Source organism: Pristis pectinata, chromosome 9 (genome assembly GCF_009764475.1).
Source record: "Pristis pectinata isolate sPriPec2 chromosome 9, sPriPec2.1.pri, whole genome shotgun sequence".
NCBI classification, from domain to species: Eukaryota; Metazoa; Chordata; class Chondrichthyes; order Rhinopristiformes; family Pristidae; genus Pristis; species Pristis pectinata.
Genome location: NC_067413.1, coordinates 11938932 through 13006167, shown reverse-complemented (window position 1 = coordinate 13006167; position 1067236 = coordinate 11938932). Strand labels below are relative to the sequence as shown.

General features: G+C 41.7%; 5 protein-coding genes across 6 annotated transcripts; 3 read left to right on the top strand and 2 right to left on the bottom strand.

Moving 5' to 3' along the window:
- Positions 1 to 10941: 10941 nt before the first annotated feature.
- Positions 10942 to 74235, top strand: LOC127574592 (vesicle-associated membrane protein-associated protein A-like). The gene is given in 8 exon segments (XM_052023721.1): positions 10942 to 11075; positions 48964 to 49116; positions 62279 to 62382; positions 66896 to 66976; positions 69949 to 69990; positions 69992 to 70049; positions 70052 to 70128; positions 73477 to 74235. Coding segments are annotated over 8 exon segments (735 nt in total). The 5' UTR covers positions 10942 to 11017; the 3' UTR covers positions 73639 to 74235.
- Positions 74236 to 81525: 7290 nt separating this feature from the next.
- Positions 81526 to 119132, bottom strand: LOC127574264 (protein APCDD1-like). 2 transcript variants are annotated; one of them, XM_052023120.1, is made up of 5 exons: positions 118426 to 119132; positions 107896 to 108080; positions 104850 to 105381; positions 85953 to 86274; positions 81526 to 82595 (listed from the first exon to the last, which is right to left on the bottom strand). In XM_052023120.1, the coding sequence occupies exons 2-5, from the start codon at positions 107958 to 107960 to the stop codon at positions 82150 to 82152; spliced, it is 1365 nt and encodes a 454-aa protein (XP_051879080.1). In that variant the 5' UTR covers positions 107961 to 108080; positions 118426 to 119132; the 3' UTR covers positions 81526 to 82149. The 2 variants fall into 2 exon arrangements, with proteins under 2 accessions (XP_051879080.1, XP_051879079.1); XM_052023119.1 differs by having other exon boundaries at positions 107900 to 108080.
- Positions 119133 to 472832: 353700 nt separating this feature from the next.
- napgb (N-ethylmaleimide-sensitive factor attachment protein, gamma b) lies at positions 472833 to 496421 on the top strand. The gene is made up of 12 exons (XM_052022973.1): positions 472833 to 473112; positions 475071 to 475138; positions 477439 to 477523; positions 479346 to 479363; positions 483140 to 483170; positions 484630 to 484739; positions 485931 to 485997; positions 487201 to 487271; positions 488729 to 488807; positions 491738 to 491817; positions 493691 to 493820; positions 495222 to 496421. The coding sequence occupies exons 1-12, from the start codon at positions 473060 to 473062 to the stop codon at positions 495366 to 495368; spliced, it is 939 nt and encodes a 312-aa protein (XP_051878933.1). The 5' UTR covers positions 472833 to 473059; the 3' UTR covers positions 495369 to 496421.
- Positions 496422 to 500090: 3669 nt separating this feature from the next.
- Positions 500091 to 524126, top strand: LOC127574720 (probable aminopeptidase NPEPL1). The gene is given in 12 exon segments (XM_052024020.1): positions 500091 to 500270; positions 503925 to 504110; positions 506418 to 506588; positions 508416 to 508505; positions 510897 to 510978; positions 512740 to 512882; positions 514511 to 514588; positions 517183 to 517287; positions 517706 to 517831; positions 519391 to 519567; positions 522222 to 522332; positions 523789 to 524126. Coding segments are annotated over 12 exon segments (1611 nt in total). The 3' UTR covers positions 523951 to 524126.
- A 5430-nt stretch (positions 524127 to 529556) lies between these two features.
- Positions 529557 to 1050809, bottom strand: LOC127574433 (piezo-type mechanosensitive ion channel component 2-like). The gene is given in 58 exon segments (XM_052023441.1): positions 529557 to 532810; positions 536669 to 536861; positions 538480 to 538559; positions 545648 to 545747; positions 545750 to 545763; positions 547836 to 548008; positions 549342 to 549434; positions 551590 to 551778; positions 553084 to 553231; positions 554052 to 554210; positions 554458 to 554672; positions 558830 to 558977; positions 563308 to 563443; positions 567015 to 567252; positions 573299 to 573481; positions 574292 to 574550; positions 574634 to 574936; positions 576913 to 577071; positions 589293 to 589362; positions 589395 to 589491; positions 592290 to 592456; positions 595902 to 595970; positions 598384 to 598471; positions 600616 to 600714; positions 606216 to 606319; positions 609173 to 609244; positions 616394 to 616515; positions 616647 to 616736; positions 617013 to 617178; positions 618995 to 619091; positions 623857 to 624100; positions 625028 to 625193; positions 628257 to 628358; positions 629537 to 629741; positions 632158 to 632192; positions 632195 to 632330; positions 632332 to 632360; positions 637514 to 637640; positions 641342 to 641518; positions 642234 to 642397; positions 644731 to 644867; positions 655452 to 655625; positions 657139 to 657287; positions 665390 to 665571; positions 665934 to 666045; positions 667273 to 667515; positions 670669 to 670787; positions 672546 to 672672; positions 677663 to 677701; positions 681983 to 682117; positions 684119 to 684287; positions 686460 to 686673; positions 686876 to 687080; positions 717657 to 717819; positions 762933 to 762975; positions 825566 to 825691; positions 928102 to 928197; positions 1049879 to 1050809. Coding segments are annotated over 58 exon segments (8166 nt in total). The 5' UTR covers positions 1049943 to 1050809; the 3' UTR covers positions 529557 to 532557.
- Between the last annotated feature and the right edge of the window lie 16427 nt (positions 1050810 to 1067236).

Below are 1067236 nucleotides of genomic sequence, written 5' to 3'. Positions count from 1 at the left end.
AATTCAGAGACTTGAGGAAATCTGCAGATCAGACTTATATGGAATTTGCCAATGGAAAGAGAATATGTTTTGAACGATGGTGCATGGCTAAAAATGTAGATGGGGATTTTGATAAATTGAAAGAATTGATACTAGTGGAAGACTTTAAAAGATGTGTTCCAGCTGAATTAACAACATATTTAAATGAAAAGGCAGCGGAAACTTTACAAGAAACTGCTAGGTTGGCAGATGATTATGTTTTAACCCATAAATCCAAATGGGGACAACCTAAAACCTTTCAAAAGAGTTACAAGGACAATCCAGGTAAACCGGAGATTAAATTGGGAGGTAATCAAAAAGGAAAGGATGAAAAGAAGCCAGGGCTGGAGAAACCTGTTGAGCGTACTTGTTATTACTGTAGGAAACCTGGCCATGTGATATCTAATTGTGCCCTTTTGAAGAAAAGGAAGGAAGCTGTGCCCAATGCTTGCTTTCAGGCAATTAAAAATCAAAAAGGTTTAGGAGATGCTGTTAAAGATCAGTCCTTGCAAGAGGTAAAAGCGGAAATGTTGGAGGAGGTGAGAAAGGAATTCCGTTCTTATGTATCAGAGGGTTTTGTTTCACTGAATGATGAGTCACCCCAGGTGCCAGTGAAAATTCTTAGAGATACTGGGGCTTGTCAATCTCTCTTGCTGGACAGTGTTTTAAATTTTGGTGAAGAAAGTGACACTGGTGAGGTAAATCTAATACGAGGCGTTACAGATGACACCATATATGTCCCTTTACACAGGGTGATTTTAAAGTCAAAGTTCGTAGAAGGACCAGTCGAGATAGGGATAAGACCTAGTTTGCCAGTGGAAGGAGTTTCTTTGTTATTGGGAAATGACCTTGCAGGTGGAGAAATTGTTCCTGTGGTACGGTTAACGACCAAACCAAGGATTGATGAGTCTGAGAATGATCCAGATGTTTACCCATCAAGTGCGGTGACTCGAGCTAGAGCTAAAGAATTAGCCAAGACAGACAGTCCGGTGCAGTCTGATGTGGTTCCTTGTGACAGTCCTAAACAGGAAGAAAATTATGATGCCTTATCTGAGACTTTTCTGTCTTTACTGGAGGATCAACATCCTTATAGTGAGCCTGAATTTAAAGATTTGTCTTTGTTGAAGAAGGATTTTATGGTGGAACAGACAAAGGACCCTGAGTTGACAGAATTGAAAGAAAAAGCACTCTCATGTGAGGAGATTGAAGAGGTGCACTTGAGTCTGTTGGACTATGTCCAAAAATTTAAAACTCGGTTGGACAGAGTCTGCCAGCTAGCGAGAGAGAATTTGAAAACTAGCCAGATAAGAATGAAGACATATTTTGATAGACGTGCTCGGCCTAGGACATTCGCAGTGGGGCAAAAGGTGTTGGTATTTTTCCCTAGCCAAAATAATCCCTTGCAATCTCGTTTTTCTGGACCCTATGTTATTGAATCTCGAGTGACTGATTTAACATATATATTCAAAACACTAGATAGACGCAAGAAAACACAACTCTGTCATGTAAACATGCTAAAACCTTATTATGAGAGGGATTCAGTTGTGGCCTTGGTGGATGATGTAAAGGTTGTTTCTAGAATGCCTGATGTTGATGTTGAGGAAGGCCAATTTAGACCAAATATTGTTCCATCGAAACTAAAAAACCAAAATATCCTGGAGAACCTTGAAACGAAGTTGGACCATTTACAAGTTTCACAAAAACAACAGATGAGAGAATTAATTTAAAAATTTAAAAATCTGTTCCCAGATGTTCCAAACAGAACATCGATAATTACCCATGATGTTGATGTTGGGGATGCAAAACCAATCAAACAACACCCATATCGAATGAATGTGGAAAAAAGTAAACTTGTTGATCAGGAAATAAAATACATGTTGGAAAATGATATTATTAGACATTCTACTTCAAATTGGAGTTCGCCCTGTGTTATTGTACCTAAGCCTGATGGAACTGTTAGATTTTGCACAGATTACAGGAAAGTGAATGCTGTAACAAAGTCAGATGCTTACCCTATTCCTAGGGTGGATGATTGCATAGATAGAGTGGGAAAGGCAAAATTTCTTACAAAGATTGACTTATTAAAAGGGTACTGGTGTGTTCCATTAACAGATAGAGGAAGGGAGATTTCAGCCTTTGTAACCCCTTCTGGATTGTATGAATACAATGTTTTGCCATTTGGAATGAAAAATGCTCCGGCAACATTTCAAAGAATGATTAATTCAGCGATTCATGGGTTAAAACATACAGATGCCTACATTGACGACTTAGTGACTGGGAATGATACTTGGGAAGATCACATCTCTGCGTTAGAAAGGTTGTTTGAAAGACTTTCCAAGGCTAACCTTACAGTTAACTTGGCTAAAAGTGAATTTGGCCATGCCACTGTGACGTATCTTGGTTATGTTGTAGGTCAAGGCAAGCAAGCTCCTGTTCAGGCAAAAGTTCAAGCAATATCTGAGTTCCCTATTCCCACAGGTACGAGGACTGTTAGAAGATTTTTGGGAATGGTTGGATATTACCGAAAATTTGTAAAAATTTTGCTGATATTGCTCTTCCCCTAACTAATCTTCTGAAGAAGGGAGTAAAGTTTGTTTGGACAGATTCTTGTCAAGAAGCATTTGAGAAGCTGAAAGCCATTTTATGCTACCATCCTGTGCTCAAATCACCTGACTTTGAAAAGCCATTTTCATTAGCAGTAGATGCCAGTGATGAAGCTGCAGGAGCTGTGTTGTTGCAGAAGGGTGACCTTGATGATATTGACCATCCTGTAGCTTACTTTTCAAAGAAATTTAATGAGCATCAAAAGAATTATTCCACCATAGAGAAAAAATTACTGTCGCTTGTTTTAGCCTTGCAACATTTCAGTGTATATGTTTGCACCGCTCAGAAACCATTGACTGTATATACAGATCATAACCCATTGGTGTTTCTGAGCCGAGTCAAAAACAAGAACAGAAGGCTGTTAAACTGGAGTTTAATTTTGCAAGAGTTTGATCTCATGATAACTCACATTAAAGGCAAAGATAATGTGATTGCTGATTGTCTTTCCCGATGTTAAATGGGAAACATGTATCTGTACTAATCTGATAGTTTGTAGTTGTGTAGCATGATAATTATTAAAATTACTAACTGTATGCGCGGTTAAATTTTTCTTGGGAAAAATTTTTTTTAGGTGGGAGGTGTTACGGACTCAGTGAAAGTCCCTTTAAGATAGAGAGTGTGTGTGTTTGTGTGTGTGGGGCGTGCTTACGTCGATAGAAGATAAAGGACGTAATGACGTTGTTGAAGAAGAAGAAGTTAGAAGAAGAAAAGAGAGAGAGAGAGAGAGAGAGAAGGGAGAGAGACACCAGCCTGCTTGTTTTCTCTATCGATGGATGAGAAACAATAACTGTGTTTGCTACTGAAATCCATGTATGGAAGTTGGAAGTAATCCGGTGGAGTTCACTTTGTTGCTGACCTGTAGAAGGAAACAGGTATTTGTGTGTGGACGACCACGATTCGGATGCTTTTCGGGGTGAGGAAGTCACTACCGAGTAAACGCTGAAGTGTCGTTTGGGGTTCCATCGTGGAACATTTGGATTTCGTATTTACTCTCCCTATGTTCTCTACATCTACGTCTTATCTTCAGACAACGGTGGTTGTTGAAGAAGCCCTTGCTCACGTTTCACCTTATGGCTTGCGGAACTGAACTTTAAGAACCATTCCGGAACTTGTAGTTTGGGCCTTTGTCACACACACACGACGAGTTTAGTTTTGGGGTTAACGTTTGAGGTTTAACATTTTTGAATTCTAACATACTAACATTTTTACTTTTATTTTACGTATTATCATAAGTAGTAATTAATAAAATAGTTTTTAACACTAAATCATGTTCAGTGTGTTTCTTTTGTTGCTGGTTCGTGACACTGGCATGTATCATGTTAACCTAGACTTGTGTATCCTTTTGAGTGAATGTGGGAACTGTCTCCCTCTCCCCTAGTTCCTTCAAGGAAGCTGTAATGTGTGTTGCTACTGTGTGGCTGCCATGGGGCATGTGCCTTTAAGGCTGATGGTCTTTTCTGATTGCTGGAGTGTTGGAAATTATGCTACTTTAAGTGATGTCCCATCACAAATTGCACAGTTTTACCATTTATTTCCATACATAAACCACCCTAAGGCTGTTTCAAACTGGATTTTGGTCAGTTTTGCTATTTTGTTTATTACAGGCTATCAATTTGACTTTGGCGCTAAATGCAATAATGTCAGAGCATTAGAAATAAGAGCAAACCAATTTCAAGCCATTTGTGTCTACATTAAGCCTAGAAAATCAGTTAAAACTGCATACACAAGTGCTTTACAGAATGATGAAGCTATTTGAATCTTCTTTTGACATTCCCCTCAGCACAGATTCAATACAACCTGGGGCTGGTCAAGCAATGCTCAGCAGATAAGGTCATAGAAATCATTTTTATTACATAAGCATGAATTTAAAAGTAATGGCTTCTCAAATCCACTGGAATCCCCCAAGGAGGAAATTAATTGTTTTGTTTTCCAAGAAAGAACCATGTGAGATATCAAAAAGATCAATGTATTAATGACAAATTGCATCTAAAATTGTTTTGTTTAAGCATAACTTGACAGTAAATGGATATAGTTTTGGTTGGGTATCAGCAACCGATTTCTTTAGAGATTTTTTTCTGGATCAGACTATTCATGAATATTGTTGCAATGGGTTATTCTTGTAAAGAAGATGGTCATTGATAACATCAAGCAATGTGATCTAGTGACAGCTTGGTAATATATGATGAGATCCGGAACATTAAGTAGATGATTGAAAGCAGGACTAGTCATTTTGAGACCTTCATTACATCGCTTAATGGGAGTTTTCCAATTCCACTTTTCCTTATAGTTCCCATCTAATCTCAACACTGCTACTGTTCAAATGCCATTCCAGGCCTTTCCACAACTTATTTTTGAAAGAAAGAAATTATCACTACCAAAATATCCAAAAATTTAAGGCTCTGAAATGTGTCCCTGAACTATATGGACAGAATCTAGTAACGGCCACATGTATTATTCATTCCTGATCTGTGTCTTCCAAAGGCCCTTAGGACTAGCATAAGTGATCAATGGAATAACTGACAATGTGTCTGAATGAGATGATCAAACACAGCACAGCATTTTGCTTTAATGTTTTGTGATGGACATATTGTTTGTTGTAGCAGGTCTCTGGAAGAGGATTAAATAATTGGGATCATAGAATGGTTACATAGTGATTGCTGGACTAGTAATGCAGAGTCCTGGACTAACAATGCAGAGTAGTCAATTCAAATCCCATCATGAAAATGAGGAGGTTTAAATTCTATTAATTAAATAATCCGGATTTTTGTTTTAGAAATGAGAGCATTAAGAATGATGATTTAGAAACTACCAGACTGTTGTAAAAAGACATCCAGTTCATTAATGCACTTCTTTAAAAATACTTTTTCAGCACGACAAAACCAGTAGTTATTGCCCATCCCATTTTTAGGTTCAGGTAACTTTGGTTCTGGAATGTAGTTGTTATAGGTTGAACAGTATACCTTTAGTTCTGAAGATTTGCTCCACTCCTGCAGGAATTTTGTTGGAGGTGAGATGTCAAAGCTTTTGCTGAAGCTTACAAGAGGACGAGCCTTCCTCTCAACACCTCTGACTCTATCCGCAGGACAAAGGTTCTTTCTCAAACTGGCCCTGCTGCAGCACATTATGTGCGACACCTTTGGTAATGTGGACCTCTTGCCATATCTTAAGTCACCTTTTGGCAAAGACAGACAATGATGATAAAATTCATCACCAGCTTCAATGTGCCAGCACAGCCTTGGGTGTTTGAAGATCAAGACCTCACACCTGGCACAAAACTTATGATCTAGCAGGTAGCAATGATCCATATCCTCCTATGTGCTTCTGAGACTTGGACAGGAATCTCAAGGACCTGGCACAATACCACCAGTGTTGCGCTTGCAAAGTCATCCAAGTTCACTGGAAGATTAAGTGTCCCAAACCAACATCCTTAGAATTGAGGTTCTGGTTGCACATTACTTGGTTCCATTGGACATGACATGTCACTCACATGCCAGACATTGAGCTTCTTAAACAGGATCTCCATTCTGAGCTCTGTCATGGGAAGGGATTACTAGGCAGACAGAAGAAAGACTTCCAGGATGTGTTCAAAGCTTCCTTGAAAAGATGCAATATCCCCATTGGCTCCTGGGAATCTCTGGCCCATGGCTGCTCAAAGTAGAGAATGAATATTCATAAAATTATTGTGAACCTGAAGGCTATGTCACGTAATACCCGATCACCTGTTGTTGTGAGAAATCCACATGGTTGTCACGTGACAGTAACGACACTGACCCCCGCTGACGGGAGGACAGCACTGCTCCTCTGATCGGCAGTGATACTACTGTCAATCAAGGTGCGGCTCCACCCACCCCTCAGGTGTGAGAGTACCTTTTGCATCTGAACTTGCCTGACCAGTACCCTTTGTCTCTGAACCTGCCCGACCATTGGCTGTGGCAGGAAGCTTTGTCTTTGACTCCCATACCATTGGCTCATTTAAATCACAACAGTGAGGCTCCACCCAGCCTCCTAGCACCAGAAAAAGGGCTGCATCCTCTTTGATGACCCCAGGAGTAGTGAGACAACGCTGCAGAGATCATTGGTAAGAGTGCATCACCACATGGTCAGGGAGCGTTTCACTCAGACTCAGGGAGTGTTAAAGGCCAATGCTAGTGTGGGACAGGCATTGAAGTGTTATATCCTGAAGTTGTACATTGTTATTGTGTGCTTGTTTGTATCAGTGTGTGTGTGTGGGTGGTGTGTGTGTGTGTGTGGGTGTGTGTGAGAGAGAGTGTATTTTACCCTGGTTGCGATCCCCTCTCGTGTTCACAGTATCCTGCGTGTGAGTGAGTGTGTGTCTGTTCCCATCCATTCTGTCCCGCGTTTGCCTTTGTGATTAAACTAGTTTTGGTCTACAAAGTTCGTGTCCAGAGTCCTTGATCCTTAAGGCAGTAAAGAACGATTTCACACAACACCTGTCCTATTAGCCACCACAGGTTCCACCAGTGGAAGAATCTACAGTGTCCACATTGGTCTCATTTGCCACCTCAGAATGGAGGTAAGTCATAGTCAATCCCAAAGGACAGAAGAGGAGGAAGGAGAAGATGATGATGATGACGATAATTCCCTTTACTTCCTTTGCTGATTGCACCAACATCCTGCTAGACTAAAACTTTGAATTAACTCCCTAATCCTCTGCTACTCCATCTCCTTCAATATGCATCAACATCTACCTCTGAACAAGCTTTTGGTCAGCTTCCCTCCCCTTGGCATCACTTTTTGTTTGATTACATTCCTATAAAGTGCCTTAGGATATTTTAATGCATTAAAATTACATTATAAATGCAAATTCATTTTGTTCCTGTCAACCTACCATGGCTTTGCAAGACTAAGTACAAACAGAAAATGCTGTGAATATTTCAACTGGTCAAGCAACTTCTGTAGAGAGAGAAGCAGAATTGTTTCTTTTTCCATTTATGCTGCTTGACCTTTGAAGAATTTCCAATAATTTCTACTGATGTTTCAGAAAAGGGCCAAAGATCATAATAAATAAGAGCAGGGGTAGGCCATGGGGACCCTCAAACCTGCTCTGCCGTCCATTGAGCTCATTGCTGATCTTATGCCTTAACTCCACCTTACTGCCTGATCCCCACATCCCTTCAATCACTTGAATTCCAAAAATATATTGAATATTATGTAGGTAATTATAGAGTATCCGCAGCCTTCTGGGTTAGAGGATTCCAAAGACTAACAACCACATGAGTGAAGAAATTCCTCCTGACCTCAGACCTAGACGGCCAACCCTGACCTGAGACTATGCCCCCAATGATTATCCAACCTCTCAGTTGACTCTCATCGCAGCACCTATTCTAGCTAATATACTAACTCTCGGCTCCTATCCTGTCAACCCTTTCAGAATCAAACATGTTTCAATGACATTCTTTTTACTCAATTGTTTCCTGTAGATCACCCTTCTTATTCCAGGAATCAATCCAGTTAGCCTTTTTGCATTGCCTTGAAGGAAGAATATTCTTCAAGAGAGAAAGTCAGAACTGTATATGTACTCAATGCAGGCTCCTCAAACTTCAGTACAGTGTTGGAAAACTTTACTCTTACACTCCAAACTACCTTGCAATAAAGCCAACTCACTACTCATCTTCCTGATTATTCACTGCAACTGCAAGTTTACTTTCCATACATGAAGTACCTACGCAGACACAAGAGTCTCTAGATGTTGGAATCTGGAGCAACAAACAAGATACTGGAGGAACTCAGTGGGTCAGGCAGCATCTGTAGTGGAAAATGGACAGTTGATATTTCAGATTGAGCCTGTGCATCTGGATTGAAAAATAGAGGGGAGAAAGTCAGTATAAAGAGATAAGGGGAAGGGTGGAGCAAGAGCTGGCAAGTAATAGGTGGATCCAGGTGAGAAGGCATGATAGGCGGGATGATGGGAGGGAAGAGTGGAATTAACAGAAGCTCAGAGGTAATTGGTAGAGGAAACAAAGGGCTGCAGATGTAGCAATCTGATAAGAAGTGCATGACCTCATGCTTCAATACTAGAGGACATGCAGTTAAGGTGACAGGAGGGCAAGTTTTTTTACACAGAGAGCGGTGGGTGCCTGGAATGTACTGCCAGAGGTGGTAGTGGAGGCAAATATGACAGAGGTGTTTGAGAGGCTCTTAGAGAGGCACATGAATGTGCAGAGAATGGAGGGATATGGACATTGTGTAGGGAGAAGGAATTAGATTAGTTAGGCATTTAATTACTAGTTTAATTAGTCTGGCACGACATCATGGGTCAAAGGGTCTGTTCCTGTGCTTCTATGTTCTATGTAAAGGAAGGTGGAGAATGGAATCAAATAAGGGAGTTGGGCAGATGGGAACAGTAGGGTGAGGGGACCCAGTGGGAGGGGTGTGTGAGTGATGGGCAGGTGGAGTGGGTGGATGAGAGGGAAGAGATGGGGTAATGGGGGGGGGGCTGGGGTGGCTGTAGGAGGAACAGGGTAGATCAGGAGAAGAGAGAAAAGGGACAGAGGGGGAGCAGTTTACCTGAAATTGGAGAATTCAATGTTTGTGCCATCAGGCTATAGACTACCCAGGTGGAAAATAAGGTGCTAATCCTCTAGTTTGCGCTTAGCTTCACACGAGTAGTGGAGGGTGCTGGGAACATATTTAATAGTATGGGAATATGGAGGGGAATTAAAATGGCTGGCAATTGGCAGCTCCAGGAAACCATAATGGATGGAGCGCAGGTGCTTGGCAAAGTGGTTACGTAGTCTGCACATGGTCTCACCGATGTACAGGACGACACATTGTGGACAATAAACAAGGTTGGAGGAGATGCCTCACTTGGAAGGGCTGTTACACTACTGAATGTAATGACCATGAATGTAAAAGCTTTTTGCACTGTTTCTTCCTTTGGTATATATTTTTTATTATGAATAAAGTCTATTTTTGAAATTAAAGAAAAGGTTTAGGGCCCAGGATGGTGGTGTGGGAGGAGGTGTAGGGACAGGTGTTACATCTCCTATGGTTGCAGGGGAAAGTGCCGGGGGAGGGGGACAAGGAGGAGGAGGGGGAGGGATGGGTGGAGAGGGATGAGTGGACCAGGGAGTCACAGAGTGGTCCATGTGAAAAGCAGAAAGGGGTGGGGGAAGGGAAGTTGTAGCTGGTGGTGGGATCACATTGTAACTGGCAGAAGTTTTGAAGAGTGATGTGCTGGGTGAGTACATTTGCAGTTTGGGAAGTTAATTTATTTACAGCAAAATTGCACAAACAGCAGCAATATAAAGGTAAATTATATTGGTTTATTATTGTCACAAGTACTGATATACAGCGAAAAACTTTGTTTTGCATGCCATCCATTCAGATAATTTCATCGCATCAGTACATCAAGGTAATCTGTTTTGAAAATGTTTGAGGAATAGATGCTGCAAAGGAGTGGTGCAGGGTTTTCACACGAAATGTCGACAGTTCCTTTCCTCCCACAGATGCTGTTTGACTTTCTGAGTTCCTCCAGCAGATTTTTTGTTGCGGTTTGCATTGCTTCTGCTTGACCTTTTATTACAGAACCAGAGCTGATGTTCCATATCCTCACCCACTTCTCATCAGGACCCTCTGCTCGTGTGTTCCACTCTGTCTCAGCAAAAGCTCCCCCTTCTCCTCCCCTCCCTCCTCTCTCTCCCTCCCCCCTCCTCACTCTCTCCCCTCTCTCTCTCTCCCCCCCTCCTCTCTCTCCCTCTCCCTCCCCTCTCTCTCCCTCTCCCTCCCCTCTCTCTCCCTCCCTCTCGCTCCTCTCTCCCTCCCTCCCTCTCGCTCCTCTCTCCCTCCCTCCCTCCCTCTCGCTCCTCTCTCCCTCCCTCCCTCCCTCTCGCTCCTCTCTCCCTCCCTCTCGCTCCTCCCTCCCCCTCGCTCCTCTCTCCCTCCCTCCCTCCCTCTCGCTCCTCTCTCTCCCTCGCTCCTCTCTCTCTCCCTCCTCTCCCTCCCGCTCCTCTCTCTCTCCCTCCCTCTCGCTCGCTCCTCTCTCTCTCCGTCCCTCCCTCTCGCTCCTCTCTCTCTCTCTCTCCCTCCCTCCTTCTCTCCCTCCCTCCTCTCTCTCTCTCCACCCTCTTTGCCACAAGGAGTCGAAAAGAGGCGCTTCTCCTTCTTCTTTCGGAGCTGGCCGCCGGGAGCGCGCTCCGGCTCCTCGCTCCCGCGGGCGGCGAGGGCGCGCGGACCGGCCCATCGGCCGGCCGGGGCCGCTTCTGGCCGGCGTGAGTGCGCGCACGTCGACGTCCCGCAGAGCCGGAGAGTGAGACGGAGCGGCGCGGAGGGGGTGGGGAGGGGGGAGGGGGGAAGAGGGTGGGAGGAAAAAAAATCGGATAAAATAAGCGTCGGGCGCCATCAGGCAGCAACTCAGTGTCCCTGTGAGCCCACCATGGCCAAACTGGAGCAAGTGCTGATACTAGATCCGCCCATCGAGCTCAAATTCAAAGGTGACAGCCCCGGCTGAACTTTTATTTATTTAATTTTTAATTATTTATAATTGTGTGAAATGTGTTTCACTCAGCGGGCAGCGCTTGGGTTGTCGCTCCGCCCTTTTTCCCTTCACTCCTGGTTTTTTCCTCAGCCCCGGGTTTGGGTGGGTGGGGCAGTCGCCAGCCCTGGGTGTCAGGAGGAGGGGGAGTGCGGGGAGGGGACGGTGTTCGAGGTGTCCCGGCCCCGGTGAGCCTGGGCCCCCGCCGGCTCTGACTCAGTCCCAGCCGGCAGCCGCCATTTTGGGGCCAGCCCGGTCTAGGCCGCGCACGGCGCCTCGGCGTCTCCTAGAAGGGGGCTCCGGGGTGTAGCGGGGGGGGGGGGCGCCCGTTACCCCTCTCCCCTCTCCCCTCTCCCCTGTCAGGGTTTTTTTTACTCTGGGGGTGTCTTGTCCCGGCTTCGCCTGAGCTTAAAAGGAGGGAGGGATGCGGAAAGCAGGGCTGCAGGCTCCCGGCACAGGCGTGGAAGGGCAGCGGGGATCCCGGTGTCCAGAGCCTGCACCATTGCCACCGAAACCCCCTCCTTCAGGCACACCTTATAAAAGTATATCCGTATTTATTTCCAAACAGATCTCTGCATTTAACATTGTAGTGGAAGAGAAAAATAAAATCTGATTTCTACCTTGAGATGACAACGTGCCTTGCGTACTTGAAAATGTTCAAGGAATCCCATCAAAATCTATTGAAGTGCTGCATAGTTGGGAATTAATATATTTTGGTGCATTATTTCTCTTCTCCCACTTAATGGTTTTTAATATAGTTTTTTCGAGGTTCCACCTACTCCAAACGCCAAAGTTGGGCACTGGTTTCACTATTACGATTGCTTTTTTTTATATATTCTAAACTTATAGGATTTGTTGAGACAATCGATTAGCTGTGTTGAAAGTTATGTTTGACTTGATTAAGATTAAGGTTCTCTGCTAAAGCTAGAAACAGTTTGTGTTACAGGCTCTGGAGGTTTCGTGGGGTCAGGGTAAAAATAGTCCGTCGAAAATTTATTTTCATGACTCGATGCCAAAATTGGGCCATGGCTAGTTGATGAGGAGAAACTCAGTACTGCACGTTCTGTTTGGCTGCCTTAATAAGCCATTGCTCTGGTGGTCTCATCGACTCTACACTGTGGTAATGCCTAGCTCCGCCCAAAGTGCCAACGAGGCTGTTGGAAACGCGACTGAGCTGCAATCTATGCCCTTTGACACCAGGTGGATTATGTTTCTTCTCAATATCGCTAGGCTTCGTTCCAAAGAACTAATTCAATACACACATTTTGTACTCTTCCAAACTAATTACCGACTTTCAGATAAGGTTTGAGTGTTGACTTTTAAAACTGTGCTGCTTACTTGCAAGCAACGTGTTGAAGGAGGATAAGTGTTGAGTGCTTAATCATAAATTTTAGCTAAGAAAAGTCATCAATATTAAAGATGAAAAGCTACAAACATTTATGCTTTACGTGCTATTAAAGCCTGCATTAGTTTCTTGTTTTGGAATTTTGAAATTTCTATTTTGAATTTGCCCTGCCTTCAAGTTATGACTTAATTTTCAGACGTGAACCTTGTCCATGTTGGATTTAAATCACAATTTTGCCAAACAGTTTGATAATTGTAGCACTCCAAACTTCCCATAAATGTGCACTTTCATTATTTATTTGATTTTTGTTTCCTCTGGAGAGTTTTTTAAAGAAACCCTTTCTCATCTTCTCCATTGCTATTAGTGGTGCAACTCCTGCTGCAAGACCATAGTAACACTACAACACAGAAAGCAGGCCATTCGGCCCTTCTAGTCTGTGCTGAAACGGTATTCCGCTAGTCCCACCTACCTGCACCCAGTCCATAACCCTCCAGACCTCTCCCGTCCATGTATCTATCCAATTCTTAAAACTCGAGTGAGCACGCATTTACTACATCAGATGGCAGCCCATTCCACATTTCCACCACTCTGAGTGAAGAAGTTCCCCTAAACTTTTCCTCTTTCACCCTAAAGCCATGTCCTCTCGTACTTATCTCTCCTACTCTAGGTGGAAAGAAGCCTACTCGCATTAACTCTGTCTATACCCTCATAATTTGTAAACCTCTATCAAATCTCCCCTCATTCTTCTGCGCTCCAAGGAATAAAGTCCAAACCTGTTCAATCTTTCCCTGTAACTCAACTCCTGAAGACCCCGCAACATTCTAGTAAATCTCCTTTGCACTCTTTCAATCTTACAAGTATCCTGCCTATAGTTAGGCAACCAGAACTGCACACAATACTTCAAATTTGGCCTCACCAATGTCTCATACAACCTCACCATAACATCCCAACTCCTATACTCAATACTTTGATTTAAGAATGCCAGGATGCCAAAAGCCTTCTTTACAACCCTGTCTACCTGTGATGCCACTTTCAGGGAATTATGTATCTGAACTCCCAGATCCCTTTGTTCCCCTGAACTCCTCAGTGCCCTACCATTTACTGTGTACGTCCTACCTTGATTTGTCCTTCCAAAATGCAATACCTCACGCTTGCATTAAATTCCATCTGCCATTTTCTGGCCCATTCTTCCAGTTGGTTCAGATCCCTCTGCAAGCTTTGAAAGCCTTCCTCGCTGTCCACTATGCCTCCAGTCTTGGTATCATCAGCAAACTTGCTGATCCAATTTACCATATTATCATCTCGATCATTGATATAGTCAACAAACAACAATGGCCCCAGCACAGATCCCTGAGGCACACCACTAGTCACAGGCCTCCAGTCTGAGAAACAATCATCCACTACCACTCTCTGTCTTCTCCCACACAGCCAATTTCAAATCCAGTTTACAACCTTTCCATGGATACCTAGTGTCTGAACCTTCTGAACTAACCTCCCATGTGGGACCTTGTCAAAGGCCTTACTAAAGTCCATGTAGACAACATCCACAGCCTTTCCTTCATCTACTTTCTTGGTAACCTCATCGAAAAACTCTACAAGATTTGTTAAACATGATCTACCATGCACAAAGCCATGCTGACTATCCTTAATCAGCCCTTGGCTATCCAAATACTTGTATATCCGATCTCTCAGAACACCTTCCAATAATTTACCCACTACTGATGTCAGGCTCACTGGCCTGTAATTACCTGGTTTACTTTTAGATCCGTTTTTAAACAACGGAACTACATGAGCTACCTTCTGGTCCTCTGGCACCGCACCCGTGGCTAAGGACATTTTGAATATATCTGCCAGAGCCCCTGCAATTTCTACACTAGTCTACCTCAATGGCTGAGGAAATATCTTATTAGGCCCGTGGGATTTATCTACCTTTATTCGCTGTAAAGCAGCAAGCACCTCCTCCTCTTTAATCTCTATATGTTCCATGACACTATTGCTTGTTTCCCTTCCTTCCATATCCACTATGCCAGTTTCCTGAGTAAATACTGATGCAAAAAAACTGTTTAAGATCTCCCCCATCTCTTGAGGCTCCACACATAGACGACCACTCTGATCTTCTAGGGGACCGATTTTGTCCCTTACTATCCTTTTAATATACTTGTAGAAACCCTTCGGGTTTACCTTCACATTATCTGCCAAAGCAACCTCATGTCTTTTTGCCTTCCTGATTTCCTTTTTTAGTATTTTCTTACTTTTTCTATACTCTTCAAGTACCTCATTTGTTCCTAGTTGCCTATACCTGCTCTACACCTCTCTCTTTTTCTTAACAAGATCACCAGTATCCCTTGAAAACCAAGGTTCCCTATGCTTGTTAACTTTGCCTTTAATCCTGGCAGGAACATGCAAACTCTGCACTCTCAAAATTTCGCCTTTGAGGGCCTTCCACTTACTGAACACATCCTTGCCAGAAAAGAACTTATCCCAATCCACTCTTCCTAGATCCTTTCTCATTTCCACAAAATTGGCCTTTCTCCAATTTAGAACCTCAAAAGGCGTGTGGAATTGCCTTACTAAACCCACTGCCTTACTTTCTCCCTCTGTGCATGACTCGCATTCAGGGAGTAGATGTTAAGAAGCAGTTAATACTAAGGAGTAGAAGGCAGGAGGTTGGTAAGGGGAAGACCGGAATATTCCATTCTAGTGGTGCATGGAAGTTTTGGCATAGAAGCAGTTGTGAGTGATGTGAGAGAAATGTCAAAAGGTGATCCTTGTGATCGAAAGGATATTGCATTGAATGTGATGTCAAAGTTATGAATAGTTTAGTTCATTCATGTAGCTTGTGTTGCTTGGATGATGTCGTCATTGGTAAGGAAAGGCAATTAATATGGGATCCAGGGAAGATGATTTTGGTTTTCCCATCTTTATTTAGAAATAATGTAACTGACTCAGGAGATGATGGGGATGGACTCAAAACATTTGACTGTTATGTCACTGAAATTATCTTTACCCACTTCTCACTACTGTTTCACCCCTCCTTCAGCTCCACTCTTAAAACTGTTAACTTTGCTTTTTTTGCTAACTCTTGGAATTGACTATAAAGACTGCAAAAAAATATTATTTGTACTAATCCAAAGTGTGTCTTGACTTGCTTTAAGTCTTGGTTACTCAGCACTTATTGTGTGTATCACCATTGTATAATGTGCATTTGCAATTACTTTTGAGGTTCTGTTGAGTTGTCTTTATCAACCACTGGAAGGAATCCTTGCACAACTATTATGTAAGGAGTTCTAGGATTTTGAAGTAAGTGCAATATGATTCACTTGCTATCCAGAAATCTTTCAATCTTCACCTAGAATAAGCTCAATGACTGAACCTCCACATCCCTCTGGGATAGAAATTTCCAAAGGCTCACCACCCTTTTAGTGAAGAAATTTTGCCTCATCACTTTTAAATAGCTTATCCCATCTTCTGAGACTGTGACTCCTGGTTCTAGACTCTCCAGGCAGGGGAAACATCCTTCCAGCTTTTGCCCTGTAAGAATTTTGTATGTTTCAATCAGGTTGCCTTTCATTCCTCTAAATATGGCAGGCATGGTAGTGTAGCAGTTAGGGTAATGCTTTACAGCGCCAGTCACCCTGGTTCAATTCCAGCCACTGTCTGTAAGGAGTTTGTATGTTCTCCCCATGTCTGCATGGGTTTCCTCTGGGTGCTCCGGTTTGCTCCCACATTTCAAAGATGTACGGGTTAGGAAGTTGTGGGCATGCTATGTTGGTGCCGGAAACATGGCGACACTTGTGGGCTGCTCCCAGAACACTCTACACAAAAGAGGGATTTCACTGTGTGTTTTGATGTACATGTAACTAATAAAGATATCTTAATTTTAGAGAATACAAGCCTAGTCTACGCAATCTTTTTTCAAACCTGCTATCTGTAGAACCAGTCCAATTAATTCATAGTAAGCATAGCCTTTTTAATAAGGCAGAAACTGTACACAATATTCTAGGTAGGGGTCTCTCCAAGGCTCTACGTAACTGCAGAAGACGTTTTTACTGTGTATTCAAATCCTCTTGTGACAAAGGCTTGCCTGTTATTTGCCTTCCTAATTGCTTGCCACACCTGTGTGCTGACTTCCAGTAACTTGTGCAAGGATGCCTAGGTTTCTTTGAACGTCGTTATTTTGCTTTCAATCTCAAATAATGCATTTGTTTTGTACACTTAAGTGAATGAGCTCGCATTTTCCACATTATAAATTGAAGCATTGAGAAATGAACAGTAGCTGGACTGATAAATGTATATTAGTGGTTAAATTTGATGTTAAATCGGGTACAGAAAGATTGTATTGCACGTGTCGAAGTTTAACTGTTTTCAAAACTTCACAATCTTCAGTTGAAAGAATGAGAATCCACTTTTGTTTAGTTAAATTTCTGTGCAATATTGTGTTTGACAATAATGAACAATTAGCATATTGTTAAAATGGTACTGTTGGTTGAAATGACAAGACTACTTTCTGCAGCACATCTATAATGGAAATGCTTCAGCTTCACAACATTCAAGGCATGTCAGTGTGAGTGAGGCTTGCAAATGGAGTGATACAACTCTAACAACAAGTCTTTTATATTTGCATTTAATCTTGATGCACAAGTTATGGAGAATGACGTCTTCATAATTTTGATAATAAAATCTGATATTGTACATGTGTAGGCTGACCAAGAAGGTAAGAGGGGTCAAGGGTAAATGCTAAAAGTAATTGGTCAGAAAGCAAACCTAATGAAGCCCTGTGTCAACAACTGCTGTCTCTTGTGTCTCTAATGTTGGGAATGCTTTAGCTCCATTCTGAGCAGTTCACTTTTGAGGAAAGGAGCAAGAATGTCTTGTGACAATTGTACAGGACCTTGGTGAGATCATACTTAAGAGTACTGTGTGCAGTTTTAGTTTCCATAACAAAGGATATAATTGCCATGTGACTATAATGAAGTTTCATAACACTGATTTCTGCTTGTTGTATTAGGAGACATTGGCTTGATGGGCCTATCACTAGAGTTGAGTATAAATGAGAGGAGATCTCATTGGAATGTACAAATCTCTGAAAGACCTCAATAGCAGCAGGGAAGACGTTTTCCCCTTTCTGGAGAGGAGGGTGGGGTAGGTGTCTAGAATTGGTGATTACAATGTCAGGGTAAGATATTCAGGGCTGAGGTGAGAATTTTTTTCACTCTGGGTGATGATCCTGTAGAAGTCTGTACCAAAGAAGACAGTGAAAATTGCTGAATATACTTAAGTAGATGGATAGGTTTCTAGATACAAAAAACATCAAGGAGCATAGGGAGAGCATGGAAATATGGTATTAAGATGGGTGATTGGATATGATTGTATTGAATGGTGGAGCAGGCTTGAAAGGCTGCATGACCTACTCCTATCCCTTTTTTCCTTGTGTTTCTTGAGGAAAATGGTGCTGGAGAATGGTATGGTCAACCATGCCAACTACTACAGGGAAGATGAGGAAAGTAACAGACGATAACCATTTAAAATAATGGCTGCAACTTGACCAGGGTCCCTGTTTGGATAGAAATCTGATTTGAGAAACTTGTACAGGAGTTAAAGAGTTGGGAAGTGGGCACAGAATTTAAAAGGGCTTTGGAGAGGTAAATAAATATGGTGATGGAATGGGAACTTGGAAGATAGATATTTTGATGACTGTGGGTTTGAAAGGAAAGGATACCTGAATAGCGGAACTATTTATAATATCAGCAAGTGTGGAAAATGCGCAGGAATACTGGGAGATCATTAGTTTAGTTGCATTAAAATCTGTGGAAATGGGAATAGCTTTGGACGAGATGAGGCTGGTGAGAGCATGTGGGAGATAGGAGAGAAACCCATCGTAAGCTTTTTTATTTTCTTAGGGAGGAAGCACAGGACGTAGCCATGTGCACAGTTGTCCTGTTGATAAAAGATAGTGAACTTGGTAGGAGTGAGGTGAGAAATGGGTAAGGAGATGCATTTAAGGAAACATTTGATGGTGAAGAAATGAACGTGGATAGGGAATGATCTTTTATTTCTAGTGTGATTCTGAATTTTAACAAATGTACTGAATGCATTAAACAAAATCACTACCATGCACACAAATCGCCTCTTGAATTTGAGTGAATAAAGATCAGGAGTGGTTGGGATGGATGAGACTAAAGCTCACTGAATCACTATTTTTGTGCAATATGCTGTTGGGAATTGATCTGAAGATTAGATGAATACAAAATTCAAATTGGCTGCTTTCATTACTAATGAACACTAGGAAATACAATAATTCACCTTAAGTTATAGGTCAGTAAAGAAATGTCTTATCTACAAAATGAATGTTATTATGTAAACTTAATATAATTTGGTCACATGATTTGTATTCAGTTAAACTTTTTTAATATTTATACACTGGAGAAAGTAAATTATGCATGGACAGATTTCTTTCATGGTTTTAAATTCACCAAAGCTATCACATAATCTGAAACTGTTGCTGAATATTTGATCACCTAATTCAAATCATAGAGTTTTTTAACCATTGTTTCCACATGTATTCAACATAAAATATACTAAATATATATAAAAAATTCTTAACATTACCTCATATAGTGCAGATATTATATCGTTTTCTCCAGGTGCTGCACTAATCAAATTGCTTAAATTATTTTTGAAATGGTTGTCTACAATTTTTCCCATGGGTTTAGTAGCAATTGACATCAGTTTTAGAAAAAAAATGGCCATCTTACTTTATCCTTGTGAAGCTTCATAGTGTTGCAAATGGTCATCACTGCACATTTAAAAGAAAATGGACTGGAAGTGATACTAGCTCAATAGAGTTGTATTTGCCTCAACTTTTTGCAGAAAGTTGAGGCATTTTGACAATGCAAGTGTAATGTATTACTAGTTTTGAGGAGAAAAAATAAATTCAAATGCAGAATACCATGCAAGTTAAACGAAACTGGACCTGCTCAGTCACCATAATTAGTGCACTGATATACTGCCTTACACGTCACAAGTCTGTTATAGAACAGCATATCCTCTGTCTGTAAATAACATACAAATTGGAAGCTGGAGTTGGTCTCTTGCCCCCTCCAAATTTGCTCTGCCATCTTTCTTTAGTTAGTCCCTTGGGATTGAGGATACTTGTGTCCAATTTGGTTCTGAGGTGACAGCCCAATGTAAGAACTGCAAACTTCCACAGATGAGGCAGGAGGTATTAAATGTGGTTGGTGGATAATTTGTAGTGCACTCCTGCTCTATAAACTTGGCTTTTGTGTGCTCTCAGAACCTAGGGTTCTTAGTAATACCCTCCTCCACTGTGAGCAGTCCTGGACCAGGAATTCGCACGAATTGGTCCACCACTGCCCACAGTAACCTTTTACAGGCCATCCTCTGGTAATGAATAGATTCTGTTTTTACAGATGTCCATAAGTTGATTTCTGTCTATATTGAAAAATTCATAAAATTCACTTGATGTAACCATATCTCTATAGTATTGTAATGAATGACATCAAAAGCACATAGGACAGATAAGAAAGAACAATTACTAAAAAGTGGAGAGAGAGGAAACCAGTTCTGCCATTTGTAGGAACCAACATATGTGCATGTACAGTACATATGGGCGGCACGGTAGCATAGCAGTTAGTGTAACGCTATTACAGCACCAGCGACCCGGGTTCAATTCCCACTGCTGCCTGTAAGGAGTTTGTATGTTCTCCCTGTGTCTGCGTGGGTTTCCTCTGGGTGCTCTGGTTTCCTCCCACATTCCAAAGACGTACAGGTTAGGAGCTGTGGGCATGCTATGTTGGCGCCGGAAGAGTGGCAACACTTGCGGGCTGCCCCCAGCACATCCTTAGCAATGCAAAAAGACGTATTTCACTGTGTTTCAATGTACATGTGCCTAATAAATAAATATTTTATGTGTCAGACCTTTGAACGTAATATTATGGGAGCTTGCTCGTATGTAGGGGTGTCCATAAGTTGGGCATTCATAGCCTGGGGTTGACCTGTACCCACTTGTTTGTCTAGGATATACAGATCTCTGCCTTCAAAAATTCATAAGCATTTCTTCCACTATCCTTTTTAAGGAAGTGAGTTACAAATACTTTTTTTCATCTGTGATGAGGTAACAAAAATCACCTCATCTTTTAAGTGGGGAATCCCTTACTTTTAAATAGTGACTCTTAGTTCAAGGTTCTCTCATAAGAAGAAACATTCTCTGCACATTGATTCTGTCAAGGGTCCTTTGGATGTTGTACATGTTAATCAAGTCCCTCTCATTTTTCCAAACTCTAATGTTTACAAATTTAGCATGTCCTACTTTTTCCTCAGAAGGCAACCCGGTCATTCCAGATATTAGTTTAATAAACCAGTCTGAATTGCTTCCAATGTATTGACATCTTTCCTTAAATTAGGACACTAATACTGTACACAGTACTCCAGAAGTGGCCTTGCCATTGAAATTGAAGCAGAACCTTTTGCATTCAATTCCCTTGGCAATGTGCTAACATGTTAGCTTTCCTAATTACTTGCTGTACTTGCATACTACTGTCTTGTGAATCCTGCATTAGGGCCCCAGATCCCCAGACTCTCACTATTGCAATCTCACATTTCCTATATTGTACTTTGCCAGATCTTTGCCCAATCACTTATCTATTTCCCTTTGTAGTTCTGTTCTCTTCCTAACTAATCTTTCTACCTATCTTTGTATTATCAGCAATTTAGCAACTATGCCTTCAGTGCCTTCATCCAAGTCAGTTATATATTTTAAAAAAAAGTTAAAGACATTAGCATCTTTCCAAACAGAAAAAAAACATTCATGTTTACTGTTTTTGTTTGCCAGCGAATGTTACATCTTGTTTTTATTGTTCACAATTGTTGATGTGGTATCAAATGCCTCCGAGAAATCGACATCCACTACTTCATTGTTATCCATAGCACATGTTTTACTGTGGGGGGGGGGGGGGGGGGGGAAGAAACTCTAAATTGGTTGAATCCCTTTTGCAAAACCATGATATGTTCATCTCAAGTTTACCTTTAATTTTTCCAGCTGCCATATTATCATGCCTTAAAGCTTTAACAAAGCAGACCTGTAGTTTCCTGCTTTGTTTCTGTCTTTTTGAATGAAAGTTACATTTGTTATTTTCCTAGGAAATGGAATCTGCTTTGAATCTAGGTGATTTTGGAAAATTGAAATTCAGTCCTTGTTGATTAATTTTTCTGGGTTCTTCCCTCCCTTCCAGTTCTGTCCTTGAAAGATCTGGTGTGGAAATTTATTTTTGTGCCTATCATGCTGTGTCACAGTGCAATGTCATACTTGCACCAATTTGATTCAAATATATTTCATACACAGTATGAGCTGAGACAGTATCTGAGTAAAATTACATGCATCTCCTTTTGGTTCCTGCTTAATATTACTGGTCCTCCACTCTCCCGAGACAGATTTATATTTTTTTACATAAATCTGCAGGTGCTTTACAATGTATGAAATGTAGCAACTATTGTAATGTAGTTAACGTGGCAGCCAATTTGTACACAGCAACATCATTGGGGAGGATCAGTATATTTACAGGGAGCTGTCGATGGACAGTTCCATCTGCTGTTTCTGAAGCAATGTGTATGCATTGCAGTGTTTTTTGTCTTAATTTGTTAAGCAACAGAAGTTACACTCTCTCAGCTGGAGAATATCTCTTGCAGTATTTTTTTCCCAAGGGAATGCTCACAAATATCAATTGCTTTAATCTGTTGAGGGCTTAAAAGAATAGGGTGTGCTTGCTTAGCTGTATTGTAGAATTGGCAAGACTTATCCTCTAACTGCTGACCTTCACAGCTTGTAACTGAATTGGATTTTGAGGTTTGTAATGATTTATAATTTTTTATGGAAATGAGCTAAACATACTTCCATTTGGATTGATTGAAAAGGCATTTGGTTTGTAATGCATAAATCTAAAATGTCTCAATTTTGTTAAATTTGGGTTGACTAGTTAAATATTTATAAAACATTAAGACATTTTTCACACACTGGGAATTAATGTAGGAGGATTTAAGAGCACCTATAATAATAAAAATTATACTATGATTCTTTCATGGTACATTGAGTTTTCTGAGTGCTAGATCATTTTATTTAAAAACCTCAGGACAAAGGTAACTTAAACTCAGTACCATGGCACCCATTTCAACAGATAATCTATATGCTTTGTCAAATTTAATACAGAAGATATAGAAAAGTAACTAATTATTATGGTCTAATGCCCAGAAATTTACTAGCTGTCTTCAGTAGCACGACTTTTATGAACATGAGACTGCAGATTTGCTAATCTGGAGCAAAATCAGAACCGGGTTTATTATCACTGACATATGTCATGAAATTTGTTTTGCTGCAGCAGTACAGTGCAAGACAAAGATGTAAAAATTACTGTAAGTTACAAAAATAAATAGTACAAAAGAGGGGGGAAAAAACAAGTATTGGAGGAACTCAGTGGGTCAGGCAGCATCTCTGGAGGCAGAAGGATAGTCATTGTTTCAGGTTGAGACCCTGCAGTGTTTATTCACTATTCTAATGTGTCTTCTGCAAAGCCTGGAAGAGAAACAATGCTGCTATCAGTACTCTCTGTATGCCCCAAAATCTCCACTGCTCCCTATTGTTTCCTCGCTGCCTGCTGTGCCCTGGTATATTTATTTGTCTTGTCCAGCATGTTACTGTGAATTAATTTGATCTGATTTTCTGTCACATAGTGATTCCAGCTCCCTGCTGATGCCAGGCAGTGTGTATTTAACCCAATTTGACAGAATGAAAATTCAACATTCAGAATCTTGCTGTGCATCACCCACCACAGGAAGGACACTGTTTCAAATGCCAGTAGGCTTTTTTAAACACATGCTCTCTTTTGATTTGGTGTTTTATGCCTTCAAAGGCTGCCCTGACAGGCAAAAGCTATAATTGTATTCCTGGATGTTTTATGGTAGGTTAGGTAATCATTGCGTAAATATTTCATATGTGCTCTCAAGATATTACACAGCAGATAATGTTCAATTTATTTCATCAGTTTAGTTCTCTGGTATTTTTCTAAAGAAACTAGTATTAATGTAACCCCAGGCTAAAATACTGTCTGTGCAGGCATGAAAATATTTCCAGTATTTGGTTTTAATTCAATAGAAGACATTAGAATTATCACCAGGATGTTAATGACAAAGAGGGAATTGGCGAACTTAAAAACAGAAAATGCTGAAAGCATTCAGCAGGTCAGGCAGCATATGTAGAAAGAGAAACAGTTAACTATTCAGGTTGTAGAGCCTTTGAAATTCTGACAAAGGGTCTTTGACCTGAGCTGTTAACTAGTTCCCTTTCCACAGATGCTGCCTGACCTGCTGAGTGTTTCCAGCATTTCTTGTTCTCTTTTCATTCCAATAACTACATTTTTTTGATGTCATTTAAACCTTTTAAGTACAACTGATCTGGTTTAGGATGAAATTGATAATTTTGCTTATAGACAATGAAATAGATTTTGCTAGTTCTGGATTAGCAGATTTTCTGGATGATTGAATGTTATTAAATCAGCCAACATACTTTGAAATTAGTTTTTTTTGAAAGATGAAACAGAATAATAAATTTTCCGGTGAACCCTATAAGTTCAAATGAAGTGTGGAAAATAAGGCCCTGTTAAGTTTAAGGTGAATGTGGCTAATCGGATGAGTTTAAAGTGAATGCAGGGACAGGGTAATGCAGATCACTTGCAGAGGAAATGGCAGAGAAATCTATCTCTATTGGGGGGGAAAAAAATGTAAAAACTTCTGGAAATGGAGGACCACAGACCTATGGTACTACTTTGTAGGTGGGCTGATTAGAGTAATACAGCACAGAAACATGCCCTTTGGCCCAACTGGTCCATGCTGACCAAGATATCAATCCAAGCTAGTCCCATTTGGCCATGGCCTTCTAAATCTTTCCTATCCAGATACTGTCCAAGTGTTTTTTAAATGTTGTTATTGTACCTGCCTCAACCACTTCCTCTGGCAGCTCATTCCACATACATACCACCTCTGTATTTTATATAAATAAAGTTTTCCCTCAAGTTCTGACTAAATCTTTCTCCTCTCACCTTAAACCTATGCCCTCTAGTTCTTGATTCCCCAACCCTGGGAAAAAGACTGTGCATTCACCCTGTCTATTCCTCTTGTGATTTTGTACACCTAGTAAGATTATTATACACCTAATAGTATGCATATTAGTAAGTTTGCAGACCAGAAAAATTTGGCAGAGTTGTTGAAAGTGTGGAATACTGTCAAAGGATATAGATCAGTTGGAAATCTGGGTGGAGAAATAGCAGATGGAGTTTAATCCAAACAATAGTGAGGTGTTGCACTTTGTTAGGTCAAATGTAAGAGGAAAGTATACAGTAAATGGCAGGGCCCTTCGGAGGGATCTTGGGATGCATCTCCATAGCTCCCTAAAGGTGGTAACACGAGTAGATACAATAAGACGTATGGTATACTTTCCTTTATTGGTTGGGGTATTAAGTGTAAAAGCTAGGAAGTTACATTGCAGCTGCATAAAACTTTGGTTAGGCCACATTTAGAGTAATATGTGCAGTTCTTGTTGCATTACAGGAACAATGTAGAGGCTTTGGAGAAGGTGCAAAAGACGTTCACCAGGATGTTGGATTGAGAGAGTACTAGCTATTAGGAAAGGTTGGACAAACTTGGATTGTTTTCCCTGGAGCGTTTGGAGGTGTGGGGAGCAGTATACCTGATAGCAGTATATAAGAATTATGAAAGGCATGGGTAGGGTAGATAATCAGTTTTTCTCAGAGTGGAAATGTCAAATACTAGTGGGCATGGGTTTAATGTGAAAGTGTAAAAACTTGCCTTGCAAACCTCTTTTTAAAGAGTGGTAGGTGCCTGGAACGCACTGCCAGGGGAGGTGGTGGAAGTAGATACAATTCTAACATTTCAAAGGCATTTAGACAGGCACATGAACAGGCAGGTGTTGGAAGGGTATGGACCATGTGTAAGCAAATGGGATTAATTTAAATTTGGTTTATGGTCAGTACAGATATTGTGAGCTGAATGGTCTGTTCCAGTGCTGTGCTATTATATGTTCTAAGGAGTTCGAAGAAATTGGTGTGTGTGATTTTTATATTTAAGTTTGCCAATGATATAAAACTAAGTGGTAGTGTGGGCTGTGCAGAGGATGCAGAGAAACTCGTGGGGATAAGGGCTGAGTGAATGAATAAGAAAATAGTAGATGGAATATAGTGTGGGGGGAGAAATGAGATCATCCGCTTTGGTCAAAAAATAAAGCCAGAGTATTTTGTTTTAAATAGTGAGAAATTCAGTGGTGCAGGTAGTAGAGCTGCTACCTCACAGATCCAGTGACCGGGATTCAAATCTGTCTCCTGCCCTCATGACCTGCCCATTATGTCCATCTGATTCCCTACCTCCTTCCCTCTATTCCATGGTCTACTGTCCTCTCCTATTGGATTCCTTCTTCAGCCCTTTGCCTCTTCCACCTATCACCCAGCTTCTCACATCATTCCCTTTCATCCCCCCTTCCCATCCACCTACCTTCCCCCTCTCACTTGCCTGCCAGCTTGTGCTCCTCCCCCTCTCCCTACCTTTTTATTTTGCCCTCTTCCTTTCCAGTTTCTGAAGGGTCTTGACCTGAAGCGTCAACTGTTTATTTCCCTTCATAGATGCTGCCTGACCTGCTGAGTTCCTCCAGCATTTTGTGTGTGTTGTTCTGCTGTCTTTTAGAAGTTTGCATGCTTTCCGTGTGAATGCTTTCCCCAGATGCATCGATTCCTCCCGCGTGCCAAACGTGCATGGGTTAATTGGCCCAATTGTGTAGGTGAGTGGTAGAATCTGGGAGGAGTTGATGGAATGAGGAGAATAAATGGAATTGGTGTAAATTGTTGGTTGGCACAAATACATTAGGCGAAAGGGTCTGTTTCTGTACTGTGATTCAGACAGCTGTTGGTGTTTGTGGGACCCAGATGCCCTGCTACGTGCATCACTAAAAGTTGACATAAAGGTATGGCAAGCAGTTAGAGAATTGGTATGTTGGTCTTTATTACAAAAGGATTTGAGTATAAGAATAGAGATGTATATTGCTTTAATTATGTAGAAACTGCTCCTGGAATATTATGCTGAGATCCGGTTTCCCACCCAGGAAGAAGCCACTTGTGAATGAGGGAGTGCAGCAAAGGTTCACTAGATTGGATCATGAGATGTAGGTATGATTCAAGGAGAGATTAGGCAATCTAGTTCTTTCAGTTAGTTTTAGAATAATGAGAGGTGATCCCATTGAAAATTCTTAAGGAGCTTGATAGGGAAGATGCATGGTTCGATGTTTTCCCTGGCTGGGCTCACAGTTTCAAAATAAGGGCTCAGCCATTCAGGACCAGTGAGTAAATTTCTTCAATAGAGTAGTGAATCTTTGGAATTCTTTACCCATCAGGGCTGTGGAGGCAGAGTATATGCAAGATTGACATTGATAGATTTTTAGATAATGATGTGATTTAAGGTGTGTGGCTAGTGCAGGAAAGAGGTACCTTTGCAAAAGGTCAGCATTTATCTTTAATGGCAGGATGGGCTGAATGCTGTACTGTTTTTTTTGTAAACCTTAATCTGTAAATATGTTAAGAGATAAAAAAAAACAAAGGAAAGAAAATGCCTTTAATAGTCCCAAATTGTAGCCTGTGGAGGTGGAACATACAAAATATTCAGAAATTTTACATCTGCCTTCATGGAAGAGGGAGATGACACAGACTTAGGCATTGAGGAAGAATAAAATGCTAAATGATTAGAAGGATGTATATATATTTATAGTGTCTTCAAAAGTGGATTTGTCACTGCATCTGGATAAAATGTATCCTAGACTCTTAAGAAGCCAGGATGGAAATAAGGTTTTGACTATTAGAAAGTACCTTTTTTCAAAAAGAAGTAAATAAAGGTCAGTTAACCTAAAACTGGTGGCGTTCAAACTTTTTTTGTAGAGGTGGGGAAATGCCAGAATTTGCATTATGGTTAAAAGTAAAGAAGGTTCTAGGCTCCAGGAGCAGATCATTGGCCAGGTTGGGTAATGAAAAGAGTACTGCAAAGAAGTGAGTTCGTGCATTTGAGAAGAGCAAACAAGGCAAGGGAATACACAACTTCTAGGATGTTGAGAATTCTTGAGAAATTTTGGGTTCATGTTCATGGGTAGGCAGGCAGGTAGATCATAAAGCACACAAAATACTTGCCTTTTATCAGTGGTTCTCTGTCCTTAGTAGCTTTTAGACCTTCCATGCGAATTAGTTTGTCCCAACAAAGGTGTTTGAACCTTCAGAGGTGGCTTATCAGTTATAATGTGGTCCCACTGTAAATATGTACTTCAATGGAACCATCTGTCAGATAGAAAATATTGAAGTAAACAATGTCATTGTAGTTATTGAAATTGTATTGAGTAACCTGCTGTTACCTTTTGATCTAAGAGTATAAAATGTGATGTACTTTGAGTTTGGAAGACTCTGCTGTCAGGGTCTCCAAAAAAATGTCTGCTTGTCATGATGAATACAGACTTCATATCCATTAATGTCTCCAGTGACTTAGTCACTGTCACAACAAGCTGAAGGATAGAAAATGGGAGCTTTGTGATCATGGTAGAGTGGTATAAAATAACCTTTAGGCCACATCATGGATACTGTGTAAAGTTCCTGCTCACCACTACAGGAAGGATGTGAAAGCGCTAGCAAGGGTGCTCATCATGCTACAGGAAGGATGTGATAATACTAGAGAGGGTGCAAAGAAGATTTGAGCAAATGTTCTGCTTGAGAGTTGTAGCTAAGAGGAGAAATTGATAGGCCTGAGAATTTTTCTTGGAATGCTGAGGGGAGATTTAACTGACTTGTATAAAATTGAGGTCTTGATAAGCTGATCAGGAAGGATCTATTTTCCCTGGAGAGGTGAATAACTATGGGGCTTACATATGATTTGGGAGGAAGATTAGAGGGAAGTTGAAACTCAAGTGATGAGAGTCTGGAATTCAATACCAAGAGGCTGATGGAAGCAGAAATCGTTCATGGTTAAATGGTACCCAGACACACAGTTGTGGAGGTATATTCTACAATTAAAAAGAAATATAAGGCTATGTACTAGGAACTATGTGGTAGGAGAAGGATAGATTTCCATTTTTGGCTGGTATGGACATGGTGGGATGAAGGGCAGCCTTCTGTGTCACTTTTAAAATGTTGCAGATGCAACTCTAAACTAATCTAAGATTTGGGGAGCACTGGATTTCTTTGTAAGCAATTATACTTTTTGCCCAGTTGATTAAGATTAAGGAACTTGGATAGTACATATGATTACCATGGATTGACTGCTAAATTGTTTAAAGTAACGTAGTTCTGCATTGAACTTAAATATGATGTGTAATTGTATTAGAATTTTCTACTTGGTTGTTGGCATATTCTAACAGCCAATCTCCTGATAGGCCATTGGACCCATGCCGAGACATAATGGCATTGATTAGGTACTGATACTATATATCAGTTGTCAAAAATTCACGCTGGACTTAAATTGCTAAATTAAACTTAAATATATCCACATGCTCCTGTGAAGATGCTTGAGGTTCTTGGTGACATTCTAGATACAAATTTTGCATAATTGAAGCTCAGGGCATCCCATGAATTGGAATAGAAGTTGTATTTTTCCAGTGAAACTGAGGGCTTCCTCTGCCTTCCTGGTAATCTTGTAGCTGTCACAGAACTTGGATAGAAAACCACTTATTTTGGAAGCATATTAATGATTTTGTTTGTCCATTGAAGATGGCTGAATGTAACTGGGAGTCCTGATTGTTATACAAGTTCTCCCCAGGTTACAAATGTCTGACTTTTGTACAACCTATACATAGAAACAAGCATTTGGGGGACTGGTGGGGTGGATTTGCCAGCTGCTGTGGGGCTGCAGCATCTTTTGATGCCTAGGAATTCAATGCAGTAGCTCTTCTGACTTGCAAACCATCAAGGTTATGAACTGTTCACAGAATTGGAACTCTGCTGTAACCTGGGGAGGATCTGTAGTATTGTTGGTCAGGTATTGGTGATACCTCCAGTTCTTGCTGTGGGTATCTGAAGTCCACAGGAGATGGGAATCACCACTGCTTGGTAGACAGTGAGTTTTGTGCTGAGTTTTGAATTCTTGACCTTCAGACAGTTTTTCTTGGTGAGAAGCTGTGCCACCACATCGGAGAAGGTCATAAATTTCATCATCACTGTCTGCTTTCATTCAGAGGTGACTGGTTCTCATCATTAGGTTCTTATCAACCTTTATCGTCAAGGGGTTGGTGTTGTGCAGTGGGGGGGTGGGTTGGTGTTGTGCAGTGGGGGGGCAGGTTGGTAGAGGATGTTTGTTTTGTAGTAGATAAATTCTCTTGTGCTCCAGTGACAAAATTGATGATTTGGAATTCGGCCTCTGTGCAGGTACACAAGTCGTGTCTGCATACTGCAGTCTGGAGTTGGTTGAACTTTTTCCTGTTTGTCCTGTAGATTAACTCCACTCATTTGGGAAGCACTGAACATGGATAGTCAACCATGAAAATGCAGATGTCAAAGTAAAGTTTATTGTCAAATGTACTAGTACATGTGTGCAAAGGTGCAATGAAAATCTTACTTGCAGAAGCATCACAGCACATAGCATCATATAAGTGGTATTCACAAGAAAAACATAAAGATAAATTATACACAATTTTTACAAAGAAAAAAACACAATTAGAACAAAAAAAGTCCACTTTAGTGCGAAGTGATCAGAGTGGTCATAGTGTTGCTAAACTGATTTGGGTTTTGCCGGTTCGTTCAAGAACCAAATGGTTGAAGGGAAGTAGCTGTTCTTGAACCTGGTGGTGTGGGACTTCAGGCTTCAAGCTTGGGATGTGTGTTTGTTAGCCAGAAAAGGATCTAGGGTAGGGCTTGTTCTAGCCTATGGGCATGACTCATATCACTTAAGGCCCTGAAGCTGCTCAGGATGCCATCACTGGGATTTGGGGGCCATCTTGGTCAGTAAGATCAGTCTTTTGAATCAGGAGAAGTTGAACTGGGATTGTGCCCACCTAGAAAATTCCAATGGCTTCAAATTCTACTGTGGTTTAAGAATTGGGATACATTTTAAACAAAAAAGCTTAGAACAGGATAAAGTAGTCACAATGCTACAGTGGCATGCAAAAGTTTGGGCACCCCTGGTCAAATTTCTGTTACTGTGAATAGTTAAGTGAGTAGAAGATGAACTGATCTCCAAAAGTCATAAAGTTAAAGATGAAACATTCTTTTCAACATTTTAAGCAAGGTAGTGTATTATTTTTGTTTTGTACTATTTTAGAATGGGGGGGGGGGAAAAAAGGAAAGGAGCACCATGCAACAAATTTGGGCACCCCAAGAGATTTGAGCTCGCAGATAACTTGTACCAAGGTCTCAGACCTTCATTAGCTTGTTAGGGCTATGGCTTGTTCACAATCATTGTTAGGAGAGGAAAGGCCAAGTGATGCAAATTTCAAAGCTTGTCCCGACAATCAGCAGCCACTGGCTCCTCTAAGCAGCTGCTTAGCACTCTGAAAATTAAAATAAATGATGCCCACAAAGTAGGAGAAGGCTATAAGAAGATAGCAAAGTGTTTTCAGGTAGCCGTTTCCTCAGTTCGTAATGTAATTAAGAATGGCAGTTAACAGGAACGGTGGAGGTCAAGTTGAGGTCTGGAAGACCAAGAAAACTTTCCGAGAGAACTGCTCGTTAGGATTGCTAGAAAGGCAAATCAAAACCCCCGTTTGACTGCAAAAGACCTTCAGGAAGATTTAACAGACTCTGGAGTGGTAGTGCACTGTTCTACTGTGCAGTGACGCCTGCACAAATATGACCTTCATGGAAGAGTCATCAGAAGAAAACCTTTCCTGCATCCTCACCACAAAATTCAGCGTCAGAAGTTTGCAAAGGAAAATCTAAACAAGCCTGATGCATTTTGGACAACAAGTCCTGTGGACTGATGAAGTTAAAATAGAACTTTTTGGCCGCAATGAGCAAAGGTATGTTTGGAGAAAAAAGGGAGCAGAATTTTATGAAAGAACACCTCTCCAACTGTTAAGCATGGAGGTGAATCGATCATGCTTTGGGCTTGTGTTGCAGCCAGTGGTATGGGGAACATTTCACTGGTAGAGGGAAGAATGAATTCAATTAAATACCAGCAAATTCTGGAAGCAAGCATCACACTGTCTGTAAAAAAAAAAGCTGAAGATGAAAAGAGGATGGTTTCTACAACAGGATAATAATCCTAAACACCTCAAAATCCACACTGGACTACCTCGAGGCACAAGTTGGTATTGGTTTGTTATTGTCTCTTGTACCGAGGTACAGTGAAAAGCTTGTCTTACAAACTGATTGTACAGGTCAATTCATTACACAATGAAGGTTTTGCCATGGCCCTCACAGTCCCCCAACCTAACCATCATCGAAAATCTGTGGATAGACCTCAAAGAACAGTGCATGCAAGACGGCCCAAGAATCTCTCAGATCTAGAAGCCTTTTGCAAGGAAGAATGGGTGAAAATCCCCCAAATAAGAATTGAAAGACTCTTAGCTGGCTACGGAAAGTGTTTTTACAAGCTGTGATACTTGCCAAAGGGGGTGTTACTAGTACTCACTATGCAGGGTGCCCAAACTTTTGCTTGGGGCCTTTTTCTTTTTTTTTGTTATTTGAAACTGTAAAAGATGGAAATAAAAAAGTAATCTTAAAATATTAAAGAAATATGTCATCTTTAACTATTCCTTTTGGAAATTGGGTCATCTTTTACTTGCTTAGCTATTCACAATAACAAAAGTTTTGACCAGGGGTTTCCAGACTTTTGCATGCCACTGTACTTGAAGGTAATTTTCCTTAAGTCGGGCCAATGAGCCATGCACTCCAATTTGGGCAAGGACAGCAAATGCAGCCTTGCCAATGTTTTGAGAATGAAAAGATTTATTTCCTTCCGGTGGATCTATAATGTGATACAATGATTGTTTGGTTGCTCTCTCAGATGAACCAAGTAGCCGCTTATTTTGGATCAGTTATAATTTGTCCCTTCCAGTTATACTATTTTGAAATTATAATGTTAACAAGAATGTGGGCATGCTTGTTATTTTTCCCTAGTGTGTTTTTTGTTTGAAGTAGTGATATGATGAAGATAAGGTAGTGAAGTAGTTAGTATACACTGGTATGTTGGTGCTTGGGATACATTCCCAGGAGCAAATGAAACCTGTGCCAAAAGACATCATAACAGGTCCTCCCCAGCTTACAAACGCCCGGCATGTACAGCCCATACATACGAATGAGTGTTTGGGAGACTGGTGGGATAGATTTCTTGGTAACCATGGGGCTGTAGGCATCTTCTACCAAGTGGGAACTCTGTTTGTGACTGCATTTCTGCAGTGGACAGGAATGGAACCCTGTCTTAACCTGGTGAGACATGTACAGCATTATATACAGTGATGCATTATAACAGTGCTGCTGTGTTGGACCATGACATGAGCCTGTCCTCTACTGAAGCTCTCATAGCATTAAATAATGTACAGCTCAGTATGGAAAGTGCCTGTGAGGTCTAACATTGGGTTGGTCAGGGTAAATGGTGTGGCTTTCCAGGGCCGAGATGTGTAGCTATAATGCAGCCCTGTATGGCTGGCACTGCTGGGCCTGGTAACGGCTGCTCCTGGTGGTGATGGATCATCCAGATCCTGTTGTATCCTTCAGCACTACTATAGAATGTGTTGGAAGCTGGCGTCTCCACTCATTGTTTGGCTGTACAAGCTCCATGGTTTGCAGGTACAATGCCAACTTTTAAAAGGCAACTGGGCAGGTACAGTTTGGAAGGATGTGAGCTAAATGCAGGCAAATAGGACTAGCTTAGATGGGCATTTGGTCGGCGTGGACCAGTTGGGCTGAATGGCCTGTTTCTGTGGTCTGTGAATCTGATTCTATGGCCATTGATCATCGAGCTTGTTGTCAATAAAAACCTCTGGGCTGGAAGTACTTTGTAGTTAAATTGTGGGAGGTAGCAGCTCTATTATATCCATAGGAGTGATGAGAGAGACGGCAGTATGTAGGCAGATGGTCACACGTGGATCAGCTGCTGCCAGTCCTAAGCAATGCCTGCACTGATTGTGCTGGCTGGGATGCAGTTCTGAACCCCACTTCTTAGCACTAATTGGCTGGGTCACCTGCCTTAGCCTGCCCAGTGCCAGCTTGAATCAAAAACAGAAAAATGTTAACTCTGTTTCTCTTTATATAAATGCTGACTGACTAGTTAAGTGCTTTGAGCATTTTCTGGTTTTATTTTAGATTTCCAGCATTTGAAGATTTTACTTTTTTTGCTTGCAGACAGCTATCTCACACTGACCTGTGGGTGATTTGTCTTTGCATGGGGAATGCTTGGTGGGGTGGGGGGGGGGGGGGGCGGTTGGTGTTCATGACACAGTTCCTGACAGTATTTGCAGCCTGAAAGGAAGTTGTCTTTTATTTAAAAATAAGTACAGGGCAGTACGTTCCTGTTTGGACAAATCAAAGGCACGGGGACAAAATTGAACAACTTTGCTAAATTCTTATAATTGACTGCAGAATAGTGTTTAAGTTTGCTATCATATGATAAGACTTTAGGAAAGATATAGAGGACATTTCATAGAATTGTGCCAGAGGCAAAGCATTTCATTGAAGAGGACTGAATCTGCCATAATCTCGAATACTGTTAAATTTTCCCTTTTGCTTGCATCATTATAGCAGAATTACCAAGGTTTTACAGGAGGAAAAAACATGGCAGAAATCAAGCTAACTGGAATTGCATTAGAGACCAATAATTGGTGTTGGGAAGGGGCAAGCCATGAACTGGTTTTTTATAAGTAGAATGTGTGTTTTGAATTTCAAATATTGAGAGAACTGTGAATTTATGAACATCAGTGTTCTCCAGGATGATGTGAGCCAGTCATTGTTAAGCAAAATGGAAGTGCAGAGACTGTTTATTCCAGTTGAAGTTTAAGATGAGGCTTGGGAGGATGGCAAGGATTTTAAAGCAGCAATTGAAAATCAAGTTCTAGGGAGTGAAAAGAAGAGCGAGTTGAGTTCCATTGGTATCATCAGAGCTTTTGTTTCTTGGGAGCATTTAAATATGCAGGATGCTGCTCAATAACCTACTTGCATGCCAACTAGGTAGAAAGGAGCTGAGTCATTTTGGTAACTGTGGCGAAAGTCTAGAATTTTTGCATGTGTGAGTTATGTAATGAATTCCAGAGCTTGGGTGTGAAGATGTGGCTGCTAATGGAGAACTGTTTGAACAATGATAAGATTGAGGTAAACTAACATTTGCATCACAAGTACCAGGCGATGGTCATCTCCAGAAAGAGAGAATCAAGTGACACCCTTGTGATATTCAGTAGTATATCACTGTTAGATCTCTGAGGGGGTGGGAGGTGTGTCCTTTATTGCTGGAAACTTCACTGCAGCAGAGATCTATATATTGTTGATTATAAAAACAGAGGATGAGTCATCTTTGTCAAATGATTTGTCTCCTGATGCCAGCACCCTCAAAGCATTAACTAGGAGTTTAAAAGAATACTTGGAAAGCTTTGCAAAAAAAAAACAGATGCTGTGAATATGAAACCCAAAATAGAAAATGCTGGACAAACTCAACAGGTCAGACAGAACCTGTGGAAAGGCAAAGTATCAACATTTTGGGTCTGTGACCCTCCGGTTGCATTTCCACTCGATGCAATCTAGGATAAAACGGCCATCTTGGATGGCATTGAATCATCTTCCAGCAGTGTATTGTGGCTGCAGAGGGCACCTCCTACGAGATGTGATGTAACTATTGCAAGACTGCTTCAACAGCATTTTTTCAAAACCACAATCACTATGACGTGGAAGGACGAACAGTAGGCACATAGAAATAACGCCATCTGCAGATTCCCCAATTTGAACCATCCTGAATTGATATATTACCATTACTTTACTGCCATAGGTCAAAATCCTGGAACTTGCAACCATTATTATGAGATTACCTTCACTTAGGTTGCGGTGGTTCAAAAATAATGGCTCATCCCTACCTTTGCAAAGGAGGGAAATGTGTTTACTAAATGCCACATCTTGCAAATAAACTTTTAAAATACATTGAGTCATTGACAAAGCAAAATAGCTATAATCTAAATGTCTGAGGGGTAAAGTTTTGAGGCATCAGCAACATTCATTATTCTGGCTTCCTTCACAGCTCAGCTTTTTGTGTTTACACAAATAATCTTCCACTTGAGTGTTGAAATGTATAAATTTGCGACTAATATCAGCAGTTGCAATTTACTTTGCATGGTGGTTATGTGCGTTTTTAAAATTTGTTTTCAAAGACTGAAAACAATTCAAACAAAGTTTATCAAAATGTCTGGTAGAAAGTCCAAGAATTTCTATTGAATTAGGAATTGGCAAATTTCATCAAAGGCCTACTAAACTGGAAAAAGTCAGGGTAAATTTTAAATCCTGGAATTATGAACATACGGATTAGGAGTAGATCATTTAGCCCCTCAAACTCACTCTACTGTTTAATCTGATTGTAATCCTGATTTTTTTTTTTACATGTCTATCCAAGATAACTTTTCACCCTTTTGCTTGCCGAGTATGTATCTACCTCTGCATTGAAAATCATTGATTTTCCTTCTGTCATAAAGTCAGAAATGTTTGTTAATTGCACAATGTTCAGTCCCATTAGTAACTCGTCAGCAAATGAAACAGTTCATGCAGCTAGACCTAGACAACATTTTGGGCTCTGGCTCATAAGTGGCAGGTAACATTTGTTCCCCAAGTGTGCTAGGTAGTGAACACTACTTTTGACATAATGCTTTACATGGCAATCAAATATCCTGGGGGTTATCATTGTCTAGAAACTTAAACACCTACTTTGGCTATAGGGCCCTTCTGAGGCTGGGTATTGTGTAGTGAGTAATTCACCTCCTGATATTCCCAAGGCTGCTTTGCTGTCTACAAGGCTCAAGTAAGGAGTCAAATGAAATGTTCTCCACTTGCTTAAATGAGTGCTGATTCAACACTTCTCAAGCTTGATTCTATCCATGAGAAGGAAGATCACTTGATTCGTACCCATCAACCACCCTAAACAACCATTCCCTTTACCATTGTGATACAGTATGTATCATCCACAAAGTGAACTGCATTTACTCACTAAGGCAAACCCCAGTAGCACCATCCCAAGCAGGTGATCTCTATCACCAAGGAGGATGAAGTTAGTAGATGCAATGGGAACACCACCATTTACAGGTTCCCTTCAAAGTTGCAGGGTTTTGACCTGAAACATCAACTTGTACCTTTTTGCCTTCACAGATGCTGCTTGACCAGCTGAGTTCTTCCAACACTCTGTTTTTTGTTCTAGATTCCAGCATCTGCAGTCTTCTTTGTCTTCAAAGTCGCACACCATCCTGATTTGGGAAAAAGTTGTCAATTCTTCATCGTTGATGGGTGTAAGTTCTGGAACTCCCTATCCAATATCACTGTGATAAGCCTTTCATAAGAAGGACTGCAGTAGTTCAAGAAGGCTAGCCACCACCATTTTTTTTAGTGCAGTTGGGGATGAGCAATAAATGCTGGCCTTGTCACCACACCCAGATTCTGAAAATGATTTTTTATAAAAAGGAATATTCTATTTTTTCTTATCACTTTTGAGGAAGAGAAAATGTGCCTTGTCTTAAACATGCAAGCCCGCACTTTTAAACAGTGATCCTTGTTTGCCGATTTCCCCCACATGTGGAAACTTCCTCTATGCATCCACACTTAAGGATGCATAAGGAAGAATCTTGAGGTAGAAGGATCTTCTATGTTACAATTACGTCCCCCCTTGTTGAAAATAAATTGGCTGAAAGATTTTGCATTAAAAATTGTACTTGTTTGTATGTATTGAATGTGCAGTTAAGTAGTTGGATTGTTCATTTTGCTCTCTATTTTATTTCTGATGCCTGTTTTCATTGAAACCAATGGAAGCAGAATTCTGGAAGCAGAGTACAGCGTTGCAGCTGTTAATATAATTGTCATGCTGGAAAAGGAGATGAATTGGATTGGTTTTTGCAGCTATAGTCTGCCCATGCCGGCATTTAGCAGGAGTAGATGTGGAGAGCCTATCTCACTTGTCTTCTGCTCCTGGACTCCAGTAACATGATCTGCATGGCGATTGGGTGTGTTAGCGGCCGTCCGCCACCTTCCTCTGGCCCCCCACACCTCACTTGCGTCCTCAAATCCTCCTGAGTGGTTCTTTGCCAGCTGTAAAGGTTAAGAGAGACATGAGACTGCAGATGCTGGAATCTGTAGTTTCATGAACAAACTACAACGGAGGAGCTTAGTGGATCAAGCAGCACCTGTGGGCGAAATGGACAGTCGACGTTTTGGATTGAGATTCATTAATTTTAATTTTTTTTAAACATCAGTCATTGTGACCTTTAAACTATTAAACTGAAGTAAGGTTTGTTTTTAGGAAAATTTTAAAATTTAACCTTAAATGCATTGAACAAATTGAATAAGTTTATGGAAATGTGAAATAATTTTTCCCTGACAATCCCCATTGAACACAGTGGGATCTTGGAATTTGTGCCATCTAACCTGGTGCATGGGCCCAGGGTTCTGCATTTCATAGTTATTAAGCACAAGTCCAGGGGCATCTATCTGTTTCATTGATTGGTCATACAGGTTTCTAAATGTAAGTATGATCTGGATTGAATAGGGTATCACGGCTTGATGTTATGTCCCCTGGTGTTTTATAATTCGTTTTTCTGAATCGGTGAGGTGGATGAGAGTAAATATAATCCAGATAATTATAAAGCATTGCATGTATGCAGGATGGGTGAAACATAACTCTTGTCATTTCAGTAGAAATGAAAGTGACACTCGAGTCTACATTTTTTTTATCTCTTTCCAACCACTGCATTGCAGCAGTCACAACCAGTCAGAGTAGATTGGTAAATGCAACTCAAAGAAAGTGATTATCTGCAGTTTGCTTTTTTAATTCTCAAAGTTTGAAATTAATTTCAATGACTTAGAACACTTGTCTCTTTTATCATTGCTTGTTTATGCAGACAACACTATATACTGTCTAGGAATGCACAATCAAAAACGTCAACTGAAAAATGTCGTCTTTCATGGGGCTAGTCATAACTGGTATAGCAGTTATCTCAATCACTCCACATCGACATCAAGAGGCTGGTATGACTTTTGTCTCTTTTCTTTCTCTCCTTTTTCTCTCATTGAAGGTCAACAGGCAAATCCTTAACAGCATTTACCTTCACTCTTCATAGAATCACTTGTTCAAGCTTGCTGTATAGGCTTCCCAGAGGCAAGCCATGCCTAAAATTCTCTTGCTGAAATAATTAGCTGGAGGAGGTCAGCTGGCGCTTTGAGATTCTTTTGCCATTCACTAGGATCTTTGCCATTTTGCCTGCACCATCCCCATATACATTCTTTTAATATCCAAAAATCTCTTGATCTGTTATGAATGAATTTAGTGAGTGAGTCTTCGCAACCCTCCAGGATAGGGAATTCTAAGGATCCAACATCCTCTGAATGAAAAAATTTCTCCTCATCCAGTACTAAGCAGCTTGCCCTTATTTTCAGATGGTGATTCCTGGTTGCAGACTCCTCAGCCAGAAGAAACATTCTCCCTGCATCCATCCTTGAAGACCTGTAGAAGTCATTGATCTCGCTTCTTATTCTTTGAAATTTTAGAGAAAACAGGCTTAATCTTTATTCGTGTGGCAAACCCACTATCCCTGGAGCTATCTAGTATATCTTTGTTTCGTTCCCTCTATGGTAAGTATATCTATTTGTGGGGAAGGAGACCAAACCAGTATACACTAGGTGTGGTCTCACTAATAACTTGTATAACTTCTGTGCTCACACTTTCTTGTAATAAAATCCAACATTGCCCTCTAACTGCTTCTTTCATCGGCATGCTGGGTTTTAGTAGACACTTACAAGGACATCCAGGTCCCATCAACATTTCCCAATTTGTTATTTTTTAAAAAAAAGTTTTTTTTTGTGTATTGAAGTGGACAACCTCACATTTTTCCGCGTTGTATTGCATATACCAAGTTGTTGCTTACACAATTAGTGGAGCTAAATTGCAAAAGTTAGTCAGCATATTTATAATGTTTAGGAATCTTGGTATTGCCCTTTTTCTTTTTTAAAAAAAGTGGTGACATGCAATCACCTAAAACTGCCCTAATCCTTCTGGTGAACAATGTTCTTGGGTGGGGAGTTCCAAGATTTGATGGTGAAGGGATGGCTATTTACTTCAAAGATAGGATGTGCTGTTTTTAAAAGAACCTGCAGGTCATGGTGTTTCCACATTCTTGCTGCTCTTAGCTGTCTTGGTAATGATCGAAGATTTGTCAGAATACCTTAGAGTATGTACAGTGGCATGCAAAAGTTTGGGCACCCCTGGTCAAAATTTCTGTTACTGTGAATAGCTAAGCGAGTAAAAGATGACCTGATTTCCAAAAGGCATAATGTTAAAGATGACACACTTTAATATTTTAAGATTACTTTTTTATTTCCATCTTTTACAGTTTCAAAATAACAAGAAAGGAAAAGGGCCCCAAGCAAAATTTTGGGCACCCTACATGGTTAGTACTTAGTAACACCCCCTTTGGCAAGTATCACAGCTTGTAAACGCTTTCTGTAGCCAACTAAGAGTCTTTCAATTCTTGTTTGAGGGATTTTCACCCATTTTTCCTTGCAAAAGGCTTCTAGTTCTGTGAGATTCTTGGGCCGTCTTGCATGCACTGTTCTTTTGAGGTCTATCCACAGATTTTCGATGATGTTTAGGTTGAGGAACTGTGAGGGCCATGACAAAACCTTCAGCTTGTGCCTCTTGAGGTAGTCCATTATGGATTTTGAGGTGTGTTTAGGATTGTTATCCTGTTGTAGAAACCATCCTCTTTTCATCTTCAGCTTTTTTTTTTACAGACGGTGTGATGCTTGCTTCCAGAATTTGCTGGTATTTAATTGAATTCATTCTTCCCTCTACCAGTGAAATGTTCCCCATACCACTGGCTGCAACACAAGCCCAAAGCATGATCGATTCACCTCCATGCTTAACAGTTGGAGAGGTGTTCTTTTCATAAAATTCTGCTCCCTTTTTTCTCCAAACATACCTTTGCTCATTGCGGCCAAAAAGTTCTATTTTAACTTCATCAGTCCACAGGACTTGTTTCCAAAATGCATCAGGCTTGTTTAGATTTTCCTTTGCAAACTTCTGACGCTGAATTTTGTGGTGAGGATGCAGGAAAGGTTTTCTTCTGATGACTCTTCCATGAAGGTCATATTTGTGCAGGCGTCACTGCACAGTAGAACAGTGCACTACCACTCCAGAGTCTGCTAAATCTTCCTGAAGGTCTTTTGCAGTCAAACGGGGGTTTTGATTTGCCTTTCTAGCAATCCTACGAGCAGTTCTCTCGGAAAGTTTTCTTGGTCTTCCAGACCTCAACTTGACCTCCACCGTTCCTGTTAACTGCCATTTCTTAATTACATTACGAACTGAGGAAACGGCTACCTGAAAACACTTTGCTACCTTCTTATAGCCTTCTGCTTTGTGGGCATCATTTATTTTAATTTTCAGAGTGCTAAGCAGCTGCTTAGAGGAGCCCATGGCTGCTGATTGTTGGGACAAGGTTTGAGGACTCAGGGTATTTATAAAGCTTTGAAATTTGCATCACCTGGCCTTTCCTAACGATGACTGTGAACAAGCCATAGCCCTAACAAGCTAATGAAGGTCTGAGACCTTGGTAAAAGTTACCTGAGAGTTCAAATCTCTTGGGGTGCTCAAACTTTTGCATGGTGCTCCTTTCCTTTTTTCCCCCCATTCTAAAATTGTACAAAACAAAAATAATACACTAATCTTGCTTAAAATGTTGAAAAGAATGTTTCATCTTTAACTTTGACTTTTGGAGATCAGTTTGTCTTCTACTCACTCAACTATTCACAGTAACAGAAATTTTGACCAGGGGTGCCCAAACTTCTGCATGTCACTGTATGTATGCCTTGGATGTGTTGAGCTTCTTGAGTGTTGGTTGAAGCTGCTCTCGGCTAGACAAGTGGAGATGCCTGATTTTGTTATTTCTAGATGGTAGAATGACTGGGTTTTTGGGAACTGACTTGCAGCAAGGTACCCAGCCTTGAACCTGTTCTTGTAGCCTTATTATTTATGTGGCTGGTACATGGAGTTTGTAGTCAATGCTGACCACTGGCGGATTGATGTTTGGGTTTTTGGCAATGGTAATGCCATTCAGTATCAAGGGTAGTGCCATTCAGTATTAAGGGTAGTCGTGTATGTGGGCTTGGGTTGCTACATTTGCTGCGGAGTTGCGAACAGGATTGAATGTTCCACAATTGGCAGTGAATGTCCCCACGTCTAACCTCAGAAAGAAGGTCATTTGTGAAGCAGCTTGAAGATGTGGCTGAGACTGTGACCTGAGGAACTTGTACAGTGATGTCCTGGGGCTCGGGTGATCGACTACCGATGGCATTTTTCTTTGTGCAAGTTATGACTTAAACCATTGGAACACTTTCCCATTATTGATAATGACTTAGCAAGGTTCCTTGAGGCAACAATTGGTCAAATGCTGCCTTGATGTCAAGGGAAATCACTCTTATCTCAGCTTTTTGGTTCATTTTTGGACCTAGGCTGTGCTGAGGTCTGAGGCCAAGTGTTCCTGGCAAAATCCAAACTGGATGTCAGTGAAGTATGTTTCACTTTCAATGACATCTTCCATCACTTTGAGTGAAGGTAGGTTGTTTGGTTGTCATCAGTTGCGTTGGATTTGTACTTTTTTTTGTGACAGATCAAGTCCTGGCAGTTTTCTACATTGAGCTGCCAATATTGTAAATGTAATGGAGTAGCTTGGATAGTGGCACAGTTAGTTCTGAAGTGCAAGTCTTCACACTACAGCTCATGTTGTCTGATCCAACTCATCCATTTCTTGCTATCCAGTGGAGTGAATTGGCTGATGGTTGGCTTCATTGGCGGCTGGGATTTCAGGAGTTGGGTTAGAAGCTCGTGGATGGTGTGGACGTAAATCTGCACAATGGATAAGAGACATGGTGGTGGTGTTGTGCTTCATTCTTCATAGAGATTTCAGTGTTTGACTTTTTCCCTTTTTAAAATACTACTTTGCAGACAATTGAGGTGAGAACTAGATATTTTCATGTAATGTGGCATTGTATTTGAAATGTCAAAAATAAAGCAATCCCTGGAGGTACCATGAATTTCAAGGCTGTGGAGTTTTTGCTATTTTTGTTTTTCTCCACAAATCGGTCCTTAAATTTTAATCCGATGTGTAACTGTGTCTTTGAGCGATAGAACTTCAAAGCAGTATCGATTATACATAGTGGGTGGGGGCGGGGAATATTCCAAGAATGCTGATTTGATAATTCTTGCTTGATCCATGTGAATTTGTGCTGCTTCCTTTCTGTTCTGACAAGCAGCTTAAATAATTTTCTGGCTAAGTATGAGTACTTGCAACAGTGGATTAACATCTGCTGTAATGGATTTCTAAATTTCATTTGTCTATTTGAGACCATGCATTTCTCGTTAATTTTGCTGTTGGTCAAATCAAGAAGGCTGATGTTGTCCCAGAATGTGTTGGAATGGGCAATTTTTTAACCTTTTAATTTGTTCATAGGGTGTAGACATTGCTAGGAAAGTCAGCATTCATTATCTACTTCTAATTGCCCCCAAGTGAAGAGTTGAACACATCTGAAGCTATATGTAGTCCAGACAAGGTAAAAGTGACAGGATTCCCTCTGTGAAGGACATAAGAATCTGATAATTTCATGGTTAACTTGTATATGTGTTTAATTTGAAGTGAAATGCTTGGTAGGTTGGGCAGCATCTTTTCAGGGAAATGGTTATCTTTTCAAGTTGAAGATCCTTAGTCAGAACTGTTTTGATGAGGGAACTTCAATCTGAGAAGTTGACTCTCTTTCTATAAATGTTGGTCATGCCTGTTCAGTGTCTCTGGCATTTTCTGTTTTTAATTCAAATTTCTAGCATCTCCAGGTTTCTTAATTTTCATGTTGATCTAATTACTTAAATTCTTCAGTTGCCATGGTGGGATTCAGGTGTGTATGTTTCTGGGCCCATTTTAATTGAAAACACATACCATCTTAAATTATGCAGACTTAACCTTTCTGGAAGCTGAATGGCTGACAGTGCTAGGTGTTTAAATTTCTGTCATTAAAGATTTTTTTCCACGAATATCAAAAGATGGCAGTTAATCTAAATTTGCTGGAGTTGTAACCACTTTGTTGCAATAGTAAAATGCTTTAATTGGATATTGAAGTTGTACAGTAAATTTTAAACTTGATAATTTCCATACATTAAAATTTTTTTCTGGTTTAATAGCAAGAATGATTGAAATCTTAGTCAAAAACTAAAATTGAATTTGGACATCCAACTGACTGCAATTGTACCCCTTCAAATGCTTATCCTTCCTCAGTCTTTCTACACTCTGCATCTACTTGTACATTAAATGCACCAACCTCTGACCTATCACTCTAGTTCCCATCCCCCTGCCAAACTAGTTTAAACCCTCCAATGGTTCTAGCAAACCTGCCTACAAGAATATTGGTCCCCCTCCAGTTCAGGTGTACCTTCCCCAGAAGAGATCCCAATAATCAACAAATCTGAAACCCTGCCCCCGCACCAATTCCTTAACCACGCATTCATCTGCTGAATCATCCTATTCTTACCCTCACTGGCATGTGGCACAGGCAGCAATCCAGAGATTACTACCCTTGAGGTCCTGCTTTTCAGCTTCCTTCCTAGCTCCTTATATTCCCCCTCCAGGACCTCATCTCTTTTCCTACGTATGTCATTGGTACCAATATGTACCACCACCTCTGGCTGTTCACCTTCCTCCTTCAAAATGCTGTGGACCCGATCAGAGATGTCCCTGACCCTGGCACTCAGGAGGCAACATACCATCCAGGAGTCTGTCACGTTCACAGAATCTCCTGTCTGCCCCCCTTACTATGGAATCCCCCATCACTATTGCCCTCCTCTTCTCCCCCCTTCCCTTCTGCACCACAGGACCAGGTTCTGTGCCAGAGACCTGGTCACTGCAGCTTTTCCCAGTAGGCCCTCCTCTCCCCTCGCCTCACCTCTTCGCACCAAAGCCTCAGTGCCTACCCACACCCACACCTCTGCTTATGCCTGCCTCCCCTTTATTGACTGCTGTTAATAAGCCAATAAACTGGGAACAATTTGCAAATGTGCTTCATTTAGACTCTTGCAAGGTGAAACTCACAGGCACAGAGACGCGCCTCTTTTCAAAGGTCCTTTCAAAGGCACCTCTTTTCGAGGCACACTTTTGCTACTATTTTAGTTGCTGAAATAGAGAAGTTGAAGTGTCTTGCAGGGGTGCATCTTGTAGTTGCTACCACTTTGAAGTGTGTTTCATCGATTAATTTGTGTGCAAATGCAGCAAAATCTTGGAAAAAGAACCCTGGGGTTGATGGCGAGTGGGCATTTTCACAAAACTAATGTCATCGGAGCCCTGCAGGAAAATGGGACAATGGATCCTGTGGGGCGCTTCCTTGAGCAGACTGTCAGTTATTTGGCAGGATGCCTCATCACCACAAACTTTTAAACACCAAGACTTTGGAAGGTGAGAAACACCCAACCAATCAGATCTTTCATGTGTGTTTGGAAAACTGGCCACACTCCAAGCTACCTTTGTGACGATGCACCAGAAACGTTGCCCATCTCCTAAGGTGTAGCATTGCCAGGAAGGTCTGGTTTAAAAAAAATTGCAGAGGTGTTTAAGGTTCATTCTGAGCTGCAGCAGAACACACAACTCTGTTCTGTACAGGCTGTTCCCAGGGATGTATATTAAAATAAATACCATCTGATACACAGAAACCATCAATGGGGTGATAGATGCTCTCTGGTATATCTGCAATTCACTGACGTTCCAGAGCAAGATGTAGACCATGATTGACTGCTGGACAATAATGACCTATACATCAAATTTTACTGTTGTAATCTATTGATTTTTACCAGTTTACAGTTGAAAACCAGTGTTAATCAGATTGTTATTACAGAGATTGTACACCACCTAGTGGTCCACTTTTTTTTTTGCAAGAAATAAAGGAGATATCTGAGCTGTATTGGCCTAAGTTTTGGTGGTTTGGGGCTGCATGTGTATAGAAAGGATATTGGGTCTGTGCATCAATTTGTCTTTATCTTAAATTGTAACAGGTATAAATACTTGTCTGATTTCAACTTCATCCACCAGTGGGTCAGTGATTTTAAGTGGCTTTTTCAATATCACTCAAACAGGACAAATTGATGAATTAAGAGACCTTGGGGGAGAAACTGCATGTAGATCATAAGTTGTATGTTCTGGGTTGGGAAACTTAGTAACCAAGCTAATTTTAAAAAATGGAATTTAATCTTTTTCTGAAAAGTAATATCAGTATCATTGCATACATCTGTTTTTGGGTCAGAACTTCCTCCAGTTTTTATTCAAAGTAAACCTGCTGGATGTCTCTGCACTGAAAACAAATTTTAATCTAGATTTGGCAAGCCAGCCACTATTCACTATTTTCTAATTAATCAGAATATTGTCCCCAAGATGACAAGAATCCATAGAATTTTGAAAAGTTAACCTTGGTTTCAGCTTGTGCTAATAATACACTCCCTATGTTACTTTAAATTATTACCTTGCATTGTTTCTTCTGATGGCAACAGCTGATGTTTTAACCTGATAGCTCAAAGTAATCTTTTCACCAAACAGAATTCAGGATTCGAACAACAAATTGTCTTTTCTACTAATTGAACTTGTCTCATTGAATGTTGAATGTGTGAAATGGATATTAAATTTCACTGCAATTGAAATGGTAACATTGGTTATACATGTCACAATTTGGATGTGCAAATTTAGTAAATGGTAATTATTACCTTGATTGAAAAATTTTATTACATGCTTATTTGGGGAAGATAGGGAAACTGAAGGTATTTATTATATAAATTACATATTTTCTGCGCCTTCACTTTCTTGCCACCTTCAACTTAAGGATCCCTGCTCTTTGTGATCTTTTAAAATAGATATAATATAAATATAAAAATGACTTGGATGAAGAAGTGGGTTAGTAAGTTTGCAGATGACACGAAGCTTGGCGGTGTTGTGGATAGTGTAGAAGGTTGTCTTGGGTTACAACAGGATATAGACAGGATGCAGAGTTGGACAGAGAAGTGGCAGATGGAGTTCGATCTGGAAAAGCGTGAAGTGATACACTTTGGAAGATTGAACTTGAAGGCGGAGTACACGGTTAATGGCAGGGTTCTTATTTAGCAGTGTGGAGGAACAGAGGGCTTTTGAGGTCTAAGTCCATCCCTCAAAGTTGCCGCGCAAGTTGATAAGGTGGTTAAGATGGCGTATGGCCTGCTGGCCTTCATTAGTTGGGGTACTGAGTTCAAGAGCTGCGAGGTGATATTGCAGCTCTATAGAACTCTGGTTAGACCACACTTGGAATATTGTGTTCAGTTCTGGTCATCTCATTATAGGAAGGATGTGGAAGCTTTAAAGAGGGTGCAGAGAAGATTTACCAGGATGCTGCCTGGATTATAGAACATGTCTTATGAGGAAAGGCTGAGCAAGCTAAGGCTTTTCTCTTTGGAATGATGGAGGATGAGAGACGACCTTGATGGAGGTGTATAAGATTATGAGAGGTAAAGATAAAGTGGACAGCCAGCACCTTTTTTCCCAGGTTGGCAACGGCCAATACCAGGGAACACATCTGTTTAAGGTGAGTGGAGGAAAGTTTAGAGAAGATGTCAGAGGTAGGTTTTTTTTACACAGTAATGGGTGCCTGGAATGCACTGCCGGGGGTGGTGGTAGAGGCTGATACAATAGGGACATTTAAAAGACTCTTAGATAGGCACATGGATGTAAGAAAAATTGAGGATTATGGGCTGTGTAGGAGGGAAGGGTTAGATTGATCATGGAGTAAGTTTATGTAGGTTGGCACCACAGCTTGGGCCATACTATACTGTTCTATGTTCTTATCTGGAGCTTTAAATGTGGTTGCACCCATCTACCTCCTAATACAGTTTAGTTATCTTTTGCCTGGGTCCACACTTAATATTCAAGTGCAGCTACTACATCTCTGGAAGTAGCTTCTCGTCTTGGGGCTACGTTGTGGCTGTGGAAGTGCTCCGACCAACCCCATAACCGTCTCTTCCCCCCCCCCCCCCAACCTTATTTTTCCCCATTTCGTTATGTATGTGTGAATTGATGACACAAAAAAATAAAAGACCTGATGAGGAAGTAGAATTTTTTTTAAAAAAAAGGAAACTGGTTCAGGACAGATAGTTTAACCTTGGTGGGAAGCTTTTAGTAACAATAACCCTGCATGAAAAAGTAAAGGCAAGTGGTTTTTCACTAGCAATTGAGGTTTTTTTTTGACACACAACAAAAATGATTTTGGCTGTTTGTTGTGGTGAATATGGACTTATAGAAGGTGTCTGATAAATTTGTAAAAAGTTAAAGCCCATGGACTAAAAAGGGCATTTGTAACTTGGGGAGAAATTGTCCTAGAGACAGTAAGCTGTTATGTTGAATAGAACCAGAGGATAAAGCCTTAAAAGGTGCATGAATTGCAATTTCCTTCATTTATACATTGAGGAAAGAAAGAACTGTGGAGTTTAGCACTTCCGTACACTTCACTGGTCACTGTCTTACCTGAATTAGACTACTTACAATTTCATCTACCCAGTTCTGAGCTGCTGATCATATAAATTTCTATTAAAAGGTTCCTACTTCCACTTGTAAATACTGTCTGTCTCTATCAAAGCCCATCTGGCACCCAAATCCTTGTGGCTGTCATTTCCATTCTTGATTACTCTAAAACTGTGTAGCTCCTGAGACTCCACACTACTATTGCCTACTATTTGTCCTTGTTCACCTACTTTGTACTCCAATTTTTAACTTAAAATTCATATTCTTCTATTTAATTCTCTCTGCTCTCTCCATGTTTGATCCCAGAATCAATTATCCTCCCTGTACTCTGGTTTAATGTTCCTTCACACCTCGTAACTGGTGGCTCTGCTTTGTGCTGCTGGGTCCTTGAAGATCCTTTTTTAACATAATATTCCTTTTCAGTTCCTTTTTTTTTAGAAAAAGACATTAAGACCCACTTCAATTTTTGCACACCTTTCTTTATCTGTTCTGTTAAATTTTTTTTTCAAGTTATAGAAATGACACAAAGATATTCCACTCTTCTGGAAGTTAAACATTTGAGTTAAGAGCTCTCTCACCTTGGAATTTCCCTGCATGTAGTAAAAGATTAAAGATGTGATACCATAGGGATGCTTGCTCTACAATCAATTAATTGACTGTGAAAGTATGAATAGAAGTTATTTCTCCTTTTATTAATGCTTTTGTATGTGTGCATATTTACATCTACAGGTCCATTTACAGATGTGGTAACGACAAACCTCAAATTGAAAAACCCATCAGATAAGAGGGTTTGCTTCAAAGTGAAGACTACAGCACCACGTCGGTACTGTGTACGGCCTAATAGTGGGATTATTGACCCAGGATCAATGGTTACTGTTTCAGGTAAGAATGATTGATTGTAAAATAGGATGACTAACATGTGTAAGATAATTGAATTAATTTAAATTAACATAATGAGAAAACTTGCATCTTTCAAAATTAGTTGAAAATTATGTTGATCTTATCTGGAATGTAATATAAGAGAATGCATCATTCAGATTTATCACATCCAAATTTCAGCTTGTAATTTAAGGTTTCCATTCATGGTAATCATGGTAGTGTAGATAAGTCTGATTATGATCCAGTGCCTCCAGTTAAACTCAATGATATAGTGAGTGCAGTACTGAAATGGCAAACGTTAAGATTTTAATAAAGTAGCTGGAGATCAGCTGCATCTTTTTTCTAGGTTTCAGTTTGATTCTCTATCATAGTAGTATTTTAGTGGGTGTATTAACTGTACAATTTTTAGCTTCCTAGTAAAATTACTAGATTATCATTGAAGATAGAATAGTATTTAATCCTTTTTCATAAAGACCTGTTTTAAGAATTTAATGATTTAATTGGTAGTAGCATTTTACAAGTAGTACTGAATTGTGATTTTTTTTTCTCTCAATGAGAATTCTCCCATACTTCAAGATAATCGGATTCCTTTACCTCAACAGCTTGGTTCCTAAATTTGATCTTTTTTTTAAAACATTGGACTATTAGCTGAGTAAGTAATCCTGCATTCGCAAACACTTTGGGACAGCACAGTGGCACAGGTTCAGTCTTTGTCTCCAGGCCTGTCTGTTTGAAGTTTGTATGTTCATAGGATTTAGGACATTGGAAATAGAACAGTACAGCACAGGAACAGGCCCTTCGGCCTACAATTTGTGCCGAACCAATTGCATTACTAATAAAATGTCCAACTAAACTTACACAATGTCCATATCCTACCATTTCCCTCACATTTATGTACCTAGCTAAGAACTTCTTGAATGCCCCTATCGTATTTGCCTCCACTATCACCCCAGGCAGCACATTCTGGCCACCCACCACTCTACAAAAAAAAAAGAACTTGCCCCACACATCTCTCTTGAACTTCCCCCTCTCACCTTAAATGCATGCCCTCTGGTATTAGACATTTCAACCCTGGGGAAAAGATACTGGCTGTCTATCTATGCCTCTGATAATCTTATCAACCTCTCAGCCTCCACTACTCCAGAGAAAACAACTGAAGTTTGTCTAACCTATCCTCATAGCATATGCCCTCCAATCCAGGCAGCATCCTGGTAAACCTCTTCTGCACCCTCTCCAAAGCCTCGACATCCTTCCTATAATGGGGCAACCAGAACTGAATGCAATACTCCAGAGGTGGCCTAACTAAAGTTTAATAAAGCTTCAGCATAACTTCCTGACTGTTGAACTCAGTGCCTCGACTAATGAAGGCAAGCATGCCATATGCTGCCTTTACCATCCTATCAACCTGTGTAGCCACTTTCAGAGAGTTATGAATCTGGACCCCAAGGTCCCTCTGCTCATCAATACTGTTCAGGGTCTTGCCATTAACATTGTACTATCTCTTTACATTTGCTCTCCCAAGGTGCACCACTTCACATTTGGTCGAGTTGAACTCCATCTGCCATTTCTCCGCCCATATCTGCAACGGATCTATATCCCACTGTATCCTTTGCCAGTCTTCTACGCTATCCACAGCACCACCAATCTTCGTATCATCTACAAATTTACTAACCCACCCATGTACATTTTCATCCAGGTCATTTGTGTAAATCACAAATAGCAGAGGTCCCTGTATGGATCCCTGAGGAATGCCACTAGTCAGACTTCTCGCTAGTACAAGTCCCATCGACCACTACCCTCTGACTTCTATGGATGAGCCAGTTCTGAATCCAAACAGCCAATTCATCTTTGATCCCTCTCATAAGGGACCTTGTCAAACACCTTACTAAAATCCATTTAGACAACATTCACAGCTCTACCTTCATCAATCACCCTTGTCAGCTCGTCAAAAAACTCAATCAAGGTAGTAAGGTGCGACTTGCCCTGCACAAAGCTATGCTGACTGTCCCTAATTAGGCTGTGGTTTTCCAATTGCTTGTAAATCCTATCCCTAAGAATCCTCTCCAGTAACTTCCCTACCACTGATGCGAGACTCTGGTCTATAGTTGCCAGGATTATCCCTGATTCCCTTCTTGAATAATAGAACAATGTTAGCTACTCGCCAGTCCTTTGGTACCTCGCCTGTGGCTAGAGAGGACATGAAGATGTTGGTTAAGGCCCCAGCAATTTCACCTCTTGCCTCTCTGAATAACCTGGGGTATATCCAATCAGGCCCTGGGGACTTATCCACCTTAATGCTCTCGAAGAGACCTGACACTACCTTCTCCTTTATCTGAATGCCATAGCATATTAGTATGCTCCACACTGATCTCCCTATCCTCCACATCTTTCTCCTTGGTAAATACTTGTGCAAAGTACTCATTAAGGACCTGAAGAGCTTCTGTGATCCTCTTGTGAGCTGTGGATTTTCTCTGGGTGCTGTGGTTTCTTCCTATGTTCCAGAGATGAAGGGTTGGTAGGTTAATTGACCACTGTAAGTTTCCCCAAGTGTGTATGTGAGTGGCAGAACCTTGGGTGTGTTCCTGGGAATGTGGAGGGAATGAAGTGTGATTAGTGTGAATGGGTGCTTGATGGTCAGTGTAGACTCATTGGGCCAAGGACCAGTATGACTCTGCTCCAGTGGAGTAGACTAGACATGGTCTACTGGATACGAAAATGATTGCTCCCATCCCTTGTTTATACACCACAGTCAAATCCAAGAGGGAAAGATCTGACTTTAAACATACACCTGTTTTTAAAAAAAGAATTTCTTTTGCACTTAATGTCATATTTATGTTAGATCCAAAAATTCACAATAATTGTCTGGTAACAAGAAGATTTGGTGACCTGCTTTTTTATTATTAAGAAAATTAAACAAGGCTGTCGGTGCTCACCGTCATTGAGAAGTAAATTGGGCAGCAGCTTCTGAAGTTTATGTATATCCAGTCAAACCCCAGAATCAGAAGCAATGCTTTAACCTGGAGATTTGGCCTTGACGTACTTGGAAGGATGTCACTTTGTGATACATAGTTACTAAATAACCACAAGCATCCCAGAAAATCTTGGCAGTTGTTCATTCAATTACAAATAAACTTTCAATGGCATGGTAAACTTTGATGAAATTCAACTTTGGAAATTATAGACACTTGTTTCTTTACGTATTCCAAAAGTTCTTTATTTTCAGTCTCATCATTGATGAATGTAGTATTTTGAATGATTGAATTAGTATTCTGATCTCTTAATTAGATTCTGTGTCTCCATAAAATTTTCAGTCTGATTAAGCCAATACATTATTGCCTATCCTATAACATGTCCCAGATACCCTTTGCTACTTTCAATTTATAATATTGCAGGTTGGAGTGCTATAGTCTAGAGTTTCTGGAACAATAAAAGTTTGATGGTACTTTATGCTTCCAAGTGATTGTAAAATAGACTATTATGATGCTATTAGAAGCATCTTTTAGAATCAAACTTTTACTATTGTCAACTATGACTAGAATTGTCTATTTTTCATTGCCAGTTTTCTTTTCACTGCTCAGACTTGTGCTGAGTTGTATTCCACAGACACTGGTTCACCCTCCATATTTTGAGATATTTCATAAAGCTGAAATGGCTAGAAATAAGCATTTGTGGAGAGACGTGTTAACATATTGGTGACCTTTCATCAGAGCTTGGGTCTTGAGAGAATTTTTTAAAAAAGCATCTGTTTGATCGTAGTTTCAATTGCAATGTTAAATAATTAGAATATGAATATTATTGTGTGGTTCTGTGGAAAACACTTCTCAAATTTGAATGTTCTACAAGAAAATATTTTGCCTTGGTAACCTTAATGTAATTTAAAATTCCCTTTTGAGTTCAAATTCCGAATTCTGATTTGGAATTGGCTTGCCTATAGAAGGCAGAAGGTGGTTGCAGATGGAGCGTATTCTGCCTGATAGTCAGTGACCAGTGGTATTCCGCAGGGATCTGTTCTGGGACCCCTGCTCTTTGTGATTTTTATAAATGACTTGGATGAGGAAGTGGAAGGGTGTGTTAGTAAGTTTGGTATTGGTTTACTATTGTCACTTGTACTGAGGTACAGTGGAAAAACTTGTCCTGTGTACCATTTGTACAGATCAATTTATTACACAGTACATTGAGGTAGTACAGGGTAAAAACAATAACAGAATACAGAATAAAGTGTCACAGCTACAGAGGAAGTGCATTGCAGGTAGACAATAAGGTGCAAGGTAGATTGTGAGGTCAAGAGTCCATCTCATTGTATAAGGGAACCGTTCAATCACAATGGGATAGAAGCTGTCCTTGAGCCTGGTGGTATGTGCCTTCGGGCTCCTGTATCTTCTGCCTGATGGGAGAGGGGAGAAGAGAGAATGACCCAGGTGGATGGAATCTTTGATTATGCTGGCTGCTTCACCAAGGCAGTGAGAGGTATAGACAGAGTCCATGGAGGGGAGGCTGGTTTCTGTGATGTGCAGGGCTGTGTCCACAACTCTCTACGGTTTCTTGTGGTCCCGGGCAGAGCAGTTGCCATACCAAGCCATGATGCATCTAGATAGGATGCTTTCTATGGTGCATTGATAAAAGTTGATGAGTGTCAAAGGGGACATGCCAAATTTCTTCAGCCTTTTGAGGAAGTAGAGGTGGTGGTGAGCTTTCTTGGCCATGGCATTTACATGGTTGGACCAGGACAGGCTATTGATGATGTTCAGTCCTAGGAACTTGAAGCCCTCAACCCTCTCGACCTCGGCCACATTGATGTAGACAGGTGCATGTACACTGCCCCCTTTCCTGAAGTCAATGACCAGCTCTTTTGTTTTGCTGACATTGAGGGAAAGGTTGTTGTCATGACACCATGTCACTAGGCTTTCTATCTCCTTCCTGTACTCTGACTCATCATTATATGAGATACAGCCTACTACGGTGGTATCATCTGCAAACTTGTAGATGGAGTTAGAACAGAATCTGGCCACGCAGTCATGAGTGTATAGGGAGTAGAGTAGAGGGCTGAGGACGTAGCCTTGTGGGGCACCAGTGTTGAGAATAATTGCACTGGAGGTATTGCTGCCTCTCCTCACCGATTGCGGTCTGTTGGTCAGATAGTCAAGGATCTAGTTGCAGAGAGAGGTGTTGAGTCTGAGGTCTCGGAGTTTGGTGATGAGTTTACTTGGAATTATAGTATTGAAGGCGGAGCTGTAGTCAATAAACAATAGTCTAATGTGAGTGTCTTTACTATCCAGATGCTCCAGAGATGAGTGTAGGGCTAGGGAGATGGCATCCACTGTATACCTGTTTCGGTCGTAGGTGAATTGCTGTGGGTCGATGTTGTGTGGGAGGCTGGAGTTAATGCGTGCCATGACCAGCCATGACATGAAGGTTGGTGGTGCTGTGGATAGTGTAGAAGGTTGTTGAGGGTTACAATGGGATATTGATAGGATGTAAAGTTGGGCTGAGAAGTGGCAGATGGCGTTCAACCCGGAAAAGTGTGAAATGACACACTCTGGAAGATCGAACTTGAAGGCAGAATACAAGGTTAATGGCAGGATTCCTAGTGTGGAGGAACAGGAATCTTGCGGTCCAAGTCCGTTGATCCCTTAAAGTTGGTGCACAAGTTGATAGGGTTGTTAAGAAGGTATATGGCATGTTGGCCTTCATTAGTCGGGGGATTGAGTTCAAAAGCTGTGAGGTAATGTTGCAGATCTATAAAACCCTGGTTAGACCACAGTCTAGACCACTTGGAATATTGTGTTTAGTTCTGGTCGCCTTACTATAGGAAGGATGTAGAAGCTTTAGAAAGGGTGCAGAGGAGATTTACTAGGATGCTACCTGGATTGGAGAGCATGTCTTGTGGTGATAGGTTGAGCGAGTTAGGGCTTTTCTCTTTGAAGTGAAGGAGGATGGGAGGTGATCTGATAGAGATGTACAAGATGATAAGAGGCATAGATCAAGTGGACAACCTGAGACATTTTTCCCAGGGAGGAAGTGGCTAACGTGATTGGGCATAATTTTAAGGTGATTGGAGGAAAGTACAGGGGCAATATCAGAGGTAAGTTTTCTACACAGAATGGTGGGTGCATGGAACGTGCTGCCAGGGGTGCTGGTAGAGGCAAATACATTAGGGAGACTCTTATATAGGCACATAGATGACAGAAAAATGGAGGGGTATGTCGGAGGAAATGGTTAGATTGATCTTAGAGTAGGCTAAAAGGTCGGCACAACATCGTGGGCTGAAGGGCCTGTACTGTGCTGTAATGTTCTATGTTGTTCCTCTGTGGGATTGCCCCTTATCTCTCACCTCTTCTAGTCTCTCAATCCTCCAATGTCCACTCATTGTTAAACTTGCATATTAAGTTTTTTTTTGCAGAAAAAGAGATGAATTCAGAGCCTGCAGAGAAGAACATGCTGATCGGGTCTAGCCTCTCCCCTCCCGACCTGTCCAGCAGGTTCCATAGGGGCAATAATTGTAATGAGTGGCTGTCATATCAGGAGCTGCCTGTTGTTCTTGGCCAACAGCAGTTTCGGTGAGAGTCATTCAATATGCTGCTGCCTGATTTCTTGTGCTTCACAATTAGCAGTTTTGGGATGGGAGGGGTGTAATGATAGGTGGAGAGCTCTGGAGAAGGATCTGTAGCAATGAGGTAGGCTGGATTTGGACCATGGGAGATAATGTAGAACATGTTTTCTGAAAACTGCACTGCAGATTTTTCCCTTATTAGTATGCGCTGTTGAAAATGTTTTTTAAAAAAAAATTGTGATTGTGGTAATTGCTTGCATTAGCACTGCCAAACTGACAGCCCTAATTATGAGCTATTTGTACAATAATTTAGCAGATCTCCTTTATCAAGGAAGATGTGATATTTCTCACAGGTTTGGGTAGTGGTGGTGACTTCCAAATGGATTTGGTAAAAGTTGTATACAGGCATATCAGTTAAAAATCTGGATATTCAGATTAAACCTGGGTAACAAAGTGGAAACTGGCTGAGGAGTAAATGATAGTGAGTACTCGTTGTTGGATAGTGCATTGAAAGGGAGAATGAGGGTAGGGTAGAATGATCACCACAACAGGTCTCCAACAGACAGAATCTCACTGGCTCTCCACTCTGCTTTGGGGCGCCTAGAAAACTGCAAAACATGTGTCAGGCTGCTGTTTTATCAATTACAGCTCTGTGTTCAACACCATCATCCCCTCAGTACTAAACACCAAGCTTCAAAACCTGGGCCTCTGTACCTCCCTTTGCAACTGGATCCTTGACTTTATCGGGAGACCATAGTCAGTGCAGATCGATAGTAACATCTCCTCGCTGACAAGCAACACGGGTGCACCTCAAGGATTTGTGCTTGGCCCACTGCTCTACTCTCTCTACACTCATGACTGTGCTAAGCACAGCTCAAATGTCATCTACAAATTTGCTGAAGACACCACTGTTGTTGGTAGAATCTCAGACGGCGACGAGGAGGCATACAGGAGTGAGATAAATCGGCTGATTGAGTGATGTCACGACAGCAACCTTGTACTCAACATCAGCACGACCAAAGAATTGATTGTGGACTTCAGGAAGGGGAGTTGGGAGAACACATCTGTCCTCATAGAGGGGTCAGTGGTGGAAAGGGTGAGCAGTTTCAAGTTTCTGGGCATCGACGTCTCAGAGGATCTATCCTGGGCCCAACACATTTATGCAATCACAAAGAAGCCATGGCAGCAGCTCTACTTCGTTAGGAGTTTGAGGAGATATGGTATGTCACCAAAGACTCTTAAAATTTCTATAGGTATACAATGGAGAGCATTCTGACTGGTAGTATCACAGCCTGGTGTGGAGGCTCCAATGCACAGGATCACAAGAGGCTGCAGAGGGCTATAGACTCAGCCAGCTCTACAGGCACAACCCTCCCCACCATAAAGGACATCTTCAAGGGGCTGTGCCTTAAGAAGGCAGGATCCATCACTAAGGACCCTCACCATCTGGGACATGCTCTCTTCTCATTACTACCATTGGGGAGGAGGTACAGGAGCCTGAAGACCCACACTCAACGTTTCAGGAACAGCTTCTTCTCAACTGCCATCAGATTTCTGAATTGGTGTTGGTTTATTATTATCACTTGTACCAAGGTACAGTGAAGAGCTTGTCTTACAAACCGATTGTACAGGTCAATTCATTACACAGTGCAGTTACATTGAGTTAGTACAAAGTGCATTGATGCAGTACAGGTAAAAACAGTAACAGTACAAAGTGTCACAGCTGCAGAGTGCAGTGCAATAAGGTGCAAGGTCACAACAAGGTAGATCGTGAGGTCACAGTCCATCTCATTGTATAAGGGAACTGTTCAATAGTCGTATCACAGTGGGGTAGAAGCTGTCCTTAAGTCTGGTGGTACGTGCCCTCAGGCTCCTGTATCTTCTACCTGATGGAAGAGGAGAGAAGAGAGAATGTCCCGGGTGGGTGGGGTCTTTGATTATGCTGGCTGCTACACCAAGACAACGAGAGGTAAAGACAGAGTCCAAGGAGGGGAGGCTGGTGTCCATGATACGCTGGGCTGTGTCCAAAACTCTCTGCAGCTTCTTGCGGTCCTGGGCAGAGCAGTTGCCGTACCAAGCTGTGATACATCCAGATAGGATGCTTTCTATGGTGCGTCAGTAGAAGTTGGTGAGAGTCAAAGGGGACAAACCAAATTTCTTTAACCTTCTGAGGAAGTAGAGGCGCTGGTGAGCTTTCTTGGCCATGGCACCTATGTGATTTGGCCAGGACAGGCTCATCAGGAATGGCTCACGAACCCATGAACACTATCTTGTTGTTCCTTTTGTTTTAATTGCACTGTTTATTTTTGCAATTTACAATTTATCTTTACACTGGACTGCTGCCACAAAACAATAAATTTCACATCATATAAGTCGGTGATAATAAATCTGGAAAAAAAATACTTGGAGAACCTTAGCTTGGTGCTGGATCCACTTTTTTTTCTGATTTGAATCCCTCTCAGTTCACGTTTTTAAATAAGTGGTGCTAAACTTGGAGCATTACTAGATAAAATTCCACGGGTTGACAGGTACTGAATGCATTGGAATAAATAAGTAAGCGGTAGAGCAATGGAGATTTACATTTAATGCAGAATGTGTGAACTTAACATAGTTGTAACATGCTGCATATTATTGAAATAAAGGCCATGCATATGCACAACATAGAAATAGGTTTGTGACTCTCAAAGTGATCTAGAATTAAGTGCTGAATGAGCAAATACTTCCCACAACTAATCTTATTAATAATACGTCTGTTGCCTTGGGGAAGATTAAGGGATTGCAGAAATTTAATGTGAAACAAAAACAGGAAATGTTGTAACAATAGCCAGTTTAACATCTGAGAGTAAGATTCTGGTCAATGTTTTAGATTCAAGATTTGGAGATAATGTGTATGAATTGGGATCAAAATAAAGAGAAAATGAGTGTGATGCTCTTTTTTTTGTTGTTGTTGTTCCTTCCCTTCATTGTGTTCTTGGAATCCGATCAAGGTTTTGTTCCAAAAAGAGTAATTTTCCTTATCACAGATGTTGAGTGTTAAAAGTATTTTTCTGTTTTTGTTAAAGTGCATGTGTTTAACATTTGGATTTTTGATCCATTTCACATAATGTTCTTGGATCGTATGATGCATTCAGCAGATACAAGACCAGGAGTCACTAATTACCTTATTCTTTTAAAAGGCAATTGGTAATTCCTGGTCTTGCAAGGAGGGATCTGCACAGTTGAAGCTGAATGGATGCTTACACCAAATCCAAATTTTATAACAATCTTTTCATCAAATAACCCATACTATTGGAGTGAAAAAGTACAGATGCTGTAAGTTCAAATCAACAATGAAAATGCTCTGGGTCAAGCAGAGAGGGAGAGTTAAGAGCTTCAGTCCACTGCCACTTTTTAATTCCCCACTTTTCAATTCCCCACTTTTCACTCCGCTCCTCCTGTGACCTCTGATATTGGCCTGTATTACTCTTAAAAATGCCCAGTGTAACTTGAATAATGGCACCTCATCCTCTGTCTGGACTTGATGCAGCCCTCGAGACATAATGAATTTAGCAATTTCGGGTAACCACAATTTTTCTCTCCACACTTGTGGCTATACTCTTATTTTCAATTTTTTTTCCTCCTCCTATCCCTGACTGCTGGTTTTAAAATTGTTACCTTGACAACTTGGTTCTGCCTGCACCCTCCCATCTCTACACTTAGAACACATTTGAATTCTCACTTCTCCAGTTTTGAGGAGCACTCCTTGACCTGCAGCATTGGCTGTTTCTCTCCTAGTGAATGTTGCTTGACCTGCTGAGTGCTTTGTAATCCACGTTAGTCCTTTGCTGAATATCCAGTTCAATTAACCTGATGTACCACATTTCAAAACATGGCAGTTCCTGAATAACTTGTATATTTTTGTTGGTATTGGTTTATTATTGTCACACATACCGAAATACAGTGAAGAGCTTTTGTTTTGCGTGATGTTCAGAGAGTTTATTTAAATTTTATTTACAGTGTGGTAACAGGCCCTTCTGGCCCAACAAGTCTGCGCTGCCCATTTTAAACCCAAATTAACCTACCCGTACGTCTTTAGAATGTGGGAGGAAACCGGAGCACCCGGAGAAAACCCACGCAGACACGGGAGAACATACAAACCGGAGCACCCGGAGAAAACCCACGCAGACACGGGAGAACATACGAACTCCTTACAGCGGGAATCGAACCCCGATTGCTGGCGCTGTAATAGCGTCGCGCTAACCGCTACGCTACCATGCCATACATAGAGGTAGTAAAAAGAAAACTATGTAGAATATAGTATTGTTGTGTAGATAGACAAAAGAAGTGCAAGGGCCATAACAAGGTAGATTGGAAGATCAAGAGTTCAAGAACTCATCTTTTAGCATATGAGAGGTCCATTCAAGATTTTGATAACGGGTATAAAAGCTGTTCTTGAGTGCTTACTCACTTTAACTGTTGTCCGTTTGGATGCTGCTGAGCATCTGACCACCTTCCCCCTAGCGTGTAACATTGTGTAATGCAGGGCCGCCTTGGGTTGTGAATGACCTGATCTATGGGAATCCAGCTTTATGCAAATTCTCCCATACATTTTTAAGGCACTTTTTATGCTAGCCATAGCAATAATAAAATGTTTCATAGTATTCATTAATGACTGGACACAGCATATAAACTGTTAGTTTGGGTAGTGTTAGGGTGATTTATTAAATTAAATGAATTGTAGCAAGTGTATGTATAGGAATCGGATATGGGTTACTATAGAAAACAGACGTTACTGACTTACGGAAAAATAGACTTCTGGGTGGTTCTTGGGAACAGAACCCTTGCGTAACCCAGGGACTGCCTGTATTTCCCATTTTGCCCCTTCAAATTGCTTTGTTCTCTTTTTAAGCTTTAAACTGATCTTGCCTCGCATTATCTCTTGGTTAACCACAATCTTTCATTATTTCAAACTGTTGTCATCTTTGTCATTGTTGCAGTTGTTACAATAATGTTGCTATGTAAACTTCTGTACTGCTTACAAATACAAATGTATTTATTGATCCTTGTCGCACTTTTTTTTACAAAAATGAAGGAAATTTGCTGCTCAGGAGAACAGCTGAGTTGTTGATCACCCTTGTATAGTATTTGCATTTCTATCCAATTGTTTGGATGTGACTAACTGATAAGGAGGTAACTTAAGGTTTTGTTTGGATTTTTATTGGCCATCCCAAATTGCTGCACCTTCAACCTCCGGTCTTTTTTGTGGTGGTACTCCCACATTGCTGTTGGTAGGGGGTTGGAGGGTTTAGATGATGATGGAGCAGTAATACACCTCCATATCTGAGTGTGACTTGGAGGAGGCTATTTACCATGTCTGAATTTGGTGCCCAGGTATCATGAGTTATAGAACATAGAACACTACAGCACAGTATGTGCCCTTCAGCCCACGATGTTGTGCCAACCTAGATAAATCTACTCCATGATCAATCTAACTCTTCCCTCCTACACAGCCCATGACTCTATTTTTCTTGCATCATGTGCCTATCTAAGAGTCTTTTAATTGTTCCTATTGTATCACCCTCTACCACTACCACCCCCAGTAATGCGTTCCAGGCACCCACCACTCTGTGGAAAAACCTACGTCTGACATCTCCCCTGAACTTTCCTCCCCTCACCTTAAATGGATGTCCTCTGGTATTGGCCATTGCTGCCCTGGGTAAAAGGTGCTGGCTGTCCACTCTATGCTCCTCATAATCTTATACACCTCAATCAAGTTTCTTCTCATCCACCGTCACACTATAGAGAAAAGCCCTTGCTTGCTCAACCTTTCCCTTTCTTCATAAAACAATTATACATTTAGTTTTATCCTTTCTCTGTCTTAATGCAATGGTTTGATGGAATTCAGTGGCTTGTAGGCTGCTTCAAAGGTCAGTTAAGAGCTAACCATGGGTCTGGTCTGGGATAGTGCATTTGGGTCATATGGGTCTGGGATCGTGCATAGGCTAGAACAGGTAAAGGTGGCAGATTTTCTCCCCTGAAGAATACAAGTGAACCAGATGTGTTTCTTTTTGACCACTCATGGTTTGTGATCACCAGGGCTGAGACTAGTTTTATTTTCAGTTAATTTAATTAATTTCACAGTAGCTAAAATCTCTGGATTACTAATTTGTTAATTAACCACTGCTGTCAATTTGCCTCTCCTGCTTTGAGCCCCGAATATTTTCATTCACAATATCTCAATGTATGTTTATAAGAAATGAAAAAAGTATTATTTTAACATTGCAGTTAACTTTCAGGATATAACACAAATACTGTTGTAACCTTTTGAGCATAGTAAGTAAAAGAATACACAACTTTTATGTGAACCTGATCCTTGAAACTAGGTATTAAAATGATGCATTAATATAGCTGCATTTTTGCACCAATGGAGAGAATCAATGCAATGCTAATCGTATCTAGACTGGTACCAGTAGCAACAGCAGGCTCGGGCAGCTATTTTGTTTAATGTGAGCACACAAATTATATTTTAATCAGGGATGGAGGCGCAGTTACATCCTAGGTAGCAGCTTTAAATGTTCTAATTAATTGCTGATTCCTGGCCTCTTCAAAATTAACATTTCTATTTTCCTTCTCCAGTAATGTTGCAGCCTTTTGACTATGATCCCAATGAGAAAAGCAAACACAAATTCATGGTACAAACAGTCTATGCTCCACCTGGTGCTGCAGATATGGACGCAGTAGTAAGTATTACATTTTACCAGTAAGGATTTGCTGGTAAAGTATTTATGCCACTTTCTACAAATGCTGGTAGTGGTAATTCTAGGGCTAGTAAAGCCTACATCTTAAAGAAAACATTGTTTGGCCTTTGTTTACTGTGCAAAGTTTTACTGACTACAGTTAGTGCTCTGTAAACAAATTCTTCCCAGTTCGATACCTAACCTAATGTCAATCTGATGGTCAGGTAGCATAATTTTAGAGAGAAGTTGACCTTCCATTTTCTAAATGTTCTGGTGGAAACATGGGCGGCACGGTAGCATAGTGGTTAGTGCGATGCTATTACAGTGCCAGTGATCGGGGTTCGATTCCCATCGCTGTCTGTAAGGAGTTTGTACATTCTCCCGTGTCTGCATGGGTTTCCTCTGGGTGCTCCGGTCTCCTCCCACATTCCAAAGACGTACGGGTAGGTTAATTTGGGTTTAAAATGGGCAGTGCGGACTCGTTGGGCCGGAAGGGCCTGTTACCACGCTGTAAATAAAATTTAAAAAAAAATTAAAATATGCAATGTGATGATTGTTGTATGTTCTTAAGGTTTTCTTCAAAATGGAGGAATAAATGTATAGTTCAGTATAATCAAATTCAATTTTTAAAAGGATAATGTTGCAATTTTAAAATTTTTTTAGGTGCTGATATTAATTATAGTGCAGACGCTCCTCATTTATAAAGGTTGTAGATTTTTTGACTCTAGTAAAGTGATTTAAGTCATTTCCTGAATCAAGTGGGCAGTCCCCTGGTTATGAAGGAGTTCCATTCCTGAGAACTGTCCATAAACTGATTTCACTCCCACCCCCCCCCCCCCCCCAAGTCAGATACAAACAATTTCAATGAGGGTGAATTCACATGAACATTTATTTATTGTCTTCCCCTGTATTGTTTCACTATAGAATCAATGTCCCATATCCAATGGCTAATTTTGATGACCTTAAAGAATCAATGAATGTTACATTGTTTGATAAAGTATTTTACAACCGTCAATAAGAAAAGATTGCCCTGTCAGTTTCCAAAGCAAATCTCTTAAGTGCCCTCCCGCTGTGAAACCGTTTAACAGACAATGGTGTCTGATTGCTGCAAGGCAGCTGCATGAAAACAGCATATTTTTTTTGTTGAAGACTAGTTGTCTTTTGAATCAACCAGCTGCTACCCCTATTCCATTACCCCTAAAGATGTTTTGTGTCTATAAACTAACTTTCCTATCTTGAAAAATTCTTTTTACACAAATTTTCCGATATTTTTTTTTAAGTCGGATTTCCATAAGTCAGGTCTTCTGTAACCCAGGGAACCCCTGTAGTGTTGAAATTCTGTGTTTTCATTTCTGCTAAAAGTACACAACATTGTGAAGAAGCTTTGCCCTTGAGGAAGTTCACATGCAGTTTTTGAATTATTAAATTATGGTTGGTTCAGCTGAGCATAACAGGTTGGACATTGCCATCAGCTTTTGTAGAATGTTCTTTTGTTTAGAGTGCTAATTTTAGAATTTTTGGTGCTGCCTTTTGCTAAGGCATTGCACCCTAGCCAGCTCTTGCCTAATCTCTTCCCCCTCACCTCTTTATACTGGTTATGTCTGATCTAATCTTTCCGTCCAGATGAACGGTCTCAACCTGAAATGGTGACTGTCCATTTCCCTCCACAGATGCTGCCTGACCTGCTGAATTCACCCAGCAGTTTTTTTTCTTTGCTCCGGAATTTAGCATCTGCAGTCTTGTGTCTTTTTTTATCCCAGAGCTGTGCCTGTTGTTTTGTTATACACCTTTTAAGCTCAGCTTCATTGCTTTCATGTCAGATTATATGATTTAGTTAGTGATCCTATGTTCTGCATTTTTTAAAATCTTTGCTTGTGTATTATCTCAAATTTTATATTAAAATCTGTCATTCTGTCTAATTTGTCATGGCTTTGAAGACTGATACTTGAATTGAGGCTCACCTGTAACCTTGCTAGAATTATCCTTGGCAGAGTAATGTGAATAATGATTGAAGATTGGTCTGTTTGTAGTTCCATTGTTTGGAAGAGTGCTTTTTATTGTCTTCACCTGTTTATGGTCAAGTCAGTTTACTGCAAATTTGTCATGGGAGATGGGGGTTTATTGATCAAGAAAAGATTCAAGTTTTCTGAAAATAGAGTTGAACAACTGGATCATTCTTTAGAATTCTTTGAACACTTTTAATTGTAGTAGATCTATTCTATAACTGGTATTTGCTCCTTTTGAAGGACCCTGTGTTACATTTACAGAGTCTTAGTTACATTATTTATGGAAGAGATGAACTAATTGATCTAAAATTTTACATTGTGGTTCATTCCTTGAAAAGTGTAGGATGGAGATTATTTTTTTTCATTCTCTCATCCATTTATTTGTCAAAGTCCCAAAAATATCGATCAGATATTGATATTGTTTCCTTAGTTATTTCATGGAGGTATCCTAAGATTGATTAGGTGTGCTATCGAAATTTAAATTGAGTTTCTTAATAATACCTCTCTTTTCATATGTATATGTTGTAGATGCCTGAACCAAAAGGACAGGTTGAGGAATTTATTCAATCTTCACAAGGAAACTGATATAACGAAAACATTTAAGAAAATTGCCTAGTCTTCTAGTAATTTTACCAAGCTCGTCTATTTAATCTTCAATAACTATCATCTACCTACGTTAGCTGTAAGAATTTTTAGATTCCTTCTGCTGATATCTACAGTCTTCTCTTCTAATGAACAATTTTGGTTATCCTCGTGGTTACCAGTATTTATTCCCTTATTAGCAATGCATTGAACAAATTTGTATCTCAGAGATTTATCACATTGCCAGCTTGCCAACTCGTTACTTTCCCACAGAAATATTATAAGTTTTCAGGGACTGTATGCACCTAGTTATTGAGCTAACCATCACCATACTGGTGCAATACTTATCATTAGCTCTCCTGGAAAGTAGTTATATCACTGCTCATCATTTCCACCTTAACATTCACATATGGAATTGGTGTCAAATGTTATTTTAAATGTCAAGTAAGTTGTAGACCATAGAGTGAATAGGATCAAATTGCAGTTGTTTACTCTGTACTCGATGGTGATGTTGATCAATTTGACAGGCTCTACAGAGATGGAAGAAACAATTTTCAACTGGGTGTGGGGGGGGAGCTTAATCGAATTAAAATTTTAGTCTTTAAATTGCGGAGAATGGGAGCTAAAAGTTAGACTGAGATGACGTGCTGCTGCTGAGGACACATAACTATACACCCATGGAAGTATTCTGCATGAACAGTGTTCCCTAAGGTGGGGGAGCTTTATGGTATTCTCATGGGATGTGGATGAAGGATCCTTATGAAGCATGATTAAACAATGTCGGCTGTGCCCCTGCAAGTCATGTTTTTCTTCATTTCTCCCTTGATTGTTTCACCTATCTAGTAGTTGCAGCTTCAGCCAGTTTTTTTTTCTGCCAAAGTACTGAACAATCTTGTTAGGATTCGTGATATAACTAGTAAGTGAAATATAGTGACTGCTGAATCCCTGAGCTTGCTGCAGTCTACTGCCGTGTGCTGGTGTCCTGAGTGCAATCAAGAATGAGTGAGTACCTATCAATGATGTGAGGTGCAAAATCCATGAACCTCAAAATGTAACAGTGATACTTTTTCAGTCATTGGAAAGTCAGTGTTTTATGGGAACATTCAATTCATTTTAGTTAAGATATTTTGCTGTTGCTCCTTTTCATGCCTGTAGTTATTCACAAGATTCAGATGCAAGGTACAATGGAAGGCTTAATTGCTTTGGAGTAACTGGAGGAACTGAGTTGTGCAACTAAACTTGGTGTTTGAAGTAGGAATAATTGGCATAGTGCTTTCCACTACCACCCTTGGATGCTTGGAACTGTGTGTGAAATATGTGCTAGAATTTAAGCTAATGGTGCTAGAATATAGAATGCAGCCCTTCAGAATATTCATTGGTTTATTCAAATGTTAAGATAACCAATGCTTCGCGTTGCCTAGGCTAGTGCCCAGTTTTTGTGCAGGCCTATATAAATTTTGGATGTTAAAACAAAATTAAAAGCCTCCACTTGACCAATTTGAATTCATGGTCTCTTAAAATCTATATTTTACAAACTGTTGCTGGAAACTACTTCACTGTAAACTACAAAGAAACTGAAGCAAATCACATTTGTTCCCCTTTCTCTTATTTTCTTAAATTTTCTTAATTTAAAAATGCTGTTAATTTGGAAATGTGGCACATTTTATAAAAATAGAGCAGAATTCTACATTTGAAGCTGCATTTCTAGATGTGAGAATTACTGGAATCTTGGCTAATTTCCAATTTAGTCTTGAGATTTGCATTGTGGAACTGCATCTAGTGCGCATACAGTGAGGTCTTTGGAGTAGATTATTGAGTTCTTTTGATGCGAGTTCATCTTTGTGCATCAACTTCTGTTGGTAATTATTAGATTTTATGTATGTTCAAGTGGAAGTTATTTATTCATTTTTGTTTTTAAATTTCTTAAGTGGAAAGATGCAAAAGCTGAAGATCTGATGGACTCCAAACTCAGATGTGTCTTTGAATTGCCTTTCGAAAATGAGAAATCGGTAAGAGGATAAAGAGACAAAAATGACATGTCACTGAATTCTGGAAGTTATTTTTTTCCCCATGTTGGATATCTGTAAAGTTGCTACAGATGCTGTTGGATTTGATTTTTATTTTTGCTTGATACCAGTGTAATTGTTTAATTTTCTATTTAATATTGCTTGAATGTTTGTAAAAGTAAAGCTTTTTTGATAAATGGAATAATTCATTAGTGGCAAAGGTGCATGCTGTATTTTAAGATACAGTTAAATATTTTTCCCATTTATACTTTCTTGACACAAATGGAAATTTAAGACTTGAATTTTTAATTAATGTAGAAGCACACATTGGAAATAACACACAAATAATCTCCACTCTGATTTAAGTCAAATATTTGTCCAGTCTTTAGAGATGAAGTGATGGGTTAACAAATGATAAGTTATCATAGAGCTCATGCTGACCAAGATGCCTATATGTGCTAATCCCATTTGCCTGTGTTTGGCCCATATGCCTCTAAACTTCTCCAACAACCTACCTGTCAAAATGTATTTTAAACATTGTAATTGAACTGCCTCTACCACCTCCTCTGGCAGTTTGTTCCATGTACCCACCACCCTCATGAATGTGAACGTAAACAATTATTCAGCTACCTACCAATGTTCTAACAGTTATTATTGGCATTTAATTTCAAAAGAAATATTTAAAACTCAAAGGCTCTTTCACTGAATTAATTTAGATTTTAAATAGTGTTACTTTTAGTTTTTACTATTTTTATATATCCATTAGTTTTTACTATTCTTTTTATATATCCAATATAAAACATTCCTAAAGATTAAGAACAGAATTGTGAAAGTTCATGCTTATGAGAAAACAAATTTTCATTGCCCTTTGAAACATTTGGTTCATTTTTTTTCTCTTTTCCTAGTTAGTTTATGGCTCATTGAAATCTTCTATGGTAAACATTTAGCTCCTCTTACAGGACTTGTTGATTTGGCCAAACCTTTGTCTCTCTTTTGCCAGGGTGGTTTGTCAACATCATTAGCTGCTCCTTCCCCCCCCCCCCCCCGACCTTCATTCCCATTATTTTGTATTAGCCAAAAAACTAAAAAAAATCCAAAGTAGAATTTTTGCTTTAATTTTATGCTTGCCTTTTAATATTTTAATAGCATTATTGCAAGAGGATGTAATAATACAGAAGTGAAGATTGATGAACTATTAAGATCATAAAAACTAAATTGGAGGTGCTATTGAGGATTAAGTGACCCCAAATTGCATTTGGAGGTGTGTTCTTAACTGTTCAAGAACGTAAGAGGGACAGAAATCTAATTATACTGCAGTGTACTGTTCTTATTTTCTAAATGTTCAAATGCATACTATATAAAGCATTGTGTCCAGTGTTGTGTTGTACTTAAAACTTAATGACCTCATTGAAGTAATGATTAATGCAAGTCATGTAGAGGAGGACTTAATTTATAAGAAGGGCATGCATTTTTTGTAATCTTCTGTCTATATTTTTAAATTTGTCCCCTTCTGTAAATATGCCATTGGTAACAGTGGACAAAACTTTTATCAATTTATTGGGATAATTGAATCAAAGCCAGCAGAAGAGTGTGCTATTTATATAAAAACTATATCCTTTCAAATAATATTTGCTTTTCTTTTAGGCCTCAAAGAAATGCAAGCTCTGCTTATAACAGTCAAAAGAAAAGCTAGTTATTATTGCATGTATCTACCTGAAGTGTGTTTTTTCTATGTAGCAGAACGAGATTGTAGCATGCGGCCTATTAGACAGTGATTTAGACACCCCATTAGATACAGCAAAGATGGATCTGCACAGCTTTTTGCACTATTATGACAGTGCTCGACTACCTCCACGTGCTGTATCCACACCAGGAAGTGGGCTCAGGTTTCATAAACCAGTCCGTGGTGGCATCCGTCAGACTCCAATCAATGGTAGCCATAGAAGTGATCTGCAGGGATTTGTATCTTCTGCAGCCAGTGAAGTCAGACTGCAAAAGGTCCAGGTCTGTTCTAGTGAGAAAGGGTTACTGCAAGTATTGTAGCAAGAATTGTACAGTGGATTCCTGTTGTCATTTTTTTGGGGAGGAAAAATTACTTTTATGTTGTCACTTGTGTACGTCGTCACTTGTGTACAATGTATTTATGTCTGATTATTTTTCATTCAAATCAAGATGCAATGGCCTTCCTTTCCCCAGATTGCTGTTGGAGTGCAAAGGGGACTTAATTTTCTTTTACCATTTTTGAGAGGGCTTTGAGCACTCATCTGGCTGGTACAACAAAAAAAATTACACTGCTGCAAAAATTGAGCAATTACTGTTTTGACAAAAAGACAATAAGAGGAGTCCACTGTTCTTTTGTTTGTATATATATTTGACATTTTTGCAGAAGGTGGATAGGGTTTTATGGATTCTGAATCATATGCCTTTACATATGCATAAGTAATAGAGTAGATTTTTAATTTGGCTTTAATCTTTTGAGCCAGTACATTTACAATCGCAAAAGTCAGATGAATGTATTCAACAGAAATTGTCAAACATAGAATTTTATAGGGCAGACAGCAGATTTGTTTGCCAAATGTAATCCAAATTTGTTAATAGTAGCAAGGTAACTTTTCTATTTATTGCTATCTTTCAAACATTTGCTATGTTGTTACTGCTGAAACAAATGTGAAAATTTATTCATGTGAAGATGTAGCAGATCTGTATAATGCACTATTTGAATGTTTGCAAAATAGGAACTATCAAAAGATTATCAATTTAATATTAATTGAGAGGGCAAATGTGATTATCTGTGGGTTTTTTTTCCAAGTGTCAATACAAGCTAATTCAAAATTTAGATGAAATATCACTTTATTTTTGTAATTATTTTTTAAAAGATGGCAAGCATATTTTGTTGTATTTTAAAACACTTTTGTTAAATGGATTTTCATAAGTATTATGTATAAGTAATGATCCTTTCTGAAAATGTTTCGCAGAATGATCTAGAAATAAACAAATCTGCTGCAGTAACGAATGCTCCCTAAATCTGAAGGTCCGGCAATACCAAAATCTGCCAGTACTTCAATGGATGACATTGAAGTGAGAAACTAATGGACGAATGCAAGAGGCTTCAAGCTGAGTTGGTGAAAATAACAGATGAGAATCGACAGTTGAAAGTAAGCCTTCATGAATTGGTACAAAAGCTTTGGACTGTATAAGACAGTATAGGCTTTAATCTCCAACAGATTTGAGATGGGGAAGGAAGAAATGGAGAAAGAGCAAGCACTCCATTTTAAGTTGACCAGGGAATAGATTCTTAGCCCTGCATACAACCCCACTCCCTATTATTAAACCAGTGAAATTGGGGGCATAGTATTACTCCTATGATTGCTTGAGACAACTCAAACAAAAAAGTACACTTTGCACTTTTTTAAGAACAGTTTCAGTGATTTAACAGTTCTTGTTCTATTAGACTGACTGTGCCTTTGTAAGGGATTAACAACTTGTACTCATTCTTACATTATGCTAACAAACTCTTTAAAATTATGAATATTTCTGTCATAAGCATACAAATTAAAATGGCTAACATTCATTTGTGATTTAAGTATTAATATGAAACAGCTGGATTGTTTGCCCCTTCAACTAGCATCAACTTTGTCATGCTATTGTATGTTTCAAGACTCCCCTCGTTCTTCTAAAAAGAATACAGACCCAAATTGTTGAGCCCCTCCAGATAGGGCAACTCTCTCATTCCAGGAATTAGCCTGAATCTCATTTGGACTGCCTCCAGTGCTACTATATCTTTTTTTTTTAGGTAAGGGGACCAAAATTGTAGTATTGTACAATTGTAGCAACACCTTCCTATTTTTAAACTCCAAACACTTTGCAATAAAGCTTAAAGCTTTCTTTCAGCCACAAAACTTGTGCAGGAAATCTTACTATACACGTTTGTGGAACTCAGTGGTTCATTCACCATCTTTACATTATCCATTCACAGTTGCAAATTTTTTAATGTTGATACAACACTTCCATGTTAATTTGGAGTTGCTACTTTTTTTTAAAATGCTTCCTTGCATTGGAAATGTACCTTTCTACCCTGTGTAAGAGTTCAGAATAATATCTTACACTTTCAGCTTCCTATTTCATAGGTCATAATTTTTCCTGTCTCTCGGAACCAAATTGGGTACATGACTTTGCACTTAATTCATTTTCAATTTCAAACCTACAAATTCTAATCAACTTTTTACCCTTTAATTAAACAGTTTAGCATTCAATTTTAAGTCAACCTTGTATTTTTGTGTACACAGTAATAAATGAATGTTGGCATGTGGGGAATATTGGGCAGCCTTTGATCTTGTGTGCATAATTAGCTGTTCAGTTATTTGAACATGAAATGTATCAGTTTCACGACTGGTCACTCAGCAAAATATGGCCTATTTTTATACGCCATCTAGTGATACAGCAGGTTTGACAGCTGGAGGAGCAAATCATGAATGATTTCTGTAGTGGAATTGCATGTAATACCATGAGTAAATGTGCCTTAATCCTACTTGCAATTAAAAAAAACTATTGTATTCCCTGTTTAATGTTTAATTAAAATCTGCTAAATTGACCCCTTTGAATGATGATATCCCTAATGTAGTCCATCTGGATATAGTTTGATATTATTAATAATAAATCATCCTGAAGTAGACCTTGAACACAGCTCTTAACTTTAATTTCTGCTTGTGTATACCAAAGGAGAGCACTTTCTATTTTTCATCACCTGCTTTCTGTTTACAGCCCTATGATTAATCCATCTAATTAAATACATCAATTTGACAAACTTTTTAAAAATATCACACTGTTTAATCCCAAATAACTGGCATCTACTGGCTAAACCATTATCGTCTTGATATAATTGCCAACTCTTAAAGTATCAGTACGTATGTGGGAGGAAGGGTTAATTTTGTGTGTCTAATAATTATTCATGGGATCTGTATGCTTTGAACACATTTGGCATCCTGAAAAATGCTCCCAATCATTTTTATCCTAAATCAGATTTTAATTGGTTTTAAGTTTTGTTCATTTGGTAATATTTCCTGCCCCTGTTGACTTGGATGGCATTGTCAGTATTACCCTTAGTCCTTACATGGTTTCTAACAAAATTTCTGCTTCTGAAATGGTCTTTTGAATTGGGTGAAAATTATTTTAAAAAGAGATTGTGGTTCTCTGAGTGAGCTTCTCCTGGAATGGCACTTAAACCCAGCGTGTTGCTTTTGGTTCAGATTCAGATTTTCCTTGTTGAAATTTTCCAAAAGCTTTTATGAATGTTTTGAGTTTGAATATATTTTTCCAAGTTTCTAGTGTACTTTGCTTTTGTATGAAAGGTCATGTGGAACAGCCATAACCGAAGACTAAACCTGGAGATTGTTTCTCGTCAAGAAATGTTTAATTATTTTTTCTATCACTATAAGAAGTAATGTTTAATATTGAGGCATTTTAGCCAGTATTGTGACCTGTACCTTGGTGTTTTCTATATTTCTTTCCTTGCAGCCCCCACCCAACCAACCATTTGAGCATGAACTGAAAGAATGAAAATATTTTTGAAAAGCTGTGGAGTCATACAGCACCAAGTCCACACAAACCTTCAAACACCCATTTATGTTAATCCTGCACTAAGCCCATTCTTTTTATTCTCCCTGGTTGGTTGGTTAATGAGCACAAGCACCCTTCCTTTCTCTACCCGCCCCCCCACCACCAACTACTTACTCCCCCATACACAGTTGGTCATGCTGTGCCTCACAGCTTCAGCAACCTGGGCTTGGTCCTGAGTTCAGGTGCTGTTTGCCGTGGATGCTCGTGCCAAGAGGTATATTCACACTCTGAAGCCAAGTTGCACAAGAGTCTAAGAGATGCCACTCAAACTCATCCAGCAAAGCATATGCAACTTCAAATCCACACAGGAATCTACTAGTTTTCTCTGATAAATACAAGCTCAGCAAGAGTCCCTGAGTTTAAGGCAAAAGAATTAAGGTTTTATTTCTAAGTTTATGAAGTATTCCTCCACACTTTCTGCACCACCACCCCCCCCACAAAATGTATTAAACCTCGAATCAATTGAAATCTGTTCCTTAATTACTATATTAGTGTCGTCTTTAGGATATATTGTGCACTTAATCTGTGTAGTATTGCCTTTCAAAACCATATGTCATTTCACAACTGAAAGTACAGATAACTTGTTCCAACTGCTAAGTCTGTTCTATAACAGGTCACTAGGTGATGCACAGAACAAGCTATTGATTTAGTCTTTCCAAATGTCTGCAGATTTGTTTTGAGTGAGCTTTGTGTATAAAATTGTAAAAGTGTATGGTGTGGTTTTGACTCTGTGAACTTCCATGGCCTCTACCTATTTGATGTTGAGAGCCAGTTGGCTGTTAGTGGGGAAAACTGAGTTCTCACTGATTGGGCTAACTATGAGAATTTGTAGAAATTGCTTAATGCAGTGTCTTTCCTTCATAACTCCACTGTTTTGTTCTCTTTAGGATGATGGACTGAGGCTCAGGAAGGCAGCTCAGTCAGGCAACCCAGTGTCATCCACATCTAATGTTGCAGTCAGAGACAACGGTTCCACTGCTCTTCCCTCCCTCCTTGTTGTAATTGCAGCCATTTTCATTGGATTCTTTCTAGGAAAATTCATCTTGTAGAGGAAGCATGCAAGTTAATGGGGCCTGAAATGTTCTGTTGATCTGCCACATCGTTGGTAGTATGGCTCACAGTGACCATGTTCGTGTACAGCATCTTACAGGCCTTGCCTTTAATGATCTCACACAGTTAGAACACAAAAATACTTTCAGTTCTTGGATAATTGGAGTTGTATATTGTCAGAACATCAATAGCAGGTGTCTCAAGGTTTCACATAAAAGTCCTTGGAAAATAATGAGTTGTTCTCTCTGTGGTTTAATAAGAGTTGAATGAAATGTTAAGTGTCTTGTAAATGTTATTTTAATCCTTTTAAATTTTGTTACCTGTTGCTGGATACCTCTTGAAATTTTCATTTATAGTCAAGTTGCTCATAGCCACTTGTTTGCCAGTAATGAGAGATGTACTGAAAGAAAAAAAGGTGCCTCCTTGTAAATTATCCCCCATTTCCTTGCTGTTGAAGGCTGACAAGTTTATCAATGCAGAGTTTCTCCCTAGTCACAGAAACATCTCCTGTGAGGCAAATGTTGATTGAAAGCTCTTCATTCTTACCAATCCTGTCCCATGGTATTTAACAAAAATAAAATCTTTAACATGTTAAACCTTTTGTGTAATTTTTCTGCCTCATTTTGACAATTGTACTTTAGTTCCTTGTTGGAGAATATATTGGAATTTATGAAGTTGATTTTCGGTGTTATTTTGCTTTAATTCTTCCTCTTTCTTCATTCCTTAAGTCTCCTCTTGGACAAAGGTAACTATGCCACCACATGATCATCTGGTATGGGATGTACAATTATAGCAGGAGTTAAATTGCTTTCTAGCGTTCTTCACCTTTCCCACGTTGAGTCACCATATTGAGTAACCTGCGAAGATACTGTATTGGATCATTTTCTGTGATCAGTTTGTAATATCACCACCTTTTCAGGTATGTGTTTGCAAAATGTGGCCGTGATTTATAATGAACAAGGTATTACTATAGATGCTGGAATTAATCCCTTCCTATTGCTGGAGGGCCAGAGAGCTGTTTTGGATCTGATATCCCAGTGAAGCCTCTCCCACTGGTGAAATCTTGCTGAAGGTTTTATTCTCCCTGCATTGCTACCCAAGTCCAAGACCACTTGGTCAATGCTGCTAAACTCAACATGCTTTCCCATGTACTTAAATGCAAAATACCTAACTCCAGCCTGTTGCTTGGTTATTGCTGCTTATTTTTTTAAAGGACCGTAGTTAAAATCATTTAAATGTAAAGCTCACTCTGTAGGCTGTCCCTGGGTTGTGAATGCCTAATGTATGGACACCTATACATACGAACAAGCTCACATAACTTTATTAAATTCAAATGTTCAGTGTATGTACATGCCTTCATTACGAACGGCAGAACTAGTTTCCTTAAACCAGGATTTGAGGAACTTTTCTCACCCTGAGGATGGTTGAAAGTTGGAATGCACTGCCTAGGGAGTAGTGGAGGAGGTACCCTCACAACAGTTAAATATTTGGATCAGCAATTGAAACACCATGGCATAGGTGGGTACAGGCCTGCTGCTGGGAAATGGGATTGGTAGAGCTATGTACTTGATGGCCAGCATAGATGATGGGCTGAAGAACCTGCTTCCATGATTTCTGATTATATGAATCTTGTATAGGCATTTAGCAGAAAAATGGGCATGGTCTTACTGAATGGCAATGTGGCTTTGAGAGGCTATTTGGCCTATTTGCCTCCACGATGTTGAATTAGGAGTTAAATTACTGAAGCTAGCGGAACTTTAATCAATCTGGATTTAAAAAGCCAGCTTCACTAATGGTGGCTATGAAATTATTGGATTGTTTCATTTTGTTGACTGTCCTTGAGGAAAGGAAATTTGCTGTCCTCATCCGGTCTGGCCCACTTGTGCGCCAAATAGTTCATGGGCAAAATATATTCATGCTAGCAATGCCCGCATCCCATGAAAGAATTATTGAGAATGATAGATGTCTGGATTGCACAGCCAAAGGGCAGGGGAGTGGTGGAAGCAGTTGCAGTGATGTTTAGGAGGGATTCAGACAAGTACATGAACGTGCAGGGAATGGACAGATAGATCATGTGCAAACAGATGGAATTATTTTTCTCTGGCATCATGGCCACCACAGACATTGTGGGTCAAAATATATGAACTAGAGCCTTTTCTTGAAGATTTTAAATAAACATCTAAATGGTTAATGTGTAGCCATTGTGATTGGAGCCACCATATAAACAAAATCTTGGAAACACGGCAGGTCAGGCAGTATCTGTGGAAAGAGAAACCGTTAGTTTCAGGTCCTGGGCTATTCATCAGAACGTATCATAGGTTTGCATGCAATTCTGTCTAGTGCTTTTTTTTTGAGCACATCTGTCAATTTTCTTTCTGTGGAGATGATTTTTGTTGTGTTGTATATCCTATGCTACCAGCAACAGTTTATTACTGTCTGTATGGCTAAATTTGTAATAAGAGCTTGGTTAAGAATGCTATTTAAATGATTACACTGTCAAACTTGGTCCTGAAGGTTCAGCATATACCAATTTTAGCACAGACAAATATTGCCTGTTTTTCTAGATTTCCAGTAGCTGTAGAATCTAGCCTTAGTGTGACTGCAAATCAGCTTCGAAAGAATTAGAAGGGTGAAAGTGGTGCACCTCACCACCAGGTGGTGCACAAAGCAAGCTAGTGAAAGTGACAGTGTTTTGTAGCTGGCCTGTTCCAAATGAACTTTATTCAAAATTAAAGGGCTAACAATGCAGTTTCAGCTATCTGTATTTCACTGGCCAATGCTACCAATTTTACAATGCTACTTAATTGACTGTGTAGGTTCTCAGTGCACAATCATTCTATCATTGAGTAATGGCAATGGAATAGATTACTTTCTGGAATAAAATGATGGATGATTTATGTAATCCTGAGGTGTTCCCAAACAAATGACAATTGCGGAATGTCAGAGCAATTCTAAGGGAAATACGGGTAACTTAATTGCAGTGCAATATTGGATTATATCTCAAATATTGTAGTTGGTGAAATTATTTAAATTTGCTTCTGATTCATTCATATTCACCTACATTTAGCAGCCTAAAGTCCATTTTTAAATGCTGTTCCAAATAATGTAATGGCAAATCGAGCTCTTTGTCCCTATTTGCCTCTCACTGTTTGCATCATCTTTTCTTGTGCAATAAATAACATGCATGAGTGGTTCACTGGAAAGTCTTCCATCAGTTTGCTTTCCATTTTGAGACCTAAGTGCTTTTTGGATAGAAAATTCATTTGCTTTAAAAAAAAATTCATGTAGTGTTGGCCTTGTAGGTACAATAAAACTTGGTTTTGTAATTCACTGTAATTTCCAATAGCAACCAGATGGACATTGATTTCCTTGTATATATTTGAGGTGCTTTTTTATTTTAAAAGGTTTGATTTAGGTTTTATAAATATTATTTAATTCTAGTATTTATATTCAGAGACTGTAGAGAGCCTGCTAAATTCCTGATCTAGCATTTTACATAATGTTAAACCAATAGCATCTTGTGGATAAAATAATTCTCAACTAGCACAGCACCAGATGGAAAATATTACTGTCTGCATACCCTTCAGTAGATAAATTACTAATTTTCATTCAGTTATATTGAGCACACAAATTGATCAAGTATTAGAGTTTAAATTTCAAACAGACCATACACAGCTCTTAAGAATCATTAAATTTGAAGCCAAAGTTCAGAGCCAGGCTAAGTACAAGGAGACTCTATTTAGTGGATGTCATCTATTTGCAGATCTGCAAAAACTGCATACAAAGTAATTTGAAACACTTGTTTAAGTAATGGTTCGATGTGCAGTTCATGCTGCAGATTTTCATTTGAAAGCTTAAGAACAATCCTAACGTATGGAAGATGAACAACTATATTTGAGTGCATGAATTTGACCCAAATATTATTTCAAAAATGGTCTAGTTCAGACTAAAATTCAGACATGTCTGCTGCTTACAGGCACTTGTTTACATTATTTAAGCTGGAAAATATTGATCCACTCAGTTGATATTGTGACTAAACCCATCTATATATGACATTTCTGGGACTTTCGTCTGGACTGGCAGATCTTCCAGACTATTGGATATCACTCCTACTAATACACGAACACACTTTTAATTTACCTTGGATGTTGCATAGTTACATATCATAAAAGTTTCCAGTGAATTTCAATTCCTCAGCAGTCATAATGGGATTTGAACTTGTCTCCACATCAGTGAACCAGAGCTCTTGCTGCTAGATGAGTAATTTAACCACTGCATTACCATAACTCTTATTCTATTTCCTAGGTTCAGTTTGATTAAAATTAATGAAGCCGAATTTCAGGAGTCCATTGCACTATGCAACTCCTACCATATGTGAGCATTTAGCTTGTGCTACTGCAGATGACTTTTAGATCCATGGTGTTAAGCAAATGGATATGTAAAGCCAGTTTGCTCCTAAATGGAGAGGAAATAACTTCCAGAGCTCCTGTAGGGATATGGTAACATTTGGTGAATTCATTAAAAACTGTGTGAAAAGAAGATATGGTGGGTACAGGCACAATACTAAGCATGAAGTTCTATCAATGCACCTTTTTTTTTAAAAAAAAAGCAATTGAAGATAGGAACCATAAGACTTGGCTTTGAAAGGCACCCTTGCACATAATAGATATTCTGACTAATTCTTCCACACATTCTCAAGGGATTTTATTAATGTCTGGAATGAATCATAGATGGCAAGGCTGGCAATTGCTCCCCATCAATAATTGACCCTGAGAATGCAGTGAACCAGTGCCTTGAATTGCTGTTAACCTTGTAAGGATACTTCTACCTGACCCAGTGATGGTGAAGGAACAGGAGCAATTACCCCAGGTAAGATTAATAGTTTGGAGATCTGTTGAAGTTCTAAAAATCCAAATCTGAGAGATTTGCGAAACAACAAAAAACAATCATAGGGAAATTACTAAATACTAGATTTAAATCTGCCATGGACATATTGAAGGGGTTAAAAAAAAATTACTAGGCCCCTTAGTCTTTTATGTGAAATTATCTTTATAATAATGGATTGGTAAACAGTATTCAACATTCTTTTGAAGACAAAGATCGTGCATGGTTAACCTCATAATTTTCATGAGCGAGTGATTTCCTAACTATATTTCATATCTGGAAGGGAAACTGGAAATTGTCAAATTTCCTTGCATATATCATTAAGCTAAATACAAGATTTAAGGTAGTTCTCAAATATGAAAGTGAAACTCTGTAGAGGCTAGAAAGCAGTGGGTACACTGGAGAATAGGGGATGTTGGATTACATGATTTATTTCTGTGATCACTCTAAGTGACCCATATTTTAATACAGTAGGACTTGGACAATGCTTATGTAGGGACTAATAAGTAACAATACTTTCTATTTGTAAATTACCTTGAACTTAGTACAATCATGTCAAAGTGCAGAACATGATTCGGAAGAATGCAGCTCCAAATGTGCAGAAGTAGCCATATTGTCATACAGCATGGAAACTGGCTACCTGTCCCACCATGTCCATCTGTACTAATCCCATCTTCCAGCACTTGGCCCATAGCCTTTAATGATTAAGTTATTCAAGTGCTCATCTAAGCACCTCTTAAATGCTGTTAGCGATTTTGCTTCCACCACACTCTCTAGTAGTGCCTTCTAGGTACTTGCCACTCTCAGCCAGTTTGAATATCAAATCCACCATCATCAGATGATTTTAGTGTGTGATAATGGCAACTTGCTGATGTTTCTTCAACAACACCTCCCAAATTCTGGAGGTATGTGTCAATGTTATGTGATGGAATGTTACCAAGGTGGGTTTTAATATACTTTCAGCCATACTAAAGCTCACAATGAAAGGAGATGGCCTTTGGCATGTTGGTGGTCAACAGCGCCACTGCTAGAAAGTACAATTTCATCCACTCAGGTCAGTTATATGTTTTCCACTTTGTCTTGTGCCTGTAACTCCAGGTCTGCACATAGCAAAAAGTGGAAAACCTATACTAGCCTGAATGGGCGAACTAGTGTTAACTAGCAGGGATGCCAAAGGCAATCTTTGATGCCTTTAATTTGTCTGTGGACAGCAGTACTTTGCTTGCAGCAGCCTCAAAGACCATAGCATTTCCCTTATCACACAGACCTGATGCAATACAGTACATGACCTCTTTGGCTTCCTCACAAATCTCCAAGCATCTTCCATTAAAACTGTCCAGCTTCCTCTAATTATAAACTTCAGGAAACATAAGGCCATAATCCAAAGAATGAGAAAAAGAAATTCTAGATATTATACTTTCACATAATGTTGATATATGGGTGAAATCCCTGTGCTTCCAGGTTCTGGGAGGTGAGCAAGATAATTAACTTTCAGGCAGCTACTCAGAGTTTTACTGCTCCAGTCCCATGCAAGTTACCTGAGAATACTGAGAAAGGTTCCAATGCATCATAACACCTAAATATCATACAACCTTGATATTAAGTTGATAAGATATAGACAATTTACTTTCTATGGGATGCATTACTCAAGTCAGTCTTCATATTCACTTTAGGGCAGCTACTTGCCATTTGTTTGCAGTCCCAGGTAAAAATATAAACCTGTCTGTTGTAGATTTATGATAAATTTCACTGTGGCACAAACTGGTAGGTCATAGCATCATATCTGAAATACAGCTTTCTCAATCTCAGCTGTGCCTATCTGGCAGAGGTACTGGAAGATGTTTCTTCGCAAAGAGTGAGAGGTGATTACTGGTGAGAAATCTCCTGTTGGCTGGCCTTACATGTCAGCTGATGTGTGGTTTAACAACTGTCCCCAGATGCCTGCTGAGCAAGTTACCACCCTAATTATAACATTGTAAAGTTTATAAATAAACCAAGCTTAAATGTGATGAAGTAGCCGGCTAAAACAAATCCCATCTATGTGGTCTGAGGTAGTTTACACATTATGCATTTGTAGTTGGGAGGGAGATTTGTACAGAAGCTGCAGTAGTATTGAACCTCACATCTCTATCAAGTATATCTCCATGCAGGGTAGTGGAGGGGGTTTGTTTCTGATAGGTAAAGGGTAACTATGGAGAAGCTGCCTCTACCTATCACTCACCAGCTGCTGTCTCCCAACTCCACCCCTTCCCCTCCCTCACCTAGCTGCATCTGCCTTATCATCCCCCTCCTCACCTGGATCCACCTATTGCCTGCTACCCCTCCCTCTCAGCCCTTTATACTGGCTATCTCTCCCTTGCGCTCTCACTCCTGATGCAGGGTGTCTACACAAAACATTGATTATCCCTTTGCCTCCACAGATGCAGCTCAACCTACTGAGTTCTTCTGTCAGTTTTGTTTTTTTATTCCAGATTCCTGCATCTGCAGTCTCCTGTGTCTTTATATTTTGTTTCTTAGATGCAGACCTCAAATATCTGAGTTAAGAAAATGGGCTGTGATTTCACTTTGCAATTTTATTCAATGCAGCTTAACATATTCACTCCTACAAAGAGCCCACTAGCTGCATCTAAAACCTGAAATAATTCATGACGGTTACATCATTAGTATTTTGTTGGAATAATGCTGAAGTCCTTAATGCACCTTCTAAAATAAATATATGCTTTTTCCCACTATGATATTGTTTGCATTTTTAAAAACTGTCAAGTACCTTGATTTAATTTGAAGCTTTTTTTATATATAGAAATTAAGGGAATAATAAGCAGACAACTTGTGAAAATCAGGAAATATTTAAACCACATTATAATGATTTAGTTGTTATTGCCCAAATGCACTTGAAAAATGTAATTTTGGAAATTAAGCATGTACAAAAATTAATTATGCAAGAAGTTAAGAACAAACCAATAGAAACATCTGCTGGCTTAGAATATAAATAATGTCAAACCTACATCTAGATTTTTAATAAAGCAACTGAAATCAAGTGCCACACAACATCCATGGCAGAAACATTACCTTTTTTATAGAAATTGTACAATTATTTACTTGTATCCTTATAAGGAAAAATAGAATGTATAAGTAGTATTTTCAAAAATACCATACTTAATTTTTACTAATAGTTATGGAAGACAGAAGTTTCTTTTTTTATCCTTGGCCATCATTTGTTTTTGCAACTTTAGATTTTGCATGTTGAAACTTCTGATTTTAAATATACAAATACTATTTCAATTTGCCATTTAAAATTACCCTCCAGAGTTACCCAAAACACAGTCATCAGGAGGAGAATGCCACAGATGACGTTACTTGGCAAACTATGTACATTTTTACAGTGCTTGCTGGATAAAATCTTCCATCGTAGTAAAGTGCTGTTACTGTGATCAGTAGATGCTACTCGTTCCATGCCTGCAATTGACTGGAGGGAGTTCAAAGTGGAAAATTCATACTGACATCTTCAACAGGGGAACAGTATTTAGTCATTGAAGTGCGTCAAGTAAATAAGCTGTCTGAATGAAGAAAGAAACTCTATTTACTGAGTTTTCCGTCGTTGAAGCCTCAGAAAGTCAAGGTTGTGCTTAGCTGAAGACGTGCCTGACCACGTAAATAAACAGTAATATAGCAGCACCTGTAGAGTGGCGATTTCTCTCTGATCCATTGTTGGTCTGTTTGCTTTGTTGGCTACCTTCCAATGACTCATCCAATCCGTCTGCAGATGCAGCACACTGGACTAAAGGCGCCTGATAAGATGTAGCCCTCTTCTCAGGTCTGTCTGGACTGGATCCATCACTAGGTCTCTGTCCATTGAAGAGTAGGTATCGACCTCTAGCATCCTGTTCCATCTTAAAGAGTTCGTACTCGGTATGGGGAAGACCTATCCCCAGAGCCACACAGCCATTGGTGTGCGTAACGTCCTGCTCTACTCCCTTGTGCCATGAGCCCTCAGCCCCACAGGCATTGCCACTAAAAACATTCAAGAGTGATACAGTAGCTGCGTCCATCGGTGTTACCTTCATGTGGTTCACTGAAACAAGAGTTTAAATGGTTATGCTAAACATTTACTATTAAATGATATCCCTCCATATTAACATCTGCCCACACTACATTAGTTGGCAATTCTTCCTAGTGAAGACGTTTCAAACAGTTTCATAAATGTTTTCTTAGATGTATTTTTGTCCTTATCAAGGAAAGAGATTTTAAGTGAGAATTGGAAAACTTTCCTTTACAGGTCGTCCCCAGGTTATGAACACCTGACTTATAGGCACCCATACAAATGAGCAAGCTCCCGTTATATGATTAAATTAACAAATCCGATGTACTTCCATATATTAATTAATTCCTATGGATGACAGAACTAGTTTTCTCACTTTCTCCACTTTTAGTAATTGTTCTTTATCAGTCCTATGTGCTTTTGATGCCAATCGTTACAACACTGTGGAGGTATGCTTACCATAGCGAGTGATTTTGTTTTTGTGTATTTTTTGACTTGTGGACAAAATTGACTTACAAACATCTGTAAAAACAGAACCTGTTCCTTACCTGGGGACAGCCTGTATTGGGTCAGTCTCAAGCAATACTATGATTTAATTATAAATTAAAATTCTATAACCACCAGCCCAATGATGGCAGTGAAGTTGCTCAGTGCAGTGAGAATGCTGTAAGTAGGAGTTATTTTTGTTCCTCAGGAATGTATGTCTTTGTTCTGTAGGCAAAGGCCAAGACAGATGTGAAATAGCTGATATACGGCAGAGGGCCAGGAAGAAAGCACACCAGAACGTCTCTGTCTTTTCATGCACAGACTGAGCAACCATTTTGTTCTGTCGTCAGAAATAGATGCAGCTCGAGTAAATTTATGTTTTTTGATTGTGTTCGCACCTCTGCACGTAGGTCTTCATCAGCTGTAAGACAGTAACTGACTCAGAACAGGCTCGAGTTTTCAGAAGTTGGGAGATGAAATAATTTAACATATCTAAAGAGTGTGTGTGCATCAAGGACATAAAATTTAACAATGCCTTGTAAAAAAAAATAATTGGTGTTCATGCTATGAGTATCTTGCACAGTTGGACACAAAATGATTTTTGCATAGTCAGTAGGAAAAATGAATAAGATAGTAATCAAGAATCTAAAAACTGCAATTATTTCAATCTCAAATGGAAACAGAGAATGATGAAAACACACAGCTGCTAATGTTGAATCTTTGGAGAGAGAAATAGTTAATGTTTCAGCCAATAATATTTCATCAGAACCATGCTATTTCTGCTGAATGGTCATTGGCCTGAAATATGATTTATTTGTTTCCATGACAGATAAACTGGTTCAAATTTGGCAGAATGGGTGCCAGTTTGGAAAGTACAATGTTTTCAATTGATGTCAATGGTTTTACTTCCAACATTTGCATTGTACGATTAAGTAACATTCAGGCATTCCATTGCTAAAGCTGGTTTGAAAACTTGCAAGTGTAATGCTTTTTGGCAGCTCTGTATCTGCTGATCACACAAATATTCATAATGTAATATTAGCATTAATGTGGAAATGTGCAATGCTCATCCCTTCTCTTTCAGACAGAAGCATTGGTGTGGCAGCTTTAGTATTGACTTGAACAGACACTAGATGCTTACACTGCATGATTGTGACAGGTGCATCATTTTTCCCATTAAAGCATCAGTTTTCTGCAGTCTCCTTGCCTGAGGTGAAATGAAAACTCACAGAGGGTAATTTATGAATCCATTCTGACCACGGGGAGCTTCACCCACTGGCAGTTAGGATTGCAAACCCTTCAAGACTATCCTGGAGTTCCCAGAAAATGAAGATTATTAATCTCCGGGGCACTGCCGAAAGGTATTCAGGGGAAACATTACAGTTATTAAACAGAATAGTTCTTCCCTGCATTTGCTTCAAACTCTGCTTTCTTCATTATAACATAATTAAGATATTCTGGTCAACAGTTGAGAATGAGCTGATCAGTTTTCAAATTGGCAGAAGGAATTCAGCACATTTTGGGAGTACAGAGACGGCAATTGAAAGCAGGAGGTCAGGAATATATGCCTCCGAAGCTAGTAATCCCATCAACAGCACAGATCAGAAATTCACACACACACACACACACAATTTCTCGAAAGGAAGAATCCTGGACTCCCAGCCTGATCACTATCCAGAAACCTCTCTGGGACAGTCCAAACATTCTTCTTAATGATGTAATTTAGGCTTAACCCAGAGGCTTGGTTCCAGCCAAGTACTGAAGATCCCGCTCAATGGGAATGTTGTTAATCTGCTTTCAGATAAACAATGGCTAGCTAGCTGGGAGGAATGTCCATTGAATCTAAATTTTCCTCTTCACCACAATCTTTTCATTAACTTGTTCAAGGTTTGTGTCAGAGTGTCTCATTGATCCTGATTTTCCTACCAGACCATCTCAAATGGCAACCACATCGGTGTGTGGATCTGGTATCGCACATGGTCCAGCAGCGTAATAAGGACAAATTTTCTTACCTGACAGTCTTTATAGAGCTGGGTGTACTTTTATGACTCTCAAATATTTTCATGATCACCATTAATTATACTCGTTATTTTACTCTTAGATTTTTGAAATACCCTCGCTGCAATGGTGGGATTTGAACTCATGATACACGGCCAGTAACAACCAAACCACTATGCTCCTGAATCCAGCAGAGTGGATTGTCCACCCAATTTATAGAACCCAACTAATTTCAAATTGATTTCTTGACAGATGGGCAACTAGTTAAGTGGTAAAGTGGTGAAAATGAAATCTTAGATCAAAATCTCGGAGGGTATTATAGGAAGCCTGCCATTTTTATCAATTTCTTTTGTGATCATGCAAAGAGAGAGGCAAGAGAGCAATAGATGTCTGAAGTAGGTAACCCTGGAACAGCAGATCTCTATCTTTTTACTGCCTTGGGTTTGCACATTTTGATACAATTGAATTCACTAGATTTAGTGTCCTTTCTTTAACCAAAAATTTTGTTGCCAGTTAATCAGTTCTGCCTTGACTTTTTTTTAAACATACCCAGTTTAACCAATTCATGACTGTTTTAACGAATGATAGAGCAAATAATGACTGCATGAAATTCTATATCAGGAGTGGAATGGGGTGTGGGGTGTGGAATGGGGGTTCAATAGAATTTCCTAAATGGACACAAAACTCTATGGGGTTCAGACACAAAAAATTTAATTCATCAATTTCATGGAGTTATACAGTACAGAAACAGGCCCTTCAGCCCATCAGATGCATGCTGACTATCAAACACCCATCTATACTAATCCCATTCACCAGTACTTGGTCCATGGCCTTGTATTCAATGACAAAGCAAGGGCTTGTCTAGAATAGTTCTTAAATGTAGTGAGAGTAACTGCCTCAAATTACCTTTAAACACAAATTCTGTTCCTCCCATCACTTTTGTAGACGGAATTCCATGGCTGTATCGGCCCTTGGCGTAGATGGTGAAAGTTGGATGCTTACACACGGGGTCTGAGAAATGATAGTAATGTCCTTCCCAAGTGTTGTTGCTGCCATGAAATATGAAGTGCCGGGTGAGAAAGAGCACCTCAGGCCGCACTTCACACCGTTGACTCACCCAGTGGCCATGCAGTCCCACAGGGAGGTCTGCCTTGGGGGGTAAAGTAGGAGGGTGATATTCATCTGATCGATAAATTATGCGACAGGCTATGCAGGCATGGTCGTGGTTCTGAAACAATAAAAGAAGCAGAAATGTCAAGCTGCACATTATGGAACTGAATTATGGTTATTATTCAACTGTATGTATTCATTTTTGTGTACAATTCAACGTAGCAACATATGTTTGTTAATTTTGAAGTAAATCTGAGTAAAAGAGGGTAGATAATACAATTCTTGAGTCAATTCTTGACTGTTTACTCTTAGGTGAAAGCAGATCTTTTATTTCTGTTAAGTTTATCTCAATGTTTTCAAACTTGATAACTTTAATTCATATAAATCACTTTCTGACAACATTCCTCCAACATTCTAGAGTTAAAATACAGTTAGAACAAGGTTTTGTTCCCTGGGTGGCCTAGGTGGCTATGGAGTATTTGCCCCACAGCTTGTGTTGCTGGAAGAATATACACAGTTCAATTTACACGTAGACCTCATGTTTCATATGACTGAAGACCATTTGGCCCATCAAGTCTATGCTGGTTCTCATAACAATCCCAGCAATCCCATTCACTCACCCATGTCACTTCAACCTATTCTCTCTCACCTGCCATTCTGACTCTCTAGCTACTCACTTACATTTGGGGTAATATACAGTAACCAGATAACCTACCAACCAGCACAAACTTGGGATGGGGGACAAAACCAGAGAACCCGGGAAAAATGCACATGGTCTCATGAAGAACTTGCAAACTCCATACGGACAGTACTTTAATGCACCATAGAAAGCATCCTATCTGGATGCATCATGGCTTGGTATGGCAACTGCTCTGCCCAGGACCACAAGAAACTGCAGAGAGTGGTGGACACAGCCCCGCACGTCACGGAAACCAGCCTCCCCTCCATGGACTCTAGACCTCTCACTGCCTTGGTGAAGCAGCCAGCATAATCAAAGACCCCACCCACCCAGGTCATTCTTTCTTTTCTCCTCTTCCATCAGGCAGAAGATACAGGAACCTGAGGGCATGTACCATCAGGCTCAAGGACAGCTTCTATCCCACAGTGATAAGACTATTGAATGGTTCCCTTATACAATGAGATGGACTTTTGACCTCACAATCTACTTCTTTTGACCTTGCACCTTATTGTCTACCTGCAATGTACTTCCCTGTAGCTGTGACACTTTACTCTGTATTTTGATTTTGTTTTTACCCTGTACTACCTCAATGCACTGTGAAATGAACTGATTTGTATGAACGGTATGCAAGACAAGTTTTTCACTGTACCTCGGTACAAGCGACGATAATAAACCAACACCAATACCAATACCTCACTGTGCTGCCCTAGTGACAAGAATGACCTAAAACATCAACAAACTCACAGTACAAGACTAAAGTAGTTCAGTTACTGAAAGCTTGAAATAAAAATAGAAAATTCTCAGGTACTCAGCAGGTTATTATCATTATTGGTTTATTATCGTCACGTATACAGTTAAAAATATTTGTTTGAAAACGAAGAAGGTTGTTTTTCTTTTACTACCTCAGTGTACTCATGCATAAGTACATTGAGGTAGTAAAAGAAAAATGAATATAATAAATATAATGAGAGGATCTGCTGGGATCGACCTGCAAAGAGTTGCCATGCTCCCATGCCATCTGTCTGCATTTGGCCCATTTTCTGTCCATGAACCTGTCCAAATGCCTTTTACATGTTGTTAATGTACCTGCCTCAACCACTTCCTCTGGCAGCTTGTTCCAGGTACCCACCACCCTCTGTGTGAAGAGGTTGCCCCCTCTCAGGTCCCCTTTAAATCTTGCCCCTCACACCTTTAACCTATGCCCTCTAATTTTAGACTCTTCCACCATGGGAAAAAGAGATAGAGTCATAAAGTAATACAGCACAGATACAGGCCCTTCAGCACAACAAGTCCACGCCGACCACATTGCCCACCCAGCTATTCTTACTTCCTGCGTTCAGCCCATATCCCTCCAAGCCCTGCTCCTCCAGGTACCTATCCAACTGCTTCTTAAATGATATTACTGTACCTGCCTCAACCACTTCCACTGGCAGCTCCTCCCATATACTCACCACCCTCTGCGTGAAAAAGTTGCCCCTCAGGTCCCTTTTAAATCTTTCCCCTCTCACCCTAAATCTCTGCCCTCCAGTTTTGGACCCCCTACCCTGGGGAAAAGACTGTTACCATCCACCTTATCTATGCCCCTCATGATTTTATAAACCTCTAAGGTCACCCCTCATTCTCTTACGGTCCAAGAAATAAAGACCTAGCCTGGCCAATCTCTCCCTATAACTCAGGCCCTCCAGTCCTGGCAACATCCTCATAAATCGTTTCTGCATTCTTTCCAGTTTAACCACATTTTTCCTATAACGGGGGACCAAAACTGTACACTGTACTATAAGTGCGGCCTCACCAACAACTTATACAACTGCAACATAATGTCCCAACTCCTATACTCAATTCCTTGACCGGTGAAGGCCAGAGTGCTAAGCGACTTTTTCATCACCTTGTCTACCTGTGATGCTGCTTTCAATGAACTATGCACTTGTACTCTCAGGTCCCTCTGTTCCATTACATTCCCTAGTGCCCTACCATTCATAGTACAAGTCCTACGTTTGGTTTGACTTTCCAAAATGCATCACCTCACACTTATCTGTGTACAAATCCATTTGCCACTCCTTGGCCCACTTCCCTAACTGATGTTATGAGAGTCTCTGTGTCCATCACCTCTTCCTTCCACCACAAAGTTAAATGTGAGCTTGTTCACTGACGATTGCACGTGGATCGAATCCATTCACAGCAAATGAAGCAGCCCATGCCTGCATGCAGCAAGACCTGGACAACATTCAGGCATGGGCTCCAAAAAAGTTTCAGGCAACGACCATCTTCAACCAGAGAGAATCTAACCACCTACCCTTAACATTCAATGGCATTACTGTCACCGAGACCCCAACACTTAAAGTCCTGGGGGACATTACTGGCCAGAAACTCAGCTGGACCAGCCGCATAAATACTGAGGCTACATGATGAAAACAGAAACAAAAATGGCAATGGCCGGAGACACTCAGAAGGTCAGGCAGCTTCTGGAGATGAGAGGAACACAGGGGAAGTTAGAGATTGAATGTTCTGTTTATCCTGCCAGAGAAAAATGAAACGAATGCTGCTGGTCTTCTATTGCTCTGAAATAGCTGAACCGCAAGCTGTTTGTTCCAGTGCGGCCTTGGGTGCAACTTGATCTGTGTGGATGGCATGCAAAACAAAGTTTTTCACTGTACCTTGGTACACGTGACAATAATAAACCAATTTACCAACTTCCACTGAGAGTTCAGTAACCCCACCAGCCTGCTTCATCATAGAATGGTCAGGAAGTTACATTGCAGCTTTATAAAACTCTAATAAGATTTCTTTATTAGTCACATGTACATCAAAACAGACAGTGAAATGCATCTTTTGCGTAGAGTGTTCTGGGGGCAACCCACAGGTGTCGCCATGCTTCTGGCGCCAACATAGCATGCCCACAACTTCCTGACCCATAAGTCTTTGGAATGTGGGAGGAAACCGGAGCACCCGGAGGAAACCCACGCAGACACAGGGAGAACGTACAAACTCCTTACAGACAGTGGCGGGAATTGAAGCTGGGTCGCTGGTGCTGTAATAGCGTCACACTAACTGCTACACTGCCGTGCCTGCCCAGATGGTTAGGCCACATCTGGAATATTGCATTCAGTTCTGGTCGCCCCATTACAGGAAGGTTTTGGAGAGGGTGCAAAAGAGGTTTACCAGGATGCTGCCTGGATTAGAGGGCATGTGCTAAAAGGAGAGGTTGGACCAACTTGGGTTGTTTTCTCTGGAGTGGTGGAGGCTGAGGCGAGACCTGATAGAAGTTCATACAATTATGAGAGGCATGGATAGAGTAGACAGCCCGTATCTTTTTCCCAGGTCAAAATGTCTAATACTAGAGGGCATGCATTTAAGGTGAGAGGGGGCAAGTTCAAAGGAGATGTGCTGGGCAGGTTTTTTTTTACACACCAGGTGTGGTGGGTGCCTGGAATGCGCTGCCAGGGGTGGTGGTGGAGGCAGATACGATAGAGACTGTTAAGAGGCTCTTAGATAGGCACATGAATATGCAGAGAATGGAGGAACACGGACCATGTGCAGGCAGAAGGGACGAGTGCAATTAAGCATCATTAGCTTAATTAGTTCAACACAACATTGTGGGCCAAAGGGCCTGTTCCTTTGCTGTTCTATGTTCTATGGTTCGATGGCTCTGGCAGTTGGCGAGGCTCCACCCCCAGGCTCATCAGCTGTCAATGCCGTTGTTGAACATTGTGAATGCCTTCGATATTCAAAAACAATCGGCAACACTTGGAATATTATTTTACATTAAGGTTTGAAAACTCACATGTGCACATACAAATAACTAAACACACTGAAGCCAATGTTTCCCATTCATTTGTATGTGCCAGGTTTAAACTGGAACAGGCTCAGTGCAGCCTGTGAATTGGGATACCTGTGGATCTCTGCACTGCCCCATAACCAGACCACAGATATAATGCAGGGGTAATTGGCAGGATGGGCACCAGTTTGGAAGATGATGCCACTGACTTGTGCCTGTGCTGGAAACTATGCTTTCACTGCAACACATGGGTGACCCCCCCAGCATTAGTTCTGACGTGGCAATGGAAAATCCTTGCCAATCTTTTGGATCCATGATGTTCCCTTAGATACCCTACATGCAGATTTAAGATAAGATTTCTTTATTAGTCACATGTACATTGAAACACACAGTGAAATACATCTTTGCATAGAGTGTTCCGGGGGCAGCCCGCAAGTGTTGCCACGCTTCCGGCGCCAACATAGCATGCTCACAGCTCCTAATCTGTACGTCTTTGTAATGTGGGAGGAAACCGGAGCACCCGGAGGAAACCCACATGGACACGGGAGGACGTACGATCTCCTTACAGACAGTGGCCGGAATTGAACCCGGGTCGCTGACGCTGTAATAGCGTTACGCTAACCGCTACACTACCGTGCCAATGCAAATGCCAATGCAAAAAAATTATCCATCGGTTTTATTCTAATGATTCAAATTATCAAATGAGGCTTTTAATTTAGCAAAAGTAGACATTTGCTTAGAAATTTATCCCTGTTGATAGCACCAAACATACTATGTGGGAGAGGCAGCTGTTGTGACCTGCCTCCAAAATTAATTTCCATTGAAATCAATGAAATGAATTTCTCAGCCTGAGTACTAAGTGCTGCTGTCTGGTTGGGTGAATTTCGAGGCAAGTATACCAAACCTAGATGCTACTGAGTCACCACCCAACCTCTTTGCCCTTCACCCCCATCTCCATCCCCAATGTTGATAGACTGTGGGAAACAGCAAGAATCACTGGCTTTGAAGAGTCCTTTTCTTATCTAAATTAAAGCTTTTTTCTTGCGCACTTAATGTTTATAAGAAACATTTTATCACAGGGTCTGCACTAAACTAGATCTGGGAATAAGTTAGCATTCCATGTACATAAGTCACTCTGCTAAAGACCAGACTCACTAATGGCAGAACTTCAAAGTTGTGTGCCAGAGAATGTCAATGGGTTTGCATGAGAATTTATGATGTCAGCTGTACTTGATGTTCATCTTTTGATTAATTCAGGATTTCCCAACAGCTTTGCTCTTTTTTTATCATGCTCATTTTCCTTCTATCAGTGAACGGAGTTCATAATCCAAGCCTGTTTCCAAAACATTCATCAACTTCCTATATATTGCACAATGCCCAATCCTTCTGCAGTTCACCAGATTCACCCGTGAACGAGAGAACAAAAACTGCAACAAGAAGTGCTATAAAATGTAGATTCTTTCTCTAATATCCAGGGAATGGAGGGATATGGATCATGTGCAGGCAGAAGAGATTTCTCTTAATTTGGTATCATATTTGGCACAGACATTGTGGGCTGAAGGTCCTGTTCCTGTGCTGTACTGTTCTATGTAGATGAACACAAACGTGATGCTTTTTACACCCTACCGCTTTATAATATGTGGGGGTCCCTAACAAGGGCAGCATTTATTTCTCATCCCTAATTGCCTTGCGAGGCAGGCACGGTAGCATAGTGGTTAGCATAATGCTTTATAGTGCCAGTGACCTGGGTTCAAATCCGGCCACTGTCTGTAAGGAGTTTGTACGTTCTCCCCGTGTCTGCGTGGGTTTCCTCCGGGTGCTCCGGTTTCCTCCCACATTCCAAAGACGTACAGGTTAGGAAGTTGTGGGCATGCTATGTTGGCGCCGGAAAGCGTGGCGACACTTGCGGGCTGCCCCCCAAAATCACTACACAAAAGATGTATTTCACTGTGTGTTCCGATGTACATGTGACTAATAAAGATCTTAAAAGGGAGGTGATAGTTGTCACCTTGAATTCTGCAGTTGTGATGAGGCTATTTCCGCAGTGTTCATGAAAACACAAAATTCTGGAAACACTCAGCAGGTCAGGCAGCATCTGTGGAAAGAGAAACAGAGCTGATGTTTCAGATTGGAGAGACTTTGTCAAAATGAAAGTTCTTCAACCTGAAGCATTAACTCTTGTTTCTTCTTCCACAGATACTGCCTGACCTGCTAAGTATTTCTAGCTTTTAGTGTTTTTATTTCAGATTTCCGGCATCTGCAGTCTTTTAGTGTTGGGCAAGGAATCCCAGCATCCAGACTAGGTGACAATTTTATTATTGTCCATACAGTGTGTGTGACTAAAAGAGGGACACAGAGATGGTGGTGTTATCTGTTGCTCCTAGCCTTCTATGTGGTAAAGGTCATGGGTCAGGAAGACACTCGAGGCAGATTAAATGAGTAAATGCAGTGCATTTTGTTGATGGTACACATTACAGCCACGAACCATGGTGCACTGGTTGCGGAGGGAGTGCAAGGCTAATAAATGAATGGGGAGTCACAGTGGAGCAGCCAGTAGTGCTTCTGCCTCCTAGCTCCAGTGATCCAGGTTCAATCCTGGCTTTGGTACTGTTTGTGTGGAGTTTACACATTTTCCTTGTGACTGTCTGAGTTTCCCCTGGGTGCTCTTCTGGTTTCCTCCTACATCCCTTGTGGGTTGGTAGATGAATTGGTCACTGTAAATTGTTCCTTGTGTGTAAGTGAGTGGTAGAATCTTGGGGAAACTACTAGAATGTGGTGAGAATAAAATGTGATTCATGGGGCATAATTTTAAGGTGATTGGAGGAAGATATAAGGGGGATGACAGAGGTAAGTTTTCTACACAGAGAGTGGTGGGTGCGTGGAACACAGTGCTGGCAGAGGTTGTGGGGGCAGATACATTCAGGACATTTAAGACACTCTTAGATAGCCACATAAATGATAGAAAAATGGAGGACTATGTGGGAGGGAAGGGTTAGATAGATAATAGAGCAGGATAAAATATCGGTACAACATCGTGGGCCAAAGGGCCTGTACTGTGCTGTAATGTTCTATGTTCTATGTAGGATTAGTATAAATGGATGCTTGAACTCAGTGGGCCATGAGGCCTGTTTCGGTGATGTATGACTCTATGAATGAACATACAGATGAAAATATGAATTAGGAGAAGGAGTTGTCTTCTCGAAGCTTCAGGTCTGTTTTGCCTTTTAATGAGATCATGATTCATCTGATTGTAGCTAAAATCCACATTCCTGTAAACGCATGATAATCTTTCACTTCCTTGCTTCATAACAATCTATCTAACACTTCCTTAAAAATATCCAAAGACATTTCTACCCTCAGTGTCTCTTTCCCAGCGTAGAAATGTCAAATACCAGAGGGCATAGCTTGAAGGTGAGAGGGGAAATGTTTAAGGGAGATGTGCGGGGCAAGTTTCAGAATCAGAATCAGAATCAGAATCAGGTTTATTATCACCGATATGTGTCGTGAAATTTGTTGTTTTGCGGCAGCAGTACAGTGCAAGACATAAAGACATTAAAATTATGATAAGTTACAAAAATAAATAAAAAGTGCAGAAGAGGAATAATGAGGTAGTGTTCATGGGTTCATGGACTGTTCAGAAATCTGATGGTGGAGGGGAAGAAGCTGTTCCTGAAATGTTAGGTCTTCAGGCTCCTATACCTCCTCCCCGATGGTAGTAACGTGAAGAGGGCATGTCCTGGGTGATGAGGTCCTTAATGATGTGTTTTTGTACACAGAGAGTGCTTGGAACGCGCTGCCAGGGGCGGTGTAGGAAGCAAATATGATAGTGGCGTTTAAGAGGCATTTAAACAGACACATGTACCTGAAAGGAACAGAGGGATACGGATCGTGTGCAGGCAGACGGGATTAGTTTAATTTGGCATCATGGTCAGCACAGACTTCACGGGCCAAAGGGTCTGTTCCTGTGCTGTACTGTTCTATGTTCTTAAAACTTATCTCATCTCTGTCTTAAATAGACAACCACTTATTATTAAACAGTGACTCCTAGTTCTAGATTCTCCTTCAGTAGAAACCATCCTCTCCACATCGACCCTATCATGACCTCATGTGAGTCAATAAAGTCCCCTTGCTTTTCTAAATTCTGCTGCTTAAAAGCCCAGCCTATCCAATCTTCCCTCATAAGACAATGCTCCTGCTGTAGGTGTTTGTCCCTCTGAACTGCTTCCAAAGTATGAACATCCTTCCTTAAATAAATGGAACAATACTAAACACAGCAGTCCGGAAGTGGTCCCAACAATGCACGATATAACTGAAGCTTAATCTTACTTTTGTATCCATTTCCCCCAGCAATAAATAATAACATTCTGTTAGCTTTCCTAATTGCTTTCTGTAGCCTTTTGCAAATCATGCACTAGGGCACCCTGATCCCTCTGCATCTCTTGAGTTCTGCAGTCCATACCATTTAGATAACATGCTATTTTACTTTTTAAATTATTGTTAGTTTTCATCTGAAATTCTTCCTCTATATAAGTTCAGCTGTTGAAAATATGTGGTTTAGTAGCTTCTCTAAGATAACAGAGAGGAATCCTAGATGAAGATATTAGTTTTTGTCTCCCAGTACTTCACACAACATAATTTCAAAGCCACAACCACTTCTTCATATCTCTTGTAAGTATAATTAATAGCAACCACTTTTGACTTTGATGCCTTCACAATATCCTTCTTCATGTACTGATATCCACATTCTTGGTCTTATTTATTTAGGCCTGATGTGGAACTCTGTATCTCTTCAAAGCATCAGCATTTCCTCTTTCATGTCTATGCTTTCCCTTAACTCTTAACTCCTCTATATGTGAAGAGTATTGTTATATTTGGAAAAGCTTCTGGGACACTACTTGTCTACAACATAGTGACTAATCTATGCTTTCCCTTAACTCTTAACTCCCCTGTGTGAAAAGTATTGTTATATTTGGAAAAGCTTCTGGGACACTGCTTGTCTACAGCACAGTGACTATTCTTGCCACATTTTCCATTCTAGCCTCCCTTTTTCCTTTATTTTTCATCTCTCCGAAAAGTCGGTGTGTGACAATATGTCAAAGTCAAAGTTGAATTTATTGTTGTATGCACAAGTACATGTGTGCACAAGTGCAATGAAAAACTTACCTGCAGCAGCATCACAGACACATAGCATCACATAAGTAGCATTCACAAGAAAAACCAAAATTAAGCATGAATTATACACAATTTTTACAAAAGAACACAATTAGAACAAAAAAAAGTCCATTTTAGTGCAAAGTGATCAAAGTGGTCATAATGTTGCTAAACTGTAGTGATTAAGATTGTGCCAGTTAGTTCAAGAACTGAATGGTTGATGGGAAGTAGCCTTAGCTATTCAAACATGGAGGTTGTCCATCCTGCCAGGGTCCCTGTTGGAAGAGCCTGACAGGAGCTGGCTAGAGCTGCCTTCTCCCGGAATGTGAATCACTGCACCATAGAGCAAGGAAGAAATTTCGTGATCTTGTACAGTGAGGTTCGCACCACTGAAACTCCAACTCCCTTAAAAAGAGACTCATCCAGATGCTCATGGTCGCAAACAGACCGTTATTCCATCTGCAACAACTGCACACCAGCCTCACCTCACCATTGATCTTCTACCCCTTCCACCCTCACGTGCAGGTCAGACCTCCACAGGTTGGATAGTGAAAAGATCACTCAATGTCCTTCACCGGCTCCACGTACACCAAGAAAGAAGAAAAAGGAAGAGGCCATCCATAAGGGCATAATGGGTACTTGATGGTCAGCATGGACCTGTCGGGCCGAAGGGCCTGTTTCTGAGCTATATGACTCTAGGAGTTGAGAGTAAACTACCTGCATAGGTGGGTGGTCTTACAAACACTGCAGCTCACCTGATTGGTGCAGACAATATTCATCCCCACAGGCAGAGGGACCACAGAGGGACAAACCACCTCGTGAGCAGAAGCTATAAGAAATCTGCCAGTTAAGCTCACTAACGCCATTACATTGTGGTTACTACATTCCCTTTGATTTGATCTACAGTAGACACCCTCACTACCATTCCTGCTGCTTCAATGTCATAGAGGTGCTTTGGGTGGAGCTGGTGAGTGGAACTCATAGAGAGATACAACATAGAAACAGCCCCTTCAGCCCACTGAGTCCACACTGTAAACTACCCATTTACACTAATCCTACATTAATCCCATATTTTATATTAGGTCACTGGATAAGCAGCTAGAGTTCCAAGTTCTCACAGAGAGTGGTGGGTGCCTGGAATGCGCTGCCAGGGGTGATGGTGGAGGCATTTAAGAGACTGTTAGCTTGGCATGTGAATGTGCTGGGAATGGAGGGAGTTGGACCGTGTGCAGGCAGAAGGGATTAGTTTAATTAGGTATCATTAACTTGTTCCTGTGGTGTACTGTTCTATGTTTTATGTTCTACATTTCCACACAACATAGACAAAGATCACTTCGGCCCATTGAATCTATGCCAGCTCACAGACAGCCCTGTTCCAAGTAACCTATTCTCCCCCTATCTCCATCGACTCCTCCAGTTTCTACTGTTACACTAGGGATAATTTACAGTGGCCAATTAACCTACCAACCTGTACATCTTTGGGATGTGGGAGGGAACTGAACACTTATGGGAAACCCATGCAGTCACAGTGAGAAGAAGCAAGCCCCACACAGACAGCACCAGAGGTCAGAATTGAACCCAAGTCACTGGCACTCTGAGGCAGCAGCTCTACTTTCTCCACCACTGTGTCACTGGTGAAACTATTCTTACTTTGCTCCTTGCTTCCCCTCTTAAATGCATTGTATGAGGAGCTGGAGAAGCAAGAGGGAAGATCGCAGGGAGGAGGAGGAGGATGGTGGTGAAAGTGATGCCTGAAGTGCATCATTGGGCTTAACACCCCATACAACCACCTATTAGACAGGCAATAAAATGATTGAGCAGATTAGATTAGAGTGAGGTGTGCCACAGGCACTAGTGGGTTGCAGTCTGGCACCAGCTGTGGGGCTCACCAGAGCAGAGTTGTGTTTTTTTTTGTGTGGGGGGTGGTATCCATGATTGGATAATGAAAAGGTGGGTTTCCTTCTGATGCTCCAGTTGCCTCCTGCATCAGGTTAATTGGTCACTGTAATTCACACCTAGTGTGTAAGTGTATGGTAGAATCTGGGGAGAAATGGTATTGGTATCGGTTTATTATTGTCACTTGTACTGAGGTACAGTGAAAAACTTGCCTTGCATACCGATCGTACAGGTCAATTCATTACACAGTGAACTCTGTGGAGAATACGTTACAGGGAATAGGATCATCTAAATTGGTAAATTGGTTTATTATTGTCACATGTACCGAGGTACAGTGAAAAACTTTGTTTTGCATGCTATCTATACAGATCATTTCATCACATCAGTCCATCGAAGTAGTACAAGGGAAAAGTAATAACAGAATGTAGAATAAATTTTTAGTTACAGTGCAGGCAGGCAATAAGGTGCAAGGCCATGATAAGGTAGATAGTGAGGTCAAGAGTTCATCTTACCGTACTTTTAATATAACAGCAGGATAGAAGCTGTCCTTCAGTCTGTTGGTGCATTCTTTTGGGCTTCTGCCCAATGGGATGGGGGAGAAGAGAGAATGTCCAGGCTGGGTGGAGTCTTTGATTATGTTGGCTGCTTTACTGAGGCAGTGAGAAGCGTAGACAGAGTCCATGGAGGGGAGGCTGTTTCTGTGATGTGCTGAGCTGTGTCCACAATTCTCTGCAGTTTCTTGCGATCATGGGCAGAGCAGTTGCCATACTAAGCCATGATGCATCCAGATAGGATGCTTTCTATGGTGCATCGATAAAAATATCTGTGAGCTAGCATAGATTCGATGGGCCAAAATGGTCTCCATATACATTGTATATGGAAACATAGAACTTTGGCTACTTGTCCAGTTACCTAGCTGCATCTATACGTCTTTACATAGCAGTAAAGGCAGCAAGCTATTGAGATTGCTTCATGATGCTTATAATGTGTGGCTTTGAACTACAATTTCTATTGGTATGATCAATGGTGTGCATTTTGGGATGTCATATAGTGTTCTGGTGCTAGGAAAGATCAGGCACACCAACGTGGATCGCAACCAAAAACACTGAGTCCAGATTTGCAATTGCCACAATTTCATTCGGAAGCTATCATTTGTGCAATCTACTCTGGGTAAAGTCAAAAGTGGACTGCTTAACCCTGGAAAAGGAATGATCCAGGTTTTTAGCTAGTAGCTTTCAGGGTGACTGTTCTCTAGTGCATTATTCTAAAGTAAACAAGTTAATGGGGAGGGTGATTCATTTTTGGGCAGTGTTCCACGGGCATTACCCTCTGCTACTAAACTCTCTCTAAATGTGAACTTCAGCTTTCTGTTCCACAGTGGGGAGAGAGATGGGTGGGTGTGGAGAAATGGCCCATTTCTAATTCTGTCCTGCCCTGATGTCCATAGGCATACACTTTCCATGGAGGTTTTGGACAATGATTAGGAATGAGATGTCTCGTTATTTTCTAATACAAGATCCATGGCTTTGAAGTGCATCCAACTTAGAAGATAATGGCAAACAGCCTGTTTATGTTTCCCTGCCAGGGACTTACCAAACAGATGATACATGTAGTAACCAGATTCATCTGCTCTCTGATGTTAGTGGAATTGGCTAGCTCATTGAAAGGATCTGAGATTTTCATTCAGTGTTTTGCTTGGTATGACTCATAGAATGAATGGCTGCATGGAGAAGTATCAGGTCCTGTACTTTCCAGTGACCATGAAGCATCTGTGCTACATATATTTGTTTTGCTGAATGTGAAAATACTGGTTGCTATGGGGATAGTCTTTGTTTGAATTTTATACAGAATGACTATAGGCGATGTGAATGCAGTACACCTGTTTGCAGAATGGAAAAGACTTCCTTCCCTAAATGTTTCATTTCAAATCTCTGGCCAACCTCAGGGAGCTATGACCTAATTAGTGTTATGTCATATTGGTGTTATTTTCAGATTGATTCTCTGCAGCTTTGGGGTTTTGTAAAAATTATTAGCATTGCAATCCTTTAAAGAGTTGTTGTCCTAGACTCATGCTGTATGGAAACAGGCCCTTCAGCCAACCATGTCCATGCTAACTATCAAGAATATCTATACTAATGAAGACAAGGACTGATAACAGTCCAAAACTGCAAGAAATTTCAGGGAGTTGGGAACGCAGCCCAGTCCATCAGGCAAACCAGCCTCCCCTCCACTGACTCCGTCTACACTTCCTGCTGCCTTGGGAAAGCAGCCAACATAATCAAGGATCCCTCCCACCCCGGTCATTCTCTCTTCTTCCCTCTCCTGTTGGGCAGAAGATACAAAAGCCTGAGAGCATGAACCACCAGACTGAAGGACAGCTTCTATCCCGCTGTTATCAGACTCTTGAACGGACTTCACATATGTGCCCTTGTGCTCATGTGTCTACCTGCACTGCACTTTCTCTGTAACTGCAACACTATATTCTGCACTCTTTTTAGAACTTTGATGTACTTATGTATGGAGTAATCTGTCTGGATGGCACGCAAAGCAAAAGCCTGTCATTGCGTCTCAGTACATGTGACAATAATAAACCAATACCAAATTCTGAGAAACACAGTCCTGAAGACAGAGAAATGTCTAAGCACGGGACATTTGAGTGGGAGTTCCAGAGAGAAAGGACAATGGTGAGGCAAAGATCAACCTAGATCCAGAAAAACTAAGGGTGTAGGGAAGGGGTAGGAGGAGGTGGTAGAAGTCAAGTTGCCTGGATTAGATTCCATTGGCCCATACTCAGTTTTATCCTATCACAGGACGTCGGCACACTGATTATTATTACTTATGGATAATCCATAATTGCTCTCAAACTGAATGGCTTGTTAGGCAAACTGCCCTGCTGTGGGTCCGAGGTCACTTGTAAGGACAGCATGTAAGGATAGCAGATTCCATGAAGGACATTACTGAAGTAAATGGGTTTTGCATCTGACAGCTCCATAACCACCTTTTAACTCCAGATTTAGTTATGTGAATTAAAATTCCCAGCTATGGTGTAGGGTTATAAACTTACATCTCTGGATTATCATTAGATACTTAGTTCAGTAATTTAATCATAATTCTATCCTTCTGGGAGATCAAAGGGTTGATTGTTAATTATTACTTGGTGTTTCAGCTTCAGAACACTTTACTGGATTATTTGTTGTTAAGATGATTGTCAGTGAACCATTATACATATAGCAGCCAACTTGAGGAACTTAATTCCACAATATAGAAACAAGCTATTCAGCCCAAGAGTTCTGTGTCCCTTACCTAGACTGCCTATAAATGACACCAGACTCACAACAATGCGGTTGATTCTTATGTGCTCTCTGAAATAGGTCTGTAAGCCACTCATTTCAAGGGATAGACAATAAAGGTCTGCTCATGTCCCATAAATGAATAAAGTCACCCGCTTCAAAATAAGGATAGGCTAACTGCATTAGGGGTACAGCGCTTTGCTAAAGTGATCTCTCAGGGTCTTTCTTATGTATAGTGTGGTAAAAACTCATGCAGTGTCCTTAAGTTGCTGGACCTCAAATCAAGATAAAGGGCTTTGTATTAGCTTGAGGTTCTACACTGGAGTTGGAGGTCCGATGGGCTGAGATAACCTGATGGGAAAAAAGCTTGGGAGGAGCATAATGTTTCAGTTTGCAGGAAATTCATAAGATAAATCAAATATCCTGTATGAGATTTAAAGCAGATTTCTTGCTCAGCTGTTGCACCTATAACTGACCTCAACAGAAAGTTTCCACAGATGTACTCATTGCAGTTTCTTTACCTTTGTTTGTATCTCACTTCTCAAGCAATAAAAATATTAATGAAGTATCCCATATTTTTTCCCCAGTTCATTCAGCTATTCCCAAACAAACCCAGTTTCAGTTCATTACTTGATTACAAGGAACTTGGGATTTTCCGGTTCTGAAACAACACAGAAAGGGCTGTAAATGCACAGAAGGTCAGGTAGCATCTGTGGGGAGAGAAACCGAATAAATGTTTCATGTCTTGGAGTCTTATTCAGAACTGGAAAAGTGAGAAAACAAGCACGTTTTAAGTTGCAGAGAGGGTGAGGGGTGGAGAGAACAGAGGGAATGCCCAGGATAAGACACAGACTAAATTTGACAAGGTAATAATTACTTTGAAAACTTTTGGTCAGAGGCAGAAGAGGAAAAAGACCCAAATTGATACACGAATGTACAGCTATGTCTATGATGGAAAAGAAAAAGGGTGCCTGAAGTTGTTACATTCCAGGTTAAATCCTAAGGGCTGCAACGTGCCCAGATGTAAGCTGAGGTGCCGCTTTCCAAGCCCATGCTGGGCACTGCCAGAGCCATGTGGGAAGCTGAAGAAAGAGAGGAGTGAGGTGGAGAATTAGAGTGACAAAGGACTGGAAGTCCAGGCTCACCCCATGGACTGAAAGGAAATGCTTCGCAAAGCAGCCACCTACTCTGGTCACTCCACGAGCACTGGACGCACTACAGTTTCACCAGATGCATCTTCCGCTCCCCTCCCCTTTCAGCATTCTGAAGGGACCGTTCCCTCCATGACTCCCTGGCCCACTCTCTCATCTCTACCAACCTCTCCCCTTCACACAGAACTTACCCATCCAACTGCATGTTGTGTTATGCTCAGTACTCATGCTGTGGTCTCCCCTGCATTGGAAGGGCTGATTGTGAACTGAATCATTACTTGCGGGGCACTACTGTTTAGTCTGTGGGGTTGGTCCTGGGCTTCCAGTCACCTGTTACTTTAACTTTTCATTTAAACTCCTCTTTGACCTTCCACATTGTTTCAGTGATATTCAATGTAAGCTCAAGAAATAGCGTCACATCTTCTACCTGGGCATGTTACAACGCTTGGGACTTTAATGAATTTAACAATTTCAGGTAGTTACTCTTTTCTTTCTCTGCACAGATGTGGTTGTACCTTTCTGCTTAAGTATTTTTCTTTTTTTCCTCTTCTACCTCTTCTGTTTATAAACTAATTGTTACCTCAACAACTTTGGTCTGCATCCAATCACAGACGTTCCCTCAGAGGCCTCCACCTCTTCCCCTCTCTGTAAATTAAAACGCGCCTGTCCTTTCCTTTTTTCAGTTCTGATGAAAGGTCTTTGACTTGTAACGTTGTCTCTGCTTCTATCTCCATTGATGCTGCCTGACCTTCTGAATGTTTCTAGTACTTCCTGTTTCTGTGCTTTTATTATTATTTCCAGCATCTGCAGTTTTTTCCTCCAGATTTCTTGCTCCATATGGCTCAGATGACAGATTTTTCCAATTCAGACAATAAACTAAAGGTGCCTGGAAAGATCAGTAGCCATGAGATGCAGGTGAAGATTGGTCACCTTGAAGGGCTTGGAGTCCTTGTGGTGCAACTGTTCCCACTGTACCATTTATGCAGGGAGTTCCAGGATTTGACCCAATGACTATTGGGGATCAGCAATACATTCCTAAGGCAGGATAGAGTATGATTTTGAGGTGGTGATCTTCCCATGTACCTGCTGCTCTCGTTGTAGGTCGTGGAAGTCATGGGTTTGAGAGGCGCTTTCTGAGCTGCTACCGTTAAACGTGGACACTTTTCATTTATAATCCAGCCGCAGTTACAAATTGCCGCTGTCCTCTGCACCACACATCTTGAAGGATTGTCAGCTTTGAGACTAATGAGCTAATATAGAAATGCTTATTCAAGTCAGCAGCAGAAATCCTTCCACTGATTTGACTGGTGATGGAATCTACACGATTAACACTGCTAACGTTTCGCTTCATACAAGTGTAAACTTTAATTAATATTCACCTAACATGATCCTTAAGCCACAATGTATTAAAGTAACAAATCGGTGCCTAACTGTTATAAGGATGGAAAAAATAAGTAGGGGATGTCCTTGCAGTGGAATGCTATATCCTGGGATGACACAGGCAAGTTGGAAGTTGATAGATTCCCAAGATAATTCGTTAGATTCACTTGATTGGCAAACTCTGATGTGTTTTAAGGAAACTAGTACTCACTGATATAAATTAGTAGAGACATTAGGGTGTTAACTAAGCAAACCATTTGGCCAAACACACCAACATGTTGCCGTGTAATGAATATCTAGTTTGGGTGACAAAGGAAATATGCAGATGGAGCCGGGTGCTGACTGTCACAAAACATTGTTGGAAAGAATATAAAGCAGAGAGGTCTGCATCCACGCTTGAAAATGCGGAAGATTCTTTACAGGTGAAAGACAGTTTAGTTCACAGAGACAATCACTTTGTACTGATGGGTAAGACTGACTCATGATAGGACACCCTCATATTGTTATTGATTTACTGTTTTTCCCCATCTCCTACCCTCTCCCACCTCCTGCCCTCCTCCACCTCCTGCCCTCCTCCACTTCCTGCCCTCCACCTCCTACCCTCCCCCACCTCCTGCCCTCCCCACCTCCTACTCTCGCTCACCTCCAGCCCCTCCCCACCTCCTGCCCCTCCCCCACCTCCTACTCTCCTCCACCTCCTCCATCTCTTGCCCTCCCCAGCTCCTGCCCTCCCCACCTCCTGCCCCCCCTTAACTCCTGCCTCCTCCTGCCCTCCCCATCTCCTGCTCTCCACCAGACCTGCCAGCTCCTCCCTTGCTCCACCCCAACCACCTCCTCCTGCCTCATGCTAATAAATGCCTGACGCATGCGTCACACTGCCCAATGGTAATACCACGTTATTGGGTTCCAAATCCTCTCTGGCTAAGATTAAGATCTTTGTTAGTCACACGTACCTCAAAACACACAGTGAAATGCATCTTTTGCGTAGCGTGTTCTGGGGGCAGCCCTCAAGTGTCGCCACGCTTCCGGCGCCAACATAGCACGCCCACAACTTCCTAACCCGTATGTTTTTGGAATGTGGGAGGAAACCGGAGCATCCGGAGGCAACCCACGCAGACACGGGGAGAACGTACAAACTCCTTACAGATAGCAGTGGGAATTGAACCCGGGTCACTGGCGCTGTAATAGCCGCTACACCACTGTGCCTGCCTTAACAATAAATATTTAAAACTCACTTAAGAAAAACGGCAAAGAAAGCTAAATTTTCACGACAAATCATACTGGAATCACTTTGAGTGCCAATGGTTTTTGAAGAAGATTTACTTCTGTCTTAGAGAGCTGGTTTGAATGTTATCAGGAAGTGAGAGTTACCTTGGCATCCTGCAGTGGAGGTTGATAGCTGGAGGGTCGGTTGTACATCCTCTGGGACCAATTAGTGTGGATGTCACCCAGGAATAATTCTTGCACCACTTGCTCAGGATTGTGGTGCAGGTGTTGCTTTTCTACCCGAAGGAGCTGCAGCTCATGCATGGCAAAGTTCAGAGCTCGGAAACAATCACAGCCTCCTTCGTCACTTGACAGGTCATAGCTCACGTTGGGCTCCCATGTCTTGTGTCGTGGCAAGAACCCCGGGCAGGACCTGTTCAATCTCAGACTCATTTCCTCAGCCTTCAGTTTACTGTGGCAGACGATCTGGACCCTGTGCAGGTAGTAATCTGCTTCGGTTGCTCCTCGAATGATCCAGGACGCCTGGCGCAGACGGAGTTTTCCTATGATGACCAGCGTGTAGGTCGGCTGTGTACAGTGATTGTCTCCGTAATTAAACTGATAAGCTTTGAATGTATTATTGGAGTAAAATCTGTAGGATCTGGTAATGAATTCAGGACCTGGCCTTACCTCACAACTGTGGAGAGAGATAATAATTAGCTTCACAATAAAGCAATAATACTTGGTTTTACAAAACTACATAGCTGTTTCCAGTGAATACAGCGTGGGATTTTTTAAAATTCAAAAACAATTTAGTAAGAAGTCACAGAAGTCCTTTAAGGGTGCTGTTCACTATGCCAATATAATCTGTTCTTGTGTCTTTACTTTTCAGGAAACAATCATTTGGGTACCTCTAAGATCGAGGTCAAAGAATGACTTTGCTTCCCTTATGGGGTGAACCAAACCTCCACTCAGTCACTTCATTGACAAGGCTAGGCAGATGTGACCGTCTTCGAAGACTTGTGTTTACATCTCTTTCAAGAGGTCCCCAAGTGGTTTCCAGCCAGTAAGGTTCTTCTAAAATGTCACATCATTGTAATGTTGCAGCAGCCACTTTGCACACATCAAGTTCCTACAAGCACTAGTACAACACCAAATGATCTGTTTTTCCCCAGTAAGGCTGATTGAGGATTAGTATTAAGCAGAACATCAGGGACAACTCTCCAACTTTTCAAAATGGTGCCTTGAGCTCATTCATGTATGGGTACATATGATGCAAAATGATATCTGAACAGTTAATATTTGTCTGCATTAAACTTAACGCTTGATTTAAGCAAAACCTTTGATTATGCTTCTCCCTTACATATTTTACCCAATAAATTCTACAATCCCTGAGCAGACCGCTCTGTTTCTAAATGGGAAGTGCTATGTAGTAAGGAGACTGCTTTCTGTACTTTATTTACTCATGGAATCCTTTCTGATTTGTGTATCAGTGAAATTGTCTGTTGTATAGTTCCTTGCATTTTATTGATAACCATGAAACACAAAAAAAGAGTGGAAATAATTGACTGCAATGCTACTGTAAGAACATTTTTATCTGGCCTTTCCAAATTTTTTTTTCCATAAGAGTACTTCTGATGAAATAGGTCAGGGAGGAATTTGGTGACAGATAGTTAAATGATCATGCAAAAAGTAATTGACAGTTACTTCAACAGAAAGCATTTGGACTTATATTGTTAGCGTAGGAGTTCAGTATACAGTTGTTGTAAAAATTAAATAATAAGACATGCATTTATCTGGTACCTTCCATGATTTCAGCCCAACCTAATGCATCTTAGAGCCAGTTAATAATTTGTGTCGTCAATGTTGAAGTGTAATAAATATGGCAGCCAATTTGCACACTGATTTCTCAAAAATGGCAAGCTGATAATATTGGTGTTGGCTAAGGGATAAATATTAACAGGCATAGCAGTGTAGCAGTTAGCATAACGCTATTACTGTGCCAGTGACTTGGGTTCAATTCCCACCGCTGTCTGTGAGGAGTTTGTACGTTCTCCCCGTGTCTGCGTGGGTTTTCTCTGGGTGCTCTGGTTTCCTCCCACATTCCGAAGACATACGGGTTAGGAAGTTGTGGGCATGCTACGTTGGTGCCGGAAGTGTGGCGACACTTGCGGGCTGCCCCCAGAACATTCTACACAAAGATGCATTTCACTGTGTGTTTCGATGTACATGTGACTAATAAAGATATCTTATCCATCTTCAAAATAGTCACTGGATATTTTATGTTCACCTGAGAGAGGAGACAGGTCCTTGCCTTAACAATTCAAATGAAAGAAGGTACAGTTCCTCCCCAGCTTACAAATGCCCAGCTTATGTACAGTCTGTAAATATGAGCGGGCATTTGGGAGACTGGCGGGATGGATTTTCTGGCTGCTGTGGTGTAGGAACTTGGTTCATGGTCACATTTCTGACTTGGGAACCCTTCGGGTTATGAGCAATTCTAGGGAACAGAACCTTGTCGTAACCTCCGCTGGACCTGTATTGCCAACAGTGAGCTGTTGGTCTAGATTTTTGAGCAATCTCTGGAGGGATTTAAACCCAAGACCTTCTGATTCAAGAGGGCTACCATCAGAGCAACATATGATGTAAGTTAAGGCACTGATAACTTTGTATAAGCTGAACTGCATGATAATAATGAGTGATCTCATTAACTAAACATTCGTATAACACTGACTAGGGTTAAAACTATTCTGAATTATTCTAAGTTAGATGAAAGACTTAGCCTATCAGTCCAAGACAACTTTTGAAAAGAGTTAGTGCAAAAAAAATTAGCACGTAAATTTAAGAGTTAGTTGATTGTAAAGGGTAAGAAAGACAGAAGTTCAGCAGTTTAGGGGTCTTGCAAATAAAGGAATGAAGAGTATTAAAGGGAACGTTCCAAGGGGATGGTAAAAGAAGGGAGGTAGACTGGAGCAATGTATCAAGAACAGTGTGTTCAGAGAAATGTGGGAACAAGGGAGGTATTAATTGATAAAATAGACAATGGAGAGTGTTTGGGGACAAGGTTATGTATTCTTTTATCCTCTGGAAATAGAATGGATTGTGAATGGAAAAGGACCCTCATTTTTTAATTTGCATTCACTTAACAGAACTATTTATTCATCAGTTTTTCATATAAGCAGTATTGACTTGGGCTTTAATGGGTGCTTACTTACTTTGTGGAGACCCAGTGGCTCTCCACTTGGGGTGGCATTTGTACGGTGATCCTAGCTCCATTGTACAGGTGCTTTAACATGTGGTGACATTGAAAATCTTTGCTAAACTTCCCCAGGGTCTTCTCAATGGGTCTGTTGAACGCTTCCTCTGAGTAGTGTAGAGATGAAGCATCATCCAGTCCTGGAAAGAAGCACAATACATAACAGATGAACATAAGTGAACCCAGGCTAAACATGGCAAATACAGACTTTTTGATTTAATTCTTTAATACAAACTCCACGGGGATTCATGGGAAGACATTCCAGGAATCAATTCAAAGTTATAAATTAAATAAAGAACACCACAAACCTTTCTTAAGTAGAATGAGTTTGTGCCCTAATCTTCTTAATTTGGCCAGTTTTCAAACTCTACAGTTTCAAGTTGTGCAAGATCTGTTTTGTTTTTACTGGACTTTTAAAACATTTGTTTAGAACATAAGAAAAGGGGACCAGCAGTCGGCCGTTTGACCCTTTGCACCTGCTCTGCCATTCAATAACATCATGACTGATCTTTTACCCGAGCAACATTTTCCTGCTCTTACTCCAATTCCCTTTACTCCCTCAGAGTGATAGAGACATAGAGTCACACAGCATAGACACAGACCCTGCGGCCCACCAGGTCTATGCCGATCTGTTTGCCCAACTACACCAATCCCATTTTCCCGCATTAGGTTTAGGTCCGTATCCTTCTATGCCTTGGCTATTTAAGTGCCTGTCTAAATGTCTCTCAAACTATTTGACTTCCCCAACTTTTAAATAAACTAAATAATTCCCAAACTATTAAAGAAACTATTTGACTTCTCACCTCGCACTTCTCAGGATTAAATTCCATCCGCCCAACTTTCCATCTCATCTATATCCTGCTAAATAGCCTTAGGCATCCTTCCTCCCTCTCCACAGTGCCACTAATTTTCATGTAAACTGCAAACTTACTAATCATTCCTCCTACATTCATGTCCAAGTCATTAGTATAATTCACAAACAGCAAAGATCCCAGCACTGATCCTCACGGTACATCATGACTCAAAGACTTCCAATCAGAAGATCAACCTTCCACCACCACCTCCAATCACCAAGCAAGCCTTGGATCCAATTAGACAGCTCACCTTGGATCCTATGTGCCATAACCTTCTGGACCAGTCTACCATGCAGGACCTTGTCAAATGCCTTACTAAAGTCCATATAGACAATGGCTTCCACCTTGTCTTCATCAATCTTCTTAGCTACCTCCTCAAAAAAGTCAATCCAATTAGTGAGACGCATTTCCTTAATATCTTGCTTACATATACAATTTGGAAATAAGCAAGTGTATTAAAAGTAACATAATTAAAACTTTGCAGTTTAAGTATATTCCTTAGAAAAGATCCCTTCATCTTTTTATGCTCAATAAGCATTTTGAAAATCAAAGAAAAACCGTTGCAAATCTGAAATAAAAATAGAAAATGCTGGAAACACTCAGCAGGTCAGGTAGTTGCTGTGAAAAGAGAAACAGAGTTAATGTTTCAGGTCCAAGCTGCTGGCTAATCTGCTGAATTTTCTGTAACCTTTTTTTTTGTGGGATGTGGATGTCTTTGGCAAAGCCAGCATTTACTATCCACCCCTAATTGGCCTTGAGAAGGTGGTGCAACCACTGCAGTCCTTCTGGTGAAGGTACTCCCACAGTGTTGCTGTGTAGGGAGTTCCAGGATTTAGACTCAATGACAACAAAGAACTGGTGATGGGAGTGCAATTTGGAGAGGAACCTTCAGGTGGTGGTGTTTCCATGAACCCATTTCCCTTGTCCTTCTTGAAGGTAGAAGTCATGGGTTTGGAAGGTGGAGATGGAGAAGTTGGGCAAGTAACAGCCGTGCGTTTTATAGATGGTGCACACTGCAGCCGTTCTGCACTGGCAGTGGATGAAGTGAACATTTAGTTTGACGATGAGTTGACAATCAAGCGAGCTGCTTTGCCCCAAATGGTGGTGAGCTCTTTACCTCAAAAGAAACTGTCCAGGTTACATCAAATGGGATATCACAATATTTCCCAATCACAACATGCCTGGGAATAAAATTATCTTTAGATAGACTAATTAACACACTAACCTTGTGTGACCTCAGAAAGGAAATGCCTTCCCCCCCCCCCCCCCCGTTGAACTCCCCAGTTGCTTCTTTTGTAAGCTACCATTGAAAACAAGCTGATAACTGATACCTGTCCCAATGCCTGACCTAATTATCCTCAGCTAACCTTTCCCCCAGACGTCTCTGCAACATTGACTGCCCAGTCCCTTAATGATCCACTTCATCATTGTTTTTCATTCTAGCCACAAGAAAACATTTGAGGGCTGATTTCTCTCTGTGTTGCATCTGTAATAATGCATTTCTAGGGCACAATATGCAGTTACCCATTGCATTGGTTTTTTACATCACAGGCATGTTTTATTGAGCACATTACAGCAAAACACCTCCTATATCACTTTCTCAGTCTCGGTCTCAGGTAAAGAACCACTGGGACCCCAATAGATGAGTAGCCACCAGTTATATTGGGCCTGGGCATAACAGGACAGGAAGCTCCAGCAGGTGTGCAAAGTCAAAGTCAAAGTCAAGTTTATTGCCATACGCACAAGTACATGTATGCACAGGTGCAATGAAAAACTTACCACAGGCACCTAGCATCATATAAGCAACATTCACAAGAAAAACATAAATTAAACATAAATTATACACAATTTTTACAAGAAAGAACACAATTAGGTAAAAAAAACAAGGTCTATTTTAGTGCAAAGTGATTAAAGTGGTCATAGTTTTGTTATACTGTAGTGATTCAGATTGTGCTGGTTGGTTCAAGAACCGAATGGTTGAAGAGAAGTAGCTTCTGTACCTCCTGCCCGATAGTAGCTGTGAGAAGATGGCATGGCACAGATGGTGGGGATCATTGATGATGGATGTTGCCTTCTTGAGGCAGCGCCTCCCGTAGGTACTACTGATGGTGGGGAGGGATGCGCCCGTGATGTGTTGGGCTGAGTCCACTACTCTATGCAGCTTGTTACGTTCCTGCACATTCGAATTGCTGTACCAGACTGTGATGCAACCAGTCAGGAACCATTTGGTGCTTTTGATAATGGAGCAAAGAGTCAATAACACTGGGACGGTGGCAGCAGGGTCTGAAGGAAATAGAGTGATAGAGTCATGCAGCAAGGAAATAGACCCTTTGGCCCACTGAGTCTGCACTGACACCATTTTACACTAATCCCATTTTATTCTGCCCACATTCCCCAGAACTTCTCCCAGTTCAATCACTCACCCACACTAGGGAGAGTTAAGCACCCTGCATGTCTTTGGGATGTGGGAGGAAATCAGAGCACCAGAAGGAAACCCATGCAGACACAGGGAGAACGTGCAAACTCCACACAGAGAGCACCTGAGATCCTGATCAAACCCAGACTGCTGGAGCTGTGAGGCAGCGGCTCTACCCAGCTGCACCACTGTGCTGCCCAAAATGTGTCAACTGCGTACATTTGACTAAGAGAGACACAAGAGACTGTGGAGCAAAAAACAAACTGCTGGAGGAACTCAGTGGGTCAGGCGGCATCTGTGGAGGCATAGTTGTGGGTCATGACCCTGCATCAGGATATTTGATTAGCTTTGTTATTACATAAGTGTTTCCGCACAATGGCGTTTTGACTGAGAGGTTAAAACTGGCCACACTGACGGTAGCAAAGTCTGGTAGCAGATTCCTACTCAGTTAATACAGCAGCTAGATTAAGATTGCTTTGGACTGTGTGACTGTTGCCTGTGTAATCTTGAGTTACAGAAAAAATGTTTTAAATTATAATTTTCAACTGTTTTGAGATGATATGTAGCAGGAATGTGGCAATGCCTAATTACATAATAACATCTGCTGCCATGTTCTCTGACAGTGTGTAGTGAAATAATCTCCGTATCACCGCACTTCAAATCCTGTCGTACAATGGCTGTTCTGTTCAAGTCAAGTTATTTGATTGTGCGAGTCACCAGAGCATCACTGATGCCGTGGCACTTATTCTGAGTCAGCCAAGAAAAACTGGAACATAAAGGAAGGCAATTAACATTAACCCTTCATAGGCCACAGAGTAGAGTGTGTTTCAAAGCTGTAGTGTAACCTGAGGCAAAAGTGAGACGTAATGAACTACTTTAGGTGATTTAATCTATTTAATGATATACAACACATTGCAAATTGCATCCTGCCCATACTTAATTTACACATGGGCTTGTCCGCCAATTGAAACTAGCTGGCTACCAGGTGAAGAGGTGAAGATGAAAGTCCCTCAACAATTTTTACCATGAAGCTTGCCAGTCAAGAATTTCCTCCATTGCTCCACTACGTTTAATGAAACTGACAGGACAGGACCTGTCTGTCTCTGAATCATTGATAGTGGCGGCCAGAAGGAAGGAAGTGATATCTGGGGGCCTGAGGGTGGCAAGAGTCAAGCTGAATGATTTTCCGGTTCAAGAGGCTGAGATAATTTCTGGCTGCTTTCTATTTGCCTGGTAATTTCCTGGCAGGCATATTCTAAGCTATTTAAGAATTTTTGGGCTACTGCTTAAACGCTTGATCTCCCAGTCTACCTCCTCGTTGCCCTTGCACTTTATTTGTTTACCTGCACTGCACTTTGTAGTTACAACACTATATTCTGCATTCTGTTTTCTTTTTATTGCCTCAATGTACTTATTATGTATGGCACTATCTAGGTAAGATAAGATATCTTTATTAGTCACATGTACATCAAAACACACAGTGAAATGCACCTTTTGCGTAGAGTGTTCTGGGGGCAGCCCACAAGTGTTGCCACGCTTCTGGCACCAACATAGCATGTCCGCAACTTCCTAACCCATACATCTTTGGAATGTGGGAGGAAACCGGAGCACCCGGAGGAAACCCACGCAGTCATGGGGAGAACGTACAAACTCCTTACAGACGGCGGCTGGAATTGAACCTGGGTCGCTGGCGCTGTAATAACGTTACGTTAACCGCTACACTACTGTGACACTATGCTGACTGGATGGCATGCAAACAAAAGTTTTTCACTGTATTTCGGTACACGTGACAATAATAAACTGATACCAATACCAGTACATTTTGCTCCCCTTAAAATGTCGTGTGATACTACACAGGACTTTCCCCTTCCCCTCCTTTGGCACAGATAATGCTGAGAATCTTGACATAATTTCTGCTTCAACCACTAACGCTAAATTCCACAACCTTCTGGGCAATGGTGTCTTTTCTGCTTTTTGCTCTAAGCCCCTTACATTTATTTTTGCGTCTGCTTTCTCAGTCTAGATTCTGAACTACCAGAAACTGTCTGCTTCAATCCACCCTATCTCATCCAGTCATTATTTTAAACACTTGACATTCTAAGGGGGGAAAGCCTCACATTTCAAGTTCGTCACTGAGTTATAAAGCTCAGAAACAGGTCTTTTGGCCCACCATGTCTTCCTCAACATTTAAAGTACCCATCCATACTAATTCCATTTACTAGCACTTGGCCTGTTTACCAGCACCAATGTGTTTTGCCAATTCAAGTGCTCATCTAGATTCTTCTTAAATGTTGTGAGAGAGTCTCTGCACCTACACAGGCAGAGCATTCCAGTTTCCAAGAAATATTTCTATTATTGCCTCTAAGCTTCTACCCCTTTACCCAAAACTTATACCCTCTTTGTTTTCATGATTACATTTGCTCATATTAGGCAGGATTCTATTTAACCTTTGTTGTAGTGTCTTTATAGCCACAATACCCTTTCCACCAGTATTGAATCTAATGCTGCAAACAGTACTCTTGGCTCAAGTCTTGTATAAACTTGTTACATTTTGGCTTTAAGTGTCTCCTTCCTCTCCATAATGCCTTTGATGTCCTGCAAATCTGTTCGTTGGAAGTTCCCAAATCTACATGCAAGTTAACCTAATGCAATTACCAAAGGAATAAGAATCAATGAATCTGATCAGGCTGAGCATGCAGTATGCATTTGAACTCATTAACTCAAAAATAAAAGAAAATGCTAATAATACTCAGCAGGTCAGACAGCGTCTGTGGAGGGTGGGGGTTGAAACAGAGTCAATGTTTCATCAGAAATGGTGAAGTCATTAACCTGAAACTTTAACTCTGCCTTTCTCTTCAGAGCTGCTGCTCTGCTGAATATTTCCAGCATTCTTTCAGGACTTCCAGCATCTTTAGTTGAACATAATTTTGACACTGTGCGATATCGCCCTTAGTAATATTTATTCTGAGGCTTTACTGAACCCAGCGTATACTGGGTATACAGTCCCTTGGTATCACAGTAATTCTCCCACCATAGTATTTCATGCTCTCCACAATGGGAACACAGTAAGCCTTGTCCCCAGTAAGGATAATATGTCCCCAACCCCAAACCAAAAGTGCGTCATCGAGGTTGGTTTTGAACAATACATCAACAGTTCCAATATTCAACAAAAAAACTCATCAGGTTGATTCCATCAAGTTCAGAAATTAATCAGCTGTCCCGTCACTGAAACATAACACAAATAGGAGCTGCTATGGGAGGAGGACAGGGTGAGGGGAGGAGCTGCTGTTATCTGGGTTTATGGCATACCTTTATTACCTTGAGGCTATTAAGCTCAATATTACTCAGTAGAACTACTTCTCACTGCTGCATTATTTTCAGTTCGGTTCAGATAGGTTCAGTGAGCCCTGAGAAAACTTTTCTTCCAAATTTTCTTCACTCCTACCCTCCATTTGTTAGTTCTATAATTGTCTGCAATTGGTCACTGCATTAATTTAGACACATTTTAATTGCAAGTTTACCAATGCTGATTTTGCAGTCACAAGGTGGTGTATAGAGCATAGTGGAATGAAATTCGCTGGAGACAACAGCTTTAGTTTGACATGCATGGCTTGTAAGTTCAGTGTAGCAGCAAACCTACTTATAAAATGAATCAGAGGATCCACTGGAGCCCTGAGAAAAATTGAAACTTATTTCTCCTCACCTGAAATAATTGGAGAGAAGCGGCTCTCCCCTTTCTGCTTTCTAAATATGATTGATGAGTATGTGGGTCATGGAAGTGTGAATTCTCTCTGGTGTATATGTGTCAGCGAAAGGATTTCAGCTAGATTGAGCTAATGTTAAACTGCAAGTATCAATTTCACATTTATTAAATGCATCATTAAAGATTTTATTTCCAACCATGGAAGCATTTGGCACAGAAGGAAATTATTCAGCTCTTTGTGTGTTTAGTTGTGCTTTGTTGGAACGATCTGAAACTAATTCCACTGCCCTGGCGCTCCCATCAAAACATTCTGCCTGAATATTTATCCACTTTCCTAATGATTTCTGTCACAACCTCCCATTGGCAAAGTATAACGTTCACCAACAACATTCTGAATAAAGACATTTTGTGCCATACTCTTTCCTTATTCTCTTTAGCAACACTTTTTAATTGATGATTCCTTCATTGCTGCCTCTTGAGAAAGAAGGAAGAAGAATTCAGTAGAGAATGTTCTTTTGCTCAGCGTGATGTACCTTGGGCATTCTAATTCACCTGAAGTAACAAAAATGCAATGACTTCCAAAGAGAGTACTTAAAGCTGAATTATTTGATCAACCTTTGCTGTTTTGTTGGCATTTCTGTGAAGTGCTTTGGGATTAACTTTTACTCAAAGTGCACAACATAGTCATAGAAAAATACAGCAGGAAGCAGGGTCTTTGGCCCACCAAGTCCCTGCTGACCATCAACCATCCATTTACACCAATCCCAGTTTTATTCTCTCCACATCTCCATCAACTCCCCTCAGATTCACAGAGGCCAATTAATTTACCAACTCGCACGTATTTGGGATGTGGGAGAAAACAAGAGCACCTGGAGGAAACCCACGCAGACACAGACCCCAGACAGATAGCACTGAAGGTCAGACTAGAACCCAAGTCTCTGGCAGTGTGAGGCAGTGGCTCCACTAGCTGTGATACTGTGCTATACAATTCTGATGGCAGCAAAAGCTGTGAGAGCAATGAATGGGGCATGTCCTCAGGGGATATCCTTTGAATGGTGGATGTGAGGACATGATTTAGATATGCAGAACGAAAGACACTGCCAGAGACAGAATGGAGCCTGGCAGCATCAAGCAGAAAGGGTACATATCACAACTGATAATGGCTAGAACACATAGAAAAGTATGAATACAGAGCCTCCCAATCCCATTTCTTCCAAGAAGGCACAAGAGACTGCAGATACTTGAATCTGGAGCAACAAACAATCTGCTGGAGGAACTCAGTGGGTCGAGCAGCATCTGTGGGAGGAAAGGAATTGTCGACGTTTTGGGTTGAAACCCTGCATCAGGACTTTGCTCCCGTTTACGCCAACTTAGCAGAGATCACCCACTTACTTACCCACATACCAAAGCTCCTACTTAATCATTCCTTTCTTCTCAAAAGGTAACACCAAATATACATACTCTATTTTGAATGATTATAGAACGATGATGATAAAAGTAATGAGTAGATATTTTCCTTGTCCATTCTGGAACTACTTGTTCCATTGATCGACCCCAGAGAGAAACAAATGGGCATAGGGGTGGGATGGGGTTAGAAGTGATGGGGAGGGGAGGTGGGTAACGGTGGATCATTGCACAAGTGTCAGGTTTATAAATAAAGGATGTACTTATATAACGGGATAGAGTGGGTCCCAGGAAATAAGTCTCTGTTCTGGCACTGATCCAGATTCCTGATATCTGGTCAGGGACATTAGTGCACAAATAGTCTGTCTAGGGAGACTGTAAACTGAACTGAAGACCTAATTAAAATTCAATTCGTGGAGTTTATGAGAAACTCTTTATTATTTTCCTTGCACTGTTAATATTATCATCCCACTGAAAGCCTTTTCATTTTTATCTACCAAAGCGCCATAGAGATGGTTGTTCAATTAACTATTTTGAGTATGACTGGTGATGTATAATAAAAGTCAGTTAAGTTTTACATAGAACAGTACAGCACAGGAACAGGCCCTTCGGCCCACGATGCCTGCGCCGAATGTGATACCAAATTAAACTAAATCTCTCCGCCTGCACATGATCCATAGCCCTGCGTATTCATGTGTCTAAGAGCCTCTTAAACGCCACTGTCGTATCTGCTTCCACCGCCAACCCTGGCAGCCCGTTCCAGGCACCCACCACTCCCTGTGTAAAACATTTGCCCAGGACATCTCCTTTAAACTTTCCCCCATGGGGTGAAAGATTGTCCCGTGGGCTGTCTCCCTGCACCTTGCTATAGGACCGAGCGCACCAAGTCAGAAATTGTTGATTCTCTTCCTCAACCTCAGTTTAGGACACTAGGTTGAGAGAGATAAAGTTGGCCTGTAATATCAAACAGATGAAGTCTAGTCCTCAATAATTCACAGCTCCGGGCCGGTTATACCCTGCGTGAACTTTCACTATCCCTGCACTGAAATCTGTCCTGTTTAGAGGGTTGTCTTTCCTGGATGGCGTGTGGTGCTTGAATAAGTGAATGATAGTGATAGATTGACAAGCGGCCCCCTGGGGAAAGTCATGGGGCGATTTAACCAACAGATCTCCAACTTTTAAATCACTAAATAAAATGCCGACTCTTTAGAACTTGCGCCTCAACACATTTTAAATGCACTTTTTAAAAATAACTCCCAGGGTAATTTATTTTCAGTGGGGAGCCGGGATTATAACATATGTTTGTGAAATAAAATCCCAGCACCATTCGGATAACTTCTCCAGACACTCATCAAACGACCTTCACGTTTTGCCGTGAATTTATTGCCCTGCTCCTCGCCCCTCGCCCGGACAGCGTTGAGGTTCCGGCGCCAAGCTCTCCAATCTGATCCCCGCCGTGCGATCTTCTGAAGCCGGCGGAACCCGAAACCAGCGGCGGCCGGCGCTCGGGAAGGGTCGCTGGACTGAATTGTCCACACTGAATACCAAACGCGATCACACCACCATTGAACTGCAACCACCTGTGGTACAGCATTTCCCCGAGAACTCTCAGCATCCCCATACCACTGAATCCAATCTCACTTGGACAGAATATCCAATCAAACCATTAACAGTTTAGTATTATTAGGCTTATTACAATTTTAAGGGTCTCGACTGAAACGTCGACTGCCCACTCCCCCCCCCCCCCCCACAGATGCTGCCTGACCCGCTGAGTTCCTCCAGCATTTTTTGTTGTAAGAGAGAAAAGTATCCCGTTGCATTGGCCTTGACCCTAAGCGTTGACATTTCCTTTCCCTCCACAGACGCTACTCGACCCGCTGAGTTCCTCCAGCAGATTGTGTGTTGCTCCAGATTCCAGCATCTGCGGTCTTTTGTTATCAGCAGGTTTATTAATGTTGATACAGAGTGTGGAGCCATAAGTTTAGATCTGTGTGTAAACGCACCTCGCACACACACACACACACACACACACACACACACACACACACACACACACACACACACACACACACACACACACACAAGCCCGAGATTGATGGATAACTCACCAGGGAGAATTAGTGTCAACACCAGGTAAGAGACAACTGGTTTCAGGCGGTGTAAAGCCATCGCTTCCCTTCGGACACCCACCGCAGACTCCGCTGAAACTCTGTCCACGCAACAGATCCAGTTCAAGAATCAAGCCCCTGCTTTGAACGGTGTTGAGACAGACCTGTGATGAGCAAGTTCAGCGCGCATCGGCGTGGGAAGAGAGCGGGCACTCAAGAAGAGGAAGAGAGAATGGCTTATCTGTGACTCTCCCCTTCTGTCTGCCTCCCTCTCTCGCCGGGTGAGCCCCAGCTCGCCGCTCTCCTGTCTACTCCGCTGTTTCCAGCGGCGGCGCAGTTAAAAGTCCGCCTGAGTTCGATGAGATAAAACTGTGCGGATGTTCAAAAGCAAAAGGAAAGTTTCCCAGAAACTTTCTGTGTGTGTGTGTGTGTGTGTGTGTGTGTGTGTTTGTAGGGGAATAAAAATCCACCTCCTCCTTGCTTTGTCCAGAAGAGCCCTCGGATTACAGGCACCGCTTGCAGAGAGACGCTGGGAACGGTGTGAATTATCCCCGGGTTCGCTGCCACTCTCCGCTCAGCTGCCCGGAGTTTGTCAGCGAGTGTCTGTCTGTGGTGGGGAGGCCTCTCCGTTTCCCTGCACATCAACACTGGCTGAGGGTCGGGAGGTGGAGATTCTCTGCCTCTTCAGCGCTGCTTCAAAGGGATGCGTTTATGACCATCATTCTGGCGTCTCGGGGAGAGATAGAGTGTCCTTTTATTGGTTTAGAGCTTCCAATCTCAGTCGGTGCAGAGAAAGATCACAACTACGCCCCTCCCGAAAACGTCCCCTCTGGGTATTTTTTTGATAAATGAACCATCTCTTCAAAGCAAGTTTTCGCTTTATCTGGGGAAGGGCAGTTAGTTTACAAGTCGCTGCTTAAACTTGCTACCTTAACACATTAAAGCAAATATCTGTTCGCCTCATACCAATTTACAACGAGAAACTTACATTCATATCGTTATATTCATTGTATCTGTTATTAACATGTACACTGTTTACTCTGTGAGCTTCATGCGAGCACTGAGTGTCAGTCTACCCGGGTCTAGATCACAATAAACTAATCGCCTTTAACGGACAACGGTATACGTCTCAAGTCACTGCACAGGAATGTATAGGTTCATACGAGGAACGGGCACCAAAAGCTTCGCTTAAAGAGAAGAGTTTTAAGGAGTATTTTCAAGGAGGCAGGAGAGCTGGAGACGTGGGTGGAGGGAGCCTCAGAAACGAGGGCCTTGGCAGGCAGCCAACAGTCGAGCGATTAAAATCATGGTCTTGTAGGTCAGATTTGGAGGAGCAGATTGCAGCAAGGGTTGTAGGTCAGAGGGGGTTACAGGGATAGGGGCAACAGCATGAGGGGTGGGGGATTGACAAGGAGTTTTACAAGGGAGGCAATTGCTTAATGGGGAGCCGGTGTATATCGGGTGGAATGGAGCATGGGTTGATGGTACTTGAGTGAACAAGGGCTAGCAGAGCTTGGGATGATTTAACTTCCCAATATAATAAAATATTGTTTCAGTTCAGTCTATTAATGCAATCCATATCATCAACATGAACATCACAGACTGGATGGTAATTGTGTGCAAGGGTGAAACCTGGGCCAATTTCAATTGATGGGATTGAAGACACGGTTATTCTGCTATTGTCATGTTGATGTTCACCATGAAGTGCTTGTTTTCCTGCAAAATCCAGCATCATTCTGGAGTCAGCTCCTAATCTGACTCTGGTCACATCTAAACAGGGATAGTGCAATGGAGCAGCTGGTAGAACCACTGCCTCCCAGCTCCAGGGACCTGGATTCAATTCTGACCATGGGTGCTGTCTATGTGGAGTTTGCCGGGTGCTCTGGTTTCCTTCCACATGGTGGGTAGGTTAATTGCCCCCAGTGCGCGGGCAAGTGGAAGAATCTGCAGAGTGTCGATGAGAATGTGTGGAGAATAAAAATTGGGATTAAAGTAGGATTAATGTGAATGCTTGGTTGATGAATGATGTGGCCTCAGTGAGCCTAAAGGCTCGTTTCAATGCTGCATCACTCTGTGACTCTATGACCCTAAAACCTTTGTTCTATGAAGCAGTCTTACATTGGTTTGATTTATAATCCACCCAGCTAATTGTAAAACCACCGTTACAAAGTTTTCTTGTGGTACATTGGACTATTCATTGCTTGGGTACACAAGACACATGGCAAATCCATCAGGAGCGCCCCCTGATGATGACCCAGCTGTTGGGTGCCAGGGATCCTTGTTGAACTGATGCCTGACTGTAGGTATAGGTAAAGGAAATTTCTCACTGGATCTTGTGGGAAACTTTCTCTGGGACCAGTCCTTGTTGGCACTTTGCCTTTGGAGGTACGTTGTAAACTTGCCCTTGTTTGGAGACCTTCACTTCCTCTGACTATACTTCAATTTCATTTATACCATTGCATTGTCTCTAAGACATAGTTGGCACTGGAGGTCAGTGTGTACTGTAAAAAATTTGAGGGATTTTCCATTATATTAACAGCTCCTCACTAACATTTAAATCTGACAGCACGGGTCTGACTGACAGTTTTGTCTCCAACCGCACTAAGTATTTTTAGGTGGTTTCTCGAGCCCTGGAGTATAAAGCACTTTTATAAAGTCATAAAGTCATATAGCACAGAAACAGGCCCTTCAGCCCACCATGATGCATGCAGACCATCAAGTATCCATCTGTGCTAATCCCCTTTACTAGCACTTGGTCCGTAGCCTTTCATTCCTTGGAAATTCAAGTGCTTGTCTGGATACTTGTTAAATGTTGTGAGAGTCTCTGCCTCTGCCACCCTCTCAGGCAGTGCATTGCAAACTCCAAACACTCTTTGGGTGAAAAAAAAATTCTTCCTCATTTCTGCAATAAACTTTACAGATAGTCTTTACAGATTCAGATTCAGATTAATTTATTGCAAACACGGTAGTGTAGTGGTTAGCGTAACGCTATTACAGCGCCAGTGACCCGGGTTCGATTCTGGCCACTGTCTGTAAGAAGTTTGTACGTTCTCCCCGTGTCTGCGTGGGTTTCCTCCGGGTGCTCCGGTTCCCTCCCACATTCCAAAGACGTACGGGTTAGGAGTTGTGGGCATGCTATGTTGGCGCTGGATGCGTGGCGACACTTGCGGGCTGCCCCCAGGACACTACGCAAAAAGATGTATTTCACTGAGTGTTTCGATGTACATGTGACTAATAAAGAAATCTTATTGTCATATACACCAGGGTGAAATGAAATTCCTTGCTCGCATGAAGCTCACAGAGAAAACAGTATATCTGGTAATAATAAATACAACAATCAGACAGCAATGCGCAACAGACCTCTGGTTACAGACATCTCTGCAATGGGGTAAAGTTTACTATGCTCTACCCCATATTTAAAATCCACTTCCGGATTTCAAATTCCTTCATACTCTGAACCCTCTTTCTGTAATCTCCTCTATGAGATAGCTGTGCTCCTCCAGTCCTGGACACAGAATCATGGATATTAATTGCTCCACATATACAAGCAGTGCGCTCAGCCACTGTATCATCCTGAAAAAGGCTCTAAAAATTTTGATGATCTCAACAAATAAAATTAGTATCAAAATGTAACTGTTATGTTTTATGTATGTAGATTATAATTCCTTACATTCAAATACAAGTGTTTTGTTTTATTTTTCATGTAGTTTATTTGTGGTATTTCAGTTTCTGCCATAATCCCAAGAGTTCCCGTCTTTATTTGACACTTTTTATACAGGTTAAAAATTAAAATTGGTCCTTGATCAAAGGATAAGTAAAACTTGTATTTTTTTTCTTTCTGGCTTGCCGTCTGGGAGCACTCTTTAAAGTGGTTGACTGCTGAGTGAGCTTGATGATATCACTGGTGTTGGGTGCCAGGGATCCTGATGAATTTATGCCTGACGGCATTAGGCGTGGGTAACGGGAATTTCTCATTGCACATCTTTGTGGGTCTGCTGCTTCATCATTAAACTTAAATTCTTCACAATTGCTGTTTATGGGATTTTGCTTTGCATAAATTGACGGTGCTTTTAATTACACTGCAGCAGTGACGACACCATAGTATAAGTAGGGGTAAGGAGCTATGGGACATCCTGAGATCACAAGCAACACTACATTTCAGGCATAAGTCAGGAGATCACATGCCAGTTCTCATTGGTGGGTCAGAGTTGGAGAGAGGTAGCAGCTTCAAACTCCTGGGCATTAACATCCCAGATGACCTGTCCTGGGCCCAGCACATGGATGCAATCATGAGGAAGCCATGACATTACCTCTACTTTCTTAGAATCCTGCGGAGATTTGGCATGACACCAAATACTCTAACAAACTTCTACAGATGCATTGTTGAAAGTATTCTGACTGGTTACATAGTGGACGTAGCCCAGTTCATCACGGGCACAGCCCTCCCCACCATTGACAGCACCTGCAGGAGGTGCTGCCTCAAGAAAGCGGCATCCATCATCAAGGAAGTCTACCCTCCAGTTCATGCCCTCTTCTCGTTGCTACTGTCAGGCAGGAGGTACAGGATCCTGAACCACCAGGGTCGGGAACAGCTACTTTTCGATGACCCTACCTCAGCAATGGAACACTACAGTCCACCTCTTGCAGTACCATGAACTGGTCTCTGATTGTGCCTTTTTGCACTATTGTTTTGCATTGTCCTTTTCTTCACTGTCTTGTATAATTTATATAATTTATGTTCTGTGCGTTGTCTGTATCCATGTGCCCGTGATGCAGCTGCAAGCAAGTTTTTCATTATACCTGCACCTCACCGTACTTGTGCAAGAGTGTGAGGGTGGTTTGATGGACGGCACAACATGGTGGGCCGAAGGGCCTGTTTTGTGCTGTATGGTCTATGGTTCTATGGTTCTATGATAATAAACTTGACTTGATGACTAATTTACAGTTGGTTGCTCATATCCACAAACATTTCAGCATATCCTTATGGGAGAGACAGGCACACAAGAGGGAAGGTGGAAACGCTACTGATTCTGCTGCATCCACTTCGGGAGCAATGACTCAATCCAACTCTGCTCAAATCGAGTGGAGCAACCCTTGAATACCCTCCATCCAACTACCTTCCCATCTAATATTGCTGTCATTAAGAAAACACTTGAAACATCACTCTCCAAAATTACATCCTCTGTTTAACTCAGATTTCTTATAAGACACTACTTTCCGCATTGGTCATATCAAGGGTTACCTCCCAGATAAGGATGCATATTTTAGAATATGGGGTGCAACAATGGCACAGGAAGTAGAGCTGGTGCCTCACACACCTCAGTGGCTCGGGTTCAATCCTGACCCCTGGTGCTGTCAGTGTGGAGTTTGCATCTTCTCCCTGTGACTGCGTGGGTTTCCTCTGGGTGCTCCAGTTTCCTCCCACATCCCAAAAGCATGAGGGTTGATGGGTTAATTGGCCAGTGTAAATTGCCACTACTCTGGAAATGAGTGATAGAATCTGGTGGGTGGGGTATTATTGGAATGTAGGAAAATAAAATGGGTTAGTGTAGAATGGGTTAGCAGGCCCAGTAGTTTAGCAGTTAGCGTAACACTTTACAGCGCTGATGACCTGGGTTCAATTCCAGCCGCCGTCTGTAAGGAGTTTGTACGTTCTCCCCGTGTCTGTGTGGGTTTCCTCTGGGTGCTTCGGTTTCCTCCCACATTCCAAAGACATACAGGTTAGGAGTTGTGGGCATGCTATGTTAGCGCCGGAAGCGTGGTGACACTTGCAGGCTGCCCCCAGAAAACTACGCAAAAAGATGTATTTCACTGTGTGTTTCGATGTACGTGTGACTAATAAACATATTTTACAAGTACAAATTTATTGTCATAGGCATACATACATAGGGTTGAAATGCCATGGAAATTAGCTTCATGCAGCAGCAGCACAGTACATTACAAGACGAGGACAACCATAAATTAACGTAAACTTAAATTAGCATAAATTATACATAGAATTAGTGTAAATAGGTGCTTGATAGTTGGTGTGGACTCAGTGGGTTGCTTGGCCTGTTTACCTCCTGTATCTCTCAATGATTAGCCTGTAACTAATTGAAATTCTTCTTTTTGATCATTTAACTGCAAAGGCCCCACAGGAGATACAGAGTAAAGAGAGAGGAGCAAACAGATTCTTATCAAAATAATGAAGGAGTCAGGGAATTCATGCATGAGAATATTAATAGATTGAAGTTCTCTCAGCAGCATAGTGAATTGACCATTTCAAGTTACCTTATTATCCATTTGTTGACATCTTAAGTATTGAGAACATTTCACTTCAAATGAAAATTCCAGGCAATGCTTGCAAGTTGAAATGAACAATCCAAATAAAAATTGGATATGTTATTAACGTTTGAAAGAAAATGACACATTCATGTTTTAGGCATACTCCTATTATCTTCTCACTTAATTTCATATTTCAAAGATTCACAATGTTCTATTTACTTGAGATACATTGGACTTCCTCTCAGAATTGTTCAAGATTCACTTCCTCTCAGAACTAAGGAAGGAATTGTTCAAGATTCACAATCTTTTAAGATCTCAAACTATATTAGTAATAAATATTCTGAATATTTTTCTTGCTTGAATGATTTCATTGAAAATGATTGTTGGTTAAGTTTTTTTTCTTTTTGGGTATCACAGCTAGTCGAGATACTGCCTCAGCGCCACAGAACCGGTTTCAAGCCTGACCTTGTGTCCTGTTGGTGTGGAGTTTGCACGTTTTCCCTGTGACCTCATGGGTTTTCTCCAGGTGCTCTAATTTCCTCTCACATTCCAAAAATGGACAGGTCAGTAGGTTAAATGGCCACTGAAAATTGCCCCTAGTGTGTAGATGAGTGGTAGCATCTGGAATGAGTTCATGAGTATGTGGGAAGAATAAAAGGTGGGGATTAACGTAGGATTAGTATAAGTGGATGGTTGATGGTCAGTGCAGGAGTGCCTGTTTCCATGCTGTATCTTCCTATGATTCTATGACATTCTAACACCATTAAATCAAATCTTTGTTTATGAGACACTTTGTTGAGGACCTTGAGAAGATTATTTTGTTAAGGCAGAGTTAATTACAGTTTTTGCTTTATTTATATGTGGTACCTCAATACGTTTTTACAATGAAACAGAGAAGTAACATACGACTTAGTTATTGCTTCTCTGTTACTGGTTCATTGTTTGCTACCTGCTACAATCTCAGTGCTTCTCAGCCTGGGCTAGAAGCTGGAAAGACACGTGATGACTGTGAAACCTCTGAAAGGCCCCTGAAGCAAACAAAATCCTCATTGAATGACCAAAACATGAGGGAGAAATACATCATGAATCCATGACCTCATTCCCTTTATCTGGTCAGAGGATAACATGCTAGGGGACTTCAGGGACACTGTAGTCATGGCCATCTTCAGGAAAGGAGATGCCCCAGTGCAGAAATTTCAGAGAGCACCCTGCCTCAAGAAGACAACATTTATCATCAAAGATTTCCACCATCGGGGCCATGCCAGCTTCTCGCAGCTACCATCAGGTAGGAGGTACAGACGCCTGAAGTCCCACATCACCAGGTTCAGGAACAGCTATTTCTCTTCAACTATCAGGTTCTTGAACCCACTGGCACAACCCTAATCACTACCTCTGTATAGAAACACTATGACCACTTTGCACTACAATGGACTTTTTTTTTGTTCTAATTGTGTTCTTTCTTGTATAATTTTGTATAATTTATGTTTAATTTAAGCTTTTCTTGTGAATGTTGCATCTCTGATGCTATGTGCCTGTGATGCTGCTGTAAGTAAGTTTTTCATTACACCCGTGCATGCATGTACTCGTGCATATGACAATAAACTCAACTTTGCTGTGTACCACAGGGAAGACACCACGAGAATCCTCCTGGCAGCTGAAGAGCTTCTCCCAGGTTCTGTTCAAGTGGGTTTAGTTTGGTTTGGTTTATTATTATTGTCACATGCACCAAAATACAGTGAAAAGCTTTTGGTTGTGTGCCATCCAGACAGATTGTGCCATACTTAAGTGCATCAAGATAGTAAAAAGAAAAACAGAATGCAGAATATAGTGTTGCAGTTACAGAGAAAGCGCAGTATAGGTAGACAAATAAAGTGTAAGGGCCAGATCTCAGACCAATCCCATCAATCCCATTCTCCCACTTACTTCCCTGCAACCCATTTTCTTTCACATGCCCAATAAGTCTCCCTGATTCTTTGTGATCTCCTTTGAACTTTCCTCCTCTCACCTTAAATGCATGTCCTCTAGTAATAGACATTTCAGACCTGGGAAAAAAGATATTGGCTGTCTACCCTATCTACATCTCTCATAATTTTATGAACTTCTATCAGGTCTCCCCTCAGCTTCCACCGTTCTAGAGAAAACAACACTATTTGTCCAACCTCTACCTATAAAGGAGAAAACTCATGTAGTCCGAGTGAGAATGTACAAACTCCACACAGAAAGCATCATAGCATCAACAGTCATGGCAAGAGATTTCCATGGAGACACACACACACACACACACACACACACACACACACACACACACACACACACACATCCATCAACTCCCTTTTGATTCTTTTGTCACGTCTATTTTACAATAGCTACCTTGTTCTATGAAGTCACATATATACTAGGCCCATTAATGATGACAGATTTCATCAACATTTCTTGTCTCAAAGGGTAGTGAATCCCTGGAGGGAAGTAGAGGTCAGTCATTAGAAATAGTTAAGATGGAAATAGATAAGTATTTGAAAGCAATACACAAAATGTGCTGGAGGAACTCAGCAGGTCAGGCAGCGTCCATGGAGGAAAATTAACAGTTGATGTTTCGGGCTGAAATCCTTCATCAGGACTGGAAAGGAAGAGGGCAGAAGCCAGAATAAGAAGGTGGGGGGAGGGGGAGGAGAACATGCAGGCAGGGGATAGGTGAGTTCAGGTGACAGGTGAGTCCAGGTAGATAAGATATCTTTATTAGTCACGTGTACATTGAAACACACAGTGAAATGCATCTTTTTACATAGAGTGTTCTGGGGGCAGCCCGCAAGTGTCACCACGCTTCCAGCACCAACATAGCACGCCCCACAACTTCCTAACCTGTACGTCTTTTGGAATGTGGGAGGAAACTGGAGCACCTGGAGGAAACCCTCGCAGACACGGGGAGAACGTACAAACTCCTTACAGACACTGGCGGGAATTGAACCCGGGGGGATGGGGGAGGGGAAGAAGATGTAATAAGCTGAGAGGTGATAGAAGAGGCCGAGGGCTGAAGGAGGAGGAATCTGGTAGGACAGGGCATTGGACCATGGAATTAAGGATGGAGGAGGGGAGGAGAGGAGATGGGCAGGTCATCAAGGTTGGCGAAGACAAAGGAGTTTGGGGGGGGGTGGAGGGAAAGAAAAAGAAGAGGAGGGGTTACCGGAAGTTAGAGAAATCGATGTTGAGGCCATCAGGTTGGAGACTCCCAAGGTGGAATATGAGGTGTTGTTCCTCCAACCTGCACCTGGCCTCAATGTGGCAGTAGAGGAGGCCATGGATAGACATGTCAGTATGAGAATTGGATGTGGAATTGAAGTGGGTGGCCACCGGGAGATCCTGGCTGTTGCAACGGACAGAGTATGTCTATTGCTCCAGATTCTAGCATCTGCAGAGTTTCTTCAGTCTAAATATTTGAAAGATTGGGTTATTGAGAGCTCAGGGTGGGAGCTGGTGTTGAGGCCTAAAGCAAAGTAGCCGTGATCATATTGAACAGTGGGGCAGGCTTGATAGGCCTGGTGCCCTGCTCCTATTTTCCTGTGTGCTTGTGTTTCTTCCCGAAGGGCACAAGTGAACCAGAAAGGATTTTTAATAACAATCCTAGAATTTAATGGTCAGCAAATGGTTTTTTTATTCCAGTATTAACCACTTATATTTCCTGCTTGTTCTGGTGAGATTTGTGGTCATGGCACTCATTCCTAAAGCAGTAATATAATTACTATGCCACTGTACCCCACACCCCATCTTACCTCTCTGTAAATATAAGTTGCCATTTTGAACAGACTGGCAGCAGCAAGTGCTGTTGTCTTCATCAAAATGGCAGGAAGTGGGTAGGAGTGTTATTTTCATAAATTGACAGAAAAACAAAGTTATGGAATATGTTCGTAACTATACAAACAAAACCTATCACAGCACTGTTATTTGACACGTTCTGTAATACAGCTGTAGAAGATCTGTATATGGCAGATTTACAGTCGCTTGAAGGGAGAAATAGTTCTTGTCATGTTGTTTTCCCACCATCTAATAAATTTCATGTCAGAATGGAGTATGTGATTATTATTTTTATGTTCTAAGCCATATGAAACACCTCTGATGAAGATAATGCTGGAGTGTATGGAATGCAGAAAAATAAACTGTGTGAGAAAAGCTACATTATTTGTAAGTACAGCAGCAGTAAATTTTGTCCATGATTAAAATGACTTAATCTCTGTAAATCCCAGGCTAGAGAAAGGTATATGCAGAGTGTGTTGTGGAGCATAAGTCAGATTTATGTGATGCGTGAGTAACTAAAAATAAGCTTCACTTTAACACCTTTAACCTTCATCAAAGAGGATGGGGCAAAACAGGAGAATACCAGACTTTTCTTGTCTCAGTTTTTTATAAGGTTGAATTCTTGGCTTAGTGGGTGGATAAAAATATTAACATTTATCAAATATAAATTCCACAAATTTAGGTTAATATCATTCTGTTGATGCAATTCTGATTTTTTTCTGTTTAAAGCAGTACATTTTGGACATCATAGTAACCAAAGAATAAGAGGATAGGGCAGGAAAGTGGAGATGATCAGCCATAATTTTCATTAACTTTGGAGCAGACTCAAAGGGCTGTAAGCCGTACTCATTTTCCTAGTTCTTGTGTTCTTATACTCTGAAAAGAATATCTTTATGACATCGTGAACTAAATTAACTATTGTGTTTTCACACTGCAATGCGTAATTGTAATAATACTTGAATAAAATAGAAAACAAAAGCTCTATTTGTCCCTCCACAGAAACTGCCTGGTCTGCTGAGTATTTTCAGCATTTTCTCTTTTTATTCCTTACATAAAATATTATAACAAGAATACACAGTGGTTGTAAAGCAGAATGCAATGTTTTTGACATTAATAGGGATCTTATAGCTCTCTCATTTTAACTGTAAGTTATCTCCCCTCCTGAATTTCTCCATGAAGACGTTGAATCTTTGCTTGGCTGGAAGAGGATTGCTGTCAGTATTGTCTGTTTGCTGCTTTCCACTGTCTTCATGGGCCTCAAAACAGTAAGTTCAAAATCCTTCCTTTCTATTGTAAATTTCTCCGTGGGCTCAATTACCCTAGTGTTTATGCAGATTGTGGAGGGATGTAGTAGAAGTGTTTGTAGCCAGGAAAGAATGGAGTAGGATTGATAGAACCAGCTAGTATCTGGGGCAATAGATACCAAGAAACTAAAAGATTTAGAACAAGGATGCAAGGAAACTTTGGGCCGACTTTTGCCTACTAACTTGGTATAGGAGAATGGTATCTTCCTGGGGCCAATCTTCCTGATCCCAGAGTTAGAAGGTGGGGTGTAATGATGACTAAGCCTCAGCTGGTGTACCAGGGGCTTTGCCAAGGTTGGCAATGAAAGCAAAATCCTTGGGAGCATTCTTGAGCATGTAGAACAAGTGGATAAGAAGAAAGAAGGTAAAGGGGTATGGATAAAAGCAATTAGAACTAAATGCCTCCATGAATACTAAATGGTCCGGTTGGGCTGACGAGACTGCTTCTGTGTTTTTTCCATGTACATTTTCCAAAACCACATTCTGTTCCATGCACCATCATCCTCAGTGTTCCTCTGCACGTATTCCCTCTACCAAGACTCCTAAATTTTACAGGAGACTATTGTGTCATCCACTTCCAATATCATGGACCTCATTTTCCTGAATATCTTTTTCAACTTTTCATGTCACTTTTCACATATAAAAGCCTCAACATTTCTGACCATACTTTTGCTTATCTCTTATAGTTCTTCTACTGATCCTCAAGGAATTTGGGATTTTTATTATGTTAAAGGTGCTATAAAAATTCAAAGTTATTTTTGATGTTTTGGTAGCAGCTGTGGATTTTGTGCCCTAGTCCTCTCTCACTCTACTTCTCTCCGCTTTCAATTCACCCTTTGACCAAACCTATGGTCATCTGCTCTAATATCTCTTTATAAGGTTAGGTGTCAGATTTTGACTAGTAATTCTTCTGAGAAGTACCTCATGATGTATATAACACACTGGGTTAAAGGAGCTATTTAAATGAAATTTGTCACTGTTATTATATGACTAGTGTACAAGAGGACTTATTCTTTGAAACTACTGTTGCCAAATCTTGTTTTGTACTGATGTGAAGCATGTATTGGTATTAATCTGAATTGCTACATAAATCTAAAATTATATAAAAGTATTTTCCACACAATTATTTATCTGCTCTAGACATATCACAAATGGGAGAGAGGAGTTGCAGATAACACTTTCCATGTTCCCACAGCTGCTGTTGTGGGATAGAAGCTTATGAGGCCACACTAGGGGGAGCTGTACACAGAATGTCTGCTCCTTGATTGCTTTAGACTGGCAGTTTGAAAATAAACTCACAATTTGACTAAAAGACAGCGAAAATTTGGATACCTCCACTTACGTCATGCACAGTTATTTGGCAATTTCGTAGAATATGCATTTATCCTTTTCAGGGTGCTTAATTTGGGAAAGCATTTGAGCAGATTCTTTACGGGAGCAGCCTGCTTAAAAAAATAATTCTGAGCAGCCATGTTATATACTGAGGAATTTATGCCGAGGCAGTTGTGGTATCTATGGTAGCAGATGCTATTAATGTTATAGTTGATGCACAACAAACTATTCAGATGCATATTCAGAGGCAGGCATGGTAGTGTAGCAGTTAGCGTAATGCTTTACAGTGCCAGTGACCCGGGTTCAATTCTGGCCGCTGTCTGTAAGGAGTTTGTATGTTCTCCCCATGTCTGCGTGGGTTTCCTCCGGGTGCTCCGGCTTCCTCCCAGATTCCAAAGACGTACGGGTTAGGAAGCTGTGGGCATGCTATGCTGGCGCCGTAAGCGTGGCGACACTTGCGGGCTACCCCCAGAACACTACGCAAAAGATGCATTTTACTGTGTGTTTCGATGTACATGTGACTGATAAAGATATCTTATCTTATCTTATGGTAAAATAAAATTTTACTGCCTCAAGTAGTGGTGGAGGAAGATGCTCTCATGACATTTAAGAAGCATCTGGACAAGTACTTGAATTGTCAAGGTACAGAAGGCTAATCAGAATCAGGATCAGAATCAGAATCAGAATCAGGTTTATTATCACTGACATATGTTGTGGAATTTGTTGTGTTGTGGCAGCAGTACGGTGCAAGACATAAAAATTACTATGAGTTACAAAAATAAATAAATAGTACAAAAGAGGAATAACGAGGTAGTGTTCACGGGTTTATGGACCATTCAGAAATCTGATGGTGGAGGGGAAGAAGCTGTTCCTGAATCATTGAGTTTGGGTCTTCAGGCTCCTGTACCTCCTCCCCGATGGTGGTGATGTGAAGAGGGTATGTCCCAGGTGGTGAGGATCCTTAATGATGGATGCCGCCTTCTTTAGGCCTCTTGAAGATCTAATGCAGTAAATGGGATTAATGTAGGTAGGTACAACACACAGACTGGACATGGTAGGCTGAAGGGCCTGTTTCTTTGCTGTACAGCTCCATGACTCTATGAAAGATTTTTTCGGGTACTCAGTAACGGCAAGTTGGCTGCCAGGTGTTGTCCACAGTGTGGTCCAGGCTTGATTACTAAATGCCTGGATGGTGGCAATAACCTGCAATAAACACCACCCTGTTTTGTCAGAGAGATAAGCACAAAACCTAATGTTCGTATCTATGAACATCCTCGTCAAGCTGCTATTGCTATGGGTTCATTATTGTCACTTGTACTGAGGCACAGTGAAAAACTTGTCTTTTGACTTTTGTTTATTATGTTGTGTAAGTTATGTATAATTTATGTTAATTTAAGCTTATGCAAGTTAGGTTTGTCACGTTTGTAATGCACTGTGCTGCTCCTGAAAAAGCAAATTATCATGGCACTTATACCCTGGTTTGTATCCCCAAGACAATAAACTTGAATTTGCTCTGCACCCTTTTCAAGACTTTGAGATTATTCTTGTAGTGTAGAGCCTAAATATCATGTTAGCAAACTCTTGCTGTTAAGTTATTCCACTTAATAACCAATTTCCACATTTATGATGCAAATTTGGCACCTGTGGCCTCCCACCAGAGAGGCACTGTAGTAATTGCACAGAGTGGAGTTGACACAAGCAGTTTCCATTTGAAACATAGCCACATATGTATTAGAGTGGAAACATAAAACAAACTCAGAAGGTATAATTTTAGAATTCTGTATGCATTAAAATTATGCGCTATATGTTACATATTGCCTGATAAATTCATGGAAGAGTAAAGGCCAATATCCCGCAAGTATTTATTTCTGGATCAACATCACAAAAACGGATTATCTGGCTATGATCACTCTAATATTTGTGGACACTTGCTGTATGCGAACAGTGGCTACATCATACTGTGATCAAACTTCAAAATAATTATTTGGCTCTAAAATTCTTTGAGACTTCCTGAAGTCAAGAAAAGCTTTTCTTCTGTCTGTAACTGACTGATTTGGCCATTGTCCAACAGCACACCCCAGGAGGATTACTTATAGTAGACCTTCCACTATGTTCCAGGTGCTATATGTTTTAGACGTAAGATATTGGGTGCTGCCCTCATATTTTCAGATTGTAGCATAGTCTAAGGTAACAAGATGAACTTTTGAGACAGGCCTTGTGGTATGTAGGAATTATATGCCATGTATGTGCGTTATATCACTCATGGAGACAGAAACAATATAGTGAGGACTTCTGATGCATTGGGACAAGCCTGCTGTGGTTCTGTTTTAGGCAGAAAAGAATGTTACTGGAGATTAAATCTCTGTAAAATGGCTATTTGAATTGCAACCTAATACAAAGCTGATTAGAACTCTACCCAAGCCTGCTGTGTAATGTGTTCTGAGGCTGTATCACCTTCTTATCACCGAGATGAAGGGTCTCGATCCAAAACATTGACTATCCACTTCCCTCCACAGATGCTGCCTGGCCTGCTGACTTCCTGTAGCATGTTGCTTACTACCCTATGGACACTGGTCAACAGGGATGCCACATCATAGCCAAAGAGGGTCACAGATTTCTGTTCCAGATTCCAACATCTACAGTCTCTTGTGTCTCCCTTGTTAACTCCGTTGGATGAAGGTCTTGTGTGTTCACCCCTAAGTATCAGTTTCACAAATAAGATACTGACAATTAATATGGGAAATCCCCACACACTAAGGCTCCCTGTACATGGAAAGTGGCACAGAATCATTATGGCTTTTGGGCTCTGGAGTTTGTAAAACATAATATTTTAGCAATGTCTGGGAAACCTGGAATGTGACAAATTTTAACATGAGTTTCAAGATGAGCCAAACCTTAGGGACTTTTATTTTCCTACAATATACCAGGTTGGCTAGTCACGTTACTAGTAACAATAATTCTATCACATCTTGCCAAGTGCTGGTTTCCTGGACACGCACAGGGTCATTCTGAGATTCCTTTGTGAAAAGTAACATGACTGCCAACTGGGATTGGAAATCAAAGACATAATTTTAACTGTGGCCATTCAGTCTGACTGGAATTAACCTCAACACAGACACCCTCGTATCACCTTCCCACTTATCCCAAATTATGGATCCTTTTTTTGGATATGTATCATTTCTCAACTTTCTTTCCAGACTTCTGATATTGTGTTGGTTTAAAATTTTCTCTCTAGGCATTTGAGCGATGGAATTTCAAGAACTACAAAACACAAACCATGTGAGAAGGCAAGGGGGTTAAGCCTCCCAGCAATCTGCTCCCGAGTTTTAAATTAACCCCAATAACCATCCACTGTGTTTCAATTGGATTTTCTCACATTACAGACAATGGTAGCATTTGAAGTGATTTACATTTTATATTGTTAGTACTTTTCTCACATGAAGACCCTGCTTGGCTCAAGGCAGATTATTGAGCATCAGAACCTGATGCTTTTCATTCCATTTAACCCCAGTTTCCAGAAACAATTTCCATTTATGTAGCACCCACACCATAGTGAGATGTGGCAAGGCAATGCATAGGTGCTGCTTGGGATGGAATTTCACACTATTACTTAAGAAGATATTAGAAAAGGTGACCAAATATTTTTTTTGATCAAAGATGTAGATTGTTGGAGAGTGAGTGTGTGTGTGAGTGAGCGAGTGTGTGTGAGTGAGTGAGTGAGTGTGTGTGAGTGAGTGAGTGAGTGAGTGTGTGTGTGAGAGAGAGAGAGAGAGAGAAACATAGAAGTGGATTCCTGATCATTATAGTTGAATAGTTTAGGACACCTTAAAGTATTGCTGCATTACCTGGAAAACGATAAGAATTTTTGGCAGGAACTGATTTATGTTTGTAATCTCAACACAAATACTGTTGACAAAATAAAATAAAAGCAAATAAAATCAGAAAATGCTGGAAATGTTCAGTTGGTGAGGCAGCATCTGTGGAGAGAGAGACAGACCTTTCAGTTCAATGATCATCTGTCTGTTCTGAAAGGAAACCTGCCTGAAATGTTAACATCACAGACTGCCTGTTAATGTATATTATTCTTGTTTAAGCACTTTACTATGTAGCAACTGTCTGCCACTTTTTCAATATTAAAACTGTTAAAGCATTTCAAAAGCACATAAATGGCTGTAAAACATTTTGGAATATTTTGGGTTTGTGGAAGCTGCAGTATAATTTTAGATCTTCCTGATATTTTCTGTGGAAAAAGTAAGTTTTTCTAGTAAAAGCTGGTTATTATTGTGATTGCTTATTTACAGAATCAAAGAAAGGCTACAGCTTGGAAGAAAGCCACTCGGCCTAATGGGTCCATGCCAGTTCTATCTATGAGTAATTTAACTAGCCCCACTCTTCCAAACTCTCTCCAAAGGATTTCAAATTGTTCTCTTTCAGGTATTTATCCAGTCCCCTTTTAACACCATGATTGCACCTGCCCCTGGAATGGAGAGCTTCAGTTACAAGCAGAGATTGGATAAGCTAGGACTGTTCTCACTGTAGCAGAGGAGGCTGAGGGGTGACCTTATATAGGTTTATAAAATTTTGAGGGACATAGATAGGGTAGATGGTCTTTTTCCAAGGGTAGGGGAGTCTAGTGGGCATAGGTTTAAGGTGAGAGGTGAAAGATTTAGAGAGATCCGAGGGGCAGGTTTTCCACACAGGGGGTGGTGGGTATATGGAACAAGCTATGGTAGAGGCAGGTCCAATCGCAGCATTTAAAAAGCGTTTGAACATGTCCACGGATGGGAAATGATTAGAGTGATATGGGCCAGATGCAGAAGAATTGGACTAGCATAGATAGACATCTTAATCAGCATGACGAGACAGCTGAAGGGCCTGTTTTCATGCTGTACAGCTCCATGACTCAAAGACTCCATTACTGTTCAACAATCCTCCCCCAATGCAGTGCATTCCATATCCTATCCTCACTGTGTAAAATGGATGCTTTTCCTCATGTCACTTTGGTTCTTTTGTCAATCACCTTCATTCAATGCCCTCAAGACCTTTTCAACAATAGGAACAGTTTCTCTCTATTCATTTTAGATCCCTGATTTAAATACCTCTATCTGATTCCTCCTGTGATCCAAAGAAAATAACCCCAGCTTCTCCTGTCTATCCTGTCTCCTCTTTATCCATGGAATTATTCTGGTAAATTTTATCTGCAACTCTCCACCCTAGAGTGTGGTGACTAGAACTGGATATAGTATTCTGGTTATAAGATAAGATAAGATATCTTTATTAGTCACATGTACATCGAAACACACAGTGAAATGCATCTTTTGCGTAGAGTGTTCTAGGGGCAGCCCGCAAGTGTCACCATGCTTCCGGCGCCAACATAGCATGCCCACAACTTCCTAACCTGTACGTCTTTGGAAGGTGGGTCGAAACCAGAGCACCCAGAGGAAACCCACGCAGACACGGGGAGAACGTATAAACTCCTTACAGGCAGTGGCCGGAATTGAACTCAGGTCACTGGCACTGTAACAGTGTTATGCTAACCACTACACCACCGTGAAACAATGTTCTGTAAAAGTTCCTAGTTCATGCCCAATGCCTCTGTGTGTTTTTTAAAACTTCTTCCTCAAGTTGCCTGTCTCTTTCAAGGATATATTAACATATACCATCAGATCCCTCTATTCCTTACATCTTTTTATTTGCTTTTTACTTCCTTGTTATTGAAAATTCAGAAAACAATCATTAGGAAAACATTTGCTTACTTTTATAAAACATTCATTTATATATTTATATATTCCAGTATTAACAATGTATCTGCAAAATGCACGTAACAAAACGCCAGATGTCACGCTTCATATTCTCACAATTTTTAAGATTTCATACTTTTGCAGGTGCTGTGATGATAGTTTAAACTATACTGACCAGCTAGAGCTTGGATTGATGGAAAGTTCAATTCTGAAATAGAGTCAGAGAGTCATCAAGCAATTCAGCAAGGATACAGGCCCTTCGGCCCAACCAGTCCATGCTGACCACGGTGCCCACCCAGTTAGTCCCAATTTCCTGTGTTCCGACCATATCCCTCTAAGCCCTGCCCCTCCATGTACCCATCCAAGTGTTTCTTAAATAATACTGTTGTACCTGCCTCAACCACTTCCTTGGCAGCTTGTTCCATATACTCAACACCCTCTGTGTGAAAGAGTTACCCCTCATTTCACTTTTAAATCTTTCCCCTCTCACCCTTTTGCATTTCACTGAGCTTTGGACTCCCCTTCCCTGGGGAAAAGACTTCTTACCTCCGAGCCAATTTTGAATCCACCTAACTAGCTCTTCCTGGATTCCATGGGACCTGACCTTCCAGACCAGCCTACCATATGGGACCTTGTTGAAGGCCTTGCTAAAGTCCAAATAGACAACATCTACTGCCTCATCTACCTTGCCTTAATGTTCGCCGTAATCTACCCAGCATAGTACTGAACTAGTGTTATACTGATCTGATAAAGTCATCTCGTTTCAAGCCTCAACTTTGCACAGGCCAGGAATATACTGGGCATTTTCCTCCTGTATTTTTATTTACGTATCCTTTTGAAGCCAGGAGGTTCAGGAACACTTTCTAAGTTATCCTGAAAAATGTTTCCTTGATCTCAGTCTTGCACACCCCTTCTCTGCACATTCCCTTCCATAAGACTAACTTTCCTAAAATCCCTCCGACTGAATTAACATTGTTGGTACAGTGCCTTTGGTGTGGTGTGGTTTCTTGCCACACAGAATGAAATTTCCCACCACCCCCCAATCCCAGGAGATGTTGGGATCCATGACAAGATTGAATATCCATGGCAGTGGAGTTGAAACAAGGTGGGATGATATCTATCGCTTGCCACAACTTTACCAGAAGATCCATGGAAACAACAAATAAAGAAATTTCTTTGTGAATTTCCATGATCTTCTGAAACAGCAATGAACAGGTGAACTGCAGAGAGAAGCGCTAAGAAAATTACACAGAGCATTGCACAATTGTATATACTTCCTATTCCCTTGAGCAAGACAAGACAGGTATGCTTGTCTCTTGAGCGGAAACTCTGTTACATGTTGAAATTCAGTCATCCAGAGGTAGCATACACAATTACGTAGACATCAGGATGCTGTTGTTAATATTGCAAATTAAGCATTGAGGAAGATTTTTCCTGAATTTGCAAGAAACTTCACAGTCACCATTCATTTAACATCATCTGCAAGTGAACCCAGTGTTGGAATGGTTCCTTTTGTTACATAGCATGCGGAAGATCGGTGATAAAATGGAATATTCAAGGAAAATTAATTTACGGAACCCAAGAGCAATGTTTCCCTTTGCTTGAAATTCCAGATATTTTCATTATTTTTCAAGTTGAATGGCAGAAATGGCAGCAGATTTTACATTGATATCAAATAACTATCACGACTCAGATCTTCTGACATTGCAACACTAAGTTTTAGAGAGGCTTCCATTTCTAATGCTCCAAAGGCAAGGATGCAAGTTCAATGGTTAATTTATATTTCGTTAGGTCAGTTCCCGGAAGTTAAATGCTATCAATGTAATTGTTCATTCTTCTTGTACATCAGTATGTTCCTTTATATTTCCATTGGAAGTAAATATTAGAATTTGAAGGGCTAAGGTAATAAACAGAAAATAATACTTTTGATGTGATATGATTGCATTCCCTGCTGAATGTTACTGTCAGTTATAATAAACCTAATTCTGATTCTGATTCTGATTATTCTGCACCCATGGGGAGAAGATCAAATAAACATTCCTAGAAGTATGTCAGTAATATGAGTTGTTAAGCCTCCAAGGTTAAAAATCAGACCACTGAATTCATTAAATAACATTAGCCCAGGCCCAAATCTACTTAAGCAAATTAATATACATTTCATAATCCTCCTTCGGTCTTTTATTTTATTGCATTATATTGTTATGAAGAACTCGCTGCCAAACTGTTGAAATATTTAGTGTATCTCATTTCTGTCTACTGCATTAAATGCTATTAGCAGGAAAGTGACTAAATAAGTTCATTCCATTCTTCTATATTAAAGTTTGTGTCTAGCTTGTGCCTGATATTACATTTTCATTTCAAAGTGTTAAATTTTGTTTTGTGTTGAAAATAATGTTAAAATGGGAAATAATGTCTATTTTGCTTGCCAGATGGAGTTCAGAGGGTCTTTCAATTGATTAATTGAGCATACAAGTTTGCAGTCACTGTTACCTGGATTTGTCTGTTTAGACTATGTTCTTCAGCATGTTAACTACACTGCCATTCTTCATACTGAGTACCTTTGCACTGTGGAGAGGGAGTTCTGCTAATTATTTATTTGGTGTGTTACGGACTCAGTGGAAGTCCCTTTAAGATAGAGAGTGTGTGTGTATGTGTGTGTGGGGCGTGCTTACGTCAATAGAAGATAAAGGACGTAATGACGTTGTTGAAGAAGTCAGAAGAAGAAGGAGAGAGAGAGAGAGACGGGAGAGAGACACCAGCCTGCTAGTTTTCTCTATCGATGGATGAGAAACAATAACTGTGTCTGCCACTGAAATCCATGTATGGAAGTTGGAAGTAATCTGGTGGAGTTCACTTTGTTGCTGACCTGTAGAAGGAAACAGGTATTTGTGTGTGTGGATGACCACGATTCGGATGCTTTTCGGGGTGAGGAAGTCACTACCGAGTAAACGCTGAAGTGTCGTTTGGGGTTCCATCGTGGAACATTTGGATTTCGTATTTACTCTCCCTATGTTCTCTACATCTACGTCTTATCTTCTGACAACGGTGGTTGTTGAAGAAGCCCTTGCTCATGTTTCACCTTATGGCTTGCGGAACTGAACTTTAAGAACCATTCCGGAACTTGGAGTTTGGGACTTTGTCACACACACACACGACGAGTTTAGTTTTGGGGTTAACGTTCAAGGTTGAACATTTTTGAATTCTAACATACTAACATTTTTACTTTTATTTTACGTATTATCATAAATAGTGATTAATAAAATAGTTTTTAAACACTGAATCATGCTGTGTGTTTCTTTTGTTGCTGGTTCGTGACAGGTGTACAACATTTTTGTCCGTATATTATTTGGAAAAAGATTACATTGAGTTGCATAATAAAGTCGTTACTTATTAATGGTAAGCTCTCGCTTGCTGTGTCTAAGGGCAAGCACAGCTGCTGGGAAATTTCATGCACTTTTGCAGTCTTTTAAAGCACAGAACAGGGAAGGCAACAGCAGAATGAATATCTGAGTGTCTGTAAGATCCTAAGCAGAAAACATATGAAGGAATCATTGCCAACATACTTCAATGAAGAAAATCCAAAGGTTAGATCAAACTCATCGATTCAGGAACAGCTTCTTCCCCTCTGCCATCAGATTTCTTAATGATCCATGAACCCATGAACACTACCTCATTTTTCCTTTTTTTTGCACTATTTATTTATTTTTGAAATTTATAGATTTTTATGCCTTTGCACTGTACTGCTGCCGCAAAGCAACAAGTTTCACAACATATGTCAGCGATGATAAGTCTGATTCTGATTCTGTCTCCACAGATGCTGCCTGACCCACTGAGTCCCTCTCGCAGTTTGTTTTTTGTTCCAGGTTAAGGCATCTACAATCTCTTGTGCTTTAGTTAGACTTGTTCATGTTCAGCTATCAAAACTATTTGACCAAAAGTTGATGGATGCGTGGGCTGATAATGCTTACTGAGACAGCAGAGTGTCTGCGATCTGGGTGAACAATGGGACAAAGACCTTGAGAGTAAAGAATTGAGAAAGAAAAGGGGCAAGGACTGAGATGGAGGTTGGATTACATTGAGTGAAGTTATTGTCAAATCAGGTACAGAAATAAATAATGAGGCGGAAGAAAGATTAGGAAAAAGAAAAAAGGGCAGAAAGAAAAGATAGGTGAATGTAATATGAACATCAAAATTTTTTTTCTAGTTTACTAAAACAATTCATAACCCAAAGAGTTAAGATTCCCAGGTACCTAGCTGTTTATATCCTGAGCAAGATAGGTGGAGTTTTTAAAAATAATCATCTCATTAACAAAGTACCAAGGCTGATAACCTCCAGCCTTATCTTTCTGGCAGCGAGCTTAGAGGGCAAGTAATGCTCAAAGTTATGGAAATAACAGAGTGGCTGAGAACAAAATTATGTTTGAGAAGGGCAGCTTGTATGGATGTGGATTTCATGGGGTATCTCTCTTTTGCTATGTTGTTGTCTAATTTGTTCATTAATTAAAACTTTCATCATTCAATTGCCGTAACATTTTTTCAGCAAAATCTGGCCCAAGGCGTAATTGGTAAGTACCTGATGGTAGCAACATTATTAAGAGGCTTTAGATTATGAGCCAGAATGGTGACAAAATGTGAGGCACTTGTTATAATATCTGAAAAGAAACACATTCTGAATACAGCATCTGCAACAACAAATGGGCTTACTCTGCATGTCTTGTGTTAACTTTCAAATGAAACAGTTGTCAGAGCTTAAACATAGAACAGTACAGTGCAGAAACAGGCCCTTCGGCCCAACATGTCTGCACCAACCATAATGCCAGTCTAACTAATCCCATCTGCCTGTACATGGTCCCTATCCCTCTATTTCCTGCCTGTTCATGTATCTGTCTAAATGCCTCTTAAATGTCACTATTATATCCTCTTCTACCATATTCCTTGGCAGCGTGGTCCAGGCACTGTTCCAGCTGAAACAGTTTGATGCAATGAGGGCATGATATTATCTCAATAGTCCCCTTTGTCCCATAAAATATAAACCAATAAGCTTCATTGTTCCTTTCCTTTTAACATTAGGGCTTGGCTGTAATTAAGAATATAATTTGCCACAGGAAGGACAATAGGCTTTTATTCAAAATAATCTTTGGAAGTGAAATATGGCTCAGTGGTTTATTCACACTGCCACTTGTGAGATTGTATGAACTGTGTGTCTACCAGGATGACTCCAGGTTGATTGCAGGTCGATGCTAAATTAGTTGTTTTCATTTGTGTAAGGAGCACACAAGGACCCTGGCTGCTGATGTGCTTGGGAGGGTAAAAGCTGTGAGATTACCTCTGTTTGCTTTCTGTACAGTGACCCTGACCTGAAAGTACACGTGCATGGAATTTGGAGTAGGGTCACATTAGACTTGACTATAATACTGTACATGGGAAGTAGTCATTGATAGTCATCATGCAGTGCCCCTAAAAGAAGAAAGGTCAATTGGATAAAGTACTTGTGTACTGTAGCTGATAATGGAACCATTTCCCGAAATGAGTCCCACTACCTTAAGTGGGAAATGGGGAGGAAAGGTGAAAGAGAAGGAAGAAAAGGATGCAAGCTTCTAAGATCATAAAGACCATAAGACCATAAGATATAGGAGCAGAATTAGGCCATTTGGCCCATTGAACATAGAACTGTACAATACGGTAATGGCCCTTCGGCCAACGACGATGTGCCAACCTACATAACCTACTCCATGATCAATCTAACCCTTCCCTCCTACACAGCCCACAACCCTCCACTTTTCCTACATCCATGTGCCTAAGAGTCTTTTAAATGTTCCCTTTGTATCAGCCTCTATCACCACCCCGGCAGTGTGTTCCAGGCACTCTGTGTGTAAAAAACCTACCTCTGACATCTCCCCTAAACTTTCCTCCAGTCACCTTAAATGGATGTCCTCTGGTGTTGGCCATTGCTGCCCTGGGAAAAAGTCTGCTCCTCCATTCAATCATGGCTGATTTTGTGTCTCAACCCCATTCTCCCCATAACTCTTAACCCCCTTACCACTCAAGAACCAAGGGAGATATAAATAGAGCTGGGCAGGAGTTACTGCTGAGATGGCATAAAACTTGGCACTGAGACATAACTGTCCACTGTGTATGTGATATGAGGCTGGGGGTCAGGAACAAAGAAGTCTACATTTCCAGTTAACACCATATTGAGAGGGTGGTGGAATTATAGATTGATTTCCAAACAATTGAAGGAAGTCGAGGCTTTAAAGAGGGTGCAGAGGAGGTTTACCAGGATGCTGTCTGGATGAGAGAGCATGAGCTCTCAGGAGAGGCTGGACAAACTTGGGCTCTCTTCCCTGGAGCGGCAGAGGCTGGGGGGTGATGTGTTGAAAGTGTATAAAATTATGAGGAGCATAGATTGGGTGGACAAGCAACATCTTCTTCCCATTATTGAGCGATCCAATATCAGTGGGCATGCATTTAAGGTGAGAGGGGGTAGGTTCAGAATAGACGTGAGGGGTACATTTTTTACTGAGAGGGTGGTGGATGCCTGGAATGCATCGCCTGATAGCGTAGTGGAGGCAAATTCACTGGAGGCTTTTAAGAGGGGTTTGGGTGGGCACATGAATGAGAGGAAAATAGAGGGATATGGGCATTCTGTAGGTAGGAGGGATTAGCTAAATCGGCACAACATTGTGGGCCGAAGGGCCTGTTCTGTGCTGTACTGTTCCATGTTCTAATTGGAACCAAGTGGACTAAATACATGGTGACTTGGATAGCTAACAGAATTTGGTAGAGATTAATACAAGGTAATAAGATTGGGAAGAAACAGGACTTTACGCCGGGAGAGATCACTGAAACCAACAGCAAAACCAGAATCAGAAAGCAAAATCTGGGGATATATAGCTAGAAGTAACAGAAATCCTTTGATATAATAACGAGTCTGAAAATGCATTGACATGTCTGTACCTACAGTATCATATATAATTCTGCACAGAGGATTGCAAGGAGGCTATCAACACAATGGGAAAAAGATTAACCAAACTGATGTCTAGCTTAAGGTAACAGCACTCAGAGGAGAGATTGGAGCTCTCAAGAGGGGTTTTTTTTGAAGAGGAGCTTCAGCAAAGACATTAATCATTACTTAAGATCTTAATAATGGTCTGCATTCATTGAATCCCAGTAATAGGATGGAGAATAACAGACATTCTGGAAACAGGGATGTGAAGCTTTGAGGAATGAAAGTTGTGAATGTGTGGAATTGTTTGCTCAGGGAGTGGGGGTGGAGATCAAATAGTGTAGAATGTGATAGATTATTTAAGGTAGTATGCAGTTGAAAGGCATTAGCATGTTTAGGATCCATGATTGCCTATAGAATGTCTACACAACTTTGAAAACTTCACAATCCTGGCACCTGCTGAACAATGTGGACAATTGTGCCCTGTTTACAAAGTGCAGGACAAATCCAATCCAATCCAATCCACTGTCCAATCAGTCTATTCTCAACCATCAGCAAAATGATGGAAGGGTCATCAATAGGGCAATAAGTGGATGTACTCACCAATAACCAACTACATCAGGATTACCCTGCTTCCTAACCTCGTCACAGCCTTGATCCAAACATGGACCCAAGAGCAAGTCCAGAGGTGAGATGGGGGTGACTGCCCTTGACGTCAAAGCAGCACTTCACTGAGTGTGGCATCAAGGAAGCCTAGCTGAAGTCAGTGGGCATCAAAGACAAACACTCCAATAAATGGAGTCATATCTCGCACAAAGGAAGATGGTTGTGCCTCTTGGAGGTCAGTCATTCCAGCCCCAGGACATCGCTGCAGGAGTGCCTCAGGACAGTGTGCTAGATCCAAACGTCTTCCGCTGCTTCATTATTGACATTTCTTCTACCATAAAATCAGAATTAGGGGCATTCATTGGCGATTGCACAATATTCAATTCTATTTCCAACTTCTCAATAAATGAAATAGCCCCTGCCTGAATGCAACATGACCTAGACAATCCCTCCCAGAATGCGTGTAAAACTAGACAATATTTAGACATGGGCTGATAAGTGTCAAGTGACCATCTACAAGAGTGAGTCTAATCACTTATCCCTGATTTTCAATGGCACTGTTATTGCTGAGTCCTCCACCATCAGGGTCCTAGGACTTATCATGGATCAGGAACTCAAATGGATCAGCCACATAAATCCTTCTTCTGAGACAGTCTCTTGGGATTGAGGATAATCTGCTTCTCCTCTGGTTTCATGAGTTTTGAGGTGACCAGCTATCAAATGGGCTTCACAGAGCAAGATGACTGGAGACCAGATTATGACACAGGGAGATTAATACTCATACATCTCTCTCTCTCTCTCTCTTAGACACACACACATACACACACACACACACACACACACACACACACACACACACACACACACACACACACACACACACACACACACCCATTGCCTAGTGCCTCCTTCCTTCCATCTCATATGCCTCACCTACCCTCCCATCCTGGTCTCAGCTTCGCTTCAATTTCTAGCCCTCAATCCTGCCCACCCTAACTCCCAGATCTGACCACAAACCTGGCCCAAGTTCCTGATAAATACTATGGCTACAAGGGCAATTCAGGGGCTGGGTAATCTCCAGCAACTGACTCACCTTCTGACTACCCAAAGCCTTTATCCACAGGGCACAATTCAGGAGCATGATGGAATGAGAACTGGATGAGAACTACTATAAGGACATCTAAGAAGGTTGACACCACCTGGGCCACTTGATTGACACCTCATCCACCACCTAAGCATTCATTCCCTCCACCATATAGGTGTTCTGGTTCCAGCCTGTACCATTGCAAAATAAACTGTAGTTACTCCAATAGCATCTTCCAAGCATAGCCATAACCACCTCGAAGGACAAATCAGCTTGAATTTGGGGTACCGTTATCTGCAGGTTCCCCTCCAAGTTCATCATCATCATGACTTGGAAATATATTGTGGTTCCTTCATTACTGTTGGTTCTAAATCCTCCCTATCCAGCAACTATGTGTGAGTGCCTTCACTTAAAGGTTCAAAAGATTAGCTCAGCACCACTTTCTCAATGGCATTTAGGGATGGCAGTAAGTACTGGTCTTGTCAGTAACACTCACATCCCTAAAAAATGCATATAGAAGCCAGAAGCTCCTCTTATTCAGGACACTATAATGCACTTGTGAGCTAGGACCACAGTGGTGGCTGCAGTTTCAAGCAAGTTTGCCAAACAATAGACAGGTGACTCAACATGATCTCTGATGTGATGCCTACTCCCAATTAGTTAAGCAGACTTTCAAGGACTTTCTATCAACTTTAGAATGGATTCAATACCCTAGGATTGGTTTCATCTGATGTCTTGACTGTCATTGTACCTCATTCATGTAAATACTAAATGATTATCACATACCTATATTTGTCCAATAATGCAGGCTACTCAAGGTGTAAGGGTGTTAAGGTAAAATACAGGACTTAACAGAAAAATGCTTCTTTAGATTGTTTTTGAATTCAGTTGCAATTGCCTGAGAAGCTGGTGGAGGCAGGTACACTCATAACATTTAAGAAGGATCTGGACAAGTACTGGAATTGCCAAGGCATAGCAGAATAAGTACTAAGTGCTGGTAAATAAAATTAGTATAGATGGATACTTGATAGTCGGCATAGACATGGTGGGCCAAAGGGCCCGTTTCTATGCTGTATGACTCTATGTCAAGATAACATATACTGTACACAAAAGGACTGAAAAGATTCCAGCAATTCCAATCTTGTTCATTCCAACTTGTTTAACTGTCAACTCTCTGTGGAAATATGTTAAATATTGGAACATCATCGGCTTGTTTAAAAAGCATGCTCCATCACCATTTCTAAAACAAATATAAAAGGTAAATTAATACCGTAATATAGAAAAGTGATATTAGGTTTACATAGGGGTAGAGCTGTTTTGATAATAAGAAGAGGAGACAGTTTCATTTTTCCCTTCATATGTCAAGTCATCACTTTACTGGGCTTTGGCTCATTGTCAATGGAATTAGAAATGTAATGAATTGGGCTCCAGAGGGGTTTTATTTTCATTCACTTAATAACTGTGAGGAGGAAAAGGAAGAGCAATACTTCCACTAGTTTTTCCGGTGGTTGGGGGGGCATGGGAAAGAAAATATTTTCTTAATTTACCTGTTGAAATAAAAGAAAGTGTTTCTGTAAGTATGGGGAAGGTGGAATGGATTGTTGGGTGAAAAAGCAGCTCAGAGAAAAGACAGGGTGTTCCAAAACCATAGAACCATAGAACAATACAGCACAATACAGGCCCTTCGGTCCACCATGTTGTACCGACCTTCAAACCACACCTAAGACTATCTAACCCCTTCCTCCCACATATCCCTCTATCTTAAATTCCTCCATATGCTTATCTAACAATCTCTTGAACTTGACCAACGTATCAGCCTCCACCACCACCCCAGGCAGCGCATTCCATGCACCAACCACTCTCTGGGTGAAAAACCTCCCTCTGATGTCTCCCTTGAACTTCCCACCCATTACCTTAAAGCCATGCCCTCTTGTTTTGAGGATTGGTGCCCTGGGAAACAGGCGCTGACTGTCCACTCTATCTATCCCTTTTAATATTTTGTATACCTCTATCATGTCTCCCCTCATCCTCCTTCTCTCCAATGAGTAAAGCCCTAGCTCCTTTAATCTCTCCTCATAATCCATACTCTCTAATCCAGGCAGCATCCTGGTAAACCTGGGAGGTGTGACCACCACTCATAGAGTCATACAGCACGGAAACAGGCTCTTCGGCCCAACTCGTTCATGCCAACCAAGATGCCCATCTAAAATGGTCCCATTGGCTCATGTTTGGCCCATATCCCTCTAACCCTTTCCTATACATGTACCTGTCCAAATATATTTTAAATGTTGTTATTGTTCCTGCCTCAACCACTTCCTCTGGCAGCTTGCTCCATGTCTGTACCACCCTCTGCATGAAGAAGTTGGTTCCTCAGGTCCCTTTTAAATCTTTCCCCGCTTACCTTAAACATATGTCCTCTAGTTTATGATTAACTTTCTCTGGGAAAAAGACTGTGTGCATTCAACCTATCTATGCCCCTCATGATTTTATATACCTCTACAAGGTCACCCCTCAGTCTCCTATGCTCCAAGAAATAAAGTCCAAGCCTGGCCAACCTCTCCCTATAATTCAGGCCCTCGAATCCAGGCAACATTCTTGAAAATCTTACTTGAACTCTTCCCAGCTTAGTGACATCTTTCCTATAACAGGGTATCCAAAACTGTACACAATACTCCAGGTGTGGCCTCACCAATGTCTCGTACAACTGCAACATAACGTCCCAACTCCTATACTCAATGCCCTGGTTGAAGAAGGCCAACGTGCCGAATGCTGTCTTCATCACCCTGTCTAACTGTGATGCCACTTTCAGGGAACCATGTACTTGTACTCCTAGGTCCCTTTGTTGTACAACACTCCCCAGGGTGCTATCATTCACTGTGAAAACCCTACCCTGGTTTGACTTTGCAAAATGCAATACCTCGCATTTATCTGGATTGAACACTATTTGCCATTCCTCGGCCCACTTACCGAGCTGATCACTTACAAGCTGCTGTAATTTTTGATAAGCTTCTTCACTGTCCATGATGTCACCTATTTTAGTGTTGTCAGCTGATGCCACTTGATAGTTTGTGACATCAATTCAAACCATCACTTGAATATTAAAATACCTCTGAAATTCCATTGGGTCCACTTCACTCACTCTGGGTGAGAATGGCAGCTTGCCTTCTCCATAGGAATTTAGTGAACCAGATGGGTTTTTACAAAAATCTAGTAGTTTTGTTGTCATCATTAGTAAAAGCTAGTTTTTGTCCTAGTTGCCAATTTTTAACTGAATTCAAATTCTACAGCTGCTATGATGGAATTGGACTCAGCCTTCTGGATTGTTAGTCAGATTTAACCAGAATTAGAATCAGATTTATTATCACTGGCTTAAATGAAGTGAAATTTGTTGTTTTGCGGCAGCAGTACCACACAAAGACATAAATTTACAATAAATTACAAAAATTAATAAATAATACCAAAAGAAGGAATAACAAGGTAGAGTTCATGGACCGTTCAGAAATCTGATGGTGGAGGGGAAGAAGCTGTTTTTGAATCCTTGAGTGTGGGTCTTCAGGCTCCTGTGCCTCCTCCCCGATGGTAGTAACGTGAAGAGGGTGTTGCCCGGATGGTGACGGTCCTTAATGATGGATTGAGATTTTGTGTGGTTCAACACTGGGAAATTTTATGTAGTTACCAGTGGTGATAAAAAAAAAGCAAATGATGATGGAATGGAATTTCTTAAAAAAAGCAAGTTCATAGATTTATGCCTAATTCTCAGTCTGGATTTAATCAACACATGACATTCTTTCCACAGTGTGGTAATCTGACTGAAATCAATTTATAAACTTCAAATTATGAAATACATGAGGCAGGATTTGCAGATTTGAGATCTATTTTCAAAAGTGAACAAAACAAAGATCTGAACTTCTTAAATTAAGAAATCAGCAAATTGTCTTCAAATTTTATAATCAGCCTGGATTAACAATGTAACTTCTTCCTTTTAGAAGCTGGTCACATAGTCGTGTCTGCCAGTGCTGCACTTGAATTCTCTACAAAGAGATGTGTTCTAACCCAGCTGAGAGGCTTTCTATGCCCCCATTCAGCTGAGGGAGTATCTGTGAAGCATATTTATCTGCAGGTATAAATCAGTGTTTCCCTGCTCTGTGACAAAGTGTATTTGTCTGGCCAGTATGAGAAATCTGTATAAAGACAAACAGCAAAGTTTTGGAAAATGATTATTCACTGGCAAATATAGATTCAAAAAGGGAGGATAGTTTCAATTCCATCTTCCTGCTGTCCATCATTCTTACTTAGAGGATGAAAAGAAACTTAAACCGTTTGTCAACGACTCCTTTGACATGCCCTTGTCAGCAAAGGACAGCTGTTCTCTGGTCAAAAAATATATTCTAGTTACAATAAGTATTAAATGTCAGTGGCGGAATTTTATCAAAGGGTTTTGCTCAGTAGAAACCATTAAAAGTTTCAGAAAATGTGAGCTTTCTCCCTCTTCTGATGTCATGACCTTACATTCTTGTTTATACTATTCTGTTGCTTCTAATCTAAAACTTTGCAGTTATTTAATCACTTTTAGACCACACATACCAATTGTATCTTGGAAAAATCTGAGCAGAGAGTGAAATTTAACTCCAAACATTTCTTCAGGTGTTCTCTATTTGTTTGAATTCAAAGCAGGGTCAAAGATCCCAAAATGTAACAGAAAAAATGAAGTTTTCTGGAATCAAAATGCAGAATACATAAATGTTTCGAAATCTCAAATTGCGTCCATTATTACATAAGCGTGCCAACGTAGTTGGACTTATTCTTGAAGGTTTCATTGTCAGCATGCAGATGCTGGGTGGAATTGCCACCTGTGCTATGTGATTTCATGATCACGTGAAACTACATCTCCACATATTCCTGCTGTTTGAACAATCTTTTCATTGATGATCTCCATTTTCTAAAACTTGTCTCCAAAGCAAAAGGAAAATCTATAATATTTCTTAACATCCTTCTGATATTTCCTCAGAGTTGCTCGATTAATCTTTAGTTCCTGGATACTCCTGTAAGGCTGCTAACTTCAATATAGGATGTGACCAAAACACTGCTTCCAGAAAATCCCTAGGGCTTTGTGACGTGTGTGGAAGATTGTACAAATGTACAGTGGAAAGCATTCTGACTGATATGAAAACAGAAATGCAAGAGGCTACAGAGAGTGGTGTACTCAACCAGTTTCATCACGGGTACAGGTCTCCCCACCATCGAGGACATCTACAAGAGGTGATGTCTCAGGAAGGTAACATTCATCATCAGGGCCCCCACCATTGGGCCGTGCCCTTTTCTTGATGCTGCCATCAGGCAGGAGGTACAGGAGCCTGAAGAACCACACCTCAAGGTTCAACAGTTTCTTCCCCACTGCCATCAGGTTCTTGAACCAAACTGAGAAACCCCAACACTACCTCGGACTATGATTCTTTCTCTTTCTCTCAACTTGCACTAATGTCGTTATGTTTATTTTGTTGTATAAGTTATGTATAATTTATGTTAATTTAAGGTTATGTTAACTTATGCTTGTCATGTTTAAGAGGCATAGATCGAGTGGACAGTCAGAGACATTTTCCCCAAAGTGACAATGGCTAACAGGAAGGGACATAATTTTAAGGTGATTGGAGGAAGATATAAGGGGGATGTCAGGGGTAAGTTTTTTACGCAGAGAGTGGTGGGTGCATGGAACGTACTGCCGGCAGAGGTTGTGGGGGCAGATACATTAGGGACATTTAAGAGACTCTTAGACACAAGAATGATAGAAAAATGGGGGGTTATGTGGGAGGGAAGGGTTAGATAGATCTTAGAGCAGGATAAAATGTCAGCACAACATTGTGGGCCGAAGGGCCTGTACTGTGCTGTAATGTTCTATGTTTGTGATGTACTGTGCTGCTGCTGCAAAAAGCTAATTTTTAGTGGTATTTATACCCTGGGTATGTGTCCCTATGACAATAAAACTGAAGTTGAACTTGAAGGGTGTCTGACATACCTTGGATAAAGGTCCTACAACAGTTACATCTTGGCCACCTTCTAACCCCACAGAACCAGAAATTACAAATACATGCTCTGGTTGGCTGTCACTGTCTAGGTCCCACTTCCCATACTGCATGGATACTTCTCCTTCCACAGATGTGCATCTCAATCTTTAAAAATTACATTTGAGGCATTCTTCAGGGTGTTAGGTTCCACATGGTGATTCCCCTTTCCCTCAGCTCAGACCCAAGACAGTCTGTTTGAAAGTTGGAATACCCCTTCCCCTGTGTGGAGGAGTAGGGGTGGACACCTGCATTAGGTAGGACATGTTGCTCCTTCCAATGCAGGCTGAAATATCCTGCATCAAAATGGTTATTCTCACTTTCCAGGACTTGCTTTGGTCAGTTAAGCCTGACCCATTCTAAAGTTATTTGATGTAATGATTCTGCGTCTGATTCCCTAATTAGTACTGTGTCAGAGGTTCTTGATAGTTCATTGCTGGAGCCCAGGTTGAAATGTAGTGATTCCTTGGTGATTATTTAAGTATATGCATTTGATTACTTTGATGATCATTGGTATGATGCATTTGATTCCCATTTGTCTGGAGGTGAATTGGCATCTAATTCCCATTGGTCCATTGGTGAGCTTCTGGCTGATTCCTACTGTTTTACCAGTGTAGATCTGATGTGAATTTCTCTCAGTTACAGTGGTAATTTTTTTGTGTGATTTCAGTTGAAAGTTTGTGTTTTTGTATCAGAACATAGAACATAGAACAGTGCAGCATAGGAACAGGCCCTTCAGCCCACCAAGTCTGTGCCAACCATGATGCCAAAATAACTAATCCCATCTGCCTGCACATGGCCTGTATTCTTCCATTCCCTGCCTGTTCATGTGTCAGTCTAAATGTTTCTTAAATGCTGCTATTGTGTGTGCTGTGGTTACCCCTCAGCCTCTGACACTCCAGAGAAAACAATCCAAGTTTGTCCAACCTCTAATAGCTAATACTCTCTAATCCATGTAACATCTGGTGAACCTCTTCTGCACCCTCTCCAAAGCCTCCACATCCTTTCTGTACTGTGGTGACCAGAACTTCACGCAAGACTCAAAATATGGTCTAATCAAAGTTCTATACAGTTATAACATGTCTTGCCAACTTTTATGCTCAATGTGCCTTCTTTACCATCCTATCTTCTTGTGTTGCCACTTTCAGGAAGTAATGACTTGCATCACAAGATCCCTCTGTACATCAATGCTCCTTAGGTTTTTGCCATTTACTGTATACTTTCCTCTTGCATTTGACCTCCCAAAATGTAACACCTCACACTTGTCAGGATTAAACTCCATCTGCCATTTCTTTGCCCAAATTTCCAATTAATCTATAGCCTGCAGTATCCTTTGACAACCTTCCTCACCATCCACAGCTCCAATTTTCATGTTACCTACAAACTTACTAGTCAGACCATCTAAATTTTCATCCACATCATTTATATATACAGTATCATAAGCAGCAGAGGTCCCAGCATTGATCCTTGTGGAATAACACTGCTCACAGATTTCCAGTCAGAAAAGCACCCCTCTACCATTTCCCTCTGTCTTCTATGATCAAGCCAATTTTGTATCCAACTTACCAACTCACCATGGATCCCATGTGACTTAATCTTCTGGACCAGTCTACCGAGGGACCTTGTTGAATGCTTTACAAAAGTCCATGTAGACAACCTCCACTGCCCTACCCTCATCAGTCATCTTTGTCACCTCCTCAAAAAACTCATTTAAGTTTGTGAGACAGGACCCCCGATAAAAGCAATGCTGGCAACCTCTAATAAAGCCATGCTTTTCCAAATGTGAGTAAATCTTATCCCTAAGAATCTTCTCCAGTAATTTCCCTACCACTGATATAAGGCTCACCAGCCTATAATTTCTTGCATTATCCCTGTTGCCCTTCTTAAATAAATGAACAATGTTGGCTATTTTCCAATCTTCTGTGACCTCACTCATGTCTAAAGAGGACACATAGATCTCTGTCAAGGCCCCAGCAATCTCCTTCCTTGTCTCCCTCACTATATCCCATCTGGCCCTGGGGATTTATCCAGCTTAATGTTTTTCAGATCACTCAACACCTCCTCTTTCTTAATATTGATATGCCCTAGAATATCAACATACCACTTCCTGATCTCACCATCATCCATGGCCTTCTCCTTGGTGAACACCCAATTATACCAAGGTTAAGTTATGAAGGCAGTTTGTTCAGTTAGACTTATGTCCTCCTCAGAATAGAAAATTAAAGAGTGACTCGACTGAGGTGTTTAAGATGACTAAAGTTTAAACTATTTTTTCTTATGGGTAGTGGAGTCTAGAATCAGCCTTAAAACTAAAGCCGACCATTCAGTTGTGATGTTAGGAAGCACTTCTTCTCATGACGGGTGGTGGAAATCTGCACCAGAAATTGTTGGACCCTGTGGGTCAGCCAAAAATGTCAAAACTGTGACCAAGAGATTTTCACTTGCTAAGGATATTAAGGGTTACAGGATAAGGTAGGTAGCTGAAATTACAAGCCATAGGTTGCCATGAAGCTTGTCCAGGCACCTGACATGTAAGTGTGTCATTCATATGGTAGACCTGGAAGGAGTACCTCAGACCTTGGGACCTCTGCAGGAAGTATTAGCGATCAGCTTTGCATTAAAATTCTTTTGTGTGGCATATATAAACATTGCACTTCATAATAGAAGTTCTTGGCTGGTATGTTTCTGATAAATTATAAGGGGCTAATGAAGCCACGTATGAGAACAAAAGAAGTCTTCACCACCCAATTAAAGTTTACCAGAGATTCTTACGGCTTAAACAAATTAAATGAGAGATATCAGCATGGATTATTTCGTAGGATGGGCACTCAAAGGAAGTGCATAACCTGCAGAAATACCTTTTATGCAGTAATTTCCAAGAGGTAGAACAAGTCAGGATTGAATGTTAAATATTCCCACAAGTGTTTGCTCCACGTGAAGCACACATGTGCACAGTGATATGGACAAATACATCAGCCTGACTGAGAAAGAGTTGGTTATTCCAGCCAATTTAGATTTGTAAAGGGTGGCTCATGGTTGAATGGAATAGACTTGAGGCTCTCAGTGTACATAAAGTATTGCTGGGTGGTACCTGGACTTAATCCAAAATTGAACTGACATGATAATAGTGTAGCTCCAACAGCAGTCAAGAAGCTCAACACTGTGCAGAACAAGGCAGCCTGCTTGATTGGTACCCCATCTATCAGGCACTGCAATTTACTAGTCCCTCTCACACTCATGGCTCTAACTAGGTCAAGGGCAGCAGGGTCGAGGGAACACCAGCACCTCCAAGTCACGGGCAATATTTTATGAGATTAGTTATCCTCTCTATCACTGCTGGGTTTAAATCCTGCAACTTCCTACTATTGCAAAATCTTCAGCACACAAACTTCTATGGTTCTAAAAGGAGGAGCTAATTTTTTAAGGCCAGGGGCAGTCTAGAGGGGGCTTTACTCCAAATTGAGCAAGTAGATTACTTAACTTGAAAGTGATTAATGGGGCTCTGGCCAAGTATTCCACAGCAAACCTTCACTTGACAAACATAAAGTTCAAAAACAAATTCTCCCGTGCAAAATGTACTATCCTCAAAATAGCCTGGTGTATATTAGAGTTACCAACCAAGTTAAGCAAAAAAAAACTCCCTTAAAATAAACTACAGAGTGCTTTATTAAATAGTAAACACAAGAATGTTGTGGGTAGAGTCTTAAACTGAACTGCAATCGTATGTCAAACAATCCTTTCCAAAACATGTTTCCCTGAGCAAAATTTTGTTTAATGACTTTTTATTTCATCAGTGATGTAAAAATAATGCGTCTACTTCTTTATGTTAGCTGGGTTGAGGCTTTGTATACTCTGAGAATTTTACAGACAAGTAGAATGTGAAGCTTCATGAAAGTTGGCTGAACATTTACAAGATTCACAGAATCTGGAATAAACCCAAAGTTCCATGAAAAGCAACCCAGAAACACATGCAGTTACTTATCGTGGTTGTAGAGTCGAGATAAACTAACATCCTGTAATAATTCACATTATTTATTGTAAAGACATATAACTAGCCTGTCCTGCTGTTATATCTAGTTTATACCAGGACCATGGGGAACAGTTTAATAGTTAGCAGGGGTTCATGGAGGAAGTATTGGTTAGGACATTGAATTTTAATCCGATGAAATACTTTCAATCTGGAGAATGAATTGACTTTGATCCCATTGATCCAAATTGAGGTCAATCTGCCTACTGTTCACACTTAACTTTGACTGAAACCGGGTGAATGGTGGAACATATCGAGTGTCAAAACTGCCATGTGTACTATGTTACAAATGAGACAAAATTTTACACTGCTGCATTCTCCCTAAATCAATTTTAATTTGCATTTATTTTAAACCAACAATTAGAGATTGTGTTGGAATCAAAATTAACATGCTGAAAGAGCAAATGTTATTTGTAAGTGCACATGACATCATGACAGTTCAGTTTCTGACAAATGGTGTGCCCCAGCATTAAGTTTCGACATAGTTATTCATCATTGTAAGATAAGATGTCTTCATTAGTCACATATACATTGAAACACTCAGTGAAATGCATCTTTGCGTAGAATGTTCTGGGGGCAGCCCAAAAGTGTTGCCACGCTTCTGGCACCAACATAGCATGCCCACAACTTCCTAACCCATGCGTCTTTGGAATGTGGGAGGAAACCGGAGCACCCTGAGGAAACCCATGCAGACACGGGGAGAACGTACAAACTCCTTACGGACAGTGGCGGGAATTGAACCCGGGTCGCTGGTGCTGTAATAGTGTTATGCTAACTGCTACACCACTGGGTGTGTGAATTTGCTTGATGTATATGTGAAAAGTTCTGAATAGTTTTCAGTTCTTCAGACTTAACAAACAGGTACTTGGTGCCAGCTGTGGATGGAAGTCATGCTCTAGAGTCAGAAGCTCGTAGGTTCAAATCCTACACCAGAAACGAGTCTAACCCGCTAGTCCAATACAGAGGGAGTGCTGCAAGTCGGAGGTCCTATGTTATGAATGAGGTGTTAAACTGAGGTGTTAAACCATAATGCCTCACCCTATCTCGGACAAGATTCCCACTAGTGTGGTGCTCATCTACAAGGCAAATAAGAAACAGTTCAAACTATGTTGCCTCCACTGGAGACCAGGTTCACCCTGAGGTCCATCATTGAGCTGCAGTGTGATGGCAATGCTTGCAGATGCACATATTTGGAGGTTGAGATCCAAGTCATTGTTGACGTGTTCACTGAAGCAAGTGAGAGAGTGGGCCTTAAACTTAACGTCCTCAGAACAAAGGTCTTCTACAATTCTATCCCTGCTGTACAACCTCACTCTGACATTAAATGCCTGGGTCAAGATACTGGAAAACGTGGACCATTTCTCATATCTTGGGAGCTACATCGCAGCAAGGGGATACTGAGTGCAGTTCTGGTCGCCATACTATAGGAAGGGTGTGATCAACCAAGAGAGGGTGCAATAAAGTTTCATAGGGATGTTGTTGGAACTGGAGAGCTTATAAGGAGAGATTGGATAGGCTGGGACAGTTTTCCCTGGAGTATTGGTATTGGTATTGGTTTATTATTGTCACTTGTACTGAGGTACAGCGAAAAACTTGTCTTGCATACTGATCGTACAGGTCAGTTTATTACACAGTGCAGTTACATTGAGTTAGTACAGAGTGCATTGATGTAGTACAGGTAAAAACAATAACAGTGTCACAGCTACAGAGAAAGTGCAGTGCAATAAGGTGCAAGGTCACAACAAGGTAGATGGTGAGGTCATAGAGGAGTGACCTTATAGAGATTTATAAAATCATGATGGGCATAGATAAGGTGGATGGTCAGTCTTTTTCCCTGGGTAGTGGAGTCTAAAATTAGAGGCATAGGTTTAAGAGAAGAAGGGAACAATTTAAAAGAAACACGGGGTGCAAGTTTTTCACAGAGGGTGATGGGTATATGGAACGGGCTGCCAGAGTAAGTGGTAGAACAGGGTACAATTACGAAGTTTAAAATAAATTTGGACATGTTCATAAGTTGGAATGGTTTAGAGGGATGTGGGCCAAATGCAGGCAAATGGGAGCAGTTAAGGAAGGCACTTTGGTTGGCATGCATGAGTTGGGTCAAAGGGCCTGTTTCCATGCCGTACAACTCGATGACTCAAAGGAGTAACCAAGAGAGAAGAAGAAGGAGAAGCATTTGCACCCTCAGATGGGATTATTCTGGATAAAAGCAGGGAAGATTTTCCTCAGTGTCCTGGACAGATCATTCAACATCATGACATCAGATATTCTGGTCATTACTCTGTTGCTATTGGTGTGCAAATTGGTGGTCATGCATCTTATATTATAGCAGTAATTACACTTCAAAAGCACTTTGTTAGTTGTAAAGTACTCTGGGGTGATCCAAGACTACATAAGTGCAAATCTTTTTGTCTTTATGTATTCTCTCACAAAGGAAGTAAGTTCAAGGGGACTTAATAGGAAGTGGATTATAGAGTTATTCTTTCATCTTTAGAATGTTGGTATGAATTTAGTCTAGTCCCCTTCCACTCTGTGAAATGAGTTTAAAGCGGTTTTGACCTGATTTTAAATGCGCATGAGGCCACAGTTAAAAAATTCAGAAGAAATTGTGTCATTGGTAAACACAATTATAGCCCCAAGGACAGATAAGGCAGGAAATGCAAAGTAAATAGTGGGAAGAAATGCAGTGCTCAGGATGTGATCGAGACACATTGGAGTAAGGGACATGTCGCTTTATTATAACCATGCGACTTCAGTTATACCTGGTATATCAGTGCTGACAGTTAAAGAAAATAGGATGTGCATTTGTATGGTGCCATTTCTGACCATAGCAGGTTCCAAAGCACTTCACAATCATTGAAACAATTTAGAAATGTAGTGTTGTTGCAATGTGGGTAATGTGGCAACCAATCTCTGAATGGCAAGATCCCACAAACAATAATGTGGTAATGATGTTGATTGAGGGATAAGTATTGGCTAAAACAGCTTCTTCCTCACTGCCACCAGGTTCTTGAACTGACCTGAAAAACCTCGAACTGTATTTCTTTTTCTTTCTCTCCACTTGCACTAGTGTCGTTATGTTTCCAGAATCAGAGTCAGAATCAGATTTATTATCACTGACTTATATGTCGTGAAATTTGTTGTTTTGTGGCAGTACTACAGTACAAAGATAAAAAATTACTAAGGTAAAAAAATAAATAAATAGTGCAAATAAAGGAAAAGCAAAGTAGTGTCCAGGGGTTCATGGACCGTTCAGAAATCTGATGGCGGAGGGGAAGAAGCTGTTCCTGAATCGTTGAATGTGAGTCTTCAGGATCCTGCACCACCTCCCGATGGTAGTAACGAGAAGAGAGCATGTCCTGGGTGGTGAGGGCCCTTAGTGATGGATGCCGCCTTCTTGAGGCACCGCCTCTTGAAGATGTCCTTGATGGTGTTTATTTTGTTGTTTATTTTCGTGCACGTGTAAATTATGTGTAATTTCTGATAATTTAAGTTTTTGTTAACTTATGTTTGTAATGTACTGTACTGTTGCTGTAAAAAGCTAATTTTCATGGCATTTATACTCTATGTATGTATGCCTATGACAATAATCTTGAACTTGAACTTGAGATAATGTATTCAAAGTAGTCCCATGGGATCACCTGAAAGTACTGAGGTGCTCACAGTTCAAAGTCTCATCTGGAAGCTGCTACCTCTGACGGTGTAGCACCCTATGTGCAATGCAGCAGCGCATCAGCCTAGAATTTGTGCTGAAGTTAAAGAGTGCAGCTTGAACTTACAGCAAGCGACCTGCTGAGAAATGCCTGACACTTGAGCATTGCGACAAACTCTACCAATGACGCATTTCACTTTGTTCAGTGCAAACTTCACAAGAAACAAAAAAAACGCAATCCCGACATGTGCCTTTCAGCTGGATCTGCAGGGAATGCCTGAGGAAATGATCTGTAGCTTTTTCTCGGTATATTCTAGATCAGCATGTTATGGGCCAGATTTTGACCTTGGGGTGTATCTACCTCCTGTTTTTAGTTAGTCTTTCTCTTACACCCTTCAGCTTGACTCGTTACCCACAAAATTGCTTGTAAGTGTTAAGCACAGGAAACATAATGCCTGTGAATTTTTGACCAGCATAAACCATTCTTGTATTGCCTGAACAACGAGAAGGGAAATAAGCCACAACAGGATTGAGAGATTGGATGGAGTCAACATTACATTTTAGGCAGATGAGCGCTCAAATGCAAAGAGACAGAAGACATTTTGTGACCTGGCTCTCATTTAAATTGAATTTAGGACTGTGGACACCAAACAGGAAATCTACTGTGATTTCCGAGTTTTGAATTGAATTGGAAAGGAGAGTTATGGAGGAGGGGGAAGAGAGCATCAGGCCTGGTAGGTTATCATGGAAGTGGGTAGAGGAGAAAGAGACAGACCACATTACATCTGGAAGTGAACTCCCACTCTTTCTGACCTTAGAAACCTAATTTAAAACCTTCAGTTTTGGGGGTCTCTTTTGTGCTTATTTGCAGCATTACCAGTGTTACTGGCCTGAAAATGTAAGGGAGCATATCCACCCTGTTCTACTCTTAAATGGCGGTTGAGGTTTGGGGTTTGATACGCGCTATTGACTTCAATCTGCACCTTGTAGGGTCCTTCTGCCTGCAAGAGGCAGATCCTCAACCCCCAGTGTTAAAGTCCTTTAAAAATGACGGTTTCTAAAAATGACAAGTCTTTCAGAGACCATTCTGGTGAGTCTAAAGCCCTTGATCTACCACATAACTTGTTTTATTTATCAGAATATCAGTTTCTAGACATTGGTAACATGTACCTTTATCAGAAACCAAGCATGACAAGAAACAATTTGCTTAGTGTTGATAATGGACCAAACTCGAGGAGGTGGGGCTGGGATTCTGGGATGAAAATGCTGCATATCTATTATCATTACACAAGAACACAAGGAAATAGGAACAGGAATAGGTCTCCTGGCCACTCAACCCTGCCCTGCCATTTACTATTATCATGGCTGTTCTGCCCCAGGCCTTAGTTCCTCTTTTGTGCCAGTTCCCCATAGCTCTCAATTTCCTAATCTTTCAAAGGTTGATTTATCTCCTCTTTAAATCCCACCAGTGATTTATCTGCCACATCCCTCCAGGGTAGAGAATTCCAGAGACTCAGCACCATGTGCGAGAAGGAATTACAAGACATGGGGCCAGTTTTAAATGACTGGCCTCTTCTCTTGTAATTATGTCCCTTTGAATGAAAAACACAATGATGCCGGAGGAACTCAGCAGGCCAGGCAACATCCATGGAGAAAAGCAGGCAGTCAACGTTTCGGGACTGCCTTGAACCATGGCTGCCTTTCTGGTGGAGGTAGTCCCACAGTGCTATTGGGGAGGGAGTTCGATTTAGATGCAGCCATGATGAAGGACCGACGATATATTTATGAGTCACAAGTACATCGAAACACACAGTGAAATGCATCTTATTGCGTTACTGAGAATGTGCTGGGGGCAGCCCGCAAGTGTCGCCACTCTTCCGGTGCCAACATAGCATGCCCACAGCTCCTAACCTGTACGTCTTTGGAATGTGGGAGGAAACCTGAGCACCCAGAGGAAACCCACGCAGTCACGGGGAGAACGCACAAACTCCTTACAGACAGTGGCAAGAATTGAACCCGGGTCGCTGGCGCTGTAATAGCGTTATGCTAACCGCTACACTACCATAGTGTGCGACAAGGAGGAGAACCTTCAGGTGCTGGTGCTCACATGCACATTTTGACATTGTCCTCCTTGGTGTAGGGGCCAAGGGTTTGGGAGGTGCTGACAGTGTAACCTGGAGGAGTAACTGCAGTACAATTTGTAGATGGTACACACAGCAGCTGCTGTGCCCCAGTGTGGAGGGAATGAATGTTTAGGGTGTTGGATGAAGTGCCAATCAGGTCGGCTGCTTTGTCTTGGCCGGCAATGTTTCTACAGAGTTTGTGTAATTGCACTCATTTAGCCAAATAGAGGGCATTCCATCACTTGTGCCTCGGAATTGGAATTGGTTTATTATTGTCACTTGTACTGAGGTACAGTGAAAAACTTGCCTTGCATACTGTTCATACAGATCAATTCATTACACAGTGCATTGAGGTAGTACAAGGTACAACAATACAGAATGCAGAGTAAAGTGTCACAGCTACAGAGAAAGTGTAGTGCAGCTAGACAATAAGGTGCAAGGTCATATGAGGTAGATTGTGAGGTCAAGAGTCCATCTTATTGTACTAGGGAACCATACAATAGTCTTATAACAGCGGGATAGAAGCTGTCCTTAAGCCTGGTGGCATGTGCTTTCAGGCTTTTGTATCTTCTGCCTGATGGGAGAGGGGAGAAGAGAGAATATCTTGGGTGGGTGGGGTTTTTGATTACGCTGGCTCCTTTACCAAGGCAACGAGAAGTGTAGACAGAAGAAGTATAGACTTGTAGATTGTGAAAGGGGTTGGGAGGTCGGTCATGAGCCACAGAATACCCTGTCTCTGACCTGCTCTTGCATTTGACCTGGTACTTATGTAGCCTGTCCATTTGAGTTTCTGGTCAATGGTGACCCCTCCCAGGATGTTGATGGTGGGGGATTCAGTGATGTCATTGAATATAAAGGAGAAGTGGTTGGACTCTCTTGTTTGAGGTGGTAATTTCCGAGCACTTTTGTGGCACAAATGTCACTTGCCATTTATCAGCCCATGCTTGATTATTGTCTAGGTCTTGCTGCATGCAGGCATGGACTGCTCTGTTTGCTCAGACATCATGAATGGAATTGAACATTGGGAACTTCCTCACTTCTCATCTTATGGTGGAAAGAAGGTCATTGATGAAGCAGCTAAAGATTTCAGACTCCATTTCAATACAAGAAGGGAATTTATTAAATTATATTATCTACTATCAGTAGTCACAATTTCAGTGTTCATGAAGGATATTTTCCACATGCAATGACCAGCAGTAGTTAGCTGAGCCCCTTTGGCTCCTCTACAAGCAACAGAATATCTGGTCAATTATCTTGTCTGTGGGTCCCAGCTGCATGCAGTTTAGCTATTACATAAGTTAGTTTTCAGCAGGAGAGAAGATGGGTAGAAGAAAGGGAAGTTTCTTTTGGTAGAATGAGACCAGAAAACTTAATGTGACAGTTAAGTAGCAGGTTATGTTTCTTTGCTGCTGAGAACTAACTTGTTTTCTCTGTTACGTACCAGCAACAATAGAAACACAATGAGCCATGTATAAGTGTTAGAAACTATTTTATTAATAACTACTTGTGATAATAAGAAAAGTAAAAACATTAGATATTAAACATAATCCCCAAAACTAATAAACTCAAAGTGTGTGTGTGGCAAATTCCCAACCCCCAAGTCTAGGAATAGTTCTCAAAGTTCAGTTCAGTTCAGCAAGTCATAAGGTGAAACATGAGCAAAGACTTTTGCAAAACCACCATTGACCGAAGAGAAAATGTAGAGAGAAATTACAAAATCCACATGTTCCACGATGGAACCCATACGACACCTCAATCTCCGATGATCTCCACTGCTTTGTTCTGAAGTATCTGCCACTCTGAGATCACTCGATTATTGGTTGCCCACAGAAATACCTTATTTGCAGTACAGGTTAACGACAAAGTGGACTCCACTTCTTTCCTCCAAAAATCCATACATGGATTGTCGTGACAGACACAGCTATTGTTCTTCATCTATCGATACAGAGACCAGCAGTCAGTTTCTCTCTCTCTCTCTCTCTCTCTCTCTCTCTCTCTCTCTCTCTCGCTCTTGCTCTCTCTCTCTCTCTCTCTCTCTCTCTCTCTCTCTCTGTTCGACTCGCTGTGCAAAACAGCCAGCACGCTGTTATAGTCTTACTGTCTTGGAGATAACGACACACACACACTACTACCCTACTGTCCAGGTGCCTTAAAGGGACATTCACCAAATAGCAACCTGGCTTGTAACATCTCTCTTTCCCAGTTCTGGACCTGAAGTGTTGGCTGTTTGTCTTTGCACAGATGTGGCCTGACCTATTGAGTGTTTCCAGCATTTTCTAAATTTGAGATTTCCAGCATCTGCAGTTTTTAAAAAAATTTTCATCATTAGAAGTAGATTAGTTGGTTGTCTGTGTTTGTGGGACCTCATTGCATGCATATTGGATGTTGCATTTCTTATTGTAACTGCAGGAACTACATTTCAAAAGTGTTTCATTGTCTATAAAATAACTTTGAGATATCCCAAGGAGGTGACAGGCACTGTATAATTGTAAATTCAGTTTTCTTTCATGTGTACCTACCAAACCAGTGCTGACTAGATGCCCCTTGTCACTGGCCCTGCACTCAGTGGGGTTAGAGCTGTTAGCACAGATGGGTGCAATAGCAAGTATTGTATCCTGAGCAATTTTGAGGCCAATGCTTTATTTTTAGTTAGCCTGTCTTCTATTAGAATTGTTGGGCAAATAATTACTGGAGCTCAGTTGAAGTGTTGAATGAAAAAGTAGTAAAAGCTAAGTTATGGTACTATGAATCTTTTTTCTAAAAGTGAAAAATACACAGTTTAAAGCATTAAGGAAAAGTTGAATTCAGTTACTAAAACCTGAAAATGTAATTATCTGAAAAGTTTCCTGTTAAAGACGTTTGACTGTAGTTAATTGAACTTTTAGTGGATTGACACCTTTGCTAAAATAACAGAAGAAATTCAGACATGTTAGAAGATTGTGTGCAGTATACATGTTAACTTCTTCTGTAGTACACTGATCTGTATGACTAGAGGCTTTATTGGAAACAGTCCAGTGGTAACTTCTTTAATGTAATTCCCCCCTGACTTCAAACAGAAATAATCATCTAGTAGTTGGTATTTCCTCTCATCTCTATTGATACTCTCAAATCTCTCTGTGCTTTTAGAATTAAGCTGCCCTGACATTTTAGATCCTAGCCATAATAGAGCTCAGAGGCAGACATGAAAATTTTTTTTCGCTTCTTTCCTAAATGAAATATTACATGTAAATGCAATAGGACCACATTATGTTGGCTGCACTATCGCGTTCACCTACTTCTAGGTAAGTCAGCCCTGGACTTGTGTGGACCACATGGAGTGCATTGGCAGAGCCCTGCCTTGCTACGATACCCCAAAATTATCTGGGCAATCTGTCTCTTCCATACTAGACCTGGTACGGAGTTGGAGACCCCCAGTTATTTGAATGGGGACTTTCAACCTGGTCACCAGGAGGAAAAAAGTAGATTAAAGTCATATTTTAAAATTTATTTCAATGCTTTAATCATTTCTTGGTGTTCTAAATACTTTCATTTTAAAAATGCTTACTTTATTTTTGTAGCTATTTAAGGCCAGTTTATTAGTTTTTAAACCGTAGAACAAATCTCCCAGTTTTAACAGAAGACAAAGCCTTGCCCCTCCTGTCATCTTTTATCATAAGCACCAGTCCTCTTCCTTTTCTATTTTGCCTGCTTCTTCAAAAAGTTAAGTATCATAAAGCAGCGTTTAATTCCCAACCTTGATAACCTTGCAACAGTATCTCTGTAATGGCTGTTAGATCATAAACGTTTGTTTCTATTTGTTCCATCAATTCATCTATCTTGTGACGCATGCTGTGACCATTCAGATAAAGAGTCTTTAATTTTTTTTCATGCCTTTGCCTACTGAGGGTCTGTAGAGGTACATGCTTGTTTGTATACTCTGTCCCTTTCTTACACAATCTGGTTATCATTGCTCATTTCATGACCCTGCACTACTGGTTTGTCCTTTGTATTTAACTTTCTAAATTTTTCCTCATCTGAACCCTCCCCTCCACCCCTACCCCCCTATTACTAGCACCACCAAAACTATTTGGTTTAAAGCCTTACTTACATCCCTAGTTATTGGCTTTGCTAGGACTCTGTTCCCGGCCAAATCAAGGGAAGCCCATCCAAATGGAGAAGCACTTCCTTTCCTCAATACAGCTGCCAGTGATCCATGAACTTAAATCCATTTCTCTCACACCATTCTCGGCCAGGCATCAAACTCTCTGATCTTATTGACCCTCTGCCAATTTGCACACTGTTCAACGAGTAACTCATAGAGTGATGTTCATTATCGTGAGGCATTTTAGGACTCTTTTGGATTTGTCAATCAAAAGCTAATTCTACATGCCACCCTCTGGAGTGCACCGTTGGTGTTTGTATGTAGATCAAGGAATGATGTCCAATGTCCATTCTACTGCCCTGACTAATGCTGTGATATCACTTCACCTGAGACTGGATCCTGCAGTCACTCTCATACACAGAAGGAGACCATTCGGCCCATTGAGTCTATGCCGACTCTCAGTCCAATCCATTAATCCTATACCCTCACTTATTTCTCTGTAACCTACTCCCTCATATCAACTCCTCTTTCATTCACCTTCCACCCTCCCATGTTAGGGGTGATTTACAGTGGCAAATTACTCTACCAATTTGCACATTCTTGGAATGTGGAAGGAAACTGGAGCATCTGGAGAAACCCTTGCGACAGCAGAGAGGCTTCAAGGTCAGGATTTGATTGTCGTACCGTGAGGCATTAGCACAAGTGTGAGCTTCAGAAACACTTGGTCAGGGAACAACAGGAATTTAAATTGAATGTCCATTCAGTTGAGGACTGCATAAAGCTCTGAGTAAAAGATTGATGCCATAGGTAATCCAGTGCTATTTTTATTCTCTTGGCAATTTACTGAAGTTTCCATTGGTTATACTCCCAATGGTAATGGATCAGTATTTAAAGCTATTTCTCTATTACTGTAAATTGCCCCAGTAATGGGAAAAACTGCATGGAGTTAATGAGCATATGCGGAGAACAAAATGGAATTAGTACACCATTAGTGTCAATGGGTGCTTGATGGTTAGCATGGATTTGGGGGCTGAGGGACCTGTTCTTGTGCTCTATGCACCTATGACTCACTAAGGGCTCAATACTGGGGATGGTGGTCTGGGAGAGGACAGTGACTTTGGTTCACTCATCCTTCCAGTAAATTTGAACCTCTGTTGTCAGTGTCCTAGCTAACACTATTTCTCCATGATCCCTGTGCTCACTAACATACATCTTTCCTCTGTCATTCTCTTAATTAATCTTCTCAAAGATAAAAACTGATATGTATCCCTCAAGCAACATCTTCAGAGGATTTGAAACAATGGAAGCTGTCCTGATGCAGCGTTTCAACCCAAGACATCGGCAGTTCCCTTCCCCCCCACAGACACTGCTCGACCCACTGTGTTCCTCCAGCAGATTGTTTGTTGCCCCTGATTCCAGCATCTGCAGTCTCCTGTGCCCAGATGATTAATCTGCTCATTATCACTGTTTATGGGAGCCTGGTGTTCATAAATTTCATACTTCCTACATCAATACAGTGACTGTAGTTGAAATGGTTTTTGTGACATCTTGAGCCAAAGATGGCTCGTAAAAATAATTCTTTACTCATTTTATTCAGCTACAAAAATTAAAGCATAGAAGAAAAAACTTGTTTCAAAAATCAAAATACAAGTACAGGCACGCCATTTAAAAAGGAAATACTTGGCACCATATCTATTATCCCATAAGCTAATTGAAAGCAAAACTAATTCCCATAATAGCATCTTTGTAAGTAAGACCCTAATTACAGTGTAGTATTTTGGGATTGATGCATTCATGTGGATCATCTGTTAGTGATCAAGATAAAATGAGAAATGAATCATTCCAGATTTTAGAGAGAGCCAATTCCTGGCACCATTGTAAACAATTTCTCCATGTATACATGAGAAAAGCTTTCTAAAAACCATACTTGAGTTGTTTGAATAAAAAGGCAAAACCCACAAAGACTGAAGTCATGTAAAGAAGTTTCGAGAAGAATGTGGTGGAAAGAAAATAATACTTCCTCCAAAAGTTTTAAGGCTTGAAGACAAAAGAGTAGAACTGTCCCCTGTGAAGTGAGACTGTTCTGATGCCATTCTTGCATCTATCATTGCTATGAAACAACAAAGGAACAAACTGGTATTAATGATCTGGAAATCAATGCATTGGGCAAGTAAAAATATGAAAGCAAAGGTTATAAGAGCAACAAGAAAGTTTTATTTCCCCAGGCTCTGAGTTCTTTGGTGCTGGTGGTGAGAGCAGAATCAGCCTCTGCACACCCAAGGCTGGCAGTAGGAAAGATTAAAGAGAGTTTCTGCTCCTGGTTTCTATCCAGTAGCTTTCCCTGCCTGTGGACCTTGGATGATTACAGGATATATCTTGTCTGCACACGCCCATAATCGCTGGGCTGTGACTCTCACTGCCAAGGCTCTCTGCAAGGGAAGAGTCACATAACGGTTATGTTGCTGGAATCCGGAGTCAAAGACCATCACGAGTCACTTGTTCAAATCCCACCAGAGCTGACGAGAAAGTTAAAGATCAGTTATTAGTTTAAAGAACCTGGAATAAAAATCTAACAGTAGTAATGGTGATAGTCTAACAATAGTAATAGTAAAGGGCAGGGTGGTATTGTAGCGGTTAGTATAACGTTATTACAAAGCCAGCGACACGGGTTCAATTCCTGCCACTGTCTGTAAGGAGTTTGTACGTTCTGTGTGCGTTTCCTCCGGGTGCTCCGGTTTCCTCCCACATTCCAAAGATGTACGGGTTTGGAAGTTGTGGGCATGCTATGTTGGCGCCGGAAATGTGGTGACACTTGCGGGCTGCCCCCAGAACCCTCTACACAAAGGTGCATTTCACTGTGTGTTTCGATGTACATGTGACTAATAAAGAAATCTTATCTTATCTACTGGATTGCTAGTAAAAGAAAGCAGCTTTTTAGGGATAGAGTTGCTATCTGCACCCTGTTCTGATCTGTGTCTGTCTTAAGATCCACAACAATGTGGCTGACTCATATTAGGGGCTGAAATGCCCTAGCAAGCTACTAGTGATATCAAGTTCATTACATGCAATGGCAGTTCCTTTCCCAGAGGGGCTGGAGCAGTTCAAGAGGGTGATTCCACTACACTCAGAAGCTTAGGGATGGGATCTTAATAGCTGCCTGGTCAGTGGTGCTGACATCCTACAATTGAATATATTAAAAAAAAGTAAGGCATAATGAGTACTGGGAGCTAAAAGAATAATGATGCCTGTTCAGAATTAATCACTAATGACTGAACAGTGAAAAGCATAACATAGCTTTCAGATATTTGGTAATTGATTTAGTATTGTCATGTGTACCAAGATACAGTGAAAAACTTTTGTTTGCAATCCATCCAGTCATTTCATTCCATACAAAAATACATTGAAGTAGTACAAAAGGAAAGAAAGCAGAATGCAGAATATAGTGTTACAGTTACAGAGCTTTCCCCTCTCTTAAAGTTGCTCTACAATTTTTATATACATCACAAGGAGAGCCATTGCCCTCACTATTATGTTGCAGCAAAGTTTGGCCCTTTGCTTATCCTTGTCGAAGGCAAACATTGCATTACTATATATTGGAACTTCACTGCATTTTGTCCTGGCTGCAGATAGAGTCATCGTCATAGAATCATACAGCACAGAAACAGGACCTTGGGCCCACTGAGTCTGCATCTGTATTTCTCCATGAGCAGTAAGTGTTTCTCTGGTCACTGTATGTAACTGCGTCCACGTTGATTTCTCCACATCAATTCTTACAGCAAATTCAAAAAGAGCTATCAGAAGAAGGGAGCCTGTTTTCATCCAATTCAGGTTGGTAATGGAATGGAGAAGATCAACAGGAATCAGTCCCACCTGGGTGGTTTGGCTCCTTTCTGACATCTGATCCAATGTGTGGTGGATGCCTGAAGTTGAAGCAGGTAGATAATTCATTTATTTGCCAAAAGGGGCAGAGTAAAGTACTGCACCACTTTAACGTAATCTAGATCCAAGTCTTCAGTATGCCCACAAACATCTAGTGGAAGGACGGCCTGTGGCAGACTTTTAAACCAACAGGTTGGAAAGGCAAAAGTGCACAAAATTCTTTCCTGTTCTGTTGTGTATTGTTTGGTCAAATCATTTTATGTGGCATTATGATGGCAATGGAGAGATGTGATAAATTGATGATTTTGACTCTGTTCCCTCTGTTATTTCCTGTGTTGACAATGCCTTTGTTCACCTAGCATTTGTGTATTGGAAGTACTAAAATCCCTCTTGTAAGATCAATCCCCATCTCATATTCTGATTAATGTCCTTTAAAATGGATCACATTTATTTTCTGTTTGAGGCTGGTACTCAACACCTGGTACTCATGAGTAATGTGGTCCACTTAATCTTCCTAATTCTGTGCAGGTTTTCCATATCCAGATCATAACTGCCACTGCCAAGTCCAGCTGGGATATCTGGTGCAGTTGCAAGACAAGTGAAATTTATTTTTGGAGTGTAAAGGAAAGGAATATTTCCCTTGGTTAAGACTACAAATAATTGGCACCAAACAAACTCTTTTCAGTACAATTTGCACAGCCATATTCCTTGGAAAGAAATAATTATAGTTTCAACACCTGTAGTACACAAGTAGGAGGATATTTATCTTGCTCTTGAGATTCAATGGTTAACTGAAACATATTGTTTCCAAGAATTTAGTATTATAGTTACCTAGCCTCCCAAAGTTGTGACAAGTTGAGGAAACTGGAGCAAACCATTCCTTCCTTGTAGCTATGAGATTAATCTGGTTGAAGTGAGAGAAAGTATCTCTTTGTTCCACCTGCCAATCAAATTTTGGCAAGACAATTCTTCTATAAAGTCAATCACTATGGCTGTCAACAGAGTGAAAGAGAAAGACTGTTTGAAAGTCAGGCTAAAATAATTTGGCTTAGTGGACAATTTAAATACACCAGCTCACTAGCTGCAAGCTGCTTCTCTTTTTACCTTTCTGGCAGTTACCAATGCCTTTAAGAACATTAAGAGATTAGTGTGGGAAGTATCACATTTATCTCATTATTCTCTGAAATTACTTTTACTGTACTTTAGTTCTTCTTGCAGGTGGAAACATAATGTTGTGGAATATGAATGATTATAGTCTTATGTATGCTGTTATATGTGTGTCCATGGATAACAAGAATAATGATAGATTTGGAGATCAATAAAAGGTCATGAAGAAATTGATCTTTCCTATATTACCTTTCAAATAGTCCAACAACATTACTGATACTATTCTATCAGAGGATTATCAATTATTAATGTAGGTTTGTATTAACACAGGGCCTCCTTATTTGAAGAGGGATCACAACTCTTTGCTGTTCATAGAGTTGCCTTTCATTGTGTTTAAGGATGAGGTTACATCAGTTCAATTTTAGCTATCCCCACCCCATTATTGAATGGATGCTTGGTGGGCAGGGGCTAAATTACAGTAAGTGATCTATTGACTCCTTTTTGGTTCTAATTTTACACTGCAGACAGCAAGGTTCCCAGCAAACTCAGCTTCCTAGTTATGCAAGGGGAGCTCCAAATACTTTATTGAAAGACATCTGCAATTTGAAGGCAGCTGAGCAATCTTGGCCGAATTTACTGGGAACAACAACCAGAGGCAGTGAGGCTATTTTCTTTCTTTCTTTCTCGTGGACGTGATAGAGAGGGAGTGATCCTCTGAGACTCACAAAGAACCTTTGGTCTTGATTCCTCCTGTTATCCACCCACCTCTGAAGAGTAATCTAGAATCTGAAGGGAAGGGAGGGCTTTCATTTTAGCCCTAATTAGATCTCATCTAGATTACTCTGTACGGATATGTTGACCTCAGAACGAGTAACCAGAATGTTACCAGGGTTCCAAGATTTCAGAGGTTGCATGAAATGGTTTTGTATTGCCTGGATTAACAGGAGATTTGGAATTCTAAAAGGAATTCTAAAAGGAATTGATAGGTGAGATAAGAGATATACTTAGAAGGATGAGGGGAAATCTCATTGAAATCTACTGGATACTGAAAGGCCTAGATAGAGCGGATGTGGAGAGGATGTTTCCATTAATAGGAGAGCACAGTCTCAGAATAAAGGGACTGTCTCAGAATAAAGGGATGTCCCTTTAAAACAGAGATAAGGAGGAATTTCTTCAGCCAGAGGGTGGTGAATCTGTGGAATTCGTTGCCAGAGTGAGCTGCAGAGGCTAAGCAATTGAGTGTACTTAAGGCAGAGATTGACAAGTTCTTGATTGGTAATGGGGTTAAGGGTTTACGGGGAGAAGGCAGGAGAATGAGGCTGAAATTAGCCATGATTGAATGGCAGTGCAGGCTCGATGGGCTGAATGGCCTAATTCTGCTCCTATATCTTATAGACTTACGGTCTACACTTTCTGTGGAAGGGGGAGTTTTGGACATAAGCTTAAAATTAGATACAGACAATTCAAGGATAAAATTAGGGAACCCTTTTTATGTAAAGGTGATTGAAACATGGAAGACAACACACAAAAATTAAGTTCCAGCTCATTTAATAGTTTTAAGGCCAATAGTTTTTTACTAGCCCAGATTAGCACAAAGCAGTGCCGATGGAGCTGGGATATAGATTAGACATGATCCCTACAAATGTCGGAATGGGGTCAAAGGGATGATTGACGTATTATAGCTCCTTTGTCCCCTACAGCCCTCTCCTTGCCATTAGACACTGCCAGAGATTCTCAGCGGTCAACTCCATCTGTCACAATGTTAACTGCTTGGCATTTGCTTCCTGCCACTTTCCTAGGTGGGTCTGGATGTTGCCAAGCAACGCAACAATGAAGCCCAGCTGTTAACGTGAGCCCAGTCTAGCTGACACATGTGGCCCAGATCTTTCTGAACATTATGGAGGGCTTCACTTTCAGGAAAAGAAAGTAGTTAGAGACTAGTTAGATGCAATTTAATGATCTTAATCAAATGTCTCTTGCTGTCAGTGAGATGCCAAATGCCATCAGGAGTGGGTCAGGGGCTCAGGTTTCACCTCTAAAACCTGGATGTAAAATGCATTCAGTCTCTGATTCTGAGCTGTTCCTGGACTCAGCGGTGAGTTTAGCTGGAGGGTGAGACATCAGGAGTGCTGTCTTCTGGCTCCCAGTACATCTCCAACTTCTGAAATGTGTAAATCAGTAAATGTGCACTGAACACAGAAGGCTGGCTACTGGTGTCCACATTGGAACCCAATAGTTTTGACAATTCTGGTTAACAAAGATTTCTTACAATACTTTTGGTGTGCCCCATTCTGGCTCTGCTCATGTAATACCTTAATGCTGCAGGAGATACTTTTGATGCACCGGCCTAACTGTGAACCTTGGAGCCAGTTCCAGGGTCACAAGTTTGGGACAGGGTAGACTCAGTCTTTCTGTGAAGGTCTGTGGTGAACAAGAGCCAGAAAGGGTTCTGAGAGAAATGCTGTTTGTGGATGATTCAGTGATGGCAGTGACCCGATCTCAGTAGGTTTTGACTGTCCTGACTAACTAGAGATACATCATGTCTCTCACTTGACATTTCTTTTGAGACATCTACAATAGGTTAACAGGAGTATGTTCGTTGGAACACTATGCCTACTTTGACCACCTTGCACTGCAATAGGCTTTTATTTTGTTCTAGTTGTGTTCTTTTTTGTATAATCTGTTTAATTCATGTTTCTCTTGTGAATGTTGTCTCTAATGCTATGTTCCTGTGATGCTGCTGCATGTAAGTTTTTCATTGCACCTGTGCATACATGTACTTGTGCAGATGACAATAAACTCAACTTGGACTTTGGATGACTTTGAAACTGAACAAGATCAAAGTCCAAGTTGAGTTTATTGACACTTGTTAGGATTTTCCAAAGCTCTCAAGAATTGAGCTTTTGGGATGGAACGTTACAAATATCAATCCATCACTTAAGGAGGAAGGTACCGGGAAATAAAGAGATTAAAAGTCCCGCTGTTATAAGACTCTTGTATGGTCCTCTAGTATGAGAAGGTGGACTCTTGTCCTCACAATCTACCTCGTTAAGGCCTTGCGCTTTATAGTTTGCCTGCACTGCACTTTCTCTGTAACTGTAACACTTTATTCTGCATTCTGTTATTGTTTTCCCTTGTACTACCTCAATGCACTGCTGTAATGAAATGATCTGCATGGATGGCATGCAAAACAGAACATGAGACAGTAATAAACTGATTTACCAATTTACATCTGTAACCTAATTGAAAAAGAAAGTCTTGCCTTTATATAGCATTTTCTATAGCTCTTTCAGGAGATCCCAAAGCACATTACCACTAGTAGTTTTAGAATGCAACTGGTGCTGAAATGTATCAACCATTTTGTGCATATCAAGCTCCCATAAATAGCAGTGTGATAATGAATGCATAACCTGTATTTTTTACATGATACAGACTGAGGGATAAATATTGGCCAGGGCACCAGGGAGAACTCTGCTGGTCTTCTTTGAAATAGTCCTGTCTGATGAAACAAGAAGTCCTCAATTTAATGCCCTGTTCCAAAAGATGTCACTTCTGACAGTGCAGCACACTGCTAGCATTGCACTGGAACATCACCTGCATTCGGTGCTATGCCACTGTCTGTAGTGGGAATCTGAATCAGTGGCAAAGGTGCTACAACTCTTTATTAGTGGGTGGTGGAGCAGGTTCAAGAAACTGAATGGTGTACCCCTGGGCTTGTGTTAATAATTAGAATGAAAGGAACTTAAATAAAACGGGCTGTGATTTATTCAAAACAAAAGGGACACTGAATGTAATGTTTTGGAGGCTTTCTGTTCCAAATTCTCCTCTGCGGAGGAGTTCTGTGGCTATGTGGCTTGGTGTACACTTATTCCTCTGCTTTGACTGCTAGATTTCCACAAAGCCTTTGAGTCAGTCTCACATTTTGTAAACATTTAGGTCTTAAGGAAACTTCCAACTTGTTAAACCATCTTGGTTCTTAATAAACTATTCATTCTATTTCCACAGTAAGATGTGAAAAGCATTTCTCATTTTTAACATTTTTCATTCGCGAGCAGCCGTCTGCTTGTGCTGCATTTAGATGTTCTGTTTGCCGAACAGTCAACCGAGAGCTGTTACGAATTGGGAAATATTTTTCCATGCACATCACATGGACAAACTAAGTCAAGCAGCAAGACATCAGCTGATAGTTTATTTTTTAAAAATCAGGAATCCCTGTTGAGTATCCTCCACATGTTAGTACTTCAATCAGACATCAACGACGTGTAGATCAGATGGTATTAACGTTGCTTGGGATTGGTAGCTTTTAACACTATCAGAAATGCAAATAGTAAGCGAATGAAAAATCACTTTCAGTCAGTGCCAACTTTTCTCTGAGCTTCTTCTGTTTGAGGCTCCATCCAGATGCATTGACAAACAAGCCCCGATCAAATGGACATTGAAAAGATTGACTGCTGTAAAGCGCCCTGTTCAATGCGAGCACTCCCAGAAAAATTCAACAGTTCCATGTTGATGGCCTTTGATGGGGCCTTGAAGGCAAAGTGCCAGCAGTATATGTGGCTTTATGAACCCCAGGCCAGCTGGCCTTTGTGGATGTAACAGGCAGCGATAAATACACAAAACGTTGTCCCAGGAGAAGGAAGGATCCATTTATTGTATTATTTTCCTAGACACAGAACAAAGAAAATGGAGTCAGAAGAGGAGGGCATGAGGTTACTGAACCAGTAATTTTTTACAATCTGGCTCATTGTATGTAGCTTTTTCTGAATAATACTTGTCTTTTCAGTTATAGTTATACTTCACATAAATTGTCGGTGACTGCTATTGTTTGGTGGCTCAGTGTTCAATACATTCGGCTGTATTTTCCACTGCACTTCTATAAATCTGTTCTGGCGAAAATCCAGTGAGCAGTGTGGCTGTGTTCGTGTCTCAAACTATTGGGATCTTCATTTTGACATTTATTTAAGTCTTTGGAGATCTTGCATACTACTTTGCATGAGGAGGGAGTTTAACAGGATGCTTGTTGTGTTAGTGAATCAACTGAGCCCATAGTTGATCCAAAGGGAACAAATGCATAAATTAAATCCGGAGTTTCCAGTTATTTCTTGGTGCCTTTGTTGTTTTTTCTCCCCCACTTAGAAACCTTTTTACCATCCTTTTTACTTCTTGTTCCAAATTATTTCTGGGAGGTAGGGGATCTTCATGTAAATCCCCTCCAACTGGAAGAGCTTTGGAAGGTGAAAGGGTCAAAGGAAAGTATTGTCCAAGCTAAGGAACAGGAGATAGAGTTGATGCCCATCTATTGTCCCCTTATCCACCTGCCATGGCAAGCAGACATCACTGGCCTGGCTTTTCCTGAGCAGTCTCCCAAGAGCTGCTGATAACAGTTTCAAGATGCACTCCAATATTGGACTCCTACAAAATTCCAGCACTTTCTCAACAATTACAATGGGGAATCTGCACACTGAACTTCAGCTAATCCATTCATACAATGGAGAGGAAGGGCTGTGAGGGTATAAGGTAATTTCCAGGGATAATTATTTTTTAATTGAGTAACTTAAAATAATTTGTTGTTCTAAGTATTTTCTCAAGTTTTTCACTGCAATAATTTATTTTTATTTCAACTTTATTACAATAAGGATTTTAAGTAGTTTGCAACTGGATGATCCTGTATATGCAGTGCTAAGCTGTACACATTGGGGCCAGCTTCATTAAGGAAGTTGTTGCTTGAAGACATGCTCCAGATTTATGTGCAACTAGCAGGTAGTTGAGAGACAAATAAATGTGGTTCATTGCTGCCAGGAATTTCTGGGCCAATGAATTTCATTCTATTGGACAACTGATGAACCAAGGGTATTTTATTCCCAGAGAAAAGTGGTCAAACAGACCAATTTTTTTTCACAAAGTATGTGTACATAGTAGTTATGCTTCTGACTTAGTAAACCAAAGGGCTGGACTAACTAACTCTGAGGACATGAACTCAAATCCCACTGCAGCAATTAAAGAACTAAATAAACCTGGAATGTAGCGGTTATTGTAACGCTGTTACAGCACCAGCGACCCAGGTTCAATTCCGGCCACTGTCTGTAAGGAGTTTGTATGTTCTCCCCGTGTCTGTGTGGGTTTCCTCCAGGTACTCCAGTTTCCTCCCACGTTCCAAAGACATACGGGTTAGGAGTTGATGGCATGCTATGTTGGCGCCAGAAGCGTGGCAACACTTGCGGGCTGCCCCCAGAACGCTCTACACAAAAGATGCATTTCACTGTGTGTTTTGATGTACATGTGACTAATAAAGAAATCTTATCTTATAAGCAACATTAAATATGGCGACCAGGAAGTTTTTGAATCCCTGTTTCACTAATGTCCTTTAAGAAAGAGAAGCTGTTACCCATTTGGGGAATATGTGACTCTGGTTGATTCTTAACTGCCTCTAACACAGATGTAAATGAAACAATTTTGAAGAGTAGTAGTAAAGTGTTTTATCCAATATTTATCCCTCAGTCAAGCAGAGAAAACAGTCTGTACTTCACTGCAATTTTTGAGACTTTGATAATCACAGATTTGCTGGTGCATTTGCTACGTTATGGTCGTGATTACATTTCAGAAGTATTTCATTTTACACTTCGAGATATCTAGAAACGCCAGTTAAGGATGGACAATAAATGAAGGCCTTGACAGCAAGACCAATACTTTTCAAAACAAAAAAGAACAAATAAAAAAAACAATGTCCAGATGCAGCTTCTAACTGCAGGTCCAGCTGGTTGTCATGGACAATGTAATGTGGAGAATGGCAATTGTATCACCGCAGTCAGCTGGTGCTCAGGCACTGAAACCATGGTAACACTGCATGTTAATTCCAGCAAATTAATGTTCTACCAAAGGAAGCCTCGTGGGGTCTGAAACAAGATTCCAAATATGTTGAACCCATTGTGAAGAGTTAAATGAATGATGTTAATTCTCTTACATTCTCAAAGTATCTTGTTAAAGTAGCAAATATTTTTCCTCCCCCGATAAAATTGTAGCCTATTACACACAATCAAACTTCTGTAGTGGATGTAAGGAAATTGGAATGCCATGACGCTGTTGTAAATAGGGCAGTTATAGTTTGATGGCACAGCTTTAGTTCTTCAACAGAAACAAATGAGACTTCACACCTTCTGAAAGCTTTGGACACTTTGGGGAAATTGGTTCATTGCTGCAAGGACCAGAAAGAAAACTATAGGGACACCAAAATGGAGTGCACTGGAAGTTCTTTGGTGCAGTGCAATGCTCTTATGTAATTATGATACAACTTCTATGAAAATATTTTTGTACAGAAAATTATGGACTTATTGCAAGAAATGCAAAGTCTGTGATTTTTTTTCCTTCCAGATCTGACCTAGAAATGCACAGAGGAGCCTGGACAAAGGCTCTGATATTCCATTGCGTGTAACACGCACTCCTTTGTAATTTTCTATCACACGTTCATGATACATGGATGGCACTTGCGCAAAAATGGGCTATAACAGCACATGTGAGGCTTGCTTTGGCATCACTTAAGGGGCCCTGCCTCAGTTTGTCTCAGCCGATACTGGTCATACATAGTTTTTATGACAGTTATTCCATGACTGTCTATCCCCCACAACTGTAGTCCAACCTTTGCTCCTCTAACCCACTTATGAGGCTGACTTCCCACCATCAGACCCCTCACAAGCAACCAATGGTAAACATTCCCCATTGAACCGTCCTGGACCCTGCCTGAGGTCTCTCTCCCTGATGACCTGCAACCTGTAACTCAGATCTAAATCCATGGCTGACCTGTTTTCCTTTATCTTTTAGGAATTTTGCAGCAGAAGGAAAAGCATTTGCTAGCTCAGGGACATTAACATTCCACCAGCCACCTGGACATTGCTAGACCTACATGATTTCTTAATTTTAAAAACTTTTGTTTATTATTTGGAGAATTGTTGCTGAGGGAATTGATTATTCTGCAGGTCAAGTTTCATCCATTTAATAGAAAGGAGTCTGCCTGCTTTCCAATAGATTGGGATGACAGTTCACGGTGATGATAGATTCCCACTGATGGGAATGCAGTGGTCGAGGAGGAAATGCCTTAGATTACATTCAACCAGAGTTGGTAGTCAAGGAGATTACTAATTTTTCCCATGGTTGGGTTGGAAGTTATAATATCCTATCAGGAATGGTAAGACCATGAGATATACGAGCAGAATTAGGCCCTTCAGCCCATCAAGTCTGTTCTGCCATTCAATCATGGCTGATTTTCTTTCTCAACCCCATTCTCCTGCCTTCTCCTCGTAACCCTTAACAATCAAGAACCTATCAATCTCTGCCTTAAATACACTCAATGACTTGGCCACAGCCCTCTGTGGCAATGAATTGCACAGATTCATTCCTCCTCATCTCAGTTTTAAAGGGACATCCCTTTACTCTGAGGCTGTGCGCTTGGATCCTAGACTCTCCTACTAATGGAGACATCTTCTCCACATCCTATCCAATGGTAGGAGAGAGAGGGGAGTGGATTTGTTATCAAGTAGATGGCAACCGTATCAGGCTAGAATTAATTGTGAGGCTGCAGGCTACTACTAACAAAAAAATTCAAAATCTTTCTAATCTTTTAACATTGCTGAGGGTCTGGGGATCATACATCCTCCACCTTGTGCTTTACACTATAGTGTAAAGAGCAGAATAGTTGCACAAAGGTTGATTTTACTACGGTCCCCCCACTACACATCCCTGTGCCCCACCTGACCATATCTGGCAGAGTATACCCAAACTATAGCATTCTAACTGAGCTGACCAGAGCTAATCTGTTTTTCTACTTTAAAGACAATTCCCCAGGGCCAGTTCCTTCACAGCTTCCTTGTCCTAAATGCAGGATGGCAAATTGTACAGTGCAGGCTATCAAAGCAAGAGCTTAAAACCAGCGGCAACAATCCTCTGAAGATGTTCTTGGATACCTGCCAGCAAACAATACTTCCGATTATCCTCTGAGTAATCTCCTTTAGTGTTTGCTTTCTCTGATATGTCCAATATAAACACGACTTAATAAATCTGCTTAGGCTCTTTTATCCTGGGCGCTCCTGGAAAAGATGTCCACATAATGAGGTCAGGTGGAAGGTACTATTAAGGTTTTGCTGACTCATTGTGGCGTGATTTGAATGCTTATGCTTGATTCATGCGCAAGTCCCCTCTGTTTTCCCTCCCTCGTTCTCCTACCCTTCCCAGGAAATTCTGTAACAATACGTAGGGGAAAGTGATATGGCCAAGGAGTCTGCACGGACTCTTAAGCACCCATTTACGCTAATCCTACACTAATCCCATTTTATTCTCTCCACATTCCTATCAACTCCTCCTGGATTCTACTGCTCACCTGCACATTAGTGGCAAATTACAATGACCTATTAATCTACTGACCCGTGTGTCTTTGTCTCTCTAGAAGGAAACTCACACAATCACAGAGAGTACATGCAAACTCCATACAGAGAGCACCAGAGGTCAGGACTGAACCTATGTTGTGTAGATGTACCACTGTACTGCTGTGATAATGTGACCCTGCCTATTCACCAATTTCCTTTTCTTTTAACTGGGAGATGTATGTTTCCTGGGCAAAAGCAGAGAAAAGAATGACCTGTCAAATCCAGAGCATTAGAGCTGGACAACATGGAAACAGGTTTTTTGGATCCAACCAGAGCACCCAGAGGACACCCACTACAAGAACATGCAAACTTCATACAGCTAGCACTGGAGGTCAGGATTGAACCCAGGTTGCTGGAATTGTGAGGCAATTCATTCACTCCTTTAGAATGAAGTAACTTGATACAACTGAATGACATTTTAGCAAATATAATTGTTTTTCTAATCAACTTCCAAACTTCTGATGGACTATTCTGAATACTCATTGGTCATGTTTAATGGTTTCAATACAAAATAAAGAATGTGATGGCAAATCAAAGTCATGACTCATGACTGCGTGGCCAGATTCTGTTCTAACTCTATCTACAAGTTTGCAGATAATACCACCATAGTGGGCCATATCTCAAATAACGATGAGTCAGAGTACAGGGAGGAGATATAGAGCTTAGTGATGTTGTGTCATGATGACAACCTTTCCCTCAATGTCAGCAAAACAAAAGAGCTGGTCATTGACTTCAGGAAAGGGGGGGGTGTACATGCACCAGTCTACATCAATGTGGCTGAGGTCGAGACGGTTGAAAGCTTCAAGTTCCTAGGAGTGAACATGTCCTAGTCCAACTACGTAGAGGCCATGGCCAAGAAAGCTCACCAGTGCCTCTACTTCCTCAGGAGGCTAAAGAAAATTGGCATGTCCCCTTTTTTACCATTTACCGATTTTTATCAAAGCACCATAGAAAGCATCCTATCTGGATGCATCACGGCTTGGTATGGCAACTGCTCTGCCCGTGATCACAAGAAACTGAAGAGAATTGTGGACACAGCTCAGCACAACACGGAAACCAGCCTCCCCTCCATGGACTCTGTCTGTACTTCTCACTGCCTCGGTAAAGCAGCCAGCATAATCAAAGACCCCACCCACCTTGGAAATTCTCTCTTCTCCCCTCTCCCATCGGGCAGAAGATACAAAAGCCTGAAAACATGTACCACCAGGCTCAAGGCTGCTTTCTATCCCACTGTTTTAAGACTACTGAACAGTTCCCTAGTACGATACGATAGACTCTTTGACTTCACAATCTACCTTGTTATGACCTTGCACCTTATTGTCTAACTGCACTGCCCTTTCTCTGTAGCAGGTACACTTTATTCTGCATTCTGTTATCATTTTACCTTGTACTACCTTCTCTGCAATGTGTAATGAATTGATCTGTGTGAACAGTATGCAAGGCAAGTTTGTCACTGTACTTCGGTACATGTACAATCATAAACCTATTCCAATTTAATTTTTACCGTTTTTCACTTCCCCATAGATTGTTGAGGGAGGGTCTCTCATGTGACAGCATTCTCCTCAGTTCTCTGCCAGCAGAACCATGCTGTGGAATTTAACAATAGTACTAAAAGAAAAGGAAGCAACAATCTGTACAGCCAAGTTCATAATTTTTCTCAGCATTCGTTTAAAGGGAATTTTTAGTTTGCCATCTGTTAGGAGTCATCACCTCTCATTTTCTTTGATCTTACATGTCTAATCTTTAAAATTTTTCCATAAGATAAAACCCTGATTCATGTTCAGCAAGATACAAATTTGCTCGTTTTACCCTTGTGTTCAAATCCCTCCATTGCTTTGCTGTTACCCATCTGTGTAAACACCAAGAGATCCACATTCCTCAGTTCCAGCTCTCAAGCTTCCCTGAATTCACTCTTCCATCTGGAGTTCCCACTATAAACCTCTAACACTCTCTTAAGATGTCCCTTAATATCTACCTCTCTGATGAGCCTTTTGGTTATATTTCCTCATCTTATGGACAGGGGAGAGCTATATAGCACATCTTAAATCAGTCATCTAGAAAGTTCTAAGTATAGCCACTTTTAGGGAACAATGGACTTGGACCCCAAGGTCCGTCTGTTCATTAATATTCTGTAGCATCCTAACATTTACTGCATATGTCCCACCCCATTTGATTTTCCAAAATGTATCACCTTGCACTTGTCAAGATTAAATTCCATCTGCCAATGCTCTGCCCAACTGATCTCTAATTTGATATAGTATTAGACAACCTTCCTCACTATCTACACCACCAACTTTCACGTCATCTGCAAAATGATTAATCATACCTCCTACGTTCACATTCATGTCACTAATATATATCACAAATTGCATGGATTCAATGTGAAGCTCTCAGCCACATTCTAACTCTGTCTTTTGTACTGGTCTTCGGAGAAGGAACAGTTGATCATCTGTTGTAGTCTTTCACCAACATGAAGAATGAGAGGAAGAGACATGGGTGGAATATAAAAACTGACAGTTGTGTCAAATGGTTTACTTGTGCTGAATAACTTCTATGTATGTCCCTTGATGTAAATGCTGGTGATTAAACCTGTGACCCTCCTTGACTCACTTGGCTATGATATGGCATCCCTGTTGACTGTGTCCTTGGGTATTGGAGCAGAGTCAGCTGACTCCGCCTGACAAATAAGAAGCAGAAAGTTTGCGCCAATGTAAATTCCAGCCCACTCTTTCCTGGAAGCCACACTTGACCTGGAAACATGGTGCGCTTTGTGTTTTTATTTTAGTCATGAATTTATCATCAGCTTCCTGTTCAGACCAAGCCTCTGGCTACCACCAGAATTTTTTAAAGTCAAAAAGCAATAAAACAAATTATCGATTTCTATCCAGGTTCTTTTAAGGTGAAATATTCTCAATTAACACTCTTAAGTACATTATTCAGTGTGTCATTAGTTCTCTCTAGTAGGAGATTTCTTTGGTACCTGCCGTCACCTGTGTTTTTCTGAATCGATCAAAGTAACAGAATGCAGATTGGACAGGATCTTTAGCGATCGCCAACTTGCATTGTGGCTTTACCCACTGGAAGTTTCCCCGCCATGGCTACATTGGAGCAGAGGCCCATTGCTCTGTCTTCACAGAACTTCAGCCAACTCAAGCCTTCAAACATGCCCAAGTCAACATCCTTCAATTGAACAGGAGTGAAATGTTTATGCAGCTTGAGAAAATAATGAAAACAAGCCCTTATAAGTCATCTAAATCTTTACTGCAATTTAACTTGTTCGAAAACTTGGTTACTGCTACCATGGAAAAGTGAAGCAGGTAGACCTGAACTCAAATCCTTCACACGGTTACTGATTAACGTTTGTGAGTGGTAAAACATCTTTAAATGTGCTTGTGCATAAAATATGCCCTGGTTATTAATTTGCTCCCCAGGATACCAGTCAAGTTACTGGTGCTGTCCAGTTACGAATGGTAGTGGGCAATTAAACAGATAAGAAGAGGTTCCATCAATATTCCTTAACAAAGACAGACCCTGGAATGTGAATGCTAAAAACAAGGTGAAGCAACTGCAACCATCTTTAGCCAATAGGAAGGTCCATCTTGGATTCCTCCTGTATACCTTCCCATCACAGAAACCAGTCTTCACCTGGACAATGTACTCCATGTGATATCCAGACACCATCAAGTTTACAGAATCCATTTACTGGACCAGACCACATCCTGACTGTAGTGAAGGAATGTACACCCTGTCTGCAAAAAGCAGATCAAATCTATTTCAGTTAATCTTCAAACTTCAACAAAGCAATGGAGGATGTTGTCAACAGTGCTATCAAACAGATCTTACTAATAGTCTTCTTGCCTCTGCCTACTTTTGGTAGTCTGGATCCAAACATGGACAAAAGAGCGATTGCTGTTGATGTCCAGGCAGCATGTAACCACGTGTGGACCAAGAAACTCTGGTAAAACTGGTCAATGGGAGCTAACAAGGTCGTGGACATCGCTGCAGGTATTCTTTAGAGCAGAAACAAATATAAATATAGGAATGCGATATAAATATAGAATGGTCACCTGGCATGAGAAAAACCAAAGCAGTTCTGTCAATGTTAGATTATTTATTAAATCCTTTCCTGGTGAGTATTACATCAGCAAAGAGAGAATGTTGACTACAGATTGGTATGCCAAAGGCTTTTTTTGGACACATTGTTAGTGGATATCAATGCAAAGTTTTATTGAAACACGTTAGTTCAGCTATTCTGTTCTGGTAAGTATCCCATGGTTCTGTTTACAGCACTTGTTAGCTGGACAACTATATTTTTGTGTGTGCCTTACTACCTGTGTTATAGCAATGAGGTATAGATTTGCTGTCCCTTATCCTTGCTGCATTGACTAGTACTTCTGGTAATGCCTAAAGACACAGTGAGTGTAAAACCAGTGGAATCAATGACTCCATGATAACATGAAGCAACACAAGAAATAAATGAACTTGGCACCAAGGATCTGCTTAATATTGGCTCGAAGGTGCAACTTTATTGTTTTTGACATTTTGAGGACACTTAGAAAAGTATATAATTAATGGAAATATTCTAGTGATTGCTGTGACGACTTGACTTAAATTCATTGAGTGGTTCATAGCTTGAATGGTGCCCATTGCCAGATGTTCAATCCCTTCCTATCCCTGTTCAGTTTCAAGTAAAATGCTCCTTTTAAAAGATAAATGACAACGCTTTGATGTAAATAGTATGCTAACAAGCACTTAAGATGGGAAATGGCTGAAGCCTCCACTTTATTGCCTCAGAACCAGAACGATTGCAGTGGTTCAAGAAGGTGGCTCATCACAACCTATTCAAGAGCAATTAGAGTTGGGCAAGGAATGCTGGCCTTGCCAGCAACCACCCACAGCCCAAAAAATTAATATATAATAAAAAACAGATCAATAGACTGAAAGATAAGAGGCTCAGCACAAGTGATGCAAGCACAAGAAACTCTCAAATTATTTTTGGAATAATAACCTGCAGAATTAAAATAAGGTGAATGCAGTCCCGATGTGGAGTCTAAACCCGAAACATCAATACCTTTCCCCCCACAGTGTGATGATATTGAGTGTACCTGTTCAAGAGTCCTAAACTTAAGACAAGACCTTAAATCTTGTCAGTTATAAGTGTCCACTAGTACCTCATTTTAGGGAGATTATGAGATTATACTGTATCAACTCGTATTTCAAAGACTAACTTACTTAACTACTTTAGTCTCTTTTCTGAAGGGGTTTAGCTGTCTATAATCACTATTTCGAATGGTGGGTCCTCCTTCCCAACAAGGAGGAGATACATCCAGCTAACAAGGCAGATTAAACACAGTTATTTTATATTAAATGGAGCAGATTTATTTTGAGGACTAAATTCCAATAAAGATTATAACTCTATGAAGGATTTCCAAAACACAAGTACAATTCTTACAAATTAGAAAAAGTACCAATGAGTTGCAGACGAACAAGTCGTCCGTCACAGAAAGAATGGCCTGGGAAGAGATCCTTCTTAGACTGAGGCTGAGGAGTGGATTCTATTCCTTCATCTTTGTAACTCCAAACAACTCTTACTGCCTTCTAATATTTATATTGTTTCTTTTTAACCAGTCTTCTAGTAAGGCCTCATCTGCTAGCAATATTGTTTTTCCGGATTAGGTAAAAAGGATGAGCAAAGAGTACTAGTTAGGAATTTAAAATATTGAATGATAAACACCTTAATCCTTGGTCAGTTTCTTCTGCTGAGATAAAAAGCTGAGGTTGACAATAAGCACCCTGGACCTGATGGTGAATATCCATCACTACAGATGACCCGTTGAGTTCCTTCAGAGAGACAGAAGTGCACCAATGGGCCCTGCAAGAATAAATTAAGTCACCACGTAACCCCTCCAGTCCTCCCCTTCACCCCCAGTTGCAACTCTGACCCCAGCTTATCTCCACAGCAGCAGCTTTGGACTTACTTTCAGGATTCCGATCAGTGACCTGTAGTCAGGCATACTCTCTGGCATTCTGCATCTTACCTGTGGAATTAAAATAAAGTGAATGCAGGGTCTTGATCTGAAACATTGACAATTCCTTTCTCCGCACAGATGCTGTCCAACCCGCTGAGTTCCTCCAGTGGTTTATATTTTGCTCCAGATTCCAGTGTCTGCAATCTCATCAACACACCTTGTTGTCAGAAGGGGCCTCCAGTTAGTGTACCCCCAAAGGTTAAAATCCATTCCTTGGTTAATTTGTGGGACTGGTGATTCCCTTGATCCTCCCCATTCCTCTCCCACCTTCTCTGCCACTGAAAACTAACTTGTCTGCTTTCTTTCCCAATTCTGATGAAGGGTCTCATTAACCATGTTTCTCTTTCCACAGATGCTGCCTGACCTGCTGAGTGTTTCTAGTATTTTATGTTTTTATTTCACCTTGAATATATCCAATGACACCAACTCCCCAGGAGAAGATTCCAGGGTTATGACCCTTGAAGAGAAAAAATACCTTTTTGTATCCATTTAAATAGGCTTCCCCTCATTCTGAAACTATGTTCCCTAGTCTTGTACTGAGTTGTATTGTAAATAATGAATACAAACCAAAATGGAACACACACAAATTAGCTTCACAGAGACTGTGGCGAGAACATTAATGTCCCAGTGGGAATGCTTTAATTTGCACTTGACCTGCTTCGGGATTTGCTCCTTGCATTACTGTGAGTGAAGAATGCAGGGTGTAGGTTGCACTTTTAACAGGAAACTGCTATTGATAGTGCAGAAATGGACCATAGGCACCAGATAACATCGGTGAATGCACCAACAAGACCAGGCAAAAGGCAAACATGCTAATGTGAATCACTCTGGAAGTTCCCAGGAAAAATTCCTGATGGTTACTTATCAGCCCAGAAGTGATCACTAGTGTGATCTCATGTGTGCAAGCTGGCTTTTATGCACAAATTTCACAAAACCTGTGTGCAAACGAGTCGAACTACTGAATACAACCTCCTGGAATCCTGTCAAACCCTCATTCCTCATGTCAGACAGATTTATTTCACTGCTATTAATGCGAGGTTTCAATGTATAAATAGGCTGCCGTGTTTACCATATTATAACAGTGGATAAACTTAAAAAGTATTTTTTTGGTTGCAAGTGATTTAGTCGTAGACTAGAGTCATAGAGTCGCTGTGTCATAGGGTCACTGCGTCATGACACAGTGAGTCTATGACTCTAGTCTATGACTAAATCACTTGCATGGGAACAGGCCATTCGGCCCACAGTGTCCACAATGACCAGCGAGTACCCATCTGTATTTATCCCATCTTCCAGCACCTGGTCCATAGCCTTGGCAATGCCCATGCTCATCTAGACACCTCTTAAATGCTGTCAGCGTCTCTGCTTCCACCACTCTCTCAGGCAGTGTATTCTAGGTACTCATCACCCTCTGGGAGGAAAAGCCCCCCCCCCCCCTCAGATCCCCTCTAACTCTCTTACCCCTTACCCTAAATCTATGACCTCTAGTTTTATCTACCTCTGGTATGGGGATAGGTTTCCTGCAGTCTACCTTATCTATATCCCTCATAACTTTGTATATCTTAATCATGTTCCCTCTTAACCTCCCCGGGTCCAAGGAAGACAGACGTAGTTTCTCCAGTCTCTCCTCATAACTGATATGCTCCAACCCAGGCAACATCCTGTGAACCTCCTTTGCATCCTCTCCAGCACTATCTTTATTTTTGCATTAATGTCTTGTTTCTGCACAGTCTTTTTTTCTTTCTCTCTTCACTGTCTTGTATAATTTATGTATAATTTATATTCTGTGCATTGTCTGTACCTATGATGCTGCTGCAAGAAAGTTTTTCATTGTGCCTATACCTCACCATACTTGTGCATATGAAAATAAACTCGACTTGCTAAACTCGACTTGACATCCGTCCAAAAGTTACGGTGACCGGAATTGCACATATCACTCCAGCTGAAGTTTGACCAATGTTTCATAAAGTTGGAGCAAACCTCCCTGCTCTTGTATTCATTGCCCCAACTAATGAAGGCCGTGTCCCATATATGTCTTTTCAACCATATTATTCACTTGTGTGGCCACTCTAAAGAACCTTTGGACAAGTACACCAAGGTCCCTCTATTCCTCAATACTCTCTACGCTACCATTCATGGTATAGGTCCTATTCTCACTGATACTCCCAAACTGCACCACCTTTTAGGACTCAAGATCTTCCAGGAGGGACAAGATATCCATATTATTCTGGGCTAGAACTGGTCAAGGTGAAAAGACAATGTATAGTCTGTCGAAGTGCACGTTTAAATGGTGATGCTCACTGGCCCCCTCACCAGATTCACACAGGACTGCAAGGGAGTGGTTTTCTTCTTTCCCAGAGATGCAAGGAATCATACATGTGAGCATTATAAATCTCAGACTTTCCAAAATGATGGTTCTCGATATGAAGTGTATAAAGCAGTGGGACCAAATCAGATGTTTGGGATCCTCGCACACCTTCAGGTATATCAGTCCACCAAATGGAGGAGCTGGACATTCGGGGGAAGCAGCTGAGCATTTGGGGGTCCCACCCTAAAAGAATAAGGTAGCCTTAGCTTGACTACGGTGACATGTAGTCCATAGGGGAGTGTTTGAATGTGGCAGGCTCCCTGACAGCAATGTTGATAAGTGGAAGTCTTTGAAATAACGCTCAAGTCATCTTCAATGTTCTATTAAGGGCTTCTGGCTTCAGGATGTAACAGAATACAGAATATGGTGTTACAGTTACAGGGAAAGTGCAGTGCAGGTAGACAATAAGGTCTATTAGATTACGAGGTCAGGAGTTTATCTTTAATCTACAAGAGGTCCGTTAAAGATGAACTCTTGATCTCACAATCTACCTTGTCATGGGCCTTTGCACCTTATTGTCTACCTGCACTGCACTTTCTCTGTAATTGTAACACTATATTCTGCATTCTGTTATTTGCTTTTCCCTTGTACAACCTCAATGTACTTATGTTTTGAAATGATCTGTATAGATGACTCGCAAAACTAAGTTTTTCACTGTATCTCGGTACTTGTGACAATGCTAAAACAATTCCAAATCCAGTGTTGTGCACTTCAATGTGACAGCATCAAACTTATATTGCAGACAGATAAATAAGACCGATACTTCCTGCACTGCTTCTCTGCGAAGCAGGGACAGTGATGATCACACACACTTGTTTCAGAATTGATTTTCTGCTTTAATTCAATTACAGAGTAGATCAAAATCAAAGGCAACATAATCTGTGTCTAAGTTAATATGTTTTCATACCACCTGGTCTTTCCACATGGTGACAATTCTGTTGTCAGTGTGTTTGTGGCTTCTGGAATCGGAGTCAAGCAACAAAAAAATGTATCATGTTTTAGAAAAACAGTTCATGTATTTAAGCAAAACATATGTTCATTGTATTCTGTAGTCACTGAAGTTGGTTGGTAGTTTAGATGTTACATTAAAAGGACTAAAACATTTTGTTTAGTTCTTCATCCGCACCACACCCTTACTTCAGAGACAAGTTTATTTACAAGCTTTGAGTTCTGAGAATCACTTCCACACAAATAGACAGCTAAAGCAACTTCGAAAGCTTGTGAGGTTGGTTTGTTGAACTGTGTACTGGCACCATAACACTAGTTTTTTTAATAAGGTAATTTTACATTTCTTAACAAAAAATAAGTGCCTGGTTGAATCTGGGTATCACCTAAATGTGTTAGAAGATCTACAGACTGCAGATGTAAAACTATAACTGAAAGTAAGTAACACAATGGCTTTCTTAAAACCCACTAACAGGTGTCAAATATGAAGACTGCAGGTTTTGCGTATAGAATAACATTTCACAATTATAGGTTAAAATAATTGAATTTTTGTATGTGAAATAATCTATCTAAACCAGAGTCATTAAAGGGCAGTGGTTCAGCAGAATGTGTAATAGTCTAATCACCGTAGAAATATTACATCAATATTTCTGCTCTTTGCCAAGTCTTCCGTAAACTCCTGATAGGCTATAGTTTCAAAAATAGTTATTATTTCATTCTGAATTTTCCAACCAAAACTGTGCAATTAATTAAATGGAGCTTTAATGATGGACACGTAAAATTGGCAGCAGCATTTAGGTTTGGTCAAGAACTTCAAACAAAATTGAGAACACATTCACAGAGGCAGCTTGTTAACTAATCAGGGGCTGAGTTTGAGAGGACTTGTTATTTTGCTTAAATCAGTGGTCACTTCATAACCAAATTGATGTGCACCCACAAAACAGTTCTATTCCCTTTTTGGTTGGTCCAAATAATTTGAGGCTTTGAAAGGTAACATTTGTATTTATAAAAGGCAGGATTTTTGTAGGAAACTTGTCTGATTCAGAATGCCACATTATTGCAGAAACCTACCTTTTTTGGTAAGGCATGAGGAAATCAAAGTGTACGGAACTATAGTTGGTCTGTTTCACATGATTCCAATTTAAGGTTGTTTGGTAATTCAGATTTATATTCGTTTTCCACATTCAGTTAGCAATAACACACAGTAGGTTCAACTTGTAGTAGAAAAACAACAGTGCAACAAATAGAATATACACACTCAACTACATGCTGTGGGAGTTTGCTGTCCAGACATTTTGAATGCTTCAGTTTCCAGGTCAGCAGACATCGATGGGTGAATCTGTGATGTCTTCAATTGTGCATGAAAATAACTGGATGAAACTATAATTTAAATGCTTGCTTTTGACACATGTAATGAAAGTGCTTGCACTTATATTGGAAATGCAAATAGAAAAAAATTGCTGATGCTGCAAATTGAAATAAGGACAAGAAATGGAGGCACAAGAGACGGCAGACACTGACAATCTGGATCAACACTCAAAGTGCTGGAGGAACTCAGCAGGTCAGGCAGCATCTATGGAGGGAAATGAACAGTCACTATTATGTGTCAAGACTCTTCACCTGGACTAAATGAAAGATCTTGGTCCAAAACATCGACTGTCCATTTCCCTCCATAGATGCTGCCTGACATGCTGAGTTCCTCCAGCACTTTGAGTGTTGCTAAGGATGAGAAATGCTGGAAACACTCAGTGAGTCAGGCAGCATCTGTGGAAAGAGTCACCGAGTCATACAGTTATACAGCATGGAAGAAGGCCCTTTGGCCCAACTCGTCCATGCCAACCAAGTTGTCTACCTGAGTTAGTCCCATCACCCTGTGTTTGCCCCATATCCCTTTCCTATCCAAAGAGAGAAATGTTTCAGATCAAAGTTCCTTAGTCATACCTGCTGAGTACTTCCAGCATTTTCTGTTTTTTTTAATTGCATTAGTATAGCTTTATTTTTCATATCACCAGGAGATACAGCTGTTGAATCACTTTTGAACTATTGCTTTGTTGGACAACATTGCTGCTAACTTCAACATAACACTGCTTCCAGAAAAAGCATTGAGATAAGTGATCAATTCAAATGTTTTGAAACATTACTTGAAAGGATAATATTGGCTAGGATTCTGACAACCTCTGTTCTCTTCTTCAAAGAATGCCATAGTATCTTTTACATCAATCTGAAAAGAGAGTAAGACATTGGCTGACGCACAACATCTCTGACAATACTGTATTCCCTTAGCTGTACACTGAATTGTCATTTTGGATTTCTGTGTGTAGAGATTAGAGCTTGAATTTGCAATAAATTCAACAACCTATTGTACTTTCAACACTGAGAACAGTTCATTCCAAAGGTGATTAATTTATTTGAGTAGAAGTTCATTATAGAGAGGAAATTCTATTGGCAAGATGAAAAACTGAAAATAAGAATTGACTGTAAAACATGGACAAATATAATCTTCAAAGCTGTGGTTCATGAAGGAACTTAACAAGTCAGTTGATAGCATGAACCTGATACAACAGTGTTTTAGGAAGAACTTCAAACTGCTTTTTCAGTATAACTATGCATCTCAACAGTCCCCACCATCTGGGCCATGCCATCTTCTCACAGCTACCATGGGGCAGGAGATACAGAAGCCTAAAGTCCCACACCACCAGGTTCAAGAACAGCTACATCCCTTCAACCATTCAGTTCTTGAACCAACCTGCACAACCCTAATCACTACCTCAGTGTAGCAACACCATGACCACCTTGACCACTTTGCACTACAATGGACTTTTTTTTGGTTCCAATTGTGTTCTTTCTTGCATTGTTTTGTATGATTTATGTTTAATTTATGTTTATCTTGTGAATTTTGTGTCTCTAATGCTATGAACCTGTGATGTTGCTGCAAGTAAGTTTTTCATTGCACCGGTGCATACATGTACTTGTGCATATGACAATGAACTCAACTTTTGACAATACTCCAGAGTGCTTCTTAAGTTCAACCAAGATTGAACTTGTACGAGAAAATATTTCAGCCAGGACAAGTGTGAAGTGATACACTTTGGAAGATTGAATTTGAAGGCAGAATACAAGGTTAATGGCAGGACTCTTAACAGTGTGGAGGAACAGAGGAATCTTGGGGTCCACGTCCATAGACCCCTCAAGGTTACCGTGCAGGTCAATAGGGTTGTTAAGAAGGCATATGGTATGTTGGCCTTCATTAGTCGGAGTATTGAGTTCCAGATCCATGAAGTAATGTTGCAGCTCTATAGAACTCTGGTTAGACCACACTTGGAGTATTGTGTTCAGTTCTGGTCACCTCATTATAGGAAAGATGTGGAAGCTTTAGAGAGGGTGCAAAGGAGATTTACCAGGATGTTGCCTGGATTGGAGAGCATGTCTTATGAGGATAGGTTGAGTGAGTTAGGGCTTTTCTCTTTGGAGGTGACTTGATAGAGGTGTACAAGATGATAAGAGGCATAGATCGAGTGGACAGTCAGAGACTTTTTCCCAGGGTGAAAGTGGCTAACACAAGGGGGCATGATTTTAAGGTGATTGGAGGAAGGTATAAGGGGGATGTCAGAGGTAAGTTTCATTTTACACAGAGAGTGGTGGGTGCGTGGAATGCACTGCCTGCAGAGGTTGTGGGGGCAGATACATTAGGGACATTTAAGAGACTCTTAGATAGCCACATGAATGATAGAGAAATGGGAGGGAAGGGTTAACATTTGGGAGGGAAGGGTTAGATAGAGATTAGAGAAGGATAAAATGTCGGCACAACATTGTGGGCCAAAGGGCCTGTACTCTGATGTAGTGTTCTATGTTCTATGTTCAATCTTTGTTGGACAAAACCTTGGTTGAAGAAATAGCTTTTAAGGCTGGTCACATGGCCGTTAAGATGAGTCAAAGAAGATATACAAGGAGGAGCCATCAATGGGGAGCTACACGGAGAGATACTTCAATGCAAGAACAAGAGCAGAGGGAATGTAAGAAAGGGTGGTGATTGATGGATGATGGCATGCATTAAAATCAAGCTAAGAGGTTGATGCATGCATTAAAATCAAGCTAAAGGGTGGTGATTGATGGATAATGGCATGCATTAAAATCAAGCTAAGAGGTTTAACTCGGATATAGGGGTATAATAAAAAGGATTAAAGTGAGTATATAGTAGAGAAACAAAATTGCTAATTAGATGAACTAAGAGGTAGTATGAAAAGAGATTAAAGGCAATTAGCAAATTGTAATAAATGTGCAGGAGATTAAAGATTTGGCTGTGTGTGAGCAAGTACTAACAATCTCCACTTCCTAGCACTTGTGAATAATCTATTGAAGGTAGGACATCTGCAATCCAAAGCGCAGGAACGTAAGAAGCTGCAGAGAGTAGTGGGGTCTGCCCAATACATCACGGGCACATCCCTCCCCACCATCAGTAGTATCTACAAGAGGCGCTGCCTCAAGAAGGCAACATCCATCATCAAAGATCCCCACCATCTGGGCCATGCCATCTTCTTGCAGCTACCATTGGGCAGCAGGTACAGAAGCCTGAAGTCTCACACCACCAGGTTCAAGAACAGTTACTTCCCTTTATACAAATTGGTTCTTAAACCAATTGGCACAACCCTAATCACTATGAACACTTTGATCACTTTGCACTAAAATGCATTTTTTTTTCTAATTGTGTTTTTTTTTGTAAAAATTGTGTTTAATTTATGTTTTCTTTTCTTGTGAATGCTGCTTACCTGATGCTATGTGCCTGTGATGCTGCTGCAAGTAAGTTTTTCATTGCACCTGTGCATAAATGTACTTGTGCAGATGATAATAAACTCGACTTTGACTTTGGCTGTCTGCGGGCAGTGAGGGCCTTGTTGCCAAACCTCAGCCAAGCCATTAACTGCTGCAGGAGGGCATTCCTGGATGAAGTAATATTCTAACCAGGTAATGGCTGATCATATGACCCTTGGTCATGTGACATGGCCTCCATGTTGCTTTTCCCTTTGTATACATTAGGTCACCTGCATTTGAGTAACTTTGCTTCTGGTTTTTGCCGGCTGTGTTGTGTGAAATGTTTTCAGAAAGAAGGTGACTGCCCATGAGCAGGTGAAGAGGAGAATCAAATTATACCTATGCCCTCTAGTTTTTGATACCCTTTTCCCAGGGTATCAAGAACTAGAGGACATAGGTTTAAGGTGAGAAGGGAAAGATTTAGAAAGGACCTGAGGGACAACTTCTTCAAGGTTGTTATATGGTACGAATTGCCAGAGGAAGTGGTTGAGGCAGGTACAATAACAACATTTAAGAGACTTTTGGACAGGTACATGGATAGGAAAGGTTTAGAGGGATGTGGGCCAAATATGGGCGAATAGGACTAGCTTAGATGGGCATCTTGGACGGCATGGACTAGTTGGGCCAAAGGGCCTGTTCCCGTGCTGTATCACTCTATGACTCTATGACTCTAAAATGTGGTGAGGGTTTGTGACTGTACTGGGGGTAGGGGTGGACTCAAAGAACCTCCATATTTCCCTGCATTGATTACTGCCTAGTGCAACATGTCTGGCAAACATCACCCCTGGAATTGTGCAGACTGCCTCTAAGTCACAAGCTCCTAATATTCACCTGATAACGAGGCTGTGGCTGCTGCAGGAGGCCATGGATACATGGGGGCAATAGGAATCCAAACTGCAGTGTGGTGGGGTGAAGTTGCAGAGGGTCCTGGTTGTCACATGGGATGTGCTTCCACTCTCAGCTTGGCTGAGGGTCGAGGCGAGGAGCTGAAGGAAATTCTTTTGGAGGCTGTAGTTGTCTATAGCGAGTGACAGCTACCTTGCTTGGTAACCTCAATTAAAATCTTTGACCTTACAACTGATGATGGGCTGTTGGTAACTCTGGGATGTGATAGTAATCAAAGGGATATGATGGGGCTTGGTATTGACATAGGCAGAGCTCTAAAGATCTATCAGTCTCAATCAACTTTCTGCGTTTTATGGCAGAATGCTAATATTTACAATGAGTTGAGCCTAAGCTGTTTAATGTTGTTTAAGTGCGATATAACTCAGGCAAACTGAACTTTAGAAGCAATTAAATGGCTCATTAAAATAGAATGGCTGCCAATCTGCTGCACTGAATACCCTGGGCTACGACAGGTCAATTTAAGCAAGGGTGGCTTGAATCACACCTGACAAAATAGAAGGTGGAGACCGGTCGCAGGTCTGGGAGGTAAGCAGAGGCAAAGACCCCCTCGCCCAACCACTAAACCCTTCAACCCTGACCCGATAAACATCTGAAAATGCATGTATCATCGGAGGTTATGCACATACACTTTGCACATCCTTCATCCTCATAATGTTAAGGGTTTGTGTGTGTGGGACTCTCAGAAAGTTGTCAAACCTATGAGCATACTAAGAAGCAGCAGGAGTAGACCACTCGGCCCCTCGAGTCTACCTCAACATTCAGTGGATCGTGGCTGATCTGAATTCCGGTAATGGAAATGCAAAACAATGTAGAGAGTCCTGGAGCAACAAATAATCTGCTGGAGGAACTCAACGGGTTGAGCAGAAGTTGTGGGAAGAAGGGAATTGTCAGTGTTGTCGATGCAGTCCTGATGTAGGGTATCAACCCAAAACATCAACAATTCCTTTCCTCCCACAGATGCTGCTCGACCCACTGAGTTCCTCCAGCAGATTATTTGTTGCTTCAGATTCCAGCATCTGCAGTGTCTTGTGTCTCTAATGTAGAGGGTCCTGGCTGGCATTTTAGATGCATTTCCATTCTCAACTGTTCCATTTGCTGGAGGTATCAAATATATTCTGAAAAGCAAGGCAGTAAATGATATAAACAGTGAAGGAACATCTGGACAATAGACTGCTTGTTGTTCAGTCTCTGAAATTGACCCTATATATTGAGCATAGAAATAGGAAATAAATAGCTCAAATTTCACACCACAGGTGGAAGGGGGTCAGTTAGTCCCTCAAACTCATCCTGCCTCACAGACAATTCAGTTAGGAAAAAATGTTTGCGTGCCTTCTGTTACGGACTCAGTGAAAGTCCCTTTAAGATAGAGAGTGTGTGTATGTGTGTGTGGGGCGTGCTTACGTCAATAGAAGATAAAGGACGTAATGACGTTGTTGAAGAAGTAAGAAGAAGAAGAAGGAGAGAGAGAGAGAAGGGAGAGAGACACCAGCCTGCTAGTTTCTCTATCAATGGATGAGAAACAATAACGTGTCTGCCACTGAAATCCATGTATGGAAGTTGGAAGTAATCCAGTGGAGTTCACTTTGTTGCTGACCTGTAGAAGGAAACAGGTATTTGTGTGTGGACGACCACGGTTCGGATGCTTTTCGGGGTGAGGGAGTCACTACCGAGTAAACACTGAAGTGTCGTTTGGGTTCCATCATGGAACATCTGGATTTCGTATTTACTCTCTCTATGCTTCTCTACATCTACGTCTTATCTTAAGACAACGGTGGTTGTTGAAGAAGCCCTTGCTCATGTTTCACCTTATGGCTTGCGGAACTGAACTTTAAGAACCATTCCGGAACTGGGAGTTTTGGACTTTGTCACACACACACGAAGAGTTTAGTTTTGGGGTTAACGTTCGAGGTTTAACATTTTTGAATTCTAACATACTAACATTTTTACTTTTATTTTACGTATTATCATAAGTAGTGATTAATAAAATAGTTTTTAACACTAAATCATGCTCAGTGTGTTTCTTTTGTTGCTGGTTCGTGACACTTCACTGAAGATATGTAATTCCAAAGAAAATGTTTAATCAGAATTTGAAGCAGATATTATTGCATTGTTAGTTAAAATGTTACCAATGCTTGTGTCTTTTTCTTTGGTAAAATTGTAATACCGGATCATCCAGTTATACAGGCCTTCCAAATAAGTCACTTCCTCGACTTCCTTATAGGGAGGTCACAGTCAGTGCGGATCGGTAGTAACATTCCTCTTCACTGCCAATCAACACAGGTGAACCTCAGTGATGCATAATTAGCCCACTCCTGACTGTGTGGCTAGTCACAGCTCAAACATCATTCTATAATTCCACCGATGACGCCACTGTTGTTGGCAGAATCTCAGATGGCGATGAGGAGGCATACAGGAGTGAGATAGAACGGCTGGTTGAGTGGTGTCACAACAACAACATCACACTCAACGTCAGCAAGACCAAGGAATTGATTGTGGACTTCAGGAAGGGGAAGTCAGGAGAACACACACCAGTCCTCATTGAGGGGTCAGTAATGGAAAGGGTGAGCAGCTTCAAGTTCCTGGGTGTCAACGTCTCAGAGGATCTATCTTGGGCCCAGCACATTGATGCAATCACAAAGAAGGGCACACCAGTGGCTCTACTTCATTAGGAGGTTGAGGAGATTTGGTATGTCACCAAAGACTCTTGCAAATTTCTATAGATGTATGGTGGAGAGCATTCTGACTGGTTGCATCACAGCCTGGTATGGAGGCTCCAATATGCAGGATCGAAAGAGGCTGCAGAGGGTTGTAGACTCAGCCAGCTCCATCACGGGCACAACCCTCCCCACCGTCGAGGACATCTTCAAGAGGCGGGGCCTCAAGAAGGCGGCATCCATCATTAAAGACCCTCACCACCCGGCACATGCCCTTTTCTCATTACTACCATCAGGGAGGAGGTACAGGAGCCTGAAGACCCACATTCAATGTTTCAAGAACAACTTCTTCCCCTCCGCCATCAGATTTCTGAACGGTCCATGAACCCATGAACACTACCTCGTTATTCCTCTTTTGCACTATTTATTTATTTCTGTAACTTACAGTAATTTTTATGTCTTTATATCTTGCCCTGTACTGCTGCCACAAAACAACAGATTTCACGACATATGTCAGTGATAATAAACCTGATTCTGATTCTGACTTCTAACCAAGCTGTTTTGATGTTGTGCAGTGTGCCATGAAGACCAGATAGTTCCATTTGTGCTAAGATAGGGATCTTGGTGAGACAACAATTGACCCATTGCTAAATCTTCAGACCAGCCTCCACGTATTCCCATCACAAGATCTCATCAACCTTATAAAGTGCTGTAAGTTCTGTTTGAGACAATATTGTACATTTTCCCCATGTAAATTAAAGGTGGTTACTTGTGAGCTTCCATTAGCTCACCAACATGAAAATGTAAAACCTGCCTTGCAAGTGACCAATAAAATTAAAGTTTCACCAGTGTTAAGGTCATAAGTAGTTAATGCACTATTCAAAGCACTGGTACCAATTTTTTTGACAAACGTGATTTATAATTAACTTTTGCCTTGCCATAAATATGTGCCACTGTAATCCCAGATCATTTGTTTTTCAGTCTCCTGCTGCTTCTTATCATTGATTGTCTGTTGCTTTGTAGACAGTGTTGCATGAGCTAAGTGATCGCAGAAAGTGATGGAGCTCGCTAATCTACTTTAACCATGCATTATAAAGTCAGACCCTTCATTTTATTCATTAAACTGACAGCAGAGGGAATTCATCATTTTAGATTGCTTTTAATGAATATACTGCTGGTTTTTACTCAGGTCATAAAATTGTACTGAGAGACATTACTGTTCAGTGGCTTCATTGTTAACCAGGATTTCTTCGAGAAAATAAGTTAATCATTAAAGTCAATTTGGTCAACTTTTTATTGAGGGATCAAGGTGACGAGTATATTCAAGTGGAGATGGCTTTCATGCTGCTTTGATCTTATCATTATTACAGTACAATGGTTTTGTGTAACGTAATAACATTTTTATGTAGAAGGTATTATTCTTTGTCGTGGCGTCCTTACCCTGAGTTACCCTTACTCTATCTTAATGTTTCAAGATAGGAGGATTATAATTGTGTCTAGAGTAAGTGGGTTACCTCAGTATTACAAGGCCAGTGGGGACTGGAAGATCACATCAGGTAGCAGATTATCCATCATGTTTTTTTGGTCCCACACACGAGTTATCCAGTTACCCATCATAAGTTATCTAGTAACATGGAGAGCTTGTTGTTGAAACTGGTCTGGGCTTTGACATTTTTTATTGGGTCTGTTACTCGGAATTTGCTGACATTTTATTCTGAGTTCAGACCCATAGAATCAGCTGGTGCCTATAACAGAAGCTTCTTACTCTGTCTGCACATTGCTAAGAACTGCCAACGACAGCAAATCCCCAGAAAGTGAGTGGTGGGGTTGGGTGGGGGTGGTAGGGGAGGGTGCAATTAGACAGAGGTCAATCTGTTCTCATTGCTGCAAACGGTAAATTAGTTGGGAAGCAAACAGCTGCAGATGTTAGAAATCTGCAATAAAAACAGAAATGCTCAGCAGCTCAGGCAGCCTCTGTGGTGAAAGTTTCAGGTCTATGAACTTTCTTCAGAATTAGTCCTTGCCTATACAGATGGTTTTGAGGGAATTTCATTAATATTTCTTCCTTTGTTTGGGGTCCACAGAATTGTGCAAATGTCCTCAGCAGACAATATGATATTTATTTAAGATATTTATTTATTTATTAGTCACATGTACATCGAAACACGCAGTGAGATGTGTCTCTTTGCATTATTGAAAATGTGCTGGGGGCAGCCCGCAAGTGTCGCCACTCTTCTGCCACATGCCCACAACTCCTAACCTGTACTTCTTTGGAATGTGGGAAGAAACTGGAGCACCACGCAGACACGGGGAAAACATACAAACTCCTTACAGACAGCAGCAGGAATTGAACCTGGGTCACCGGCGCTGTGATAGCGTTATGCTAACCGCTACAATACCGTGCCATTATTGCTCAACTCTGGATTGTTTTTATGCTCTCCTTAATTTGTGATTAATGCTCTGATGGGTGACCATGGCTCAGTGGTAGCACAATTGCCTCAAAGCCAAAGGTTGTGAGTTCAAATCCCATTCCAGTGACTTGAGCACAGGATCCAGGTTGACCCGCCAGTACAGTACTGGGTAAATGCTTCACTTTCAATCGAGGTGTTAAACCAAGGTTGTACGTGTTTTGTCGGGTGTATGTAAAATATTGTGCGTGGTTGAGCTTAGTAACTTTACCTGAGGGTGAATGAGCATGAAAATAACTGAGGCATCTTTTCTGCTAAAGGCGTAAGTTACTAACTTTATTTCCTTCCTCAGCCTTTATGGTAAAACAACCTCATGTAATTAACTTCTGTGCCAAGTTTGAAACAACCTGTTTACCTAACCATACCTCAGAGGTGATGAAAATTATGGCTTCCACAGATTTCTGCTTCAAAGTCAAATTATTCTTTCAATCAGAGTTGGGTTGGTTTCTTTGGAGCGTCGGAGCCTGAGGGGAGACCTGACAGAAATTTATAAAGTTATGAGGGGCATAGATAGGGTAGATAGTGAGAGTGTCTGTCCCAGGGTAGAAATGTTGAATACTGTTTCTGTTCGTTATAGCCAGGGACTTCAACCAGGCCAACTTCAAAAGCGTTACCAAAATATTACCAGCACATCTCCTGTCCCACCTGGGCCCCAAAAACCCTCGACCACTGCCACACAAGCATCAAAGCTGCCTACTGATCCATTCCCTGCCCTCACATTGGTAAATCAGACCATCAGCCTGTGCTCCATCTCCCTGCTTACAAACAGGAACTGAAACGTGAGGATCCAGTACAGAGCTGTACTTCATCAGCAAGTGTGTAGAAGACTGTGTACCAAAGAGGTCGATCTGGGTGTTCGCCAGCCAAACACCGTGGTTGAAACGAGCGATCTGTTCACTACTGAAGTCCAGGTCTGCAGTGTTCAAATCAGGTGACCCTGACCTATATAGGAAATCGAGGTATGACCTTCCTAAAGCCATCAGGAATGCTAAGAGACAATACCAGACCAAAATAGAGTACCAGATCAGCCAACAGTTGTGGCAGGGCTTACAGGTTATAACGGGCTACAAAACAAAGTTGGGCAGCATCGCTGTCTACAATGCATCCCTCCCCGATTGAGTTGATGCATTTTATGTACATTTTGAACAGAAGGGCAATGAACTGACACCACCTGCCCCACAGCCTCTGATGCACCTGTACCCACAGTCACTGTTGCAGACACCAGATCAGCCTTCCTGAGAGTGAACTCGTGGAAAGCGTCTGGCCCAGATGGAGTCTCCAGCCATGTCCTCAGATCCAACATGGATCAGCTGGCAGGGGTATTTGCAGACATTTTTGACCTCTCCCTACTCCAACCTGAGGTTGCTTTAGGAAGACCACTCAGTACCTTAGAAAAACAAGGTAACATGCCTTAATAATTACCACCCGGTGGCTCTGATATTCACCATCATGAAGTGCTTCGAGAGGCTGGTCATGGCACACATCATTTCCAGCCTCCCAGACAACCTCAACCCACTGCATTTCACCTACTGGTGAAACAGGTCCACAGCAGACACCATCTCCCTGGCCCTACACTCATCTCTGGGACATCTGGATAACAAAGACACCTATGTCAGGCTCTTATTTGTTGACTATAGCTCCACGTTCAATACTATAATTCCAAACAAACTCATCTCCAAACTCCTAGACGTAGGACTCAACACCTCTTTCTGCAACTGGGTCCTTGACTTCCTGACCAGTAGACCAGAATCAGTAAGGATAGGCAGCAAAACCTCTGCCATGGTTATCTCAACACTGGTCCCCACAAGGCTGTGTCCTCAGCCCCCTACTTCCTATACACTCATGACTACGTGGCCAGATTCTGCTCTAATGCTATCTACAAATATGCAGATGACACAGCCGTAGTGGGCCAGATCTCAAACAATGATGAGACAGAGTACAGAAAGGAGATAGAGAGCTTGGTGGCATGGTGTCAAGACTACAACCTTTCCCTCAAAGCAAAAGAACTGGTCATTAACTTCAGGAAACAGGGCAGAATACAGGCCCCTGTATATATCAATGGTACTGAGGTGGAAGTGGCTGAGAGCTTCAAGATCTTAGATGTAAATATCACCAATAGCTTGTTCTAGTCCAACCATGTAGATGCTATGGCCAAGAAAACATACAAGTGCCTCTACATCCTCAGAAGCCTAAGGAAATTTGGCATACCCCCGTTGACACTTACGAATTTTTACAGATGCACCACAGAAAGCATCTAATCTGGATGCATCACGGCTTGGTGTGGCAACTGGTCTGCCCAAGACCACAAGACATTGCAGAGCATTATGGACACAACTCAGTTCATCACAAAAAACAGCCTCCCCTCCTATCACCCCCTCACCTGGATACACCGATCACCCACCAACTCTTGCTCCACCCCTTCCTTCCACCTTTTGATACTGGCTATCTTCCCTCTTTCTTTCAGGCCAGATGAAGGGCTTCAGGAAAGCAGCCAACCTAATCAAAGATCCCTCTCACCCTGGACATTCTCTTTTCTCCCCCTTCCATTGGGCAGTAGATACAAAAGCTTGAGAATATGTAGCACCAGGCTCAAGGATAGCTTCTATCCTACTGTTATGAGATTCTTGAATGGACTTCTTGTATGATAAAAATGATCTCTTGGTTTATCAATTTACTTCATTGTGGCCTGCACTGCACTTTCTCTGTAACTGTAACACTTTATTCTGCATTCTGTTATTGCTTTTGCCTTTGTACTACCTTGATGTACTTATGTTTTGTAATGATCCAAATGGATGGAATGCAAAACAAAGTTCTTCACTGCATCTTGGTAAATATGACAACAATAAACCAATTACTAATTAACAGACACAGCTCTAAGGCGAGAGGGGAAAAGTTTAAGGTTTTAAGGTAACTTTATTAGTCACATATACATCAAAACACACAGTGAAATGCATCTTTTGCGTAGAGAGGTTTACAAGTTTTTTTACACAGAGAGTGGTGGGTGCCTGGAATGCACTGCCAGAGGTGGTGGTGGAAGCAGATACAATAGTGGCGTTTAGGAGGCTCTTAGACAGGCACATGAACATGAAGGGAATGGAGGGATGTGGATAACGGAGAAGAGTACATCACAGGAACAGGTCCTTCAGCCCATGTTGTCGTGCTGAACTAATTAACATGTGCAGGCAGATGGGGTCACTTTCATTTGGTACCATAGTCAACACAGACATTATGGGCTGAAGGGCCTGCTCCTGTGCTGTACTGTTCTATGTTTAATCACATTTTACAGTGCGACATCGCTGCCTATTCATGCGTGCAGATAGCTGAACACATCTTCAAGACCTCCTCATGCTTCCTGTGTACACTCTGCACTGGAGACTGGGAAGCCACAGACCTGTGTACATTGCCCAGCTAGTATATAATTTTGTAGTGGTGTAGAGCAAAAAGAGTGCTGCAAATTTCCTTTTGGAATACCTTAATAAATAGCCAGGCACAGGGCCTTTGGGGGGAATACCAGAAGGAATATTTTCATCTACATATGTTTCCATTTTAATGTAATATGTTTAAGTCAACAATTCTCCAGTTATGTTAGTTTTTTTGTCATATTGCCTGGCCAGTCTACCCACTTTAAAGGAAACTACTGCATCATTCGATGGTCTAACAGCTATATTTTTGTAACTGCTCCAACCACTGTGCAGCCCACTGTCATCTGGGTTTTTCCTTGAAGATAGGGTCACAATAACATTCTACTCCACATCAAAGTCAGACAATGTTATTGCAAAAAAACCTCTGCTGTAAGTGTTCCTCTTTTTGAAAAGGATTGTAATCCGCCTTTATCTCTGTGGAAGTACATTGTAAGCCACTTCTAAGAGACACATTGAAAGGTACCGTGCATCCCACACTCTGCATCTTTTCAGAAAGCTTCTCTGTAAAAACAACAGTAATAACAAGGTTTAAAATGAGAACCTTTTATTTCTTTTAAGGTCAAATCAATCTTGGAAGGCTTGAGCAGAAGCCAAGATGGCAGCCCACATTTACACAAAAAAGTAATAATAATGCAAGGAACAAAAAATGCAACCATCTGAAAGTTTATGGCAAATTCATGAAATGTAAACTTTTTGCAATGTCTCTGGAGATTAAATCCAGTGAAGTAATAAACAGCAATTAATTTTGAATGCTGTTCTCCTCCTATTTTTAGAGGCAATAGCATTATATCACTCTAGTACAATCTTAATACATTTAGATGAAATTCTTTCCTGTGGATTTCTTAAGACAGGCATTAAGCTGCTTCTAATAAATGGGTTGATTCTCCCATTGCACTAACTTGAGGAAGGAAGTTAGTGTCAAAGCCAGTGATCCTTGAAATATTCTACATCCTTCAAATTTATTCTCAGCTAAGATGTGCCTAGTTGTGCTTAAGATGTTCCTCAGTTGTGCCTAGTTACTGGTAGTGGGCCATCAAGGAGATGATGGCTGCAGTCCTCAGGCTGATGGTGTTAATTAGGGAGATACAACAGTTTTCCCCAGCAAGGGTAAAGGCAATGCAATATACACTTAAAGCTCAGTTACCAGGCATGTGCCAGTTAGCCTGGTGTCAGCCCAGATGTTCCCTCAGAACTGCCCTGGTTATGGCCTGGGTGTTTGCTCAGCACTGCCCTGGTGTAAGCCTGAGTTCTCCTTCATTAGATGGTCTAGTAGTTATATTTTTATAACTGTTCCAACCACTGTGTAGCCCACTGATATCGGAAATACCCTACTGGCCTGGTCTGGCTTCTCCCTCAGCGATGCCCTGACGGTGAACTGCTTGCTCCCTCAGGAATACCCAAGTGATGATCTGGATGGTCCCTCAGGAATGCCCAGTGATGGTACAGATTCTCCCTCATCAATACCCTGGTGTCGACTCGGGTTGTCTCTCATTGATGCCCTAGTGTTAACCTGGGTGATCCTTCAGTGATCCCCTGGTGTTGACCCAGGAGATCCTTCAGACATCCCCTGGTGTTGACCTGGGTGATCCCTCAGTGATCCCCTAGTGTTGACCTGGGTGATTCCTCAACGATTCCTTGGTGTTGACCCGGGTGATCCCTCAGTGATCCCCTGGTGTTGACCCGGGTGATCTCTCAGCAATGCCCTGTGTCAGCCCAAGTGTTCCCTCAGCTCTGCTCTGCCCTCAGTCCATCTGCTCCCTTAGCACTGCCCCGCTATCAGCCTGAGAACTCCCTCAGTGATGCCCTGTGGTGGCCTATAAGTTTCCTCAGTGCTGCCTTGATGCTGGCCTGCAGGTTCCCTCAGTGCTGCCTTGATATCAGCCTGGGCACTCCCTCAGTGCTGCTCCAATATTGGAACAGGGTACTCCCTCTAAAGTGCCAGTTCCTGATCATGCTGGTTAGTGAACTGCTGGATAACCAAGCTTTCAGTTCATGTCCATCCTTACAGTTCTAGGCTGAATGTTCTTTTTAATTTCTCCTTTGGTTGTGGGTGATGAAGATAAATGACTGGTCCTTGCTATGTCCCTAGAGAAAGTGATGGAGAACCATCTCCTTCCTTCTGGTATTAAGATGCAGCCTCACCCATCTACTGAGGGTTGACTATTCTATCACAGAATTTCATAAATGATGGAAAAAGTTTTAGAAGTCATTCTAGAGAGCATCCAGATCTGTCCAGTTGTTCTGGAAAGGTTAATATGTTGAAGTTTGGCCAGCTTAACTTTTTAATCAATTGTGACCTCTTACCCAGTATGGTGTACTGTGAGGTGATGGTTCTATGAAAGGTCAGAGAAAATTGTACCTTGCCTATTTGGAGATAGCCATTGGCTAGCACATATCCAGTGTAACTGTTATCTGCCCCTTGCTCTAAGCCTGGATGTTGCTCAATGTTAACAATTGAGTCTACAGTATTGTGGGTTAATTTACTGTACTGCCATTCACAAGCTTCAACCATTAATTCAGGATCTTGAGTTCAAATGCCATAATGGCAGCTCTGGAATTTCAATTCATGTAATTAATTAAATCTGGATTTATGTTTTAAAATAAAAATAATAATTAGCAATAGTTACTGGCAGATTAGTGTAAAAGCCTTCTGGTTTACAAACATCCTTCATTGGAGAAGAAACCTTACTCTGTCTAGCTCATGTTGGACTATTTATTATTGAAGGAGTTGTCATGTAGTTGAACGCTATGAGTAAAGAGGTCTGTACCTGACTCTATTAGATGAGGTTGCTTTGTTCTACTTTTAGTGTAGGGATACCTCGATGCACTTTTCCATTTTGCTGTACAAAACCAATGATACAGCTGCACTGGAGTAGTTCAGCAGATTGATGGTAGGGCTTGGGGATGGGGATGGAGGAGCAGATATTTCTGGTCTTCTCCATGTCAACCTGATATTGTCAGAGCCCATAATCTTCACTATCTATTGTGCACTCAACTGTCTGTTAAAAGTGGGCTAAATAGGTTGAAGACCGGTATTTATGGACACAGCCCGGCCCATCACAGGCACAGCCCTCCCCACCTTTGAAAGCATCTACATGAGGTGCTACCTCATCATCAAGGATGGTAACGTCTATCATCAAGGATCCCCACCACCAGGGTCATGCCCTCTTCTTGCTGCTACCATCAGGCAGGAGGTACAGAAGCCTGAAGTCCCTCACCACCAGGTTCAGGATCAGCTACTTTCCTACGACTATCAGGTTCTTGAACCAACCTGCAGAATCCTAACCCTACCTCGGCAATGGAACACTACAGACCACCTCATGCACTACCATGGACTTGTCTCTGATTGTGTTTTTTTGCACTAATGTCTTGTTTTGCACAATCTTTTTCTTCACTGTCTGGTATAATTTATGTATAACTTAAGTTCTGTGTGTTGTTGTCTGAATCTATGTGCCTGTGATGCAGTTGCAAGCAAGGTTTTCATTGTACCTGTACCTCATTGTACTTGTGCATTGAAATAAACTTGACTTGATTTATGGTGTTGAAGACCTCAAAAAGAGGCCAGGAGAACTTGTCTGCTCCTCACTGATTGTTGAAGAGGCTGCGATCTGCCACCGCCAAGGATAGAGATTTTCATGGAGCCTATTGCCCCAGTTAACCCTCTAATTGTTCACCACTGTTGATCTGTGGATATGACAGGGCTCCAGTGATTCACCGATCCATTGGTTGAGGGACCTTGGAAGCTCTCTGCAGCTTGCTGATTCACGTCTTCAGTACTCATGTCACAACTTCACTAGGTTATTACACCATTCTTAGTTATTAATGGTGTTGCTCTCTGCACACTATTCCATACTCCTCATCGCATGCCAGCAGTTGCTTGGCACTTCATCAAAATGATCACTCTTTCTGAGTGAACTTCACTGTCAAAACTTCAACAACGGGGAGCATCACAGATAATTCTGATGATGTCTGTGCACATTTTCCAGAATGGTGTCTCAATATGGTTAAAGAGTGAAAACAAATACAAGAATGTGACCGACAGGGCCACGAATTGCTGATATTTGTTATTTTTTTCAGTGACGAAAATGCTGGTCAATGACTTTCAACTGTGTCTGAGGCCACTCTTCCAGATTTAATGAGACTTTGTTGTAACGCAAATAGACGTTGAGGGAAAAGCTTTAAAATATCAGGACTTGACTGCAATTTTAGTTCTTTTCTTACTCTTGGCACCCTGTTGTCTAATTGCCTTTCTTTCATCTCTCATGCTTGGAGTACTCCTAATGCATTGTACATCATCCAAGGCCAGTTTGTTAATTTATTTTCGTTTCCATTGTTTTTGTTGCCTCTGTAATGCATTTAACTGTCTTTGATGAATGAGAATTATTTGATTTGATCAATAAGAGAAGAGGTATTGATGGTTCTATATGTTTTAGCCCACACTTTGCTCATTTGCATTGGAAATCAAGAAACAAATTTCTTTAGATTACGTTTTCCATTTTTAAACTTGGAACAAAGCAGTTCATTGCATGTGTCAAATTACTTGACTTTTTTTTAAATTGCTTGTTTATGGGGTGTCAACATTAGTACCAACACCAGCATTTATTGACCAAGCTTAATTGTTTTTGAACTGAAGATGCAATTAAGAATCAACCATATTGGAAGCTCTGGAGTCAAGATGACCTACTTTTGCTCACCGCACGGTGGTGGAGTGGTGGTGAACTTGGGTAGGTCCATAGATTACAGGACAGGGTCCTAGTGGAGAGACGCCCTGTTTTGGGAGGGTGGTGAGAATAGGTCTGCACGTCAGAGGTCGGGTTAGAGCACTGGGGACTTGTGGTAGGTTGTGACCACTATGGTGAAGGGAAAAGGAGACAGTGGGATGGGGTTGAGGGTAAGGGGCGAGGGGAGCCCAGAAACACTGAAGTATAATAGAAAAGAAATGGCAAACAAATAAATAAATTCAATTTGTCATACATTCATTTCTGTACACATTACAGAGGGAGTTTAGAAAAAGGTGGATTTTAGAATTAGAGTCAGAATCAGGTTTATTGTCACTGACATATATGGTGAAATTTGTTGTTTTGTGGCAACAGTACAGTGCAAGATATAAAAATTAGTAAGTTACAAAAATAAATAAATAGTGCAAAAGAAGAATAACAAGGTGGTGTTCATGGGCCATTCAGAAATCTGATGGCGGAGGGGAAGAAGCTGTTCCTTGAATATTGAGTGTGGGTCTTCAGGCTCCTATACCTCCTCCCCGACGGTAGTAATGAGAATAGGGCATGTCCTGGATGGTGAAGGCCCTTAATGATGGATGCCGCCTTCTTGAGGCACCGCCTCTTGAAGATGTCTTCGATGGCGGGGAGGGTTGTGCCCTTGATGGAGCTGGCCAAGTCCACAGCCCTCTGCAGCCTCTTTCGATCCTGTGCATTGGATAAAATAATATAATAATGAAAATTCTCAAATTTAAACAAAAATATGCCTTGGGCTCCAACCATTGTAATCCAACCCCCATCAGATGAATTGACTGATTTTTTTTTCACTAATGTTTGTTCAACCCAAAGTGAGCATTATAGATTGGAGATTAGTGAGAGTTGAGAGGCCATTAGAGTCATTGAGTAATACAACATGGAAACAGGCCCTTCGGCCCACCTAAGCCAGTCCCATTTGCCTGTGTTTGGCCCATATCCCTCTAAACCCTTCCCATGTGTACTTATCCAAATGTCTTTTAAATATTATTCTTATACCTGCCTCAACCACTTTCTCTGGCAGCTTATTCCATATAATTGCCACCCTCTGCGTGAAGAAATTGCCCCTCAGGTCCCTTTTAAATCTTTCATCTCTCACTTTAAACCTATGCCCTCTAGTCTTTAGTTCCCCTTACCTGGGAAAAAGACTATGTACGTTCGTCCTATCTATACCCCTTGTGATTTTATACACCTCTATGAGGTCAACTTTCAATCTCCTTTGTTCCAAAAGTCTTAGCTTGCCCAACCTCTCCCTATATCAGGCCCTTGAGTTCTGGCATCATCCTCGTAAATCTTCCCTGCACTCTTTCCAGCTTAATGACGTCATTGCTATAAAAAGGGTGCCCAAAAAGGTGAGCAAGAATGAAATGAAACACGTTGATATTTTGATTATAAGGAATTATTGAATGTTAAGTAATTTTCTTCTAACAAATGAATAGAAATAAAAACTCATGCTAGTCAGATTTGAAATCCTATTACTTCAAATAGTTTAATAAAACATGCTGTTGGTAGTTTATTGTAGTGTCTTTGAATGGCAGGAGAATCGGGGAGAGTTGATCAGTTTGTGAGAGAGAAATAAGTGGGAGAGGGAGATTGATGAGATGGCTCTGAGAACTCCATGTGTTGAATGACCTTCCCTGTTGTAAGGAAATAAAGTATGAAAACAAGTGGCCAATGGTAGAGGTGGTGATGGGGGAGCACATAAAATCTTGAAAACCACTCCTCCAGATTTGTTATGTCCATTTTTATTATTTCCATTCTATGTAGTAGAAGAGGACAAAAAAATGAGATCTCGGAGAATTTGATCTTAAATATAAGTGCCATCGTATATTAGTTAATATGGCTTTACGGCAAAAGGATCATAATAGCTGAATTCAACTAATTACTTCCTTCAGCCCCATTAGCTGATCGTTGAAGGCTCTGAATTAGTAGCTTCGCTAAGTAAGATATACAGCCATCCAGCACAGAAACAGGCCCTTCAGCCTACTGAGTCCATGCCGACCATCATGCATCCCTTTATATTAGTCCCACACTAAATCCATTTTATTCTCCCCACATTCCCATCAACTCCCCCCAGATTCTGCCACTCACCAACATCAGAAGGGCAACTTAGAGTGGCCAATGTCTTTGGGACATGTGAGGAGAATAGAGCTCCCAGAGGAAACACTGGCAGTCACAGAGTGATTGTACAAAATCCACACAGACAGGACCAGAGGTCAGGATCGAACCCAGGTCACTGGAGTTGTTGGGCAGCAGCTTAACTAGCTGAGTCACTGTGCTGCCCCAAATCCTTCCACCTCTTCTACATGAATCTGTTTCAAAAGTTATCCAGAGCATGTACATCACATGTCAGCACATGCCATCACATCGATCACTGGTATTTGTGATCTTCGGTATGAAGAAGCTCCTCTTATTTATCATTAAACTATATAATGGAGCAAATAGGCTTCTAAATTGCTTTTTAACAGGGCAGTGACAATTCAGAGTCTCTCACGGATAGAAACCCACTTTGTTCCTGGGATCATGGCAGAACTATGATTACACTACCCACATTCCTGGGTTCTCACGGAGCCATATCCTTCCTCTGCTCTTGAGAACTCATTGAACCAGACTCCATCCATCCATTCCTGGAGACTCACCGAGACAAATTTCTCCTCCATTCTCAGGACCTCACCGACATAGAGATCTTCCACCACTCCAGTGCTCCACATGTGCCAACTTCTGTGGAGGTTCCTACTGGTTTGATGTGGGGCCTAAGGCCATTTGTCTCTCTCTCTGTCTCTCTCTCCCTCTCCCTCTCTGTCTGTCTCTTGAAGTAAATAAAGTCATAGAACAACACAGCATGGATACAGGTCCTTCGGCTCAACCAGTCCATGCCGACCATGGTGTCCACCCAGCTAGTCCCAATTTCCTGCATTTGGCCCATGTCCCTCCAAGCCCCGCCCCTCCATGTACTTATCCAAGTGCTTCTTAAATGATACTATGTGTGCCTCAACCACTTCCTCTGGCAGCTTATTCTGTATATTCACCATCCTCTGTGTGAAAAAGATTCTCATCAGGTCCCTCTTAAATCTTTCCCCTCTCACCCTAAACCTATGCCGTGCAAGGTTTGCCTCTGTGTCATCAGAGAGGGCAGATGAGCCCTCAGTCTAAGGTGTTATCCAAAAAACAGCTGTCTAACAATGTGTCAGTGGAATGCTTAGATTTCTGTTTTCAACACAGACTGAACTTAAGCGGCTTCAGCTGTCAATGTTAAAAGACGTAACCAATTAAGAATCAATTTAGTGATATAAAACCCTTTCTAAGCTACCATTTAAACAAGCAAACATATTTTCCAACGTTGCTTAAGAGAATTAGTAAAGGTCTACCATATGTGGCTAATTGAATTATGTTAGATTTCTTACACAATTTATGAACAATGCCTTCAGTCATAAGCAGTACTGTTCAAAACTTTTAGTGTATTGCTCAAGGCCTTTTGGCCTAAAGAAAAACCCTTTGATGGGTTTTTAATCATGTTGCAAAGAAGTGCAACAAAACCTCATGGTGTTTGGCAGGTAATATCAAATGAAAGAGTGGTGCATTGCATTCCAGACATAATTTCTACTTAAAGGCATTGTCTTCACAGGCTTTAGTCAACTGAGATGTAGATGATACCATTTACTTGAAGATCACCTTTGACTGCCATGCAATGAAGCTTTGCTCCTCTTGGTAGCTGATGGACCCTCCAATGTTAAGCTGAGTGATTCAAATTGCAAGCCGAGTAGCATGAAAGCCATAAAGTTGTCGATGGTGATGGCATGAGAATTCAGAAAAATTCCCAGAATTCAGTTTGCTTGAGGACCGATTGGATTCCCTGAAGTTTACCAAGCACTGGTGATTGGCACAGACTAAACACTGACCCATTGCCAACTGAAACACTGCCCACCCAACCAATGTACCCCACTGCAGAGATTCCCTTGAGGAATTTTGGTCAACGACAACCAAATAAATCCCATGTCACAGGTCCTATTACCTGCTCAGTCAGTCTTCAGCCTGTTATGGTTGGTGGGCCTTGCTGGATAGATTTGGTCAGAACAAGGCTGGTGTGTGAACCAGGTCCATCAATGGGGTCTTTGCAACAACCCAGACTGTAGCTGCTGCAAAACGCAGACCAGTTGCATATATTCATTTGACTGCCTGTTGACAAAAGAACTGAGTATGGCCACTGAACGTGTCGCAGTATGGCTTGGTGGTTGCAAAATTGTCAAATGACTGTGAGGCTGGCACATCCAATAACACACTACAACTGAAGCAACCTTGCTCCTTTTGTTATTGGTAAACGGTTGTACCAATTTTTGAAGACGTAGGAACAAATGTAGGCCTTTCAGTCCTTAGAAATCATAGCTGACCTGAGTCTTGATTCTATCCACCCACCCTGGATCCAATTCTCTATCCACAATTTGCAAATGACTCCCTGTCTCTACAGCTTTTTTAGTAGGTCTCCTTTACCCTGTGCAGGAAGAATTACTTCCTGACATCATGTGCGAACAGTCTGACTCTAATTTTGACATAGTGCCCCACATTTTGGGCCTTCTTCTAGGGGCAATAACTTATCTCCATTATTTACTGCCTTTGAGGGTGGTGTGAACAAAGTTAATCAGGGTTTTCAAAAGAGAAGGTAGGCTCTCGAGGGAAACTAATTTGCAGGCTTATGGAGAAGAGCAGGAGAATGGGACTGATAGATTTACCTGGCACGGAGCTGGTACTAAATCAGTGGGCCAATTCTATGATTCAACCCTCTCCTAGATTCATATTAAACACTTAAATTGGTAAATTGGTTTATGATTGTCACATGTACCAAGATACAGTGAAAAAATTTTGCATGCCATACATACAGATCATTTCGTCACATCAATACATCGAAGTAGTACAAGGGAAAAGCAATAACAGAATGCAGAATATAGTGTTGCAGTTACAGAGAAAGTGCAGTGCAGTGCAGGCAGATAATAAGGTGCAAGACCATGAAGAGATAGATTGTGAGGTCAGGAGTCCATCTTATCATACTTGGGGACAGTTCAATAATATAATAGCAGGATAGAAGCCGTTATTGAGTCTGGTGGTACGTGCTTTCAGGCTTTTGTATCTTCTGCCTTATGGGAGGGGGGAGAAGAGAGAATGTCTGGGTGGGTGGGGTCTTTGATTACATTGGCTGCTTTACCGAGGCAGTGAGAAGTGTAGACAGAGTCCATGGAGGGGAAGCTGGTTTCCATGATGTGCTGAGCTGTGTCCACAACTCTCTGCAGTCTCTTGTGGTCTCGGGTAGAGCAGTTGCCATACCAAGCCGTGATGCATCCAAATGCATCTATAAAAATTGATAAGGGTCAATGGGGAAATTAAATCACTCCTTAATCTTCTACATTCAAGATGAGACAAAGTTTAGTCTGTTCAAATTCAATCTGTTTACTGTTTTAATTCTTTTGGTCTCAGTATTACTTTTGTGAATCTGCATTACATTCACTTTGAAGGCAAGATAGCCTTCCTGAGGTGTGACATAAACAAGTTATGTTAACAATAGACAAACTTTGCATCGTAGACGTGGTGAGGGAAGGAAAGAATGGAAGGCAGGAAAGATTAAAATGCCAAAGGGATGATTGTGCAAAACAGTAGTGTCAAGGAGTCAAGTAAAGAAACAGAAGATGGGTCTTGAAGAGGTTCAGAAGAAAGAACTAGAATCACAATCTGAAATTATCCGGGAGTCAGTAATGTGTCCAATTGGAAGACAAGGTTCTGGCTCTTGAGCTTACGTTAAGCTTTGTTGGAACCATGTAGGAGGCTGAGGGTCAGAGACCTCAGAGTGTGAGATTTTTCCATTTTTTTATGAAAGATCAATACCTGAAATGCCAACTCTGCTTCTCTGTCTACAGACGCTGCCTGACCTGCTGACCATTTTAAGCTTTTTCTGCTTATCTTCCAGGTCCTCATAAATTTGGAATGCGGAACTTTTGAAACCATATGCTAGTGTAGTAAAAGCAGATGAAAGGCATGGTGTATAACATTCAAAAAACAAGATGCTGGAGGAAATCAGCGGGTCAGGCAGCATATATGTGGAGGGAAATGGACAGTTGACATTTTGAGTCGAGACCTTTCATCTGGATGTATAACAGTCACCTTAATTACATTGCAGACACAAGAAAGTTACGTTTTTCATTATCATAAAGTAAAGTCCCGGCTACATCTGCAAAAATTCTTCTTGAATATTCAGCAGCATATTTCCTGATCACCTAATATTTCCTGCTATCTTCCTCTCCTTATTGTAGAAGTCTGTGCTCCTTTAATAAATGACCTGTTGATATCTTCATCCAACTTAATATTTCATCTGATGAAGAAACTTTGTTCTGTTGAGGTAGCCAATCATTAATCTTTTTCTTCAGTGTTGCTCTAGATTCCAGCATCTGCAGTCTCTTGCATCTCCATTAATCTTTTTCTTTTAGTTCCTTGTTAACCTGCTGTGCATTTTAAGTGTTTTGCGTGTTTATGACTTATCCAGGTTTATCATTTTATCTTTCTACCTCTTAGTAAACAGAAATTCAGGTTGAAAGGAATGGGGTTTCCCTCTCACCTACTTACCCCAGGAGTTAAAAAATTGATCTAAAAGCATGATTGTTAGCTTGAGACAATTAAAGCACAACGTTCTTATTTTTATGAGGAATACATACTTACTGCGAAACGGGGCAAATATGGCTTGGTCTCCACACTGATCATTGTTTGCAATGAAAGCCAAACTAAACAGAGATTAAAAGGGTTATGAAACCAGAAATCTGACATACAGACAGAAAAAACAGAGAAGTGAAAGAAAAAGATTGCATCTGAGACACAAGAGACTGCAGATGTTGGAATCTGGAGAAAAAACAAACTACTAGCGGAACTCAGTGGGTCAGTCAGCATCTGTGGAGGCAAAGGGATGATCATCTGAAATACTGATTGTGTTATTATGAGAAGTTTAAATCGTTTATCAGATTGAGGGTATTTCTAATGAAACAGTCAAGAACAACTTCATTCTACAATTGTAGAAGTTACTTTGGTGTACAGAGCCATTGGTTTTGAGGTGTAGAGGAGTTAGTTCTCTTTAAAGATTCTTTTTAATATCTAAGAGCTTGAAAGTGTATCTAGTGGAGCTTTGTGTCTAGAGAAAGGAGTTTCAGTTCAGAGTTTTCTTGCTGATAAGTGTAATAACGGAACCTTGCCACAGCGATCAGTTTGATTTTGTGAAGTGTCTGGTATACTGTCATTGCCAGTTTCCTGTGAGACACTTATTTTGGATTGAATTAATTTATTATTGTCATATGTACTAGGATAGCCAGCACAAGAGGTTGACATAGAGATTGAAGTTCCTTGATACTTTCTACTGGGTTTTCCAAGAGCCAAAAATAACCCAGCACCCCATAGAGGATTCTCTAAACAGTTGTATATTTCCAGCATTTCCTGTTTTCCCTTTTAATTTCTTTACAACAACATTTAGTGGATGGACAGATTGAGGAGTGTGTTAGTGCCTCATTGCATAACTAAATTACAATATATGTACCTTGGGAGATTTTTTTTATTGCAAAATCATCTTAATCTTTTGAAGCTTACCTTAAATTGAAAGATTACATTGCCAACATTTTAAGGGAGAACAAGCTTGTGGTGAAAATGAGCAATTGCATTGTTTGGACTACAGAAAGAGTAGAGAGGTGTAGCTGTTTTGTATTTTCTAGATGCTCCCCTGTGGAGGCAGCACTGTATATAAATAGCACACCCATGACAAAAATTAGTCAGCCAAAAACTGCCTAAAAGTGGCAACGCAGTTCAATAGAGAGGTGAAGAAGGCATATGGCATGCTTGTTGGGGCTTAGGATATAAAAGCTGTGTAGTTATATTGCAACTTTACAAAACATTGGTTAGGCCACACTTGGAATATTATGTGTATTTCTGGTCACCTCACCAGAAGAAGGATGTGATTGCACTGGAGGGAGTGCAGAGGAGGTTCAACAGGATGTTGCCTGGATTGTAGGACTTTGGTTATGGGGAGAGATTGGACAGGCTGGGCTTGTTTTCCCTGGAGTGAAGGAAGCTGAAGGATGACCTGATTGAAATATATAAGATTATGAGAGGTATAGATAGTCTAGATGTTCAAAATCTTTTTTCCCATGGTTGAGGCATCAAAAACAAGAGGACATAGTTTCAAGGTGAGAAGAAGGATTTTTAAAGGGGATCTGAGAGGTAAGTTTTTATACAAAGATTGGTTGATATCCGGAATGCTCTGTCAGAGAAGGTGATAGAATCACATACAATTAGTACGTTTAAGAGGCATTTAAACAGACACATGAATTAGCAAGGCATAGAAGGATATGGTCCTCATGCAGGCAAATATGATTAGAGTAGATAGGTTAAAAAGTCGGCATGGATATGGTTGGCTGAAGGGCCCGTTTCTATGATGATGAAAAATGCCCGGTTTACGCTAGATGCCAAGAAACCAAAGACTTAATGATCCACTGAATTATAAAGACCACCTGGATTGCTCACCAGTTCCTTGCAACATGAGTTATTTTTGATGATGTAATGTGTGGATTCCCAAATACTTTTTAAAAATCTTGGTTTTAAATGCAAAACAAAAGCCACTTCTGCCAGTTTCCCACCAATTATCAGAGTAAACAAAAGAGTTCTTTAAGGAAACTGAAGAATCTTTCTCTGTGGGGCTAACCACAAATCCCAGGGGCATCTGAAAGCATTGAAGAACAGGCTGTGAACCCATTAAGCTAATCCAGCAGCTGCACCCAGATCTTCATCCTTTCAGTGCTGAGTATTAAAACAAAAATAAATCCATTTTTAAAGGAGACCTTAGCAGCAACAAGAAGGTCATTGGCAAGAAAGTTGAACTAAGATGCCTGTTACATGTAAACATTGCATATGGGAGCACTATCAACACACTCCATCTATTATCATGATCTGATATGACTGAATGAACCTGAAGAGGAAAACAGTAATCTTGTCATGCTGAGATAACAACTGGTATATTGCTACCTGCGAGAAAAGACAATCTTCCAAGTGACGGATTCAGTTTTAGAGTCCATTAAATTGACAAAAATTTCATGACATACATAAATAATTGTAAAGATTTTAAGAGATTACTAATAGAAATATCATAGAACATAGAACAGTACAGCACAGGAACAGGCCCTTTGGCCCACAACGTTGTCATGAACTAATTAAACTAGTAAGCATTGATAGGAACACTTAACTAAACTAGTCCCTTCTACTACACAAGGTCTATATTCCTCCATTCCTGCATATTCATGCACCTATGTAAGACCCTCTTAAATACCTCTATCGTATTTGCCTCCACTACCACCCCTGGCAGTGCATTCCAGACACCCACCACTCTGTGTAAAAAACTTGCCCCACACATCTCCTTTGAACTTTTCCCCTCTCACCTTAAGTGCATGCCCTCTAGTATGAGAGATTTCGGCCCTGGGAAAAAGATACTGGCTGTCTACTCTATCAATGCTTCTCATAATCTTATAACTGTCAATAATTTTCCCATCTTCTTCTAAGCCTGTCCCTTGGGATTGAGGATGACTTGCTTCTACTTTGGTTTTGTAGGTTCTGAGGTGTTGAATGAGGTCAGCGAGAAACCACAGACACTTCCAGAGATGTGGGAAGGAGGAACTTGACAGGATTGGTGATTGGGTTGACGGTGAAGTGCTGTGTTCCTTCCACCATTCATACTGGTCTTCCATGTGTTCCCGACATGCACTCGGGGTCCTCAATAACTAAGCCTTCCTTCTCTTTGAGCAGTCATAGGTTAGAGATTCTCGGCGTTAATGGGAAAAGTTCAGTTTTTTTCAAGGAGTGCTTGGGAGCATGCTTGAATCTTTTCCCCGTGATAGCTTCCTGTGACAGAACTTTGAAAAGTGTGTCTATTTCGGGGGAGTCTGATGTCAGGCCTGTGGATGATGTGGTCTGCCCAGCAGAGCCAACTAAGTGTAACTAGGGCCACAGACAGAGAATTATACAGCATGGATACAGGCCCTTTGGCCCAACTCATCCATGCCAACCAAATTGCCTTCCTGAGCTAGTTCTAGTTGCCACCATTTAGCCCTTATCCCTCGAAACCTTTCCTATCCACGTACCTGTCCAGATCTCTTTAAGTGTCATAACTGTACAGAAATCTACAGAACTGGTCATCTTCCCTCCACACTCTCAGTCCTGTTGCAGGGTTTTGACCCAAAATGCCAACAATTCCTTTGCCTCCACAGAAACTTCCTGATCCGCTGAGTTCCTCCAGCAGTTTGTTTCTTGCTCCATATTCCAGCATGTGCAGTCTCTTGTGTCTCCAAGTGTTATCTGCATTCTGTAGCTCTGATTGAGGCTCATGTGACCTTGGTTCCGGAGTGGAGGGGTTGTGGATTGAACAGTTTTCCATTAGCCCTGTAGATGAGCTCCACTCCAGTGGGAAGATTGCGGCGAGACAGATTGAAAGAAATGTCTGCACGATGACGCAGCTTTGCTTGACACTGCCTCGCTGCTGAGATTGCTTCAGCTGTGGATCCATCGATGTGGATCATGGCTGAGATGTGATCATGAGCAAATGTAAAATGGAGACAAAATTTTGCATGCAGCCAAATTTGAGGTGGGTTCTCCGCAGACTCTCGGTCGACAGAGTCAAATGCTTTAGTGAGGTTAAGAGGTTGGCTGTCCTGAGGGAAAATGACTTACCTCCCAACTCCTGAAAACCTTTCCACCACTTAGAATGTACAAATAGGGATTGTGATGGAATTCCCTCCACTTCTGTGATGATATGTTCAGCTCCAACAACACTCACACCATCCAAGATAAAGCAGTTTGCTTTATTGGTACTACACCTAATCAGTTGAAACATTCACTCCCTTCACCAATTTTATGCCATGGCTACAGTGTCTATCATTCACTGCAGAAACTGACCACGGTCCCTTCATCAGCATCTTCCAAAGGCACACCCTCTCCACATAAAAAGACAAGGGTAGTTTGGGGACACCAGCCTAAGCAAGTTCTCTCCAAGTTATACATCAGCCTGACTCAGAAATCCTGAACATGTTCTCACAGTTGTATGGAAGGACTTTTCCGAGAAGAACTTCCCTCGTTCCTGCAGGTGACGCAGAACCTTCTAGAAGAAGGCAGCTCACACCGTCTTCTAAGGACAACTAGGGAATTCATTAGTGAAGAAGTTCTTGGTTTGCATATTTGCAATAGGCCTTGCCCATGATAACCCCACACTGTGACTGAATTAGAGAAAAATTTTCTCAGTTTCTGTCTCCATTTCATACCCACCCATCATGAAGCTTTCAGAAAGGTCATCGACCTGAAACATTTCTCCCCTTGATTCTGGCCACATTTCTTTTCACCTCTGTTCATATTTTCCTCTTGCCTATTGTCATAAGTTTATTTTTGTTTAGCTTACCTGACCTTGCTCTATATTTCCAACCCCCTATAGTGTGTGTAGGCTCATCTGTGTTGCTGCTTGCATAAGCAAATAAGAGTAGAGCTATCAACAGAACATTATTGAAGGCATGAATTCTCAAGTAAACAGTAGTCTTTGGTACAACAATGAATCAATATCATTGTATAATTACACCAAAATAGACAACCCCATTTCCTTGATTTATGTTTTAATTTCAACTTGCGTTTGCATTATATCTTTAGCACTGCAAAATATTCCAAGGTGCTTCACAGAAGCATAAATAGGCACAGAATAAAAACATTAGGTAGGGAAAATAGATATAATTTAAGGACTGTCTTAAAAGGAAACGAAAGAGTTCTTCAAGGGGATAATTTCAGGGAGGGAATTCTAGCGTTTAAGGGCTAGAAATCTGAAGATCTGATTTCCAGCGCTGGGTTGAAGTAGCGAATACAAAAGAGGTCATAACTGGAAGAACATACAATTCCTGAGGATTATAGATCATAGAACACTATAGCACAGTACAGGCCCTTCGGCCCTCAATGTTGTGCTGATATTTTATCTTCCTCTAAGATCTATCTCACCCTTCCCTGCCACATAGTTCCCTATTTCTCTATCATTCGTATCATATTTCTATCATATTTCATTCTACCATATTTCTCTATCATTGCTGGTAGGAATGGTTTCAAAAGTAGTGGGGCATGAGGTCATGGAGTTGGTTGAACTAAAGAATGAGCATTTTCAGTTTGGGGCATTATCAACTGTTAGTGAGCACAAGGTAGATTGGGGAAATAGTGTCAGTTAGGACTCAACCAGTAGACATCCAAATTCACTGAAGGATAAGTAAATCAAAGTCGGTGCCCTCTCCTAGACCAACATACCCAACAGTGAGGTCTTATTATGCTCAGCTGGTTCTGTTGGGAAGACCATATTGTTCAGAAAAGATTCAAGGATGCGTTCAAAGCCCTTGAGGTAAAATGCAACATCCCTGCTGACTCCTGGAAATCTCTGGTTCATGATCTCTCGGAGAACTCACATTTGGGATGTCATTCAGCATCTCTGGAAGCCCTGTGTAAATGGTGAAAGGCGTGCACTACCTCACAAAGTATTCACCTACCCACAAACTATCTGTCAAGCACCTCCTACCCCATCTATAGAAGAGTCTGCAGTTCCCATATTAGCTGCATCAGTCACCTCAGAACCATGAACTCAATGTGAAAGCAAGTCATCCTTGATCTCGAGGGACTGCCTAAGAAGTGGAGATTTGAATGAGCTGACGTTGCCTGTGGTAATGTAATATATTATGTTTTATCTACTGAAGCTGAATACTAAAAATAAGATATCTGCATATCAAATATCTATTCTATCACGAAAAGCACAGAAGGAAGTAAACAGCCTGTCATGTTTCTATCACTTCTTCAAAAGAGCTCTCCAATTAACCTACTCCATAACCTCTCTGCGTTGTGCTTGTAATCTATGCAATCTTTTGAAAATTGCCATTGACTCTGCTTCCACCAGCCTTTCTGACAGTGCATTCCAGATCATAACTATATTGCGTCCTGCTTTTAATTTTCATGAAGCATTTGTATATACACTACTCCCCTACATTACAAAAGCGTTTGTTTTCCTAGAAAATCATCCATATTGCGATTTTCTGTAAAACAATTCCTTGATGAAAATTGACAAAATTCATTGTTTACTTTGCATCTTGTGTTTATTTACTTATATTTTTCTCACATAAATTCTGCAAGAACAATTTTTTTATTCCGTATCTCAAATTTTTCGGTAGTGATTTGAGAAATTCTGTAAGTGCCTCTTTCCCAGGGCACCAGTGCTCAAAACAAGAGGGCATGGCTTTAAGGTATTGTGTGGGAAGTTCAAGGGAGGTTTTTCACCCAGAGAGTGGTTGGTGCATGGAAAGCGCTGCCTGGGGTGGTGGTGGAGGCTGATACATTGGACAAGTTCAAGAGATTGTTAGATAAGCATATGGAGGAATTTAAGTTAGAGGAATATGTGGGAGGAAGGGGTTAGATAGTCATAGGTGTGGTTTGAAGGGTGGCACAACATGGTGGGCCGAAGGGCCTGTATTGTGCCGTATTGTTCTATGGTTCTATGGTTCTATGGTAAGGGCGGATTTCCATTACTCGACCTGCTGTTAGGTGGGGTACACTGTATTTGATTCCCAGAACTGTTGATCAGCCTTTGACGGTAACTGCTTGATGTCACTGGCAGCCAACAGGGACTGTCCTAGTACCAATGTCTCTCCATAACTCCAGTGAGAGTATATCAAATTCGGTAGTCTCCTTGGTGATCCAGATCAGCCAGATTCTGCTCTTGAGTGGGAACTTTCTATTCTGTAGAGAACTCCAACATTCTTAATTAATATTCTTAGAGTGTAAGCAGAATTGTCCTTTTTTAAAATTTAAATCTAATCTTTGTCCTGGGTATTTCCACATCCATCTTCCCCGAGCGAGTTTTGTTATTGTGGGTTATAATTTTTGTTTATCTGATATCTGCCAAATTCTTCACTGCAAAGGTCTAGGCTGTAGAGCATTTTTGTGTATCAAAAATACTGAGCAGTTCATTTCGCCCATACAAAGAAAACATTGTTCTCAATCTTGGGAACATCTGCTTTCTTACATTTTTGTCACTATTGGAGCCAAACCTTGCAGGCAGGATTAGGCCGGAACAATGACAAATGAAAACACCACATCTGAAATTGCATGCAAGCAATGCAAAATAAGATTGGACAAACTGTTCGTGTGGTGTATCTACAAATGTTAAAGCAAAAATTGCAGAGTTTCTTTTAATTTTATACCGCACTATAGTACAAAACTTATAATCATGGTGAGCGATTACACATTCTCCCTTGACAGCAGATTAAAACATTTTGACCTGCCTTTTAATTGCATTTCTCTCCCTCACTTCACATTTGCATATTATTAGTAATGTATGTGCATGGGACCTCTTTCAGTACTGAGGACAGGTAAATTGGTCAACTGACATCCCATTTGCTCCAGAAAGCCAGTGTTCCTTCTGGCTCTGCCCTCAGGATATGTTTGTTCCCTGGCAAATGTCCCACCTCGATTCCTTCCTGAAATAGCATTTTTGAAACATATTTGTGTTTATGGTGACAATGATTAATGGAGATTAGTCTTATAATATATTAATAAATTACACTTATTTCTGTGCTGTTGACTAAGATAGTTCTAGGTCCAAGAAAATGCCGTTCCTTCCACATCTTGATAAATAATACACGTAGACTGTTGTAACTACAAAAAGCATCAAAAATGAGGATCAGTAATGTCTCAGTTCTAGACCAACTCAATCAGAAACTCCGGGCGACTTGGACATTGACTCAGGATTTGCCTGATGGATCCTTTCGGCATTGACGATCTCCCTGGTTCCTCAGCAACACTCAGGTTTTATCTGCGGGAACTATAACCAGATTAAATATCCACCTGAACCAATGCTCAAACTCATCTGTTTCTCTGGTCAGTTTCGTGAACCTCAGAGCCCATGCTGAAAATTTAGAATTAAACATTATTGGGCAATCCAATACCAGAAGGCATGCATTTAAGGTGAGAGGGGATAGGTTCAGAACAGACGTGAGGGGTACGTTTTTTACTGAGAGAGTGGTGGATGCCTGGAATGCATTGCCTGATAGGGTGGTGGAGGCAAACTCATTGGGGGCTTTTAAGAGGGGCTTGGATGGGCACATGAATGAGAGGAAAATAGAGAGATATGGGCATTCTGTAAGGAGAAGGGAATAGCTATGTCAGCACAACATTGCGGGCTGAAGGGCCTGTTCTGTGTTGTACTGTTCTACGTTCTATGTTCTAAACCTACAAATGTTTTTGGGTCAATAAATATTCTCCTTCATCCAACTGAGAAATCTCTAATTTCGTCAAGTAGATTTTCTGCCAGCATCCAAGCATGTCTTTGGAAAATCCAGAAGGAATTTCATTGGAGTTGGCTTGCAGTTCTACTCTAGGAATCTAAGTCTTTTATCCTCCAAAAGGTCTCACATTTTTGGGAGTTAAATTCCCTACAATTTTTTAGAAACATAGAAACATAGAAAAACTACAGCACAATTCAGGCCCTTCGGCCCACGAAGCTGTGCCGAACATGTCCCTACCTTAGAAATTACTAGGCTTACCCAGAGCCCTCTATTTTATTCAGCTCCATGTACCTACCTAACAGTCTCTTGAAAGACCCTATCATATCCGCCTCCACCACCGTTTCTGTCAGCCCATTCCACGCACTCACCACTCTCTGAGTAAAATACTTACCCCTGACATCTCCTCTATACCTACGCCCCAGCACCTTAAACCTATGTCCTCTTGTGGCCACCATTTCAGCCCTGGGGAAAAGCCTCTGACTATCTACCCAATCAATACCTCTCATCACCTTATACACCTCAATCAGGTCCCCCCTCATCCTCCGTCTCTCCAAGGAAAAAAGGCCGAGTCCCCTCAGCCTGCTTTCATAAGGCATGCTCCGCATTCCAGGCAGCATCCTTGTAAATCTCCTCTGCACCCTCTCTGTGGCGTCCACATCTTTCCTGTAGTGAGGCGACCCGGACTGAGCACAATACTCCAAGTGGGGTCTGACCAGTGACCTATATAGCTGCAACAATACCTCATGGCTCCTAAATTCAATTCCCCGATTGATGAAGGACAATACACCATATGCCTTCTTAACCACAGAGTCAACCTGTGCAGCCGCTTTGAGCGTCCTATGGAGTCGGACCCCAAGATCCCTCTGATCCTCCACACCGCCAAGAGTCCTACCATTAATACTATATTCTGCCAACATATTTGACCTACCAAAATGAACCACTTCACACTTATCTGGGTTGAACTGCATCTGCCACTTCTCAGCCCAACTTTGCATCCTATCTATGTCCCTCTGTAACCTCTGACAGCCCTCCAAACTATCCACAACACCCCCAACCTTCGTGTCATCCGCAAACTTAGTAACCCACCCCTCCACTTCCTCATCCAGGTCGTTTATAAAAATCACAAAGAGTAAGGGTCCCATTACAGATCCCTGAGGTACACCACTGGTCACCGACCTCCACTCAGAATACGACCCTTCAACAACCACTCTTTGCTTTCTGTGGGCCAGCCAGTTCTGGATCCACACTGCAATGTCCCCTTGGATCCCATGTCTCCTCACCTTCTCCATAAGCCTTGCATGGGGTACCTTATCAAACGTCTTGCTGAAATCCATATACACTACATCTACTGCTCTCCCTTCATCGATGTGCTTAGTCACATCCTCAAAAAATGCATGTCACAAGTTGTAATTTTTGAGTTTAATATGGTCCGCAAACACCACAGAGACTAATATCAGCAAATGGTAGAATGGAAACACTCAGACATTGAAAACTGATGAATTGAAACTCTTCTGTGGAACAGGTGAGGTTATTGAGTAAGATTATGTAGGGGTGCTTCAGGGTATGTAAAAGGAGAATGTATTGCACATAAAGAGTCCAGAATGAAACTGGAGAAGCTGGAGACATTGTTGGAGATGTTCCTTTTAGAGCAGGCAAGTTAAAAGGATATTCAATTAAACTGTTCAAACTCATAACAGGTTATAACAGAGAAAATCAGGAGAAAGTATTTTCAGTGGCAGAAAGGTTAGTAAGCAGAGGACACAGATTTAAGGAACAAAAACAGAAAATGCTGAAAACACCCAGCAGGTCAGGCAGTGCCCATGGAAAGAGAATGGAGTTAATGTATCAGGTCAAAGACCTGTCCTGACAAAGGGTCTTTAACCTGGAATGTTAACTCTAGTTCTCTTCCCTCAAATGCTGAGTGCTTCCACAATTTTCCATTTTTGTTTCAGATTTCTAGCATCCACAGCTTTTTTTATTGGATTTTTCACAGATTTCGGAAAACTGATGAAAGTTGAACGGATACTGGGAATTTTTTTATGCACGGTGTTATTATGAGCTTCAACACACTGCCTCAAACAATGCTGGAAGCAGCTTCAATAATAACTTACAAAGTTCATTTAAAAAAATGCCTGGATATGAAAAAAAAATGGGTTGTGGGGAAGACCAGACAAGACGGACCAATTAAACGCCTCTTCCAAAACCTAGTAAACTCATGAGTTGGCTGGATAGCCATCCCCTTTGCTGTACAATGAAACTATTCTAATCAATTGAATTTAATTTAGTTTCAAATGTAAAGGCTTTAAGGTAGACAGTAGGAGAAACTTATTATTGACAAAGAGTTGCAAGGCTGTGGAATGCAACAGTGAAGTGATTGAAGCAGAAACCATGTCAATGCTTAATTGTGGGTTACATATCTGGGTGAAGGAAAGTGGGATAAAGGGATTTGGGAAAAGGTGCGAATGTGGGATGTGGAGCGTAACACCAACATGGACTGTACAGTTTGCGTCTGTGTTTCATTTTTCTATGAAACATTATACGATGATATTGGGAGCAATTTGCCCACTGCTCTGAAGTGAAACCAGTGTTCATCTTGCACATTGCCCCGGGAAGTTTTCACAAAGAGTTTCCTCAAGATCCCAGGAGGCCTTTCTGCAGCAATTCTGAAGCCAATATTAATTTCTGCTGTGGTTGAATTGGCTTCAGATCTCCAACCAGAGGATCCTGCCAGGGCCAAACTGTCCTTAAGGTTGGCACCACATGTATGGATCTATGAATAGAACAAAGCTGCATAATTGCAGGCTCAGATCTTATAAATTAGTAAAGCATTAATACAGTAGTATTTTTGATGGCTTATCTGACTGTTTCACACTTTTAGTTTTCAATGGAATTTTGCCTGGAAATTCAGTTGCATAACATTTTTTTTCAGTGTTATGCAGCTGATTTTTATTTTGATTTTGCAAAAGATGGAAATAACCATTTCTGTATTTGGTGTGTGTTGCTTGGAAAGTTATACCTACTTCTTTCAACTCAGTCACACAATCTCCAGTTAGGTCTGCAAACGTTTCCTATTGGAAGAATGTAGTGCAATTTGGACCACCGTGTCCTAGGGATGGATTGTTGACCACTTCTGGGACAACATGGTCTTTCCAGCACCCTGTCAGCCTGGAAAGCTCGCAGTGGAAATAAATTACTTCCATCCCACTGTGATAAGACTATTGAACGGTTCCCTTATACAATGAGATGGACCCTAACCACAATCTACCTTGTTGTGACCTTGCGCCTTATTGCACTGCACTTTCTCTGTAGCTGTGACGCTTTACTCTGTACTGTTATTCTTTTTACCTGTACTACATCAATGCACTCTGTACTAACTCAATGTAACTGCACTGTGTAATGGATTGACCTGTACAATCGATATGCAAGACAAGTTTTTCACTGTACCTCGGTACAAGTGACAATAATAAACCAATACCAATACCAATACAAACTGAGCCTTTTCTCTGGCTCTACACTGAAAAATCCCCCGCATCAGCCCCAATTTCATGGTGTCATCGAGTCATAGAATTACACATCACAGAGACAGGGCCTTCAGCCCATCAGGTCCATGCTGACCATTTGACACTAATCCCTTATGCCCACATGATAACCGTACTCTTCTATGCCTTGCCTATTGAAGTGTCTGTCAAAATGCCTCTTAAACCTAGTAATTGTATCTGATTCCACCCCCTCCGGCAGCGCGTTCCTGATATCAACCACTCTCTATGTAAAAAACTTTCCAATCAGATCTGCTTTAAATCTCATACTTCTCACCTTACATCTACACCTTGTTGTTTCTAATACATCTGCCACGGAAAAAAGTTTTTGACCATTTACCCTATCTATGCCTCTTATAATTTTATGTACCCCTGTCAGGTCACCCCTAAGCCTCCTTCACTCCTCAGCTTATCCAATCCAATCTCTCTCCATAACTAAAGCCCTCCAATCCAGGCAACATCCTGGTGAATATCCTCTGCACTGTCTCCAATGCAGCCACATTCTTCCTATAGTGTGGTGACCAGAAATGCACACAGTACTCCAAGTGTCATATAACCAGTGTGTTGTGAAGTTGCAACAAAATGTCCCAACTCTTATATTCTATGTCCTGACGTATAAAGGCAAGTATGCCATTTGCCTTCTTCACCACCTTATCCACCAATGTTGTCACTCTCAGGGAGCTATGGACTTGAACCCCAAGCTCCCACTGTTCATCAACATTCCTAAAATTTATTGTACATTTCCATGCCATCATATGAACCCCCAATTTGTTGTACACTACAACTCCACAACTTCCACCAACCCATGAACCCCCTTCTACCCCTCCTCCATTACTGCAGGTCCTCAATCCTATCCCCCTCCACAAATACAGAGCTGACCTGTATCCCGCTACCTATCCCCATTACACTGCTGATCTCTGCACCTCACCCAGTGCTACTAATTCCCCAACACATTGCTGGTCTCTGTATCTCCTAGTCTGCCAACATACTGCTGACTTCTTGTTTCCCTGCTTGGTATATGTGTAACGTAACAACATTGTCACATGAGTGGTGCAACTAAATATAGTACTTGTCAGGGTTTTGAAGAAAGGTCTTTACCTTGAAACATTAACTCTGTTTCTCTTTCCACAGATGCTGCCTACAATAGATTCATAGAGTTATAGAAACAGACCCTTCAGCCCAACTCATCCATGCCAAGCAAGATGCCTATCTAAGCTAATCCCATTTGCCTTCGTTTGGCCCATTTCCCTCTAAACGTTTCCTATCCATGTATCTATCCAAATGTATTTTAAATGCTGTAATTATATCTGCCTCTACTACGTCCTCTGGCAGCTCGTTCCATACATCCACCATCTGTGAGTGTATCTTGCCCCTTTAAATCTTTTCTTTCTCACCTCAAACATATACCCTCTGGTTTTGGACTCCCCCACCTGGGAAAAAGACTGTGACGGAAAAACACGATGATGCTGGAGGAACTCAGCAGGCCAGGCAGCATCTGTGGAGAAAAGCAGGCGGTCAATGTCTCCAGTCAGGACCCTTCCCAAAGCGTTGACCGCCTGCTTTCCTCCACAGATGCTGCCTGGTCTGCTGAGTTCCTCCACCTTCATAGTGTTTTTCAGCTAGATTCCAGCATCTGCAGTCCTTTGCTTCTCTAAGATACTGTGACGACCTAATCTAATCTATGCCCAGCATAATTTTATAAACCTTTTTCAATTACTCTTCAGCTTGTTGCACTCCAGGAAAAAATGTCCCAGCCTATCCAATGAAGTAAGTAACTTTTCTCCTGATGTTTTCGAGAGATTATTATACTTTGAGTTTAGCAGCACCACAAGATTGGGATCACAACTGACTCCACAAACTTAACAACTGGTGACAGGGATAGTCACAGCTGACATGTATCTGCTCTAATTTACGAGGATGTTGCCAGGACTGGAGGGACTGAGTTATAAGGAGAGGTTGGCCAGGCTAAGTCTTTATTCCTTGGAATGTAGGTGAATGAGGGACGACCTTGTAGAAATGTTTAAAATTATGAGAGGCATAGATAAGGTTGATGGCAACAGTCTTTTCCCTAGGGTAGGGGAGTCCAAAACAAGGAGGGGGGCATAAGTTTAGGGTGAGAGGGGAAAGATTTAAAAGCGACCTGAGGGACAACTTTTTTACGCAGAAGGTGGTAAGTATATGGAATGAGCTGCCAGAGGAATTGGTTGAGGCAGGTACAATAGTATCATTCAAGAAGCACTGGATAGGTACAGGGCTTAGGGGGATATGGGCTGAACGCAGGAAAATGGGACTAGCTGGGTGGGAACTATGGTCGGCATGAACTGGTTGGGCCGAAGGGCCTGTATCCGTGCTCTATGACTCTCTGACTCTAATGAAAGTGAAGTGATTTGAATAAACTTGCTGCTGCATTGCAGATGGACTGCACACACCATGGGTCTTCGAGGCTCTGCAGTTGGAGAGGCCAAACTTGGGCTCAAAGTTTGCCAAGTGCCTAGTGAGTAGTATATGGGTAACAGCCATTAAACAATTGGCAAGGTGTACATTGGATATCTGTAACACAAAATGCAAGAAAGTAGGAGCAGGAACAGGCCATCCAGTTCCACAGGCCTGCCCTACCATTCAATGTCCTACCTCACAATCTACCTCGTCATGGCCATGCACTTTATTGCCTACCTGCACTGCACTTACTCTGTAACTGTAGCATTCTGTTATTGCTTTTCTCTTGTACTACCTTGATGTACTGATGTGATGAAATGAAAGGTATAAATGGCATGCAAAACAAAGTCCTTCACTGTACCTCGGTATGTGTGACAATAATAAACCAATTTATCAATGTGATCACGGCTGATCTGCCCCAGGCATCCACTCTTCTTCTGTGCCAGTTCCCCATGACCCTCTATTCACCAATCTTTCAAAAATGTATCTGCTTTTTTTGAAATACCCCCAGCGATCTTGCCTCCACTATCTTCTGGGGCAGAGAAATGCAGAGATTCACCATCCTTTGTGGGAAGAAATTCCCATGTACCTCAGTTTTAAATAAGAGAAATGCTAACTACAAGAAAATGAGAGCCACAGGAAGCTTGAGTGTGATACAGAGAGTCTAGCATGCACAGGACTCTCTATAGATTCTCTCTGAGAGTCTAGTGTGTGACTTGGAGACACAGAGACTGTAGATGCTGGAATCCTGATGCAGAGTCTCCATCTGAAACATAGACAATTCCTTCCTCTCGACAGATGCTGCTCAACCCACTGAGTTCCTCCAGCAGTTTGTTCATTGTATGGGAATCATTCACAGCATACATGGAAAGGATGGAAAGGCCTTTATGGCTAAGCAGTATTCTCAAGAGAGTAACCACCAGGACCACTTTTGTTAAAAAATCCAGGTGTAGGAGCTGGATAAACTACAAAAAGACATTTCAGTGAAATCAACTCAAAGTGAATGGACAAGCCCAATTCTGGTGGTACCTAAGGCTGACACCTCAGTTAGATGATGTGGCAACTATAAAAAAATGACCCTCGGCCAGGCAGTCAATGAGGAAGAATACCCACTGGTGACAGCTCAAGAACTTAATTGGTGGGAGCCCAGCTCCTTCTTGACGTTGTCCACATACTCAGGATGACCTTCCTTGCCTAATGCCAAATGAGCCACCTTTATCCAGTGATAAAATCATCTTTTATCCACCTCAAGTGATTGCTTCACTGCCATGTGAAACGCACCTTTATCCAGCCAGAGGTCGTTGATCTGAATTGAAGTTGGATGCCCATGGCCAGTTAAAAATAATGTTGAAGCCACTGTGAAGGTGAAGGGACTGGAAAATTTTTCGGGAGTGATTCATTGGGTTTTTACGTCACTGAACCAGAGAATAAAACATGGGGGCGGAATGACGGTCAACAGTGAGTGAATGACTTGTGTGAGCAGCATTTAAACAGCAAATTTCCATTGATACTTTACAACATGACAAGGTCATTGAAGCTCACATGTAATATCAGACACTATGGAATGGGTGCTATCACGAGCCATTTCAAGGATGGTGGCCAGGAGAACACAATAGGGTTTGTATCTCACAAAAGTAAACTGAATTATGCATAAAAATGTAAGGAGGACCAGCTACCATTTTCAGAGTGAAAAGATTTCTCAGTTTCCATTGGAAAGATATTTCATCTTTTGTGGCACAGTGGCACTGCGAGTACAGTTGTCTTATAGCTCCAGCATTGGGAGTGAAATTGAGATTGGTTTATTCAGTTAATTATGGCTTTGTTTGTTTCATAATTTCTTTCTTAATTAGTTTCTTGTTTCTGGGCCGGCATGATAGTGTAGAGATTAGCGTAACACTATTACAGCGCCAGTGACTCAGGTTCAATTCCGGCCACTGTCTTTAAGGAGTTTGTATGTTGCCCCCGTGTCTGCATGGGTTTCCTCCGGGTGCTCCAGTTTCCTCCCACACGTATGGGTTAGGAAGTTGTGGGCATGCTATGTTGGCGCCGGAAGCATGGTGACACTTGTGGGCTGCCCCCAGAACACTCTATGCAAAAGATGCATTTCACTGTGTGTTTCGATGTACATGTGACTAATAAAGAAATCTTATCTTATCTAATTCTCTTGACAAAGCAACGCCTGTTGAGAATGGGGATGACAATGGTCCAATAGTGAGGTCATGGCAGAGGGAGATGGCAAGTAATATGATGGAACGTCCAGGAACATCCAGAGTCAGCGCTGGCATCTCCCACTTGGGTCTTAGGATGGTAAGTTTATGTTGCCATAAGTAGGTTGTTCCTCCACCTACCCTGCCCCATTCACACCCCCATGATATCCTTCTGAAAACCCACTGCCCTTGCATCTCACCTGAATGCTGCTGTAAGGCATTCAGGACAACAGACAAACAATCCTTCTGCTGAAAAAGATATTAATGTCTATCTTTTAAAATCAAGCCAGGTGTCAAGCTCAGCACGAGTTTCAGCTTTCTACCCAGGAGGTGAAATCCCTTTCGTAATGCTTACATGAAAAATGATGGGTATCTCTAACCGAAACCTTATGTTGTACTAAAGAATTGATTGCTGACTTCAGGAAGGGGAAAGAGGGTGAACATGCGCCAGTCTACATTGGTGGATTGGCAGTGGAGAGGGTCAGCAGTTTTAAATTCCTGCGTGTTAACATATCAGATGAGTTCTGGGCCCAGCACATAGATGCAATCACATGGAAGGCACTCCAGCATCTTTACTTTCTTAGGTTAAGTAAGTTCAACACGTCCCCAAGCATTCTAACAATCTTCTACAGCTATCCTGTTGAAAGTATCCTGACTGGTTGCATCATAGTCTGGTATGGTAATTTGAATCTGCAGGAATGTAAGAAACTGCAGGACTCAGTCCAATGTATCACAGGCACATCCCTCCCTACCATCGGAAGCACTTAAATGAGGCGCTGCCTCAAGAAGGCAACATCTATTATCAAAGGTCCCCACCATCTGGGCCATGCCATCTTCTTACAGCTACCGTCAGGCAGGAGGTACAGAAGCCTGAAGTCTCACGCTACCGGGTTCAAGAACAGCTACTTCCCTTCTACCGTTCGGTGCTTGAACCAACCTGCACAGCCCTAATCACTACCTCAGTATCGCAACACTATGACCACTTTGATCACTTTGCACTATTTTATGTTTAATTTATGTTTTTTACGTGAATGCTGCTTATATGGTGCTATGTGCCTGCAATGCTGCTGCAAGCAAGTTTATCATTGCACCTGTGCATACATGTACTTGTGCATATGACAACAAACTCAATTTTGACTTTGACTTAGCTTTTTGACATGCACTTCGTTGTTGGAGGCATCCACAGCCTAGGTTAATAATGGAAACTGGAAACGTTGAGGAAATATCAACTAACAACAGACTCAAAGTTTTGCTCCAGATTCCATCAGCTGCAGTCTCTGGTTTCTCTTTTCAACATCAGAATTGTGTCTGATCCTGCTGAAGAGTCTTACACCTGAAATACTAACTCTCCTTTCCATAGATGCTGCCCTACCTGCTGAGTGTTTCCAGCGTTTTCATTTTTTAGAGACACAAGTGACCGCAGTTGCTGGAATCTGGATTGGAAAATGAGCTACTGGAGGAACTCAGAGGGTCAGGCAGCATCTGTGGAGGGAAGTCATTTTGGGTTGAAACCCTACATCAGGACCTTTCCTTCTCCCCCACAGATGCTCGTCAACCTGCTGAGCTCCTCCAGCAGATTGTTTATTGTGGTCTGAAGTTAATTTGACTACCTTGACTGGGGTTGGGTGCAGGATTGGTCAGGGAGAAGTTTTTAGAGTTTTTTTCCCAAATTGGCCTCATGTTTTCATTCATTTTGCCTGAGACATAACTTGAGGCTGTGTCTCAATGGTGCATATGGGCCATGTCTGGATGGGATTGATTTGGTGGACCAGATGGTATCATTTTGCAAGCTCAATGTTAATTTAATAGGCACTTCATTGCAGATGCATCACAGATTTACAAAGTCTTGCAGCTAGCTTAAATGTGATGGAAAAGAAACTGCAAATACTTCAAATCAGCGATAACACAAATCAATCCCTATCTGGAAGACAAGTGCTGTCTTCTTTCTCTCTCTGCTCATATACCTGACCCTCTTGTACACTGCCTTTCAGAAAGATTTGTTGTAAAGAGCCATACAAGCTTTCCAAATATCAGTCAACTTTTCCCAACGGTTCTATCTGCTAAAGCAATGTCACCTGCTCAAAATCTTGTGGTTTTTAAAATTTTAAACATAACAGGTTCAATCTTTTTTGCATTAAAAAGAGAGAAATATGAGTCAGTGAACATCTGTTCAAAATATAAGGATGATATGGTTGTCCGTTCTCCGCTTTCAATCCATTATTGAAGATTAAACCAGTGGAAGTATTGAAGATGACAGAAGTAATCATTTTTGATGCATTATTTTAAAAATTCTAATTTTAATAATATCAGGATCTGATTAAGGTATGTTTTTATTTTATGCCAGCAACACAAATAAAGTTGATCCCTTGCTATTTGAATTTGAAACAGCTTAAAACTGTGCATACACTCAGAGGTAGGAGCTGACAAAACTCCTGTTGTTAGTAAGCAGAGAGTATTGATCACATCAAACGTGAAGATGGAAACGTGAGACCCCAAACACAATAAACATAGCAAAGGTTGGTAACATCAACAGTAGAGGAAGCATTTGCATCAGCATAAGGTGGTATTTTCAGTGTTTTTTTGTTTTTATTTCAGATTTCCAGCATCGACATTTTATGAGTTTTGATTTGTGAGATTATCCTTGAATTATTTGAATTTTCCAACATTATTTGAAACTTGGGCTTCACATTAAATATTGCTCATGATCACTGTATGCTTGAAGCATTCCAAAAATTCTACTTGGAGTAAAGACAACTGCAGAATCCCGTTTTCCTGAATTCTTTTGGTAATAAACTCAGGCTGTTCACATTAAAACATGTTGGAAGGCTCATGTTTGACCCCGGTTTAATCCTAACTCAGTTGGCTTTGTAGAGGTTGTGACAAAATGGAAGAATTTTTTGCCTTAGATGCATGATTTAGTTTGGCATGGATTTCTGTCGCAATATCCAAAAAGGTTGGGTGGTGCACAGGGTGGGGTAGGGTAAGGTGGTTGAAAACAGATGTGCTCAAAGAAACAACTGGGTGCCATCCACGGACAGATGGAAATGCAACAGGGCTGTTCCAACAACCATGTAGGCATGCAAGAGGGAGTCAGAAGCAACCTGTAGTGACCAAGATGTGCATATTGCATGAACTCAAACCTTATAAAGATTTTGATTTAGTGAGAAAAGCAGCTCAGCACTGAAACATGGAGACCTAATTTCGAGGGGTGAGGGCCAAACACGGGCAAATGGGACTAGCTTAGATGGACTAGCTTAGTTGGCATGGACGAGTTGGGCCGAAGGGCCTGTTTCCATGTTGTATTACTCTCTGACTCTAATCACTGAATTGTTGGTACAACTTCACATGCAGAGGCCAGTGGAAGTTTGGCAATCTTTTCCACAGATGGCAATTGATGCTACATCAATTGTTTTCTTTATGAGAATGATAAAGTTTTGATTAACAAAGGCATTAAGAGATTTGGGAACTGGTAGGTATATGGAGTTAGGTCACTGACCAGCCATAACTTTAGAGTTCATGAAGTTCATAGAATTCATAGAATCATACAGTACAGCCCACCCCATCTACACCAACCATGAAGCACCCATCTTTACACTAATCCTATTTTCACATTCCCATTAACTCCCCCCTTTCTCCTACCATCCGCCTACACTAGGGGCAATTTACAGTAACCAACTAACATATCTTCCAAGCTTATTGAATGACAAGTAGGCTCAAGGGGTCAAAGGGCTACACCAATGTTCTTCTACATCGGGCTGGAATAGGCTTCTTCTTGAATAAATTCGCTGTCTGTAAGGAGTTTGTACATTCTCCTGTGTCTGCGTGGGTTTCCTCCGGGTGCTCTGGTTTCCTCCCACATTCTAAAGACATACGGGTAGGTTAATTTGGGGGTTTAAAATGGGCGGCGTGGACTCGTTGGGCCGGAAGGGCCTGTTACCAGGCTGCAAATAAATAAATAAATAAATAAATAGATAGATAGATAGATAGATAGATAGATAGATAGATAGATAGATAAATAGATAAATAAATAGATAAAAAGCACCTTTTTTGGAAATAGATTCTTGAGCCAGTTTAGCTCAGCACAGTTCTCAAACTATTGTCCCATTGGTTGTGGAAGACATACAATTGAAAAGGAAAATCAACTCAATAGAAGCATGCATTGCAATTTGTTTGGTAGACTTTTGCAGCTAATGGACAGTGGCATTAATTTTACTTGACCCGTAGGACCACGGACCTGCAATTTTAAAATCAAAATGGTCCATTTAGATTAAATGCTGGTTGGTACAGGGGTCACATGTGGTTGAGGAGCTAGGGTGTTTGTATCATTTTTGTATCCCGACTCCTCTACATAATAAAAAAAAGGAAAATGCTGGAAATACTCAGCAGGTCAGGCAGCATCAGTGGGGAGGAAACTGTAAGTGGTTCAGGTTGATGACATAATCAGCAGCATTTTTTGAATGCCTCAAGGATACGTTGATCATTTGCAATTCTTTATCCAATGAAAAGTCATGAATCTGAAATAATAATAAATGCCAGTTTGGCTCTCCACACATACTGCCTGACCTGATGAATATCTTGAGCATTTTCAGTTCTTATTTCATATTTCCAACATCTGCAGTATTCCAAATTTTTCCTAAGTTATAGTCTTCCTGGGAATCAGGTAACATGTCCATGAAGCACAGGCCCTAATCCAAATGACATTTTGATGATGTCAATGGGACACACAGGCCATTTTAACAACAGGTCTGATGTGACCTGACGAAAAACACGATGATGCTGGAGGAACTCAGCAGGCCAGGCAGCATCCGTAGAGAAAAGCAGGCGGTCAATGTTTCGGGTCAGGACCCTTCTTCAGGACTGAAGATAGGAAAAGGGGAAGCCCAATATATAGGAGGGAAAAGCAGAGCAGTGATAGGTGGACAAAAGAGGGGACGCGGGGTGGGCACAAGGTGGTGATAGGTAGATGCAGGTGAGAGATAGTAATAGGCAGGTGCGGGGGAGGGGGGGAGAGCAGATCCATCGGGGGATTGGTAAAAGGTAAGGAGAGAAAGGAAAAAAAAGGATAGGCTAGGAAAGGGAAGGAGAGAAGAAGCATAGTGGTGAGGGTAGTGTTGTGGGGAAGGGGGGGCGCGGGGGCTACTTAAAGTGGGAGAATTCAATGTTCATACCGTCAGGCTGCGAGGATCCAAGACAGAAAATGAGGTGCTGTTCCTCCAAGAGCAAACTGAAGGAAACAGCACCTCATTTTCCATCTTGGGACCTTGCAGCCTGACAGCATGAACATTGAATTCTCCCACTTTAAGTAAACCCCACCCCCTTCCCCATAATCCCCCCTCCCCACCATGCTTCTTCTCTCCCTCCCTTTCCTAGCCTATCCTTTTTTTTACTTTCTCTCCTTACCTTTGACCCATCCCCCAGTGGATCTGCTCTCCCCTCCTCCCCCGCACCTGCCTATTACTCTCTCTTACCTGCATCTACCTATCACCACCTTGTTCCGACCCTGCCTCCCCTCTTTTGTCCACCTATCACTGCTCTGCTTTTCCCTCCTCTATATTGGGCTTCCCCTTTTCCTATCTTCAGTCCTGAAGAAGGGTCCTGACCCGAAATGTTGACCGCCTGCTTTTCTCCATGGATACTGCCTGGCCTGCTGAGTTCCTCCAGCATCATCGTGTTTTTCATCTAGATTCCAGCATCTGCAGTCCTTTGCTTCTCTGATATGACCTGCACAGTGTATGGTTATCTCCCCCACCCACAGCAGTCATGTCAGATCTCTGTGGCCAAACAAGGACTCGTTACTATAATTCCTCCAACAAAAGTTTGCCCTGTCCCCAGCACTAGACCCTACCCATAAATGCTAATTATAGTATAACTCCAAAAAGCCACTACCCGATTGTTTGGCATCTGGCCTACCTTGCTCTGTTTCCTGTGCTCCCTCTAACTTCACCTTGACCCCAAACCCATGCTCCTTATAAACTCACCCGGGCCTCATTCCCACACTCCTTATGAATGTACTGTAGCCTTGTTTCCAGCACTCTCTTTAAGATAAGATACCTTTATTAGTCAAATGTACATCGAAACACACAGTGAAATGTATCTTTTTTTGCATAGTGTTCTGGGGGCAGCCCGCAAGTGTCACCACGCTTCTGGCGCCAACATAGCACGCCCAAAACTTCCTAACCTATATGTCTTTTTTTTAGAATGTGGGAGGAAACCGGAGCACCCGGAGGAAACCCACGCAGTCACGGGGAGAACATACAAACTCCTTACAGGCAGCGTCCGGAATTGAACCCGGGTCGCTGGCGCTGTAAAGTGTTACACTAACCTTTAAACTCACTGGGATCCCATTTCCCGCTCCCTGTAAACTCACCAGGGCCCCATCTCCTGCGCACCCTTTAAACTCACCTGGTTCAATGGAAAGTTTATCTTACCATTCTGTAACATTGGATAATAGGTGAACTAAAAGTGTGTTGGGATACCTATAGTAAAGATCCAGTAATCTGGAAATCTGCCAGTCTGGCACAACCAAATCCTGAGGGTGCCAAATTAGCAGAGTTTTACTTCCCAACAGAGAGGCCATTCCCATTTTGCTTCATCTGGGATGTGGCCTGAGAGATAAAATCTGATGTGCCAGACATCAAAACATTTGTCAACACACTTCTGAACTGATGGTGATCATAGAAGATCCAATGACTAAAGGATCTAAACAACAAAAGAAATGTAACTGCACTGTGTAATGAATTAACCTGTACGATCGGTATGCAAGACAAGTTTCTCACTGTACCTCGGTACAAGTGACAATAATAAACCAATACCAATACCAAATGGTGGCTGCATAAGTCGATAGGGTGGCTAAGAAGGCTTATGGCATGCTGGCCTTTATTAGTCAAGGCAATGAGTTCAAAAGTCATGAAGTTACGTTGCAGCTATAAAACTCTGGTTAGGGTGCATCTGGGGTATTGCATTCATGTCTGGTACCCCCATTATAGGAAGAATGTGGAGGCTTTGGAGAGGGTGCAAAAGAGGTTTACCAGGATGCTGCCTGGATTAGAGGGCATGTGCTATAAGGAGAGGCTGAGAAAACTAGGGTTGTTTTCTCTGGAGCAGCAGAGGTTGAGGGGAGACCTGATAGAAGTTTATAAAATTATGAGAGGTGTAGATAGAGTCGGCAGCTGGTATCTTTTTCCTGGGGTCAAGATGTCTAATACCAGAGGATATGTATTTAAGGTGAGAGGGGGTAGCTTCAAAGGAGATGTGCAGGGTTGGTCTTTTTACACAGAGAGTGGTGGGCGCTTGGAATGTGATGCCAGGGGTTGTGGTGGAGGCAGCTACGATAAAGAAGCTTAAGAGGCTATTAGATAAGCGCTTGACTATGCAGAGAATGGAGGGATATGGACCATGTGTAGGCAGAAAGGATTAGGTGTCATTAGCTTCATTAGAATATCGTGGGCTGAAGGTCCCGTTGCTATGCTGTACTGTTCTATGTTCTAAATCAGGAACTTTCATAATTCACTAAGATTTATTTCTTGTACCAGTCATATAGGCAGATGATCACTCAACTCCAGGTGGTAAAGTTGAAAAATTGTTCTTAATATAAATGCTATCCCTGAACTCTCTAGTGGTGGCAGAGTAGGGTAGCTAATAGAGCCATTGCCTTACAGCTCCAGTGATCCAGGTTCAGTCCTGAGCTCCAGTGCTGCCTGTGTGGAGTTTGCATGATCACCCTCTGGATTTCCTCCAGGTGCTCCAGTTTCTTTCCAGATCCAAACATGTGCAGGTTAGTAGGTTGTTTGGCCACTGTAAATTGCCATGAGAGTGCTAGAGCCTGTTGTGGGGGTATGGTGCTGATGGGAATGAGGGGAGAATACACTGGGATTAGTGTAGGATCTGTGTAAATGGGTGCTTTATGGCTGGCACAGACTCAGTGGGCTGAAGAGCCTGTTTCCTTGCTGGGTGACTCTATGAACTCTCTGTGAACTCTAAGGAAATGTGTAAAGAGCTGGAAATGGGCATCAACTCTGTCCCTCTCGAGCCCCTGCCAGATCTATAGCAAGAAGCTTGTTTCTAATTTATTCCCAGGACGTGGGCACCAGTATTTATTACCCATCCCTTCGGAAGGTAGAGGTGAGCCACTTTCCTGAACCACAGCAGTCTGTGTGGTGGGAGCATAATGGGAGAATTTCAGATCCAAGGTAAACCTTCTATTGTTACAGAGACTAAACTGCAGCAACTGTTGTGGCACATGTAATATGGCCTTTAATGTTGCAAAAAGATTGGGAATCTTGCCTTCAATACAGTGCGATCAGAAATTTAACAGCAAACAAGGGAGAGCATTAAGGGATAAAATTATAATTGTGTAATGTAAAGAAGTCTCAGTGTATTTGTCATCCATTATAATCAGGTGCAGATGATTTCTCTACACGAGGAAGATGTAGCGGTTAGTGTGATGTTATTACAGCGCCAGTGACCTGGGTTCAATTCTGGCCGCTGTCTGTAGGAGTTTGTATGTTCTTCCTGTGTCTGCCTGGGTTTCCTCCGGCTGCTCCAGTTTTCTCCCACATCCCAAAGATGTACGGGTTAGGAAGTTGTGGGCATGCTATGTTGGTGCCGGAAGTGTGGTGACACTTGTGGGCTGCCCCCAGAACACTGTCTGCAAAAAGATGCATTTCACTGTGTGTTTCGATGTACACGTGACTAATAAAGATATCTATCTATCTATCTATCTATCTATCTATCTATCTATCTATCTATCTATCTATCTATCTATCTATCTATCTATCTATCTATCTATCTATCTATCTATCTATCTATCTATCTATCTATCTATCTATCTATCTATCTATCTATCAGGCTATCTATCATGTTGTAAAAAAGTCTATAAAGAATACTTTTACCATTTTGCTATTCTGAACCTTACAATATCTTCCTACGCAGTCAGCACTTATTAACAGATACAAATCACTGGCATAGCTCTGGGTCCTTGGGATATCAGTCTGATAGGGGAGTGGCAGGGAGAGAGAAGCAAGCAGGTACAGGAATGATGCGTAAGTTTGAAGAAAAATACATTGTGCCATGGCAGTCTGATTTTCCTTGCACCCAGAGAGGTTCAAGGGGAGCAACAAACAATTTGCTGGAGGAACTAAAGTGGGTCAGGCAGCATCTGTGGGGGAAAAGGAATCGTTGCCATTTCGGGTCGAAACCCTGCATCGGGACTAAGAGTGGAGAGGGGAGATAGCTGGTATAAGGAGGAGAGGGGGAGTGGTGAGACAGGGGGTTGAACGATAGCGGGCAGATATCAAGCCAGGTATGGGAATGGGAGGGGTGGAGTTGGGAGGTAGAGGCAGGTGGATGATAGGTGGAAGCAGACAAGGAAAAGAAAGGCAGATGGAGGCAGATGGAGCCAGCTGGGGATAGGGGTGAGTCAAGGTGGAGACGGCTGCTGGAGGGTGATAAGCAGGAACACAAAGGCTACCAGTGCTGTTCAAGGTGATTTTGCAAATTTCAGTAAAGATGATAAGAACAATGTGTGGCTGATGCACAAGTAATAGCACTTGTTCTTTTCATGAGGTGATTAATGAACGGTTGATCTGCTTATCATGGGGCTCAGTGCAGGATACGTTTGAAATGAGATGGCAGGAGGGAGGATGTGAGAGCTTATGGGAAAAGGTGGAAAAGAGCAGCACCCATGCAGAACAATGCCCTGAAGGGATTTAATATTTCGCACATCAGTGCAATTGTGACAGAACAATGTCACAGAATTCACTACAGCTGCTGCTTGGCTGGTTTTGATTTCAAAGAACTCCTCCAATCTTTTTTGAAAATAAATGTAATAGTTTTCCTTCCTCAAAGGCCGACAAACTCCTACAGCTCCCTAAGGGTTGTGAAGGTCACGCTTTCATCTGTCTGAGTTGGGAATAGGCTGTTGGGTTCTGAGACTAGCTAAACCTTTGAAATAATTTGCACACCCACCAGCCAAGACACGGACTCAAACCAATGGAAAAAAAATAACTCGGCGGGGAATAGAGAATACATCATAGAGATCAATGGCCACACACAAAGTGTGCTCATGAAAGGTTAGTGTCAACAGCTATTTACACAGGATGATTTAAGGTTGGTTCCTGTTAAGAGCGTAACTGAATTTGCAGGTTGTTATTATGCTCTTTACTTTAATGTTATATTTAATAAGAGTCAAACAGGAGTAGACAAGAAACATTTCTAACAGATGCAATTTGGTCACCATTTTAAAATTTCATAAAGCAATATCTTTTTTGAAGAAAAATTGCTTTTTTTTAGACAATAATACAAAAATTACTTTGAAGTGGGATTTATTCAGATGGTTAATTTTATTAATGTGCAAAAATTCACGCTGTGCTAATACAGAGTAATGGAATACATGCCTTGTACATTGCTTCCGATGTTCAATAAGCTGCATTTATGTAGTGCAACTGTTCAATTTTGCAAGGTGCCTATATAATGAAGATCCTATACTGCTCTGCATGCTTGGGTGGGGATTATTAATTGCTGCAACTAGAAGGAAATCTGTCAAGACATCAAGACAGAAAATGATGGAAAGAGTAAGGGAAGGAAAGATTGGGCCAACTGTTTGTATCTAATTGGGAATGGTGTTGTCATGGTTCCGAGTACTGGCCTCGATTCAGCTCCATTGATGATGCCTTGTTGGGCAGCACATGGATTCCCTGCATGACTAATTGCATAATGACACACCTGAGCCCCATCAGGGGCCTAGCATAAGTACTCTGGTTTCTCTAGCACTAGTTGCCAGAATATTGGTCAACCTTTGGGTATACTTTGTCTCCTGGATGCTTAGAGTTGTCAACTCTTGAGCAGTCCTGGTTTCACTGTTCCTCTTAGGATATCCAGTTTTTGTGTTGGGACTCCACCTCAGATCCCTGAGGCAAGATTCCTTCCAGTTGCTGCTTGTGTTTGGTTCTGAGGAAGCATCCTGACTCCAGTCTTGTACCAGTGTGCCACATTTGGGTTCTCTGCGAGCTTGCACTTCGCTCAACATTGACGGGTGTTGGAAGGTATCTGTTACATGTGAAGTGGCTCTGGTAAATGATTGGAATCACGTTGTGGGGATAGGTTTTAGGAAAGTTGTATGTGCATCCAAGTATTTCCTAGTTTCAAAAATAAAGATTTATACCTAGACCATAGCAAGCATCCTATGTGGATATGTCACGGCTTGGTATGGCAACTGCTCTGCCTGAGACTACAAGAAACTGCAGAGAGTTGTGGACACAGCCCAACACATCACGGAAACCAGCCTCCCCTCCATGGGCTCTCTCTACACTTCTTGTTGCTTCGGTAAAGCAGCCAGCATAAGTAAAGACCCCACCCACCTTGGACATTCTCTCCTCCCTCCCTTTGGACAGAAGGTGCAAAAGCCTGAAAGCTCCTACCACCAGCTCAAGGACAACTTCTATCCCGCTGTTATAAGACTATTGAGCAGTCCCCTAGTACAATATGATGGACTTTGACCTCACAGTCGACCTCGTCATGGCCTTTCACCTTATTGTCTGCCTGTGCTGCACTTTCTCTGTAACTGTAACACTTTATTCTGCATTCTGTTATTGTTTTCCCTAGTACTACTTTGATGAGCTGATGTGATGAAATGATTTGTATGGATGGCATGCAAAACAAGGCTTTTCACTGTACCATGGTACATGTGACAATAGTAAACCAATTAGAGAAGCAAAGGACTCCAGATGCTGGAATCTAGATGAAAAACACGGTGATACTGAAGGAACTCAGCAGGCCAGGCTGCATTCGTGGATAAAAACAGGTGATCAACATATCGGGTCGGTTTGAGCTGAAATGTTGACTGCTTGCTTTTCTCCATGGATGCTGCCTGGCCTGCTGAGTTCCTCCAGCATCATCGTGTTTTTCACCAATTACCGTACAACACTTATTGTGGCCTCGAGATGGCCCAATTTGTATAAGGGCAATTAAGACTTTTGAAGTGCAGTCACTATTGTAATGTGGGATATATAGTAGCTGACTGGCACACAGCAAGCTCTCTCAAACATTAATGACCATACAACCTATTCCTATGATATTGATTGAGGCATAAGTACTGGAAGCTGGTGATAATTTCCCCTGCTCTTTGAAATTGTGTCATGAGATCTTTCATGTTCACCTGAGAGGTTTAGTGCTTCACCTGAGACATCACATTCTGATAATTCAGCAGCCAGTTAATTACCAGCCTTGATTTTTGTGCTCAGATAGAGGGATTTGGACCCATTAACTCAGAGATTGTAAAACCTAAGATTTTCAACTATTGGTGAAATTTGAGAATGCATTTAGGCAGGTTTCTGAAACATTGGTTATGTTCTTTACTACCAGGTGGGTAGGGACTGTGAAATACAATGGTGGATCAACCCTGGCCAAGCTGAGGATGGAGAGACTCAGACAGGTTTGTTGGTTGTCAGGTGGGAAAACCAGCTGGCAGGAGGCTAGTGCTAAAGACCATTGCAGCTGGTCTGCAAAGATTAGGGATTTGTTAGGGGTGGAGAGAGGGAATGGAATTCATGGGATGGAGGGTATGAGTAATTGGAGTTGGAGGAGTGAGGTCTTACAACACTCAAGATGCTCAATACCATCTAGGACCAGGCATCCAACTTGATGGCACTCCATTCAGCAAGGTAAATATTCAACTCCCCCAGCTCAAATTCGCCGAGGTTGCAGTGTGTACCATCTACAAAATGGATGGTAGCATCTCCCAAACCAGAAACCTTTGCTACCTAGATGGACATGGGCATCAAGTACATGGAAAGACTACCATCTCTGAGTTGTATGTTATCCTGAATTGGAATCTATCAACATTTCTTGGTCAATGTGGTGACAAAACCCTGGAACTCTGTATCTAACAGCACCGTGGGAATACCTTCACGACAAGGACTACAGTGGTTTAAGAAGGTGGCTCACCACCACCTTCACAGAACAATGTATATTGTTTGACTGTGTAGATGATCTTGTTGCAACCATCCCTTTCCACAATGTTCTGGTACAGATAGCAAAACTCAAGATGCAGTAAGTTCATAAAAAGTCCATTCTTGGTTTCTCAATATAGATCATCTTGTTTCAGAATGCTTTTTCCTGAATACTACATTGGGAGCATTTCCTACCTGCCTTCCCAGTATTCCTGCCCTTTCTTGACTAACCATGAAAAATGATGTTACACTCAGTTGGAAGTATGAGTGATTATTTTAGACTAATCAATTCCGTAAGAAAGCAATCACCACCAGCCAGCTTCCAGATTGAGGAGGCACTCTATGATGGTAAAGCTGATTTATAAAGGTCTGTTTCTTCTATAATGCAATGCTTAACACACTTTCAGTATAGTACAAGTTCTACAAGTGCAAAACACTGGAAATTGGAAATGGTGTTAACAAAAACATTAACTTTGTTTGAAAATCAAAGAAAAACTAAAAATGCTAGAAATCTGAAATTAAAACAGAAACAGAAAATGCTGAAATAATTTAGCAGATCAGGCAGCATCTTTGAAAAGATTAACTCCCATAGAGTTATACAGCACAGAAACAGGCCCTTTGGTCCAACTTGCCAAGCTGACCAAGGTGCCTTCCTGAGCAAGTCCCATTTGCCTGCAAGTAGCGTTCTAGAGTCATAGAGCAATACAGCACAGATACAGGCCTTTCAGCCCAACCAGTCCACGGTGACCACAGTACCCACCCAGCTAGTCCTAATTTCCTACATTCGGCCCATATCTCCCTATGCCCTGCAACTCCATGTACTTATCTAAATGCTTCTTAAATGATACTATTATACCTGCCTCAACCACTTCCTCTGGCAGTTTGTTCCATATACTCACCACCCTCTGTGTGAAAAAGTTGCCCCTCAGGTCCCTTTTATATCTTTCCCTTCATCCTAAATCTATATCCCCTAGTTTTGGACTCCCCACCATTGGGAAAAGACTGTTAGCATCTACCTTATCTATGCCTCTCATAATTTTAAACACTTCTATAAGGTTGCCTACATTCCAAGGAGTAAAGACCTAGCCTGGCCAATCTCACCCCATAACTCAGGCCCTCCAATCCTGGCAACATCCTTGTAAATCTTTTCTGCACTCTTTCCAGTTTAACCACATCTTTCCTATAACAGGGTGACCAAAATTGTACTCAGTACAGTGGGGCCTCACCAATGACTTATACAACTGCAACTTAATGTCCCAACTCCTATACTCAATGCCCTGACTGATGACGTCTGGCCCATATCCCTCTAAACATTTTCTATCTAAGTACCCGTCCAAATGTCTTTTAAACATTATAATTGTACCCGCCTCTACCACTTCCTCTGGTAGCTCATTCTATATACCCACCACCCTCTGTGTGGAAAAACTTGCCCCTCATGTCTCTTTTAAATCTTTCTCCTCTCACCTTAAACCTATGCTCTCTAGTTTTAGACTCCCCTATCCTGGGAAAAACTCTGTGACCATCCACCTTACCTATGACCCATAATTTCATAAACCTCTATAAGTCTACCCCACAGCTTCCTTCGCTTCAGGGAAAACAATCCCAGCCTATCCAGTCTCTCCTTATAACTCAAGCCCTCAGGTCCTGACAAAATCCTTGTGAAACTTTTCTGCACCTTCTCTAACTTAATCACATACTTCCAATAGTATGGCAACCAGAACTGCACACAACACTTTAAATGCAGTCTCACCAACGCTGTAACATGATGTCCCAACCCTTGTACTCAATACCAACTCCAATGTAGGCAAGTGCCCCTCACGTCTTCTTCATCACCTTGTCTACATGTGTCGCCTGGGTCTGTTTCCCTGACCACAGATGCTGCCTGACCTGATGAGTGTGGCCTGATCTTTCTGTTTTTCATTTCCTCTCCAGAGATAATGCAGGTCAGGCACTATCTGTCGAGGAAGAAACAGAATTAACATTTCCTGTCAATGATCTTTCATTATAATTGACCTCCTGCAGCCCCATCTTTTGTTTCTTTATTTGCTTGATTACTGCTTTCTATTACTTTGTCATTTTATCTCTTCTGCCCTCCACCCTGAAACACTCCCCACTTTTTGTTCTTTCCACGCCACCATCTTCACTGGTTCTGTACGCATTCTTTAGTATAATGCTTAGCAGAATAGGTTCAGTAACCAGAACCATGACTTGAATCCCTGAGGCAGTAATCATCTGGAATAGAGACTAGATCCCCTCTGTCCCAGGACTATTTGGCCATCAGTCATCAGCAGGAAACAGTTGAGATGGCCCCTCAGATATTCAACTATTAATTAGTACATCTCTTCATGACCCACTAGACAACAGATGTCTGGATTGTTGCATTTATACTGGGATACGAACCTTCCAAGAATTTATTTTGTTGTTTTTTGATTCAGACACTTCTCTCCTTCATCTACAACAGTTTGTGCATTTGAAGCCGAGCCTTATTAGAAGGTAGTCTTTGGTCAAGGAGGTAGACATCTTATTAGAGTCAAAGAGTCACCGAGTTGTATAGCACAGAAATAGGACCTTCACCCCACCACATCCATGCCGACCATTGCACCCATCTATACTTATCCCATTTACCCATAATAGGAGCATAGCCTTCTATGCCTTGGTGATTCTAGTGCTAGTCTAGATATTTCTTGAATGTTTGCCTCCTCAGGCAGCGCATTCCAGATTGCAACCACTCTCTGGGTGAAAAAAGACTCAGATCTCCTCTAAACCTCCTACCTCTCATTTTAAACCCATGACCTCTTATCTTAGACACCCCCACCATAGGGATAGGATTCTTACTATCTACTTCGACTGGAGGAGGAGAGAGAGTTAGAGAGATAGAGGGAGGGTTAGAAAGTGAATTCCAGAGCACAGAGAGTAGGATGGAACCAATTTGGGGAAACATGAGCTTCTTCACTTTGGTTGGAAGAATAGAAATGCAGAATATTGTTTAGGTGGAGAGAGACTGCAGAATGGTACAGCTGAGGGACTGAGGAATCTGGATGTGCTCTTACCTGAGACTCAGAAGATTATCATGCAAGTACAATAAGTAATTAGGGCAGCCAATGAAATGTTGACCCTGATTGCAAGAGGGAAGGAGTACAAATATAGAATAGTCATGTCACAACAGGAGAGGGTGTTGCTGAGATTGTACCTGGAGTACTGTCTGCAGTTCTGATCTCCTTCTTTAAAAAGGGATAAGTCATAGAGTCAGAGTCATAGAGTTAGACAACACAGAAACAGGCCCTTTGGCCCAGTTGGTTCATGCCAACCAAGATGCCCCATCCATGTACCTCGCACATGGATGTACAATCCATGTACGTCTTTCCAATCCATGTACCCCTTCAACTGTCTTTTAAAAGTTGTTATTGTACCTGCCTCATCCATTTCCACTGGCAGCTCATTCCACATACATACCACCCTTTGTGTAATAACGTTGCCCCTCAAGTTCATATTAAATCTTTCCCCTCTCAACTTAAACCTATACCCTCAAATTCTTGATTTCCCAACCTTGGAAAAAGGCTGAGTGCATTCACCCTATTTATGCCCCTCATGATTTTATACATCTCTATAAGATCACTACAGTCTCCTACACTCCAAGGAATAAAGTCTTAACTTGTCCAACCTCTCCCTATAACTCAGTCCCTCAAGTCCTGGCAACATCCTTGTACAAGTCCTGGCAACCTAAGCTTGGAGGTTAAAGCAGATTCATTGGGAAAAGGGAGTGTCTCATGAGGAAAGATTGGGCAGGTTGAGCCTATGCTCTTCGTAATTTGGAAGAATGATCTTAATGAAATATACAATATTCCGAAGGGGCTTGACTGGGAAGGTGTTCAGAAAATGAGGTAATTTGAAACTGGGGCTGTAGTTTCAAAATAGGACTTGCTCATCTAAAGCAGAGATGAGGAGGGAGTTCTTCTTTCAGAGGGCTGTGAAGCTTTGGAATTCTCAACCCAGAGAGAATTGGAGTCAGGATCATTGAATCTATTCAAGGTGGAAGCAGACAGATCAGTGGACCCTAAGGAAACCAAGGATTGTAGGGAACAGACAGGAAAGTAGAAATAAGAAATCAGGTCAGTCATAGTCCTATAGAATAACAGGCAGGTTTGAGCAGCACATGACCCACTTATCTTTCTATTTCATTGTCACCCATAACGGAGCAATAAAACTCAGGAATAATCAAAAAATCAGAATTGGAGGAAATCAGAGATTCATGAGGATTGCAGAGATCGGGAACGACGAGGCCATAAGGATATGAAAATAATTTGAAAACCGAGATCAAAGTCAGTCAGTGCCGCCAGTTCCTGACAAACCCCATCAGATACGCACGGGTAATTTTTGAATCAGTCAAGATTTCATCCTCCGCAAAAAGACAGATGCCAATTTGGATTCTGCGATTTATGACTATTACCTGCTAAGGAAAACTGCTACCTTAAATTTGGTGAATTGCTACTACCCTCAAGAGACCACGCCTTTTGTAATATTGTTTGTACCATGCCGGCAATTAAGTTAAAGGCTCCCCACCTTCCCCTCCCCATTCCCAAGCACTTTCCCTTGCAACCGTAGAAGGTGCAATACCTGTCCCTACACTCCTCCTCACCACCATTCACAGACCTAAACAGCCCTTCCAGATGAGGCAGAGATTCACACAACCTCCTCCAGCCTCGTCTATTGTACTTGGTGTTCTCAGTGTGGCTTTCTCTACATCTCTGTGACCAAATGCAGACTAGGCGCCTGCTTGGCTGAGCACCTGCACTCTGTCCGCAATGGCCATCTTGAGTTCCCGGCTGCAAGACATTTTAACTTCCCTCTCCATTCCCACAGCGACCTGTCTGCCCTCTGCCTCCTCTACTGCCAGAGTGAGGCCAAACACAAACTAGAGGAACAGCACCTCATATCCCAATGGCATGAACACTGAATTCTCCATTTTCAGGTAACTCACACCCTTCTGTTACTTTCTCTCTCCTTCTGATCCACCCAGGTCCTCTCACACACACCCCCAGGCCCCTGTTACCCAGTTTCTTTCCCCTCCCCTACCTGGTTCCATCTGCCTATCACCCAGACATTTAAACCACTGTTCCCCCATCCCCTCCTGCTACTGTTTCCATCTGCTCACCGTCCCTCCCTTATTTATCCACTCATCTCCTTTTCTTATCATATTCCATCATCTGTAGCTCTTTGTTGTCTCCACTATCACCTCCCAAGTCTCTGTCTCTATCTCCACCCTTCACTTCCCCCACCTGGATCCATCTGTCCATCAACCCCTCCTCACCTGGATCCCCCTATCACCTGCCCGCTCCAGCTTCACCCCGCCCCCTTATCTCTTTACACTGGCTGTCTCCCCTTTACACTCTCAGTCCTGATAGAGGGTCTCGACCTGAAAATTCCTTTGCATCCACAGATGCTGCCTGACCCGTTGAGTTCCACTAGCACTTTGTATTTTGCTCCAGATCTCAGCGTCTGCAGCCTCTTGTGTGCCAGTTAAAGGCTGACAACCACAATTAAAGGTTGTATTTACTTGATGCTCTGTGCTTAAGTGAGCAAATGAGTGAGTGATACTCAGCTCTGTAGACCATTCAGGAGAATCCACAATGCGTTGCAGATCCCATAATCTGCAGAATCTCTTGTGTCTCCATGATATTAAGCACTTTGTTTCCAGCTGTTCACCAATTCCTAATATGGGTTACTTTTTTATTAAGGATTTTCTTTGACAATGCATTTGGATAGATTTTTATTCACTTACTTCAAGGGGAGGAATATCTTGAAAGCAAAGTCTCACTTCATCATAATCCTCCTCCTTGCCTATTCAAGCCATTAATTAAAGGGTGAGTTTGTTGCTCATTCAGAATCGAGGAGCTATTGTGAGTTGTGATTTTCCCTGAACTGGATTAGCTTTCTTTTTGATGTTACTCTTATTGGGGGCTGTTTGGTTATTCAGGGACTAAAAATGAATCCAAGCCAATTGTGATCAGATCTGGTTGAACACAGTCCTGCGGGCTGTGACTGAATAGCGTCACGTGCCTTAATAAGAATGGCCCATTGAAGCTGGACTGGGCTTTGTTGCTCATCTGACAGAAGAGATTAATGACCAGGGCAACTAATCCTTAAAGCCACAATCAAGATGAATGGAAGGCTTGGGTATTAATACAGGCTGAATGACACTTTGACATTGGTAGGGTTATTAAGAGTCTAAGAACAGAAAATACTGAGTCATGTGCTTCCAATCACGCTGGATATTTGTGAATTCCAGTTGAGGATTCCCCTGTGGTGGAAATGTCCTCTCTAAATCTACCCTGTCTTATCTGAAAAGTTTATATGGCAACTGTTGCTGAGGCAATGAATTTGGTTTCAATTCCATATTTCAAGGAAATCTGCCAACCAATGTCTTTTTGCAGTCAGCACCTTTGAGGATAAATGCTTTTTTTTGTTAAGTAATTCAATATGACTATTAATCAGGTGATTCCAACATAATCATTTAATTGGGCTCAGTGTGAACTATTTGGGGTGCATCTTCAGACATGCAATATTATCATTTAGATAGGCAACATATGGTTATGTTGACAATGTATTAGACTCCAGAGATTGAATCCCAGAGCTTTAGGAATTTAACTCTTGTCTCGACTCTACATCATAAAGACAATTCCCAGTAGGCAAACATCAATCCATCTTGGAGAAAGGAAACCGACAGAACCTGTTTGGGTAATGAAAGTGCAGTCAGAAACAGTGGCAGCATGACGATACTTATAATGTACAAACACACTGGAGATGGCCTATTATTTTAGAGCTGATGGACCTCTTCTGCAGTCCTTGAAATGATTGAAGAACAGGAACTTGAACCTATTCCACCATTTAGTTACATCTGGTCTGATCTATGCTGCAATTCTATTTATATCCTTGTGGTCCATAACTATTAAAACATTTACTCAAAAGAAATGCTGATCTTTGTCTTAAAAATTTTGGCTGAATGTGTATCTACAACCTTTTGAGAGAGAAAGCAGCAGATTTCCATTAACATTTGTCTGAGAAAAAGCTTCCTGATTTTGTAGCAGAAGCTGCCAGTTATGATTTTAAGATTACGATTCCTTTACTCTTGGACTCAGCTCTCAGAGCATCCAATCTGTCAAGTTCCCTAATCATTTTTAATCACTTGATTAAATTTCCCCACAACCTTCTAAACACAAGGGAATGCAAACCAAATATGTTTCGTGATTTAACTCTTTTAGTCCTAGTATCTTATGCTGTATATCTTCCAAAGACAGCTTACATTTCTTGAGATTTTGTGGGGAAGTTGTACTCTAGATGGGATCTAATCAACGTTCTTAACAGCTGAAGCATCATCCACTCACTTTTGAAATCCAGCAAGCATGAGCCACCTGCAATATCTACTGTAAAGGCACTGCAATCTCTCATCATTTAGATAATAATGTCACTTTCTTTTACTTGTCCTACCAGGGAGGACAATTTCAGATATTCCCACAACTTACTCCGTTTTCCAGATCTTTGCCCACTCACAATCCTTTTGTAGCCTTCTTATATACTCTTCTTGCCTGTGTAAGTTTGTGTTATCAGTAAATTTAGCAACCATACCTTGATGTGTTCATCCAACTCAATGATATAAGTTGTATAAAGTGGAGGACCCAGCACTGAACTCTGTGACACACTGTGTGTTACTTCTTGCTGACCAGAAAAAGACCAAACCAGGCCCACTCTCTGCTACCTGTTCCTCATCTAGTCTTCTATCTGTGCTAATAAGTTACCTCCTACACCAGGAGCTTTCATTTTCCACAATACCCTTCGATCTATCATCTAATCAAATGAGTTCTGGAAATCTAAGTATAGTACATACAATGGTTTCCCCTTTAATCACAACACATATTAGTTTTTCAAAAAACTCCAATGAATTGGTCAATCATGATTTCCCTTCATGAAACTATGTTGACTTTGCTTGATTAACTTGAATTTTTCTAAGTGCCTTCCTTTAATTTCTTCAATAAAATCTTCTAATATTTTCCCTAAGACAGATGTTAAGCTAAGTGTCCCGTAGTTTCCAGCTTTTTATCACTCTCTTAATGAACAATAGGGTTACGTTTGGTATTTTCCAATCTAATGGAACCTTCCCCAAACCTTTGGGAAATTAAACCCACTGCATCAGCTGTCTCTCTAGCCACTTTTAAAACCCTAGGGTGAAGGCCACCAGGACCAGAGAAATGCTAGCCCATGGTCCAACAGTTTGCTCAGTGTCACTGCTTTGTTGATAGTAATTTTTATGACTTTCTCCAATTCCTGATTTACAGGTACTTTTGGGACGTCACTTGCATCATCTATAATGAAGACTAATGCCAATGATCTGTTTAATTCATCTGTCCTCTCCCTCTTTTCAATGTTTAATTCTCCAGCTTCATTTTTGTGGACCATCACTCACCTTGTTACAGGAATCTGAAGACCCACACTCAATGGTTCAGAAACAGCTTCTTCCCCTCCGCCATCAGATTTCTGAAGGGTCCATAAACCCATGAACATGACCTCATTATTCCCTTTTTTGAACACTTTCTATTTATTTTTGTAATTTATAGTAACTTTATGTCATTTCACTGTACTGCTGCCACAAAACAACAAATTTCACATCATAAAAGTCAGTGATACTAAATCTGATTCTGATTCTGGAAGACTTCTCTGTTTTCACATTTCTAGCTGCCTTTGTCTCGTACCCTAGTTTTTCCTTACTTACTAATTTTAAGTAATTTACTGCTGTTTTTATATCCCATCTACTCCTCTGACTTGCCACACACCTTTTTGTAATAATATGCTTCTTTTTAATGTTTGATGCTATCTTTAGTTATCTATGGATCATGGGTCCTGCCTTGGAATTTTTCTTTCTCATTGGAATGGGTCTATTCTGCATATTCTAAAAGATCCCTTTAAATGTTTGCCAGGGCGTCTTCACTGACTGATCTCTTAATGTAATATGCTAGTTCACTTTAGCTAGCTCAAGTTTCATGCCCTCATAATTGCTCTTATTGAAGTTTAAAATCCAATTCTTAGACTCATTCTTCTCTCCCTCAAACAATGCAAAATTTAATTATGTTGTGATCGCTGTTACCTAGGAGTGTCTTCACAATGTTGTCATTAATAAATCCTATCTCATTACACAGTGGGGCAGCTAGTAGAGCCACTGCTTCACAGCACCAGAGATTTGGTTCAATCCTGATATGTGGTGCTGTCTTTGTGGAGGGTTTGCATGTTCTCCCCGTGAGTGTGCGGTTTTGACCTTGGGTGCTCCAGTTTCCTCTCACACCCCAAAAATATGCAGGATGGAAGGTTAATTGGCCCTGTAAGTTGTCCTTATTGTGTCGGTGAGTGGTGGAATCTAAGGGAATTGATTAGAATGTGGGAAGAATAAAAGAAAGGATTAATGTGGTATTAGTGTGAATGAGTGGTTGATGGTCAGCACAGACTCAGTGGGCTGAAAGGCCTGTTTCTGTGCTCTACCTCTCTATGACTCTATGCCTATGACTCTACACAATACCATGTTCCATATAACCTGCTCCATGGTTGGTTCCAGAATGTGCTGTTTTAAGAAAAAAAACCCCTTAAAGTTCACTACGAATTCTCCATCAGAGCTACCTTTGCTATCTGATTTTTCCAGTCGATATCTAAATCCTCAAGATTATCGCTATACCCTTCTAACAAGCCACCACTTGAAGTTACTGTTTGGGAACCTGTGCACTAATCCCTTTAGTGACATTTAGCCTTGTATGTATATCTCAAGTTTTTTTAGTTTGTATTCATGAGAAAATGAATCCTTATTTTAATTAAAAGTTAGCCTGGTTTCAACAGGAGCACTTTAAACTTGCAATGAGAAGGTTATGGTTCTAAGTCATACATCTATAGATTTGTGCACTCGACCTGAGCTAATACTTTAGTGCAATACTAAGGGACTGTGGCATTTTCGATGGTGCTGCCCTTTAACTAGAAAGTAAGTCAAGGGTTCCTCTTGGGTGCTTATGTCCTGCAGCTCCATCTGAATAACCTATCTGTGCTGTCAAAATATTCGGTTCTTGCAGATCCTGACCCAGTATTTCGTACAAGCAGGACTGATGGATGATGTTGCATAATCTCCAGACCGTGGTCCATGGTAAAATAAAGTTCCTACTTGGGAAGTGACTGTGATGGTCAAAATGTGGCACATGATTTCCCTTCCTAGTGTTTTGATCAGGCCCATCCAAAACATTTTTGTAAATTTAAAGTACAGGCTACCACTTCCAGGTTTGCAAAAAAATAAGGAAAATTAAACAAGAAAGTGATTGGCATCAGGATAGCCTGGATTCTTCCTAACACTGTGATAGACTTGACCCTTGCATGTAGTCATATACAACTGATACAATCAAAGGAGCAAACTGAAGCCAGCCGCAGGTTGAACACTCTGAGCTCAAGCTTCATTTTCAGAAGTGAGTGTCTGAATGACAGCAAAAGCTAAATTGCATGGTCCTGACTTTGAGCCAGACAGGTTACTACACTACAATATTTCAGAAATCGTTCCACATCACTCAAATCACAAATGTTCACATGCTATTGACATTAAGTGTCCCTTAATGTTTATTTTACTTTGTGGATTCAAGTGCAAAAAGAGGTTGTGTAATCATCGAAGAATTTGAAAAGCAGCCATAAGGCTGAAACAGATCTTCTTTTCATCTGAGCTTTCTTTGGCAAGCATCTTTAGTGAATATTAGCAGTCTCTTGCTTATTACTGTGACATCATACAGATACCCAGCTATCTAACCTCCCCACTCATGCCTTCTTTATATCTTAATATAACAGAACAAATATTAGCAAGTTTCTCATCTAGTTCCTAAAAATGTGAACTGCTTATCAAAAACTCCCTTTGGAAAATAGACCAGTCAGCAGGAGCCATACTTGAACCTCATCCTATGCTGGGTTAATTGATCTCTGCTGGACATTCATTTGAGATGCAATGTTACCCAACATAGCCTGGGATGAGATGACCTGACACGAGAGGGCTGGAAATTCACCAGGTGTTCCTGTTCCTCATTACCTTCTAGTGCCATAAGGTGTTTGAAAATGGACATCATGCAAGGATTCCTTTCAAAATGGTTGTGATGTCCCTCGGGATCAAATAGGTCGTTCCCTCTCTGCCGTGTCAATCGCATAAAGGTTAGAGACTTATGTGAGGAAACAGAGGACACCTGATGATAATGCATTGTGACATGGATCAGTTCCTTAAGACGAAACAAAATAATTAGGATTCTGTCCCTCTGTCCCTTCCCCCTTTTTTCCTCCTGATCCGACAGGCCCCTTCACCCTATCTCTTTCCCCTTCCCCACCCTCTCCATTTGTCCATCATCCACACACTCCTCTCATTTGTTCCCCTCCCCACCTCCCTTCCTCTATTCCATGCTCCACCATCCTCTCCTATCAGATTCCATCTTCTTCAGCCCTCTGTCACTCCCACCTATCACTTCCCAGCTCCTTACATCATTCCCGCTCTCCTCCCTCCCTCACTTGCCTATCACCCCCCCTTCACCTGGATCCACCTATCACCTGCCAGCTCTTGACCCACCCCTTCCCCCTACCTTTGTATACTGGCTACCTCCCCTCCTTCTTTCAGTCCAGATGGATGGTCTCAACCTGAAATGTTGATGGTCCATTTCCCTCCATAGATGCTGCCTGATCTGCTGAGTTCCTCCAGCTTTTTGTGTGTTGCTCTAGATTTCCAGCATCTGCAGTCTCTCTTAATTAGGATGTAGGAAGTGAAGCAAGACAACAAAACTGACCATCAGTGATGCGAAAAATCGATAAGAAACTGCAGATGCTAGAAGTCTAAAACAAAAACAGAAAAGCCTGGAAATACTCAGGCAGGTCAGGCTGCATCTGTGGGAAGAGAAACAGAGTTAACATTTCAGGTCCAGAATTCTGCGTCAGAAAGTCTGACGGAGGGTCTTCAACCTGAAATATTAATTCTGTTTCTCTTCCCACAGATGTGGCCTGACTTGCTGAGTATTTCGAGCATTCTCTGTTTTTATTCTTAAAATTAGTTACAGGTGCTTATTCTTCTATTAATAGCAACATTTAAAAGACATTTGGATTAGTATATGGATAGGAGGGGTTTAGAGGGATCTGGGTCAAATGTAGGCAAATGGGACTAGCTTGGTGGACACCATGGTCAGCATGGATGAGTCGGGCCGAAGGGCCTGTTATCATGCTGTGTTACTCTATGACTCTATGTGGGGATAGTGAGGGAAATGGCGCTGAGGTAAAAGATCATCTGTGAGTTTATTAAATGCTAGAGTAGGACTGAGGGGCCGAAGAGCTGACTCCTGCTTCTGTTTCTTATGTTATGTTCTTGAAATAATATAAAATGAGTTTAGGCCCCAGTCTTTGTAAGCTTAAAGGACACATTTCCCAATAATTGTTATAATTCTGAGAGAGACAGAGACAGAAGATGCTGGAATTTGGAGCAACAACCGTTGTAATTCATTCAGTCAGATTTATTGAATTGCAATAATGAATAAACATAATTTATTAATTGATTAATTCCATCTCAGTGTAGCTCCCTCTTTAATGTTTGCTGGCTGCACAAGGTTACTTTCTTTTAGTTACACAAGGGAAATGGCTATAGGCTTTCCCTTTGATGGCCAGTGTAAATACTTCTAAGCACTTTTAGAAATGTAAGTCAGAGCCTCGGGCTGCTGTGCCCTGCTACAGTAAAAGAAAAATAAAATGAATGATGGTGACTATTTCAGCATTGTTTGATTGTGGAATGATACAGCTCAGAAGGAGACCATTTGACCCATTGTGTTTGTGTCGACTCTTTGAAGCCCTCCAATTAGTCCCGCTCCTCTGCTCTTTGCCTGTGGCCCTAAAAAACTTCTCCTTTTCAAGTACAAACCTAACTCCTCTTTTAAGTTATCACTAAATCTGCATCCAAAGGGCAGTGTGCAATGATCACAGCAAGATTATACAGTATTTTAAAAATTAAAAATCAAATATGTTTGCTGTACTTAGTTCATCCAAAATAATGTTAATACTCCCCTTCTTCCACCATCGTTTTCACATTCCAAGGCCACTTTAATCCTCTAAAACTTACAACCCTACAAAGCTAAGATCTCTTGTCTCCATCCTTACCATAGTTCCATTGTTGCCCTGGATCCTTCTAGACACTCCCATCCCCATGATTGTTGGCCTTAATTGATTCATAATCCTTCAGCTAAAACTTACTCCTGGCATTACATTGTTGCAAGTTGATGGTTCATCTTCAATTCACTGATTTTTATTGACGCACCAATAGAAAGCATCCTATCCCGATGCATCAAGGCTCGGTACGGCAACTGCCCTGCCTGAGACCGCAAGAAACTACAGAGAGTTGTGGACACAGCTCAGCACATCAGGAAAACCAGCCTCCCCTCCATGGACTCTGTCTACTCTTCTCACTGCCTCGGCAAAGCAACCAGCATAATCAAAGACCCCACCCACCCCGGACATTCTCTATTCTCCCCTCTCCCATTGGGCAAAAGATACAAAAGTCTGAAAGCACATACCACCAGGCTCGAGGACAGCTTCTATCCCGCTGTTATAAGACTATTGAACGGACCTCTGTACAATAAGATGGACTCTTGACTTCACAATCTACCTCGTCATAGCCTTGCACCTTTTTGTTTGCCTGCACTGAACTTTCTCTGTAACTGTAACACTATATTCTGCATTCTGTTACATTCCTTGTACTACCTCGACATTCTGATGTAATGACGTGATCTGTCTGGATGGCATTGCAAAACAAAGTTTTTCACTGTACCTCGGTACATGTGACAATAGTAAACCGATTTACCAATTTACCAACTCTCTTGTCTAAATTTCGTAAAGGTGCAGCTCTCCTTCAAATCCATGTCCATCTTCTCACAGTTCCATGTTTTCCATATAATCAGATTTCAGAACCCAAAATGAACTTATTAACGTCACAAAAGACATCCTTGGCCAACCAATCAGAATGCTGCTTCCATCCATACCTCTGTTAACGGCTTTGCAAATTTTGACAGAATTGATAATGTCTTCCTCTCCAAAGCCATTCCTACCTTGCTCAAGTGAATAGCATTGGTATCACCTAGTTCCATTTCTCCCAGTCATACCTTATCCAGAGAATTTCCAGTGATGCTCGTCTTCCTATCTTCACATTGATACCTTTGGCATTCCTCTGGAATCTATGCTCTTATCCCTTAGTTATGTGATACCTTTTGTCAACTTCACCTGAGGGCATTATATCAGGTTCTAACTGTACGCCGATGAGTCCCAGCTCTACCTCACCACTGCCTCTCTCTGACTCTCCATTACTTTTGTCTTGTCATCCTATTTAGATCATAAGACCATAAGATATGGGAGCAGAATTAGGCCATTTGGCCCATCGAGTCTGCTCTGCGATTCTGTCCTGGCTGATGTTATTTTTCAACCTCAATTCTCCCACCTTCTCTCCGTAACCCTTAACCCGTTACCAATCAAGCACCTATAAATCTCTGCCTTAAAGACACCCAGTGATTTGGCCTCCACAGCTCTCTGTGGTAACGAGTTCCACAGATTCACCACCCTCTGGCTGAAGAAATTCCTCCTCATCCCAGTTTTAAAGGGACGTCCCTTTATTCTGAGGCTGTGCCCTCGGATTCTAGACTCTCTTACTGATGGAAACATCCTCTCCACGTCCACCCTATCCACCCTTTTCAGTATCCAGTAGGTTTCTTCAATGTCCTGTTCTGCGTAAGCTGCAATGTCTCCTAACTAAATACTGGGAAGGTCACCACAATTGTCTTTCATCTCCTTTTATGGGTTCCATTTTCTCAACATTAATTACATCCCCTTCTTGTCCAGAGTGCTTGGTATGACACTATTTCTAACTGCACCACCTTATTTGACCCCAAGCTGATTTACTAACTGTCTCATTACTAACCATGCATCTTTTCTCTGAGCTCAGCCCATCTGATGCTCTTCTGATTAGCTTCCATCTGTCATAAACAAACTCTGCTCCCCACAAGCCAGACTGTGCTGATCCTCACTTCACAACCGTGGCTCTCAAACTGGGTTGTTGATGCTTAAGTGGCTTGGCTTTAAAATTCTAATCCTTGTGCTCTCACTTCCCACTTCTTCTGTGACCTCTTCCACCTCTATGAGCAGATGTAAAGAGAAAAAGAGAAGACAGAACCAGAAATGACAGAAACAATGACACTGCAACAGTAAAGATAAGTTATAAAAGCCATATTCTCCACCTAGCTATGTACAACATCATAAGACATTCGCCAAGAATATATTACATATTTTTCTTTGCCTAAATTCCTATGTCAATGCAATTATAAGTCACAACATTCACTTTTATAATTGGAACTCTCTTTCTAAACTATTCAAGCTGTAAGTTCCATTAGCGAAAATAAAAAGGGAATTTTTTTTGAAAAGTGTTTCCACTGATTTAATTACTTCATCTCTTTCCTTTTCTTAGCAGATTTGCCTGATAGGTGAAGCAGGACCCTTTAGTTTCGTACCAATTAAGCAGTTTATTTGTCAAGTTCTGCGGAGAGAGCACTTCCCAAAATCCAGCCCATCTTTTTCCTTCAATTGCTGTGCAATTCAAACATATTTAATTCTCCCAAAGCAACAGATGTGTTCCTTTCAAAAGGAAGCAATCTTTGAAGTTCAAAAGGAATTGCAATGATGGTTGCAGTTCTGTTCAAGAGCTGGTTTTGTGCCTCTGGTTATAAGAAAATGTAAAAGATAAGCATGAATTTTGCATCAATAGTAAATCAGTTTAACATATGTGTGTCACTCAGGTCACAGGGCTCTTTGTTGCTTCGTCCTTGTTGAACTGATCCTTCTGTGATAAGTAAATGTCTTTAATAAGAACTGAAAATACTGGAAACACAATGACCTGAGATGATGAATTTGTTTCTCTCTTCACAGATGCTGCCTGACCTGTTTTTCAGAATTTTCTGGTTTTATTTCAGACTCTCAGCAGCTTTTCAAGTGTTCGTGCAAAAGAAAACAATACCATCACAAAGCAGAAAGCTGCCGATGCTAGAAATCTCAAATAATAAACAGGAACTGCTAGAAATACTCAGCAAGTCAGGTTGAGGAGAAAGAAAATAGGGTTAAATTTTTCAGGCTGAAGGAATTTCCATCAGCATTTCCAGGATTTTCTGTTCCAATTAAAAAATACCACACAAGTGACCAAATGTTTCAATTTCATGATAATTTCTTAACAGGATAACAATGGCCAAAAAATTCCATTAAAGCACACTGAGTGGAATATTTGACACATTTTGATTAGATAAGGTGCTGATAAAGACTGAACAGAATGAAATGGAAACTGAAGACACAAGAGACGGCAGATGCTGGAAAACTGGAGCAACGCACAAAGGAGCTGGAGGAACTCAGTGAGTCAGGCAGCATCTATGGAGGAAAATGAACAGTTGATGCCTTGGGTCGAGACCCTTCCTCAGGACAGGATGAAGGGTCTTGACCCGAAACGCCGACTGTTTATTTCCATCCATAGATGCTGCCTGACCCGCTGAGTTCCTCCAGCTCCTTTGTGAGATGGAAACTGAAGTTAACTGCAAGAGGTCTTTAAAAGTTTGAAGGACGTAGGTGGAATCGATGAAGAGAAGGTGTATCTGTCTGAGGCCAAGTCCAAAATTAACAGTTACAGCCAGTAGAAATCAACATTCAGGAGAATGTGGAAGTTTCTACCACAAAAAGTAGTTGAAAGGCGAATAGCACAATTGTCTTACGATAAGTACATGAGAGACATAAGAAGGACAGGATACACGGAGATGGATGAATTGGGTGACATCAGAAACAGGAGCAGGAGTAGGTTAATCAGTCTCCCAAGCCTGCTGTGTCATTCAATAAGTTGATGGCTGATCCAATCTTGGCCTCAGTGCCATTGTCCCACTTATCCTTGTGGTTCAAATGTCTGTCAGTCTTTGCCTTGAATAGATTCATTGACTCCACCTCCACAGCTCTTTAGGGTGGAGAATTCCAAAACGTTACTATCTTCTGAGAGAAGGAATTCCTCCTCACCTCCCTTATTCTGAAACGATGTTTCCTGGTTCTAGATACACCCACAAGGGAAAATATAATTGATAGTGGAAGATAAACATGGAAAATGGAAAATGAATATTCTATGAATCCCAAAGGTACTGGAAATTGTATTTACTTCTGTGTAAATACAATCAATATTTCAGTCCAGTACATGCACTTGCCCCTTTCCCCCAACATCCATGACCAATCATGCCTGTGCTAATGTGGCTGGATCCTTAGGTCCAATTGTCTTGTGCCTCCCAATCCTGCAGGTGATGTCTCAGCAGTGACAAGGCCTCTACTGGAGTATTGTCAAGGCCAAGCTACCAGAACACTGTCACAGTCTTTGGTTGGGTAGTACTATAATTCTCTGATATACAAAAGATATTTAATACAATTAAAATTATGTTAGCTAATTAAATTATAATTATTTTTATAATAAGTAAAATGCATTAAAACATCAACATACTAATAAATATCAAACATGCAGTATAATAAGTAAAAAAGATTAATGAATGTATTTCTTTCTCCCTACTTTTCAGGATGGGAAGCCCCGTTCAAATGAACAGGATTCCAATTCTATTCCCATTCTGTCAGGTGTAATGCATATTCTCCTGGTGTAATGCATACACTCAACACCTCCTGGGTTTACATGGGTCAATGAAAATCTGGGATGTACTTACCTGTAAGTATTCCCTTGATAGCTTGATTTGTTTAACATTTTATAAAAGCTTGATTACAGCCTTTCAAAAGGTTTTGGATTTCACATAACTGCATGCATTCTACAACATGGATCTCATATTATTAAGCAATATTAGGAGTTGGCTTTGAGTAAAGGAAGTACGTTCTGCTGTGGCACTTAAAAGTTTATGGAGGAAGATTTGACTCTTAGTTTGCACATTTACCTGACTTCTAGACTGTTAGAGATTCTGTATATACTGTAAGCCTCTATTTTGGTTACCTGTTAGAGGTTGAAATATATTATATATGGCCCATGAGATCAACTACAAGTTGCTTGTGGATAAATTTGCAATTAAACATTGTTAGACATTCAAGTATGAACAGCACCCTGCATTAATGTCAGAGAGTGAAATGGAACTGTTAGGCACAATGACAGCTGCTGCTGGCACAACACAGAATGAAATCACTTTAAGTTTGCCACATCATTAACAAATTAAACTAGGACATTCCTCGGAGTTAGTTACCTAGTCTCAAGGCTCATAGTATGGCTGTGATGGTGAAAGCAAAGTTGGAGAGATGGTGAGGTCATTATGTCACAGGGTCAGAAAGTCAGCAAATTGATTACATTCGGGTGGATCTCCCACTGACCAGCCGGCAACCCGGACTTGCTGGTTACACACCATTAGGACTTCCTTCTGGCATGTTCCAGTGTGTAAGCACCTGAGGGGAGGCCAGCCCTCACCTGATTGGCCAGGCCATGTGCAATGTAGGGTTCTTGACTGTAAGTGGCCCCTGAACAGCTTTGACTGGTTGCTATGGTGATAGCTCCACATTTTCATGGTTGCTACTCAACAATGCTTTGCTAATTCAAGAATAATATTTCTTCAGTGGAGCCCATCTCCACACCCCCCATTTTTCGAGTGCCATTCATATTCCATGTAGGAGATTCCTCAGCAGGACAGAATAATTTAATTTTGCGGTTCCTGAGCACAGGACTCTGGCATCTGAGCTGGGGAAGCTTGTGTCTGAGGCTAAAACTCTCCAGAATAAGCCTGACACAGCCTTGGTCAGAGACCTGGACACAGTACCAAGTCTAGGATACCATAGGTCCAAGCCCAGGAGACTCAGGTCTAAGCCAAGGGTAGCATGGGTTTGAGCCCAGATGCCCAGGACTAAAAAGACTGAAAATGCTGGAAGCCCTCAACAGGTCAGGCAGCAGTGGTGGAGAGAGAAACAGAGTCAATATTTCACATCAATAATCCTTCATCAGTACTCAATAAGAACTCAAGATTAAGCCTGGATCTGAGACTGGACATTCAGGACTAACCCCATGATGGATCAGACCTGAGCCGCAGATACTTGTGGCAACACCTGGCAAAACCTGGAGCTGAGCCCAGGGCAATCAGGACCATGTCCGGATGAGTCTATGTCTGATGGCCAGACTCAACCATCCTGAAGTCTAGGTGTGTCAGCCCATGTTGGTGCTGGATCATTGATAGCAGGCACCATCCACTAATGGATGGGCTGCAAGATTCTGCTGGGATGCTGAACTCAATGGAGACTCGGCATCATGGTGAAGAGCCCTATGTGGTCAATGGGATGGTGATCTGAAGGCAGGCAAATGGTTACCTAAGCCAGTTTGCTTTTGTAGTACATCATTAGGCATGGACGTTCTATTCTTTGTGTGTGTGTGTGTGTGTGTGTGTGTGTGTGTGTGTATCTGTGTGTGTCTGTGTACGTGTGCGTGCTTGTGCGTGTGAGCATGCTATACAGTGGAGTGATGTGATGTGCCTGCTGCTCAACCAATGTAACATTATTGATAGATTTGTAGATATTAAGGAAATCAAGGGATATGGGACTAGGACATGTAAGTTGCTCTGCAGTAAAAGATCAGCCATGATCACATTGAATAACAGAGCAGGTACATGGGACACAATAAACCACTTGTAGTTCTATTTCTTATGTCTTATGTCACTGACATCAGCCTGTTTTTACAACTCACTCAACATTTGACTGGTTTAAGCATGTTCCCTTAAAATTAATGCTTTCCCTATATATATATTATGTTCTGTGCCTCAATCCATTTGTGAAGACTTTACACTTATTTAAAAATACAGAAAGCCCATGACTGTCAGCAGCTCCAGCTTACAAAGAGAGATGATAAAGTCCTTTTGAATTGGATCAGATTCCACAGAGGAAGCATTAAACTGCAAGACATATCCCAGGGAGCATCTGCCCACATCTCTCAATCCAAGAAGGAGAAACTAAAGATGGATGGAGAAAGTTTTCTCTCCTGTTGCAAGTGCACACTCATTAATTTCCTTTCAAGTCCATTTGTATCTCACATGATCCAGGTTTGAGAAATTGTTCAATGAACCATGAGGAACTATCTTGCCAGAATACGAGGTACACAAAGCAGTCCAGGACAGCAGCTGTGATTAAATGCTTGGTTTCCAATTATTATAACATTTTGGCAACTTTAATGTGTGCATTTGAATGGTTGGTTCAGCCAAATCATTATAATGTTGGCATTGTATCACTGGAACAAATCATGCAGTCTCTCCACCCCAAACATTGCCTTATCATTTATGACTTCATCCACAGAGCCGCAGAAAGATGAGAATATTTCCTCTTGGCAATTATTTCCTTCTGCTTCAGTTTAAAAAATGCAGTCAATAAAATATGGCTTAAGAATTACTTAATAAAACTGCTGCAGGGTTTACAGGTGGTCTGTTTCAGTGTAGAACCAAAGATTCATATCAGGGTTGTTGACCGTACAAGACGTGTGCTTTTGCTCTCATATGCACGCTACTTTAGTTAGGAAAAGATGCTTCATTAAACAAGTAAACTAGCATTTACAGTCATGGGAGAAAGGGAGAAGATGGTGAGTGACATGAAGTAACTGATGATGGGAGTCGACAAGGAAACAGGGGTGAATAAATAGGGATGTTTTGGGGATGAAGTGAAGAATATGAAGAAAATAAAACGAACTAGCTTACCATAGCCAACTAAAGTGGCACACATAGGAAAGCAATTCCATTTCCCAGGAGAGATCCTTGTGAAGACCTGGAAAGAATTTGATTTCAAAGAGGCCAGCAGAGAAGCAGGGCCATTTGTTTTCAATTCAGTGAGAATCAGTATAGCCTTACTTTTTTTCTCTCTCTAGGTTTCTCGCAGAGAAACATAACTCATCTCAGCTGGTTGTATGGCAAGATCAAATGACAGACAATTTCACTTGAAGCCCTGGGTGTCCTTCTGGCAGCCAGAAACTCGGAACATCCTTAAAAATTCATTTTTCATTTGGATGGAAGCAGACTATGTACCAAACAAAAGTTATCATTGCCAGATGTTAGCTTGCAGGCTTCTCTGTATGACTAGACACTTGAGCAACAATAAAATAACAGATAAATGCTTGTTTTGATATACTTCTAAATGTTCCATTTCATTGATATTCCTCATGATATTGACCCTCTTGGTTGACAATGGTTTGATTTGAAGTAAATTACTTCAAGCCAACATTGCCTGACTTAAGAAGCATTATGTCCTGATCATTAAGTCTTAGAGTATCTAAATTGTAAGCTGCACCCATAGTGATATCATAGTGTGGTCATATTTACATCGAAACACACAGTGAAATGCATCTTTTTGCGTTACTGAGAACATTCTGGGGGCGGCCCACAAGTGTCGCCACTCTTCCAGCCCCAACATAGCATGCCCACAACTTCCTAACCCGTACGTCTCTGGAATGTGGGAGGAAATGGAGCACCCGGAAGAAACCCACGCAGACACACAGGGAGAACGCACAAACTCCTTATTAAAGGCAGCGGTGGGAATTGAACCCGCGTCTCTGGCGCTGTCATAGTGTTACGCTAACTTCTCCACTACCGTGCCTCACTCTTTCCAACAATTTCTGCTTTTAGTTTGAGGGTTCAAATATCTATAGTATATAAAGTTTGACTTGGCAATATCTATTTATTAGAAATTAAGCATTTACATATTATAAATAATATTGGTTAAAAAGTGTTGGAAATTTGAAAGAACTAATGAAGCCAACACAGTTCTATAAAAATTTTTAATCCTATATGTGATATATGTAAATCAAATGTGGCTTCTTTGACACATATGTTTTGGTCCTGTCCTCTTCTGGAAAAATATTGGAAAGACATTTTTAACATTATTTCAAACGTATTGAAGATTGATTTACAACCTCAACCTATCATTGCAATTTTTGGATTACCAAGGATAGAGTCTGGCCATTTATCTCCTTCCGCTAACCGTATGATTGCTTTTGTTACATTAATGGCCAAACGATCCATTTTGCTTAAATGGAAGGATCCAATACCCCCTACTACTTTTCAATGGTTTTCTCAAACTATATCATGTTTAAACTTGGACAAAATTAGGAGTGGTATACTGTTGATCCTTCGCTTAAATTTGAAGATATTTGGAGTCCATTTATTCAATATTTTCACATGATGTAGATCTCCTTTCAATAATTTTCCAACTTGGAGGAACGGACTTGACGACATAATATTGCTCTGTTTCTACTGAGAAATTTTAGCCCAGTTTTTTTTTCTCTTTTTTTTGTTTGTTTTTTTTTTAAAAATTTTTTTTGTTTAGTTTATATTGTTTATAATTTTTTTTATTGATTTGGGCTTTTTTTAAAATTTATATAATAAATCTTCTTTCCTTTCTTTTATATTATATTCATTTACTAAGAGATCGTTGGATCTGCAGTTTTTTTTATATTTTATTGCTCTTTACGATTATATATGCTATAATTGTTATCCTGATCTCTTCGTATTACATGTATAAATATTGATGCTATATATCAATCTGTATTAATTTGAAAACTAATAAAAAGATTGAAAAAGAAAAAGAAAAAAATTGTAGATTACAAAGACAGAGGAAGTGAAGCCAGCCACCAGAGACAAATATCTGTTCCACAGTCTAACTTAGGAAACTGCACCAGCAGAAAGATTGCAAAGGGATAAATTTCATATCTGGATTCAACCACCAAGGCTTAAATCTTCCAATTACACTGTATTCGTTACCAAATTCCATCTGTCTGAAGTACTGGGTGTAAATTTTTACTCAGTGGCTTGGACCAACAGTCACTCTGCAATCAGCACTTCATCTTTCACTCTCCCCCATAAGTGTCAAAGAGTCACAGAGTCATAGGTTTGTAAAGCTCAGAAATGGGCCCTTCGCCCGATCACATCCAATGACGATAATTTTGTCCAACTACACAAATCCCATTTTCCCGCATTAGGTCTGTATCCTTCTATGTCTTGCCTATTTAACTGTCTGTCTAAATGCCTCTTAAGCATAGTAATTGTATTTGATTCCACTACCTCCTCTGGTAACCAGATATCAACCACACACTGTGTAAAAACTTGCCCCTCAAGTCCCCTTTAAAACTACTTCCTCTCACATTAAACCTATATCCTCTTGTTTTTGATACGCCTACCAAGAGAGAAAAAAAGATTCCAACTATCTACCCAATCTAAGCCTCTTACAATTTTATATATGTCTATCAGGTCACCCTTCATCTGATCTGGGGAAAACAAGCCCAGCCTATCCAATCTCTCCCCATAACTAAAGTCCTCCAATCCAGACAACATCCTGGTAAATCTCTTCTGCATTATGTCAAGCACAACCACATATTTCCTACAGTGTGGTGACCAGAACTGCACACAATATTCCAAGCGTGGCCTAACCAGTGTTTCTTGAAGTAGGGACATGACATCCCAACCATGCCTTGCTCTATGAAGCTAAGCATGCCATATGCCCTCTTCACTACCCTATCTCCCTGTCTTGCCACTTTCAGGAAACTATTGCGTTGAACCTCAATGTATCTCTGTTCATTGAGATTCCTCAGGGCCCTGTCATTAGCTATATATGTCCTGCCCCTATGTGACTTCCCAAGATGCATCACCTCACACTTATTGTACTTAAATTTCATCTGCCTATGCTCCACCCAACTTTCTGATTTATATCCTCCTGTAGCTTTAGACAACTTTCCTTGATATCCACTACACCACCAACTTTTCCTTAATCTGCAACTTACTTATCATTCCTCCAACATTCATATTCAAGTCATTAGTATATACCACACTCAACAAAGGTGCTGGTACCGATACCTGTGGTACATCACTGATCACAGACTTCCAATCAGAGAAATATCCCTCCACCACTGCCTCCTATCAACAAGACAATTTTGGATCCATTTAGCCAACTTGTCTTGGAATCCATGTGCCTTAACCATGCGGGACCTTGCCAAGTGCCTTACTGAAGTCCATAGAGACAACGTCTACTGCCCTGCCTTCATCAGTCATCATAGTTACCTCAGTAGTTACCTGTGATCAGTTCTCCTACTATAATTCAGGGCAATGAGAGACCTTTCAATTCAACCCAGTACAAACCAGGCAGAATGGAGCTTAATGCCAAGTAGTTTACTTACCTTTTGTTACTGCCCACTGCCATTTATAATATCACTGCTCCATGGCCTCCAGAAGTCTGCAATTGACTCATAAGCAGAAGTAAAACGAAAATAAACATTGGGTGCCGGAAATGTGAAATAAAAACAGAAAGTGCTGGCAACACTCTTCTCAGACAGCAGGTGAAGAAAGAGAAACAGACCGTCCATCAGAACAGGGAAAGTGAGAAAACAAGTTCTTTTTCAGTTGCAGAGATGTTTAGGGAGGGATGGATAGGACAAAGGGGAATATCTCTGATAGGGTGACACCAGATGGCAGTTAAACAGATTAGGCTTCTTTGTCTATAATATGTGTTATTAATAGCAGAGCAATGGGATGTTCTCAGCAAGTCAGGCTATACTAGAGAAACAAAGGACTGCCGATGCTGGAATCCAGATGAAAGACACAATGATGCTGGAGGAACTCAGCAGGCCAGGCAGCATCCATAGACAAAAGCAGGTGGTCAACGTTTTGGGTCAGGACCCTTTTTCAGGACTGAAGATGGGGAAAGGGGAAGCCCAATATATAGGAGGGAAAAGCAGAGCAGTGATAGGTGGACAAAAGAGGGGAGGCGGGGTGGGCACATGGTGGTGAAAGGTAGATGCAGGTAAGAAAGAGTAATAGGCAGGTGCGGGGGAGGAGGGGAGAGCAGATCCACCGGGGGATGGGTCAAAGGTAAGGAGAGAAAGGAAAAGAGGTAGAAAAGAGAGATAGGCTAGGAAAGGGAAGAAGAGAAGAAGCGTGGTGGGTGGGGGGGGGGATTGTGGGGAAGGGGGCGGGGATTACTTAAAGTGGGAGAATTCAATGTTCATGTCATTAAGTTCCAAGAAGGAAAATGAGGTGCTGTTCCTCCAGTTTGTGCTTGGGATTCTCCTGGCAGTGGAGGATGCTAAGGACTGACATATCAGTGATGGAGTGGGAGGGGGAGTTGAAGTGACTGGCAACGGGGAGATGCAGATCGCGGTTACGGACAGAGCTCAGGTGTTCCACGAAGCAGGCTATACCAATGGAGGAAGAAAGAAAAACTGACACAAGATCACAGATGAATGGCAAAAAGGACCAGTTCTGATACAAACAGAAAGAAAGAGTGAGTTACCTAAATTTAGAGAATTTGATACTGATTCCAGAAGGCTGCATAAGCTCAGGCAGAAGATGAGGAGTTGTTCCTCAAGCATGCATTGGGCCTCATTATAACAGTGCAGGACGTCACAGATGGGTACATCAGAGTGAGACTGGGATAGAGAATTGCAGTGGCAAACAACAGAGAGGTCAGGGTCACTGCACCTGGATAAACTCTTTGGGTTGAGGGTTGGAAGGGAAGAGGAGAAATGACAGGTGTTGCATCTTCTGTGGATGCATGGGAAAGAACATAAGAAACTAGAAGCAGGGGTAGGCCACTTGGCCCCTTCAAGCCTGCCCCACCATTCAATATGATCTGCCCCATGCCTTATCTTCTCTTCTGTGGTAGTTCCTCTTTGCCCTCATTTCCCTGATTGTTCAAAACTTCATCTACTCCTCTTTAAATATCTCCAACAACCTCTGGGGTAGAAAATTCCAAAGATTCACCACCTTCTGCCAGAAGTTCCTACACGTCTCAGTTTTAAATAGCTGCCCCCCTAATCTTTTAACTATGTCCCCTCATTCGAGGTTTCCCCCACCTGTGGAAACACCTCAACATCTACCCTGACATGCTCGCTCAGGATCAGAATCAGGTTTATTATCACTGACATATGTCATGAAATTTGTAGCATTGCAGCAGCAGTGCAGTGCAAGACATAAAAATTATTATGTTATAAAAATAAATAAATAGTGCAAAAGAGGAATAATGAGGTTGTGTTCATGGGTTCATGGATCATTCAGAAACCTGATGACGGAGGGGAAGAAGCTGTTCCTGAATCTCTGAGTGTGGGTCTCCAGGCTCCTGTACCTCCTCCCCGATGGTAGTAACGTGAAGAGGGCATTTCCCGGATGGTGAGGGTGCTTAATGATGGATGCCACCTTCCTGAGGCATCACCTCTTGAAGATGACCTCAATGGTGGGGAGGGTTGTGCCTGTGATGGAGCTGGCTGAGTCTACAACCCTCTGCAGCCTCTTGCGATCTTGTGCATTGGAACCTCCATACCAGACTGTGATGCAACCACCATACATTTGTAGAAATTTGCAAGAGTCTTTGGTGACGTACCAAATCTCTTCAAACTCCTTAATATTTTATACGTTTCAGTAAGAATCTCCTCTCATTCTCCTAAACTCCAAAGAAAATATGTCTAATTTCTTTAGTAACTCATGATAGGTGCCATAAGGTGGGGAGTGGATGGTGGGGACAGAAAGGGATAGAAGAGAAGATCAGGATGTCTCAAAGGGGGAGGTTCCTTTAAAGTGCTGAAGCAGGGAGGGGATTTGTGTCTGACGGTGGAATCTTGTTGGAGCTGGCCGAAGTTGCAAAGGATAATCCTGTGGATGTGGTGTCTGGTGGGATAAGATAAGATAAGATATCATTATTGGTCACAGGTACATCGAAACATACAGTGAAATACATCTTTTGCGTAGAGTGTTCTGGGGCCAGCCCGCAAGTGTCACCACGCTTCTGGCGCCAACATAGCATGCCCACAACTTCCTAACCCGTACGTCTTTGGAATGTGGGAGGAAACCGGAGCACCCGGAGGAAACCCATGCAGACATGGGGAGAACATACAAACTCCTTACAGACAGTGGCCGGAATTGAACCTGGGTCACTGGCGCTGTAATAGCGTTTAGGTGAGGACCAGGGGAACTGTTCTTGCTCTGTCTTGAAGGAAAGGGGTGAGAGCAGAGCTGAGGAAACTAGATGAAATGCAGTCAAGGCCTTTATCCACTATGGTAGAGGGGAAGCAATAGTTCTGGAAGAAGGAAAATATGTCAGAGGTACCTGTGTAACTGTCTCATCATTGGAGTAAATGCGACACAGATGGAGGAACTGGAATGGTCCTGATGAAGGGTTTTGACCTGAAACGTTGACTGTTCATTTCTCTCCATAGACGCTGCCTGGTGTGCTGAGTTCCTCCAGTAACTTTTGTGTGTTGCTCCATATTTCCAACATCTGCAGTCTCTCTTGTGTCTCTGGAATGGAGTCCTTATAGGGTAGGAGGAAGTATATTCAAGGTAGCTGTGTCAGTCTGTGGGCCTGTAGTGGATACTTGTTGCCAGCTTACCTCATGAGATGGAAACAGAGATCCAGAAAAAGAAGGGAAGAGTCAGAGGTGGACTATGTGAGGGTGAGAGGAAGGTGGAAATTGGTGGCAAAAGTAATGAAATGCTTGGAATGCATTGTCTGATAGAGGCAAATTCATTGGGGGCATTTAAGAGGGGCTTGGATGGGCACATGAATGAGAGGTAAGTAGAGGGATATGGGCGTTCTGTAGGTAGGAGGGATTAGTTATGTCGGCACAACATTGTGGGCCAAAGGGCCTGTTCTGTGCTGTACTGTTCTATGTTCTGTGAAATGACTGAGTTCTGGATGAGTGCATGAAGCAGTGCCAATGTAGTTATCGAGTAACCGGAAAAAGAGCCGAGGAAGTGGGTTCAAGTCATACTGAAACAAAGATTGTTCCATATAACCCACAAAAATACAGTGATGGCTAGGCCCAGTGGAGTGATCATAGCTACACCCTTGATCTGAAAGAAGTGAGTAGAGTTGAAGTAGTTTAATATGAAAACAAGGCCAGCCAGTGAGTATGTTGGTGGAGAGGAATTGGTTGGGCCTCGGTTCAAGGAAGAAGTGGAGGATTCTCCCGATTGGGAAGGAGGTGTAGAGGGATTAGCTGAGCACTTTGCTGCCTCCTGAACTCAATATCACCTTTGGGTCTCTTTCTGTCCATTTCAGAATTGGCCATTTCTGCCAGTCATCCATCTGTGATTTTGATTCAGTTTTTCTGTGCTCCCAAAAGTGGGCATGTGTGAATTTCTACATCTCCAATTTTGACAACTTTGCTTCCCCTCCTTAATTAGATCCTCCTGATGGACATCAGCACCTTCTTGAGGCACATTTTACCCAAGCATCGTTCACGCCCTGATATCTTCTTTGTTTTTGACTGATAATGTACCCACCTTGATTGTAAGTGATGGCAGATTGTTCGACTGTGAGAGCTAGCACAATTGCACAGCTCAACTTCCAGAGATGCACATTTCTATCAATAGGCACTGGATCAGGTGGTGATGAGAGGTTTTCAGAATCACAAGCAGAATCAGAATCAGAATCAGATTTATTATCACTGACATATGACATGAAATTTTTTGTTTTACAGCAGCAGTACAGTGCAAAGACATAAAAATCTATAAATTACAAAAATAAATAAATAGTGCAAAAAAAAAGGAATAATGAAGTAGTGTTCATGGATTCATGGATTGTTCAGAAATCTAATGGCGGAGGGGAAGAATCTGTTCCTGAATCACTGAATTTGGTTCTTCAGGCTCCTGTGCCTCCTCACTGATGGCAGTAACGAGAAGAGGGCATGTCCCAGATGGTAATGGTCCTGAATGATAGATGCCACCTTCTTGAGGCACCATTTCTTGAAGATGTCCTTGTCGGTGGGGAGGGTTGTGCCCATGATGGAGATAGCTGAATCTACACCCCTCTTTAGCCTCTTGCAATCCTGTGCTTTGGAGTCTCCATACCAGGTGGTAATGCAACCAGTCAGGATTGGAAGAGATTGTGTAGCTTTGCTGTTCCTTTGTTGAAGGAATGCAGATAAAAGATGTTCTACATATGGTCAATAGTTTTGGATTGATTGGTCATAGTCTTTGATTTTCCTTTGGGGAGAAAATATAAATGTTAATCTATGATAGTTCTAATGTGGTTGATGGCATACCAGAGCCTTTGATGTACTTCAATGTCTGGAGTTGCAATGTTTGGGACTTGAATCTATTGTTTATTTGGGACATTGATGTTGTTTGTTACTGTTTGCCAATATTCTGGAATTGGGTGAGATTGTTGGATGGAGACATCATAATACAAATCTGTGAGTGGGATTTGGATTGTTGCTAGATGGGTTGTTACTGGCTTGGAAATATTTAAACTCCCTTGCAATTTGTAGATCTCAATGAACATTTGATGCTAGAATTTCAGAGGAGTTAAAAGCCAAGGGGCATTGATTTAAGTGCATTGGTTAGAGGGAAGGTGAGGAAATATATTTCCACCCTGAGGGTGGTAAGGCTCTGGAACTCAGTTCTTGAAAGGTTGGTAGAGGCATAAACCCTCATCACATTAAAAAGCATTTGAAAGAGTCATGTCCTACAAGGCTAGGGACCTAGTGTTGGAAGGTGGGAATAGGCTGGCACATCCTTCCTGAATGACATGGACAGATAGGCTAAATGACTTGCTTCTGTGTGGTAAATTTTCTGTAATTCCATGACTCTATGCATTTTCATCAGAATAGAGAGCTGGGGAACTGGTGTTGAAATTGATTGTGGACTTCAGGAAGGGGAATTCAGGAGAATAAACACCAGTCCTCATTGAGGGGTTAGTGGTAGAAAGGGTAAGAAGCTTCAAGTATCTGGGCGTCAACATCTCAGAGCATCTACCTTGGGCCCAACACATTGATACAATCAGGAAGAAGTCATGCCAGCGGTTCTACTTTATTAGGAGTTTGAGGAGATTTGGTACGTCACCAAAGACTCTTGTAAATTTCTACAAATATACAGTGGAGAGCATTCTGACTGGTTACATCACCGCATGGTATGGAGCCTGAAGACCCACACTCAACGTTTCCCCTCATCTTCCCCTCTGCCATCAGGTTTCTGAACAGTCCATGAACCCATGAACACTACCTTGTTATTCCTCATTTGCACTATTTATTTATTTTTGTAACTTATAGTAATTCTTATGTCTTTATGTCTTGCACTGCACTGCTGCCACAAAACAATAAATTCCACGACATACGTCAGTGATAATAAACCTGATTCTGATTCTGGCTCAATTGTACATGTTGCTATTTTGTCCTTGGGTTGCTAAACTTGGAAGATGTTCAGTCCTCTGCCACTGAATGAGCTGGTGATGGGGTGGTTGTGCTTGAAAAGCCAGCGCAATTCTCCCAGTCGTTAATCATGGACATGGAATCCATTTGTCACTCAACTTTCACCTACCAGGCTTAGCCCAGGTAAGTCCGACACATGAGCAGCACTGAGAGGTTTGTTCCCCAGAGAAGTGAAGTTGATTCGGAGTCTGTTCTGACGTATGGCTACTTAGCCACTCAAGCTACCATCAATTTATGAGTTTTTATGAGCAGATTCATTGGCACTGTCACTGCTAAGGAAAATCTGTTGCATCTAATTGGTAATTGGTTAATTATTGTCACACGTACCAAGGTACAGTGAAAAACTTTGTTTAGCATACAGATCATTTCATCACATCAGTACATCGAGATAGTACAAGGGAAAAGCAATAACAGAATGCAGAATAAAGTGTTACAGTTGAAGAGAAAGTGCAGTGGAGGTAAACAGTAAGGTGAAAGGCCATTATGAGGTAGACTGTGAGATCAAGAGTGCATCTTATCGTGTAAGAGGTCTGTTTAATCGTCTTATAACAGCGGGATAGAAGCTGTCCTTGAGCCTGGTGGTATGTGCATTCAGACTTTTGTATCTTCTGCCGAATGGGAAGAGGGGACAAGAGAGAACATCTGAGGCGGGACGGGTCTTTGATTATGCTGGCTGCTATTCCAAGGCAGTGAGGTGTAGATAGAGCCCATGGAGGGGATACTGGGTTTCCTGATGTGCTGAGCCGTGTCCACAACCCTAGACAGTTTCAGAATCAGAATCAGACTCAGAATCGGGTTTAATATCACTGACGTATGTCATGAAATTCGTTGTTTTGTGGCAGCAGTACAGTGCAAGACATAAAGACATAGGAATTACCATAAGTCACAGAAATAAATAAATAGTGCAAAGGAGGAATAACAAGGTAATCTTCATGGGTTCATGGACCGTTCAGAAATCTGATGACAGAGGGGAAGAAGCTGTTCCTGAATCGTTGAATGTGGTTTCTGGTGGGATGGAAGGTGAGAACGAGGGGAACTGTCCTTCTTCTGTCTTGAGGGAAGGGGTGAGAGCAGAGGTGAGGAAACTAGATGAAATGCAGTCAATGCCTCTGTCCACTATGGTAGAGGGGAAGCAATAGTTCTGGAAGAAGGAAGATATTTCAGAGGCACCTGCGTAAGTGTCTCATCATTGGAGCTGTTTCTGAATCATTGAGTTTGGGTCTTCAGGCTCCTGTACCTCCTCCCTGATGGTAGTAATGAGAAGAGGGCATGTCCCAGATGGTGACGGTCCTGAATGATCGATGCCACCTTCTTGAGGCACTGTTACTTGAAGATGTCCTCGTCAGTGGGGAGGGTTGTGCCCATGATGGAGATGGCTGAGTCTGCATGCGTCTGTAGCCTCTTGTAATCCTGTGCATTGCAGCTTCCATACCAGGTGGAAATGCAACCAGTCAGGATTGGAAGAGATTGTGTAGTTTTGCTGTTCCTTTGTTGAAGGAATGCACATAAAAGAGGTTCTACATCTGGTCAATAGTTTGCATTGATTGGTCATAGTCTTTGATTTTCCTTTGGGGAGAAAATATAAATGTTAATCTATGATAGTTCTAATGTGGTTGATGGCATACCAGAGCCTTTGATGTACTTCAATGTCTGGAGTTGCAATGTCTGCGACTTGAATCTGTTGTTTATTTGGGACATTGATGTTGTTTGTTACTGTTTGCCAATATTCTGGAATTGGGTGAGATTGTTGGATGGAGACATCATAATACAAATCTGTGAGTGGGATTTGGATTGTTGCTGGATCACTTGTTACTGGCTTGGAAATATTTAAACTTCCTTGCAATTTGCAGGTCTCAATGAACATTTGATGCTAGAATTTCAGAGGAGTTAAAAGCCAAGGGGCATTGATTTAAGTGCATTGGTTAGAGGGAAGGTGAGGAAATATATTTCCACCCTGAGGGTGGTAAGGCTCTGGAACTCAGTTCTTGAAAGGATGGCAGAGGCCGTCCTCATTAAGGGGTCAGTAGTGGAAAGGGTGAGCAGCTTCAAGTTTCTGGGCATCAGTTTCTGGGCATTTGAGTCCATCTTATTGTAGCAGAGATCCATTCAATAGTCTTATAACAGCGGATTTGAAGCTGTCCTTGAGCCTGGTGGTACGTGCTTTCAGGCTTTTGTATCTTCTGCCCAATGTGAAGGTGGGAGAAGAGAGATTATCCAAGGTGGGTGCGGTCTTTGATTATGTTGGCTGTTTTTCCGAGGCAGTGAGAAGTGCAGACGGCGGGGAGGCTGGTTATCATGATGTGCATAGCTGTGTCCACAACGCTCTACAGTTTCTTGCAGTCTTGGGTTGAGCAGTTGCCATACCAAGCCGTAACATGCCATCTTAAGGTTCTGGCAAATCCTGCACAGTGCAGGGGGACTTAATTCACGACTATCAATGTGTGATACTTGCAATCAGCAGCTTGATTAATCCAGTGAAAATGTGCTTTTGCATAATTCACCCAGTGCTTTTTATTGAACCTCTAGCTGAACCAGTATGTTGCTTGCATTTCAGAGTTGAACATGATGAGTTAAATGCAACTACTGTCATATCAAAACGTGTGCCAAGAAAGGATTGCTTTAAAATTGTTGAAAATTTATTTAGCTGTGTCTGTTAAAAATGTTTGTGACCACTTGGAGATTCTCAATGTAAACATCTTCTTCCAGGTTTTACACAGAATAAAACTTCATGAAGCCTGCAGTGATAAGTCATTATTTTTTGGAAGAAAACATAACTCTCAAAAGAAACATAACACTTGCAAATAAAATCGCAAAATAGAAGAATGCGGAGCAGCATTGCATTTGGAACTGGGACAAGAATGAAGCCAATCTCCATTACTTAACCAAAATTAAAATTTGTCTTTAAATAGCTCCGGTTCAGAGATCCAAAATTCTGCATTGATTAATAATTTCCCACTGCTTCAAGATCTCTTGAAGTTGGAGACACACGAGACTGGAAATGCTGGAATCTGGAGCAAAAAATAAACTGCTGGAGGAACTCAGCAGGTCAGGCAGCATCCGCAGAGGGAAATGGACAGTCAACATTTTGCTCCATTAATGTTGGCTTTGTCCCAGTGGGTACCTGTCTTGTTATTGAGTCAGAGATTGCATGCCTAGTTCCACTCAAAGAACTTGAACAGAAAATTTTTGCTGAATCTCCTTCTCACTGAGGGAAGCGCTATCTTTTAGATGAGATAATCTGGTCATTATCACATTACTGGGGTAGAAGCATACTGCATGCAATTTGGCTGCCTGTTTTGTTTTAATTGTTTATGGGTTATGGGTGTTGCTAGCAGAGCCTGCATTTATTGCCCATTCCTAACTACCCTTGACAAGTTGTTACTGAGCTGCTTTCCTGAACCTCTGCATTCTTTCTGGTGTTGGCACTCTTACAGTAGTCTTAGGAAGGAGCTTCAGGATTTAGACCCAATGACTGGGAAGAGATGGTAAAATATTTCCAATTCAGGATGGTGTGCAATTTAAAAAAGGGATCTGCAGATGGTGGTGGTGTCCTCATCTGCCTGCTGTCCTTGATCTTCTTGGTGGTAGAAGTTGCAGGTTTGTGAATTACTTGGAGGAGCCTAGTTCAGTAATTACAGCATGTTTTGTAGTTGCTACACACTGCAGCAATATAGAGCTGGAGGTGCTTAGTTAATGAACCAATCAATTGGACTACTTGTTCTCAGATAGCTCTGTGTTCTTTCAGTGTTGTTGGAGCTGTACTCATCCAGGCAACTGATGGATATTCACAATCCTGACTTGTGCCTTGCATGTAGTGGAAAGGCTTGGTATGACAGGGTACACAGCCCCTGACCTACTCTTGTAGTCACAGTCAAAGTTGAGCGTCAGGTTTGAAGGTGGGACCTCAATGATGATAATGTCTTTGAACGGTGAATGTAAGTGGTTGGTTTCACTTTTGTTGAACATGATCATTAGGACTTGAGTGGCATGAATGTTACTTGTCATTTATTAGCCCAGGCTTGAATATTGTCCAGATCTTACTGCTTATAGTCATGGACTTCTTCATTTTCTGAGATGTAGCAAGAGCTACTTCCAACTTCCAAAGTGCTCTCTTGGCTATAAAGCACTCTTGAATGTTGTGAGGTTTTGAAAAATGTAACATAAATTGATATCTTGCTATTTTTTTTGTTATGTGCTGCAGTATTAGTTCCAATCATTCTATCCACACCCTTCTGAACCAGTTGCATTGGCAAATCTGAAGCAAAAAAAAATCCAATGCAATCTTAAAAGCCTTCAGGGTAAATTCTTCAGCAACATATGCAAAACCAGTGCATTACGGGGCCATTATAATTAAACCCAGAGTTGCAGTTCACATAAGGTTTTGAGTAAACTTTAAATTTGAATCCAAACTCTAAAATTAACTCTTAAGAGAACCCTTTATGAAATGGCACATTGATAGTGTAAGAAGATTAGAACATGAGAACATAAGAGATAGGAGCAGGAGTAGACCATTCAGACTGCTGACTCTGCCCTACCTTTCAACAACATCACGGCTGAACATTTTTTCCTAACCCATCCCTTAATTTCATTAAAATCCAGAAATCAATCAATCAATCAATCTATCTATCTATCTATCTATCTATCTATCTATCTATCTATCTATCTATCTATCTATCTATCTATCTATCTATCTATCTATCTATCTATCTATCTATCTATCTATCTATCTGTCTGTCTATCTATCTATCTATCTATTGATCTGTCTATCTATCTATCTGTCTCTCTATCTCAGTTTTGAATGCAATAAATGGCTCAGCCTCTACAGCCCTCTGAGACAGATAATTCCAACAATTCACCACCTACTAAGCGAAGAAGTTTCTCTTCATTTCTGTGCTAAAGGACCTACTCCTTACTTTCAGAATCAGATTTATTATCAGAGATATGACATGAAATTTGTTGTTTTGCAGTAGCAGTACAGTGCAAAAACATAAAAATCTATAACTTACAAAAATAAATAAATAGTGCAATAAAAAAAGGAATAATGAGGTAGTGTCCATGGGTTCATGAACCGTTCAGAAATCTGATAGCAGAGGGGAAGAAGCTGTTCCTGAATCGGTGAGTGTGGGTCTTCAGGTTCCTCCCTGATGGTAGTAACGAGAAGAGGGCATGTCCCAGATAGTGAGGGTCCTTAATGATGGATGCCGCCTTCTTGAGGCACCACCTCTTGAAGATGTCCTCGATGGTGGGGAGGGTTGTGCTCATGATGGAGCTGACTGAGCCTACAATCCACTGCAGCATCTTGCGATCCTGTGCATTGGAGGCTCCATACCAGGCTGTGATGCAACCAGTCAGAATGCTGTCCACCATACGTCTACAGAAATTTGTAAGAGTCTTTGGTGACATACCAAATCTCCTGAAACTCCTAATGAAGTAGAGCCGTTGGCATGCCTTTTTCATGATTGCATCAATGTGTTGGGCCCAGGATAGATCCTTTGAGATGTTGATGCCCAGGAACTTGAAGCTGCTCACCCTTTCCACCGCTGACCCCTCAATGAGGACTGGTGTGTGTTCTCCTGACTTCCCCTTCCTGAAGTCCACAATCAGTTCCTTGGTCTGCTGACGTTGAGTGTGAGGTGGTTGTTGTGACACCACTCAACCCAATCTGTCTCACTCCTGTAAGCCTCCTCATTGCCATCCGAGGGTCCTTAATGATAGCTGCTGCCTTCTTGAGGCACCGCTTCTACCTTCAACAGTGGTGTCATTGGCGAATTTCTCGATTGTGCTTGAGCTGTTCTTAGCCACACAGTCATGAGTGTAGAGAGAGTAGAGCAGTGGGCTATGCATGCATCTTTGTGGTGCGTCTGTGTTGATTGACAGCGAGGAGGAGATGTTACTACCGATCTGCACTGACTGTGGTCTCCCCATAAGGAAGTCAAGGATCCGGTTGCAGAGGGAGGTACAGAGGCCCAGGTTTTGAAGCTTGGTTATTCGTACTGAGGGAATGATGGTGTATGAATGCTGAGCTGTAATCGATAAGCAGCAGCCTGACTTACGTATGTCTTGCGGTTGTCTAGGTGCTCCAAAGCAGAGTGGAGAGCCAATGAGATTGCGTCTGCTGTAGACCTGTTGCAGCAGTAGGTGAATTGCAGCGGGTCCAGGTCCTTGTTCAGGCAAGAGTTAATTCTAGCCTCTCAAAGCACTTCACGGTAGATGTGAGTGCAACGGGGTGATAGTCGTTGAGGCAGCTCACCTCTTCTTGGGCACTGGAATAATTTATGTTCTTTTGAACCAGGTGGGAACCTCTGACTGTAGCAGTGAGAGATTGACGATGTCCTTGAACACTCCAGCCAGTTGGTCAGCACAGATTCTCAGTACCCTGCCAGGTACACAGTCAGGGCCTGATGCCTCGCGAGGGTTCACCTTCTTGAAGGATGATCTGACGTCGGTCTCTGAGACAGAGATCACAGGGTCGTCAAATGCTATAGGGATTTGCACAGGTGTAGTGTTGTTCTCCCTTTCAAAGTGTGCATAAAAGGCATTGAGCACATCAGGGAGTGAAGCACCTCTACCACTTATGCTGTTTAGTTTCGGCTTATAGAAAGTAACAACATGCAAATCCTGTCACAACTGTCGTGCATCCGGTTGTGTCTCTAGCTCCAATCGGAATTGACTTCCTCTGTCATTGTAAGTACAAGATAGTTGTAGTAAGTTAAGATAAGATTTCTTTATTAGTCACATGTACATCGAAACACACAGTGAAATGCACCTTTTGCGTAGAGTGTTCTGGGGGCAGTCCGCAAGTGTTGCCACACTTCCGGCGCCAACATAGCATGCCCACAACCTCCTAACCCGTACGTCTTTGGAATGTGGGAGGAAACCGGAGCACCCGGAGGAAACTCACGCAGACATGGGGAGAATGAACAAACTCCTTACAGACAGTGGCTGGAATTGAACCTGGGTTGCTGTAAACCATTATGCTAACCGCTACACTACCGTGCCTGCCCTTGGCCTTACCTATCTTTGTCTTATATGATTATAGCAAGTCATCAAGCCCCATATAGCTGTAGTCTCAACACAACTTTCAGTTTTAGCTTCCCCATCATGACGAAGAGTTCTGAAATGATTCCAGCTTACTGCTTCCCACCCTCCAAAATTCCCATTCCCCCATTGACTACCATACCTGGGGGCCCATTTCATCTGTTCAGCAGACTTTTTGTGAAGAAGGCCTGCCTGACACGAGTCCTAATTTGGCCTTTTGCCTTTATGGGTCCAGGTCCTCTTTACCCTCAACAACAAGAACTTGAACTCAAGTGGTGCTTTTGGCATTCATCCCGAGGTATTTGACAAGAATGTTATCAAATAAAATTTGACATCTAGATAAAATGATGTTAGGGCAGATGAGCAGAGAATTAGGATTCATGGACCTTCCTACAGATAGATGGAGAGGCAGGAGGGAATATTGGAGTTTGGAGCCCGCCTGAAAGCTTTGCTGGCAGTGGTAGTGCGATTAAAATTTGGAAGGGACAAGAGGTCAGGGCTGGAGAAGTACAAACACATTGGAGAGTTGTGGGGGCTGGAGGTGACTACAGGGGTAGGGGGTACTGAGGATACGAATGGATTTTTAAGTGTAAGGGTTAGTTTTTGTTAGGGTTTTTAGTGTAAGGGTTAGATTTTTATAAGTTTTTTCTAAGTAGTTGAGTGGGGGCTGGACTGCGCAGGCGCGACGTGGGCAGCTTGAAAAGGAGAGAAAAAAATTCGGAGGACTCGGGCTTTGGTTCGGAGGACTTCGGAGCAGCTAAGTGTTTTCTCTGTTTATCACTTTTATTAGGGTTGTTAAGTGTAAGGGTTAGTTGTTGTTAGGGTTTTTAGTGTAAGGGTTAGATTTTTATAAGTTTTTTCTAACTAGTCGAGTGGGGGCTGGACTGCACAGGCGCGGCGCGGGCAGCTTAAAAAGCAAACAGTCTATAGAGCGGGCAGTGTCGGAGCGGGCAGCGGAGAGAGTGGCAGCAGAGTGTTCTGGGCTTTGGCTCAAGGGGCTTCGGCGTGAAGGGGCAAGGAGGGTAAGTGGCTGGTAAGTAGGTAAAGGCAAGGTTTACCTGTTGTTCATTATAGATTTGTAGGTGGGACTAACTAGGGAAAAAAGAAAGGTAGTCAGATGGAGGACATGGTGGTGTGCTGCAGCTGTTTGATGTGGGAACTCGTGGACCTTGCTGTGGTCCAAGATGGCCACATCTGCAGTAAGTGCTTGAGGCTGGATGAACTTTGGCTCAGAGTTGATGAGCTGGAGTCGCAGCTACAAACACTGCGCAGCATAAGGGAGGGAGAGAGTTATGTAGACACGGTCCATCAGGTGACAGTCACCCCCCCTTAGAGCAGGTACATCTGAGGTTCAGGAGGCAGATAGAATGGTGACTGTCAGGGGAGGGAAGAGGAAGAAGAAGTCAGGCAGACAGACAAAGCAGGGAACCCCAGAGGCTGTTCCCCTCAGTAACAAGTTTTCTGCCTTGGAAGCTGTTGAGGGGGTTGGCCTGCAGGGGCCTAGCTGCAGTTACCAGGTCTCTGGCACTGGGACTGGTACTGCTGCTCAGAAGGGAAGGGTGGGAAAGAGACATGCGGTAGTGATAGGGGACTCGATAGTCAGGGAAACAGATAGGAGGTTCTGTGGCAGTGAGCATGAATCCCGGATGGTATGTTGCCTCCCAGGTGCCAGGGTCCGGGATGTCACTGATCGGGTCCACAGGATTCTTGAGCCGGAGGGAGAGCAGCCAGAAGTTGTGGTCCATGTTGGCACCAACGACATAGGTAGGAAGGGGGATGAGGTCCTGAAGAGTGAGTTCAGGGTGCTAGGCAGAAAATTGAGGAACAGGACCTCAAGGGTAGCAATCTCGGGATTGCTGCCAGTGCCACGTGATAGTGAAGGCAGGAATAGGAGGAGGTGGCAGATAAATGCGTGGCTGAGAAGCTGGTGCAGGAGGGAGGGTTTTAGATTTCTGGATCATTGGGATCTCTTCTCGGGAAGGTGGGACCTGTACAGAGAGGATGGGTTACACCTGAACCAGAAGGGGGCCAATATCCTTGTGGCGAGATTTGCTAGGGTGGTACAGGAGGGTTTAAACTAGTTTGTGAGGGGGAAGGGAACCGGAGGACTAGGTCAGAGGAAGAAGGGAATGGGGAAAAGTTAGATCAAACAGGTAGAGAGGCTTTGGGGAAGGAGAAGCAGAATACAGGCTATAAAATAGTAAGGTAGATGGACTGAAGTGTGTTTACTTAAATGCAAGAAGTGTCAGGAATAAGGGGGATGAACTGAGGGCTTGGATAAGTATGGGGGACTATGATATCTTGGCTATTACTGAGACGTGGCTGACGTCAGGAGAGGAGTGGATATTGAATATTCCTGGTTTTCGGTGTTTTAAGAGGGATAGGGAAGGGGGGAGAAGAGGTGGAGGGGTGGCGATACTGGTCAGGGACACTGTTACAGCTGTGGAAAAGATGGATGTTGTAGAAGGATCATCTCTAGAGTCCGTATGGGTGGAATTAAGGAACAAAAAAGGAGCAGTTACTCTACTAGGAGTATTCTATAGGCCCCCCGGTAGCAGTAGAGATATAGAGGAGCAGATTGGCAGGCAATGTTTGGAGAGAAGCAAAAATAACAGGGTTGTTATAATGGGAGACTTCAACTTCCCAAATGTAGACTGGAACCTGCTTAGTGCCAAAGGTTTAGATGGGACGGAATTTATTAAATGTGTCCAGGAGGGATTCCTGACGCAGTATGTTGACAGGCCGACTAGAGGGAATGCCATCTTAGATCTAGTTTTAGGAAATGAACCGGGACAGGTGAAGGATCTATTGGTGGGTGAGCATTTGGGGGACAGTGACCATTGCTCCATAACCTTTAAAATTGTCATGGACAGGGACAGGTGCAGAGAGGACAAGAGGATTTTTAATTGGGGAAGGGCGAACTACGAGGCTATAAAGAGAGAACTTGGGACTGTAAATTGGGATGTCCTTTTTGAAGGAAAATGTACCATGGAGATGTGGTCGATGTTCAGGGATCTTATGCAGGATGTTAGGGATAAATATGTCCCGGTGAGGCAGAGAAGGAATGGCAGGGTGAAGGAACCGTGGGTGACGAGAGAGGTGGAACGACTTGTTAGGGAGAAGAAGGTAGCGTACATGAGGTATAAGCAGCAAGGTTCAGACAGGGCCCGTGAGGAATATAGGGTAGCGAGAAAGGGCTGAGGAGAGCTAGAAGGGGACATGAAAAGGCTTTGGCTAGTAGGGTTAAGGAAAATCCCAAGGCCTTTTTCAAGTACGTGAAGGGTAGGAGGATGGCTAGGGTAAAGGTAGGTCCGATTAAGGACAAAGGTGGGAGAATTTTCCTGGAGGCGGCGGAAGTGGGAGAAGTTCTGAATGAGTACTTCTCTTCGGTATTCACCAGGGAGAGGGGTCTTGATGACACGGAAGGGAGTGCTAGTAGGGGTAATGTTCTCGAGGTTGTAGATATCAAGAGAGAGGATCTGTTGAAGTTGTTAAATAATACTAAGACAGATAAATCTCTGGGTCCTGACGGGATTTTCCCCAGGCTGCTTCGAGAGGCTAGGGAGGAGATTGTTGAACTGCTGGTAAGGATCTTTGAGTCCTCGTTGTCCACGGGGATGGTTCCAGAGGATTGGAGGTTTGCGAATGTTGTCCCCTTGTTCAAAAAAGGTAAGAGGGATAGGCCAGGGAATTATAGACCGGTGAGTCTCATGTCTATGGTGGGTAAGCTGTTAGAAAGGATTCTAAGGGATAGGATTTATGAACACCTAGAGAATCATGAACTGATTAGGGACAGTCAGCATGGCTTTGTGAAGGGAAGATCTTGCCTCACAAGCCTGATAGAGTTCTTTGAGGAGGCTTTCATAAGTCGCGGGATTGAGTTTAAGAGCCGCGAGGTGATGATGCAGCTTTACAAAACTCTAGTTAGGCCACACTTAGAGTACTGTATTCAGTCCTGGTTGCCTCATTATAGGAAGGATGTGGAGGCGTTGGAGAGGGTGCAGAGGAGATTTACCAGGATGCTGCCTGGATTAGAGAGTATTGAATATGAGGAGAGGCTTAAGGTGCTAGGGCTTTATTCACTGGAAAGGAGGAGGATGAGAGGAGACATGATAGAGGTATATAAAATATTGAGAGGAATAGATAGAGTAGACAGTTAGCGCGTCCTTCCCAGGGCACCAATGCTCAAGACGAGAGGTCATGGCTTTAAGGTTATGGGTGGGAGGTTCAGAGGAGTTGTCAGTGTGAGGTTTTTCACCCAGGGAGTGGTTGGTGCATGGAATGCACTGCCTGGGGTGGTGGTGGAGGCAGATACATTGAACAGGTTCAAGAGCTTGTTGGATAGGCATATGGAGGAGTGTGGGATGGGGGGATATGCGGGAGGAAGGGGTTAGGTAGTGTGAGGGTGGTTTGATGGACAGCACAACATGGTGGGCCGAAGGGCCTGTTTTGTGTTGTATGGTTCTATGGTTCTATGGTTCTATGGATTTGAAAACATGATGAGAGTTTTTTTAAAATTCAGCGGAGACACAAGAGACCGCAGATGCTGGAATCTGGAGCAACAAACAATGTGCTGGAGGAACACAGTGGTGGGGGGTGGGTTGGGGGTGGAGCAACATCTGTGGGAGGAAAGGAATTTGTTGACATTTCAGGTTGAAACCCTGCATCAGGACTGAGAGTGGAGAGGCAAGATGGCCGGTATAAAGAGGAGAAGGTGAGGGGTGAGACTGGAATCTGAGGTGATTGGTGTACTGAGGTAAGATCGCACCCCACCTCCCCTGCTCCCCCCCCCCCACCCCCATGCTCCTGTCCCCTACCTGGCCCAACCTGCCTGTAATCTTACACCCCTCCTCATTTCACCAACCTCCTCAGACTCCTGTTTCACAGCTCCCCTTCTCCTCTTTATACCAGCCATCTCCCTTCTCCATTGACAGTCCTGATGCAGGGTCTCAACCTGAAACGTTGACAATTCCTTTCCTCCCACAGATGCTACTTGACCTGCTGAGTTCCTCCAGCAGATCATTTGTTGTGTTAAAAGGCAGTGTTGCCACACCAGGAACCTAGATAGCTCAATGAGTGCAGGGTGATGGGTGAACAGAACGTGGTGTGGCTTGGGTCATAAACACCAGTGTTTTCAATGTGATCAACCATTTGGAAGGTAAAGTGCATTGAACATGGAAGGTGGAAGGCTGATCTGGAGAGCATTAAACAGTGAGGTTTCCAGATAACAAATGCTTGTCTTAAGTCGATCATTCCAGGTTTAATTTTTCTCTTCTATTCATCGCTTAACTCCATATGGTTCTCACCACCTTTTCATCTACTGCAAACCCACCGACTCCCACAACTACCTTGACTATACCTCCTCCGACTCTGTCACTTGCAAGGATGCCATTCCCTTTTCTCAGTTCCTCCATCTCCGCCATTCTCGAGATGAGGCCTTCCACTCCAGGACATCCAAGATGTCCTCCTTTTTCAGAAAATGGGGCTTCTCCCCCAACTGCTAATGATGGATCTCCTCTCACGCACATCTCCTCTATCTCCCGTACTTTTGCCTTCATCCCATCTCCCTTCGCCCCCAAAAACAGAACAGGGATAGAGTACCCCTGGTCCTCACCTACCACTCCAGCAGCCTATGCATCCAACATATCATTCTGCATCACTTCCCCCATCTACAACAGGATCCCACCACCAGCCATATCTTCCCCTCCCCTCCCCTCTCCTCTTTCCACAGGGATCACTCTCTCTGTGACTCCCTTGTCCACTCATCCCTCCCCACTCATCCTCCTTTCTCCCCAGGCACTCTCCCCTATAACCACATGCCATCTTTTAAGCCCCAAATTGCTCATCTTTCTTCATAGTTCAATCCCATCTATGTACTGGCTCCAGAGTCTGTGTAGAGTAGTCAATGCACAAGACATGGTCTGCCCTCTGAATTGGGTACCTTAAACATTTTCTTTTTTACTTATTTTGGCTATATGAAGTATGTCTATGTTTGATAAAAAATTATTATTTATTGTAATTGGAAATCTGGATTCTTAAATGAAAGGAATATTAAATAGATTCAGATTCAGATTAGCTTATTTTCATACACACCAGTGTGCAATGAAATTCCTTGAGAGCATGAAGCTCACAGAGTAAATGGCATACATGGTAATAATAAATACAATAATAAATACATCGGTGAGCATAAAAGCACAGAGTGGTGCAAAGTATACTAGTGCAAACTTAGGCAGTGCAGAAATAAATGCTATAGTAACAATCATGGATGAGGTAGAATTAAGATAGAATGTAAGAACATGGCAGCACCATCGGGAAGGGGATGTGAAGAGGTGATTGGTTCAGGAGTCTGGTAGCAACGGGGAAGAAGCTGTTCTTGAGTCTGGTCATCTGGACTTTCAAGCTCCTGTAGCTTCTCTCGGAAGGTAGAAGAGAGGGAATGGTCAGGTGGGCAGGCATCCTTTATGATACTGTTAGCCTTATGGAGCCAATTATGGGTGTATAACCCTTCTTGCCTTCCATTTGTCTCTTTTGTTGGGCAGGACAATGGTTGATTATCCTGCAGTAACTGTAAAAATCTGTTGTTGTGGAAACAAAAATCTAAAATATCTAAATATGACCAAATTTGCATGTTAAGGAAACAAGTTCTGCGAAATAACTGTAAATAAACTCCAATGCCAATTGAAGAGTTACCCAAACTTTGCTTCCAGACCACAATTACTTCAATGCATGCAACCTCATTAATATCTGTCTACAGTGTTCTTTGTCCCATGTGTGAACTTGTATCCTTCATTAATGAGTACTGCATGTTCATTTGAAAGATTTGTGGTAGGTTCCTGCCTCTTTGGTTCATCCTAGGTCTTTTGCAGTGGACTTTCATTAAATTGAAATCCTACTGCAAAGTATATTTTTCTAACGATGCAAATGAAGTTATTTCTAAGCTACCTGCCACATTCAGTGTTTCAACCTTCAATCATGTTGTATCATGTCTAGCAGTTAACGTAACGCTATTACAGCGCCAGTGACATGGGTTCAATTCCTGTCGCTGTCTGTAAGGAGCTTGTACGTTCTCCCCGTGTCACATGGGTTTCCTCCGGGTGCTCCGGTTTCCTCCCACATTCTAAAGACGAACAGGATAGGAAGTTGTGGGCATGCTATGTTGGTGCCGGAAGCGTGATGACACTTGCGGGCTGCCCCCAGAACACTCTACGCAAAAGAGGCATTTCAATGATTCAGAAACACTTTCTTCTCCTCCGCCATCAGATTTCTGAATGGTCCATGAACCCATGAACACTACTTTGTTATTCCTTTTTATTTGCACTATTTATTTATTTTTGTAATTTATAGTAATTTTATGCCTTTGCCTGTACTGCTGCTGCAAAGCAACAAATTTAATGACATAAGTCAGTGATAATAAATTGGAATCTGGTTCTGATTCTGATTCTGAAGGAGATGAAATGGTCAGAAAAGGTGATACACAACTTCCTGGGCAGATTACAACATTCAACGTGCCCTTATTGACCACATGTGCAACACATGTTAGTATTGTAAGATTGCCAGCAAACTTTCCTGAAGAATGGATGCCAAGAAGCAAATGCAATTGTTTATTAAATATTTTGTTTTGATCTAATTACCGATAATTGTGCATTCTTGTAGACCTATTGCTAAAATTCTACGAGGAGGTTAACATAACACTCCATAACCAGATAAGAGATTGGGCACATCAGGCCCCCTTTTGACTCTGCAGTCCAAGAGTCACAGAGTTCTACAACATGGAAACAGGCCCTTCGGTCCAACTGGTCCATGCTGAACAAAGTTCCCATCTAAGCTAGTCTCATTTGCCCACGATTGGCCCATATCCCTCGAAACCTTTCCTATCCGCTTACCTGTCCAAGTGCCTTTTAAATGTTGTTAATGTACTCTGGCAGCTCATTCCATATATTGATTACCCTCTAGGTGAAACAGTTACCCCTCAGGTTCCCCTCTTACCTTAAACCTATGCCCTCTAGTTCTTGATTCCCCAACCCTGGGAAAAAGACTGTGCGCATTGACCCCTATGATTTTATAAGATCACCCCTCTTTATGATCACCCCTCATTCTCCTACACTCCAATGAAAAAAGTCCCAATCTGCTCAACTCAGTCCCTCGAGTCCCAGTAACATCCTTGTAAATCTCCTCTGCACTCTTTCCAGATTAATGGCATCTTTCCTATAGCAGGGTGACCAAAACTGAACACAATATTCCAAATGCAGCCTCTCCAACATCTTGTACAACTGCAACATAACATCCCAACTTCTATACTCAATGCCCTGACTGACGAAAGCCAGCGTGCCAAAAGCTGCCTTCACCACCCTGTCTACCTGCAACGCCACTTTCAGGGAACCATGTCCTTGTATTTCTAGGTCCCTCTGTAGAGGCTCATGGTCAATCTTGTAAAGGAGAAATGGTCACTCGTCTTTCACACGAGTAACAACACCAATGGGGTGAAGCTAGAGGCAGGTTCCGTGCCAGTTCACTGTCCAAAAAAAGATCTGGCAGAAGCCTGGTGGCACTAGTAGGTGCCTGAGACAGATGAAGCAGATTAACCTACAGTGGGATGAATTTGTTATCCATTGTGGTGAGAGGTGAAGGAAGGTCAAGGAAATGGACTTGACCTTCAAAGATTTTTAATGAAATGAAGGATCGTATCCTTTAGAGACAAAAGAGACTGCAGTTGCTGGAAGCAGGAGCAAAAAAACAAACTGCTAGAGGAACTCAGCCGATCAGGCAGCATCTGTGGCAGGAAATGGACAGTCGATGTTTTGGGTCGAGACCCTTTATCTGGTTTGTATCTTTTAGGTGGGATGATACTCATGTGGATTTGTAATTCTACAAATGTGGGGAGGAGTCAATTAATCTCAGTTTTATATAAGTTGTGTTGATGGAGATCCTTCTCTCCAAAGTTGGGGATGTAACAGTTGCTAGTACCATCATGATATGAAGAGAGGGCTTGACAAAAAAACATGCTGGAAAGCTCTTTGGAAGCTCCAAAGTATTGTCAGCTTTATGTGGTACTATATGAAGGAAGGTACATGAGGGTGATTGGGAACCAGTATAGAATAAAACATTTTCTACAGGTCCTGGTATATGTACTTTGACCATTAATGTATTAATGAGTCTCGGTGTGGATCAACAGAGAGCCTTAAGCTGCAAGCATTATTCACACTATAACCACTTGGATAAGATATTTATTTATTAGTCACATGTACATCGAAACACACAGTGAAATGCATCTTTTTACGTTACTGAGAATATGGTCACCACTCTTCTGGCACCAACATAGTATGCCCACAGCTCCTAACCTGTATGTCTTTGGAATGTGGGAGGAAACCGGAACACCCGGAGGAAACCCACACAGACACACGGGGAGAATGTACAAACTCCTTACAGACAGTGGCGGGAATTGAACCTGGGTTGCTGGAGCTATAATAGCGTTACAATAACCACTACACTACCGTGCCGCCAATCTACACTATCGTGTGCCGATGACTAGAGACGTACACCTATCTTTTAGAGAACTTAGTTGACTTATGTTTCCATTGGCTTCAGTCACTATGAAAATTGAATGGTTTTCCTTCACTAAGCGTAAATCTCAAATATCGCTTAATAACAACTGTTCATCTGTCCATCCAAATACAATTAGCTCTACTTCCAACCCATGAGAAGTAACATTGTAGAAGATTATTTACCCATTTGCTCCTCCAGTGTCAGCTCTTGTTCTTTCTGGGACACAGAAAGAATCTGGGACACAGTGATATATCCTGGGATACACTGACTATTCCATTCAATCTGTCCCACTACCTACTGCTCCTCTTGGAGCTGTCTTCCATACCTCCTCAGCCATCAATGTCATGCACAAGTTGAAAATGGAAACACTTCACTTGTAAATGTTGAGCAAAACGTCAACGTATTTCCAGAGAAATAAAAAGAAACCCTTCCAGAGTGTTCTGAAGATGTGCAGAATAAACTCACAGCAATGAAAATGAACTAAACTGCAGATGCTGAAGATCTGAAATAAAAACAGAAAATGCTGGAAACACTCAGCAGGTCGGGCAGCTTCCCTGGGGAGAGAAATGGGGTTAGTGTTTCAGGGCCAAGATTCTTCATCAGAGCTGGTCTTAGACCTGAAATATTACCTCTGTTTCACCAAGCTCACATCAATTGCAGAAAGCAGGCTTGTACTAAAGGAATCCTCTTCACTGTGTAAGAGGATTCCTTTAGGCATAAGGACTTTAAGAAAAGCTTTGAAATAGTCACTATTTAACTAGCACCTTAGCAAAAAGAAACTACAAGGTGATCATGGAGAGTTAGGTTATCATGCACGGCACAAAGTCTGATGTTACTTTCTTCAATTATACCCAACGTGATGTAAATCGTAAATAATAGTCATTGGTTTAAGTCTGCAATCTGAGCTCAGGATTCTGCTGATCTTCAGAAATTGCTTCTACAATGATATAACAACAACCTCTTGACTGAATTATTGCCTTGAAACCCAATACTGGTTATATATTGACTTACTAAATTATTCGTTCAGAGTACTTGCTTTTTATATGCTGATGTATGTTTGAACAATATATTCTTTTGTAAAAAGTTTCACATATAATATGCTGTAACTATAGGAATATGTATCAGTCTAAATTCCAATCAGTATTAGTAGATTGACTTGTATTCTGCATGCACTATTTTATTGGCCAAGTATTATTGATGAATGCTGGCTGGATTCAGGTATATTGGTTTCATGTTGCAGTTTGCTGTTGAACTGTTAGTCTATATCAGCAAGAATGGAGTGGGACGTCCATCTCCAATACCATTCTGCTCTAGACCAGGTGAGCCAACATGGCCAGATCCTGATGAACATGGTCTTTGGTCAAAAAAGACAAACAGAAGACTATGTAGAGGCTGGGGCTCTAGCACTACTTGGACTGTGTCATTGCCCAGAGCAGTGACTTGAGTGACCTGTTTGTCATGAGGGCCATGTCGAGATCTGAGGACTGCTGGATGGACCACCAACTTTTACGCTCAGGCCCAATTGCACAGTGCATTGGAGATCACACCACTGATGACATCTCCATCCAGCTGGGAGCACCTCAAGTTTACTGCCCAAGCTCTAGTCTATTACGCTGTCATTGTGATGAAGCCAGGCTGGGTTCAATGCTGATAGCACTCAGGTTTGGGCTCTTGAACAGAAGTGAGCAGCCTTCATCTCTTGGCAAAGCTCAGCCACAAAACCAGTAAAGATGGCAGTGCATCACCAGCTGAAGGCTGAGGTCCTGTGGCACATCAAGGACATGGGAAGCAGCTGACAGGCGGGGTGTTGCATGAGATGCAGGGCTCCGCTGATCATCATGACATAGGTAACTTATGCCAGGCTACAGGACACCCTGTGGATTCTTCTACATATAATATAGAACAGTACAGCACAAGAACAGGCCCTTGATGTTGTGCCAAACTAATTGTCCCACTCCCTCAATGCATTGGTATCCCAATGCAAAAGCACCGTTTTCTCCTCACAACTTGCCCTCCCACTGGCTTCTGGCAAACTTGGAAACCTTGTGTATGGTTCCTTTCTCCAGGCATTGATGTAAATAGTGAACAATTGTTCACTACCAATTGTGTGCAGAGAACTGATCCCTGGGGTACTCCCCTAGTTAACATGGAACAGTACAGCAACAGGACAGGCCATTCGGCCCACAATGTTTTGCCGATTTAGACACAGTATAAATATAGGCACGGTAGTGTAGTGGTTAGCGTAATGCTATTACAGTGCCAGCAAACTGGGTTCAATTCCCGCCGCTGTCTGTAAGGAGTTTGTACGTTCTCCCCGGGTCTGCATGGGTTTCCTCCGGGTGCTCCGGTTTCCTCCTACGTTCCGAAAAGATGTACGGGTTAGGAAGTTGTGGGCATGCTATGTTGGCGCTGGAAGCGTGGCGACACTTGCGGGCTGCCCCCAGGACACTCTACACAAAAAGATGCATCTCATTGTGTGATTCGATGTACATGTGACTAATGAAGATATTTTATCATAATCCCTTCTGTCTGCACATGGTCCACGTCCCTGCCTTCTCTGCATATTCATGTGCCTATTAAGAGCCTCTTAAACACTTCTATTGTATCTGCCTCCACCCCTGGCAGCACATTCCAGACACCCACGACTCTGTGTAAAAAAACATGCCCCGCACATCTCTTTTGAACTTTACCCCCTCACCTTAAATGCATGCCAGGCAAAACTCCCTATGTTCACAGGATGGCTCCCTGCTCCTCAATGTAGATGATGATCTCTGTCAGCCTTAGAAGGAATGTGTTGAACTTTTCCTCACCCACGTCCAATTATCAGGGGAGACCTTTCAAACCATCCTACAATGTCATGTCGAGGATTTCCATGACAATCTGCCAACTACTGGAAGGCTGAAGCTGGCTATCTAACTGATAAAGACCAATAAAGTCTCCAAGGTGGATAGTACACCCACAGAGGTTGATCAAGCTGCCAGCTTCTGACTCAAGTCACAACTCCACCAGTTGATCCTCCGTTTCAGAGAACAGGAAGATATTCCCAATAATAAGATAAGATAAGATCTCCTTATTAGTCACATGTACATCGAAACACACAGTGAAATGCAAATTTTGTGTAGAGCATTCTGGGGGCAGCCCGCAAGTGTCGCCATGCTTCTGGTGCCAACATAGCGTGCCCACAACTTCCTAGCGTGTATGTCTTTGGAATGTGGGAGGAAACTGGAGCACCCGGAGGAAACCCATGCAGACACGGGGAGAACGTACAAACTCCTTACAGATAGTGGCCGGGATTGAACCCAGGGCGCTGGCGTTGTAATAGCGTTACGCTAACCGCTACGCTACCGTGCTACATCCGCTCAATGATCTCAAGAATGTGACCATCATGACAAACTGGAAGAAGAGGGGCAAATCTGACTGTGGGGGTTACAGATCTTGACAGTTATTTCTCCCAACATGGATAAATAGGAAAAGAAGTTGGCCACTTGGCATTTTGTGTCTCTCCAGCATTCAATATGTTCAATAAGCTGCTACTGACCATCTAACTCTCATATGGTTTTAAAGGATATTTAGGATGAACACTTCTCTTTTGAAGAGTTGTTTGGATTAGATGGTAATATGTGCATCATTGAAAGGGAAATGTTGAGATATACGTTTGCTTTCAGAGAAAATAATGGACGATCAGTCACTGGAACTCTAGCATCTGGAACACAGATGAAAGAGGGGACGTAAGCAAGCTAAGAATAAGAAGGTAAGGAACAGGAACAGAAGGGGGTCATTTGGTACTTCTGTTATACTGTCCAATTAGGTCTGACCTGAGGCTTCAACTCCACCTTTTGCCCCAATCCTCATTGCCCTCAATTCCCCTAGAGCGCAAAAATCTATTAACCTCAGCACACAGTTGGAAGGTAAAGCTGTTCCTTGGGCTTGTGTTGGGCTTAACTGGAACAGTGTAGAAGACTAAAGGCTGAGATTGAAGGGGGATGGGGAATGGGGGGATGGGGGTGGGGGAGGTTGGAGAATTAGAAGTGAAAGTGGCAATGCATCATTGTCCACATGTGCTAACTATGTGATTGTATGTCTGTGTGCGCTTGTGATTTGTACCTGTCATTTTTGTGTGTGTGTGATTTGTGTGTGTGATTTGCGTGTCTGTGTCATTTGTGTGTGTCATTCATGCGTGTGTGTATTTGTGTCTGTGTGTGTCTGTATGGGTCTGTGTGTTGTGTGTCTGTGCTGTATGTCTCTGTTGTGTGCCTGTATTGAACTCCCCTTGTGAAATTTGATACCATTGACTTCAATAGAAGCAGAATACAACACACAGCCACACACTTAACACTCATGACCTAGGATGAGTTTTTGTCTCCAGTTGCCTTGATGTTTTTCCAATATTCTTGTTTTCCAAGAAAATCCATCGTAGTTAGCAATGTTTTGTAGTGACAAAATACCAATAGCGTTTAAATGCTGTTTGTACAGATTATTTTCCAGATTTTTTTGTCATAAAGTACTTACTAAAAACAAGCATCATGGTGATGTTATGGCAGAATGGCGAATATGATATATTCAAACCTTACTGCAAATTCCTTGCTTTTTTGCTTTCCATTTTGGCATTGCTACTCAAAGTAACTTAATGTTGTCAAAATATTTTATATTTTGCATACCTAAGATAAAAAAATCTGATGGAAGGACATGGGAATCCATAATCTGCTGTTATGACTGAATACGTATTTTGTTTAGTTTTATTGACTTTCAGAACTTACATTCACTATTCCATGTGATTTTTTTTAGTAAAGGAGCCAACAATATATTTTTGTTGTTTAGTTGAATTTTGTTGTTAGAGAATTGTAGTCATATCATTTCAGCAAAGGCAGAGGCTTGGAGGCAAAGACGGAGGCGACGGTCAGTTAAGTTGATGGCATTTCCATCTCCTGGTAAGACAAAATGCCATGTTGCATTGGTTCAATAGAACCTTCAAGTTAAAGTAGCATAGATGGATATGCAATATTTGTCCTTGAAAAGTGTCAGCTAAAACAATTATCAAAATAGATTTGCAATCAATCATGGTAATTGTGAAGCTGAAATGATCCAGGATTGAGCATATTTTGGAAATAAATCTGCATTTAGTTTTCATATTCTGATTTGAGTTAATCTATTTATTTCTTTGTGAAATAATAACACCACTCTATCTCATCCACCAGTGAATGTGGAAGTAATAAGGAAGGCAAGCAGACTTTTGACTTCTATTGCAAAGGGGATGAAGAATAAGATTGGGATGCTTTGCTACAATTGTTGGTGAAACCATCTCTGGAATAACCACCTTCCTTTGTGCAAAGTATGACTCTAACCTATAGAATGTTTCTCCTTTGATGTCTATTGACTTCAGTTTTACCAGTGCTCCTTGATACCACACTCAGTCAAGTGCTACCTTGATGCTAAGGGCAGTCACTTTCACCCCTCCTCTGGAATTCAGCTCTTTTGTCCGTGTTTGAATCAAGGTTGTGACGAATTCTAGAGCCGAATGGTCCTGGCACAACCCAAACTGGGCATTGCTGAGGAGGTGACTGGTGAGTAAGTGATACTTGATAGCACTGTCAATAACACCTCCCACCACTTTGAAGATGATTGAGAGTAGATAAATAGGGCAGTAGTTGGATTTGATTTGTCCTGCACTTTGTAAACAGGACATATCCTGGCAATATTCCACATTGTCGGGTAGATGCCAGTGTTGTAACATCAGGTCAGGAAAAGTCCTGCGCCAGCTACTGCCTAGTCGTAGGCAGTTGGGCTGGCTGCTGGGCAGAGATGGCCGAAATTTAATTCTTTAAATTTCTTTCTATTTAAACTCTTTTTTGGGCCATGTGGAGTTGAGAATCCACATCACCAAGTCCTCAGGGAGAGTGGGTTTCACATTTTCTTGCATGTGGTTTTAGTTTATTTTGCCACTGGTTCCGTTATTTATTCAAATGTTTTCCATTTTCCAAACAATTAGTTTGTATTTTTCTTGAATCTGGACATCTGAGAATGCCTATTGTATGTAAAATGCAAACTGAGGACTGTTTATATTAGTAACTGGTCTTTGCCATTTGCAAAATGCAACTTTGTCAGAAACACTGCTAGTTACACTATCGGGAAGACATTTACTGTCTGCAGACTTCAGGCCCACTTTCTGTCTGGCTGAGTAACAGATGGCTGATAACCATCTATCTCAGACTTTAGTCTTGTTCGATTTATCTGTTGACTGTCTGACTAAATTAAATTGTAACATCTGGCAGTTCTGGAATGTTACACCTCTAGCAGAACTATAATGCCCAGCTAATTTAATAAGTGACTTCAAGAGCAAAGGGACAACAGAGAACAGATAATGCAAAGCTATTTTTAATTCAACCATCCAGCAGCAGGAGACTTACATGGTTAACCAATTATCCTGGAGTACTAAATACAAACAATACTGGGACTGAATCATTCAGAAAATAGTTCTCTTCACAAGCTTTCTGCAGGGTTTATTAATTTAAAATCTGACTCCAATATTGGCCTGCACTGATCGAGCATGTCAGTGGCATGCTCAGGTGCAGGGTAAACAGACATGGCAGGGTGCTGATAGTATTGAACAGAGCCGGGTCTGTGTGCAGTGTGAACACCTGCTGACTGCAGACAATGGGGGCACTGATTCACCGATCAGCCTTTATTCAACTCCTGTTGCATTTCTGGTTACTCCCTCCTTGCCTAGAAAATAACCCCAACCCCATGAGCGCAAGGTATTCCTGGTTTCGGAGAAAGTAGTGAAAAGACACAAAAGCCAAGCCTCATTTCTTTCCCGTGTTCCCCTCCTCTCCCATATCATCACTCTCCCTCCCTGGGGAGTACGAGCCATTATTGTTTTGTGAAACAGCATCCACAGTCTTCCTACGGGTGATTTCACATCTGTGGGCTCCACTTAAAAGGAATGACAGTAGATGGCCTTCAATAAAGATCAGTGCCCGTGGCAAGAACAACTTGAAGGTCATTTTCATTAAGCAGACTTCACTAAAATATAGGCTTCCTGCACTCACCTTCAGCACAGTAATATGTCCTGAGAGTGTCCATCATTAAAACTCTCCGAATTCATGTTTGTGTTACATTTCAACAGTTGATATCACTGAGGATGACAGAAGAGTTTATTTTGAGATTGTGGTAAGGAGTTATCAAAAATCAAATGCACAGATTATTACTTTTACAAATTTTAAATACAGGTATCCCGTGACTATCTTCTCAATTCCCTCTGTGTTAATGTTGCCAGACCTTTGCTTCTTCAGCCTTATTATTGCACTATCACACTAGGCTTGTAGGAACATATGGAATGCCCATACGAGTCATCTGCTCTGCAGTGTTATTAAAAATGTATTAATATTTCAGGATCTGGCCAGCATTTGCTGCCCATCGTTAATTGCCCTTGAGAAGGTGGCGGTGACCCACCTTTAACTGAATGGTTTGCTGGACTACTGCAGACAGCATTTTAAAGTCAAACCCTTGCGATGGGTCTGGAGTCACGTATCAGGCAGATTGGGCAAGGAAGGCAAACTCCCTTGCCTGAATTAGTGAACTAGATGGATTCTCAGATGAAGAATCCAATAGTTTTTGTGGTTGTCATTGCTAGGATTTGTCGATGTGTATTTTTTCCCTTGCATTATTAATTGAATTTAAATTCCACAGCTGCCATGTTTTATTTTGAATTTGGGTCCAGGCCTTCAGATTATTAATCCAGTAATTTGACCACTGTGCCACCACTGTACCCGATAATGGTTATTGATGGCACTGGATTTACTATCTCATCTATGGGGGCTTTTGGGTGAGATTTAATTTTTTTTTGTCTTAACATAGAACATAGAACATTACAGCACAACACAGGCCCTTCGGCCCACAATGTTGTGCCAATGTTTTATCCTGCTCTAAGATCTATCTAACCCTTCCCCCTGACATAGACCCCTATTTCTCTATCATTCATGTGTCTATCTAAGAGTCTCTTAAATGTCCCTAATGTATCTGCCCCCACAACCTCTGCAGGCAGTGTGTTCCATAGACCCACCACTCTCTGTGTAAAAAACTTACCCCTGACATCCCCCTTATACCTTCTTCCAATCACCTTAAAATTATGCCCCCTCATGTCAGCCATTGTCGCCCTGGGAAAAAGTCTCTGATTGTCCACTCGATCTATGCCTCTTATCATCTTGCGCACCTCTATCAAGTCACCTCTCATCCTCCTTCTCTCCAAAGAGAAAAGCCCGAGCTCACTCAACCTATCCTCATAAGACATGCTCTCCAATCCAGGCAGCATCCTGGTAAATCTCCTCTGCACCCTCTTTAAAGTTTCCACATCCTTCCTATATTCTTATATGGAGTGAAGGCTTCAAACAGCTCAAAGTGGTCCTCCATAGGCCAGAGTGGGCATATTCCCTGCTTTAGGAACACATCAGTCACTAGGCAAGCATTTCCTTCAAATTAGCACAGTTCCGAACTTGTTTCAATTGTATTCATATTATGGTCTCACCATTAGCTTGAACAAAAATCAGTCCGGGTCATTTATTTCGAAGCCTTTGGAGAGATAAATATACTTTGGGGTTCAATCTTCTTCATTAGTGATTTCAATGCACTTTGTATGCTGATTTTAAGGCACTTTGTATGCTGATTTCATGCCATCATTAAGCTGTTTAAATAAATAAGATAGAAATTGATTTAAAACAGCCTTTAAAAGATACTTTCCACACTCAAAAACAGTTCATTCTGTTTCACCTTTCAGTTCATGGTAGCTGTCCATAAGCACCCTCTGTCCATCTTGGTTCTATAGTTTTCTCGCACAACAAAAGTTGTGAAATTTTCCCTTGAATCCTAGTTTTTTTTGGGAACAGTATTCCAGATTTCCATTATCCAGTGTGAAGGCAACAGCCTTAAAGCTACAGTTTTAACTTTATGGTTACGTCTGTTTGTTCTGAAGTCTGCCTCCTTTATCAACCTTAGCAAATTCAGCTCAATCACCCCAAAACATCCATACTGAAGAATTTCTCCTCACTTAAACCTATCTAATATAGTTTTGGTGAATCAAAGGGCAACTGGTCATTCCTGAGATATGATACCCAGAACTAAATCCAATATTCTAAATGAGGCTGAGTCAGAGCTTAGAATAGAATCTCAGAAAAGTTATAGGGGTGCGAACAATATCTACATAGGCATCTTTTCCCACTCCAGTTCCCTGAACTGATCCTTAGATCCCCAACTAATATATTCAAGAGTACAACATCTAGTCATCAGCCAAGATGCCTAAAAAGTTTGGCAGTGGGACAAATGCCACACAATATGGCTACTGGCCAAATCCCTAACCATGTGCCCACAATATGCTCAAATTACTGGGGGTAAAACAAACTTCTACCCAAGTGCGTCATAATTTTAAAGTAATACAAAGAAATGAAAATACTCTGAGTTGACTTTGTAGGTTAGTGATGGCCACATGACCAGGCAATTCCCTGAGAGGAAATTCACCAATGCCTCCCTCAGCCAGAAGCCCTGTTCAAATCCCAGTTTGGGTCACAATGTTGAAACATTTATTCTCAGATCCTACAGTCTTTTTGAGCATGTCTCGTGATTTAAACCACAGGATACAATATAATCCCTCAGAATGGATCCATGTTTGTGCTGTGTGAGGGAAAGGTAAGGTAGCCATAGAATTGCCTGCACGTTCCTGGGGAACTGAGGGCAAATTCAACCAGGGACTCTGCCTCTGTTTGCTATGTTGGGCAGCCTGTGTTTGTGCAGATACTAAAGGAAGACCAAATTGGGTTCAACGGCGATGCACCTCATGAATGATATTCCTCCTGTTGCTGGTGTGCAGGTTTATCATTAAAGGATGGCCACTGTCTTGAAGCTTTACCTACTCTAAATCAAAACTCCAACATACTAACTTGACTGAGTTTTTTGAGGAGGTGACGAAGGTGATCAATGAAGGTAGAGGAGAACAGGGATTTTAGTAAGGCATTTGACAAGGTCCCTCATGGCTGGTTTATCCAGAAGATTAAGATGCATGGGATTCATGGTGACTTGGCTATTTAGATTCAGAATTGGCTCACCCATAGAAGGTACTGGTCGATAGGTCTTATCCTGGCTGGAGACAATACAAAGATCGGTGGCATTGTGTGTAGTGTAGAAGGTCACCAAATGATACAGGGGGATATAGATCAGTTGCAGGTGTGGGCTGAGAGATGGCAGATGGAGTTTAATCCGGCCAAATGTGAGGTGTTGCTCTTTGGGAGATCAAATGTAAAGGGAAAGTACACAATTAATGGCAGGACCCTTAACAGCGTTGATATACATTTGCCCAATCCCATACCTCCTTGAAAATTGCCGCACAGGTCAATAGGGTGGTAAAGCCATGCTTGCCTTTATTAGTTGAGGCATTGAGTTCAAGGCAGTAACGTTGAAGCTTCATAAAACTCTTGTTAGGCCACGCCTGGAGTAGTGCATTCAGCTCTGGTTGCCCCATTATATGGTGTGGAGGCTTTGGAGAGGGTGAAGTTGTTCACCAGGGTGCTGCCTGGATTAGAGGGCATGTGCTATGAGGAGAGGTTCTTAGATTGGCACATGAATATGCAGCGAATGGAGGGATATGGGCCATGTGCAGGCAGATGGGATTAGGTGTCATTATCTTAATTAGTTCAGCACAACATAGTGGGCCGAAGGGCCTGTTCCTTTGCCGTACTCTTCAATGTTCTGTGTTCTCTGTTCTAATTAAAACAGGATGGACATTCAAAATGAAAGCAAAATAAACAAACATTTCTTTTTACAAGGTGGTCATTAATTGCATTTTTTTTAAACTTCTTTAACCACTATACAACTTCCTGGAGAGGCGGGATGCAGCTCGTTCTGTCATCTTTTTTCAAACAAACACTGCTTTTGATAAATTATACAAGCTTTCATGAATCCAGGAGGGCTGCATCTGCTAGAGGAAACATGCCCTTGAATCCCTTGGATGTGGTGTAAATCTATAAAGTGAGATAAAAGGTTTAAAGTACAGGTACCTCTTTGAAGACAGAAGAGTCATAAACATTTGATGTACCAACAAAGCAATTACGCGGCTCCCTGCAACAGTCATGTCTGCCTGTTATGAAAAGATCCAACCAACTACAAATGTCACAGTAAATTGATCCAATTAACTTGACCTGTGGCCTTGCAAAGGGTAAACTGGCTGGATCACACACACCCCTCCCAGCCCAGTAAACTCTTTGAAATGTTATAATATTCATGCTCGGCATGTTATGAAGGATGCCACTGATCTTCATACTTGCACATTTAGTACAACGGATTACTGTGTGAGGTCAGACGGATCAATGCTGTTTTGAAAAGTGAATTAATTAATCACCGGCAACTGAAGCACAACACAAGCTCTGGACAAGCATGATTCTAATCTGAGCATTACATTCCAATGCTTTCAAGTTTTTTTTAAAATCTCACTCCTACAGATCCAGACAGCAGAATAAGTGAACTATTCTACTCCAGTCCATGGCTCCAATGCACAAACTGCTCAAAAAATGTGAGTGAAGAGTAGTTTTTTTTATATTTCCAATTTAATAATCACAAATTTGGACTAAACTGTCAAGTGAAAGTCAGAGAAGGTGAAAGTGGTTTTCATGATTATTTATAAAGAACAAGTCACCTGCATTCATAGAAAATACTTTGTTGGCTTTTGCCAGTAATGAGTGAATGGGAATAAAGCACGCTTCAAAGTAGTTCACAGATGATTTCCATATGAACTGAGATATCTTTGTTAGAATTATCACAGAGACCAATTTCACCTCATTAACATTGAAGAACAAATACCACAGACTGGTTCTTTCTCAAACGTTGATTGATGCAGTCATTTTAAGCTTTCATACAACCTTTACATTTCTTGGCAAATCACTTAGGCCTTTATCACGATTCCATTCCTTTTTTTGTCCCTAAAAAAACTTAAACTTGCTTCAACTTTAGTTGTTCTTAAGTAAATGCTACACTGTGGCAAAGATTAAGAGGGACCATGTAGTTGTTTCCAGCTCCCTGGCTCCAAGGACACTGCTCTAGCCTTGTGTGGGAGTCAGGCATGAAATGCACTGCTAATGGTTGTGCAGTGAGTATCTCTGACATGTTTACTTAACTGTTACTTCTCAAAAAAATGGAAGAAACCAATGCGGTAGATCAAAGAGGACATACACAGCAGATACATTAACATGGGCTGTTAAATTTCATCTGATGAACTAATACATCTTTCGTAAGATATTGGCATTGAGGAATGGCTAATCCCCCCACCCCTCCCCCCACCTCCACATCTCCTTCATAGAACATAGAACATAGAACAATTACAGCACAATTCAGGCCTTTTGGCCCACAAAGCCGTGCCGAACATGTCCCTACCCTAGAAATTACTAGGCTAAATTACTTCAGCCGAGATCAGCCAACCCATCATGAGAGGAACAAACTGTTGTAACAATTTGGGAGCTGAGATGAACCAATTTTCACTCTGGTCTTCACCCTGCCTCCTAATCCAAGTGAGAGCAGTCTCAAAACCATGGAGCTGCCAACTACTTTGAAAATACAAAGATATCTCTGTTTCTTTGCCTGTCCTATTACCTCTTACATTGTTTTGCTACGTGTGGTACATCCACCCATTCCACTTTATCTTACTTATATTACAACTAGAGTTAGTTATAGAGCAATACAGCATGGATACAGGCCCTTCGGCCCAACCAGTCCATGCCCACCATGGTGCCCACCTATCTAGTCCCAACTTCCTGCATTCGGCCCATATCCCTCTAAGCCCCGCCCCTCCATGTACCTATCCAGTGCTTCTTAATGGACACCGTTGTACCTGCCTCAACCACTTCCTCTGGAGCTCAATCCATATACTCTGCGTGAAAAAGTTGTCCCTCGGGTCCCTTTTAAATCTTCCTCCTCTCACCCTAAACCTATGCCCCCTAGTTTTGGACTCCCTTACCCTGGGTAAAAGATTGATACCATCCACCTTATCTATGCCTCTCATAATCTTAAACACTTCTATAAGGACGCCCCTCATTCTCCTACATTCCACGTCCTTCAAATAACTTCTTCAAAGAACTTCAAAGCTACTTCTTCAAAGGACTCCAATAAATTGGTAAAACATGATTTCCCATTCACAAAATAGTATTAAATTTTACCCAGCATCCTGCTGTAAACTCCTTAACAATAGCTTCCGATCTCCATAGCTGCTGTCTGGTCTGCTGAGTGTTTCTAGTATTCTCCATATATTTTGTGAGAAGAGAAATAAACTCAGATGGATTATGTCAGGTGTTAAAGATTACTTAAACCTTTGTTGTTACAGTGCTCAATCAGGAGATTGAGAAGGGAACAATGGAGTTAATAGGTCCTGTGAATGGACTATCTCAATAGAGCCACGAGGGTCTTGAAAAAGAGCATGTCACTTTCCATTATGGAAGACTCGAAGGAAATATATAAAAGAAAAGTCATTGGAGACATGATCAGTGATAACCTAGGACCAGCTGTCATGAAGAATAGGATACCCAGGGCCAGAAGCCCACAGTGTGAACCTGGACAGTTCCTCTAGATTGGGTTTGATCTATGAGACAGGTTGTGGAGATGTTTACACTAAGTAATGAATAATGATTAAAAAATATAATTGTGATGAGTGGTTCTTTGTACAGTTTGTTAGTTGACCTGAGGAGAAGGGTCAATAGTCCTTCTACTTCATAAAGAAATATGAAATAAAATGAAATATGAAAACTGTTATTTTTGCATATTAAGTATGGTATATGCAAAGTGGGTCCCTTATGCACTTTTGACAGGACTGCTCTACCATTTTCCTAAAAGAATGATTTGAGGGGTTGGTAGCCCTATATTCTGCTATAAAACTCTGATGAAACATCATTGATTAAAAAAACTAAGACCGGAATGAGCCTAATTCCTTGAGCATTATAATTATTCTATTTGACAAATTCTTGGAATTCATATCTGGCTCTTCCAACACTGACTGTAATTAATGTTATGAAGCAGGGTCAATTTTTGCTTCACATCTTTTGCCTTCACCAAGAGTGATAACATGAGAACACTTGATAGGCACTTCCCTCTAAAGCACTTAGTAGAGTCATAGGAGGCCTTTTAACAATCCTATGCAGATGCTTCTACTATTGAACTAGCTTTTCATTGGAATTTAATGTCCAGTCATATTTAGAGAAGTTTTATAAACTTTTACTCCCAAATCTTTGCAGTTCAACACACAGGATAGAACATGGAGGAACGTACAACATACATGCAGTAGGTGAATTGTACTTCCTGTTCCTGTTTAGCAATTTTTTCCCCCTTAAATGTCGCTTTGAAACTTCAGGCAGTCTTACAAATATCTTAATTGATCAGATCTTGAACAAAATGCACCAAGAACAACTTTAGAGAAGTTTAGTAACATTTTCTTCCAAAAGCAAATCCAGAACATAAGAACACAAGAAGATAGGAGCAGGAGTCAGCCATCAGGCCCTTCAAGCCTGCCCCGCCATTCAATATGATCATGGCTGATGTATGATGGCCTTAACTCCAGTAACACACCACTTCTTCATGCCCGGATATTCCTCAATCCATCAAATGTTTATCCATCTCTGGTTTTAATGTTTCTAATAATCCAGCTGCCACCATCTGCTGAGGCAGAGAATTCTTGAGACTTTCCACCCTCTGTGAGAAGAAATTACTACATACCTCAGTTTTAAATGACCAGCCCCCTATCTAGCAGTAATGTCCCCTTGTTTCAGACTCTGCCATTAGTGACAACATCCCAACATTTACTAAATCTAAATACATTATATCTACAAGTTCCCCTCTAACAACTTTCTCTGTTACATCTTCAAATAATTCGAGCAAATTTGTCAAATATGTTTTATCTTTCATAAAACCATGTTGACTATGTTTAATTATGTTCAGCCTTCCTAAATGATCAGCTACTTTCTCTTTGATTATTGACTCTAGCATCTTGCCAATAATAGCTGTTAAACTAACTAACCTGTGGTTCCTACCTTCTGCCTTTCTCTTTTTTTGAGCAAGGGAGTCATGGCGGCTGTTTTCAAATCTTCTGATACCCTCCCAGAGTTTAGTGACTCCTGAAAAATTTCAATCAATGGGTCTACTATCTCTGTAAGCACTTCCTTAAAAACCCTAGTATACAGTCCATTGGGTCCTGGAGGGTCCTGCTAGAGGAACTGGTTGAGGCAGGTACATTAACAACATTTAAAAGGTACTTGGGACAGGTACATGGATAGGAAAGGTTTTGAGGGATATAGGCAAATGGAACTAGCTTAGACGGGAATCTTGGACCAGTTAGACTGAAGGTGATGTATGACTCTATGATTCTATGAATGAGGTGGTTCTAGAACAACTTTCAAATAACATTTGATGTCACAATGGTGAAAAATTCAACTTTGATTGCTTGTGCTAAATGTGTGTGAAATTATAGACCACATTTTCTAGCAGACACTCAGTTCCATTGACTTCAAGGGACCATAATGTGTAATTGTGTATTAACTGCAATCAGTATAGCACTGGCCAATACTCGGATATAGGTTTAGAAGAAATGAACCAAAACGAATCCCCCTCCCCAAATCTTTTGCAATTCAGGATATAACATGGAAGAGCATACAACATACATGCATTAGCTGAATTGTACTTCTTACCACTATTTAGCATATTTTCCTTAAATGCTTCTTTGGAAACTCAGACAGTGTGAATATTTTAATCAATCAGATCTTGTGCAAAATGAACCAAGATCAATTGTAGAGAGATTTAGTCACATTTCTTCAAATACATGAAAGATTATCGAGCCAATGAGTACTGCCTAAAACAAGATATGAACAGTAGGGAATGTTCAGATAGTAATCTCTCAATACATGCTGATTTTCACATTGCTGACATTGTATTTTTTCCTGCTCATATTCCTTATCTTTCATAGCTTACTTCGCTCACTATTTTCTTCTAGGTCACCCTCAATTGCTGGCTCAGACCTATTTTCTGATTCTCTTTACTCTCTTTTCATGACACTTGCCCCTGTCTGTTTATCTCTCTTAAACTTGTTTTCCCTTACTTTCTCTCTGATATTTGACTGGACACTTAACACAATTGAGCTCTTTTACAAAGTGCTCCATTGACACCACTAGGCGTCAAACACATCTTTCACAGTTTGCTAGTCTGTCGTCATGGTTTCCAGACTTTTTTTGTTGAGTGCACAGAGACAAGAAATGCCGTCCTATTCCACAGTTCAGAAGAGACGAAGGCAAATAAAAGATGAAGGATTTAAAAAAAAATCTGCTCCGTATTTTTTTCGTTGAGATAAGAATGATTTATTCAAGATGGGGGGATTTCATGCAGAATATTTATGGCTGACTGAATCGAAGCTAAAAGAAATCACATGATACACGACTGTTCCCACAAGAATGATTAAAGATTTGAAAGCTAACCTTCATAATTCACGTACAAAACTGTAAAGTTTGTAGTCAGTACAAGGGCATGAAAGGAAAAGATTACTATCAGAAAACATGACCCTTTACATCTTGAGTAGGAGAAAATGTTTTTGTAATATTTTTTACAGCATGAGGAGGAATGATTTTCATTATTGTCCAGCCAGACAGCATACTGTGGTGCAGATGTGCTGCTTAGAAGGGGAGCGAGCTGGGATGCGCGTAGAATAACTTCCTTTTAAAGTGAAATGCAGTTACTTTGGCTGCTTAATGTTTCCAGTATGCTGACTTGACTGCTGCAATGCAAACCTGGCTAGCATTGCTTGTTCTTCTCTCAATAGACTTTAAGTTATCCAAAGCTCTTAGCTTGCACCACATGATAGAGTCATAGAGTCATTCAGCATGGAAACAGGCCCTTCGGCCCAACTGGTCCATGCCAACCAAGATGCCCATCCAAGCTAGTCTCATTTGCCCATAACCTTCTATACCTTTCCTATCCATGTACCTGTCCAACTGTCTTTTAAAAGTTGTCATTATACCTGCCTCAACAGCTTCCTCCGGCAGCTCATTCCATAAACGTACCACCCTCTATGGGTTCATTGGACCATGACCCATGAACCCAAAGAGTCATATGGCAGGAAAATATGCCCTTTGGCCTCAAGTCCACACTGAACATCAAAGCATCCATTTACACTCCGCAAATTCTATCACTCATCTGCACACGAGGGGAATTTACAGTGGCTAATTGATCCTACCAAACTGCAGGTCTTTGACATGTTGGAGGAAACCGGAGAACCCTGAGGATACCCACGTGGTCACTGGGAGAACATGCAAAGTCCACACAGACAGGACCTGAGGTCAGGATCGAACCTTGGTCACTGAGCTGTGAGGCTGCAGATTTTATAGCTACTCCACTGTACTGCCCCAACCCTTTCTGCTCAAACCATATAACCCACTGAGCTATTGTGCTCCACAGGTTCTAGCCACCAGATCAGTCATAGAGTCATACAGCATGGAAACAGGCCCTTCAGCCCAACTTGTCCATGCCGACCAAGATTCCTATCTAAGCTAGTCCTATTTACCATGCTTGGCCCATATCCCTTCAAATCTTACCCTGCCATGTATTTATCAAAGTACCTTTTAAATGTTGTTAATGTACTTGCCTCAACCACTTCCTCTGGTAGCTCATTCTATATACTGATCACTCTCTGGGTGGAAAAATTGCCTCTTAGGTTCCTACTAAATCTCTCCCTTCTCTCTCTAAACCTATGCCCTCTAGTTCTTGATTCCCCAACCCTGGGAAAAAGACTGTGCGCATTCACCCTATCTATGCCCCCCATGATTTTATACACCTCTATAAGATCACCCCTCATTCTCCTACACTTCAATGAAGGAAGTCCCAACCTGCTCAACCTCTCTCCATAACTCAGTCCCTCAAGTCCTGGCAACATCCTTGTAAATTTCCTCTGCACTCTTTCCAGTTTAAACACATCCTTCCTAATAGCAGGGTGACCAAAACTGAACAAAATATTCCAAATGTGGCCTCACCAACGTCTTATACAACTGAATTTAACTGCTCCCCCATTCAGCTACCGAGGCCTCAACCTTTAGAATTTTCTTCCTTGACCTCTTTGTTCCATGTTCCACCTTTAAGATGATCTTTAGAACCCATAGCCTTGACCGAAATTTTGTTCAACTGCCTGAACGCCACCTTATGTAGATTGGCACCACTTTTGTTTGAGAATATGTTGTTTTGCTACATTAAATGTGGTATATAAATGAACTCCTTTATTATTATGGTTGTGAAGGAAACAGCTCTGTGATCAGTACTTTAACCATACGCTAAGGGCTACTCAACAGAATAGCTTGTGTCGGATCCGGTTATTTTCCAATCCACAGGTTCTTTCAGGAGTCCAAGAATGAGTTGAAAACAACTTTGTGCTTCACAAAGTTTTATTGGAAAAGTTTAAAACAAAGAAACAGTCACAGAGCACATGGCACTAGCTTTACTACTGGGAGATGAGCCGAGACAAAGGAACTAAAGATGAGCTAGGGCCAGGTGGGTGGGGGGGGGGGGGGGGGGGGAAGATGTGAGCGAGAGAGAGAGATAGAGGCAAGATAAGCAAGAGGGATAGAGACAAGAGAGAGAGATAGGCAAGGGAGAGATAAGCAAGAGAGTTGATTAACAAAAAGCAACACCTTTTATACCTGAGATAAGAGGTACTCCTTAGCTAACAATAGTCCAATCAGGAAACCTATTAGATACCTGTGGCCAAACCAACCAATAAGAAAACCATATATTCACCTGATGGACGAACCAATAAGCTGGGAAGCAGCCATTCCTTGTGCAGCCACTTGAGGTGTATTAAACACTATACATGTTAAAAAAGCTAATTAAAACAGTCGAATCCAACACTTGGATCATGCTGGACTTGGTCCACTCTGTCACCGTTCATGTGCCCACACTCTGGCCCTCTGCACCCAGGAGCAGGACCACAAGGTCCAGATGGTGACTGGTCTTCAGGCATCTTTGTACAGAACCCCCCACCCTCAGGAAGCCCCTGACAGTTTTGAAAGAAGACCAGGTTGGGGTTGGAGTTTTGAGTCCTGTCAAAGCTATGGGCCAATTTAATGCTTCTTACATATTACTGACATTCAGAAACATTAAAAAAATTACTCAGTATGGTAAATAACCCTAAATTAAATTATTAATTAATTTACAAATGAAACAAATAAGATATCTTTATTAGTCACATGTACATTGAAAAACACGGTGAAATGCATCTTTTGTGTAGAGTGTTCTGGGGGCAGCCCGCAAGTGTCGTCACGCTTCTGGCGCCAACATAGCATGCCCACAACTTCCTAACCCGTATGTCTTTTGGAATGTGGGAGGAAGCCCGGAGCACCCGGAGGAAACCCACGCAGACACGGGGAGAACGGACTCCTTACAGACAGTGGCTGGAATTGAACCCGGGTCACTAGCTGTAATACCATTACGCTAACCACTACACTGCAGTACCTGCAGTTAATGAGAAACAAACAAAATAATTAAATACATTAAACTAAAATAAGATAATTTGCTCTCTGCATTTTATTCCATAGGACTGGAGTTCCCACTGAAATCAATGGGGTCTCTGACACCTGTAAGAGGTCAGGGAGTGGATATCTGTCTGAAAAGCTGAAAGACATTCAATGGGAATATTATCGAGCATAGAACATAGAACACTACAGCAAAGTACAGGCCCTTTGGCCCATAATGTTGTGCCAACATTTTATCCTGCTCTAATATCTACCTAACCCTTCCCTCCCACATAGCCCCCCGCTTCTCTATCATTCATGTGTCTATCTAAGAGTCTCTTAAATGTCCCTAATGTATCTGCCTCCACAACCTCTGCAGGCAGTGCGTTCCACGCACCCACCACTCTCTCTGTAAAAAACTTACCCCTGACATCCCCCTTATACCTTCTTCCAATCACCTTAAAGTTATCTCCCCTCGTGTTAGCCATTGTTGCACTGGGAAGAAGTCTCCGACTGTCCACTTTTAGCTTCCACAACCATTCGCTCCTTAAGCTGCTTGCAAAGTGGAAAATGGGAATGTTATTGACCGTATCTAACTTGCCATGGAAGAGGAAAAGTTGGAGGTAGCAGCAACATCAGTGGGGTATCACACCTGGTACTGAAGGTAGTCCATGTGGTATCAGCTTCTTATTCCTCTCAAATGGCCAGATGGCCTCCTTAAATGACAGAGACCAGTGTAAGAGACTGTCACAGAAATCTGCAGTTTACTATAGGAGAACTTCAACAATTATAGGATGTGTAGTTCAGGTCACCATATTACAGGAGGGATGTGGCGCCTTTGGATAGGGTGCAGAAGAGGTTCACCAGGATGTCGTTTGGATTAGAGACTACTAACTATAAGGAGAGGTTGGACAAACTTGGATTGTTTTCTCTGGAGCATCAGCTGAGGGGTGACCCAATAGTAGTATATAAAATTATGAAAGGCAGAGATAGGGTAAATAGAGTCTTTCTCCCAGAGTGGAAATGTCAAATACTAGAGGGCATAGATTTAAGGTGGGAAGGAGAAAGTTTAAAGGAGATTTACAACGCAAGTTTTTTACACAGGGAGTGGTAGGTGCCCAGAATGCGCTGCCAGGGGAGGTGGTGGAAGCAGATACAACAGAAAAGTTTAAGGGGCATTTAGACCTGCAGATAAACAGGCAGGGAATAGAGGGACATAGACCATATGCAGACAATGGGATTAGTTTAAACTGGCATCATCGTTGGCACAGACATCGTGGGCCAAATCCTGCTCCTGTGCTGTACTGTTCTATATTCTGTGTTCTATGTTCTATTACTACAGTTGGCAATGCATTCCTTGGGTTATTTAGGTGATAGCAGCCCTGGATGCATGTGCAACACTTATCAGGCTGAAGTGCATTCTTGCATTGAGCAGGTGATTAATTTGCTTTTTAGCAGAACCAATAATCTCATTGCAAAATTCATTGACACCAGGCTGGAAAGAGTTATGGGATCTGCAGCCATATCAGGGTTTTACCCTAAGTGGAAAGTGCAAACATGTTCATTTGGACTCCTGGAAATGAGCCAGGAACAAAGACCAAAGAATTTCACTCGCTGAGTTGGCCTGGTTTCTGATTGCCAGCGATAGTACAATTCCAGGTAGTTCCACACTGCCTACGTTCTGCAGCAGCCCTCCTCCCCTTCCCCAGGAGAAACGCACCCTGGGCTTGTTGCTAAGAGAGAAAGGGTATCCTCAGTAGCCCATGCAGTTGAATCTCCAAGCACATGAGTGGAGATCTGAATCAACTCCAGGCATGACTCAAAGCATTAGGCAATCCATAGAACCATAGAACCATAGAACCATACAGCACAAAGCAGGCCCTTCGGCCCACCGTGTTGTGCCGTCCATCAGACCACCCTCACACTACCTAACCCCTTCCTCCCGCATATCCCTCTATCTCACGTTCCTCCATATGCCTATCCAACAAGCTCTTGAACCTGTTCAATGTATCTGCCTCCACCACCACCCCAGGCAGTGCATTCCATGCACCAACCACTCTTTGGGTGAAAACCCTCCCTCTGACATCTCCCCTGAACCTCCCACCCATAACCTTAAAGCCATGACCTCTCGTCTTGAGCATTGGTGCCCTGGGAAGGAGGCGCTGACTGTCTACTCTATCTATTCCTCTCAATATTTTATATACCTCTATCATGTCTCCTCTCATCCTCCTCCTTTCCAGTGAATAAAGCCCTAGCACCTTAAGCCTCTCCTCATATTCAATACTCTCCAATCCAGGCAGCATCCTGGTAAATCTCCTCTGCACCCTCTCCAATGCCTCCACATCCTTCCTATAATGAGGCGACCAGAACTGAACACAGTACTCTAAGTGTGGCCTAACTAGAGTTTTGTAAAGCTGCATCATAACCTTGCGGCTCTTAAACTCAATCCCGCGACTTATGAAAGCCAACATCCCATTGGCCTTCTTAACTGCTCTTTCCACCTGTGAGGCAACTTTCAATGAACTGTGAATATGAACCCCCAGATCCCTCTGCTCCTCCATACTGCCAAGTACCTTGCCGTTTACCCTGTACTCTGCCCTGGAGTTTGTCCTTCCAAAGTGTACCACCTCACACTTCTCCGCATTGAACGCCATCTGCCACTTGTCAGCCCAGCTCTGCATCCTATCAATATCCCTCTGTAAGCTCCGACAGCCCTCCACACTATCCACAACACTGCCAATCTTAGTGTCGTCTGCAAACTTACTAACCCACCCATCTACATTTTCATCTAGGTCATTTATATACATCACAAACAGCAGAGGTCCTTGCAGAACACCACTAATCACAGACCTCCAGCCAGAATAAGTCCCATCGACCACAACTCTCTGTCTTCTATGGGCAAGCCAATTCTGAATCCAAAAGGCCAAGTCACCATGGATCCCATGCATCTTAATCTTCTGGATGAGCCTTCCATGAGGTATCCTGTAAAATGCCTTACTAAAATCCATGTCGACAACATCCACAGCTCTACCTTCATCAATCACCCTCGTCACCTCCTTGAAAAACTCAATCAAGTTTGTAAGACAAGACATGCCCCACACAGAACCATGCTGACTGTCCCTAATTAGGCCATGGTTTTCCAAATGCTCATAAACTATTATCCCTAAGAATCCTCTCCAGTAGCTTCCCTACAACTAACGTGAGACTCGCCGGTCTATGGTTTCCAGGATTATCCCTATTTCCCTCCTGAATAACGGAACAACATTAGCTACTCACCAGTCCTCTGGGACCTCACCTGTGCCTAGAGAAAGACACATGAAAACATTCTATTTGTTCTCCTTCTCAAAGGAATACTGAAAGGTTGTGCCACTCATTTATCAGCACCCCTGGGTATGAGTGAAGAGAAGCATTTCTTCTCATTGGAGCTATACTGCACTAGTAGTTCAGACACAACAATGCACTATTTCACTGGATGGTCAGCAGCAGTAATTATAGCTCAGCACATGTGCACAGTTCTAGGAAAATTGTCACTCTACCTCAATGAAAAGTCTATTAAGTGCTTAGATTCAGACCCAGTTCATTGTCATATACACCAGGGTGCAATGAAATTCCTTGCTCACACAAAGTATACATAGTAATAATAAATACAACAACAAATACAATGATGAACACAAAACAACAGAGTGGTACAAAGGTAGTAGTGCAAACTGAAGTAGTGAAAAAGGAAATGCTAAAGGGACAAAAGAGGTAGAATTAAGGGTTCAAGAATGTGGCAGCACCACTGGGAAGAGGATGTGAAAGAGGTGCAACACACTCAAAATGCTGGAGGAACTCAGCAGGTCAGGCAGCGTCTATGGAGAGAAATGGACAGTCAACCTTTCAGGTCAAGACCCTTCTTCACCATTCATAAATCATGGGATTGAGTTTAAGAGCTGCGAGGTAGTGATGCAGCTCTACAAAACTCTGGTTAGACCACACTTGGAGTACTGTGTCCAGTTCTGGTTGCCTCATTATACAAAGGATGTGGAAGCGTTGGAAAGGGTACAGGGGAGATTTACCAGGATGCTGCGTGGTTTAGAGAGTATGCATTATGAGGAGAGACTACTGGAGCTAGGGCTTTATTCTTTGGCGAGAAGGAGGATGAGAGGAGACATGATAGAGGTATACAATTTATTAAGAGGAATAGATAGAGTGAACAGCCAGCGCCTCTTTCCCAGGGCACCAATGGTCAATACAAGAGGGCATGACTTTAAAGTAATGGGTGGGAAGTTCAAGGGAGATATCAGAGGAAGGTTTTTTACCCAGAGAATAGTTGGGGCATGGAATGCGCTGCCTGGGGTGCGGGGGAAGCAGGTACATTGGTCAAATTCAAGAGATTGTTAGATAGGCATATGGAGGAATTTAAAATAGGGGGATATGTGGGAGGAAGGGGTTAGATAGTCTTAGGCGAGGTTTAAAGGTCGGCACAACATTGTGGGCCGAAGGGCCTGTATTGTGCTGTGCTGTTCTATGATTCTATGATTCAGGACTGGAAAAAAAGAGGGGAGATAGCTGATATGAAAGGTTGAGGGGAAGGTTGGAGCAAGGGCTGGCGTGATTGATGATCGGTTTTGGAGTCTGATAGCAGAGGGGAGCGAAGCTGATCTTGAGTCTGGTTGTCTGGGCTTTCAAACTCCTGTATATTCTCCTAGAAGGCAGAAGAGAGAAATGGGAATGGCCAAGGTGGCAGGAATCCTTGACAATGTTGTTAGTCTTTCTGATGCAACACACCGTGAAGATGATAATTGGAAAAGGAACATAAATGCAGACCCAGAACTTGTTCTGTCATTACATTTGTTAAATTAGTTCAAAGCTGATCTGTACCTGATCTTTATGTACCTGCCTTGACTAGATATGTCTCGACACCCTTCCCCAATAAAAGTCTATCAACTTCAATTTCTTACACCTTTTTGCAGGAATAAAGTTCCAGATTTTCACTATACTGTGTGAAGAAGTATCTATAAGTTTTAGATGATACCTTCTTGATCTGGAATCTCCTACCTGAAGGAATAGATTTTCTGCACCTCTTTCAGTAAATTATATTGAAATCTTGTATTGGATAATCCCTCAATCCGCTATAGTTAGGGAAATAGCAACCATGTTTATGAAGCCCGTTGATATTCCTCAAAGTCCCAGTAATTTCAGAGCTAATGCACTTTTCCTGAAAGTTTTCCCAGTCAGTGACACAGCAATGAAGCTGGTAGAGCTACTGTCTCACAGCTCCAAACACCCCGGTGTGATCCTGACCTCGGGTCCTGTTTGTACGGAGGTTGCAACACGTGATTGCATGGGTTTCCTCCAGGTGCTCTGGCTTCCTCCCACATCACAAAGTGTTCAGGTTGGTAGGTGAATTGGCCACTGTATATTGCTGCTGGTGTGTAGATGAAGGGTAGAATCTGGGGGTGGGGGGGGGGGGGAAGTGGGAGAGTTGATGGGAATGTGAGGAGAATAAAAAATGGGATTAGTGCAGGATTGGTGTAAATGGGTGGTTGATGGTCGTTGCAGACTTGGTGGGCTGACAGACCTGTTTCCATGAGCTATCTCTCTATGACTCTCTGTGGTTGAATGCAGTGCACAGAATTAACATGGTCTTCAGCTGAAGTCTAGCCAAACTTCTATACAGCTGAAGCCTAGCATCATTATTTTGTATTCCAGACCCAAGATATAAAGACCAGCTATCATAATTGTTTTTTGCATTAATCTTCCGTTTTACATTGATTTATCCATATAAAAACCCAAATATTTCCATGCTACCAAGTGAATGAGCCCACACTTCTCTCTGTTGAGCTACATTTGCCGCAGTTTGCCCATTTACTTAGTCTATCTAGCCAAGTCGAGTTTATTGTCATGTGCACAAGTATGGTGAGGTACAGGTACAATGAAAAACTTGCTTGCAGCAGCATCACCGGCACGTAGGTACAGACAACACACAGAATATAAATGTTACATAAATTATTAGAAGACAGTGAAGAGAAGGAGGAAAAGAAAGACTGTGCAGAAACAAGATTTTAGTGCAAAAAACAAAGACACAGTCAGAGCCAAGTCCATGGTAGTGCAAGAGGCAGTGTGTAGTGTTCCATTGCTGAGGTAGGTTTAGGGTTGTGCAGGTCCATTGTAGGAAAGTAACTGTTCCTGAACCTGGTGGTGTGGGTATTCAGGCTTCTGTACCTTCTGCCCGATGGCACCCGTTCCTGAACCTGGTGGCGTGGGCCTTCAGGCTTCTGTACCTCCTGCCCGACGGTAGCAGCAAGAAGAGGGCATGACCCGGAAGGCGGGGATCCTTGATCTCTATTTCTCTCTAGGTTCCTCCTCTCTTTCTGTGCCTCTCAACCCAACATCACCTGCAGATTTTGCTGGGAAGGACGTACAGCTGGTAGAACTGCTGCCTCCCAACACCGGCAGCCCCAGTACAACTCTGACCTCCATTGTATGTTTTCTCTGCAACCCCTTTGGTTTCTTCCGGATGCTCCAGCTTCCTCCCACATCCCAAAGGCATGTAGGTTGGCAGGTTAATTCGGTTACTGTAAATTGCCCTTAGTGTGTGGGTGAGTGGTAGAACCTGGGGAGAGCTGATTGGAATGTGGAGAGAATAAAATGGGGATAGTGTAAGATTAGTGTAAATGGGTGTTTGATTGTCAGCATGGACTCGGTGGGCCAAATGGCCATGTCTATGACTCCAGTCTGGATGCTGAATTTTTTATTTCTTCCTCCAGGTAAATATGGCAAAAAAACTGAGAATCCTGCACTGGGGGGAAACCACTTGTACCATCCTGCCCATCAGAATATGTAGTGTTGATTCCTTTGCCTCCTACCCCAAGGACAACTACTAACACGAGGTTTACCAGGATGCTGCCAGGAGTAGAGAGCATGTGCATTCAAGGGGAGAGGTTGGAAAAACTCGTGTTGTTTCCTCTGGAGCAGCAGAGGCTGAGGGGAGACCTGATGGAAGTTTATAAGATTATGAGAGGCATAGAGAGAGTAGGCAGCTGGTATCTTTTTCTCAGGATTGAAATGTCTAATACTAGAGGGCATGCATTTAAGGTGAGAGGGGGTCAGTTCAAAGGAGATGTGCAGGGCAAGTTTTTTAACACAAAGAATGGCAGGTGCCTGGAATGTGCTGCCAAGGGTGGTAGTTGAGGCAAATGCAACAGAGGTGTTTAAGAGGCTCTGAATTAGGCTCATGAATGTACAGAGACTGAGGGATATGAACATTGTGTAGGTAGAAGGGATAAGTTTAGTTAGGCATTTAATTACTAGTTTAATTAATTTGGCATAACATTGTGGGCCACAGAGCCTGTTCCTGTGCTGTACCATTCTATGTTCTATGTTCTAAGACATTATTAACACATCTGTGCATTATAGGTTTCATTCTTTATTAATAATATTATTAATCAAATCCTCCCCTGGTACTCCAGATAAATAATACCTATTGATATTTCCTTATTCCTCTTTTTTGTGACCTCTTCAAAAATGCAACTAAATTAGGCAAACATAAAGTCCAAAATCCAGAGATCAAATTTGGCACATATTTTCCTGCATGCCTGGTTTTTAATGTTAGGGTATATTTTAAGACTAGTGAGCCACATAAGGGTGTTCGTCCTGGGTGTAACATGAGGAATTAATTGTGGTTCTTTTTCAAGAAACACACCTGAAAACAATTTCTCTTAACTCGTAAAGTAAGAATTTTAACTGACTTGAGGTATGTAAATTGTACTTTGGTTTGTGCCAGTATCTTAGATATATCAACTCAGGCTTAGCTGTTCAGGCTGGAGGTAGAAATGTCTGAGAGGAAACACAAGAGTGAGAGGAGTTTAAAAATTCTCTTGGTAAAACCTGTGGCTTCAACACCTCAGAAAAAACAAACAGATCTGTTTTATGTTGTGGCCAGTCCACTTTTCAACTCTTCAGCAAAAAGTAATTTATTTTTGAACAAGGAATTTGAATGCACTGAAATCATTAAAAGGAGCTCGTGAATTTGCCAGCCTGTGCCAGAAATTGGAAACAGCCGCAATCATACACTCACATTCTGCACAAATGGTCAGTGGCGTTTACAAATAAATACAGTAGCGCACCGAGTGGTTCAAGATCACACAGAAAAATAGACGAATTCATCACCCTGTGGTGTAACATGAAGCAAAGCTAACAACTGTGAAGAAACATGGAGCTTCCTGCAGTAACAACGTGCTACAGAGAAAGAGATGAGAGACCCAATGTTACCTGGGGATTAGTGATGTAAAATCATTACATCACATTTGAAGAAATGTTTTAATCTCTCCTTCCTAAACGATTGATTATTATTATATGTCTATAGTTTGGCTTGTACCCATGGTTCCTTGCTAGCTCCAGCTGTGTAATAAGGCAGATGTCTGCTTTGCTCGGTCAGGAGCACTCTTGTGTTTAAGTTAGCAGTTTGCAGTACATGGTTCAACAAACAATCTGCTGGAGGAACTGAGTGGGTCAAGCAGCATCTGTGAGAGGAATGGAACCCTGCATCAGGACCTTAAGTGGGGCTGGAAGCTGCGTGGGACAAGTTGGTGGTGAAGACAAGTACTGGGGAAGGATACATGGCTGGAGTAGTGAGTCTTAGTAAGAATGTGGTTGAAGAGCTGGAGAGCGGTAGAAACCACCGGGGGTGAGGGGGTGGGCAGTGAGAGAGGGTCTCACAGAACTCCCGTCAGAGAGAGGAGGAAAACTTCTTCAAAGTCAGCATACTTTGAAGATAAGATAAGATATCTTTATTAGTCACATGTACATCGGAAGACTTTGCAGTGAAGTGGTACAATGGAGACACAAAAGATTGCAGATGTTGGGATCTGGAGCAACAAAAAACCTGCTGGAGGAACTCAGCAGATTGAACAGCATCTGTGGGAGCAAAGGACTTGTCGACGTTTCGGGTTGAAACCCTGCATCAGGACTCTGCAGTGTAAGGTTGTATTGTGTCATAGAGTCATAGAGATACAGCAAGGAAACAGGCCCTTCGGCCCACCAAATCCATGCTGGCCATATGGAGTCACAGGGAGATACATGCTGTTAAGTTACTGGATGGGTGGTATGGAGGCTAGGAGTGATAAGGCTTCAGTCACCTGCACCCCAGGTTACATGATTTCCTTCTAATGTGGTATCACAAGATCACAAGACAAGGGAGCAGAAGCAGGCCATTCGGCCCATTGAGTCTGCTCCAAGGAAAAGGGAAAAAGAAATGAGAAATGGGGAATGGGAAAAAAAAACTATTCTAATCCCAATTTCCAGCCTTATCCCCATATCCCTTGATATCATGACTATTTAGATATCTATCTATCTCCTCCTTGAACGCCCCCACTGATCTGGCCTCCACTGCTGTATGTGGCAAGGAGTTCCACAAATTCACCACCCTCTGGTATCAAACACAAACTTCCACAGGGAGCCAGCTCCAAGCTCTGGACGTAGAACAAAACAGAGTAGGGGCTCTTCCAACGCAAATGACCGGCTGTACTGACAGACGGCTTTGATGACTGGTGAGGTCCTGGACCTTGGCTTACTGGCTGTCAAAACTGCCACTTAATGTCAATGTCTGCGATGGTCTTTGATATGGGAGCATTCAAAATCACCTGGGACCTGTCTGAAAAAAAGAAAATTATGTTAGAAAAAATAATTAAAAAATAAAAATTTAAATTTTGCTTATACGCAGGGGTACTGTGCTGGTGGAAGGGTTAAATTACTCCAGATTCCAGCATATGCAGTCTTTTGTGTTTTCATTCCGACATGTCCAGTTGTTTTTTTTTGACTCACAATTAATGTATTGCCCTGCAGAAGATTTACCCCAAAGATTCAGAGATATGTGTCAGCTTGGGAATTTAGATGCAGTTAATTAAATAACTATCTGAAATGAACACTAATGGTAAACTGGTGTAACCAGGTTATCACAAAAAAATCACTGGGTCGCTAATATATCCTTTAGGAAGGAAGTATGCTGTCCCTTCAGAACCATAACAGTGTGAACGATTCTTAACTGTCCTATGAAATATCCTAGTTTGCCAATTAGTTCCAAGGAGAATAGTTGACCTGCAATAATAAACTGATCTAAAAGAAGTCCACTAGAATGTTTTGGTCTAACACTTCAGGGTTCTATTGAGCTCTGCTGCATTGTTTGACTTTGTTCTACATGGACTTTAGTAAAACATTTGACAAGGTCCCTCATGGTAGACTGGTCCAGAAGGTTAGGTAGCATGGGATCCTTGGTGAGTTGGTAAATATGTTCCAAAATTGGCTTTGTCATAGAAGACAGAAGGTATTGGTGGAGGGGTGATTAGCTCTATAGTGATATAGTGAATAACTATAAGGAGAGGTTAGACAAACTTGGATTGCTTTCCCTGGACCATTGGAGGCTGAGGGGTGACATGATAGAAGTTTATAAAGTTATGAGAAGGTAGATAGAGTCTTCTTCCCAGGGTAAGAATGTCAAATACTAGAGGGCATAGTTTTAAGGTGAGGGGGGAAAGTTTAAAGGAGATGTGCGAGGCAAGTTTTTACACAGAGAGTGGTGGGTGCCTGGAACACACTGCCGGGGAAGGTGATGGAAGCAGGGATGACACATGAGCCGGCAAGGAATAGAGGGATACAGATCATGTGCAGGCAGATGGGATTGGTTTAGACTGGCATCATGGTTGGCACAGACATGGTGGGTGGCAGGGCTTGTTCCTGTGCTGTACTGTTCTATGTTCTGTGTTCTGGGTCTCTGTCATTTGGATGAGACGTTAGAACAAAGCATTCTGCATATGTTAACATATTAATAGAAGAACCTAGGGTGCAATTTAAAGAAAAGCAAGGAGTGTTCCTACTGCCTTGATCTCCTCCAAACTAGAGTCACCAAAGACAGATTGTCTGGCCAGTCATTATTTGGTAATTAAAGGAACTTAGAGTCATAGAGTCATAGAATTAAGCAGCACAGAAATGGGTTCTTTAGCCCTCTATTCTGGCCTTTTTGCACTACTTCCATTTTCCCACATTAGGTCCATATCCTTCTGCGCCTTGCTTATTTAAGTACCTGTCTAAATGTCTCTTAAATGTAGTGACTGTATCTGTCTCTACCATCTCCTCTGGCAGCAAGTTCCAGATGTCAACCACGCTCTGTGTAAATAACTTTTCCTTCAAAGCCCCTTTAAAACTCCTTCTTAAACCTGTGCCCTTTTGTTTTTGATACCCCTGCCATGGGAAATATATTCTGACTAGCTACCAAAACTATGCCTCTTACAATCTGTTTATACCTCTCTCGAGTCACCCCTCAGCCTCCTTCACTCCAGGAAAAACAAACCAAGCCTGTCCAATCTCTCCCCACACCTAAAGTCCTCCAGTCCAGGCACCATCCTCCAGAATCTTCTCTGCCTTAACTTGAGGACCAATCTTAGCCCTTTCCAAAACAACATTGAAACTTACAGAATTGTGGTCACTGGTCCCAAAGTGTTGCTCCGCCACTCGCCCAGTTTCCTTTCCTGAGGTCAAGCAGTGCCCTATGTCTGGTAGGACTGTTTACATATTGCCTCAGAAAACTTTCTTGGAAGCACTTACAAATTCTACCCCATCTGGGCTCCTTGCATTAATGCAATCCCAGTCAGTATTGGGAAAGTTAAAATGCCCCATGACCATAACCCGATTGCTCTTACACCTTTCTGCTATTTGTTTACATACCTGTTCCTTTAATTCCCAATCACTGTAGTATAACCCCAGCAAAATGATCACTCCTCTCTCATTCCAAAATTCTGATATGGCTTCATTGGATGATCCCTCCAGGCTATCCTCTCTAAGTGCTTAACGGGCACTGGACTGAAAGGGTGATCCTTTGGCTGTGGAGGGTACTGCGGATCATGTCAAAATTATATATATAAGTACAAATTCAAAGATTCTCATCAAAACATAGACACACAATGTCTGGTAGATGTTAGGTTGGACAATCTCAAAGGAAACAACCTTATCATTGGGGCTAGAAAACTTGCATGAAGACATTGTTTGATAGTATATTGGTGCATCAGTTGGTGCTGCTGTCTCACAGCTCCAGGGACACAGGCTTATTCATGACTTTGGGTCTTATCAGTACATATACCTTCCCCGTCTCTTCTGGGTGCACCAGTGTCTTCTCACATCCCACAAAGATGTGCAGGTAGGTTAATTGGCTATCGTAAGCTCCTGCTAGTTTGGATTAGTGGGGAGAAAAGAATCAAAGAGAAGTTGATGGTTACATGTGAAAGAATAAGTTGCAGAGGTACAGGGGGAATAGGACTAATAGGATTGACCTGATAGGCCTGTCTTTATAAGTCTAGGATCAAGTCAAGTCAAATTTATTGTTATATGCACAAGTACAGTGAGGTACAGCCACAATGAAAACCTTGCTTGCAGCAGCATCACAGGCACGTAGATTCAGACAACAACACACAGAACATAAATTAAACATAAATTATACAAGACAAATGAAGAAAAAGGCTGTGAAAAGCAAGACATGAGTGCAAAAAAACACAATCAGAGACAAGTCCATGGTAGTGCAAGAAGTGGTCCATAGTTTTCTGTTGCTGAGGTAGGATTAGGGTTGTGCAGGTAGGTTCAAGAACCTGATGGTTGTAGGAAAGTAGTTGTTCCTGAACCTGGTGGTGTGGGAGTTCAGGCTTCTGTACCTCCTGCCCGACAGTAGCAGTGAGAAGAGGACGTGACCTGGATGGTGGGGATCCTTGATGATAGATGCTGCCTTCTTGATGTAGCACCTCAAGTAGGTGCTTTCAGTGGTGGGGAGGGTTGTGCCCATAATGGACCAGGTCATGTTCTGTTTGTTGGAACTGCTGTACCAGATCATTATGCAGCCAGTCAGGATACCTTCAACAGTTCATCTTTATAAGTTTCTTAAGCGTATTTGGTGACATGCTGAATCTCCTTAAGCTCCTAATAAAGTAGAAGTGTAGAACTGTCCTGGTCAAATCATGTAGATGCCACAGCCAAGAAAGCTCACCAGTGCCTTTACTTCCTTAGAAGGCTAAAGAAATTTAGTTTGTCCCTTTTGACTCTCACCAACTTTTACTGATGCACCATTGAAAGCATCCTATCTGGATGTATCATGGCTTGAAATGACAACTGCTCTGCCCAGGACCGCAAGAAGCTGCAGAGAGTTGTGGACACAGCCCAGTGCATCACGGACACCAGCATTCCCTCCCTGGACTCTGTCTTTACCTCTCGTTGTCTTGGTGTAGCAGCCAGCATAATCAAAGACCCCCACCCACCCGGGACATTCTCTCTTCTCTCCTCTTCCATTGGGTAGAAGACACAGGTGCCTGAGGGCACGTACCACCAGACTTAAGGACAGCTTCTACCCCACTGTGATAAGACTATTGAACAGTCCCCTGCTACAGTGAGATGGACTATGACCTCACGATCTACCTTGTTGTGACCATGCACCTTATTGCACTGCACTTTCTCTGTAGCTGTGACACTTTACTCTGTACTGTTACTGTTTTTACCTGTACTACATCAAGGTACTCTGTACTAACTCAATGTAACTGCACTGTGTAATGAATTGACCTGTATGATCAGTTTGTAAGACAAGTTTTTCATTGTACCTCGGTACAAGTGACAATAGTAAGCCAATACCAATACCAATAACAGATCGTCAATGAGCTAAACAATGTTGAGGGAGCATCGTTTGGCAATGTCAGTATTCCTTTGACTAAAACTTTGAGGGTAATTCAGAGGAAGAGATAATGTAAAACATCCCGTTTTGGCCACATGCTCCCCTGTTAAACACCTCTCCCATTTCTATTTCCGTTGACTTCATTGAAAATGAGAATCAGGAGACGGTGTCTGAAAGGCAGTGGAACCAATAGCATGTGTTTTAAACTGTTGGCGAAAGTTGAAATTACTCCCAGTGTGCAACTGTGATTGATGACGGCTAGCAATGAGTGTTCTGCATCATATCACCGGACAAAAATATTGCAAGATGTTTTTGACAATATCAATGTCCCTTCAGCAGCCATCAAATTGTTGAAGCATTTCACTCCTGGGTTCCAGCTGGCACTCAGACAAATCTTATTATATTTCTGTTTTGCTTTTCATTCCACTTTGTACTGCAGTCCCGTGCCAACTTAGTTTTAGATTGAGACAGCCTACATTCACTTCACTTAAGATCCCTTACAGCCTTTGGGAGCGTGACCACTTGTGAGGGATAACTAACTGAATTGAAGGTGGACCTGTTTAGAACTGGTGCGGAAATAAAAAAATAAACAGCAACATGAAACCAAATATTTGGAAGTTCAAGTTAACTGTGTTGTGTTATTGAGAAATCTGATACTGAAAGAATTAAACATAATAATTAAATTTTTAGTACTTTCATTCTGGGCACTTTCAAGCAACCTTTAGCAAAGGTCTTTTGAAGAGAAAAATCCATCTTGCTGACTTGAGATAATCTCTCTTGCATTGACGGGATATGTAGGGGGAGGTTGAAATTCCTCTTTTAACAAAAGTAAAATGGGAGAATATCTGCTTTTCCTCAAAATTAATGCACCACTAATGGAATTGGCTTTGCAAGAAATTACATATTTTGGATCTGTTTTTTTTCACAACCTCCTTAGCGAGGGCCTTAGCAACTGAGACATGAAGGCTCCTGTTATTCACTGAAAGAAGAATTCTATCCCTGTGGTACCACTCCAAGCAAACAATCTATTCAGCAAACTTCATATTTTTTCTTAAATTTCTGGCAATAATGTTGATAATAAAATAGATCCTGCTGCCGACTATTTTATGGGAATGCATTTTACTTCAAGAAATGGGGATTGAGTGAGCTGCAAAGGCAGGAAACTGAGGTTGAGATCAATCAAAAAGGGTCGAGCCAGTTAAGTTGGACATATCTTCCTAAACTTGTGTTTCCAATTCGTCAAATCTCTTTATAAATCACGCAACTATATTCAGCAAGAGCATTCTTTGAGAAAGCTATCCGGGAGGTAAGTATGAGTGAAATTAGATGCATTTTTTAACTATTCAAATTGTTTCATAAGGTGGTGAAAGTCACTACATAATGCAGGAGTGTTCCTTTTATGCATGTTATGCAACAACAGCAAGCACTTATCCAACATTTTTAATGTAGTAAATATCCCAGAGTGAATGGCAGTGAATGCTGGTCAGCATAGAGGACGTGGCAAGATGACCAAAGAATGACCAGTGACAAGTTTTGAATAAAAGGCTTTTGAAGGGGGTACTTAGGAGATGCCAAGTTGTTGAGATGTGAGCAAAGAGGTTGTATAACGTCTCATAGTTCTGCCATCCATGAAAGGAGTCAGGGAGTCAAAGGTAGGAATGGTCAGAGGTCAAAGGTAGGAAAACCAAAGGTCATGGTGGGGTCATAGAACTGGAGGAGGAGAGGTCGCAGAGGCAGAGTAAGATGAACCACAAGCATGATTTGTAAACCAAGATGGGCACTTATCACGTGTATAAATGTAATTATGTTGTTATATAAATAAAGTTATACCTTGAAGAGACAAGAACTCCAGTTGCCAAAAACATTCAGCCACAGGCAATACAAGAGGTGAAAACCAAGGTAAAATTGAAAGAAAAAGCATCCATAAGACAAAAACCAGTGCAGATCCCATTGTCCAGAGAGAAATACAACGAAACAGGTGGTAAGAGTAAAAAGGGAAAAGAAGCTTAGAATTATCAAAATCAATGCGTAAATAATTACAACCATATTAGAAAAGGGTTGTCTATGTGGACTCCCTTCTGCTCCTTTGTCTTACTTCTGCTCCTTTGTCTTATGGTCTTATAATGGGAGAATGGATCAGCTCACGATAAAATAGCAGAGCAAACTCAATGGGCCGAATGGCTGACTTCTGCTCCTTTGTCTTATGTCTTATAGTCTTATGGACTCCTAACAATTGGTAAAAATGATACCATAAATGTAAGCTAAGATAAGATATCTTTATTCATCACATGTACATTGAAACACAGTGAAATGCATCTTTTGCGTAGCTTGTCCTGGGGGCAGCCCGCAAGTGTCGCCACGCTTCCGGAGCCAACATAGCATGCCCATAACTTTCTAACCCGTACGTCTTTGGAATGTGGGAGAAAACCGGAGCACCCAGAGGAAACCCACGCAGACACGGGGAGAACGTACAAAGTCCTTACAGACAATGGCCAGAATTGAACCTGGGTTGCTAGCTCTGTAATAGAGTGACACTAACTGCTACATTACCTTGCCTGCCCCTAATGAATACCAAAGGCTCTGGATGCTGGTCCTGAGACTTAACCACTATTCTGCCAAGGCATAACCATGTGGTAATCATTTTCAAGGCTTCTCAGGTTGGCAGGTTGTGACTAGGAGGGAACAATAGGGGTTGGGGCTTGGGTCCCAACTAATCACAATCCATATCAAAGATTTGGCTGAGGGGTTCTATTTACCACTTTGCGGATGATACCAAATTAGACAGGACTGTGAGTAGTGAGGAAAGTGTGAGGAAGCTTCAAGAAGATGACGGCGATCTAACTGCATGAGCAAGAACAAGGCTAATGCAATGTCGTAGAAAAATGTGAGGTCATCCACTTTGGTGCATAAAAGAGAAAAGCAGAGTTTTTTTTGATGGTGACACATTGAGAAATGTTGATGCTCAAAGGGACCTGGATGTCCTTGTATATAAGCCACTGAAACTGAACAAGCAAGTGGAGCAACAAGCAATCCACTGGAGGAACTCAGCAGGTCGAGCGGCATCTGTGGGAGCAAGGAATTGTCGATGTTTCAGGTTGAAACCAGTCCTGATGTAGGGTTTTGACCTGAAATGTTGACAATTTCTTTCCTCCCACAGATGCTGCTCGACCAGTAGAGTTCCTCCAGTAGATTGTTTGTTGCATAAGAAAGCATGCCAACTACCGAACTAGTGTTTATTTTCAGAGGGATTGAAAAGTAAGTAATTTGTGCTAAACCTACATAGAACCTTTCACACGTTTCTGGTTGTTATATTATGAAAAGGATATAACAGTACTGGAGAGGGTGCAGAGGAGGTTTTACCAGGATGATGCCAGCAATATGACGGTGCACACATCAGGAAAGAATGCGTAGAATGGATTATTTTTCTTTTGAGGATTGGAGTCTGAGAGATGACCTTATAGAGGTCCTCAAAATCATGAAGGATGCACAGTGAATGTTTCCTTTTGTGAGGAAGACACTGACTGGAGATCTTCAAGTGAATACAGTTACTTAAAAATTCAACAGAGAATTCAGAAACCACTTCATCCAAAGAGCAGTGAGAAAATGGAAGTTACTACTTAAGGGGGTGGTTGAAGCCAAGGGTTTAAGGAAGACTGGACAAGAATTTGAGAGAGAAGGGAATAGATTTACTGATAGATTTAGATGAGGGAAAGTGGGAGGTGGCTGTTGTGGAGCATAATGCCAGCTTGGGCTGCCTGTTTCAGTACTGTACACCACATGCAATACTTATTCATATGTAACTCAACAAGAAACAAGATATTCATGTTCCCTGATGTTATGAAAGAAGATATGGAGAAACATTAGAAAAGATAGTTCAGATGAAAAACTGGCTAAATGAATTCCTTTGGTGCTATAAATCTATTTGTCCACTTCGAGGATAAAATGGATGAAGTAACTGAATTTTCATATTTTAGTCAGTTAATTTTAACTGTACATTTTTATGTGATGTTATTAAATGCACAAAAGTATGACTCACATCTAATGTAAACTAATGTTAATCTCACATTAAGGGGGCCAAGGAACTGTCATTTTGTAGGAAAACAGTTGGAGCTGAACAGCAAGGATAAGGGATTGGACAAATGGTCTGAATTTCATTTTTCTCCCATTTAGTTCAAGAATGAGCACTGATAGAACCATAGAACACTACAGCACAGAAAACAGGCCATTCGGCCCTTCTAGTTTCTGCCGAAACTTTCTTCCGCTAGTCCCATTTACCTGCATCCAGTCCATAACCCTCCAAACCTCTCCCATCCATGTATCTATCCAACTTATTCTTAAAACTTAAGAGTGAGCCCGCATTTACCACATCAGATGACACTAGGCAAGTGAGAAAACTTGCTCAAGCCCTGTGACAGGCATTTGCCCAAAGGACCTAACATCCCCCCTCTGACTCGCTTCCTAAGTTGTTAGCTGCTGTGCTACATTTACGGCCAGATCAGATTTTATGCAAACCATTAAACTCGGTGATGGATAACCACGAGGTGCTTAAAAACAATGAAACCAATAGTTGAGGGCAGGCCATTATCAGCATCTGCGGAGTGTTAATCATGAGCTCTAGAAGATATACTTAAAATACATCGGTGTTACAGTATAACACAACAGGAAAAACGTACTCCTTTCTTTAGTTAAGAGCATCCCCTAGAAGTTGGCTTCATTGGTACTTTATCTCTTGTACAGAACACATTGTGTCAGTAAATAACTATGAAAAATATAGGTTCACGGTAATTAAAATATAACCAGGTTTTAACTCTGCTATAAACATTAGATTAGAACTGACCTGGAAAAACCCAAGCACTTACCTTGGACTATATTCCTTTTTTCTCTGTCCCTACTTGCACTAACGTCATTATGTTTATTTTGTTGTGTAAGTTATGTATAATTTATATTGATTTAAGTTTATGTTAACTTATGTTTGACATTATTGTAATGTACTGTGCTGCTGCTGCAAAAATCTAATTTTCATGGCATTTATACCCTAGGTATGTATGCCTATGATAATAAACTTGAACTTGAACTTGAGATGACCATTAACATTACCACAGTCAAGATGATGACCTTGAATGCTGAACAAAATCTTACTCAAATCATTTTTAATGATTTTAACAGGATCTAAAGAATCAAAGATAATTGCTCAGGGGAAGCTAAGCAGTTGATTACAGCTCATTTAAGGTTATTACTGCAATCTGAAACAGGTTTCATTATAAAAGGAGCAATTGGATTGTTGAACCTTATTGACCTCAGGTCGCTTTCTGGACATGCACCATTATACATTCTAACTCTGGAAAATTGCCAAAAGTACAATTTATGAGGGGAGTCAGAGACAGGTTCTGAGGAGCAGCTGGAGAGAACCCAACTTGGACAATTTGCTGTTCTTTTGGTGGAATGCTCTTTCTTTGCCATTCCTCACTGGAAGCTGGTGACTCACATTGTCACAGCGGTGGTGACGAGTCCCAAAAGGCTCTCACTCATTGGTGAGCCTGGGCAGAGCTGATTATTTCCTCTGTGAGAATGACTTCAGCAGAGCTCATTCCCTGTCTTCATTTGATTATGGTTTGTATCTACTTCTACTAAGGGTCACTGAATTGATAGCATTACTTCCGATTGATTTTTCTTTTCTCCATTTCTTAGGGCAATGGTCAATATGTATTGCCACTGCTGTCTTGGCTGAGATTGGCCAACTTAAAGTAGGCCGAAGGTCAAAGCTATCGCATCCTACACGAACTTAGCTTCAGACCCAAGAGGAAAGTGGTTATCTCCATTTTCAAACAGCAGGACACTTTTCTAAAATAGTTGCTGTTTTACAAAAGTCATGGCCTTTTTTAATGGATTTGCTTTGCATTTTAGTACAAAATTCATCTTTAGCATTGCATTGCAAGCCAGATCTCTGGATGCTAGTGCAAGATGTGTGCAGGAGAATTGGCTGGTAAATTGGTAAATTGGTTTATTATTGTCACATGTACCGAGGTACAGTGAAAAACCTTGTTTTGCATGCCATCCATACAGACCATTTCATTACATCAGTGCATTGAGGTAGTACAAGAGGAAACAATAACAGTGCAGAATAAAATGTTACATTTACAGAGAAAGTGCAGTGCAGGCAGACAATGAGGTGCAAGGCCATAACGAGGTAAATAGTGAGGTTAGGAGTCCATCCTTATCGTACTAGGGGATCATTCAATAGTCTTTTAACAGTGGGATAGAAACTGTCCTTGAGCTGGATGGTACATGCTTTCAGGCTTTTGTATCTTCTGCCCGATGGGAGTGGGGCGAAGAGAGAATGTCTGGGGTGGGAGGGATCTTTGATTATGTTGGCTGCTTTACTGAAGCAGTGAGAAGTGTAGACAGAGTTCATGGAGGGGTGACTGGTTTCTGTGATGTGCTGAGCTGTGTCCACAACTCTCTGCAGTTTCTTGTGGTCTCAGGCAGAGCAGTTGTCATACCAAGCTGTGATGTATCTGGATAGGATATTTCCTATAGTGTATCTATAAAAATTGGTGAGGGTCAAAGGGGACATGCCAAATTCCTTTAGCCTCCTGAGGAAGTAGAAGTGCTGTTCACGTGGATGGTTGAAAAGCTTTTGAAGACAGAAGCCCAGACATCCGAGCATCCTTCTTTTACCACAGTACTGTGAAGGTTGACTGTCTAGGTACATAAGCACCCCAAGTGTTGGTCAAAATGTTGACAGAAATTTGACCATGAGCACGTTCAATGTGCGAAGTGGAAAAACAGACAGTCCCTGATCTCATCGTGGGAGGTTTGATGGAGTCCAATTAATATAGACATTTATGGATTGTGATCTTTTGTGCGTGTTACAATGGTGCAAAGATTAAGATGTCCCATGCCCAATGGCTGGTTTCAGTGCCCCGAACATTCTATTGTATTGATCACTGTTACATTATTTAACCTACTATCGTTATACAAGTTTTTTAAAGAGGTTGTCTTGTTGATATCGAAAGCGTATAGAATGAGTGACCTCTGACTATGAGGCAGTAGCCTGCTCTCTTCACAGATGGTGCTGTTTGTTTACAATCCTTTAATTTCAAGACTGATTAAAACTTACAGGATACATTTGAAAGCAGTTTGAAGACTGGTTCTCATTTAGGTTAATGGCTGCTACCCTATCACTCCTAGTTATGTCTTCTTCTCCTTAACAAGTGGTACCATTTTACGTGAGCTGTGCATAGGATCCTGATTATATATAAAATATTGTATTAAAATTTTGTATAAAATGCCATATTAGAGAAATCTGATGTTACAAATTCATTGTGAATCCTAAATCACTATTTAAAAGTTTATGATTAACAAGAGATAAAATCCTGAAAATTGGGATAATATCCTTCTTGGTTATGGACTGTCCGTAACTGTGTTCTGCATCTCCCCGTTGCCTGTTGCTACAACTCCCCCTCCCACACTATCACAGATAGGTCAGTCCTCAGCCTCCTCCACTGCTAGGAGAATTTCAAGTGCAAACTGGAGGAACAGCACCTCATTTTCCGTCTTGGAACCTTGCAGCCTAACAGCATGAACATTGAATTCTCCCACTTTAAGTAATCCCCACCCCCCTTCCCCTCTCCCCTCCCACCCATGCCTCTTTTTTTCCCTTTCCTAGCCTATCTCTCTTTTTTCTATCCTCCATTTTTTTTTCTCTCCATACCTTTGACCCATCCCTCGGTGGATCTGCTCTCCCCTCCTCCCCCACACCTGCCTATCACTATCTCTTACCTGCATCTACCTATCACCACCTTGTGCCCACCCCGCCTCCCCTCTTTTGTCCACCTATCACTGCTCTGCTTTTCCGTCCTATATATTGGACTTCCCCTTTTCCTATCTTCAGTCCCAAAGAAGGGTCCTGACTGGAAACGTTGACCGCCTGCTTTTCTCCATGGATGCTGCCTGGCCTGCTGAGTTCCTCCAGCATCATCATGTTTTTCATTTACAAAATAGTAATTCATCTTTGACTTCCTAATCTTCCTACACTCCACTGAGATTAATGGGTCCTTTTACCCTACCTGAACTTAACCTGGCACAGGTCCCAAAGTCAATGGTTCCAGCAAGACTGGGTTCTGCGACTGGATGCAATGTGGGATCTGTGTGGAGTCCAGTGTACAGAGTGAATTGACAGATATGGCCCTAGGAGTATCTCTGTAAATCTTGTACATCCACGTTTGACAACAGACACTTTGAGGTGTAGCTGTTCCAATCAGAACCATCAGTAGTAGCCAGTGAGATTGGCAGATAGTTATAATGTCCAGGTATTCTGTTGTTTAAGAGATATTGGTTCAGGAATACATTTTGGCCAGGACACTGGTGATAACACCTCTGATCTTCTTTGAAACAGTACCACAGAATGGTAGCCTAGATTTCTAGGCTCAAGTCTCCACAGTGGCACTTGATCATCAGAACAAAGAAAGGTCATCAACCTGAAATGTTAAGTCTCCACTGATGCTGGCTGACTTGCGGAGTGTTTCCATCATTTTCTTTTTCTGAACCTCTCTCTCCTCCTTTTAGATGTCCTTGAAAACCTATCTATTTGATCAATCTTCTGGACACCTTCCTAACGTTTCCTTACATACCTTGGTGTTAACTGTTGCTTGCCAAGCTTCAAATTTTCGTGGGCAGGCATGGTAATGTAGCGGTTAGCATAACACTATTACGGCGCCAGTGACCCGGGTTCAATTCCCGCTGCTGTCTGTAAGGAGTTTGTACGTTCTCCCTGTGTCTGCGTGGGTTTCCTCCGAGTGCTCCGGTTTCCTCCCACATTCCAAAGGCGTACAGGTTAGGAAGTTGTGGGCATGCTATGTTGGCACCGGAAGCATGGTGACACTTGTGGGCTGCCCCAGAACATAAGATAAGATATCTTTATTAGTCACATGTACATCGAAACACACAGTGAAATGCATCTTTTGCATGGAGTGTTAAGATGCATTTCACTTTGTGTTTTGATGTACATGTGACTAATAAAGATCTTAACTGATCTATAATCCTTCCTGGAGCAATTACTATATTAAAAAGGAAGGGTGCGAAGTATCCTTGAAGTGCTGCCTGACTCACCTTTGTTCCACATTGAGCTGTACCTCTGTCTTCTTTGTGTTAGTAACAAGTGAAAACTCACAGTGAATGCTTGACTTGCACCTGAGGAGCCTTCACTGAAAGCTCAGTGAAACTCTTTTTCAAAAACAACCTGATTTATTAACTCTGCTTCTCTCTCACACAGCTGCAACCTGTCCCACTTGAATAGTTCCAGCATTTTCTGGTTTTATTTCAGATTTACATCTACAGTGTTTTACACTTGGATTACTGAAGAGTGTTCTGCGGTGGTGAGAACAGTAAGCAACTCTCCAGATGACACTCCTGTTCTGTTACTGTTCTTTCACAATCTCACAGCCCAATTTGTGTATAAAAGCAGGAAGCTGGGAGCTGTAGTATAATTAGCTGTATTGAACAACACATGTTGAAAGAGGGCACTTGGGACTTGGCAGGTGGATTGCAAGAGCAGCCAAAATATACAATAAACCTCAGGGAAGTGATTTAATGGCAGGATCTGTTTCTGCCCAATTTTGTTACCATAAAAAAATTCTTGTAATATTTGTACGTTATGAACTGGCAAAAGATTTCACCCACTTTAACTGCTAAAATGATGCTGTCTTTCACTTATAGTTAAACAGTTTTAATCATGCTTTTGTATTTTTATTTATTTCAGGATTAAGTGTGTCACTAGCAGGACCAGAAATCGTTGTCCAACCCTAATAGGCTATGAGAAATAGTGTGCCACGTTCAGTTATGTACAGCTCAATACTTGCTTGACCAATTCAAGAAGCAGTTAGGATCCAACCTCATTGATGTGGGGCTGAAGTACATATAGGCCAGTTTAGATAAGGATGGCAGTTCACCTTCCCTGTTTGGTATTACTGAACCTGATAGGTTTTTATAACAATCCAGTTGTACCACAATCACAATTACTGAGATAAGCCTTTTTAAAAAAAATTTCCAGATTATTTAATCACCTCATTTTAAATTCCACATTTGAATGGTGGAATTTGAACTCACATCTCTGGATTATTAGTCAGGCCTCTGGATTTTAAAGTTGAGACGTTTGTCCCACTCACTATTTTCTGCTAATATGAAATAATCACTTTTAAATCCGGTTGGAAACATTACTATGAAATATTGTTATTATCAACCTTTGCTGTATAAGTTATTACTCAGTTTGTGAAAAAAAATTAAATAATTGTTGACCCATATGGAATTAATTAAAGATGGAATATCCAGTGGAATTACTGACTTTTGATTCTCTGGCATTCATCTCTTCTGTACCGATTGTATCTTTGCTTCTGGACACTCAATTCTTTCGGAGAGTGGGTGTAAGGTTTCCTGTTTCACTGCTTTAATTCCTTTAACAAACAAAAACAGAGTAGAGATAAATCTTTTGACATCCACTCAGCTCCCATGTCAAGAGGTGCCTCCCAGGATGATCTGATTGCTGGTTCATGGAAAATGATATCTGCCGATCATATCAAGGTGTTGATGGGGCACTGCAGTGGGGAGCTGTCGCCCTTCAAATCAAAACATTAAACCAAAAGCTTCTCCACCCTGTTTAACAGAAAAGCAGGCATTATGCTTGTGATCTGTTTCAAACTAAAAGCTATCGCTTCAGAACACTCCAGGAAACAAGGGAATAAGATTAAAATGCTGGAAATACAGTATCTACTGTGAGAAAATCATTATTAACCTATCAGGTCATAGAGTCTTAGAGTCAGATAGCACGGAAACAGGCCCTTCGGCCTATGTTGTCCAAAGGTCTTTGACCTTTCATCAGAAGTTGGAAAGGACAACAAGTAAACATATTGTAAGTTGCAGGGAAGAGGGAGGGAAGAAAGAGAATGCTTGTGAAAGGATAGACACATCACGAGAGGCAGAATGCTGGAGTGGTGGTGATGGTGGTTGAGGGAGGACGGTGAAGGCTTGCTGGTTTCAGTTGAACTGTCTGGAAGGAGGGTAAATAGAAAGAGAAGAATGAAGACCAAGGCAAGAGAATGATCGCAGCCCCAGGAAAGCAGCCAACATAATCAAGGACCCCTCCCACCCCGGTCATTCTCCCTTCTCCCCCCTCCCATCGGGCAGAAGATACAAAAGCTCAAAAATACGTACCACCAGGCTCAAGGACAGCTTCCACCCTGTTGTTGTAAGACTCTTGGGCAGGCACGGTAGTGTAGCGGTCAGCGTAACACTGTTACAGCGCCAGCGATCCGGGTTCAATTCCGGCTACTGTCCGTAAGGAGTTCGTACGTTCTCCCCGTGTCTGCGTGGGTTTCCTCCGGGTGCTCCGGTTTCCTCCCACATTCCAAAGACGTACGGGTTAGGAAGTTGTGGGCGTGCTATGTTGGCGCCGGAAGCGTGGCGACACTTGCGGGCTGCCCCCAGAACACTCTACGCAAAAGATGCATTTCACTGTGTGTTTCGATGTACATGTGACTAATAAAGATATCTTGTCTTATACGAAAAAGATGAATTCTTGATCTCTCAATGTACCTTGTCATGGCCTTGCACTTTATTTGTCTACCTGCACCACAGTTTCTCTGTAACTGAAGCGTTCTATTCTGCATTCTGTTTTCCTTTTGTACTACCTCGATGTACTTATGTATGGAATGGTCTGTCTGGATGACATGCAAAATGGAGTTTTTCACTGCATCTCGGTACGTGTGACAATAATAAACCAGTTACCAATTACCAGCTGGGACTCGACCTGTTTTTTTTCTTCCCTGTTCTGATTTATCTCCTATTTACACATCTTCCAATGGATCGACTTTGACTAACAAGCCTTTGCCACCGTCCCTCAGCCACCACCACCAGGGCTGGTATCATTCTGCTTCCACCCCATCACAGACATTTCCTTCGTTCTCTACCACCTCCCCTTCTCCGCGACATATTTGATTTCTACCTTTCCCCAGTTTTGAATGAAAGGTCATCAGCCTGAAATATTTATTCTGTTTATCTCTCCACAGACACTGCCTCCTGCTAAATATTTCCAGCATTTTGGATTTCCAACATCTGCCTTTTTTTTTAATGCTTTCTGAAGGAGACTATGTTGTTCATTTCTCAGTGCAGGTCAGAGGTCCAAATGATAGTTTGGTCTGCTCCGAGCTTTCTTTCTGACGGCACATCATCCAATCATTTCCTTCTTACACAGTCCCTTGGTGTTGCTTCTGGTCCAGTTCTGTCGATTGTGTGCAGTTCTGGTCTCCCCGTCAGAGGAAGGATAGACGGGGTACAGAAGAGGTTCACCAGGATGCTGCCTGGATTAGAGGGTATGAACTATAAGGTGAGGTTGGACAAACTTGGGTTTTCCCTGGAGCGTCAGAGGCTGAGGGGTGACCCGATAGAGGTTTATATGATGATAAGAGGCATAGATAGGGTAGGTAGTCAGAGTCTTTTTCCCAGGGTAGAAATGCCAAATACTCGAGGACATGCATTTAAGGTGAGAGGAGGAAAGTTTAAAGGAGATGTGAGGGGCACATCTTTTACACAGAGAGCGGTAGGTGCCTGGAACAGGCTGCCAAGTGGTGAGGGTGGAAGCAGACATGACAGTGGTTTTTAAGAGGCTTTTAAATAGGCAGATGAACCTGCAGACAATGGAGGGACGTGGATCACGTGCAGGCATTCAATTTAATTTAGCATAGTTTTTCAGCACAGACATTGTGGGTCAAAGGGCCTGTTCCTGTGCTGTACCCTTCTAGGTCCTACGATCCTGAGGTGGTTCAGGAATTGTACTTGGCATCCACAGACCCTGCCACAGGTGGGACAAGTGGTCAAGTAGTCTTTCACAAGACGTGGGGTGTTCTGCACATTGTCCATTCCTGTCATTGTTTGTATGTGTTCCATGAAGTTGTGCCTGAAATAATTCTCCACCGTTTCAGAATTTCAGCAGGGATTCTGTGTGATCCAAAGGCCTTTTTGTTTTCCAGCTGGTGGACGACCTTTTCAATCTTTTGCTGGATTTAGGTAGTGCCAGGATTGTAGGGGTTAGTGTGCTGTGGGATGGTGTCAAGGAAACGTATGTCAAGAACAGAATCTTGTTTCCTCTACTGGTGCTGACTGCCTCTCTGCCTGCCTCAGTTTCAGGCTTTCAACAGTGTGCAGCCTTGCATGTTTAAGCCATAGATAATGTGGATAGTGCTGAAGAATCTGAGAATTTTATAGCTACCAGCTAGATCTCCTTTGCTCCTTCCACTGACTATTGGCTCTTTAGATGTAAAGGCAAGCTCACGCTTCATCTTTAAGAGCTGGGAGGACACTAGAATTGAATCCCAGTTTCATTTTGTATTGAGTTTTAATTAATTAAGTCATATAGAACAGAAACAGGCTTTTTGGCCCACCACATCCATGCCAACCATCAACCACCTAACTATTGTTTGTGCATTGAAAATTTCCTTGTAAAAGGGATATTGTACTATGAAAGAGGCACTTTTTCTCACTAATAATTTTAATGCAATTAAGATTTCTTTATTAGTCACACGTACATCGAAACACACAGTGAAATGCACCTTTGCGTAGCATGTTCTGGGGGCAGCCCAGAAGTGTCGCCACGCTTCTGGAGCCAACATAGCATGCCCACAACTTCCTAACCCGTACGTCTTTGGAATGTGGGAGGAAACCGGAGCACCCGGAGGTAATCCATGCAGACACAGGGAGAACATACAAACTCCTTACAGACATGGCCACAATTGAACCCGGGTCGCCGATGCTGTAGTAGCGTTACGCTAACCGCTACACTACCGTGTATTCTCATACAACACAGAATGAGGTCTCTCAGGACTTTGATTGCTCATTGCAAAATCTATTCAACTGGTCTCACCCATCATCGTTTCCACAGTCCTGTTAGTTATTTATCCAATCGCTCTTTTAGAGTTAAGATCGAATCTGCTTCCACCATTCAAACAGAAAGGGTATTCCAGATCAGAATGACATGCTGAGTTTTCATGTGGGAGCCTCTGAGAAGAGGGCAGTTCTGCATCTCACAGTGTTCTCACTGGCATTAGAGGTTATTCTCAACAGTGATAAGTGAGGGGAACACTAATTGTCAACTTGTTGGAAAGTAGGTGACGAAGAGTAGGGAATTAGGGAACAAATTTTGTTGATAACTGATAAGCAATCACTAGCCACTATTGATGGATAACATTGATGGATAGGGTTGAGAGCTCCAAGTTTCTGGGAGTGAACATCACCAATAGCCTGTCCTGGTCAAATCACGTAGATGCCACAGCCAAGAAAGCTCACCAGCACCTCTACTTCCTCAGGAGGCTAAAGAAATTCGGTATGTCCCCTTTGACACTCACCAACTTTTATCGATGCACCGTTGAAAGCATCCTATCTGGATGCATCACAGCTTGGTATGGAAACTGCTCTGCCCAGGACCGCAAGAAACTGCAGAGAGTTGTGGACACAGCCTAATGTATCATGGAAACCAGCCTCCCACCCTTGGACTCTGTCTTTACCTCTCGCTGCCTTGGTGAAGCAGCCAGCATAACCAAAGACCCCACCCACCAGGGTCATTCTCTCTTCCCTCCTCTTCCATCAGGTAGAAGATACAGGAGCCTGAGGGCACATACCACCAGGCTTAAGGACAGCTTCTATCCCATTCTGATAAGACTACTGAACGGTTCCCTTATCCGATGAGATGGACTACCTTGTTGTGACCTTGCATCTTATTGTCTACCTGCACTGCACTTTCTCTGTAGCTGTGACACTTTACTCTGTACTGTTGTTGTTTTTACCTGTACTACCTCAATGCACTCTGTACTAACTCAATGTAACTGCACTGTGCAATGAATTGACCTGTACGATCAGTACGCAAGACAAGTTTTTCACTGTACCTCAGTACAAGTGACAATAATAAACCAATACCAATAACAAAATAAGGAGTTATGTATCAAAGTTTGCAGATGACGGTAAGATAGAAAGTTTAGAGAAATTCATCCTTAATTGCATGTGTCAAATGTGCTATGTAGCAGGGTATTCAAGTTGACCTTCACTTCTCAATCTCAATACCATAGACTACAATAGAATCATGTCCTGGAAGCAGACTACAACATGGAACCACTGATATATATTGAATGGCTAGATTAAGTAATAGAGGTGAATATCTATGCCAGTGGTTGGTTTAAGTGGTAACAAAAAGTTATAAATGGAAATCAACAGGTTAAGTAAATGAAGGATTGTGAGATTCTCCTCTTTGGATCTAAACCTAGAACATGTGCAGAAGCAAAGGTATTTGGGAATCTGTGTACACTAATGCCAACGTACAGCAAATACATGGATGAGTTGGGCCAAATGGCCTGTTTCCATGCTATATAACTCTATGACTCTATAAATCTAAAATGTAAGCAAAATGGCTCCAGGAATGCTGGCCTTTATCTTGAGGGGAATGGAAGGCAGAAGTTATCCAAAGACTGCAACAGACATTTAGTCTTGGGCACCCCACATCAGGAAAGATATCGGGTATATTACAGTTTTCCAGACTCAACACTTTGTGGCCAGCAATTTAGATAATCAACATCTTCAGCTTTTTATTTCAGGTTTCCATCATCTGCAATGTTTTCTTCTGGAGGTTCAAGTTCTTGTTATGGGCAGACATACCCAGGGTATAAACACCATGAAAGTTAGCTTTATGCAGCAGCAGCACAGTACATGACAAACATAAGTTATATGAACTTAAATTAACATAAATTATGAATAACTTACACAACAAAATAAACACAAATAAACCTAACGACATTGGTGCGAGTTGAGGGAAATATAGTCCGAGGTAGAATTAGGGTCTTTCAGTGATGGCAGTGGGGAAGAAGCTGTAGTTGAACCTTGAGGTGTGGGTCTTCAGGCTCCTGTACCTCCTGCCTGATGGCAGCATCGAGAAGAGGGCACGGCCCGGGTGGTGGGGGACCTTAACGATGGATATCACCTTCCTGAGGTCACATCTCCTCCATACCTACATCTTGTTCCCTTTCTTCCCCCTCTACCACCTTCTTTCACTCCCACCACTTTCGTCTGTTTGATTCTTCCTGCTTTCCATCCTGCCTTACACCTTGCTTTTTGTTCTCGCCTTTTTCTTCCCCTTTTCTCTGCATTTTTCAAACCTGAGTAGTTCAAGCATTTTCTGTTTTTGTTGCAGGAATTATTTATTGACTTTGGAGATTCACCAGGGCTTAACGGGTTAAATTATGTGGGCTGGTTGAATAAACTTTACTAACATTCCCTTGAGATTAGAAATTGAAGGCTGATCTAATCCAGGTGTTCTTATGATAAAGGGTTTTGCAGGTACTGAGAAAAATATTTCTTATGCTTGTAAATTGCAACACAAAGAAGTGGAATCTTAACATTAGTGCTGGGTCATTTAGAAGTCAAATCAGGAAGCACTTTTTCACAAAAAGGCTGGCAGGAATCAGGGACTTTTTTCCCCAGAGGATACATCTGCTTTGATCAATTGAAATGTTGAAGACCGAGATTGATAGATGGACGACGACTTCTGCTGCTCTGTGTGAATCTGAATTTCATTCATCCAGCTGTTTGGCAACATGGCATTGCATGAAATTCTTGCTGTCGATCTCACAAAAATTGGTTATCCATTCTAGGCCATACCAATGTTCTTTGACTCCAACTGCAGTTATGATTTGGGGCTCCTGAGGAAAGGGACATACAAAATGAACCATACGGATAAACCTACAGAGAACGCGGGGAACGCGGCGAATGCACACACCTGTATGCATGGGCATGATGGTCTGTCCATTGCCCAGAGGATCGATGGCACAAACGCAGCAAATACACACGCGCACGCCTGCTGGTTGAACGCTCGGTAGAGCGACGACGCCCTCCTACGTGCAGATCGTCACTTTTGCCGAGGGACTTCAGGGACTCGCACGGTTTTAAGTCTCTGTTGACCTTCTTGTTGATCTACCACTGTAAGTTGCTCAGTTTCTTTATTTTGATTAATATGAATCAGTAAAGACCGCACCGCACCGTTGTTGTTCTTGCTCCATGCGTATGTAACACAAAACTGCTGGTTTAGAATGCAACATCTGGCAGATCAAGTAAATGCATGGCCTACATGTGTACATATTGAACAAGGAACATGCATTTAAGGTGAGGGGGGAAAGATTAAAGGAGATGTGCGGGGCAGGCTTTTTTTACACGGAGAGTGGTGGGTGCCTGAAATGTGCTGCCAGGGGTGGTGGTGGAAGCAGATATGATAGTGGTATTTATGAGGCTTTTAAATAGACACATGAATATGCAGGGAATGGAGGGATATGGATCAAATGGAGGCAGAAGGGGTTTAGTTTAATTTGATGCAACACATGCAAAATGCTGGAGAAACTCAACAGGTCGGGCAGCATCTATGGAGGGAAATAAACAGTCGACGTTTCAGGTCGAGACCCTTCATCAGGACTGGAAAGGAATAAGCAGGTGGGGGGAGGGGGAGGAGTACATGCAAGCTGGTGATAGGTGAATCCAGGTGAGACAGGGGAGGTAGGAGGGTGGGGGTTGGGGAGGTGCGAGAAGCTGAGAGATGATAGGTAGAAGAGGCTAAGGTCCCCAACATTATTATTCCGGCTTCCAGTCCTGACAAAGGGTCTCGACCCGAAACGTCGACTGTTTATTTCCCTCCATAGATGCTGCCTGACCAGCTGAGTTCCTCCAGCACTTTGTGTGCGTTGCTGCAGATTCCAGCGTCTGCAGAATCTCTTGCGTCTCAGTTTAATTTGGTATCGTGTTTGGCCCAGACATCATGGGCTGAAGGGCCTCTTCCTGTGCTGTACTGTTCTATGTTAATACCTCTAAAATTCATTTCCATTGACTTAATGATATCCAATTTCAGAAGCCGAGTTCAACCAATGTGCTTTACTACACAGTGTGCTGAGCACATACAATAGCGTTACCACCCCCACACTGTTTTGCATGAGGTACTTAAAGTGCCTTTTAACAATGGGCAAACGAGCAAAAGTCTGTCATGTATTTGTTTGTGTTACAGCTGAGAATGGCACAGAGCAAGTTCTTACAACATTCTGCAGGAGCAACAAAACTTCGTTAGACATGAAAAGGATCTCAGTCAATTTGTGCAAGTTTTAACTTTTGCACACTTAAAAGCTTTGATCTAGCGGCCAACTGATTTAGGACATATATCATCATCAAGCTGTTTTTATTCAAGGAGAGTTCAGTACTTTGTATCTCCTTGATATCTCTGAAGCAAAGTACTTAACTTTATGTGCATTCTCTGACATATCCAAAGCATGACCTCATTTTGTGTGTGCAAATGCCACTCTTTGGAGGGAAAATATTCCCAGCTTGTTCTTCATATAAATTAATCTTCTGTATCTTCGACAGATGTTTAACCAAGTAAAAATAAATAGATTTAAAGTACAAAGCAACGGCCCAGAACTTATTCCTCAGAAGATCTTTGCTCTGTTACATTTTACGATCAAGAAATTGGCTTCAAACATATAGTTAAGGCTGGCATAATCTCCATTTTATGTTATGAATTTTTGTTCACCCATAATCTAAACACACTTCCTGTCCAGAAAATACAAAATAAATAATCAAAATACTCTTCACATGTTTGTAAAGAAAACTTACTTATGACAACAGAAGAATGGAATTATTGTCCAATGTAGCTAATGGCTCTTCTGTTCAAGTTTCTGTAATGACAATGAGCTCATCAATTAGGCAAGTCCCATACAATTGCCTTGAGGAAGATGAGAGATTTTGTCAGGAAATGAGATGCAGTAGATCTCCTGCAGTAGATCAGGAGCCATGAACCCTTTAAAAGCTCTTCTACTTTAGAGGAATATATTGGTTTTAGGTCTGCAACAATATTGTTACTAGTGGTGGTGTAAAATTAGCAATGGAGTATTTACTTTGGTAGTAAGTTCTTCCCAGTGGGGCCATAAGTTGTCACGGCTGATGTTTGTGATACAAGGACTAGTCTTGAATTTTATTTCTAGATGTGATGCTCTGAAGATATAGATCATCATGGTTGCTACTGGTTGGAGGGAAATTTGTTTTGCTGCAGATTTCTATACTTGAACTTTATATCGATATGGCAGATCTTTTATTTATACCAGACAGACTTAAAAAGGTTATTAAAATAGTCTGTTATGATAAAGTACAAAGGAATTTGACAAAAAATGTGCTGGATGTTAGTGGCTCAATACTCATGGTACAATTATACTTCATCGGTAAATGTTGTGCCGACAGTGAATATGTTGTGCCGACAGTGAATTATACTTCATCGGTAAATGTTGTGCCGACAGTGAATAACTTTCTATAACTTACTTTAGCTATTAATAAACTATATTGACACTTAAATAAACACATTCTTGTGGAGAAAGATGCCATGTAATTTATTTACATGTCCAGTGTTCTAAGTGTGTTTGAAGTTTTGCATACATTTTTTCTAACAGTTACACATGCAAAACTGCAAGACAAACATGAATGAAGATGCAGTTTCCCCATGGAGACGTCGATCAAAGTGACAAATTCCTTGAAGCTGCTCCGAATCTGCTCCCACTTATCCCAGTAAAATAACATTAGCATATTGGGAACAAGCCTGAGGCAATTGTCCATTATCCATCAAGTTCCAAGTTTACATTACACCAATTAATCACATTGCATGTTTGGGTGAGGGTTATTAGTCGTTGCTCTTGGATTAGTCACAGACTGTATATGTCTACTAATTTACATTTCCACAAACATCAATAAGTTTAGCGATATGGCTGACCTCTTATTTTGAGACCTGACTTCTGATTCGTAGACATCACAGCATTGAATCTGCATCTGCCCCTTAAAATGTTGTATACTTCAGTAGGGTCTTGGGTGTTTAGCCAATAGATGGCATTGACAAATTGTGTGTGTCATGTCTGTCGGCAAGTTGCTGGACCTTTTCCGTTCTTTCCACGCACCATTAGATCTTAACTCACCGGTTTTCTGTTGGACTTCTGCCTTCAAGTACCCGATTCTAGATTCTAGCATTTTACTTATTCTGATACCAGGCTAGCTCATCTACATAGAGTCATAGAGTCACAGAGCTATACAGCACGGAAAACAGGCCCTTCGGCCCAACTCGTCCTTGCCGACCAAGTTGCCAAACTGAGCTAGTCCCATTTGCCTGTGTTCAAGAATCTATGGAATTTTGTAAGCATTGTGCTTCTTGACACTTAGATTGGGAAATATCAGCACTTATACAAAAAATCTAACTCAATGACTTTCCATGGCATTCTACTCATCAATAATATAACAGAGATCATGTTCTCTGCTCTCAGAATAACAAACATTTTCACAGAAGGGCTTTCTGAAGTCTCTGCATAAATATACAAAGTATTAGATAATCCTGAAAGCTCCTCAACCTTTGAGAATTAGAAAGATAAATGATGAATATTCAATTATTTTCCAGATTTTCTTGTGCATAATTAGTACGTTTGTATTAAGATATTTGCTTCCTTTTATTATTTTGGATATTGTCCAAAACATTGCTTACAATAAAATCTTAAGGCTCAAGAAAATAGCATAACAGGCAAATAAAAGCATCTGGCTAATAAACATGCTTAGACTGAAGGTTTAGAGTTTCTAGTAATAAGACATTGCATTAGAATATTTGTTTGATCCCTTTGAGTATAGAGTCATAGACTCATACAGCACAGAAACAGTTCCTTCAGTCCATGCCAACCTTTCATTCCATGTACACAAATCCCATTGTCCTGCATTAGGTCCATATCCTTCTGTGCCTTACCTATTTAAATACCTGCCCAAATGCATCTCAGACATAGTGATTGTATCTGATTCCACCACCTAGGCAGCAAGTTCCAGATGTCAATGACTTTCTGTGTAAAAAAAATCACCTCATTTCTCCTCTAAAACTCCTTCTTCGAACTTTCAGCCTTTGCTTCTTGTTTTTGATATCCCCACAATGGGAAAAGGATATTGACCATCTACACCATCTATGCCTCTGAGAATTTTATATAACTTTATCAGGTCATGTCTCAGCCTCCTTCACTCCAACGAAAACAAGCCCAGCCTATCCAATCTTTCTTCATATCTAAAGTCCTCCAATCCAGGCAATGTCCTGGTCAGTCTCCTTTGTATTTTCTCCAGTGCAACTGCATCCTTCCTATAGATCCCACAGATGCTGCTTGACCTGCTGGGTTCCTCCAGCACAGTATTTGTTGCTCCAGATTCCAGCATCTGCAGTCTCTTATGTCTTGTATCCTTCCCGTAGTGTGGAAACCAGAACTGCACACAATACTCCAAATGCTGTCTAACTTGTGTTTTGTAAAGTTGTAACATCAAGTCATAGAGTCATACAGCACAGAAACAGGCCCCTCGGCTCAACTTGTCCTTGCCGACCAAGATGCCCGTCTAAGCTAATCCCATTTGCCTGCATTTTGCCCATAACCCTCTAAACCTTTCCTATCCATGTACCTGTCCAAGTACCTTTTAAATGTTGTTCATATACTTGCCTCAACCACTTCCTCTGGCAGCTCATTCCATAGATGCACCACCCTTTGTGTGAAGAAGTTGCCCCTCTTTCCCCTCTCACCTTAAACCTATGCCCTCTAGTTTTTGATTCCGAGAAAGACTGTGTGTATTCACCCTATCTATGCACTTCATGATTTCATACACCTCTATAAGGTCACCCCTCAGTCCCCCACCCTCTAAGCCCTGAACATGTGGGCATTGCAAACTGAGTTGTGCTTTCTTTCATTCATCCAAAGGACGTGAGTGCCAATAATAAACCCACCATTCATTGCCCAAACCAAACTGCCCTTGAAGTAACAATATTCTTGCTAAGCACCGCTCTTAGTTAGCAAGTTCCAGGATTTTGATCCACAGCTAATGAAAGTGGAAATATTCTTCCAAATCAGCAAGTTGTGTGACTTGGAGGGGAATCTGCTGCTCTTGCTCTTCCTGGGAAATAGATGTTGAGGGTTTGGGAGGTGCTGTTTAAGACATCTTGGTGTTTTGCTACATTGCCACAGCAAGATGTGCATCGCTGCCAAGATGAATATCACAGTCAAGTGCGTTGCTTCGCCCTGGATGTTGCCAAGCTTCTTGAGTATTGCTGGAGAGGCGCTCTTCTCGGTAAGTGAAGAGAATTCTGTCACATTGCTGACTTCAGCCTTGTCGGTGAGGGAACGGCTTTGAATATTGGGAGATGAGTCATTGGAGCAGTCACAAATGTGGCTGTGTTTCTGTTCAATGGTTGGGGATTTGGTCAAAGTAATGTTACTGAACATTTAGGGGAGTTGATTAGATGATCATTGTTCCTTCTGCATGATGCAAATGTTACTCACTAATTGTCAGACCAAGCCTGCATGTTGTCTAAATTTTGCAGCAAGTTGGTATGGACTATTTTATTATTTCAGCTGTGAATCGAGCTGAGCGTTAAGCAATTATCAATAAACTTCTGACCTTTTGAGCTTAGGGAAAAGGTCATTGTTGAAGTAGCTGAAGATGGTTGGACATAAGACGTTGGTGAGGCCCCATTTGGAATATTGTGTTCCGTTTTTGTCACCCTGCCATGGCAAGGATGGCGTTAAGCTGGAAAGAGTGCAGAGGAGATTTACAAGGATGATGCTGGGACTCGAGAGACTGAGTTATGGAGAGAGGTCGCGCAGGTTGGGACTTTTTCATTAAAGCATGGGAGAATGAGGGGTGATCTTATAGAGGTGCATAAAATTATGAGGGGTTTAGATAGGGTGAATGTGCATATTCTTTTTCCCAGGGTTGGAGAATTAAGAACTACAGGGCATAGGTTTAAGGTGAGAGGGGAGAGATTTAATAGGATCCTGAGGGGCAACTTTTTCACCTAGATGGTGGGCAATATATGGAATGAGCTGCCAGAGGAAGTGGTTGAGGGTGGGTGGATGAACAAGATTTAAAAGATACTTGGACAGGTATATGAATAGGAAAGCTTGAGGGATATGGGCCAAACATAGGCAAATGAGACTAGATTAGATGGGAATCTTGGTCGGCATGGACCAGATGGGCCGAAGGGCCTGTTTCCATGCTGTATGACTCTATGACTCTATAAGACATTGTCCTTAAGGACCCCTGAACCAAAATGCTAAAGCTGAGCTGATTGGCCTTCACAACAATGAGCATCTATCTTTGTGCTGCTACAACACTAGCTCACGCAGATATCGCTCTAACTTCCATTGACCAGATTTGAAGACTCCCTGATGTCACAGCTGGTCAATGCTGCCTTAATATCAAAAGCAGCATCCCCACCTGAGTTATGGAGTTGAGCAGTTTGGTCCATGCTTGGGGCAAGGTGGTTGTGAGGTCTGGGGACAAACAGCTCCAGAAGTGGGCATTGGTGGGCAGGTTATTGGTAACTCAGGGACATTCAAGAGCATCGTTGCTGACTTCTTCCACAGGTTGTTGAAGATTGGGTGTAGTCTGATGGGGCTGTAATTGGCCATTTGGATTCTCCCACTTTTTGTCGAGAGGAAGCACTTTAAGAGATTTTCATTATGTTGTATAGATGGCCATGTTGTAACACTGCTGCAACATCTTGGTTGGAACTGCTGCCATTCTGGAGCACAAGTCTTCAGCACTGCAGATCAGATGTCCTCGGGGTCCATGGCCTTTGGACGTCCTAGGTGTTCAGGAGTTTCTTGAAATGAACAGAATTGGATACAGAAAGGCTGATGTAATGGCAGTGATCTCCTCTTCCCTGGCTTTTCTTCTGTCTTCACTGCTGATGAGGAAGCTCAGTGATCTCCACCTTTCATTAGTTGTTTAATTGTCCAGCACCATCTGGATTGCAGAGCCTGGCCCTTTGGTGTTGGATCGCCCTACTGAGGCATGGTGCTTCAGCTACTGACCATGCTCAGCAGTTAGCATCTCAGCTCCTGCTACCCCGGACTACTTTACTACATTCCACCTAGAACCAGTGGCGATAGCCCAGATTTATGGTCATGCTCAGAGTGAGGGATATGCCAGCCATGCTGGGATACAATCCTGCAGGTGCTAGTCCACAGCATCTCGTGGATATCCAGCTGGGAGTTCCTGTATGTATCCTATTGTGCATGATGGTGATACCACACAACATGATGGAAGCTCTCAAACTGAAGCAACAATTAAGATGCTGAAGGAACTCAGCGGGTCAGGAAGCATGTGTGGAGGCAAATGGACTGTTGGTATTTCGGGTCAAGACCCTTCATCTGGACTGAAAAATAGAGGGGAAATGACCAGGATAAAGAGGTGGAGGGAAGGGGTAGGGCAAGAACTAGCAAGTGATAGGTGGATCTGGATGAGGAGGGGTGATAGAGGAGGAGGAGAGAATGGAGATAACGACAGAGGCTGGGAGGTTATAGGTGGAGGTGACAAACGGCTGAAGATAATGGAATCTGACAGGAGAAGAAGATGGAGCGTTGAACCAAAGAAGGGAGGTGGGGAGGGCGGATGGGAACAGCGGGGGGAGGAGGACCCAGTGGGAGGGGTGTGTGGGTGATGGACAGGTGGAGTGGGTGGAGGAGGAACTGGGAGAAAAAAGGGACGGGGGGAGCAGTTGACCTGAAACTGGAGAATTCAATGTTCGTGCCATCAGACTGTGGAGCACCCAGGTCAAATACCAGGTGCTGTTCCTCTAGTTTGAATTTGAAATCATTTTGAAGTCAGACAGATAGGACTTGGGCCATCAGATTCTCCAAAATAATAACCATATAGGTAAAATGATAAAATATAAATTCCCTCAACCTTTTTCAATCCTATAATGGTGTAGCAATGGCAAAACCACCAAAGATCACTAATATCTTCACCACATTGTACTTTGCAGTCTTATATGTTAATCTACAATAGATTTAACACAAGTGGCACCCAAAATGTAACAACAGTCCATCTATCTCTAGAATCACATTAGTACTCTCTCATTTTAGCAGCACATGACAAACTTAATGCTTCATGACAAATGAGAGTGACAGGATAAGACCTAATGTGAGTGTTATGGCAACAGACACTTACTGCCTGAATGCACAGAGACTACACTTACTTGCAGAGTATACAAGATAGATTTCCCTATCTTGCACCATTAGAACCAGTTCTCACACAACAGCCAGGGCTGATTGCATTGTTGTTGTTCTGAGTCTGCATGACGTGCCTATGTTCCTATCCTTCAGAACTTTCCTCTAGTGTCAATTGTATTCTCTATAAATTCATTTGAAAAAAATACTTTCTGTGATTGGATATGCTCTTTGGAAAGATTAGTCTGAAATTTCTGATATGATGCACTATTTTGCGATCATTTGGTGTATGAAAAATATATCAAAGGCTGAAATATCTTCAAAGCGTCAAAACATGGCAATCTTGTCAAGGACATGGAGAAAAATTGCAAATAATCTGCACAGAATTTGAAAACCACAGATAACAATATCATAGAGAATTCAGGCACAGCAGGGCTCTTTCCTACAGTGATAAGGACCTACACCAGGGATTGATCACAGCTGAATTTCCTTCATGTAAGCAGCTGGGAACTGAGAAAGTGTTTTATGATATAGCATGTTTTCATAGTGGGAAAGGCTTCAGCAAACTCAACCCCTTTGATCTCCGATAAACCATCACTGTTGTCAAACTTCTTGCGACTATTTGTTCAGCCAAATTCAACAGCTATCAAGCCATCCTTTGATATTCAACCCGCACAAGAAAATAGGAGCAAGAATAGCCCACCTGGCCTCTCAAGCCTGTCCTACCTTTCAACTTAATAACGACTGATTTCTCCTAAGCCTCAACTGCTCTCCTGTTCTCGTTCCATATAGCCCTCAATTCCCCAATCTTTCAAAAATGTAGCTACTTCCTTTTTAAATACCTCTAGTGATCGAGCCTCCACAATCCTCTGGATAGAGAATTCCAGAAGCTCACCACCCTCTGTGAGAAGAAATTCAACACATCAGAGTTGTAAATGGCCACCCCCTTATCTTGTCACTGTGTCCCTTCGATTGAGACACTCCTACCAGTGGAAACGTCTCAACATCTGAACACAAGAGGCAACAGATGTTGGAATCTGGTGCAACACACAAAATGCTGGAGGAATTCAGCAGGTCAAGCAACATTTAGAACATAGAACACAGCACAGTACAACACAGGAACAGGCCCTTTGGCCCATGATGTTGTGCCGAACTAATTAAACTAGTAACTAAATGCCTAACTAAACTAATCCCTTCTGCCTACACAGTGTCCATATCCCTCCATTCTCTGCATATCTCTTAAATGCCTCTATTGTATCTGCCTCCACTACCACCCCTGGCAGCGCATTCCAGGCATCCACCACTTTCTGTGCAAGAGACTTGCCCCACACATCCCCTTTGAACTTACCCCCTCTCACCTTAAATGCATGCCCTCTAGTATTAAGCATTTCGACCCTGAGAAAAAGGTACTGGCTATCTAATCTATCTATGCCACTCATAATCTTATAAACTTCTACCAGGTTTCCCCTCAGACTCCGCCTCTCCAGAGAAAACAGCCAGGTTTGTCCAACCTCTCCTTATAACACCTGCCCTCTAATCCAGGCAGCATCCTGGTAACCCTCTTCTGTACCCTCTCCAAAGCCTCCACATCCTTCTTGTAATGGGGCAACCAGAGGGAATCAATGAGGGAAATGGAAGTCAATGTTATGGGTCAAGACCCTCAACCCGAAATGTCGACTGTCCATTTCCCTCCATAGGTGCTGCCTGACCCCTTGAGTTCCTCCAGCATCTTGTGTGTTATCTCATTGTCTATCTTGTCAGGCATCCTTAGGATCTTATACGTATCAATAAGATTCTCTCCTCATTCTCTTAAAATCCAACAAATACAGGTCCAACATTTTTATGTTTGTGGGAGGACAACCCCCAGGAATTAGCTCAGTGAATCTTTTCTGAGCTCTTTCCAAAGCTAATAGAACCTTTTTTTTTCCGATATGGGAACCAGAACTGCACACAGACTCAGCAACTCCCTGTACTATTGTAGGAATATTTCCTATTTTTTAGACTACAACACCCAAGCAATAAAGGCCAATTTGCTATTTGCCTTTTTAATTACTTGCTGCACCTGCATACTAACTTTTTGTATTTATGCACAAGAATGTCTAAAGAAATTTGGCATGTCCCCTTTAATCCTCACCAATTTTTGTAGATGCACCATAGAAAGCATCCTATCTGGATGCATCTCAGTTTGGTATGGCAACTGCTCTGCCCGGGACCACAAGAAACTGCAGAGAGTTGTGGACACAGTTCAGCACAACATGGAAAACAGCCTCCTCTCCATGGACACTTCTTGCTACCTCAGTAAAGCAGCCAGCATAATCAAGGACCCCACCTACCCCAGACATTCTCTCTTCTCCCCCCTCCCAATGGGCAGAAGATACAAAAGCCTGAAAGCACGTACCACCAGGCTCAAGGATAGCTTCTATCACACTGTTATAAGTCTATTGAATGGACTTCTAGTATGATAAGATGGACTCTTGACTTCACAGTCTACCTCGTAATGGCCTTGCACCTTATTGTCTGCCTGCACTGCACTTTCTCTGTAACTGTAACATTTTATTCTGCAATCTGTTATTGTTTGCCCTTGTACTACCTCGGTGTACTGATGTGATGAAATGATCTGTATGGATGGCATGCAAAACAAAGTTTTTCCCTGTACCTCGGTACATGTGACAATAATAAACTGATTTACCAATTTGCTTATCTAGATCACTCTGTACACTATTCCCTTGCAGTTTCTCTCCATTTAGATAATGCAGTCTCTCTTCATCCCTCTATTTGGATAAGATCTTCCTTCTGATTCCTCCTGCTGAAGTGAATGAACACACATTCTTTCACTGAATTCCATTTGCCAAGATTTCGCCCATTCATTCAACTCATTGATATCATTTTGCAGAGTCTTAATATACTAATAACTGCATGCCCTCCCACCTACTTTTGTGCCATCCCAAAATTGGATACCTTACACTCTGTCCCCTCTTCCATGCCAAATAATTGAGGACCAAGGACTCTACTAGTTACATCTTTTCAGTCCAATAAAGACTGACTTACTTCAGCTCTCTCTTCTATGTGATAACCAGTCTTCAATCCATGGAGATTCAGCTCCACATTCCTGTCTGTTCATTATATCCACAAAATCAATTTTATTTCTGATTTCCAGCATCTACCTTACTTTGGTTTTGTTAAAAAAAGTAATAGTTATTTGCCCAGAATAGCTACCTCCATGTATACAAATTGTGGTGGTACTATAAGTATTAAAGTATAGTTCAGCAAGGCAGAGTTCATAGAGTCATACAGCATGGAAACAGGCCCTTCAGCCCAACTGGTCCATGCCGACCAAGCTCCCCAACTAATCTAATCTCATTTGCCTGCATTTGGCCCATATCCCTCTAAACCGTTCCTATCCATGTACCTGTCCAAGTGTCTTTTAAATGTTGTTAATCTACCTGCCTCAACCATTTCCTCTGGCAGCTCGTTCCACTTACTGACCACCCTCTGTATAAAAAAGTTGCCCCTCAGGAGCAAAAATTTAAATAAAAAAGTAAATTTTTTCCCTCTCACCTTAAAGTTCCTGATTCCCCAACCCTGGGAAAAAGACTGTGTACATTCACCTGATCTCTGCCCCTCATCATTTTATACACCTCTATAAGATCACCTCTCAGTTTCCTACGCTCTAAGGAATAAAGACCTAGTCTGTCCAATCTCTCCCCATAACTTAGTCATTATACTCAAGAAGCCTGCTACTTCCTGAGGTCTTATCTCATATCTCAGAATTTATCAGATTAGTTAATCATCTGGCGAAATATTCTTCCTGGTTAGTAACAGCAATCATGCAGAGTGACAGAATGATTGTTGACCTTCCCAGCTTCACTAAGGAGGGCATCAACTCCATTTTTACTTTGTCATGTGATTACCAAGATGGTGGAGGATGGTGGAGATGGACCTGGGCTTTAAATGGTCAAGAAATTCCTTTGCTCCTCTGTACCAGCAGCCTTTACATGCTATAAGAACAGACAAGGAGATACCAACTGATTAGTAACATGAAGTCGCACGGTAGCACAGGTAGTGGAAGCCACCGCCTCGCAGCACCAGGGATCTGGGTTCAATCCCCATCCTGGGTGCTGTCTGTGTGGAGTTTTCTCATTATCTCTGTGACTTCATGGACTTCCTCCCCATGCTCTGGTTTCCTCCTACATTTAAAGACATGCTGGTTGGTAGGTTAATTGGCATCTGTATTTTGCCCCCGGTGTATAGGGGAGTCGATGAGAATATGGGGAGAATATTAAAAAAATGGGTGGTTGATGGTCTGCATGGACTCAGTGGGCTGAAGGGCCTATTTCCATGTTGTATCTGTCTATGAGTCCATGACTCCATAACTACATTGCACCATTATGTACAGTTCCTGTTATAGCACAATGTGAACTGTGGGACAAAAATAGTCATAGAGTCATACAGCACAGAAATAGGCCTTTTGGCCCAACTCATCCATCCCAACCAGGATGCCCATCTAAGCCTGTCCCATTTTCCTGCATTTGACCCATTTCCCTCTAAACATTTCTTATCCATGTACCTGTCCAAATGTCTTTTAGATGTTGTTATTGTACCTGCCTCAACCACTTTCTCTGGCAGTTCATTCCATATACACACCACCCTCTGTGTGAATAAGTTGCTCCTCAGGTCCCAATTGAATCTTTCCCCTCTCACCTTACATCTATGCCCTCTAGTTCTTGATTTCCCAACCATGGGAGAAAGACTGTGTGCATCCACCCTATCTATGCCCCTCATGATCTTATGCATGATCTCTAAGGTCATCCCTCAGTCTCCTACACACCAAGGAATAAAGTCCTAGCCTGCCCAACCTCTCCCTATAACCCAGTCCCTTGATTCCTCGTAAATCTTCTCCGCACTCTTTCCAGCTTAATGGTATCATGATGGAGAGGATTCAATGTTGTTATTTGAATACCGAAGATCTGAATTCTAATTTTCCCTGAAGCAATGTGCTAAGGTTCCTCTGAGGTAAGGTGTAGGGTTGATAATAGTATCTCATTGAACTGGTAATCCAGAGGCCAGGTCTATTGATTCAGAGACTCTGGTTCAAGTCTGAACACAGCAGCTAGGGAAGTTAAGTATGTTAATGAAATAAATCATAAAATTTTAAAAAATGGTATAATGAAACCACTGGATTATCTTAACAACCCCACCAATGTTCTTTAGAGAAGGAAATCTGCTGCCTTAGCTGAACTTGGCTATCTGTCATACCAGACTCAGAGTAATGTGATTGAATCCTCCAACTCTCCTCTAAAATCTCCCAGTGAGTCACTCTGTTCAAAACTTAGACAATGACCATAAGACACAGGAGCAGAATTAGGCCATTTGGACCATCAATGAATACCGGTCATCCCACCTGCTGTGGTGAAGTAGAAAAAAAATACAGTAAATAAGGATTTTAAAAAAGTTGCAGATACTGGAAATCTAAAATAAAATCTGAAAGTGCTGGAAATATTCTGGAAACATCTGTGGAAAGAGAAACTGAATCATTGACCTGAAAAGATCCCTCTTCACAGATGCTGCCTGACCTGTTGAGAATTGCCAGCATTTTCTGTTTTTATTATAGGAAATGCAAAATGAATTTTCACAGCTTGTCCTGGTACCAGATGAATACTTTTAGTCACTAAATTACCGGTTTCATTAAGAGAGGAGTCAAAGTCAAAGATAAAGTTGACTTTATTGTCATGTGCACAAGTACATGTGTGCACAGGTGCAATGAAAATCTTACTTGCAGCAGCATCACAAGCACATAGCATCAGAAACACAACATTTACAAGAAAAACATGGACATAAATTATACAAAATTATGCAAGGAAGAACACAATTAGAACAAAAAAACTTCTACTGTACTGCTAAGTGGTCAAAGTGATCATAGTGTTGCTGTAATGAGGTAGTGATTAGGGTTGTGTAAGTTGGGTCAAGAACCGAATGTAGTTGTTCTTGAACCTGGTGGTGTGGGACTTCAGGCTTCTGTACCTCCTGCCCGATGGTAGCTGCGAGAAGATGGCGTGGCCTAGACCGTGGGGATCTTTGCTGATGGATGTTGCCTTCTTGTGCATTCGAATTGCCATACCAGACTATGATGCAACCAGTCAGGATACTTTCAAAAGCACATCTGCAGAAGATTGTTAGAGTGTTCGGTGACATGCCAAGTCTCCTTAACCTTCTAAGAAAGTAAAGCCTTCTTTGTGATTGCATCTATATGCTGGGAACAGGATGTGTCATCCGATATGTTGATGCCCAGGAATTTAAAGCTGCTGACCCTCTCCACTGCCAATCCACCAATGTAGACTGCTTCCTGAAATCAAAAATCAGCTCTTTAGTTTTACCGATGTTGAGCGAGAGGTTATTGTTGTGGCACCACTTATCCAACGGGAATGGTGGAGCGAAACTAACTTAAAAGTGCAGGGGCAGTAGTGAAGTGAAGTGAAAGGGACTTTACGAGATCTGATGTGCTGGTATTTGATCCTGTCATGAGCCTGGGGATTGAACTTTAACTTTCAAGTCCCCTTCCAACAAAAACAATGTTGGTAGACAACCACACTGATGCAGGTAAGTTACTTTCTCTACCAAGCCCCCATTGTATTTTTATAATGGTTAGAACATAGAACATAGAACAGTACAGCACAGAACAGGCCCTTCGGCCCACAATGTTGTGCCGACATAGCTAATCCCTCCTACCTACAGAATGCCCATATCCCTCTATTTTCCTCTCATTCATGTGCTCATCCAAGCACCTCTTAGGTTGAATAAGAATTAAGCAAATCAGAGTCCTTTACTATCAACGTGACCCCTAAGTCACTGTAACAAGGAAGCTTGTGAGTCTCTACAGTTTGTGCAATTTCCTGCTAAGACCACCCAAGATGTCTGTAAGGTAAATTTAGAACTTACTTTTTTGGGTCCTGTGATTGTACCATCAGGCCCAAGAGGGAAGTCACAAGATCACAAGACCACAAGACAAGGGAGCAGAGGTAGGCCATTCGGCCCATTGAGTCCGCTCCAAGGAAAAGGGAAAAAGAAAAAGAAATGAGAAATTGGGGGGGGGGGGGGGGTGGCACAAAAAAAACACTGTTCTAACCCCAATTTCCAGCCTTATTCTCATATCCTTTGATACCCCGACTATTTAGATATCTATCTATCTCTTTCTTAAACGCCTCCAATGATCTGGCCTCCACTGCTGTACGTGGCAAGGAATTCCACAAATTCACCACCCTCTGGCTAAAGAAATGTCTCCTCATCTCTGTTTTAAACCTGTACCCTCTAATTCTAAGATTGTGCCCTCTGGTCCTGGACTCACCCACCAAGGGAAACAGCCTAGCCGCATCTGCTCTGTCCAGTCCTTTCAACATCTTAAGTGTCTCTACAAGGTCCCCTTTCATTCTTCTGTACTCCTGTGAGTACAGTCCAAGAGCCGACAAACGCTCCTCATACGTAAGCCCTTTCATTCCGGGAATCATCCTCGTAAAACTCCTCTGAACCCTCTTCAACATCAGCACATCTTTCCTAAGATATGGGGCCCAAAACTGTGCACAAATGGGGCCTCACTAGTGCCCCGTAGAGCCTCATCAACACTTCCTTACTTTTATACATTATACCTCTCGAAATGAATGCCAACATAGCATTCGCTTTCTTTACCACTGATCCGACCTGGTGGTTAACCTTTAAGGTATCCTGCACGAGTACCCCCAAGTCCCTTTGTGCTTCTGTACTTTGAATTTTCTCTCCTTCTGGATAATAATCTGCCCGTTTATTTCTGTTTCCAAAGTGTACAACTGCACATTTCTCAACATTGAATCTCATCTGCCATTTCCTTGCCCATTCTCCTAAACAATCTAGGTCTCTCTGCAACATTTCTGTCTCCCCAATACTCCCTACTCCTCCACCTATCTTGGTGTCATCCGCAAACTTATCCACAAAACCACTTATTCCATCATCCAAATCGTTAATGTACAAGGTAAAAAGAAGCGGCCCCAACACCGACCCCTGCGGAACACCACTAGTAACCGGTAGCCAACCAGAACGAGATCCTTTTATTCCCACCCTTTGCTTCCTGCCAACCAGCCAATGCTCCACCCATTCTGTTATCCTACCTGTAATTCCATGACCTCTCATCTTATTAATCAGTTTCTTATGCGGCACCTTGTCGAAGGCCTTTTGAAAGTCTAAATACACAACATCTACCGCCTCTCCCTTATCCACCCTACCTGTGATTTCTTCAAAAAACTCCAATAGGTTGGTCAGGCAGGATCTTCCCTTCACAAAACCATGTTGGCTAGGACCTATCTTGCCTTGCACCTCTAGGTATTCCATAACCCCATCCTTGAGGATCGATTCCAATAACTTTACCACCACTGACTTTATGGCCCAAACTTCTGCCTTTTGATCCCTATAAGACCATAAGATATTGGAGCAGAATTAGGCTGTTCGGCCCATCGAGTCTGCTCCACCATTCAATCATGGCTGATTTATTTTTCCCTCTCAACCCCATTCTCCTGCCTTCTCCCTGTAACCTTTGACACCATTACTAATCAAGAACATATTAACCTCTGCTTTAAATATACCCAATAACTTGGCCTCCACAGCCATCTGTGGCAATGAATTCCACAGATTCACCACCCTCTGGCTAAAGAAATTCCTCCTCATCTCTGTTCTAAAGGGACGTCCTTTTATTCTGAGGCTGTGCCCTCAGATCCTGGACTCTCCCACTGCTGGAAACATCCTCTCCACATCCACTCTGTCCAGGCCTTTCAATATTCGGTAGGTTTCAGTGAGATCCTCCCTCATCTTCCTGAACTCCAGCGAGTACATGCCCAGAGCCATCAAAAGCTCTTCATACGGTAACCCTTTGATCCCTGGGATCATTCTGATCGATTCAACGATCCCAACTTCCCAGGGATCTGATAGAAATGATTTGCAATTGCTTCTCCCCAACAACTTTGGTGGTTTGGTAGGGGAATTGGTCTGCAGCATACTAATGTGGCCAGGACATTGAATCCTCTGGGCTACCTGCTGCTCTGTCCTGCTGGGCACAGGCTGAAATTCCATTCAAAGCTGGGGGATGTCCCATTTCCTACATTAACATCCCTCACGTTCCTGGGGAAAAGCACCAAAAATAGGAAAGAAGATTAAACCTATAAACTCGCATGTGATCTCAGACCGCTCTTACATAATTCATATGTAAGAAACACATCAATACTCTGTTGTTCTATATTGAGTTTCTTCACTTTTAATAATGTCCCATAACATAGTAGTCAAAATTAAAGTTCCATATTTTTCTATATTAACAGATAATAAATCCATCCAGCTGGCAAATCTGTTGTTATGTAAGTAAGCAAATAAAATTAATAAGTAGCTGAATAGGAATAAAAAACTTGGCCAGAGATAGCTCTTTTAAGTGATTCACATCCGCTATTTGCTTATGGGCATATTTCATGTGAGCCTCGAAGGTACCGAGGACTAAAAGAATAATATTTCCCCTGCAGTCTAGAGACCTAAATTTAATGCGACTTCAGAATGAGTAATATCGGTGCAGTTCGGGCAAAGTTAGATCTATTGGAAGAAGACTGCCATTATTGCAAACATCTTCGATGAATCTGATTGCTTCCTATAAGCATGTAGAAGGGCTTTTTTTGTACTTAATGTGTCATGGGTCATAGTTTGCCTGCCTAAACTGATTCAGCATCATATTTAATTCCTATAAAGTATTCCCATCTGGTTTGGAACAGGTCTAAATGCACAGAGGTAAGTTGGGAAAAGATGAAGAAGAATGCATGGAGGTGATTGGACATGGGCTGGATCATGCTTGAGCCAATCAGAGAGTCATGTCAGCCTCCTGCACTCATTTTTGGGGACTGTGCAGCTCCCAGTGATCTGGGGGCTTTGCTGTTGCAGCTGTTCCATGAGATGGAGCAGTCTGACTGTGGCGACTGTGTTGCAGGTGGCAGAATCTAAGATCTCAGCCACAGAACTGATGTCCTCTGACATTGTGCAATGGGAGTAGATCTCTTCCACTGTTTCTCGCTGTCTCATTCATTAGAAATATTCAGAAACAGTTGCAAAATTGAGGTAAGTTTTAAAAAATTTAAATTATACAGGAAAGTCATGTAAAGTCACATTCAATGCATGTAAGTTGGTTAAGAATTTTAATTAGAATATTAAAAAATATTGACCTTCACTAACTCTTACTGAAGGTTAGTGACTCCATTCCAACGAATGGGGCCATACTAGGTGTGCCAGGCATGGCTTCCATAAAGCTGAGGGGCCAGATACGAAGTGTATCCAGTTTCCCAGTTCAGGGCATTAGTCTGTGGTGAAGCAAGAAGACCGATGCACTGCTTCTGACCACCAGTGCATCTCGGTCATCCATGCGGCAGAGTGCAGATGCAGAAGTCCTGATCACGCTTAACGTACACTGCAGCTAGCTAACATTTGTGTGCGGGACTGCTGGCCAGCTGTCAGTACAATCTGTCCCAATGAAGATCAACTGTAGTGCAGCATCTTCATTTCACCTTGTGTTGCACAACAGAAGGTGGGAAACATTGAAAGAAAGCATGAGACTGGAAGTATGATTTCATAATCTTTTTTCGATGTTGTTCTGCCAATTATGAGCCAGAAATTGGTGGTTAAAGGTCTACAACAGAGCCTCAAACAAATGTCTAGATAGATTCACCACACACTTTTAATAGTGGGTTGTCAGAAATGCTGTCTTTCAAGTGACAGGTCCCACCTGCTCTCTCAGGAGAGAATTGCATTATTTCAAAGAAGATCTGGATAGTTATTGGCCATATGCTGCTAATGTTTGTCCTTCAATCGACATTACTAAAACAGATTTGCCTAGAAATTGAATGGTATGTATTTTGGGACATTGTACTACCAGTGTGCCGTGGGCCAATTAATATTTTGGCATCAGTAATGGAAAGTGAGGAGGTGATCAAGGGTGAGGCACATCACTTAAATAAGACTATCTGAATGGATTCCCATCTCTAGATTCTAATGACAGAGCCTGTATGGTAATATAGGTTGCTGTGTACGGTAAGTGGCAGGACCCTTCAGAACATTGACGTTCTGATGCAAGGTTTTGACCTGAAGCATTGACAATTCCTATTCCCCTCAGATGCTGCTCGACCCACTGATTTCCTCCAACAGATTGGCTGTTGCTCCAGATTCGAGCATCTTCTGTCTCAGATATATAGAGGGATTTTGGGGTGCAAGTCCACAGCTCCCTGAAAGTAGCAACACAAGTACATAAGGTGGTAAAGAAGGTGCATGGCCTTCATAGGGCGAAGTTTTGTTTACAAAAGTTGGGAAGTCACGTTGCAGCAGTATAAAACTTGGATAAGCCAAATTTGGAGTATTGTGTGCAATTCTGATAACCACATGACAAGAAGTATATAAAATTATGAAAGGCATAGATCGGATAGACAGGGTCTTTTTCCCAGGGTGAAAATGTCAAGTACTAGAGAGCAAAGGTTTAAGGTGAAGGGAGAAAGTTTAAAGGAGATTTACAAGGCAAGATTTTTTACAGAGAGTGGTGGGTGCTTGGGACATGTTGCCTGGGGAAGTGGTGGATGCAGATACAGTAGCAACGTTTAAGAGCCATTTAGACAGATATTTGAACAGGCAGGGAATGGAGGGATATAGACCATGTGCAGGCAGATGTGTTGGTTTAGGTTGGCAACATGGTCACCAAAGGGCATGTTCCTGTGCTGTACTTTTCTATGTTCTGTGTTCACATTACAGGAAGGATGTGATTTCACTAGAGAGGGTGCAAAAGAAATTTAGGTAAGATATCTTTATTAGTCACATGTACATCGAAACACACAGAGAAATACATCTTTTTGTGTAGTGTTCTGGGGGCAGCCGGCAAGTATCGCCACGCTTCTGGCACCAACATAGCATGCCCACAACTTCCTAACCTGTATGTCTTTGGAATGCAGGAGGAAACCAGAGCAACCGGAGGAAACCCACGCAGACATGGGGAGAACGTACAAACTCCTTACAGACCAGGATGTTGCTTGGGATGGAACATTTCAATTATGAGGAGAAATTGGTCAGGTTGGGTTTTTTCCCTTGCAGCAGAGGAGGCTGAGAGGGAACTAGTTAGAGATATACAAAATTATGAGGGGCATGGATAGGGTGAATAGAGAGATACCTTTCCTCATAACGGGGATGTCTAAAAGCAGTTTAAGGTGAGGAGTAAAAGGGTTAGAAGGGATGTGAGGATTGTATGGTTGTGATCTGGAACACACTGCCTGAGAAGATGGTGAGTTGCCAATGCATAGAAGGTTACGGACCAAGTGGTAGTAAATGGGATTAGTATAGATGGTTGGCATAGACATGGTGGGCCGAAGGGCCTGTTTTTGTGCTGCATGACTTTATCACTCTATCTGTGGTCCCTGTATTTCCAGTCTCTTTTGCATCTCTCTTATCCAGTGCTTTACTGCTGGTGGTTGTGCCCTTGTCTACACAAGCCTAGCGCTCTGAAATTCCCTCTAAACTTTCCCTAAAATCTCTTTGTTCAAGTTTTTTGTCACTTGTACCATTAAGGTTATCAAGCTTTAGATCCATGTCAATTTTGTTTAGTAATTAATCCTAGAATGTTTGGAAAGTTTTTAATACATTAAAGGCAAATGGGAAACCTGTTGACTTACACATAGCTTTTGGCAATCAGTGATAATGAAATGTTTTGCATGGCTGCCACTTTCTGGTCTGTAGGTTGCAACCAAATCATTCAGTTTATCAGCCAATTAATCTCTCAATGGTTCGCACAGTTTAGATTGAAGAGACTGTAATAATATAATTCAGCCACTGTTTTATGCATGTTGCCGAGTTTGTGATTGTGCATTTACTTCAATTAACTGGTCCACGGCTAGATCCATTCTGTGTGGTTCAATCTACCTGAACACTTATTCCCTCCACTACTGATGCACAGCGGCTGCTATATCTACCATCTACAGAATATACTACAGTTACTTGCCCAGCCTAGTCTGACAGCACCAGCCAAACTTGTGACCTCTACCCCCATGAAGGGTAAAGGTAGCAGGTGGATGGGAACACCAATACCTGCAGGTTTCCTTCCATGTCACACATATGCCACCAGCCCTTCATCATTGCTGGGGTCTAAATCCTGGAATTTCCTACCCAACAGCATGTGGGAGAACATTCATCAAAACATCTGCAGTGCTCACTACCATCTTCTCAAGGGCAATTAAGGATGGGAAATAAATGATGATTCCCAGATTCTGAAAATAAATTATAATATTATTCTCAAGGACAGTTTCTATTCCGCTGTTATAAGAATGGTCTGCTTGTACAACAAGGTGGACTCTTGACCTCACAATCTACCTCATCATGGCCTTGCACCTTATTGTCTACCTGCACTGCACTAAACTGTAACTCTAACACCATATTCTGCATTCTGTTACTGCTTTTCCCTTGTACTACCTCGATGTGAAATGAACTGTATGGACGGCATGCAAAACAAAGTTTTTCACTGTACCTCAGTACATGTGACAATAATAAACCAATTACCAATTCTTCCATTTTATTTTTTTCCCATTTCTGTCAGTAATTAGTACATTTGAGATCGTTTTGTTTAAAGAGGTTGGACCACTTAACATCCAGCAACAGCAGAAGTACAGTCTGGCAGGGAATATAATCGTGTCCCACCTGTTGCTTTCATTTTCTGTCCAGTGGTGAAAGCTAAAGTCTACCTTCTTTTCCTTGAAGTTAAGATCATAGTCATGATTGCTCCTGTGTTGAATTCCCTTCTCAGTCCCATCTATGGTTGAGAAGGAAACACAGACGAAGGACAGTGTGATAGGAAAGCTGATTGACGGGTCAACATTGATTATTGCTAAACCTACAAACTGTGGAGTAGACCTTTTATTTGGGATGTTCTGCATGGTGTAGGAAAACACGCAAGGCACAGTTAATTGTTTTAAAGTAATCAAAACAGAAAGTCAAAAAGATGGTTTTGATTCTGGCTAGAAACTTCAAAGGGAAAATGGAAATTGTGCATTATTAAATATTAAGCAAGGCAATGGTTTGATACACAGTAAAAATGCAAGCCAAGCTTCTTAAGATTGTTTACAACCACAAATATTGAATCGTGCCTGACAAAAAATCTCCATTTAACCACAAGACTTATTTCTTGAAGAAGGAAACAGATATACTCAAGAATGAAAATAAACTATTTATTAGCAGGGAGGTTCACTTTACCCAAGGGCATAAAAGAAAATATTTATAGGAAATTGAAAATATGGAAAATGTAACTCGGTGCAGAGGGGCATAGTGACCTCACTGAAAGAAATGGAAACCTAAAGCTACAGGTCAACATATGCTTGATTAGAAGATCTAATTTCACATAGAATTAAATGCAAGGGAAATTCATGGGGGACTGAAGGTAGAGTTAGGCACAGCTAGGTGAAGGGGGGAGTTGGTCATTTCTGGATGGAGGTACAATGTCGCTGACTGCCAACGGACAATCAGTGATCCAGTTATTGTTCTCCAGACTGGAAAGTAGCAAAAGTAACACTGGAATGAGCAAAGGAGTGCGGACCAACTAGACCGACATCAGTAGTACAGAAAGGGTAGACTCCTACTGTTGGACCAATGAAAAGGCACTGAGACATCATTAGATAATTGGTCAGAGTCGACATATTTTTATGAAAGAGAAATCAAATGTATTGGAGTAGTTTTAAGTTGTACCCTGTAGGCTAGAGAAGGGGGGGGGGGGAGGATCAGTGAATGTAGTGTGTTTGTATTTTCAAATGGTTCAATGGGATGTAACACAAGAGGTGATCACACAAAAACAGGATTCATAGGATTGAAATAATGTATTAGCACTAACTAGTGATTGGTATACAGAGAACAAAAGAGTAGGAGTACACAGGTTATTTTTGAGTTGGCAGGCAATAACAAGTTGTGTACCACTGGATCAGTGCTTGGACTATTTGCAATCTATATCAATAACTTAAAGGAGGGACCAAACCTGTTGTTTCCAAGTTTGTTGACAATACAAAGCTAGGCTGGTAAGGAGGATGCAATGAAGGTGGAAAGAGATCTAGGCTCAGTCAATAGGAAGATGGAATCTAATGTGGAGAAATGTAAAGTTATTTACTTTATGAAGAACGATAGACAGCAAAGTATTTTAAGTTGTGAGATTGGGAAATAGGTTGCACATTAATAACAAAGTTAGTGTGCAGGACCAGAAATAAATTAGGAAAAACTATGTTAGCCTTTATTACAATGTAAAATTGCAAATAAATCATATTGCTTTTAAATAGGAGTTTGTGACAATATACTTGAAATTCCTGAGGGGCTTCACAAGGTAGATATAGTGGGATGTTCCTGGGAGTCTAGAATTTAAGAGTCAATCTCAGTTAAGGTGAGGGTGAGGAGAAATTGCTGCACTCAAAGGGTTATTAATTTTTGGAAATCACCACTCAGAGGGGTTGTGAATGCTTAGTCAAGTATATTCGCAGCTGAGATTGTTGGATTTTTAAACACTACTTTGGTGTAAGCCAGTATCTGTAAATGTTGAGAATTGACACTGGCATTCTCAGCACTGTTACAAAGGCTGAAATACCCCATATGTCTACACAATCCCCATATTAACTCTCACTCGTAGAAGACAGATGTTGTGACATTTATTACATAAGCTTATATTATGATCCTGAGCCAATAGATCTCAGCCTTGCCAGATACTAAAGAGTTATTAGGCCTGATTACTTTGGCCTACATTAGTCTGCTGTTCTTGCAGTTATAAATATATACGTTAAAGTGCCTTTTTTGCTTGATTCAGTTAACTTTCCTAAATCTTTCTTATACAAATCAGTTTCTTCATAGCATCCTTCCTAACGTCTGTTTATTTTTATGGATTGCTTAAATATTCTGACAAGGGCTGGACATAGCAGATTCCAGTCCATTTGCATTTCATGACCCCTGAGTATCTATACTATTTACAATCCTTTCCCATTGAATACATCTGTTCACTTTTCCAATTTTACAAGCCATTTACAATTCATTGAAATATGTTTTGCAGAGAGTGATCTAAAGAAAGTAATGTTATGTTTGCATTGCTGTTTTCGTGCTCAATCACTGAGAAAGAAGGAGCTAGTGGAACAGTTAGCAATTAATGCACTTCAATTCAAAGGATGGGCATGTCTCGGCCCCAAACGTCAACTGTTCATTTCCCTCCATAGATGCTGCCTGACCTGCTGAGTTCCTGCAGTATTTTCTTGTGTGTTGCTCCAGATTTCCGGCATCTGCAGTCTCTCTTGGGCCTCGATAAGATTACCAAGGTGTCTATAGTGTAGCAGGTGAGGGCAGGGTTCAGCTTGAGTTCATATGGTTGGTAATGCTGTTCTCTCCTTCAGAGCTAGTCTCTCCAGTTTATAAGTGTTGTCCTAGATTTATACATTTTTGCATCAGGATTATATCTTTCATGTTGTATGCCATAAGAAATATAATTGGAATGTCTTGTAGGGAAGTCTGTTTTTGCTCATTTACCAGACTTTCTGTAGCTTATTTCTAAAGAATTTAAAACAGATGGAATCCATTTTCCATCACACTTGACTCTTGGAAAACAATTCGTCACTGGAAATTGGGCATGGGGGAAGATATTTCCGGAAAAACACTTCACGGCTCATACAACTATGTGGCATCTTCCTTCCCCGTATCACAAAATATTTTAGCCAGATGGGAATGTCGTGAAAAATACCCTGAAAGGTCATAGTCTTTCTCGAAGCTAAAATCAACCCTGATGTCCATTGTTGTGCCTTCCCTTCTCAGGTTACAGGTCCTCCCCAGCGTATGAATGCACAGCCCGTACCTGTGAACGAGCTTTTGGGAGATCACTGGGGTGGTTTCGCTGGCTGCTGTGGGGGTGCAGTTATCTCCTGCCAGGTGAGAACTCGAGTCGCAGGCACATTTCCGATTTGCGAACCGTTCAGGTGATGAGCTGTTGACAGGAACGGAACCCTGTCATTATCTGAGGACACACTGTTCTGAAGATAAGATTTCTTTATTAGTCACATGTACATCGAAACACACAGTGAAATGCATCTTTTTTTTTGCGTTGAGTGTTCTGGGGGCAGCCCCCAAGTGTCACCATGCTTCCAGCACCAACATAGCATGCCCACAACTTCCTAACCCGTACGTCTTTGGAAAGTGGGAGGAAACCGGAGCACCCGGAGGAAACCCAGGCAGACATGGGGAGAACATACAAACTCCTTACAGACAGTGGCCGGAATTGAACCCGGGTTGCTGGTGCTGTAAAGTATTAAGTTAACCGCTGCACTTTGATAAGAGTTGAAGACATCTAAGCAAATAAGTACTTGTAAAAGATTAACAAGCAATAAATACCAAAAACAATGGAATATGACAACAAAGGTCCATCACAGCCTGCCAGGTTTGCGAAATTCAATTTCTGCATCATATTAACACAGGTGAGGGCACACATCTCATTGTTAACAGCCAGCCAACAAGCAAGAGGGCAGAGGCAAAGAAACATCAATAACCCAAGTGGAAATAGCCATTGACTGTCGCGACCAATCAGCTAAAAGTTACCAAGATACCAACATGACAGGCAAACAGACTTGAAATGACTCCTGTAATTCACATAGTGATAGGTTTAGTTACGCTAACCGCTGGTGGGTAATGGACACGGCAGTCTAGTGGTTAGTGTAACGCTATTACAGCGCCAAGTACCTGGGTTCAATTCTGGCCGCTGTCTGTAAGGAGTTTGTACGTTCTCCCCATGCCTGCGTGGGTTTCCTCCGGGTGCTCCGGTTTCCTCCCACATTCCAAAGACGTACTGGTTAGGAAGTTGTGGGCATGCTATGTTGGTGCAGGAAGCATGGTGACACTTGCAGGCTGCCTCCAGAACACTCTATGCAAAAAGATGCATTTCTCTGTGTGTTTCGATATACGTGCGACTAATAAAGTTATCTATCTTATCTTATCTAGGTCAGCATATAGTATACAAACTGTTTGCCAAAGTAGTTTTAGATTTTATACTATAAGAAATCCTAATGTAGTTCAAAGGACTGTAATGTGGAGAATTATGCTCCCTTTTCTCTAGCATCTAGCAATGTCCAGCCTATGCCATCCTGCCAATAGAGACCACCTGTATCACACAAACTTGTGTAATCACACAATAAACTGAACTGTCCACGGACAGAGGCATGCAGCATCTTCAGATGGGGTGACTGCGGGAATCCAGGCACCAATGCAGCACTTATTTTGTGCGCTGATTGTCTCTTTAATTCCCGGCAAATGATTTGGAGGCAGAGCAATCACAAAATGTGGAACGTTCTGTTAGAAGTTACTGCAAATGGACTGAAACCAAAACCTACAAAAATTGTAGCTGCCAGCATAATACTGCAGGACAGATCCAAAGAGATTTAAGGATTTATATTTTGTACAGATAACTGCCGAGAGAAGTCACTTTTTAGGTGTATGATGCAAAGCCAATCTTGCCTATTATTGTTCCAGTCCTTCTTGGGTCACCTCCCTCAACGATTTTTCCAGTCTGCTGATGACTGCGTTGTTGTCGCTTTCTGCTCTCAAATGAAAAGAAGCAATAGATCAGGAGAAGTCTATACAGTCCCTCAAGCCTGCTCTGTGACTCAATAAAATAATAGCTAAACCTTCAACATTTCCCCAGTTTCACATTCTTTCATTTATCCCCATGTCACTTGAATTCCTCACCATGAACTGGAAAATTTCATGTGCAGGCAGTTCAACTCTTAGAGGAGAGGCTTATGGCACAAACAGTCCAGTTAAATGGGATTGCCCTTTATTTTAGCTGACCTGACTTCTGATAAAGGCTTCCCAAATACAGCCAGGTTTAGTCAATTCATTGTGTTGACTTTACTTTAATTCTCATATCATTTATTAATGTTTCTAACCTGTCAGAGTCATAGAATCAGACAGTATACTAACCTCATTTTTCAGCACTCAGCTTGTAGTCTTCCTTGCAAAGTGATTATCTAATATTCCTTAAATGTTGTGAGAGTGCTCACCTCCATTAACCCCTCACACAGTGTGTTCCAGGTTTCAATTATCTTCTGGTCGGAAAACTTCTTCCTCTAACCCTCTCTAAATCTACTACCCCTTACCCTAAACCTACATCCTCTGGTTATAGAACCTCAGCTAAGGAGAAATTTTTCTCAGTATGTACCCCATTCATGCTCTGTAGAATTTTGTACCTCAGTCAGGTCCTCCCTCAACCTTTTTGTTCTAAAGAAAATAAACCCAACCTATCAAGTCTCTCCTCATAGCTGAAACTCTCCATACCAGGCAAGATCCTGGTGAAGACACAAGATACTGGAATCTGGAGCAACAAACAAACTGCTGGAGGAACTCAGCCAGTTGAGCAGCATCTGTGGGGAGGGGGAAAGGAATTGTTGACACTTCAGGTCAAAACCCTGCATCAGGACAGAGTAGAGAGGCAGGATGGCCGGTATAAAGTGGAGGATGGGTGGGAGGAAGGTGGTGAGACAGGGACCCAGGGTGATTGGTGGATTGGGGAGGGGTGGGGCTGGCCAGGAGTTCCTGGAGGAAACCCGGGGACGGCAGCACAGGGACGAGCTGGCTGCCTCCCGCTGGGCGGATCTGCCGGGGGTCGTGCATTCTATCCACGACGTCCTTGAGCCGGGGGGGGGGCGGCGCGGGGGGCACTGGACAGGAAAGAGAAGCGCAGGTTCAGCAACCTGCTGAAGATTCTGGTGGCTAAGTGTAGGTTGAGGGGGAGCTCAGTGGGGAGCCCTGCTCCTTCCACCTGTAGTGTGAGTGAGGGGAGTGTACCACAGCCATCATGAGGGTCACCGTTGCCAGCCTGAACATCAATGGCGGCAGGGGGTCTCTCCGCAGGTTCCACCACCTCTCGGTCCTACGGGATGGGAGGTACACGGTGAGCTTCCTGCAGGAGACCCTCACTGTTCCGGGAGACAAGTCTGCCTGGCTCCTGGAGTGGCGCGGGGGGGGGGGGGGTCTACATGAGTCACCTCAGCTCCACTTCGAGCAGGGTGGCGATCTTGTTGGCCCCGACCTTCCAACCTAAAATATTGCAGGTTCAGTAACTGGTGCCGGGCCGTCTGCTTCATCTCACTGTGCGCTTGGATGGCGTGCCGTTGCACTTCATCAACATGTACACCCCTGAGCTCGGCCCGATGCAAGCGCGCCTTTTTGGGGAGGTGTCTGCCCTGGTAGTCTCCTTTGATTGAGGCGAGGGCATCATCCTTGGGGGTGACTTCAATTGTACCCTCGGGGAGAGGGATCACTCCGGGCCCCAATGTAGCCGCGCATCCGTACGGCTGTTGCAGGACCTGGTTGGATCCTTTGACCTAGTCGACGTCTGGAGGAACCTTCATCCAGACTCCCGCACTTTCTCGCGGAGGTCTGGGGAAGGTGGAGGTTCCCGGATCGATCGGTTATATGTGTCCAAGGCGCACATCTCCTGCGTGTCGGCGGCTTCCGTGCGGCCGGTGGCGTGCTCGGACCACCGCCTGGTGTGGGTGGTGCTCAGTTTGCGGCCCATGAGGGCGGGATCTGCGTACTGGCATTTTAACAACCGGCGGCTGGATGACCGGTGATTCTGGGATTCGTTGCGCCTGTTTTGGGAGGCTTGGAGGGAGGAGCTGAAGGGCTTCTCCTCCCTAAGGCTCTGGTGGGACATGGTAAGACCCGTGTCCGTCTCTTCTGCCAGGACTACGCGCGGGGGGCGACCAAGGGACGGGTGTCTGAGATCGAGCGGCTCGAGAAGGAGCTGCTCGACTTGGAGTCTTGGCTGGGACCAACTGTCGAGGACTCGACCCTTTGGCGCAGGTACCAGGGAGTGAAGGAAGCGCTGAGGGACCTGCAGCTCAAAAGGTCCCGAGGCACGTACGTGCAATCACGAGTCCAGATGCTGCAGGATCTTGACCACGCCTCGCCATTCTTCTACTCTCTGGAGCACCGGCGGGGTGTCCGCAGGCAGCTCATGGAGCTGCTGGTGGAGGACAGATCCTCAGTTACGGATCAGGCGGGTATCATCCAGGCGGTCCACACTTTTTACACGGCTCCATTCTCGCCGGATCCGTCCAGTGAGGAGGAGTGCGCGACTCTGTGGGAGGGTCTGCTGCGAGTCAGCCCTGAGGCTGTCGAGCAGCTGGAGGCTCCCCTGAGTCTGGAGGAGCTCACCGACACCCTGGACCAGCTGCGGCGGGGCAAGGCTCCGGGGCTGGATGGGCTGACAGTCGAGTTCCTCCTGGCTTTTTGGGATGTCCTGGGGGTAGACTACACAAGGGTGCTGGGGGAGAGCCTGGCGATGGACGAGATGCCCTCTCTTGGTGCAGGGCGGTCGTAGTCCTGCTACCGAAGAAGGGGGATCTCCGCTGCCTGTGGAACTGGCGCCCTGTGTCTCTCCTCTGCACCGAGTACAAGGTGTTTGCCCGGGCGATGGCCAATCATCTGGGCTCCGTGCTGGCCCAGGTGATCCACCCTGACCAGTCGTACACGATCCCGGACCAGTCCATCCAGGACAACGTCCGCCTCGTCCAGGACCTGATGTACCTGTGCCGGGAGGCCGGGGTGTCGGCCGCCTTTCTCTCCCTCGATCACGAGAGAGGCGTTCGACAGGGTGGATCACGGATACCTTTTCGGGACTCTGCGCGCGTTTGGGCTCAGGCTGCATTTCGCAGCCCGTGTCCGGCTGCTGTACACCACCGCGGAGAGCCTTGTCAAGGTCAATGGGTCCTTGACGGCGCCCTTTCGCTTCGAGAGGGGGGTGCACCAGGGGTGCCCCATGTCGGGGCAGTTGTACTCGGTTTGCCCAGAACCGTTCCTGTGCCTTCTTCGGAAGCGTCTGATGGGTCTGGTCCTGCGCGAGCTGGCAACGGAGGTCATCCTCTCGGCTTACGCAGACGACGTCCTCCTCGCGGTTACCGACCCGGCGAACCTGCGGAGGATGTGCGAGTGCCAGCGGGTCTACTCGGCCAGGATCAACTGGGCGAAGTGTTCGGGTCTGCTGGTTGGTCCGTGGTGGGTGGACTCCCTGCTGGAGGAGCTGCGGCCCTTTGAGTGGAGCACCTCGCACCTCCTTTACCTGGGGGTCTACCTGTCTCCGGCCGAGGGGTCCTGGCCGGCGAACTGGCAGGAGTTGGGGGCGAAAGTCTCTGCCCGGCTGGGGCACTGGTCGGGTCTGCTCCGGGTGATCTCGTACCGGGGCAGGGCGTTTGTCATCAATCAGCTGGTGGCCTCCATGTTGTGGTACCGGCTGGCCACGCTGGTGCCGCCCAACGTCTTTGTTGCCACCACCCAGAGGAGGTTGACGGACTTCTTCCGGGGCGGTTGGAGGCACTGGGTCTCTGTGGTGGTCCTGAGTCTGCCGTTGGCAGAGGGGGGTCAGTCGCTGGTGTGCGTGCGTACCCAGCTGGCGGCCCTCCGCCTCCGGGCACTGCATACCTGTATACCTGTATACTGAGCACCCCCCCGCGGTGGCACGCGCTGGCCACTTATTTCCTCCACTGGGTTCTACTTATAGAACACGTTATGTTAATGTAGATGTATTAATAACAATATGTTCATATTACATTAATTCATAGAGAGCTAATCTGAAAGTTGACAGAAAGTTTTCAGTCAGGCACACTGCCTAATGAGAACTCCGCTGACCCAGAACAACTTCTGGGCAGACAAAGTCAACAAGTCATGTTGAGCTAAAAGAGAAAGAAAAGTGCTGGAAATACTCTGGAGAGAAAAGTGGGTTAGCATTTCATATTAATGATCTTTCTCAGTTCTGATGAAGATTACCAGGTCTATTGCCCATCATAGCTCAAGTCCAATGGAAGATCATCATCCTGAAACATTAACTCTGCTACCCTCTCCAGAGATGCAGTCTGATCCGCTGAGTAATTCCAGCATTTTCTATTTTTTCAGATTCCCAGATCTGTAGTATTGTGCTTTAGGGAAGTTATGTTGAGCATCTATCATCAAGTTCTGGGATTTGTTTCCAAGTTCATAAATCACTAGTGCAGTGTGGAACTAGTTTTTCATTTATACTTTCTTTGGGTGTGGATTGCGGAAGAGTCTTCATAATCTGCTCCATACTACATAAAACTAATTTGATTAGTTTTCTATCTTATATAGAACTGGAGTCATATAGTCCTGAACACAGAAATAGGCCAACTACATCCGCGCCAACCATCAAGAACCTATTTACACATCACTTTTTCTTTAGTTCCCCCCACATTCCATCAACTCCCCCCGATTCTACACTCACCTACATACTAGGGGCAACTTATAGCAGCCAATTAGCCTACCAACCAGCACACCTCTGGGATGTGAGAGGAAACCAGAGCACCAAGAGGAAACATAGGTCACAGGGAGAAAGTGCAAACCCCACACAGACAGCACCCAGGGCGACAATTTAACACAGGTCACTGGAGCTGTGAGGCAGCAGCTCCCATGAGCTGTCCCACTGTGCTGCCTGGATGATCCAAGATCCTGCTTTCCAGCTGTCCAGCAGATTCTCGGACTATCATTGGAACGGGAGGTCAAAATGGTTGGTTCAGGTGATTGGTTTGATCAAAATTATTGCCCAGAATCAAACCACACCTGGTATTTGCAAAACAGAGGCACATCTACGTCAACTGTTCCTTCAGCATTTTGTATGTGTCACACCTGGTATTTCTCCTCTTATAGCAGAGATTTTCCAGTAATGATCACATTCTGATTATCACAAAGTGTTGGCGCAGAAGAGCAGCGCAGTGACACAGCAGTTAATGCTGCCGCTGCACAATGCCAGTGAGCTGGGTTCAATCCTGACCTCAGGACCTATGTGACATTATGATTTTTTTCTTGGGTGCCCTGGTTTCCTCCTCCTTCCCAAAGAAGGTTAGTTGACTACTGTAAGTTGGTCCACTTGTCAGTGGGTGGCAGAATAGAGAGGAGTTGATGTGCACATGGAAGCGTGTATGTTACAGAGAAATAAGTAGGGAAATGGGTCTGATGGCAAGGCATTGAGAGACGGCATAGATTAGATGGACTAAATGGCCTCATTTTTGTTGTAAGACAATATGAAAAAAATGTTAATATTTCTAAAGTTCTCCTTGAGAATTTTCAGAAAAAGTTGAGCGTTTTTTGTGTTTTTGTCACGTTGGCATATTTGCAGTGGGCACCATCGGTAAAATGCACTGCAGTTACTTGCCAAGGCTCGTGTGACAACACCTCTGTGAACTCCACTACTAGGAGGACAAGGACGCCAGGCAGATGAGAACACCATCACCTGCAAGCTCTCTCCAAGTCACACAGCATCCTCACCTGGAAATACATTGCCATTCCTTCATCTCCACTGGGCCTAAATTCTGGAATCCCCTACCCCTGTAATGGTGTCAGGATGAAGCAGCTATAACCAGGAGTTAGAGGGTAGTAGCAATTAAAGCAGACAAAATTAGTAAATTGGTTTATTATTGTCGCATGTACCGAGGTACAGTGAAAAACTTTTGCATGCTACCTATACAGATCATTTCATCACATCAGTGTATTGAGGTAATACAAGGGAAAAGTAATAACAGAATGCAGAATAAAGTGTTACAGTTACAGTTTAGTGCGGTGCAGGCGGACAATTAGACGCAAGGCCATACCAAAATTGTGAGGTCACGGTAGTATAGCTGTTAACGTAACGCTATTACAGCGCCAGCGACCCGGGTTCAATTCCAGCCCCTGTTTGTAAGGAGTCTGTATGTTCTCCCCATGTCTGCATAGGTTTCCTCTGGTGTGCAAAAGATGCATTTCACTGTGGGTTTCAATGTACATGTGACTAATGAAGATATCATATTATCATACTAGAGGACTGTTCAATAGTCTTATAACAATGGGATAGAAGCTGTCCTTGAGCCTGGTTGTACGTGCTTTCAGGCTTTTGTATCTTCTGCCTGATGAAATGGGGGAGAAGAGACAATGTCCAAGGTGGGTGGAGTATTTGATTATGTTGGCTGCTTTACTGAGGCAGCGAGAAGTGTAGACAGAGTCCATGGAGGGGGAGGCTGTTTCCGTGATGTGCTGAGCTGTGTCCACAACTCTCCGCAGTTTCTTGCGGTCTCATGCAGAGTAGTTGCCATGCTAAGCCGTGATGCATCTGGAAAGAACCAGCATTCAACCTGTCTTCAAATTTAATCTGTAAGTTTTAATCAGTTTTGAAACAAACGCACTATGAAGAGACCCAGGCTATCAGTGTATAGTGACTGGCAATTTAAGAGAAATGGCTCAGAAACTGACATGACCATGAGATATTCTCGTATGCATTAGGCAAATGTACAGATAATGTACAGGCTATATTAATAAGCCTACATTGAACCAGGCATCAGACCCCCTAGAGCTAAGATATTTTGCACCATTGTTACAAAGGTCAAGGAAGGTTCCAGCTGGCTATTTTGTCATTTAACATGAACAACATAGTCATTGTCATATTTGTTCTGTCAATCTATACATAGAACAAAGAATAGTGCAGCACAGGAACAGGCTCCTCAGCCCATAATGTCTGTGCTGAACACAATGCCAAATCAAAATAAATCTCTTCTTGGGGTACTTGGGGTTTTTGTGTACTCAGTGATTCTGCTTTCACAATACTGAAGGAACAATATTTTGTTTTTGCCTTCAAAAGCTTTTAGACCATCCATGTGAACTGCTTTGTCTGAACAAAGATGATTCAATATTCAAAGCTGGTCTTGCAGGTTATGATGTGCTCCCACTGTAAATATGTAATTCCATGGAACTATTTGTCTGCACCCAAAATATTGAAGTAACCTACGTGATTGTAACTACTGAAACTGTATTTAATCACCTGTTGTTATCATTGTGCTTAAAGAGTGAAATAAACCTGATATACTTTGAGTTCAGAGAGATTCTCTCACTAGGGTCTCCTTATGTGTTTGCTTGTGCTGAATAAAGACCTAGCACATCTATAGCTCCGATCACCGTGTGGCTCATTTAGATTTGCACCATGGGAGTATTGTCACTAGAATGTGTGCAGAGGATAGAGAGGGTGCCACCTTATCAATGACCACTACAGACAAGCAGTAAATGCTGACCGGTGATGTGCAAAAATGAACAAAAAATGTATTAAAAAATTGATAATCTTTTCTTCAATAAGACTGAACTGTCAATTACTGATCTAAGAGGATTTTTATACCTCTTCAAAGATTTTTAATTGAATTGTTCCTAAAGTAAGTAAACTGAATAAGCACCCTTCACCCCAGTCATACTGTACAATCCTACTAGGGTTTTACAACCTCAGTGTATTAGTTGGTCACAGGATGAAATGTACTTATCAAGCTTTCTCTCTCTCCAAAGTTTGAGATATATGCCTCCCCATTGATAAAGGTGCAGTATCTTCAGTCTTCTGAATGGTAAGTATTAAACCCAGCTTCAGCGCTGCATGCTAAGACACCCAAACAACTTTTAAGATTGGAAGTGTTTGCAGGTGTAACCAATTCTCATCCCGTTGAATGAATACTTTTTGTTGCTGAGGCTTAGCCAAGGAGTTATTAGCAAACACTGACTTTATAGATATTTTATGCTTGACAATTAATATGAAAATAGCTACTGGTAGGTGACAACATTAAAAGTCTCAAGTTGGAAGGAAACACAGAGATGTGGAAAGAAATGTGATCCTTGCAGTTCAAAGTTTAAATCCCACCCATGGCCATGAGGCAATCAGTTCTTGGCAATAATCCTTAGTTCTAATCATCAAACAACACATGGCTACAGGAGGAGCAGTCTTGACAGCCGCTGCAGCTTCAGATTGTTGCAATAATGTGCCCTTTTAATGTTTATTCCCTTCCTTACCCTGAAGTGCTAACTGTTTCTAATCTTCACTTCTCCAGTTTCCCAACCCTCCCTCATCACCCTTGCCTACACAGATCCTTTAACACTTTCTTCACTGAAGTAAGCTCGCTTTGATGCTAACCTATCTTCTCGTTACTGACATGAAAGAGATACTGAAGCTGATTATCAAAGGCATGTGCATTTAACCATCAAGCTTGCACTGCCCAAGGGAAGTAATTCTAATCGACATGCAGTGCCACATCCTGCATGAATGAGAAGGTTGTGAATAACCAGTCCAACTGTTGCTTTGCTTTTTAATCAGGAACTTCTGAAAAATATTAATTTGATCAATGAAGGACATGAAATAAAACCTTCCATCCAAAACCAGAAACACATCCAGTTCTGTTTAATGTGAGCTGAAGGTAGATCAAGTTAAAATTGTTGCTCTGGGGGCTGATAAAAGGCACAATTTTAATCCCACATGCCCAAAGGAAACAAGTTGGGTGGGCAGTTAACATTGACCATAAGGTTTCGTTGGCAAGGTCCTGCTCGCTTCCTGATTTTAACCTGCCCTTCCTCTCAGGCAGGAAGGATGCTTGTAGGAAATGAGCAAGGCCCTCCTTTAAACATGAACACCAGACTCTGAGGAATTGTTGGTGTCTGACTGCTCTTTTAATCATGGCCCTAATCAGGGATTCTGTGCATCCCTAGATAGAAGGTGAGGCTCCAAAAGGTGAATCTAAGAGTCATAGAGAAATACAGCATGGAAACAGGCCCTTTAGCCTATCACGTCCGCACCGACCATTGACCACCCATTCATACCAATCCTATATTAAGTCTCAAGTCGAATTCATTGTCATGTTCACAAGTACAGTGAGGTACAGATACAATGAAAAACTTTTTCACAGCAGCATCACAGGCACATAGATTCAGACCACACAGAACATAAATTAAACATAAATTATACATAAATTGTACAAGACAGTGAAGGAAAGACAAGGAATTGGTGCAAAAAAAACACAATTAGAGAAAAGCCCATGGTAGTGCAAGAGGTAGTCTGTAGAGTTCCGTTGCTGAGGTGGGGTTAGGGTTGTTCGGGTTGGTCCAAGAACCTGATAGTTGTAGGAAAGTAGCTGTTCCTATTTTTTATTCCCCCCACATTCTCATCAATAACTCCCCCAGATTCTACCAGATGCAATCTACAATGGCAAATTAACCTACCAATCTGTACATCTTTGGGATGAGGGAGGAAACTGGAGCACCCGGAGGAAACCCATGCAGTCACTCCACACAGACAGCACCCAAAGTTAGGATTGAACCCAGGTCTCTGGTGCTGTGAGGCAGTGACTCTACTGGCTGCACCACTGTGCTGCCCTGTGCTGTGAATCTTCGTGGTTCTTTTATGTTTTTCTATATTACATATGTGAGTACCTAAGTACCTAATTGGCTGTAAAATGCTTTGGAAGGACTTGAGGTCACGTCTTGCATTTATTTTACAACTTTTGTGACTTCAAGACATTTTTTGACTCCCATTTGGGGCCTGGAGAAATAGAATTGGTCCAAGTCTCATAAGAAACACTTGATATTGGTATTCATATTGATTTATTATTGTCACATGAATGGAGATACAGTGAAAAGCATTTGTTTTGCATGCCATCCAGACAGATTATGCCATACATAAGTACATCAAAATAGTAAAAAGAAAACAGAATGCAGAATATAGTGTTACAGTTACAGAGAAAGTGCAGTGCAAGTAGGTAAATAAAGTGCAAGGGCCAGGACAAGGTTGATTGGGAGATCAAGCATTCACCTTTTAGTGTATGAGAGGTCCATTCAAGAGTCTGATAACAGTGGGATAGAAGCTGTCCTTGAGAATGGTGGTTTGTGCTTTCAGGCTTTTGTACCTTCTGCCCAGTGGGAGAGAGGAGAAGTGAGAATGATCAGGGTGGGAGGGGTCCTTGATTATTTTAGCTGCTTTCCTGAGGCAGTGGGAAATGTAGGCGGAGTCGGTGGAGGGGAGGTTGTTTTGCGTGATGGATTGGGCTGCGTTCACAACTCTCTGCAATTTCTTGTGGTCTTGGACACTTAATGCTTCCTTGTCTTGTATTTCCCACTTATCTCGTCAAAGACCCTGTCCAAACTCCTTCAGGTAGCCCCACCCTCATTCCCCCTGACACTGCGCTGTTCAACCGTTGCGTTTCACCGCTGTCAGGTCGGGTACTTGCAGACGCTGTGTCCCGAGTGCCTCACACACAAGTGCTCGTGATAATTCTCTGCTTCCTGCTCACCTGAGTTAAAATGGGGGACATGGCTCGAGCAATGTCTGTGGTTGAAAGAAAAGACTAAAAATCTGGTCTGTGGCTTCACAGAAAAGCTGAATAAGCAGCAGTGCCCTGACTCAGTGATTTGTGGGACCTGATGATAGTAAAGAGCTGCAGAAAGGAATGACAGACACACATTTATCGGACATAACTAATCCAGATGAAAGGCGCCAGCTGTTGAGCCTCCAGCGGTGTTAACTCATAAAAGCAAGGCACGCACATCAGAAAGTGTATATCATTAGAGTGGGCATTCTGGCATCCCTGGGATTGTATAGTATTTCTAAAAGGCAGAACTCAGTCATAATGGCCTTGTCAGACAGAAATAGGATCACAGCACATAGGATGGCTTTTTACTTGAGAAATTTATTCATCCCTTCTCTTTGATGGATATCCATAATTTTCTGATAATGGTTGAAGCAATTGTTTTCTGATGTTAAACTGGAGTTATTTAAACAGCAGGAGAAACCAGTGCATATCTGTGGCATACTGGATTTAAGGATGTATTCATACACTCCCCAAGGTTAGATATTTGCTCAAAGTGAACTAAAGAATCAGCGTTTAGCGGAGACACAAGAGACTGCAGATGCTGGAATCTGGAGCAACAAATAATGCGCTGGAGGAACTCAGCAGGTCATGCAGCATCTGATGCAGGCTTTCGACCCAAAACATCGACAATTTCTTTCCTCCCACAGATACTTCTTGACCCACTGAGTTCCTCCACATTGTTGCAATCAGCATTTAGCCCCCTTTATCTCCCATTATGAAATATCACTCAAAGCTTCACAAGAATATGTTTGCACAAAAAAATGACTGAGCCAAAGGGAAAAAAACAATAGGAGAGATGGTCAATTGGTTGGTCAAACACATGGACTTCTTAGGAGGTGAAGAACTAAAGAGAATCGGATAGTGAATTCTAGATTTGGAGCTATGGTGGATGAAGGCACTGGAATTAACTAGGAGGCAATTGTAATGGTGAATGCATCCAAGTTTGTGGAAGGTTGTAGGGGTGTAAGAGAGTTCAGAGATAGGGAGGGATGAGGCCTTGAAGGAAAAAGAAGGTGGAGGTGTTGATGGAGGTATGGATAGCCAACAAGCTTTGCTGAAGAAACCTCCAACACTGTGCTCTTTAAAGCCATGGATAACTTAATAACAATAGATGTTCTTCATCTTACAGTCTTCAGCATATTCCATTCAGTCCTGCTGATAATCTCAGTTTAATCAGAGAAACATAAAATAATTACTGCAAATATTAACCCATTCGTTCTTATCACCATATAAGTCAAATATTGATAAATTTATTATTTATTAGTCAAACTTACATCAAAACACACAGTGAAATATGTCTTTTTGCGTTACTGAGAATGTGCTGGGGGCAGCCCACAAGTGTCGCCACTCTACCGGCACCAACACAGCATGCCCACAGCTCCTAACCCGTACGTTTTTGGAATGTGGGAGGAAACCAGAGCACCCGGAGGAAACCCACGCAGACACAGGGAGAACGTACAAGCTCCTTACAGACAGCGGCCAGAATTGAAGCCAGGTCGCTGGCGCTGTAATAGTGTTACGCTAATCACTACACTACTGTGCCTGCCCACCACTACTGTCCCTGCTCACTGCTTATACTGTTAAAATGCTTATACTGTTAAAATAGTCACATGTTTTAGAAGGTTACCAAACCTAATTGCAGCACTTTTGTGGTTTCACAAACACTACGCTTGTATTCATAGTATAGTAGATGCAGCTACAGGATGTGTTTATGGTTAGTCTAGATTTGTCAAGAGGGAAAGATCACATTTCTATAGCATCTTTCATGATACAAAATCATTTTATAAACAATAATGTAATTTTTCTGTGGTATTGTAAGACACGCAGTAGCCAATTTTTATCCCTGTAAACTCACACGAACAATAATGTGATCATGAAGACACAAGAGACCCCAGATGCTGGAATCTGGAGCAACACACAAAGCGCTGGAGGACCTCTGCAGGTCAGGCAGCATATGTGGAGGGAAATGGACAGTCAACGTTTCAGGTTGAGACCCTGCATCTGGACTGAAAACTGGAGGGGAGATAGCCAGTACGAAAAGAAGGAGGGAAGGGGTAGAGCAAGAGCTGTCAGATGACAGGTGGATCCAGGTGAGGGGGTGATAGGCAGACGGGGGAAGGAAGGGTGGGAATAGTGCCAGAAGTTGGGAGGTGATAGGTGGAAGTGACGAAGGGCTGAAGATGATGGAATCTGACAGGAGAGGAAGGTGGAGCCTGGAATCAAGGGAGGGAGGTGGGGAGGGCAGAGAGGAGTGGTGGGGGAGGGGACCCAGTGGGAGGAGTGTGTGGGTGATGGGCAGATGGTGGGGGAGGGGAAAGAGACAGGGTGATGGGGGCTGGGTAGTTCAGGAGGAGAGAGAAAAGGGACAGAGGGGGAGCAGTTTACCAGAAGTTGGAGAATTCAATGTGATAATGATCCATTTCTCCACTTCTCCACTCCAACCTCCAAGAGTGCAGCACCCTGCTCTCTTCAAACCAACCCCAACCTTGTCAACAAACCTGCGGACAAGGGGGGTGCCATAGTAGTCTGGCGCACTGACCTCTACCTCCCATGGCCCCACTGAAGAAAAGCAGGCCACTGACTCCTGGACAGTTACACATCTCATCGCAGCAGGAGATCTCCTCTCCACAGCTTCCAACCTCGTCGAGCCCCAATGTCACACTGTCCACTTCTATCTTTTACCCAAGATCCATCAACAGGACTGCCCTGGTAGGGCCATTGTTCCCGCCTGCTCTTGCCTAACTGAACTCATTTTCCCATCCCTGGACTCCATCCTATCTCCCCTTGTCCAATCTCTTCTCACTTACGTCTGGGACGCCACTCATGCCTTCAGATTCAACACTCACCTTTCACCTCACCAACCTGCACATCCAACACATCATCCTCCACCACTTCTGTCAACTCCAATGCAATCCCACCACCAGACACATCTTCCCCTCAACCCACCTTTCTGCTCTCTGCAGGGACTACTCTTTTCATGACTCCCTGACCCACTCATCCCACCCCACCCACTCTTCCCCACCCCTGGTACTTTCCACTGCAGTGGCAGAAGGTGTAATGACTGTCCCTCACCACCATCTAGGAGCCTAAACAGCCCTTCCAAGTGAGGCAGAGATTCACCTACACCTCTTCCAACCTGATCTATTGCATTCAGTGCTCATGATGTGGCCTCCTCTACATTGGTGAAGCCAACCATAGAATGGGCAGCTGTTTTGCACAGCACCTACACTCTATGCATATAGTGTTGGCGACGGCCATCTCCAGCTCCCAGTTGTATGTCATTTTAACTCTCCTTCCCAGCTCCACATTGACCTGTCTGTCCTTGGCTTTCTCCATTAGTATGGAAAGGCCAAGCACAAACTGGAAGAGCAACATCTCATATTCTGCTTCGATAGCTTACAACCCAATGGTACGAGTTCTTCCAGCTGTTTTCTAGCTCCGGATTTCAGGATCTTCAGTCTCTTTTGTCTGATAATGATTATTTGCTGTAATGGTATCCATTGAAAGATAAATATTTTCCAGGGTGCAGCTCCTCTTTTTGAGACAAAAGGCATGCTATTTTGTTGAGGTGTATGTAAATATGTGACATTTTGTGTGATGCATTTCTACATGCAGTGTATTCCGAGAGAGTGGAACAAATGAGATATACAGTACGTACCTTAGCAGGTCTCCGTGTTCTTACTGATTCAATTTATTTCCAACACTATATGCATGTGTCTGGGCACACATTACAAACTGATGGTGAAGATGTAAAGAATGCATCTTGCATGCAGAGGAAACAGACTTCATGTTGAGCGAGAAGATTTTACTTGCAATGTTTTGATGTGCATGTGAGTAATAAAGATATCTTATCTTATACTGGTGACCTTGCTGGGAATCTGAGGTGCTGGCAGTGTTGCTGAACTAACCCTGAGCTGGTAGGGAATATTGTTTACCCCAGAGTAGAAGATCACCTGGCTATGCTCAGTAAAATGTGGATGAGTATGGGTGATTTCTATCCACATATGGATTGGGCAAACCAAATTAACAACAATACTAGGGACGATGAATTTCTGGAGTGCATTCATGATGGCTTTTTGAACCAACATGCCAAGGAATCAACTAGACAGCAACCACGCTGGACTGGGTATAAGAAAGGAGTAATAGAGTCCCTTGGGGAAGAGTGATCATAACATGATAGAGTTCTTCATTAAGATGGAGAGTGAGAGAGTTGATTCTAAGATGAGTTCTAAATACTGGAAACTATGAAGATATGAGGTGTGAGTTAGCTATCACTCATTGGAGAATGTTACTTAAAGAGTTGATAAGCACTTAAAGAGCACATGGATGAATTGCAACAATTGTTTATTCCTGTCTGGTGTAAACATAAAACAGGAAAGGTGTCTCAACCAGGGCTTACAAAAGAAATTAGGTATAGTGTTAGACCCAAAGAAGAGAAATATAAAAAGGTCAGGGACAATACCAAAGCTGAGGACTGGGGAGCACAAGTCAACAAAGGGATTGGTTAGGAACGGGAAGATAGAAGATGAGAGTAAGCTTGCAGGGAACATAAAACAGTAAACGTTTCTGTAGATACGTGAAGGGAAACACAACAGACATAGTGAACCTGAGGGCATGAACTGTGTCCCAGATGTAAGTGGGAAGGGAATGGACAAGGGGAGACAGGATGGAGTCTAGGTATGGAGAAATGAGTTCAGTTTGGCAGTGGATAAACGTGAGACTATCCACTTTGGCAATAACAGGAGGGCAAATTCTTATCTAAATGGTGATGGAATGCAAAAGGGAAAGGTGTAACAAAACCTGGATGAACTGGTGCACAAGATGCAGGTAATAAACATGCAGATGCAGCAGGTGATTAAGAAGGAAAATGGTTTATAGAGTCCTAGAGAGCTACAGCATGGAAATGGACACTTCAGGCCACCGAGTACATGCCAATCATCAACCACTCATTCACGTTAGTCCTACATTAATCCCATTTTTCCCTCACACTCTCGTCAATGCCCCTCAGATTCTACCACTCAACAATATACCAGGGGCAATTTGCAGTGTTGGCCTTCACAGCAAGAACCTTCAAGTATAGGAGCAGGGATGTCTTGCAGTGATTGTACATGGCCTTAGTGAGACCACAACTTGAGTGTTGTGTGCAGTTGTGGTCTCCTTATCTGAGAAAGGATGTTCTTGACATGGTGCAGCAGAGGTTCACCAGGCTGATTCCTAGGATGGCAGGACTGATTATGAAGAGACATCGGGTCAATCAAGCTGAGATCCACTAGAGTTCAGAAGAATGAAATGGGATCTCATAGAAACCTACAAAAGTCTAACAGGACTGGACAGATTTGATGCAGGAAAGGTACTTCTGATGGAAACACAAGAAACCGCAGATGCTAGAATCTGGAGCAACATGTGAGATGCTGGAGGAACTCAGCGAGTCAGGCAGTATCTACGGAGGGAAATGAACAGTCGACATATCAGTTTGAGACCCTTCATCTGGACTGGGACTCTTGAGATCCTTCATCTGGAACAATGTTCCCAATGGCTGTGGAGTCCAAGGTCACAGACTAAGGATAGGTAATAAGCTACATTGGACTGAGATAAGGAAACATTTCTTCCTCAAGAGAGAATCCTCTGCCACATAAAGTAGTTGAAGCAACATCATGAAATTATTCAAGAAGGAATTGGATATTGTTCTTAAGGCTGGAGTGATCAAGGGATATGGGAAGAAAACTGGAACAGGGTACTGAATTTGGAGATCAGTCGTGATCACATTGAATGGTAGGGGAGGTCCGAAGGAGGGAATGGCCTGCCAATGCTCCTGCCTTCTGTTTCTAAGAGTCAGCAATATTTAAAACAAAGGGCCTATATTTGTGGACAAAACTCTATTATTTGTGAAATAATTTCAAAGATTTTTTGAACCATGATGGACAAAATGTGACATGGTATGGATCACTGTCTATGTAATCAAGATGCTGTACTAATAGCCAGAAATACTGGAGAAGAAAATCTTTGAATATAAGTGGTTAAGCGGCTACATAAAGACAATGAACTCGATTGTCTGGTTTGCCTACAGGCAGTTACACACGGCTTACTGACTTTTGAGGTCAGAGGCGGGTGGAACGCTGGAGTTCCTCCTCAATTGCCAAACTGCCAACCTTCTGCTGCTCTGCTTGACAGCAAAATGTGTTCCTTTCCACATCGCTAGAATCTCTTCCAGAGATCCAGACTCTGCTGAGAGTGCTGAGTGGCTGAGGGACACCCCAGGAAGGAACAGAGTCTCTAGGTCAGACTGGTGCCTGGGGTGGGGAGGTGAGAGGGGGTAGGACAGGGGGGCATTTCTAAGTACGATATTAATGGCAGCAATCAGTGAGGCTGTTGGAAAGTGCCTTTATCCGCTGTAAGTTGACCCATGAAGATTTGTAACAAGCCCAAAAGATGCAGGTATAACCATCGCAGCCATGCCCACAATTTTCTTGTATAGTTCAGACGTGTTTTATAAGTTGCCAATGTAAATTGGTAAATTGGTTTATTATTGTCACATGTACTGAGGTACAGTGAAAAACTTTGTTTTGCATGCCATCCATACAGATTATTTCATTACAACAGTGCACTGAGGTAGTACAAGGAAAACAATAACAGAATACAGAATAAAGTGTTACAATTATAGCAAAAGTGCAGTGCATGCACACAATAAGGTGCAAGGCGATGACAAGGTAGATTCTGAGGTCAAGAATTTGTCTTATTCTACTAGGGGATCATTCAATAGTCTTATAACAGTGGGATAGAAGCTGTCCTTGAGCGTGGTGGTACATACTTTCAGGCTTTTCTATCTTCTGCCTGATGGGAGGAGGGAGAAGAGAGAATGTGGGTGGGTCTTTGATTATGCTGGCTGCTTTACCAAGGAAGCGCGAAGTGTAGACAGAGTCCATGGAGGGGAGGCTGGTTTCCATGATGTGCAGGTCTCTTTGCTTCTGCATATTATTTGAACTGCAAATAAATTTGGTTGTATAAGATAGTCTGATGGGCATAATATTGCTGATGTCCAGGGCGTTAGGAGATGTAGGTGGCATCTACCAATAAACAGTTCACTGTGAACAGAGCTGTTAGGTCTGGAATATGTTAACTCAAGTATAGCAGAACATAAAGATTGGGATTGCTTATGGAAAAGTAATCAAGCTGTATAGATAAGGAAAGTGTCTAAACTATAAAAAGATTTATGGGGCACATTGGACTGTGAATATTTCTAGATGGATGATGTGAGATGGATGAGTGGAGGCTGTTTTAGTATGGGAGGTATAGCTTGACCTCATTCCGGATCCTGAAGCGGGTTTTCTTCATATGAAGTGGGAGGGTATTGGTCCTATATACAGTAACCCTTGTAATCTGTTCCATGAGGAGCATGAAAGTTTTGAGTACACTAACAACTGGTCAAGAAGGGTGAACTGACCAATGTAAGGATGGAAATTTTACCCTAAGATGAAATCTGTTTCACAGTAATCATGTTCCAAGCTAGAAACCAGTCAACAATTGGCATTCCTGCATCTGGAATGGCTTGCAAGAACAGCTGCAAGATGCAGATGCACTTTGGGGCCAAAGCAGGTGGGACAATGTCTTCTGACCTCAGCACCAGGAAAAATTCAACATGTGCTCACATCCACATCTGAATTTCTTACTGTGGGGGAAAAGAGCAGAATCAAGACTGGCTTCAAAGTTCTGCAGTCCACCATTCAAGAACATCTCATCTTCTCACCACAGTTGGCAATGGTAATATCTTTGATGTGTATTTTGCAGTATTGTACTGACTATACTTTGTGTATTGCCTATAATGTGCATGTCTTCAGGTTGGGACTGAGTCTTTAATTTCTAATGAAATTTAGTATACAATATGTAGTAAAGTCACATCATTTTCAAAACTTATGCATAATATACACTTTAGTATCACTATGCCTGAATTTCTGGCCCATATTTATATTCACCTAAAACTACTTATAAAAAATAAATTTTTTGCCTTACTTTTTCTAACGCACTGTTACCAGGTGGACCCAACATCCTTCAGTGTTTTATTTGAGTGTCTATTCTTCAAGTCTGAGCCAAGTGCATGGGCTATTTGACCCATTCTTGGTCTGAAAGGCGACAATCAATTATGCTGTTGGAAAGTGCCTTTATCCAGCAGTAAATTGACCTGTGGAAGGTCTTATACAGGCCCTAAAAGATGCAGGTTTAACCACCTCCACCATACCCATAATTTTCTTGTATAGAACTGATTTGTCTAGTATTTTTCCAATGGGTCTTTGCTTCTGCATAATATTCGATCTGTAAATAAATTTAGTTGTATAAAATAGTCTGGTGGGTTTCGTACGACATGTGCTTTTCCACTAGGATGGTGTTTGACACAGGAACAATAGCTGTTTTTTCAATTCAGTAGTCCACAAGCTACATCTTTGTCATCCAAACTAAGACCAACTAATGTACCATAGAATGGTGATCAAACACAGGGTCTTCCTGAACAACAGAATAACACATAATTTTGATCATTTATAACAGTTCTACATGACTCTGTTGGTGAGATTAAGTACATTGAAAGTTATCTGGCATTTAGTGTATCGTAAAATTAGATTTCGCTTTGAGGATTATGATGCTTTATGGACGACTATTTGAAATATTTGTGGTTATTTCCATGTGAGCTGCTTGAGAATTTGAGTTAATTTTCCACATAGGCTTCTAGCTATTTTGACTCCTCTACTTTACAGTTTCTGTCAGCCTGGATGAGTCTAAAGGTTGTGGTTTCCGGTCCATTGGTTAGGTGTGGTAGCATGGTAATTTAGCTATTTGGTCAGGGGATGAGGGCTTCAATGTAGACACGGTAGGCACATCGACCCGGGTTCAATTCCGGCCACTGTCTGTAAGGAGTTTGTACGTTCTCCCCGTGTCTGCGTGGGTTTCCTCCGGGTGCTCTGGTTTCCTCCCACATTCCAAAAAGACGTACAGGTTAGGAAGTTGTGGACATGCTATGTTGGCACCGGAAACGTGGCGACACTTGCGGGCTGCCCCCAGAACACTCTACGCAAAAAGATGCATTTCACTGTGTGTTTCGATGTACATGTGACCAATGAAGATATCGTATCTTATCTTATGTGATCTCTCCTGTACAATGTTCAGACCAGCACAGTGCAAAACTCACTGCAGATAGGATCTGGAGTTGGGTAGGATTGTTGAGCATCACACATTGCATCTGCAACAATGGGGTGAGGAGCAGGCAGATGCAGATTAGATGATCCAATCCAATGTGAACTTCAAAAGAAGCATGTATGTATTTCTATGGAAAAAGGTAGTGTAGCTTGTGCTAAAGGTAGATACAAATGGATAGCAAATAGAAGAGGAAATTGTGAAGGAAACCTGAAAACATTGGGCATAGCTTTAAGCTGAGAGGGGGAAAGTTTAAAGGAGATGTGCAGGGTATATTTTTCCACAGAGAGTGGTAGGTGCCTGGAACATGCTGCCTGGGGCGATAGTGAAAGAAGACACAATAGTGGCATTTAAGGGGCATTTAGACAGGTACATGAACATGCAGGGTATGGAGGGCTATGGATCATGTGCAACCAAATAGGTTTAGTTTAATTTGGCATCATGGTCGGCACAGACATTGTGGGCCGAAGGGCTTTTTCCTGTGCTGTTCTACGTCCTATTGCAGGTTAGATCTTTCTTAAGTATGACACAATATTTTGTCAAGTTTTGCCAGATTTTGCAAAAGCACTCATGCCATTACATTGCAGTTATTAAAGAGAAACATCAAATGGAATTGGAGCAAGGTAACAACAAAAGCTGAAAAGACGTTGTTCTACCAAAAGTGTTGAGAAGACAAGTTTTAGAAGAGCTTCCTAATGAATATTCTAGTGTTGCTCCGGATGCAAAAGGATCAAAACCAGTGTCTTCAACTTAAATAGGGGGAATTATAATGGTATGAAGGTGGAGTTGTCTCAGGTGGACTGAGCCCAGTTAGAAAGAGGGATTCCATGAGAAAGAGGCACAATCTGTGGTTAACAAATGAGGTCAAGGACAATGTTAAATTGAAAAGTAGGGCATACAAAGTGGCAAGGGCTGGTGGTAGGCCAGAGGCCTGGGAGCTTTATGGAATCTAGCAGTGAAAGACTAAAAAGCTCTAAGAAGGCAGAAAATTGATTTTGAGAGAAAACTGGTGCATAATATCAAAACAAAGAGTAAGTTTCTATGGATGTATAAATGGGAAGAGGGCTGCTAAGCTAAGTATGAGTAGAGAAGGAGGTTGGTGAATTAATAACAGGAAACAAAGAAAAGGCAGATGTTAGATCAATGTTTTGTACCAGACTTCACCATAGAGACAACATGCACTAATTTCAAATAACATTGAGGAAGTTCTAAAAGTCTCAATCACAAGGGATAAAGTACTAGAGAAAATCACGGGGCTAAAGGCAGACAAATCACTAGGCCCGATCCCCTGTACCCAAAGGTTTTAAAGGAGGTTGTTGAGTGGACCCATTGGTTGAAATTTTTCAAAATGCACTAAATTCCAGAAGGGTACCAGAAGATTGGAAAACAGCCAATGTGACTCCCTTGGTCAAAAATTGAGGAAGACAGACAGCGGCAAACTATAGACTAGTTAGTTTAAGATCTATTGTTGGCAAGGTGCTAGAGTCAATAATCAAACAGGAAATAACTAATCATTTTGGAAGGATGAATACAATATAGACATAGATATTTATTTATTAGTCACATGTACATCGAAACACACAGTGAAATGCATCTTTTTGCATTACTGAGAATGTGCTGGGGGCAGCCTGCAAGTGTCGCCACGCTTCTGGCGCCAACATAGCACGCCCACAACTTCCTAACCCATATGTCTTTGGAATGTGGGAGGAAAACGGATCACCCAGAGGAAACCCACGCAGACACGGGGAGAACGCACAAACTCCTTACAGACAGTGGGGGGAATTGATCCCGGGTCGCTGGCACTGTAAAAGTGTTATGCTAACCGCTACACTACCGTGCCAACATGGTTTTATGAAAGATAAATCATGTTTGACAAGTTTGCTTGGCTTCTTTGAGTATGTGATAGGGAGAGCTGATCAAAGGGAACCTGTAGGTATAGTGTATTTAGATTTCCAAAAGACATTTGAAAAGGTGCCACATGACAGGCTGGGGCATTAATTAGGAGCACAGGGTATTGGAGGAAGTGTGTTAGCATGGATTGAAAACTGGCTGTCACAGAGAGTCAAATAAATAGGTTCCTTTCAGCCTGGAAGGATGTAACTATTAGAATGCCCCAGGGATTGGTTCTTGTCCCTCAATTGTCTTCTATTTACATTAATGATCTGGAGGAAGGAAAAAAATGTGAGGTTTCCAAGTTTGCTGATGGTACAAAATTAAGTGTAAGGGCATGTTGCAAAAAGGATATTGTGTTTCCATGACAGGATATAGCGACTGAGTGATTGGGTGACCTGGCAAATAAGTTTAACGTGAGGAAGTCTGAGGTAAGAGGAATCAAAAGGTAGATTATTATCTAAATGGAGGGAGATTGCAAATGAGTGAAATTCAGAGGGATCTAGGTATTCTAGTGCATGAATCACAGAAGGTTAGGAGGCAGGTACAACAAGTAGTTAAGAAAGCAGGCGACATGTTGCAAAGGGGTTGGAGTTTAAAATAGGGAGGTTTTATTACAGTTGTATTGGGGTTGGTGAGGCTGCACCTGGAATACTGCACACAGTTTTAGTCCCCTTACTTAAAAATGGATATGGTAGCATTGGAGGCAGTCCAAAGGACATTCACCAGGCTAATTCCTGGGATGGGAGGGTTGTCCTATTAAGAAAGGCTGGACAGTTTGGATTTGTATTCCTTTGCAGTTTAGAAAAAAGAAGGGTGATGTTAGTTAAACAACTATTGGTATTGGTATTGGTATATTATTTTCACTTGTACCGAGGTACAGTGAAAAACTTGTCTTGCATACCGATCGTACAGGTCAATTCATTACACAGTGCAATTACATTGAGGTAGTACAGAGTGCATTGAGGTAGTACAGGTAAAAACAATAACAGTACAGAGTAAAGTGTCACAGAATAGTAAGTGACAGAATTTACGTTTAAAAGTGTAGAACAATTATAGTAAGGGTAATGAGTAGATCTGTAGAGAACAGCTTGCAACGAGTCGCCACTAAGATTCCAAAGGTGCTTGACAGAGTTGATGTTGAGATGTTTTCTCTAGTGGGAGATTCACAAACAAGGGGACAATCTTTAACCACCTCAGTCTTAAATGTCCACCTCCTTCTCTTGTAGTTAAGAGAAGGAGGTGGTCATTTAAGACTGAGGTGGTTAAAGGTTTCCTCTCTCAGAGGGTAGGGAATCTTTGAAATTCTCCTCTCCAGAGGGTGGTGGAGGCCAGATCATCAGATATATTTAAGTTGGAGATAGATAAATATTTGAAAGACCAAGAAATTGAGGGTTATGGGGAATTGGCACAGGAGAGTATTTGAGGCCAGCATAGATCAGCCATTAACTGGTGGGGCAGGCTTGAGGTGCCTGGTGGCCTACTCCTGCTCCTATTATGTTCTTGTGTTCGGGTATCATGAGTACAAAGACAGTTGCTAGGAAACGTGTTTTTTGGTCTGGGTTAAATAGACATTAAGAAGGGTCTGGGAAGTAAACCCTGTTTAGTTCACTAAAAGGTTGCCACAGTAGTGCAGCAGTAGAGCTGCTGCCTCACAACTCCAGCAACCCAAGTTCAATCCTGACCTCTGTTGCTGTTGGTGTGGAGTTTGCATGTTCTCGCTGTGACCCCGTGACTTTCCTCTGGATTCTCCACTTTCCTCCCACATTCCAAAAAGCCATGCACGTTTGCCTGTTAATTGGCTGCACTAAATTGCCCCTAGTGTGTAGGTGAGTGATAGAATCTGTGGGGGAAGGGGTGTTAATGGGAAAATGGGGAAGATATAATGGGACTGGTGTGGGACGAGTGTAAATGGGTGGTTTGTAGTCGGTGTGGGCTTGATGAGCCAAAGAACCTGTTTCCAGGCTAGTTGACACATCACACAAACTTACTTCAAATTATGGATTTGGAGCTGTCATTTGTGATGCAATTGATGATGATCAAGGAAAACCAGTTGCATTTGGATCACGTAATTAAGAAAGAGGAAGACAACTATGCTCAAATTGAAAAAGAAGCATTAGGAATCATCTTTGGAGTGAAAAGGTTAGCAATTATTAATTCAAAATCGGTAATATCAAGGAAACAAAAGTGAGCCATTCCTTTACCTCAATGGGATTAAGTAACTGAATAGAGAAGTTTGAAAGAATATGTGATTGCAGATGCTTTTTCAATGTTAGCATTGGAAAGTTCGGATATAGGAGTCAAAATGTGATCTTCACATTGATATTGGTATTGGTATTGGTTTATTATTGTCACTTGTACCGAGGTACAGTGAAAAACTGGTCTTGCATACCGATGGTACAGGTCAATTCATTACACAGTGCAGTTACATTGGGTTAGTACAGAGTGCATTGAGATAGTACAGGTAAGAACAATAATAGTATAGAGTAAAGTGTCACAGCTACAGAGAAAGTGCAGTGCAATAAGGTGCAAGGTCACAACAAGGTAGATCGTGAGGTCATAGTCCATCTCACCATATAAGGGAACCATTCAATAGTCTTATCACAGTGGAGTAGAAACTGTCCTTAAGTCTGGTGGTACATGTCCTCAGGCTCAGTAGAAGTTGATTTTCCAGTTATAGCAATGAGAAAAGACACCATTCTAACATCTTTAGAAGCATGAATTGAACCAGATAAATATCCAAATGAAGATATGAGACTACACCGTAACTGATGATATGAGTTATTGGTGGACCAACCCTTTATTAGAAGGAGACACATGGTTATCAAGTGGAATGTGTTCGGAGGTGTGATTTTAGCAGAGCCTTACATTCAGCATTCTGATCTTGGAACCATGAAGGCAATTGCCAGGTCTTGTTTACTTGCCTGGGTTGCATAAAGATCTGGAAGAGCTGGTAGGCATGTATACTCTGACAAGACTACAGAGCCGATCCTCTGAATACACCTGTACAGAGCTACAAATGGCTAAGAGTACACATAATTGTGAGAAGATGATTGATAACTTGTTGGCACTCATGGACATTCTGTCAAAAGAGATCAAGGTGAAATATATTGGTTCCTGAATTACAACAGAATGCACGGTTGAAGAAACGTGATCCAGTTTCTAATGTTGTGGCTTACCAGAATAAATAGTCTCAGATAATTATCCCCAGTATCATTCATTTCTCATTGAATGCTTTATGAAACAGAATGGTATTAAGCATGTGCTTATTTCACTATATCAGCTTGTGCCAAATGGTGTGGTGGAGAGATCAGTGTGAATTTTCAAAGAGGCGCTAAAGAAGCAAGTATTCGAGAGGGCTGAAGTTTAACTATGAGACATTGATTAACAAGCTGTTTGTTAAAATACAGAACAATGCCTCATTCCACAATGGGTTGCACTCCTGCTGAGTTACTAACGCAGAGAAAAGTGAGAACATGATCAAATTTAGTTCAGCCAAATCTTCAAGGCAGAGTGGAAGAGAAACAGCTGGGAGAAAAAATGAAATTATGAAGAGGAACACTTTAAACAACATGAGAGAGTTTTTACGTGGACATTACCTTGACAAATCTAAAACCCAAAAATTGTATGTTGCAGGGATAGTTCAATTATACATTGCAGAATCAGAATCAGATTTATTATCACTGACATATGACGTGAAGTTTGTTGTTTTGCAGCAGCAGGATGGTGCAAAGACATAAAATCTATAAATTATAAAAATAAGTACACAGTGCAGAAGAAAGGAATAACTAGGTAGTGTTCATGGGTTCATGGATCATTCACAAATCCGATGGCAGAGGGGAAGAAGCTGTTCCTGAATCATTGGGTTTGTGTCTTCAGACCCCTGAACCTCCTCCCCGATGGTAGTAACGAGAAGAGGGCATGTCCCGGATGGTGACCGTCCTGAATGATAGATGCCGCCTTCTTGAGACACCGTCACTTGAAGATGTCCTCGATGGTGGGGAGGGTTGTGCCCATGATGGAGCTGGCTGAGTCTATAACCCCCTGTATTCTCTTGCAATCCTGTGCATTGGAGGATCCATACCAGGCTGTGATGCAACCAGTCAGAATGCTCTCCAATGTACATCTGTAGAAATTTGTAAGAGTCTTTAGTGACATATCAAATCTCCTCAAACTCCTAATGAAGTAGAGCCACTAAGCATGCCTTCTTTGTGATTGCATCAATGTGTTGGGCCCAGGATAGATCCCAAATGGAGAGCCTGAGAAAATAAGATATACAATTGTAAGCGTACACATAAATATCTTAACTCCAGCAAGACATATTGAAAAGAGGGTTTATGTGATAATGAGCATATTCCAGAAGTTGATCCAGTGGAGACTGTGGAAGAAACAACACAGGATTCTACTGAATTGAGTTAAGGAGTGACACCTTCCTCAAACCAAGAAGCAGATACAATGCCAAAGACACAAGTTACTTTGGGAAAATCAGAGACTCGGAAAACCTGTATGGAGGTTAAATCTGTAAACAATGTGAATACACGAATCAGTCTTTCCAAAATGGTGAAAGCAATGTAGTGGGTTATGTATACACACCTACACAGTGTAGTCAGGGAGAGTGAAATAAATAGTATGTTCAAATCGTAGCAGCTCTCCATTTTGTTTAGTGCCTCATTAGATTCCTAGCTCTCATTGCAATTCAAATATGAACCCACTCATACCATATGAAAGATAGCAGGTCTTACATTGCAGCATACCCTCAGTAGTACATGGAGTTTAAGTCTTTATGCATACATTCCCAGAGTGCTACTTGAACCCGCAACCTTCTGAAGCAGAAGTGAAAGTGCTACCAGTGAGCCAAAGTTGACGCCTGTCAAAACAAAAGCATATCTTGCCTGAAAAATTGTAAGAACTACTTTTTATTCACATACATTTCCATTTGTATTGAGTCCAAAACCAGCGGTCATAAATATGAGGCGGTCACTAATAAATCCAATAAAGTATTTCAGGGAAATTCTTTGTTGGTTAACATGTGGCACTTACTAACACATGGAACACATGGAACAAATAAAGGAGTATTTAAAGGGAAGCTGTTAAGCATATTAACATAAAAAGTATAAAAGTAACAACTGACAGAGTTAAGTATTGGTATTGGTTTATTATTTTCACTTGTACCGAGATACAGTGAAAAACTTGTCATGCATACTGTTCGTACAGATCAATTCATTACGCAGTGCAGATACAGAACAGATGGGACGAATGGCCTGTATCTGCTCTGCAAATACCATTCATGTATTCAGATTAAGCACACCATATGGATGAAGGATTAAATGGTGCAGCAGGTTATTATCTATGTGGTCTGGCCTTACTGATGAAGTGATGGTAGGGAGTGCCCTCATAAGATTAGAATCATAGCACATCCACAATTAACCATATTATACCTGAGCTGGCAGTGGCTGATGATCTTTGGATGGGTTAAATACAAAATGATCCATTCTCCAGCGCTGAACTTAGATATGTCCAAAAAAGTTACAAAAGAAAAAAAATTTCCAACAACAAAATAAGCTGAATTGTATTTTAAACATTTTAAAAGCATTGTCAGATAACGCCATATGTTGTAACCTTATAAATTTTGTTAACTTTGTGTGGCTGCTAACAGTGAGAAGGAATTATGTGGTACATGTTCATGCAATCAGTCCAAATTGATATAATTATAAGGAATGTGCTCACTGTTTTATAACAAAAGACAATGTCTCCCCTTCACTGGTCTCTGAACTCAATCAAAATACATATTTCTCAGTTTAACACTCACAGTGTATACATTCCAAAGAAACACACCCCCAAAAGACAGCCATTTTGTAATGCATTTATATGTTCATACAAGTGAACTCACAATGTATTCTTTGATTGGATTCTTTTTAACCACATTATGAAGCAGTGACTTTTTAGCGACTGTGGATAGCAAAGTCCATGTAGTATAATTAACCATGATCAAAAAATAGTTTAATAACCTTGTAGCTTTTACTCACTTCTGCACATTCCTCCTGTTTTTCTTTCCATTATTCTTTCAAAAGTTCCTGCATGTAACAGAATAATCTCCCTATTGTAGGCAAGATTATTTTATGGATTCCAAGATTGTTAGCAGATAACATCATTTATATCAACAAAAGGTACCGGAATGCATCCTTCCCCCATTCCCTCATCAATATAACATTATTTCTATAGTCTTCTGTTTAGTTGAGTAATTTACGCACTAAGAAAGCCCACGTACAAAACATGCTATGACAAAATTGGGCATCACAGTGTCTATTCTTTGATTGCTACAGTTACTGTTTGGCTCAGATTTTATGTGTAATGCACGCAAACAGTTTTGCCCTGACTGGTACATTGGAAAAGAGGCTCTTGTATGCTAGAAGGAGACAGACTGTGATCGCAGTTCTTGCGCAAAGCTGATTTGACACTAGTGCTGCAAAATAAGAACTCAAAGGTACAGCTTTGGCCATGTATTCAACTTGCACGAAGAACACATGATTTAGCAGTAGGAAGGGGTTCCCTAAGCCCCCTAAGCACTACACATCTAACCTGAGCTATTTAAAGGAATCTTTCATTGCTGGCAGATTATTGTTGATTGATTTGAAAGAGAGTTGGTTGTACAGAAATGCTCTTTGGCCTTTGGAGAAAATATCGGTGTTTGGAAAATGTACAGAACGTGGTGGAGCAGAATTTACTATTGCATCCTGACCTCCAAAGGTCAACCAAGTTCGAGTCCCACCAGGTAATCATTCCTCTCAGTCTTCCAATGATAATGGTGTACAAAGCAGAGCGACCTGTTAGCAGAATGGGGAGGAGAAGGGTGAGATATTCTCACTGAGGAGTGATGCTTGAAGATGCCACTTCTCCAAGGAGGTGCTGAAGTTGCCACATGTTGCAGTCACAGAGGAACCCCAGAACTTACTATCAGTGAAAGTGAAGGTGGAGCTGTCATGGTGGAAGGGCTGAAGGGCATCATTTCCTTCCTCCCCTAGTCGTTCTACCCTGGTGCAGAAGATATTAACAATATGTCATACTTTTAAGCACATAACTGTGTTAGGAGTCCACATAACATCTCTACTCCAGGATGGCCCAATTCACTTCCTTTTCCAGAAGTGAGCGGTATGCAGAGAGAGCATGGGCATCAGGATTGTGGGCTACCCATGGTAGTGGGAATCACTGATGGTATTGCTATTGGTTTATTATTGTCACTTGTACCAAGGAAGTGAAGGACTTCTCTTGCATACCGTTCATACAGATCGATTCATTACACAGTGCATTGAGGTAGTACAAAGTAAAAACAATAACAGAATACAGAGTAAAGTGTCACAGCTACAGAGAAGTGCATTGCAGGTAGACAATAAGATGCAAGGTCATAACAAGGTAGACTGTGAGGTCAAGAGTCCATATCATCGTATAAGGGAACCATTCAATAGTCTTATCGCCGTCGGATAGAAGCTGTCCTTGAACCTGGTGGTATGTGCCCTCAGGCTCCTGTATCTTCTGCCTGATGGGAGAGGAGAGAAGAGAGAATGACTGGGTGGGGGGGGGGGGGGGGGTCTTTGATTATGTTGGCTGCTTCACCAAGGCAGCGAGAGGTAAGGACAGAGTCAATGGAGGGGAGACTGGTTTCCGTGACGTGCTGGGTTGTGTCCACAACTCTCTGCAGTTTCTTGTGGTCCAGGGCAGAGCAGTTGCCGGGCACTCACACCATCTTGATGCAGCCATGTGACGATCCTAAGAAATTCCACAAAGGGAATTCAGTCTCTGGCCTTCCAGCTGAACGGTAACCTGACAGAGAACTTCATGATAGTTCTTGTCCCATGCTCAGAGAGCAGTCACAGACAGTTGCAATTCCTTCAGCTTGTGGCATTTTGCTGTTTCCACCATCTTTGAACCATTGCTCCAGAGCTTTTGCATTCAGTGCTTAATGTGTGATCTCCACTACATTGGAGAAACCAAACCAGACGGGAGGACTGCTTTGTAGAATACCGCTGTGCAGTGCAAAGGTGACTTTGCAGTCACTTGAATTCTCTGGCCCACTCCCACTTTCTGTCTTTGACCTGTTACATTACTCCAACAAGGCCCAATGTAAGCTCAAGTAATAGCTTCTATCTGTTGTCCAGGCACGTTATCAGAATCAGAACCAGATTTATTATCACTGACTTATATGCAGTGAAATTTGTTGTTTTGCAGCAGATATAAAAATGATTATAAATTACAAAAATAGATAAATAGTGCAGAGAAAAGGGAAAAAGAAGTAGTGTTCATGGGTTCATGGACTGTTCAGAAATCTGATGGAGGAGGGGAAGAAGCTGTTCCTGAATCATTGAGTGTGGGTGTTCAGGCTCCTGTACCTCCTCCCCAATGGTAGTAATGGGAACAGGGCATGTCCCGGATAGTGAGGGTCCTTAGTGATGAATGCCGCCTTCTAGAGGCACAGCCTCTCGAAGATGTCCTTGATGATATAACCCTCTTTGCACAAATGTGATCACACCTACCTGTTTCAATTTGCCTCTTTTTTTCCCACTTCTGTCTGACTGCTGATCTTTAACCTAATGATTACCTTGACAACTTAGATGGGCATCTTGGTCAGTATGGACCAGTTGGGCTGAAGGGCCTGTTTCCATGCTGTATGGCTCCATGACTCTATAACTTCTTGCTCTGCAGCCCATCATAGATATTCCCTCTGTCCCCTGCACTCACTCCCCTCTTTGCAACTTAACACACTTTTTTTGTTAACCTTTCCAGTCCTTTTAGACAGAACGGATACACATAGAGTCTGGAGTTTACCTTCAGAACAAACGTCTTTATTACGAGCTTGCTAACAAGGTAGTCACTTGTCCTAGAACAAATTCTCCCCAATCCAACGTTTCCATTATCTTCATACAATATTTTAGGACCATGGTCAGACCCCAGTTGGAGTACTGTGCTCAGTTCTGTTCACCTCACTACAGGAAGGATGTGGAAGCCATAGAAAGCATGCAGAAGAGACTTACAAGTATGTTGCCTGGATTGGGGAGCATGCCTTATGAAAACAGATTGAGTGAACTCAGCTTTTTCTCCTCGGAGCGACGGAGGATGAGAGGTGACCTCATAGAGGTGTATAAGATGATAAGAGGCATTGATCGTGTGGATAGTCAGAGGCTTTTTCCCAGGGCTGAAATGGTGGCCACAAGAGGACACAGGTTTAAGGTGCTGGGGTGTAGGTACAGAGGAGATGTCAGGGGTAAGTTTTTTACTCAGAGAGTGGTGAGTGTGTGGAATGGGCTGCCGGCAACGGTTGTGGAGGTGGATACGATAGGGTCTTTTAAGAGACTTTTGGATAAGTACATGGAACTGAGGAAAATAGAGGGCTATGGGTAAGCCTAGTAATTTCTAAGGTAGGGATATGTTCGGCACAGCTTTGTAGGCCGAAGGGCCTGTATTGTGCTGTAGGTTTTCTATGTTTCTATGTTATCTACTGATAGAGATTTATCTACTGAAGAATGATAGAGAAATGGGGAGCTCTGTGGGTTAGATAGATCTTAGAGCAGGATAAAATGTCAGCATAACATTGTGGGCCAAAGGGCCTGTACTGTGCTGTAGTGTTCTATGTTCTATGTATTTTTTCTTCTCTTATCTTTACCCTACATGTGCTATGAACACATAGAATGAGGTAAGCTTTTTTGCGGTGCTGTGCCTTAGTGTTCCGTGTGCTACATGAGCCGTGTGCAGTTCCACTTTTGCCTTATATGTACATTGGTAAGCTCCCACCCTGGAGTCTATGGAATGGTTATTATGCTGGTAACCTGGCATGAGTTCACTATAGTTCACTTTATCCCGCAGCTTGTGGTTAGGGCCAGTTTGAACTAGTCCCAGCAGGTCTTCCAGCAAGCCCTATTTATCCAGCTATGTAGTCATCCCATTATCTCCACTTACAGTCCTTGACCTGAAATATTGAGGCTGTTCCTCTCCCAAAGATGTTGCCTGACTTGTTGAGTATTTCCATCAGATTTTTGTTTTTGTATGCGCTAGGCAATATCTCACTTGTCCCAGGCAAAATGCAAACTGGAGACAATATTGTTACACACAGAAGTAAGTATTAGCCATCCTGATTTTCTTATTCTTTAGTCATTCGACTAACATTAATTCTAATTGTTGCCTTAGAAGTCATTTTTTGTTTAAATCTTTCTCTCTGTGCAATTTTGGACGTGACATATGAGGCTTTAACGGAATGCAATGGTCAAATTTTCTTTTACTGATTCCCAATATCATGAAGAATGCAATGAACTACTAAACCATACACTTTTAAAAGTAATTATCTTGAAACTGACTAATTGAATTCCTCAATTAAAGTCATTGCCACTTGGACTATGGTAATAATGCTGAGCACATCACATTGCTCACATTATTGCCATGCTGTATGTAGATTGCCCCCAGAAAAGGTTTTTGCTGAGTATACTGGGAGCATGAGGTGGGGAACTGATGGCGTAGTGGGCAGTGAGGCAAGTTGGGCAAAGTGGAGCTAAAGGGGAGGCACCTATAGAAATATCAATAACATTCAATATTTTGATAAAGACTGAACAGTAGGAAACTCCAGTTTGGCTGCTGTATCCAATTCAATCATCACATGAAGAACGTTTGATGATGGGTTAAGTTTGCTTAAATATTCTAACAAGGCATGCAGTGTCCTCACACTTCCAAATCATCAGCTGTTCCCCTCTGGGAGATTAAATTCATAGCATCTTTCTCCTCAGTGGAATCTAAAGCAATACGAGCAATTTAAAATATTGCAAGAATTGGTTGTATCAGGGGCTGCACCAAACAGTTTCTTAATAAAAGTCTGAAATGAGGAGCTGATAATTGGATTTTGGTGCAAGTTTAAATGGCAGACCACGTGATTGGATCAGAATTAGCAAGCTGTGTTAAGAAGCAGAAGCCAAATGTAGGATTTAGGACAGTACCACACAGGAGCAGGCCCTTCGGCCCACAATGTCTATGCTGGACATGATGCCAAATTGAACTAAATTTTTTCTGATATCCATATCCCTCCATTCCCTGCATATTCATGTACCTACCTAAAAACCTCCTAAATGCCCCTATCATATCTGCTTCCATACTACCCCGGCACCTACAACTTTGTGAAAAAAAAACCTACCCCGCACATCTTCTTTAAACTTTACCCCTCTCATGTTAAATACACGTCCTCTAGTATTTGACATTTCGACCCTGGGAAAAAGATTTCGACTGTCTACTCTATCTATGCCTCTCATAATTTTATAAACTTCTATCAGGTCTCCCCTCAGCCTCCGACACTCCAGAGAAAACAACTCAAGTTGGTCCAACCTCTCCTTATAGCTCATAACCTCTAATCCAGGCAGCACTCTGGTGAACCTCTTCTGCGCCCTTTCCAAAGCTTCTGCTTCCTTCCTGTAACGGGGCGACCAGAATTGCAACCAATCCTCCAAGTGCAGTCTAACCAAAGTTTTATATAGGTTGAACTTGAAGGAGCCATGTCTACTCCCCTTCCAGAGAAAGAGGAGAATAAATTGTTGAAGCATTACTTGCAAAGAATGGGTAAAACCCTGTTCAAGTGGGAATGGTCTGAGTAGCAAACTCTTGGCTTACATGTGTCATAAGAAGTGAGGAACTTCACTGCTAATTGACAGTAATTACCCTCAGAGGGAGGAAACCTCTGACTCCATTATGCTCCAGACCAGGTGTGTTAATTCTTTCCTTTGGAGCCTCTTCAGTAATATTAGTGGCAGATGTTTTCCTTTACAGCAGGTGTTTTCCTTTACTCTGAGACATTTTAAAGCAAAATGAGGTGGTTCTGAATATTTTGAAAATGTGAGGAGCTAGTAGTAACTGAGATCCAAAGAGCTCATGGGGTCCATGTCCAAAGATCACATGACGTGCATAGAACAGTACAGCACAGGAACAGGCCCTTCAGCCCACTATATCTGTGCTGACCATGATGCCAAATTAAACTAATCCCATCCGCCTGCACGTGATCCGTATCCCTCCATTCTCTGCCTGTTCATGTGCCTGTCTAAATGCCTCTTAAATGCCACTATCAAGCTTGCTTCCACCACCACCCCTGGCAGCCTGTTCCAGGCACCTACAACTCTCTGTGTAAAAAAACTTGCCTCATGCATCTCTTTTAAACTTTCCCCCTCTCATCTTAAAGCAAACAAAACTAAATCAACAAGGTAAGAGGCACATTCCACCTGAGTGCGAGAATATGAAGGGGAGAACCTGTGCTACAGCCATACTAACCCTTGGTTACACTGACCTGGAGTAGTGAGTATAGTTCTGAGCACTGAGTCTAAGAATGGATACCCTGACCTAAGAAGGAGTGCAATGTTGATCCCCCTAGAATATTATCAGGGTAATTGTGATCGCATTATGAGTAGAGATTACTTAAACATAGATGACATTTCCTGGAATATAGAAAAATAAACATTGATCTGATTGAGGATTTTTTTTTGGACTTTGTAAGGCATTGACTAGATAGATAAAGTGAAACTTCTCTCACTGATGAGGGAATCAAGGGGAAGGAGATATAAACTCAGAGGCAAGACATTCAGGAAGCATTTCTTCATACTGTATAAGCTGGTAGAAGTGTGAGGAACTCTCCCACAAAAGCAATAAATGCTGGCTCAACTAATAGTTTTAAAATCTGAGACTGATGGATCTTTGTTAGCTTATGGTAAGAAGAGATGCGGACCAAAGGAAAATGGCTGGAGTTAATATGCAGGTCAGCCTTTATTGCATTAAACAGGAAACCAAGCCTACATGAGTGAGACTCTTATTTCTGTTCCTTTGTTGAGATCTAAAGCAATGCAAACAAATTAAAATAAGAATTGTTTTTGTGAGGAACTCTATCCAACTGTGTTGAAGTGTGTTAACTTTTTGAAACATATAATGTCACCCGAGTGTCATTCTGCATTCTAATATTAATGATACAGGCAGAAAAGATTTGGTTTAATTCGGCATCATGTTTGGCACAGACGTTGTGGGTTGAAGGGCCTGTTATGTGCTGTACTGTTTGTTCTATGTGCTATGTTCTAATCTGCTATCTTGCAGTCACTCATTGTAAGCATCAGTTCTTCCCGGAAATTTGAGCAGGTATTTAAGATATATGCATCAACCTGATGAAACATTTCAAACAAGGGAGATGGGACAAGTGGAGGAATAGTTCCTGTTCCTCCTTTCTCAGCTGCTAAGCCTGGAGATTTGACTCTCAAAAATAGACTGTTCTCACTTTGCATTTCATTGTGCAATTTTGTCTCTTAATAGTGCTTCACTGTAAGCATCACACAGTCTGCTGGCAAATGGTCAAGGTCTTTGAAGATGAAAAAGCATGCTCGCTTTTAAGGGAGAAATATGCTCTGGTCTGTCACAAGACAAAACATTTATCCAGAAGCCTATCAAAAGTGGTAAACGACAAACAATGCCTGCTGCCAGCACCCTGTGTCCTCTGAAGTTATTTCCCTGGGCATTTGTCTGGAATTAAGCACTCTCACATCTTTATTCCAACATAAACTCTGCTATAATCTGCCTGCACACTAAGGGTCCTGGTGTCTACAGAGAGAAGTCACTGATCTCTCTGCCTTTGAGTCGCAATGAGGAGAAGACCTTGGATATTAAAAATACATGGAAAGTTGTAATAAGGGAAGTGACTGGCAGTCAGAGTCAGTGTTAAAAGCCTCCATACAAAGTCATAGATCTTATTACACTTACTTATCCAACTCCTATTTTCAACAATTACTTTTGCTTCATCCTCTGTCTAATCTCATCTGCAATCCGTTGTCTTAAATCTAATTATTTTGTGATTGTAAAGTTACCTCCAAATTAACACAATGAATTAAAGGAGAAATGATTTACTGATTTAGTCACACTTGCTTTTTAATTGGCAATATATAGATAAAGCTTTCAACAGTATCCTGTCAGTGATAACTCATCTTCCTCTCTATCACTGATTTTGTGCACATGTTAAAATTCTAATTGATAAAAATTGATATAAATATATAAAGGTAAAGATTGATTATATCTGTCAAGATCAGGCACGGTAGTGCAGCGGTTAGTGTAATGCTATTACAGCAACAGCAACCCGGGTTCAATTCTTGCCGCTGTCTGTAAGGAGTTTGTACGTTCTCCCCATGTCTGCGTCGGTTTCCTCCGGGTGCTCCGGTTTCCTCCCACATTCCAAAGACGTAAGGGTTAGGAAGTTGTGGGCATGCTATGTTGGCACCGGAAGTGGGGCGACACTTACGGGCTGCCCCCAGAACATTCTACACAAAAAGATGCATTTCACTGTGTGTTTTGATGTACATGTGACTAATAAAGATGTCTTATCTCTCTTATAATTTTTTTTTAAAAATGAAGCTTTGGCGGGCCTATTTCTGGTGCATACCAGCTAGGGGTGGAGGTGTCCTTGGTGCAGATGACTAGCATGTGTACTAACTCCTGGTTGATTTAGAGCAACATGCAGACAAAGCTCCCTGCCAAACCTAGGTTAGGCCTGCCTTCACTGGCAAACATGAGATTAATCACACCACCAGCTGTCTGCAGTCCAATCAGCCTGGCATCTATCCATTGCTCCCCCACGTTCTCCAAATATAGCAGTTCTTCAGCTTGTGAACATTCCAAAAAAGCCTTGGCACAAAGGTCCCTCAGAAATTAAGTATGAACAACAACAAAAAAAGAAAAACAAAAACCATGCTCAGAATATATCTGTAAGTATTTACAAGCTCTATCAATAGATTTTGCATTCAATAAAATTCAAAGCAATGCTGGATACCAAATTATCACCTCTGTATTGCGGGCTAAAATCAGTCTGAGGAAAGATTTGCTCTTCTGACTGCACCCTGTGGCTCTTTCAGTTTGATAACTGATCCTGTGAACCTCCTCAGAGAATGTTAACATTGCATTGTTGTTGTTGATGTAAAAATTCCTTCTGACTACCCTGTTACTGCTTGTTGGGAATGCAGGAATACTTTATGGCACCCATTTTGCCACATGCATTTCATGGTAACTTTGCTTTTCTTTGTCATTTGTTTGGTGTCTGTGCAGCTAATCAAAGAGTGCGAAAGCTCACAATGTTGTTGGAGAAGAAACAGACTGCAAAGCACAAATCTTTACAACTGGCAGATAACATAAGATCATAATGTCATGGGCATCCATGTCACAAATATGTATGGAATAACAAACAGTTGGCAATGACTAAATGGGTGTCTGTTAACAACTCATGATGTGCTCTGGCTGGTTGTAATGATGTTGACCCATGAGATCTATTACTGCATGGTGCTCACACTCCACCACAGAATCATTTGTCCTGCACTGAATATTTAACATTTAAAGCCATGCCATAGGATACGCAGTCCAATCTGATGAACAGTAAATGACCAACAGCAAATTTGGCATTGGTATTGGTTTATTATTGTCACACGTACCAAGATACAGTGAAAAGCTTTTGTTTTGCATGCCATCCAGACAGATCATGCCATACATAATTACACTGAGGTAGAAAAAGAAAACAGAATGCAGAATATAGTGTTACAGTTACAGAGAAAGTGTAGTGCAGGCAGACAAACTGCAAGGGCCATGATGAGATAGGTTGGGAGATCAACAGATCAAGAGTTCGTCTTTTAACGTACAAGAGGTCCATTCAAGAGTCTGATAACACTGGGATAGAAGCTGTCCTTGAGTCTGGTGGTACGTGCTCTCAGGCTTTTGTATCTTCTGCCCAACGGGAGAGGGGAGAAGAGAGAATAAGGGTGGGAGGGGGTCCATGATTACGTTGGCTGCTTTCCTGAGTGTAGATGGAGTCAATGGAGGGGAGGCTGGTTTGCGTGATGGACTCAGAAGTAGAATTTGTTTGAGGAGTAGAATTGAAACAAGTAACTGGATGGAAGATAATCACACATGATCTTTGGGAAGAATATGGGTAAAAATAATGTTAGAAATGGAGAAATGTTACAGAGAAAGAGTGTAGAAACAAGATTTAGAGTTTGAAGGAGCTAGTGTTTAGGAGACGTGAAGAATCAAATGGCTTTCTGCTAATCTTGTGATTTTGTAAAGGTACCTTTGACATTAGTAGAAAACCTATCATGGTACTGAGGTAAGATTTTGGTGTACATACTTCCAAAATCTAAAAGCTATTCCTATGTTCATGTTTCAGCATTTTGCACTCAATGGACAGGATTTCCTAAATTTATGTCTTAAATTAGCCAATGCTAACATTAAAAGAGCCTGGACTAGTTTTAAAGGAAATTTAACCCAATGGCTCCTTGTACACACTTGAAATTAAAATTAATTTGGCCTTCATCTTCACTCTCACTTATTGGTCCTGCTGTTCTAGTGAATGGGCCCATTTCTTTTCTTGTTTTGGATGATATTTTGCACAGTGAATGTTACCATTTTGTAAAGAGGAAATTTGTAGTGCTGTGGGAAGAGAACAAGGTAGTGGGACTAAATCGGAAGTCCTTTCGAAGAGCTGGCATGTGTAAGACAGGGCCATTTTTCTGTGCTGTTCACTTCTATGAGAAATCCATGCCTATGGCTGGGAGAAGATAATCATTCCCTAGAGACTATAAAGTGCTTTCCATGACCTCAAGTTATCCCAAAGCACTTCAGAAACAATGAAATGCTTCCGAAGTTCTAACTCAGATATACATGCCATATTCCTTTAAAAAACAGCAGTATTACGTTGGATAACTCCTGATACATTGTTGTACCCAGATGCTGCAATTCAGTAAAGAACTGCCTTCAATAAAGAATATTACTTTGATAGCTGCATTCTGTGTATTTGCTAATGCAAGCAACAACACAAAAGGACCTATAGATTCAACATTTAGGAAATACAGCACACCAATGTTCAGTAGTGCTGGAAATGATAGTGAGGAGAAGGAGAAACAGGGATGGTGTAATCTGATGGACAAGATGAGGCAGACAGCAGCCTGGACTTGGGGAAGATGGAATAGATTACGAGCATGAGGCAAGTACAGAGAGAAGTGAGCTGTAAGTTCAAGAGAGCAGAAAGCAAGTTGTAGTCAAACAAAAGCAGGAACTTGGGATTTATTAGCAACTTACAACTTTCTCAGGGCATCCTAAACCACTTCATGTTCAACAAACAGAAGGATTTGCAGATGGAATTAATGTCACCTGTCATGTCCAGGAACTCACGCCAACTGTTCAAGGATTGAAAATCAGAAAACTGCAGATGCTGGAAATCTAAAATAAAAACAGAGACTGCTGAAAACACTCAGCAGGTCAGAAAGTATGTGAAAATAGAAACATGGTTAGTGTTTCAGATCAAAGACACTTCATCAGAATGGCGAAAGTGAGAAAACAAGTCAGTTTTAAGTAAAAACAGAAAATGGCTGGAAGCACTCAGCAGGACAGACAGCATTTGTGGAAAGAGAAACAGAGTTAATGTTTCAGATTGTCACTTTTAAGTTACAATGATGGTGGGGAAGTGGTGAATAGGATAAAGGGAATCTTTTCAATAGGGTGAGGTCAGGATTAGAACATATAACATAGAACAACAGGCCCTTTGGCCCACAATGTTGTGCCGACATTTTATCCTGCTCTAAGATCTATCTAACCCTTCTCTCCCACATAGCTCCCTATTTTTCTATCATTCATGTGTCTATCTAAATGTCCCTAATGTATCTGCCCCCACAACCTCTGCAGGCAGTGCTTTCCACGTGGAACCCAATTGCTCAACGGATCCCAACTGATTAATGAGGGAAGTTGGAGAGAGAGAAAGCAAAAGTGACATGTAAAAACTGTGAAATTTAGGTCAGAGCTGTGTCTGAAATCTAGAACTAAAAGGAGAATGCTGGAAAAGTCTGTGGGGAAAGAAAATCAGTTTATGGATTGGTTGGCAAGGGGTAAAACAAAAGGTCCCTCAAGTACTTGATAAAGTTGGGTCATAGGATCATACAGCACAGAAACAGGCCCTTCGGCCCAACTGGACCAAGATGCCCCATCCAATCTAGTCCCATTTGCCAGTATTTGGCCCATAACCCTCTAAACTTTTCCCAATGCACGTACCTGTCCAACTGTCTTTTAAAAGTTATTATTGTACCTGCCTCAACCACTTCCTCTGGCAGCTCATTCCACATACAGTACATAACATCCTTTGTGTAAAAAAGTTGCCCCTCAAGTTCCTATTAAACTATCCCCTCTCACCTTAAACCTATGCCCTCTAGTTCTTGATTCCCCAACCCTGGGAAAAAGACTGAGTGCATTCACCTGATCTATGCCCCTCAGGATTTGTACACCTCTGTCTCCTCTGTTCCAGGAGAGGAAAAGAAGAAGAACGAGTTTTGACTCAAATAGAGAAGACGGAATGGACTGGGAAGAAATGAGAAGCGTCTCACTTGACAACAGCATAAGTCAATTTTTTATTTAGACAGAGTAACCTATTCACAATAGCCAGTGGCCCACCTGGATGAAGAAAAATCCCAGTGATCCTTGCCACAAAGGTCTTTTGTTTAAATGTGCACAGGTAATTCCACCTGATATCATATCCATGTCCCACGACACAATATTTTCTCGCATGTCATGTACTGTTTCAGAACTTTTTTAAGACTGCACCTGCTCTCTTGAAGCTGTCAAACAACCTGCTGGAGGAACTCAATCGGTCAAGCAGCATCTGTGGGAGGAGAGGAATTGTCAACATTTCAGGTCAAAACCTTTCACCAGTCCTGATGCAGGGTAACCCAAAATGTCAACAATTCCTTTCCCCCCCACAGATGCTGCTCGGCCCACTGAGTTCCTCCAGCAGATTGTGTGTTGCTCCAGATTCCAGCATCTGCAGTCTCTTGTGTCTCCTCACTTGAAGCTCTCACTGGATACTGCGCAGCAGTATCTGCCCAATTCCATAGTAAGTACAAGACAGAAATATTTTGCAAATTAAAAGGAGAATATGGAGTGGATAGATGGGGAGATATTCATTGTATATTCTGTTGCACCAATAAAATTGAATTCTGAATAGCCTGAGCATTGTTAGAAGTCAATGTTCTGTAAAATAATTCTAAAGGCTAACACATCATTGCCAGTGTAACTTACTCGTCAGTATTCATGGAACCACATTCCATTGAGCAAAAATGCAATAGTTCATCAGCGGTGATGACCCCTCAACATTTCTAAATAGTAAATGAAAGGTCACGTGGTGATGTTTGACCTCGGGCAACCAGCAGAGATTAGTTCAAAGTGTTTTCTTAACAATAAAACATTGCATCATTAAAAAACTTCTAAGATCTCAGTAGTTATGAGGGTAAATGACATAAAACCCCAATTTTGGGTCAGGAAAGGTTAGTTAGCTTCAGTGAAGATCTTGGCCAGCAATATGCTGTAATGCGTACATACTTTCAAAATAAAAGGGGAAAGAACAACCATCCCTCACAACACATTCCTTACTTATTAAACAGCCCAAGTATCCATAGGGACTATTTTGCATTCAGTTCCATTGCTGATAATAGCACCACTTCATACTCCTAGGGAGCATTTTGAGATCTATAGATAACAAACCAAGCTGTTTTAAATTAACAGAAATATTTGATTATTTTAAAAAGCAAATATGAAAAAGACGATTATAGAAATTATCCCCTCGGTCCAAGTATCAAATTTGCAGCTTGTCTCACGTATTGGCATTCTGTATGGTTCATTTCATTAGACAACTTTTCAATAGTTGTTCATTATAATTCTGTGGTTTATGACTCTCATCTAAGAATAATCCCTTTTCTAGATTAGTGATCCTTCATGGCAATACAGGTAGACAAGAAAGTGCAAGGCACACTTGCCTTCATTGGACAGAGCATTGAGTACAAGAGTTGGGATGTCATGTTACAGCTGTGCAAGATGGTGGTGAGATAGCACCTGGAATATTGTGTGTAGCTCTGCTCACCATACTATAGGAAGGAAGTGACTAAGCTAGAGAGGGTGCAGAAGAGATTCACAAGGAGGTTACTGGAACTGGGGGACCTGAGTTATAAGGAGGGACTAGATACTGGGACTGTTTTCCTTGTAGCAAAGGAGACTTGGGAGTGGCCTTATGGAGGCTTATAATTTCATGATGGACATAGATAATATGGATCAAAACAGTCTTTTTCCCAGGGTAGGGGAGCCTAAAACTAGAGTGCAAAGGTTTAAGGTGAGAGGGGAAGGATTTAAAAGGGACCCGAGGGGCAGGTTTCTCACACAGAGGGTGGTGGATATATGCAACAAGCTGCCAGGAGAAGTGGTAGAGGTGGGTACAATTACAACATCTAAAAGATATTTGGACAGGTACATGGATAGGAAAAGTTTAGAAGGATATGGGCCAAATGCAGGCAAATGGGACTAGTTCAGGTAGGCACTTTGGTCGGCATGGACAAGTTGGGCTGAAGGGCCTGTTTCCGTGCTGTATAGCTCTATGACTCTATGTTTCGCAAAATAAAAGCCATAGCATAAGGGGCATTATTTTAATTTGGGGTAATTGTGTAACGTGGTAATTGCAATAGAATGATGAGTGAGGGTGATCCAGACTTGGTTGACTTCTGCAGTTGTACATTGTGATTTTCTCACCCAAAATGACAGCAATGATTCCTATGAGTGACAAATTTGATCATCAACAATCCAGTCCTGAAATTAAAAAAAATCATACCAGAGTATTAAACTAATGCTGGAGTCAAAACCCTTCACAACAGTCAAACTTACTCTGGAGTGGAAGTCATTCATTTTCATGCATTGTGCAGCCAACGGCAATACAGAATAAATTCAAGGGAATTGTACTTAAACTACTGCTAAATAAGAGTAGGGGCTTGCAATTTATTGGCAACTTGTGACTTTCTCAAGACATCCTAAACCACTTCACATTCAACAAATGGAAAAATTTATATGCAATGTCATCATTCTCTCCCAGTGTTCGTAGGTTCTTTGAAGTTACTGCATAGTAAAGCCAATAGAGTTACCAAAACATTTTTATTGAAGACCATCATTTTTCAACAACTGTGGTCAATACAACAATGAATCAAAAGTTACACTACCTGGTACATTTTGGTTCTTAATGCTACACCTACATTTGTATATGTAACACTGGTTCCCTCTGCAACGTCCTGGTTCACTTTTCCATCTGCTTCAACAGCCACTCCTCTTTTCAAGGCATCTTTCCATCAAATGACAGCAGACGCAACTCCTGCCTTTTCACCTCTTCCCTCCCCTCGGGTTTTGACCCGAAATGTTGGCAATTCCTTTCCTCCCACAGATGCTGCTTGACCCGCTGAGTTCCTCCAGCAGATTGTTTGTTGCTCCAGTTCCAATACACTTTAAGGTAAATAGGCACTTTGCTGAATTTACCTTCTTCATTGACATTATTGTTTTTACCTGTACTATCTCAATGCACTCTGTACTAACCCAATGTAACTGCACTGTGTAATGAATTGACCTGTATGATCGGAATGCAAGACAAGTTTTTCACTGTACCTCGGTACGAGTGACAATAGTAAACCAATACCAATATCAATACGTGCATACCTGTGGAACGTGCTCTTCCCTGCGACTGTAGTTACCATTCCCAACAGGTTTTCTGAGTCTAGGTGACTCCAGTACACCCCAAAATTTGCACCGACGTAACATGTAAGCTAGTGGTTCCTGCTGAGTTCACTAGATGATTTGACTATGAAGCAGACAAAGTCACCTGTACCATTTCTATGGGCTGCTTCCTGCATACACCTCAGATCTGCGTCCAGAGTAAAACATTTCCATACTTTTTAGTGCCTCACTTGATAAGCACAGAGGAGAAAGGTTGCCTCAGTAGTGGGAATGGGGTATTGAGACTGGTGGAGCAGGTTTGAGAGGCTGAATGGCCTATTTTTGCTCTTTATTCATACATTCATATGTTCATATTCACCACTGTTATCCTGTCCAATATTTAACATTTAATAAATATACAAAAACATTATCTGCTTACTATCAAAAAAACCTGCAGATGCTGGAGGTCTAAAATAAAAATAGAAAGTGTTGGAAATTCCAGCATTTTCTGTTTTAATATGGTGTATTATCACTTGCGAACTTGTTTCGCACAATTTGGTTGCTGTATTTCCCAAACTACAATAGAGATTAGACTTCAGAAGTATTTTGTTTTCTGTAAAGTGGATGACCTGAGACCATGAAAGGCAATGTATAACTACAAGTCTTTATATGTGGCCTCAACTTTGCCATTGAGCCAGGTATCGACAGAAACAGTTCAGTCTTTCAAAGTGCTAACATTTTATTGTTTTGTAATGTGTGTAATTCAATATTGCTGTTGGGTTCTCATGATGTGTCTTCTTGTTCTCGTGTACAATTACAGCATCACTAAAAATGTCATAAAATATGTTTAATAATCGTTTTCAAAGAAAATTAATCAAATTTTTGGGTTTTTTTCATCATTAATTCTGTAACACAAAAACCCATGCCAATGACTACATAAATCAGGCCAAGATGAATATATAATTAATGTGTTGTCTGTATATCCATGGCAATCTTGCCAAACTTTGCATAGCATCCTTAGGTATGCAAGGAACCCAAAGAGCATCAAAACAGCTGCATATTGCTGTAGTAAAAAAGGTACTAATTATACTTACAAAAATATTACAGCCTTTGGATCACTGTGCATTTGCCAGACTTACACTTAGAAAGTATGTCTGGCTGCTTTCTTTTCCAAATTATTTTTGTTCTGAACAGTCCTACGCCAACCGGCTCAGTTCTGTCTTTGGCATTTTTGATTACATTGCCTGGCCATCTGGAAAAGATATAAAAATCGTGAATGAAGCCTCATTTATTCAATGGTCTGAAACTAAACACGGCTGATATCAATTTTCTGCTTCAAGAGAAAACTTTGACAGCTATTGTGAAGGGCAGCTTGTGCAAAAGGTTTATTTAGCAATTCCCTAACTGCTGACACTCTAATTAGTGGATAGTTCTTCAGTAAAGGACGAGACATAAAACTCTAAGCAATAGTCCAAAGCTCACATGAAGACAAAGAAAGTTAACCCAAGTTCATAACATGCAAAGCAGGAGCTTCCTCCTTGGATTCAATCAGTAAATTGGCAACAAATTGTGGTGGTTTTGCAAAATTAATTTTTTTCGACCAAGTCCAAATACTTCTGCATACTGCCAAAAACAAGCTCTTCCAAGAACCAGCAGAATTGAGCAGAGATTCAGAATGAACTTTTTCATTAAAATGTTTTGCATTAAATAATATTCTTTGGCATATTTAAGACCATTAACTGAGTGCAAAAACTGAAAATGTTGGAAGAACACAGTCAATCAAGCAGCATCTGTGGAAAACGAAATCTGTTTTGGCTCAGTGATCCTTTGAACTGACTGGCTGAGTTCTCCCAGCAGTTCTGTTTTGGCTTCAGCTTCCAGCATCTTCAGTTTTATTTGTTTTCTACTAATCTGGTGTAATTTGAATGTAGGTTTATCACAAAAGAAAATCAGCATTTTTAATCAGTGTCTCGTTTACCATCTGTGAGTAGGGCGATACTTAAAAATTAAAAATGGCTTTTGAAATGTTTTATATAACATTAACGTTGGTGTACAGATATCAATTTATAACAGATTAAAAAATAATATTGTAAATTTTTTAGAAGATGCCTTTTGACCATTGTTGCTAAAAGTCAGTTTAATTTTAAGAGCCTCTCTAAGCTGGCACAATTATTGGAAACTTGCCATGAGAATTTATTTGACCTGAGGGTGTGCCCAGCTTTGTGGCAAGGGCTGACTTCTAATGGAACTATTTATAAACTAAAACTAAGAAAACTGAATTTATTCTTGAAAAATAGAAAAAGTCTGCAGATGCTGGAAATCTGAAATAAATCTGCCGAGCATTTCCAGCATTTGCTATTTTAATTTTGCTCTTGAAACTACACAATTATTTGCACTGATTTGATGTAATTTGCAGGGGAGTTACCAGCACAGGCTTAGAGTACCTCAAGTTCTATTGTCCCAGTAATCTGGATGTTATGTTTTGTGGTTTAAGGCTCTTCCACTTACCCATTACCTATTTAGTAAGTATAAACATACATTTACCAAAGTGATCTTAAACAGTGAGGTCCTGTACAACAAAAGGGTCTCGTATAATGCAGTACTGTCACATGGTGGGGTCTAAACAAACCCTGTCCACAAAGCAACTTGTAAAGCTTTGATGCAGTTTTGGGTGACAATGCAGATAATGCTGTTTTCATAGGAGAGTTTTATTAGCTTAATCATGCAAACCAGCTACCCCTCCATTGACTCCATCTATACTTCCTGCTGCCTTTGGGAAGCAGCCAACATAATCAAGGGTGTCTTCCACCTTGGTCATTCTCTCTTCTCCCCTCTCTTGTCGGGCAGAAGATATAAAAGCTTGAGAGCACGTACCAGACTCAAGGACAGCTTTTATCCCACTGTTACCAGACTCTTGAGTGGACCTCTCATACAATAAGTGATGGACTCTTGATCTCTCAACCTACCTCGTCGTGGCCCTTGCATTTTATTTGTCTACCTGCACTGCACTTTCTCTGTAACTGCGACACTATATTCTGCATTCTGTTTTCCTTTTTACTACCTCAAAGTATTTATGTATGGAGTGATCTTTCTAGATGGCATGCAAACAGAAGCTTTTCGCTATATCTCAGTATATATATCATAGAGTAAAATAGCACAGAAACAGGCCCTTTGGCCCAACTGGTCCATGCTAGTTTCCATTAAGCTGGTCCCATTTGCCCACATTTGGCCCATATCCCTCCAAGCCTTTCCTATCCAGGTATCTGTCCAAGTGCCTTTTAAGTGTTGTTAACGTACCTGCCTCAATCACTTCCAGCTCATTCCATATACTCACCACCCTCTGAGTGAAAATGTTGCCCCTTAGGTTTCTCTTAAATCTCTCCACTCTCACCCTAAACCTATGTCCTCTAGTTCTTAATTGCTGACTCTGGGAAAAAGACTGTGCGCATTCACCCTATCTATGTCCCTCATGATTTTTTACACCTCTATAAGATCACCCCTCATTCTCCTGCAGTCCAATGAATTAGATCTCAACCTGCTCAATCTCTTTCCATAACTCAGTCCCTTGAGTCCTGTAGATCTCCTCTGCACTCTTCCCAGCTAATGTGACAGTAATAATAAACCACACCAAACCAACTGTTCATTATTGAAACTGTCTTTTGATTACAGAACTGTTTCAGCTTTTGCTCTTGTCCAGTCAAATTTACAATGCAGCTTTAGGGGTTGTCCTTGACTCTTATCTGCAATTACATCACTGATTCAGAAAAATCACCTCGGCATTACAAAACAGTCTAGAAATCATTTGTCTGACACCCATTTATAGCAAGAAGGGCAGGAATTCTGATTTCAGGGTCCAGCTTTCAGAAGGATACTTTTGGAGTACTTTTGGGATTCCAAGTGTCATTTGGGATGCACTTGTGCTTCCAATAAATGGGAGCTGGCGTGATGGATTCCACAGCAGGTGTGCATGGATGTCTTATGTTAGTGTAGTAAGTACTGTATGCAGCCAGTCTCAGTGGAAGTGATAGCCCAATTAACTCTTGGAAAGTGCGCCCTCATAACAGAGGTTATACAAAGCTTTTCAAGTTGCTCTGTGCTTTTCAAGTTGCTCTGTGGACAAATGTGCTATAGAAACTTTCAGCTGCAATGCTGCCTCCTCCTTGGATAGCTCTGCTGAAGGACTGAGTCAATGGACACCCCCTTAATGTCATTCATGCAATGAAGTCCTGCCCTAGTAACCCAGTGGCAAATATAATCTGTTGAGCTCGTCAAAAAAGACAGACCTGGCATTTGTCTTTTCACACTTTGATAACACAGCCAACCCATTCTGCAGCACCAACCAAACCTTGTACCAAACGGCCAGGAGGCAAACAGAAGGTAGCATCAGATGGTTGTGGAATAACAAATAATGAATAAGCATGTCAAGTAAGTAGAGTGAAACTGCCAATATTGCAATTTATGCAGGAGACCTCGAAGGGATATTAAGATAAATACAAAACAATATTAATATAAGAAAAAAGAGTAGTCCTCTAAAAATAGATGAAGGCAATATTGCAAGTAAATGTGAAAAAATGGGAAACTAGTTGAATAAATATTTTATCCTAGAATTTAGGGAGGTAAGTAATTAATCAGGCATTAGAGATCACTAAACTCAGCATAACTCAGGATCAGAAAAATTAATGACACAAAAGACATTCTTAGGAAAAGCTGGCTCCTATCCCAGTGCTTTAAAGATGAATTTCCAGATGTTTTTGCCATAATCTTTTAAAGTTCTCTCAATTCAGGAATAGGTCCTAAAATTATAACTCCAAACATATGGTAGGAAAAGATGAGGATTTGTTGGACTAAATCTGTTGTTGAATCATGATTAGAATCTATAATCAAGGATAGAGTGATTCAGCTTTAAGAGATATTTGAATTGATTAGAGTCTTGTCTAACAAACACAACTGATCTTTTGAAGAAGCAACTAAAATAGTAGAGTGAGGAACATCTATGGATGTAATTTATATAGATTTCAAAAAGTCATTTAATAACGTTCCACAGAGCGATACTGAAACTTAACACTCATGGAATTGAAAGAATATTATTAACCTTGTTAGAAAATTAATTACGGTGTGCATGACAGAGATTGTGAATAATGTTATGTTCTTGAAATGAAAGGAACTAAGTAAAGGAATTCCACAAGGATCTGTGCCCAGGAATCGGTTATTCACTATATTTATTAATAATTTTGATAATATAATAAAGAGCAATGTGTGGAGGTTTGCCGATAACACAAGATTTGTAGGATAGTAAGTTCTATGGAGAGATAATAAAGTGACAAAGACATATTGTATTACAAAACAAATAAATAATAATTTATCTAGCTTGAACCTAAAAAATTATCTAGAGATTTATCCTCAGTAGAACTAAATGTGCAGCTGTGAAGCAGCTGTGCTTTCTATAAAGCTTACAGAAGTAAGTTGCATTTACCTCAGTGTAAACAACATTAAAAGTGGAGGCAAATGCAAAGCCATTACTATATCATGTACTTCCTCTGCAGATCTGGTGAGAAGGTAGGGATATTGGAGATCCAAAGAGATCTAGATGTGAATGCGCACATATCACTAAAACGTTCCAGTCAGGCACAAGAAGTAAAAAAGAAGAATATTAGAATACTAGCCTTTAAATAGAGCTATAACATAGAAGAGATAGATTTGGTAAAGGGTTGTAGAACAGTCAAAGTCTCTTGCACAAAAAGTGGTCAGTACCAGCTCAAGTAGCTTCAGGTATTTGGGGGCATGGAGACAGAGTAGCGATGGATAGAGTTATGGAGCAGATCATTCTTGATCTCATGGAATGAGTGAAGAGGCTCAGGTTGCTGGATAGCCTGTACCAATTTCTATATTCCACTTGTGTTGCTTACAACCCAATGGTATGAATATTGAATTTTCCAGTTTCGGGTAACCCACACCCCTGGTGTTCAGCTCACACTCACCTGTCCACCTACTGCCTTTGTTCATCCCTCTCGTCCCCTCCTCCACCAGGTTCCATCTGACCATCACCTCCACTCCATCAGATACACCTATCGGCATTGGTTTATTGGTATTGGTTTATTATTGTCACACATACCAAGAAACGGTGGAAAGCTTTTGCTTTGTGTGTGATCCAGACAGATAAAGTCATACATACTTACATAGTGGTAATAAAAGGAAAACAGAATGCAGAATATAGTGTTACATTTACAGAGAAAGTGCAGTGCAGGTAGACAAATAAAGTGCAAGGGCCACGACGAGGTAGATTGGGAGATCAAGAGTTCAAGAGAACATCTTTAGCATATGAGAGATCTGTTTAAGAGTCTAATAACAGTGGGATAGAAGCTGTCCTTGAGTCTGGTAGTTTGTGCTTTGAGGCTTTTGTATCTTCTCATGCTCATGACTAAGTGGCCAGATTCTGCTCTAACAAGTTTGCAGATGATAGCACCGTAGTAGGCCATATCTCAAATAATGATGAGTACAGGAAGGAGATAGAGAGCTTAGTGACATGGTGTCATGACAACAACCTTTCCCTCAATGTCAGCAAAACAAAATAGCTGGTCATTGACTTCAGGAAAGGGGGCGTTGTACATGCATCTGTCTACGTCAATGGTGCTGAGGTCAAGAGGGTTGAGAGCTTCAGGTTTCTAGGAGTGAACATCACCAATAGCCTGTCCTGGTCCAACCACATAGATACCATGGCCAAGAAAGCTCACCAGCACCTCTACTTCCTCAGGACGCTAAAGAAATTTAGCATGTCCCTTTTGACACTCACCAATTTTTATCGATGCACCATAGAAAGCATCCTATTTGGATGCATCACGGCTTGGTACGGCTACTGTTCTGCCTAGGACCACAAGAAACTGCAGAGTTGTGGACACAGCCCAGCGCATCATGGAAACCAGCTTCCCCTCCATGGTCTATACCTCTCATTGCCTTGGTGAAGCAGCTAGCATAATCAAAGACCCCACCCACCTGGGTCATTCTCTCTTCTTGCCTCTCCCATCAGGCAGAAGATACAGGAGCCTGAGGGGCACATACCACCAGGCTCAAGGACAGCTTCTATCCCACTATTGAATGGTTCCCTGATACAAAGAGATGCACTCCAGACCTCACAATCTACCTTGTTTGACCTTGCACTTTATTGTCTACCTGCACTGCACTTCCCTGTAGCTGTGACATTTTACTCTGTATTCTGTTATTGTTTTTGCCCTGTACTACATCAACGCACTCTATACTACCTCAATGCACTGTGTAATGAATTGATCTGTACAAACGGTATGCAAGACAAGTTTTTCACTGTACGTCGGTACAAGTGACAATAATAAACCAATACCAATACCTTCTGCCTGACAGGAGAGGGGAGAAGATACAGAAGGAGAGGAGGTTGGTTTGTGTGATGCAGCACAGCTTGGTATGGCAACCCTCTGTAACATCTCGCAGTCTTGGACAGAGCAGTTACCATATCAAGCCGTGATACATTGGGTAGGATGCTTTCTATGGTGCATCTATAAAAATTGGTAAGGGTCATTGAGGAATTCTGAATCTCCTTAGCCTTCTGAAGAAGAGGCATTGGTGTGTTTTCTCGGCTGTAGCATCCACATGACTGGACCAGGACAAATTGTTGTTAATATTTACATTTAGGAACTTGAAGCTCTCAACCGTCTCCACCTCAGCACCATTGATACATACAGGGGCATGTACTCTACCCAACTTCCTAAAGTCAATGGCCAGCTCCTTTATTTTGCTGACCTTAAGGGAAAGGTTGCTGTCTTGATACTATGCCACTAGGCTCTCTATCTCCTTCCTGTACTCCGTCTTGTCATTGTTTGAGATCCGGCCCACTACAGTGATGTCATCTACAAACTCATAAATGGAGTTAGAGCAGAATTTAGCCACGCAATCTATCACCCTCCAGCCTCTATCCCACCCTCTTATGTACTGCTACATTTTGGCAATTGTTCCCCTTCCATCTCAAGCCTGATGCAGGGTTTCAATCCCAAAAGTCGATTTACGGTTTTTGCCTCCGCAGATGCTGCTTGACCTTCTGAGTTCTCCCTGTGTTCTATTTTTGTTCTAGATTCCAGTATCTGCAGTCTCTTTTGTCTCCAGTTTCTGTGCTTCTCCATCTCACGGATTATGTACAAGCATATAGATTTAATTTAATTTGGTATCATGGTTAGCACAGACATTGTGGGCCGAAGAGCCTGTTCCTGTGCTGTACTGTTCTATGTTCTATGTAAATGATATTGGTGTAGTAAGTTTGTATCTCTAGTGGTGAACTTGAAACCACTGGATTGTTGTAAAGACCTCTCTAATTTACCAATGTCCTTCAGGAAGAAAAGCTGCCGCTCTCACCAGCCCTGTGCTATACATGACCCACAAATGTGGCTGAACTTAATTGTCATTTAGTTCAAGAGGAATTGAGGGAAATTTGACAGGAACGTGCTGGCAAGTTTTAAATCTGTTATAGAAATTATACATTCAATATATCATTCTTTCACCAAAGGTTATTAAATGAATCAGAAATGGCCAGGGATGCGAATATACCATTTATCGTCAGTCAAATCACTTCATACAAAGAATCTGTCAATGCATATTAACCAATATTTTTGTTCTCTCTAGTTATTTTGGTTTCTCTATTTCTCTATTTTAATTTTTGATTTCTGGTTAAGCTTGGCATCTGCAATCTCTTGTGTCTCCAATCTAAAATATATTTGTTCAAACAACTGAACTTTTGAGTGACAGATTGCAAACATGCAACAGAAAGATGATGTGTGAAAACCAGGACCTAACTTTAAGTTGGTTTAATGCCGACAAGGTGACTAGATGCAGAAAACAAAAGATCAGATACATGCTGATATGATAGAAATGGTGAAGAGGAGGCTGCCTCACATCTTTTTGACAGATCCTTTCATTTGGGGATCTGGATTAAGCAATTGATGTGGAGAACGTGAATTGGGATCAGACATCAAGGTGGATGAAAGATCCCAAGCTGTTCTTTGGAAGTTCTTTGAAGATGGCATCAAAAGCTGCCAAGGTTAGAAATCCTCGCCAGGTCACTAATTATCTGAAGAGAAGCAGAACTCAAGGTTTCTGTTCTAATTTTTTTCCTCAGGACTAAAGGCATAAGCAATAAGTTCTGTCTCACAACAGAAACTGCTTCAGGGGGTAGGAGTTAGATTATCAGCATCTGCAGTCTTTTTACTTAGCTTTTGCTTTGCAGATGTTTGACAAGTAGCACACGGACATATAATTCAGGAGACAACAGGCCATCTGCCCCATCTTGCCAGTGCCTGCTCTCTAGAAGAGATGCCACAGACACTTAGTAAGGTGGTCACACCGTGACTAAAGACTGCAAGGCAGAGACGGAATGGCTAACCACCAGGCGGAGAATATTCAGAGATATTTGACTTTTAGGAAGCGGGGGTAGCACAAGAAATGAAATACGGACAGCGGTGAGAGAAGATCTAGCGTTGTTCAGGTTTCTCATTCTGTTTCTACTAAAGAATAGTCAAAGCTGAGTTTATTGTCTTATGCACAAGTACATGTATACACAGGTGCAATGAAAAAGTTACTTGCAGCAATATCACAGGCACATAACATCATATAAGCAGCATTCACAAGAAAAATATAAATTATACACAATTTTTACAAGAAAGAACACAATTTCCGTTATACGAGGAGATGGACTCTTGACCTCACAATTTACCTTGTTTGACATTGTACCTTACTGTCTACCTGCACTGCACTTTCCTGTAGCTGTGACATTTTACTCTGTATTCTGTTATTGGTCTTACCTTGTACTACCTCAATGCATTGTGTAATGAATTGGTCTGTATGAACAGTATGCAGGACAAGTTTTTCATTGTACCTCAGTACAAGTGACAATAATAAACCAATACCAGTACCAATTAGAACAAAAAAGGTATCCATTTTAATGCCAAGTGATCAAAGTGGTCAAAGTATTGCTTAGCTGTCGTGATTAGGGTTTTGCTGGTTGGTTCAAGAACCAAATGGTTGAAGGGAAGTAGCTGTTCTTGAACTCCTGCCCGATGGTAGTGTTGAAAAGATGGCATGGCCTGGATGGTGGGGATCATTGGCCTCCTGTAGATACTACCGATGGTGGGGAGGGATGTGCCCGTGATGTATCAGGCAGAGTCCACTACTCTCTCCAACTTCTTACTTTCCTGAGCATTCAAATTGCCATACCAGACCATTATACAACCAATCTATCAGATGCAAGTTAATTTTCTCTGATCAACATCACTTTCTTTTGCTATATCTTGCACTCCAAGGGCTTCCCTTATTTTGTCTTAGCTACCTAATCCTCCAGTGTATCCATTGTTGCTTAAACTAAGGTCTGTCCTTCAAACTTTTGTCTCACAAGATTCCCAGTTTGCTCAGTCCTGCTTCCTATAGTTTGTGTCTTTACAGCCTTGCATCCTAACCTTCATTTTTATACGTGGGTTCTCAGTTGACTATAATGTGAAATATTAAACAAGCTCATTAACAATCTAGTAAACATGACTACGTTTTCAAATGAGGCTTCCATACTGAGTGAAAGTTTCCACAAATAATATTACAACCCAGAGAATAGTCAGTCGTCTATGATTATAGATAGCAGGGTGAAGCAGCAATAACCCTTTTACAACAAATGCTGTATGGAATGCAAAGCAGAAGTCTAATTCTCCTTTGAAAGTCTGAGGTTTTGGGCAGTGCATTCCAAGTCACAAGAACTTGTGATAATAAGGTCTGATCTACTAAGAATATCCAGCATCGATTTCCAGCATCTGCAGTTAATTGATCTTTAATATCTCAAACCTCTGTTACTCACAGGTGACAATGTTCACTTAGATATCTCCATCAAAGCTTTGGTTTGTGCCAAGTTTTACACAACTTTCTTCCAATTGAACTGTTTTTGGGGGAGAATATGAAAAATAATTTCAAATAGGACACAGAACAAGTCCTGTTTTTAATTACATTAAAATAAGGGACTGTGTTGAAGTTTGGAATTTTACAGATTTAGGAGTTCATGTCAAAATATAACCAAATTAGTGAAGGACAAATGATATATAAAAAATTGTAACCAGTGTCAGAGGAAGATGGAAGAGAAAGCTCTTTTGTTATTTTAAAAATGTTGCACTGATTATCCCTAAACAACTAACATGCATCAAGCTAAATTATATTGTGCTCTGCTCTGTTTATAGAAGTCCGCATTCAGTGTTCTTTTATTCTATTATTGATGTTGGCATAGGTCTCAAGTTCTGTGACTGTAATAGATATATAATACATTGCTGAACTACCTGCAAGTCATCAATCACCAGCCGTCGTTGCAGTCTCTGTGAAGGCAAACACCACCACATATACCATTAGTAACTTCATACACTCACTGCCTGAAGGGATGGTGTGGTACTGAAACCTGAATCTCCGTCTGTGACAGATTGAGCTTCCCATTTTCATGGATATCCTAAATATTCTCAATTCCCTTGAAGGATAAGAGCTATTATTTCATTTACAAAACAAAAGTACTGATAGGCTAGTGTAGGAAATAAAGTATCTGTTCTGTTTTTGGAACAGGACTCAAAAAGTACGTTTTAATGGAAGGAATCAATCGCCAAAGAATATGCTTGGGGTTGATAGTCCTGGTCAAGTTACACTGACTCAGTTATCCTTGAAGCCGAACGCAACAAGAATGAACGCTTCAGGGAATTGCAGAAAATCAACTGAAACTGGCAAAAGGTGAAGAGTGGAATGCTTTGTGGAAATGTGGAGTATGATGTAGAAATGAGGAAAAAAATTACATGAAAACACTAATCAGTAGATATTTTCAATCAAATTGTGAATTGGATGGTTTAAACTTTGGGGAAACTTCAGCTTAATAGTATTTGCACTGCGACTTTTTAGTCTTAATTTTATTTCAGCAAACATCCTTTGAGTACGTGCTTGAAAATTAAAATAACACCCAATTAACACCTGGAGTATATTTTTAAGATTTCTGCATCCAAGTCTGAGAAATAAAGGTTTACATAAATATACCACAATCTTGTTCTGAGTTCACCACTGATGAACAACTCTTGGATTTGTGAACAAAGTTTTAAAGTAGGAAATGTCTCAAATTGCCTCACAGAGACATAATCATCATACAATGGATGCTGAGTGATATCTTATCCTCAGTTACTCTGCCAAGTATGGTAGTGCAGCGGTTAGCGTAACGATATTACAGTGCCAGCGACCAGGGTTCAATTCCCACCGCTGTCTGTAAGGAGTTTGTACGTTCTCCCCGTGTGTTTGCGTGGGTTTCCTCCAGGTGCTCCGGTTTCCTCCCACATTCCAAAGACGTACGGGTTAAGAAGTTGTGGGCATGCTATATTGGCGCTGGAAGAATGGCGACACTTGCGGGCTGCCCCCAGCACATTCTCAGTATCGCAAAAAGATGTATTTCACTGTGTGTTTCAATGTACATGTGACTAATAAATAAATATCCTAAATATCTTTAAAAAAAGTATTAGATCCAAAGGGAAGACATAAATATTGGTCCAAAAAACCTGAGGACTGTGATCAGTTTAAAATGAAACAAGAAGGACCAAAGAATTAATTAAGAGGGGGAAAGCAGAGTATGAGGGTAAACTTGCAGGGAATATAACAACTGACTTTAAAGGCTTTCGTAGCTATGTAAAGAGAAAATGATTGGTGAAGACAAATGTCAGCCCTTACTGTCAGAGACAGAGGAATTCATAAAGGTGAACAAAGAAATCGTAGACCAATTGAACAAATCCTTCGGTCTGACCTCATAAAGGAGAATACAAATAACATTCCAGAAATGTCAGGGAACATGGAGTCTAGGGAAACAGAGAAACTGAAAGAAATCCATGTTAGTAGGAAAATGATGTTAGGGAAATTAATGGGACTGAAGGCTGATAAATCTTCTGTGCCCTGGAGTACTTAAAGAAGTGGCTCTAGAAATAGCAGATACATTGGCTGTCATTTCCCAACATTCATTGGACTCTGGATCAATTCCCATGGATTGGAGGGTAGCTAATGGAACGTCACTATTTACAAAAGGAGAGAGAGAAGGAAAACAGAGAATTATAAACTGGTTGGCCTGAAATCAGTAGTGGGGAAAATGCTGGAGCCATTATAAAAGAAGCAATAGTAGAGTACTTTGAAAACAGTGGCAGGGTCAGTCAATATGAACATTTGAAGCTATTTTTCATTAGGCTCCCACAAAAATCATGCTTGACAAGTTTACTGGAATCTTTTAAGGATATTAGCGATAGCTCACATGACCGATTCCTGAGGTGGCAGGACTGACATGTGAAGAGAGTTTGGGATGTTTCTCCTTATATTCGCTAGAGTTTAGATGAATGAGAGGGGATGTTGTAGAAACCTACAAAATTCTAACAGGACTGGACAGATTAGATGCAGGGAGGATGTTCCCAGTGTTAGGGAAGTCCAGAACCAGAGACCTCAGGATACAGGACAGGCCATTTGGAACTGAGATGAGAAATTTTTTCAGACGATAGGTAGTGAACCTTTTTTGACAACAGAAGGCAGTCGAAGCCAGGTCATTGAAGATTTCCAAGAAGGAGTTAGATATAGTACTAATGGCTGAAGAGATCAAGGGATATAGAGCTATAGAGTCACAGAGTAGAGTAAAGTCATAGAGAAATATAGCATGGAACCAGACCCTTTGGACCAACTTGTCCATACTGACCATGGTGCCCACCAAGCTAGTCCCATTTGCTCACATTTGTCCCATATCCCTCTAAACCCCTCCTATCTATGTATTTATCCAAATGAATATTAAATGTTGTTACTGTACCTGGGTCAACCACTTTCTCTGGCAGCTCATTCCATGCACAGACCACCCTCTGCATGAAGAAGTTGCCCCCAGGTCACTTTTAAATCTTTCACCTACCACCTTAAACCTATGCCCTCTAGTTTTTTTGTTCCCCTTCCCTGGAAAAAAGACTATGTGTGTTCACCCTATCTATTACCCCTCAGGATTTTATACATCTCTATAAGGTTACCCCTCAATCTCCTATGTTCCAAGGAATAAAACCATAGAACCATAGAACCATAGAACCATACAGCACAAAACAGGCCCTTCGGCCCACCATGTTGTGCCATCCATCAGACCACCCTCACACTACCTAACCCCTTCCTCCCGCATATCCCTCTATCTCATGTTCCTCCATATGCCTATCCAACAAGCTCTTGAACCTGTTCAATGTATCTGCCTCCACCACCACCCCAGGCAGTGCATTCCATGCACCAACCACTCTTTGGGTGAAAGACCTCCCTCTGACATCTCCCATGAACCTCCCACCCATAACAAAGTCAGGACCTCTCGTCTTGAGCATTGGTGCCCTGGGAAGGAGGCGCTGACTGTCTACTCTATCTATTCCTCTCAATATTTTATATACCTCTATCATGTCTCCTCTCATCCTCCTCCTTTCCAGTGAATAAAGCCCTAGCACCTTAAGCCTCTCCTCATATTCAATACTCTCCAATCCAGGCAGCATCCTGGTAAATCTCCTCTGCACCCTCTCCAATGCTCTCACATTCCTTCCTATAATGAGGCGACCAGAACTGAACACAGTACTCTAAGTGTGGCCTAACTAGAGTTTTGTAAAGCTGCATCATCACCTCACGGCTCTTAAACTCAATCCCACGACTTATGAAAGCCAACATCCCATTGGCCTTCTTAACTGCTCTTTCCACCTGTGAGGCAACTTTCAATGAACTGTGAATATGAACCCCCAGATCCCTCTGCTCCTCCATACTGCCAAGTACCTTGCCATTCACCCAGTACTCTGCCCTGGAGTTTGTCCTTCCAAAGTGTACCACCTCACACTTCTCCGGATTGAACTCCATCTGCCACTTGTCAGCCCAGCTCTGCATCCTATCAATATCCCTCTGTAAGCTCCGACAGCCCTCCACACTATCCACAACACCGCCTATCTTAGTGCCGTCCGCAAACTTACTAACCCAGCCCTCCACCCCCTCATCTAAGTCATCTATAAATATCACAAAAAGTAGAGGTCCCAGAACTGATCCCTGCGGGACACCACTAGTCACTGCCTTCCAATCCGAGGGCACTCCTTCACCACAACCCTCTGCTTTCTACATGCAAGCCAATTCCTAATCCACACAGCCAAGCTTCCTTGGATCCCTTGGCCTCTGACCTTCTGAAGAAGCCTACCATGAGGAACCTTATCAAACGCCTTACTAAATCCATGTAAACCACATCCACCGCACTGCCCTCGTCAATCTTCCTGGTCACCTCCTCAAAGAACTCTATCAGGCTTGTGAGGCAAGATCTTCCCTTTACAAAGCCATGCTGGCTGTCCCTAATCAGTCCATGATTCTCAAGGTGTTCATAAATCCTATCCCTTAGAATCCTTTCTAACAGCTTACCCACCACAGATGTGAGACTCACCGGTCTATAATTCCCTGGCCTATCCCTATTACCTTTTTTGAACAAGGGGACCACATTCGCAACCCTCCAATCCTCTGGAGTAAGGATATGAGGAGATAGCAGGAACAGGATACTGAATTTGAAATGTTCAGCCATGAACCAACACAAAGGGCCAAATGGCCTACTCCTGCTCTATTTCCTATGTTCCCAAATACTTGGATGTGAATCTCCTCACTTAAACTTCACGAATTTATAAAAACAGAATGAAGGGTTGCCAAGTTGCCTAAGATTGTGCCATGCCCTTTACCATAACGTAAGGCCTGAAAAATGTCTTGCTCGGCAGATCCAATGACACCACCATCTGCATTTTGTTCAGGATTACACTCTTTCTTCCAAGTGTTTAATGAAGCCACAAAGCCCCACTACCTAAGCAGATATTTTCTAGCCACCATTTGAGAGCATTTGGGAGTCTCTTTAAGATCTAACTTGGCTTTTTAAAAATCTGTGGTTTACCACACTCAAAATGTGGTTCAAATGAAGTGAGATTACTTACCGGAGTTTTAGTCAAATCCCAAATCTGATTCTTGAACTACATTGCAGATTTCACATGGACACACGCTCAACAGCAAGAGCAAAATGGCAAAGGAAATATACTGCTGGCAAGAGACTTGCTTAAAATTGGAATCAGGTAAGTCATCTTATTGAAGGCAGTAGCTGTGATTTTTCCCCTGAAGCCGACATTTAATCATATTGACAGCTGATTTTCTATGACAAAAAAAAATCAGCGGGGTGGGACTCTGTTCACTAGCATGCGTACAAGTGAGTAAAAACAGAGTAAAAACAAAGGGTGCTAATAAGGCTCAGTAAGTCAGGCAGCTTTGGTGGTGAAAAATGATTAACCTAGAACTTTGGATTTTGAAGACATTCTGACAAAGAGTCGATGATCTGAAACTTTAATTCTGTCTCTCTTCCAACAGATGCTGCCTGACCTGCAAAGTCTTTCCAACAATTTCTGTTTTTAGCAATGAACAATCTGCTGGAGGAACTCAGTGGGTCGAGTAGCATCTGTAGGAGGAAAGGAATTGTTGATGTTTCAGGTCGAAACCTTGGACCAGTCCTGATACAGGTTTTCGACCCAAAATATCGACGGTTCCTATCCCCCCACAGATGTTGCTCGACCTGCTGAGTTCCTCCAGCAGATTGTTTGTTGCTCCACATCCCAGCATCTGCAGTCTCTTGTGTCTCCTTTCCTGTTTTTATTTCATAGCCTTAAGTTTTAGCTCTGTTTTTCTTCATGGATGCCACCTGTTCTCTTGAGTATTTCCAGCAATTTTCCTTTGATTTCAGATGACCAGCATCTACAGTATTTTGCGTTTGTCTTAAGTGAAATCCAGAGCTTGTGCCAATACTGAAATTGCTCAATCTTCTCAAGAATAATGCCTCTGTAAAAAGTTATGGTTCTGATGGTCAAGTCATGCTGGTAATATGAGAGCTTCATTATATGTACTTCTAAAAGTGAAATATTGATTAAACTAAATGAAAAGGGCTAGCGTACTGCAATCAGATTAGGATTAGGATATGCTGTATATTCAGTATGCTCGAAGACTGAGTGCTTACCTTATTGAAATATAAGATTCTGAGAGCGCTCGACAAGGTAAATGCTGAGATGATGTTTCCTCTCTCATGAGGTGATCTGAAGTAGTCGAATAGTTTCAGAATAAACTATATGGCATATGGTGTATTGTCCTTCATCAATTGTGGAATTGAATTTAGGAGCCGGGAGGTATTGTTGCAGCTATATAGGACCCTGGTCAGACCCCACTTGGAGTACTATACTCAGTTCTGGTCGTCTCACTACAGGAAGGATGTGGAAGCCATAGAAAGGGTGCAGAGGAGATTTACAAGGATGCTGCCTGGAATGCAGAGCATGCCTTATGAAAGCAGGTTGAGGGAATTCGGCCTTTTTTCCTTGGTGCGACGGAGGATGAGGGGGGACCTGATAGAGGTATATAAGATGATGAAAGGCATTGATTAGGTGGATAGTCAGAGGCTTTTCCCCAGGGTTGAAATGGTGGCCACAAGAGGACATAGGTTTAAGGTGCTGGGGAGTAGGTATAGAGGAGATGTCAGGGGTAAGTTTTTACTCAGAGAGTGGTGAGTGCATGGAATGGGCTGCCAGCCAACGGTGGTGGAGGCGGATACGATAAGGTCTTTTAGAGATTGTTGGATAGGTACATGGACCTGAGAAAAATAGAGGGCTATGGGTAAGCCTAGTAATTTCTAGGGTAGGGACATGTTCGGCACAGCTTGTGGGCCGAAGGGCCTGAATTATGTTGTAGGTTTTTCTATGTTTCTATAAAGGGTCGCCCATTTAAAGTGAAAAAAAATGCAAGTTCTTCTCTCAGAAGATTTACATCATTGGAGTTCTCTACCTCAGACTACTGAGCAGACTGAGACATTAAATATATTCAATGCTGAGCTAGATAGATCTTTGATGGGACAAGTCAGGCAGGTGCTGTGGAAGCCAGAATGAGATCAGCCATAATCTAATTCAATGGTGAAGCAGTTTTTATTGCAGCTCTTCCACCATCAAAAGATGTGAAAGTCCAGTTATACTCTGACCTGAAGATGGTAAATTGGTTTATTAATGTCACATGTACCGAGGTGCAGTGAAAAACTTTGTTTTGCATGCCATCCATACAGATCATTTCATCACATTAGTGCATTGAGGTAGTACAAGGGAAAAGCAATAACAGAATGTAGAATAAAGTGTTACAGTTGCAGAGAAAGTGCAGTGCAGGCAGACAATAAGGCACAAGGCCATGACGAGGTAGATTGTGAGGTCAGGAGTCCATTGGAAGGTCTCTATTGGCTGCTTTACCGAGGCAGAAAGTCCATGGACGGGAGGCTGGTTTTCCATGGTGTGCTGAGCTGTGTCCACAACTCTTTGCAGTTTCTTGATGTCTTGGCAGAGCAATTGCCATACCAAGCCATGATGCATCCAGATAGGATGCTTTCTATGGTGCATCTATAAAAATCTGTGAGGGTCAAAGGGGAAATGTGAATTTCTTTTGATGCTTATTACAATAGAACAGTTAAAAACTGCTGAATCATATTCAACTCCACAGTTTGGGGATTGTTTTCCAAGCTTCTTCCTCATTAAAAAGTTGTAGAAAAGGATAAGGATCAAAGGGATATTAGGAGCTAAAATGAGAATCAGAAATAGGCACTGGGAGCAGGACAGGAAATGGACAATGTCCATTGACCTGCCACAGTACATGCATAAATTTGTGCTACCTCTTCATTACCTATTATTGGGATAAGCTGTACATACTTTTGCTAGCCTTGCACTTTATGTGTCTACCTGCACAGCACTTTCCCTGTAACGGCAACACTATATTCTGCAATTCTGTTTTTAACTATCTCAATGTAATGATCTGTCTGGATGGCAGGCAAAACAACAGCTTTTCACTGTATCTCGGCACATGTGACAATAATAACCATAAACCAAATAAACTGTATACTTAATGTGGATACACTCAGATTCATAAATCTCACTCCAAAACTGACTAACGTTGAGTAAGGCCAGCCTGCACCTCTTAAAGCGAAAGTGCTTTAGTGGACTGAACAACTGTTGAAAGTCATTGCATGGATGCTGGAAGGCCATGGCTGAACATAGTTGAGCGCGATCACCAGGCTTTAGACGTGGCATAGGAAAATTTCAGTTGACAGGGTGAGGAGGGTGATCAGTCTGACTGCGGCAGTGGGAGGAAACAACTTGAGGGGTCAGGAACTAGAACAAGGAGGCAGTGCAGAAAAGAACAGAAGATTCAGATTAGTTTACTGGACATACACAAGGGTGCAATAAAATTCCTTACTTGCGTGAAGCTCACAGAGTAAACAGGATCCAAGGTAATAATAAATACAATACAATACAGCAATGAGTGTGAAACAACAGACTGGCACAAAGATAGTAGTGCAATCTGAAGTAGTCCAAAAGAAATGCTAAAGTGGCAATAATGGAACAACCAAGAGAGATAGAGTCGATAGATAATGAAAACCACTCACTTAACCTATCTATATCTCTCTGTAGCCTCTCCGCATCCTCTGCCACATCTATTTCTTGGTTTATTGCCTGTGCCACTGTAATGTTTATTTTTTGGTGGCCTATAGACAACTCCCACTGGTTATTTTTGTCCCTTTACTATTCCTAAGGGCAGGCACGGTAGTGTAGCGGTTAGCGTAACACTATTACAGCGCCAGAGACCCAGGTCAATTCTGGCCACTGTCTGTAAGGAGTTTGTACGTTCTCCCTGTGTCTACGTGGGTTTCCTCTGGGTGCTCCGGTTTCCTCCCACATTCCAAAGACATACGGTTAGGAAGTTGTGTCATGCTATGTTGGCGCCGGAAGTGTGGCGACACTTGCGGGCTGCCCCAGAACACTCTACACAAAAGGTGAATTTCACTGTGTGTTTCAATGTATATGTGACTAATAAAGATATCTTGTCTGGTCTTGTCTTGTTAAGAGACACAAGAGAACTGCAGATACTGGAATCTGGAGCAACATACAATGTGCTGGAGGAGCTCAGCGGGTCGAGCAGCATCTGTGGGAGGAAAGAAATTGTTGATGTTTCAGGACATCCTAATGCAGGGTTTCAAGCCGAAACATTGACAATTTCTTTCCTTCCACAGATGTTGCTCGACACGCTGAGTTTCTCCAGCACATGGTTTTGTTGAAGTAGAATTAAGAGTCTGAGAACATGGTAGCACCACCAGGAAGGGGATGTGAAGTGGTGACTGGTTCAGAAAGAGACACAAGAGATTCTGCAGATGCGGGGATGTGGAGTAGCACACAAAATGCTGGAAGAACTCAGCGTGGTCAGGCAGCTCCTATGGAGGGAAATGGACAGTCGATGTTTCAGGTCGAGACCCTTCAATATGGACTGGACAAAAAACAATCCAGATGAAGGGGCTCGACCCAAAATGTCGACTGTCCATTTACCTCCATAGATGCTGCCTGACCTGCTGATTGGTTCATAAGTCTGACAGCAGGGGGGAGGAAGCTGTTCCTGAGTTCTGGTCGTCTGGGCTTTCGCGCTCCGGTATCTTCTTCAGAGGGTAGGAGAGGAGAAAAGGGAATGGCCAGGGTGGCAGGCATCCTTGACGATACTGTTAGCCTTCCCTGAAGCAACGCAAAAACAAAGACTTGCGTTTTTAAATAGACCCTTTCACGTTCCTTTCAGGATGACCCAGTCAATGGAGCTTCTGTGCAGGTTGAACATATGGTGTTGCAGTCCAATTTGTCAACGGTAACAATTAAATCAGGCTCACATGATGATTGACATGATAATCCATCAACTCAAGAGACTCTTGGTGTATGAGATCTTCAAATATTCCAGCACACTTCCCAGCATGGCATATGGTGTGAATCATGTTGCAAATAACGTGCCAAGGATAACAAATTGGCTGACCCATTTCAAACTATGTTGGCTCCATTGGTAATTGCTGGAAGCCGAGAGCATTTTCAGATCCAAGTTCAAAAGAGGGCTACATAGAGTGATACCCACTTGCAGACAATCTTGACCACAGTCACTATGTAGTACAAGAGACTACTCATGACAGCATGAACTGTCCATGATGGAGTGATGGAGTTAGCTTCTTAGCCAAACACCCATTGCTTGATAAATGACTTTTTGTATTCTGAGCCTTTATTTTAAAATTCTACATCTCTGAATAGTAGAAAGAGCTTCCCAGCTCATTTATTTCTAGTAATTTTTTTAGATCATATCTGTAAGCTGTTTGGATGGTGCGATGGATCAAACTGCTTGCATTTCAATTCCATGTGGCACACACGTTCTGTTCATTGTTAGATCTGTCATTATGAGTTACAGCATCAATGAAGCCAAACTGTGGCAACAACTTACACTCTCAGTTTGATCTCCATTTTAGGAAATACGAAAAAATCATTGTGGGAATCACTTTGAGAATCAACTTTACAGAAATAAAAATAGGTCTAGAATTTCACATGTGCAATGCTGGAAAAAAACAGCATTGCACAGATGAAGACACAAGTCAGAGCAGATTCTGGAATCTGGAGCAACAAACAATCTGCTGGAGGAACTCAGCGGGTTGAGCAGCATCTGTGGGGGGAAAGGAATTGTCGACGTTTCAGGTCCTGATGTCGATGTTTCAGGTAAATTCAAGAAATCTGTATCTCATCAGTTTGGCAGGTTGTTGCTCAAAGGTAAGTGGCCAGAAATCCCAGTAAAAAAAATTTGAGAAAAAAAGGGAGCAGAGATCAGTGAAAATAATACTGGAGGAAGATGTCTAAGAGAGTTGCAACAAAACCTTCACTAACCCAGTCTTCACAGAGAAGCACTCTCCAGTCAACATTTCCCATGGAAGCCATGTCTGAGTGGGCCACCTTCCACAAATCGTCATTACTCCGCATCAGTGACCTCTCAGAATCTCGAGTGCCATCTCAGCCAAGTGCCTGCACAGCTCTCAGAGTCAAAGTCAGCGTCACCCTGCTTTCAGTAACCTGGCCTCAGGATCTTTGCTGATGTATGCTATACATGACACTCTGCCTGCTCAACATTGCAAAAGTCAAAATAGCTCTTAACAGCAAAATGGTCCAAGAGAACGTTGCAGTCACACTTGGAAGGGATACTTGGCTGCATCACATGGCTCCCAAGATTGTAGGCATTCACACGGTGTAATCATGTCCTCACAGAATGAAGGAATAGTTACAACAGCAAAGGAGGCCATTCAGCCTGCTGAGTCCATGCCTGCTCCATAAAAGAGCAATGCAGCCAGTCCCTCTCCCTGAAGCCCTGAAACTCTTACCTTTCAGATACTTATCCAGCTCCCTTCTAAACGTTACAATTGAATCAGCCTCCACCATCCCCTCTTGACATTTCCAGCCCCAAACCAACCACTTGTCAAATAATTGTCTTCAGCTGACTTTTGGCTTTTGAAACAATCGCACTCATTACATAGCTGTTAGATTTTGACACCCTCCACCATGAGGAACAGTTTCTCTTAACAACCTCTTAAATAGCTTAGACTCCTCGCAACTTCCTTTGTTCCAAGGAGAACAGCCCCAGCTTAGAATCATAGAGTTATACAGCATGGAAACAGGCCCTTCGGCCCAACTCATCCATGCCGAACATGGTGCCTACCAAGCTCGTCCCATTTGCTCGTGCTTGGTCCTTATCCCTTGAAAACCACTCCTATCCATGTAAAGATTTATTTAATTGCTTGCATTTAAATTCCCAGGTTGCTTTGGTGGGATTTGAACTCATGTTTCTCATTTTAAAAGACTACATCACGAGGTCACAGCCTTGAGGAAAGATGATTCAAAAATGGCAAATTCAACACCTTACATCTCCTATTCGCGAAACAAAGTAGCTTTATTCAAGGGAGGCCCTGACCAATGTTTTGGAATGGGTGCTAATGAATTTTGCAATACTTTTCAGAGCTTTTTAAGACAAAGTTATGAGGATTGCTAACTTGGTTTTAGCTACAGGAGAATGGTGCAGACACATTTCTGAGTCATAGTCTCTCTTCTGTCCTCTCCCATCAGGCAGAAGATACAGGAGCCTGAGGGCACATACCACCAGGCTCAAGGACAACTTCTATCCCACTGTGATAAGACTATTGAACAGTTCCCTTAACGATGAGGTGAACTCCTGACCTCACAATCTACCTTGTTATGACCTTGCACCTTATCGTCTACCTTCAATGCACTTCCCTCTAGCTGTGACACTTTACTCTGTATTCTGTTATTGTTTTTACCCTGTACTACCTCAATGCACTCTGTACTACCTCAATGCACTGTGTAATGAATTGATCTGTATGAATGGTATGCAAGACAAGTTTTTCACTGTTTCTCGGTACAAGTGACAATAATAAACCAATACCAATAGTCTCAAGATCATGGTAATCTACATAGGTTTTTTTTATCACAACCTTCACTTAAATGAATAGAATTTATTTTTACAATGCCCTTGGTAAAATTAATGTCAATACAGGGTATAGGTAAATGGCTATTTTGGCATACTGAAGCAATTCTGTTTTACCCCAGGACTTAGTAAAACTATTTCTATACCAACTGAATTTTAGAAGAATGTAGTTTCATTGCTGATGAGATCTTTATCATTATGAACTGTATTTCGTTGCACAGTTTTCTCCAGGGTTAGACATTGCTATAAATTTAACTCATTTGCTTTGTTCCTTATTGAAATCATATTTGAGATTTAACTCACTTAATTGAATGCATCTTCACCATGATTGTCATCTTTTTTTCCAAATTACCTCTGGTGATTTAACTTCATCTTAAAGTTATTACAGAAGCATCACAGTATAAAAAAATGTTGTGGCTTTCAAAATACCAACTGCAGTACAAAGCACAGAACTTACAGTGCTAAATTCTTAGACTTGCAATGGAGAACCATCTTTGATGTCAAGGGCAGGGAAAAGATGAAAAAGATAAATTGTATTCATCCTGATGCATTGAAGTGCAATGAAGCCTTCATGAACTAAGTTCTGCTACGGGAAACGGGTTAGTGGGTGTGTTGAACAATTTTTACATGGAAGGCATTGTCACATACTGTACTAACATAGGTTTGATTATCATAGAAACTACAAAAAGTTTAAAGTTAACTGCACATTTTTCACAGACAAGTATCTTCCAGAGTATGTTAAACATATAGATTTACTATGAGAGAATAGCAAAATTGCATTTCTCTTGCCCGTTACTATCAATGATTTCTACAGGGCTGCAGAATGCCAAAACATAACTCTTCTTGCACCACTGTGGAGGTCACAAATGGATCTTTCAATATGTCCGGCCCACTAACTGACACAGGAAAAATAAGCAACAATTCTTCTAACGGCACAAATGGACTTTGTAGAGAAATAGAGAGGATAAATAAAATTTGATTATGCTAAAGCCCTTTAATCTTACTTCCCAATTTCATTCAATCAATTGTTACGGACTCAGTGAAAGTCCCTTTAAGATAGAGAGTGGGTGTGTATGTGTGTGTGGGGCGTGCTTACGTCAATAGAAGATAAAGGACGTAATGACGTTGAAGAAGAAGAAGAAGAAGAAGAGAGAGAGAGAAGGGAGAGAGACACCAGCCTGCTTGTTTTTCTCTATCGATGGATGAGAAACAATAACTGTGTTTACCACTGAAATCCATGTATGGAAGTTGGAAGTAATCCGGTGGAGTTCACTTTGTTGCTGACCTGTAGAAGGAAACAGGTATTTGTGTGTGGACGACCACGGTTCGGATGCTTTTCGGGGTGAGGAAGTCACTACCGAGTAAACACTGAAGTGTCGTTTGGGTTCCATCGTGGAACATTTGGATTTCGTATGTACTCTCTCTATGTTTTTCTACATATACATCTTATCTTCAGACAACGGTGGTTGTTGAAGAAGCCCTTGCTCATGTTTCACCTTATGGCTTGCGGAACTGAACTTTAAGAACCATTCCGGAACTGGGAGTTTTGGACTTTGTCACACACACACACGAAGAGTTTAGTTTTGGGGTTAACGTTCGAGGTTTAACATTCTTGAATTCTAACATACTAACATTTTTTTTAACTTTTATTTTACGTATTACCATAAGTAGTCATTAATAAAATAGTTTTTAACGCTGAATCATGCTCAGTGTGTTTCTTTTGTTGCTGGTTTGTGACATTATCAAGTATCTATCTACTTCTGCTTTAATAATATTCAAAGATTCTACTTTCACTGCCCCTTACGCAAGAGATTTCCAAAGACTTGTAACCATCTGAGAGAAAAAAAAGTCTCATCCCCATCTTAAGTGGGTGATATGGTATTTGTAAACCATGACCCAATTTCTAGATGCTCCCACAAGAAAAAACACTTAAACACTCATCTACCCTTGATTGAAATTGCAGTGACATTTTCATGTAAGGAATAGTGAGCGATGTTAGCCTCCATTATTTTAAGAGTAATATTTAGGGGCAGATTTTTCTGCTGTTGTGGTCAGCAAACAGGATTGCATGGGCTCAATACATATCAGAATATCACACATCTTCTGTCATAACTTGCAATTCATCTAAATCAATTTCTGCCATGAATGTCCAAGATAATCTATTAATTTTTTTTTAAATTCCTGCATGTATGTAATTTTAATTTTAATGGGAAATATACACTTATTTTGGGAATACATTTCTTAATATCCAGAAAATCAAAAACTTCGGATGCTGGAAATCTGAAATAAAAACTGAAAATGCTGGGAACACTCATCAGGTTGGGCAGCATCTGTGGAGAGAGATACAGGTTTATTGTTTCAGGTCAGAGAGCCCTCATCAGAACATCAGGACTTTGACCTGAAATGTTAACTTGGTTTGTCTTTCCACAGTGGCTGCCTGACCTACTACATTTTTTCAGGACTTCTTGTCTTAAATATGAAGAATAATAGTCTATGTTTGCAGCCTAAGTCTCTGTGAACAGAATGTAAATAGTGCACATTATTGATTATAACAGAAAAAGAACAGGATAAGACAGAAAACATGAAAGTTATTCGGTTAACTTTCTCTTCTAGACAGCAGAAGAGCTGCAAAGCATTTAGGTGTAACCTTATGATTCTAATGTGAGTGGTAAGTTAGGACAGGAAGTGATCAATGACTCAGCCTGATATTCACATTGATAAGAGCAATTGGTTTTGGTAAATTGGTAAATTGGTAAATTGGTTTATTATTGTCACATATACTGAGGTACAGTGAAAAGCTTGTTTTGCATGCCATCCATATAGATCATTTCATCACATCAGTGCACCAAGGTCGTGCAAGGGAAAAGCAATAACAGAATGCAGAATAAAATATTACAGTTACAGAGAAAGTGCAGCGCAGGCAGACAATAGAGTGCAAGGCATGACGAGGTAGATTGTGAGATCAAACGGTGATCTTATCATACTAGGGGACCGTTTAATAGTCTTATCATAGGATAGAATCTGTCCAAGGCTGGTGGTACATGCTTTCAGGCTTTTGTATCTCCTGCCCGATGGGAGGGGGAAAAGAGAGAATGTCTGGGGTGGGAGGGGTGTTTGATTATGCTGGCTGCTTTACCGAGGCAGCAGGAAGTATAGACCAGAGTCCATGGAGGGGAGGCTGGTTTTTGTGAAGTGCTGAGCTGTGTCCACAATTCTCTGTAGTTACTTGCAGGTCTCGGGCACAACAGTTGCCATACCATGCCGTGATGCATCCGGATAGGATGCTTTCTATGGTACATTGATAAAAATTATATTTGACTCTGCAATATTACCACTAATCCGAGTTAGAAAGGTAATTTACAACTCTGCGAGATTAAGCATTGGGTGGCGGGCATGTCCACTAGCAGATATTGTCAGAGTTCTGATGAATTTCCTGTAGATTTATGGGATTATTCTCCAGCCAGCATTATAGCTCCTGTGAAATTCTTTGATCCCTCATGCCCTCAAGATACAGGAGCCTGAAGACCCACACCTCAAGGTTCAAGAACAGCTTCTTCCCCACTGCCACCATGTCCTTGAACCGACCTGAGAAACCCTAATTCTACCTCGGGCTATATTTCCCTCAACTTTCACAATGTTGTTATATTTAGTTTTGTTTATTTTGCACATGAAAGTTATATAAATTATATATAATTTATGCTAATTTAAGTTTATGTAATTTACGTTTGTCATGTTTGTAATGCACTGTGCTGCTGCTGCTGCAAAAAGCTCATCTTCATGGCATTTATACCCTGGCTATGGATGCCACGACAATAACTTGAACCTGAACCTGAACTTGAACTTGGTTACCTTGTGTCTATTTATCTTTGTGATAACCAAGAAAATAATTATCAGTTTCCGAAGTTTGAGAGGTTTGGTATCATCCATAAATAGAATAAACTGGATGAAGTTTCCAAGTGGAATGTGCTTGATGGGTGAACTTGGGGTAACAAGGGTGGCACGGTAGTGTAGCGGTTAGTGTAATGCTATTACAGCACCGGCGACCCGGGTTCAAGTCCCGCAGCTGTCTGTAAGGAGTTTGTACGTCCTCCCCATGTGTCAGCGTGGGTTTCCTCTGGGTGCTCCGGCTTCCTCCCACGTTCCAAAACGTACAGGATAGGAAGTTGTGGGTACGCTATGTTGGCGCTGGATGCGTGGCGACACTTGTGGGCTGTCCCCAGAATAATCTATGCAAAAGATGCATTTCACTGTGGTGTTTCGATGTACATATGATTAATAAAGATCTTATCTTATCCTGTCTAATTTTTATGGCACTACACATTTGAGTATTGCTAAATTGATTGAACAGGGAATCCATATAATGGGGCTGCTTTTCAACATACATTGGAGGTTAATAAAAAGATATATAAATATCCAGTGCCCAAAGTAGCTGAGAATCTTCAGTCACTACCCCTCAGGGACAGTGGGAAGCAGAATGCATGGTTGTGCTAATTGATGCTGCCTCTAGCATTGACAGGGTATGGCCACGGGCCAAACACGGGCAGATGGGACTAGCTTGCTGGGCAACACAGTCGGCATGGATGAGTTGGCTAAAGGGCCTGTTTCCATGCTGTATGGCTCTATGAATCTATATTGTCTGACAAAAGTGACCATAAACAATAGTATTTTCTGCCATTCCAATCATAATTCACATGTATTTGAATGATAAGATAAGATAAGATATCTTTATTAGTCACATGTACATCGAAACACACAGTGAAATATATCGTTTGCATAGAGGATTCTGGGGCAGCCCACAAGTGTCGCCACGCTTCCGGCGCCAACATAGCATGCCCACAACTTCCTAACCTGTACGACTTTGGAATGTGGGAGGAAACCAGAGAACCTCGAGGAAACCCATGCAGACACAGGGAGAACGTACAAACTCCTTACAGACAGCAGCCGGAATTGAACCCGGTGTCACTAGTGCTGAATAGCGTTACACTAACCGCTACACTACCATGCCTTGCTGGAGTATGGTGTATCAGTACAGCTGCAGCAGGGCCACCCATAGGCTTTATTGTCCTGAGTGACCAGGCCAGGGAGAGGCCTCACTCCCACTGTGAGCATTCATCCAGCTCCTCTCCATGAGCAGCTTTTGGTAGTCTTAGAGCATGTGTAGTTGTGTCCGCCCATGCGTGTGGATAACATGTATGGGTAGAGTATGAGTAGGCATCTCCATGTGCATACATGAGTATGTGTTAAGTTTCATGCAGCAGAGCCTGGCCTCCATCATCATGGGCCTCCATTGGACCAAGACCTTGCTCTATCAATACTGTGGTAACTGGTATGCAGTGCCACTTCGCCATTAAAACAAGTCATGCACGGGCATGAGATTCAGTGAAAGTATTTGAACCTGAGTGATTGCTTTTACATATATATTCTTAAATGTTAATGATAGAAGGACTACACACAACCTAGGTGAGTTTGATGTGGGTTCCCCTTTTCATATTTTTAGCATATTAACTGATCACCTGTCCTGCACACACCCATTGATGTTAGCTTCAATATTCATGTTAATTGATGCATTGCAAAAACTTCAATATTAATTCCTCAGTCATTTGATTGTACAACATAGAAACAGACTCTTCAGCCCATCGTTGTCCATGCTGACCATTAAGTACTCATTTATAATAATCCATTTACCAGCACTAGGTCCTTAGCCTTCTAAGCGTTAGTGATTCAAGTCCTCATCTTCTTAAATATTGTGAGAGAACCTGCCTTCATCACCCACTTAAGCAGTGCAATCCAGACTCCAAACACCCTCTGGGTGAAAAATTTCCTCCTCCTAAGGAGTGTCTCATGACTGAAGTGCGGCAGGTTGGAACACCTATAAACAGAGCAGACCTCCTGGATTAAACTCTGGGCCACCAAATTTATCCACAGATCTTCCTAGATTTATTTGTCAATGTCTGAGTCGAATTTCAGGCTCTTCGTGGTAAGCAAGTTGCAAAGTTTTGCAGTGTCCTGCATGGAACCCCAGACAGAAAAGGTGCAGACTGAAAAGAAGCCATAAAAAGCAACAGAATGAGAAGGGAATAACTTGCAGTTCAATCTTTTTTGAAGATTGTGGAGTAGAAAAGAGAGGACTTTGAAAGTAGTCCACTAGCTGTGAAGTCCTATAAAATGAACAGAATCATTAAAGGTTGCCAATTAAATGTATGTTCTTGCTTTGTGATCAAGAATGCAAACAATATAGGTGAATATATAATTACAGTTATGTTAAACACACTTTGATTTTTGTTTTGGCACCATGTTAAATCTCGTAAGAAGTAAGTATACAAGTGTAAGCTTTAATTTGTACCATCAAAGCTTATTTTATTATAACTTAACCTTTCATCAGCAAGTACTTCTAAACTGTACTATAATTTTGCTCATTATACCCTTGCACAGTGTATGGTGACTTTTTCTGTTATTCAAACCCAGTGAGCAAGTTGGCTTACAGTAGTTCAGAGCAGTGAAAAGTAACAATCCCAGCAGTTTGGTTAAAACCTGGCAGCAACAATTAGTCAGTTGCCCTTTCTTGCAATGTGTCAACCAACACAACAGTAAAAGGTAACTTGAACCCCAAAATTTAGTGGTCAGGTGAACTCAACCCACCTCAAACCCACCCACTGTCATTTTTAAACAGAGGTGGGAAGGGAGCCAGGTGAATTATCCACTCATAGGAAGCGGATCAGTTAATAAAACCATGTAAAAATCTGCTTATTTTTGCTTCAGCAGCATTTCTAATTTTACGTCTTGTTGTTTTGGATTCTCAGGCCTTGAGGTTGGACGTGAATTCCCAGACAGTTTAGACAGTAGACCAATAGCTGATCTTGATCCACAAAACTATGGGCTTACTGTTCTTTCTTGATGAATCCACTGAAACGGTAATTAGGTAATGAAAGTATTTTTCTAGGGCTTGCTTTAATATTAGCCCTTGACCTAATTAGAAACATTATGAACTTTATACACATTTATTACACAGATTTAATATGTAATTGCTATGTGGTGAACTTCTAGACCTCTGGGTAGATTATCAAAAACTCACAGGGTGGACTTAGTTTTGGCTTCTTCAGTTAAGGCAATGTTGAGCCATCCAATGTTACATCCAATGTTTCATCAGGCATTGTAGATCAGGTAATTCATAACTAATAATTGGCAAACTCCACACAATCACCAAGGTACAGTGAAAGCTTTGTTTTGCATGCCATTCAAACAGATTATTCCATACTTAAGTACATTGGATAGTACAAAGGGAAGAACAATAATTGAGTGCGGAATATAGTGTTACAGTTACAGAGAAAGTGCAGTCCAGGCAGACAAATAAGGTGCAAGGGCCACGATGAGGTAGATTGAGCAATCAAGAGTTCATCTTTATCATACAACAGGTCCAGTTGAGGGTCTTATAACAGTGGGATAGAAGCTTCCTTCCAGCCTAGTAAGGCATGGTTGAGATAAAACCTGATGTGCATTGCTGCACCTTGTGGGGGATGCTGCAGACATTCCCTTCGTGAAGGAGGGCAACCTGGTGAACAGCATGCACACAATCCCCGTGTCTGCATGGGTTTCCTTCGGGTGCTCCGGTTTCCTCCCACATTCCAAAGACGTACGGGTTAGGAAGTTGTGGGCATGCTATGTTGGCGACACTTGCGGACTGCCCCCAGAACATTCTACGCAAAAGATGCATTTCACTGTGTGTTTCGATGGACCTGTGACTAATAAAGGTACCTTATCTTAAAATACAGGAAGAAAGAAAAGTCTGCTCATCCCAGCAGTGCCTGAGCCATGAGAAGGACCAATCAGGGTAAGACATCCATCACTGTCCATTATAGAACATTGCCCCAGATTAGACCATATTAGCTATAAGGATGCTGCCGTCAGGCAGGAGGTACAGGAGCCTGAAGACCCACACCTCAAGGTTCAGCAACAGCTTCTTCCCCACTGCCATCAGGTTCCTGAACCGACCTTGGACTTTTTTCTCTCTCTCTCACTCTCTCTCAGTTATACATTAGTGTACATGTTTAGTTTTGTTGCTTATTTTGCACATGTATACATTAGGTATAATTTATGTTATTTTAAGTTTATGTTAACTTATGTTTGTCCTCATCTTGTAATGTACTGTGCTGCTGCTTCAAAAAGCTAATTTTCATGGTATTTGTACCCAGTATATGTATGCCTAGGACAACCAATAAACTTGAACTTAAACTTAAGGAGAGATTGGACAAACTTGGATTGTTTTCTCTGGAGCATCAGAGCCTGAGGGGCAACTTGATAGAAGTTTATAAAATTATGAGAGGCATAGACAGGGTATATAGTCAGAGGTCTTTTTTTCCAGGGTGGAAATGTCAAATTCGAGAGGACGCAGGTTTAAGGTGGGAGGGGGGAGTTTAAAGGAGATGTGTGAGGCAATTTTTTTTAGACAGAGATTAGTAGTTGCCTAGAACACCTTGCAAGGGGAGGTGGTAGTAGCAGCTACAATAGTTGTTTTTATTAAAGTATTGAGGGATGGATCCCTGGATATACAAATGTCTTGATTATGTGTAATTATCAGGGGTATGTCATTAACTATGTATTTATACAGGAGATGGCCATTACCCTGATCTCATCCTGGGAGTTTCAACAAGGGCCAATAACGTTCATTTATTGACTTTGTCTGCTTTGTTACAATGACGTAGAATCAGAATGTTCCACACCCCTTGGCTATTTCCATGTCCTTAAAGTATCAATGGATGTTACACTGTGAACAGGTTGCCACTTGCATTAACACACAAAGTGCTGGAGGAACTCAACAGGTCAGGCAGTATCTATGGAGGGGAATGGACAGATGAAGGGTCTCAATGTGAAACATCTACTGTCCATTTCCCTCCATAGATGCTGCCTGACCTGCTGAATTCCTCCAGCACTTTGTGTGTTGCTCCAGATTCAGCATCTGCAGTCTTTGTGTGTTCCCATTTGCATTAACTTGTTGCTACTCCTATCCAATGACTCCTGAAAGATATCCCATGCCTATTTATCCCTAACACTGACTCCTCTTAATCAGCCCCTGCCTTTCCAAGTGAACATAAATCCTGTCCCTTAGAATTTTTTTTCCGGCAACTCCCCTACTACTGATGTAAGGCCCACTAGCCTGTAGTTTCCTGCTTTTCCCTACTGCCTTTTTTGAATCAGCTGTCCTCCAGCCTTCTGGTACGTCAGCCAAGGTGAACAAAAATCTCCATCAGGTCCCAGGAAGCTCCTGCAGCAACAAACAACCTTGCTGGAGGAACTCTGCGGCTCGAGCGGCATCTGTGGGAGGAAAGGAATTGTCGACGTTTCTGGTCGAAACCCTTTCCAGCACCTGAGGTCAGGATCGATGATGATTTAATTCCACTCTAGTACAGTGGGTATTGAGGAGGTTAATAAGGCCAATGTGGGAATCATAGACTAAGTGTCCGAGTCCTGGAGCTATGATAGCAGAGCAACATTCTTGTCTGTAGATGCTGGAATTATGAGGATGCTGACATTCTAGGTCCCTAACTTTGATTAGGCCGCAAATATAGTATTGCATACAATTCTGGTCACCTCCACTATAGGAAGGATGTCAAGGCTTTGGAGAGGGTGCAGAGGAGGTTTACTAGGATGCTGCCTAGATTAGAGGTCATGTGCTATCAGGTAGAGGCTGGACAAACTTGGGCTCTTTTCTCTGGAGCGGCGGAGGCCGAGGGGTGATCTGTGGGAAGTGTATAAAATTATGAGGGGCATAGATAGGGTGGACAAGCAATATCTTTTTCCCATTTTTGAGCGATCCAATACCAGAGGGCATACTTTTAAGGTGAGAGGAGGTAGGTTCAGAACAGACGTGAGGGGTAAGTTTTTTACTGAGAGAGTGGTGGATGCCTGGAATGCGTTGCCTGATAGGGTGGTGGAGGCAAAATTCTTTGGGGGCTTTTAGAAGAAGCTTGGATGGGCACATGAATGAGAGGAAAATGGAGGGATATAGGCAATCTGTAGGTGGGAGGGGCTAGCTATGTCGCACAACATTGTGGGCCGAAGGGCCTGTTTCTGTGCTGTACTGTTCTATGTTCTAACTTCATCTTGGGGAGTGAAAGTTGTCTGTGTGTGTGGTTTCTGTGGGTAGCTGTTGCACAACAGCTATCACATGGACTTCACGGAACAAGGTCTTGATACAGTGGCAAGTGGGTGCAAGATGACTAGAGACCAGGCTCTACTGTATTAATGAGCACACTATGTTACTGCTCTACATGTGCACACTCACTCACTTCTTCACATGCATATGTGAGCTCAGGCACAGGAGCTGGTGGACTAAAGCTCTTCTTACACCATTCCTAGATGTGTGTGGATGAAAATGAACCATTGGTCTTTTCATTCCCATGTATTTTATAAGACCAGAGGTATCTTTATTAGTCACATGTACATTGAAACACACAGTGAAATACATCTTTGTTTGCGTAGAGTGTTCTGGGGGGCAGCCCACAAGTGTCGCCACGCTTCCGGCGCCAACATAGCATGCCCACAACTTCCTAAACCGTACATCTTTTGGAATGTGGGAGGAAACACACGCAGACACGGGGAGAAACATTACAAACTCCATACAGACAGCGGCCGGAATTGAACCCGGGATTGCTGACGCTGTAAAGCGTTTATGCTAACCACTACATTACCGTGCCTGCCTGACTTAGAAGGAGGTCGTTCAGGCCCATCGAGTCTATGATGGCTCTCAGAGCAATCCCATTATCTTTCTCATAAGCTACTGTTTCTCATATGCCCGCCAACTCTATCCTGACTATTCTACCACACACCTACACTAGAGATAATCTACAGTAGCCACTTAACTTACTAAATAACAGGTTTTTGGGGTGCGGGAGGAGACTGAAGCACCCAGAGGAAACCCCCACAAGGTCACAGGGAGAAGGTGCAAACTCTTCATAGACAGTACCCGAGGTCAGGATCAAACCTGCTCACTGGAGCTGTGAAGCAGCAGCATTGCTGCATCACTGTGTCACCACAGGAGCTTTACCATGCTCATCTTACAGCTTTTACATCCAGGCAGTCAAGTCAAGCTGAGTTTATTGTCATCTGCACAAGTACACATATGCACAGGTGCAATGAAAAACTTACATGCAAGCAGCATCACAGGCACACAGCATTAGGGAAAAACATAAACATAAATTATACAAAATTATACAAGAACACAATTAGAACAAAATAAAATGAAATCCAGTGTGGTGCCAAATCACCAGATAGGTCATAGTGTTGCTCTACTGAGGTAGTGATTAGGGTTGTGCAGGTTGGTTCAAGAACTAACCTGGTTCTTCAACTAAAGGTTGAAGGAAAGTAACTGTTCTTGAACCTGGTGGTGTGGGAAGCTGATGGGTGGCTGTGAGAAGATGGCATGGCCCAGATGGTGGGATCTTTGATGATGGATGTTGCCTCCTTGAGGCAGCATCTCCTGTAGATACTACTGATGGTGAGGGAGGGATGTTGCCCGTGGTGTATTGGGCTGAGTCCACTACTCACTGCAGCTTCTTACGTTCCTGCGCGTTCAATTTTCCATACCAGACCATGATGCAACTGGTCAGGATATCAATTAAAAACATATTCAAAGGCAAGGAGGAGCACTTCTGACATTGCCGGACTGCAGAGGAGTGTTGACTGAGATTATGCACTCATTTTTTAGGGTGGGATTCAAACCATCAACCTTCTGACCCAAAAGCAAAAGTTCTACCATCTGTGCAAAGCTGACATTTGGCTTTCAATTTTGTTTACAGAATTCCCAATGGATCAAAGTAGTTCCCTTGTAGTGTAATTCTATAGAATTCTAGTGAAATGAGCTGTTCTCACTCCCTAACATTATATTCTTTAATCTTACGCAAATATTCTCTAGTTTTTTCTTGTGTTTTAACATTCAGACACTAATTAAACTCAAACTGCCCCAAGTGACAAAACACATTTAAATCCCAAACCTTTTATATCCACAGGATGGTCTTGTTCAGATTTTTTTACTGAAAAGAATGATCAAAGTTCTGTGGTAGAATGATTTACTAATTGACTAATTTATGTAAAGGTTCTGATCCAAGCACCTTTTTTTGTAAACCAGTAAATGTGTAGAATTGTAATCATAAAACTGCCATGGATTTAGGACTTTCTGGTCAGTCGTCTGGGATGCTGCACTTTAAAAAGATAATTTTTATTAGAACCAATAACATCATTAGAACTGATGCTAAATCAAAGGGAAGCAAGTCGCCTACCGTGGGCTGTGCACAATCTTCCTTCAGCTGAATACTTAAACATAGTTCGCGGTATTAAATTACTTGTCCGGGCACATCTGCGAAGTTTGTCCCGTTCTTGGAGAACTTGGCAGGAGATTTGCATCAGGTCTTTCTACCAGCCTAATAGGAATCTCCGGCACCACAGCCCAGTTCCTAAGGTCAAGGAGCATGAGTTTGTAGTTTGAAATATGATCTCAGTCACTTGAGCTGTTCAGCTGTAAATCTGCAACAAATGTGAATTTTCAGCCTAAGTAGGGCTTACTTAAAATGCCTTGCTTCATACTTATGGCCCTTTCTCACTATTTCTTGAAAATGCTTTGTTAAACGGTCAGTACACAATCTCTTTATCACCTGGCTGTCCTAAAGGTATCTCCAATATAGTCTTCTGTCATACACTTCACTCCTCCCCCAGCTCTGCCTTTGAAAACTGTAAACCCGTCCACTCTTCCCCCAATTTAGAGGAAGGGTCCACAACCCAAATTGTTGACTGGTTTCTCTTTCCCCAGATGCTGTTTGACCAACTGACTTTCTTCCAGAATTTCTGCCTTTGCTTCAGATTCTAGCATCTGCAGTTCTAGAACTTTTGTGGCCGCAATTTAGCATTTAAGGGAGCAACACACAATCCAATGGAGAAACTCAACGGGTCGAGCAGCATCTGTGGGGGAAAGGAACTGTCGAAATTTCAGACTGAAACCCTGCATTTCCTTTCCCTCACAGATGCTGCTTGACCTGCTGAGTTCTTCCAGTGGATCGTTTGGTGCTCTGGATTCCAGCATCTGCAGTCTCTTGTGTCTCTAATATTTAAGGAACTGCTCAGCAGCTTGGATCAGTTTGATTTAACATTGGTGAAATACTTGTTGTACTTTAGCTAATAATTTTTTAATCCAGGTAATTCTAATGCAAACTGAACATGGACAGTTCACAGTCACCCACTGTAAATAGGATACCCTATGCTAAATGAGGGCTGTATTATAGAATTTTATTTGTTTATGAATTGTGCTCCACCTGAAGTTAGATGATAACATACACCATGTCCCAACCATGCTTTGGGATGTGCTCAAAATATTTCAGCCACTTTCCACCAGAAGATAAAAGAATTTCTCAAGAATAGGTTTTCCTCAACACTCTCATCACCTTCTCCCCCATCCCACAACCTTCCACTTCGCCATAGAAGAGGCCAGACAGCACTGGATAGCATCTGAAAAGCTTTTATGTTAATTTTCCCATAGGTTGAAGCTTACTGTTTGTGCCACTTGATGGTGGGGGCACAAGAGATTTAAGTGGTCTCCAGTGACAATTCAACTATGTGAAGATCGAATTTGAAGGCAGAATATAGGGTTAATGGCAGGAGTCCTAGCAGTGTAGAGGAACAGAGGGGTCTTGGGGTCCGCGTCCATAGATCCCTCAAGGTTGCTGCGCAGATCGATAGGGTTGTTAAGAAGGGTATGGTGTGTTGGCCTTCATTAGTCGGGGTATTAGTCAAGAGCTGCGAAGTAATGTTGCAGCTCAATAGAACTCTGGTTAGACCACACTTTGAGTATTGTGTTCAGTCTGGTCGCCTCATTATAGGAAGAAAGTAGAAGCTTTAGAGAAGGTGCAGAGGAGATTTACCAGGATGCTGCCTGGATTGGAGAGCATGTCTTATGTGGATAGGCTGAGTTGAGATATGGCTTTTCTCTTTGGAGAGAGGGAGGATGAGAGGTGACTTGATAGAGGTGTACAAGATGATAAGAGGCATAGATCGAGTGGACAGTCAGAGACTTTTTCCCAGGGTGAAAATGGCTAACATGAGGGGGCATAAAATTAAGGTGATTGGAGGAAGGTATAAGGAGGATGTCAGAGGTAAGTTTTGTTTTACACAGAGAGTGGTGGGTGCGTGGAATGCATTGCCGGCAGAGGTTGTGGGGCAAATACACTAGGGACATTTAAAAGGCTCTTAGATAGACACATGGATGATAGAAAAATGGAGGGCTATGTGGGAAGGAAGGGTTAGAGCAGGATAAAATGTTGGCATAACATCATGGGCTGAAGGGTCTGTACTGTGCTGTAGTGTTCTTTATTCTATGCTCTAACTATTCCTTATTGGTTAAGCAATAGAATGGACAAGCAGCTTTATCAAGTGATATAAAATCATTAATAGAGGGAAGTGATAGCAGTTATTTCATTCATAACTAAGGGATAGTTGTAGGTTGAACCAAATTTAATTAGGTGCCACTTACTGGGGTGGTATGGTGGTGCAGGAGAAAGTACTACTGGCACACAGCTCCAGCAACCCAGGTCCGTTCCTGATCTCTGATGCTGTCTGTGTGGAGTTTGAACACTCTCCCTATGTACTCGTGGGTTTTACCGAGGTTGCTCCAGTTTCCTCCTGCATTCCAAAGACATTGGTAGACTTAACAGCCACCATAAATTACCCTAGTGTGGGTGGGTGGTAGGAGAGTCGGAAGGAGTTAATGGCATGTGAGAGAGAATAAGTTGCAGGAAGTAAGTGGGTGAATGAGATGGATGGGATTGCTCTGAGGGCCAGCAGGGACTTAATGGGCCAAAAGACCTGCTACATTGTGAGAAATATGATACTAGTAGTTCTGTGAAGAAAATATTTAAACTTGAATATCATCTCCTCACAACATTCCTCAAGCACTTCAGACTCAGTGGTTTAATTCTGCTGCATCATCACTTGTGGTTTATAGACAAATATGTCAGGTCAACTTACAGAAAAGAGGGTCCATAAACAGCATGGGAATTACAGACAATCCGGTTGTCTTACATCAAGTATGGGCAGGCTAATGCTTTCTATTCTAATCAGTGGATAATAAACACTTATACAAGCCCTCGTTCATGGAATCCCTAGCTCATGATATTGGGATTTGCTTATGAAGAGCCTCAGTTGCCAACACCAACTCAAATCAGTCACTGGATGTGACCACCTTCTAACACCATCAGGAGGTAATTGGGGAGTTGTCCAGTTAGAGCTGTTGCCTCACAGCTCCAGGCACCCAGGTTTAATCCTGACTTTGGGTGCTGTCTGTGGGGAGTTTGCACGCTCTCCCCAAGATTCTGTGGGTTTCCTCATGGCAATCCCAAAGACTAGCTTCTAGATTAATTGGATCCTGTACATTGCTCCTTAGGTTAACAACAGGAAGCATCAAGGGAAAGTTGATGGGCATGGGTAAGAGAGAATCGACTGCAGGGATACACGAAAATGAGGAAAGTGGGAATGAAATTAATGGGATTGCTCCCCAGGAGCCGATAGGCTTATTTCCCTTCTGTGTCATTGTAAGCATAAATTCTTAAAGAAAATAATCAATGTAGCAGGGAGGAAGTTGGCAGGTAGGAAACTGGAAGAGTGCCGATCTCTCATTTCATGCAAAAATGTGAGATAGGATTTATCAAAGAGAACAGGATATTATCCAGAAATCAGCTGAGCTCAAGCTTGACATAAGACATGGAAGGGTGGAGATAATGGGGTGTGGCCGCAGTTGGAGGGTTCTGAGGCTTTCAGAAAAAAACCTTCATTCAGAATGTTGTCCCTCTAGTGTCACTGCTTGCAATAGACCGCAATGTGCCACGGGCACCTTCCGGAGGGAGAGAAACACTTACGCTGAACTATTCAAGACTTGGTTAGACTAAATCAGAGTAATTCAGATAAGTGTGAGGTGTTGTATTTTGGGAAATCAAACCAGGTTAGGACTTTCATGGTGAACAGTAGGATCCTGGGGAGTGTTGTAAAATTGAGGACCTAAGAGTACAAGTACATAGCTCCCTGAAGGTGGTGTTGCAGGTAGACAGGGTGGTGAAGAAGGTTTTTGGCACGCTGGCCTTGATCAGTCAGGGCACTGAGTATAAGAGTTGGGACGTTATGTTGCAGTTGTACAAGACGTTGGTGAGGCCACACCTGGAGAATTGCGTACCCTGTTACAGGAAAATCATCATTAAGCTGAAAAGAGTTCAAAGAAGATTTACGAGGATGCTGCCAGGACTCGAGGGCCTGAGTTATAGGGAGAGGTTGGGCAGGCTAGGATTTTATTCCTTGGAGCATAGGAGACTGAGAGGTGACCTTATAGAGGTGTATAAAATCATGAGGAGCAGAGATAGGGTGAATGCACACAATCTTTTTTCCCAGGCAAAGGGAATCAAAAACTAGAGGGCACAGATTTAAGGTGAGAGGTGAACTACTTAAAAGGGCCCTGAGAAGCAACTTCTTCACGCAAAGGGTGGTGTGTATATGGAATGAGCTGCTAGGGAAACTGTTTGAAGCAGGTACAATAACATTCAAAAGACATTTGAATAAGTACATGGATAGGAAGGGCTTAGAGGGATATGCGGCAAACGCGGGCAAATGGGAGTCGTTGGTGGGCACCATGGTCAGCATGGATGAGTTGGGCCAAAGGGCCTGTTTCCATGCTGTATAATGTTATGACTCTATAAAATTAAATTCTTAAAGAAAATAATCAATGTAGCAGGGAGGAAACTGGAAGAGTGCCGATCTCTCATTTCATGCAAAAATGTGAGATAAGATTTATCAAAGGGAATAGAATATTATCCAGAAACTGCCATATCAGCTGAGCTCAAGCTTGACATAAGACATGGAAGGGTGGAGGTAATGGGGTGTGGCCGCAGTTGAAGGGTTCTGAGGCTTTCAGAAAAAAACCTTCATTCAGAATGTTGTCCCTCTAGTGTCACTGCTTGCAATAGACCGCAATGTGTTAGTTGATACCACGGGCACCTTCCAGAGGGAGAAAAACACTCATGCTGAACTATTCAAGACTCCAGTTAGACTAAATCAGAGTAATTCAGCTAAGTGCGAGGTGTTGTATTTTGGAAAGTCAAACCAGGACTTTCACAATGAACAGTAGGGTGCTGCAGAGTGCTGTAGAACTGAGGACCTAGGAATACAAGTACATAGCTCCCTGAAAGTGGTGTTACAGGTAGATAGGGTGGTGAAGAAAGTGTTTGGCACACTGGCCTGCATCAGTCAGGGCACTGAGTATAGGAGTTGGGACGTTATGTTGCAGTTGTACAAGACATTGGTGAGGCTGCACCTGGAGTATTGTGCACTGGGTTATAGGAAGACATCATTAAGCTGGAAAAAATGCAAAGAAGATTTATGAGAATGTTGCCAGTTCTCGAGGGCCTGAGTTATAGGGAGATGTTGGGCAGGCTAGATCTTTATTCCTTGGACAATAGGAGATGGAGGGGTGATCTTATAGAGTGGGTGAATGCACACAATCTTTTTCCCAGGGAAAGGGAATCAAAAACTAGAGGGCACAGGTTTAAGGTGAGAGGGGAAAGATTTAAAAGGGACCTGAGGGGCGATTTTTTTCATGCAGAGGGCGGTGCGTATATGGAATGAGCTGCCCGAGGAAGTGGTTGAGGCAGGTACAATAACAACATTTGGACAGATACACGGATTGGGAAGGTTTAGAGGCATTGGTGCCAAATATGGGAAAATGGGACTCACTTAGATAGTCGGCATGAATGAGTTGGGCCAAAGGGCCTGTTTGCAGGCTGCATTACTCGATGACTCCGTGACTCTAAACATGAATTCGACTATACAATTGTAATTGATGTGAAATTGCAGAACCATCCAAGGGATGAGCTACAAAGAACAGCAGCACAAAATGGAACACTTTGTTTCTGTGAAACTGAAAAAGAGTAAGGCATTTCGCAGGATTAGTGACATTAACTTTCATGAGCTGTAACTGCAGCAAAACAAGAGGGACAGGCTCAAGGTCATGAAGGACAATTTAAAAGGGGTATCAATAAATATTTCTTTACACACAGAGTAACTAATAACTGGAATGTGTTACTAGAAATAATCATTGAGCCCAGATCATTTGATAAATGCCAGGCGTTAAGACTGAAGAGAGAATAAGTTCACTATTCTGTGGGGATGGGATCAAATAACCTAAGCATTGAAATGAGTCCTGTGAAATGACTTTTCTGGAAGTTTGCTCATATTTCTGTTATGCTACAAGGAAAACATTTCCTTTCAACTGGGCTTTAACTACCTATTTACTAATTCCATACATATATGTATCGGACTCCAGTTGTCAGATCTGGTATGTCTTTTGTTGACACTTCTAACGGAGTTAATTCAGGTGAAATGAACTATCAGAATTTCTCCAGAAGACAAAATCTGCAATACTAACCAAAGAACGCAAGGCAGACTTTGCAGATACAGAAGCCCATGACGGAACGTTTCACAACCTGCAATTCTTTGCACACACCTTGTCAGGTAAATCATTAGGTTTTATTAGTTCTACAGTCAAATTTAGAAAATCCACACTTTATACAACAAATCACATTACACTACTGTAGTGATTATTTTATATATTTATTGTAGCTTAGCTATGTGATGTAGCTTAGCTCCGTACTTTTATAAGTAAACAAAAAGGATCAGTGTTTTTGTTGTTAGTTATTGGCCTTTAGTGCTACCTTTCCCATTCAAAATCCAATATGAAAAGAAATGGTGTTGAAGAGAAACTATGTTGACAACCATCGGGTCATTCTGCACAAAACAGGCACTTCGGCCCATCCTGTTGTTGCAAACCACCAAGTACCAATCTATACTAATCCCATTTACCAGCACTTGGTCCATGGCCTGCTGGTCCTTGGCAAATGTTTGGCCAGATGCTTCTAAAATTGAGAATACCCACCATCTACTCAGCCAGATTACCACCACCCTCTGGGTGAAAACATTCATTCTCAGAACCTCTTTAAACCTCTTACTCCTCTCCTTAAATTTATGTCCCGTGGTCTTAGATACCTCCACATTGGGGAAAATTTCTTACTAACTACCCTATCTATGCTTCTAATTTTGTACACCTCTATCAGATTCCCCCTCAGCCTTCTCTGCTTCAAGGAAAACGAACCCAGCCTCTCCAGTCTCTCCTGAGTCGCTGCACCCCAGGTAACATCCTGGTGAATCTCCTCTGCACCCTCTCCAGTGCAATTGCATCTTTCCTTTATTGTGGTCACCAGAACTGCACCCAATATTCTGGCTGTGGCATGACCAATGGTTTATAAAATTGTATGAAGACCCACCCTGTACTTATATTCTATGCCTGGCTACTGAAGACAAGCATCCTCTATGCCTTCTCCACCATCCTATCTACCTGTGCTGACATCTTCCTTATCTTACAGCAAGATTTCACCATTCCTAGGTCATCTGTTATGTTAACACCCAGGAATTTAAAGCTACTGACTCCACCGCCGATCACCAGTATAGACTGGAGCATATTCACCCTCCTTCCTCTTCCTGAAGTCAAAAATCAGTTCTTTAGTTTTACTGACGTTGAGGAAGATGTTGTTGTTGTGGCAAATACATTGACATCCAAGTTAAGATAAGATAAGATAAGATAAGATTTCTTTATTAGTCACATGTACACAGTGAGTAGAGTGTGCTGGGGGCAGCCCACAAGTGTCGCCACACTTGCGGTGCCAACATAGCATGCCCACAAACTTCCTAACCCGTACGCCTTTGGAATGTGGGAGGAAACCGGAGCACCCGGAGGAAACCCACGCAGGACACGAGGAAAATGTACAAACTCCTTACAGACAGCAGCCAGAATTGAACCCAGGTCATTGGCGCTGTAATAGTGTTACACTAACTGCTACACTACAGCAAACATCCATTTAGCTATTGTTTAAAATCTTAGAAACTTTAGACTGGGAATGGTTTCAAATTATTGCTAAATATACATTTTGTTTGCCAGCTACTAGCATCATCACTTTTGCTGGAGACCATTTGTAAAGTTTCTTTGTGTGGCCACAGGAGAAATAAACAGTGAGATGGAGCCACCTAGTGTTTGTTGAAATCAAAACAGTTTCCACAATTTGAGCATTGGAACAAGAAAAGTTAAAGACACCATTATACAAACCCAAGCAATACTTCTTTCCATCTTTATATCTTTATGATATCTATTTATGTCCAGCCTTGTCTCCTTGTCAGTGTCCTCTTGTCCTGAGGCCTAGCTACCTAGTTGTTTTGCTGTTTGACCACCAGGGTGGACAGTCAGCCTATTTTGGCCTCTGCATCCAACTTCAGTGCAGGAGGGCACGAGCTGTAGCTGGTGAGCCTGGGCAGCAGGTCAAACCCATTTTGATTTGCCCCATTTTGTTGACTGAAAGCCGATTGTCTTGAAGTAACCAAAAGGCAAAAGGAACATTTTTCTTTTCATTTGCCCTTACACCCTATTTTTAATAATTGACAGCTGTTCTCTGCCAGAATCTTTGTGTTGGTCACTGTTAAGCCTATCCTTGTCACCCAGGATTCATATCTGTCCCATAGGCTTCCATATTGAAGTAACAGGCTATTTTCTGAAACTAGAATCACAAATAACTGCAGAAGTTTAAAGAAATCGTATTAAATAGTAGAACCGTGGCATAGGATTTGCAATAACAAAAGGTGGGTTGTTTTCTGAATTCCTGTGCTTGGCCTTTATGGGAGAACGATGCTTTCCTGCAAGACTAAAAGGTAAATAAAAACCCACCTAAGGAGCCATGATGTGTTCTTATTAATGGAAAGACCTGTCCATTTTGTCTGATCCACAAATATTCCCTATCAATTCTGCAAATTAGTTCTCTTCTGGTACATGTCCAATTGCCACTTCCTGGGTAATCACATTTTCCAAGAGTTACCAACTCACAATGTGGAAAAGAGTTCTCTCATAAAATAAGATATCTTTATTAGTCACTTGTACATCGAAACACACAGTGAAATGCATCTTTTGCATAGTATTCTGGGGGCAGCCCTCAAATGTCACCACGCTTCCAGCACTAACGTAGCATGCCCACAACTTCCTAACCAGTACGTCTTTGGAATGTGGGAGGAAACCGGAGCACCCGGAGGAAACCCACACAGACACAGGGAGAACGTACAAACACCTTACAGACAGTGGCCGGATTTGAACCCGGGTCGCTGGCGCTGTAAAGCATTACGCTAACTGCTACACTACCGTGCCTGCCCTCATCTTTCCTCTAATTTAATTACCAATTAACATTTTCTGGTTACTAATCAACTTGTTACAGGAAACAGTTTCTACCTCGTTGTTCTGCCAAAGCCCCCTAATATTCCAAATACATCTAATAACTTTCCATTTAATCTCCTTGTTCTAATAGGACAATCCCAGGTCCTCTAGTCCATTCTCTTAACTACAGTTTCTCATCATTTTTAGACATCCTCTGCATATTCTCCAAGGTACTCGAGTGTAATTCTTTATTTCATCACTATAGTTGTGGCTGTCTCCGAGAAGGCTAATGCTTATTGTCCGTCCCTATTGTCCAAACTGAGAACATATCAGGCCATTTCAGAAGGTAGTTTAGAGTCTGAAGTCACATTTTGGCCAGACCAGGTAAGGATGGCAGATTTTCTTCACCTAGGTTTTTACACCAATCCATGTCTCATAGTGTCCATTGCTGATACAAATCTTTCACTCTAAATGGATTCATCATTCTGATGGAAGGTAATCAACCTAAGTCTGTGTCTTTCTCCATGGATGCTGCTTGACCTGCTGAAAATTTCAAACAGTCTCTGTTTTGATTTCAGATTTCTAGCATTGCCTTCTTTTGATTTTCTCTGTGTGTTCCTTCTGAAGTGCATCACTTCATTCTTAACCACATTAAATGGCATTTTCTACATGAGGACACACTTCACTAATATTTGCCTGTATTGTCCGAAACTCTGGTACAGACCATGGTCTAAAAAATAAGAAAATGATTAGATAACTAGAAAAGGAGTAAAAGCCATTGCGTAAAATTGAAGATTCAAGAGAGTAAAATTCCCGTTAGGCCCACAGACCTGCTTTAATGGTACTGTAATTATTTTTAATAGAGGAAGAACCAGACGCTGTGGTTATGCAATGCTCCAATACTTAGTTCACGCCTAGACTAAACAAAATTCAAAAATCACCCTTTAAGTATTCACATCAGTAAGATATAGCTCTTGCTCTTAACACGAATTCTGTCTGGAACAATTTGCAATGCAGAATTTTATCAGCTCTCAGACTAAGGCAAAGTCAGCTAACCACTTGGTCCATATGATATAACCAACTATAGAATCACTTGCAATGAGTTGCAAGATGTCTTAATGATAATGTGTCACACTGTATGAGGTTGATACTTCCATTTTCCCACAATGGCAATATCTTGTTTAAAAAAAAATCTAGTTTCCCACAGATAGGACTTTAGACTATTAATTATTGCCTGACTTTTGATTAGTTATCCAAAGAAGCCACTGCCATAACCAGAATTAACAAGCCAGTCAGTTACAGCTGCATGCCACAAGAATGGAGTTATAATTAGGCACATCTTGCCCGTAAAGCAATTTTAACTTCCAAACCACTAGAGTTATTTCATTTTATTTTGAACATTATTTTGATACAACATTAAACAAATTTTCATTTTAAAAAGTGTCCCGATAACCAAAAGTGGAATTCCCAATTCAGATAATTGTGATGATATTGTGTGCACCGTGACTTTAAGCTCTATCTGGTATAAGTATCTACGAGTACCCTCACTTTAGGGAGATTATACTGTATCAATCTACGCTTCAATGACTAGTTTATGGAAAGGTCTAGCTGTCAATAATCACTATTTCGAGCAGTGAATCCCTCCTCCCAATCAAGGAGGAGATACTTCCAGCTAACGAAGCAATCTAAACACAGTTCATTTTATTTTAAGTGAGACAAGTTTAATTCTAATAAGTAATTCTTAACAAAGATTCTTACAAAGGATTTCCAAATGCAAGTACAATTCTTATAAGTTAAAAAGTCATACCAACAAGTTACAGACGAACAAGTCATTCATCGCAAAAACCAAAGGCTGAGGAATGAATTCTAGGTCTTCTTTCTGTAACCCCTTCTCTCTGTCATTTCAATCTGTCATTCCTAACTACCCTGACTGCCTTCTGATATCGATACTGTCTTTTCACTCAGTTGACATCAGTGGCATGTGATGTTTTTCAACCACATTTTCAGCCCAGGTGGCTGGAGTGTTTAATTAGGTTAACGTGGACCCCAATGTTTCACCTTAATTAAGTCAGAGGCCAACGTGGACCCCATTGTTCTCTAGTTTATGTCAAGAGGCTGAGCAAGGAGTATTGGTTAGAAGTTTGACTTAGCAAACAACAAACATCTCGAGCCTTGGACAATTTCTGCTATTCTTGCAAAAGGGAATTTACCTTAGTGAACAACAACTTCTTGGCCTTTGGACAGGTCATGCTGCTGTCCTAAAAAGTTGAGGTTAGCAATAAGCCCTTTGGGGCCTGCAAAGTGAACATCCACCATAATATCTGATGGGACCCTAACTTCGCTAAGAGGCATAGATCAAGTGGACAGTCAGAGACTTTTTCCCAGTGCAAAAATGGCTAACACGAGGGGACATCATTTTAAGGTGATTGGAGGAAGATATAAGGGGGATGTCAGGAGTAAGCTTCTTACACAGAGAGTGATGGGTGCGTGGAACGCACTGCCTGCAGAGGTTGTGGGGGCAGATACGTTAGGGACATTCAGGAGACTCTTAGATAGACATATGAATGATAGAAAAATAGGGGGCTATGTGGGAGGGAATAGTTGGATAGATCTTACAGCAGGATAAAATGTTGGCACAACATTGTGGGCCGAAGGGCCTGTACTGTGCTGTAGTATTCTCTGTTCTCTAAGTACCTCCCATTAGTGAGATATAATACCTGGATGTAATCATCAGTCTGTCAGTCAAGTAATGCACATAGCTATAAATTTTATTGACCATCTGTTTTGAACTCATGCTATTACACTATTTCAAAAACTTCTCAGAGCTGCTAGTTATACCTATGAGATTCAAATTATGGTATTTGTCTGAATCATCTCACGGTAACAGTGGGAATGAATGTGAAACACACTCTGTTTGAAAGACATAATTATTATCCTTTTATTGCCAAGTTCCCACTTGCTCTATGTACCACAGACATCCATTTTCATGAAATAATACTAAAAGGGTACTTGAGTGGAATTATATTCCAGAAAAGAAGTTAGTGGGCCCATACCAGTAATGAAGATTGCTGCTTGCCTGCGACTGATAGGCAACCCTGTATCTAGTGGTCAGAGGATTCATATTGTGGTAAACATATCAGTGGAGCTTGGTTTACATGGAGTAGCAAATGGGTAGCACAAACCTCTGTACATTAGGAAATCATAGTGAGATAGGGCTAACAAGGCAGGAACTCAGCAGAATGTGTGCCCAATTATCTTTGACTTAGTACTCATCTCAGCTTCACTAAAATATCACTGGGAGGCAGAAATCCCAGGCCGTTGACTGTCGGGATGGCAATGGAAGAGTTTCAGCTGCTGTGGAGGTAATGAAGGAGTGGAATGGATGGAGTAACAGTAGAAGTAATACAGCTTTTACTGTGTTAAGTGTGTGCTGAAAATACTCACAGGGCCAGGCAGCATCTGTGAAGAGATTTTCTCCTTGCTAAGGGGAAAGTCACCCAGGTCCTCTCCCCACACTCCCTGCAACCTCGAGGCCATGCATCAGGGGTACACGGAAGCAGCAGAAAGAACAGACCACCTCACAAATTATCCACCCACCTGCCCTGTCAGTCATCATTTGCCCCACCTGTGGAAGAATCTGCGGTTGCCATTTTGGTCTTATTAGCCACCTCAGAATCCACAAACCAGAGTGGAGGCAATTCATCTTGTATCCTGGGTGACTGCCTAAGAAGAAGTAAATCTGGAAGTGCAGGAAATTGGGACTAGCTGGGTGGACACCATGGTCAGCATGGACTGGTTGGGCTGAAGGGCCTGTATCCCTGCTGTATTGCTCTATGACTCTAAGTAATCCTTTCACCTCTTTCTTTCCCATCATCCAGGGTCCCAACCAGTCTTTCCAGATGAAATAGTGATTCACTTGCATTTCTGCAGACCTAATACACTGTATTCGGTGTTCACAATGTGGTCTTCTCTATGTTGGAGAAAACAAATGCTGATTGGGTGACTGCTTTGCAGAGCAACTGTGTTCAGGTGAAGGAGAGAGCACTGAGCTTCCTGTAGCCTGCTACCTTAATTCTCCATCCCACTCCCACTATGACCTATTAATCTGTGGCCTCCTGCACTGTTATGATGAGGCCCAATTTAAGCAGACTAGGTGACAGCTTTGCCAAGCACCTGCACTCATTCTGCCCTGGCCTTCTGGAGCTCCCGGTTGCTAATCATTTTAATTCCCCTCCCCATTCCCACACCTGCCTGTCCTCAATCTGCTCCACTGCCGAGGTGAGGCTAAGTGCAAACTAGAGGAGCAGCAGTTCATATTCCGTCTGGGTAGTCTACAACCCAATGGCATGAACATGGAATTCTCCATTTTCAGGTAGCCTACTCTCCTTCTGTTCCATTTTGTCATTCCTCCTCTTACACCCACCCAGCCTCCCATCACCCTCTTTCTTTCTCTTCCTCCACTCACCCACTCCTCCCACTGGGTCCCCTCCCACTACAGTTCCCATCTGCCCTCCCCACCTCCCTTATCTGGTTCCATGCTCCACCTTCGCCTCTTATCAGATTCCACCATCTGCGGCCCTTTGTTCCCTCCACCCATCACCTCTCACCCTCTCTCGCTACTTCCACTCTTCCCTCCGCCATCTGCCCACCACCCCTCCTCACCTGGATCCACCTGTTGCTTTCCAGCTCTTGCTCCACCCCTTCCCTTCACCTCTTTATATTACATCTCTGCCCCCCTATCTTTCAGTCCATGTGAAAGGTCTCGGCCCAAAATATCAACTGTCCATTTCCCTCCACAGATGCTGCTTGACCCACTGAGTTCTTCCAGCTTCTTGTTTGTTGCTTGAGGAACAGCACCTCAGCTTCTGACTGGGAAGATAGTGCTGTGAGAAATCCACATGGCTGTCACGTGACAGTAATGACACTGACTGCTGCTGGCCGGAGGACAGCATTGCTCCTCTGATTGGCAGTGATACTACTGTCAATCGAGGTGCGGCTCCACCCACCCCTCAGGTGTGAGAGTACCTTTTGTCTCTGAACTTGTCTGACCATTGACTGTGGCAGGTACCTTTGTCTTTGACCCCCAAACCATTGGCCCGTTTAAATCACTCAGTGAGGCTCCACCCAGCCTCCTAGCACTATAAAGAGGGTTGCAATCCCCTAGCCCTTCCTCTTTGATGACCCCAGGAGTAGTGAGACAACGCTGCAGAGGTTACTGGTAAGGGTGCATCACCATGTGGTTTGGGAGCATTTCACTCAGACTCAGGGAGCGTTAAGGGCCAATGCTAGTGTGGGTCAGACATTGAGGTATTATATCCTGAAGTTGTACATTGTTATTGTGTGCTTGTGCGTATCAGTGTGTGTGTGTGAGTGTATCTTATCCCAGTTGTGATCCCCCTCACATTCGCGGTATCCTGCGTGTGAGTGAGAGTGTGTCTGTTCCCATCCATTCTGTCCCACGTTTGCCTTTGTGATTAAACTAGTTTTGATATCCAAAGCTTGTGTCCGGAGTCTTTGATCCTTAAGGTCGAAAAGAACCATTTCACACAACAGATGGGTTGCTTCTAGCTCTTGTTGTAACATTGAGGTGTTCTGCACTCAATATTTCATTCTACAACTGCAGGTAACTTGATTTCTCAGTCTGTATCAGTCATCCAGTATCTGTTCTATAAGCACATGTTGTTTTTATTCTGTTTTTTCCTCTTTTTTTATTCTCTGGGAGTGAAAGACATCCTCAGCGTGACCTGTAACTCCTATATTCTTTTGTCTGGGTTCTTTTTCTATGTTCTCACTATTCAACTGCTCCCATCCACTCATTGATCAGATAACCTTGTTTACAGTTTATCCCCATGGTCACACCAGTGTTACCCTATCAAGATATACCTGCTCCTCCACCTTCCCTGCAGCTCAGTAAGTTTCTTTTGTTTCAGACCTGTGCAGATGAAGGGTCTCAACCCAAAATGTCTACTGTCCACTTCCCTCCATAGATGCTGCCTGACCTACTGAGTTCCTCCAGCAGTGTGTGTGTTGCTTCCAGCATCTGCAGTCTCCTGTGTCTCTCTTTCTTTTGTTTCCTTCCAGTGCTGAGAGAGGGACTTCGACCTGAAACATTATCTTTTTCCCTTCCCACAGATGTGGGCTGATCTGCTGAGTATTTCCAGCATTTTCTACTTTTATTTTAGATCCGGAGAGGGATTTTGCAAAAAGATATGAATACCCAGGCTATGATAGGAGGAAGTGTAGGAACAGAGGATGAATTATTCTCCATGGACACATAACTCCCTTCAGCATTTGAGACAACGTACCAATTCAAAGATGTTTATATGTTCTCAAAAAGTGCATGGGGAATAGAAAACAACTTTTATCTACAGCTTGCTGAAGAATCCATTATACAATTGGAAATAAACGGCCAAGGCAGCATGACACTAAAACTGATAAAGGGGTAGATAAGCAGAAATTTGCAATTAAAAGCAACCTAACAATAGAAACAGGTCCAAAGAATGAAGTCAGATAATGAACTTGCTATCATTAATTATATTTCAGCTACTAGAACCAGCATTAACATATCATTATCATATCAGCATTAACATATAATCTTTTCCCCAGGGTAGAAATGTCAAGTACTGATGACATGCATTGAAGATGAGAGGGTGAAAGTTTAAAGGAGATGTGCGGGGCAAGTTTTTTTACACAGAGAGTGGTGGGTGCCTGGAACGGGTTGTCAGGGGGAGTGGTGGATGCAGATACAATAGTAGCATTTAAGAGGTTGTTAGATAGACACATGAACATGCAGGGAATGGAGGGATATGGATTACATACAGGCAGAGAGATTTAGTTTAATTCAGCATTGTGTTCGGCATGGACACGGTGCAGCAAAGGGCCTGTTCCTGTGCGGTTCTGTTCTATGTTCCATGCATTCACCATGTGTGAACAATGTCACTCTGCTTTTTTTTGATGATCCCTACATGGATAGTTTTACATTAGTTTTATTTTCTGTGTGCTCTTTTTGATGTAAACAAAAAATTCTTTAACATTTGCAAATCAATGCCCTATAGTAACCTTGTATTTTTTTCCCCCAAGTTTCATCCCCAATCTTTTCATGATAAACATTTTTTAATGCTCTCAGCTCAGGGATTTAAGGAATTTCCATTATCTCTAAGGGAATTATGGGTTCATTTTAGTTTGACTTATCTTCATGTACTGCTTCACTGGATCAGTTAATCACCACAGCAACAGATAAATGTCAGAAAGCATTTCCAGAGAAGATGCTCTGCAGATCACCAGGGGCCTTTTAAAATGGGAAACGTGCCATCCAAAATGCCAGCCCTTCATTAAACAGATCTGCCAATCCTGGAGCAATTGGGTGGGAGCTAGACATAGTTTCACAGTTGCTATACTGAAAATAATCATCAGCAAACCCTCGGGGTTTTATTTCCTGTGTCCTTAGGTGATTAACAAGTCTGATGTTAAACCTGCAGATACATTGATAGGATAAGATATCTTTATTAGTTATATGTACATCGAAACATATAGTGAAATGCATCTTTTGCATAGAGTGTTCTGGGGCAGCCCGCAAGTGTCACCACGCTTCCGGCACCAACATAGCATACCCACAACTTCCTAACCCGTACGTCTTTGGAATGTAGGAGGAAACCAGAGTACCCGGAGAAAACCCACACAAACACGGGGAGAACGTACAAACTCATTACAGACAGCGGCCAGAATTGAACCTGGGTCACTGGCGCTGTAATAGCGTTACACTAACTGCTACACTACCATGCCTGCCCAGTAGCCATTGGCAGGGTTTATAGGCAGTACCAGAAAGTAATGTTGGGGATGAAGATACATAAAGTGCAAACTGAGAAGGAGTTACTTGCTGTGATCTTTGGACTGGAAAACTTTGCCAATTCACATGGGGGAGAACTGTATAGTGAGCAACTAATCAGGAGCCACTCAAGATAACGTTGTTAAGCCATTTGGAATCAATCCAGCACAAGGCAGCACCAAAGAGGTTGGAGGAAATGCTTGCAAGGATAAAGGCATACAATGTAAAGGCTTGGTACAGACTGGGAAAAGAAGTGTATGTGACAAACACACTTAACTGAGCCTATTTCAGGAACACGAGAGATGCCATGGATGAGGTTGAGACGATTAACATGGTAAAGTATATTCATAGAGTCAGACAGTCATAGAGAGATACAGCACGGAAACAGGCCCTTCAGCCCACCAAGTTTGCGCTGACCATCAGCTGCCCATTTACACTAAACCTACATTAATACATTAATGTATGTAATACATTAATACAGGCATGGTAACGTAGTGGTTAGCATAACGCTATTACAGTGCCAGCGACCTGGGTTCAATTCCGGCCACTGTCTGTAAAGAGTTTATACGTTCTCCCTGTGTCTGCATGGGTTTCCTCCGGGTGCTCCGGTTTCCTCCCACATTCCAAAGACGTACGGGTTAGGAAATTGTGGGCATGCTATGTTGGCGCTGGAAGCGTGGCGACACTTGCAGGCTGCCCCCAGAACACCACGCAAAAAGATGTATTTCACTTTGTGTTTCGATGTACATGTGACTAATAAAGATATCTTATTTTATCTTTTATTCTCCCCACAGTCTCATTAACTCCCCTCAGATTCTATCACTCACCTAGGGTCAATTTACAGCAGCCAATTAACCCACCAGCCCACATATCTTTGAGAGGAGACTGGAGCACATGACAGAAACCAGCGCAGTCACAAGAAGAACCTGCAAATGCCACAGAGACAGCACCCAAGGTCAGGATTGAACCTGAGTCTCTGGCGCTGTGAGGCAGCGGCTCTACCAGCTGTGCCACAGTATCACCTGCACTACTGTACCATCCAGGTATCATTCTTTCAGTTATTGGTACGGGAGATGAGGAGGGTACAGGACAAAACACAATGTAGCACCAGAAGCAAATAGTTCAGACAGGACAGAAAAGGACACAGTGTGAAGTTAAGCATGTTCTCAGACTGCATTTCCACATGAAAGTTCAACTGGTAACCAAGGTGACCTGATCTTCAGGGGCAAAAGGGTAGTTGTTTTCAACTCACCCATGCTGACCAAGATGCCCAACTAAGCTACTCGCATTTGCCCACATTTGGCCCATACCCTTCTAAACCTTTCCTATCCATGTAACTGCCTTTTAAATGTTCCTATGGTACCTGCCTCAACCACTTCCTCTGGCAGCTCGTTCCACCACCCTCTGTGTGAAGAAGTTGCTCCTTGGGTCCCTTTTAAATCTTTCCCCTCTCACCTTAAACCTATGTTTATGTTTGTAGCTTATATAGTTTTCACATAAAAGTAAAACTAAAACTAAAAGGAAATCTGGCTAAACCTTCTATTCAAAGGTCCCTGTTGCAGCTTTAATCTCACTTCTTTTAGATGCTGGCTGCCCAGCACTGCATTTCCAGCACTATTTTCACTCCTGTGTGATATATTTCAGCAGTTCTGATCTCGTTAATAAAAATGGCAACAGTAATTGGCAGCTTTTTCAATATCTTCTGGACATGAAACACAAACACCTTTTCAAGTTGTTTAGAAAAATTGGATGATTATTTTACATAACAGTCTTTCATTATTTGAGGCACTTAGTTGTGGAATCTGCAGAATCGAAACCAATTGGTTAAAGAAAATAATTCTTGATGAGGGCAGGAAAGGAGGGAAAGAGAAATGAATTTGATTCAATTAAAAAAATCTTCAGATATTTCTGAGATAAAGAGTTATGTTCCTGGGAGTACTTAAAGTTGTCAAGATTCTTAGAGTAACCCATCACCTTGGATCAAAGATGACTTGCTTCCATCAGTTCTGATGTAGGGTTCCAAACCTGAAGTGTTAACTCTGTTTTTCTTTCCACAGGTGCTGCTTTATTCGCTGAGTGTTTCCAGCTTTTTCTGGTTTTATTTCAGATTTCCAGCACTTGCAGTTTTTTTTGTGATTCTCATGACTTGCTTCCATTTAGCTTTTGTAGACTCTGAGGCAACTGATGAGGCCAGTTTAGGAACTGCAGACTCTTCCCTGGATGGAACAGGAGTTGACGCAAAGAGTGGATGGGTGGGTAGTTTTGTGAGGTGGTGCATTCCTTCTGCCACTTTCAAAGGGCTTCTGCAATGCTCCTGATGCATAGACTCGAGATTCTCAATACCATTCCAAATGCTCTTTCTCCATTTTGAACGGTCATGGGACAGGGACTTCCTTTGTTGCATTTCTCCAAGAAAGGCTTTGAGTGTACCCTTGATTCTTTTCCTCAGTCCACCTGATCATCTCTTCCTGTGATGGAGCTCATATTAGAGTCTGCTTCAGGAATCTGGTGTTGGATAGTAATTAAATGGCTACTGTTCCCTTGCTGGAACATCATCCCAGCTCACTCTTTGTGCATTGCAACTTCTTGGCATTGCATCTCAGAGTCAACTCACATTGTTACTGTCCGCTGGTCTCTGTTAGGATTGCGATAATTAGACATTTTCTAATGCAGACAGCTACAATTCTTTGGAATTTCCAACCTTGGAGGGCTGTGTACAGTTATGGGATAACTTGACAGGTATTTGAAGACCAAGGAAATTGGAGAACACGGAGAAAGTGGATTAAGTTGGAAGATCAGTGAGCAGGCTCAATGGGTCATGTGGCCTATTCCTCCTTCTATATCTTAAGCTCCAATGACAGTTAATGTTTAGTTCGATGTGATGTTACTGTAAGCACAATCTCTGTTTTTACAAAATCACATCAATAAATTAATTTCAAGCAACACATATAATGCAGGTCAGGCAGCACCTATGAAGGGAGATGGACAGTCAATAGTTTGGGTTGAGACCCTTCATCTGGAATGAAATAAAGAGGGGAACCAGGATAAAAAGTTGGAGGGAAGGGGTGGAGCAAGAGCTGGCAGGTGATAGGTGAATCCTGATCAGGAGGGGTGATAGGCAGATGGGGGAGGGGAGGGTGGGAATGGCATCAGAAGTTGGAAGGTGATAAGTGGAAGTGACAAAGGGCTGAAGATGATGGGAATCTGATAGGAGGGGAAGGTGGAGCATGGAATCAAGGGGGGAAAGTGGGGAGGGTAGATGGGAGTAGTGGGGGAGAAGAACCAAGTGGGAAAGACAATCGACATTTTGTGTTGAGACTCTTCATCTGGACTGAAAGATAGAGGTTGAGAAGCTGGGAGGTTAAATTTCATACCATTTTAAAGATTGGAAATGTTACAAATAAATAAACAGTAACAAGGTAGAATAAATTTACCTTAACAGTTCAGCATTGAATAGTTAGTGATTATATAACAGCTGGTACAGAAGAATTCTCTCCAGGAAGTGTCAGGGGAGAAGAGGCTGTCTGCCTGAGTTAATCACTGCAGAAACACTTTACAGCCAGAAAGCATAGAGCAGCACACATGCAGAGATCCTCCTGGCTTCTTCATGCAACCATTTCTCTAATGTGTACCATATGCTTCTCCTCACTCCATCAGTGAAACTAGCTAGAGGTTCTTCAGGCCACTGTCTTGTCTCCTACCAAGTTTCACTGGGAGGCTTGTCATCAAACTGGTGTGATTCACGGTTAAAATTGCATCAGAGTCTGAACTACAATATTGCTTTTTAAATTAGTGATGTTGCTGCCCAGACCTCTTCTGTCTGTAAAATAGAAAATGCTGGAAAGCTCAGCAGGTAAGGCAGCATCAGAGTTAATGAGAGTCTTTGCCAGAACTCATCTCAGAACTGAAGCATTAACTCTGTTTCTCTTTTCACAGAAGCTGCCTGACCTACTGAGCATTTCCAGCATTTTCTGTTTTTATTTCAGATTTCCAGCAACTGCATTATTTTTATTACTTCTGCCTTCCCTGTGACTGGAAACAAAGAGTCAAAATGAGAGTGTCCACTAACATTCCAGGCATACCTCGGAAACTTGCTGACTGAGTAGGGAGGGTTGAAATGGGGCTTAAATTCATTAAATTTATCACAAACCAATGATAAAACAAAAATATTGCACTAATAAAATTAGACATGTCAGAATATATTTATTAGCATGACAACATTACAATATAACTTTAATAAAATCAGACATTATACAAGGTTAGCACTTTTTTCCCATTATTGATACATGGACATCACAAATCCCTCAATGTCCTTGGGAATGAGATGGTGTTCTGCTTCCTTAAACTGCTATTGTCCATGATTTGAAAGTATTTGCACAGTACCCTAGGCATGGGTTATGGGGTTCCAGGATTTGGACTCAAAGATGGAGAAGTAATAATGATAACATCTACGATTCAGATAAGAATAATATAATGTTGTTAGGGTTCTCATGCATCTGCTTGGAGTGGTGATGGTTTTGTGGGTGAGGGGGAATGGGTGAGTGGAAGTGGTGCTGACAGAGAGGCTTTGGCAAGTTTTTCACAGTGCATTTTGCAGATTGTATACCCTGGCCAGTGGTGGACACAAAGCCATAGGTGGTGGATGAGGTGCCAATCAAGTGAATTACTTTGTTCTCGTTGGCATCAAGCTTCCTGAATGTTACTGGGGCTGTGCTCATCTAGGTAGGTGGATAACATTCCATCACATTCCTGCCTTGTCAATGGTGGGAAGGCTTTAGAAGATAGAAGGCCAATTACTTGCTGCTGAATATCCAGGCTTTGACCTGTTCTAGTCTCCACAGTATTTTTGCAGCTGGCTGGCCCAGGTCAATGGTGACCCTCAAGGTTGGGGGTATTTGGCAGTAATTATTTTTGATTCAAACTGATTATTTATCTTTCTTCTACCAAGTTTTTGAAGGTAGGAAACAATTGAAAAATTCTCACTTGATCCATTTGAAAGAAACACCTAAAGACAGAATCTTTTCACATAATTAAATCAAAAGAATCTCAAGATTTACGTGGTTTGCATTGCGATGATAAATTGATTTTTTTTACATATTAAGAGGCTAAGGTTGGAAAATTCTCATCTTTTGATGGCATGAAGTGCTTCCTGGTCAGAGAAAAGAATTAGATTCTAGAGTAGAAATTTCTTTCAATTCGAAAATCAGGAATTCTGCTTTGTTAAAACTGCAGTTAAAACCATATTGTTACAGAAAAATATCAGAAACATCCTGCAGTACTCATGATTCAATAATCTTCAACAGAAGAATAATTCTCAGCACGGAAAGAAAATTACATTGCTCAGAGTAAGATTGTTGCAATAGCAACGTGCTGTATGTATCATAATTGTCTGTATATAAAGCAGCTTGACTTTTAATATTAAAACAATGGATCTAATCCTGCAAGGATATTTTAGCAAAAATATTATTATTACATTCTCCATGGTCATGTTTCAATCAATATGCTTCCAAAGCAGAACATTTAAACCAAAAGGGCTAGTTTTCTGACATTCTCTGTACAAGTCATATGGAAATTACAGGCCACGAAAATAAGATCGCTATTAGTTTCCAGACTCGACTTCATGCATGATGCAGAAGCTAAAAAATAAATTCAGGAAAATTTACTCCAAATGCATTTATACATTGCAGCATTCTTTGTTGAATTCCCAGGGAAATACTATGCAAAGATAACACCAGCTGTTAAATATCCACAGTTCCCTAAAATGCCAGATAAAGGATAATTTAAAAAAAGTTCAAATACTTGCTTGAAAAGAGCAAGGAACTGTTAGATCCCTGTGCCCAAAAAATAATTGCAAAATTAAATTGGAGCAGATTTTTTTTTATAAAATTGCTTCTTGGAGAACTTAAAATAAATGTGGCCAAAATGGCTGTTCCTGCATCTGTCACAGACACCCTGAAGAAACAGTGGTGAGCGAGGATGAAAGTGAGAAAGAAATGGACAACTGCAAATAATTAGATTTGCTACATTTTCATCTCAGGGATATGGATTCAAACTCATTTTTATAAGAATGTAGGATTAGCAGGATGAAAATGGCTTTTCTTTCTGCAGGCTGCAAATATCATATATAGGGAGTATCAATCCAACTATAAATAGATGTGGTCCCACAACAAACAACCAAAAATTGGCAACCTTCTTCGGAGAGGCTATAATGTCTGGTCTAGAAAATGGAGAATCTCAGGACAGTCCCTGCAATATGGGATGCCATTGTGTAGTTGTAGGGAATTTTGTTGGAGAGGAATTCAGGATATATTTAACTTAAATCTGATCTGCTTTAGAATACATAATGTTGGTTTGGAAGACCAAACTACAAAGATATTCCTTTACTTAGCATCTGGTTAAGGATGTTTAGTGTGCATATTTTCATAGTCATAGAGTTGCAAAGCACAGTAAGAGGCCCTTCGGCCCACAGTGTCTATATTTGACCATCATGCCTATCCCTCTATGGCCTGCTCGTTCAAGTACCTGTTATATGTTGTTACTGTTCCTGCCTCCACTTCTGCTGGCAGTCATTCCAGATACCAACTACTATTACTGTTTTCATTGGAATTTGTCTGGAAATATAATTTAGCACACACTTAAGTTAATAAATGTTGACCTTCTTACAGAGACTCCCATGTTAAAGTGTGCACTCTTGTCTGTGCTTTTATGTGATGCCAGTGGCCATTTTATGATGAATTTTAACTCAACACTAATCCAACAGCAAAATACAGGAGATGCTGAAAATCTGAAATAAAAAAAAGCAGAAAATGCTGTAAATACGCAGAGGGTCAGCAGCTTCTGTGGAGAGAAAAGAAGAGTTAACACTTCAAGTTGATGGCCTTTCCCTCTGAGAATCACAAAGAGTTTTCATCCACAAGTCTCTATATTTGCCAAATGATCATCCAACATGATGCCACCACTCCTCTTTCAGCATTCTGAATATCACATCTACATTTTACACCTAAATCACCACAAGTATCCAGTCCCCTATCCAAACTTCCCAAGCAACTGCAGGAGAGGCAACTATTGCCTTTTTATGGAGACATATTTCAGTACTTTTTCCATTACTACCCTTTTTGACTTCCACCATTATCCCTTTAGGCATTTAACCTCTCTTGCCGCCCACCCTATCAAAGACCTTCCCTTTTGTTCACTCCTCTGCTTTCACATGATCTGGTTTTGAAAATTTGTTATTTCTAACATTTTTTTTCCAATTCTGATTAAAGTTTCTTGACCAGAACCAACCTTAGTTTTGCAGTATGCAGACAACTCTTGCAGAGACTAAGCTTCAAATCCTGGAACCCCATAACCCATGCCTAGGGCACTGTGGAAATACTTTCAAATGAGCTCTGGCTCTTTCGATGAAGCATTTGGAAGGATGGGCCTTACACTAAATATCCTGAAGACAACGTCCATGGTCCTGCCATACAACACCACCACACCTGACATTTGTGTTCTCAGGAGCCACCTATCAGTGAGGACAGACATTGATGATAAAATTGACTGTTGCTTTCAGTTGAATGAAGAAAAGTTGGCCAGGTACATGAATAGGAAATGTTTAGAGTGAAATGGGCCAAATGTGGCAAGCTTAGATGGGTATTTTGGTTAGCATCGACCAGTTGGGCTGAAGGGAATGTTTCTGTGTTGTATGACTCAATGACTCTAAAAGTGAGTGAATATGGGAAGGAGAGGCCATTCAAGTCCTTGAGTCTTTTTCCCTAGTCAATTGGAACATGGCCGATCTTTTACCTGAACATTTTTCTACCCTATCCCAATGTCCTTCAATTCCTCCAGAAAATGGAAATCTACCCCTATGAACAGATGTACTGTTGAAAGTATCCTGACTGGTTGCATCATGGTCTGGTATAGCAATTTAAATACGCAGGAACATAAGAAACTGCAGAGTAGTGGACTTAGCCCTATACATCAAGGGCACATCCCTCCTTACAATTGGTAGTATCTACAGGAGGTGTTGCCTCAAGAAGGCAACATCTATCATCAAAGATCCCCACCAGCTGGGCCATGCCATCTTCTCACAGCTACCACTAGGCAGGAGGTACAGAAGCCCAAAGTCCCACACCACCAGGTTCAAGAACAGCTACTTCCCTTCAACCATTCGGTTCTTGAACCAACTTGCACAACCCTAATCACTACAGCTTAGCAACACTATGACCACTTTGCACTAAAATAGACTTTGATTTTTTTTTGTTCCAATCGTGTTGTCTTGTAAAAATTGTGTATAACTTATGTTTTTCTTGTGAATGCTGCTTATATGTTGCTATATGCCTGTGATATTGCTGCAGTTAAGTTTTTCATTGCCCCTGTGCATACGACAATAAACTCGACTTTGAATTTTGATTGCAATCACGGTGACTGAGCCTCTAAAGCTGGTGTTGAGCTTCTAACATTTTTTAAAGAAACAAATGCGTCCCAGATAAAACAAAAGCACCACACCATGTTCGGAACAAGATGTTGCATAACTGCCCTGCTGAAAGCTCAGCAGACAGAAGAATGCTGTGCACTGGCTGCACCCAGTGCAACGCTGCCACAAGTGACTGGAGAGACAATCCCGGGGGGGACGTGTTTGCGCCTGCGCAGCTACCGGGGCCAAACCTGCCGGATCGGTTTGCGTCATCGGAGAGGCTGTCGAAACTCTCCCCAGCGCGCCTGCGCGGTAGTGGGGCTACCGGCAGGCGTGCGCTTGCGCGATTTGCCCGGGTTGGCCGTGCGGTCGGTTTCTGCGCCTGCGCACTCTGGTGTCGGCCCGTCATTAATTATTTACACCTGGTTGCGCCAAACCGCTGTGGCGGGCTCGGTGGTATCGTGAAGAACAAGCGGCCGGGCTGCACTCTGTGTCGGTAGGACGGGGGGGATTTGGTTGTCCTGTCCGCATACCGTTTTATTTTTGAGCAGGTGTTAAGGCCCACATAGGAGAGAGACGGATGGCTCAGAAGATAAACGAGGCGCTGGAGCACATAGCGGCCGCCGAGAAATGGTAAGCGAGTGAATTCTCTGCCGGTGATCGTGGGGGCGATTACTGTCCTTTCGGGCTGGAGGCGGTTTCAAGCGCTTCACGTCAACCGAAGTCACCGACAGACGCCGGCCTTGTCTGCCCCTCTGCCGGCGTGCAGCATTCTGGGAGTTGCAGTCCATTGGGGGGGTGGGGGTCAACTGCCAGCGTCCCGGGGCCGCCTGCACACTACAACTCCCATGAAGCTCTGCGGCCAAGCCTCCCCGTGCCCGCCTGCACCGTCTCCACTCGGTGCAAAGGAGGGAAACCGTATGTTCGTCCAGGAAACCAGCGCCAGTGTTGCACCTACCACCTGCCCCGTGGGATGGTAGCTATGAGCCAGCTCTGAGCACATTGCAAATATAAACACAAGACTCCAATCAGTTTCACAAAGGTTTACCATAACTACTTCTGTACTGTCTTGATTAATAAAGACAAGGATCCCATAAGGTTTTTATTGGAGGTCCCACCTTGTCGCCCTCACCTTCAATGGAAGCATGAGAAGGCCTTTCGGCCCCTCGCAGCTGTCCGCCATTCAATGTCTATTGATGATCTTGTACTTTGGTATTACTCTCCTGTGCTTAATCTCTTGCCTCCTGATTCTGATAATATCTAAAATCCTTATTGATTTCTTGCTTGAATATACTTAGTGTTTATAATCTATAATTATACTCCACAGCTATTTTGGTAGAAATTCCAGGTATTAAATACCTTCTGGGTAAAATTATTTCTTGTCTTGCGAAGTTGATACCCTGGTTCTGGATATCTCAGGCAGGGTAAAATGTCAATTCCACATCTATGCTGTCAAACCCCATAAGAAATTTGTATTCCTCAATGAGATTCTCTTCTGTTCTGCTAAATTTGAGAATACAGGCCTAGTCTGCTTGATTTCTCATTGTATGACAAACCTATCATCCCAGGAATTAACCTGATGAGCCTAAACTGCACACAAGCTCTATTGGAGATGTATCCTACCTTGGTGAGAGATACCAGGCCAATAAACAACATTTTAGATGTGATCTTACCTGGGCCCTGTATTTAAAGTATGACATAGTATTCAAATTCTCATGAAATAAGGGCCAACATACCATTTGCCACCTTAATTGCTTGCTCAACCAGGAGGAAACTTTTAATGATTCATGTACAAAGATACCTAAGCCCCTTTGAACACCAACCCTTTCAACTTGTTACCATTTTTTTCTACCAGGGTAAAGTCCTAAGATTTTTCCAAGTTATCTTTCATCTGCCATGTCCTTGCCTTTTCACGTAACCTGTACATGGCTAATCTAAAATCGGAGACCTCCCAGTTTCTACATTCCCTTTAAAATTTGAACTATTTAGTTCATAGCAGTTTTCCTCATTCTTCCTCACTTCATTTTACTTGGTTACTTTCTCTCAGTCAAATGTTTGCTAATTTGTTTGTCCATGTCTCCCTGAAGTCTGTTTATAACCTCAGTATTGTTTACCATATTTCTAAGTTTGATATTGTCTCCAAATTTTGAAATTATGCCCTTGCCCAAATTCAGAACTTTAATATATTTTTGTAGCGGTTGCTACCGCGAAATAAAACAAAACGCTAGTCGATGGATCGTCAAACAAGAACTGGTTTATTTTCTCGCCTTGCGCGGGCCTTTTAAGGGAGACTGTTCCCGGCCAATGCAACCGGCAATGACGTAAGTACTACGTCATCAAGTTTTTCCCGTAGGCGGGTTCTCCCTGTCGCTCGGGAAAGACGAGGCCCGCCGCCACCTTGGGCCTCGTCGCTCCGACGCCGCGCGACCCGACTGTCGAGCCGGTTTGCCTGACCGGATGGTGAGTCGCTACATTTTGAATAATTTTCTTTAGTATTTCTATTCAATGCTAACTTCAGTCTAATACAAACTTGTTCTTGTAATGAAAGTATGTTAATGCAATTTTTAATTTTGATCATGTTTTATTTCCAGTCTGAAAACAGGCTTTTTAAAATGGAAACCGGATTATGATGGTGCAGCATCTGAATATGCAAAGGCAGGTAAGGGAGAAGTATCTTTACATCTGACATTAATTTGTGGGAGCTTGGGTTGATTTTATCAAAAACTTAATCCTTTACCATGTTATGTATTGAATCCTTTTACAATGAAAGTTGCATGTTCTTCCTAGCCATACATATACCTAAATCTAAAATGCTCGCTTTTCAGGCCTGATGTTAAAGTTTTAGAATTGAAAAGCATCTTAAACCAAATTGCTCGGATAAAATAAATGAACATTTGTAGCTTCTAATCTATTTTGTGTAATTTACACAGAATGTGCCACCGTTCTTTGAGAATTGGTTGCAGGAGTTTTTTTTTTAAGTGAAATTCTGTTTGTGAACAAAGGTGGATTGTTGAAGACTGTACTTGAGGAATGTGTTCATTCATACTTCAGCTGCTTTATTGCCACGAGAATTGCGTTAATTATAGGAACAGAGAAAATCGTCTTGTTCTGGATTTCTCATAGTTTTTTCAGGATAAATCTGTTTGCTGTATTATGTGTGTGGCAGTAAAGTCTGAAAGTAGAGTGCCGTTATAATTTAAGGACTTTGATTTAAGGAAAATTGTGATTACATCATGATTTTCCTATTTCAGAAGAGTTAATTGAGGTAAAATTTCATTTATATTACACTTATGCAATGCTGGCTCTTCATAAATTAAACAGACCTAGACAGCAAATTCTTCAGAATGAACTCTGTTCCATTCTCCAAATTTTTTTCTAAAATTATAAGATGACATTGTTAATATATGAAAGGAAATATTGTGATGTAGAAACATAGAAAACCTACAGCACAATTCAGGCCCTTCGGCCAACGAAGCTGTGCCGAATGTGTCCCTACCTTAGAAATTACTAGGCTTACCCATAGCCCTCTATTTTTCTCAGCTCCATGTACCTATCCAAAAAGTCTCTTAAAAGACCCTATCGTATCCGCTTCCACCACCATTGCCAGTAGCCCATTCCATGCACTCACCACTCTCTGAGTAAAAAAAAACTTACCCTTGACATCTCCTCTATATCTACTCCCCAGCACCTTAAACTTATGTCCTCTTGCGGCAACCATTTCAGCCCCGGGGAAAAGCCTCTGACTATCTACCCGATCAATGCCTCTCATCATCTTATATACCTCTATCAGGTCCCCCTTCATCCTCTGTTGCTCTAAGGAGAAAAGGCTGAGTTCCCTCAACCTGCTTTCATAAGGCATGCTCTGCATTCCAGGCAGCATCCTTGTAAATCTCCTCTGCACCCTTTCTATGGCTTCCACATCCTTCCTGTAGTGAAGGGACCAGAACTGAGCACAGTACTCCAAGTGAGGTCTGACCAGGGTCCTATATAGCTGCAACAGTACCGCACAAATCCAGCAATCCAGCATATTTTTGTGTAAAGCACAATGCAGCATATTTTTGAATTATGCCATTTAATAATTTGAGTGCACGTATTGCTACTGTTTCCAACGTGATAACATCCTTCCTTAAATAAGGAAGCCAATTCTGTGAGTACCTGACCTCACTAATACCCCATATAAATGAAGCACAACATCCCTACTTTTATGTTCATTACCCCTTGCAATAAGTAATAGCTCCTAGTTATTTGCTAAATTTAGCAGACAGGCTGATAAACACTAAAGTGTGAAAAAGACCAAGGTGCCTCTTGAAAAATGAATGTGATATCATTAAACATAGTACAGAAGCTGGCTGCCACCCTGCCTGAAGATTCTTCAGCAGAGTCTAGGAGATTGGCAATCTTAAGCAATGTTGCCTGACCCCAGGGAATTGGTGGGCATCAACTTCCCCCAGTTCAGATTCATTCTGAGAGACAGGAGATTGCAGATGCTGGAATCTGGAGCAAAGATGCGCTGCTGGAGGAATTTTAGTGGGTTAGTAACATCTGTAGAGGGAAATGGAGAGTTTGTGCTTTGGGTTGAGACCCTTCATCTGGACTTCATCAGCTCAGATGAATGGTCTTGACCTGCAATGTCAACTGTACCTTCCCCACTGCAGATGCTGTCTGACCCACTGAGCACCTGCAGTAACTCATTTTTTGCTTCAGATTCTTTTTTTGTTTCGGTAAAACTCTTGTCCTATTTGAGATGTATGAGCATTCTGCAAGAGGTGGTTGTCCTGGATTCTGTATTGCTGTGGTGCATGTTGGGGTGGGGGAGGGAGAGTTGATTAAATTAATTATTTGTTTTGTATAATTTTTTGGTTAACTCCTACTACATCTCCACAAAATACCAGAATAAAGTAGGATCCTTTTTCATATTTTTTTTGTATGTAACTCCCTGTTGTATCTGTTTTGGTGTAGCTGTTGCATTCAAAAATGCAAAGCAGTATGACCAAGCTAAGGATGCCTACCTAAAAGAAGCCGAGTCACATCAGAACAATAGAGCGTATCCTTTTATCAGGCTATTGACAAGTGACGGGTCAGCTCCTTGAAGGAAACCAATTCTTGATTTTTTTTTTCCCCAATATACTTTAAAGTATTTCTTGCAAATGTACTTTGAGGTAATTTTAGTTTTTAAGAAGATTAAAGTTGTTAGAGAATGTTATGAATTCTTTTGTTCTGTACATAATTAGTTGAATTTTTGTGAGGGACCTCCTGCATTTCCACTGCTAAGTAATTATAAGGGTTGATTCTGAGAGGCTCTTTCCTCTGGCAGGAGAGGCTAGAACTTGGGGGAAGAGAAGAAATATTTGTTTTTGGAATTCTGCGTTCCAGAACAGTGTGGATACTCTGTTACTGAATGTAGTCAAAACTGGGACGGATAGTATATTGGACTCCAAGGGAATCGAGGGATAGGGAGAAAAAATGGAGTTGAGTTAGAAGATTGGGTATTTTCAGTGTAATTGTTCAGTTGGATTTTGTATTTATGAAGATTCAAATTTAGTTTTTAGTCAGTCCTCCTTGGAGGTTCTTGGTGCTAGGACATATTTTGTTTACATTGCTGATACCTTTTGGAACCAGTAGGTCCTCCTCTCTGAACTCCAGCTGAAATTGTCAGACTTGGCTCATTTGTTGGACTTTGCCCCTGAATTGGAACATTGAATTCACAGCCCATTCTGGTAAATGAAATGTATAATGGATTCAGAAGCAAAATGCTGGAAATCTGAATCACAAACAGAACATATTGGAAATCAGCAGCACCTGTGGAGAGAGAAACAATTGGCGTTTCATTACAATGACCTTTCTGCAGAGCATTGGTCATAGAGTCCTAGAGTAATACAGCACCCAAACAGGCCCTTCGGCCCAACTCATCCATGCCGATCAAGGTGCTAATCCAAGCTAGTCCCATTTGCTCTTTTTGGGCTAATATCCCCTTCCTATCCATGTACCTGTCCAATGTCTTTTAAATGTTGTATTATACCTTCCTCAACCACTCCTTCTGGTAGCCCACTTACGCACCACCCTCTGCATGAAAAGTTGCCCCTCAGGTCCCTTTTAAATCTTTCCCCTCTCGCATTAAACTTAAGTCATCTAGTTTTGGATTCCCTTTCCCTTTGATCTTGCACATCTCTACAAGGTCAGCTGTCAGTCTCCTATGCTCCAAGGAATGAAGTCCTAGCCTGCTGGGAAAGCCTGCGCGCGGGAAGGTCAGGTGACCCGCGCGGGAACTGTAGCGCGCCCCTGTCATTCATTCGACTTCGGATTTCAAACCAGCGACTCTGTGTCTTCATTTCGTAGTGTGTAGCTAGCCGCTACAATAACATCATTCATGGTAGAACTGGGAAACTCCATGATGTGCTGGCTCACATTTATCTCTCATCTAATACTTAAATATAGGAGTTGGTGACTGAAATCTTAAAGATAGAGTAATACAGCATGGCAACAGGCCCTTTGGTCCAACAGGTCCTATTTGCCTGCATTTGGCCCATATCCCTCTGAACCCCTCATAGATTTTGAGTTGCATCAGAATCATTTTCAAATTTGTAACAATAACTATCAATGAAACTTGCAATATACATTTCAGGGCACCTTGGCTGAATAAAATAAACATAAATTTCAGATTTGAAGTATGCTGTTAGAATGACTGTGAAGTGCTATGAATTAACTGGGTTTTGATTTTCAGACTAAAACTTTGTGAAACTAACACAAAATTTAATTTTTATAAGAACTGGATGAAAAATTGGTCTGATGAAATCAAATGAATCTCTGTAATATGTCTTTGTTATCATTACTTTTATTCATCTTCCTTAACTGTCTACTCATTCCAGTTTCTTCCATGCTGCTAAGTAAGTAAATTTCACTTATTTTCAGTGTATCTCAGAACTGTAACTATAAATGAATAAAATTTAGATTACATAGTGAAGTTGTAGTACTTTCCAAATCAGATCTTTTTATTTGCATTTTGGTTGGATTTGTAGGTAATGGTAAAAATACCAATATCTAAAAAGAACAGAACATTGATCTGAGTTTCTATTTTGCAGACCTCAAATTTGCCAGAATTTCATTTGCACTAGACTCTATTAATTCATGGGATGTAGATGTTATTGGCAAGGTCAGCAATTGTTACCCAATTCTGTTTCTCCTTGAGATTATAATCGTGAGCTGCTGAATTCCTTGTGCTGAAAGTACTCCTCAGTGCTGTTAGGTAGGGAGTTTTAGGATTTTAATGCAGTGCCAATGAAAGGAAGGTGATACAATTTCAAGTAAGGATGGTATGCAACTTGGAAATGATGGTGTTCTAATGTGTCTATCCACTTTCCAGGTGGTAGAATTTGCTCATTTGGGGGCTGCTGTTAGAGACCTGTTGGGCATTAGCTACTATTCATCTAGTAGATGGTAGACACTGAAGCCACTGTGTATCAGTGATGTAAGGACTGAATGTTTAAGTCATATAGGATGCCAGTTAAAACAACTGCTTTGTTCTGAGTGGTTTTGAGTTCCTTCGAGGTGTTGGAGCAGCATTCATTGTGGAAAATGGAGAATATTTTGTTAAATTATTAACAAAATAATTGTCTTTAACAGATATTGTCTTGCAGATGATAGCAAGTCATCACAGAACACTTAGTTTCTGACTGCTGTTGTAGCCTCTATATTTGGGCGGATGACCTAGTTGGGTTTCTGGTTGATGGTGAACCCTGTATGTTAATGTTGTGGGACTAGATAATGCTAATGCATTGATTGCCAAGGTGAAGTCGTTGGATTCTCCTGTTGGGTATTGTCTTTGCCTGGCACTTGAGTAGCCTAACCATGAATCCTGTCCAGGTGGGCATGAGTGCTTTGCCATCTGAAGTGTTGAGTTGGACTAAAGATGCAGCAATCATCAGCAAATGTCATATCACTTCTGACATTTATCTTGGGGGCGGGGGGGGGGGGGGGGGGGGAGTGCCTTAAGATTGTTTGGCCCAAAAGCATTTTCAAAGAAACATTTGTGGTGATTGGCTTCCAATAGCTGCAGCCATCTTCCTCTTTATTAGGTATGATTTCTGCCACAAGAGATTTTCCTCCAATTCCCATTGACTTCAATTTTACTAGAGCACCTTGATGCCACAGTTGGTCAAGTGTTGGCTTTATGTTGAGGACAGTTATTAACACCTAACCTCTTCTTTGAATAGTGGCTGTAATGAGGTGTAGAGCCACTAAATTCTGACAGAGTTCCAAGTGAGAATCATAGAATCTTTACAGCCCAGAGGAGGCCATTTGGTCCATCAATTTGATGGACCAAATGGCCATCAATTGGCCATTTGATCCATCAATTGTAAATCAATTTGATCTTTGAACCTTATCTTGATGTACTTTGTTTAAACCTATCCTGTACACCTCTATGAATTGTCCCCCTAATTTGTTCCAAGAAGAACCCTAGCTTCTCCAGTCTAACCTTGTAGCTGATCCTTGGAACAATTCAAGTAAGTCTCTCTTGCACCTTATCTAGGATATTCATTTTCTTCCCAAAATTTAGTGACCAGAAATGTATACAACAATTCTGCCCTAGCCAGTGTATTATAAAGATTTGACATAATCTTGCTGCTTTTGCACTCTGTCTCTATGATCTCAGAATCCTGTTGGCTTTACTAACCACTCTCACCAGGTGCCACCATTTAGAAAGGTCAAGGGCACCTAGATCCAGTTCCTGAATATCCTTTAGAGCTCTGTTATTTTGTCTGTAGTGTCTGTCTTCATTCTTTCTACCTAAATGCAGCACTTCGCACTTCTCAATTGAATTTCATCTGTTATTTAGCTGCCCAATCTGTCAACCTCTCTTGTCCTCTTGCAGTCAATTACCACTGTATACCTGGCATTTTTCATACCTTCCAGGTTTTAATGTCATCTGAAAACTTTGACATTTTATGCCATACATCCAGGTCAAAGCACCATTAAGTATTTTTTTTCACAATCCAATGGCTCTAGTGCAGATCTCTAGGGAAATAGCGCTGTTGATCATCTAGTCAGAAAAGCGCTGTTTGCAACACACACGAAATGCTGGAGGAACTCAGCAGGTCGGGCAGCATCTATGGAGGGAAATAAACAGTCGACATTTTGGGTCGAGACCCTTCATCAGGACTGGAAAGGAAGACGGCAGAAGCCGGAATAAGGTGGTCAGGGGGAGGAGCACATGCAGACAGGTGAGAGGGAGAAGGTAGTGGGGGGAGAAGTAAGAAGCTGAGAGGTGATGGGTAGAAGAGGCAAAGGGCTGAAGAAGAGGGAATCTGGCAGGAAAGGGCAGTGAACCATGGAATAAAGGAAAGGAGGTGGGGGATAGAGAGGCAGGTCATGAGGGTGGGGGAAGGGGTGGGCATGTCATGAGGGCGGGGGATGAGGAAAGAGAAGGGGGCCACAGGAATGATGAAATGCAAAGGAGGAAAAAGAAGAGGAAGAGTTCTTTAGTTTCCTCCTCCAGTAGACTTTTGTGTGCTATCACTGATACCTTATTCCAGGAGCCTCAGATTTGCTAACTTTTATGTAAGACTTCGTTAGATGCCTTCTGAGATGCTACGTGCACTTCCTTTGTCAACCTTCTGTTACCTTATCAAAATTTATCCTGTTATTTTCCATTAGCTGTGCATAACATGCACTCATGTCATCCTTTTTTTTCTATTACTGCAATTTACAGAATTCTCTTTCCTGGTTTTGCACATTTGGGAACTCTGATCCCTGTAACCCTGTAGGCTTACAGTGATCACTTCATCCCACAGGTTTTCAGCCGAAGAAGTTAGTAGGTGCTTTCAAAGTATGAGAAACGGGGGAGTTGACAAATCAGTAAATAGAAGAGGGAATTAAACAGGAGAGTCTTTAAGAAATTAAATGCTTTAAATCATTTGTATTTGGTAAATCACTTTAATATTGACATGACCATTCAGTTTATTTGAGTACAGTCAAACCTAGAAATGGACTTCTAGGTTTGACTGTACTTAATTTTTCAGATAAAATAATCTTCTCCACAGAGGTGATGACTTCATTGAAACTGTCTTAAGTCGACTTTGCCACTTCTGCAGATTTGTTATAAAGGGGAAAACTTTCCCTCAAGGCACATTCAATATCAAAATTCTTGCAAAGAAATCTCTTTGGAGTTGTTGATTCCCATTGTTTACAGATCATTCTCTTTAATGGGGAATGTGGATAAGATAATTAAGAAAATGTTTGTAACATAATGCTGGTGCTTTTGAGAGAAATGATGCAACATAAGTAGTTATTCATTAATTTAAATCATTTTGTAATCTTGCCTGTACAACATATTAATGTTGTTAGTCATATTTTTTGGCAAAGTTTGTATCCCCTTCAATCCAGTTATGGTCTCCAAAAGCTATTTGTTTTATTTCAATTATATATTTTCTGCTCAAGATGGGTTAAATTCCTACTTTACTTCTGGCTCCCATTAATGAGATTGTACATACACAGTTATAACAAATGTGTACATCCAGTAGTCTGCTTAGTACTGAATTGGCTATCTTCCTGAGTGAGTGAGCCAGCTTGTTGTACTACACATTTTACTGATATGATGTTAGTTTGCACTGAGGACACAAATTAAGTATTCCCGCACTGTGATTGACTTCCATTTTCTTCACAGAGCTTATGAACAGGCTGGAATGATGCTGAAGGTTGGTTCCTTAGCTACTTTAAATTCTAATAATATTTAAAAAAAAATCAAATCTTTAATCACAGAAAAGCAAAATGCATTTATTTTTAATCAAAGTGGTAAGAATATTTATTTCAACTATAAATAACATGGGAGCTTTGCAATATAAGATTTCTGTGAGTACGTTGTTATTAGCATGTTATTGTTTATGGAAGTAAACTATTCTTTCATTTCTTCTAAAGGAGTGGATCCTTGCACTCTTAGTTTCAGATAGCATTTGACTATATGAATAGTCAGAGGTTTATTTCTTGTATCAAGCTGTCCAAAGAATATTTATTTTTTTACCACATATTAAGTTGATTACCAGAAAGTTCTTTGTCTCTTACAAACATAATTTATTGTATTCATCAAACAATTCTTAAATTTTCGACATGGAACTTAAGCTTTGAATAGCTGTAAATGAAGATGGACTCTTCATTTTAAGAGCCTGTCATTTCTCTGAAATGAAAACACAAAATGCTGGAAATATTCAACAAGTCCACATCTGTGGTGAAAGAAACTGAATTAGTGTTCCAGCTTGCTGATGTTTCATCAGAACTGGGGAAATGTTTTCCTTCCAGCATTTTCTGTTTTATTTTGGGTTTTCTGTATCTGCAGTATTTGGCCTTTAGATTTCGTGACTCTTCTCTCCTTTTGCCTGAAAGATTGAAAATTTAGGTATATGTTGCTCATGGATACTGAGAGTTCCAAATGCGTGACCACATCTTCACCACTTTATAAAATACGTTGATATTCTTTTCTCTGATTTGCTGTCATTAAGTAACTGTAAAGAATATTATGTAACATTTTCATGTTCTGATTGTCCAGCAAAGCTTATTTGAAGAGTTCTTATTTTAAAGTTCTTGGGAACGTTTACTGCTGGTTACCCTGAAAGTGGTAATCCTTCAAGCAATTGGCATGGAACAGAAATCACATAAGCTTGAAGGACATTCGTTAACAAGTTAGATTTTTTTGATCAGTATGTTTGCCTAATCATATTGTCAGACGTTAATTTGGATTCACGATAGAATGGTGTGTTCTCCACTTGCCCGATGAATTATTTATCTGTGAAAATGCTGTTGACATTTCAGTGAATGCCCAGAAGACTTGTATTGTGGATGGAACAGCTTTTTTGAACTAAGGTTATTAATGTACATGTTGACATGGATTGACTTGAATATGATTATTTTAGGGAGACAAATAGTGATTTTAGAATGATAGAATTTGGGAATCTGCTACAACATAATTATTTATAAAAGAATTTTGTTAAGTATTTAAGTACACAAGGGGAATAATTCGCCCCTTACAATTACTGGATGTGGGATCCCATCATTAATTCCCAAATTGTACTGTATTGCATAGATTGATAGTTACATTCACCTATCTATGTTAATTGCAGCATGCCTAATGAAACATGTGTATAATAGAATGTTTTAAAATAGGAAATGCAGAAGTTGCCTGAAGCAGTTCAGCTCATTGAGAAAGCCAGCATGATGTTCGTAGAGAACGGAACACCTGATACTGCTGCCATGGCGCTAGACCGTGCTGGAAAGTAAGAAATTTAAAGCCATAGCAATTGAACAATTCATAATTCTGTAACGGAGATTACAACCTCCAGCTTCTGTATGGAACCCTAACAGGAGAAATATGCACCACTGCAGTGTACGTTTTACATCCACGTTATCCTCTTGTGTACACACAGTGGCTTATTTTTCACAATGCAATACTTTTTCCATTGTACAAATTGTTTGCATTGCTGCAAGTGCATCTCTGCAAATATCTTGATGCAAGTTCTGAGTAGTGCCAAAATATAGAGAATATAAAAAGCCATTTGGCATTATTATTTATAAAACTTATTTCTAAATACCTGTTTAATATGACTGCTGTACTTTATTCTCCACAAATGGACTACTCCTCTGTTCTACTTGAGTTGGTGGTAATATGGGATTGTGACCCATTCCACAAACAGGATGCAATCTAGCCTGACTGCAGTACAACACCAAAGGAGTACTTCAATGTTGCGTGTACTGGCTTTCACATATGATATTGCCAGGGCCCTATTCATCCTTGCAGTTTCAACAACAGTCAAGAAGCTTGGCAACATCCAGGGCAAAGCAACCTGATTGCTTGGCAACCCATCACTACTTTAAACATTCATTCCCTAAGCCATTGCCATACAGTGGCTGTAATGTGTGCCATCTGCAGAGTGCACTGCATTTATTTACATAAGATACTCTAATAACACTTCCCAGACCCACAAGTTCCACCATCAAGAGGGACAATGGCAACAGGTACATGCTTCCAGGTTGCTAGTTCCAAGTCCTGGAACTCTCTTCCCTATAGCACTGTGGGCATACCTTCACCAGAATAACTGCATTCTCAAGGGCAGTTAGGGCTTTGCCAGTGATGCCCACATTGCGAAGAATGAATAAATAACATCTCCCAGCCCCTGACACCATTTGAAACCCGTTCATGACTGCAGAACAAATGTAATTATCTACCCGGTTATCAATCTTCCACCTCTAGTTTCTCCTGTTTTGTTTCCTTGTCTTACTGTGAGCCCCCAACAGTTTTTATGTGAATCTCTTCCATGTGCCTTTCATTCTTCCTCTCTGAACTGAATTAGATTGGTCCCATTGATAAAAGAGCAGTGCCACAGAGCTACCCGCAGCCTGTATTGATATATTTTGTCGTGGACAATCCTCAATTGTGTTTTAGAAAAAATGTTTTTGTTCTGTTTCAGGCTGATAGAAAATGTAAACTTGGAAAAAGCTGTTGACCTTTACCAACAAGCTGCCTCAGTATTTGAGGTAGGTCGTGGATAACTAAATTGATTGTTTGAATTGCTGATTTTTGTTTTTTTTAAATTGTCTATTTATTTATTTTCAGCAGCAAAACCAAAGGAAAAGAATCAAGGATAGATAATAGCTCATTATAGGGTTCTGCGTACAATTCTTATCACTGTGTTAATTGGTTTGAGCAAGGATGGCAGACCACTAGAGTGCGTATGGAGGAAATTTTCAAGGATGTTGCCAGGCCTGGAAGTTTTTAGTTGCAGAAAATTGGCTAGCTTGGGAAACTTTTCTTTGGAACCGAGAGCAAGGGAAATTCAGTGAAAATTGAGAGGCCTAAATGTGATTAGTAAGGGCCTTCTTTCCCTTAACAGAAAAATCAGTAACTAGGGTGATATCATTATTTAAGAGAACATTTATAGAAGTAACATCAATTGCATGGTGAAAATAATGTAGAAGTAGACTTGAGTATTGTAGGCAAAGAAGATTAAGAAGCAATTTGGTGGATGTGTATGAAAGCTGATTCAATTTGCAGATAGTTAGCCCAGTCTTTGAACATTTAAAATCTTGAGCAAAATTATGAACAAGATGCTGTGAAGAAAAGCACTTTTATTCCAAAATATATAATCTCCAATTCACTGCCAGTGAGGGTGATGGCAACAGACTCGGAGTCTTCAAACAGGAATTGGATAGGTTTTTGAGAATAACTTCCAAGGTATTGGGAGAAGAGGGGGAACGGGACTAACAAGATACACCTATTAATAGCCAATATCGACTTGATGGGTCGACTGACATTCTGTGCCATAACAAAATTCTATAGGGTAGACTCCTTGGTAGAATTTAAGAGTGCTTGGGAAGAGAAACCATTGTTGGAGGTATTTGGCTGTGATTGAATAGTTAAAGGTGAAAACAAAGAAGAACGCATCGAGCTGGAGATCAGAGAAGAGGCATGGTGAAGGATGGTGTAGCCAACTGTGTCATAGATTGCAGAGCAGTCCAAGTATTATAGTATACTGCAATCACAGGCACAGAATGCCATGGCTGCTTCCCTGGAAAAGGAAGGTTAGGGACGTCAGTAGTAAGCTGAGAAAATCCATGTGTTTATATAAAAAAAGAAATTACTTCAGTACATTATTAGTGAAGGAAATTGCAAGAAGTTGAATTTATGTAGCTAGCTACAATATGTTGCCTTTGTAATGTAGTGGATTTTTCATTTGATAGAATGAAGAGCGTCTACGTCAGTCTGCTGAATTGCTAGGAAAAGTTTCAAGGCTGCTTGTCAGGGCTCGGAGGTAAGAGCTTTTTCCAATACTATGTTTACCTGGCTAAAATGACTCAATGAACATTGTTACGGACTCGGTGAAAGTCCCTTTAAGATAGTGTGTGTGTGGCGTGCTTACGTCAATAGAAGATAAAGGATGTAATGACGTTGTTGAAGAAGTCAGTCGAAGAAAGAGAGAGAGAAAAGAGAGAGAGAGACCAGTCTGCTAGTTTCTCTATCAATGGATGAGAAACAATAACTGTGTCTGCCACAGAAATCCATGTATGGAAATTGGAAGTAATCCGGTGGAGTTCACTTTGTTGCTGACCTGTAGAAGGAAACAGGTATTTGTGTGTGGATGACCACGATTCGGATGCTTTTCGGGGTGAGGAAGTCACTACCGAGTAAACACTGAAGTGTCGTTTGGGTTCCATTGTGGAACATTTGGATTTCGTAATCACTCTCTCTATGTTTCTCTACATCTACGTCTTATCTTCAGACAACGGTGGTTGTTGAAGAAGCCTTTGCTTATGTTTCACCTTATGGCTTGCGGAACTGAACTTTAAGAACCATTCCTGAACTTGGAGTTTGGGACTTTGCCACACACACACACGAAGAGTTTACTTTTTGGGGTTAATGTTCAAGGTTTAACATTTTTGAATTCTAACATACTAACATTTTTACTTCTATTTTTCGTATTATTATAAGTAGTGATTAATAAAATAGTTTTTAACACTGAATCATGACTCTGTGTTTCGTTTGTTGCTGGTTCGTAACAAAATAAATAAAGAGAAGGATGCTTTCTGCTCATGAAACACCTCTCCCTTTGCTGTATGTGTTTGAAAAAAAGATGTGGTTCTAATTATGTATACTAAGGGCAACAGTTCCATAAAGAAATGTCGGCTATCTCCTTTGTGGTCAGCTCATCTCCTGTGCATTCAAACGCAAAAGTTGGAGACGAGCAAGAGCCCTGCCACTGACTTAAAATTTACAACCTTCTGAATGAAAGAAACTTCTCCCCTCAATCCTAACTGATTTGACTCCTTGATCCTGGAACACTTGCCTAGTTCCAAATTGGCCTTGTGGCATCTACTTTGTCAAGCCCTTCCAGAATCTTGATCAGTTCTCAGTCCTCTAAACTCTAATGCATGCAGGGCAAATTTCTTCAAACATAGTCCTCAAATCCATTACTGTCTGTAGTCTGTGCTACTACTTGGAGTGAGCAAAAGTGAAACATTAATGCCGTATTGAGAACAATGGTGAGGTTTAGTGATTTGTATTAATTAAAAATAAAGGAAAAATGTATGTGGAAAATGAAACCTCCGTGCTTGCTAGTATTTTCAGATGCACAGCTATTAATCATGGGAGGCATGTTCAGAGTTTTACTTGTCAATGTCACAAACAATCATTTTAATGTAAATATTATAATGTAGTTATGCACTTTTAAACATTTTAAAACTGTTGCTGAACTTGTCTTTTATTTTTAAGGCTTGATGAAGCAGCAACATCTCTTCAGAAGGAAAAGAATATCTATAAGGAAATTGAGAATTACCCAACATGTTTTAAGGTGATCAAATAATCTATTAAGATTTTGAGTTATTTTATTTTAATCTTGAGTTTCTTTAATATGTAGTGTAATCATTTTTAAGAGGCATTTAGACGAGCACACGAACAGGCGGGGATTGGAGGGATGTAGACCACATGGAGGCAGATGGGATTAGTTTAAATTGGCATCATGGTTGGCACAGATATCATCCTGTGTTGTATCTATAATCCCATCTGCCTGCATTAGGCACTTATCCCACTGTGCCCTTCCTATCCAAGTACCTGTCCAAATGCCTTTTTAAACATTGTAATTGTATCTGCCTTTACTACCCCCTTTGGCAACTCATTCCAGATAACCATTGTGTGTCAAAACTTACCTCTCAGATCTCCTTAATTTCTCCCCTCTCACCTTAAACCTATGCATCTAGTTTTAGACTCCCCTGGCCTGGGAAGAAGGCTGTCTATCTTAACAATGTCTCTCCTCTCGTAATTTTATAAACCTCAATAAGGTCACCACTCAGCCTCCTACACTCCTGTAGCTATAAACCCAGCCTATCCAACCTCTCCTTATAACTACAGCCGTTCATTCCAGGCAACGTTCTGGTGAATCTCTTCTGCACTCTATTGCTACCATATCCTTCCTGTAGTGTGGCGGCGAGAACTGTGTACACAATATTTTAAATACAGTCTAACCAATGTTTTGTACAGCTGCAACAAGGCATCCCAACTCTTGTACTCAATGTCTTGGCCTATGAAGGCAAACATACCAAATGTCTTCTTCGCTACCCTGTGTCTGTGTCGCTACTTTCAGTGAGCTGTGGACTTGTACCCCAAGGTCTTTCTGTACATAACTGCTGTTAATTTTCCTGCCACTTACTCTGTATGTCCTACCAGAATTTGACTGCCAAACTGCATTACCTTATACTTGTGTGGATTAAATTCCATCTGGATTGCCATATCCTCTGATTTTTCCCTTAGTTTCCAAAAATCTATTCTGGCCTAGTAATATATTGAACAACTGACCATCCATAGCTGTCTTGTCATAGAGAATTCCTAAAATTTACTATCTTCTGCATGAAAAAAGCTTCTCCTCTCAATCCTAAATAACTGGCCCCTTGATTCTGGAACACTGTTGCCTACTTTCAAGCCCTTTCGGAATCTTGGCTGTCTCATTGAGATCAGTTCTCAGTCCTCTGCCCTGCATGCACTGCGGTTTAAACTTCTTCAAACGTAGTCCTCAAACCAAAGGTTACTTGTATTTGGATACATTTCTAACTACACGTATGAAGATACATAAAATAAGAAAAACAAGGCAACATTCTTTGACTCTGAATTTCTTTTACAGAAAGAATAGGGGCATAGAATATTGTACAGGAACAGCAGGTGATGCAAAATCTGCAGTAAGTTTTAGAAAAGGAAGTTAGTTAATATTTAAAGGAAAAAAAAGGAAAGAAAAGTAACAAAGTGGAGTACAGGTCCTCTCCAGATTACAGCAGGATTCCATTTCTGTGACGTTTTCGTAGCCCAAACAGTTTGCAAGTTGGAAATGTGGTTGCGAGCTGAGTTCCCAGCTGGCAAAAGCTGTCTGCAGCGCCACAGCAGCTGGTAAATCCATCTTGCTGGTCTCCCAAACACTCGTTTGTTTACGGGCTGTATGCAAGTCGGGTGCTCGCAACCTATGGAGAACCTGTAGCTAACTGATTGGATAGCCTTTGGATGTTTGGCCGAGCATAATGGCCCAAATGATCTCCTAATTCTCTGTGCAGCAATGGGTCTCCATTGATGTTAGTATACAAATGAATGAAATAGGAATATTTTTCTACTGTAAATCACTAAATATGAGATAAAATTCAGTTGTGGAGGTAATTAAAAAGCTGGGTGGCCAGTCAGGCATCCAGAATAACCCTGCGTAAGTTTTGTTTTTCCCTTTGACTTCAACTTAGTGATTCATAAAAGTTGAATTTAGTCTGGTTCATGGTGGAGTTTAGCGATGGTTAAATGAATAATCTACTTTACTAATATTTTATTTAAACTTTGTCCTCAAAATATATTGCTGCATTAATCTGTTGCACCAGCAGGTTACATTTGTAGTTGAAAGGTACATGACGTAACTATCTTGGCAGAAAAAAGATTAAAAACGTACTTTCTTTATAATTCATTCAGAAGATGTCTAATTACCCTAATTAGCTTTTGATCTGAGTAGTTTGCTAAGCTATTTCAGAGGCAGTTAAGAATTGAACACATTGGTATCGGTTTATTATTGTCACTTGTACAGAGGTACAGTGAAAAACTTGTCTTGCATACCGATCGTACAGGTCAATTCATTACACTGTGCAGTTACACTGAGTTAGTACAGAGGTAAAGACAGAGTCCAAGGAGGGGAGGCTCGTGTCCGTGATGTGCTGGGCTGTCCACAACTCTCTGCAGTCTCTTGTGGTCCTGGGCAGAGCAGTTGCTGTACCAAGCCGTGATACATCCAGATAGGATGCTTTCTATAGTGCATCTGTAAAAGTTGGTGAGAGTCAAAGGGGACAAACTGAATTTCTTTAGCCTCCTGAGGAAGTAGAGGTGCTGGTGAGCTCTCTTGGCTGTGGCATCTACGTGATTTGACATTGCTCAGGATCTGTAAGCGTGCATAGCCCAGATTGGATAAATACAGCAGACTTCCTAAAGGGCATTGGCAAATCATCCGTGCTTTTACAATACTGTAGTATTTTCATGGTCACCATTATGGATGCCAGCTTTTTATTCCAGAACTTATTTAATTAAACTTAAATTCATGTGATGTGAATTTATGTCTCTGCATACTAGTTCAGTAAATTAACTATTATCTTAACCATGACTCTATAGAAAGTTTTTTTTGCTCTTCATGTGTTGGTGATTCATTATAACCACATTTTTCAAGTGTAGATTTCATAAATATTCACAATATCACTACTTTTTTTGCTCTAGAAAACAATTGCACAAGTGTTGGTTCACCTACATAGGAATGACTACGTAGCTGCAGACAAATGTGTTCGAGAAAGTTACAGGTAAGCACTAAAAAAATGTTCTTAAATTGTTTGGTGAGAGGAATAAAATATCTTTACCTGAATAAAACAGACAGCTAGAATGCAGGTCTGTTAACCCATTGGGTTAGTATACCCCACTTTGGTCATACCCAACACAGATTGATAGCTTTGTTAATTGGTTACAAGATTTCTGTGTGAAATGTGTATGAGGAGTTTGAGTCTATTATAATGAGTGAGTAATAAAATGTAATATTGTTACCAAATTAAAACCAATTTTACTTGGAAGGCCTTGACCAATGAAAGTAGTTTGTACCATTATATTTGGTCAGATATTTGTTAAAAGGTATAGGCCCACTGGGGACATATCCTGGACTGGCAATATGGAATGAGTAGTATTGAATGAGTGCTGCAGTGTTGTTAGTGAAGCCTTTTGTTGCTTCTGACTGCTCAGATGGTTGCAACTGGCCTGTGTTAATATTGGGAGAGAAACAGGAACCTTTACTGATGACTTGGTCAAAGTTTGCCTCTTGGACAAAGCCACTGAAAAACGACCACTTGGGTGCTCATTCAAGTGCAAGATTTTTTTTTAATCGCCATGACAAATGTACAAGTTGAATACTTCAGATTGATTTGTTGGTATACAGCATTAACAAAATTTGGGACAATCAAATTGTTCAAGTAATAATTAAGGTAACATGGTTAAAACAGATTACAAAATACCTCATGAGGAGTAAGTATTAGTGAAGTTTTGTGCCTGAAGAAAGAAAGTACTCTATTTCAAGATTCTAGAGTTGTTTGGTTTGATCCAAGCAGGTAATTAAAATAAGACGTGCTGTTCTGTCGTTTATCAGTAAACATACATTTATGCTTAATCAGCAGTTTTTGGCTGTTGACATCAATGGAGGTCATTGCCCAAACAATCACTATACCATATTGCCCCTCATTCCCTTGTAAATAAATATGATATTTTTCCTCTTTAAAACTAATCTGCATACTCACTTTGTGGGGGGAAAAACAGTGTTTGTTCTATATATCTATACAATGAATTTTACATGTGCTCGACCTTCATGGTATCCAGTTAGTGCATTAATATTACTGCTTATTTGCACTGTAAATTTAAACCTCCTAGTTATGGGATATTAATAGTGATACCCATGGGGGAAAATTAAGTTTCAAAAAAAATTCAAAGCTAAAGTTTTTAAAATTGTACCTTTTTTATTAGTGGCTGGAATTGACTGTAAGGAGTTTGTACATTCTCCCTGTGCTGCATGGTTTCCTACTGGTTCCAAAGACCAGTACATCTTTGGAACCAGTACTTCCAAAGACATACTGGCTAGGAAGTTGTGGACATGCTATGTTGGTGCCAGAAGTGTGGCAACACTTGCGGGCTGCCCCCAGAACACTCTACACAAAAGATGCATTTCAGTGTTTCAATGTACATGTGACTAATAAAGATATCTTGTCTTAGGAATTTTACCTTTCTGTGGTCAGTGTGAATTTATAGTGCTTGATAGCAATTTTGTTTGAGTATTTTCAGACTTTTGATGTGACCAAGAAGGCATAGTTTGGGGTAGTGCCATCATTTAAAAATAATAAAAATAGTAATGGTATATTCTAAAATGATGAAAGCCTTAAAGTCAAATGCTATTTTGTGAAAAGGAAGGACATTGTATTTTTAAAAACAAGGTTGGGAGCTTGAGGAACAAGCTTAAGATACAGTGCCAATTTATGTGGATTGGATGGACAAAGCTACATCTCCAACCAAATTTTGAAGCCAACAAACCATCCAGAAAGATGACAAAACCTGATGTTTAATTTCCTTCCCCCTCCCCCAAATTTAGCTTAATGCATCAATAACAGATGTGATTTCTGATCTAATATTTCTTGTTAACAGTATACCAGGATTTAACGGTAGTGAGGACTGCATTGCCTTGGAGCAACTGCTGGAAGGATATGATCAGCAAGACCAGGACCAGGTTTTTGCTATCTGTAATTCAGCACTCTTCAAGTACATGGATAATGATGTAAGTCTGGTTGCATTTCTTGAGTACCATATTAGAATCTGAGAAATAGGAATAGGAGACCACTTAAGGTTGCTCCATCATTCGACAAGATATTGGCCAGACCGTTGCAAGTTCCAGCTTCTCTCTAATACCCAGAAATACAATAATTTCAATCCTGAGTATACTAAACAACCCAGTATCTGCTGTACTCGAGTAGAAAATTCTAAAGGTTATTTCAGTGAAGAAATTTCTGTTTATCTCAATCCGGTTAACCACAAATTCTAAAACCCTTCCTTCTTCTCCCCTCTCCCCCACCCCTTTCTGATCCTCCTTCCATTTGTCCCATTTTTGTCCTAGAAACATAGAAAAACTGCAGCACAATTCAGGCCCTTCGGCCCACAAAGCTCTGCCGAACTAGCGATACCACTGTGCTGTCCTTTACCAGAAAAACAAAGGTCAAAAATGGATGTGTGGCATATTCTCTTAGTAATTAAGCAGAATAAATAAAGCAGAGAGGAAAGAATTCAAGAGGAAAATGAGAAACTGGAATTTTCTGTCCAAGTTGTCTTGTGTTTCAAAGTGACATTTCATTACTTAGGAGCAGTGGGATTTGCATCTAAATGTACACACATCTCTAAAAGTTAGTGCACAGATGCAACAAGTAATTTAAAACATTTATTGAAACTTTGTTTTATCCATTGGGCTGGAATATAAAAGTGAGATATTGTTTCGTAGTCCATCTACAAGAAAAAGTATGTTGGCCTTTGAGACAGTGCACATTCAATATCGACTGAAATTCCAAAGGAGCACTGTACCCTCTGTTCATTTACCACCAACTGCAGGAATGTTTCATGAATGTTTCCCAGATAATAGCCTCTGATATACATAAGTAATTTTAAAAGAAAGCCATCGTACTTTCTAAATACAGTGACCTATTCTAAGAGCTTTGATGTCTACATGAGTATTCTGTGAGACCCTGTGCTCAAGGAGCCCTGATTTATGCAACCGGTCCAGCTAATGTCTCTTGTAGAAAGTGAGGAAGGTGTTACTTTTCCACAATTGATGTCTGCACTTCAAGCCACCTGATGTGACAAGTATCTTCTGTAGTGACTTGGAAGGATCCAGTGGTCTGAAAGTTTCATGTCTGGTGACTCTTAGGTCCATGGGAGTTACTGCCCCTGATCCAGATGTGTTCTGCAGATCATTGTGTAGCAGGTGACATATTCTATTTTACAGAAAGAGGCACCAACAAACCTCTTCTGATAAGTGAGGTCCTTGGTGCAATGATAAAGTCAAAGTGACATCATTATTCCTATTTGTTGTGAATGAATAACTGTGTGTAGAAAATTCAGGGGAAAATATCATTATATAAGGCATTTGAACATTTTTTTATACTTGAGATTATTTGATCTATTTTCCTAGTATGCCAAGCTCTCTCTGAGCTTGAGAGTTCCTGGAGGAGGAACCAAAAAGAAGTCACCTATGCAACAAGAAGCTGGCGAGTCTGCACAAAAGCAGCCTGATGGTGTTGAAGAAGAGGAGGATGACTACTCCGCTGGATTGTGTTAATTGTGGACGAATCTTGTTTGATGTCTCTTGGATTAATCTGAACTGCTATGAAGTGGTGAAGGCCAAAGCTCAGAAGGAATCATTTTCCATCATAACTCCATGCTTGTTTAGTTGTCAGCCTGTAACCTGTGAGATTCTGATTTGTATAGGAATGGTGCAAGTGCTAGATTAATTTAAACATTGTGAAGTATTTAGATTTGACTAACTCTGCATTATAATTTGATATTCTTAAGTGTGCTTTTTATTTTGAAATGTAATCTTGAAAATGCAGTTTCTTTTGGTTCTAAATAGGTTGTTTTAAATCAGTGTAATTAATCTTACTATTTTATAAGAATATTTCCTCAATGTCATGCATCCTAAATCAATGTAATTTATTATTTATTGTATAGGTTCAACAGCAGATTTATCTTCAGTTTAGTAAGACCTTGATTGATGACATGGAACTTTGTAGAAAAAATGCTGAAATATTTCTGTCTGGTTTAATTTTCCAATTAACATTATAGATTTGAAATACTATTGTACAGTTACCAAAAGGATGCTGTATCCTTAAGGCTGCATATCATGTTAGTCTTCTGCATTTATGCCATGCTGTGAGAACATATGCCTGAAAATGAAGTTTGTATATGTTTTCCAATAGAATTCAGTGTTTATGGTTTATCATTGTAAATGTGTATATATAGTCTAATTCAATTGCTGAACAATGGGCATGTTTCAACTATTGTCAATTAATGTATCCTTTGTGACTATTACCAACTTGCAAAAAGTTTATTTTGTAAGTGCATTTTTAATGTTAGTCCTTTTATCTTAAATGAACACTGCCATCAATATCTGCAGTGGCTTTCAGTTACTTCATGATATAAATATCAACACAGGAACAAAATAGTAATTTCCTTGCCTTGCTGCCACTAAAACAAAAATCAGATTTGCAAGAGCCTGGTATTCATTATCTATCCGTATTTGGCAATGATGTTGCAGTGTAAACATAAAGCTGCTTTGTTATGTACACAAGTTTGAAATCTCGTTCAAAGTAAAGTATTCTACACTTAAGTAATAGATTAGTGTTTCATTGTGTTATTTGTGTTTTACTGAGGCTTTTTTAGTTCATGCTGTGCTTGGCACAAAAGGTTTAAAGAAATTTCTGATGAGAAGAGTTCCAATTAAGCTTGTTTCAAAGACATGGAGCTTCACAAATGGAGAACAGATTGATCTAATATTCTTACATTGTCCAAGCCCTTTACATTCAATTCAGTAGCTTGATGAGGCATAATATGATTACTCTGGAGACCCGTTCACCTTTGTTTGACTGATTTGTGAATTAAAACACTGCTCTACAGCTTGTTAGGATAGCGATTGTACTAAAAACAGAAAAACTCAATGGGCCAAGTAGTGACTGTAGCAAGAGAAGCAGTTAATATTTTGGGTTGATGGCCAGATGAAACCTGAAATGTTAACCCTGTCTGATCTGCTGAGTGTCTTATGTAGTTTTTCAAATCGTCAACTGTGTGTTGTTGCTTTTTGAAGGCTAGCTATTATGTTTGCAAGTTTTCCCTCTCTTTAGATGTAACCTGCTAAAGAAAACAACCCATAAATGACCCATCACCATCTGTGTTCAAAAACCTACTTGAACATTCAAACTGTTTCATAATCAGGAGAAAATAGTGTTACTGATATTTTTACAGAAAGTTGTATACCATTGCTTAACATAGACACAAATCAGAAAAGTAAACCCCCTGCTAGAAACTCTTTGGGTTTGGACTAATTACATTTTAATGATGGGATGTAGAAACAATGAGCTGGAACTTTGATGTAAAGTGCTTAACAGTCTGTGGTGAATTGCTGGGATTTGCTCTCCACCTTCTGTAAGTGTTAATTTGGGATAATCAAACAATATAGTCCTGAATTTGTTGGTTGGATTACTTTTCTGATTATGTCCCAATACTAGACTGACTCTACATGGAGTTCTGTAAAGGAATACAAACATGTTGTATTCTCCTGTATATGGATTAGGGAATCTGCCCACTAACTGTAGTACAGGAAAAGCAGAGTCCATTTGAATGGAGAAGATGAATCATTGAGTTGTACAGCACAGAAACAGGTGTATCCTTGCTGCCAGTTTTACCTACCTACACTGATCTCATTTACCCACATTAGGTCCATAGTCTTTGCCTTGGTGATTCAAGTACTTGTCCAGATGCTTCTTAAATGCAGCAGCATAGGCTACCTCCACAACCTCTTAAGGCAGTGCATTCCAGACCCCAGCCACCCTCTGCATGGGGAAAAAACCTAGCCATCCTCTCTACGCCCTCTTCTCGTTGACACCCCCACCATGGGAAAAAGTCTTTTACTATCGATCCCCTCCAAATTGTATGTACTCAGCCTCTTCCACTTCAGGGAAAACAAACCCAGCCTATCCAGTGCAACACACAAAATGCTGGGGGAGCTCAGTGGGTCAGGCAGCACCCATGGAGAGAAATGGACAGTCAATGTTTTGGGACCCGCAATGTTGACTTTTCTTTCCACAGATGCTGCCTGACCCACAGCTCCTCCAGCATTTTGTGTTGCTCCAGATTCCGGCATCTGCAGTCTCTTGTGTCTGCAGGCTATCCAGTCCTCCTCATAACTGTAATGTCCCAATCTGCCAGTAATGGGCAGGCACGGTTAGCGTAACGCTTTGCAGCACCAGCGACCCCGGTTCAATTCCAACTGCTGCCTGTAAGGAGTTTGTACGTTCTCCCCATGTCTGCGTGGGTTTCCTCCGGGTGCTCCAGTTTTCTCCCACATTCCAAAGACGTACGGGTTAGGAAGTTGTGGGCATGCTATGTTGGCACTGGAAGCATAGCGACACTTGCGGGCTGCCCCCAGAACATTCTACGCAAAAGATGCATTTCACTCTGTGTTTCGATGTACACGTGACTAATAAAGAAATCTTCTATCTTCTTCTGGGAAACATCCTGGTGAATCTTCTCTGCACTCACTGATGCAATCACACCCTTCCCATAGAGTGATGGCAACATTATATAATGGAAATAATCAAACTACAGAAGCCTGAATTCCTCAAACAAATTGGGAAGTCTCAACAACATGAGAGCTGTCCCACAGACTAATCAAGCAACAGCTTGACATCTGTCCTCACAGAATCATACCTTGTTGATAATGGGCCAGATTCTTCCATCTCAATTCCTGTCCCGTTTCACCAGCAGGTCAGACCCACCAGAGGGGATGGCACAGTGGTATAAATGGAAGGGAGCAACTCTGGGAGTGGCCACCATTGATTTCAGGCCCTGTGAGGTATTGTGGCATGAGGTCAAAACATGGGCAAGGATGCTGATACCACTTAGTGTCCTTGATCAGCTGATGAATCAGCTCTCCTTCATGTTGAACAGCACATGAACAGTTGGGGGTCTCCTCATCTCATCATCATCCACCATACAGGTGACCAGTGACATGTTTAATTGTCCATCCCCGGTAATGGTTGTTTATAGTGATATACTGTAGGTAGTTTTGTGATAACACGTTTCCATAACGTGAATTGGATATAACGTAATTCCCAAATTAGTTATAACATGATTTCAATCAGGAACAAGACAACCACTTAAGAGTTACTTTGGAAATTGACAAGGAGAAAAAAATGCGGTGTTGGGGAAGAAAGGCTGTCTTGGGGGAAAAAGTCTTGAGAAAAAAAACTTTCCATGTAACCATCCTGCAGTAATCAGACACTGTTGCCTCTAAAGATTGCAACTTTTCTTTGGCCTGGTGTATCAAGTTTCCTGGGGACACAAGAGAGACTGCAGATGCTGGAAATCTGGAGCAACACACAAACTGCTGGAGGAACTCAGCGGGTCAGGCAGCATCTATGGAGGGAAATGGACAGTCGACATTTTGGGTCGAGACCCTTTTTCAAGTCTGGAAAGAGGGGAGATAGCCAGTATAAAGGGGTGGGGTGGGGAGGGGGCGTGGAAACTGGCGTGTAGAATGCCGAGGGAGAAGCAGTCAATGGAACGCAAATACCTGGGATCCCTGCGAGGCCGAACTGGGAGGCCTGGAAACAGAGGCAGAAGTCACACCAGCCCTTCCTCCACCCCCTTCCCCCCCCACCCTTTTATACTGGCTATCTCTCACATATCTTTCCAGTCCTGATGAAGGGTCTTGACCCAAAAGTTCGACTCTGCATTTCGCTCCATAGATGCTGCCTGGCCCCCTGAGTTCCTCCAGCATTTTGTGTGTTGCTCCGGGTTTCTTGGGACTAGGTGACTCTGGCATTTCCATGTCCAATCAGCACTTCATGAAATATTTATCAGGTTAAATTCACACCTAGGACTCTGCCATGTTTTCCATATCAACCTGGAATTTGCAGTAGAAATAAACATGAGATCTTCATCCTTGCAACATTATTGGAGAATAAGTCACAACACATTCTGCTAATTGTCTACATGCATGTTAACACAGAAATTGTAAATAAAATAAAACTGCAGATGCTGGAAATCTGAAATAAAACAAAGCTGAAGGGCTAAAGCAATAGAGCGCGCATGCGCGTCAAACAACCCCAGCCGCTGCCCATGAGGGAACGCGCCTGGGGACCGGCGATAGGAGAGTGCGCATGCGCTGAATGGGAACCGGGGCCGCCAGAAAGAAAGTGCGCAAGCGCGTCGCCGGACCCCGCAGCCGCCGGCAGGAGGGCGCGCATGCGCACCTGCTGGCCAGTCCTGACCCAGAAGAGCGGCGATGAGGGGCGGCGGAAGGAGTGCCGGAGCGGTCGTGGTGGAGCATTTGGCGTTTACCGCCAGCGCCGGGGACTCCGACCCCCGCTCCAGGGCGGTGTTGTTCGCAGGACAGCTGTCAAATCTGCACAAACTTGCCTGGAGCCAAGTGAAGGGGAAACTGGAGCCCCGGGTGACCCAGGAGGTAGCGAGAAAGCAGGAAATTCAAGATGGCGCCATGAGTTCGGGCCATTCAGCCCTTCCAGCTCTCTGCTGGCTCGTCACTTATGCTTGAGGCTGCAGTGGCCCAGCCTTAATTGAGAGTGGAGCAGTTTGAATTATGCTCTGATGCTCATCTCACATCTTGATTCTAAAATTATCACTCTTGTGTTTATGCTCCCTTCCCACTGAGGTCCTTTGTTCTTGACCTCCTGCTCATCCCTGAATTTTACTGCTACACCATAGCTGACGGAACCTTTGGCTGGCAAGACCTTAAGCTATAGAATTTCCTACTTTAAAGCCAGCATCTTTGTCTGATCTTGTGGCTACCTACTTTGTTCTCTATGTGCTTGGTGCCAATGTTTTTTTTACAAATGTACTTGTTCTCACCATCACTAGTCTTGCCGGCATTTATTGTCCATTGCTTATTGCCCCTCAACTGCGGAGGCAGTTAAAAATCAACCACATTAGTGCATTTAGAGTCAGACAAGATAAGGATTTCAAATTTCCTTCCCTGAAGGATATTACTGTTGCTGAAACCAGTTCAAGTGAAACTGGGTATCATATTTAATTGCACTTGTACTACTTGCATTCATTCCTTGTAGAACTGACCCTGTAGACACTAGTAGATTCTCTGCTAATTATTTATATCTTTTGAGTAGAGGAGCCTTGTTTGGCTGTCAGTTGTTTTTTTTCACTGTAATCTTCCTTTCTTCCCTTGTCCCCTAACCATCATGTCATCCATCAATGATCAGACCCTATCAAAGCCAGGTCGTTCATAATCTGCTGAAAATGCTGGAACTGCTTGACAGTTCAGACAGCAACCATGGGGAAGGAAAAAGGGTTATCATTTCAAGGTAATGACCTTTCATCAGAACAGAACTTTCTGATCAAAAGTCATAGATCTGAAAAGTAGTTCTCAACAAGTGACCCCTGACCTGATTAGTAATTCTGGCATTAATTTTAGATTTCCAGAGCCTGCAGGTTTTTTTTTACTTTACATCACTTAATATTCTGGAAATTGCTATGCTACACACACTAGAAAGTTATATTGTTAAGACAAAGGGAATACTATTAAATTTTCCATTATTATGTACAGTGGCAGATTATTGCTATCAAACCAATTCAGTATTAATGATAAAATTATATGTTAAGTGTAATTTTTGCAGATTTCTTCCCCCTTCATCTATTTAAAAACCTTGGCTTTTTGCTCATGTGTAGATTTTTTTTTCCCCATTTAGGACATTGGCCCCTGTGATGTTGCATTTTATAGTTTAGTGTTAATTCCAGACAGCACTAAGTTTTTGCTGACTTCAATGATTTTGAATGCCTTGAAAGTATACCTTCAAAAGGTAAATATTTGCAGCCTTCTAGAACAAAAGCAAATACTGCAGATGCTGAAATCAGAAATAACAAACAGAAAATACTAGAAATAGCAGGTCAGGCAAATTCTAAAGAGGAGAGAAATTAAAATGTTGTACATTTACTATCAAACACCGTACTCTCCAGTGATGCTGCCTGATCCAACAAGTATCTCCAGCATTTTCTGTTTTTATTTCAGAGCAGAATATGGGCCACACTAGGGAGGAAGAGGATAGGGAGAACTGTTTACATAAAAACTTTGGATCTTCATCTCCAGAAGTTTACAGACTGTGAAATATTTATACTTGATATACCTCATTATGGCCTTGCACCTTAGTGTCTGTCTGCACTGCACTTTCTCTGTAACTGTAACACTTTATTCTGCATTCTGTTATTGTTTTTCCTTGTATTATCTCAATACACTGTTGTAATGAAATGATCTGTGTGGATGGCATGCAAAACAAAGTTTTTCACTGTACCTCGGTACATGTGAATAATAAACCAATTCCAAATGATGGATGAATGATGTTTGAAGTGCAGATCAGTGATGATCCAATTGGGTGTTGGTTTGAGAAGGTGATTTTATAATCAGGTGTAAGATTAAATCCTGATCATGGCCAATCCAAAGTTAGCCCAAGACCAAGCATGTAATTAAGTCCTGTCAGGCTCTGGTTGGGTAGTTAGGTTCTGCTGAAGCCAATTGCTGTTCCTGTAAGTCCCTAAAATTGTCTTGACATTGTAGAATGTTTCCTTTTAAACTGTTTGACATGTGATACATTTTAAGAGAGATTTTGTAAAGAGGGATATGAGTGTTAATCTGTTACATTTCCTTGGTACCTAATATGGAGCTATGGATATTTTTGATTTAAATATTTCTGCACCTGCAACTTGTCACTGGTTGGCACTATGGTGGTACAATATTCAGAATATGATGGGGCAGACAAAATCCTCTATAAAAAGGCTGCAGAGAAATAGTGCCCCTTTCATCTACTAACCTTTGTTCTTTGGGTTACTCCATATAATCCTTCATGAACAGCTAATTAGAGTTTTGAACAGCTGGACTCTACGTCGTCACAAAATGGTGTGGTTTATATTAAGAATTAGGTCATGACTAACTAGTGGTTGAACAGTGTTCCCTTTAAACTTATCAGGTTCACTGGAACATTCTACTGTGTAACATCTTTAAAAGAAAAAGTCACTTAAAAGTGTGTTGGATGATGAATATAATCTTAAAAAAAAAATCCAATAGTCTGGAAAATGTTAGTCCAGTGCCATCAAATTAGAATTTCACTGTAGAAGAAATTTAGAAAAGATGCTTCACTCTTTATCAAGTGGATTTAGAACTGAAAAAAGAAAATTAAATACCTTAATAACAATGTGTTAAATTAGTTGAAATAATTAGAAAAGAATGCCACTCCAACTGAAGTTAAAACATTGACAATAGGGATTAAAGACAATTATTACTGTGATTACATAATATGTTTACTTAGTTGTTTTCTTAATGTAAAATTCTAGTTTTAAAGATAAAGTCACCAGTTGTTCATTCCATGTAGAACCTGCTAAGCGGAGCAGGAGTCGTATACAGAGCTATGATGCATTGATCCTCTGACTTTTCTCGCTTTGAGTTGAACTCTTCGCTATTAGCACAAGATTTGTGAAATTTGCCCATTGATAAGGTTAATGTCATAGTAAGAGAACTGTGGTGTTTTATTCATATGTGTTTCATTGTATCAATCTGTAAGCTGTAAACAAAATAATTTAGCTCTGGGAAACAAAAGTTTACTTGAACCTGGGGCAATGCAAACATTTCTTTGTTATTGATTGCGACAGTTATATTCCTTGATAGATCTTTCTAGCAGGGATTGCAGAAAGAAACTACCTGAGGGAGTTGAGATTGTTCCCCTTTCACCACAGGCACCAATGCTGCTATCATCCATCAGTGGTGCAGTGGCAATTAATGAAGTAACACATCTCGAAAAATAAATCCTTTGCTGTGTAGTTCATTTACTCAGATAACAAGAGAGAAACATAGCATTTATTTAGAATATTTTTGCTCTGTTTATTCTTAAAGAATATAAAGAAGATTTCCTGATACAAGTTTCACATAAAATTTCAAATAAAATCCATACGTCCCAATGATTGTGATTTGTCCACTATAAAATCTCTTGCTACGACTCCTGATGTGGAGTGTAGCTGGACTCTATCTTCCTGCTAAGTTTGTACATAATTGCAATTTTATTCTGTGAAGCCTTGTAATAAAGCTCTGTTTATTGTTCAGGTCTGGCAGGCAGCATTGAGAACATTGAATCCAAATCCTACAGATACTTGCTCTCTTTGGCTCAATTATGCCCTTGTGGCAGCACTCCCATCCAAAGTCAGTCGCCACAACAGTCCATCTTCAGCTCACTTTCTCACACGATTGATTGGCAGCTTCTTGTCTGGAAGAACCAACCAATGCATTGTGGTGAGTGATCTCTTAGCCTCTTGTTCATATAAGTAGCATCCTGCTATTTGTGACTTTTCTTGGCAGGCATTTTTATTTTCAGAAGGCCAATTAAAGTTAATGCTCAACATCAATTATGATAAGTTATCAGCCATCATTTCAGTGCAGGCGACCCCACATTATGGGGGAAATGCCTTCCTAGAAAACAGTCCTTATTGTGATTTTCCATAATGTGAAGCTGTGTCTTCTGCGCATGCGTCAAGAAATACGAGTTGAAAAAAAATTTTGTTTATTTACTTTTTACATATACATTTCGTAAGAGTGAATTTGTATTCCATATCCCAGTTTTCTGGTGGTGATTTGTGAATTCTGTAAGGGTGAATTTCTGCTACCCAAACTGCTGTAAAGAGGGGGCAGCCTGTACAATTTTTTTGCTGACTTTATTACATGACTTTCAAAAGCAATGGGAATATTCAGGGGAAGCTGTGCAAAAAATGTATTCCTTTATTTCCATGGATGTTTGGAGTGTAAGGCTCTCCAAGAAATCAACTGAGTTGATTAGTTAAATAAAGGTTAGAAAGCATGCTTGAGGATCGGCATTTCTAGGCTTTTACGCCAGAAACATTATGTGGGATGATTCTTATCTAATGTACTGTTGTTAGATCGTGGTATTGAAGAAAAAGCCTTCATTAGTATTTATACATTTGCATCCCTTTCACGATGCCTCAACTTGTTTTCTAGCCAGTGAAATACATCTGTAGCATAATTGCCATTGTAATGTGGCCAATTTGTGTACAGAAAGATCCCAGAAACAGGATTCCTGCAAAAACTAGAATTGATACCGTTGAGCTGACACATTGGATGATAATGACTGGAATTTATTGCTTTCCTGATTAGGGAGCCATGTGGAGATGGCATTTCACTTCTGGGCTTCATCTTACACATTGCTCCAACTATTTGCTTGGAATGTAATGGTGGTATCTAGGAAGAATACATAAAGAGATATTTAAAGGAATCAAGGGATATGGGATTGGTGGAGGAAAATGGCGTGGAGGTAGCAGATCACCTGTGATTTTATTGAATGGTGAAGAGGCATAGGGTGGAATGGCCTACCGTTTAATATGTTCTTAAGGAACATCTGTTGATTGATTTTTAATATTGATAGGCGAATAGTTCATTTGTTTCTGTACCAAGGAGAATTCAACAAGTAAAATTCAGTGCCTCCTGTGACAAGATAAAAAGTTAAAATTACCAGAAGAAATATATATCTGGATATCATGTCTAAGGAACTAATGTGTTTCTTTTGGTGCAACATAATAATTGATCATGTTACTGTTGAGGCTAATGATAGCATCTGTTGTTTTAGTCTGTCCTAGGATATTTAATAGTAGAGCCAGAATATTAATCCTTTATCACCCTCATTTATAAAAAAGCTGATTAAATATTTATTAAAGATTTGCATACGTGACATAAAACTATCTAACGTTTGCTTGCATTTCATTACCAGCACTTAAGATTAATGTTACTGGAGTCTTAAGTCATTGTTTCACAAGTCATCTGATTTTAATCGAAATATCATCTGTTTGCTCAATGTTGTTTACCTAGGACCAAGGTTATTTGCTAAATCTTATATCAGAGTATTAGTTGATGTTATAGTTAGATCAAACACGGCAGAGTCTAGTAAAGTAAGTCAATTAAAGCTGTAAGTTTTAAGAATTGTGCAAAGGACAAGAAAACTGAAAAATAATCCTAGGTTAAATGACCTTGTTTGAACACTATTTTGACCATTGAATAACTTCTTTGATGAACATTCTGCATTAAAGAAGACAGCAACTTTTAATTTATCGGAAAGAATTGAAGTTTAAACAGTACTAGACCATTCAGCTCCTCATGACTGCTATGCCTTTCTGTAATTTATTTATACAGCACGGTAACAGGCCCTTCCAGCCCAACGAGCCCGCGCCACCCAATTATGCCCATGTTAACCTACTAACCCGTACATCTTTGGAATGTGGGAGGAAACCAGAGCACTCGGAGGAAACCCACACAGTCACGGGGAGAACATACAAACTCCTTACAGACAGCAGCCGGAATTGAACCCCGATTGCTGGCGCTATAATAGCGTTACGCTAACCGCTACGCTACCGTGCGCCTTATCATAGCTGATCCTTTGTTTTGCCAGCAGTTTGCTGCATTAACTCCTTAACCCTTGATTTCCTTAATATCTAAAAATGTATCAATTTCTGTCTGATTTGGAAATGGTTATGTATCATTTCTTTTTCAAAATATTGTTTTAACTTCTTATTGTGGTTATAACTTTTATTTCAGTTAGTCTGTGAATATGCAGAGGTTTTTGCCTTAGCATGTGCACTAACGAGGGCGTTTCCTTTGTTCACTCGACGCACTGGATTGCCCGAACATGAAGACAAGCTCACTGTTACTGTAGAGTTTATTCTGGTGGGAGAAAATACTGAGCCACTCTGTGAATCTGCACTTGCAGTAAGTAATAGCACAATGGTAAGAGGATATGAAATGATGTAGTTGCTGATTTATATCATGTTTGTTCTCGTTGCTCCTAATTCTATGTGATTTGACAGTGATGTCCAGGGTCCTGAATTGAGCTGCACTTGGCTTGTAAGAATTGGTAACTCTGTTGACTGATGGTGTGTCCTACCACCAATGTAGTAGATTACTTTCAGTTTTCTCAAAATGACAATAGGTTACAAAACCAAAGGTTTTGAATGAGTATTATGTTACAGTATACACAGTTTTGGCAGCTCAATAAAATCATAGGGATATATTCTATTTCAGCTCTGGGGGCATTAACATTTGCTACCTTGATGTCCCATGCAACAAATTGTAGTTACAGAGATTTTTGGAAAGTTATGGTTAGTGCTTTCTCAATACCCTTTCTTTATCCCTTAGTAGCATACTGGAATTGGTGTTATTTGTGGCCCAGTGATTTTTCTGATTTACTTTTGAAAAGGTGTCCTTAGTGGCTCTTTCACATCTTCTTTAGATGTGTTTAGTTCTAGTTTCTGTGAAAGCAAAATATTTTATTAAATTACTTGCCACAAGGTATCAAACAGCCTTTTTTCATCTTTGCTTATAAAGTTTCTTACTATTTTAGTTTGTTTTGATTATCAGGCTTTTATACTTCCTTTCAAGATTATCAAACATTGAATAAATCATCACTATTCTAATTGCTTTTCGATGGAGACTGCAGCAATTTTTGTATTAAGGGCACTGCACAAAGTTTCCAAATTTTGATCTTTTGTTGAACTTTAAAGCCTGTTTACGAAGAGTTCATTGGTTTTTTCCTTTCAGTATTTATTACATGGAATAGTAACTTGTGCACAATATCCTTTTACTTAATGTAGCATCAAAAATACTGTTCATAATAGTTGCTCTCCAGTGCCATAGAACATAGAACAGTACAGGCCCTTTGGCCCATGATGTTGTGCCGACCTATATAAACCTTATCTACATTCTATCTATCCCTCTGTCCACTTCCTGTAACCCTCTATTTTTCTTTCATCCATGTGCCTAATTAGAGTTTCTTAAATGACCCTATTGTATCAGCCCCTACCCCACCCCTGTCAGTGCATTCCAGGTACCCACCACTCTCTGTGTAAAAAAAAAACCTACCTCTCTCATCCCCCCTGAACTTTCCTCCATGCACCTTAAACAGGTGACTTCTAGTATTGGCCATTACTGCCCTGGGGAAAGGATGCTGGCTGTCCACTCTATCTATACCTCTCATAACCTATATATCTCTATCAAATCTCCTCTCCTCTTCCTTCTCTCCAAGGAGAAAAGCCCTAACTTGCTCAGCCTCTCCTCATAAGACGTGTTCTCCAATCCAGGCAGCGCTCTTGTAAATCTCCTCTGCACCCTCTCCAAAGCTTCCACATCCTTCCTATAGTGTGATGACCAGAACTGAACACAATATTCCAGATGTGGTCTAACCAGGGTCTTATAGAGCTGCAACATTACATCTCTGCTCTTGAACTCAGTCCCCTGGCTAATGAAGGCCAGCACACCATATGCCTTTTTAACCACTCTATCAACTTGCACGGCAACTTTGAGGGATCTATGTACTAGAACCCCAAGATCTCTCTGTTCCTCCACACTGCTATAATATAAATGGCAGTGACTTGAGCAGCCATTGATTTTAAATGACGGAAAATTGCTTATTTCACTTTATTCTGTAGAGAATAGCTTACTACCTAGTTTGTAACATTGACAGAATAATCTCATTAGGGCAGAGGCACTGTTAGATGCCCCCGTTAGTTTTTCAGTACTTAACCATTATTTATTTCACAGTGCCTGTTAAATGCTGCTGAAGGCATCCGATTAGCAGCTCGTATTGTGGATATGCCATGTTGTGAGATGAATACAGATGACTTCCTTGAGGTGAGCACTTTTGATTCTCCCCTGTATTTCACACAATATCAAGAGTTAAATCAGCCACTTAATTTTGTGTCAAAGTATTTTTTTCCAAAATTCCAGTGATTATAGGTAAACTAATATGATTTATGCACATGTAGCAACTTAGAACATGGTATTGATGTGTGAAATATTAACATTTTCTAATAGAGTCTAATACAGCACGGAAACAGGCCAATTCATCCATACTGACCAAGTTGTCTACCTGAGCTAGTCCCATTTCCCTTCAGAGTTATAGAAAAATCTATATAAATTTGTTGTCCCTGAGACTTTTGCTATAATGTTCAGCTTTATTTAGTTTCAGAAGATAAGTGCTAGAATGACCTCCCTGCTTTGCTGTCCCTCATTTGTATTCAAAGCTACTGCAGAAAATGGAGAGAGATCTTCTAGTGTACACTCTAGAATTTCAAGATTGGCTGACTTAGACAACTAGATGTCTTAACTCTATATAAACCATGGAGGTGGTGTGGTCGAACTCTCCCTTTGTGAATAATCAGTCATCCATGATGTTTTAAGAGTTTTGTTTAGCTACTTTCAGAATGTGTATTAATTTTATTTGATTAAAAATATCAGGAGCAATTTGGAATGCTGAGAGGTAAAGCAAGAGCTTGCATTTGTATAGTGCCTTTGATGATCTTGGGTTGATTGCAGAGGATTGTGAATCTCTGAAGTTCTTTAACCAGAGGGTTGAGTAAGATAGATTATTGGAGGTATTTAAAAAGAGGTAGTTTTTTTTCATGGAATTGAGGGCTACGGAGAACTGGAACAGAAGAGTTGAGGCCTGGGGCAGATCCGTCATGATCTTATTGAATGGTGGGGCAGGCTTGAGGGGCCAGGTGACCTAATCTTCCTTTTTTTTGTGGTCTTTGGGTATTCCAAAGCACTTCGATCAATTAAGAACTTTTGTAATGTAGGAAACAAGTCAGCTGTTTAGTCAAAGCAATCTCCACACACAGCACGGAGGTAAAGAACAGTATCGTATCATAGAATAATCGAATGGCTACAGTGCAGTAAGAGGCCATTTGGCCTATTGTGTGCATGTCCGGCTCCACAGCCCCACCCCCCAGTCCAGCCCCATCTCTGCCTTGCAAATTTTTCCTCGCCATATATTTATCCAATTCTATCTTGACAGCCACAGAAGAACCCGTGTCCACCACATGTGCAGGCTGTGGATTCCAGATTCCAGCCATGCTCTGTAAAGAACAGTTTTCCTCATGTCATTTCTATTCCCTTCTCCTTTAATTTTATGTGCTTGTAGAACATGTATGCACATGGGTATAAAAATATTGACCAGGATATTAGGAGGAGTCCCTTCTTCAAAAGTATGGCTTTAATTCTTCTATGTCCATCTGAGAGGACAGGTAAGGTCTCGATTTAAGCAATGAAAAGGTACTCCTGACAGTGTAGCACTCCTCCAGTATTGTACTGATGTGTTAGCTCTAATTTTGTTTTAAAACAATATTTGAACCTAACCATTTGATTCTGAGGCAAGAAAACTACTGTGGAATATAGCTTGTATCACAATGATCTGAATGTCATAGAGGTAGAGAAAGGTGAGTTGATTTAATGGGTTGAGCCTGGATGGTCTGATTCAGTAGCAGGAGACTTGGACATAAGTCAAGTTTGCAAGTTGTATACATGAATCCTGTTTTTGATGGGAATACTGAGTACATGTTGGATAAGTTGAGAACTTGCTTCATTTGGTGGTTTGTAAGTTTTTGAAATTTTCTACCAGAGAGGATTGTTTAAATTCAGATGCTGACTGCGTGCTGATAACAGTTTTTTGGACACAAATGGAATATAGGGATATGGATAAGATACAGGTTCTTGTTGAATGGTAAAGTAGACTTAAGGGGCTGTATAGCCTACTCTTATTTTGATATTTAATGTGCATTTGTAGCCAGTGATGTTGCAAATAGGTAGAGGTACAGTGAAGGATTAATTTAAATAATTGTGAGACTTTTGCTTAATACTAATTTGTAATAAATGTTTTCAGCTGTTTCTGGGTTAGAAACATTTCCGCCTACTTAACCTGCATCCCTCTGCATGGCTGAGTCCTTCACTTGTTATGATGCTCTGAAATGCTTTACATGATGTAGAAATGGTGCTCTTCACCTTTACCTGAATTGTGATGTTTTAATTTTATATCAGCAAGAAAGTTGACTAGTTTTACTTCACCTGAATAATGAATGAATTGAGGAGCCAAAAGTTATATTAGAGAATGAGTGATGATCTTTTTTAACACTGTTTTGATTTTACTTATTGCGGGAATCACCTCATTAGCCTGTATAGCTTCGCAGATTAAAACTTTTTTTTCCTGAGAGACTCATTTAAGATTTTATTTTTCCTTGCTAATAGGAAATCAACCTCGTTGGATCTGAGCTGGGCATTATTCCCACCATTATCCGTGGGGAGGAACTTAATCACAAGGGATTTGGAGGTAGTATCCATAATAGGTCAAGAGATGTTTCTAAACAATTAAAATTATGATATTAATAGTGGAATGAAAACATTGCACAGCTAGATATGGTTAAAGGCAGGATTGGACCTAGTACCTCAGCTACTTTTACTAACAGAACACCAGAGGCTTCAATTAACAGGAAGCATTATTCTTAATGAGCAGAAAAATCATCTGTGATTTCCTGCCAGTTGCTCTCTAGAGACATTGCACCGAGCTAGAAGCATAGAGGTGTGAAATCATCCCTTGAAGGAATGTACAAAGCAATCTGAGTAGATTGAGGGACTGGGCTGGCTACTGATAGTCATTACTTGACGTGAATGAGGCCCTGAATCTGCAGAAATAAACAAAGCACTTTAGAAGAATGGAAATAGGAAGGGATTCCAAGGTTATACAGTTGGTAGGCATTTCTATAAAGCCATTGGCACCAAGCAGATCAGCATCAGGGCTAATATACTGCAGCTTTGATTATTTATTCCATGCTTATGCAGCTCTTAGTGTAACTCTATTACAGCGCTAGCAACCCGGGTTCAATTCTGGCCGCTGTCTGTAAGGAGTTTGTACATTCTCCCCGTGTCTGCGTGGGTTTCCTCCGGGTGCTCTGGTTTCCTCCCACATTCCAAAGACGTACAGGTTAGGAGCTGTGGGCATGCTATGTTGGTGCCGGAAGCGTGATGACACTTGCGGGCTGCCCCCAGAACACTCTACGCAAAAGATGTATTTCACTGTGTGTTTCGATGTACATGTGACTAATAAAGATATCTTAAATGTATCTTCATGGAAGTACAGGAATGTGGAATTGTATCTATTATTGAATATGTAGCGAGAGGTCGAAAAGGGGTAATGGCTGTCTGGATCACCTCTACCTGATGTGTGATTGAAAAGTCAAAAATTGCAGATGTTGGGAATTGAAATAAAAACAAAAAATGTATTTCTGTATGATTTTTACTAGAATGGGAAAACTCTAGTCAAGTTACTTAGAAGGCCATCTAAATTGATGCTGTGGATTAGATGCCTGAGTAATGAGGAGTGAATAAGTAAGCTGGAGGGGAAAAAAGAAGGGAGAGCATATTGAAATTTTTAGCATTTGCAAGTGTGTGGGTTACAAATGCTAGATAAATTATTTTGATGTAGCCAGAAACTCTGAGGGAAATTATCTGAGTTTGAAAGAGGAAATGTGAACAATTACTTTAAATTTTGCTATTTCATAGAGAGAAATTAATGGGTGGAATACACTGGCAAAGGAGATGGCTTTTATGGGCAAATCCAAGCATTGCTGAATTTATTTTTGGCAAACTGTAAAGAAGATCATAAATATAGATTTGTATAATATTTTAAAAATTTTGGCTCCAACCAAGTGGAGCACAACGGCAGTTTCCTGTCCTGCACACTTCCTACATTCAACTTTCCACATCAAATAAATGCTCCGTATTTTGTCCCAGTGAATTTTCTTTCATATCAATGTTCCTATTGATTAAATATTCTTTGCAGAAGTTTCACCTGACCTTTTCTAAGTTTGGGACTAAACTATTGAGGTCCAGAATTCACCCTGATGTGTTTCAGTGTTCAACCTTGTTTTTGGTTCTACTGAACATTTAGCAAAATTGTTCAATAGTTAAATGCAGACTGAAATCTTACCTTCAAGGTTTATTGGACCTTAACTCTGAGCCTTTTTGATACATATTAGACAATCATTTTCTTTCATGAGGTATTTACTCGATTTGTATTTATTTGGCTGTTCAGGCATCTACGGAGTTGGAAAAGCTGCAATGAACCCTCCTGCTCTTGCAATACTTAGTCATACACCAGAGGATGCTACGCAAACTATAGCCTGGGTCGGCAAGGGTATTGTTTATGATACTGGTGGTCTCAGCATCAAATCAAAGGTGATATGATGTTACATTTCATATGTTTGTAAGGAGTTTGTATGTTCTCCCCGTGACTGCGTGGGTTTCCTCCGGGTGATAGGAAGTTGTGGGCATGCTATGTTGACGCCGGAAGCGTAGCGACACTTGCGGGCTGCCCCCAGAACATTCTACACAAAAGATGCATTTCACTGTGTGTTTCAATGTACATGTGACTAATAAAGATATCTTATTATACCTAATTTACAGTGAACAGATCTGATGCAATTGTTAAATGCATATCTTATTTTTTTCATTAAAAAAATCTACAAGTAGGATTAAAGTCCAATATACTTTGATTCTCTAGATGACTGGAAAAATTTTAGCTGTGAGAACAGATATCCTGTGATTGCACTCTTTGGGTCAGAGAGACTGAAGGGAGATTTTATCAAGGTGTTTCAAAATTTGAGGAGTCTCCATAGACCAAGTAAATAGACCCCATTTTCCTTAGCATAGGGGTCAAAAATCAGGGGGCATCAGGGTGATTAGAGAAAACATCTTCAAGTGGAGGTGGTAGTGGTGTGGAACTCACTGCCTGACAGTTGGTAGGGGCAGAAACATTTATCGTATTTACTAAGTGCTCATATCGGTGCTTAAGTGTTAGGATCTGCAGGACTTGGAATCGGGTGCTAAAAGATGAGACCAGGTTAGGTAGCTGCTTTTCAACTAGTACAGAAACCATGGATTGAAAAGCTGTCTGTGTCATAGATTTTCCATGATTTAGAGGAGACAGATATAAATAAATATGTCACTTGCATACCTGATATATTTACAAGCATTTTCTGTGACTGCTTTTTCTGCAAGTCCTAACATATATTTCAGAATAGCATAGCTAGCCCATAATTGTTGCACTGGTATGAACTCCTTTTGTGGACCCTGAATATTCAGACGCTGCTGCAGATACCTTTCAGTACAAATTTATATTTGGTCAAAAAACAGAAAATGCTGTAAATACTCAATGAGTTAGTCAGCATCTGTAGAAAGAGAAATGTGTCAAAATCTGATGAAGGTCTTTGAACTGAAATGTTAATTCTGTTTTCTGTATCCAACGATGTTGCCTAACCGATTGAAAATTTATTTGGTCTTGCATTTACTAATAACTCTGCAAAAATAAGAAACCTTTAATTGATAACAATTGGCAAGTAAGTTGGGTGGTATGTAGGAGTAAATTCTTGAGGAATCAATTGTCATGGCTTACCTATTTGATATATTGACAAGCTAACAACATTCCCAGTTCTAATACTGCCTTGCACTGTGAAATGGTTCCTTGATCCAGAATGAAGGTATATTAGTTTTGATGAACTTGATCTCTGTTCTTTATTAAGACTATAATCCAAAACAGTATCAATGCCTTTGTGCTAAAATCTCCCAGTGTGATTAGTATAGTGAGAACAATTTATAACCAGCAGGTTTTTCTTTAAAGAAACTTGTATTCTGTTATGGCCAGATGGTAATATGTAGCACCATTAAAATTCTGATTCCAGCCAGATTCCAGCATCTGCAGTCTCTTATGTCACCATTAAAATTCTGGCTTCTTTTATACTTTGTAACTAACCATTGAGTTTTGACGCTTTCAAATGTGTGAAAATTGAATTGGTCTTATTTTGTAGACACAGATGCCAGGGATGAAGAGAGATTGTGGAGGAGCTGCTGCTGTCCTTGGAGCCTTCCGAGCAGCAGTGAAACAGGTAGGTGTATCTCTTTCCATTTCTGCCAGTAGGTCATCAGAGCAATTTTACTGAATGTTTTTTTTCTATAAATTTTGATTTGTAAAACTTGTTCCACTTTCTTTCTTTGTCTTCCTTTCCTGATGCTGATTATTGCCGGACATAGCTAAACTGGTTGAGCAGGTTAGGACTTTTTATTGGAGTGTAGGAGAATGAAGGGTGATCTTATAGAGGTACATAATATCATGAGGGACATAGATAGGGTCAATGCTCACAGTCTTTTTTCCAGGGTTGGGGAATCAACAAGAGGGCTGAGGTTTAAGGTGAGAGGGGAAAGATTTAATAGGGACTTGAGGGGCCAACGTTTTCACCAGAAGGTGGTTAGTATATTGAATGAGCTGCCAGAGGAAATGGTTGAGGCAGGTACATTATCAACATTAGGACAGGTATATGGATAGAAAAGGTTCAGAGAGATTTGGGCCAAACACAGGCAAATGGGACTAGCTTAAGTGGGAATCTTGGTCATCGTGGACTAGTTGGGCCAAATGGCCCATTTCTGTTCTATGACTCTTTGACTTTGACTATTAGGATAGATGAGGGAAAACAAGTGAATGTGATATATTTGGATTTTTGGAATGTTTTCAATAAAGTCCTATCTAGGAGATTGGTCAACACTGTTAGAGCATATGGAAGACTGGCAAGCTATGACTTGTGAGATACTGCAGGCCCCAGTTATTTGCAATCAACGTGAACCATTTCCCTGAAGGGACTGCATGTCATTTTTTAAAGTTTGCTGACAATATTAAAGATAGGATTGTGGTATGGAAGGAGATGTAAAGGGACGTCTAGAGGATATGGACAAGCTAAGTGGACAAAAGCATGGCATCTGGAAGATAATGTGCAAATGGGGCCCCAGTGAGTTGAAAGGGAGCACAGGAACCAGGGCCCTGGCGAGGTTGAAAGGAGCATGGCAATCATTAGTGGTGAGCCAGCTGCTGAACTATTAGGATTGCCAAATGGTCACATAGCAGATTATTGAAGTTTTACTGTACCTACAGCACTCATACACAGGCATATCATGTTAATGAAGTAGCTGCTGAATGTTGGGCAACTGCTGCTGTTTTTTCTTCTGTAACTTGATTTTAAGCAGCTCCATATCCACATGGAAAATAAGCCTCTAGTCTTAAAAGGGTAAATGATTATGTGGTCTAGGTCTGAGAGTTCTGAAATTAATGTCAATGGATTATGTTGAAATTTGTTTTGAATCCAATTTGTAAGAAAAATGGAAATTGGGATAAATTAATTCTAGGATAAACAGTTAGGCTGTAGCTTATTTCTTTCTACCATAATGTATTATCTTGATGCCATAAAATACATTTAGTTATAGAAAATATATTTTAAATCTTGTTGAAAAAAATAGTTCAAGCAACTACTTAATTCCATTCAAACTGTTCCACTGCAGTGTCACTTTGTTGTAACTGCCCTCTGTGTGAAGAACTCTTGTTTTAACATCATTCTTTTAGTGATCACCTTAAATTTGTTAATATTTCAATACCATCTAAGCAACCTATTACTATTCACCATCTGTTCTTTCACAGTCTTGAAGATATCTGCCAAGTCTTCATTTAATTTTCTTGACCAACTTTGCAGTCTCTCTACATGTTTATAATTAATTAGCCCTGCATTTTATAGACCAAATAATATACTGTTTGTCTCTGAACTTTTTTATTTTCTCATATGACAAGTTTGTTTTAGTTCATCTGTTGTACTGTTTACGTGACACCTGATTAGATGGTACATTTAATGAAAAAATAGATATCACTGACTTTGTTTGATCATAGATCATAGGGTCACACAGCACGGAAACAGGCCCTTCAGCCCAACTGGTCCATGCGGACCAAGATTCCCAGTCCCATTGGCCCGCGTTTGACCCATATCTCTCTAAACCTTGCCTATCCATGGACCTGTCTAAGTACCTTTTATATGTTAATGTACCTGCCTCAACCTCTTCCTCTGGCAGCTCGTTCCATTTACTGACCACCATCTGGGTGAAAAAGTTGCTGCTCAGATTCCCATTAAATCTCTCCCCTCTCTCCTTAAACCTATGCCCTCTAGTTCTTGATTTCCCCAGCCCTGGGAAAAAGACTGTGTGGATTAACCCTATCTGTGCCTCTCATAATTTTATACACCTCTAAGATCACCTCTCAGTGTCCTACACTCCAGTGGGGGGAAAAAATGTCCCAATCTGCTCAACCTCTCTCCATCACTCAGTCCCAGTTATCTCCTCTGCACTCTTTCCAGCCTAATGGCATCTTTCCTATTAGCGGGGGACACAAAACTGAACACAATATTCCAAATGTGGCCTCACTGACGTCTTGTACAACTGCAGCGTAAGATCCCAACTTCTATACTCAATGCCCTGACCGATGAAGGCCAGCGTGCCAAAAGCCTTCTACCTGTGAAATTCTTTATGACATTTTATTTGTTTACTGTGAGGTAGTTGGAACTGAATACTTGCTTATCTTTACAGTAGATTCCACTGTAAAATGCCATGCTAAGAGTGTTTTATTATGCTCAAGGGTGTTGCTTCAATAGTTCTATTTTTTTTTAACCAGGGTTTTAAAGAAAACTTGCATGCATTATTCTGCCTGGCTGAGAATGCAGTAGGAGCTGAAGCCACTAGACCTGATGACATTCACCGACTATATTCTGGAAAGTGAGTTGGTGGATGCCTGCTGCTAAATTTTTTAGTCTGCCAGTATCTTGGTCCAGTATATGTGAGCAAAATGCAGATTATGAACAAATAGGACCAAGACAAATTATTGCAACTTTAAAAGTTCAGTAGATGCATTTTGTTCTCCAACTACCTTTTAGCAGAAATTAGGATTTTGACTCTAATGTTGCTTGTTTATCCTTAGGTTGTATGTTCAGCCCGGATAATTTTCTCTGATTTAAGCAGTTTGTCACAGTACATTTTTTAGAGCCCAGGAGTACTTTCCAAATCCTAGTTTTATCGATGTTTGCAGATAAATTCCAACACTGAGTGGGTTATATTACAAAAAAATGTAGCTTCAAGTTTATGCTTAAGTAAATCAGATTTGATCATTTTTTACTTACAAGAGCGTATTTACTCAACAGAAACTGGTTGAGATCAATAACACAGATGCAGAGGGTCGTCTAGTTTTGGCTGATGGAGTGTCCTATGCTTGTAAAGACCTCAAAGCAGATATTATCATAGATATTGCTACTTTAACTGGAGCACAGGTAAGTAAATGTTTCAATGATTTGGATTCTTCTCTTAATTTACGTTGTCTCCAGTGATCAACTAATACTGGTGTCAACAAATGCTGTATTTTTGGAAGCAGTTAGTTTCCAGTGACTGTCCACATGAAAACAGCTTGTGCAGCTATTTAATGACTAGAGTCATACATTATGGAAACAGGCCTTTCAGCCCAACTGGTCCATGCTGACCAAGATGCCAATCTAAGCTATCTCCATATCCCTCTAAACCTGTCCTATCCATGTACCTGTCTAACTGTCTTTTAAATGTTGTTAATGTACTGCTGTCAAAGTCGACCTGCGCTCTGTAATAAATCAGATAACAGCAGAACCAAAGAACTTATGATCAATATTTTATTAGTTCTACACTAGCGGGAGTGAGGGATACAGAGAAAGAGTAAAGAGTGTAACCCGAGCTCTGTATTAGGCTCACTCAAAGAAGTCTCGGTTACTGCGTAACTTTAAACCCACTTTCGTGGGAAAGCTTAGTGGGAAGTTGCACTTAGTAAGGCAGTTGTTTACGTAAAGCTTTTAGCACAGCATGTCTAAAAAAAACTTTCTTTCCCACTTACACCTGGCCTCAGATCCAGTCAAAACTGTTATCACCCCAGGGCTGAGGTAATTCCTTCCTCCTAGGAAGAGGCTGACAATGAGAAGCATACCATTAACCCTTACATTGCTGATTGTTAACCCTTGCATTCCCAGCTATCTTTTACACTGCCCTCAACCACTTCCTCTGGCAGCTCATTCCATATATGGACCACCCTCTGGGTGAAAAAGTTGCCCCTTGGGTTCATATTAAATCTCTCCCCCTCACCTTAAACCTATACCCTCTAGTTTATGATCCCCAACCCTAGGGAAAAAGACTGTGCATTCACACTATCTATGCCCCTCATGATTTTATAAGCCCTAATTTACAATGACACTCAGTGCATAATGGAATTTTGGTTAATAATCTAACGGTATTGTTCATAGTATTGTCAATTTTTTTATGTTGCACACCAGGGAGGATGGTTATTCTGCAAATCTAACTAGCTATCAAATGGTTGGACCTAAAAATGCCCAGATTTTGTCATTCATGGAAGCTGGCCATTGCAGTTCTTTCGTTAGTATCTCCATTGGCTATCACCTCGCATTGTACTTTGCCAAGAAAGACAGAATCCTCTTCTTAGTGATGCCTTCCTGTTGACCACTGGAGAGGTGCTGCATTAACAAGGAGTTTTTGCAGCAGTACTCACCCAACGTTTTGAGGATTCCAAGTGAACGTTCTACCAGTGCTCTGCACCATGATGCAGTGTCTCTCAGTGCATTTGTTGTTCCTATTACATGCAAGCAAATGCATCTGTACCTGGTGTACAAATAATTGCTTTTCACCAGTTCAATGTGCTACTTTCAGACACTGGCTTGTGTGTCCATGGATGGTGACCTAATTTTTATTATGGTGTTATAATTGGCTCCTCATTATATGTGTAATTGAATGAAAGATTTTGTGCTGTAATTGAAGGCTAGGTTTTTATATAATTTTTTATACTTATTTTAACTAGGGTATTATTACTGGGAAATACCATGCTGGATTGCTCACCAATAATGAAGAGTGGGAACGGGCCTGTGTCAAAGCCGGACAAAACAGTGGCGATCTTGTGCACCCAATGGTTTATTGTCCAGAACTCCACTTCAGTGAATTTACTTCAGCTGTGGCAGATATGAAAAATTTTGTGTCTGTAAGTTAATGGTAGACCAACAACACTCAACAATGATGAGAAGTGCAACTGTCTTGGCTATTCTTAGGGTTGTTTAACTCCTCCAAGTTAGGGTGATGCTGTGCAGGTGAAGCTTTTCTTTTCCAAAACAGAATCTACTAGCAAGGTGTTAAAATCAAGTTGTCTGTCCAGTCATCTGAATTTAAATGACATTCCAATCCTGAATATAAACAGCTTGTAATCTAATTTATAAGTTAATATCTACAGTTAGTGAAGATTTTAAAGCAACATACTATGTCGAGGTGAGAATGGAAGAACTAGACATTGAATTTTTTCATTCTGTGAATATTTTCCAAAGGTTTTCTTAAATCTCTCAATGAGCTATACTGTGATGTGTCACAATGATTTCTTTGGCACCAATATTTGACCAACCTCTCTCAACATATCACTGTTACACATCCACCTCTTGCCTCCACCTTTTTCATATCTCTGAATACATTTACCAATTAGTTGCTGCTCATGCTTCAGATACTGGTCTACTAGGAAATAAACTGAAACAGACAAAACTCGTTTTAATTAAAACGTTTGCTGCCCACTAGTGAGAAAAGTTCTTCCTCAGTCTAGAATAAATCTGCAACAGATTTTCGTCCCTCTGCACCACTTAATCTGTAGAACAGAAAAGATTCCAGAGGTAAGAGAAGCAGGAGTAGGTCATTCAGCCATCATGTCTGCTTTGCCGTCCAGTTATATGGTCGATCTTTTGCCTTCGTGTCACTTACTTGCACTAACTCCACATCTTAACATCTCAAACTTAACATTGATAACAAGATATTTACATATAAGGGGACAGGCATCTTGATTCATTCTTTGAGTGAGATTCTGACAGCTTGCCCACCATACCATTGTCATACCTTACAATGATTTCTTAATTGATTCCTGAGTTTCTGCTTTTAATTATTCCAACTGGAACTTCATATGCTAATCATTCTTTGTGTTGAGTACTTCCTGATAACAGTCCCAAAGTTACCTCTTACTATTGTGAATCTTTTCCTCTCCCAGTTCTACTCCCAAGAGCTTCATGTAAAGTAAAATATTGTAATAAATTGTTTTTATGTAACTGTTCATAATACTATAACGGATGGTGTTTATCAAGTGTTTTTCTGTATAGAAAGTAAAGGGATTTAGGAATGGAGTAATACATATATCAAAGATACAATAAAAGTACAAGCTGTTGTTAAAATAGGTTTTAAGAAATTTTGAAGGTGTTGATAAGGCATAGTAGTGGAAGTGATTTTTGCAGGATAAGGTTTTTATTTCTGAAGGGGAGTAATTTGTTTTATGGAATGGAGAATAAGTTGTAATACAATACAGGAACAGAATATCTTGTTATACAGACAAAGATGATTTTCTGAAGGTTGTTACATGAGGTTATGGGGAGATTTGAAAATGAGGTTGAGCATTTTTGGAAGTGGTTTCATTTGACAGAGAACTTTAGTAATATTGGATATGAGATTATTGATATCACTGGGATCTGTGCAGAATTTTATTTTGTACTCATTTGAAAAAGTGCTGACTGAATAATACTTAGATGATTAGTTCAACCGTGCACAAAAGTGAATAGTTTAATAAGGGGTAGTGTTTTCAGACTGTAAAATTTTGCTTATATGGTTAAAATGACAAATTATGCCAGTAACTCCTCCATAAAGGTTAATCAAAGAAAATTCAGAATGAGGAAAGTGCCTGTAGTTCATCAACTCTTTATAGAGTTGCAGCCAGTATATGTTGGGGAGAGCTGAATAAGATAGCTTCAGCTTTATGTAAGTTAAAATGGAAGAAGTTTTGACTTATCAAGGCCTTGGAGTGTAGCTAACTGAATAGCAAAGCATTAATAATCACCTGACACTGGTGGGAAGAACAACAGTACAGGAATTTTGCTTGCTTACTGCCACTTTCTCATGGCAACTGGAGATGGTGATAATTTGGCCTTGTTGAGGGGTGTACTTTCATCCTGAAAACAATTAAAGGTACCCTTGTAAAAATCAAATTTCTAGTTATTGCCAGTAAATTTGTTCAGTAATATTTCATGATGCTACTTTTTTGATTATAGTACATTTAAGTGACCACTTCAAAGGGAATTAGGAGTCAGTTAAATATTGTCAACCTTCACATAGACTAGGTTTGACCAGGCCACAGTCCCACAAAGAAATGAGTGAAGAACTTTCATTGTTATGACACACCAGAAGCTTTTTTCATTTTGTATAATATTGTTATAACTTTTAGCAAACTTAAATCTTTTAATTACCCAGACTTTTCAATTGTTGATGTAGATACATTTAACAAAACACTGTATCTTTACATCTGCTGGACCCCTTATGTCAGCTGGCCACCTCTCAGCCAGTCGCATGACACCTCCCTCTTTTTTTTTCTTACTAAAATGCATATTAACTTGTATTCACTGAGGGACAACCTTAAAAATAAACTTTGCTATAAAATGGTTAATAGGAACTCAAAATTGTGATGATAATTGGATCATATTAGCTGTTGTTTTGACTTGATATGCATTTAATTCAGAAATGTTAAATACTGTATGTTAATGGTTTGCTCGTTAACCCATTTACTCGTTGACGATGTGGTAGTTTGAAGGGAACCAATTTAATGTAGTTGTTTCATTGTAGGATCGGGCGAATGCTGTGAGTTCCTGTGCAGGCTTGTTTATTGAAGCACACATTGGCTTTGATTGGCCAGGAGTATGGGTGCACATTGACATGGCTTCCCCAGTTCACTCTGTAAGTAAAGTTTTCTGTAACAGTCTATCTCAGTGGAGATGAAAAACACGATGATGCTGGAGGAACTCAGCAGGCCAGGCAGTATCCGTGGAGAAAAGTAGGCAGTCAATGTTTCGGGTCAGGACCCTTCTTCAGGACTGAAGCAGTGGTAGGTGGACAAAAGAAGTTAGGCAAGGTGGGCACAAGGTGGTGGTAGGTAGATGCAGGTAATAGATAGTGATAGGCAGGTGCGGAGAAGGAGGGGGAGAGCAGATCCACCGGGGGATGGGTCAAAGGTAAGGAGAGAAAGGAAATAAAAGGGGTAGAAAAAAGAGAGAGAGGCTAGGAAAGTGAAGAAGCATGGTGGGGGGCGGGGTGGGTGTTGTGCTCCCCTCTTTTGTCCACCTATCACTGCTCTGCATTTCCCTCCTATATATTGGGCTTCCCCTTTTCCTATCTTCAGTCCTGAAGAAGGGTCCTGACCCAAAACATTGACCACCTGCTTTTCTCCATGGATGCTGCCTGGCCTGCTGAGTTCATCCAGCATCATCGTGTTTTTCATCTAGATTCCAGCATCTGTAGTCCTTTGCTTCTCTTTCTCAGTGGAATAGTTGAATTTAATGAATTATGTGTGCATTTAGTTAACTTTGGATTTCCTTACCTCAGGATACATACTGTACTAGCATGGCAAACTAATTTATTTAATCCATCTATTCAAAAGCAACTGGGTCTGGTCAATATTTTTTGGTGATTTAATATGGTAGATATTTATGTTCCTAGTTGATTCTTTTCACCCTGCAACTGCAATTGTGTTTATCTTCTACTCTCCAATTCTTTTTATTTCTCTTTTCTGCTTCCATGCATTATATTTTGCACTTGGGCAGAAGAGAGGGAGATTAAAAGGCATGGGTGGCCCAGGACACCAGAGTGGCTCTGGGAGCACTTGGTAGTGGTTGGACTGGGGCATTCAACATGAACCTTGGGGAAAACTTAGGGTGAAAGGGTTCTGAGAATAGTGGAGCACCAGACTGCAGGGTGAATGTGAATTACCTTACACTTTTGAGGACAAGTAGAACTGCAGCAAAGCAAAGGTACATTGAAAATGAATTTTCTTTTGATATGTTTACCATATACTCATAATTCCAGTGTTGTGAGTCATTTGCTTTTTCAAGATTCTGATTAATTTGGGTTATAAGGCTGTATCACTATATTGAACCACTTATAACTTGAAGCTTTACAAAAGATTCGATAACTAGAAAGTTTTAAAGCTTATTTTGTTTTAAGAACAGGTAATTACAAGGAATTGTGCCTCTTTATGTAATGTGTTATTTCCAGCATGAAACTTTTGGGGAAAATCCCAAAGTGGATTTGCCAATGAATGCATGTGAAAAGTTCCATTGTAGGTGATTGTTGCATTTTAGATACACAGGAAAATGTATAAGAGCAGAGTAACTAATGGTTATACTTTCTCCACCAGGGAGCTCGGGCTACAGGCTATGGGGTAGCACTACTTTTAGCATTGTTTGGTCGTGCAACAGATAATGCATTGTTGAACGTCATTTCCCCAGTTGGTGTTAACTTTGCCACAGAAGCTGATAATTCAATGGAAAATAGCTCCAAAAAGAGAAGACTGATATGAATTTTGCTTGAAATTGTGTTCATTATCTGTTGTATGGAATTGAAAGTTTTTATTTACTGACACTGTTTTAAATTGTGCATTAGTATTTGGGAGCAAACAGTAATTATTTTCACAGCACCAACCTTAATGCTGGTATTGTCATATAGAACATAGAAACAGTACAGCACAGGAACAGGCCATTGGCCCATGATGTCTGCCACCGAACACGATGCCAAATTAAACTTAAATCTCTCTTGCTTACACATGATCCATATCCCTCCATTCCTACATATTCATGTGTCTATCTAAAAGCCTCTTAATCACACTATTGTATACGCTTCCCTTACTACCTTGGCAGCCCATTCCAGGCACCCTCCCACTCTCTGTGTAAAACAGAAGCTTGCCCCACACATATCCTTTAAGATTTCCCCCTCTCACCTTAAATGAATGTCCTCTAATATTTGATATTTCTATCCCGGGTAGAAGATTCTCTGTACCCTATCTATGCCTCTCATAGTTTTATAGACTTCTACAGGTCTCCCCTTAGCCTCCAGTTCTCCAGAGAAAACAACCCAAGTTTGTCCAACCTCTCCTTACAGCTCATTCCCTCTAATCCAGGCAGCATCCTGGTAAATTTTCTTCTATATCCTTTCCAAAGCCTCCACATCCTTCCTGTAAAGGGACAAACCAAAATTGCGCACAATATTCAAACTAGTGCGGCTCAAACAAAGTTTTATGTAGCTGCAACATGACTTCCTTACTCTTATACTCAATGCACTGACCAATGAAGGCAAGCATGCGATATGCCTTCTTTTAACCCCCCCCCCCATCTACTTGCATTGCCATTTTCAAGGAACTATGGACGTGGACCCAAGAAAGATCCCTCTGTACATCAATGCTGTTAAGGGGCCTGCATTAACGCTGCAATTTCACTGTACATTTGACCTCCCAAAGTGCAACACCTCACACTTTGCTCAATTGTTAATGTTCTATGCAATGGCCTTCACTTAGCTTGTTCCTTTTATGTGACTATTCAAACCTTGTCCTTTTGTGTGAAGCTGCCAGAGTTAATTATCCGGTTCTCCTCCTCTTGTAAGGGGTGGATTTTATTGGATAACAGGGCAATCTTGGCCCAATGGAGCAAATGAATGGGACAATAAGCTTAAAGGATTGTCATTCTAGATCCTGTAATTGGTTTTTCCATCATCCTTTCATTTGCAAATGCTGCCATTCTACTCCATGATATTATGTGAAATCTGGAGGAGCATATCTCATTCAAAATAAAAAAAATTCTTTAATCTACATATTGTTAAGAAGACATCCAACTAAAGGATATAATAAATAGTTGGGGGGGGCATTTGGTCCCTAGTGCAGGTTCTGCCTTCAATAAGATCAGGCTGATCTGATCTTGGCCTCTGCTCCACTTTCCTGCCTGTTTCCATGATTCCCCTCTAGACTAAAACCCTGCCTGAATAGGTTTAATGATTTGGCCTCCACAGTTCTCTGGGGTAGTGAATTTCAAAGACTGAAAGGAGAGATTCTTTCTCATTTACATCTTAAATAATTGATCCCGTATTTTGAAACGGTGCCCCCCTAGACCTTGATTCCATGTGGGGAAGTACCCTCTCACCTTTATCAAGCTCCTTGAGAATCTTTAAGGGGCAATAAGATCACCTTTCATTTTTTCTAAACTGCAATGAGTATAGGCTCAACCTGTGAGTCTTTCCTTGTAAGGCAATGCATTCCTTGGAGGAATCAACCAAATGAAGCCTTCCCCAAGCTGCATCCAATGCAAGCTTTGTTATTCAACATTTTAATACGGACTGTGGGCCAGCACTGTGTGAAAACTGGGGCTGATGAAGGAGCAGCACCTGTCAATTCTTGCATGTGTCAGATAACTAAGCTTTTCCTAAAATATTCACCCTTTAAATAAGGAGACCAAGTCCGCTGTCCTCCACAAACCTTGTACGATTGAAGTAGCTGTCATTGTACAGTAATTAGTACAATGGTAGTTTTATCGACTGAGTATGCCCTCTTTGGGTCCAGGAGCATTTCCACAGAAGATGATAGGATCCAGGATTGAGATCACTGAGAGCTTCACTTGAGAGTAATGGAAGCCCCATGAAATGATAAGACTCCCTGGCATTGCAGAGTATTATTTGAACTCCATGATATCCTGGGGCTCTTTGCGTACAGGATGATTCTGAAGTTGTGGCTTCATTTTTCTTACTGGCATTGGGAGTTCCCTCTTGAAGTATTTGGGCCAGCTGAGTCCAAGAAATTCTCAACTCAGTGCATTCCATGTGAATAGTAAGACTGACATTTTTACAGACATAAACATACTCTATTTGTCCTATCTTGCCTTTTTAAAAATTGCTTCTACCCAGACTTTCTTTGTTAGAGTTGCCATGTGTCTTATTAGCCTCACCACAAAATGCATTGACTTAATGCCATTAAATAAGCATTCTTTTGGAAAAACTTAAACTTACTGGTATGTATATTGTAGCTAAATGAGCATGTGATCTTAAAGTGACACATCTGAGTATTTATTGAGCTGAAAGCTCAGAACTGAGTTTTGCTAATGATTTAATCCCATCATCTCTTGCATGGAGACTTGCAGAGATTGGAGTTGTATTTATTGTAGACTATTTTTTAACTTTTATGAATGTAGTTTAGAAGCTACTACTAGCTTCATATGCATAGTAGAGTCCATTAAAGTTGAGCTATATTGTTTGGAGGTCACATCCTTGTAAAATGAATCAAATTTTCTTTTTCTGTCAAAAGCAAAATGAAATGCATTTTTGAAAATGGAGTGATTATATAAGAGCTACTGTTTAAATTTTTAAAAATAATTAACTATGTCTTTTTATGTGTATAATGAATAGTCTTGTCTCTACCTCCTAGAAGCTTAAAGTCAAAAATTATATTAAGGTTTATCTTAACCAAGTTTAAAGCATTTTTGTATACTTTTGAAAGAGATATATGCATAAAACAGTTCTATAATTTTCAAGATCCTCTTGTTGTTTCCATTAATCTGTCATTGCATTTCCTTACCTTTGTTTTTCTTTCCAGATTGGTATTTGTGCTGTGTTTACTTATTCCCAGTAATGAATGTGCTAATATGTTGACTATCACTAGAGAGCTAAATTGGCATCCCATCCATCACATTAAACGTTCATTCCCTCCATCACTAGTGCACTGTGTACTTTCTACAAAGTGCACTACAGTTACTCCTCCAGGTTGCTCTGTTGATTTCCTCTTGTTACTCCATTTAATATTCTGGTGACAACAGGGCTGACTTTAAACACTGCAAATAAGTGGTTAAAAATTCTGGTGCACGTAATAAGGCTCGAAGCCTCAGGTGTTTCACATTTTTGCAGGAGAAGATATGCATCCTGGTTCACCTCTCCTAACCCTGTGTTTGGGAGATTGGTCTGAATCCTGATTAGCCTACGGCTGGAACTGGAGGGAGGGGGAGGAGCCATCAAGGCCCAATTTTTTTGGTGAGTTTGTCTTTCAACAACTATGCGAAAAGGTCCAATATCAACCCAGCCATTCATTAAACATCTCTCCAGAAGTAAAAGTTAGGAGCAAGTGGTACTTATGAAATGCCTTAGCCCAGAATGAGTGTTCTACAGTATGGAATCTATCAATCAGTTTTTCTTCTTAGATATTTAAGTCTGCATCATTTATACTTCTTGAAGAAAATTGCAAGTAGCCCAGTGAGTTGTTAGAATGTGGAAGGCATTGTCTGAAAGGATTCATTAGTAACTAACTAACTTTCAATAGGGAATTGGACGTGTTGAGATTTGCAGGGCTAAGGGTAAAGAACCAGGGCAGTGGGACTAACCAAGCTCTTTCAAAGAGCTGTTACATTCATGATGGGCCAAATAGCCGCCTCCTGTGCCATTTGGAAAAATGAAAGGAGTTTCTAGATCTTCCGTGGAAACTGTACAAGTAGGATTTCTCTGCATCAGATAATTTAAAAATTATAAGACAGCTATTTAGCCCAGTCATCTTTTTGATTATCACTATTTTTCTAGCCCAAGATAATAGCCCCTTTACCTAAAGCAGCAGAAATGGACTTGCTTATCTCCATCTAAATATTATAACTGATTTGGTCTATATTGCATTAGTTGACTGTCTTCTCCATAAATTATAGGGTTAAGCGAATCTGCAAAATTTAAATTGCAGTATTGTACTATTTTGTTTAAAATACTTTAATAATGTCAGCATACTTTTAACATTTTCTATGCTGATCAAATGCTTCACAGTTCAATCAATAACTTGAAATCTAATATCTTGTAATGAGACCAAGTTAGATGTAGCTGTGTAGATGTTAAAATAACCTTCCTGTTTCATGAAATCAGCCACATTTTCAGCTTCATGATTCCTTGAATAAACATAAGATCCTTTTATAAACAAACACCAGGTTACATTTTCAGCTGTCCATAATAGTACAAAACAAAATTTCGAGTTGAAACGATCTGTAATGTCAAGCACTGAATAAATTGGATAACAATTTCTGGTGTCCACACTTGTGCAGTTAAATATGAAAATGAGTTTACTGTATTAGAGTTGCCCTAATTAGAAGTTTTACTGCATTGGCACCTTTGTAAAAGAGTTAGCATTCATGTACAATTAAGGACAAGGAGTGTGGGGATTTGTTGCCCATGAGCTTTAAAGGGGACTGTGGAGTAATTAATTATTTTTAGACACAGAGTGGTTGATAATCTGGAACCTGTTGCTGGAGGAAATGGTGGAATCAGATACAATCACTATGCTTAAGAAGCATTTAGACAGACATGTAAATAGGCAAGGCATAAAGGAAATGGTTTTAATGCAGGCAAGTGGGATTAGAGTAGACGGGCAGAAAGATCAGCATGGACATGATAGGCCAAAGGGTCTATTTCTGTGCTGTACAACTCCATGACTCCACTAAATATGCTGGGCGATGCCATAGCTGGCCCAACTAATGATAAGGGGATTGTTTTAACAACATGGTAAGTTTTAATTACTGCCAAACAACTTCTCTTGCATTGAAATTTTATTTTTACAGATGTGGAGACCTATTCTTCTAGTTTCAATTGTTGGAGAGCTACAATTTTTTTTTGTCTTTCGCTACAAATTTTTTTTGTCTTTCTTTGCTTTAATTTTTCTTAATTGCTCCATTGGTTTCTTTATTCTTCCATCTACATATGATTTTTACATTGGATTTAATATTCTGATTTACACATCATTATTTAGACTGGCTCAGTGAGAATTTTACAGAGTACTTGAGGAAACATATCATCGCTGGTTCTCTTCATAAAGTCCCAAATTCTGTCACATTGTTCTGGCTCTTGTATTACCATAAAAAGGTAGTATGAATGGTAAGCACAGTGCCGTGTAAACAAACTGCAAGAGTGGAGACAATTTGGATGACTTTACATTTATCAAAATTAAATGCTTTTGAACACATTTACCCTATCCAACTACAGCCCCCATTTCTAACCTCATTCTCTTCCTGGTGAGTGTTGTCACCACCTTAGCTCCAAGAGTACTTGCCCATGTTCATACTTTACAAAATCTACTGGTGAAAGAAAACCCAGTTTTCATGAAATTTTATTGAAAATGTCCATCACTTAGTGAGATGTTTTAGAAACAAATATAAAACAGGGACATATTTTCACTGGTAACTGTTGACAGCAGGGTCACAATCGTATGGGTCTGGTAGACAGCATCCAGTTAAAAAAAACCAGAGCAATCCAACTAGAAGCAAAGCTTATTGCATATTTTCTAAAACTAATTTCAGTATTCCAGAAGTTCATGAATAAACTTGAAATATAAATACACCTTAACACACTGTAATATTGAAATCCATTATGCAATAAGGTAATCCTTTGTCATACAAAACTTAGTTGCACCAACTACTGTGTTCATGTTCGGATACTTTCACTTACTTAAAATCATCCATTGTAGTGCACATGGTGTGGTGGGTTGGATCATGGAGTTAGACTATCAATATTCAGTTGAAAATAGCCAATTCATTCTAATAAATATAGTCAAGCTACTTACAGAATGGGAAAAACATTGCTTTTCATTTGATTTTCTAAGCAACAGGAATTTCAAAAGATAAGAAATCCTTAAAACAGCTGTATATGAAATAATGGACTCATGAGTGCTATTTTCTTTCTCAAACAAATTTATAAAGTGACCTTAAAAACAGTTTCTAAAACTATTATTGCAAGATTAAAGGGTTTTGCAGGCTTGCATGGTTTTTTTTGTTTTAACATGATGACTCCTCATATGTAATGTTTGAAACACATAGTACCCCTGTATTGATTTTCTAAATCATAGGTCAATTATTTAGCACATTTCCTCACATAGAAATTGTTGCTGTGATGCTGAACTTTTTTTCTGGATCTCCTTGAAACAGACGTAATCAGATACAAATTAGTTAAAAGCTGGACCCCAACATCATTTAAATAACACAAATTGCATCATTAAGCCAAAAAAAAATCACACGATTAAATCATCACTAATTGGACTTGTTTGTGACTGTGCAACCAAGTTACAGAAATATTTGGTGAGTTACCTTAAGTAGGAAAACAACCAAAGAGGAAGCTGAATTTCAATCCCTGCTTTACATTATTAACAATGCCTTAACAATACAAATCTGTAATAGTTATCAGAAACCAATAACTGACATGAAAAGGAGTGGCCACATTGATAATGAGCCAGTGATACTCTGAAAAGCATGACAAATTACACAATTCCTTCTCTGTTGCAGTAACCCTTGCTGCAATCCTGCGTCTATTTAAAAAAGCTGTCTCATTTTGGGTCTGTGCTTGTGCTATGATTCTACCCATCAACAATATAATCCTTAGAAATACCCTCATCATTTCTAAACCAAAACAATAATGTTAATCTTGAACATGTTTGCATTTACGTAAATAGATTAAAATTAAATCTTAAAATACATGTATGACTGATCTTTTGCCCCTTTTAGGATTTTAGTTACCTTTTAGTAATAGTAATTTGCATGTGGAAATATGCAGAGAAAAGTCAAACTTTAAGCCAAATAAATCTATCCAAAGGTCAGGCAGTCTACTTTTCAGAATATTATGCAATATGAATGGTTACATAATATCCTTTTATATTGACTCCAGTTATTTCACATTCGATATATGGTTCTCAATACTATCATCTTTACTCTTCAGCTGAGAGTAAAGAAACACCAATTACTGTGAGGAGCCTGAACATCCTACCATTGTCCTTGCTGTTTGTTGCCGATAGTTAAGTAAGGAAATAAAATTTAGATGCACAGACATTTCAAGTAGAGCAAAACCCATCAAAAACACTTAGATCCCACCTGGGCCTTGCCTTTCTATTTAATACTAACAAAGCAGAATTCTATCATTTTTTTCGATCAAAAATACTAGTCATACAATAATTGCTGTGACACGAGATAAATCTGCTTTACTGTGCCAGAGTGAAAGTACATGATTGTGCCCATCAAACCCCTACAAGCACGTTCCTGATATTGGTCAGGCTGTCATGAGTAATATCCATCAGAAGAGGCCACATGGTTCCCAGTAAGAAAAGCAAGAAATTCAGCAAATTATCACCCTGGACCATTGTTGCATATATCCCAATAATCGTTTAAAGATGGATCGTCACGACACTTGGCAACACATCACCCAGGTTCTCACCTGACAAATGGAATGGGTGAAAGAGAGATGGAAAACATAGTTATGGTTGGATTCTTCCCATCAAAAGTAATTGATGAGACCATGGGCTCATGAAGAAAAAGTTATGTTAGCTCCAGTTTAATCAAAGAGAAAAGCTATTGAAGGATTTGCCTTTGAAAGGTTCAAGTAAAATCTGAACATTTTGCTGACCTCTGGTTTCAAGTACTTTTGTGGGTATCCCAGGAGCCTTTATCTAGGAGAAGTATTTGCTGAAGCAATAATGTGCACCCACTTTGTTTTATAAGGTACTGAAGATACAGAAGACAGATAAGCCTTTGATAAAAGAACTCTTCCTGAGAAAGCTCACTGATAAGGTGATACTTTTCTATTGCCTGTACAAATAAAATAAGTCACGTAAAATAGATCGTCAAATTATTTTCCTTGCTTAAGCCAGTCAGTAAATTCATTCACCACTGGAGACTTGTGATGCTATAGAATTATTATTCATTGGTGATGTCTTCTTTCGTTGGCCAATACTAAATCACTCCAGGTCTTGTTCCCCTATAATTGGATGGTATTGACACAAAGTTGCATCGCCCAAAAATCATTGCGTTACATAAAGAAAATACAAAGGATTGATACAGATGATACCTGCAAGGAAGGTTAGCATTTTGGAAGCCCTGATTTTGGCTGATTGAAAGTGAAAAGAAATTGGATTCAGATACGATATGGAATCGTTTCCATAACCAGGACTGAACGGTGGCACAAACACCAGTCTTATACTGTCAGCAGAGGGAGACTGTAGGCAGAGAGGACTTGAGGAACGTGCAACTGCCTGGGCTCCAGAAGGAAAAGCTCCTGTCACCTAACTGTGAATAGCTCAGCTTTTCTGTGATATTGTGCTTTTTTTTTAAATCTCCAAATTAGAATTTTACATCCAGATCAGCAAAACTGGTCACTTTGTCTTTTCACGTGTCCATTTGATCATAGTTTCTGGTGATCTATACAAGAAGATGAGCTTAGCGTACAGATCCTCCTCCAATTCTAGCTCTCCAGTCTCTCGAACCAGGAAGATATCCGTGCACAGCTTCAAGATTCGGTCCACGTTTGGCAGCTCTTCAAACATGATGGAATGAGAGATCCCACTGAAGAACTCACGCACAAACTTTCCAATGACTAGCACAACTGATGCATAGAGACCCATAATGCTGAAAAATAATGAAAACAGTATTAAAAGTACATCAGGAGATCCAGAATTTTCTTTAAAATTGGGGAAGGAGGGTGGACCTAGAAATCTGGATGTGGAGCATCCAAGTTTCAAGATCTATATGGTTCCTAAATCTTTAACATAATGATGGAAAATGCATGCTCATTATGAGCTATATCCCATAACAGTAACCTATGCCTGAAACAGGGTGCATATGGCTTAGTTCTATTGTATATACAAACAGGCACCTAAATATCTCTTCAATGCTTTTACTGTAAGATTGGTTTCCCCCAATGGCAGCCGCCACAATTTGCACTCAGTGAAGACTAGGCATACAACACGTTAAAGTTCTTCTGCAACTGATCATAGAGCTGCTGCCACTTTTATCCAACCTCCCCCACCCAATCTCTGCTGATGTCAACCCCTTCTCTAACCCGGCTACCAACCTCACACAGGTAGGCATCCACCTCCCCCTTTCACTTATGAGTTTGCATCTTCATTGGCAAGCCGTACTTTAATGGGGGTGGTTCAAGGATCAGTGCTGAGTCACCACTACGTACAGACTGTGTTAGTGGTGTAGACGAAGGGATCAAATAGAACCATAGAACACTACAGCACAGAAAAGAGGCCCTTCTAGTCTGTGCCAAAACTTTATTCCGCTAGTCCCATTGACCTGCACTCAGTCCATAACCCTCCAGACCTCTCCCCTCCATATATCCATCCAATTTATTGTTAAAGCTTAAGAGTGAGCCCGCATTTACCACGTCAGATGGCAGCTCATTCCACACGCCCACCACTCTCTGAGTAAAGAAGTTCCCCCTCATCTTCCTCCTAAACTTTTCCCCTTTCACCCTAAAGCCACGTCCTCTCGTATTTCTTCTAATCTAGGTGGAAAGAGCCTACTCGCATGTACTATGCCTATACCCCTCATAATTTTGTAAACCTCTATCAAATCTCCCCTCATTCTTCTATGCTCCAAGGAATAAATTCCTAACCCGTTCAATCTTTCCCTGTAACTCAACTCCTAAAGACCCTGCAACATTCTAGTAAATCTCCTCTGCACTCATTCAATCTTACCGATATCCTTCCTATAGTTAGGTGACCAGAACTGCACACAATACTCCAAATTTGGCCTCACCAATGTCTCATACAACCTCACCATAACATCCCAACTCCTATACTCAATACTTTGATTTATGAATGCCAGGATGCCAAAAGCCTCCTTTACAACCCTGTCTACCTGTGACACCACTTTCAGGGAATTATGTATCTAAACTCCCAGATCCCTTTGCTCCTCCGCACTCCTCAGTGCCCTACCATTTACTGTGTACCTCCTACCTTGATTTGTCCTTCCAAAATGCAACAAGTCCGGGGGGGGGGGGGGGGGGGGGGGGGGGGTCACGACTATTTGGTATTCTGTAGCCCAGGGTCCAGTGGAGGCTGTGTCACTGATTATGAAGCCAGACAGATAGATTTTTGAACTACAGGGGAGTCAGGGTTATGGAAACAGGTGGGCAAGGGGAGTTGAGGTCAAGATCGCATCAACCATGATTTTATGGACAAGTGGAGCAGATGCAAGGGGTGGTATATCTGTCGCCTCTACTGTTTGCTATGTTCTTTCATGAGGCTGCCAATGTCACAGCGTCAACCTTCAAGTATATTTCATTACGTGAACTATCTTTGGCCCATCACAGCTCCGTGTAAGCAGTGAGATAGAAAGGAATAAAGGCAGTTGGGAGAAAAACTATATCTTAGAGGAGGACCTGGACATTTTTAAATGAGATAGAGGAGAGAAAAAAATTTGTGGGGGCTCTGCTCTTCTAATCTTTACACAACAATCAGGGAAGGAACCACAGATATTTTTGGCCAGCTTCTTCTAACACAGCAGATCAGTGCAGAATATAAATAAATGGCCTGTCAATATCTGGCAAGGCAAGGCACTTTTCCTTTCTTTCCTGTCCATCTTGTGTACCATCACACTCTTGACGTCTACAGCAACACACAAAAAGTGCTGGAGGAACTCAACAGGTCAGGAAGCATCCAAATAAACAGTTGACTTCTTGGGCTGAGACCCTTCATCAGGACTGGAAAGGAAGAGGGCAGAAGCCAAAATAAGAAGGTGGGGGGAGGGGGAGGAGCACACGCAGGCAGGGGATAGGTGAGTTCAGGGGATAGGCAAGTCCAGGTGAGATGGGGAAGGTAGTGGGTGGGGGAGGGGGAAGAGATGTAATAAGCTGAGAGGTGATAGGTAGAAGAGGCCGAGGGCTGAAGGAGGAGGAATCTTGTAGGAGAGGGCAGTGAACCATGGAATAAAGGATGGGGGAGGGGAGGAGAGGAGATGGGCAGGTCATCAAGGTGGGGGAAGGGAGCCACAGGAATAAGGGAAGACAAGGGGGGGAGGGAGAAAAAGAAGGGGAGGGGTTACCGGAAGTTAGAGAAATCGACGTTGAGGCCGTCAGGTTGGAGACTCCCAAGGCGGAATATGAGGTATTGTTCCTCCAGCCTGCGTCTGGCCTCAACATGGCAGTAGAGGAGGCCATGGATAGACATGTCAGTGTGGGAGTGGGATGTGGAATTGACGTGGGTGGCCACCGGGAGGTCCTGGCTGTTGCGGCAGACGGAGCGAAGGTGCTCGACGAAGTGATCACCCAATCTGCGTCAGGTCTCACCGATGTACAGGAGGCCACACCGGGAGCGCCGAATGCAATAATGACACCCTTGGACACACAGGTGGAGGTTCTTTCCCTCCATGGATGCTCCCTGACCTGCTGAGTTCCTCCAGCACTTTTTGTGTATTGCTCCAGATACATCCAGCATCTGCAGAATTTCTTGTGTCTCTTGAAATCTACAAATTGTTTTTTAATGAAATCAGCAGAAATGCCAAGTGATAACTTTAGAAAAGACCAGTCATTGGATGTACAGCTCTGTAGAGAGGGGCCAGCACAATCACTGTGGTCTATGTACATTGGGGAGAGTAATATCTGGGTATATCTGGGCAATATCTGGCCATATTGCTGATACACTAAACCCAGATATGCAGATGTTGGAACTGCGCTTGTAATAACATATAGAGAGGCAGTTCTGGTCCAGAAATCTATCCTTTGGATTGGAATGTGGAGCAATTCAGAGGTATCAGAACTTTTCTCTGGGAAAAGAGTAAGAAATTATGCTAAAATGAATTTTAGATATCAGCATCTGAAAACTATGGAAGAATGTTTTAAAATATTTTAAGGTGCTCTCGGTGATCTTGATAATTGCTTATTCTTCTTCAGAACTCACGGACTCTGCAACTGGTTACATGTATGTTCCCCTCTGCTCATTAAATCTACCTTGCACTGATTTGAAATGACAATGGACTTTAAGACCTTTCTTTAAGTTCATTCTGAGTGCAAGAGCAGGGTAATCCGAGAAAAATTCGTGTGCAATGAATTCATGCGTCTTCCAAAGTTTTAATTGGTACAAGATCTGTATCGATAAGATGATCAAGGAAACTTGCATTCGGAGCAACAATCCAAGAAAAGTATCAAAGTGGAGGAAAGTGCAAACTTTCTCTGTCATTTTATACACCAGTAGAGTAATAATGATATGTGTGTGACGGTAGCTAAAAAAAAAGCCATCATTAAATAGCCAATATTTCATAACCAAAAAGAATGAAAACAATTACAATGTTTAAAAGACATTTGGACAATTATATGGATAGGAAGGGTTTAGAGGGATTTGAGCCAAATGCAGGCGAATGAGACTAGTTCAGGAAGGCACTTTGGTTGGCATGAACTCGTTAGGAGAAAAGGGCATGTTTCCAATGCTGTATAACTCTTTGAATGTAAAGGAAATCAAATAATTGAAATTGTTGTCTTACCCATAGCCAGCTAGGAAGCCAAGACTTGGAGGACTAACTTTATCACTGAATACAATAATTTCTAAACTTTCTTTTTGATCATTTCTGTGAAACTTTTGGGTCTGATTAACAGTCCACCATTCCTGAATATGTCCTGTAATGTTGTCTGTTTGTTGAACCAGTCTTACAAGAAGTTCACAGTAGTCATCACCATCTATTGAAGGAAAGTAAAGCACAGATCATATTGAAAAGGTTACATATTTTAATTCATTGTTTTAATGTTTTAAAATATGAAATGCCAATGCCTGTATTTCAGAATGCCTCTGTATAAAAATAGTGAAAAAAAGGATAACTCAATGATTATCCTTTAAAAGCCACAATGCCGTAATATGAAAGAAAAATCAAGAAAGTTAAGAAATCACGCAATGTGCTTGTCTCCTAACTGCCTTCTGAAGTGACTGGTAACCTACACAGTTATATCAAACACTACAAAGAATCACTGTACCGACTACAATCATTCAAGAAGGTACTTCCTCTACTCCTTCAGCTATGACTAGGGATGGACACTAAATACCAGCCCTACTGGTGATACCCAACAGCCTGAGAATTAGGAGAATTAGATGAGGCAGAAGGTGTAGTGAATCTTGATTACAACATGGATACTACAAACAAAAGGTAGAAGAACCACAGAACAACAATGTGAAAGGTGGTGTATTTTAAGAAATCATTTATGAAATCTAAATTGGACATAAAAACTGTTTTGATTATTGATCAATTCCAAAATGTGGGGAATGGCTCTTAACAGGAACTTGATGCTTATTTTTAAGGAGTTAACAAAAGTCATTTCAAAGTCAAATATTAATAGAATAGAAATGTTGCCCAGGCATAACCTCAGAGCTGTTCCTCCTCACTGGTGTAAAATTGATTGAGTTTAGAGAAATGGTATTTAGAAAAATGAGAGCCGATTCCACTGACATTGATAAAAGGGCTTGGTAAGATGAATGTTGAGAGGCTTTCTCTCCATACCAGACAGTGTAGAACTGTAATCTCTGTAAATAGTCACTTTTGATATTCTTTACCACCTCCCACCCCACTCCTAACCATAAGAGCTGTACTCAGTACATCTCAATGAAACTTGAGCAATTTGTCCGTGGATTGGCAAGCTGCATACAGGGAGGAGCTTCCCCTGGCTGAGGATTCCAACACCAAGGGTCTCTGTTTCAGAACATGGGCTAGGCTGTTTAGTACTGACTTGGGGAGAAATTTCTTCACTCAGAGAGTGGCGAATTTTTGGAATTCTCTAACTCGGAGGGCTGTGGAGGGTTAGTTGTTGAATTTGTCCAGTAAAGAAATTGATAGATTTCTGGACATTAAGGGTCGAGTGCAGGCAAATGGTGTTGGAAGAAGACCTGCCGTGATCTTGCTGAATGTGGAGCAGGTTCGAAGGTTGGGTTGGCCCTTTTCCTGCTCCTAGTTCTTATGTTCAAGATTGATTGTTAGAACACTTGGCACCATAAAGACATGGGGTGTGTTTCTGGGGTTGATAAAACAGTTTGGCTATTATCTTATTGACTAGCAGAACAGGCTTGAGGAATCAAGTGGTCTTCTCCTCCTTCCACTTGTTATATTTCTGTCGAACTTTCCCAGAAGTAGTTGAACACATAAACAAACTGTGAGCTGTGCTTCTGAAGAACTCAGAAAGGTGGACAATCACCTCCAAGGAAATAACTGCTCAGAACTAATTGCTTTTAAGTTTTGCCTCCACGGTTACTCATTTATTGTTATATATTTATGCACTGTGAAGTATAGACATTTTAAACAGGTACACTTACTTTTATAAAGTTGTTTCACAGGTTTTGTATCAGAATCGCTGGGAGCCCTGATGTAGTTTGGAAATATATTTGAAATTTTTCTGAAAAATAAAACCATTTTATTAAAATATAATTGTGTCAAAATATAAGAATGAGATATTTGTTCATCATAAATAATGGACATGATAATCATCCAAAGCAGGAAAAAATAGATTCACCAGCAGAGGGCACAGTTTGCAATTTTCCTTCATAACTTCTCAACTGAAATGATGGTGAACTTGCACCTTAGAAAACATTATTGTGTATGCGGTTTGTCCTTGGCAAAGACTTTAATGCAAGACTCAGGGCCATCTAGTTGAGTGTTCAAGACCCATTCAAGTGAATCCAAAGTGAAAACTAGACACCCTATTGCCCCACTGAGGGTACTGCATTGCCAGAGGTGTAGCCTTTCCAGATGTGGTGGTAACCTGACAGGATTTACTCACGGGAAGTGAGCATCACTGGAAAGACCCCCATTTATTTTTGTGAGAGATCTAAGCCTTTGCGTAGTTACAGAGGTGAATGTTAACAATTCTGTGCAGAAGTGCAGACATCTCTGTGGAAGGTTCAGACCATTGAGATAAATGATGAATTCAGGTGTTTCTTATGATAAGGAGCTAGTAAGTTAAATACAAAGAGTCTGTTATGGGGATTTCCACAGGTTAAGTGAGTGGGGAAGAAGGTGGAAACATATTGAGCAGGGAAATATGAAGTTAGTTACTTTGATAGGATATGTGAAAAGCCAAAGCTTTCTTAAAAGTGAGACTGGGAATTGTTGATTTTTGGAGGGATATTGATATTCTTGAATCAATAAAGGTTAACATGCAGGCACAGCAAGCAGGAAGACAAATCATATGTTAGTCTTTATTGTAAATGTGTTGAAGTATAAGAGAAAAGAAGTCTTATTGCAACCGCATGGGAGGACCAGGTGCAGTTGTGGTATCCCTCCCCAAAGGAGGGTGTATTTGCTAGTGAAAGTACCATTGTATGTCAGCATTGAAACACTACAGACCACCTCTTGCACTACCGTGGACTTGTCTCTGATTGCCTTCTTTTTGCACTAAGGTCTTGTTTTTGCACAGTCTCTTTTCTCTCTCTTCACTGTTTTGCACAATTTGTGTATAATTTATATTCTGTGTGTTGTCTGCACCTGCGTGCCTGTGATGCTGCTGCAAGCAAGTTTTTCATTGTACCTGTACCTCAGTGTACCTGTGCACATGACAATAAACTTGACTTTAAAATGGGAAGGCACTTCACTGGACTGACTCCAAAGATGAGGTGAGACCTGTATTCCCTGGCTTTTAGGAGAATGAAAATAAATCACATTTAAATCACCTTTTTTTTTGTAGGGTCGACAGGGGAGATATTGGGAGACTGTTGGGAGAATGTTTTACATAACTGGAGAAAGTAGACCCTCTAATAGAGAAAAAAAAATCCTCATTCCTATCTTAAATGGGTGACTCTTTATTCTGCAACTATCGGCATGGCTTTGTGCAGGGCAGTTCATGTCTAGCCTGAGGGCACATACCACCAGGCTTAAGGACAGCTTCTATCTCACTGTGATAAGACTATTGAACAGTTCCCTTACACGATGAGACGGACCCTGACCACGATCTACCTTGTTGTGACCTTGCACCTTATTGCACTGCGCTTTCTCTGTAGCTGTGACACTTTACTCTGTACTGTTACTGTTTTTACCTGTACTACATCAATGCACTCTGTACTAATTCAATGTAACTGCACTGTGTAATGAACTGACCTGTACGATCGGTATGCAAGACCAGTTTTTCACTGTATCTCGGTACAAGTGACAATAATAAATCAATACCAATACCAATACTAACTTGATTGAGTTTTTTGAGGAGATGACGAAGGTGATTGATGAAGGTAGAGCTGTGGATGCTGTCAGCATGGATTTTAGTAAAGCATTTGACAATGTCCCTCATGTGAGGCTCATCCAGAAGATTAGACCATAAGACATAGGAGCAGAATTAGGCCATTCGGCCCATCGAGTCTGCTCCACCATTCAGTCATGGCTGATTTATTTTTCCCTCTCAACCTCATTCTCCGTCAAGATTAAGATGCATGGGATCCACAGTGACTTGACTGTTTGGATTCAGAATTGGCTTGCCCATAGAAGACAGAGGATAGTGGTTGATGGGACTTTTCTGGCTGGAGGTCCATGACTAGTGGTGTCATGCAGAGATCTGCACTGGGACCTCTGCTGTGTGTGGTATGTACAAATGACCTGGATGAAAATGTAGATGAGTGGGTTAGTAAGTGTGCAGACGATACAAAAATTGGTGATGTTGTGGATAGTGTGGATGATTGCCAAAGGATACAACAGGAGTTAGATCAGTTGCAGATCTGGCCAAATGTGAGATGCTGCACTTTGGGGATCAAATGTAAAGGGACAGTGGACTGTTAGTGGCAAGACCTTTAACAGTGTTGACATACAGAGAGATCTTGGTGTCTAAGTCCATAGGCCCCTGAAAGCGGCTGCACCATTTGATAGGGTAGTAAAGAAGGTTTATGGCGTGCTTGCCTTTATTAGTCAAGGAACTGAGTTCAAGAGTCAGGAAGTTATGTTGCAGCTTTATAAAACTCTGGTTAGGCCGCATCTGCAGTATTGCGTTCAATTCTGGCCGCCCCATTATAGGAAGGATGTGGAGGCTTTGGAGAGGGTGCAGAAGAGGTTTACCAGGATGCTGCCTGGATTGGAGGGCATGTGCTATAAGGAGAGGTTGGAAAACTTGGGTTGGTTTCTCTGGAGCAACGGAGCCTGAGGGGAGACCTGATAGAAGTTTATAAGTTTATTAGAGGCATAGATAGACAGCCGGTATCTTTTCCCCAGGATCAAAATATCTAATACTTGAGGGCATGCATTTAAGGTGAGAGGGGGTAAGTTCAAAGGAGATATGTGGGGCAAGTTTTTTTTACACAGAGAGTGGTGGGTGCCTGGAGTGCATTGCCAGAGGTGGGAGTGGAGACAAATATGACAGAGGTGTTTGAGAGGCTCTTAGAGAGGCACATGAATGTTCAGAGAATGGAGGGTTATAGTCTTGCGAAGACAGAAAGGACTAGTTTAGTCAGGCATTTAATTATGAGTTTAATTAGTTTGTAAAGTTGCCACATTAAAGGTCACTGCACAAGGTAAGGGTGTACTGGGTTGGTGGTAATATATTGGCAAGGGACAGGGGAATTGCTGACCAACAGAAAACAGAGTTGGGGTATATTTGGATTGGCAATCAGTAACCTGTGGAATGCCACAGGGTTTATACTTAGGACTTCGATCATTTACAATCTATGACATCGATGTGCACATTTCTGGTCACTCAGCTATAGGAAGGATGTCATTAAGCTGGAAAGAGTGCAGAAAATATTCATGAGGATATAACTGGGACTGGAGGGCTTGAGTTGAGAGGCTGGATAGACTGGGAATTTTTTCCCTGCAGTGCAGGAGGCTGAGGGGTGACCTATCATGAGAGAAGTAGATTGTGACCATTCACTTTATCTACTTCCCTTTTTGCCAGGTTAGGGGAGTCTAAAACTAGAGGGTATAGATTTAAGGTGAGAAGTGACAGAGTTAAAAGGGATTTGTGGGGCAGCTTTTTCACACAGAGGGTGGTGGGTATGTGGAACGAGCTGCCAGAGGAAGCCGTAGAGGCGGGTACAATTACAAGGTTTAAAAGACATTTCGACAGGATACATGAATAGAAAAAGTTGTGCCAAACGCAGGCAAATGGAACTAGTTCAGATAGATATCTTGGTCGGCATGGATGAGTTGGGCCGCAGGGCCTGTTTCCGTGCTGTATAACTCTGCATCCTGTGTATTATAGCCACATTTCCTGATGATACAAGGATAGAGGGGTTGGCAATAAAAACCGAAAAGTCTGGAAAAACGCAGCATCCATGGAGAGAGAAACAGTTGACATTTTGGGTCTGAAACCCCCCAGCAGCAAGTTCCTTGCGAGTTGTGAGGAGGACCACAAAGAGCCTGCAGAAAGATGTGGGGACAGGTTAAGTGAGTGGAAAAGAAGCTGGAAGATGGGATTAATACAGATGGATGCCCACAGGTCAGCCTGGACATGCTGGGCCAAATGGCCTTGTTGGATTCAACTGTTTTAAGTAGTTTTTTTAACACATATAGTGTTTAACACACCTCAAGTGGCTACACAAGGAATGGCCACTTCCTAGCTTATTGGTTCGTCCATCAGGTGAATATGTGTTTTCTCATTGGTTGGTTTAGCCACAGGTATCTAATAGGTTTCCTGATTGGTCTATTGTTATCTAAGGAGTACCTCTTATCTCAGGTATAAAAGGTGTCGTTTTTTTGTTAATCAACTCTCTTGCCTCTATCTCTCTTGCTTGTCTTGCCTCTATCTCTCTCTTGCTTCTCTCTCTCTTGCCTCTATCTTTCTTGCTTATCTTGCCTCTATCCCTCTCTTGCTCACTTCCACCCCCGGCCCTACCTCATCTTTAGTTCCTTTTGTCTCAGCTCATCTCCCAGTAGTAAAGCTAGTGCCATGTGCTCTGTGATTGTTTCTTTGCCTTAAATTTTTCCAAAAAAACTTTTTGAAGCACCAAGTTGTTTTCAACTCATTCCTGGACTCCTGAAAGAACCTGCGGCTTGAAAAATAACCGGATCCGACAGCCTGTTTCCGTGCTATACGACTTTATGACTCCATGGAGCAGAATGTGGGTCAATGTGAGGGAAGGAAGAATTAGAAAGGAAATTATTATTTAAGTGGAGTGAGAGTACAAAACGCTGCAGCACCAAGGGGTCCTAGTACACGAAACACAAAAGGTTAGGCTGAAGGCAGAGCAATTAATAAGCAGGCTAATGGAATGTTGGCCTTTATTGCAAGAGGAGTGGGAAGTAGGGAGGTTTTTGACACAACTTTACAGGACACTGCACCGAGAGGATTACAAACAGTTTTAGTTTTCATATTTAAGGGACAATATTCTCGCATTGGAGGCAATGAAGAGAAGGTTCCTAGAATGAAGGGGTTGAGATACGGTTAGATTGGAACAGAGTTGATGACATAATATTGCTCTGTTTCTATTGAGAAACTTTAGTCCAGTTTTTTTTTCTGTTTTCTTTTGAATTTTTTTTTCTTTAGCTTAGTTTGGTTTGATATATTTATAATTTTTCTTATTGTTTTGTTTTTTTCTTTTTTTATATTTTATAATAAATCTTTTTCTCTTATATTATATTCATTCACTAACAGATTGTTGGATCTACAGTTTTTTTATACTCTGTTGTTCTTTATGATTATCCATGTCATGATTGTTCTCCTGATCTCTTTGTATTACATGTATAAACATTGATATATTAATCTGTATTAATTTGAAAACTAATAAAAAGATTGAAAGAGAAAGAGATACGGTTAGATTGGACTGTACTCATTGGACTATGGAAGAATGAGAGCTGATCTTACTTAGCTCCAAGGAGAGGCTTGACACTCTGGAGTGTCGGAGGCTGACAGGAGACCTGATAGAGGTTTATAAAATTATGAGAGGAATAGATAGCGTAGACAGTCAGAATCTTTCTCCCAGGTACAAATGTCAAATACTAGAGGACATATGCGTTCAAGGTGAGAGGGGGAAAGTTTAAAGGAGATGTACGGGGCAAGTTTCTTTACACAGAGAGTGGTGGGTGCCTGGAATACACTGGTGGAAGCAGACATGATAGTAGAGTTTAAGAGACATTTAGACAGGCACATGAACAGGGCAGGGAGTGGAGGGATCTGGATCATGTGCAGGCAGATAGGTTTAGTTTAATTTGGCATCATGGTCGGCACAGACATCATGGACTGAAGGGTCTGTTCCTGTGCTGTACTGTTCTATGTTCTATGTTAAATATGTGGGTTATTAAAGGGACTGAAGGGGTGGATGCTGAGAAGATGTTGTCCCTCATCGGGCTATCTGGAACATAGCTTCAGAACAAGGGGTCACATTAAGTTCAAGTTACTCTATTGTCATTCACCCATATGCTGTAAAACACATGGCGGAACGAAATGTCGTTTCCCCCATACTGACACAACAGAGGACACACATAGAACGGAGGACGTACAATAAACGCAGACAGAAAAAAACTGTGCAAGTACAAATAGTGCAAAAAATGGTATACACAGAATACAAATTTAGTGCAAGGTTAGTGCAAAACTGAGTTGGACGAGGAAAATACAGAACTCAGTGTGTTGCACTAATTGTATAAACATGTTCAGCAGCAGCCAAAGTTCTTATACGCCGTTGTGCAAACCAGGCCTTTTGACGTGGCATTTGTCTGAAACTGCCTCCAGGGTATTCAGGAGCCTGACCAGCCTGGGGGAAAAGACTGTTGCACAGTCTAGTAGTTCTGGCTCGGATGCTCCGGTACCGCTTGCCAGACAGCAGTGGGACAAATAGGTCGTGGGAGGGATGAGGAGGGTCATCTATGATTCTGCAGACTTGCGTGTGCATCATGTATTATAGATATCCAGGATAGAGGGAAGAGGTAACTCCAGTGATCTTTCCAGCTGTACTCGCAATTCTCTGCAAAGTCTTATGGTCAGAGATGTTATAGTTACCGTACCAGGCAGAGATGCAGCTGGTCAGGACACTCTCAAATGGTACCCCTGTAGAATGTGGTGAGGGTGGGGGAGGGCAGGTTTTGCTGTCTTCAGCCGCTGTAAAAAGCAGAGATGCTGCTTGTGCCTTCTTGGCGAGGGAGGAGATATTGGTTGACATTAAGATGGAGATGGAGAAATTTCTTCTCTGAGAGAGTCATGGATCTTTGGAATTCTTTACCAGAGAAAACTGTGGAGGCACAGTTAGGCAGAGATTTACAGACATTTAAACTACAAGGGAATCAAGGGGCATGGGGCGAGAGTGGGAAAGTGATGTTGAAGCCACAAGTGGATCAGCCATGATTATTGAAGGGCAGAGCAGACCTGAAGGGCTACTTAGCTTATCCCTCCTCCTGTTCTTTAAAACAACAAGGGTATTGAATTAGCTTAAAGCTCAAACCTCATAAAAATATAATTCCAGTAATGAGAATGTTAATTTTCCTCAATAAACAAGCACTGTGTTTAACGGAAGCATTATATCTAAAGATACTAATCCTGCTATGTGATAAAGAGGTAATGAACTAAGTTGTCTAACTTACACAGGTTTGCCTCCCTTTCCTTCCATCAACGCCGCAAGCTCAGTTTTGGTTTTTGGTGGAACAGGGAAAGATAGTTTGTTAGACGCAATTTCTGATTTTCCCCAAGAGTGACGTTCCTGCAAATTGAAAGTATGTTGTAATGCAAAATCTGAACAGTGTAACCTGGCTGCGATTTTAACAATGTAAATTCAGCTGGTGAGTATAGTGAAGTGTTCTTGCAGGGCTTATAAACATTTCGCAAAGCTGAGGTATAAGCAAGGGTGTCGACAGCGGGAAGTGAAGAACCAACGATCATGGTCTTCAGCAGATGTGACATTACATATGAAATAAAACTGGAGTCGGCCATTCCAAAAAAGATCATGGCTGATCTTTTATCTCAGCCCCACTTTCTTGCATTAGCTCACATTCCTTTATTCCCTTAATTAAACTTTGCCTTGAATGAGCCTCTTGGACAGGGAATTCCAAGATTCACCATCTTCTAGGTGAAGAAATTTCTTCTCATTCTCAGTTCTGAATGGCTGCCTCTTACACTGAGTCTGTTACCCCTGGTTCTAGGCATCCCAACCAGGGAAAACATTATCCCTGCATCTACCACATCCAATTAACCTACCGACATGCATGTCTTTGAGGTGTGGGAGGAAAATGGAGGAAACCCACACAGTCACAGGGAGAACGTGCAATCTCCACACAGACAGCGTCTGAAGTCAGGATTAAACCCAGGTCACCAGAGCTGTGAGGAAGCACTCTCTCACCACGTGCTGCACTCCCAGAATGGCACCTTTGGCTTATAGCCAACAGCCAAATCAATCAGTAGTAGTATCAGTGAGTTACCCTTGCTGATGGGGGTTTAAGTTCCCTCCTCCCTGCTCAGTGTTTCCAGCAGGTTTTGCATAATAAGGGGGAGTCCTTCAATACGAAGTAAAGTCAGTCTAGGTGTAAAGCAGGCAGCCCATCCAACCCTTGTTGTTTCCCAGAGGGTGGATTAAATTATTCCCACCTTCTTTGTTTCTGAATTTATATCATGCAATATTCCTGCTTCCAATCATTCTGAGTATATGGGAACAATGGTAAATTTCTGAAACACTAGCATCATGATCTATATGCAGATAAATAACATACACTCACCTGTTTGGCTGTAACATTAAATTGACATTAAAAGACCTTTTTTCCCAGGGTGACAATGGCTAACATGAGAGGGCATAATTTTAAGGTGTTGGAGGAAGGTATAAGGAAATGTCAGAGGTAAGTTTTTTTTACACAGAGAGTGGTGGGTGCGTGGAACGCACTGCCGGCTGAGGCTATGGGGGCAGATACATTAGGGACATTTAAGAGACTCTTAGATAGACACATGAATGATAGAAAAATGGAGGGCTATGTGGGAGGAAGGGTTAGATAGATCCTAGAGCAGGACAAAATGTTGGCACAATATCGTGGGCTGAAGGGCTTGTACTGTGCTGTAGTGTTCTATGTTCTACGTTCTGTGTTAAGTTATCTGATAAGCAGTGGTATATAACGGTGGTCTGTATTCATCCCATCACCTTATATTGTCACTACACTGCCAATGAAGTGTTAAGACAAAGACCAGAATATGGGCAGGCACGGTAGTGTAACGGTTAGCATAACACTATTACAGAACCAGCGACCTGGGTTCAATTCCAGCCACTGTCTGTAAGGAGTTTGTACGTTCTCCCCACGTCTGCGTGGGTTTCCTTCAGGTGCTCCGGTTTCCTCCCACATTCCAAAGATATACAGGTCAGGAGCTGTGGGCATGCTCTGTTGGCGCCGGAAGCGTGGCGACACTTGCGGGCTGCCCCTAGAACACTCTACACGAAGATGCATTTCACTGTGTGTTTTGATATATATGTGACTAATAAAGAAATCTTATTTTCCACAAAAATATGCAGTATTTTAAATATGTTCACGAAGAACAAGTAATGTGTTTCAGACTTGACATTCTGAAATTGCCTGAATTAAGGGCTGTGATTTTCTATGACATTCCACCCTTTCATTTGTACTATAGAAAATAGTTGAGCAACCCGAATAGAAGCTGACATTGCTGCTCATAATCTTTGGATGGGATAGTTATTTTAGTCGTTTAAATTAAAAGATAACATTACATCACAAGCAGCTAATTCTAAACATGTAAGATAATACTGTATCAATACTCGAACATCTATATCTACGTTACCTTTGAATAGACCAAGCAACAACAATGGAGACTGATGACGTGTTATCATTCAATCCTTCTATCATCTTAGATCGACTTGGTGGACTGATGGTCCAAAGTGAATTTGAATTTCCTTCAAGTTTTGCAACCAGGATGTCTTCTTTCATGTAGGCATCCAGGAACTGCATAGCACCCTTTGGAAACACATAATTAGCCCATCAGTCTGTTGAGAATTCCACCTCAAGGAACTCCATTTCCACAGTCATTAAGTCAGGTTATTTTTCATTGGCTAGTGCTCTATGGCTGTGTGTCAGGTTTAATTTCTTTTGCATTATATTAAGATCTCTCTGAATTTCTAAACAGCTCTCTTGTCTACAAGTGCAAACTCAAGAGTGCTCTCAGGGCACCTTCACTGAAGTGACAGGGTAAGGTGTACAAGGTAAGTTTACAGAGGCAATTAGTGTAAGGGCGAAGGGACTGAGACGTGGCAGGTCAAAGCAAAGGAAGAGAGAGTCTGCAGGCAAACAGTACACAATCTGCTTTGTGAACCCCTGTGTGATTACTTATGGAGACTATAGTTAAATGCACGTGAAGAAGCTTGTAATCTGAGGAACTCCATGACACCATCTCATAGGTTGGCACTGCAAGCTGCCCACTAAAAAGGTAGAGTCAAATTTCAAGGACCACTGTTATTACAGTTTTAACCTTTATTATCCCTGTGCAAATACAAGACCAATGTCCTTTCAACACAAGACATTGTTCAGCAGCTGCCTCTCTGTTGTACACACCAGTGTTGGTGTCAATTTTGCAGGTGGATCTAAAAAGGCGATGATGGTTCCTGATCATCCCAGCACATCATCTTTCGTTAAGGATTAGGTACAGCTGAGATGCTTTTGCCGAACCTTGCAGGAAAGTGAAGCTACACTGAATTGTCTGGCTGCTCCATTCTTGAGAGAACTTGCGTCACCTACACCTCCACCAATAGGGTTACCTTCTGTAGATGTGTAAATATGGGTGCTAGCAAAGAGAACATGAAGTGTCTCTGCGATCAGTACCTTTGAGGATATACTTGGACTTAGCAACGATGCATTAGATGCACTCCATTACTGCACTGGCCATTTGGTGAGAAAGAAAAGCTGTCGGGAGTAAACTAGGGTCAGCCAACAAGCCAGGGGATGATTACGTGGTGTATCGGATCACCTGACCTGTGCACAATGTGCATAGTTTTCATACATTCAGTGCCAATGGAATGAAACTTAGGTGGGTTGACAGAGATGTGGGCAATCCCCTTTGCCAGGTTAGCAAGCAAGAAGAATCTACCAAAAAACAAAATAGTGCAAGTGCTAGAAATCTGAAATGGAAACACAAAGTGCTCGTGATACTCAGCAGGTCAGGCAGCATCTGTGGAGAGAGGAACAGAGTTAATGTTTCAGGTCGATAACTTTTCATCAGAACTGATGTTCTGAGGAAATATCTACCCTTTGGTTTCCATAAATGGGACAACAGGATGATTCAGTAATTACTTACAGAATTAGAATCAAATCTCTTTAAAAGTCTGTTGTACTGAGTTTGATCGAAATCTTGCAGCTGATTCTGTTGGGCACTCATTGTAAAGATGGGCTTGAAAAAAGGACAAATATATATTACAAACGAATTACAAATAATCAAAGTATAGTGATTTTTCTTGTCTGTGGGTAGTAAAAGTTGGTAAGCAATTCTTACAAGGAATTACATGGACATGAACAGACTATTAGCATCAATGGACCTGTGCTAGAGAAACAAAGGACCGCAGATGCTGGAATCTAGACGAAAAACACTATGATGCTGGAGGAACTCAGCAGGCCAGGCAGCATCTGTGGAGAAAAGCAGGTGGTCAACATTTCGGGTCAGGACCCCTTCTTCAGGACGGAAGATAGGAAAAGGGGAAGCCCAATATATAGGAGGGAAATGCAGAGCAGTGATAGGTGGATAAAGGAGGGGAGGTGGGGTGGGCACAAGGTGGTTACTAGAGAAACAAAGGACTACAGATGCTGGAATCTATCACTCTCTCTTACCTGCATCTCTGGTCTCCCCTCCTCCCTCGCACCTGCCCATCACTATCTCTTACCTGCATCCACCTATCACCATTGGGCTTCCCCTTTTCCTATCTTCAGTCCTGAAGAAGGGTCCTGACCTGAAACATTGACCGCCTGCTTTTCTCCACGGACGCTGCCTGGCCTGCTGAGTTCCTCCAGCATCATTGTGTTTTTCAATGGCCCTATGTTGCCATTTATGCCTGATATGACCCTCCTATTATGCCTCTTAACTGAACCTGTTTGTTCCCCCTCAAATAAAGGCAGATTTTGATGTTTCCCAAGTGAAGTCTAGCATCTCCCCTTGAAGTAATATGACTCCCCAACCAGGCCAACATCCGAATTGCCTCCCTATGAATAGGGAATACGCTTGGTATGCTACATTTCAGTAACAATCAGAATATAGTCCTCTTAACTCCTCCTCGGTCCTAAGAGAAGACTGCAAGTTAATAACAGTTTTGTGAGAAACGAGATTTGAAATATGCTTAATTTCTTTGCCCATTATCAATCAGATTGGTTGGCACCTTTTGTACTTTGCTGGTACTTGGATTAAGGGGGTGAATTGCTTTTCTTTATATTCTGAGAGGAACTAATAAAACAGGCGCCATTCACACTTATCATGTGAAAATTTATTAATTGGAGAATATAGCTTTGGCCATTTTACTTCTTCCCTTTTGAAATAACTTATGAGCACATTTATTTTAAGGCTCTCCCTGGGTTACAAACGCCTGACTTATGTACACCTGTACATATGAACAAGCTGACTTATGAATTTTCCACTTTACAAAAATTTTCTAATGAATTTTTAAACAACTTTTGAAACAAGTTTCCTTAAGTCTATAGCAGAGCTTCACCGGCGAACCAAGTGATTTGGAGTAAGCCGGTGCAGTTGGAGCTTGACTGTGAGGCTGTGGGCTGCCGAGGAGGAGGCAATATTTTTAATGGGAATTAGTGGTTTGTGGGATTAGTGCCGGCTGCTCGGAGGTCCGTATGGGGATGGATTTGTCGGCTGTTGCAGGGCTGCAGGTATCTGCAGGGAGGAAATGGGGCATTTTCCACGTTCCTTCTCTTCACCTCTCTCCCTGAGCCGCAACAATCAAGGGCTGGGTCGAGCCGAGCTGGGAGAACAGGAGAGCTGGGAACTGCTTTCCCGCTGTAGCTGTTTCTGTTATCCTCTCCCACACGCTGCTTTTCTTAATTTCCGACTTACAAAATATTTGGGTTACGAACAATTCTCAGTAACAGACTGGTGAACCCAGGGCCTGCCTGTTTATTGGTGCAAGACTTGTCCTAGCAAGATATTTCATGGAACTGTTACGATATGGAAAGAGCCAGTTCAGCCTACTGAACGCGCACTGTCCCTTTATACCAGCAACAGGGCCAATCCCATTACCTGGCTCTCTCCTCAAGGCCTTGCAATTTATTTCTCCTCTATATGTCTGATTCTTTCGATAAGACATGATTGAAGCTGCTTCCACTGCCCCTTCAGGGAATGAATCCCATCTCATGACCACAATCAGGTATTTTCTTTTTGTCACCCCTAATCCCCTTAAATCTGTGTTCTCTGATCCTCGACCCATCCAGCAAAGGAATAATTTATCTTTATTCACATTACTGATGGTGTTGAACACTTCTGCAACCACTTCCCAACCTTTGCTTTTCCTAAGGAGAACAACCCCAGCTTTTCCAGTCTATTACTTTACCTGATAACCTCCAATGGTTATTGTAACGGAAACGTCCAAAGGTTTGTTTGTCACACCAGCAACGGACTTAATCAAGGACATGAAGAGGAGCGGGAACCACACGATGCATATTAGCAAAAAGACAATGAGGCCACCCATGCCATATTTCACAACCTTCTTTTTCTTCTGCCCTCGTGGCTGAGGATATCTCTGCAATGAAACGCAAGCATGAGATGAGCAAGTGCATAATGCACTCTGCCAGGAGATTATTGTTTTGGAAATGCAAAATAAGAAAGAGCCCCAACATACAAACTAATGCAAATGGCTGCGAAAAATAAATGATTAGGATTTTGCAATTGTAACAGTACCGAAATTATTACATTTTATTGTCATAACATCATGAATCTGACAAAAATGTCAGAATTTCCAAATTTGCATAAATTAATATGGGATTACCAAAACTGCTCCTAGTATTCCAGCAATCTTGCAGAGAATCCACCGTTTTGCAGCCTTCTCTAATGTACTCAAATCAAGTCAGAGATTTGACAATAAATGTAAATATTTACAAAGCTTTCTTATGCTGGAAGTGTCATGCATGCTATGTTGGCGCCGGAAGCATGGCGACGCTTGCAGGCTGCCCCCAGAACATGCTACGCAAAAGATGCATTTCACTGTGTGTTTCGATGTACATGGGACTAATAAAGATATCTTATCTTATGCTTTGTTGTGTGAGGTAGAAAGAATTTTTAATGGTGCACTAAGCTATAATTAATGCATGGCAAAGGTCTGTAGACCTCAAAAAATAAGTGATGTTTTTGGATTCTATTACCCTCAGATACACATTTACAAATATAGCACATTTTTAAAAATTTTTTTAAATGTTACTGGTATTACAGTTTCAACATCTTATGTAAATGTTAAAAATATTGGTTGAAAATGTGTATTTTCCTTCCTGGTTTGCTGTCCATGAGGATTCTTTATTGTGATTGGCTGCTCAACCAGCTGGTTGCTGAGGCCCAGGGCACCTTTGAACTGATACCTGAAGGTGGCTGGGATTGGATAAGCCCACTAGCTCCATTTGGCCAGCTTCTGTTGAAGTCAGCATGAGAGCAATTGCTTCACCACTGACCACAACAGTAAAGAACACACAGAAGTTTAAAAGGGACCTGAGGGGCAACTTCTTCACTCAGAGGGTGGTGAGTATATGGAACAAGCTGCCAGAGGAAGTGGTTGAGGCAGGTACAATAACAACATTTAAAAGACACTTGGACGGGTACATGGAAAGGAAAGGTTTAGAGGGATATGGGCCAAACGTGGGCAAATGGGACTAGCTTAGATGGGCATCTTGGTTGGCATGGATGAGTTGGGCGGAAGGGCCTGTTTCCGTGCAGTGTGACACTATGACTTTATGAGAAGAACCAGGAACCAAAAAGCCATGAGTGATAAAAGAAGAATGTCTTGATCAAAAGTTTAAGAGGATTTAATTCAACTGAGAATAAAATGCTATTTTCTTACCTTTTCAGATTCACGCCAGCACTTCAAAACAAAAATATGTGCATAAATGTCCTCTATACAGATCCAACTTGAGAGACTGAGGGTTGTGTCTGTCCAGACCCAGTCCATCACTGCTCTTAACTCGGTCAGGAAGGGAACCAGTCGGAATCTGGGAAGCCCAGGTAACAATCAGAGCCCAACAGGTGAACAGCATTGCATAATTAACATGATTTCATTGATACTGTTAGCATATTACATTACATATTACATAATATCTGACATGAGTGCTGAGTCAGGAGTATTCAGAGACAGATGGCTGACTAGGTGCTACAAGGTGGCCTCAGCAGTGAGAGAAAGAGTTAACTAAAACTCCCATTGCTGATCAGTGTTGAAAGGATCACAGAAATCAAACCAGTCCTTTCTATTCAGAGCAATTTGGCAATACTTTTTACATGGCTTCCAATTTTCTTTCATCTCATAGTTAAAAGAAAATGAACTGTTTTGTCCTGCTGGTGAAGACCAATTTCACCATTATTGTCTGTGTATGGCATTTAGAATAAGATTGTGTTTAAATATGCCACATTACTGGATAGCCTGCCATCTTACTCTTTAGGTCATTTGTAAAAATGGCCATTTGGGTAAGGTACCAGAATCTGTGGCTATGAAGCACACACTGCAAGGAATTACAAATAACATTAAGTAATTTTATGACTGATACAGTACTGTCTACAAATTTAGAAGAGAAATTGAAAGGATAAATTGTTAACTTTTTTTAAAAATACTGATATATCACATTAATATCAACTCTCTTGCATATGTTTGATTGGATCTCAGTTTTTCTCATTATAACTTTATATATTTTCTCTGATATTAACAGCTGTTTAATTGCAATTGCTTCCAAAGTGATTACAAATTAACTATGCAAACATTTCATAATATTGAGGCGATGTCTACATTGAGTTCTTATATATAAAGAGGATTCCTCTTACCCTTGAAAGAGGAACAAGTTGATATAGTTGTAGCTCTTAGTCAGAAAGTTACCAAGGACACGTGTTGGATAACCACAACGTATCTGATATGCTGACAATCCAAAGTAAACACATTTAACAAAGTACCAAACCTGCGCAACTGAGTTCTGGCTAAATTTTCTGCAAGAAAATGACAAAGAAAGCTTTTTTGGAGTTCCAGGCCAACATAGATAAATACACCAACATTACTTAAAGCTGTATGTCGAGAAATGACTGGTAAAGGTGACTTATATCTTAAGTATAAATTAGCTGCCATTGTCAACAGTAATTTCTGGCCTACAATTAAATGACTAAGTAATTTGTTTACAAAACTTAAACAAGCCCTTCCCCTAAATTTTCCATTTAGTTACAATAAAATAAAACCTACCGCTCTGTCACTCTTGGCAAGATAAAGAACATCCAGAAGTGGATTCCAAAAACGAGGATGACTTGGAAGATAACTTTTCCTAAGACCGTCTTTCTGAGGTAGAGTGCTCGATCTACCACCATGGTTCCAAACTGAATTATCAGCATCACCAAAAACGCCTCTGGTACTTGATCCTCTGACAAAGAAGATGTTATATCAGCAGCCGCTGAATGTTTCTGTGGAAGTCAGAGGAATCATCATTGAACTATTGCCTTAAGACCATAAGATATAGGAGCAGGGTTAGGCCCATCGAGTCTGTTCTGCCATTCAATCATGGCTGATTTTTTTTCTCAAACCCATTCTCCCGTCTTCTCCCCGTACCCTTACCAATCAAGAACCTATCAATCTCTGTCTTAAATACACCCAATGACCTGGCCTCCACAGCCCTCTGTGGCAACATATACCACACATTCACCACCCTCTGGCTTAACATATGTAGTTACTTGTACTTGTAGCCTCTGATATGCAGAAAAACCCAATACTGGTCTTAAATGTTTCTGAAGCAAACTCCTTGCAGAACGAGTTTCCAGTTTTTTGCCACTCTTTACACAGTTTCTTCTTAGGAGCACATTCATGGTAGTGTAGCAGTTCAATTCCCACTGCTGTCTGTAAGGAGTTTGTACATTTTCCCAGTGTCTGCATGGGTTTTCCTCCGGGTGCTCTGGTTTCCCCCCACATTCCAAAGACGTACGGGTTAGGAGCTGTGGGCATACTATGTTGGTGCCGGAAGCGTGGCGACACTTGCAGGCTGCGCCCAGAGCACACTATGCAAAAGATGTATTTCACTGTGTGTTTTGATGTCCATGTGACTAATAAAGATATCTTATCTCACATCTTTGACACAAGCCATGTACTAAGGACCTCTTACCATGCATAGTGATGTTACTGAAGGTTGATAGCCAGAAGGACAAAGCTTACCAGCACCAGTAATCTTCCTAATGCTTTTACATCTGGGACATTCTACTCTGAAGTTGCAGGTTTATCTGGCACTTAACTGAAGTGGATGAATCCTAGCTCCTTGTGACAGTAAATCAAACACAGATCCATTAAAGAACTGGGCCGGTTAATCATCAGCAACATCCTGGACTCTCCCTAGCTCAGGTACTTGAAAATAAAATTTTTAACAAATCATTGGCTATACTCAAATTATTTATGTTAATTTGGAACCATTCAATCTCAGGGCAGTAACAGTGGACATTCAGTAAATGGGCATCAGAAATTTGCACAGCTGAGGGTTTTTGTTCTTGCCATTTGAGCAACAAGCATCATAACTTAGAAAGGCACAGTGACCAGCACAATTTACCACAGATATATGTGACTGCATTGACCACAGGATGTTTAACATTAGGATTACTCTGGCTTCTCTTTAATCTAAACAACAGTGGGTGACTATGGTTTGGGGAATGGAAGTTTGTGTGTATTAAATGGTGAATATTTAATGCTAAAACTTCCATCTCATTTCAGTTTACAGTTGTATGAACAACTAGCTCATTCTATTTTGTGTTGCTTACACAAGAACATAAGAAATAGGAGCAGGAGGAGGCCATCTGGCCTGTCGAGCCTGCTCTGCCATTCAGTAAGATCATGGCTGACCTGGCTGTGGACTCAGATCCACCTACTTGCCTTTTTCCCATAACCCTTACTTTCCCTACTATGAAAAAATCTATCTAACTGTGTCTTAAATATATTTAATGAGTAGCCTCTACTGCTTCCCTGGGAAGGAAATTTCACAGATTCACTACTCTCTGGAAAAAGCAGTTTCTCCTCATCTCCGTCCTAAACCTATTTCCCTGAATCTTGAGGCTATGTCCCCTTGTTCTAGTCTCACCTACCAGTGGAAACAACCTTCCTGCCTCTATCTATCCCTTTCATAATTTTATATGTTTCCATAAGATCCCCTCTCATTCTTCTGAATTCCAGTGAGCATAGTCCCAATCAACCCGCTGAACCTCCTCAGCACCATCCCCAAAGCCAATATATCCTTCCTCAAGTAAGGAGACCAGAACTGCATGCAGTACTCCAGGTGCAGCCTCACTGGTACCCTGTACAGTTGCAGCATAACCTCCCTGCTCTTAAATTCAATCCCTCCAGCAATGAAGGCCAACATTCCATTTGCCTTCTTGATAACCGGTTGCACTTGCAAACCAACCTTTTGTGATTCATGCACAAACACTCCCAAATCCCTCTGCACAACAGCATGCTGCAATCTTTCACCATTTAAATAATAATCTGATCTTCTATTTTTCCTTCCAAAGTGGATGATCTTGTATTTACCAACATTGTACTCCACCTGCCAGACCCTTGCCCACTCACGTAACCTATCTATATCTCCCTGCAGACTCTCTGCATCCTCTGCACAATTTGCTTTTCCACTCAATTTAGTGTCATCAGCAAACTTAGATACGCTACACTGGGTCCCCTCTTCCAAATCGTTAATGTATACCATGATCAGTTGCGGGCCCAGCACCAAACCCTGCGGTTTCCCACTCACCACTGCTTGCCAACCAGAGAAACACCCATTTATCCCAACTCTCTGCCTTCTATTGGTTAACCAATCCTCTATCCATGGTAATACCCTACCGCCAACTCCATGCATCCTTATCTCATGGATGTCTTTTATGTGGCACTTTATCAAACGCCTTCTGGAAATCCAAGTATATAACATCTACTTGTTCCCCTCTATCCACTGCATCATTATATCCTCAAAGAACTCCAGTAAGTTTGTCAAACAAGACCTACCCTTCCTGATCCATGCTGCATCTGCCTGATGGAACCACTTCTATCCAGATGTCTCACCATTTCTTCCTTAATGATAGCTTCAAGCATTTTCCCAACTACAGACGTTAAGCTAACTGGCCTATAGATACCTGCCTTTTGCCTACATCCTTTTTTAAACAGTGGCATGACATTCGCTGTCTTCCAATCTGCCAGGATCTGCCCGGAGTCAAAAGAATTTTGGTAATTATCACAAACGCCTCTTCTATAACTTCTGCCATTTCTTTCAGTACCCTGGGATGCATCCCATCAGGACCAGGGGACTTGTCTACCTTCAGACCCACTAGTTTGCTCATCACTACCTCTTTAGTTACAGTGACTGTATTGAGGTCCTCACCTCCCATCGCATCCATAATATCTCCCTTTGGCATGTTAGACATGTGCTCCATTGTGAAGACCGACATAAAATAGTCATTCAAGGCCTCAGCCATTTCCACATTATCCAATATTAATTCCCCCTTCTCATCTTCCAAGGGACCTATGTTCACTTTAGCCACCCTTTTCCACTTCATACAATTATAAAAACTTTTACTATCTGTTTTTATATTTTGTGCTAGTCTACTTTAATAATCTATCTTCCCTTTCCTTATTGCTTGCTTAGTGGCTCTTTGTCGTTTTTTAAAGTTTTCCCAATCTTCCAGTTTCCCACTACTCTTGGTGACTTTGTATGCATGAGCTTTTTAGCTTGATGCCTTCTATTTCCTTAGTTATCCAAGGCTGGCTCTCCCCACCCTTACTGTCCTTGCTTTTAACTGGAGTATACTTTTGTATATTCCCTGCTTGAACTACAGGATCAACAGGTTCTGAAGAACTGGTGTATGACACAAAATAAAATGATCATGAAGGAACACAAAATGCTAGGGATGTTTTTTATGTTAATTGCAAATGTGTCCCTTATTGTTGCAGCTATTCTTTGCAAGGCTACTGAAGTAACATAACATTAAATCCTTCAACTTTCTCTATCATTTGATAATAAGCGTCATCTCTTTCCTTCATCAGCATCCATCGATACCCAAGCTTGAGGAACACTAAGAAAGTAAAACTGGTTCGTACTGCATATTAACGGTGCACACAGGAATTTGATATAAGTGGCAGGAATGAAGTATAAGTGGAATGAATATTGTATTGATAATCATTCGACAATTCTGCAGGGTTGATGGTTTACTATGCAGGGATCTAAGAGTGTGATACCAGTACATAAAAATTGGATTAAAAATAATAAACAAAAAAGTTGCAAAAAAATCATGGAAGAAAGGTCTTTGTGGAAAAATATATACGATATAATGTATTACTGAACAAACACCAAGTATTGTCACAAAATGGAATGGCAGTTATTGACAGTAGAGAAAAAAATGCTCTTTATGAATAAATTTGAAAACAATAGAATGTTAATATTTTCTGAGGGTCCATCCTAATCTGATTCAACAGAAAATCAGTGGGATGACTTCAAGAAAGAATGTGAAGCAGGCAGAGTTCTGGCTGAAGATGAGGAAACCAGCAGGAGCTTTACACCAAGTACTCTAGATAACATCAGGAACACTTTAAAACATTGACATACCCCAAATGCCCCAAAACCAAAGACAATAACAATGAAGTCCACCACATCAGCCAGGAACATCAACACGTAGACATCCGTAACCGCACTGTACTCTGGGTGGATGATGTTGTAGAAGAAATGTCTGATTGGGAAATAGATTTGAAGTGTTCTGTAAAACAATACAATTTGATTGAAATTCCCATCAGTGCTCACAGGTTAAGCTGTCATTTTGATTTTAAACTTTATACATCATCATTTAGCACAAAAGATAGTGAAGCAGTGATTCAGTAGCAGTTCTGCTAATTTAATATTTTATATTCACTCTTATCGATGTTGTCTCTTTAAAAATGGGGTGACAAAACAAACACTGGATGACTGTTTTATGGAACATCTGTGCTCAGTCTACACCTGGACTTCTGATCAACCGTCACTTTAATCCTCTCTGACCTGACCTACACAGCCAATGAAGTCCAAGCCAGCATTGAGGAAGAGCACTTCATCATACTGCATTAGATCATCTGGTCTCACCTTATCAGAGAAAATCCCTTTAATCCAACCATCACCTTCTCCCTTCTTTTCTATTATCGAAAACTAATGTGTTTCTCTCTTCCCCAGTTCTGATAAAGTATCCTGACCTTGAACTGTTAACTGCTTCTCTTTCACAGATGCACCTTAACCTGCTAACAATTTCCTTACGATTTCACTGTTCAAGGGGCATTTATAGTTACTATATTTAAGAAGTATTTAGAAAGACACTCAGGTAGGCAAGGCATAGAGGGATATGGCCCCTTAACAGTGAAATCGTGTCTGACGCCACCACCTCCTTTGGCAGCGCATTCCAGATATTAGCCATTTTAGCATCTTTAGCAGGCAACCGAAAGAACAAATAAATTAGGCACTTCTTTCTGATTTTAGGATATTTCAACGTGCTTTACAGCTAATGAATATTCTTGAAAACTAATCATTGTTGCAATTTAAGAGTTACAGTTGTATATCGCAGCTCCATATCTCTTATTATTGAGCCAGCATCCATCTCTAAAGTTATTCCAATATCTTAAGTTTCAGGATGTTTTATGATGAAGAGTTGGAAGAATCAGAGTTACAGTTAAACTGGATGTTACAGATTTGATGTCTCTGTGATTTAAACCTTAGTAATAGGCATATTGTATTTGTTATCCTTTGCCTTTAATTTTCAATCTACTTGACTTTGTATCATGTAAAATTGGCTTGTCACACAGACCCATGCCTATCAATACTGTGGCTTAAGACTGAAATATAGAAAAATAGAATCTTTCTATTCATTAAAATGTTAATTGATCAATTCTAGCATTAATTTCACCTTTAACATTATTAAAATTAATTGTCAATGATTTTTTAAAAGAAACAATTCTTGTGCATATCAAATTCACTGGAAAGAGCATTGGCTGCTAGTCAAACATTAGTTTCCTTGGATACGTTTCCTCAAATACAACTTCCTTATCAGATCTTCTCTCTCCAAGGCTATTAATATCTTGAACAAAACACAAATTTAAATAAGTTCAGTCATGAGAGAATTCTAAAAGCTGCATTACTTTTTTCTTTACCTAACATATTTATGTGTTCCAATTCAAATATTATTAGCTTAAAACCTATAGTGGGTCTTACGTTTTCCCCTTCCTCATTTCATCTTGAACCAATGGCATACAGTTGTTGCGAAGACAATATTTATATTTTGAATCAGGTCAAGTCAGATTTATTTAACTGTGCATAATCCACATAGCACAAGTGTAAGGGATGGGGAGGAAGACAGTGTGGAACTTGAGTATCGCCTTTACAAAATTATGACAAATTTCAATATGGGTTGGCTAGTGTTATGGGGAGAAGCAGATGGTGCTTCTGTTAAAAGTTCTGACAATACTTGACATGCATATGAGAGTTTTCGTTTATCTTTTTTTGACAATTCTTCAATGCAGATGACACCAAAATTGGTGGTGTAATGGACATTGAAGAGGGTTATCTAAGATTACAATGGGATCTCGATCAACTGGGGAAGTGGGCCAAACAGTAGCAGATGGAATTTAACTCAGATATGAGGTGCTGCACTTTGGTAAGTTAAACCAGGGCAGGAATTACACAGTGAATGGTAGGGTCCTGGACAGTGTTCTGGAACAGAGAGACCTAGGGGCGCAGGTACAAAGTTCCCTCAAGGTGGAGACACAGGTAGACAGTGTGGTGAAGGTGGCATTTGGCATAGTTGCCTTCATCGGTCAGGGCATTGAGTACAGGAGTTGGACCGTCATGCTACAACTGTACAGACATTTGGAATGCTGTGTGTAGCTCTGGTCACCCAGCTTTAGGAAAGATGTGGCGTAGTGGTTAGAGCGACGCTATTACAGCACCAGCGATTGGGGTTCGATTCCTGTCACTATCTGTAAGGAGTTTGTACGTTCTCCCGTGTCCGCGTGGGTTTCCTCCGGGTGCTCCCGTTTCCTCCCACGTTCCAAAGGTGTACGGGTAGGTTAATTTGGGGGTTTTAAAATGGGCGGCGCTGACTCGTTGGGCCGGAAGGGCCTGTTTACCACCCTGTAAATAAAATTTTAAAAAAAGCTGGAGAAAGTGCAGAAAAGATTCACCAGGATGTTGCTGGGACTGGAGGGCTTGAGTTATAAGGAGAGGCTGGATAGGCTGGGGCTATTTCCCCTGCAGTGTAGAGGCTGAGGGGTGACCTTATCGCAGTATATAAAATCATGAAGGACATAAATAGGGTGAATGGTCACAATCTTTTTCTCAGTGTAGCGGAGTCTAAAACTAGAGGGCATAGGTTTAAGGTAAGAAGGGAAATTTAAAAGGGACTTGAGGGGCGATTTTTTCCCCCACACAGAGGGCAGTGGGTATATGGAACCAGCTGCCAGAGGAAGCTGTTGAGGTGGGTACAGTTATCAATGTATAAAAGACAGTTGGACATGTACGTGGATAGGCAAGGTTGAGAGGGATATGGCCCAAATGCATGCAAATGGGACCAGCACAGATAGACATCTTGGTCTATCATGGACAGGTTGGGCTGAAGGGCCTGTTTCCATGCTGTATAATTTTATGACTATGACTCCATATGTATCCATGGTGAGAAGTCGTACAGTTCTGTTACTGGGCTATTGATGCTCAACACTCGATTCTATTCATTCTATATCCATTCTAGAAAGACTGATTGATGTTAGCCTAATAGTACCAATACTGAGGCTGAACCTTCTCTTCAAGAACCTATCAATTAAAATGCTATCCTGAGGACTTAAGGCAAAAGTACATCTGGAAGTCATGATGGAGTTGTATAAAACTTTGGTTAGGCTGCATTTGGAGTATTGTATGCATTTCTGGATGCTCCGTGATAGGAAGAATGTGGAAGCTTTGGATAGGGTGCAGAAGAGGTTTATCAGGATGCTACCTGGAATAGAAGGTATTAGCTGTAAGGAGAGGTTGGACAAACATAGATTGTTTTGTCTGGAGCATTGAAGGCTGAGGGGAGACCTGATAGAAACTTTTAAAATTGTGAGAGGCAAAGATAGGGTAAACAGCCAGAATCTTTTTCCCAAGGTAAAAATGTCAAATACTGGAGGGCAGAGCTTTAAGGAGAGAGGGGGAAAGTTTTAAAGGGGATGTGCTCAGCAATTTCTTTTTTACACAGAGAGCAATAAGTTCCTGGAATGCACTGCAGGGTGGTAGTGGAAGTAGATACAATCGTGGCATTCAAGAGGCCTTTAGATAGGCAAATGAATTGGCAGAGAATGGAAGGATATGGATATACAGGCTCTATAGATTGAAGGGATTTGTTTAATTTGGCGTTAGGGTTAGCACAGATATGGTGGGCCGAAGGGCCTGTTCCTGTGCTGTACTGTTCTATGTTTTATGTACATCCAGGTGCTTCAAAGATGCCTTAAAAATTATTCTCTTTTATATTCTGTGATGAGTTTCCCTTATTAATTTAAGAGTTAGGGTGCTGAAAGAGGGCAGGTGGTTTCCACTTTTACAGAACATCAGCATAAAGTGATCTGATAGTAGATATTGGCATAACAGAAAGGCACTTTATGGTCCCTCAATTTGTTCTAAAGTCTGTCCTCAGAATAACATGACTTACTGCACTCACGTAAAATTTTCCTTTCCCAGAAAAAGACGTCAATATCCTTCTCTCAGTCAATTGCCAAACCAGTAGCAATTTGTATTGAACTAAACATTGAGAGCTATTTTCTGCCATGGACTCACATCCATTAGGAACCAGAACAAATATCGTCCAACTTCTTTTATTTTAACCTCTTAATAATTATTGGCAAGAGCAACATTTCATCCATTTCAATGGCATGGATTCAAACTGAAGACATGAAGAACATAAGGCTATGATTCTATTATTTTATAGCATCTTCTTTCTACGTGTTAAATCTTTAGCAAAATGGCTGATGTTTTTATAACTAGCTTTTTCATAACCTGCTACACAGATGAACATTTTCTGAAATTGGAATTATATCACTTACTTGGCAATGATAATGGCCTTTGCCCTGATCATCTGCTCTCTTAACTTTTCCAATAAAATCTCTCTTTTATTCTTTGGTTGAACACTGAGTGACCCACTTCCTTTCCGACTGCTGCTGTTTCGAGTACTTATGCTTCCTGTATGGAAATGGAAGAAGTATTCACCTTGAATTTTGAAAATCAATCAAACGGGATTAAAGCCAGTCAACTAAAAGCAAAAAACTGCAGATGCTGCAAATCTGAAATAAAAACACAAAATGTCAGAAATACTCAACAGGTCGGGCAGCTTCTATGGAGAGGGTAAAATAGAGTTAATGATTCAGAAAATGAAAAAAAGACATGTGAATTCTACTAATCTGAAATAAGCGCAAAAAAACAGAACCTTCCGACCGGAAGCGTTAACTGTATTTCTCTTTCCACAGATATTGCCTGATCTCCCGAGTGTTTCCAGCATTTTCCGTTTTTATCTGAGTTGCCACATCAAGTTGAAGGCCTTTCATCAGAACTGGGAAATGTTAGAAATCAAACACATTTTATGTGTGGAGAAGGTGGAAGAGATGCTGGTGGTGCAGAGAACAAAGGAAATGTCTCTGGTATGTTGGAAACCAAAAGCGATTGCATGAAGTGTGGCTGTCTCACAGCTCCAGTGATCTGAGTTTGATCTGACCTTGGTTGCTCTCTTGGAGTTTTCAAGGGTATTCTCCTGATGCTCCAGATTCCTCTCACATCTCAAAGATGTGCCGGCTGTTAGGGTAATTAGCTATTATAAATTACCCCCAGTTTAGGGGTGATAGGAGAATTGGGATGTTGGGTATAAATGGCCGTGTGTGAAGGAACGTGTGGCAGGGAGGTGAAAGGGGCAATGGGATGGGATTGGTCTGAAAGCCAGCACAGACTTAATGGGCCAAATAGTCTCCCACTTCATAAGGGAATATGAAAAAATACACATTTACTGGCCTTTGGGATGTCTTAAAGTCTTGAAAAATGCTATAGAAAAGGACTGTTGACTGTACATTTCCTTCCACAGATGCTGCCTGATCCACTGAGTTTCTCCAGCAGCTTGTTTGTTGCTCCAGGTTCCAGCATCCGCAGCCTCTTGTGTCTCTATGTTCAAGATATAGGCACAAGAGAGTGCAGATGCTGGAATCTGGAATCTGAGAGCTATTATTCTTTCAGTTTCAGAATCTGAGAAATTGGATATTCCCTTTGCTGTGATATTTTTAGTTCAGACATCAGTATACTATGTTTTGGATGAATCTCATCAAATGCCAATGGCACAAATTATTCTCTTCAAAGCTCATTTGGTATTTGAGCACAAGCTGACAAAGATTTTCATTTGTTCATTGAAGAGAGTGGGCAGGTTGCTTCTCAATTTTCAATAGTTTCCAAAATGAGAGGGGACTTGATCGAAACGTACAAGATCATGAGGGGACTTGACAGGATGGATGTGGAGAGGATTTTGGCTCTTTCCTCTTGTGGAAAAGTAGAACTGGGGTCACTTTTGCAAAATAAGGAGTCCTCCCTTTAAGCAGTGAGGCCAAATTTTTCTCATGGAGGGTCATAAGACTTTGGAACTCTCTTCCTCACAAAGCAGTAGGAGCAGAGTCTGAGTACTTTTAAGGCATTAAAAAGGGTGTTGGAAGTTACCATGAGTAGATGTGAATGAAGAGCTGAAGTTACAATCAAATCAGCCATGATCTTATTAAATGGCAGACTAGGGCTCGATGGGCTGAGTGGCCTACTCCTGTTAATAAATCATATGTTTATATGTAGGATCTTGAACAAATACCAAAGCAGACTTCTAAACTATCTACCTTGTAAGAAGAATTTGCTAAGAACATAAGTAATAGGATTAGAGTGTACAGTTCTTCACGCTTCCTCCATCATTTACCATGAGCACTATTTCCCTTGATTTCCTTGCACTGAACAACCTTTCCAGCTCAGCCTTGAATATATTCAGTAGTTGAGTATTCACAGCCTTCTGAAGTAGAGAGTTTAAAAGTTGCAGAATTATAGCCACAAAGAAATATCTTCTCATTTCTATCCTAAAATAACCTACCTTTTATCTTGAAACTGCTTCCCCTAATTCTAGACTTTCCAAGCAAAGGAGAACTCTCCTCTCCCATCAGGCAGAAGATACAAAAGCCTGAAAGCACATACTACCAGGCTCAAGGACAGCTTCTGTCCTGCTGTCATATATCTATCGAACGGTTCCCTCGTAAAATAAGATTGACTCTTGACCTCATAATCTACCTCGTATGACCTTGCACCTTACTGTCTACCTGCACTACACTTTCTCTGTAGTTGTGACACCTTACTCTGCATTCTGTATTATCTTACTTTGTGCTACCTCAATGCACGGCGCAATGAATTGATCTGTATGAACGGTATGCAAGACAAGTTTTTCACTGTACCTCGGTACAAGTGACAATAATAAACCAATTCAATTTAATTTAATTCCAATTAAAAGCACCTGTCTTATCAGAAGCTTGAAAATGTGATTCAAGGTGGCTATATCTCATTCTTCCAAATTTCAAGGTCTTTCCTACTCAATCCCTTCACACAGGATATCAGCTTAACGAATCGTCAATGCACTATCTCCAAGGTGAGTATTTCCTTTCTTGGTCACAGAAACCATTACTCTGGACGCCCACGCATATGCAGCAAGCTTTCACCACTATTGCTCTCCAATCTCTTGCAATAAAGCCAAGTGCAAATTGACTTCTAATTGGTCTCTGTAATCAATAATGTTATCTTCCTGTGTTTCATGAACTATACGGACACCCAAATCTGTCTGAATACCAAAAGATAACGGGGTAGAAATTTATCTTTAGCTGCGCGTGCTAAACGTGCAATATCTATATGTTGAATTCTGCTTCCAAAATTTAGTTCCACTCAACTTAATATTGAAAACTTGCTTCCTGGCTTCCTGTCTTTGAGAATTCTTTAATGCGATTGGCTATGCAGCAAGCCTAATGACATCACAGCTGTTGGACATATCCTTTGAACCAATCCTGACAGCAAAAGGCCATCAGAAATGGGGAAGGTCTCACCACAGTGATCACTAGATCTTGGCACAGAATTTTCCTCAAGGCCCGCTTCACTGCTGACCACAAAGTCTGAACCATGGTGATTAACTTAATAATTGATTTTACCTAGAAAATTGCTGTTATTGATATCTTTCACGTGAACAAAATGACTGTGTTGAGTTGAATTCAGTACCGATTACACCTTTTGCAAGACGGAACAATAGTATTCTGTCACTGGATCATTTATGTACAGTCGTTTAACTGTGATTTCCTCCAGCCCTACAATCCTTCGAGACACCTGTCTTTCTCTTTCAATAGTGCCCAAGTCTAATTGCCCCACCACTGGGGGTTGTGCTTCCAACTGTAAATCCCCCAAGTCCTTATTCCCTCCCTGAATTTCTCTACCCTGTTACATCCCTTTTGTCCTTTAAGATCCTTAAAATGTATCTCTTCAACCGAGCTTGTGATCACTGACTCCATTACTTCCCTATGTGACTTGGCTTCAATTTGGTTTTGTTCGATAATGCTCTCCTGATGGGTTCTGAGATGACTTTTTGCTTTGCTGCAGGAGCCATATAAGTGGGAATTCTTTTTGTTGCATTTCAACTATAGAGTTTAAGCATTTTCAAATCTTCATACATCTTTTGATAAATCTTAAATCAAAAACAAACGTGCCATACCTCTTTGTGACCTATGGGATGATCGATTTGAGATCTGTGAACCTGTTGAACTTGGTCTTCGAGCTGTTGCCTGTTCTGGAAAGTGGACGTGAATGGAATCCATGGATGCTTGCAAATTAATTGACTTTAGAGAACCAAGAGAGCTCTTCCTTTGAGAGTCATTTCGTTGATCTTCTTCACTGTCATCTTTACTAGAAGCATTTTCACCCTTCACATCCTCATCCCACAAACCATGGCACTAGAATAAAATGTTTTGTTTTATAAAGCTGTAGCAAGTAGTAGTAATGTCTGATTAGTACAGTAACATGATGCTTGATTTTCAAGTGAATACTTTATACATGTAACTTTGACTTTGTGAATGACACATCCAGTATTGATGACCACAACGCAAATCCAAAACCTGACATGTTTATCAATGATTCAAATCGTAAAGATGTCTCACAGTCTGTAGAACACATTGTTTGGTGACCATTCAAAATAGGAAAAGGACATTTTACAAATAATAAAACCATTGTTATTGATATTTCATGAACTAAACATCAATATTCCAAATGGCAGTGACATTACATAATAGTTATGTACCAAATGGATGTTTGAAACTTAGGATGTGGTATTGTAAAGAGGGTAAATAAAATATCTTTATTAGTCACATGTACATTGAAACACACAGTGAAATGCATCTTTTAGGTAGAGTGTTCTGGGGGTAGCCCGCAAAAATTTGGTTCAACCCTTCTTGTATATCCTATCTGATCTTATTTTCCACAAATTTCAACAGAATTGAACATCTTGACAAATGTATAAGTGGCAATGAAGTTGTCCTTTACCCTCAACGTTGATTACGGGAAACAAATAAGGCTTTTTTAGATCAGCTAATAAGGGATATTGGAATGAAGGCCAAAACTAACTGTCAATGATTAGACTGCTGCACTGACATCTCTTCTAGACAGATCTTTTGCTTCTTTGCTAGTCCCATTACCACAGTGGTGTTGCTAGTAAAGCTGCTGCCTCTCAGCTCCAACAACCCGGGTTCAATCCTTGTATGGAGTTCGTGTGTTCTCCCTGTGACAGCATGGGTTTCCTCCAAGTACTCCAGGTTCTTCCCACATCCAAATTCGTGTGGGTTGGTAGGTCACTGTAAATTGCTCCTTGTGTGTGAGTGGTAGAATTGGGGGGTGGGCTGCTGATGGGAACATGGGGAGAAATAAAATGGGTGTAGGTGGAAGCTTGATGGTCAGTGTGCACTCGGTGGGCCGAAGAGCCTGTTTCTATGCTGTATCATTCTATGACCACCTTCTTTTCCCTTGTACCGCTTTTCCTTTTGCTCTTTCTCCTGCCATTCATCCCGTGGCCCTCCCCATCCATCAGTTCTCTGCATTTGTTTGACTCCGACATTTTCCATTTGTGACCTTTAAGGATAATTCTGATTTCTCCTTTCCAGTTGATTCACTTGAAGTTTTTCTCTCCAATTTTCCCACTTCCATCACAAGTGGCTACAATTTTCCTCGGATCTTTCGGATGGACCAGGTTTGTGTCCAAGGTTAAGAACTGGGATTCTGTCCCAGGTTTGTGAGGTTGGCAGGCAACCAATAATTACATCATTGATTGCAGTAGCAGTCTTGCATCAACAGTACTGACTGTGTTCCAATCAGGCTACAAGATTTTAGCTTTGAGGAAAGAATTGGGTAGAGAGGGGCTGTTTTCTTTAGAAAGGAAGTGGGGGATATGTAATTAAAGTGTATAAAATTATGCCAGAAAGTAAATATGGAGGACTAATTTCTTCAGCAAAAGGGTCAAACACCCTGGAACATGAGAGAAGATGAGGATCTTTTCATTTTCTTTCAGAGGGTAATAGTGATCTGGAGCTCAGTGCCTGAAGAGGTGGTGGATCCAGAAATCCTCACCGCATTTTAAAGTTGCCTGGATTTGCCGTTGAAAAGCCATGACCTGAAACACTATCAATCAGGCATCTATCAGTCTTCAACTGGCATGACAGTGATCATCTGCATCCTAAGAAGGTTTGATCAGCACTCATGGGATATCTCATGTCCCCTTTTAACAGGAGAGTCTCATTTATTGCCATTCAATGGTTCTCTCTGAGCAGGATTTGTTCTTGATGGGATTCAACGTGTGATAACATGGGAAACATGTTAGCCGACATTTCCACAACTGTTCTATTGGCTGCCCTTAACAGATCATCTACCACATTCAGCACCCCAATCAGTTGCATTCCACTGTCAAGTGAACCAAAGTGCTTGCTCTGAAACCCCATGTGTGCCAGTCAGTACTAACACATGGTTGATTCCAGACTGTGAATTTGGCTTGCATCATGAATTTCTCCTGAGGCTGCCTTGCCTTTGCCCACATGGTCACATCGTAATCCACTAAAAGTAACCCTAACTTTGAGATACAACAAACACGCACGGTACGGCACGGTAGTGTAGCGGTTAGCGTAACGCTATTACAACAGCAGCAACCCGGGTTCAATTCCAGCCACTGTCTGTAAGGAGCTTGTACATTCTCCCCGTGTCTGCGTGGGTTTCCTCCAGGTGCTCTGGCTTCCTCCCACATTCCAAAGACGTACGGGTTAGGAAGTTGTGGGCATGCTATGTTGGCGCTGGAAGCGTGGCGACACTTGCGGGCTGCCCCCAGAACACTCTACGCAAAAAAAAGATGCATTTCACTGTGTGTTTTGATGTACATGTGACTAATAAAGATATCTTAAGATGCTGGAGAAACTCAGCAGGTCAAACCTGACCTGTTGAGTTCCCCCAGCATCTTGTGCACTGCTCCAGATTCCAGCTTCTGCAGTCTCTTGTGTCTCCACCTTGATTCCAGCTTCAATTTGCTACTTAAACACTGCCACAAGCAAAAGATAAAAGAACCTGAAACATTGTCTCTGACTTTCTCACCACAGATGCTGCCTGACCAGCAACTTCCAGCCTTTTTCACCTTTATTCACCATTTCCAGTATTGCACAAGTTTGCTTTTGTAACATGGATATTGGTTTGTTTTAGCTTTAACTCTAGAATTTATGCTAGCTTGTTTAATGGCATATTAGTGATTGAAAAATTCCTTACAAAGGTTAGGTTAATTGTGAGGACTTAACTGCATGTACTGAAAGATACAGGTGATTTGTATTTGCTTAGTTTTGTTTAAGTTGCAGCTAATTCAGGAAGCTCTCATATTGGAGAATAAGGAAAGATATCAGAGTGCAAGAAGGTTTATGGCTGTCAGTGAAATATTAACCAGATCACCAGATAAGGTCCTAAGTTTTATGATTTGTGTAATGGAATCTTTATTATTGAAGGTAATGACCTCAATTCAGTGTTTCAATTGAGGGAAAGTAACAAAATCAATTGGCTCAATTTTTCAAGCAGATGGGTGTATATGTTTTTAATTACATTTCAATTACTGTTGAATCTGGTCCATGTGGCTGCAAGACACTTAAAGTTATACTCAAAACAATGTCCAGATTGTGTATGTACACATACTGTCTGGAGCTTTCCTGAGTTATACTGTCTTTTTTTTTCAGTACAATTCACCTTAAACCTATGCAAATTGCAAAAAAGATTGCAGAATTTTAAGTGCAAATTACCATTCAGTACAAGTTAGGTTTTCACAGTCTTTTGCATTCATTTAAAAACATGTAATCAAAGTTCGCGGAATAAATAAATGCAAACCAGATGATAGTAACTAACAAAATAGAGAAGGGTGAATCAGTTGATGTGATGCTTGTGAGTTTCAGAAGGACCTTGACAAGGTGCCACACTAGGGATTATTGAAGAAAATAAGAGTGCACGGTATTGGCAGTAAAATGCTGGTGTGCATTGAAGATTTGTTAATGGACAGAAAATAGAGAAAGAATAAATGTGTTACTTCTGGGTTAGGAGGCTGTGACTAGTGGGATCCTGCAGGAATCAATGCTGAGGCCCCTAGCTATGTACAATCTGTATCAATAACTTAGATAACGAGGGTCAAGTGCAATATATCCAAGTGTGTTGATGGATGAAGCTAAGTGGTAGAGCAGGCTGTGAGAAGGATTCGAAGAGGCTTCAGGGAGAGGGAGGCAGGTTAAAGTGAATCAGCAAGAACTTGGCAGATGGAATACTATGTGAAAAATATGAGGTTGTCAACTTTGATAAGAAAGTTGGAAAGGTAGAGTATTTTTTAAGTAGTGCAAGTTTTAAAGCTGTTGCTGTTCAGAGGGACCCAGGTGTCCTTGTACATAAATCATCCAGACAGAGCAAGCAATTGGGAGAGCAAATGAAATGGTCGTCATTATTGCAGAAGGATTTCAGTACGAGAAGTATCCTGCTCCAATTACATAGGGCCTTGGCGAGACTGTACCTGGAATATTGTGAAGACACAAGATCCTGTAGATGCTGAAATCTGGAGCAAAATACAAACTGCTGGAGAAACTTCAGCAGGTGAGGCAGCACTTGTGGAGGGAAATGGACAGTCCACATTTTGGGTCAAGACCCTTCATCTGGAGTATTGTGGTCTGGTCTCCTTACCCAAGGAAGGACATAATTGCCACTGTCCGGAGTGCAATGTAGCTTCACCAGGTAGATTCTTGGAATGGTCTGTTCCTCTCATAAGAGGTTAAGCAGATTAGGGCCACACACTCTAGAGCTTTGAAGAATGAGAGAGGATCTCACTTAAACTTATAACATTCTTGAGAGATGATGTTTCCCTTGGCTGAGGTGTCTACAGTCAGGGTGTCACAGTTTCAAAATTATGAATTAGCTCTTCAAAATAGAGACAAGACGACATTTATTCGTTCAGACGATAGTGAATCTTTGAAGTTCTCTCCCAAGAGGCACTGAATTTATTCAAGGAGAGTTTTGGATTTTAAGGGAATCAGTCGGATCTGGGGGTAGTGCAGGAAAATGATGCTGAGGCAAAAGATCAGCCGTGATCACACTGAATGGCAGAGCAGGTATGAGGGGCCAAATGGCCTACTCCTGCTTCTATTCCTTCTGTACGTTTGTTCTCAGAATCATCTCGCCCACAAAACTGTCCACGTCTTCAGATCAAACTTATCGCCTTTGTCAGTATTTCACTGATTGAACTTGTTTGGAGATTTTATGAGGAGGCTCTAAAAATTGAGCTTATTTTTAGGTGCAAGGCCACACAAACAGGAAACATGAAATTTTTAAAAGTTTGCAGAAGACCCAATTACACTACACCATTGAAACTAGTAAATGGCTCTGTACCTATTTATAGATTCATAGAGCTATACAGCATGCAAACAGCCCAACTTGTCCATGCCAACTAATATTTAGTCATGTTCTTTTTAAACCTTCTCCAGACCTTTTGTTATTCACTAATCCGTTACCACTTGACTCCATTGCAATGCGTCTTTTAATTTATTCTGACAACCCTGTCACAGTCTTCCCCACCCCCAGCCTCCAACGTGCCCCCCCCCACTACACGTTAAAGCTTGTCTTCTCAAACTTTTCGCAGTTCTGATGAAAGGTCATTGACCTGAAATGTTAACTCTGTTCCCCTCTCCACCGATATCGAATTGTCAGCATTTTTCATTAACATATCAGATTTCCAGCATCTGCAGAACTTTTGCTCTAGGGTCAATTTTCCTTCTCTGCTTATCTTCTGCGATGTCTCTTAAACACATGTTATGTTATTTGTATGTCCACTTATTCCCAAGTGGTAAGCACTGATTGATATCAAAGTAATACTTCATTGATCAACTAGATTGAGATTTATTTTTTACCTCTCAAGTATATCAAAGAATATTTCTTAAATTTTTTTCATCAAATGCATTCTACATGTTGCCTGGTTTTGCTGGATTTTTGTTCAATAATGTGGAAGAGTTAGTAATGCAAACTTGGGGGGGGGGGCAGAAATCACCTGAAAATTAGTGCAGTTTTGCACACAATTTATGGCCAGAATGTTAAATCCATCCAAAGCAGAGCCTTTATCCCACTGCGGAAGTCTATACATAAAGCCTTATTAACTGCCTTGGTTTGAAGGGGTAGGGTAAGGGGAGTTAAATGTTGGTGGGAGAGTGAAGTGGCTGTGGGTACCCATTCCAAAATGTACATCCCTGTAAAAAGAATTCCAGTGATCAACAGTCTGCTTAGAATCTGATCAGTTAATCCATCAGTGGTGACCCTTTACCAGCTCAAGGCAAGTCCTGCACCTTATAATTAACGATATGACAACAATTGTGGTGCCTTGGCTTTTCATTTCCCTGCACCATAAAGGTTTGTATTGTCTGAGAATGAATCTCTTCCATGGGAAGAGAAGTGGCAGGTTATTACCTTTAAGATGGATCGGTGAAAGAACAGTGCAAGCAGTTGTATGAGGTCGTAGTGCACATAGCCCTCCTTTTTCTCAATACCGATTATGTTTGGGACAAAATCAGGTTTGTCGCGGGCTATACTTAAATTTTCATTCCACGGAAAAAATCCAAACTGGAAAAAGTACTTGATCACAACTGTTACCTGTGGGAAGATGAAATGACATTTTTACATAGCATATTCCTTTGTATTCTAAGAAGTTGAAAAAGCCAAGTGTTTAAACAACTATGTCAAAGAACAAAGTCCAGTTATGTACTCTTCTATTCTGCCTAAATGTAACAGGGTTACATTTGAGTTGAACAGACGATGTAAGCTCCATTATTGAGGTCCAATGCATTCAATTCAAATGAGCGTTGCAGGCTGATTGACTTCACGTGGCTTAGGTTTGGAAAGATAGGATCTTCAAGAAGGTCCACTTTGCTATCTGGGGTGAGTGCCATTAGATGTTTTTCTCTGGCTGAATTCTGGTGTGTGAGAGCATCACACGAGCTTCCATCATGACCAACATGGCGATTGGTGTGGCACGTGTTAAAAACATCATGTGTAAACTTCCAGTTAAGTTGGCAACCAGCAATTGATTCTATTGAGCCCAGTTACATGGCCCTTTTGTTCAATTCAGAGGTGTGGCTTGGAGTAATAATGTGCATCAGATGCGAGAACACTCCCAATGGAGTCAGAAGAATATAATTTTGAGCAATCTAAGCACTGTAACTGCTTTCTCTACCCCAAGGTATTTCAGAGATTCCCTCTCCCCATCACTCACCCAACATGCATATTATTGGCTTTAATTTGTCATTTCACCTGCTTTGTAAGGAATTGCATTATATTTAACTATCCCCCATTCAAATGTCATTGAATAGCCAACTTGCAAAAGTTGTTCAGTTCTGAAAAATGAAGTTTATCTACAGTAATAGCAAATAAGGTTACAGGACATGACAACAAAAATCTACAAACCTCTGTGTATACAATCGCTGTCATCCAGAAACGCTTGCTTGGCCTGGGAACAGACAGCATAGCCCAGAGAAAAATTAGGATAGGAAGTACCAAGGTAATCATTGAAGCTGATACTATGTGATTGAGTATAATGACAAAGAAACATAGCATTTCCGACCGGGCTACCAACGTATTATAGAGAGCAAAGAAGAGCAGTAGTGCCCGAGGCTGAGCTTTGTAGAATTTTTCTGATTCTTCCAACTCTTCATCATAAAACATCCTGAAATTTAAGATATTGGAATAACATTAGAGATGGATGCTGGCTTGATAATAAGAGATACAGAGCTGAGATATGCAACTTACTTGTTAAGAAGCAGTTCACTGGCTGTTAGCTCGTGGCTTAGGTTTGGAAAGATAGGATCTTCAAGCAGGTCCACTTTGCTATCTGGGGTGAGTGCCATTAGATGTTTTTCTCCGGCTGAATCTGAGCTGAAGGTCAAACGTTCGAGGCTCACAGCTTTACTGTATGAAGGAGGAACCTCTTCAGTCATGGTTTCTGTTGTATACACAGGCACTGTCACTTCTTCAGCCTGCTCATCTTCCACCTCCTCAATGGTATCGGTGGTCCCTTGACGTGAATACAACATGGTGCACTGCGTTGGCTCGCTAAGATAAGAAAGGATAAGGTTCAGTCCTTCCTCTCAAAGATATTTTAGATTTTTAACCTCTTCCCATGCAAAAGACTTGAAAATTTCCACTATTGTTAAAGCACTAATTTGAGAGCTTTGAATAGGAAGAGGTCCACCGTATTTTTGGCTCCAGTTTCATGCACATATTCCTCCCACATGCCAAGAATTATTCATGAGCTCATGCTTGTGCATCATTACAAATGGCACTGATTCAATTAAAATGTGTTGATGTAATGAAACTTACGTGGAGTTACAAACATACATAAAGGAGATAATGCAGGTAAGTATTGTTAATCTACTTTGCCTTGTACTGTATTAATCAGAATCAAACATCCAAGAAAAAATTCTCTTGATTTCTTCCCAATCCTTGATAGTGATTACTCAGTGTGTGCTCTGACTTCTCTGGCACATTAAGCTCTCAGTTTGATGTCAAAGTGACCATTCACAACAGTTAAACTCTCACAGTATGGACATACAGGTTATCTGACAGTTACAGGCATCCAGGCATCACAGTGTCCGTACACAACATGCATACGTGTTCCAGCAGGCAGCAAGCAGAGTAAAGATCCATTGCCTATTTTCCCCTCTTACAAGGCACTGTAATCAATTGTAGCATCTTCACCAATGCCTGAACCAACACCAGCTGATTCAACAGAGGCCCAGGACTGAATTCTGAACCTTATTTACCTGTACCCCTCGGTATCGCAGAGTCATAACTAATGAAAGGAGAAAGAACTTGCCCCCTCTTCCAAAGCTCACCTCCTTTATCATCACATAGGCTTATCAAAGAAACTTTTAAGACCAAAGTAGAACTCTCGGGAAATTTGCAGTGAAATTTCTAGATTCTGGTCCAACTGTTTAAATGTGTATTTGAGCATCTATGGCACCAATGGAGAAGAATATTATTGCATACGTTAAATCTTTATCTTAATTCTGATTCTACAAGGTATTTATGATTGAGTGTCTTTGGAGGTTAGTTATTGGAATCTCACAGCAACTAGGATGCTGCACAAGTCAGTCTAAGCAAATATATAATTTAAGAACCAACAGTAAGATAATTGAGATATCCTTGTTTCAAGTGTCCTGAAAAGTAATTTTTATTCAACACTTTCTAACTTCTTTATTGAACCTCAGATTTCTGATGGTACAAAGCCCGAAACAGGAAACCGTTTCATTGATGTAGGAACAGTGTGGAGTTCCAATCTCCATACTGAGAATATTGAACCATTGGAGAATGTGCAGACAACAATATTTTTAAGAATGTAACCAGAATCAGAAGGATACAACTGTTTAAAAAAGACATAAGCAGACTGGTACTCTATGCTTTAAAGAAGATAGTGAAGTGACCTTGTAGAGTTTGTTAAAATGACAAAGGGCTTCAACAGGGTAGATGTGGTGAAAGTCTTTCCATTTGCTGGGAGTCCAGAATTAGGTGGCATAAATATGACATAGTTAGTAATAAATCATCTAAAGAATTCAGGCAGAGGTTCTTAATGCAGAGAATTGTAAGAATGTAAAATTCACTGCCATATTGAATAGTATAGATGTAGTTGGGGGAAGATGATGCATATTCGAGGCAGGAAAGATTAGTGAAATATAGGCACAGGGTGGGAAGAAGTAATTAGTCACCAAGAACAGTTGGGCCAAAAGACATGTTTCCATGCTACGAGGTTTTATATAATTATAAACAATTCTGAGTGTTGTCTCTACATTAAATGGAAAGGAACTGTGCAGGTTGGATTAATGATATGGCTTTCAGGCTTCTTAATTCAGAATCATTTAATAACCATATTCTATCATCTATCATCCAGGATTAAGTAACTGTGCTGTTACACTTTGCAAAGTAGAAACATGTTTAAAGGTAGTAATCATGCCAGCACATACTATGCAAACATATATATGCATTTAGTATATATATTAGTTATTAAAATTAAGCATGCAGGAATAAGGCACCTTGACACTATACTGCCACTTTCAACCGATGAGGAGGACATATCAAGGCTGACCATTTTACGAAGCCTAGGTCGAGCACGCTCACTTGTTTTAGGAATATCATCTATATCATCTAGAGTTGACTGCCGTGAGTACAGCATGGTAGCTTCAGTGTAGCAGCTATCAGTACAAAACATTAAAATGACACAGAACATAGCAATTAGACAGAAGTGCACAAAATAGCTGCATGCACAAAAGATTGATTTTTAAAAAAAAGGGGCAGAATCTCCAAGATTCTGTGGTGTGCACTGTTCTGAGGGCTGCATTTCCCTCTGTGATAATTTGAAAGAAAGAAGTACACAAGAATAAAAGGAGTATCATGCCAGTTAAATAGTCAAAAAGACTTTGACTATTTTGTCACTTATTACTGATCAGAGTGATCCTATTACTTCGAACATGGGTTTAACAAACACAGCCAATGGATGAACACAGCAGCTGATATTTGGCAGTCAGTGTATTTCAAGCTTCCGTCAGTCATATAGTCAAATAAAAAAAATGTGTAGACTGGTGGTCCTCCTGCATCAAAGAACCACCACAGTGGCAGCAGTAAAGAAAACAGGACCAATTGGACTTCCACTGATCAGTGTTACTCAAGCATGCTCCAAAACCTGGGAAGATAAGAATGAGAAGGTTTACTGGAAAAACACCCCCTGAGAGATGAAAAACTACAGCAGATAATGAACAGCTGTTTTTTAAATATTTGCTTTTTTTAATATAAGAATTAGGAATGGGAGTCAGCTATCTGTCTTTTTGAGCCTGTTTTGTCTTTCATCAAGGTCAGGGCTTTGCTTCTATCTCAGCTTCATTTTTCTGTCCCATCCCCACATCCCTCGATCCCCTGGACATCCAGTATTCTATCCATCTCTGTTTTGAAGAAACTCAATGACCTCACAGCCCTCCAGAGTTGTTCCACACCCCATGAATGATGAAATTTCTCCTGATCTCAGTCCCAAATGGCCCCTCCTTTATTCTGAGACTGTGACCCCCTGGTTCCAAAGTCCTCGGTTAGGGGAAAAATCATGCCTGTATCTAGCCTGTTGAAGCCTGCAAAAATTTTTATAATTTTCAATAAGATCTCCTCTCATTCTTCTAAATTGGAGAGAATACAGGTCTTATTAAAATTACAATATTGAACGGTTGCCTAGTACGATAAGATGAACTCTTGACCTCAAAATCTACCTCATTATGACCTTGCACCTTATGTTCAACCTGCACTGCAATTTCTCTGTAGCTGTTATACTTTATTCTGAATTCTGTTATTGTTTTACAATGCACTGTGCAATGAATTGATCTGTATGAACAGTATGCAAGACAAGTTTTTTCACTGTACCTTGGTACATGTGACAATAATAAACAAATACCAATTCCAGTGCATGTCTTCTTGAAAAGAAAACAAGAGTTCTTGAATGTAATTGGAATACAGATCCTCTGGGCTTACAACAAATTAAATGTGGGAAGTATAGATTGTATTGAGATCGAATAAATGAGATAATTTTTGTTCTTCGATTAGAAAGAAAGAAGTAAATTCTGACAAAAAAGATTCAGTGTAGAAGAAAATAAAATCATCTTAGAACAAAATTATGCACATCAGGTTAGTGCAATGTCAGAAAATATGGTGAGTCGATTAGGATGAACATCACATTGAGAGAATTAAATCTGATAAATTGTGGTGCATTATTAGTATTTGAAATAAACTGCTTTTCTAAAAATAGTGCACTTTCCATACAGCATATTGAGACCATTATTAATCAAACATTTTATTAAAATAAAACAACTCAGATTGACGTTACCCTAAGCTGCACCCCACTGTAAATTAGGGCAGCGTTAAAAATTTTGGCCATGGGATATGATCTTTGCATGGCGCATCTTATCATCACACGACTTTTCATGGGTACATTTTGGACACTTCGGTTTCTATTGCTGGAGTTCAAAGCACCTTCCCCTCTTTGATGTCCTGTGCTCCACTGTAATTCTTCTCCAATATTGTGCAAAATTACATTAATAAAAATATCATGGGCCAATTTGCTTGTCCTTTTCCAATAAGCCTGCCTGCAAAGACTTGCTTGCAAAAAGGGACCAGATAAAATTTCACTCAGTGTTAAAAAATCATATTACTCGTATTTCTGTTACATTAGCTCCTTATTGAAGCCTCTTAAAATGTTCTAAACAAAATGGGAAGAACAAACACATTTAGAACTTTAGATAACTAGAAAATGGATCTTTGCCTGAGTTATGGAAAAGAATTTTTAAAAGTAATAATGTTTCTGTACTGATGGATCTACATGAAATATATTGAATTCATACCATCCATGGTTTTGTCTACAGAGGAGGTGGGGTGTGGGCTGGTCACAGTAAATAAATCAAATTGGATGACAACATCACTATCTCCTAATGCAAGGTAACAAAGGAATAAACAATGGAAATGCCATTGGGTAAGTTAGAGTCAAGCTTCATTGCTGAGTTTTGAGGAATTGTTGCACATACTAGGCTTGCATTGGTCTGGACATGTAAATTGAGAGATAATCTAACTGAGATGATTAAAGGAGTTGATAGGGTAGAAATGAAGAAACCTGATTGTTCTACTGAAGGTTTCCAGAGCCTTATAGGACTAATGAAAGGAAGTACAAGTGTTGTAGAAATCATGAACTCTCGCCATCGCAATCCAAAAGTCTCTTGAGATTAGGTCAATTTAAAATTTCAAAATGTGAAATTAACTTCTTGTTCAGGAAGAACACTAAGGGTTACAGAACCAAGGTGGATAAGACATACATCAGACGTGACTAGAAATATGAATGGACTTCTCACATTTCTAATTTTGAGGCTAAAGAGTTGAACTCAATATTATAGCCTAGTAGTTTGGGTTCTGGAGTAACAAGCAAAGGCATATTATTGGTCTTGGGCAGTAATGCAGATGGGAGATGGCTAATCACACCTATTTTTCACATTCCTTTTTTTTATTATTTACAATGGAAAAGAAGTTCAAGTCATGTGCAAAGCAGGCTCCAAATTTGCTTCTGTGTATTTGTATTACCACCTAGCACAATTTTTGCAAAATCCCACTGCAAAGAAATCACTTTTCAAATTATAAAACTGAATTCAAGTAATTAAACGGCTAGAACCAGAGAAGTTGTTGGACTTGACTGTTGTAAAAATCCAACTGATTCACTAGTATCATTTAAGGAAGGAACGGGATACCTCTCTCTTGCCTGACCAAGATGTGATTCCAATTTTGTCTATGGAGTTGATTCATTGGAAGTGAAATCCTCAATGATGGCATTGCAAAACAGGCTGATGGTAAATCAGAAGTCTATTTCAGTCCTCGCCTGAACTTTCAGTGAAATGGAAGGTCAGGCACAGTGTTAAAATGGACTCAGATTTGTTAATGGTCTCATTTGTACTATGAACATGGACCAATTTTAACTCTTTAATGCTCTAAGCAATGTTTCCCAAAACCTGATGGAAATTATGAGACAAAGAGCAGGGTTGAAATCAGGTATAATGTACTCTGTTGGAAGGATATAGAGGACGGGTAGAGAATATTTAAAATGTGGACATATAAGGGAAGATCTTGCCTCACAAGCCTGATAAGGTTCTTTGAGGAAGTGACCAGGAAGATTGATGAGGGTCGTGCAGTGGATGTGGTCTACATGGATTTTAGTAAGGCGTTTGACAAAGTTCCACATGGTAGGCTTCTTCAGAAGGTCAGAGACCAAGGGATCCAGGGAGGATTGGCCGTGTGGATTCAGAATTGGCTTGCCTGTAGAAAGCAGAGGGTTGTGGTGGAGGGAGTGCATTCGGATTGGAGGGCTGTGACTACTGGTGTGCCACAGGGATCAGTTCTGGGACCTCTACTGTTTTGTGGTATTTATAACAACTTAGATGAGGGGGTGAAGGCTGGGTTAGCAAGTTTGCAGATGACACAAAGATGGTGGTGTTGTGGACAGTGTGGAGGGCTGTCAAAGCTTGCAGAGGGATATTGATAGGATGCAGAGCTGGGCTGACAAGTGGCAGATGGAGTTCAATCCAGAGAAGTGTGAGGTAGTACACTTTGGAAGGACAAACTCCAAGGCGGAGTACCGGTAAATGGCAGGATTCTGGCAGTGTGGAGGAGCAGAGGGATCTGGGGGGTTCATACCCACAGATCACTGAAAGTCGCCTCACAGTTTGATAGGGTAGTTAAGAAAGCTTATGGATGTTAGCTTTCATAAGTTGGGGGATCGAGTTTAAGAGCTGTGAAGTGATGATGCAGCTTTACAAAACTCTGGTTAGGCCACACTTAGAGTACTGTGTCCAGTTCTGGACGCCTCATTATAGCAAGGATGTGGAGGCGTTGGAAAGGGTGCAGACGAGATTTACCAGGATGCTGCCTGGATTACAGAGTATGGATTATGACGAGAGACTGAAGGAGCTAGGGCTGTTCTCATTGGAGAGAAGGAGGATGAGGGGAGACATGATAGAGGTATACAAGATATTGAGAGGAAGAGATAGAGTGGACAGCAGTGTCTCTTTCCCAGGACACCAGTGCTCAAACCAAGAGGACATGGCTTTAAGGTAATGGGTGGGAAGTTCAAGGGAGATATTCAGAGGGAGGTTTTTCACCAGAGAGTGGTTGGTCCATGGAATGCGCTGCCTGGGGTGGTGGTGGAGGCAGGTACATTGGACAAGTTCAAGAGATTGTTAGATAAGCATATGGAGGAATTTAAGATAGAGGGATATGTGGGAGGAAGGGGTTAGGTAGTCTTAGGTGTGGTTTGAAGGGCGGCACAACATGGTGGCTGAAGGGCCTGTATTGTGCTGTATTGTTTCTATGGTATACAGTAAGTCTGAAAGAAGGTAAGTAGTATTAGGACCCTGCTTGCAATGTATACCTGCATTCATCGCATTTTTTTTCTTCATTATTTTACTGTTTGAAATAAATAAGGCATAAATCAAGCTGACATTTAGCTCAAGAAACATGGAGTGAATCACAGTTTGGTTCTGCCTGACTGGTCTTGAGGTAATGTTATGTAATAAATTTAAGCAGTAAAGGAAAATAAGGAATAAAAGGCAGTTAAATTAAAGGAAGCAATATTAGGGTAGCTAAACGTAACTTAAATAAAAGCATAAAAATTCTAATCATAAAATATTTTTTCGATATGGCCATACCTAGACGTCACTCAGAATGAGATTTAAACTGAGAACAGGAACAAAATGGATAGGTATGCCTGTACATGAATCACAATAAGTTAACATGCAGGTAAACCAAGCAATTAGGAAGCTGATGGTGAGTTAACATTTATTACAACAGAGGGGAATGTAAGACTAAGTGGTGAGTGGGTGAGGAGTGTGGGGGTGGTGGTGAAGAAGAATTGGTCACTAAACTGGTTACACATGCAAGGGCATTGATATTTGCCTCAGAAACAGTGTAGGCAATGGTTCACTTGGCTGACTCCTGGGAAGAGGGGTTTGTCACTTCAGGAGCGATTCAGCTGAATGGCCCTTATCTTCCCAGCGGTAAAGAAGGAAAGTTCCTGTCACTGAAATGTGTATCATTCTTTAGGCTTGCTAGGACAGATGACAAGAGGCTGATTACTTTGGTTGGAGAGTCTAGAATTAGGGGTCAGAGTTCAAGCTTACGGGTCGAGATAGGCAGAAATGTCTTCACTCAGTGGGTTGTGATTCTTTGGAACTCTGCACCACAAAATGATGCTCAGTTGATGAGTGTATTCACGAATAAGGTCAACAGTGACCTTAAGGGAGATAGGATAGGAAATGTTCAACCAAGATCCCATTGAATTATGATGGAGACTCAAGGGGCTGCAATACCATCTCCTGCTGACATTCCTTCCCTTGCGCTCTTATATTCTGAATGATTATTACCTTTATGTATTCATTCTAAATGCTACAATCAGTATGTCCTTCCCCTAGTAAAAGCATGAACAAGCTAAACAGGCTGAAATCAAACACTGAGCTGATGAGGGAGACTAGCAAAGAGACTTTTAAGGCGGCACCAGATCATGAACACAGGGCAATTGCAGTAGACTTCAAATAGGTTAATATCTTGCCTATCTTTAAAAAAAAGACATAAGAGATTCAGATAACTACAGACCCATCACCCCAATTTCAATTCCAATTCCATGTAAAATAACAATGCCAGGTGCAACTAAGTTGCAAACCAGTGTAAAGTATCAACATAAGGAGGATGGACGGGCAACGTGATTTCTTATGAAGAGTGCTGAAATATCTAAGGATTAAGTTGAAAAAGATCTGGAGGTCCTGGTAAAAAGAGCAGTCAATATGTCAACAAGGTCAACAGAATAAAGTTGAAAAAGAAGAATCTGAGTTAGAAGAATGCATGAACGAACTGGACAGCTCTTCAGTCACGTTATTCTACGACCAGGCTACAAGAAATAAGTGAAACTTCCCAGCAGTGGGAGCCGAGCACAGTGGACCACATGGGTGGGATGACGAGACTCAAAGGACTGCAGAGATTTGTTGGGATTTTCAATAAGGGGCCATCTGAGAAATGGCCTTTTCCAGGTGATAAAAAATATGGAAAGGTTAATCTAACATACCGTTTTAAATTAAACTATGGAAGTATGGCCAGGGAATGCATGTTCAAGTAGTTAAAGAAAGCTTTAGCAGTAATATCAGGAGCTTATTCTTTAACCTCGAGTGATCAACACTAAGAGTAGAAAACCTGGAATCATTTGAGAAACAATCAGATACAGCAATGGAGAACTCAAGGACTGTCCTTGGAAGGATGCATTTTGTTGAATATCGACCTCCTCAGATGCAAACATGGAACCTTTGTGAAGTAAGTTACTGCGGTAATATTCACACTTTGGTTGTTTGTAGGTGGACAAAATCTCATTTAAGAATGGATCATCACTATATTGTATTTTAAACCAATTATATTGACATGAAATAAGAGTTTCAATGGAATAATAATCACAATGATTAATGATCTTGTTCTGTCAAAGTAGTACAGGAGCTATAGGGTTTTGTGCACTGGATGCCCCTGTACCAAATATGCTAGCCTCATAAGATTATAGAAATTCAGTTCAGTTAAATATGTTAATACCTTCCCCTCATGTTGCACTTACACTGAGAGAGGACTAAGTCCAGTGCAAGCAAATGGATCATTGTCAGTGAAAGGCTACACATATATATATCACATTTCTCTGCATTTAATGCAGCAACCTCATTGAATGCACTTTGTTAATTTGACATACCATGCTCATAGAATGTTACATCCTCATTGAATGCATGATCGTCAATAAACATGTTAACCTCATTTAATGCATACATTGGTGAATGCACCATCCTCATGCATGTAACACACTCTTTGAATGCATCGTCCTCATTGGATGCACCACGCTTGTTGACCACAACAGCTGCATGAATGCACCAAACTCAGTGAATACACCACTCTTTATGAGGTGTAGGAAAAAGCTATAGGGTAGCATTTAAATCTTTTGTGGTCAAAACTTTGTAATGTCAAATATGTCAGGGCCACCTGGTAGGAAATTGAAAATGACTTTGCATGTCCTCTTCGCACAATTACTTACAACAGTAAATGGTGTGCTTCTCAACACGGGGAGTATTTCTTCACATCCAACCTGTGGGGAATGGCATTCAAGGTAGGCTATAGGATACTGAAATTCTGGAATCATTCTGGAGGTGTGGGAGGGGTAGTGGTTGGCTGAGGCTTTTGGTTTCTGAGGTAGTGTGCTCAAGGTGGCCATCTGCCACAGTAATAGTCTTTGTGAGCAATTTCAAAATCAAGCAATGGTTGAGTAAACTTTGTTTTAATCTAGTTAATTGTGCTGAAGTAAAACAGACTAACTTTAAGTTACTAATTCTAGGTCACTTGGTGAAGACTTGCAAAAGTTCCAGATAATCACACAACCACCACACACCATGGACTAATTACAAATGAAGCAATTCGTAGTCAGTTTCTGAACTTGAATCAAAGAACTGCAGTGTTCCAGTACACTGAATTTATGCATAACATTTCAGACCAAACAATTAAGATTATTCTCAAGAATAAAGCAAACCAAATCCTTTGGGCAAAACACAAAATGCTGGGAACAGTCAGCAGGTCAGGAATGAGAAAGAGGGTTAACGTTTCTGTTCATAGTTCTGATTAACGGTCATTGACCTGAAACTTTAAGTCTGTTTCTCCCTCCACAGCAGCTGCCTGACTTGCTGAGTGTTTTCAGCATTTTCTGGTTTTACTTCAGATTTTCAGCATCTGCAGTTTTTTTTTGCATTTTCAAATCATTTGGGGATCTTGTACTGAAGAATAGTACAGGTAATCTTTTTCCCACAAAACCAATGCAAATTGACTTTTATGACCATCTATGTCTTAATGGAGAGTCATCTTTTTAGCAGAGCAATCGAACACCTGATCTACTGTCTGACTCATAGGTCACACAGTGACCATTTATCGGATGTTAAGACTCCAATCTGAAGGGCAGGGATTGCAGGTTCATGACGAGTTTTTGGCAGTACTTCCCAAAGCTGTGACTCGACTAACTAGAAGGACTGGGAATGTCATGAGCTGCAAGTTCCCCTCCATATCATACCTCATTATTGACCTGACTGTGATAAGACTATTGAACAGTTCCCTTATACAATGAGATGGACTATGACCTCATGATCTACCTTGTTGTGGCCTTGCACCTTATTGCACTGCACTTTATCTGTAGCTGTGACACTTTACTCTGTACTGTTATTGTTTTTATCTGTACTACATCAATGCACTCTGTACTAACTCAATGTAACTGCACTGTGTAATGAATTGACCTGTACGATTGGTTTGTAAGACAAGCTTTTCACTGTTTCTCAGTACAAGTGACAATAATAAACCAATACCAATACACATACCTCTGTTCCTTCATTATGGAATTCCCTACTGGACAGCTTTGATGGGATTTTCCCCAGGCTGCTTCGAGAGGCGAGGGAGGAGATTGTTGAACCGCTGGTAAGGATCTTTGAGTCCTCGTTGTCCACGGGGATGGTGCCGGAGGATTGGAGGGTGGCAAATGTTGTCCCCTTGTTCAAAAAGGTAGTAGGGATAGTCCAGGGAATTACAGACCGGTGAGCCTTGCGTCTGTGGTGGGTAAGCTGCTAGAAAGGATTCTAAGGGATAGGATCTATGAACACCTGGAGAATCATGGCTTTGTGAAGGGAAGATCTTGCCTCACAAACCTGATAGAGTTCTTTGAGGTGACGAGGAAGATTGATGAGGGTGGTGTGGTGGATGTGGTCTATATGGATTTTAGTAAGGTGTTTGAAAGGTTCCTCATGGTAGGCTTCTTCAGAAGGTCAGAGGCCAAGGGATCCAGGGAAGCTTGGCTGTGTGGATTAGGAGTTGGCTTGCCTGTAGAAAGCAGAGGGTTGTGGTGGAAGGAGTACCCTCGGATTGGAGGGTAGTGACTTGTGGTGTCCCGCAGGGATCGGTTCTGGGACCTCTACTTTTTGTGATATTTACAGTTGACTTAGATGAGGGGGTGGAAGGCTGGGTTAGTAACTTTGCGGACGACACTAAGATCGGCAGTGTTGTGGATAGTGTGGAGGGCTGTCGGAGCTTACAGAGGGATATTGATAGGATGCAGAGCTGGGCTGACAAGTGGCAGATGGAGTTCAATCCGGAGAAGTGTGAGGTGGTACACTTTGGAAGGACAAATTTCAGGGCAGAGTACAGGGTAAATGGCAAGGTACTTGGCAGTGTAGAGGAGCAGAGGGATCTGGGGGTTTCATATTCACAGTTCACTAAAAGTTGCCTCATAGGTGGATAGAGCAGTTTAAGAAGGCCTATGGGATGTTGGCTTTCATAAGTCGTGGGATTGAGTTTAAGAGCTGCGAAGTGATGATGGCAGCCTTAGAAAACTCTAGTTAGACCACACTTAAAGTACTGTGTTCAGTTTTGGTCGCCTCATTATTAGGAAGGATGTGAAGGCATTGGAGAGTGTGCAGAGGAGATTTACCAGGATGCTGCCTGGGTTAGAGCCTGTGGAATATGAGGAAAGGCTTAAGGTGCTAGGGCTTTATTCCACTGGAAAGGAGGAGGATGAGAGGAGACATGATAGAGGTATATAAAATATTGAGAGGAATAGATAGAGTAGACAGCCAGCGCCTCCTTCCCAGGGCACCAATGCCTCAAGACGAGAGGGCATGGCTTTAAGTTTATGGGTGGGAGGTTCAGGAGAGATGTCAGGGGGAGGTTTTCACCCAGAGTGGTTGGTGCATGGAGTGCACTGCCTGGGGTGTGTGGTGGAGTCAGATACATTGGACAGGTTCAAGAGTTTTGTTGGATAGGCACCTGGAGGAATGTGAGATAGAGGGATATGCAGGAGGAAAGGGTTAAATAGCGTGAGGGTGGTTTGATGGACGGCATGACATGGTGGGGCCGAAGGGCCCTGTTTTGTGCTGTATGGTTCTATGGTTTGTGGGTGTACCCTCATTGGATAGACTGCAGGGATTCAGTTAGGTAAGCTCACCACCAACTTCTCAAGGGAAACTGAGGATGAACACCTGGGCTTGCACCGCCTGGCCATATTGGTGAAGCATGGTGTGCTCAAGTCTCAATGGCAATTCAAGGAACCCATTCCAAGGAGTCAGTGCCAGAGGCTGGGAGCATTCATAAATGCCAGGGCCCAGAAGAGGTTCACAAGAATAATCCCAGAATGAAAGGCTTAACATATGAGAAAGCGTTTGATGTCTCTGGGCCTGTACTCGATGGAGTTCTGAAGGATGAGAGGGGATCTCATTGAAACCTACTGGACACTGAAAAGGCCTGGATACAGTGGATGTGGAGAGGATATTTCCACTAGTAGGAGAGTCTAAGATTCGAAGGGCACAGCCTCAGAATAAAGGGATGGCCCTTTAAAACTGAGACGAGGAGGAATTTCTTCAGCCAGAGGGTGATGAATCTGTGGAATTCGTTGCCACAGAGGGCTGTGGAGGCCAAGGATTATGGGGATAAGGTGTGACAATGATTGCCATGATTGAATGGTGGAGCAGACTTGATGGCCGAATGGCCTAACTGTGCTCCTATGTCTTATGGCCAGGCCAATGCTACACTAATCTGCCTGACCATTCACTATCCTTCCAGTGTACTTGACTCAATCATTTGAGGGCCATCTGCAGCTGCCCAAACTTCCATTCCCTTTGGTTGATGAGCTGGTTGATACATCTGCAGCTTCTCAACTTGACAATAATGGAGACTTTGGCCCAATATTGGGTTCATCTTGCGCTTCACCATTCATGGGCAGGAACTGATCCCTGTGACTGGCACCTGGGCTGTGTGTATATTCAACAAAAGCAACATTCTGAAGACCGTGTGTATAGAATTAAGCAAAAACTGTGTGATCCTTTATAATGAACACTGTTGCTTTTGAACAGATGTTATCTCGGCACTGTTTTGATTATCCCCTGCCTAGTATAGCGGTTAGTGCGACACTATTACAGCGCCAGCAACCCGGGTTCAATTCCCATTGCTGTCTGTAAGGAGTTTGTACGTTCTCCCCGGGACTGTGTGGGTTTCCTCCCACATTCTAAAGATGTACAGTTAGGAAGTTGTGGACATGCTACGTTGGCACCGGATGCGTGGCGACACGTTCAGGCTGCCCCCAGAACACTCTACGCAAAAGGTGCATTTCACTGTGTGTTTCAATGTTCATGTGACTAATAAAGATATCTTATCTCTATCACAGAGCTTCCTGCAACAAGATGAGGGAACAATCATACACCAGCTGATCTGTCAGTGTTTAAAAATGCCTGTGGAAGACCATTGACCTGAAACATTCAGTGTATCTCTCTCCATACACGCTGCCTGACCTGCTGAGTTTTAATAGCACTTTTTTTAATATTTAAAATACAATGTTGTGATTAGTTGAACATGTAAAAAATATGGAGACACAAGAGACTGCAGATGCTGGAATCTGGAATAACACCTGAGATGCTGGAGGAACTCAGCGGGTCAGGCAGCATCTATGGAGGGAAACAGACAGGCGACATTTCAGGTCGAGACCCTTCCTGTAATGTCAACTGTCCATTTCCCTCCATAGATGGTGTCTGACCCATTGAGTTCCTCCTGCATCTCTTGTGATATAAAAATATGAACTCTATTAAGCAGTCAGACTAGTTTAATGGTACTTGCACAGATTTCTTTGAGCACAGCATACAATTCAAGGTTACCATGCAATTGCACACCTGCTCTAGGTGTACTTTCACCTGGATTTTGATTAATAACCCTGAAATTCACATCTGCTCAGACTGAATTGAATGATTCAAGTATTTTCCCATTGAATACATAAAAGAATGGTCAGGACATACTTTTCCCAAGCCACTACCTGGACAGACTGTCACGAGAAGCTCCAGAGTCTGTGCTGTCCATTCTGTGAGCACCCAGCTCTCGGGTTCCTTCATGGATGGTTAAGCAGCACATCTGGGACCATCATCACTTCTGTCAAGACCTGACTCCCGGGAGCTGTTCAACTTCATCTGGTGCTTGTAGTAATTATGGATACTGTCCCGGCAGGGAACGTTTCCCTGCAACAGAGTGACAGAAAATATAATGAAGGGTAATCAGCAACTATGTGATGTCAAGATGGAGACACAAGAGACGGCAGATGCTGGGAAATCTGAAGCAACACACAAAAAGCTGGAGGAACTCAGCAGGTCAGGCAGCATCTGTGGAGAGAAATGGACTGTCGACGTTTCCGGTCGAGGTCCTTCATCAGGACAGTGATGAAGGGTCTCGACCTGAGACGTCGACGGTCCATTTCCCTTCATAGGTGCTGCCTGTACTGCTGAGTTCCTCCAGCTTTTTGTGTGTTGCTATGTGATATTAATTTGTATTGAATGTGTTGATGAAAGAAAATTTTGCTTAAAAATGGATCATCTTTCTGCCTCATTTTTTCAGACTCTCTACAGACTCTCTTCTCCATTCCTTTCAAAAATAGTTGGAATTGAATTGTCCAGCTTTCCCTCAATGTCAGCAAAACGAAAGAGCTGGTTATTGATTTCAGGAAAGGGGGCGGTATACATGTACCTGTCTACGTCAATGGTGCTGAGGTTGAGAGAGTTGAGAGCTTCAAGTTCCTAGGAGTGAACATCACCAATAGCCTGTCCTGGTCCAACCACGTAGGACGCCACAGCCAAGAAAGCTCACCAGCACCTCTACTTCCTCAGGAGGCTAAAGAAATTTGGCATGTCCCCTTTGACACTCACCAACTTTTATCGATGCATCGCAGTCAGCATCCTATCTGGAGGCATCACGGCTTGGTACGGCAACTGCTTTGCCCAAGACTGCAAGAAACTGCAGAGAGTTGTGGACACAACCCAGTGCATCACGGAAACCAGCCTCCCCTCCATGGACTCTGTCTATACCCCTCGCTGCCTTGGTGAAGCAGCCAGCATAATAAAAGGCCCCACCCGGCCCAGACATTACCTCTTCTCCCCTCCCCCATCAGGCAGAAGATACAGAAGCCTGAGGTCACATACCACTAGGCTCAAGGACAGGTTCTATCCCACTGTGATAAGACTATTGAATGGTTCTCTTATACGATGAGATGGACTCCTGACCTCACGATCTACCTTGTTTGACCTTGCACCTTGTCTACCTGCAATGCACTTCTCTGTAGCTGTGACACTTACTCTGTACTCTGTTATTGTTTTTTACCCTGTACTACCTCAATGAATTGATCTGTACGATCGGTATGCAAGACAAGTTTTTCACAATAATAAACCAATACCAATATTGTGGATTAGAATCAATGTAAATATTGTGATCTGTGTCCGAAGGCCGCTTGGCTGAAGAAACTCTTGATTACACACTTGAATTGTCTGGCTTCAAGCTCCACAGAAGGCTCTGGGTTGCACAGTGCAGGAGAGATGCAGTTACCGCTTTCACAACTGGGAAAGAATTGCTGCAGTGCTAATATACTGAGGTGCACTATATCTTTCACACAACGCTGTATACCACAGGATGCTTGACATTAAGAAACTCCAGAAGACATCGAGTGGGTCAACAACCTAACTTTCAGTTGTAATATTTTGCACAAGTATTTGTCAATTGCTTTTTACAAGCCATAAAATAATTAGATCTATTTCTAAAAGAGGAAAAGCATTTATAAATTTAACAAATAATGCAATATGATCTGGTCATTTGAGCATCAAAGAGTTTTTCTTTTACAGGACTGTGGTCGGGAGGAAATTGTGTCCAAAATGTGCATTATTTTCCTGGGATATCAATATCTGAGAATAATCACAAAGAATGATCATGGGTTGAGCTGCGTTGCTGGACTCATTTAAGAAAATATTAGAGTGGAATAGAAAGGCAATAATGTTATTCTGGAAGAATGAGATCAAATGGGCTGAAATTTGATAATCTAATATTTCCTAGTGCAATAATTTGTCTCGTTGAATGGCTGGTCATTCTCTCTTCTCCACTCTTCTGTTGGGCAGAAGATACAAAAGCTTGAGGATACGTACCACCAGTCTCAAGGACAGCTTCTATCCTGCTGTTATCAGAGTCTTCAACGGACCTTTCATATGCGGAAAGATCTGCCAATCTACCTCATTGTGGCCCTTGCACTTTATTTGTCTATCTGCACTGCACTTTCTCTGTAACTGTAACACTATATTCTGCACTCAGTTTTCCTTTTACTACCTCAATGTACTAATGTATGGAATGATCTGTCTGGATGGCATGCAAACGGAAGTTTTTCACTGTATCTCAGTGCATGTGACAATACTATTACATGCGACAATAATAAACAAATACCAGTACCATAAACCTGCAGTCTTGAGCTTTGACTTAACTCTGGTATAATTCATTTCAAACCCTAGGATGTGATGCTGACTGGTTGGATGGGAGGAATATTTTGTTATAATTGGATACTGAACAGGGGCAGGGTTCTCATTCCTGGCTGGCCAAAAGATAATTGCATAATGTTTATAGACTGATCATGAAGTTGCTCATTTATAACTAGTAATCTTAGAATTGGATGATGCAGGTCACATGTAATAATGCTTAGAATATAATAATCATTGTACGACTTCTCTGTATCCATGATGACTTAAAAATCACAAGTCATACAGTGATTATTATATCCTAAGCATAATTATATGTAACCTGAACTATCCAATTCTTAGGTTACACATCATAAGGAGCTGTATCTGGGTGACTTTCTCTCATCTGCCGTAATAAAGTGGTGAGCAAAATAACTTGAGCCTGACCTGCTTACTATTGGTGTGGGAGTAACTGACTCCCGCAACAGTCCTAAGTAATATTAAATTCAAGCACTGAACAGGATTTGAAGCAAAATGATGTTAATATTCCATACCTTCTTCACTTCCCTTGTAAGCATGCATCTCTCTATCCTCAGAACAGTCGATATATCAATGCATTCCTTTGATATTGAATTTAGCCATTTAGTAAAACTATCCACCAAAGCCAAGAAGAGAACCCAAGTGAACTTCAGGAGGTTGAACACCCTCTTGATAACGTTATCTGGAAAGAGAGAGAAGAGGATTATGTTAAATTCATGGCAACACAGGAAACTGAAGATGCTGGAATCTGGAGCAACAAATGATCTGCTGAAACCTGAAACTTCAATGATTCATTTCCCCGCACAGATGCTGCTTGACCTTGAACAGCAGGTTGCTCGTGGCTCTGTTTTAAGTACATATCCAGTTATAAACAGGCCTGTAGTGCATAGACCACCTCAAGATTTTCAATCCACTGAAATTTACTGAAAATTTCAAATTTATGATTGATAAGAGTAGGAGAAATCACTCAACTAAGGCAGGTAGATGGAGTTAAAACTCAATCTCCATGATCTAAATGATGAAATGAACAGGTGTGATGGGATAAAAGGTTCTACTCGAGTCTTTGTAGATGGAAAATTGTGGAACTGTAAATTAGGTTCTCCGACTTCCAAAGTGTAAATAAATTTCCTCAATTACACACTTTGCACCATGCCACTGCCTTCTTTTAATTAATTCCTTCTTCAGGATGTGGTGTCACTGCCATGTAAAGCTTTATTGGCCATCCTTTATAATATTGGTATTCTTATAAGAAATGAAGGCAGGTGTATTTCAATCAGATCAATGGAATACAGTACATAAGGTAACATTTAACCAATCTATGTGAAATACGAGCAGGTAAAAGAAGCGTTTGAGTTAGATTAATACTTCTGGTATTTATACATATATGTACAACAATTAGGAATAACACAATAGAATAGGAGTAGGAGGAGGCCACTCGGCCCCTCAAACCTGCCCCACCATTCAATATGATGATGGCTGATCTGTGCTGGCCTCAACTCTTCTTCTGTGGCAGTTCCCCATAACTCTCAACACCTTGATCTTTCAAATATTTAGCTACCTCCACCTTAAATATATCTAATGATCTGGCCTCCACCACCCTGGGAGGCAGAGAATTCCAGAGATTCACTGCCTTCTGAGAGAAGAAAATCTTACACACCTCAGTCCCTTATCTTGTGGCTGCGTACCCTCGCACGAGTGGAAACATCTCAACATCTACCCTGTCAAGCCCCCTTAGGTAGTGATATGTTTGAACGAATTCACCCCTCATTCTTCCAGACTCCAAGGAATACAAACCCAAACTGTGTCATCTCCCTCGATAGGACAACCTTCTCATCTCAGAAATTAGCTTGATGAATCTCTTTTGGACTGTCACCAATGTTACTACATCTTTTATTTAGATAAGGGGACCCAAAACTGTGCACAGTCTTCCAGTCGTGACCTCACCAAAACCCTGTACAACTCTAACAAAATCTCTCTTAAACTTCAACTCCTTTACAATAAAGGCCAACATGCCATTTGCCTTCTTAAATATTTGTTCAACCTGCCTGCTAACTTTTTGTGATTCAGGCACTAGAAGACTTAGATCCTCTGAGCTTCACTCATTTGTTGTCTCTCTCTCTCCCTCTCCATTTATAATCCACCTTTTGATTCCTTTTACAGGACTGCATAACTTCACACTTCCCCACATTAAATTCCATTTGCCAGGTTTACGCCCAAGCACTCACCTATCTATAGCCTGTTGCAGAATCACAATGTCCGCATCACAATATGCCCTTCCACGTATTTTCATATCATTTTGTTCCCTCCTCCAGGTCAGTAACATAAATGGCAAATAATTGTGGACCAAGAACCAATCCCTGAGATACTCCACTGGTTACATTCCTCCAGTCTGTAAAGGACCCATTTATTTCAATCCTTTGTCTTCTATGTGACAATCAGTTTTCGATACATATTCACAGACTTCATCCAATACCTTCGGCTCTTAATTTATGTGCTAGCCTTTATTGTGGCGCCTTGTCAAATGCCTTTTGGAAATCTAAATACACTACATCTACAGGTTACCCTCCATCAATACTCCCCGTTATATCCAAGCAAATTTGTCAAACATGACTTACCTTTCATAAAACCATGTTGACTAGGTTTGACTATATTCAGCTTTCCTAAATGATGTCATTACCTCTTTAAATATTGATTCCAGTATCTTGCCAACAATAGATGTTAAACTAATTGGCCAATGGTTCCCTGCCTTCTGCCCTCCTCCCTCTTGGAATAACTGGAGTGACACTGACTGTTTTCCAATCTTTCTGGTACTCTTTTGGAACTCAGCGAGTTTAGAAAAGTTTCATCCAATGGCTCCACTATCCCTCAGCGACCTTTAAACCCCCTTGGGTGCAGGCTTTTGGGTCCTGGTGATTTGACCACATTTAGCCCAAGAGTTCCTTGTGACTGGGATTTTAAAAGTTCCTCCGTATTATTTGAAGTTAGCCTATTTGTTATCTTAGGGATATGTGCAGTGTCTGCCATGGTGAAGACGGATGCAAAAATTGATTTAATGCATAGAACATTACAGCACAGTACAGGCCCTTCGGCCCACAATGTTGTGCCGACATTTTATCCTGCTCTAAGATCTATCTAACCCTTCCCTCCCACACAGTCCTCCATTTCTCTATCATTCATGTGGCTATCTAAGAGTCTCTTAAATATCCCTAATGTATCTGCCTCCACAACCTCTGCTGGCAGTGCATTTCATGCACCCACCACCCTCAGTGTAAAAAACTTACCCCTGACATCCCTCTTAGATCTACCTCCAATCACCTTAAAACTATGTCCCCTCGTGCTAGCCATTGCCGCCCTGGTGAAAAGTCTCTGACTGTCCACTTGATCTATGCCTCTTATCATCTTGTACACCTCTATCAAGTCACCTCTCATCCTCTGAGGAGTGTGACGGCCTCCTGGAATACCATATTCAGGTAATTCTCCCTTTCCCTGATGTGTTGCAGAGTTTGGAGCTTGGATTCTTGCTTTTTGACCCTGAGCTGACATGTATTTTTAGATGGAACTTAACAACGTTTGATTTGAAGGAGATTATTTTGACTACATGCGATCTAATGTAGAAAATTATGTAGTTTGGGGTCTCTTATAACAAAGTCATGAAAGATTATTCTGTTGCTACAAAAGGAAAAGGGTGGGGGAGGATGTGGGAAATATTTCTGGTGCTGAATTTTTTGAGTAAAAGCACTTCTCAGGCTTTTAAAAGGAAATCAGATGGGCACTTGAAGGAAAGGGCTATGGGAAGAGAACAGGGGAATGGGCATGAATAGATTGCTCTACGGGGCACTGGCAGTAGCTCAATAGAACAAAAGAGCTGTTTCTATGTCATAATGATTCCATGACTTTGGTGACTGTGTAAGCAGGTCAAATGTTGAATCTCATGTATTAAAATGAAACGGGAATCCAATCACATGCACTGTTGCCATGTCTGAGTTCTTGACACATTTTCGCTGTGTGAACCTTGATGTAATTTAATTAGGAAACTTTACCCTATGACTGAGCACTGATGTACTTCTTCTGTCTGAATGTCTTTTATCTACCTTCCTTTAGCAAGGATCTGCCATACCTGGCGCGTTAGAGCGTTTTTTGTTCTTCTTCTGGTGTGGGTAATTCGTCTGACTCCTCACATTCGATTGCAACATGATCTAAACAAAAGAAAGTGGAATGACACATTAGCAAACTCAACATCATTCCAGCAGTGTCAATCCAGAACTTACTCCATTTCTCTGTATTTTTTCTAACCATCTCAATCATCTTTTGATGCTTTGACAGCAGATATTTCATAAAAATGATTACCTGTTCTCTGAAGAAATTAAAATGAGCAATTAAATACATTCACCATCCCATTCCCATCCAAGAAATTTATGGATATCATTTAAACAAGAAATAGGAGAATATCTGCAGGGAAGTGGGAATAATATTGCAAACAAAATGAAGATTTGTTTTTCAGGAATGCAGCACCTTTCTATATGTAAAAACTTTAGAAGTAGAAGCAGAAGCAAGCCATTTGGCCTCTCATGTACTTTATCTCCTTGCGATTGGGGTTTTTAGAAGTTTCTCCATGTTATTTGAAATTAGCCCATCTGTGAGGGATATTTACATTTTACTCCACTATTCAAGAAGATCTGGCTGATGATTTACTTCAACACCATCTTCTCACCCTTTTCTATCTCCCTTGATTCCTCCAATATACATACACCTATTTTCTATGTTCTTAATGCACTCAATGACTGAGATTCCACAGTCCTTTGGGACCAAAAATTCCAACATTTCACTACCTTCTGAGTGTAGAAACATCTCTTCATTTCAGTCTTAAATGACTTACACCTCATTTTGAGACTATGATCTCCAACTCTAGGCTATACTTCAAATATGATTTCCCTATCATAAATCCATTTTGCCTCTGCTCAATTATTATTTTCTGTGTCTTTGTATCATGTTCCTTATTATATTTTCCAGCATTTTCCCTACTACCAATGTCGGACCATCAGGTCTGTTGTTTCCTCCTTTCTTTTGCCCTCCTTCTTTAACAGTGGGGTCACATCTCCTATTGCAGAAACCTATGTGGAATCTAAACACCCATAAATATGTGGAATCCAGAACTTATACATTCTGGAAGGTGATAATCAGATCTTCGACCATCTCCATTGCCGCATCTTTCAAAACTCTGGGATATAGAACATCAGGTCCTTGGGGTTTTATTAGTTTTCAGACTCTTTAACTTCTCCAGTAGTTCTTTTTAACTTTTATTAATTTCCTTTACTTATTATCAATGTAATTTTCTACAACAAAATTAACATCAATGTCTACTGGTCTACCAAAGACCCCACCTACCCCAGACATTCTCTCTTCTCCCCCCTTCCACTCGGCAGAAGATACAATAACCTGAAAGCACGTACCACCAGACTCAAGGACAGCTTCTATCCTGCTGTTTTAAGACTATTGAACTAGTACCCTAGTCACCCTAGTACACTGAGATGGACTCTTAAAACTCACAACCTAAACTCATCCTGGCGCTTTATTGTCTGCCTGCACTGCACTTTCTCTGTAACTGTAACACTTTATTCTGCATTCTGTTATTGCTTTTCCCTTGTACTACCTCGATGTACTGATGTGATGAAATGATCTGTATGGATGGCATGCAAAACAAAGTTTTTCACTGTACCTCGGTACATGTGACAACAATAACAATTGATCAATTTACTGGTTGCACTAATGGAAATACAAATATTGTTCCATTTAGCATACAATACGGAGCACCATGAATTGTTGCAATGAGATATCTGACCTCACCTAAAGGGGAGGACAGAGATTATAACATTGGAAGCTCCAGGAATAAATAGATATGGAGCACGGCTGGGGAGAAAATTTTATCAAAACTCATAACTCATCATATCTAACGATACCGATAACTTTCACCACCTTGTCCATTTAGGCTAACTTTTTGTGATTCATACACTAGAAGACTTAGATCTTTCTGAGCTTCACTCATTTGTTGTCTCTCTCTCTCTCTCTCTCTCCATTTATAATCCACCTTTTGATTCCTCTTACAAAACTGCACAACCTCACACTTCCCCACATTAAATTCCATTTGCCATGTTTATTCTGTCCACCTTGGCCGCAATCTGTACCATCTGCAAAACTCATTGCCCTGACTCTTCTTCAGTGGCACCTCCCAAAGTACAACATCTATCATGTGGAAGGACAACAGCATCTAATGATAGATGATCAGCCACTCTCACAGATGTGCCTGCAAGTGTATGGGATCTACATCATCTTCAAGCCTCCCTCCAAATTACACACTTTCAAGGTTTGGACTTGGAAGTATATTGGGGTCTCTGCATCGTTGCAGGGGAAGCAACCTGGAACTCTTGACTCGTTATGGGAAGACCTTCATCACAAGTAGTGCATTGGTTCAAGAAGGTCGCTTACTAACACCTTCTCAGGCACAATTAGAGGATGGGCATTAAATAGAAATAAAAATAACCATCAGGATAATGAACTATATTTTTTACTGTTACAAGGGGTGAACTATATAATGACTGCATCAAAAATTACCTCCTATTTCTTTTCTACCGAATTCATGTTTCTTCTTCTTTTCCTTCAATGCCGATTTGGAATCTTTCATCCAAGTCTGGTACATGAACTGCAGAGAGGAAGTTTGTACAACTTTTAATCACAGTTAAAAGGTGACCACAGTTCAGTGCATAACTGTACAAACAAGGTAGCAAAGTGAAATTCAGAGCACAAATGGAATGAAAATACTGGTATCACAGTGGGTTCAAAACATTAATGGAAAATTCAGCTGTTTATTGGAATTGTCAGACTTCTGACTGACTGATGGAGCTTATTTTGATCATCAATCACAATCGCCAATTTTGACTGTAGTGATATACAGGTCGAGAAAACGTTTCCCTGAAGACATTCACGTAAAATTAAATTGACCATCAGATTTCTAATGCTGGTTGCATATATTAATTTACCTCAGAAAATGTAACACAAAATATCCTGAGGCAGAATGATTTGTAAAATTTGACTGACTGCTGATCACAAGGTCTGCATGTGACTTGAAATCAGGCAGGCGCAATTTAAACACAAGTGGGCAGGGTTCCACAGTATAAAACCAGCATTATTCTGGTACTTTTGCCCTTAGAAACCATGGAATAGCTGGTATGAAAAATTCCAAGCTGACATAATGTTCTGCTGTGGTTGCAATACAGCAGGGTTATGAGAACCTCAGTCTGCACTTAGTTATACTGAACTAGGACTGAGAGTATCTGATGAAAGATCATTGGCCTGAAACATTAAACCTGTTTCTCTCTTCACAAATGCTGCTTGACCTGCTGAGCATTTCCAGCTATCTTGGTTGGTACTGGTCTTTCTAATAATTGTTTAATGTTTAAATACATCAGCTTAAAAGAGAGGCTCATCATCTATATGGAAGATCTTTGTCAATCACCAGGCTTCTTCACAAACAGCAGAATATAATCTTGTAATGATGTTGGGCTAATTTGTTTTATTTGTGAAATACCTAATTACAGCACGACACAAATATAAAAATAATAATGTTGCTTGTTGGAAGATGGGATAAAATTTATTCACACTTTTGCAGAAGTTGTCAGATTATTAAAAAGCATAGTTAGTCGTTAGTAAAACTAACATTGGCACCACTGATTTAGTTGCAGTTAGCTGTAAGCCTCTGCCTCAAGAATGATTTTGTTGACACACAAAAATCATATCTGGTCATCTGCAATATTTCCTTTACATTTTGCTTCCCACAGTAGGTGTTACCAGTAGTGTGCACACACACATGCAAAGCAAGCATAACAGAAGCCTGAAATGGCAACCCTGGTTTAAAGCAAGCATTACTGCAAGGCATGCACAGTATGCTGTACTGAAACTAAAGTGTTTCTTTACTCTCCTAGTTGCACAGAAGCACAAACATAAAAATACACAACATCAATCAGTATTCAGAAGATACTATCATTGCAGCTCAAAAAAATTACATGAGATCAGATTTGAATCTAATATTTTCATTTTTTCTTCAACTTTGTTAATTTTAATCCCACCCGTTTTGACATAGGCATTGAAATCTCACAAATGGATATTTGCACAAAAAAGGGTCTTTGATTTTACACACTCAGTGTATTTAATTTGTCTTTAATATTGCAGTGTTGAATCACAGTAATTGTTGCATTTTGGATTTAGCTTTGTGTTTAGCTTATCCAAGAGTCTGGCATATTGATTGAAATATGTAAAATTTTCAGAAAATAATGCTCTTCAGTTCAATTCCGTTTTATTTTATATTTGTTATTAAGTTGTTTCTCTCGCCAACTTTCCAGCTCACTATGCAATATCTAAGAATAATTCTAATGAATGATAAGTAAATCATGCAGGTTGAAAGCCAGTTATAATAAGCCATAATGGTACTGATTTATGAAGGAAACAGTGCACTTCCACTGACTGGCACTCCCAGGAGATGACAACAATAACAATTTGGCTGTTCACTTCTACTGACCTGAATAGACATTAGATGATAATTGGAATTGGTTTATTATTGTCACGTGTACTGAGGTACAGTGAATTGTACCACTGTGCTTTTACACCCAAACTTTTCTTTTATAAGAGCTTTTAAACCATTACAGTCAATTCAGAAACAAAAATCTTCATTCAAAATGCTGTACAACCAAAGAACTGCCAGCTAGTGGGAATTTACTGAATTAAGTGAGACAGTAGATTTTAGAATGAGGCACAATCACTGCACACACTCATGGAATATCTAAGAAGTACCTTTACACCTCTGACTACCAACTGAAGTATGGTTTTTGGCAGTTTTAGAATAGACCTTGGCAAGGCTATCATGGCTGATGCAAATTTCCGAACTGCTCTCTATGGAGAAGGACAAAGTGAGGCAATTGTTAGTAGAGAGGAGGATGCCCTAATAATTAGTTTAAGGCTTTTGAGAAAGAATTCATATTAGTGCTTTGAGGTTTTACGTTCATCTGGGGGGTTATTTATCCTTGGTTTACATAAATGACCAGCCAAGAGGAAATGCCAAAAGTTGATTTGGTTCAGCACTAAAATTTCTCCTAAAAAACAGATTTTGATTTTCTAAATTATCTGTAGTTAAAACAGAAAAGTAGTTAGATTTTGCTCCTTACATTTGAGGTAAGTTTATAACAAGAAAAAAGTAATGAGCTGGAATATAGTGGACCCTTTTTGCCCTTCTACGCTAATCCCATTTGCCCTTATTAGGTCCACATCCTCTATGCTTTGGCTTTTCAAATGCCTGCCTAAATGTCACTTAAACATAGTGATTGTATCTGATACCACCACATCCTCCAGCAGCAAGTTTAGATATCAAAAACTCTCTTTGTAAAATACTTACCCCTTAAATCCCCTCTAAAACTCCTTTCTCTCATCCTAAACCTATGCCCTGTTTTTGATATCCCTACCCACGGGAAAAAGATTCTGACTATCTACCCTATCTTTGCCTCTTACAATTTTATATACATCTATCAGGCCATCCCTCAGCCTCCTTCGCTCCAGGGAAAACCAACCCACCCCATCCAATCTCTCTCCATAGCTAAAGTCCTCAATTCCAGGCAACATCCTGATGAACCCTCTCTGCAGTCTCTCCAGCGCAACCACATCCTTCCGAGAACTGTACGCAATACTTCGAGTGCGGTCTAACACAATGTCCCAACTCTTATATTCTATACCCTGACTTACGAAGATAAGAATGCCATGTGCCTCTTCCTTACCACCCTGTCTACCTTTCTTACCCCTTTCAGGGAACCAAGTACATTAACCGCTAGGTTCCTCTGTTCATCAACATTCCTTAGCATCCTACCATTTACATCCTGTCCCTATTTGACTTCCTACAATGCATCACCTGGCACTTGTCAGAATTAAATTCCACCCGCCTACCATCCACTCAGCTTTCCATCTGACTTGTATACTGCTGTAGTCTGAGACAACCTTCCTTGACATCCACACCATCACCAACTTTTGTGTCATCTGGATGAGGTGCAGAGGCTCCTGCCCTCTAACAGGATTGGACAGGAACAAAATCTGGGGTTGGAGCTTTGTCTCCTATCAAAGGTCTGAGGTATTTTACAGAAGAGAATATTGAGGGCAGCAAGATTTAGGAAGCCAGTTAAAGTTGCATTTTGGTATTGGCTCATGTAGTACTTCGACAGTGTCTAAGCTTTTTAGTTCCCTTATAGGGTGTGGACATCACTGGCAATAAATATCACCATGTACACCTCTAATTGCCCCTGAACTCGACAGGCAGTTAAGAATCAGCCACATTGTTGGACCCAGAGTCACATTTAGATCACACCATGCATAGATGGCAGATTTCTTTCCCTGATAGTTTTTGTTTGATATACCAGTTTCATGGTGTTTATTGCTTTTGCTTCTAAATTTCAGATGCTGTTAATTACTTGAGAGTGGGATTTGAACTCATGTTACTGGATCAATGCTCTAAGCCTCTGGATGCTAGTCTGGTAATATAATCACTAGTCGTTGGTAGTTGAATGGTAACAGCTCACTTCAGAGCTTTGAAGTGAGATACTAAATGGAAAAAAAGATTCCATAAGGAGCAAGTTAAAATAGCAGGACGTGTGGTCAGAGCCAGATAGTACAACAAGTTTGATGCTATTGGCAGGGATGGGACTGATTGGGTAAATCTGGGTGGTCAGAATGTAGGGGAGCAGATTTTATAGAAAGGGCCTCAAGAATGAGACTCAGGTGGAATACAAACTGCAAATAATGAGGGTATTGTTATGTTGAGAGCAGGGAAAGAGCTTAGGTTTGTAGGAGTCATGGGTAAGCATAATTGGTGGGGTGGGGGGGGTGGCAGGTGGGAATGGAAACAGAGGCACAAAGTAGAAGCCTCAATTTTGGATTTTGGATTTTTGTATTTGGACATAGGATGAAATTTGTGGTGATGTGGAGTCTTCACCTAGCTTTTTGGACTGAAGTGGCTTGTGTATGCGATAAAATAAATGGATTATTTGAATGGTGCTGAAAAATGTTGCTATTTCCAGATATATTAATGATGTCATGTTGCACTTTAACTAAAATCACAGATTAACTAAAATGCTGAATCATTGACATAGCGCCATGTCATGTAATCTATGACAAAGATTTGAACACAAAATGCTTTAAATTTCAGATTATATTGGAAACATCTTTGTTCCTCCCCTATTAAGAAATTTGCTGTATTCCTTTCTGTCTCAAAGATGTTGGGACCTTGACTACATTTGTGAATGCAGAACGGTAAGTAGCAGCCAAGAATTAGAGAATAAGCCTTACGAAAATAACATCAAGTGCAACACTTCGGTGACTAATCTCAGACAAAAGCTTTAGCCTTTGGATCATCAGCTAAAATCAGTGTCTTCCTATAAATAAATTCAACACAAAGCACAATTCATCATTGTCACTGAGAACTTAATGAATTGTATACAAGTTCTACGTAGTTAAACTTGGACATTGGCAAATGGAAACAAAAGCATTACCAGAAACTGGCACAATACTGCATTAAGAAGCATCAAGAAGAAAGAAAAATTAATAAGGAAAATACACACAGCAATATAACAGTGCATATTTGCAGATACTTGACAAAATCCTGCTTTATATCTGTAGCATATTTGCAGGGATTTATGTCACAGCTGTTTAGGTGTACAAGCCAATCTAAAAGCATTGCCACAACCTTGATGTAAGGAATATTTAAGGTTCTTCTTCATATACTTTACGATCATGAAAATAGAGTTTGACTTGAAACTTTATTTTTCATGTTTTGATGCAGGAAGAAGATACTCTTACATCCCAGTCTATCTGCTTAAATGGGTGCAATAAATGACAAACAGTTATCATAAGCAAACAACATTTCTAATTTGAAGATGGAAAGAACAGTATACATTAACATCAATAAAGACATTCTGCCTACTGTAAATACTTTCAATTTTAGTTAAATTCATGGTGATTTAAAATGTTAGAAAATAACTGTGGCTGCAATAGAATGTTTGAAATATTAATAATGATATTCAATTAATGCACTTCTATCAGTTATTCCAAAGAAGGACAACAGCAGAAATGTTGTGAAAGACCCCACTCATTCAATTCAATATTGTCACTGTTGGAGGTTCTCATTGTTGTACAACTCATCAGGAGACCTAAGGTGACTGGATATTTTCTTTGCTTCCTTCAACATCTGCATGGCGCATCTTCAAAGATTTAATTTGCAAATTCAAAACTTTTCATCAGGAAATTCCTTAAGGCTTCTTAAGATTTCCCTTGTTCTGCCACATGAATTTTGATCGAATTATAAGACAAACCCTGTCTCCCCACATGAAAGAGATTTTCACTGAACTACAGTGATGGAGCATGAGAAGATCCCAGGCCTCCTTAAAATACAGTGATGTATTTCTAGTAGCCTTTGTTTCACTTGTTTCACTTCATGCTTTTGGAATCTCTAATGTTTGTTGCAAACAGTTCCTTGGATGAACCGAAGTGATGAATAGAGTCATTGAGCAGAAACAGGCCCTTTGGCCCACCATATCCATGGCGACCAAGTACCTTACTATACTAATCCCATTTACCTGCACTTATCCATTGCCTTTTCTGCCTATGGCGATTCAAGTGCTCATCTAGATACTTTGTAAATGTTGTGAGAGTATCTGCCTCCACCACCCACTCAGGCAATGCGTTCCAGATTCCAACCACCCTCTGGGAGAAAAACTTTTTCCTTAGATCCACCCTGAACCTCTTACCCTTACCCTAAACATTTTCCCTGTCATTTTAGACAGCTCTGCTAGGTGGAAATGTTTCCTACTATCTATCTATGCCCCTCATAAATTTGTATATTAGGTTCCCCCCTCAGCCTCCTCCATTTCAGGGAAATCAAACCCAGTCTATCAGTTTCTCTTCCTAACTGAAACACTTCATCCCGGGCAACCTCCTGGTCAATCTTCTCTGCATCCTCTCAAATGTTATCAGGCAATTCAACTGTGGATATTGTAAGACGGCACGGGTCTGTCCTCAGCAATATTGACAAACGCTTACCATGAGAACAAGTGGCTCACAGACAGAAGCTAATTTTACTCTACCTAGGGACAAGGAGTATTCTGGTTGAGACCATACTGAAGCTCTCTTAGTTTATATGGGATGAATCAACACCTAGTCACTGCATCGCCAACTATTCACTGTCAGAAATGCTTTTGTATTGAAACCTTTTTCTAACTATAAGAATTCATTTACATCTTTCTAATTCTCTTCTTATTTTTGGCTCCTGGTTGGGCTTTTCTGGACATCGACTCCTCTTTACCTCTATTCACCTTGCCACCAGACAGTTTAATGTGAATAGCATTACTTTAAAAAAATGCCCTCAAATTTGAAGCAAATGATAAAGTCAGTAATTGCTGTTGTGTTGTTGCCTGGTTTCAGAGAACAGCAAAAGCAATAGCACAGCAATAATTTTGCATGGTCTGATAAGATGGAATCTCAGTGCCTTCCATTAAGGGTGGACAATAAATATTGGTTTCATTGAGATACCTAGGTCCCAGAAGTGAATCAAAAAGATAGTTAGCATCTGGAAGGCAAAAGATGGGTCAATGTTTGAAGTGCGGGACTTCATACCCTTGTTAGGAGTAATGAAGTTCCTTATACATTGACCTAGTTATCAGATGCCAACTGACCCATGTATTCAGATATGATCAACTGAGATTTACCTGAATTCTGAACAACTGAATGGATATCCAACTTCACATTGCTATTACGCAAGGTAAAGGCAAAACAAACCAACAGTAGTGGGAAGAGAACAATCCTCACCAAAGCCTGAAATTCCAGTCCTAAATCCAAAATCTATGACTCTACAGTCAAGGATACACAGCATACACAGAGGAACACGGACACCTGCAGGTTCCTCTCCAAGTCACATTGTATCCTGACTTGGAAGTATCTCGCTATTCCCTTGTTGTAGATAGGTGTAAAACCAGCAAATCCTGACTGTGGACAAGCAGTGTTTTGAGGGTAACTAGGGCTTTTTATGTGCAATTATGGATGGGCAAAAAATGTTGGCCTTGTAGAAGTTGCCAAATAAATTTTAAAAAGATAGTTAGCATCTGGAAGACAAAAGACAAGTCAATGTTTTAAGTACAACTTCATTCCCTGACAGAAGTACTGAAGTTTCTGATCCAAAATATTAAACTAGTTTTCAGACACAGACTGATCTCTGCATTAATGACATTTATTTCACCGAGGTGAAGGAACATCTCGTTCTTATTAATAGTCTTCAATTAGCCTGAAGTAGGATGTTGAGTGATCTTCAGTTTTCCCTTTACAAATATTGTTGAATGAACTGTTGTATAATTCCAGAACATTACCTGGAACCCAGATTTTTTGGGTTGTTCTTCATCTTCTTTCACCTCTTCTTCATTCTCTTCCTCACTGTCTGTCTCAAAGAGATAGTAGTCTCCACTTCGTACCACTAAGCAGGAGAAGATAGCATTAATGGTGCAAAAGCAAAGAAATGTTTTGGACTATTGAGTGCAACCTTTTAAAAACTATATTAATGAATTTCTTCACTCCACTTTAACCAGCTGATGTGAATAAAACAGATGGCAATTTCTAAATTAAAGGCATGACAATAATGTCAAAGAGAGCAGAGTGTAAACAATGTACAACATTAAGCTACCAAAACTGTTACCTGTTTCCAACTCAAGGAATGCATAAGGAAATCAAGAGGAGGTAGCCAGGATGACAGAGCTTAACGAGGAATTAGTAGCAGAAGACAGAACATCAAGAGGGCTGGCTACAGTTGGAAAATGTGAGAAAAGGTGGAGAAACAGAGAATAAATATTGCAAAGACTGGCAATATTTCTGTGCGAGTATAGTGGATAAGAAAGTAAGATGTTGAAGCAGAGGCTCAATTGAAGTTATGTCTAAAGTAGATTCTGCGGACTGATTGCTAAAATATAATTTTTAGTTTTATATTTTTCAATTTCAGTTCTAAATAATCCATGCAGAAGCATGCGTTTTCAATAGAAATCAAATAAGATAAAATCTGGACAATAACATAAAATGACACAGAATTTCAGCATAACACAATACATAACAAGCTTGTTTCGCAAGGTTTGTTTTCAGATTTACATTTGACTGGATGTCAGCATATTAACAAAGCATATCTAGACATATACGAAATAATAGACATGGTTGTTCTGACAATGCATGGAACTGTGATAAAAATAGTTAACTTTTTTGTTAAAATTATTCATTGATTACATGTGCATTGAATTGCAAACTTTTAAAGTTATATAGTTTATACCTTACAATCAATTGTATTCACTTGTAAAACAAATCACATAATTAAAATAAATTGTCATTGACTTTACATGTTCTTCTGTCTACTTATATTTTCATTGCGTATACACATCTAAACTGCAATTGCTTAATCATAAGGGTAAATACGGCAGATGGGATGAGGGAGATGAATTAGCAGATGGTGATAACTTCTGCTTTTTTGTAACGTGAAAAAAAAAATTGGACCTGATCATGCCACTTGAATCAACTCCCATGTTAGCCTTAATGTTATACCTAACTTCTGTGCTTCCAGGACTCCCAATAACTTTGAGGCTTTGGTTCTGGGTCCCTGTTGTAGTGGAGCAGACTGAGACTAGAGAGCAGGCCCCTAAATGGTGCAGTCTGAAGCCCGACCCAGCACTGCTCTGCGTCTTTCACAGTTTTCAATGTCTCTAATAAACAGAGATGTTTAAAGAGAGTTGCAATTGAATTAAGTAATTAAAAAAAAATTTATAAAGTACAGAAAAATTAAAAACACATTAAACCACTGTTAGTTACAGTGAAGCAAAAGACTTAATTGTACCTAGGTTTGAAGGTAAAGCAAACCTGTGAGGAATGGGACTGATGGGAGGTAGCAAAGACACAGTGGGTCAAATGGATGCCTTCTGTGTCACAAGAAAATATGAGATATGAAATAACTGTAAGGTATGAATGGGACCAGATAAAAATTGATGGACCAAATAAGAAATGTATCCAGTCTTATAGTTCAGGAGGTTATGTCTACACCTGGACTCAAAAATGCACAGGCTCAACAGCCCAAAATGCACTGATGCGTGTGCTGAGATTCTCTACAGAACGGCCTGCCAGGCATCAGCATCATCCAGGCCATTGGCAACACATTTATAAAGAATGCTTTATGGGTTTACCCTCACCAATTGTCCAAAATAGCTCAAGTCAAATCTCTTAATAGTAAACTCAAGCTAATTACTTCAAAGGTGCCAAATGGATTTGGTTTTTCAAAAGTATAAATAGACAGAAAAGAATCAGTTGCCAAAATTAATGACAATTCTGTGTGAAAATCAAGCAGTCCCAGCAAAATCCTAATGAATCCACACCATCTCGCCGAGAACTCACAGCACCCCAGAACTGACCTTAGCCTCCAAAATAACCAAATTGGTTTGGCGTCACACATTAAACAAATGCTTCATTCCCTTGAATAGATCAAGACTTTCATTACTTTCATGCCTCGTTTAGTCACATAGATAAAGGACAACCCAAAAAAACATAAATAAAGGAGGCCGTTTGATTGAGTCAAACAGGTGCAAGTAATGAAGTCTTACTGTCTGGCTGAACAGCATTGTTATGCTTCCTGTATGCATTAACAAGCTGCATTAACACAGGCGGCTTTACAGATCAGGAAACAGCGTTGATAAAACTAAAATACTGTGTCCTTCAATAATCAACCATTTATTTACAGCTTCCATGTTGTGTCCATAACAGATAAATAAAAAGAGCAATTGACTTCTATCTGAACATTGATGCATGCAGCTGTTCCTGACAACTTGTGCTTTATACAGTTGGTCAGTTAATTAGAATTGAAAAACCGTGCTGTGTTACTCAAATTCCTTAAATTGCATCCAACAAATAGTTCAAAATTTGGCAGGCAAAGAATGACTTTGAACTAACAGTTTCAAATCTTGCAATCAGTTACAGTGCGATGCAAAATGGTCAGATGATATTTAACATAGCTGTAGTCTCACAATCGGTTATGCATTCAACATGGATTCATACAACTATGGTGAGTTAGTGGAGAATTGCTTAGATGCAGCAAATTGGCATCTGTCCATCCTGAGTTAAAACTGACCCATAAAGCCCATCAAAATAACAACAGTTGGGATAAAAACAAATCCATGCTTTGAGTTGTAAGAAACATTGATTCATTAACATTTTTTAAAACTGAAATTTAAAGAAGTGCAGTTGTCTATTCAAGGAAATTTGGTTCATGATTAGCACACATAACAGATGATTGAGGCAAACCTACTGGAAGCATGGTCAACCCAGGGTCGCCACCACTGCTTTTTTTTGCCCTTGGCTTTCTCTTTCTCTGGTTCTCCTAAAACAAAATAGGTCCAAACATTAATTTTGTCAAACAAAAGCAAAATGATCAGGCGGGCATGTCTGATATCAGCAGAGCTTACAACTCATGAGGTTTACAAATGGGCAAATATGTCAACAAGGAACTTTATGCAAGAAAAAAAGTACTTCAGTAATACAAAGACAGTTAACTATTGCATATTCTCTCATGATATCCATATATATGAATGATGTTCCCATCTCCATTGTGGTTTCCCCCCAGCCTTATTCTGAAATTGACTGATAGGCTTCGTATTTGGGTTTCTGCCAGATATCTCAAACCAACTTCATGTTTAAAAATTTTCAAGTCAACCAAACTGCAGATAAATCTATGTAATTAGAAATCATGCATGCAGTTTAATTTAAGCTCAAAGAACACAGGATCAAGTGGCTGAATCTGTGTCAGAATGTGCGGAGTTTACAAATGTACAAAGCACTTGCGTACTTTCTAGATCCTGCCTGGTTGTCCCTATTCCAGGACGACTGTCCCCAAAGGACACTGGTTCTCAGAATTAAATGGGACCAAAGGGAGGAATCTCCACTTTCACTGATCAATTTCTCTATCCCAATCCAAGCAAAGAACCCTCACAATATGTTTATCAACATTGTCCTTTGGTATAGGGCTTCAGACATCACACGGCTGTGGCAAAGGAATTGTTTCATTCTACTCTTGTGTTATTACCTCAGTATAAAGGGATCTTACTTACCCTCATGCTCCAAAGAAAGATTTCACAGTGCATATTTATCATTGCTTTGTTATACACGTCTCACATCCCTAAATTATCAACCCTTTAATTAAAGATGCCCAAACATTTTTCTTCTTGATACATAATGAGTAAACAAATATGAATAAGATATACTGCTCAATTCACCACTGCTGATTTAATAGCTTGGCACTGGTCCAACTAGTTTTGCCTGGAAACAAATGTGAATCTGAGTATTTTATTAATGTATTATTAATTACTAATATTAGTCTAGTGATTACTGCTGGAAATTTGCATGACTATTCCTTAGTTCTGATTTTTAACAGAGACATTGTCAATTTAAAACAATCTGAAAGTTGCCTGCATGAAATGAGTAGCAAGGGAATGCTATATAAATCTTTTTAATATTAGACCATTTATCGTGGTTATAATTTCTAGGCTTTTACTACTAATACATCATGTACTGGCAATAGTAACTTAATCATAACTGGAAGCAAATAAACAAAAAGAATTTCCATAAAAAAAGTAAAGAAAATGTTTTAACTGATGCATACCAGTCAAGGATGTTCAGAGAATCGTGTTGAATCACAACAGTAATGCCTGTTGTTTGTCTGGACGATGCAAAAATAAGAACTCCTTTCTCCTTCACCATTTCTGGCAATGAGATACAGTTACCGTCTGCCTCAGCTAACCTTCATGTGTGTGCCACATATAGTAGTGACAGCAGACTACTAAATACAGGGGGCTTCCACCACACAAGTCCACCCCTACACCTGGTACCTAGACACTCACAGTTCCAGCAATGGTTAAAGACGCTAACTTTACCTCCCCACCCATGTGGAAACAACATGGACGTGTTGGGCTGAAGGCCCTGTTTCCGTGCTGTATAACTCTATGAATCTATAACAGAATTGGGTTCAATGCTTGCATTAGATCCTTCTCAATTTCGCTCTCCACTGAAGGTTAAAATGATTCCCCAGAGTGAAACATACTTTTGTAGGCCATGACTACAAATCAGAAGAGCTTCATTAACTGCAAGGCATGCTGGGACATCCTGAGGTTGTGAAAGATGCTACATAAATGAAAGAATTTTCAGAATCCCACCTAACAACTAACCCCAGATTCATGAGGGGTATAGATAGGGTGAATGCACATAATCTTTTTGCCAGGGAAGAGGAACCAAAAACTGGAGTGCGTAGGTTTAAGGTGGGAGGTGAAAGATTTAAAGGGGACTTGAGGGGCAATTTCTTCACGCAGAGGGTGGTACGTATATGGAAGGAGCTGCCAGAGAAAGTGGTTGAGGCAGGTACAATAACAAAATTTGAAAGATATTTGGATAAGTGCATGGATAGGAAAGGTTTAGAAAGATATCGGCCAAACACGGGCAAATGGAACTAGCTTGGTGGGCACCATGGTTGGCATGGATGAGTTGGGCCAAAGGGCCTCTTTCTGTGCTGTATTACTCTATGGCTCTAACACCTTTCCTTTCTTATGTTGAGTATCGGTGGCCTTTTACCAAGTGTGAAACAAATTCAGCCTCAGAAGAAAGTTTTCAAATTTCTCAGGCATGAATTTCATTTTGCCGAAGAAATGTAATTGAAAACAATAACGAAAATATGAAAAAATATTTTGCACCTATGATGGACAAAATTAAGCACTTCAAATAGTGGCTTTTGAGGGTGAACTATATACTAGCAAAAGACTGGGGGCTGGGAAACTGACTCTCTTACACAACGCTCAGAAATGCATAGTATGCTGACTTTGATCACCAACTGTCATGTTCCAGAAATACTGCACTGGATCAATTATCAACATGAATAATTCATTCTTACTGCAAAATGACTGTGAAATAGTCGTAATTAGGGTATGATTGCAGAATTATTTATTTATCAATGAACCCCTACCGGAATTTCACCAATCAAATAATATATCAAGTGAATTACTGTACAAGGTTATACATTATTACCAACTTTATTACCTCTTTGGCTTATTTATCTATGGTACTTGACAGAATTAGAGACACTTAATTTTTTATTCTACATGATTGTGGGAAAGGAGATCTATTCACTCTCATCCTTCTTGGCCTGTCAGTAGCTTTTGACACACAAGAATAGAAAAGATAGAAGCAGGAGTAGGCCAGCAGGCCCTTCGAGCCAGCCCCATCATTCGATACATAAATGGCTGATCTATCCCAGACCTCAGCTCCTTCCCTGTGCCAGATCCCCGTCACCCGCAATCCGCCAACCTTTCAGAGATTTATCTACCTTCACTTTAGATACTTCTAATGAGCTAGCCTCCACAACTCTCTTGGGTAGGGAATTCCTGAGAGACCCCACCCTCTGCAAGAAGAAATTTTTACTCATGTCAGTTTTAAATGACCGGACCCTAATCGTGAAACTATGTCCCCTTGTTCGAGGTTGTCCCAGGTACCCACTTTATCCCCCTGCATTGCCCAGTTGGGAGGGACCACACTTGCCTAGTCCCATTCTTATCTAGAGAGATACGAGAGACTACAGAGGCTGGAATCCGGAGCAACAAACATCAGTCCTGATGCAGGGTTTCGACCCGAAGCATCAACAATCCCTTTCCTCCCACAGATGCTGCTCGACCCGCTGGGTTCCTCCAGCAGATTGTCTGTTGCTCCATTCTTATCGATCTACTCAGAGGCATCAGCGTCCCTACCCTCTCTGAATCCACTCTTGGCTCCTTTCCCATTTTTTCATCTACGTGTGTCCCTCGGCAACATCATCCCAAAATAAAACATCAGTTTCCACATGGATGCTGAGGGTCCCCATCTCTAACTCACCACCAGCTCTCTTGTGCCTTCCTACTGTACGACATGCGTTACCACCAGAGTACAGATTTCCTCCAACTTAGCGCTCAGAAGACCAGGGAAACCTCCTTCATTCAATTTTAGTCAGCACAGTGGAGCAGCTGCTAGAACTGCTGCCTCGCAGCTTTAGGGAGTTGTGCTGTTTGTTTGGAGTCTGCACCTTCTCCCCGTTTCCTCCCACATTCCACAGACATGCAGTTGGTAGGTTAATTTTCCACCGTAAGTTACCCCTCCGGTGCAGATGAGTGGTGGAATCTGGGAGAAACTGATGGGAATGTGGGGAAAATAAAAGAATGGGATTGGTGTAAATGAATGCTTAATGGTTGGCACAGACTTGGTGGGCTGAAGGGCCTGTTTCTGTGCTACATGATTCTATGAATCCTTAACCACTAACCTTATTCTTCTAGAGCTATGGAGTCATAGATTCATACAGCATGGAGACAGGCCCTTTGGCCCATCATTGCATGCTGGCATCAATTACCTATCTACACTAATCACATTCCCCAGCACTTGGCCTGCAGCTTTCTATGCCACGGCACTTCAAGTGCTTGTCTCAATACTTTTTAAATGTGTGAGATTATCTCTGTCCACCACTGACTCGCGTCATCTCTATGAGCAACTGCTTTCATCTCTGTAATATCATCTGACACTGTTGGAAAAGTCGACCTGCGCTCTGTAATAAATCAGATAACAGCAAAACCAAAGAACTTATGATTAATGCTTTATTAGCTTAGTGCTAGCGGGAGTGGGGGATACAGAGAAAGAGTAAACAGTGTAACCCAAGCTCTGTTCTTATCCCACTCGAAGGTGCCTCAGTTAGTGTGTATCTTTTATACCCACTTCATGAGAACCTTCGTGGGAAGTTGCACTCACTACAGTAATTGCTTACAGTAAACTTTAGCAAAACAAGATATGTCTAAAATTACTATGTCTTCCTTACTCACACCTGGCCCTCACTTTCAGCCATAACTGTAATCACCCCATGGCTGAGGTAATCCTTTACCATGGGAAGCTGACAATGAGAAGCATACCATTAACCCCTACATTGCCATCCATTAACCCTTGCATTCCCAGCTATCTTTTAAACTGTCTTGTCTCAGCTCATCCACTGCTGAAACTCTCATCCCTTCCTTGTTACCTCTAGATTGGACAGTTCCAATTCACTCCACACTGCCCCCCCCCTTCTCCCCACCCCCTCAGTCTGAGGTTATCCAATACTCTGCTGACAAGTGTCAGCACAAGGCTCATTCACTCATTACCCTGAGCATGCTGCTTTGAACCGGTGTTCTTTAAAGCAATGTCTCGATTTTAAAATGTTCATCCTCAATTTCAAACCTCTTCAAGATTTGGGGGGGTGGGGAGTGGAAAAGTTGATGAAACTCATTTTGCAAAGAAAACTGGGAACAACAAACATAATGCCATTACAGCGCCAGGGATCGGGGTTCAATTCCCGCCGCTGTCTGTAAGGAGTTTGTATGTTCACCCAGTGTCTGCATGGGTTTCCTCCGGGTGCTCTGGTTTCCTCCCATATTCCAAAGACATACGGGTTAGTAGGTTAACATAGGTGTAATTGGGCGGCGCGGGCTTGTTGGGCCAGAAGGGCCTGTTACCGTGCTGTATAAATAAAGTTTAAAGTTTTAAGAGTTTACACAGTGTCCATGCCCTTTCCTGAATATAAATACGTACTTTGAAAATTCCACACCCAAGGACATGTATAAATCTCTAATGCTGCAAAATGTTACTCAGTAACATTGCTTCGGATCACTCACAGGTATATTGATCACTGACATCAATTACAATGAAACAGTGCAAAACATTCTTAACCCACACTACAGATCTGCACAATCCTCCAGCAAAAGGGAGACAATGTGGTTTGTTTTCTAAAATTTGTAAACACCAGTTCCATAACAAAATGGGGGCTTTTAAGCAAGCAATACATTTTTAAGATGTTATGTTTCCAATAAAGTGATTGCTAAATCATATGAAGGGACTTTTTTCCTCTGCTAACCGTATGTAGTTAGATAATTAATTATGTGTATGAAGGAAGTGTTGATAGAATTTCAGTCAATAGCCATGGGGAGATTCTGAAAGCAACTCTTGTGGATGTTGGAGTCAATTGTAACTGGTTTCACCTGTGGTGAATGGGAATAACTGTCCTCCAAGTTGTCAACGGGGCAGAGATGACCTTAACCATAATAATGTGGCTGGTGGTATTTTGGTAGGGATTAATCAAAGGCCAGCCACTATATCTATCAGTTTCAAGCAAAAGATGTCTTTTAATTAGCAAATCCAGGTCCTAATACCTAACTGCTGCTTTAGTGCAGAGACAGGAGGACTGCACCTCATGTACACTCCAATCAGTTCCACAGAACACAATGCTCCTCACCTAAACAACTTAGATCTCTGCAGCTCCAGCAATTACACTGCGAACTTCCCCCTTCCACCCACACCTCGACAACAGCTGACCCACTCAATATTTCCCCTTTCTGTGTGAATAGCCTATGGGCTGCAGACTTCCCAATGCAGCTCGGAAGGCTCGTTATGAGCACCCCATTGGCGAGGTAAGTCATAGTTGGCTTTTCACTGTGGGTGTGGGCAGCCAGCTTCTATTCGTGATCCATGTTCAATGTGAGCAAATCAGAACTGCACATCAGTGCTTCAACATTCAAACTAGAACATGGAAGCCAGAGAGTGGTGAATCTGTGGAATTTGTTGCCACGGGTGGCTGTGGAGGCAAAGTCACTGGGCGTATTTAAGGCAGAGATTGATAGGTATCTGAGTAGTCAGGGCATCAAAGGTTACGGTGAGAAGGCAGGGGAGTGGGGCTAAATGGGAGAATGGATCAGCTCGATAGAATGGCGGAGCAGACTCGATGGGCTGAATGGCCGACTTCTGCTCCTTTGTCTTTTGGTCTTATGGAAGAGTACAGTGCAGGACAGGCCCTTCAGCCCATGATGTTGTGCTGAACTAATTAGGTTAATGATGCCTAATTAAACTAATCCCATCTGCCTGAACATGGTCCATATCCCTCCATTCTCTGCAAACGCGTTTCTAAGAGCCTCTTGAACGCTTCTATTGTATCTGCCTCCACCACCACCCCTGACAGCGCATTCCAGGCACCCACCACTCTCTGTGTAAAAAACTTCTCTGACACATCCCCTTTGAACTTTCCCCCTCTCACCTTAAATGCATGCCCTCTGGTATTAGACATTTCGACCCTGGGAAAAAGATACCTGCTGAATACTCTGTCTATGCCTCTCATAATTTTATAAACCTCTATCAGGTCTCCCTTCAGCTTTCACTGCTTGAGAGAAAACAACCCAAGTTTGTCCAACCTCTCCTTATGGTACATGCCCTCTAATCCAGGCAGCATCCTGGTAAACCTCTTCTGCGCCCTCTCTAAAGCCTCCAAATTCTTCCTATAATGAAAGTAAGTGCTCATATAAATTCAATGAATGACACATATCAAATGCAAGATGATGTTGTTCAGCCACAGCTGTTGTGAGCTGTAATGTTATATAAATGATATTGGTCAACAGTAGAATTAAAATGCATGCATCAGGCATGCATTCCATAGAATATACTGAAATACCTTCATCATCATCATCTTCCTGTTTCACCTGATTACCCTGTGCATCAACTGACTGGGTCAGACTTAGCATTCTCTCTTTGCCTTTTTTATACTTCTGTTGTCTTGTTTTGATGCGATCCATCCTGTTTAGAGTAAAAGATTTTGTTTGTGAATGCAACCTCAATAATTCTTAACTTGTAACGCATTCAACAAGAGGTCACAATAACACCTTGGAAAGGTACACTCATACAAGTTATCACATAGAATGGCTTACTGTCTCTTGAGTTGATCCATTGACTTCTTTTCCTCTTCAAGTCTAGCCTTCACAGCTTTTACAATTGTTGCTTGAAATAGTTCTGCACCTCTTTAACAAGACATGAGGCATATATACTAATCAGAACATCATTACCAAGAAAAGTTTCAATGTAAAATGCTTCTTTAAATGGAAGAAAATATTGAGCATTTGATATTAATTTGTTTCCTCCAAAAATTAAGAGCAAATTTTAATACAATAATAGAAGAGTTGCAAAAACTAAATTAAAGTGGTAAGATTAATGAAGTTTTATGGTGAAATGATAAATGAATACTATATTGTCTCTAATTGAGTATTAAGGTTAGGATTTATTTATTTACAGCTTACCTTGATGCAAGGATTTGAGCAGATTTTATGTCAGCCACTACATGCAAGAAATAGTAACTCATAAACACCCTCCTCTGCAGCAGTAGAAAGGAGAAGCATATACTGTCCCATATAATGCCTGCTTCCGCACTTGGCAATGGGCATTTCCTCAGATTCTCTGGAGGGGCTGGGGAAAAAAAAAATTCAGTCCAACAACAAATCAAAATTGATAACTTGGTGAACTGGTTTATTATTGTCACATGTATCGAGGTCCAGTGAAAAACTTTGTTTTGCATGCCATCCATACAGATTATTTCATCACATCAGTGCATTGAGGTAGCACAAGGGAAAGCAATAAGGTGTTACAGTTACAGAAAAAAATGCAGTGCAGGCAGACAGTAAGATGCAAGGCCATGACAAGATAGATTGTGATGATCATCGATCTATGTATTGCACTAAATCTTGTCCACTTTTAAATTTCACCAGAGTATCTTTACTGTTTGGTTAAAGTATACATCTGAAATATGCAAGTTCTCTGAACATTGAGGCAATATTTAAACATTCCCTTTTGTACCAAACTAAAGGATAACAACATCAGAAATGAATTCCTTCCCCATCTTCTGCTTATTAGTGATGTTCAAGTTGAGTACGGCACGGCATGGCACTAAAGTTGGGGAGATCTCACCTAATTACAAGCAGCAGGTCACAAACCAATTTCAACTTTAATTTCAAATTATGAATAACAAAAGGAAATGGGCAGCTGCAGCAACAGTTTTTCACTGAAAGTGATAAATACACAGGATACATTATTGTAAGTGTGGTGGAATAAGGACATCTTATGGGAATAAGAAGATAATTACTTCTGCCTGTCAGTACATAGGACCCATTGTGATCAGATCTGGCAATGTATCAGGGTAAATTCATTGCAAGTTGATTGCACAAGTAGATCACTGACCTACTTCTGCCTAAAAATTATGATGATTCCTTTGATAACCTCATGGACCACACTGACTTTGTGTAATTTTGGAAATTAGCTTACAAATACTGAGATAGTGATTCCATTATTTGTAAACTAAATTATGCTAATTGAGAATGTTTGCACATTTGAAAATATGTATTTTAATTTTGTCTGGTTTGTGCTGCAGGAGTAATATATTTTGGAGAATACGGGGTGGTAATTCATCCTTGGTTGCATGTGCTAAAAGGTGATGTTGTAACATGGTATCTTGGGCTGAATCTTCCTGGCTGTGGCTGGCAGTTCCAAATAGAACTGCTGGTATTCACCCATTCAGTCTGAAGCAGGTGCCAAACTTGTTTGCATGCACAAGTCCTGGACTTACTGACAGATGACACTGGGGAATTGCCTCGTATATCCTGCACCAGTGAGATTGGGAGCAGGATCTGAGACCCCTTTAATTCAGTGGGGTTCTAAGTCTGCAGTTTCAGAGGCAAAAGGGAAGGAAAGATTTTTTATCGATTTATTTCATTTACACTTAATGTTTTTAATTATTTCTGTCCTTTTATGCATTTTTAATTCAGCATTTTTTGATTTTAAGATACTATTTTTAAAATTAGTTAATTCATTGTTGATGGTTCTACATTATTCACTTCAATGTTAAGCATTTAAAAAAATCCCTGTATGTCAGAGACCTGTGAAAACCCACAACTTCAACAGAAGGCAACACTTGTTAGGGGTGGATGGAAGGTCAGGATTGCCACAATCTTCTGCCTGAGGCCTGGTCACCCTCCAAACTCCATTGCTAATGCAAGCATTAGTGAGATCGCCCTTCCACATCTGGACCAGGTATGGATCTGTCATGCAGAAGTCAGGGTGGCAGGCTCCGTCCAATGCAGTCAGGCCCATTGCATTTGGATCCATTGAAGTCAACGAAGTCAATTTTTGGAAGTAGAGTATAAGAAATATATTATGTATGCAACCCAAGATAAATTTTTACCCCAAAACATCTTTGTGTAGTTAAAAAAAATCTAAATAAATTACTTACGCTCATCATAGCCCTTAACAGTACAGACGAGGCCAAACGTTTGGATTAACCAACAACCTCTCAAAACTAAAGAATTGATGTAGGCACATGCTCCTATCTGTAACAGAAATACATTTTCATGAATAGATTTGTGTAATGTAAAGGTTATATTTATATTCTGTCTTTAGTTTTGATATTTAGGGCATATGAGTTAATAGCTAGAGTTAAGGACATCAGGAGAAATCCCAACATGGCAGTTGGGGAATCTAAATTTTAGTATTTCAAAAATTGGAATTTACGTGCATTTGGAAAAACATAGCCTGATTAGGGACAGTCAGCATGGCTCTGTGCAGGGCAGGTCATGTCTTACAAAGCATGATTGAGTTTTCTGAGGAGGTGACGAAGATGACTGATGACGGTAGGGTAGTGGATGTTACCTACATGGTATTAAACAAGGTCTCTCATGGTTGGCTGACCCAGAAGGTTAAGATGCATGGGATCCACAGTGACTTGGATGATGATGTAGGTGGATGGGTTAATAAGTTCATAGACGACATGAAGACTGGTGCAGTTGTGGACAGTGGAAAGGGCTGTCAAAGGATACAGCAGGATATAGATCAGTTTCAGATATGGGCAGAGAAGTGGCAGATGGAGTTTAATCTGAGCAAGTGTGATGTGTTGGATTTTGGGAGGTCAAATATAAGGGTACAATATACAGTTAATGGCAGGACCTTTAACAGCATTGATGTACAGAGGGGTCTTGGGGTCCAAGTACATAGCTCTCTGAAAATGGCCATGTAAGTAGATAGGGTGATAAAGAAGGCATGTGACATGTTTGCCTTTGTTGGTCAGGCACTGAGTGTAAGAGTCAGGAAGTCATGTTGCAGCTATATAAAACTTTGGTTAGGTCACACTTGGAGTATTGTGTGCAAGTCTGGTCACCCCATTAGGGGAAGGATGTTAAGGCTTTGGAAAGGGTGCAGAAGAGGTTTAGCAGGAGGCTGCCTGGATTAGAGGGCATAATCTATAAGGAGAGGTTGAACAACCTTAGGTTTTTTTCTCAGGAGCATCGGAGGCTGAGGAGAGACCTCATAGAAGTTTACAAGATTAAGAGAGGCACAGACTAAGGTAGACAGTCATAATCTTTTTAACAGGGTCAAGTGCTAGAGGACATGAATTCAAGGGATAGGAGGAAAGTTTTAAGGAGATGTGCAGGGCAAGTTGTTTTACGCAGAGAGTGGTGGGTGTCTGGAATGGGCTGCCAGGGTGGTGGTGGTGGAGGCGGATATGATAGTATGTTTAAGAGGCGCAGGAATACAGAGGGAATGGAGGGATGCAGGCATTAGAGAATTAGTTTAATTTGGCATCACATTCAGCATAGACATCGTGGGCTCAAGGACCTGCTCCTTTGCTGTACTGTCTATGTTCTATCTTCCAAATCAATTTGGCATTTAAGAAAAATAGCTTTTCTCAGACATGGCAAACATGAAACCACAAGATGGTGGTAAAAGTCCATCTGGTTCACAACTCCCTCTTGGGGAAGGAAGACAATTGTCCTTACTTAGTTTGGCCAAGATAAGATTCCAGATCCACCAATGTAAGTAACTATTCACTGCCCCCCACAGTTCAAGGGCGACGAGGAATGGACAATAAATATTGGCATAGCCAGCAACATCTACATCCCATGGACAAATGGAAAAAAAAACATAATGGAGTAGTTTAAATATATGAATAGGTAGTATCTAAATAGCAAAGGTGGATTTTAAGTTAGCATATTGTTTAATTCCTGTGTATTGCAATTTGAGTACCCATATTCAGTTCCTGAGACAACTAACCCTTATTAAATACCCTCTCATAGTTATAAACAGAGGGACCAATGGAAACAGGCCCTTCATCTCACCGAGTTCACCCCGATCATCAAGCACCCATTTCTCCACTAATCCTACCCTAACCCATTTTATCGTCCCCACATTCCCATCACCTCACCTCCAGATTTCACCCACCTGCACACAAGGGCAATTTACAGTGGTCAATTAACCCACTAACCCCATGTGGTTGGGATATGGGATGTAACTGAAACACTCACAGTTAGGTGGCAGGAGCCTTAAGTGTGCTGATGTGCAGAGGGATCTGAGGATCCAAGTCCATAGCTCCCTGAAAGTGCCCATACAAGTTGATAGGGTTGTAAAGGAAGCATATGGCATGCTGGCTTTTATTAGTTGAGGCACTGAGTTCAAGAGTCAGCAAGTTATGTTGCAGATTTATAAAACTCTGGTTAGGCTGCATCCGGAGAATTGTATTCAGTTCTGGTCTCCCCGTTATAGGAAGGATGTGGAAACTATGGAGAGGGTGCAGAAGGGGTTTACCAAGATGCTGATTAGAGCAGAGGGCTATAAGGAGAGACTGGACAAACCAAGGTTGTTTTCTCTGGAGTAGCAGAGGCTGAGGAGAGATCGGATAGAAGTTTATAAAATTATACAAAGTGATAGATAGCGTAGACAGCTGGTATCTTTCTCCCCAGGGTCGAAATATCTAATACTAGAGGGGGAGAGGGGGAGTTTTCAAAGGAGATGTGTGTGGGGGAAGAGAGTGGTGCGTGCCTGGAATGTGCTGCCAAGGGTGGTGGTGGAGGCAGATATGATAAAGGCATTTAAGAGGCTCTTAGATAGGCCCGTGATTTTGCAGAGAATGGAGGGATATGGACCATTTGCAGGCAAAAGGGATTACTTTAATAGGTGTCATTAGCTTAATTAGTTCTGCACAACACTGTGGGCCAAAGGGCCTGTTCCTGTGCTGTACTATTCTATGTTCATTCAGGGGAAACCCACGCAGTTACAGGGAGAACGTGCGAACTCTGCACAGACAGGATTGGATTGAACCTGGGTCACCGGAGCTGTGAGGCAGCAGCTCTACTGGTTGCACCACTGTGCCTCCTTTTATCCCATGGGACAATTGTTCCATGTATGGCTACACCCTATCAAAGGTGCAACCATTTGGGGGAAGGACATCAGCAAGAGAGTTAGGGATTTCAAACAAGAGAGAAGTGGGTGAAGGCTGTTTTAGCCACATTTACAGGGGAATAATGCCAGGAATTGTTACCTGACAGAATCAACTGAGTGTGTGCCTAATCTGACTTTTTATAACATTAGACTTTTTCCCAGTGCAACAATGGCTAACATGAGTGGGCATAATTTTAAGGTGATTGGAGGAAGGTATAAGGGGGATGTCAGAGGTAAGTTTTTTTACACAGAGAGTGGTGGGTGCATGGAATGCACTGCTTGCAGAGGTTGTGGGGGCAGATACATTAGGGACAGTTAAGAGACTCTTAGACACATGAATGATAGAAAAACAGGGGGCTATGTGGGAGGGAAGGGTTAGATAGATCTTTGAGAAGGATAAAATGTTGGCACAACATTGTGGGCTGACTGTACTGTAGTGTTCTATGTTCTAGAGAAACAAAGGACTGCACATGCTGTAGTGTAGCAATTAGCATAACGTTATTACAGCGCCAACAACCCAGGTTCAAATCCGGCCACTGTCCGTAAGGAGTTTGTACGTTCTCCCCGTGTCTGCGTGGGTTTCCTCTGGGTGCTCCGGTTTCCTCCCACATTCCAAAGACGTAATTAAGAGTAAATTGGATAGATACATGGACAAGAGAGGTCTGGAGGGGTATGGGCTGGGGGCAGGTAGATGGGACTAGCAGAATAATGTTTCGGCACAGACTAGAGGGGCTGAATGGCCTGTTTTCTGTGCTGTAGTTTTCTATGGTTCTATGGTACGTACAGGTTAGGAAGTTGTGGGCATGCTACGTTCGTGCCAGAAAAGTGGCGACACTTGCAGGCTGCCCCCAACACATTCTCAGTAACACAAAAAGATATATTTCATTGTGTGCTTTGATGTACATGTGACTAATAAATAACTTATGTATTTTATTTTTTTATATCTATCTATCTATCTATATATACATATCTATATATATGCCTATCTATCTAATGCTAAAATCTAGATGAAAAACACGATGATGCTGGAGGAACTCAGCAGGCCAGGCAGCATCCGTGGAGGAAAGCAGGCGGTCAATGTTTCAGGTCAGGACCCTTCTTCAGGTCTGAAGATAGGAAAAGGGGAAGCCCAGTATATAGGAGGGAAAAGCAGAGCAGTGATAGGTGGACAAAAGAGGGGAGGCAGGGTGGGGGCACAAGGTGGTGATAGGTAGATGCAGGGAAGAGATCGTGATCGGCAGGTGCGGGGGAGGAGGGGAGGGCAGATCCACCGGGGATGGGTCAAAGGTATGGAGAGAAAGGAAATAAAAAGGCTGGGAAAGAGAAGCAGCATGGTGGTGGTGGGGTGGGGTGGGGTGGGGTGGGGTGGTGGGGAAGGGTTGTAAGGAAGGGTTGTGGGGAAGGGGGGCTGGGGATTACCTAAAATGGGAGAATTCAATATTCATGCTGTTAGGCTCAAGGTTTCAAGACAGAAAATGAGGTGCTGTTCCTCCAGTTTGCGCTTGGAATTCTCCTGGCAGTGGAGGAGGCCGAGGACTGAAACGTGTGACAGTGTGGGAGGGGGAGTTGAAGTGACTGGCAATGGGGAGATGCAGGTCGCGGTTACATTAGAACATTATTACCCAAGATAAATACTCCCCTACCATATCCTATTCTATAGATGAGAAGCATCCAAACTTCAGCAATCCCACCTGAACTTGCTCATTTGATGAGATAGAAACATAGAATTATGAATATTTACAACAAAGAAGGAAACCATTCAGCCCATCAAGCATGTGCCAGCTGAAGAAGTGCACCAACATTATATACTGGTAAATGATACAACCACTAAACATAAGCAGTCTTCACCATTCTTAGAGCTTAAAACTTGCAACAATTACTTACAGACAGAATATTCTTCATCGTGATCACAAATACATTGTAGGCGATAAGACAATCCCAGTATTGCAGGATTATTTTAATAGGTTTTAATAAAAGCTCTCCACCAAAAAGTAGGAAATAGAAACAGGCAACCAGGTAACCCATGCAGAAGATGCTGATGCGGGTAGTTCCTGTGATAAAGATGATTGTAAGCACGAACCAAAATAAGTAACTGAATCCAATGACTTTGATCATGTCCAGGTAGGACCTGTGTTTGGAAAAGAAAAAGTTCAAGTGTTGGTTACGAGGTTATAAAGATCACAACGGATTTAGCAAGTGAACTGAGTTCTGATAAAGAGTCCTGGACCGGAAATGCTCACTGCTCCTCTCTCTCTTCCTGTATCTCTTTCCACAGATGCTGCCTGACCTGCTGCTTCCAGCACTTTTTTGTTTTTATTTCAGATTTTCAGCATCTGCAGTTTTTATTTCATTACCCCCCCCCCCCCCCACCGTGTGAAAGGCTTTGATATGGAATTAACGCAGGCAAACAGGATTAGTATAGACAGGCTTGATGGTTGGCATAGACACGGTGGGCCGAAGGGGCTGTTTCTATGTAGTACAACTCTACTATCGTTGCCGCTTTGAGAGAGCGATGTGTTAACTGGATAATATCTTCAATTATAAACATAATGGCACTCACTTACAAACTATGACATGATGAAAGTTCAGCCATGAATGAATCCCCATTCTGATGGTGATGATTATTATTTTCAATGAATTCAGTAAATGCCCTTCAGTTTGTAAGGGCAGGCATGGTAGTGTAGTGGTTAGCATAACGCTTTATAGCGCCAGCGATCCGGGCTCAAATCCGGCCGCTGTCTGTAAGGAGTTTGTACGTTCTCCCCCGTGTCTGTGAGGGTTTCCTCCGGGTGCTCCGGTTTCCTCCCACATTCCAAAGACATACGGGTTAGGAAGTTGTGGGCATGCTATGTTGGCGCCGGAAGCGTGGCGACACTTGCGGGCTGCCCCCAGAACACTCTATGCAAAAAGATGTATTTCACCGTGTGCTTCGATATACATGTGACTAAGAAAGATATCTCATCTTAAGTAGGTAATAGCAAGCACTGGCACATGCTGGAGTTGCTACTGGTCTCCCTGTCAATAGGAAAGCTGTTGACTGGTGTCTATGCTTCACCTGCAGTGAATGAAGTCTGGTACTGGGTTGTGTTGACTGAAAGTGGCTCCGTCCAGATCTCTGCAGATCTCCACGTTGTCCCCGGCAACAATCCTCACCGCAGCTTTGTTTTCATCTTCAAACACCTGCCACTGCAGCGACGCACACAGCAACATCATGAAGTCATCTGCAAAACAGCGTCTTCCATTTGTTTTAAACTGTTTTATGTGTTGCTGTTAATCATTCCTGACAAACATCAAGGGAGTTGTTGCAACTGAACATATGGATTAGGCCATCTGGCCCTGCTCCACCCATCAGTAAGTGGCTCATCTGATTCTCACTTAAGTCTACCTTTCAGTCCTCGGCTTATCAAAAATACATCTAATACTATTTAAAAATAATCAAAGACTCTTCCTCCATTGCCCTTTGAGGGAAAGAGTTCCAAAAACTCTCGACACTCAGACATAAAAAACATTTGCCTTATCTCTGCCTGATTTTTATACAGTAACCCCTAGTTCTAGATTCTCCCTCAGGTGGATACATCCCCTCCACATCCACCCTGTTAAGACAATGCATTTGCAACATTTTAAGATACGCTGTGTTAATGGAAAAGTCTGGTATTACAATCTCCTTTCCTTTCTCTTTGACTTCGTTCCTTCTCAGACTGACCAAAGTTGCCATCTTGCTAACTACTCATTTCCCTCACCCACCCCTTTCACCAACTCCTTCTCCCTACAACTCAAACCACCATAAGTTACAGACACAATGCACTTTATGAATATGTCAGTAAACAGCGCGGTCTTTAAGACTACAATATGTTTCTGCTGTCCCAAACGCTCTGGTGTAAAAGTTCAGACAGGTTGCTTTTATTTTCATGGGCCTATGAAGTTTGTTTGGAAGGGATTGCCATTGTGACCATTTCAGGGTCAATTTGCACCATTACGTGGTCAATGTGGCCAATATGGTGGCATGGACTGGTTGGGCCGAATGGCCTGTATCCTTGTTGTATTGCTCTATGACTCTATTACGGAAATTCAACCAGGCTCTTCTGGTAATACTTCATTCTTGCGTCAATGATGAAAATTCCACGCCATTGGTGTATGTGATGATGGCGTTCCTGTCCCATGCCCCTTTAACAATTAGGACATGTTATTCTGGAGAACAACTGGTGCTGGTTGCTCTTGGAACAACCATGCTTTAATATGATGCTCCCTTCTCAGGAGTGTTCTATACTGGGCGTATCACAGTCCACTATTGGGAACCCAAGCCAGATAAGGTCTCTTTCATTTGTATAAACTAACAACTCGTTTACTCTCTTCCAGTATGGCACTCCTCCCAACAAACTTCATGACAACCTCTCCAGGCATGACCCCCTGCTGTGTACCTTCAGCAATCAGACCACCAATCCCCTGGGAACCCTACCACCTTCACCCCTGGCTCAGACTGGTCGAATCTACAGTAGCCGCTGTCTCAAGGAGGCAACATCCATCATCCAAGATCCCCACCATCTGGGCCATGCCACCTTCTTGCAGCTACCATCGGGCAGGAGGTACAGAAGCCTGAAGTCCCACACCACCAGGTTCAAGAACAGCTGCTTCTCTTCAACCATTTGGTTCTTGAACCAACTGGCAAAACCTGAATCACTGCAGTTTAGCAACACTGTGACCACTTTGATCACTTTGCACTAAAATTGACTTTGATATTTTTATTCTAATTGCAGTCTTTCTTGTAAAAATTGTGTACAATTTATGCGAATGCTGCTTTTCTGATACTATGTGCCTGTGATGCTGCTGCAAGCAAGTTTTTCATTGCACCTGTGCACACATGTATTTGTGCATGTGACAATAAACTCGACTTTAACCTAATGGGAACCTATCCTTGCCAGGGTCTGATTGCTGGGCACCCCACTAATGATCCTTGAGCACTCTCACTACCCCTCCTAACGCCCCACGAGGCCTCGATCTCAGGTCACCACACTACCCCCATCCCAGGCTCCAATTGCCATGCCACAACCACCGCCATCATCCCACTCCCCCCTCCTCCAGTCTCCAGCCACCTCCCCAACCCACTCCTGTTCCCACCATCCAGGCGCCAACCTCCGGCCATTCAACCACCTCACAGCCCCAGGGTTACATATCCAGCCACCCCAACATGGCATCAGACAAAGCAACTACCATCCAACGGAGGGAAACGAAAACAGAAGATGCTGGAAAAACTCAGTAAGCCAGGCAGCGTCTGTGGAGAGAGAAACAGTCAACGTTTCCAACCTGTGGCCCTTTTAAAATTTTCCAGAATTTTCTGTTTCTGTTTCAGATTTCCAACATCTACAATTTTTTAAAAAGAACTTCCGTTTGCCAAATGAATTAATTGGAACTTGCTCTAGTTGTGACTCTATGATTCACAAACAGAGCTTATTTTTAAACCAGAATTTTGTTCTATTACAATTCCAGCATAACATTTAATCATTATTAAATGAATATCATGGTTATGACTGTTTCATTATTTGCTTCACTAATTTTGTATTACATAGTTGTGCAAAGTTATCCATTAAGATAACTTAAACCTAGAATTTATAGAACATAGAACAGTACAGCACAATACAGGCCCATTGGCCCACAATGTTGTGCCGACCTTTAAACCTCGCCTAAGACTATCTAATCCCTTCCTCCCACATATACCTCTATTTTAAATTCCTCCATAAGCTTATCTAGTAATCTCTTGAATTTGACCAATTCGGATTTAAATTTAGATAATTTAGACCAAATTTAGATAATAAGCAACCTGGTGTAGACACAAGAGACTGCAGATGTTGGACTCTGTAGTGAGAAACAAACTGGTGGAGGAACTCAGTGGGTCGAGCAGCATCTGTGGTTGGAAAGCAATTGTCGATGTTTCGGGTCGAGACCCTGCATTGGGGGTCTGTCCTGTTGCAGGGTTTCGACCTGAAATGTCGACAGTTCCTTTCCCCCCCCCAGATGCTGCTCGACCCGCTGAGTTCCTCCACCAGTTTGATTTTTGCAAGCATTTCAGTCTATTGATTCAAAGAGTAGAATTTGGATTCTATAGTCTTCTGGTGGAAGCAGATGATACATGAATGGAAAATAGACAGAGCTTCAAAACCACAGCAACAGATAATATAGAAATTGTTAAGCACCAATGAGACAGACTCATTGAGAGCTGCCAGAATCCTGACTTACTTCTAAATTCTATCTCTAACACTAATGACATTCAAAACATCTTGTGTACTCACAGATAAGAAACATTGGATTAGGACTTATGATGAAGTCTGGAAAGTACAACCACTTAATAAAGTTCGAATTAATGTTGGCACTAGCAAATCTCCATGGATACTCTGAAATACAAAAGCAATACAGTGAAATGCATCATTTGGTATTTACGGATTGAAATGGATCAATCTATATTTCATTTTGGAATGCATTTCACTAAGATCAGAAACAAGAAGGTAGACTGACTAAAAATACATCGTTGCTATTTCAGCTGTGAATGGTTTGCTTGCTGTACATTGTTCTCCTGCCCAGTTTATGTTATTTCCATGTTAAAATGTTTCTCTCTTAACTGACTAGATGGCTGTAGCCTCAGTTTCTTCACTTGATGTTATCAGGAATTGTCAGAAGAGAAGTAGTTGCTGTATCTGTCAGAAGGTAGCTCCATCATTTTGACAAATGAAAGGAGATGTGGCAACATCACTGTCAGTGATGCTTGCTGTGGTAGGGGAGGAAAGTTCGATGTGTGAGCGGTAAACCTTCCCTTGGTGGTTACGAACTTTGGAATGGCCTCTACACCCCTGCTCTACAAGGTTGAGCCTGCACTCTCTGGTGGCACTCTACAAATGAACTAGCTCAGTTGCTGAACAGTTAGAGATTGGTCTCATAAGATGAGGTTTGCACGTTTGAACCTTGTTGGGACCTTGCCTCAGTATTTGTTGGAGTATACCTTTCCTTGATTGAAAATCCGATTTGCCAACAAATTTGTATATTTGTCTCAATAGGAAAAATATGAGCATTATGATTTATACCCAATCACAGCAGAAACAGGGATAATAACTTCCATTCAATAAGAACTCTTGATTATTGTCTTAAATTGCTATTTGGTGAAGCAGGCTTCTTAATAATTTAATTAAGTTGAAGAAAGATCAGGCCTCTATTATTGAATGTCTTAGGCTTACCAATAATTCATTTAAGCAAGAAAAACTTTTACTTATATTGTGTCTTTCTTGGCTTCAGGATATTCCAATCCACTCTACAACTAACAATGTACTTTGGAAGTATAGTCAACAAAATAATGGGGGGAAGTCTGCCAACCAATTTTTGTGAAGCATGCTAGCACATACAGCAAATTGATAATGACCAAGTTATCTGTTTTAAGTGTTGGTTGGGAGATGGATGGGATTTCAGGGTTAACTTGCACAACTCTTCCTCAAAACTGTGCTATACAATCCCTTATCAAGTGGAATATTCAATTTTTTTCTGATGCTGATTACAATCATTGAAAGAAGGGCACCACTTGTACCTTTGCAGGCAGCGGGTGGGATGCCAATGCAGAGAAGGTACTGAAAGGTCAGAATGCATGCCAGGAAGCAGCAGTACTTCGGCCAGATCTCGGCGATAGCTTTCCTGCGACGTCGGTAGAGTAACGCAAATAACCAAAAGGCATGAAGCATGGCATACAGATCCATCCGTTGCCCAATCACGTTGACCGTCATTAGGAAACATATCTGTGGATAGTGTGAAAAAAACAGGAACAGCATCAGTTGAGAACGCATCTTTAGACTAACGCAGCAAGCTGAGAAAAAGATATTTAGACGTAGTTAGATCTGGAAGGAGCAATTGTTTCGGCCATAGCTGAACTGAGGTGGAGAGTGAGACAGGTTATATGGAGGTGCAAGTTGGCATCTTAGCAACAGAAAGGACATGGGGGCACAAGAGATTGCAGATGCTGGAATCTGGAGCAACACAGAAGATGCTGGAGGAACTCAGCAGGTCAGGCAGCATCTATGGAGGGAAATGGACAGTTAACGTTTCGGGTCAAAACCCTTCATGTGGATATGGGAATTGGAAGCTGAGTTCAATTTGAGGCTGCGAATAATCTCACCAAAGGTGCATCAGTGACGAGAGCAGGGGTAATGATCAATGGCTTGAATAAGATTTAGTATTGAGGGCTGGAAGACAAAGTCTTCCCAATCATTATTTGCAAAATATTTCTGCTCATCCAAAATAGATGGCAGTTAAGCTGCATGAGAAAGTAGAGGCAAGGGAGAGGCTGAGAGAGGGGAAGACTAGGTCAAGATAAATGCCTTCAAATAGGGGTAGAATCTGACTCTGTTTCAGATGACGCCACTGAGGGGCAGCTGACATGTGAAATAAGAGTGAGCTAACGGCAGAGCTGCTCTCTGAAGTGTGCAAATTCTGAAAGATTTGGAAATCCGACAATACATATGCTTAACTACTCCCACCAAAGTTTTTATATAGCTCCACACAAATTATTTCTGCGTATTTGTTTTCAATTCACGAAAGCTTTCTCTCTACAGGTGAGCATCGACAATTCCTTTCCTCCCACAGATACTGCTCGATGCACTAAGTTCCTCCGGCAGATTATTTGTTTCTCTCTACTGGTTCTGCCTTATCTTTTATCAGCAAAGCTATGTTCTTCTTTTTCCATTTTACATAGATTTTCTTAAAGTCAGTATCCTGCAACATTTAGTTCTTAATCTTGGTCACACGTTAACCAGGTTTCCACAATGCCTATTAAATCAAACACATTTATCTCCATCTCCATCTCTGCTCAGAAATCATTTAAGGAAGAAGGACTGTTATTTATATAGTGCCTTGCATGCTCTCAGTACATTCCAAACCATGTTTACAGCCAATGATTTTGAAGTGCGGTCATTGCTGTAATGGAATTTCTGCTCAGGAAGCTAGCATGAATAGCAAAGTGATAATGACCAAATGATCTTTTTATAAGTGTTAGCTAGGGGATGGCTACTGGCCAGGATTCCTGGGTTAACTTGCACAGCTCTTCTTCAAAGCTATGAAAGGAATCCCTTGCATCCAGTTGAGAAAGCAAACAAGACTTATGTTCAATGCTTCATCTGAAAGATCACACTCCCAACAGCACAGCACCATCTCAGCACTCCACTGGAGTGTTAGCCAAGATTTCCCTGCTCAACCCGCAACCTTCTGAAGCAAGGGTGTCACAAGCATTGCATCATGTACTTTGGGCACTTATTGAGAAGCACTCCCTTACTGCAGATGTGTTTGTGGGGACAATTCTCTTCACACATTTCCACTTACACTACCTGTACTACCATCCCTATCTAACCTCATTCACTTCTGTGATTTACTTCTCTCTTACGCTCCTCATCGCCTCATAGACTCCCTCAGCTCCCTTTATAAACTGTGTGAGTCATACAGTCATACAGCATGGAAACAGGCCCTTCAGCCCAACTGGTCCATGCTGACCAAAATTCAAAAGTCAAAAACAATATGTACAGGTGCAATGAAAAACTTATCTGCAGCAGCATCATAGGCACATAGCATCAGGTAAGCAGCATTCCCATCTAAGCTATTTCCATTTTCCCACATTTGGCCCATATCCCTCTAAACCTTTCCCATCCATGAACATGTCCAAGTACCTTTTAAATGTTGTTAATGAACCTGCCTCAACCACTTCCTCTGGCAGCTCATTCCATGTACTGACCATTCTCTGGGTGAAAATGTTGCCCCTCAGGTTCCTATTAAATCTTTTCCCTCTCACCTTAAAACCTATGCCCTCTAGTTCTTGACTTCCCAACCTTGGGAAAAATATTAGTGCACATTCACCCTATCTATGCCCCCTCATAATTTTATGCACCCCTCATTCTCCTGTGCTGCTCTGTACTTCCAGTCTCTCTCATGTTTTCACCATTTTCCTCTTTGCTATTGTGCTTCCTCAAATAGTCATGATACTGAAACAGAGACAAGGATTCTAGAGAAGTATCTACACAAGCACTTGAAGTGCCAATGCCTGGAAGGCTATGGACAAAGTTGCTGGCAAATGGGACTTCTATGGCACTTAGTGGTTGACATGGACATGGTAGGTCAAAGATCCTATTTCTGTGCTCTATGACAAAATTGGATTTCAAAGCTATATACCTCCAACCCAAACTTGTAGTAGAAGTAGTTGATGAATACTTGGCACAGTTCACCAGCCCATTATCCAGATGTTGCCTTGTGATGTCATGAAAGATGGTTTTCGTTACCGGAGGTGGAAGATTATTGCGAAGCCTAAATAATTCCTGATGGCGATAGACAGTCACTTCGAATGCTTAAAACAGCAAGAATCAACAGGTTGTTATGGAAGAGAGAGAAAAAAAAGTTGGCTAATCAGAAACTCTGAAGGTATATTCTGGTTTATTTGGCAACCTGTAAAATCTACAGGCACCTCACGAAGTCAGGTTATTTTTCTTCAGATGATGACTAACCTAGAAACATACTCAATTGCTCTACTGGTGCTGACATGTTTCCCCAGCCATGGTTGACTGGCCTGTTTTGGTTGAGCAGGGAATGGTGACCAGGATCGAACCAGCAGACCTTCGAAATCCATCTCAACAGTTGGCAGAATCAACTTAATGCTAAGAGTAAAACTTCTGATAATAGGAATGTCCACGGAAATGGTGGTTAGTGCAGGAGAGTGGGTACTGAGTAAAACAGCTACAATCTCATGAATGTGGGATGGCTCATATTTTCTTATGTCAACATGAGTTTGTGATAAAAGGACACTGACCTGAAATGTCAACTGAGTTTCTCTCTCCATTTGCCTAGCATTCTTTGTTTTCATTACTTGGGTATCTGCCTGGGCTTGCTTTCAACACCTGGAGATGAAGTTTTAGTTGCATTCTCTTGGAAGTAAAAAGTTCTCTTGGTAGTTTTTTTTTGCTGTATCTGTTGAACTCTGACACTGAGACAACTATGATGTGGATGAAGGAGTAGACCACAAGTCAGGAAGGGGTAGGACAGCAGGAAAAGGCTCTCCCCTCAATAATTATTAAGCATATTAAGGATGAATATGGATAGATGTGTGTGTTCAACATATCCCTCCAGACCTCAAGGCACACTGTACTACTTCAATGCACTGTGTAATGAATTGATCTGTACGAATGGTATGCAAGGCAAGTTTTTCACTGTACCTTGGCACAAATGACAATAATAAACCAAACCAATACCAAACGGAGTTAAAATTAAATTCCTGCATGTTGTCTCATGTGAATATATGGGAAAATGAAAAGGAAGGACATAGATTTTAACTATAAAAGAGATAATGTATAATAACACTCACAACTGAACACTATCCTTTGGTGGAGAGCTGTGAAAATTTATTACGTATTTTTTAATTCCAAAGTATCGTTAACTGTTTTTTAAGGTTTCCACTTTCGTTCTAATGAGAACTTTCATTTAACATAAGAAATATTCCAGGGTGCTTCGCACAGGGGTGATCAGACAAAAAGACGACATTGAGGTAAATAAAGAAGTAATGGGACAACAAGGTTGGTTGTCGAGCAGATGGTGCAATTCTAAGACAGGAGCAGCAGAGTTATGGATGGGTTGATGTTTACAAGGGTGGGAAATGGAAGCTGAACAGGACATCATTGGAGTAGGTGGAAAAGAAGTTGACAAAGGCACGAGTTCAAAGTGGGGAGAGAACTCAGAAAGCAAAAGTGCAATGGGACTTGGAAGTCCAAGTTCAGGATTCCCTGAAGGTTAACTTACAGGTGGAGTGGTAGTAAGGAAGGCAAATGCCATGTTAACATTTATTTTGAGAGGACCAGAATGTAAAAGCAAGGATATGCTGCTGAGGCTTTATAACGCATTGGTCAGACAGCATTTGGAATATTGTGCGCACTTTTGGGGCCAATATCTAAGGAAAGATGCTCTGGTCCTGGAGAGGGTCCAGAGGAGGTTCACAACAATGATCCCGGGAATGAAAGGCTTGACATATGAGGAGCATTTGATGGCTCTGGGCCTGTACTCGAAGGATTGGGGGGGGGGGGGGGGAATCTCATTGAACCTATCGAATATTGAAAGGCCTGAATAAGGTGGACGTGGAGAAGATGTTTTCCATTGGTAGGAGAGTCTAGATTCTGCAGGCACAGCCTCAGAATAAAGGGATGTCCCTTTAAAACTGCGATGAGGAGGAATTTCTTCAGCCAGAGGGTGGTGAATCTGTGGAATTCGCTACCTGTGTAGGCCAAGTCACTGGGTGTATTTAAGGCAGAGATTGATAGCTATTGATTGGCAAAGGGGTTAAGGGTTATGGGGAGAAGGTAGGAGAATGGGGTTGATAAGAAAATAATCAGCCATGATTGAATGGCAGAGCAGACTCAATGGGCCGAATGGCCTAATTCTGCTCCTATATCTTATGGACTTACGGAGTGAGGGTTTCATAAGAGTAGGCCAAGCCAAACACAGATATGGACAGTGTTTTGTTGATGGAAGGGATGTGGAATCTGATGCCCTGTAAAGGTTAGGAAACGGTTTGAATGAATTTAAAACAGCAGCAGAATAGGATTGCATAGATTAAAGAGTTGATTAACTGGAAAAAATGATGGCTCATCTCCAACTCTATTAAAATCCTCACAAAGTCATGATAATGATGCCACATTTAAACACTGCAATGAGGTTTCCTTACTGTTATTTTATATCAGCTGTGCAAACAGATAACATGGCAGGAGTAGCAGTTCAAATATAAAATGAGCAACTGGTCATTAAGTCTGCAAGGAATAAGTGCACTTCAAACTGAATTCATTAATTAGTAAAATTATTTGGGGTGTTTTGAAGATGTGAAATACAGCTATTTTGTCTCCTCTTCCAAATTTGGCAGCTTATCATTTCACCATTCCAGAATATTTTCTAATCATTCTAAGCAACTGTTTATAGAGAGAAACAGTGGTAACAAATTTTTAAATTTTCATTTTCAGAAGGACAAATTGTTTCCTTCACTGATGCTTTGTTACTTAATTAACGCACAATCTCTCCATCCAGTTTTGGAGTGACCTAATCAAACGAGAAATGTGAGGAGTCCAAAGCAAGATCTGTCCTCTGGAATCACTTGCCCGTGCCTTTCTCAGCTCTTATGCCTGAGTTCAGGTTGTCTGATTTTATTGATTGATATATTGGCCTCAAATCCCATTCAAAAGAAAGTTTCCACTCCCAAACTCTAAGGTTTAGAGCATATTTATTGCAAAAGGGGTGGAGACTTGCTACAACTGTGTGGGGTGTTGGTGAGACAACACCCAGAATACGACACAGAGTTTTAGTCTTTTGCTTTAAGGAGGGATATACTTGGATTGGAGACAGTTCAGGAAAAGTTCACCATATTTACTCTTGGAACGAGAGGGTAGACTCATGAAGAACTTTAGAAGAACAGGAGCTGATCTTATTGAGGGGGCTTGACAAGACGGCTGCTGAAAGGATGTTTCCTTATGTGAGGGATCTAAAACAAGGAAACACATTCTCACGGTGGACCATTTAAAAGGAGATGAGGCGCAACTACTTCTTTCAAAGGGCTGGGATTTTTTTCAGTTTTTTATTTGTCATTCCCTAGCAACATCAAACAGAAATCAGATGTGTCAGTAGGAGAAGTCACATTGAAATTAGTCTTATTAAGGATTATGTATGTTCCATCAGGATACTCAGTACGTACAACTGAGGGTGACGATAATACATTCAACATCCTTATGGATTACTTTTTTGATTTTTGGTAGGGATTTTTCCATTTGCTTTCTTCTGTGTTTTCACTATTTCTGTAATGTCTACGCTTTATTGTGGTCAAAGATAGGATAGTTTCATGGAGAATTCTCTTCAGTGTTGACTATTAAATGCATACATAGTTACTTGACACTCACTTGTGCCAGGTCACTGATTTCTTGGACATATGTAAACATGTGCACAGTTTTTGTCACTCTGTTGTGTGGAGGTTTGCTGGCCCTCTTACAAGAAAGACATCCTTAAACTGGAATGGGTGCAGAAAAGGTTTACGAGGATGCTGTCAGGACTCGAGGGCCTAAGTTATAGGTAAAGGTTGGACAGGCTAGGACTTTATTCCTCGGAGCGTAGGAGGCTGAGGGGTGACCTTATGGAGGTGTATAAAATCATTATGAGCATAGATAGGGTGAATGCTCACTGTCTTTTTCCCAGGGAAGGGGAACGAAAAACCAGAGGGCAGAGGTGTAAGGTGGGAGGGGAAAGATTTAAAAGGGATCTGAGGGGCAACTTCTTCACACGGAGGGTGGTGCATTTATGGAATGAGCTGCCAGAGGAAGTGGTTGAGGCAGGTACAAAGACAACATTCAAAAGACATTTGGATAAGTACATGGGTCTCAGAGGGATATGGGCCAAAGGTGGGTCAATGGCACCAGCTTGGTCAGCACAGACGAGTTCGGCTGAAGGACAGGTTTCCATGCAGTATTACTCTATGATTTTATATGGACATAAGTGACCTTTCCTTCCTGTGTCTTTAATGACCCAATCTGAATGCGAATGTCATTGTTTGATCACCAACATTTTGGTGCACCAACATTTGGGCAGGCACGGTAGTGTAGCGGTTAGCGTAATGCTATTACAGCGCCAGCGACCCAGGTTCAATTCCCACAACTGTCTGTAAGGAGTTCGTACGTTCTTCCCGTGTCTGTGCGGGTTTCCTCCGGATGCTCCGGTTTCCTCCCACATTCCAAAGACATACAGGTTAGGAAGTTGTGAGCATGCTATGTCGGCGCCGGAAGCGTGGCGACACTTGCGGGCTGCCTGCAGAACACTCTACGCAAAAGGTGCATTTCACTGTGTGTTTCAAGGTACATGTGACTAATAAATATATCTTGTCTATCTTGTCTTGTCTGGAACAATTATTCTCAGTGATCTAATTTTTTTTCAATTCTTTCATTTTTCAAAATCTCAGCATTTATTGTCTCTTGAACTGAGTGGCTTACAGACCATTGCTGGGGACAACTAAGAGTAAAACAGAGCCACATATAACTCAACCAGATGGCAGTTTTCCTCCATGAAGGACAGGAGTGAACCATATTAGATTTTACAGCAATCTGACACATGTTGTGTCGCCCTCATTACTGGTGACTGACGAGCTTTCCCTACGCTCCTTCAAAATTCAGTTTATTAATCCAACATCCACGGTTGCCATGGTGAGATTTGAACTCAGGACCAGCTAGATTGTTAGCTTAGGCCTCAGGATTGTTGGTCTGGAATTTTAACTGCTGGACCAGCTCCATGTCCTTCAGCAGATGTTAATTGATGCATACACTTTAATGTATAATAGCAGCAACCAAGTGTTTCAACGAAGGCAATGCAGAAAGGTGTGCAAATTGTGGCAGCACAATTCCTTTGTTGATTCTGCTCTTAAATTCATTCCTTAGTCACTTGTGTGATGGTGTGCTCTCTTGAAAAAAATGCTAGAATCAATATCAGTTTTAATTAGGAAATCGATAATATATTCATACCTTAAGGTACACTAGAAGAGGAGAAGACTTCTTGAGTCCAATCCAGTTTGCGGGGTCCACGGGGCTCGAGTAGAGGACGGAACTGCTCAACCTCTCAAAGTTCTCTACGTTGGTCTCATTGAGTTGTGGCTGAGGAATTAAACATTCAGATATATTTATTTAAATATTTAAATAATTGATAGTACTAAATGCATTTTACTTCCTTTAAGTTAAAGCCTGAGAACACATACCAGCAGACTCAAGGACAGCTTCTATCCTGCTGTTATCAGACTCTTGAACGGACCTCTCATATGCTAAAAGATGAACTCTTGATCTCCCAATCTACCTCTTCGTGGCCCTTGCACTTTATTTGTCTACCTGCACTGCACTTTTTCTGTAACTGTAACACTATATTCTGCATTCTTTTTACTGCCTCAGTGTAATTATGTATGGCATGATCTGTCTGGATGGCATGCAAAACAAAGGGCTTTTCACTGTATCTCGGTACTCGTAACAACAATACATCAATACCAAAAATGTTCCCTTCAAGTGGATTGAGCTGGCATTCTGTAACCCATGGGTTTATATTTATGTTAACAAAAAAATAATAACTGTCATTGCAAGAAAAAAATCTAAGGGACAAGCATGAGACAAAACATTGAAAACAATATTGTAGAAAATATCAAATAATATATTAAGAAAATTTATTGCTCGAGGAATTAGAAAAATATAGTAAATATAGTAAGGTACATGAAGCTCCGCACCGATGTTATATTTCAAAATGCATTTAAAATATCTTAACAAGAAAGAAATGAACTTGTAACACAGCAAAAGCTATTTGGGGAAAGCAAACTTGTTTTCAGTAAGTGCCATTCAACAAAAAGTCCTGAAAAATCCACCCATGTTACCAAATTAAATGTAGACAAGTCAGGACAAAACATATGAATTAAAATGCAATTAACTTTGTGTAATGACCAGTCTGGTGTTCAATTTATTTTTTTTCTTTATTGTTTAAAAGCATTTCTGTCTTTGCTGATAAGGAATCTATTCTTTACCCCTAAATCCTGAACCAAAAAGCCATCAAAACCTTCTTCATTAGTTAGGTATCCAGATTACATCTCTAATCTGGATTTCCTCAGGATACTGAGGGAGGTAAGGGAAGAGATTGTTGGGGTCTTGAATGAGATTTTTGTATCCTCTTTAGCCACAGGCAAAGTCCCAGAAGACTGGACTATAGCCAATTTTGTTCCTTTGTTTAAGAAGGACAAGAGAGACAAACCAGAAAATTATAGGCTGGTGAGCCTTACATTTGTGGTAGGGAAATTACTGGAGAAGATTCTTACTCACATTTGGAAAAGCATGGACATATTAGGAAAATTCAGTATGGCTTTGTACAGGGGAGGTCCTATCTCACAAATTTTATTGAGTTTTTTTGAGGATGTGACGAAAATGATTGATGAAGATAGGGCAGCAAATGTTGTCTACATGGACTTTAGTAAAGCATTTGACAAGGTCCCTTGTAGTAGGCTGGTCCAGAAGATTAAGTCACATGGAATCCAATGGTGAGCTGGTAAATTGGATACAAAATTGGCTTGGACATAGATGGCAGAAGGTAGAGGTGGAGGAGTGCTTCCCTGACTTGTGACCAGCGGGGTTCCACAGGGATCAGTGCTGGGACCTCTGTTGTTTGTGATATATATAAGTGATCTGGATGAAAATGTAGGTGGTCTCATCAGTAAATTTACAGATGACACAAAAATTGGTGGAGCTGTGGATTGGCAGCAACTGACGATTGGTGTCAGATGAAAATCTAGGTGGAGAAATGGCAGATAGAGCTTAATCTGGAGAAGTGTGAGGTGTTGCATTTTGGGAAGTCAATACAAGAAGAATGCATACAGTAAATGGCAGGGCCCTTAGGAGCACTGATGTAGAGACGGATTTCTTGGTGTGCAAGTCAGTGTATGCATACTTGCCTTCGTTAATCAGAGCACCGAGTATAAAAGTTGGGAAGTCATCTTGCAGCTGTGTACAACTTTGGTTAGGCCACATGTGTGCCGTTCTGGTTGCTGCATTACAGGAAGGATGTGGAGGCTTTGCAGAGGGTGCAGGAAAGGTTCACCAGGATGCTGCATGGATCGGAGAGTATTAGCTGTATAGAGAGGTTGAAAAACCTTGGATTGTTTTCTCTGGAGGCTGATAGACGTGTATAAGATTATGAGAGGCAATAGAAAGGGTAGATAGTCAGAGTGTTTTTCCCAGGATGGAAATGTCAAATACTGCAGGGCAGAGATTTAAGGTGAGAGGGGACAAGTTTAAAGATGCACAAGGCAAGTTTTTTTTCCTCACACAGAGAGTGGTAGGTGTTTAAATGCTCTGCCAGGGTAGGTGGTTGAAGTAGATATAACAGCAACGTTTAAGAGGAATTTAGACAGACACGTGAACAGGCAGGGAATAGACCATGTGAAGGCAGACGGAATTAGTCAGACTGGCATCATGGTCAGTGCAGAAATGATGGGCCGAAGGGCCTGTTCCTGTGCTGTGCTGTTCTATGTTCTATTTACTATGTTCCTGACCTGCCATACAATCATATTACGCCAGGAATGCCTCATCTCACTGGGTATATCGACAACGTTAGGCCTTTTAGAGCCTAAGGATGTGCAAACTTCCAGAATGTGCTGAACTGGCTGAAGAAACTTGGCATCAGAATATTTTGGGATTGTGATTGGCAGTGTCTATTACCAGTAACCATTTAAATGAGCCCCAATTAGGTTTAAACAATGCTTGGATTGTTGGCTTTCTTGCAATGTGAGACTAGGAAGACTTGAAATATTAGCACTTTTCCACTGTATTAGAGAAAATTAAGAGATATAATAGTGTTTTTTAATACTTTTTGATAAAATAGTTTCATCAATTTATGATTGTAATAATTAAACTCAGGAGAGTGATGATGAAGCATTTGTAAAAGTTACTCAAGCATGGTGTGCTTCACCAAACAGCAAAGAATCCAATGCATCTTTCAGGGAAGGAATCGCTAAGCATCTAATGAAGACGAAGATGTAGGAATATAGGGAGAGGGAAGGATGATGAATTCGGTTTTGGATTTTTCTTTATTGAAGAGTTGGTATAAAAGCAAAACCCAAATGATTTCCTTCTGTGTGGTCAATTCCATGATTCTGACTCCATCAGGGAACCTATTTTCTTGGGAGTAAGGTTGAAGATGTAAGCCATGATCCAGTAATCATGGTGTCAGGAAGTTTGATGGACCAGATGGGCATTTCTTGTCCCCTGAATTCCACCAATGCCAATGCAAAGCCTGTGAAAACCAGCCAGGGTTTATCATCATGTGAGAGTGCTACCCCTTGGAGCCCTAATACCTTGCCCTTATTGTTCCCAAATGTGGCCACTGTTTCTTTTTTTAAAAGTGTCACTGGTGTAGCAGTTAACGTAACGCTATTATAGCGCCAGCGACCCGGGTTCAATTCCGGCCGCTGTCTGTAAGGAGGTTGTACATTCTCCCTGTGTCTGCGTGGCCTTCCTCTGGGTGCTCCGGTTTTCTCCCACATTCCAAAGACGTACGGGTTAGGAAGTTGTGGGCATGCTATGTTGGCGTCGGAAGTGTGGCGACACTTGTGGGCTGCCCCCCAGAACGTTCTACGCAAAAATGCATTGCCCTGTGTATTTCGATGTACATGTGTCTAATAAAAATATCTTATTACTTTCGTTTTGGAAAGAGAGATCTGTAATGCATTCAGTCTCAGAGCAGGGATAATATATCATTTTGCATTCTTGGTAACTAGTCAGCACTTGCAATTCAAATGACATGTAGACTGAAGTTTAAATAACATACTCACCATTGTACAGTTGGAAGAGTAGTTTAGAGGTTGAACTGATGATAATTGATATAACATTTTGCAAACAATGATTATGCAGGTCATAACTGTGCAGATACTCGATGCCAATGGACGTAACTTTACGTAAGGCAAAGCAAAGGCCCACGAGATTAGGAAGACATAATTCAGCAGGGAAACCTGTCGGAATATACTCTGATCAGTCTTCCACACTTTAACAATGCAGATCAAACACTAGTATACATAAGGAAACATTATGATATCTTTCTCAAAGTAGGGAAGACACAGTTCCACCCTCCCAAGACACACTCATACTTAGGGAATCTGAAATGGAGACCAGGTTATAATGGATAGAAGCTGTTGTTGGTTAAGGCTACTGGCACTCACTGTGATGTTTGTGTGACTGGTACAGCAACTTCAGGTGAATGGTTGTGATGTCACCATGATTACCAACAAGCACAACATTTATGTGACACCTTTAGCACAGCAACATTTTATCAAGACATTTCTCAAGGATTTTATCAAGTCCATACTGCCAAGCATCATAAGGAATTATCAGAACAGACAGCCAAAAAGATAAGTTTTGAGGAACCAAATTTGCCGTCTGAATTGCCTGTGGTTTCTGAGAAAAGGCGTCACACTGTGTGAGCAGTGAAATGTATGGAATGAAACTGCTCTATTGGCATAGTAGAGAAAAGCTAAAGCCATTACAAATATTTAGGGCTAATAAATAGCAGCGTGTGTTATGATGTAATGACTATATCCAACTATCCATGCAATGAACTATTCCAGCTATACGGGCAGAGATATCCAGATTTTATAATTTATCTAGTGAGATTTTAATGTAACATATATTTGGGCTTAATAAAAATTGTCATTTTGTTCTTACACTCACCTCTTTCAATGTAATCCAAATGATGTAAAATGACACAATTTTGATTATGTGAAGTTCCAAAATCCACCAAGCCATCATTTGTAGTTTATGGAAAGTCTCCATAAATTTTAGGAACAGCACAGTCAGTCGGTCAATTACCAGGTGCCATTTATTTGTCTTTTCCTCTAAACAGATGGCAAAAGAAAAATGACTTCATTATCCAGGTGAGCCCATTCCTAAAGCAGCAACAGCTGCTCGGCAATTAACTACAACTGAAGTCACAAAGCTCTGGAATGTGAGTCCCCAAACATGGAATTCGAGTGCAGATGCATCCCAAAAGGAAGGGATAATTTGAAGGACAGATCATTTGGGTAGTTATTAGGGTAACCAAACCTGCGGAGTCTCCCTCTATACTTACCTGGGGAATGGTCCATAGGTACCCTCCAGGTGATGGAAAGTGTAAAGAATAAGCACCTTAATTTCCCCTGTATTAGACAAATAAACTGCCCCTTGATTAAAAAAAACAGAACACTTGGCGGATCAGGCAGCATCTGTGGGAAGAGAAATCCCCAGTGTAGGTAGTGAATTAGAGAGGAGTTAATAGGCATGTGAGACAGACTGGGAAAATAAGTGAGGGAATGGGATTGTACTGGGAGCAAGCATACAGTAGATGATAGACTACATATCTCCCTTAAACGTTGTAGAGAAATATAAATACAAAATACTTCAGCATTGACAGCCAAAGATGAATTCTCCACCCTTCCCTCTCCCACCAATCTCCATCTGCCAATCAACCCCTCCTCACCTGGATCCACCTATTGCTTGCCAGCTCTTGCCTCACCCTCCCCCTCACCTTTTTATACCAGCTACCTCCTCTCTACTCTTTCAATCTAGATGAAAGATCTTGTCCCAACTTTCCATTTCCCTCCACAGATGCTGCCTGACCCACTGAGTTCATCCAGCAGCTCGTTTGTTGCTCCGGGTTCCAGCATCTGCAGTCTCTTGTGTCTCCAAATGTGAATTTTGTTCCTTTATGTATTCTGTGCAAATGAAAGTTCAGCAACACATCCTCCAGTTCATTAATCACAACAATGGAACACAGAGAGACCACCTCTCTGCTCACTGGCTCCCTACAGTAACCTTAATTATTACTCATTACAGGCTGCCCCAACTAATACCAGTGCTGGTGGTGATTTAACAGATCCTGAGGGGGCTACTGCACACTTGCTTGCAGCCAACTTTACAATCTTTTGAGAGGGACTAGACTTGGAGCACATTCACCAGGATGACGTTTTAACCCTCCAAACCAGAGCAAAACAATTTCTAGCCAAGCGCCCTTCAGCAGGATCAAATGGCCTCTGTCTGAGTGGTAAATTCTATGTAATATTTGAGGCATGCAATATACATTCCTTCTCTCAAAACATAAATACAGGAAAGACCACAAAGATGAAAAAATATTGCAAGTTAAGGCTTTATAGATAGTTTGAACTTCCGCAGGGGGTTTATAGCAGTCCACTCTCATTGCTCATAAATTATATAAGTAGTTTTGCGCGTTCAAAACCACCCAACTTACAAGGTCTGGCCTGCTAGCTATTTACAACACATTGCACAGACAAAGCAGCTTAATGTGCTGGTAATTTCCCCTGTTAACCCATCTGGACTCACCCCATCTGTGATATTCCCTTTGTTCGTCACATTCCCCTCCCACCTTCTGTTCTACTGAATACTAACTTGTGTCTCTTTACTTCCCACCTCTGAAACGTTGCAGGGTTTCAACCTGAAATACCGACAGTTCCTTCCCCCCCCGCACAGATGCTGTGACCCGCTGAGTACCTCCAGCAGATTGCTGTTTCTTGGACCTGAAACGTTAACTGCTTCTCTCTCTGCAGATGCCGCCTGACCTGTTGAGTGTTTTCAGCAATTTCTGTTTTTATTTCAGGTTTCCCACATCTGCAGTTGTTTTTTGATTTTTCTGATAACATCTCACCATCTGGACTTATCTATCGATTGGCACAACTGGAATAACTGCCAGGATTGTACCCCAAAACCATCTGGAGAGCAGAGAATTTGCTTAAGTATTTCATCAAGGAAGGTAACTAACAGGAAGTACAGGAAAAAGATAGAGCGGCCAGCATAATCAAAGACCCCACCCACCCCGGACATCCTCTCTTCTCCTCTCTCCCATCAGGCAGAAGATACAAAAGCCCGAAAGCGTGTACCACCAGGCTCAAGGATGGCTTCTATCCTGCTGTTATAAGACTATTGAATGGTTCCCCTGACCTTGATGGACTCTTGACCTCACAGTCTACCTCGTTATGACCTTACTGTCTGCCTGCAATGCACTTTCTCTGTAGTTGTTACACTTTATTCTGCACTTGTTATTGTACTACCTTGTACTACCTCAATGCACTGTGTAATGAATTGATCTGTATAGATGGTATGCAAGACAAGTTTTTCACTGTACCTCAGTACATGTGACAATAATAAACCAATTTACCAATGTAGAAAAATGAATCACCTCTGGAATCTTCCTCTCCCTCCTCTTCTCCTTCACCCTCCTCTGGTTTTTTATCCTCTGTTCTTTCCTCTTTCTGAGAACCGGTGTTAATATTCATCATGCCGATGTCAGGCAGACTGCCATCCTGGTTCACTAACCTGTGGAGATATTAGGCCTGTTAAGAAGACATTAAGCACAAGTTGTGGCCCTATCAGGATTAGGTTCAGAGGCGTCTTGCCATAGAATGTCAAGCACTTTATTCTAGCTTTTCGGCAGACATTTTTCCTAATCAGCATATCAGAATTAGGAGAATAACTGGCACATGAAGCAACTGTCTAAAACAGCTACATATTAAAATTGCTGCTTCAAGGTTATGATTCGAGTCTAAACTTGACATTTTCCAGAGGGAGAAAATTGTCACAGTTTAAGTTGAGAGCATGAAATGGCAAACATGTGAGAGCAAGCATTTCATGTCTTTGGAAGACTTACGCATTCTGACGATTTGACATGTATAGCTTGATTCTGTACAGAGTAATTCACACAGGAAGAAAAAGAGGATGAGTACAGCGCATTATGGAAAGAATATTACAAAAGAAAAGATTTGCATCAAGCCAGACAAAATTTATTATCTTCCCCGTACGCTGTAAACCGCTTCACCCTGCTGTGTATTTTAGATTCTGTGCTAAAGCAGCGTGCGTTTCTGGCCAGGATAATACATGCAATCCTCATCATTCAATGCTGACTTTTGCAAAACATTATTGCATTCAAACAGTAATTGCCATTCCATATTTGAGATTTGCTTCAAACTGTGCTGTGAACATTTTGTTTTAGGTACATGTTCACAAATTAATTCAGCTTTAGTTTGTTGGAAGTGGAAATGACAAAATACTTAGTTGCCAGCAGTTTGCAGCTGGATGTGAATATTTTACAAAGTGAAGGAAGGCAATGTGCAAGCTTTGGAAGGAAATCTAGATCATGCACCTTCTCCACAAACTATACATGATAGCACTACAGATCCATTATACATATTTACCTCAACTCTAAGAATAAAATTGGGAGGAACTCTTCTTTGGTCACTAGCACCAAGTGGGTGTGAGAGCATCAGTTGGAGATTGAAACCAACTCTCATATGCTTGTTTCATTAAAGGCAATGATGTCAGTGCTCTCACACTTTATACTGCTACTAACCAAAGAGAATTTCTCTCATAAAGAGTCCACAGAGGTTCTGTTCATACCCAGTGAATTAGTAATTCTTAATGCTCATGAAGTATACCTATGCAAACAAATAAGTTATAATCAAAGACCCCACCCACCCGGGTCATTCTCTCTTCTCTCCTCTTCCATCAGGTAGAAGATACAGGAGCCTGAGGGCACATACTAACAGGCTTAAGGACAGCTTCTATCCCATGGTGATAAGACTATTGAACGGTTCCCTTATACGATGAGATGGACTCTGACCTTATGATCTACCTTGTGACCTTGCACCTTATTGTCTACCTGCACTGCACTTCCTCTGTAGCTGTGACACTTTACTCTGTATTGTTATTGTTTTTACCTGTACTACCTCAATACACTCTGTACTAACTCAATATAACTGCACTGTGTAATGAATTGACCTGTACGATCGGTATACAAGACAAATTTTTCACAGTACCTCGGTACAAATGACAATAATAAACCAATACCAATACCAGTCAGTCAAGCTGAATTTAGTTATAGATCTTTCTGTTGCTGTATTATTTATGCTATCTGAGGTTTTTTATGCATCTTTTAAAATGAGTGAGTAAAAATTATCAATAAAATGCCGGTTAATAGAACCACAGAAATAGGAGCAGGAGTAGGCTATCCAGAACTTTGAGCCACTCTGCCATTTATGAACATCATGGCTGATCTTTCACATCAACAATATTTTCCAACACTATCGTCATAACCCTCGATTCTCTGAACATCCAGAGATCTATTGATCTGTTTTGAATTAACACAATGATTGAGCTTCCATAGCCCTTCAGGGCAAAGGATTCCAAAGTTTCACCATCCTATGAATGAAGAAATTTCTCCTTAGGTAAGTCCTAGAATGGTTTAGCACCGTACCACAACCAGGGGGAACATCTTCCCTTCATCATCTGTCAAGCCCTTTTAGAATTTTGTATGTTTCATTGAGATCTCCTCTCAGTCTTCTCAGCTCTTGAGTCCTGATCCACTATATCTCTCCTTGTACACCAAACCTGCTATCTCTGCAGCCAGTCGAGTGACTCTTCTTGGAAGTCCATCCTTTCCTAGGTAAGGGGACCAAAACTGTGCGCCGAGGCCCATATAATTCCAATAAGAATTCCTTACTCCTTTATTCAGGTCCTCTTAAAATAAAGGCAAATATATCATTTGCCCTCTTAATCACTTGCTGCACTTGAATGTCAGTTATTGACAACTTGTATTCAAGTTCATGTCCTGTTGAACATCAGCACTGCCCAATCTCTCAACATTTAACAATTTGCCACTTTTCTGTTAAATGCATCAAAGTGGGTAACTTCCCATTTTTCCACATTATATTCTATCTGCCATGTTCTCACCCACTCACTTAGCTTGTCCAAGTCCCCTTAAAGCTTCTTCAGATCTTGCTTTGTACTCACAATCCCACCGAGAGTCATAGAGTTATACAGCATGGAAACAGGCCTTTTGGCCCAACTCATCCATGCCGACCAAGGTACTTTCCTAAGTAGCCCCATTTGCCTGCATTTGGCCCATAGCCCTCTAAATCTTTCCTGTTCATATACCTATCCAAAAGTCTTTTAAATGCTGTAGTTGCACTCACTTCCACCACTTACTCTGCCAGTTTGTTCCATACACCCACCACCCTCTGTGTGAAAAACTTGCACCTCAGGTCCCCTTTAAATCCTTCCCCTCTCACCTTAAACCTATGCCCTCTAGTTTTAGACCCCTCTACCCTGGGAAAAAGACTGTGATCATCACCTAATCTATGCTCCTATTACTTTATAAACCTCTATAAGGTTACCCCTCAGGGAAACAGTCCCAGCCTATCCAGTCTCTCCTCATAATTTAAGCCCTCCAGTCCTGTCAACATCCTTGTGAATCTTGTTGCACCCTCTCTAAGTTAATCACATACAGTGACATGCAAAAGGTTGGACACCCCTGGTCAAAATTTCTGTTACTGTGAACTCATCTCCAAAAGTCATAAAGTTAAAGACGAAACATTCTTTTCAACATTTTAAGCAAGACTAGTGTATTATTTCTGTTTTGTATAATTTTAGAGTGAAAAAAGGAAAGGAGCACCATGCAAAAGTCTGGGCACCCCAAGAGATTTGAGCTCTCAGGTAACTTTTACCAAGGTCTCAGACCTTCATTAGCTTGTTAGGGCTATGGCTTGTTCACAGTCATCGTTAGGAAAGGCCAGGTGATGCAAATTTCAAAGCTTTATAAATACCCTGACTCCTCAAACCTTGTCCCAACAATCAGCAGCCACGGGCTCCTCTAAGCAGCTGCCTAGCACTCTGAAAATTAAAATAAATGATGCTCACAAAGCAGGAGAAGGCTATAAGAAGATAGCAAAGCGTTTTCAGGTAGCCGTTTCCTCAGTTCGTAATGTAATTAAGAAATGGCAGTTAACAGGAATGGTGGAGGTCAAATTGAGGTCTGGAAGACCAAGAAAACGTTCCAAGAGAACTGCTGGTAGGATTGCTAGAAAGGCAAATCAAAACCCCTGTTTGACTGCAAAAGACCTTCAGGAAGATTTAGCAGACTCTAGAGTAGTGGTGCACTGTTCTACTGTGCAGTGACGCCTGCACAAATATGACCTTCATGGAAGAGTCATCAGAAGAAAACCTTTCCTGCATCCTCACCACAAAATTCAGCGTCAGAAGTTTGCAAAGGAACATCTAAACAAGCCTGATGCATTTTGGAAACAAGTCCTGTGGACTGATGAAGTTAAAATAGAACCTTTTGGCCGCAATGAGCAAAGGTATGTTTGGAGAAAAAAAGAGTGCAGAATTTCATGAAAAGAACACCTCTCCAACTGTTAAGCACGGGGGTGGATCGATCATGCTTTGGGTTTGTGTTGCAGCCAGTGGTATGGGGAACATTTCACTGGTAGAGGGAAGATTGAATTCAATTAAATACCAGCAAATTCTGGAAGCAAACATCACACTGTCTATAAAAAAGCTGAAGGTGAAAAGAGGATGGCTTCTACAACAGGATAACGATCCTAAACACACCTCAAAATCCATAATGGACTACCTCAAGAGGCACAAGCTGAAGGTTTTGCCATGGCCCTCACAGTCCCCCGACATAAACATCATCGAAAATCTGTGGATAGACCTCAAAAGAGCAGTGCATGCAAGACGGCCCAAGAATCTCACAGAACTAGAAGCCTTTTGCAAGGAAGAATGGGTGAAAATCTCCCAAACAAGAATTGAAAGACTCTTAGCTGGCTACAGAAAGCATTTACAAGCTGTGATACTTGCCAAAGGGGATGTTACTAAGTACTGACCATGCAGGGTGCCCAAACTTTTGCTTCGGGCCCTTTTCCTTTTTTCTTATTTTGAAACTGTAAAAGATGGAAATAAAAAAGTAATCTTGCTTAAAATATTAAAGAAATGTGTCATTAACTTTATGCCTTTTGGAAATCAGGTCATCTTTTACTCACTCAGCTATTCACAGTATCAGAAATTTGACTGGGGTGCCCAAACTTTTGCATGCCACTGTACTTCCTCTGGTATGACGACCAGAACTACACACAATATTCCAGGTACGGTCATACAAATGTTTTGTACATCTGGAACATAATGTCCCAACTCTTGTAATCAACAGTTGGGATGTCATGTTACAGCTATACATGATGTCGGTGGGATGTCTCCAACACTACTCAACCTAGTTTAGTATCATCAGCAAGCTTGGTTCCCTCAGGAAACCAAGTTTGATTGTGAAAGGCTGTGGGTTAAGTACACACCCTGAGGTACTAATAGTCACAGCCTGTTAACCTGAGAGTGAACTCCCTTTTAGCTTTTTGTCCAATAACCAATTCTCAGTCCAGACCAGTAAATTACCCCCAATTGAACTTGCTTGATCACCTTCCTGTGCATGAACTTATCAAACACCTTCCAAAAATCTAAGTATATCACATCTACTCGTTCACCCTTATTGAATTCTACTCGTTATATACTCTAAGAACTCCAACATATTGGACAAGCACTATTTTCTCCTCAAAAATCCCTGGTAGTTCTGCTGAGTCTTTTCAAGTTTATAAACACCAGACCTTTAAAATAACCCATCATGACCAAGTTGGAAAGAAAGCAGTTCTGATGTACTTTGAAGGGCAAGGTTTCATCTTCTTAGCACAGCATTTCCCTTTCATTTCACTGTGATATATTGTTGGCTAAGGTGTGCTTTTATTACACATTTTTTCCTATAAACTGTACCCTCAGAACAAAGGAGTGTGCAAAGTGAGTGGGGGATTGTGACAAGCACTGTGCAGAACTCCTAATAATCATTTAAAACAAATGTTTAAGATGAGGTTATGGACCTACTCACACACATTAACTCATAACATTAAGCATATGTGCACAGGCCCCTCCAAAAGGCAGCAAACTTAAAGTGTGGCACATGCCCCTACCTTTGAAATAGCAGTGGTGGAGGCTTTGATGGTTTTAAAGGGTTCTGTAAAAGTTGAAGGGACTTTGTGGAATTGGAAAGCAACTGAATCTGATTGTGTGATGTTCAGTTTCACTGCAACCTGTCACAAAATCTTGCACTGAGTTATGCAATTCCTATATTATCTTATAGAAGTATCACTGTGCTCCCGACTGTAAATGTAGGGTTGACTTCAAAGGCACCACCAGCTGATTGAAGAATGTCACCATGTGTAATGAAGGGAAATTTAATCAACAAACAAATGCTTTATAACTCCAATCTCATGAAAACAGCAGGCTAGCGATAGATTAAACTGATTATCATCAGTAAAAACCCCATTAGCATGATCTGAAAATAGCAGCTCATTTTCTCTACTCAAGTAAACACACAGATAAACTGACAATATTAGGAAATTAGGACTTCCATATGTGAGATACATGAACATATCAACATGTCCGGTGTTTTCACAGAGTCATTATGCACTGATATCGTGCACTCCATAACAGATTATACAAGATAATTAAGTGGGGAATCTTAGAGAGCCGTATGAGTGACTGATGAAATCTGCAAGGATTAAACCAAGTTTCATGGAATTACCCTGCATGGACATTGAACACACAACATAGAACAGTACAGCCCATGAACAGGCCCTTCAGGGCACCATGTCCGTGCCGACCATGATGCCAATCCAAATTAATCCCACCTGGCTGCACATGGTCCATATCCCTCCATTCCCTGCCTGTTCATGTGCCTCTTAAACACCGCTACTGTATCTCCTTCCACCACCTCCCCCCAACAGTGAGTTCCAGCCTCTCTGTGTACAAATACTTGCCTCTGTGTAAAAAAAAACAGGGAATGCTGGAAGTACTCAGTGGGTCAGGCTGTGGCAATGGAGGGAGGAATAGAGCTAACACCTCAGTTCAATGACTTCCATCAGAACTCAGTCTGACCTGACGAACATTTCCAGCATTTTCTGCTTTTATTGCAGATTCCAGCATCTGCATTTTGCTTTTGCTTTTGGAAATCTGCCTGGCACACACTTTTACCTCATTATACCTTTGGGAAACACTGAGGGACATGCAAAGTGACAAAGATGCACTGTTATTTGAAATGTTTTCTTTATATATAGGAATATTTGTACTGTTTATTAATAAAGTGTTAATGGGAATGTAAGTGATAAACACCGGAGGGAAGAATTGCCATTTAAAAAAACATTGATGGCTTTTATTAGCACAGTGAAGTATAGGAATTAAAGGGAGGGCTTTTTTCTGGGTGAGGTGTTAAATATAAATGAGCAATATTCATGCATTTTGGAATTGGGGTAGAGCCCAGCTACCCTACCCCAGCCCAACAGCAACTGGTTTAAATGCATTGGGTTTGGGTCAGGTCAGATACTAAAATACACATAAGGCCTTGGGCTTGCATTTAAACATGGAACATAGCATAGGAACAGGCCCTTTGGCAGGATGCAATGCCAAATTAAACTAAATCTCTTCTGCCTGTATACGATCCATCTCCTTCCACTCCCTGCATCGTCATGTGTCTAACAGCCTCTTAAATGCCACTATCGTACCTGCTTCCACCACCAGCCCTGGCAGCCCGTTCCAGGCACTTACCCACTCGCTGTGTATAAAACTTGCCCCGCACATCTCCTTTAAACTTTCCCCTCTCACCTTAAATGCATCAAACAAATTACTTAATTCAACACAGAAAGAGGCCTTTTAGCCCATCAGATCCATGGTCCAAACAGAGCAACCATTTCAGTCCCGTTTTCCCCCCTCTATATTCCTTGGGACCTATCATTCTCACCTGCCAGTCAACTTCACCTTTGATTCTACTTTACCTACACTTGGGGGTAATTTACAATAATCAATTAACCTTCCAACACATCTTTGGGTTGTGGGAGGAAACCAGAGCACCCAGTGAAAAAAACCACATAGTGATAACGTGCAAATGCTGCGCATTTAGCGTCAAGATCAGGATTGAATCTAGGTACCTGGAGCTGTGAGGCAGCGTCACTAATAGCTGACCCACCATCCCAGCTGTGGACATGTAAGGTGTGGGTCAGATTTTAACTTTACATCTGAGCAGGTCTCTCAAATAAAGGTCTGCTTTCACAGCAAACTGCTCTCTCTTCATGAACTTAACATAAAGAAATAAATACAACTTTTCCCACCTGTTCAAAGATGTCCATAATTACCTCACCACACTACAGCACTGAGGATGCTCAAGATACCCTGAGATGTGCTAATCTCATGTCAACCACTTCATTAATCAATAAAGCCCTGAAATTCTCCTACCGACCTATTTAATTCCAACCAGAAAAACCAAAGGAATACCAGGAAACTGGCAAATCCTTTTGTCTTTATTTGGTAATTCAGAGATCCCATTTGTGTTTAAACTTTGTAAGCGTTAACATTGATTTTGAGACAATTCATCAGGTATAGTAGTAGTAAATACAAACCTTGAAATCTGGAAGTCAAAATGATAAAACCTCTATTAAAATGATCTTTTAAGTAACATTAACATTGCTGTTATATCACACTGTTATATCTTACAATCTCTATATTGAGGGATGCAATGATGCGATTCATTGTGACTCTGTTGCAGAAGCAGTTCCAAAATAAGGATGTGATTGCATGCTATAATTTATGGCAAATAAAATAAATGCAATGGACTTCTGTGATTACTAACAGTACCCACCTATTTACTAACAGATAAACACGACCATTAACTTTGGCATGGCTGGAAAATGGAGTGATGGGAGGCACATGAACAAACAAAGAGAAAGGAGAGAGAGATACAAATGATAAGAACCACAGACACAACAATTAGCCAACACAGCACCGCACACACGCACACACACACACACACACACACACACACACACACACACACACACAATTAAATGCAGGTTTAAAGTTACCACAGAAGCAATGGAAAATGGTAATGATTAGCAAAAGCAGGATATCATAGAAATAAACACTTATACTTAGTTCAGGTACATGTTCCAAAAATACAATGTTAGTTTCTCCCACTGTTGCAACAAATATGTCAGTGATGCTATTTATGAGTATTTTTTCTAAATGGTATCGATATTTCCAATTATTCTTGGTTGCCTTCCATTTCAAATACACAGGTGGACCCACACATCTGCTCGTGATCTCTTGCAAGATGGCAGGTGAAAAGAGAATGACATACAGGAATGCCAGAACAAACCACGATTCACTGATTAATTTAATTGACCAGGAGAACAAGTGCGTATTATTTAATACATGGAGCTGCACTCAGTAATGTGTTGGAATTAGATAACAGAAAGGGAATACCTATCTGAATGTGGAATAGTCAAGATGGAACAACCAAAGATACTCTTGCCCAAATGAATTGGTTAATTACTTACTCAAACCCCCATTTTTCCATCCTATTTCTCATTTTAACTTGTAGTACTCTGTACGTGGATGAGGCTATAGCTTAAAGCAGATGGATTCTTCTTAGAAATAATGACTTGGGCTACCTCATGTCTAAAGGATATTGTAACAGGGCTCTGCTGCTTTGGACCCAAGGAAAACAATGACCTCCCTCGACCTGGATTCTTCCCACCTAAACAACTCCTTCCTTCTCCTGCATGGCCCATCTACTGACATCTGTCTTTTGTTGTTCATTTTTCGGGATCTGGGCATTTGCTGGCAAAGCCTGCGATTGTTGCTCATCCGTAATTGCCCTCGAGAAGGTGGTGTTAAACTGCTGCCTTGAAACGCTGCTATTCTTCTGGTGAAAGTGATTCCATGGTGCTGTTGGGTAGGGGCTTCCATGATATATACCCAGAGACAATGAAGGTCTGGCGATATTTTTTCCAAATCACAATGATGAGCTAATTGGAGGGGAGGTGGTGGTGTTCCCATGTATCTGCCGCACTTGTCCTACTTGGAGATAGAAGTTGTAGATACGGGAGGTACTGTCAGAGTAGCCTGGTCGAGAACTGCAGTACACTTCAGAGATGGTACGCCCTGCACCACTGTGAACCAGTTTGCTGGTAAGCTGTCCCTCAGTGCTGGCTACTCTATTCTCTGACGCCTACAAGCCAGCTGTAGTTTCTGCCCTTTTCAGAGAACAGAATGAGAGGCAAGGCCCGAGCATTAAGTTTAGGTCGGGATGTGTGTTTCCATTCACCTCAACCCTCTGCCTGCCTAAATTTACACCTTCACCATCAAGTTAATAATCTGTTGGAATGGATCCCATTGTAGAACCGGCCTGATCTTCATTCCATTGAAATCAATGTGGTGAAAACGGGGCTGGTTCCACAAGGACTGTACCTACCGCAATGATTCAACAGACAGGTTTACTGAAGGCTAAGTGTTAAAATCATGCAAATCAGAATTATATATCGTCAAGGATAACTAGCTGTAACTCAGAACCAACCGATGGCAACTATAAGAATAATTGTAACTAATATATAATTGTCATTATTGTTAGAATCACAATTAATATACAAGACAAATGAATAATAATGTTAGTGCATTACATAAATGCCTAGGGTTTGAGGAAAAGGAGATTGGTGCTTCAACTGTCTAATTCATTCTACGTCAAAATTTTATGCACCTTTAGAACTTTTTACTAAAATTCTGCTCAGAAAGCAATTTTCATCTTCACTGTTATTTATATTTTGGTGGAGTGGATTGATTGCCTTTTATAGAACTTGTGCCATTTTTGTTTGATTGAAATGAGCAGGATGAAAAGAGAGCAGGTTCTTCAACAGGCTGGTGATTTGTTTCACTACATGGCAGCGAAGGATAAAGTCTAAGCCTGTTGAATGAGCCTTATATTCCCATTAATTAAATTTAACGCATAAGATATCAAGAGGATATTATAATGTTTCATTGTTCTAAATTTTAATATTTTAAACATTTACCCCTTGAGTAATCAATCACAAAACAATATATGAGAGTCTTTATAATTATCACATGAAAATTATATAACCCATTTCAGATACGATCACAGTAAATCGAGAGTCAGAGTAACACATCAAGATTATGGGGAATAGATGTTATGACACATACACTTCCAATGCATAATTTGCCAACATATTAAGGAATGTTTCTCACCTATAGATAGTGCTCTCCTGTTTGCTGGTCACCGCTTTCAGGTCAGTGAGCTCCAGAAACCGATCATGGAAATAATGAAGGTGCAATATACACACGAGCAAGAAAGATGTGGGGATGAAAATGCTGGTAAACAGATCTGCTACAGTGAATTTCTCCAATCCAAGGTCCTTCAATCTTTAGCAAAAATAAAACAATTATACATTTAGTTCTGAAGGGGAGACGCATCAATTTCAGATCAAAAGAAGCTGTTTAAGTTACTGTTCCAATTGCTGGTTTTCAATGCAAGACACCAAATTGTGTAAGTTTGCATTTTGTGCATGCACAGTAATAATTTAACTGACTTTTTTCTTGTGTTTTGAGTCCTTATCCTGCACTTACAACCTTCACCAGCTGTACGTAACGTGCATCCAACTTGTTTGTACTTCACAGGTTTGATTATTTATACATTGGGATGTGGGTGTTGCTGGTAACACCAGCATTTAACCACCACCACCATGTCTGTGCCAAACATGATGCCAATCCAAACTAATCCTATCTGCCTACACATGATCTATATCCCTCCATTCCCTGCCTGTTCATGTGTCTGCCTAGATACCTCTTCAACATTGCTATTGTATCTGCTTCCACCACTTCCCTTGGAAGCACACTCCAGGCACCTACCACTCTCTGCATATAAATCTCCTTTACAATTTTCCACTCTCACCTTAAAGCTATGCCCTCTAGTATTTGATATTTCCACCCTGGAATAAAGACTCTACCTACCCTATCTATGCCTCTCATAATCTCATATACTTCTATTCGGTCTCCCCTCAGCCTCTGAAAAGAATCCAAGTTTGTCCAACCTCTCCTTATAGCTAATACTCTCTAATCCAGGCAGCATCCTGGTAAACCTCTTCCGCACCTTCTCCAAAGCCTCTACATCTTTCCTGTAAAGTGGTGACTGGAACTGCACACAATACTCCAAATGTGGCCTCACCGGTTTTATACAGCTGCAACATGACTTCCCAACCTTTATTTTGTGTACAAATTTTATTTGAGTACAAATTAGAACATGGAACACAAAGCAGCACAGCATAGGAACAGGCCCTTTGGTCCACAATGTTGTGCTGAACTAATTAAACTAGTAATTGAATGCTTAACTGAACTGATCCTTTTTTCCTACACAAGCATATCCCTCCATTCTCTGCACATTCATGTGCCTATCTAAGAGTCTCTTAAACACCTCTATCGTATCTGCCTCCACCACCACCCCTGGCAGCACATTCCAGGAACCCACCACTCTCTGTGTAAAAAACTTGCCTTGCACATCTCCTTTGAACTTCCCCCCCTTACCTTAAATGCATGCTCTCTTGTATTAGATATTTCAACCCCGGCAAAAAGATACCGGCTGTCTACTCTATCTATGCCCCTCATAAACTTCAATCAGGTCTCCCCTCAGCCTCTGCTGCTCCAGAGAAAACAACCCAAGTTCGTCCAACCTCTCCTTATAGCATATGCCCTCTAATCCAGGCAGAATCCTGGTAAACCTCTCCAAAGCTTCCCCATCCTTCCTATAATGGGGCCGACCAGAATTGAATGCAATGCTCCAATAGTTTGGAAAATTAGCTAATCTGACACTGAGAGTTTATCAGAGTTTTACTGTAACAATATTTTGAGCTGTGTACAAAGTAATTTCTCAGTTACTCACTTTTCAATATCCATTCCAGTCATGTTTTGCCACAGATACGGGAATGAATCAAACTGGTAGGTGTACACAAGGATCAAGACCAGCATTGTGTACGAAACAACAATAATCCAAAAATATTTCAAGATCCGCCGCCACCAATCATAATGTACCTGGAAAAAAATGCCTTCAGAAGTATAAGCAGCCAAGGAAAGCAGAATTATGTAACATAAATAATTACTATCTTTGGAAGCTCTGGATTTGCCTGCGTCAGCTTCCAGAATAAATCTTTTCACTGCCATGGTCTGAGCAGTGATACCAAACTCCCACTGCCAGGCCACACTTCCAAGGAATGGTCGAAAGATCAGGTCCATGGTGTTGTGATTCCCTGAATCATACTCCCAGAATTTACAGCTTACTGCTGGGAAATCACAGGCAAGTGAAAACTGAATACTTATTTTATTGTGGTATGCTTGTTTGCATGTTTTAAATGGAAAAGAGGGCTTGTTCTGCAAACTACTAAGTGCAATGGATTCTGTACTGTGTCATAAAGTGGCAACGCCCTGAGCCATCTGAATTGTTCCTTGTGTAACATCCTTTCACCACAATTCCACATTGTTGGAGGAACTTTAATTCCATTTCAGCTACATTTAAAAATTACATTGGTAGGGCTGCATTCATCATTTAAGGCTCATTACCGCTGGAAATCATGCAGCCTGTGAATTTCTACTAAATGAAATGAGCTAAGCGGGTAATGAACAGCAGGGATTTAGGACTCCTCTGGAGAACTTGCTGATCACGTCACCTCTCAAGGTTTTCTGCATTTTGCCCATTTTTTTTTCCAGTTTAGAACATTACCATCTTAATGGCTGTTTTCCAAAACTATCAGGAAATATGACAGCAACAACAGTGTGCACTACAATGGACTTTTGTTTTAGTCTAATATTTTCTTGTTTAATTTTGTATAATTTATGTTTTTCTTGTGAATATTGTGTCTCTAATGCTCTGTGTCTGTGATGCTGTTGCATTACTGCCTGGTATGAAGGCTCCAATGCACAGGAGCGCAAGAGGCTGCAGAGGACTTTGCAGACGCAGCCAGCTCCATCACGAGCAAAACCCTCCCCACCGTTGAGGATATCTTCAAGAGGCGTTGCCTCAAGAAGGCGGCATCCATCACTAGGGACCCTCACCATCCGGGACATGCCCCCTTCTTGTTGCTACCATCAGGGAGGAGGTACAGGAGCCTGAAGACCCACACTCAACAATTCAGGAACAGCTTCTTCCCCTCCGCCATCAGATTTCTGAACAGTCCACGCTACTTCATTATTCCTTTTTTCCGCACTATTTTCCATAAATTTGTGCCTTTGCACTGTACTGCTGCCGCAAAACAACAAAATTTCACAACATACAAGTCAGTGATAATAAACCTGATTCTGAAGTAAGTTTACATTGCACCTGTGCATAGGTGTACTTGTGTATGACAATAAACAGGTGCACCTCAAGGCTGTGTACTTAGCCAACCCCCTCCCCACCCCCGCTCTACTCTGTACACTTACATGATTGTGTGGCTAAGCACAGCTCCCATGCCATCTTCAAATTTGCTGATGACACCACTGTTGTTGGGCGAATCACAGGTGGCGATGAGTCAGCTTACCAGAGCGAGATAGGACACCTGGTTGAGTGGTGCCATAACAATGTCAGCAAGACTAAAGAGCTGATTGTTGCCTTCAGGAAGGGGAAGGAGGGCGAGCATGCTCCAGTCTGCATTGGGGGATCGGGGATGGAGAGAGTCAGCAGCTTTAAATTCCTGAGCGATAACAGATCGGATGACCTGTCCTGGGCCCAGCACATAGATGCAATCATAAGGAAAGCGTGCCAGAGTCTTTACTTTCTTTTGAGGTTAAGGAGGTTCGGCTTGTCACCGAACACTCTAACAAACTTCTACAGACTATTGAAAGTATCCTGACTGGTTGCATCATGGTCTGGTATAGCAATTCGAATGCACAAGAATATAAAAAGCTGCTGAGGGTAGTGGACTCAGCCCAATACATCACGGGCACATCCCTCCCCACTGTTGGAAGTATCTACAGGAGGCGCTGCCTCAAGAAGGCAACATCCATCACCAAAAGATCCCCACCATCCAGACCATGTCATCTTTTTGCAGCTACCATCGGGCAGGAGGTACAGAAGCCTGAAGTCCCACACCACCAGGTTCAAGAACAGCTACTTCCCTTCAACCATTTGGTTCTTGAACCAACCAGCAAAACCTTAATCACTACAGTTTATCAACTCTATGACCACTTTGATTATTTTGCACTAAAATTGACTTTTACTTTGTTCTATTTGTGTTCTTTCTTGTAAAAATTATGTATAATTTATGCTTAATTTATGATTTTCCTGTGAATGCTGCTTATCTGATGTTATATGCCTGTGATGCTGCTGCAAGTAAGTTTTTCATTGCACCTGTGCATACATGTACTTATGCAGATGACAATAAACTCGACTTTGACAACTTATAATAAGCGGAATCCGCCTTTGCATGAGCTTATGCCCGTTTCTGTTGCTGATGCCCAGCACATGTTGTTTGCACAATTGTGCCGGAAGAAGATTTGTGATTTGGTCACTTTGCATTTTTGCATATTTTTGGTCACCTGGTGATTTGGGAAGAGAAAAGTAATTTACAGGAAGTGTAGCATTAAGTATAAAAATGGTGCCTTATGAATGCAATTAACTACATTAGCTCTCTTGTGAATCACCTCTCCACCAACTACAACAAAATTAGACAACAGGGAGAAAATGTGTTGCACATTTCCAGCATTGTTATGCTTGGAAAAATTGCTTCAGATAACATAATTCTAAAACTTTGATTTTAATATTTGGACATCATTACAATCTGGTGAGCCATATGCTTTTATGTCACCTGTTACTTTTTACAATTACTCCCAAAAGCAGCTGGGAGAATGTAAAGAGCCAACAAAAGTGGCTTGTGAGAATTCCTGCCAATTAGCTTACTCTAGGGAGTGTACCCAAATTGAATGAAAAATCCAGACCTCTATACTTCCTGTCATTAAATCTACTTGTATAATTTCCTTTATAATAGGTTGTAATGCAAGATAGCATCTGCAATTAATTTGTACAATTTCTGGCTCCCTATAGAGCTACTTTCTTCAGAAAAGCCTGTGATCGCACATATTTATGCAGCTTAGTTCTATCCCTTAAGTTGTGTTATGTTTCTAGCAACTAAATGTGAAGATCCTGTTCTTCTGTGGCACATGCTGTTCAGACCTCTGTAGAGTTGTCTAAAATCATGAATAGCAGGACATTCAGTCACTATATTGCTGTAAAACATCTCCCAAATATTAAACTTTGCTGTGTGAGAAATAATCGAGTTCTAATTAGTGCAGGCTGTGCATTGTTGCCTTGTTAAGACCCCACCCACCCGGGTCATTCTCTCTTCTCTCCTCTGCCATCAGGTAGAAGATACAGGAGCCTGAGGGCACGTACCACCACGCTTAAGGACAGCTTCTACCCCACTGTGATAAGACTATTGAATGGTTCCCTTATACGATGAGATGGACTCTGACCTCACGATCTACCTTGTTGTGACCTTGCACCTTATTGCACTGCACTTTCTCTGTAGCTGTGACACTTTACTCTGTACTGTTATTGTTTTTACCTGTACTACATCAATGCACTCTGTACTAACTCAATGTAACTGCACTGTGTAATGAATTGATCTGTACGATCGGTATGCAAAACAAGTTTTTCACTGTAACTGACAATAATAAACCAATACCAATACCAATTGAGAGAACGGGCCTCACACTAACAGCAGCAAGACAAAAGTCCTCTACCAGCCTGTCCCCACTGTGCATCCCTGCTCCACAACTAGACTATGGAAAACTGGGATCACTTTCTGTTTCCAGGGAGCTTCTCTCCTTGAGTCTGACATCAATGATCACCACTACCTCCAGTGTCCTGCCTAACCTTTCGCCGGACGAGGAAAAAAGATCAATTCCCCAAGCCTAACGAAGCTCATAGTCAATGGTCAGCAGTAATGCCTGCTCTCCCGTGTGCTTTGGATACACAGACTATCTCCCTGAAAGCACTGGAGAGCTACCTCCATTGCTGTCTCCACAGAACCTGCCAATCAACTGGCAAGATGAAACCATTCAATGCCAATTCCCACTTCCTTTAATAAGAGGGAACCATAATCTGTTTTCACTCCTGTGCCATTTTAAGATGTCTGTTTTGTCATTTTTAACTTGTGCTGTATATCTGGCAATGTGTTCTGTTTTTCCCTGGGTGTACTTGAGAAAGACATTGCTATTTGCTCCTTGTATAACCTGTGCCATTTCCAGGACAGGCTAGTTGAAAAGTATCCCAGTTACTTTGTGTATAAGGTAGCATTTGTGGTTGTAGAAGGTATGGACATGGCTGTGGAAGGTGAATGTTTTTCATTTTCAACTGTATGTAGTTCCTTTAATGAGGCTAAAATCCCCAACACTGTGGCTTCAATTATGTTCAGCTAGCTCTGATGGAAGGTCATATTGTCTGCAGGACTGATACCAGACTCCCAAACAGGCACGCTACTCCCAGCTCAGAGAAAACACTTCATGGATATTCTCAAAACATCCTGGAAAGAACATAACGTCGTCACTGACTCAATGAAACTTCTGTCCCAAGACCATTCAAAACGTGGAAAGACCCAGGAAGGGTCTGAGCTTCGAAGTAAGCACGTAGAGACAAGGTGACAATGGTTGAAGGAGTGCAGAACATCTCAAGCTGCCCATCCATCACACCAAATACCTGTTGATCCACCTGTGGAATAGTCCATGGGTCCTACATTCATCACCCAAAGTACTGGAATGGAAGCAAGACCTCCTTGATCCTAAGGGTCTGCCTATGAAGCAGAATACTTAACAGCTTAAGAACATTTAGAATCTTCTCTAGGCCAAAAATACTATTGCATTGCGCATGCATTGTTTTTCTCTCCGCTAATTAATTAATAATTCCATTATCTTTAAACTAAAAAAATCTAATTTCTACATAATCTTGAGTTTATGACCCAAACATTACAATTTGGGAAGTGTGTATGAAATAGCTTAAAAATTCTTGGCTTGTTCTATCTGAAAGTTCTTCAGTTTAGGCACGCTAGCGTAATGCTATTACAGTGCCAGTGACCTGGGTTCAATTCTGGCCACTGTCTGTAAGGAGTTTGTACGTTCTCCCTGTGTCTAGGTGGGTTTCCTCCAGGTGCTCTGGTTTCCTCCCACATTCTAAAGACATACGGGTTAGGAGCTGTGGGCATGCTATGTTGGCGCCAGAAGTGTGGCGACACTTGCGGGCTGCCCCCAGGACATTCTGCGCAAAAGATGCATTTCACTATGTTTCAATGTACATGTGACTAATAAAGATATCTTATCTTATCTTATCTTAATCGGCTGGCATTCCTCCTTGAAATATTGCTGCCAAATCCTGAGCTCATGGCCATTTTACACCAAGCTGCTGGAGTTACACATATGTCATAAACACAAAAACCATCTGGGGACAATTAATATCCATCAATATGACTACCAACTGCCTATTCTTATAATCTATTCATTGCACTATTGAAAGTTACCTTGAATGGTGATCTTGATAAATAATGAATGGGTCATAGAGAGATACAACATGTATCTCTTCGGCCCACAGAGTCTACGTCAGCCATCGACCATCTACGTTAATCTTACATGAATCCCAGTTTTTATTCTCCACACATTCTCATCAACTCCCGCCAGATTATTCTCCCATGATAATGTGGTAAACTGGATCAGCAAACTTGCAGACGACACCAAAATTGGGGGCATAGTGGACAGCGAGGAAGGCTTGCAGTGTGATCTTTACCAGCTAAGTAAATGGGCTGAAAAATGGCAGATGGAATTTAATGCAGACAAGTGTGAGGTGATGCACTTTGGGAGGACAAACCAGGATAAGACTTACACAGTGAATGGTAGGGCTCTGAGGTGTGTGGTAGAACAAAGGGACCTGGGAATACAGATCCATAGTTCCTTGAAAGTGGCGTCACAGGTAGATCGGGTGGTAAAGAGAGCTTTTGGCACATTGGTCTTCATAAATCAGGGCACTGAGTACAGGAGTTGGGATGTTATGTTGAAGTTGTACAAGACATTGGTCAGGTCGAATTTGGAGTATTGTGTGCAGTTCTGGTCACCTACCTACAGGAAAGATATCAATAAGCTTGAAAGAGTGCAGAGAAAATTTACACAGTTGTTGCCGGGACTTGAGGACTTGAGTTATAGGGAAAGGTTGAATAGGTTAGGACTTTATTCCCTGGAGCGCAGGAGAGTGAGGGGAGATCACATAGAGGTATACAAAATTATGAAGGGTATAGATAGGGTGAATGCATGCAGGCTTTTTCCCGAGGTTGGGTGAGACTAGAACTAGAGGTCATAGGTTTAGGGTGAAAGGTGAAATATTTAAGGGGAATCTGAGGGGGAATTGTTCACTCAGAGCGTGGTGCAGGTGTGGAGTGAGCTGCCAGCAGAAGTGGTAGATGTGGGTTCAATTGCAACATTTTTGGATAGGTACATGGATGGGAGGGTTTGGAGGGATATGGTCCAGGTGCAGGTAGATGGGACTAGGCAGAAGATCAGGTCAGTATGGACTAGATGGGTTGAAGGGCCTGTTTCTGTGCTGTAGTGCTCTATGACTATGATTCTACCACTCACCTGCACACAAGGGGCAATTCTGCAGTCGCCAATTCACCCATCAACCTTATATCTTTGGAAGGTGGGAGGAAACTGGAGCAATGGGAGGAAATCCAGGTGGTCACAGGGAGGACGCGCAAAATCCACACATGCAGCACACAAGGTCAGGACTGAACCCGGGTCTCTGGTGCTGTGAGGCAGCAGCTATACCAACTGCACCACTGTGCCACCCTGTGTCATGATAATGAGTACCTCCTTGTATGTGGAACAGAGCCAGACTGCTGCTGTATGTTCTCCATGTTTGTAGTTCACTGGGCTCTAACCTGGTCTAATTCAATGAAATTAGTTCCATCATTAACTCATGCTTGAACGATACCCAAGAAAATTAAATGAAATAATTTTGGAACTTTAATATAAGTTAAGCAAGGAACCATAATCTGTTTTCGATCCTGTACCATTTTAAGATGTCTGTTTTGTCACTTGTGACTTGTGCTGTAAATCTGGCAATGTGTTCTGTTTTTCCCTGGGTGCACAGAGAGCAGAAAGATGTTACTATTTGTTCCTTGTATAACCTGTGCCATTTCCAGGACAGGCTAGTTGAAAAGTATCCCGGTTATTTTGTGTATGAGGTAGCATCCGTGATTGTAGAAGGTGTGGACGTGGCTGTTGAAGCTGATTTTTTTCGTTTCCAACCGTATATAGTTCCAGCACTATGTAGCTGTTCATGTAATATCTGTCTATCTTCTACAATACCCCCTGTAATTTAATATTGATTAGTCAACCACTCAGGCCTTTTAATTTGCCTGCTCAATTTCTCACAACAGTACAGGCGGAAACGATTGCTGTTACACAATCATCTCTTCTATCCTTATGGAAGTTTATTGATAACTTCAGCAACTTATTGATATTTTTCAATGTACTTCCTGCAACTTCTCACATTTCACAGTGCGTGACTGAGTAACTAATTCAGAGAGATATTCACCCTTGGTTGCTAGTGTTTAAGGAATATAAGAATGTCAATTGTTGGCTGTACTTACTTCCATTCAATCAGTCTGGTTGACTTCAGTGGTCATGAATGTGCAAAGGTAATATAGCTAGAGCCCAACCATTTTGCGAGCATTTAACAAAGGTGACCAGTGATCAGATAAATTACGGGCCAGCCGTTGCAGTCAATAAAGCAAAGGAACTTCACTTTCCATTGATCTTAAGGAAGACCACTCCCAAAGATCTAGTGATCTCTGTGGCACAGACTTCCCCTTTATCAATCTCAGCTGTTGTCAGGTATCAGTTCAAATGTTCACTGGTGTCCAACAGTATCAAGCTAACTGACCTCCCAACCAGATTAAAAAATTATCTCAGAAAGCAAAAGTAAATACAAATATTTTTTAGTTATTCTTTTAAACATTTGTTTTAAGAGTGCAGGTCAAAATTCAGAACATGAATATATGGTGTCTATTATATCTATTATAGAGAAGAACTTTAAAACTCACTTAATTAAGGAATCTCATTAATGTAAGATATGCAATTTCACTTTATATGCAGGACCAACAAACTACCTGAATACATACCTGATATAGAGCAACACAGAACAGGAACAGCATCATGTAGATAATCTTGTACATGACAATCTTGCCCTCAAAACTGACGAAGAAAAACATTCCACCACAGATGTATATCCAGTATTTGACAAACATTCCCATCACCAGGTTTCCCAATACTTTCATTATCTCCTTTCCTTGCTGGCTATCTTCTGCACAAACAGAAAAATACAAAGTTACCTGACAACATTTTACCAGATATTTTCCATTCCCAGAGGCTAGATTTTTGGGCCACAAGTTTCTGGTGATAACACAGTGAATGAGTCTGTCGCCTTCTGAAAGACTTGCCACATTTTCATTTGGAAGGTTGCAGAAGTTGTTGGTGAGGTGGGAGGCATCAGGGTGAGCTTAGCAGAGGAAGTTTTGCCCAATTGTCTCCTTGATAAAGACCAAAATTTGCCTGCTTTAATTTACCCTCTTGCTAAAGAAGATGCTGATTGTTTTCTCAGACAATGTACTGGAGGCATTTCTCCTCAGAAATTCTGGACCCAAGCAACATAACAATCTGTTTTACCTTTTTCCTCCACTTTGACTTCGGATAAGGCAGATCCTTTGTGCTTTTCAGCCTCACGTCGCTCAGTAATGTATTGACGGAGCAAAAGCCAGAATGTTAACGCACACAGGATCTAGTACAGAAAACAGGACACTGATAATTCTGAACACAGAAATAATCAATTAGATACCAAAAAATGCAGATACATTTCTGCAAATGTGAAATTACTTTCAGGCCATTTTCACAAGATCACAAGACAAGGGAGCAGAAGCAGGCCATTCAGCCCATCGAGTCTGCTCCAAGGGATAGGGAAAAAAATAAATGAGAAATGGGGAATGGGGGGGGGGGGAGGACAAAAAAAACCTATTCTAATCCCAATTTCCGGCCTTATCCCCATATCCCTTGATACCCTGACTATTTAGATATCCATCTATCTCCTCCTTGAACGCCCCCACTGATCTGGCCTCCACTGCCGTACGTGGCAAGGAGTTCCACAAATTCACCACCCTCTGGCTAAAGAAATTTCTCCTCATCTCTGTTTTGAAACTGTACCCTCTAATTCTGAGATTGTGCCCTCTAGTCCTGGACTCACCCACCAAGGGAAACAGCCTAGCCACATCTACTCTGTCCAGTCCTTTCAACATTTTAAATGTCGCTATGAGGTCCCCTCTCATTCTTCTGTACTCCAGTGAGTACAGTCCAAGAGCTGACAAACGCTCATTATACGTAAGCCCTTTCATTCCTGGAATCATCCTCGTAAATCTCCTCTGAACCCTCTCCAACGTCAGCACATCCTTCCTAAGATGTGGGGCCCAAAACTGCGCACAATATTCCAAATGAGGCCTCACTAGTGCCCCGTTTTATAGTTGTTTAACTTCAGGCTACTCTGACAGCACCTCCCAAATACCAAGAAGAGCTAAGGTAGCAAGTGCATCAGAACACCACCCCCTCAAAGGAACCCACTATCCCTAACATGGAGTTATATCACCATTCCTTCATTGTTGTTGGAACTCCCTCCCCCACAACATAACACCACCTTCATCAGCAGGAGTGGAGCAGTCCAAGAGGGCAGCTCACCACCACCTTCTCAAGGGCAATTAGCGACAGTCAATAATTCACATTCAATAAATTAATTATTAAAAATACACAAAATATGAAATGATAATTCTGGTTCTCTTTCCCAAGATTCTGCTTGATTCATAAAGCAGAGCTTGCATTTTCCATTTTCATTACAGTGTCATATATGCCCAATTAAACAGGTGACACAGTGGAAGAGAGCAGAATTTCAGACAAGTACATTAGAAGTTTCAGCACAAACACCCATAACGTTATTTTGGGATCTATTTTTATTAAAACCAACCTTTGAACCCAGTTCAACACATGGAGTCTCCATCTTTTTCAGCACTCCTGATGGCTCAGGAAGTTCATCTTTAGTAAGGTCAAGACTCCAGATATATTGTAGAGTCAACAGGACATTTCCATAGAAGACCATGAATGGAGATGTGAGCATTGCATATCGCCGACGGTTACGCACCATCCAAAGAACACAGGACCAAATCAATAACACAAAGGTGAGCCAGCTATGGTAGGTAATACTCCAAGCCTAAAGGAAAACAATGTGATTAAAAAGTGCTCACATCTAAAAGAAATTGCTGTCAATGTATGTATTGCATAAATGAATATAAATGATAACTATGAAAGCTAAAATATTATATGTATAGTATTTACACTGATTGTCAAATATAGTTTGAGAGTGAGAAACTGGGTATGAAACTAGAGTCCTGAACTTAAATAAAAGTAGTTACATTGGTTTGAGGACAGAATTGGTTGAAGTGGACTTGTAAAATAGATTGGAGGTTAAGATGGTAGGTCAACAATGACAGACAATTAAGGAGATATTTTATCAATCTCAGCAGAAGGTATATTCTGGTGAGAAAGAAAGGGTTTATGAGAAGGACACATCAGCTACAGCTAGGGAGGTTAAGGATGAAATCAAATTGAAAGAAAAGGCATGTAGCGTTGTGAAGATTAATGGTAGGCTAGAGGATTGGGTACTTTTAGAAATCAGTACAGGATGACTAAAATATTATAAAGAGGGATCTGTCTGGTAGTTTCCAATTTTGTAGAGTCATAGAGGTATACAACTAGGCCCTTTGTTCTATGAGCTCCATGCCAACCATCAAGTGCCCAAATAAACTAATTCTACACCAGTCCCATTTCATTCTTCTCTCATTCCCATCAACTTCCCAACTCACCTACACACTACACACTCACGGCCAATTAATTTGCTCACTCCAATATCCTCGGGATGTGAGAGGAAACCCATGCAGTCTCAGGGAGAACGTGCCAACCCCACACAGACAGCACATGAGGCCGGTATTGAATCTGGGTCACTGGAGCCGTGAGGTAGTGGTTCTACTATCTGCACTGATGTTTCACTCTTGGGTATTTCTGTGAGTGACGAACTGCGTTTTTTGCAAATTTTTTCTTGTAATTTAGCTCCAGACATTTTGAATTTTCCTACCTGTGTTAAACAGTGCATGATTATTCAGGGGCAGGAATGGGGAGATGCTGATGTTTTATCACCCAATTCTGAAATTCTGAGCCATTCCTATCTTCCACCTTCCTCTCACACTACCCTCCCCTGCCAATCAGTGGCTAAATTGGAAGGCCACTTCACCGGAGCCGGAAAATGGTTCACTACTTGTTCTGGTTATCACCAAATGCATATGGTTTTCTTGTCTTTACAAAATGTTCCAATACTGCTGGTCCAGGTATCTGAAATGGTGGCCCCAAAATTTGTTGCTTTCAGTAACAATGTATTATCACAGTTGTACAATTGTGTTACAATTGAGCAGAGTGTTGGTGAGGCCACACCTGGAGTACCATGCATAGTTCTGGTCCCCTGGCTTAAGGAAGGATGTAGTAACATTGGAGTTAGTCCCAATGAGATTCACCAGGCTAATTCCAGAGATGAGAAGGTTGTCCTATCAAGAGAGGCTAAACAGGTTGGGTCTGCAGACTTTGGAGTTTAGAAGAATGAGGGATAATCTTATTGAAACATACAAGATCCTAAGGGGGTTTCACAGGAGTTAGATCTGGAGATGAATTTGTCCAGAAGGTTCTTCAGAAGTCAAGAATGAGGCGAAAATCTTATGGTTACAGCCGTTTTATTAGATGTTCATCGTAGTACAGGTGAGACAGGGTCAGCTAGTACCAGCCAGCAACGTTACAGTAACAAGAAATAACTGGACTGCAACAAAGGAACCTGAGCACATGCTTCGCTTTTATACCGCAAACCGGTCTGGACCAGTTTAGGTAAGAAACTGTTTAGTAGGTACTGACTGAATCCCACTTCAGCTATGCAGACAAAGAAACCGCAGAAGTATAGAAACAAATGTACTGCAAGCTACTAAAAGTTTACAGACAAACAGGTGATTAGACAAACGTATATCAATGTAAAGAAAGCTAAAACTACAAGGAAAAAAAAACAACAATCTGGGCCCTAACCCAACACAGGGTAGATGTTGAGATGCTTTTACTAGTGGGTGAATCTCGTACCAAGTTTCAAGATAAGGGGCCAGTCATTTAAAACCAGGCTGCATAAATTTTTCTTCTTGCAGAGAGTGGTGAACCTAGGGAATTTTCAATGCATCTCCTTATGTTCTTATGATGGGTATCCCCAATGCAACAGGGACCAAGTTCCCCTGGAATACTCCAAAAACAAAGCATTCTCTGCAGGAAGTGACATCCTCCTGCATGGAGATTATATTGGGGTTGCAAAGGAATTTTGTGCCAGTGAGTGCCTCATTAGATTTTCAAAATAATGCCAAATGGGTTGGAAATGATTCCATCATGTTTCACACTGGGAAAAAAAACAACTGAAAGAAAATTTATCCATTGAATTCCCAGGCAATTCTATTTACGATGTTCCTAGCATTAAATTTTGGAACAACTGCTGCAGGTATTGACGGGACTGAGTAGGAATGGAACATATTGTTCCCACCAGTAACGTTTAGAATTAGTTGGAGGATAACGAGGTCACGACCTGGCACTCCATGAAAGCTATCCTTGGAGATGGAGTAATACTAATGCCTTGAGGCCGTTTCCCCTCTGATCTGGTAATAAAATTAACAATAATAATATCCAAATTCCTGCCCTCAGGATCTTAAACAACCTCTGAGACATTTTTGAGTTTGTTTTTCAAATCTTGGGAGGTGAGATTTGAGAGCTTGTCCACCAGTGGGATGAGGAGCAGTTGTCTCATGACCCCGTCCACATACTGTGCAGGATGAACTGTGAGAAAATTCTTCTTTTGAAAGTATTGTTTGGTTCTACAAACATTTCCATGCTGCAAAAATGTTCGGGGCACAGTTGTGCTTAGCTAGTCTTAACTCATAGAGTCATAGAGTAATACAGCACGGAAACAGGCCCTTCGGCCCAACTCGTCCATGCTGATCATAGTGCCCAACATAGTCCCATTTGCCCACGTTTGGCCCCTATCTCTTTAAACCCCTCCTATCCATGAAATGTATTTTAAATGTTATTATTGTACCCACCTCAACCACTTTCTCTGGCAGCTCGTTCCACATACGCACCACCCTCTGCGTGAAGAAAGGGACCCCTCAGGTCCCTTTCAAGTCTTTCACCTCTCACTTTAAACCTGTGCCCTCTAGTTTTTAGCTCCCATTCCCTGGGAAAAAGACTACCACAGCAATGGTAAATGTAGAATCAGTCTCCCACCCGATGCACTTACCATCATAGCAATGAGTGCACAAATATAACTCTGCTTCATAATGAAACGGAAAATGGTGATAAGGCTGTTGAGTCTGCTGTTAACTGGTTCTTCCAGCACACTTTCTTCTTTCATTTTGTCTGACAATAACAAACAAAAATATTTAATCGTTTGCATTTCTCTGTCATAATCTGCAGAGCTCTGACGGGCAGAATGGCCTCTCCCTGTGATGGATGATTCTGGCGACTGTAAGAAACCCCAAAATAAACGATGCCATTTTTTAAGTTACACGGATCAGCCTTCAACAAAACAGAATATAATCCAATGTGTGCAGAATGACAACACAAATTACGTGCCTGAAGTAATGGCAATAGTTTTGCCACTGCTTTAAAATCTTATCTTATGCTAATAATGATAAGGAAGGAAGCTATTCTGCCCATCAGATTCATGCTGGCTCCCTGGGGAAACAATCCCATTAGTCCAGTTCCTTATTTCCCTGCTCCCCTGCAATTTATTCTTTCTCACACAGGCCTGTCAACATCCTTTTGATTTCCTTTGCCACCGTCCCCCATAAGAGGTCATTTACAGTCGGTAATTGACCTATCAACACGTCTTTGGGATATGAGAGGAAACCGGAACACACGGGGGAAACACAGTCCTGCGGTCATAAGGACAATGTGCAAGCTCCACACAGAGAATACTCGAGGTCAGGATCGAACCTGGGTCTCTAGAGCTGTGAGGAAACAGCCCTAACTGCTGCACCCCCCCTGCCACCGTGGGCTGAGAGATTTCCTGGTTGTGGAACCAATGGTGTCCAGCTGTCTGGACGGAAGTAATCCTGGATTTATGTAGGTCTGCAGACCTGATGTGGGATCAGAGACACCTTTCATGCATGAAGGATTCTCAGACAGTGGAATGGGAAAGGTACCTTTTTAAGGTAAATTACTTTTTAAATGACCTTAAAAATGTCATGTTTTAAAAGACCTTGGTTTAATATCTTTAATGATTGCTAATCTGTTACCAAGAAACATTGTGTATTTTTGAAACTTTTGAATTTTTTTTTTAATTACTAACATTAGTTTTAGTATTTTTAAGTGCCTCAGAACGTCAGGAAAATTCAAAAATAATTAAAAAGAACTCACTGCTCTATTGGGATGCAAAACCCTACTCTTAGTATTGCCTTCTGTCAGAGTCTATTAGGGCATTCCAGAGTACACTGCCGGAGTCTCAGTTGCCCTCTGAACCTTGCCATCCAGCTCATTGCTTTGGAAGGCTAGTGAGATGGAACCCTGGTGGGAGCACTTGGGTGGAGGCAAAGATGGGCATTTGGCCAGGTTCAAGGAGATCTGACCAAAGATTCATTTACACCACAGAGACATAAGAATAATCATCTTGGATCTTCTACAGGGGAGAAAAGTAGTTGTTTTCAGTATTTCCCATTTAGTTCAACATATTAGATCAGCAGTGCACAGGTGCAATATCTTTTCTACTCAATATATATTGGAATTTGTTACTTAAAATCAATCAGGTTCTAATGGAAGTTATTCTTGTAGAACTGTTATCCCTTCATTACAACAGTGACAATGAAAAATCCAATAACAAAGCCCAAGAAATCATATCCAATATAACTTAGGCCCCATTGTCTTATTAGCCTATCATATAGGACGTCCTTAACAGTGCCAACTATTGTAGACATATTAATCAGAACAAGTTATAAACTTCTCCAGCTTGGATTCATTGGGGAAACAAATCTCCCAAGAATACTGAAGCATTTCATTTGGTTTCAATCAGCTGAGTTCTCTTAAGACCAATTTTTACCCAGAACTAATTACCACTCTTGGGCTGACTCAGTTTGGAAAAGATAATGGACATTCAGTGGAATTCATCATTTAACTTACCAGGAGATACATTTCCCATCTCCCATTTGTATTGTGGGGTGGAGTACATCTCCAGTGAGACTGGACCATTCTCACCTTGCACACCATGGTAGTCTGAGGGATTTCCATTTACTGTTGCTAACAAGGCCTGGAAGGAGAGGAAAACATTTCTCAGGAGATCAGTGAACAAAACCAAACATACAGCCAACATTTTTTTTTATTTACAGCGTGGTAACAGGCCCTTCCGGCCCAACGAGTCCGCACCGCCCATTTTAAACCCCAAATTAACCTACCCGTATGTCTTTAGAATGTGGGAGGAAACCGGAGCACCCGGCGGAAACCCACACAGACACGGGAGAACATACAAACTCCTTACAGACAGCGACGGGAATCGAACCCCGATCGCTGGCACCGTAATAGCGTCATGCTAACCGCTACGCTACTGTGCCGCCCCAAATGTTTTCTCCAGCATCTGCATTTTTTTTAATTATTATTTTCAAATTCTATTGAATTCACTGTCACTTCTCTTCCAGAAATGTCAACCTCAAGTAAGTTCTGCTTCTCTCTCAGGTGGGATTTTCATCTGCCTTGTTCATCCTTAGTGGCTTCTGCTTCCCTTCTGGCCTTCGATAAGGTGTTGCCCTTTGCCCTAACCCTTTCCAATCTGTAATTTAAAACTAACTCGTTTTCTCCTTTTTCCAGTTCAGATGAAGAGTCTTTGATCTGAAACCTTAACTCTGTTGCTCTTTCCACAGACACTGCCTGACCAGCATTTTCTGTTTTTCAGATTTCCAGCATCTGTAGTGTTTGGATTTTCAAAACCATCAGATATTCTCACACTGTTTTTGAGAAACCCTGTTTAAAAGAGCCTTCAAAATGCAACATGACTATTATATAAAGATTATATTATGTAGACTCATTATCTACTAAAAAGAGGAAAGGACTACTACTATGAATTTATATTGTTGAATAACTGAAGGGGCAACTTGTACCTTAGATGATAATTTATAACGGATGACATACACATAGAGTATAAAAGTTGGGAGGTCATGGTGCAGTTGTACAAGATGTTGGTGAGGCTGCACTTGGAGTATTGCGTTCAGTTTTGGTTGTCCTGCTATAGGAAAGATGTTATTAAACTGGAAAGAGTGAGAAAAGATTTACAAGGATGTTGTCAGAAACTGCGTTTTAGGGGGAGGTTGGACAGGGTAGGACTTTATTCCTTGGAGCGAAGGAGGCTGAGAGGTGTGTAAAATCATGAGGAGCATAGATAGGGTGAACGCACTCAGTCTTTTTCCCAGGGTTGGGAAATCAGAACTAGAGGGCATAGGTTTAAGGTGAGAGGGGAAAGATTTAATAGGAACATGAGGGGCAACATTTTTTTGACACAAAGGGTGGTATGTACATGGATATAGTTACCAGAGGAAGTGGTTGAGGCAGGTACAATAACAACTTTTAAAAGACAGTGGACAGGTAAGTGGATAGGAATGGTTTAGAATGATATGGGCCAAACACTGGCAAATGGGACTAGCTTGGATGGGCAGCTTGGTTGACATGGACCAGCTGGGCCATACTGAATCATACTGCTCCTATGCTGTATGACTCTCTGACTATATGACACCAGTTTTCCTATCTATTAAACTGCTCTCTGCAAACAGAAACCAGAAGGGAGTTAAGCAGCTAGTCAAGTTGACGTTGCATGTTTACACTATTAGCGAAAAAAGTCATCTTATATTCTCACCATGAAGATCATACTGTTAAAACCAATCTTGACAATGCAGTCAGAAACACAACACATTGAGGTATTGCTATTATGACCATAAATAACTGCCTACTGAACTGTTCTGCTTGGGACTGCAAGAAACTGCAGAGAGTTGTGGACACAGCCCAGCCCAGCACATCACAGACACCAGCCTCCCCTCTGTGGACTCTGTCTATACCTCTTGCTGCCTTGGTGAAGCAGCCAGCATAATCAAAGACCCCACCCACCTGGGTCATTCTCTCTTCTCCCCACAGGTAGAAGATACAGGAGCCTGAGGGCACATACCACCAGGCTCAAGGACAGCTTCCATCCCACTGTGATAAGACTTCTGAACGGTTCCCTTATGCAATGAGATGGACTCTTGACCTCACAATCTACCTTGTTATGACCTTGCACCTTATTATTTACCTGCACTGCACTTTCTCTGTAGCTGTGACAGTTTACTCTGAATTCTGTTATTGTTTTTACCTGTACAACCTCAATGCACTGTGTAATGAATTGACCTGTACGAATGGTATGCAAGACAAGTTTTTCACTGTACCTCGGTACAAGTGACAATAATAAACCAATACCAAAACATTATCAATGTAGAAATTCTAATTTATGTATTAATGATTTTAAAAATCAGATCATAGTTTTGCTGAATTGGGTAAATTTTCAAAGCCAATACAGCATGCAAACTACTTATATTCATTCCGCATGATACCACTGTATTTTCTACATCTCCCTAATCATACAAGCCAGTAATTCAATAAAGATAAAAAAAATTGCAGATGCTGTAAATCTGAAATGAAAACAGAATGTTGAAAATACTCAGCGGCAAAAGCTTTCCTAGTTCTGGTGAAACGTCAGTGACCTGAAACACACTGTTTCTCTCTCCACAGATGCTGCCTGACCTACTGAGTATTTCTGGCATCTTCTGTTTTTTCTTTCAGATTTCCAGCATCTGCAGTTTTTTTGATTTCATATTTCATTCTATCCTAGCTCATAAGATCGTTCTTTATCATCTCCTAGCACCTGACTAAAAATGCCATTTCTAGAAGCAAGTGAACAACTTAGCAAGAATTTGGCAGATGATTCTTAGCATCCTCCGAATAAACACACATCAACAGAGGTTCTTGCACCTATGTGGCAACTTGCATGATCTCAGTGCTCAGAAACCTTTTCACAATCAGTGAGGTAACTAGAAGCATCACCATTCTTGTAATGTTGGTAACACAGCAGTTAATTTACACACAGCAAGAGCCCACAAACAACAATAAGGAGTGACATAAAAATAACTGCAGATGCTGGAAATCTAAAACAAAACAGAAAATTCTGGAAATACTCAGCAGGTCAGGCCACGTTTTGTGAAGAGAAACAGAGTTAATATTTCAGGTCGAAGAACCTTCATCAGAACTGGGTAGGAGACAAAAGAGGCTGCAGGGTGGGGGGGGGGTGGATGCCTCTGATAGGGTAAAACCAGGGTGACCATGGGGATAAGTTGTAAACAAGGTTATCTGGTCAGTGAGGGAATAGGAGGAGTTAGATGGTGAGGACATCGACAAAAGGATGTAGGAGTTGTGAAATGCAGAGCAGGACGACGTATCCAGTAGGTCAGGCTGAGCATGTCCTTCACTCCCAGAGAAAAAAGAGGGGGTATAAAGAGCCAATATCACAGATGGATGACTGATCCAGACCAAGAAATCAAGTTACCTGAAGCTGTAGAGTTCAATACTGAGTCCAGAAGGCTGCAACATGTCCAGGTGGAAGGTGAGGTGCTGTTGCTCAAGCCTGCATTGAGCCTTATTGTAACAGTGCAGGAGGTCACAGACCGATATTACCTCAGCTTGTTGGTGTTTTTAAATCCCTTTCTTTTTCCTTTAGTTTCTGGGAATGGAAGACCAGATGACCCGCCAGATATGTCTTCCTGATCTGCATTTCACACTTCTACATCCTTTTGTCTAATTTCTCACTCTTTAAGTGCTCCCATTCATGGATTGACCTTGTTTACAGCTTATCCCTATGGTCACTCCAGCTTTACCCTATTAAGGACTTCCCTCCCCCCTTCCCTGCAGCTTCTTTTGTCTCCTTCCCAGTTCCGCTGAAGGGTCTTAGACTTGAAACGTTGACTCTGTTTCTCTTCCCACAGATGCAGACTGATCTGTTGAGTATGTCCAATAATAAGGGGGAATCTGATAAATGGTCTTCAAAATCATGAGGAGCATAGACAGGGGAGACAGTAGGAAACCTTACACTACAGCAGATGTGTCAAAAACTAGACAGCATAAATTCAGGGTGAGGAGTAAGAGATATAGAGGGGATCTGAGGAACAATTCTTTCACCTAGAGAGTGGTTAGAATCTGGAAATGCACTGCCTGATGGTGGAAGCAGATACTCTTTCAACATTTGAGTATCGAGATGGGCACTTGAATTGATAAAGCATAGAAGTTTACAGACCAAGTGCTAGTAAATGGGATTAGAATACAGGATTAGTCTTGATGATCAACATGGACACAATGGGCTGAAGGGCTTGTTTCATACTGTATGACTTTATAAACAGATAAACTTTTCTTTTAAGAGGTGTTGCCTGAGAGGTAGATATTGCTAAGATCTGAGTAGAATACTACCACTCTTATTCCAAATAGTGCCTTCAGATTTTGGAAAGTATACAGACTTCATTGAATGATTAGCCCAAAGAATGTCAGTTCAAATCTCCTGAATGTGACTTCTCAGGTAGAGGTAAGAGCGCGGTCACTGAAACAAGGATCTTTACATATAAATTGAAAGTAAATCTAAAACGGAAAAATGCTGGAGAAACTCAACAGGCCAGGCAGCATCAGTGGGAAGAGAAATTTATTTGATGTTTCTCTTTCCACAGACGCAGCCTGATCTGTGGAGTATCTAAAATATCTTCTTATCTCATATTGCCAGCATCTTTTTTTCTTTGCTTCAGGTAAATTTACAATTATAATATAACAGATTTTATGTCAACATGCAACTATTGACTATTGTGTGCTAAGCATTGGTAAAAAGATAACGTATTAGTAACTTCTGACACAACTTAAATAACATTTACTTGTTGACCAATGGATTTGCATTACAGTGATCTTTGCATTACAGATATCTTTTATTTTGCTGAGATTGCCCTATTACGTGTAAGAAATCCTTCCCAATGTTAAACATCAAGGATTTTTGGAAGGGATTTGTAAATGGTAATTGGGAAATTGTTCTTGGGGTAGAGGATGCCGATGCATCCTTGTGAGAGCTTAATGTTTTTTTCTAGGGAACATTATTGCATGGAAATAATGTCAACTTTTTCAAAAAATAACTTTAGTCACTGGAGATTTGAAAATCTAGCCTTACAATCATGCATTTCTAAAGCAGGCTTACTAACATCAGAAAAGTTGGAGTCATCCTGGGTCATTGTAAGGAGCTGGAAGAGGCAGAGAGAAGAATATGTTACCATCAAGCAAGCAATGATCCATGCATATATAGAACTTCTATCAATTAGAACTTACTTCAATAAATCTCAAATACATATAGAGAAAGAGTATGGTTATAAATCTCTGATGTTTTTTCTATCTACGAAGATCTCAGTTTACAATTCTGTGCTCCCTGACCATAGCTTCATCTAGAACTCTGCCAGATTGGCCACAATATATGGTGGATGGAATGGGATAATGGAAAATGTAGCAATTCATTTTGAGATCATTTTTTGGTCTTGGTATAAGGTAAATTCTCTCTACATTTCTCTAGACCAAAATGTTTGATATGCATTATTGGTGGATGATTCGGAATTACATTCGGAAAATAAATTTTTGACATATTTTATATATTTTAGTGTTACGCTAACCGCTATGCTATCGTGCCACCCCATATTCAATGATTAAAATAATTCTACCCAACACAATAGAATAACAGAAGCTATAGATTCAGTGCTTGGAATCCCAAAAAACTTAAGCAAACTGGATTTTGCTTAGTCTTATTTAATCAACCCCCCTTGAAAGCACAAGACTGCTTGTAATCTGAGCAAAGTATCTTAACTAGGAGCAGCTGCAATTGTTGGAGAAGGAAACTTGCAAGAAAAATAGTGCTTATGGGTATCTGTACAACTTCATTACTTATTACAATACACATGGAGGCCATTCAGCACATTGGGTCCATGCCAGCTTCCAAGAAAGCAATTTCCTATTCCTCCTCTCCTTCTTTCCCTGGACCCTTACAATCTATTCTATTTTACAAGACCATGAACTCCTCTTTGATCTACATTGAGGGATAATTTACAGTAGCCAATTAACCTACTGACGCGTCTTTGGGATGTGGAAGGGTACTGGTGCACCCGCAAAAACCCATGGACTCACGAGAAGACCCTGAGGTTAAGACTGAACTAAGGTCCCTGCAGCTGTGAGCAGAAGTACTAACTGCACATCACCAGGTCACCCATGTTGTCTTGGTCAATAAAAGCAGTCAATATTTTTGGGACAATTTGTTTGGCTGAATGGAGGAGAGGGACTTAATGGAGCAGAAGTTTTATAGATAATACAAGTGGGACAGGACCAGCTCAAATGCGGTTGTCCTTAAATGTTTGAGGGATATGGGCCAAACAGGGGAAAAATGGGACGAGCTTAGACAGGAATCTTGGTCGGCTGGGCCAGTTGGGCTGAAGGGCCTGTTTCCATGCTGCATGATTCTGATGTTCAGCAAATCCTTGCTTCTGCCTCTGCACGCTCCAAGAGGAATATGGATGGTGTGTTGAAAGTCAGATGCCGGCATAACTGACCTCCTGCTCCACCACTAAATCCACTGGTGGTTCTGGACCATGCTGGGCTAAGGGGCTAGATGTCCCTTACAATCCCAACCAAAGGGTCCAAACAGAGCCAATATCAGTGAATACCCGTGTCAAACAAGGCTGCATCATTGCTCCGACACTACTCTGTCTTTCCTGCCGCAATGTTGCAGCTCATTTCCAACAAACTTCCCACGGAAGCGAGCCAATCTTCAGAACTAACGGGAAACTGCTCAGCCAATGGCAACTACACTCCAGAACCAAGGTCACGTGAACCTCAGTAGAATACTTAGCAATATTGGTCATTAGAGACAAGACACGGAGATGGACAATTACATGCCTAATTAGTAAATAAAATTTAGTTAATAAATATCGTCATTGGGCAAGTACTCAGTGATCATTCTCATGACACGTAGATGTGTACTTCAAACATTGGTTTGCCTTTGCTAGTAACATAATAAGAGAGAAAGCAATACATTTTTATTCATGAGAGGGCTTTACTTCCTTTGCCGCTGAATTCTGAACAAGGATTGCAAAGTAAATATACATCCACCAGTATTGTGGCCACAGAGTTTACTATTAAAATCAGTGTGTGTAACTAAAGGAATGTTCACATGGACTGTGACCATGTGGCAAGTTGCTTTGTACAACACTGCTTTTCTGTATTATATTTACTCTTCAGTCTATTCACCTCTGGATTCTCTGAGTGACACTGGTAGTTGAGTGTTGAATTACGTGGTCAACCCAAGTATCAGCTACATAACACAGTCAACAAGACTTCTTTCCAATCAGCTGATATTACTGCAGTGAATGATAAGTTAGCTTAAAGGGGCTAGTTTCTGACAATCTGTCTGACTTTAATGGCAACATTGTACTGTAACTATGGGTCTGAATCCCAATGCAGTGGCAGGGTATGACGTTCTAATCCCAAAGCTCAGTTATAATACAGGTTGAGGGACACAAATTGAAAGACGATTCAAAAGCGTACTTTAATGTTTCTAACAAAATGTCTTGCACCGTGCCCACTTCTAATTAGGTTTTTGACAGTGAAGGAGAGGGATGGATCATAAGGGGGAGGCAGAGGGGCTGTTGGAGTGAAGTGGAGGGATAGAGAGAGGATGGTAAACTGATGAAGTACTGCCAAGAAATGATGTTTCCACTTGCTTGGAAGAACAAAGTAAGGGGCCATAAATAAAAGACAGTCACTAATAAATCCAAGGGGGGGAAGTCAGGGGAAACTCATTCAGAGAGTGAAAGGAAACATAAAATGCTGGAAAAACTCAGCAGGTCAGGCAGCATCTGCAGAGAGAGAGAGAACTTTTCAGGCTGATGACTTTCAATCAGAATAGATAGAACATTGAACAGTGCAGCACAGGAACAGGCCCTTCGGCCCATGATGTCTGTGCCAAACACGATGCCAAATTAAACTAAATCTCCTTCTGCCTGCACATGATCCATATCCCTCCATTCTCTGCATATTCATGTGTCTATCTAAAAGCCTCTTAAACGCCACAATCATGTGTGCTTCCACTATTACCCCTGGCAGCCCGTTGCAGGCACCCACCACTCTCTGTGTAAAAAAAAGCTTGCCCCACACGTCCCCTTTAAACTTTCCCCCTCTCACTTTAAATGCATATCCTCTAATATTTGACATTTCTACCTTGACTGTCTACCCTATCTATGCCTCTCATAATTTTATAAACTTCTATCAGGTCTCCCCTCAGCCTCTGACGCTCCAGAGAAAACAACTCAAGTTTGTCAAACCTCTCCATATAGCTCATACCCTCTAATCCAGGCAGCACCCTGGTAAACCTCTTTTGGACCCTTTCCAAAGCCTCCACATCCTATTCAGGTTGATGACCTTTCATCGGATCTGAACAGTTCTGATGAAAAGTCATCAACCCGAAACACAAGCTCACTCTCCTTTGATGCTGCCAGACCTGCTGAGTGTTTCCAGCATTTTCTGCTTTAACTTGAATGTCCAGTAACTGCAGCATTTTATTTTTATTCGTAGAATAGCAGGAATGTGGAACTTGCTACCATAAGGAGAAGATGTGGCAAAACTGATCCACCAAGATTAGATCAAGGGAAATGCAAGATAGGTTCAAAAGAGGAAAGAGAATTGAAGGATATCTGATAAGAGGAGATAAAGCAAGGTGGACGGAAACTCCTTTGAAAGTCAATTGCCAACATAGACCTCTTGGCAGATCGGTTGCTCTGTATTTTTCATTTTACGTCAACCTGTGCAGGTAAAGCAAGATTTTTTAAAGTTTTAAAAGATTGTTTAAAAATCAAAATTCATTGTTTCTTCCAAGATGACTTTGAGGCTTACTCTAGGCCAAACTGGATGCTAGGAGGTTTCTCATCGAGAAGAATTTCTATTCAATTCTTTAAAATAACACTCTCTCATTGGTTCATATTCCTCTTTATATATGACCACTCTGGAAAGTATATTCCAATAAGTTCATTAATGTACACCTGCAAAGCTCTTGCAAGTACATTTAAGAAACACCGCATTCCATATTAAAGCAAAATTATAACATGACATTCAAGATCCACACATTGGCTCAAAAAAAATCATGAAACAATCCAGCTTTTAGAACAACTTATTTGACTTGTATGCAAAACTGCTAACTGGACACATTACACCAAATTTTAACCTATAAGACATCTCATTTTGGATGCCTGTATAATACTTTCTCTGAGTATGACTGATCTTAACAATATTGTATGGGAGATATCTTAATGTAGTGTTCATGTTACTGCATGCAACACATAGGAAATAGCTACACTTAGATAAACTATGTCATCCAACAAAAGAACTAAATAAAAAATATTCCCCTGAAAATTCTGATGAATCTCTCTCCGTTAATGAGATTGAATCTTGAGGTTCTCCATACAGACTGTAGTATTTTAAGAACTACCTACCCTTCTCTCATCTGTTGCATAGTGCGCTGAACACCACATATTACGTCTCACTTCAGCAGTGACTGGTGAATCACGACCAAGTGGCTCCTTTTGCTCTTCTTCCTCATTCTCATTATTTTCCTCATCTTGCTTATTCTGTAAAAACGATAAAACAAAACAAGATTTTACAAACTAATCACATGGACATTCTTGCTACAATTAAGCTTGTTTGTCTTCTAACATACTTTGGCATCTCTGCTAGCTTGTCGTAAGACAATTTAGGTCAGTCATGTGCCTTCCTTCTTTCGGGTAATGGCCTCAGAGAACAATCAGCCTCAATATTGACCTTATTGCAAGAGAGATGGAGTACAAAAGTAGACAAGATTGCAACGGTCAAAATGCTGGAGGAACTCAGCAGGTCAGGCAGCACCTGTGTAGGGAAATGGACTGTCAAAGTTTTGTGTTGAGTTCACCGGTCCAGATGAAGGGTCTCGACCCAAAACATTGACTGTCTGTTTTCCTCCATGGATACTGCCTGACCCATTGAGTTCCTATTGTGTTTTGTGTGTTGCTCCAGATTCCAGCATCTGCAGTCTCTTGTGTCTCCAAGATTGCAACTGTGTTTTGGTGAATGCATATCTGGAGTACTGAACATAGTTTTGGTCTCTTTACTTAATGAAGGATATATTTGCATTTGAAGCAATACAGAGAAGGCTCACTGGATTGATTCTTGGGAAGAAGGGGTATGGAGCTTGGAAGAATCAGAAATAATCTTATTGAAACATATACAATCTAAGAAGGCCTGACAGGTAAGATGCTGAGAAGATGTTTTCCATTGTGGATGAATCCAAGATCAAAGGACAGCTATTTAAGTCTGAGATGAGATTTTTTTTCTCTCTTAAGGTTCTGAAGCTTTTGAACTTCTAGTCTAGTGAGTCATTAAGTAAAGTCAAGGTTGAATAGATAGACTTTTGGAGTATAAGACAATTAAAATTTATGGGGATCAGGCAGGAATATGGAATAGATGCCAATATTGAGGTTAGACATGGACTTATTAAATAGCAGGGCAAGTTCAAGGAGCCAGATTGCCTACTGCTACTCCTATTCCTTCAATTCTTATGTTTTAAACTTGGGATTTTGAGAATGGTTCACAAAGTGTCAACATTTTGTAAAACGTATTTGTTGCGTGACATTTCTTCACAAATAATTGTACAACCAAGAGCAGTCATTTCTATTTCTGCCTCATGGTCTTATGTGGGATAAGCTGTACAGTGGAGAGCTCATCTATAGTTATATGATCCTAAGAAGTACAGTGTGAGGAAAAGTCATTTTGGAGATTCTTGCATCGTAGGACAATGTGCATCCTCAATGTATGTTGTATGTGGAAAGCTTAGTTGTACAGTGAAGGATGCAAATATTGACTTGGAATTAGATAACTTGTAAGACACACTATGGCTAAACAAGCCTGAGGTGTTACAGCACAGGAACAGGCCCTTCTGCTCATGATGTTGTGCCGAACTCATTAAGTAATTACTCATACTAATTAAGAAATACTAATTAATAATGCTTAATTACACTAATCCCTTCTGCCTGCCCATGGCCCATATCCCTCCATTCTCTGCTCATTCATATGCCTATCTAAGAGCCTCTTAAATGCCTCTATCGTATCTGCCTTCACTACCACCCCGGCAGCCCATTCCAGGCACCCACCACACTCTGTGTAAAAAAAAACTTGCCCCGCACATCTTTGAACTTTCCCCCCTCACCTTATATGCATGTCCTTGAGTATTAGATATTTCGACCCTGGGAAAAAGATACTGGCTGTCTAACAATGCCTCTCATAATTTTATAAACTACTATCAGGTCTCCCTTCAGCCTCTGCCACTACAGAGAAAACAACTCTAGTTTCTCCAACCTCTCCTTATAGCACATGCCCTCTAATCCAGGCAGCATCTTGGAAGACCTCTTCTGCACTCTCTCCATATCCTCCACATCCTTCCTATAATGGGGCGACCAGAACTGAATGCAATATTCCAGATGTGGCCTAGATACTCCACATCTTTGATAGATATACTGGATCTTTGCTATCAAGTTCATGGCTCTTCAATACAACATATAACACAAGAATGAGTTCCATAAATCTTGAACATTGCCCACCGTTACAACAGGTTCTTGAAGCCAGAGACGGATTAGTGTTGCCAACGTGTAGTACAATAATAACAGCATTATAGGATTGACATGTTGGGGCCAAGACATGTTGGGATTGGCTATAATCTTCCATGTTGTTGTGCAGTTTGTTTGAATCACTGGTGATACACCAAACAACCTGTTGAAAAAGAGAAAGTTGATTACCTTGTTATGAAGGGAAAAGCTGCAATAATAATAATGGTGTTCTGATTATATATTCATTGAAAACAACAGAGGTATCAAAAATTAGCAAGGGACATGTCAAAGTGTAATGGTTTCCATTAACAGAAAGGTTGAAGGCCAGAGGAAACAAAGTTAAGATGTAAGGTAAAGCAACAGTGACTTGAAGAAAACCCTTATCATGCAGCAAATCTCACAATCTATAATTCATAGGCAGAAAGGGTGGGGGAAACAAATCGAATTCACACTTTCAAAGGGTTTGTATAGATACTTGAGGAAGCAAGTGTTGAAAGTAAGACACCAGAAAATGGGAAATGAGTGGGTTACTTGCAGAGACCCACAGGCTCAGAGAATGTAACAATTTTATGATTTATTGGCATATTTAAGATAACTGGGATGTAAAATGAATTTCTTTGCAGCCACGTTACGTGCATTTGGAAGCTGAGGCTGAAACAATAGTTTGGCTCAATTAACATACCTTGGTTGAAGGCAATCGTTTTTAAATAACAGTCTGTATATAATTCCTTATGCAGTATTTTTTATCATAGATCAAAGCCAGAACAAAGGTATATTTTCCAATGAATGCTGGATGAAGAATTGCAAGATATGGACCCATCCTCCAAAATATGTTGTAATGCACAACATGCTTCACTGCGTGCTTATGTGTGGATCTTTTTCTGTGGACTTGGACAACCATAGAGGCCTCTCTTTTCTCATTGAAATGAAGCCACTTCTGACAATGCAGCACTCGTTCAGTAATGCAGTAGTTGGCCTAGTTTATGGCCTCAAATTTGTTACAGAACTTAACAGAGGATGCAATGAATTGCAAGGTTAGCCTTTCATCTCTCTATCTTTGGTTCAAATCTGTAATGAATGCACCTTCCCTCCCATGAACATTAAATATATGATCAGTAGAATAAATTGACCATTCATTCCTTCAGTCACAGCAGATATAGTGTTAAACTATGAAATGAGAAATCTCACCCAGAGGAGCTGTAAAACCAACCATGAATAAAATGAAAATGGCAATGTTAGGTATAATGCCAAGAATTTTATTATATTCATATTAAACAAACAGACGCCTAACATTCATGGGGCTGGTTTGAGCCAAGACATGCTGGTTCACCTGGGCCCTTTGAATAATCAAATAGTGAAGTGAGCCCGCTCCATTTTCTGGGAGTCCCAAGAGACTGCAGATACTGGAATCTGGAGCAAAAAGCAAACTGCTGGAGGAAGTCAGCAGGTCAGGCAGCATCTGTGGAGGGAAATGGACAGTCTACATTTCAGGTCGAGCCCCTTTATCAGGACAGCATTAAGAAGTGAGGGGGAGGGGGAAAGCAAGGAGTGATGAGGGCTGATTGGCAGGCGGAGGAGGGAAGAGTGGAAATAGCGACATAGAGGCTGGGAGATGATAGGTGGAGGCAACAGAGGGCTGCAGATGGTGGAATTGGGCAGGAGGGGAAGGTGGAGCGTGGAACCAGATGGGGGAGTAGGGATAGGCAGGTGGAATAGTTGGGGCAGGGGACACAGAGGGAGGATTGTGTGGGTGATGGGCTCCATTTTCTGTTCTTTAAAACAATGTTGGAAATTGGGCTGGCTCCATTTGGAATCTCTTCCTGTCTGATATTTGTGGATATGTGGATAAACCAATAACCCAAGCTGGAGGAACAGGAATGTTTACATCCTGATCTTATGAGGCATTAGTCATAGAGAGATGGAGCACAGAAAGAGGCCCTTCAGCCCACCAAGCTGACCATCAACCACCCATTTACATTAATCCTACTTTAATCCCATTCTCTCCACATTCTCCATTAATCCCCCCAGACCTTACCACTCACCCACACACCAGGGGCAATTAAGCTACCAACCCACAAACCTTTAGCAACACACAAAAAGCTGGAGGAACTCAGCGTGTCAAGCAGCATCTATGGAGGTAAATAAACAGTCGACGTTTCATCCTTCATCAGGACCCGAAACGTCTACTGTCCATTTCCCTCCACAGATGCTGCCTGACCCGCTGAGTTCCTCCAGCTTTTTGTGCGTTGCTCCAGATTTCCAGCATCCACAGTCTCTTGTGTCTCCTGAACCCACAAATCTTTGTTTGCAATAACAAAGACATGCTGTTGCTTACCTTGCATAGAAGTCACCCGGTGGGACAAGCTCCTGAAAGAATTGCAACTGGTAAAGGTAGAGTCCAATCAGGTGTCCTGCACTGAATATAGCTATCAATACACACAAACAGCTGAATATCAGCGGATCAAACTGTTTCCCGCAGGACCACCATGTACACAATCCCAAAAATACAAAGAAGTATACACCTGAGGTCAGAGATGGTAGCATTATACCTGCAGAAAAACAAATAAACCATCAAGTTCTGAATAAAGAGAGGGAACTGAGAATGAGTGACGATGGATTTTTAAGCAATATCAGTTCACTTCTAAAATTCAACATTCATTACATGTTTAAAATGGAGCAATTGAGGTTGGGAAACTAATTGTTTACAAACAGTGCAAAGATTGAGTGTATTATAATTTTACCAACACCAACCTGTTAAACCAAGTAAAATGGTAACAACTACTTTTCCAGTGGTTGTTATGATATTGCCAATAAATTCTTTTAATAGTGACGCGTATGTTGCTATCCTGCGAAGAACATTTTGCCTGGTTCCCTCTTCCATTTCTTCAGCCATGTTTGTGACCTCAAAATCTTCCTCATAAATTAACGCTTCATCCAGTTCAAGCTTTTCCTCTTCCTGGAAGAAGAAAGTCATTTTAATCAATTACACACAGCCTGGCCCATCACGGGCACAACCCACCCCACCATTGACAGCATCTACAGGAGGCGCTGCCTCAGGAAGACAGCATCTAATTCAAGGATCCCCTCCCATCTGGGCCATGCCCCCTTCTCACTGCTATCATCAGGCAGGAGGTACAGAAGCCTGAAGTCCCACACCACCAGGTTCAAGAATAACTACTTTCCTACAGTCATCAGGTTCTTGAACCGACCTACACATCCCTAACCCTATCTCAGCAACGGAACACTATGGACCACCTCTTGCATTACCATGGCCTTGTCTTCGATTGTGTCTTTGTTTTTTTTGCACTGCATTGCTTTTGTGCAGTCTTTTTTTTCACTGAATGGTATAATTTTATGTATAATTTATATTCTGCGTGTTGTCTGTGATGCTGTTGCAAGTGTACGGATTAGGTTGCTATTTGGTGAATGTCCCTTTAAGACATTGTGTGTGTGTGTCTGTGTGTGTGTCTGTGTGTGTGTGTGGCGTCATTACGACAACAGCAAGATAATGACGTGCTGATGTTTTGGTTGGGTCAGAAAAGAGATAGAGGAAGAGAGAGACACTGCCTGCTAGTCTCTGTATCGATGGATGAAAAACAATAACTGTGTCTGTCACTACAATCTACGTATGGATTTTTGGAATAATCCAGTGGAGTCCACTTTGTCGTTAGTCTGTAGAAGGAAACAGGTATTTGTGTGGACGGCCATGTCTCGAATGCCTTTCGGGGTGGCAGATACTTCGGAACAAAGCAGTGGAGATCATCAGTGATTGAGGTGTCGTATGGGTTCCATTGTGGAACATTTGGATTTTGTAATTTCTCTCTATTTTCCCTTTACATTTTCTCTTCAGTCAACGGTGGTCTTGCAAAAGCCTTTGCTCAGGTTTTACCTTATGGCTTGCTGAACTGAACTTTGAGAACTATTCCTGGACTTGGAGTTTGGGAATTTGCCACACACACACTTTGGGTTTAGTTTTTGGGGTTAATGTTTAATTTCTAACATTTTTACTTTTAACATTCTAACATTTTTACTTTTATTTTTTCCTTATTATCATAAGTAGTTATTAATAAAATAGTTTCTAACACTTATACATGACTCGGTGTGTTTCTTTTGTTGCTGGTACGTAACACAAGCAAGTTTCTCATTGTACCTGTACCTCACTGTACTTGTGCACAGGACAATAAACTCGACCCGAATTCACTTAAATTTTCTAACTCACAGGGCTCTAATCACAGTTTAAATTTCAGTTTGTACAGTATGGGACTGAACCATGCCAAGCTCATCTCTCAAGTGAGCTCACAGAGCTGATCTGAGCCATGATCGCTGAAATAATTGACCTTAGTGCCTCTGTTTTATGTAAACTAAAGTCACCCATTGCTCCTGGATGGTATCCATTGCCCCTTCGGCTGTATAACTGTGCGAATGCTGGGGTAGTGTGTAAGCAGGTTCAGACGATTCTCTGATATTCACACAGCTCCATTGCTTGTTGACCCTTACTGTCAAGATTTATAGATGGAGATGAGCCTCAGCTGAGACACTGGAGGTTAGTGACGATCAATGTAACCATTTCCCTACCAAGTACAAGTTTAAGTTTGTCCCTGAATGTTAGTAACATAACGGTGGCTTCCAAAATTCAATTCCATTGACTTCAATAGGGTGGTCAAGTTGAAAAATAATCTTTATAAATAAACATAAAGAACACCTTGTTTCCTACAGTGGTAGCTACAAGCTGACTTTGTTCCAAAATTTGGCGTAATTAAAGAACTGAATTTCAGGAGCAGAGTGCATAGACACTCCTTATACATTCAATGATAGAGAAGTGATGGTCAAGAATGAGAGGAAACTCCCTCCCACGATTTTGAAGCAGTAGCTTTCTAAAAACTGTGGAATAAATTTGATAATCATAAATCCATATCGTACCCATGTGTTTTTTTGTACAACTATTTGAACAAAATGTTTCTTTCATAAACAGGGTTTGATAAACTGTCACTAAACGTTCCCTTCATCTTCAAAGATTTTAGGCTGAAGCTTCATATTTACCTAAGCAATTTCTTCAGAGTTACTCCAATTCTCTGGAGCAATTTAGCTGGAAGAGCAGATCACACACATGGAAAGGGCTTCAATACCTCTCAATGGAAATAATGGCACCTTGAATAACATTCACCTACATCTAATATTTTGTGAAAAAACAGAAATGAATGAACAACTAATTGAGATCGGCTGCACTCCAGACAGAGTTTCTGTAAGTCCTGCTCCCATGATGATAATATGTCAGAGGAAGTGAACAAAAACACTTGTTAGAGGAATCATGAGAAACTGATTCTCCACTGGTGAAGGGGAACTCCTGAAAACACTCCCTTAGCTACATGAAGGGAGGACATGATTCGGCAGTAGGGCAGTGCTTAGGAATAAAACTTCATCCTTGCCTGTAGTAGCAACACATTGTATTCGATTCTCAAAATTTAGTTCTATTGAAGACAGAAGAATTTTATCTGTAAAGTTCTTTAAAAGTGTGTATTTTATAGATTATTGCAATTTCTTTGAGTTTAAAATTTCCAGATTTAAAAACGAACAGTTATTTCCTCCATTTTTTTTCCTGAGCCTAAAAAATGCAAAGCAGTAACGGTATTAATTGTTTTCAGGGTGTGTATCAGGGGGTTAGGCTTTATTTGAAACTTGATTGCTAAAATGCTCCCTCTAGCCTCTGAGGGTTAATTCTCCACAAGCTCCTACTCATTCAGAACACTTCATCTTGTTCTCATTGCCTCTGCGAAGTTCCACTGCACTCTCGGCTCTTGTGCTCTCTGTGTGCTCCACAGGTTCCTAATACAAGTTAACTTCAATACTGTCATCTTCATTTCAAACCCTTTGAGAACAGCTTATCCGACATCAGTGAGCTCCCGTTGCCACTGGCACCTGTAACAGTGAGCTACCCCTTGCTCCTCCTAGGTGAGTGGTTATGTTACTGGACTAGTAGATCGGGAATCCGGATTAATGTTCTGGAGACACTTGGAACCCACCACAGACAGTGAGGAAATTTAAATTTATTTATTTAAATATCTAAAATAAATAGATGATATCAATAATTCTGATGGTGAAATTATTCTATTGTAAAAATGTCTTGTTCACTAATGTCCTTGAGGGAATGAATCTGCCTTACTTACTTGGTGTGGACTCTTGGTGTAACTCCAGACCCCAGCATTATGGCTAACTTGTAACTACCCACTAAAATGGCTTAGTTCAAGCCAACCAGCAATGGGCACCTAATGCTGCTCTTCCAGTGATACCTCCATCCCGCAAAGGAATAAAAGACAATGTGGGACAACATGCTTGAAGTGTGGATCTTCCACCAGCTGCCTGGATGGAAAACAGTGGCAGGCATATGACAAAATCATCGCCTACATGTTCCCTCCAAGCCACACGCCTTTGTAACGTGGATTTTGGCCCCTTTTTTGACCGTCCATGAGCCAAAATCATGGAACTCCCTACCGAACAGCACCATGCGAGTACCTTACCCCCTACAGTTGTAGCACTTCAGGAAGATTGTTTACTGTCACCTCCTCAAGGGAGATTGGGATGGGCAATGGATGTCAGCCACACACTGCATGTAATTGGCCTTTGGCAGCACCTATTAAGAGTTATTGTGCTTCTAGGTCTTAAAGAAAAGTTGCTCACACTGGAATTGTGCACTATATCATAAACTTACAACAATCCGTCTTCCGACTTACTGTGAACAACTTCAAGGTACGCCTACAATAATTGAGTGGGTATATTTTGTTAAACATGCATTACATTTTTTATAAATATTCATTTTAAATGTTCAATTATTATTGGAAGCAACTGTATAACTGAAGCAATCCTACGAGGAATGACACTAATGTTTGGTTGATTTGGTTTAGCATTGGAAATATTACACTAAACGTACCTTCATTTTCAAATATTTTTCACAATGACAGGATCATATAAATTATGACTCCCTGGACTCATTAAATGAAAAGCCTGACTCCTTACTACTGTTGGCTTTTCAGCTCTCTACAATTGGTTCAAAAATTAATCTTATCTATCTATATAAATCACAAACATTGATCTTAACTGCGTTTGTAATTACCGTGCAGTTAAGGTGGAATTACTGTGGCATAACTGAACTATCTTGGTAAGTTAGTATTTATCTACACAATTAACCTTATCTGCTGATTACCTGTACATTCAGTGCCTAAGTACCACTCACCATGATTCTAAAGTTATTGCTCAATTGTCATGTCCATCGTTCCCTTAGTCAAATTTGTTAACTGGTCTAAAGGGATTAATTCCTTCACTCAGAAGTTTGTGTGGATCCTGGCAAGGGGTGGTAAAACAAATGCTAATGCAATTTAAAGTGTTGATATAAACAGTTCAGACAGACTTAATTCAACAATATTTGCTCATAGACGTAGACTGGAATGTAAGCCCTAAAATGGTTCCATCATGAGTTAAAGTAAAATGGTAGCTGACCCATCTGACGCCTTCGCGAAGATCCATTTAAAGTATCAACCCCCAGCATTCTTACACACTTTGTTCAGGGAATAGTTTCTCTATCCTTGTGTTGCAAAAATATCACCAAAGAGGTCAATATATTTCCTATTAAAAGCTAGCCTTGTTTTCTATATTTGTTTCAGGGAAAAGTGTCCAATGTTTACTTGGCTTCAGTGAAAGTACAAATAACATTTATTTCTTTTCTGTTGTGACATATGAAAGCTGATTTCCAACTTCAATACTGAAAGTATTTGATTCCAATGCAAGCCCTGGGGTGGAATTCTCGATCAAGAATTTTCATCTGCAGTGTGTGGCGATGAAACTAATTTACAGAAGGATCAATGCAGTGGGGGAAATGGAGGGAGCTGTTGGTGTGGTTGTTGAGAGAGGGGATGGTGAGCTTTGGGAAACACAAGAATTGAGAAATTGGAGCAGGGCAAGTTGGTGGGGGGGAAGGGGCTCACACGAGGAGTAACTGAATGCAAGACTGGGAGGATGGAGAGAAGGGAAAAGGAAGGGATGGCCAGGTAAGGGGAGAGAATGGGAAACTGGGAAGAGCCTGCAAGCAGTGAAGTGTGGAGGCTGGGAGGTCCACTTCTGAACAGAGGGAAGTTGTGATGAGGTGTATGAGGTAAATGATATTGCAGTGGTCAGTGAGGTCACAGGGTTAGGTGTGGTAGTTGCATTGCTTTAGAGATTCCTTGACTAAAGCAGTAAACAAATAAGCCTGGAAATGGCTTGTCAGTGCCCGAGGGGACTAGTGGAGGCAGGTACTGTCACAGCATTTAAGTACTTCGATGAGCCAATGATAAGATACTGTATCTTTATTAGTCACATGTACATCGAAACACACAGATACATCTTTTGCGTTGAGTGTTCTGGTGGCAGCCCGCAAGTGTCGCCACGCTTCCGGCACCAACATAGCATGCCCACAACTTCCCAACCCGTACGTCTCTGGAATGTGGGAGGAAACCGGAGCACCCAGAGGAAACCCACGCAGACACAAGGAGAACGTACAAACTCCTTACAGACAGCGGCAGGAATTGAACCCGGGTCGCTGGCGCTGTAATAGCGTTACGCTAACCACTACACTACCGTGCCTGCCAGTGAAAAGCCTTGATATTGGAGACATCAGGCCAGGTGTTGGAAAAGGGTCTGCTGTACAGTTCTTTAACTACGACTAAATGTTATACAGTTACTTTATTTTAATTCAAGTTGATTTATCTTTGGAACACACCTCAGATATGGTCATATATTAATATGAGAAGGTAATGGGTAGTGAAAGAGACAAAGTTGCTGGCTGCACTCTGAATATAAGAACATACGGAGCAGGAATAGGCCAATCAGCCTCTCAAGCCTGCTTCACCATTCAATGAGATCTTAGCTGATCCAACCTGGGCTTCAAAACCTTTTTTTCCGGCTCTCTCCCCATGCCTCCTGACTCCCTTGAAGAGGGTGTATGAAGGAAAGAGAAAAACGAACTGGATTGGTGTGGCGGTGGTGGTCAGGAGAGACTCTTAATTAGTGGAGGAGAACATGGCTGCAGATTTCAGAATGAAGTGGAGATGGAAGAATGAAGAGGGTAAGAAAATGAAGGACGGGGAAAGACTGATACATGAGGATGTCTAAGTACCCAGGCTGTGCCGAGCTTTGGGAACCCAGTGCCCTCCCACCACCACCAATCAAGTGAACCCCCAGAAAAAGGTGAACAAAACAAGGGGACAAAACAATAGTCTGTTGATTCTGGAATAAATTAAACCCCTGAAAAATGCCTCCAAATATCTTCAGACAATCAAATTGACTACCCAAAGGCTGCAGTGACCATGGAGGAACATTGCATCATAGAGTCATAGAGCCTCACAGCATGGAAACAGGTCCTTCGGCCCAACTTGTCCATGCCAACTGTGTTGGCCTAGCATACTTGTCCCATCTGCAATCAGAGCTCACTTAAAGACTGCAACAAAGTGGGAAAATCATTCAATTCCCTGTCCGTTTTTCCTTACAACACAGAAGGAGCCCATTTGGCCCACTGATTGGCTACACAGATACAATTTACTCCCTTCACGGCTATAAAGGGCCCAGTCAAATTTCTATTCAGGCCACACTTTTCTAAAGTAAAAGACGTGGGGATTTAAGTCTTTTAACGTCAGTGAGATGTTTTGAGGTGGGTAATCAATCTGGTCTCTGCCACGGTGTGCAAATCAGCCACCAAATGGGAGGTATCAGAGTGCTAAACCACACACCATATCCGAGGTGAAGCTTAACCAAGATCCTAAAAAGAGACAAAAAAAGACTGGAAAGTTATGAGGCTGTGAATCACACATCAGAATCGTGCTTTCTAATCCATGCTGTCTTTGAGCAAGGTTCCACATCAAAACTCACAAATTTTACCCTACGTCTTATGTTAAAGAATAAAATGAAAAAGGAATAAAAATGAAATATCATTTACTGCTTCATTTCCTAAGGGGAAAGCATGAACTGCTGACTTTGTGGGCTTGTTCCTGCAATGGTATGTGTGCTAATCGAATCCACTGGATGGCAGAAGAGACAAACCAATTCAATGTAGTGTCCCTTGCGTTTACTAGACCTTGCTTACTACTTGGTAGAGCTAAGACAGTAACCCCTAGTGATTCTTTACTTACCAGGATGTTGGATGCCTATACATAAATGTGCTCAGTTGAAGATCGACCCTTTTCAATTTTTATCAATGCACCATAGAAAACATCCTATCCGGATGCATCACGGCTTGGTATGGTAACTGCTCTGCCTGTGACCGCAAGAAACTGCAGGAAGTTGCAGACACAGCTCAGCACATCACGGAAATCAGCCTCCCCTCCATGGACTCTGTCTGTACTTCTCACTGCCTTGGTAAAGCAGCCAGCATAATCAAAGACCCCACCCACCCCAGACATTCTCTCTTCTCTCCTCTCCCATCAGGCAGAAGATACAAAAGCCTGAAAGCACGTACCACCAGGCTCAAGGACAGCTTCTATCCTGCTGTTATAAGACTATTGAACAGTTCTCTAGTACGATAAAATGGACTCTTGACCTCACAATCCACCTCGTTATGGCCTTGCACCTTATTGTCTGTCTGCACTGCACTTTCTCTGCAGCTGTTGCACTTTATTCTACATTCTGTTATTGTTTCACCTTGTACTGCCTCAATACACTGTGTAAACGCAATGTTTCAGGAACAGCTTCTTCCCCTCCACCATCAGATTTCTGAACAGTCCATGAACCCATGAACACTACCTTGTTATTCCTCTTTTGCACTATTTTATTTATTTTTTGGTAACTTACAGTCATTTTTATGTCTTGCACTGTGCTGCTGCCGCAAAACCACAAATTTCGCGACATGTATCAATGATAATAAACACATTGCTTCTGATTCTAATGAATTGATCTGTACGAACAGTATGCAAGACAAGTTTTTCACTGTATGTCAGTACATGTGACAATAATAAACCAATTCCAATCCTAAAACTACATTTGGTTTCAATGCATTTAAAGCCTTAGATTAAGCATATAACTTTGCCAATGCAGATCTAAACTCATTCTACAGAAGGATTACATAATGTCGAAGAACACCTTAAATGGCTGATTTGGTCAGGACTTGCTGGAACTGAGTCAGAATCGTGTTTGGTATGAGTTCATATTTTTTGGTTTTGGTTTATTATTGTCACTTGTACCAAGGTACAGTGAAAAACTTGTCTTGCATACCGATCGTACTGGTCAATTCATTACACAGTGCATTGAGGTAGTACAGAGACCATTGAGGTAGTACAGGGTAAAAACAATAACAGAATACAGAGTAAAGTATCACAGCTACAGGGAAGTGCATTGCAGGTAGACAATGAGGTGCAAGGTCAAACAAGGTAAGTTGTGAGGTCAAGGGTCCATCTCATCGTACAAGGGAACCGTTCAATAGTCTTATCACCGTGGGATAGAAGCTGTCCTTGAGCCTGGTGGTATGTGCCCTCAGGCTCCTGTATCTTCTGTCTGATGGAAGAGGAGAGAAGAGAGAATGACCCGGGTGGGTGGGGTCTTTCCAAACAAAAGCTGGCTTCTCAAGTGGAAACTCTGCTCCTGCCAAGGGTGTGAGTGACAGTGGACTCCGTCAATGACAGAGGCATCAAGATGTGAAACATAAGCCAACTAATAGCCTCATTCTCTATGAATTGAAATGTTTTTGTAAACAGACATGAATCTTGGTTGGACAGTGACCAAAGCTCTTAAAGAGAAAGTGCTAATATTGGAATTGAACTGGAAGATTTTCCACAGGTGAAAGATGGCAAGTCCAGAAATGTATCAAATCATGGGATCCAGGGTGCTTTGAATTGTTTTAGAAGGGGGTAACGTCTGTATCTTTTTGCTGATCTTTTATTCAAGAGATAGAGATGACCTTTCATACAGTAACAAGGATTCAGAAAACGTTAAGTGTGCTCCATGTAATATTTTCATTAATTTAACAGAAAAATTATCACAGGCTGTAAAATTATTATTTCTACAGTAGTACAAATTTTCCTAAGGGTTTTGTAACTCAAGAAGATTAAGTCCCTTATATTATACCTTGGTGTAGGAGCAAACCTGCTCATTTAATAACCATTGGTTTGACATTGAATAGATAAGTACAGATTTTAGATTAAAGAAAAGAGTGAGCTGTTTGATGACTTGCTGTCTGTGTATCAAATGAAAATTCTTCATATTGAAGTAGATATTGTAATATTAGTTTATAGCACTTAATAGCAACCATGATATAAGTGACTTGCTTTAAATGGTAAGCTTGCATTAAACCAAATCTACCTGGAGTAATGCCATGCTCTAGTTCCATAATCCTCATCTGTAGAATTGACATAAAGTGGGTGGAAGCAGATTAGTTCAGTAGCAAATGTAATCTATACAGTTCAAACACAATAGTTTTCTTTGGCACTGCTTGCTGGCCACTGGATATGTTAGCTATTGCATGTTTCCATTTGCACAAATATTAGATCCAAGAAAAATGTTACTATTATATTGGAAGGGATGGTCAGAGATGGATTGCTACAGCAAGATCATATTAATATGCTTTACTGAACAAGAGAAGTGCTGACTTACTTTACCCACTACAATTTTCAGTGCAATTGGCCAACGGGCAGTTCCATTTTGACTTGACAATGTCTCAGCATCAAGTCATTACTATGGTCAATGCTTGGGTGGGAATGTTTCAGAACCTGGCAGACAAAGAACTGGGGAGCATGGCTAAATGCAGACTGTGAGCAACTTCAGAGAATAGGTAACTTGGTAGATCGAGTAACTAAATGTCACATAAAACTTAATGAGTGATAAATTTGGGAGGAAGAAAATAATAAGGAATTAGATGAAATAGTAAAACTGAGAAAAGAAAGTTTGAGCTTTAGGTTTAGAAAAAAAACCTGTTAAAGGGCAAGTGGGTAATGGAGATTGTCCGAGGTTTTATACACCTGGCATGGTCTTTAGTTCAAATCGTAGGGGTTCAGTAGAATATAATGTACAGTTACATGCATCTTGTTTTAGAAAGAAGGTCAAGGATATATGTATAAAGGGTACTACCGCAACAATGAGTAATTTTAATCTATATATAGGCATGTTAAAATAAAGTAACAATAAAACGATGCAGGATAAATTCCTAAAGTACTTACAAGATGTTTATTTTAGACTAGTGCATTGAGGAGCCAACTAGGGAACAGGTATCCTAGACTGAGTACTGTGTAGTGAGTGGGGTGTAGTTAATTTATTGGACATCGCTAATTGCCCATGAACTGAGGAACCAGAAGATTCAAGTACCTCCGAAGGCTCTGAAGTCACATTATCTCCACTGGATTTTCAATTCAGATGTATTTAATTATGAATTTATAATCCCCAGCTGCCACAGGGAAGGAGTGGTGGTGGGGTGGGGAGGGGCAGCGGTGTTGAATTCATGTCTCTGGATCAATGGTCCATGCCCAGAGATACTTGTCCAACATTTTAACCACCATGCTCATGTTATCATAACAGATTTCATGTGGTGTATTTACGTTTCTTGTTACTAAGAGTGATGGATTTAACTATCATTTCTGAAAGTACAGCTGATTTTACGTTATTGAATATTTTCATGAACGTTTATGCTCTGGAATCCTGGCACTATGCTGGAAGTCTAGGACTTGTTCTGCTGATCTGAAGAGAATCAAGTCCAGGGCATCAGTCTCCTTGAATGCATCAGTGTCACTTGATGGACATCGGACTGGTGGAGTACACTCCCCATTCCATCACTCCTTATACACATGGACTTCCAAAAGAACTCCTTCTTAGAACATAGAACAGTACAGCACAGAACAGGCCCTTCGGCCCACAATGTTGTGCCGACATAGCTAATCCCTTCATAGTTAATGCCTATATCCCTCTATTTCCCTCTCATTCATGTGCCCATCCAAGACCCTCTTAAAAGCCCCCTATTAATTTGCCTCCACCACCTTATCAGACAATGCATTCCAGACATCCACCACTCTCTCAGTAAAAAATTTACCCCTCACGTCTGTTCTGAACCTATCCCCTCTCACCTTAAATGCATGCCCACTGGTTTTGGCTCACTCAATAATGGGGAAAAGATATTGCTTGTCCACCTTATCTATGTCCCTCATAATTTGATACACTCCCAACAGATCACCCCTCAGTCACTGCCGCTCCAGAGAAAAGAGCCCAAGTTTGTCCAGCCTCTCCTGATAGCACATGCCCTCTAATCCAAGCAGCATCCTAGTAAACCTCCTCTGCATCCTCTCTAAGGCCTCGACATCCTTTCTTCTCTCATAGATTCACACAGCATGGAAGCAGGGCCTCCAGCCCACTGAGTCTACACTGACCATCAAACAACCATTCACACTAATACCATTTAATTCCCCCCACATTCCCATCAAATACCCACCATAAATTGCTCTTGGCGTATAGGTGAGTGGTAGAATCTTGGAGGAATTGATGGCATTGTGTGGAGAATAAAATGGGTTAGGGTAGGATTAGTGTAAATAGTTGGTTGAAGGTCAGTGCAGGCTCAGTGGGCTGAAGGGCCTGTATCTCTCTATGACTCTAAATTCTATCACTCATCTACGTACCAGGGACAATCTTAGAGCAGTCAAGTAACTACCAACTTGTACATCTTTCAAATATGAGATGAAACCAAGGAGCTTTGGGGAAACCCCGACAGTCATAGGAAGAGCATGCAAATGCCACGCAAACAGTACCCAAGGCCAGGACTGAACTCAGTTCTCTGGAGCTGTGAGGCAGCAGCTCTACTGGCTGCGTCACTGTGCCATCCTTACTGACCGCATTTCACAACAGAGAAAGCAAATGCACGGAACGTTTGTAGTTACTGTTATTTGTTCTGCTTCTGGTGCCATTAAGCAAGTAATTCACTGATTTACTGAAGCCAGATGGCTCTAATTTCACATTCCTGTATCTCCTCATCCTTCCTATAAGGCTCTGCTCTTCTCCATTCCAAAGGCCGCTCTCATCATCTGATCTCATCTTCCTTCCACCACTAAGCCAATGTCATGGATCAGCCAGCCAGATGTGTGGCTGAGTTTTTGAGTGCATGCTCCTGGCACGGAACCTTGTCCCGAAGAGCCAGTAATGGACGAAAAACTGTGATGAGTGTACAGATGATTTCTAGATATCCATTTCCAGTGGGCGAGGAAGGCTCAGGAGCGTACATTCGGAAAATCCACTCCTGACTTTCCTGATAAAGTTAGTGACCTAGAATTAAAGGACAGGGTTTTCCACCTGGTTTTCCAATAAACCTTGATCTTCTACTCAAAGACCAGCAGTAGGGCCCATGCAGACATGGAAAACACTGGTTTTAATGTTCACGATTCATTTATTTTTACTGAATTTACAGGGACAAGAGGCTAAGTCTCTACAATCCTTCTAAATCCTTTGTAATTACTGCCACTTTCAACGAGATGTCACCATCTTCCCCTTTCAGTACTCTGAAGTGATTGTTCCCTACACGACTTCCCAGTTTGCTTTCCACCTCTATCAACCACTGGCCTTCCTCATAGCACTTTTCATGCAGCTGCAGGACTTGCAAGATCTGTCCTTTTACCTCTTCCTTTTCCACAAAGTGCTTTTCAGGGACCCAAACGGTCCTTCCACGAAAAGCCACTATTCACTTGCACTTCTTTCAATCTAGTGAACTGCATTCAGGACCCACAATGTTGTCTCCTACACTGTTATAAAGATGTCCAACGTACGTCTGAGGAACAGTACCTCATTTCCACGTGGGCATGCTGCAGCCTTACAGACTCAGTGTCGAATTCAACAATTTCAGGCAACTCGCTTTCACTCTGTCAGAACTGGCTACTTCTGCTGTAAGTAATCCAACAAACATATAAATTCCGATTTTCTCCCTTCACTAACAGTGCTTACTGGGTATTTCCTCCAGCTCTCCATTTCACAGCTTTTACATTCCTTTATTTATGTTCTCTCTCTCTCCAACTTCCCTCAGTAACCTATCGACCAGATGGTTTTATCAACAGCTTATCCCAAGGCAATCCTGGTCTCTTCCTATCAAAGACATTCCCTTTGAATGATCCATCCACCCTTCACTCTGTCTACAACTTAAAACTAATTTGTTTTCTTTTTATTTCCCAGTTCTGACCTAGGGCCTTCAGTTCGATACATTAATTCTGCTTCTCTATCCACAGAAGCTGAGCAGTTCCAGCATTTTCTGTTTAAACTTTAAAATCACAATTAACCTTCTGACTTCCACATAATGGTTCCTCCTGCTTTTTATTGGGTTTCATCCCACAGAACTTTGCTATCACTGGATATGATTAATAGAATCTGAAGAGCTTTGTGGAAGAGAGATTTGAGTGCGTTATACACCCCATACAGCTTCAGGATGCCTTCCCAAAGATGCCTCTTTACATGATAAGGCTAAAGAATGAGCTCAGAGCACCATTACATGCATTGTTTTGAATTATTTTTATAATTTAAACAAATTCATTGCTTCTTTTACTTCGTGCACTTGGACTACCTCCTGCCATGTACCAGACCTGCATTAAAATTGGACAAAGGAAAGAAATGCAAAGGGCAAGAAATTGGATTGGACTTGAACCGTGCTGGGATCTGGGTGCAGCGCATGTGACCTGGACCACAGCAAACTTGTCTGTTGGCCTCATGGCACCACTGTAGCCCCCTGAGGAAATTCACTAGACACAGACGTAGGGGGAGGGATTGTGAGATTTCAGGATTGGTTGGTAGAGTTCCAGTCAAAGGGCTAAGGTGAAACCAGAAGGGGTTGGGGAGTTCATCTCCCTGCAGATTTAAAATGTGAAGTGGGGAGGAGTGCTCCTGCCCTCACGCTACAGTAATTGGAGCACAAAAATCCAGACTGGTGCTGCAGGGCACCACTGAGAGGTTGCCTGTCAGATGCAATATTTAACCTTGTCTTCCCTCTCAGAGGGATTACAAAAGAATGAAGAGGAACGGGGCCATTTACCTCAACATCTTGCATTTATCCATCAACCTACATCATCATTACACAGATTATCTTACCATTACCACGTTGCTGTTTGTGGGAGCTTGGTGTCCCTACATTGACTGCTACAATTCGAACGTTGTAACAGTGATCATATCTCATGAAGTAGGTCTTTGATTGTAAAGTACTCTGACACCAAGAACAGAACAACATCAATACAGCTCTTTTTGCCAAGGTAAATATTTTCAACACATCTCTGTCGTGGTGGAAAGATTTAAATATCTTTAAGGCTTGCTGCTTAGGCAAGATATATTGATAATGCTTATGCTTTAAACCTGGATACAGGCTTCTAAACATGTGATAGATCTTGATCTATCATGGTCAAAGTGAAGTTTGCCAATGTTAAGGCAAAAATGCCTCTCCAGCACTCAAGCCAACATTTACTCAAACCTTTTTGCAACACAGTTGAGTCCTGAAATTGATTCTCCATGCATCCATGATTCTCCATGGTTTACGAGGATGCTGCCAGGACTCAAGGGCCTGAGTTATATGGAGAGGTTGGGTAGCCTTGGACTTTATTCCTTGGAATGTAGGTGATTGAGGGGTGACCTTATAGAGGTGAACAAAATCATGAGGGGCATGGATAGGGTGCACACAGTCTTTTTCCCAGGAAAGGGGAACTAAATACTAGAGGGCATAGGTTTAAGGTGAGAGGTGAAAGGTTTAAAAGGGACCCGAGGGGCAATTTCTTCACGCAGAGGGTGGTGTGTATATGGAATGAGCTGCTAGGGGAAGTGGTTGAGGCAGGTACAATGACAACATTCAAAAGACATTTGGATAAGTATCTGGATAGGAAGGGTTTAGAGGGATGTGGGCCAAACACGGGCAAATGGAACTAGCTTGGAGGGCACCGTGGTTGGCATGGACAAGTTGGGCCGAAGGGCCTATTTCCATGCTTTCTACTCTATGATTCCATCCATATTCCATCTGGAAGCAAGTGCAATGGAGTCCAATTTCATACTCATTAAATCCCGCCACATTCTGTCAATGTTAATCCTTCTATCGATCAAGAAAAGCAAGTAGTTGTATGCATAAAGTAACCTGCCAACTACACACTGCTCCCTTTGTTGAATTTCTTCATTTTACCCATGAATTTAATCCTTAGGCTTTCAACTGAAAATATTGCTGTAGTAATTGCAAAAACACTACATCCTTCCATTCAGGTGAACTGCATTTTTTATAGCATATTTTGTAATTTGTAAATATCTTTATGATACCAATCTTATTTCTTGTATTAAATTTCTTAGCTTAATAAGGCAGGATAGTGACTGCCAAGAATTTTAAAAAATAATTACAATGCTTTAATCATTCTTTTTTCAACGGGCAGGTATTGGCTTTTGATTTTGTTTTTAATTTGTTTGTCTTTGAACTTTGAGACTAATGGGTTTCGTTCTTGTTTTTTTTCTCCTTATTCATTGGAATGGTCCGTATTTCCCCAGTTGGGGTTTATTGCTGTTTCGCGGATAAAGTATTTGAACTAATGAAGTAAAATAATGCACATTTAAAACAAGTGTGAAAACTAAAGTAGTGTAGACAAAACTAGCACTTTTATTGATTTATAACTACATTAGAAATTACTGATAACTAACTTTAGTTAGGGCAATACACAAAGTGCTGGAGGAATTCAAAACTTTGCTCCAGACTCCAGCATCTGCAGTCTCTAACTTTACTTGGGATTATCTACAGTCAGACTGGCCTTATATTTCTTTGCAGCATAGAAGGAGGTCATTTCGGCCCATTGAGTCCATTCTCCCACTAATATTCCTTGTAATTTATTCATCCCACATCCCATCAGCTCCCCTCCCCCCTCCCACACCTACATCCTATCAATTCCACCACTCACCTACACATTGGGGAGGGCTTACTGTAGCCAATTAACCCACCATCCCGCACATCTTTGGAGTGGAGGAGAAAACTGAAACACTTGTGGGAAAACCCACAGGGGCACAGGGAGAACATGCAAACTCCACACACAGCGCACCCAAGGTTAGGATTGAACCCAGGTCGCTGGAGCTGTGAGGCAGCAGCTCTACTCGCCGCAACAGCCAGGACCTCCCAGTGGCCACCCACTTCAATTCCACATCCCACTCCAATACTGACATGTCTATCCATGGCCTCCTCTACTGCCACATTGAGGCCAGGCACAGGTTGGAGGAACAACACCTCATATTCCACTTTGGGAGTCTCCAACCTGAAGGCCTCAACATCGATTTCTCTAACTTCTGGTAACCCCTCCTCTTCTTTTTCTTTCCCTCCCCCCCAACTCCTTTGTCTTCCCTTATTCCTATAGCTCCCTTACCCCGCCTTGATGACCTGCCCATCTCCTCTCCTCCCCTCCCCCATCCTTTATTCCATGGTCCACTGTCCTCTTCCTACAGGATTCCTTCTTCTTCAGCCCTCGGCCTCTTCCACCTATCACCTCTCAGTTTATTACATCTTCTCCCCCCCCCCACTACCTTCCCCCTCTCACCTAGACTCACCTATCACCTGAATGTCACCTATCTCCTGCCTGCGTGTGCTCCTCCTCCTCCCCCCACCTTCTTATTCTGGCTTCTGCCCTCTTCCTTTCCAGTCCTGATGAAGGATCTCGGCCTGAAACATCGACTGTTTATTTCCCTCCATGGATGCTGCCTGACCTGCTAAATTCCTCCAGCACTTTTTGCGTATTGCTCCAGATTGCAGCATCTGCAGAATTTCTTGTGTCTCCAGCACTACTTATTGTGTCACTGTGCCGCCCATCTCTACTGTGAACTAATTTCTTTCTTCATAGAGTCATAGAAATTTATGACACAGGAAGCTGCACATTGGCCCACTTCAGACAAAGAATTTTGGGCCAACCTCACTTCCCATCCCTCTGGTTATAGCTCTTCCAATGATCGTCCATGCACGACTTGCCTTATGCTACTTGAAGCTGTTTTAAAATCAGAGGAATAAGCAGGTGTAAATTATCTGATAATGAGGAGCCCTACAAGGACTTAGCAATGGAAATCTGTTCTTAAGTTCAATCTTTCTGTAAGTTAGATTTTTGTTTCAAGAGACAATTATTTTCCGTTTGATTTCTGCAAATAATCGTGCTGGAGACAAGTCATGATGGACCTTCTTGAGGTGAAGTTGTAGAATGGCCCTTCACCATCTCCCATGAAGGTACAAAAGCATTTCATCTGGCACTGGTTTTAAAATTGCTCTGATAGACTGAAGTTCTTGCATAGGAGTTAAATACCTTCGAAATCATTATGATTCCACCACCAAATTTTTAAATGGGAGTTTCCTTTCCATCAGATTTCAGATAGTGTGCTCCACATCCTGGAATGAACATTCACTTATTTTTCAAGTTCTGGAGTCTAAGGTCTAAACATTTTCTTTGGTTTAAATTAACATTGAGGATGAACGACTGCCAACTGGAGAGCTCACACTCAACTCTTTGCCAGCCTGAAACAAACTGCATTCCTGGTGAAAAGATGCCTGTGAGATGTTTTTCTTTGAAACAGCAGATTGTAACCAGAATGACTGAGATGGGCACATGGTGATCGCAGTCTTTATACATGAGAGAAATTGCCCGAACTTCTAAGAATTTCCAGCATTTTCTGTTTTCCTTCAGATTTTCCAGAAACTGCAGCATTTTATTTCTGTTTGAAAGCGGAGCAGCCACTTTAACCCAGCTGTTTACTGAAGCTGGAACACAGAGGAAGTACAGCATACCAAAATGTCCTTACCTGTAACATGGTTTATAAATCCACGCTTGGACACAGCCCAGCGCGTCACGGAAACCAGCCACCCCTCCGTGGACTCTGTCTATACCTCTCGCTGCCTTGGTGAAGCAGTCAGCATAATCAAAGACCCCACCCACCCGGGACATTCTCTCTTCTCTCCTCTCCCATCAGGTAGAAGATACAGGAGCCTGAGGGCACGTACCAGCAGGCTCAGGGACAGTTTCTACACCACTGTGATAAGACTATTGAACAGTTCTCTTATACGATGAGATGGACTCTTTACCTCACAGTCTACTTTGTTGTGACCTTGCACCTTATTGTCTACCTGCACTGCACTTCCTCTGTAGCTGTGACACTCTACTTTGTACTGTTATTGCTTTTACCTGTACTACCTCAATGCACTCTATACTAACTCAATATAACTGCACTGTGTAATGAACTGACCTGCACGATCAGTATGCAAGACAAGTTTTTCCACTGTACCTTGGTACAAATGACAATAATAAATCAATACCAATCTATTGCAGTTCCTTCAGCATTGCTGGGTGTAATTCTGGAACTGTGGGAGTACCTTCACCAAAAGGACTGCGGTGGATCAGGAAGGTGGCTCAACATAATTGCCATCATACACCATCAGACCATCACCATCACCATCACACACAATTAGGGAGAGGCAACAAATGCTGATCATTCTGAAAGAATCCAGATGCCAATAAGTGAATAAAATAAAATGGAAGCAAACCATGGCACACATAAAACTAATCCAAGACTTATACCCATATTTCACAGCTTTACTATGCTGCTAGCTATTCAAACACACTGCATGACATTCATTGACATACTGTTCTCTATTGTAGAAGAGGCACGTAACTGGCATCAGAGTCGGAATCCCTCAATTTCAGATGAACATCATTGCTACAATCTTCTGTTTTATCTCACATTTTCAGCATCTGCAGCATTTCCTTTCTGTAATTTCAGATGATTTTATTTTTCCCACTTACACCTTCCAGTGCACAAGTCTTTTGTCTGCTTCCTTTTCCCCTTTACTGCTCTCTTTCCTCCTGAACGGCCAACCTTCACGTAATTTTTAATCTCTCTTGCCTTCCACACCAGTCTCTATCACTAACCCTTCCCCTTCCTTTTTCTGCATCTTAAAACCTGTTTACTTCTGACTTTTTCCAAGTCCTATGAAAGTTCATTGACCTGTAACATTAACTATGTTTCTTAGTTCACAGTTGCTGCCTGAATGTTGAATTTCTCTTTTTTATTCCAGCATCTTCTCCTCTTATTCCAGATTACCAGCATACATAGAATTTTGCACTTGAAATTGGGTGGCACAATGGTACTGTTGATAGATCCACTGACATCAGTTCAATCCTGACCTCCGGTGCTGTCTGTGTAGTGTTTGCGTGTTCTGCCTGTGACTGTGTGGGTTTCTTCTGGGAGCTCCGGTTTCTTCCCACATTCCAAAGACATGTGAATGGTAGGTTAACCAGTCACTGTAAATTGTCCCTGGTATGCAGGTGAGTTGTAGAATCTGGAGTAAGTTAATCAGAACTTCCTACTTTCCTACAACCATCAGGTTCTTGAATTGACCTGCACAACCCTAACCCTACCTCAGCAATGGAACAGTATGGGCCACCTCTCATACTACCATGGACTTGTCTCTGATTGTGTCTTTGTTTTGCACTAAGCTCTTGTTTTTGCTTGGTCTTTTTTTCTCTCTTTTTCTTCAATCTCTTGTATAATTAATATATAATCTATATCCTGTGTGTTGTCTGTACCTATGTGCCTGTGATGCTGCTGCAAGCATGTTTTTCATTGTACTTGTACCCCACCTTACTTGCGCACATGACAATAGACTCGACTTGACTTGGAACGTGGAGACAGTGGAATAGAATTAGCACAGATGGGTGTCTGATTGTCGGTGTGGATGGAAGGGCATGCTTCCATGATGTAGGACTCTAAGAGTTAGTTTACACATCAATTTCCTGTTAAAATTCATTTGCGTAAACACTCCCATGAACCAGTAAAATCTGGTTTCTTTTTATTTATTTCTGTTAGTAAATATTTTTTGATATGCTTGAGTGATAACCTGGCACAGTTTTATTAATATAGCTAAAAGTAATGATAATGGCAGAAATAAATATTTTAAGGCATCTTGCTGTAACCATCATCAGCTGTGTCTCTAGTGCTCTTCTACACTTGCAGGGCAAAGGGCTTTCATAATTTCCACCTTTGCTGCCTTAGGCACTTCTGAGCATCTCTTAGCGGGTCCAGGTCTCCAACTCAGAGGACCGGCAGCATATCAATTCCATCAGCATGCACTGGGTCACAGCTGGAGTGTGTGTGCAGTTCGGTATGCCATACTGCAAGAAGGATGTGATTGCACTTGAAGGATGCAGAGACAATTCATCAGGATGTTGCGTGGATGGAGCAGTTCAGTCATGAGGAGAGACGGGATAAATTGGGTGCATCTTCCTTGCAGTGGAGGCTGAAAGGGAATCTGACAGAGGTACACAAAATTATGAAGCTCAAAGATAGGCTAGATAGTAGGAAACATTTCCTCATGGTAGAGGTTTCTAAGACTAGTGAGCATATGTTTAGGATGAGAGAACCTAAGGAGAATTTTTTTCTCAGCCAGAGGGTGATTGAAGTCTGGAACACACTGTCTGAGAAGATGGTGGAGACAGGTACTCTCACTGTTAGGTATTTGGTTGGGCACTTGATTCGACAAGGGCTAGAAGGCTATGGACTATCTACTGGTAAATGTGATCAGTACAGATGGATAGTTGATGGTCAGAATTAACCTGCTTGACCAATGACTCTATGATTCAATGACTCAGTGGCCTGTTTCTGTTATGACAATGAAATTCATCAGTAAGCCAACAGCACTTGTGATGGATTGGCTACCTTCAGTAGAAGGAAGGACAGGGGTTGGGACATTGACTCTGCTGAAGAGAGCATGGGGTCACCACCTGTCTGTTACATGGACAACTGTTAGCGAGATGTGGAAGTGCTGAGGACCGACATAGAGAATGGGATTTGGGAATGGCCGAGAACTCTGGAGGCAGACTGTTCAGGAGGGCAGCAGGTGAAGAGAAACAGAAAGCTCAGCTTGTTGAGAATAGGATCCAGCGCGTGAAATCACGTCCTTCCTATAATGTGGCGTCCAGAACTGTACACAGTGCTCCAGCTGTGACCCAGTGCATGCAGATTGAATTGGTGTCTTCCTGGACCTCTAAGTTGGCGACCCAGTCCTGCTAAGAGATGGCTCAGAAGTGTCTAAGGCAGCAAAGGTGGAAAGTATTAAAGCCTGTGTAGAAGGCTTTGCATGTGTAGAAGAGCACTAAGGACACACAGACTTGCACTTTGGTATTTTCCTTGAGGTTTGTGATGATCCACACCCTCTCGGCCAACTTGAAAATGTCAGCTGGAACCTTTGCAATCTGCATGTTGATTTCAGCATCAAGTAACAACATCCATGTGCTTGTCGAGCCTCGATATTTGTCAACACTCTCCAGTCATGTTGCCAATTGATGGTAGTATGGCAGCATCTGGGCTATGACATTGCTTTTCCAGATGCTGATGCTCATTCCTAGCCCACTCAGTACATCTGCAGCAACTGCCATACTAGAGTGGTACTCCTGATGACATCCATCAAAGGGCAAACCATTGTGTTGTGGGAACAGACAGATGCCCCTTCTCCACCATGCATAACCTGCCTGAAAATGACTTAAGTGAACTACGCTGAGCAGTTTGATGGTTCTATTCATGACGGCTAGTTAGATTTTTCGTAAATTAAATAATTCTGATGTGAATGTGCCGATGTTACTGCCCGTGATAATGATTGTAATTTGAAGCACCTTCCCGAGCCAACACGACTGGAATCTCACAACTTTAGCTGGGGAGTGACTAGTTTGGAATGTGGGGCCTTACTGAGACAAACGAATATAGAACATTGAACAGTACAGCACAGAACAGGCCCTTCAGCCCATAATGTTGTGTCGACATAGATAATGCCTTCTACCTACAGAATGCCCATATCCCTCTATTTTCCTCTCATTCATGTGCCCATCCAAGACCCTCTTAAAGGCCCCCAATGAATTTGCCTCCACCACCCTATCAGGCAATGCATTCCAGGCATCCACCACTCTCTCAGTAAAAAACTTAACCCTCATGTTTCTTCTGAACCTACCCCCCTCTTGCCTCAAATGCATGCCCTCTGGTATTGGATCACTCAATAATGGGAAAAAGATATTGCTTGTCCACCCTATCTATACCCCTCATGATTTTATACACTTCCAACAGATCACCCCTCAGCCTCTGCTGCTCCAGAGAAAAGAGCCCAAGTTGTCCAGCCTCTCCTGTTAGCACATGCCCTCTAATCCAGGCAGCATCCTGGTAAATCTCCTCTGCACCCTCTCTAAAGCCTCGACATCCTTCCTATAGTGAGCTGACTAGATTTGCATGCAATACTCTGAATGCGGCCTAACCAGAGTTCTATAGAGATGCATCATAACTTCTTGACTCCTATACTCAATACCTCGATTAATGAAAGCAAGCATTCCATAAGCCTTCTTAATCACCCTATCTACCTGTGTAGCCACTTTCACAAATGAAGTCAGAGCGGAAGAAAGTAGAGTACACAAGTGCGAGTGTTTCAAGAGCATATTTCAGTTATGTATAAAAGTTCCTGATCTTTTATGCCAGAGCAACTGATTCCTCCCTGATTCTGTCAAAATTACAGCGGCCCATTACAATGGCCTAGACATTGTATCATGTAGCACAATGTTTACGCCAGCTCCATCATTGAATTTCCATGAAAAAAACTTCCAGTAGAGAAAGCTGTAGAGTTACGAAAAGAGTCATAGAGTCGTCCAGCAGGGAAACAGGCCCTTCGGCCCAACTGGTCCATGCCAACTAAGATGCTCATCTAAGTTAGTTCCATTTGTCTGCATATGGCCCATATCCCTCTAAACCTTTCCTATCCACGTACCTGTCCAAGTGTCTTTTAAATGTTGTTAATGTACCTGCCGCAACTACTTCCTCTGGCAGCTCGTTCCACTTATGCACCATTCTCTGGGTGAAAAAGTTGCCCTTCTGGTTCCTATTAAATCCCTCCCCTCTCACCCTAAACCTATGCCCTCTGGTTCTTGATTCCCCAACCCTGGGATAAAGACCATGCATTCACCCTATCTATGTGCCTCATGCTTTTATACACCTCCATAAGATCACCCCTCATTCTTCTAATCTCCAGTGAATAAAGTCCTAGCCTACTCAACCTCTCTCTATAACTCAGTCCCTTGAGTCCTGAATTGCGAAGTTCCTTCTGGGTACTCAGTGCATCCGATGCTCTAACACATAGATGTGCCCGGACATGCAGAGTGGGGTTCCTCAGTCCAGATCCTACTTATACGATTATTAATCAAACATGCAGTACTCATGGATGGTCCTTAAAGAAACATGTTTGTTGCTTTGCAGTGCACCATCGGATTAACACGCCGTTCCAGGCATCCAAGAATTTCTGGGCCTATTGTTCACATGTTTTTCTCCTATGTCTGTAGAAGCAAAAGGTTAATCTGTTCTCATTTCCATTAGAAGCATCTTCACTTGCACTGAATTACAGAGACTGATGTGCATTGTAACAGATAACAAACACAGCAAGAGCTCACAAGCATGAACTTGACCATCGATCAATCTGCCCTTTTTTCCTTCCACTGACTGAAGGACTGATACCAGCTAAGTTTGAGAGCATTAATCTGTACAGATTGAAAGACAGTTTAATATCTCGAAAAAATATTTTTGACAATGCAGCTCCCCTTTGAAATGCCAACTCAAATTTGATAGGTTGAGCAGTGGAGGTTAAATGAGAACACTTCCAATTCACAGGTCAGAGTTTACCAATGAATCTTGATACACCAGTGATATTTTGTACATAAAAGAAAAAACAACAAGATGCTGGAGGAACAGCAGGTCGGGCAGCATCCGTGGAGAAAAACAGACGGCCAACGTTTCGGGTCAGGACCCTTCTTCAGGACTGAAGATAGGAAAAGGGGAAGCCCAATGTAAAGAGGGGAGAAACAGAGCAGTGATAGGTGGACAAAAGAGGGGAGGTAGGGTGGGCACAGGGAGGTGATAGGTAGATACAGGTAAGAGACAGTGATAGGCAAGTGCGGGGGAGGAGAGGAGAGCAGATCCACCGGAGGATGGGTCAAAGGTATGGAGGCAGATGCCCCATGGGGGGGAAGAGGAGGAGAGAAAATAATTAGGCGAGGAGAAAAAAGAGAGGTAGGCTAGGAAAGGGAAGAAAAGAAGAGGCAAGGTGGGGTGGGGATTGGTTTACTTAAAGTGGGAGAATTCAATGTTCATGACGTTAGGCTGTAAGGTCCCAAGACGGAAAATCCTACCATTCAAAGAGCAAATGCTGGTGGCCTGCCTTGTGGTACTTTCCACATACATCCAACTATTTCTAAGTACATTTTTATAGACACATTAATCTATATCTTTGGTCTTTCTTCCCCATTTTTACCCATCAATGCCGACTATCGAATGATCACCTTGTATGATAAAATGGACTGTTGACCTCACAATCTACCTCGTTATGGCCTTACACCTTATTGTCTGCCTGTACTGCACTTCCTCTGTAACTTCATTCTGCATTCTGTTATTGCTTTCTCTTGCACCACTTCAATGCACTGATGTGATGAAATGATCTCTATGGATGGCATGCAAAACAAAGTTTTCCACTGTACCTTGGTACATGGGACAACAATAAAGCAATTTACCTCAATGCACCAGGCCTTTTGACTAAGAACATAAATCTTCAAACATATCACCTGTTGTACACCACAAGATGAAAAACTCGACCAATATATTGTTACCAATATATTCTTCTGAATGATTAGTTAAGTGAATTTGGGAAGAGAGCTACTTTTTATTTAATGCAACAACATTCTGTGGTATAGGCTTCACAAATTTCTACACAACAGTTTAAGGTCAAACTCTTCCACAACTTGGCTTTTCCTATGTTCTTTGTTTTTGATTTGTATATTTTCTGTACAGCTAATTAATAATGCACAAAGTACAGAAAATAAACTCTTCCCCTGCCTTTCAAGTACACATGGAGACACTTTAGTTTGTTTTCATGCAACAGTTAAAAGTTTCCATTTCCTTTTTTACATTGCTTGTGCCTTTTTTCTATACACCACTTTGTCCTTCAACTTTGTTGATCTAAGTTAATTAAATCCAATAAAGTATTATACCTGAGGCTGAAAAATGGGCGATGTACTTACCACATGAATAGCGCTGAAATAGCTACAAGCCAATTTGAAACAGATGTGAACTTGAAACTGGACTTGCCCATGCCAACTTGATGCATGTGCCAGAATGGATAGAATCGGAGAAATTTATGGGATAGACGGAAGACAGCCAGAAAATAGTTATCCCAACTAATTCCACCTGATGGCAAAACAAGTGCTCATTTTGGTACTTCTTAAACATATTGGGGCTTCAGCTTTCAGCATCCTTGCCAGAACCAAGACTCTTTGGGTGAAAATAAACCCTGAATTCTCCTCTAATCTTATACAAGGTCTTGAATCTATACCCGTGGAGCCATGGACAGAGAGTTAAATAGGCAAGGCAATAGAAGGATATGATCCTAATGTTGGCAAATGAGCAAAAAGATCGGCATGGGCGTGATGGGTCAAAGGGTCCACTTCTGTGCTGTATGGCTCTGAGACAAATTCCTATGTCGCACTGCGTAGGTTTCTCACAATTTTACACTCCATGGAACACCAGCAAAAGGCTCCAGACCTCAATTGAACGTAAGTATATTAAGGACACACAAGAACACAAGAAAATAGGAGCAAGAGTAGCCATTCCATTCAAGCCTACCCTGCCATTTCATAACATTATGGAACTCTTGAATTCCCAATCTACCCTGTTATATACAAAGTGACAATAATAAACCGATACCAATATGTACCTTGCACTTTATATGTCTCCCTGCACTGCATTTTCTCTGTAACTGTAACACTACATTCTGCATACCTTTTTTCTTTTTACTGTTTCGATGCAATTATGTATAGCATGATCTGTCTGGATGGCATGCAAGACAAAAGCTTTTCACTGAATCTCGGTATGTGTGACAATAATAGACCAATCCAATCTGCCCCAGGCCTTAAACTCCTCTTCTCTGCTAGTTCCCCATGGCCCTTAATTCCCCAAACTTTTATCCGCCTGCTCTTTAAAAGCTCTAGACAGCTCACCTGTGAATCTACTTTAGAGTCTGGGTCACTGTGTTAATAGTAGCAGTCCTTAGATACATAGAACATGGATACTTGGTGCCAACACAAGGAATTGTTCACAGTGCATCAAATGAACTACCCCACTGGAGCTCCTGCATTGGTTTACTGGACAGTGTACTGACTGATGTGGTACTGGTCCCCACAGACTAAATAGGATTCAAGGAAAGAGGGATTACTTAGGATTCTGTGAGTGACTGGCAAGAGGAAATGTTCAGGAGAGAAGTGGATCAATTTGATAGAGGGGAGCAATCTGGATGGAGAGATACAATCAGGAGGGTGATAGGTGAACAGGAGGAGAAAGATCTCAGAAGGACTGCAACTGGATCAGGTGCGTAAATGGAAACATAGAAAGTGATCCAGAGAATACCGATTGAGAGCTGGCATGGGCCTTCAGCAGAGACCTACACAACAGACCTAACACATGGTTCAGGTGTTTCCATGGATGTCACTCCTTCTGCCTTTACCAATATGGCAGGCAGCACACTTCCACTGCAGTCAGTCCACCACCAAAGTGGATGTTTTGAAGCCGATTTTATGCAAATAAATAGGCACACATCAACATTTTTCCACCACATAACATATTAGTAAAGTTAAGCTTAATGTGGCTTGCTACTGCAGTGTAGCAAAATGCTTAACCATATACTGGGAAGTATGTGTCAGAACAAACTATGAGGAGACTCAATGGTTCCCCGGTAAGGTTCCCTTGAGTCCTGTGACTGTGGCCACTGAGCATCAACAAAAACAACTTGCATTTATATAGCACTTGTAATGTAATAAGTAACCTGAAGGTGCTTCCCTGAGTCAAGATCAAAGAAGTGTTTTTTTTATATAAGATTTCTTTATTAGTCACATGTACATCGAAACACACAGTGAAATGCATCTTTTGCGTAGAATGTTCTGGGGGCAGCCCACAAGTTTCGCCACACTTCCAGTGCCAACATAGCATGCCCACAACTTCCTAACCCGTACGCCTTTGGAATGTGGGAGGAAACCAGAGCACCCGGAGGAAACCCATGCAGTCATGGGGAGAACGTACAAACTCCTTACAGACAGCGGCCGGAATTGAACCCGGGTCGCTGGCGCTGTAATAGCGTTACGCTTAAAGGAGCTGAGTAAGGTAGAGATGTGGAAAGGTTTAAGGATGGAATTCTTAGTTTAGAGTGCTGTGGGCTGCCAACAAGTCTGCTGATGGTGGAGTGATCAGGAGCACAGAACTAGAAGAGCAGAGGTATCTCAGAGGACAAACAAGTCAGGCGAAGAATGGTGGTGCACTAAACGTAGAGGAACAAAGGGATCTGGAAGTGCATGTACATGAATCCCTGCAGGTGGTAGGACAGGTAGATTAGGTGGTTAAGATGTCAATGAAAATCAAAAAAAAACTGCAGATGCTGGAAACCTGAAACGAAAACAGAAAATGATGGAAACACTCAGCATGTCAGACAGTGGAATTAACCACACCCCCTCTGCAAATTAAAACAACTAATTTTCTCTCTTTCCCAGTTCTGATAAAGGGTTTTTGCTCTGAAACATTAACTCTGTTTTATATTGGTTAAGAAGGCAGACTGGATATGTGCCTTTATTGGAGAAGGCACAGAACTGACAGCAGGGAGGATACGCTGGAATTGAATACAACAGTAGTTCGGCCACAGCTGGCACATTGTGTACAGCTCTGGTGACCACACCACTGATTGTGATGACACGAGAGACGATGCAGAGGAGCTTTATGAGGATGTCACCAGGGATGGTGTATTATAATTATAACAGAGGCTGGCTAGGCTGAAGTTATTCCTTTGGAAGAAAGGAGACTGAGGGGAGATTTAATAGGAGTATATAAACTTATGAGAGCCCAGACAGAGTAAACAGTTAGCAGCTATTTCCCATCGCAGAGAGGTCAGTAACAAGTTAATTGTTTGAACGTTTAAAGGGGAATTGAGAAAATAAAACATTCAAAGAAATCCTCACCATATTTAAAAAGTACCTGGGTGAGGACTTGAAAAAAATATAACGTGGAGGACTCTGAAGCAAGACCAGGTTAGTGTTATTAACCCAAAGTCTATTATTGACCAGCATGGACACAATGGGCTAAATAGCCTCCCACTTTGCTATATGTTTCCATAATTCCATGGCTGGAAGGTGAGTAGAGATAAGGAACATGTATAGGAAAGGGCCATGTAGAGGGATATGGGCCAAACGCGGGCAAGTGGGCATCTAGATTGGCATGGTCAAGTTGGGCTGAAGGGCTGTTTCCGCGCTGTGACTCAATGAGGAGAAGTGATGGAAGACTTTAAAAATACTGCTTAATTAGAAGCCAATATAATAAGCAGAGGACAGTGGGTGCAATGCAGATTAGGACAATGGCAGCAGGATTTTGGATGAACTCCAGTTTACGAGAAGTAGAGGATGGGATGTCTACATTGGCTGTGTTGGAAAAGTCAATTCCAGATAGGTATGATGGAGGTTTCTGCAGCATAGGTAGGTAAGGACCAACAAGTCTCGTGATATTCAGAAAAGTAGCACAAGTTGGACCCCACAGCACCAGCCTCAATAGACAAGTGGGCAAGCAGCACACTAATGCCAAACAAATTAGAATTAATGTCAGAAAAATGCTCACAGGAATAAAGATCATCCAAAACAATGGACTCGGGTAGGTTTAGTGGAGCCAGAAAACACTTACATCATTTAATAAACAGCTGGATGCCATGCTAGGGCCACTATAGGGACTTTTTACACACATAAACTGAAGTATTTATTGAGCAATCATCCGCCTCTCTTTGTTTTCTCAGTTGCATTCCCTTGAGTACAATTTATTTTGTCTTAGCTCGTGTTTTTTCTTTCACACTCTGCTTCTCCCTCTCTTTTGATTTGTTTCCACAAATTTCCAGCCACTGTGTGAGTTCCTGCAAACGTGATGTTCCCAGAATGAAGACAGCTTGCAGTATAGTAAAAATACTCCCGGTAAAAAGAGTTGTGCACATTATGGAAGAGTTTCAGTAAATAATCTACAAGTGGTCAAAGTCTCCGTTTCAAAAAAAAGTCTCTGTGGACAACAAGTAATGTGTCAGACTGAATCAATAAAATGGTGTTTCACGTTATCTTAATTTCTGGGGCATCTTTAAAAGGTGAAGACTGAAAACTAAATTGTAACCTAGAAGGGAAATGTGTTGAATGAATTTGCTATTTTAACTTTAATCACTAGAAATTTAAGCTTAAACATGTTGCCAACCTAATAAAGATTGGTGAATACATAGCTCGAAATATAAAAACATGTGATTTTAGAGAGTCATAGAACATAGAAATATGCCCCTCAGCCCACCAAATCCATGCCGACATTCTATCAACCCTACTTTATTTTCCCCACATCCCCATCTTCTCCTGCCAGATTCCTCCACTCACCTTCACAGAAGGAGCATTTTACAGTGGCCAGTTAATCTACCACCTACCACGTCTCTGGAACGTGGGAGGAAACGAGAGCACCGGGAAGAAATCCACACGGTCACAGGAAGAACATGCAGACTCCACACAGACAGCATCAGAGGTCATGATTGAGCCCAGGTTACTGGAGCTGGGAGGCAGCAGCTCTACTGCCCATACTATGGCATGGGAAACACAGCTTTGTTTCGAGAAACACCAAGAGATGATCCTCTTTGCTTTCTATTTACAACAGTGAATACACTTCAGAAAGTAGTCCATTGGCTTTAAAGCACTTTGAGGCCTCTTAAGAGTGTTTAATAAGTTCTATGCAAATACAAGACTTTCTCTTTGGTGTGGTAGACCCAAGTATCATCCCTGCATCAGTCAATGACTCATTTATTGATGCTAAATGAACAGATTATGCGCACACAGTTAAACTTCCTTTAGAAACAGTGTGCCTGTTACATATACCCATTTCTTGACACAATAATTACTTTGTGCGTTTTTCTTCAGGGTAATGGGAGGTGGAGAATCGTCATTGCTATGCTGTGCTATACTTTACCAGCAGCATATAATTTATTGATTTTCACTAATAATAATAAAATAATAAAAATGCTGTACTCAGCAGGTCAGGCGGCATCTATGGAAAGAGAAACAGTCGATGAAGGATCCTGTACTTGAACATTAACTATTTCTCCTTCCGCAGACGCTGTCTGACCTGCTGAGTGCTTCCAGCATTTCCAGTTTTTATTTCAGATTTCCAGCATCTGCAGTTTTTTCCTCATTCTCATTTCCTGGTTTTGTTTTTAGGCAAATTGAATTTTCTAACAAAAACCAAAACCAACAATGACATGGATGACAGCTTCAATCAGTGTCACAACTAAACTACAAACATCACAACTGCCTGAAATGCATGCCTGTTTTCCATCTGCTCTTAATGCAACAAATAAACAAGGGGCCAACGATGCAGTAACTTTGTAATGTTGCAACTCGGGGGTTTTGGACACAAGGTTCCTCTAAAGGCTCAGGAAACAGGATGCAGAGAAAGGAAAGAAAAATTTTACCAGTTCTTCATTCTGGAACTCTGGGTTATACTGTGCCATGTCCTCTGTTGGCGGTTGCCGAACTAAACTTTTACAGATGAGCCATGTAGCCAGGCCAGCAACAAACATTCCAACATCTGGAGCAAAGAGTCTAATAACGTTCCCAGCATCTGCCCCACTCACACTGTGAAGAAAGAAGATATGCATCTTAAGTAAATGTGAATATTTTTACTGTAACATAGCATTCTGGTTAGACGTATTTGCATTTTACATACAGTATTAAAACTCAGTTGATATTTCCAGCAGTATAAAACTGGCAATGATGTTAATCTGGCATTGGATATAAAACTGAAACAATAGTTCCCAATCCAAGTAAAACGAGTACAACCTCGATTACCAGCTTTCATCTCATACTCAAAGGCTTTATGAATCAGCTAGAATCCTTTTCTTTGAGGTGTTTCCATCCCTTATTCCTCCAGAATCCCACACCATACACTATTCCCAACCAATATTGGGAGGCGGCTCTAACAGCTGGGCAAACTTCACTGGCAGATTACAACCAAGTAGTAACAACAGAAATGTATTCTGATATTTCAAGTGCATTCCTCCTGTTTTTCCCCAATGCCTTGTCTCAACAGTTCACAGATTAGTAATGAGACCAGGTGGAGAATTCTGGATAGGTCCTACAATTCCATTAGAAAAGACCAATGAAATTCGAACATATTCCCCCTCATCACAATCCTCATGAAAACATGTAAATAGCTAACTGCAAACGTGCTTGCATCAAACTATTCCAATAGTTCTTTGGCTCAGCAAAAAAGTAGATAAATTGATCAATTGGTTTATTACTGTCACATGTACTGAGGTATAGTGAAAAACTTTGTTTTGTGTGCTATCCATGCAGATCATTTCATTACACAGTGCATTGAGGTAGTACAAGGGAAAACAATAACAGAATGAAGGACAAAGTGTTACAGTTACAGAGAAAGTGCAGTGCAGGCAGACAATAAGGGGCAAGGCCATAACGAGGTAGATTGTGATGTCAAGAGTCCATCTTATCGTACTAGGGGACCGATTATCTGCTCATTATCACTTAGCTGTTTGTGGGATCTTGGTGTGTACATGGCTGGCATTGGTGGCAAGGCTGGAATGGGCTAATAGTCTAAAGGTTGCACTGGCTGGACCTACATCCACGGGAGAATAGTGGAAAAAGCAACCCTGGATAATCCTGAGGGGTCTTGACAAGGTGGATGTGGAGAGAATGTTTTCCCTTGAGGGAGAATCCGGAACAAGGGGTCAATACTTAAAGATAAGTGGTCATCTATTTAAGAGAAGAGGCATTGTGTCTGAACCTCAAAAGGCAATTAACACAGCAGCAGACAGAAATAAGGAGTTGAGGTCACAATCAGGTCAGCCATGAAGATGGAGCAGTCTCATGAGGTCTGCTACTGCTCTTCACATATATGTATTTTCCTATGTTCCTACATTACAACAGCAACTGTATTGGTATTGGTTTATTATTGTCACTTGTACTGAGGTACAGTGAAAAACTTGTCTTGCAGACCGTTTGTACAGGTCAATTCATTACACAGTGCAGTTACATTGAGTTAGTACAGAGTACCTTGATGTAGTACAGGTAAAAACAATAACAGTACAGAGTGAAGTATCACAGCTCCAGAGAAAGTGCAGTGCAATAAGGTGCAAGGTCACAACAAGGTAGATTGTGAGGTCAGAGTCCATTTCATCGTATAAGGGAACCGTTCAATAGTCTTATCACAGTGAGATAGAAGCTGTCCTTAAGCCTGGTGGTACGTGCCCTCAGGCTCCTGTATCTTCTACCTGATGGCAGAGGAGAGAAGAGAGAATGACCCGGGTGGGTGTGGTCTTTGATTGTGCTGGCTGCTTCGCCAAGGCAGCGAGAGGTAAAGACAGAGTCCAAGGAGCGGAGGCTGGTTTCTGTGATGCACTGGGCTGTGTCCACAACTCTCTGCAGTTTCTTGCGGTCCTGGGCAGAGCAGTTGCCGTACCAAGCCGTGATGTATCCAGATAGGATGTTTTCTACGGTGCATTGATAAAAGTTGGTGAGTGTCAAAGGGGACATACCGAATTCCTTTAGCCTCCTGAGGAAGTAGAGATGCTGGTGACCTTTCTTGGCCGTGGCATCTACGTGATTTGACCAGGACAGGCTATTGGTGATGTTCACGCCCAGAAACTTGAAGCTCTCAACTTCATTCAAACAGTCCTTCACCAGCTGTGAAATAGTTTGGTGGGGGGGGGGGGGGGGATGGTTCCAAAGGACATTAAGATGCTGTAGAAATCGAAGTCTTGCTTTAACTAGTCAGCTTCACATGTGGAAATAAAAATTGCATTCCACGGAGAGGCAGCAAACTTCTTCTCCATCACATGTTATTACTTAACTGATGCAATGGTGCAAAAAACTAACTAAACACAGGATTGGAAACAGAACACAAAAGGCTAATATTTTATTTTTCTTGTTTTTATTTATTCAGAATTGAGTACATAGGCTAAAGTAAGGCCTACATCACAGGGGAAGGCCAAATTACCCGTCTGGTTGATGCCAGGTTGACCCACTCACATCATCAGTCATTTCTCATCCAAATCAATCAGTATAACCCTCTGTTCCTTCTCCCTCATACCTTTGTCCAACCTCTCCTTAAGTGCATAAAGTAAGGGGGAAGGGTTAAAGTTTACAATGCGGATCCATGTGAAAAGAAAATGTTGCAGTTATATAAGATCTTTCACAATCTTAGGACACCTCAAAGTACTGTACAACCAATGATATATTTTTTGAAGTACAGTCTGTGTTGTAATGCAGGAAATCTAACATCTAATTTGTACGCTGCAGCTGACCTCAAAAACCACTCTGATAATGGCCAGCTGACCCGTGTGCTTCAGTGATTGCTATCAAAGACAAGGTACATTGGAAAGCAATGAATATTTGACCTCAACTTGCAACAGATAAGGACCAATACAGTTTTGAACGATAACCAGTGTTAGACTACACTGCATGATTCAACTGACCCGGCTCTCACAGGAGAATGAGTGATGTTCTAATCTAATATTTCATTCAGTCGCCAAGAGTGAATAGCGATTTTTTTTATATTCAATCATTAACTGAAATCCGAACCTTAACATATGCATTGCAAATGTTAATAAAGTGCTTAGTTTTAACACAGATGTAAAAATCAACAGAGCTGGGAAATGAAGCATTTTTTTAAAAAGGAAACCAGAAGGGAACAAACTGCCCTTCAGACCAAAAAGACGTATTCACTTCTCCATCTGTTTTGCAATGTGGACAAATATTGGCAAGATATCTTTCACCCTGTCTGCAGCAAACACAGCAATAAAAATAGTATGAGTCATCCACAAACATTCACACAAGATTTCACCAGTCCCGTCTGGATAAGATTTCCTTGAGCCCACAGAATAGCAGTGTTATGCTTAACTACCCAGTCTGCAAAAGAGCTGCACATAACATTCATTGTGCATTGGCTCAAGCTCCACTGTGCTTAACATCTCCTACTCCTATCATCCACTCCCCAAATGGTTCCCTACGGAGTGCTCTCCACTCTCCTCCATGTGCAAGTTCCTAAGTTGAGGTTATTCATGATCCTGATGGATAAGGAAAGTAGAGGGGGCTTATTACCATGCGCAATTCCTAGGCACAGAGCAGCATTGCAAGATGGATGAGGAAGATGGAATGGTATATATCATGGAAGCTTTTAAATTTCAAACATGAGTAATACCCAAACCATGGAAATACATTCCAAGAAATTGAATATATAGTTCATGTTTCAGGGAGGGTAAACTGAAAAATAACTGCTTCAAAAATATCACAATGAAACAAACTACTGTTTCGTGACGCATGTTAAACATTAGGCTTTGTTTATCACCTGTTTTGAATTTATGTAATTGTTGGAAATTCATGTGCAAGGCTCTTTTAGACTGGGGATGCAGCCACTATAACAAGCTGAGGTACGTTTGATGGCAAGGATCAGGAGAAAAAGAGTAAAAGATTAAGGAGAAACGTTCATCTAAGCACAATTGTAAGCATAACCCATTTACGCCTATGTTTGATGCTTGGTGCTTGTTTTATAGCCCAACTGTGTATTGCCTCTGGAGGGGGAAATGAAATTTTAATACCCCTCATGGACTGATTATGTATTCGGTGCTAGTGAGTGCTGTCAGTTCACATCACAAAGTTGCACCCAATGATTGTCTGACTACTCAAAACCAATTAAGAAACAGAAAAACACATGCAAGATTTTGATTGTGTTTGGTGCTGTAGTAAAGAGCATGTTGAAATGGCATATTCCAGTATGCATCCAGTAAAAGTTTTCTGAGGGGACGGAATCTCAATTTAAGACACCAGATGTGAATCCAACAGGATCAGTTAGTGGCCAGTTTTGCCACCACCCCCTCCCATTGCGTTCTCACATTTTATTATTTACTCATCCTGAGTATCTGAGATCATTGGCAAGGCTCTAAATGCCCCTGAGAAGGTGATGGTGAGCCACCTTCTTGAACCATTGCAATCGCTCTGGTGAAAACCTCCCACAGTGCCGTTGGGTGGCGAGTTCCAGGATTTAGACCCAGCAATGACTAAGGACTGGTGGAATAGTTCTACATCAGGATGTTGTGCAACTTGAACCTTGAGGTTGCGGTGCTCCGATGCTCTTGGATTGTGATGGTGGGGGAAATCAACAATGTTAATGCTACTGAATATCAAGGGGTGACTCTCTTGTAGGAGATGGTCATTGTCCAGCACTTCTGTGGCACAAATATTACTTGCCAGCTCAGCCTTATCTTGCTGCAAGTAAGAATATGAGTTTCACTTGCTACGAAGTTGCGAATGGAATTGAACATTGTGCAATCATCATTGAACATCCCCACTTCTAACCTTATAATGGAAAAGGTTATTGATGAAGCTACTGAAGTTGGTTCAGCCATAGGACCCTATCCTGAGAAACTCTTGCAGAGATCTCTTGGGACTGGGATGATTGACCTCCAACAACCATAATCATCTTCCTCTGTGCAGATTAGAACTCAAACCATTGGAACGTTTCCTCTTTGATGGCTATTTATTTCAGTTTTATTTCTCCATGGTAGAAGACAAGAGGTGATAGGCCAAGCTATGTAAAACATTGAAATAATTCCTTGGGTTGACACAGCATAACTAATTTTTCTTGGAAGCAAATCCCAAGGATAAAGTGGTTTGGATACCAGGATAATTATTATTTTCTTGACTGAGATAGATGGATGCAATTCTTCTGAATGTATTCAGGTGCACTAAATATATATCCAAAAATGTCATAAATGTGTACAGCACAGAAAACAGGCCCTTCAGCCCACCACATCCATGCTGACATCTTTGCCCTCTACAGTAATCCCGAGTGTCCATATGAGGACCATATCCATTTATACCTTGCCTATTTGTCCATCTAAATCTCCCTTAAAGTAGTGATTACATCTGACTGCACCTCCTCCAGATATCAACCACTCTGAGTAAAACATTTTCTCCTCAGATCCCCTTTAAAATTCCTTTCTCTCACTTTAAAACAATGCCCTCATGTTCTTGATACCTCTACCAAGGGTAAAAGAAACATCCTGACAATCTATCTTATCTGTGCCTCATAATTTTATGCACTCATCAACTTCAGGCAAAACAAGCCCAGCCTATCCAATCTCTCCCCGTAACTGAAGTCCTCCAATCCAGGCAACATCCTGGTGAATCTCCTCTGCACTCTCTCCAACACAACCATATCCTTCGTCCAGTGTAGTTACTAGAATGGATGCAGTACTCCAGGTGATCTAACGTAACTTCCCTATTTTTATGCTCAATGTCCCGAGCTATGATGGCAAATATGCCATATGCCTTCTCCACCACCCTTCTTTACTTGACCTGTGTTGCCACTTTCAAGGAATGATGGACTTGAACCCCAAGATCCCTCGACTTATCAACATTCCTTTGTACCCTACCATTTACTGTATATATCCTACTACTAGACCTCCTAAAATTCATCACCTCACACTTATCAGGATTAAATTCCATCTGCCAATGCTCCACCCAACGTTCCATCTGATCTCTATCTTGCTGTGACCTTAGACAACCTTCCTAACTATCCACAATACCACCAACTTTCATGTCATCTGCATACTTACTAATTGTACCTCCTAGGTTCGTATCCAAATCGTTAATATATATCACAAATAACAAGAGTCCCAGCACTGATCCCTGTGGTATCCCAATGGTCACAAACTTCCTAACAGAAGAACATTCTTCCACCATTACCTCCCATCACCAAGCCAATTAAGGATCCAATTATCTAGTTCGCCTTGGATTCCATGTGCCTTAACCTTCTGGATCAGCCAGCATATGGGACCTTGTCAAATGCCTTACTAACGTCCATATAGGCAATGTCAACTGCCCTGCCTTCATCTATCTTCTTAGTTACCTCATCAAAAAAAACTCAATAAAATAATTGAGAAAGGATTTCTCCAGCACAATGTCATGCTGACTAACCCTGATCAGCCTCTGCCTTTGCAAATGTACGTAAATCCTACCACATGATCTTCTCCAGTATTGATATTGGTATTGGTTTATTATTGTCACTAGTAAAGAGGTACAGTGAAAAACTTGTCTTGCATACCAACCGTACAGATCAATTCATTACACAGTGCAGTTACATTGAGTTAGTACAGAGTGCATTGATATAGTACAGGTAAAAACAATAACAGTACAGAGTAAAGTGTCACAGCTATAGAGAAAGTGCAGTGCAATAAGGTGCAAGGTCACAACAAGGTAGATTGAGGTCAGAGTCCATTTCATCGTACAAGGGAACCGTTCAATAGTCTTATCACAGTGAGGTAGAAGCTGTCCTTACTACTTACATAAGGCTCACTGGCCTATAGTTACCTGGTTTGTCCATGCTGCCTTATTAAATAAAGGAACAATATTATCTATCCACCAGTCTCCTGGCACCTCACCTGTGGCAGAGATGCAGAGATCTGTGCCAGGGCCCCAGCTATCTCCTCCCTTGCTTTCCATGGCAACCTGGGATAGATCTCATCTGGCCCTAGGGATTTACCAACCCTTATGTGTCCCATGACATCTAACACCTCCTCCTTCTTAACACTGACCTGCGTAACCTCCCTGAACTCACTATCTTCCACGTCCTTCTCCATGGTGAATACAGATGAGAAGTTTTCATTCAAGACCTCACCCGCATTGCCTGGCTTCACACATAGATTACCCCTTAGGTCCCTAAGTAGTCTCACTTGTTCCTTGGCTACACACTTTCTGATATAGAATGCATTGGGATTCGCATTGGGATTCTCCTTAATTTTACATGACAAGGATGTTTCAGTGACCTCTTTTTGCCCTCCTAATTTCTTTCTTAAATTCTCTCCTATATTCCTCAAGAGATTCCCTCAATCCCAATTGCCTATCCTTGCAATATACTTCCATTTTTTCTCCATGATCAAACCTTCAATATCCTTTGTTGTCCAAGATTCCCTAATCTTATCATCTTTGTCTTTCACCTGGACAGAACATATTTGCCCTGAACTCATATTAATTCTCCTTTAAAAGACTTTTGCACTGCACAGTACTACTGCTGCAAAACAACAAATTTCACAACATCACAACAGTGATAATAAACCTGATTCTGATTCACTTGTCGGTTGTCACCTTACCCTCCAGCATCTGCTCCCAACCTAATTTCTCCAGGTCCTCTCTTACACCATTGAAATCAGCCTTCCCCCAATTCAAGTCCTTAACCTGAGGACCAACCTTATCCGTTTCCATAACTAACCTGAAACTTACAGCATAATGGTCACTGTTCCCAAAGTGACCTTCACTGACACTCCACCGCCTCACAGTTTCACATCCTCAGATAAGGTCGAGCGCAGCCCCGTCTCCTGTAGGACTGTCCGCATATTATCTCAGGAAACTTTCTTGGAGACACTTAACAATTCCACCCCATCTATGCCCCTTGTACTAAGGCAAGCCTAGTTAATATTGGGAAAGTTAAAATCCCCCACCACTATAACCCTATTGGTCTTACACCTTTCCACCATTTGCTTTACATATCTGTTCCTCTAATTCACACTATTAGGAGGCCTATAGCATAACCCCAGCAAAGTGATCGCCCCTCTCTTATTCCTAAGTTAAAGTCATAGAGTCATACCGCACAGACCATTCAGCTCACAATGTCCATGCCAACCACTTTGCCCATCTACAACAATCTATTTACCTGCACTAGATCCATTACTTCTATGCCATGCTTATTCAAGTGCCTCTACCCATATGGCCTCATTGGAGCATATGTCCAGGATATCCTTTCTAAGTATTGCTGTTATGTTCTCCCTCATCAGTAGTGCGACTCCCTCTCTTCTTTTGAATCCCCCTCTGTCACACGTTAAACTTCTAAATTCTGGAATATTAAACTGCCAGTCTTCCCTTTCCCTCAACCACATTTCCATAAAAGTTTATTTGCAAGACAACACACTTACTATTTACATGTTGAGTCTCTAAGCTTTTGGTGTGAATCTGACTGTTCCAGACTGTCTGGGAAAATGCTGCATTGTGTGAGAAGCACACATAATTCCATGACTGTTATTCATTAGGATGACAATACAGACATACACACAGACAGAGAGAAAATAGCAAATTCTAAGCTTAAGGACACATTAGAATAGAGGCTTGTTAGGCAAGTGTATCTATCATAGGTTGAGCATTAGGATGAGGAGCAGGTCAGTCAGGATCTAATTGTGTGGTGCTCTAAGGTTGTTTCTGACATTCCTTTGAGAACTTTACTTCTTGTCCAGATGTTCATCCCTGGTTGGTGTTAAACATGCTGAAAGGTGTTGACAGCGCATAGTACTCTCACTTCCAAAATTCTTTCCATTGACTTCATAGCACATTTCACTAAACCCACTGGGAACAAATTTCAGATGCTAAGGGCTTCACAAATACAATAAATTGATTCAACAATATTTTTTTAAACAAAATGCCCTTAAAAATGGTTGAAGGAGAAAATTATTGGACAGATTGGTAATTAATAATAAGAAGGTATTTCAAGATTAGTATCAATGGATTACTATTAGAGATGTCCATATTTATTTATAGTAGACGACAAGGCCATTGTCCATCCTTAATTGCCTTCTGAATGGATCGGGCAATTCAGAGGACATTTGGAGTCAACCACATTGCTGTTATTCAGGAGTTACCCACACATAACAATGGATAGGGTCTTCGAGTGTGATGATAAGTTTTGAGCGGATTATGGTGTTCAACACCAAGTATAGTCAATGAACAACAGCTTGACATAAGCGTTCTGGTTGTCCAGGTGGTCCAGAGCAGAGTGGAGAGCCAGCGAGATAGTGTCAGCTGTTGATCTATTGTGGCAGGAGATGGATTGAACTGACCTGAAAGACCCTAATTCTACCTTGGACTATATTTTCCTCAACTTGCACTGATGTCGTGTTTATTTTTGTTTATTTTATCATGTAAGTTATGTATAATTCATGTTAATTTAAGCTCATGTAATTTATGCTTGTCACATTTGAAACGTACTGTGCTGTTGCAGCAAAAAGCTAATTTTCAAGGCATTTATGCCCTGGTATTTATGCCCATGACAATAAACTTGAACTTGATAGGGATGACAAATAAACCCAACAGTTTCATAGCCACTATTAATAATTCTAGATGCTGTGTTTGATCAGAGTCATAGAGTCATATGGCTCAACAGGTCCATGCCGACCAAAATTCCCATCTAAGCTGGTCCCATTTGTCCATGTTTGGCCCGTATCCTTCTAAACCTTTCCTATCCATGGACCTGTCCAAGTACCTTTGAAATGTTGTTAATGTACCTGCCTCAGCCACTTCCTCTGGCAGCTCGTTCCATATACTGACCATTCTCTGGGTGAAAAGGTTGCTCTTCAGGTTCCTATGAAATCTCTCCCCTCTCACCTTAAACCTATGACCTCTTGTTCTTGATTCCCCAACCCTAGGAAAAAGACTGTGCGTATTCACCATATCTATGCCGCTCATAATTTTATACACCTCTATAAGATCACCCCTTTGACTTTGATTAGTCAAAGTTAAATTCCACAGCTGCTACAAGGGGAATCAAAGGCCACTAGATACAAGTCCAATATTTCATATCCTTGTTAGTGCTGAATTTATGGGAAAGGATAAAAATTCCCTTGAGTCTGCTGACAACTCAATGAAACAGTGACCCGCTGCCCCATTACACTGTGATCAAATGGGAGTCAAACAACCAGACTGTGTTGTGCTCAGTGATCACTGTGTGGGCAAAAGACCCTTTAAATCAAGAAAGAACAATTCAGCAGAAAACATGGAAATCAATCAAAGCATGCCGAGGGACTTCTTAATAACAATCACGTTTACATCATGTAGTTTTCTTTCCCCTAACAGTTTAATAATTATCAGCTGCTGATGTGCTTTTGCCGACAGTTTTTAACTCTAACTTTCTGCTCCTTTTGTTTCTTGAGTCATGGAAGTCAACTTTTTAAAGTAAAAGTTTATTTCACACACTACAATTTGGAACAATAGAGTCATAGAATTGTACAGCACAGAAAAAGGCCCTTCAGCCCATACTTGCCCATGCCGACCAAGATGTATATTCAAGCTAATCCCATTTCCCAGCATTTGGCCCATATCCCTCTAAACTCTTGTCATCCATACACCTGTCCACATACTTCTTAAATGTATCTAATGTACCTGCCTCAACCACTTCCTCTCATAGTTTGTTCCAAATATCTACCAACCATCTACCTTAGCATAAAGAAATCTCAGTATTTAGTTCAGTTTAAAACAAATGTTATCAGTACTTGAAAAGTCAAGGAGGAAATCTACTGGTATTTCATTTCTTCCAGAGAGAGATCCAGTATTTCTGTTCTCCAAACATGCAGATAATGATCTGAAGATGGAATTTTCTGAGGATTTGAACTCACTTGGAAAGAGAATTCCATGATGTAAAATTAAGTGCAATGGACAGAGCGAACTGCCAGCCCACACGAAACTACAGCGTGCTTGAATCTCCTCAAGCTTTCACCCTCCTCCGTCAGTCCTTGAACCCAAACACATCTTGGCTCTGTGCTCACAATAAAGGGCCTTACACATGAATTTCCTGCAATAAAATTGGTTCAAAACAGATGCAAAACTTTAAAAGTACGGCAAAAAATGAAGTAATGTTTTATGGTGTTTTAATATGACTTCATTTATGCTATTTTAAGGTAAGTGGCAAAAGAACCATAAGTGAGATGAGGAGATAACTTTTTACAAAGTGAGTGTACTGCCTGGGTGGTTGGTGGAAGCAGATTCAGGAAGAATTTTTAAAAGGAAATTGGATGAATATTTGAAGAGGAAAAATAATTTTTAGTCTCAGGGCAGTGAGACTAATTGGATAGCCCTTTCAAAAAACTTCCACAAGCACCATGAACTAAATAGTCCACTCCAGTGCTGTGTCAATCTATGACTCCATAAATTTCCTTTTTGTATCCACTGAGGTTCTGTGACTAATGTTTGATGCCATGAGAATATAAGAAATAGAAGCAGGTAAATGTCATTTGGCCCCTCGTACCTGTTCACCATTCAATAGTATCATGGCTGACCTTTTTACCTCAGTGCCACTTTCTCACAATAACCCCACATCCTTAATTCCCTTAATATCCAAAAATCTATCGATCTCTGTCAATGACTAAAACTCCACAGGACTCCTTAGTAGAAAATTCCAAAGATTCACTATCCACTGAGTAAAGAAATGTCTTCTCATTTCAGAGCTGAGTAGACAACCCTTATTTGAGACTGCATCCCCTGGTTCGAGACTCCCCCAGCCAGGGAAAATATCTACCTTGTCAAGCCCTGTAAGAACATTGTATGTTTCAAGGGGATCACCCCTCGTTCTTCTGAACTGCAGAGAGGACAGGCCTGATCTGCTTAATCTCTCCTCATATTCCCAATCCCAAGAATTAGCCTGGTGAATCTTCATTGCTCTTTATCACAAGCATATCTTTCCTTAGATTGGGAGAGTGGCCCCATGCAGTTTTCCAGGTGCTGTCTCACTAGATTCCATGTACATAGAACATTACAACACAGTACAGGCCCTTCGGCCCACAATGTTGTGCCGACACTTTATCTTGCTCTAAGATCTATCTAACCCTTCCCTTCCCACATAGCCCTCCATTTTTCTAACATTCATGTGGCTATCTAAGAGTCTCTTAAATGTCCCTAATGTATCTGCTCCCACAACCTCTGCAGGCAGTGCGTTCCACTCTCTGTGTAAAAAAACTTACCTCTGACATCCCCCTTATACCTTCCTCCAATTACCTTAAAATTATGCCCCCTCATGTTAGCCATTGTCGCCCTGGGAAAAAGTCTCTGACTGTCTGCTCGATCTATGCCTCTTATCATCTTGTACACCTCTATCAAGTCACCTCTCATCGTCCTTATCTCCAAAAGAGAAAAACCCTAGCTCATTCAACCTATCCTCATAAGACATGCTCTCCAATCCAGGTAGCATCCTGGTAAATCTTCTCTGCACCCTCTCTAAAGCTTCCACATCCTTCCTATAATGAGGCGACCAGAACTGAACACAATACTCCAAGTGTGGTCTAACCAGAGTTCTATAGAGCTGCAACATTACCTCGCAGCTCTTGAACTCAATACCCCGACTAATGAAGGCCAACACACCATAGGCCTTCTTAACAACCCTATCGACCTGCGTGGCAACCTTGAGGGATCTATGGACGTGGACCCCAAGATCCCTCTGTTCCTCCACACTGCTAAGAGTAATTGTAATAAAATGTTTTTACTCCTGTACTTAAACCCTTATGTACCATTAGCCATCCTAATTAAAATGGTTTCACAAGTGCACATTCTTAAACATTGTGGGTTAGATATTTGTCCTTGGTTGGTAACAACAACCATACAATACAGTAGTAGCTATCTGTTAAAGCCAATGGAACTGAATTTTAGAATCAAAATACAATGCACAATATTGTCTATGTAGTACAAAAACAGCCAATATAATCAAGGACTCCTCTGACCCCGGCCATTCTCTCTTCTCCCCCTTCCCATCGGGGAGAAGATACAAAAGCTTGAGAGCACGTACCACCAGACTCAAGGACAGCTTCTATCCCACTGGTATCGGACTCTTGAATGGGCCTCTCAAGCAATGGAAGATGAACTCCAAATGCTGGAATAACACTAAGTTGTCTTGATACTTTAGTTTCTATCTTTAAACATAATACTTTCTGTTGCCTATCCTTGTTATTTTCTTGATTAATCTAAATTCTAATATCATTAAAAATTTAATATCCTTCCCATGGGCTGTGCCCAAATTTTCACATGAAGTGCCGGGTCATAGAGCTTTGCAGCACAGAAACGGGCCTTTCAGCCCAACTCATCCAGGCTGACAATGATGCTTCTCACTGCTAATCCCATTTGCCTGCATTAGGGCCATATCCCTGTATTCCTTTCCTATCCAAGTGCCTGTCCATTCCCAATGCTCTAGTTGCATCTGCATCTTCATCCTCCTCTGGAAGCTTATTGGAAATAAACACCCTTGGAAAACCTGCACCTGAGAACTCCTTGAGGTCTGGTACAAAAAGCAATCAGAGGATCAACAAATGATGCAGCTACTAGGTTCATCAGGCTTATGTTAGTTCTTTCAATGACCTGTCCAGATAGTTCTCATCCTCTGCCCTAGTTTGGTATAAGACCTCAGTTCTATAACTCAAAATACTCTTCGATCTTCTCTGCTTTTTTAATGTCTGAACTCACATCTACAGGAATTCAGCATTTCAACTCCTTAATTCCTCTATTTATCCACAACCTTCAACATCTTTGCATTGATAACAAGCTTCCATTCCTTGTTTACCTTCCCAAAATCCACGAGCTCACTGCCAGATTAACTTGGCTCTCCACACTTGTCTGCCCATCTGCTATTCTATTTATACCTCTGCGAAATCTTTCAACATCCACCTCTCAGTTTGCCAAACCCTGTACTTTTGTTAAATCTATTACTCACCTCATCTTTCATCCCGCAAAGTAAATCATATTCTAAGTTCTTTATTTCATTGTTGATTTCTTAAAATATCTCAAACGTGCATGCTGCAAGATGCTCACATGAATAACACTGAAATATAGTTTTAAAGTATTTGCAGATATATGGTTGAAAGTAAATAAATCACACTTTGGCAGTGCATCAGAGGTGAGTTGTCCTCCTCTTAAGCTGCCAACTTTTTAACTACTAAGCTCAATTGACAGTGTTTCATGGCAGCAAACCATCAGGAACTGGAAAAGGTGTGAAACTCACCACAAATTTTCTTCTGCGATTTAGTTGAAGCAACTTTTCTATAACGTTATGCTAATATCGACATTATTTTTGTGATTTCCAGTTACGTTCATCATACAAGAAGAGAAAGCTCAGAAGCAGGACCTTCAGCCCATCGAGTCCATGCCAACCATTAACCCATTTACACAAATCCTACACGAACCCCATTTTTATTTTCTCATGTTCTCATCAAAATACCCCCAGATTCTATCACTCTTCTGCACTGTAGGGGTAATTTACAGTGACCAATTAACCTAACAACAGGTACATCTTTGGGAATTGGTAGAAAGCCAAAGCATCTGGAGGGAAGACCACATAGTCGCAGGGAGAACGTGCAAACCCCACATAGATAGCACCGGAGTTCAGAATTGAACCCAGGTCTCTGGAGCTGTGAGAGAACAGCTCTGCCACCTGTCGCACTGTGCCACCAGCATGAGAAAATGGAACACTTTCCCGCTTTGGGAACCTATGTTGGATGTGCACGAAAGTGCCACAACATTTTGGTGATAACATGTGAACTTCATCAAGCTGCTGTAACGAGTTCTTTTTATTACTTATGTGTTGTACTTGGAGGGAAAAGTTAATTAAGTGCAGTTTGCCTCAAAATGATCCATATCTTGTGTCAGAGAATAGATAAGTTGCAAAGTTCAAGGAAAAAAAAATTTTTTACACATATAGCACTACAGAACATAGAACATGGAACAGTACAGAAAGGAACAGACCCACCAGCCCATAATGTTTTACCAAACTAATTAAGCTAATGACACCTAATTAACCAGCCCATCTGCCTGCACATGGTCCATATTCTTCTATTCTCTGCATATTCGTGTGCTTATCTAAGAGCCTCTTAAATGCCTCTATTGTGTTTGCCTCTACCATCATCCCTGGCATCACATTCCTGGCACTCACCACTCTCTGTGTAAAGAAATTTGCCCCACACATCTCCTTAGAACGTTCCCCCTCACTCACCTTAACCTCACCTGCAGGTTGGAACACTTAGCAGTTACTGCCTACTGTTGCCTAGAAACTTGTCACCAAACTCCAAGACAAAGGACTCAACACCTCCATCTGTAACTGGACCCTTGACTTTCTAACTAACAGACCACAATCAGTGAGGATAGGCAGCAATTCATCCGGCACGATTATTCTCAATACTGGTGCCCCACAAGGCTGCGTCCTCAGCCCTCTACTCCCTATATACTCATGACTGTGTGGCCAGATTCTGCTCCAACTTCATATACAAGTTTGCAGATGATACCACCGTTGTAGGCCCTATCTCAAACAGCGATGAGTCGGAGTACAGGAAGGAGATAGAGAGCTTAGTGGAATGGTGTCATGACAACAACCTTTCCCTCAATGTCAACAAAGCAAAAGAGCTGGTCATTGACTTCAGGAAAGGGGGCAGTGTTACATGCACCGGTCTACATCAACGGTGCTGAGGTCGAGAGGGATGAGATCTTCAAGTTCCTGGGGAGTGAACATCGCCAATATCCTGTCCTGGTCAAATCACATAGATGCCCACGGCCAAGAAAGCTCACCAGCGCCTCTACTTCCTCAGGAGGCTAAAGAAATTTGGTATGTCCCCTTGACACTCATCCACTTTTACTGATGCACCATAGAAAGCATTCTATCTGGATGCATCACAGCTTGGTATGGCAACTGCTCTGCACAGGACCGCAAGAAACTGCAGAGAGTTGTGGACACAGCCCAGTGTGTCACGGAGACCAGCCTCCCCTCCTCTTGGCAAAGCAGCCAGCATAATTAAAGACCCACCCACCTGGGTCATTCTCTTCTCTCTCCTCTTCCATCAAGTAGAAGATACAGGAGCCTGAGGGCGCATACCACCAGGCTTAAGGACAGCTTCTACCCCACTGTGATAAGACTATTGAACGGTTCCCTTATACGATGAGATGGACTATGACCTCACGATCTAGCCTGTTGTGACCTTGCACCTTAATGCACTGCACTTTCTCTGTAGCTGTGACACTTTACTCTGTACTGTTATTGTTTTTACCTGTACTACCTCAATGCACTCTGTACTACTCATGTAACTGCACTGTAATGAACTGACCTGTATGATCAGTATGCAAGACAGATTTTTCACTGTAACTCGGTACAAGTGACAATAATAAACCAATACCAATACCAATAAAGCAAGAGGTGGCCTTGAAAGTTTGTAAAAACTGTTCCTGATTGCTGGGATCATCTGCCCCAATCCTGGAATCAGCTTCCAAGTTCTGGCTTTGGGACCCCTCATGCTTTGATATTAAATCTGTTGAGAGAAATTAAAAAGTTAAATTATCAGGTATCTTCTGAAATGCCCAGTTAAGACTGTCTAATGGCAGTAGTGGAATACTCAGATTGGACTAAGGGAGTCTCCAAGGCAGATGATACTACTGTAGTGGACCATATCTCAATAACAATGAGTCGGAGTACAGGAAGGAGACAGAGAGCCTGGTGACATGATGCTATGACAACAACCTTTCCCTCAATGTCAGCAAAAGAAAAGAGATGGTCATTACCTTCAGGAAGGGGAGCAGTGCGCATGCTCCTCTTTACATCAACGGTGCTGAGGGCGGGAGGGTTGAGAGCTTCAAGTTCCTAGGAGTGAACATCACCAATAGCCTGTCCTGGTCCAACCACGAAGACACCATGGCCAAGAAAGCTCACCAGTGCCTCTACTTCCTTAGGAGGCAAAAGAAATTCGGCATGTCCTCTTTGACACTCACTAATTTTTATCGATGCACCACAGAAAGCATCCTATATGGATGCATCACGGCTTGGTATGGCAACTGGTCTGCCCAGGATCGCAAGAAACTGCAGAGAGTTGTGGACACAGCCCAGTGCATCACAGGAACCAGCCTTCCCTCCATAGACTCTATCTATACTTCCCGCTGCCTCGGTAAAGCAGCCAGTATAATCAAAGACCCCACCCACCCGGACATTCTCTCTTCTCCCCCTCCCATCGGGCAGAAGATACAAAAGCTGAAAGCACATACCACCAGGCTCAAGAATGGTTTCTATCCCACTGTTATAAGACTATTGCACGGCTCCCTAGTATGACAAGATGGACTCTTGACCTTGCAATCTATCTTGTCGTGACCTTGCACCTTACTGTCTACCTGCGCTGCACTTTCTCTGTAACTGTAACACTTTATTCTGCATTCTGTTATTGTTTTCCCTTGTCCTACCTCAATGCACTGTTGTAATGAAATGATCTGTATGGACGGTACGCAAGACAAGTTTTTCACTCTACCTCGGTACATGTGACAATAATAAACCAATTTACATGGTTATAAATCTGAATCTAAATTTCTGGACCTGAAGTGAACCAAAGGTTATAAGGATAGTGTTGGCAAATGGCACTGAGGTAGAAGCTCAACTATAACTTTAATGAATGTTGGTGCAGGGGCAAAGGGCTGGTGGCCCTACTCCAGCTCGTATTTCTTATGTCCTTCAGTCAGTCCTTCTACTCACCTCCCCCCACCCCCATATAAATATCATGATGAATCTTAGGTGCATCCAATATATTTGTCCCACCACCCCATGTTGAAAGTGAAACATCATTATCTCTCTGAGGAAAGAGCTTTCTCCAGAATTTCTGACTTACTATAGCACAGAAGGAGGTTATTCAACCCATTGGGTCTATGCCAGCTCTGAACAGCACAATCCCACCAGTTCCATTACCCCATCAGCCTACAACTCGTCCTCCTTCACCTTCCCGTTAACTCACCTTAGGTTCCTTTCTCCACTTACGTACACCAGAGTGGTGACGATACTTCATCTGCAACGTGGTAATTTGCAGCAGCCAATTAACCTACTAGCATGAGAGGAACCCAGCTGAAAACCACATAGCCATGGGGAGAACATGCAAACTCCACACATGCAGCACCAGGGGTCTTTATTCCCTATTAAGTATTGATGACTCTCATTTAATTGCATATATCTCCTTGTTTAAGTCACTCCCTACCCACAAGAAAGCCTAATAAAAATTACACAATTATTTGATTTTCAATTATTATTTCACATTTAACATTCATAGAATGGAGCAACAATATCATTCTTCTCTGCAACTGAGAGGGTGGAAACTTTAATTGGTGCTATTCTCCTGCTAATGATTTAATGCATAACATTTCACTATGCAATTGCAATTTACAACCCGTTGAAGTGAACTTTCAAGAAGAATCCATTGATTTTCGGTCGCTTGGAATACAACTTGTCCACCATGTAACTACAGTTTAAAATGGCATTGATTATTCAATCATGGAAACCAATCAAGGGTGCGGAAAGCCAAAAACACGTCATAAAATAAGTTCAAAATGTCAAATGCCACAGAGAGTGTGTTTGGCATGAAAAGGTATAAGCTGTTAGAATTTTCAAATGAGAAAATCCAGCTCAGGAAATAAATCAAGGGTTAGCTGTACATTCTTGTAAAAACACTTCATTATTCACCAACACTAACAAAAGCTATTTGTTTCTGATTAACGAGAAGACTGTGTAGAGAAGTATTCCAAAACCACGTACAAAATTCATCAGGGATTTAATAATATGTGTTTTCAGAAAGTACATGAGGTGAAATAACAGTAACATTTAAATTTTCTTAGCTTAGACATTGCGTGATAAGGTCACTCGTCGTGTATAGTAACTTAATGAACTGTCTCTGCATTATTGAGTGAAGGCAGGTCATAAATTGAGGAACTGGAGAAAGCAAGATATCTTGGAATTCGCACAATATCTCAAAATATTTCAAAGTAAGTGATATTCCTCAGAATATATCACATTCACTTTCCACATATGCAGTGACACTTCTGTGGAGAATAAACTCTAAAATTGACCTTCATCCATAGGATGTTGAAGAGATTGAATGTTGGCATCATTTTCCTGCACTCTGACCAAAGGGGGCAGGTGAAAGTCCTGGGTTTATTAAAAGATCAGAGCCAAATCTGTTTGGATTGGAATATTGCACTGCAAAATCAGAAACTTACCTACACACCATTCACATGACACAAACACACAACAATGCTTCCTCTGTTCATATACATATGAAACCATTGGCTGAGCACGCTCAGAAAACATCTTCCATAATTTCATAATCATTGACTCTGAATCAGCCCACTTGGATTTCCCAGCTCTATGAAAGAGCTACCAATTAAGTTCAATTCTCCTGGCCTTTCTCCATTGCCATGCAACTATTTTGCTTTTCAAGTATTTATCCGATTCTTCTGCATCTGCATCCACCACCCATTCAAATCCTGTACAATGGCATTTTCAATGTATTTCACTTAAACCCGAATTGAATATTCTCCACAAAATCAGAAAATGCTGGAAACACTCAGCAGGTAAGGCAGCATTTGTGGGAAGAAAAACAGACTTAATATTTCAGGTTGAAGACCTGCTGAGTGTTTCTGGCATTTTCTGTTTCAGATTTCCAGCAACTGCAGTTTTATTTTTGTTTTTTTTTATATTGTACAAAGTATTATTGATATTTGAGAACAACTTGTTGGTGTTAGCAGTAAGAAGACTTTATAATACATTTGAATACCCCACGTCACAGCAAATGCCTTAAAGCCAATGAAGTCTTTGTTGAAATGCAGTTGCTATTGAGATGTAGAAACGATGACACAGCAAGAACCAACAGACAACAATGTTGCTGAGGTCGCATTTGGAATATTGTGTTCAGTTTTGACCATCCTGCTGTAGGAAAGATGCCATTAAGCTGGAAAGAGCTCAGAGGAGATTTATGCGGATATTGCCAGGACTTGAGTGACTGAGTTATGGAGAGAAGTTAAGTTGGTTGGAACTTTGTCATTGGAGAGTAGGAGAATGAGGGGTGATCTTGTAGAGGTGTTGGAAATTATGAGGGGCATAGATAGGGTGAATGTGTACAGTCTCTTTCGCAGGGTTAGGGAATCAAGAATTAGAGGGTGTAGGATTAAGGTGAGAAACAAAACATTTAATAGGAACCTGAGGGGCAACTTTTTCACCCAGAGGGTGGTCAGTATATGGAATGAGCTACCAGAGGAAGTGGTTGAGGCAGGTACATTAACAACATGTAAAAGGTACATGGATAGGAAAGGTTCAGAGGGATATGGTCCAAACAAGCGCAAATGGGACTAGCCTAGACGGGAATCTTGGTCAGCATGGACCAGTTGGGCTGAAGGGCCTGTTTCCGTGCTGTATGACTCTATGACTCTGATACAGCAGAGTCATAGAGTCCGATAAGTTATCCACTTTATTGAATTTGGTTGAGTGATGACTATCTGCCAGGCCAACTCCCTACTTTTCTGCAAAAGTACATTCGAGGAACCTTGAGAGGGTTTGTGTGTGGTCTCATTTGACAAGTGGCACCACTGACAATGGCAAACTGCTTTGCCTTCTCAGCACCGACAAATTCTTCTGCATTATCGGATCTTAAGTCAGTACAGCACCTCCTAGTCAGAAGGTCATTAATTTGTGCCCCATTACAAGAGTAGGAATTCCAGGCTAGCACCACTTTGCACTTTTAGGCATGCCCTGCCCAGTTTTGGACGACGTTAGATGGAAACCCCTTTGCATCTTAAGTGGGTGTAAAAGATAGCAAGGCAGCAACTGACACAGGAAGTTCTCCTGGTGTCCTGACCAGTATTTGCTGTTGAGGGTCTTAGGCAGTGCGGATGCCGGAGCATATCAGACCAATTCCCCCAAGGATTAAACATATCCAGTCTCTGCATCAGCGTAACCTGCTGCCATTTGTAACTACCAGTGCTGCTCCACTGGACTCCTATGGGATCCAACAGGCCAGTGCTGTCCTCCATTGACTTCTCAGGAGGGCAAGTCTGCCCACCAGCTTAAACCTGGCACAAAGAGAGTGGCTGTCAGGAGAAAGTTTTTTTTAAAATTGCTTATTAAAGTACGTTCCAATGTTTTAAATTGGTTTTAAAATATGAATGCTTTTAGTATGTTAAATGTAAAACTTAATGTCTTTAAGCAATATTTCAACTTGTCCTGCGTGCTGCTGAGTACTTGTCAACATCAAAGGCAATCCCAAACATCCAACAGCGCCAATAATATTGATCACCCCTGGGGGCAGTGCAAGCCAGCTGTCAATGCTATTATGTGAGCACACCTGCTGCATGCACTGAGACAGCTCCTATCTGCACTCAGCCACACCAGAGAGCGGGGAAGCAGGCTCCCTGCAAAGAATGCACCCGTGCCACCTGGAACAAACAAAGGGAAGATAAGATATCTTTATTAGTCACATCTACATTGAAACACACAGTGAAATGCATCTTTTGCGTAGAGTGTTCTGGGTGCAGCCCGCAAGTGTTGCTACACTTCCGGCGCCAACATAGCATGCCCACAACTTCCTAACCCGTTCATCTCTGGCACGTGGAAAGCGGAGCACCCGGAGGAAATCCACACAGACACGAAGACGCATTTCACTGTGTGTTTCGATGTACATGTGACTAATAAATAAATATCTCATCTTTTCTTAAATTCTGCCCCAATATAACTTAGATTGATTAGCACAGAGATTCAATGTACTTGTGCCCATTACTCTGATATTAAATGGAGAACTTAACCTCTAGTATTTCAGCTTGCGACTAACCAGAAGCATGCAGTTCTCATGCGGCAGAACTGCAGCACACTAGGAACAGACGTACTACAAGGTTAATGAAGGAAGAAGGGATCTAATGGTAATTGCTTTATTATTGTCACATGTACAGAGATACATAAGAACATATGAAACAGGAGCAGGAGTGGGCCATCTGGCCCATCGAGCCTGCTCCGCCATTCAATAACATCATGACTGATCTGGCCGTGGACTCAGATCCACCTACCTGCCTTTTCCCCATAACCCTTAATCCCTCTACTTTTCAAATATCTATCTATCTGAGTCTTAAATATATTTAATGAGGTAGCCTCTACTGCTCCCCTGGGCAGAGAATTCCACAGATTCACGACTCTCTGGGAAAAGCAATTCCTCCTCATCTCTGTCCTAAATCTATTCCCCCAAATCTTGAGGCTATGTGCCATAGTTCTAGTCTCACCCACCAGTGGAAAACTTTGTTTTGCAGGCCATCCATACAGATCATTTCATCACATCAGTACATCAAGGTAGTACAGGGGAAAAGCCATAAGATAAAATATCTTTATTAGTCACATGTACACCGAAACACACAGTGAAATACATCTTCTTGTGTAGTGTTCTGGAGGCAGCCCACAAGTTTCACCACGCTTCCAGCGCCAACATAGCATGCCCACAACTTCCTAACCCGTATGCCTTTGGAATGTGGGAGGAAACCCGAGCACCCAGAGGAAACCCACACAGACATGGGGACAACGTACAAACTCCTTACAGGCAGTGGCCGGAATTGAACCTGGGTCACTGGCGCTGTAAAGTGTTACGCTAACCGCTACACTACCATGCCTGCCAATGAATGTTGAATAAAGTGTTACAATTACAAAAAGTGTAGTGCAGGCAGACAATAAGGTGCAAGGCTGTGACGAGGTAGCTTGTGATGTCAAGAGTCCATCTTATCATACAAAAGGTTCATTCAATAGTCTTACAACAGCGGGATAGAAGCTGTCCTTGAGCTGGTGGCACGTGCTTTCAGGCTTTTGTATCCTCTGCCCGATTGGAGGGGGAAGAAGAGGGAATGTCCAGGGATGGGTGGGGTCTTTGATTATGTTGGCTGCTTTACCAAGGCAGTGAGAAGTGTAGACAGAGTCCATGGAGGGGAGGCTGGCTTTTGTGCTGGTTCGAGATCCATTATCCTGATTAAAACAGATGGTGGGCCAGATGCACTAGGTTAAGATGTAGCACATTGGACAGAAAATAAAGAGACCAGGTTGTCACCTAAAGGTAGGTGTGTGGATAGTGTTTGGCAGAACAGAGTTCCCAATGGAGCGCAAGTACTCCTGCTGACTCCATCAGTAGCACAAGCCTTTGTCACCCCTAGATCCCACTCCCTCCTCACATCCCAATCACCACCTTGTCTACACCCATTTTCCAATCTAAAGTGCTACCTCTCAATATGTGTGGGTGGCCTCATAAGCATCCTCCTAACCAACCCCTGTCTCCCCACCTCCCCACCCCCACACTCCTGGTTGACTCCCTTCCAATCACACCTGATTGAAACCGAACCCCTTCCAACATCTGTTTACTCCTCCATTATCCGGTCATCACTCCTTGCCCATGCTTACCACATTCTCCTTTAAGTGTTCACCACCTGTGATTACTGTGACATTAAAGAGTTGGGTTCAGCCCGAACCCAGCTGCTCAGGTGCAGGGATCCAACTTCCACATGTTATTCGAGCATTATCAGCACTGATTTTTGAGGGAACTTGCTGTACACCTATTGGCTATCACAGTCCCACATGTTTTATGAGTGCACACAGCCATAAAGAAGTTGAGTTGCCACCAACGGTGTGATCTAAACACAAGGTATTCATCATTTTTCTAAATGCTGTGACTGAACATGATTGATGTTCAGTAGTGGGCATCACAGTGTAGAGCTACTATCTCACAGCTCCAATGACCGAGGCTCAGTCCTGACCTCCAGCGCTCTCTGTGTGGAGTTTGCATGTTCTCCCTGTGACCACGTGGGTTTCCTCCCACATTCCAGAAACATGCGGGCTAGTGGGTTAATTGGCCACTGTAAATTGCTCCTGGCTTGTAGACAAGTGGTCAGATCTGAGGGGAATTGATGAGAACATGGGGACAATAGAATGGGATTAGTGTCAGGTATGTGTAAATGGTACGGGTGGGCTTCATGGGTCAAAGTGTCTGTTTCTGTGTTTATATACATGCAACTCAATGATTTCAGGATTGAAAGTGTGCAAAACACATGATACCCAATTATAATTATTCCTTTAAAAATGCATTAAGATTGCATTTATCCAGCAACTTTCAGAGCCACAGGACTTCCAAAAGTACTCTGCGATGCAGGAATTGAAAAGACGGGGACACATAGGCAAATGTATTTAACAAAAAGTCTTTCACATACACGATGTACTTCTGTGTGTATTCAATGCGCACTGCAATTTACACACAGCAACCTCTTACAAACAGTGATGTGGCATTGACCAGCATTGAAGCTGTTGTTTGAGGAATAAATATTGACCAGGTCATGGAGAACTCTCCCACTCTTCTTCCTTTGGAGCCACAACATAATTTAAGTCCACCTGAGAAAGGAGACATTTACCGTATTACTTCAAGGAAAGTACAGCAGCACAGCACCCACAGTATTGCACTATTGCAATGAAGTAGCGATTAAGTACTCTGCTCCTTGGAGTGAGACTTCAGTCCAGACTTCAAGGCGAGAGCCAAAGCTGACACCTAATTACAATTTTGTTTTGAGCAGGTGGGGAGGGTAATAAGAGGGGTCATATTATGTAATGCACTAGAGAATATATTTAACAACAAATTTTCAGAATAATTAGCATACTTCAATGAGTGTTCAATGCACAATAAGGTCATTGTTCATTTAAAGAGTTGCAATACACTCTGGCATCTATCTCACTCTGACACTTAAGACACAGTTACAACAGATACTATTTATAAAACTGTCTGATCCCACTGCCAACATTGAGGCAGATTTCCTTTAAAGATAGTTACACACACTCTTTAAGATGCCAGGGACTCCAAACAGATATTCTATTCATTCCTCTGTGATTTCCAAGGACGAATCATTGACTTAACATCACAAGAACCACATCACAATGGCAGAGCACAATCCACAGTTGCTGCAATGTATACCTCGGGACTGCCTGACCAAAATCAGCATAAAAAACAGTAAAACAATTCACTATTTAAGATTGACAAATGCAAATGTGACATTTCAACTTTAGAATTAATATGCTTGAACAATAGCTGTTGGAGATAGTCAAGACATGGGTGAAACACAAGAAAATAGTAGCTTTTAATATAATTGATTAGAAATTAATTTACAGCTCTTCAGAAAATGAAGCAATCTATGCAGCAAGACCTGGACAACATTCACGCACTGTGTCATCAAGGCCAAGCAAGTGCCATAAAAATGCTAGACATTTTGAACAAGTCTAACCACTATCCTTGACATCCAATGACATTACCATTGCTGGGTGCCCCACTATCAACAACAATTACAGCTAATTTATTCACAAGATAATTGCACAGCACCAGAAAGATGCAACAAGTTACCAAAGATAATTTAGAAAACAATGAAGTGGCATTTATACAGAGCTCTCCTGGAGTGCATCATATCTGAAAGCCTTCACTTTTAAATGTAGGAAATGCAGCTGGAAGTTTCACATAGCAAGATCTCACAAACAGCAAAAACTAATCATCATATGCACTTGGAGTGATGTTAATATAGGGTTAAAAATTAAGGATACATTTCTGCTCTTCCTCCGATAGCTTCATGGGATCTTTTGATGTCCCCAGGAGAGACAGATAGTGTATCAGTTTAAGGTCTCACCCGAAAAGTGACACATCTGACAGGTGAGTACACATTTGGCATCTGAGCAGGACTTGAACCATCGTGACATAAGATTGTTACTCACTGAGGCGGGTCAATCAGCCGTCTACTAGCTCACCGGCTTTTTATAAAATGGTCCTTTTTTCAATAATCTACAGGACATCTGCTTGGGGAAGTGAAGGGAGAAAGGTGATGGCCTGGTTGCAGGAGCTCCTGACGCTTTGCTCCTGGGCCTGGCCAAAGTAGCCATTCGCAGAGGCAGGTAGCAGGGGTCCATCCCGAATGTCTCCTCCACTTCCCAGGTTATATTCATGTCTGAATGCCCCCGGACAGTGGGCGGGAGATGTCCACTGGTTTGTGTAAGGCCTTCTGGTGGTAACTGTAGGGACTGGAGGGTATCATCGATGGTGAGAACAACATCATAATCTATTTTTTAAATTTTGAAACAAAGCTATTTAAAACAAAATTCCCTCTAGAGGAAATAGTCTTTAAGACACTTCCTCATGTAAAGTGTATAAATGAGGACTAAAAGGATAGAAATTCAGTCCATTTGCCTCCATCCTCATGGGTTCGGTTTAAATTCTGATGCAAGTCATTAGCACAACATGGGCACGTGCTGGAGCCTACAACAGCACAGAAGGATCCCACACCAGGTATGGCATCTGAAGTCTTAAAGCAGTATTTCCCTCTATACATCTTACCTCAGGTTATCTGCTCCCCCTCTGTCCCTTTTCTCTCCCTGACCTACCCAGTTCTTCCCACACTCACCTCAGCCACGATCACTCTTCCACCCACACACTCCTTCCACTGGTCCCCCTTCCCCCATCTACCCTCCCCGCCTCCCTTACAAGATTCCATGCTCCATCTTCCTTTCCTATCAGATCCCATCACCTGTTGTCACCTCCACCTGTCACCCCCCAGCCTCTTCTCTCCTGCTTCTGCCAATCGTCCCTCCTTACCTGGATCCATCTCTCACTTGCCAGCTCTTGCTCCAGCCTTCCCTTCTCCCTTTTTATACAGGCTATCTCCCTTCTACGTATAAATCCAATGAAAGGTCTCAACCCAAAACATCAACTGTCCATTTCCCTCCACGGATGCTGCCTGACCTGCTGAGATCATCCAGCATCTTGTTTGCTGTTGTTTGAGGAGACTGGAGTTGTACTCTGTTGAGTTTAGAAGAACGAGAGATCTCATTGAAACACATAAAATTGTTAAAAGACTTGGTGGACCGGATGCAAGAATGTTCCCCCAGCTGAGGAGTGTAGGACCAGGGGCTACAGTTTCAGAATAATGGGTTGGCTGTTTAGTACTAAGATGAGGAGAAATTTCTTCACTCAGAGGACTGTGAATCTTTAGGACTTTCTACCCCAGAAGGTTGTGATAGCCCAGTCATCATGCTCATTCAAAAGAGAGATGTTAAGAGAATCACGGAATATAGAACATTACAGCACAGTACCGGCCCTTCGGCCCACAATGTTGTGCCGACATTTTATTCTGCTCTAATATCTATCTAACCCTTCCCTCCCACATAGCCCCCCCCCCCATTTCTCTATCATTCATGTGTATATCTAAGAGTCTCTTATATGTCCCTAATGTATCTGCCCCCACAACATCTGCTGGCAATACGTTCCATGCACCCACCACTCTCTGTGTAAAAATCTTACCCCTGACATCCCCCTTATACCTTCCTCCAATCACCTTAAAATTATGTCCCCTCGTGTTAGCCATTTCCACCCTGGGAAAAAGTCTCTGACTGTCCACTCGATCTATGCCTCTTATCATCTTGTACACCTCTATCAAGTCACCTCTCATCCACCTTCTCTCCAAAGAGAAAAGCCCATGCTCACTCAACCTATCCTCATAATCCAGGGATAGTACTGCAAAAGGGCACTGAGGGAACTCAGCCATGATGTTGATGAATGGCAGAGCAGGCTCAAAGCATGGACAGTCTTCTTCTTGTATTTTTATGAGCAGGATCATCCTTTGTAAAATTTATCCTTCAATCAACAGCTAAAACAAATGATCTTGTTGGTGTAATATTGCTGTTCATTAACTTGGCTGTGCATGAATATGTATCCACGTTTCCTTCATTACAGCAAAGCCTACACTTCAAACGTACCTTGCCTGTAAAGCTCTTTCTCAACTTTCCTCCTTCTCTCTCTCTTTCTCTCTCTATAGGTCTTTCTCCTTCTTTCTTCCTTTCTTACCTGCTCTGTCCTTTCTTTCTTACTTTCATACTTTCTTCCTATCTTTCCTTTTTTTAATCACTTTCATTCACACTATCCTTCAGTCTTTCAAACCTTTCCCTTAGCTCAGGTTTTCCACCAGGAACCACGCTGGTTTTCCAGTTCATAAAAACCCTCTGACCACAAAGACCTAATGTCCTGCTGAGTATTTGCAACATTTTCTGGTTTTAATTCATAAGGGCACCTCACCACAGACTGGACATCGTCTTGTAACAACATTGTGCTTTAAGGATGATATTTAATTGAACTCTGAGCAGATTCACCTAATTTCTAAGCACAAGAAGACAAGATATTCCTGATAAGCTCTGAGATGCAATTCATGCTATCGCATAGAGTGCAGCTGCATAAACAGCTGAAACACCACTACTGCGTTCCTTTAACTTACGGGGGAAGTTCGATAAAATCTGAAACGAGCTATGCCACAAATCCCTTACCTGTCAACAAATATAATTGATTTGAAGGCACAGAATAAGATCCTGTAACATCTTAACCAAAGATTCTTAGGCATCTCACAGAAAACATATTGCTTCCAAGTGGTAATGGAGTGTCTGAACAGGCTCTACAGGTTACATTCTGTCTGGCTAATAAGTCATTCAAAATCATAGATTGCTCTCGCCTGTAAATGCTGCCTAATCATAAACTGCAGTAGTGAGAGCACTATAACCATCTGAATTGCAGCTAATAAAGCCAAATGATTCAACAATACTGCTATATAGGTTTGAGTGAGACAACCCCATTAATTGTAACATTCACAGATATAATATTGGAGCTGCAAATATTAAATGTGTTATAAATAAGACAAAAGCAAATGAGTAAAATTCACATTAATTGTCTTCTTGAGAAACTACTGTGTGCGTGTGCGCGTGCGTGTGTGTGTGTCTGTGTGTGTGTGCGTGTGTGCGCGCACGCGAGATAATTACCAACCGCCCTTTAAAAATGTCAAAATGTAGAGAATATATTTCATGTAAATTGAAAAGACCTGAAAGAATTAACATTATGATCTGTCATAAATGATTACAGATGATATATTGGATCATAGAGACATAGAAAGCACAGGAACAAGGCCCTTTGGCCCACCGTGTCTGCGCTGACCATGATGCCAAATTAAACAAATTCCATCTGTCTGCATATGGCCGGTATGCCTCTATTCCCTGCACTTTCATGTGTCTGTCCAAATGCCTCTTACATGTTGCTATTGTATTTGCTTCCATCACCTCTCCTGGCAACAGGTTCCAGGCACCTAGCACTTTGTGTAAAAAATATTGTCTCACAAATCTTCTTTAAACATTCTCACTCACATCTTAAACCTATGCCTTCTTGTATTTGACATTTTTACCCTGGGAAAAAGACTCTATCCATCCTATCTATGCCTTTTATAATTTTATATACTTCCATCGGGTCTCCCCTCAGCCTTCAACACTCCAAGTTTGTCCAACCTCTCCTTGCAGCTAATACATTCCAATCCAAGCAACATCCTGGTGAATCTCTTCTCCACTCTCTCAGAAGCCTACATCACTTTTCTGTAGTGTGGCGACTAGGACTGCACACAATACTCCAAGTGTCGTCACAGCCCAATTAATGTTCGTGTAATGTGCCTGATCCACTGGAGTTTCTGGTCAGCAATGACTGCCAGAATGTTGATACTGTAGGACTCAGAACTGAATAGAATTGAACATTGTACAATCAGCAACAAATATCCCCATTTCTGACCTTATCGTGGAAGGAAGATCATCAATGCAGCAGCTACTTGTGAAATGCCAGATGACTGGAGGACAGCAAATATAGTATGTTTATTCAAGAAAGGCAGCATGAATAAGCCAGGTAATTGCAGACCTGTGAGTCTAACATCATAGTAGGGAAGTTAATAGAAAAATATTCTGAGGGACAGGGTTAATCTACACTTGGAACGGCAGGGACTAATCAAAGGTAACCAGCTTGTTAAAATTAGGGAGAAGATCCTGTCTAACCAATTTAATTTAATTTTTCAAAAATGTATTAATGAAGAGAGTGCAGTTAATGTAGTCTCCATGGATTTCAATAAGGTCTTTGACAAGGTCCCAAATAAGAAACTGGTCCAAAAGGTTAGAGCCCATGGGATCCAAGGCCAGGCTACTTATTGTACGTGCGCGTTAGCCTTTTACAAATCATACACTCAGGCACCCAACAATCTCTGCATCTCAGAACACTGTAATTCTCAGCACTCAGCTTCTTTTTTATTTTTCCTGTGAAAATTGACAATTCCACATATTCCCACATTATACTTAATTTGCCAGACCTTTACCCACTCACTTAACCTACCTACAGTCTTCTTTGATCCTCATCACAACTTACTTTACTACCTATTTTGTATCATCAGTAGATTTAGCAACCATACGATCTGTACCTTCATCCAAGTCATTTATACCATCTGTAAAAAGTTGAGGTCCCTGCACCAATCTCTGTGGAACATCACCTGTTACATTTTATTACCTTATCTCTATCCTTGTCAGTATCTTGCCTCCTACACCATGAGCTTTTATTTACTGCAATAACCTTTGATGGGGCATCTTAGCAAATGCCTTCTGGGAACTTAAGAATAGTACATCCATTGGTTCCTCTTTATCTAATAGCACATGCTACTTCTTCAATGAACTCAAATAATAACATCAGGCATAATTTCTCTTCAACAAAACCATGTTGAATTTGCCTGATTACCTTGAATTTATCTCTCTGCTCTAATATCTTTCAAAACAGCTTTTAACATTTTCCCTGCAAGAGATGTTAAGCTAACTAGTCTGTAGATTTCTGCTTTCTGTCTCCAACCCTTTTTGCATAAAGGAGTCTGATTTGTGAATTTTCTATTTAATGGAATCTTCCCCTTCTGTTAAGACTCTAGGATGATGGCCGAGGGCCACAGAGCATGGAGGCAGGTCCCTTGGCCCATGGAGTCCACGCCATTCATCAAACACCCATTTAACAGTGATCCTACTCTAACCCCATTGTATTCTATCTGTATTCCTATCAACTGTCCCCAGGATCTACTACTCACCAATGCACTGGGAGAAACTTACAGGGGCTAATTAACTTACCAACTCATATGTCTTTGGGAAGTGAAGGGAAACCAGAGCACTCGGAAAACGCAGACAGTCAGTTGGCTTAGCATCCATTTTGCTTGTTAGCACTCCTGGGAAGTTCCTTAGGATGCGTTTACATTAAAGGCACAATATAAATCTATTTTCTTGTTATTGCTAACACAAGTACTTAATACGTCCCACTTTCACAACAACCACATCAAATAATAATACATCTTTACATAACCACATTACTAGGATATGCACATTTTTATGTATAGTTTTAACTTTTTGCAAACAGTTATATGAAATGCCTTTTGTTTTAAATTGTATAATTCAAACATTTGTTTGAATAGCTTGATCTGTCTGAGTTGATCCCTGTTTGAAACAATGCTTCATTTCCAGACTAACTTCACCAATTCCACAAGACTTTTAATGGGGCAATTTCCTTTTCTGACCTTCACTATAAAGCCTGTACAATTCTTCAAATGTATTATAATGGATGCTGGTTAAAATTCTTCACATCCATGTGCCAAGTACTTGCGGCAGTTTACAACAGAGTTGGCTTCTGTTAAGCAAATGACATTAGCCAAAAAAATAACTTATTTATTTTCTGAGACACATTCACTTAACAGGAATTCTCATTCAAATATTAGCATGCCTTGTGTGCAACTGCATTCCTGGTACACCTTTAACTATTTGCATATACTTTTTTCAAAATATATATTTTTCTTGAGCCCAAGTTATTTTAACTTGCAATCTTCTAGTGGGAAAGTCAACAAAATCTGGTTGCATCAGACATGCATTGCTGGGATCCACACAGAAAAACATGTTGAATAAATGCTGATGACCTTAAAAGGTCAAATCATCAGAAACATTTCTGTTCCATCTCTGTGCTTGATGGGCCCAGGAATTATGTCATGAAGTGGCTCCGTGCAAAGAAGTTTTGCCATAAATACCCTTACTTAACACAATTTCATAATTAGTATGTCAGAAGTGCACATCAACGTTCTGTTGCAAGTTTCCTGTCTGAATGATCATTAAATCCCAGCCCACCAATCCTTGTTACCATGCCCTTTGGCCCACCCTACTTGTCTTACCAACTGTTTTCATGATCCCTTCTCTGCCTTCCACCACTGCCTTTTAACTGATTCACTGCACCACCACCACTCCACCCCCGCTGCCACTGATCGTCTCCCCTTCAGCCAATTGTCCATCCTACTAGACACCCCTGCATTATTACCCAAACTGAAGCCCGGGCTTTTTCACCAATCAGCTCCTCCAATCCTTTCCCTCTCACCCAATGGTCTCCCAACCACCACCCAACACCACTCTTCCAACTAGATCCAGTCTTCATACTCCCCACAATCAATGCTCCCCTCAATCATCTTCTTCCTCACTCAGTCATCTCTTCTTTGTGTCCAGTCTTCCCATTCTCCACAATCCTCTCCCCTTCTCCAATACACTCCTCTCCCCAACCCAATCCAGTGCCCTTTGATTTCCTCGGCAAGTTCCACTGCAAGGTTGAAGTGTAAGGTCAAGCTTCACCATGCAAGGTCTGTTACGTTGTACACAACTCTCAGCCTTGTGCAGAATAAAATGTGGATGCCTTGTGGTGTATGTGAGTTGAGCATGTGTGAGTGTGAGCATGTGTGTGTGAGTGCATGTGAGCATGTGTTATGTATATATATGTACACAGGGTATAAATGCAATGAAAGTTAGGTTTTCACAGCAGCAGCACAATATATTACAACACAAGGACAAACATAAGTTAACATAAACTTAAATTTAAATAAATTATACATAACTTATACGTGCACAAAATGAACAACAAAATAAACTTAATGCTAGTGCAAGATTGAGAGCAAAAACTGTGTGTGTGTGTGTGTGAGTGCGTATGAATGCGTGTGTGTGTGTGAATGCGTGTGTGTGCGTGTGCGTATGAATGCGTGTGTTTGTGTGAGTGCGTATGAATGCGTGTGTGTGTGCGCGCATGAATGCATGTGTGTGCGCGTATGAATGCGTGTGTGTGTGTGCGCACGCGTATGAATGCGTGCGTGTGTGTGTGTGTGTGTGTATGTCCACAAAAACTCCATCTAATGTAGAAGGATGAGAAGTACAAAAGTGATAACCAGAACATTGTACAAGTATAACGACTTACTGATGGTTATCACTCAGATTTTGAGACTGTTTCCTGTTTATTGGAAGTAGAGAATTATGTGTAAGATCATTCTACATTCTGTTTAATTTTCTACCCATTGACTTAAATGACCAGAAAATTGATAGTCTTGGGAACAGTGTGTGCTAATATCAATGGCTCGTCCTTTAATCTGTGCCCCTGTTGAGCAAGAACTATTCCTGGGCTTCACTGTCAAAAGTACAGCAGAAATCAGCCAGATACAAGGAGCATGAAGGCTGCCAATGTATGAGACAGCACACCGCATAAATCACTGCTTTGAAAGAAAGTAAGCAAGCATTGCACTGACAGCATCATCATTTATTCCAAGTGCATTTAAACCTCAAACCTCCCCCTCACCCACACCTCCAATACTTGAGATCTTAATGGTCTGCCTTCCATCTAGAAGTCTTTACAGGTGATATTTTTGGGAGGATTGTAAATATTGAATGACCTGAGGATAGCACATTTTACCATCAGAATTCAAAGAGAAAGCAAAATGTAAACCTGGACGCTATACAACATCTGCTGTCGAGTGTTTATAACAGATTGAATTAGTGCTTATTCAAAGAAACCACAAGGAATAATTAGCATAAATTTAGAAGTGATAGATCATGCCCCATTAATTTTTAGAATTTCTGGAACTGATTTCTTCACAATGACAGTAATCAAAATGCACAAGTGGTGCAACATCTGACTTATCATAGCACAAGAGCCAGAACACAGAAAAAGGCCATTCAGCCCAGTGGACCTCGTCTGGCTCCTTGGAAGTGTTAACCAATTTGGTCCATTCTGCCTTTTCCCAAGGCTCTGTAACTTATTTTCCTCCCCAAGTATTTATCCATTATTCTCGTGAAAGTTACTGTTTAGTCTATTTCCTTTTAGCCAGGATATTCCTGATCATTGTGATAAGACTATTGAACAGTTCCCTTATACGATAAGATGGACTATGACCTCACGATCTACCTTGTTGTGACCTTGCACCTTATTGCACTACACTTTCTCTGTAGCTGTGACACTTCACTCTGCACTGTTATTGTTTTTACCTGCACTACATCAATGCACTCTGTACTAACTCAATGTAACTGCACTGTGTAATGAATTGACCTGTACGATCGGTAATCAAGACAAGTTGTTCACCGTACCTCGGTACAAGTGATAATAATAGACCAATACCAATGATCACGTGAAACTATGGCTTCCTGCCCAACAACCTTGCTGGTATAGAAATAAACATCTAATACTGCAAATTTGGGGGTGAATCATTAGGAGGCTTTGGAATTTTAGAATCATTTAAAATGTCAAATATAGCATTTTTTTCCTTCTGGCTCTAACTTTTAATCCTTCAACTTTCTCTCTCTTTCCCTTTCTCGACCTGATTTGGCACCTTGAATTGATCTCTCTTAACTCTCCCTCCTGTTATTTCCCAGTCGTTCAATCTCTTTGGTTAAAGAGACACCCTGTTGTTCTTTCTGCTCACTCAGCGCGCAGGTACCCTTTGTGTGCAAAAGCTTTGAAGGAAGTAAGTACAACTAACTAACGATAGATACTTTTGGGCAATCCTGAGGAGATAATTTGTGGCACCGAGTTCAAGATTGTCTTATTGCACGTAATGCACTTCTTATCCTGTTGTAACATTGCGTGGTATTCAGACATACTGCTTGACAACGAGAAGAAACAGCAGCAACATATTACTGTTAATATGAGAAACAGCAGCAACATATTACTGTTAAATTTCCATAAGAAAATTTTTGAGGAGTTCCTATTTCTTAATTTACAGAAGAACATAAGAAATAGAAGACATTCCCGAGCTTGTTCCTTTTTTTTAATGTTTATGCTGATCTTGTGCTTAATGTCCATTTTGCTAGCCAATTACAATATGCCTTAGTGTCCAAAGACATCTATCAATCTCAACTTTGGATACATTCAATGACTGAGTATCCACAGCTGTGACGCAGGGAATTCCAAAGACCTACATCATGTTACACAAAGAAACTTCTCCCCATCTCATTCCCAGGTTGGCAATTTTTATAGTAAGACCATGCATTCCTGTTCCTGGCTCTCCAACCTGAAGAGAGTGATTTGTTTTGGGGTGCTGACGAGACATCTCTCTTTTAGGCGCAATGCCGTCACCTCAGGTATCGATTCAGTGATTTTACACTGCAATCATATCCTCCTAAAAAATGCTTTAAATAATCTGTCAAAGCCCTGCACAAGCACAGCAAGGCTTCCTTACTTTTGCACCCCAGCCCTCCTGTAATAAAGGCCAACACAACATTTGCCTTCCTAATTGGCTGCTGTATCTGTAAGTTTACCTTCCACATCTCATGAACTAGCAAAGATTCTTCTGCACACCAATATTTACAAGCTCTCACCATTTACATTAAGTAGTATTCTGTCCTGCTGCATTACCTCTAGGTTCGACTATACTGGGCTATCCATCACCTTAAAGGTAATCAATATACAAATTGATGGTGAGAAAAAAAGGCTAGAAAAGTGCTAGAGACACTTGCCAATATCTTTGGAGCAAAGAAATAGACTGAGTTTGCACCCAAAATGAGTACATATTTGTCTTTCTTTTACTCAAGACTTTAGGATGGAAGGCATTATATCTATCTGCCTTATTTCAAATAATCTGTGCCCATTCTAGTACCAAGCCGTGAAAAACATCTTGAAAGATGTATATAGAAGCAAAATACTATAGATGCAGAGGCAGCATTGTGGCATGGCAGGTAGTGCTGCTACCGAAAAGCTCTGGTGACCCAGGTTCGATCCTGACCTCAGGTGCTCTCTCTGTGTGGAGGTTGCACATTGTTCCTGTGACCACGTAGGATTTCTGGGGTGTTCCTATTTCCTCTGACATCTCAAAGATGTGCAGGTTGGTAAGTTCATTAGCCACTGTACACTGTCCCTTGCCTTTTATGATTTACAAGGGCCTGAGTTATAGCGAGAGGTTGGGCAGGCTAGGACTTTATTCCTTAGAACGTAGGAGACTGAGGGGTGTCCTTATAGAAGTGTATAAACTCACGAGGGGCATAGATTGGGTGAACGTACACAGTCTTATTCCCAGGGAAAGGGAATCAAAAACTATAGGAGAAAGATTTAAAAGGGACTTGAGGAGCAACTTCTTCAATGCAGAGGGTGGTACGAATATAGATCGAGCTGCCAGAGAAAGTGGTTGAGGAAGGTACAATAATGACATTTGGATAAGTATATGGATGGGAAAGGTTTGAGATACAGGCCAAATGTGGGCAAATGGGACTAGCTTAGGTGGGCACCTTGGTCAGCATGGACAAGTTGGGCCGAAGGGCCTGCTTCCATGTTGTATTACTTTTTTTAAAAAAAAGCATTGAGGTGCAGTTACCACAACAATGTGTGAAATCCAGTTGCTAATTTGTGCAAAGCAAGATGCCACAAAGAACATGTGATAATGTCTGGTTAATCTGTTTTAGTGATGTTGGTTGAAGGTTAACCAGCAATCAGCACAGCAGGGATTGTTTGGCACGTGACTACCACGACTGGGTGTTGACACTGGGTCCACTCACTTAAGATAGAAATGAAGTGAATTTGCAGCAGTCCGTCGCTGCCACATTGAAAGGACAGCCTAATTTATGCACTCACTCTCAGGATGGGGTGCTTGAGCTCCCAGCTGGCTGAACCATGACTGACACCTGACAATCCCAGCAGCTGTAAAAATTTCTGCTCCTGAAATTCAAACTAAGTGAAAATGTTTAAAAAGAAAATGATCTTCAGCCAGGAGCACATATCACAAAATTGTGCACTGACATAACATTAATTTCAGTCTGCTGAATAGTCACATTTCAATCAATTGACATGATTTAGTTAAAAATTACTTCCTGTCACTTTTGCCTCAGAAGTTTGCTATTTGAGACAATGGCGGTTCCCTGTTCCACAGATATGCGATAACACTTCACAATCCTGTGGAGAGTATTACACTCTCTTTGGTTCCTTTCCTGTAATCTATGGATGATTATGTTAAAACTTCCACTCACCTCCAGCTTTTAATCCCACTTTCCCTATTTGCTTTCCGCCATTATTGCTATTGTCCATCTTTCTCGTCTTTCCCCACCTCAGTTCTCCTTAATGCCTCTCAAATTACCTGTTCTTTGCGCATACTGAAGACTTTGATTACTCCCAGGCGCCTTCCTTGCTCACTCTTCTGCTCACTTCTTTCAAAGTTTGCAGATTTCTAAAACCCAAGCTTGATGGGTTTTCAGCTTCCCATTCTTCCTCGTCTCTGCAGCTTCCTCTGGCCCTAGGATGCTCTGAGATCTCCCCAGTCCTTTAAACCTGGCCTCATCCTCCTCCCTAATTCTCTTCCTCTCTTCCATAAGAATATAATAAATAGAAGCAGGAATAGGCAAACCACACTATCTTACCTGCTCTCCAATTCATAGAACAGTATATGAACAGGCCACTTGGCCTACAATGTCTGTGCTGACCTTGATGCCAATCCAAACTACTTCCATCTTCCTGCTCATAGTCTACATTCCTCCATTCCCTGCCTGTTCATGCACCTGTCTAAATGCCTTTTAAACGTTGCTATTGTATCTGCTTCCACCACTACCCCTGGCAGGATGTTCCAGGCAACCACCACCCTCTGTGTAAAAACTTGCCTCGCACATCTCCTTTAAACTTTCCCCCTCTCACCTTAAAGCCATGCCTTCTAGTATTTGGCATTTCCACCCTGGAGAAAAGGTTCTAACTATCTATCCTATCTATGCCTCTCATAATTTTATATACTTATTCAATAGATATTTTAGATACTATTCAATAAGATCATGACTCATCCTTTATCTTAGCTCCATTTTTCTGCCCTGAACCCACATCTCTTGATTGTCTTAATATCTAAAATTTATCGATCTCTCTGAATAGAATATATAATCAGTGACTTAGCCTCCGCTTGGATAATGAGTTTTAAAGATTCACTACCCTCTGGGTGAAGAGACTCTTCCTCGTCAATGTCTTGAACGGTCGACACGTTACTTGAAGACTACGAGCCCTGGTTCTGAGTACCCCAGCCAGTGGAAACACCAACCCCACATCTACCACGTCAAGCCTCAAGAAGTTCATACATTTAATGAAATCACCACTTATTCTTCTGAACAGAAGGTATAATTCTGAGAAATGAATGACAACAGACTACAAGAAATTCCCAATATTATCTTTCATTTCAGATTTTTAGCAACTCTAGTACTTTGTTTCCCAAACGACCAGCATTTCTCTCTTTGGTCTTTGCATTCACCCATACATCTGTACCAGAGAGACTCTCCACCCTGTGTCAGTCAGCACCATCCTCGTAGGTATCGTCACTTGCTCTCTCCTGGTCTTCACCCAGTCAACTTTTTCAGATTCTGATGAAAGGTCATCAACCTGAAACATTAATTCTGTTTATCTCTGCACATATGCTGCAGACCTGCTGAGTATTTGCAGTATTTTCTCTTTTTATTTCAGCTTTGAGCATCTGAAGTTTTATTGCTTTTCTAAAGATGCTCAAATGACTTTGAGAGGGCTGAAGATTTAGAGAGAGTGTCAGTGAAAGGCAAGATGGTTCTTTTGAGATACCATAGGGAACTTAGTGAGATGTGCGATCCAAACAAACAACCACCCTGCAGAATTCTCTGAATCTCTCTCACTACAACAGCTACAACAGGTACACATTTGCAGCTGTACTATGAACAGGGCTACAGCTGAGGAGAAGGACAGCGTCGATTTTTCTTTTTGTTTTAAATAAAGCATTCATTTGGAGAAAACAATCTCCCGATTAGTTTTGGCACCTGCATTTGGATCTTTTGAGGTTGTTCTCTGGCATTCACTTAGTAGAAAATTTCTAGCTGGCCAGCACAAAGGTAGCAAACCATGGCCTTCATATTTTCATTATACCTATGCATTCTTTTTGGACAATGATATTTACCCATATTTTGTGTGTGTGTGTGTGTGTGTGTGTGTGTGTGTGTGTGTGTGTGTGTGTGTGTGTGTGTGTGTGTGTGTGTGTGTGTATGTATCCTTTCACACAGGAGAGTTTGCTAACAAAATAATGGTGCAAAGTGTTATTAATAGGCAAACACAGCAGTGCCATTTGGTGAAGAGAGTATACACTCTGAATGCTGATCACCACAAGTTGCTGGCTGATGTGTGCCCCTCCACCATTAACTTATTGAAATCACCTTGCCTTCAATGGCCCCATGATTTTCATGAAGTTGGTGCATTTGCTATTAAACTTCCCACAAAGAAAATAATTAACAACAGAAGCACTCTTTAACATGTGCCTGATTCTGTCCAATCCAACCCACTGCATGCCCTCACCACCTCCCCCCACCATTGACTCTGAATACACTTCTCGCTGCCTCGGAAAAGCAGCCAACATAATCAAGGACCCCTCCCATTCTCTCTTTTCCCTTCTCCCATCAGGCAGAAGATACAGAAGCTTCTATCCCACTGTTATCAGACTCATGAACGGACCTCTCATATGGTAAAAGACGAACTCTTGATCTCTCAACCTACCTCGTCATGGCCCTTGCACTTTATTTGCCTTTCTGCACTGCACTCTCTCTTAAACTGCAACACTATATTCTGCATCCTGTTTTGCTTTCACTACCTCAATGTATTTACGTATGGAATGATCTTTCTGGATAGCAAGCAAACAAAAGCTTATCTCAGTACATGTGACGAGAATAAAACAATACCAGGATAATAAACCAATACCAATTCTTGCATTGCTGTTAACTTGTGCAGCCTTCCAGGACCATTCAAGCTAAAGGTTTCAGAGGTGCAGCCATTTTGTGAGCAGCAACTAGGCCTCAGGTGCTGGATCCTGAGGTACCGCCTCCAGAATGTCGTACTGGCCTTTTGACATTTAGTCTCTGACAATTAGAGACAGCTCAAATTGAAATAAATTAAACATCAATTTCTTTTAGAAAATTAAAGTAAAATTAAAAAAAGATGAATAAGCAATTTACTTACACTTTACCTTTTTACTCAAGATTGGGAACACTCACAAGAGAATGGGGTCATGCTACTTACGTAATGTAAGAAGCTGCGGAGAGTAGTGGACTCAGCCCAATACATCACGGGCACATCCCTCCCCACTATTGGTAGTATCTACAGGAGGCGCTGCCTCAAGAAGGCAACATCTATCATCAAAGATCCCCACCATCCGGGCCATGCTATCTTCTGTCAGCTACCATTGGGCAGGAGGCATAGAAACCTGAAGTCCCACACCACCAGGTTCAAGAACAGCTACCTCCCTTCAACCATTTGGTTCTTGTACCAACCGGAACAACTCTGATCACTACACTATGACCATTTTGATCACTTTCCACTGAAATGGATTTTGCTTTCTTCAGTTCTAACTGTGTTTTTTCTTGTAAAAATTATGTATAATTTATGTTTAATTTATGTTTTTCTTTTGAATGCTGCTTATCTGATGCTATGTGCCTGTGATGCTGCTGCAAGTAAGTTTTTCATTGCACCTGTGCATACATGTACTTGTGCACATGACAATAAACTCGACCTCAACCTCAACAGCCCAACAGCACTGTGGGTGGTCAGATGCCAGAATGACATCCTTCCCCATGGATCTCTGACTTCTGTGTCTGAATGAACAGGCACAGAAGGTAGAAGAGCTGACCTGTAAGGAGGACATCACCACTGATTCTCGATGCAAGTGAGAATAAAAAAGAAAACTGCAGATTCTGGAAATCGGAAATAACAACAGAAAATGCTGGAAATACTCAGCAGGTCAGGTCACCTCTGTGGGGAGAGAAACAGGGTTAACATTTCAAGTTGAAGCCCCTTCTTCAGAACTGGGGGAGAGCTTTCTGGTGAGAGAAAAGAAGCAGGGAGGGTAAGGGAGGGGGGTGCCTCTGATAGGGTAAAACCAGGGGTGACCATGGGGACAAGCTGTAAACAAGGTTATCTGGTCAATGAGTGAATGGGAGCAGTTAGAGAGTGAGAACAAAAGAATGTAGGAGCTGCCAAATGCAAAGCATGAAGGCATGCCCGACAGATTGGGCTGGGCATATCCACACCCAGAAGAATAAGATAAGATTTCTTCATTAGTCACATGTACATCAAAACACACAGTGAAATGCATCTTTTGTGCAGAGTGTTCTGCGGGCAGCCCGCAAGTGTCGCCATGCTTCCGGCGTCAACATAGCACGCCCACAACTTCCTAACCTATACGTCTTTGGAATGTGGGAGGAAACCAGAGCACCAGGAGGAAACCCATGCAGCCATGGGGAGAATGTACAAACTCCTTACAAACAGCGGCCAGAATTGAACCCGGGTCGCTGGCGCTGTAATAGCGTCACACTAACCGCTACACTAAAGGGAAAAAAAATGAGGAAACCAAAACAAGCTGAGTTGACTTCACAGATGGATGACTGATACAGACAGAGAAATCAAGTTATTTGAAGTAGCAGAATTCAATATTATCCACGTAGGTCGGTTTTGGCCCAATGTGATAATTGTTACCGCATCATCGATGGAGACGGGAGAGGTTCCAGAAGATTGGAGGGTTGTGGCTGTTGTTCCCTTATTCAAGAAAGGGAGTAGAGATAGCCCAGGAAATTATAGACCAGTGAGTCTTACCTCAGTGATTGGTAAGCGGATGGAGAAGATCCTGAAAGGCAGGAATTAAGAACATTTGGAGAGGTATAATATGATTAGGAATAGTCAGCATGGCTTTGTCAAGGGCAGGTCCTGCCTTAAGAGCCTGATTGAAGTTTTTGAGGATATGACTAAACACATCGATGAAGGGAGAGCAGTAGTTGTAGTGAATATGGATTTCAGCAAGGCATTTGATAAGGTACCCCATGCAAAGCTTATTGAGAAAGTAAGGAGGCATGGGATCCAAGGGGACATTGCAATGTGGATCCAGAACTGGCTGGCCCACAGAAGGCAAAGAGTGGTTGTTGAAGGGTCGTATTCTGCATGGAGGTCAGTGACCAGTGGTGTACCTCAGGGATCTGTCCTGGGACCCTTACTCTTTGTGATTTTTATAAACGACCTGGATGAGGAAGCGGAGGGATGGGTTAGTAAGTTTGTGGATGACACAAAGGTTGGAGGTGTTGTGGATAGTATAGAGGGCTGTCAGAGGTTACAGTGGGACATATATAGGATACAAGGTTGGGCTAAGAAGTGGCAGATGCAGTTCAACCCAAATAAGTGTGAAGTGGTTCATTTTGGTAGGTCAAATATGATGGCAGAATATAGTATTAATGGTAGGACTCTTGGCAGTGTGGAGGATCAGAGGGATCTTGGGGTCCGAGTTCATAGGACGCTCAAAGCAGCTGCACAGGTTGACTCTGTGGTTAAGAAGGCATATGGTGTATTGTCCTTCATCAATCAGGGAATTGAATTTAGGAGCCGAGAGGTATTTTTGCAGCTATATAGGACCCTGGTCAGACCCCACTTGGAGTACTGTGCTCAGTTCTGGTCGCCTCACTACAGGAAGGATGTGGAAGCCATAGAAAGGGTGCAGAGGAGATTTACAAGGATGCTGCTTGGAATGCGGAGCATGCCTTATGAAAGCAGGTTGAGGGAACTTGGCCTTTTCTCCTTGGAGCGACGGAGGATGAGGGGGGACCTAATAGAGGTATATAAGGTGATGAGAGGCATTGATCGGATGGATAGTCAGAGGCTTTTCCCCAGGGCTGAAATGGTGGCCACAAGAAGACATAGGTTTAAGGTGCTGGGGAGTAGGTATAGAGGAGATGTCAGGGGTAAGTTTTTTTTACTCAGAGAGTGGTGAGTGCGTGGAATGGGCTGCCGGCAACGGAGGTGGAGGCGGATGCGACAGGGTCTTCCAAGAGACTGTTGGATAGGTACATGGAGCTGAGTAAAATAGAGGGCTATGGGTAAGCCTAGTAATTTCTGGGGTAGGGACATGTTCGGCACAGCTTTGCGGGCCGAAGGGCCTGAATTATGCTGTAGGTTTCCTATGTTTCTATGACTGCCAATCAACTTCTATTCATTCCCTCAGACAGTTGAATCACATTCCTTCAGGTTGCGAATTGCTCCTGGAGACATTGCTTTGATCAGTCTTTGTGCTCCCATGGCGGACCAACATCATGCTTGAGAATGTAACTGCACTGGAGTGCACAAAGTCAGGCTGCAGTGCTCTTCTAGACACCCAGCTCACTACCACAGCAGTTTGAGCTCTTGCCATGCTGATAAACATACTGCCATATTCATGCACTATTCTTGATAAAATGGCTAAAAATATAAATCAAAAGAACACAAGAAAATAGGCCACTTAGCCCCTCAAACCTGCCCCATCATTCAATATGGTTATGGTTGATCTACCCTAGTCCTTAACTCCTTCTCTGTGCCAGACCCCATAGCCCTTAAGCCCCCAATCTTTTAAAAATTTCTCAACCTCTACCTTAAACACTTCTCATGAGCTAGCCTCCACAACTCTTTGGCCAGAACATTCCAGAGATTCACCAAAGGAGGACTAGGATCTGTCTAACCATCTAATAACAGCAGTTTCAGTTTGAGGAGGAACTAAAATTTGGGTAGGATTTGGAAGCTTGACTTCATTTGCCTCACTAGGTAAGGTGCCTTTGGAGCACAGTAATAACTTTTCATCAAAGTGAACCACAAGGTGTTATTTTATGAGGAGACGTAACAGGCATTGAGCTAGTCAGAGGAAAAATAAGACCAGAACACCGGGGAGCCACTGTGCGGTCATATCCAATGAAAATACACAATTCACAGAAATATTTCATTCAAGAAAATTTAATTTACATGCTGCAAAATTATAAAGTTGCATTATTCAATTTTATTCCCTCTTCCAAAACAACTCATGGATTAAAAATCTTTTCATTGTTTAATACTAAACATTGCTTAAGAATAGAAAAGCAAAAACTGCAAATGCTGGAAATCTGAGAGAAAAATAGAAAGTGCTAGAAATACTCAACACGTCAGGCAGCATCTGTGGAAAGAGAAACTGAGTTAAAGTTTCAGGTCTGTAACTCCTTCGTCAATTCTGATCTGTATTATATAGAACTGATGAAGGGTTATTGACCTGACACATTAACTCTGTTCCTCTCTCTACAGATGCTGCCTGACCTGCTGAGTATTTCCAGCACTTTTTGTTCTTATTGCTTAAAAATAATAGTGTTTAAGATTATTTTCGTTGTTCAGCAAATAGGTGAAAGGTCTGAGTCTAGACTTAATACCTAAACCATAAGCATATTGCATGAGAAATGCTTTCACACAGGTTTAAGATAAATCAAAATGAGTATAAAGTCTAGTACATTCACAGCACTGAATAGCATTAGATGGACACTTGCAGTACAAACACAGTAAATGGGCATAGGGAAATACAAGGAAAATAGGATTAGGGCCAATGGTTTCAACAAAGAACTCTAAACAATATCATTGGTCCATTGGCCTCTTGAATTTTTGTAAGTTGAAGGTTACAAATAATATGTACTATTGGGCCTTTGAGCCTTCTCTGTATAAAAATTATTACGTGCTATTATTGACTTGTTGGCAGTCCAGGAAATCTACCTCACACAACTGAAGTTTCCCTGAGCTTGATTGAGGAGCCGTGAAGAGAGATCCTGGGCTAAGGTGTGTTAAGCCTGCTCTCAATGGAGACAACAGTCCTCTCCACGAAGTCAGTCTGCGTTCTGTCAGTGGATCTGAGTCTATCCAGTCAATCTAAAAGTGTTCTATTTTTCATGGCTGATCAATTAAATACTATAAATTGCAACTAACTATGCAAATTGTAATTATTTATTTATTGGATAAATGTGTAATTTTTTGCTTTGGACAGTACATTAGCTATTCAAATAAAACACAAAACTAATTTGTGCAATTGATATCAGAAAATTCATCGTCCTGTGTACATTACCCTAAAATGGACTGTTCAATAACTTCACACAATACATTGCAAAGTCACCAGTACAATATTTTTAGTTTGCTATAAAAATATAGTGTACAGTAATAACAATAACAAACACTCACCTTTCAAATCCTATCTGTCTGAAGGTCTTTTCCCAATCCGTGCCTGGTAAAAATAAAACACAAAACAATTAATTATTGTAGTCATTGTGTGGAGGATTCAACAAGATGCAATACAATCCAAAAACTACCAATTGCAATTCACAGAAATCCGTGTGATTATGCAGCAAATTGCTCTGCTGTTTTTTCACAACACATTCCACAGTAACCCTTTTTTAGCCCACTGATACAACACCAATGGAATTTTTCTAAGTACTCTCTTTTGATAGCTGCCAGGACTAAAAAGTGTTGTTGGCTATTCTTAAATTGCTTCATTGTATATAAAATGGCAGTTTGTTCATACGGTATGATACTAGCCGTGATTATTTTGTGATGCATTCGCTGCATGACCACTTGATTTCAACAGCAACCCAGAAGGTTTGGCAGATAAAATTCCTGTCCATCCAATTACATTTTCTAGAAAGCAAATAACACTGCGAATGCTGGAATCTGAAGCAAAAACAGAAATGCTGGAAGAACTCAGCCAGTCAAGCAGCATCTTTAGAAAGAGAAACCAGTTAATGTTTCATTAAAACACAATTATATTTTTTGTCTGGTGACACCAGGCAAGTACACCCCAGTTGTACCATCTAACCAGCAAGGTGCTTTATTCAACTAATTTTCATTTGATTTGGTTCCATTGGGCATCAGCCTTTCCGAGTACTCACATCTATTAAATGTTCTGTATTTGTTTTGAAATTTGCTGGCTTAATTTTGCCCTCAGGCTTAAGCATGTTCTTCAAAGGTACTCGGAAGTCAACAACAGCTGTATCCAGCTTTTGTAAAGTACCATATTTTTGTACATGATCTCAAAAACAAAGGCGACATTTAAAGCTTCACTTTTGATGAAAGCTCACTGACATTTGGAAGTTTGAATAGAATTCTTGTTTAATTATAATTCTGAATTTCCAGCATTGTAGCAGTGGCTCCACTTCTTGGCTCTAATGTGCCCTGGAACTTTTTGAAAGGCATATTAAAGGGATTTATATCATTGCAAATCTTTCTTTTAAACACGGTCTCTGTAGCATTTATCTTCAAACTTCTCTAGCCATTGTCAATGCTTGCATAATCAAAGCAATAATAGTCTGAGGACAGAACGAGCGTTCAGCGGCATAAAAGCAGGCCCTTTGGCCTACCACATCCATACTGACCATCAATTACATACCTAGACTGATCCCATATACCAACACTTGGTCTGCAGCCTACAATGTCTTGGAGATTCAAGTACCAGTGCTCCTTAAATATTGTGGGAGTGTCTGTTTCCATCCCTTCTCGGGCAGTGTGCTCCAGGTTGCAACCACAGTCTGGGTGAAAAAGATTATTTATTTTCATTCTATTTACTAGTCACCTGTACATCGAAACACACAGTGAAATGCGTCCTTTTGCGTTACTGAGAATGCGCTGGGGGGGCAGCCCGCAAGTGTCGCCACTCTTCCAGCGCCAACGTAGCACGCCCACAGCTCCTGACCCGTACGTCTTTGGAATGTGGGAGGAAACCGGAGCGCCCAGAGGGAACCCACGCGGACACGGGGAGAACGTACAAACTCCTTACAGACAGCGGCCGGAATTGAATCCAGGTCACTGGCGCTGTAATAGCGTTACGCTAACCACTGCACTACTGTGCCTGATAGATTAATTGCTCACTGTTAGCTACCTATGGTGTAGGTAGGTGCAGGGAGAATCAGGTGGGACTGGATGTGCAAATTTTCCTCCACAGATCTTTCTCTCTCCACAGATGCTCCCTGACTTTCTGACTTATTCCAGCATTTTCTGGTTTTATTTCAGATTTCTAACATCTAAGATATATTGCTCTGGATTTCCCTCAACACATGTCCTTCTGGTTCTTCCCATCCCACGCACTAAACAGTCATATGAAAAGCATGTAGTTGTATGCATGTAATGTATTAAACAGATTCATCTATAATAGAGGGCATGATATCAGTTTCACAGAAATTAATATGATTGAGCACAATCGACATGAATTAATGAAATGGAAATCATGTTTGACTAATTATTGGAATTCTTTGAGGATGCATCTGGTAAATCAGATGATAGGGGAACCAGACAACTGGAGTATTTGGATTTTCAGTGTGTTTCTGATAAGATTCCATTCTCAAGACTGCTGAAGAATTGGGGGTAATATGCTATCATGACTTGGTTAACAGATAGTAAACAAAGAATTGGAATTATTGGTCCTTCTTAGGTTGGGTAACTGTGAGTGGTGAGGTACAGGAAGGATTGGTGCTGGAACCCCAGCTATTCACAACCAATATGAACAATTTGGCTGAGGGGACCAAATGTAACATCTCCAAGTCTGCTGATGATGCCAAATTAAGTGGGAATGCATGTAGTGATGAGGACGCAAAGAAGCTTCAAGGGGATATATGCATGCTAACTGTACAGACAAAAACATGGCAGATGGTGTTCAATGTGGTAACATGTGAGGCTATTCACTTAGGTAAAAATGCTGAGTATTTTTTAAGTGATGAGGGATTGGGAAATGCTGATATTCAAAGGGACCTGGGTGTCCTGTATACAAGTCAGTGAAAGCTAACAGGTAGTTAGGAAGGCAAAGGATATGTTGGTCTTTATTGCAAAAGGCTGAGTACAAATTTAAAGATGTCTTAGTACAATTTTACAGGACCTTGGTAAGGCCACACCTGGAATATTGTGCACAGTTCTGATCTCCTTACCTAAAAAAAGTATATACTTCCTCCAGAGGAAATGCAATGAAGATTCACCAGACTGGTTCTGGGATGGTGGACCGGTCAAATGAGGAGAGATTGAGTAGGCTGGGCCTTTATTCTCTGGAGTTCAGAAGAATAGGAAGTGATTTCATTGAAGCAGAGAAAATTCTAAGAGGGCTTGACAGTGTAGCAGTGGGGAGGAACTTAGCCTTAGCAGACAAGTCTAGAATTAGGGCTCTCTGTCTCAAAATAAGTACTTAGGACATAAAGGGGGAGAAATGTCTTCACCCAAAAGCTGCTGAATCTTCAGAATCCTCGACCTGGAGGGCTGTGGAGGTTCACTCATTGATGGTGTACAAAACAGATCAATATGTTTCTGGATATTAAAGGAATCAGGAGATATGGGGAGAAGGGGCAGGAACATAGTTTAAGATGAAGAAGATCAGCGATGACCTTGTTGAATTGTGGAGCAGGCTTAAGGGATCAAATCACCTACTTCTGCTTTCATGTGTCTTTGTGTTGTCATATTTCTTATTGATTCATGCAAATTCCTTAAAAGTTTATGAGAAACCTTATTGTAAAAGAAATTTGTTCTGCAGTTTTGTTTAAGGATCAGACAAAAAAGAAGATATTTCTATATCCACAGATGCTGCCTGATCTTCTGAGGTTTCCCTGTATTTTTTGTTTGCATTTCAGATTTCCAGCATCTATGTTCTTTGACATTTGTCAGGTGTTTCACAGCCTTTTTCCACAGTGACAGATTTAGGAAAGTTGAATATTCAATAGCAAAGTGGCTGGGCATGACTTGCACAAACCAAGCAGGGTGCATTCCACATACTAAATAGAAGATGCACAAGTTACTAGCACAATGGCAGGGAAAAAAAAATCTCAGGTGAACCGCCCTGCCTACTCTTGTACACATTCAAGTCGGAAAGGAACAGAAACTTGCCCATGGAAATCAAAAAATAACTGCAGATGCTGGAAATCTGAAACAGAAACAGGGAAAGGTGTAGGTCAGGCAGCATCTGTGGGAAGAGAAATAAAGTTTATGTTCCAGTTGAAGACTTTTTGTCAGAAGTTCTGAAAAAGGGTCCTCGACCTGAAATATTAACTTTGTTTCTTCCACCACAGATGCTGGCTGACCTGCTGAATATGTCCAGCATTTTGTTTCTATTTCAGAAACTTGTCCTAAGTGGCAAGCACTGAACCAACAGCACCTGTTGCCAGATTTACTCACCTCCGTGGCTTCCTCTGAAGCCAATGGAACATAAATGGAAATGAATGTATGGAAGCAGGAATAGTCTGCAGCCAACACTTTCACATGCACAGAACATTAATAACCAAAAGCAAATTTCTTCCTCAAGGCTGAGATTGCCTAGCCTTTATTGATTTTATTACTCTTAAAGCAGATTATCTGGCCATTATCACCCAGTGTGTACAAATTCAGCTTTCCAGAATTGGAAGAATGTCTGCAGTTCAAGTGTACTTATTGGCTGTGAAGAGCTCCGGGACATCCTGAATTTGTGAAATGCAGCATTTTTATTTGGATTATTCATTATATCTACCAATTCAACTCTGCAACACGATCAATCTCAGCAACACATTGGAGCTGGCACTTATGTAAACTACAAGAAAGATTGTTCTGTTGAAAGATTGCACCATACTTGGTAACTGGTTATTGTGTTCAGGCAAAAATGTAAATTTTATTACAGTTTCCAGCATTTGGGTTTTCCTTTCAAGCAAGTGCACCCATATCTCAGAACAAAATAAAATGTGATTAATATTAACTCTGTGTGATATTTAGACAAGAAGCTGGCAGAGAAATTATCACTACAAAAATGGGAAGAGCCAAAATCAAACTCATTCAAGCTGTCTTACTGGAATTTTGATCCAAAGGCAACATGTTTTTGGCAAAGTATCAGAATTTATCATAAATTAATAGCTTATTAAGATTTTTAATAGCATTTTTGCTGTGAGTTCAATTTTATAAATCTGAATCCCAAGAGGTATGAGGGCCAGCATGTGATAAACTACAAAAGCTGCCACTCATTTTAAGACTCCAACTGTTCTAGCTTCTCAATGCATTTTTTCTCAATCCTCACTCCAGTCCCATAAAATGCACTTGATGTCTAACACCATTGTGTCACCTGAAATAGTCCGTAATATGACCAACCCACACAGTGAATTTCTCAAAGTCAGCACAAAACAAAACCTTTGCTTATTACATTTGTATCATCCCTATTGAGTCTCTATCACTTTCAATTAAAAAAATTCTAACCACTTATTCCAATTCAGCTTTGGTTCAATCAGGTTGCAATTGATCCAAACCCCAAGTGGTGAAGTTTTCCACAGCCAATTGTACCTCAGCCAAACTAATCACACAGAACAAAGAGAGACATGAACTTTTGGAAGGGTGCAGCAAGTCCATCATCGTTTGAAAGTGAAACGGCAAGTTAAATTTCAGATGGCGCCTCCTTGTTGTAACGTTAACATCTCCCTTCAGGAACTTATGTACTTCCTGAGAGCTCCATCATTTTCTGTTTCAGACTCCAAGTTGCTGCATCCTGAACATTTTATATGGTAAAAGTATTCAATGGCACATGATGCAAGTAATCATGAGTGTCATCATCATAACTACAATTTAATAATTGTTGCTAAATTTAAAAGTAAAATGCTCTGCCATTATACAACCAGAACTATTTCTCTTTTGTTTTTTGCTGTTTACTGTTAGAAATATTGGTGCTGGAGTAAGGAACTCTACAATTCAGGGACCAATTTTCAGGTTGAGTAATATCTAGTGAGGAACACTACACCAAGAGGTACAGTAACCATAAGATATAGGCAGAATTAGGCCATTTGGCCCATCGAGTCTGTTCCGCCATTTAATCATGGCTGATCTTTTTTCTTCAACCCCATTCTCCCACCTTCTCTCTATAACCCTTAACCCCTTTACCAATCAAGAACCTATCAGTCCCTGCCTTAAATACACCCAATAACTTGGCCTCCACAGCCCTCTGTGGCGATGAATTCCACAGATTCACCACCCTCTGGCTGAGGAAATTCCTCCTCATTTCAGTTTTAAAGGGATGTCCCTTTATTCTGAGGCTGTGCCCTCAGATCCTACTTTCCTACTAATGGAAACATCCTCTCCACATTTGTACAATTCATAACAACATTCTCCATCTCCAATCATAGAAGAACATTCTCCACAACTGTAAAGTGCTTCACATTTTCCAACTGCCACACCAACCGCCCAGTAGCCTGTGACTTTGGCAACTAAAGCAAAAAGAGGCAGGCTTCTATGCCCATGCCCCAACAGAATCTGAACCTACCAGCAATCCCAGCAATCTGGGCTGAACTTGAACTCAGGTCCCAGAGGCAGGAATCCAGTGTCTAATACACTCTACCAACCAATTCTCACCACTGAAGGGATCACTTTGTGTCACCCACCTTCACACCAGAGTCAAGTGATACCAACCTTGAAGTTCTGTTGTATAGCACAATATGTTTCTGTGCTCTGCCATAGACTTTGTCCAGAACATAACTGTTAAGTGGATACTTGTATGCCGGTAAAGCACTTATTAAATAGATGTGGATTATGTGCATGCACACAGAAGCCACAGAACACACATAGTTTTGACAAATAGCATGCAATATTCATTCTGACGGTATCTGCACAAAATTAGAGTCATCACACTATACAGCACAGAAACAGGCCTTTCGGCACAACGTATCCATGTCAACCAAGTTCCCTAACTGAGCTAGTCTCATTTCCCTAAGTTTGGCCCGTATCCCTCTAAACCTTTGCTATCCATGTAACTGTCCAAATGCCTTTTAAATGTCACTATTGTAACCACCTCTCTGACTTTCACTGGCAGTTTGTTCCATATACTCACGACCCTCTGTGGGTTGCCCCTCAGATCCCTTTTAAGTCTTTCCCCTCTGACTTAAGGCTTATACCCTCTAGTTTTGGACTCCCCTACAATGGGGAAAAAAACTTTGGCTATTCACCTTATCTATGCCCCTCATGATTTTATAAAGCTCTATAATATCACCCTCATCCTCCTACACTCCAGGGAAAAAAAGTTCCAGCCTATCTAGCCTCTCTTACAACCCAATCTCTCCAGTCCTGGTAACATCCTCATAAATCTTTTTTGCACCCTCTCCAGTTTAATGGCTTCCTTCCTATAGCAGGGTGACCAGAACTGTACACAGCACTCCAACTTGTACTGCAAGTGATGCATTTTTCTCATTCTAGATCGCCCTTACCTAGATACAAACTTAGGAATGTAGAAATTAGGAGGAGTAGGCCATTCAGCCCCTTGAGCATGCTCCTCCATGGCTGATCTGATTGTAACCTCAAATTCACATTCCCATCTGTCCCTGGCACCTTTCACCTGCTTGCTTATCAAATAATTATCTGACTTAAAAATATTCAAAGAACCTGCTTCCATTGCCTTTTGAGGAAGACAATTCCAAAGACTCACAACTTTCTGAGAGGGAAAAAAATTGTCTCATCTCTGTCTTACATGAGTGACCTCTCATTTCGAAATGGTGACCTCCCTAAGTTCTAGACTTGTTTCATTCAAGACCCCTCAATCTTCTAAACTTTAGCAGTTGGTCAAGACTGCCTGCAGCATTATTTAAATGGATCCACCCTGACTTGGGTGGGACTGGGAGAATTTTGAGGCATCCATCTTCTACCTGGTAGAGTTCTCTCAATACTTTAGGTGTTCTTTCTTAGTGTTCCACTCAACAACCTCACTTACTATTGACGTTCTCAGATCATCTCTCCCACTCCAGGCCCCACGATCCTTTCCTCAACCACCCCATTCCAACCATCTCCTTCACCGAGCCTCCCTGTTCCCCCGCCACTCCTCGCTAGCACTGACCATCTCCCGCACTGACCTCCCATCTCCAAGTATAACCCACGCCAACAGTTCTCTCCTCCCATCCGAGTACTCCTGATTACTTCCTGCTTCTCCCACCTTCTCCTTCCCAGAATCATCCCACCTCCCATCCCAATCCACTGCTGAATACTTCCTCTGTGAGCACCACTCTTCCGAGTGGCAGGAGGAGGTTAAGGAATAAATGGCACAGGGTATTGCATGAGTTCCTTCATTGAAGACCTGATCTAGTTTTCAATGTGTTAAACTTCATATATGTCGGAACACCTCTGTAAAAAAAACTCACACAAAACTGGGATGGATCCCTTGACCAGCACAACTTGGATACAGGCTGTCCCCGGGTAACAAATGGGTCCATTTTGACAGATGTCCTTTAGTCAATTTTGTCCACGAGTTGGAAAATACACAAAAATATGGTCACTACACCTCCACAGTATTGTAATGAATGGCATCAAAAACACATAAGATTGATAAGAAAGATTAATTACTAAGATGGAGAGAGAGAGAGGAAATTAGTTCTGCCGTCTGTAAGAATGAACGTATGTATGCATCATGGCTTGGTACGGCAACTGCTCTGCCCAGGGGTGCAAGAAACTGCAGAGAGTTGTGGACACAGCCCAGTGCATCACAGAAACCAGTCTCCCCTCCATGGACTCTGTCTTTACCTCTCGCTGCCATGGTGAAGCAGCCAACATAATCAAAGACCCCCACGCACCCAGGTCATTTTCCCTTCTCTCCTCTCCCATCAGGCAGAAGATACAGGAGCCTGAGGGCACGTACCACCAGGCTGAAGGACAGCTGCTATCCCACGGTGATAAGACTATTGAACGGTTCCCTCATACGATGAGATGGACTCTTGACCTCACAATATACCTTGTTGTGACCTTGCACCTTATTGTCTGCCTGCACTGCACTTCCTCTGTAGCTGTGTCACTTTACTCTGTACTGTTATTGTTTTTACATGTACTACCTTAATGCACTCTGTACTAACTCAATGTAACTGTACTGTGTAATGAACTGATCTGTACGATCGGTAGGCAAGACAAGCTTTTCACTGTACCTCGGTACAAATAACAATAATTAACCAATACCAATAATGTATATACTTTGGACTCTTGAATTCAATAAAACTAAGGTTGCTCGTATGTATGCAGGGGTGTCCATAAGTCGGGCATTGATAAACTGGGAACAGGCTGTGCACCTTTTCACATGCGTTGCAATGTCTAGGTCACTTCACTTTAACATCAATTCCTCCTAGCGCAATGCACATTTTCACATGTATAAACGCCTACAAGTGGTGGATAAAGAAGGCCGCACAATCACTGAACTGGTTTGATCACAGGGCAAAAAAAAAACTTCAATGGAGCAGTGCAATGTCAATATCATGACTGGTATCACCACATTGTCATTACATTGATGATTTAACTGCTAGCTAGAGGTACTAGCAAGAAAGGCATGGACCAGTCCAGCTGGGAAATGAATGCCCACATGCCCTTGGAATGACATTCTCCTTTATGTGAGCAAACACAAAGCATGACAAATGACAGTGCTCCCATTACCGAACAGGAAGCAGCCATCTATTGGCACTGCTTTTGACTTCTGTGCACAATTTGGAATTGCACCTGATTTGATCCTTGGATGTCCATTTTGCTCTTTGAAATGAGTTCTCCTTCATCCCCTCTGTATCTCCATTTTTATATGGGTTTTTATCCCAGCGTCAGCAGGAGGTGGGGCAGCTAATGGGTCCACCATTAATAGATCGAGAGTAACACCACACTCTGGTGCAATTTAATCTACTGTTGTTCCAAAACACTGAGGCAGATTATTTATTTGTGCATTAGTACAACATCAGTGATAATGATCAGCAATGTGCATCTCCCCACTGGAGATGACTGAAATATGGAGCAAGGTGCTGGGAGCTTTCTCCTAGTTACACCAAGTATCCCCCATTGCACAAAGTCCTGCATTACATCAGTGATACATCTAGGTATACCCAATGAAAATTTAAAAAACAATCTAGTTATTATTGCATTATTGATGGGAGATTGCTGGCACAAATTGGCTGCCGTGTCACCTGCAGTGTAACAGTGATTACACTTCAAAAGTACTTCATTGGTTGTAAAGTGCTTTGGGACACTTTAAAGTTGCATAAGGAGCTTTATAAATGCTAGTCTTTCCTTCTTTATTATACCATCACCTTGAAGAAAAATCATCTTAACTACAACTCAGACCTTTTCCTCAGGGAAGTAGCTCATTTGGCAGTTCCATCAATCTCAGGCAGGTGATGGGAAGTGATTTAAATCATAATCGCAGCTGCCATTGAAGTTGCTCCCTGCAGAACAAGCACTTCCAATAAATATTCAACTTACAGGAACACAAGGCTAAAAGGCAGACCAGTGTGATAGTGGAGGTTTCATCAAGAGAAGTAAAACACAGCTCCTGTACAGTCAAGATCTTCAAATTATTTATGCTGGTGGGAATCTGTGTTTGGCCAGGTGTTTTTTTTTTATCATGAATGTGAGTACTTTGCACTCTCAGTGAATTTGCAGGCAGCCTTCACAAATGGGAAGCTAGTCTAAAAATTTGCTTTTAGAGTCACTATACTGACTGCTGTTAAGATGTACATTGCAACTGCATCTGACACAGCACAGTTTCCACAGTCTTCATTTTTTAAGCGAGCTTTCAAACAGTCAGCTCTCTACTTTCCTCTTCTGACTGTCATTAACTTGTGGTTATTCTATATATTAAATTGAAAACCATGTGCTTGGAACCATTTACCAGGAAACCCAATCTTGGCTCAGCGGGTAACACCTTCACTTCTGTCTCAAAGAGATTTAAGTTCCACTCCAGATGATTTTGAGCTCAAAATTTGGCTGAGACCCCAGTTCTGTATAATGGGAGTGCTGCAGTGTGAGAGATCATTTGGATGAGTTGTTGGATCAGGGCCTGTCAGGAAGATCCTAAGGTGCTACTTTGAAGAGCAGGGTAGTTGTCTCCTGTTATCTGGTCAATTATTCACCATTATTCACAGAAATAAAATCAGAAAAAGCCAGAGATACTCAGCGAGATAGGCAGCATCTTTGGAGAGAGAAACAGTTAATGTTTCCAGCTGATAGCTTCTGTCACAACAACAATGGGAACAAAAACTGAAAATACTCAGCAGGTCAGGCCTCATATGCAGGAAGAGAAACAGAGTCAACGCTTCAGGTTGGAGCTTGTAAAGCAGCAGGGATAGTGGGGGAGAGGTTTGTCTCCGATAGTGTAAAACCATGGCGATCACGGGGATAAGATTTCTTTATTAGTCACATGTACATCGAAAAACACAGTGAAATGCATCTTTTGCGTAGTGTGTTCGGGGGTCAGCCCGCAAGTGTCGCCACGCTTCCGGCGCCGACATAGCATGCCCGCAACTTCCTAACTTGTACGTCTTTGGAATGTGGGAGGAAACCGGAGCACCTGGAGGAAACCCATGTAGACATGGGGAGAACGTACAAACTCCTTACAGACAGCGGCCGGAATTGAACCCGGATTGCTGGTGCTGTAAAGTGTTAGACTAACCACTACACTACTGTGCCTGCTCAATCATGTTCCTGCCCAGGATTGGGCAGGCACGGTAGTGTAGCGGTTAGCGTAACACTGGGGAGATCATACAAACTCCTTACAGACAGTGGCCGGAATTGAACCTGGGTCGCTGGCGCTGTAAAGCGTTACACTAACCGCTACACTACTGTGCCTGCCCAATCATGGTCCCTGGGTATAAGGGGATAAACTAAATTACCTGGTCACTGAGTGAATGGGAGCAGCTAGAGGGCGAGAACATAGACAAAAGAAGCTAGACAAAAAAATGTGGGAATTACAAAATGCAGAATTACAAAGACAAACCCTGCAGGTCAAGAGAAAAAGGAAGATGACAAAAGAATGAAAAACAAACAAGCTGAGCTACAATTACAGATGGATAACTGATACAGACCGTGAAGTCAAGCTACCTGAAGTGGTAGAATTCAATATTGAGTCCAGAAGGTTGCAATATGCTCAGACGGAAGAGGAGATTCTGTTCCACAAGCTTGTGTGGGGCCTCATTGTAACAGCACAGGAGGCCACAGACCAATAGGTCAGAGTGGGAGTGGGACGGAGAATTAAAATGACAGGCGACAGGAAGCACAGGGTCACTCCTGCAGATTGAACACAGCGATCTGGAAAATGATCACCCAATCTGTGTTTGGTATCTCCAATCTAGACCAAGGCCATATTGTGAACACAGACTGCAGTACACCAGATTGGAAGAAGTCCGAGTGAATCACTGCTTCACCTGGGGAGAGAGTTTGAGTCCCTGGATGGTGGGAAAGGAAGAGGTGAAAGGACAAGTAGGAGCGTGGTTGGTGGAAACGGAAAAGTGAATCAGGGAATCACGAAGAGAATGTTTCCTGGGAAATGCTGAAAGTTAAGGAGAGGGAAAGGTGTGTCTGGTGGTGGAAATTCTTTGAAGTTGGCAGAAATTGCAGACGATGGTCCACTGAATCCTTCTGGTTAGGTGAGGACCAGGGAAATATCCTTGTTCTGTCCCTGAGGAGAGGGGGTGAGAGCACAGGTGCAGGAAATAGATGAGATCCGGTCAAGAGCTTTGTTAACAATAGTGGAAGGGAAGCCATGGTTCAGGAAGAAGGAAAACATTTCACAAGCACCTTTACAAAAAGTCTCATCATCAGAGTAAATATGACAGAGACTGGAATAGAGAATGGAATAGAGGCCTTTCAGGAGGCAGTGTGGGTAGTCAAGGTAGCTGAGGGAATCAGCAGGCTTGTAGTGGACGTTAGTAGCTAGCCTATCTCCTGAGATGGAGACAGAGAGATGCAGGAAAGGGAAGAGTCAACATCTCAGAGGATCTATCCTGGGCCCAACACATTGATGCAATCATGAAGAAGGCACGCCAGCAGCTCTACTTCAGTAGGAGTTTGAGGAGATTTGGTAGGTCACCAAAGACTCTTGTAAACTTCTACAGATGTACGCTGGAGAGCATTCTGGCTGGTTGCGTCACTGCCTGTATTGGAGGCTCCTATGTGCAGGTTGAAAGAGGCTGCAGAGGGTTGTAGATCCAAGCCAGCTCCATCATGGGCACAACCCCCCACCTCCCCCACCCGCCACTGAGGACATCTTCAAGAGGCGGTGCCTCAAGAAGGCGGCGCCTCAAGAAGGCGGCATCCATCATTAAGAACCCGCACCACCCAGGATATGCTCTCTTCACATTACTACCATCAGGGAGGAGGTAGAGGAGCCTGAAGACCCACACTCAATGTTTCAGGAACAGCTTCTTCCTCTCCGCCATGAGATTTCTGAATGGTCCATGAACCCATGAACATTACCTCTTTATGTCTCTTTTGCACTATTTACTTTTATAACTTACAGTAATTTTTTGTTATGTCTTGCACTGTACTGCTGCTGCAAAACAACAAATTTCACGATGTATGTCAGTGATAATACACCTGATTCCAATTCTGAGTCAAAGATAGACCATGTCGGGGCAGGGTGGAAATTGGCAGCTAAAGTAATGAAACTATTGAGTTCTGCCTGAGTGCAGGAGGCAGCACCAATGTAGTTATCAATGTGAAGAGAAAAGCGTTGAGGGAGTGGACCCAGGTAGGAGTGGAACAAAGATTGTTCCATGTATCCCACAAAAAGAGAGGTAGAGTTTGGGTCCATAGCTACTTTTCCACATCTTTGGAGGACTTTAGTTATGGGGAGAGATTGGATAGGCTGGGCTTGTTTCCCCTGGAGTTAAAGAGGCTGAGGGGTGACCTGACAGAAGTATGTAAGATTATGAGAGGCATAGATAGAGTAGCCAGTCAAAATTTTTTTCTCATGGTAGGGGTATCAAAAATAATAGAGCACATGTTTAAGGTGAGAGGAAGGAGTTTTAAGAAATATCTGATGGGTATTCTTTTTTAATGAGAGAATGGTTGACATTTGGAACTCGCTGCCAGAGGACGTGGTGGAATCAGATGCAATTACAATGTTTAGGAGGCATTTTGATGACGATATTTAAAATAGGCAAGGTAATAGAAGGATATGAAGGCACAAGATGCTGGAACCTGGAGCAAAAACCAAACTGCTGGAGGAACTCAGCAGGTCAGGCAGCATCTGTGGAGGGAAATGGACAGTTGACATTTTGGGTTGAGGACCTTCATCTAGACTGAAGGGGAGGTAGCCAGAATAAAGAGGAGAGTAGATGAATTCTTTTTTTCTTTAAAATGTAAAAAAATATTTTGCTTAAGGTTCCCATTAAAGCTGGTTTGTTATTGAACTTGAAACAAATAAAAAGAGCCAGTATAAAAAGGTTAGGGGGAGGGGTGGGACAAGAGCATGTACATGATAGGTGGAACGAGGTGAGGACGGTTTGATTGGCAGATGGAGTAAAGCGGGAGAGGATCCTACTGTGGGAAAATAGGATCAGTATAGATAGGCAGAAAGATCAGCATGGACATTTTTGTGCTGCACATTTCCATGATCCCATGACTCTAAAGGACTGGCGACATAATTCCAAAGGGATTGTGTGCGACTTGGAGAGGAGTTTGCAAGTGGTGGTGTTCCCCTTGCAAGATACTTACAACAAACAATCTCCATGTAACTTGAAATATGGATTGAACCCTGGTTTGATCCACCTGAGATCTAGTGCTTAGGGGCTCTTTCCAGATCAGAATTTCAGGTTAAACTGAGGTGCTGAAAATCTGATATATTCTGGTGTGTATTTCATTTTCCTTAAAGAAGCCCCTCATCTGGAAAGCAGCCCAGAAAACTTATGCAAGGGAATCTCTGTGGGATGGATGCAGTTGTGCTGATCTGGTATATTACATTTCCCAAAGTACTGTTTGATAGAATTATTTAATTGTAATCATATTATGATAAAATAAATCCTTGAATCTTTAGTTGGTGGAGTCATTATGTTCCCAATGGTATGTATTCATAAATGCATCGCTTTGTATGATATAATGGCATTGCCAACAGCTGCTTCCTTCAGGATGTTGAAAAAAAAATTCTCACCGTGTGAGCAGATCACCAGGTGTGTCACGGGCTTTGTGTCCTCTTCACCAAAATCGCGTGAAGTGTTGGAAGGGAACAAGGAACAGATGGAAAAGCAACTGAGAAGAAACCAGAGGAGATTCCAAACAGAGCGCACAGCCAGAGTGAATCTATCCCAGAGAACTTCTTAAACCCTCCGTAATAGTGTGCAGACACTCTGAATCTCCGAATGGGAAGGGTCTCATGATCATGCGTTGATGAGTCTGCTATTGTGATATTAAAAATTGTTGTCCGTCTGAGCTTCAATAACATGGTTCATATCTGCAGTGATTGTGTGTTTTCTTCTGCATTTCAATCTAGCATACGTGTAAATGTCAGCATTTATGCTCCATCTTCCTCTCCTTGCAACGTCTGCAACCGTTTGTTGCCTCCACCTATCAGCTCCGGCCTCTGTCGCTTTTCCACTCTTTCCTCCTCTATCTGCCTACCAGGCCTCCTCATCTGGATCCACATATCGCTTGCCAGCTCTTGCTGCACCCCTTCCCCTCATCTCTTTATATTGGCTCCCTCCCCTCTTATCTTTCAGTCTGGATGAAGGGTCTCAACCCAAAACATCATCTGTCCATTTCCCTCCACTGATGCTGCCTGACCCGCTGAGCTCCTCCAGCAGTTTGTTTTGCTTAAAATTTAGGCTGTTTGTCTCGCAACACCGTGGAACTGTAATTTCTATCCTGGCTATTTTGCTGTGCTTCCAGTCTGTGTGTCTATGGATTTGCTCTGATCCCGAACTTAATTCTGAATGGGAGCAATGACACATGGCCTAATTTTTCATAATCTGCCATAAATTAAGATTGGTAGATTTGCGGATATTTGAGGAATGAAGAGATATGGGGAAAGGGGTAGAGGATGAGCCATGACCTAGTTGAATGAGAGATCAGGCTCAAAGGGCAAAGGGCTGAATGGCCTATTCCCCTCCTGTGAGTGGAGACCTGACAGAAGTTTATAAAATTATGAAAAGGAAAGATAGGGTAGACAGTCAAGATCTTTTTCCCAGTGTAGAAATATCAAATACTAGAGGGCATAGCTTTAAGTGAAAGGGGGAAAGTTTAAAGGAGATGTGCGGGACAAGTTTTTTTTTATACAGGGAGTAGTGGGTGCTTGGAACTGGTTGCCGGGGTGGTGACGGAGGCAGGTACGATAGTGGCACTCAAGTGGCTTTTAGATAGGCCCATAAATATGCAGGGAATGGAGGGATCTGGATCACGTGCAGGTAGAAGGGATCAGTTTAATTTGGCATCATGGTCGGCACAGACATGGTGGGCTGAATGGCCTGTTTCTGAGCTGTACTGTTCCATTTCTCATGCTCCATCTGGCAGCATTGAGAGGTTATGTAGCAGAAAGAAAGGAGACGAGTTACTAGTTACTGTATCTTACAAGGTTCCACTGCCAATATTGCCCTTGTGTAATTTATTTTGTCTGTTCATAGTCAGTAACGTGTAGGTAGAAACAACAGTAAGTGGGTATTTAGCATGAGCTCTGAGGTACTGGTCAGTAATTCTCAGTGTTCTGGCGATAATACCACTCTTCACATGTACCTGTGCTTGTACAAGGACTACGGCTCTGGACAAAAATAAAACTAGATTTCTGGGAATGCTTTGGATGTTTGTCAGAAAGGTGAGCGGTAAAAGCATTTCAAGTGCTAAATGTTGCAAAATGAACTATACAGAAACAATTAGCCTAAAAGCAAGAGCAAAATGGGCAATAGACCATGAGAGGAAAGAGAAGAATCCAAGAGAATGGATGCAATTTTCAATCTGAGCTGCATTTTTCTGAATTGTGGGAAGAATGGACTAAAACCTTAATTAAATGCAATCAGTACTCAGACTGACTGATAGGAAAGGAAAATATATTTTAAAATTAATGATATAAACCATACATTCCTTTCCAGAGATACAGAACATAGAACACTACAGCACGGTACAGGCCCTTCGGCCCACAATGTGCTGACATTTTATCCTGCTCTAAGATCTATCTAACCCTTCCCTCCCACATAGCCCCCTGTTTTTCTATCATTCATGTATCTAAGGGTCTCTTAAATGTCCCTAATGTATCTGCCCCCACAACCTCTGCCGGCAGTGTGTTCCAAGCACCCACCACTCTCTGTGTAAAAAAACTTACCCCTGACATCCCCTGATACCTCCTCCAATCACCTTAAAATTATGTCCCCTCATGTTAGCCATTGTTGCACCGGGAAAAAGATATTGGATACACTGTCAAGAACATGTACTTATTAAGAAGAACATAAATATAACTAGGTTTGTCTGACCTTATGTAATGTTTTTTTGTTAGTAAAACCTTAAGATAGGGAGTAAAGAAGTAACCAACATTTCTAGTTGTCAATATCTCATCAATTTGGAGGCATGGTAGCGTAGCGGTTAGCGTAACGCTATAACAGTGCCAGCGACCCTGGTTCAATTCCCGCTGCTGTCTGTATGTTCTCCCCGCGTCTGCGTGGGTTTCCCCCGGGTGCTCCGGTTTCCTCCCACATTCCAAAGACGCACAGGTTAGGAAGTTGTGGGCGTGCTATGTTGGCGCCAGAAGAGTGGCGACACTTGCGGGCTGGCCCCAGAACATTCTCAGTAACGCAAAAAGACGCATTTAACTGTGTGTTTCGATGTACATGTGACTAATAAATATCTTATTTAAGGTATCAATAGGGTAAAATGACTGACACCAAATGTCAAGTTGCTCTCACCAGCACGGTGTGGGACAGGTCTTTGATGCATGACGCAGTGACACAGCTGGTAGTATAGCCATCTCTCAGCTCTAGCAACTCAGGGTCAATCCTGACCTCTGGTGCTGACAGTGTGGAGTTTGCACATTCTCTCTGCGTTTGCAGGTGCACAAATTTCCTTCCATATCCCAAAGACATGCACATTGGTAGGTTAATTGGACACTGTGTGCAGATGAGTGGCAGAATATGGGTGGAGTTGATGGGAATGTGGAGAGGATAAAGTGGGATTAGTGTAAATGGGTGCTTGATAGTCAGCATGGATTTAAAGTGCCATAGAGCTTGTTTCCATGCTGTATGAATCTATGACAATGGCTCTGTGGTCTCTTCCAATTAAGGGCATGTGTCACTATTGAAAGTATCCTGGACTGGTTGCATCATGGTCTGGTACGGCAATTTGAATGTGCAGGAATGTAAGAAGCTGCAGAGAGTAGTGGACTCTGCCCAATACATCACGGGCACATCCCTCCCCACCATCGGCAGTATCTACAGGAGGAGCTGCTTCAAGAAGGCAACATCCATCATCAAAGATCCCCACCAGCCGGGCCGTGCCATCTTCTCGCAGCTACCATCGGGCAGGAGGTACAGAAGCCTGAAGTCCCACACCACCAGGTTTAAGAACAGCTGCTTCCCTTCAACCATTCGGTTCTTGAACCAATCTGCACAACCCAAATCACTACAGTTTAGCAACACCATGACCACTTTAATCACTTTGCACTAAAATGGATTTTGTTTTTTTTTTGTTCTAATTGTGTTCTTTCTTGTAAAAATGATGTATAATTTATGTTTAATTCATGTTTTTCTTGTGAATGCTGCTTACATGATACTTTGTGCCTGTGATGTTGCTACAAGTACGTTTTTCACTGCACCTGTGCAGACACGTACTTGTGCACATGACAATAAACTCAACTTTTGACTTTGACTTAATACACCTCATTCAGATCTGTTAATATAATTAAGAATGCCCATTATTTAAGAATACATGTTATTTGAAAGATTTTAGGGGTCCAGTGGCAATATGAATCTGGAGACATGAGTCCACCATTCAGATGGAAAATTTAAACTCAGTTAATTAAGGAACTAAAAAAAGTGAGAACAATGACACTGTTGGGAAAACCCATCCAGCCCCCTACATGCTTTGGAGAAGGATGCTTAGCACTTTTGCAGTGTGGCCTATTAGAGACTCTGAATTCTCAGAAACACAGCCATCCTCGGAAATGACCAGCAAGACCCTCAGTTCAAGGACAGTTCGGGATGTGTGATAAACAATAGCCTTGCCAGTAATACCCAGATGCTGTAAAGGAATGGGCAAAGAAACTGCTTTTGATGCTGAAGTTCATCTCTGTTTGCAGTCTCTGCCCTAAATTTGTTTCATTTTTTAAAATATATAATACTTTGTCCAGTCTGTATAGATTGGATTCTTCGCAAAAACAGAAACTTCTCTGGGGTCTTTCTCCAACAGCAAAAGAGGTTACCAAACTTAAGACTGCAACACTCTACAAGCCTGTCACAGGCATTTGATACATTGATGTGGAAATTTCCCCATGAGCCCAGGAGGCGAGATTTAAACCAGCTAGTCCATATTTTATCCTGAAGGATAGCATCAGGAGGAACGGGTAAAATCTCTGCAGCTGGAGATTCATCATTTTGATGTCTCCTCAGGTTACAATCTCTTTCTTCAGGAAAGCAAAGCAAAAGTTTCTCCACATCAGTTCGTAAGGACAATATGTACAGATTCTGAAAGCAATACTGACTATAGCTTGGCAGGTTTCAATCTATTCAAGTGACTCTCTATTTAATGTTGCTTCCTTATTCTCAGACACTGATCATAAGCATAATTAATAAATGGTTACAGCAGATTTATCAATGGACATTTTTTTTGTGACACCTGTTATAATTTGCCAATTAAGATTAGCTAATGATTCCTCAATGTTTAAGCATTGTTAAAATGATGCCAAGGTTAATAAGCAACTACTGGCTCATTAAACTATTTCAGAACAACTTTTCCGTTATGAAACTGATTCTTTTAACAGCATAAGAAATGAAGAACAACTTGCAGAGATGTAGGGAAAGAGTGGAGAAATGGGATTGATGGGCCTTGGTTTGTATAGGACATCTTCAACCTCTCACTGCTGCAGTCAGAGGTTCCCACCTGCTTCAAAAGGGCATCAATCATACCAGTGTCCAAGAAGAGCAGGGTGAGCTGCCTCAATGTCTATCGCCCGGTGGCACTCACATCTACTGTGATGAAATGCTTCGAGAGGTTGCTCATGGCTAGAATTAACTCCTGCCTGAGAAAGGACCTGGACCTGCTGCAATTTGCCTACCGCCACAACAGGTCTACAGCGAACACAATCTCACTGGCTCTCCACTTGGCTTTGGAGCACCTAGACAACAGCAAAACATACGTCAGGCTGCTGTTTTATCAGTTACAGCTCTGTGTTAAACACCATCATCCCCTCAGTACTAATCACCAAGCTTCAAAAGCTGGGCCTCTGTAGCTCCCTCTGCAACTGGATCCTCGACTTCATTATAGGGAGACTACAGTCAGTGAAGATCGGTAATAACATCTTCTCACTGACATTCAACACAGGTGTACCTCAAGGATGTGTGCTTGGCCCATTGTTTTACTCTCTCTACACTCATGACTGTGTGGTTAGGCACAGCTCAAGCGTCATCTATAAATTCGCCGATGACACCACTATTGTTGGCAGAATCTCAAATGGCGATGAGGAGGCATACAGAAGTGAGATAGATCGGCTGGTTGAGTGGTGTCGCAACAACAACCTCGCACTCAACGTCAGCAAGACCAAGGAATTGATTGTGGACTTCAGGAAGGGAAGTCAGGAGAACACACACCAGTCCTCATTGAGGGGTCAGTGGTGGCAAGGGTGAGCAGCTTCAAGTTCCTGGGCATCAACATCTCAGAGGATCTATCTTGAGCCCAACACATTGATACAATCAGGAAGAAGGAATGCCAGCAGCTCTACTTTGTTAGGAGTTTGAGGAGATTTGGTATGTCACCAAAGACTCTTGAAAATTTCTACAGATGTATGATGGAGAGCATTCTGACTGGTTGCATCACCATCTGGTGTGGAGGCTCCAATGTGCAGAATCAAAAGAGGCTGCAGAGGGTGTAGATTCAGCCAGCTCCCTCACGGGCACAACCCTCCCTACCATCGAGCACATCTTCAGGAGGCGATGCTCCAAGAAAGCAGTACCTCAAGGCGGCACTATCCATCATTAAAGACCCTCAGCACCTGGAACATGCCTTTTTCATGTTACTACCATCAGGGAGGAGGTACAGGAACCTGAAGACCCACACTCAACGTTTCAGCAACAGATTCTTCCCTTCCATCATCAGGTTACTGAACAGTCCATGAACACTGCCTCGTTTCCACTTTCACATTATTTATTTATTTTTGTGACTTGTGGTGATTTTTATGTTTTGCACTGTACTGCTGCTGCAAAACAACAAATTTCATGACATATGTCAGTGATAATAAAGTTGATTCTGAGGAAAGAGTCAGAGGGAGCAGTGTTTCACAACGTAACTGTGTTACTCATTGAACCCTTTAGCACTGTAAAGCTCCCATAAGTATGAAGATCTGGAAACCAATGAAACTGACAGAAAATATGCACTGAATTCTTGGTGAGTCCTGCTACCATTAACCATCAGTCATACCTCCATTCGAAGTACATGTAGGACTGGCATTGTGAAGCTTGTCATCTCAATCGCCCAGATCACCAACCCCTTGGTTGCACCAGGTTTCTACTACATGCAAGGCATATTCTGACCCCGCCAATAACCTTCTGATGTGAAACTACGGTTGGAAGGTAAGTGGTTAAAGTTGGAATCCAACAGAATGTTGGAGGAATGAAAGATCAAAACAGTGAGAGAATTCCTCAATTGTCCTTTGATTTCGGTGAGTTCCAAACAGAGATAAAAGTAAACCAGTGTGGGCTAAAACAGTAAAATAATGACCAATGGGTTAGATTTGCAGTGTTAGCAATATGACTGTATCATTAAGAAATTTAAATTACTTCTTCTTCTGAAATAAATAAAAATGGAATAGAAAAGATTAGGATCTGCGTGGAGTTGATGGAAATGTGCAGAGATTGAAATGGGATTAGCGCAGATGGGATCTTGTTGGTCAGTGTGGATTCAATGGGCCAAAGAGCCCATTTCCATGCTGTACAACTCCACGACTCTACTGGAGCAGGTTTGTGTCATTTTCTGAACTTTTTGATGAAGAACTCATTTGTTCACTTCTAATCTCTATTAAGCTAAAAAGGAGTCCATTTTAACCAAAATATTTGTCGCTATCATTTGTCATGTAACAAAATACTACTTTGTTTAATTTAACAGAAGTAATAGTTAACATTTTAAGTCTATACAGAAAGCACCTCTTGAAGTGGATGTTAACCATGCATAGAATCTTACTTGAACTCCAATGACATGAATACTGCTCACAGAGTCATTGTTTCAAATAATCTACCAAAAGGCAACTATCCCTGATTTTACTGGCTGTTTCGAACATAGAACACTACAGCACAGTACAGGCCCTTCGGCCCACAATGTTGTGCCGACATTTTATCCTGCTCTAAGATCTATCTAACCCTTCCCTCCCACACAGCCCCCCACTTTTCTATCATTCATGTGTCTATCTAAGAGTCTCTTAAATGGCCCTAATGTATCTGCCCCCACAACCTCTGCAGGCAGTACGTTCCACGCACCCACCACTCTCTGTGTAAAAAAAACTTACCCCTGATATCCCCCTTCAATCACCTTAAAATTATGTCGCCCCGTGTTAGCCATTGTCGCCCTGGGGAAAAGTCTCTGTCTCTAATCTCAATTTTTGCAGCTACTATTAGAGAGTAAATGAAGGAAGTTACACACCTCTGAATGCATTAATATTTCAACATTACTAAAGGGAAATCAGGCAGAAAGGAAAGGATTAGAAATATTTCGATCAAATCATTGATAGTACACTCATAGTGGTATACAAATTTTAAGCAAAATATATATATAGTTTGCAGTTTTATTTCTTTGACTATAGAAAGTATGAAATTTTAAGCCCTAATTCAGATTTCAATTTATCATAATTCTTTATGATTTTAGTTTGACATTTGTGGTCACTTAACATGCTTACTGAGACTGAAGAATCCACATAGTAATTAACTGAGGGAATTACAAACTAGCTTGAACCACATGTTAATAATCTTTACTCTTCATTTAAGTGAAGCCAAGGTGAAGGAGAATATCATTCTTCTCAGACTTAACACGTTAAGGGGCTGATCACATCAACTGATAAAGAAAGTGGCCCAGTTCACAGAATATCTTCACAAAATGGCTCTTTTGCTTAAGGCAGAAATATTAATACGGTCACAGCACAATGTTACAATGAGGAAGGTAAAGACCAGGAAGATATATCTGTATTAAGGGAACTATCTAAATGCCAGATGTTATTATTGATGTGTACTTTTCTCCAAAAAAATGTGGAAAACAGATCCTTTTGTTGAAATTACCAAATGTCAAGGGGCGGATGGATGCTTGTTTCGGAATAATGTAATTCCTCAGAACGCAATTTCATTAGCAGTACTAAGGAAGTCGTCAATCATGTCACGCCTTCTCAACGACCTGCCAGATAGTGCGTTGAATGTCTGTTAATCCAGCTGTGGACTGCACAGTTTTACTCAAGAGTGGCTGAATACAAGGGAGAATCATATTTTGTTAAGACATACATGTGCTGGTAATTTCTGCATTAGAGTCTTACAAGCAGGTGGACCTTTAACGAGCAACAAGAGAGAACTGTCTCCCTGACGACCATTCACCACCCTCACTCCCTGATCTGATTTCCCCTGCTCTTCCACCACCAAGCTGTCTCCTGCTGCAATGCCTCTGCTGTTTGGAATTCCATTTCTTTGGAAGTTTCTTCCTTGATGCTCAACCTTTCCACATCCGGTTTCCTGTCCCATCACATACACCCAACCCTGTTATTGCATATTTCATCACATTCAGCATCGAGTCTATGCCGACTGTCAGAACAATCCCATTCCCTTCTTATTTTTTCCACACGTGTTCATTACAGGAGATGCTGCTTCATGAATTCAACATCTGTCATCAAAGAACCCCACCATCCGGGCCATGCCATCTTTTTACAGCTAGAAAGATTTAAATAGGACCTGAGGAGCAACATTTTCACACAGAGGGTGGTGGGTATGTGGAACTAGCTGCCAGAGGAAGCTGCAGAGGCAGGTACAATTACAAAGTTTGGACAAGTACATGTACAGAAAAGGCCTAGTGGGATATGGGCCAAATGCAGGAAAATGGCTCAGATAGACAGCAACTAGCTCAGGTCGGCATCTTGATCAGCTTTGCCTAGTTGGGCCGAAGGGCCTGTTTTCATGCTGTACAACTCTATGACTCCATGACCATTGGGCAGGAGGTACAGAAGCCTGAAGTCCCACACCACCAGGTTCAAGAGCAGCTACTTCCCTTCAACCATTCGGTTCTTGAACCAACCAGCACAACCCTAATCACTACAGTAATAGCAACACTGACCACTTTGAACTAATCTGGACTTTTTTTCTGTTCTAATTGCGTTCTTTCTTGTAAAAATTGTGTATAATTTATGTTTTTCTTGCGAATGCTGCTTCGCTGACGCTATGTGCCTGCGATGCTGCTGCCAGTAAGTTTTTCATTGCACCTGTGCAGACATGTACTTGTGCATACAACAATAAATTTGACTGACTTTGACCTTGATCAACTCCCTCACAATTCAAATATGGGCAATTTACAGTAGCCAATTAACCCACAAGCTCATCTTTGGGACGTGGGAGGAAACTGGAGCATCCAAGGGGAGCCCAAGCAATCACAAGGAGAATGTGCAAACTCCACACAGACAGCACCCGAGGACAGAATCGAGCCTGACGTCCTGGTTCTGTGAGACAGCTGCACCACCGGCAGCGTCACAGTGCCACTAATTTCGTCATTTGTCCCTGAGAAACAACAATACTTGTTTCTCTGGTATTACTGCTCCACTGCGAAGTCTCTTCAAGGAGTTTTTCATCGTTATTTGTCCTTTCCACATGATGTGCCCCCACTTGCTGAAAAAGATGCGCCTTGCCAAGCACTGAGGGGTTTTATTAGGTGGAGACACCCAGTGTTTACCACTTCACCACTTTCTTCCACCCTGCTGGCCCTTTGTCTCCACATCCTCTTCCCTCCTCGGCCTCCCAGTCACATTCTTTTTCCATTTCCTTCGCCTCCGCTCCTTCCTTCTCCCTCCCACCCTTCATCTCTTCCCACAGGAAAAGTGCTCTCGGACTTGACTTCCAATAGTCAATGCCACAGAATAACTAGTAAATACACCAGTTTATGACTTGAGCTGTGCCTTGTCTTGAAACAATCCTGAATCAATCTGTACTCCCTAAAATAAGGAGAATTCACATGGCTGCGTAAGCAACATTTCAACCAGTAAAACTCTTTCGTGCTATCGGTTAACTTAACGTTGGGCAATAGAAGATAAACTCTGGGTTATTGGGAATGAAGAGTCCATTACAGGAGTGGTTATTGATAAAATGGGAGACAGCTCAACATAAGACTGTTACAGTGGAAGCAGCGGTGGGATCATGGATTAGCAGTAGCAACAAAATTGCTTGTAGATATTTAATGTTCTTGGAAGAATGGAATAGTTAGGGGGATAAATTTCACAGTGCTGATGGCTGTGAAACTGGAAGTTTCATAATTCTTTCACGCTGGCTGTATGGCAGTTGGAGAATAATAAAGGGAGGCCGTTTCTGTTGATACAATTCTGCGTGCTGTTCTCCTGGAGCATGAAAAGTCTCGGCCTTGCGCAGATCGCAACCCTCAAAATATCCCACCTTCTCCCACTTCCCCACCACCTCGCTCACCCAGAGTTTACCTTAGTGCTAGTCACCTTTCCCAATTAGCATTGCATATTCTCCATACTGCCTGATCTTTGCAAGCTTATTCCATTCATCAGTTGGGGGCTTCCAGTTGAAATGGAGGAAGCATTTCCCCGCAGCATTGGTAAGTTGGTTTATTATTGTCGCGTGTACTGAGGTACAGTGAAAAACTTTGTTTTGCATGCCATCCATACAGATCATTTCATCACATCAGAAAAGCAACAAGAGAATGCAGAATATAGTGCTACAGTTACAGAGTAAGTGCAGTGCAGGTAGACAATAAAGTGCAAGGCCGTGACAAGGTAGGTTGTGAAGTCAAGAATCCATCTTATCATACAAGAGGTTTGTTCAATTGTCTTATAACAACGGGATAGAAGGTGCAAGGACACAGAAGCCTGGTGGCATCTTCTGCCTGATGGGAAGGGGGAGAAGAGAGAATGTCTGGAGCGGGAGGGGTCTTTGATTATGTTGGCTGCTTTACTGAGGCAGCAAGAAGTGTAGACAGAGTCCATGGAAGGGAGGCTGTTTTTTGTGATGTGCTGAGCTGTGTCCACAACTCTCCGCACTCAAATAAAACCTGGAAATTTACAGGATCTCAAATTCCCTGTCAGAATATCCCTAGCTCCTAAAGTTCCTCAGAACTAAATTCAAGCCTTCTAAGATGTACTGTAACATAATTTCAAAAAGCAAACTTAATTTCCTGCAATAACTGACCCATTGTTTAGAGAAAATCATTTTTTCTCTTTTAGCTGGTTACATTATTACCTGGATCTATTCTCAGTGGTAAAATGATCCTTGTTCCAGATAAATCTGCAGTAAAAATGATATATAACAAGGTCTAAAGAAGCAAGTGATTCCTTTCTAATACATTTAATCTGTCACCAGATTTTAACCAATGCAATAATGACAAAGATTTGCAATTATCCAACAACTTGAATGAACTAAAACATACCAAGGTGCTATACAAGAAAGTAGACTTGCACTTCCATTCCAAGCAACAAAACAGTTTTGAAGTGAATCCAGTTTTGTGATTCAGAAGACACAAAAGCCAACTTGCACACAGCAAGTTCTCACATACAGCAATGTAATAAGAAGCATTTCACTGTGTGTTTCGATGCATGTGACTAATAAAGAAACCTTATCTTAACGATCAAATAATCTGTGTTTTGAAAATGTTGGGTGACGGGTCAATATTTGGCCAGGAGACCATGAATAGCAGACTTTATCCTTTACAAAACAATGCCACAGGATCAATTCATCCACCTTGAAGAGCAGATGAAGCTTCAGTTTAAGGTCCCATCTAAAAGACAGGGCAGAACTTCCATTATAAATCAAAATTTGACACCATCACATTTGAGAGTGCATTAAAACCTTGGTCAATTAGGTAGTTTTTAAGGAGCAACACACAAAAAGCTGGAAGAACTCAGCAGGTCAGGCAGCATTTATGGTGGGAAGTGGACAGTTGACTTTTCGGGTGGAGACCTTTCATCTGATCTGAAAGACAAAGTTGGGGGGGGGGAAGGGGTGGAGCAAGAGCTGGCAGGTGATAGGTGGATCCGGGTGAGGAGGGGTGATAGGCAGATGGAGGAGGGGAGAGTGGGAATAGCGACAGAGGTTGGGAGGTGATAGGTGAAAGTGACAAAGGGCTGAAGATGATGGAATCTGACAGGAGAGGAAGGTGGAGCCTGGAATCGAGGGAGGGAGGTGGGGAGCAGTGGGGGGAGGGGACCCAGTGGGAGGAGTGTGTGGGTGATGGGCAGATGGTGGGGGAGGGGAAAGAGACAGGGTGATGGGGGCTGGGTAGTTCAGGAGGAGAGAGAAAAGGGACAGAGGGGGAGCAGTTACCGGAAGTTGGAGAATTCAATACTCAGGCCTTCGGGTTGTAGACTACCCAGGCAGAATAGGTATCAGTCGCAATCTATTGTCCTGGATTAAGAAACGGTTGGATACCCATGGTTGTCAATGGATTTGGATCTGCTTGGAGATGAACCACCAGTGGTGCCTCAAAGGGTCAGCATTAGGCATTTTAGTATTTTCATTAATGATCTATATCTTTTTTTTTATTCATTTTCGGTATTTGGATGTTGCTGGCAGAGCCAATGTTTACTGCCCATCATCCCTGCTTGCCCGAGAAGATGATGGTGAGCTGCCCTCTTAAACCACTGCAATCCTTCTGGTGAAGGTACTCCCAGAGCACCGTTGAAGAGGGAGTTCCAGGATCTAGACCCAGCAACGATAAAGAACTTGTGATATATTTCCAAGTCAGGCTGGTGTAAAAATTGGTGGGGAACTTGCAAGTGGTGGTGGGCCTATGTGGTTGTTGCCCTTGTTCTTCTCGGTGGTATCATGTCTGGGGGAGGTGCTGTTGGACTAGCCTGGGGGAGCAACTACAGTGCATTTTGAAGATGGTACATACTGCAAACACTGGGTGCTGATGGTGGAGGCAATAAATGTGTGGGGTGATTGATGGGGTGTCAATCAAGGTTGTTGGTACTACATTCATACATGCAAATGAAGAGTATTCCTTCACACTCCTGACTTGTGCCTTGTAGATGGTGGAAAGATCTTGGGGGGCTCAGGAGATGAGTCGCTCACCACAGGATACCTTGTCCCTGATCTGCCTTTGCAGCCGCAGTACAAGCGACCCGTGTCACAGCCGATCGGCAGCAGAAATTTGCCCTTAGATAACTCACAGATCACTAAGTATTTGTGAATCGTAACCCTGCATCAGGACCCGAAGCGTCGACGATTCCTTCCCCTCCACAGATGCTGCTCAAACCCCCTGAGTTCCTCCAGCAGATTTTTTGTTGCTCTAAATTCCGCCAGCTGTAGTCTCTTGTGTCTCCTTGTTAATGTGGGGGCCAAAGAGTGCAGGGGTCAGAAAGTTAGAACGTGGCTTTTGCTTGATAATTGGTTTCTTGTAGTTTAAACCCCCTCTGGCTTGGACACAAAGTGCACGCACTGATAATGATACATTGCAACAACGGAGAACTTGGTAAATGCTTTTTTATTTAGATTTCAGCAAAGGTTTTTGATAAATTCCATGCAGGAAGAGGCTGTATGAGGTTGAAATGGATAGCATTGGTGCAGTGCTTCTGAAATGGGATGGAAATTAACTGGCACAGAGGATGGAAATGATGGCCATGGATAGAAGGAAGCAATTATTAGCACGCCTGTAAGATCAGTGCTAGAGTGGTTGCTGGTTGTAATGTATATAAATGACCTGAGTGTAGGGACAGAAGCACAAATCTACAAATTTGAGATGAAAAAAAAAGAATCAGGAAACATGTACATCAAATATAAATGCTTGAGCAGCCCTGATGAATACCAGATGTCATTGAATGTGGACATAGTACAAATTCGTGAGCTTTGAAAGTAAAAACAGAGATAATACTGTACCAGATGAACTATTATTCTGCATGTTGCTTGTTTTTAAAACAAGAATAAGAGATATACTATTATTTGTCCCAGGTGGCCAGCATTAAATATGTATTTACAGTACTGTGCCCTTCTGAAATTTGTCTCCACTGTAGACAATGGAGCTGAATCTCAGAAGTAGTAAGTTAAATGCAAGTTGCAAAGGATAAATTTGTCTCTCACCAGTTCAGAGTTTTAGCCTTCTTCTAGGAGCGAATGTGTGAGCAGCCCAGACAGGTGATACTCGAAGGTTTCTTTATAGGGGAACTCCTGTCTGAGTTGTCTTAAGATGGATATTTTGAAACAATAATTATTGTGGTTAATTGTCAGACTTGTTACAGTCCCTTGCTTCCAAAGATCAATTATTGAAGGGATCACTGCTGCTCAGCAATTGGCACAGTGAATGGCAATAATAATGACAATAAAGAGTGTCTTGGCCCATGCAACTATGGAAGTACAGCATGAGCCTTAGCAAGTGCTTCTGCCTTTGGAAGCTGATCCAAACTCACTGGTGTGCAATACTCAACTCATGAATGTTCTAAGGATCCCTGGAGAAAGTGGAATGACATTGATAGTTGGCTTTAGGCACCTAGATAATGGGGAAATGATGCCAAAAGGGGAGAATATTCATACTGGAAATGTAATTATATCTCCAAAGTAATTTTCCTTCAGTAGATTGACAACTCTATTATCAATAGGTACATATCGATGGACAGGCACATGGAAAGGTTTAGAGAGATTTGGGCAAAATGCAGGTAAATGGGACAAGCTCACATAGGTACTGAGGTCTGTATGGACGAGTTGTGTCAAAGGGCCTGTTTCCACACTGTATTACTCTGTGACTCCATAATAAAATGGCTTTCTGTTGGAGACTGGGTAGTTGACTTGTTCAACTTAATTCTATTTGACCTCTGGGACCAGTAATCAAATCTGTCTTGGTGATGAGATCAAAATCTCTTCTTCCACAGGTCCACAGGGGACTGACTACTTTGAGCTCACTCAGATCTTAGTGGGTGTGGTTTTGTACTGTAAAATAACTTACATTGTCATCATATTGTCATACCCATCTCTGTTTCTTTATTCAGGTATCCATCAGCATCCAATGACATCATCAGAGTCAAATCTCATTGTTAAAGAAGATTACATTGAATTCACTGAGCATTACTTCCCTAATGTTTGAATTGAAAACTTTATACAGTATATTAGTTATATAGCCTATACTTTATATAGGTTCACAAGAATGATCCAAGGAATGAAAGGCTTAACATATGATGTTTCTGGGCCTGTACTTGATGGAGTTTCAAAGGATGAGGGGGGGGATCTCATTGAAACTTACCGAATACTGAAAGGTCTGGACATGGAGGGGATGTTTCCATCAGTAGGAGAGTCTAGGATCTGAGGGCACAGCCTCAGAATAAAGGGACGTCCTTTTAGAACTGAGATGAGGAGGAATTTCTTCAGCCAGAGGGTGGTGAACATGTGCAATTTGTTGCCGCAGAGGGCTGTGGAGGCCAAGTCACTGGGTGTATTTAAGGCAGAGATTGATAGGTTCCTGATTGGTAAAGGGGGTTAAGGGTTACGGGGAGAAGGCAGTTGAAAAAAAAATCAGCCATGATTGAATGGCGGAGCAGACTCGATGGGCCAAATGGCCTAATTCTGCTCCTATCTCTTATGGTCAGTAGCTCACCCAGTGAACCAATGAAAGTTACATAATTAATAATTATGGAGGATGCAGTATTTTGAATAGCAGGCATTCTCACACTTTGTTCTGTCCAGTGTAATGTTATGATGTGAATAATGCAAGCTTGATTACTTAGTTACTTACTGAATAAAGTCATAGAATGATACAGCTCAGGAGGGGGCTCTTTAGCCCATTGTGGCCCTACTGGCTGTTTTAGCCATTTGGGCCCACTTTCCTGCATTTTTCCCCACAGACCTGTAAAGCCTATTCATTAATTTATCCAGTTCCCTTTTATCAAGCAATCTCCTTCCACCACCCTTTCAGACTATACTATCCTGTAAATCTCCAGTCTGTTCTTCTCCCCTCTTGGTCTTTTTGCTTTATTTATTCCTTTATTTGATGTGAATTATTGGTGCTTGCAGGTTCAATTTCCTTCATTTTCTTTCCCTCTGGGTGTTGTGTACTACTTGACTATGGTTTTGTCTTCGAACCTTGATGGCAAATGTCCAAAACATTGAAGCACAATACTGAATGTCAAGCCACATGATACAGTTATAATTGATACAGAGTGAAGGTAAAACCACAAGATAGATGATTCCAGTCATGGTTCCTTTAAAATGGCTCCTTTAAATTGGCTTGGCCATAGAAGACAGAGGGCAGCAGTGGAGGGGTAATTTGGTAATTGGTTTATTATTGTCACAGGTACCGAGATACAGTGAGAAACTTTGTTTTTCCATGCCATATATAAAGATCATTCCAAAACATCAGTACATTAAGGTAATACAAAGAGAAAAGCAGTAACAGAATGCAGAATGTAGTGTTACAGTTACAGAGAAAGTGCAGTGCAGGTAGACAAATAAAGTGCAAGGGTCACAATAAGGCAGATTGGGAGATCAAGAGTTCGTCTTTATTATACAAGAGGATCACTGAAGAATCTTAAACAGCAGGATAGAAGCTGTCCTTGAGCCTATTGGTGCGTGTTTTCAAGCTCTTATATCTTCTGCCCAGAGGTAGAAGAGAGAATGACCGGGGTGGGAGGGGTCTTTAATTATGTTAGCTGCTTTCCCAAGGCAGCGGGAGGTGTAGACAGATTCAATGGAGGGGAGGCTGGTTTTCGTGATGGACTGAGCTGCGTCTACGACTCCCTGCAATTTCTTGTGGTCAAGGTCTGTGACCAGTGGTGCTCCACAAGGTTCAGAGCTGGGACCTCCATTGTTTGTAATATGAATAAATGATTTGGATGAAAATGTAGGCGGACTGATTAGTAAGCTTGCAGTTGACACAAAAATTGGTGAAGGTTGTCAAAGGATATAGACCAATTGGAACCATGGGCAGAAAAATGGCAAATGAGCTTAATCCAGATAATTATGAGGTGTTGCACTTTGGGAGATCAAATATAAGAAGTATACAGTAAATGGCAGGATCTTTATGTATTGATGTACAGAGAGATCTTGCGATGTAAGTCCACAGCTCCCTGGAAGTGGCAACACAAGTAGATAGGGTGGTAAAGAAAGCACTCCCCCCCCCCCCCATTCCCCATTTCTCATTTCTTTTTTTCCCTTTTCCTTGCAGCAGACTCGATGGGCTGAATGGCCTGCTTCTGCTCCCTTGTCTTGTGATATTGTGATACTGGAAACTTGACTTCTCCAGTCATGGCGCTGAGTATAACCGTCAAGAAATTATGTTGCAGCCGTATTTGGTTAAGCCACATTTGGAGTATTGTGTGCAGTTCTAGTTGCCGCATTACAGAAAGGATGTGGAGGCTTTGGAGACGGTGTTGAAGAGGTTCACTAGGATGTTGCCCAGATTAGAGACTATTAAAGGAGAGTCATAAAACAATACAGCACAAACTTGTCCTTTGGCCCAACTTGTCCGTGCAGACCAAGGTGCCCACCTAAGCTCGTCTCAATTGCCCCTGTTTGGCCTGTATCGCTACACACCATTCCTATCTGTATACTCATCCCAATGTCCCTTAAATGTTGTTGTACCTGTCTCAACCACTTTCTCTGGCAGTTTGTTCCATATGCGCACCATCTTCTGCGTGAAGAAGTTGCCCTTCAGGTTCCTTTTAAATCTTTCCCCTCTCACCTTAAATCTATGGGATTGTCAAAGGATTGACAATCCTTTAACAAACCCATATTGGGTTTGACAAACTTGGATTGTTTTCCCTGGAGCATCGAAAGGCTGAGGGGCAGTCTGACAGAAGTGTATCAAATTATGAGAGGCATAGATAGAACCTTTTTCCCAGGGTGGTAATGTCAAATACTTAAATGCATACTTTCAAGATGAGAGGAGGAAAGCTTAAAGGAGATGTTCAAGGCAAGTTTTTGTTTTGAAACAGCAAGAGGCAGGTGCCTGGAACGCATTGCCAGGGTGAGTAGTGAGAGCAGATACAAGAACAATGTTCGAGAGGCACTTAGACAGACACATGAACAGGCAGGGAACGGAGGGACATAGACCACGTGCAGTTTAAATGGCATCATGGTCAGTACAAACACTGTGGGCCAACACACCATTGCCACAGATGATTTTCACCCCAGTCAGTCGCATTTATTTCGTTTCCTTTAAGAATTTCACATTCACCTTAAATGCTAATTCCCTCCAATTCACAGCAAATCCAGTGATGGGATTTCGGTGGACGATTAAACAGAAAATAAAGTTCAAAGCTAAATTTAACCTGGTCCTACTTATACTTTAATGCAGTTTGTTGGCTTTTATTCCAGCAACATTCCTCTGCAGTAGAAATTTGCTCTGAATTTCCCTGTAATGTAATATGTTGGTGATGTGCTTCACAAATTCTACCCCCTAGCACTTCAATCATGCTCAACAATGAATTAGAAGCCACGTAGCCAATGTCAGAACCACAAGTCCTGCCTGTAAAAGTAAGATTCTCCTTTGAACTCCCCAGCAATTCTCCCAGTTGCCTCTTTCGCCAAAGTCTGAAGGTAAATTAGAGTATGTAAGAAAGGAAATGTATTTCTGATGTTGGGCTCAACTATGCTGACTGAAAGCACAATCCAGCCTAATTTCGGGGTAGCACGGTAGTTCTGAAGGGAACTTTTGTCTATGGAAACCTCAGGGGCTGGCACAAGTGTCTTACACAGAACAATCAGGTTTATAACAGTTCCAGTCTGCATGGATCAGACGGCTCAGTAGTGTAGCGGTTAGCGTAACGCTATTACAGCGCCAGCAACCCGGGTTCGATTCTGGCCGCTGTCTGTAAGGAGTTTGTACGTTCTTGTGGTTGAGGTCTGTGACCAGTGGTGCTCCACAAGGTTCAGACCTGGGACCTCCATTGTTTGTAGTATGTATAAATGATTTGGATGAACATGTAGGCGGACTGATTAGTAAGCTTGCAGTTGACACAAAAATTTGACACGACACTTGCGGGCTGCCCCCGGAACACTCTACGCAAAAGATGCATTTCACTGTGTGTTTCGATGTACATGTGACTAATAAAGAGATCTTATCTTACCTAATATAAAGTCAGGAAGTTAAGTTCCAGACCGCACGAATACAAAGTCAAGAGGTTAGGCTCCAAACTGCATGGATCCTTCTCGAATATAAAGTCAAGAGGTTAGGTCCTACATTGTGTGGATCCCTCTATAATGCAAGTCAAGAGGTTACCTTCCAGACTGCACGATACCTCTTGATGTTCCCAGACTGCTTTTGTCTCTAAACTATAAAAAGACTGCAAAGGCAGAAATAGCATTGAAACAACAGTGGGTCATTCAGTCCGTTGGATGCGTTCTGCAATTCAATTAGGTCAGAACTGATCTGTGGTAAACTCCACTCATTTTACTTGGCAGTTTGGCCTTTCAAAATGATTCTAATTGATCATGATTGTAATCACCATCACCCTCCAGGCCCTCTCCCTCACAATACCTTCTTGAATGAGGCATTTCTAAATTTAGCATCTTTTCTTTGCATTCTTTTTCCAGTCCTGATGAAGGGTCTCGACCCAAAACATCAAATGTCCATTTCCTTCCATAGATGCTGCCTGACCCGCTGAGTCCCTCCAGCTCTTTTGCATGTTGCCCCAGATACCAGCATCTATAGTCTCTTGTGTCTCCATCTTTCTTTTGAGAGCTTTTCGACACTCCGAGAATATCAGCTTCAGGATTTCATCATGCATACAGTCTAAAAGAAATGATTAATCCTACTGCAATCTGTCAAAGATTTAGTTGTGTTCTATTTCCCTGTGCTAACGCCTCCTAAATCAAAAGAGTATGAAGATATATCTTTTAGGGTTGGACTAAATGCGTGCATTTGCCTTTAGTGGGCTCACATTGCTGAAATCAAAGGCTGTGTTCAAGTCATTGCTTAGAGCAGGAGTATCCAACCCTTTGAGCCTACTTGCCCTTCATCAGGATCATGGCTGGTCTTTCACCTCAATGCCGGCATTATCACCATATCCCTTGATTCCATTAATTTTCTGACTGGTCGCATCACAGCCTGGTATGGAGGCTCGAATGCACAGGATCGCAAGGGGCTACAGAGGGTTGTAGACTCAGCCAGCTCCATCACAGGCACAACCCTCCCCATCATCGAGGACATCTTCAAGAGGCGGTGCCTCAAGAAGGCGGCATCCATCACTAGGGACCCTCATCATCCGGGACATGCCCTCTTCTCGTTACTACCATCGGGGAGGAGGTACAGGAGCCTGAAGACTCACACTCAATGATTCAGGAACAGCTTCTTCCCCTCTGCCATCATATTTCTGAATGGTCCATGAACACTACCTCGTTATCCCTTTTTTCTTCACTATTTATTTATTTTGGTAATTTATAGTAGTTTTATGTCTTTGCACTATATTGTAGCCACAAAACAACAAATTTCATGTCATGTAAGTCAGTGATAATAAATCTGATTCTAATTCAGAAGTTCATCAATTCCTGTTTAAATAGAAACTAAAATCATAAATAAAATTGAAGTCAATCAGCCCTTCAAACTGTTCCACGATTCAGTACAATCGTGGTTGATCATCCATCTCGATACCATAATCCCACTCTTTCCTTCTATTTGTTGATGCCCAGCGTGTCTAGAAATCTGTCCACTTCCTTCTTAACTATATTCAGTGATGTCTTGTGCAACCCTCTGCTCCACAGGTTCACCATCCTCTGAGTGAAGTAATGTCTCCTCATCTCAGTACTAAATCTCTTGCCGCGGTCCCCTCGTTCTAGTCACCCCACCCAAGGGAACCAACCCTCCCCTCATCCACCCTGATTGTTTTGAATGAACACAATGACTGAGCCTCCACAGCCCAATGCAGCATTTTCAGTTTTGAAGCTACCTCTTGTTTAAGCATGATATATAGTGTTGCTTGGTAAAATCAAATGCCATTTTTGTTTTATCTCAGTCATGATTTAAGTAGTTCATGCCGGCTGGTTTATCAGTTAAACTGCTCATTGTTTTATGTCTCCTGTCTCTTTCTTATTTAGATCATGACCAGTTCAATAAAATCATATTGAGGAAGTGGTTCAATATCCCAGCTAGGATTTGAACTTTTAAAATTATATTTAATAAAGCAAGACTCATCTGAGGCCAACTATGCCTCCTAAAGATTTTTAATTCCATTGACCTTTAACAATATACTAACAGATTGCAGATTGATTGGAAAGTGCAGGGATCAGTGCTTACAGGAGGGGTGGTGTTGGTAGTTTGGGGCTAGACAAGATCTCTGCAGACTAGGGAATGGGGAAATCCATAGATTGGAGATGGGTAAGGTCCTGGGGACTGGAGCCAGGGGAAACCAAGATCAAGGGGAGGTAATGGGTAACAAGGAGCAAGGAAGTCCATCGACAATGGAAGGGCCTGGAGATATGGGGCCAAGGGGAGTTCAGACACTGGGGATGGGTGAGTCCTGGGGACTTGGGCCATGTGAGTCCAAAATCTGCAGAATGGAGAGACCACAGGACATAGATCAGATGGAAAGTTGGGTATAACAGTGGCAGATGGAATTTAATCCTGACAAGTGAGAGGTGATGCATTTTGGCAGGTCAATTAGGGATAGAACATTTTCGGTAAATGGTCGGCGGTTAAGGAATTTTGATGAAGAGATGGACTTTGGGGTTCGAGTCCAGCATTTCCTGAAGTGGCCACACAGGTGGATAGGGGGTGAAGAAAGCAAATGGCAGGCTTGCCTTCATAGGGTGGGGCATAGAACATAAGAGTTCAGAGGTTATGTTGTAACCTTACCGAACACTGGTTGGACTACACTTGGTGTGTTGTGCGCAGTTCTGGTCACCACTATAGAAAGGATGTAGTTGCGCTGGAGAGATTACAGAAGAGATTCACCAAAATGTTGCCTGGATCGGACAACTTTAGTTATATGGAGAGATTGGATAGGCTGCGCTCGTTTTCCCTGGAGTGAAGGAAGCTGAGGGGTGGGGTGACCTAATAGGGGTATATAAAATTCTAAAATTATAAGAGGCATAGATAAGGTAGACCGTCAGGATCTTTTACCATGGTAAGGCTATCTAAAATAAGAGGGTATAGGTTTAAGGTGAGAGGAAGGAATTTTAAAGGGCATCTGAGGGTTTTTTTTCTACACAGGGAGTGTTTGATATCTGGAATTTACTGTCAGAAGAGGTGGTGAAATCATAAAATCACTACACTTTTACGCACACACAGACACTTAAGTCAAGGCTTGGAAGAACGTGGTATTAATACAGGCAAATGGAATGAGTGTAGATGGGCAAAAAGGTCAACAAGGAGGTGATGGGCTGAAGGGCCCCTTTCCTGTGCTGTACAACTCTGTGACTCTATGATGAAAAACACGATGATGCTGGAGGAACTCAGCAGGCCAGGCAGCATCCGCGGAGAAAAGCAGGCGGTCAACGTTTCGGGTCAGGACCCTTCTTCAGGACTGAAGATAGGAAAAGGGGGAAGCCCGATATATAAGAGGAAAAAAGCAGAGCAGTGATAGGTGGATAAACGAGGGGAGGCAGGATGGGCACAGGGTGGTGATAGGTAGATGCAGGTAAGAGATAGTGATAGGCAGGTGTGGGGGGGGAGAGGGGAGAGCAGATCCACCAGGGGATGGGTCAAAGGTAAGAAAAGTGAGGGGAAAAAGGGGCTAGGAAAGGGAAGGAGAGAGGCATGGTGGGGGAGGGGTTCTGTGGGGAAGGGGGGGTGGGGATCACCTAAAGTGGGAGAATTCAATATTCATGCCGTTAGGCTGCAAGGTTCCAAGATGGAAAATGAGGTGCTGTTCCTCCAGTCTGCGCTTGGATATATTGGGCTTCCCCTTTTCCTATCTTCAATCCTGTGGAAGGGTCCTGACCCGAAACGTTGACCGCCTGCTTTTCTCCACGGATGCTGCCTGGCCTGCTGAGTTCCTCCAGCATCTTCGTGTTTTTCATCTAGATTCCAGCATCTGCAGTCTTTTATTTCTCCAATGACTCTATGATATAGGTCAAGAAAGTCCAAAGACTGGGGGCCAGGGGAGGGCCCGGAGACAAGGGGCCAGGGGAGTCCCAAGGCCAAAGGATGGGGGAGGAACTCAGGGGCATGGGCCTGGAGGAGTTCAGAGACTGGAGGATTGGGAAGGTCTGGATGGATGGGTAGAGGCCTGTTGATGGCGACTAGCAATGGTGAAATCACTGCAGGGTAGAGGGAGAAGTCCTTGATAGTTGGGTCAGCTGGCAATAGAAGAACAGTAGGCAGGCTCTGGGCAGAGTCTCAGCTGAATGATCATGTTTGGTGACCCCACTTATGAAGACCCACCCCAACAACCTTATGAAGGGGCATTAAAATCAGGGCAAAATCATAACTGATTCAAAAAATTCACTTCTTTATCTTATGTACAAAGGAAGATTTTGACTTTTTTTAACTAAGGCTTGCAAAAGAAATGACATTTTTGCAATTTAAAATTTAAATTCACTTCAGACTGAGAGCCAGAAGTGTTATTAAAATGACTCATAAAACTTGTTAAAATTCACAGACTTAATAATTGTGGAAAATGCTTTCATTACTTTGCAAAGAAAGTCTTCCCATGGTGTCTTAAACACAAAAGGTACAACCAATACAAGTCTGTTGGTTGGTCGTTTATTTGTTTCCAGAATCATAAAATGGAACAGCATAGAAAGAGTTCATTATGGCTGTGGGGGTTCTTATCGATATGTTCAATTTGCCCCCTTCTTTGATATTTCCCTCTGTAGATCTACTACAGAGGCTGCTACAACCTAAATGGGTTTTAGTTAAATCCTGTCCCCCACTGCAACTGTTCTCAAAAGACTGTCTGACAAGTACTTGGTTAAAGACTTTCCTCAGCTAGTGAAGGTCCTGCTTGTTGCTTGGAATTAATTCTTAGCTGTGTCACTGTGAAACTACCCTGGGCAGTCAGTGCAGCTGTAAGGCATGCCAATATATTCATGATCTATTAGATGTTTACATATTCACTCTGTGGGTCTCCCTGCTCAATCAGAAGCATGCTCAGAGAAAAAAATAAAGCAGAGTCTGAAAATGAGCACATGGGAGCTAGAACCAACAAACGAAAATATTTTCAAAGCAGGTCGTCAGAACCACTTGCCTGAAATTCAGGAAAACAGCTGGTTTAGAGTAATCAGCAGCCACACTGTGTCGAATTGTTCAAGCTTAATGCTTTTGGCAGAGTTCGCATTGGCTTAATAATGTATAGGATTACCAGGGCTAATTACATCAGAATGAACACGGATGGAAAAAGATAACATGCAAGTCTCGAGATCCATGTGTTTCACTCACCTGACCAAGCATAACCTAAACTGCGACATTCAGAAATGTAAGGAAGGTCTTGTCAGCCTTTATTATTTTACATGTAGAATTATCGGCTTGGGAGTTTGAATGCGGTTATGTTCACTTTTCAGGGTCCAATTTTGTGGCCCAATGTTTTCTGAAGAACATAACTTGAAAAAAAAGGCAGTGGGCCTCCCACTGACCAGAACTTGGATACCCCTGGATTGCTTGCCCAGAACCAAAAGAGCAAGTAAAAAGATGATTTTGTTTTAGACTGGAGACTGGAGCAGTGGAGTTCCTGGGGACTGCTGTTCATCCGTGATTGGCTCGCTGTCGGCTGTGTACAGGCACTGTTCCACCACCCACAACCTGATGCCACTGTCACTGAAGTGTTGGAAGATTTAGCAAGCAGTCCGTGAAGCATCAACAGACAAAGAGAGATCACCCAGGAGACACAAGAGGGACTGGAATCAAGACCAACACACAATGTGCTGGAGGTCGGGCAGCATCAGTGGAGGGAAATGGACAGTTGACGTTTCGGGTCAAGACCCTTCATCCGGACTGGAAAGAAAGAGGGGAGAGAGCCATAAAAAGGGTGGAGGGAAGGGGTGGAGCAGGAGCTGGCAGATGATAGGTGGATCCAGGTGAGGAGAGGTAATAGATGGGGGAAGGGGAAGAGTGGGAATGACGTCAAAAGGTGAGAGGTGATAGGTGAAAGTAACAAAGGGCTGAGATGACGGGACAGGACAGGATAGACGGTAGGATTTCTTCAGGATAGATGATAGGAAGGCACACCAGCGACTCTACTTCGTTAGGAGTTTGAGGAGATTTGGTACATCACCAAAGACCCTTTCAAATTTCCATAGATGGAGAGCATTCTGACTGGTTGCATCGCTGCCTGGTATGGAGGCTCCAATGTGCAGGATCGCAAGAGGCTACAGAGGGTTGTGGACTCAGCCAGCTCCATCATGGGCACAACCCTCCCCACCATCAAGGACATCTTCAAGAGGCGGTGCCTCAAGAAGGCAGCATCCATCATTAAGGACCCTCACCATCTGCGACTACCATCAGGGAGGAGGTACAGGAGCCTGGAAGACCCATACTCAACGATTCAGGAACAACTTCTTCCCCTTTGCCATCAGTTTTCTGAACAATCTATAAATCCATGAACACTGCCTCAATATTCCTTTATTTTTTGCACTATTTATTTTTGTAAATTATAGATTTTCATGTCTTTGCACTGTACTGCTGCCGTAAAACAACAAATTTCACGTCATATGTCAGTGATAATAAACCATTTTGATTTTGAGGAGACGATGGTAGAGCATGGAAAAAGGGCATGAAAATCATGAATGGGGTAACTTTTTCACCTTCTGGGTGAAATTGTTGCCCCTCAGGTTCCTATTAAATCTCTCCTCTCTCACCTTCAACCTATTCCCTTCTAGTTCTTGATTCCCCAACCCTGGGAAAAAAGACTGTGTGCATTCACCCTATCTATGCCCCTCATGATTTTATACACTTCTAAAAGATCACCCCTTTTTCTCCTACGCTCCAAAGAATAGTCCTAGCCTGCTCAACCTTTCCCTTTAGCTCAGTCCCTCGAATCCTGGCAACATTTTCATAAATCCTTTCTGCACTCTCTCCAGCTTAATGGCATCTTTCTCCAAGCCTACCCCCTGCATAAGTTCCTCTAATGTTGGAGATGAAGGATCACTGTGAGGTGTGGGTGACAGTCACCTGCTTAACACTTGGCTAAGGAAGAGGATATAATGGAAAATGATGAGTATGGATTTTTTTTTATTTGCAAACTACAAAACATCTGTTACACAGGAAATCTAATTCTTCATTCTGAATAATGAGATCTTGTTGAATTGTATTTCCGTACCAAACTATTGTTTGGAAGGAAATACCTTTTAAATACTCATAACAAATATAATTATTTTTAGCAAGAAATTCAACTCCACTCAATGGTCAGATAGTCAAATATTTTGAATGCATGTACCCCTAGTCACAGTTGCTGCAGCTAGTTTGTTTTTATTATTAATTCGACACTAAGATGTTCAGAATTGAAAGCTTAAATATAATCATTACTCCAAAATATCTTTCCTTCCATTAAAACAAAAGAGTTGCTGATCATCACACCGATCTCTGCTGTGTACAAGTTGCCTGCTATGTTAAAGTAATGCCAACATTTCAAAAAAACATAATTGACTGCAAAGCACCCTAGGATGTCCTGAATTTGTAAAAGGCACTTCATAAACACCACAGGGCTTAATCCCAAGACACAAGAGACTCTGCAGATGCTGGAATCTGGATCAACACACACAAAATGCTGGAGGAACTCAGCAGGTCAGCCAGCATCTACAGAGGGAAATAAACAGTCAGTGTTTCAGGTTGAGACCCTTCATCAGGGCTTAATCCCAATGTTCCTTTACTATTAACATAGACAATATGGATTGAATGGCTTCTTTCCATGTCACGTTAGAGTCATGCAGTCATATAGCACTTCAGGTCATCCATTTCTCACTGACCATCAATACACTAATCCCATATTTTTTGTCCTCCTGGCTTTCCTATCAACTTTCTCCAGATTCTACCACTCAGCTCCACACCAGGGGCTGTTTACAGTAGCCAATTAACCTGCCAACCCACACGTCTTTGGGACGTGGGAGGAAACTGGGCTATTGGGGGGGGGGGGGGCGGGGGAAGGGGGCGGAACCCACACGGTTGCAGGGAGAACGTGCAAATTCCACACACACACACACAGCACCCGAGGTTGGGATGGAACCTGAGTGGTTGGACCTGTGAGGCAGGAGCTCTACCAGCTGTACCACAGTTCCAGCAACCCAGCCACAGTCACGTCAACTGTAGGGTTTCTCTTCATCTCTGCTGTCAGATCCAAGCAAACTGTATATCATGTACGTTTATAAATTGAAGTGTATATTCAATATTTTTATCTTTTGCTTTTGACTTGGAATTTTACCTAAAAGTAGTTTTCTTTTTACATTTTCTTTCCTTTGGTTTCTCTGCACTGTGGAGCAAAAGACCTGGATAATGATGAGCTTTGAGACCTCCATCTGCGTTGACCCAACACCACTTCCAGAGTGACCGCGAGTGATTGCTCGTTAGTTCACAATGACTGTCTGCTCCAAAGCAGTCTGGAGGCCAGTCAGCAACCAAAGAACCAAACAGCAGCATGAGTCAGTGCCTTCAGGAACAATAGAGAAAATGCTGGAGGGGAAATAAGGTAAAATGGTTACTCATACCCAAAGGATAGCCAAAATAATAAAGATTTTTGTATGGATTTGCATCATTTGCTGGCTGTCTTCCTGTCTGCTATTCAATCTATCCTTCGGGGACAGTGCTGCTCTTTCACAGCCTGCCCTTGCCAAATCTAAGCTTTCAACATAGTCTGTTGCTAGAAAGGGTGCTGACGTCTGTACGTGTTACTCCAGTTACGAAGACACTACACACAAATTAACCGAAGAACAAACGTACACCATGCCTTCAGGACACTGCAGCAACCTACTAACCCTCTAAACAACTGAAAGGATGAAGTCTATGGCTGTCAGCACAAACAAATGTCCTAATGAATAAATTAGAAATCTAGCCTGGAACAAAACAATATCAATCTATGGTTTGTCATTCATCAGAGCCCACCTTACAAGCTGCAGGGCAGTTCTATACTCGCCTGTCATCATGACATAGAGCTGCATAAACAAAGAATTTAATCTTTCACCCTGTTAACAAAATTAGTTTTAAAAAGCCCTGAAGTCATTTAAATCTGTAGTTCTTTCAAAAATGTATAATTTTGTAGCAAAATGCTTGTTAGATTTCACCGGGAAATCCAAGTGGAAATGAATAAAGAGACCTGGAAATTGAAAATATGGGAACATCGGGAATGCAAAATACGTCAAACAATGGAACAAGGAGGCAACTCAAGTGGCTTCTATGTAGCGTCAGCCCATCTTCCTCCTTCAGATCTCTGCCTACACGTTGCATAGTTTCCAGCATTTTTGGTTTTTCATTTTTTAATAAACAAGTCAGATGACTGTTCACAATAAAAGAATTGGTATTGGTTTATTACTGTCACATGTACCGAGATACAGTGAAAAGCTTTTGTTTCCATGCTATCCGGATGGTTCATTCCATACATAAGTATCAAGGTAGTAAAAAGGAAAACAGGGTGCAGAATATAGTGTTACAGCTACGGAGAAAGTGCAGTGCAGGCAGGCAAATAAGGTCCAAGAGCCATGACAAGGTAGATTGAGAGATCAAAAGTTTATCTTTATCGTACAAGAGATTTGTTCAAGAGTGTTATAACAGCAGAATGGAAGCTGTCCTTGAGACTGGTATGTGTTCTCAAGCTTTTGTATCTTTTGCCTAATGGAAGGAGGGGAAGAAGGGAGAATGACTAAGGTGGGAGGGGTCTTGCTGGACTGGTTATCTGAGGAGCTGCGAATGAAACAGACACACGGCAATCATCGGTGAATATGCCTTCTCCTGGCACAATGGAGACGAGCTTACTGATGGAACAGTTGAGGGTGATTGTGTCCAGGATACTCCAACTGTGATTTTCTAGGGTGGAGATGACTAAACACCAAAAAGCATCTTCCTTTGTGTGAGGTATAACTCCAGCCAATAGAGTGATTCCCCTATGGACATAACAATTTCAGATAACCAGCCTTTCCAGTTTGTCTCAGAACTGGCCAGCCATCAACCTACAGCATTAACTCTGTTTTTCTCTCCACAAATGTTGCCTATCCTGCTGAATATTTTTGATATTCTCTCTTTTTTTAAATTTCAGATTCCCAATACTTGCAGTAATTTGCTTCTCCAGTTTGTTTCTCACAGCTCAACACTGTTGCTTCCCTTTTTTACTCTGTGTTCATTCATCTCCTCCTACAGACAGATAACAAATATGCAGCCCTCTCTCTTAACCAGCCACACTACCATTTGTTCTTTCACTTTCTCCTGTCTTGAACCCTCTCACAGGCATTCCTTATAACCTCCATCCCATTTGCTGCAACTTAAAACGTGTTTGATTTCTAACTTTCCTCAGTTCTGATGAAAGGTCATTGACCTGAAACGTTAACTCTTACCAGATCAGAGACACAAGAGATTTTGCAGATGCTGGAATCTAGAGCAACACACACAAAATGCTTGAGGAACTCAGCAGGTCCAGCAGCATCTATGGAGGGTCTGATGAAGGGTCTCGACCTGAAACGTAGACTGTTTATTTCTCTCCATAGATACTGCCTGGCCTGCTGAGTTCCTCCAGCATTTTATGTGTGTTGCTCTCATCATATCAGATTGGGTTATTGTCATATATACCAAGGATGCAACAAAATTCCTTACTCGCATAAAGCTCACAAAGTAAACTAGTATACATGGCAATAATAAATACAACAACAACTACAGCAACAAGCACAAAACAACAGAATGGTGACAAGATTGTAGTACAATCTGAAGTAGTGCAAACCTTTTTCTTTCTCCACAGATGCTGCCTGACCAATTGAGTGTTTCCAACACTTTCTGTTCTTATTTCTGACTTCCAGAATCCTACCTGGAGGACTTTTTTTGTTCTCATGGGGTCATAGAGTCGTACAGTACAGAAATCACCCCTTCTGCCCATCACATCCATGTTGACCGTTTCGCCCATTTGCGGCAATCCCTTTTGCTCACATCACGTCCAAAACCTTGTCGGTCTTGCCTATTCAAATCCCTGCCGAAATGTTTCTTAAATGTGGTGATTGTATCTGAAACCACCGCTGGCAGCCTAACAGCTATCTGCCGCTCTCTGTGGGGCAAACTTACCTTTCAAATCCCCTTTAAAACTTACGTTTGTCTGGATTAAAATCCATCTGCCAATGATCCCCTCCCCAGCTTTCCGTCTGATCAATATCGTGATGTCACCTCAGACAACCTTCCCCACTACATCACACCATCAAACTTCATGTCATTCACAAATATAACCAGTCATGACGCCTACATTCACATTCTTTGATTTTGTCCTTCTGATTCCCACTAGAACATAGAACAGTACAGCACAGGAACAGGTCCTTCAGACCACGATCTTGCGCCAAACTAATTAAATGCCTAACGAAACTAATCCCTTCTGCCTACACAATGTCCACATCCTTCCATTCTCTGCACATCCACTGGCTTAATTTTTTGAGAATCTCCTTCCTTCTTTCTTAAAACCTATCTAATTAAAGCTTCCTCATCATTTTGTTGCTCTTATCGTGAAAGGATCATTGTCATTTCCACAGGACTTGGGTTTTCTCTCAGCTAACTGCCAATCCAGGGAGCTACATTGGAAAATTATGTTACTTTAAAGAAACAGTTGACGATTGGATAAAATAGCATATAAAACCCACTGATTTTCTTCAGTTTTCACACTGAGATAATATAATTTATAAGTATTGATGCTGTTCCAAGAACAAAACAGAAACACATCTCTTTTTAAAAGTCCCTTTGTTTCACCAGCTGTGAACAAGCAAGTTTAATTACTTTGAGTAGCTTTGCTTATGCTACTCAGCAGTGTCAGCACCTTACTTATTAATGCAAAACAGACAGGAGGAAAATGTTTGACAGACCACCCCAGTGCCAGGTTTTCCCTGGATTACCATGGAGTTCCTCATAATATCGCTCATTAGTCATTACAAGAATCAATCACAAAAGTCTATCACAAACATTACTGCAATTATTTCAGCAAATTGTGGTCAATGAAATTCACCTCTCTATTTGGTTAGAAGCCTTAACGTGAGCATAAAGGCAAGCTTATGTTCACTGGATAATACTTGAGTTATTGAAATTACTATAGGTTCATTTTTAAGTCTTGTCAATCAAGCTGTGTGACAAAGCCACTGTAAAGTGACTGAGGTTAATTTGTATGCAATTATTCACCACTCACAGTACCTTGCAAGAGAAGTTGCCCTGCTTTGATTGGCTGAAGTTGCTGTGATTTCTGTTTCCTTTGTTTTTGTACATAATTCTCTATAAATTGAATATATTTGCTGTACAATAGAGTATTTGCCATGCTCCATCTCATAAAGTATATTGACTCCAGTTCCCAGCAGAGCTAGTTGAGCTATTGTCTTACAGCTCCAGCAGTCCAGGTTCAATCCCGATACCCGGTGCTGCCTGTGTGGAATTTGCACATTCTCCCTGTGATCACATGGATTTGCCCTGGACACTCCGGTTTCCTCACATCTCCCATTGACCTGCAGGGCGGTAGGTTAATTAGCCACTGTAAGTTGTATGCAGTATGTAGGTGAGGGGTGGAATCTGGAGGAGTTGATGGGAAAGTGAGGAGATAAAATAGGAACAATGTAGGATGAGGGTTACAAAGGTGCTTGGTGGTTGGCATGGACACGATGGGCTGAAAGGCCTGTTTTCATGCCGTGTGACTCTAAAGACTATGAAAAAAATTGTATTCCTTGTCTATTTGCCATTTAGATCTCAGGATAGTTCTATTTCCTTCTACCTCATGTACTTACTGAGCTTTCCCCTAACACTCATTGATGTGTGGAATCTTCAAATACTGGGATTATTTATCAAAGAAGCTGAGAAGTCTACAGAAGCAAAAAAAAGACTGGGGGAGGAACTCAGTGGGTCAGGCAGCATCCGTGGGGGCAGAGGGATGGTCGACGTTTCGGGTTGAGACCTTGCATCAGGTCCAGTTTAGTCCTCTGTGGAGTTATAGGACAATGCAGCACAGAAGGTGGTTATTCGAAGCATGGTAACCAATATGTGAACAGCAAGCACCCATGGATAGCAATGATGACTAGATTTATTTTTTAATACACAGCAGAAAATGGTGAGCGGATCGGGCTACATCTGTGAAGAGGAAAGGAGAGCTGGTGTTTCAGGTTAATGACCTATCAGATTTTGACTTCTGGGATGTGAATTCTAATTCTTTCTCCCTTGTCTGACCTGTAGGGTATTCCCAGCATTTTCTGTTGTTAATTGCAATGGAGTGACTAATGTAAACTTCACACAGTTTATTGTGTGTTTTGGTTAATAGTTGGAACCACTGGAGACATATTGCGTGAGAATTTGCATAATTATTTCTACTAAAACAATGTGAAAGCAGTTTAAGATCAACAACATATAAACAACATTTTTATATCAAGCATTACTTTCATCTCCTTGCAGAGTACAGTTGAAACATCTGAGAATGGATCATAAAATCAGTGTTTAGTGCCAAAATGCCACGACATCTGGAATAAAATCATTAAAGAAAGAATCTGGAACAGGCCCCATGAATCCTCGATCCTGTACTGCCATTCAATATCATTTGCCAGTCTTAAGTCTCAGCACCATTTTCCACTGATCACATATGCCTCAGTCAGCCATTAGGTTTGGCTTGCTTTGCTCTTCAATCTTAAAATGCTTTCCCACTTTGAATGCATTCTTTCTGCTTCACTGAGTAGAACAGCAATAGAACTCCAGCCTGTCAGCCTTAGTGTAACCAAGAGAAAAGCTCCTCAATGCCAAGAGATAGCTCCATAGTCGTATTTGTTCAATTATTGCGATACTTGTGCACTTTGAGCATGAAGGAATGGAAAAAACATATTGGTGCAGATTAGTGCGCTGGGGATCTGGGTTCAATCCCCACCTTGGATGCTGTTTGCATGTTCTCTCTGTGTCCGTGTGGGTTTCCTCCAGGTGCTCCAGGTTCCTCCCACAGCCCGAAGATATGCTGGGAGGTTAATTGACAACTGTAAACTACCCCTTGAAATAAGTGATTAATGGGAGTCGATAAGACATGTGAGTGAGAATAAGCTGCAAGGCTTAGGGGTAAGGGAATGGAACATAAATTTATGCTGCTGCAAAAAACTTAAAGATATCTTAAAATTTAGAACCCGAGGTATTGGAGCAAGCATGTTACCATGAATCGAAAACTGGCTGTCACATGGAAAACAGAGCAACACACACAAAATGCTGGAGGGACTCAGTGGGTCAGGCAGCATCCATGGAGGGAAATGAACAGTCGACGTTTTGGGCCAAGGCCCTTTATCAGGACTGGAAAGAAAGAGGGTAGAAGCCAGAATAAAAGGGTGGGGGGAGAGGGAGGAGAACGAGCTGGCGGGTGATAGGTGAATCAGGTGAGGGGGGAAGGTAGGGAGGTGGGGAAGTGGAAATAGTGTGAGAAGCTGGAAGACGACAGGTGGAGGAGGCAAAGGGCTGAAGGAGATGGAATCTAACGGGAGAGGACAGAGGAGCATGGAATAAAGGGAAGGAGGTGGGGAACCAGAGGGAGGAAGTTGTCAATAGAGGATAATTTTCAGATTGGAGGGATGTAACTAGTGGAGTACCACAGGGATCAGTTCTTGGCCCCTAACTGTTTGTTGTTTACAGTATATTAATGACCTAGAGGAGGGAACAAAATGTTAGGCTTCCGGGTTTGCTGATGATCGGAAAAAAGGTGAAAGGGCACGTTGTGATGAAGTCATTGGTACATAGATAGGGCAAAAGCCTGGTAAATGCAGTTTAATGTGGGGAGGTGTGAGGTCACGCAAATTGTTAAGAGGAATCAAAAGGCGATTTTATCTAAATGGAGCAAGACTGCAAATGAGTGAAGTTCAGAGGGATCTAAGTGTTCAAGTGCACGAATCACAAAAAATTAACAGACAGGTCCAACAAGTAGTAAAGGCAGGCAGTACGTTGGTCTTTATTGCAAAGGGGTTGGGGTTTAAGAATGGTGAGGTTTTGTTACAGTTGTATAGCAGTTGGTGAAGCCAACTGTGCACAGTTTTACCTAAGAAAGGGTATAGTAGCATTGGAGGAAGCCCCAAGCTAATTCCGAGGATAAGAAGGTTCTCCTATCAAGAGAATCTGTTTGGAGTTTAGAAGAATGAGGGGTGACCTTGTTCAAACATACAAGATCCTAAGGGGGCTTGACAGGGTAGATGTTGAGATGTTTCCAATAAGGGTAGAGTCAAGAACAAGAGGACATAGCTGTAAAATAAGGGGCCGGTCATTTAAAATTGAGGTACATGGGAACTTATCTCAGATGGTGGTCAGTCTCTGGAATTGTCTGCCACTGTTGGTGATGGAGGTCTGATCATTAGATATATTTGAGTTGGAGATAGATAGCTATTTGAAATATTGAGGAATTAATGGTTATGGGGAACTGTCACAGAAGAGGAGGTGAAGCCAGCAGAGATGAGCGATGATCATGTTGAATGGCGAGGTAGGCTTGAAAAGGTCAAAAGGCCAACCTCTTCTCCTGTTCCCTTGTGTTCTTGTGGAACTGATGGGGTTGCACTGCTGGGAGCCAGCATCAACCTGATGAGCTAAATAAGCCTCCTTCTGCCCTAAATAAATAAATGGGAATGATAAAGAACAGTTACCACTACCTTGGTTACTTCAGCATCCAAAAATCTATCAAGCTCAGTCTTGAAATAGACTCGGTGGTTAAGAATCCACCGTGCTTTGGGGTAGAGAATTCAAAGAATCCCAATACTCTCAGCAAAGAAATCTCTCTTCATCTTTGACTTAAATAGCTGATCCTTGATCCTGAGATTAACCCCTCTAGTTTTAGACACCACTCAACCAAACCCCAAGATCCAGAAAATGTAGTGCTATTCTACTATTCTACTCATTTTCTCCTCACTGGACAATTCTCTCATCCTAAAAACTAACAGTGAATCTTCAGAGTCAGAGTCATAGAGTTGTACAGCATGAAAACAGGCCTTTCGGCCCAACTTGTCAATACTGATCAAGATGTCTACCTGAGCTAGTTGATGTTTACCTGAGCCATTTTCCTGCATTTGGCCTATATCCCCCTAGGCTTTTTCTGTAAATGTACTTGACCAAATGTCTTTTAAACTTTGTAATTGTACCAGCCTCTGCAGCTTCTTCTGGCAGCTAGTTCCACATACCCACCACCCTCTGTGAGAAGATGTTGTTCCGCAGGTCCTTTTTAAATCTTTCTCCTTTCACCTTGAATGTATGCCCTCCAGCTTTAGACTCCTCTACCTTGGGAAAAAGACTGTGAGCCCCTCCACCTCATTGACAAGGTAGCATGGTAGGGGAGTGGTTAGCGTAACGCTGTTACAGCGCCAGCGACTGGGGTTCAATTCCGGCCGCTGTCTGTAAGGAGTTTGTACGTTCTCCCTGTGACTGCGTGGGTTTCCTCCGGATGCTCCAGTTTCCTCCCACATTCCAAAGATGTACGGGTTAGTAGGTTAACAAGAGTGTAATTGGGCGGCACGGGCTCATTGGGCTGGAAGGACCTGTTATTGTGCTGTATAAATAAAGTTAAAGTCACTCCCCTCATGATTTTATATAACTCCATCAGGTCACACCTCTACATCCTACGCTGCAGGGAAAATAAAATCCCAGCGTATCGAGCCTCTCCTTATAATTCAAGGTCTCCGGTACCAGTAAAATCCTCATTGCATCATAGGATTTGCTGCATCTTACAAGAGGAGTCCAGAACTGTACACAGTACTCGAGGTGTGGAACTGCACATCAACTTCCGCCTGTGGGTTGCTTCTGCATTGACCCTTTTCAAAATGTCTCAATGTGTCCTCATTTAAGCTTTGCCGGAAAGCCACGCACAGGAGTACTCTCGCGCATATCCTTGATGGAAGAATAAGTACTGAGGTACTGAAGTACTGAGGTCCTGGCAAGGGGCATATCAATGCTCTTTCTCCCAAACCTTCCCAGTATCAATGCTTAATGATACCATCACCATCATTAGCTGCGTGGTCTGGAGGATAAGGACATCTAAATTATGTTAATTGTAACCAGTGTTGGATGACTCATGCAGGAAGTTAACTGGACAAATTACACAGCACAGAAGACAGCACAGTACTTGTGAGCAGAAAAGTCACAATGATAATCGAGTTCTATATTGACATGTTAAGAGTGAATTCATACTGCAGTTGGTAGTGTTGCTTAGAGACACCATCACTGGTAGTGTTGCTTTCAGCCAGAAGTAAGATCTCTTTATTAGTCACATGTACATCGAAACACACAGTGAAATGCATATTTTGCGCAGCGTGTTCTGGGGGCAGCCCGCAAGTGTTGCCACGCTTCCGGTGCTAACATAACGTGCCCACAACTTCCTAACCCGTATGTCTTTGGAATGTGGGAGGAAACCGGAGCACCCGGAGGAAACCCCCGCAGGCATGAGGAGAACATACAAACTCCTTACAGACAGCGGCCGGAATTGAACCCGGGTCACTGGCACTGTAATAACGTTACGCTAGACATTGAATGAATTGAATTCTGTTGCATACATAGCTCATATCCACAGAACTTCAACCCTTATAGTTAATTTCAGGTTAGCGTAGAGTCTAATGCACTGGACACCTTTTAGATAGCAGCATGCCGTAAGGGTCAGTGTCAGAATGACTGATTTTTGATACATATACAAATAACTTTGACATGGGTACACAGGAGACACAAGAGACTGCAGATGCTGGAATCTAGAGCAAAGCACAAACTGCTGGAGGAACTCAGTGGGTTAGGCAGCATCAGAACTGAGAGTGGAGACGGAAGAAGGCCCATATTAAGAGAGAGGGAGAGGCAAGACGGGGCCAGTAGGTGATAGGTGGACTGAGGAGGGGTGAGGGGTGGGGGTGATGGGCAGAAGGAATCAGGTGTGGGGCGGGTTGGGGGGGGGCGGGAGGAGAAAGAGGCGGGTGGATGATATGTGGACGCAGACAAGGGGGAAAAAAGGGTCAGATGGAGCCAGTTTGTTCTTTTGACATGGATACACGGGACTTCCAAATCTTTGGATGACACAAAGCTTGGAAGTGTTATAACCAATGAGGAGGATAACAGGAGCATGAACACATGGATTGGCTGATGCAGTGAGCAATAAAGGGAAGGGTAAAGTGACATATTTTGCCAGGAAAAAAAAATTAAATGGCACAATTCTAAAGGGATGAAAAACACGATGACGCTGGAGGAACTCAGCCGGCCAGGCAGCACCCGTGGAGAAAAGCAGGCAGTCAATGTTTCAGGTCAGGACCCTTCTTCAGGACTGGAGATAGGAAAAGGGGAAGCCCGATATATTTGAAGGAAAAGCAGAGCAGTGATAGGTGGACGAAGGAGGGGAGGCGGGGTGGGCACAAGGTGGTGATAGGTAGACGCAGGTAAAAGATAAGCAGGTGCGGGGGAGGAGGGGAGGGCAGATCCACCGGGGGATGGGTCAAAGGTAAGAAGAGAGAGGGAAAAAAAAGGAGGCTAGGAAAGGGAAGAAGAAAAGAAGTATGGGGGGGGGTTTGTGGGGAAGAGGGGTGAGGATTACCTTAAGTGGGAGAATTCAATATTCATGCCAATAAGGCTGAAGAGGTGACGGAAGTGGCGTACGGGCAGGTACTACACCTATGGCGGGGGCAGTGGAAAGTTCATGGGGTGGGAGCGGGATGGGTGGGGGGGGGGAGGAGTGAACTAGGGAGTCGCGGAGAGAGTGGTCCCTGCAAAAGGCAAAAAGGGGCGGTGAGGGGAAGATATGCTTGGTGGTGGGGTCCCGTTGGAGATGGCGGAGGTGGGGAGGTGATGGAGGTAGTGTAGGGGCAGGTGTTGCGCCTATGGCGAGGGCAGTGGAAAGTTCCCGGGGTGGGAGTGGCATGGATGGGGGGGGGGGGAAGGATTCTAAAGGGAGCCCAGGGACAGAAGAACCTGGGTGTACACGTGTATAAATCCTTGAAAGTGTCAGGGCATGTTGAGAGAGTGGTTGCTCAAGGATGTGGGATTCTGCAGCCACAGTGTACTAAAGCAGGGAAGTTATGCTGAGCCAGTACAAAGCACTGGTTAGCCAACGACGGGAAATAATGTGTCCATTTCTGGTCACCATGTGTTAAAAAGGATGTGAATGTTCAAGAAAGGGTGCCGAGAAGATTTGCTAGATTTGTTTTCACGGGGGTGGGGAGCTTCAGCTGGAAGGTGAGAATGAAGAATGCCGAAAGGAGACTGAACAGAGGTGAGACAATTATAGCTGGTTTGAGGGAGGACGGGTGAATGGAAGGAAGCTGTTGCGTTTGCAGATGGTTCAAGGACCATGGAGTACAAGTTTAAAATCTTGGAGGAAAAACAAGGGAGGTAAATTCAAAATCTATTTTACACAGTGGGTGGTTAGATCTGGGACTACACCTGTAAGAGTGGTGAAAACAGAATCAACTAGGGCTTTAAAGAGGGAACTAGACAGACTCTTGAGAGAGAATAATTTGCAGGGATGTGGGGAAAAAGTGTGGAGGGAATATGACTGACAGGATTTCTTGGCTACGAGTTAGAATAGGCTCCATGGGTTGAACACCTTCCTGCTCTGATTCTTAATGTTTAAATTAGTCGCATATTAAAGTCATGAGAATTCCTTACAGCTGTTTCTGAACAGAACCTGACTGATAAGCATCTGAAAAAGTACAGGCAAAAACCAACTCACCCACTTAATGTGACTCGATATGATACAATCTACATACCCTTTGAACTAACTACTTTGCAACTCACCCACTATTATGAGCTCAAACTTATGCAATTTCTTAAAGGATCAACAAACAAGCCAACTTAAGGGAAAAATAACCTGGGAAATATAACTCCAGGAGATTGCCTTGAATGATGTCAATTGTTACCTTCTATAATTTGGGATGGGGTATCTCAGCTGTGAAGGAACTCATTCAGCTACCTTCTGATGGCCTGCAGTAGTGCCACATACAACATACCCAGTGGTAGCTTATTCCTGAGGACAACATCTCTCTGAGCAAGATACTTCCTGGCTTCTAATCTACATTCATACAGTGAGAACTTGTACTGATGTCTTCTAATCTTGTGTCTCTCAAGCTCAAATAACCTGTCCACTCGGACTAAAACTAGGCCTTTCATGATTAATTGTCTCCAATAAAATCTTCCAAGTTCCTGTGTTTGTCTCGATAACTAAAGGACCTTAAACCAAACACAATTTTTATACTTATTCATAGCATAGGGGCAAAGCTGGCATTTATTGCCTTACTCTAATTGCCCCACCCTAATTGCCCCAAAATGAGTTGGTGTGCCATTTTCTAACTGAGTGGCTTGCTAAGCCATTTCAGAGGGAAGATAAGTATTGTTTATGGGTCACAGATAGGCCAGAGTGAGGGTGGAAAATTTCCTTCTCTTAATGACGTTAAATGATTCAGATGCGGTTTTATATCAATCTGATTACTCTTACAAGTGCTTTCAATTCCAGGATTTATTTAAATGAACTCACATTTTATAGCTGCAATGGCAGGATTCAAACACATCTCCCATTCATTGGTACAGGCATCTGGATTGTAGTGCAGTGATTTCATTGAAGTGCCACTGTCTGTATCAGTGCTCCTCCACTGAACCATGCCCATTCCTTCATATCCCTCAAACAGAAGCTCTGCAGTCACCTGCTTTCATACATGAAGGCTTTTCTTGCTGCTCACTCAAGCCTCATCTGGAGTTCACTGATAAGTGCACTCCCGGCATTACCGCAGGGAGTGCATACCAACATGTGCATGCTTATGTGTGTGTGTCAGCATGTCTAAAATACCACAAGCGGATAACTGATGGGAACTTCACCAGGGGCAGTTCATTTGTCCCAGGACATGGTAGCAGTATTCACCATTCCAACACAGAAAGCCTTTTATCCTTATCAAATATTCTACACAATATACACTTAACTCTAACCAGACTCAGATTAGCTTATTGTCATATACACCAGGGTGCAATGAAATTCTCATGTGAAGCTCAGAGTAAATAGCAAGCATGGTAGTAATAAACACAACAATAAATACCATAAGATCTGGCAGAGGAAGTGGTTGAGGCAAGTAAATTAACATTTGAAAGACACTTGGACAGGTACATGGACAGGAAAGGTTTAGAGGGATTTGAGCCAAATGTGGGCAAATGGGACTAGCTTAGATGGGAATCTTGGTCAACGTGGACCAGTTGGGCTGAAGGACTTGTTTCTGTACTGTATGACTCTATGACAAGTGCAAATTTACCAACACTGTTGCATCTCTTACAGCTACGTTAAGCATTGTCAATGAACTCAACTATGAGGACTGAACGTCCAAATTGACCTAGCAACAGTGCCAGACTAGTACCCAGTCACAAGGACGCCTCATTCCACTTCAATTTATTTAGCACCTGACACATGGGTAGTTTTAAGTACAAATGGTATAGTTATCAGTTTCAGAACCACAGTGAAGTTAGCTGCACTTGGACTGTCTTATGCAGGGTGCAGAGTCCACGAACAGCATTTTCTGTTTGATCAAATTATAAAAAGAATCAATAAAATTGAGCCTAGCAGAGAGACTGTTATCAGGATGATGCAGGTTCCTGTAAAAGCAGAGACTGTAATAATCATTCAGCTGGATCTTGGCACATCTTTATTTTGCTGCACTTGGATCCGCAGTTGGTTAAGAAAAGTTTGCTTCCTAGATAAGGGCCACAAGAGATTTATGTAAGAGGAAAATGTGACTGCCTGTGATAATGCCCAATGACCTGTGCTTCCCAAACAGGAAGCCAAGAGAATAAAACACCTCAAAGGATTTACGAATCCTAGAATGCCCACATTTATATGCCAAAATTTAAAACAGCGGGAGATTTAGTAAGTCCTGATCTGCCGCCAACCTAATAAAAGTCTCCATAAAAGTTAAATGTTTTTGCCACATGTATATATCTGTAGTTTGTGTATATGTCCATGCATGAATATATCAGTGCAGCACAGAGGTCCAGGACCTGAGCTCCACACTAAACACGGATGCTGTCTGTGTGGAGTTATCGCTGTGATTTTCATGGGTGTTCCTGTAAGTGATCCAGTTGTCTCCTGCATTCTGAAAGATATGCTGGTTGCTTGGTTAATTAGTTACTGTAAATTTTCCCTTGTGTAGGTAGCTGGTGGGAAAATCAGGAGGGTGTTAACAGGCATGTGTGAAAGAACAGATTACAGGCACATTGATGGGACAATGGGATTGATGGAACTGCTCTGAAGGCTGGCAGAGACTCCATGGGCAGAATGGCCTCCCTCTACGTGGCGAGAAATGTAAAAGTGTGCGCACGCACACACGTGCACATGTATGTTTGCATACTTTGGATACTTGTGCACACGTGTCAGTCTGTCTGTACTTGGGTTTAAAATACCACAAGATAATTAGCAGGATCTTCACCAGGAGCAGTTCATTTTTCCCAAGAAGTGGAAGCACTATAGGGGCTCCCCAGGTTATGAATGATCTGACTTTTCAAAATCCGGCTTTACACAAATTCTCTCATACATTTTTAAAGCATTTTTTCAAGCTAGTGATAACAATAATAAAATGTTTCATGGTACTCATTAATAACTGGATACAATATATATTCCATTCATTTAATTATGGGTAGTGTTAAGGTGAATATTCAATGAAATGAAATTATAGCAAGTGTATGCAGAGATATGGGTTGTTATAGAAAATGGACAGTTCTGACTTACGGAGAAATTCACTTATGGACATTTCTCAGGAATGGAACCCTTACATAATCTGGAACTGCCTGTATTCGTCTTTCCAGCACAGAAAGCAGTTTATCCCTATCAAATATTCCACACAATATATCTTTTCATATACCGTACTCTAACTGGAAAGTTAAACTTGCTTTAATAAAAACTTTACTGGCGTAAAAGGTTTTCTTCTAACAGTTCCCCAGAGAAATGATGGCGAATGAGTATTCATGTGCCTCTAAAAGAGGCTATTGTTTCCAAAATTGATAATAAAGAGAAATATTCTTTAGACTTTTGGTATAGTAAATAGAAAGATTACCAACTCAAATTCAGTGGTTTTGAAAGTGAACTGTGGGTGTGCCTGAAATCTTATAAAATGGACTTTGGTGTGAAGACCTGAAGTCTGTTCACCACATCACTTGATGAATGGAAAACTCTGAAGATTACAGAGAAGCTGGCTTCAACCAAAGAGATTTGTATTTTGTTGATTAAGATCTCTCTGTAATTTGCTTGTACAATTTTAAAACTTGAGCTCAGTCTAGATAACACCAAATGGGCTCATCACATTAAGAATACAGCATAAGCATTGCCTCAAATGTATCATCTGAAAGACATCTGCGATTGGTCTAAATAACCATAATCTCTTCATCTGATTGAATGAAGAAGAGGAAGGAAAAGCAGAACTTGCATTTCAATAGCACCTTTCACATTCTTGGATGCCCCAAAATGTTTATAAGATCTCTTTATTAGTCACATGTACATCGAAACACACAGTGAAATACACCTTTTGTGTAGAGTGTTCTGGGGGCAGCCCGCAAGTGTTGCCACACTTCCGGTGCCAACATAGCATACCCACAACTTCCTAACCTGTACGTCTTTGGAATTTGGGAGGAAACCGGATCATCTGGAGGAAACCCACGCAGACACGGGGAGAACGTACAAACTCCTTACAGACAGCGGCCGGAATTGAACCGGGGTCACTGGCACTGTAAAGCGTTACGCTAATCGCTACACTACCGTGAATAGTGAAAGCAGTACCTTTTACTCTGTTGTCACTGTTGGAACTTAGGAAAGCAGTGAAATAAATTCACAATTTTTTCACCAGTAGCTAGAACACCGTGGTCATCACCACAGTCATTTCCTCAACTTCCCTTGAGACTGGAAACCCAGAAGCATAGGAAATTCTGCCAGGGGCTTGCCAACGACATGAACATAAGGAACAGGAGCAGAAGCAAGCTATGAAACCCCTTAAGTCTGCTCTGCTGATCAAGACGACCTTTGGTCTTCCTGCGCCTCAGATACACTTCTCTACCTAATCCCCATATTTTTTGGTCCTCTTGCTGGTCAAAATCTATTCATTTCAGTTCTTAAGTATTCTCAACAGGGCATCCAATGCCTTTGGGAGGAGAGAATTCAAAAGATTCACAATCTTCCTCATTTCAATCTTATTCCTGTATCTATGGCTCTTGCTCTTGAATCCTTCAAGCTTAAGGAGACAGCAGGTCAATCCCTCTCAGAATGTTACAAGTTTCAATGATTATTTTAAATTCTAGAAAGCATGGGTCAATCTAGGACATTCCCACCATTCCAGGAAGCAGTTTAACGGGATAATCCTGTTGCATGCCCTAAATGTGCAATATAGCACAAAATATTCATGCTGAATTCCACTTCAAAAATTTGGTTCCATTTATGTTAATGTATGTAACATATATGTGACTTAAAGGCTAATGAGACTGGCACAGAAGTTCTGCTGGTGCTAGTGTGTAGGTAGACGGCGCAAAGGCAGCAGGGAATATTGAGCCCTTCATGTCAAGGGCAGCACGGTGGTGCAGCAGTTGGTGTTGGTGTCCCCTGTCTCCTGGGGACTCTGGTTCAATCCTGACCTTCAGTGCTGACTGTGCAGAGTTTGCACGATCTCCGTGTGACCGCATGAGTTTCCCCCAGGTGCTCCATTTTCCTTCTAGATCCCAAATTCATGCTGGTAGGTTAATTTACCACAGTAAATTACCCCTTGGTGCAGGATAATGGAAAAATGATTCAAAGGGGAGTTGACAGGCCTGCGGGGGAATGGAACTAAGGGGATTGTACTTCTGGGAGCCAGTATGAACCTTACTGTATGAGCTGAATGACCTCCTTATTATAAGATAAAGAGAGGGCAGAGGGAAACACAGAAAATAAATGTGTCACTTATGAGCAAAATGCAAATAGCAGGTTCCCTGAGTCACTGGAAGCAACACCACAGGAGAATCAGTGGTAGTTTGAATTGTTAAAATGTTCCATAGATCAACAATGCTTAAACTGTGTTGACTACTGCATTTTCAACATGTATTTGACAACAACTGCAAAATCCAGTATTATCTATTTCTCCATAAATGCCTTTCAACAAATCATGGCAGATTGCAGCACAGGCCAGGTTCAGAACAGTCCTCAAGTGGGACTTCTTCCAAATAAAGTAACTAATACATGGTATAGTCTTTTTCCAACAGGGAGAACAGATAAAAGACCTGTAGTTATTCAAGAGGCAGTTAACTGGTGTAGTGGTGGGCTTGCAAAGTTCAATGCAAGAGTAAAGTTGATACCTGAATGTTATTCCATGCTTTTGTTTCGTGATCTTTGTAACAGGTCAAGTAGAAAATAATAGAAGCAAAAAATCCAATTAGACATTGATTGGACAAAGCTTTGGAATGAACCGAGGTTGTCAAAGACCAAAGTTCTGTCAAATTAATTTGTGATCACAATTTGTAATGCAGGAAACATGGCAGTGAACTTGCACAGCAAGCTTCCACAAATAACACTGTGATACTGATTTGATAATCTGTTTTAAGATTATCTTGATAATCTTGATAAATTTGTTATCCCAATTATGGGATAAGGAAATTCCGCATGTTCCCAGTGACACTCACCAATTTTTATAGATGCACCATTGAAAGCATCCTATTCGGATGCATCACAACTTGGTATGGAAACTGCTCTGCCTGAGACCACAAGAAATTGCAGAGAGTTGTAGACACAGCTCAGTCCATCATGAAAACCAGCCTCCCCTCTATGGACTCTGTCTACACTTCCTGCTGCCTTGGAAAAGTAGCCAACATAATCAGACATTCTCTCTTCTCCGCCCTTCCATCAAGCAGAAGATACAAAACCCTGAAAACTTCCACCACCAGGCTCAAGGAGAGCTTCTATCCTGCTGTTATAAGACTCTTGAGTGGACCTCTTATATGTTAAAGACGATCTCTTGACTTCACAATCTACCTCGTCATGGCCCTTGCACCTTATCGTCTACCTGCACTGCACTTTCTCTGTAACTGTAACACTACATTTCGCATTCTGTTATTGCCTCTCCCTTGTACTACCTGAAGTACATTCTATACGGATGGCATGCAAAATTACATTTTTCACTGTATCTCATTACATGTGACAATAATAAACCAATACCAATAAATATTAACAAAGACATTACTTCTTCAAAGTAGATCAATGTCATCTTCTTTGGCAACTGGGAGGGTACACACACCACAGCTTTCAACATCCCAACCAAAGGGCAGTAAGTCTGACAGTGCAGCACTCCTTCAGTCTGGATAACCTCATGCTCATGTGTCTGGGAATTTGGCTTGAACACTGAGAGGAGAGCAATGAAGAGAGATTGGCCAAAGCTGTGAGAGACACTGAGCTCTCAGCCACGTGTCAACAGGCGTTTTGTTAAATATCAATGGTTTTTCATTTACCAGTACTAAGTTACCATGACAATGCATTACCTCATTTACTGCTTACTCTTCAAGTTTAAATCTGCACTTTACCCCACAATTTTATTACATAAGGCATGAGACCTAATTGATACATAAATCACTATATTCCACTATAAAAGGCCCTGACACAACTTAAATTCTAAATCATGTAAAATATAAGTCTTATATATTCTTCATAACTACGCACTGAGTCATCCTTCTAATTGTATCATCTTACGTCTGGCAATCTGAAAGGCTACATTTACACTTTCCTGAACTATACCCTATGATTGATGGCTAACTTTCCATACTTTGATTACACTCCTTGAGCTCAGTGGTCAGTTGCATCAGTTGAATTGAGACACAAGAGGCTGCAGAAGCTAGAACCTGCAGCAATACACAATCTGCTGGAGGAAGCAGCATCTGTGGGGGGAAAGGAACTGTCGATGTTTCGGGTTGAAACCCTGCATCAGTTGAATGGCTGTTGAATCCCATAGAGTTCAGCCATGGTCCTAATTTTTATCCTCAGCTGTCTACGTGACTTAACCCAGCAAAAGGCTTGTGCTGATCAGGTGGTCTCGATTTCAAATGGAAAATTTGCTCTTCAGGGGAGGAAATGTACCAAGCTTACCTGGTCTGGCCTATACGTGACTCCAAAGCCACAACAGTGTGGTTGACTCTACAATGCCCTCTGAAATGACCAGAAAAAACACTCAGTTCAAAAACAATTGAGGATGGACAATAAGTGCCGGCCAAACCAGATCCTAAAAAATTAATAATATAAAACCCAACTGCTTTATCTTTTCTCCCCAACAACCTGTGCTGCAGCTATGCCAATAGACCTGGTTAGACTCCCATAGTCAAGGCCAAATATCATAGGACAGTCTTAAAGGGATGTAGATCCACAATCTGCATCTCCAATAAAATTCAACCATAAAATGCTCAGCTCCCTCAGAACCCAGACAATCATAAGTCTTCAAGGAATATTATCCTGTCCTGTCTGTTATGAGCTAGTTATTTAAAGCTATATGGTTATGAGCTTTTGATTTGTTGAAGACTGACAGGAATATATAACTTCATTTACCACCTCTTTCTCTGTTCACATTGGGGAAAGTGCTCTGTACCTTTTGCGTGGCTCTCACCCTGTATTTTTTTGGATTCCATTGTTGATTTTACAGCTCATCAACTCTTCATACCAGTTGACCAAAATTGCAGCACAATTTCCACATTTCACAGCACTATGTGGAGTGTTAATGTCAGCACTGATGCTCCATCTGATAATTGGTGAGTGATACTGAAAAACTGTCACACTTTGTATTGTACTCAAACAGGCAGATATCAGATCTTCAATTTCAGTTACAAGATTACATTGAAATACAGACAATGGACAGCACAAGAAGCAAGCCACAAAGCTTGAGTAGTCCGTACTAACAGTTATGCTTTGTATGACTCTTCTCTCAGCCCACTTCATTTAACTCCTGCATTCCTACCTCCCTCATTGGACAGGAAAGCAGAAGAACAGATTTCCCTGATCTTTGAATCCCTTAAGGAAATGAAAAGTGGACATCATCTGTAAGGGGAGGGAGATCAGCTCTCCCTCTCCTCCATCCCAGGGTAGAAGGTGAAAATTATCAACTTAGTGATCAATAATGTTATTTGTCTCAACTCAGTGATGCTGACCTTCACCTTGACAAGAATATGAACAAAAAAGCAAGTGGCTGGAGTTAACCATGATCACGTTTAAAGACTGACCAGCTAAGGTGCTGAGTGGCTACTCCTAAGTTTCAGCAGAGTCATTGGGTCAGATTTTTGTCATCACCACCTCGGCAGCAACCTTACAGAGCCTATTCACTTTTTGTTGTATTATAAGGACTTTTCCACCTTCAGCAGTAAAACAAACAAGGTGTGTGTAGGCTGGTGACAAGTATCGTTCTCTAGAATGATACTTTCAGTGATTATATTGAATTAGCCGCATTAAAAAGCCACTTGACCCAACTGATTCCTGCCTCACTTTACCTGACACTATTAGCATATTGTTCTATTCCTTTCTTCCCAGCAGCTTCCAATTTAAATGACATATGTATTATAGATGATGTAATAAATGTTTACCCATGTTAAAATTAATTTCAATAATGTGTTGTAGGAGGGAAAATGCAACACTGAATACCTTTGCTGCCAATTCCAAATCTTATATCCGAATCAAGAACTGTAACATGAATCCTCTAAGTCACCTGTAACCACAAACAGTTAAGCTAATAAAAAGCAACAGAAAACTGTGGACTTACAACTGAATCCTGGCTTGATTTTCTTGCTGGCCTGTAGGCTGTATATGGTAATTTGAAACAAGGCATGAAGCAGCAGAAAGGTGAGGCTCGTGAAACACAAGGTTTTCAGTAAGCGGCCTGTGTGTCCTGGAATAAAAAAAAGTCCATAATGAGTCCCATGCAAGAAATTATAATTAAATAGCCAGTCAACTGTAATATTGACATTCAAGACAGAAGTATTGCACTTTGTTTTACCTAGCTTCTCTTTCTTCTAGTAAATGTGGCAGACTGCTGTCTGTCACTAACACCTTCCTGGGAAACATCTTCCCCATCTCATTCTGTATCTACATTAGACTGAATTTCTTTTTTGTAAGCATGTTATTGGCAAGGCACATGGTTATTGGGGCTGATTTGGCTTCCGAAGCCATTTCAGACATCCTTCATTGGGCAGTGATTTAGAGTCACACGTCGGCTGGGTTTGGTAAGGGTGACCTACCTCCATCCTAAAGCATATTAGTGAACCAGATGAGCTTTCAGCATAATCCATGACTTCCGTAGTCAGTGTAGTAAATGTAAGAGGCTGAGAATCCAATGAGCAGATATACTTATTATGGTGGCTCACATTAGTCCAGTCCTCCCTCTCCCTATTTCCATGTAGCCCTGCAATAGTATCTGCAATGTTTGGCTTCTCCAGTTTATATCTCAGAATTTCAACGTTGTTTATTTTCTCCTTTCTCCCTTCTCTTCTGGTTTCACCCTTCTCCTTTCTAATCTCCTCCACATAATTTATCTGCAATCAACAAGCCCTCAACACCCTCCCTCAGCCAACACCACCAGCACTTGCATCGTTCAGTCTTTCTTGGTGTCTCCCTATCACAAACATTCCCTTTGCTCTCTCTCTCCTCCCTCCACTGCTCCTCTCCCATCCACCTCACCTTCTGTGCAATTTTAAACATCATTGGTTTCTAACTTGATAGGGCAGGCACGGTAGTGTAGCGGTCAGCGTAACGCTGTTACAGCACCAGCGACCCAGGTTCAATTTCCACCGCCGTCTGTAAGGAGTTTGCATGTTCTCTCTGTGTCTGCGTGGGTTTCCTCCGGGTGCTCCGGTTTCCTCCCATATTCCAAAGATGTGTGGGTTAGGAAGTTGTGGGCATGCTATGTTGGTGCCGGAAGCGTGGCGACACTTGCGGGCTGCCCCCAGAACTCTCTACGCAAAAGATGTATTTCACTGTGTGTTTCAATGTACATGTAACTAATCAAGAGATCTTATCTTCTCTCAGTTTTAATGAAAGGTGTCCTCCAACCATTGAGAGGACATCTGTGGAGAGAGAAACAGAGTTAGCAGAACTAATGGTTCACAACGATGTTTGGATTCACCAGTCCTGATGAACAAACGGTCATTGAGTTGAAACGTTAACTTCATTTCTTTCTCCACAGATGCTGCATGATCCACTGAGTGCCCCAGCACTTCCTGCTTTTGTATCTCAGATTTTCAGCATCTGCTGTTTTTTGGATTGTCATCCTGAAACGTTAACTGTTTATTTCTCCACAGATCTTGTCTGACCTCTTGAATACCTCCAGCATTTTCTGTTTTCCTTGCCTGAAAGTGTGGTGAATGTAGTGCTATTTGCATCTTTTAAAATGGAATTGGATAAATATTTAAGGGTAAAAAGTGCATAGGGCAGTGAAGTGGTGAGAAATAGGTCTAACTGGATTGACCTAAAGTAGGGGTAACAAAACAGCAGAAATAGCCTCCTTTCTGCAATAAATCTGCTCCTAAATCAGCTATTCCTGAAGCTTAAAGGTGCTGTTTAGATGTAACAGTGGGACTGTAGAGAAGTCAGACTGTTGTTGGAGCAGAGATTAGGAAGAGATTGCAAATCCTCAAGAGAAGCAAATGAGGAAGAATGTTTTCTATGCCACAAGCAAGAGGAAGCAAAGGACACAGGTTTAAAAAACAAGAGTAGAAATGGAGAAATTATTTTCAGTTGTAAGTTGTTTTGACTTGGATCACAGTGCCTGAAAGCGTCGTGGAAGCAGATTCAACAGTAACATTGAAAAGGGAATCAGATAAATAATTGAAAAGGAAAATAAATGAGAAGAGAAGTGATCTGATTTGGAAAGCTTTTTGCAAAGAGCTGGCAGAGAATAATCTCATTCTGTACTATCTGATTCTTGCTATTTCTATCATTCTAAAAAATGTATCATTTGATTTTTATACAATTTTAATAAGATAAATTTTGTATGTAAATTCCAAGTCAAGATTAAAAGTTGTTTGCCTTTCACGACAGCTCACAGGAAACCAGAACGATGGAGTGTGTATTTTCTTTTCATTCTTTTTTATCAATGTAATAAACTAAAGAAACGATTTTGTCAGAAGAGAAACACTTGCCAGTTTCTTCAAAGATTATAAGGTCCCCGTCCTTCAGTATGCACGGGTGAGAAGACCTCAAGCTGACTTTTTGAATTGCTACCCTATTTGAAAATCTGTCTGTCTCAGGAGAGGAGTAGATTTCAGTACGATGACTTCCGTAGTTAAATAGCTGCTGCTGTCTGTAAGGAGTTTGTACGTTCTCCCCGTGTCTGCGTGGGTTCCCTCCAGGTGCTCCAGTTTCCTCCCACATTCTAAAGACGTACGGGTTAGGAAGTTGTGGGCATGCCATGTTGGCGCCGGAAGCGTGGCGACACTTGCGGGCTGCCCCCAGAACACTCTACGCAAAAGATACATTTCACTGTGTGTTTCGATGTACATGTGACTAATAAAGATATCTTATCTTAACACTTGCTTAGGCTGACATACTAAGGTTATCTAATTGGCTAAAATCCCAGAGGACTGCTAGCATAATGGTACATCAGCAACAACAGAAAATATTGAAATAGAAATTGATTTTGACATATTACCCAAAATTTTGTTCACTTGGGCAGACATTGAAGCAAATTGTTTAGTAAAGAATGAATTGTATTTATATAGCACCTTTCATATCTCTTTTTAGTTTATTCTATAGAGCTTCCTAACCAATGAAGCACTTTGAACAACTTCAGGTCATGAAAGTTGCTATATAAACAGAAATCTTTCTTTCTGAAAATGGCCAATGTTTTGGCTGGTATTTAAGAGAGGAATGTTGGCCAGTAAATCAGGCCAAAATTATTCTTAGAATACTGCCAGCTGAATCAAATATGACATTTATTGCACACTTTCCTCTTTGATGATACAGTCTTGCACTGAAATGTCAACCAAGTTTCGGCATTCAGTTCCTGGGTTGTGTGTTACCAACAGAGCCAAGAAATGTTTTCACAGCTGTTTTAAAATTATCTACAATTTTTTTCTCAAAATAGGAAGGCAAGTTATTCATTTTTTTTATTATTTTACATCAACCTAGGTTCTACTCAAAAGCATATAGTAAATACCAATTTAGCCATAAGAATGTCTCACACAAATGCTGCCACGAAGACTTGATTAGATCCATGCATGGTAACAAAATGAGGTATGATTATATCAAATGGAAATCGTTAGATTTCCCACGACTGAGAAATCTGATTTCAAATTTTCACCTATTTAGTGGTGATTTCCTTTAATCTCTTAGAAGATAGAACATTACAGCATAGTACAGGCCCTTCGGCCCACAATGTTGTGTCAACATTTTATCCTGCTCTATGATCTATCTAACCCTTCCCTCCCACATAGCCCTCCATTTCTCTATCATTCATGTGGCTATCTAAGAGTCTCTTAAATGTCCCTAATGTATCTGCCCCCACAACCTCTGCCGGCAGTGCATTCCATGCATCCACCACTCTCTGTGTAAAAAACTTACCTCTGACATCCACCTTATATCTTTGTCCAATCACCTTAAAATTATGCCCCCTCGTGTTAGCCATCACTTAACAGTTTTTATTTGTATCTTTCTCATATTTTTTAAGACATAAGAGGCTATTTGGTCCATTCCATCTGTGCTAGCTGTCAGCGCAATTCTGTCAGCTCCACTGCCCTACTTATTTCTCTGAAACCTATTCCATCTCACATGCACATCCAATCCCACCTGATTCTCCCAGCACTTACCTACACTATAGGTAGCTAACAGTGGGCAATTAATCTACCAGGCACAGTAGTTAGCATAATGCTATTACAGTGCCAGTGACCTGGTTTCAATTCCGGCTGCTGTCTGTAAGGAGTTTGTACGTTCTCCCTGTGTGTCTGCGTGGGATTCCTCTGGGTGCCCCGGTTTCCTCCCACATTCCAAAGATGTACGGGTTAGGAAGTTGTGGGCATGCTATGTTGGCGCCGGAAGCATGGCGACACTTGCGGGCTGCCCCCAGAACACTACACAAAAGATGCATTTCACTGTGTGTTTCGATGTACGTGTGACTAATAAAAATATCTTATCTTAGATGTGGGAGGAAATCAGTGCACCTGAAGGAAAGCCAGAGAGTCACAAGGAGAATGAACTAACTCAACACAGACAGAACCCGAGGTCAGAATCGAACCCCGGTTTCTGGAGCTTTGCGGTGGCAGCTCCATCTACTGTGTCATTTTGCTTTGTTTATGGAATCACTTCTGCTACTTGTGCTGAAGACCTGAAATGTTCTGACAAAGGGTCTTTGACCTGAAATGTTAACTCTGTTTCTCATTCCACAGATGCTGCCTGATCTGCAGAGTGTTTTCTGTTTTTATTTCAGATTTCCAGTATCTGCAGTCTGTTTCATTTTCTCATCGCTGCAGGAGTTTTCAGGAAAAGTGTTCTAGGCCCAACCATCTTCAGTTGCTTCATCAATAATCTTCCATCATAAGGTCAGAAATGGGGATGCTAACTGATGATTTCCCAATGGTTAATTCCATTTGCAACTACTCAGCAATTCAAGCAGCCCATACCTGCATGCAGCAAGGCCTAGACAACATTCAGTGATGGACTGTTAATGGCAAGTAGCATTCGTGCAACAGAAGTGTCAGATAATGACTGACAAGACACAAGGAATTCTACAGATGCTGGATGTATCTGGAGCAACACACAAAAAGTGCTGGAGTAACTCAGCAGGTCAGGCAGCATCTACTGAGGGAAATAAACAGTCAACGTTTCGGGCCGAGACCCTTCATCAGGACTGGAAAGGAAGAGGGCAGAAGCCAGAATAAGGAGGTGGGGGGAGGGGGAGGAGCACACGCAGGCAGGGGATAGGTGAGTTCAGGTGATAGGTGAGAGGGGGAAGGTAGTGGGTGCCTTGCTCTTCAAGTACCTGTACAGATGCCTCTCAAGTGTTGTTACTGTTCCTGCCTCCACCACCACCTCTGGCAGCTCATTCCTGATACCAACTACTCTTTGTTAAAATTTTACCCCTCAGATCCCCCTTAAACCTACTCAATTTCACCTCCAACCTATACCCTCTAGTTTTGGACACCTCTACCACGGGAAACAGACTCTGGCTATTTAGCCTATGTTATAATTTTATGTACCTCTATCACGTCACCTCTCTGCCTCCTTTGCTCCAGGGAAAACAGACCCAGCCTATCCAATCGCTCCTGATAACTCAAGTCCTCCAATCCAGGTATCATCTTTGTAAATCTTTTCTGCACCCTCTCTAGCTTAATCACATCTTTTCTGCAGTGTGGCTGACTATCCTTAATCAGTCCCTGCCTCTCCAAATGCAAATAAATCCCATCTCTCAAAAGCCTTTCCAATAACTTTCCCACCACTGTTGTAAGTCTACCAGCCTGTAGTTCCCTGGCTTATCCCTGCTGCCCTTCTTAAATAAAGGGACAACATTAGCTATCATCTAGTCTTCTAGTACTTCACCTGTGGCTAACAAAGATACCAACATCTCCACTAAGGCCCCAGCAATCTCCTCCTTTGCTTCCCATAACATCCTAGGTACACCTGGTCAGGACCTGGGAATTTATCCACCTTTATGCATCTCAAGACTTCCAACACACCCTCCATGGTAAATAGAGATGAGAAATATTCCTTTAAGATGTTGCCCATTTCCTGTGGCTCCACACATAGATCACCGCAGTGATTCTTAAGGGGACCTACTCCATCCCTAGCTACCCTTTAACTGTTAATATACTTAACAGAATCTTATAGGATTCTCCTTTATCTTATCTGCCAGGGATATTGCATGGCCTCTTTCTGCCCTCCTAATTTCCTTAAGTGTACTCCTACATCCCTTATCCTCCTCAAGAAACTCGCTTGATCCCAGCGGTCTATACCTGACATATTTCCTAACCAGAGACTCACTATCCCTTGTCAACTAAGGAACCCTAATCTTGCCAGCCTTGCCTTACACTCTAACAGGAACATGCTGGCTGTGAACTCTTCCTATCTCACTTTTAAAAAACCTCCCACAAACAAACGTCCCTTTACCTGAACACAGCTTCTCTCCTCATCAAATAAACCTTCCATCCCAGGAATGAATCTTGTGAACCTTTACTGCAAGTAAAGTAAGTCCTTCCTGAGGTAGGGAAACTGGATTTCTACACAATAGTCCAGATGTTATATTATCAGGGCAACATTTAATTGGAACAAGACACCTTTATTCTTGTGTTCATATCCTTCTGTAATGAAGGATGCTATTAGTGGCATCTGCCATCCTAATTGCCTGCTGAACCTCATTGTTAACTTTCAGTGATTCATCTAGACGGTCCCTCTGAACATCAGAAACATTTAATCTCTCAACATTTAAAAATGCTTTGCATTTGTTTCTTCTGTCAAAATGATGACTACACATTTCTAAAAATTATATTCCATTGGCTATGACCTTGTCCATTCACTCAGTCTGTCTGCATTCTCTAGGAACTTCGATGCATCCTTCACATAGCCCATATTGCCACCCAGTTTTGCACCATAAATAAACTTGGACATATTACACTTGGTCACTCAGATAAATTACTGCTAGAGTTTGTGAACAGCTGGAGTCCCAGCATCAATTTCTGTGGAACCTCTCTGGTCTGGTTCTCAACAAGATACCTCCTGTTTCCTGCTTGTTACCCAGTATATTACCCACATACCACGATGTTGTGCCGACATTTTATCCTGCTCTAAGATCTAGCTAACCCTTCCCTCCCACATAGCCCTTCATTTCTCTATCATTCATGTGCCTTTCTAAGAGTCTCTTAAATATCCCTAATGTATCTGCCCCCACAACCTCTGCAGGCAGTGCGTTCCATGCACCCACCATTCTCTGTGTATAAACCTTACCCCCGACATCCCCTTTATACCTTCCTCCAATCACCTTAAAATTATGTCCCCTTGTGTTAGCCATTTCCGCCCTGGGAAAAAGTCTTATCATCTTGTACACCTCTATCAAGTCACCTCTCATCCTCTTCCTCTCCAAAGAGAAAAGCCCTAGCTCACTCAATCTATCCTCATAAGACATGCTCTCCAATCCAAGCAGCATCCTGGTAAATCTCCTCTGCACCCTCTCTAAAGCTTCCACATCCTTCCTATGATGAGGCAACCAGAACTGAACACAATACTCCAAGTCAGGCAGTATCCATGGAGGGAAATAAACAGTCGACATTTCAGGCCGAGATCCTTCATCAGGACTGGAAAGGAAGACGGCAGAAGCTGGAACAAAAGGGTGGGGGGAGGGGGGGAGGAGAACAAGCTGGCGGGTGATAGCTGAATCCAGGTGAGAGGGGGAAGGTAGCGATCTGTTAACACTTCCTTAATAATAGGTTCCAGCACTTTTCCTATTTCTGAGCAGGCAAACTAGTTGATAGTTTCATTTCTTTTCTCCTACCTTTCTTATACATTTGCTAACTTCCAATATGTGGGAACTATTCTCAAGTCTATGGAAGTTTGGAATGTGGCAATCACCCCCCCCCCCCCCCCCCCCCCCCCCACGGTTGTCAGGTTGTACAATAACCGTCATCTTCATAGCCACTTCTTCCAAATCCTCGGACACAAATCATCAGCTCCTGGGGAGTTATCAGCTCTCAGCCACATTCATTTCTCCAATACTAGTTTCTTTTTAAACTAATGCTAATTTCTTTTAGCTCTCATTTACTCTTGGCCTCTTGTCCACTGTCTCTCAGAGCCCTTCTGTGCCTTCTTCCATGAAGACAGACAAAAAAAAATTTGTTTTATTTCCCTGCCATCTCTTTATAATTTCTCCTGATCGACCCTCCACTGGTTAGAACATCGAGGACTGAGAAGTGGAGTGAAGTCAGGAAGAATGTACAAACTGTGATAGAAAGTTGTAACTCTCTTCCACAAACAGTTGATGCCAGGTCAATTTTTCATACACTGATCCTCCTACTTCTCTTTCAAAACAGCTCAAAGTTCTCCAGAGCCAATGATGTGGTGCAAAGCAGGATAAATGTGAACCAAAATAAAAACCAGTTTTGGAAACACTCTGACCTACCCTGAAGGGCATTCAAATAAAGTTTTTATTTGAAGAAATAAAAACAGAAAGTGCTGGAAAAACTCAGTAGATCAGGCAGCATTGAGAACATAGAACATTACAGCACAGTACAGGCCCTTCGGCCCACGATGTTGTGCCGACTTTTTAACCTACTCTGAGGTCAATCTAACCCTTCCCTCCCACATTCCCCTCCATTTTTCTATCATCCATGTGCCTATCTAAAAGTCTCTTAAATGTCCCCATGTATCTGCCTCTACCAGCATGTTCCATGCACCCACCACTCTCTGCGTAAAAAACTTACCTCTGACATCCCCCTTATACCTTCCTTCAATTACCTTAAAATTATGGCCCCTCATGTTAGCCATTTTCTGCCTGGGAAAAAGTCTCTGACTGTGGAAAGGGAAATAGAATTAACATTTCAGGTCCAGTCTTTGATATTCACTGCGATATTCACTCTGTTTTTCCCTCCACAGATGCTGCCTAACCTACTGAGTTTTTCCAGGGTTTTCTGTTTTAATTTCAGATTTCCAGCAGCTGCAAATGTTATTTTTGATTTTCAATCACGCAAACTAATCTGTGCACAACAAGCTCTTGCCAGAAACAATTTGATAATGACCAGATCATCTGTTTTTAATTTCCATTGATTGAGAGAAAGTGTTGACCAGAACAGCAGGGATAAACCCAGATTGGTATCCTTTCCTGGAACCTGATGAGCAGACAGGGCTTCAGTTTAATGACTCAAGTAAAAAACGACACCTCCAGCAACGCAGCAGTCACTCAGGACCTGGAAAATGACCTGTTGCTATGTTCATGAACCTGTTGGGCTGAATGGCCTATTTCTATAGGGCAGGCACGGTAGTGTAGCAGTCAGCGTAACGCTATTACAGCGCCAGCGACCTGGGTTCAATTCCGGCCGCTGTAAGGAGTTTGTATGTTCCCCCTGTGTCTGCGTGGGTTTCCTCCGGGTGCTCTGGTTTCCTCCCACATTCCAAAGACGTACAGGTTAGGCAGTTGTGGGCATGCTATATTGGTGCCGGAATCGTGGCAACACTTGCAGGCTGCCCCCAGAACACTACGCAAAAGATATACTGTATTTCACTGTGTGTTTTGATGTACATGTGACCAATAAAGAAATTTTATCTTATGGACTAAATACTTTGTTCAAACATTGTTTGTAATTATCATGGGATGTTAGTAATAAATCGAGACAATGACATTCCAAGATCCTTGCACAGAGTTGAGACATCATGTCACACCTATACAAGTCATTGATGAGACCACACTTGGAGTATTGTGTGCAGTTCTGGTTGCCCTGTTATAGGAAGGATGTCATTAAGCTGGAAAGGGTGCAGAACAGATTCACAAGGATGTTACTGGGTCTGGAGGGCTTGAGTTATAAGGAGAGACTGGATAGGCTGGAGTATAGGACGCCAAGGCGTGACCTTACAAAATCATGAGGGGCATAGAAAGGGTGAATGGTCACAATCATCTTCCCCTGGGTAGGGGAGTCTAAAACTAGAGGGCATAGGTTTACGGTGAGAGGCTGTAGGTAAGGGACCTGACGGGCAGATTTATCACAGAGGGCAGTGGGTCTATGGAACGAACTGCCAGAGGAGTTGGTAGAGGCAGATATAATTACAATGTTTCAAAGACATTTGGATGGGTAGGAAAGGTTCAGAGGGATACCAGCCAAACATAGGCAAATGGGGCTAGCTAGGTTAGACATCTTGGTAGGCATGGACAAGTTAGGCCTGTTTCCGTGCTGTATAACTCTATGAATCTACTACTCTATGTTTGTTGTGACATAGAGGGGGCAGTTCAGCCCATTGAGTCTACGTCGGCTGATAGGGCCTGTATTCTCCCTCGCATGTCCATCAACTCCCCCCAATTCTGTTGGCACCCACCTACATTTGGGACAACTTACCTGCTAATTAGCCAACTGAGGAGCATGTGTTTGGGTTGTAGGAGGAAGCTGGATCACTAGGAGTCACAGGGAGAACAGGGAAACTATACCCTTGCAGCACCCAAGATCAGGAATGACCCTGGTTCTCTGGAGACATGCGGTACCAGTACAACCTGCTGCACCACTGTGAAGCTTCATTCAAGATCACCATGCTTGATGTGCAAAGGAAGCTGTAAGGCCATGGCCATCTGGAATTTCCTGAACCTTGTTGGCAGCCTAAAAGTTATGAACTAATATTGAATAATCAAGTTTCAAAACACAATCAGTTTCTGAGAAGTGGGAAATACTGTCTGATGGTCATAGCAATTGTAGAGTGTATTAAGCAATGTCAACATCTCACATCTGTCAGTAATTTTATGATCCTACCCTGACAGGCATTCAAATAAAGTAAGCTTAGCATGCGCATTTTCTTTGCTCCAGTTTCAGTGTGGCTATCAGTTTGTGGCCAGTGCCTGCTCGGAGTGATATGAATCTGGCTGCACTGGATATTACAGCTGGCTCCTTTATTCCCCTCCAGCCAACCAAAGCACAGCACAGCGTTTGAGGCTTACACACATGCACAGTACTCCCCTCGCCAGCACAAAATTGCCGGTTACATTTTTCACATTAGTGAAGAGCCAACCAAACCGACAGCTCTGCCAAGATTTAACAATTGTGGAATGACCTTCCTCTCAATCCCGGGCAAGTCCAACCTTCCCAAGGTTTGTTTTGTGGTGCTTGCAAATATAGAATCGTCAGTGAAAGGCGTAGGCGACATTGACCTTTGACGTCGTCTCACATTGTTTGCCAGAATTCAGAGTTGGCTGCTTCACCTCCCCCCAGCAATCCCCTTCCCCCTTCCAACCCTACTCCAACTTATCCTTTGTCATCATCAACACTGGCAAAGTGGTTTCATTGGCATACTTAACACAAAGACAGAGAAGTACAGAAGAGTCATATAACGTACAAGACCTTGTCGATCATTTCTTGGGCAATAATCACAAAAATATGCTGTGGTGGCAAAAAAAGATTCACGTGTCAGAATTGTGAAATAAAAAGCAGATGTTTTGGATTGTGTGGCTATTGATGACAGAAATTCTGTGACAGAATAAACAGTTAGAAAATATATAGCACAGTAGCAGTCTTCAATTCTCATACTGCATTCCTACACGGGTTTGATGTAAATGCATGGCAACCCAATGGCATGACTATTATGCATTGATTGTAACTCTGGTATTTTCAATATAGCTCATCTTAGTTTTTAGAAGTTTAATTTTCCATGTTGTGATGTTCAACTTGTGATACAGTTCTGTATTTCGCACTTTGAGATGTTGGATGTGGGGGATGGAAGAGGGAGCATAGTTTCAGAATAAAGAGTTGCCCATTTAAGATTGAGATGAGGAGGAATTTCCTCTCTCCCAGGGTCATGAGTCTTTGGAATCCTCTACCCCAACAGCTGTGGCAGCTGAATCACTGAATAGATTCAAGCCTGTGATGGACAGAATTTTGGACTGTAGATGAATCGAGGATTATGGAGAACAGGCAGGAAAGTGGAATTGAGGCCAAGATTAGATCAACCATCATCTAACTGAATGGCAGCGTAGGCTTGAAGGGTCATGATGCCTACTCCTGCTCCTTATTGTTCCCATGTTATTAAACTATGAGAGACGTAGACAGAGTGAATAGAAAGTAATGAGATAAAAGTTAGGGCATAGATTTAAGTTAGGAGCTAAGTGGGGGAGGAGAGGAGAGTCAGGGGCTGGAAGGTGATTGGTGGAACCAGATAAGGGAGGGATGATGGACAGGTGGAAGCAGAGGGGAGGGGGGAGACCCAGTAGGTGAAGTGTGTGGATGATGGGCAGATGGGGGAACAAAACTGGGTAATGGGGAGGGGGCCCTCGGGCAGGGGTTTGGAGAGAACTCTGTGTGTCTGTGTCTCATAGCATAACATTATTACAGCGCCAGTGACTTGGGTTCAATTCCAGCCACTGCCTGTAAGGAGTTTGTACGTTCTCCCCGTGTCTGCGTGGGTTTCCTTTGGATGCTCGGGTTTCCTCCCACATTCCAAAGACGTACGGGTTAGGAAGTTGTGGGCGCCGGAAGCGTGGTGACACTTGCGGGCTGCCTCCATAATACTCTACACAAAAAATGCATTTCACTGTGTGTTTTGATGTATGTAACTAATAAAGAGATCTTATCTTATCTATGAAGAGGATAGTAGGGTTAACATTTCAGCTCAATAAACTGTTTGATCTTATCTCTATTTCTCTCTTCATAGATGATGTCTGAACTGTTGGGTATTTCCAGCATTTTCTGTTTTATTCAGATTTACAGCATCTGCACTACTTTGTTTCATGAGTTTTGCTAAATAGATTTATGATACAAGGATTAGAGGGAAGTTGAAGAAATTTATTTTTTCACAGAAGTCTGGCAGGGGTCAAGAACACACTAGAAGCAAAAATTCTCATCATATTTAAAAGGTAACTGGACCAAGGGCATGGACCAAAAGCTGGGATCTATCCCAAGAGCTTTCAGCTGGTATGAATGTGATAAACCAGCTGGCTTCTTGCTGCACTGTAAATTTCTATAATTTTATCATCATTGGGCATTGTTCCTGGGAATGATTTTTTAAGACTTATTCCTTTTTAGAATATGGATCCCAATAGCCAGAATGGAAACTCTGATAATTCACTATTCCATTGTATGGGAATCTTGATGGCTCAGCAGCTGGCTCACCTGCTTCTGCTTTGCACACACCTTTTAGACTCACCTGATTTACTGGAAAATTTGTTAACTACCGTATAACATCCTAATAAAAGGCAAATTAAAATTTTGTTCAATGCACAAAAAGTGCTGAAGGAACTCCGGCAGATTTTGCACATTGCTCCAGATTCCAGCATCTGCAGAATTTTTCGTGTCTCTGCTAAAATTTTGTTGCCGTATTAATAGGAATAAAATCCAATAATCCGTAAAAATCCACCATTCAGCACCACCAATGTCTTGAGGCTGCTGAATTATCAAGATTGCCATAGATTAGTTGCCCTTAATATGACAATGGATTTTTCTTCTATTATTTCCAAACTCACTCTCATTTATTCCAGTAGCATTTACTTGATGAGGGCAGTTGTGCTTCTAATCAATGTTTAGCTGATTAGGTTCCCAGGTACTTAACATTTAATTCTGATTTTTGAAGTTTTGCCATTACCTAACACTTACCTGGCCCAAATTTTGGTTGTCATCTACCAGCCTTTGTGTTCATGAGCTCTTGCCAGATACTGGACTATCTGAGAGATTACATTCCGCAAGAAACTGCAGAGAGTTGTGGACACAGCTCAGCACATTGCAGAAACCAGCCTCCCCTCCATGGACTCTTGTCCGCACTTCTTGCTGCCTCGGTGAAGCAGCCAGGATAATCAAAGATGACCCTCACCTCGGATATTCTCTTTTCTCCCCCCTCACATCGGGCAGGGGGATACAAAAGCCTGAAAGCACATACCACCAAGCTCAAGGACAGCTTCTATCCCGCTATTATAAGACTACTGAATGGTTTCCTAGTACGATAAAATGGACTCTTGACCTCACAATGGCCTTGCACCTTATTGTCTGCCTAAACTCCACTTTTTCTGTAACTGTAACACTTTGTTCTGCATTCTGTTATTGTTTTACTTTGTACTACCTCAGTGAACTGATATAATGAAATGATCTGTATGGGTAGCAAGCAAAACAAAATTTTTCACCGTACCGTGGTACACGTGACAATAATAAACCAATTTACAGGTCTGAGCATTGAAGCCTTCAGCAAAGAAAAACTCATGATGGAGGGAAGGTGATTGAAAGCTGAATAGAAAATGGAACCAAATTAAACTTAAAAAGTATCCACCAACTTAGTTTTCACTGAAATAGTTCCCTTGTTCATAAAGCCAACTCCAGGTAAGTGAAGAAACCATGCATTAATGCCAAAATTAAAAAAAGGAACAGAAAGTGCCAGAAACATTCAGTGGGCCAGGCAGCATCTATGGAAAGAGAAACACAGTCAGGTCGAAGACCCTTCAATGATTTTCATTGTTTGTTTTCGTGCTATAAATGCTGTCTGACCTTCTCATCATTGCTCAACTCAGGCTTTAAAGGTAGTTGTAGCCCGAAAGGATTTCATTGTTTTATTAGCTGCACTGAATTTTGTCATGTGTATTAGTTGATTTTGCTGGGAAGTCAGCCGTCTTTGCATTTACTTTGCACCTTGGCTTCCCCTCAGAACTTTTGGTTATTGTGCACAGTGAATGCAAACTGCTGGGAGTGGACACCCTTGATATGGTTGCTGGGTGCTGCACATTTAGTAGAGGAGAGCTGAAGTGGCTCTCAATTGCATCTAAAATGGCTCATAACATATTCTGTCCAAGGGTGGATTTCTACGCAAAATTTACATATCACAAATCATAAACATCTGGGTGGATTGAAAGCCCAAAGGGCTCGAGTTTAGTACGGAAGGGACCAAAGTTGGCAAGTAGTCTGCTTAACTACCAGATGTATGCATTACACTTTGGAAGAATAAAATCAGAAAGAGTATTATCTGATTTTGATGACCGTGCCTTTATTGATTCAAAGACATCTTATTGCTATAATAAAGCCAAACTTGCATCAGGTGATCTAAAGCAATGCCTCAACAGAGATCGTTAAGTAAACTATTGTTTCTATGTGCCCACACGGAGACATATTTCACTTCCTGCAAGTGGCAACAGGAAAATCTATAGCGGCATAAAAATCTATTGCCGGTTTATAAAATCTTCCCCTTGGTAAGAATCACTGCTGGGCTGAGCTTGAAGAAGATTCTGTACAGTGACTGTGATCAATGCTGTTTTGTGGATACACCCAATGATGTAAAGGAGGTCAGTGTAAAATAGCAGCCTGTTCTACAGCTCCCTCAATTCCCTTCCCCATTAATTTTTTGAGAATTTAGGCATCGCTGGAATGGCCTGAATTACCCATCACTCATTAGCCTGAACTGAGCGGTTTGCTGAGTCATTTCAGAGGGTGCAGACGCAAGAGACCGCAGATGCTCAGAATCTGGAGCAACAGACAATCTGCTGGAGGAACTCAGCGGGTCGAGCAGCATCTGTGAGGGCGAAGGAATTGTCGTCTGGAGTCACGTTGTAAGGATGGCAGATGAAAGCCATTGGTGAACCAGATGTTTTTACATTTATCATTCCTAAAAATAGTAATTGTTTACAAAGTATTATCTGAATTTAAATTTCACAGCCATCACAATGCGATTGGAATTTAGGTCTCTGGATTGTTAATCCAGATCACTCCATTACAAGTCTAGGATCTTAACCACTGTGCCACCACTAAACCCTATGCCTGCTAAGTCTACCTGACTGTATTGTGATCATTTGGATCTAAAAGGTTTGTCCACTGCTTGTAATTTATGAACAAACATTCCCTCAGTCATCTTTACGATGCCATGACATATCATACACAAGAATTCATATTGAAGAAATCTTCATTATTTTTGTTCTAGAAGGATAATTTTGAAATACATTAAGTCAGATATCTCTCCCATTCTACCTAATTTTGGGCAGTTAGGATGATGGGAAGTTAGAACAAAATCTTATTTCGTGCACATGCACATCAACTCCCCTCTGAATCTCCTCCCACCCACCTACACTGGGGATAATTTACAGCAGTCAATTAATATTCCAACCAGAGACAACAGAGGTTCTGCAGATGCTGGAATCTGGAACAACACGTACAAGATGCTGGAGGAACTCAGCAGGTCAGGCAGCATCTATGGAGGGAAATAAACAGTCGACAGTTTCGGGTCCTGATGAAGGGTCTCGACCCGAAACGTTAACTGTTTATTTCCCTCCCTAGATGCTGCCTGACCTGCTGAGTTCCTCCAGCATTTTGCATGTGTTGCTAATACTCTAACCAGCAGCCTTTTGGGATGTGGGAGGAAACCAGATCACCCAGGGGAAACCCATATGGTCACAGGGAGAATATTTAAATTCCACAAAGACAATACCGAAGTCAGGGTTGGACCTGGAACGCTGGAGCTGTGAGTTCACCCACAGGGTGTGTCAGTGTTTGACAGTCTATAGCTCAGATGGCTGTAGATGCTCAGTCCTTGAGTATATTCCATTACAACAAGCCTCATCTCCACTCCTCACTATCTACTGAATATCTCTCCTTTATGATACTCCCCAAATGAAAGCCCAACTTACCATTTACTTGCAAGTCAGGGGAAGGGTTTTGCACACATTAAACACACAAGGCCTTTTCTATTGTGGACAATGCCATGAGACTTAGAGCAACAGCTTCTAGTGCAAAATATGCATTAACACCTAAGAGGTACCGGGGCATGAGAACCTCAAGGCCTTGCATCAGGAGCACAAAGAAGCCCAGCGCAAGCAATGGAAAGAGCGGACGACTTCAACTACCCAACCACCCATCCTGCAGGCCATCTCGTGCCCCATTTGTGGAAGACTCTGCAGTTCCCACAATGGCCCGATTAGCCACCTTGGATCCCAAAAGTGGAATGGGACCAAGTCATTCCTGATCCCAAGGGGTTGCCAAAGAAGACATATTGTAGAAAAGAATTATTTACAACTTCACTAACAAACCACTTTAATTAACATTACACTTTGGATTTGAACATATGCCTTGATACTATTGCTCTATAGATTCCTATAATATTCCATAATCCACTATGTAAACAGCCGCCTATTTAAAATAAATAAACCATGCTTTCGCTAAAGTGGTCACCAAAGCAGTTGTGTGCACCAAAATTGCATGATATATATGCAAGTTTTGCATATCTCAAGCTAAAACATATTAACAGAGATTCAAAGACCAACAATTTGATACTGGCAGAATTTATTTTCTTAGAAAATCCTTTGTCAATATTGTTAATGTATATTGATTTCTGGAACTTCTCATTAAAGATTTATTAGAAAATCTAAAAATATTCCTGCTGTTCGTACTGACTCTTTTTTTATTGCACTGTACGCCAGCTTCCAAGCTGTAAAGAGTATGAGAATCGGGTGCAGCAGCAGAGAATTTGACCTCTCTAACCCGTTTCCCCCATTTAATAAGAGAGTGGCTGACCTAGACAGGGTGGAGAGTGAGAAACCTTTCCTCACAAAGGAGACGTCTAAAACTAGAGGGCACAGGTTTAAGGTGAGGAGTGAGAAGTTAGAGAGGATCTGAGAGAAATAAAATTTTCACCAATAGCTTGACTGTAATCTGGAATGCACCGCCTGAGAATGTGGGTGGAAGCAGGAACTCTCGCAACATCTGGATGAGCACTTGAATAATCACCAAGGTACAGAAGGCTACAGAACCAGTTCTGGTAAATGGGATCACTATAGATGGTTAGCATGGACACAGTGGGCCAAAGGGCCTGTTTCTGTGCTGTATGACTCCGTGGCTTCATGACCTGATTTCCTTTCCTACTGTCCTGTCAGGTTCCCCATCATCTTTGCTTCACTCTTTAAAAAATGATTCTTTTCCAGAAATTCTTGCACCAAAAAAACTCAACCATATTGCTATCAATGCTAATCAAAAAGTGCAATTTATACATTATTTTTATTTCTCAAAAATGCACCAATCCTGCCAATAATAATGACTAAAATGGATTAAGTATAAAACTGTTGGCAATATTGGATCACTGTGATTTTTGCCAATTTTTTCCACCACTGGAGTTTGCAACACTTTTTATTCAAGTACTTTTATGACACTGATAGGCAGTGGTATTGATTTACAATAATTTAAAAAGACATAAACATTTATTTTTGTAATATCATGTACATTATGTGTGTGTCTGCATGGGTACACAGAGGTTTCTGCACAGGTTTGTGCATATATGCTCACGTGTGTGCAGCTGTCTGTGTCGGTGCACATGTGTGCATGTATTAGAAGCACTATGAACAATTGAGTTTCCAGATTTTGGGCTATTGAAATCACCTGATGGATTGGTTCTGAGCAGCGTGCAAATCAATATAATCCTGGACTTCACATCAGTGCATGGGCTGCACAAGCATTTATGTAACAACGGGCAAAGCTTTTATGGCAAGTGCTTAGCACCGGTGGAGCTTTTATGAATTTGCAAGGAATACAAAATAGCAGGACAGCCAAGACATCCATTAAGTGAGAGAAAAAAGTTGGTCTACACATTCAGAACAGTGCTACACGTCTGAATAAATAATTATTTCTGGTGTAGAGCACTGTTACAACCATTTCTGGATTGAATTTCTCCATTTCAGAAATTCCAAATTTCCATATTTCTTTACAGTGCAGAAGGAGGTCATTTTAATCCGTTGAGTCTCTGCTGACTCTCAGAGCAATCCCATTCTCCACTAACTTTCTCTCTGCTCTATTCTCCCCACATTCCTATTAAATCCCCCCAATCCTACCACCTATCTGCACACTAGGGGCAATTTACAGTGGCCAGCCAGCATGTCTTTGTGATGTGGGAGGAAACTGGAGCACCCGGGAGAAAGGCACTCGGTCACAGGGAGAATTTGTAAACCTCCACACAGACATTGCCGGAGGTCAGGATTGAACCTGTGAGGGTGCAACACTACTGAGCTGCCCAAATTCAACAGGGCACTTCTGATTGCAAGTAATTCATCTCGCCCACCTGACTCAATTTCCATATCAGTTACGTATGGAATGACATCACTCCCTGTGTGAGATTCCTTGTGAAGTTAGGTTATGAAATCAGTCATTCCTGTAACAGCCATGTCTTCATAGGTGCTACTGAAAAATAGCCGCCCACCATTGAAACCAAGGAGTCCACTCTGATTTCTGAACTTCCTCACAGTCCTCCGCCACGACCCATTGACCTTCCAGCAACAATCTGCTGGCAGAACTCTGCGGGTCGAGCAGCGTCTGTGGGAGGAAAGGAATTGCATCAGGACTAGCGGGTTTCAACCCAAAACGTCGACAATTCCTTTCCTCCCACAGATGCTGCTCGACCCGCTGAGTTCCTCCAGAAGGTTGTTTGTTGCTCCAGATTCCAGTATCTACAGTCTCTTGTGTTTCCATCGACCCTCCATCCAGATCCTGATCTTGTGGCACACAAGTGTCATTGATGTTCTGAATATTGACTCCTTAGTAAACCTTTCACAAAGAAGATATAAAAATGTTTCAGCAAACTATAGTTTCTTGCTTTTCTATTTATGCAAGTTTGTGTTATTTCTTGACCAAAATGTTCTAATTCTTCTCGATTATGTTCACTGGAATATCCAAGATTTTGTAGCTCTGCTTAATTATTGACTGATAGAAGCCAGGATGGGCCATTCAGCCCCTCAATACTAGAACATAGCATAGTACAGCACAGCATAGTACAGCACAGTACAGCACAGAAGCAACAAATAATCTGCTGGAGGAACTCAGCGGGTCGAGCAACATCGGTGGGAGAAAAGAAACTGCTGACATTTCAGGTCAAAACCCTGCATCAGGACTTACCAGTACAGCATAGGAACAGGCCCTTCGGCCCGTGATGTCTGTGCTAACCAGGATACCAACTTAAACTGCACATCTCTCTGCACACAATCCATATCCCTTAATTCCCTGCCTGTTCATGTGGCTGTCTAACTGCCTCATAAACTGTTCCAACATTCAACAAAGCCATGGCAAACCTTCCCAGAAATTGAGCACAGATTTGAGTTACATGCAGTCATAGACTAATGGCATCCAAGTAACTCTACCTACCAACACATCTTTGGGATGTTGGAGGAGACCAGAGCACCCAGAGGAAATCTGTGTGGTCACATGGAGAATCTGCAAACTCCACATAGACAGCAGCAGAGGTCAGGATTGAACCCAGGTCACTGGAGCTGGGAGGCAGCAGCTCCACCAGCTGTGCCACAGTGCCTCCTGAGTTTCAATCAAAGGAGCATCCCAACACATCCACAGCAACGTGGTTCCATATTTATAGGAAGCATGATGGAGTTTAATCCAGGCAAGTGTTAAGTGTTGCGCTTTGGGAGGTCAAATGAAAGGAGAAAATTTACAGTTAATGGTAGGCCTCTTAATAGCATTGAGGTACAGAGGGATCTTATGGTCCAGGTCCATAGTTCACTGAAAGTGGCTACGCAAGTGGATAAGATGCTAAAGAAGGCATATGGAATGCTTGCCTTCATTGGTAGGGGTGTTGAGTACAAGAGTAAGGAAGTTGTGCTGCAGCTGTATAAAACTTTAGTCAGACTGCACTTGGGAGTATTCCTTGGGTCGCCCCATTATAGGAAGGATGTGGAGACTGTGGAGATGGTGCAGAAGAGGCTCACCAGGATGCTGCCTGGATTAGAAGGTATAAACTATAAGCAGAGGTTGGTCAAACTTGGGTTGTTCTCCCTAGAGTGTCGGAGGCTGAGGGGAGACCTGATAGAGGTTTATAAAATTATGAGAGGCATAGATAGGGTAGAATCATTTCCTCTGGTAGAAATGTCAAACACCAGAGGACATGCTTTTAAGGTTAGTGGGGGGAAGTTTAAAGGTGACATGAGGGATAAGTTTTTTTACACAGAGGGTGGTAGGTGCCTGGAATATGTTATCGGGCATAGTAGTGGAAGCAGGCAGTTTGGTGGAGTTTAAGAGGTTTTTAAATACACACATGAATATGAAGGAAATGGAGGAATATGGATGATACACAGGAGGAGGACACTTAGTATAAATTGGCATCAAGATCAGCACAAGATCATGGACCAAATAGCCTGTCCAGTGCTGTACTGTTCTATGTTTCCATAGGACATAGGAGGCCATTTAGCAAACCAAGTTCATGCTGGCTGGCAGTGCAATCCCATTCCTCCCCTTACCTTCCCTGTCACCTATTCTCCCCACATTCCAATTTTCAGCAGATTATCAAGGACGTACTCAAGGACTTAAATTTGACCATCTTTGGAGAGGCAAGGAATGTGTCCCTCATATTACGGCATTTGGGATAAAGTAGGGGTGTGGCATGTCCCTGTAATGTGGGAAATCTGTAATTAGTGCCTCAGCAATTACAGTAATTAGTGAGTCTTAGATAGACACATGAATGATAGAGAGATGGAGGGCTATGTGGGAGGGAAGGGTTAGATGGATCTTACAGCAGGATAAAATGTCAGCACAACATTGTGGACTGAAGGGCCTGTGCTGTGCTGTAACGTTCTTTGTTCTATGTAACTGGGGAAACAATGAATGAAATGAGAGTCCAATTAAATGAAACAGAACAAACCAGACACTCAAAGAAAGTTTTAAGGAGCACAGTCTTCATGGAAGCAAATAAAACTCCCTGATAGAGTGTTTTTGTTTCAGACAGCACAGCTGGTACAGCCGTTGCTTCACAGCTCCAGGGGCTCAAAGGTTCAATCCTGACTTCGGGTGCCGTCTGTGTGGAGTCTGCACATTCACCCTGTGACTGTGGATTTCCTCCAGGTCCTCTGGTTTCATTCCACATCCCAAAAATGTGAGAGTTGGTAAGTTAATTGGCCACTATAAATCATCCCTAGTGTGTAGGAGAGTGGTGGAACCTGGGGGCAGTTGATGAGAATGTGGGAAAGATAAAAATGGGTCAGAATATGACTAGTGTGGAAATGGGTGCTTGATGGACAGTGGCTGAAAGGCCTCTTTCCATGTTACATCGCTCAATGACAGATTATTATGAAAGGTGGTGAATACAATGGCATAAATAATTGTGAATAGTTTCATAAAAGTATATCATAACAGAGGTAAATCTTGTCTCTCTAGCATTTCTTCTTCTCCTGCCAAAAGCAAGCTGATCTAGAATGTAGAATTGCTATTTTCAGCAAAGGAAAATGAGTTATTTCTGGGGGGTGAGACATAGTTGTACTGATTTCTAAGTTGGGTTTCTGCATATTTGACCCTAGGCACTGTTGGAAGCATTATCTCTGCATCTACCCTGCCAAGCCCTATAAGACTTGTGCTTTATCAATGAGATCACCTCTCATTTTTCTAAATTCAGTACAGACTCAGCCTGCTTAATCTCTCCTCATAGGATAATCCTCCCTCTCCCTGGAATCAATGTGGTGGATCTTTGTTGCATGCCTCCAACACAAGTACATAACAAATTCATCTAACATATCCTAAGAGAGTCATAAAGAGATGAACAGCACGAAAACAGGCCCTTCAACCCACTGAGTCCATGCCAACCTTCAACAACCCATTTACTTTAATCTTACATTATTACCATTTTTTATTCTCCACACAGTGGTTAGTTAACCTAACAACCTGCACGTCTTTAGCACATGAGGGAAAACAGCAGCACCTGGAGGAAACCCATGGGTCACAGGGAGAACGTGCAAACTCCACACAGACAGAACCAGAGGTCAGGGTTGAACCCTGGTCTTTGCCATTGAGAGGCAACGGCTCTACACCCTGCGCGCTGTGTTGTCCCTTAGGCTGGATACCAGACCTAAACATAGTACAACCAGGTATGGTCCAACCAGATTCATTCATAAATTCAGTAGGACAGCTCTTACCCTTGTACTCAAAGCCCCTTACAACAAAAATAGCACCAAATTGTTTGCTTCCCTAACTGCTTGCTGAAAGTGCATGTCAGCTTGCAGCGATTCATGTACAAGATCATTACCAACACATTTCAATCTCTCACGTCTAAAAGATGTTCTAATTTTTTTTTACATTGTTCTATCAAACTTATCAGACTTCATATTTTTTCACATTGTATTCCATTCACCACATCCTCGCCCATTCACTTGGCATCCCTCAAAGCCTTCAATCTCGTCAAATCCTCAAAAGACTTAATCAAGTTTGTAAGGTATGACCTCCCCTCCTTAAAGCCGTGCTGACTATCCCTAATAAGTCTATGGCTTTCCAGATGTGAGTAGATCCTATACCTAAGGATCTTCTCCAATAATTTCCCTACCACTGATGTAAGGCTCACTGGCCTATAATTTCCTGGTTTGTCTCTATTGCCCTTCTTAAACAGAGGGACAACACTGGCTATTCTCCAGTCCTCTGGGACCTCGCTTATGGTTAAAGAGGATACAAAGATCTCTGTCAAGGGCCCCAGATATCTCTTCTCTCAATAACCTGGGATAGATCCCATTAGGCCCTGGGGACATCCACGATGTTCTTCAAGAGCCCCAACACCTCCTCCTTCTTAGCAATATACCCTAGAACATCAGCATACCCCTCCCTGATCTCACTGTCCTCCATGTCCTTCTCCTTAGTGAATGCTAATGCAAAGTACTTGTTTAGTACCTCGCCCACTTCCTCTGGACCCAGGCATAAATTCCCTCCCTTGTCCTTGAGTGGTCCTACCCTCTCCCTAGTTACCCTCTTGATTTTAATATATGTATAAAATGCCTCAGGATTCTCTTTAATCCTACTTGCCATTTCCAGCCCTCCTCATTTCCTGTTTAAGTTCTCTCCTGCTTCCATTATCTTCCTCAAAAGCTCTGTCCGATTTCAGCTTCCTAAACCCTACATATGCTTCCTTTTCCTTTTCAACTAAATCTGCAACATCCCTCGCCATCCAAGGTTCCCGAACCTTGCCATCGTTGTCTCTCTTCCTCACAGGAACAAGCTGGGCCTGAATTCTGACCAGCTGGCATTCAAATGACTCCCATCTGTGGGATGTGGACTTACCCAATAACAGCTGCTCCCAATCTGCTCTCCTCAGCCGTTGCCCCCACATTGTGTTATAGTCTGAGATGAACAATGAAGTGACCTTGTGAGGCACTACTTCATCTTGGAAAGAACTTCACGAACTGAAAAGGGAGCTGAACCAAGCGGATTGGTGGCCGAAGCAGCCAATAGCAATCGAGCTGAATGTGGTTCTGTTACAAACTAAACACACTCCTATGAGTTAGATGAGTTGGACGTCCAAAGTTAGAGTTCCCACAATGAACGAAGGGAGCAAGATTAAAATGTATTGGTTTATTATTGTCACTTGTACTGAGGTACAGTGAAAAACTTGTCTTGCATACCGATCGTACAGGTCAATTCATTACACAGTGCAGTTACATTGGGTTAGTACAGAGGGCATTGAGGTAGTACAGGTAAAAACAATAACAGTACAAAGTGTCACAGCTACAGAGCAAGTGCAGTGCGGGTAGACAATAAGGTGCAAGTTCACAAGGTAGATCGTGAGGTCAGAGTTTATAAAGGGTTGGCTTATGACAAATGTCCAGTTCATGAAAGAGAATTACACAGGAAGTGGAAAGGAAAATAGAAGAAAGGAATTAAGATGGGTAAGTGACAGTGTAGGGCATGAATTAGTGGGTAATAGCTAAGGTGATGTAAGGGGTGGGAAGCAAGCAGTGTTAAACTGTGGCTCATCCCCAGAAGTCATCTAAATGAAAATATACAATGTGCTAGGGATGTGCACACCTCCACCCTAAACCTCATAACAGAGTCATAGCCTCATCGAGTTGTACAGCATAGAAACAGGTACTTTGGTCCACCAGAGAAAAGGCAGATGGAGTTTAATCCAGACAATTGTGAGGCGTCTCACTTTGCGAGGACAAATGCAAGAGGGAAGTACACAGTAAATGGCAGGAGCACTGATGTACAGGGGGATCTCGGGATGCACGTCCAGAGCTCCCTGAAAGTAGAAACACAAGGAAACACACTTGCCTTCATTGGTCAGGGTGATGAGCTTAAAAGTAGGGAAGTCGTGTTGTAGCCGTATAAAACTTGAGTACTGTTGCATTACAGCAAGGAGTGAAGGCTTTGGAAAGGGTGCAGATGAGGTTCCCCAGGATGTTGCCTGGATTAGAGGGTATTAGCTATAAGGAGAGGTTAGGCAAACTTGAATTGTTTTCTCTAGAGTGTCCGAACCTGATAGAAGTATTTAAAATTATGAAGGCGATGGGCTAAACGTGGGCAGATGGGACTAGCTTGCTGGACAACACAGTTGCCATGGATGAGTTGGACCAAAGGGCCTGTTTCCATGCTGTATGACTCTATGACTATGAAATAGAGAGGGTCTATTTCCAAGGGTGGAAATGTCAAATACTAGACGGCATAGGATTAAGGTGAGAGGGGATTTATGAGGGAAGTTTTTGTTTCCGGAGAGTGGTAGATGCTTGGAACATACTGCCAGGGAAGGTGATGGAAGCAGCTACGACAACAATATTTAAGAGGCATTTGGACAGGCAGATGAACAGGCAGGAAATAGAGGGATATGGACCTTGTGCAGGCAGATGAGATAAGTTAGATTGGCATAGTCAGTTCAGACATGGTGGGCTGAAGGAGCTGTTCCTGTACTATGTTTTATGAATCTGAACTCATGAAAGTCACACATCTGATTTAGGGAAGTGAGCTATTGACACACCAAGTAAAATTCTACCATGTGGCACACCAAGACATGCGCTATGTGATAGAATTTATAGCCCTAGGACTTACAACACTGTATAGCACACACAGTCTGACATCCATCCAGCTTAATCCAGCCAATGATATCTTCATATCCCTCCCGTCCTTTCTCATGTAACTAGCTAAAGGAGATGCTCCGCCTAAAGGGGATGCAAGGGAGATTCACTCGTTTGGTTCCTAGAATGAGGGGTTGATCAGTGAGGAGATATTGAAGTTTGCAGGTATGAATGATGCTTTAGAGGGCTGATGAGATAGAAGCTGAGCGGGTATTTCTCTTGGCTGGAGGGTCTAGAACCAGGGCTATAAACACAGGATTTGTGATTGGATAGCAATTCAACATTCTAATCACTTATAAGGTATGTTATAAGACATGTACATCGAAACACAGCGAAATGCATCATTTTGCGTTACTGAGAATGTGCTGGGGGCAGCCCACAAGTGTCACCACTCTTCCGGCACCAACGTAGCATGCCCACAACTTCCTAACCTGTACGTCTTTGGAATGTGGGAGGAAACTGGAGCACCCGGAGGAAACCCACGCAGACACGGGGAGAACGTACAAACTCCTTACAGACAGCGGCGAGAATTGAACCTAGGTCGCTGGCGCTGTAATAGCATTACACTAACCACTACACTACTGTGTTACAAAAGACGTGCCTAAATGACCACTAATAGCCACAATTCCTTTTCTGCAAATTATAACGTCTATAATTCAGGGGGTCCATGTGAAGTACGTCATGAAGCAATGTGAATAGAAAGGTTTGGTGTGAAAGGTGATTGGAGTGCATTGATCCAATTCTCCATTTTCAGTAGATGCTCTGTGGGCAATTCATGTGTCTCGTCATGATTGGGAAGAAGTGGGTCAGAATCTACTTCCCACTGTAAATTTATCCTGCAATCAAGAGAGGAGGTATCTGTATTTGGGATGGTGCAGGATCCCAACCAAGGATCTGTGGTTGACCCCGATGCCATGAACATAGAAGAATACAAGTTGTATACTTGAACGTAGTGAGCTTTGTATCCATCGTCAGAACTGACAAGGCAGTCCTAATGTCTGGAATGCTGCACTGATGTGGAAACTGTCCTTGATGTGTGGGAATGCATCTAAGGAAAAGGTTCAAATAAATGGATTAAACAGATGTGAAGGAATGGCATTTAATAGAATTGGAAGCAACTGGGTATTTACTGTTAGTAAAAAGCAAACTCCAATCAAAATATTTTGCAAAATGGTTGAAAACTGCATTCATAGAATCATAAAATCATACAGCATGGAAATAGGCCATTTGGCTCATCTCATCCATGCTGACCAGTGGGCACCCTTATGTATTAATCCGATTGCCCAGCTCTTGGTCCATAGCCCTCTGTGCCCAAGTGATTCAAGTGCTCATCTAAACACTTTTTAAATGCTGCCAGTGACCCAGCTTCAACCACTCTCTCAGGCAGTGCGTTCCAGGTACTCACCACTCCCTGGGTGAAGAAGATCCTCCTCATATCCGGTCTAAATCTCTTTCCCATTACTCTAACTCTATATCTTCTAGTTTTATCTACCTCTGATATGGGGAAAGGCTTCCTGCAGTCTGTACCCCTCATAATTTTGTAAACCTCAATCATGCTCCCTCTAACCTCCTTCGCTCCAGGGAAAACAAACCCAGCTTCTCCAATCTCTCCTCAAAACTAAACTGCTACATCCCAGGCAACATCCTGGCGAATCTCCTCTTCACCTTCTCCAGTGCTACCTCCTTCCCCCCCTTGGTGACCAGAACTGCACAAAGTACTCCAGTTGAAGTCTGACTAAGGTTTTATAAAGCAAACACACAAACTGCTGGAAGAACTCAGCTGGTCAGGCAGCACCTATGGAGGGAGATGGACAGTCGACATTTCAGGTCGAGACCTTTCATCAGGATTCATTCATGTGTGTTGCTCCAGATTTCAAGCAACTGCAGTCTCTCTTGTGTCTCTAAGGTTGGAGCGTAACCTCCCTACTTCTGCATTCAATGCCCCGACTGATGAAGGCCAGTATCCCTAATGTCTTCCTAACCATGTTATCTATCTGTGTTGCCACCGTCAATGGTGTTCCTGTAGTGCGGAACTTTTTCATTAAAATTGCTCAATTGATTAATTTCTACTGCAAAATACCTACATGTTCTCCCAGCTAATGAGTGCACACACAACAGTAAAACTTTCAACCCTATTCAGACAGTAATTCATTGACTTATTTCAGTGAATGCATTTGCCAGTCTTTGCTCCATTTCACTATAAAATTCACTGTAAATACCAGTCTTGAAATTTATGAGAGCATTTACGTTTCAAAGAACAAATACACTTCTCATTAAGCTGTACTTTTTCCCAGACTCAAAATGACCACAGTAAAATAAAGACTGTGTTGAAAAACCCTACCTAAAAACAAAATAAAACAAATGGTGTGATTATGCTGTCATAATCACATCATTTCACGTTCAGTGTTCAATGAATCTGGCATGGGCTGGCAGACTGATGAGGAAAGGTTGGACAGGCAAGGCTTGTGTCTGTTGGAGTTTAGAAGAGGGAGAGGCTGGTGGATTAAAATATACAAGACCCTATGGATTTGTGACAGGCTGGATGTGGAAAGGACCTTTCCACTTGTGGGAGAATCTAGAATTAGATCATGACTATTTAAAAATAAGGGGTCATTTAATAGTTTTATATTAAATATTTTTAAGACATTTAAGAGATTATTTTTAAGACATTTAATGAGGTGAATTTTATTCTCTGAGGGTCTTGAGTCTTTGGAACTCTTCTTCAAAAGGGCAGTCATTGGATATTTTTAAGGCAGAGGTAGGGAGATTCTTGATAGACAAGGGATTGAAAGGTCACTGGGAGTAGGCAGGAAGACAGAGTTAAAATTACAGTGAAATCGGATATCATCTGTGATAGAACATAGAACATTACAGCACAGTACAGGCCCTTCAGCCCACAATATTGTGCTGACATTTTATCCTGCTCTAAGATCTATCTAACCCTTCCCTCCCACATAGCCCTCAAGTTTTCTATCATTCACGTGGCTATCTAAGAGTCTCTTAAATGTCCCTAATGTATCTGCCCCCACAACCTCTGCCAGCAGTGCGTTCCACACACCCACCACTCTCTGTGTAAAAAAACTTACCCCTGACATCCCCCTTAAACCTTCCTCCAATCACCTTAAAATTATGTGCCTTCATGTTAGCCATTGTCGCCCTGGGAAAAAGTCTCTGACTGTCCACTCGATCTATGCCTCTTATCATCTTGTACACCTCTAATCCTCCTCCTCTCCAAAGAGAAAAGCCCTAGCTCACTCAACCTATCCTCATAAGACATGCTCTCCAATCCAGACAGCCTCCTAGTAAATCTCCTCTACACCCTCTCTAAAGCTTCCACATCCTTCCTATAATGAGGTGACCAGAACTGAACACAATACCCCAAGTGTGGTCTAAGCAAAGTTCTATAAAGCTGCAACATCACCTCGTGGTTCTTGAACTCAATACCCCGACTAATGAAGGCCAACACACCATTCTCCTTCTTAACAACCCTATTGACCTGCGTGGCAACCTTAAGGGATCTATGGACATGGACCCCAAGATCCCTCTGTTCCTCTACACTGCTATTGAATAGCAGTACAGACTCAAGGGACTGAATTGCCTACTCCTAATATATATGCTTGTACATAACAATTTAATCTCAATCCATGTGGGAGATAACCACCAGCCCAGACCTGACCTGAACATGGACTTTTCCTGAGCTGATGATCCTCACTGTAGCTTTGACTTCAGGTTCTTGTGACTGAAATATGTGCCAGTTGGTTTTGATCAATCCATGTCTCTGCAAATAGGTACTGAATTTCAGACACACTGTACAAAACACTATCACTGTTATACAGACCGTATGATGTCACTGACGGGACGAGTTCCGAGGCATCACAAAAGGGCACTGACTACAAGACAACGTTTGTTTTCTCTCCACAGATGCTGCTTGAGCTGCTGAGTACTTCTAGCATTTTCTGTTTTTATTCCAGATTTTTGACACCTGCAATAATTTACCGTGGTGTTAATCCTCTAAAGTGGGCCTCTCACAGAAAACAACACCAACAATTTGCACTATTAAATCCAAATCATTATAATGCAGGAGACCATTCAAAGGATTGAGCCTCGACTGCTCACTGCAGAAGCAACCCGGCAGTCTCCCTCCTCAGCTCCTTCCCACACCCAGTTCTGATGAGAGATCATTGAAGTGAAACTTTGAGCACTTCTCTCCCTATTTATGCTGACTGACACGCTGATCATTCCAGGCATCTTCAATCTTTATCTGAGATTTTTGGCATCTGCTGTATTTTGCTATTTTTTTCTCCAGTGGCTTTTCCACCACTTGAGCCAGATATTGGCCTTCAGTGACTAGATTTACCCATCTCCCCTTTACTTTTAAACATTTGCAACCCTCCACCTGCCTGACACCGGTCACTTATCCTATGTGGATTAAAGCATTGCAGCAGCAATTTCTCCTGACACGTACGTTTTTTTTACTCAGAGTGGTGGATGCCTGGAATGCGTTGCCTGATAGGGTGGTGGAGGCAAATTCTCTGGGAGCTTTTAAGAGGGGCTTGGATGGGCACAAGAATGAGGAAAATGGAGGGACATGGGCATTCTGTAGGTAAGAGGGATTAGCTATGTCGGCACAACATTGTGGGCCGAAGGGCCTGTTCTGTGCTGTACTGTTCTATGTTTCTAATCTGACCTCAGCTTCTTCCAGCAACCCAGAAACTAGACCTCATGAAGCTGACTTTGATGTTGCCCATCTATTTGACAGCAGCCATCAATTTATCCTTTTCCCATGATATTGCCATTCCCCTCCTCCACTGCAAGTTTAGCATTGCTCTCTCTCTTTGCAAAGACAGATGCAACATCCTCACTCAACATTCTGCTCAAGAAGGGCTCTTCCTATGTCCCTATTTGCTTCCAACAATCCTTTACATTACCCTCTTACTTTCTGTGTTCCATTTTATGTTTCCAGCTGGCCTTTTTCTTCCTTTGTACACTTCAAATTTAGATCAGATTTCTTTATAAGTCACATGTACATCGAAACACACAGTGAAATGTACCTTTGCGTAGAGTGTTCTGGGGGCAGCCCGCAAGTGTCGCCATGCTTCCTGCGCCAACGTAGCATGCCCACAACTTCCTAACCCGTACGTCTTTGGAATGTGGGAGGAAACCGGAGCACCCAAAGGAAACCCACGCAGACACAGGGAGAACGTACAAACTCCTTACAGACAATGGCCGGAATTGAACCCGGGTCGCTGGCGCTGTAATAACGTTACACTAACCACTACACTACCCTGCCTGATTTTTGCCCCCCCCCCCCCCCCCCGAACCTCTGCTCCAGAACTTTGCATTTGACAAAAATATTCTCTTTTATCCTTTCTCATCCTAACTTTTGACAGCTTTTTGTTTGGAGGGAAGAGAGACTTGGGCAACAAAATATACCCTCGTCCTTCTTGACTACACCAGTTGTTTTCTCAAGGAAATTTATCGATTTCTGTAGATGCTCAAACAGAAATGCAGGTGGGACCACTTCTACTGTTAATGGTGCCTGTGCAAAGTCCAAGAGAAGGATAATAACCAGATGCAGGATGAGACTCAAGGAAGCAGTTTAGATCATACAAATCCCTGACTAATTATATTCTTGTATTGTATAGGCATTATGTGCTAGTTCACAGAATTCATATTGAGGGGTGATTTATTATTGGCACTTTTCCTCTGTTTCCTCCCCACCAACCCCCAACTTTTACTCTCTCCAAATTCAGACTCGTCTCCAACTAAAATGATCTGACTAACTGCAGCAACCGTTGTCAGTTATTGAGCTCAATTGGTCAAGAACTTTTTCTTCTCCTCATAAGAGGCAATTGGTTTTCAGCTGCCTAATGATAAATAGCCAGGTTACAGTAAAAACTGCTGTATAAGTTGACTTTCTGGGTCTATAAGGGAAGCAAAATGATGTGTCTACCAGTGCAACTTATACACCAGCACGTTCATATAATGAAATGAAGCTCAGTCAAATTTGTCGTGCATTTTTCGAAACACAGCTTATAATATGTTTTCATATTTTACCAACTTTTACCTGAAACAATGAAATGGTAAAACATATTGCAGTACATTTTAGAAAAATATTTTTCTAAAATTGGCATTCCCCAAAAGTTTAAAGCACCTTATAAACTGCTATAAAATATACACTGAGTTTTGGGAATCCAAAATTTCATACATCGGAAGTCAGATATCTTTATTAGTCACATGTACATCAAAACACACAGTGAAATGCATCTTTGCGTTGAAGGTTCTGGGGACAACCCGCAAGTGTCACCATGCTTCCGGCGCCAACATAGCATGCCCACAGCTTCCTAAGTGCTATTGGATGAATTTGGAATGTGGGAGGAAACTGGAGCACCTGGAGGAAACCCACACAGACATGGGGAGAACGTACAAACTCCTTACAGACAGCGGCCGGAATTGAACCCGGGTTGCTGGCGCTGTAAAGCGTTATGCTAACCGCTACACTACTGTGCCTGCCCGCTACACTGTTGTGCCTGCCCAGTTCTGTTTTTTCATTAATTAATTTGCCATAAGAACATTGAGAGTGGATCATATTGCAACATATATGACTCTGAGGGAATCTGAGAGGGTTGAGGTAGAGAAGAGTTTTCCTTTGTGGGTAATCTAGAACCAAGAGGCATAGTTTCAGAATAAGAATTTGTCCATTTATGATAGAGATGGGCAAAAGACCTTTCTCCAAGTGCTGAGAGTCTTTGGAATTCTATACGCCAGTGGGCTGTGAAGACTGAGTCACTGAATATATTTTAAGACAAGTTAGATAGTTTGCTGGATTTTAGGGAGCCAATGGTTATAGAGAGCAGGCAGGAAAGTGGAGTTGACCACAAACAGATTAGCCACGACCTTACTGAATGGAGCTATATGACTTGCCCCTACTTCTGTTTCTTAAGCTGTCATGGATATACACTGTTGAGTGAACCTATCTGGCACAGCGTTGTGGTTGGAAGTACTATTGGATGAATTCTGAAGCTTAAATCAGGTTTAGCCAGAATGAATTTTTCTTCCATGTGATACTTTATTCCGAACTTTTGGAATCACAAGCTTCAATTTTAACCTGGGCCAAGAGGCAACATTCCCAACTGAGTTCCAGACAATTTCAATCCCAGGTCTGAATTACTTTCTGGGATTAAAACCTGATTAACCCCGGCAGAAACTCAGCTGCAGGAGGCGGGAAGCTGGCTGGCCAGAATTGGAGGAAATTATCCCTGATCAGCAGGGGAGGGTTCGGACTGGGGTCCCAACCGGGAAGAGCGAAAAAGGCGAAAAAAATAAATGAAATAAATTAAGTCTTACTTCATTAACCCCCGACAGGACTTGCTCTTGACGGACATTAGACACTTCTGGCAAGACTGACACTAAGCTTTATGTTGAAAATCCCGCTGCAGACTGGCTGACATCACAGGACTGACTTTTGAATTATAACAAGGTCTAAACCTATTCACATTAAAGGCCGTAAACACCTTCCACTATTAGGCCTACAGAATTCCAGTGCCCAGGCATAGGGCAAGATGCTCCCTCCCATCCTACTTCACTCTGCTCCCTGCTCTGTCTCCACACGGCCTGTTCTTGGCAGGTGGAACCAATAGCCTCTTACAGCCAATGGAAACCAATGTGATCCCAGTGCCAATTCACTGACAATCCCATTTCCCAGCTCCTGAGAAAAGATGAAATGCTAGATATCAAATCTGACGAACTGTCACAAGTCATTGAGGCAACTTGATTCCAATTTTCCTCTGTGGCTGTAACTGATTTTTCATGTTCCTCCCACAAAAACCATTTGTGACAACAGTGCTTTGTAGGGTTTAAATCATCAGCTTGATAGAACCAGCAGAGCAGAGACACAGAGGAAATTCTGTAGATGCTGGAATCTGGAGAAATACACAAAAAGTGTTGGAGGAACTCAGCAGGTCAGGCAGCATCCATGGATCGAAATATGAAGGGTCTTGGCCCGAAACGTTGACTGTTTATTTCCCTCCATGGATGCTGCCTAACCTGCTGAGTTCCTCCAGTATTTTGTGTGTATAGAACCAGCAGAGAGTAAGTTTCATCACAGAATCACAGAGTGGTTACATTTCAGGAATTCACCCAGTCAAGTCTATACCGTCTCTGTGTAATCCAGCTAATCCCACTCCCCCACACTTTCCCTGCAGCCCAGCAAATTCTTTCCTTTCAGATACTTACCGAGCTCCCGTTTAAATGGCATAAATACATCTGCCTCCACTACTTCCCCTGGCAGTGCATGCCAGACTCTAACCACTTGTTGTGTATAAAACAAAATCCTCCTGTCACTTTTGCCAATCACCTTCATTATTTTCTCACTGGTTTTTGACCCTTCCACCAATGGGAACAGTTTCTGCTATCTACTCTATCTAAATGCTTCATGATCATAAATACCTCAATCAGATCCCTTCACAACCTTATCTGTTCCAAGGAAAACAACCTCAGCTTTGAGTCTATAAACATCCTCTCATCCTTGGAATTATTTAGGTAAATCTCTTCTGCACCGTCTCCAAGGCCTTTTCATTTTTCTTGCTCTTGTTCACTATACCACTAATTAGAAGGCCCAAGACCCTGTATGTGTTTTTTAGCCACTTTCTCAACCTGCTCTGTTATTTTCAATGAACAGTGCACACAATGCTTCTCACAATGCACATGCACTCCTCAGTATTCCTTATAGAAATGGTTCACTTCACTCGGGGTGTAGTTTACATTGCCTCGTCTCATCCTTCCTACTAAAATAGAACACCTCACATTCCTCTCCATTTGCCACCTCTCTGCCCATTCAACCAGTCTACATCTCCTTGAAGTCTATTATCATCCTTCTCACAGTTCATAATGCTTCAAGTTTTGTATCGTCTACAAATTTGGCAATTGTGCCCTATACACCCAAGTCCTAGTCATTGATATATACTAAGAAATGCACTGGTTCTATTACTGGCCCCTGGGGAACTCCATTGTACACTTTCCTCCAGTGTAAAGAACAACCTTTCACCAACTTCTCTCTGATTCTGGTTTTCAGGTTACTTAGTCAGTTATCTATAAGTACACTCCTTTCTAATCCATGGTCTTCAATCTTGATGACAAGCCTACTGTATGTCATTTTGTCAACACCTTTTAGAAGTCAATGTGTACCATGTCAACTTCATTTCCTTCAACAACTCTCTCTGTTGCTTCATCAAAAAATTCTATTTGCTTAGTTAGATACAATTTGCCTTGAACAAATCTATGCCATCTTTCTTGAGTCGATTCACACTTACCAAATGACTGCCAAATCTGTCCTAGTACACAAAAATTACATCTTTAAAAGGAAGTAAGACTTCAGGGAGGAGTTTCCACTCAAGGCATTTAATAAGTACCTTGATAAGCATTTGAATCGCCAATGCATAGATGGCTATGGACCAGGTACTGGTAAATGGGATTGTTCGATAGGTAGTTGATGGTCAACATGAACATTGTAGGCAGAAGGGTCTTTATCTGCATTGTAATACTCTGCAACTATGGCATTTCTCCAAACTCCCTGGGAAATAAATTTCCACAAACATGAGATACATTTGAAAGTAAAAGTCACATTTGCTGTCCAAATGAATCCCACACTTTTTTTTAGCCCTTTTATTCCTGGAGCTTTAAAGGTAATCTTCTGTTTGTGTGTCCAGGAGGAAATCTATTCATAGCCACGAAGCTATAACTGTGGACGCACGAAGATTATGCTGCATATCTTTCCACAATCTGTTGGCATCTCCCCCCTCCCAAAGCCTTTCCACCATTGACTGTCAGGAGTGTGATGGAATACTCTCCATGCACCTGGGTGAGTTCAGGCTCCAATAATGCTATGGAATCATGGCAGCATCCAGAACAAAGCAACCCATTGGAGTGGCACTCCATCCACCGCCCTTCAGTACACGATGACAATGGTGCATCTCATCTGCAAATTTCAACGCCATTATTCGCTGAGGCTCCTCCCACAGCACCTCCCAGACCCAGTACCTCTACCACCAAGATCCGGAACCAACAACCTCCAGAAGTTATGTGCACACCATGAAATTGCTGGTCACACCACCACCTGCAGGTTCCCCTCCAAGGCAGCACATCATTCCGACTTGGAAATATATTGCCAGTCCTTCACGTTTGCTGGATCTAAACCCTGAAATCTTCTCCCCAAAGGCACTGCAGGAGTACTTCTGCCAGAAGAACTAAAGCAGTTCAAGAAGACGGCTCGTCACCTCTTTCCCAAGAGCAACGTAGTACAGGTAACACTCACACCCTAGAAATTAAGTTTGACTTAATTTCCAAGTCAAACAAGATGGTGCCGGAGTGTGGCGACTCATTGCAAGCTGCTCTCTACAGACCAATACCAATAGGCTTAAGGGAAAAGCTCCACTGAAATGAATGGAACAGCTCTATGGGAGAGATAGACTCCCTCTATTGAACGGAGACACTGCTGTAACACAGAGGTAGATTTCTCTCCACCAGGACAGTGCTCACACAGCATTCTGTCTGGAACGTGTGATTTGATCCAACGTGCAGTTGACTCATTCAAATTCTCTGCAATGAGAAATGTGATCCCATTATTAGGAGGCAGGCGAAGGTGGACGTGCTGGAGCAGCCAGAGGGAGTGGGCCCAAACTAGCAAATAAGTTGGCTTTTCCAACAAAAATAAATAATTGTCAGCTGTGACTCAGTTGGTTGAATTCTTGCCTTTGAATCTGGAGTTTGTGAGTTCCTGATCCAGGCGCAGGAAGATAAAAATCTGGGCTGACCATTAGATAAAGGAGCTGAATTAGGCCATTCGGCCCATCGAGTCTGCTCCGCCATTCAATCATGGCTGATCTTTTTTAACCCCATTCTCCCGCCTTCTCCCCATAACATAGAACACTACAGCACAGTACAGGCCCTTCAGCCCACAATGTTGTGCCGACATTTTATCCTGCACTAAGATCTATCTAACCCTTCCCTCTCACATAGCCCCCTATTTTTCTTCATCCTTAACCCCTTTACCAATCAAGAACCTATCAATCTCTGTCTTAAATACATTGAATAACTTGGCCTCCACAGCCCTCTGTGGCAACGAATTCCACAGATTCACCACCCTCTGGCTGAAGAAATTCCTCCTCATCTCAGTTCTAAAGGGACGTCCCTTTATTCTGAGGCTGTGCCCTCAGATCCTAGTCTCTCCTACTAACAGAAATATCCTCTCCACATCCACTCCATACAGGCCTTTCGTTATCTGTTATGTTTCAATGAGATTCCCCCCCCTCATACTTCTGAACTCAAGTACAAGCCCAGAGATATCAAACGCTCCTCAAATGTTAAGCTTTTCATTCCCAGGATCATTCTTGTGAAGCTCCTCTGGACCCTCTCCAGGGCCAGCACACCTTTCCTTAGATATGGGGCCCAAAATTGCTCATAATATTCCAAAGGGGGACTGACCAACACCTTATAAAGCCTCATGAGATGTCAAAAGGAGGTCCAGTGTACTCAGTCCGGTGGGTATAAAACATTGTACTATCCTGAATAAAAGCAGGAGAGATACCCCTGGTGTCTCCACCATTAGTTTTCCTGCAACCAACATCACTAAAATGAATACCCTGCAAAGTGATGTGATGTCCTGAGGTCATGAAGGATACAAAAGAAATGCAAGCTCAAGAACGAGAAGGCATAGGTTTAAGGTGAGAGGAGAAAGATTTAATAGAAAATAATTTGCATGGCAACTTTTTTTTTACACAAAGGGTGGTATGTGGAATGAATTGCCAGAGGATGTGGTTGAGGCAGGTACAATAACAACTTTCAAAAGACATTTGGACAGTTACATGGATTGGAAAGATTTAGAAGGTTATAGGCCAAATGCTGGCAAATGGGACTAGCTTGGATGGGACATCTTGGTCGGTATGGACCAGTTGGGCTGAAGGGCCTGTTTCCGTGATGTATAACTCTATGACTCTGATTGCTTCCAATACAATTTTCAGCTAACTTTGTGCAAAAGATTTGGGGGGTAGGTTAAGAAGGAAGTGTTTGATTTAACTTCATCGTTATGGTATCACAAGTAAACTGTGACTTTACTTGATCAGATTACCAAATAATTCCAGGCAACAAGATAAAAAGTTCCTGCCAAAGAGGAAAGAAATCCATAAATATTTCATCTGAAGCAAATAAGATATAATTCAAACTCCAGCAGTTATGTGTACACAATGAAATTGCTGTTACCGCAACACCAGGTTTATCTCATTGTTAACACTTTTACAATCCAGGGAAGATTTCCTGTGTTACTGTTTACAGTACAAATGTGATTAGAGCTATTAGACTTGCATTTATGATTTCACTGTGTAGCAATCAAAGTGAATCTTCCATTTGCATCAAGGAGGTCATGGGATAGTTATTGAAATTCCTCCTATGTAGCAATGGGAAATGAATCCATAAGACCATCAGATATAGGAGCAGAATTGGGCTATTCGGCCCACTGAATCTGCTCCGCCATTCAATCATGGCTGAATTTTTTTTCAACCCCATTCTCCTGCCTTCCCCCCCCATAACCTTTAACCCCTTTACCAATCAATATCTGCTTTAAATACACCCAATGACTTGGCCTCCACAGCCCTCTGTGGCAAAGAATCCCACAGATTCACCACCCCCAGCTAAAGAAATTCCTCTCAAAGGGACGTCCCTTTATTCTGAGGCTGCGCCCTCAGATCCCAGACTCTCCTACTAATCGAAACATCCGTTCTATGTCCACCCTATCTAGGCCTTTCAGTACTGGGTAGGTTTCAATGCGATCCCCTCATCATCCTTCTAAACTCCATTGAGTACAGGCCCAGAGCCATCATGAACTCCTCATACGTCAAGCTTTTCATACCTGGGATCATTTTGTGAACCTCCTCTGGACCCTCTCCAGGGCCAGCACATCTTTCCTTAGATGTGGGGCCCAAAATTGCTCATAATATTCCAAATAATTTGCAATAATCCAATTTAAAACCACAAAGGATAAAAATGTAGAGAGTTTTGTACAACACAATTACAACTGAATTGGAATGGTTCATGCACTTGGGATAATTTGTGAACGAATATCCACTTTTTCCTGAAGGTATGTCCCCTTGTCTGGATTAGCTCAGTGATTGCGAATATTTGACAATACTGTTCGGATTTTCATGTTAGAAGCAGATTGTTCTTCACAGTTTGATAAAAGGAGTGTCACATTTCACTTGGGTACCCTCAATCCACAATTGTAACTTCAGGAGGGAATTGACAGGGACAGGTTATGTCATTATTTAGGTTTATGGCATTAGATGCCTGGCAGAATTCTCTCGGAAATTAACCTGCAGTTTCCTTACCGACGATAATGAATTAGGTCAAAGATTTTAGATTTTGACTCATTCTGCACATGCAATAGCATTCTCTGAATGATTCTGGTATGACGGCATTGTGGTTAAACTAGTGGGTTTGCTATCTGGACACCTGGACTGATAATTTGGAGAAACGAGTTCAAATCCCACAGAGGCAGCTGGAGAATTTGAGTTCAGTTATTCTGGAACAAAAGGCTAGAATTGGTGACAGCAAAACTATTGCTTCATCATTAAATCCCATCTGGTTCTTTACTATTCTCCAGGAAAAGAAATTTGGCATCTGTGGTCTGTGCAATATTGGATGTGATCTATAAAAATGGCTGAAGGTTTTCATTTGTTTAAGCATTGTGTCATGAGCTGTAACAATGTTCACAGAAAGTTTTAGAGTGCAAATTTTTAAGGACTTGAGTAAGGAGGACACAACTTCTTTTGAGCTCCTTGTGCCTGGTGTATTTGACCTCTTGATCTCACAATCTACCTCGTTATGGCCTTGCACCTCATTGTCTGCCTGCACTGCACTTTCTCTGGAACTGTATCACTTTGTTCTGCATTCTGATATTGTTTTACCTTGAACTATCTGCTATTGTTTTACCTTGAACTACCTCAATGCACTGTTGTAATGAAATGATCTGTATGGATGGCATGCAAAACAAAGTTTTCACTGTACCTCAGTACATGTGACAATAATAAACCAATTCAAATTCAATTCAATATTCGTCTGAACACTCTGCAAGAGGACTCCAATGGAAGTCATGATGCACAAAGAACACAGTATCCTTACCCATTCTGGTCTATATGTGATTCCAGATGGACCAATGTGGATGTCTCTTAACTGCCCTCTTCCATGGCCCCGTAAGTGTAACCAATATGTTGCTGGGCAACACAGTTGGCATGGATGAGTTGGGCCGAAGGGCCTGCTTCCATGCTGTATGACTCTCAATAAGAGCAGGAATAAGCCATCCTGCCCTTCAGGTCTGCTCTGATATTCATGATTTTGTCCAACTGTCTATTTATAAGATAAGACAAGGTTTCTTTATTAGTCCCATATACATTGAAACACACAGTGAAATACATCTTTTGCGTAGTGTTCTGGGGGCAGCCCGCAAGTGTCACAGCACTTCCGATGCCAACATAGCATGCCCACAACTTCCTAACCCGTACGCCTTTGGAATGTGGGAGGAAACCGGAGCACCCGGAGGAAACCCACACAGACACAGGGAGAACGTACAAACTCCCTACAGACAGCAGCCAGAATTGAACCCGTGATTGCTGGCACTGTAAAGCGTTACACTAACTGCTACACTACCACCATCTTCCAGCACTACCCTTTAAGAATCATATAGGCCTTCAGCACACCATGTCCATTCCGACTTCCCTTTAAAAGGGATCTGAGGTGCCACTTCTTCCACATGGAGGATGGTGCATACACAAGATAAGATTTCTTCACATGTACATCGAAACACACAGTGAAATGCAATTTTTGCGTAGAATGTTCTAGGGGTAGCCCGCAAGTGTCGCCATGCTTCCGGCGCCAACATATCATGCCCACAACTTCCTAACCTGTACGTCTTTGGAATGTGGGAGAAAAACGGATCACCCGGAGGAAACCCACGCAGACACAGGGAGAACGTACAAAGTCCTTACAAGGCAGTGGCGGGAAATGGAGTGAGCTGCCAGAGGAACTGGTAGAGGTGAGTACAATTACAACATTTAAAAGACATTTGGACAGATACATGGAGAGGAAAGGTTGAGGGATACAGACCAAATGCAGGCAAATGGGATTCGCTTGGTTAGGCAACTTGGTCGGCACAGACAAGTTGGACCAAAGGGCCTGTTTTTATGCTGTATAGTTCAATGACTCTCTGACCACCAATCACCGATACATACTAATCCCATTCACCAGCACATGGTAGGTTGCCTTTTAATAGCTTGGTGTTTCCTCATATATTTCAGTTCCCATGATATTCAGAAAATGATCCATCTCTGTTTTGGATGAGTTCAGTGACTGAACCTCCGCCAGCCTTCTGGGTAGAGAATTCCAAAGACTCTCCACCCTCTGGGTGAAAAAATCTCTCTTCATTACAGTCCTAAACAGCCTGTGACCCCCGTTCTAGGTCCCTCAGCCACTGGAACCATTCTCCCTGTATCCAGGCTGCCAATCCCTGCAAGAATTTGGTATGGTTCAATAAAAAATCTGTATCAGTGTAAAAATATTGGACAATGTCATTGGAGAGAATGGCACACTGCTTGCCTCAAGTGTGACTTGGATGAACTTGCTCCCAAATTTATAGAACATTGAACATAAAACAGTAGAGCACAATACAGACCCTTCGGCCCACAATGTTGTGCCGACCTTTAAACCTCGCCTAAGACTATCTAACCCCTTCCTCCCACATATCCCTCTATTTTACATTCCTCCATATGCTTATCTAATAATCTCTTGAATTTGACCAATGTACCTGCCTCCACCACCGTCCCAGGCAGTGCATTCCATGCCCCAACCACTCTCTGGGTAAAAAACCTTCCTCTGATATCTCCCTTGAACTTCCCACCCATTACTTTAAAGCCATGCCCTCTTGTATTGAGCATTGGTGCCCTGGGAAAGAGGCGCTGGCTGTCCACTCTATCTATTCCTCTTAATATCTTGTACACCTCTGTCATGTTTCCTCTCATCCTCCTTCTCTCCAAAGAGTAAAGCCCGAGCTCTCTTAGTCTCTCCTCATAATGCACACTCTCTAAACCAGGCAGCATCCTGGTAAATCTCCTTTGCACCCTTTATCATGCATTTATTGTTGAGATGAAGCTGAATCTGTTTCTCACCCCTGATCAGGTGCTGTAATTGGCTATGGGAGGGACAAGCATTCATCATGGTCTTTTCCCAGGCTGCTCACTCAACACCTCAAACCAGGGTATTGATAATAGTTCTCAGTGAGATAAACAAGCCGAGCTGCCCATCGCCCTTCCAAATACAACTCACCCATGGTGATCCACATATCTAGAGGTACCTGCGTTACAAGCAACAGCACTCAAATAGGGTTGGGGGTTGGGAGGGGAAGAGGTATATAAAGATATAAGGAGAATGTGAGGGAAATGACTGTGACCAAAGACATGCGGGTTGGTAGGTTAATTGTAAGTTAACTGTGGTGTTGCTAGTAGCTAGTAGAGTTACTCCTAGTGTGCAGGTAGGTGGTAGAATCTGTGGGGAGTTCATGAGAATCTGGAAGGAATAAAAACATCGGATTAATGCAGGACTAGTTTACAAACTGTCCCCAGGTTAAGACCACCTGACTTATGGACACCCCTACATAAGAACGAGCTCCCATAATATTAAATTCAAAAGTCCGACGTATACACATACGTTCATTCCCATGGATGGCAGAACTAGTTTCCTCTCTCCGCTTTGAGTAATTGTTCTTTTTTATCAGTCTTATATGCTTTTGATCCCATTGTGGGGCTGTGGTTACCACATCGAGTGATTTTTGTGTCTTTTGCAACTCATGGAAAAAATCGACTTAAGGATGTCTGTAAAAACAGAACCTGTTTATTACTCTGGGGCAGCCTGTAAATGGGTTGTTGGTGGTTGATGATAGGCCAATGGCCCCGTTTCTGTGCTGTATCTCCCTACAACTCTATGACTGACCGTGCCTCTCTGGAGTGCTGTGGGATATGAGGAACAGCGAACACAAGGGCTTTACTAGTATATCAATCTGCTTTGTGGTACAAAGTCATCGTCCAAGATATTTCAGGCCACCATGGACACGATGTTGAATGGATTCCAACACTGTCCCACGCAACCTGGATGACATATTGATCACAACTGGCACAGGGGAGGAAAATCTCCGTATACTGGGCGAGATATCCAAGAGGCTTCCTGAGCTTAACATTAGGATCAAGAAAAACAAATTAATGTTTGTGCAGAAGAAAGTAGTTTATTTGGGCCTGAGAGTGGAAGTAAACAGTCTACAGCTGGCCAAGGAAAAAAGTTGAGGTGATTGTTCAGCTGAAAAACTTGAGAATGTCTCTGAATGTTAATCTTTCTGAGGAACAATGCAAGATTAAGTCTGGTCTGTGCTGGGTGTTGCAACAGTACTGTGTCAAGAGCTGAAGAGGGGTAAACCATGGAGGCGGGAAAGGAACAACCTATGACCTTTGTAAAAGTCTTGGTCACAAATTAGGAATAGTGAAGAACATAAAAATAGAACACCACAGCACAGTACAGGCCCTCAGCCCACAATGTTGTGCCAACATTTTATCCTGCTCTAAGATCTATCTAACCCTTCCCTCCCACATAGCCCCCTGTTTTTCTATCATTCATATGTCTATCTAAGAGTCTCTTAAATGTCCCTAATGTATCTGCCCCCACACCTCTGCAGGCAGTGCGTTCCATGCACCCACCACTCTCTGTGTAAAAAAACTTACCCCTGACATCCCCCTTATACCTTCCTCCAGTCACCTTAAAATTATGTCCCCTCGTGTTAGCTATTGTCACCCTGGGAAAAAGTCTCTGACTATCCTGACTGGAAGATCGAGAGTGTGAATATACTTGTGAAATGAAGGAGAGATGATAAAGAACATGAGTTAAGGGAGCAAAGAAGTGAAACCTTCAAAGAGTCCAGAGATGGATGCTACATTAGAAACATGTATTGGATCTTCAGGACCAAAGCAAGCAATATCAACACCCTTATGAAGACTGAAGAGAATTTAAGTTGCAAGATGGAGCTGGAGTATGGCGACTCGTTGTAAGCTGCTCTCTGCAGATCTACTCATTAGAATTCAAAACGCTGTGAATCTATTAAATTTGTAAATTTATAATTATTGTTAAACTGGTTTCATATTTTTCTTTTAGTTTAAAAAGGAAAGCAGTGTAATGCATGTAAATGAATATGACATCACTAAATTACTTATTTGATCATGTGTGGTTCATTGTGGATAGCCTGAGAAAATCACTGAATAAAATAGACCTTCTAAATCTTTCTGTTTCCTATATATTACTCTTCACACTTTGCATGTTACCTCAGCAAGGAACCCACAGGGGAATGTACCATATAGGTGTTTATAACTAAACTACAGCTGACACAACATTAAAGGGTCAAGTTGTTGTTGTTGGTTCTACTTGCCCCATATTTTCCATTTCGTAAAAGTTTACAGTAATGTTCAATTTATATGGGGCAGCACAGTGGCATAGCTAGAAGAGTTGCTATCTTACTGCTCCAGCGATCCCGATCTCTGGTGCTCTCTGTGGAGTTTGCTTGCTTCCCCGGTCACCTCAAGGGTTCCCCCACCTACTTGCCCACCCCCCTCACTGAGTGCTCTGGTCCCAAAGATCTGCTGGTTGGTAGGTTAATTGGCCACTGTAAATTGCCCACGCTGTAGGTGGGTGGCAAAATCTGGAGAGAATTTGTGGGAATGTAGGAAAAATTAGTGGGAGAATGGGATTGGTCAGTGAGCCGGCATAGACTTGATTGGCCGAGTGGCCTCCTTCTGTGTTGTGAGAAAATGATGAATATTCCCACATTTTACCTGCTTGGATAGATTATATGCTGCCATTGCAAAGGTTTTCTGGAGGAATTTAGCTACCTGTCCATTCACTGTCAGTATAAAATGCATTTTCTTTAACTGGCAAGATTGTTTGTAGATTATAACAGGCCAAGTAATTCCAAAACTCCACTTCCAGAGAACCACAAATACGTTTGGATTTTAAGTCCCTACATAAATAGAAGGATATTATATATAAAACTGTTAAAAACCTGTATAAATATTTTTGGAATTATTAAAACACAAATGGGATATGGCAGTATTTTCGGTTGTGCTCAGCTACACTTTGGCATATTTGGTTTCCTGATTATACAAAAGCACTCTTTTATACCTGTTTACCAATGTTTACAGCACCTAGTGAGACTAAAATTGGTCCTTGTAAGTACATATTTACTCCTGATTGTAGCCTAAATAAATATTTTTTGCATATTTATCTTCGAATTCCTGCTCTCAGTAAAGAAGCAGAAAAACAATCTCCCATTCCACTTGTCCTTACAAAAGTGTTGGAATTGAAAGAAACCCCAGGGTTAAGTAATTGCAAAGCAAAAAACGGCAGATGCCAGAAAGCTGAACTAAAAACAGAGAATACTGATGATACTCAACAGGTCTGATGGAAAGTTGTTGACCTGAAATGTTAACTCTGTTTCTCTCTCAACAGCTGCTGACTGACCTGTTGAATATCTCCAACACTCTGTTTTTAATGCCAGGATTAAAAAGCTTCACAAACAGATAATGTGACACTGGCTGAAGGAGAAATTATCTTCCATTCATTTTTGACTCACAGAACTTGGTTCTTCCAACTTGATTCTATGTGGCTGATCTTCTATTCCCTGAGATTAATTGTTACCTGAATGAAAAACACTATGACGCTGGAGGAATTCAGCAGGCCATGCAGCATCCGTGGAGAAATGCAGGCAGTCAACGTTTTAGGGTCAGGACCCTTCTTCAGGACTGAAGATAGGAAAAGGGGAAGCCCAATATATAGGAGGGAAAAGCAGAGCAGTGATAGGTGGACAAAAGAGGGGAGGCGGGGTGGGCACAAGGTGGTGATAGGTAGATGCAGGTGAGAGATAGTGATAGGCAGGTGTGGGGAAGGAGGGAAGAGCAGATCCACTGGGGGATGAGTCAAAGGTAAGGAGGAAAGGAAAAAAAAAGGTAGAATAAAAAGAGAGAGGCTAGGAAAGGGAAGAAGAGAAAAAGTGTGGTGGGGCGTGTCCTTGGAGCACACTCTTTCTTCCAATGTCACCCAGGGTACATTCTTCCCAGCAATTTAGTATGGTTGAGAATAGCACATGGGCTATCTCAGCTCAGGTAAATTGGCTGCACTCATAGATTGGCTTTGACAGCAGGTTAGGCCTTGTCCACCCCAGACTTACCAGCTAACAAAGCCGTCACTATTATTTGTTGTTTGTGAATATCCAGTTGAGCTGTTACCTCATAGCTCCAGCAACCAAGTTCAATACTGACCTCCGGTGCTGTCCATGTGAATTTTGCACATTCTCCTCGGAACTGCATGGGCTTCCCCACGGTGCCCTGGTTTCCTCCCACAGTCCAAAGACATGAGGGTTGATAGGTTAATTGACTGTAGCAAAATTGCCCCTAGTGTGTAGGTGAGTGGAAGAATCTGGGAGGGAGGTGGGGGTGGAGGAAGAAAGACTTGCAGAGAATGTAATGGGATCAGTGTAGGATTAGTATGAATGGATGCTTGATAGTCAGTGTGGACTCGGTGCACTGAAGGGCCTGTTTCCGTAGTGTATGACTCCATGAACTCTATATTATCAGAGAAGTGAAATCTAAATATTCAAAGTGGTGAAGTCAGCCAGTTCCATCATGGGTACAGGTCTCCCCACCATTGAGGACATCTACAAGAGGCAATGTCTCAGGAAGGTGACATCCATCATCAAGGACCCTCACCATCTGGGCCGTGCCCTCTTCTTGATGCTGCCATCAGGCAGGAGGTATAGGAGCCTGAAGACCCACACCTCCAAGTTCAACAACAGCTTCTTCCCCACTGCCATCAGGTTCTTGAATGGACCTGAATAAAACTTAACACTACCTCGGACTGTATCTTGTTTCTCTCTCAATCTTGCTCTATTGTCATTATGTATATTTTGTTGTTTATTCTGCATGTGTAAGTTATGTATAATTTATGTTAATTTAAGTTTATGTTAACTTATTTTTGTTGTTTGTAATGTATTGTGCTGGTTCTGCAAAAAAGCTAATTTTCATGGCATTTATGCCTTGTGTATATATACCTATGACAACAATAAACTTGAAGTTAATCACTTTTCTTTAAAAGTTACACTAAAAATCACACACACACACACACACACACACACACAAAATTAGAAACATTTAAACAACTACTAAAATTTCAAACTTACTTTTCTCCTATTTATCTGAATGTCCTTGTACCAGGTTTAAATTGGTGCAGATGCAGTGGACAGAGTTCCCAGCCCAAACCAGGGAAGCCTGCTCTGCAGAGAATGCCACCATTGGATATGTCACTGGAGACCAAGGGGAAATGCATTTCAGTCCCAGTGTAGATGCTGGAGTTGCCTGGAAAGGTCTGTCCCTTTATTCTTCTCTCCTTATCCACTCTCTTCTGACCTGTATCCATCACTCTTTTGTGGCCTCCATCACTTCAAGTGCTTCTGTCCATCTCCTCTTTAATCTGTCCACCATAACCCCTCCACCACCTCACCTTCTCACTGCTCAATATGACTACCTCTCCTGTTTTTGTATGTTTAAAAACTGGCACATCCCTCACTTTCCCAGGACTGTGAAAAGGACACTCAGCCTGAAAACTTATCTGTTCTTATCTTCCCTCATGCTTACTGTCCCACTGAGTGTGTGTAGCAGTTTCTATTTTCATTTGAGATTTGCAGCATCCATAGCAGTTTGGTTCAATAAAACACTGGTTTCTTCTATATCAGAAAAAAATGCTGGGTTGAAGAGAAAGTTACACATTAATACAAGTCTACTTCAGCAATTTAAATGAGATCTGAGGAATCTCCAATTACTTGTCCATTCCACAGTACAATGAACACACAAAACTGGTTTCATATATGGAAGTCCTGGTGGAGATTTGGGCCAAAATCTCTGAATCTTCCTGGGCAGATTAGTCTCATGCATGTAGGAAATACTGATTGTAACATCAGAAGGCACACAATTCCCTTACCTCATTCCACTCTTTTGATTCGTTCAATGCTCACCAATAGAATGAAACCTCAACAGCAGGTTTGATTGATACAACATCAAATACTAAATACATACACACACACACAAAATCTACTCATTGGACCACCAATGCTTCAACTAAATGACATTAAAGCCCCATGACATGTAGTCAATGCATTCCTCTTCAGTTGCAAATGGTCTAATTTGCATGAAAGCAACTGAAAGGTAGCCTTAGTATCTATTTTTTCTGGGCTATCATGATGGTGTCAACATAAACTTCATTGAATCATAAGCATTTACACCACAAAGGGAGTCTATTGAGCTCACCAAAAATGAGCCATTTTGGCCAATCCCTTCTGGTCTTTCACCGTGACTTCTCCTCCTGGGACTCATTCGACGTGATGAGGGTCTCTGCTCCTTCCACCCTCCCAGGCAGTAAATTCCAGACCCCACCACTTTTTGGTTGAAAACATTTTTCTTCCAATTCCCTCTCATCCTTTAAACAAATTACCCTAAGTGCATGTTCCCCAATTATCTACCTCCCTGCATAGGGAGGGAGACCCTACCCCCTCACCTGGTCCACCACCACCCAGCCACCAACCCAAACCTGACAGGTGCCAAGTACGTGTCTTGGACATGGGATGCATCAGGTGTATATTCAGCTGATACATTCAGATTCAGGTTGGGTTGGTCATTATGAAGGTGAGACTGAACTACTCAGATTTACCAGCTTGTCTCCTGTTCTTGATCAATGGCAAAAAAATACATGCAGCGGAACTTGTCTTTTTCCCACTCTTCTGCCAATGCTTCTGCATCAAGGTATGAAAAAATATACAAGTATCTGGTCTGGAGCTGGCCATGGTAGATCTGATTGCAGCATGGTTCGGTGGAGCAATTCGAATGCACAGGAATGTAATAAGTTGCAGAGAGTAGCGGACTCTGCCCAATACATTATGGGAACATCCCTCCTCGCCATCAACAGTATCTACTAAGGTGCTGCCTCAAGAAGGCAACATCCATCATCAAAGATCCCCACCATCCAGGCCATGCCAGCTTCTCACAGCTACCATCAGGCAGGAAGTACAGAAGCCTGAAGTCCCACACCGCCAGGTTCAAGGACAGTTAATTCCCTTCAACCATGCAATTCTTGAACCAACCTGCACAACTCTAGTCACTACCTTGGTCATAAGCAACACTATGACCACTTTGCACTATACTGAACTGTTTTTGTTCTAGTTGTGTTCTTTCTTGTATAAGTTATGTTTAATTTATGCCTTTCCTGCGAATGTACTTATCTGATGCTCAGTGCCTGTGATGCTGCTACAAGTAAATTTTTCATTGCACCTGTGCATATATGTTCTTGTGCATATGACAATAAACTCAACTTTGACTTTGAGGTTTTAAGTTAGGTTTCCTTGTCCAAGCCAGATGTCAACTCTGTGTCATGTTCCAAGTAGAGATTGATTGTCAACACCAGCCAATGTGATATCAGATGTATGCAAAACATAAACCCCAGAGCTAACATTTCAAATAAGGATTGTCCAGCTTCTCTAGTCTGCAATTCAACTGTTTGAATTGAATAAACCACCCCTTCCCCACCATCATTAGTATCAGCTTTCCAGGGTCTGAACGTTTGATATATAGTATAATTGTGTAACTCCAATGCATAAAATTTAAGTGCAATTGAGTTCTATTATTTTATAAAATAATGTAAAAATCAAATGGATATTTTCCCAGTGTATTTTGCTCGAGTTCATTATTTATCTGAGAATTCCTGTAGGAAAGAATATAATTTGTGGGCTCAGGTTGAAAGCCAATATTTGCTGTGCATTTGACATTCAACAGTAAATGGTTCCAACGCCTGTAATAACCAAATCTTTTTAACAAGCATTAGCTAATCAGTGAACTAATGATGTTATTATCTAACCTTCCTTTGCCTCAATGAATGCTACTCTAATGTCACACAAGACGTTTGATACCAACCAGGACAAAGCAGGCCACTCCCTCCAACACCATCAGACTGAGGTTGCAGTCTGTACCATCTGCAAAATGCACTACAGAAGCTCGGCAAGGTTTCTTCAACAGCACCCCCAAAATCCACCACCTGTCATCAAGATAGATGTGAATATCAGGCACATGAGGACACTACCAAGATGCACGTGATCCCGATTCGGAAATACATCAACATCACTAGATCTAAACCCTGAAACTGCCTACCCAATAGCAGTGTAAGAGCACCTTCATCAGACAAGCTGCCATCATTCAAGAAAGCACCTCCAGCTCCTATTTGTTACCTCCTTATGTTATTGTTACGTGAATGCTATCCATGTCAGCAACACCTATACCCCAGAGATATAATTTAAAAAAACACATCTAGAACCTAATTCATTTTTCATTCATTCAGTTAAGGAGGTGTGGATGAGGGAGGGGAAGAAAATCAAAGGATGTCAAGAAAAAACTTTGACTGTACTTAAAGGAATTAACTTCTGTAGGTGGAAAGATACCAGATGTGTTTTCTGAGCAACACCAGGTAACTGTTCTGCCAAAATTTGAAACACAAAACTCTCAAACAGATCTCTTTACCTGATCTGTACCGATGAGCCAAAAGGTCTCCACTTGTCACCATATGATTTAGCAACACCAGGCCTGAGTTTTAAACAGCTGCACCAAATCAATGGACAAACTGAGATCTGTGGTTCACAAGAATGCTTCAGCCTGCATTAGGATAGAAGTGGAGGGTTCTCACTTCAATTCCATAAAAGTTATGGACACACTTATAATCATTACGTTGGCCAACCAATCTCTGGATTAGCCGATTCAAAATTTATCAAAGGACTATAAGGATGACCACCTGCCTTTTCTTTTTTTATAGAAACAGAAACATCGTTCATGTTGAGTTTGAATTTATTAAAATTACCAAACCCATATGATTAACATTTGAGGAAAAAATATTTTTATCCACTCCAACAGCAAGAAAAAAAACCATTACATACTTTTTGTGTCCGTGTCACATTCTGTTCAAACAATACTGGGAAGCGATAAATATACAGTCTCCCTGACATTTTCCACGCGTCATTATTACAGCCCACGCTCTTTCCACAGACAAATATTTACTGACTGGATTAATCACCAGATTAAGACCTTGATACCAAAGTAGACCTCCAGGCATAACTTTGAAGAAAGAAAGACTATTTTCATATCGCACCTTTCATAGCCTTGCATGTCACAAGTATTTCATTGTCAATGAACTACTTTAGAAGTGTAACCACTGCAGTAATGTGGGACAAATAAGCGAGCAGCTCCAAGTAGACGGGAGTCAGTCTCTGGTGATGTGGCACCAGGGTCAATATCAGTATTGAGGACAGGACGTGTTAGAGGGTGGGAGGAATGTTTGAAATCAGGCTGAGAAGAACAAGAGAAGAATGGGCAAGGGGGAGATGGAACAAAGTAAGGAGTCACTGAGGGACAGAAGGGAAAGGGAGGGGGTGAACTGAACTGGATGTTGATGGGGAACAAGAGCAAGTGGAGAACTTGGGAGAAAGAAAGGAGGGGATCAAGAGGAGGAGGAAGCGGGGGGAGTGGGTGTGACAGGGACTTCCTGTGCTACTGCCCAAAGCCGTCAGCGGGCATGATCCGATAGAAGGAACTTCTTTCTAAATGGTTATTTGAATCAGAATCAGGTTTATTATCACTGACATAAGTCGTGAAATTTGTGGTTTTGCGGCAGCAGTACAGTGCAAGACATAAAAATTACTATAAATTACCAAAAAAAATAAACAAAATAGTGCAGAAGAGGACTAACGAGGTGGTGTTCATGGACCGTTCAGAAATCTGATGGCAGAGGGGAAGAAGCTGTTCCTGAAATGTTGAGTGTGGGTCTTCAGGCTCCTGTACCTCCTCCCTGATAGTAGTAATGAGAAGAGAGCATGTCCCAGATGGTGAGGGTCCTCAGGGATGGATCCCTCCTTCTTGAGGCACAGCCTCTTGCAGATGTCCTGGATGGTGGGGAGGGTTGTGCCCGTGATGGAGCTGGATGAGCCGACAACCCTCTGCTGCCACTTTTGATCCTGCACATTGGAGCGGTGATGCAACCAGACCCCAGCATTGAGCAGGCATGTCCCATCCCTTCCATGATGCAATTGGTTGACCAGCCATTTGTTGCTCCCCATCCCACCATTTTGATTCCTACAATGGTCACCAATAGAGTAGAGTCATGGCAACAGGTTTGATTGATAGGCTGCCAAATATCCCATTAATAGAATGTGGCAATGTCAGCCCAGTCACAACTAATTAATTTAATGAATCAACTGAAGTAAGTAAATTATACTGATTTACTGATTGATGATGTACCTCCTCTGTGGTTGTGTCATGCATATTATAAGCACCATGTGCAGCATAGAACTTAACAATCAAGCAATGGTTTTATAATAGGTGTCTCCAAGTAATAATGTTAGAAACTTAAAAACTTGATGACTGACACAATGGACACAAATTAAATGAACAATTATTTCATCGTTTCATGCAACAGTTAGTTCTACATGGCGCCAATTACACCCTAAAATATAATGTAAGGCTACCAAATTTACCTAAACCTGTATTTTAAAAAAAAATAGGATATACAAATAAGTATGGGACATTTTATTTTTTCCCTATTTAAAACACTTCTGTTGCAAAACTGGAAATCTTAACTTTGCCCGATGATATCAGAATAATTAGCTGTGTTTTCCTTCCTAAGACACAGGAAGTTACGAAAAGTACATGACAGTAAACTCATTCCTTTGTTGCTGAGGCTGCCCATGCCAACCCAGTCTACAAATAATCCTCTGGTCTTTACCTGAAGGGTTTGCAATGCAAAGGAGAGGAAGATAGATCTGGGCTGACAATGCATTTCCCTCACCTTCACTTCCTTCTCCAGAATTCCAAGATGTTTTTTGTTTTAGCAGTGCCAATGTTGTATAGCACCTAAATGCTAACTCCCAATATCAAGTCTTCATAGTGTCTCAACAAAAAATTAGTTTCCAAATTCACAGATCTTTTGTATGTTATTGCCTTAACTATTCATTGATTCTGCTAATTCTCTTGATCTTTCTTTCCCTGAATGAAAGAGATTCAAAGCATTGAAGGGATTTGTTCAGGCTCCACAGGAATCAATGAAAAATAAGTATTAATTAGTCTTAAATTAAGTAAAAAGCCATAGCTGGCAACCCCATGTTATTCTGATTTGAATGGATTTGCAACAAGATAATTTCTGCAAGGTAAAAAAAATTAAATACCCCAACTTACTTAACAACTAGTTCATGTGCTTCTTATGAATATCCTATTTTTAGATATAATGATAACTTTAGGCTTGCATTACAGCCCAGTGTATGCTATTTTTCATGAAGGTGTTAACCAGTAGGTAGTGCCACACAGAAATGTAGCACAGCCGTGTGAAGCAATTGTTCATCGACCATAATGTCCATTTTGTCATCACCAGGATTTGAAATTCCTCACGTAATTATTTGAAGCCATCTCCTACTATAAAATTGACACTTGATTGTTAAATTTTATATCACACGAGTTCTCCGAAGGCCCACCTGTCATTTTCATAATTATATTTTTAATTACTGTTCTTTTCAACTGCCAGGCAAAGAGTTTGAACTATAAGGATCAGTGGGCAAGACTGACTTTAAATGACTGAAACCCCTTCTAGTTCTGGTCGTTAGGTGGTTGCTGTGATCTTTCACGTTCCTTCACAATTAAATCCAGGTTCTAACCAAGCTCCATAATTACATTTCTTCACACTGATAATATATCAGAGAGGGAAGAGTGTAAATGCCTTCTGCAGTTTAACAGCTTTCTTCTAAATAATCTTTATTGTGTGAAGTTCTTTCTCTGCTCTCCCTCCAGTAAAGTCTTACTTGATTTAAAACTCTCTGATCATCTAATTGAATGCTTTAAACTGATAGTTCTTACCTGTTACACTAAAGTACTGCGGTAAGTAAAGAGCAATAAATAGGAGCAGTTCTCTTGTATCAGGTTCAAACTACGATGAATGGCACTCTATTTCCCCAAAGTCACAACATGTACAGACTCAGTGGCACATGAACATTTGAGGGTAATCAGAGCAGGTACACGATTTTGCAGCCTAATATTTGGGGAGACATTCAGATCTATTTACTGGTACCTATTTACAGTCTGGGGTGTCAGACAAATTCTGTTATGAGTATACACTACATCTTTGTTATTCACGATGGTTAGGAGCACGGACTTCCCACAGATAACAATAAAACACAGATAACCACTGAGGCTGCAAGCAATGGCCCCTCTGTGGTTACAGCAGCTTCATATGTAACTAATCATATGTGTCAAAACAAACTGAAACATACACACACTCCAGATCCCAGCTCTGGCCACACACCAAGGTACGTTGTGGACCATGGCTCTGGCCCCACACTCCAGACCAACCTCATGAGTATATCTGCACATTCCCATTCTTTTGACACCTCCAGAATTAATCTGAAGTGGAGTCTCGGACCAACCTCACGAGTACACAGATCCGCAGCTAGTAAATCAGCAGATAATGTAAATTATTTACAATCCACATTAAGGGAAAACAATAGGTAACAGTGATAATTGGTGAAAAGGAGAAAAAACGTGAGAGGTGAGTACATTTGATGTGAACTTGGGAGAAGATTAAACTGCAACACAAAATGGTTTGGTGGAATGAGTGTTTGAATTACTGTGCATTCTGGTGTGTGCATCTGTTTCCAAGATATCTTGATTACAACTGATTCCAGCTCAAATGCTAAAGTTATCAAGGAACTACGCTAGAAAACCTACTTAAGTGGTCTCACTGGAGCCATTGCAAGCAAATTAGACTTCGGTTGATTTACTCTTGGGGCTTCTAAGCTGAAGTCATACAGCTCCCACTGTATACTTGGAGGAAAAGTTTCAATTTAGCAAGGAAATTAGTACCTATCTCAGAAATTCTGACAGATTTGTGAGCCTCTGCCTTCCACTGTGAAATAGATGTTTACATCACTTTGAGTTCAAATATAAATATTTAATACTGTTTGCAAAAATGAGGGTTTTTTTCCTGAGGTTTAGTTCTCATATTCAAAACTAACCATCAAGCAGACCACAAAAGGCTGGTATTTAGGAATATCCAAAAATGCACAACAGCTTTCTCTGCAAAAATTATTTCAGATTTGTCTTACTTAGTCATTTGAAACAAGCCCCATTGCCGTATAAAACAAAATAACAAGAAATAGGAGAGGAGGCCTTTGAGCCTGGGCTAATCTGATCTTGGCTTTAACTCCACTTTCCTACCTGTTCTTCACCACCTTCAATTCTCCTGTAGTCCACATATCTCTCCATTTCGAATACATTGAATGACTCTGGCCCCACCAAGAGACTCACAACCCTTTGAGAGAAGAAATGTTTCCTCATGTTCATCTTAAACAAAGCCTTATCCTGAAACCATGCTCTTTGGTATGAGATTCCCCACAAGGGAAAACAACTTCTCAGCATCCACCCTGTAAAGCCTCCCTCAGAATCTAAAAAAAGCCAATAAAATGCTGGAAGTACTCAGCATGTCAGGCTGCATCTATGGAGATGAAACAGAGATATCATTTGGTATTAGTATTGGTTTATTATTGTCACCTATACCGAGGTACAGTGAAAAACTTGTCTTGCATACCGATTATACAGGTCAACTCATTACACAGTGCAGTTACATTGAGTTAGTACAGAGTGCATTGATGTAGTACAGGTAAAAACAATAACAGTACAGAGTAAAGTGTCACAGCTACAGAGAAAGTGCAGTGCAATAAGGTGCAAGGTCACAATAAGGTAGATTGTGAGGTCAGAGTCTATCTCATCGTATAAGGGAACCGTTCAATAGTCAATACAGTGGGGTAGAAGCTGTCCTTAAATCCAGTGGTATGTGCCCTCAGACTCCTGTATCTTCTACCCGATGGAAGAGGAGAGAAAAGAGAATGACCCGGGTGGGTGGGGTCTTTGATTATGCTGGCTGCTTCACCAAGACAACGAGAGGTAAAGACGGAATCCAAGGAGGGGAGGCTGGTGTCCATGATGCACTGGGCTGTGTCCACAACTCTCTGCAGTTTCTTGCAGTCCTGGGCAGAGCAGTTGCCATACCAAGCCATGATGCATCCAGATAGGATGCTTTCTATGGTGCAACGATAAAAGTTGGTGAGAGTCAAAGGGGACAAACCGAATTTCTTTAGCCTCCTCAGGAAGTAGAGGCGCTGGTGAGCTTTCTTGGCTGTGGCATCTACGTGATTTGACCAGGATAGGCTGTTGGTGATGTTCACTCCCAGGAACTTGAAGCTCTCAACCCTCTCGGCCTCAGTACCATTGATGTAGACAGATGCATGTACACCGCCCCCTTTCCTGAAGTCAATGACCAGCTCTTTTGTTCTGTTGACACTGAGGGAAAGGTTGTTGTCATGACACCATGCCACTAAGCTCTCTATCTCCTTCCTATCTCATCGCCGTTTGAGATACGGCCTACAACAGTGGTATCATCTGCAAACTTGTAGGTGGAGTTAGTGCAGAATCTGGCCACACAGTGCCTTTCATCAGAATCTTTGTTACAATAAGATCACTACTCACTCATCTGAGCTCCAATCTGTTCCATTACTGCTCATAAGACAATCTCTTCATCTCAGGAATCAACATAGTGAACCTTCTCCTAACAGTCTCTGATGCCAATAAATCTCTCCTTAAATAAAACTAAAATGAGATGTGTTGATCGAGTGTATGGACTCACAAATACACTATACAGTTCAAGCAAGGCTTCTGTCATTTTGAATTCCTTCCTTCATGCACCAAAGGCCAACATCCCATTTGTCCCTCAATCACTTTCTGTGCTTCATCTATTAGGACAACCAAGTCATACAGTACAGTAGCAATTATTAGTCTCTCCCCATTTAAACAGTGTTTTGTCACTGACTATAAAACTGTGGTGCCAATTTTAACTTGGAACAGTTTGTTTTAGTGTAGTGGCACTGATTTAGAGCTGGAGTTGGCCACTCGGTCTCTCAGACCTGCTCCGCCATTTTATATGATCATGGCTAATCTGACTGTAGCATCTACTCCAACTTCCCATCTACTCGTGGTAATCATTCACCCCTAGTTCATCAAGAAGCTATCTACCTTTTGAGAAAGAGAGTTCCAAAGACTTACAACAAGCTGAGAGAGAAAAGAAAAATCATCTTATCCCAGTGATCCCATATGTTATAACAGTGGTCCCTATTTTGAGATTCCTTCATGCACTAAAGGCCAACATCCCATTTGCCCCTCAATCACTTTATCTGGGCAAATGAGGAAACAAGAGGAAACACCCTCTCCACATCCACTCTGCTAAAACCCCTTTGGGTATTATATGTTTCAATTGTCATCTCTCGTTCTTTTCAACTCCAGTAAATATAAACCTTGCCTGAACAACCGTTTCTGCTAAGACAACCTACCCATTCCAGGTATTGGTCTAATGAGCCTTCTTTGAACTATTTCCAATGCATCTTCACTCTTCTATGAATGCGGCTATCAACACTGCATACAATACTCCAGATATGGTCTCACCAATAGTCAATATAAGTGAAACATAACCTTTTTTTCTATTCAATTTCCCTCAGCAATAAACAATAACATTCTGTTAGCTTTTCTAATTATTTTAAGTACCTGTACATTAGCCTTCTGTGTATTATGCAATAAGACACCCAGATGTGCAATCTCTCCCCACTTAGATAGGATGCACCTTTTTTTATTTTGCTGCCGAAATAAGCAATTTCACATTTTCCCACATTCTACTCCATTTGCCAGATATTTTCTTGCTCACCTAATGTATCTATATCCCTCTGTAGTCTCCACACATCCCTCTCACAACTTACTCTCCTATCTATCTTTGCACTATAATAAAATTAGCAACCATGTCTTTGCTTTTATCCAAGTTATTTATATGAATTGTAAAAAGTTGAGGCCCCAGCACCAGTCCCTGTGGTACACCACTCATTAGATCTTGCCAACCAATTATGCCTCCTCTCCTGTTCCCAGTTATCCAATCCCCTTGAGTTTCTGGCTTGTGTGTTACTGTGGATAGAAGGTTGCCTGGCCAACAGAAAGCAGTATGGGTATAAATGGGTCTTTTTGCTGTTTGGCAAGATCTAATGAGTGGCATACCACAAGGATCTGTACTGGGGTCTCAACGTTTTGCAATTTATATAAATGACTTGGTTTGCCCTCAAGTCCCCCATAATTAGCACTTCCGAAGAGACCTTAAGCTCCTTTGCCAAGCAGAACAAGGACTGATTTGATGAAAATGACCACAAGATTGAGGAGATAATTAGAGTCACAGAGCTATACAGCAGGGAAACAAGCCCGATGGTCCAACTTGCCCATGTTGACCAAGTTCCCATGCTCAGCTAGTCCCATTTGTCTGTGTTGGGCCTATATCCCTCTAAACTTTTCCTATGCACTTGTTCAAATATAGGTTAAACATTTTAATTGTACCTGCCTCTACCACTTCCTCTGCAGCCCATTCCATATACCCACCACCCTCTGTGTGAAAAACTTGCCCCACAGATCCATTACTTGCCCCTTTTAAATCTTTCCCCTCTGACTTTAAACTTACACCCTCCTACCCTGGGGAAAAGACTGTGGGCTACTCACCTTATTATGCCCCTCGTGACTTTATAAACCTCGATGAGGTAAACTCTCAGCCTCCTACACTCCAGAGGAAAAGAAGTCCCAGCCTATCAGCCTCTCCTCATAACACAAACCCTCCAGTCCCAGTAACACCCTCGTAAATCATTTTTGCACCCTTTCCAGTTTAAAGACATCCTTCCTAAGTGTAAGGTCTTCCTGAATTGGAAGCTCCACCACTCAAGGGAAAAGAAGTGGCTATACAAGCAGCTGAAGGCAGACGTCCAGTGGAAAACCTGTCACCTAAAGGACAGATGGTGAGTGAATGAAGCAGAGGAGGACCAGCAAATCATTGACAGCCAGGTTCTTCAGTGCTCTCGAGGCAATCTACAGCCCAGATCCCCAGGCCCTCACCCCACAGAGAGCCAAGAGCAAGAGCAAACTTTTCAAGGGCAGAAAGGCAGTCACTGCCTGCAGAAGACACCTTCAACCACAACTCACCTTGAACATGAGTGCCCTTGACTCCATCCCACAGTAGTCAGTACAGTCCAGCCTTGCCAGCACTCTTGACTAATGAGGCCATGTGCCAACTAAAAAATAACAAGGCCTTGGGAGCAGAAAGTATTCATGCTTATGTTCTAAAAGTCTGCAAAGGCGATCTTCAGGCACACATCCACAATCCCATTGTTGACAGTTGGGAGGATATCTGGGGAACCTCAGACAAGCCCTAAGGAGACAATCCCAATTGTGTTAACTTCAAAGTGGTCTCCCAACTGTCTGCCACAAGAAATGTTACATCCTGGGGCATTTAAGAATTAATCACGTTGCTCTGATCTGGAGCCATACACGGGCCAGACTTCCTTACGTTTTAATTAATTCATTTCTGGAGATCTTGGTGTTTGTTGCAGGCAAGGCAAGCATCTACAGCCCATCTCCAATTACCCTCAAGAAGGTGGTGGTGAGCCACCTTCTTGAACTGCTGCAGTCCTTCAGGTGAAGGTGCTCCCACAGTGCTGTTGGGGAGTGCGTTCCAGGATTTAGACCCAGTGACAATGAAGGAATGGGCAAGGACGGTAGATTTCCTTGCCTAAAATACATGAATGGACCAGATAAAGGTTTTTTGCAACTATATAGTATTCAATAGTTACTGTTACTGAAAGTAATTTAAAACAAAAATTAACTGATCTATTTATTATGATTTGTTTAATGAATTGACCGAATATAAACTTAGAACATGGAGCCTAGAAAAGTACAGAACAGGAACAGGCCCTTTGGTCCATAATGTCTGTGCCAATCATGATGCCAAATTAAACCAAACTTATTTGCCTGTACAGGATCCATGTACTTTCATTCCCAGCTGCCATGGTGGGATTTTAACATTTGTCTCTAGATTATTAGCTTGCCTGTGAATTATATAACCATTGTGCTATTGCAATTCACCCACACTGACGGTTCATGAGGCCTTTAATGTCATGGCCAGAGGGTTCTCTGTGGGTTGAAAGGAGGGGCATTACTGGGAACCCAAACTACCAGCTCCACATTACCAGCTCCAAACTACCCCCCCCCCCCCCCCATAGTCATTTGTTTCCGAAGAACAGGGAAGGAAAAACCACCAACTGCTGACGTCGCAGGTGGACAGGGTGGTGAAGAAGGTGTTTGGCCATTGTGCACAGAAGTTGGGATGTTATGTTGCAGTTGTACAAGACGTTAGTGAGGACACATTTGGAATATTATGTTCAGTTTTGGTCACCCCGCTATGGGAAAGATGCCATTAAGCTGGAAAGAGAGCAGAGGAGATTTACAAGGATGCTGCCAGGACTCAAGGGAATGAGTTATAGGGAGAAGTTCAGCAAGTTGGGACTTCATTCATTGGAGTGTAGGAGAATGAGGGATGATCTTATAGAGGTGTATAAAATTACGACAGACATACATAGGGTGAATACGCACGGTTGGGGGATCAAGAACTAGAGGGCATAGGCTTAGGATGAGGGGGAGAGATTAATAGGTACTTGATGGTGAATTTTTTCACCCAGAGAGTAGTCAGCATATGGAATGAGCTGCCAGAGGAAGTGGTTGAGGCAGGTACATTGACAACATTTAAAAGGTAGTTGGACAGGTAAGGAGGTAGAAAAGGTTTTGAGGAATAACGGGAAAATGCAGGAAAATGGGACTAGCTTAGATAGGAATCTTGGTTGGCATGGAGCGGTTGAGCTGAAGGGCCTGTTTCCGTGCTGTATGACTCTGTAATCCTAGGAAGACGGAGATGATGGTGCTTGAAGTGTTTGGGGAGCAGGGAATCCTGGTCAGGCTGGCAATAAGGTCAATGCCCAACTTTTCCATAAGACCGTAAGACATAGGAGCAGAATTAGGCCATTCGGCCCATCAAGTCTGCTCTTCCATTCAATCATGGCTGATGTTTTTTTCAACCACATTCTTCTGCCTTCTCCCTGCAACCCTTAATCCCCTTACCAATCAGGAACCTATCAATCTGTGCCTTAAATACACCCAATGACTGGCTTCCTCAGCCCTCTGTGGCATCGAATTCCACAGACTCGACACCATCTGGCTGAAGAAATTCCTCCTCATCTCTGTTCTAAATGGACGCCCCTCTATTTTGAGGTTATGCTCTCAGATCTTAGACTCTCCTACCAATGGAAACATCCTCTCTACATCCACTCGATCCAGGCCTTTCAGTATTCGGTAGGTTTCAATAAGACTCCCCTCTCATCCTTCTGAACTCCATCGAGTACACGCCCAGAGCCATCAAACGCTCCTCATACATTAACCCTTTCATTCCTGGGATCATTCTTGTTCTCTCACTTTCTGCCAAGATTCCTACTGGCTTTCAGATGGGACCATGAAGGGGAAACGCCATGCCCTCTTTTACAGCTCCAGGTGCCCATTACCTCTGACATTACAACGTGTGTCATCTTAATTTAAAAGTCAGTGCTTGTTCATTGTCTACTCAAACAATGTATAATTCCCTACTTTAAGTCGTCATGAAGTCTGCTGACAGAAACCAGAGACCCTGGCCATAAAAGTATGTATGAATTTATTAGCTCCACTGCATCTGTAATACATTAAACTTTTGTTTATGTGCTACAGATGTTATTGTAAAGTATTTATTTGGTGTGGAGCCGACACTGTTAAAAAAAATATTGCAGTGAAAAGTTGATGGGAAGCATGTATATTTAATGGAGTAAAGTGTGTCACTATAAGAAAGACAATCGTGCATCCAAAGGCTCATGAAATTGAAAATGGGTTGAGGAGCTGAGAGCACACTTTTGTTCCCCAGTAGGGTTCTGGCACCATGGCCACTGGTTTACTGAACTGAAGCATGATGCCTGCTGAGTGCTCCTGTGGCGCACAGAGCAGTATTATGCTGTGAGGAAGCACCTGAAGTGTTGAGGGCTTGCAAAGCATGACAAAAGCCTTATTAAAGCTTCATATTTTAAGGAAACAATGTATAGCCGCAACACAGTACACCAAGTTTACTTGGACTTCTTGCAGCGCCCGTTTGCAATGGAAGGAAAGGGTTCTTCCACTAGGAATGAAAACTTGAAAATATTCATTGTGTACACTTTAGGCCAAAGTAGAAGGATGTCTAAAATCATAAGGGGCACAGAAAGGGTGAATGTACACTGTCTTTTTCACAAGGTTGGGGAATCAAGGTTTAAGGTGACAGGGGAGAGATGTAATAGGCACCCGAGGGGCAACTTTTTCACCAGAGAGTGGTCAGTATATGGAATGAGCTGCCAAAGTAGTTGATGAAGGTACATTGACAACATTTAAAAGGCACTTGGACAGGTACATGGATAGGAAGCGTTTAGAGGGATATGGGCCAAATATGGGCAAATGGGACGAGCTTAGATGGGAATGCTGCTTATCTGATGCTACGTGCCTGTGATGCTGCTGCAGATAAGCTTTTCATTGCACCTGTGCATGTTGTTTGTTTTAGACTTTTGAATCTCGGTCAGCATGGACCAGTTGGGCCGAAGGGCCTGTTTCCATGCTGTATGACTCTAAGTTGCTATTATTTTATATATTTTCCACCATATAGATAGGCTGCATTCATATACTAATTGAGGTTAACATCTAGTGGCTTTATTTACAGCTATAATATCACAGCTGTTATAAGACACCACAGGAAAGCAAGGAATCTCACAATATATAACTGGAAGCAACAGAGCAACATGAAGTCAGCTGTGAGCAGCACCCAGGAGTGAACCTACAATTAACAATTATTAGTGACAGGATTATAGAAAGCTGAGCAGAGCTTACTAACAATTTAATAGACCTGCCAGTCTCCAGGAGAGTGTGCAATTGTCAGAAACATTACATCACTAAGATAATGTCACTAGAGTTGGGTCTGACAATAGAAAATGTTGGGAATGTTGCCTCAAGCATGAAAGGGCTCTCTGTTGGTCCTCCAGAGGCACCACCTTTCAAAGACTCAGTCTGCTCCAGCACTGTAGCTGATGTTGAGTTGACCTGACTGGTGTCGGTCCACTTCTCGGTTTTAAATCCAGGCTGGCAGAGAGGGAAGAAGGTTCTCTGATTTACGTTAATTGGGTTGATAGGTCAGAGGATAGTCGGGGCAATATGTAACTTAAAGAGAAAGGGAGGTCGGGAACTCACTGAATGAAAGGGTGATTCCCTATCAGAATTCCCTGGATTCAGAAATTGGAGAGGAGGAGGATGAGAAGCGAATTGATAGAGGTATACAAGATGATAAGAGGCATAGATCGAGTGGACAGTCAGAGAATTTTTCCCAGGGCAACAATGGCTAACACGAGGGGACATAATTTTAAGGTGATTGGAGGAAGGTATAAGGGGGATGTCAGGGGTAAGTTTTTTTTTTACACAGAGAGTGGCGGGTGTGTGGAACGCACTACTGGCAGAGGTTGTGTGGGTAGATACATTAGGGACATTTAAGAGACTCTTAGATAGACACATGAATGATAGAAAAATAGGGGGCTATGTGGGAGGGAAGGGTTAGATAGACCTTAGAGCAGGATAAAATGTCGGCACAACATTGTGAGCCGAAGGGCCTGTACTATGCTGTAGTGTTCAGTGTTCTTTGTTCTATCTACGTTCTATCGCAATTTAAAACAAATCTTGAGGAAGAGGCATCACTTACGAGGCTTTACACCAAGAGTTGGGAACTGGGAGTAACCTAATTAACTCGACTTTTTGCTAGCATGGACACAATGGGCTGAATGGCCTCTCCTGTCCTATATATTTCTATGCTTATTATTCAGTCATGAATAACTATAAAGATTGAAGGATTCGAAGTACACCAAAGGGACAGTTAAGATAATTGTAGTATCTTGTTGGGTAGAAGGGAAATAACTTGCACAGTCTAGGTAGGAAGACGACCCAGACACCTGGTCTTCTATATTTATAACACAGACTGTATGATCCAACAAGTTAAGATAAAATTTCTTTATTAGTCACATGTACATCAAAACACACAGTGAAATGCATCTTTTGCGTAGAGTGTTCTGGGAGGCAGCCTGCAAGTGTCGCCACGCTTCCAGCGCCAACATAGCATGCCCACAACTTCCTAACCCGTATGTATTTGGAATGTGGGAGGAAACCGGAGCACCCGGAGGAAACCCATGCAGACACGGGGAGAACGTACAAACTCCTCACAGACAGTGGTGGGAATTAAACACTTGATTCATCGTTCCTGATGGAGAGGCAGAGGAAGAGGCATGGCTGGAGACATCTACAATGCTGCGTTGTTTCACCATATATGGTGGCAGGCTCACTCGCATGTCTCAAGTAAACAAACAGCACCCACAGTAGCTGGAGCAAAATGCAATCTGCTGGAGGATCTCAACAGGTCGAGCAACATACATAGGGACAAAGGAACTGTTGGTGGTTCAGGTCGAAATCCTGCATCAAGACTTGCATCAGTCCTGATGAAAGGTCCCAACATTTAAACATCAACAATTCCTTTCCCAGCACAGATGCTGCTCAGCCCACTGAGTTCCTCTGGCAGTTTGTTTTTTTGCTCCAGATTCCAGCCTTTTGTGTACCTGCAGTGGCGACGTTGCTGGACTAGTAACAATAGGGCCAGACTGATGGTTCTGGGTAGAGTTCCAATCCTACTGTGGCAGTTGCGAACTAAATGTATGTACACTTAAAAAAAGGTCATATTATTAACCCTGACCATAACTCTACTGGTTTCTTGTGAAAAAAAATCTATCTGGTTCTTAATGGAAAGATCTCCTGTCTTTAATCAATCTGACCTGCCTGTGACTCGTGGTCTCTGCTAAAGTAATTAACTCTGAAAGAGCCAAGAATTTCAAGTAATTCTTAAACGCACCTTCACCTTGCAAGATTTTTTCTCATTACACGAAACAACTATAACAAAGGCCGTGTCCACCACATTGGGTAAGTTTATCACTGGAAAGAGATAAATAGGAATGAAGGCTTTGCCACTATTTCTTAAAGATTTTCAGTTGGTACACCTCAAGACATGGCTCCATCCCAAAGTTCCTCAAAACTACGATGGCAGGTGCCCAGTAATTCTCAGGCACCCAAATGCCTCTCATACTTTTTTAATGAGCAGCAGAAAATGTTATATTGATACATATTCAACCAAAAAAAGTACAGAGAATATCTCCTCACCCTCGTTTCACAGCGTGTATGATGGAGGATAATCCATTTTCACGTTTCCTTTGCAAGATCACGCACACTTTCCCCTCTTTGGTTTCATACTCTCAAAAACACCAGCCTCAGACATGGCTTCAAACTCCTTCCTGATACCTTCACAAATGCTTCCATGACTTAGACTGTTGATCTTGAACCCAAGGCTTGGGAATGGAGACAGAGGCTAAACCATGAAGCCAATGGAAGTTCTGCTCTGGCTATCTTAGAGCTGCCAACAGTCCTATAAGGGATATACCTTACCTTGGTCCCATATGAGATGAATACTGTGTGCCTTATTCCCTTTATGATTTTCCTGACCTATATAATTCAGGAAAGACCAGAACTTTCCAGTCAGAAGAGAGAACTGATGGTACCATGCTGAATGAAAAAGGTTATCAGGCAGTATACTCGCAACAAAGACCTTAGAACTGCTGTGCTTCAAGGCTCAAACCCTCAATAGGAAGGATATGGAAGTGTTGGAAAGGGTGCAGAGGAGATTTACCAGGATGCTGCCTGGATTAGAGAGTATGGATTATGAGGAGAGACTGAGGGAGCTAGGGCTTTACTCATTGGAGAGAAGGAGGATGAGGGGAGACATAAAACCCTCAATGGCATAAGTCTCATCCACAGTTCATTCCTTATATTTGAGGGACAATGCCACCATAGAACCATAGAACAATACAGCACAATACAGGCCCTTCGGCCCACCATGTTGTGCCGACCTTCAAACCATACCTAAGACTATCTAACCCCTTCCTCCCACATATTCCTCTATCTTAAATTCCTCCATATGCTTTTCTAACAATCTCTTGAACTTGACCAACGTATCAGCCTCCACCACCACCCCAGGCAGCGCATTCCATGCACCAACCACCCTCTGGGTGAAAAACCTCCCTCTGATATCTCCCTTGAACTTCCCACCCATTACTTTAAAGCCATGCCCTCTTGTATTGAGCATTGGTGCCCTGGGGAAGAGGCGCTGGCTGTCCACTCTATCTATACCTCTTAATATTTTGTATACCTCTATCATGTCTCCCCTCATCCTCCTTCTCTCCAATGCCCTAGCTCCTTTAGTCTCTCCTCATAATCCATACTCTCTAATCCAGGCAGCATCCTGGTAAATCTCCTCTGCACCATTTCCAACACTTCCATATCCTTCCTATAATGAGGCGACCAGAATTGGACACAGTACTCCAAGTGTGGTCTAACCAGAGTTTTGTAGAGCTGCATCATTACCTCACGGCTCTTAAACTCGATCCCACGACTTATGAAAGCTAACATCCCATGAGCTTTCTTAACTACCCTATCCACCCGTAAGGCAACTTTCAGGCATCTGTGGATATGAACCCCCAGATCTCTCTGCTCCTCCACACTACCCAGAATCCTGCCATTAACCTTGTACTCCACCTTGGAGTTTGTCCTTGACATAACATTGCTTTTCTACAAGGTAGACACAGATTAAACTCACCATACAGAGTTGTTTCAATCCTAGTACCCTTTTACTGAGCATTAATGTGTTAATCACAGCCAATCACTCCAGTACTAAAAGTTAACTATTTCAGGCATTGAGTTTCAGTCATTCAGGTTCTAATTGTTGGAGATTGAATTGTTGGAGATCGAGTGATATGGCATGGACGAGTTGAGCCGAAGGGCCTGCTTCCAGACAAAGGTACAGTGAAAAACTTTGTTTTGCATGCCATCCATGCAGATAATTTCAGCACTTCAGTAAATTGAGGTAGTACTTGGTGAAACAATAACAGAATGCAGAATATAGTGTTATATTTACAGAGGAAGTTCAGTGCAGGCAGACACTAAGGTGCAAAGCTATGACGAGGTAGATTGTGAGGTCAAGAGTCCATCTTGCTGTACTAGGGGACCATTCAATAGTCTTATAACAGCAGGATAGAAGCTGTCCTTGAGCCTGGTGGTGCATGCTTTCAGGCTTTTGTATTCTCTGCCCAATGGGAGAGGAGAGAAGAGAGAATGGCCAAGGTGAAAATAGCATTGCAACAGTTAGAGAAGTAGTAATGCATAAGTAGTTTTGTTACAAAATGGAGGATAGTCAGTTATTGGGAACTGACCTCAGTATTGAGAGATTTGACCACATTCCATTTCTGTGGTCTCAGACAGAACTGACCAGCTCGGCCTCCCTTATCAGTACTTAGGCAGTCTAAGCTAGATACACAAGGACATAGAATACAGGGTTATTGTTCTCATTCAAGGACAGAGAACAGGGTGTCTGGTTCGCATCAGGGAGAGACCCAAGAGCTATCAGCAGAACATGAGATGGCAGAACTATTCCTTGACATTTGTAAAACACCTGATTGGGTATATGCATATAATGTATGTAATCAATTGTTAATATTATTGGTTTGTAATAAACTGGGAAGAAATGGGAAAAGAGTATCATAATGGATTTTTCACTTTGTTCTGTTGAGTTGGCTGCCTGAGGTTTTTGGTGACTCTATCCCTACTGATGATATAAGTATATATAATAACTTCAAATGGACCTCAGCACTGTGTGATCCTTCAATCATTCATATCCATGCACATACAGAATGCTGAAAACGGCAGTGAAGTGGTTCTTCTTTTCAATTTATCCCTTACCAGCTAAGCAGAAAACTGATCAGAAAGGAGGGCTTTTACTGATTGAACAATGAAGGCTATGGGATGGTTTGAGAGGGATCTTCAAGATAATTAAGAAGTTCAACAGCATGGACATAGAGAAAATAGTTCCCCTTATGGATTGATCAGAACTATAATCTGATCACCGGTAAATTCAATGAAAGGTTCAGGAGAGGCTTCTTTACCCAGAAAGCATTTAGAATGTGATACTCCTATCCACACAGGGTAGTTAAGTCACTAACATACACGTGTTAAGGGGAAGCTCCCTAAATACACAAGAGTGAAAGGAATAGAGTCATAAAGCACTACTGCACAGAAACAGGCCCTTCAGCCCATCTAGCACATGCCAGCCTGGTTTTCTGCCGAGTCCCATCTACCTGCACCCGGACCGTAGCCCTCCATACCTCTCTCATTCATGTACCTATCCAAACTTCTCTTAAATATTACAATTGAACCCACATCTACCACTTCCGCTGGCAGCTCGTTCCACACTCGCACCACCCTCTGTAGTTCCCCATCAGATTCGCCTTGAATAGTTCACCTTTCACCCTAAACCTATGACCTCTAGTTCTAGTCTCACCCAACCTGAGGGGAAAAAGCCTGCGTGCATTCACCCTGTCTATATCCTTCATAATGTTGTATTCTTCTATAAGATCTCCCCCATTCTCCTGCCTCCAGGGATTAAAGTCCTAACCTATTCAACCTATCCCTGTAACTCAGGTCCTCAAGTCCTGGCAATATCCGTGTAAATTTTCTCTGCACTCTTTCAAGCTTATTGATATCTTTCCTTTAGGTAGGTGACCAGAACTGCACAAAATACTCTAAATTTGGCCTCACCAACATCCTATACAACTTCAACATAACATCCCATCTCCTGTACTCAATGCCCTGATTTATGAAGGCCAATGTGCCAAAAGCTCTCTTTATGACCCTATCTCCCTGAGATGCCACTTTCAAGGAATTATGGATCTGTAATCCTAGGTCCCTTTGTTCTACCACACACCTCAGTGCCCTACCATTCACTGTGTAAGTCTTACCCTGGTTTGTCCTCCCAAAGTGCATCACCTCACACTTGTCTGCATTAAATTCCATCTGCCATTTTCCAGCCCATTTTTCTAGCTGATCCAGATCACACTGCAAGCTTTGATAGCCTTCTCGTAAATTTGCTGATCCAGTTCACCACATTAACATCTAAATGATTAATATAGATGATAAACAACAACGGACCCAGCATTGATCCCTGCGGCACACCACCAGTCACAGGCCTCCATTCAGAGAGAGACAACCATCTGCTACTGCTCTCTGGCTTCTCCCACTAAGCCAACATTGAATCCAATAGACTACTTCATCCTGAATGCCAAGCGACTTAACCTTCTGGACCAGACTCCCATGCGGGACTTTGTCAAAGGCCTTGCTAAAGTCCATACAGACAACGTCCACCACCTTCCCTTCATCAACCTTCCTGGTAACCTCCTCAAAAAACTCTATTAGATTGGTTAGACGTGACCTGCCACGCACAAAGCTATGTTGACTATTGCCAATCAGGCCCTGTCTATACAGATACCTATGTATCCTGTCCCTCAGAATACCCTCCAATAATGTACCCATGACTGACGTCTGGCTCATTGGCCTATAATTGCCCAGCTTATTCTTAGAGCCTTTCTTAAACATTGGAACAACATTAGTTATCCTCCAGTCCTCTGGCACCTCACCTGTGGCTAAGGATGTCTTAAGAATCTCTGCCAGGGCCCCTGCAATTTCTGCACTAGCCTCCCACAAGGTCCAAGGGGACACCTCATCAGGCCCTGGGGATTTATCCACCGTAATTCGCCTCAAGACAGCAAGCACCTCCTCTTCTGTAATCCGCATACGGTCCATGACCTCACTACTCTTTTTCCTCAGTTCTATAGACTCTGTGTCTGTCTCCCAAGTAAACACAGATACAAAAAAAGCCATTTAAAATCTCCCCCATCTCTTTCAGCTCCACACATAGATGACCACGCTGATCTCCAAGAGGACCAATTGTGTACCTTGCTACCCTTTTGCTCTTAATATAGCTATAGAAACCCCTGGGATTCTCTTTCACGTTGTCTGCCAGAGCAATCTCATGTCCTCTTTTAGAGCCCTCCTGATTTCTCTCTTAAGTGTTCTCTTGCATTTCATATACTCCTCAAGCACCTCATTTGATCCTAACTGCCTATATGCACTTCCTTCTTTTTCTTTACCAGGGCCTCAATATCCCTCGATAACCAAGATTCCCTAAACCTGTTAGCCCTGTCTTTATCTTACCAGGAACATACAGACCCTGTACTCTCAATATTTCACTCCCGAAGGCCTCCCACTTACCAAGCATCCCTTTTCTGGAAAACAATAGCAGGATATGGTGATGGATGAAGAGATATGGGAGGATGCTCACACTGTGTGTTTACTCTGGCACAGGCCAATTACGCCAAGCATTCTGCTTCTGTGCTGTAAATACTATTCAAAGGAACATGAGCATTTTATTTTGCATTCTTGCAATGTCGGTGTTGTGGGCAAGGCCAGACTTCCATCAAATATTAATAATCACTGTTTGAAATGCTTCAGCCACAGCAGTCCGGAGTGTGTAAGTCTTTTGACACAATTGTTTTTCTTGCTGGGCCATTTCAGAGAGCAGTTAAGAATGAGCCATATTTCAGCAGATTGAGAGTCAAACAATTTCCCAAAGGGCATTTTTGAAGCAGGTTGAGCTTCTGATCCTTCAGTATTTCATTCTCGGCATCATTGATAGAAGCATTTTATTCCAGATTTATTCAATTCACTGGACTTAATGAGGCCAGCCTCCACGTCGGAATTTGAACCTTGAGCTCTGGGTCTTTCTGCCAGGCTTCCAGATTTCCATCTAATCTTATGTTTGCCTGTAAATGGGTGGGTTTCCTCTCCCATATCCCAAAGACATGCAGATGAGTAGTTTAATTAGCCACTGTAAATGGCCCCTAGTGTGTAGTTGAATTGTAAAATCTGGGAGCAGTTGACGGGAACACGGAGGGAATAAAAATTGGGATTAGTGTAGGATTAGTGTGCTCAATGGTCAGCAGACACAATGAGCCAAAGGGCCTCTTTCCACACTGTGTGGTTACACAGTCATACAACACGGGAATAGGCGCTTTGGCTCAAATGCTCCATGCCAACCAAGGTTCCTCCCTCAGCTAGTCCCATTTGCCCACATTTGGCCCATATCCCTCTAAACCTTTCTCATCCGTGTACCCGTATAAATACCTTTCAAATGTTGTTATTGTACTCCTGTCTACCATTTCCTCTGGTAGATTGTTCTATATTCCCACCATCTTCTGTTCTATAGCTTATACACCTACGGCTAATTGTACCGATGTTTTAACGCTTTTATGTTAGTTTTAGCTGGTAAGTATAGTGTCCAAATGGGAATCTCATTGCCATCCAGTGTACATTCCATATTAATAACACACTGTAGCAGAGTTATCATACATTCTGTTGTCTTTACAATTTATTGGTAAGATAAGGAACACTCGTCAATGGAAAGTCACTGGGTTCTGTAGTAAAGTGATCAAGTAACAGGGCTATCACACAGAGATCTTGACTGCCATTCAGACTCAGAATTTGAATCTCTCACTGGGAGCTTGTGAACTTAAATTCAAATAAGCAAAGACATCAGAAAGAAAAGTTCAGTGTCATTAATGGTGGCTATGAAACACTACTGGATTGTCATAAAAACGCAAATGACTTGGAACATTCCATCAGAAAGGCTGAACACCCCACTACTTTTCAATGGTTCTCTCAAACTATATCATGTTTAAACTTGGAAAAAAATTAGGAGTGGTACTGTTGATCCTTCACTTAAATTTGAAGATATTTGGAGTCCATTTATTCAATACTTTCATATAATATAGACCCTTTTTCAATAGCTTTTCAATTTAGAGGAACAGAGTTGACGACATAATATTGCTCTGTTTCTATTGAGAAATTTCAGTCCAGTTTTTTTTTCTTTTTTTTTTCGTCTTTTTTTTGAAATTTTCTTTTTAGTTTGGTTTGTTATATTATTTACAATTTTGTATTGATTTGGGAATTTTCTTTCTTTTCTTTTATATACACAATAAATCTTTTTCTTTCCTTTCTTTTATATTATATTAATCTACTAAGAGATCATGAGATCTAAAGATTTTTTTATATTTTATTATTCTTTATGATTATCTATGCCATGATTGTTATCTTGACCTCTTTGTATTACACGTACAATCATCGATGTTACATATTAATCTGTATTAATTTGGAAACTAATAAGAAGATTGAAGAAAGGAAGAAAGAAAGGCTGAACAATTTAAATTTGCCAGAATTTACAAGCCAAACACACGTCCACAATGTGACGATCACAGGTTTGGTCCTGATGCAGGGTTTCGACCCGAAATGTCGACAATTTTAGTAAATTTACAGGTGGCACAAAAACTGGAGTTGTAGATAGAAAAGAAGATTGTCTAAAGATACAGCAGGACATCGATCAGCTGAAAAGATGGGTGGACTGGGTGAAATTTACTCCAGACAAGTGTAAGCTAATGCACTTTGGGAAGTCAAATTCTGTTAGGACATATTGAGTAAATGGTAGGGCCCTTAGGACCATTGATGTACAGACAGAACTTGCAGTGCAAGTTCATAGCTCCCTGAAAGTGGTGACACAGTGGATAGGAAAGTGAAAAAGGCATTTGGCATGCTTGCCTTCATAGGCTGAGGCACTGAGTAACAGACTCGGAATGTCATGTTGCTGTTGTACAAAACATTGGTTAGACCGCATTTACAGTAATGTGTACAGTTCTAGTCTCCACACTGCAAGAAAGATGTGGTAGCATTAGAGAGAGTGCAGAAGAGAAGAGATTTGCTGACGTTGCCTAGAATGGAGGGCTGTACTTAGAAGAAAAGATTGGAAAAGCTCAGTTTATTCTCACTGAAACATAGGATGCTGAGGAGAGACCTTAGAGGTTTATAAAATTATGAGGGGCATAGATTGGATAGAAAGTTAGAAACTATTTTCCCAGGGCGGTGGGGGGGGGGGAGGGATCTAGAACTTGGGGGCACAGGTTGAAGGTGAGAGGGGAGAAATTTAAAAGAGATCTAAAGGGTAATTTTTCCACACAGAGGGTGCTAGAGGAGGTAGAAGAGGCAGACACTATTACAACGTTTAAAATACCTTTGGACAGGTACTTAGATAGGAAAGGAGTAGCGGGATACAGGCCTAGTGCGAGCAAATGGGATTATTGTATCACATTCGGCATGGACGAGGTGGGCAGTAAGGGTCGTGTCTGTGCTGTACATTTCTATGATTTAACTGCTCTCTGAAATGAAGCTCGCCAGTAATTCACAGGGCAATTAGGGATGGGCAATGGATACGGGGCTCTGCTGGAGACATCCTTGTGCCATGAACAAATAAATTAAAAAGAGTAGATCCAAGCACCATTCAACGAATTTGTTCAGTGAAAGCCAAAACAGAGCACAACACATTAAAAACCTGCCTTTTCAAGTTCCATTGAGGAAGATGCATATTGGATGCATCTTAGTTGTTTTCACAGCTTTTGACGACAAATTGAAATTGACTATGGAAAGTTCTGGACCCTACTAACTATGCTACATCATCCACTTAACATGGAACACACATCCCATGGGCATGACGCTATAATCACTCAGTAAACGTAACATAAAAAGAATGTTGCAGGTCGTGCAAGTAACATGAAACAATCCAACAATTACTTGAGTTTATAGAACCGAAGGGATAAAGGATTGCAATACCAACATATTAAAAGTTCATAAACCAACACTGCAGCTTGTAAGCATTAGATTTACAAATAGCCCACTTATTCAAGCTAAGCTGAATAGATCAGATTGCAATCCTTTCCATAACTTCCTTGACTCCAACCTGTTTAAAACTATTGATTATTTTTCAGTTGTGGAAAATATTCATAATGCCAGCTGGCGCCTCACAGAGTATAATTAGGAACATCAGTACTAAATATATTACGCTAACGCTGATGCTGAATTTGAATGTACTGTTAACAGAAATGCATTATGTCATAAGGTAATTTAAAATGTTTGTTCAAACATTAGCTGTACCTATACAGGAAATTAATAATATCAACCTCATGCTGCTCACAGTAATGTACAATCTGGCATCCCCCAGAATTAGTTTCCCCTTTTAATTATTATTTTAGTTAACCTTATTAGGGTTATCTCTATTTAAATCTGTATTTTAAGTCTTACACAATTCTTCGCTGACCTCAGAGGACTGTAAATCTTTGGAATTCTCTGCCCAGGGCGTCTGAGAACTCTCAGTCATTAGGTATGTTTAAGGTTGGAGTCATTTGTTTTTTCTGCACACCAAAGAAATTAGGGGATATATGAACAGGGGAGGAAAGTGAAGATGAAATAGAACATCAGCCATGATCTTATTGAACAGGACAGCAAGTTACAAGAGCCCTGCAGTTACTACAATCACTGTTTCCTTTCAGAACTTTACTGAAATCCACATGATGATTTATTTGTTATTGTAGAAATTATTGCAGGAAATTTTAGGATTAAAATAGTAAATCTTGTTTTTATAAATCACCATCCCAAAGAATTTACCAGCTCATGATTCAAAGAGTTCCTACTGTTGTACTGTAGGAATCAAGGCAGAACATTTGCAGGCTGCAAGCTCCCACAAACCATGGAAGGGACCAAGTAATCTTTTTATTGTAATTTTGAGTGAGGAATAAATATTGGCTCAGAGTCCAAGATAATATCCCTGTCTCATTGGATCTTTTACTGTCACATAAATGGTGGAGGGATCCTGTTGCATCCACTTTCAGGTCTTTAGAATAAGACCTGAATTCACAAGCTTTGAACACAGAAACGAGCAGTGGTGATGAAGCCACACTGGTGGCAGCTTGCATCAGGTTTCCAAACCTGAGCAAGTTGTCGCTTATCTGCCAATGCCAATTTGTTGTCCTTTCCTTAAGGGACACCCTGCCACAAATCAATGTAACTAAGTTCTCACTGATCCCCCCACCACCACCCCACACCCAGCCTCATTTCTCCCAAATCCAGGGTCTCATGTTTTGAATAGATCCAGGATGAATGGCCCAGGCTGTACCTCTGGACATGGAGACAGAGGGTCAGAATTCACAGGAAGGAATGAGAAAGGGGAAGGGTGAAATATCATAATTAAAATAGGGGATAGAAAGGAACAGTGCCAGTACGATCGGTGTGCAAGACAAGTTTTTCACTGTACCTCAGTACAAGTGACAATAATAAACCAATACCAATGAGCAACAGACAATCTGCTGGAGGAACTCCTACCCCACCCCTAATTCATACCGATGTGTGTCAGTATGAATAGGGGTGGGAGAGGAGGGACAGACAGAGCAATAGAAGTGAAAGATCCACTTAAGTAGATTGGACAGAGAGAAAAGTAGCAGTTGAAGTGACTCCAGAACCCCAAAAGAAGTGCGTTAACAAACACGTCCATTGTTTTTCTGAATTTCCATCCATGCTTTTAGCAGCTGGTATCTTCTCCCCATAAGTTGAAAGGAAGATGAGCAACCTACCATTTATGTAGCAAAAGCAACCTAACTATAGGTAGTTAGGGTCATCCTTAAGTCATCTATTTTTAGGCAGGATCAGTCTTTAGGCTTTTATCTTTTTCCCCAAATATTGGCACATGAGCAAGGCACAATCACAGTTTGTAATGAGTGATTAAAAATATTATATAAACTTACGAGCTAGTTTGTTTTTAAAACTTCAGCAGCCACTGACTGAACTTGGCAGTTGTACAGATCAACAGAGAACGATCTGATACCAAGGTTGTTACCTATTTATAAAACGATAATCTGTGCAAATCTCAAGTAAAATATATTTCAGTAGTACCAATAATTATTGGACAAGCCATGGTAATATCCTTATTTACCAAAGCTATCAGGCAGGTAAATTAATGTGAAGCTGCTATCTTGTTATTTTTGCTAACGTATCAAAGATTAGAGGCGAGAGGCAATGATCAGTTTAAAAAATCCGAAGGTTTACTTCCTCCCTGTGTCCACATCACTTTAAGCAATGGACAATGGTCCCTTTATGCTGTGTGCAAAGTTTCAAGCAGGATGGTAGTCAGGAAGAGAGCTTGGAAATGCCTACTGCTGCCTTTGCAATGACCAATCATGCAGGGATAAACAGAATCAAGCTTGGTTTTCTATGCAAGTTGGCTTCTTTAGCACACAATATTCACATGGGTCAAACGTCCCAGTGGAAAGGTTTGAAGAACAATGAATGCAAAAATTAATTGTTCACAATACTTTCTGACCTCCAAGGATTAGATTATTAAGAGAGAAAGCACAAGTTATGATTGCCTTCCCTAAAATTAAGAATGTGATTTGTTTAAACTTTTGGAAACTGATTAGATGGACAGAATCATAGAATCATAGAACACGACAGCACAGAAAACAGGCCATTCGGCCCTTCTAGTCTGTGCCAAATCGGTATTCCGGTAGTCCCATTTACCTGCACCCAGTCCATAACCCTCCAGACCTCTCCCATCCATGTATCTATCCAATTTATTCTTAAAACTCAAGAGTGAGTCCGCATTCACTACATCAGATGGCAGTCCGTTCCACACTCCCACCACTCTTTGAGTGAAGAAGTTCCCCCTAATGTTCCCCTTAAACTTTTCCCCTTTCGCCCTAAAGCCATGTCCTCTCATACTTATCTCTCCTAATCTAGGTGGAAAGAGCCTACTCGCATTAACTCTGTCTATACCCTTCATAATTTTGTAAACCTCTAACAAATCTCCCCTCATTCTTCCGTGCTCCAAGGAATAAAGTCCTAACCTGTTCAGTCTTTCCCTGTAACTCAACTCCTGAGGACCCAGCAACATTCTAGTAAATCTCCTCTGTGCTCTTTCAATCTTACAAATATCCTTCCTATAGTTAGGTGATCAGAACTGCACACAATACTCCAAATTTGGCCTCACCAATGTCTTATACAACCTCACCATAACATCGCAACTCCTATAGTCAATACTTTGATTTAAGTTTGCCAAGACGCCAAATGCCTTCTTTACAACCCTGTCTACCTGCGACGCCACTTTCAGGGAATTGTGTATCTGAACTCCCAGGTCCCTTTGCTCCTCTGCACTTCTCAGTGCTCCACCACTTACTGTGCATGTCCTACCTTGATTTGTCCTTCCAAAATGCAACACCTCACACTTGTCTGCATTAAATTCCATCTGCCATTTTCTGGACCATCCTTCCAGTTGGTTCAGATCCCTCTGCAAGCTTTGAAAGCCTTCCTCGCTGTCCACTACGCCTCCAATCTTAGTATCATCAGCAAACTTGCTGATCCAATTTACCACATCATCATCCAGATCATTGATATAGACAACAAACAACAATGGCCTCAGCACAGATCCCTGAGGCACACCACTAGTCACAGGCCTCCAGTCTGAGAAACAATCATCCACTACCACTCTCTGTCTTCTCCCACACAGCCAATTTCAAATCCAGTTTACAACCTTTCCATGGATACCTAGTGTCTGAACCTTCTGAACTAACCTCCCATGTGGGACCTTGTCAAAGGCCTTACTGAAGTCCATATAAACAACATCCACAGCTTTTCTTCATCTACTTTCTTGGTAACCTCTTCAAAAAGCTCTACAAGATTCGTTAAACACAATCTACCACGCACAAAGCTATGCTGACTATCCCTAATCAGCTCTTGGCTATCCAAATACTTGTATATCCGATCTCTCAGAACATGTTCCAATAATTTACCCACTACTGATGTCAGGCTCACTGGCCTGTAATTAATTAACAGAGAGAAACTATTTCCACTGGTTGGACGGTCCTGGTCCACATCCAAATAATAGACCAAGGCCTCACAGGGGTGAAGTTTGGAAACAATAAAAGTTTGAAGCTCCTTTCTCCAGATGGCAATTGATAGATGTTGGTTGTCAATTTTATTTCTGAGATTGACAAGTTTTTGTTGATCAAAGTTATTAAAGAATATGATGCAAGATCGAGTATGTGGAGTAAGGTCACTGATGATCTCATGGAATATTGAAGTAAGCTCAAGGTACTGAGAGGGCTTTTACGGTTTCCAAATAAGTATGTGAGGTTGAAAGTATAGAGTATCCCATCACAATTCTGGCTAATGCTTTGTAGGTGGTAGCAAAGTTTTGGTGTGTCAGAATGGCTAGTCACTGGCCACAGGATACCCCAACTCTGAACTGCTCTTGAAGCCACAGGTATTTATGTGACTGGTCCAGTTGAGTTTATGGTCAATGATAACCCTGGGACATTGACAGTGAAAGAATCGGTAATGTTAATGATATTCAAAGTCATCGATAGTGTGTTTCTCATTGGATTTGGTTGTTGTCTCACACTTTTGTGGTATGAACGTTACTTGCCACTTATCAGCGTTAACTAGGTATAGCTACATCAGGTATGGACTGCTTCATCGTGGATGGAACTTTACATCGTCTAGTCATCAGTGAACATGATGGAATGAAGATCATCGATGAAGCAGCTGAAAATGGTAGGAATTAGGACAGTGCCCTGAATTAGAAGCTCCTTCAGGGATATCCTGAGGCTGGGATGATTGACCTCCAACAATGAAAACTCCCTTCCTTTGTGTGAGGATGACTACGCCCTTTGTAGTGTTTTGCCCCAGATGCCCATTGACTTCAGTTTTACCAGAGCTCCTGGATGCTGCTCCCAGTCAAAGGTTGCCTTGATGTCAAGGGCAGTCATTCTCACCTCATTTCTGGAACCATGCTTATAATTGAGAGGAGCTACCCTTGACAAGAAGGCCAGTGGTGCTGCTACCAAACCACACTCGATGATGGATGTTGACTCCATTCTGTACCCTTACTACTTTCAGTGCTTCTTCCAAGTGACAACCTCACACTCAATGTCAGCAAGACCAAGGAATTGATTGTGAACTTCAGGAAGGGGAAATTGGGACAACACCTACCAGTCCTCATTGAGGGGTCATCAGTGGAAAGGGTGAACAGCTTCAAGTTCCTGTGCATCAACATCTCAGAGGATCTACCTTGGGCCCAACACATTGATGCAAACACAAAGAAGGTACGCCAGCGGCTATACTTCATTAGGAGTTTGAGGAGATTTGGTATGTCACCAAAGACACTTGCAAATTTCTACAGATGTACAGTGGAGAGCATTCTGACTGGCTGCATCACTACCTGGTATGGACGCTCCAATGTGCAGGATCGAAAGAGGCTGCAGAGGGTTGTAGACTCCGCCAGCTCCATCACGGGCTCAACCCTCCCCGTCATCGAGGACATCTTCAAGAGGCGGTGCCTCAAGAAGGCGGCATCCATCATAAAGGACCCTAACCACCCTGGACATGCCCTCTTCATAGTACTACCATTGGGGAGGAGATACAGGAGCCTGAAGACCCACACTCAATGTTTCAGGAACAGCTTCTTCTCCTCCACCATCAGATTTCTGAATGGTCCATGAACCCATGAACACCACCTTGTTATTCCTCTTTTGCACTATTTATTTATTTTTGTAACTTATAGTAATTTTTATGTCTTGCACTGTACTGCTGCCACAAAACAACAAATTTCACAACATACGTCAGTGATAATAAACCTGATTCTGAAGTATGCTTCAACATGGAGGAGCACTGATTCACCAGCTGAAGCAGGATGGCAGGTGGTAATCAAGGTGAGGTTTCTTTACCATGATCAACCCGATTCCATGATACCTCACGGGGTCAAGAATAAATGTTGTGGCTCTCAGGCTACCCCTTCTCCTCTATATACCACTGTGATGCCACCTCAGGTGGATCAGTCCTGTTGGTGGGACAGGATGTACCCAGGGATTGTGATGAAGGAATCTCTAAGTCATGATAATATAACATAGAATTGTATTTTTACCTGACAGACTTAAAACAGAACATGTAGTTATGCAAATATTTAACATAAAACTGATGTATCAAAAGTAGTATTTTGTTGAATAAGCATAATTCAAAACTTCTAAAGCACAAGGTTAACCTTGTTTTCTCTTCAATCATACATATAGGCAGTAAGAGTAAACTTGTTTTTGTTCTCTGGAGAAGTCACCTATCACTGAAATAATGAAAAACATAATCTGCTCAAGAGACCACACTAATTAATTCAGCCTTGAATGTCACAAGAACCAAGTCAAACAGCAGTGGTCTTGGTTCATAACCAGAAATAACACAGAATATAAATCTGAATGGACAGTCTCCAGCAGATTTCAGTGGTGTTTGAATGTGTGCGCATGGAGTTGAAATCCTGGACCACTAACTGTAATTTTACCTTCTCTTAACAAAGCTTGAGCAGACAGTTGCTGAGAGATTGCTTCCTCAGGCTGGGGATTCTAAAACTGGGCAAAATGGTGACAGGATAAAGAGTCAGCTATTTAGGACTGAGATGAGGAGGAATTTCTTTTCTTGGAAGGCTGTAAATCTTTGGAATTCTCAAGCCCTGAGGGCTGTGGACACATAGTGAATACATTCAAGACATACAGATCAAAGATCCCCACCATCTGGGCCATGCCACCTTCTTGCAGGAAGTCTGAAGCCTAAAGTCCCACACCACCAGGTTCAAGAACAGCTACTTCCCTTCAGCCATCCAGTTCTTGAACCAGTCTGCATAACCCTAATCACTCCCTCAGTATAGTAACACTATCACTACTTTGATCACCTTGCACTAAAATCGACTTTGTTTATTTTTGTTCTAATTGCGTTCTTTCTTGTAAAAATTATGTATAATTTAGGTTTAATTTATGTTTTTCTTGTGAATGCTGTTTTTTATGATGCTATGTGCCTGTGACGCTGCTGCAAGTAAGTTTTTCACTGCACCTGTGCACACATATACTTGTGCAGATGACAATAAACTTGACTTTGACTGATGGATTTAGAACCTAGAACACGGAACAATACATCACAGGAACAGGCCCTTCAACCCACAATGTTGTACCAAACTAATTAAGCTAATGATGCCTAATTAAACAAATCTCTGCTGTTTCGCCAAGGGACTCATTGGATAAAGGAAGATGGGACAGGATAGTAGCAGACTCCAGAGGCCGAATGGCCTAAACCTTCTTTTATTTCTCATTTACTACTGATTCACTGCCAGCACAAGTTCAGTTGTTTGGTGCTCCTGCATTGTGTGTATATATATATATATATATATATATATATATATATATATATATTTTAATATGCTGATTGATAGTACAACCCAAGACCAGTTGTTACAATATTAGGACAGATTCAGCAGTTCAAATACAAGGCTTTTTAACTTTATTTTCTTTAACATTCTTTAGAAGGTCCAATTGTACACATTTGTCTTTGCACAGTGGTTGAAACTTTTCACTGTTCCATTTTGAAAGTTAGCAATAACCGTGTAAAAAAAAAACATCCATCCAATTTCACAAATAAGTTTTTAAGGCTATAATTCAAGTAAATCCAAAACAAACTCTGTTTTATTTCGAGTGAACATTCTTTGAAAAAAAATAGCCTGTAGTAAGCTGGCAAGCATCTAAGATGCATGCTAACTGCAACTCTGAGCAGGAAGATAAACTGGTGAGCTAGCTCCAATTAGTTTTTATGATGTGACTCATAGTTGAGTGATTTGCCAGAATCTAATCATGGTGCACTCAGTAAAAATCAATTAAAGAACAGGCTTGGAATTTGTTATGGCTCTGTGTAAAATTCTGTAGCTTCACGACCTCAGCAATTTCACCACAATATTTCATGAATGAACAAAGGTCAGATTTAAAAATCTGGCTGCACAGAATCAGCACTGGCAGTGCCCATCTCTATTCTGAGTGAAGAGATGCTGGAATCAGAGGCTGCTTGTTTTATTCGTTCACTCCCACAAGCAAAACCATCAGTAGACTACGAGTAGACTTGGTCTTTCATGAGAGAGGCTGAGAGGTCTTTTAAAATTATGGTTTTCACAGAGTGGATATGGAGGGAAAGTGTCTACCTGTTGAGAAAGGCATAGCTAGAGGCTGTCAATACAAGATATCCAATAAGGCATTCTCTTCACCCAGGGTGGTGAAAATGTGTACTTTGTCCCCACAGGGAGTGGTTGAAGTAAATAGTATTGATGCATTTAAATGGAGGCACATAAGGGAGAAGGGAGTAGAGGGTAATACAGAGGGATTTAGACCAGGAACACAAAGGATGGCAGGGACTGGTTGGGTCATGTTTCTGGGGTGTATATCATAGAACATTACAGCACAGTACAGGTCCTTCGGCCCACGATGTTGTGCCGACATTTTATCCTGCCTTAATGTCTATCTAACTCTTCCCTCCCACATAGCCCTCCATTTCTCTATCATTCATGTGCCTATCTAAGAGTCTCTTAAATGTCCCTAATGTATCTGCCCCCACAACCTCTGCCAGCAGTGCGTTCCACGCACCCACTGCTCTCTGTGTAAAAAGCTTACCTCTGACATCCCCCTTATACCTTCCTCCAATCACCTTAAAATTATGCCCCCTCATGTTAGCCTATGTAATATAATGTTAATCTATGTAATGTCCTTACAGCCTACAATGCCTTCAATACAAGCTTGATCAATCATGTGCCTCAAACTGCAGTGGGGTTGCAAAACAAAACATGCAGTGGTTTTAACATTTATGCTGTTTTCCAATGGGTTTAGAGTCATACAGCATGGAAACAGGCTCTTCAGCCCAACTGGTCCATGCCAACCAAAATTCCCTTCTAAGCAAGTCCCATTTGCTTGCTGGCAAGAATTGCCCATTGAGCTGTTATATAAATAATGCCATGACTCAAGAAAAAAAGTCTTTACCACAACAGGCAGCTAATTAAAATGGTCAAGGAAAACCCTTCTTTAGTTTACAAAAATGGTTCAATGTGAAGCAATGGAAATCAAGGTTCCTTTGGCTGCAAATTCACAAATGAGCTGCGAGGAAGAGAAGGAAATGAGCCTGGAGTGTGGGGAATTCTGGAAATCGTGAGAATGTTTAGCTCCTGGTAACTTTGAAAGCATGTTCAAAAGTAACATACAGGAAATCTGAAATAAAACCAAAAAAAAGATAGAACATCTCAGGCAGCATCCGTGGAGAGAGAAACAGAGTAAATGATTCACGTCGATGACCTTTCATCTAAACTGGTGAATCTAATCATCGACTTGACCTGTTAATCCTACTGCACTTCACCACAGGTGCTGGGTGTGGAACAGTAACCAATCTACCACTTACAGTTCTCCAACCAGAAGTGAAAGTGTGGTTCCCTAACCCCATTTCCACCCCCAGCATGACCACAAGGAGCCAAAAGCCACCTTGTGAGAAGAGGGAAAAGCACCTTTTGACCACTGTGGCACAAAAAGAGTGACTCCCTCCTCCAACAAAGTTCTGAATTTTCTAATCCCTGGGAAACTGGTAATAGGTTTATTATTGTTAAATGTACTGAGATACAGTGAAAAGCTTTGTTTGCACTTTCTCTTGCATGCACTCTCTCTGTAGCTACATCACTATATTCTGCACTGTTTTCTTTTTTCTACCTCGATCATTCCATACATAAGTAGCTAGGAGTAGTACAAAAGCGAAAAAAAAAGCAGAATGCAGAATGTAGTGCTACAGTTACAGAGAAAGTGCAGTGCAGGTAGACAAATAAAGTGCAAGGGCCACGGCAAGGTAGATTGAGAGATCAGGAGTTCATCTTTATCATATAAGAAGTCTGTTCAAGAGTCTTATAGCAGCGGGATAGAAGCTGTCCTTGAGCCCAGTGGTATGTATTCTCAAGCTTTTGTATCTTCTGCCCGATGGAAGGGGGGGGAACAGAGAATGACCGGGGTGGGAGGGGTCCTTGATTATGTTGGCTGCTTTCCTGAGGCAGCGGGAAGTGGAGACGGAGTCGATGGAGGGGAGGCTGGTTTTCATGATGGATTGGGCTGTGTTCACAACTCCCTACAATTTCTTGTGGTCTTGGGCAGAGCAGTTGCCATACCAGGACGTGATGCATCCAGATAGGATACTTTCTGTTCATCTGTAAAAATTGGTGAGAATCATCAGGGACATACCATCCAAGGTGCTGTGAATTTTGAGTTCCTAACTGCACTGTAGAAGATTGATTTGAATATAAATCAGAATTGCGGAAACCTACAACACCAGAAGAGGACCATTCAGCCCATCACATCCATGCCAGTCAAAACTGTAATGAGGCTTCATCCCATTTGCTGGCTCATAATCCATAGCCGCAGTCACAGCTCTTCAAGTGCTCACCCAGGTATGTTTAAATGTGGGAAATCTTTCAACTTCCATCTCCCTTCGAGGCAGTAAGTTCCAGTTCCCCATCACTTGTTGACTAAAATCATCCTTTCACAACCCTGGTCTCAAGCTTCTACTAATTGATCTAAGTTTATGTCCCCTGCTTACTGAAGGGAAAAGAGTACTTCTTGTTCACCTTGCAAAGGTTTCTCTTGATTTTATACACCAACCCCCACAACAATACTCTCAATATGGAGGAATTTAATATAGAGGGATACGTGGGAGGAAGGGGTTAGATGGTCTTAGGTGAGGTTTAAAGGTTGGCACAACATTGTGGGCCGAAGGGCCTGTATTGTGCTGTACTGTTCTATGTTCTAATATCACCACAATATACCCTTGTCAATGCTTCTGAATGCCCAATCTCTTCTTGACAGGAAACTCAAAACCTGATGATGCAGGCAGTGTTCATTGCATTGGAATCACATTCACCTGCTTTAGTCTTCAACCCTCTTCACCTGTCTCCCAATCCACCTCTTAGAAGGCTGGTAACATTGACCCCTTGGTCCATTTTGTCCTTCACATCAGAAAGAGGTTAAATACTGTTGCAAATGGACCATTCCATTCGCTCATACATAACAAAAAGTCAAAAAGGCAAGATACTTTGATCAAAGGCTCATTGATTTTTAACTGCACATTACTGGAATTTCATAAAAGAAACTTAAAAATACTTTTATAAACACATCATCTTTCATCTCTGCAATTAAGGATTAAGCAAGTATTTGTAACAATATAGTTCTTGCCAATAGTAGTAGGTTTCAGTTGAAGTAATTCATCATGGTATTGTACATACATTAAGTGACCCCTTGCTGCTGGCACCACTTGTGAAATTGATTTGGTCACTTCAGAAATAGGAGTCAACCACAAGGTGTGGAAGTGGAGTGGATTACAGAAATATTAAAATATCCACAGTTCCAATGCAACCCCATATGAATTATAACAATGCAAGCTGAAGAGCACATGTTCAAATTATCCTGCTCAGTGCAACCTCGCTTCAATTCTCCTCTTTGCTTTTGCCAACCGAAGATTGGTGAACAGGGATGAGGGATGAACAGCTACTGGAGATCCTCACTTGCCTCTGCAGCAAGCAGTGATTACTTTCCCATCCAGGAAAATGTGCTCACTTTCCCCTGAAAGTTTCTTCCAAAGTTCCTCTTGTCCATACTAAAGCATAAAAAATTAACAATTTGGAATCATTATTGTTATTCGAATATTTCTATCACTTGGTTATGTACTAACTGATCTGATGGAACATACTAGCCTACCTATAACCGCTGTTAAAACCTTTGGGTTATCTATTGTTAATACCAATGTTAACAATATTATTCCTACTCTCACTCATACACTCTCTACCATTTGCAGTAAGTTGGGGGATTCTTCTGTCATTTTGATGGATGACCTGAAGTATTTAGAGGGAGCCAAAGGCTTTTATGTTGGGTCACCAGGGAGCTTCAAGCCATACTCTCTTTTTCAAATATCATACTTGATTTGGCTTTAAAAGACTTCTGAAACAAGAATGTTCTAAATATTTGATGGATGACATATGGCTAAGTGACAGAAATAGTTGCTAAAGCATAGATAATCACAGGTAATTCCTGTCTTGCTCTGAACTAACAGTAATAAAAAGATCATTATTAATTACACATGGGGTATTCTATGCACTTTTTCTGGGATGAAACAAATGAAGCTTTTCAATTGTGAGCTTGTGTGTGTTTCATCCAATACTTATGAGTCAGTGATTTCTCCAGTGGTGTTCTTGCATTACTAATGCTCAAGCTATGCAAACAAAATATAGTACATAGCTAATAGAAGCTAACTCTCCAGGTGTCTTTCATTCTCAGACTCCTATCCAAAGTTGCAACTCCTACTCCTGTACTATAGTTTCCACCAGCTAATCTACCATTACCCTCACCCTATTTCCTCCCCAAACCTCTCCCCTCTCTACAATGTCAACCAAGTGGCTTTGAAAGTGCGCCAAGGATTGTAGCCTTGACAATCAGGCTAGTGGAGAAGTAATGGGATGGATTGGGACCAACACTATCACCTGCCAACAGCTCAAGCCGTCACCGATCCTTGGACATTTTCAATATTCAGCTTACTTTAGCACTTTTGTCACCTGTATTTTGGAACTTGAACTGGGGCACCAGGAAGAAGAGAGGGGAAGGTGGTGAAGTTTGGTTAAGGCTCATATGTGCATCTGCAAATGATTGCTGTAGTTTAAAGTGCCACTAATCATCTCCAAATCTCTTGTTCTAACAACATAAGAAATAGGAAGAGTAGGCCATCTGGCCTTTCAAACTGCCCTGCCTTTCATTTAGACTGCAGCTGATCTATTTATTACCTCGGCACCGTTTTCCAGCACTTTTATTCAATCAAGGAATATGGACTTCACAGGCTGAGTGATCATTTAATTGCCTATCACTAGTTGCCCTTGAGCAGCCGGTGGTGAGCTGTCTTCTTGAACCATTGCAGTCCTTGAGGTGTGGTTTAACAAAGCTGTTAGGGAGGAAGTTCCAGCATTTTGACCCAGCGACGGTGAAGGAACAGAGATATATTTCCAAGTCAGGACAGGACGTGGCTTGGAGGGCAATTTCCAGGCGGTGGTGTTCCAAGACTTTCGCTGGAAGAAGTTGTAGGTTTAGGAAGGTGCTGTCTTGGTGAGTTGTGGCAGTGCATCCTGTAGATGGTACAAAGTGCTGCTACTGTGGTAGAGTGAGTGGATGGGGTACCTATCATACTGCTATGTCCTGTATGGTATATAGAACAGTACAGCACAGGAACAGGCCCTTCGGTCCACGATGTCAGTGCTAAACATGATGCCAAATTAAACTAAACCTCTTCTGGTGTCAAGCTTCTTGAGTGTTATGGAAGCTGCACTCATCTTGGCAAGTGGAGAGTATTCTATCACACTCCTGACTGAAGCCTTGTAGATGGTGGACAGGCTTTAGGACTTGGGAGATGAGTTACTTGCTGCAGGATTCCTAGCCTCTGACCTGCTCTTGCAGATATATTGATACCATTTCCATAGCCATGATTCCCTGTGTTGAATAAGCATCGCAACCGAGTCTCTACAGCACTCAGGATGGGGAATTCAAAAGATTCACCAATGAGTGAAAAAAATTATCACTACCCCAAGTTCCTCCAGCATTTTGTGTGTTGCTCCAGATCTCCAGCATCTGCAATATCTCGTGTCCCTAATTCTGAAACTGTGTCCCCCTGATCCTTGGCTGTTCATTCAGGGCCAAGATCCTCCCTGCATCTAACTTGTGAAACCCGCTCATTCTTCTAAACTCGAGAGAATATAATCCCTCTCTATTCAATTTTTTCTCATGCAGGATCTCTCTTCCTCTGCCTGATTTAGCTCCGAAAATGTTAAGAGGATATTCAATGAAATGCCTCTCCCACTCTTCAGAGCTTACTGTATTATTTTAAACTTTCCACTGTTTTTCCCACCCATGGACGCAGAAGTGTGAAGTGACACATTACAAAGCTTGATTGAGGTAACCATGGAATTTTTGGATAAGTGTCTGAATGGGGTCAAGAACTATAGAACCATAGAACAATACAGGCCCTTCGGCCCACCTTCAAACCACACCTAAGACTATCTAACCCCTTCCTTCCACATATCCCTCTATCTAACAATCTCTTGAACTTGACCAACGTATCAGCCTCCACCACCACCCCAGGCAGCGCATTCCATGCACCAACCACTCTCTGGGTGAAAAACCTCCCTCTGACATCTCCCTTGAACTTCCCACCCATTACCTTAAAGCCATGCCCTCTTGCTTTGAGCATTGGTGCCCTGGGAAAGAGGCGCTGGCTGTCCACTCTTATCTATTCATTTTCCTATCTTGTATACCTCTATCATGTCTCCCCTCATCCTCCTCCTCCTCGCCTCCAGTTTAAAACATGGAGACAACGTTCCTGCTCTTGATTTGTCAGACTTTCTCATTATCAGGGACTGTTTTAGGGCCTCCATCAGTCTTTTCCTGTTGATTCAGTCTTGCCTCAAAAGTATATCCTCTCACTTCTGGTTTCATTCCAGTAAATCCTTTGCATCTCTTCCAGCAGAGGGGTTTGGAGCAAAACATTCAAAGATCACAGATAAATTAGACCATTGATCACGGTGATTCAATTCTAAAGGGACGGGATTGAAATGCAGAGGAGTTGTGCTAAACTTGCATTGAACCTTGGTTAGACCATACTTGCATTTCAGTGAACAGTTCTAGTCTCCAAATTATAGCTGGAGGAGATGCAAAGGATTTACTGGAATGAAACCAGAACTGAGAGGATATACTTTTGAGGCAAGGCTGAATCAACAGGAAAAGACTGATGGAGGCCCTAAAACAGTCCATGATAATGAGAAAGTCTGACAAATCAAGAGCAGGAACGTTGCCTCCATGTTTTAAACTGGAGGCGATAAAAATCAAATAGTCAGGAGCCACTGCTCTAACTGCAGAGTAAAAAGAAAATGCTACCAAAGGGAAAAGCTAAGCACAAGAGGGAGAGAGTCATAGAGTTGTGCAGTAAAGAAATAGGCCCTTCAACCCATCATGTCCACTGCTTGCCTATCTACACTAATCCCATTTGCCCACATTAGGACCATATAACGGGTATGGTTGTGGAGTTAGATGGGTGGGAGGGGAGGAAGCCCATGCATAGCTATGGTAGTTGGGTTGAATGCCCTGCTTTTTGCACTAGTAGTCTGGTTAACCCTTTGCAACTACATGGAGGTATCTAACTACCAGTGATCCTCAGACAGCAACAGTGGTAAGCAGGATGTCTTGGGATTTGCTAGTGAGGTTCAGTAATCTCAAGCTGAACCCCTGACAGTTACCCACTGAAAAGTAAACCTCTTCACCATTCCCTCTCTCTGCAATTTAAAACTGAAATGAGATAACCTATTCTAAGTGCTGGAGGAACTCTGCGGGTCAGGCAGCACCTACAGGGGGAAGTGGACAGTTGATATTTTGGGTCTTTCACCTGGACTGAAAGAGGAGAGATAGCAGGTATAAAAAGGTGAATGGAAGGGGTGGAGCAAGAGCTGGCAGATGATTGGTGGATCCAGGTGAGAGGGGGGTGATGGGCAGATAAGGAAGTGGGGAGAGTGGGAATGGCGTCAGAAGCTGGGAGGTGATGAGTGGAGGTGACAAAGGGCCGAAGATGATGAAATCTGATCAGAGAGGAAGGTGGAGCGTGGAATTGATTCCATCACCTGCCACCTCTTGTTCCATCCCTACCCTCCAGTTCTTTTATACTGGCTATCTTCCCTCTATCATTCAGTCCAGATGCTGCCTGACCCGCTGAGTTCCTCCACCCTTTGTGTGCTGCTCCAGATTCCAGCATCTGCAGTCTCTCGTGTCTGTGGTTATCTCATTTTTCCAGTTCTGACTAAGAGTCAATGACCAGACGTGCCAACTATGTTTCCATCTCCACATTCAGGACCAGATCGGATGAGTATTGCAGCACTTTAAATGGAAGCAAGCCTGGGTCCCTTATCTGGCAGCAGAGGGGATACGGTTTGTCAAGACACTCCCTCACTGGGCCCCCTACACAACACAGCAACAAAGACCACTCTTATGGAGTCTCCCAGCATTTACAGCTGGGGATCAGCTTTCAGATCCAATATTGAGTTAGACCTGAGGCAGGGTCTAATCTGATCTCAAGGAAATTGTGGGGCTCTGAATATAAAGGGAAAAGTGAAAGGAAAAATAAGTTCCTTTTTGTAAATTACTTTTGTTCTGTTCAATGTCAGATGGCACAGAAAGAGGCCCTTCAGCTCACCGAGATCCCCTGACCACCTGGTTACTTGAGCCTAAGGGCACATACCACCAGTTTCTATCCTACGGTGATAAGACTATTGAACGGTTCCCTTATACGATGAGCTGGACTCTGGACCCCACAATCTACCTTGTTGTGACCTTGCACCTTATTGTCTACCTGCACTGCACTTCCTCTGTAGCTGTGACACTTTACTCTATATTCTGTTATTGTTTTTACCCTGTACTACCTCAATGCACTGTGTAATGAATTAAGATATCTTTATTAGTCACATGTACATCAAAACAGACAGTGAAATGCATCTTTTGCGTGGAGTGTTCTAGGGCAGCCCGCAAGTGTCGCCACGCTTCCTGCACCAACATAGCACGCCCACAACTTTGTAACCCGTACGTCTTTGGAATGTGGGAGGAGATCACAGCACCCAGAGGAAACCCACGCAGACACCGGGACAACGCACAAACTCCTTACAGACAGTGGCGGGAATTTAACCAGGGTCACTGGCGCTGTAATAGCATTACGCTAACTGCTACACTACCGTGCCTGCGTGATCTGTACGAACAGTATGCAAGACAAGTTTTTCACTGTACCTCAGTACAAGTGACAACAATAAATCAATACCTTAATCCAATTTTATTCCCACTACTCACCAGGGACAATGTACAGTGGCCAATTAACCTACCCACCTACAAACTGGAGCACCTCAATGAAACCCACACAGTAATAGGGAGAACATGCAAACTCCACACAGACAGCACCAGAGGTCAGGATCGAAACCGGGTCACTGGAGCTGTGAGGCAGCAGAACTACTACCATCACCACTTGCTGCCCCTTAATTTCCTTAATGATTTGCCTGTTATAGTAAATCATATTTACTTCTTTAAATATTTGTTAGCTACTTTAACTTGTACAGGTGAAGTCTGTGGCAGGAGGAGAGTCATAAAGCACAGAAACAATTGGTCCATGCTGACCAAGATGCCCCACCCAAGCTAGTCCCATGTGCCAGCGTTTGGCCCATAACCCTCTAAATCTTTCCAATCCATGTATCTGTCCAACTTTCTTTTAAAAGTTGTTATTGTACCTGCCTCAACGACTTCCTCTGGTAGCTGATTCCACATAGATACCACCCTTTGTGCAAAAAAAGTTGCCCCTCAAGTTCCTCTCGACTCTTTCGCCTCTCAGCTTAAACCTATGCCCTCTAGTTCTTGATACCCCAACTCTGGGGAAAAAGACTGAGTGCATTCACCCTATCTATGCCCCTCATGATTTTATACACCTCTATAAGGTCACTTCTCAGTCTCCTCCGCTCTAAGGAATAAAGTCCTAGCCTGCCCAACTTTTCCCTAGTGTGTAGTAAGTGGGAAGGGTGGGGACAAAATAGTCAGAAATGGAGGAAGCAATGGTCCTTTCATCATAGTGGAAGCAATCTACGAAGACTAGCTATCCTTCACTTATACATCAGTTTATTCAAAGATATTAATTCCACTTAAAATGCCATCGATCTTGCACCCTCATCCAATTTTTATTAATGAGAGATGGCCTCATTTGTAAATGATAGTTCAATTTTTATTTATGAGAGATGGCTTAATTTAGTTTTCAATCATAGGTTACACTGATCTTTTCCGACAGTTTTATAATTGAGCAAGAAACGAGCTGCTAGAAGAATTCAACGGGGCAGGCAATATCTGTGGAGGAAAATGGACAGTCGACGTTTCAGGTTGTGACCCTTCACCTAGATTGAAAGAGTAGAAGGGAGGTAGCCAGTATAAGGAGGTGACGGGGAGGGGTGGGCCAAGAACTGGCAAGCGATAGGTGGATCCAGGTGAGGAGAGGTTGATGGACTGAGGTGTGGGAGGGAAGGGTGGAGACGAAGGTAGAAGCTGGGAGATGACAGGTAACAAAGGGCTGCAGATTATGGAATCTGCAGAGTAAGGAACACGAAGGGGAACAGATAAAGGAGGTACAGTGGGAAGATGGGAACAGTGTGGGGGAGAGGGGAGGGGACAGGGGACCCAGTGGGAGGAGTGTGTGGGTGATGGCCAGATAGAGTAGATGGGGAGGAGAAAGAAACTGGGAGACAGGGGGCTGGAGGCAGGGTTGGAGAGAAGGGTACGTGAGAGGGCCTGGATAGATTAGAAAGAGAGAGAAAGGGACGGGGGGGCATCCGCAGTCTCTTGCGTCTCAGTTTTATAACTGAGTTTTATTCAACACAGGCACATTCAAATGTTCAGACTTGCCAGCAGGGAGAAAGAATAGTTTTGGCCCTATTCCTTCCTTTAAGCTTCAAGGCTTTCCTGTGTTACATCAATCCCTGTCACTTGGGTGTTCAGGAATGCTTTTAGCAGGTCCCAAGAGGACTACCTTGCACCCCAACATTCCAAGCCTATGACTGCCCAATACCTCTACTCATTGGTTGTTTGGAAGTAACAAATGCTATAACTCATTACAGACAAGAAGTTAAACTGTGCAATCTGAACAATGGATCATACAGAATTATTTGCTTCAGTATTTTTTCAGCATCCACAGGTTTTAGTTTTTGCCCATTAGTTCTTGAATTTATGCGCAGCCGCAAATGCTACTGCCTCACAGCTCCAGCGACCCAGGTTCGATCCTGACTGTTGGTGCTGTCTGTGTGGAGTGTGCGTGCTCTCCCTGTGGCTGCACAGGCTTCCACCCCAGGGCGCTGGAGTCACCTCCCACATCCCAAAGATGTGTGGGTGGGTCAATTGGCAGCTATAAGTTAAGCCCTCAGTGTAGGTCAATGGCAAAAAGAATCAAAGGTAAGTTGATGGACTTGTATGAAGGAGAATAAATAGCAGGAATACAGGGAAATAAGGAGAGGGAGAATGGGACTAATGGTCCCCGGAAGCTGGCCGGGATCATCACCTTCTGCACCATGATAAGATAACATGTCCTCATGTTTGCTTTGCTGACTGCTTGATCTTGTCTATTCCCATTGATGTAAGCATGAACTTATAATGGCACCCATGTTGCTTTGTGCCACATGGCTCCACTCAGAGCCACTGATGATTAACACTTGAACTGACATAATTCCCGGAGTTCTGTGCACACCAGCAAACCAGATGTGGCAAGACTTACTGACAGATTCAGTGGATTGGTGGCTTGCCCCTCAGACCTGGGCTAGTCAGACCTGCCACAAGGTCCAAGGCATCACTGATTTCAATCAGATTGTAGGGAAAGTATTAGGAAACAAAGAGGAAGGCATGTTATTTTTATGAATTATTTTGCTTTTGTTTAATATTTTTAATTATTTGTGTCTATGTTTTACATTCTTTAATTTTTAAATATTCTTACTTTTTTTTTGAATTGTTTAATTTTAATGGTTTTTAAATGTCTCTGACATCAACAATAATTTTCACAGCCAGCAAAGTTCCTCCCCCTGCCGGCTGTCAAAGGCTGTCAGGGGAGTATTGAGGCTGGGTCCTTCTTGCAGCACCAGTTGAACCCCAGGTACCGTCTGGACCATACGACTGAGGTCTGGGATGCAGCCAGCCCCCTGCATCCACACACCACTGACAAAAGCACAGGAATAACATGGCCATTCCAAGTGAGGAGTACTGAGGCAGCTTAGATTAGATTTAGATATCTTTATTAGCCACACGTACATCGAAACACACAGTGAAATGCGTCTTTTTGCGTAGAGTGTTCTGGGGGCAGCCCGCAAGTGTCGCCACGCTTCCGGCGCCAACACAGCATGACCACAACTTCCTAACACGTACGTCTTTGGAATGTGGGAGGAAACCAGAGCACCCGGAGGGAAACCCACACAGACACGGGGAGAACGTACAAACTCCTTACAGACAGTGGCCGGAATTGAACCCATGTCGCTGATGCTGTAAAGTGTTACACTGACCGCTACACTACCATGCCTGCCCTAATCTGTCCCATTCAAATATCCAGTAAGGTCACAAACTAAACTATCTAAACTCTGGTGGAAATAACTAGAATGCCCCAAATCTTGCATGAAACCTGGCATTTTTCATCTCTGGTAATAATCTACACTCAACTTTTCCAAGAAGTTTGTATCTTTCCTGGAAATGGGATGCTCCAAAATCAACCCAAGGCCTTATTTCTTCTCCAGCATTAGAAGGAAGGTACAGGAGTAGGCCAACAAATGATCTGCTGGAGGAACTCAGTGGGTCGAGCAGCATCAGTGGGAGGAAAGGAATTGTCGATGTTTCAGGTCAAAATCCTGCATCAGGACTGAGAGTGGAGAGGGGAGATGGCCGGTATAAAGAGAAGGGAAGTATGTCCACTCTCAGTCCTGATGCAGGGTTTCGACCGAAAGGTCGACAATTCCTTTCCTCCCACAGATGCTGCCTGACTCACTGAGTTCCTCCAGCAGATTGTTCATTGCTCCAGATTCCAGCATCTGCAGCGTCTTTCCACAGGAGTCGGCCATTCAGCCCCTCACATCTGTTCTTCATAGCGCTCCTTGCTTTTGTACTTTATGCAAAGCCAAGGTTGAAGACTGTTGTTTATCTCATTGGGAAGGAGTATGGCGCTAAGGAGATTCACCAGGATGTTACCTGGGATGGAGCATTCCAATTATGAGGAGAGGCTGGGTGTGCTTTCTTTGGTTGGAGGAGGCTGAGGGGGAATCTGATGGACGTCTCCAAAATGATGGCATACTGGGGGTCCCCCGGATAAGGATATCCTGACTTAGGAAAATCCAGTTTTCCATAAATTCTCCCAGACTCTACTCTCAGGTATATGATTCAAATCTCTTCACCACAAAACAATGAAGAGATCTTCCTTAGAAAAAGCCAGTGCCTCCTCCAATCCTGCCTTCAGGTAAGATCATACATTACAAACCCTGAGCCATCTCTCATTAGCACACACTTTCTTTGATTAAACTGCTGATAGTTTTTTTTTGCTGATTAGATAAGCTCCCCCCGTCACTCCATCTGGGCTGGATTCAGACAAATGTTTGTCACAGTTCACTTGCTGGTAACAACTTCTATCATCTACATTGGCCTTGCCCAGACTACTCTTTGCAAATCAGTCCCCAAGGCTAAAGATTTCCCATTAGGATTTTGGGGGTAATTGTTCATTTCCAACTTATGTTAAATTCAGTTTATGGACAGTTCTCAGGAACAGAACCCTTGCGCAATCCAGAGGTCCAATGCTTAGGCAGGGTAGGTCATAGGAAACCTTTCCCTGAGGCAAACGTGATTAAAACTGGAGAGCATAGGTTTAGGGTAAGGGCTAAGAGGGGCACAGACAATCAAAGGTATTGGGGTGGGGTTACACTTTGATTTACCATTTTTTTCAGTACTTTAATGTACATTTATCTTCAAATTTGAAGCATAATTCCCATTGATTACATTTGTTTGTTTCATTGGAACCAAAGAATGTACCTATAACCACACTCCATATTAAACTATACATAGATTCGGAAAGTAACAAGTAAACAAGCAAGGTTTTCATCACAAGTTTTAAAGTTCTCCAAGCACAGCAGAATATCATTTTCACCCAATTTATAATCGCAAATTTATGGAACAGATTTCTGTGATATGATGTTTCAATCCTGCCTTAAATGCAGAGCTGTGTGATTATTTTGTTAAGAATAAATTTAGGTACAAGGTGGCTAAATATAACTTGGAGAGGAGATAAGGATAAAAATGTAGAGGAAGTTTAGAAAGATGAACGTAAAAAACACAAACTTAAGCATACTTGCACAGAAATGTTTAACAGTGGATATTCTAATACACATGATAAGGTGCTGTTTGGATTCCAGACTCTTATCATGCGATTTTAAGCAAACTATGCTGCCAAATATCTAAGAACATCAATCATAGTTCACTGCATTTCAAATAAGGAAACCATCATTGGCGAGTTATTGTTTGATAGTAATCTGAATATATAAGTGTTATAAACTCCTAGATATAAAAAAATGATTTGCCTGGTTACATACTCCTGGAAGGAAGCATGTTGCCCTCAGAAGTAATTTGGGATAGTCAGTCTGCCCATCCCCACTGGGCTAAATCACCTCCTGCACTACAATGGACATCGTTTTTTATACGTTCTAATTGTGCTCTTTCTTGTATAGTTTTGTATAATTTATGTTTTTCTTGTGAATGTTGTGCCTCTGATGTTATGTGCCTGTGATGCTGCTGCAAGTAAGTTTTTCATTGTACCTGAGCATACTTGTGCATATGACAATAGACACGACTTTGACCTATCCATGGATGAAGAAGCCAACAGTAGCAGCAGCAGCAATTGGTTGGCCAATGACTTGGAAACACAGTCCAGCCTCTCTGGATACTGTACGTGGATAGGATGTGGGACATGGGCTTTGGAGCTGATCGAAGACCAAAACCCAGAAACTCATGCTTGCACACCAGCACTAGATGTAGTGGGCTGTGTGTTATACTACATTTCCAAAATAAGATAAGATATCTTTATTAGCCACATGTACATCGAAACACACAGTGAAATGCACCTTTTGTGTAGAGTGTTCTGGGGGCATCCCACAAGTGTCGCCACGCGTCCAGTGCCAACATATCACGTCCACAACTTCCTAACCCGTACGTCTTTGAAATGTTGGAGGAAACCAGAGCACCCAGAGGAAACCCACGCAGACATGGGGAGAACATACAAACTCCTTACAGACAGTGGTCGGATTTGAACCCGGGTCGCTGGCGCTGTAAAGCATTACGCTAACTGCTACACTGGTTCCACTGAAATTTGCCACCCTCTCTATAGTATCGGTGCCCCATTGCTGATGAGAAAGGCACTGAAGAAAATGAATCTTCACAGATATCAAACACCCAGGTCTTGAAAGCAATTGGCACTCAGAAGAGTTAATCTGTTTTTACATTGGTGATTAATAATGGTTAATTATATTCAATCATTCCAGAATGCGATTTCCATAATTACCATCACTCTATCTGTTGGCTCTCCCCTGCCCCTTCTATCCTGAAAAGTTCCGTGAACTAAACTATTTAACGCCTGATTCAGCCGAAACAATTGTTCATTTTTGCAAAGTGCTCTGAACTGCTATTGGATCCAGCTTCCAGATTTATTTAGAAAAACTGGGAATAAAAAAAATGGGAATACAGACTGATCAGGAGGAACACAAGTCAGCCAATATTCCAGGATAAAGTGCAGTTGGATTTGTGGTGAAAGAGGCATTTTAAGGTTCTCTATGAAGAAAAATAACCTCCAAATATATAAAAAATGTTTTCATAAAACCACCAACTAAAATTAATAACAGATGCCAGTGTTAGAACTGTGCAGTGAAACTGACAATATGACTAAATGTCTCTGAAGCTTTGAGAGTTCCATTGATCAAATTCCCAACTCTAGATAGGTGAAGAGTCCACCAAATCCAACCCATCCTAAACAGACAGGAACCGCTTCAGACTTTCTTCAAACACTTTACGATATTTGTATTTAAACTATCACTCCCTTCTCTTCGGGTTACAAGTCTTGTCATAAAACAACTTCACAGAGAAGTGGTACCAGTCGGGCTGCAGGACACTGAACTGATTTTCCTGAGGGGGTCTTGAATCTGTTCTGTTTGTGGCCACTGACCTTAATGATCAGGAAATATTTTCTCTGTTTTATTAAGTAACATTTTGTGGTCTAATGCAACTGCTGATTCTTTCAACCATCCCCATAGTATAGCCTTCACTTCAATCTCATAAAAAACACTGACTCGATCTCCAACTGAGTCTGGACACCTGATCAAAGCAGAACTCTAATCTAGGGGCTAGAGTTTCAATGTGCCATTCCCACTTGCTTTTTATTCAGAATTCCTCGTTAAGCATAACACTTCTTGGCGAATTAACTGTGTGTTTATCAGCAATTATGCATTCTCTGTACCCTGACAGAGCTAGCCGTTATGAAGCTCAGTGTTTGGTGATGAATTTAAGCAGTGTTGCAATGTGGATTCAAGTCAAGTGAGAACTAGATTGCGACTGCCAAAACTGAGTTCACTTAAGATCCTAAACAGCTGTCAATGAATGTTTTCACTTCCTTTCCCAATATTGGATGTGAACCAGAGGCAAAAGCCTATGACTGAGACTATTGTCTCAGCCAAATGGGCTGACCAGTCTCACCACTTCTAGTTAATTTTAACATTGGCAGAATTGGCAATGCCACTAATAAAAGAAATATTCAGATGGGGGATAGACTGCTCCAATTCCTTGCGACCATATTGAGTTAAAGTCTTAATTGATGAAGTATTTAAACTGCACAGGCTTCCTGAGCAGACTGTAGACACATTCTATAACATATAAATGCATGGACAAGAACAAACTCACAATAACTACATTTCACCAATCAACCACTTCTTACAAGCTGCCTATAACGTAGTAAGATTATATTTCAAGTTATCCTGTTGCACAGTTTGAGCCTAAGTTCTCCTGCGGCTTAAAGTCTACGGATTTAACAAGATCCTTGGAGAACATTAATAATTGCACATGCACACTCTGAGTTTAATTCATTAGCGCAAGAAACCATGACGATATAGAAACTGTTGTCCTATTGAGGGATTCAACTCAGGTTTACTTCAGGTTTGAGAGTTGCTGAGCGTGCTGTTTCACTCATTCCCGGTTTCCTGGAGTTCTGCTAAAATCAGCCAAACATTAAGCAATATCGCTAAAGAATTGTGTGCTGGGAATTAAGCAACAGCAGGTTTATTTACCAAGCACTTGCAACTCTGCGAGGTGGAGTTTGGAACAGGGTTTTGTACAACGAATGCTGTAAACTCCAGACAACATAGGACAGGGACCCAACTGTCCTATTCTCTTTTGAAATGGCCACTCTGCATGCTCCAGACATCCTCCTCACAAACTCAAAGTGACTGGTGGCCGAGATTATGATCAGCATCTTTTCATCTACAACACACCTCTCTTTCAATTCTGCTCACATGACAGCTTGGTAATTAAAATCCCGATTTCATAGAGCATGGAAATAGCCCTTCAGCTCACTGTCCATGCTGACCATTAAATACTGATTTGCACCACTAATCCTACACTAATTGTATTTTATTCTCCGCACATCCCCAACAACTCACCCCTCCCTGGATTCTACCCCTCACCCACACACCAAAGGCAATTTACAGTGGCCAATTAACTTACCAACCCATCACATCTTTGGAACGCAGGAGGAAACCAGAGCACCTGGAGGAAATCCAAGTGGTTACCGGGAAAATGTACAAACTCCATGCAGGAGGTCGGAATCGAACCCGGGTCACTGGCCTTGTGAGGTACCACTTCTACTCGCTGCATTTCTACTACTTCATTTCAAACCATTTCACTTCACAAGGACCACAGCAGAACTTCAGGAATGAAGTATGTTTCCTAGTTGTACTATATGTAGAAGAGGTAAATGAATTAATAGCTAGAGTTATACTGCATGGATACAGCCCCTGCAGCCCAACTCTGACCGACCAAGTTGCCTATTTGAGCTAGTTTCATTTGCCCGTGTTTGACCCATATCCCTCTAAACCTTTCTATCCACGTACCTATCCAAATGTATTTTAAGCATTGCAATTGTACCCGCCTCTACCACTTTCTCTGGCAGCTTGTTCCATATATTCTGCACCCTCTGTGTGAAAAGGTTGCCTCTCAGATCCCTTTAAATTTCCCCCCTCTCATACCTAAGCCCTCTACATTGAGACTCCCCTATCCTGGGAAAAAGGTTTATGCCAGAAAGCTGATGGCAAACCTTAGAATGGATTAAGAATGTTTGGGAGCCAGAACAAAGTAGGACAAGTTCAAAGTCAAAGTTGAGTTTATTGTCATATGCACAAGTACGTACATGTGTGCACAGGTGCAATGATAAACTTACTTGCAGCAGCATCACAGGCACATAGCATCAGATAAGCAGCATCCATAAGTTATCGAAAAAACCAAGATTTCTGAATTAAGAGTGTGCAAGAAACAGATTTTCTGATTGAGCACTGGGTCTGTAGAAAGACAGTCTGATACCTGGGACCTAACACTGTCCATCAATCTGTGGAGCAAGAGAATGAAGGTGAGAGACAGGACTGCTGTCCACTAAAGCCCCTCAAGGAACGGTTACGCAGTGAAAACAATGGAAAGACTGGAAGAGAGAGGCTGCCAGCTATCACTCAATGAATGTATGAATGAGGAGGATGAGGAGGGAAGGACAGCCCCATCACGGATTAGATGTAAGATTATAAGATGTTCATCAAAACACACAGTGAAATGCATCTTTTGCGTAGAGTGTTCTGGGGCAGCCCGCAAGTGTCGCCACGCTTCCGGCGCCAACATAGCACACCCACAACTTCCTAACCCGTACGTCTTTGGAATGTGGGAGGAAACTGGAGCACCCGGAGGAAACCCACGCAGACACGGGGAGAACGTACAAACTCCTTACAGACAGCAGCCAGAATTGAACCCGGGTCACTGGCGCTGTAATAGCGTTACGCTAACTGCTACACTACCATGTCGGCCCTTTATAGTTCCTTTGATATAAGAGAGTGACGTGGTGAGTGCTCCAGGTGCTTTTGTCAAATGGGAAGTTCTTCATCCTGCATCCGCAGCAGAGGTGCACAAAGGATACCCACCACTTACCTCTCAGGGTCTGACGAAAGGCCTCTGACCTGAAGAGTCATAGCGCGGAAAGAAGCCTCTCAGCCCACCAAGTCTGCACTGACCATCAACCACCAATTTACACTAATCCTACGTTAATCCCATTTTTTTTTATATTCTGCCTACATTCCCATCAACTACCTCCCCTCCCAGATTTTAGTCACTCATCTACACATGAACGTCAATTTACTGTGACCAATTAACCTGCCAAGTCGCACGTCTTTGGGACGTGGGAGGGAAACAGAGCACCCGGAGGAAACCCGAGGGGTCACAGGGAGGGCGTGCAAATGCCACAGAGTTCAGGGTTGAAACCAGGTTTGTTTGGCCCTGTGGCAGCAGCAGCTCTGCCAACTGCGCCACTGTCAACATATAGAACATAGAACACTACAGCACAGTACAGGCCCTTCAGCCCACAATGTCGTGCCGACATTTTATTCTGCTCTAAGATCTATCTAACCCTTCCCTCCCACATAGCCCCCTATTTTTCTATCATTCATGTGCCTAAGAGTCTCTTAAATGTCCTTAATGTATCTGCCCCCACTACCTCTGCTGGCAGTGCATTCCACACACCCACCACTCCCTAACATCCTCCTTATACCTTCCTCCAATCACCTGAAGATTATGTCCCCTCACGTTAGCCATTGCCGCACTGGGAAAAAGTCTCTGACTGTCCACTTGATCTATGCCTTTTATCATCTTGTACACCTCTATCATGTCACCTCTCATCCTCCTCCTCTCCAAAGAGAAAAGCCCTAGCTCGCTCAACCTATCCTCATAAGACAGATTTCTATTAACCGTTTCTCTCTCTACAGATACTACCAGACCTGCTGACAGTTTCCAGCATTTTCTGTTTTTATTACATATCTCTCAACTTTGTTCCAGAAAATGATGCTCTGTGGAGACAAAAGCTTTCTGATATCCAACCTAATTCCTTATCTGTGGGGTTTAGAGGCAAGATCTTTAATTGTTCCATTCCTGTGCCCCCTCAAAGACATTATCCATTTCAGAATTAACAGAAACTCATTTGACCATGGTGGCTTGAATGAATGATACCACCAACATTAGGCAGTAAAGCTACAAAAAAGTTTTACAGATTCCTATTTTGCTGATTAAGTCTCTCATTCAGTCGGAAAACCAGTCCTTCCTCCAGCAGGAATTAATGCATGAAGCACACGCAAAATTAAAGCACTGGGCCAGAGCAGTAAGACCTAGGATAAAATTACTAGCTGTTGAAAGTGCAATAAATCCATCCTTAAAGTGCTTGTTCCTTGATATTCCTGCTGCCACACAAGTGTACCAAAGGCAATGATTTAATTTCATGATTTCAAATGAAGCTGAACAGAAGGATGTAAGTAAGTTACCTTCCTTCCCTCTGGCAGCACCCTGGAGCCCACTTCATATTTTTTTTTTCCCACAATTTCTTACAACTTAGAAGGAAGCCATTCAGCCCATTGACCTTATGCCAGCTCTCAAGGCAACTTCTTCAATGCCATTCCCCCACTTATTTCTCAGGAACCAAGTCTCCTCCATGCCCATCAGCGCCGTCTGATCTTCCTTCACTACCTACACGAGGGGTAATTCACAGTAGCCAATTAACTGACAACCAACGTGACTTGGATATATCCATTCAATAACACAGCTAAACAAAGCTACAGAACCTCAGCCTTGTGGTGAGGTTGAGATTCATCCCACTGATCTTTACGCAGTGCTCATGGCCCTAGCTTCATGCTCTTGATCAACAGAGATACCGCCCAGTGACTATACTGATTGCAACCACTACAAATGGTTATGGTCAGCACAGGATAGGTGGGTGTTCTTTGCTCAGGATACTTCAGGACAGTAATTTACAATTTACTGAAACATAATGAAGAAATATAAATACCCAAGCATTCATATTAATTTTGTCATAACCAATTTGGAGATGACATTTTCTTCAAGCAACAAAACACCATTATTTACAATAAATGAATTTTATATAGCAATACATGTTTAGATTTTTATTGAATATTTTCAAACAGACAATGCAATTTAGTACTAGATTTTCCCAACTATCTACAGCCAATGAATGAAAAATCCAACTTTTAACTGGGTAATATCACAAACGTTAACCTTTGCTTTCACCGATGCAGCTCGATACAAAATTTCTTACCTTGCATCGTCTTTTTTGTAGGTTCAGAGAAGAGTGGAATAAGGAGAAGGAAGATGAGGTAGACAAATGATAGTCCATTGTATCGGAACAAACATGCTGAAAGGCAAGAGAGAATACAATGGTTACTACTGCACTCTGTGAATTAACTTCAGATTAACGTTTGTTACCAAAAATCAATTTACTGATTACTTATGTATTCAACATTCAAGAGAAACTTATTAATAGTGAGATTGTTGTAACAGCCTTGTATATCATATCAATGATAGAACCATCTGACTAAAGTAATCTAATATTTGGATTTTAATTGGAAAGCTGAAAAAGCCTTGAGGCAGTGATGCATAAATATCCGATTTGTTCAAATAATGCATTCAATTTAAGATTAGTCATATATAAAGCAAAGCAACGTCAAACAAAATCCATTAAACTCTGTAACGAGATCAGAAGTATCATATTTTTTCAATTCTGGACACAAAGTTACTGTGATGACAGTTCTCTTGGGTTAACTTTTAACTTATGAAAGTTGAAGTTATCACCATCTGGTTTTGTACCAAAAACAATAATTTGACATTCCCACTCGCACAGGACCACACAGCTGCCCTGACTCTTAGAAAATATGCTTCACCCATGATTATTAAGCAGAGCTAAACAGAAATTATAACATCTTTCTTTTCCACATTTATCATTTTCTCTCTCCAACTAAAATATTACTTCAGTGATACACAGCATGAATCCCCACCTTGCTTGGTATCGAACCCAAAATGGCTCTCAAAAGTAGCACAGGCATTTCACAATTCACTTTCTGCCTCAGAAGGGTTTCAACAGATCTCTTCAATAACCATCCCGCAGGTACCATAGGAGCATCGAGTGGGGTGAGGCAGCTGACCTTGAGTGGGTCGCTGACCCTTGGGGAGGAGGCACAGGAATTCACCACAGCAAACATCCTTTGACAGACCACGTGCTGCTAATGCCTGACCGTCAGGGGAACGTGCCTTTGATGGATGACGATTTATTTCCAAGTGCCATACAGCAAAGCAGCCGTGTTACAGCGACGCTGCTCCCACTGGGTCCAGTGCAGGTTGTGATTCACTGCATCCTTTAAGATGGATGTTACACTTGCGCCGTGCACACTCTTCAAAAGGGGCCCAGCTGGACACCAGCGTCACACACACAATGCTTTAGCACTCTGACAAAGGCCCAACTCAATTTCCAAGCACAGATTTCTTAACCTTCAGCCCCTCTAACTGTGTCTCAGGAAGAATTAACGTGCTCAATGTGCTCCCAGGGAGCCTTTTTCCCTAACTTTGCCTAGCATTCTTTTGTTTGGGTTTTGTACCCCATTGGATGTTAACTCCGTGTACAGGTAGCAAAGAAACTTCTTTGTGGAATCACAAAGTTTTTCACTGTACTTTGGTACATGATAATAATACACCAATTTACCATTGGTGCCCAAACTGCACAGGACAGACTGGAACTGATTAGTCTTTCCCTGCTCTGTCCTATGGTTTAAAGAAGTCAAATGAAGGAGATTTGGAAAACAGTATAACTGAAAACATATGCTTTATTTTCCATGTAAAATTAAAAGAAAAAGTTTTGTAAAGTGGTTTACAATCCAACTGGTGCTTTCTTAAAGTATAATTGCCATTGTAAGTTAAGAAACATGGTTGTAATTTAAGCACAGCAAGATCCCACAAACAACAAGGAGATAATTGACCAGGTAGCCTGCTCTTTGTTGTTGGATGATCAAATATATCCAAGGATGTAGCCAATCAGACAACTAGGGGCAGGCACGGTAGTGTAGTGGTTAGCGTAATGCTATTACGGCACCAGCGACCCCAGTTCAATTCTGATCATCGTCTGTAAGGAGTTGGTACGTTCTCCCCGTGATAGCGTGGGTTTCCTCCAGGTGCTCCGGTTTCCTCCCACATTCCAAAGACATACGGGTTAGGAAGTTGTGGGCATGCTACGTTGGTGCCGGAAGCGTGGCGACATTTGGAGGCTGCCCCCAGAACACTCTACGCAAAAGATGTATTTCACTGTGTGTTTTGATGTATATGTGACTAATAAAGATCTTAATCTTAATCTATTGAGGGTATAAGGAAAGGTGGAAGAATTGTGATAAAGAAATGTGATGACTGGGGGTGATTTGGCACTCAGGGGACTAGTACAAATGTGGATGATTTCACACTGAAGCAGCTCACATGACCGAAGTTAGAACAGGCCTCTGTGGTACTCAGTTGGGTAATCACTGAAGGAAACAGCAATTAACCCACTGACAAGTCAATCCTAATGCCTTTCTCTTGTGTTAAGTCACTCACTTTGTGTTTCACTCACTTTATTGGTAATTCAGAGCAATTGAAGCACTGGAAGTAGATTATCTAATTTGTGCCCGCTTGTTCATTCTGCACAGGCCCTGTCAGTGATCTAGTGTGAACACAGCTTGCAGTGATCAAGTCACGCAAAGACGTGTGGTCCCCTGCATTGGACCTGTGACTCAGGAATAGATTGGGAGCACAGGTGAAGTTGTACAAGAATACATGAAAGTTGGAGCAGTAATAAGCCACCCTTGAGCCTGCCTCACCGTTCCATATAATCATGGCTGATCTGCCCTCAGCCTCATCCTCTTCCTATGCAATTCCCCACAGCCCTCAATTCCCAAATGTCCAGCAACCCCCTCGTCCTCCAGTGATCCAGCCTCCGCAACTCTCCAGGGCAGAGAATTCTGGACAGTCACCACCCTCTGCATGAAGAAATTCCTACACTCCTCAGTTTTAAATGACTGCCCACTCATCTTGTAACTGCGTTCCCCTGACTTAAGATTCTTCCACCAGTGGAAATGATGATTAAGTCAGAATTACTTGCTGAGCTGAGGAATGAATGGGGTGAAGATGGAGGAGAAGGCAATTCAAAGCAATGGAGAGAAGACAGACCTGCGCTAACTCTCTGAAGATAAGACTTCTTTATTAGTCACACGCACATCGAAACACAGTCAAATACATCTTTTGCAATAGAGTGTTCTGGGGGCAGCCTGCAAGTGTCACCATGCTTCCAGCACCAACATAGCATGCCCACAACTTCCTAACCCGTACATTTTTGGAATGTGGGAGGAAACCAGAGGACCCGGAGGAAACCCACGCAGACACAGGGACAACATACAAAATCCTTATAGACAGCAGCCAGAATTGAACCCGGGTCGCTGACGCTGTAATAGCATATGAATATGTCCTTTGATAGAATGTTGTCTATTAAATATGGAACAATACTTTTATGTCTACTATATATTAAATCCTACTTCTGTGACAGCAGTCAGTTGGTAACACTCTAAGCTCCGATTTAAGGCCATGGGTTCAAGACTGCCTTGAGAGATCTGTGCACAAAATTAAGCCTGACATCTCCGTGCAGTACTAAGAGAAGACAGCAATAATTCATGTGCCATCTTTCAGCTGTGATGTTAAACTGAAGGTTAAACTGAGTTGGTAAGGCATAAGATCTCCTTATTAGTCACACGTACATCAAAACACACAGTGAAATGCATCTTTTGCATAGCGTGTTCTGGGGGGCAGCCCGCAAGTGTCGCCACGCTTCCGGCGCCAACATAACACGCCCACAACTTCCTAATCCGTACGTCTTTGGAATATGGGAGGAAACCGGAGCACCCGGAGGAAACCCACACAGGCACCAGGACAACGTACAAACTCCTTACAGACAGCAGCCCGAATTGAACCCAGGTCGCTGGCGCTGTGAAGTGCTGCGCTAACCAGTACACTACCATGCCTGAAAAGAAGGCTACAGTCCAAGCACTGGTAAATAGGATTAGTGTAGATGGGTAACAGAAGGTCAGCATAGACATACTGGGCCAAAGGGCATTTTTCCATACTGTCTGACTCTGTTTGCTCTCTCAGGCTGAGGGTCATAGAGTTATGTACCATGCAAACAGACCCTTCAGCCCAATTCATCCATGTTGATCAAGATGCCCATCTAAGCTAGTCCCATTTGCCTGCATTTGGTCCATATCCCTCCAAATCCTTCCTATCCATGTACCTGTCCAAATTGTTCAATTATTGGGCAAAAGAGCTTTACAGGCGTCCTTAAGGAAAGGAAATCTGCCATCCTCATCCTGCTTGGTCCATTTATGACTCCACAACTACTAATGAGCTTGGCCCTAAACTGTCTTCGGAATTGGCCTGGCAAGGCATTCAGTTCAGGAGGGGGCAATTCAGGATAAACAATAGATGCTGGTCTTGCAAATATCTTCATTTCTTTAGAAAATGAAACAAAATTATTTGCTTTCTTCAATTATCGTATTAAAGAAGTGAGCTGTCAAAACACAAAATAAGTTTGCAAATTTGTCAGGTCAGAAACCGTCTGCCAATTCTGTTTGACATAGAGAGAAGGGGAAGAACTTCTCATCTCACAGCTGCTGTGTGGTTACAGACTGTGGCCAAAACTGGAGCATGTTATAAACAAATTACAGTAAAAAGGACTTCAAGGCTACGGTTCAGGATTGAAGTGATCGGCAAGGCTTTTGCTCTCAAAATGAGTAGATTATAAACTTGTTACTGACTTGTTGGAATTGGATTGTATATATGAAAACATACACCTTCGCTTCAAGTACAGTGAATAATTCATCAATTGAATGATACCAATTGGTATCTTATCAGATATATTTCTCCACTTTTCCAAAAAGGTACAGTGAATTTAACTGCATCTCTTTTTCAAATTACTTTATATATCTTAACTACTAAAGGAGGTGACATGCAGTTATGTGAGTATCCTCTTAAACAACAGTGGAACTCTCCAAAGAACCAGGATTTACGGTTAACATATTTATAATTTCTTCTGTGCATTATGTCTACATAAATATTTTAAGTATTTCAACATAATTAATAACCTGTTTGTTTTCAAGTTATTTAAGTTTATTTCGTATAATTCACCCGATATCTGTTTGTAAAGGGACTCTGACTTTCCAGCAGAGTTTGTGTTCACCACAGCTTGGGTTTATCACCATTAACCACCGGTAGGAGTCTCCATTAATTGCACTGTCACTAGGTTATCCAAAAATTAAACTGGCTCAGTCACTATAGCTCTGCTTCCCTTTTACTGATGTCACTTGCTACTAGGCTTCAGTTCAAAAGGTCCCCTGACATCCCACAGCTGTGACGTCACTGAGATGGCTGAGCAGCCAATCAGATTGAAGGATTCTTACACCGTGAAGCAAGATGCCTCAATTTGAATCAAATGTTCAGAAGTTAAACAGACTGCAAAATAAGTCCTGACCTATTTCACAGGCCCCCGTAATTCCAATTCTCACGACAGCGTCTCAACCAGAGACACGCTCCGAGACAAACATCGGCCACGTATGCAGGCTCACAGAAGTTTCCAGAATGAGGCCGTCTGGTTTACCGTGCCTACACTTGGGAGAGATCCCACATCCCAGTGCTCAGTCTGTGGAGTTGCAAGTTAGGCACTTTGAGTGATCACCCAAGTATTTTTCCCAAATGTGAAGAGGATTTGCTGCCTCAGCACTATCCTTGTCACCAAGTTTCTTCCTCAAATCCTCTTTAATCATTACCTCAAATCTATGACACCTAGTTTTTGTCAATGCCTTCATGGGAGATGGACCCTTTCTGCTCATGCTATCTAGACATCCCATAATGTTATACACCTTGAGTGAGCCTCCTCTGTTCCAAAGGAAACAACTGCAGGCTCACCCTTCTTTTTAATTACCACATCTCTCCAGTCTTGTCAGCATCATTGTAAATCTCCTCTGCATCCTCCCCCATGCTATCTCATCATTCTGGAATCCATTATGACAGACCCTTCCTCCTTTATGGAGATAGATGCAACTCTCAAGTACTCCAGTTGCTGAAAGTCTGAAATAAAGCAGGTATCAAGAAGAAAAGGACATGCCAGGTTTGCTGGCCAGCACTTAGCCTCCCCTCCCTCTTAATCCAGCACCAGTTTGCAACAGTCTGAGAGAAGGCCATGAGATGGCATGGGGGGGGGGGGGGGGTGGTCACTGTTCTACAGAGGTAATCAAACAAGGGTGGAATGTGGGGGCAGGAGAGAGAACAGGGAAATATACCAGAATAAACTATTGTTTCATTGACTGGGTTTCTGCTCAAAAATTAGACCTACTTGCACAGCCCTTTGTTCATAAATTGCACATGCACAAGTTAGATCGTTTCACAGCCTTTCCCAGTGGTGCTGCTACATTCTCAGACTCTCAATTCTACCTCACTCAGTTGTTCCATTATTGGACAACACACAATGTAAATTATACATAGATTGTACAAGACCGTGACGTGAAAAAAACTGTGAAAAACAAGAAATTAGTGCAAAAGAAAAACACAATCAGAGACAAGTTCATGGCAGTGCAAGAGGTGGTCCATAGTGTTCCATTGCTGACGTAGGGGTTAGGGTTGTGCAAGTCAGTTCAAGAACCTGATGGTTGTAGCTGTTCCTGAACCTGGTGGTGTGGGACTTCAGGCTTCTGTACCTCCTGCCTGACAGTAGCAGCGAGAAGACGGCATGATTCAGGTGGTGGGATCCTTGATGATAAATGCTGCCTTCTTAAGGCAGCACCTCCTGTTGACGCTGTCAGTGGTGGGGAGGGCTGTGCTCATGACCGGGCTACGTCCACTACTCTCTGCGGCCTCTTGCATACCTGTGCGTTGGAATTGACGAACCAGGTTTACTGCAAAAGAGGATGAACTCCATTTCCAGACACTGTGTAAGCCCTCTGGAATTTTTGTAGAATTAAACATTGGGTGCGTGGACTTGCTCATCTCTGGCTGCTCCTGGATCACGATATTTATGTGGCAAACTCATTCAAATCTGCTTTGTCCCAATGTTCATTCAAGGTCATATGTACAGCGTAGCCCCAAACTTGTATCATGACAACAACTTTCCCCTCAATGTGAGCAAAACAAAAGAGATGATCATTGAATTCAGGAATCGGGGCAGTGCACATGCTCCTGTTTACATCAACGATGCTGAGGTGGAGATGGTTGAGAGTTTCAAGTTCCTTGGTGTAAATATCGCCAACAGCTTGCCCTGGTCCAACTATATAGACCAGGCTGAGAAAATGCAGCAGCACCTCTGCTTCCTCAGGAGGCTACGGAAATTCAGCATGTCCCCGTTGACCCTCAGCAATTTTTATAGATGCACCATAGAAAGCATCCTATCCAGATGTATCACGGCTTGGTGTGGCAACTGCTCTCTGCCCAAGGCCACAAGAAACTGCAGAGAGTTGTGGACACAGCCCTGCACATCACAGTAACCAGCCTCCCCTCCACAGACTCTGTCTGTACTTCTCACTGCCTCAGAAAAGCAGCCAACATAGTCAAAGTCCCCTCCCATCTTGGGCATTTTCCCTTTTCCCCCCTCCCATCGGGCAGAAGATACAAAAGCCTGAAAGCATGTACCACCAGGCTAAAGGGGAACTCCTATGCCAGTTATGAGACTATTGAATGGACCTCTTGTACAATAAGACGGACTCTCGACCTCACAATCTACCGCATCATGGCCTTGCACCTTATTGTCTGTCTGCACCGTACATTCTGTTATTTCTTTTCCCATGTACTACCTGGATGTACTGATGTGGTGAAATGATCTGTATGGATGGCACGCAAAACAAAACCTTCTCATGTACCTCGGTACATGTGACAATAATAAACCACTTTACCAATTACTTTGTTTTTACAAAGAGCGGAGTGGACCAAGAACAAATTGGGCCTTTTCTAACATCACATAGGTCATCTTGTAAATGGACTGGGAGTCTGCAAGAGGCTATGAGGCTCAGTGGAGCCTGGTGTCAAAGAGAGCAGGAGGTGGAGAGGTTGGGGGTGAGGGGTGTGGTGGACTGAGAGTCTGCAATCACGGAAGCATAGACTTGTCTTGCAATTGCTCTGAGCATTCTGTGGAAGTAGTGTCCTTGAATGAAGCACAGGGTAGTTCCCTTTTCAGGGAAAACCACTTGTTGGTGAGTAGACTTTAAATTGGTGTTAGAGGCTTCATTTTTGTGTGTACCAGGCTTTTACCTTGCTTCAGGCATTCATTAAGGAAACCTCTTGTTTGTTTTCAAATGACAGGGGATATTTATCTATCATTTTCAGGCTCAATATCTAGCTCTTTCTATCACTTCCAAGGAATGTTACCCCTGGAAATACATGTTGAATAACCTCAAAGCCAATAATTACTTATGCAGCAAATTGTCGAGTGTGTTTATTAAACAAAAAAAAACTGAAGATCAGTGTGTTGAAAATACAAAGAAATACTTTATGTAGAAACAGTTGCCACTGTATTGAAATTCACTGCAGACAACATTTGCAATCAATTAATACTCGAGATAAAGTCTGCACTTCAGGACAATAAATACAGAAACTGCACTTGGCTTTATTTTTAATTGTTTATGGAAATAAATCTTCACAATCTTTAGCACAGACTGCACGGCGGTCATGCTGAAGAGAAACAAACATTTGAGACAATGCAGCCCTCAATCCTGAAAACAATGTGTTCCTTTATTCAAGCTATTACTAATTCATTGTTACTAGACAATAGCTGTCTCACTCCAATGCCCAATAGTTACTTCATTTTACATTCTTCAATTTGGTAAATATGACACTGGAAATTTCTGAAAAACCATTCCTTCAACAAAATTAAACAATGAATAAAGGCCACAAGCCAGGCCAATGAAAAACAACTTGAAGTCTCCATGGCTAACTCCAGAGTTGAACACAACTTGGCTAAATGCAGAATGAATTCACTTGGCCTCCACGCAAGACACAATCCTGGTATCACTGTAGCAAGATACAATTTTTTTTCTCATTACCTCTAGCTGATTTATTTTTAAGCAATTTTCAGGATCTAAGAAAATGGAATGATTATTCAGAGTCAGATAGGACTATCAAGAGAAGTACAAACAATATAGTGCAGAATTTACAAATCTTTAAATATAGTTCTACCATTTAATTAGTTGATTCCACCAAGATGACTGTTCTGATTTCAGGATTAGTTTATTTGCAAAGAAGGCTTCTCACAGGAAGAATTAACTATAGCACACTCAGGACGATGCAGAAATCCCTGTACAGGAAACCTTTACTTGACTTCCAGTTCTGGTGTCTGCCAGAACAATGATGACTGCGGTAACGTGGCACAGAATGTACTTATCCACTCAAACCTCAAGAAGACCTCATCTTCTTTTGTCAATCCGATTCTTTGCCTCCAGTATTAGCCAATCAATCTAGGGTTAAAAGGTAACCAATTGGTTGCACAACAGCCACAGACTTTTACAGAGAGTGAGGTCTTGGTCCAGGAGCAAAGATAACTGGAGGTCAGGTTCTGCCACACAGACACCACCCTCTAAGCATTCTGGCTGCGCACGTGCGTGCGCACACACACACACAGACAAGACGACAAAAGCGCACTTGATTTTACCCCTCCCACATTAAAAGAATTCCTGCAGAAACATCTTCCAGCCCTCAAAACCGGAGTGGAAGTCATCTTTGAGGGACTGTCTTAGAAGAAGAGAACCAATTGGTAAAATATTATGGAATACAAAAGTTAGCATTTCATAACATAGAAACAGGGAGACCACTGAGCCTCTCAAGCCTGTTTCAATGAGATCACGCTGGTCTGTGGCCTAACTCCAGGACACAAGCAACTGCAGACACTGGAAATCTGCAGCAACACACAAAGGAGCTGGTCAGTCCAGCACCAGTCTAGGTGAAGGGTCTCGACCCGAAGCATCGACTGTCCATTTCCCTCCATTGATGCTGCCTGACCCGCTGAGTTCCTCCAGAGCTTTGTGTGTTGCTCCAAGCACTTGGGTGTGTTCATGTCCCTTTAAGCCATAGGTTATCAAAACTCCATCAACCTCAGGTTTAAAATTAACGGTTATGGTTTGCAGATGTGAGTATGGTCTGATCCCATTTCTCTAAGTCCCAAGAGATTGTACTTCTGCCTGTAATATACTTGTCCATTAGCTTATATCTGGCAGCTGCATCTGGTTTTCACAGCTAGACATAATCAACATGCACATTGCAATTACTGAAAAAAATAAAGCACGATAAAAAACGTTCAGGCACATCCTGTAAAAAGTCCAAAGTTTAGAAAATACCATACACTGGGTATTTACCCAGTGGCTTATCTTTCAATCAATCTCAATGGATTTACTTAGATACTTTTAACCCATGTCTTAAGACTTCCTGCTGTTCTAATTGCAAAGGCAAGGTCAAACACGTGCAGGAAATAAGTCCAAGCCATTCCAGTGGTCACGGTAAGCTTCTGTAAATATTATTGATGTTCACACTTTATTGAGATCCCATTAAAAGATGCATGTAAACTCTGGTGAATATATGAAAACCAACCTGTTAAGAAAAATAATTCTGAGTCCATTTCTAGTAAAAAAATATAACAAGATAAAACAACACACAACATGCTGGAGGAACTCAGCGGGTCAGGCAGCATCTGTGGAGGGAAATGGACAGTCGACGTTTTGGGTCGAGACCCTTCATCTAGACTGAAAGATAAGAGGGGAGAGAGCCAGCAAAAGAGGGTGCTATCTTGTGTGTTGCTCCAGATGCCAGCATGTGAGTTTCTTGTATCTAAAAGATAAAACAATATTGCTGTAAATCAAGTAAATTGTTTCAATGTTTCACCTTTTCTACAAAAATTTTTCCTAGAATTTAATACATTGGTTTCTCCAGAGAACAATTCAGCAGTTGTTCCAAAGGTGATCACTTGTACTCCAAATCATTACACCCAAAAACATCTTAATGATATGATCTAGAACTGTAAATCTGCCTGGGTATACTAAAGCAATCAATGACTCATCAACTCCTCCCAGAGATAGCAATATTTACATTAACTGCCCCCAAATTAGTTCAATATCCATTATATTGCAAAACGCAATTTCCTTAAAAAATTATTTAAATTTTCATTTGGCTGATCACTGTAATCTACATGCGAAGTTGGATCCATAAATCGACTACTTGTTTGCTGAAGTAATGTTTCCCCACATTACTTTGACTTTATCTCACACACACATACACACAAAATTTTCAGGGGCTGTGAACTTTGGCTCTACCTGATAATGTTCTGGACAAGATGTAACAACATGTTAGGATTCAGTTCCTTTAAAACCATGACAACAAAAAAGCAATAATATCAGCTCAGTTTTCTCTTTTCCAATCATGGCATTTTCCAATTTATGTTTTGAACTGTACTGCTGCCGCAAAACAACAAATTTCACGTCATATGTCAGTGATAATAAAGCTGATTCAGCTTGACAAAACATGCTTGATTTACACGATTCCTCCTCACAATCAAATCATTTCATTCCCTTCATTATTTAGATGAGATTATTTAAGCTCCCTTACTTTTTTTTAAAATAGTGACTGGTGACTGTATTCTTTTCATACTGTGGTGACTAAAATGGTGCATGCTATCTGAAGTTTGGTCATTCCAATGATTTATTAACTGGTGGGATTACCTCACTATTTTGGCTTAATACTGACCTCTTTCATACATCCCAACATCTGATTTCCTTTATTCACTGCCACTGAGTATTGTTGCGAGAACTCCAAATTATACTTATAAGCTTCTATCAGGTCTCCACTCAACCTCCGCCGCTCCAGAGTCCAACCTCTCCCCACAGCATATACTCTCTAATCCAGGCAGCATCCTGGTAAACCTCTTCTGCACCCTCTCCAAAGCCTAAAAATTCTTCCTTTAATGGGGTGACCAGAATTGAATGCAACACTCTGGAGTAGCCGAACCAGACTTTTAGAAAGTTTACTCTGTGAGCTTCATGTGCACAAGAAATTTCATTGCGCCCTGTTGTACATGACAATAAACTAATCTGAATCAAATATTTCAGCTTGTTCCACTGCCTTTGGTTCAGTACCAAATTCCCACAGCAATGAAGACTTTAGTGAAACCTGCAACTTTATCTTTCAATGTTCCCAAATCACATTGCTAAAGAAAACCAGTGAGCTGCACCATCCTCCTCGATGAAGCCTTATTGGCCTTTTTTTATGATCTTATTTCTATTCAGAAGTATGTCCATAGTCCTCGCGACATAGAAGGAGGTCATTTCGTCTTACCCAGCAATCCCAATTCCACCATTAGTTTCCACCTATTCTTGCATTCCCATCAACTCCACCCAAGATTCCCCACCCTCACGTACACACGGAAGCAACATACAGCACCCAATTAACCTTACCAACCAACACATCTTTGGGATGTGGGAGGAAACCCACATGATCACAGTGAGAATGCGTAAATACCTCACAGATATCAAAAGGCAGGATTGAACCAGGTTACTGGAACTGTGAGGTAATAGCCCTAATATCTGTGTCACTGTGCCCAAGGTATCTTTCCAGATACTTAAAAATCCTAATGATTCAAACTAACAAAGGTACTTGATCAAAGAAAAGTTTACAACATCTGTACATAACCCTCTTACTGCAGCTTTCAATTTTAATAGCTTTTGACAATTGTTTTATTATTGTCACATGTACTAAGATACAGTGAAAAACTTTGTTCTGCATGCCATCCATACAGATCATTCCAAAACACAGGTACATCAAGTACAAATGGGAAAGCCATAAATGAGTGCAGAATATAGTGTTACAGTTACCGTCTCAGAGAAAGTGCAGTGAAGGTGGATAAATAAAGTGCAAAGGCCACGAGGAGGTAGATTGAGAGATCAAGAGTTCATCTTTATTGTATAAGAGATTCATTCAAGAGTCTTATAATGGCAGGATAGAAGCTGTCCTTGAGCCTGGTGGTAGGTGTTCTCAAGCTTTTTTTATCTTCTGCCCGATGGAAAGGGGGAGAAGAGAGAATAACCAGGGTAGGAGGGGTCCTTGATTATGTTGTCTGCTTTCCCAAGGGAGCGAGAAGTATAGACAGAGTTAATGGAAGGGAGGCTGGTTTTCATGATGGTCCGAGCTGTGTCCACAATTTCTTGCTGTCTTAGGCAGAGTAATTCCCATACCAAGGCGTGATGCATCCAGATAGGATGCTTTCTGTGGTGCATGTATAAAAATTGGTGAGGGTTTTTAAATGATTCTGGATGTCAGAGACATACAGAAACTGTTAAAATGTCTCTCAGCTTTGACAGAAGGCAAAGTTCCAGCCTCAATTGTGCCGTCTGTCAAAGACTATCAGTGGTGTTCCAGGGCTGGGGCTATCGAAAGCCTACCAGCTGCACCCTTGCTGCCTGATTCATAAGTGCGGAGGGCCATTCCGGACCGGGTGAGCATGGTTTGGCAGGGACCACAGAAGGCAGCAAGCCAGATCCAACAAGATCCAGTCCACAGTTTCCTGGGTCACTGTTGTTACCATTTTATAAAAATGGTCTAACATCTGCTTTACCCAGTCCCCAGGCAGCTCCCTGGATGATCTGTGCAACACATCCTTCAATTGTTTTCCCCGATTTCCTCAAGGATCCCTGGATACATCTTCTCCCTGTGATTTATTTACCTTAAGTCTGCACAGCTGTTTGGCAAGCATGTGAGGTGTAATGTCTAGGTTCTCTCTTTGGCTACAGTGGGAGGTGTTGAATGAATTCACCAAGGCCCAAGACCCAAGAGCTACAACAAATATGACAGTAACCAACTTTTTGTAACTAATCCTACATAATCTTTTCCTTTGATAGGCCTTCAAAGATGACTTGGCGTTACACATACTTTGCAGGAATTAGTGATGCTGTCTCACAGCCCCAGATACTTGGGCTCAATTCTGACCTCTGCTGCTGTCTGTGTGGAGTTTGCAGGCTCTATGACTGAGTGGGTTTCTCCTGGGTGCTCCAGTGCCCTCCCACATCCCAATGATGTGCTGGTAGGTTAATTGGTCATTGTAAATTAATCCTGCATGTAGGTAACTGGCAAAAGAATAAAAGGAAAGTTGATGAGATACGAGAGACAGTCGGAGGGGGCGGGGGGGGGAGATGGAGTGGAAGGGAAATGGGGCTGATAAGATTGCTGTACTGGGAGCTAGCACAAAGGTTATGGGCTGAATTACTTTGTTTGTGCTGTAATAATATGGGTGATGCCTCAATTACACCAACAGCACCTTCTATGTCTCTCTCCTGATTATCTCCTTGACCAAACAAGATTTAGTTGGCACTTAGACATCGAGTTGTACGGCACAGAAACAGGCCATTCAGCCCACCACGTCCATGCCGACCTGTTGTCCATTTACATTAATCCCATTCGCCTGCATTGGCACCAGATCCTCTCAGATAAGGACTTCTCAAAGCTGTGCGGCACCAAAGGTTCCCTCACCACTCTCAGTGGCTCCAAGCTATTTTCCCTTTCAAGAGAAACTAATTTACCTCCCCGTCCCTTGGAAACTTTTCCTAATTCTGATGAGAGGTCATCACAAGAAGCCTGGGTTCTGTTTCTTTCTCCAGGTTCTGCTGAGAATTTCCAACATTTTATCTTTTAATTTCAAAAATGTCCTTTGCCATTTTGATTGACACCCCCTCCCCGTCTCCGTCTCCCCCTCCCTCCCCTATGCCCCCTCCCCGTCTCCGTCACCCCCTCCCTCCCCTACGTCCCCTCCCCGTCTCCGTCACCCCCTCCCCGTCTCCATCACCCCCCCCTCTGCAGACCGTTTGATTGACTTGAGCATGTTTCTCACTATCCTCGATGCATTTCCTTCATAAAACACAGCAGGTTGTTGGTAAAGTGGGATTTTACTGATCCAAGTATGTGGCCTGTAGATTTTAAAAGGAATTTGATTAGATAGTTGATAGAGAAACTATCCACTTTTGAGCATTCCCACCTTGTATCCACATGTATACACACAATGGAAGCTTAATTTGTGGAATTCTTTTGTCTAACACCGGTAACCAGCCAATAGATCCCAGACCTAAGAGAGACTGCAGATGCTGTAAATCTTTATCTTCCCTCATTCCTGTGGCCCCTTCACCCCTTCTCTTCCCCCTCCCCCACCCTCATGACCTGCCCACCTCTTTCCCATTATTCCATGGCCTACTGTCCTCTCCTCTCAGATTCCTTCTTCAGCCCTTTGCCTCTTCCACCTATCATGCCCCAGCTTTTCACATCATCCTCTTTTACCCCCCCCCCCCACCTGGATTCACCTATCACCCACCACCTCGCGCTCCACCCCCTCCCCCCCACCCTTTTATTCTGGCTTCTGCCCTCTTCCTTTCCAGTCCTAATGAAGGGTCTCAGCCCGAAACATGGACCGTTCATTTCCCTCCATGGATGCTGCCTGACCTGCTGAGTTCCTTCAACATTTTGTGTGTGTTGCAATAGATCCCAGATACTATTTCACAATCACTCACATCCTCCTTTGTAGGACCAAATACACTGATTATAAACCTTCAGTGAATTAATCCCTCACAAGTGCTATCAGTGGTGTATCCATCACCTTGCTGGAAGAAATTCTGACACGTCTCAGTTTTAAATACCACCCATTTATCTTGTAACGATGTCCCCTTGTTCAAAATTCTTTTACCGATAGAAATATCTCGACATTTACCCTGAGGATCTGTTTGTTTAAATAAGATCACCCCTCATTCTTCTAAACTTGAATAAATACAGATCTACCTTTCTTGATAAGACAAGTCATTGGATGTATTTTAGGCAAGATTGATAGGTCCTTGATTGGTAAGGTTGTTAAGGGTTACGGGGAGAAGGATCTCATTCTTGTTAAGAACATAGAACATTACAGCACAGTACAGGCCCTTCAGCCCACAATGTTGTGCCAACATTTTATCCTGCTCTAAGATCTATCTAACCCGTCCCTCCCACATAACCCCTATTTTTCTACCATTCATGTGTCTATCTAAGAATCTCTTAAATGTCCCTAATGTATCTGCCCCCAAAACCTCTGCTGGCAGTGCATTCCACACACCCACCACTCTCTGTGTAAAAAAACTTACCTCTGACATCCCCTAATACCTTCCTCCAATTACCTTAAAATTATGCCCCCTCGTGTTAGCCATTTTCGCCATGGGAAAAAGTCTCTGACTGTCCACTCGATCTATGCCTCTTATCATCTTGTACACCTCTATCAAGTCACCTCTCATCCTCCTCCTCTCCAAAGAGAAAAGCCCTAGCTCGCTCAACCTATCCTCATAAGACATGCTCTCCAATCCAAGCAGCATCCTGGTAAATCTCCTCTGCACTCTCTCTAAAGATTCCACATCCTGCCTATAATGAGGCGACCAGAACTGAACACAATACTCCAAGTGTGGTCTGACCAGAGTTCTATAGAGCTGCAACATTTCCTCTCAGCTCTTGAACTTAATACCTTGACTAATGAAGGCCAACACACCATACACCTTCTTAACAACCCTATTGACCCTAAAGGCAACCCTTTCATCCCAGGAATTATTCAACTGAATCTCTTATATATTCTTTCTTCATTAAATGTACCAAAAATGCACATAGTATTCCAGGTGTAGACTTGATTGACCCTGAATGTGAGAGACATTTAAGAACTTCTAAAATCCAGGACAGCTTTAACAGGAGGCAAAGCTCTTCCACCATCACTTCCCTTGATCAGAGGTTTCTGGGAGCTGTGGCCTCTGCACTGCACGAGGCCTACTGTCCAGATCTCACCAGTGGAGTCAAGGGCACAGATTGTCAGGGAGATCAGTCCGCTGCATCCAGGAAGTGTGGGGCCATAGGTCGACGATTCCTGGCAATGGTCCCAGTCCATAAGACCATAAGATATAGGAGCAGAATTAGGCCATTCAGCCCATCAAGTCTGCTCCGCCATTCAATCATGGCTGATTTCTTTTTCTCAACCCCGTTCTCCTGCCCTTAACCCCCTTACCAATCAAGAACCTACCAATCTCTGCCTTAGGATGCACCCAATGACTTGGCCCCCACAGCCCTCCGTGGCAACGAATTCCACAGATTCACCACCCTCTGGCTGAAGAAATTCCTCCACATCTCAATTCAAAAGGGACGCTCCTTTATTCTGAGGCCGTGCCCTCAGATCTTACACTCTTCTACTAATGGAAACATAGTCTCCATGTCCATTCTATCCAGACCATTCTGTTTCGCAGGCTGCAACAATATTCACAGAAAGTTCCAGAGGCAGTCTGCGAGGAGCACTTGAATAAACCATGCTCAGTTTATTTAATCTCCTTGGATCTGTACAAGGACTCTACACTGGACTTCAGAGTCAGAGTCATAGAGAGATACAGCACATAATCAGGCTCTTCGCTCCACTGACCATCAACCACTCATTTACACTAATCTCATTTTAGTCTTCCATTCTCCCCGCATTCCCTTTAACTCTACCACTCACCTACACAGTGGCCAATAAACCTACCAACCCGGAAGTCCTTGGGATGTTGGAAGACACCCTTGCGATCACAGGGAGAATATGGATAGCACCCGAGGTCAGGGTTGAACCCAGGTCTCTGGCGCTGTGAGGCAGCAGCTCTACCAACTATGCCACTGTGCACTTCTTTCAAAGAGCTATTTGGGCATACATACTTGACATTGCTTTAAACTAGTTGATAGACAACAGCCACTTGAATGTTATAAATATTATAAACATAATGAATTGCCATTTACAAATATTTCAAGATAATCTCTTGAAAAGCTATGATACATTATGGTGACATGCAAGTAGAAATAGAAGACAGATTTATTTCTTCAAGTGTAATAAAAACAGAAAATGTTGGAAATATTCAGCAGGACAGGCCACATCTGTGGGAAAACAAAACTGAGTTAATATTTCAGGTCAAAGACCTTTCGTCAGAGTTTTTTTCTTCCCAGAGATGTAGCCTGACCTGCTGAGTATTTCCAGCAGTTTCTGTTTTAGATTTCCAGCATCTGCAGATTTCTTCAAGCTTATCTATTTCTTCGAGTGACCTGTGCTATATACTTTGCTGAATGTACTTAGAGGATTTTTTAAAAATTCATTCATTCAGTCAAGGAATGTAGACATCACTGGAAATCCCAGCATCTACCATCCATCTCTAACTACTCCTGGACTGTGAATGCAGTTGACAGACAATCAAAAGTCACATCTAGGCCAGACTAGTGGACATCAGTGAACCAGACAAGTTTCCCCGACAATCCAATAATGTTGTGCTTTTCATTACTGAGACTAACATTTTTTTTGTATTTGCTCAAATTACTTAACTTTAAATTCAAAATTTGCTAATGTAAAAACAACCAAAAATTGACTATATGTCAATCCAATGATCATAATGCTGTGCAAGTTTAGTTCATTTTTAAATGAGTACTTCAAAAACAAAAATCAGGTCATAAAATATTTGCATGCTAGATCATTTCTACTCTACATAAGCCCTCAACTTTCAAAGGGCATAAATTGACCTCAGTCACTGAGGCAACAATGAGTTTACCAAAAGTGGTTTTCCACTTGTGTAATATTCCGTTTATCACCTTTCAACACGTATAAATTATGCAGGGTTGTTGGACATTCAAGGCTGATGGAATCACAAAACAACACATCTGCATACCGTGTTAATCAAGTATTAACTATGTCAACAGCATGCGGATGAGAATTAAAGTTCTAAGTTTTACGGTAGAAAAATGTAAGGTGAAGGCCATGCTTGTTCACTTGATATAGAGTCACAGAGTCATACATCTACTTTAAAACTCCTTCCTCTCACATTAAAACAATGATCTGTTATTTGTATACCCTTCCTGTGGGGAGAAGCAGATTTTGACCATCTATGCCTCTCATAATCTCATATACCTCTATCAGGTCATCCCTCAGCCTCCTTCGCTCCAGGGAAAACAAGCCCAGCCTATCCAATCTCTCCGCATAACCAAAATCCTCCAATCCAGGCAACATCCTGGCGAATCTCTCTCCAGCATAACCATATTCTTCTTGTAGTGTGGCAAACAGAACTGCACACAATACTTCAAGTGTGCTCTAACCAGCATTTTGTAAAATTGCAACATAACTTCCCAACTCCTATATTACATGGTCCTACCTATGAAAGCAAGCATGCCACACTCCTCCTTCACCACGCTATCCAGTTGTGCTTCCACTTTCAGGGAACTATGGACTTTGACCCCCAGGTCTCTGTTCATCAACACTCCTCAGAGCCCTACCGTTTACTGTACATGACCTACCCTGATTTGACTTCAAAAAAATGCACCACCTCACAATCCAATAAAACATTAAACTATAATTGTTAACTGAGCATCTTAAATTCTGGTGCAAAGAAGCCTTTCAGTTTTCAGCAAATTGTTCATTGTTTCTCAGATTCCAGTCTTGGTTTGGAAAATTTAAGAATATTATAATATATTTTTATAGTATAAGGTATATCATTACTAATACTTACGGTTAAAGGACATTGAGATAGTTTAAAAGCAGGTGACAGTTGATGATTTTTCCAATCAGCCTTATTCCCCAAGTTGTAAACGTATTAGCTTAACACAGATGCCCAACACCCTCATTGAATGGCGTCAGACATATCAGTCTCAATACATCCATCATGTGCAGTTTTGTGAATGTCTGAGCTGTTTGTCCACCGGGTGAGTCCCTCATGCTGCCACATCTCAAACCTTCTTGTGCTGAATAATTCTGCCATTGGGTGCTCAGCCAGAGTGACCATGAAATATAATGGTAGTTTTACTTGCTCCACATCAATTGACAGCAATATTTCATAAAGGTTATTGTACATAAGAAGCCTGAAGCACACCCATGATCTGCAATTCTTCCCAATAAACTTGAAAGGTTAAGAGGATCATCACTGGTAAATGACTGGCTACATCTACAAGACTCAAGACCAAGGAAGCTCACCAGCACCTCTACTTCCTCAGGAGGCTAAAGAAATTTGGCATGGCCCCTTTGACCCTCACCCATTTCCAATCGATGCACCATAGAAAGCATCCTATCTGGATGCATCATGGTTTGGTATGGCAATTGCTCTGCCCGGGACCACAAGAAACTGCAGAGAGTTGTAGACACAGCTCAGCACATCACAGAAACCAGCCTCCCCTCCATGGAGACACAAGAAATACTGCAGATGCTGGAATCTGGAGCAATACACAAAATGGACTCTCCATGGACTCTGTCTATACTTCTTACTGCCTTAGTAAAGCAGCTATCATAATCAAAGACCCCACCCACCCCAGATGTTCTCTCTTCTCCCTTCTCCCATCAGGCAGAAGATACAAAAGCCTAAAAGCATGTACCACCAGGCTCAAGGACAGCTTCTATCCCGCTGTTATAAGACTATTGAATGGTTCCCTAGTATGATATGATGGACTCTTGACCTCACAATCTACCTCGTTATGACCTTGCACCTTATTGTCTACCTGTATTGCACTCTCTCTATAGCTGTTACACTTTATTCTGAATTCTGCATTGTTTTACCTTGTACTACCTTGACACAATGTAATGAATTGATCTGTATGAACAGTGTGCAAGACAAGTCTTTCACTGCACCTCGGTGCAAGTGACAATAATAAACCAATTCCAAGACAACTTTGGAAACTTCATTCCTGGAGCCCAATTTAAAAAATCTGACATTGGGCTAACAAGGCTCCGAACCATGAAGACAACCTTAGTCTCTGAATGCCTTCCTCAGAAACCTCAAAGTGGATAGGGGTCTCTTCCATCATCTTATTTCCAAACCCAATGCAATCATTATGTCAATGGAGTCGCACATCACAGAAACATGCCTCTTGGCCCAACTTGTCCATGTTGACCAAGATGTCTATCTGAGCTAGTCCCATTTGGCTGTGTTTGGTCCATATCCCTCTAGGCCTTTCCTATCCAGGTACCTGTCCAAATGTCTTTTAAACATTGTAATGGTACCCCCCTCACAGCTTCCTCTGGCAGATCATTCCATATACCCACCACCCTCTGCGTGAAAACTTGCACCTCAGGTCCCTTTTAAATCTTTGCCCTCTCAGCTTAAATCTATGCCCACTTGTTTTAGACTCTCCTATCCTGGAAAAAAAGACCGTCCACTTTATCTATGTCCATTACGATTTTATATACTTCTATAAGGTCACCCCTCAACCTTGTTTGCTCCAGGGACAAAAAGTCCCAGCCTATTCAGTCTCTCCTTATAACACAAGCTCTCCAGTCCAAGTAACATCCTCAGGAATCTTTTCTGCACCCTTTTCAGCTTAATGACATCCACCCTATAGCTGGACAACCAGAACTGCACACAATACCTCAGGTGTGGTCTCACCAATGACTTGTGCAACTGCAACATTGCATCCCATCTCCTGTACTCAATGCCCTCACTGACGGAGGCCAGCGTGCTGAATGTCATCTCCACTGCCCTGTCTACCTGTGTTGCCACTTTCAGGGAACTATGTAACTGGTCTCTGTTCTACAACATTTTTCAAGGTCCTACCATTTACTGTGCAAGTCCTGCCTGGTTTAATTGACCAAAATGCCACATCTCGCACTTGTGAGGTGATTAATCTTAAAATAAACAAAGCCATGATTTGCATCTAAAAATCTGACTTTAGGGAATGTTTTTCAGGTCTTGCTCTTAAAAAAATCAATTAATGCAAAGTTATTAATATATATAAAATAATCAATTAATAATAATTAAATTATATTGGTTAATTTATTATAAATTAATTAATAGAAAATAAAGAAAAACAGGTTCTGGAAATAAGAAACAACATTGAAAATGCTGGGAATGCCCAAAAGGGACGGCATCTTTGGAGGAAGAAGAAGTGAGTTAATATTACATATGAATAATCTTACAGCAGCAATGGTCAGTTCTGATACGAACAGGGAAAGTGAGTTATCTAAAATTGTTGAATTCAGTCTTGCATGCCAAAGGCTGCAATATCCCCAGAGAGTAGAAGAGGTACTGATTCTCACGCTTATGCTTGGATATCACTGGAACAGTGTAGGAGTCACAGCCAGGTAGGTCAGATTGGGAATGGAAGAATTAAGTGACAGAGTTGGAAGCTTGAATATAATGAATTATTTAAGTAAGAATCAGCTAGCATTTAATTAAGATAAGCATTTAATATGATAAGAGATATGCGCAAGTGCATTGTTGTTTATTAACTGATTATAAAAAAAAAACAAATAATGTATAAAGTATTGATTCTTTAAAAAAAATCAATTCCATACCAATTCCTTACTAAAATTAAGTCCCACTACATAAATTGGAAAGCAAAATACTGCAAACACTGGAGATCTGAAATACAAACAGGAAATTTGGGAGATTCTCAGAAGGTCAGGGAGCACGTCAGAAGGGAGAAGCAGAGTTAACAATTAAAGTCAATGACCCTTCATCAGAACTGGAGAAATGAAAATAAAATGTGTTTTAAGTTGCAGAGAGGCTAAAGGTGGAGGGAGCAAAGGGAGTGTCTGTGCTAGGGTGAAAGCCATGTTTGTACTGAAAACACAATTGCACTTGGTGCCTCTAGTTGATCACAGCTGATCGATCTAAGGAGTGCAAAAAGTCAGTGATAAAAGGTGGGCGGACAGAGGAGAGAACATTAGCTGGAACAGCGAGATGCAGAGCACAACAAATGCAGGAAATCTAAAACAGAGAATACTGAAGATACTCAGCAGATTGGCAAGTATCTGCAGAGGGGGGAAATCTGGGCTGATGTTACTGGTGGAACACATCGCATCGGAACTGGTCGGTTCTGACACCAACAGACAAAACTGAAGTTAAGTTCAACGTTGAGTCCCAAGGGCTACAGCATGCCTAGACAATCAATGAGATGCTGATCCTCAAACTAACTTTGAAACGGTGTAAAAAGTCAAAGACAGAGAGGTTACAGTGGGACCAGGATGGAGAATTAAAGTGACAGGCGACTGGAAGCTCAGGTCATCCTTGTGGACTGATGGAGGTGATGTTACAGGGCAGATGATTTTGCACCAGAACTAGCCAGTCCTGAAGTAAGGTCACTCACCCTGTAACATCACCTCACTTTTTCTCTTTCCACAGATGCTCGCCTCTGCTATTTCCAGCATCATCTTTTAGGTTTCTAAAAACTGCTGAGTTCCACATCTCACTGTTCCAGCATGTTGTTTTTTTTGTTTCTCTTTCTCACTGTCCTCATTTAACTTCCTTCACTCACACACCTGCATTACAGGAAGGATGTCGAGGCTTTGGAGAGGATGCAGAAGCAATTCACCAGGATGTTCACTGGATCAGAGAGTATTAGCTACAAGGAAAGGTTGGACAAACTTGGATTGTTTTCTCTCGAGCATCGGAGGCCGAGGTGGAGACCTGATAGAAGTTTATAAAATTATGAGAGGCATAGATAGAGTAGATAGTTGGAATCTTATATCCAGGGTGGAAATGTCAAATGCTAAAGGGAATAGGTTTAAGCTGAGAGGGGAAAAGTTTAAAGGAGATCTATGAGGAAAGATTTCTTCCCTCCCATTCCCACCCCACACACACACACACACACACACACACACACACACACACACACACACACACACACAGTGTTAGGTGCCTGGAACCCGCTGCCAGGAGAAGTGGTGGAAGCAGATACAATGGCAATGCTTAGGAAGCATTTGGACAGGCACATGATCAGGCAGGGAATAGAGGAATATATAGACCACGTGCAGGCAGATGAGATTAGTTTGAATTGGCATTATGGTCAGCACCGGCACTGTGGGCTGAATGGCCTGCTCCTGTACTGTTCTATGTTCACACTTCTTCAGATCAACTGTGATTAATTAGAGACACTAAAAGCGATCCTTGATCATTACCCTACTGACATTCCCTTCGGTCAGATAAAGGATCTCAACCCAAAACGTCGACTGCCCACTTTCCTTCACTGATGCTGCCTGACCTGCTGAGCTCCTCCAATGTTTTGTGTGTTCCTCCAGATTCCAGCATTTGCAGCCTCTCCTGTTCCCATTTCCTTTGTTCTCTCCCACCCACCCCGCAATTTAAAGGATGTTTCTTTTCTCACTTCTCTGGTCTGAACTGTTTTTCTCTCCACAATTTACACTTGTCGCCTCTGATAGTTTGTCAATAACACTCTCTCAACCTATTGGTCGAACTCTGCAGTGAGAATATTGTGGAAGCTATCAAAGCTCAAAAAATGTTGAGGAATAAATCGGACAGCAACTTTTGATGTTTGCACGTACATGGGTAAATCTGGAGATCAAACAGCTGCTGTCCAACTTGCTCTGCTCCTCCATAATCTTCACTATGCTGCTATTTCAATAAATCATTGAAACACTTTGAAGGATGAGATCTTTCCACCAGTTACCCATGAAACTTGGTATTGGTATATTATTGTCACTTGTATCGAGGTACAGTGAAAAGTTTGTCTTGCATACTGGTCGTACAGGTCAATTCATTACACAATGCAGTTACATTGAGGTAGTACAGGTAAAAATAATAACAGTACAGAGTAAGGTGTCACTGCTACAGAGAAAGTGCAGTGCAATAAGGTGCAAGGTCACAACGAGGTAGATCGTGAGGTCAGAATCCATAAAATTGTTACCTATAAAATTAGCAAAAGTTAGGTTTTGTCTATTCATTTTCTTTTTATTTGTTCTTTCACGGGTTGTAGACATCATCGCCCATGCCAGAAGTTATTGTCCATCCTCAACTGCTTCTGAACTGAGGTGACAATTAGGAGTCAATCTGGAGTTCCATGCAGGCCAGATCGAGTCAGGGCACCAGATTTCTTTAAAAGGACATCGAAACTGCTGACGGGATTTTTAGACAATCCAGTAGCTTCATGGTTATTCTTACTGAGAAGAGCTATTTAAAACAAAATCCAGATTTATTTAATTACTCCAATTTAAACTCTCAGCTGTCATGGCGGATTTGAGTTCATGTCTCTGGATCTATGATCCAGAACTCTGGTTGCTAATCCAGCAATTTAAACACGTTTTAATGGTTTGATAAGAATGACTGTCAGACAACCTTACTGGCACTGAAAATCTACTTATCCTCTTGTAGAATTTCATTCTTCTTGACTTTGGTTATTGTTACATATTTTTTAAACTTTACTTTCTTTTACTGAATTCACTCTCTCCTAATTCCATTTTTCTATTTTGATTTCTGTAAGGTTAAGTGAAGAAACTATACATTACGTATTCTAATTTTAAAATTCTCTTTTTAATCAACACACAAAGCGCTGGAGGAACTCAGCGGGTCAGGCATTATCTATAGAGGAAAGTGGACAGTCAACATTGCGGGTTAAGATAAGGGTCAAAACGTCAACTGTCCATTTCCCTCCACAGATGCTGCCTGGCCCACTGAGTTCCTCCAGCACTTTCCGTGTTGCCCCAGATTCCAGCATCAGCAGTTGTCCCTGTCTCCATCTCATTCTTTTTGATTTGACTGAAGATTTTTCAGTCTGACTCATTGAAAAAGATGTGGCTAGATAAACGGTACCACCAGACATGCTATTTGGTCATGTTAGCACGCAAGACTCTGCCCCTGGAATTTATTTCACTGAACTTTTATACCCTATGGTAGCACTAAGCAAAATAATACATACAAAGTTCTCAACATAATAGGCAGAGTGTGTGCAGATACACACATGCAGACTGACACACTCCACACATAATTGCCATTATACCGAGGAAGCTAAAGTGAAAAATTGCTTTATTGCAAAGGATAATTTGTTTGATATTAATATATCAACTTAAGTACATCATTGTGTACAAAATACAGCATAAAATATGAGAGTAACATAGCCAAACATCCTTCCATTTGCCAGTGAATTCTCAGGCATTGTGCCACTTTGCTGTGCCAATTCAATTCTTTGCCTCCTACAAATGAATCACAATAGAGAACAGGTGGAAGGTATTTTTAGTACTTTATTTGCACTCTAAATCACAAGGCAATGCACTCACAGCTTGCACAGTGCAGCACCCATCAATGCACGAGGTGATCACACGAGGTGTACATCCTGCGAATGTTGGTCCCTGTTCTTATGCTGTCCCCCAATAAAGTCAAGGTTCATATCCTCCTTTCGAAGCCCCTTGTTGATCCAGCTGTCTTGCTGCACAACAGTCCACCTTCACGACTTGTGATGACCTCATGACATGATGTCTATTCCACAGTCTTAATTGCTATATCGTTCCCGAGGTGGGTCAAACAATTCCTGCTTCAGAATCCCATTATTGGTTGGCTGGTCTATATCCAGCACCTAAAGGTGTTTTATTTCCATTTCCTGCCACTTCTCTTTGAGGAACATCAACCACGAAGAAGCCAAAACGAGCTGCTGGAGGAACTCAGCGAGTCAGGCAGCATCTGTCGAGGCAAAGGAATAGTCAACGTTTCTGATGCAGTCCTGATGAAAGATCTCAACCCGAAACATCAACTATCCCTCCACGGATGCTGCCTGAGCTGCGGAGTTCCTCCAGCAGCGAGGTTTTGGCTCCAGATTCCAGCATCTGCAGTCTCACGTCTCAAACTTGAAGAAGTTCTCCTCAATTCTCCAGCGAGTTTTCCTTCAGTCTCTGTTGCCTCGTTCACCCTCAGTGTTTTCTGTTTTCCTTCTAGTACCCCATCACAGATAATCCTTCTACCCTATCCATTCCTTCCATGACCTTCTCTGCAATATAAAGATACCTTTATCTTTCTCTCCCATCCTGACAAAGGCTCTTCAACCTAACTCAGTTCCTCTTTCCACAGATGCTGCCTAACCTACTGACCAGCGTCTTCCATTTTCCTTCCTGCACCAGTTGAATCCACTGTCTATCAGCACTCTCCTGACTCCCTGTCACATATCATTCTCAGAGGACTAACAGACAAGTTCCAACATGTCATCTCCAGACTCTTGCCAAAGCTGAACATATCTTCAATTCTTCTTCTTTCCTCATCGTTTTAACTCTCTGATACCACACAGATCACCAACAGCACGTCTAGGTACACAATGAAGCTCCCATGACTTTGCTTTTAGCAGGTGTATGATGTCTCCTTTGCCATATCTGATAGATTGACCACCTTCAACAACATTTTGGTTCCCATGCTTTCTGTCGATTCTCTGAGGGAGACAACCTTTCTTGTGCTGTCGCGCACAAGGTGACAGTGTTGGGCTCTGAGCCTATTCATGTGGGAAACACGAGTTGGGATAATCCTACATTATAGAGTCATAGTGTTGTACAGAATGGATAAAGGCCTTCAGCCCATACATATCATTATGTTCAAGTTCATTGTTGTCACAGGCATACATACCCAGGGTATAAATGCCATGAAAATTAGCTTTTTTCAGCAGCAGCACAGTACATTACAAGGAGAGGATAAACATGAGTTAACATGAATTTAAATTAACATAAATTATAATAACTTACACGTGCAAAATAAACATAACATTATGTCATCAATAAAGATGACAGTGTGAACATTTTTATTTCATCTAAGCATGCTGGGTTTAGGCTCTGGTCACGAGAGACTGGAGTTCAATTCACCCTGGGCTATAGCATAAAGTGGGCGGCATCAAATTGGCTTTGCTTTAAGCTGTCAGCTCAGTGTAAAGTTCCAGTAATTTCTATAGAACTGGGCTACAAGCAGGGCATACAAACCAAAGCTGATGCGAGGGCAGAAAACACTAGAAACACTCAGGTCAGATGACAAGGTTATGGACCTGATCAAGGTTCTCGACCTGAAATGTCGACCGTTTACTTCCCTCCATAGATGCTGCCTGACCCGTTGAGTTCCTCCAGCATTTTGCCTGTGTTGCTCCAGATTCCAGCATCTGCAGAATCTCTTGTGTCTCCATTTCAGAGACCTGAAACATTAACTGCTCTTTCTCCCCCCTCACCAATGCTGCCTGACCTGCTGAATGTTTCCAGCATTTTCTGTTTTCATTTCAGATATCAAGCATCTACAGTTTTTTTTTGATTTTCATTTGCTGTTTTAAGAGCATCTGTTGTTATGTACAGTTTGTGATGGATTTCAACCCCAAAGACTTGTTGAACTGATGTTGGATTTCACCTGATCAATGGAGGAAGCTTTCTGTTTATACTCTCTGGGTTTAAAGTAAGACTCGATTGTGGGAACCCAAGCAAGGGGGAAATCACATAGCTCAACACAGCACAGTTAATTTTCCTTCTATTCTGTTTCTTCACTCCCGCCTTACTTCCTCTTTGCTGTTGTCTTGCACCACAGTCCTGGTCTTTCACCTACATTCCTCAACAACCCAGAAAGCCAGCCAGTTTCTGCACTGAGACATTTATTGCTAAAACAACACATACTTATATGAAGCCATGTAGAAAAGTTCCAAATGGACTCAAATGCTAGAAAAGGCTTCAGGTACTGGGCATGTGTTTTTATTTCAGATGTGATTTCACAAAAACTCCATCCAACACCTTGGGAATGAAGAAAATTGGAATACTATAGCAGCGGTCTTCTAACATTCAAGAGAGCCGTACCAATTCCATGCATCTCTGATAATACAAAATCAACACTATAACCTTAAACAAACTCTTCCTAAATAGCAAATGTATTCCCATTTTTACACTATCTGCAATTAGATTAGCACATCTACAGAGGAAGTAAAAACAGGACATGCTGGAAACACTCAGCAGATCAGGCAGCATCTGTGGAAAGAGAAACAGATAACATTTTAGGCCCAGGACCATAAGAACTAGAACAGAGAGAAAACAAGCTAGTTTTAATCCTTGCAGCCCTTTTTCAGAACTTTCCTCTTTCCCAGGATAGATGAAGGGTTCCAGACCTGAAATACTAACCATTTCTCTTTCCACAGATACTGCCTGACCTGCTGAGCGTTTTCTGCATTTTCTGCTAATATTTCATTGATTCAGCATCTACAGCTATTTGATTTTCATGTCTGCAAATGATTTTGCAGTCTTGCAAATTGTCAATACTTTTGTTCAAACCAAACAAACAAGAACTGGGTCAAATGTGCAGTTTGCTTGGATCTTGGAGATATGTTCATGCCACATATGGTCCCTGATTTTATGGTTGTGATAAGAATGAAACAATCAGCAATTGCCTCAGTAAATTGTGCAAGTCAAAGCAACTTCTGCAGTTGACATAGCTGTCGAACAAACAAATCCCAAAGCTGCAGTTAGCAGTACTCTCTTCCTGCACATCAGACACTCTTGAACTTCATGCAGACAGAAATCCTTTCAAAGACACTGAATTGAAGCAGACTTCAGCTTTTATTTTACACACTATTCTCACGTTACAAACCCTTGAAAGAAATGCAGCTTTGTGTAATGAGTTACAACTGAGGTTTTAAACAGTTTCCTATGCCATATGATTGTTGAACACCTCTGACTCTGATAAACTAACACATTATGCCAAAACAAATCCCTCAGAATAATTAATTTACGATTTCATGGATCTTAAAACATTTTAAAAATTATTTTTAAGTTTACTTGTGATATTTGAGCTTCTACCTTAATATCATATACATGACTCAATTTTATGAAAACAATTTAAAAATTTAGATGAAAATAAGAACCAGTTGCTGCACACGAGGAAGTGATTAGCTACTCAGCGTGCTTGATGACATCACGGTAGATGGATATTAGTGATCTCTACATCTGAAGCCAGAAGGGAATTGGCATCAATAAAGGAGATATCGACTCCACAGAATTCACTACATCCTGTATGCAGGTTTCTTCAGAGAGAGAGAGCCAATTTGTCAATGACCACAAGCCCCAAGTCATAACTTATTAATATATGGATGTTGCTTGCAACCCCCACCCAACCCCCTGCCCTTTTCCCACCACCCAAATGTGCCCCCAATGGGTGGAACACAAGCAACATTTCTGACTACTTCAACTTACTGAATTGTTAACTATCCCTATAGTTCACTGGAGCCTAATGGAGTTAATACCAGTGAGACACAGATACCGAGAGGATGTTTCTCCTCATGGGAAGCCATAATTAGGGGGCATACTTTCAGAATAAGGGGTTGCCCATTTAAGATAGAGATAAAGCAGCATTTATTCCTTCATGATGCTTTGGAATTCTCTGCACTAGAGTGCTATGGAAGCTAAATCATTGGAGATATTCAAAATTGAGATATACAGATTTTTCATCTGTAGGACAGGCAAGGGTTTGAGGTTCAGGGAAAAATCAGAAAAGAGGAGCATAATCCAAGATCAAATCAGCCATGATCTTATTGAATGGTGGAGAACGTTTCAGGGGCCACTTGGCCAACTCCTAATTCCTATGTGGTCATAGATTCGTAGAGCTTGGAAACAGGGTCTTCAGCCCTTAGCATCCACACTGAACACCAAACACCCACCTACACTAATCTCATTTTTCCTCCTTCATCCCCATCCACTGCCCCCAACCCAATTTCCCTGTCCGTCACCGACACACTAGGAATAATTTACAGTGGTCAATTAACCTACCAACTACACGTCATTGAGATGTGAGAGGATATTTGATTACCTGTAGGAAACCCACACAGTCACTGGGAGAACATTCAAACTCCACACAGTCAGCACCAGAGGTCAGGATCAAACCCATGTCACTGGAGTTGTGAGGCATCAGCACTAACTGCTGTTGTCCATCCTTCAGCTTCTGCTGGTCTAGAACTAGAAGCTCCTCAATAAAGCTTAATCTTTACTCTTTCTCTATTAATGAATTGATCTGCATTTTATTTATTGTCTTGGGGGAGACTTGAAGACCATTTGTCTAATGTACCCTGCCCCATGATGCATGCAAATTTATACAATATAATTTATGGCCATTAATCTGCCTGTTTTAAACACTGTAATCAAGTATGTTTGAAAATTACACATAATTAAACAGAATAATTAAAGTTAAATAGTTCTGCAAGATTATCACCTGATATAAATCAACCAGGGTTCACCAAACACAGGTGAGCAAGAAAAGTTATCTTGGAAGAACATAACTTGCCTTGCCAGATACTTAACACAAGGCAGAGAAAGCTTTAATGTAAATTAATCCAAATGAATTATAGAAGTACTAAATTTTTATTGAATAACTGTTTTAGAGTAGATCTTGTTAAGATGTTTAAACACTTTGGTCTTTATAAAAGTATTTAGCTTAAATTGGAAGTGAATAGCTAATGTAATAAAAAGTACTTTTTACTTTGTTATTTTGCTTATCTTTCAGGAGATATGGAGAATCCAGTGTAGTTTATGATGATTTAGTTTAGTTCTACACATCAATTATGGTCATAAACAGCTGCTCAGACTTCCTCTGCTTCTCCGGAAGAGAATAACATGATCCAGATGTTATACTAACTGGTGGACTGACCTCCTTTAGCATGTTATAAAATGAGGTAAGGTCACAATCATAGAGACAATTCTTGTACATTATTGTGACTCCTTATTGTACAAGCTCGGAAAGTGCTGGAAACACTCAGCAGGTCAGGTACCACTGTGGAAAGAGAAACAGAGTTAACATTTCAGGTCGAGGTCCTTCAAAAACATTAACTTTGCTTCTTTTTCCACAGATGCTAACCTGCAGAATGTTTCCAGCATTTGTATATTTACTTCAGATTTCCAGCATGTGCAGTTTTTTTTTGTGATTTCCATTATATATCCTGCACTGCCAACAACAAAATGACTTGTGCTAGTTTACAGCGAAAGGATTCGGAACATCGTAACCAAAAAGCAAGCACCTCTTACTGCAATACACAAAAAGCTGGAGGAACTCAGAAGGTCAGGCAGCATCTATGGAGGGAAACGGACAGTCGATGTTTTGGATTGAGACCCTTCATCTGGACTGAAAAATAGAGAGGAGATAGCCAGTATAAAAAGGTGGATGGAAGGGGTGGAGCAAGAGCTGGCAGGTGATAGGTGGATCCACATGAGGAGAGGTGATAGGCAGTTGGGGGAGGGGAGAGTGCAGATAGAACCAGATGGAGGAAGATAGAGGGGGAGAAAACTCTCCCCTCCCCCATCTCCCTATCACCCCTCCACAGATGCTGCCTGACCTGCTGGGTTTTTGTGCGTTGCTCTGAATTCCAGCATCTGCAGTCTCTTGTGACTCCATGCACCTTTTACTGCCTGCCCTGTGTGGGTTTGGAATACATCTTCCTGATTACACTCAGACTTTGAAAAATGTTAAAATTCAGTTACTCAAATTTTATCAAATCAGCATGTTTCCCTCTAATTGTTAGGGGAAAAAATGACAACTGTATTAATTATATTGGTCATGACAAAGCTTTATTATATTAATCCAATATGTAATGTGTATGAATACTTTCAAAAGCCACCCACTATAAAGTATGTCAGTTCCAAAGAAGGGATTTCAATCCATCATTGCACCTTAGTACATATTAGCTTTGAAGTTTAAATTCACAAGACTGTATAATGTTAATCATGCGACTGAAAACATACAAATTGTTTGGAATTTTAAAGAGGATTCCCGAAAACATTAACAGCACATTTCCAAACAATTTTAAATGAAAATGCTCCAGTCTTAATTTTCAAACTGGTTTTATTTTCCTCAGCTGAGATACCAATGGCTGTAGAATGAGAGGCCTAGATACTAAAAGGGTAAATATCATCCACATTCCTGATCACTTTCTAACTGCTTCTCTTAATTTAAAATCATACTGCACATAAAGAGGCTGCACAGCTTGTGCTGGTTCGATAAACGAGCAATCCAATATGTTCCATACGTCTTCCATAAGCCTGCACTCTTTTTCCAAGTATTTAGCCAGTTTCCTTCTCAAAGTTTCAAAGGTTAAACATGAATCAAGGATGCTCCACAGTCCATTGAACAGGCAACTTTCACTTTCTAGATTCATATACAGAGATCCATTACTTCGGTATGGTTGAGTACCATCACCTGGTGAGGGGTGTGTCAGCGAGGAGCTGTGGTCTCAGGAAAAGTGCAAGATTTAGGAATTGGGATAAGTTAGGGGCAGGTTTTACTCTTACTGCACTTCTTGTAAGGGAACATAAGAATGCAGCTCAAAGAGGGAGGCAGGGAGATGAGGGAGAGAGAGGAGGAAGAATGGGAAGGTATAAAAAGATTAAGGAACTCCAGAGCTTAGAAGAAATGGAAGGAGAAAGAAGATCTACAAGAGGAGACTAGACAGTATAGAAAGGGTAGATGGTGAAAGGACCTTTCCTCTGGTAGGGGCATCTGGAGGCAGTTTTAGGATAAGGAAATGCCCTTTTAAGACATAGGCTAGGAGAAATTAATAACCTTTGGAGTTCTCTACCCCAGGGAGAGCAGTGGAGCATGAGTCATAAAGTATATTCAGATTGAGATGGATAGATTTTTAGACTTTAGGAGAATTATGGGGACAGATTTCAAAGTGGAACTGAGGCCAAGATGAGATCAGCTACGTTCTTATTGAATGGTAGAGAAAACACAAGGGCCCGTACCGTTTACTCCTGCCTGCCTCCAGCGTAATTACATAAAAGAACTTCGTAAAGTGTATATGAAGCATAATCACTGCTGCAATGTAGGAAAGTGGATCACATACCCACAAGGGCACTCACTCAATTTTATCTCCGTTAATTGATGGAATTGGATAGCCTCAAAATTAGGTTTGATTTTTCTTTCTACTTTTCCTCTGCATGATTCTTTAAGCACCAAGCAAAATGAATGCAAACCACTTCCTTAGTCTCCACTGTATTCTTGGTCTTCCGAATCTCTATCTAATTTGACTGCGATGATCCCACTACAACAGTTAATGCAACAGATTCAGCAACGAGTGTTGGAACTTCAGCTAAGCAACTATGATTTCTGCCTCAGCAGAGTGGATGACACAGCCTCTTTCCTGAACTCTTCGAAGCCAACTTATTCAACAACAGATGTTAATATAGGTCAGAGAAGTTTTAAAAAACACTACAACCCATTTTGCCTTGCTTCCAATGACTTAACTATTTTAATTCAATTAGAACCATAAAAATATGAAGCCAGTGCCCAAATGAGATCTGTAACAATTTGCTTTTTTTTTTGTTGTAAATGTAAACATAGACATGCCTTAGACAGAAATCAAAGTTACTGTTCTGTAATTTGGCAAAAAGGAACCCTACTGTGCAGCATTTTGAATTAAGATAATCATTTACTAATGTGATTGCTGCAGTTGTTTATTGAAAGGGCGCTCATGGGTCACAGACCAAAACCCATGCCCCGTTTACATCTACCCTCGTCAACATATCAAGATCCCCTTGCAGGCTGTGCTTTAGACCTCTGCTGGATAGCTGCACATTCTCGCAGATGGCTGTTGTACTACGAACTATGATGCCTTTGTAAATGCAAGATAATCTATTCCAGTATTTTTTTTGCTGAAGTGTAATACTACCATTTCAGCTCTGAAAACATCTGGAGCTTGTTAAACTCTATGGCAGGATGCCCAACTTCTGGATTGCACTCTGCTTTACAACTTTGCCTCCCAAAATACTATCTTTGATCAGCAAAATCTGACAGAAGAATATAACACTCTTCGAGTACCAACAATCTGATCAGCTTCCACTAAAATCACAAAACTAAAATACTATAGACTTTTTCAAAGTTTGAGATTTATACAAAATGAAAGATCGTTTATATGTATGTGATATTAAATAAAAAATTCCTTGTAGCATGTACATGCAGTTGCCCACATTACATTTCAATGTCTGTAATATCAAGTGAACAAGCTCCAATAGATAATAAAGAAAATCAATAAACTGCAGATGCTGTAAATCTGAAGTTAGAAACAGAAAATGCTGGAAAAGCTGGCAGCATCTGTGGAAAGAGGAACAGTTTATGCTTCAGATCTGGGAAGGAGAGAAACACAAGTTAGTTTTCTGTAGGAGGAGAGGGATGGGTAGAACAAAGGGAAGATCTCAGATAAGGCAAGACCAAATGGGCCAATGGGGGGCAGTTACCAGCACATTAAGCCTCCCTGTCGATACAATGTGTTGTGAAAAGCAGGCCAGAGTGTACAAATTAAATAAGAAAAACTGAGCCAAACTCATGACAGACAGTAATGATCAGTTCTGGTACAGACAGAATGAAATAGTTATGTAAAGTTGGAGAATTCAAGATCAAATCCAGAAGGTTGCAATGTGCTCTCTTTCCACAGATACTACTTGACCTGCCAGCATTTCTGACATTTTCTGTTTTTATTTCACTTAGATGTAGAACCATTAGTCCATGTGTTATTTGTTTGTGTAAAAATTTATCTACATAAATGTTAAACCAATGCCATCATCATGGCTACTGTTGATTTATAATTGAACTGTTTTTCATCTCCTAGCACCTGGCCCATACCCTTTCATGCCTTCGTGATTCAAGTGCTCATCTAGAGACATCTTAAATGTTGTCAGCGACTCTGCTTCCACCATCCTCTCAGGCAGTGCATTCCCAGTACTCACCGCTCTCGGGGTGAAAAATACCCCCCTCAGATCCTCTCTCTCTCTCTTCCCCCTTACCTTGCCAAGACTTTCTCATATTTTCTTACAATATGGGAGGACATTTAGTTGAAGTCTTTCACAAATCTCCCACCATCCACCTACACAATAGGGGTAACAGCGGCTAATTAACTTACCAATCAATATGCCTTTAGGATGTGAGAGGAAATCAGAGCACCCAAGGGTGAACATGCAAACTCTGTTCAGAGAGCACTGAAGGTTAGGATTGCACCCAGGTCTCTGGAGCTATGAGGCAGCAGCTCTCCCACTCTCCTATGCAAAACTTGCAAAGTTTTCTGTGTGCATCTTATTTAGTTTTTCTACCTTTGATTACACGAGTATACAAGTTAGTGTTACGCTTTACAGCACCAGCGACCCAGGTTCAATTCCCGCCACTGTCTGTAAGGAGTTTGTACGTTCTCCCTGTGTCTGCGTGGGTTTCCTCCCACATTCCAAAGACGTACAAAGTTAGGAAGTTGTGGGCATGCTATGTTGGCGCCGGAAGCGTGGCGACACTTGCGGGCTGCCCCCAGAACACACTACGCAAAAGATGAATGTCACTGTGTGTTTCGATGTACATGTGCCTAATAAAGACATCTGATCTGATCTGTGCATTGAAAAGGAATTAGATAATCCATGGAAACAGGTGAGTTGTTTATGTACAAGCGTGAACAGCATCACTGGCTCAGTTTTAATTAAGTTTCCAACTGGGAAGCAGAAGTGGGTGTTAGAAATAATCCCAAAAATGGGCTTTTCAATTGATATCATTTAAATAGTTAAATCACATTAATGGTTAAGTGGTCAGACCCCACTTGGAGTACTGTGCTCAGTTCTGGTCGTCTCACTACAGGAAAGATGTGGAAGCCATAGAGAGGGTGCAGAGGAGATTTACAAAGATGCTGCCTGGGATGCGGAGCATGCCTTATGAAAGCAGGTTGAGGGAACTTGGCCTTTTCTCCTCGGAGAGACGGAGGATGAGGGGGGACCTGATTGAGGTGTATAAGATGATGAGAGGTATTGATAGGGTAGATAGTCAGAGGCTTTTCCCCAGGGCTGAATTGGTGGCCACAAGAGGACATAGGTTTAAGGTGCTGGGGAGTAGATATAGAGGAGATGTTAGGGGTAAGTTTTTTTTACTCAGAGAGTGGCGAGTGTGTGGAATGGGCTGCCGGAGATGGTGGTGGAGGCTGATATGATAGGGTCTTTCAAGAGACTGTTAGATAGGTATATGGAGCTGAGTAAAATAGAGGGCTATGGTTAAGCCTAGTAATTTCTAGGGTAGGGACATGTTCGGCACAGCTTTGTGGTCCGAAGGGTCTGAATTGTGCTGTAATTGTTCTATGTTCTAACTGTCCTTTTAGGCAACAGACAACCTGCTGCAGGAACTCAGGGGGTCAAGTGACATCTGTGGGGGGAGAGGAATTGTCGAAGGTATGGGTCAACAATCTCCCTGGCAACATGCCGAAAGGAAAAGCCCTCATTAAATGTGGAGACGAAGCCAGAGACCGAGCAGGATTCCCTCCAGGTGTAGTTTCTGGAGCAGTGCAAGAATAAAAACCTAGAAATGCACAACAACGTATTTCACTCTGAGATGTGTCCATTTTCAATTGCACTGCATTGAAGTAAACAGTGCTCAGCACACACAGATTTCTAAATCAATCTGTATTGGTGTTCTTGGTTTGGGACTAATTATTGACCGGAATGGGTGCAAGAACTCGTAACTCTTCTTTGAAATAATGCCACGGGATCTTTTCCATCCATTAAAGAGAGGTGAATGTAAAGGCAGCACCCACTCTGTACTGCATTGGAGTGTAAGAACGCAAGAAAATAGCAAGAGTGGGTACCTGGTCCCTCGAGCCTGCCCCACAATTCAATATGGCTGATTACCCCCAGCCCCAGACCAAAACTTCTATGCCAGTATGCCAGTACCATATAGCCCTCAATTCCCCAGTCTTTCAAAAGTGCATCCACCTCCTCTTTAAATACCTTGAGTGATCTAGAGTCCACAACCCTCCAGCACAGAGAATTCCAGAGATTCGCCTCCCTCAGAGAGAGCCTGGAGTTTGTGAAGTGGGACTCAAACCCATAGTCTTGAATTGAGAGGTAAAAGAGCTATGTCCAAAGCTATAGCTGTCATCTGACACTGGTGTGTTACCCAATCCCTGACCACCAGCAGAAACCATTCAAAAAGCTAACTAAAATGCCCCAAGTTCATTACCTGACTACATTCAACAGCCTCATTCATCGAGAGTCGTACAACACGGAAACAGGCCCTTCAGCCCAACTGGTCCATGCCGATCAAGATGCCCACCTAAGCCAGTCTCATTTACCCATGTTTGGCCCATATCCCTCTAAACCTTTCCTATCTATGCACCTGCCCAAGTACCTTTGAAATGTTGTTAATGTTCCTGCCTCAACTACTTCCTCTGCCAGCTCATTCCATATACTGACCACCCTCTGGATGAAAAAGTTGACCCTCAGGTTCCGATTAAATCTCTCCTTTCTCACCTTAAACCTATGCCTGCTAGTTCTCGATTCCCCAACCCTGGAAAAAAGACCACGGGCACTCACCCTATCTGTGCCAACTTGCTCTCCTGCTCAGAAGGTTCTGAACAGGAAATCAGTTTACAGGATTGAAGTGAGGCACAGGGGTTAAATGCAAACTGGCAAGAAATTAGCTTTCCCACCATAAACTCATCAGATGTTAAAACCTAGGCCAGTAACTTCATAAAGAATGCTTGGTTTAGCTTCCCATGAGATGTACAATGCCTGCTTAGATAGCAAGCACAGTAGTACTGTTGGAAGTATTTTCTATTCCCTCTTTAAGTATATAGTTCTCCAGCAAAACTATTGCAAAGACCTTCTGACAGTTGGCATTTCAATGTTGGTAACATGCATTACTGATTCTCTCATTACATAAACATTCACGACATGGAATGAGAGAAGCAGCCAAACGAGGAAGAACTCATAAAATATTGGATGAATTACAATTTTTCTTTAAAAAAAACAGAACATCAGCTGTGAAATAACAAGTAATATGCAACTATAAACTTATAAGAGGCATAGATAGGGTAGAAGGTCAAAATCTTTTCCCCCATTGTAAGGGTATTAAAAAAAAGAGGGGGTAGGTTTAAGATGAGAGGTAGGAGATTTATAGGGGACCTTAGCAATAAGTTTTACACAGAGAGTGGTTGATACCTGGAATGTGCTGCCAGAGGGAGTGGTGGAATTAGATACAATTACTAGGTTTAAGAGGCATTGAGACAGACGCTTAAATAGCCAAGGCACGGAAGGATACAGTCCTAATGCGGGCAAATAGGATTAGTGTAGATGGGTACAAAGGTCAGGATGGATGTGGTGGGCCAAAAGGCCTGTTTCAGTGATGTACAACTTCATAACTAAAATTCAAAAAAAAAGCTCTAAACATAACCTTAAAAACATGACAAAAAGTTTTACAATTTTTACCTTTTACATTCGGCTGCTTGCTGATAATTAGGATAGGAAGTAGACTTGGAGTGGTACTTGCAGACAAAGCTGGGATTGGAGCCTGAGCTAAGTGCAGACATAGAGGAGAATTGTCTTATTTTCTCTAAACTTTAAAAGAATGATAAATGTGAATAATTCTTAAAGGTCTTGACAGGATGAATACTGGAAGGTTGGAGTATCCAGAACTAGGACACAATCTCAGGATAAAGTGTTGGCTGTTTTGGACTAAGATGAAGAGAAATATTTTCATTCAGTGCCTTGTGAACCTTTGGAATTATCTACTCCAGGAGGAATGTGTATATTCAGGACAATGACCAATAGATTTCTAGACTGGAGACTCAGGAGACTGCAGAAGCTGGAATCTGGAGCAAAAAAATGATTTAAAAAACAATCTAAAAGTTTCTAGACTAAATCAGTCAAGGAAAATGAGGAAAGGCAGTGATATGAATCTGATGTAGCTCAGCCATGATCTTAGTGCATAGCAATCTTGGAGAGACCTGGGCTGATTCTGCTCTCAGTTAGAGTTAAGTTTTTTGCTTATCAGCTTCATTTAAGGATTGGATACGTTATTAATTATGCCCTCAATCTGAAAGGATAAGTGAACCAAACAGTATGAATCACAGTTCAGAATAGCAGGGACTGAATGAGGAAAGAATTATGTGCGTCTGTCATTCAATCAGATAACCTTGCACCTCATCCACTCGCCTGCCTGATCTACATATCCTCAGATTCCCCTGGTATCCAAGACTATATCAGTCTCACCCATGAGTATTCTTAACATTCACAGCTCTGTGGGGCAGAGATTTGCAACCCAAAATGTTCAACTTGAAAATGATCAATCCCATATCCTTAGGACACTGCAACATACTGACAATGTGTTTATTGGCATTGTTGATTAGGAAATGTTACTTTGTGGACAAACAGCTCAGGCAGTTTGCTAGAAACAGTGAATGAGAAGGAGAAATGGCTGATTTGCTTTGGTGACAGTGGGCAGGCTTCAAGATACAAAATATGTAAGATACACAATAAGACAAGATACACGATGTGACTAATAAAGAAATCTTATCATGTCATATGTACATCAAAACACACAGTGAAATGCATCTTTTGCGTAGAGTGTTCTGGGGGCAGCCCGCAAGTGTCACCACGCTTCCGGCACCAACATAGCACGCCCACAACTTCCTAACCCGTACGTCTTTGGAACGTGGGAGGAAACCAGAGCACCCAGAGGAAACCCACGCAGACACGGGGAGAACGTACAAACTCCTTACAGACAGTGGTCGGAATTGAACCCGGGTTGCTGGCGCTGTAATAGTGTTACACCAACCGCTACACTACCGTGCCTGCCCCTCACACTACCATGCCTGGGATGACAACAAAATATTCATTGGCAAGCAGGTAGATGAACGTTACAAACCACTTGCACGTCTATCACTCCAGGTACATGGATTGGAAAGGTTTAAAGAGATATGGGCCAAATGCAAGCAAGTGGGACTAGCTCAGGGAGATAACTTGGTCGGCATGACAAGTTGGGCTGAAGGGCCTGTTTCTGTACTCTAAGATTCCCTCAGTTCATTCAAGTTCTACCAGAAACAGAAATTACCTGTTGGAAAATGTACGCTATTATTTTAAAATAAATCCTTATTATTCCTTGTGAAAGAAGCTAAAATTGTCTTTCCATTCCATATTTGCTCCTTGTACTCATGGACACTCTTTTGTCCATATTGAAATAAATTATTACAGTAGCAATAACACATTGCCAACAATTTTACTTCAGGAAAAACTATTGCCTTTGGAAATAAAACTCATAGGATACTTTGGCTGCAACTTTACAGCCCCTTTGAAAATTCAGCCCGAGTATTAATTTTCAAGCCATTTCTGTGTCATAAAAAACAAAATCCACTGCAAAATACAAACACTATTTGTATCCAGCACACATTTTTCACAAAATGCATGCCGAATAATTTGGAGTCTTTTGATTACCTGGTGATGTGTCACAGAGCCTGAAGATATATGGTCTCAAAGAACCTTGGTAATTTGTGGAATCTTTTTGTTTGGAGAAAATTTACCAAAGGTTGCTCTGTGTTGAATTTTTTTCAGAGATCAAGTTTAAGAAATCCTGCATACTTCTCATACGTTGGGAACTGAGCTAATGGCATGGAATAATACAGGGTCTTGAAAATGGGCATAGACTATGGCAAAAAAAAGGACTTGCATTTTTATGCTGTGCTTTTCATGAGCACAAGCTATCCTAATGTGCATTGTGACCAAGAGTTGAAATGTAACCACAGCTGTAAACTCTGATTATGAAATGAGTAAGAATTAAGGACAAAGAGCTAAGAGCAGAACAGATTATTATCAGCTGGAGCTTGGCATCCTCATCTCTGGTACTGAGGTTTAAACGAAATAAACAGCTTTTCTCTAGTAATGGCTGTAATCGAATGTGTCAACTGTGTGAGCAGTCTCAACTTTATATCCAACAGGACAGTGTATGAAGAGAATTAGTTCATTTCTGATCTTGGCATCAACTTCTTTCTTTTTATTAAGGTGTACATGGAGTTAGCAGAAGTGAAGTAGTTTACCTTCCAACCGTACTTGCGTTTGTGTGAATACACAAACGCAAAAATGATGACATTTTATTTGCTCAGGCATCCCAGACACTGTTCCCTCCACATTATGAAATGGTTCCTTAACCTTAGGATGCTAACTTAATTTTTAAAGAAATTACTTGATGAATTCTAAGAATGGTTTGGCTCAGTTCACTCCCTAGAAATATAAATCAAATGGTTCACTCAGGTTACCAAAAAAGTGCAAGATAAATTTAGACATTATTGGAAAAATTAAATAATACATTTTCATCGTTTTATTTGAGGGGGCTTTTAAAAAGATGGGGCTATTTGGAAAATGCAAGTTGCAATTACACAGATAATTAAGTTAGTGGAGTTTCAATAGTAAATATATAAGTTGCTGTTTCATCTGGAACAGCAAAGGGCTGATGTTGGATGTTCTGCAGTTATCCTGATGCAGAAAGAGGTGTTAAGAGAAAAGATTGATTCAATTGCAAGCAACAGCACTGAGTGTTAAAGGAGAAACAGTCCTGTTGGGGGGAAGGAGAGATCTTTAATGGAGGCATCACACTGGAGGTACAAGAGATGATAGAGGTAAAGGAAGTTGGTGGAATGAACTACAGGGACCATAACATGGTTCTGGGAAAAAGCATATGTGATCTGCCCACACCCACTGATCCCCTGACCCCCAGTCTCTCCCCCCACTTCCAATTCACGTCCCTTACTTACAAGATCACAATAGGTGCAGGATTAGGCCTCCTCAGGCCAGCCCCACCATTCAATATCATGGCTGACCTACACTGGTCTCAGCCCCTCTTCCGTGTCAGCTCCACGCAACCCTCAATTTCCCCAATCTTTCAAAAAGTTGGAGGTAGATCTTAAATACTCCTAATGAACCAGCCTTCAAACCCTCTGGGGTAGAGAACTTCAGAGATTTAGCACCCTCTATGAAAAGAAATTTCTACGTACCTCCATTTTAAATGGCCAGCCCCTTATATTGTAACTATGTCCCCTTGTTCGAGACTCTCCCACTAGCGAAAACATCTCAACACCTACCTTCAAACCCCTCAGGATCTCATATGTATCAATAAGATCACTCATCATTCTAAATAAACTCCAAAGAATAGAAACCCAAACTGTCCAACCTCTCTTGATAGGACAACCCCCTTTCTTCCAGGAATTAGCCTGGTAAATCTCCTCTGACCTGTGTTCAATGCTACTATTATCCTTTTATAGATAAGGGGATCAACACTGTGCAGAGTATTCCAGGCGTGGCCTCACCAACACCCTGCACAACTGTAACAACACCTCCCATTTTAAATTCCAACCCGTTTTCAATAAAGGCCGACATGTCATTTGCCTTCTGAATGAATTGTTAGACCTGCCTGCTAACTTTTTGTCACTCATGCACCAGAACACCTAGATCCCTCAGCATTTCACTCACTTGCAGTCTCTCTCCATTTAGATAATGGTCTACCTTTTGGCTCCTCTTACTGAACTGCATGGCCTCACATTTCCCCACATTGAACTCTATTTGCCAAGTTTTTGCCCAATCTATTTTTAATCCCATTGTAGGCTTATAATACCCTTGGCTTCTCTTGCCTGTGAACTCTCGGATCTAGCTTTGGCCTTGCTTCAGCTGTCTTCCTGTACTGAAACAGTGTGGGTAGGGAAGTCCTCATGCCTATGTGACACTGATTCATCAATACCTGGCACCTTGGGCCTCAAGCACGACAGAACATTCAAGGAGCCAACACCCAAAGGATCCGCGGTGAACCACTCTGCAACTAATTAACACCAGTGAGTTCTTGGGCACCATTAACACTTGTAAAGGTCAGGTGCAGAGGAGATAAATACAAAGTAATCAATAATTCATTTAATAAAGGATTCAGGAGAATTGTGTGGTACACACTACCACGGGAAGTGGTTGAGGCAAGTGACACGACTGTGCTTAAGGAGAAACTAGCTCGGATGTTCACATAATATAACCACAATTCTGTTGGTTTATTAATAAAGTCCTGTATTTTGTTAGAGCTCTGTGTTAATCCCCTAATTTGAAGTTGCCCACTGATGTTTATTTATGTAAATGATGATCAACAATAATTCCTGTGGAGCACCATTTATCCTCTGTATAACAAAGTCTGAATAATGAAACATTTCTCTGCACCTAAGCATTTCTCTGTAACTGTAACACTTTATTCTGCATTCTGCTGTTTTCCCTTGTACTACCTCATATGGATGGCATGCAAAACAAAGTTTTTCACTGTATCTCAGTACATGCTATTAAACTAGAAAGAGTACAGAAAAGATTTAGCAAGATGTTGTCTGGACTTGGAGGCCCGAGTTACAAGGTGAGGTTGCATAGACTAGGGCTTTATTCCCCGTGGGGTGACCTGATAGAGGCATACAAGAACATGAGGGGCATAGATAGGATGAAAGCACATAGTGTTTTTCCCAGGGAAGGGTTGCTGAAAACAAGAGGGCGAGAGACTTAAAAGGGACATCAGGGGCAATTTCTTCACACAAAGGGTGGTCTGTATTTGGAATGAGCTGCCAGAAATAGTGGTTGAGGTGGGCACATTAGCAACATTTAAAAGCCATCTAGGTAAGTACATGGGTTTAGAGGTTTAGAGCGCTATGGGCCAAACACCAGCAGATGGGACTAGCTCGCTGGGCAACACAGTCAGCATGGACGAGTTGGGCTGAAGGGCCTGTTTCCATGCTGTATGACTCTCTGACACTGACTCTATGACCCTATGTGACAATAAACCAATTTACCTCATATTTCTGCACTGTATTTTGTTTTGTTGTCAGCTTATTATCCAGTGCACCAAGGGAAAAGAGCCAGGGAAACTCTGGGCTGTGTAACTCCTACAGAGAGTCAGCATTTACTAGTCCCTTCACGCTACTCATTCCTGAATCTACAGAGCAGTATCTCACTAAAGAAATCCAAATATATTACATGTAACATATTACCCTAACCCACCTTTTCTATTCTGTCTCCAAAGAGTTCAATCAGCTTGGTCGACCATGACAATCAAAAAATCCTGCAGATGTTTCATGTCTAAAATAAAATCAGAACATGCTGGAAACACTCAGCAGGTCAGGCTGCATCTGATGAAGGGTGTTTGACCTGAAATGTTAACTTTGTTGCCCTTCCCACAGATGTGGCCTGGCCTGCTGAATATTTCCAGTGTTTTCTATTTATTTTGGTCAAACATGGTCTTCACTTTTGAATATACTGTTTTCAGTTTCTCGATATTTTTCCTACAACGTTCTTGAGTAAGGATCCCACTATTTTTCCTCCCATAGATATTAATTGCCCCTAATTACCAGTACAATCTCCCTTTTTAGGCATCATATTGGTTGTCTGCTAATCCTCTGCCTCTATTGCCTTCTCCAATTATTTTCATATGTAAAGACGTCACTGTTCTGACATTCAATTAGATCCTTGATCATGTATATCCTAACGTCATAGAGTCACCTTGGCTCCATAACCCCAATGCCCACACCTCACAAAAGTCATTTAACCTCAATATTGACATTTTCAGTTGACCCGGAGTCAGAAGTATTTGGGGCTCAGATTTCTGAATTTCTATGCGTAGCACCTTACCAACATCTTCCCATACACAGCATCTAACAGCGTCACGAGTTTCCAGGCATCTTTACCAGGAATACCATTCCAGCTACTCATCACAAATAGCACTGATTTCACCCATTGTAATCCCTTGCTCTGCAATCACGTTTTAGCCAATATGGTTCCACATAGTTTATTTTCCTAACTCTGTCATATCTTGTGTCAGTCTCAAGACTACTCTCACTTCAAGGCTCCTTTCAGACATACGACCCAGCATTCCCCGCAAGGGCCGCGCAACCCCGCATACCCGAGGCCTCACAACCCCGCATTTCCCTGCGAGGGCCGCACAACCCCGCATTTCCCTGCGAGGGCCGCACAACCCCGCATTTCCCTAGTACTTCACTTTCAGGCCTCCATGCTAGTTGAAGCTACAAATGATTCCTCCCACCTGGAGTCTTTTTTTCCCCAACACCCACTTTTCAAAACATCACCTCTACCTGCTCCTGAAAATAAAACCCACCATGTACTCCTCTTTGTCAGCCACCCTCTCAACCACAATATTGTCTCTTTCTACAAAGTCCTTGAACACAGTCTCACCCAGATTTGTGTGCGTTTCTTCTGCACTTTTACACTGGATTTTCTGTGTCAGGTTTCTGAGCCTTCCATGGTATTGAAACTGTATGACCTGCTGAGTGATTCCAACACTTTCTGCTTTTATTTCAGATTGCCAGCATCTGCAGTTGCTTTACTGCACAAGCCTACTTGGCTCATCTGGTCAATGCCAATTCCAAGGGGATGTTTCATTTTATTTATTTCCTGCAACGTGTTCTCTCTCACACATGCCCATCAACTCTCTTTTTAAGTCATTAGTCCACAACAAGGGATAATTTACAGTACCAATTAACCTACCAGCACATCTACAGGAAGTGGGAGCAATGGTGGAAACCCACATGGTCACAGAGAGAATGCGCAAACTGCTCACAGACAGCACTGGAGGTCAGGATCAAAGCCAGTTATAGAGTCACAGAGCAATACAGCACAGATACAGGCCCTTCGGCCCAACAAGTCCATGCCTACCATGGTGCCCACCCATCTAGTCTCAATTTCCTGCGTTTGGCCCGTATCCCTCTAAGCCCCACCCCTGCACCTACCTACCCAAGTACTTCTTAGATGATACTGTTCTACCTGCCTCAACCACTTCCTCTGGCAGCTCGTTCCATATACTCACCATCCTCTGCATGAAAATGTTGCTCCTCAGGTCACTTTTAAATCTTTCCCCTCTCACCCTAAACCTAGCCCCTTAGTTTTAGACCCCCCTACCCTGGGGAAAAGATGTTAGCATCCACCTTATCTAGGCCCCTCATGATTTTATAAACCTCTAATAAGATCACCCTTCATTTTCCTACATTCCAAGGAATAAAAACCTAGCCTGCCCAACCTCTCCCTGTAATTCAGGCCCTCTAGTCCTGGCAACATCCTCATTAATCTTTCCTGCACTACTTCCATTTTAACTGCATCTTTCCTCTAACAGGGTGACCAGAACTGTACACAGTACTCCAAGTGTGGCCTCACCAACGACTTATACAACTGCAAGGTAATGTCCCAACTACTATACTCAGTGCCCTGACTGATGAAGGCCAGCATGCTAACCGAGTTTTTCACCACCCTGTCAACCTGTGACGCCACTTTCAATGAACTATGCACTTGTACTCCTAGGTCCCTCTGTTCCCTATGCCCTACCGTTCATACTGGAAGTCCTACACTGGTTTGACTTTCCAAAATGCATCACCTCACACTTATCTGTATTGAAATCCATTTGCTACTCCCTGGCCCACTTTCCTAACTGATCAAGATCCCCCTGTAATCTACGATAACCTTCTTCACTATCAACACCACCTCTGGTTTGCTGGTGCTGCGCCACCACCTCACCCACTCTGACCTCACCTCATGTTATACTTCAACAATCCATTGCCTGTGGCCACAGACTGGAATTCTTTCCCAAAACCAGTCCCCCTTCACCTTTAGGGCCTGCCCACCCCCACCCTCCTTAATCGCAGCCAATCTGTGGTCTCGCATCCAGTTTCCTCCTTTGCTGTGGTCACTTATTTCATTGCCTTGGGGTGTTTACCTGCAGGTTGTAGCCAGCGGGTGAAACTGCCAAATTGGGAAATTCCTTATCCCTCTGCAGCTACTCCATCCATTTCGTAGAATCATAGTATCGTACAGCATGGAAACAGGCCATTCAGCCCAACCTGTCCAGTTCCCCTGCTTATTCTTTTGCCCTTAATATACCGATAGAACGCCTTCAGATTTACCCTAATCCTGTCTGCCAGTGACTTACGGTGACCCCTCTTTGCCTTCCTAATTTCCTTTTTAAGCATCACTCTGTATATTCTTAACAGGCCTCCCCAGTCACTAGTGCCCTATACCTGTCATAGGTTTCCTTTTCACTCTTGATCCAACCCTCAATCTCCCTTGACATCCAGGGTTCCCTATATCTGTCACCCCTGGCTTTTACCCCTGTAGGAACACGTTGACCTTGAACTCTGACTGTTTCTCCTTTGAATGCTTCCTTGATTCCCGTGATTTCTTGCCAGCAGACCCATTTTCACCAGTTGAGAATATCTGTCTTATTGTCTGTGTCACTTCATACTGGCGGGGAGGTTTGCTAAGGCTACTGGGGAGAGTTTAAACTAGAATTGTTGGGGGGTGGGATCTGTACTGGAGAGACTGGCGAAGAGGTGTTTGGCTCTCAAATAGAGGACGCTAGGAGTAAGTACCATAGGCAGGTGATAGAGAAGGGACGTGTTCAGACAGGCTTGAGATGTGTCTATTTTAATGCAAGGAGTATTGTGAACAAGGTGGATGAGTTTAGAGCTTAGATCGATACTTGGAGCTATGATGTGGTGGCCATTACGGAGACTTGGATGGCTCCGGGGCTCGAATGGTTGATTCAAGTGCTGGGTTTTTAGATGTTTCAGGAAGGACAGGGGGGGAAGCAAGAGAGGTGGGGGAGTGGCACTGTTGATCAGAGATAGTGTCATGGCTGCAGAAAAGGTGGACGTTGTGGAGGGATTGTCTACGTAGTCTCTGTGGGTGGATGTTGGGAACAGGAAGGGGTCGATAACAGTGCTGCGTGTTTTTTTATAGACCGCCCAATAGTGACAGGGTTATTGAGGAGCAGATAGGAAAGCAGATCCTCGAAAGGTGTGAGAATAACAGAGTTGTTGTGATGGGGGATTTTAATTTCCCAAACATCGATTGGCATCTCCAGACAGTGAGGGGTTTAGATGGGGTGGAGTTTGTTAAGTGTGTTCAGGGAGGGTTCTTGACACAGTATGTAGATAGACCTACAAGAGGAGAGGCTGTGCTTGATTTGATATTGGGTAATGAACCTGGTCAGGTGTCAGATCTCTCGGTGGGTGAACATTTTGGTGATAGTGATCATAATTCTCTCCCCTTTACGTTAGCACTGGAGAGGGATAGGAACAGACAGGCTAGAAAGGTGTTTACTTGGAGTAAAGGGAACTATGAGGCTCTCAGGCAGGAAATTGGAACATTAAATTGGGAACAAATGTTCTCTGGGAAAAGTACGGAAGATATGTGGCAAATATTCAGGGGATATTTGTGTGGAGCTCTGCATAGACATGTTCCGATGAGACAAGGGAGTCATGACAGGATACAGGAACCGTGGTGTACGAAGGCTATAATAAATCTAGTCAAAAGGAAAAGAAAAGCATACAAAAGGTACAGAGAGCTAGGTAACATTAGAGATCTGGAGGAGTACAAGGCTAAAAGGAAGGAACTTAAGAAAGGGATTAGGAGAGCCAGAAGGGGACATGAGAAGGCCTTGGTGGGCAGGATTAAGGAAAACCCCAAGACGTTCTACAAGTATGTGAAGAGCAAGAGGATGAAATGCAAAGGGATAGGGCCTATAAAGTGCAGCAGTGGGAAAGTGTGTATGGATCTGGAAGAAATAGCGGAGGTACTTAATGAATACTTTACATCAGTATTCACCACGGAAAAAGACCTGGGGGATTGTGGTGGAGACTTGCAGTGGCCTGAAAAGCTTGAGCATGTAGATATTAGAAAAGAGGTGGTGCTGAAACTTTTGGAAAGCATCGAGTTAGATAAGTCGCCGGGACCGGATGAGATGTACCCCAGGTTGCTGTGGGAGGCCAGGGAGGAGATTGCGGAGCCTCTGACAATGATCTTTGTGTCGTCCATGGAGACGGGAGAGGTTCCGGAAGATTGGAGGGTTGCGGATGTTGTTCCCTTATTCAAGAAGGGGAGTAGGGATAGCCCAGAAAATTATAGACCGGTGAGTCTTACCTCAGTGGTTGGTAAGCGGATGGAGAAGATCCTGAGGGGCAGGATTTATGAACATTTGGAGAGGTATAATATGATTAGAAATAGTCATCATGGCTTTGCTGAGGGCAGGTCCTGTCTTACGAGCCTGATTGAATTTTTTTGAGGATGTGACCAAGCACATCGATGAAGGGAGAGTAGTAGATGTAGTGTATATGGATTTCAGCAAGGCATTTGATAAGGTACCCCATGAGAGGCTTATGGAGAAGGTGAGGAGACACGGGATCCAAGGGGACATTGCAGTGTGGATCCAGAACTGGCTGGCCCACAGAAGGCAAAGAGTGGTTGTTGAAGGGTTGTATTCTGAGTGGAGGTTGGTGACCAGTGGTGTACCTCAGGGATCTGTACTGGGACCCTTATTATTTGTGATTTTTTATAAATAACCTGGATGAGGAAGTGGAGGGGTGGGTTAAGAAGTTTGTGGATGACATGAAGGTTGGGGGTGTTGTGGATAGTTTGGAGGGCTGTCAGAGGTTACAGAGGGACGTAGATAGGATGCAGAGTTGGGCTGAGAAGTGGCAGATGCAGTTCAACCCAGATAAGTGTGAAGTGGTTCATTTTGGTAGGTCAAATATGTTGGTGGAATATAGTATTAATGGTAGAACTCTTGGCAGTGTGGAGGATCAGAGGGATCTTGGGGTCCGAGTCCATAGGACGCTCAAAGCGTCTGCGCAGGTTGACTCTGTGGCTAAGAAGGCATATGGTGTATTGTCCTTCATCAATCGGGGAATTGAATTTAGGAGCCGAGAGGTATTGTTGCTGCTATATAGGTCCCTGGTCAGACCCCGCTTGGAGTATTGTGCTCAGTTCTGGTCACCTCACTACAGGAAAGATGTTGAAGCCATAGAGAGGGTGCAGAGGAGATTTACAAGGATGCTGCCTGGAATGCAGAGAATGCTTTATGAAAGCAGGTTGAGGGAACTTGGCCTTTTCTCCTTAGAGAGACTGAGGATGAGGGGGGACCTGATAGAGGTGTATAAGATGATGAGAGGTATTGACAGGGTAGATAGTCAGAGGCTTTCCCCCAGGGCTGAATTGGTGGCCACAAGAGGACACAGGTTTAAGGTGCTGGGGAGTAGGTATAGAGGAGATGTCAGGGGTAAGTTTTTTTTACTCAGAGTGGTGAGTGCGTGGAATGGGCTGCTGGAGATGGTGGTGGAGGCGGATACGATAGGGTATTTCAAGAGACTGTTAGATAGGTACATGGAGCTGAGTAAAATAGAGGGCTATGGGTAAGCCTAATAAGTTCTAGGGTAGGGACATGTTCGGCACAGCTTTGTGGGCCAAAGGGCCTGAATTGTGTTGTAATTGTTCTATGTTCTATGCTTACATACAGCAATTTTCAGGAGCTAATGCTAAATCATTTTACCTTTGAACTGTCTTTGTGGGATTCTTGAGGAATAAAATGCTCAGACACGGGCTAGACAGGAAATAGCAGAAATTTCAAACCCTCCACACATACAGACTAATGTGCAACAGATTAAACTTATAAGCAACTAAACACAAACAGCGAGTCCTATACCCATTCAATCTATAGTCAGACTGCAGAAGGAAAAATACATTGCACCATTATCTACATCCCAGACAACACTTGATAATGGAGTTGATATGTTCTCACCTGATACACACCATGGTTATTGAGCAGCAATTTTCATAATGCTGTTATCACTTGTTGAGGTTTAGGAGGGGAACTGCGTAAATCTTTAAATATAATTGAGCAGGCCTGAAATATTAGCTGCCTTGTAAACAACATTGAATACACAGGCAGAACAAACATAGAACACTAGAGCACAGTGCAGGCCCTTTGGCCCACAATGTTGTGCCGACATTTTAAGATCTTGTGAACCCTTCCCTCCCATAAAGCCCCCTATTTTTCTATCATTCATGTGTTATTAACAGTATTAAGACCATAAGAAAAAGAAAGCAGGGTTTAAAAAAAAACACTGGGTTGTAAATCTTCTGAATATATACCCAAGGGTAAAAAAACTCTTTTGCACACTAGGAGAACGTATCTCAAATTCTGATTTCCTGGCCTGTGAAATTAACAGATTCCAACACAAGGAATGAGAATGTGTGTGCTGCCTGTGTTGTCAAAACTGCAGAAACACAACTTCACCATAATTATAGGGTAGATAGTTAAGGATTTCTTTGTGGCAGAATGTTATCATTGCAAATGCAACCTCAATACAGTGACTCTTGTTACACCTGCCATAGTATCACATATAATTCAGGTGCACAAGTTGTTCCACAACACTCACATTATATTAAGTTTTCACTGTAACTTAAGGAATTATTTCTTTTTAGCAATTAGCTGTATTCAAACTGACATAATAACAGAATTTAAGGAACATAGAAACAAGCCCTTTGGTCCACTGAGTCCACTCTAATCATCAACCACCCACTTGCACTAATCCCTTTTTTATTCTCCCCACCTGCTCATCAGATTCCACCACACACCTGCACACAAGGGACAATTCACAGTGGCAAGTTAACCTACTAATGTGCACATCTTTGGGATGGAAGAGGAAGCCAGAGCACCCAAAGGAGAGCCACATAGTTGCAGGAAGAACTTGCAACTTCCAAAGAGACAGCAGCTCTACCAGCCATTGTGATTGTAGTGGACAAAGTTTTCTTTAAGAGGCAATTTTTTTTTCACATTTCTACTGGCTGTGACACTGTCACCTGTGGAAGTGAAGCAGTAATCTTTTAAAGGAAATTAATGTGACTGTATCTATCATTTCATATCTATCATAGGATCTCCTATGACTCTCCTCAAGAGATTATTTTGTGGCAATCACATTGTGCTGTGCAGTACCCAATGAATTGATCTCTGAGTGGTTGGCCACGTGTCCAATATCCTGGGATAGTCTCTCTGGATATTGATTCAGAAGAGCCAAGACTGGGATAACTCTGGAAATCATGCAGTTATTCCAGGCTTAGACCACCCCTCCCACCCTGAACCATCTTTTGCAATGGCTGCCCTCACAATATTTGGTAAGATGCAATCATTTAATTTTTGTTTATTATACATATACAAAAACACTGAGTCCAGGTTTCACCTGATCAAAACTCATCAAAATAAAAGGTAGAAAAATAGTAAAAGATTGCAGACTTTAGGAATAAACATGAGTGGACATACACCATAATAAAACATTGGGATGAGTCTTCCAATGAGGTCCACATGCATCGTGCAATGGATATGTCCATAAGTAGGCAATTCCGGAATGGAGACTGTAATTCATACTGCAGCTTGGCAGTGTTCTTGCCATGGTACATAAAATGCTATGCTTATAGACTCCTATAGATTTCTTAGCCCGCCGGCTGAGAAATTTGCTCACTGAGTCTCCATAGGGTTAATCTGGTGTAAGTACAACAGGGCCAATGGAACCAACACAAGAAAGATCATATTTAATTTAACTAAGTTAGTTTAAATGTTTTGAATTGCTTTTAAGCATGTAGATGTTTTCAGTCTTAAAGTATCATTTTCTGTCATGATTTCAATTATCTTTGAAAATATTTTAATTTTTTTTAAAGTTTTACTATGCAATTTTGAAATACATTCAGTATATTAACAGACATAAGAGACTGCAGATGCTGAATCTGGAGCAACAAACAATCTGCTGGAGGAACTCAGCAGCTCGAGCAGCATCTGTGGAGGGGTGGGGGGGAAGGGAGAAGAAATTTCTCTCAGTCCTGATGCAGCATTTTAACACCCGCCTCACCCCACCCCAACACCAGAAGCTGTTCGACCAGCTGAGTTCCTCCAGCAAACTGTTTGTGGCTCCAGGAATGCTTGTTGCTTTGACAGCCACTGAGGCTGGGGTAGGGGCTTCATCAGTTGTCATATCCACTCTATGAGACAACCTCCTTGGGCTGAGCCAAGAGCCAACCTTTCGGCAGAAAACTGCACCCAGAACCCCACTGAGAGAAACTGCATGGCCCATGGTGCAGGAAACGCAATAACACAGCGAGCTATGTTTGAGTGTGACATCTTAACATCCACTTGTACTTCAAAAGGTTGGTCATGCTCCCCGCCATTTTATCGAGGGTCACAAAAGCAATTAGTAATCATATTTACACTGCAATTTATTTCACTTCAGAATCAGAATCAGGTTCATTATCACTGATATACATCATGAAATTCATTTTTCAACAGCAGTACAGTGCAAGACATGAAAATTACTGCAAGTTACAAAAAATAAATAGTGCAAAAGGGGAATAACGAGGTAGTGTTCATGGACCTTTCAGAAATCTGACGGCGGAGGGGAAGAAGCTGAAGGGAAGGGCAATTCTCTTCTCCTCCCTTTCCCCAGCATTAGAGAAGGCAGACAAATCCCCAAAATTCTGAACGCATTGCAACAATTTTTCCCCTTCTACAATCAGTGACATTTAAAAATGCACATGCCTTTCATTTTGACATGTTGGCCACAATCTCTGATTCATCTGCAAGGCTCACTCCCTCCACACAGCCGTGCCTGCGCCAGCAGCTGTGAATAATTATTCAAACGGCCTGGTTGTGGAAGTTGGAAATGGTCAGTCTTGTTTTTTTTTGAGTGTTCCTCCAGCAATGAAAAATAAAAGTTTCAATTGTATTGGTAGTGGAACATTTTTCAGAATCATCTATTACTATTCTGCATTTTATTCCCTCAGACCACTATGAACCTTAGTTGCCGTTTACTAGGCCATCAGTATCATGTCAACAATTGAGCACTGTCCAGAGGCAAAGATACAAGGATGGGCTCTTGGGAAAAGAGAACTGTAACATCCCCACTGACTCTTAGGATTCTATGGCCCATGACTGCTCAAAGTAGAGAAGTGTCCGGGATGGGAACTTGGATACCGTGTGCTGGGAACATACAGAAGTCCTGTGTAATTATCATTTCATGAACTACCTATCTTCCTGCCCCATCAGGCACTGCCTTCTCCATCTCTGGAAACGTCTACCATTCCCAGATTGGCATCAGTCACCTCAAAACCAGTCATCTTAGATCCTGACAGACTGCCTAGGAAGAAGAAGAATTTCAAAAGGAGCTGGAAGCAGGAAGGATACCCCCAGATGGCCACAGTGACTGGCTAGACAACCCTAGGCTTTATGCAGTGTTATGGAAACAGTGGCATAGTGGTTGCACTGCTTGAATATGAGTTCAAATCCCGCAATCGTAGCAAATGAATTTCAATTTAATTACTTAAACAAATTAATTGATCTGAAATCTCATCTGATTGACTGAAAGAAACCCAATCTGGACCCATGTTTGACACCAGGCCCACAGTAATGCAGTTGACTCTTAACCTCCCTCGGAAATGAACCATCAAGCCAGTCAGATCAAGAGCAATCAGGATAACCTTGCCAGTAAATGAATAACAACCAACAAATAGCAGTGATGATGTTTACCTGCAATCAAATTGGAAGTAACCTGTGATTTTGGATATATAGTTAAAACATCCAATAACTTTTTACCAGCAGGCTTCCTTTCTTAATATTATGTAGAGTCATAGAGCAATACAACATGGATACAGGCCCTTCGGCCCAAGCAGTCCATGGTGCCCACCCACTAGTCCCAATTACCCATCCAACTGCTTCTTAAATGATACCTGCCTCAACCATGGCAGCTTATTCCATATACTCACCACGGTCTGTGTGAAAAAGTTGCCCCTCAGGTCGCTTTTAAATTTTTCCCTCTCTAATTCTAAACCTATGTCTCCTAGTTTTGGATTCCATCCCCCTTCCCCCCAGCACATCTTTAAATCCAGATGTTTCATACAATCTATTAAAATCAGTTTATACTGAGAATTGATCCGTTCAATGAATATAGAGTTTTGCCTTATAAACATTGAAAATCACATTCTAGAATCTCGTAAAACAACAGTTCAGTAGATCTTCGTATGGTTATCCAAAGAAAAACCTTCAATCCATGTTTTAAAGAATTAGCATGGGATCTATGGGCATCAGCTGAATTATTCATGTCATCTGTTGACAAACAAGTCTGCTCAGTGTTTTTCACTTTGTAAAGCGATTATTACTTGCCATGTGTGCAAAGCGTGTAGTTTTTATGCTGTGTCATCTGGCCAAGTTAAAACATGCATTCATTTCTGAGATGGTCCCATATTGCAGGCACAAAGAAACTTCAGTCTTTCCAAAGAAAATACTGACTCTGTTTCCTAAAAATCTCATCTGTCAAAACTAATTGGTTGGTTGACCAGCAAGTCAAAATACAAATAAATCTGGATCAAATAGACAATATTAATCAAAAATAATACAATATATCAGCAGAATAAAAGAAAACATTAAAATGTGAATAGGACTCCATATAGTAGGACAAACTTGATACTAAAGCCCCCAGCTAGTTTCTGTCTCCTATACTGTTCAAACAAACCAGCAGAGACTCTGCAACTTTAACTAGATGTAAAAATGCCAAGGCTGTATAAGAATAACAGTTATGAAGGAGGGTGCTTCTAGGGTCTGAGAACAGTAGCAGTCATATTGATATCGACCACACACACACACACAGAGTGGCAAGAACTTTGGCTGTCCTGTTTCAACCTTTACACGTGATCCAATCCCTAAACAAGAAGGAAAATGCCTTAGACACATCTGATATTGGATCGTGGGCTTCATTGAAATGAGATTAATGAGCTGGAATCATCGTGGCCCAGAAGTAAGCCACGCAGCCCATGCAGTTGCTGCCCACTTTGAGCCGAGCAATCCCATCAATCCTGTTTTTCCCTCTTGGCCATCCAATTCCCTTGAGTAGGCACTGATTGATTCTATTCCCACCATTCTTATAGTACGCGAGTAAGAAAGGTTTCTTCACACCCTTCAGATCATTGCTTTGAGTCCATGTCCTCCATCCCCACCCCCCCACCCCACATCCTTGAATAATCCACCAATGGAAATAGCTTTCCTCTATCTACCCTATTGGAATCAGCTGTCTGCAGATCTCTTCTGAACAGCGATCCTCAGCAAAGGCCTGGTCGAGAGTGAGAAAACAAAAGAGAAGCTTTCTAACCTTGGATGGAACCATTCTTGGATGTTAGATAATATGACCCTCAACCAGATAACCAAATATCATGGCACCTCCCCACCTATCTGTTCGGGTTCTGTTTCCATGATAAGGTAACAAATCAGAGCAAATGTGAAGGTTGACCAAAACCCACCTCAGTCCAAACATTCCTAAGATCCCCCGGGCCTCAGTGAGATAAACTCACTCTTGTAAGTCCATTTCCCCATCAGCAGGTCATATTATAGTCCTCCTTCTCAAATATATATCTCATCCTTGTTCAAATGATGTTTGGTGATTCCAGAGAGAGCCTTCATTTTTCAGCTTTCTTCTGTGTTGACCCACCAACTATTAATAATTTGAAACACAAACTCTTGTGAAACCAAAACAGGCACGTTGGAACTGTCCATCAGATCAGAGGGCATTAGCCTGAAATGTTAACTCTGCATCTCTCTCCACGGATGCTGCCCGACTTGCTGAGCATTTTTTGTGGAATATTATTGTCATTTGTTCCAAGCACTAGAACAGTGCAGAGTTGGTGATGTGGAGAGAACGTTTCCTCTTGTGGGAGAATCTGGAACATGGGGGCACATTTTAAGGGGGGGGGGGTGGAAAATCAGGCATTTATGACAGGACAGATACAAAAAACTTTTTCTGAGGTTTGTGGCCCTTTTTTTTTATTGTAAACCTCTTCTCCAAAAGGACAATGGGAGTAGAGACTCCAAAACAAAAATTAAGCCAGAGTGAGATACATACTTGATAAGCAAGAGGGTGACAGGTGACTGAGGATAGATGGGAACATTTGTACTGAGGCTGCAATCAGATCAGCCTTGATCTTATTATATAATGCTTTAGGCTTGGCCAACGCGCACAAACGTTCAGCAAAAAGCAAACTGCTGGAGGAACTCGGTGGGTCAGGCAGCATCTGTGGAGGCAGAGGGATGGTCGATGTTTCAGACTGAGATCCCACATCAGGACTGAGAGCGTAAAGGGGAAGAGGCCAATATAAAGAGGGGAGGGGGAGGGGTGAGGCAGGACCTGGCAAACACCCTTCCCTCTAACCTCTTTATACTGGCTACCTCCCCTCTGCACTCAGTCCCGATGCAGGGTCTTGATCCAAAACATCGAACATCCCTCTGCCTCCACAGAAGCTGCCTGACCCACTGAGTTCCTCCAGCAGTGTTTTCCATTCCTCATTACAGCGTCTGCAGTCTTGTGTCTACACGCAAACTTTCATTCTTTACTCATAATAAATTTCCCAACATTTTATAGACAGTGATGGCTGATAGACAGGGCAGGCATGGTAGTGTAGTGTAACGCTATTACAGCGCCAGCAACCCGGGTTCAATTCCAGCCGCTGTCTGTAAGGAGTTTGTACGTTCTCCCCATGTGCCTGCGTGGGTTTCCTCCGGGTGCTCCGGTTTCCTCCCACATTCCAAAGACATACGATTAGGAAGTTGTGGGCGTGCTATGTTGGCGCCAGAAGCGCGGCGACACTTGTGGGCTGCCCCCAGAACACTCTACGCAAAAGATGCATTTCACTTTGTGTTTTGATGTCCATGTGACTAATAAAGATATCTTATCCTTCCCACCCCCCACCGCTGCTCTTGGATGTGCAGAATAATCCTGTACCACTCCACCTCATTCGCCCGTCTCTCCCCCTCCGACCCTCTTCAGTGTTTTCCACTTCCCCCATCCTCTAACCCCTTAATTTCCTCATTTCCCATCATCTCACTTTATTTCCCCAAAGAACGTGGACAACACATTCAGAGAAGTACTTATGGATTGAATTTACCTCTGTGGCGTTGGTTTCTAACCGCTTCCTGAAGCACAGTTGATCATGCTGCATATTAACCCTGTTTCATGAACACAAGGAAGTGGGTGCAGACTACATTGAAGCAAGTTTTCCTTTCCTGATTCATAGGACTTGGATACTGTTGGCATCCCCAGTTGCCCTTGAACTGAGTGCATTACAGAAATACAGCACTCGACCTGCTCTTTCACCTGCCAAGTCCACACTGACCATTTATTTATTCTCCCCACGTTCTCACCTATTTCTCCCCCCATTCTATCACTTTACCTAAATATTAAGTGCAATTTACAGTGGACAATTAACCTACCAACCCGTACGCCTTTGGAATGTGGAAGGAAATTGGAGCACCCGGAGGAAATCTATCTGGCCAAACTCTGCACAGACAGCACCCAGGATCAGGACGGAACCCAGGTTGTGGGCGCTGCGAGACGTCAAGTCTATTGCTAGGCCGTTTCAAGGAGAAGTTAAATACCAATCACATTACTGAAGGTTTGGAATCACACACAAGGTATATCCAGTCCCCACACAGGCATTATTTGTAAAATTACGAGTGTGCTTGTGGACCGTTGCATGGGTCTGATAGCCTGCATTAGTATGTCGCATGCATGGATGAGCAGGAAGATTGCCATGCGTTAAGTCCCTGGCCGCATTTCACAATTGTCGTTCTGACAAAATTGTCTTGCAAAGCACACACAAATGTTGCACTCTCGGATGGAATCAGGGCCAAGAAATTTCAGCTGTCAATTTACCTAAATTTCAATTCGCATTTATAAATGCTAAAGTTTCTACTACAGCTAACGATGCCACTTTGTTTCACAAATTATTAACAAAATGATGAGGAATTTACAAATAAAGATGCATCTTGCAAAAATATCAGCACAAAGTTTTGCAAGTAACATTTTCCACGCCTGCAAGCCAGCATATTTCCAGCAAGTACACAAGGCAGATCACTTCAATTTGCACCAGTGAATAAAACAAAACAGAGTTCTGATTCCCAGAGCCGACTGCTGTAATGAATTACATGCAAAACAGCTGGATAGAGATATGCAGAAAATTGGTATTGATACTGATTGTGGAACGCTACACTGGGGCAAAAATTTCCGAAAACACCCAGAGGAAACCAATTATGTACGGACTGCTCCTGAATGAGTGGGAGAGTCAATAACGATGGTCACTATGAATCTGGAGGAACTCAGCAGGCCAGGCAGCATCCATAGAGAAAAGCCCCTGAAGGTTCCTGACCCGAAATGTTGACCGCCTGCTTTTCTCCACGGATGCTGCCTGGCCTGCTGAGTTCCTCCAGCATCATCGTGTTTTTCATCCAGATTCCAGCATCTGCGGTCCTGTGTTTCTCTAATAATAATGATCAGTTTTCTCTCTGCTTACACAGTATCACAAAGCAATAGTCTTTCATCATCATGAGCTGGATACTTTGTCCCTCTGATTGGAAAGAAAGTCTGACAGAGACAATGTCCCATTCTAAGTTTTGTACATCTTAGCAAGGTCCCATTATTGTTTTGTTAAATCCCTTCGTAGCAATGTTTTTCAATCAAAATCTCAGTGTGCTGAACCAATCAGCCTAGTTCTATTGATGCAATTGGGAGCCTCACAATAATTTTATTTAACCTTCAACATCCTATTCTGCTGTTTCTTTTCTAATTATGTTATTTTTAACCAGAGACTGACGAGGTTACTGCTGGCATGGGTAAAGTAGTTGTTACTGAGCAAGTAATTCACAGCCTTAACCATCTGGAGAAGCGAGTACAAATCCCATCATAACAATGAGAATTAAAATTGATTTAATTAAGAATTTCGTCTGAGTAATGGTGAATGTGAAATTGCTGCAACATTTTACAAACTCAATTGTTTCATCGAAGTCCTTTAGGGAAGAAAATCTGCCATCCTTGTCCCAACCAGCCTATATGTGACTCCTGCTTCAAGATCCATAACAATTGATCTCTGAAAGTGGCAACACAAGTAGATAGGGTGTTAAGGAAGCATACAGAGTGCTTGCTTTCATGGGCCGGGGTGTTGAGTACAAAAGTCAGAAAGGAAGATATGCTACAGCTGTATAAAACTTTGTTAGCCCAAATTCGGAGTACTGTGTGCCGTTCTGGTCACCGCATTGCAGGAAGGATGCGGAGGCTTTGGAGATGGTGCAGAAGAGGTTCACCAGGATGGATTAGGGAGTATTACCCACAAAGGTTTGACAAACTTGGATTGTTTTCACTGGAGTATCAGAGGTCGGGAAGTAACCTGATAGAGGCATAGAGGAGAGGCTGGGCACCCTGCTGGGGTGCACGGTGACCACTTCTGCAGTAAATGCTTGAGGCTGGAGGAACTTCAGCTCAGAATTGATGACCTGGAGTCGCAGCTTCAGACACTGCGAAGCATCAGGGAGGGAGAAAGTTATGTAGGTGCTGTGCATCGAAAGACAGTCACCCCCCTTAGAGAAGGTACTTCTAGGGTCCAGGAAGCAGATAGAAGGGTGATTATCAGAGGAGAGAAAAGGAAAAAGAAAGCGAACAGGCAGATAGTGCAGAGGACCCTGGAGGCTGTTCCCCTCAATAACAGGTTTTCCGCTTTGGAAGCTGTTGAAGGGGATGACCTGCAGGGATCAAGTGGCAGTAGCCAGGTCTCTGGCACTGGTCCTGCTACTCAGAAGCGAAGGGAGAAGAGGAGGGCAGCACGATAGCATAGCGGTTAGCACGATGCTATTACAGCGCCAGCATTCGATTCCCATCGCTGTCTGTAAGGAGTTTGTACGTTCTCCCGTGTCTGCGTGGGTTTCCTCCAGGTGCTCCGGTTTCCTCCCACATTGCAAAGACATACGGGTAGGTTAATTTTGGTTTAAAAAAAATGGGCGGCGCAGACTCGTTGGGCCGGAAGGGCCTATTACCATGCTGTAAATAAAATCTAAATTTAAAAAAAAGAGGACAGCAGTGATAGGGGACTCGATAGTCAGAGAGACAGATAGGAGGTTCTGTGGCAGTGAGCATGAATCCTGGATGGTATGTTGCCTCCCAGGTGCCAGAGTCCAGGATGTCTCTGATCGGGTCCACACTATTCTTGAGCAGGAGAGAGAACAGCCAGAAGTCGTGGTACATGCCGGTACCAACAACATAGTTAGGAAGAGGGATGAGGTCCTGAAAAGTGAGTTTAGGGAGCTAGGCAGAAGGTTGAAGTACAGGACCTCAAGGGTAGCAATCTCGGGATTGCTGCCAGTGCCACGTGATAGTGAAGGTAAGAATAGGAGGAGATGGCAGATGAATGTGTGGCTGAGGAGTTGATGCAGGAGGAAAGGTTTTAGATTTTTGGATCATTGGAATCTCTTCTGGGGAAGGTGGGACCTGTACAGAGGAGGACGGGTTACACCTGAACCCAAGGGGGGGCCGATATCCTTGCAGGCAGGTTTGCTAGGGTGGTTCGGGAGGGTTTAAACTAGTTTGTGAGGGGGATGGGAAGCAGAGGGGTAGGTCAGAGGAAGAAGTGGATGTGGAAAAGTCAGATCTAGCATGTAGAGAGGTTTTGAGGAAGAAGAAGCAGAGTACAGGGTGGAAAAGTAGAAAGGTGGATGGGCTAAAGTGCATTTACTTAAATGCAAGAAGTATCAGGAATAAGGGTGATGAACTGAGAGCTTGGATAAGTATATGGCATTACGATATTGTGGCTCTTGCAGAGACTTGGCTGTCACCAGGGCAGGAATGGATATTGAATATTCCCAGATTTTAGTGTTTTAAAAGGGATGGGGGTGGGGGGGGGGAGGGGGAGAAGAAGAGGAGGGGTGACATTACTGGTCAGGGACACTGTTACAGCTGCAGGAAGGGTGGATAATGTAGAAGGATCCTCACTAGAGTCAATATGGGTGGAAGTTAGGAACAAGAAAGGAGCAGTTACTTGACTGGGAGTATTCTACAGGCCCTCCGGTAGCAGCAGGGATACTGAGGAGCAGATGGGGAGTCGTATTTTGGAAAGGTGCAAAAATAACAGGGTTGTTATCATGGGAGACTTCAACTTCCCAAATATTGATTGGCACCAGCTTAGTACCAAAGGTTTAGAGGGGGCAGAGTTTGTTAAGTGTGTCCAGGATGGATTCCAGTCACAGTATGTCGACAGGCCGACTAGAGGGAATGCCATATTAAACCAAGTATTAGGTAATGAATGGGCTCAGGTGACAGATCTCACGGTGGGCGAGCATTTGGGGGACAGTGACCACCACTCCCTAACCTTGAGCATAGTCATGGACAAGGATAGGAGCAAAGAGGACAGGAAGATATTTAACTGGGGAAGGGCAAATTATGAGGCTATAAGGCTAGAACTTGCTAGTGTAAACTGGGATGACATTTTTGAAGGGAAATGCACTATGGAGATGTGGTCATTGTTCAGGGATCTCTTCCAGGATGTTAGGGATAAATTTGTCCCGGTGAGGCAGAGTGAAAATGGCAGGATGAAGGTACCATGGGTGACAAGAGAAGTGGAACATCTAGTTAGGAGGAAGTAAGCAGCATATATAAGGTGTAGGCAGCAAGGATCAGATAGGGCTCATGAGGAATATAGGGTAGCAAGGAAAGAACTTAAGAAGGGGCTGAGGAGAGCAAGAAGGGGACATGAAAAGGCCTTGGCGAGTAGGGTTAAGGAGAATCCCAAGGCTTTTTTCACATGCGTGAAGAGGTAGGACCGATTAGAGGCAAAGGCAGGAAGATGTGCCTGGAAGCTGTGGAAGTGGGTCTCAATGAATACTTCTCTTCAGTATTCACTAAAGGGAGGGGCCTTGATGACACTGAGGACAGTGTTGGTAAGGATAATGTTCTAGAGCATGTAGATATCAAGAGAGGATGCGTTGGAGCTGTTAGAAACTATAAGGACAGATAAGTCCCCGGGGCCCGACGGAATATTCCCCAGGCTGCTCTGCGAGGCGAGGGTGGAGATTGCTGAACCATTGGCTAGGATCTTTAAGTCCTCATTGTCCACGGGGATGGTACTGGAGGATTGGAGGGTGGCAAATGTTGTCCCCTTATTCAAAAAAGGTAGTAGGGATAGTTCAGGGAATTACAGACCAGTGAGCCTTACATCTGTGGCGGGCAAGCTGTTGGAAAGGATTCTTAGAGATAGGATCTATGATCATTTAGAGAATCGTGGACTGATTAGGAACAGCCAGCATGGCTTTGTGAAGGGAAGATCAAGCCTGATAGGGTTCTTTGAGGAGGTGACCAGACAGATTGATGAGGGTGGTGCAGTGGATGTGGTCTACACAGATTTTAGTAAGGCGTTTGACAAGGTTCCACATGGTAGGTTTCTTCAGAAAGTCAGAGGCCATGGGATCCAGGGAGGCTTGGCTGCGTGGATTCAGAATTGGCTTGCCTGTAGAAAGCAGAGGGTTGTGGTGGAGGGAGTGCATTCGGATTGGAGGGCTGTGACTAGTGGTGTCCCACAAGGATCAGTTCTGGGACCTCTACTTTTCATATTTATTAATGACTTGGATGAGGGGGTAGAAGGGTGGGTTGGCAAGTTTGCAGACGACACAAAGGTCAGTGGTCTTGTGGATAGTGTGGAGGACTGTCGAAGATTGCAGAGGGATATTGATAGGATGCAGAGCTGGGCTGAGAAGTGGCAGATGGAGTTCAATCCAGAAAAGTGTGAGGTGGTACACTTTGGAAGGACAAACTCCAAGGCAGAGTACAAGGTTAATGGCAGGATTCTGGGTAGTGTGGAGGAGCAGAGGGACCTGGGGGTTCATATCCACAGATCACTGAAAGTTGCCTCACAGGTGGATAGGGTAGTTAAGAAAGCTTATGGGATGTTAGCTTAAGTCATGGGATCCAGTTTAATAGCCGCGAGGTAATGACGCAGCTCTACAAAACTCTGGTTAGACCAGAGTTTGAGTACCGTGTCCAGTTCTGGTCACCTCATTATAGGAAGGATGTGGAAGTGTTGGAAAGGGTGCAGAGAGGATGTACCAGGATGCTGCCTGCATTAGAGAGTACGGATTATGAGGAGAGACTAAGGGAGCTAGTGCTTTACTCTTTGGAGAGGAGGAGGATGAGGGGAGACATGATAGAGGTATACAAAATATTAAGAGGAACAGATAGAGTAGACAGCCAGCACCTCTTTCCCAGGGCACCAGTGCTCAAAACAAGAGGGCATGGCTTTAAGTAATGGGTGGGAAGTTCAAGGGAGATATCAGAGGAAGGTTTTTTTTTTACCCAGAGAGTGGATGGTGCATGAAATGTCAAATGCTAGAGGATGCAGCTTTAAGGTGAGAGGGGGAAAGTTTAAAGGAGATTAACGTGGCAAGTTTTTTTTTAAAAAACACAGAGAGTGGCTGGAATGGGCTGCCAGGGGAAGTGGTGGAAGCAGATACGATAGCAATGTTTAAGAGCATTCAGACAGACACATGAACAGGCAGGGAATTGAAGGATATAGACCACCTACAGGCAGACGTGCAGTTTAAATTGGCATCGTGACCGGCATGGGCATTGTGGGCCATATGGCTCATTCCTCTGCTGTGCTGTTCTGTGTTCTATGAAAAGGCCCAGCAAGCAACTCAGTTGAAGGGTAATTAGGAATGGGAATTAAATGCTGGCTTTCTTGGCAACACCCTCATAAAAATAAATTTATTGTAAGGGCTATTGAGGTCAATGGCATAAGGAGCTGAACAAAACTGTATACATGCATATGAACAAATAAATTAGGCCAAGCCTAAAATGTCAATTAATATAATCGTGGCTGATCTGATGTAAACTCAGCTCAAAGTTCCCATCTACCCACAGTAACCTTTCATTGCCTTGCATCTCTTCTTTGCTCAGTTTAAAACAAGACTCTACTCCCACTGTCCTTTGAAAAGGTCAAAAATTAGGCTCTCAAACTTCAGAAAAGAAAGTTTTACATCTGCTCTGTCATAAATGCACAACCCCTTTTCTTTTAAAAAAGGAAGGCAGTGACCCCTGTTCCAGATTCTCCCACATGAATAAATATCCTCCCTACACCACCAATGCTTCACTGTACCAGTGTTTGGAACAAATTATAATGAAATTCAATTTGTAATTAAAGCAAAACATTACTCAACAGGTCAGGCAGCATCTGTGAAGGCAGAGGCAGAGTTAATGTTTCAGGCTGATGACCTTTCATCCGATGGGCAATTCCAACATTTTTTAAATTCAGATTTGGAAGAGTTTGTGTTTCAACTCATCAGTGGTTGGACTTGCTAACACTTTCAAACTGCTATTCACTGGTGTTACTAAATTCTGCTATTCACATTAAGAAAAATGTTTACAATAAACTAAATGTACAGGAAAAACAAAGTAAAATGCCCTCAACTATAAAACAAGGCATTCTGTAAATGATTCTTTTGAAAGACAAAAAACATTTTTACAATATTCATTTAAATAATTTGCCATTGAACCCATTTTCAGAAACACATTGAAGAAACATTGATAATGATTTCATTAATGTGACTGCAGTTAAGAGGACAACTTTCATTAATATTGTACTTTATCACCCTTCTTGGAAATGTGTCAAAGCACACTTCAAACGCAATGAAATAAGGTGCCCGTTGTTAAGCACTTTCATAAAACAAAATCCAAATAAAGTCTGAAATCCAGAACAAGACACAGATGTCTGAAATAAAGAGTTGCGTATGCTTAGCAACTAGTGTGACATTTTGGCTCAGTTTCAACAATGCTGAACCATTTCAGGTGGTCAGCGTAATCTCAAGTGTGTTGAATGTTTAAAATTGATAAAAGGTGCATTGTTCTGACTTGCTGAAATTAAATTGGATCCAGAATAATGCACTCATCACTCACTTGGCAGCAGCAATTTAATGAGCTCTTTTTTGAAAGTAGTAAAATTAAATGTAAACACTGGCTCAATGAAGTAGGGAGCATATCATATCCAGTAATATGCTTCTGTGTGTGTTAATTTTGTCACAGACCTTGTCACATATTGGACTGGATTATGCTGGACCCAACCTTCTGAATTGTGTCCACCCATCTGCCTTTATCTTTTCCAGATAAAATGGAGGTCTGAGCGACCCAACCCTCAGCACCTGAGACATCCCTCCAGTAGCTAAGGAGATTTTGGCTGCTGTTCCCTGATTCACTGGCCCCAGAGTTCTCTCGCGATACGGTGGATACAGACTTAGAGGCCAAAACAAACATGAGGGGCGACATGGCAGTGCATCGGTTAGCATTGCTGTCTCACAGATCCAGGTTCAATCCTGACCTCAGGTGCTATGTGAACTTTGTGACAGTGTCTAGAACTATGACAGATTTAGAAATCCGGAATTTCTAAAATAGTCTTGGTAATGACGGCCATCAAAACTACTAGATTGTCGTAAAAACTCATTTCGTACACTCATATCCTTCAGAAGAGGAAATTTGCTATTCCCTCCCAGTCTGGCCTGTATCTGACTCTTGATGCACCTCGCGTGGTTGACTCTTAAATGACTGAACAACCATGCAGTTGTCAGCTCGTGTCTCAAGGGCAATTAGGGATAGGCAATAAATGCTGGCCTTGCCAGTGATGCCAACATCCTGAAAAATGACTAGTAAAACTGCTTTTGACAGCATACTGCTAGTCAACTCTAAAACAGGACAAACATGTTCAGTTCAAGCTTGCTGCCTGGCTACACATCCTCCAAAGATGTTATTGAATGCCATGGCTATTATGCACATTATAACTAACATTTATAGCATCATTCATTTTTTTCCCTATTGGTTCAGAAAAGTCACAAAAATTAATTAAACTTAATGTTTTTTTTGCCTTTATTCATTTGATTTTAACTAGTGACTGATGTTATTAAAACAACTGATATCCAGGAGGACCCAGAACCACTGGAGGCGTAACCTGAAGTCCCTAAATCACAAACACAACGGTGCTTAACATTTTACAAAACTGAATCAACATGAGGCAGGTTAATAAATTAATGCACTTCTGTGGCACTATGTTCTTAGAGCCATACAGCATGGAAACGGGGCTTTCGGCCTAACTGGTCCATGCCGACCAAGATACCCATCTAGTTTGCCCAAGTTTGAGATCTACCCATTGCCAGAGTTTGGCCCATATCCCTCTAAGCCTTTCCTATCCCTGTACCTGTTCAAGTACCTTTTAAGTGGTTTCGTACCTGCCTCAACCACTTCCTCTGGCAGTTCATTCCATATACTGACCACGCTATGGGTGAAAAAGTTGCCCCTATAGGTTCCTATTAAATCTCTCCCCTCTCACCTTAAACTTAGTTCTTGATTCCCCAACCTTGGGAAAAACACTGTGTGCATTCACTCTATGCATGCCCTTCATGATTTTATACACCTCTATAAAATCACTCCTCATTCTCCCATGCTCCAATGAAAAAATTCCAAACCTGCTCAACCTCTCTCCATAACTCAGTCCCTCAAATCCCAGCAACATCCTAGTAAATCTCTGCACTCTTTCCAGCACAATGGCATCTTTCTTATGGCAGGGTGACCAAAACTAAATACAATATTCCAAATGCAACCTCACCAACTTCTTGTACAACTTCTAGTAAAAAAAAACCTACAATTCTGCTTCAAGGTCAAATGGATTCTTGACAACTGTTGAAAAAAAGCACGCCAAAAAAGGTTAAAGAAAGGCCCGTTTTTGTTTGCTTAAGCACAAAGCAAAAGATTTTTATAAGTTGGACAACTAAGTGTTTTATACAGCACGACTTAAATTACAAAAATTTATCTGGGTTCATTTTACTTAACAGGATCGGCCTTTTTTCTTCTTGTTACCTGATGGATTACTTGAGAAAGGATGGAAAGCGAAATCTGGAACCACAGGCTGATTAGACTGACACTTGTAAGAGGGAAAATTCTAGAAACTATTATGCAGCAGGGCACTTGCAAAGTCTTAAGATGATTGCACAATGTCAATACGTATTTCTGAAAATTGTTTTTGACAAATCCATTAGTTTCTTGAGGATGTATCTGGCAGGGTAGATAAGGAGGAACAATTGGATGTTTGATTTTCAGAAAGTGTTCAATAAGATGTCATACATGAGGTTATCACATGAAATTAGGGCTCAGGATAGGGGGTGAATAGATTAACATGGACAAAGTTTGGTTAAAGGACAAAACTAGCAATAAACAGGTGAGCATTATGTAACTATTGGTGTCCCATAAAAAATAGTGCTTGGGCTTCAAGTATTTACAATCCACATCAATGACTTGCATAAAGGAACTGGTGCAGTACTTCCAAGTTTGTTGCCGAGCAAAACTGGAAGGGGGAAATAACATGCGAGGAGATGTAAAAGGTTGGGGATGTGTTCATTGAATGGGCTAGAATGTAGCAGCTGGACTATAACCTAGAGAAAAGGTGACCCTATTCCTTTGTTAGGAAAAAGCAGAAAAGCAAAATGTTACAAAAGATGAACAATGATAGATGTTGGCATTGAAAGGTTTGTGATTAGGAAAGCAAAAAACAAACACAAAAGTTAAAAAAATCTGAAAACTGCAGATGCTGGAAATCTGAAGTAAAACTAGAAAGTGCTGGAAACACTCAGGTCAGGCAACATCAGTAGAAAAATAAACAGTTAACATTTCAGGTGTTTCATCAGAATTTCATACCCTAAATAAGCTTTAAAAAATGTTTAGGCCCTTTATTTTCTGAGATACCTTTCCACTGAAATTTTCAAAACTTTCGAGGAGTTTTGGCAACTGTCTACAGCACGTTACGATCCATAGAAATAAAATTTGGGTTTTCAGGGACAGAATTGTATTTGTATTTAAACATGTTGGTGTCAGTCTCAGGGTTTGCTGAATCTTGGTGGCCAGTGGTGATATTCACTTTGCTCAGCGGTATTTATGACCGGGCATAAATAATAGAGAAATGGAGAGCTATGTGGGAGGGAAGGGTTAGATAGATCTCAGAGCAGGATAAAATGTCAGCACAACATTGTGGGTCAAAGGGCCTGTACTGTGCTGTAATGTTCCATGTTCTATGTTCATAGCCTTTAAAATTAATTACAACTTACAAAAGTGTGACATTAGGGCTAGTTTTATTTTATTCTCTCTGTAATGTGCAAAACCCTATTTTTTTGCCAAATCATTGATTTTCCTCAACTAGCATGGACAAAGCTGTAAAACCCAATACAAAAATGCTAAATGACTGACAGCAAGCTCAGGATTTCAATATCAGACACTGCATGTGCAGAAATGCCAAATATTATGCAAGTTTCATTGTGTTATCACGGGAAACGATGAGAGTTTTACCTTCATTACAACCTCAGAACCCGTACTGTATAATTCTGAAAGAATTTAACAGGGAAGATGCTGGGAAGGTGGTTCCTCTGGCTAGAGCCTGGAACAGTGGGTCACAGTCTCGGAATAAGGTCTCAGAATACATCGTCACCCAAAAAGATGGTGTACTTCCCTACGCCAGGAGCAGCGGTTGCTGAGTCACTGATTGTACATAAAACAGAGATTGATAAAAGTATGGATTTTGTGGGAATCAGGGGATATGGGATTGGGCAGGAAGCTGAGGCAAGGTTGAAGATCTTTTATGAAACTTGTTCTAAATTACCTCACTTGACCTCAATATGTCACTAGTAGTACAGCTGCTGCCTCACAGCTCCATCATCTCAGGTTCAATCCTGACCTCCAGTGCTGTCTGTCTGGAGTTTACATGTTCTCCCTGTGACTGCATCGGTTTCCTCCCATATGCAGGTTGGTAGGTTAATGGGCCACTGTAAGTTGCCCCTGGACTGCAGTTGTGTGATAGAATTTCAGGGCGGGGTGGGAAGAGGGTTGACAGGAATGTGCGAAGAATAAAAACGGGCTTAGTGCTGGACTAGTGTAACTTGGTGCTTGATGGTTGGCACAGACTCAGTGCGTCACTGGCTTGTTTCTGTGCCTTGTGACTCATCAGAAGAATTTTTAGTGATGTATTAGTTCTACATTAGCCTACTTTGTTGAAGGCACGTTAAACATTTCTAAATACTGTGCAGTGCTTGAACTTTAAAACAAAATGATTCTAAAATCTCAAAACATGCATCTTTTTATGCTATCACGTACTATCCTAATCCTCCAGAGAAGGTAATTTGTTTTTGTTTCAAGCATCCAATTTTATTTTTTTTCCCTATTGACCATTAGTTTCAAACCAAAAGACTTTAAAAACAAAAGTGATGGGAACAGGATGATAACATTAGTATCCTCAGATTCTTTCTAAATTTATGTCTGCCTCCAAGTTGTATATCGTCCTTATCATTTGTTGTTATAATTCAAAGAAGTTTGAACCTGAAAATGATCTAAATTTGCAATTTTTCCAGCAACTTCACAAAATGTTATAAAACATGCTTGAGATAAAAGATTATTTAAGTGCTGTATCTGGAACAGATAGTTCTGGTAATAAAACTGCCAACACTTTCATCTCAATGTAAGGGGAATTTCTCAATTTCTCTCTCTCTGGCAAATACAGAGAAACTTCAATAATCTGGCACCCCTTGGGACTTTGGTGGTGCCGGACGAGGAGATCTTCCAGACTACTGAATGCTACTCCTACTAATTCCGAACATGCTAATATTTAACTTTTTTAACATGTTAGTAGTAGTATAATAAATTTTTCAGTCAACCCAATGTTTTTAAAGGGAGTGAGGAACCTACAAGCACTCTGAATCCCAGGTTTGGTCGGAAAACTGCCCCCATGTTCCTGACCCCTATTCTTCGGAATCCCAACCCCGACTCCAGCCACCTACTCAGCCCACAATTCAGACGTGGACCTGGCCCACATTCCTCGCCCCCCCCCCCCCCCCCCCGCCCTGGCTGCACACCCCACTTCCATTCTGGACCTCCGGCTCAATGAGTGAGGCAGGTGCCTGGCCATCGGGATTCCCAAATAATCGGATATCAAATCACATATGCCGGAAAGCTGAAACAAAGTAGAAAAGCACCTACAGAGGGCGAAACAGTTCACATTCCACATCAGGACCCTTCGTTAAGATTGGGAAAGAGGGAAAATGTTGTACGATATGGGTTGTTGAGATGGATTCAGGGGATATTCCACAGAAGCAGGAATGAAATGGAAAATTCCTAGTTTTCCACTCACAGGCTGACATGAACCAGGACAATCTGGAAGCAGAATTGGAAGGCAAAACACTGTAGATGCTGCAAGTCTGAAATAAAAACAAAGTCCTGGAAACACTCAGCAAGACAGGTAATGCCCGTGAAGAGAGAAACAGATTTAATATTTCAGGTCAATGACCTTTCATCAGAACCTGGAACCAGGATTTTTTCCTGTCAGGCTAAAATGTAACATAGGACTTTGAATAGTTACAGCTTGGGTAAATTGGTTTATTATTGTCACATGTACAGAGGTACAGTTAAAATCTTTGTTTTGCACGCCATCCATACAGATCAGTTCATCTCATCAGTACATCAAGGTAGTACAAGGGAGAAGCAATAACAGAATGCAGACTATAGTGTTAGGTTGACCAGAGATGCAAACAATGCTTCAGGTTTAAACTCTCGAATCCAGCAGCCTTGCGATCTAACTGGTGCTGTGCCGCAGAAAATCCGGACCACTGAAATTGCCCCCTGATCATCTTCCTCTGAGCAGGAGAACTGTTCTTTTTAAGTATAGACACTTCCCAGATCATGCAAGGATTCCAAGAACTGTTGGTAAATCCAAAGTTTCCGTTAAGTTGGAAACGCTGTCAGCAGAGATTGCAAAAGTTGCTCTGGTAGGTTAATTAGCTGCAGGTTAGTACATATCTTAGTTAAGTTTAGTTCTTAGATAGATCTTACTTAGAATTTGTTAATTAGTACAGATCTGTGCTACGAATTCAAAACTGACCGGATAATGGAATCCGGACCATGGAATGCTGGACGAGCGAGTTTCAACATGTACTTCCCAGTTGTATTTCCCCCACTTTCACAACTTGTATATCAGACATTGATCGACAAATGCGGAAACTTCTCATGTCTCTACATCATTAGTGAATTAAGAGCACATATTTTCTGTTTATTGTGTACCACTTGCACAGTCTAACCCTGTAGGGATCATATAGCTTCATCCTGAGTATGTAAATATTGTTGGCAGACCAGAAAGCTTTGCACAATGCAGTGAACCACTCATTACAACATGGAAGCCAGGAGAAAATGTTTACAAACATTATTTCACCAGTTTGATTTGCGCATTTCTTGGCAGTTCCAGTTTCCAAATTGATCACTTGAAAGAAATATTCAACGATTATTCAATTGCTACCATACAAGGAGCAGTCTATCCAGTAACTTTTCCTCTCTGACTACTGACAGCAATGATAAGATAATATATCTTTATTAGTCACGTATACATCGAAACACAGTGAAATACATCTTTTTGCGTAGAATGTTCTGGGGGCAGCCTGCAAGTGTCGCCATGCTTCTGGCGCCAACATAACATGCCCACAACTTCATAACCTGTACATCTTTGGAATATGGGAGGAAACTGGAGCACCCGGAGGAAACCCACGCAGACACGGGGAGAACGTACAAACTCCTTATAGACAGTGGCCAGAATTAAACCCGGGTCGCTGGCATTGTAATAGCGTTACACTAACCACTACACTACGAGCTGACTAACTGCACAGAGCACAGTCATCTCAGCCAGTTGCTGTGTACACCACCTCCTCTTGGGTAGTGCACAAGAATCAAGGGTAACCTTGCTTCCACGTTGGCTATGTAGGTTCTGAGGTGGCTGATGTGGTCAATGTAGGAGGGGCAGACTCTTCCACAGATGAGTCAGGATGTAGCTGACAGGGTAAATCAGAGAGAGAATCAGAGATACAATGCAGAAGGGTGCCCTTAGAGTCCACAGCAACCATCAACCATCCACTTACATCAATCCTACTTGAATCCCATTTGTTATTCTCTGCACATTCTCATCAACTCCCCCCAGCCTCAAGGCGGCGGCATCCATCACTAAAGACCCTCACCACCTGGGACTTGCCCTCTTCACGTTACCACCACCAGAGAGAAGGTACAGGAACCTGAAGACCCACACTCATCATTTCAGGAACAGCTTCTTCCCCTCCACCATCAGATTTCTGAACAGTCCGTGAACCCATGAACACTACCTTCATTATTCCTCTTTTGCACTATTTATTTTTGTAACTTATAGTAATTTTTTATGTCTTTGCACTGTACTGCTGCCACAAAACAATAAATTTCATGACATATGTCAGTGATAATAAACCTGATTCTGATTCTACCACTCACCTACACACTGGACACAACTTAGTGGCCAATTAACATGCGGAGGTGAGGTGGTACACTCCTTCCAGATGAAAGAACACACATATATGTAGTCATTGACAATCTAAGGATATCCTTATCACTTCAGAGCCAAAGAAATACTGTTTGTACTACTCCTGTAATGGAGGAAAACGTGGCAGGCAATTTGCACATAGCAACCTCGATCAAAACAGCAAGGTGATAATGGTCAGTCTCTCTACTTTAGTGCAATTGATATTGAGAACATCAGTGAACCTGTACCCCATCAGTACAATGAGATCATCAATGGTGCAGTGCATACTGACCTGAGGATAGGGAGTTGGACCCACTGAAGGGTGCTGCCTGGATTAGAGAATATGAGCTATAAGGAGAAGTTGAACAAACTTGGCTTGTTTTCTCTGAAGTGTCGGAGGCTGAGGAGAGACCTGATAGAAGTTTATAAAATTATGAGGGGCATAGATCAGGTAGGCAATCAGAATCTTTCTCCCAGGGTAGAAATGTCAAGTACTAGAGGACGTGCATTTATGTTGAGAGAGGGAAAGTTTAAGGGAGATGTGCAGGCCAGGTTTTTTTTTGCCCCCACAGACAGCGGTAGGTGCCTAGAACAGGTTGCCAGAGGGAATGGTGGAAGCAGATAAGATAGTGGTGTTTAAGAGGCTGTTAAGTATGCAGGGAATGGAGGGATATGGATTATCCACAGGTAGAACCAAAACAGGTCAACAGCAGATGCCATGTCCCTGGCCCTACACTCAGCTCTGGAGCATCTGGACAGTAAAGACACCTACATTAGACTACTGTTTATTGACTACAGCTCTGCCTTCAATACTATAATCCCAAGAAAGCTTGTCACCAAACTCCAAGACCTAGGACTCAACACCTCCCTCTGTAACTGGATCTTTGACTTTCTAACAAACAGACTGCAATCAGTGAGGATAGGCAGCAATAGCTCCAGCACGATTATTCTCAACACCGGTGCCCCACAAGGCTGTGTCCTCAGCCCTCTACTCCCTATACACTCATGACTGTGTGGCCAGTTTCTGCTCTAACTCCATCTACAAGGTTGCAGATGATACCACTGTTGTAAGCCCCATCTCAAACAGCAATGAGTTGGAGTACAGGAAGGAGATAGAGCGCTTAGTGGAATGGTGTCATGACAACAACCTTTCCCTCAATGTCAACAAAACAAAACAGCCGGTCATTGACTTCAGGAAAGGGGGCGGTGTACATGCACCTGTCTACCTCAATGGTGCTGAGATCAAGAGGGTTGAGAGCTTCAAAGTTTCTAGGAGTGAACATTACCAACAGCCTATCCTGGTCAAATCACGTAGATGCCACAGCCAAGGAAGCTCACCAGTGCCTCTACTGCCTCAGGAGGCTAAAGAAATTTGGTTTGTCCCCTTTGACTCTCACCAATTTTTACCGATGCACCATGAAAAGCATCCTATCTGGACGTATCATTGCTTGGTATGGCAACTGCTCTGCCCAGGACTGCAAGAAACTGCAGAGAGTTGTGGACACAGCCCAGCACATCACAGACACCAGCCTCCCCTCCTCGGACTCTGCCTTTACCTCTCATTGTCTTGGTGAAGCAGCCAGCATAATCAAAGACCCACGCATCCGGGGCATTCTCCTTTCTCTCCTCTTCCATCAGGTAGAAGATACAGGAGCCTGAGAGCACGTACCGCCAGACTTAAGGACAGCTTCTAACCCACTGTGATAAGATCAGTGAACAGTTCCCTTATACAATGAGATGGACTCTGTCCTCACGATCTACCTTGTTGTGACGTTGCACCTTATTGCACTGCACTTCCTCTGTAGCTGTGACACTTTACTCTGTACTGTTATTGTTTTTACCTGTACTACCTCAATGCACTCTGTACTAACTCATTGTAAGTGCACTGTGTAATGAATTGACCTGTACGATTGGTATGCAAGACAAGTTTTTCAGTGCACCTCGGTACAAGTGACAATAATAAAACAATACGAGATTTAGTTTAATTCAGCATCATGTTCAGCACAGACACCATAGGCTGAAGGGCCTGTTTCTGTGCTGTACTGTTCTATGTTCTAATCTCTAACCCATGTTTAAGGGCATACATCAGCTATGTGCTGAATGGAAGGTGACTCTCTGAAGCAGCACAGGATTAAACCAATGAGCAACTCAATGCATATCTGAGCAACATGGAAACAAAATGTGTAAAGGATATTAATAAATCAGATAATGCATACTTGCCTTGAGAATCTCAGCTAACTATCCTCTCACATTGAGCTTATTCTCCATGTAAACTCAGGTGAGGAAGTTAATCCTGCCGCATTTTTGCAAAATTGATGGAAGTTAAAGCAGAGGCTATGCCGACACATTGTCACCTATTTCATGACGTAGGGATCCAGTCCCTGCTCCACACTCTCGTACGTCGAAAGTGGATCACTTAACGCTGAAAGAAATAGCACTGTGTGCTCCAGCTTCAAATTTTACCCAGCGCAAGTCAGTTTAGAGATCACACCAGCTGCCAAATTGGACCAGGGGCACTTGTGGTTACAGTCCATCCATGCCAATGTGCCTGTCATGTACGCAGCTTCAGACCAGCACCAAACAACGTCACCATTCAATGCATGGATTATGTCCACTTTATACAATGCAGAAGCAGTAAAAAAAAGTTACTCTGCAATAATGATGAGGAACTTTCTATGGATTACAGAGCACTTGGTCATCACTGAATCATAGAACATAGAACACTACAGCACAGTACAGGCCCTTCGGCCCACAATGTTGTGCCGACATTTTATCCTGCTCTAGGATCTATCTAACCCTTCCCTCCCACATAGCCCCCTAATTTTCTATCATTCACGTGGCTATCTAAGAGTCTCTTAAATGTCTGTAATGTATCTGCCCCCACAACCTCTGCTGGCAGTGCGTTCCACGCACCCACCACTCTCTGTGTAAAAAAAAACTTACCTCTGACATCCCCCTCATACCTTCCTCCAATCACCTTAAAATTATGTCCCCTCATCTTAGCCATTGTTGCACTGGGAAAAAGTCTCTGACTGTCCACTCAATCTATGCCTCTTATCATCTTGTACACCTCTATCAAGTCACCTCTCATCCTCCCTCTCTCCAAAGAGAAAAGCCCTAGCTCACTCAACCTATCCTCATAAGACATGCTCTCCAATCCAGGCAACATCCTGGTAAATCTCCTCTGCACCCTCTCTAAAGCTTCCACATCCTTCCTATAATGAGGGAACCAGAACTGAACACAATACTCCAAGTGTGGTCTGACCAGAGTGCTATAGAGCTGCAACATCACCTCGTGGCTCTTGAACTCAATACTCCGACTAATGAAAGCCAACACTCCATACGCCTTCTTAACAACCCTATCGACCTGCGTGGCAACCTTGAGGGATCAATGGACGTGGACCCCAAGATCTCTCTGTTCCTCCACACTGCTAAGAGTCCTGCCGTTAACCTTGTATCTTCCCTCATCTCCTCCTCTTTTGCTTTTGGCTACTATGCCCCCAAGCACATTTCATCCTCTAAGACTGAAGTTAAATCTTTTTTCCTCTGTTTACAGAAAGCAAGAAGTGTAAGATCAGTACAGATCAGGAAACTTGGTTTACATCTGCCTCTAATTCCTCTTGAGCCCTCCTCCAGAAATCCCAATAAAACCAGGTGCCTCTAGGTATCCCAGGCTGTGATCAGATTGGAAGCATACTATCAGCGCTGCACCTCACATACACGTCTGTGTGCGTGTCCACCAAAATGAAAACTGAACCAAATTATCACTCTACAACCAAACTATTGAAGCCAAACTCTCTCTCTTCAACTTAAAGTCGAAGAGGGCTTAGCTTGCTGGGCCAACAACCAAAATCTCAAAGTTCAGGATTCAACAAAGATAAAGAAAACCGAATAAACTAATCCCTCTGTTCGGCTATGTGTCTCCATAACTGAATGAGAAGTCCAGTTTAATTGTTTCACTTGTGAATGGTCAGTGTAAGATGTTGTAGTATTGAAGTCAATGAAAGCAGCCTCTATTGCTTGTGGCTTCTTTTCAGTGAACTTGTCATGTTGTGATTACTGATTTTTTTTGTCTTTTTTATTTAAGAAGAATTTGTGTAAACAACCAATAAAATGCCAATTTGTCTTTGCCACCTTTTTATTTTAAATGTCCTGTGTCATTGGTGAGTGCTACATTCTGATTTAATCACCACTTCAGGATTTTAATCAGATTAAACTGATTCCAGTCTTCCTGCACCTTCTGGGTCTGTGGGCTGGAAGTGTTGTGAAAGTATGGACACAGAACCTTGCGACACCTTTCTGCCCTCCCACAAATAAATTCTCTGTGCTATTAAACCATTTAAAATGGTATTATCTGGGAATTCACTGGATGTGACCCAGAATCACTGGGAACTTGTCAGCAGACACGGTAGTGTAGCGGTTAGCGTAACGCGACCCAGGTTCAATTCCAGCCACTGTCTGTAAGGAGTTTGTACGTTCCCCCAGTGTCTGTGTGGGTTTCCTTCGGGTGCTCCGGTTTCCTCCCACTTTCCAAAGACGTACGGGTTAGGAAGTTGTGGGCATGCTACATTGGCGCTGGAAGCATGGCGACACTTGCGGGCTGCCCCCCAGAACATTTCATGCAAAAAGATGTATTTCACTGTGTGTTTTGATGTACATGTGATTAATGAAGATATCTTATCTATGTAAATCATTTAAAAGGAACTTAAGATTAAAAAATAGAATCAGTTTGTTACAGCTATAGACAATGGTCCATCACAACAATGACCCTTAACAGTAAAATTCTAAATGTGGAAATTGCCAACATAATTTATGAAATAAGTAAAATTCATTTAAATCCCTGCCAATTACACATGCTCAAATGAATCCTTTCAATAAATCCCCCTCTACCTCAAAAAGATAGTCTTCCCTTCCCATGGAGAAAGTACACCTTCACGAGACAACAGGTTGATCACCTGTGTGCCTTCGACCTAGCTGCACCACAAACAGGTAAGTGCCATCTCAGAACCCATGAACCCGAAGCGGGAGCAAGTCATCCTCGATCCCAAGGGAACGTCTGAGATCAAGGAAAACAACATTAAACAGTTTTATCCAAGAAACCTTCTGAGATTTAGTTTTTGCCGCTGCAATCAGTGGCACATGTCAGGGGCACAAGGTGTTTCACGCTTTCATTGTAAAGCTTTAAGTTGTCACAACGTAATCAGAGGCAATCTTTCACTGTGGTTCTTTGTTAATTATTTGGAGATGAGTATCAGTTTACTACAGCTGCAGTCGCAAACCCTTAACCTAGCACTTTCATAAGTTGTACAAATAATAAATGACAGGCTTCAAAAACGCACGCACAGTCACTAACGCACACACACAAAATATCTTTTCCTAGATTCTTTCTTCATAAATACCAGGCTGCATATAATTTTTCAACAAAGGACCATTGCAGTCAATCAGCAAGTTCTATACCATAATATGTTTTCCATACACTGGGAGGGCAGCTGTTGTATCTTTATGAAGATATCAGATAATCAACAGAAGTTGTAACACAGTAGTGTAGCTAAGCAACCCACACAGTTTGACATCAGTTAACATCGCACTTCATAATTTTTATTTTGATTTGTATGGAAAGTCTAAGGTCGATTGTTAACCACCAGTCAGACAGTGGCAGTGGGAAGAAGTGCGGTTCCACCAGGTATTACCACCTGCAACTCATCTGATGCAACCTTCAAGTCAGTCTGTAATCAGGTGACCAGCCAGGCCATTTGCAAAATGCAAATCAGGTTACCTAATCCAACTGTAGATCCCCAATCTGCAATTATCACATGGGGATGGGAAAGCCATGCATGGATTCCTATGTGCGTCAGGTTGTGGTCACACTGCCTAACGCTCTTAGGAGTTCCCTTACATATTTCGATGCAGGATGCGAGGCGACTTGATAGAGGTGTACAAGATTGTGAGGGGCATAGATAGAGTGGACAGCCAGCACCTTTCCTCCAGGGCAGCAATGGCCAATACCAGAGGGCACCTGTTCAGAGTTAAAAACTTTAGTGGAAATGTCAGAGGTAGATTTGTGTTGTTTTTTTTTTACAGAGTGGTGAGTGCCTGGAATGCACTGCCGGGGGTGATGGTAGAGGCTGATACAATAGGGACATTTAAAAGACTCTTAGATGGGCACACGGATATAAGAAAAATGGAGGGTTATGGGCTGTGTAGGAGGGAAGGCTTAGATTGATCATAGAGTAGGTTTAAATAGGTTGGCACAACATCATGGGCCAAAGGGCTCGTACTGTGCTGTACTGTTCCATGTTCTTCCCGTTTCCCAAACAAGATTGAATTCATCCGAGGAAGTTATGTACAGAACTGTGGATGCTGGAAATCTGACACAAAAAAGGAAAGTGCTGGGAACACTTGTCAGGTAAGGCAGCATCCTTGGAGACAGGGACAGGATTAACAGGATAGGTTATTGACTTCTCAGCAGGACCTTACATGAAAGCATAGACCCGAAACGCGACTCTGTTTCTCTTTCTACAGGTGTTGCCTGACCTGTTAAGCACTTCCAACATTTATAATGAAGTACTGTATCAATCATAGAGGAAAGTGATAACACAACATAATATATCTTTATTAGTCACATGTACACCGAAACACATCGTGAAATGCATCTTTTGCGTAGTGTTCTGGGGACAGCCCGCAAGTGTCGCCACGCTTCTGGTGCCAACATAGCATGCCCACAACTTCCTAACCCGTACGTCTTTGGAATGTGGGAGGTAACTGGGAAACTCGGAGGAAACCCATGCAGACACGGGGAGAACGTACAAACTCCTTACAGACAGCGGCCGGAATTGAATCCAGGTTGCTGGCACTGTAATAGTGTTACACTAACCGCTACACAATTATACAGACACAAGAGACGTTTCCGGTCAAAACCCTACATCAGGACTAAGAGTGGAGAGGGAAGATGACTGGTATAAAGAGGAGAGGGGGAGTGGTGGGAAAGTGAGAAAATCTGAGGTGATTGGTGGACTGAGGAGGGGTATAAACTAAATTATGCTCCTACCGCTGCAAAATAGTCCTAAATAAAATGAGACAAAAAACAGAAAATTCTTTGACACTCACCATCTTTTATCAATGCACCATAGAAAGCATCCTATCTGGATGCATCGCGGCTTGGTACGGCAACTGCTCTGCCCAGGACCACAAGAAACTGCAGAGAGTTGTGGACACAGCCCAGCGCATCACGGAAACCAGCCTCCCCTCCTTGGACTCTGTCTTTACCTCTCACTGCCTTGGCGAAGCAGCCAGCATAATCAAAGACCCCACCCACCCGGGTCACTTCTCTCCTCTTCCATCGGGTAGAAGATACAGGAGCCTGAGGGCACGTACCACCAGGCTTAAGGACAGCTCCTACCCCACTGTGATAAGGCTATTGAATGGTTCCTTTACATGGTGGGATGGACTCTGACCTCACAATCTACCTTGTTGTGACCTTGCACCTTATTGCCCTGCACTTTCTCTGTAGCTGTGACACTTTACTCTGTACTGTTATTGTTTTTACCTGTACTACCTCAATGCACTCTGTACTAACTCATTGTAAGTGCACTGTGTAATGAATTGACCTGTACGATTGGTATGCAAGACAAGTTTTTCAGTGCACCTCGGTACAAGTGACAATAATAAACCAATACTAATCAAGGTCAAACGTCATCTATGGGGAGAGAAATTGGTGTCTCCAAGGGCAACCCTGAGCTTCCCTTTGCCCATCACTTTACTGGTCCACCTCATTCCAGTTCTGTCTTCAGCTTCCGACAGTGTTCCAACAATGCCCAACTCAAGCTTGAGGAGCAGCCCCTCATCTTCTGTCTGAGCACGTTACAGCCCTCAGGAATCATTGCAGGATTTAAACATTACAGGTAGTCAGTCTTTTTTTTTCCCTCCACAAATGTGGCTAGATCTTCTCAGTTACAATTTGTTTCTTTATTGTCCAAATTCTGTTCTTTTGAAGCAATTGATTATCTTTGGTCTGTCACACTCTGGCTTCCTGCCACATAGCAAAGATGTGTGAGCTGGGAGGTTAATTGGACCTGCAAATTACTCCTTGTTCTAGAGTCTGAGGGGGTGGGGGGTGGTTAATGGGAATGTGAGAAGAGGTTACAATTAATGGAAAAATGGGATTGGGTCTGTGAGCTTGCATAGATCTGATGGGCCATGTCATGACGAAAAATGGTCCTGAATATGACCTTAAAGTTCTGAAGACATGCAATATTCATGTTAGCTGTAACTCAGTAGTAGTGCACTTGCCTAAGTCATTGGGTCATAGATTGACACCAGAGACTTCACTACTTCCAGGCCAGCACTCCCATACAACACAGAAGATGCAGCAGTGTCAGAGGCACTGCTGTAATTTAGATATGACCTTATCATTTATCCTCAAGATGTATGGCAGAGAATAGGGATTGTAGTGAATTAATGTGCTAGATCCTGATTTTCCAAGATGTTAAGGCCCAATGCCTCCTGAAAAAAGTCTTTTATGCAGCACCTTATCTAACATCTTCTGGAAATCCAAGCATACAACATCCACCTGTTTCCCTCTATCCACTATGCTCATTATATCCTCAAAGAACTCCAGTAAGTTTGTCAAACAGCACCTGCTCTTCCTGAATCCATGCTGTGCCTGCCTAATGGAACCACTTCTATCCAGATGTCTCACTATTTCTTCCTTAACGATAGCTTCAAGCATTTTCCCGATTACAGACATTAAGCTAACGGGCCCATAGTTACCTGCGTTTTGCCTACATCCTTTTTTAAACAGTGGTGTGACATTCGCTGTCTTCCAGTCTGCCGGCACCTGCCCAGAGTCCAGAGAATTTTGGCAAATTATCACAAATGCTTCTACTATAACTTCTGCATTGTTATTGTTTTCCCTTGTACGACCTCAAAGCACTGACGTGATGCTATGATCTGTCTGGATAGCATGCAAGACAAAGTTTTTCACTGTACCTCAGTACATGTGACAATAATAAAGCAATTTACCAAAACTGATTTAAAGAAGTCACTTACAACAATATGTGGCTAACCAGCAAGTAGATCAGGGCTGGCTCCTTGATGAAGCTACTGTCAGCAATGTTAATTGCAAATGACTACCTTCATTCACTATCCCTCTTTTTCCTTTGTTCCTGTCATCCAAGTCCTTACTCCCTACTTACTTCCTCAGCTCATTCATTTCTGTGCCACACAGCCTGTACGTCTGAGAATATGATCTCAGATCTACAATCTCCAATAACTCTGATCACATGTCCACAACAAGTTGACATGACCACAGCACCACAAAAATCACTAAGTTTAAATTTTCTCATCGATCTGCAGGGGTTCTTCCAGTCACCTGTAACACACGTCACTGAAGATCAAAAAGATTCTGAGGAAAGCTCATCAGCCTGAAACATCAGCTCCGTTTCCCTCCATATAGATGTTGCCTGACCCGCTGAGTATTTCCAGTATTTTAAGTTTTTATTTTAGATTTCCAGCGACTGGAGTGTTTTATTTTTTGGATAAATGAGAGTATATCAAATAACATCATTTGGCACATCATGTGTGTTTCAGGACTCTGGTGTTGGAGATGTGAATACTTGGCATGCATTTAATAGCCAAATAAATGCAAGTAGGACCTCAAGTGATGGGGATGTTGGCCTGGGAGAGGACACCGACATTGGTCCACTTAACCTTCCAGTGAAAAGAGAGGATTTTGTAGAGAGAGCATTGGTGGCATCTTTCCAGTGCCTTGAGGTATCTGCAGTCGGCCTGAGAACATTCAGGATCACATAGGAAGGTAGAGAGCATTCCCACCCAGTAGACCGTGAGTTCCAGGTGTGAGGCCTTGATCTTCAATTACCCTGGTCCTCGATCTTCAATTACTCTCAGTCAACCGAAGGCTGTGCTGGCATCTACTTTGCCCAGAGGTGGCTCCCGAGATACCAGAAGTGGTCCATGTTTTCCCAAGGTCTTATCATGAAACTCAATTGTTGAAGGGCAGTATTATGCGGGGGAGGGATTGGTCAGTAAAGAGCCTCTGCCTTGCATATATTGAGTATATGTCACATCCTCCCATGTGCTCCAGTGAAGGGGTCCACAATGGCTTGGAGATCAGCTTTCGAGCATTTGCAAACACAAGCATCATCTGCATACTGCAGCTCAACTACTGAGGTTCAGGTTAATTTGGCTGTGGAGTGCGATCGCCGTGGATTAAACATCCATTCTGAAGATTAGCTCCACTACCACAAGAAGTTTGTTGGAGCTGAGGGGTAACATTATGGCAAGTAAGAATGAGAGAAGTGTTGGGGCAACAATGCAGCCTTGCTGGACACTGGTCTTAGAGTCTTGGAGTAATGCAGCGTGGAAACGCATCCTTTAGCCCAACTCATCCATGCCAACCAAGGTGCCTTCCTGAGCTCGTCCCACTTGCTCCCGTTTGGCCCATATCCCTCTAAATTGGTTTAATATTGTCACATGTACCCAGGTACAGTGGTAAACTGTTTTGCATGCCATTCAGACAGATCATTTCATCACGTCAGCGCATTGCAGGCATACAAAGGAAAACATATTCTCTCTTCTGTCCTCTTCCATCAGGTAGAGGATACAAGAGCCTGAGGGTACGTACCACCAGACTTGATGACAGCTTCTACCCCATTGTGATAAGACTATTGAACGGTTCCCTTATACGATGAGATGGACTCTGACCTCACGATCGACCTTGTTGTGACCTTGCACCTTATTGCACTGCACTTTCTCTGCAGCTCTACACTATACTGTCATTGTTTTTACCTGTACTACCTCAATGCACTCTGTACTAACCCAATGTAACTGCACTGTGTAATGAATTGACCTGTACGATCAGTATACAAGACAAGTTCTTCACTGTACCTCGGTACAAGTGACATTAATAAACCAATAACAGAATGCAGAATAAAATGTTACAGTGAAAATTCAGTGCAGGCACCCCTAAACCTTTCCTATCCATATACTTATTCAAATGTCTTCTAAGTCTCTTCACTGTGATCAGCTCTATTGCAGACCTGCTGGTTGATATCATCGCTTGCATACCATTGGGATACAAGTTAAACCCCTTATTATACCACTGGAAGATTCAAAAACTGATCTTTCAACCTTAACGAAACCACAGTTAAAATTTCCTCTGGTGCAGTAATTGTAACTGAATTTAAATCCAGCCTTCACAAACTGATCAACAATTTCATTACAACTGGCAGGCACTGGCAATCTTAATTTGCTCACCTCATAATCAAAGGACAATGAAAACATTGTCAACAAAGCAAAATAATTTAAAGCAAGTTTCAGTCAAACTTAATACCCAGCACTTATTGAAACACCTTGTTAAAATAATATTTTTTTGTAAAGTCTTAAGCTGTTTTGAGGTTCACTGAATCATCATAAGTATGCCTTATGCTATTTAAAACACACACTTTGGAATTAAGTTGAAATCTAAGCCATTGCTACAGGGACAAAAATGTAAGTTTAGTTCATCTGCTGGTATTTTGCAATTGTACTGTGAAGAATTAGCTTTGGAGCTTGGGCAGTCTCTTGCTTGGCATCCAACCAAAGGCAAAAATCAAACTCCTGATCCCATAACTACCTGTCAGTTACGCTAATTTGTTTGGTTGGGTAGCTCACAGTCAAATTACTGGATGGAATACCATGTGGAGACAAGATGTTTGGATGTCAGTGGGAGGAAGCAGCAAAAATCTCTCTGTAATTTTTGTTCGCTAGTCAAGCAGCAGCAGAAAAATGGGAGTAGCAGTTGATTTTGACTGCAATGCAAGACACAGGCACTGAGGAATCAGCAAAGAACCGAGTTGTTGGAGGAACTCGGCATCTGTGGAGGGAAATGGACAGTTGACCGTTTTAAGGGCAACATCCTTCATCTGGGACCCCCTCCCTCCCCCAAATTCAGAGTCTCCAAATGCCTGTCAGCTTTTGCCAGCTTGCCACTGTTAAAGGCTTTTGAACATATTTTTAAATCCTCTCTTACAGTCATGGAGTCTTACAGCCTTACCACACAGAACCAGGCCAACCCGTTCATGCTGACCAAGAGGCCCATCTAAGCTAGTCCCATTTGCCCGTGTGTGGCCCATATCTCTGGAAACCTTTCCTATCCACGTACCTGTCCAAATGTCTTTTAAATGTTATTATTTTACCTGCCTCAACCACTTTCTCCAGCAGCTCCTTTAAGATTTCTTTATTAGTCACATGTACATTGAAACACACAGTGAAATGCATCTTTTTGCGTAGAGTGTTCTGGGAGCAGCCCGCACGTGTCACCACGTTGCCGGCGCCAACATAGCATGCCCACAACTTCCTAACCCATACGTCTTTGGAACGTGGGAGGAAACTGGAGCACGCGGAGGAAACCCACGCAGACACGGGGGGAACGTACAAACTCCTTACAGGCAGCGGCGGGAATTGAACCTGGGTCGCTGGCGCTGTAAAGTGTTATGCTAACCACTACACTACCGTGCCTGCCCATATATCCACCACCCTCTGCATGAAGAAGTTGCCCCTCAAGTCCCCCCTCACCTTAAACCCATGCCCTCTAGTTTTTGATTCCCTTTCCCGCTGTAAGGTCACCCCTCAGTCTCCTAAGCTCTGATGAGTAAAGGCCTAGCCTGCCCAACCTCTCCCTATAACTCTGGCCCTCAAGTAATGGCAACATTCTCATAAATCTTCCTTGCCCTCTTTCCAGTTTAATGACGTCTTTCCTATAACAGGGTGACCAAAACTGTACACAATACTCCAGGTGCAGCCTCACCGTCGTCTTATATAACTGCAGCGTAACGTCCCAACTCCTGGACTCAATGCCCTGATTGGAGGCCAGTGTGCCAAATACCTTCTACACCACCATGTCTACCTGTGATGCCACTTTCAAGGAGTGACGTACTTGTACTCCTAGGTCCCTCTGTTCTACATCACTCCCCAGAGTCTGACCGTTCACTCTATAGGTCCTACCCTGGTCAGAAGCACTTACAATTAATTCAAGTAGGTTGTGGAGTCCTAGAGTCATACAGCACAGAAACAGGCCCTTCGGCCCACCAAATCCATGCCGACCCGTTTGCCCATCTCCACTAATCCCATTTGCACACATTAGATCTGTATCCTTCTATGCCTTACTTAAGTACCTGTCTAAATGCCTCTTAATGTAGTGATAGTATTCAATTCCACCACCTCCTCTGGCAGAGTTCCAGAGATCAACCACTCTGTGTAAAGACACTTACCACTCCAATCCCCTTTCAAACTGCTTCCTCTCACTTTAAACCTATCCTTTTGTTTCCTTAAAAAAATAAACAAGTCATTAAAATTATGTAAAATATCAAAACAAATATCACCTGCACTTACTTTTGCCTCAGTGACCCCATCCAAATGAGTGCAAGTGGCCCCCTTTCAGATACCAAACTGAAGGAAGCATCTGACCTTCATCACATCTCTGACTCCCACATCTGCCCAGCTGAGAGACTGCTCAAGTTTACAGAGGTACCTTGCATCTTTATGCAAATTATAAAGGGTCCTATCGCCATTAAATGCTCCAAAGTATACTTTAAAAAGATTGTTTAAGACTTTAGCCCTAAATTAGGTGATCTGAGATGAAAGAATTGGAAGAGTTAGTTATTACACTTTCAACATGCCCAGGGACTTTCTCCAGGCTTTTGCATCGAAATCACTTGGATCGGAGCACAGGCCTAGAGTCGGTATGTCTCCTAAAAGCAGTCAGACTGAGGAATTCATAATGTGCAGCATAGAGTCTAAACCAGGAAATTATGCAAAGAAATTGAAATAAAATGACACAAGAAAAGGTAATTAAGGATGAGAGAAAGAGATGGAAAAGACAAGGAAAAAGGATAATAAAGTGCATTTTTCTTTTCATTATTCTCCAACAAGATTTAAAATCTGAATAAATGAAACTCCACATTTGTGAGATTAATTTTCTTTTGACAAGGAGGCTAATTGCCAGTAAATACTACCCATGCATCACTATAAATCCACATACTTGATTGGACAAACCTTCTGATAGGTTTAGTGGCTGTTGAGTGACAAAGTAGCACAATCTCATGTATGTCACATGCTAATTTGTACAGGCATAAGAGATTTAATTTGGCATCGTGTCCAGCATAGATGTTCTGTTCCTGTGAAGTACTGTTCCATGTTCAGCATCTAGAACATAGAACAGTACATCACAGGAACAGGCCTTTCAGCCCATGATGTTGTGCCAAACTAATTAAGCAAATGACACCCAATCCCATCTGCCTGCACAAGGTCCATATCCCTCCATTCCCTGCATATTCATGTGCCTCTTAATTGCCTCTATCATATCTGCGTCCATCACCACCCCCGGCAGCGCATTCCAGACACCCACCACTCTCTGTGTAAAAAAACTTGCCCCGCACACCTCCTTTGAACTTCCCCCTTCACCTTAAATGCACGCCCTCTAGTATTAGACATTTCAACCCTGGGAAAAAGATACCGGCTGTCTACTCTATCTATGCCTCAGGTCTCCCCTCAGCCTCCGCCGGTCCAGAGAAAACAACCCTAGTTTGTCCAACAAACATAACACATACCCTCTAATCCAGGCAGCATCCTGGTAAACCTCTTCTGTACCCTCTCCATAGCCTCCAACATCCTTCCTGTAATGGGGCGACCGAAATTGAATGCAATACTCCAGATGCAGCCTAACCAGAGTTTTATAAAGCTGCAACATAACTTCCTGACTCTTGAACTCAATACCTCGACTACTAAAGGCAAGTATGCCATACGCCTTCTTTACCACCCCATCGACTTGTGTAGCCAGTATTTGGGCAAAAGCTTGTAAAAGGGCAGAGTAATTTGATCAGCAAATTCCAGAAATCCTGCTTCAGCTACATGTCTGTGGGTGCCAGAGGTTGCTTTCCGATTGTTCCTGGCCTTCTCGCAAGGCTGCAGTGGTGGCTAGGCCTCAGGAGCTGTTCCAGTAAGGCTCCATTCCTAGACTGCCCTGACGGCCTTTGACGGATCACTTACTGTTTTAGATTAGATTAGTTTATTGTCATATATACCAGTGTGCAATGAAATTCCTTGCTTGCATGAAGCTCACAGAGTAAACAGTACACATGGCAATAATAAATACAATGACGAGCTCAAAACAACAGAATGGTGCAAAGATTGCAGTACAACCTGAAGTAGTGCAAAATAAGTTACAATAATGGAATAACCAAGGGGGGGTAGAGAAGAGTCCGAGAACGTGGCATCACCACTGGGAAGGGGATGTGAAAGAGGTGATTGGTTCGGAAGTCTGATAGAAATGGGGAAGAAGCTGATCTTGAGTCCTGTCATCTGGGCTTTCAAGCTTCTATATCTTCTCCCAGATGGTAAATTGGTTTATTATTGTCACACGTACCAAGGTACAGTGAAAAACTGTTTTGCATGCCATCCAGACAGATTAATTCATTACAATAATGCGTCGAGGTAGTGCAAGGTAAAACAATAACAGAGTGCAGAATAAAGTGTTACAGTTCCACAGAGAGTGCAGTGCAGGCAGACAATAAAGTGCAAGGCCATTACGAGGTAGATTGTGAGGTCAAGAATCCACCTTATCGTACTAGGGGACCATTCAGTAGTCTTATAACAGTGGGATAGCTGTCCTTGAGCCTGGTGGTAAGTGCTTTCAGGCTTTTGTATCTTCTTTCTGATGTAGAAGAGAGAAGAGGGAATGGCTAGGGCGGCAGGCATCCTTGACGATACTGCTGTCAAAAGCTTTTGAACTGTTTCTAAATGTTCCAATAAATTTTAAACAAACATAAAAAATACTAACAAACCTTTAAAAGCATTAAAATATTCAAACTCAAGCACTTGTTATTTTCCCACAGGGTTAGCAAACCTGCTCAAATGAATTCTCCTGCCATAGAGCTGACAATTGGTTGCAAAGTATATCCAGACCCTCTTCAAATTCACTGTCTCCCCTTCTGTTCAGTCCAATAGCAGAATGGACAGCCAGATGTGCCAACATCTGGTCGCCACCCCCTCTCAGACTTCCGCATTCCAACATGGATGCATGGCAGTCTGACCCATACTCGACCCTGAATAGCTTCCAGTAAGGATGATTCAGTCCGATATTCCTTGATCTATGATTGGCAGTGCTTGTTCTGTCAGTGAAGATATCACATCTGTAAACATCCCATTACACAAAGAGTTATGATTAAGTATGACTCATCATTTGTCTGACAACATCAGCCACATGCCACAAATACTTTCAGTAGTTTCACAGTATACAGGTTTTCCAGTCTAAACTTCAGCATAATTTGGATAATGAGTCAAAATATTATCCCTTCAAACCCAAGGGTTGGCTTCAATCAAGGCCCAACCTGTCAGCATGAAAGCATGTGCAAATAAACAGAAAGAGCCCAGGCCTTCAAATTCTCACTGCTGGTTACATAATAGGTTCAAAAGCAAAATACTACCAAGGCTGAAATTCTAAAAGCCAAAAATTCTGGGAATACTTGGCATGCCAAACATGACCTATTGAGAGAGGATGATACTAATGTTTCAGGTCAATGACCTTTCATCAGAACTGCTCAGAATAGTTAATTTTGATGAAATGCCACTGACCTGAAAAGTTATATCTGCCCTTACTCTCTCTCTATATGGGTACTGATTGGTCTGCTGAGTATTTCCAGCAATTTCTCCTTTTTATATTTTCATTGCTTTCATTTATTTAGGAACAGCTGATAGAGCAGCTTTATCAAGCCATTACTTTACTGAATTAGACCCTTTCATGAAGCTGCCGTCTGCAAGGTTCCAAGTACACCTCATTAACTCCGTACCCAGTGATGTATCCCAACTAGTGACCAAATGCTTGACCAGATTAGAGCCCACGAGAAAATAAATCCCCAGATAGAGCAGGTTTCTGTGCGCGTTTCAGTGGACCTACACAGTGTCTGTACACAAGAACTTAATCTTTTAACACATGGCACTGGCTCCAGAGTGAGGCCACAGCATGGGTTCAACCCTGACCTCTGGTGCTGTCTGTGTGGAGCTTGCATGGGTTTCCTCTGGGCTTCCTCCCACATCCCAAAGACGTGCAGGTTGGTAGGTTAATGGACCACTCTAAATTGGCCCTAGTAAATAGGTGAGTGATAGAATCTGGGGGTTAATGGAACCATGGGGAGAATAAAATGGGATTAGTGCACAAATAATGTAAGTTTTGCTGTAGTTCACCAGCTCACTCTCCCATCACCTCCCCTTTGATTCTCTTGCCATTTGGAGTAATTTACTGTGTCATATTAACCAAAGAGCACAAACAGTTGTTAAATAAATGCTGTTATCAATAACTGCAAGGTCCAATTGGTAAATTGGTTTATTATTATCACATGTACAGTTAGTAAATTGTTGGTTATAGAAACAGCAAATGCAGTAAAAGCATGCCGTTTTTAAAAATATCTTAACATTTTACGAAGTGGTTATTTAACAATCAGAACAGTTTATAGCAATGCAACAAATTTGGGAGGCAAAGTGAAAGAAGAATGCTGATAAAAAGCTTAGTTTAAGTGCTGGCGTGATGGAATATTTACAGTTCCATTCAAATTTAAATCCATATATTTAGCTGGAAGACACATATAATGCTAAATGCAGCTTTCTGTTTGTTGGATGCAAATGAAGTTTTCGTATGAAAGAAAATGTCCCAGTTTACAACATCCTAATAATGAAATTTGCAGGTGTAGATGTCAAAGGGAAACAAAGGAATAGCTTGCAACTTGCAGTGAATAAAGGAAAGCCTTAAATAAATAATTATTGTTTTAAAATATAGATCTATTGATGACATATTAAAAATACATGCACCATGAAAACAACATTCAGCTAATTTGATTTGGAGTATGCTGATGGCAGTAATGTGGTGTTCAAGATTTATTACATCAGTTAAAAATTCATTAATTTTGCATAAAGTTTGCATTTTTAGTAGATTTTTTTCTAATCATGATACATCTTCCTTTGCAAATGACTATTTCAAAGTTATCTCACTGGCCATAAAGCATTTTTGGAAATCTTGAGATCAGAAAAGGACTTGTATAATTACAAGTTACTTCTATAATGCCAAAATTAAAATACATCTTTATCTGACAGTTAATTCATAATCATCACATTAACTGGTACACTCAACTATTTCATGTTAAGCCAAGCATACTTGTGAATGAATATTTTCCTCACAACAAAACAACAGTTTGTGTTTTTGATTTAATTCTTCCTGTTGTACAAGGATGATTGGGATAGAAACTGAATCATTTTGATCCTTTTCCTGGTATCCGCATAGCAGCCTGGCACAGCAAATAGTCGTGGCGAACAGCAGAAGTCTTTTCAGCTATCTAAACCTCTGGAGCTCAATTTTCATTCTTTGCATTTTTATCTGAAGCTACAATACAGAGTGCCTGAGGATTTTATTTTCTTCAATTCAGGTCAGCTCTGCATAGTTTATTTAAAACCTGTTATAGAGAAGTTATTGTTGGCGAGCAACCAGGTTAATTGACAAATAAAAGGTTGGGGGGGGGGGGGTTGCAGTACGCGGGTAAGGAGCAGAACTGGGGAAAATACAGAGTAGTTATTGATAACGCTGCAATGACAATGAGTAGCAGCTGAGACGTATGACTAATAGCAGACAGTCCAATTAAAGCAAGTCAGTTTACTCAGAAGACTCACTGGAAGAAGGGCCTGTTTCTATGCTGTACAACTTTGACTCTAAATCTGATGCAGTTTTTTTTAAAGGAGGTAATTAACCCAAGTGCAAGGGGGAGTGGTGCTGTAGATGGAAATTACATGTTTCTTCAAAAGGCTCCTGATATTGGACCACACAATAAATTGTTACTCAAGATACACTCATATGATTAGAAGTACACTGGTGCAGTGGAGTGGAACTACTGCCTCACAACTCCAGACGCACAGGTTCAATCTTGACCTCTGCTGCTGTCTGTGTGGAGTTTGCATGTTGTCCACGATGGGGTGGGTTTCCTCCTACATCCCAAAGACGTACAGGTCGGTGGGTTAATTGGCCACTGCAAAGTGCTTCCAGTGTGTGGGTGAGTGGCAGATTCTGGGGGGAGTTGATGAGAATGCAGGAAGAATAAAAATTGGGTGTGTGTAGAATTAGGTGGTCGATGGTTGGCACGGACTCTGTGGACAGAAGGAGCTGTTCCCATGCTGTATATCTTGCTACTCAGAGTCACAATAATAGCACAGGCTGGTGTTGGTTAACAAGTGAAATGGCAGATTGTTATTGGAAAGGTGCCACAGGGATTAATGCAAGACCCTCTGACATTGACCACTTACATTCAAGACTTAAATGGAAAGACAAAGTAATGAATTAAGTTTGGTGATGATATTCAGCTAGGTGGGCAGGTGATCTGGGAAAAGGATGCAGAGAGCCTGTGAAGTAATATAGACAGGTTAAGCGAGTCAGTATAGAACAGTACAGCACAGGAACAGGCCCTTCGGCCCACGATGTTATGCTGAACTAATTAAGATAGTAATTACACGCCTAACTAAACTAATCCCTTCTGCCTGCATGTGGTCCATATTCCCTCCACTCTCTGCACATTCATGTGCCTATCTAAGAGCCTCTTAAACATTTCGATTGTATTTGCCTCCACTACCACCACTGTAGTGCATTTCAGATGCCCACCACTGTGTACAAAACTTGCACCACACACCTCCTTTGAACTTGCCCCCTCTCACCTTAAATGCATGCCGTCTAGTGTTAGACATTTTGACCCAGAGAAAAAGATACCGGCTGTCTATTCTATCTGTGCTTCTCATAATCTTATAAACTTTTATCAGGTCTCCCCTCAGCCTCCACCACTTCAGAGAATACTGAAAAAAAAATGTGAAGCTATTGACTTAGGTGAAAACAAGTTTAAAAACTTAAGTGGTGAGAAGCTAGTCAATGATGTAAAGAGGGATCTTGGTGTGTTGGTTAATGAGATGCAAAAAAAAAACAAAGAAAAATATACCATTCGAGAGCTAGGTAGTATGGATGACCTTTGTTGCAAGATGATTTGAGTACAGAATTACTGTATCAAGGGTGTCAAAGGTTATGGGGAGAAGGCAGAAGAATGGGGTTGAGAGGGAAAAATAAATCAGCCATGATCGAATAGCAGAGCTGACTCCATGGGCTGATTGGCTTAATTCTCTTCCTTGTCTTATGGCCCACTGCATTGACGTTAGATTCTTCTGTGACCACTCAGGTACCACGTGCAGGTTTGATCTGTTCCTGAAGGACATACTTTAGATTGGGGGGAGTGCAATGTAGGTTCACCAGTGAGGTTCCTGGGAGGGGAGCAAGGGTGTGAAGGGAACTATTCTGTGAGGACAGTTTAAGAAAACTGGCCCTATAGCTTCTCGAGCCAAGAAGAATGAAAAGCAATCTTACTGAGAGGTACAAAGATCTTTCAGGGCTTTACAGGGTAGATGCACAGATGCCCAGTTTCTCCTGGTTGTGCTGTCGAGAACCAGGGGTCACAATATCAAAATAAAAGATCAGCCATTCAGGGCAGAGATAAGAAGAAATTTCATCATCCTAAGGGTGGTGAATCTGAGGAATTCTCTTCACAAGAGGTGATCAGGACTGAGTGTATAGATCAAGGGAATCAAGGGAAATGCAATATGGTAAAAAAGAAGTCACCCATGGTAGAACAGTACAGCACAGGAACAGGCCTTTCAGCCTATGATGTAGTGCCGAACTAATTAAGCTGGTAATTAAACACAAAACTAAACTAATTCCTTCTGCCTAGGCAATGTCCATATCCCACCATTCTCTGCATATTCACATGCCGAACTAAAAGCCCCTTAAACACTTCCAACGTATGTGTCTCCACCACCATCCCTGGCAGCGCATTCCAGGCACCCACCACTCTGCGTAAAGAAAACCTGCCCCGCACATCTCCTTTGAACTTACTCCCTCTCACCTTAAATGCATGCCCTCTAGTATTAGACATTTCGACTCTGGTGAAAGGATACCGGCCATCTTATTGGATGATCTGAGTGGAAGAGTAGGTGTGATGGGGTGAAGAACCCATTCCTACTTCTGTTTCTTATGTCCTTACTAAGTTCTGAAGTGCCTAGAACTAGGGAACACATTTGAGGTAGAAGCTGACAACTCGGGCAACCGACCATTTACCTCCAATGTGCCCCACACCCAGCTGGTGTGGCATTACTGTTCCTGCTCAATCTTTGCTTGTGTGGTTTGGTAGTATCTGGAATGGCGAGTTCGGAGTACGCAGGCAGAGCTGAGGTAAGCAGGCCGGGTCAGATGTCAATGACCACCTCATTTGGCTGTGCTCTTCCTTCTGCATTGAATCAGGGGAAATCTAGGCCTGTTTCCTGCCCTTGGTGTACCCTGGTCCTCATCTCTACCTGCCTGGGATTCTTTGTTACTCATTACTTATATGGTAACTAGGAAGGCACCTCAGCCCAGGCTGATGTTTGCACCTTTAGGCCTCTACAGTGAATCTCCCCTTGCTTAAACAGCTTGGTGTTTCAGTGCTGTAGGTGCCTGGTATCAGTTGTAATCCTCAGACCATTGCAACTGTAACCAGTATCACTGGAATTGCAGCCCAATGCATTCTTCATTCTGATAAGGTACGACTGTCAAACCATTAATTTTGATGGATGCAAATAACCATCCTGCAGGAGTGCTGGAGATGGAAAATTTCAATTATTATTGACGACTGCCTCCAACTCTATTTCTACTTGGCAAAGTAGAAAGAAATTTCTGAGGACTATCATCCAACAAGTCTTGTTGCAATAAACCCTTAAAAGACTCTTGAATTTAGTTCAGGGAGATAGTTAATGTCAGCTACAAGCAGTGTTTTATTCAAATCCTTGCTGAGTATAAAATAGCCACAATACTATAACTGTAGACACTTGGAATATATCAGTGAAGAATATACTGATATATTCCAAGTGTCTACAGTATAGTATACTCAAGCCCCACCAAGATTGTTGTCTTTTTAAACCAGAGAGAGCAGTTCTTTAACTACTCAAGTGACTAAGGCTGCAGAACAAATGCGGGTAAATGGGAGTAGTATAAATAGGTACAGTGGTCGGTGTGGACAGGATGGACTAAAAGATCCGTTTCTGTACTATATGACTAATTATTCCTAATAAATGTTCATGCAGAAGTTACAATACTCTTGCCCCTGATATAACCACTGGTTCCTATTTTGAAGGCTTCAATAGATTTGTCAATTGTCTGAAGCGCTCCATTCAACATTCTCTAAATCCGTGGGATACTTTGATCTGAACACTTTAATTGGCTTATCCCTTAGTTGCTCATTTTAACTGTTTGTAGATTCCATTCAGAGTGCGAAATTTGTTCCACTCATCTTCTCTTGGCAATCCTACATCTCAGAGGAACAGAATACAAGTTAAGAGTTTCTCTTCAAAACTGAGCTGTGAATTTCTGAGGTTTCATTTTTGGTTCAGTTTGAGGGTGTTCTTTCAGTTTTCAAAATACTGTGACCTAAAAATGCTTCATTTGAGAGAGACATTCATTTTTGGTCTCCATGCAATGAAACCACATTGAAATTGATAATAACAGAAACATCAACTCTGTTTCTCTTTCCACAGATGCCGTCTGACTTGCTGAGAATTTACAGCATTTTGGTGTTTTTATTTTACATTCAAAGTTATATTAACTTACTCAAATTTACCACCACCTCCCAAGTTATCACTAAGGCCACTGAACCAGCACATCTAAGAAACAAAATTAGTCCATTGTCTCTGCAATATCCTCTAAAAATCTGTGACATCTTTCACAATTACTTTCTAAACCAATTTTGTGCGAGTCTTATCTGCAAATATTATCATCGCTTAACTGCAACAATAACGATGATAGGTCATTGATCTTAAGGATTGTCACCCACCCATGCACCAACCTACAATTCCATCAGTGAATTAAGGATTTCCACATTACACAGCAAGTGTGCAGAAGTCCAGGTTTTAACTTCAGCTTGAAAGGCTGAACGCCTCAGTTCCTTTTGAAACTAGCAGGCACAGCCAGCATTATCTGACCCCTTTACACTGTTCCTCCCTCCATAGAGCCCGATTGACATGCTGAGAATTTCACGTTTATTTCTCCTCAAAGTGATCGTCGTCTATAGCTGCATCCAGAAATAATACCCTCAAAGGATTCCAATAAACTTACAAAAAGCATCACACAAAAGATATTGCTCACCGCTTTGTTCCTTGGCTTTACAGAGGCAGAAAATTAGAGACACGTATTACATTAAATTCTCAAGATCATAATCTTCCCTATAATTTCTCTTTTTGATACTTCGTGAAAGGTTACTGGCTCCAGTAATAGTTCCCTCGTGAATTTCAATAAGAAGGAAATCATTAAAAATCTTCCCCGTGTTGTCCTTTTCTTATACCAGACTGTCTGTCTCAACTTTCAGTTTAATTTCCTCTTTTACGCTGGGATCACTTTAAGTATGTAATTCCAAAAACATGGCTTGCTTTCCTTTAATTACCCAATGTGGCTTATTTAGTTATGCACGCTGAGAAGAACATAATTATTTGCAAAGGAAGATTCACTCTTATCCCTTGCATGCAACAAATTATTCATGTATGTGTCTGCATAAAAATTGCAAGCTCATTCCTTAGTTTCATGATTTTTCAAAACCATTTCCATTATTTGACAGTATTCAAATACATTTACTTATTTTGTGTATTATAAATTAAATATAAATATTGCACCATTAATAGGATGAAATTTAAGAAATATTCCTTGTGCTGTTATACTCTGGTGGTTCCTTTTTAAAAAAGATATTTTGCTCAGATATTAATTAATAGGGATACCTAATTTTTAAGTCTACTTATACCTTGAATGAAGTTAGGTTTGATGCCATGGACAGATAGCTGGATTTGAAGACACAAGTTCACAGGGCATGAAAGGCATCTCACGCTGATTGGTCTGGGATGGAAGCCAATGGAATTTAAGTTATATCACAAAGCATCAGGCACAAAAGCCAGGACATAATGATAAACCTGCAAAGTTCTTATTTGTTTTGGCTCAGAGCCTAGGGTGCAATAGCAGGGTTCACAGAATGGTGAGGATTTTGAGAAGCTCCAATTAGACAATGTCTGGTATGAGAAGAAAGATTTGAGGAGTTTTGAGTTGGAATGATGCAAGTTATTGGTGAAATAAAAGTAAGAGAAGTGTTTAAAATAACATGGATGAGAGAGATCATTTCCACAAGTTCAGGGATCAGAACAGAATTGATTGAAGTTTAAGGTAAAAAAAAACACTGTAAACACCCAGCAGGTCAGGCAGCAGCTGTGGAAAGAGAAACAAAGTTAACATTTCAAGTCAGAAGGAAGGGTCTCAGACCTGAAAAGGTTAACTCTGTTTTTCTCTCTCCACAGATGCTGCCTGACTGCTGAGTGTTTTCAGCATTTTTCATATTTCAGATTACCAGCATCTGCAAATCCCCCCCCCCCCCCCAGGTTCAAGATATTGCAAGCAAGCTTACATTATAAAGATGGAACATGATGTGGCAGGGGCAAAGGTTGAGGATAAAATAATGCTAACACTCAGAAGTTTATTGGAGACACAGATGAAGGAGTATGGAAGAACACTGACAAATGCAATGAGGAATATTAGCTCACAGAAGGGTAAAGGGTCTCCTTACTATGGGGAGTTGTTGAAGTGGCTGATACATAGGTGGCATTCTAATGCTCGCCATAAACCTGAGCACATACAAAACTCTTCTACCCTGTTCCAACTTGGACCCAACACTTCGACGCTCACCTCCAATGACTCTTGGTCTGACAATACCAGGATTTTAAATTTCACATTCACACTTTCAACTTCTTCCCTGGCATCACCACCGTAAGTGTACAACCTCCTCCAACAGATCGGCACCCTACCAACTCTGGAATTTTCCACATCATTGTGCCGTTAATTGCCATGCCAATGTCCTAAGCCCCGGAATTTCCTCCTGAAATTCTACAAATCCCCATGTTTCCTTTAAAACCCTCCTAGAATCCACCTCTTTGGCTAAGGCTTTAGTCATTTGGCCTAGCATTCCTTATACAGTTCAGTGCTGAATTTAGTTCAATAATGTTGCTATGAATCTGTTTAGGATGCTTTACGATGCAAGCTATTGCAAGTATCAGAACAGGAAATTATGTGGGATGAAGAAGTGTGCAAAAGGGACTCACCTAGAGCATAAAAACACAGGCATGAACCAACTGAGTAAAACAGCCTGCTTCTGTGCTGTAAATTGCATGTAATATAGCACCATGGTAAATCAATTGTAACACTGGTACACTTTATTCAACCTACTTCATGTTTTGGCATTTTGCTGCAATTTCTGCTTTATATTTCTTCCATTTGACACTGAATAGTTTTGTCATTTACTGTGGAAATCCCCAAATTCGTACAATTGATCTAATTTCATTTCTTCACAAAGCACTTTACCATGTCATCTGAACCTTTAAAAGCAATTCAAAGTTAAAACCAATTTTCCTATTGCCAATATGACAGGAAAATGCAAAACAATCTAGGTGCTGTTTACAATTCAGTTCAAATTTTAAAGTTAATCTTACTTGCATTTTGTGTTTTCATATTTAAAGTTGGAGGTCGCAGCTTTTAAAAGTTACAAGCTAAGAAGGACTGTTTTTTCTTCTTGCAGACCTTAAAGCTTATACTTGGAAAGTCACTGTGATAATCACCGAATTCATTTCTTCACAATTCAGCGAACATTAAAATTAACAATCACCAATGATTCAGTATCAGTGTTATACCAGAGACTATAATGATACAGCAGGGAAAGAGGTCATTCAGCACATCATACCTCTGCTGACTCTTTGAAAGTGTCATGTCAGACATTCTCTCTCCTCCCCCTCCCATCAGGCAGAAGATACAAAAGCCTGAAATCATGTACCACCATGCTCAAGAACTTTTGACCTCTCAATTTACCTCATTTTGGCCTTGCACCTTATTGTCTATCTGCACTGCACTTTTATAACTGTAACACTACACTCTGCATTTTGTTATTGTTTTCCCTTGCACTACCTCAAGACTATGTTGTAATGAAATGACCTGTATGGATGGAATGAGAAACTGTTTTTCCACTGTACCCCAGTACACGTGACAATAATAAACTAATTTACCAATTTACATCTCTCTCTGCTCATTTACCCTTTGAAAGTTATCGGGCCAGATCCAACAGACCTTGCTCTTCACCCAATATAAAGTTGCCTGTCAACACTTAATTGACTTGTCATCCAGTGTGTTTGAATTTGCCACCCTCTACAGGGAATCTGTGACATCTGCAAGGAGGCTTTTCAACCAATCAGATTGAAGAATGTAAATTGCAAAACAAAGGAAAAGAGAGGAACTACATCATTGTACAGGAAGAAAAGCACGGACAATGGGAAATAAAAATGTAAGAACAAACAGAAAAGCTATTACATCTATTATCTTCTTTAATCTGCAACATTAACTTTTCAAAGCATCAAACTCCACAAATGCAAAGTTAAATTTTCAGGGCCAGAGAGGTTGTTCAGCAATAGTTATCACACTAGGCCAGAGGAAGCTCAGATGTTCCTTAATAAACAAGTCATGATTTTATTCAGTTATCTTTAGAAGGAAAATAGCGAGAAATTACCCTGAATTCAAGTCATGAGCTTAATCTCCATGCAGGTTCCAATGGGAAAGACTGAAGCAAGGCAATCCATGGTGGACTATGGTATCACTGGCCATAGCTTCTGGAATTTCCCAACCATCTACGAGGAGTTGCTGCTAGCTTCACCAGTAATGATGGTATTAATACTACAGATATAAAACAGCTAAATCAGGCCAATAATTTTCAATTGGCTTCCACCAGCTTTGCAGGATTTTACATTCTAGATCATGGCAATTGTCTACATAAAAATAATTCTTTTCTTGGATCTAATTTTAGTGAAAATTACTTTAAGTCCATTTCCTTTCGTTACTAGCCCTTCTGAGAGGATAAGAATTTTGTTATTTTAAAACTAAAATTTCACCCAAGCCTGGAAATTAAACACTTAAGTGTTTATTACAAATTGCTCTCTATGCTAAATCAGTGGGGTTCACTGTAAGCTTCTTACAGGAAGCTTGTAAATCATTCTTCATTTGTACTTTGCACCATAACAGCTGTATGTTCTCTAGTCCCTGAAGCAATATTTGGACAGCATCAATATGTCAGTGTAATGACAAAGCTATAATAATAGATGAATGATAACAATTGCATCTTGAAATTGAAAACTAACGTTGATATTGCAAGCAGCACCATCTATGAACAAAATGCCCACGGTAGACAAGGTGGATTTCAAACAGTTTCTGCAAATAAACTTTTTTTTGGTTTAGATACTTCACCTCTGCCCTCTGTAGCCTTTTGCAAATTATTTACCCTCCAGATAATTCTTCCCTCAACTCTTTAGTCCCTGGTACTAGGGTCAGTTCCGACCACTTTCATAGGCACCTGAGAAGCTCTACTAATTGGTCATTTGCCTCACTAGGACTTTACTGAGGATTTGGCCATTACTCATTCTACAGGCATGACCTAACAATCTAAACACAAGGATATGTTGAGCCAACATATTGAATATATTTGGACCATGTTCCAAAGCTACTTATCAATTACAGATTCATTTCACCATTAGTAAGAGTGATCTGATAAGTGTGAAGATTGTGCAGCTATCTAAACTGATAGGATTGACTTGTAGCCATTATTATTAATTTTTGTTTTCCTAACAGGTGTAATATTTTAACAGGCCTAATCTTTTGCATAATATTAAAGACATGTTGAACAACATTATAGTTGTTCTTTTCAACATGACACAGAGCTATTCGTGATCATATAGATGAATAAAATGGTTGACGTTGGCTGATCAAATGGTTGATCAGCAGCTACAAAATGGAAGACCCTTCATCTGGACCCAAAACGTCGACTGTCCATCTCCCTCCACAGATGCTGCCCGACCTGCTGAGTTCCTCCAGCAGTTTGTTTCTAAAGCTTCCAACACCTGCAGTCTCATGTCTACAAGAGAGTATTACATAAATACTGAACTGTTAATACTTATCACCAGTGGTAATGTTTTAAGAATGTCATTGCTGCTTAGATAAGCTTATGTGCAAAAGCATTGTTATACAAACCTCAGTCAATTCCATATGAGAGTTATCAAATCTCAACTGAACGAGCATTCCATTCTATACTAGAACAATATAATGCAAAAACAGGACATGCTGCAACTGAACTTGTATCCACCATCCCATCAAGTGGGACGCATTTTTCCCCTCTTGTCCCTTTTGGTTCCTTAGCCAATCGCTTTGACAGGAGATCACGCTGATGCCTCTCAGTCAGAGAAGCAATGGATTCTTGTCCATGCTCACCATTGTAAGATGAATATTAGTGGTCCCGAGTCCAGAGCTACTGACCTGGAACTTGAGCTTGAATGTGGTAACGGGATAATTTAAATTTCTAATTAAAAATAACCTGGACTTTTTAAATGAGAATTCTAGACTTTCTCTGGAGGAAGCCCAAGTTCTGCCAACAACTTCCTTACAGCCTTCCATTGGGAGCTTGAACTTACTGAATTCCCCAGCACTCTGGGTAGACTGCTCATCAGCCTTGCACCAGGTTAGACAGAGGCATACAAAGTAATTGACAGCAGGCAAACCTGGGGTCATGGTAATGTCAGCAAAGTATTGTTTCAACTGCTTCATAGGAGAGATGGGGTGTTTCCCAGTGACATTACTCGTGTTAGATTCTGCCACCCATGCTTACCTTTCAGTATGTTCAAGTGTATAATTAAGACACACCGCAGCCATGCATAGCAGATTTCCAGCCTAGGGACGGGGGATTTTCCAGCACAGGAGAATGGGTTGAAGGGAATGGGACTGATGGGAAATTTCTGCTGGAAGTTAGCATAGACTTGGCCTTGTTCTGTTGTCATAACAATTCAATGATTCTGGGATAACCCCTTCATACACTCAGACATTTAACTGAAATTTCAGCAGCCCGCAGGTAAGCAAATGGCATCAAACCAAGCAACATTAGACAACATGCTCGCGCACTATCAAGCTGTAATGTTAATTTTTGTCTTTCCACAGATGCTGCCTGACCTGCTGAGTTTTACCAGTATTTTGCTGGGATTTTTCTACTCTCTAACACCATTCTGGCAACAAAGGTGACAGATGAGTTATTTGTTCCATCAGCTGATAACTGAAGACCTGAGCAGGAAGACAACGAAGATACTTGAAGGTTGCAAATTGTTTGCTCATGAAAGATTTAAAGGGGACCCGAGAGGGAACATCTTTACACAGAGGGTGGTGGGTATACGGAACAAGCTGCCAAAGGAAGTGCTGGAGACAGGTACAATTACAATATTTAAAAGACATCACAAGAGATGATTTTTTTTTAGATTGTGGCAAGAGATCCAATCGTTTTAAGAATTCAAGGATATATATGAACTTCAATGTCGTTGACTCGTTTATCAATGTTGTGCAAATTTTATGCAAATCCATTTTATATCAATGAAGCTTCTGTAACCAGACCTAATCTTTGGTTTGTTCAGCACAGGTCAGATGCTTTCATTATGAAATGTGTGGTGGACAAAACAATATAATAGCCCAGAACACACATCTCTACATTCAAGTATGAAGAAGATCCACTTACATGTGTTTTAGAGAGAGCAATACACAAAGCACGATAAGGAAGAGAAAACTGGGGGATTTGGAAAAAACTTTCAACTGCTTCCTGTATGGATATTTAGGTGTTAACTAAGTACTGAGCAAGTGTTTACAAATCAACTCAAAATGGATTTTTGGTCTTGGAATAATTGGAAGAATTGAAGACACTATCATACTTTTCTCTTTCATCAATGTGTTTATGGGAGGAATATTTCAAATCACCTCACAGAAATAAGCAAATTGGGAGACATTGGTAGTGACCAAGAATTTGTTCAAAGGAATGTGTTGCTGAGCAGGAATGCAGAACTTGTACAGATAGCAGAGTTTCAAATGAACTTATGATCAAAGGGAGTCCCAGAGAAACACTGAAACAGCCAAGTCTGGAGGAGGCAACAGCATGGATGTGCACAAGGGAAAGTTAGCAAAATAGGCTGCAACCCAACTTAGAAATGTATCATTTAGCTTCTGCTCTATTGAGATATCCACTCTCACCAGCCATTTTAAGTGCCATATACAGGAGTTGTGCATAGGAATAACGCACACACCGATGTCACTGTCCCTCTATTCACACATACATGAAAATGTATTAGTACATGATGTATATTAAATTGTGACTAACTACGGAAACTACTAGGGTACTGTTATCTAAAGGTTGCTGGGTTACTATCGGAGAAGGGAAGGGTGAAGCCAGGAAGGGTTTCAAAAAATTATGAGAAAAATCAAGGGGTTGCTTTAGTATTGGTTTATTATTGCCACCTGTACTGAGATACACTGAAAAACTTCATCCACACATATCACATCACACACAAGTACATCAAGGTAGTACAAGGAAAGCATAATATACTGTTACAGTTACAGAGAAGGTGCAGTGCAGGTAAACAAATAAAAAGTGCAAGGGCCACAGTGAGGTAGATTGGGAGATCAATAATTCATCTTTAACATATGAAAGGCCCTTTCAAGTCTATCAGTGAGGTAGAAGCTCTCTGGTTGTATGTGCTTACAAGTTTTTAATATCTTCTGCCTGACGGGAGAGGGGAAAAGAAGAGAGAATGACTGGGGTGGGAGGGGTCCTTGATTATGTTGGTTGCTTTCCTGAGGCAATAGGAAGTGTAGACGGAGTTAATGGAGGGGAGGTTGGTTTGTGCGATGGACTGGGCTGCAGTCACAGCTCTGCAATTTAACTAGAAGCCAACACAGGTCAGTGAGCTCACAGGCAATGAATGGGTGAGACTTAGTGCAAGTTAGGACGTGACCTCAGATTTAGCAGGGGGGGGGGGGGTGGTCAGCAGTGCACTGGAATACTATTTATTTATTTTTGTAACTTATAGTAATTTTTAGGTCTTTATGTCTTGCTGCTGTAAAACAACTAATTTCATGGCAGAGACACAAGAAATTCTGCAGATGCTGGAATCTGGAGCAATACACAAAGTGCTGAAGGAACTCAGCGGGTCAAGGCAATATCCATGGAGGGAAATGAACAATCGATGTTTCAGGTCAAAACCCTTCATCAGGACTGGAAAATAAGAGGGCAGAAGCCAGAATAAGAAGTTGGGGGAAGGGGGAGGAGCACACACAGGCAGGGGATAGGCGAGTCCCAGTGAGAGGGGGAAGGTAGATGGGTGGGGGCACAAGACGTAATAAGTTCAGAGGTGGTAGGTAGAAGATGCAAAGGGCTGAAGGAGGAATCTAGTAATAAACCTGATTCTAATGTCTGGATGGTACTGCAGTAATACTCCATTAATCTGGCACACTCTGGATTTCTGTGGGGCCAGACTGAAAGATTTTCTGGACAACTGGATATTATTCCTGTTAATAGTCCAACACACTAATTTTTTTTTTAAACAAAAGACGTTACATAGCAGAATGATAAATTTTCCAGTAAACCCAGTAAGTTTCAAGGGAGCATGGGAAACAGAGACAGGCAAGCTTAAAGGGAGTGCGGTGAATAGTACCAGGTGAGCTTAAAGAGAGTATGTGAACCAGAGACCCAGTAGCAGAAGGGAGAGCAAGAATCAGCACCCAGCAAGCTAGACGTCAAACCATCGGGATTTCCGAATCGTGGATTATTGGAGTTCTACTGCAAATTAATCAAACAATAAGCTGAAGGGCAGTGTTCTCCTCCAAAAGCAACTTACTAAAACAAGTGGCAACGCATAATTTAGATAAAAACACAAGGAATTGGAGGCAATACATACTTGCGTGGATTGAGAGCAGGTTAACAGATAGAAAACAGAGGAGGAATAGGTTCTTCACAGCTTGACAGGCTGCGACTAGTGAGGTAGCACAAGGATCTGTGCTTGGCCCCCAGCTTTCCACAATTTACATCAGCAATTTGACAGGGGATCAACTTAAACATTTCCAAGTTTTTTTTGGTGATACCAAACCAAGTGGGAATGTCAGCAGTGATGAGGATGCAGAGAGGCTTCAAGGGGATATGTAAGACAAGCTGACTGAATGGCAACAACATGGCAAGTGGAGGTCATCCATGTCGATCGGAAAACAAAAGCAATTTTTTTTTTTAAAAACAGCAAGGGACAGAGATATTGATGTTCAAATGGATCTGGATGCCCTTGCATACTACTCACTGAAAGCTAGCACACAGATACCACAGGCAATTAAGAGAGCAAATGATAGGATGGCCTCTATTGCAAGAAGATTTGAGTACCAGAGTAAAGATGTCCTCCTACAACGATGTCAGGCCTTGGTAAGACCACCTGTGGAGTACTGTGCACAACTTCTGTCCCCTTATCCAAGGAAGGGCATACTTGCTGTAGTGCCGCAAAGATCAACCAGACTGGCCCCTGGGATGGCAGGTCTGTCATATGAGGAGGGACTGCATAGGCTAGTCCTCTTTTCTCTGAAGTCTACAAGAATGAGTGATAGCCTCGTTAAAATGGATACAATTCCTTGGGGCTTTAACATGGTAGAGGTGGGGATGATGTCTCCTCTGACGGAGTCTAGGATGGGTGGGGGTGGGGGGGGCAGTCACAATCTTACTACTTAGATTGGTATTAAGACTGGGGAAGAGGAGAAATTTCTTCAACTCAGAGGGTGGCCAATCTGTGGAATTCTCTACGTGGAGGCTCTGTCCTATAACTGTATTCAGAACACAGATTAATAGATGTCTGCATATTAAAAGGAAATCAAAGGATTTGGGGGTAGTTGAAGGAAATGGCGTTGCAGTCGATCAGCCATGATCTTGGGAAATGTTGGGACGTTGGAGGGGTCGAATCCTGCTCCGTTCTCTCATGTTCTTTCTTGATTTTTTTAAAAATGTTTTAAGAAAGAAGAGTGCACCATTCAGAAGAACTACAACTTGTACTTTTTGGATTTTGGGTTGCATTAAAGGAGAGATCAAGCAGGAAAACAGCATTGAGACCATGATCCTACTGAATACTGGAGAAGGCACAATGGGCCCCACAGAATAAACCAAGTCCTACGTCCCTTGTTGTTCTTCAATCTCAGTCAAAGGTCAGCTTAACCTTGACTTCTTCCTTTCTGAATATTAAACATTGGTCAATTGAATTCATTTAATAATTCTGCCAAATGATCAAAGCAAGAATCCCATTAAATAGAAAGATTCGGCTTTCATTTTTACTGGTAGTGAATTGAACCAACATTTAAACACATCAGCTGATCAGTTAAATTTTTGTCAATGCATTGACTGACTCTTCCTTCTGGCAAGAGCTGCAAAATAGGACCATTATAATAGGAAATTATTTATAATAGTACACATTCATTCCAATTATGATTCAAAATAGAACTTCAGCAAATTTGCCTTACCCAGAGGATTTATAAAATGCGTTAATAGAGTAAAATATTGCCAAGCACCTTGTAACTAATATCTCAGATGTATTTTAGCATATTTACATTGTTGGAAAAATGCAGATGTTTACTACAACTTTAAGTATAAGCTAGTATGAAAGCTATGCTAGGAACAAGATTCAAAACAAAATACTATATTCTTATTCCATGAAAAATTATGTATTTTGATGGCCAAAGTGCTTCATGTGATGCTTTATCAATACAAAAAATGGTAATAACTCACTAGCTATGTCAACCTTTACATGTAGAGATGTTGCACACAAGTGTGGCTCTTAGAACTAAATAAGATTCAACGCTGGATGCAACGCACAGTATCAAAAGCTCTAAACTAATACCAATACTTCCCAAAGAAAGTCCAAAGACAGGGTCCTGGAGAACTTCTCAGATCATACTTAGAATCATATAACACGGAAACAGGCCCTTCGGCCCAACTCATTCGTGCCGACCAAGTTGTCCACCTAAGCCTGCATTCAGCCCATATCCCTCTAAACCTTTCCTGTCCACGTGCCTGTCCAAATGTCCTCCAAATATTGTAATTGTACCCACCTCTACCACATTCTCTGGCAGCTCATTCCACATACCCACCACCCTCTGTGTGAAAAGGCTGCCCTTCAGGTCCCCTTTAAATCTCTCCCCTCTCACCTTAAAGCTATGTCCTCTAATTTTAGACTCCCCTATCCTAGGGGGGAAAAAAAAGTGACCATTCACCTCATCCATGCCCCTCATGATTTTATAAACCTCCAAGGTCTTGTCAAGCAGGTAATATTTAGATCATTTGAAACCTGGTAAAAAAAATAGCCAGAGCATGTGTGGCACAAACAAACCATTTGAACTTACAGTTCACCTTCATGGACAGCAAGGGGTCTGACATGCATTTCAAATGAGTTTCCTGATTGTTCAAAAGTGGTCTGAGACAATATCTGCACATTTTTGGAGACACAAGAGACTGCAGATGCTGGAATCTGGAACAACACACAAAGCGCTGGAGGAAGTCAGCAGGTGAGAGAACATCGATGGAGGGACATGGTCAAGACCCTGCATCTGGACTCTTGCTCCACCCCTTCCCTCCACCTTTTTATACTGGCTGCCTTTCATCTATCTTTTGGTCCAGATGAAGGGTCTCCACCAGAAATGTGAACTGTCCATTTCCCTCCATAGTTCCCACTGACCTCCTCCAGCAGTTTTTGTGTTTCTGCATATTTCTAATCAATAACAAATGCAACATGATGAAATTCAGCAGACATTCTGCCCATTGTGTAGACACAAGGTGACCCATCACAAGTTAATACCTCAAACATTTCCCCCTTTCCACTGAAGACTGTGAATGAGCTCCAGAACTATACATTATTCAGCTACGACTGCAGGATGCACTGATCAGCTACTCAAAGACACACAAAAAAAAAAAATCAGCATTCTAACCAGAAAGATCATCCCGTCCAATGGTGAGTACAAAAGTTGTATTTCTGGTTTCTGCCCATGAAATATGTCCTCCCATCAATGTGCCTCCTACTTCAACATTGCTATTGAACAAGGTTTATGTAATCTATATAACCTGAATGAACCTGTGATTAAAGTAATCGATGAATATATACCATAATATATCCCCTAACACAACAGCAAAACTGCACAATGCACTACTGGACACGCACCCAGGGGACAATGATGTTTGAGAGTACACTCAATTGGCTTTACATATCACAGGACAAATTATTTTTCTTTTGTTTTTGAACTGCATCATTATTTTGTTTTTGGCTATACCTCTCACTGCCCTGGCAAAGCAGCCAGCATAATCAAAGATCTCGCCCACCCAGGTCATTCTCTCCTCTCCCATCAGGCAGAAGATACAGGAGCCTGAGGGCACGTACCACCAGGTTCAAGGACAGCTTCTATCCCACTGTGATAAGACTATTGAACAGTTCCCTTATACGATGAGATGGACTTTTGACCTCACAATCTACCTTGTTGTGACCTTGCACCTTATTGTCTACCTGCAATGCACTTCCCTGTAGCTGTGACACTTTACTCTGTGTCACAAACCAGCAACAAAAGAAACACACTGAGCATGATTCAGCGTTAAAAACTATTTTATTAATGACTACTTATGGTAATACGTAAAATAAAAGTAAAAATGTTAGTATGTTAGAATTCAAAAATGTTAAACCTCGAACATTAACCCCAAAACTAAACTCTTCGTGTGTGTGTGTGACAAAGTCCAAAACTCCCAGTTCCGGAATGGTTCTTAAAGTTCAGTTCCGCAAGCCATAAGGTGAAACATGAGCAAGGGCTTCTTCAACAACCACCATTGTCTGAAGATAAGATGTAGATGTAGAAAACATAGAGAGAGTACATACGAAATCCAAATGTTCCACGATGGAACCCAAACGACACTTCAGTGTTTACTCGGTAGTGACTTCCTCACCCCGAAAAGCATCCGAACCGTGGTCGTCCACACACAAATACCCGTTTCCTTCTACAGGTCAGCAACAAAGTGAACTCCACCGGATTACTTCCAACTTCCATACATGGATTTCAGTGGTAAACACAGTTATTGTTTCTCATCCATCGATAGAGAAAAACAAGCAGGCTGGTGTCTCTCTCCCTTCTCTCTCTCTCTTCTTCTTCTTCTGACCTCTTCAACAACATCATTACGTCCTTTATCTTCTATTGACGTAAGCACGCCCCACACACACATACACACACACTCTCTATCTTAAAGGGACTTTCACTGAGTCCGTAACATCTGTATTCTGTTGTTGTTTTTACCTGTACTACATCAATGCACTCTGTACCAACTCAATGTATCTGCACTGTGTAATGAATTGATCTGTATGAACAGTATGCAAGACACGTTTTTCATTGTACCTCGGTACAAGTGACAATAATAAACCAATACCAAAACCCAATCTTTGATAGCCAGCAGTTGAATGATTGTGTCTATCTCACAGGTTTCTTTTCTCCAAATCCAGGTTACAGGAAAAGCAAAGATTCACACCATCGGGAAGCAATGATATGAATCTTTCTTGTTTCTTTCCCATTAAAGTTCCACTATGGTAGCAGAAGAGTTCGGAAATAGAATTTTACTAAGTTAAATGACCCCAAGAACTGGGGGGAAAAAAATTAAGTTATGGGACATGCAGTTTATGAACTTTCCAAAATCTACTTAATTATGGAACACCAAACTTTAGGTGCAAGAAAGAATGCAAAATAGCAAGTTATTTGGGCATTCCTCCCTGCTCTAATTCTTTCAAAATTTTTTCCTTCAATCATTTAATTTGATTTTGGAAGTTACCAATGGATTTGCATCCTCTGTGCTTTCAGATAAAGAAAGGTGTACAAGATGATAAGAGGCAAAGATCAAGTGGACAGTCAAAGACCTGTTCCCCCAGGGCGACAATGGCTAACAAGAGGGGGCATAATTTTAAGGTGATTGGAGGAAGATATATGGGGGATGTCAGAAACAAGGTTTTTTTTTTGTTTACACAGAGCATGGTGGGTGTGTGGAACTCACTGCTGGTAGAGGTTGTGGGGGCAGCTACATTAGGGACATGTAAGAGATTCTTAGATAGACACACGAATGACAGAAAAATAGGGGGCTATGTGGGAGGGAAGGGTTAGATAGATCTCAGAGCAGGAAAAAATGTCAGCACAACATTGTGGGCCGAAGGGCCTGCACTGTGCTGTAGTGTTCTATGTTCCATCTAAAGAAAAGTGGCTAAACACGACCATAATTATTTCCATTCACACTGACAGTGCAATAAAAGTGGAAATAAATGTTAAATGCACCCTCGTTTTTAAAGTTCTGCTGTAATATTAACTCCGTTTCAGCCTCCACTAGACGCTACCTGATGTGCAAAGCATTCCCAGCATTTTCCAGTTTTAACTCAGACATACAGCATCTGCATTATTTTGCATTTGCACCATTTTGCCCTTGTACTGTTGACTGTTCACAAGGCATTTGCTGATGTCAAATATGTAATATTCCTAAAGCAGAAGAAAAACTACAAATGCTGGAAATACTCAGGTCAGATGAAAAGGTCATTGACCTAAAATATTAACTGTTTCTGGCTTCGCAGATGCTGCCCAACCTATGGAGTATTTCCACCATTTTCTGGTTTATGTCAGAGTGTTAAGGATTTTGTTCATTGAAAGATATGGTTCCAACTTCTGTAATCAAAATATAGCTACAGCTTTTCTTGTAGAAGTCTACAAAGAAAAATTTTCCATCAAGGCCTTTGACAGATATAAATGCTTGCTAATTCAGCTTTTTTTAAAATCCAAGAACACTGGTTTTAATTTTACTGTAGTGGACTTACTTTTGTATGAAAGGTGAAAATGTCTCATCTAGCCCTAACACTTTTATTGAGGAACACTCACAAAACAGCAAGGTGAAAGCTGCTCAGAGCTTCCAGTAAACTAAGGCACCTTGTTTCAAGATATATCGGTCAGAACTTGGATATGTCCCAGGAATATACAAGAATCTCTCCAAGTATTCTACAATAGCAACAACTTGGATGTTTGTAGTTTTATTGTGTGCAAAATGCATCTCAGGATATTCTTCGAACCATAGGTAACATTTTAGAATCTGTGCAAGGGAAGAAGAGAGTAAATACGCATAGACAAAAGGATAGAAATGCATTTCTCAAAACACGATCAATCTTAATCTCCAAATCATTAACAGGTGGTTCTACCAAAAAACACCATTAAAAATCCAGCACGATTAGCTGATCAAAATTACTACTTAAGATATCTTTATTAGTCACATGGACATCAAAACACAGTGAAATGCATCTTTTGCGTAGAATGTTCTGGGGCAGCCCGCAAGTATCGCCACCATAGCGTGCCCACAACTTCCTAACCCGTACGTCTTTGGAATGTGGGAGGAAACCAGAGCACCCAGAGGAAACCCACGCAGTCATGGGGAGAACGTACAAACTCCTTACAGACAGTGGCGGGAATTGAACCTGGGTCGCTGGCACTGTAATAGCGTTACGCTAACGGCTACAGATCTCATTTGTTACACAGCTAATACTTTATTGATTCCTTCCCCCCTCCCGCAAATACAGGTTTTGGATATTTTCTGCCATGTAGGGCTCTTCAAAGTAATATTGGTTGCAAAATTATTCCATCTAAAGTTGCTCTTTAACCAAAGCAACTATTGTTTTTGTCAAAATTACTGCTGAGAGCAATGGTGAAAAACTAATAAATACAAGTTGCAACCTAGAGTATACATACCTTCTCAAGAGATCATCTCAGAAGGAATACGTTTCACAACTTTGCAAAACTTTCAGAGCACTAACTACAGAGCCTGACAAGCTATGTAAACTTGCTCAGCAATGACTGGATACCGAATGAAGGTAATGAAGACAAGGAGAGAGGTGCAATGCCATTTCATTCTTCATTGAAAGTATTCTGCGTTGTGCATTCCGTTACTAGTCACACTAATATTTGAGAAAACTCAAGAACAGTTTAAGGAGACATAATAATGCTTCAATGTAATACTTGATTTTAATATTTAAACATTTAACAAAGATGTGTATGATGCAAAAGGCGACCACTTAATTGCTCAATTTTAGCTTGTCCAGAGTCCTTCAAATGTCTGAGTTTTGTCCTCACTAATCTCAGTAAGAGTAGTGGGTTGAATAACCTCCCTTCTAAGAGCGATCGGGAGAATTGGAAGCAAGTGTCATCCTTAGATCAGTGCCTTGAAGTGTTCAACTGAAATGTTGTATTCTAATCACAGAAGAATGAGATACAATTCACAAAATACAATACCGTGGCTCACAATGGACAAAATTTACACAAAGGCCTAAAGTTCTGTGTGAAACAGACACTGTTTAACACTGTAGCCATGAGGAAGTTCAAAACCGATGTGTCCTGAACCTCCAAGTGGTTCAGCACCCACCCAATTCCACTGCATTCTGACGCCGAACTCTTTACCAAGTCCAGCAGTGCAGTGCAGACTTTCTGCAGTTTCTCAGCAGTTTTGCAGGTTCTGCCTGCTGAACCTGTAGGTTAGACCCAGCATAGGTTCAGCAACTTCATTCATTTCAATGGAGATAAGTGGCTGCAGAAAAGAGACAGGTTCAAGGAATGACTCTCTCTCTCTTTGGTTGGATTATTTAAAATGCATCCAATTGTTTTACATATTTTCCAGTGTTTTAATTTTTTTTAATTCAAAAATTTCAAAATGCAATGACAGCACATGACCGTGCCAATCTCATCAGGTCCAGCTTCCTGGAAGAAGTAGGCCATTCAGCCTCTCATGTCTTTTCTACCAGTCAAGATCATGGCTAATCTCTTCTCAGTACCACCTTAATCACACATCCCTTTATTCCCTTAATATTCAAAAATCTACCCGGCTTGAATATACTCAGTCCCTAATGCTCCACAGCCTTACAGCTGAATTCCAAAAGAATTACGATCCAATTGATGAAAAACAAATCCTCATTCCCGATCTGAATGGTTGACCCTTTATTATGAGACTATATTTCTTAGTTTTAGACACCCAGCCAAGGGAAAACATTAACTTCATGACTACCCTGTGAAATAGCTTCAGAATTTTGTGTGTTTCAGTGAAGTTACTGCTTATTCTTCTTAATTCTAAAGATTATAGGTCCAGTCTATTTGTTCCTCATAGGACAACTTGATGTCCCAGGAATCAACAATCTGCAGGAATTTCCTCCCCCCCCCCCCCCCCCCCCGCCGAAAGATGCTGCTCGACCCACTGAGTTCCTCCAGCAGGCTGGAGACACAAAAGACTAAAGATGCTGTAATCTGAAGCAACAAACAATCTGCTGGAGGAACTCAGCAGGTCAAGCAGCATCTGTGGGAGGAAAGGAATCGATGTTTCGTGCTAAAACCCCTGCCGCAAAGTATGCCCCAGGAATCAATTTGTTTCCTGCCAGGCTATTTCACTGATCAGTGGCAAATATAGGAAACAAGTTCATCCAAAGATATTGTAGATCATGTATTCTTGCACAGTCTTTCTGCCAGAAGTTTTGTATAAAATCTGGGTTGCATGCTTAATCTACAATAAATGCATAAACATTTTCCATTCTGAGAATGAATTATTTTTGTCAGTATTGACACATAGCAAACATGAATAACTTATACAAAACACTATTTGCTTTTTATTTTAATATTGATGTCCATCTATTTTTTTTAATAAATATTCATGTTGCCTTACAACATTTTATTTGGAAAGAAAATTTAATAGCTGCCAGTGTGTGTAATTTTAGTTGAGTATAATGAAAAAAAATAAACAAGAGCTAAACTTTACCAGTTTAATAACTGAACTGTTAACAGAGATTGAGCAAGAATTGAAAGACTTACATAGCCACGTAAACAATAGATTTATTCTCTGAGAATTTCCACCAATACCCTGCATGCATTTTGCTAGCCAAACTGACTAAATTTTCCGTGCCTGAATAGGTTTGGGTAGTTTCTAACATTGTGAAATATGTTATGAATTAGGGTTTCAATCGAGAGCCACAAGATTGTGAATGAATCACAAAGTTTCTCAAAATGCCATGTCTTTGTACTACAAGGGAAGGCTTACATTTAAATCTTGCCCTTTATATCCCTAAGCACTTTACAGTCAATGAAGGCCTTTGGAGCGTAGTTACTGTTGTAAAGCAGGAAACTCAGCAGCCAATTTTGCGCTGCCAGCTCCCACAAACAGATAAAGAGCAGATCATTTTTAAAAAATAGTATGCTTTTTTTGTGTTAAAAGATTTGCCTGAGAGACAGTACACAGTGGATTCCTGGAAGAGGATAAAGTAGGGAGCCAAGATTTTGAGTCGTCAATTACTGCCCAAAAACAATGTAAAACTAAATCGCTTAAAGTCAGCAAACTTGTACAAATTTTCTCAGCACTTCACTCTACCATGTACATTTTTCTCATGCATGTGCTACATGTCTATGCGTACAGCTTCAATTCAAAGTGATACCACAATTTTTATAAAATCTTATTTTCACATTGAAGATCTCTCTCAAGATGTACAAGACCAGGTAGGTGTTTTTTTTTTTGACAATCAGGGCAAAAATTTATCTGGTTTCTCTCATTCGACAAACAGTTGGTTCTACTTTGAGTTCTATTTCTAAACTGAATTCAAGACAATTGCTGGGATAATGTAATAATAAGTAAATTCTAATTTACAAAAAGACCCCAATAGACAAAGCAAATGGCTTTTTCAGACTGATTACCATTTCACACAGATATTACAGAAATCCCACATTCACAATAAATGCATGTTCTCGTTCATCAGTCACCTAAATGCGACATGTATGTAAATATTAAAGTTATGCCACCTTGCATGATGTTACTATGGTTATGTCACCCTGTGTAATGCAAAGAAAACCATTTATTAGTTGAACCCAGTAGTCAAGAAATGTCAAGGGCTCAGATTCTATCTTACCTTTTAGATATTAAATTTGCATCACAAACTGCACGGAACGCAAATGAAAATGGCACAGCATTGTCAACCTTGCACTAGGGTTTTGTCAACGTTGACTCCAATCACTTATCTCATTATTCAATTAATTGCAAGTATGGAGAATGAAACAGAAAGAACACCGAAAAAAGAGTGAATTAGAATCAACGAAAAGCAAAAAACCTGAAGGTCATCATCTTGAAGCATTGTCTCTATTTCTCTCTCTCCACAGATGCTGCCTGACCCGCTGAGTATTTCCAACATTTTATGAATTAGTCAAATTGACTGCAAAAGGCAGCAGAGATAGAAAGAATGGATTAAGAGAGATAAAAAGACAAACAAAAAAGTTGTTTGAAATTTAAAATACTATTTGGAACAAGCTAGCATGATAAAGACAAAACCACTAATGGTTGTTATTTAATGAATTACTACTCTTAAATAACAGAGGCAACATTTATTTGTATTAACTACATAACTTCAGTGATTATATGGCACGTAAAGGTGTGGGAGGAGAGAGTAACGATTTGGTTTTGGCAAGGTTAGTGTAGACCAGCACAAATCAGCCCACAATCTGTAGCAATTCAGAACCCTTGGTGTATCATATTGCCAGAAATTAATGGGATTATTTTTACCTGTATATAATTTTTCCACACTTACCACTAATTCTACAGGGACTTCTGGAACACAGGCATAACTGCATAGGTTTCCTCCCACATTCCAAAGACGTACGGGTTAGGAAGCTGTGGGCGCGCCATGTTGGTGCCGGAAGTGTGGTGACACTTGCGGGCTGCCCCCGGAATATTCTATGCAAAGGTGCATTTCACTACGTGTTTCGATGTATGTGCGACCAAGAAATCTTATCTTACTCATTATCTTGCAACCCGTATCCAACAAGCAGAATATCTAATACTATCAACTGTAGATGAAATCAAATGAAAAGTTGTCAAATTCAGGGTCCTCAGCTTTTAGAGATTCAACAATAAATGCCAATTTCTGTATTTGTTAACTGACTAATATATGACTTCTGAAACTTTACACCAAACAAAGCATTCTGCACTGACAGTAATGCTCTTTTTGGACAATGGGACAAGGAATTCCAAGGAGTGGGAACACTTCTAAGGGGACCCTGGCAAGGAGGGAACATCTACCAACCTTCTCTCAGAATAATGGGTTTGAAAACCAATGGTTAAAAAGTGTTATTTGTAGGGTAGTGACTGAGTTTTGAATTTCACATTGTTACATGTCAGAGAAAGGAAACTATGCAGAAATGGGCTCTTATAAAGCAAATGAAAATAGTTCCCAAATCGGTAGTTCACCAGTTTTTCAAACATTATCTAAAAATTGCATTGTATTGAAAAATGTATGGATTCATAGTTTGGTCAATAAACAGAAAAACAAAACAAACAGCATTATTTAAATGCTATTTCATAGTATCTGTACTTCTTCAAAAACAAATCACATTGCATTCTATCCCAAAAGTAGAGAAAGTAACATGAAAAGTCTGCAATGAACCCTCTTACGTTTTAGTGCTAACACAGAACTCAGAACAGTAAAGCACAGGAACAGGCCCTGGGGTCCACGACGTCAGTGCCAAACAACACGGAATTAAACTAAATCTCTTCCGTATGTACGTGATCCATATCCCTGCATATCTGCAGGGATCTAACAGCCTCTTAAATGCCACTATCATATCTGCTTCCACCATTGCCCCAGCAATGCTTTCCAGGCACCCACCAATCTCTGTGTAAAAAAACTTGTCCCCCAACATCTCCTTTAAACTTTCCCCGTCACCTTAAGTGCATGTCCTCTAGTACTTGACATTTCTACCCTGGGAAAAAGATTTTGACTGTCTACCTTATCTATGCCTCTCAATTGTTTTTATATATATATGTGCGCTTCTATCAGGTCTCCCCTCAGCCTCTGACACTAAGAGAAAATAACACAAGTCTGTCCAGTCTCTCCCTAAATATCATACCAGGCAGCATCCTGATGAACCTCTTCTGCACCCTTTTCAAAGCCTCCACATCCTTCCTGTAATGGGGCAACCAGAACTGCACCCAGTGCTCCAAGTGCAGCCTAACCAAAGTTTTATATAGCTGCAACATGACTTCCTGACCCTTGTACTCAGTGCCCCAACCCGTGAATGCTATTCTTTACTAATTGTGCTTTGTTAAACAGAAGGTCTTATAGTTTACTTCACTGACTGGAATTTGTCTTCTTCTTATAACCAAGTGTCAAATCCACGACACTTCTCACACGTGGCAAAGCTGACAGCTAATTCAAGAACACAAGAAAGTAAGAGTAGGCCACCAAGGCCCTCAAACCTGCCCCGCCATTCAATATGATTACGGCCGATCTATGCTGGCATCAACACCTCTTCTTTGCCAGTTCCCCATAACCCTCAATTCCCGATCTTTCAAGGTGGAGATAAATAAATATATTTAACGACCTGGCTGCCACCACCCTCAGGGGCAGAGAACTCCAGAGATTCATTCCTCTCAAAGATGGTTGTACGCACCTCCGTTTTAAATGACCAGCCTCTCATTCATGACTCTCCCACTAGTCAAAACATCTCATCATCAAGCCCCCTTAGAAACTTTTATGTTTAAATAAAGTCACCTCACATTCTTCTAAACTCTAATGAATACGGAGACAAATAGTCCAGCTTCTCTTGCTAGGACAACCATGTCATCCCAGAAACTAGCCTGTAAATCTTCTTTCTAATGCTACTACATCCTTCTTTAGGTAAGGGAACCAAAATATTCCACAATATTCCAGATGTGGTGTCACCTACACCCTGGTAAATGTAACAAAACCCATTCTTAAAATTCAACCCCTTTGCGATAAAGGCCGACATGCTAACTTTTTGTGATTCATGCACCAGGACACTTGGATCCTTCTGAACTCATTTGCAGTCTCCCTCCTTTCAGATTCCTCTTACCGAAGTGCATGACCTCACACTTCCTTACATTAAACTCCATTTACCAGATTTTCACCCAGTCACTCAATCTATATCCATATCCCTTTGCAGAATCACAATGTCCTCATCACAACATGCCCTTCCGCCTACTTTTGTATCATCGGCAAACTTGGAAACCTTGCATTTCATTCCCTCCTCTGGGTCTTTAATGTAAATAGTTAACAATTTAGGGCCCTGGGGTACTCCACTACTTACATCCCTTCACCCTCAAAAGGACCCATTTATTCCAACTCTGTTTTCTATGTGACAGTCAGTTTTCAATCCATGCCAATACATTTCTTCTAATACCTTGAGCTCTTAATTTACACACCAGCCTCTTATGTGGCACCTTGTCAAATGCCTTTTGGAAATTTAAATATACATCTATAGGTTCCTTCCTATCGACCCTCCCTGCCCTCAAGTCAGAGTTGTACTGCACAGTAACAGCTCCTTCGATCCAACACATCCAAGTCAACCTTTTTGCCCACTTCCTTGTATTAGATTTGCATCTTTCTATGCCTTGGCTATTTAAGTACCTATCTAAATGTCTTAATGATCCTACTACCTCCTCCAGAAGTATGTTCCAGATATCAACCACTGTGTGTGGGGAAAAAAAACTTTCCCCTCAAATCCTCTTTGAAACTCCTTCCTCTCACCTTAAACCTATGCCCCCTTGTTTTTGATACCCCTGACGTAGTATGCACATCTACTGTGTGCCTCTACACTCCTCCAAATCTACCCACAGCCCTCCCACCTCCTCGTTAGTTCCTCCGAGTGATGGTGTCACACTTACCAGGACCACTGCAGATTGTGTCGTGCAAATATTCCCACAGTGCTGATATGTAGAGTGTCCCAGAATTTTGACGCAGCAACAATGAGCAAACAGCAATCCGAGGGTTTATAATCTTCAGGTGTGATGGTGAGGGGAAAGAGGCAGTGTCATTCCAATAAGGAGTCCGTTAGTGCAGTGGTGAGGGAGGTTATCCCAGAAGGATCTTACAATAAGACCACATGGGTATAGCTTAAAATCACAAAGGGACAATCACTTTGCTGGGGGAATACTACAGGCCGACAGCCAGCAGAAGGGATACAAGGAGGTAAAAGGAGATAAATTACACAGGAGTGCAAGAATAATACTTATAGTTGTAGAGAGTGCCAACTTCCCCAATATTAACCAGAATCACTGTAGTGTGAAAGGCTTAGACAGTGTGGAATTTCTTTTAAACTTGATCCTCAAAGAATTTACCTTTTATAAATCCATGTTGACGAGGTTTGATTATGTTCAACTTAAGTGATTAGTTATTTCCTCTCTGATTATTGACTCTAGCATCTTGCCAATAATAGATGTTAAACTAACTGGCCTATAGTTCCCTGCCTTCAGTCTTCCCTTTTTCCAGTCCTCTGGTACCCTCTCGGAATTTAGCAAGTTTCGAAACATTTCAATCAATGGGTCCACCATCTCTGCAGGAGATGGGCTGGGCTGAACAGGCTCAAGTAACTGGCCACCCAGTGCTCAGGTAATGGCCTAACCCCAACTCACCTGCTCAGGTGAAACCACCAACCCTATCCTGTGAGGTCAGGTGAGGGTCTTATCCCCAGGTAACAGCCCCACCTCCAGCTTACAAGAGTGACCCACTGATTTGAAAGTCCAGATGAAAGCCCCTGCCTCAGGTGAGAGCTCCCTGAACGCACACTTCATCCACCCCACAGGACAGGGTGCAGTGGTCGTGGTTGGACAAGGAAGGTTGGGAGCGCTGCCAGATCTGCAAAGCCCTACTCCCCGAATGACTGCAAACCCTCCGTGCAACACCACCCTCCCCTAAACAAAACAGGGCAAATGCCCAATGTGCATCACATATGCCGCAGTGCCTCAGCGCAGTCCAGCCTCGTTACCTGACAACCCTTTAAGTGCAAAGCAAATTCTCCCTCTAAAGTTACTGACTGCAAACTCTGCAATGAGAGGCTGGGGGAAAGAGGGGGGGAGGGTTGGCGGAATGGAGAAGTTTATTTAAACAAGCTCCCTGTCTGGATTTCTACCTGATACATTGCAGTCAAGCGTAGGCTGGTAGAGGAAAGGAAGTTGTAATTGTACATGAACTGTGTTGACAGACATTTAAACATCCCATTTATCACAAAACCCCTCTCCTCAGCTCATCACTAACACTTCCAGGAGGAGCTGGAACTTGGGCGCATTCTGTCAGGGAAAAGCAATTGGAATATTTCAATGAAATACTTATTCAGAAGTGAGGTAGAAGAAACCAGATTCAAGTCCCAACCCAGAGACAGGGGTGCAGAAATCTAGGCTGGCTTGGTACAGAGCTGAGGGAGTGCTGTACTGTCAAAGACACAACTTTCGGATGTGGTATTACAACAACTTATTGCAAAAGCCTCTGTGGCACTACTTAGAAATACCGCTCAATGTCACAAACATCATGTTTGTTCATTTGGTAGATCTTGCTCGGCATGGATTGGCCCTCACGGATTCTACACTATTATATTACACTATTTTCAAAAGTACTTGATTGACTGCCAAGCTAAAGACGTGGAAGGAGCTATATAAATGCAAGTAATTATATTTTAATTGTGGCTTTCAATCAGAATGGCATTTGGAAAAGAAACACCTGAAATTCCGGGGATGGTCGAGCTAAGAATGCTGGAAGCGGCCTCCATTCACTCAACAGTGGGGGTTTAACTGCAGACTTTGAGGCTGCGTCGGAAACGATCGAAAGATCCGTTTCTGCCCAAGGATTGCTAGCACCGGCCACGCCGTGCCTCCTCTGAATCGGGACTGCTTTCGTCCGAACCTGACAACGGGACGGAGACAGCCAGTCGGCCCTTCCGTCCTGCACCGAGGACAGGACAGCGTTACCGGCTCCCGGCAATTCCTCGTTCGTCAAGTTTAACTGTGTTTGGAGCTATCTCGTAAACTCCCTTCATTTGCAAAGACAATTAAAACTTTTGCTTTCAATGCCAATTCTGGTTCAAGGCTGCAGCCATTTCTACCTCGGCAGGTCACTTGGGAAAATCTCTGGCTGAAAGTTCCTTCCTGATTAAACGGATTCGATGACCAGATCGTGATCTGCTGTCGTGTTTACCCGGAGCTAAACTGCATTTATATCTCGCTTGGTGCATTTTTTAAAATGCAAAAAAAAAGTCTCTCGGCTAAATCTCAATTAGACTTAGAATTCTATGATCTCAAGGGGTGGCAGATAAGGGATACCTGCCCGATTACAATGCCGTTCCCCCTTTTGAAACTCCCTCCATAAAAACGATTATGTGCCCACCAGCTATTGTACTTACTGGAAACGCAATGTTACAGCATTGCATTTAAACAACTAGACTTTCAAAAAGAAAAAGTTTTATTAAAACAATTGCTTCCAAACAATGCATCCTTTGGCGAAGTTTGCATTTATGGAGAGGAAGTATAAAGAGCGAGGAAATAAGAAAAAATCTCGGATACTTCCGACGGTTTGCTCAAAATAACGCAGATCTTAAAAGGCTATTAGCTGGACGCTCTCTTACCAGCGACTAAACAGATGGGCAGAAGCAGTCTGAAGATCAGGCCACACACCACTTCCGATGCCATTGTGAGTAAGACGGTCCTCTTCTCAACCCTACCGCGGGGAGGAGGTCAAATACTTGTTGGTCGCCCGCGGTTTATCATTCGCAACGTGCGAAAGAAAATAAGAAAATTCCATCAACTTCGGGCTGAACCCCGGCGGAATTTCAAAGCGAATTTCTCATGGTATTCTTGGAAAGTTGTCTCGGCGTTTAACCTTCCAGTCTCACCAGCTGGCCAGCATCCCCCGCACATCCGAGTACCTGGTCAACGGATGGACTCCGAGGATTTTCACAGACAGCGTCCCGGGGGGCTCGACATTGCAAGAAGTTGTTGCCCTTTACTGAGAGCTGGGTTGGTGCAACTGAACCGGGTAAAACCGTGCAACTTTCGCGTCCCGGGGACGAACCGGTGCCTGGTGTGTTTCTGGAAAGCGGGACTTTACGGTGTTCCGCCGTTAGATCCCTTTTCCAGGATGACTCATCAGGGTCAGGCAGCAACACGTTTCACTGATGGTACCCCAGCCTTTTCTGCCGATTTCTGCCTCCGAGCATTCACAATAGTGTTGACTCCGGCTGATCAATTTATTGGTTATTGATTTCACAAAAAGAGAATTGATTTTTTTTTCGTTCAGGAGCACGTTTTGCCTGTCCTCAGGGTTGGTGCTGGGGCACAGTTTTAATTCCCGCAGGTCCTGGATTGAACTCCTAGTGTGGACGCGCTGTTGCCCTGTGTGAGTCTATTCTCCGACCGCTCGCTGCCGCTCTGCGAACCACACTCGCCTCTCCACCTTCAATGAAACTCAGGCGAAACGCCGCCCCCCTCTCGCTGATTGACGTTCAGTCCGACCATTCACAAATCGAGGAAGCGATATGCATATGTGGAGTAGGAACACAAGCCAATCTGCAGACCGGCGAGATGGAGAGGACTCGTGTCTTGTGCCAGAGTTTTTGGAAATTCTCTGAGTTGTGCACTCGAGAATTATCAGCAGGTCCTGCGGATTAACCTGTAACTATCTGTACAACATAAACACTTCAAAGCAATGGCAGATAGTGGTGACAACTAACAAAACCCAGTTTTATAAAAAATTTTTTTAAAAAAGCAAAACAGAAATAGAGATTTATTTACAGCCAGCTGTTTTTAATTCTTGCATAGATTAGAACGATCTCCAGCGGATTTTTTTTGAATTCTGATGTCTCTGCCTTGTACCCAATAATAGCAATCATTTTTTGTCAGATTGCGTCTCAAGTCCATAAATTAGAATTTCGTTGCTGAATATACGAATGCGCTTTACCGTTGATTTTAAAGCAATTTCATTCGTTAACTAACAAGTGTAAAATGAAAGAAAAAGAGGTAACTTAAAATGGAAAATGTTCAAAAAAAAGTAAGAACGATATTGATGAAATTAATGTATTGTGGTTGTAAATGACATCCCTAATATATAGGTTTCATCAGTATAGTTCTTTTACTCAAAAAGAGTGCGCTCCGTGGTGAAAGAGCCATGGCCCGTGAAGTCGGGCGTAATCTGCAAGGTTTTCCTTTATCCCCGACTTTACTTCGCGCCCGGAGTTACGCTCAATAATTCCCCATGGGAAATGAGCGTCCTTCAACTGCAGATATCTGAACGCATCGAAACGGGAGGCAGAACGAGCCGCTGCCTTTCTTCACAGGCACTTTAACTTTTCATGCTCCGGAAATCTGAAGAATTCAGAAGGTTTTCCTGAAAAATCCGTCGTCACTTCATCCAATATTGCAGACAGGAAAGCGACCTGACACTGAACACGTAGGGATTTTGCTTTACACACACACATCTCGATTGAACGGAGGAATAAACCAACGCTTTCTTTTTAAACTTAAAACCTAACTTTTGAGGAAAACGTAATTGTGTGACGGTCAGCGTTTCTGCATTAGTTGAGAAAATCAGAAATTAACACAACTAATTTACTTGCAATTAACTAACTATTGAAGGTGATGTATTTTTGTTAAGATGATCAAGCTGTTAAGAATTTCCTTTTAATAGATCTGGTAATAGTGACAAAAAAACAAAAATATGAAGGCAAAAGAGATTGCAAATGTTGAAATCTGGAACAAAAATCAACTGAAGTGAGACTAGTGCAGGGTCTCAAGCCGAACCGTGACGATGCACCTTTTTCTCCTCGGATGCTGCTTGACCCGTTGAGTTCTTTCAGCGTTCTGTTTCTAATTAAAAAATTGTTTGGTGTCACTGTAATAGAGGAGGTTCTATTGTTTCCTTTACACGCTGAGGATTTAATTATTTATCACATTTACGTCCAATTGTTGAAGCACATTAGCGTTAAATAGTTGTAGATCTAATGGGCTAATGTGCATCAAGCCAGAGACGGTGACTAATTTCCTTACAATTTGCCTGTCATCCAAATTACCCGCTGCCACCTATTTATTACAATTTCGTAATGTGATGGGAAAAATCTGGGTTATTAAGCAAGCAGGTAATTGGGTCCATTTCCCAGCTGGTTATAAGTGGGACTCCTGACTAACCTGGGTGGTACCCAAGTGAGAGTTAATTACTCATAAATAATTATTAAAATATAAATGGATTCACCTAGTGAAAGCTATAAATGTTTCAAAGGAGCACCACTTTGCTAATGAGCAGATAGTGATTTATTTGATGGTTATCTAAACAAGAAATCCATTCTATGAATGGTCACAGTTAAACACTTGAATTTCTGGTGTGAAGCATCATGTAGAAATTACAGAACTCGGTCAAATGGAAAATTTGATGGCCTTCATGAAACCTATGGGTTTAGTTAGCTAATAACCGGGAAGTGTTGCTCTTTCAAGATAGATCCTAGACTTCATCTGATCTGACACAAGCTAGAGGAGTAGCAGCCTGTGTTCCGCCTGGGTGGTCTACAACCCCATGGCATAAACATTGAATTCTCCAATGCTGGCAGTGCGTTCCACGCACCCACCATTCCCTGTGTGAAAAAAAACTTACCCCTGACATCCCCCTTATACCTTCCTCCAATCACCTTAAAATTATGCCCCCTTGTGTTAGCCATTGTTGTCCTTGGAAAAAGTCTCTGACTGTCCACTCGATCTATGCCTCTTATCATCTTGTACACCTCTATCGAGTCACCTCTCATCCTCCTTCTCTCCAAAGAGAAAAGCCCTAGCTCGCTCAACCTATCCTCATAAGACATGCTCTACAATCCAGGCAGCATCCTGGTAAATCTCGTCTTCACCCTCTCTAAAGCTTCCACATCCTTCCTATAATGAGGTGAACAGAACTGAACACAATACTCCAAGTGTGGTCTAACCAGAGTTCTATAGAGCTGCAATATTACCTCGTAGCTCTTGAACTCAATCCCCTGACTAATGAAGGCCGACACACCATACGCCTTCTTAACAACCCTATCGACCTGCATGGCAACCTTGAAACGATCTATAGACGTAGACCCCAAGATCCCTCTGTTCCTCCACACTGCTAAGAGTCGTGCCATTAACCTTGTATTCTGCCTTCAAATTTAATCTCCCGAATCCACTTATCCGGATTGAACTCCATCTGCCACTTCTCAGCCAGTTCTGCATTCTATCAATATCCTGTTGTAATCTACAGCAACCTTCTACACTATCCACAACACCACCAACCTTTGTATCATCAGCAAACTTACTAACCCACCCTTCCACATCCTCATCCAAGTCATTTATAAAAATCACAAAGAGAATAATCCTTGTTGGTTTTCTTCACATCCTCTCCTATGCCCCCAACTGAGGGCTGACCAGTGTATTTAAGGTATCAGCATCTGTGAAATTGCAGTGGAATTATTTTCCATGGTTTTAGCTCTGAGTCAAACTATCACAGTCAATTGCTTCCTATTTACCTACCATTATCACTGGTCTCACCCAAGGATCTCAGTGGACTGTCTCCTGTGACCTCTGGGCCACTGTTTCCTTGTTTAGATCTCTTGCTGTATCTTCTATTTTGTTTTTCTTAGGATGTGGATATTACTGGCAAGGCATAATTCATTGTACATCCCTAAATGCCCCTTACTAGCCCATTTCAGAGTCAATCCAGGCGAAGGGTCTTGACCTGAAATGTTGACTATTCATTTCCCTCCACGGATGCTGCCTGATCTGCTGAGTTCCTCCAGCAGATTGGTTTCTGCTCCAGATTCCAGCATCTGCAATCACTTGTGTCTCCAAGACAACCACATTGCTGGGGGCTGGATTGACACACAAGCCAAAATGGCATCCTGAAAGTAAATCTGAGAAATTGTAATGAAACTGGTAGTCCACTGGCCACAATTAATTTTGGCAGGCAGCACTCAGCACGTCAGGCAGAATCCACGGAAAGGGGAAAAGAGTTGACGTTTCAGGTCAGAGACACTTTGTCAGGACAGGGAAAGATGGGCCTCTCAAATGGGGAAACCAAACGCAGATTGGGTGACCACTTTGTGGACACCTGTGTTCAGTCTGCAAGAGTAACATTGGGCAGCATCTGTAGAAAGAGAGGCAGAGTCAATATTTCAGGTCAACGATCCTTTGTTAGAACTGGGGAAGAGAAAGCAGGGTTTCAACCTGAAATGTTGACAATTCTTTCCCTCCCACAAATGCTGCTCAACCCATCAAGTTCCTCCAGCAGATTGTTTGTTGCTCCAGGTTCCAGCATCTGCAGTCTCTTGTGTGGATTTTAAATTTCAGAGAGGTTTTGGAGCGGGATATGCAGAACAATCTGAGATAAGGTGAGGCTGGGTAAATGAGGTCTCCAAGATAATGGGTTAATGAGGGAGGTTAGACAGAAAATCTGAACAAAAGAACATGAAACCTATGAAGTGAGTGTCGTGAGACAGGAAGAACACAAAGCAATGTAAAAGCTGTGAAATGCGGGACTGTAGAATATACCTGGCAGGTCAGGCGGAGCTATGGAGAGAGGAATAACTGAGACATTATCACAGATGGATGACCTGGCTCTTTAGAAACTGAGAAAGGAAGTTACCTGAAGTTTTTAAAATTCTTTGCTGAATCTGGAGTCTGCATTGTGCCCAGATGGAAGATTAACTGCTAGGCCACATTGTAACAGTGCAGGAGGCCGCAGGCAGATGGGTCAGAGTGGGACTGGGGTGGGGAATTAAAGTGGCAGGCAACGGGAAGCTTAATGTTACTCTTGCCGACTGAACACAGGTGTCCACGAAGTGGTCACCCAATCTGCGTTTGATTCCCCCATTCGAGAGGCCCATCTTACCCCGTTCTGACAAAGCACCTCTGACCTGAAACATTAACTCTTTTCCTCTTTCCACAGGTGCTGCCAGACCTGCTGAGTGTTTCCAGCATTTCCAGCTTTTGTTTCAGATTTCCAGCATCTGCAGTTTTGTTTTTATTTTTGGTTTATTTAATTCCTTGATTTGAGGATTTGAATTGGTGTCTCATAAATCAGTAATCAAAGCCTTATGTGTACAAGTCCAATAACTTAACCTCTGTGCCACTTCACTATGTACCTATGGTAAAGTGACACAGAGGTTAAGTTATTGGACTAATATACAGAGGTTATGATTATTGGTTCTGAGACAAGAGCTCAAATTCTTCCACCCCATTATATCCCTACCAACCCTTCCAGAATTCTCTACCTTTGAGTTGGCAGGCTCATTCTCCTGATATCAATATTCCTTTCAGGAGGCTGCTGTGTTGATCGGATGACCCAGGAAATAGGCCTGGATACTGGTAAAGACACATCACCAGCAGTCTGCTCTGAAAAAGGGAATCACACCAGCACATCTTTCAAATGTGCAGTCTCTTTTCTACTCCTTAACCCCTCTCACATTCTCTGGAAATTCATTTGAATTGGAAAGGTTTTTGTGGGAGTCCAAGTAAACTACAGCATAGAGATTTTTCTAATTTTTTGTAGCATCCTCAATACTTGTCAATTAGCTTTGCCAACAGGTGCACCTTCCTATTATTCCATAAGTCATGACCGGGTGGTTACTCTTGCAATATTGTATAGTTATTTTTTCATCTTGTGCTGATATAAAGAACCTATAGTTACCTGAATTTGAAATTTTCTCTGCTTTTATATATAGCCAGTACACTTGCAAGCTGTTCTTCTTATAAAATTACACCTGTGGTCAATGGTTCTTCATTGCCAATCTCTTGATTGGCCTGTGTCTGCCTTAGGATAGATACCATTTGGCACATGGACACTCTGTCCTTTTTAAATCAGCACCTTGCCACTCCTATTAATAAAAATCTTTATATAGTAATTATTAAAGCACATTGTAGAGCTTTAAGAGAGGGTAAGAAAGGCTTGCACTTGTATAGTTCCTTGCACAACCACAGGACTTCTAAAGAGCTTTACGGTTAATCAATGCATTATGAAGTGTAGTCACTGTTGTAATGGAGGAAACACAGCAGTCAATTTTCAGGAAGCTCCCACATAAAGCAATGTGATAAGGATCACAGAATCTGTTTTAGTCAGTTCTGGTTAAGGAGTAACTCCAGATGCTGATGACTAAGGTTTGAATAGAAATGCTGGGAATATGCAGCTGGTATAATAGCATTAACAGAGAGATGTTGCACCATTCTGGTTGATGTATCCTTTCTCCATGTATTTCCAGCAACTTCCATTTCATTTAGTTCCTCTGAATCCCAACATGCAGCCCATGATAATCCATAGGAATTAAGATGTGTTGGGGAATCAATGCACTGGCTAGGATTTTAACCCCTTCACCCAGTGAGAATAGTATGTAGAAAGGGTTAAAATCTGAAAATGCCACTTCATTCCAACCCACTTCATTCCCATGCTCCTGCCAGGTCTTTGGCCTTTCCCAGTCCTTTCCCTTTCCTTTTGGCCCTTCCCACTTGCCTAGATCTAGTTGCCAGTGTCCCAGTGCCAAATTCCTGCTCCAGAATTTGGGTGGGACTCCAGGGACCTTATAATTAAGTGACATCAAGTTGGCAGCTCTCCACCTCCCCAGGGTCTCTGAGTGGACAGTTTTACTGTCCCCACCCACTTTCTCAGTTGGAGATTTGACATTAGGAATACAGATCAGATCTCGAGGCACAATAATCTCATCACTTGGCTCATTTTTTTAATATCGCTGAAACAACAATATTGCCCATACTTCGAGACTTCTAAATACATTAGTGACAAAATAATACTACAATCGTCAATCCAGTTGATCTATATCATACTTTTAACCCATGCAATATTAGACCGCTAACCAACAGCAACAACATTCTTGATAAAGATGTGAATAGCTCTTTATTCAAAGATTAATGTCTAATTCGTCCCACAACACTTTTAAAGACTTCACAATGCGATTTCTTTCCCCCACATGGATGTACACCACCATAATTTTCTTTTATATTCATTCAGGGGACGTTGGTTTCACAGGGTGAGCCAACATTTCTCTATCCCCAGTTGCCTGGAGAAGGTCCACTGCAGTCCTTGAGGAGCTGGTATAGCCACGTTGCCTAATGTTTTGAAAAATACATCAGCCAGTGATGCAATCCCTTCTATTTACCCATCTGGTTATTTTTGGACGTTGTTCTTTATTCAGAGGATGTAAGATCATGCAGATAATTTAAGAAATAAATCCACATCAAAATCAATTCTATTTGTATTTTCACTAACAGGTCTTAGTTTTTAATTAAAAATACAAAAATGTTGTATATTCCTCTGTGAAACAATCTCAAATCTGTTAATTTCAAAGGGTTTGCAAACTCTTTCTCAAGACATACAACATAGACACATGAATGATAGAAAAATAGGGGGCTATGTGGGAGGGAAAGGTTAGATAGATCTTAGAGCAGGATAAAATGTCGGCACAACATTGTGGGTCAAAGGGCCTGTACTGTGCTGTAGTGTTCCATGTTCTATGAAAGAGGCACCTCAGCCCACTGAGTCTGCACGGACCATCAAACATCCATTTACTCTAATCCTACACGACTCATTTTATCCTCCCCCCATTCCTCTCAACTTCCTGAGATTCTACCACTTGCCTACACAAAGGGCAAGTTATAGTGGCCAATTAACTGACAAGCCTGCACATCCTTGGGATGTGGGAGGAAACTGGAGCACCCAGAGGAAATCCACACAGTCACAGGGAAAACGTGCAAACTCCACGCAGACGGCACCGGAGGTGAGGATTGAACCTGGGATGGTGGAGATGTGAGGCTACTAGTTGCACTACTGCTGTTTTTGCATTTTGGGCACAATATGTTTCCAATGACTTAATAACATAAATAACAATGTGAAATGTAACAAATTGAAGATGTTTGTCCAGATTTGAAATTAACAGATTTGAGATTGTTTCACAGAGGAATGTACAACATTTTTGTATTTTTAATTAGAAACTAAGACCTGTTAGTGAAAATACAAATAGAATTGATTTTGATGTGGATTTATTTCTTTATCTCTTTGCGGTAAATTTCCACTTCATGATTGGTTTGGTAGTGGAGCAGACGGTTTGCCTACTGTAGAATTCACCCCTTTTTAATTCTGTTGAAAACAACTATGGACATATAAATTCAGCATAGGAGTAGGCCCTCAGGCTTGCTCCACCATTTAATAATATCATAGCCTATCTGACTATAACCTCAACTCTATGTTCCCATCCACCCGTAGTAACCTTTCACCCCTTTGCTTAACAAAGTCCGACCCATATTCAAAGACTCTGAGGTAGAGAGTTTTAAAGACTCGCCATCTTCTGTGAGAAAGAAGTTCACCTCATCTGCCTTAAGTGGGCAACCATATTTTTAAACGGTGACCCCTCATTCTAGACTCTCTCAAGAGAAGACATCCTCTACACGGATCATATATTTCAATGAAGTCCTCTCTCACTCCAGTGCATAGAAACCTAGTCCATTGAACTTTCCTCACAAGACAATGCACCCATTTCAGATGTTATTCAAGTAAACCTTCTCTGAGCTGCTTCCAAAGCATTGTTCCAATTACACCCTGACGAGACCACATCTGGAATACTGTATACATGTCTGGTCTCCTTACTAAGGAAGGATATATCTGTGATAGCAGGAGTGTCACCAGACTGATTCCTGGGATGGTGGGTTTGTTTTATGAGGAAAGATTAAGCAAATCAGGCCAAATGTTACCATCCAGGCCTAAGCCTACTGTTTACCCTGTGAGCTTCACGTGACAAAGGAATTTAATTGCACCCTGGTGTATATGACAATAAACTAATCTACTCTAATCTAATCTAACTCTCCTGATTTCAGAAGAATATAAAATTCTTGGGGCTTCATTGGGTAGATGTCAAGTTGATGTTGGCTAGTATGTCTGGAGACAGGGACACACCATCTTAAAATAGGGATCAGCCATTCAGGACAGAATTGAGAAGAAATTTCTTCTCCCAATTGGATTGTAAAGTTTTGGAATTTTCTACCGAAGATGATTGCCAAGGCTCAGTCACTCAGTATATTTTAGGCAGAGATTGACATATATTCAAATAATTGAGGGGTATGGGGTTAGTACAGGAAATTGACGCTGAAGTAAAAGATCAGCCATGATCTTAATGAATGACATCGCAGTGGCAAAGGGCCAAATGGCCTACTCCGGCCCCTACTTCAGCACACAGCTCAACACCTCCACCACCGACCTCAAATCCTTCACATCCACTGCATTCTAGAGTTATTTGCCCAATATTCAGCTTGGACAAGTTTCACTGGTTAATCATGGGAAAATCAGAAGCCACTGGGTGGAACTTTGTTCTCTGTTGTATGCACTGAACATAATATGGCAAGGTATGCGTATTGAGCTCCATTTTGGAAATTTACTCAATGGAGCCACATTTGAGAAGGAGAGTTTGCGGCCCCTAAGTTACTACTTTGTGTTAAATGCCAATAATAGAGAATGAACTTCTACCCCATTATACGCATTCTCCCACCATAGTTCTGAACAGCTCACCGAGGAACATCATATCTTCATTCTGGGCACTTTGCAGCCTTCTGGAATGAACACTTCCAGGTAAACTTTTCCCTCATTGTTTCGCATTCTCATGTTCTGATCACTTTCTCACCTCAATTCAATAAAATGCCTCCCTAACAGTCAGTCCTCACCTGATCTGTCTTAACCAACCTCCATACAGTGTGTCCTCCTCTACGTCAGCTTGACTAAGCGTGGACGAGGTGACTGCTTTGCCAAACACCTGTGCTCTGTCTGCAATGGCCATCTGGAGCTCCTGGTTGCATTGCTATTTCAACTTCCCATTCCCAATCCCACACCGATTTGTCTGTCCTCAACCTTCTCCACTGTCAGAGTGAGGGCAAATCCAAACTAGAAGAACAGCAGCTCCTATTCCACCTGAATAGTCTACAACTCAACGGCATGAACATTGAATTTTCCAATTTCAGGTAACCTGCACCGCCCTGTGTTCCTTTCGCTCTCCTTCTGATTTACCCAGGATCTCTCTCCCTCACTTCCTTCCAAACCCCCACCAGTACCACTCCTGTTACTTGGTTTCCTTCCCCTCCCCCAATGATTCCATCTGTCCGTCATCCTTCCATAACTTGGCTCCACTTATCACCTTCCTTACTTTATCAGGTTCCAGAATCTACAGTCCTTTTTGTCTCCACTCATCACCTTCCAACCTCCCTCTTTTCTCCATCCTCCTCTTCCCCACCTGGCTCCATCTGCCCATAATCCCCACTGCTCAGTTTGTTCCACCTATCACCTGCCAGCCCCTGCCTCTCCCCTCCTCCTCACCTCTTTATACTGGTTATCTCCCCTCTACACCCTCAGGCCTGGTGCAGGGTTTCGACTCAAAACGTCGACTATCCCTTCGCCTCCACAGGTGCTGCCTGATCCACTGAGTTCCTCCAGTAGTTTGTGTTCTTTGCTCCATACAGTCTTCTGTCTTGCACCTCACTCCTCCCCAACTCTGCTTTGAAAACTGTAAACCCTCCACTCGTTCCCCCGTTCTGGGAAAGGGTCGCTGACCCAAAACGTTGACCGGTTTCCCTTTCCACAGATGCTGCTTGACAGCTGAGTTCTTCCAGCATTTTCTGTTTTGGTAACTGATTCCATCCCTTCCCCCTGCCAATATCTCAGGTTAAGTTAGTTCTGCATCTATAATCTCCCCCGAACACTGAAACTCTCAACACCCAATATTCAAAGCAAATATTAAATTCTTCACTAAGAGTCACAGCAAAAAACAAGTTCTTCCAGTTCTACAGTATTGATTTGCAGAGGGATCTTGGGGTCCAAGTCTATACTTCCCGGAAAGTGGCCACCTAAGTAGATAGGGTGGTCAAGGAAGCATTTGGTATACTTGCCTTCATAGGTCGGGGCATTGAGTATAAGAGCCAGGAATTGATATTGCAGCTGGATAAAACTTTGGTTAAGCTACACTTGGAGTATTGCATGCAGTTCTGGTCACCCCATTACAGGAAGTATGTGGAGGCTTTGGAAAGGGTGCAGAAGAGGTTTACCAGGATACTGCCTGAATTAAAGGGTATGAGCTATAAGGAGAGTTTGGACAAGCTTGGGTTGTTTTCTCTGGAGCGTCAGAGGCTGAGGGGAGACCTGCTGGAAGTTTATAAGATTATGAGAGGCCAAGATAGGGTAGACAGTCAGAATCCTTCTCCCAGGGTAGAAATGTTAAGTATTAGAGGACATGCATTGAAGGTAGGGGGGAGAGAAATGTTTAAAAGAGATATGCGGGGCAAGCTTTTTTTTAAAAAGAGAGTGGCAGGTGCCTGGAATGGGCTGTCGGGGGGAGTGGTGGAGGCAGATATGATAGACGCGTTTAAGAGGCTGTTCGATAGACACATGACTATGCAGGGAAAGGAGGGATATGGATCATGTGCAGGCAGAAGAGATTTAGTTTAATTCAACATCATGTTTGGTACAGACGTTGTGGACTGAAGGGCCTATTCCTGTGCTGCACTGTTCTATGAGATCTTTGAGGTTATTGTGTCCTCTTTTTCAGAAATCATGCCTTTTAAGTTTCATTCTCACAGCTAATTAAGGATTTTAAAGGAAGTAATTAATGTAGGGGAGAAAGAAGCATTGTGTATCTTAAAGTCAAAAAATATCTAATTGGAACATTATATTGATCACAATAACAGCCTTGGGCAGCACATCGAGGACCTGGAAGGATGTCAATCTACATTCGGCTTAATGAAGATAAGGCTACTGCCTGTCACTTGAGTGAGCTCTTTCTAACCAGAAGGCTAATGTTGCTTTACAGGCTACTTCCTGAATAGTGAAGCATGGAATATCTCTTCGCACTTAAGAGATATTTTAAAAATACCCTGCAATTATTCTGTAGTGTCAAAATGGGCCTGAAAACCTCATAATCTGTATATTTTTGGCCATCTCAATATTTTAAGTAGGTGTTTTTTTTTAATCTTTGGTAAAGAAGATGCTTAGTTGTGGCAGCATTTAAACCCAGCTCATTATCATTGGTAAACTGGTTTATCATTGTCACATGTACTGAGGTACAGTGAAAAACTTGTCTTGCATACTGTCCATACAGATCAACTCATTCCAACAGTGTGTTGAGGTAGTACAAGGGAAAACAATTGCAGAATAAAGTGTTACAGTTACAGACAAATTGTAGTGCAGGTAATAATGAGGGAAATTGTGAGGTCAAGAGTCCATCTTATCGTACTATGGGACTGTTCAATAGTCTTATAGCAGCAAGATAGAAGCTGTCCTTGACATCATATGGTACATGTGATATAAAATGTTTCTTCAAAAGAGGGTACGACTAAGTTAGTTTCATTTTTAGCACACCATCCATAGACATTTCTCTTTCCATGAGAATTTCTGACTAATAAGGACAGTATAGTTAACCTGTGGTCACCATCGAGGACGTAAGATCAGTCTTCCGGAGAGTGAACCCAAGGAAAGCATCTGGCCCAGGTAGTGTCCTTGGCCGTGTGCTCAGATCTTGTTCTAATCAGCTGGCGGGGGTATTTGCAGACATATTTAACCTCTCCAATCTGAGGTTCCCATCTTTTTTAAGAAGATCACTATCATCCCAGTACTGAAGAAAAATAAGGTAGCATGCCTTAATGACTACCGACCGGTGGCTCTGACATCCACCATCATGAAGTGCTTCGAGAGCCTGGTCATGGCACGCATTAGCTCCAGCCTCCCAAACAACTTCGACCCACTGCAATTCGCCTACCACTGAAACAGGTCTACAGTGGACACCATCTCCCTGGCCCTACACTCAGCTCTGGAGCATCTGGACAGTAAAGACACCTACATTAGACTATTGTTTATTGACTAGAGCTCTGCCTTCAATACCATAACTACAAGCAAATTCATCACCAAACTCCGAAACCTGATACTCAATACCTCCTTCTGCAACTGGGTCCTTGACTTTCTGATGAACAGACCGCAATCAGTGAGGATAGGCAGCAACACCTCCACCACGATTATTCTCAACACTGGTGTCCCACAAGTCTGCATCCTTAGCCCTCTACTCCACTCCCTATATACTCATGACTGCGTGGCTAGAAGCTGCTCTAAATCCACCTACAAGTTTGCAGATGATACCACCGTAGTGGGCCTTATCTCAAATAATAATGAGTCGGAGTACAGGAAGGAGATAGAGAGCTTAGTGACATGGTGCCATGACAACAACCTTTCCCTCAATGTCAGCAAAACAAAAGAGCCGGTCATTGACTTCAGAAAAGGGGGCAGTGTACATGCACCTATCTGTGGTGCTGAGGTCGAGAGGGTTGAGAGCTTCAAGTTCCTGGGAGTGAACATCACCAACAACCTGTCCTGGTCCAACCACATAGACGCCACGGCCAAGAAAGCTCACCAGTGCCTCTACTTCCTCAGGAGGCTAAAGAAATTTGGCATGTCCCCTTTGACACTCACCAACTTTTATCAATGCACCATAGAAAGCATCCTATCTGGATGTATCACAGCTTGGTACGGCAACTGCTCTGCCCAGGACAGCAAGAAACTGCAGAGAGTTGTGGACACAGCCCAGTGCATCACGGAATCCAGCCTCCCCTGCATGGACTCTGTCTACATCTCTTGCTGTCTTGGTGAAGCAGCCAGCATAATCAAAGCTTCTATCCACCCAGGTCATTCTCTCTTTTCCCCTCTCCCATCAGGCAGAAGATACAGGAGCCTGAGGGCACGTACCACCAGGCTCAAGGACAGCTTCTGTCCCACTGTGATAAGACTATTGAACAGTTCCCTTATACGATGAGATAGACTCTTGACCTCACAATCTATTTTGTTTGACCTTGCACCTTATTGTCTACCTGCAATGCACTTCCTTGTAGCTGTGACACTTTACTCTGTATTCTGTTATTGTTTTTACCCTGTACTACCTCAATGCACGGTGTAATGAATTAATCTGTGTGAATGGTATGCAAGACAGGGTTTTCACTGTACCTCGGTACAAGTGACAATAATAAGCCAAACCAATACTAAAGTATAGGACTGATTTATTGGAGCAAGTTGGTTAAGATGTCACCATAAATAATAACTGGAAGAAAAAATGTCAGAAAAACTTTTGAGGTCTCCTGAAAACAAATTTTATTTTGTTTGGCTGGGAGGGTCCTCTGAGTTTCACATGAATAATCTGGGCTGAAGTTACAGCAGGTATTACCTTACCCCCACACCTCAGCCCCACCTCAACTTGAAACCACTATTCAAAGGGCTGATTTCTGTCCACCACTTACCAGCTTGATGGGAAATTGGCACAGTCTTTGAATTGGGTTTGGCCTAACATCGGTTTGGAGACACAAGAGACCACAGATGCTGGAATCTGGAGCAACACACAAAGCGCTGGAGGAACTCAGCAGGTCAGGCAGAATCTATGGAGGGAAATGGACAGTCGACATTTCAGGTCGAGACTCTTCATCTACACTGAAAGATGAAGGGGAGAAAGATGGCATAAAAAGGTGGAGGGAAGGGCTGGAGCAAGAGCTGGCAGGTGATAGGTGGATCCAGGTGGGGGGGCGGGGAGAGCGGGAATGGTGTCAGAAGCCAGGAGGTGATAGGTGGAAATGACCAGAGTGCTGAAGAAGGTGGAATCTGGTAGGAGAGGTAGGTGGACAGTGTGTGGATGGTGGGCAAGTGGAGAGGGTGAGCGAGGGGAAAGAGATGGGGCCATGGAGGCCGGGTGGATCGGGAGGAGGGAGAGAAGAGAAAAGGGAGAGAGGTGGAGCAGTTACCAGAAGCTGGAGGATTCAATGTTCATGTCGCCAGGTTGGAGACTACCCAGGCTGAATATGAGATGCTGTTCCTCTAAATTGTGTTTCGCCTCAACTTCCTCTAATTTGAGGCTGAACGCAAATCAGAGGAAGTTGAGGCTCCTCTAATTTGATTCTTTTCAGCTCTTCACCTTTACCACTCAATTAATGCTCCTTACACTCTAACAGATTTGCAGAGAAAGGAAGCTGTTGGTAGGTTTTACTACTTAGCATGGAAGAAACAATAACTTGGCAGTAAGTAACTGACAGAAAACCTTTTCCACAAACATCCAGATGATCTGGATTGAAATGCATAAAAATGTACAATGTAAAGCTGCTTAATAACTTCCTTTGTCAAGTGTACTGTACTGAAAAGAGATGTCACAAAGTATTTCCACACAACTTATTTGTGCCATTAATATCATATAAAGAACCTTGAGAGACTTGGTAAGTTTTACCAGGTTCAGCCACAACTGAAGCATTGTGTCCCATTCTAGTCTTCTAATGTTAGGAAGGATGTGAAGGTCCCAGAGGAGGTGCTGAAAAGATTTAATAGAATGGTTTCGAAGATGAAGAGAAATCTGGGGTTGCTGTTGCTGGGGGACAGAGAGTTGAGAGGAGATTTGATGGAGGGATACAAGGTCATGATGGGTTTGGAACAACCCAGTGGGCAGAGAAATGGCAGATGGAGTTCAATCCAGATAAATGTGAGGCATTGCACCTTGGTAGGACTAATGTCAAGAAGCAGCACAATCTTAAGGGCAAGACCCTTAACATTGTTGAAGAGCAGAGAGACCTTGGGGTGCAAGTCCATGACTCACTGAAAGTGGCTACACAGGTAGATAGGGTGGTTAAGAAGGCTTGTGGAATGCTTGCATTTATTAATGAGGGTATTGAGTATAGGAGTCAAAAAGTTATGATGCATCTCTATAGAAGCCACATTTACAGTATTGCGTGCAATTCTGGTCACCTCACTATAGAAAGGATGTTGAGGCTTTAGAGACAGTGCAGAGGAGGTTTACTGGGATGCTGCCTGGATTAGAAGGCATGTGCTATCAGGAGAGGCTGGACAAACTTGGGCTCTTTTCTCTGGAGCAGTGGAGGCTGAGGGGTGATCTGTTGGTAGTGTATAAAATTATGGGGGGCATAGATAGGGTGGACAAGCAATATCTTTTTCCCATTATTGAGCGATCCAATTCCAGAGGGCATGCATTTAAGTTGAGAGGGGGTAGGTTCAGAACAGACGTGAGGGGTAAGTTTTTTACTGAGAGAGTGGTGGATGCCTGGAATGCGCTGCCTGATAGGGTGGTGGAGGCAAATTCATTGGCGGCTTTTAAGAGGGGCTTGGATGGGCACATGAATGAGAGGAAAATAGAGGGATATGGGCATTCTGTAGGTAGGAGGGAATAGCTATGTCGGCACAACATTGTGGGCCAAAGGGCCTGTTCTGCACTGTACTGTTCTAAGTTCTAACTAAATTGAGGGAAGCTACACTATTAGATGATTCAAGGACCCAGAGACCTAGATTTAAGAAATACGGGGGACGTGAAATTATTCTTAACACTGACAGTCGTTACAATTCAGACTTCATTTCCTGTAGGGAGCGGTGAAAGGGTATATTTTGAAATCTATACACATCATTAATTAACAGGTACTTGTATTGATTAAGTCCTGATTTTAATTTGGAGAGTCAACCGCCTGCTTAGGAGCCTGAGAAGCCAGCAACCATTCCAGACCCTGTTGGCTAAAGTCTGTGTAACTTTAATTGCCTATGACATTCTGAAGCATCCAAAAACTATTTCAGAGGCAGGAGTAGTGGGGAACAGAGAGGATCAAGGCCAAGATTCAGATCAGCTACAATCTTATTGAATGGCAGGGCAGGCTTGAGGGGCGTATGATCTACTCCTGTTCTTATTTCTTATGTTCCTATTGTTTCTACATTTTTAACTATAAAATGGTTAAAAATCAAATATTAAAAATTAAAACACTTAAAAGAATGAAAGCATTTAGCTAAACTCAATTAATTCTACAAAATATAAATAACTAAGACTATCTTTGTCCCTTGCAGCCATTCCTCTACATTGAAAGCCGTTTCTTCTATAGGACGAGAGAAACAAAGGACTGCAGATGCTGGTATCCAGATGAAAAACACGATGATG

Excerpts from the sequence above, each read along its gene's own strand:
- LOC127574264 (XM_052023119.1), bottom strand. The coding sequence starts at position 118,486 with ATGGCTTTACACCGCCTGAAACCAGTTGTCTCTTACCTGGTGTTGACA. Across the intron at positions 108,081-118,425 it reads GTTGACACTAATTCTCCCTG|GACTGGATGATGCTTCATCT; the intron begins GTGAGTTATCCA and ends GCTTCTTTCCAG. Across the intron at positions 82,596-85,952 it reads AACAGAATTTGTGTTTAAAG|TGAACCACATGAAGGTAACA; the intron begins GTAATTTGAGGC and ends CTCTTGTTTCAG.
- napgb (XM_052022973.1), top strand. The coding sequence starts at position 473,060 with ATGGCTCAGAAGATAAACGAGGCGCTGGAGCACATAGCGGCCGCCGAG. Across the intron at positions 483,171-484,629 it reads AGGCTGGAATGATGCTGAAG|GAAATGCAGAAGTTGCCTGA; the intron begins GTTGGTTCCTTA and ends GTTTTAAAATAG. Across the intron at positions 488,808-491,737 it reads ATTACCCAACATGTTTTAAG|AAAACAATTGCACAAGTGTT; the intron begins GTGATCAAATAA and ends TTTTTGCTCTAG.